This window comes from Cardiocondyla obscurior, linkage group LG21 (genome assembly GCF_019399895.1).
Source record: "Cardiocondyla obscurior isolate alpha-2009 linkage group LG21, Cobs3.1, whole genome shotgun sequence".
NCBI classification, from domain to species: domain Eukaryota; kingdom Metazoa; phylum Arthropoda; class Insecta; order Hymenoptera; family Formicidae; genus Cardiocondyla; species Cardiocondyla obscurior.
Window position 1 is genome coordinate 1,727,929 of NC_091884.1, and position 1,153,433 is coordinate 2,881,361.

Sequence of the window (1,153,433 nt, forward strand, 5' to 3'; positions counted from 1 at the left end):
TGGTTAATATCGAGATACGCATTTGCGCGGCCGACCGTTTTAAGCTCGCCGGTTAGAGAATCCGACGTAATAACGGCGGCGCGTGCCGTCCCAGCACGTTTCTTTAATCCATTCATCCGTGATACGGATCACGCGGCATGATAACGCGGAACTCGTGCGCGGGAATAGCCCGCGAGTGCCTAACGTTCGGTAAAGATGCGAACGTGCGCCGGAAGGCACGAAAAGCCTTCCGAGATGAAGCTCTCGTTTCGCGAGGTCGTTGCCGCGGTCGTCGTCGCGGCGCTATTCGAGCGATATAAGCTTATTTGACTTTGCGGAGGTATAATCCATTTCCCACACGGTGTTTCCTCGCGCGTTGAACTGGATACGAAATACCCTGCCACTCTCGTTCTCGACCTTCTTCCCTCCCGACTCCCTCTCTCCCTCTTTCTCTTCCCCCCCCTCCCTCCCTTCCTCCCTCTTGCCGTATGCAATTTTTCCCAGTTTCGTTTGCACTTGAAATATTCGCGGAGTACCTTTCCGTGTAATCTCGCTCGCATACTTCTATAACCATAAGGTCCATGAATAACCTGACGGACGGCGGATCTCGACGCGCGCGATTTCATAAAGTGCCGGACAACCTCCGCGACCCTTCCGCGGACCAATTAATTCAACGTGCAAATATTTTCCGCCGCAGAACATGATCTGCAACATCATAATCATACTCGATATTAATTTGCGTAATGTATCGGCATCGTTGTTTGCGTTACACGGTGATTTTTGAAACGCGGTTAAACCGCGATCCATATTGTCGATTAGAATTGATTATTTGCGTCGCCGTTGCGGATATTAACTCAATCGGGGACCCGTGCGGTGTAATGAAATTTCATCGACCGGAAATTCTTTCGCCAATTAAAAAGTAATAATAATAATAATAACGCGCATCTAATATTTCCGCCGATATATAATTTATCTCGATCACATTTTTACGTATTATATTTTACGTCCGTATAAATAAGTAATTTTATTCCCTGACCACTTTCGCAACTACGTTTTCGACGTGACAAAGGTTGCATCCGAATGCGATTGTTCCCTGTATGTTTTTATCAGCGACCTCGCGGAATACTGACCAAGACCAACCTTACGGACAAATATCCTATGGTAATATTCAGTTATGCAGTCGGTTCTCTCGCCGCGCCTCTCGACGGAATCGATATTTTCCATTCTCGTTTGTCATACTGATAAGGATGAAAGTCGGCGATATTGATTACGCGATCGTCTTTTCCAGGCCAGGGGGACTAGGTCGATGTCAAATCGGGTTTTATCTTCGTGACACTGAAGTTGTAAGCGCACTGTCACGCCAATGTCACTGCATTATACCAATACGCCGATTTCTTTCGCGCGCAGCGCGCAAGAACGGCGAAGAATTTGCATAAAATAATTGACAATTAAAAAAAGCTCGACGGCGATAAAGCCTCCGATCGCGAAAATAAACTTTCGTTAAAATAAGAAAAATTTTCAACCGACGTTGCTGCTTTAATTTGTTAAAACGTTACTTTAACTCAATTATAACGTTAAATAATTAATTTAAGTTGTCGAAAAATATACAGCCCTTGTCTCTCGGACCATATTTGCCCGCCCAAAATTATTTCGGCGAAACGATATAATACCCGCGTGCGGCGGCGCGTTCTATACAAGTATCAAAACCGTCGTTGTTTCTGTAAGTTATTGCGCGAGCCCAATTGGCCCGATACAAAAACTGCACGGGAAGAATAATAAATTCTAAAAAACCGCCGTTATAATTCGTTTCGGATGCGCGCAATATGCATAGTTTAATCGAAACCACGTTCAAACAAAATCCACCGAGATATATGTAATGCGAGCGCACGCCGCGTTGCACTCGACATACATATACGCACGCGGCACATTTATAATCGCGTACAACACTCGTGACCCCATTACCTACCTACAAACTGTTCCCCTATTTGTTACCGAAATAAAAAAAAAAAAAAAAAAAGAGACAAAGGCGACCTTTTAAAGGGAAAATTAAATCAGCGGGATGCTCGACGTCGGCGGGGCGTTTACAAAAATTGCCGCTTATCTCCGTCAATTAATCCCGTTGAAACTTACAAAATTACAATACCGCGAAAGCGACGTATATTTCCACCCGAGTCTATTTTGTATTCGAGGCTACACAGATTTCTGCCCGACTTTCATAAAATGCAATATCCCGCCGGACTTTCATAAATTCCAATATCGTTGTTGCAAAAAGTTTCCTTGGTTGATCGAAAGCTGCATCCGCAGTTTGCGATCGAAGTCAATGGGAATATTCTCGCCGATATGCGCAACGGGTGCATTCGCGAGTACGCCGCGGCGGTGCACGCGCCCCGGATACACGAGCATTGCCATTTAATCAAAGCTTTTTGTGTGTACAAATGCGATTGAATACGCTCAATGAACCGCTCCCCGGGCGTCGCTTAAATTGTTAAACGAATTTCGTTCGTGCATTATATCGCCGACCAACGCTAACCCGCGACTTATTATTTCGTTGACGCCGCAGTATACCGGCGGTGAGCTCCATTAACGTTCCCTTAAATACTTTATTGAAGTTAATGGAGGCTCGTGATTATCTCTTAACGAGTTTTATTTATATGAGGCGCCGGGCCGCAGTCGCGACGGGAGCAGCCCCGGCGCTTCTGCCGAAACGATTAATCCCTTCGCCTACGTATCGACGCCGGAATTGCCTTAACATCGTTAAACTTTTGATACACGCATTAATTACCGGCAGCGGGTGCGTCCGCGCGCGAAGTATGTGTGCCGAGCGCGAAGCAAATTGACGCGCGTAGAGCTGCAATTCGTAAATAATCGTGAACCGGCTAAGCGATTTATTGCGAGCCGTAGATTGAAAAATTTGCAGATCAATATTGACGAATATTTTTTTACTTTATTTGTGTACAGAAGTAAAATTACAGATCACTATTTATAAGCCTCTATTTCCGGCGGGACGGGCCCGACCGCCGACGCAATCAATTCATACAAAAAGCAATATTAATTACAATTTTCATCAATCTATAGTTTACCCGGCTGAAATAATTTCGTACAATGCAAACAAATAACTACGGTCGACTTTTCGATTTACTTATATTCCGATTTTTAACGCATAATTTATAAATATCGTCGATATTAATATCCATAATTTTGCATTCCATAAAAATGGTGAAAAAGAAAAAATTTCGAAACTCGCGGAGTAATATCCTAAATATATCACGTATTCGAATTTGCAACAGCTGTTTGTTACATTTTAAAATATAATTTGTTCTAACAATATTCCCAGCTGTCGAGAAAAATATAAAGACACACCAATTTCGATTTATCGGTACCGATTTTATTTTGAGAAACTGCTTGATTTCGAATGCATCGGGTCAGTTCACGAAAAAAAAAAAAAAAATCGCCTCGGCCTATGTATATGTATATTGCGCACATAGCTGACATTACGATGTCATTCTGCAGCCCGCTTCAACGAAATTTAATTTTCCTTTTCATGAATTGGACTGTGATTGGCTCCTCTTCCTCAATAGCCGCGCGCCGGGCAAGTTTCGTTCGCCATTTTACTCGCTTCCGGTCATAACCCGATTCGCGGCGCCCTATGCATCTATCGATACCCCCTATTGGACTTCCATGCTCTCGACTTTTGCAATTTAATTTTCGCAAGGACCACCGCGTTATCTATCTCTATAGAGCCGGCGTCTCGTTTTCAACGTTTCGATATAATTGACGGAACTCTCGTCGCAAAGTTTCGAGACTCCATTTCAACTTCAAAAACTATATTAAAATTATTTGCAAAAAAAAAAATAATTTAATGCGTTATATTTTTTTTAATGCGGTCATAATAATTTACCGGCGTGCAATTAAGTGAGCGTGTGGATTACGTCAGATTATAGCGAAAGTGTTTCCATGGGAAACGAATACGTAACAATTGCTTTCGGAACTGTGGGTTCCGGCAAGGTCTGTCTATTTCAAGCGTATCGAACGAACTTTTGTTTGCTCGGCCTCGGTCAATGCCTCCTAATATCTCGCAACGCCTAAACGTCCACGACCTCATGCAGGTTCGCGTTCCCCGTCACCTCCGGTGCCTAAATAAATCGATAAATAATTTCGTTGACCCGACGTCGTAACAAGTACATTATCTCAGCGAGAAGTTTCTTCTTATCAAGACAGGAATCGTTAAGCCCCCTTCCCCCCCGGAAATAGCGTACGGCGATATCTACAACGAGACGGCAGCCGTGACGAAATTAAACTTCCGCGTCTACCGCGCGTTATCTCGCCGACGAGCCTCGGGACGAACTTGACCCGGTTACCCAGCTACAGAAATACTTAGCGTTATCTGCCGAGTGCAGGGTAATTTCGAACGTCATCCCGTAGGTGGACCACCGGCGAGGGGGGAGGTGGAAAGGAAAGAAGGTGAGACGACGACGAAGGTGCGCGTTACAGATGCGAGTGCCATCGTATCGCGGGGCAAATAGTGGGTCAAGTTCAACGATACGTGGAGTAATAGCAAACTTACTCTCGCTTTCATATTCCCGCAACGTATACCCGCGATCGCATATGCACCTGCACGAATGAACACTTGCGACGTGTGCACGCTCGACTCCCCCGCGGACACGGAGCACGTCTCTCGGCACGTGCCTTCCGTTCGGTTCACGCCAAGTTGGAAAAGCAATTTAGCCCGATCGCGCAGACGTAAGGACAGCGATAGCTACGTAGAACCAATTATCTCATTAATCTAACCTTCGTTATCGCGCCTCGTCGCGAAATATTTTAAAGTTTCTTACGGACCGCCACTTCGCGGAAAAATAACTGGAGATTAAACGGACTTTTATCCGCCGATGCACGATATTGACTCTCCGGAATTGTACTTTTTTCGCGCTAAACGTCCGCGTTGTAAGATCCTCAAACTCGCGCGTTATCTCGAGGGCGGCGAAACCGAAATTGGAATTTTCTCCGGGATCCCATTGTAATTACGCTATTCCACCAAAACGTTGTCGCGTGACCCGTTACGAATCTCTCGCGAACGACAGTTACCGTTTCCTGATTATCCTGCCCACCTGTCACAGCGATTACTCGTAGATACATAATCCGATTGCCGTTTGCCGATGACAGGCGACGTCGTACGGAACGTATGCACGTGCGAGCTATGATTACATACGATGACCGTGTTTATTCGGCGCACTAACCGGCGGCGGACCGTCCGAAGATCTGGAACCGCGATGTACGTGCAATTCACGTAATGGCAATATATGTATACAAGTTCATGATTGCAATCACGATCTCTGGCGCTGCTGCACATTGCGATGCAGCGCGTATTTCACGTCCAAAAGCGCTACCCAGCGCACCGTACAAAATTAATAAAAAGCGAAAAGCGTATGAACGGCTAACGCATTTCTTAAAAATAATTTTAAACGTGTCGTCTAAGAAGTTACTTTTTTTTATGACCACGATCGAAAGTTATTAAGAAATATTTCTCGGAGATAATTTTTTAATTATTCTTAATTGTACGATAAATAAATTTTGAGTTTTCGTGTGAGTGGCACGCCAAGAGTGTTATCGAAATAAGATTTATAATATCCGGCGACTAAACTCAATATATATAATTTAAATAAAGGCTAAATTAATTTCACTTTTATCACACGTAGACAATTAAATGCGCTATCAGTCCCTCGGTCTTTGACCAGCCTTCACGTGAAAAGTTTTCGCCCGCGTTCACCTCGAACGTTACGCCAGGGTCGCGCCGGGAGCTTTATCAGTGAATTTCCGCCGCGGACGAGCACACGGGTAATACCATGTGTATCGATGGCCGCGCGAGGAGTCGTCCGAAGTTCACGGCCTCGCGGCACGCCACGCATCACGGAAAGCGACGGCAAGGGCGACGAGCGGCGACAGAGAAGGTACCCGAGACGAGAAAGACACGACGAGATAGATCGTGGCTGCACGATGTATAAAGAAGCGCCGCCGACAACGAGAATGCGACACTTTTTGATCGCTCACCGACAAAGCCTCAACGAAGACCCGGCGCGAGATATCCGACTCTAACGCACCCGAAATACGACATGCTGGCGCTCGTTCTGCTCTTCGTGGTTTCGTTTGCGCGAGTTCAAGCCGAGTACACTAATTGTAAGTAGATATTTGTCGTATCAGCAGATAAAGTTATAATTATCTCGTCAAATAGATCTATTTTATAAAGGTGGAATAAGGAATATTAAAAAAAAAAAAAAAACAAAAGTCTATCTATGAAAAATTAACGTACGTGAAAATGAGAAAATGTATTCTAATATTTATTTAGCAAAATTGTTTGGGACAATCTTTAACGTTTAATGTTACCAAGAGCACTTCTAGCGCGATGGGGAAGTACTTTTATTTAATATTAAATTACATTTTGTACTCCCCGGGTTATATATTACATTTCTCATTCTCTAATTACGCAAATATTATTTCACGCTGCAGCGTGCAACGCGAAATATGATGCGGTGCCCGTCTTATTACGCGTCGTAATAGTAATAACGAAATGTTCATAAAGCATATGTACTATCACGCGCAGGAGGCGCTTCCGCGTACTTATTTTCGTAGCTATCCGTGAAGTGGAACCTAAAGCCTCTTCTGTGGTTCTCAAAGTTTAGGAGGCAAACTTACTTTATCAAACTACACAACATCTATGGCAAACTCTGTATTAGTCAGTTCACTCGAAAACTCGGGGAAGCTCGCCAACTATTCCCGTTGCAATTAATTTTTCGAAAACTTATTTACTGCGTGACGTATTATGCGGCATACCTTACTTGATTATTATTCCGAGAAGTTTGAATAATTGTGTTATTTTAACTTCGAACAGACCGCGTTCAACTTCTTTATCCGTCATAAAGACGTTAGTAAAAATTCTCGAGACAAACCTTTATCGCATTAATTTTAGATTATAATTTAAGAGAGTTTTTCTTTGCAAGAAAGAATTTGTTTTTTTTTCGTATACTTATATATTTTTCTTTCTAATTTTAACCATTTAAGTAGCGCCGCATTGTGCTGTTTGATTGAATACATTTCGTACGCGAATGATAATTTGGTTATCAAAAATAATACTACACTAATAGATAATGTAGTTCTCGAGTTAATGATATGATAATGGGAGAACGCGTAAAGGAAGCTCGTTGCAAAAATTGGCAAAGGAAGCATCGGAAATGTATTTTCCAATCGTCGGAATACCGCGTTGCATATTATTAAAGGCATTTTATTAAATGCATTTTGCTACGGTTCGTTACCCTATCTGACGACGAGAGATCGGTCCGCTCTCGAGCTTTTCTGCGGGTTAGCGTCCATTTAGTCAGAGTGGAGGCATTAGACGGCGAAACGGAAGTCAATGGAGAATTCGGAATAGAAGCTTGCGGATTACGCTGGAACACCGGAAGTTAATAAACCGAATTTAGTGTTCGCCATTAGCGTAGCGAATATTCGCTTCCCGCTGCCAGCCAATACTCGAGAATAACTTAACGTGAGACAGTAGCGAAAGAGAAATGAGATAGAAAAAAAAAGAACACCCCTTAAAAAGATTTTAATTCTTTTTTTTTTTTTTTTAACCGAAGCGTATATTTTTTAGCCGATTTCAGCGCAGTTTATAATGGCCTTTTAATATCAATACCGTTTTTCTTCAAACACGTAGATACAGGGATGGGTAAATATTTCATTCCGCGTGTCAAATTTCGACGACCAACCGACTGGACGATCGAGATAAAATGCATGCGCATGAAAAAAAATGATGGAATTAACGCTCCGCAAAAAATTGTCTCCCGTGTTGATTTACGTCCGAAAAAGCTCCCGTGCCAGAGACAGCGGCGTTGATAGATTATTTGAACAACACATCCCGGTGCATAATGCAGGGTTGTATAGTGTCATTATCTCGTTTACAATTCACTCTTTGGCGCGTAACATCAGATAGAGCTCTGCGCGCACGGGTAAATTTAATAAAGGTAATTATTTGTTTCGCCGGCAATAAAACGGTCGTTTCTATCAAATATTTAGATTCAATATTATATCGGAGTAAAGCAAAGTGGTTTATTCATTAGATCGATAACTACCGCTCGTTCGTAGAGCAATTGTACTGATTATTATTAAACGGCTAATTTTTATCGTAATAGAATAACGTAATCGTGAGCTTAAATAAAATATATAATTTTAATAAGAATCCCTCTTTTATCTACATCGTTGCCGAGACTAAAGTTTTAATAATTATCACCATCCGACGGATCGTAATCAGAATCCGGTATTCGTTGACCAAACTATACTGTTTGCAGTTTACGTCGAAAATTTGCGGTATGTGAAAAATTTTGTTTGAGCATTACAACTTAAAATTATTAACACATTTTTTTTTTTTTCCCTAAATTCGGTTGACTCGTTTTAAATCCACCGATTTGTGAATAAAAGGTAATCGGTATTTCATGGAAAAATATTCCTCGCATGAAATATTCGGCTGGGATACTACCGTTATTTCGGTCGATAAACAAATTACGTTTGCGCGCAAATTACGTTGCTGTTACATTGCAGTTTACGATGGCTCGAATATATAGTCGCGTCAAAAATCGAAAAAAATGTGGTTTACCACTAACAGAAAAAGTAATGACATATTTTATGAAAGTGCTCAAAATTGAGAAAATAAACTTGCTCGAGCGGGGAACGCCATAATTTCACGCCGTTTGAAGAGAGGGAGGAAAAAAAAAAAAAGAATCCTATTGCATTTGCGACGAGCAATCTTTTTTGCCGTTAAAAAGTGGAATACGTGTGCGAACCAGAAGAATTAGCGGATAGGCCTTATCGAAGGCCGGGAATTCACGACCTCGATGTAGCTGAGTAACTTTAGATTTTGTCAACGACCATTCAATGTCAAAATCATGACGGACGGTATCAGGAAGGTTCTTAACCCATTCGAGGCCGCAAGAAGTCTCTATAAACTTCTAATGCCGGCAAACTGACTCGGCTTATTGAGGAAGATACAGGAAAAAGACAACACGAAACCCCCATTACTCATGCGATTGATTAAAATATAAATTACAGCCATATTTCTATTCTATTAAAAAAAAAAAAAATATTTTCTAACGCATTTAATAAAAAAAATAAATAAAAATAGAGTGCCGGATTTTCTTTTTTTTTTTTTATATATTGTACGCGTTTAGCGGAGAGTAATTTGTATCCTTGTTCGTCGGGGGAGTGTACTTGTGAAATTTATTAACTGGGAAACGAATTATCGGAGGGATATAAGTACGTTACTCTTAATACGTATTGATAAAATTGAAGCGCCTCCCTTTAAAACGCCGTCGCGTTAAATGCATTTACGGTACAGATTTTGGATTTGTAACGTTTTAAATTGGCCGAGAGAGAACACTTAATATAATTACTCGGTGAGTAATCTGCAAAGCACTTTTTATCTCGTTGGTTTTTGCAGGTGAGATATTGAGCCCGAAATTGTCCCGACAGATGTCCATGGTTACCTCGAGATTTATCTTATCGCTGGCAAAGAATCAATATTGAACGAAACTTAATCTCCCGTACGTTTAACGTATTACGTTGTGTGTACACACGAACTGTATCGCGGAGGTGATTTTACGGTAATCGCGTCCCACAATTTGAATTTTATTACGGGCTCGTTCGGTTAAAGTAGCGCAATAAACACACGCGTACTTGTCACTCGGCGACATGACAGCATTGTTTCCTCGCGGCTTTACGTTCCCTTCCTCCCCCGTGGATTACGATCTACTTCGCCGCCGGCACAATGAACGCGCCGTCGTCACGATACCGATCGATTTATGGCAACGGCTGGACTTTTCCAAAAATACGCGACGGGGAGGGAGCTTTTTTTTCGACACTCCCCGAGCCACAATTGATCCCGGAAGGATAAACGGGACGCTTCCACGCTAAACCTGGTCACTAAAGGCATCGGCCGTATTATCATGATCGTATCCCCGGGCTGCTTTTGACATATCTATTACGCGTTTCGGAATAGAGGCGACTTCGAATTCTATGCTACCGCCCCTCCCTCTCTTCCCTCCCCCCCCCGCGTCGGCTTCGACGTGCTTTCCTCGGCCGCGGAAGAGCGACGGGGATGGGTGAAAATGTGGTGGTGTAGGCGCAGAGGTCCAATTAATCAGTCGGGGCGTGAAACGAGAGAGGGATCCGACTTGCGGGTGGTACGAAGGGGGACAGCGAGAGGTACAGGGAGGAGGGTTACCAGGGGTTTGCGCGCGGGGCAAGGACGACGAAGGGATTGTAGTGACAGATCCCGCCGTATCTGTCCCTATCTGCTCGGGGCATTAAATCCGTGCGCCGAGCGTTGTGCTCTCGCCGCGAGGAGGGGTTTCGCACGAATCGGTTAACATTTCGGTGAAGCGGCGATTTCAGGTTTCAATTAAATGCTACGCAAACAAACGCGCCGCGCCGATCACGCCGGGACAGATTTTAAGAACACGCGGAAAGGTCCGATTTTCCCCCGCGCTCTTCATACGCTTTGATGAAAATTTATAACGCAAGTGACGAAAAAATATATAATTATTGCGTGACTTCGACCGATGTGCAAAATGAATTTAAATAGAGGAAGTACATTTTTCTTTTTGTATTAAAAAAATTAATTTAAAAAATACCTTTCTCTCTTTTTTTTTCTTTCCACGATATTTAAAAAAATCACAAGTATTAGTTTATAATTTTATAATGTAAAATTCCCACGAATATTCCATTATCGAATTAGATTGTAGAATTTTCGATCAATTTTATGATTCGAATCTGTTACGTCTACCTATAAAATTGATCGTATTGTCACTCATCGGTCTTCCGACATTACTATTATACATGGAAGTCGCTCTACTCATTTACGCCACGTCACGAACATTAATCATCAAATACTAAGGACGATCGATAACCTGTCAATATGCTCTCGTCAACAAGAGTGCAGATGGTAATTCCCTACGGGCTGGAATAATCGAAACATGGACCGATGGCCGATACTAACAGCATTTGATAATAATTGTGATATTTCAGGTGAACCTCGGCTCTCTTAAAATTCCAAACGAGCCCGCGAACAGTTTATTCCGATGGATAAAGCGTACAGCAAACGCAATACATTCATAATATCAGTAAGAAGATAAAAAAAAAAAGAAGTTGTAAATTAAAATCTTCTATTCGTTATACAGCGCATCATTCTCTTAATACCGATTTAAAACGACGCGTTAATTAAACGTTTAATTAAAGTAAAAGCAAATCCTATGAGTTTATTTTTATTTCTTTTTTCACTTATTAAAATAGACAGAAAACGCCTAGATGACGGGAAATTTGCTAAGAGTATCGTTGAACGGATTAGACAGCGCGTTATCTTATTTTACGACCCTTTAAACATCTTCGTTTCGTTCGCGCGATAAATCAAAATCGGTGTCGGTATTAATCGATATCGATGACTGAGAGTACTCGGATAAATCGGGTATTTACACCAGGCCTCCGAGCGCTTGGGTTCGCAAAGGCAATTAATCGTTATCGAGCATTAATTGAGGAAATTCGTATTTAATAGTGGCAGATGTTCCATGCGGTACGAGCGAGAGGATAAGAGAAGCGAGGATTGTCGGAGGTCAGAACGCGGCGCCACGTGAATTTCCATGGCTCGTCAGTATAACAAGAAAGGGCGGACATTTTTGCGGAGGCTCCATTTTAAACGACAAATTCGTATTAACAGCCGGCCACTGTTTATGCGCGTGAGTAATTTATATTTTAATAATTTACGTATAAAGAAAAAGGAAGTACTTGACTCACCGATTCGATGCGCAGCAGCGGAGTTTTCCAGCCGATCTGTAACATAAAAATAAAATTCAAATTATAGAAGCGTTCGAAATTAATATTTATTGTTGAAAAAAAAGTTAAATAATTTTCTTGTGACTTTAATTAATTTATTTTATTTTTTGATATATTAAATTACTATCGAAATGAGATAACAATCGCAATAAAAGGGATAAAGGCAGTCAGCTTTATGGAAATAAAAAGCAATGCTTACCCCGAGGTTGCTCCGCTGAAGCAGGATGCCTCCAAGGCCTCCTCCTCCTCTCAGACATCGGGGGCCAGTCCCTCGTTCCACACACACACATACAATACTCGCGAAAAACCCGAATATTAAATTAATATCGCGCGAAACTATTGTGGCACTTGCGGAATAAGACCGACGAACCGGCTACGGTTCGTTCATTACGAAACGAGAACACGTACGACTTCTTCGCTGGCTCGTTATCTGAAACAGAACAAAATTCAGCTTGGTTAACATATCCATATATTATGCGAGAAACATCTATTCACCTAATACGTACTATCCGCGAGAAGAATATTCGGCACGTGTTAGAATCTATTACCTACAAGGACGGTCGCAATGCTCCGAGCGACGATAGTAAACACCGCGCGAGTGAGTCACCTACACCCGCAACGTAGTCGTAGGTCGCACGTGCCGCCCGGTGCGTAGCCAGCGAACGTGCGCCGTCGTTCACGTGAACACCACGCACGCGCTCGCGATCACACCACTACACTCACCCCCGCGTCAATGACCTCGACTACCGTTCGTATCACCGAATTTTTTATCGCCAACTAAAAAAATACGTCGCGGTGCTCGCCGATCGAGTCCAGCTTCGACCAAGCTCCGACTTAACGAAAGACACAAAGACGATCGTTCTCGAGTACGGAAAACCGACGCAGAAAGCTAAACTACGTATAACGAAAGCGTACGTGAAGGATAATTTACCTTTTCGGGACACGATCTGCTTCCAAGTGCTCTGCGGGGAAGGAGCACGAAGATACGTTGGTCGTGGAAGGTATCTCGCGCCGGGATAAGTCCTCGTTCCTCGATAAATGCGTACTTTCCGGTGGGGAGGCTCCTGCGTACGTCTCTCTCGCTCGGCCGCCAGCGAAGAAGTGAGAGAGGGGATACAGCGGCTCGCACCCGCGCTTCCCCCACTCTACCATCCTCTTCCTTACGTTCTCTCTCTCTCTCTCTCGCTCGCTCGTACGCAGGTTAACGTGCTGTAAAAGAATTTAAATGCCGAATATTATGTCCCATTCACTTACGATGTCTTACTAGGTTTTTTAACTATACGTTGCGGTAATTGCCGATTATATCGTTTGCGATTTACGCGATTATTCTATATATAAAATAATTAATATATAAACGTGTGTATGAATAAATTATATTTAGGGAGACACCAGTATTTAGTTTATTACTAAAAATTGTTGTACGCGAATTTTCTTTAGCGTAAAAAAATCAAGAGTAAACGGAGCGAGCTTTGTATAATGTCTATCATTTGAAAATTCAGATTAGACATCAATTAGAACAGCGCCAGCGATTATTCACATTCATATTTGTATTCATTGCGCGAGATAAACGCAAGTTTATTTCGTTTGCGAATAATCTATCTTTCTAAAAAACAAAATACAGCCATGAAATGCGCGAAAAATAAATCACGTTCCTCAAAGGAAAAAGAATTTGACGTGCGCGTACGCAAATGATGGCTGACGTAAAAATTACTATAAAATTTAAGCGAAATGTTTCTCATGCCCGTATAAATACAGCAAGTAGATACGTATCGTATATGATTTTTATCGCGTCAAGCGAAAAGTTTCGAATAAAAACGTGCTGGAATATCACAATAAACTGCGCCCGCGTAAAATCCCGTCGGAGCGCCGCTAAATAATCAGAAAACGAAGATAGTAAAAATATTTCCTAGTAAATTCGTAGTAAAATAACGCAAAATATTTCGCAGGCGCAGTGCCATTAAAATTTATAGTTCGCGTTACCTGCGTTTTATTAACTAAAAAATATTTTATCGCGTGGCCGTCGGAGTGGCCTGTCCGAATCTATCTCAACCGCGGCACGTGTCTTCCCGCGCCAGTGTTAAATCAAAATGACCGAATGGAATTTGAAAAGAATCATTGTTTTTATTATGCGCATTATAAACGAGCGCACTATCACCGCGCGGCAGACGAGTTTGCACGGGAGCAATATATGCGGGATAGCTTTCGCGTAGATATAATTAAACGGATGAGCAGACCCGTAGCTGTGTGGGCAACAAAACGTACAGATATTGCGTATCCCTTTTGGTCAGTGAACAGATTACGGTAGAACGGGTCGGGGGAGGGCAATAGAGGCCGTTCGAGGGCGACGAGCGACCGTAGAGAGAATTCAGCGCCGAGTTTTGGCGTTGTAAACCATGATTGCGTGTAGATTACAGACCACTCGGTAATTGCTAGCGGCCATGCAAAACGTATGGAAAACGCTGCAACAAGATGCGAGGCGGGAGGGCGTGAAAATGAAGGTAGCCGTGTCCACTACCGCCTCGCTTTACTCCATTCCCCTCCCTCCCTCGTTCCCGCTTTAGTTTTTCTCACCGCTTGGTATCATTTACTCTCAAAAATAGACAACTCGAAGCTCACCCAGTGATACCTAACACCTCGCTGCGTCAAATTTATGGCGACTAGAAACCCTGTTACCGTGCATCGAGGAAAAAAATTTGAGAGAGAAAAAAAAGAAAAAAAAAAAAAAAGAAAGAAATTTATTGCAGCTTTTTGTTGGCCTTTTTAGAGATTTCGCCTGATATAAACGTAATATAATGAAGTGAAGGTAATTAATTTTTTAAACAAATTCGAAATTATTATATAATTTTAGTTATTTGCTAAATGAAAGCGTGCATTTATGTGTCACGCAATTTTCTCTTTCGGCGTCAAAGAATTTATATTTCACGCGTAAATTGCAAAAATTTGTTATCTAAAATTGCACGTCTAAAATGGATGTTTTATCGAAAATGACACATTTGTTATCCAAAAAGAATTTCCATTTAAAATAGTGTTTATATTTATGTGACACGAGTTTCGTGAAAAAAAAAAAAAAAAAATATATCGGATAGTAAATGATTTTGAAAAATTATAACACGCTGCTCTATTAGATTGATAATCTGGAGGTCAATTACTTTTAATACGTTACGCGCGTTGGATAATACGATTGATTAATTGTCACGCAAGCAGGTGAATTATATCCTTGTACAATGATACAAGAATTGGGAGCCTAGCAACGCGGCATTGATACATTTCGTTCGGCGATATGGTAAATTGATGTTCAGTAGTACCTTATTACCAACGTCATTCTGCGTGCAACGTTGCGTAATTTACAGACACATCCGTGTATCGATATACAATAGTGTCAGGAATATTGCACAATTTAACGAGCCGAATCGAAATTAATTCCATTCGATTTACATTCAATTCGACATCCAATTAATTTTTAACGAAGGTGCCAATAGGAAAAAAAAAAAAATTGAACCTAGTCTCGAATAACAAATATTATTCGTATAATCAGACTAGATTGGAATTACAATAAACAATTTAATTAATATTGATTTTAACAGACGAAGTAAGCATTCTCCTATTTTGTTCTAGATTTATATCAGAGATTTAAAGAGCCTCTAATTTTTTTAATATTACTTTTAAATATTAAATTAGGTCCGATTTTATTTTATTCTAACAATTGCACGAAATAATTCTATTGTATATCGATATTAATATTTCATAATTAACCGGCTCATATCGAGCCTGCAAACGAGACTTGATTTCAATTTTCGTTATGCATTTCAAGTAAGCAGCTCGAGCCAAAAACTACCGATTTAATCGCGGCAAGTAGGCGACGAGATAAACGTCGGCTTATTATATTAAACGTTTGGCTAAACAAATCGCAGTTATCGCAATAGTCGTCGCGATGCATTTCGTTACAACGAGCAACGCTTGCGCTTGCAATTCGCCGGGGCGCTCGTGCATTTTAATTGAAAGGGCGCGACGCCGAGAGAGGAGCGAGGGACCGGAGATGCATTGAAAGTAAACCGTATAATCCGCGAGCCGCGGAACAATAGCAGGGACTCGACGACGATGGAAAGGTCCATTAAGACGGCTTTGTAAGGAGCGGCGGTGAAACACAGGGCCTGGAAACTTAGAAAACGCTCCGGCGATAAACTCCAGAAGAGGGAAGATGCGCAAGGGGGTTACTGACGAAAGTGGGACGGGGTTACGAAACAGAGTCACGAGATGCAGGACCGCGGGACGGAGGGGAGCGGGATCCAAGGACGAATAGTACCTCCTGGCGAAGGGGAGGGTGCCGTAATATTGTTAATTATTCAGAAGTACTATGGACCGATTAATTAACTGAAGCCGCCTCCGGCCGGGGCATTCAAGGGAGCTTTGCAGACACGTCGTTCGAGCGGGACAAAAATCCCGGTTAAATAATTACCGACGTCCGAGGAAAAGAAACTGCGAAAGAGCTTGGAATTCATCGGCACAGTTTAAAGGGGGTTTTGCGCGGGGGAAAAAAAAAGGAGACTGAGTAACGCACCGAGCGGCGAGGAGACTTTCCGCCTCGAATATTTCTATTCCCGGTACCCTAAAGTTGTACGACGGTTATTCGATCGTGTCCCGATGTCAGACTTGGCTTCTTCGCGAGGAAACTAAAAAGAGTGATGCCGTTGTGCTTTTCATTCGCGAGTTTTACGATTTTATTTTCCCGGGTTTGAAAAACACGGGGAAATAAATTGTTAAATAAATAACGAATTAAATCAATCGTGTAATTTATATTTTTCGTATTCTGTAATATGTAGTTATAAAAAAAGAAAAAAGAAAATAATAGAAAAAAAAAAACATTTTATCGGCGCAATTGCTAATTGATATAATGCTCGCGAATGAAACCGTTGTCTTTATTTCGATTCCAGCGGCACGAACAAGATTCCAATAGGACAATTACGCGTCACTTTAGGCGAGCACAATTTAAAGGCTCCGGAAGTGCCAGCCGCAAGACATGAAAGCGTCATAAACGCGGTGTTGCATCCTGGTCACAGGTGCGGCAAGTATGTGGATGATATTGCTCTGCTGGAACTCGCTAGACCGATCAGTTGGTCGGAAAGCGTGAAACCCGCATGTTTACCTGTGGCCACAGGGAAACCAGGGTATAGTGCCTTCGGCGGCATGGAAGCTGTAGTGACCGGATGGGGATGGCTCGGGGAAGACAGGAGCAAATGTGAGTAAATAATTGTCTCTATTTCTATACCGATTACGCGCCGTGCGACGTAACTCCCCCGGGGGGCTAGCTCTCCCTGCATTAACTATTTGCGTATTTTAAACTTACGGCGAACGTAACGTCGCTGGGCATTCTTAGAACATTGCGCCCGGAATTTTCAATCTGTTCAATTAAAATTGACGCTGGCGTATTCAAACGTTTACGAATTTTATTAAGTAAAATTATAACTGAAAAAAATACGGTGATCATTCTCGTCTTTTTATGCAAACGATTGTATAATTCACGGACAGCGGGCAAATCTTTTCTAAGAACGCGGCGAAGTACGCCAAGGTCTTATTTAATCGTAGACTAAGTTGCGAATATCAGGATCTTCATAAATACCTGAGATACATTGGGTGAGCCTGAAGTTTCGATAAATCTTATCACGATAACGATCGGAACGACGAAACACGCGGCAAAGTTTCCATAATCACCAAAGTTCCTGCGAGCGTTCAAGTCCCATAGCGTGGTAGTGTACCAGCTCCCTTGCTCACCATGTCTCTCTCCATCTGTTTCTGAAATCAATAAAACGAACAAGATTATTTTACATATGGGACGCGAGTCAGCAAGACGCGTTATTTCTACGGGAAAGAAAAAAAAAAAGAAAAAATAATTTTAATCCTGCAACGTTGATTGCAATAGTATCCGCAAAGATTTAGTACGTCATGCGCCAAATTAAGATTGAAAAGATTTCGATAAATAGTGAAAAAAACGAAACTATATTAAAATTTAATTACATCTAAAAATTATTGAATTTTTTTTTGCAATATTACGAGTCTTTTAATAATTCTCAGATTAATAAATTAATATGTCTCGTTATAGATTTTAATTACACTCTTATATTAAAATTTTACAGTATTTTAGATGTTATAATTAACGCAACAATTAGATTATAACGTAAACGACATGTAAAGCATACGCGCGTACACGCGCGCGATGCGTACACAGGCACACACAGCCTCGCAATTATCATTAATTAAATTTATCCGTTAAAATGTATCATGGCTTTCCATGAATAATGCTTGTTACGTTTTCATGAATAATGCTTCACGTGCGACAGTTCTTCATGATGTCAGCGACATCATTTTCATTTACATTTAAGGACGCATCTTTATCAATTTTAAACGCCGGGGATATACAATTTTAACGCTGCGATTATTTTTTAATTTTATCAAAAATTAAAGATCGGTCGCATGATCGAGAGCGGGGTGAAAGGGGGAGGGAAAAAAAAATATGTCGCAGCAATATCTCGCGTAGTCGTACCTCGGTACACGTTAACGATAATCGGTCCACGAAAGACGTGGCGTGCACGCAGCACACAATTACGCCCGTTATGTTCCAGACAAGAGAGCGGACGTGCTGCAGAAAGTAGAAGTTCGCGTGGAGACGAACAAGGTGTGCAGCGAATGGTACGCGAGCCAAGGGAAGACGGTCAGCGTTGGCACGAAGCAGATGTGCGCGGGTGTCGAAGAAGGAGGAAAGGACTCGTGTTGGGTGAGTGAAAGGTCGCGTTTCACCGCGAGTTCACCTTCCGGTCGCGCGAGACGTCCCGGCGTGGGCATTCGCATTTTTTTTTCTTTTTTTTTTTTACGTTCCCGCGTCGTTGCTCGCGCGGCGCCGCTTGTCAATCGCCCGATCATGGAATTCACGGTTCGTCGGGCGGGCACGACGCGAATTTCAATAAATACTCACGCTACCGTGGTAATGCGCATACAACGCTGTCCAGGCATGATAGCCGACCATGCTGGATGATACTGGTCCCCGGTAATTGGATCGTATATAATTGCATTGGCCTCGCTCTGCGGACCTCCGGCATGGGCCGGTATTTACGCGAAATTGCAACAAGGATTGGAAAAGGCGCGATAACGTATGTTAAAAGAACAAAGATTATTGCAGGGTAGACTACATTATCGCGTGGAGTATTATCGTAAAAGAAAAAAAAAAGAAAAAAAAATTAATTTAAATTTCCGGGCGTGTAATATTTATTTTAAAAAATAACGTTCGTTTTTTTGTTCTTTTTTATATTAGAAAAAATAGAAAATGTAGTATATGTAGTGAGTCGTGATAATCTTGCGAGTCAGTAACTTTTTTTTTTTTTTCTATTTTCTCGTCCCGTATCTTTCTTAACGAAGATGAGATATACACTTTCCCTGGCGCGCGGATACTATATTCACATTGTCAATTAGAGACTAACAGCGGAGGCGAGTCCCACGGGAACTTTGCCACGACGAGAATACCATTCCGCAATCTCGTCCCTGATAAGTATCCGCGTCTACGCCGCGGCCTTATCAGCAATTTATATTTCCTCCGGACCGAAGATATTCCGAGAAAACAATCGAAAACGAACGTATTGCTTCGAAATATATCAAGGAGGAAAAGGGGGGTCTCGAAAGTACAATCTCGCTGAAGGTCCCGATGGGAATTGAGATGTGCTAGATTTCCTGTTTACCTCGTTTGCGCGAGAACTACGACTGGCAACTATAAAAATTGATTTCCGGATATATTGGATATAACGCGAGTCGGAGTCGAAGAACGTTATATAATAAATATATTTAGCGTGTCGAAAAATGATTAATCTCCGTAATAATTTTAGATATCTTTTTAATAGCTACGCGAGAAAGATTCCGACACATATATTATCAAGTTTCTTTTTTGTCTTTTATTTAACTTTATTTTAAAAGTTTTATAATTTACGTCCTAGTGTTCGGTAATAGAATTATTTTAATAAACTAGATGGTCGTCAAGAGCTCTTATTTGCGTTCAATAAAAGTAAGAAAATTTTGATATATTAGAAGAAACTTTTAATTCGCGCACGTCGTTATATTCAGACATTAATTAATTATTATAGTTTATTTATGATAATTGCAATTGAATAATTTACGGTTAAAGACGTGTTGCTGGTTTACTTACATTTGTATTTTTCGGTTAGGTTTAGATTATTGTCCATCCTTCCATCCATCCTTCCTTCCTTCCTTCCTTCCGTCCTTCCTTCTCTGGCAGTTTCTGAGTTATTCTGACGTGTTGTAGCACTCCACACTATATTATACTCCTCGGTTTTTTTTTATAACAATCTCCAACACTATCACTCGACAGACGAACGACCGAAGGACTGACGGTGAATTATCGCGGCGATTAATTACGAATTAAATTAAGAAGCGCGACGCGCGATCATTCGTTGTATACATTTACAGTCTCGATATTCGTAGCCGTTGCTCACTTCCTCCAGGTCTTCGTCGAGTCGTCCTCAAGCTCGACACAGGAAACTAGTTGCAATGTCCAAGCGTCACTTTCTGCTAACGATTCTCATCGACGGATTAAACGATGCCGAGAATTTAAACCGAGCCGCGAATAACACTGACCGCGACGCGAAGTGTTCCCCGCGCACTTAATCTTCCTCAAGTTCCTCAAATTCAGTTACTCGAAACGGGACGAGGATCTCGACCGCGACGGAGAAGACGGGCGAGGTGTGAATTTGACACTCCGACAATGGCGGTTGGCTTGACTCGCTGAATGTCGCTGAAGGAGATGGCGAGTGAAGAGAGTTGGCAAGATCGAAGCGATCGAGCGCGCGACGATCTTCAGACCGGACGCTCCGCGCGCTCCGCTCGCTCCATAACCTTGTCGTTCCGAGGCACTTTTTCGGAGCCGAAAATAAAGCGCAAAACGATGAAAAATGACGGAAAGGTACAAAATATGATCGTTAGCTCCCGGCTCGACGTCGTCGACGCTTGTTCGGGTGCGAGACTGTCCTATCCGCGGTCAAAAATGCGCGTAGATGCGGAGCGGATTAGTAACACGTCCGCGCGCCCGAGTCCCCGCAACTACACTGAAGTGGCCGTTAGAAGATTTTGGCCATTAGAGGAAGAGAGACAACCGCGGTGAAAGAGTGAGACAGCTGACCGTTGTCCTCCTCGCTCCGAGCTCTCGAAAAGCCTTGTTACGACGAAAAGCCGAGCTCAACGCCGAGTTGATATCTTTTATGCTTTTTTAACGCCCTCGGCGAGCTCGCATTTAATTATGACGAATAAACTTCCCCATTTCATTTCCCGTTATGATTCTTTACCGAAGAAGGGGACGAACGCGATATGCACGTAAATTCTCTAGATTATTCACGCGGCTTTAACGCACCGCACGAAATACCGACGACGATGAACGTAGGTGTGCTGTTAAAAGCCCGTTTTCCATCTTGAGAATTCCTGGCGGCGAGATTTACGATCCGGATCCGCGCGGAGCGATACCGAAACCCATCGTGATGGATACTCCCGCAACCCGGCAATCCGTATTAGAGCAAGTGGAATTTGCACCGCATCGTTTACCATAACCACGGGAGCTTACGGGACAACTGCATGCATCCTGTATTTTCTAGGCTGACAGCGGCGGACCTCTGATGGTCGACCATCCCGCCGGACCGTTGATGGTCATCGGAGTGGTTTCGAATGGTATCGGTTGCGGCAGATCACGACTTCCCGGCATTTACGTGAGAGTCTCCGATTACGTATCCTGGATCACGCAAGAAACGCAATCTAACAAGTAAACCTTCGATATAAAAGAAGATCTCCCCGTCTGGGTCTTTCAATTTCGCTTAAGCGAAGTAGGATTCATCGCTAATTGACACGATCAATTTAAATAAAATTCTTCTTTTCACTTTTCTCATTCACTTATACATTTCGCGATTATTGAAATGTAGAAAAGAATAATTAGAATGATGTATTCGCAATACGAACAACGCAAGATAGTTTTTAATTTACATCAAATATGAATATTGAACTTAACGAGATTTTATTATGTTAATTTTTAATTAAATTATTAAGATTTGACGCAGTTGTCGTTAATATTTGATCATACTTTGCAAATACGGCAGCTAGATAATAAAATTAATGTGATGATAAATGTTAGTAATGTCTTAAAATGTATAAAATCTATTTATAATTTATATGTACATATTTTATGTATTTATTTATTAAATCTGTTATGTGTGAACTCTTTTAATGTGATAATATTAAAGAACTATTATAATTGTAACTCGTGATCATTATACACTAGAGAAAATATTATATTTAAACAATTTAAATAATTTTTTAAATTGTATTTAATCTAGTCATTCTTAAAGAATAGTATTATTATTAATCAAGCTACATTTTTCCTAATCTGTACCTCAATTATTCGAAAGAATAAAATAACACGTATCGTAGAATACTTTAACCGAATGTATTAGCACATAAATATCTCAATTATAATTAATAAATTGTAATTTAATAATCATAGCCTCTTCATTTTTCTTGGTCTTGGCGGATTCCAACTTACTCTCGTATCGTCTGTGATTGATACTATATTCAATCCCATCATTTGAAAACCTTTTATAGAAGACTGAAAAATGATAAAATTTACAATGTTAAAATGTATAATTTATATCAACTATTACAATAGACAAAGAGCAAACATTTGTGCAAGATAACCCACCATTCTACCAGGTCCAATGCCTTGTACTCGTATTCTCACTGTATTTACACCATAGTCAAGAATACGCTGAAAATAAAAAACATATATATATAAATATATTTCTTTCTTATTCAATCTTGTACGTAAGAAACTTTAACGCAAATCACCCATCAATATATACTTACATTGGCAAGAGTTGTAGCTGCTTGCTGAGCAGCAATATTCGTCCCTTTTTTAGCATTTTTAAATCCCTCTATACCAGCCGTATGCAACGATATCACGTCGCCAACAGAGTTAGTAAAAGTCATAATTGTATTATTAGGCGTGGCTTTTATATTAACAATGTGCAGCTCCTTATATCGAACGCCGTTAAAGAGTCGATTCGGCGTATCTGCGTCAGGAAATAATTCCTCCCTAAAATGTAACAAGCATACAGATTATTTCTCACATAATCAAGATCAAATTCAGACTATTTTTAGGTCTACTAAATTATCCATGAAACTGATACTTACTTCTCACCGAGGTTCATCGTTTCGGGTGTAGCTTCTCCTTCGGCGAGTCCGTATTTCGTGATCCGGCCGACTTTAACTTTTTCATTCCGAGATCTGATCTCTTTGCCACACAGCTGAGTAGTGTAAATATTTCTGGAGGTTATGCCGCACAAACGTGTTAACGCCGCAGTCGATCGGGCTTCAGCCAAAGCGCTATCTCGTAGTCCAGAAAACCTCGCCAATCCTAGAACGGATTTAATCATCTCGATTAATTATTGTGTAACGTTGCGTTCAAGAAATAGGCATCAAATTGATGCGAACGAACGGGACAGATTCCGGCAAATAAACAATCACGCAGGGAACAATATTCGCTAAGCTATTGCCATCTTTCAGTATCTCGCGGTATCACGAAGACGTCGGTAGCACGAGCGTTATCAGTGCAAAGCCGCGCGAAGCAGCTGATTTTCGATACCTGGCGACCTCTGGCTGAATCCTTAACAACTCTTAACACAATCGGTCGGTTCTAAGTTTCTAACCTAATCATTGATTAGCACGTCGAATGCTTCAAGCATTAAAAGATTATATCTATCTAAATATTAGTTAATTATTATTTGTAAATTATACATCGGGATTGTTCATCGCGATAAATTGATAAGCTCGGCGGGTTTAATTGATTGAATATGTTTTATGTCTAAAAAAGTAAAACACAATTTTATTTACTTCTTTCCGAACGTCGTATATGTATTTTAATAAGTTAATGCATTGATTTTGATAGGAAAACGTAGTATCCGATAATTTATATACGCGTAATAATAATTGTCGGAGAGTAAAGTTTTGCAAATGTAACCTAGTTTTCACGGAACACTGAAAGATTGATAAAGCAATGGAATAAAAGGATTTTATATTTTTAACTACTACGCGCTAGATAATATTTTTTAATCAAGAGCATGTATAACTTTTTTCGTAAGGGAATGTTCCTCTTGAGTATGCGAATCGTATGAAACTTTCTGTGCAGAGACAAGATTCCTCGAGATGAGAATTTCAGTGTTCCAGTTAAAGTAGTAGTAAAAAAAAAATTAAAAAAAAAGAAAAAAAAAAAAAACTATTAAATATATCGTTGCGAAATTACGTGACAAATTTTTAGAATTTTCTACAATTACGTATCGCTTCGTTAGCCTTCTGTAATAATTAATTTTCGACCACAATATTATTTTCCTTTTCATTAATGCATTTTAAAGAAATAATGGCCAGATAAAATTTTCTTAACACGCATAATGAACCACGCATTAATTACAATGCATTTTACAAGCATTTACTTCATAACGTTTATTTGTGCAAGTAAATAATTAATTAAGTTCTTTACATTTTATTAATTCTACATCTTGCACAAGTCGTCTTGAAAAGAAAAAAAAAAGAAGAAAAAATAAAGAGCCGCATATTTTATTGTGATACAACACGTCGTATTTAATGTACATTAATTACATTTGCATATTTTAATTACGAGTAATATGATATTAAACATCAAGTTAAATTCATGTAAACAACATTTATTTTAATCCATGGACGTATCCATATATGTATTCGAAAGATATTATATCGGCAGTATGATTGAATTTCGCACAAGTTGTCTCAAATTAAAAGCAATTGCTCTTTGTACAAACAGCACGTTAATGGCAACTTTCGTTAATTATTTGCATAATTATTCGCACGTCGATTAATGTGGAATCCGTTCTAAGATCTGTTCTAAAAACGAATCTTAATCTAAATAAAAAAAAAAAAACAATAAGAAAGTTTAAAAAAAATATTACCTCTTCGTTATACGAAATAGTATCCGCGATATTTAATACAAATGATTAATATTCGTAATTCATATATTTATAATATTTTCTTTTTATATTTTAACATGATGAACCACGTCATGAAGTTTTTAATGAATCGATTATCCACTTTGTTAACATATTCGTGCAAACGTTGATTCGAATTATGCATTTCTCTATTCGCTAGGAATTCGATGAGAAACGGCTGTTAATAGAACTATTTGTTCACGGCATTAAATCTGTTTCTACAGCTCTCGATTTCTTCCATTAGCGCTGCCCCCTCGAATGTCCGAAACAATGTGCGCGATTTCAATAGCGCGGAATTACGTATTAGTTATCATTAGGCAGATTGTGTTACCGCCATTTCCCTTACGAGCCATTTCTGGTCCGTGGCTTCCCCGTTTGTAATAACACACGAATAATGCTGCTGCGATAGTGTTGCGCGCCAGTATGCAACTCTTGTTACCACTACTCTTAGTTAAGAAAATTTGGACAACTAGTTCAATGCTCGTAAAACGCATGTCATCGTTTGCAAATTCAAACGCGCGATATAACATATATATAAAACACACACGCACGGGCAAAACGTACGTACAAAAAGTCCAATTACTTAAATAATCAAATTCTCATTAGCTCCCTACGTTAAATCGGTATTATTAAATAGAATTTAATAGTTCGCAAAACATTAATTATATACGTGTCGTGCATTTTAATATGCAATATTTGGGAACGTTTATTTGCATCTTGATACTTCGAATAATTAAAAAATACGGCGTTAGATCTGGCATTAAAATTAAAGTAAAAAAAAAAGAATTAAAAAAAAGAAAGAGCAGGTACTTATTGAAATAATTTTATGTATTTTAATACATAATTTCTATTTTTTAAACGTAAAGTTGAAGAAATATTTTTCAAGTGATAATCTAGATATCTTTTTTTTTTTTTTTTTTATGAAGTGACAACGTAACAAGTTGCAAGCACAGATCACGAAGCGTGCACGTCTGCTGCGAGTATTAATTGTATACGAAGGGAACGATTCTATCGTCAGACTTAATAAATTAACCGATTTCGCGGCTTTGTAAGAGAATTTTCAAGGGATTTACTCTACATATGACGAGATCGCACACGCCAGACGTACGTTCTCTCTCTTTCCGCTCGCGAACACCCTCGAATTAATTACGGGATCCCTCTCATTTACGCAGTTATTATGAACCTCACCCTAAGATTATTACTGAATTACGCCCGGAGAGCTTTGGAGACCTCGCTGTGCCCACGTGCCTAGCATATATCGCTGTATATCGCTAGTTTAAGCGCGTAAATGCTCGCCCATTTTACCGATATACTCGATATAAATATTTACGCGAACGAAACGCAAAAGGCAAAGAAATATCAGCGTCATTTTTGTAAGAGCGCCGCACAGACTCGCGCAAAAGCGATATTCGATACCACAAAATTGTAACGCACGAATGTACAAATGTTCTCTACCATTTTTCATTACGCTACTCTTTTTTCATTTAATATTTCATACGATTTACGAATAGATTATATGACCGATTGCGGTAATATATTTTTTCTTTTTTTATAAAGCTCGCAGATATTAAAAAAAAAAAAAAGAAAAAAATATCTTTAATCGATATCTTTTCGCGTTCGCGTTTCAATTAAAAACGTAGAAAGTAACGTCGAGCGCTCGGTATTTATTATTGAGAGAAAATAAAATAAATTTGCTATTAATCAGGCAACTCTTATCGCGTGAATAAAGAATACTCCTCCCGCGATTCGCGCAACACGTGAATGTTTTTGTTTCGCTTACTAAAAACCGATGTGCAAAAATGGGATTTTCACCAACGTTCGCATATTCTGCCTCTTTCGCACTCGATGTCGTCGCGCGACGTCGAGGCGAAAAGTTTTATATCGAATTTAACGTCATCTCGACGACGGTGGCGTCGACGGAGCGAAATTTGGTTTTCAATACAGAGGACGGGGGGCCTCTGTAGGAACAGTGGGCACGGTCGATCGAGAGAAAAACGTAAAGGGCAGTCGTGAGAAAGTCACCCGGCATTCACAGCACTCAAGCCTGGTTTATCCGGAGGAACGGTATCGAGTATCCCGCTGTACCGTTCTCCCCGTGTAACCATAGTCAGAGTATTCAATTCTTTGAGGACCCACAGAATTTCCTCGATATTTCTTAAAGCAGTCTACCACGACAGATCCCGCGCACCTGCTTTATCCCGGTACTTTCCCCGAGTTTTCCCTTCACATATATCATAAAGCTCTCGATAATCCGAAAGAAACAACGCGACTTTTCAGCACAGTTTTTGAAGTTAAGTCCGCGTTTCGCATTTTATTATCCTTTGCTCTCCATATCATATAAGTATCGTACGATAAAATAAAATGGTATAAAGTATCGCGCAACATCTTCGTTTAATTCACAATGAATTCGCAGACCGTTGCGTGTAACGTCCGTACGTAATATCAAGAGAAAAAAATTTTATTCAAATAATAATAATAATAATAAAAAGAAGGTAATAAATTTTACAACCTCGAGCAGTATCCGAGAACGTTATTTTTATCTTTAAAGTCCGAGATCTCATTTAAAAATCTTACCTCTGCGATAACGCAAAAGGGTGATATTTTAAACGTTCGAAATTCTCATTTGCTTCGCGTTTTCTTTATTTTCTGTATGTAGGTACTTTTGTGAAATCGACAGAATAAATATAATCAAGTGACAACTACGTTCAGAGTATCGTTAAAAATAACTGTCTATAGAACAGCTGGCATTGTTATATACATCTACGTCATTCTTCCGTTTGAATGAGACAAAACGATTCGACTGTAAGTAGGTATCTATTTTTTACTTTATATATATACATATATATATATATACAAAGTTATATACATATGTAATATACATATATATACATACGTATATATATCTTTCTACTTTTATTATTGCATATTTCATCGCCTTTCCTGGATAGGATACAATAGAATAAGAGAGCGACTTTGTTGTGAGAAATGTTAAAATTATTATTCCGTTCCTTGAAAGAAACAACACGATTCGAAAGCTCCCGAAGTCGTCGCTCGCTGGGATTTTATTTACTCGTTTGTATCTGCAGATTCCAGGTCTCTTTCTCTATCGCCTCTTTCTAAATCAATATAACGAGCATGATTCGAGAGCAGTTGCGTGTATAAAGGATATCAATCTGTAGTTCGCGAAGCAAACTTAGTTGAAGCAAAACAGTTTTATCCCCCCGTTTTTTTTTCCCCCCCCCCTTCTTTTTTTTTCTCGTCTGCAGTATAAATTGTATAAACGCGAAACTCCTAATACTTTTCGTGCATATTTATATATACTTGCGTATTGCGTGTTGTTAATTAAATACTAATTTGTAAATTATAATTTAAATATTTATACGTCGATTAGTGTTGAAGTTACATTAAACTTATAAAGTGTACTATTAATGTAAATAATATAATTAAATTGGGGTCTGTTTAAAATAATTTAACGCTTTATTTCATAACGCAATATATTATATCGTAATGCAGCAGCGATATTATGATAAATTTGGTTAAGTGTATTAAGCGTAATAATGTCTCTCGTTTCAACATTTTTACCTATCCACCAAAAGTCTCAAGTCCATAAATTTTTAAAGAAGTAAATCGTCTTTTTTTCCTCCCCTCTCTCCTCCCCCCCCAGCCCTTCCTTCCGCCCTTACGCTCCTTAGATGTGTGGCTCTCGTTACAGGACTACCAAAAGAATCCGGGATGAAAGGGAGTTATGAACCAATCGGGATTCCCTACCTTCGTCGTTATTTATTCAACGACGTTATATATACGCACGCAGGCTAAGTCTGAATATTTTATGGTAACTGTGTTACGTGCGTCTGCGTCCCAGGTATCGCAATTCGCGTTTGACGATCGTTCTGATCGTAAAAATTGTTGAAAATGTATCGAAATCGCTTGCAGGAGGTCCTGTCGCCGAGACTTCGTCTGCAGTTAAAATTGTATGACGTAACGGAGAAATTGGGTGCGAGGGGAAAAAGCTTCAACTTAATTTTCTGTTGTCCGATACCGTAACGTTTTTCGAGAATAACACGTGCCCGGCCGACCTGAACTTAATATATACCGTATTTTTGGGTGTTAATTCCTCTGCACTTTTAATTCTGACAAAATTGTAGAACATGTACGATTCTGGAAGGCGTGTGTATTTTTGCGCAAAGTAAAAATTGAATGACTCGGATTCCTTAAAACGAAGAGTTGATATTCTGAGTTGTTGAAAAATATATGTGTACGTTGATAGACAGTTACTTCTTTATTTTTAAGTAAGATAAATTTTTAGGTGTCTATCTTACTTTATTGTAAATATCGATTTTAAACCTTTTACTTTTTACGTTATTCATTACTTTTATCTAAAAGAGAGAGAGAGAATTATGATATATCGCACAAATTCTTTTGACTATCAAAGGATTTTTAACGACGAGTCCGGAAATAAACGTTCGAGTCATTAAATGTATTTTGATGACTTGACTCGCGCGCAGTCTAATTAACGGACGATTTTTACAATGAGATGGAACAAAAGAATTTTCAGACACGAGAGAAATTATAAAATCAATAGAATCTCGGTGCCAGGTCGTTCGCGCTGCTTTAACTCTCTTTTCTTACTGTACAACTCACTCTTTTCTTATTCCATCTTTCCCCCTGTTCTTTTATTAACGAGTAATCGCGGCCAGCCGAGACGAGATACCCTTTTTATTTAGCCGGGAAATATATGTGCGAATATACATGTAACACATACGTGTATTACGTACGTTAAGCGCGCGCGCGTTATATATTTCTATAAACTATTATATAATATCCTGTTTCAAAAGTTTATTTTAAAACAAATATCAGTGGAAAAAACATTTTATGTGCTTTGAATTTGTCTTTATAATAACGTTCTAACAAACGTCTGAAATGGGTTGCTTGCATGTTATATTCATTTTTATGTATATTTAAAAAAAAAAAGAAAATAAAAAAAAAGCAGTAACAATATGATATTTTAACTTCCCCTATTTATTTCATCAGATATTCTAAAATAAAAAAAAAATAAAAAAATGCGGAAAACTATTTATTTGCATTTCTATTTTTAATTTAATCTTAACGAGGGAAAATAATAATTATCTAATCGGCGAGATCTAATTATCTCTTTATGGAAATTCGTTGCGCGTTTAATTGCGCAAAACTTCCTGTGATTTATAAACATCGGTCCAGGCGTGTATTTACCACCTCTTTTTTTTTTCCCCCCCTCAATCGATCGACCGGTGCCGGTCGAATAATCTACGATCGCCGATCAATGACACCTCGCTTTACTGCCAAATCCTGGCCTCGTCCACACCTGGAGGTATGGACATTGGCCACGAGTAGAACGGTCGACGTTCTCTCTGGCACCCATTCTGTCGCTCGCTCTTTTTCTCGCGCAAAGGGTGGACGCGCACTCGAGCCTCGTCGTCGTCCCCACGAATTCCAGGGATCAATGCGTCGGTGCACCAAAACGCCTGCGCCACCCCTTCCTCGCATCCCTCCATCCCTACCTAGCGTTCCCTCCACGCCCGTACCACCCAGCAGCAGCAACAGCAGCAGCCAGCAACGGAGGCGGTGGCGGTAACAATAACGGTAGCGGCAATATTATCGCGGGCACGATATTACGGTCATCGCCAGCTGCGAGACACCTTACTTTCCGTACAAGCGGCACGGCACTGCCGCGTTACCCAGGGGGTAGTAAGTCCCGGTATGCCGGTGTAACCGGTTACGAGTCGGGAGTTTATCCTCTTCGAGTGGAGGCAGAGCTCGGCTACCTTACGCTCGGCGATCTACTCACACCCGCCACTCTGTCCGCCTTTTCCTCCACCAGCGCTGTCCCCCGGTACTCCCACCCTGGCGTTAACGCTCCCTCTCGCGATCGCTCCCTCCCGCGTGCGCGTCGCCCGACCCTCGGAAATTCTGAAAGCGGTTCGCGCCTGTGCAACGCGGGGGTGGCGAGGGACCGAAAATCGAGGTGAAAGGAAACTCCGCGGATCCGGCCTAAGGGTCTCTCCTAGGGCTGATGTGTGTCGACCGTGCCCCCTCGCGTGTGCGTCCTGCGAGCGCGAAAAATTCATACACACGCGCGCGCGTACGCACATCTACACGTATACATTAACGCGTATACACACGCGCGTGTGACTCGCGCCTGTACCGTGAATACGCGTGGACGCGTGTGCCGTGGATTCGTGACGTATTTATCAGTATTTTCACTGCCCCGGGTTGATCAACCCCTCGTTGCGACCTGTTTTTCCGCCGCTCCGCGAAGGTGGTCCGCGCGAATCAGGACCGCGTTCCTTCACCGGGATACGCGACACCGTAGCGACGTTCGATCGTGCAGCGAGTTCTCCAAGTGACACACTTTCTATCCCCCGAGAAAATAGAGAGACTCGCCTCGGCGGGCAGGCGGTCATCGCGACGAAGCGACTATTTGGGATAGTGTGATTATTATCGTGTGCACGCGACAACCTGCGAACGGCAGGCAGGAGTTCCGGCGAAGTGTGACATGCCAGTGCGTCGTCGTCGAGCTCAGTGACCGTCTCTAGTTTTTCCACGGTAATTCGCCGCCGATAACACGTTTTATTCTCGTATGTCGCGCTAGCCAAAGGGTCGCCGAGTGCGGAATAACTGGCTCGCAAGTGGTTTCCCGTCAGCGCTGTGGTGCACGATCGGGATTTCGAAGGATCGAGCCGCTCCCGCTGCATAGCGGATCATGTGTCCCCGATTGCAGCCCTCCGTCGAGGGTTAAGTCGCCGATTCGGTGTACGGCACCGATCGGCCGACACGGGTTTCGCGAGTGTTGTGTTGCACGACAAGCCCGCCGGCGATCATCTGCCTGAGAACATCCCGGCCGAGACGCGAGGTGATCTCGCAGAGGACCAACCGTGTACCACATTCTCGCGCAGCAAGTGAGTCTCACATCATCGCAATTCTCATGATTTTCGACGTCGGTCGTAGAGCGTTTGCTCTCTATCTCCGTGTTTGGATTACGCGATTACGGATTAATAGCACCGGTGATCGACGTCACGCCGAGGAGAATTAATATTGATGGAAATCCATCCCCGAGAACTGTCAGATAAACGGATTTCAATTCGTCGATGTCTTTATTAAGTAACTTTAAATAACTTTGCACCGGTGCATAGATATTCTATTGAATTTATCTTAATTCTTTACTACTTTTGGCAATCAGCTATAGTATAAGTTCAAATTTTACGAAATGTTAAAATTACTGTCGATAGAATTGTGCATAATTTCTTTTTCTTTTTTATTTCTTTTAGCAATTTCTTTTCTCAATTCAAATTCCTTTTCTCTTTTTTTTTTCTTTTCTTTTATTTAATAATAATATCAAAGTACCTATTGCTTTAAAATTGTTCGTGATTAAAATTAAAGCAACTGCAATATAAGCTCGCACATATATATATATATTTTTTTTTTCCTTTACAAAAAGGATTACTTTAACTTAATTTACAAAGGACTTACTTTTACAAAGGATTTCTGTGCGCGTATGTAATAAAAATAATTTTAAAACGTTCCGCGACGTTTTTTTACACTTTAGGTATTTGAATATTTTCAAAAATGGGCAACATTTTATCTACGTATTAGTTCAATTGGAACGCAGTTTTAATTATTAAAATACGTTAATCATTACGATGCAAAAATAATGATCTTACTCAAAAATGATGAATTAGAGCGCGCGTTAACTAATTTAATTAAACGTTAATTTACAATCGATATAAAGCCAAATCCATCAATTTCAGTTCTACTTTAACCGTGAAGCGATCGTCGGAAATTCATAACGTCGTTATCTCCCATGGCACCCGTAAGAAATTTCATCGTTAGCGATTTCATCATAAAACTATTAGGCCCGGGGAGTATCTAGTGCCGTCGGCGTTCCATGTCGAGCCCGTAATCGCGTAAACTGTTTCAGAAATTGTGGTTATCGGACGATTAACGTAGATTTTTACCACTCGTCTACCACCCGCTAAAAGGTCCTCGATACCCTTATCCGCTTTGCAGAGCGATTTGTCACGATTAAAATCTTGAAAAGAATTTTCATCATGTTCAATTCGAGTTACTACAAACCCGATCAGACTCTAGATTCTCCGCGGATCTCGGGTATCGGCGAATTGCAAAGCTTTCTGTCGATGCGCGTTGCGCATCGTGTTATCTAGGCTCCTCTCTTCAAGCTGTTTGATTTTTTTAATACATTTCCTTTTTTCTTTATACAGTAAAATCCACCGTGAATCATGAACCGTTGAGCTTTCCGATTATTAATTACGGATTATCGCGATTAAAGATTTAGTTAGATAGACGACGCGTCGTCGTTGCAATAATTTTTTTATGGTTTTTCGAAATATTTATTCGTTTGATTTAAATACTTTTAAATGTGTATTTAATATATTTCTAATACGTGGTAATTTCTAATTGACACACACGCGCGGCATATATGTTTTATAAAGCGCAAATAGGGAAAGAGAGTAATTTATAATCTCCAAACTCACAAGGCCACTTAAATCGCTATAAATCTCGACTATGCGAGTGGATAAGCCTCTAACACGGCGCGTGACGTGCCATTGATCATCACGCAGCATCGTTCGCATGGTTCAGGTCTTAATGTTTGCCCCGGTATCGTGTCGATTTTACTGTTATTAAATGCGATACGCGCGGTACATAACGCGACGAGATAGGAAGCACGATTATTAGTTTCGAACCGATTATCGCTCGTTCTTTCTCTCACGATAAAACATTTTACTTGAAATTATTCACAAATGAGCGTCAGATACATTTTAAATATTTTCCACATCGCTGTGGGAATTCAGATTTTAATTTATGCTTCAGTTGTTATTCAAATAATTTGAAAGCTCTCAATAATTAAATGTCAATTAGTGAAGTAACTTTTACGTATCGGATTATAATGATTTTTGTTTAATTCAAAATTTGAACCTAGATATTCATATTATATCACGGCACTCGGGCTACGTGAAAATTAAAAGTCGTCAAAGAATTTACGTCTCGAGCACTCGTCTAACAATAAGTTGTCTAACGAAATCGATTACACGACGCAAGACTAATGCACTGCGAGAGCAGCTCGCTTCAGCTGCAACTTTGCCGCGTCCTCCTTTGAGGATGGCTGTTCTTAATTTAATTTATTATACTATCGTCACGATTGTGAAGTTTACGGATTTAGCACGACTCGCGGATTGGGTCGCCATAAATTTCGGGTCTTTCGCGAGTGGTGAAGTGCGCTTTCGCGCCGCTGTGTGATGTGCCATTGATCATACCGCGGATACATAGCTCTCACGTAGCCAAGGGCTCAAGGTTTCGATATAGTTACGTTAATTTTACGAGCCACCCTAGTTTTCACCCCACCCTCTACCTCCCGTCCAGCGTTTTGCTCTTCTAGGCATGGTAACGCTGTCAGGAAATTACGTGCGGTGGTATGTCGACAAGTGATCTCCTCTTCTTCTACGTCCCTTCTCTCTCCCTACCTCTCTCTATCTCTCTCTCTCCTCTCTACCTTTGTTCTCCAACCGGATGTTTCCTTCTCTTGACTTGACCCCATTGTTACTCAATATAACATACCGCAAAGTGTTCACTTGGGAAGAATATTCTCTTTTTTAATCTAAAACTCTTCGCTTCCTTATGTTTAATCTTTAAGGCGCATCATATTTTTTTTTACCGTTTTGTATTTTAACAGTTTTTCATTTTTTTATTCGGTACTTTATAATCGACGCAACCTTTTCAGAAATTAATCTATTCATTGTACGTAATTATATACCGCGCATATTTATGTAACTTTTATGCCCGTGCGCGTGTAAGATAGGATAAATTACGTAATTTGCATAACATATAATTATCGTTCTCCATTATACGACACCGTTTCGGAAGTTATAGGAAATATTTACTGTTTAAATGATTCGTTTATTATTCGTGCATCACGTTTCCGCTATTATATTTCAATATGTATATTTGATAGCAATATTACGGAGACGAGCGCTCCGCGCCGATAACAATCTAATATATGAAAATATACGCATGCCGTGCACGCGCGGTGGATGGGTACATATAATTTCGGCCGGCATGTTGACGAAAATTGTTTGCACAGTCGCTATCACCGCGCGCGAAATCAAACTGTCTATTCCTCTCCTATTCCCTCCCTCCCCCCCCATTCCCTCCCGTTACGTAATCTCCGCGCGGCGCACTTACGAATTTCCAATTTCCGTTACCGGTACTTACATGCTGTTTCTACCTTGCCTTTACATAATACGTATACTTGACGTAGTTGCGCAAGCTACTCTCCGGAGCGTAGACAAGAAGCCCCCTGTCTATACCGCACCCCCTGTCGCCGGCGTGTCTTACGTTTTTGTTCGCGATATCGACCTGTCATTCCTGCCAAACTTAACTCCCGCGACAGGACAATGAACATCATGCCTCGTCTTTTCCCGCTTCCCTTCACCTCCCGGGGCTGCCCTCCTCGAGGGTCCCTTTGTCTTCGGCCGCGCGACCCTCGCCGCCATTGGACCGCAAGTCGAACGAGAGCAAATTAGATATCCATTAACGTCGACTGGCGAGTTCGAAGTCTTAATTGCAGTCAACCCGACGGTTGTTTGCTCACGAGCGCGACTAACACGCGTTACATCCGCGTTACAAGGGCCCCTGGTTCGTGCGGTGCGCCGGAGTGCTTCTCACTCGAGAATCGGGATTATTAAAAAGAGGGGAAGTCGGCATTATTTTCGCGCGGTCTCGAATAATCCCGTGGCAAGAGTGTCTCGTACCGAGGAAGGGATTCGCGACGCGCATGAGAATCACGTCATGAGAAGTTACGGGTTAAGAAGGTGGAAAGACGAGCCTCGAGATCGAAATTAATGACGTTGTCGTGTTATTACAACGAGAAGAAACGATAAGAAAAAGAAAACAAGAAAATATGTATATCCACGTTAAGCACGTTTTTGCAAATGAAGAAACAACGTGAGATTTTGTTAATCGGAGCACAATAGAATTATATGTTATGAAATTTTGGAGTATAATAAAAAAGAAAAAAATTTCTAAACCGTTGTATACATAAAAGTACGTGTTGTATAATTTTTTTTTATTACAATTATAGTCGCGAAAAAGTAACAAGAGTGGCTTTATTAACTCGGCAAAATTGAGACATGCACGGCGCAGTTTAATATTATTTTTAATATTATTGGTAGCCACAAAACCCATATAAATAATGAATCTTTCTAATCATTAAAATTTAAATACTGGTTTAAATAAAATCGTACATATTTAATATCCAGTTTTAACGTTGCAAAAGCAAATATCCAATAATTAATTATTCAAAGATTAATAAGAATGTTATATGAGTGCCGCCTGCATTATTATTATTAGCGCGATCATTGACAGTGAATATTTAATAGTAATTGATAGTTCCATGTTTGTTTCATCATTCATAAGAAGCGTAGCGAGCAGAACATTTTGCAATATACCACTGCTTAATATAACTTTCATTAGATTGACTAATGGTACCGCGGTGATGGAGAGAGAACGCACCGTATAGGATCAAATGAACCGTTTTGTGTGTAAAAATGGAACGCTGCTGTCGCAGCTAAATAGAGATAAATTGGTCACGTTGACTCCGCGCGAATGTTGACGACCGATGCACCGACGAATCGCTTAATGACATTGTCGAGCTATTATAGTCATTGTACGAATTCAACGCCAAATACACAACGTTCTCTCGTTCCCGGCATTCGTTTAACATTCGTTCCTACCGTGAATAATCGCATTATACCGACCTATTTTAGATTCGCGGCTAATTCGCCGATCCGGAGAAAAATTGGGAAAACCCATCGTTTTCCGGGCGTCTCTCTCGCCCGCCGCGAGAACAATGGGCGCTTAATCGCATTTCGAAAATCGCCGAGTAACGCGGCGTACTAAGCCTTTCCCGCCTGAAATCGCGGATATTAATTAACTGCTCGTGCCGGCCGCACCTCATCATCGCGGAAAGCACGCGGATGTTAATACGGCACGACGTTATTATTATAGCGGGCGCGCAAAACGCCGGATAACTTCCTGAGCTTAATTAAAAGCAAAAGTTACACGGATAAACGCGGCGCCCAAGCTGCTGCACGTCGCTCCTTCCAAGATTTAATCTTTGGCATTTCTCGCAGTCATAGTCCCGACCTTAACGAGAAAATATCTCTATTACGGTACTTCCTCGTCGATGTTTGCGGCGACTTTTAACGCCGCGCGCCTTCGATCGTTCGTTAAAGCGTATCGCACGGCGACTCTCGCGTATGGGACCCGCAACGGCGATTCAAACTTTACTTTAGTTTCGTACCAATTGCTACTCTACCCTCGCTTAAAACGTGAGTTATATCCGGTTTGAATAATTAAGGATAGATGGGAGTTGGCGTAAGATGGCGGAGACAGCGATTTGCCCGACTCGTCAGCGTGAAACGTCGACGAGAATGACGTTCTAATTAAATCCCAGCGCTCGCTTTTCTTGATCGATGACCTTTCGCTCGTCACCGTCTTGCGCCGAGTACGTTCCATTTTCATTCTTTTTTAAGAAAACCTCACTCAATTAACATAATATTTTTACGTTCACCGCGGCCGAGTATCAGAATATGACTTTACGATAACGTTATATTCAATAGCGAAAACATGAAATGGCTTCGAAAGTTTGGCGACACGCAGCGAGAAACGTATTAACGATTCGAGAGTTCCTCCTCGCGAAATGACGTTCTGTCTCATTTCCCCTTTAATTTCTCGTTCAGTGTCAAATTAATAAGTGACTCGCTGAGCGGGCGGCTTAAATCGATCGATCGTGAAAGTTATGGAAGCTCGAAAGGGTGCGATCGGCGCCTCCGTTCGCGAGAAGGAGCGAAGAAGCGGATAACAATTGAAAGACGGTGACAAGATTTCACAATGCGGAATAATTTCCGGCGCTGAGACCGGGCTATAAATCCTTCATACGTCCATTAATGTGAGTGCTCTAACATATCCCTTATATCTAATTCGCGTAACGACGCCGGCGAGGGTCGTTTCGAGTAATAACATCCGGCGATTCGTGCGCGAAGAAATTAGCCGGGCGCACTAAATGGAAGAGTCGTGCGTAATAATCGCGCGTTGTATAAACGTAATCAAATACGTCAAAGAGCGTTATCGCGCGTGCTCGCCGATGTCGCATGTCGGCGGGCGACGTCGGCGTCCAAGACCGGACGACGCGCGGCGCGGCGGGAGGCTCGAGGTGGGACCATTTACCGAGAATTTCATACTACGCTTCATTGCGCTAATCCAATTTAATTAGAACGGCTGGATAATAAGCCTATAACGACGCACTTAGCTCATTAATAATGATCAGGGCCTAGCGCGGCGGGACAACCCCCGAGAAGCCATCCGCCGTTTTATCGTTCGTCGTTTGTCTTCCTTATCGCGCGTATCTTTTCCGTCTGACACACTCTTCCCAGGTGGGGTATATAATACGTATGAATTCCCTCGTCTCCTCTCTATCTATTCTTTCACACTTCTCTGACTTTAAATCCAGTTCCATCCCGGATCTAAACAAGGGTCGCTCAACAGCCCACCGAGGACGGCCCTATCTACTCTCGCGCACCACGGGTATCGGTAACTACCTGCCGCGAACAAGCAATTCTCGCCGGCGGTAAAAATTCCGCGATCGTATTTTTTTTAGGGGGAGGGAGGTTTCTTTTTTTTTCTTTCTTTGTTTTTTTTGCTTTTCTTTCAAATTAATGGCCCTGACGAAATTGCCGTTTAAAGTTGCACCGTCAAAAGATGAAACGCCTTACCTCGCATTAATTATAGTGTAATTTACATAATCTCAGGGGAGTATTACTTATATGTATATTTAAATACGCGAACTTCGCGAAAGTTCGCCGCGAGATATTTTAGATCAGACAAGAAAACGATATCAAGAACTTCGATTACAACTTTCTCATCCGCGTCTTCAATATTTCTAAGAGAACTGACGCTTTTAGCTCCAACGGAAATCGTAATTACGAACGAATTTTCCCCCCCGTGCTCTTATCCCTTTTCGGTCTTTCGAGCTTTCCGGTTCTTCAGCTTCTTATCTTCTTTTCCTTTCCCCACGAATCTTTAAGTCCGTCCGGTCCCGAGGTTCCGGGGGAACATTGGACCGCGGGATATATAAGTAGGGATAATGCGTTCACGTCCTTTTACGACGTAAGCCCGTGGACAGTGATTGATAAGGAAATAGCATAAGGGAAAAAAATGTGCCGATAAGCAATCGGAATTCACCCGGGCAGATCCACGAGCGTCCCTCTCACGCGTCCGTCCCGCTCGAAAACGTATCGTTAGGCGTGCATAAATCACGAGGATTTATTTGGCATGGCTCTCGCTCAGCCTCTCGACGCCTTATGCAAATTACCGGGGGTTGCGACCCCGCACGGTCGCAGGTCATCTTGTTTTTATTGCATGCCGCAAAAGGGTAGCGACCGAGGAACATCGCGAGCTGCGCGCGGTTTGGGTGAATTATATACGAGTGACCCTTTGGTTTTGATATACGAGCACGGTGCCAGCCCAGAAACAGTCACGGTCATAATGAGTCGCATTTTAACTGCGCCGCGCGAACGTACGCGTGCACGCGCGTGTGTCCACGCGCGTGTGTCCACGCGCGTTTCCACGCGGAAAAGGAAGTAACCGATTTCTCGCACGGCGCCATAAATGCAGAATATTAATTCGACGCGCAGTAATTAATGTCGCGTGCCGCGTCCGCTCTGCCATGAGATATTCATTAGGCAGCGCCTATGAAATATACTGTCTGGATTAGCCACGAAGATAATAAACAACGCGAGGCTTGCAGCGCGACGACAAAAACCCTCTACAATTTTTCTAGTACTTAAATTAAAAAAAAGAAAAAAAATGTTTTTAAAAAGTTGATCTATTTCTAAATGACATGCGTATCAATTATATTATTTATATGTAATATTAGTACTCAGAAATATAATTTAATAAATTCGTTATTGCGAAATAAGCGTTGAAAATTATTATCCTATGCTTCGGTGTTCGCCGATAACGAAGTGACGTTAAAAAAATTTATCAAAGTATTATTTTAGAAACTGTTCAGCGTAACTATTCAACTTTTCTATAACATTTGGAGAAACGTGTTTGCCTAATTCTCACATTCAGACCTTGATTCGCTCTCGTTGCCGCAGATTCCTCGTGTCGAGGAATCAACGCGACGAATCTCCTTGGTGAATCGCATTTTCCCCCGACCCTGTGACTTTTCATCCGAGTTCTATTTTGCATCAAGGAGGGTCGAATCGGGGCAGCGGAGACAGGAGTTGAACTACCCGCCTCTAAGACAGAGCATTGGTTGAGATCCTTTCCACCTCGGTGAACACGACGGAGATGAAGCTATAAAGGAATAACGCCAATGAGCCCGGAAATCTCCCTTGGATTGATCGAGATTGACCCTTCGAGTCGTAATCTTCCCCAATTATGAAGATATCGAAAATTTATTGAACCTTTGCAGCCGAGTGTTTAGTGAAGTAGCTTTTACAATCTCAATATTCAAGAAATTCACCGTCGAAAGCGCGCAAACTTAGAAGCATGAAACCCCATTAGTTTTATTCATGCTTAAAATAAACCACGTCCAATTTCGAAACTTCAATTTCAAACTTAGTATAATAAAATCAAAATAGAAACTCGAAAAAGAGCTTCAAAATTTATTTAGGACTCTACTCGAAGCCACTGGCGATTAAATTACGAGAATAAATTATAATAATACAACGTTATTAATTTATCTTTTATTTTCGAAAGATTACGTTATCCGCGGAGATAAAATCTGATAATCGCTTTCGACAGCGGCATATTTTTTAATTAAAAAAAATTTCTTTCTTCTATTTTACGCAATTAAATAGAAAAAAAAAAAATACTTTACATTCAAAATAGAATTGTGCATTTCTGGGATCAACGATGCGATATAAATTTTTTTTCCTCGCCGCTATTAGAATATATATTTTTTATAATGCGCCACCGCAAGTATCTCGCATTTTCATGCGATTTGCCGCACGGAGATAAAAGAATTTCCATGTTTTTCTCCTGATTCTAACCGAAGTTAAGTCCCATCGAATTTACGCTCGCACGAACGTCTCTTATAATTGTGGTGTAAGAGAAAGCCAACGAGGCTGACGCTCCTCGCGCGATTTGTCGGAGGTCAAGCGAAGGATGACCGACCGACGACGACGAAGGTGGAGTCGCCGAGGCGCCTCTTCGCTACCATTCCGGAACTTTATTTCCCCGAGGATCGCTCCGCTGGAGTTTATCGCTCGAGGTAACACAGTCCTCGTTTCATAGAGCGCCTTTCTTTTTCCTATTTATCTCCAACCTAGTCTGACCACCCTTCCATTCCCCCCCGCCACGCTCCTTCGATTCCCATCCGCGATGAACAATCGCGCCCGGCCGAAACGTAAAAGATAATTTGCCAATGGGAAAAAAAAAAGGAAAAAAAAAATCCTATTTTCGCAAATAGGATTTCCAATATGACGGTCCGACAGCGCACGTGTACGCATTGATATGCGTCTCATGGGTACCATGACGCATTCGGAGGGGTGGAACGCATCTCCCCTTTGAACTTTTCGAGAGAGGAAAAATGTCCGAATATAAAATATAAATCAAAAATTACTTTTTCATAAGTTTGATGGACTCATTTTCAGTTTAACGGAATAGTGTTTAAATCTTTTTTTCATGTGTCGCAATAAATGTTAAACTTCACTCTGAGCGAAAATTAATAATTTATACATTTTTATACCGCGCGTACGTACGTACAAGTGTCGTCACTACAATCGAAAAAAAAATAGAGAAAAAAAAAAAAGCAGAAAAGGAAGTACTGTCCATTTAATTTCATACATAAAAAAACTTTAAGATAAGGTCAGCTGGCTTCAATTGTCGTCAATTGTCGTCACGCGTTACGGCCCACGCGTCTCGCCTACGGTTAATGTCAAGCGTGAGCTTTATAATAAGACCCGCCAAAGGAAGTCATTCCGAGTGCCGACAAATCCTCAAGGAAACTTCTGCTAAGATGCGCCCGCATTTACCCGGGAAAATATTTCGCGGGCGACGCCCGGTAAATCTTTGTGAACTCGCGGTCGGTCTTCCTCGTCGGAAAGTATCGCGGGATTTGGAAGAAACGTTCATAAATAGCTCGTCCGCCGGCGACGACGGGCCGGCTAGCAAAAGGGGCTCCCACGAAGCAATATCTGCGTTCATTAAAAGGACTACGTAATTCCGACGTGATTATGACGAGACAGAACTCGAGCATTCGAGCGTATACATAGAGGGTAATGTTTGCGCGTGAGTACATTTAGCGGCCCCAACGCGCCGCATTTTCGACCGGTTTCACGCGAGCGTTCGTGCGAGTCGTCTGATGGGTTTAATGATGGAGGGGTCCGCCGAGGCTCTGAGGTGGCAACGACTACGGGATATAATTTCCTGTAATCCCGTTGTGTATATTTTCGCGCCGAAATTCGCGCGTAATTTTGCGACAAATTAATTAAAACCTTCACCGCCGTAAAAAAAAAAAAAAAAAAATTGTTATATTTAATTTGCAACAGCGGACCTTATTTATTTTCCTATAATAACAATAATGCGCATATTGTAGATATGAATAATGGAATACGTAAAATAGCTTGATGCACTACATTTGTAAAACGATTTGAGAATTGATAAATTACAAAGTGCTCCCTAAAGTGCGCGCGTATTGTAACACAACCACGATGTAATTAATCGCTTATATTATAATTAATTTCACTCGTTACAGAATTTAATTTCAGTATATTTAATATTAACGCGCGTTCTTCGAATGACATTTAAATATTGTACTCCGGAAAAATACCACGACCCAATTCCACGGAATCGATTTTACTTGCTTATTGAAACGTGGCGTAATAATTTCAAAGTAGACACGCCGTATTTGGATACGCCCTACTTCCGGAATAATTATTACGAAATATTAGACAGCGTCGCAAATTCATTCAGCCACCGCGAGAATCCCGCGTTCTCCAAGCGGTGGCTAATGGCCCGGCATGAGGCAGTAAAGCGAAACCCGACAGAGTAAGCAGGTTCCATAAACGGGGAAACAAACGGTCCGCTCAGGAACAATCCATAGCGTGGAAGAGCGCGGTAAAGTTCGCGTAGATCGTGGGGCAGAAATGCGGCCGCGAGAAATCCTGGAGTACCGCCAACGAAAAGCCAGCAATCTCTTTTTATCTCGCGATTTTGTGCTCGTATTGTGCGTAAATGCGCGATTCTCTCTTACTCGATGAAACTGATTAGAGCCTTCCGAAATATTGAGATCATAAGGTCAAATCCGAAGAAGGCAGTTTTAATTAAAAAAAAAAAAAAAAAAAAGAGAAAAGAAAAAAAGAATACAGCGTATAATCGTCTCAAAGTTCAGGAAAATCGAACAATTATTCCTGAGATTTTCGCTTATAAGATATAAACGATTTTCCTCGAACGAAATAATATTTGTAGTCGAGCAACTCGATAATTTCTGACAGCAGCCGACGTAAAGTTTCTCGCAAATAATCACTCCTACAATTAACGATGCGCGTTCGTACGCGGCGACGTTACAATGTATGTTTCATTTCTGGTCGAATGTGACTTTGGTGCATGGCTTTTCGCGAATGTTACTCAATTACTGTTGCATGAAGTTCCCTTTATTTCGCAAATACCCGGCCGCGGGAAGCGCGGGGTGCTTTACGATCGCGAGTTTCTGACGAGCGGCGGTAGTACGAATTCACCGGGTGGATGTAACTTTGAAGACCGCCACTGGAAAGATGGAAACGAGACAGAAACGGGAGGAAACGTGCAAACGCAAGCGGACGAGACGAAGGATTTAAGGCCGAGGCTTTGTAAGCGCGAGATGTGAGATTCGGAGTTTTAGATGGCACTTTCCGGTGAGGGTGTACGCCCGCCGGCGTCCTCTATCTCGGGATGCCTCTTCCGCGATAGGACTACTTCAGGGCTCAGTGCTATCCGCCGCACCGCTATCTCGTTTCTCTGTATCTCTGAACGTCTTTCTACTCGCCGCCCTTCTACAAGCGGCGCGCTGAAGAACCCTAGATAGGCAAGTGGCGTTAACACATTTCTAACTTCAACTCTCACTTTCTGTTCTAAATATCGTCCCTCCCTCCCTCCCTCCTTCTCTCTTACCGAATTCTTACGTGATTTCAAGCGATAATTCGCGTGATCGCTTTAGCAGCGAGACAGTTACTTATTTTCACCTCGGATCGTTATCTCGCGTTTACGACGTTTCGCGAGTATTTAAAACAGTCGCGCGATAAGAAAAAAGAGAATAAAAAAAGTACGTCGATGAGAATTTACGTTGATTCATTTGGCTTCGCACGTTCGACGTCGTTCCGACTCGAACATCTTTCATCTTTGTATTACAACGTGCTTGTTACGTTTCCATTTTGCAAGAACGATCATTTACCGAGTTAAGAATATAAAATATTCAAGATAGCGCAATTACATTTGCAATTTAAATAGAAGTTAATCCACCTTGTGCATGTTATGTCGAGATATCAACACGTTATATATCTCGACTATCTATTGACTTTTTTTTTTTTTCTTTCCAGCCCCCTTTTTCATTGGCGTGTGTGCTATCCCTGTTCGCGTTATCGCTCGCGTGCCAAATGTAATCTAACGTAAAATTTTCTCTATAATGTAAATTTTAATAAAATACCATATATACTTGTAATATCTTCACCGCCGCGATCCAGGCGACGTAAATTCGTAATAAAGCAGACTCGAGCCGCGAGAGACGTCGCCGGCTCGTGCTCGATAATAAAATTAATTAATAACTTTTATTAGCGGCAGGAAATTCCTAAATGTTATCCCGCCGGCGAGATATCAATTAAATACGTTTTGGTTTTAATATCAAGAAGCTATCTCCGGGCGCCGTCTGAAATTATTCGTCCGATTCGAGCGGATGTCGGAAATTGAAATCTAGATGGGATTTATAGTCCGCGCGCAGTTTCTTTATTCTTTACTACAGTTAAATCTCCATTTGCCTATGAACATTTTATCGAACGTTCGGGGAGAGTGGCGATGCTCCCCCGCCCGTTAGTGAGAATACCTCTCGAACGGCGTCGAAGAAGAGAGGAAAAAATTCACTGCGGCACAGAGAAACGGAAGTGTTTTGAATGCTGCGCCTGATGCGTCCGATCGTACTTTTTATTGCTCAGGTGGCTTCTATCTAACACCAATACATTCGATGTACCGCATTGTTGCGCGGGCTAAGCGGGAAGAGTTACAAAGCACGCTTCTATTTTCAGAGCTTCCAATTCGACTTGAATTACTCAAGGCAGATTGGAAGTGAAAAAGCCAACGGCTAGACCGACGTTTAATATTACTCCACCTCTGACGCATATTTCTCTGATATTCGACGTTCCGACTTATAATTTCGACACAAATTCCATTAAATTATCTCTAATTGCCATTTATTCATAATTAAATATACTATTAATAGAAATAATTTTTTTAATCAAACACGCGAAAAATAATTATATTATTTGCAACACGTGTATCGTTAGCGATACGGATGCTTCAAAGCGGTCAAAAATTTTTAATATTGATAAAAAAGACCATAAAAATACACAGATTTTAAAGTCGTTAAACGAGAATATTTTTTTTCCAACGAAATTTAAAGTACCTTTATCACATTTCGTAAACGGAAACAATATCACCCGAGGAAAAAGGATGATGATAAATTAGAAAGTATCACGAGATCGTTGGACGTTACGCGTTACAGAGAAAATGGGGTCGAGCGAGGTCGTGAAGCGCGAGAACGAGTCGTATAAAGCAATGTTTGCGAATAGACACTTCAGATGATACCGCTAGGAAGTTGAACGAATGATAGAATGGAACTGACGAGCTCTGAACACCTCGTGGAATTCCGGCAGACAGTATTCGGGATGCGAGAACGGGTAAAGGGCGCAATATACGGCTGCTCCGCGGGGAGAGGATCGTTGATGCTGCACATCGGAACGCGTTTACTACCGCGCGGCTGTAACGACCTGGCAACCGATCGATCGCGAGATGCCATCTTCGCGGACGAAAGCCGAGACGATGAACTTCCCGCGATTTGCATACACGGGCGTTTCACGTCGCTCACCTACGCTTTCTGGCATCGCGAAACGCGAAACTTCTGGCGGTCGCTCTATTAGCCCGCGTTAATTCTCGCGAAAGTGCACGCGAATGCTACAACATTAGGAGGCCTGTAATTCACTTCGCCGCGCGGATGTTACGCGAGCGGAGGTGCCCGCTTGTCACGCTGGATATACGCGGCTTCGCTGAACGCTCGAGCGGGGTGGTATTCGCGAGCGGACAGGGTTCGATTTAAATCCCAGTTGCCAGCTGGCCGGCGAGAGTATTTGTCCCCGGTACGCTTTAATTTACGAGCACGCTAGCTGGAAAAGTTGGCGCATTATACAAAGCGCGAGTGGGCATGAATGATATACGTCGTCATCAAATTAACGAAACCAGAAACGATTCTCAAATTGCTACATGCGAATCGCGAAATAAAGTAAATAGCGCATTGTATCGAAATTATGGTAGATGTATTACGCAGCACTTTTAATTTTAAGGTTAATGAGTTGAACGTGAAACCGCGCGCGGTACCGTGCGTATCGATTTACACATTCTGGCAATTAAATTTCTATTTATCTGCCGAGCTATGTAAATTAACACATTTAAATAAAAAAAAAAAAAAGAAAATCCCTGTAAAATGGCCGGCTCTGTATTGCAATTAGACGGGAAGTACGGTTATTTATAACGCGGATCACGGTGATATTTAGCTGTCGTTGTTGCACCATGGATAACGCAATTTGCATGCGAACAGAATATTTTTATATTAAACGGAAGAAATTTCCGGTTAAAGATGATCATTGACGAAAGAGACACGATTACTTCGCGTTTATGGAAATAATTCCATATAGATTTTCGTTCACACGCTTCGTGAAAAAAAAAGAGAAAAATAAATAATCGATAATTAATTTACTGCAACGTTAATGAGAATACGTATTCGCGCGGGAGTGTGTGTACATTATTTTACGCATGATACGTATGACACACATTATGTGTATGCATATTACAATAATCTACGATTGATAGAAAGCGATGAATGGAATCGTCCAATACGACCTTCGATCAACAGGACTGGAGTATGTTAGCGAAATGAGATATATCGATGTAGCAATATTGACCCTAGAAACTCCCCATGAAACTCAATTACGCTTAAGCCCCGATAACGCATTGATCGCGCACGAAAAGCAGCGGGGAAACACGAAAGACGTCGCATCGGTGAATTTATAACGTAAACTAATTAGCGTTAAGTAATTATCCGGAAGGTAGAAAGTACAGATAAACGCGCCGTGGACAAACAGCGGGGAGAGGAGGACGAGCGTAAACCAGAACAATTTTCCTTTTTCATTGAATTATTGCGACGGGCGAGACGCTAACGCACCGTAATTACGGTCACGCGGATGTACGTACGAATTATCGGGAATCGTCGAGCGCGAGGGGGGGGGGAGGGCTTGCGAGGGGGGAGCCGCGTAAGTCAATTGACGAAAATTTTGCCAACATTTGTTATCGGCGCTTCGAATCAACCAGCGTAATCGAGCACGCAAATACACTCCCGGGGTTCGTGCATTAAATGCGAGTTTCACGTACGCGCGTACGTAGGGCGACCTACGTACGTACGGCAATCAGCGGCGGTCTATGTGCACACGGGGAGAGAAAGACAGGCGGTTAACCGTTCGCAGATAGCTTTCGGCGCACGCTCGTGCAGCATAAATCGCCGGCAGATAGTTCGGCGGGCACCGCGAGCTTCTGCCGGCGTACGCTGCGTTCGCATGGAATTGAGCGGATTTTGCAAAACGTCACACATGGCGATACCGCGAGCCCCGCCTACGAGCCCATCGTCGACGTTTATATCCCCCGTTCACGGTAGCTCGCTCCAGGTTTGCCCCAGTTCGTGCCGCGGCTCAGGGCGCACGTTTAGTCCGCCAACTTTACCGTACCGGCCCGTCACGCCTGCTGCAAATGCAATTGAAAACGCCGCGGGATCGTTCATACCGCGACCGATATCGTCGCGCGCGGATTGTATAATGTCGCGATGATACTCCGACCATGATACATGCACGACCTACACGGCGACAGTTGTTCGCGACGATCGCCGCACGTGATTAAACGGACAATGGACGTTATATTCGAGCAAACCGATGATACCTCAACTTTACGCCCTTTTTTTTTTTTTTTTCTCCACGCCTTACGCGAGGTTGTAACTGGAGCAGTATCAATGGACAAAATGGAGAGACACAGTTTCGCTCCGGGAAACTCTACATAAAGTTTCAAAGTCGTACTATTTTTTTTTTCCATTTATACCACGTGAATAACGAATGTGTGGTACTCGTAATTATCAACATTGTTGCAAACGCGAATTTCTAATTGAATATTATATATTTCTTTTAAATTAATTAAATTGTATAAAAAAAAAAACCTGTATGTATCGTCGGTTTAATAAATAAGTTTCGGATATTACAAAAAATGCGATTCATTATTTAATTTAATCGCGTCGACTTTGTAAGTCAATTTATAAAATTAATTTTGTAAAAAATTATATTTTATTGTATGTACTGAGGGAAAAAAAAAAAAAACTTCTCAAGAGTGTCGCGCGTACACAATCTTGGAAGAAACTCTCGGAAGCCAATGGGACACTTAAGCATCGAACGCGGGAATAACACTTTAGCTTCATGTTATAGCTGTGCACTAATATAGCGCGGTCGGCCGTAAAATTGACATTTTGCGCTGATCACTTTGTGCTGCTTCGTATTTCGCGTGCTACGGCACATCTCATGAAAATTCTCAAAGCGATAAAACCTATCGGGAATATCGAAGACTTAAAAGGATGTAAGGCGCGGAAAATAAAATATGTACATCGAACTTCGCGAGCTTCGAAAACTCTCAATGTGCACCTGCGACAAAAATTGAATATTCTGTGATCATCTTCCGTCTCGCTGTCAATATTTATGTTAAACGCACATTTTTCGCGTCGTGGAAATAAAATTTTAATAATATATTTTTTTTTATAAATCTGAAACCATGCAACTTTTTTTTAAGAAAAACGTTTTAAATGTTCATTAATTGTCATAATGGAAAAAAAAACATTTTCCGTTAAAGTTGGCGCGTTTTAAATAAATAATGAGTTTGATTTATATTTCAATATGTCTCTTGCTATTTTTAAAAAAGGAAATACAAAATTAAAGGTATTAAATTGCATTACTTATTATCACCCTCCCGAAACGAAAGATCGTCAATTATAAATCCTGGATATTACTAAAACACGAAACATTCCAACGAAATTATTGCAATTGTACTTTACGAACCGATGAAACGTTCTTAAAGTACTTTCGGCGCGATTATAAAACTAGCACAAATCGTGAATCTTGCTTGTTCGAGGCGCTTTATTGGAAGGTAACGAAATGGAATCGAGACACGCGAAAGACAACCCAGTTTACCGAAGCCAACTTCGACTTATTGCACCCTCCTACTTCAAGAAAATTCGCCCGCTTAAAAAGATCTGTTGCTTCCGCCGGCTAAAAACAGGAAGAGAGCGGTTTACCAGCGAATATCGACGCGAGCCGAGGCAAGGAAAAAAAAAAAAAAAAAAAAAGAAAAGGGAAACATTGTTAGGGATACCCGTCACGTTCACAGGTGGTGTATAAAGTAACATGGACGAGACGAGAGGAAACGGTCGGAAAAAGCGGTGCCTCGTTAGCAGCTCCTTTATTTCGATCTAGGTCGATCATTCGCTGTTGTACGAAAGAAATCGACGGGATCGTTACACGACGCGTCGTTACCCACTTGCGTGTAGCCAGCGAAATCCATTAGTTCGTGTAAACGGGCCACTCGTTGAGCGCCATACAACCCAAGTCACGAGTTGGGGAGATCGGTGCCCATAAGCCGGAGCACTCGCACGGAGCCCGGGAATTTCTGCTGCCTCGGGTTAATCAGGGTTAGCTCCATACCGCTACGCGTCGTGAAATTTTTCCGATTTTCACCCTTTGCGGATAGCCCGCCATCGTCGTCCGTGCCGCGCTGTAATTGTATCGCCGATCCGACGCGAAAGAAACCGCGGTGATAATTACGGGAATGTTTATGCCCGGCATTAAAGCGAATAACGACCGTAGGCTATTAATTCACGCGATGTAATATCCAAAATGTTACCAATTAGATTGTATGTACACCATTTAACGTGATTAACGTGATCGAATTAGGAAAGTTTTAATACCGAAAGTGTTTCAGCAGGAATGATCAATTATCTATCTACCAATAAAGTTTCCGCCGATTTCGACTTCGCGAGTTTTAATTGCGTTATTGAAACCTCAAGTGTCATCGCGATACAGTGTTTCAGAAAAATTTTCTGGTTTGATGTTGAAATAAATGAACATCTACGAACATTTTTACAATTTATAATTCTAGTCGTTGCAATGCTAAGAATTTTATTACTGCGTTTGTTTCAGCTCAATTCATTTTCTATCCATGTACAAGATACAACGTATATCGAATAAACAATTTATCCACAAATTATTAAAAAAAAAAAAGAAAAAAAAAACAAAATTAGCAGAAATTGTTCCGTATTATTACCAGCGATAAGCGAATTTCTTCTGTACACTTGGGGAATGTTTTCGTATACGAAGAAAACTACCGCAGTCGTTACGAGTCATTTACTACTTGCGGAACGAATGACCAGATCTATTAATCCGATACAAACGACCGCGCATTTATCACGAGGAAAACCTACTTGAAAATTAGAAAAATATCTTAACTTGTACATTACGGAGTCTAAAATATTCATCGAGATACATTTTGGAACTTGGAAAGAACTGCTCGGCAGATTTACTGATCCCCGCTTGCGAATAAAAATTTTAGGGTACATTTAATCCATCGCTTATTAATAAAGAAATTTTTTAAGTTGAAAAAACCACTTTGTTATAAATTAAATATGATCAAAAAAAAAAATTAAAATATTAAAATATTAAAAAATGCATAATTATTTAGAATGGGTATATAATTATAATACATTATGCAGAATATTTTGCATAGAGCCAGTCTGCAACGTACTGCGATACGAATCGTGTTCTGCAATGACATGTTTCAACTCGCATTATCGTGTATTTAAGTGCATTCTATTATTCCAACTGACGCACCGGCGGTATTTAACGGCAGTTGTAATTGTATAATAATTAGTTTCGCTAGCTGCAACAGTTTAAACTTACAATGTTAATTTTATTTAATTATTTTCGAATCTAGATAATTTTTTAAGCCCGCGCTAGACTCGCAACAATTCTTGACTAGCTAACATCGTACACGCAATTCAAATATTGATAGGAAGCAGTCCTATATATTAATCTAAGAACTATATTCGTGTAGTAAGATAAACTAGGCAGTTAATTACTTGCAAGATACACTTCCAAATCTATTAGTACCGAGAAAACAGTACTTCGTTGTCTTACGTACATCCCGCTTATGAACAGGCGAATATCTGCCACATGCTTATGAGACGTCGGTATGCAGTCCAGTTCCTCATCTCGGGACGAGTTAATTAAGACGAGTTCATAATTAACTGAAATTCCATCCTGACGCATTACGTTTGAACACACTTACATACGCGAACGTGTAAATTAACTGTAGAAAATTATGCGAAAATAACGCTCGTTGATAATCAAACTTGAAATTAAAATATATCTTTAAAAAAAAAAAATTAAAAAGAAAAAAAAAAGAGAATTCTACATTGATGAGTTACACGAAATACAAGGGCTCTCATTTGAATAGTAGCGGCGTGCTTTGCAATTAGAGAGCAAACGAATACGTTTATACGAACAGAAACGATCCTCTCGTTAATAGGAAATGGATTTGGAGAAAGACAGGAGCTACCAATTACGATATGTCGCGTCATCCCGCAGAGAGTTAGATGGTATTACAGCCGTCGCATACGAATGAGTGCAATCGTCACGAGATAAGTCGTTAGCGACTTGCTCTAGGAACGCTTGTAACCCCCCTTCATTAGTATGGTGTAAACGAGCTCGCGTTGTCGCATATAACGTATGTAACCCAGCCACAAACGAGGGAATGCATCCACGTGTCTATGGGCCAACAGTACCTCGGTCCATTCTACCGCTCTGTCATGGCGTAATCAGGTTTATCTCGTGGTTGCACACAGAGAGACAAGTACAGTTCGTGACAAACCTCGCGCGTTATATCCTTCAGGAATGTGGAGCACGTGCCGGCTCCTGTGGGGATGATCATAATCGTCTTGTAGACGCACCGAAATTAAATGTAGTTACCGGGGCGCGAAATTTCCGCGCGGATAATCGGGAACGCGCAAAGGCGGGCCCCGCAAACTAGCTACGATTACGAGTTGGCATAATAGGATGCAGCGACGAGAGAGGTCACGTCGATATTCACGGCATTTGGATTGTGTAATGCCGCTAGCACGGATAAGAAGCGCTTAACAAGCTCGTCCCCCCCCCTCCTTCCCGCCTCACCCACTCTTCTCTTCATCGCGATTCTCGCTACGCGGCAAACAAAGTTGGAAACTTTTCGCATGCGGAATATTTAGAACGTAATTATGGTCGGGTAGTCGCCATGTTGACGGGTGTGTCGTGACAACTCGAGATAATGAAGTTTCTACCGTGGGAACGAAGGAACAGATCCAGGTCTGTAATGCCCTCCCTATAATCCCTCTCTTCGAGAATGTGAAGTTCATGCCAAATACGCCGACAGATACGGGCGTATGCTTTGAGGCAAATGCCACTGCTCCGGGACATTCTGCGGATTTGCATCGAAACTCGTTTCTTAAATGGGTGCTTGTTCAACAGGCTAATATAACCGTTGGCAGTTTATTTTCTCAGTAGAAAACGAGTTTACCCCGCAAACTCGGCGCATCTACATTGAATTTTCTATCTTTCGCGACTCGCATTTATTTGTATAAATTTTAAATATTATTATATTTTACTTTGATAGAACGTGTGGATATTTTCATGCTAAAAATGTATTTTCATATCGCGTTACGCCTTTTTTTTTTTTTTTTTTTTTTTTTCAAATATATTTAATATATATATTTCTGCCTCGTAATTTAAAAGATAATTAAAGTTTTTGTTTTATGTAACATCATGACCTAAAAATATGTTCAAAACTTAATATTCCCAAATATTTTATATCAAAGCTTTCTCTTTTTCTTCTCTATGTGTATTTCGAAATATTTCAACCATATTTCACGTACGTACAAAAAAAAAGAGGCCATAAATTTCAAATTGCAGTTACGTATCGCATTACTCATTTTTACAATCATGGTTTTTGAGATTATCAAGACGAAATTTACAATCGTCGATACATAAGCGCAATGAGATTGCACATCCGTAGCTACCTCATTGAAACATTAATTCGAGTGGAAATTGAGCCTAAACGCTATCTAATGACTATCCAGCCAATCCGTGGTTTATCTCGTGGCTGTCTAACAAAACTGTTCAGCATCGAGCCAAAAATGTAACGCACGAAACGTCTACATACTAAATCTACACGACCCGCGTTAGATAATAATAAATAGACGGATACCAGATTTCTTTTTTATTTTTTTTTCTAACGACACAAGATTACTTTTTGAATCCCATACCAAGCTTTTAAAAAAATGTGCAACAGGCTAGTCGGTGAAAGTTTTTCTATTTCCCAATAGTCTCGTCGCTTTTCGCGGACATTACTCAAACGCGTTACTCGACAGCGTATACGTACTAAATCTCGGCGGTGATGTAATCGCATTTTTATTTCAAAGCGCAAAGACGTAATAAAAAATAAAAAAAGTATAGTTTCTGGCTGCCGGCGATCGCTGGCGCGTTTCAACGTCCACGTAGCGCGTCAGATCGGTGCCAAATACTGATGTACGTTCTGCAGGGTGTGAGAGGCGCACAATGCTTTGAAGGCGCGCGATTGCTGGTCGATGGCCGAAGTGGCTGACGGGGGCGTATGTATACTTTAAGTCGCGAACAACGCGCAAAGGTGGATACGGATACAAGATAGAGACAACGTTGGAGCAATATCCTATATATTTCAGCAGCATGACCCAGCAACGCCCCTGAATACAGACACCTGCTTAAACAGCTATCGTCGGCTAACTGATAAACATTCACGGATTAGTTACGGTCTCCTCAACTTTCCTGTATAATGCAACACCTGTGGGTACGCATTATTGACTCCGGGAGTGAAACAACGAATTATTATTAAAGATTTAAATGCCCGCCGTACGAACAAACCTACGCGGGAGTTGAAATTCTCCAATTTATAATTTTCCGAATGTGCAGAAAAATTATCAAGTGATAACACTCAGTAATTTATTATTAACGCATTTTTTTATGTAACAACGTAGGTAAGTCAAATATTACTTTAGTTTTAATCATATTAAAATAACATTTTATCGTAATTATTTTAGAAATAATATTTTACTCTCATTAAAGAATCAATTAATTATCTTCATACTACGCAGCTTCGAATAATAAACTGTTTTTTTTACGTTGCGCTTTTAATTTTTTTTTTTTTTGAAAATATATATTTTGCTACTCGTAAAATCAAACGTTTAACAGATTGTTCCTTTTTGTTTTTACTTTTTGATATCTTTAACTTTTTTATGCGACAGCGCATTTCGGCGTGAAATGTAAAAGTGTCGTTTTGAGACGACTCTAGCGAGATCATCTTAAATAGATTTGCGACACGTTTTGCACATCAGAGCAGAGTAATTTCTACAGAATTTACTTGCCAGTACCTACAATTCGCGTTTTTCATTAAACTCTTTTATTACAAAAAAAATTAGGCATATAAAATAAAATTAGTATTTATTAATAATAAGTAGCTCGCGTTTGTCTCTGCTTGAAATATTTACGCTCAGAGCGAATAATAGAAAAATAAGTGAAATTTGTTTTTCCCTCTTCCAATTATCCTGCCCAATTATAAATGTATTTTTCCTAAATGAAACAGAGCCTGCACTTTAAAAAAAAAACGGGGGAGGAAGAAAACACGATTAACGAAGCTTCTCTCCGGCAGACTCTCGATATCTCTTCTTACCCCGGCATAATAATATATACGTATATCATTCGCGATATTAAAGAATGAGAAAGATAGCGACGCCGACGTCGTTTTCGTCGTCTTCGTCATGGTCGTCGTTATCCTCAACCGGATCCTTCACCGGTAAATCTCCATTACGCGACCCACGTACTCCAGAAGCAGTAAGTCAATATTCCTTTCATATCGTTAATGCGGCGGCGACGAGATTACGTACGTTTGCGCGTTTATTCGCGAGGGGATTTGATTCTCCCGTCCCCCCCCCCCTACCCCGAATTTGCCGTCCTAGTCTGCAACACCAGCACCTTCTTTTCGTTGGACGGTTATTATTTACGCGAGACGAAAGCGCCGTCATTTGTTAGGTCGCCCACCTCCTTCCCCCCTTTCGTTTTCAACCCCCCTCGTCAGAGTATCCTCGATAACATCCTATCCAGCTCGTTTTCTCAACTCTACCCTGGCTTCCGCTTACCGCCTATCTTTACACATCTCCTTCGGCACCGGAGATCGAACGCCGCGCATAAGTTTGCTGCCAAGTTGGCAAAGTTGTCGGTGGAACTTGCACGTATTTGCGCAGGTGAAATGCTCTTATAACGCCGAGGAGGAGGAAGCTAGTTCCCGGTGATTGCATTCAATTCGTCGACGGCTAGAAAGAAAGTCTGATCGGATTAGAACTCGCTTTCCATCTGGCAGAGGTACGGTTATACGCGAGGACGAGGCTGCCGAAGGTTTAAACGCGACGCTCCGCCATAGATGATCTCATTTAAAATTTTATTGCCAGCCCCGTCCTCGCGTGTAAGCTACGCCGGATAAATTTCTCGCCAGATCTGCCTTCTTAAGCGACCTGATTATGTGCATTACGAAAGTAATCGGGACGTGAAACGAGTTTCTGATTGACAAAACGCCGTTGATTCTGATTGACACGCATTAAATGTTACTTCTTCGTTGATTTATTTAAATTCCAACGAAATAACCTAGCGTAAAAGCTCGTAAGCTCTTGTAGCATTCGCTGACATTTTACTTACGGTAGACATGTAATACAGAAATCAATAAACCGATAAAAATTCGAAAAAAAAAAAGGGAAAAAAAATTCTTTTCAATTTAGTTACATTTTAACTATCAAAGTCACTCAGATTTTCTATGGAACAGGCATATGCAGCGGTCATTCAAAATATTTTATTCACAATGTTTGCGCGTGACGAAATGTTATGTGCTTAGCATTTTATCTAAAAATGCATTTTCGACGGCATTTATTTAGACCGTACGACGTTTATCCCTTTTCCGATATTTTTAATAACAATTATGTTACCACGCTGCCCAGACGAGTTTTTAACGTGATCCCGAACTCAGCTCAATATATCCGCGAGATGGGATATACCTTTCTTGGCCGTACGGAGGTAAACTCCAATCAAGAAACTCGTTTCACGTAAGAACGACTTATGGAATCAGATAAACGTCCGCAAACAATGCTCGTCGTAAATCACGTCTCTCCGATATACCCGGTGCACTCGATTTCGTTGCCCGACGAAGAATAATGGAAATAGATCGACGACCTCTCGAAATAACGCGCGTTTCCTCCTCCTCCCCCGCAAACCCCACCGCATCCGATTAACACCGCGCGTCCGCAACCCTCTCTCTCTCTAGCCCGCGGCCGCTTTTGAAGTCTTGTCACTCTTTTAGCTCGAGCACACATCGGATTTTCACGATCCGCGTTAATTACTCCTATTATTGTTGGGGAACAACACGCGGCATCACTTTGTCGACGAGGCGGCGCGCTAAAGCCGGTCGTAGGACGAGTAAAAGTGCCCGGGGTAAAAGGGAGGATGAGGCGTCTCGTCCCCATATAGAAGACAATTAATATCCATCAATCCGCGCGTGCCTAGCCCACCCCCTCCCTCCCCACCGGAATTTATCCGCGGAACAATCGCGACGCCCGACACAATTCTCCGATTGTCGCGTAAATAATCCACAGTTTTGCGAATCGCAATCTGTCACTCGCGCGGTAACCCTCGAATGAACCTTCGCGATTTCGGCGAGTATTGCAAGCACGTTGTAACATCGCGACATTTACACGGAAAGGCGTGCATTTCCATATAGAACAAGCAATTTACATATAGAGCAACTAGTTTGCTACGCAAACGAGTGGATTACCGCTTTTGCTTCTTTTGCTGAAACGACACAATTTCACGTACCTCTTTATTCAATTATCGATCACGTCTTCGAAGTGTAGGTAAGACGGTAAATATAAGATTTCGATTTATGGATGATTGGCGCGAGTAAAAAAAGAGAAAAAAAAAAAGAAAGAGAGAAAAAATAATGCCATACTGTTTTGAAGATACATGTTGTTTCGGTAGTAAGCAAGGATCAAACTGTTGCATATTGCAGTAGCTTTTCAGTACTGCAAAAGCCTGCATTTATTCGCTTGCGTTTGTTTTAGGTAATCTCATTTACACGACATACACGCGTCGAATTAAGGACAAAATCAATAAAACCGATTGAAAATATACAACTGGCGCGTTTATATTTTTGATCACCTGGCACTTTTGTCTACCAGCAGTTATTTTCAGTACTTGACAATTCTACTCCGCAACTTCATGTGAAATACGTTCGCTGGTGACGTAAAACAAAAAGGAAATCTATAAACCAAATTATTTGCTTATAAAAGAATTAACTCATAAACATGTATGATTACTAGTTTCTCAATTTTTTCTGTTGTCACTGATTATTATTTTATTTTATTTTTTTAATTTTTTTATAAAGTTAAAATTAAAATTCTGTCAAAAATGCAGTTTATTATTCTTCAAATAATTATTGCAAACAGTTAATCGTAGCTTCGTTCAAGTGTCAGCTCGTCGTTTGTCTATGAAAACATTTTTGCTCTCAAAACTAGGTTGTCGGTTAATGGATCATTTAACAATCGAATTTCCTACGGAATTACGCCACGATAGCTGATCGATCGATTAAACTACAATACGATTTCTCTTTGACGCGTTGAATTTCGGAACTTTCATTAAACATCCTCCGTTATATAAGATATATTTAATTTTAAAGACAGTTTCAAGCCGTAGTACTTAAATGTTAAATTATTTCGCTGAAGATTACGTTAGAAAAGGCTTTTTCCCCTTTTAATAATTTTACAAAGCTTCCAACATATTTTTGAAAAAAATTAAAAAAAAAAAAAATTCTTTTTGTAATTAAAATGCGTTGCATTTTGTCCGCTTCGTAATTTAATTTCGCCCGCCTGTCTCATATAATTGTTGTTTATAAGTGATTTACTAATTTTAATACTAAAATTTTCAATTTAAATTTTGAAACTTCTATTCCTACCGAATTGTTCTCATGTAATAGTGAAATCGCTCGTATTCATTTTATTGATTGGCAACTATATTGAATTTCGGTTTTGTTCGTATTCACCCGCAACGATATGCAAATCGCATTTATCTCGCCTCACAATTCGGGCAACAATATCGATTGTCCACTAATTATTTTTGAAAAATCGACACTCAATGTAATTCATTAAATTTAATTACGTTACAATTTCAAGTTATCAATACTTCGCATACATCAACGGCGATGTCTTTTTTTTATCATCACGACGTGGAGTGCGTTTTGGTTTCATTTCGACGAAGAAAACGTGCGCGTGCATAATGTGTGATCTGAAGAAAGATTTTATTATAAATATGCATCGAAATTGCAAAGAGCGGCCCAAGGATGTGATACTACTGTGTAACAAGGCGAATGCCGTGACTGGCAGGGCAAACAGAATGCAACGGATTATTCCGAAGGGAAAATTGCGAAGTTATTGCACTTAAAGCTATACCCCCGAGGACGTATAATTGAGTTTCTAATTCTCTATCATTATTCGAGACTCTTGAGCTATTTACCGGAAGCCACCCAACCAAGATCTTGCCTGGCATGTATAAATTGTTGGCAATCACGAGTCGCTACAATTTCGTCGACCACTTATCAGCACCCCCAAAGAGAGATGGCAAATGCAGCGTCTTAGCTCGCTGCATACAGAGCTATGGTAATATTGTATACATCTCGTGTTTACCATACTAACTGCTACAATTTTAATCGCTTTAACCACAGCCGAGGAGGATACGGAAGTAAATTATGAATAATCGAAAACGTGCAATTTAAGATTTGCTTATCAAATTATAAAATAAATAGTAATATATTTTGTAGTTCTTTTTTTTTTTCTTTTTTGATGGAATAGGACTTGGTGCAATATTATTATTACGCCGCGATATAGTTAGAGATTATAATTATCCAAATTACGAGGAAGTAAAAAAAAAAAGAAATAGAATCCTATTTTTGCGCGTGCTCTTTCTCTTTGGGCTTTTGCGTCCAGAAATTAACGAGTGACGAACTTTTCCGAGCACACAGGCATCCGATGCCCGCGTCGACAGTTTTTATAATCGTATTTTATATTCATCGCGTTTCTCTTTCTCTCTGTTCTACTTGAAAATGGTTCACAAACGGCGGAGCAACAAGTTTAGCGACAGTAAATTCACGTCGTTACTCGGTAATTTCTTCGCTTTCACGAGAGACGGGGAGAGCGATTGTTGCGGCGCGCGGGTGCGTTACCGACAATAAGTATCTCGTTGACATCGCCGCCGCTGTCGACTGCAGGGCTAGACGCTCGTTGGCATTATCCGTTTGCCCGTAATTAACGTAATGGTCGACGTCGAGTGCGCCGAGTCGAGCTCGACTGAATTGAGCAGGACCGAAGCCGTTTTGAGCGAGATCCGCGAGCCGCTATCGCAACCACCAAGCGCGTTTATAAACATGCGTGCAACTAGACCGCTCGAAATCGACAAACTTGCGATTAATATTCAACGACGGCCTTTACTGACGTTCCCGATCACAAAATTCCACCGCGAACAATGCACTTTCAGCGGCGACAGAGAAATTACGCGATATACACGCTCCACCGTCGAGTTTTACTTCGAATTATTCACGTACGCAATTTTAACAAATTATTTTACTTCGATTATTTACGTACGCAATTTTTAATAATTATTTTACTTCGATATTTTAAGAAACATTCGAGTCCATACACAGCAAACAATATTTCTATCATGCAAGAAGAAAAATTCCCGAAGAGAATCGTGATGAAAGAAAAATGTGTTTTATCTTTGAGTTTATCGTTTTAAGTAAATAATATCTTTAGGGGATATCCGTTTTCCCTTTATTCATGAGAGTGATTGTTACTGCGTGTTGTTTTATATCTTGAGAAATGCTCCGGGGCAATCGATCTTCTCGGGGAAAAAAAAAAGAAACAAAAAAAAAGAAAAAGAAAAAAAAAAGAAAAAGTTTATTTGTTCCTTCGGAACAACTGCACGATGTTTGGCTTTCGCGGCACGCGGATATATGGTTTCGTGCGCGTTACGCCTTCCCTTTACTTCCGTTTCGGTTTTTCCGGCGTGCGCCAGAGTGATCGATTCCCCCCCCTGCAATCCGAATGATAAATTCTCGCGGACTATAACGCATCTCGCGGCAAAGCGGCGGAGAACCGCGACGTACTGTTTCACGTCCGGGAGATAAATGCCAGTACGCGGTACCAAATGATCCGAAGAGCCACGCGTCTCACATCGCGTCTCGGCAAATTATAACCTTGATATCCCGATAGGCGGAATTGATTATAAGCGATGTTCGAGTTTTCCACCAGGCAGTCATGGATCTGGCAGTTGCAACGAGAAACGTCGATTCCACGGCACAAACGAAACAGTCGGTGCATATCGCTTAAACGATGCCGCATAGCCTGTAGCTTACGCTGCAGCGATTTCAGTTAGTGCAACGATAGAGAAGAAAGAGAGACGGCGATAGAGGCGATAGAGAGAGAAACGGAACAAAGATAGAAGCGAAACGAGAGCGAGAAAACAAGTGTCATAAAAAGAAGGAAAAAGAAAAAAAAAATGAAATCGTAAAATATATGATCATTGTCGGGCGCTTTTTCCACCGGAGTCTTTCTATCAAAGAGCGCCGTATTTAAATTTTTCCTCGTTCAACACACGATCGCCGTGGAGAATATTACTGGGTAATTTACTCGCGGCGCAAGCAAATTGTAATATTGATTTCTTGATAACCGGAAATTGGTTAAATGAGCATGAGTTTGAAGAGCCGGCCGTATTGCAGTCGTGCGTGCGACTGTAATGCAAATATCGTCCCATTATTAATGTGCGGACTGTGTCCATATATCCGGTCTATCAACGTCATCCCCGAAGGAATATTCGTTGTGCTAACTGCTTATGTACGAGCTAACGGTATCGATTTATCGTCGAAAAATTATCCTCAGCTACGATTTCATTAAACTTCATCGCGCATTTGCTCACGCACTTTTAATCACTTTATCGCATATTTATTTACCTCGAAATTAAAATAAATAATATCGCGTTACTTTTAAGTGGAGATTTATATATAAATTAGTTTTTTTTTTTTTAATGCGCGAAAACCTTAATGTGTTAATTGATAAAAATTAATTTATTTCGCGCGGACATCTCATTTATAAATTGCAAACGAAAGTAAATATAAAATAAAACTCGAAAATAATTTTTTTTCTTTTTTCGGACAATCGTATAATTATTCATACGAAATTGTAATTTCTCTATAATTTAAAGGGATTAAAAAAATGTTATATCATGCATTAATTAAACTGTAAACTTGCATCGGTGGATTTTGTAAAATGACGTACCTGTGTATTCTCTATCAAACGCATAACGCACCTTTGTGTTCGAAATTTAACGATCTATTCAACGTTAACGACAATCGCGTTCGCGCCTTAATATATTTTGTGATGTTAAACCTTTTCTATAAAATGAGTTTATGGAGAATCATTATACGTACATAATCCGATAAGCGATCACAAATGCGCGCAACTTGTTCTGGATTAAACATCATAAGAATAACAATGTAATTCGAGAAATTATTATGATATTTTATTGTCCGCGCCATCGTTTGGTATGTTACGTTGAATTTGTACAAACGTGAATACATGTTTTAACGTGGAAGTAATTCAGAATCAATTCTGGTCTGATTGCGACCGTTTCTATACCTCGAAAATACCTACGAACGATCGGATTAAAATTAGCGGTGAATTAGATTGCCTCTTTATTTGCGTTATAACGACGCTTAAATTAAACCATATTGTTGGTAAATGTTTAAATGCGGAGAAATATATGCAATAATTTTAACGGATGCAAACGACAATTAAAGATTTCTAATCAAACCGTCGTCGAAATTTCTATAAATTTTTAGCTCGCATTATACCGAAACTTGCTTCATTTGCAATGCAAAGTCTCCTAAAAGTTAACTCACCCATAAAAGTTCCGGCTATACCACCCCTCCCCCTCGTTCCCTTACTTTCTGCTATACATTATTTATAATCCTGGTAACAACGTAACACTCGAGTGAAAAATCTGGGCCGTATGTTTTGTGCATCACTGTTACGTAATACATCTACGTATTTTTAACATTCAAGATTTTAAAAGCAATTTAAAAATAGCGAGAGGCGTGGCGCGATTCGATCCTGTATTCTCCACCGGCGAGTTCTATCTTTATTACTTACTTTAATTAAATTCGTCGAACGTCCCTTTCCTCGCGTCAGTCGGATTCGACCGAGACCCCGAAAGCAAACCGCAAAAAAAAAAAAAACACGTCACCGAAATGTCATGCCCAGAAAGCGAAATCCGCGCCGCACGAAATCGCGTGTCTCATTGCGTGAGATCAATACCGCGGTCGCACGCAAAGAATTTCTCTTTTATGTATTATTTTCTCTTATTTTTAATTTTTTTTTTTTTTTACCATTTGCTAAACGGTTTTAAGTAACAACGTTGAAAGCACCCCCGTTTTCAATGAAGATCTGCGCTCGCAACAGATTTCTATTAGAGATACGAATACGTCAAGCAAAGGTGTACTTTCGAGCAAGCCAAAATAACTGCTGGCGTACCGCGGTAAGCTTTAAAGATTAAAAAAAAATTTTAATCCTATTTATTAAATTCATCTGTTAAATAAACAATCATATTTCGTGGTTGGTTATAAAATTGAGAAAGGAAAAGAGAGAAAGCACGCTTTAATCCAATACAGTCAAGCACGGAAGTAAATTAAAAAATTTGTTTCCCCTTTTTTTTTCAGTGATTTTTAATTATATTAATTGTCGGGGAATGAATATTCCTTTAAATATCATTCTTTGTTAGCAGTTTTTATAATATCCTATTCAAAGTCCCTTTTAAATATCCTAGTGTTAAGTACAGCTAGCGACAAACGTTGTATGAAATAATTAATGAATATTAAATGCAAAATAAATTTTTTTTTCTCACGTGTTAAATTATCCGACTACTAAGCACAGTTAAATTTTGTTTGTCATTAGAAAAGCATCGACATTCCGTAATTTTAAATCAATTAAAATGTGCAATTCCATTCATTTCCGATATAATAAAACGTCGACAAATCCATTTAAATTCAAATGCATACTGTATGCGTAACACGATATGTGCTAACTTTTGCAAACGTGGACACAGATATCGAGAGCTACATCGAAAGTACTACGTAATATAGATAGATATACGTTTTTCCCTTTTATTTCCCCCATTCCTTTTTACATTACGTTATTAATATCAAGGAATAAAGAAAAAGGTTTCCAATTAAAGATAGACTCGAATTATACAGAACTCCTTTCTTCCGCTAGGATTTAATAAAACTGAATAATGCATTGCTTACTTTTTAACTTATCGCAGCATTCATTTCCGTTCCTTCAGAAACGGCGGTTCTCTGAGGGAGCATTTCTTATTGTTAGGATCCTGAATAGAGAGATTACGATCGAGAAACGAAATGTAAGCGCATGAATCGTTAATTTAAACCAAATGCTCAACCGCTCTGTGCAATTTCTACTTTCGTAGACAAGAAAGATCTCTGTGCGCGTAAAAAAAATATATATATATTATATATAAAAAAAACTATCGAATTTTTCGTGCAAATCGACGAAATATCATCGCGATTTTTTTTTTAAAACACATTTGATCTATCTCCTTCCAAAATCTTCGTAAAATGTTATGACGTGACGACACATCCATCAAACCCAATATTTTCAAATAATTGCCTAGAGTGCATTTTTGAAAAACAAATACTATACGCGATATATGAGGGTATATATGTGAAAAGAGAAATATAACGACACGCACACACGGCGTCGATGAAATATGATGGCGGAACAAATGATAAATCACTACGAAAGGGATGAATTTGCAGAACTTCTTTCGCTTGACTATAGGGAAATCATCATTTTTTTTCCACTTTCACGGAGCATTACATGCCTGTTATCGTGTCACGTTTGACGCGGTATTGATAGCCGAAACGTAGCACATAACCGGAAACTGGTATCGAACTAATGCAACAACGCGATACCGTGATTTCGTTAAAAATTCACTTGCTACGCAAGTAATTTTATTTTGCTCAGCTATTTTATAATATGCACTTTTCGATCGCGTTGCACATTCGAGGGTGCTTTTGCGACGATCTAAATAATTTCTTAAAGAAAAACGCCGACGAGGATAAAAACGTAAATGTTCTCGACTTTTTTATACTATTTAAAGATGTGAAAAAAAATAATGATACCGCGTTTAAATTTATAATACCGAGAGTCAATTACAGAATTATATTTTTCAAAATCGTTTCCTCCCATTAGCGACAAATTTTTCATAATTATGTCTTAATTAAATTAAATAAGAACGTAACATCTGACTTATTTAATTGCCTAACTGCGTTTTCATAATTATACGTTTCTAAAAAAGTATAAAAAAAAAAAAAACGATGGATATGAATTATCATTTTCAACAATCACCTGTCCGCTGTAAGATCATTATAGTGGCGACCTGCTTATTAAATGAACTGAGAGAAAATAGCAAAACGCTGTACCACGTGAACCGTGAAATAACTCGCAAAACCACGTAAACGATAATATGCGTGGTAAATATTTTCACGAAGCTCTCTCGCCCTCCTTTAAATGCGTCTCTTTCATTTTTGCTTAGAATTCCGCGGAGAGCGCTAACCTCACGACCACCGTAGTGCAACCGCCGTCGCCGCCGGTCTTTAATACGCGCAAAATTCCACGCATACTTTCCCTCCCCCCCGGTCGGAAATATTTCCGCGAAACGCGGATGTAAAAACAACGTTCGATACAGCTTGGCGAAGTAACGATCATCGCCGAAGGGGATAAAAGCGATCAGTCAGCCCCGCGCGACGCCCGAGTTCGTAAGCGAGAGGGAAAGGCGCGAGATTCTCCATGGGAGAATAATTCCCGCACGCAATCACCCTGGCACGTGCGCCCCATTTAAAGGGAGTCCCGTATAAATCTTACGAAATGTTGGCGGAATAACGATACTTTTTTTTTTTACCGACGTAAAACGGGCCACGTAATTCAAGCGCAATTACTTGCCGAAGAGCTGACGAGCGGAATACACTTTTGACAAACCGACGGCGCGACCCCTCGTCTTCCACCCCATGAGGAAAGGCCCTCAAGGGTTCGATGGGGAACGTCGATCAAACCCCCCGACACACGCCACTCGTTCTAGCTCTCTATCTCCATCTCTCTCTCTTTCTCTCCCTCGACAAATTCTCCCCGATAGCGGAGCGTTCGACGGTATATGCCTTTTTAACGAGGCACTCCTTTTAACCCGGAATCACGATGATCGATGGCGCGGGAGAGTGGGGAACGTCGATCATGATTTCGCAAACGACATCCCGACCGGGGGAATCTTCCGTGCGAAGGGATCGCGTGGAGATCGCGATTCCTCGGGTAAACGGCGCGCGAGGCGATATCGCGGGGGATAATTCGACGTGACATAACGCCGCGTGTCAATGTTTACCCTGACGTTGACGGAGAGTTGTCAGAAAGCATCAGCAACAGACGCGCGTGTGGGATAAGCGAGAAACCAGTCGAAATAATTAACGTATAATTGACGGAGGCGTTTGATCACTTCGCGCACCGTTCGCCTCGGTCACAAAAGCTTTACCCTTTGTATTTCCTGCTTTCCGCGAAACTTGCTACGTAAAAAAAAAATTTCCTTTTTTTTTTATTAATTTTTTTCCCCACAGATGCGCGCGTTTCTGTCAGATTTTGTGGCGAAAAAAAAAAAAATGCTTTTACGTCGGATGAAAATAAAGTGCGTCATGATTTTGCACTGTTAAAAATTGACGCAGCTTCGCGGGAGCTTTGTGATATTTGCGCACGCAAAATATTTTCATGGATACTTCCACGGTAAATAAACGAATGAATAATTGCAGTAATTCCTACTTTCCACGAAATCGTCCATATATTATAAGTAGCGAGTAACCGTTCGTTTTCCCTTCCAGAGTACCGTGCGCGTCGTGAACAATTAATATATACATAATGAATAATTTGAAAATTTGCGTTTTAAGCGCGGGATAAAGACAAGAGTGCACGGTCATATCGAATTCAGTTATGAAATTAGCACGAAACGCTGGTGCATTTTATAGCGAGCCCGATGAAAAAGGGACGCGCAGGCAAATCTGACATCGCGCAACGCAATACCAATTTTGTATTAGACGAAATTAGAGATCTCTATCGAGTCGCTCCCTCACACTCGCCGGAACGTCTTCAACGGGAGGCTCGTGCGCGGTCACGAGCGCGTTTCCACGGAACTCGTTCGGTCTAACAAGCGGCCTAATCAATCATTACATTCATACGTAGGAAGGTGACAAATTCGAAACGCGACGTCGCTCGGAAGGACGATAAAACGCATCGGGTCGCGGCGCCGAGGCCGTAACGCAATTTCAGCCTTATCTCGTAGTGTGTATCGCATTTCGACTCTGCCGCCGTTGCGAGCCCGCGGCCCCTACATCGCGTGCACACCGTCCGTGGGACTTATTGTGGTTCGTGCCGCCTTTATCTACCTAATCCAATATTTCGTTTCGTACCTCGTTGGTGGCCGGAGCCGGCTTTCTCCGCGATTTCACGTGGAACGGGGAAAACAAGCTCGACGGTGCATCGCAAAGCCGCCACCGACGAGCGAGCGAGCGACGACGACGACGGCTCTACACCCTCACACGTACGCGCTGTGCACGCGCGCGAGATAACTGATTGGATTTAACAAACGCTGCAAACGAGTTTTGCCCAGGCGCGAATATGCAGGGCGCGCGCAAGATGCACAGACGCAAAATCGTCCTTCCAAAAGTGATTGGAAATTTGATCAGGAAACCAAAACATTAACTCGCAAATTGCACCCGGGGACTATGATTTTAGCGAAGCTTTATGCGAACGTATAACAGCTCGCGCACAACTATGTTTTCCATGTACGGAAAAAAGGAATGAAGCGGAATTTTCTCTCCCCGATTTCTTGCGAATATTCGTTTCTATAAAATGCGACAGTATTCCAGACGCGAAATTAAGTTGTACGTTAATGTAAAAGTAATATTGATAATAATGATAACGCGAAGTCTGTCTGTGTATAAGAAAATTTCATTTTTCTTTCGAGATATCTTTTCGATATTTATGTATTTGTAAATTTTGTATTAAAAAAAAAAAAGAATTATAATATGTAAAAAATAAACTTTTTTTAAAACCAAAGTAAATGTTTTTTTTTTTTTTTCCTTTAACACGGAGGATTGATGGAAAGTTAAAGCGCGCAAAATTTACTAAAAGAGATTTAGCAAATATTCCTTGTATAAAACCGACTTCACCCCGAATTCAATATTCGCGATTTTCTATACGTGAGTTAAAGAATGATTGATGGTCTTGGGGGACGTTATTACAATAAAGCTTGCACATTAAAGGCGATTTCGATCAAGCTTAATCGATTAGCTTGCCAAGTAATACAATTCTGTCAACATAAAATTATATTTTGGACGCTTAAAACGTAAGAAACGTAAGAAAAAAAAAAAAGAAAGAAAAAAAAAGAAAAAATAGAACAAGATTAAGTGACAAAAATCATTTAAAAATAGTATTTGTCGGCGTTTTCGATTCGCTCTAACAGCGCCACGTAATTTCCAATTTACGAAATATCTAGAATTCTATTCACGCTGAATAAAACAGTCGGAGGCTCGAAACATCGACGCACGGGTCGTTTATACCGTATTGCGAGCGGAATTACATTCGGAAATCTGACGCGAATTACAGATCATCTAAAGTGAGCTTTCGGCGGTATCGCGTGATCGTTAAAAAAAAAAACCCCCCGGCACAGTCGGCGGAATCAGACGTAGTCGGATTACGTGTTCATTTCTCATCAAAGGGCCGAGAATTCTCGGCGAACAATCAGCGGGGACGCGTCGTTACGGCACGAAAAAAATTCGATTTCCGATCTTCCTGCGAGGCGTTCGGACAAGTGAAACGAGGTACGGGGTAAGGGGGGACGCCGGATCACAAAATGGCGGACTTTCGCGAACGTAACCGCGGTCGCGAAAGGGTTAGAAGCGAAAGCAGCTGACGGCTAACCGTCGAATGTCATAATAAGTGGATAATTACTCGCCGGTCGACGACGCCGCCTCCTCATCGATTCGCTCCGCTCCGGGACGCTCGCTCTCCGTCGATCGATCCCGGCTTCCCTTCTAGACGCTCGCTCTCCGTCGATCGATCCCGGCTTCCCTTCTAGACGCTCGCTCTCCGTCGATCGATCCCGGCTTCCCTTCTAGACGCTCGCTCTCCGTCGATCCATCCCGGCTTCCCTTCGGACACTCTCCGTCGATCGATCCGCTTCCCTTCGAGCACTCACTCGCGCGGGTATCGCCTCGGTCGGCGCTTGACCGCGAGCCTTCGCGCCAATTAGCGCCAACGCGATAATCGCCCGACACGTAATTGCGTACGCGTCTCTCTCGTCGTCCGCACTAAGCGTCCCGTAGCGCGAAACGCGTTCGCTCTATCGACCCGTAGCGCCAAACGTCTCCTCGCGGCACTTCCGCGCTCGCGAAGACCGGAAGGTCCGTGTCGCGGCGACGGCAACTTCACGCCGGTGATAACCTCAGCATCGCGACGCCGACGGGGAAAGTTGGTTAATTTCACGACGCCCACTGTTTCTCGCCGCCCGACGACTCGACGACGACGACGACGTGGACTCGACTCCGATGTTCGTTCGACGCGAGTTCCTTTGGATTGTCGACGTTCAACTCGAGACTCACTCCCGACGCGTAAGAACTATGATCTAAGAGCGATATCTAGTCGTACTGACGACGACACTTCGGGTACTTGAAAATCCGCCCACTCACGCCAGCGGGACCTCAGCGGACGTTGCGTAAAACAAAAAAAAACTATGTAATGTAATGTAAAAAATAATTAATACGAATCGAAGCTCAATTGGCGTGGAGCTCACGCAGCGCGAAAGAACGACTTGTAGAAACAAACGTAACAAACCTGACGAAACGAAACTGAATTTCCGATCGGACGCTAGATGGGCCTTAAGTCCGTAATTTTTACGATCCTAAAGCCCAGCCTGCACTACCTCCACCTATTCCAGCCAATCAGACGTCCTAGCGTTAGTGGCAACAGTGGCGTCTCTTTCTATCGCGTAACGTTATTCAAAAGTTGGTAACTTTTACAAGGAGCTCAGTCGCTCGGCAGACATCGTTCGGTGCAAGTCTTTTTTACGATCGCGGCTATTTCGCGGCTTTTTTTCCTCGCGTTTCGCGCGTATTCGCCTGCCGAGTCTGCGTCCGTGGATAAATTCACGAGAGCCGGGATCGAGCACGTAATCTCGCAAGGCGATGTCGTCGCGGTTCGCCGCGATTCGCGTCGCAATTATTTCTCGCAGCGATCGCTGTTCTTCGCCCACGGCGGCGGTGAGAGACGTCGTGCATCGCGTCGATACGAAAATACGGTGCAGTTCTCGCCGGATCGCCCTATTAATTCAGACATGGGCCATCGAGAGGCGGCCTGCCGAGTTTGCGTCCGCGGATGAATTCACGAGTGCCGGGATCGAGCGCCTAATCTCGCAAGGAGATGTCGTCGCGGCCGGTCGCGGTCCGCCATGATTCGCGTCGCGAGGTAATTATTTCTCACGGCGATGTCGTCGCGGCTCGTCGCGATCCGCCATGATTCGCGTCGCGAGGTAATTATTTCTCACGACGATCGCTGTTCTTCGCCCACAACGGCGGCGAGAGACGTCGTGCATCGCGTCGATACGAAAATACGGTGCAGTTCTCGCCGGATCGCGGTATTAATTGAGACATTGACCATCGAGAGCCGGCGAATGATTCGCGCGGGAGCCGGTTTCGCGGTTAATCCGGCGACGAGGTGTTCGCGAGCCGCTCGCAATTAATGCGGACGCGGCTTGACCGGAAGCCATTTTGTGATCACCAACAGAGTTTTTTCTACGATTGATCGAGAAGGAAGAGACAGTTAATTTCGAGAGTGTTACCCGGAAATTGCCACGCAGAATGCAGCCGTATCCGTGATCCATTCCTGTTTCCTAACCTAGCGGCCCGGTCATGGAGGAGATATAAAGCGATCGGCGGAAAAAGCAGCGAGTCGGCGAACATTCGGGAATAATTAACCGGTAAATGAGGAGACTGTGATTCAACGTGCAAAGTAAGTCCCCGTCATATTCTGATCGTGATCGATTGTTTCGTCAACGACTCTATACTTGTTCCCTTGGCGTGATTTCACGCATCTTCACCGCGAGCGGTGTATTTATCGACGTAAAAAATTCTACTCTTTCTATTTAACAAAATAAACCTTTTATTCTTCCCGTTGAAGCTTGAAATTATTTTTGTACGCACATGGTAAAATAGAGATATCACATTTCAAGCGTAACAGTAATTTATATAATTTATTTGTATTTTTAATTAAAATTGTCTTTTTTTTTTCTTTTTTTAAATTTAAAAATTAACTTTACGCGACGCGGAGAATAAAATATAAAGTCTGTTTAGCTGCGATTAATTAATTAAATGAAATCGTATACGCGTATCATTTTGGCAAACGCGCGGCGCAAATAACTGAGATTTTTATACTCAATTAACGTAAATTTGATCTTCGGGCGATTTCATTTTCATCCGTGACAAAACGAAGGGTTTCGGGCTCGATACACGGTGCACATACATATGTAGCGAGTAAACGTAATTGATTGGCGACTCGAAGGTTGCTAAACGAAAACGGCTTTACGTATCGGCAAGTCTCTCTTAATTGGCTTATTAGTCGGCGAAAGTCATAGCCGAGCTAAACGACGAGGACTGCCCCCAGCAAGCGTCCCCGGTCTAGATTGAAAGTTTGATCGACGGTTCCGGGGGGGGTGTCGGGACCATCGGCGACGAATATATCTCGTCGATTCGCCGAACGGTTGTTGGAAAAACGCGGTCACTTGTTCGATTCCGGTCTCGTTTTATTCTTCGACGCTCGGTGTAACACGCGAAGCGGCATTAAACGCAGATTTGATTTCAATCGCGCACGGTGGCGGAAAAATTTCTGGCCACCGCGCCTCGTCGCGAAACAGCCTGACATTTTCGACGACTTTTCGCCGCGCACCGAGTATATTTGGATCGTACCTAAGTTTGGACACGCGATCGATAATTATTAATATCGAAAATTGCCTGAAATTCTTAGCCGCGGTAAACTTACGATCGAGAGAGCCCCGGCGCAGTTCGGAAAAAAAAAAAAAAAGGTTGCAGCGCAAATTTTTATTCCGCGATCGAATCCGTATTGAATCTAGCGGTCAATATTATTTTTTCGAATTTATTACGATTAAAGTGTGATATTAATTTTACCAAAATTTGGTACGTACATCGAAGGACATACGGCGCTTTCTGCGGCGTCAGCGGCTAGCGTACGTTATCCTAGGCGACAGAGACAGGAGATGAGAAAACGGGGAGAAATCAGTCATCGGCAATCCGGCCGGCGCGGTACATACACGCGGAATATGTGAAACTTGACGCACCCGACGCTAAAGTCACGTTCGCTAGCTGTCGTCGCTATATGTCTTTCAACGTCCAAGCGTCTCAATGTTTAACTGAAAATATTACGTTACTAAAAATATCTAAGAGCAATACCCCTTTTTTTTTTTTTATAAACATATATTTAATTTTTCTCTTTGATTTTATTTTTTTAACGATAATTTGGGAGGGAATTTTTACGTTATTTTTTTAAATTATTATATATATTATTCTAAGATTTTCTGCTATATTATTTTCGTAATAATTAATTGCTTCCCGCGTGGAGATTAATTATTTGGAAATTTTTTTTTCTATGGGAGAATGTGACAGAATCAAAATTCAAAGCAGGTTAATTAGCAATTCCAAGTTTCGCCACTTTCTATAGTATCTGGTACTCTGTTTCGGCGTAACGAGCCGTTGTGTACGAATTAACACGCGCTAACTCTGAGTCCCGTACAAACTTGCCCCGTTTCAGTATAGAGCTCTGAATAATTATGAAAGAGACTATCCGATATCATTCGCAATCAATGACAGAGAATTTAAATGGCACGGGCACAGAAAAGTTCTTTATAAAAATATTAAAGCCTTTTATTTCTCGTATATTTCACGCGACTGCTTCAATTTTTACCATCTGACTTGTTCTAAATAAATTCGGTCAAACCAAATTGAACATTAATTCGCGTCTACCCACGCGGAGTGCGATAAATCGAAATCATACAACGAGACACGATCAACAATTAAGAGTCCCAGTAATTTTCGGTCGCGTCGGCTATCAACGGATCGATGTGCGCGAGTTAACGCGGGACAGTCGCGAATTCGGGCGGGGAAACTCATTTTCCCGGGGAGTTCCGTGCAGAGCGACGTGCGAATGCGAATCAGTCAAACGACCGGTACAGTTCGGGAGTCGGTCGGGCGCTGTTACCATGCAAGTCATTACGAACGGCGAACGGTATATTATATTACAGCTGACGTTTCGGTTGAATCTGTTACGTTAAGACTTGTCGGCGTAAACGAGGACGTCGGCGTCATCGGTTCGCGTGATGTCTCGGCACGGCGATATAATTTGCAACCAAGCAGTGCTCCTCCGGTATTAACATATTCAAATCTCCGCATTTCGACGGCACGGTCGGTCCCCATAGCTTGACATAAATGATTCATTGTTCACGAATCAACGCGCATCACTTGTAACGCCAGTTAATCACCGAGAGAGCTCCGTCCCCGCTTTCCGAAGTTCGCCCGCGTGAATATAAATTAATTGAAACAAATTTGATATCGAATACCGACGGTATGGATTGCAATTGGTTGTGAACGATTACTTATAATTATTCATGCACCACGTCGAAATGAATCCCTGATAACGTTCGCTCGGGTTACGGCCTCGACGTGTTCGTTAATTTACGCTGGCCCCCTCGTCCGAGGTTCACGTTCGCGGGCGACGTTTGAGAAATTGCAAATTTTTTATTAACGCATAAAGAATCGTACGGCGGTGAATTATAAACAGCGCTCGAATTATTAAAATGGGTTTACTTCGAGATAATGTAATTGGCTGCGGGATCTAACTTTTTCGCACGCTCTTGTTGCAGATTTTTTGAGAGCTTTATCTAGAGATGAACGTTAATAATCTAAAACAATGACGTTTAATATTCCGCGGACCATTTCTTTTGCGTTGTTTGCATATTAATACATTTACTGAAATAAGCACTCATCAAAACGATAATTAGCGATGCTTTTTAATATCTAAATTGTAACCTGCATGCGTTTTTTCTAACGTACGTAGCACGTGGTGCGCGTTTAATGAAGAATTAAAATCTTTATTCGCGCTCTCCGAAGCGATGTATAGTTCAGATTAGGTAACACGGTGAGATTAACAATTTTAAGTTACTCTTCCGGGATTCGTGCGTGCGCGAAAGCCGAATGGCCATGGGGTGTGTACGAATTAATGCGCGTTTATTGAATTATTCAACCTAGTTCTCGCATTGATACTGGACCGGTGTAGGAAGAGATCTCCCCCCTCGACTTTTTAATCACGACGGGCCGCTCGGAGTGCTCCGGCGGAAAGCGAGCGTTCTTTATGCCAGGTGTTCAATGTAAATTGCAAGTGATACAAGCGCCGGGAACTCTCCGACCGGTGATATTAACGTTTCTTGCCCTCTCGCATCCGCCGGACCATATTTTCCATCCCGTCGCATACTTTTTGCCCGGCCGCGCTAAAGAAACATCGCGTTTCTTTATCTCCCCGTTATACTCCTCATCTGCAAGTTGGTATTCTTTTTCCCCCTCGGCGTTTCTTGCTCAAAGTATATATATAGATTCGACGGAGACTAAATGAAAGGCCATCGGAATAGACGGCTATCGGAAACGCTGATCGTCATGCACGCTGACGAAACGGTCGCGTACCGCCGCGGATCTTTTTGTGAAAGTTAATAGAAAAGGAAGAAGAAAAAAAAAAAAGAAGTTTGACCCAGTCTCTTTAAAAGAAATAAATCCGGAGATATTGAAAATTTATAATACCTACTTTCGCACACGCGCATAGGTACTACTTCGCGCGCACGTTTATGTGCGTCATCGCGCCGATCGGAAATTGTTTTTCATTAAACTGCCTTTGTAGCGAGGTTTAAAAAAAAAAAAAAAACTCCCCGTGTGTGCCCCTCGTCTTTACCGATAACTATCCTTTGTTTATCCAGAAATTACGCGGTCGACGGGAAAAACGTGGCAGGTTCGGCGAGAAAAATTCACGCGCTGGCCCGCGAACAGCGGCGCGTTCTCCACGGAGAACAATGACGAGCCGCCGAGTTCGCGTAGGGGGTGGGAAAAAAAAAAAAATTTGTCTTGCCCCGTCGAGAGTGGGTGACAGCGGCTCGCGTCGGGAACGAAGGCAACCGGAGCGGCGGGCGCCAGCGTGTGCGGAAATGACGGTTCGAGTTGATGAGAATCGGAGGGAAAAGCCCACGCGCGAATAGGATTCGCGTTCCCTTTCTTCGCGAACGAACGCGAGGAACGCCGCGATGTAATTTCCTGCCGGCGCAATCTCGTACGGCACGGGCGGGGGCGCATATAGCGCGTATTAAATGCGATTTACTGGAAATGGGCGGGAATGCATCGCGTCGCATCGGTTCGGGATAACGAAACGTACGGTTGATTGGTTGTAACAAGTGATTGATGCCATTACCGGTTTCCCGTGCGCGATCATACGCGGCCGTGTGCGGCGGCGGCGCGCGCGCGCGCAGCGTGCTCGTGAGCGCTCACGCGTGTAAATTATCTATGCACAGGGTACACATTGCTTGGACATTAGCGGATTACCGTCCACCACGCGACGTATCTCTTTCGGCGAGTAAAGAGGGCAGTGGGAAGGGTTGCACGGTATGTTCTCTTAACTTATCATTCTATTAGCATATCAGCTAGCCTCGTTACGAATGACTGCGGTGATAAATCGCCTGTTCCTGCGGCTCCTTTACGTGTTCTTAACAGATGACGGTTAACGGCCATTCGAGTCACGACGCGTACAAAGTATTGCACGTAGGTATGTAGGGTTTATACGTGGGAGAGCTGTGTTTTAGCATAATTATTTTACATCCCGAGCTTCTTTAATTAGAATTTGCAATAGAATTTTTTTTCTTTGCGGTATTTATTCATTGTTTTATTATAAAATGGCAATGTGTATGTATACTTGTACAACCAAAATTCGTCTTATATGTATATTATTGTCGTCGTAGAAACAGCGCGGGGATAATATAATTTTAGCCGTAATCCCAATAATATATTCAATTCAATAATATGAATAAGTTATGTAGGATTTGCATCGCTCTATAAATTATAATGCCCATTATTATTGCAAAATTTGTTTGACGCTTAAATGCCATCGGAGCCCCATACAGCGGTCTAAGCGCCGACTATTATTTGATATTCAATTTTTGTCGCCAATATAACCCGTTACAGTTTAAACTCTAGTTTCAACGAGGCGATCGATCGCGGATAAGTTCCGCTTCGGTGTACACCATTGCGCAAGACCAGCTCAGACACTCCCGGCACAAAAGTGTAATACGTTTCCCGATATTCTCCGCATCTATGGTTTGGTACACGCGTTTACACCTGTGAATCTTTTCACGGCATCGCGCGCGAGAAGTAGCCCGATAAATTTCCTCGGCCGTCCGAAAAATTTTCCGCGAACGCCGGGATTCGTAACAACGGGCCGCCGAAACGGCCCCGGCCGTGTTTGCGGTGCGTTGGCGATGGCCGATCGTTGCTCGCGCTCCGATGTGTGTGCGTGCGCGCGTGTGTTTTACAATTCATTCTGTAACCGATAAATACGACGTACACGTACCGCGCGGCAGAAATCGTAAAATATCACGGCGCGATCTGATAATGATAACGAATATTCCCAGAGAACGCTTCCTATTGCGGCCAGGCCGCGAGCAGCGATCCAAATTTATGCGAATTTGATATAGCAAATAATCGATTAAGAGCCACCGTTCATCAAACTAACCAGAAGACAGGATATTGAATATCCGATACTAAATGAGATGAATAATTCCTCCTCGATCCCCTCTTTTCTCCCGCGCGAGTGTTTCTAAGATATATTAATCCTCGATCGACAGCTTTAAGTTTATCACTTACGGATTTGGATAAAACGCGACCGTCTCCTTCCGGCTATTAGTAACATTACAGAGGTATTCCTGAAATTCGTTGATTGAACATATCGACAAGAGAAACCTACGTCAATTCATCTCATTAGAGAATAAAAAAAAAAAATGTTTAAAAAAATGTTTTCTGACGTACAGTCGACGTGTTTGCCACCTATGGCATTCGATAATTCGGTTTTTATTCATCTAAAGATAAGTAACGTTCCGTTTAAGTATTTTAATGCGACGTTATGCGCAAAATATAATTTACGTGGCGCATTCGCCGATCGCGGTGCACGGCCAGGGATATTTCCGTTCGTCTCGGGTTCGAGGTGCCGCGGCCAAACAAATCATAGCAGGCATGATAGCAGGAAAGTAGCAATAACCGTCGCCATTTACAGCGGGTAGCGATGGTTCGGGCTGCTTTATATTCCGGCCGGCCGGGCGTTCAGACAGCTCGTTGCGCTTCGCGCTACGTGTTCGCGATAGATCGCAGTGACGCGTTCGAACGGGCAAGCCGTTCCCGACGAAATTTAAACGACGATTCGCGATCGCGTGACAATCTTACGCCATCGGCCAGCTCGATCGAGCCAACGGTGTTAACGGGTAATAATCTCAGGCGAAAAGATAACCGAAAATATTCGGCAGGATTGGGCCGAAGCAATAAATTTCAGACGCCGGAAGTGAAGTCCACGTGCCTCGCCGGCGGTAAAAAATGTGTTATGTTTTCGTAAACAGGGTTATCCTTCCGCTATCTTTTTCTCTCTCTTTCATCTTTTTTCCCTTTCCCCCCTTCGGTCCCTGACTCTCTATCTTTCCAAACGGCATCATACGCCGCGAATTCGTGAGTGTTGCTGTTATCTCGCCGCGCCATAAATTTCGATGTTCCGTCCTTATCTGCCTGCTATCGACGCGCTGAAAGTTTCCTTCGCCTCTCCATCTCCAAAAGGCGCGGCTCTTGCGCGTCCTTTTATTCTAGAACTTCGCCATGCATTATCCTATTTTTCTCGCTCGTGTCGCACGAGAGCATCACGTTCCGATCCCTCTAAAGTCTTAGGAACCTGAAGCTCTTCGAGCGCTTTTTTTTTTTTTTTCTCCTTTCTTATTTTACAAATTTCTGTGCGCCAAGGGCTTCTTTTTATAAAATAGCATCATATTACATCTTATACTACTGTATTACTTATCAAGTAAATTTCAGCGAGTACTTGGAATTAATTTATAACGGGGAAATCGTTTTTGCAAAGTCACGTGACGAAAGGTCAACCGCCAAGTTTTTTTCTTTCTTTTTTATTTTTAGCGAAATAAAATATTTTATTAACAGCGAGATACGTCGAAGCTTAATTCGGGGTAATTGTTGAAGTAATTTACAATCGATTGATTAAAGTTTTTTTTATTTTAACGAATAATTAAGTCAAATCCAAACCACACCAACTGGCAATTAGATGCAATTAAGATTAGGGGTATAAGCGGATCGAATAATCATACCTTGATAAGACACCTAATGAGCTTGAATCTCTCACAAAGCCGATTTAGAAGAATCATGTTCGTAATCCTTTAATGTCCCCGTGCTAAAACGTTCGGTAATAGACGTATCTTATTAGATTTATACACGATTTCGTTCTGAAGAAAGATTTATTTATTTTATTGTTTTAGTAACACTTAAATATGCAGCGACAAACATATATTATATTTACGAAGTGTGCCATTTATTGAATTGTTTTATCTCTTTAAGAAAAATTATTTCTTTAATATAATTTCATGTAAATTGTTGATTTATTAAAAAAGTTAATATAATTAGATAACACGCATTTAGCGCTTTATTTTAGACATAATTTTGGAGAGTTGCTTTTTAAACTTTTAAATTACTGGATTAATATCTTTTCCAAATTTTGTTTAACAAACTCGATTTATTTGAGAAAAAAAAAGAAAAGGAAAAATAACAAATTACGTACCGCGCAAGCCACTTTTATGAAATATTAAAAACTGTGTCGTAAACACACGAATTCAAGTTGTATACATGATTCAACGTTCTTTTATATATATTTTTCTCATAAACGCACTTGTACTTTTCTTTGCCGTATATAAAATAATAAATGTTCGCGATGCTGCGCGGAAATAAATCTTCGGTGCATCATCTTTTCACGAGAATAAATGATCTTTCGTCGCTTTCGTACGTGTGATATGTGGAAGTGTATAACCGCGGCCGGTGATGCTCGCACCGGGCATTGTACGGGCATACGTGGCGCCGGGCGTTGCATCTCAAGGCGCATTAAACGGAAACAGGCGAGTTGCATGTAGCTTCTACCGACAGTTAACGTGCTAAACTAGCCCGCAACAACTCTGGACGAGTGCGCGGTAATCGTGGCCATATAAGCGGGCGCTTCAACCCCTGCCCTACTTCCTACTGGGGCGCGAGTGAACAACTCTCGGCTCTTTAAGCCCCGAAACGAAAACGTTTGCGGGAAACCCCCGTAATCCGCGCCGTCATCGCGTTGACGAGGTCGATCGTGTCCCGTCGTCGAATTCGCGGTAGCCGCGGGATACGCGAAAACGAAAGTCCTTCCCTGTCGCACCTGCATTTGGCACCGGGACAATAGTTTTCGGTTCGCATGCATTGCGGATATGGCAGCTATTGTTGTTGTGCCAAGCGCAGCTATGTAATATACTTTTTTTTTCCATTTTTTTCTTTTTTTTTGGGGGGGGGAATATCAACGAACTGAAGAAAATATAGCCATTTTATGGAGCCAAATATAACGGTTGTTTGCACTGGCATCTACGTGATATTTATATGATCGCAGCTAAAAAATTTAGTCCTACTTAATATTGTTGCAAGATAAATAATGCTATCGATAAAATTATTTTAACGTGATATACGCGTAATAACGAGCGGATATTATTTTCCAATTAATACGTTAAATAAATTAATTTGAAAAGGTTATTTACGTGAAATTAGCGTTAAATGAAATAAATCTTGTTTTAATCTAATGCTAGAAAATTGTCGCTCTAAAAGTATTCAGCTGGAGAGAAAAAGAAAAAAAGGTCAAATTGATAAAATAGATTAAACTGTAAGAGCTATATAATATACATTAAAAAAATCTGTATATTTCACAAGTTGTCGCACTAGAGTAAACCCACAACTAAAATCAATAAACACTTCTGATCAACTATTAATTATCTCAACTCTAAGTACGAACTCAGCTGCACGCAGTAAATCCATGGCATAATTTAACATAATTTAATCGCATAGCGCTACTTCTCTTGCAGCGGGCTTATTTTATAGCCTAGATCTCCATCAGGCTATGGCCTTAAGTCTAAAATTTATGCGAACTCGAATTCTAAAGAACCGATGGTTTATTATCTTAAAAGATATTATTTTCAAGCTTTATGCAAAATAATTTTTCAGCACAGAAAGAAAGAAGGAAAAAAAAAAAGTAGAGTGATCCCGGTGCGTTTGCGAGGAAAATTATACTTATCGCGTGCGCGAAAGAAAGCGATAACGAGTTAATGGTAATCCAACGCTAACGAAGGTACATGACTGACACAATGGCGCAAATGCGTTATCGATAATGATGTTACAAATTCTCCCGCATAAACGTCTTTCTCTCGTCAATATGCCGTCAATCGGTGATCTGTGTGGCGCAGATTTACGTCGTTGACTAGCGGCGCAAACACGTCTGCACATATATATATATATATATATGTTCGCGCAAAGGGACCGGGGGCCCTTTGTTTAATTCGGTCGTTGCGTAATCAATCGATGACCCGCCAATTACCGGTTTCCATCTTAATTGGCAAACATGAGCGAAACGAACGAGCGTCCCCGCGCGGCGCCCCGCTCGCGAATTCACATCACGTTTTCCGCCGCGAAAGCCACACCGCCGGATGAAGCCCGGGGAAGCCGTGTCTTTCGGGCGGGAATTTGTCAAAAAAGCTCACGCGATAAAAGGCCGCCGATCTCGGGATTGCCGTCTCGAGATTTTCGTGCGGCAATAAACCTCGATCTAGACGGCGCCCTTAGGAGCGATATCGCCGGCGCCTTTGTTTTTGCGATACGTATTAAATGAAACCGTGTTAGCATTCTGACGACCGCGCCGGCAATCACGTGTTTTGTACGCTCGGAAATATCAGACCCCATCAAATCGAACGTCCTAATAAATCTTGTAACGCGGGAGCCCGTTGTATTATCATATAAAGTAAGTAAGTTTAAACATACTTACGGTTGAAAGTGCTTTTGCTTTCAGCGATTAATTAATGAAAATTTTTATTACGTAAAATACTTTTAATCGAGCATTTTTTTTTCTTTTTTCTTTTTTTTTTTTACCGTTACTGAATTATAATTATATTTAACACCTTGGATAATCTTGTTTAATTTTTTTTTTTTTTTACTCGCTGGAAAACGCTGTTACTTCGAGTACTGTTTTTAGACATTGGCATTCAGAAAATTTTCAGCGTGATTCTAATGAATGAATTCTTAAATTAGAGGATTAAATGCTGGCGGATTAAGTTTCATATCGAATTCACGCTACCCGGGCGGTAATTAAAAGCCATTCATGGAATAACTGTGAAAATCGTGTAAAATACTCGTCGCTACACTTCGCAGCGATAAGAAAGCGCATTTCGTTGACTATCGATCCCGGAGAGGACGCGAGCTTCGCCACGCTCAGTTCATACCCGTGCAATTTTCAATTCGAGTTTGATCCCGCGGAAATATACGTGTGTCTTGCGCATCCGGCGAGACTATGCGCCGTTTTCTCTTTCCTTCCTTCCTTTTGTCACTACATTCTTCCCGTAGATGATAAAACGCCGTAGACGCAGCCGAAAGGTAGACGGTAATTTCGAAGGTTTACGAGGAACCCTTTCAAACTTACGAACTGCTTTCGCGCGCGACAAATAAGATCGTAATCCTCCCGGTGCATTTTCTGCATTATGATTTCGCAGCGAGATTTACGACGAGAAGACGGTCCTCGTGAATAGGTGCAGATATACGCGCGTCTTCGTTTATGTATTCCTCGTGTGCTCGCGTATACTTATATACGTGTGTACGCAACGCACATAAGATGATACGTTTCGCGCGGGGTGGCTGCACGGATACACCGCGCCTCGTTTCTCAGTCGAGCGCGAACGGATAAAAAAATCTGCGGGAAAAACTCGTGAGAAAACTTCGCGTAATAATTCGCGAGCACGCGCCCACTTTATCGAGTTCTAATCGTTCGTCTGGACGCGAACAAATTTTTTTTAAATAGTTTTTTTTGCCCCCTCTCCCCCCTTTTTCTTTTTGCCCGAACTACCCCCGTCACGTTTGCCCGTTTGCGGAATTTAATTAAGCGCGAGGGGCTACAGTCACGTAATGAATTTCTCACGTAATAAATTGAAAAATATGTGTATTAAGTTCGCCAGACATCTCGGCGCTCGTTGATTATTATTAAGTTGTAAAACGGTATTAGCGGGAGGAAATGAAGACCGCCGAAAGAACGGAAGCCATTTGACGCTGCGTTATTAATCAGGAAAGTGATAACGAAATAATTATATTGATTAATATTCGGCATTAATTACTGTGGTAATAATTTTTCGAATATAATTATTTCCGTTAAATGGGATATAAAACCGGTGCATTTACACATCGTTACGCGTCGTATCGGTTTACTCGAAGTCCGGTGTAAGAACATAATCGATATTCGAGCGTAATCTTTCTCGTTAAGCGCGAGGGAAACAAAGGTGCCGCCGGCAAATAATTTTATTTCCTCAATTTTACAAAAAAAAAAGAAAAAAAAAACAATATCCGATGCGTCTTTGTAAAGTTAATATCACCAGAATGCGCGAGGCATAAATAACAATCCCGCTCGTTTTCCTAATCGTTTTCGGTGAATAATAACGGATCGCGCCGTACAAATTTATCGCGTCATGTTTTCTTGTTAACGCGGGGTACGTGTCCAAACGTCGAGATAAAATTCTGCTCCCGCAAGATAGAATTTTATCTCGTTATAAACGGGACGGGTTGGCGAAGGGTGGGGGGGGGAGAAGGGGGGCAAGTCAACGGTGGCGACTTCATGCGTTAAATTACGTGTCGCGCCGGCTCCCAGTGGCAATTTTTCAAAACTACAACATTGTTAGGCGGTTGTCAGTTAGCAACATAATGTATGCGTCAAGGCGCGTTATATTGGCGCGCCGAGGCAGACATCGATGCCTGCCGCAAATTGACCTAAATTGGAAAATAAACGCAATACCGCCGGGATAAACGTCGAAGATGCTCGAGAAGGAAACACTCCGGTCCACGAGGAGCTATTTGCAGCTCACATAACGCTCCGTCTCAATAGACCGAGCCACTTTTCCACCGTCGACCTTAGAAATATCCCTCCCCAGTATACGTATCCGTATGCACCCGGCATTGTCTCGAACAAAAGATTTTTCTATCGAGCACTCCTCGGGGCACTCGTCTACCATTCCGTAAGTTGACGTTTTCAAAAAGAGAAACTCGACTCGTCGAAAAAAAAAAACTCCCCTAATGGGCCGAGATCCTCGCGATCTTCGGGATATTGGTTTAAGTAGAAAGTTCCGTGGGCAACCATCTCCTGTTGTCCGCGCGCTCTTTGATCACCGCGGATAAAAGACGGGAGATTGCGACCGAACGGAGAAATAGTTAATCCTATCTGTGCGTGCGTCCCTGTAAAAATGCTACAAAGCTCGCAAAGTTCGCAAACATCCCGGAATTATGCGACCCGTGCCTAATGAAAAATTAATCAGTCATACTTAATACGATATGTATAACTGGTTTTTAACGCAAATATATTATCAATTAACATTACCGCACATTCTTCGTGCTATCGGTCTTTAAATAATCGGGTTACGGCTTTTTCAATTTAACGTAGCATAAAATAATTTAATGAACGATTAATTGCTTTAATTATCACAACGCCTATATACCTACGTATAAAAAGAAAAAAGTTCTAAAAAAGAAAATAAAAAAATAAAAATAAAAATGTCGATGCGACGTATTGCAAATTTAATATTATTTCGAATTATGTAGGTCGCGGATATCGTTGGCTCGATAAAAATTTAACATGAGCTTTATATCACGCGAAATCATCGCTCCGTCAAGCCCGCCGTGCAGGATTGACGCGTAATTGCACGATGGTCGCCCGAGTTAAGGAGAGTAATATGCCTGAAAGCTCGGCCGCGCGAGTAACGTGCGCGAGGGAAAGCCATTCTAATGGCCCCCTATTTGTTCCTCACTTCCCATAACGAGAAACGTAGCGCGCGCTGGCCAGCGCGCGACGATCGATACTGACAGAACGAGACACTTATCTTCTAATGACTATAACAGCCCTCGATGTGTCGACAGCATGTGCAATGCAGCCACCTGGTTCGGAATGGGCCGCGTCTCACTAGTGATGACACCTATGAGAAGTGCGCAAACGTTCCCCGTCGTTATCACCTCGGCGCTTTATCGAGGTCGGCGTCTCGCGCATTCTATTTAGATAATTGCGACTCGCGGCATTTCTTCTTCGCGTCGACGATCTTATCCCACGGTCCCGTGTAAGAATTATTAATGCATCATTCTCTTTTAACGCTCCTCGAAAGGGACGTAGAAACGCGATTTAAAATACTAAGGTTTACATTTTCCGAGAAAATCGTCAAAGAACTTTTTAACGTTTTATTATTATATTTTACGTAGATCGTTGTGCACCGTGGCGCGCGGATTTGTCAGTGTCACGCGACGTGTTATATATATTAGTAAATGTTAAATTTATTGTATGTACACTGTTTTATAGACTGCACGATATATTTACGTCATTATTGAAGTAATTAGTAATATGTGCATATTGATTAACGATAACTGCTACATTTTCCATGATTGCTTGCAATAAAGCTGATTATTTATGGTTATTACATGCAAATAATCATTATCGGATCTAATACTTAATACTAATAATACGGAGTATTATTCGTTGCGGAATAATTGCTATCATAGATAATTACTGAGAAATCTGTTTATCGTTGTCTTACCAAAAGGGAAAAAGATATAGATCGTAAATAAAATGATATGTAATTTCGGTTTTTAATGCAAATACGTAGCGACACACGGTCCCGGGGTAAATTGATTAAAATGCGTATGTGCTCAATAATTCTAATGACAGCCCCGCCTTATCTACATAATTTATCGGTCTTATCGCTGTTCAAGTGTTTCATAAACACGTATGGAAGCCGCTCTTCGATAACATTTCTGACAAAGCATTAATGATTTAGGCGACGCGATAACGATGATCGATGCGGATAAAATATTAATCAAACGTTTAATTTATTAGAAATAAATTTTTCACACGCCGTTACGGCGGTAGATTATCTAAAATTAAATTATATACAAGCGAACGGCACTATCGTGGACAAAATAGAAAATTGTGGGAAATAATTTCATGATTTCTATCCGAAATTCTCTTCATTTCTCTTAAATCGTTAGCAATATAGCTTTACAACGACGGAGACGGGACTTTGGGCAACAGTTCGATCGTAAAAACGAATGGATTTCGAGTATCTCGGTGACCCGCGTTCTTCTATCTTTCTTTCAAGTATCTATCCTTACCTTAGCTGGCATTGGTCCGACACCATCACGCCCTGCTCCACTTTTAGCCCAGCGACGTATTACAGCGACGCCACTTCCGTAAATTGAAGAAGCCCCAAACCCGTTGCGCAAGCGGGATGCCAAGCTACCATGACATATCGATACCAATTTCTAACAAGACAGCTAAAAATCCAGTACATACCAGCGCTCAAGTCCCGCTCCCTCGTAAAAGAACAGATTTCACGGAGGGCTCACAGATTTAAAAACAAAGCTGTGTACTCGAGCGACAAAGATCAACTTCCTCCCTAATAAGTAGACTTAATATTTTTAAAATAAACTGTATCGATTTGTTCTTCTTTACTTTTTTTTTTATCATTGACTTGAAAAAAAAGAAGAAAGAAAAAAGTTTTTATTCACTTTGCGCTAGTCGAAGTCCCGTTTACACTCGACGATATCGATAGTTTCGGCAAGTTCGCGAGGGGGAGGGAGAAAGAAATCCGGAATGAGGCCTTGCACGTGATATTCCGATCGCGACTTTCAAATTGATACATTTCCCGAAGATTTCGCGAAGTCGACGGAATCCAATTTTAGACGAGTTTTCAGGACTCGTTCCCGGTGGGAGTCAATGAGGAATTTTCGCTATCACCGCTCGGCACGGATCCACTCAACGGATCAATCGTACTCGACGGAAGCTCCCCTGGTCGTATGTATGCATGCAGGAAGCTCTCGAGACGAGAAACGAGCGCATCGCATTTACGCAGCTTTCAACGTGTACGTTAGCGAGCGTGGGAGCCCGACATGACAGGCATTGTCTTCTTCTAAAACAACCCGCCGACGATTATTACCATTATCGAAAATCGAGCTTTCACGGTTACGAATCTCTGACGTGTGTTTTAGCGCCGCGAGCTGTTCAGTGATATCATACCCAAAGGTTTTATTTATACGCGTGCTGAATCGACCTGTTCTACATTTATAGTTAATTATTTATGTTAATGGGGCGACATTACAACGAAAGTTTTATTGTCATAAAATCGTAACACGTATTGACAGCCCGTAAATATCGAGCAACAATTTGTTTAAAATGTATATCGTTAGTAATTTTATACGTAATGCTATAATATCGAATGAAACCACGCGTATGTCAGAATTGATTTCTCTTTCTCTTTCTTTCTCTCTCTTTCAATATTTTATTTATTTTTATTTTATTTTATTTTAATATTTATTATTTAATTTATATCTCTATTTTTAAACGTTCGATTTTCATTAATCGTTTATTGTTGAAATATGTAATTGTGATATTACATATTTAATGCCCGAGTAATTAACGACGAGAACATTATACCGAAAGGATATTACACGGTTCTTGCGCCAAAACATTCATTACATATGGTGACATCCCCTTCGCGCCGCAGTCTTATCTCCCACACATTATCTGTTCTCCAAATGCTATTCGGCCCTTGTAAATTCCCATACTGTCCGTTTTTGCCGCCTGCTATCGTCGTATTGCGAATCGTAACACGGAGCTTCCACTGTTCCGTTTTGAACAACGTCATATTTCTGTTGCACGACCACCGTGTCTGAACAATCTTGTACACGCATCCATACAGGTGATTGCTATTCTCTCTCTCTCTTTCTAACTCTCTCTCTAACTCTCTCTTCTCTCCCTTTCCACTCATTTATCTACCTATCTATTCATCTATCTTCCTCTCTCTGATTTCGTTCGGCGTGCTTGTGTATCAACGTCCGTTCGTTAGAGCATTAACAACAGAACGGCAGGCGCAAGCCTCTCGTAAAATGGGCGCGCGCGATTCTCTCTAACTGGTCGCGTAACATCTGGCCGCATAGGCTTCGAGCTTCAGGTGCGCGTACTCGAAATTTCGTACCATATACGGGATTAATAGCGATAGCACGGATACGCGAATGACGGATTAATGGGTCGAACTGATTTTCCGCGTGGTCCGTCCTGATTTAAATCACGTTCCGGTTAGAGATACTCTTTTGTCGCCGGTCGTAAGTAATTAGAGTGACAAGAAATTGACGAGGAAAATGGCATTGCAATTGAATCTGATTAAATTTAATTTAGCACATATGTACCCGAGTGGAAATTTATCTAGGTAATCTAATTTTGCAGCCGGTGGTTAGATCGCGCAGATTAAATATATTTCTCAACTAGCGACTATCTTCGAAAAGAAAAGTCGTCATTAAAAAAATAAAAAAAAAAGAAAGGAAACAAAATCTGTCTAGCATCGATCATCTGGTCGCTCAAGGTTCAGCGCGGACCGTGTACCTAAATAGATATCTGAACGTTTTTTGCCGCGTACTTATTTACTGTTGTGTGTTGACCTTACGCAACGTTCGCTCGACTGCCGAAATCGCCGGGCAAACCAGTTCTCGCCGCCCGCCGCCCGCGCGTCCTCCACCTTGCGAGCTTGGATCGCGAAAACTGCCGGCCGATGTAAACACACGCACGTACTCACACCAGCGGACTCGACAATCGGGCGTTGCGTAAGATCGATTCGCGCAGTAGACTCGTACGCGGCGAAAAGCGTTTAGATATTTAGCTTTTCTGGCTCGTTATTAGCCGGGAATAATTATCTAGTATTTAATACGTTTTGAGCGTTACATTTCTGGCTCGATTAATTTCCACTCGGGTATAGACGTACTCGCGACGTATATTCGCGTTAAAAATTTTTATTCCGTTGGAAAAGCTTCGTGTATTTGATTAAAATAATTGGTTTTATTCTTCTTATAAAAATAAAAAAATAAAAAAATATGAGCCTAAGTCACGATTCATTAATCTTCTAATTGTGCATTGAGAAAATTTATTTTTACATACTTTTTCGTGTTATTAAAACGTGTATTTCGTACTTTTATCTTTTTTATTTTAATTGTTTTTTTTTTTTTATTCTTTAATAAATTCTAAACGTTGCAAATGCATGATCGCGCATACAAATATCCTGCAAATATTAATATGCAATAGGAGAACGCTAAAGAGAGTCTTAACAATTACAAGGTAGTTTCCCTAATTATTAAACATGCTAAATATACTCGTAACAATACACAATTTTGTAATCGTACGATACAACACGGGAACGTGGTCTTTCCCGTTCGCTATTCAAACAAAATTGAAAACCGTGTATTCTGGTCACGTACTTTTCAAGGCGAAAGTAAGACAAATAAAATGAGCTGCATTTACTTGATGATTATTGTGACTATCCAAAACAATTTCCCTTGCGCAATTTTAACGCGGTATCTTTATCTTATCAAAAAAAAATATAAAAAAAAAACAAAGAAAAAAAAGAAAAAATTTCTTTTTCTACATAACGTCAGAAAATATATTAAAGTATAAACGACTTATATGTTAACTCTAGTCACAAACGCTACACCGAATAAATTTAATAAACGATCGACCACCTAACTGAATCATTCGGCTATTTGTAAGGCGCGCTAGGACTGATTTTCAGCGGAGCTACCTCGCTTTCTTATAGCTTAGAAGCGTGGAGGCCTTCTTTCTCTCTGGTCACGTATCGCGAAGGGAAAGAGGGGGGGGAGGGGCAAAAGTGAGAACGGGAAAACGGTGGAGGACGAAGGTAGGAAAGATCTATGCGAGGTCCGTATACCTCACGGGAGTAATGGAACATCGATAGATCGCGGCACTTTCCCACACACTCTTTCTCAAATCTTTCCGACGAATTGCAACCGGACCCAGTAATCACTTGTCCTAGACGCAGCTGATCCTGAAATTGGTTTTTTATGGCCGACGCCGTTCGTCATCTCGAGTGACTGAGAGAAGGGAATGGTACGTGTCTGGCGCGCCTACCCCGTTCGTTGAAGCAGGGCTTGGCTTTTGAGAAATGTTACTTTTCCGAGTTAAGGAATAGTCTGTTTTCGTTCCGTACATCATCGGGGGGGGAAGCTTTTGCCGAATCGAAATTATATTTTACGATATTGTCACCGGCAAAAGCGGAAGAAATTATAACGTGTTTTAATTAATAATAGTAATGCAACAAATTCTCGTCGTCTGCATTCGCGCGATTAAGTATTTATACGCAGAGAGGTCTTTGAAATGAAAAGATGATGCGCGAAATATCAAACGTATCATTTTTCAGTAATCGCACCCGGAATATTTGCCAGATTGAACCTGCTAAACGTTCGCGGCCTTTAAAACTTTTACACTTTTCTCTTGTCGGATACTAAGAAAATGACTTTCGTAAAAAGCACAAAGTGAAGGTCGAGGTACTGAGTGGCTGACTTTGTTTCCCCGCGGCATGAACTTGGAAGTTGACACTACACGCTGCCGCAGGCGACACACCGCCGTTATCGCGTGATTGTTTCCTCTCTTTCTCCCGAGCGCAAAAGACCCTGATACGAGGGCGTCCTCGTGTGTACGCGCGGAGCTCTATTTCAACCGACGATGGGAGATAATCAAAACTCATGTGAGAAAGCTAAATGGAAAGTGCACTCTGTCGCAGGAGTGCATTTACGATGGGCGAAATTGCGTGCCGCGCCGTTCCATCCCGACGAGCCGTCTTCTCGCGAGGGCTGCTTGTCCTACCGTCGGGTGACGAAGGGTAATGTATCGTGCACCCTGGGGCGCAAGACGACCGAGAACAGATTGCGTAGTCTACCGTGTCGGATGTCGACGCGTTATTCAAGACAGCCGCCTTTTCGCACGAGATCGAAAAAGTATTTGGCGTACGGAGATTGAAATTATTCGCTTGCCTAAACCGATCGAGACGTCGCGCGTCGCGTTTATTAGTTTTGCATCGAGGTTGAAATGACGTCTAATAATATGATCTGCATAAATTGTGTAAATTGCTAAAGAAGTTTAAAAATTTTTTCTTTTTTTTTAATTATTGAGCAACTCGTTATAATCTTTATAATCATGACTTAAGAAGAACTTAATAATAAAGTTAAAGACAACCTCGCTGCTTCAATTCTTCTTTAATTATTTTCAGTTTTATGATTCTAATTTTTGCGCAATTAGGACAAAGTTTTTGCAAGTTTGCTTTATTTTTATATTGCGAAAATTTATTTTTTTAAAGTAAATTTATTTATTTTTTTTTCTTTTTTTTTTTTTTTAAATCGAATTTAAGAAAAAGTAATACTCACTGTTTCAAAGATTGCACAAGTTTTTATTACGCAATTACGAACTTGTCATACGAATCTCTTATGATTAAGCTTACAAAAACTTCCCGTTGTACAAACTTTAGTTCTACAGACTGCATAAAGATCTCATTCATGGTTAAATCTTAATATGAGCATGAAAGTATAATTTATAAACTTTCATATTTTTTTAAAGTTCAGTTATAATCACTATTAAGTTCGCTGTTCCAACAAAACGTATATCTGGAGAAAGCCATGACTTATTCTCGTCATCCTAAAATAGCACTTACGTTTCATGAAAGTAAACATGTCTATCTTATTTTAGGAGAAGTTCGAGAAACGAAAATATCTTGAAACATTATGTTTTTACTCCGCTACGACAATTTTGTTTAAAAATTTTCTCGTCAAATGTTTTAATGACAATTAGAAATTTCTTAAGCATGTAAATCGACCTGCAAATACGAATTGGTCGACTTATTTTCTTTGTCTTAGATCACCGTCTTCGTTCGCACGTATGCCGCGAAAGTGTCAACTTAATGTCCAATGTTAATTATAATTCTGATTTACGAGCAGCCGTCGGTCGTTTAATATATCATATTTACATGGATAATTAACAAAGCTCAAATGTATAAACTTTTCCTCGGGCAATATTAATGATACACCCCGCTCTTAATCATGTTTGCGTCAAAAGTGACATATCTTCGTGTTCACGCCATCGCGTGATTAAGCGAATCTTCAAAGTTATATGCAATTTTCACGAATGCCAACAATAGACAATGAACAACATTTGGCCAGTAGATACGTGCGCATTTGATTTTAGTTGTGAAAAGTTAAATAGATTTCTTTTCTTTTTTTTTTTTTATATATATATAAAATGTTTAAATACTTTTTACGCGTTCTACGCCAACCACGTGATATTAAAGTTACGAAAATTATAATCGAAATAAATAATAAAAAATTCTCTTTGCTTTAGCTCGCTATTTTTATTTAACACGTAAACGTTGTACAAACGCGCGCGTATATGACAAGACACCGAAAACGAAATAATCGAATACTTCGATATTTTTATATAAATTTTATTTTATTTTAAAATTTAACGAGGAAAAGTAAATTTTATTTAAAGTTTACAGTAAAAACTTGCAACTTTTTTAAACATTATACTTGCTATATTTATATATAGTATATATATTTTTGTTTTAATTTTCGCAGCAGAAATTGAATCCTATACTAAATATTCTATTTCTGAAAAGGAATTATTTTTACCTTCGCCATTTATTATAACATAATTTTATTTTATTACTCCCTTTCATTTCGTCACCTTCCTGAGAGACGTAATAGCGGAGATAACAGACAATTAGGTCACTTTCCAATTACCAGCAGGTCGAATACGGAAAGAAAAAAGGATATCAGCCGAGTAGTTTCGGTGTCAGATCTTCTTTTTGGCACGGCGCCAACACTCGCCCCTCTCCCGAGTTTTGTGAATTGCTTCTGCGTGGCTACGCGCTTTTTTATAATCCGCGATAGCGACGCCTGTTTTGTACAGCTATGCGCGCGCGATGATAAATGTGCAGAATGCTACAATACCATAATCAGATTCGCATATGCACGCAGAGAGCGCAAGGTTACTACCGGAAATGTAATCGTACAAAGCAATTGTAAATGAACGAATGAAAAAATCCAAATAAAAAATTAAATATTCAGAATTTATTTTTTTTTTTTTTTTTTCAAATATTACGTACGTGTTATTTAATTTATTTAAAACAAATTAATTTTCTTTTATTATTTTTTATCAAACGAGAGCTGTATAGCTCGATCAAATCGGGCAGCTGATTTTATAAAAGAATCCTCTTTTTCTTTCCTTAAAACGGTCGTTTCTGGGGCTTTGGTTTTTCGACCCGCTTTTCCCCCAACAAAAAGTTATTCCGCGAACGGAGTTGCACTGCCATTTCGGTCCGCAGCCGGTACATACATTTTACAAGATGGAAGCTACTACAGGAGTAAGTGGCATTCCGTGTTTCAAATGACTCGCCGCTATGCCTGGCAAAGACATACAACCTCAGCGGTCCGCACCTTCATTCGTCTCCGTTCAAGAACCCGCCAATCCGCCACGGCCGGCGCGGTAGCGACGCAATCCTTTAATCCGACCCTAAGACCTTTTCTGTATTCCCGCGCGAAACTAACCTGCGGTATGTCGAAACTTCCACTTTGTCGCTCGGCGAATAATATCAAACCGCTCCCTGAGAAACCGTCTCTTAGCGTATTTCTTGAGCGCGCGAAGGCGCCACTAAGGGGATCCGGGCATTTTTATTCAAGTTTGCAAATCGCAAGGGATCCCCAAAGCCGACTTTCTCAAAGCGCATCACCTCGAGCACTCATTTTCTCGAAATTATTTGCAAATAAAACGAACATTCCGTTCAAAGGCGAAACGTATAATGCCTATTGTTACCGAATTTAATAATATATCTAACTTTATCGAATGAAATATATATTTTTACAACATTTTCATACTTTGTAAGTAATTCACGTTTCCTTTTTACATCTGCTTTCTTTCCCTTTCGACTTATCGAAGCGCAGTTACGGTATATTTCGCTACGCGAGCAAATATCAGAATAGAAAGCATTCGTTCGTGAAAGAATTAAGACGCGCTCGGGTTATTTTATTTTTTTTCTTTTTTTTTCTTTTATGTATACTCAATATCTTTTTCAACATCTAATTAATTTTTTTATTTTTCTTTTTTTAAACACGTATCGTAAATTGTACCGCGCCGTTAGCGAATAGACGCCAAAGTACAAACGTACACACACTTGGAATTAAGTCACGCTCGCGCCACTCCTCCTGATTGATTTCAATTTCGTGCACACCACCTACCCTACCCACGTGGCGCATTGTGCACCGCTGAAAATCATTTTGAACAATTCGAACGCCCGAGTTGCGATCGGTTTCGGCGAGTTCGCGCCGTACTTCGCGGTTCGTGGAGAAAGTTCGCTCCGGCTCGGCCCAGTGCGCACGTGTCTCCCGTATTGGCGGCAAACTTGCTTTAGCTATCTCTATATATGCGGATCAATGATAAATCGTGACAGAACGATACGTGCCGGCGTAGGATAGCACGGCCAACCGTGCCGGATAAAGTTATCAAAAGCAACGAGCGGAGTGCGGGCCGCCTGACCGAACGAGAAAAAAAAAAAAAAAAACGAGCCACCAGTTATTGCGAAGGGTCTCCGTCGAGCAATTCCATCTCGGAGAGCAATCCGCTTCGCATCGAGAGACGCTCCTTCCACAATATCTTTTTTCCTGTCTGTTCTTTTCCTCGTTTTTTTTTTCCTTTTTTTTTTCTTGCTCTTAGACCGCAACGTCACCGAGCGTAGGTCACTGTATACGTATATGTATAATACACGGTCGTGTGTCGTTCCCGCGGGATCGTGTCATTAATTCAGGATTCGGTCATCGCTCGTATTGATCAAAAGTATTTTCTATGCCGAGAAGAATAGAGAAATCTCGTGTTTACGCATCCAGAAAGATAATCAGGGAAACCCGGAAAGGAGAATAATCTAAAAACTTGATTTCTATGTGCGCGACGATTTGTTCCGACAGATTGAATTATTTCATAATTCGAGATTACGTATTTATTTTAAATATAAATATTATATTCTGTAAATTATACGATAAAATCGTGAAGTATCTAAATATTACAGAAAATGCCGACGCGGAATACGCGGATATAATATTTTTAGGTATATTAGATTTCTTGAATTAATTCAAGCTGAAATAAAGCCTTACATTTTTTTTTTTTTTTAATAAAAAAATAAGCAACATATTTTTTCGAAGGATAAAAAAAAATGAACTTTGGGCACGGCAATAGTAAGCTGCACGCCTTAGTTATGCGTTATTAATAGAGTTAATTTGATTTACGATACCACGCCGGCGATAATGCTAATAAATATTCTGCTTAAGCAACGTATGGAAATATGCAAGGTTATTAAATGCGCCATTTTCATTATACTTGCTCATTATTGCGGTCACGAGAGTGGTCGCGCTAGAAAGTGCAAAATATTCTCTGCCCCGTTAAGAATAATCCTTCTTCTTTGCATGGTAGAGGGGGGAGGGACGGAAAAAGGAAAGGTCAGAATAGTAGGATAGAAAGACCGCGGGAGAGCTTGTCCTGATAAAGTATTATCATTCCGCAAGTTTCCATGCAGGCTCCGTAATGAAATATTCAGCTCTTCGTAATCCCTATTCTACTTCCTGCTATGGTATTCTCTCCGACCTGTTCTGGGGTGGATATACTTACCGCATCCCGTTGCATCGAGAGTCCACCGCGAAGAAACTCGATGATCCGCTCACGAATATCCGCGAAATTATCAATATCCTACCCTAAATAATTTATACGCCTAACTTGGAAAATTGTTGATCTATTTAATTTAGCGGACGGTCTACATTTTATTTTTATACCGCTGTTTTTTCGCTGCACTGCTGGTATTTACGTATAATATTATTTTTTAATAAGCGCTATTTCGGAAATACTAAACAGGGGTGTCTTACTACATATAATTAAGTTCTTAGGGGTAGGAAGGTCTTTAACAGATAAAAGACCTGTCTACTCTTAAGAGCTTAATTATATGTGGCGGGACACTCTGTGTGTATAACAATGTCATTTTGAACGGAATGATATCCATTAAGTTTCTTTACTTTCTTATAATTGTATATCTTTTATATATTAATTGATAGTGGAATTTTTAATATAAACTTTTACCTAAATTTTTTTTATTGAATAATTTAACTTCGAACAGGTTTTTTTTAATTAAAAAATTTAAATTAAAATTTTTTAAAATAAACATTTCATTATTTTAAATACAGCATATTTTGTTACCTAATGAAATATTCATTTTTGTAAAAAAAAAAAAAATAATTTAAATTTTAGTCGAATACAAGTTAGATTATTATGAATTTTCTTGCTTAAATTTTATGAAAATTATTATATAAAACTTTTATGTAATTATTAATTTCTATAATAACGGTAATTTAATCAAATCATTTATTCAGCATTTCTAAACTTAATTAATTAATATATTTAAATATTCGTGCAATCGCTAGTCAATTTTGATCAATTCTTGCAAAATTTAATATCTCAAATTAATTAAAGTATTTATAAATAAATAAATACGAGGGGAAAATTAAGTATACGTTGCTCGCAGTCGTTCGAAAACTATTTTTGTTTTGCGTTCCGGATTTTCATAAATGAATTTACGACGCAATTTTGGCCGCTCTAGACGGTACACTGAAAAATGTTTAAACATTCATTGCAGCCCCAAGTTCTAATCCACCACTGGCGATTTCTTTACTTTACTCAGCGTTGGCCGATCGCCAGGCTTCCGATGTGTATGCCCCGTTCTTTTTCGCAACCTTAATAAATTTTAGAAGTTCGTAGAAAGAAAATTTACAACTGCCTATTAAAGGGTTAAAGTAATTTTGATCTCCAAAAGTCCGCGCCGTGTGCGGCGTTCCCTTAAATTTAAATAATCGTCCCTTTAAAAAGTACTATTTTCAAAAACATTTCCGCGCCATTAACTCCACGTTTTTACGAACTATTATCGAGAGCAATTTCAATTAGCGGGACTAATTACCGCCGGATAAAAAAATAAATTTTGATGAGAAATAATTGAAGCTAATGGAATAATTAAATAATACACAGTCGGGGTAGTGAAACATTTATACGGGTTATTAAACTTAATATGATCACGCCGGATTATCATTAAAATCTAAAACATTATTAGAGTTAATTGGAATATGAGTTGACAGAGATTCACGAAAATTTTGTAGCAAAGTATTAAAAGCTCTCGTGATATTTAGCGCCGATCGCCGTCGCGCCCTCCCGCTAATGGTTAATCGTTTCTCTTATCTCGCGGCTTCGATACGTAATTTCACTTCCTTCTATATAAATAAACACGAAAAGCAACCGAAATCGTGCGAAAGTAACATCGATGAGAAAACCCGGAGAAAACCTCCTCGAGTTTTCCTCGATCTATACTACTGATTCGTCTGCAGCAACGAGTACCGACTGGCTGCGATGCAATGTACCGAAGGCAACCAAGAGAAAATAACATTGAATTCCTGCAAAAGGCTCCGAGAAAGTCGGACTATTTATTATTTTCAAGGGGATTGAGTTACGATCGAACCTAGAACGAGGTACGGCTCGAGATAGTCCGGGGGATTATTAGCGAAGAAATCTAAATAAGATACACCGGCGTTGCTTGATTAAGGGAATCGAAGGTATAGAAACTGAATCGATTGAAAATATATTTTCTTTCCGCCGATACGAACGATCGTGCACATTTTTTTTTTTTCGGATAAATAACGTAAAGCGATATCAAATATCGCAAAATAATCGCGACCACCGCGGCGTACATCCGTAACATTATTAACTTTATTTCTTTATTACCTTCGTAATGTCGCGGCAAATAAATTTTGACAATTATTAATTACGCAAAACAATAACAGTTATCGCGGCAAAGAAAAGCGCGGTGACGTTACGGTATAAAAAGTGTCTCGAATTAGATTCATTAATCGGATTGAATTTACTGATAATATAATTAATTTTCGGAACTATTTATCACGCGTCCAGCTATTATCTTGGGGACGAGAACAATATCAGCGAGATCGAAACGAGAGGCGAACTTGAACGATTAATTATTCGAAGTATTAATATCAATCAGAGGCGGTAATAAAGAGAACACGGGGGGGTAAGGGGAGGGTAGATGGACGCGAGTGCCATTAGATCAGATCGTGATGCGGAATAAAGAGCGGAATGAGAGAACTGTAAACCGGAAATAAAAGAAACGTGCCAAGTGTGTGTGCGCGCATACTGGCGCGCTACTTACTATCAAAATAAAACCTAACAGCGGCGCATTTAGATGCGGGCGCCGAGTAAGGCCACGTAACTAATTGTCGGGTGGGTGTGTTATTATAAAATAAACGAGGTAGTGAGAACCGTGCCGTGGGAAAGAGGAAATAACGTGCAAGGCGGCGTGCTAAAGGCGCTCTGCGCTCGAGAGAAACTGAAGGAAAGACTGGGAGCCGAGGGAGGAAAAAAAAAAAAAAAAAAAAAAAAAAAGGGCAAATACGAATCGAGGAGCCTCGGACAAGACCGAGATTGTGAAATTTTTAAAGCCTCCCAATTTGTTTTCGGCAGCAGGCAACGCTTTCCACGTTCCCGTCGCTCTCGCGCGAGCACCCCTCTTTACTCCGGTCTCTCTCGCTGCCGGCATATATATCGGTGGCGTATATCCTCCAGAGAAATAAGCCGAGCTATTTCTGCCACTGATTTCTATGCCGCCATTACCCCGAGATTCTCATTCCTTTTCTCCTGCCCCTTCGCGTCTTTCGTATATACGCCCGTTCCCATATCTATCTCTCCTCTAGCGGAAGAGGAAGGTGAGCTACCCCCGTAACGGCAAATCCGTTACGAGCCTCGTACCGCTGCCGTATGTACAGGGTGATTCTGAGACTAATCCGTGAACGTCAACGAACACTGAAAGCCAGTCAGAATAGGGGATATTCTGGGGACCTCTTCCCTATTCCGTCCGAAAGACGTAAAAGAAAAATTTAAGAGGAAACTTTTTTTTTCACGCATTTTATACTTATTGCCTTATTATTGCCGTTATATTACCATTACTGTTGATACGACGAGTATACGTTACGCGAAGTATCCATTTATCGCGACGGAATATATATCGTAAGTTTTTATAAGCTCGGGCGTCGGGAAAAAAATCGCTTGTGACTCAAACATTCCGATTTGGCAACTTTTATTTCAACCGGTTTGCAGATCTCGCTCGGCGTTTATGCTTCCGGGAGCTTTATGCTCCCGGCTTATTCAAGGCGCATATTAGATTCCGCGAACATTGTGTCGAGTAACATCAGGCGGGTGGCGGTCAGCGCGAATTGCACCGGCGAGACGCATGCCGGAGACAGGTGCATTCGCAAGCTCGCCATAAAACTGGGACTGCCAAGAATAAATGGCATTAACAAAGCGAGGATTGAACGCGAGTGCTCGAATAGAGGCGCGTCGTTCCAGATGTCATTTCGGGGTATCTGGAACGACGCGCGACAGATGAAGTCCCAGAATTGACGTTCACCATCGTTAATAGGATTCTATGAGCGGATTAAAATAGATGAGGAAGATCAGCCGGATATCACCCGCGACGTCTAACTGTCGTTCGCTGTAAGCGCAGACGTCGCATCGAAGACTAACACTTCGCATTAACGACAATAAATATTTCGCGGCTAATTAATTTGATCGAAAGTAAGCTCGTTTTCTCGCGTCACGCGATATCATTTCGGCCCACGTTAATTAATAATGTAACGTTATTAATTTGCTTAATTATTTGCTGTTACCACACGGTGGAATATATTTTAGATACATACATTTGGTTCGTTTTCTTTAGCTCTCCGAGTTCTTTAGTCGGCAAGCTTGTTTGAATGGAGTTATTTTTCATTTTTTTTTTTAGACCGCTTCTCGGTTTTTTTTTCTTTTTTTTTTTCTTTCTCCGCTTGTATGTTTTCGAAAACGAGAAACATATTAATAAACAGACGAAAACGCAAAGTGAATAATGTACCTGTTTATTTTGATGAAAAGACGTTTGGTATATAATATATTTTAACGCGCCCGTAACGTTTCTATATGAGCAAGAAGATTTTAATGGCAAAATTGAGGTCAGTTGTTCAAAAGATCAATACTTGAGGTGATTACGTCAATACATAATATCATCCGCAGATGATAACGTTGCATTTAGCAGCCCATTAACAGTCGTAAACAACGTTCCATTATTTTACTACGGCGCATTACGCATACACCGCCCCCTTCCTCCTCTTCCCCTCCCCCCCTCGCCCCTACCTCCGTTGATCGATAAGGTTATAAGCCACGGATGTTATATCGATGCAATTATAGGCTGGTGAATCGGCGCAGCCATTATCAGATCTCAGTTTCTGGCGATTGTGTCGCGCGCGTCTGCTAAACGCAGCGGGGCAACGAAATTTTGATTACCGCAATTTCGGGATCGCTCGTCGCGAATTAAATTCGAAGCGCATACCATTTGGTACGGTAATGTCTCGGTAATAGCGAATCGTGTGCACGCACACGCGCGGACGCGCCGTGGCGCGCTCGGAGTCGCGGTGAATTTGTTACAACGCCACGGTGAAATCCGTGTTCATAAAGCACAACACACTCGGCAAACATTTGCGTTCGCCGAGGCTGTTGGCGTAAGAGCCGAAGCGCCTAGCTAGGAGGTAGACGTGCATTATAGCGCCGGCAACCAGTTTCGGGCAATGAAGTACCTACGGACCACATCGTATGTAGGATAAATGTTTACCGGGTCTCATAACGTCGTTCTTCATTGTCTCCGGCAACCTGAAATCCTGAAATCCCGAGTTTCTCTCTCCCCCCCCCCTTCCCCCTGTTCATTCGATGCGCCGATGACGTACGCCCGCCCATGTATTTCACGTCAGGGCATCGTCGAAGAAACCGCAGGCGTTGTCCGACACGTAATCGACGTTGTCGTCAACGCAGCCAGTTCGTTTAACTTCGGCAAACGACTATACGTTTACAGTTTAATAAGCGCTGTTTACGGTACTGATAAGTGTGACGCAAAAATAATGCAAATTAATATTCGATGTATAGGCGCTTTGAAAATATTTCTTCAAGCGTTGCTTAACTTCGGCGCAGAAATAATACGAGAAGAATCGTCGCTGGCCGCTGGGCGAGAAACTAGCCGTTCGTTGTTTTTTTTTTTTTAAATAAATTCAACCTGATGTCGAGAAAATTATTTAACGCTTATCAATAAAATTATTTAATTGCGAAATGTTTGTATCACGCAGGGTGCTATTGACGTTAAAGTATCAGGTATAACGCCGCGTTACGCCGCGCGAGAAAATGCAACGTTAAATAAATCGAAGATTTAATTGGATACGAAGCGAATTGAGCGTATAAAAATAGCAAACCATAGACTAATAATCTTAAGTGCAGCGAAGCTGAAAGCTTAGTTATTTATAGTTTCAATTTCTTTCCTCTCCTCGCTAAGTTAGATTAAACGTTTGCAATGATTGCGATAGTAAAATATCCCGGTGGACAATATTAATTTACAAGTTTAAATATTATATTTATTATTATAAATTAAAGTTAAAAAGCCAAATCAAAATGCAGCGCAAATATAATCGACGCGGGATAATTGCGCGGGAAAGTAATATATTTGTATTATTCCCGGAAAAAGGATTTTTATTTTAGATTCCCGGTCTAAATAGATTAAGTTAAAGACTTCTTTTTCAAAGCGTGCGTTTTCATGGAATACTTAAATATTTACTGGGTCTCCCAAGCAGAAAGTCTTTAGGTATTACACGAGATAAATGTTAGCAAGATCTTGTCGCTTCAAACATGCTGAAACTCCTTATCGATTCCTTAATACGGCTACGTCTCCTTCGCTGTCTATCTGTCTCAATAGCAAAGCACCGTGAGAAGAAGCACACACGACGATGATAATCTATGAGAGATCGTGTCGATGAACTCGATAAATTAGGTTAACGGAGTAAATAAATTTATCGACTAATTATTCCAAGATTTAACTTGAAGAAAGAAAAATCTTAATTTGACGTAGCACGACTTTTTTTAAAAATTCTGCGCTTGTTAAAAACGTGAAAATTCCAGTAATATTTTAGACGGATCATTACGTATAATTTTCACATACAAAATATTTGTCGCGTTAGAGATTATTTTATTAAATAAAATTGTACGCGTAAAGTTTCGGGATGAAATCGAGGTCAGTTATTATATTAAATGTGTTTATTTATATAACCCCCCTTTTTTTTTGTTCTTCTTTTTATTGAAAGAGAAACTTTTCGATCGATAACCTTTTCGAGCAACATGGGTTTGTTGACATTATTAAATATGCAACATGATTGAAAAGTGGTGAAAGCCTTTGACAGTAGTCCAGCGAAAGGGGAGCCAATCTCTCGAATTCGTGTCCGCACTGTTGCGCGGAACAAAGACACATAGCGGCACGATGCAATCATGTAGCGATAATTTTCGCGTATTCAGCAAAAATAAATTATGGATATTTTGTCCGGCTTAGCTGCGGTTATCGCAATTGCTCTCCGACATCGATGATCCGCGGGAGAGTATGTGCATAGAATCCGCGAGCGCGTGATTGCACCGGCGCATAATTACACATCGTTGCGCCGGCGGGTCTCTTGATTGAACTAATTTAACCTCCTAATCTATCTAGTCCCACCTCTCCCTATCTCAGCCAAAACCGCAGGGGGCGATACGCGCGTCATTGGGAACACTGCGTGAAATCGCATCGATAAAATTTATTGGACAATTTAGCGATAAATACAGGGCATGCGCGGGCTGAAAGACTCCCAAGGGGTGGCTTACTTATCATACCAAAGGACGAAGTCGCAATTCCAAACTGAAATTATATAGAACGTTCCGTTCCATCGACGAGAGTTCTTTACGCAATTTTCAAATTGATCCCACCGTCAATAAAGCTTTACATTTCGCGAGACTGCCAATCGAATTGTTGATAAAAATATAAAAAAATATTAAAAGAAACGCACGCAAATTTATTTGATCTAAATTAAAATATTTAAAAAAATTTAATTTGTCCCAGTTATTTTTGTAGATTTGTGAAAGACGTTCGATCGTAATGTAGGATTAAAAAGCAATCCGGTGCGTAAAGTGCACCGTGTGATTCCTGTTTTTTTATTTGGCAGTCTCACTGACTGTACGTGTTGCCTCGCTGTTTGAGTAATCTGCCCGTTCGGTTATCTCGTATGAAACATCGTGTGAAATGATGCCCGGGTGCAGTAACCTTGCGCGAAATCGCGTCGATAAACCCCGGGTTAGCGATAAACGTAGCTCGAATGCTGCAGGATACGTGGTGCGACCGGCGGGCAGCGAGTTTCGCGGGTGCGCGCGGCCGGACTTTTTGTCATTAACAATCTGATCGCGAGTCCGCCGTGCTTTATGGCGGCCTGATGCGTTCCACACTTGACGATCATCCGCATACATTTCGCACATTTCGCCAGCGCCGTTGAAGTTATGCCCACGCGTTCTCATCGTGCGTTTCTTTATGCAATGATTGGGTTTTTTTTTTTTCTTTTTACGTTTGTTTTCCAACTGGAATCGCCCATTTTTTGTCGAACTGGCTGCGGGGATATTTCGATTGCTCAATCGCGTTCGTGGATACGGATAAACCGAAATAACAAGTACATTATTGATTTTAAGCAACATATCCCGTTGATCTTGAAAGCATCAACGCGCCCAAATCTCACTTTACATCACAAAAGCTAGTACGCGATAACGTTTTTATTTAATCATAAAATTGATTTTCTTTTTTTTTTTTTTTTAATATTTTATGACGTTTGGGTATCGATATATTTATGTTTTATAGCACGCCATTAAAATACCGCGTCAGTCTCGTTCACGAATCGCTTTACTGCGGTGTCCCATCGTTTCGAAAAAGCAAATCCTATTTATTTTTCCGTGACATAACAGTTATTCACTGTTCGCGGCTTAACTGCTAAATAACTCCAACGGTGACAATATTAAACGCGCGTGTCATTGCGCTTTTTTATAATTCGGTTTGCAGCGTAAACGGCCATGATCTGAATAAAGTCAATCGACGGCGCGATCTCTTAATTCCTCTTTTTTTTCGTTTTTTGATTAAATTTTCTTTTTTTTTTTTTATTATTAATATATTATTTTTTTTTATTTCTGTTAAACCCACCCGAGCAACATCGAAACGCATACGTTAACGTTTTAACGAATCGCAGATGCGGGTGTGATTTGGCCGAGCCCGGTAACGGTATTTCGCCCAGGCTTTAGGTCGAGGCTTTAACGTTTTTAAGGGACAAACTTTTCCCGGTCACTCGTCACCACCGTGACACTTTTAACGGTGCGTAATTGATACCGCAGGGTGTCCCGACCCTGCCCGAGCGCTGTCCGCGAAATTTCATTTCGCGTCGCGGATATTTTCAACAACGGGTAATTGATGCCGGAGTTTTCATCCGCCGTCGGGCTTGCAAATTTCGCTCGTGTCGCGACCTGCTTAAGAACAACTTCCGCCAAACTCGCCCGCTGCCATCCTAGCGCCGGCTACCGCCGTGGCGTCGTGTCTCGTTAAAAAAGTTTGACGGCGGATGAGAAGAGGAGAGAAAGAGAGATAGAGAGAGAGAGAGAGAGAGATAGCCCAACGTTACTACACTCCGGCTTCGGCGCGGAGTCGAATATATCACCGGCGCCATGGAAATTCACGGGGTAACTAAATGTTAAATATCCATTAATCTTGCAGGGCAAGATTAATCCGACGCAGTCTGACCGAGCAAGCCGCGGCGCGGCCGTAACTGCTAAAGAATGCCGGCAAATGTTTACCATATCAATCATTGCGATGCGCTTCTGGCAATGCGCGCTCGTCGTCAATATGCGGAGTCCACAATCTCGACGTAATTATATCGTTTATGAATTTTGTACGGGATAATTATAAGCGCACTTATACACGCGGCGCACTATTGCTCTATAAAAGCAGTTCATTAACTCGTAAATATTTCCGGGTTTACATTCGCAAATCGTGCGGTAAGAAACACTTGGATTTATCGATCTCTAACTTTTATAGTAAATATTTTTACGATAATCATCGGGATAAGTTTTTAACACGCGATATAAAATAAATTAATACTTTTTACGTTCTCGTGAATTAATAATCTTCTTTCAATTTTTTTTTCTTTTTTTTTTTTCTTTTAACTTTATGACAATTTTATGAAAACATCATTCGTTATTGATACCTTTAGTTTATTGAAAGCAACGAATATATTCTTAATATTGATTTTCGCTACGTTGCGTATTAGTACTGAATCGAAACGCAGCATAAAACGATTTAAATAACTGATAACGTGCGGATTTATACTTTTTACTTGAACGCAAAGCACAACTAAAAAGGTTACGATGTTTTCGTACATATTTATCCCGATATGAAGCACATTAATTAAATATATTAAATCGCTCTCGCGGTATAAATACATAAAACATGAGGTCTGGCTCGGGGATATAAATCGTCATTCGCGATAGAGAGAACAACGAACGGAGGAATAAAATAGATTTTCGACAACTCGCCCGCGATAAAGCGTAACTTTCTCTATTGCCGGGAAAACCATCGTGCCTTCCCGATGAAATCAGAGCACCCAGTCACAGATGGGCAGCAATTCACACAGCGGGCTTTCGATGTTTAATGTTACGAGTACTCGTTAAATTGTTCCAAAGCAAATTTTACAAGTTTAATTGTATTCTTTACGACGGCGGGGGAGGGGGAAGGGGAGCGTCGATGCCGGGGCGGGTGAGGCAATGTGTATCGGGGTCAGCGGCGAAGTCAAGATAACATGAAGTTTCCTCTCGGAAAATGGCCGTGTACACAGAGCTCGCAACGAGGGAGGGAAAAGTTTTGTACGTGGCATTTGTTAAGGCGGCTTTACGACAGAAGCGCCTTGTTTTCACTGAGGTACCTAACTTTTCCATCGCGGTGCTTCCCGGCCTCGCCCGGCAGCCAGCCGAGATCGTTAAGTAGTTATTTTGCTCATACGCTGAGAAACAACCCTGTATAAGACATCATATACGGCCCGCCGTCGGCCCGGCGTTAATTAGTCCTGCTTTGTTGACTATTTGCTTAATTTACATACATCCCGGTACCTTTCGTTTGCGCGCGCCGGGAAAAGAATAATGGCTCGTAAAAGACCGGCCACGACAATGGTTTTATCACAGCTTTAATTACTATCGCCCGGCTACGTAACTCGCGGAAATTGCATCTTGATTGCAATTCGAATGCGATTCATGATAATTTCATAATTGGAATATTTTATTAACCGTCGTAAGATCCAATTAATTTTTTCTTTCGAATCTATTTCGTTAATAATAACCCCGGCGTTATCTGGCTGTATAAATTTTCCTCGCGACGCTGAGTTTACGGGGGAAGGGGGGACTTTCTGAACCGTTGCGCATCGTAAAAGGATTGAAATTAACAACAATTACTATTCTATAAACTGCGACACATAGTTGTAATTAAATTTTGACGTTACAATTGGCCGCGGCGAAGCAAACTCATCTCGCGCATGGTCTTTATTTAATTATTTGATATAACAATTTGTTGAACCGTATCAAACCGTCCCATATTATTGCAGAAGCTCTATGTTGGAATATGTCGTGAAATTGCGGCGGATTATCCACGTTGGTTACACTTGAGAGCATGGCGCGCGTCTGCGCAGATAACTTGATAAAAAAAAAAGAAAAAAAAAAAGCATAATCAATGACGTACGGTCTGTTGATAATACGTACTCACTATTTTTATATTATCGGCTGCTGACAGCGCAGCCCTTATTCATTAACTAGAGGCGAATCTTTGCGGAACGCTCGAAGCACGAGATTGTATCTCAACTTCGCGAACTACATACGAGATGATTAGACGTTTCGCTGTGCGGTTATTATTTGGACTCGGAATTATACCGTTCGATAACTTTAATTTCTTGCTTATCGAATTTAAATTATACGTTTTTCTCCTCTTTCGAATAAATTAGCTACGTTTAATAATTAAAAATTGTATCCCCAAGTGTAACTAAATTTTTAATTTAAATAAAAAAAACGTGAATTTTTTTTTCGCGTCGAATAAATCATTAACTTGATGAAGAAAGATTTTTTTTTTTCTTTCTTTTAGTAGGTACGTATCGCAAACGTTAACTACCTGCCGCGCACGGTGCTGTAAAATTCGGAACGACGTCATTAGATATTTCACGATCGATAGACATTTTCTTCTTTAGAGTTAAATCGCCTGCTTATTTTCTGCGAATCGTCAAACCGATGCACCGATGTGCATCAAAAATCGAGCGAGAAGTGCTCGTGCGGACGGGCCCGTGTATGTAGGTTGAATGCGATAGCCATTTCGCTCGCACGTGCAGCGCAAGCAAGGACGAGCGAAGGAAGTTCAAACCAATGTCAGGAAACGAATTCCAACGGAGGGATAAGGGTATCTACCGTCCGTGGAACATACGTTCTCAGTAGAGGGCACATACAATCGTTCGCGGTGTCGTCGTAAAATTTCAATTTTCCCATATCGCGATATCTACAGCCGGCGGGAACGACGTAAGCTTTCAGATACGGCCGCTCCCGCGTGCACACCCGGTATATGACAATGCGGTCCGAAGCGAAGGTGGTGGATCGATACCGAGGAAAAGTCGTTCAATCTTCCGTCTCGGAGAGGGAACTTAAAACGCACATTACGGCGGGAGAGGGAGGGGAAAAAATCGCGCAAAGCAAAGAGACGACGGGTGCTTATCATAAAGTAGGAAAAATAAAAACCCGTGTTCCTTCAATCTGACTATGTCATAAACGGTCAAAGCTTATTAATAATGCATTGATAGTGACGTTAAAAAAGAGAAAAAAAAAAAGCACCGATGCGGATTACAATGTTATTTCACTGTGCGTATTCCTGACTGCGGTTGTTTTTTGGATTCAAGAGGGTCGAAGACTCGTATCATTCTAATTTCAGGCTGAACGTTCGCCGCGAATATCATTGGAAATAAATCCGCAGAGGCAATTAAGCGACAATCGGATTAGTATCCGCGTGTAAATTAATAACGATGCAGAATTATTACGATACGAATTATTAGGATAATTAAATAATCGTAAAATAAATTTCCTAACAAAATGTACAAATTGAGATATTCCCGGGGCATCATTTTGCGGACATTAACATTAATTGTATTAACAAGCTAATCATTTCGAAGTGCTAATTCTGTTATCATTTCCAAGCGCTTAATACCGTACACGACCGTGTTAGATTATGCGCAAAGTGGATACAATCAATATAATCCGATCCCAATCCCGATTCTTAAAACCGGGGCGAGATAGAGCGAGGAAAATCGTTCCGTGATAACTTATCTGAAGGACTCTTTAATGTCCCGAGTCATCAGTCGAACGATCTGCAGCCGAGCTTGTGAGCTCACTTTGGAAAAGGAAGCCGCGGTATTTTTTTTATCAACCGACAAGATAGCTACCCGCAGGGATTACAAAGAAAGCTCTATAAAGCTTCACCCGCGTCTCGTAATACACGTTACGCAAATTAAAGAACAGAATGATCTTTTTTAAAGGGACGTTTTCAAAAGAATTCCAATCTATGTATCCTTAGCGGAACATTCTGAAAGTAACGCGTCATCAACGTTGTAAGAACTTGGCGAAGCGATGCCTGTATTAGAGCGAAGCAATTTTTTTAAGTGATTATTTAGTTGTGCAGATGTATAAAATTATATTAAATATGATTAAAGTGCGAAATAAATAAATCTACAGCTGTGATAATATCGATGATCCATATGACGTTAAAATAGAAATAAATTCTCCGCAATGTAGAGTCTACATTAAAAGTCTTGAAGACAAAGTTCACAAAGTTTTTTTTTTCCTTTCTTTTTTTTTTTTCTTTTAATACTAGGAAGCGTTGGAAACAATGTTGCCGTCGATAGCGCGAGAATATCTTCAAGGCACGGAATAATTTTCTTAAAAGCATCGCTTTGTTTTTCGTTTTTCTTTTTTTTTTTTTTTTATCTTTGAGTAGCTCACTTCTAAGGCTTACTTGAGAATCGAGAGGAAAAGAATAAAGTATCATCAACGACTTAATATGAAAATTCTTAAAGAGAATTGCTCGGTCAATATTTATTACTTTTTAAATACGGCCGGGTTTTAAATGTATATAGCCTTAATTACAGTGCGATTGCAGTTGATATTTACACGTATAGAGCATAATGTAGAAACAATGACCTATTCCAAATACGCATGTACCGAATAACGTAGATATGCCGGCGTTCTATCTATCTTCAGAGGCGGAGCTTATTTAATAAAGCACGAGGATATTATCATACGCCGTAATGAGCATGTTTCAATGTGGTAATTATGAGCTAAACACACTTGCAGATGATGATCGCTGTCATTAAGCGATCGATCAGTCAACATCTGCAGAAATTATAATTTGTTAAAAAGTCAACAGCGTAACTCGATACGTAATTTTATCCTACATGTAGATACGTAGGAATATTTAAATTATTATTAATTGATGTTTATCGTTTGAAGATACCTTTTATTGAGATATCAAATTATCATACTCTCTCTTTATCTCTCTTTCTCTTTATCTCGCCAAGCAAGTTGCTTGACGCCTAATTAAATTAATTTGTAACAGAGTTAACATGTTAAAACTTGTAATTAGTTTTATATAAAATATATATATATATATATATATATATATATATATATATATATAAACATTTGGAAATTTAAATTTAATGAGTGATAAGTAGTTATATATGTAGATTTAAAACATCATACATTTGCTAAACACTGTTAAATTTCCATTAAGCACGACAAATTCAGTTGTAACTTAAGCCTAGCCTATCGAAGATACGCGGTGTGTTGTTGCCGGTAATTTAAATTGTATCCGGGGTTGTATTCTGTTTGTATTGTTAAAATTTAAATAACTCGCCATAATCCGTAATTCAATTGATACTAATAAATTATTCGAATATCGTAGTAATTACTATGTAATATTAGTAATTAATATGTCTTTGATTCGTGCTGGAATTCAAATAACATTTCTCGCGCATTAATAATTTCATAAAGCAGTCATTGAGCCTTAATCGAATTTATAATCGAAGTCGTAATTGGAAAAGTGTCGGCTCTTCGCCGTCTTACATACCGCAACGTGGCGGCGAAAGTCTAAATTTACCGAGCAGGCCGATTTAATTTCACAAATTAGAGATTAATAGATAATACCTTCTTCGACGCGAAACGTTGTTACGGTGAATATACTCCCGCGAATAAATTGGATAACTATCTGTTATTGCAAATCGAAATGAGAGAATAACGCTGTCTATTAAAGAATAATAGGAAGCACCCAAGATTAGCCCGCTGTGCGCGGATCGCGCGGCATTAAGGTATGATCAGTGGGTATTGGTTAATAATGACGTTATTGTTTGAAACCTCAGTATCGAGGGATAATTTTCAGTATCGATATGACGCGAAACGTTGAATGGGAGCCCGTTCTCTCCGCCCCGCGTATAGAAAGCATTTCGAAAATATGCTCGAGCAGGATTATACGACTCGTTCCGGACGTGTATATCGGCCGCCGCGTTTCCCGCGTCCGCGTTACTCCTGTTTTTGGCGAGGAGAACGAATTGTCCTGCCAATGCATACGCGGCAACGTTAATAACTGTTTGAACATATTGGCAGAGATAGTTAGTTTTCATTGAAATATCGGATAGCCGTGCGCCGGATGTAACTTGTATGACTGTGATTGGACGTATTATAGTGTGATTACTATCAGCAGCGTTTAATCGTAAAATGCACACACGTTTTAATAACGGCGTATGAGAGATTCCATATTTCATTACACCCTACCATTTAATACTGTCTCCAATATACAACGTTCTCTCGCGAGCTTTTGTATTTATTAATCAATGGTCATTTTACTTCTGCATGCCATCGTTAAGAACCAAAGGCAGAGATAATGCCATACTTTGCAATCAATCTAGATGTACTATACGTATATCGCTGCAGTACCTCAGCGCGGGCGTAACAATATCTTTGTTACAATTAATGCCTTTTGTCTACTTAATTTTTTTTAATAACTGTTACTTTTTGTGAGGGGGAAAAAAAATATGTCGTTTATTATATGAAATATAAAGAGAGAGAATAGATTTTAAATGTAATTAAAAAATATATATTATATTTAGATACAAAGGAACATATATTTTTACGCGGTTGAACCAAGACGAGCGATGTGTTATATTCATAATTCGTCTACCGCGTTACAATTTTTGAATAATTACGAATTCTAATTACTGACTAATACACCCAAAACTTTACGGAAATTACGCCCAAGTAAATATTTTATTAATAAGAATTTTTCGGCGGCACGTATCTTGAGAGAGATAAATAACCGAACTAATAATTCGTTTATAATTTCGCAATTAAAATCGCATAAGCGCTTGAAACACTACGCGCCCCGGCAGCAGTCAGGAAATTATCATGGCAGATAATTATGGCGAAAAGCGAATGTCGACGAATACGGACGTTCGTTAATAACTGCTATTCTCGCTTCATTATACGAACCGCAATTTGCTTATTGGACGTTTAACAGCGGTCGCGCCGCGGTGTGCCCTGTATAGCCCTAGAAGAGAATATTGAGAGATGCGCATGAGGTACTTACCATCCTGTCGATCCTCCACTAACAAAAATATTAGGTTTCCTATTAAACGGCTTTGTAATTAATGGTTTCGGTTCTTAACAAATGTGCATAGGCCGAAAATCAATTTACTGTTAAAATAATGATTAAGCGTTAGGAGCGATTGGATTAATTAATGCAATATTTTATTTTTCTTTTTTACTTCAGATTATAACGTAATGTACGTATTTATATCTTTCGCAAGAATATCGGAGGAATTAAGAACGTTTGGTAAATGACCGTTGATTAATTTTACAGAAATTTTAGAAAAATGGTTAGATATTTAGCTTTTCTAGCTCGTTATTATGGTCGGTACGGAAGCTGGTTACTTAATAAGAAATATATCTAATCTGCGCGATCTAATCGCGTACTCGCAAAATCTGAATAGCTATTAGAGATGAAATTCCACTCGGGGAAAAATGTAGATAAAATAACTTTTATAAATATGCATATATAAAATATGCTAGATGATGTTACATAATTCTGAAATGTAATCAATTACATTCTAAAAACTCGAATGGCGAATGTCGCGTCGAATAAATAACAAACTTTTGCTAATTTATGATAGTATTATACAAGCCGATTCGCGAATAAATCTCTTTTACGTTTCAGCGGCTAATAAAATTATGGTCGCGATATAGCTCGGGTTGTAAAATATTGACGGAATTATTTTGTCGATTTTGTTTATGCGTTAATACGAAAATATCGCGGGGAGGGGAGATGGTTTCCATTTAAATTATCTTACAGCCGAGTTGCCGGGCATAAACGATAGTGCGCGTTCCTATCAATCACAGCATTACGAAATACAAACATAATGCTGATGCTTGGTAATACCGATCGGTTCGCTACATTTAGCCATATGGAATATGGTAATGCAATTAGTTGCACCATCATGTTCAATCAACCGTTCTATGTCAATGAAAAGCGCAGCATGCAGTAATTAACGATTAACCTAATTTCCGAACACGAACAATTAATTTATAACAATCCAGATGTGACGGGGGGACCTTCATAAAAACAATGCCGGCGGAACTTCTTGCCTATAACTTTCAAACGCAGTTACATTGCCGTGTAAGTTTTATCTTCCCTCTCCCGGCCGCAGTTATCCAACTTTAACAGTTATCCACCATAATTACGAACTTTGATCGCTATTCTTGTTTAGACGTCTTTATCCGCCGTTTAATAATGCGCGGCAAATACCCGGCGATTGTATGCGCGCGAGGGAATAAGAACTCCCGACGATTTGAACGGTGCACGCGCGCCTCCGTCTTTGTATTTAAAATTAGTAATTAACATCGCGTTCATGCCAGATGACGTCATTAATTGGCCCGGCGACTAAATCTATGCTGCCGGCACAATCAATTTCGACCACTATGAATACGCGATGGTATCGCAAAAGTTGACGATGACCGATATCGCGCGAACAAACAACGTTTGTTCCTTGTGACAAGCCGATACACGACGTTTCGCTGTATAATATGCCATCGATAATATCGCGTTCGTATATTGCATTCCAATTCACTACATATCGTGTCTCTCATTAAGCGAGCTTCTAATTAGCGATTGGTCTCTATCCTGTTACATTATGCAATCTATCTGATGATTTCGATCGTCAGCACTGGCTTTATAACGCGAGTGCCGAGTAATTACATTCGTTGTTTTAACGAGAACATTTTAATCATCTCGTACGGGAGCGGCGCGTACGATAAAACGGAAGAAGGACCGAATTATGTGCCACGCGCACCTTTTTCGTTTTCCTCTATCCCGCGTGTCGATCAGAAGTTAAAGAAATTCGTTGCGTGATTGATACCTTTCGGGCATCAAACCCAATAAGCGTCGGGGGGCGTAAGTTGCCGAATTAATTACGATCGCGCGATTATGGAGCGGAGTTTCAACGGGCAATTCGGCAGTGGTATTGCGGCGAAAACGCACGATTATGTAAATGTCTTAAACGCGGGGATTAGAAATAATCCCCGCGCACTCGCCGCGCAAACGTGACTAATAATAATTTAAGCGGCGCCCTTCGCCGTACGAGTAACTAACCGTAAAAAGGACGCGGCGCGCAATTAAAAGTTTATGGAAAAAAAAGAAAGCGGCGGTTTTGAAAATCGCGGCTTCCACGGGCTTGCTCCTTAAATCATCGTTCTTAAGCCGCGCGAATCTTAATTCGTTCACCCTTCTTTAAATCGGACGTTATCGCGTCCGGCGACATGCATATCACAAATTAACGTTCGTGACACACGCGCCAGCCGCGTAGTTACGAACGACTTTTGAGTTAACTTTAGAATTTTCTTTCACATACGAAGGGGGAACAGAGGGGAAGGGGAGAGGGGGTGGGACTGAAAGTCGGGCTCCGACGGAGCACAAAAATAATTTTCCGCGATAAGACCGAGCACGCAGGCGGAGAACTTTTTAGTAAACACCTTTGACTGCTCCGCCAGAGAAGCTCTGATTCTCATGGCTGTTCGAACGAACTTTCGTCTCCCACCCGTAACCGTTCAAGGGACTTTGATTTATCGTCGCATCTTTAGTATCTTTAACGTAGCGGCAATGAAAATATTAGACGGCATATAAAATATTAATAAAGATACGCAAAGAATAGTAGAAATTTAATTAAAAATGTATAATAGAGGGACGTAAGTATGTGTAAATAATGTTTTTTTTTTTTTTTTAAGTAAGCTTTTATTACGAGCACAAATAGAAGAATGCCGCGTAAGAAATGTTCGTTCTCCACGGGCGGTACTAACAATGTCCCAACAGAAAGCCCGGCGCTCGCGGTTAAATATTGGTACTGCTACGTGTCGGGGAGATTAAAGCTTTTACCGAGGTGCGCGAGTCTAATTGTCTCCAAGAGCCAAGTGCCGGGGCGCGATATTAAATCTTCTTGTTAGCGAAACGCGGGCGTACACCGGATGTCTCCATCGGCGCCATCGAAGCGCCGTGTCATCCGGGAGATATTTCTTGCGCGTTCTACCGTCAACCGTCGACGGTAATGCTCTCCTGCTGCGGCAAACGTCACCTGTCGTTCCTGCGGGCTGCGTTTGTTGCACGGAACGAAACTCGAGCGATGGGTCAACGAGTGCGCGGCGCGGTTTGTCAACTTCGGATTCCGCCGTGTAACTTCGAAACGCGCCGCGGGAGAGGTGCGGCGGAGGGCTGGGGAGGGTGAGGGGAGGGCTTGTAAGTTAACTTCCGAATCAGGGAATTGTCGTCTCCAGCCATCGACTTCGGAATTCGATGTCGTCGGTCGGTACGAACGTTTAAACGCGGCGGCAGCGATGCCCTCGAAACTTCATTAATGCCAAGTAGATCGATCTGGTCGTTTGACTAACGAGGGGCGATCGACCCCGCGAACTTACACGAGAGGAGACGTCACCTCGTTTTTGCAGAAAACTGTCTCGCATCTCGACTTTACGGCCGCTTTGGCGAAGAGCTTAACGAAACCTCAAGCGCATTAGAGCAAACTGTAAATCTCGAAAGGCGTAAAAAAAAAGAAAGAAAGAAAAAAAGAAGAAGAAGAAGAAGAAACGCTAGGAGAGCGAAAGCTTTTCAAAGATATAAACGCTGTCGGGGCTATAAACGTAGTTAATTCGTAAGACTCATCAGTAGGTGGAGAGAAAATGTTTAAATAATATTTTACGTCTTATTAAATCCATCAGCGTAGAAAGATTATTTCATAATAATTAATAATAAAGATACTTCATATTAGCTCTCGCGAGAATTATATTATTATACATTCGTAAATTATGTTTATAAAATTTTTATTTTATATCCAACTTGAACAAAAATTATTTACACATTAAACACGTTAGATTAATCAATATAGAAAATTAATATACCGATCGTTATCATATTGTTCATTTTTATTAAGTTTTGATATGCACAGGCGTTAATTTATTACCATGCACTGAAATACATGTATAATTATGACATAATAATAATAAATGATGACACGCGTCCAATGTGATTAATCAAGAGATGCAAATTGAAATATCGTAAAATTGATAAACAAAATTGTTAAACGACAAATGTGTGACGGGCCAAATATTTGCCGTGCGCAATAGTTTTCTTCCGGCACAATTTTCCACGGGGGAAGGGAACGCGAAGGGAAATTAAAAAGCATGTTTTATTTGATTATTCGTAGCACGTCGGAAACTGAGCGCGCTTTAACATGATCAAACTTTGATTATGCCACTCTCGAAAAGGAAGTTCTGCAGGACTTACACAACTAATCTCAGTTCGACGAGGACCGTCGGACGAAGTTCTTACCGTAAAAGCGCTTTTTTTCCCTTTCCCGTGACACATACGCGCGAGAAGTCCCCGAGAACTGTTGTAACTCGAGATTTCTGTTACGTCAAGAGACAACAAACAATGATAATACGTAGCGAGAAAAACGGTAAATTCTAATAAGGCGTACGCAGCAAAATCTAAAAGTTTTTTTTTCGGCTGATAAAGTAAACGGAAAAAAATATTTTTAAATTTTTATAGTGAAATTTTTTTACTTTACTAGATGCAATTTTTTTTACCTTTTTTTATTTGTTATTCGAAAAAAATGTAGAGCAGTAAGTAAAATAATTGAAAAATATGTCGACAAAAATTCACGTGTCGCTAAAAAAAAAAAAGAAAAAAAAAGGGAAACGAATTTATGTTACTCTCGTGAAATAATGCATCCAGTAATTTGATTCTTTTAATGCCCAATTTTTTATCGCGCGTAGAATGATATTTTTACATTTGGTATTTATCGTATACTGCTATATCTAATACATCACACATAAGTGTGAAAACATAGATGACACAATTTCCATAGCGTATAAAAATGATGCATGGAGAATGATTATGATGCATCGCGCTGCAGTACGAGACTTATTGTTAGTATTTCTTCTTCTTAAAATATGTTGTAAATTGCGGTACAACGTAGCGCAATCAAATTGATCTTCGTTATAATAAATGTCAAGCTAGAACCGTCGCGTAAGTGTGAAAAGGAGTTTTATTTAGAAACGCGCAGCCGACCGCACACGCCGAACTTGTTGCCGTCGGCTTTATATGTTGGCTACGCGCTTGTTAATAGCCCTCTTGAACTCGCCGAAGTGGCTTCGTTTAAATCTTACTGTCGGGGCTCTGCTTTCGCCGCCGCGGACGACGACGGAAGGAAATAAAGGCGAGCATCGCCGAACGCGATATCGGCGGAACAGCGGTTGTATCGCGCGTGACTCCGCATGTTTAAGTGGCATTACCGTCGTATATATACGTTCGTACGTGTTCCAACAGATTGCGAGTGTCGACTTGCGGATAGGAGAGCGTGTTTGCGAGCACGGTAACGGACGCGTGAAAAGAAGATGGAAGACTTGCGCGCACGTTATATTCCCTCGCCAACTTGCCACATTCGACGTGAAAACAATCTTCTTTCTCGCGCACGCCTCTCGGCAAAGTCATAGTTTATTCTATCTAGAACGGATAGAAAAGAAATTCAAGGCTCCAAAGTCGGTCGCAAAGACAATTTTAACATGTCAACCTAGCGCGACGGTATTGTAATTCGGTGAAAACAACAATTTAATACATTTACGTACTTTTCATACCTTTGACATTAACTAATACGAAATATAACGTACCTATATTGTTTTAAATTACTTTAGTTTGTTTATATCTTATCGAGCGATCTTAAAACGCCGAGCGGCGTACGGTGGTTTCGCTAAATAATTTTCAAGAAAGAAAAGGAATATAAGCACCGCGAATATTGCTTCCGTCATGCCTCGAGTTCACCCTCTGGTATTAATGATATACAATTAGACCTATAAAGTTTGCCTGGGGAGAGAAAAAAAAAAAAAAAGGTAAGGGTGGTAAAAAGCCAAGGTAGCTCTGGCACACTTTTCTTATCGGATACGCGAGATCGTCCGCGAGATGAGGTAACCCTGGAAGTAGCGCGCGTAGGGTGCACCCGACCTCGTGCCACGAGGCCCTCGCCAACGTTTACCACTTTCGGGCTTAATGCATTCTGCGTTACACGTAATCTCGAGGTACACGTTAAAAAGGGCTGCGATATACGCGCGCTTTGCATATACGCGATCGGTACGATTTCGGGTCCGCGAGCGCGGCGTTTCGCAATTCGGGTTGATACGCGGGTACGCTCAATGTATGGAGTCTATTAAACGTCGCCACCAGCCCGCGAACCTTAGAGGAAGCCCCGATAGCTGCAAGCGACGCTGAAATATCCCTGTCGGATTATCCCGCCGTTCTACTGCGGCACCCAAATCGGATTAGCAACATCAGAGGGATGTCATTAACTTGACCCGCTACTAACTAATTTCGCGCATCTGATGATCCGCAACGATCTGCCGATTACTGTGCGGCTCGCGCCCCGATTCTATCTCAATCATATGTTAGGCGGCGTTAAGATAAGGCCTGGATAAACCCGTGCCTGCGCCCTAAACTATGTCACGTGGCTGATATTAAATAATCCCGGGCCGTTTTTTTCTTCCCCGCGTTTTATTGCCCGTTAATTACCGGCACCGGCAATACCTCGCGTCGGATATTCGCGCTTTCGCGAAGATATATTTTTACGTTGCGACCGTACTTGCCGGGGCGACGTGGACCGCTTTTACGGGGACCGCGATAAAAGTTTCGCCGCACAAATTCGCGGCTAATGTCGAATGTCGCGTGAAAATCGTTTAAAATATAAGTTAAAAGTTACGCCAGCACGGCGAGCCTCGCCGCATCGCGTAATGGAGTTCGCGCAAATACCGCCGCCGCATAGCGAGAAATCCTGAAAAGCAGCTTAGCCTGTCGATATTTTCCGGGATCACGTAACTACAACTCAACCTTTAATCTCCCATGGGTGACAAAGGTTATGCCTGCGGCGACCTCGCGGGCTTTTGCACCGATCCAATGCATACGTAAGAAGCTTCGTCAGATGAATGCAACCTTGGTTACTTTCCCAAGCATCTCTTCATTCGAATGTCTGACAGCTTCTCCTTTAAATAAATTTTCTCGCTCGGTTGAACAGGCGCCAGCTATGTTACAAATTACTCTTCGCGTTACATATTTATGAAGAATACGCCGTCGCATTTATCATAACATCTACAACCACCCGGGTCTAACTTGCGCGCGTACACATTCACGCGTCACATGCTAACTGTGCCACTTATGCTTTCTCTCCCTCCCTCCCTCCCTCTCTCTTTCTCTCTCTCTCAAGGTTTTTTTTTTTTTTTTTTTTTTTGCTCACGACCGCAACGCCAAGTACTTTCAAAGTGCTTTTAATATTGCAACTGTTGCATTTTATTTATCTTAAATAATTACGTCTCTGCGATATCATTTTCTCGACTTTACGTTTCTTGAAGCAATAGCCGCCGGCAATGGCGTTTTGGTATTAGAGTCGTATCAGGTTCGCGTAGCGAGATAGGAGTATATCGATTCGCGGTTAGCGTTAATTTTATGCAAGAACGAAGATGACATCGTAGTTACGCTCCCGGGAGCTTCGTCGATCCAATGCATACGTAAGAAGCGTCACCAAACGGGCGCAAGCACGGGTGTACCCTCGGCAAACGCTCCCCGCAGGCCCATTTATCGATTCCATGCCAACGGAAAGCTTTCCATTAGCGGCGTACCAAGGCGTTCCTGTACGTGCTGTACACGTAACGACGATGCGCATTTACTACGTACGTATCGGAGACTCTGCCTATTGTAGCCGGCCAATCGCTATCGCGAAATCGCGTACAAACGTGTATCCAGGCACTTACTTACCTCGCCGCCCTGCACACAACTACGCGCGCATCCATTATGCGTAATACGCCGAACAATAAATCGATAGCGCCGCGGCATACGCATACGTGCGTACGTTAACATCGAGCGTTTTCCATTTTATCGGATCCTCGCTCGCCCGGCCCGATCGTTGGGGAAGTAGTACGCTTTGCCGCACGCACTTTGTCGACCGGCTTAGTTTATGTCAATCACGTTATTGTGCGCCCATCATCGTGAATTTATTCCAATCGAGTAGACATATCGTATCGCGAAACGAAATAAAGTCGCGGAATAAAAATTAAATGATAACGGACGGGCGGCAGTGAGCGTGAATCTGTTGTGCCAAAATTTATTTTTTTTTTTTCTCTTCCTTTTTTTTTAATAAATTGTGTTATTTCGCAATCGAGCTGTTTTTTTCTCCGTCGAATATCGAAAATTAATGAAAAACATCGCTGCGACCGTACGTGCGTCACATTTCGGAATCACGCAATTTTGTTAACTGCCGTATCCGCCCCGCGAAGAACAGGAGCCCGCCGGTCCAGCTGAATATGTTTATTTTAGGAAAATAAAATGGATTAATATACATCATCCCGGTAGACTAACAGCGTATGTAAAGTTAAACGGATGAGCTAAAGCCCCGGGGAAGCAAGAACTATTATAATGTTACTGCGCTATTATACTTTGTCTTCCGAACAACTTTAAATGCTCGGATTTCATGGAGCGGAAATGTACGTTCCATTAACAGTTTACGATTTTAGTAAATAATGTACCCATACGTATTTGTTTCGGCGAAATGTTCGATCCGGCGTGAGCTTTCCCAATCGCGGCCCCGGCCGTGTTGCGATTCACATAAATCTATTAACCCGGGGAGGAAAGATAGCGCGGAGAAAATGTCGCAGCTCCAAATCGCGGGGGCCCCGAAGTAAAAAGGATCACGAGAACCTGATGTGAGAAACGCGTTTTCACTTCTCCCGCTCGGAAATAATAGCGGCGCAATGGACTTTATTGCCCTAGGCGCTACACCGTGCAATAAAATGGGGGATACGCACTTTTCTCCTCTTGCCTCCCACGTTACAGCGTATAATATGTCGCGCATATAAAATGGTTGACACGAAGGGCGTGAAATGCGTTGAAAATTTTCGGAAATTCTGCCAAAAGCCGTGTACACTTTTTGCACTCGCTCTTTCCGGCGTAACTCTCAATTACGCTCTTCATTATTTTCATTTGTTACGTGAAATTTAAAATAAGTACGGCGTGCGAACGCATATATCTCAGGGGAGAAAAAAAAAATTTTTTATACCTAGAAAGATTTATATAAAAAGATATACGTGTGTTTTCATTCTACCTGATTTGAAACAAAAACGTTTATCATGGTATAATTTTTATACAAGTCCTCGGCAGACTCTTACCTTTTTTTTTTTCCCGTAGAAAACGTATTTATGTGCGTTTACGCGTTTTAGAAAGACAAATAAATCCTTCACCGGATTATTTTTACGGCGAGAAAAAACAGTAAACCGTCTTTTTTATGATGTATGAGTCTACAAATAAAAAGTACTTTATGTCCCAGCGTTTATCGATAAAAATTCGAATATGCTTCAATTATTTTTCATTAACGATTGTAACATCAATATTTTAATTTCTCAAATTTATGAATGGTCTTTTTTTCATGAAAGAGAGAAAAAAAGTTTTCTAAGGCGCAGGAGTCGGTTTTTTATTACTCGTCTTTAAGACGGGACTTTGCTGTATTTTAACGTTCATGAAGATATAATGTGACGTTACATCGTAGACTGCAAAAGGAAAGTAATTTATTCTTGGAAGGAATCTATGTTTAAAAATCGGATTTAATACATAAATGTGAATTTAATACTACGTCATTCCACGGCATTAAAATACCTCTGAAGAAAAAAAAAATTCGTCGCGTTGACTTTTCGTTGTAGACTTATTCGCGGATTTTGTTCAGACGCATGTGGAAACGTACAAATATTTCATACGCGATTATTAGCGAGCTTACTTGCTCTTTGAGTGATACACTTGCTAGTTTTCGTGCAATAGATTAAATAAACGGACTGTATACGGCGGAGGCCAGCACCGAGACACGCGCGCTCGTGTGTGCTTCTGTCTGAAAGGGCGAGGGGGTGGCTCGCGTACAAAGAAGACGCGCGAGCGAAAAGAAACCAGAGGCAGGAAAACGTAGAGAAAAATAGAGAAGCGAGGAAGATAAGAAGAATCTCTGCGAAGGCGCGAGAATTATAAGGAGGCGAGCGTGCGAAAGGGACGAGGAAGGAAGTCAGCGTGAAAAGTGTGCCGACTTTTATTACTCGTCGTTCGTATCCCTGTACGTACACTAACGGCGTACGTGTGGGTCCTCGCGTATTCTTCGCCAACGCCGGACCTGCGTTCGTGTGCGAGCGTCTGAGCCGCTTGCACCCATCCCACCCACCCACCTTTTATATCGCCGAAAATAAGGCGCACGGTCTATCAAGCGGCTGTCGCGAGCATTGCCAGCAAGGCAAACACGCGCCCCGCCTTTTTTCCGTCTTCCTTCGCGAATAAATAATTCGCCCCGTGTATACGCGTCGCGTCAAATTAAGTGTTTATTATCCCCCTTTACGGTGGCGGTGATAAATTTCTGAGAGCGGCAGTTAGCGCTCCTCGAGGAAGGTTTCGCGGCGTTACTCTCACAACGAGAGCCGCGCGTGCATGTTTTACGGAGGACCAGCGTATCACATTCGCGTCTCTCGCGAATTTTCTTCAATAAATTTCGCAAGGCTCGTATTTTTAACTTTTAACAAAAGCGCCGTATCTTTCTGTAACTCTCTTTTATTTTTCACTTGCAACCCTTTTTTTCCTGTATTGTTTTCATTTATATACTATATATATATTTTTTTTTTCTTTTTTTTTATTACATTTTTTTATACTCTTGTACTTTTACATTTTTGCTTTTTTATTTATTACCTTTGCTGTTATTAAATTGCGTTTATATTTTTTGTTATATATATTTTATGTATTTATTATTTAAACCATTTTACGTGTGATACGTGCATGAATATAAAAAATGACGACCGTGAAAAATATATTATTTTACAAAAATACATTTTTATAATTATTTTTCTAACTTCAGGGGGGAGATCAACTAAACTCTCACGCGCCGGTGAAACGACATTTTACACGCGGGGGGCGGAAGGGGAGAGAGGGAGATAACAAGCAGAAATAAATATAACGTATACCTGCGTGCATTTAGCCGTTCGCTTAGTTTTTATCTTCGAACGGTGCCGAATAATCAGAATAATATCACAAGAGAGACACGTATAGCTTCGTATTTTGCGGATTGTTTTCAAGAGACGGCGATATACCTTATGCAGATGGAACTCGCGCGGCACCCTCTTTTCTGTCATACGCTACGTACAAAATCTCCGCGCGATTTTTGCAGCCTTCCTCCACTCCACTTCCTCCCCGGTAGCGAATCGTCAATTCTATCCGATGCAGTCGCACATTGCGCTTTAAAATTCACGCGTCAACGGTCGATATCGCGATGACACAGATATCTCGCCCAATAAGAGGGAGGCTGCATACAGGAGATTCTACTACCCATCCGCGCGGACATCGATCCATTTCCGTGACACGTCTATGGTATATGATTTCAGCCTTACAACTGGATATCCGTTTCTTTATTACTCCTACCGAAGCCATGCTTCGTCAGACGAATTTGATTATATTTATTATTGCCCTAATGAAATAATCCTATTACCCGTAATTGCAGCCATTGCGACGAAAATTTCGCGTTTGAGCTTGCGAGCGGTGAAAAATGTATACGCGATACATTTCCATATAATATTTATTATCATCTCGAAAATTGGGCCAATTACCTGACATTAATATATAAAAAGAAAAGAAATAAGGGCGTGCATAAAATATTTATTAACTCACAATATGATATTGGTCGTTTGCAATTTCATTACATCGGGCGTATCTTTAATATTGTTTTAATCAGCGGCCGGCTGATTTAATTTGAATAAATCTTGCGTAAATAAAATATAGTTTCGAAACGAGGGTTCGATTGCGTCTGTGTGTTATATCTGTAGGTACTTTTTTTTTCTTTTTTTTTTCTTTTTTTTTTTCCTTCGTAAATCAAAATGAGCAGTTTTCAGTTCGGTGTACTCGTATCATGTTAACAGTACCTACCTACTTTCAAATGCTGCTACATCGAGGACACTTATAACACGGTATGACATCGTGTAGGAATTCTCCTTTGCATTACGTTGCGATACGTTCGACCTAATTTTGTTCTATTAATTAGTACTCCAGGACCGCGATTCTCACTCGAAAGCCAGGAAGCCGCGGCGGCGTTTCCGAGAGCGCTTTCGTGGTGCATAATTAACGGAGGGAGCCTTTCCAGCTCGCTCTCGGAAAGAGAAAACGCGCGGCATTTCAAGTTCCTCGTACCGTTCGCGTCTCTGTAATTTTTCGGATTGGTTTTTTAAAGGTTTTTCCCGCTGATTTGTTAATACGCGTACGCAATTTTAATTCAATCGCGTAAAACCGGTCGTCGTCGGCGCGCGCGCACCGCGAGGAACAGCTGGCGGTAGTGAAATGACAGATTTTTCCGGCCGCGACATACGCGCGCTGTGTTTCACTGAAGCCTGCTGAAGGCTTTGCAGGATTGCTTTGATAGGCGCGGCCCTTCCATTTTCATCAATCCGATTGTTCCGCTTAACGTTCGCCGTACATTCTCTCTCTGCCGGTGTGCGTGTGTTTGCGCACACTCTGATAAATAGGTGGATGTGAAAAGTGCTCAGGCACAGATTTGTAAACCAGAATTGATTTATATAATAGAATAAATATTATGCGTGCTCACGTACGTGTGCGCGCCTCTGTAGAAATAACATTCTGATTCAAATTAAATAGCTAAATTTATTTCTTAAAATATGGGACAAAGTTTTTTAATTTTTAAATCCAGTTTACTTCTTTTTCTTTTTTATTTTATGACTTACTTTTTTTTTTTTCTTCGTAATATTGTTTCATTTAATGAACGATAATTATACAGTTATATAATAATATTATACGATATGGCTACAATGTAATTTTAAGACGTAACGGAGGCTCGTATGCATGATAAGAATTTTATTTTTCAAATTGTCCGGAGCGTTCGCGTGAACCTCGTGTTCTTCATAAATTTTTTACATACCGTTCCCGCTGATTTCATATGCGCTTAATTACCTTATTATGCAATCTGGCCTATCATTTAAATGATTGCGATAGATGGGATCTCGCCCTGTAATGTAGAACGCAGACAATTTGCATGTCGAGAAGTCAGGTAGCTTTATAAACCCGCCCGCATTGTAATTCTCGGCGTAATGCCTTGAACCTGCAGATGCACTCGATGTAAGTGGAATGCAACAGTGCGTATCACGCGCGGAGTACTCATTCCACGAATCATCATTCCATTCACCGGCGTTCGACTTGCGGAAGTTACGTTTGGAATTTCTCCATCGGAGCAGAATGCACTTGAGTAAAGTTCGTTAAGGGGGGTGTACGTATGACTTGTATTCGTCGAAAATACAGTAGCTACTTGCGCGTAGTAATATTTTCACGCATGTACAAGGGAGAATAACGACGGTAATATAAATCAGCGAATAAGTGAAAGGCGCGATGAATAAATGAAATAATAAGTACAACACGCGACGATTCTGAGCTTATTTGCACGTTTTATTTGCCCGCGATATAATAATGAAGTGTATCTTATATTTATCTTACTATAAAAATTAATATATCATTAATATACGTTCTATGACCAGCGACGTAATTTTCGTATTATGATAATATGTGATGTATAAAAAGATTTTTAATTAAAATTTTTTTTTTAATCCGAGATAAATCTAAATTTTAAATTGTTTGTTCAAAATAACACAATCAAAGATCTCTCCTTTTATAATTTATAAATTATATTATGGATAATATTCGCAGCAAAAATATATTAAAAAAAAAAAAAAATTAATTTAAATCTGCAAAGCCGGAAGAATAAAAGAAAAAAAGAAGTAAAAAGAAAAAAAATTAACAGACGTGAAATAAAATTTAAGGTGAGTTGATAAGGAGTTTCAAGAAATTTTTACTAACATTGTGACGAAAGATCGAATTACTCAGGCCTGAAATTACGTTTTTGTGCGTATTATCGACTGCATTATTACATAGCAGGCATACCGTATGCACTGGCATGGCACTCGTCTCTTTGGAGCACTGGTATGGCGATTATGCCCATGTATATACGTATAACATACCGAAAGATTCGGTATTTAGGTCATTTATGGAAATTTGATAGAAAATGATTGCAAGTATCTTATCAGCTATTCATATTGCTTTCGTGTTGCAAAATTACGGGGAGCCCGTGTCGCAAGAAATTCCAAACTGTCGACCCCAATTTTCCAAGATAAACATTGTAAATCAGAGCCGGCGTTAAACACCTGTAATACCATTCGCACCTAAACACGCGCGCGTGCAAGTATCGCGATAATGATAACGGTAATTATTAAAATATGTATTAGACGAGGAAAGCAATTAAACGCGCTAAATTGATAATACAAATTACGCGCGCGTTGCGTCATAAAGAGACGTAAAAGTTAATATTTGAATGAAATACAAACGTACGTGTACGCGGACTTAAAAGGAAAGGCGTCGGTTCGATTGATCGAATGCATTTTGCTCGGAATTTATCACTCGGCAATTATGCGGCTCCTCGTGTATCCTGCTAATACTAAATTTTCCAACAGAACGAGCGACGAGGCCGAACTTGTGCGTCGACGAAACTCGCACGAAACTCGCCGTGATAATTGGTCGCCGGCCCCTTCATCGATCTCGCAATGCCGTAGACCTCGCTATATTGTTTTACGGATGTGTCAACGCGCGACGACCCGGCGCATGAACGGAATGAAGCTGTTTTAATGAAATTGCCAAATTTGATCAGCTACGCTCCCGTATTTATCTGCATACCGGTTACGCGACTGCTGAAGCGCCGCATTACCGAGGTGCAGCATTCGGTTAAAGCGTCACGTCCCTCCGCAGGCCGCAGTCGCGCGCGCGTTTCCGGGTGCGGATTATATTGAATGCCGCGCGCGAACGCTCGTCGCCCTCCCCGTGTGAAAAACCATCCCCTTTGTTGGGAAATCACTCGCTTCCCGGGCGAGCACGTGTAACATTTATCAGAGACCGTCAGACGACTCCTCGTGCTTCGCGGAAACGGCGGAGGAGCGCCGTAACGCCGCCGCACAACGGGCTCGAGATTAGTTTAGCCCTTTGATCGTCGCGTTAATTCTATCGAGACAACGTCGCGCTTCTATCGCGCAAATGTAGGCACAGGTGTGCACCGTCTGAGAGGATACCGAACGCGTGACGTATTATCCTCACGGAAGTTGTCGCAGAATCTGCCGCACCGGCGTGTTCAAAAAGAGACGCGACGGGCGAATATTAATGTTATTTATTACTCGATTAAATATCGCGTGGCTTTTTTTTTTTAATAATTATGTTAAATGATTTCTACTATGACGCTATATTCTAAGGAGAGATACAAATAGCCCTGCTTCGTTCTCGGTAAACCGATAATTTCTTCCAAGCGAAAGTAGAACAAGCCTTGTGTCTTCGGATGACAGCATGTCGTGTCACCTTATTTTTTATTAATCTCCTTTCAATTAAAAATTTTTTTTTTCCCTGCCTTTCTAATTTTAGTTAAAAATTTTAATAACCGTCTAGGAATTATGCGGTATATCAATTAAAAATTTTATTATTTTAAATATACCGTGTATGTAATAATATTCCCGCTTGTTAATTAAATTTAGCCGATTTACGAAGTGCTTTCATTAAATAACAAATTTAATTAAAGCATTTTCGAGCGTAGGAATCAAATGTTGTTCAGACGATACTTTAACTAGGCATTCTCGATGAATCCTCAATGAATTTCGTTCTACGTGTGGGTTAACAAGTAAGAGTAACCAGGGCACCGAAGCTCATCTCGCTCATGAATTCTGCCCTCGTATCTGCGAGATAGATGTCACGGTTTATTTTTTTTCTTTTTTTTTTTCCCTTCTTTTTTTCTCCCGATCCCGTCGAAGGACGAACGGGAGGACATCGCATGGAATTAATTAAATAAATGGTGGGCGTCGACGTTCATCGGAATAGAACGTAATGGCGGAAGGGCGCAATCGACGCCAGGAAGGAAGGAAGTCATAGAGTAAGAAACGTGGGAAGGTTACCCTTCGTGAGTGGATCTTCTTCGTTCTTACGCTACCATTTTGTCGCTCCGATTCCCCATTCGCAACTCACCGCGTCTATTATCTTCTAATGATATTATTAACCGGTATATTTTTGCGCGGCAGCATAAATATTGCACGTAGAAAGATGAAGATGCTAAAATTAAACATCGATTACTTACGAGATCGATGTATAATTGGATCGTAATAATATTTCGTACGATTAATAATTTTGATATAAATTTTGATCAACTCGCGCTACTTTTCTAATACCTTTAAAGCGATATTTCTCTGACGTTTAACGTGTTTGAAACTTTCCACTGCAGTAATTAGGAATTATGACAAGGATGAACAGGAGGTAAAAAATTCATGGAAATGAATACGAAAAGGTTTCACCTAACTTTTAATGCGCTCCGTAGTATCGGCATACCATCCATATTTCTCGGAAAGAAATTAAATTCTGTGGCGTAAATTTAACAAAAGTGCTGAATTCTCAGATAGTTGGCAGGACCGGGAATATGTTAAATATATCGCGTTGCTCGTGAATTTTTTTATTCCGCAACGTCACTGATTTCTCAATAATGACATTAAATTTTTCCTTCAAACGGTGTCTTTTTTTCTTTTCTTTTTTTTTTAATTACATCGTACTGCGGTGTGGAATTCTAAAAAGGAAATTTGACGTTATCCCGAGGGAATCGTCGATCATTTGTAATCGCCTCGATAGGCGAGATGTTAAGGCGCCGCGCGCTATTGATCTTTAATTTCGCGATTATCCGTTCGACTGCGATCTGAATCAGAGACGTTGTCTTTAGTTTCCAACTTTCTTTCAGCTCCTTCTTCTCTCTACCTCCTTCATTTTCCCTCTCTTGTGTTTCTCCCGCTCACCACTCATTATCGTAATAGAGAATAATTTCTTAGAGCGGCAGCTCTGTGCGACGGTTACAAGACCGATCCACCCGCGAGATTGAGGTCGTCTCGAATCGAATACAAAGGATAGAAAGAAAGCGAAGAACGGCAGCAAAGGAAGAAAGATATTCCGCGGAAATTGAGGAGTAACGATCCCCGGGGATGGAAGGGACAGGAAAAATATTTCGTTACCTTCTCGGATTTCGCAGTATTTTTTTGTATTTTTCAATCGCCTTCTCTATTAGTCGCGTTTTGCTTCTTCGCACGGCAGTAACGTGATCTTAATTAATTATTTCGTATACTTTTATGTATCTCCGAATGCATTTCTTAAAGAAAAAAAAATGCAGCTTGACGAAAGAAAAAAAAAAAAGAAAATGTAAGTACGCGCTTGTTTAATTAATCGAATTAAAATTAAACAATTTTATTGAAATAGCTTGGAAATAAATTTTTTTTTTTAATGATCTTTGTACTCTTTGATTAGTGATTTGACACTGATAATAATTAGTTCCACATGTCGTCACCGCAGTCGAAGAAGCAGCCCCTGGCTCGCGCGTTCGGAAAACTTTTCACGTCGTTATTCAATCCCCCGATGAGCACGATTAAGAGACTTTTCCGAGCTTAACTTCGAGCCGCAAGCTCTAGTCAAAGAGGCGTTTCGATCAGCCTCCAGCGAGTCTGCCTTTTACTTTTTATCTTTTTCGTTTTCTCTTTTATAACTCGCTCGCTCTCACATTCCCCCCTCCCCCTTCCCGGTTCTATCTAACGGTGCCCTTTCTAAAATTAGTATAATTAGCTACAATTCTGAGTGGAATTAAAGTTGGGGATAAGATTACTTCTGTTCTTTCTATCTCATCCCTCGAGCATCGCGCAATGTTTCATCTTTTTTTTCTCCTTAGAGCCACGTCGTAATATAATGTAAGATAAAATGTAACAAGATTTGTAAAAAATACTATTTAAAAAATATGAGGCATAATATATACCAGTGTAAACATTATTTAAAAAAAAAATAGAACAATAAAATTGTCGCGATTTTGTTTATTACAAATAATCGCAGCGATTCGATTCGATTAAAAGTCCAGAAAGCCGTTTTATTAATTAAAAAAAATTTTTTTTAATATATTAATACCTAATTTATTGTCCCATGCGTAAATTATCTTTTTACTCTTTCTTATCTCACTCTGATATTTCATTACGTCTCGACCGTTGCGGCACAAATATACGCGGCAAAGGAAACAAGTCAAGTTGCAAGTTACTTGCATACTTTTCTTGTTACGTTTCGTTGGAAATACATAACTTGTTATTTGACTTGTTTCACCCCCCTCGACGGATTCGCGTAAACTCGCCGTTCCATCGCGAATGCCGCGAAGCCAGCCGGCGGAAAGGGCGAGTCAAGTAGCGGGCTACTTGTTCAGCTTCTTTGTCGCTCTTTGTTAAACTTGGTTTCGAAGCCGGCGCGAGTCGCGATAGACTTGCCATCTTCTACGGGTTTCCCCCCGGTGGTTTTGTGTTACCGAAAGACGCGGAATCCGCAACGCGAATTAATGCACGCTGTCGCTGGTAGACGTTTGACTCGGTCCGCGCGACGTAGGGTAGGTGGGTAAATATGTGCCGTGGGATTTGGGCGTGCACGCGAGATTATCTCGGAGATCTTTTCATTTCCACCGCGGGCGCGGAGAGAAGACGGCAACGAAATAATGACGCCGTCCCGACAATCTCGGCCGGAGCTCGTTTTTCTCTTAACGAGAAACACACCTTCGTTACCCGCGGGATGAAACGCCAACAAACGGACATTGCCTTCCATTTCGGTAATCTTTTAGCTCATCTGCACAAAGAATCCTTAACGGCTGAGGATTCTTCCGCGAAATAATATAATTTGAATTGTTGAAATAAAGTTTTCTTACTCGAAATTGTATGTACGTATATTAGAAAGACGTCTTGAGGAATCGCGTGAAAGTTCAACGTACCTAATTTATATTTGCGCCTAATTAAGATATTTTTTTCCGTAAAATTTTTTATTTAATATTATATTTTTAATTAAAAGTACGTTAATTTAAAAAATTAATAAACGTAATTTTTTTTTTTTTATTTTTCTAAGCAATTATTAAATATAAAAATAGATAGTTTTTACAAAGTTAAATCTTCAATTTAATTGCTTAAAATTTTCTAAAACGTTTAAAGCGCAATTTGGAGAAAATCAAGAATTTCGGATTAAAAGTAAATGAAAGCATAAAAGTATTAACGATCAATGCTCGTTGGATTAGAAGCAGAAAGGGGAAAGCAAGTTGTAGATTGTTTTCTTGTTTTTGCCGGAAAAGCTTACCAAAGCAGACGCCCTCAGGAACTGATTAAAAGCCCTTTGAAAAGTTCCTTGATTAAAAAGTCCTCAAATACGGGACACGAGTTATTGAACACGAAAGTTTCCTTGCGAAAATGAAAATTTTCAACTTCTTGAAATATAGATTTGTATTATTAATGTCTGTCGTTTATATGATTTATCACCTAATGCACTTTTTCGAACTTTGATTTCTACTTGCTAACTAAATAACCCAGCAACGGCAGAACGTGCTTAATTGGAATAGTGTAAATTCTACTCGTATCAAACTTGATTTATTTTATTCTTATTAAAAGCACGAGGGAACTAGCGCAAACTGTTTAAGAGATCTATTTAAAATAAAGAGACTCGACCGCTATTCATTAAAAATTGCGACAACAACCAGCTTGTGTTTTTTTTTAATTTCGAAATTGCTAAAGCTATTTCTATTTGGCAAAACAAATTCTGCTCTACTTTATTACGTGTGTATTGTTTAAATATAACTGTGAAAAGATAAGGTCTCGAGAGAGATGGAGGAATAAATATTCAAATAAAATACTCGAGCTTGCGTAGCTAGCAAAAGGGGTTTAAGGTACTTTGGTGGAACAAAAGCGTATAATTGATGCAAACTCCCAAGCGGAAAAGTTTGCTGCTAGGGTAAAAGCGAATGGCCGAATCTGTCTGATTTGCAGAATTGTTGAAAATGGAACAAGCGGCGCGTGCCAAGTTTCCCCTTTTATACGTCGAAATAAAATTAAAGAGCAACGTTTGTGAATCCCGAAACAACGTTAAGCCGATCGCCGACACGAATACGCCCGCGACACAAGCCGCGGGAACGTGATTTCGGAAAATCTGCCCGACGCCACTGCGGCGCATGGATATCGCGCGACTCTGCCGCTTGTCCGATTCTTGACGTAAGACGGGAGCGGGTCAAAAGGGGGTCTTGCCTAGCGAGAATTTGCCGCCTCCATTAGCGCAATGGCCAACCGAGAGGCTTTGGGGGAGTAAACATTTACCGGATAAAAAGGGAATACCATTAGCGTGTCGATGGGCGAGTGCTTTACGGCGCGGGAACACTTTGCGACACACGTAACGCCGGTAACAGGTCGCCGCCTTCGGATATTTACAGAACGATAATTCGCAAAGAATTTACTTTTGCAAAGGGGGAACGCGCCAATGACTCCCGTCGCTTCCCGGGAGAAGTTTGCGATCCGAAAACTTTAAACGAAAACGGTGGAGGAGGAGGTTCAACAGCGAACAAAAGTATATAAAGCACTAGCTCGATAAATAAGTAGCGCGACCAGAATTCTCTAACTCGGACAATAAATTCTATGCTGTTACGAATACCCCTGCCTCCCCCCCCTCTCCGGCCTTCGCGCTCGCCCGGAGTTCACTTTCGACTTATCTCTTAATTAATTAAAAGTTACAATGGGTATTTCGCGACTATCTACAATCCATGGCATAGCGCCTCGCAGTACACGCCAATGATCATCGGAGAAACAAACGGTTTCAGTATTTATTCAGACATTAAAAAATAAAATAAAAAAAATAAAATAAAAAAAAATAAAATAAAAGGAAATAAAAATTATAAACTATTGCCGTATTGAAAATTATTCTGTTTTAAAATATAGATCGTATTTTTAACTACTGTAATATATTTTTTTTTGTTTTTTCTATGGAATATTTTCGAAGGGAAAAAGATCTGTATCGACAGTACGAATTTTTTTTCTTTAATTCATGTTTGCGTTAACTTTAGCTTACTTTAGCGCCCAAGTATAATCCCGCAGATTTGTAGCGACACTTCGAATATTGCCTTTGGATTAAGGAAATACCGGAGGTATTCCGCGGAGCGATACGCATCTGTCAATCGGCTCATAATTGTTCGGCAAACACCCGGCAAGATTAAACGCACCGGTCGGCGCCCACTCGCCGCAAGAATCAGACGCAAATCGCGCGAATTATCATTGAGGCTCGTATCCACGCGTCAACAAACGAGCGTTAGTTATGTTCGCAAATATTGACACAGCGTTAATACTCCAAACCGTGATCTATTATTCCATTAAACAAGATTTCACTCAGGAGACCGTTTATAGGTGCGCTCACAATAATTTCTGGCCGGTTCAATCGCGAGTGGCACTCGCACCGCGCAAAAGCCCGCGAACTTTTTCACGGTGCGCGACCTCCAGTGAATACTCCTCCCAGACTATCCCAGTTAGCTCTCGCGAAAACTTTTTCCCGAACCACGAGTTTAAATTGAAAGCGCCGCTCTAAACGCAAGTAAAATTGCCGGTCGCGCCGTGCGAATTTCCCAGGCGTAAAGATAATTCCAAGAGTGAGCGTGTCAACGATCTGAGCGGACGTTAAGTAGGATTTCTGTGGGGAAAATCACGAACTGGGGAACGTTAAGACCATCTGGAATTCGAAAATGTCGAAACTTTTGTCGAAAAGCGTAGATCTCTAAAACGGTAAAATTCGGACCCTGCACGTGTTCTCCGGAACGCTTAATTGCGTGGAATAACAATTTATTCGTTTATCGCACGCTCGTACGAATTCGTGATTTTTTTTTTTTTATATTTACGCGATGTGGATTTAATATTTATGTAATAATGATTTAATATTAAATTTAATGTATTCAAAATAAAATGCAATGTGATGTACAATTGAATGTGATGTACATACTCATATTTTTATTATTAGAAGAAGCGATGCGCGCGCTGTTTTTTAAGGGACCCGAATTACACGAACTACGGAAAAATACGAACTACGGAAAAAAAAATCATGCGACTCACCAATCTGCATGAGCATCAGCGGAGTTGTAGAATTCAGGCGGTGGCTGTAACATAAAGAAAAATATTAATGTAGACATGAAATTCAGTTCATAAAATTAATAAAAAAAAAGGGCAAAAGTTTTTATTTAATATTTTATTTAAAAAAATGTATATTCACCTAATAGTTGCTCCGCCGATGCAGGATACCTCCCGGGCCTGCTCATCCTCTCAGATGGGACGTGTCGAGTCATCCTTCCGCGCACAAGTAACTCGCGAACGCGCCCGATAAATTACCGTCGCAAAAATTAATTTTTAATTGAACACCATCGCACGATAGTCCATGGCACTCCCGTTAAAAAATTTTTATGTGATAGAAAGACGCGCGAATACTTTGCGGAGTTCCCGAAGCGACCGACGAACCGGCCGCGGTTCGTATTCATTAAGTTTCGACGTGCGAGATTTTTCTCCTTCGGATTTTTATCTAAGCAAAATTCTCATTTCGCTCAGATAAAAATCCAAAGAAGTGCTGAGCTGTAATAATATCAATTTAAATTCCACACGAATGTATGGAATTTATATTGATATATGAAACTGAAATTAAGACAAAGTATATGAATAAATTAAAATTTGTTTTTTTATTTTCCTGTATCGTTTTAAAAGTTTTTATTATTTTGGGGATTACCGGCGCGGTATATTATTATTTTATTTTATTTAATATTTATTTTGTATTACATTCTAATATAATTCTGTCGCGGATAATATAAAAATGATTTCCCACCCGAAATGCTTACTTCTATATAAGTTTTATAAAATACATGCAGGCGACTCACAGATAGATATGCAGCGGCGGAGTGTTGGTAAGATGATCTGTAACAAATAAATGAAAAAAATTAAATTGTAGAGATTTCAATAATTATTTAGAAAAAAAAAAAAGATTATACGCGCCTCTGATTTTTCAATTTAATAAAACAAAATTAATTTTTAAATAATAAATTTATAAAAAATTATTTTTTTTAAATAAATTAAATATATTCTTTAAACAGCAAGAATATAAAAAATTAATCCTTACCAGTGGGTTGCTCCGCCGATGCAAGATGCCTTTCCTAGGCTCTCCTCCTCCTCTCAGAAATGGCCACTTCAATAAGAATGTCAGGGTGGTGCTTCTTCAACGAAAGTCTTCCTTTAATTTTCCTCTGAAACAAAAATGGTTTTATTTGATTAGTAAAGATTAGGAAAATTAAGCGTACTGCGTTACAATTAATTACAACTATTCCGTGCGACACAGATATCCTACACGCCCACGTTATCAATCCCGAAGGTCTGTTCGCATTAGTTAATATATTTAATACGGCAGCCGACCGGTCGGCACATACCTAAGTTTCACGTGATCACCGCGCGAGATGTATACGCCGCGTGCGTGACCGACCTCTGCTCTCGGTCACTACGCAGCCATAAAAATACTGTAACACAGATTTTCAGTCCACGCATTCTCACACTACGAATAAATATCTCCCGAATCTATCGCGAACTCGTCGATCTAAACCCTTTTCCCTCGAGCCCGACTGTCCTTGCCGACGCTTCGTTCACGGCAAAGAGACGCGAATGTAACATACGCACATACGAGGTTTTTACTTACTTTGTGTTAAAAAGATGTAGTCGCCCGTACGCATAGTTAATGCGAGAAGGTAGTTAACGCCTGATTACGTGCCCCTGGTCCGCCGATTATGCGTGGATATTTAATATGTACGGAGCACGTGCTGCGTACGTACGTATCGTTCGACCGCTTGAGAAGGACAGAGCGAGTGTGGGAGTGGTGGGGGAACGTACGTAACGCGAGGCACGTAGGCTCGCGCTCGCTGCTCGCTCCGTCCCCCTTCCCCCCCGGCTACCTACCCGTGTCTCTGTCTCTTTTTCTCGCTTCTACACAATTTAACGCGTTATAAAAAAATTTTATATGCTGGATATTAATTGCAAATTAAACCGATACCGAATTTCAAAACCTTGACAACTAACATTTATTCTCGTCTCTCTCTCTTTTTTTTTTTTTTTTAATTACTAGACTGCTTTTTTAAACAGGATATGTATATATTCACGTATTTGTAATAGTTAAGTTGTCAGTGCTATTATTATTATACAATAACGTTTCTGTTATAGATAGATAAACGAAGTAAATACAGAATTTTTTATTTTTTATTTTTTATTAACGCTGTCAGCAATATTTGCAGTTATTTAATCCAAATTGGATTTAATACAAATAATAATTGCTACCGAGATTGATTCTGATTGCTTGAAAATCGAAAATTTCGGCGAGTTTATTTAAAGTTTTTTATAAAACTGTCGCAAACAAAGTCTGATTTTCAAACAAGAAGCACAAAAATGTTGCACGAATAAATATTAGATAAATTCTGAATATATACATTTTAAAAATTGAAAATGGTATGAAAGAGATGCAAATGTTATTTAAAAGTTGTGTAATTTATGTTTCTACATTTGCATTTTTTTATTTGTACGAAGTTTAAATTGCTTTATTACATATCGTGTCGTATACAAATTGCGAGAGATGTAAATATTTTATTCGCCCGCCGCTATCACTCGTCGTGATAGCGACGTGGCAAATAGCCGCGTTTGATTGAGCATTAATTATAACTCGCTCAGTTTACGTCGAGCAAAAAAAAAAAAGAGGAAAAAAAAAAATGCATAAACGGTACACGTCGATGCGCGTGTATGTAATCACGGTCGTGAAGCTGTTTAATTTTTCGCTTTTCCTCATTTCTCGTACGCGGTTATCTTATTTTTCCGTATTGACGCCATAGCCCTCGTTACAGTCGAGTCTAATTAACCGAACGGCTGTAATTAGTCGTTGGGTTAACGGCAAAGGAAGAACGTATTTTTCTGGACTCCGTTAATTCCCTGTACATTTAATCGACACGTGATCTTGTGATTACGCGTTACGCAACTGTCGGACAAATAGGAGTATTACGCGAGAGCTACCTACCGCGAGTGTAATTCGTCCGTTCGTTATAGAATATAACGTATCAGGTTGTTAATTTTCTTTGAAAAGCACAGTGTTATATAATCTGAATTGATTAATGTATATAATATTCGTTAGTCCTGCTTTCTTGTTTGTTAAAAAATTTTTTTAATTCTTGTGTTAATGTTTAATTTTTTCTTATGCAAAATCTCAATCTGAAATTTTTCTTTTACAAAATAATAAAACTAACCAATTTTTAATTAATATATTTTTCTCATGTATTAAAATAACGAACTCCATGTGAGAGTAAGCAGCGGAGGAAAAAGTTTGGTAATATTTCTATACGACGCTTTAATTTCGCGAGTGAGGAGCACCGGCGCTTATTTCGACATCGGAACGAAAGGCGGTAGATCTTATTTAAAATTTCAATGTCCATGTTGAGGAAAATTTACGGGACGTCTATCGTTTGGGAGAAATTTTGAATTACTTCGTGGACGTCGGGTGCCAAGAAAATTTTCCACGAAAATCGAGGTGTCAACGACACATTTCCCCGTTACGAACTGCGCGGAATTAGCGGCGTCGCGTCAGCAATTTTCCGTTCCGTACTTTTCTCACGGCGGTACGTCCCTCATTTTCGCCACGTTCGGTGGCGTAAATTTATCGTTCGTGCAAGCACGACGCAACGCCGAGCTTCTCGCTGGCGGGCACCGACCGGGCACGACCCCGCGTTGCTCCGAAATTGTTTTTGCGCTTCGAAAAGCGTGCAGTATCACGCCCGTCGAGAGATCTAATGCGTCCTACCCGAACAACTGCAAACCGCTGCGTTGCACGTGCCAGAGCAAACACCGAGGGACGCGCGGATATTTTTCGCGCTGCGCAACTTTCAATGAGCTGAAAGCGAATAATACATCCCCGCGTGCGCTTCGCTGAAATCCCCGCGCGTATTCCCGACGTAAATATCACATCGGAGTTTTTAATTTAACGTTTTATATCCGCGCGTCATATCAATCGATTAAATTGCATTATTATCCGTCAGCTTTAATTTTATAAATCGCTTATACTGTCAAATATAATTTTTATATATATATTTTTTTTTTTTAATTTTTGTTTTCTATTATTGATTTTACAATATTAATCGCAGACTATATTGCATTATTCTATATTGCAAATACAATAATGATAGCAGCCGAGGGAAAGATAACGAGAAAAAGAGGAATTGATATCAGGTCATATGTCGCTGATTATTACGATTAGAGGGACGTTTTTAACAAGAAGCGCTATTATGAGAAATAAACAGCGCGGGAGAAAAATTTCGGTCAATTCGATAAGCATGTCAATGCCAGAGCGAAACTTGTTTCGCCGGATAAACTACGTTACACGGTATACGTTTCTACGCACATCAGTAGAGACATGAAAATCTTATTTTCTCCGTTGAGTTTCTCCGTGTTATTCACGGTGGCGGCCGACTTTTTGGTACATGATAAACGAAGTTCTCCTCGCGCGAACAAAGTTTTACGTTTCCCAGTACGCGCACCTGTACGGCAAAGGTGGGCAAGGAAGCGTCGTTAGTCGAAACGTGAAATATTAATCGGATGTTTTTTTATTCTTTCAGGAGGACTTGGAACCTCGCGAGGATGCGGGACCGGCTCTCGTGGTACATGGTCTTCTTGATTCTGCCGACAATCCTCTTGGCCAGGTCGCTCGATAAAGGTGAGTGGAATAAGAGCCTTTTCTTTCCTCTTTAAGACAACCGTGCACGCTACTTTTATAACGCGCTTCTCTTATTTTAAATGTATACAAAACGACTGAAAATTTATCGCGCAAAAATAAACGTTCGTTTATTGAATGGCTCTTGTTTGTAAAAAAAAAAAAAAAAAAAAGAGCAAGGTAACGTTGTCAACATTGTTTTTGTTTAATCATTCAAAATACGTACACTGATAACAATCATATAAAACGTTTTTCCACGTTGCTAAAACGGTGGCTCGAGCGCGAGATATATCGACAGTTGTACCGATCTAAATAAAGTTCGTTTTATTATTCGTAAAGAAATATTAATTCCTTCACGGCGCGAGAAAGACAAGCGAGAGGATGTCGGTAATAACGATCGGAGCTTCGTAGATCAGATTTGATATAGAAGGTATATTTTCGTCGGGTGAATGGCACAACGTAAGCAGATGCGGAGGTTGATAAATTCCTAGGCGCGTTGTATCGTTAAAAAGTGCGAGGATGGTGGCTCTTTCGGTATATTGAACGACGGGGGGGCATTACAATAGTTCGACCGCGGTTCATAAAGGCCTTTCAAATTTTCTGAAATTATGGAATGCCGCTTATATCGGACGGAGTGAATGAAGCTTTCACTTTTGATTGGCACGGAAGTCTGCGGGAATGCTCTTTCAGCCGTTCGTGATAAAGGCATCAATAATTCCAGATCACAATGCAATTACATATAATAATTTGTAATGGACTTTCGCGTTTTTTTTTTCTTCTTCTTTCTTTTTTTTTTTTTTTTTTTAGTACTTTTATATGTGCATTTACATGTCGTGGAAAATTGGAAAAAGTCAGTAAGAAGATATTTCCTCGCGCGAGTGCAGTGCTTTTAACGTAAAAGCTCCTTAACGTTAATCGCAGATGAAATTTGAATGAGGCGCTCGAAAAGTTAACGCTTGAATTTACATTCCGCGGTACAGGTCGCATTAGGGCGCATTAAGTTCATAAAGTATTAATCATCTGAGAGAAGCGATATCGTGAGCAATCTTCTGATAATTACTTCCTCACCAATTATTCTAAGATAGAGTGCAAATTATGCTTATTATTTCATACCGCCTTTTCATTTACCTTTTTTTCTTTTTCTTCTTTAGTTTTTAATACCAATCGTTTAACGCTCACGTGATTATTCTAATTTAAGGGTGTTCATTGATTCAACGAAAGCTACGAAATTCTTCTACGTAATCTCTGAAAAGTATTACATCGGTAAGGTTGCGAGAAATATTTTCTAAAGCCGCTTGGCGTGGTTGCTTTTAAAAATATGTATATTAGAATAATAATAAGACGCACTGAATAAATGTTGGTGCTAGGTAGATAATTCTTTTCGCGTGATGAATGCGACGACACGCGAAAAAGGAGCCGGCAGGAAATAAGGTATTCCAGGTAAAGATGTGCCGGCATGTATGTATAACGTCGGGCATAACGTCGCGGATAATCCCGGAAAACAGTTGCAGATAGAGGAGCGAAACAGAAAACCCGCAGCTAAAAATTTTATTCTCTCCCGTTTACTTCTCTAAGAAAAATACCTTGCCGCGCGGTCGTAGGCGGATATATATTCGTCTTGAGAGAAATCCTTTTTAGCGCGCGAAATCATCTTGCCAGTTTACCGGTTTGCGCATAAGCCCGTGTGCACATCAAACATCGAATTTCCAAGCGAAACGGAGAAGCAAAAGTACGAAAATGAAAATATCATGTATACAGAAAAAAAAAAAAAAAGAAGAAAAAAAAACGAAAGTAAGTCGCGAAGCAACACTCTCTTAAAATGTTAAATATTCATAGTTTGCCATATTTTTAACTTTTAAAAAAAAAAAACTAAAACTCAGAAAATTAAAACAGACTTGAAAAAAGAAACTACTTCGAGCGGCAAACTGTACTTGATTCGATTACGTTACCTTCTTCAGACTTCACATTGTTATCTCTTTAAAAACTAATCAGACGTCTATAAACGATATCGTCGCGTGACGCGCTCGCTTGAACGAGATCTGGTATTTCGTTAGCAGATAAGATTACTTTTCATCGATAAAGAAACGTGGGACGGAGGTGAGAAACGCGGATGTACATGTGCGTCGAGAGCTTTTAACGGACACCTGTTATACGCGAACGCGCCGAGTGTCTCTAATTAAAATTCTCGGCGTTACTCAGTGAGTCTTCAAGTGCAACGAGAATCGCTCGTTCATTCTGAACCCATGCGTGCGCGCTGTGTACACACGTACGAGCATCGTGCGAGTCATTAGCGGTTAGAGAAAAAGGAAAACCCCGAAGCGCGAAAGAAAGCCTGGACGGCGGAAATATGGAAACGTGCGGAAGATGCGGTACGTGCGCAAAAATAGCGTCAAGCATTTTCCAGTCTGCTGCTCGTTAAGGTGCGGGCGTGCGGCGTCTAAAGTGAGGATTTTCATCAATGCGCCGCATTTAAGCCGCGTCAGAAAAAGGAAAAGTGAATGCGGTCTCGCTTGGTCAGCGGCGAGAAAAGAAACGTTGTAGGGATGCGATACAAAAGAAAAAGAAAGTGGAGGGAAAAATAAAAAAAGAAAAAGAGCGCGACGGTAATGGCAAGGGAAGCAAATACGCTTGAACAACGTTATTAAAAAATGAGTTTTTTAGTTGGTCGACTAATAAAGGAACGAAGCGTAGGAGGCAGAGGATTCTTGAAAATGACGAACGGGATATTTTAGTAAGTGGGAAAACGTATGTATTGGACAACTCCACATGCATGTCACATCGCTACAAAAGCGACGGAGTGAAATAAATTTTTAAGGGATTTCTAGTTTTCCTGTTTCTTTGTTTAGACGGTTCGTGTGCGAAATATTTTATTAATGTATATTGTTATTACTTTTTCATAGCATTCGCGTAGAAAAAAAAGCGAGATTTAAATAAAAAAAAAATTTTTTTACTATTTTAAAATGCTGCGGTAGTACAGTTACTTTTTTTTTCTGCAAAAAAAAGAAAAAAAATGAAACAAGTAACTCTGTATTTGTAACGAATTATTAAACATCACGCTAATCATCACTTTCTCGTCTAAGCGTGACATAATTTTGAAAATGTTACATTAATTAAACAGCAGACGAATGCAAAAGCCATTACACCGCAAGACATAACAGCAAACTAATGAAGCTAATGAAAAATTTCGTGCCGCCCGAAGCGTAATATTTTTTGTTAAATAAGGTAAATTAAATAACATTGCATTCTCGTAAATTTTCGACACGATTTCCGTGGCGAACGAGGTGACCGAAAAATATTAATTGCGATTCGATCGTCATTATTATTATTAACGCAACAAACGTAACAATTCGTGTACAAAAAAAAAAAAAAGATATTCAAAGAAAAACGCATTCCGTAATGTGCGACAGTAATAATTATATGCGCGTCCTAATCGTGTTCGTAATCATGCACATGCGTGTCTGCATTCTTCACTGAAATCCATGAAATTGTTTCCATACCTTGAGCGTAGGCATGCGTAATCGTCAACGCGAAACGCGCGGTATGTAGATACAGCGGAAACTTGGAATTAGAAAAGGATGTACGTCTTCGCTGCTGTTTACCGGGCTTGGCATATAATTCCCTTTTTCCGGCTAACAATAAGATGGGAATCTTGAATTTTGAGCAAATTATTTACAACGCTTTTCTTTTTCATTGTATTCCCCGTCGTTTGTTCCGTTGAATAATTTACGCGAAGAAAATTTTTAATGAACGCAAAACTCCTGGACGTATTATTCTTTTTTTTTTTCCGCCAACAGAAACCAAAGGAATAAAAATATAATAACGGATGAACGTGAAAGTCTTGGATTTCCCTTCGCAGAGTGATTTATTTCCGTTCCGAGTGAATCTTTAATTCCGGTTAATGATATTCTTTTTTATTTTAATTAATTGGCGTTACGTGTTAATCAGCTGTTTATTCTTGTCGCTTTTTTGCGACGTCGAGATTATTTTTTTCGGGACTTGATCGAAGAAGAGTATTTTGACGGCGAAGATTTCGGAGCTCGAACGCGATGATTGAGCTCGGAATAGCGAATAAACACTCGAGCGTTGCAGGTTTTTTGCTTTAGAAAAGAGAAGCTTCGGACACTCTCTCTCTGCGAACGCATAAAAAAAATGTAAACAGACTAACTCGGCGCCGAGCTCGGCGATTCCGAGAAATCCGTGCGAAAAGGACAGCGAGCAAACGACGGTCGACGCTATCTACCGTCTCGCTCTTTTTACTCGGTTCTCTCTTTCTCTCCAAGGGCCGAAATCTCCAACGGCCATCTTAGTCTAGTCGCGGAGCACCGGTCGCGAGGACGTATTGATAATCGCTCCGCGATTTCGCGTATTCTTTTTCGCGGATAGGACATTGTCGCGTGCGAATTAGTGCCGACGACGTCGGCCCGGAAGCGGGCGATCATTTTATATACTCGGCTGCCATTCCACTCGCCGTTTTACCTCGTTTTGGACTCCCGAAAAATTGCCTCGGAACGACAAGGTTATGGAGCCAGCGGAGCGCGCGAAACGTCCGGCCTGAAGATCGTCGCGCGTCCAGCGGTACCAACTCGCTTCACCCGCCATCTCCTACAACGACGTTCAGCGGGTTCCGGCGACCGCCATTGTCGGAGCGCGGGATCCGCACCTCGCCCGTCTTCTTCGTCGCGGCCGTGGTTCTCAACCTGCTTCGCTTTATACCGCGGCCCGTCTCATTCGCCGCTTGTTCGCAACTTTTTGGCATCATTCGTTCCAGTTTCGTGTTTCGATCTTTGAGGACGACTCGACGAAGACCCGGAGGACGTGAGCAACGCAAGGAATATCGAGACTGCTAATTTAGACAATGATCGCTCGTCGCGCTTCTTAATTTAAATCGTAAATAATCGCCGCGATAAATTACCGTCGTTCTATCGGTCGTTCGTATCTCGAGTGATTGTGTCGGCGATAGTGTCAGTGATTGTGATTTAAATAAAAAAAGCAGAGCAGTGTAATATAGTGCGTGGTGATTTGACGTGCTACGACACGTAAGGATTACCCAGGACGCTGCCACGGAAGGACTAAAGGAACAACGGAAGGACGGAAAGAAGGAAGGAAGGAAGGATGGATGGAAGGACGAAAAATAAGATAACATAACCTGTAATCCACCCTAACCTGAAGACAACAAATGTAAGTGAACCGGCAAACACGCCGTCCACCGTGCATCACCCAATTATAATTATTATAAAGATATCATTATAATTAATTGATGTTTCAATGTAACGACACGCGCGAGTTGAAAAATCTTTAGAAAAACAACGCTCGCATAGTTTCTTTCAGCAAGAAATAAAAGCCACGTGAAATTGCAATCGGAATTGTGTTGGAGAAAAAGTTTTATATCGATCGGACTATGTTACGATCGTTTTTAATTAGAAACGCCCACTTTTGCGATGCAGTTTTTTCTTGCGCTACTCAACGACTCTATAAAGGTTGTCGCGGGTTTTCTTTTTTTTTATTTTTTCTTTTTTTCGAAACTGGGTATAACTAAGAAAAGACGAGAGAGAGAGAGAGAGAGAAGGTTAAGAGAAGGAATAAGTAATGGTCGCGCGATAATCAGTAGCGCGAGAAACGTGTACGCGCTCGTAGGCTTGTAGACATGCAACTCCTGCCGCAATAAAAAGGATTTTTCGTGCGTGCAGCCCGCCGTCCACTAGGCGAAAAGGAAGTATTATTCAGACCTACGTGATGGCAGTTTAAAAAAGACACGCGATAAGAGCGGGCTTGGCTCCTTTGTATACCGGTGATTACGATAGAAAAGTATTTTCCACCGTCTACGATGAAAGTCTCGTTTTCTGACGAGTATTGTATCACTCGGGTACTGTAATTTGAGAGAGCGCGTTTGTCACGCGAATAAGAACGTAATTATAATTTTAGAACGGCTGATTTTAGAACGGCGTTAAATTTAGACGTCTTTTAACGTTTTATTCTAAATTTGGAATTGGTGATTTTTTTTTTAATTTTATTTTATTCTTTTTTTTTAATTTTTTTTTTCTTTCTTCTAGTATGAAGAAAATGAAATTTAATGAATGGTAAAATAATTATTAATTTTCGAAATTATTTGATGTAACACCCGCAATTAAGAGTTTCAATTATCTCTTTAATGGAAGTAATAAGGGGGCAATTTCTTTTAATAGGGTGAAACCAATAAAAAGGGTAAAATATTTCCCACCCAAGAGTAATACAGGCAAGCATTGTCTCTTGATAGCTTAATCGCGTGGAATCGGCATACCGCTTTAAAGAGCTTTTCCCGCTTTGAAATTGAAATCGCGCCAAGCGCATTTAGGTGGCTTTCCTGGAATCGTTACGCCGGCATCCATATTTAGGTATCGGAAATTCTATAAAAGGCGATGCGAGAAGTTAATTCGGGTCTATCTCGCACTCGATATTTAACATAAAAACTGAAACTTACGCACTCTTAAAATATCAACTCATTATCGTCGTAAATTCACGATCTACGGTAGAATTAAAGTAAGGGACCCGCAAAATTCAACCCAAAATTTCTATTCCCAATTTAAATTCTAGATTGTTACCAACGTGGATAATTAAAGACAATAATTTATTACATTATGTGTTTAATTATTAATTTTGAAATTTAATTTCTACGAAAAATGATTAATTCGACGTAACATTCAATATGCTTTTACTGTCATATAATTATAGTCACATAAATTATATATGAAAAAGTAATATCGCTAACGTTGCAATATTAATTCGTCATTTTGCGCATATATTTCAATTACTTATCGCGTTCGATGCTTGAATTATTATAGTCGTTATAACTGTAGCAATGTTAGAGGATAAAAGATTCAGTATGCTTTTCTACATTGTTAAGATAAGTTAATCCAGCGTGTAACAAGAAAAAAAAATATGTACTCGGATCAGTGCTGCTTATGCAAGATCTATTTAGTTCATCGTGATATTTCACAAAGATTTCTGCAATAACGAGAATTCTTTCGATTATCCTCGATATTCTTACTTTACCTTTTTTTTTTTTCCTCTTTTCGCGCTTAAAGTCATAAATAATATTTTTTATTCTTGATAATGTATCTCCGAGAAAATAATGATTTCTTTTAAATCATAACGTCAAAATTAATTTACAAAGTGTGCGAAATTATTTAGTTCAATTTCTTTTTTTTTTTTTTTTCTACGTTACTTCGTAAATGCTGATATTTATTAAAGAAAAACTACAACAATTATCGTATAATTTTTTTTTTTTTACTGTAATATTAATAACTCGCGCTTTACTCAAATCATCTGTCTCCTCTTTTCACAAAAGCTAGAGTTTTTTTCGTTGTCAACGAGTTCTTTTCGTCCACTCGAGTTAACCGATTATTCCTACGAATGACAAATTACGTCACTTATCTATCTCATTATTCAAACGCGCTATTATCCCGAGTACAAACTTTTGGTGCCTAAGAGGTTCTTGTATCGCGGTCTGGTCGTCTGCCTGTGAAAAGCCACCGGCGGTGCATTGTCGACTCTTAAACGATCTCATCCGACGTGAACAACCGCCAGACAGTTTGGTGGTACAATTATCTCCGCAAAAATATAACGAAAGTTATCGCATCCGTCGCGCTCGCTAAAAGTATCCCCCCCCCCCTCCAAAGTGCGGCCATCGTTCTCCCGGCTTTCCTAAAAACTGCGATCTCGATTTATCTGGTTCCAGACTCCTTAAATTCTACGTTATTTTCGGTCCCCGGTTTTAGAATTCGCAGTGCCTCGAATGGTCGGGTTTTCTCGAATCTTGGCTGACTCGTAGAAAAGACCCTTCTGAATTATAAATTTACTAACTCTTTTCGGATGTTCTTAATTTCAATTTTTACCGAAACTTTAGGTGTTTTTAAATATTCATATCCCCCCCGATTCGTGCGCTTTCCGACGAGTATTTTCGACGCTCTTGTTATTTTAAAACCAGCAATTACGTATTTTGCCTGTCGTTGATTTCATGCCTTTACGCGCACGGATAGTTTTAGCGTTTACGTTGCGCGTGGCCCCGAAAAGGGGTTTACTTTTTCGGATTAAAAAATTTATTTTCGAGCGCGAGTTTATACGCGGGGTAGTCGAGTTTAAACATTACAGGATTAGACGAGTTACCGAATTATGAAAGAGCTTTATCGTTCGGAGCGAGAGATTAAAGCGAGCGGGATGAAGCATAGCTTAACAGTCGATCGTTGTTTGGAGATAAAATATTACTCTTGATAAATTTTTTTTTCTTTTTTTTTTTCACCGTATGCATTACATACTCTCACGCGAGACCATTTATTTTTACACCGGGAGCGTCTAATCTTTTTCTCACACGCGAAAAATTATTATCGCCCCAGAAGATTACCAAGTTATTAGCAAATAAACTAGCTCATTATACGTTAATATTTTTACAGCCGGCGATAAAATACATTGCAACACTCTTTAAAGTTCGCGTTAACTTCTTGCACGCGCGCGATATCCGGTAAACAGCTATCGATTATTTTAATCAGAGACGCGGTTCCGTAATCGTCCCGCGATATCGTCCGGCGCGAAAAATGATTTTCGGCGATCGAGCCTGCATCTCGTCCGCGGAGAGAATCGAGTTTTTTTTCCCCGAGTATGAGAGGCATTTTCCCGCGAGATCACGAAATCTTCCGCGTTGTCGAAGACGCCGGTTTTTATCGCGGCGAAAATGCGGACAAAACTGAATTCGAGGGCGCGATGCACTTCTTCCGTCTCGTAACTCTTCCCTCCGCGCGGGTACATCTGACCCATCCTGAATAAACTACCCGTCTTACCCATCTTCTTTCTCGGCGACACACGCGCATACAACGCGCGCGTAATTTATGCGGGGCTGTCAAATCCGGAAATGACGTCTTACACGCCCAGCTCCCTCCCCCGTTCGGTGTCGGAGCGAAGAAGAGCGGCGGAAGGTTACGCGAGAAAGGACGGGCGGGATGGCTAAAAAGCGTACGGCTTTCGCACTTCGATATTCGCGTCGGTGAATGAGAAAACGTGTCCTCCACTCTGTTTAGCTTAAACAACTCGCCGAACAAGTGCCTCGCTATAAAAGCGGTTGCTATCAGTGTTAAGCGATCTAAAAGCAAGATAAATTTAGCACTTGAGTCTCAACGGCGTTGACTAAAGTTGGAAAAATCGTATCTCCGCTCTCGTTTTTTCTTTCTTTTTTTTAGTATCATTTTATGTTTGAATTTTTTTTTTCTTTTTTTTTTAAACGCGTCTTTCGCATAAATGCGTTAAATAAATTTTGGTTTTTTGTTTTTTTATACGTGGGTTGAAGTATATATATTTTATATATATTTTTTAGAATTGTTTCGCGGCTTAAAAATATCTATTATGCCCTCGCAAATAATAATCACGAGTTATGAAAATTCTCAGGTCACGAATCTACCTTCGAAAGATCGTAACATATTGACATACCCTCCTTGCCTCGGTAATCTCGGGAAATCGCAATTTATGCTTTCCGAAAGCGCGCGACGAACATCGGTAGTAGTGTTAGTCTACAGTCCTACAGCGACATATTACAGTTTCTAATATCGCCACCGTTTTGGGTTTGGGCCGCGTCTCACATCCACGAACTAATTCCGCTTCGACAGTGGACTGTGAAAGTCAAGAATATTCCGACTATTAAAACACGGCGTGCGGATCGATGCAAAAAGGAAGCCTAGTGTTCACCGTTACGAGAAGTATCGCGTGTGTTCTCGGGAGGCTTTAAATTTTCTGCGAATACAAAACTTTTCCCTTTTTTTTTCCCCCTCTTTTTTTTTTTTTCAAGTAACATCAATTCGAATTCCACGGAAGCTTCCGCCGCGTGAAATTCATCGTGAAATTTATCACGAAGCAGTTTTCGTGCAGAAGCCCCTCGCGCAGAACAAATTTCTTCCCGTTGCTTACGTATCCGCGAACTACTTGGCAGGTTTACGAGACCGAGATCGACTTCGAATCGCCGAAAAACGGAAACGATGTATACGGCGGTACGTAAGACGAGACGCCTTTTGACATTGTATAAATCGTCGTTGTACCTCCGTCCCCGTCGTGTGTGCGGCAATCGTTCGGCGACGTGTGCGCGGACACGAACGCGGCGCGATTCCACGTAAAGAGAGATTCGCCGAGCGAGATGCGTCCCCACGGGCGAGAATATATTTTTCCGAGTACCTTCGTGAAGCGCGGGAATATCGGGGCTACCCCGCTACCCTTTCCCATCCTCCCCCCTCCCCCTGAGGGCAAACCGCCTTTCCCACGTATGTACCAGCGAGATAAGCTCTCTCACCTCGCTTTTCGCGCTCTCGGCCTTGCCGGCCGACTATCCGGCGACGATGACGACGCGACGTAGGTAATGCAATATTATTGGAGATCGCATGGCGATCCCTCTCATGTTTTCCGTCCGCGCACGCATACGTGGACGGCGCGGACGGACACGGACGCGCGCGCTAGATACACGACCGGATGGTTTGCACCTGCGATATGCAAACGAGGCAAATCCATTCCCACAGCCCTTCTTCTTTATTTCTTTTTTTTCGTTCGGTTTGGTTATCGGAAGGCGAGACGATACTGATAACGCCATAGACCGTAAATTAAATCCATCCGCGCTGATTCGAGACGGGCTCTCCTTTGCACGCGAGTGTTACGCGTATCGATAATAATTGCGGGTTATCAGTAATTGCATTTATTAATTTAATCAGAAATTAGCCGACGCGCGCGGGGAGACTAATTGATTGATTTACAAATTGCAATGAGAAAGTCTGCTGCAATCAGTTTAATTTTATAAATATAGACATTACGACACAATTTACGCATAAAATTACGTATCGAAGTCGCAGACGTGGCGCGGAATAAAATTAAAAATCTAACGCGCGCAAAATGAAATAATTTTTCCCGGCGCGCCGGTGAGATCAATTTTAAGATTCCAACTTTTATGTTAATTTAGGTTACTTTAATTATTTGAAATTGGACGATGTAGAAGTAAGGTACGTTTAAAAAAAATTCTCGCGGATTCTTTAGAACGATGCTTACGAAATAAAAAGACGGCGCGCTGTAACCGGGCATCTCTTTCTACGAGATGAAATTAATTGCGGAACAACTATGCATGTTTCTGGTAAATGCGCTAAGAAGAAATTAATTGTACCGCGTACGGATCGCCAGGTAGAATTATCTGAGACTGTCGTATATCTAGATTACACGCATAGCCGTCGGCGACATATTTTCCATTGCGGTGTGTCCGTAATTACTATACGGACGATGTATTTTACGTTAAGGGTGTATTACGAAATTTCCGTCTGATTAATTCACCGTATGCGCGAAACTTTCGCCGGGAAACCAACGCAAATTACATATTAAAAATCCCCCCAGACTTTTTCCGACCGGTCATTAGACATTTTGCTAACTTATCGATCACACAAAATTATATCTGATCGTGTTATAATTACGTTAAAGTAATTTTTTTCTTTTTCTTTTTTTATTTTACTCAAATTATTTTTCTATTTTTGTATTTGTGTGATTTTTTTTAACATCATTTTGCTTAATGTACATTTACATTTTACTAAAATAACATATTAATCAAGAAAATGTTAAAATAAATTTTATATTCATTATATAAATTTTTTTTATAACTCTAATATTTTTTTTTTTGTAATATTAATGTTAGCAAGGAAAAGACAGCACATACGTGAAAGTACGTCAGTTTGATTCGCAGGTAAACGCGCCATAAAAATAGCGAGGCATCGCATGATCGCGGCGATAATGCAGAAACGATTGCCGTAAGACTATAAGAATTATTGCAACGCGATAGAAAATATGCCGGGACGTTTGCCTTCCTCCGGTATTTACATTCGTCGACACGATGTCGTTGAACCACGCGAGCTGTCACGCATTTATGCGGCCGCCCTCACGCGTGGTACCGTACAAATACAATATATTCTCGCTGCTTGACACCTTTGTCGATCGGAAACGATACGAATATATGTCCTACGTGTTTGTTGGCCGCTTATCAGCGAGGGCGGTGAAACGCAACGCGAGGTGCAATCGTTTCCTATGCTAAAGCTTTGACCACACATACTTGATATAAACGCAATCTACTCCGCGCGTATATGTGCAGCCAGACAGCTATTGACCTTTCAATAAATAGATAAGTCGATAATGGGTCCATTCCGCTCTGAAAATTTCCGTAATGTCTCTTTAGAGATCGATATTATTTAACGACCAATAACCTCTCTTGCTAAACGTTTCGGATTTCCTTTAATTGCGACAAACTCGTGTTATTGTCGCCGCTATATCAGTCCGTTGAAATTTACAGATATATTATATATATATATATATCTAATTAACGATCCCGATTCTTTATCGAAAGTTTGATATTATTTTTGCATAGAAGACGGTAAATTTTATTAGCGTAACGAGGAATATCGCAATCATGTCGCTAAGTGAGATTCTCTTGCGGGGTTTTTTTTTTAAATTCTTTTTTTTTCTTTTTTTGTTAATGAATAATACATAGAAGAGAAAAGAAGGACTTTCATAAAACGTGTTATTTGTCAACGCGGTCAACGCATCCCTGAGAGTTTTCACTCCCTTCTTCGAAGACAAACTACAAGTACGAGCGTTAGATGCTAATGCGTTTTCGGTATCAGGTAACTGCAAGGTGTTCCATTATCGTTAGTGCTGCCCAAGATTAATGACGCGTAGATTTAAATGATGTTCGACATTAAACGAGGATATTAGATTACATTGTTTCCTCGGGCGGAGGAGAGAGGGGGAGTACGGAGAAGGTATTAAAAAAGGGGAATCAATTCGGATGTCGTTCGGCTCCGCATGCGAAATGTCTCGTAATGACGAGTGTCAGAATGGCGCGGTTATTCGAAAAGTAATCACGCCGGACATCGCGGTTCTAAATCGGGTTTTATGGACGCCCGCGGATGACGGCGGGCGCAGCTTTATTACCATAATCACGAGATATGGACGCCTATTCGCGGATATAATCCTTGCGGCTGTAACTAATTATGAGAAGCGTAACATCGATGTTCCCGTCGGTTTACGTTCGATCATAAGCGATTCGTAATGGAAGCAGTAACTCCTAAAGGTATAATGACGCAGACGTTAGCGCACGGTGGAAATGAGACTTTCTTACTAATTTAAATAATACGTACGTACATTTATGTTTTGTTTTATATTAAACATATATTTATATGTTTTGTCAATTTAAGCGACAATTTCACGAAGACGCCGCGGATGCGCGCAGAATTTTCTCGGCACAGAAATAAATCGGAGATTATTTGTATTACTATTATACGACATTTCCATTACATTTCGTTTACTCCGCGAAGATACCCCGCAATATCAAGCTACAATGTAACTGCCGCGACCGGAATTTATCGATTGCTTACATGTCTGTCGATCGACTTACAATGAACAGGCATGACTTTGTTGGTAAATAGGAGAGTAGGTTATCCCGTTATCCGGTTTCGCAACGTTATCAAGTGACAGAAGATACATGGCGCACTACGTCATTGCGTATGCGACGTGCCATGCGATTGTATAGTCAATTTCATTTGTTATTGTGAAACACACGTTCGGGCGGTTTTTATTCACCGCAACGATACTTTCATCAAAACGGCACATCAGTGATAAATTGACGCGTCGTATTTCACGGGGATACGTATCCGGCATCCACTCCCCCCCCGCTTTGCTGCTAATTCAATTTATGCTGTCGATATCAATTTTCGCGAGTACGCGGGCATTGTTGTAAAAAAGAGATCGTCCTCGCGAGGAACGATAATTTTTTTCCCCGAGAGAAACAGGTGTCATGATATACCGCGACGCGAAGATTTCTTCCCGGCGTTACGTACACGGCTTGCTCCGAGCCACGGCTATATTCTCTACGAATGTATATCCTCTCGCGGTAACTCGCCTGTCAGCAAATTTGACGGCATTTGCCAAAATAGGGACCTCCGCTCCGTGTACTAAAACGCTGACTAAGTTAACTCTTGATTTTATCAACACGTGTTTTCGAAGCTTCAATGCCCTTCTCGATCGAAACACCGACGCTTGCATCGACACCGATGATGCAGCAATTTCCACAAACTTTAGCTCCGCGGAATACCAACAAATTAATCTTCGCGAGCGCTACGTTGAATTGATTTCGACCGCGAGAAATTAAAAAAAAAATAAAAAAAATTTTAAAAAAAAATTAAAAAAAAATAAAGTTAATAAAATTTAAAGCACGATAGGTCTCTATTGACTCGAGCGTATGACGTATTCCTGAAATTATGCAGCAGTCGCTACGCGCCGGCCTGTTAAGTAACCGTGCTTTTTACGTGCACCTTTTTCACGCTCGTAATGCGAAACATAATTGTTGCTATTACGTACACAACGGTCGTATAATTTAGAGACGCGAATAACGTGCCCTCCCAAGTTGGAAGTGCCGTCGCGACGGTCCTCCGAGATCTTCCGTGGGAAAAACTGAAGGAAACCGCGAAAGAGACAGGGGTACCCGCGGTGATGCATTTTTTTGCAGAGACCACCCGTGTGGAAAAAAAAAAGGAAAAAAAAAAAAAATTGCGGACGCTGGTAAGCCACGATAAGCGTTAATGGGCCACCGTCGGGTTTCATAAAAGTTATTAAATTCCTGTCAAAAGCTGTACTTTTACGGAAGCGGCCGTTAGATGAGCGAGAACGGCAGCACACCTGGCACGATCGAGGCATCCCCTGTCCGCGGTCGACCGAGAGAGCGTATTCGTAAATAGCTTTCGTGCAGCTATCGACCAAACTTTAACTACCCGCGGACGTGGAAACGGCAAGTTCCGCAAAAGTTCGAGATGCAACGCGCTTTACGGAGGGACTTTATCCCGCGTCTTGTCGTACCGCGGCGACACGGTATCTAAATTCTGCATGTCATGGAGGGATGTTATCTTATCACATGAGCTTTTACAGAAACACGTTTCCTGAATCTAGATTCCAATTTTCGAAGTTCCGCGGATAAAGACGTAGAAATGTAGCATGAGGATTATTAAGTCGAGCTTAGTTTCGAAACGGACATTTGTCATAAAGAGCACGGTCATTAGATATTCATCAATTTTATCCTTTTATACGAATAGTGAAATCGAAGATTTCCCTGACATTTAATACGGTATTTAAGTACTGAAATACTTATTCTTATCTATGATTTAATATCTTCTTTAATATTTTACGAGCGCTATATCAGTGTGGAAAGGAAATAACGAATTCAATTATATTATATTCATAATTCAATTATATTAAAAAGAAATTTAGACTTCGCACTGTTCTGAAGTTACTTTGAAAAAGCTAGTTTTTCGTTATTTTTAAAGTTTGGAGAAATTTTTTTTGTTACGATATCAGCTTTAATTTTATTAATTAAGTTAGATACCTATCCTATCTAAAAAAAAAAGTCGCGTTAGATCGAATTGAATTTTTTCCCATTTTTCCGCGATTGCAAATCCTTTCGCTTGGTTTACTTCGTCCCGCGAGGATAAATCTTAGTTTAATTTTTTAACTTTTATTATTTTATTATTTCATTTTTTCTCGAAAACGCATTAAAGAAAAAAGTAAAAAAAAACATGCGACTTACCAATCTGATGAGCTGCAGCGGAGTTTGATGATGCCGTCGATGACTGAACTGAAATCGTTCTGAAACAGAAAAACATTTGACTTGATTAATATCGTGATTAACGTTCTTAAATAAATAAAAAATAAATAAATAAGAAAAAATTGAGCTCGATCAACCACCACGACGAGATTACGTCCACGGAGCGAAATAAAAAAAAATAAGACCGAGAAAAATATTAATAATTAATAATAATCGAAATGTTAGGAGGGACATGCAAGCGTGACGAGACACCGCGCGCACGAAACGCGTAGTACACGGTCATACGGCCCATTATTCGGTCGCTGGTGGAGGCACGAAAGAAGGGATAGTTCGAAAAGTAGGTTATCAGGGCGCCATCTGACCTACCTCAACCGCGCCTGGTCGGCGAGTCGGGCACATCGGTGCGAACGCCGTGCTTTGCGAGCCACGACGCGGCGTTAACGCGACAGACAAACGCATAGCTGGCCTAGCTGACTACAAAAATAGTCGTAGTTCGTTGTTAATAATTATTAAATATAAAATTATTTTCTATTAGAAAAAAAACGAGAGTAAATAACACGCGCTCAGTAAAGTCCAGTACGAGTAAAAAAATATAATATACGTACGTAAAAAAGAAAAAATTAATCCCGCGCCTACGCATCGAACACTCGTTTACGTGAAATATTCCGGGGCTGTTAAAAGAGTTAAATCATCCATTACGGCGCCCCTAATTGGGACGAGTCATCGGCGCTTCGAGCATTAGGTGGGCTCGATAATTTACAACAGATTTCGGAAGGGACTCTTACGCTACCTCGCGGCCGACATTATTCTTACTTATCTCTTGATAAATTAAAGTACCGTGAAAATTTTTGTGCTCCAAGTACCGAGGCTATTAAATCTTAATAAAAAAAATCAACCATCAAGCGCAGGCGCCAACGTCGGCATTTATACCGCCGTAAATTCTGTGTCGTTTAATATCGCGCATATATCCAAATGACTATGAAAAATGCATAGAACCCTTCGCGCGTCCGCCGTCCCCGCGCGTTACCTGATAAAATATACGTCGGTCGTAACGCCGAAAAAAAAAAGAAAGAAAGGAAAAAAAAAAAGAAAAATCCACGGCGATGCAGGTAAGCGAGCGCGGATGGATTTACGACGTCGGCTCCTCCGGACGAGACAACTCCTTCCGTCACGGCGTGACGGATTTAGCCCGCACTTATCCTATCTTAAGTGAGCTTATCTTAAATGGATTCTAAAGGACGCCAGACACCCTCGCGATCGGCGCTCGCCGTGTGCGGATGATCAAAATCCCGACGGCGCCCGGCATCGTATTTGTTCGAATATACATCCGGCGAGCGCAAACCGGCCCGGTTGCGTTTTCGCATGACGAATTTTCATTTACACCGAGCGCTGCCGCGTACGATTGCGAGAAAGACGCGCCATTTGTTTTGACCTGGCAAACATTTGCCGAGCGCGCATATGTTGCGTTTAGAGCCCCGTTCGATTGTGCGACGTGGACACGTCCAACGAGCAACGTTAATTAAGTTCCTCTGCTAAATTACATTTGTCGATAATTAGACGGCGATTAGGTAACAAATTTCAATCGTCGATGTTGATACGCGCGCGCCGACTCCTCGCAGCAAAATAGAATATCTCCCTCAACGGGGAAAAAAAAAAATATATATATATATATATTATAAATACATTCGCGTCAGTTCGTTATTCGAGATATATAGTGTGTTCCGTTATCTTCATAAAAGATTGCCATATACATATAAATAGCTTGTATCGTAAACTTCTTTCTCCGCGACCCCGCCGAGATTCGCGGCGGCGCTCAAACCAGATGCTGATCCGTTCTTCGAGACGGGTTTATTTGCTGTCTATAAAATCGACCGTATAAGACGCGGTAAAATAAATTTTCCATTCCGGGGATTATTTATCGTAATATCTTACGACGCGTGATTTCGAGTCGAGGGCGGCAATCGCAGCGGTAATCCCCCACGGGTAGCGGGAGTTTTATAGTCTCTCACCGGTTGCTCCATAATTGCGAGTGCAATTCGACGGATTTCACACGAACGTTCGTCGAACCGTGAAGAAGGGCGACGCGATTCGCAGCCCCTGCTTTGTCGCGGACTGCCTCTTCGCGGAAAAGATGAGCGATATGAAAGCTTTACTTCGATTACCTAAGTTTTACGTATAAAAATCCGAAAGAAAAATGCAAGCGGTTACGGAGGAATATAACATTTACCCGCGGATGTGTTTACAACTTCGTATTACGCCGCGCGAAAAAGCTCGTTATCTTTGCATGTACCAGATTAGTTTCGCTGGTAAACGAAGTTCGCGCAACTATCGTTAAAAATATGTTTTGTCTTGTTTTTTTTTTTAATTTTTTTACTTTTTTATTTTTTTTATTTTTTTAATATCTTTTACATTCCGAAAAACGCACGCGGGGTTCCCTCGAAGACAAAAAGGGCTCTATAGAGAAATTACGGGAAACACAATAACTTCCTTCGCAGCTCAATCATATTTTGCACGTACGTTTCATTAACTTTCATCGCCGCGCCCGTCCAATTAGCGACCCTGCAACATCCCGTAACGCCGCGCCGTGACGTCGCAATATCGTTCTATTTGCAGCGCGATATTTCGACATAGGGGAAAAAAAATAAAATTACGGCGTTCGGCGATTCCATTTACGCGGGCGCGCCACGCTTTTTAGCCACGTGCGCAATAATCTGGCCGTGACGTGTAGCTCAACGCGCTTGACCACTATCGTGAATTCTTTTTCCGTACCGTAGGCAACGGCCGCCGGGATATTGTATATGGTAAAGGCGAAATATGGCGTACCGTGTAACGGTTGCGTATATTGACCGGCTTAATAACGTCGCCGTTGGGTCCGGCAGTTACCCCGGCTACCTCGGCGGCGGAGAACCCCCCGAGCTTAGGATGGAGTCCTGATAGCCGATGGTTATAATCGTAAACTCGGTATGTAACACACGGCCGCAGAAATGACGACCTCGGGAGACCAATTTCTCGGCGAAAGCCTAGGGAATATCGGGCGCCGTTCTACGCAAACGTTTCTCTTTTTTTCTCGGTCGAATAAACGGTCGACGTGCGGGACGCGCGAGACACGCACGGCTACTTATCGTAAACGCGCGACTCGAATGTATCACTAGCGCCTTCGAAAACCGATTTCCGCGCGAAGGTTTATATATTTATTCTTACGCGGCGGATAAACGCTTTCGAAAACCGGTGCCTTGTAAAGCGATTACGGGCGAGGAAACGTTTTTCAGTATCGCGTGTCGTAAACGGCGTTACTTCGAGATTACGCCTGACGTGCCGCGGCGCTTTATTGTTATTATAATCGAGGAGGCGAGTTAAATCCCGAAAGTTTTGCATTTTTCAGGTTTTTTCCCCTTCGCTTGAAGTAAGTATATCGAAATAATATCTCGGATATATTCTCCTGCGTGGCCGGGGTTACCTGGCGCGCACCAACTTTTATCACAAGATAAACGAGCGAGTCCGAAGGTAATACCGAAATAAAGCCATCCGCGCGATATATTGAAACTGCGACGCCGCGGTATATTTACATCCGCGGAATATCTTTTACGCCGCATGTCACGGAAAACCGAGATGGCGAGAATGCAAGTAGGACACTCCGCCTTAAGCTCAGTCAACACGGCCCGACCGATATTGAAAAATGCTGGTATGATTTATTGCGGTGCTCCATCGTTTATCCTGTCCCCGGCTACAGTAACGTTCTTCAGGTGCGAGGCACGCTGGCGCTCCCCCCGAGATTTTGTTCTCGCAGGACTAATCACAATCGCGAACTTTCGAAAGCTCGCGCTGTATAAATATATTCGGTACGTGGGAGGGGAAAAAAAAATATATTACCGTGATATATTGCTCTGTGCGAAATATTTCGAATTGTATAGAGAACGAAACTTGTAAAATTATGTAAGAAGAAAATTGAAAACGGATAACTATTTAAGACAGTTTTATAATTTTTATTTTTATTTAGTTTTCTAATTTAATTTTTTTTATTTTTTTTTTTTTTTTTTTACGTATTGCGAAAGTTTAAGATTAAAATTTTCTTGGTTTCTCTTTAAGGACTTGTTCGCGAGCACAAATAACGTGTTACTTGTGCACGAAGACAACGAGAGTGTTTAATCTATTTGTATTACACGCCTCGTATTTCCGTCTACCGTGTTTAGATTTGTCGAAATACACCGAATATGTAGAATTTATATGGAAAAATCCTACCTACGAAACGAGCATACGCCTGGTATCGATTTGTGGATTACCCTCGATAACGACGCCTAGACGTGAAAAATCCTTTTTTGAATTTTTATTTTTTTTTATTATTCCCTCCTTCATCGTAGGCGCGCATGTATCTCGAAATAAAATACAAAATATAGCCGTCTATTGATAGGTAAAACTGGATTCGCGAATTGCACGCACAACTGTTAAGTAAATTCAACTTAAAATTCAAACTTTTATAGAGCGTAGTCGAACGACCAGATGAAATAAAAGTAAAATGTTTTTTTTTTTTTCTCTCTTTTGTTACAAAATTTAAAATTCTATAACATACATTTAATACGTGCTGCGTGAATTGCATGAAACTTTTGATGAAGTTTCGACTCCCTATTATCGTTTCAATTATTGCACCGACATGAAATTAAAGGATCATTTTTGTTGGTATTTATTACCTTAACTTGATTATTAATAACTCGCTCAGATTTTGTCATTATTTTCACAACGTCGGTTAAAAAAAGAATTAAAAAAAAAAAAAATGTAAAGGTAATAGTTTGTATTTACGTTCGCATTTTTTTTATTATTATTATTTTTTTTTTTCGCGAACCTAGTACGTTAGCGAACTTCGTTAAAATTATTAATTGGCACGTATGACCGCCGCCGTATGCATTCGCTGCTCATTGTGGAACGCAATTGCCATCCGAAACAAGAGAGGAAATGCTTTTTCGTGAACCGGAAGCGGCCGCAATTACGTGAACGTAATTATACAACCCCGGCAAGACTATGCCCATTTTCGTTGCCCGTGGCTCCTTCGAGCCGAGTCGCCCGCACCCGAGCACGCATATACACGTTATTAAAGAGGATTTACTACTTTGCCGTCTGAAAGAGGATTTGATGGTCGCTTGTGACGGAGAGTCGGTCGGCATCACTCGACTACGTAATCACGAGCATTTCACTGCTCGTATTTATCGCGCTTCCCGACAACGCAAAGCCCTGTCGACGTTTGATGCGAGTTGTTATCCCAATTAAAGCGGCGGTAAGCAGACGCTTTGCGTGACCCTACCCGACCCTCTGTTTCGTCTTCGTGCCTGTTATTTTAGCGATCTATCTCCACGTAACGATATCGAGAGGGTGACTAAAGAGACGTCAACGACCATTGACGCATGGAGTCTCGCCAGGCAAGGCTCTACGTCGAAGGATATCGTTCTCGCGAACGTTAAACTAATTTTTATGATCGGTTTTCTTAATACTCTTAATACAAGTAAATTAAAATACAATACGACACGATCTGGCGGAAGGTAATTATTTTATCGATCACTAACTTTATGCGGATTCTAGTTTGTGCATTTCGTCTAACGTAAAGTCTCAAATATTTTACTTACGATTATCCTCGCAGCTTTACAGTATCTTATTTATCGCGATCGGCGAAATCTTCCGGGAGTTAAAAAACAAATTTGAAAAAAAAAAAAAAAAAAATTATCGTGAAAGAGAAACAAGAGAAGGCGAAACTTTCGAAACAAAAGCACCGTCTCGGATAAAGGTAAAGATCCATACGAGCGAAATGATCAATTTTATTACGTCTTAAAAAATTTTTATCAGCAAAAAAAAAAATCCCACCGCAATTTCCACCTTAGATCGTTTTAATACGGTGTAGAGTTGCTCGAGGTAAAGAGGTGACTTTCGGGGAAAAGCTATCCGATCACGCGAGAAGTGTGGCTTGCGCATCCTGCTTCTGAAAAGTGGCCGCCGCGCATCGAGGATACTCGAGAGCTCGTGGAAAAAGAATACAAGTTCATCCGGCTAAACTAGGCGAGCCGGAGAGAGAAAGAAAGAGAGAAAGAGAGAGAGAGAAGAAAAAAAAAAGAGAGGAGCCCGCTCTGCGGCCCTCCCCGTCATTCCGACCTTGTGTAAGCTCCCGCATTGTCTCGCGGAAACAAAAGACAGGTAGCTTATGCCCTGCATTCAAAAGCATACAAAGTTCAGTCTCAAGTGCTCCTCGTCCTCTCTGTTCCCTCGACCGCCGCGTTCACGTTCGTCTTTCTTCTTCCGCTTACCTCGCAGCACCGGCCCGGTTCTTTCTGCTTTCCGCTTTCCGCTTTTTTTTCTCTCTCTCTTTTTCTCTCTCGTTCGCTGTCTCTTCGTCGTCTTCAAAGACAACGATTCCTTCTACTCTCCACACTCTTAGCTTTTTTTTTCTTTATCTATACCGCTCTTTTTATATCCTATATATTTCTATCTATACTTTAACTCGCTCTAACTTAATCTTTCTCGCCTTCAAATTCCTCTCGTTCCATTTTGGATCGCGTAACTCCCTACGTCTTTTGCTTTCTCTTACTCTTCTCGCGTACGCCGCGCCCCGATGTAGAAGTCGCGACGATGAAGTTTCGCGTCGCCGTGACCAAGTCTTCGCAGTGTCGTCGAAGAAGAAACACCGCAAGTTTCTTCCCGCGGTAATAAATACAGTTTCGCGTACTGATATTTTCCATGGTGCCGCAATACGTCGCTTTTCGACAGACGTTTTCGAAACATTTATGTGATAAGTAATCTATTTCTTCGCGAAGTCGGATACGAGCGCTCTTTTCATCGCCCGATTTTTTTTTCTTTTCTTTATCTTGTAATTCTGCTTTAATCGGAGATAAAAGGATACAATAGAGAGAATTTTTCAAATTATCACGACGCTTGCTACATAACGTTTTATTAATTAAATGTTAATCTGTTAAAGTTAAATTGTAATCTCGAGCCTTTATTTTTCTCCCCCCCGAATCATGACGGCGGAGTCAAGAAGATGCATGCAATGTGAAATCACACTGCTTTCGGCCGTCGTTGTCTACCTTCCTACAGCTTTAGTTGGATCTCATTACTATTCATTACTTTTAACGTCTAATGGATCACGCTACGTCGTCTACTCATGCTAAGTTGGACAGAGAAAGATCGTCAGCCCGTTGGAAAAATTCCTGATTAAATCTGGAGCGCAGTTGACGAATTTAATAACGTTTTTCACATTATCATTACGACGCGACGATAGCTCGGTGTCGCAGTTATTTTAAGTTAAAAAAAAAAGAGAAGAAAAAAGGAAAAAACAATGCCAATTTTATTAATCGCATTAATCGTGAACTTGACGAAGCGACCGCGAAATGTTGAACCGCGAATACCGATATCGAATAATTACCGAAATTAACTTGAAAATAAAACGACAAGTAATAATACACGATAAATCTATCGATTTGGAGCAGCGAGACCCGATCGATGTACAGATAACGGTGAAATTATGAAAACCATTATTAACCTATTTTAAGTGCGAAAAAAGGAAAAGAAAAAAAAAAACGCGGGTAAATCAATCTCGCACCGCCGCAGCCGAACGTTTAAACGCTCGACTATTATTACTTACATCTCTCCAATCACGGAATTACGTGTGCAAACGATGCAAATTTCCATTCGTTGATTTCGATACGCCGTAGAATAAACAGGGAGCCGATATTTACGCCGCTTGTCGCGCGAATAACGTGATACTTGAAAAAGAAAAAAAAAAAAAATCGGATAGCCAGGCGCGGATGATAATACACGCGAAAAATTTAATTTCCACATAACTGGCGAACGCTTATCCATCCGTTTCACTGGTTTTTCCCTCCCCCGAATCCACCCCGCGCTTTCGCCCTTCCTGCCGAGGACGCACAGTCCCTCACCGACGAAATATTAAAGGGACCGTTCGTCAAACGCGGGCATGCATCGCAAAACAATTCAGGCCGCGCGTAGACGAAACTTTATTACGTTATCGCGCTTCAATTACTGTCTCGTTATCGTTCGCGATCGCGCGGATAATTACACCCGTTCGCGAGCCGGCGTGGCCCGCTTAGTTAACGTCATTTGCGATAAATCATTCGCGTGTCGCGCGATACTTACAATGCCATTGGCGTAGGAGAGGGGGAGAAAAAAAAAAGAAAGAGAGAAGTAGGATTATCGCGATATTTATTATCGCAAGAGTGCAATTTAACTTTCGCACGAGCCGCAGTTAGGTACTGAAGACTAACGACCGATGTTTGTTTTATTCATTATTGCCGATTTTTTTAAATTGAGACTCGTCTCCTCGCGGTCTCATTTGCCCGGTGACCGTAACTGAAAAGTTAATAACTTCTTTTTTTTTTTGTTGTTTGAAAGCTATGAAAAGCCGCATCGTAAATATAATGATTGCGTACGTACTTCGTGAATGTTCTTTTAGATCAGCTTTGTAACTTTCACGTTAATATTTCAAGCAGGTCAAGTATTTACTATTTATTCTTTTTTTTTTCTTTTTTTTAATAGAAATTTTTGTGATAATTTTTAGTTTGAAATTTGTTGGCATACGTTGAGCGTAATGAGCGTTAACAGAAATGAACTCGTTGAAATAAAGAAAGCGCGCAAATTTAAGTTTTAAAGAAAATAGAAGAGGGGGGAGGAGGGAGGGGGTTTATCACGTATAAATGAAACGCGAAGCAGAAGCTTTCAAATTACGATGATTTTGTTTCGTTCAAATGAAAATACACATTCTACTTTGCATTAATTTCGCCTCTATAATCTTAGCCCAGGGAAAGCATTTGCGTTCGGCTTTATTAGCTTTGACTCTCCTACTTTCTGGCATAAGGGCTGATAGCTTATCCGCGGGATTATCTGATGTATAAAAGCCAGCTATACGTGCTGCAGAAACGATGATGGCACAACGTGCCGTATAACGAAAGGACCGAGTAATACGCCCGCCCGCGCATTGTTGCGGTTATCCACAGCGCGATTGCTTTGCAATCCATGCGCCACGGCATTAACGAACGCTCACTTACGTTGTTTGATAAGAAAGTAAAGCAGTATTGATAATTAAAGTGAAGCAGTATTAATAATTAAAGAGTAATATAATTGCGCGGTGACTGAAGTGATATCTTAAATCACAGGCTCGCAAAAAAAAAAAAAAAGTATCCTGCGTTGGCAATCTGGCGGGTTAAATAATAATTCCTAAGACTGTCCTAATTAGTTTGTTAGCGCAGAGTTTTTTTTTTGTAGGCTTGCGTAATAATAAGAATATTTTTTATATTATTTGAGATAAATGTTTTTTTGTACTCTATATATTTTATAAAGAATTTGAGAATCCTTCAATTTTTTTTATTTTTGTACTGGGTTTATTGAATTTACGAGCGAAGAAAGAACGTAGTCCAGTTTTATGATGAATTCTTTCTTTTTTTTTTTTTTTTCTTTCTCGTTTGTGTACATAGACAAGCAAAATAATTGTATGGACAATCGCGACATGTTTTAATCATCAGGTTTCTACGTCGATTGCGGCGACGGGGAGGGAAAAAAAAAAAAATCTTGCGCTCATTGAACGACGAAACAATTTGCTTCAATTGGTGATTTTTCTCGGGCGAAGTACAAGTTGAAGAAAATTCATTAGCATGCATTACCAATTCAATAGCCAAAGGTTTTTATTCGCATATATTACGGTACGTTTAGTTCATTAAGATGTTGCATGCACATTGTCGAAAACACTACTGTTTTATCAGTCAATAAATAAAAAGGTACTGCGACGATTGTCAATTGCAATGTACGTTGAACCTTAAATTCTCCGGCAGATTTTGTTTAATATTCTCGTTCGAAGATAATTACTTTTCTCTATCGCGAATAAAAAGAAAAAAAAACCGTTGTCACGAAGTACTTTTCAAGGTACGCGACTATAATTCTTTATTTAAAATTGTTTAAATATTAATCAACGCAGGTTAACTTTCCTCATAAGCATTTATATACATTACAAACTTTTGAATAACATCTCGCGTTCTCGTTAGGTATCGTACTCAAACGATGATGTGTAACGCAAAGTCTTAAAAGTCAACAGAACGGTAGGAAAAATTCCGAGCTGAAAGCTCGAATAACACGCAAAGCGGCAGCCAATTTCGAGGAAAGAAGGTAATGCGAGTCTTAAAATAACGGCTTTGATATTCTAAAATTACCCGGCGGAACCGTTATCGTCGGTCACAATTTCAAAAAAATGTCTAATTTATCGGTTCGCGACGGTGGTAAATCACTTCCACTTAGTCTGACCAGAACGGCCCGTATCTACTGTGTGTTTTATATGCCTCATTCATCCTCGAACGCAATCGCGTGGGCGAATGAAAAACACAGACACGTATACACCGCGTCTTTTACAGACGGGTCTTTTTCATACGCCGTATGCTTCAAGAAGAACATCGCATTTTTCTTCGCTATCTCGTTCGTCGCACCTTTGGACTGAAGAAGAGAAGAGCCGAGAAAATATTCTTCTAAAGTGCGTTGTCACGTCTACATATTTTACACGTCGCGAAATATATCGGATTACAACTAGAGCAAATATTCGTTCCTTCCAAGATTTCGATTATTTCGATGTTTTGGATTTAATTTGATATCACGTCGAATAAAATTCAACGGAGTAAGAGAAAGAGAAAAAGTAAACGGAATATCAATCGGTCTTTAAGCTTCCAAAGTATATAGTTAATTTTGCATTTTTTATCTCATTAAAAAAAAAGAAAACTTATTTTATACTGAACTGTAAAAAAATTTGCAATTTTTACAGCCGTGCAATATCATGTATAATTTTACGAACGTTTCTCACCAGCAGAGGAAAAAAAAAGAAAGAAAGGGAAATCCCGATTTTATCGCTAATTAAAAAAAAAAGTCAACCTGATCGCGCCGACGTTGACGAACTTATTGTCCCGATCAATTCCTCATTAAGTTGTCGGGCAAATGCTCGTTGTCATTTCGAGGTCAGAATCGACGCGTCCTAATTTCTGGCCATCCATCCAGAAGTTCAATCGCATCGGGGTATCGGCGCAAGCCGAATGAAAAATCGAAACACCTGAGTGACTTCGCGTGACGGGAATGGAACGCGGAACACGTCGCTTCGAAAATCACCCGTCGCGAACGACTGAAACGTAAAGGCCGGGGAAGGTCGACGAGGGGGAGGGAGTGCCCTGCGGAGAGCCTCGAAGAATATACACTATCTGTCGGATACTCGACGGTCACCTCATACCCGAGAGATGGGTCGGGAGAGCTGGTGAATAGTAATCTGCGCAGAGAGCGCGCGCTACCTTATAAAGCAAAGACCCACCCGCGTTGCGGGATGACGTGTGCCATTTCTATGCAAACTACATGTATGTATGCAGGTGGCGGCGCCGGGCTACACGTTTAAGGCGGCGGATAGGCAGACGTAATGCCCTGATGCAGGCTAGCATTTCGGTTACTGTTATACATACGGCTCCTCCTCGCTGTCCGAAGCCGCCGTCGCTTCCTCTTTCTCGGTTCCGTCCGGCATCCTTTTACTCACCCCCCTTTACGCTCCCGATTGACAAAACTCTCCCCGTTCGCTTCGTCTTTCTCCCTCGGCCTTTCCCCTCCCTCTCCCCCCCTTTGCGCCCCCATTTCCCGCTGCTCCCGTTTCCCCAGTTTCGCCGTTTTTACTTTTATTGCAGGTTCACGCTCAATCTCTTTCGCTTCCTTTTTGTTTTCAACTTCTTTGCCTCGCTTCGTCGTCTTACTTTGCTAACATCGATAGAACATAACTGATCGAACGACACGAAATAGAAAGGGGGAGGGAAGAAAAAGAGAGAGAAAAAAAAATATATGTACACTGTCAGACGCATGCAAGCATTTATTGATTTCCTAACAAGCGGGTGGGACTATCGCCGAAGTAAGCTACGACTTTTTGAATTTTTATCTTTGATGTAATAGCGATGATGGAAAGAAAAATTAAACCACAGATTGTTCCGAGATTGAGCCAATACGGCGTAAAAATTTGAGACCCCGGGCGATGTTATGCTCCATTTTTGATGGGACGACGCAAACAAAAGCGACCAAATACTAACAAACCGAGTTTGGCTTACGCACCTGAAGGGACAGAGAAAGCAGAGAGAGAGAAATGTGCGTGTACGGAGTCAGCAGGGCTAAATTACACGTTCAATAAAATAAGCGCGAGGGCATACAAAGCATACCCGTGAAGCGCTCAGTCGCACGCGCGCAGATCCTTTGTCCGCAGTCGAGCGAACGTGTTTTTCAGGAATTCGCGCATTTGGGCTACCCAATTGCTTCTGTCTGCGTATATGCATCCGCGTGCGCGGCCCACTTATCCCTTTACTATAGCGTAACGCATACCCCTTTGTTTTCTAGAGATCTCCATTATGCTTTCAAACACGGATAACCGACTGACAAGTCAAATCGCACGTAATATTGCGCAATGAGGACAAATAAAATGGAAATTCATACAATACTTTTTACTTTTTCTTTTTACTTTTTTTTTTTTTTTCTTTTTCTTTTTTTTTTTTTTGTTTCGTGATTTGATGCTTTTAAAATTCGACAAGACACGAAAATCGAAATGTACCGTAATTAATTAAATCTTAATATATTACTGCAAAATTTATGAAATAACATAATGAAGCAGCGGAGCAGGATATTCGAAGTAATAAAATAAGCCTCTCAACTTAATATCCTCAGTTGAGTAAATAAATTGGCCCATTAATTTAATTCTTGTATTGAGGTAAAATACCGAAATAGTTTAACAATCGGCGAACATGTCGAGAACCACCTAAATCGTTTTCTATTGTAAACGCAGATTCCCTTTTTTTTCTTGCTTTTATTTATTCCTTTTTTTTTTCGCGTATAGAATTCTATTGTTTTTAGAAACGATTTTATAGATTTGTTTTTTTAGAGATGTCCATTACGGAGTGCACAGCATTCAACTAACCGGCGAACAGTGAGCTGTGCAAAACCTTCGTACCGCTAGATTCGTGCCGGTTAATGGAAAGATTTCTATCCAGCTAGGATTGATAACGGCCGGCAGCGGTAGCCGGTTTTCATCGCCCCGGTATCTTTGAAGTGCTCAAAACGAAAAGTGAATTCCTCAATGGCCTCCGACGCCTTCCTACACGTGTACGCAACACCCGCCGCGCAGACCCGTATTCCATAATTTACCTGATAATTTACCGCGGGGATTATTACATGATGGATGCAGAACACGGAGTCTGCAACAATCGCGCACTCTGCATCAGCGTGGCGTTGTAATTAATTATTTTCATTCATTATGCCGCATACAATGATGTTTGCCGGCATTAAATTAGACAACGGAGCGTTGCGTCGGCGGAAACTCCCGGCAACCGAGTACCTGATGCTTCGATCTAAATAATTCGCGCCGCTTCTGGTTAAATAAAGTGTTGAAACTTCGTTATCGTGGAACAGGTGCAACGTTCAATGTACACGAAATTGAGTAACTGACGCGATATGCGGAGGGTACGGGGGGGAGTGTAAAGCCTGTAAATAAACATTCGTACGTTGCTTACGAGCGAGATTATCGTCAGATTGCCGCGAACTACGTGCCGCGGCGGGGTTCACAAAAGGAACAGAAGCGGGTTACAAAACTTCGAACTACCGGAGCGACGTGACCCACATAATTTTTCCGAAAATATATTTTTCCTCTCATTAAATGGCGCGCGCTTAACGAAGTTTCGGTTTAACTTCACCGTAAACTTCGCGCTTCGGAGATTAAATTTCCAGTTTATTTGCCGTTTTCTTTTTACGGGTCGGTTAAAGGACTTTCCGGAATTCGGCGTCCCTAGAAACCTCTCTTCCTCCCTCCCCCTTCCCCTCCTCCCCCCCCCAGGTATTTCAGTCGCGCTTGGATACTTTGATGAATGCGAGCGGCGGCCAAACATGCACTCGCTACTTTAAGGCTTCCAGAACTCGATTTGCCGCCACACCTGTATACAAGATAGAATCGGGATGTGAGGCGTTTAGAATGCCGAACTTTTCTATGGCCGAATCGAATCCCTCGGTGAAAAGGAGACTCACGTGAGGGAAGTAACGCGCGGCGGGGGGAATGCCTTCCTCTCGCGCGGATCACGCGAGTTGAGCTCTCCTCCGTGCAACGTATCTGTTTTCGTGAATTAAAGATGCCCGCGCGAATGTGTTACTCGCCGTTGGTGCACGTCCCGGCCCGACGTGCACTTCCCGCCCTACGTGCTTATAACAAAGCAGCAGATTTTGCGCGGCTAGCTCTATTTCGCGGTAATAAATTTTCGATTTTATATGGAACGGCTAACGGAACGATTTTGCGCGAGTGAGTGAAGCGGGGTAAAAGAATTAAAAAGCGAAACCCTACGTCTCCTTTATTTTCCTTCGCATTCGGCGAAACGGAGAGCATCGTAGATCAATATTTTCTCTTTTTCCCTCTCGCTTTCATCATTTATAATTTCTCTCGTTAAAAGGTACATCTATTATTTCTCGACTTTGCACGTCTTGCCAAATTTAATTGCGCATTTATATACGTGATTGTTGGATTTCTTTACTTAGAACTTATTAAAAATCTAAACCTACATATCGGATAAATAACGAAAAATTGAATCGCGGGGTCTTTTTTTTTTTTTCTTTTTTTTTTCCCACCGGACCACAAATGTTGACAGATTTGATCCATAGTAATTCCGAGGATAACATGAATAAAGTTTTGCGAATGCGACACGAGCGGCAGCGTTTTCGTGAGCGCATCGTGTATGCGCCCCGCCACGTGCATCTCGTGTTCGTTTTCTTTCTTTTTTCGTTCCCTCCCCCCGCTTTTTTTTTTATACGGACGCGTTCGCACGGCGTAAAAGGCATGTACGTCCGTTACGTATCCATGGATTATTCAAATGAGGTCAGGACGAGAAGCAGGCACATTCGAGCACGCCATACCAGCGGCGCAGTCTCCTTGAATCGTAATCTGCTGTCGAGGGCAAACATCCTAAATCACCTGCGCTGCCCGGAAATAGGTCGTATCCGTGAAAATTTTAACAAAGCGCATGCGCCCTCGCGTGCATGTATATACCCGCACACATACACACGGTAGGGAGAAAAAAATTCTTTCGCGTCTTCCGCTTTTTTGGCCGCATCACAAATATCGGAAATTTCATTTATCGAAGCAGCATGGCGAGGCATGCGCTAAAATTATTCAAACAATGCGGAAAATCACAGTCAAAATATTACTGGCGCTCGATATCGCGAGCACGCCGCCCACGTATCATGATTTAAGTAAATAAATCGTGCGATTTTTTTTTTATATTCTGGAATAAACAATTGACGTCAGTGAAAAAGTCAGCGGGCGCGGTGAAAACTGCGGCCGACGTGATAATCTAATTTTATGTTATTGCTAACCGCATATCATATCGCGAGTAATACAGATATCGCGCTTGATGGCGGATACATTTTTTTTTTATTTTTTTATTTTTTTTTTCGTTCGCCATAAACTTGGTCGGAGTATTGTACGTATGTATATTGTATACGGCAACGAGATACGTACTATTCAAATACTGCCGCGAACCGTCGTTACGGGGATGTGCAAACTGCCCCATAACTCGCGCTGCACATTTCCCCGGTGATTTACATTGAAAGAAATGAGCGGAGCGCGCGGGATGTCTTCCTAAAAAATTTAATAACAAGGTAATTCAGAAAGGGCCCGAGCGCGTGGAAAGTAGTTTCTAATTCACGAGGGCCGGAGGTAAAGCCAAGTTCAGGCTCGGCTGCGCGTTCGTTTCCTCCTGCCTTTTATAACTTCTATTTTTCTTTGCCCTGATAAAAAAGAGAGAGAGAGAGAGAGAAAAAAAAACGAAGTTTGCCGCCGGCGGCCAGATAGCCTCGCCCGGTAATTGCGGCGTCGTTTGTCGAGCTTTCTTCCCCTCCCTCCGCCAAGACAATCGACTTAATTAAATTACCGTGATTATACCCGCCGGTCATCTTTCTTCCCTCAGATCGACGCGTGCCCTACAACATCCCGTCGGATTGGAAGGCCCTTTGGTTCAGCAATCTCGACGAGCTGCAAAGAGTGAGCGAGGCCAACGACAACAACACCGTTTCTAACGTCACGGTGCAATTGGGCGGCACCGCCTTTCTGCACTGCAAAGTTCGCAATTTGGCGGAGAGGACCGTTTCCGATGCCGAGGTAAGAAAGCAACTTACGTAGCCCTTTGCGCCGTCGCGAGGAACTTCTAAGGGAAGCGACCGATTTTCAGCGAATACGGCGAATCGAGTCGCAATCGAAGCTTTCAAGTACGGGAAAACGATTTTTCTGGGGAATGATTATTATGCCTCTTATGGCCGACGTGAATTTTCTTTTCGACGTTCTCATTCCGCACCTTTGTGCGCGCCCCTCGGAGAGAAAAGCGGGACGGGAAAAAAATTTACGTAGCGCGTGTCGCAATTATTTATCGATCACGGAGTAAAATAATTTGATGACGCCAACTCAAACAGAATTTTCTTGAAATAATTACCCCTCGATGGGAATATTCAATTATACATATACGTATACATTTAATTACGTGATTAATTTATATCGATTTTATTAGCGAATATATTATTATTTAAATAACTCTTTTTTTTTTTCCTTTTTTTTCATATTCGGAACACGCTCTTATTTCGTTCTTTATCGTACACAATTTACGTAGGGATAATACCTGCGTATGAGGAATTATGCTAATACCTAACGCAATAGCAGGGCGAACTTAGTACACGGTTAATCTTATCCGTGTAATCATAGAACAACTCCATACAAATTTATTCACGTACATGAACGTAATGGCCTCCTTTCGCGCATCCACTTGGTCGCTTCGGGGTGGCAAAGGCGATCGATGATCGCGACGCATTGAACCCTGCCGAGAGCGCGGCAATCGGTACGCGATTCTATGGAAACGACGAGCTCGTATTGGATACAGATAGACGCGATAACAGCGTCCTGCCAGAGACGTCTTTATCGAGCCCCCTCGCGACTTTTCTCCGGGCGAGATCGATCTTATTCCTGATCGTTCCCATTTCGATCTGCCATCAATATTTCATAATAAGATCGAAGAATAAAGGCCGCCGCTAGAGCCGTCTCTTATGCGCGTCACTATTGCGTCATCTTGTATTCGATGGCTTGGCAACGGTACGCTAAATCGCCCGCGGAAGCGTGCAAGATTGATGCCGGCAAAAAGCCGATGACCGCGACAAATCCGCCCCAATTCGAAAGGACATCCTTACAACGACGGCGATTCAGTGCAAGAGCTTAAGAACTCTTCGTATAAGAGCCGAACCGACTAAGCCCGCCCGGTATCAGTCGTCATAGTCTTTTCATCATTACGGAATTTATAGAATCGGATGTCAATGATTGAGAGTCAAAAGTCCCGTTATTCAATATTGCCGATCAACAATGGTATTTCCGAACTTTCTATTTTAAACCTTCATCTCGACATCCGCCAGGATGACACATGATCGATACTTTCGCGGCGCAATCTATAGCTTATACAAAATTTAATCTTTCGTTCGAGGGAGGATTGCCTTTTTTTTTTATTTTTTTTTTTTTATTTTTTTTCCACACCGGTAACGACGTGTCTGCGTTTATGAGGTTTATTTGAACTGCCAGTTTCGAAAGTACTTATCGGGTCGCTTAATCAATCTGTTTGCTAATATTTTGTGCAATTTAATCGTTTTGTTTAATTACGATTCCGCGGAATTTGTAACAGAAGATATCGCGGTAACGTCGTAACATTTCATGTATTTCGCGGAACGACTCGCATTGCATTTGTGAAACGTCGAAATTTTCGGTTTTAATGAATTTTAACTGATAAACTGCAAGTTAATATAATTATATTATATTATTAACAAATGTTATTTGATCGTTAAGTAATTTGCAAACTCCGCTGATAATTTCGCATGAGGAAACAGTTCGTAAATTCATCTAATTCGATTTGGATAGCTTGTACAATAGAGGAAAATAATATTTTACAATTCTAAAATTCAACTGAAGCGAGATTCAAAACGCAAATGCTTTTTGCAAAATTGATAAAATATACAATACACAATCGTTACGTAATCAAGTTAATATTTTACAAAAGGCTTGTTGAACCAGAAAATTAATAAATTGTTTATAAAAATAGTTAAAATTTCGTTTAAAACGAAATAAAATAAACGTAAAAAAAAAAAAAAGAAAAAAACATTTTTTATAAAAAAAACTATCTTACGCTACTAAGAAAATAAATAAAAAATATATATATCTTTTCTTTAGCACAAATAATAATATCAGTCAGAAAGTCAGTGTGCCGATTTGCCAAATAAATGTTCTACGTTCTCAAGAAAGCTACGCGATCTCCGGAAACCTATCGAAATGACAAAAAGTCACTGTCCGCAAAGTCCTCAAATGCCGCGAACGAACCTGTCGCAAATCGGCTACGTGAAATCACTCAGAAATCCCGGTGGTCGGATGATCCGCAAATTCACTTACGACGTCGTTGCTTTTAATTCAATTATTTATGACGAATTCGACGGGCCGGCCGGTACGTAACGTTCGCCTGATCCCCGGCGCGCGGCCGTAACTGCATTATCGCGTTAGCAGTCAAACCAGGAAAGATTGATGGCGACGAAAAGTCGAACACCGCGAAGTAATTTTGATAGAGCGGCCTGAGCGAATGCGAGCGCTCTCCGCGAAACCGCACACCACGCCGCTGGTACCATCTGAGAGGATTCTTTTTTTTTCTCCCCTTTTTCTCCCTTTTTCTCCCTTTTTTTTCCCCCTTTTTTTTCCTTTACAGCGAGCGAGCGTAACAGTGGCATTGAGCGTGCATGAAAACCCGTTGCCAAGATAAAACACGAAAATTGATTATCATGCTGTTGATTTCTTATTGAAAGGGAAGCGCGCTATTTCTCTCTTCCACCCTCATTTATTCACTCTATTACTACGTCACTTTCTTACGGCGGCGATATCGATTCATGCAGCATCACCGGAGACCGATATTAATGAATTACCCCTCGAAATTCCGATAATTAACGCGGCGCACTTTATTGGATCGGGAAAGCCACTTCGTGCTTCGAGATAAAACTTGAATTCGAAGGAACTAAATAAATTTACGAAATGTACGCGAAGAAGTGTTTTAATATTGACCGAAGAATGGTTAATTCGATTAAAATAATTATTTAATTTATTTGCACGCGGTGACTTTCGTCGATCGGTTTTTAAATAAGCGATCAAATTTATATTTGAAGTAGCGCGTCCATCAATACAGATTTTTCTTAATTATATAATTCATAAGTACAGATAACGAGAGAGAGCGCTTATAAGAGGCGTATGAAACGCGCGGTTCTGTAAACTAGCATAATTAGTATGAAACGCGGTTTAACGTCGAACACAAATGCGGGGAGAAGGAAACCCCCAGTGGGATGTCTGACTTGGCGTCTTTGAGGGACAAGGGTCCTTTGTCTTGACGATCGTCGCGGTTGAATTGAAGCCATGGATTTGGTCGTCGTAATGGTCCACTTCCGCCTTCAGACATTAATTTCGACCTCCTTGCTTGTACGCGTTGGCCAATAAATCGATAACCACAATAAGAGAGGGATCTCGTGAAAGATTAATGTCTTAATGATATCTCTCAATTCTAACGGACGATCGACAATCTCGCGAAGGAGTTTCGCTCGATAATCACGGCGTACAACGCTATTTTTTTTTTTTGTTGTTGTTTTGTTTTTGTTTTATCGGTTATTTTTACGTTCAACAACGCCAACGCATGTGCGCTTTCTGTGGCGTAATAATATTTCACGATTAACTCCGACCATCAGCCGGGCTGCGTGCAGTCGATACATCACAGGATTAAAAATAGCATCCCGGATATATCGACGCTTTCATAAAGTCGACCGCTAGCCGTTCCTTAAATCACATGACGTGACTTAAAAGGATGCGCATCCGCGCGAGTCACTTATCTTTGCTAACCAGTAAAAGCGGACGAATGAAAATACGCGCGGGCACGGTGATTTATGACGGGGGGGAGGGGGAGGGAGGTGACCGAACGAGAAGATCCGTGGCGCAGCTGTTAAAACAGCCACCGCCCAAGTGTAATCTAATAATTATCACGAGTGGCATTTAAATACGCAAAGTGCATCCGCGGCTTCCGGCGAATCGTCCGCCGGGATTTAAAATTACGCAAATGCCGCGGAGCCGCGAGAGATTTTACACGATTCTGGCCGGTAGCCGGAGGAAGGAAGCGCCGCCCGCAAGGATATCAGAATATATATATATGTATATATATATTTATCTCTCTCTCTCCTTATCTGTACGAAATGTGAACTGGCGTCGATTCCGAGGTGCTGATTTGTAGTCCCTTTGGGGGAAACATTTCTCATTACAATTGTATGCGGAAAGCAGCGTAGACGCGATCATTTATTGCACCGAAACTGCACGTCTCGACCTCAGAATCCCCGCCAATGGACTCGTGCCGACCACTCATCATGGCAACGAGCAGCGGTAACTGCCGGAGTCGGCCGACAGATTTGGGTTATCCGACAGGTCGGTCCATTGTCCCCCCAGTTGTAATAGGCTAAGCAAACCCCGTCGGCTGCTGCACGCGAGCTAATCCGCCGTTCATTTTATTGAACTGTTTATGATGACTCGAAAGCAAAGACACACGGTACAATCGAGCGTTGTCTAAAGATATCCTCGTCGCAAAAATTTCAGTAACATTCAGAGCGTAAAATGCAATTTTTAAATATATAATTTTTAATTATTACGTGGCGTCGTCAAATTATTACTCGAACTGCGAAGCGCAGATAGAAATAAAATCAAGATTCCCAACAGCCTCATTTTTTATTATACCTACATAAATTTCGTGTATTAAAAATAAATTTAAATTTTTTAAGCGAATTAATTCAAACGGGAAAGTACAATATTACCCTTCTCTACCGTCCACCAAATTTTATCCGTGTTCCACGTAAGAAAATTGCACGCGCCGTGTTACGCCGAAATAAATTTAATCCTCTCCTCTCCTCCCACTTAGCTCCCTAAAGTGCATCGGAAGGTGTTGCACGGATCGATATTACGCGACAAGTCCATTGTCACAGTACGCGACAGCGTTATAGCTGCGATGTTCCACTCGCGGCGCGTTAATCGGCTTAGGCACGTTAATTTCGATGGGTTATTTATTGACTGGAAGGTAGAAAGAGAGGGCGGTGGCGGGTCGAGAACGGGAGGAACGTGAGATGTACCGAAAGCCGCCGCCGCGCGATGCGTTGAGGGACCGTGCGCGCGTTCGCATTTAGTAACTCCATTAACGCGTTAACAATCGGTGGCGAGACCGGCACGGGTTATCGTCGGATCGCGCGCGTATAACCGAGCGATCTCGCGTGTCCCGAGATAGCGCCAGCAATCACGCTTCGTTCCGTTCGAGCGGTGATACGAAACGAGCCGGCACGCAACGCGGAGACTCCCCCGTTATCGCCCCGGTTCTCCATAACGCGTGTACGTGCGCGCGTGTGTTGGAGTATTATATATATATATTTTTTTGTTTTTTCAATTTCTCACCCCAATTTTTTTTCCTTCCCATTGACGACTTCGCGCGATTGCCCCGACACGATAGCCGAAACGATTTCGTCGCACGACCGAACCTCCGATCGTTTCCGGTCTGTCTGATATCACGTTGCATGCTCGATCTCTTCGATAACGCGCGCGCCAAGATTCCACGCGATGCCATAATCCGAATAACGCAGCACTTGGCGCGCGTACAATCTCGGTAAGATTATTTCTTTCTTTTGCACTTCGTGAATGGAAGAAAGGGGAAAAAAAGAGATTATTTATTTTTTTATCGTTCAGAGATTTTTTCAACGACGCGCGAAAATATTCACAATATGGAATATGTATATTATTAAATTCATTTTTATTTTGGAGAAATTTTTTAATGAATTATAAACGCGATCCTTAGTTTTTTTTTTTTTTTTTCTGGGAACTTTCTATTTTATATATTTTATTTTATATCAAATATTCTTTGTGATAAACATTTTTGCGTAATAAATACGAGTAAATTTTTGAATTGATAACATTTAATCTTTGTTTAAAATGACTACGCGGACTCGCAACATCGAGTCCGCAATGCTTTTATGATTAATTGCTTTAATCCAGAAATGTGTCAGGTCGTATGAGTGATCGGGGGATTATAATTGCCATCTCGCGTTAGATTTATTGAAATATAATAAGGATATATCTAATTGTTTCGCCTGCTTTATCGATAACGGCCGAAAATGTATTTATGTTCCATTTATCGAGCGGCGTGCATGTAATACCTATCGCGCGAAACGTAAAACGCCAGTGGACGGGCACTTCATTATTATCTAACTGGAAATTAATTTTCCGCGCAAATATTTCGACCGAAATCAAAACGTATAGTATTATGATAAAGTAGCGCGGTGTTCGAAAATAACATTTGCGGCTGCACGCGGAACTTTAGACGGCAAATACCGCAACCATACCGTTTCATGATGTTCGAGTAGCGTGAAACAGAAACTGAAAAGCCAGACAGGATATACCTGACCTAACCCTTTAGCGAGATAACCAAGCACCGGCTGTGGTCAGTCACCCATAGAGGTTACATGAACCTAATGTTTCTCATTGTATTCATCACTAATCTGCCTCCGGAATATCCCTCGCTTCCCGTTCATTCATAAATTTATACGTGTAAATCAAAGGAGGAACCTCCATTAATTAAGAAGTTATTCAATTTGATTGACGTCGCTCTGCACCCTAACTTACAGATAACGCAATTAGCTAATTAATTAGCCTTATTAATCAAATTAATTTAATTGATAAATTGACGTTCAATATTTATATCTTCACGTTGTACAATAGATGTAGCAAAATTATCAACGCCTAAGTATTCGAAACGGTGATACTCGAAGGTGCAACTTCGTCGAATGTTATATTTTAGAATTGCAATAATATCGCGGATTAACATTCCGAATCTTTGTCGAATAGATGGATGACGGAAAACAATGAGGGGGACAAAGAAAAATACCTCTTCGAAAAGTTTTTGTACGTGTCGCCCGCGATATAGAGAAGCCAACATGTTTTCGCCGTTTGTCTGGTACTTTTTCGAACATGTCTTCAAGTATCACACGAATATACACCGACGTACCGCAGCGTAGCGACATACTTCTTTCAATTGATGCACCGATGGTCCACTGCGCGTAAAAGGATGAGAGAAAACGCTGACCTATATACATCATACAGACCCGTACTCTACAGAGCAATAGAATCGACCTCGCTGGTTGTTCTGTCGAAATTTCGACGACGTAAACTTTCCACGTCGGGTATGCCTCTCGTTCGGAACTCTCATCGAGTCTCAAGAGTCCTCGGAACAAATTCTCCTCTCTGAATTACTATCGGACGAGACTACGATCCTTTTTGGTTTTAACCAGGAAAAAAAAAAATAAAATAAAATAAATACCCCCAAAAAAAAAAGAAAAGAAAAGACTAGATTTCCTTTCGGTATATCCCTCAGCGTTTAATTTTGCAAACCTATCGTACTCGCGAAGCGATTAAAAAACAACTATTTAAATACAGCCCGGATAAATTCAGAAAACCGACCGTCAAAATACGAAACGGAAGTGCGCGCTCGAAAGCCTACGGTCCACCGAAACGATCCCTGCGCGCGATCGAAGATAAAATTCTATTTGTTTAAAGAGAAGAGAGAGAGAGAAAAAAAAAAATTACGTCGGAATCGCGCCAAGATCGCATCCCCGCGTTTCTTTTGATCATCACCGCGAGGGAACGAGCTCTGGAATGAGTTCAGCTTTCATACAGATCGCAAGAAGAAGAAAAGCAAATCCGTAATAATTGGTCTACCGAGAAATTTCACATCAATCTAAAGTTTGAAGCCGATCGGAGTACCTCGAGTGGTTTAATGCTTTCGGACGATGCGATCTCTTCCGAATGCCTGGAAACATTGGAGCACTCGATCGTAGCCCAGAGCCGGCAATCATAGTGCGCCGAAGTTTCGTCACTTGAAATTTCCGAGGCGTCTTGCCCGAAATGCCGAACGCTCGCGAAAAGTCTAAATTAATATTATTGCGCAAACATAAATGCCGCCCAAGAAATTATCACGTTTGCGTCACCGTGAACGCGACTCCGCAAATTTCCGCCGGCGTTTATTTTCTTTGAAATAGAAAGACCATACATATTTTATATTATATCCAAGACGCTATGCATTATGACTAAATGTTACAGCTGAAGCCAATAATTAGGTCAGTCGCATTTGCTTTCTATTTGCATACGCCGAGCGACACGTGTTGTAAAAAGTTAATATTATTCCTACGAAATATTTAATGTATCGTTCCAAATCTGATTTCACGCATTCGTTGAAACATATTTTACTCCGCTGCGTACTCGTTAAAATAATACTGGCGTTGAATCTAATTGAGAGAGCGTTTACTTGAACGCTGAATAAAAATTAAGCATCGAAAGGAATTTAATTAAAAGTTCACATTGATAAATACAAATAAATAAAAAAAGAGTTATTTTATTGCGCGATAAATTTAATGAGGAGAAAAAGAAAACGAGGTCGGGGGAGAAAATTGAGATTCGAAAGCTTTCGTCTGCATGTTTGTCGACTTCTGCTTGTCGTCGAAATACGTAATATTATTTTATTGAGTGTAATCTAATATCCCGCGGCATTTATATGCTCCGTACGTGGCAACTCGATAGAGACGCCGTGATTGGCCGCGAAGTTACACCTTATGTTTTATGCATTCTCTTTCTACAATGATCTTAAAGCATCAACGGAGGAAGGAAGCAACCAGCCCGTCTGAGGAGAATACGGGCTGGTCCGCCGCATTCCCCCGGAGGTCGGGATCGTATTTCCGGCTCTCACAATTTTACTATTTATGTAATATCGTGCTCGGGTCCCGCTGGTTCGCAAGATAGGTCGTTTGAGCAAAGGCGAAGTCACTAAGTACCGCCTAAAACTCCGCAGACTTCGCCTCGCATACCCACCTCGTTGGTAAACAATAACGATCGTAATTGCGCGAAACACGAAAATGGTTCGCGAGAAATATTAACGATTTTTTTTCCTTTTTTTTCTTTTTTTTTTCCCTGCTCTATTCTCTTTGCGCGCATTTTATATCCGTAAAATTGTACATTTTATGAAAATAATTATTGTTTTAATATTCATATCTTCAAGGGACAAAGCCGGTTTATTATTCCTTTCCACTCTTTGCTTTCGCGTGCAAAAAGTGGCGTAACAATTTTGCACGCTGAGAATTTAACAATAAAAGTTTTCTAATGAAATTTGTTTGCGGGCAGAATATCAGTGCGGTTGAAACAGAAGAAGCCGATTTTGAGCTCGGTTAAAAAAGACAAATCTCCATCCTTGATGGCGTCATATTAAAAACAAGAGCGTGTCATTAATTACAGCGAGTTGAAAATTAAATTTCATAAAATATTTACGTAACATATGATTGCATTTTTTTTTTTGTGATAGTCTAATACATTTAATTAAAACGAGTTGTCTGATCAAATTACCGTATTTCGCGTGAAATTGATATAAAAAATATTTGGCTTTAAAACTTTTTAACAATCGTTATATAAAACTAAACACGTTTTCATTCTACGTAGTATAATGTAAACGGTCGTTCATCTTTTTCGCTTTATTTGCACAAAACGCCAATGTATCAAACAGGGATTATTTTAACACGACACATTCATGATTGTACCAAATCTCTTTCCTGCTTCGCGTAATATATAGATTCGTATTATTTACATAAAAGCTACATTTTTGTAACGCCATCATTTTATTATGACTCTTTTTCTTTTTATATCTATAGAAAGAATCATTTCGCGTGTCCGTCAAAAGCCATTAAAAACGCCAGGCGCATTATTTTCAGATCTACAAATCGGATCGGTAATGTTAATTCAATTTACGTAAACAGAAATTTATGCGCGCGCGCTTGCTGGTGGCTTTACTTTTTTTTTTTTTTTTTAACAATATTTATTTCAATTAAAATTCAATATATGTCTCTCATGTCCCGCTATGAATATGTCCATCAAATTAAATAGATTATTCATTTGACGTTTTAATTTGCTAAATTAAAGTATGTTCCGTATTAAAACAAAATTAATTTACACGAGAGACACAAAGTTTCTCATATTTTTTCGCAGAGCTTGTTTACTTGTTTCTTTTTTTTTCTATTAATTTCTTGTGAAAACGAGTAAAAATATAGTCGTCCAAATATTTCTTATTACCGACTATTAATTAATTTTGATATTTCAGATATCGTGGATCCGGCGGCGTGACTTTCACGTTTTAACAAGCTCCATGTTCACGTACACGAACGACGAGCGATTTCAAGTGCTGCATCCCGAGGGCTCGGATGATTGGACCCTTCAAATAAAATACGTCCAAGAAAGAGACAATGGGACGTACGAGTGTCAGGTAATGTAACCTACTTGTACAATCTTATTACGAGTTACTTAATTCAATGAACGTGAATTTAACAAGCGTTTGGTTTTTCAATTCATTTTTTTTTTCTTCGTATATGTATACGCCGCGTCGTTTTTATTTGCTCTTCCTATCATTTTATTATTATTAATCCGTTTTCCCTGAGAAAGAAAGAACTGAAGACGCTAATCCATGCGTTATTCCGTAACTCTCCGATATCTACCCGAGTTCGAAATTGATTCCCACCCGTTACGTAATAATTATCTACCCAATTCGCGGTTCATCTCGTGGCTGTCCAGCAAAACAAACAGGAACCGGTTTGCCTCGACAGATTCGGCAGTCGACCGTCGCGGTAGTGTGAGTACGTGCGTGTGTTGACATCGGCCGGCAATCTTCGCGTTCCAAGTTCGCAAAGTGGAGGACGCGCGGGCGGCGGACGGCAAGAACCGGTTTGCCAGGCGAATTCGGCAGTCGAGCGAGCGTTGCGTAAGGTCGGAACATAAACAGCAAACAAGTGCGCGGCGGAAAACATTCAGAGATCTATTTAGATACGCGTTCCGCGCTGGACAGCGGCGAGACGACCGATAGCTAGACAGATTTTGTCAACATACCGTTGATTTCGTGTCCGAGACACGTTTCTTTAAATACAACAGGCGCGTTGCTATCTTTTTAAAATATATTTCTACAAATCGAACGTATCGCGACCGCACGCTACACGTGAAAGATACACGGGCGCGATGATGCGCGTATCATCGAGCGATATTTGCCGGGTACAGCGGAGGTAATCAATCCTTCGATTAATAATTTCAAACATTACTAATTATATACGCCGCAACGTATTCGCCATCAATTTGGCATCGAACGGTGTAAATGCATTCTATATATCCGTAATATTATAAATTATTATAAAACATTCATCGATGCGAAAACACGATCTTTCCCCACGCGACTCTTTTCTTTCAGCGATTGGCATTTAATATTAATGAGTTATTAAAAGATGGATGAGGGCGAGGGATATAACGTTTGCAAATTAGAAAAATTTCTTTAATGCACGAGATATAAAGTGCGCTTTATATCAGACTTTAAAGCGAAAATATGTCGGGACCGGGGAAGAGAGAGAAGCTTCACGAAGACGCCGTAAAAATCACCGTGGATAGAAAGCGATTTCGATGTTCCGTTAATAGCGCCGTAGTTACAGAACTAATCCGAGACGCTGGGGGGAAAACTTTTTTTTTTTTTCGCCGCGAGGTAATATAATTAAATACGACGTCGAGAACGCTAGAGCGTAAATCCAAGCGACACGGGGGACACGGCGCGGATAAACTGTTCTTCCTGCATATTCATACATTTTTCCCGTCTAATGGAACGGGGAAAACGAACTCACGGGGCGGCCGGTAGTGCGCGCGAACGCGAAAGAAATCGGACAGCGTGAATAACGAGACGCGATGCCTGCTTGCTTACGCACGCCCGTCGGGTAAACTCCGAAAAGCGAGCGGCGGAGTCTCTGACCTTTCCCTCGAAGTTTCGCAGAGCCCCGGCGACGGCTCTCCCAAGTTCGGGCTCGCGCGAAAAAAAAAAGGAGGCCCTCTTATGTTAATTTCGGCGCGCGAATACAGTTTAGCCGCGAAACTTTTTCCGATGAACTTAGGGAACTTCCGTTTTCCGCATTGCTCCGCTTATTCGGCTTCGAGAGACACCTTCGGTCTTTGTTGCCGTAACCCGACAAACCTTTTTTTTTTTACTTTAATCATCGACCATTAAAGGCGAAACAGACGACCTATGAACTCTGTTATCTTTCTTTCTTTTTTTTCTTCCCCTTCCTCCCCCGCGAAAAAAACGTGCGATATCAAAAATTACGGAATCGATAATTGAATTTCCAATTATACGTATAGAAATCGTAAAATCGGAATTCGTTTAAGCATGTAAAACAGAATAAAATACCCGTAATAGAATCAGATATTGTATTTAATACATCGGAAGAAATAAAATGGTACATAAAATGATTAACGACAAAATCCATTTATTACGAAATAACGAATACGTTATATATAATTAAACGATATACAATAATGGAAATTAATAAGTATTCAACGTGTACAACGTAATATTAAAAGCTGATTATACCATTCAAATTTAGATTGTATCCGTAGACAATAGTACGATTATTGCAATGAAGCCATAGCCGGTTGTTGTACAATTGATGCTAGTTGTGCCCGCAATAAAGTGCTCTTAACGAATTAATCAAAGTAATTTGGGTCGCTGTGCGGAACACTTACTTTTATTCAGAAATACATCGCGTATTATTACTTCGGAGCGTTACCATTTTACGTACCCCACCAAGACTCGCCCAAGAGGCGAAGCCAATTTTCAACTAAAATCTATTTTAAATTATGATTTATGGCTTAAATGATACGGCAATTCCAGCGATTAATCAGACACGCGAAGAACTAATCTCGAAAATAAATGAACGACCCGTGTTTCTATTGTTAGTGGCGCATCGCGGTGTTTCATCTATTAGATTTTGACCACGCGAAGAGAAGAAGTGGGCGGACGCGCGCGTTCTCGTGCAGCCGCAACGCAACTCTCAACACCTCATCAAGCGGGAGCTTGTCGAGAGCGAAGCGCTGTGTCGCAAAGTCGATAACACGGCGGGGTGTCTCCTCGACCGGCGAGTATATCGTAAAGCTCGAGATGAGCATCGGTCCGCGCAATACTCGAAACTACCGTTCCGTCATCCGCGGCGCCTAATTAAAAGTCACGGGGAGGCGGGAGGGATACGATTAAACGTTCGGAGCGATCGGCCGCTTCGCAATGACAAACCGCATCGATCGGATAACGGATCACCCGTTAATCTTAATGTGAAACACTATGCTGTACTCCGAGCCGCGTATCAGCTATGCCCCGTTCATTGAATTATAGAGCTCGTCATTTCTCAGTGTCGCGTAATCGGGACTTGCATTGTTGTGGCACGCGAAGAGCGATTAATTAGCAGCCGCGTAAAAATTTACGACAGATAACAACCCTGCGTTATAGATCGCTGTAAAAATTCAACCGTGCGAGTCGCGTCTCTCGCCGATGGTTCCGCGTTATTGAAATAACATCGCGCGTGCAAAATGTATATGCGCGACGGGGGAAAAAAATATTTAAAAAAATGCAAATTATAACGAGGTAATTTGATTTTTGAAGTTCACGCTTGGAATATGAAGTTTATCGCGACTACGGAACTTTGATAGTTTGGCTGGTGGCAATCATGTCCTTAGTAGAACGTGAACTTAGCGGAGTTCGGAAGAAGTCCCTTGATTCGCATTAAGGATACGATCAAATATTTCTTTTCTTTTTCCTTTGAAAAATTGCATAATATAAGTCACGATGACACAACGGCGAGAATCGCGATAAAAAGAAAAAGGAAAAAAGGGGGGAAAAAAAAGGAGCTTTCGCGAGCTCTTCTACGTTTGCCATTGCCACAGCAAACATTTTAGCGCGAAAAGACAGCAAGCGCAGCTATCGCAAACGACAGATATAGTGTGGTGACCGTTTTATTGCGAGCGTCGCGGCGATTAAGTGTAATTGAAGATGGAGCGATGGAAAGCTTTAAAAGTAATCGAAACCTCGCTACAGCAATGTCTGCAGGAAAAATAAGAGAGCGGATAACGTCTTGTACACACGTACTACACGTACACGCGTGAACGAAGTACCTTTCAGAAAAATCTTCTTAAAATAAAATTAAAAAAAAAAAAAAAAGAGTCCAATAATTATTTTTATTTTCGAATACATTTTTACGTTTTAATTTTCACATTTTAGGATATGAAGATTTTCCTTTTTCAATTTTACCCTCTGAAAGTTTTTTTATTTAATTGAAATCTTTCCATTGACAAGCCGAAATATTAATATCTCGAACTGTATATCACTCTTTATCTAATTTGGAAAACGAGATAGGTCGCGGAAATACAATTAAACTTTTATTACATATCACGTACATCCACAATAATTATACGCAAAAAAAAAAAGAAATGTAATATGTAAATATTTTAATTTTACTCATTTTTATCTGTAATTTATGCCGCTGTATTATTCCCGCGTAATGGATCTCATATAATATTTAAAATGTAATTAAAGCGTCTGAAAATTACTGCTCCCGTAAACTTGAATGCCTCTCTGTAGCTTTCATCGTTTTTATTTTTACCGCGAGATAAAAAAAAAAAATTACCCGGAGAACGCGCCGAGATATTTTAACTTCAAATCAAAAGCACTTTTACGTTTAACGATTGGGTGTAACGTGAAAAGCCGTTTTGCTTACCGCCGGATGAAGCTTTTGATAAATATAGAAAATTGCGTTCCGCGCTTCGAGCGTCTTTGTAACAATTACGTGAAAACCGGGGAGGAAGGGGAGGGGGAGAGAAAAGAGGCCGAAAGTAGCGACGCGGCATTAAGTCCTGGATTTAATTACATATCTAGTCCTACCGCGGCCGCAAAAAGAAAAAATATTAATTAAGGCAAGCCTTGAGTTGTTACGTCGGTACGTAAGTCAAGGCGCTTAACTTTTTACGCGTCTTCGAAGGAGTAATGGAAAGCTCGTTTCGCGCTTATCGCAAGCTCCGTAGCCGCAGCTGGCTACGGCTGGGATTGGTTGTACACTTACACGGAAAGTGGGTCGCTTGCGAGAGACACAGCACGAGAAGGTCCCTTCGGCACTGAAGATAAGTACTTTCTCGCCTTGGCTCGTGTCGAAGCAAACGCAGCCGCGATCGTGGGGCTCGTTAAGCTTTTGGACCAAGTTTCTGCTCGCGCTGCGAAACGCCCGGGCTAAACCGAGATTCTGATATTCCTTGATGGAGGTCAAATTTGGCAGTTAATCTCGGGCGAAGCCCGAGGATTTATGTCCGACGGTACTCACCACACGGGGTGGCCTTACTTTGATTACGGATTAAAACACGAACGCCCCGCGCGACGTTTCATTGACTCGCGAAATTACATCAATTACATTATAATTCAGACGTCCCGCAAGCTCTTTTCATCGTCGAAGCCCCTTTCAATTTTAATTATTGTTTATGCAAGCTATTACAGAACGTGTCGTTGCGATGTTAAAGAGTAGCGCGTTCTAACGGAAAGAATAGTTATTCAAAAATATTAATCTATATTAATAATAAAATTTATAAATTAAATCTCATAAAAATTAATTTTTTTATTTTTTATTTTTTTTATTTTTTTTATAAGAATTATATTGATTACTTGTAATTCGGTTAATGTACTATTTCGAAGTCAAATCAGGCAGTTCAATTTCCGGCTGTCCTTAATTTTACGTCATTTCAACGCGCGCTAATGCAAAACCATCGTGATCGCGACTCCTTATAATACTGAATAAATTTCTCAAGAGACGACGATCGCAAAAATAATTCTGCAAAATCGTTAAGCTTTAAAAGGTTCGTTATTAAGCTTTCAACGCAATTCACTCTAGCGTACTCGGTGTAACTTGTATATCTGATCTTCTATGGTTATATCTGTAAGAACTAATCTACTAGTTTCGCCTCTGGTTCGACGAGGGTGAATCTAGCCCGTGATACGAGTGCTTCTTGCGTTAAACGTAAATTAACGCTTCGACTAACGTGCCGAGTTTAATTGAGCTCGAACCACTGTTGCATATTTTCGCAGCCGGAACTTTCGGCGAATACGGACAACACACGTGTGGGCACGTGTGCGAACCGCTACGTGGTAGAAATTTACAATACGAAGAGTATAGCTGCAGGGGCTCTCTCGTGTTCAAGCGAGCGAGTGCACGCATAATAATTTGGCTAATAAAGTAGGAGCGCCGCGGAACATAAAGAAGCTCTACGTATTCAAAAAGAGTTGAACGAAAAAAAAAAAGGGTGACCGATATTTCGCAAAAATAAGAAGTGTTATTTTCTACTTAATTTTAATAATTTAATTTGTTCGTGAAATAATGATTGAACGTTTTCTTAGTTACCAATAATTATTTTTTAATTATATTTCAAAAATTGAGAACGCGAGTTTAGAGAATTTTTCTCTGTGATTTTCCTACAACGAAAAAAGAAACATAGAAACCTATCGATTATTCGAAGTTTCCCGGACTTACGCGAATTTTTTTGTTGAAATTTCTTCACATTCCATGTGATTTTCCCTCCCGAAATGTTTAAATATAAAAATAATTTTGGACTCACCGGTCGATGCGCAGCAGCGGAGTTATTATTCAGCTACGATGATTCTGTAACAGACAAGAATAAAATTTAATTGTAGAGATGCTTGCAATAATGTCCTCATATTAAAAAAAAAAAAAATATTTAACGCGTTTTTAATTGCTATCGAAACGACAAGGCAGTCTTAAAAAAATAACGAGAAATTTATATTTAAATAAAAATTGATTCTTACCCCGGGGTTGCTCCGCTGATGCAGGATGCCTATCCGAGGCCTCCTCCTCCTCTCAGACATCGGGTTGGATTCTCCTTCCACACACACCACTCGCGAAAAACGCGGATTTTAAATTAAGATCGCCCGAAACAATTTACGTCACTCCCGGAAAAAAAGCCGACGAATCGGTCCACAGTTCATTTAATAATTATCGGCGGCAACGGCACATTTCAGTTCTCTGCATCTTACAATCTGAAACAGAAAGAGTTTTGCTTCGTTAATAAAAAATTAAATATCAATGTACAATAAAAATGTATAGATAAAATAAACGGAATAAAAATTCTTACATGAGTAAAAGTACGGCTAGAATTATTTTTGGTGCACGCGCACCTAGTCACGTCTGCTACGCACAATATCGCCGCGCGAGGAAGTTACGTATGCCGGAAAGATTGTTCTAGTTCGGAAGATTAATAACTAATAACGTAGACCGTACACGGCGCTAACTGCGGAGCAAGCCATCGCGCCCCACGTGTTCACGTGAACACCGCGTGCGCTAAGCACGTGCGCCTACGCCGTTCACCTTTTGTCGCCCGTCCGCTACGCACATTATCGCCTCGCGAGGAAGTCACATATGCCGCAAAGATTGTTCTAGGTCGCGAGATTGACGTAGGTCGTACAACACGGCGTTGCTGCGTATCCAGCCATCGTGCGCCTACCCGTTCACGTGAACACCGCGTGCTCTAGTCACGTACGCCACTCCCTCCCTCCCTCGCGAAAATCTCCTCATCGCCTGTCTTCTATACACCGTAAACCGAACGCGGTTACCCTACAGCGAAAGTCCCGACGACTTACGTTTGTGCGTACGATCACTTTTAGGCAAGTACGCAGCTCCGTTATCTACGCAATGCTTATCGCCACGCGGTCGACTTCCGACTGTGGGCGCGAGGGTGGGGATGCGTACCGAGCGCGAGGGTAGGGGGGTACGTACCGAGCGCTATTGCCCTCAGCTAAGGCCGCGACGGATTTTAACACGCTACAATGGAATATTATATTCTACGTTAGAGTTTTAATATGTTAGGAATCTATCACTGATAGATACGTCGCGGTATTTGTATATTAAATCTGTCTCTTGTACTTTACGTAATCAGGGTAAGAAAATTAATATATTTCACTGTTCGAATGTACGTATAAATTATATTTAAAGACACGAATAGTATTTGAAATGTCACGTAAAATGTATAGTACGTACATCCGTAGTTAATTATTGAAAATGATTAAATGTTAACAGTTTTTTTTGAAGCGTGGAAAAAGCAGGAGCGAATAACGAGCGCGGTTTGTAATATGTTTAATGGTCATATAAATTACATAATATTCTTTGTTCAATTTTGATTAAATTAATTTTTAAGGATATTAAGTCGAGAGTCGAAAAATCTATAAAAACGAAAATAAATATTTCAAAATGTTACGAAAGATCCAAATAGAATTAAGCACATTAAAAACACAACCTTCTCAGTTGTTAGCGAAATTTAACAGGATTTGAATACTGATCTCTGTGTCAATAGAAGTATGCAATCAAACCGAGCACGCTTATAAATTCCGTTCGTATGCGAATATTGCAAAAGAATAATCGAAATGCATGCGTTTCAATGGATAGATAAAAAAAGCATAGTGATGGTAAAAAAATTTAAAAATTGAACATTCCCTCTTTCTCTCTCTTTTTTTCCTCCCTCTATCGATTTTTTTTTTTTTTTTTTTTTTCAAGAGAAATGGTTTGCCCGATTTTACAATTTATAGACAAAAAAGCATTGTCGGGTTCTGACCTGTAAAACAATTTATCGAGTTACATAACTCATTTTTATGAATAAATCATTAGTTGCGAAAATCCCAATTTGTTTATTTATGCGTAACATATCGATACGTCATTTATTTTCTGGCTTGTTAACGCGCGATAAACAAATACAACAATTCTTTATCTCTCGCTCGCGGGATATACATTTTTCTTGGCCACTTGAGCATTCAGGCGCTTTTAATAATAGGTGAACCTAATAATAGCTCACGTGAAATTTATCTTTCGCGAGAATTTATATCGCGCGGAGTACACTTGTCTCGAGCATTAATTAACATACCTACATATGTTTATTGAAACGAACATCGTATCGATTAGAGATACAATCTATATAAGGAGAAATTAAATTCTCTTTAAACAATGACTTCTTCCGCTGAAATTTCCTTCGCGTTCCGTACCACGTTTTATCAAACGCGAATACCATTTCCACAGCCGGCTTTACTTATTTACGACGAAGCGATACTAACCCGCGGCCAGGTTGTAAAACCAGAGCGTTCGAGTTTTGTAGATTTCATCGGCATTCGAGGTGTGTAACACGGCGACGGGCGAAATAAATCTATATCTCTCCGTATGGCGTGTAACGACCGATGGACCGTGTCGCCGTTCGAGAGACAAAAAGAAGGAAACTCGAACTCGATCGCGCACCCGATCCCGAGAGGGTTTTCGAGATTAACGTGAAAGCGCGAGACGCCAATTTTTACAGTTCGCCGAGATGGAGAATTGTCGTGCACCTCTTACGTGCCAGCTGCAGCACAAATAACATAACTACGTGCAGTATGTTACGCGGGTCGCGATTCCCGACCGGAATCGGAACGGCCGTCTCGAAAATTCGCGCACGACGGGGGAAGTTCAGCCGAGGAAATATCGTGCCGTCGGAAATAAATTAACGGATGGGATATAATCTGCTCGCGAACATAATTTGTTCATTCGTTACATACGTCGACGCGAAGATTAAGTCCCGAATTGATATCAAAATGCCGTGAAAGAATCCGCGAACATCGCTGTTCGATGTATATCCTCAAATAACGTTCGTAAAATGTGAAACGATCAACAAACAATTGCCCCTCTGAAATAATTTTAAAAAGAATAAGATAAAATAACTTTTACTTTTCTTGGGATTAAAGAAACTGAGACCAAATCGTGCGAAAAACATTTCAGCGGAGCGGGTCAAAAATTGTGTCGGAAGAACGGCAAAACAAGGATAATACAGAGACTAAACGAATTAACGTAAATAACGAATGAACATCTAACTTTCCTCGTCTTAGCTTCAATCTTCATTACATCTGCCAGTAAACAACTTAGCGAGCGAGTAACCTAAATAATACGGTAATACGAAAACGGATAAGCTCGCGCCGCTGCGAAGGCAGCTCTTCGAAAATAAGACGGTAATGGTTTGTAATGCGTAAGCAATACGACGCGCTACATTAACGTAGCATTCGAGTCGAAGACAAACGTAGATGCCGAACGGATAATCGCGCATCGATATCAATTTAGCAAATTCAACGTTACGTCCCTTTCGCGGATCGGAATTAAAATGAGAAATTGCCTGCGGCTCATATTTGCTACGCGCGAGCGCGTAATATCCGTGATGAAATTTTAATCTGCGGCGAAATAAAAACGTAGGCCCGGGCATTACAATTATTCCGCTAATTGATGAAATACAACATTGACGGGGGCGGGCGCAATATTTCACATTAAAGTCTCCTGACAGCGGCGTAAATACTGCATATCGTTATTAAAACTTTTGTAATTGCATTGCGCTTTGTAAAATGTTATTTATTCATCGCGCTGCCATTTATACGCCAGCGTAATTGTAACGAATTAGCATAAAGAACAAGAAGTTCTTTCAGCGTGACTCGCTTATTGTTTGTCGCATTAATCCGCGCAAGCAACCGCTAGAACAACTAAGTTAAGTTACGCAAACACGCCACGAAATGTGACAAGGGAACGAGAGTTTATGAGGGGGTGGCTTTCTCGGCTTTCCTCGAAAGCTCAGCCGGTAAGAGGGTCTACGGATCGGGGGGGTGGCGAGAGGGGGAGGGTTGAGTTTTCTCGATTGGAATTAAAGATTGAGCTTTGCGATAACGCATTTCCAGTTGCGCGCGCCAATTTCGGGCGAGACGAAAGGGTAACTTTCGCGATACGCGCTTTAACGGGGCGAAAGTAACGAATAATTGAGTTAAGCGAGGAGAGAAAGCAATTTCCTTCGAGTTTGCGGACCTTTTGTGAAAACCAGACACCCTCGGGCGTCGACGCACCATTGGTTTCGTACTTCGACACCCTCTCGTCGATGCGTTTCTGGTCTTCGTATTATTGGGGCGAGCTTAATAATTTTGATATAAAAAAGGGGGGAAAAAAAAAGGAAGAAAAATTTCCAACACGCGAACGTTATCGATATCGATAATGATACCGTTGTCACTGTCTGTTTAAAGAAGGATATATGATCGAGAATGGTGCAGTTTAAAATGTCATGTAACGTTTCAAAGTCGATAAATGACATAAAATTTTTATCTCGTTAACAAAGCGTGGAACGCTCGCGTTCTATTAAAATGGAAAATGTAATTGCATCCAAATTTAAAATTTAATTACTAATAACTATCATATTGAAAATTGAGAGATTCCTCTCTCAAAAAAAATAATAAAAAAAAAAAGAGACGAACTCTATGTAGAGATTTAATTGTTGCCATCTTTTTTTCCCCCCGCGATGCTGATTAGTTTTCTCGTTTGACTGATAATGGAATTAAAAACAACACGATTACATTTATATCGCTCCGTCGTACTAATTTAACGAAAATTAACAAAATTAGAGGACCGCTCACAAATTCATTGTACTTTAATGACGGAAAGCGAAAGCGTGGAAGGTTACTGATTAAATCCGCCTTTGATTCAATTGCGAGACGCGTGCGATAAAAGTGATAAAGGGAACACGAACGAGAGAGGGTGAACGAATTTGAAATTACAGGGTGGTTGCACGTCAATCTTTCATGCTCACCGCTAATTTAAACTTTTCAATTGGATCGCTCTGTTATGCACTACGACAATTTCGACATCTTTAACAAGGACGATTTGTCAAGGAATTAATATTTATCTCGATGACTATTAACATAAGCACATATGTACAGATAACTTGACAGAATACTTATCATACTAACAAATGTATTAACATTTCCTCTTTTTTTTTTTTTTTTTTTTTTTTTGTTTTATTGCGAGTTTTTAGTTGTCTTAAATTTCGATATTTTAATATCTAAATTATTTGGATTAATTATCAATTCCTAATCGCAAAATTATTTTACGCTACGAGTTGTCACGTGCAGAGTCAGCCCACGAGATCAACGACGTAATTCCGAATTCATACGGGGAGCTAACGAATCCGCTGGCACGTACGGAAAATTGCTCGTATTAATTGTATTATACTATAACTTATTACGCAAATGCGAAGTTTTTATCTTCTACGATTATATATGGATATTATTCGTAATGATAACTAACTGCCCGTCGCTTTGCGGCTGACAGTTATTATTTCTGTAAATTTTTACTCATCAAGTGCCACGTGATAATTTATAGAGCAAACGTTTATCGCAGGCACGTTTATTGCTTCAACAAATAACGCAAAATAATGAAAACTCATAGGTACCACAAAATGAAAACTCGCGGGCGCGTCGCCGCGCCGGCTTACGCCGCGCTCGGGCTCGAAACGAACGATCTATTTTCCGACGCAGCTTATCATCGCGAGGATGCTACGGTGCACACCGAGTTTCAACATTGTAACGAATAATGAATAATTAATTTCTACTTATTTCGAGCTCTTTGACGGTAATGGCCTGATCTTCTTCGGTTGTTTAATGCGATATTACCGCCGCATTAAAGGTCCGCGATATTGAGGTTGAGTTACGGTAGTTATTACATCATTTGAATTTTATAACATCCCTCCCTCGTCAGACTACGGGGGAAGTACGAGCAATCTCTCTCGTTCGGGCTGTAAGCAGTCCCAGACATTTCTCTGCCTCGTTACGGTATTAACAATTACGCGCACTCGAGCCTGCGCGTAATACCATTGTGGTACTGCGGAACCGGTAACAGCCAGGCACTAAAGTCGTTGATGCATGGCAGATGAGAAATTACGATTTTCCGAAATTAATTAACGCTATCGGTTTTGATCTTGTGTTTCGTAGTTCCTGGGCAAATTGAGTCGCGCTTTAGGCTACCGGAAAAATACACGGCGCACGATTGCTCAACAGCGCGTAAAGAGAGAGAGAAAAAAAAAAGAGACAGAGAGGGAAAGAAAAAGAGAGAGAAAAGAGAGTAGATACGAATGATTGGAGCAGGGATTGACTAATAATAGCGCGCGTGCATTATTCGAGTTTTCGAAACGCCGGACGGTAATGAAAGACCCCGTTGCCCAAGCCACGTCAATCACATGCGTCGATTGGTTTAATTTCCTATAAAACTTTCGCCTGTCATTTATTTGGATCAGCAGCCTGCGATTTCAATTAGCTAATTGTTGGTATTAACCGTTTTATTTCCGTAGATTTGATCGTTCGGAGTAAACTTGTTGGAAAAACTGTTCGTTCGCTTTTATCGGAGCGGCATAAGAAATCCGCTGAGGTATCCATGTAATTTCGTTCCGTTACTTTGTGAAAGTTTATTTTTAATTTCAACGAGGAACTCTCGTCGGAAATAGCAGACGCATTTTTATTCTCCGGAATCATTATAATTTCCACGGTAATACTCATTTTGGAGAATTCGGGTAAACTGTTATTATCTCTCAAAAACACTCGCCCGGTAAACCCCATGCAGCGTCTTCGAAAAGAGCAAAATAATCCTTCGGTTTTGGGGGAAAAAAAAAAAGAGAAAGAACCCCGTTAGATTAATAGCGATCGACGCGCGGCAATTAAAATACACGACGTAAGACACCGAGTAATTTCATTTCGTTGGAACGAACGTTTTCCGGCTTAATCCAATAACATCAACTGACAACGAAATTTTATCATGGAACTTACGCTTCATAAATCCTATTATAATAATAGGATTAGTTTGGCGCTAGTAATAGCATGTATGTGATCCCAGGAAGATTTCTTTAATTTCCGTGAGTACACGCTGGCGTGTCGGAAGCGACGCCGCGATGAAAGAGTAATGAGTCGACAGGGTATATCTCATCCGCGGGAAACAGAAGGCGGGGACTCGTTTAACATTTAAACCCGTTGACAAAATGAATTCATTGTCGTTCTTAGTAGCTTTCCTCCCGTTTTTTTCTTTTTTTTTTTTTTTTTTTTTTTTTTATCGCGAGTTTACGCCCGCTTTACGCCCCGCTTACGCCGCGCTTTAATTATCAGGCATAAAAAGAAACGTAAGGTGGCACATTAAAAGATATTTAATAAAGCGCGAGGAGAAAACTTGAGATATTAAAAGATATTGAATGATCCAATTTTGCAAAAGCACGCCATCACGAATTGCACGGCGAAATTAACCTTAACAAGTCTCCGACGAGAGATTTTGCTACGTCTCGGGAGAGGATCTTCCGAGCTAGCGAAATGTCCTTAATCGTTTCATGTTCTGTTCTACGCTCGCCTGGGACCGTCGTGAAGGGCCTGAACCAGTGGCGATGCAATATCCCGCGACATCGCTGCGTTCTGACCCGGGTCAATTTTTTTTTTTTTTAATAATAACTCAACGATTCATAAAGTCTAACTGATAAAACCTGATTATGCGTCTGACATAACGAATATTGTTATTCTCTCTCTTTTTTTTTATTTTTTATTATTTTTAAGTAGGAAAATGCAATTAACGTAAGACTCGTGCTCACTCGGTCTGCACGCAACAATTGAAAAATAAAAAAAAATCGCAATTCAATTACGTTATCAATTAAATTTATAGCTTCGTTCGCCTGTGGGAAACGATCTCGCAATCTTCGTTGAAGATTCGTATCGTTGACAGCCCGGTAATTATTAAAACCTCCCTGTTACTCGTATTACGGTGATACGGGAATAAATGTCTGATTTTGAATCGGTGGAAATCACGGTTGGATATCTACGCCATTGGTCGTCGTTCACCTCTGCCGCGCAAAATTGATAATATCGATCCTCGGAATGAAACGGGGTCGACGTCAAGCTTTTCAATAAATCGACCGTTACGAGGGCACTTTCGGCGTCGCTTGGAAACCGGGGAAAGCCCGCTCGAGGCAAAATTTCTTTGATTACCAGGACACAAAGTTGCGTCCTTCCTTCGTCGCTTCTTCTGACCTATCTGCAGCGCGACGTCGATGATAATACGTATAGCGAATGGATACGTGTGCATGCATACGTATGTATTTCACGACGCCTCCGGGGAAACTTCCGGGACTTCAAAGGGTCGAAGCGCTTCTGTATCTGACGCTCAAACGCAAGTTTCCTCTCTCTCTCTATCTCTCTTTCTCTCTCTCCTCTTCCCCCCCCCGACCGACTTCTCTCCACCCCATTCCGTCTTTCCGCCTGCCCGCAGCTTCCGTCTTCGTTTTGTTGGCAGCGAGCGTGTAACCTCGCCATGCCACCCTGATGATGGAAGTTTCGTCCGCTGGCGCGGCCTTTACACCTCGTTACGGAGCGGGCGCGTGAAGTATACACGAGAGTCCCCGTTACATTATTCCGCGACTTAAATTGCATAGATTGTATAACACGGTACAGCACCCCAGGAGAATAATACACCCCCGTCGACAAAGGAAGAAACCATTGTTAGCTAATGAAGTCGACGAACTGGCTGTTTGTCGAGCGAGCCGCTTTCCTCGAAGTGAAAGATCTTTGGGGGGAATCATTTTAGTCTTTTATCGTATCGTAAAACTCTCGGCGCACCTGACAATGGGAAATAAAGGCACGGCAGAGATTGCGACGACTGTCAAACGAAATACTTGACGACGTATGGTTTATGAGAAGCACACGGGCGTAAAGAAATGTTATTATTTAGAAATGTTAGATTGCAAGATAAGGTTATCAAACCTCCAAAAAATATTATAGAAATATGTAACACGTAAAACTAAAAATTTTCTCATAAAAAAAAATTAATTTTATATATACATATATATTTATTTATTAATTTTTTTACGTAAACTCGCTCGTTAACGATTAAAAAAAAAAATATATATATATATTTATACATCACGTTGTCGAATTTAGCATTGATTAATGCGGATCGATAAATAATAGGTGCACATTGTTCAACGGGCGCAAAAAAATGAATGTTTGAAAAATTTCACCGTGCAATACTAATTGGCAAAGTTTCTTGGTTCGTCAATAACAAAATTTTACCTCATTCGCTACCTGTTTCCGGTAAAACGTACCTAATTCGCGAGCCCAGGCTTGTGTCTCGCACACATCCGTCGCGCCGTGCGTTTACTATGATACCCAAAATCGCGCTAACACTTGATAAACGCGGCCAATCTCGTCCCGTTAAATTTCTTCGCGGAGACATTCGGAATGATAATGTCTCGTCATTAAACGTAGCAATCCGGCCATTTGAATGTAATATGGCTGAGTTAAGACGGAACTACGCCGGGAAATTCAGACAGTGTGAGATCCACAAGCTGCAGAGCAAGTTAGTCGACCGTAAATCCGGGTGCAACCGCGGACTTGCCATCAGCAATCTTTGAAGGAACTTCCTCAGAGTTTGGATGCACGTGGAATGGTGTATGGCACAATCTGCGCACGTTGATTACACGTTATGCGACAATGTCTTGTGGCGTAACGCTGTTTACAAGGCGCATTTATTTAATAAGCCAAATTTAACGAAACTCGAGCATCGTAAAAAAAAAAAAAAATTAACTCGAGGCTTGTCTTAATCTCATACGATAAGTAATTTCTCAATTAAACGACTAATTTTATTATAATAATATTATTAATTGTGATTAATCATACTTTTTTTTTTTTTAATTTTGCCAATAAGCTTATAATTTTCAAAAAATAAATTTACGTACGCCGTATCAACGTGCGCTATTTTTCCACGGCGAGTGAGGCGCAAAATATCTACGAGTTTGTTTGTCAGAGGGGAAATAACTTGGAGTAACACATCCATATACAAAGTGTGGCACAAAAGAGTTTCTGCTAAGACTTAAAAACGAAAGACAATTCCTTCTACAATAGGTACAATTCAGCAACATGTGCCCTTTTTTTTTTTTCTTTTACGTTTACCGTTTCTCTCGCGTACACTCATCAACCCTATGTAACAATCTACATATAATACACTTTCAAGTACGGACTACGCATCCTTTACAATCCACGTTATATCCCGGGCCAACGCTTCTCCCTTTTGTAACGTTTCCCGACGCGCTTCTTTTGCTTCTACCAGCGAATTCCTGAACGCGACTCTCTCATCTTAGTCGGGCGTAGCCTGCAGCCTTGCTGCGATATTGCAGTCGCGAAATAATTTGAAATGTCTCGCTTCTATCAAAGTGCTGAATCGGATTAAACGTTGAAGATGACATAGCTCTCGATGAGAGGGGGAGAAAAAGGCGAGTCGAGGGGCGGAGGAGGGGAAAAATAACGTTAAAAGCGGAGCGCAGCTCGGCGACTGCTAACGTACATAATTTATATACGATTCATATTTCATCGTTGCATATTAGAGGGAAGTGACCTGCCGCGTATTGCACGTATGCGAGGAAAAAGGCAGAGCAAACGTTACGTTAGCCGAGAATGTCAAAGTGGATGCCACTTGAAAGACACTTTATTTCCTGGCACGATTCAACAGCCATGATACGTGTCTTAAGGGTTACCTTCAGACTACATTCGTTCCATATATCCGTGTACGCTCGACGGGGGCGCGATACATCTCGGCACACAGTTGCGTGCAATCGGGGATTTTATCCCGGGACAACGCGGGAGGGGGAGAGCTCGCTCGCTCCGAGCTTCTCGAGCTTCGCCGTGCTTTAGTATCGACAAGTTCTCACAGATCTTTCTTTTATCCGTCCCGGGAGCTTCTCCTCCTCCCCCCTTGTCACGAGGTCAATTTTATATACCTCCCGCCGAGGTTTTAAGCGAACGGAAACTTTTCAAACGGTCGGATTCTTGATCTCGGTAGTAACATCGGAAAAGGAGGTACTCGTTACAGCGATCTTATTGCGCCACGTGGAACGATATTTCATGTTACGCCAGGCGCGACATATTCTTTATCGTAAATCACCGCGCGCCCGGTCGCCTTCGAAACGCTATGAGGAGCGATATGTTCTCGCCGATAATCTCGCAGCGTGCGCCGGGAATACACACGCGAGATTAGTTTAGCTAGTCGGAATAAGCAGGGATAAATATTTTACATTCGAGAGAGAAAGAGAGGGGGAGAAAGATCCTTTCGAAAAAGAACGTTTTCTATAAAAAAAAATCGAAACTATACTTTTATGAAAAAGTTATCCTCGTGTTTTTCTCTCGCAGGAACGGAATTTGTTTTGATTTTCGATTGCGGAACAGAAGCATTATGTTTCATTGCGTCGAGCGATTCCGCGCGCTTAAAAAACAACTAAGAGAGACAAAAACTAGTAGCGATAAGAACCCCTCCGAAAAAAAAAAAATATTTATCAATACCCGTTCGCGTAAATTGCGAAAGCTCGCCCGACTGCCGTGTCTGCGTTCTCCGATAATCACGATTCTAAAGCTGCCGCGAGTAAAACTCACTTCTATCGCGGAGAAGAGAAGAGCTGCCAGGGGCCCAGCGATTCATTCGGAAAGAATCGCCGATCGCGCCGCTGTTACGCGAGTAATATTATTTCGCCGCAGAGCCCGTTGTTCGCGACGCGGCATTCCGCAACGCGATCCCACGGAAAATCGCATCAGTCTTCTCGCCTTATAAGAATCACTCCCGACACGGAGCGATTCGTACAATCGCGTGCAATCTGGGTTTTATCCCGCGTCGATTCTTTATCCCTCGTCCCGACGCGCCGCTTCTTCCGCCGTTTTCTCGGCTACGAGGAACGACTTCAACAGTTGTTTCTGTTTTTCTGCGCGCGACGTCGCCGACGTCTCTCCGGGGCACTGATAAAATCGATTTCTCTCTCTCTCTCGCACGGTACGACGTTGACGTCGCCTACGACGACATCGACAACGACCGAGACGACGACGGCGGTGGCGGCGACAGCGACGTCGACGAAGAAGACGATAGGGTAAAGTACGGAACTCCGCCTCGACGCTTCCGCGCGCCTTTCCCTAAACCTTTTTGCCGCCTCTCCCATTTCTCTCTTTTTTTTTTTTTTTTTTTTTTTTTCCGCCGAGAAATAGGCGACGGCTTGCCTTAAAACCGCGGTCCGACACTTTGCGCGCCTCGCGCGGATATTTTCAGCCGCGAGAAAATGGAGACGTTACTCGGATATAGCTCCGCCAGCTCCTTCTTCACTTGAGCTCCTCCTGCCGAGAGCGCCTTTGTACAAGCGCGCGCGAGATTGAGATGCGAAAGTAACTCGGTTACTTATGCGCTGCCGAATAGTTACTTAACAAAATCACGAGGCCTGGCAGCTTGTTACACGTTTTTTTTTTTTTTTTTTTTGGGGGGAGTATCTTTGAGATCCACGAGAGAGAAAGTTCCTAATTTCGAAAAATCGATTTTTAAACCGTACCCTGTGCCTTCGATATTTTAAAGAGAGCTCTCTTTTTTCTTTCTTCTATTTTTTTTTCTTTTTTTTGGAATGTTAACAATCGGCGCGAAATTAAACGAAAATATATATCACGCTCGGCGAAATTTATTATTATTAATTTGCAATAAACTAAGCGCAGTTCTAAAACCCCGTTTCGAGAACTTCGGGCTCTCTTACCAACGTAATTATCTCGAGAATATTTAACTCGCATTATCTTGGAAATCACTTTGCCCTGCTTTTCTTCGTGCGAGCATTACAATTCGAGTTATTAAGCGCGCATTGTACGAGCTCAGGGCGCAATGCATCCGATTTAATGTGACAATAACCACGCATGTTGGAGAACTACAATGATACCATTTGCACTTCAAGTATATCGTTCGTATAGAAAGATGGGCGCGGGAAGAAACTCGGGGAACGGCCCGTGAAAATTGCGCATTACTCCCCCTCCCCGTTACCCGCCCGCGTCGATGTCAAAATGGCAAGAGATTTCGGCGGAATTAAGAGCGGAGTTTAACTCGTGATTCAAACTGAGAATTTCTACACAGATGAGCTCTCGCCCGGCTCTTTCTCTCGCGCCCGTGCATCGATTGCGCGCAGACCCTTTCCCGCACACGATTTTCCCTCGTTCCCTTCCCTTGTTCCCTCTTTCGTTCGCCGTGCGACCCAACGCCCCCGTGCAATGCGCCAACGAGCTTCGAAAATCGACGCAGCCTTGAGGGAGCAATCGGAGCTATCAGGCGGATTCCAAATAAAATGAGCAGCGTGGAGTCTCGCAGGACGTACCGTGCGCGAATGCCCGTGGACACCGGTGGAGACAGCTTTGTTTTTGCGAGAATGGGTCGCCGGCAGTACTGCAGATTATGTTCAAAACTGTCGGAGGTGAGGACACGTTTTATAGACAGCCGACCCGACCATCGGAGCATGCTTACTGAGCGCTACGTGGCGCGAGTGCCGAACGAGGTGCATCTGGCGCGACTTGGCTTGCAATTGTATCGCGCGATTAATCTGTTAAACGTACCCCTTCGCATCTAGTTATAGCAACGCCGATAATATCTTACGCCTTGTTCCGTATGCATCGAAAATTATCCCGTAAACGCTCGCCTGAACAAAACTCGCAAACGCGCGTTAAGGTTTTTTTTGTTCTTTTTTTTTTTAATTTTCTATTAATTCTTTGTAAATTTTATTAATAAATTTTGCCTTTAAATTATCTGTGCAATAATAGCAATTACTTGAATATTAGTTACTGCGAAACGTAGTTCGGACCATCACTGCCGGATCGTCGAGGATGTTTTAAAAATTACGGTGATTTGTGTAGCGGAAGTATTGCTAAAATGATAAAAGTAACGTGCGGATTAAACTCGCCGTTGAACCGTAGTCGTCGTCTAGCCGGCGCTCGTAAAAGACTTCATGAATTTTGATAATATACTCGTGTAGTGCATCTTGTCAACCACTCCCGCATGGCGCGCCGAAAATCATCCACTCGCGCGTAATAAGGACGGTCGGCGCGGCAGTCTGGCGCTGCACGCTATCTCATTAATATAGATACCCTTTGATGAGCAGAACCACCAGCCCTCCCGTGGAAGGTTCTCGAAACGATACCATCACGCGACGTCCTTTGCCGTTCCCGGCACGTCGCCCGTGTGTCTTTGTCCACGATGACAACCGATGCATTAGCGCCATTACAGCCGTTGCAAATCAATGTGATTGTTGCCGGCCGCAATTGCAGCACGCTTGGAAGATATTATTTCTAATTGAAATCCAGATGACGTGCATGACCGAATCAAATTAACGTCAAAACAATTTAATTGAAGACTGTCTCTATTAATGGCTCAATCCAAATACGTAATATAATATACAATAATATATCGTTGAAATTGAAATTGCAAAGGTTTAGAATTATTTTCCAAAATTTAATGCCGCGTAAAAAATAAAGAAAAAAAATATATATTACAACTATTTCGAAATTTAATCTTTTTCAATATCTTTCAGTCGTGTAATGCATCAATTATTATTAACAAGTAACGATTAAAAATACGAGGTTAAAGTATCCTTTTCTAGAAAAAAGATTTCTACGGGCATTACGTATACAACGGCATCGGACGCGCCAACACGCGACGGCGAATAAACAGAAGTGCGTCTCTCTTTTTCCAAAAAAAGCTAAAAGAAGCGCTTGAATGTTGCATAAGTTCCTCGACGGATACGCTTCCTTATTCCGTTGGCGGGAATAGTACGTCGCGCAGGCGTCCGCGAATATTACAGGCTCGGTTCGAGCGAACGGTCGTTAAACTGCGAGACTCGGGGACGCAAAACAGCCCTTGGCTCTGCCCGCCCCGTTCTTTTTCAGTTCTCGAGTCTCCTCGAAACGCGCGCGCTATCCCGCTTCGGTGCCCGGGCGCCCGTCGTCGCCGCATAGGAAAGAAACACAGGGGGCCGTTATCCTCGAACAGTATCCGAGAGTACTTGCGAGTTAATGCGTCTCCGCTCGGCTATATACGCGGACACGTCCGCCGTAGACAGAGAGAAAAGTCCCCGCGAGAGGCGAGACGGCGGAAAAACGCAATACGCGCGTGTACGCGAGAGAGTAGACAAAGCTTGTGGACGAAGTTGAAATTGAAAAAGGGAAAACGAGACCCCCCGGCCAACCTCCTTTTCCTCTTACACGAGAGAAGTGAACGGAGAGTGGAAAGAGGAGGCGCACGTTTATATTAGGCGCACCGGGACTGTATCCCCTTAAACGCTCGACACAGAATAAATGTAGAAAAGCATATACGAGCCCGTACAGATCGGGTAAAGTAGTCGTATTAAACGATAACTACGAACGGAAAAATCCGTCGTAGCGCAACGTGTGTACTTCGCGGAGGCAAAGAGGATTGTAGAAAGGATATTACCTCAATACACGTATACGCAACGGTACCTTATTTTCCGACCGGGGACATGTTCGCGGAATAAGTGAGAGCTGTATTTCATTAACTAAACATGAGAGATCGGCCGTAATAAACAGCTGTAGAAAATTTTATTTTATTTATCGCGATAAATCTGTCAACGACGCTGTACCTTTTTTTTTTTTTTTTCTACGACAATCAATCCCGTAGTTGTTATCGAGATATGCGAAAAATATATTTTTATACCTTTGGGAAGAAAAGAGATCAAAGAGATGAGGGGACGGATATTTCTTCCTTTCTTTTTCTTTTTTTTTTTTAACTATTTTATTATTATTATTATTACTTTTTATTTTTTTTTTTTTATTGAAAGACAAATATAAAACAGTATAAAAGAAAGAAATAACGAAAAATAGTTCTTGCAAAAAGAAACTAAGCGAAAAGGATACACCGAGGAAAAAGGAATCCGAATCGTTTGCAGAAAATAGCGAAGTCCGAGTACCTGGGATATTCTATCATTTACGTTAGCTACTATTGGAAATGGAATGACTAACTCTATTCGAACAAGTAACCAAGTATAAAATGACTATTTTACAGATAACGTTCTCTTTGAGTGCGAATATATATGTGCGCGAAACTAAACAAAGAAAACGGGAAAGTAAGTCGAAAGAAGTCGCGACATAGAGACGTAACGAAGAAGAAAGTTCGACGACATACAAAGAAAGATGGCACGGGGGGGGGAGAGATGGGGAGGGGAGGGGTTGGTTGGGCGGACAGGAGGGAAAGGGAAGAGCGGAACGACGAGAAGTGAAGAAAAGCAAGCGCGGAACTCGAAAGAAAAATAGACAGACGGAAACGGAGCGAAAAGACAGACAGAACGAGCAAAGGAGAAAACCCCTTTGATGACGCTCCGAGAAATCCTGGGGAAACTTGGAGTTCAGGAAAAGTGCATTGTATATTTTTAAGTCACGCGCGTCCGAGATTTATTCAAACAAGTAAAAGGTGGAATTAGAAAACGTACATTAATGGCGTGGGTTTATTAATGGCATTTGTACTGAAACTCCTTCCCCCCCCCCTCCCCCTTCGACGGGGTGTAAGCGCCCGGGCGCTTTTGTTAAGAAGTCGCCAATCCTTCGTCACCGAGAAATAAACTAATGGATAGCTGAAACGGCGGTAAACAACAACTTGGTGATAATAGCGGAGTAAAATAACAACGGGGAAGAGAGCGACGTGTAAACGGTTAAACGTAAAGGCACCCCGGTAGGAGAGAAAAAGAAAGAGGCGACGTCTATAAGGAAATTAAACGGCGTCGCTGCTGTTTGGAACGCGACCAAAAGGATTCTACTTAAGCTAACTAAAACAGACGACTAATCCGACGGCGATAAAAGGTAATGAAAACGGATGGGGTGGGAACGGCAAGTTGGAAAGTGCGTGTAAACGAGTGCGCGATGTAAAGGGCGGAACGGGAGCGAGAAACGAATACACACCGGGGGGAAATGAAGGGCTGATTCGCGCGGCAAATGGAAGAAAAGAAAGTAAATTCCGAGAGACTAAACTCGGGCAACGTGTGAAATAATAGGCGTCCAATTTACGGCGAGCTGTCCACCGAATTTCGCGAGAGAGAAAGAGAGAGCGAGAAGGTAATACGAGCGGCGCGGATGTACGCGAGACAGATGGTACTGGACGGAAAGGTGGAAAGAATCGCTCAGGAGCTTACGTCGAGATAGTCAAGTCAACGTGCAATTTCAGACATTCGTGCATCGCGCGCTGGCGGAAGGGCAATTGCACCAAACGGCGGAAAAGAGGAAATCAGTTTTCCGCGTTTCTCTGTCAGCTCTCGCGACCGGGCGCTCTTTTGTCCTCCCTTGGACGCCGGGTGCTTCGCGGTGCATGCATTAGTGCGTGCCCAACGCAGTTGCGAGCTACGGGCGCGAATGGAAATTGCGGTTTCCCAGTTCAAAGAGCCGCTGGAATCCGTCACGCTCTGCGGAATGATTACTGCGTTTGCAGCCGTTACGGCATGACGAAAGAGGATTTCGAAATGTAGCATTTTGTTTGTTAGGATTAGATGGGGGGAAAGGGGGAGGGTGTGCGAAGGGGGATTTTCGACGAATACGCAATGTACGTGTCTTCGTGCACGGAACTTTCAAACAGCCGCGGTAATTTCCGCGCGAATAAACTGATTTCGACAAACGGACGGGCGATACGCGTGAGAATAAAAATTAACCCATCGAAATAAACAGATAATAAAGCAATAACCATTTTTGCGAATTTATATGGATTCATACACCGATACACCCACCCGCGCCGAGTACGCGATTAAATTTAATGTAAAAGAAAGAAAAAAAAAAGGGGCGCCTTACATCTTCGTATTTTAGATGTTAATAGGATTGTTTGCCAATAACAAGCCCTACGGATATGTATCTTTCATCCGTCGGACGCAAATGCAAATTGAGATTTTTCGATCAACAAGTGCACAACTGAATGTGCTGCGGGAAAACTGCTATATTATTCACTCCCACGAGATACGTACACGATCCAGAGACCGAGAGGGGTATCGATAACATCGCCGACGAGAGTTTCGCCGAACGAAAAAAAAAAAAAAAAAGAAAGAAAAAAAGAAAATATGTCCTAAAATATTTTATAAGATCAAAACTACAGGGGAATCAATTTATTTTCATACGCGTAAGGATTCCCCTGCGAAAAAAAAAAAGGTACGGCCTGGCGGGGCTGATCAGCGTAAGGCTGGAATTGGATATTGCGTACCATGTGTACGGAATAAGGTCGGCGTGCGGATCCTGCGCACGCAGATGCGAGAGACTGGGAATACCGGGTACGCGAGTGGAAATTGCGGTTTCCCGTTCAAAGCACCAGCGGAATCGGCGGCGTCATAAAAAGATTATAGCATTTTCTATCGCGCAATATGAAAACCTGAATGGAATGTTATTTCGATTCCTTATATTTCTACAGATTTTTGGAGTATATATAACGCGATCAAATATTGGATACCATAAAAAGTGAGAAGGCATGTGATTTTATTTTAACCTAAACCTCTCCGTATTCTGAAGGTACGAACCTTGTTATTGGAAATCGCATGTTTAATGGAAATAAAATGCCGTCGCGGAGTTTCGGTAGTTAAAAAAAGAGGGAGGAGGAACGAAAGAAAAAAAAATGCACTCGATTTTCTGACTTTTTAAATTTAGAAATTTAAACGATTTTATTATAGCAAACGAATCTATTTGTTTTAAATATATTGAAATATTAATCTCCGCGAATCTTTCAGACGATTAATTTATTGCATTTAAACGTATAAAACTTTGACAAGGAGCTGCGTAATTTTTAATGAACAATATCACGCTCAAGTAATTATGAATAAACTAGAACGAACATTACGCCATACATTATTTCGAAAGGTATTTGTATGTATAATGCATTCAAAAGAAAGAGAAAACGTCAATAGAAAGGATATAATAATTTAAAGGTCTTATATAAAGCAGTACCCATTTTATCGTTATAAATATTAATACTAATCCCACCCTCCCCCCCTCATTTTCATATGCAAATAAGTAATGAAGTAGATAACAGAATCTATCAGAAGCAGAACCACTTAATATCATTTCTTAATGTCAGTTTAATTGATTTTAATGCTTCAAGTGCATTGATTAATATTTCACGTCGCACGTTGTGCGACTTCTCGAATAACGCGTTGACATTATTGTAATAAACACGTAACATACACAATTATACTCCGTTAATATATTATTCACGCGTATAATTTACTTACTGATAATTCCATTCTTTTAGTTTAGTTTTCTTTTTTTTTTTTTTTTTTCTAACCATTTAACAATGTCAGCGGCGATAACTACTCAGCTTTTTCGCTATTGAATACCTCGCGAGAACGGTCATCGGATAGAGGCAAAGATGGAATCTTCCAAGTCCGGTTAAGAAAAGGCACGAGAGTGATACATTATAGCGGCGAGACGTTCCAGTCATGGGAACGCAATTTTCAGGATAGGGATTTTCTCTCTCACCGTCCGCGCGGTTATAACTTGAAATCTTTAAAGTCTCCCAGGAGCTGAAGAAAAGGGGAAGCTCGACCGATACCGCGGGGACACGGGATAGAGGGAGGTGCCCACGTGCACCCTCGCACGGAAACCCCCCCACCTCCCAACTCTCGCGAGCTGCGGTCGCGTGTTGCCGGGAGATACCCGCGGTATTCTCCCCTCCATCCCCCCTCGTTCGCCCCTCGTCTTCACGTCGGTGAAATTTATTTCGAGCAAAAACGAACATTTCCGCCGATATGTGATACAGGCTGACGACGGCTGAAATCGAATTTTCGTCTTATCCGTCCACACTGGACCGGCCACCGCCACATATCGCCCGGCGCATTCTCGAAGGGACTTCACTTTTCACGGCGAAGTCTCTCGCCGCCGTTCCATAAGAGATGTATGTCACATAATATCCACGTCCCACCCGTATAGGAAAGAGCCCGCGACTCCGCCCGCGCTCGCAAATAGAAATTATTTTATATATACGTATATACGGAAAAGAAATCCCCTCCCGCCGCCCCCCCTCCCCCCCGCTCGGCGTGAGTCCTTTTTTCTCGCGGTAGATCACGCGCCGGGGTCGTCGGAGGTATTGGTATTTTCTGACCGTCGAACAAATAGCTTTCCTATCGCGAAGAGAAACCATTCACCGTCGCTCTCAATGGTTAAAGAAAATTGCGACTCTCGTAAGAGATAAAAGAACGTAAAAGCTGCTAATGGACTTTTATATAAATATGTTGAGCGTTCTCGAAAATACGTCGAACGCCGATGTGCGTGTCTCATATTCAAACGCGGGCCAACATCGTTTTCAGCCGGCGTCGCTTTAGCGTGTCACAATTTTGCGAAGTCAATATGCGAAATATATGCTGCATTTTTCGGAATGCACATTTTAATCTGGAGAGAATTGGGAAATAACCATTCCGCCTAATATATCCATTTGTTAAAACAGAACGCGACATGATGAATGGAATGTGTCATTTATATTTGATATGACTATAATTGTGCAACAGCGATGAACTTTTATATCTAGCTTTAACGAAAACAAGGTTTCCATCATACAGCGCAATTTCACTGCGATGTTACGTATTTAAATGGGACATTTATATTTAAAAATTTTCAAAGATTACACGCAAGAGAAATCGCAAGTCTTTTTCTGAAACAATAATTTCTTTTTTCTTTCGTAATTTGTAATTTTTCTTTTTTTCTTGTATTTATTAACTTCTTCGTGTTATTTAAATCTTAAATTATTATATATATAATTAATTATATTAAATATATTTTATTTTAGTCCAGATTTATTTATTAATAAAATTCATTATATTAAGTAATAAATAAATCTGAACTAAAATGAAAATAAATTGATTAGAGAAGATACCGTCTTTAGTTAAAATTAAATCTTAATCAATAACGCAATATTCTAATATATAAAAACGTTTTAATATTAAAATATTTCAAATCCGGGCCAAGCGAAAATAGCTTTATTTTGATTGATTATAAAAATTTAATCAAGATCTGTTGGACTTTCTTGCGTTCGCAATTAAGTTTCCTCCCGCGATTGGAAAAGGATTCTTTATTTATAACTAAAAGTACACGTGCATCGCCGTTCGCGTACTAAAATACATTGTTCTCGTACGGCAGTTGGAAAAAGTAGCTGTCACAATTACACGTCGCGATAAACAACTGCGCTTTAAATATCGCTGGGGCTGCATCTGCCGTGTCGATATATATACTGGCCGTTTAAAGCCGATGACTCCGTCTTGTACACGTTTTCTAAAAGCCTTTACTGAAAAGCCTGGGGTTGACGACCGTTCCGCGCACGGCGATATAGCCCGGTCTATTTCTCGTACGTACCGCAATTCCCCGTGTTTTCAACGATATGTCTTGCAGCTCCTTAGATCTCCTTATCGGTTTACTAATGAGCGGAAAGTCAACACGGACGATCTACCTGTTTAAGTTCTCGGCAGTCCAGGAATCGCCTTAATGTTCGCAATCTCAAACGTCATAGCCGATTACTCGCATTCCTTTTTGCTTCTAATGACGATTCGACCGCATCGTTAAATTTATTAGATAATGAAACTTAATTTCACGAATTCCTTTGCGGTTATGTATTAATTATTATAACGTTGTTTTAATTAGCTAGTGTTTATTTTCCCTAAAAAGTTCTTTCACGGATTACTAAAAAAAAAAAAAAAAATTTGTTTTACGTTCAATAAATGTTGGAATAAATTAATTTCTTCGTTGTTTCTACAACGTTTCCCTTTTCGCGAAGCTTTTAAACTCGAAATCGGGGCGAAAAAAAATGATTACCGAAGTAATAATCAAGTCGATTTTTGCGGGATTAATCCCCGCGCCCGATCGCGTTGAAGTGATCGCGATGACTTTCCCGCCGTGCCGTGTCCCCGCCAAGAAATTGCCACTGTCAGAACGGTCAGTCACGTAAAGCAAAGTCCAATGGCTTTCCGAGATTCCTGACCGTGGAACAAACCGAATTAACTCTACCTCGGATTTAACCGGGCTAACAAGAGAGTGGCGGAGTTCAGGACGCCGGTGCGTCGTCGTTCTGAACCCTGCGGGGAAATGAAAATGTTTCGCTGCTCGTTTCACCTTCGAATCACCTCGGCGAACTGCGGGAAGTCCAATCCTCTTTCCCGTTAACTCGTCATTGGTACGTCCTGTGAGTACAGGCGGACTTTGTAACGATCGACACGTGCCCTATATACCAGTGAGCCATGCAACGCCGGTGACTTTCGCGCAAATGACGAGAGGAAGAGCTAAAGACATTTTTTACCACGCGCTCTCCCCGCCCACCCCGTTCCCCCCCCTTTCCCATCGCGCGAAAAAAAAAAGCGGATGGCTGAGATAAATCACTGTACAGCTATTGCTAAAGTATTTTAATAACGTGTAACATGATGTTCTATCGATCATCGTCTGTGTCCTGTGCGAGTCAAACATTCAATAACCGATCAGATCCGTTGATGGGACGTATTACTCTTCAAAGCCGCTCGAACAATTTTATCGAGAACAACTAATTCGAATTTATCATACGAGGAAAGTAATAACGCGCGAATGTCGTTAAAACTCGTGGGGGGGCGATAGCAAGAATGCTAGACAAATGGATAGAAGGAGAAAAAGAAAAAAGAAAAGAAAGCACGAGGGATATAAAGAGACCTTTTTTTTTTATTACATCATTAAATGATTGCGCGATATTATATCAAGTTCAATGTTACTTTTATTAATAATCCAGAGACCGTATTTATCTTTCGATAATTAAAGCCGGAGCATTTATTTTCACGGAGGTAAAAAAAAAAAAAGGTAATAAAAATCGAGTGTAAACTTGTAAACGTTAATTAAAATCATAGATTTAATAATAATTATATTTTTGAAAATAATAAACTTTTTGTAATAACTGATAAAAGGATTATAATTTTTTAAGATTTATGAAGTGGGGAATATAGGCTAACATTTTTGATATTTCAAATCTTTAATTATTTGTTGAGTTTGCATTATTGATTGTTGGCTGATATTTGCCGATAATGAATGTAATAACCTTTGGGAAATGCCCAATTATACGCTTGTTAATTAATAATAAACTCCGGCTACAGCGTATTTGAGAAAGAAAAGCAGGTCAGATTTTAAAATTTGTAAGCTCTCCATATGGCGTAATGTTTATCAAAAAATATATATAACCTTAACTTAATACAACATTTAATAATTGAAAATTTCGGTTCAATTATTACCCGAAACTGGCATTGAATCGTAAAAAAGTTGAATTCAATCCTCGTTATTAATTTCTTTCATTATTCGGCTAAACGTGTATTATGAACGGTTATGCGATCTCAATGGATTAATTAATCCATTAATTATTTTATCTCTACCTCGATAATAGAAAGAAATGGAATAAATGCCCTCTTTATATCCCTCCCGATAGGATTAACGTTTAATTCTCAAGGTTTAAAGCGCACGTGGCCGTTTTTTTTGCGTGTGTTAAAAGACATCGTTGAATACGTTCCACTTTTCGTTTCGATCGAGCGTACATCGGCACATAGTTATCGAGCGGCGATACCTCTGACCGGCGAATCTAGAGCGCGTTAATCACAAGGGAGCGTCGTTGCGTTCTCCCACGTCGATTAAAAATAAATAGGGGGCCCGGATCTGCGGCGGCACGATTTAATCGAACGCCCTTGTCGGCACGCGGTGGGCGAGACGCGTCATCGACATTGGGTCGCGACAACGACAAACGATTCTCGGTCGTCATTGCGGCGTACAATGGAGGTGCCGCGATGGTCGTTGCCCCCTCCGACGAAAGTGACGAATAAGTTGAGCCTAGCAACCCTTTTCCTCAGCCTACCCTAGTATTCTTTTTCTCCCGTTGTTCTCTCTACCCACCGGCACTCCACCGTATGTTTCCGCGTCGACGCGGCTTATGCCGAGGCTTATGCGCGCGGAAATCGCATCTCTTTCTCTCTCTCTCTTTCTCTATTTTAGCGAGGCGAAAGCACGGAGACGGTGGCGGCGGAAAGAACTCATTATGACCGAGGCTTTTATACCGGGGCCCCTCATTCTCGAACGAGCTGCACCGTTCCAAACAGCCCCCGAACAGTCCCGGCTGTAGACGGTCCTCGCGAAAATTCGAGGGACGTTTACGCGAGCCAAAACGAGCCCGGTCCCTCCTTCTCCTCACCACGTCTCTTCGCAACTCCCGCGAAACTCGGAAATAACGACGGCAAAAAGCAGAATATTTGCGGCCGTCGCCGCCGCTACCCGAGCTGAATTCGTGTTAATAGAACGTTTGTAATTAATGGCCGGTCTTGAATGGCTAACGGAGATTTTTGTAATGAATTTTCTCGCAGTTTTCTGCAAAACGCCCGTTGTTACAACCGTGTTGCGCGGGGGATTTATTAACGCTACGACAGAATTGATTAACGTACCGCGAGGGCCGTTATATTTTCCAGCCCGATGCCGTCGGTTTCCCACGGCGCGGCTGACAATTTTCTCTCATTTCTCCGACGGTACGTATAAAAATTCGCCCACGTAAGAAGATATCACCCACCATATATCAGAACGTATATCGAAAAGACGGCTGAGAAGTAAACTTCTCGCGGCGTGTCTAGATTCTCTCCGCCGTGCAAAATGGAAACGCGAACGGGGGCGAGCACCGCCGCGCGTTGATTATACGGATGGAGTTTCGTGTAACTTCCGCGCTCCCGGGTACATTTAGCTCGCGAATGACGGTGTCATTGCGCCCGCCGACGTTATGATGGAAAACAAGAAAATATTACGTCTGTCCGCGCGTAGGTGGGGCAATTTTTTCTCATCCTCGCTCTCCCGGTGATGTGTACTCGCGGTACGTTTCGCGCTCTCGCACAACCCCGCGGTCCTCTTATCGACGTAAGTACCCCCGGGCCAATCTGTCGTCTGTCACGTACGCGTTTGGACGTACGGAGGTATCGCGTCCCCGTTACACGGAGAAGAAAGTACGACGTCAAGTAATACAGATGGTCGCGTTAGATGAAAACGCCCCAGCCGCGAGTGCGCGCCGCGGCCTTTTTCTCGGACCCGACGTGTCACACCTCGAAACAGGTACCCGGGTCAATTCCCAGAAGTACCTATGGATTATAAATAGCGCGGGAGAGCCACCGCCGGCTCGAGATAAAAAGATTAAACTGCTCCCTGTGTGCGCGGCATTCACGCGGATCTTTCGCGGCTGACCTATCTCGGGACAACTTGACCCTCCTGAGCTTGACATTTCCGTAATTAATAGCTTCGAATGTATCTTAGTTGAGCTCTTCACTTCGAAAGACCTCGCGATAGTATCAATTGACACCGACCTGTCGCTTTTTTCTTTTTTTTTTTTTTATAAATATTAGATCGAGTGAGCAGAATAAATTATCAGCGGCCAACGACACCGCGTTAACTTCGCGTTTATCACGATCGCGTTAGGTTCTCATTTATTTTTCTACACAAGTTTACGTGTATATCTGTGTTTACGTAATATATTATTTATGTCGGTAAATATTTCAGTTCCATAACAATTATTCCTGCACTCGTAAGGGGCGAAATATTTATGACATAAAATATAAAATATACATATAATTGTTGCTTTTTATTCGAATTTCATAAAAGATCACGGAAAATATTTAATATTATCTCTGAAAGTATTAAAATAAACGGAAAATTCTATTCCCGTTAATGTTATTTATTTATTTATTAAAATATTATTTGGAGATGAATTACTCTTTCGTTTGACGCGATACGCGCGCGCTATTTTTTTAGAGACGCCAATTACAAACTATAAAAAAAAAAAAAAAAATCACGCGACTTACCAATCTGCATGACTAAATAACGACTAAAGGACGCAAACGATAACGATGGCTAAGTATTACAACGATAACGCAAACGTTGATTATCCTTTCGCTGACGCAATAAATTTTTTTTTTTTGCTTTAGGACCTCTAGTTCCGTTTCATCCCGCCCAATCACCGCCGTCGCGCTGACGCGTATGCAAAGCTCGCAGGCGGAAAGCGAGAGAGCTAGTCGAAAAGGGTGACGATTTAACGCCCTGTGTATCGGAATTAGGAGCGATATCCATGCGAAAGTTTACCCCTGCGTATCACAGTCACCCGAAACCTCTCGCGTGAGCCTCATACAAATTACCATCGCCGTTGTATGCATGCATGTCGGCTGTCGCTATTCATGCCAGCTCGACTCACCGAAACGGCTTTACGTCCACGGAGCTATCGTCCACGCGCCGTTTGACACGTCGTCGAACGTCATTACGTATATCATCGGTCACGAACGTGCCACGGCACGCCGCCGCGCGAGTTATGGCCCCTCCTCGTACTCTGCGGAAAGCCCCAACGTAAGCACGATCGAGACAGGTGCTTAGCGGTACGGCGTAAAACATACATAAGAGGATGATCTGGCATTATGGTAAGAGAGACGCATACGCCGCAACTTATCGGTCACGATTTTCGCTACTCGGGAGCCGACATATATTTTTGCAAAATAAACGTCGCGTCATTAAAATATTTTCCCTTCCCCTTTGAAGCGCACTCCTCCTCCCCCGCTCGTTGGTATTTAATTAAGAATTATATGATTCCTTAGCAGTACGGTATTTAAATAATACTGACGGCTTTGACAAATCGCCGGAATTACGTTAGTGAGATAGATAGATATATCGCGTAAACGCGAATCGCTGTTTCGCCGGCGGAATTTCTGAGCCGAAGAGTTAAGATGCGTGGCAACCCCCTTTAAGCGGGATTGACGCGCGCTTGTTTACGATAAGCACGGGATAAAGCGGCTCGTGCAAATAGCATTTCAGTTTGAAACCGCGTATATATATATATATATATATATATATATCTCGCGTGCCGCGGCGAACAGGTGACACTTTTCGGCCCGTGTGTTTGACAAGTCGGTGAAGAAAAGAACTTGGATTACGACGAGAGACGGCGACGATGACGTCGCCGATTCGCAACCGAGACCCGCGCTTTTTCCCACGTCACTTTTCTTTTGCGGGAACCGGCCGTTTCAGGAAAGTCGACGTATGAGGACGTTGTATTTATGCACTGAATATTTTACGCTCGCGTTTCTAAGAGGGAAACGGACGTTTTTCATTGGCCCGCTTTTCTGCTAGAAACTGACATATGAACGCGATTGTAAAAAGTATCCTCGTATCGCGGCGAATAAAAAAACGTCGGACCGATGAGAAAATTGCATTCGTCCCGGCGCTCGTCGCCGTTATTTTGCGAGGAATTTGGAAATCGAGTTAACTAAGAAATAAATATAAATTGCAGGCGCCCGGCGGAAAGGAATATTGTAATCGGCAGTCAAAGGCGGGGGGATCATGAATTTCGATTACTTCTTTTCCTTTACCGGAAGGTGATTGTTAAATTGTGCTCTTCGCTCCTTTTACTCTTTTAATGTAACAGAAAGGCGTTCCCTGGCGCAGGAGGCACTTGCCCGTGACGTTAGCCGTGTTAAATGCACGAGCACGAGCGCGAAAAAGCGCCGCGTAAGATAGAACAAGTTTTATTGTGAAAATATACGCTGTACGCCACGTCCGGCGAAACCATAAAGGCAAAGGTTATGAGCAACGAGGATATGTTTCCACAAATTATTATTTCCGTAGTTTCAGCTACGAGAACAGAAACACCATGCATCGGTGGTTCATTTTGAAAATAATAGAAGTGCACGTGTTTTTTTGTTTTGTTTTTTTTTTCCCCTTTTTTTAAAATGAAAGGAACATATCTTCTTTTACAGAAAAATTGGCGCATGATACTCTCGATGCACGTAAAAATAAAAAATAAAAAGTAAAAAAAAAAAAAACCAATTGCAGTAATGCGGGAAAGCAGAGAAAGGTGCGTTAAACGTGATTTGCCGCCCGAGAAACATTCCAATTTTCAATACGTATTATAATCGTAACTATCATCGCATTTAATCGGATTAAAAGAAAACGGCGAGTTTTCGAAACACGCGTGGCACCGGATAAATGCGCGAGGTGATCGTTAATGAATACAGAATTATTTATCGATACATCCACCGCGCTCGGAATAACAAATAAATAGCTAATGTATTGTAAAGATAATAACTCGACTGGCTAAACTAAATTCCATTAAATCTAATTTGCGCGCTGCGTCCGCTGCGTATTAGCGCGATACGATAAGTTTCACAAAGGAGTATCAACGGAGAATATTTGCAAATAAAATACTTGCGGTTCTACTTTCAATTACGCAAACAAGTATACGAAGGTGGGATGGTTTCTACCGACGTGGGAGCTTTTAATCAAAACGCATGCGAGGGAGAACGATCGAAGATAAATGAAGAGTCGTATCTTCAGATTTTTCCGAATCCTGTAATTTTTAGCGACCGCGAAACTGTTGTGCAAGAAATATTCTTCGGTTATAGCAGGAATTTTTAATCGATACGCGACTATAATTAACGAAAACGGGAAAAGGGACAAAACAAAATGTGAAGTTTTTATTAATTTAATAATTATACTTAGAGTAAAGTAAAAAAAAAAAAAAAAATTATTACATCGAAGCGCGTTAAATAAATATTAAAAAAAAAATTATTTTTTATAAGTTTTTTTTTTTATCGCAAGATTCACGTAAACAAAATAAGAAGAAGCCTGGTAAAAAGGGAACGCATTATCCTGGAAAAGTTAAAGTGATAATCGCATCTGCCACGAGCACGTCGAGCCGCGTGCTTATAAGGAACTTCTCTAATATATTTGCGCCGAGGTCAAATGGCCGACGCAAAGAGCGTATTTCCGTGAAACGTTTCGCAAGGGGGAAACGAGGCCCCGGCTGATATATGCTCGAGCCTTACTCCTGAAAATCCAGGACTCCGCTCTCTTCTTCTCGGTACAATTGGGAGATTTTCGAACGGCCCGATCCGTGACAGACGTCATTTTTTATCCCCACCGCGCGTCAAATAAGAGGGTCCGCGTTTGCGAAGGCACCGATGGAAAGAAGAGGACGAAAGAAAGACGCACGAGCGATACACGAGGTCGATAATCCTCGCTCGGAAAGGTTATCCCGTGCTGCCACGCGACGCGGCTCGCGTATTAATCGCGAGAGAGGGGAAAGAAAAAAAGAGAAAAAAAAAGAAAGAAAGAAAAAAAAAAAATAGAGCTCGCGGTTCAATTCGAAACGCGACGAGCGACATTTACATAGGCAATTCGCAGCGCGGCGGTAATTGTAAACGCATATCCGCGCCAGATGGTCCGCGATTTTATCTTGAAAAGCTGGCAAAAAAAAAAAAGAACCTCCCCCGCCCGTCGTCCGCCGACGAAATTCATGGCGCAACATTTATAGCGGCGCTCAGCCCCGACCGTTCCCTCTGCCGCGGCAAGATAAAATTTCGTGAGAAAAGCACGCGCGCGGTAATATTTCCTTCGCAAATTTATCTGCCGTTATTCAAGCGCGATGAGAATAAACGTCACTCGCGGCGCGATCAATGCGGCGCACTCTCTCTTGGTGATCGGGATCGCGAAAGGGCGGAAAAAAAAAAAAAAAAACCCTCGCGTCGCGTGCCGGCCGATTAATCAGAACGCACATACTTTTAACCCGCGGGATTTTGCATATACGTCGGCCGCGCCGACCGTTTATTTGCGATGCCGAGAAGCCAGCGAGCAAGGCACCGGCCCGACTGCAACGTATTTATGGAGTTCGCCAACGAAGTGAGCGAGTATATCACTGCGAATGTACTATCGCATTGGTTAGCCGCAAATTCGCGCACCCCGCGTGCATACTTCACGTGCCGTGGGATCCCTCGATCATTCTGAAAACTGGCCTTCCCTTTTACGAAAAACGTCAATACGCCAATGGTCGCTCTGACAAAAGTACCCTTGCACTTTGGATGACTTTTAACGAACGAAGCGACAAGTTAGCGCCTCATCATCGAAAACAAAAGGGCGTCACGTGTATAATTGCTTCTACATGCGAAAACAATTTTAATTCTTGTTCGCGGGGTCAAAGAGAACTCTTCAAGTTGAACGTACGCGAATTATTTTTACATTCGAGATGTACTCGGTTAGAGAATAAAGAATAAAAGTTGCGATAATAAAAATATTAGCCGGCTTAAAAAAAAATACCGTCGCGTCTAGCCGCAGGTGGTTAACGTTACTCGTTATTATCGTACATTCGTAGCGACAGATACGCCGTTTTTCCGGATAACAGATTTTTTTTTTCAAGACAGTTAAACGTAGGTACGAGGATTTAATTAACTGGGCTCTCTTCTCCTATCTACGGTTCTTTTGTACAGCGAGAGTGACCCATCCACCGCTGCCGTGACAACAAGAGCATCAGCGCTTGTCAATTTCCTCCTTTGTCATGCAAAAGCACACAAGACTTTGCGCCGCTATTATAACGCGTCGCCCATAGAATATACCGTTTTATTAATGCGATTATACACCCGCGTGCGACAATGCCGGACGCGCGTGTACAACGAGTCGACTATTTCTCTCTCTCCCTTCCCCCTCTTCTCTCTCTCTCTCTCTCTGCATATTTCTCTAAAAACAAAAAAACGAAAAAAAAAAAAAAAAAAAATAGAGAAAGAAGAAGCGACCGAGAACGGCAAGAGCAGCCAGGCGTTTCATGACGTTTCATAACCGCAATGTATACGCAGCCAGAAGGTGCGCGCGTATAGCGTTTGAAAAAAAAAGGGAGGAAAAAAAAAGGAAAAAAAGGGAAAAAAAATACCATCAGCCGGCATCCAACTGTATATTTATTCGCGGTGACATTTTTACCGCGGCGCCCATGCAACGCGCACGATACGCAGAGATGTGTTTTGAGGATGCACAGAGCCCGGCGCGCCGGTCGCAGCGAAACGCGCAGAGGAAAAGAAGAAGAAGAAAGTTCCGCCGCGACGGAGGCGACCGGCGCTCGTCCAACTTGGCAGCGGAACGATACACTTCTCAAACTCGCATAATGCTTTTTTATGAGCGCGGCGTACCTACCTACGTGTATCTACCTATCTACGGAGACCATTGTCCTGCGGCGAACTTTCTCGGAGACTCGCGGAGCCGCTGCAGCTGCAGCGATGCAGCTGCACGCTGCAGCATCCCGGCGCACTAAAGCGACATACGTATATCCGGAGCGACATCCGACGGTGCTCGGGATAGAGGGATGGTTTTTCGAGCGAGCGCACTTGAAAAAAAAAGGGTCGCCTTGTTTCCCGAATATCGTTAAAAGATGAACCGGAAAGAAAAACGATGTCGCGGCGATATTCGCGTTGTTTTAGTAAAATTGAAAGAAAGGAAAGTAGAAAAGAGAAAGAGAGAGAAAAGAAAAAGTAAAGTTTGCGAAAGAAATTTTTTGCAGCGCGGCATTAATATTTTTTATTATAATTTCGTTCGCGTTTCATAAATCATGTCTTTTTGTCTCTCCCATGGAAGTTCCAAAAAATTCTTTTTTAATCGATACAATTTTTTTTTTTTTTTATTCTTTTATAATATTGAAATAATATGATGATATGTATGTAATATCCGAGGTTTATCTATTTTAAGATTTTTTGCTGAAAAAGATCGAAATTGCCAGGGAAGCACTCAGTTTTCACGTTGAAATATTTAAAGGACTGCACTGAAAAACACGGTATTTCGTTACAGCATATTTTTGGACAAAGTTGTCGATAAGCCGATTTCCATGTACTCGAAACCCGTTGAATTAATGCTCACTCAGCTTTCATATTGTACGTTTGCGTATTTCAAAACATGTATCTACGAAAACATGTGAAATATCTTAAAATTGAGACGAATTACCTAAAGCTCTCTGTTCAAAAACTAAAACCTACAAAAAGTTCTATTTTAACGAAGAAAAAAAAATTATTTAATTAACTCATAAATATAACTTAATAAAATTTTTCTGATTAACTGATCAGAATTAATTAATCTATCTCAACAATATACGAAGTCTCTTGTATTTGCTGTAGAAGTTTTCAGGCTAGCAATTATACCGAAACCAGTTCGATATTTTAGTAGTAACATTATTATTTTATTTCTCTGATTCATTTTGGCCCGGCTGCATACATACTACTATATACGTTTTCCGTTATCATCTTCTACGAAGTTAAAATGAATTAGAGGAATATTAAAAAGGTCATGCTCTTTCCGTTCTTTAATTTTATTTTCGGTTTCATATTTATTCTGTACGTCTGCCTTGTTGGCTTTCAAGTTTTATGAAATTCTGTTGTCTTTATTAAACGAAAAATAAAACTTGGCGAACTGATTTCGTCATTTTAATATCTCGTTTGCATTAAGTACGTTAACTTATATCCAGCTTGTTTTTTTTATTTTTGTTTTTCTTTTATGCAAAATAATTTACAACGCCGCATTTATTTGTGTTTCAGGTCTCGAGAAGTGCAGGGATACTGTCACATTTCGTCAATCTAAATATAGTGATACCAGAGGCGTTTATATTAGGGAGCGACGAGCATCACGTCGACGTAGGATCTATCATAAATCTCGTGTGCATAATAGAGAAGGTAAGACACGCTGCATGCCGTATTTTGTGAGACGTTTACTTTATACAGATACGAGGGAGTCTGTCAATAAATGTAAATGGCATCAGAAATTTCTCGCGATGAAACAGCCACCGCGTATGCACTTCTACTTTTACACCGACGTTTCTAATTAGCGCGGAAAAGCGACAACAATTAAATCTGCATATCTCTCTTTCGAAACAGAATATTTTCTTTTATATAAAATTTTTATGAAATCGCCAATGAAATCAGAATCAGACACTTGCTCATAAAAAAAAAAATAAAAATAGTTAAAATAAAATACGAATGTCGTATAAAAAAAAAAAAAAAAAATAAAAGATTTTATATCTCTAGCGAGGATTATCTTCAAATGTAAAGCTTTAATTTTGTAATTGTAGCAATAACGATGCATTATGTCTGTTTAATATTAAATCGGTCGCGTGGATTTTTAATTTCGGGAGAAAGAGCAGAGTGGCGATAGCGTCGAGCGAAGACTCGCGTAGCAACGCAAATTTTTTTTTTTTTTTTTGTTTCATAAACAAAATTGCGATACTCAAGGCACATCTCTTGGGACGCGCGCGCGGGATTAATTATCATCAGACGCGCTAATAGTAGCCAGCTTCACCACGTTTCACGTACGTTCGCATATGCGGCGATAGGACGTTAACAAGAATAATTCGCACGTAGGTCGTATAGCGGCGCGCAATCCCCGCGCCCGTCCTTTCATCGTCCTCGTAACTTTTGACCTATATATCTCTATAGATTATTAACGTTTCCAGAAATTCGTGCGCGAATTTATACGTTACTGCGCGCGCGCGCGCATTTTCACCCCCTTTCCCTCCCCTTACGAACATCGGAAGCATTTCCCGTCCAAGGCGGTAGCGGACCCGTTCGACGTTCGCCCTCGGCGTGAACTATATACGGTACACCCAGCGATATTTCAGTCACTTTATCGGATTCCGCCGCTTGTCTGCATGCGGATTCCGCAATATGCAAACGCGGCGCCGGTACTACCGACCCTTACTCAATACACATTTGCACCGCGATGGCAAACGCGAAAGAAGAAACTCGCGCGGCGCCTACCCTCCCCCGATGACATTGATTCGATTTTAATTGGCAGCTCTGCGTACGCCAGATGCCCATTAATTAAACTGATAAATTAAAATCGCCGCTCTTGCGCCCGCGTCGCTGCGGTGCGGCCGGAAATTGATTAAATTCGTGTTCCGCCCCGACCTTTCCCAGCCGCCGCGCAAACCTGGCCGTACTCCATTCCCAATTTAACGGAACGCCACCGAGACGCTTCATTCTTTCATACGGTTTCGTAATACACGCGGTGTACGCCAGCGGCGGAAAAGTTCACTAACTCCAGGAGGGGTGGCCGAGGTGACGTTATTTCTTCGTTTAATTTGTCTTTTCCTTATATTATAGTACGAACGACGAGATAAACATCATTAATTCCGCGATTGCAGTTTGTAAGGCATTGTTATTCTGAATTCATTACAAAAATTCGAGATGCAAACAAAACGGAACAGCGCGGCATGGAAATACAAGTCTTGTTTATGTTCTTTATCCCGTACATAATTTCACAATGCTTCGTACTACTTTTATGTGAATTTAAATATTCTTCCCATACTCCCTCTTTCTTTCTCTCTCTCTGTCTCTACCTCTGTTTCTTCATATATTTATTGCGCAGAAATTGTTTGTAGAGGAATTTTTGAAAAAGCATTTTTAAGATAAGTACCCGATAGTTAAATTAAAAACGGCGGTTTCAGGGTAATGAAATATTATACAGTAAATATAAAACTATTAGTGGAATTATTCAACTATTCCATTGATTCGCGCGAAAAATCCCACTTAATATTAGAGAATTCCAGTCGGAATCCATTTGCGACCGTCCATTCATTGTACAGAGCCATTTTCTCTCGCTAATTATCGGCTTTTTCATACATACATAAATTTAAATGTTATCGGGCTGCGATTTTCGAGGAGGCGGACGTTGCACGCAAAGAAAACGCACAGCACGACGCCGATTCTACAGTAATTGACGAGCGCGGTCATAAATACCGTTAATTAAACTGATAAATTAAAAGTGTCACGGTATACGGTGGCTGAAAATTGATCGCACCGACACGTGTGTCGCGCATATATTGTATATGCGCGCGTAAATATATATAATATGTACACATGTAAACGTATGGCTCGCATGCAACCGCTTCCTCCATCCCTTCACGCGAGAGTCTGTTGAAACGTGCCGATGCCGCTGCAGCCACCCCCGGGGAAGGGGGGGGGGAGAGGCAAAGGGGGTGGCCTGCCAGACGCGGGTCCGCAAAAATACACCACCGCTCAAGGTAAAAAGGTAGCGAGGTGCACCGGAACGCGGGGCGCGACCGCTAAATAAGGGCGAGCAAAACGAAACGCGGACGAGGTTTAAGCTACGGCGGAGTGCAACCGGGTCGGCTTAACTTCAAAACGCAACCGCGCCTCTAATCTTACCGCGTCACGCGACCGCGGCAGTTAGACTCTTTCTCTCCTTTCCGTCGAGTCCGGTTTATCGTACGGTAACACCCAAACGGTCGGTGAACTCCCAGCGGTTCGGTGAAGAAAACCGCGCGACGCTGCGCGCACTGAAAACACCCTTTCAAGCCTTTCGCTTTCTCGCAGCATCTTTGTTAAGCAAACCGCGATACGCGGAAGAGTCGAACGAGCCGATCGATCGGCGATATCGCGCGCTACTTCGTCTCGTAACCGCAAATATAAATTCACGCTTCATTGGCTAACGTAATTTATATATCGACGCGACGTACGTATTATTATAGCTGCCTATCGAGAATGATAAAAGTAATACCGGGGCCCGAAACTAATTGCGTCACGATCGGTAAACAATTTCATCGTTAAATCCGGGCGAATCTGCCGACGCGACGGAAACCACGCGAGAAAAAGGGAGGTGAAATAATACTCCTTCTATGTTTGTTCTCCCTACGAATTGGGATTTTTTAAACTCTCTTTTTTCTTCTTTTTACCTTTTTTATTTTTTACGGAATTTTCGAATCTCGCTGATCTCACGGATGTCGCTTACATTTTTGAGAATACAAATTACCGCGGTATCTCGGCGCGGAACATTTTATTGAAGCGAGATTTCTGCGAAAATACGCAATGAAACGTCGCGCGATTTAGGTGAGACAGAAAATTTGGAATACGAGGCCTCGCTGTTGAAACGTATATAAAAAGAAAGTTGAAATAGAGAGAGAGAGTGAGATGAGAGAAAAATTAAAGAGGAAGCGACAAGAATAGTATATTATTTCGGTATCGTGTTATCACGGAGACAAGCTGTCGCTAGGCTCATAAAAATTAGATATTCTCTCGCGAAACTACCTAACATTCGTCGCACGTCGCCGTTTAATTTCACGCGTGCACGTTATAACTTTGCGTCATTGGTTACGCTGTACACAATTGCCGCATTTAGAGAGAAAGAGAGAGAGAAGGGAAGGACGAGATGGTGACGAGAGGAGGAGAACAGAAGAGAGGAAGCAACAGAGAAAGAAGCACGAGAGAGACTATCGATCGATACGGGAGAACGCTTACATTCGCTCCATCCGAGCTTAAAGAGGAAATTTTGGAATTGCCACCGCAGATGAAGTTTTGAACTTTAAAGTAAGAGATAAAGCTCTCCCTCATCCCCGTATTAGGGGAAAGATTTCATTGGGCCACTCGAGTATAGCGCAGATAAAAGTTGCCGCCAGCCGAATGGAAGACAAGTGTCCCGCTTTAAACTCTCTTTAATGCGTAACTAGTATTCTTTCGTCCGCGCGAATAACATGTAAATCTTGAAAAAGTTAATCTTTCCCACCCTCCTTTCCTCCTCCTTTTTCTCCTTTCCCCCCTCGCGCATTTTCGTTCCCCGGTTTCTGGTTTTAATAAATTTATTCGTTGTTATTTCGGAGCTAAAATATTAACTGCCGTTTATTTCGTTTATTATTATGTGCTTCACGATGAAAAGATAAATGTCCCGTAAGCGGATATGAGATTTCCTTTATTCCAATTTCCAATCACTAAATGTTACTGTGATAGCGACGTATTAACACACTGTTGACCGAACATTTTGTGCATGCACCATCAGCTTTTCATTTGGAAAAATTTTACACGATTAAATTTCCATTTATGTTAAACAAAAGCTGGGGAAAAAAAAAGAGAGGAAAAAAAAAAGAAAGAAAAACAAACCGCAGTTACAATAACAAGCAAAAGATAAATTTTAACCGAAAACTGTATAATAAAAACTTGATCAATTTTAAGCTGACAGCTTTGCACAATTGTTTAGTTTAGTTTTTTATTTTTTTTTTTTCAAATCGTATGTCGCTTTGAATAAATGCATCATTGGTTAATAACGTTTCGGTAACAAAAGCATTGATACATTTTTAATTAGTAATATATTAATAATTGCATAAACATTTCACTCGGCGTTATTTAAATAATTCCGACTATATGTACAGAGCCGCCGATTGCGCGGCATAATTTTAAGCTTAAATTGATTTTGCAGACTTTTATGTTTTTTAATTAAATTTTTCTATATAAAATATATTTCGAACGAGGTAAACTTATAAATAATAATAACTTGGGTATATTGCGTGCGCCGCGGTACAGTGCCGTGCTGTAATAGCGCTACGAGGATCGAAATAATATTTTGCTACCTATATTTTACGCGGACTAGGAAATTATTCGAGTCACTTGGGTGCGATCAATAAGAATGCGTCGTATTTCCGTTTCTCGTAAATGGAAAGCCGTTAGAGTAACGTACACGCGGTATATGTGTGTAACAACGTAAACGGTAATCGGTCCATTCTCACAATTACTTTCCGATAGAGGTACCGAAGAACAATGCCTTCTCGCATACAGGGAAAGAGAGAGAGAGCATAATAAAGATACTAGTTTATCTTATTTTGGTCCACCGCCGTGCCCGCGTGTTTTTAGAAGCGCGCGAAAGCCGCTTACGGATAAGCACCTACACGATACTTCCATTTGCCGATTGCACGAAAATCAATATGCCCGCCATAAGCCAATAGATAGAATTTTTTAATCGTCACGAGTGCCAGACATTGCAGTGATGCAAGCCGATTGCATTCGACTCGTGCGCGATTCGCGGCGCATTATATTCCGGCAGCGTTCGTGTGAATGGATGTTTACACTTACTTAACTATATTAAAACCCCGAGTCACAAAAGCGGTGGGAATCACAAATACATAAGTCCTTTTTAAAATTATTGACAATCGCGGGGGAAATCGACGTGAAATAATAACGGGCTAAGAATAAAGCGGCCGGTGCTCGAATATCAAGTATTACAAATTTCCTCAAATTATTATTTTACATTAAACAAAAAGCGCGGGAGGAATAAAAAGAGATTGCAGAACATGTTAACAATACACGGAATGTTGTAAAAAAAAAAAAAAAAATTAAAAGAAGAAAAAAGAAGTATAATGAAGCGAAAATAGAACGAACGTAAATTTTATAGTCGACAGTTGTAACAGCGTGAGATAAATGTTTCCGGTGAAATTAAACTGGATAATTAGCAACAGTGCCGTCGTCACCTTATAGATAATGAATCAGAAAGGCGAGAGGGTAAATTCAGAAAGACTAATACAGGCATGAATCTTGCGGTAATGAAGCGCGACTTGATTAAACCGCGACTTGATAGCGCGCCGTACAAAATTATGATAGAGCCAATTAAACTTTCGGCAAAATTCTCATTAGCGGCCACGCGGAAGCGGCTGAAATCATTGCATTTCGCGGAAACCCGCCGCCGCCGTCGGTTTTCTCGTTAAAAATATCGATCTCCCCCCTTTTCGCGGCCTAGTTTCTTACCGAAGAAGGGGGGTATCGTCTGCGAAACGAATTTCTCTTTCGCGGGGGCCATAAAACAGTAATAGAAATCACGCGAAGCTATCGAAAAGCTCCACGTATTCGTGCGGTGACGTTTCGTAGATTCGCGTGCGATACGGCGCGTGGAGAAGGCGGATGCATACGTAAAAATGGGCTCAGGTAAAACGGTTAAATAAAGCGCTCACTTACAACGCCGACGAAAGATCGGGGATACGTACGATGACGTAGTGGTGCACCGCCGAATAACATGACAGCATACGGTTATGCATGATCCTCTGATAGCGTTATTCAATGTTTTGTACCGAATGCAAACGAACACGACCCACCTTCGCACAATCCCTATATATCCTGCCCTGTATAAAGAGCAGGAAATGACCGAGTGAATTTTTAGCGTTGCACTTCGTTATCGGGATACTTCGCGTAACTCGGATAGAACCTGCGAGCCGCATGAAAATGGATTGCATATTACCGTTATGCATTCCTGTGGGGATTTACATTGTTGTATCGCGAATGTCTATTAACGGCGAACTAGCGCTTAGCGGAAAGAAAAATTGATAATTTCGTCTCGCACGGGATTAACGTGTTCGCGTACTGTTGAAAGACGAGACGGGATAGCGAAATAATTTTTTTTATCTTCTTTGTTAACGCAGAAAATCGCCCGACAGATAAGTTAAATAAAATTTTTTTTTTAACTTTTTATTTATTTATTTATTTAGTTATTTTTTTTTTTTTTTCTAATTAACGACTCGGTTTTGGGACAAAGAGTAAACTTCTATCGTTAGCTGCATGCATGGTCTTTCATCACAGGTTATTAGGATTGCAGACGACGAAGAACAGCCGTTTGCGGCAATCGTAACGCGTACACGATACCGTGCTATTGTATATGTAATAATTGAGAGAACATGTGAAAGGGCGGTAAAACCGGGCATTAATTTTCGCAGTTTCTAGTGGGAACGCTTCAAAAGCCCAAGGAAAAAGGGAGGGTCTATCCCCCGTCTTTTATACGCGCTCCAGCTACTCCGTAATTATAATCCCCCGACCGTAAACATTATGTACATGCGTCCGCGTATAGTCGCAATTTACAGCATTAATTTACATGTACACCTTGGACAAATTCAGCAACGAAATATGACTACCGAACGCTCACAAAGCAGACTTACAATTTACATTTGTAAAATTTACGCTCTGTAAAATAATATTTCGGAATTTGTGTAAAACCGTAGTAAAATGTTTGTTACTGATAATTTCGCGTCGATGCGTTGACGACCGCATGCGCCATTTTTGTAATATAATATTTGAACAGCAGCTCCCCTGCTTCATCAATGCGGAATAGTGTAAAAAATATTTTTAATTCAAAGAGCCGCCGCAAGATAGATAATTTTTTTTTATACGTAAAAGTCTACGTAATAACGCGCGAGTATTTATAATTAACCGAATTATTAAATTAAGTTTTTTATTTTATTTTTTAAAATATTTTTTAAGATCTTTTAATTCTTTCAAACGAGTCAATGCTTTTCTTTAGACTAAATGCATAATTTTTTTTTTAATGGACATAATTGTATAATAATTTATAAATTTTTTACGGATAACGTGGAGCGATAAAAGCATCGATTTCCTATGCTACGTGCAACAATTATGCTAAATTATTATTGTAGCCAGTAACTTGTGAAAACATCGCTTAACGAATTTTCCTTAAAATTCCTTTGGTACAACCGCCATGGCAAGACGGGGAAGTAAGTTTCAAATTCAATTTTACGTTGCGTCAGTACTTTTAACGAGGAGGTAAAACGTTTTGTGCAATAAGCGCCCTTGTCGTCTCTCCAAGAGGATCAACGTCGGTCCTCTGTAATCTTGACGTGTAATTCTTCAGCAACAGTAAATTATGATTATATTTAATCATCCCAGATACAACCGCGACATTTAATCGTATCAAAAATTTTCAGCTTCGAAAATATCTTTCACGGCTTTTAGATAAATAACGCTTTCGTCATTTCGCGAAGCAGTTTTAGCACCGAACTAAACAATTTTTTCTTTTTTATTATTATTATTTTTTTCCAGCAATCGATATTTGTCGCGACGAGGTCTTATGCGTATACAGAGAGTTAAAATATTACGCCGAGTGGCAGCGATAATTCCGACGGAATCGCCGTCTACTTTTTATATAAACAGAGGACATACGAACGCACGCGTTAGTTTTTTAGAGGCTAATCCGTCTACGAGTATTAGCTTTAAATCTCGGGGATAGCAGTTGAACTTTCGGCTGAGTCAGGCCGGGCGAGAGAAAGCTTCTAATATAAGCTCTTTGTCGGACGTAAGCTTTACTCCGAACGCGATAGATGACCGAGCACATATAGACGGCAAAGAAGGGAGGCTATATTCTTCCATTCTTAATAATCCCGCGCAAGCACCGGGGAAAGTTCCGTAAGGAGAAAAACCGACCGCTAATCTGCACTCATCTCAAAAGATGCTGTCGTTTCTCGACTTCTACGATGCAAGAGAGATGACGAGAATAAAAGAACTATAGCACGCTAAGCCTTACGAAAAAAAAATGGTACTTTCGGCACGGCGACTAGAATGAACATTGACAAACTTGAAAAAAAAAAAAGAGAAAAAAAAGTCTTATGGACAATCTTGACGATCTTAAACAAAAATATTTCGCGTGCACGGCTATTTTATTTGATCGTAGACGTAGAGATCTTTTGGAATATTTCGTTAAAGGCGTTTTAACGACACGACGCATGGTCTCGGTAAGTTTACGTCAGGCGGCACCTAACATGCCTTGTAATTCGTCAGCGTTTTGCCATTAATTTGCTAACCGAGTTGCACGCCCCAATAAGCGCAGCGCCGAATTTCTACCGCGCGATTACGTGCTCCATTAATAAACCTCACGTTAATTAACTACATACTTAATTAATTAATCTCGAGGCCCGTTTGACGTCGATAACACGCGCGCCTAAACACTTAAGAAACTTGCCAGCATCAGTTTTGGCGCGGGGCGTCTAGTCAGTAGGCCTTTACATGACTGTTGTTACTTCCTAATATAAGTCAAATGTGCGAAGATAGAAAGCTATCGATTATTCGAAGTTTCTCGGATTTACGCGAATTTTTTTGTTGAAATTTCTTCACATTTTATGTGATTTTCCCTCCCGAAACGTTTAGATATAAAAATTAATTTGGACTCACCGGTCGATGCGCAGCAGCGGAGTTATTATTCAGCTTCGATGATTCTGTAACAGACAAGAATAAAATTTAATTGTAGAGATGCTTGCAATAATGTCCTCATATTAAAAAAAAAAAAAATATTTAACGCGTTTTTAATTTCTATCGAAACGACAAGGCAGTCTTAAAAAAATAACGAGAAATTTATATTTAAATAAAAAATGATTCTTACCCCGGGGTTGCTCCGCTGATGCAGGATGCCTATCCGAGGCCTCCTCCTCCTCTCAGACATCGGGTTGGATTCTCCTTCCACACACACCACTCGCGAAAAACGCGGATTTTAAATTAACATCGCCCGAAACAATTTACGTCACTCCCGGAAAAAAAGCCGACGAATCGGTCCACAGTTCATTTAATAATTATCGGCGACAAGGGCACATTTCAGTTCTCTGCATTTTACAATCTGAAACAGAAAGAGTTTTGCTTCGTTAATAAAAAATTAAATATCGATACACAATAAAAATATATAGATAAAATAGACGGAATAAAAATTCTTACGTGAGTAAAAGTACAGCTAGAATTAATTTTCGGTGCACGTGAGACCGGCTAGTGGCCTTGGCTGCGTGGTCAGTCGAAATTATATCCTAACACCACGCGTGGAAGTCGCGAATGCCGCAAAGATTGCTCCAGGTCGGGAGATTAATAATTAATAACGTAGGTCGTAAACGGCGCTAACTGCGGAGCCAGCCATCGCGAGCCTATGCGTTCATGTGAAGACCGCACGCGCTAAGCACGTGCGTCTACGCCGTTCACCTTATCGTCCGTTTCCTACGCACCGTATCACCACGCGAGAAAGTCACATATGCCGCAAAGATTGTTCTAGTTCGGAAGATTAATAACTAATAACGTAGACCGTACACGGCGCTAACTGCGGAGCCAGCCATCGCTCGTCTATGCGTTCACGTGAAGACCGCGCGCTAAGCACGTGCGCTTACGCCGTTCACCTTGTCGCCCGTTCGCTACGCACATTATCGCCGTGCGAGGAAGTCACATATGCCGCAAAGATTGTTCTAGGTCGCGAGATTGACGTAGGTCGTACAGCACGGCGTTACTGCGTATCCAGCCATCGTGCGCCTACTCGTTCACGTGAACACCGCGTGCTCTAGTCACGTACGCCACTCCCTCCCTCCCTCGCGAAAATCTCCTCATCGTCTGGCTTCTATACACCGTAAACCGAACGCGGTTACTCTACAGCGAAAGTCCCGACGACTTACGTTTGTGCGTAAGAATCATTTTTAGGCAAGTACGCAGCTCCGATATCTACGCACTGCTTATCGCCACGCGCTCGACTTCCGACTGTGGGCGCGAGGGTGGGGATGCATACCGAGCGCGAGGGTGGAAGGGGGGGTGCGTACCGAGCGCGCTCGCTCTCAGCCAAGGCCGCGACGGCGGTATGTTTTTTATTTTCACCGCTACGAATTTTAACACGCTACGATGGGATTTGTCATCGAATATTATATTCAACATGAGAGTTTTAATATGTTACGAATCTGTTACCGATAGATACGTCGCGGAAATTGTATATTAAATCTATCTCTCGTACTTTACGTAATCAGGGTAAGAAAATGAGTATATTTCACGTTCGAATTTACGTATAAATTACATTTAAAGGGACAAGGAGTATTTAAAGTACCATATAATATATATACATATGTAGTATGTACATCTCTAATTTAGTTATTAAAAATTATTAAATGTTAACGGCTTACTTTAGCGTAGAAAAAAAAGCAAGAGCGAATAACGCGCGCGTTCAGCAACGTCTAGTTAACGTCAAACGTGAAACAATTTTTTTTCCCCCCTCTTTCCTCCTCCGCATTGATACCTATCATTGCGAAATTATTCAACGTAAAGCAAGTGTGACGTGTATTATTTTATATGAAAATGGAAATAATATCAGATGTGTCAAGCAAGGTAATTCCTTCTCGTATAGAATTACATTTCCGTGCGACGTGACAGATTCAACGAAATCCGACAGGATCGATTAGACTAGAGAATATTATCTAGCCGGTGTCACCGGGGGGATTTCCAGTTCAACGGCATTCTGCCGTGCCTTGAGAACGACTTCTCGACGATAATAGAGCATGCAGAAGCGTCTCGCGATTTCCGGAGCTGCTCACGACGTACATTTCTGCACGTCGCGCGGCGCCAGGCGCGCCGGTTGCGCCTGACGTTCATCGTATGACACCGGAGCTAATTACGGTGCTTCCTGTTTAACGGTAAACAGGACGGCGCATACCGTCTTCGTTCTCGCGCCTTCCCCGTTTTCATCGTTCGAGCTTCGCGGCCTCCCCCGGGACGACCGACTCTCGCAACTCTTCGACCCGCAACTAAAAGTGGGTCGGCGACAAACAGCAATTATCACTTCGACGCTCAATCCGAAACAGAAACGGCAGGAGAAAATAGCCGTGATTCTGCGAAACCTAAATCTGTGGCATGAAAATTGTCCCCGGGGCTAAATTTCCGACAGAAAGCAAAGGCATTTTCTTTATTTAACACATTTTAGCACCAGACTACCCTCAATGTATTATTTTCCGTATTTTCTAAATTTATTTGTTTCGCTTTATTTTTAATGGCGACTGATATTATTTTCGGTGTACGTAGATCCGCGGGTGTTGAAATAATTAATGAAAAACGGAATTAGCGTCTCTTCGGCTTTTTTAAATATTTTAGTTCAACGAAATTTCAATGAAAATAATTTAATATTTTTTAAAGCAGCCATTGAAATCCGTCATTTTGACGATGTTTTTTTTTTCCGCGGGTTAAAGAAAATTCGGGGAAATACAAAATTAAAATAAATTATAAATTGTGACACTAAATTTGTTTGTCACATTAAATTCGCGAGTGTTCGTTCGCCCATATCTGTATAACTTCGTGCGTAACACATACGTCGCCTTGCTGAAGCTGTTCGCATTTCGAAAAGCATTCCGGATATCACTCGTAATTTCAGCCGAACGATTTTTCGGCGATTTCACCTCGTCGCTTCGAATAACATCGATAAGAACAAACTAGCTTCCTTCAGCTATTCGGCTTTAAAATCGTCGTAAAACCTACCCAATCAAATTTCAAAAGTACGCGCGTGATATCGTCGTTCTCCCAATATTTCATACATAGCAAATATATATGGCAAATGAACTCGGCGAGAAATACGCGCTCAATAAACGGTGTATCTCGTTTTATGTGAAATCTACGTATAATATAAATAGGATTTTAAAAAGAATTTGAAAAATTTCCATTTCGCACTCTGGTTAACCCGATTGGCGTATCAAAATTTGATATGTAAACGAGGGAGTAAGAAAAAAAAGAAAAAAAAAAAGAATAGATATATATAAATATGTATAAATACATATATAAAATTCAATACTCCACAAATACCACTAAAATTAATTTCTTTCGTTTTCGCTTATCTTAAATTACGTTATTCTTTACGTTTAATTTTTTTTATATTTTTTTTTTATTTTTTTTAATCTGTCAACGCAATATATTTTTCGTACTAAACCAACATATAGATGTGAGCGAGTATTGTTGTAAACATTTTAACAATGGATGTGTTAACGTCGGGACGACTACTCTCTACGTGGAAATCATAATTTATTAGACGATCGTTAGTACGATAGTATTTATGGAGACTGCGAGCGAAATTCGTTATCACCGCCGGCAGTTTTCGTTTACATTCCGATTACAAAATTCTGCGGGAATAGTATATTTACGAGATAAATCAAATGCAATGAAAAATACATAGCCTAGAGCGAATCCATCTTAGCTCTCTTTACTGCAATGTTTGTATGTTTGTAATCGTTCTAATGGAAGCCACACATTATAGATCGAATATTTCAATATTTTTCCTTGCAAAATATGATTAAGGATATTAAAGTGTACGTGAAACAATACGATAAAATGAAAGAAGCTAGCGGGATTTAGTTGTCAGCCGATCGACATGTTCGCGCAACGAATCGTTACGCAGCACGATAATTTTAACACGCACAATTTATTCCTTGTGGAAACGTAAAGCGAAAAGAAATAATAACGATTATAAGCCTTTCGTCCGATTTGTGGAACGCTCCGCGTTATTTAGGTAATTGAATAAGAAACCCGATTCGAGATAAGCACGCAACGGGAATTGTTAATGCATAAATCTGATGTTCGCGAAGGCGATTGTTCTTGTTTGCCTTACCGACTATGACATTTTCACCGCCCTATCACCGTCGTGATCTACGAAACGCTCGTGTCGAGAATCGACTTGAGATTATCGTACGTGTGCGTGGTTTTCAAATGACCGGGGCATCGATTAAATCGAATCTTCGCGTGCCGAACTAAGATTTTTATTTTTTTTTTTTTTAACGCGTCGCTTTGATATTATGATCAGTATCGGGAAAACTCGACGTGGAAATTCAATTCTACGGTAACTCAATTTATCAGAGCGCTTCCTCGAGTATACGTGGGCGGCCAACGTTGAAGAAGAAAGGTTGGCGACGACACGCGATTAAGGAATCGGTGGGACTTCCGCGTCGGGCGCCGTCAATCGATGCGATACGATCGATCACGTGCGATCGAGGAAATTTTGTAGTTTTTTGCCGATACTCTCGGAGAAGGCGTTTCACCCTGGCGAAGGGCGCGCCTTTAAATCTCCATTTGCTTCATTGATTCCGAATGCGTGGATTACCAGGATTGCCGCTAGCAGCCGAGCCACTTTGCTTTCTTACGTGACGATAATATCGGATGACTCTATGAAATTGCCATTCAAGGATCACGTTAAGTTTCTTACGCGTCAGCAAAGTGACGGAGCCCGCGAATAATGTAGCCGCTACCGGAAACCTCAACGTTTCGCATTAAGAAAGATGGGTAATAAAGCGATAAGATAAGCCTGCATGTGCACGCGCAGATTGCTCGCGAGATAAAAAGAAATTTAATTTGACGCGATTCATCTCGCGCTTTTAAATATCGCATACGTGGAAATGTACGCTTGTTTTACGTTTTTTCCTCGCGCGAACGGTGTAATCTTTTTATACGAACTACAGGCGCGCTTACATATCGATCTTAATTCCCCGATGCTTCTTTTGAATTTCTAATTAAGACGTCAAAGAAAAAGAAAAATTTTAATGCGAGGTAAGTAGGTTATTTCGCGCATACGTTAATTATTCGTTAAACATATTCAGCACCGGGGAGACTTAATATAGAATTCCTATATCTATATATAATCGGCGGGAGGGGGGAAGGGGGTATTGAGATTGTATTATATCTCGAATCCGTCGACACATAAATCTGTCACGTCAACGATACGTTCGATAAATAATACTACCGGGCAGACATACAAGGGATCCGATGGGTACATTGATCTCGGGTCACCCTCGATGATCGAGAGCACCCTATAGGCGCTCCTCCGCCGTAATCTCAGGGAAGTCTGCGCGAGTAATCGCGTGCGGCACCGAGGATGGGCTCTGTCCCGTTCCGGCAGACGACGACGACGACGACGACGATGGCGACGTCGACGTCGACGGCGACAACCCTCTCTTATCGGGGCGTCGAATTGCTAATCTTCGCTAAACTCAGCGAACGGAAATCCAGTTAAGTGGGTGTCGCGACCGGCGACGGGGGCGGCATACACGTGGAGATCGAATTTCCTTTCGGACGCGGCAAAACTTGGGGGACAGTTTGGCACCCGATACCTACCTTCCTACCTACGATAATCCCGCTGCCCTCTTTCCGTCCCCTTTACCTCCCCCCCCCTTTGCCCACCGGTCCCCTAGGGCCGCCGATATGTCTCGACGCGAGGAGTCCCTCCCCTCCCCGTCATTCTCCGCACCTTGCTCTACCTAGTACTAGTTTACCGAACGTCCAGGAAGCTTAACCCTTCTCCGCCCTTAACTCGCTCAAGAGGGTCGCTTAATCCGTGATGAGCAATCTAAATCTCGTTTCGTTTTTATTAATCGTGGAATTATCGCGGACTAATTCGGTAAAATTTATCGGCAGTACGCGTAAACGTAATCCTTTAAAGTTGTTTTATGTTATATGTATGAGTAAAACTGTGCCACTTTAAACCTCCCGGAGACAATATTTTTTTAATCGTGCTCAACGTTAGACCCCTTCTGTACACGTGTATATATGTATAAAGGATTTCACAAATATTATTATTCATATAACAGATGTTATATTAAAAATTATTATAAGTAAAAATAAACGTCCGATAATAGATAATAGATAAAAAAAAAAAAAATAGAAAAAGAGTTTGATATAAATGCGCGAGTCGAAAAATACATCTATCTATTTTAATATCAGTTACAAAATTCAAATTACATACGAGTATACAGACGCGTGCGCGCGTATTTGTAGCTATCTCTCGTGACGCGGAGTTTCGTTCAGCAATATTCGACAAGCCTGCCGTAGAAATGAATCCAACGGACACTGTGTCGACCGGTGTGCACGGCCGATTTCACCCGCTCCCTAACTAGGGCTTTTTCTATCCCGCGAATTGTTGGGCAGGCGTTGGGTGCAAGAGAAATGGAGAAGCGACGCAAAATGGGAGATGGAAGGGTGGAGAGCGAGCAAAAAAAAAAAAAAAAAAAAAAAAAAAAGAGTGAACGAGAGAGGAAGACGGAAAACCAGGCCGTTTTTCAAGCCGCTTAACAACCGCCCCCGGGGTGTACCGATGCCGTCACACTCATCCCCCTCGTCTGTTGCTACCGTTGCTGCTGTTGCATCAAGTTGCAACGGTGCAAGAGACGAGCCGAGCGCAGCGGCGTCCCTTGTTTCGAGCGTGTCCACCGTTCGCATGTCCGCGGGACAGCTAATAAACGCCAATCATCCGAAAGATTGCCTCTGTTCATACTGTTCGCGTCGCGCAGCAGCCAGCCAGCTAGCCAGCCCTTTTTTTTTTTTTTCTCAAATCTGCATCCCCATCTGCGATCTCCTATTAATTACCCCGAGCCTCGAAACGACAAGTTTCAATCGCGCCATGAAAAGTTATCGCGAAATCGACCTCGTGAATTTTATTCCGAAAAAGAAAAAAAAAACGCGTGGGCCTCTTCTTCCGAGATTTATTATTTATTAATAGTAAACGTTTGCATTTTTTTTTTAATAATTTATTATACGATGGAAAAAAAGAAAAGAACAACGTATCCTTTGTAACGACTATTTCCTCGCGTATAATTTCACACGCGGGAAGGAAGGAGAAGACCTTCGACACGTTATCAGTTTTATCTTGAAAAATCAACATACCATTAGGTGAAGAGGAAGAAGGAATTTTCTACGGGTGCCGTCGTAATATTATGTAATTTTCTAAAATAACAACGTCGTCTGAACGAGGGACATTTAATATCAAACGTGAAGATATTCGCGGCAGTTCATAGAATTGAGAATATTCTCAAGTTAAACAGCTGTGATATTGTCTGTAGAGAATATACCGTCTGTGCTTTATAAAAGATAAATAGCTGAAAATTGAAGGCATTTCAAATCGATTTCTCAGTCGCGAAAGGCTTTATATATCGCCATGTCAAATCCGAAATCATTAATCATCGACTTTTCAAACGGCATTTTCTTACGTTACCCGCTTATTGGCCACGACGGGAACACTCGGCGGAACGTATCGGTTTTCCAATTCACGGAATTAATATTCCCCTCGCAAATTAATTTATTTACCGGTAATAACAAATTGATCGTTTCGTTTACCCACCCGAAACAATCTTATCTGTGTAAAACTAACGCGAAATTTAACTTAAACGAAATCTGTGAAGTTCCACGTAGTATTATTAAGGAAAGTTTTCGGATATGATGGCCGAAGTTTACCTGTTGCTTAAAGAGAGAGAGAAAGCCGAAACTTGCGAGTTATTTAAATACAAATGGAAATCATTTAATAGAAAATACGTTATTGTCGCCTGAATATTAGATTGAATAAAATGCAGACATAAAAAGCACGGTGAGGGGATTCCTTACAGCGTAACAGAGAAATGACTTGGAACGTGCTATTATACGAAACTATTCCGCTGCATTTCTTCGTGTTGCATTACGTAAATACGTTTTTATCCCGCAATAGAAATTTGCAAAGGCATACCGTGCTTTATACGCTAAAGGATAATGGCGTTGTAAACTTCATTCGAATATGAAAAGCTCGCAGGCGTAGACTCAACCATTTACGTGAATGGTAAATAAACTTTTAAAAAGGCTTCTATAATTTTCATTGTTTTTTTTCTTTCTCTCTTTCCTACAATTAAATTGATTTTTATACTATCCGGAGATTAAATTGTAAAAGCCATGTACGCTTAATTTTTCTATTTTTTTTTCTTTTTTTTTTTTTTATGGAAAGCTTTAGTGCGAACGTCGCTCAAAAGGCATATTTGTTGCGAAGACAATGACGCGAAAAATACACCGGGTACGGTAGAAACATGCTCGTAAAATTGATTCCATGGTACAGCAAGTATTTAGCTAGGGAGAAAAAAAAAAAAGTAAAAAGTTGGAGCCACTTCACAATAGACCGAAAATGGGAAGTTTATCGAGAGTACAAAATATCCAAGCTCTCGAACTACGCTTTAGCAGTGCATTGCCCTAGTTTTCTACTGTTGCCAAAGGAGTATTTAATAAAGTGCGCAGAGGTGACTCCTCGGAATTTACAAATAGCGTCGCGTGCCAATCGCTTTGAGAAAGTGTTGGTCCGTAGCGACAATAAAAAAAAAAAAAAAAGAAAAATATATATATACGAATAGCTTTGTTCAAATCTTATTAAAAAATAAAATAGCATTTAACGATTACGGTAAATACCAAAACATAACTCCATTCATAACGATATTCGAAAAGTAAAATTAAAGCTTTTCCGCAAGCTTTTATTTGATAACGAGCAGACGAGTCGTCGGTAATTTATTACAATATTATAAATTCGTAGAGAAATATATATATACATTTTTCAACATTAATAAAAAGGATAAGGACTCCTCTCGGGCAATCACTACAAAGTAAAAGCTATTTAGTTGTTAGCGGTACTTCCCGAGAGTCACTCAGATAGATCTCACTTCGAATCTCGTCGATGTAAACTACACCACTTATTGTACCACTTTAATTCCCTTTCGAATGAGGATTCGATCGGACCTTTTAGCACAGTCTCTGGATGACATCCTCGCCGTGAAGATACACGAGAGGGTAACCTCTCGCGAGTTAAAAGAACGACCGATTCTCTTCGGGTTCGAAACGCGAGGAAAGCTTCGAGCGAGGCCACCTCCGCGCAAAGGGTTAAATAAGGCGAAAGGATCCGTATCCCTTTGAAGTGGCGGTAATTCCCCGAAGGGGGAGGTTTAGACAAACGCGGTCCCGCACGCCCTCTCCCATCGGTATCGATCCCGCGCCCTCGGAAAGCTGCGCTTTTTATTATCGCGCCGCGCCACCGGAGGCGATAGCGCGAAAGGGGGGCTTAACTTCGCGCCGTTCTCTCCTTACGCCGCCTCCACCCCTCCCCCCCCTCCCGCGATGCCACGGCGCCGTCGTAAATAACCGCGGAATAATTCCACCGGCGGGTTCCATTTGTAACGGTAAATTAGCAAACTACCGTCGCCGTGTAACGTCGCGGCGCGCGTTACAGTTCTGTCCCGCGAAAACCAAAGAGGCGAAAACACCACCCCTCGCGGCGAGCGAGCTACGGCGAACGCTGTTTCGGTAATTAGCGAGGACATTACCCCGCAATTGCGCGGCGATTTACCCTCGAACCGCTACACGAGCGACATTGCTGCCAGAGTTACAGCGAGGGGTGAAAAGCAAGGGTGAAAGAGAGAGAGAGAGGAGGAGGGAGAGAAAAAAAAAAGGGGGATCTGGCACGTTGCGTTATGGAGCTGGTATGGACGATTACTCCATTCCACCGCTTGCTCTCGGTTCATCGCGAGACTGCGCTTGGTACCTCGGTACATTTTGCAACGCGCCGAGTGATAGAGCGGCAAATTCTCTCTTCCCGCGAGCGTTCCCGTTCTCAGGCGCTTGTGCGTGTTGTCATATTTAATTTTTAATGCGCGAGTCATTCTCTCTCTTGTTCCTCATAATTTCCGCGCGAGAAGAAGATTTATATAAAGAGAAAGGGAGAGGGGGGAGGGTGATTCTTGGAGCATTCTCTCGTGGTAATGTCTCTCTTGACGTTTGAATACCACGCGGAAATATAAGTTGACGTTTAATCGTAAGTATCTTAACGACGTAGAATTAAATTAAGACTTTACCAAAGTAAAAATAGCTTCGAGTTAATTAAAGCGTAAAGAGACCTTCTGTTTCGCTTGATATTCTCGCGCTTGTCGCTGACGTGTTTGATATTTTTCTACATCGTCCGAGTGGATTTAAATATTAAATCGCAGGAGAAATTAGCATTAGTAATCCCTCTTTTCTTTTTACGTTCTTCGTGAAAAAATAACGCATAAATTATAGGCTTGCTGAAAACGCGTGTACTTCGGCGTGTGTTTCATCGAAATTGCATCGCGTCTGCGAGTGCACGTGAATGCAGCAGTTGAAATGTCAACTGCTCTTCCTTGTTCGCGAAAATAACAGGCGCCGGATGCAAAGCGCGAGCGTGTGCCAACAGCAGCATTGAATTATTCTCAGCCGCTGATAAAAACGAATCTCGATGAAATTAGCATACGGCCGAGATAATATGCAAATGTAATATAAGCACGTCAATTGTTATTATGAATTCGGAAACAATTAATGATAACTTTGTGATTCGTTTGCGGAGTGATACCCACGCAAATTCGAAACAGCTTAATCAAATTTTCAACTCGCGGAACGAAAATGAGTTTTTTTTTATTTTTTTTTTTTTTGCGCGCGAGGTTGTGATAAATCACCGCTTCATTTCGAATGATATATGTAGTCGATAAATTTAAAAGGAAACGTCGCTTAATAAATTCGAGAAAGAGGAGACCTAAAGCGGAGAAAACAGGCGTGCTGGCAGTCGGCGAGAAACGTATCGAGCATCAGGTGCAACCCGCGGGGGTGGCATCGCCGTGAGAAATCCGAGGATCCTCTCTTTCCTCTAAACAAATAATCGCATTACCGTCGGAAACGCGCGTCGCGCCGCGGACGGCGAAGAGTCGTCGTCGAAATTATCGAGTACGCTCGAGGAGATATCGGCGGGAGCTGAACCGTATATTAATTCCGCGCGTCGCTCGAGGTTGTTCTTCGTGGTGTCAGGAGTTAAAAGCTGCCTCTCTCCTACGTACACGGATTCAATCCGGAAGCCCCTCGAGCTTGCAAAACAACCACGTGCAGCTTGACAAACTTACGTCGATGTGCATGCGCGGCGGAGTACATAAGGGCCATTCGTAGTGACGTGCAATGTACGTACATAAACCCCGGCCATGGCGCCCCTATGTGCACGGAGCGAGAGACGCACATAGCGGATGCGGCGGTATCGCGAAAAGGATACCCCGGGCTCGCGCACATAGGCCAAGGTAAGTAACTTGGTTTATCTTTAGCCGGGGATCACCGTCCGCTGACGAGTTTTACGGCCGCGCCGAGAGACCGCGCGCCGCATTCTCGGGCAAACATCTCTTTTCACTTTCTCGGGAGGGGCTTACGGGAAACGAGAGGTAATGCAGAGTGTGCCAATTTGCGTCGCGCGGGAAAAAAAATTACGATCCGGACCCGGCCGCCGAGCTAAAGTAGAGTGCTCTCCGGATGCGTTTACGTTCGCAGCGAGTCGCTGGATAATGCAGAAAAGACTCCGCTGAAAATTTGCGAGAATTACGTTCGGGTAAATCGACGCGCGGCTGCTTTTCCTTTTTTTTTTCCCCCGCTATTCGCGATTACGTTATTCGTAAAGAAATTGTCTCTTACGCTAATTTGCAACAAATTGTAATTAATACGAGGGAGAAAAAAAAATTAAAAACAAAAAAAAACACGAAAAAAAAACGGAGAGAGACCACAGTAAAAACATGAAAAATTTACACTCCGACAGATTGACGTGCAGTTAAAATTTTGTTTGCAACTATTATATTATTGGCAGAAAACTGTTTTTTGCACTATTTGAAATAAGCTACGTTAAATATAAAAAAAAAAGAACTCGGTAAAAATGTGTAAGAATTGTGTCGGGCATATTGACACGTTAGTTATTTTCGTGGTATTTATATACATATAACTATAATACTATTGACGAGGTATTCCCTTTTGCCGTGCTTGTGTAAAATTGTAATAAATGTTATTGAAATAAATTTTATCAAATTAAAAGAGAATAATATGTGCAGTGTTTGTACAACGATAGGAAAATGCATAACGTTTCATAATGAAATCCTTTTGCATCGAAACGGCTATTTATGATGAAAACAACGTGCTGCCGCTGAAAGCATTGATTTTACGTCAATGTTATCAGTAACATAATTAAGGCGATAATTGAACAAACTATAAAAAAAAAATATATATATATATATTGAAAGTCTTTCATTTATCAATATGACATAATCGAATAACGTTCATTCTTTGATTAACACAAGCATGGCAATAGAATGCAGTATTTGGTTAAAATTTATTTCCCTAAACGTTCGTTGCCGAAATTGAATGAAACGAAGAAACGAATAAATAAGAAGGTTTACGACCGCCTTTCGATGTAAAGGTAAAGCCGAGTTACGTCCGTGTTACCGCGTCGAATATTACGCGACAAACGTATTTGCATTCCCGTCCTGAAAAGGGCGTCGCCGCATTATTTTCCTAATGAATGCCAAATGCCGCGTTACGTCGGCGGTGTTTCCCTTGCAAACGGCCACGACGGACGGGCTCGATTCAACCGTGAGACGAGATGCAGTAATGACAATTACACCACGAGCGAATACACTTGACACCCAAATGACGCCGGGCGTGAATTATCTCGAAATGAACGCATTATTTCGCTGTAACGGGTCATAAATAATAATACTGTCGGAGCGCTGAAGAGCACCTGCTAATGACGGTTTTTGTCTCCATCGCGAGCGGGCGCAAAAATCGATAATATATAACGGAAAGTAGAGGGAGCGAGATAAGATCTCGCATTTCTTCACGGCGGGGCCCCCTCTAATGTTAATGGACACATTGACATAATTACGTTGGCCGCGTCGACGTGTCTATTAAATTACGTTTTCATAATGTACTCTTGAAATCGACCGAGTTTGTTACATTCGTAAAAAAAAAAAAAAAAAAAAGGGTAACAGCGGTACGGAAATTAGAAGGGAAATCGTTAAAAGTCGAGGTACGCGTCGAGGCTCGGACGGTAGACCGCATTGCCAAAAATGCATATTGTTAATTGAGCGTCGAGATACGGAACAATTCCAACCGACAGAGACCGACTATTTCATTAATAAAGCCTGTGCGTGTGTCGTGTTGCTCTATTTATCTCGAAAACAGAGTCCGCTGCCGTCCGGTCGTAACAACGTGACACACCAGTGTCAATTGCATCGCCGACATGCGCGTCATGCAACCTAGCAATTAACCCGGCACCGACTCACGCGAACTGCTTAGAATCCATGTACTTGGAAATTTGAAACTGTGTACTTTAAGCGGCTATTAACGCGAGCGAAACGTTCGTCACTGATTCCCGTATTTATGAAAATGCATCGAGAGAAGAAAAAGAAAAAAAAAAAAATAGACGAGGAAGTTCTTAAAATAATTTGCTAAGTAGCCTCATCGATCGGCCTGGGTTAATAGCGATTTAACATTTGACCTGTGGAAAAGCGAGTTCTAAGTGCCGTTAAACCAAATTAATTTAATCCCATCGTTTGAGATATTCCTTTGATTAAAATTCTGCATTGGCCCGTCAACGAGTTTCCCTAGGTGGCTCGGAATCCTTAAGTATAATTGGATATTCGAAACTAGCGCATAGTGCATTTATTTCACGAAAGTTAAAGGAACAATTTGCATTTCTGCTGGTTTACTTGAGATTCGTATTTGTATCAAAATCGGTTTATAGAATTTTCCAAATGCAGTAGAGTCGATCGAGGAGATTGCAACGAAAGGAATAATAAAGCGCTCTCGAGCATTTTCCGGGCGCGACTTTCAAACGTTAACGCTTGTTTAATCAACGTTACGAATTTATCGGGAAGCAACAATTGCACGTTGTAACATTATGCCGTTACGCGGAAAGTATCGCGGCGCTCGCATTTATCTCAATATCAAAATTACCGTGATTGATTGCGTATGAATACCACCGCGTTTTCAACATCGAGAAAACAGCTCGCGGTATATCGCGAAAAACCGTAAGATACGTGCCATTAAAAATTTCTCTCTTGAATACTCCATCATGTCAAATAGCAGCTGCGTGTACTAACCCATTACTTCGACAAAAGAACGGAAAATGTTCTCCCAAAGACATTTATTTTACAGAATAATTTAGCAATTGCTTTAAAGAGTAATATGCTTATAATTAAAACTTGCAATTTTTATTATTCCTCTTCAAGCTACGCTAAGATCTGAAGCACGAATATCTACTTAAAAAAAATAAAGAAAAAAATTTCCTCAATAGTTAGAAAACGTTTTACTACCATTTCTAATATAAGAACGATGCTGAAATTGTGGAATCCGACAATCACGAAAGAATTCCTCTTAAAGTCAGCTCCACTATAGTAATTGATCCTTCGAGACACTAAATGAACGGTACGAAATGTTAAAGAAAGCTTCGACGTAGAACGAGGTTGTAAAAATTTATTTTTTTTTTTTTAGAAAGAATGACAAGTCGACCTTTTTACCGCAAGTGTGACGAACGAAACTAAAATGACACAGCGGACGATGAATTTTGCGAAGCTGTCCCGGATTTTTCGCAGCAACGCGCTGAGTTAAATCCGTTACAATGTATCGGAAATTAAAAAGAAAAGACTAACGGACTGCTTGCTTGCTCGGGAGATTCGCATCGGTTCGAACAATTATCGTTTGTTCGCACCGCGTCGAACGCTTCCGCATTTCGCAGAAGCTGTCATGGAAAGTGATAGAAACGTACGTTTTCTTGGCAGACGATAGAGAGGAACGAGCGCACTTGTCGCGCTTCATTCTACTTGCCTGTCGCGACCGTCCGTTTCTACTTCGCGCCCGGGCACTCGTCGTCGCGCTCGTTTAAGTTTTTTCTCCCGACATTGCGAGCGACGTGATTCACGCAACGTTGTCGGTTTAATTTGCCGAATGACGTAGACGCCGGCCGCAAAAAGAAAGAATAGAGAAATTTTTTTTACAACGTCGGCTCGATTCAAGTGTAATTACTGAATTTTTACGCGATCGCCGCGGCTTATTTATTTCTATTTTTATATCGCGCCTTGTCTTTATTAAATTTTTTTTTTTTTTAAAGCGCGGTATATTTTAAAGATTTTTTTGCAAGTCGTGGAAAGATCGAAATTGAAACGTGCAATAGATTCTCGTTCCCTAGCGAATTGTCAGATCCAAGCCGTACGATTATTACCCGCAGGGCGATATGACGTACAAGCTTAATCGACGTTCGAAAATAATAATCAACATCTATTTCCAGCGATAAAGATAAACTCGCGCATCGATTAAACTGAAATCGTTGAAATTTATGTACGATATCTCGTAAATCCCACAAAATTCGACTGTGAAATCTATTGATTTATCTACACGCATATATTAATCTCGACGATCACGCAGAGTTTCACGCAAACGCTTGTGCATAATCACTGCGGCATTAATTAATCATTATATACGTTTACGAATTATACTTATAATATCATTGCGGTGTAATGCAAATTTATGCAAAATCGCCCCCCCCCCCGCTCAATCTCAGATGTTTGCATTCGTTTTATTGACGTTATAATTCTCATTCATATGACAGGAGCTATCGCTTGTCTTACATTATGCATGGATTTTATGCATACCGCTACCCGGGACAAGTAGCGGCGTAATTAGCGTTGGTGTTAATAGTTTGTACTACTTGTTTGATACAATTCGCTTTCTTCTGCCGCGTAATTCGCATTGCCTCGTTGAAACTCCACTTTGTCGTCTCGCGAGAACAATGGTGTAATTTATATGAATCCCTAAAAGCACAAAGTGAATTGCATACAGCCAGCGTCTCTGGAGGGATTTATTTGCCTCCAGCGGCATAAAATCGACGATAATATTTCAAAAAGCTCGCAACATGCAGCATTACCGAGTTAATTACACAATAATTCGTTGAAAATTCCTTACGAGGAGAAAGAATAATTTGAAATCCGTTACGTTCCCATTAAAGTAAAAAAGAAAGAAAAAAAAAAATAATTGACAATGACGAAAGTATTAAAATAAATAAATGAGAGGAAACTTTTTCAAATAATTATTCCCGTCGTGAGTTACATTTTTACTTAAGTAGACTAAACAGCTTGACGATCGTACGTTCATCGTATACGGCGCACGGTACACAGTCCTACCTATCGCTTTGATAATTTGAGTGTATTCGAAAATATTATATATATATTCCCGACCCGCAGTACGTTCGCGGATGGTATTTCTCTGAAACAGCTTGTTAAAAACTATATATTTTCCACCTTTGTGCGCCAAGTTTGTCGGCGCTGCAGCAGCGTGGAGTAATGAGAGAGGCAGCCGTTCTCTGATCGTTTCTCTGATGGACACACCCTGGCGTACGAGCTTTGGGTGAACTGCGCGGCCGCGGGAAGCGTTCGCTTGCACGGCGTGCTCGGGGAAGGGAACATTAGACGGAACAAAAGAACGAGCATTTAACAGCGGAGGAATGCGTGGCCTCCGACTCCCCCGTGCTTGCAAGCACTTCGCTTTGCCGGACGAAACCCACGAAGCCGAAAATCCTCGGATATCCCCGAAGCCTCTCGCCCGCGCACGGTACCCGGCTACGGTTTCGCGCGTCTATTCTTCGCCCGCTTTGCGGTTCGACGCCGCCGCCACAATATGCGCGCATCCGACGTTACAATAAACGGATGACGAGGCAGCATCCCCCGCGTGTCTGATCCCGCGGCTACATTGGACGGAAATTTATACGCTGTAAGGCGTGCACGCCGAACCCGCGGGGGCGCGTCATGCATCCGATTCATAACGAGATGACAATGCAAGCTCACGCGGGCCGTAAATGCTAATCATTGCGTTATTTAGATTTATATATATGGCGCTTTGGAGTAACGTAAACGTTTGCGGCTGTTCATTCTAAACGTTCGACGCAAGTTCGTGCGTCTTCCGATGCGAATGTCTCGCGATCCGATGGTTTAATTAAGAGGTTATTTAATAAAAAAGATTATTCTGTTATAGTATAGATGGGAATTTTTTAAAGTTGCATGTAAAATATTTTTGAGATAATAATCTTCCCGCAGTGGACGAAATACTGACGAGCGAATGTAGTGGCGGCGAGCGTACCTGACTATTTTTTTTATTCCCCGCACCTTTCACACGATTTTGTCGTCGCTCGTACATTGCAAATTTCCTGACGATGTTGCGGCTAGAAGTTTGCGAGTATTTGACCTTAACTGCACACCGTTTCACGCACGCTATCCTTCCTGGATTCTATACACGACAGGGCCGCCGTAAACGTGTATCCGGTGTTATAATAAACGGCTGATGGGCCTCATCGCTCGTAGCTACAGCTGAATTCCGCGCGCTCATTCAACGAAAACCCCTACCTATTATGTAAACGCGCGCTTTTTGCAACGAAATTCCCTCGCGCGTTTTGTCAGACCGTGGCAAAAGCGAATATTAAACTCTCGCGAGTTGACGTTTAATTACTCCGAGATACGCCTGAGTGCTTATTGCATCTCAAAATCGCCATTACGTAAAATTGCTTTTCTTCTTTAGCGCGCGCTTTTCAATTGAGATTTAACAACTGCGTTAATCCAAGTATTAATTAAATTATCAAAGCATCGAAAGCTACGACGGAACGCAACGCGTATCGAGATAAAGTTCGGGGCTTTAATCGAACGGTAAAATAAGTAAGCGCGCCTTACTCGCGAAGCTATGAACCGCGAGGCAGAAATCCCGTCGGCGTTCATGACGCCCCGCACAAAGACGTATTATTTCGGCGAAAGAATTCTTCATAACGAATGTCACCGGGGCGGCTCGTCGTGCCGCCTTTGTGCCCGAGGTAAAATCCGCGCGTTAAATCTCATGCTTGTCAACCGGCCATTCTTCTTCTATCTGTTCTAGAGCCCGTCGCCGCCGCAATACGTGTTCTGGTATCACAATAACCGGATGATAAACTACGACAACACGCGCGGCAGCGTGACCGTACAAACCGATCCAGGACCAACTCAGAGCCGGCTGACGATTCGCCAGGCAATGGAGTCGGACACGGGCAATTACACGTGCAGCGCCTCCAACACCAAGCCGGCATCGATCTACGTCTTCGTCACCGAAGGCAAGTATAAGCAACGCTACGTACAAAGTTTCTTAATCAATATATAACCCGGCCGAGTCGTCCTGGTAGTTTCTTAACTACTTCCTCCGAACCGGATACTCGTTACGATTCCCCCCGGCCGAGGAAAACTGAAAAACTTTAATCCGCGAAGAGATATTTTACAGACAATCGATGTAGACCCGTAATTCGTAGCAGACTATTTTTTTTTTTTTTTTTTTCTTAGTTGTGTTACTTTGGACTTTTGAGGCTCTCCGTTGAGATACGCGGATTACATTGAGATATTTAATACTGAAATTTACCGACACCGTGAAGAAATATTAGGCGCATCAATCATGATTTCATCAAGAACGCATCGGCTGACATAAAATCAGAAAGCCTCGCTCGGGAGAAGATACGATTTTTAGCAGAGTTCTTTAAGTCACGCGAGGAAAAGAAAATCCATTCTTATATTAGAAATGTCGCCGTTCTGACTGAAAAGTATTTATCCTCCTGCTCGACATTTTTTTTTCTTTCTTTTTTAATCCTAATGACATAACGTCGCACGTAAACGTATATGTATATACAGAATAAGAGAGAATAATTCAAATAGAAAAAAAAAAAAAGACTCAGATTTTGGGTGATTTTAATCGAAGAACCGTGTATGAAAAATATTTATATCCACCCGAGTGGAAATTTAGCTAATTTAATTTTGCAGCCGGTGATTAGATCGCGCAGATTAAATACATTTCTTGACTGATAATTAGTTTCGTAACAGCCATAAATTATAAGAAAGTATTTAATGACTCTCCAACAAATAAAATTGTCATTAAAAAAAAAAAGAACAAAATCTATCTAGTATCGATCGTTCAGTCACTGACCAGCGTGGACTCGTGTATCAAAATAGACATCTAAACGTTTCTGCCCGCGTACTTGTTTACTGTTTATATTCCGACCTCACGCAACTCTCGCTCGACTGCCGAAATCGCCGGGCAAACTGGTTCTCGCCGTCCCCCGCCCGCGTGTCCTCCACCTTGCGAATTTCGAGCGCAAGGTGCCGGCCAGATGTCAACACCCGCACGTACTAACACTACCGCGACGGTCGACTGCCGAATTCGCAGGACAAACCGGTTCTTGCAGTAGCCCCTGCCCGCGAGTCCTCCACCTTGCGAATTTCGAGCGCAAGGTGCCGGCCAGATATCAACACACGCACGTACTCACACTACCGCGGCGGATTGAGATAAGTCAGCACACGACAGTAAAAAAGTACGCGGCGAGAAAAATTTAGAATCGAATTTTTCTAGCACGTTATCAGTCAAAAATAATTTTCTAAGTACCTAAACGTCTTGAGCGTGTTACATTTCTGACAATGCTGGACAGTTTTGCTACAGCCACGAGATGAACCACGAATCGGCTAGCTAATTATTAAGTATCGATGGGAATAAATTTCTATTCGGGGTATGATAGTAAAAATCACATTTGTCCGCACGTGGAAACATAGAAAGGGAGGATTTTTCCAAAATTGCCTACCATTCTCTTTCCAAATAAAAATGTATTTATTTGACGAGGATGTACGTAATTTCGTTTCGTAGGGACGCAATTTCCTCTTTTTTTTTTTTTTTTTTCCCTCCCCACCTCCTTTACGTCTCTGTTATTTCCACGTTTTATTCGTGAGTGGTACGTGGATCAGCGCGGGCAGCTTTGTGCCGCGTATATACGTCGACGGCGTGCGTGCGCGTGAAAAAGAACGAGTCTCCTCGGTCCTTCAATCGATCATTCGCCGGCCACCCTCATGTATATATATAGCGCGATTTAACCCCTTTCTAACGAGGGCCGCGACTGGAGAAGAAGCCCAAGGCTCTTGCGGCAAAAAAAAAAAAAAAAGCGATCCTCGTCCTCCGTGTTGTCGCCGGAAAATTTCGCGCGCACGACGATTTTAGTGGCGCCCGCAATTTTAGGTCCGCCGCGGTAATTGATGTGAAAGGATGAGGACAGAGTCGCGAAAATCTTAATTGGATTACGAGAAACTCGGTCGGCCGGAAGATTTATTATGCGGATATACAGAGAGAGAGAGAGAGAGAGAGAGAGAGAGAGAGAGAGAGAGAGAGAGAGAGAGAGAAAAGGGGGCGGAGAGGGCGTCTCAACTAAACGCATTTTCGCGGACTTTTGATATATGTCGCCAGTCGCGAAGAAATTGTAATCTCACGCGATCCCGAGCTGCGATTAAACAAGGAATATTACGTTCTAATTAGTTAGATATATAACGGACGATTGCTCGACCCCGCGAGACGCGCGTAAAATTAGCCGCGTCGCTTTCGCAGTCATATACGAATAAAAGACGTCGCCTGTTTGAAAACAATTTGCCTCGCGTTAGGAGAGAAAAGGAAGGCAACGAGGTAAAGCGCATCGCGATCGGCTTTAAACTGACGTACGACGCGCCGTTAGATGAATCGTACGTGACGTTTGCGCGACGAAACAGAGTGGTTTCCGTTACTAGACGATCGCGGCGAGAGATCGGTACCCGTTTTCCCGGTTAGAGCTCGTAGCGCGAGCGGACGCGTGGACCTGACGCGAGGAGAGCGAGGAAGTCCATCGCGCGCGTGACAAACCGCCCTACGGGCGGTCCCTTCTGTTCCGCGAAGTACTAAGCTTTCAGGTTAAATTTTGAAGATATGGACTCCATTACGCGACACCGACGCACACCGCGTTCCGCGACGAGTGTTCGCGTGTACGTAGCGGGGAGTTGCCCGTAATTCACGGCGGCCCGGGGAACATATGGAGCGACGCCTCGCGCCGTAAATTACGGTAAAAGTGTGCATGCACCGCGCGCGTTCGTAGGAGACACGTATCGCCGATGAATGTTGCAAATCTGGCGGTCCACGCGCAGCGGCGCGTACCATGAATTTTGATATTCGGAGGACAGGAAGAAGGATCCGCGCGCGAGCCGCTGCCGCTCATTTTTTTTTTTTTGGGGGAAGCCCGGGGGTGAGTTCGCCTCGTTTGGCAAATTTACGAGGGGATTATATCACGCCGGGCACTCTCAGGCACGATGATATATCGATAGGCCGGGTCAAGGCGGCCCCTGCGATATTATTAATGATGATCGGTGACGTAACGCCCCGACCCCGGAACAAATGCGCTCGTCGACGTTAGGCGCCGCGACGTCGTCGTGGTCGTCGAGTCTGCTCGCGAGTGCGATGCCCGTACTTAAACTTATAGTTGGCAAGCACATTTTTGTCCGGTCTATTCTCGCGCGAGATATTATAAAATGGTCTCTCCTAGTCGTAATTATAAAACAAAGCCTGACCGCCCAGAGCCATTTTTATTCCTTCTTGCGGTCCGAATTATTTCTCGCAAATGAATATTTTCTTTCTAATTTTATCTCGATCGCGAGCGTAAATATAAATTAAGGAATTTTTATTACTTGAAGGAATTTATGAAAATTGCAAAGAGCGCACGATGCAATCTTTCGGAATGCTTTGAGAACTGTGAGGGAAGCTGCTGTAAAGCATTGTGTCTGGCTCGATATAGGACTGCGAGGGATTAAATATATAAACGGCTTGAAAGTTAACATATTCCCCCCGTCGGGCTAATTTTTCCGTAATTTTCCCTTGCAAGCTGCGTAGGTCGAACGCATAGGTTCCACTTTGCCAAAACTAATAATTTTGCACGCGCGAGCTCATTATCATTAAGTAAAAATTTAACAACGTTATTATGATTTAACAATATGTCCCTATAACTATATTAAATATAATATTCAAACATTAATACGCGATTTTATGAAATATTTTATAATAGCGTTACATGTTGCATGCGATAGCGAAAATATTAAATAGCCCGAACAGAAAGTTCGACGTGCGGTGCGGATACAAAGGAACCCTTTAAAGAATTGCAACGAAATAAACTCGAAAAATGACAATAATTTTACTCTAGCTAGATTGTAACAAAAGTAAAATTATTTCCCTCGCTTAAGCGCCGGACAGACTTTGTATAATTCTCACGGCAGGAGTTCCAACGTGACGTACAATTTAAAATTCTTTTCGCGTTTGACACGAAAATTTCTGTCATTAGGTTATTTGTTCGCGTTCAATATAGATATATATATTTTGTTACAGTGAAACTTAATCGCGACATATATCCATTTCATTTTTACTCACGCCGTGACATATAAAATTAATTATCAAAAACGTGTAATAATAAAATCTTCTATACGCGTTGCTTTTTTTTTTTTATCGACATTTTTCACCCTCATTTTTATTTTGAAAAGAAACGCCGCTGGTCAGCAGAAGGTTCGAACGTGTCCCGTTGATAACAAATTAATAACAATAAAACACTCTTGTAAACTATAAATTCGGTTAACGGCCGGGCACTTAGATTACGTATCGTGTTTGTAAAACCGTTTCTAAATACTCGCGAGATTACGAGCGCTGCTTCAACGTTACGATGTGCGGCTAATGATAGATAACTACCAGCCAAGTTATCCCGGGGCTGGTTAACGCGCTGTTCCATCCGCTCGCGCGTTATTTTGACCCGCTCATACGGGGGAAACATCGTAAAATCCTTAATGAATATTGCAGAACTTGAGACAGCCGCTCTATCCAGGAAATTCCGCGAGCTTTCGCGCGCGACTCGGCTAACCGTGCGGGAAAGGGGAGGAGAAATGGGTGGAAGACTCAGTGTCGCGATAAATTATCTAAACGCCGCGCAGCGTCGAGGGTAAATTGGCTTAACGCGGCGATACTAGATCGCAATCTTGTTAAAGACGGGGCGGACACACCTTTCCCGCGTCGCGGAAGGCGCGCGTTAAACCCAACTTCCGAACTCGGCGTCGGCGAAGCCCCGCGGCGATCCTCCCCCTCGGCCTCTCCTCCCCCGATCAGTTGTCATCAACTCGTAAACTAGCATTTACATCTAACTCGCGTATATTGCGACCTTTGTCTTCGCCCGGCTAACCGCGGGGATTATTCTTATTTCCGCCCCACCGTCAATTAAACCGCGCGCAAGCGGCTAACTTCGTCGTCGAAATTCCACCGACGACTGGTCCGACAAATTGCCCCACCGAACGATAAAAGTAAACGCGGTTAATTTATAAACGAACAATGACCGTCTCGGATTTTAATCAAGTAACGTATTATAAATACTCGCGGCGCACGTGTGCGAAATACGCTTTTAATTTAATTGTTCTTTTAAATTGCTACATTATTCGCGGGCGCAATTTTTACCCGGACCCATATATTTATTATCTATGAAAATAAACTGGTAATTTATTAAAAAGCTCAATTAAAAACGTAAAAGACCGAATTGAAACGAGGTAGATTGATATATGGAAAAAAGAGGCGGCGTAATATTACTGGGCAAAGGTAGAATATATTGTAAAGGAATATTCGTGATATTAATAATAAAGAGAAACTGTGAAAAATAGATATCGGCAAAATAAATTTGTGGAAAGCCAGGCCTCTCCCCCGGCTCGGTCGGAAACGACTTCATTTCGTACGTAGCGGCGAACATAAAATTAACCTCGCGTCGTTGCCCTGAATTTTTAAAGCTATTTTTACAAACAGAAACGGTATTCTCCGCCCGATGCTCGAGTATGTTTCTTCTCGACCCGCGGAATATCTCCTCCGGCAGAAATAAAAGCCACGTAATTTTTGTACAAATATTCTTGATAAATGCGAGGGACCCCGAATATTTCCCGCGGTGGGCGGCGCGCGAAAGATAAATCCGGGTTTCTTGCAAGATGCAAAATAGAATGTATTTCCCGTCGGCGCAATTTATAAAGTAAAGAAAAGGGATAATAATCCGCATTAGGCGAATAATATTTATCCATCTTCATCCTTTTAGCTGATAGAGCCGTTTCGTTTCATCATGAAAAATGTATGAGCCGGTGAGAATTCTTATTAAACGGTTCTCGCCGCGAAAGGGGAACGGAGCATTAAATCCTCGGCGGGTTGTGCCAGCTGTTTGTCATTAGGTTTTGAGAGCGTCTTTACAACCGATGCACGTAGGCCGTAAATGCTGAAATGCACTCTCTGACCCAAATCACGATTTCCACGTAGATTCTGGATCATGCATCCGAAGCATCGTGTTATTTTTATGAACACGCTGCCGCGGCCCGGTGAATATTATTTCGATATGCGCCTCTGATCGTCGTTTTCCTTGCGGCTCGTTAATTTTTACCCGCCGGTCTTTCTCACGGAAATTAAAAATCACACGGCGGGAAGCCGTGTAAAAACATACGCGCGCATAGGTAATTCGTGTTAAGCAACGAATGGGCGCGGAGCTAATTATTATATCGGTACGCGCGTTGCTCGGCCGCGCAAATACTTTGTAACGTTACGTTGTAGGAGTTTTCCGCCCAGATGTTTCGAAACAAGCCGAGGCATTAAAAGCTTCTTATAAATATCTAAGCCGGGAGTCATTAAATTCCGCAATCAATGCACGTAATTCTGTAAATGTTTGAATGCACTTCGATTTAATTGACAAAGTTTGTGCAGAATCTTATTCACAGAGCCGAGAGCTATTCAGTTTCCGCAATCAATACTATTGGCTCCAGTGGATAAGTTAAGCTCTCCGTCATTGTTAGTCAAGAACGCAGTCAGCTCGCGAAGTTACGACTCACGCAAAAATGATCAATAAAAACATTTACATTATAAATAAAAAAAAAAAAGAAAGAAAGGAAAAAAAATAAAAACCCTCCGGTGAGTCCTTCAGAGGAATGTTCAGAAAATTCAGATTATCCTATACTAAAGTACTTTGCGCTAAAACAGTATCAAGCCTTTTTTTTTCGCGAAGGAACGACGCGCATAAACGAAATCGTAAAACCCTTTTCCCGTAAGACTGCATTCGGAGATTTAAAGTTTCTTTCCAGGGAAGATAGTTAAGCGCAAAATAATGCCTTGATGTCATGGCGTGTTAATATCGTGCGGCAATTTTTTTTTTTTTTTCCTCCTCGCTGTCGAAATAAACTTGTTAGGGACTCGGGTGCAGAGGCGAAAATATAAAAAGGGAAAAGGGCACCCGCAAGCGAGACACGGCGATGTTTACGGCGTTAGCCATCCTCGGTGAGTGGCTCGTATTTGCGGTTTGACGAGTATGGGGAATAACTCCGTTTAATGGTAGGTCACTATGCTTCTATTTGAGAGGAAACATCATCAAGGTCTTCCCAGGATTGGCACAAAACCGGAGCAAATATCGGCCTGTGGTTAATTAACCGCCGAAGTTTAATCAGCGAGAGTGACCCGATAACTCCGGACGCGAAATAAAAGATAGCGGTACGCAACCGATAGTGGGAAATAAATCTATTTCAAAGTTTAAAGACGCGACCGGAAGGCTATTCGCGGCGGAATATTATTTTTCGACTGTACCGACCCGAAATGCAGATTGTCGGGCGCCGCTTTCGAATTTATAATTGAACCGTGCCAAAAACATTTTAATTCTTAACCGATCAACGATGAATTTACGACTGTTAAAACTTAACTTACATCCTTTCATAAATATTCAATTAATCATGATAATTTTGATTTATATTACCTCGGTTATTATTTTCTTTTTATTTGAAGAATAAAAATTATATCTTAACGTATAAGCAATGATTTACGAGAAAATATATATATCTCTCTCTCTTTTGCAAGGTATCAAAAAAGATTTACTAATTAATCCTGTTCCATTTCATTAATCACGTCGAAAGAAATGCACGGTGGGGAAAAATGAGTCTCGCGTAACTGATACAAAACGGTTCTCTCGCACGTAAGAAAAGTAAAGGAAACTTCGTTAATCGATAAGCGTAAATTCAAACGACACGTAAGCCCAAAACCCCCTTCGGTAATAACAATACAGAGCACAAATGCATTTTCGAAAACAAAGAGCCCCGGGTCTCTTTTGTAAAGCCGGCGGATAAGTGAAAGCACACCGTTTTACAACGCTTTGATTTCGCGCGAGAGAAGGAGAAATCCCGATAGGTCTTTCAGTTCAGAGAGCCAAGTCCGACAAAACAAAACATTGACCGTTAATTAACCGCGAACGAGTTATAAAGCCGCGTTAAAAATCACGCACGCGAGTCGCAATGAGGGAATGCGTGCATCTGCAACGCCGCCGCAAAGACGGATCGATGACGCGAGAAAAGAAAAAAAAAATACGGTCAAAGAAATTTGTGTATAACGCGCGCGCGAGAAAACATCGGAGTTACAAGTATCATCGAATAAAACACGTCTAAGCTGTCCAAATGTTTCCGCAAATTAAATTTTTATATTCACCACGCGGTGACGCAATAATATAATTTGTCTCGCGTGAACCTCGTTCTTAATGGCACTTTTCATCTCAATAAAAATTCACGCTTCTTATAACTTTTGAAACACGACGTTGCGTTAAAACGCATTTTACCACCTGAATCTTTTGGCTTGAATTAAAATTCTGTGAAGCAGCTAGTTCTGGTTACTCTTTGGATGTGTGTCAACAAAAGTTTTTATTCTAGCGCGCTATAAAACACGCCGTGACATACTTTATATTGTGACTAACAATTAGTGTTTTACGTACCGTAACCCACTTTCGTGCACTCTGATGTACTACTCTGGCTAATAATGTGCAATATATTTTATTCTCATTAACGATAAATTGAGTTTAGATCGTAAGTATAAATATAACGTATCTTTGAAAGGAAAAAAAGAAAAAAAAAATGTTACGTAATACGTAGCTCTCTACACACGCGCTATTGCCATGCATATCATTATCCCATTAATTTAAAATAATAAATATCAGAAGGGAAGTCTGTATTGATATATCATAATTTTGTATGTGTGCGCGTGCAATTTATGCAACAATTCTCGCATTTTCCGTTTGTAATTATGTACATACTAATTTTAATTCACCCGGATAATAGCTTTTGATAAAGTAAATATTTTCTCGTCGAGAGATTTGCGAAAAACAATGTAGATTAAGTGTTAAATCACTTTTGCTTCAATTATGGATTCTTACATTTCGGGCGTTTCCTCATTTTTTATTTATTAAACGTACAGAACGTTTTACATTCAGATTATTTACTCGAAAAAAAAAAAACCTTTAAAAATAAATATAAAAAGAAAAAAAAGGAAAAAAAAAAAACAGAAAACGTAATTGAGTAAAGCTAAATTGACATTTTAATTGTTCCAATTTCTATTAGCAACTAATTTAAATCTTAAATAATACTTGTTTGATTTAGATTTAACTGACCCATTTAAAATTAATCGACAATTTTAAATATAATTAAGTTATGCAACGCCTTATTAGAAACTCTAGTTAGGGAACTTTTAACTTGGCTTAAATTATATTTTATAAGTTCCTACAAAAGTGCCGTCGTCAAATAATAATATAATACATATATTATATATATAATTAATATAATATATCGCTAATTAAAATTATTGTATCCCTCGCAAATATCTCGAACGAGCAGTTCATTGCATCGCACATTAAGAACGAGATTAACAAGCCGGCGTTACTGATTGAAAGTAGTTTTCCCCCCGTATCAATACTAATTACATACTTGTCACTCCTTGATTATCTTTAATCCCCGTAACGACGAATTAATATCGACACGCCGTGACGCACGCGATATTGTATAAAGCAATTTATAATACTCGGCATATATCTATTATCAACATTAATTATTCCGCGGGGTCGCTACGACGCACGGTGTGAGTAACTACGACAGTAATTAGCTCAGTAATCCACGGCGCATTCTGTGCAGTTCCACGGAACACAACGCTACGCGATGCGTCGGGGCGCGCTTGGGAAGTAATTTTGTATGCAACGGGAGACGCGCCGGCCGAGTCCGTGGGAGTCCACAATTTCAATTGGAAATTATAATGGAAATCTACGCGCGGAATTTATTTTAGATCCACCGCGGGTCGCTAATCCAAGTGAAAGAAATCTGCGTTACAACAACGATCCGCAGCGCGAACGATGTTTGCGTTCGAAGGGGAAAAAAAGAAAAAGTAAAAGGGGTCTCTTATCAAAAAGTCTACCTAGTTTCTTGAGATTCGAAACGGGCATTAAGAGGATATTTCATTTCCCACCCTAACCCACCCATGTTCTCGTTTCTTAATTCGTTGGTTTATTAATTTATTATTAATTAATTAGTGTGACTCACCGATTCGATGCGCAGCGGCGGAGTTATACAGCTACGTTGCTACGACGATACTGTAACATAAGAATTAAAAAATTATATTGTAGACGCAAAATAATATTCACAATTTAAAAAAAAAAAAAGAATTAATTTTACACGTCTCTGATTAATCTTTTAATTCAACTTTTAAAAGGAAAGTTATTATCTAAACGAGGTCTTTAATAAATTAAACTTTTTAAATGTAATATTCTTTTCTTTATTATTCAATTTTATTTTTTTGTTTAATTATTTTTAAACTACTAATTTTTTAACTATTTATTTTATGAAGTAAAAATAATGATACTCACCCAAAGGTTGCTCCGCCGAAGCATGTTGCCTCTCCTAGGCCTCCTCCTCCTCTCAGAATATCGGGCAGCATTTTCCTTCGGCAGCATCCTCCTTCGGCAGCATCCTCTTTCGGCAGCATCCTCCTTCCTCCTCCTACAAGACACCCACAAACAACACCGATAATTTATCGCGCGTGAGCTAACTATTTATTAAAATCCGCGCGATGTTGCACGACACTCCCGTTCATAAGAATCATGTATAACAAAACTTTTTATGCTGAGTTAACCTATATCGGCACTCCCGAAGTAAACCCGACGAACCCGGCTGCAGTTTGTATATTTAATAACATCAGCGGTGAGGGCACGGCAGCTTTCCTCCCGAAAAGTTAAACCTTTTACCTGAACAAGTACAAAGGCTTACGTTAAAGGCGTATGTACGTTTTACCGAACGAACTTAGCGAACGCAATTTTCGTCAGTCATGTATGTATCGTAGGCGTGTTTATATCGCGATTGATTCGTAAGCGTCCGCCGAACATAAATACACACCTTCGAACACGTCCTTCGAACACGTTCTTCGGACACGTGCTACAACACACTACTGCTACAATTCACCTACCGCGACGTGAATCGTACGTACGTAGAAAAGTTAATAGTCTCTCGCAAAGTATTTTAATCTCCGAAACTGCTTCTCGCGTGCGGATCGCCGATCGCGGAAATTAACTCGCGCCGCCGGATAGCTTTACGCGGAACATACGCACTTCTCGGCACGTGCTGAGAGCTCCGTTACCTGCGTGGGATCTTCTCGAACTTTCGGCAGGGATGTGCGTGGGCTGTAGATGCCCTTCGCATACAGTGCTTGGATAGGAGACTCGGGTGAAGGTGATTCCCGCTGGATTAGGTTCTTATTAACGGAGAATTGCGTGCTGTTTCCGATGCGGACGCTCTGATCTCTGCGCGCAGCACGTGCGTCTCGCTCACTCGTCTGCCGGCGGAAGTATGTGAGTGGGGGAAGGTAGTGCGAGTCGCCCGAGCCGGATTACCCCCCTTCCACCCCCTGTCGGGCCTCACGTGATCTCACCCGTACGCAGGTTAATAACGCTGTAAATTTGAGACGTACAATTAAAGGCAGGTATTGCATTTTCTGCGGCGAGCGGCGGCTGGCGTACGTGAGCTCGGCCGCCGAGAGATACGGGAGAGATAGCAGGGGTTCTCCCCCCTCAGTCCTCGGTGCTCCGCGACACATCTACGCGCGTGCTTGTGTGGGTTCCACGCACACCACGCCAAGATCACGTACGCTAGCCGCCGCCGCAGCGTCACGGACGCCATTTCCGAAGGTAAGCGTACTTAATATCGCGCCGAATATTATCTGGCGGCGTTAAACGATGTATATAATTTTTTGATTGCTAGATACATTACGTACGTTCGTCAATAATTTGTAATTAAAGTAAAAGAAGGAGAATACAATTAATGTGTGGATTTCTATTACGAGTATTTAAATTGGAACAAATAGAAAATGCGAAAATTAAATACCGAGCATACTTATGGTGATCTACGTTTACATTTATCGTATCTCGTGGAAGCTTCTGAAGAGCCAAGCCACTTTCGTGTAGTATGAAAAGACGAGACCCGATAAAAGGTTCAAACTCATTTATATCCCGATATCAAAATATAACGATGTACGTAATTAAATTGTAAATTAAGAAATTTATAAAAAGCGAGATCGATCAGATTTATTTCTGGGGGAAGGGAGGGGGAGTTCATGTAAGGCCAGACCCGACAATTTTTAGCCTCAGTCCCGTAGAATCTATTAAAACCCGTGTTATTAAACGCGCGTTAAGAATCGCGCTGCTATTTAAAAGCTCTCCCTCCTGGGTATTGAACTTGGGATTATTCACGCGGTAAAACTGCTTCGCGCGGACATGCCGCGTTGCGGATACGGAAACCGCGCCTTGATCGGGAAATGCGTCTTGACTTTTCGTCACGGCCGTGCGATGCAATGCATGCACACACGACCAAACATAAACCAACGGCGCGGCGTAGCGTGTTCGATATGAATAATGGATTCTCAAATCATACCGGCCGTTTAGCGCGAAAGCGTGCGGCCCGCGGATTCGCGTCTGTTTGCATATGCGGATTTAATCTGCGTAATTTGTATAAGTCGCCTTCCGATCGGCCGCTCGTGCGCGCGGGCGAAAAGCGGCCGCGTGACGGAAGACGCAATTATTGAATAACAGGCAAAATGGCAGCGAGGAAAGCGAGGGAGAGGAAAAAAAAAATAAAACGAGGGTGGAGAAGCGAGAAAGAAAGATAAAAGAGCGAGGGAGCTTTGCCGTCGGTTGTACCTCTCGGCTTTAACGCGTTGCAGCGGGCAACAACACGGTGCGCCACGGCGGAAATAACGCTCGACTTAACTTACAAGAGACACGCCACTGTTTCCAACCCAGGGGGGGGGCGTCCCGCCGTCGCGACCCTCCGATGTTGTACACGATTGCCCCGATAACGGGGGCACCTCGGCGAATAACGGCAATCGATTTCGGCGACCGATTTACTAACGGATCCACCTGTCTCTCTTGCCGTTTCAGGTGACAAGATGGCAGCGATACAGCGCCGCAAGACGTCGGGAGCGGAGAGGCATCTGGCGGGCGTGCTGGTACCAGCGTTACTCGTCGTAGCGGGCGTCGTTTTAGCGCGATAAACGTTTCACTTCGAAATGTCCATAACTATTACGTCATTACTTCCGTTTGTGATAGATAGGATATTCCCCCCCCACTGCCCCTCCCCTCGGGACCTTTACGCTCTCCTCTTTTTTTTTTTTTCTCTCACCTTGCCCTTAGGCTCGCATCTTCCCCTCCATCCCCTCGGGTCTTCTTTCCTCTTTCCCCCTTGGCCATCCGTTCCCGTCTTCCGTTCCATCTTCCGACTTCCCTCACCTCTCCGCTCTTCGTCCACCTCCCCCTCACCTTATTTACTTTAGTCGAGGTTGCCGCCGGCTGGACTACTTAGATATGCGAGATTTTCGTGGAAGATTGCGCGATTGCCTGCTCCAAGTCATTACGCGCGACGCGCATGCGACTCGAATTATGTAAATACTGCCCGGGTCAAATACGCCACGAACGAGGCGGATTACGTTAGACGAGGCCTGTCCAACTTCCGGTCACCGGTGATCGCGTCCGTTCTAGGTAGGCTCGAATTTCATGCCGGTCGGATGGAAAATTTCGCGCGGCAAATGCAAAAAATGAATCGATCGCGGTGCTAACGAGTCGAAGATTAATACTCATCAGGAATCTAAAGCGATCGACAAAACCGGTTGCAGAAGCGAATGCACGGGCGCGATAACGATGCAAGTCTACGATTCAGCTACCTACAAAGATCCCGAACGAATCTGAGCGCCGATACGACTTCTTTCTACTTAAATCTGCTTGAATAACGCGAAGGGAAAAATCTGGAAAATTTCTCTTGAGATATACACGCAAAGAGTAACGCGAAAAGATTCCATATGCACTTGGAAAATACCAGTCGAAATGCGAAAACTCACGTCGGCGGTTGAAACGCGAGGGTTTGCAGAGGCGCGCTTTCTCCGCTCCGCGCCACAATCTTACGTTTTTCGTTTCTATAAAAACTGTTATGAAAAATTGTGCTCGCTTTAGAAGCGAGAACGCGCGGAGTCTGTGCTCGGGGGGCTCTCTCTCGCAGGAAAAGTCGTCGGCTTTTGCGACGCAGCGAGCGCGAGCGCGGGAGGCTTTCGAGATGGAGATCGCACCGTCGCGTAGCACGAAAACGCGTTTATTGCACGACACTGCCGTCGCGAAAGTTTATTGCACGCGGAACAAACGCGGACAAAGCGCCCGGGTACGTACGCGGCTGCAATTCCCGAGTGGTGAATCGAGCGTCGCTCCCCGTCGTACCATCATTAAGGGCCATCATTAAGGCGCCTCGTGGTCGCGTTGTTACAGCTTTTGCTGAATGGATTTGTCTAGCCGCCGTACTCGAGGAAATGTCGAGAGTAGAGTCAAAAGTATTGTAAGTAATTACAGAATATTTTCTTTTTTTATTTCTCTCTTTTATTTTTTTTTTCTTCTTTTATTTTTTATTCTTTTTTTTTTTCTCTAATTAAAAGCGTTGCTTTATGAGTATTTTTTTTATTCATAAAGCTGCGGTAAAAAATTAATTTTATAATAACAGTTAAGATTGAAGATAAAAGTTTTGCATACGGACGGTTCCTTCGTAAAATTCTTCAAGCGAGTAAAATTATAAAATAGGCTGTGCATCGTTGAGCCCGCGCTCGTTATATTAATTACAATGTAATGTTATCGAGTTGTAAAAGTACGGTGCAGTTGGACAGGCCTAAAATACGTGGGCTCACCGAGCGGACGGGGGTGGAGAACGCGTTATGCGGGCTTCCCCGACCGGCGTTACTTTCGTGGAGCCCACCAAATCACCACGTAGCATCGTTTTCTCTCGCCCGAAACACTGTACACATCGGATACGCGTAGCGATTAAGGCGTTTCAACGGTTCTTTCTGTATATCTTAATTTAAGGTGAGACACGCGCGCGCGAAGATACCAAAAGAAAAGGAAAAGGGAGAAAAAAAAGAAAAGAAAAGACAGAAAAAAAAAAAGAGAACTTAGGTAAAGTAGGATAAACGGTATTTTGTCGGAAATCGAATCCTTGCTCCATCTTCGTTTGTATATTTATGCGTTATTCAGACGACATGTCTCGGGAAATATTTTTTGAAAAACGTCTCGCTTTCCTTCCGCGCGCGGAAGACGGATATGTCAAGGGGGTGCTCGCAGGTGGAAATTCAGGAACATATGCGCGACGTTCGTGCCATTTAATCCTCGAGGAATACAGTATACGTGAGATTCATGTAGCCGCGATGAAATCTTGGCGGCACGTCGGGAAACTAAACGAGTAAAAAGATACGAAGGGTGCGGGATGACGGGCGCGAATAGTGAGGAGCGGGTCCGAGGGTTTCTTTTTCTTTTTATTTTTTTTTATTTTTCTTGGAGATTCTTAGACGCGAAAAAAAAAATACGTCTAATAGAAATCTCAGAGATTTAACACTCGAGAGCCACTTCAACCCTTTGGAAGTCACGTATGTCACCGATATTATGTCCTCGAGCGTGGCCTGTATGCGACGCAATCTGTATCACAATATAGCGATTTATTGTAGTAAAATACACGATATGCGATGAAAAAAAAAAAAAAGAAAAAGAATCCTGCAGCTAGACCTCCATTCTCCGAAACACGACGCTGAAAATCTGCTGCCGCCAGCATCGATGGAAAATGCCCCATCGGATAAATCGCACGTATACCACCCGCTTTCGATCGCAAATGTAAAACGTCTTGAGATATCATCGACGTCGGCGCGAGTGCCTGACATTAATTCAAGACACAGCCAATTAGATAAGGTACGTATTTCATTTTTAAACTAACCGACGTAGCGATCTTTTTTTATAAAATCTTTACCGAAACGAGAGAAGACCGGCCGATTTGGGTGGAAATGGAGAACAAAAATAGCCTTCTCAATTATTTCATTATTCGCGAAACATTTGATAAGACCCTCTTACCGTTCTTGTTATTAGGTACTTTATTATAAATAAACTCATCACTTTCTTCGAAGCCACCTAAATCTCTTACCTCGAAAGGCGGTTAATAGTTTTACGAGGCAATTGATCATACTCTAATGGCTCGTGTACCTCCCGCGATAGAAACAATAGCGCAATATTTCACGAGCCTGCGTTCAACAATTCGTTCGAAATTTATCTGCATTTAATAATAAGCACGCAAATAAATATAACACCGCATATCGTATTAATTTCAGCGAGCCGGCACGGTGCAACGTGAAACGCGTTACACAGATCCGTACACACGGAAGTCCGTACAAACCGTGCGTAGAACTCGGAGAAAATTCCTATCCACATCTCCCGCAAATCTAAAATTTTAATGAAGTTACTCTAGATATGAAAAAAAAAAAAAGAGAAAAAAAAATAAAGCAAAAATCCTTTTCCGAATAATGTCTCTACGAACGTCGTGTAATTCAAGCTCATATCACGTCGCATGCACGGCAATACTTTATTCGTTATTAGATGTGTATACATCGTCGAAGAATTTTATCCTGATACGTTACGAAGACGGGCGCGCACCGTCAAATGTTTGTTCTCGTGACAGAAAATCCTCTCGGCGATATTTATAAAACTGTCAATTCTGAACGTCGAAATAACTCCCTATCGCTCTCTTTCTCCCTCCGATCGGATCCATTATACGTTATTAATAGAAATGTGCTGGGAACGCTGGACGTCAATTCCGCGGAGCGATATCGCGAGGGACCCCGTCGACTATTATCAAATCGCTCGCTTCCTTCGATAACTCCTAATCGCCTGGCTCGCGACGAATTTACGTTTACAACTTTATCGCCTCCCCCGTTCACGTTATTTGAAATTCAAGCAAAGCGGTTACCGAATCCAACAAATTTCGCGACCCCTTTCCGACGGTTTTCCCCCAATCATCCCGCACGATCACCTCGTTACCGTAAGTTAATAGCTCTTTCACGTGTACCCGAATCGTCCCTCAAGAACCAAGTAACCATTCGCGCTCGTAACAATGTAAGCCAAACGCGTACGCGATTGTTCGCGTCTATATTTAATATTCCCGGTTACTTTAACACGGGCCGCGATTTTATTAATAATAATTTGGTTTCGAGTATTAGTTTCTGTGAGTTCTAAAAAAAACCGATACGAACTGATAAAATCATGTACGGTTAATATTAAGTTTTTGGAAATATTTCTTATGCATTTTTAGATTATCCTTTGTGATTTTATTAATATTCATCTTTACGTAATTTATTTTGAAGTTATTATATTATGCTATTATTAATATTTATTATATTATACGGTACGTATCGTTTTTCGTGTATATAGTTGATCGTAATAATAGACTTTTCTATTACCAGTTATCACTAGCTCACTATTCCAGATATGGTAGATAAATACAATTCAATCGACATACATATTCAATATTAATTCTAGAATATCTGATCGCTAGCAAAATATATTCCCATCTCGCGGTATTCCTTGGATTATTTTCTACGTTACGCGTTCGCAATTATGTTGCCTGTTCTACGGATTCCTAAGAAAAAATATATCACGTTAAACTAATAATATTTAATTAATAGGCCAACTAAGAAATAAAATATTCTCGAATAATATAAAATATTCCAGGAAGCTTTAAAGCAGCGTAAAATTAGAAGTTTTAATGCAAAGGAAAATATGGTCAGTTTTTCGACGTTGCGAAGGAAAAATCAGACCTCTTAGCGATAAATTATTCATCACAGAGTTTTCGTTAATAAAACAGCAACTTTTTATCTCAACTTTTTTCGTCTCTGTCGAAACGCCAGAGAAAGAGAGAGAAAGAGAGACGGGAAATAACGTCCGCAGCCCTTTCGCAAGGGCTGGCATGCGTTTTCAGGAAAGATTCAAACCGGAGAGCCCAGGACTTAATGGCCGATAACGTGTGCACGCGCGTGTATTTATTTATATTCACGCGCGAATCGAAATTCCTGTCTACGGATATATTTCGATGTCGAATACCGGCTGATGAAGTTATCGGAATAACGTGGCGCGATACGCTGTAATGAGAACAATGCGGCGCTCCTCGAATATTTACCAACCTCACGGAATTCTGCAATAGCGCACAGCCGTCACGCCGAAAGCGACTACTACGCGAATTCCACGGATTAGCGCGCCGATTCCTCGATTAATTTAATTAAAAATGAATACCCGATGGGAAATAATCCTCCCTTCCCTTCCCCGCCCGCCCATCCGGGGTGCACTCGCGCGTCCGCGTCTGCGGCCGTAGCGCGCTCGTGAAATCTCGTTCGCTCTCATAAAAGTCGCGGCTCGTACGTGCTCGCAATTATATCGGGATTAAACCAATTATTATCGCGAGCGCGACGTTACATACCGTTATCGACGTTTTCGAATCGCGATATTCATGTTTGTTAATGTTAAAATAAGATCATAAAATTACTAGAGCAATCTCGCGGCATAATCGCGTTGCGCAGCTTCATCGATTTATCAATAATATTTTTCACCGGCAGAAACGTCGGCCTTATTCTCGAAGAGTTACGATGTTCGCTTAATAATTGATAAAAACAACGATATTAATTTCTATTTAAGCGGCGATGGAAATCTCGCCGCCGTTTATCGCCCGCCGAGATTGGAATTTTATTCGAAGAGTCGGGAAAGACCTTCTTCGAGGATATCAGTTCCTTTATTTATTTTTTTAATCGAACTAAAATTCTCGCGTTGATTTCTACAAGCAACATTTTTATTCCCCTGCAATTAGTATAACAATTAAAATTTGTGTAATCGTAATCTGAAAGGAAGCGGGGGAAAAAGCTCGTTAAATTCTCGTTCGCTTTCGAGTTTCGCGCGGCCGAACGTAAAACAAATGGTGATTTGGTTGTTAACTCTAATGCAGATATCCGATAGCGGAACGATCGATCTCGCCGTATATCGTCAACGGCAAGACGTTATCTTGTAAAGACTGTAAAACTCGCGAATTAAGCTACGTTAAACGACTTCATCAGCCCCCGGGCCAATCTCGTGCGAGATAGATCCGTCATAATTAGACGGAACGAGCCATATAAACGTCCGGATTCGAGCTGCGTACGTCGCAACGGTTGGCGTAAAACTACAAAGTGCAAACGCGAAGACACTCCCACCGGTAAAGCCTTCGACGGAAACGGTGAACCCCGCGGATCGACGGTGACCTCTCGTTATTTAAAATAAACGTTTTACCCCGCGCGGAAAATTTCACGCGGTGACCCGCGGCCGGCTTTGATTACGCGAACGGTCGGCGATATTTGCGACGAAGAACAGCAACGTACGATCGCGCAAAAGCGAAACGCAATAAAACGCAACAATTATCGATGATTCAACGTCCGGTTTCTCTCGCGCGGCGCTTTCACCTGCGGATTCTTCCGAAGAATCCAGTTTCGCGCCTCGCTTCGTACAATGAGCCTTTAATGAGTTTCCTTTGCAGCGAGCGGCAGGACGTACTGTTTGGGGTCGCTCTGAGGGGGAGGGGGGGGGGGCTAGCTCGGAAAGGAAAGAACGAGAGAAAAGGAAAAAAATTGTGCAAAGTAACGTTTGATCGGTAGAGCGTGAAGATGGTTTCCGCGGATTTCGTGGAATCGCGCGCAGTCACCCGTGTATTATGTATCCGTCGTTATCTGGCTCGATAAGGGAACGTAACCGGGAGAGGAAAAAGAAAAAAAAAAAAGGGGGAGAAAAAAAAGGAAAAAAAGCTGCCGTAAGAAAAGGTCATGGCACACGGGGGTTCATTTCGCCCCCGGCAAACGCGAGGCAGAATCTCCTCTCCTTAAAGATCTCTTCTACGCCTCCCTTTTCTCCCACCCACCCCCCTTCCTCCTTCCCCTTGCTGTCCCGTTCAATCTCGCAAATCGGCGGAATAGCGGTCTTGTAAAAACATCAATAGAAAACGGAAAAGCCCTACGGAATTAAATCGAGAAGAACGGTTCTCCAAGCTCCCGCAGCACTACGTGTCTTTTGTTTCTTATTTGCCCCGATACCGTCGTTTTATCGCGTCTGTAACTCCTTCTCGAAATACTTGTTCTCTTAATCGTTCTCGACGGCCACGTTTGACCGCGGGAACTACCTGGTAATCGGAAGCAGTAGGTAAACTCTATAGCCTATTACTACTCCCGCGATAATACTTCCTAATTAACTAAACGTAAAAAAGAAAGGAAAAAAAAAAAAGAAGACAAAAAGCTCATTTTGATTTGATTTGAATATCGGAATTAATTCGCGCGAAAACTGCACCGTATTTGACCGAAAAAGTAATTCGGGTTTGGGCATTATTATATTCGACGAGCTTGAACGGCGGTAGTTCCCTCAATCCCGAGCAACTGTTTCGCGCCACTTTGTGGATTCGCAGAATTATTAAAATTGCGCAAAAGGGACGTAAAGGCGAGAAGAGAGCAGGGAAGAAAAAGAGCGCTTATCGCGGGAAGAAATGTCACACTCGTCCCGAATAAAAACAATCCGTGCGTTAACCGCGCTGCAGCTATTTTTAATAACGTTACTTTTAGTGGAGCAAGGCGCCTAAATTATTTTGCCGGGGGGCGCGTCGCACCCCGAGATTTCCTCGTCACATTAACGCGCGGCGGAGGGAAAGGGGACGGCCCGATAGCCTTCCGAAGGTGTTTTACGATACGGTACGGGTCCGGGATGCAAATTACTCGGAGGGAAACTTCATTAGGAAGTTTGCAACGGCACCGCGCCGCGCTAAGGTTCGATCGCGTTGTATCCGAGAGAAATTCCGACGCACTTTACCCCGAACGGCGAACCGTTCGTCGCAATTGCCCGGCGTTTAATTCGTTCTCGAGCGGCCGCCTCTCGCGCGGCGCGAACGCCCGATAAATTATTGATACCGATCACGTATAACGAATTCGCGATCGATGCGGCACTCGCGCCGCGGACAATTATGTTCAAAATTCGACGACAAATGCACGCGCGATTGGTAGCGCGGCTGCAACGACGCAGCGGGCATGGGCAAACGTCGGGAAACAACAGCCCCGGCGACACGCTCGTATTATGCAATAACGTGTGATTATTAATTATCAGTCTATAGACGCCGCGGCGGGGAATCGTTTGCGATCGTTGCAAAGAAAGATATCGCGCTGGCCTATAATCGCCCTCGCGACGTGTCGCAAAAGCGACCACCGAGTGCTCCGTAAAACAATCGAACCAGAAATTCTTATCGCGGCGGTCGCCGATGGAATTCCGAGTAAAAAAAAAAAATTCCCGCGATCGAGGCCCGAGTCGATCTCGAGCTACCGAGCCCGAAAACGTCGCGTACGCGGGGGCTGGCTGGCCGGCCCGCCGGATATCAAGCCCGATTCGAGATGTGGACGAGAGTTGCAGGTGCGAACGAGAGACCAGGATTGCGGCCCGCCGGGCGGAAGACTGATTGGCCGACCCAGATGCATACCGTTATCATAAATCTGCTCGAAATCCCTCGCAACCGCGCGGATATACATCGCGTCCGCTTTCCCCGTTCGCCGCCTCTTCCCCACGTCTGGGAGCTCTCTGCGTTCTTCGGTACGGTATTTTCGCAGCAAACCGAAGAGAAATCGCGCCGGGATACGCGGAATTAATTAACGCGGGTGCTATCGTTTCGGAGCGGCACGCACGCGGCTCGCATTCGAACCCCGCGGGATTTAAGTAGAACGAACGTACGACTTGGTCGGACCTACGCATTTCAACGAGTACAAAAAGAATCGAGCGAGCTCGATATATTGCCGGGCGTGTAATAAATTCTCTGTGCGTTTGAGGCAGCTAAATTGGGGACCACGTCGCGTCGCTTAAAAAAAAAAAAATTAAAGAAAAAGAAAAAAAAATTAAGCCCTTGCAAGGATCGGATAAGAACGTCAAGGCTGACGTTGATAACGATAAAACTGAGCACCGCGTATCTAATAGCGCTTGAAAGGAAGCACAAAACTTGGTCGAAATATTAATGGGATATGCAGAGGAACTCCTAATACGGCGCGTTAGATAGTCGAATGTATAATGAACTCGCGTGATTAAATATACGCGAGTGTATCTCGCGTAACAGAATATTCGTCTTTGGAAAAGCAAATTTTGATGCGAAACCGTGCACGAATAAAAGCGAACGAAAACATGAATAACGACGTCGAAGGATTCCGAATCTGAGAATTTATTTCCCATTAATTTTTTTTCTTTTATTTCTTTTTGTTCTTTTTTTTTTTTTAATTCGCCCGCTTGCGTAAATATACCGGTGCAGATGCAAATAGACGATTTGTAAAATTCCATTTCGTTCTCGATTACTTGGATATTAAATGGAATCGCGTTCCCATGGCGTGACGGTTAATGAAACTTTGAAACGACTCGAGCCAGGCGTTTACTAACGGCGTCTTGGACTACCTGACAGGTATCCGAGTACTTGGAGGGTATTCGTGTCTCTTGACACGTGACGGACACCGTTTGTTGGAGCATCTTAAATCCCGAATTTAACAGCCGGATTTAAATTTCCATCGCAATTTGCCGGCTAATCTAAAGCAACGCGCCCTCGCAAAGTTTAATCAAATCACCATATCGAGAAAGATTGGTTTCCATACCGCGTTATTTATTTTAAATAATACTAAACGATAGTTATTCAATACACATAAATCAAAATATTCGTGCGCTTAGAGACAGTTTGTTCAACTTTTTTTTTCTTTTTTTTTTTTTTAACGATTCCCGCAATAGCACAAGAGTTCCTATAAATTTTTTATATCAGTTAGAACGATTTTTTTTTTATGATACACATGTAAAAAGAGATAATCGAATAAATACACACGGAATTGAGTTCGCGCTTATACCATTGATAAATGGAATAAAATCACGGAAATTCCGGATACATTCATCGACGTGCTTTTGTTCGCGATTTGCGAATTTAATCGTCACACATTTTTCACCACGTAAAACATGAGTAACGATTGTAAAATAAAAGAGCCATTCTCCCTTTCTGTCACGCACATTTTGGCCCATATTACCCGTAAAAAATTCATCGTGCACGACGAATAGACGTAATCGATCGGCAAACGTTTCGCGCATCAAAGTTGATCAGTGAGAATCGATAATCACTTGCCGCCTAATTAGTGACGATCGCAAATTCCAGATAATCAGTCGTGTTTGAGCGCTACATGAATACCACAGAATGTTCTCAAATAAACGCCTCTTCAGTGCATAATATGATCCTAATGTCCACGAACAAAATTAATTCAAATTAAAAAGAAAAAGAGAAATATTAATTAAATCGCATTAATCGTTTGCAAAATCAAAGGAACTATCGCCACGTTTAACAAATTCGTGGGAATATAAGCAGCACGTTCACGAGCGCTTGTATGTAAATTGTTCTTGAAACTTTATTGAAACTTTACTTCGAGACGTGTAATTCGTCAGAAGAAAAGCTCAAGACTGAAATAATTTCGTAAGCAAAGACGAAGTGCTTGCAGTGGCATGTCTTCGGAAAAGCGTACTTTCTGTCGTAAAAATACCGAATTTTAATTTCAAATTAAGTGCACGATAAAATAAATAAAAATCGAAGACGGTGATATCATTAAATAACAGACTGCGTGTATAATTAACGAATAATTTGTCATGTTCGGAAAGGAAAAAAAAAATTTTCCGAACTTAGTTTTACCTCCAGGTAAATAAAATAAAAATCTGTAACCTACATATATCATTGAAGATATCGTGACGAATGTATCTACATTATATGACTGACTATTAATTGTTTTCTGAATTTATACAACAATTTATCTAAACATGCGGATAAAACGAGCAATATTGTCGAACTAAAATTGCATGTTTTATATTTGTTGAAGGTATAAGTCTGATTTATTATATGTATATACGCAGTTCGATGCAGGCGGAAAAGCAGAAACGAGAAATGGAAAGAAAGAAAAAATATATATATATAAAAAAAGCGAGACGTTTTTCAACGTGACTTTTGTGTACCAAAGATATTTTTTATTGCGTCGTCTTTACTGTTCGTTATTGTTAAGATTATTAACTTTACGGTGTAACGATATATACCAAATTAAGACCGGCGTACGATAAACGGGATACGACGTTGTCCGCATCGCAGCGCGTTTATCTGCACACACTCATAGGATACTCATAGGATCTACTGACATTAAAGATAAGACGATAATGTACGGTACATTACGGTGGATTTCGAATTAATTCTTAAAGAATTAAACGATAAAACTCTTGCAACTTAATGAATTTCTCAGTATATGTCTGCAATCATGTATTATAGAAAAGAAAATAATTCGATTCAATAAAAACTTACAAAAATACTGGTATGCAAGTGCTTGACCTTTATCGAAAACATTAATTTCTTTAGAGCTTAAAAAAAGAAATAACAACATATAGATCGCCCTTTTTCTTTGATCCAGAAAAGGAATAATTGAAACTGCTTGACACAGTTTTAAAGTACGGTAAACTAAAACGGATTGCGAAGTGCATAAAAAAGAATATAAAAATATACAGGGTGTCTCACCCCATGTGTCGAATCCGTTAGGAATAGACAGAACTCGGTAGATAAGAAAGTCCACACCATTTTGCAAAATTCTCAATGGTTATTGAAAAAAATTAATTTGTCTAGAGCAAGAGCGATAAGGAAGCCACGCGTGAGTGAGCGCGACAGGCGACGGCGCCATTCCTAGCCATTCGCCTGTCACGCTCACTCGCCCGCAGCTTCCTTGTTGCTCTTGCGCTAGACAAATTAATTTTTTTCTCACTAACCATTGAGAATTTTGCAAAATGGTGTGGGACTTTCTTATTTGTCTACCCGAGTTCTGTCTATTCCTAACGGATTCGACACATGGGGTGAGACACCCTGTAGATGCTGCTTTACAACGCTATAATGAAAAGTATAATTGCACTTTATTATAAATTGTTTTAAGGTCCCCTTAATCATTGCTGCATTGTTTCGTTTCCTAATTCTAAAACGAACGCATTTATGAATAATTATTTGTCAGACTAGCGTATCGTTATAAAAATTTGGAAAGTTCATACATGAAAATCTAATTGTTTATATTAACTTAAATCATCCTGAGCTTTTATATTAGCAATTCCTCCTTCATAAAATTGCCCTAAACTTAAGCAATATAGTAATAACATGTTCATATGGATATATTCTTATTTATACATATATGTATATATATCTCTCTTCTATATATATATATATATTTGTTAATATAGAGACCTTACGTTATAAGTATAACAGGCTCTTAATTCGAAGCTGCAAAGGGACTCGGGACTAATTCATTTTTATGATACAAATGTGCGTTACAACCTCGTAACGCACGTATTACCTAAACTCTTATAAAATCGCAGTTTCTTAACATCTATTAAGCGAATCCAATAATATCGTTTACATAGCATTTTACAGCTAAATGATAGTAATTATCAGTTTTCTCGTAGTCGCTTTGCAGCTATTAATACAATACTTTATTTTCAAAGCATGATAAATCTAGTAAATTTAGATAACAAAAAATATATAGTATTTGACAATACCATTACATTACATTATTAATCTTAAATAAACTGTTATCTGCATACAAAATGCATGCACGTAGATTTGTCCATGGCAACGGTAAAACTTGATCACTCTTCCCGAAGAACCGATAAACATTTCTTGAGCAATTCTGCATGCGACTGTAAATATAACATAAGGTAAATATAGCTATTCCTGATATGTTACAAAATTTGAATACAACTTAAAATAAAGCAGAGCACCATACTCACTTTAGCATGTTTTATTTCGAGTTCCGTTAATTCAATGAGATTCTTCTTAAATGCAGCTACTCGCCTGGTTTTAAAATCTAATAATTCTAAAATCAATAATAAAAATATTATTAACAGTGTTTTAAATATTTTTTTAATAATAAATATTTTATGAATTGCATGACGATAACTTTATTAACTTTTCTTTTTCTTTTTGTGCTACAATACGGTATTTAATGCAATTTTTAAATAAATAAAATATAAATATGTATTTTTTACACACCTTCTTTTCCCTTATCTGACATCTGTTCAAATTTTTCACATGCTTCAGTCTGCGCTTGTTCCGCCTTGATTAATAAAAACGTTAATTTTATAAATATTGAAATATTAATTACACTTTTCTTCATTCAATTTTCTATGCAACAGTGTAACTAATATTTACATATTTATTAGTACAATTTATGTTAATCCTTTCTACTATAAAAATGTTAGTATACTACCATATAGTCTTAATTATCAAGACAATATTCAATACTTCATGCATTATTCATGCACAATACTTTTCATAACTTCTGTGCTGCAGCAACTAATTTGTGCCAATCTTCTTGTTTAAAAAATCTTCATGTATATGTTTCACGTATTAACTTCGTTAATGCATTTATGTATATTTATGTATACACATAAATAAAAAAAATAATCGTAATAATTTTTTTTTATAAAAATATATCACGAACTTAATAATAGTTCAAATATAAAATTCTAAAAAAAATCTTTTCCGTGTGATATATAAATAACTAAATCTGGATAAAAATAAAATTTTATCTTAACTAAATTATTTCGATGATTCGTTCATTTTTAATGAAAAAATTGGCATTCTAATATTTTTCAAGCACTACAACGGAAAATATATTTAGTACACAAACAATATGTGACACACCTCAGCAACTTCCAGTGCCTTGAAAAGCAAGAAAAATTAAAGTTCTGGTTAGATACTACTTTCATGACCATTAACCGTTTATAGTAGTGACTGTATTTTTAGTTTAACTACTGTCAAATTAGTTTTAAATACTTATATTTAATTTTTCCTCATCCTAAATTTCCATATGCTATTTTAGGCATACGCAGATATTGTAATAAATCAATCGGGAATATTATATAACATAAATATAAATTTACGAATTGTAAAAAATGTGTACTTACAGCATGAACGTCTTTGTTTTTGGCACGGGCTTTTTCAAGAACACGATTCGCAGACTCATATTCATGTAAAGCTTTCAATCTTCTGAAGAGGAGCCTTTTAGCAGCAGCTGTATCTCTCATATAATAACGAAGGGTATCTGACAATTTTAAATCTTCGTCCGACGCTACCCGTCCTTCAACTTTCTGCAAAAAAAATTCTTTTGTAATAAATTTATTAATTTAATTAAAGTAAAATTTGAGAAATTATATCATAATGTATTCTCACTCGTAATTTTTCGAAGGTTTCAGCAATTTTAGTTAAAAATCTCTCGAGTTTTCCAGTATCTGTTGTAGCTAATTGTAAAAGATTCGTTGAAATCTTAATATATGAATCTGCTACATCTTTATGTTTGGCCGTTTGACGATCAGCTAATCTCGTTGCTTCTTTTAAATTATGATGATAAGTTTGAAGGAATGTCATTTCTTGATCAAAGAAGTCATTTACATCTTTTACTGTAGCTGATAAATAATATTCATCAGTTGTTTTAGAAAACGACTTTACCAAGCCGCCAAACATTTCCATCTTGTTTTTTCCTACAAAAAAAAATATTCTGTATTCATATTAATTTTTCCTTATTGTTAGGTTGTATACCGTGAAAATATTTTAATTACCTCGCACACAAAGATCTTGATCATATTCTAAAAACACCCTCAAATTATGATCGTTCCGAAAAACTGGATGGTGTGCCAGTCTAGTTAAGAACATTTCATGCATAGCAACAGTTTTTTTAAATGTGGCTAAGTATTCTCTGCAAAGTCACAAAAACGACAAATCAAAATAAAATTTAATTAGATTTAATAAAAAATTAATTTGTATTTATTAAAAAAAAAAAAAAAAAAAAAAAAATACTCACGCTTCTAATTCTTGTTTCATCTTATTAAATTCTTCGCGCGTCATGTTTCCTTCACCTTCTCCAAGTTTTTGTAGCTTTTCACGAGATGCATCAAAGTCTGGCCTTGGTGGACACGGTGGAATCTATTGTATTAATATAATGACATTTACATTTCAAATAAAATACTAACAGTTAATTATTTAAGTGTCAAGAAACACAATCGATCTTTTACAATAATAAAATGGAGTTTCCATAATGTGTCTATCTCAGGACAAAAAATTAAGTACACTCTGCTTTGTATAATTATTTAACATTGTTACTAAACATTGTTTTAAAATACTTAAACTTAACAATAATTAACATAATATTAACAATTGTAACAGAAGCAAAGAGCATCAATAATAAATTTATTAGCATGTGTTTAGCACTACTCATACATATTTCTGCAATTATCACCAGCATTCAAGCAGTAAAACATTTATGACAGACATAAAATTACAATATAAAAAATGCCACACTTACAATATACCCTGCATATTCTTCATTTTCCTCAAATCGATCATGGAGCCACACAAACTCCTCATGCTGCCTCACAACCAGATTGTCCGGCTTTTGGAATTCAGGTAGGGTGGTTTTCGTATGTACAGTGAATTTTACTTTGTCCTTCTCACTGAGAGCATCCGAGATATCCACTTGCAAGGACTTATCCGAGAGGTCTATGTTATCAGCGTGGATTGTCTGAAAGAGCGGCCCCATTAACAGATAATTCCAAATAGCCCGGAGTTCTCGCCGAGCGTGCAATAACAAATGGGAGGGGGAAGCGTGCAGAATAATTGCGCTAATGCAGGTATTAACCGACGGGAGTGCGCAAAGGGAGATTTCGAAGAGCCCAGCGGGAAGAAAAGCGCTATAAATACCTTCTTGGGGGGCACGCTATTTAAAATGTCGGTGGTGTCACATATTCCGTCCTGCAACATTTTTTGCATATTAGAGAGCGTGAGATGCGGGCGACGGGGGAGCGAATCTTTGCGGGCGATTCTCCCCGATCGAACGCGTTAAACGAAGAGGCAACTACCGGTCGCCGATTGATAACAGGTTCCACCTACCATCATGGCGTCGACTGGCGTCGTCCCCTTGACACGCAGTGGTTAAACAGCAACTCGATTAACAAACTCGTCTCGTTAAATAACGTATGTACAACTGTCGTGCGGCGAGCAAGTGGAGCCGACGTTTCGAATGGCCTTCGACGCGCTCGCTCGAAGAGCGGCTTTCCGCGTTCTTGGCGGATCCGTCGAAATAAGCGCCTCTATTGGAACGGAAGCGATATTAATGAATATGGCGTCCACGTCCAATAGCAAGGTTCTTTTAAAAGAAAAAAAAAATGGTCGCTGCTCGCTGAAAGAAGCAGGTGGTCGGTTCCGCGGCGTTTGCGAACGCAGCTTACGTGGGTACTACAAGGAAATCGAAGCCGTTGCGGCCGTTGCGTCGTTTGCGAGAAAGAGCCGATTGACTCGGTATAAGGCAGTTCATTCAACGGCGAATTGATTTTATGCAGTATGGCGTTACAGAGGGATTAAGAAACTAACGCCGTAGAAAAAGGTACGTGCGATCTCTTTGTTTTTTACGTTACTTGCCGGAACTGTTCTACGCGTGTGTGTATGGTCTCTTCATGCGGTCGGACATGTTCCAAAATTTCTAAGGAGTAGAGATCACGCTTGCAATTTGTTCCCATAACAGCATATTTTGGAGTTGGAGAGCTTACTCCGAGATACCTCGCCGTGGCTCGCCAAGAGATACGAGTTTATTTGTCGAGTCAATTCACGTTTACCTGAAAAAAGAATTATTGATGGTTAATTTCGGCGGCAATATAGTACATTTTATTGCTGTATTACCATCGTATCGCTCACGTATTATTTTTCTTAATTATTTTCCGTACATTTGCGACGCGGTGAATAATCTGTCTGATCACTGAATTAGACAAAATTAAGCTATACTTTAGCACTAGAATATTTAAACGCGTAAAAAAAATTAATATTAAAAAAAAAAATTTTATACGCGAAATTGAATTAAATATTCTCTATAACGTTTGTCGCATGGTAAATTCCCACCAATGGTCGATCCCTCTGATAATTTTATATTTTCGCTAGAAAACACTTGCAGTCATGTCTCTCCCACCGTATTTGTTGAGCCCAAATCCATGGGCCACAATGATGGCCCAGCAACAAGCCCAACAAATAGCAGCTCAAGTACATGCTCAGGCTGCTGCACATGCACAGGCTGCCCATCATGCTCATATGCAGGCTATAGCTGGGCCACCACTGCCTCAGATACCTAAGCAGCCAGAAGTCCTGTCAGAAGATAAACTTCAGGAGAAAGGTAATATTCCTTACTAATAATTGTAATTACATTGTACTGTTTAAATCTTTTTTTTTTTTTTAATATATAACTTTAAATATAACAATATATCTGGTTATTTTAGCACAAAAATGGCAGCAACTGCAATCAAAACGATTTGCCGAAAAGAGAAAATTCGGCTTTGTGGACGCTCAGAAGGAAGATATGCCAGCTGAGCATATACGAAAAATTATTAGAGATCATGGGGATATGAGCAGTCGAAAATATCGGCATGACAAGCGTGTTTATTTGGGGTAAATTATATATTTTTAATTGTCATAATACAAAACTATATAGATAGTGTTTTTTATTAATAATTTTTATTAATAAATTTTATTAGTGCATTGAAATATATGCCACATGCTGTTATGAAACTGCTGGAAAATATGCCTATGCCCTGGGAACAAATAAGAGATGTAAAGGTTTTGTATCATATTACCGGAGCTATAACATTCGTCAATGAAATTCCTTGGGTTATAGAACCTGTGTACATAGCTCAATGGGGGTAAGATAAATATTTTTTTTTTATTTAATACGTAAAATAAATTAGAAATTTATACGAAAATTTTTAATATCTTTCAGCACCATGTGGATTATGATGAGGCGAGAGAAAAGAGACCGTAGGCATTTTAAAAGAATGAGATTTCCACCTTTCGACGACGAGGAACCTCCTCTAGATTACGCGGATAACGTTTTGGATGTTGAACCATTAGAAGCTATACAAATCGAACTTGATTCGGAGGAAGACGAATCAGTTGCGTCATGGTTTTACGAACATAAGCCTTTAGTTGGAACGAAGTAAGTCGTTTGAGTGTACTGAAAAAAAAAATTATTTTTATATTTAATACGTTGTATCGACATATTTATTTTTTAATGATGAAAAGCGTAGGGGTCCTGAAATCAACTGGACATGTGAGTTGACAACTGGATTGTTGCGCGTCATTAAATTGGATGCAAAAACTATTCAGTTGGAAAAATGCTGTGCTGACGACACTCTTAACGATAGAATTTATTTACTACATAAATAATGCAGAATTTTAACGATAAAACATATTACAGGCATGTTAATGGATCCACATATCGAAGATGGAACTTGACACTTCCGCAAATGGCCACTTTGTATCGCTTGGCTAATCAATTGTTAACCGACTTGGTGGATCAAAATTTCTTTTACCTGTTTGATCCTAAATCATTCTTTACTGCAAAGGCCCTGAATATGGCTATCCCTGGAGGACCTAAATTCGAACCATTGGTAAAAGATTCAAATGCTGCTGATGAAGATTGGAACGAATTTAACGATATAAATAAAATAATTATCAGACAGCCTATTAGAACGGAATATAGGATTGCATTTCCATATTTGTACAACAATATGCCTCACTTTGTCCATCTTTCGTGGTTAGTAATATATATATATTTTTTTTTTTATATATCATTATTGAATTTTTACACATTCCACACTAGTTTAAAGATCTTAAATTAGTATGTACAGATCTTACTAGCGGTGTGGTAGAAAAAATCTAGTGATTGTTATTCGTATCTTTTATTAAGAGCATAAAAAGAAACCGCTGACATCACTTACACGATTTACATACTGTTTTAAATAAATTTATTATATATGATTTTATACGTTCCGTATATTCTCAATTTAATATGTTAACAGGTATCACGCACCGAATGTCGTATATATAAAAACTGAAGATCCAGATTTGCCTGCATTCTATTTTGATCCATTAATTAATCCGATCTCTCATAGAAATTCATTAAAAGTAAGTTTTTAACTATAAGCTTATATCTGAATATATACATATTTTTGTATTATTAATTTATTAATTTTTTTTTATAGACGATAGAACCACAAATCGAAGATGATGAAGATTTTATTTTATCTGGTGAAGTGCAACCGTTTCTTCAAGAGATACCGCTTTACACCGATAACACAGCGAATGGAATAGCGCTTTTATGGGCACCAAGGCCATTTAACACACGTTCCGGTAGAACGAGAAGAGCCATCGATATCCCATTAGTCAAGTCGTGGTACAGAGAGCATTGTCCGCCTGGCCAACCTGTGAAAGTGCGAGTCAGTTACCAAAAATTGCTTAAGTACTTTGTACTTAACGCTTTGAAGCACAGACCACCGAAACCGCAGAAAAAACGTTATTTATTCCGTTCGTTTAAATCAACCAAGTTCTTCCAGACGACGACAATAGATTGGGTGGAAGCTGGTCTGCAAGTTTGTCGTCAAGGATATAACATGTTGAATTTATTGATACATCGGAAAAATCTGAACTATCTCCATTTAGATTATAATTTTAATTTGAAACCTGTCAAAACGCTTACAACGAAAGAAAGAAAGAAATCGCGTTTTGGTAACGCGTTTCATTTATGTCGTGAAATTCTTCGTTTGACTAAACTTATTATCGATTCTCATGTACAATATCGACTAAATAATGTTGATGCTTTTCAACTTGCAGATGGATTACAATATATTTTTGCACACGTTGGTCAATTGACCGGCATGTATCGATACAAATATAAATTAATGCGACAGATTAGGATGTGCAAGGATTTAAAACATCTGATTTATTACCGTTTTAATACCGGCCCGGTTGGCAAAGGGCCTGGGTGTGGATTCTGGGCACCTGGCTGGCGCGTCTGGCTATTTTTCATGAGAGGCATTACTCCACTGTTAGAGAGATGGCTTGGTAATTTATTGTCGAGACAATTCGAAGGTCGTCACTCGAAAGGTGTGGCAAAAACAGTAACGAAGCAACGAGTTGAATCGCATTTTGATCTTGAATTGCGAGCATCCGTCATGCACGACATAGTGGACATGATGCCCGAAGGAATAAAGCAAAATAAAGCGCGAACTATTCTTCAACATTTGAGCGAGGCTTGGCGTTGTTGGAAAGCAAATATTCCGTGGAAGGTGCCAGGTTTGCCAAGTCCGATCGAGAATATGATATTGCGTTACGTCAAGATGAAAGCTGACTGGTGGACGAACACTGCTCATTACAATCGAGAGAGAATTCGACGTGGTGCTACAGTAGATAAAACCGTATGCAAGAAAAATCTTGGCCGCTTGACGCGTCTCTATTTGAAAGCTGAGCAAGAACGACAGCATAATTATTTAAAAGACGGTCCGTATATATCGCCGGAAGAAGCCGTGGCTATATTTACTACCTCGGTGCATTGGCTGGAGTCCCGAAGGTTTGCACCAATACCTTTTCCGCCTCTGTCTTATAAGCACGATACAAAGTTGCTGATATTAGCTTTGGAACGTTTGAAGGAAGCTTATAGCGTTAAATCTAGATTAAATCAAAGTCAACGAGAAGAATTAGGTTTGATAGAACAAGCGTACGATAATCCACACGAGGCGCTATCCAGAATTAAGAGACATTTACTGACACAGCGAGCTTTCAAAGAGGTTGGCATTGAATTCATGGATCTTTACAGTCATTTAATTCCCGTATACGACGTAGAGCCTCTTGAGAAAATCACGGATGCTTATCTCGATCAATATCTGTGGTATGAGGCAGATAAAAGGCGATTATTTCCACCATGGGTTAAACCGGCAGACACAGAACCGCCGCCGCTTCTCGTTTACAAATGGTGTCAAGGTATTAATAATCTTCAAGATGTATGGGATGTCAGTGAAGGCGAATGCAATGTTTTACTCGAATCGAAATTTGAGAAATTATATGAGAAGATCGATCTTACGCTGCTTAACAGACTGTTGCGTCTGATAGTCGATCATAATATCGCCGATTATATGACTGCGAAAAATAACGTAGTTATTAATTATAAAGATATGAATCATACTAACAGCTATGGCATTATTAGAGGATTGCAATTCGCATCTTTTATCGCTCAATATTATGGATTGGTGTTAGATTTGCTCGTTTTAGGCCTTCAACGAGCTAGTGAAATGGCTGGCCCGCCGCAAATGCCGAACGATTTTTTGACGTTCCAGGATGTCGCCTCTGAAACGGCGCATCCCATTCGATTATATTGTCGCTATGTCGATCGAATACATCTGTTCTTACGTTTCTCTGCCGATGAAGCTAGAGATCTTATTCAGCGTTATCTCACTGAGCATCCCGATCCGAATAATGAGAACATTGTCGGATATAACAATAAAAAATGTTGGCCACGAGATGCTCGTATGAGATTAATGAAGCACGATGTGAATCTGGGCCGGGCAGTTTTTTGGGATATCAAGAATCGATTACCGCGTTCCACCACCACTATTCAATGGGAAAACAGTTTCGTCAGTGTTTATAGCAAAGATAATCCAAATTTATTATTTAACATGAGTGGCTTTGAATGCAGAATTTTGCCCAAGTGTAGAACGACACATGAGGAGTTCACGCATCGAGACGGCGTCTGGAATCTTCAGAACGAAATCACGAAAGAGAGAACGGCACAATGTTTTCTGCGCGTTGACGACGAGAGCTTACAGCGTTTCCATAATCGCGTCAGGCAAATCTTGATGGCTTCAGGTTCGACGACTTTCACGAAAATCGTGAACAAGTGGAATACTGCATTGATTGGTTTAATGACATATTTCAGAGAGGCAGTTGTAAATACGCAAGAGCTGTTAGATCTGTTAGTAAAGTGCGAGAATAAAATACAAACGCGTATCAAAATTGGATTAAATTCTAAAATGCCTTCGCGTTTTCCACCTGTTGTTTTTTACACGCCAAAGGAACTGGGCGGTCTGGGAATGTTATCGATGGGCCACGTATTAATACCGCAATCAGATTTGAGGTGGTCGAAACAAACCGATGTAGGCATCACTCACTTCCGTTCGGGTATGAGCCACGACGAAGATCAACTAATTCCAAACTTGTATCGTTACATACAGCCATGGGAATCGGAATTTATCGATTCTCAACGCGTCTGGGCGGAGTACGCTCTGAAGCGGCAAGAAGCAAATGCTCAGAATCGCAGGCTCACTTTAGAAGATCTTGAAGACAGCTGGGATCGTGGCATTCCGAGAATAAATACGCTATTTCAAAAAGATCGGCACACGTTAGCTTATGACAAAGGCTGGCGCATTCGTACGGAATTTAAACAATATCAAGTATTGAAGCAGAATCCGTTTTGGTGGACTCATCAGCGTCACGATGGCAAATTGTGGAATTTAAATAACTATCGTACCGATATGATTCAAGCGCTTGGCGGTGTCGAAGGCATTTTGGAACACACTCTCTTTAAAGGCACTTATTTTCCAACGTGGGAAGGTCTGTTTTGGGAGAAAGCTTCCGGTTTCGAAGAGTCGATGAAATATAAAAAGCTGACTAACGCTCAACGTTCCGGTCTCAATCAGATTCCCAATCGTCGATTTACTTTGTGGTGGTCACCTACGATTAACCGAGCCAACGTATACGTTGGTTTTCAGGTCCAGTTAGATCTGACAGGAATATTTATGCACGGAAAAATACCGACTCTGAAGATTTCATTGATTCAGATATTCCGCGCTCACTTGTGGCAAAAAGTACACGAATCTATCGTGATGGATCTCTGTCAAGTGTTCGATCAAGAATTAGACGCGCTAGAAATTGAAACTGTACAGAAGGAAACGATACATCCGCGAAAATCTTATAAAATGAATTCTTCATGCGCGGATATTCTATTATTTTCAGCTTACAAATGGAATGTATCCCGCCCGTCTCTTCTCGCCGATTCTAAAGATGTAATGGATAATACGACCACGCAAAAATATTGGATTGATGTTCAGCTAAGATGGGGCGACTACGATTCACATGACATCGAGCGGTACGCTCGTGCGAAATTCCTTGATTATACTACAGATAACATGTCCATTTATCCGTCACCCACAGGTCTTTTAATAGCAATTGATCTGGCATATAATTTACATAGCGCCTATGGAAATTGGTTCCCCGGCTGCAAGCCGCTTATACAGCAAGCTATGGCAAAGATTATGAAAGCGAATCCAGCTTTGTACGTGCTACGTGAACGTATTCGAAAAGCATTGCAATTATACTCGTCAGAACCGACAGAGCCTTATCTCTCCTCGCAAAATTACGGCGAGCTTTTCTCAAATCAAATTATATGGTTCGTTGACGACACAAATGTATATCGCGTAACAATTCATAAAACATTTGAAGGTAATTTAACAACGAAGCCGATAAACGGCGCAATTTTCATCTTTAATCCACGCACGGGGCAACTCTTCTTGAAGATTATTCACACTTCTGTCTGGGCGGGACAAAAGCGTTTAGGTCAATTGGCAAAATGGAAAACCGCTGAAGAAGTTGCTGCGTTGATTCGTTCTCTGCCAGTAGAAGAACAACCGAAACAAATTATCGTCACCAGAAAAGGGATGTTAGATCCATTGGAAGTGCATTTACTCGACTTTCCTAATATAGTTATCAAGGGATCTGAGTTGCAGTTACCGTTCCAAGCATGTCTTAAAGTAGAGAAATTTGGTGATCTCATTTTAAAGGCAACTGAACCACAGATGGTGCTTTTTAATCTTTATGACGACTGGTTAAAGACCATCTCGTCTTACACCGCATTCTCGCGATTAATTTTGATTTTACGCGCTCTGCACGTTAACACTGAAAGAACTAAAGTTGTTCTTAAACCTGATAAAACCACCATCACCGAACCGCATCACATATGGCCGTCGTTGACTGACGATGAATGGATTAAAGTGGAAGTGCAACTTAAAGATTTAATTCTCGCAGATTACGGCAAAAAGAACAACGTCAATGTCGCCTCGCTCACGCAATCTGAGATCCGTGATATTATTTTGGGTATGGAAATAAGCGCGCCGTCCGCGCAACGGCAACAGATCGCCGAAATTGAGAAACAAACTAAAGAGCAGAGCCAGTTGACTGCAACTACCACACGAACGGTGAACAAGCACGGCGACGAGATCATTACCGCAACCACGTCTAATTATGAGACGCAAACTTTCAGCTCGAAGACCGAATGGCGAGTACGTGCGATTTCAGCAACCAATCTTCATTTAAGAACGAATCATATTTACGTTTCATCCGACGATATTAAAGAGACCGGCTATACTTATATTTTACCTAAAAATGTGCTCAAAAAGTTTGTCACTATTTCCGATCTGCGAGCGCAAATAGCTGGATATTTATACGGCATCAGTCCACCTGATAATCCTCAGGTAATTGTTAAATTTTATTATTTCTATTTAAAATATTTAATACTTTATTTATAAGTATATATATATTAAAAATTTAATTTATTTTTGATTTAATTTTATTTTAAATTTATTTATATTTATTATATTAATTATTATATTATTATATTACTAATATTATATTAAATTAATTTATTTATAAATTTATTAAATTTAGTAGTTATTTATCGTAATTTATTTTAATTTTGCGTTTTCTTTGTGCATTAGGTAAAAGAAATAAGATGTATTGTCATGGCACCGCAGTGGGGAACTCACCAGACAGTTCATTTGCCTAATACGTTACCGAATCATCAGTATTTAAAGGAGATGGAACCATTAGGATGGATACACACGCAACCAAATGAATTACCACAACTATCACCACAGGATATATCCACTCACGCTCGAATTATGGCTGAAAATTCCATTTGGGACGGTGAAAAAACCATCGTTATCACTTGCAGTTTCACGCCCGGCTCTTGTTCACTCACAGCGTATAAATTAACTCCGAGTGGTTTTGAGTGGGGCAAACAAAACACTGATAAAGGCAACAATCCGAAGGGTTACTTACCTAGCCATTACGAGAAGGTGCAAATGCTTCTGTCCGATCGCTTCCTTGGTTTCTTTATGGTACCCAGTCAAGGCTCGTGGAACTATAATTTCATGGGCGTGAGGCACGATCCTAATATGAAGTATGAGTTACAACTGGCGAATCCAAAGGAATTTTATCATGAAGTGCACAGACCAGCTCACTTCCTCAATTTCTCAAGCTTGGAAGACGGTGACGGAGTCGGAGCCGACCGAGAGGACATGTATGCGTAAAGTGACTCTTTGTGATTTTTGAAAGTGAAAGGAATTAAGGACATGTAAGTGAATATACGTGTTGTGATGTTCTTTATTTTTCATTTTCTCGTCTAATTATCGTATACGTAGACGATTACAAACACATACATGTAATAGTAATTAATACAGATTAAGCCTTTATTACTTAACGATTTCAGACTTCAAGTGAACTCCGTACTTTTATTTTCCTTTGTCATGTTGTCCACTTGATTATCCACATTTTGATTTTATAGGTGCGACTATTAAATGCAGATGTGAATACTAAATATTATGCGAATGTTTGTGATGGCACTTGTACAGGAGTATTCTGTGATCCTATAGAAGCTAACGATAAGTGAAAATGTTCTACATTCTAATAATGTGACAAATGAAATGCAAGGTCCCCCAAAAAAACCTCAGTAATTACACTTTATATTAAATCAACAAAATCTTAAATTAAATAAGAAGACGTGGTCGATTCAAAATCTATTTCAGTGCAAGGATTTTTAAGGTACATAATACTATCACATGTATATGATATAAAATATACGGTTAATATGACACAGGTCAATATTTGCATCGCACATTTGTCGCTTGATAAAATATCTTAAATATTACCTATTCATATAAACATGCGCCTTAAAAAATGTATGTATATATATATATATATATTCATTTTAAATTTGTTTTATAATATTAAACATTTATGCACGCGATGGAAATGTAGACCAGATGTCAATATAATGAAAATAAATATTAAAAAAAAAAATGTAAGATAAATTTGTTTAACGCACGATGGCAATATGCTAGAATTGATGTTAAAACTATTAAAATTATCCGTAGCCTTTTTACTAAAATATTATCAATGATATATTGTAATTCTAAATATTAAAATAAAATTTATATAATATAATGGCATACGGCAGTCAATGTGCATAGTAGATATTCGTTAATTTAATGAGAGCGACAATAGATGCAGATTAATTCAATTAATTTCTTTAATTTTTTTGGATTGCAAAAATAGTATAAAATCCTGCAAGTACATCTTAAAAGAATAAATAGAAAATTATGAAAATTGCTAATTTCGAAGTTTCAAGCAAAGAGATCAATTCAAGCAATGTAAAATAAACGTAATTCTCTAATTATCTAACAGAGAATTAAATTGTAACATTGCATAATGGTTTATTAATTATTTTGATTCAGATAATGGAATTGTTCTTCCACATGGTAATATTAATCAGCCTCGTCAGACGAACTCTTCGCGCGGCAATTTGTTTGCACGTAAGGATTGACCTTTTCTTGCATAGATACCCCTGACGTAGTAGTGCAAGTGCGCGAGGCTGAACTGTGACACCCACTGCGTGTCGAATTTCTAGAAAACAGGCCACGATCCTGGCAACCGAATCGTTTTAAGAGTAACCGCTTGATCTTTTCTTTCCATACGAATATGATGAAGATGATGAGGCCTTGCAGAGTATTTGTCAGATCGGTGAGATACCAAACGTACGGCGGCGCACTCTTGAATAGCCATGATATTATTTCCATAGACCAGTTTATACCCATCACGATGAACAGCTTCAGATATAAATTGAACCTGTGCACAAACGCATTTGTTTTTGGATCATCTATGATTTAGATCTGTTAGAAGAATAAAAAGCAAACGGAAGAGCAAAGTTTCGAGGTAAAAATTTTGTTCAATTTTTCTTAAAACATTTTGAAGAAATGCCATTTACGTTTTTATGATATAGGGACAACCACTTAGATTTTATTCGCACGATCGTTTGTCATTCTTTCGAGAATCACAGGCGTTTTTGAGGAATCTTTTATGCGTGCGCGAGATCGAAGCGGCGGCGATATGTTTGTTGCTTCAAAAGATTTCGTAATTATGAAAGCAAACCACGGCATGGGAAAGTTGCCGTCTAAAAATAATCATCATGTTGGGAACGAGGACCGATCGACACTGCAAAACCGTTTGGTAACGGATACATATCTTTGTATAATCATATTAATATGATTATCAATTCTAAAATCCTTATATACGAACCATTGCTTATTGTCGTCATGACGTCTGCTTTCTGAGCTCCGCAAATGATGAGCCGTGTCCTGCTTGTGGCGCACAATTTTTAGTGCCGTAGAGATAAATAAGCAAATGTTGCAGATAACGGTGACACTCATAGGTCCATAAAAATATATCGCCCTCGCCTCATCCGCTGAAACAAAAAAAAAAAAGAAATTAATTTCACATTTCTATGCGTTGCATTTTGTATACTTCTAATTTTGATTCTCAAGTCTGGACGTATGGTTTAAATAAAATTGTCATTACGATTAATCATAGGTAAACATTCACTTACTATTGAACCAACACTTGGTGAGACCGATCTCCGGTCGGATCAATTCCTTTGGCACGCTGGGAACGAAATCCATGATAGCACAAATGGTCGTGAAAAGTGATGCGCAGCCCCATGCGTAAATCGAGTACATGACAAATTTCTTTCTCTCACGTTGCCCAATGCTTCCTTGCAACGAACGAAACCCTCTGCAAAATATGATTTACATATTACATTGAGCTAGCAACAAGTAGAACAGGTCGTCATGCAAATACACATTAAAATTTATCGCCTTCAGTCGCGGTTCTTGGAACTAGACGACTGTTAAATTTTATTTAATACGTTCTGTGTAAATGCCACAACCATTCCAAGTAAGTAGAATGTAATTATACTATAATTAAAAATTATTAGAATTACTATTCAATGATATTACATATATAATTTTCTATATTTTTTATAGACGCACACAGGTTTAAGAAATGTGTACACAAAGAATTCTTTAGAAATATTTAAAAGCTACATAAAGTATCAGATTGTTCTTTTAATTTTCAAAGAAGTCTTTCTTTCAATCTTATCAATCTTAGCGGTAGGATAGTTCTCAACGCAATTAAGTTAAATAAATAGTATAAAAGTTTTGTGTAAAAAATAGATAATTACTCTTGCAAGATTTTTATATATGCATAATAATTATTTCTTCTTAAATTAATATACTTTTCTTTTGCAGTAATCGATGTCTGATACGAGTATGAAAATGAGAAGTGGAATATGGTATAACTACACGATATAAATGAATACAGCCAACAAAAAATATATGAGAATTTGAATTAAAAGCTGATTATTAACGTGACGTAAACAAATGTAAAGTCCAGTTGAGCCGACGGATGATTCACTCATCCACGAGGACATTGTGTGTATATGTATGCACGTATGTGTGGGTGATAATAATGTGTGCACGGATGATGCGTGGACGCAATAAAGGAGGAAATTAATCCGATTCCAAGTACGATCCGCTGCACGCCCGCCCAACACTCTTGTAATTGATTACAAGACCGGACAATGTGCGTACACAGCAGTCGTCACACCCTTAGGGGTAGTAGGATAGTAGGGTGAAACGGGCTTGGCGACAGCGGGGTCAGTTCATCTCCGCTGCGAGAATGGTAAATAGCGGCACGACAATATCGCGTCATGAAATTTCATTGACACGCGAGAGATAATAAATTACTTTATAGCGTTTCACATGAACGCACATGATGAGAGAAAACGAAATAACAAAAGGATGAGCATCGCGTGTTGCGGACCGACTTTGTACGATTTGTACATACGTACGATTTATATTTATGACGGCATTAAACAGTTGTTAAAATGATCGCCGCAACCGTGAACGATTACATTTATGTACTTATGTTAAGGTCCTTCTTCTCAACTTTATGTAATTAAATTGAAACAATTTATTAATGTAAGCGTACTTGGTACGTATATGCATAAATAACTCGTTTAAACGAGCGTATTTATTTCGCATATACGTAAAGCGCGAACGGCGACGTTTGAGGATACGCTCTGACATTTTCCGTTCACCGAATATTGTTCGAATAACTCTTTGGACCGACGTCCGACCGCGAAGATCAAAATTAACTCGGCCGTGTTTGCACCACGTACGCGCGTCGGTCACGTACCGGATATTAATTCGCGTCCTGTCGCTATCAATTACTTCTAGTGTTTGTCAATTATCAAATTTCTTTACCACAAGCGTCGGATCGAGTGGCGCTTGTGAAAATATTTGGCGAATCAATTAACCCATTTTGACCTAGAATTCGATCTGAAAGCGTTTTATTTTATCTTTGGTAAATTATAATTAATGTTTCAATCATAATTACAATTATATGTTACAGATATATAAATAAGATGACTTTTTTTTTTCAAAAATTAGATTCATCTCTAAACGTTACTTTGACTTGAAGTAAAATGTAATATGGAATATTTTACTGGCTTACCCGAATGTCCACCAAATGTCGAAACACATCACGTTCAGCCAAAAGAAACTTGCCAAAAACGAGAAATGGATGATGAAGGCTGAAACAGTCGAATAAACAAGTATTAATCGCACATTAAAATGCTGGTAATAAGACATGTATTTTTTCGTGAAAGAACAGGTTTACTCGACCTCTCTGCATCAGGAATTGATAGTCAAAAACGGTAAACCTTGACGATAATATACACCGAATTAAAATATCTCGGTTTAAATACTTTGTCAAAATTAAAATTTCAACACAGAAAAAAATAAAAAAAAGAGAGAGAGAAGTTATTTATACAAATGAACGTCGAAGTTAATGTCCAAGTTAATTGTATATCAAAAATTTAAATTTTGTTCGCCATTCGCTTTGTTGTTTCTCTTTTAATTTTTACATTCAAATTAAGTAAAAAAAAAAAAAAAAGAATAATTAATACTCGACAAGTCTAAGAATTATACGTTGCGTTTATTGTTTTATTATATGCTGTACCAAATGTAATGCAGACGGTATGCGATATTGCAGTCGATCTGTCGAGCTGAATTACTGCGAGGAACGTGTACGCGACGAACAATGAGCCAACGTATCCACGTAGCGTGTAGCCGTGCATGTTCCGAAGTTCCGGCAGTACGGAATACACGACGAATGTCGCCAGTAAGCATGGCATAGATATTAATACACCGACTGGATAATACACGACGGCGTTCTCCTCCAGATTGATGGGTAAGTCTTCTTTAAAACAGACTGCTATGTCGTACTTATTTTTATTTTCTAAGATGACGAGGCAATATGATTTGACGAACATTTCACTTTCAGTTGCGTACGGTCTGTACAGAGAACCATTGTCGAGGAACATGTACTGATCAGACAGACTTAAATCAGGGTCAAGCAGATATCGATCAAATTTACACGGATTGTAAACGGCCAGCAAAAATACCTGGTCCAGCGTCTTACCAGTCCTCTCCGTCGTATCATTCATTGTGTATACCTCTGGTAAGGGAATGTGATTGTTCCCAGGTCTACATTTGTCGTTAATAAAGCGATCGCCGGGAGGACAGCATAGCAGAATGCAAGTACTATTTTTGCACGTTTCGTAAGGAACAACGATTTTCTTATCATCGTGATAAAACCGCTCACTGAGCTCGTACAACGTTAAGTTACTCCCGTCTTCGATTTGCATCAAGTTCTCGCCAAATTCGTGCGACGTGGAATTGTCATCGGTCTTTGTAAAATTCGCACGAAGCTCCATCAGCATTTTATCGCCTTCGTGATTTTCCGTAGATTGCACATGAATATCGTACTGCATTGTTCCATTATTTTTGCGCTCGTCACTTGTGGAATTATTATGAAGCTCGTATTGTACGTCGTCGTTCCCGGTAGAGTTTTCACGCTTATTATATCGCATCGTTTCTGCATCATTACTACGACTCGTAATAGTAACAGGTTGAATCTTATATTGTATTGTAGAATTACTCCGCTCATCGTCGCCTGCCGTGGAATTCCCCCGCAATTCGGAGAAGGAAGTAGCAAATAAAAGTATACAACACCAGAGTGCGAGGTTTCGCCGATACATCGCCGATAGTTCACACGACTTCACTGAACTGTTTAAATCTTTTCCTTTCTAGTCAGATATCTGACAACCACAACGATATCGCAAAACTACGGAAACGAGAATCCGCGCGATATCATTAGTTCCTGACGATTCAGCCGCGGCAGCAACGCTTTTACTCGAAGGACGAACCTGTTTCGCAACAAATGCCGTACAAAAAAAATGGTGAAGAAGAAGATACCTCGTTAATGCAGGTCCTCTTTCAGGCAAGAAATAGCATAACCAAGAAAATCCTTTCAAAGGTAAATCCTAAAAGTCGTTCTTCGGTGCGTGTAGTTTTGAAAACATGCGGCATGACGTGAACACTCGCGTTTTACATTTATTTGTGTTAAGGGTTTTTAGTACTTCCACAAGTCTAAAATATACGAGCTTCCGGCTTGCTTCGCAGCAACCATAATGAGTCATTACGATTTACGAAAACTTTGGTTTACACTTCACTTTTCAATGATGTGATTTAAAAAAAGAAATCCTAATAAATTTACGACCGATCTTTGAGTTTTGTGAAAACGAATATAATATATAATTTTATTAAGTCCTATATAAATTAAAATAATATCTATTTTCTATCAAAATAAAAAGATAAAAGAAGCAGCTGAGCTTGAGTGCAAAACTAGAATAAAAGCAAGCTAAAAAAAAAAAATAATAACTTTAATATGCAATTAATTAATTTCTTGTACGTTACAGAACATTGACTGTTTTATCAAACTGAGTAATGAACAATTTCAATATATTATAATAAATTACTCAAGCATATAGATACTTGCAGAAAAAGCAGAGATATTATGAAAGCATTTAGAAAGTTGTCACGTATTAGCGTAAGCAGATCTCTCAATTATTTCACAGGATTTCTAAAACCACTCCATCCGCTTTAACGTAGTCTCTAGAAGATATGCAATGCATCATGCACTTATGATATAACATTTAATGTGTGTGCAAACGAATCACACAAGAATTATCATGAATCAGAAATCAACAACAAAGATATCCGATGCACAATAAAAGATAAACTCCGCCGAATAATTTTATAAATTCATTTAAAGTTTGATATTAATTTTTAATTTTTTTTTTGCAGCAAAGTAAATAGAAGATGATAAAATTCGCATCGTTCTATGAATATACCGGATATGATGCAGATGCCGTATGGAATTTGTTCCTGTGGGGTCAGCTGCAACACCCCCAGCATGCTGTACGCCAGGGCCAGGCAACCGACGTAGCCGCGCAACGTCCAGCCGTGCAGATTCCTCAGGTCGGGCAGCAACCAGTAGACAACATATGTGGCAACCAAGAACGGGACAGACGCGAGCATCCCGAAAGAATATATGACTTCGCCGTCATTGTCCAAGACGGTTCCGGTCGGAGGTGCTTCTTCACAAAAAAACACCAGGTATTCCGGATACTGGTAATGATCCACCCGTGCTAGGCAGTACTGATGATAGTCGAGAATACGGTCTTCCGGCTTTTCAGACAACGGTTGTAATACAGAACCATTGGACAGCAGGTACCATTTTTCTTCTTCGTACATATACGGATTTAAAGAGTATCGCTTCGCGCCGGCACACGGATTCCATATTTTTAAATCGAAGTATTCATTGGTTGCAGTGACGTTCGCTGGTGCAAGATCCGTCTCGTAGATCGTCGGCAGCTGCACCGCTTCTGTCCCGTTCATGGCCATCTCCACACAGTTGTTTTCTTTGAGGAAAGTGCCGACGGGACAGCATAGCGATACGCGGGGCTTTCCGGAGCCATCACCATCGATGTTGGTTGTTTTCTAGGAGTAGAGAGCCAGAGGGAACGGAGACTAATATTGTTAACTTGCGATCGGAAATGAGCAGAAAGAAACCAAATGCCATGAGTCTTTACGTCTTACGCATAAAATATTAAATTTTCAAAGATCGTTTATTCGCTCTTAAAAAAATTACCTTTATTTGATCGCGGACACCTTGTATATAATACGTGTATAATCTTTTATACAAGGCATATGCATAGCAGAATCAACTATCGACGCTCTTTTTGCTTGTGGTATATTTTTTATCAGAAAGTTATTTTATTTTTAGGTCCATACTGCGCAATGGAATTTTACTGATGACTGTATCCAATATATTACTCAACATTTTAACATTGGTTCCTTTCCGCATATTACATCCAATTACAGTTAATACGAGAAATTGAGCCCAAGACATCATATGAATTAAGTCAATTACAAATGAACAAATTATTGCAAGTACTTTGCGGATTAACATTTACGTAATTTATGTTTCGTACATTTATATATTAATTGCTTTACCTAATTTTGTTACGTTTTGATTACAGTTACATTTAATCAAGCTTAATTTTGAAGATGCAAAATTCTCCCGGAGGTCTTTATTAATCATGTCACGCAAACGATTAGTAAATTAATTCTGACATTATACTCAAGAAACTCACTATATTCAATCATTATAGAAAACGCTATAGGCATTAAATATCATTAAGGTAAGCATATTATGAGACCTGTGACTAAAGCAACACGAATCGGTCTCATCGACAAATTCCAAATACGACATACGTAGTGTGTGCAATCGAACTTGAAATTATCTCTACCTCTAGATAAACACGAGGGGTGATAACGTGTTCCTTCCATGATTCCTCTGGCTCTTCCTCAACCTGGACGCTCTTGAGAGCGGCGGGCGCAATCAAGATCGCAAGAAACGCGACGAACTCGGCTGTTCTCAGATGCCGTTTCATTATGTACTAATTTAACAAGGCTGCTACTAAACGGAGCAATTATCGTCGCCGCCTCTCAACGTTATCGGCCTGCGGAAGCTTACTCAGTACCACAAGAAAGGGCAAATAGGAGAAAGGGAGAGAGACAAATTAACACGATGACTTTAAACAAATGTAGTAAGTCCCTCACTCTCTCTATCTTTTTCTCGCGCTTTTCCTCCTAAAATAATAGAACACAACCAATCTCTGATTACTCGTTAATCTTACTACGTCTCACTGCGTTTCGTGCGTGTGTACTGTTGTTGGACCAATCGAACGAAAGTGATAAAGAGTACAAACTGTAATCGGTATGTAAAAAAAAAAAAGAAATATATATCACGTAGCAGTTTATACAAGAATTTTGACTATATTCCGACTATATTCATTACCAAAAGCTGAAAATATACACGTTATACTGTTAAATTTCAATATTCGCAAACGATTACATTTCGAAAATAATCGTAAAGATTTTGCAAATTAAAAAAATTAATTACGCACATAAATATATGAAATATGTATAATCATGCATTCTATGTACATAAGATTTGATCCCTTTTTGTCATATTTTAGTTTTGAGAAACCAAATTAATTAATTGATAATTTAAGTACACAAATGTAGACAAGTTTTAATACAACTACCATGAAATGTGCACCCAATTAAACGTGTAAATGTGTGAATGATGATCTCAAAGCATCTGTACTCGTATTTGTACGATTAAACATTTAAACATACAATTCATTATTGGAGGTAATGAATGTACAGTGAGGACAATCAATTATATTGCGCGATTTTGTTAAATAAGCAATCTGATGTGAAAAATATTTTTTACCTGCTATATAACGTTTCCAAAAAAATATTCTATTATTACGTATTCCATAAATATTATTCTAATAATTCAACAAGCAATGATTACAGCGACCCGCTATTAAAAGAGGAACGTATATTCTAATACGTCAGAAAGATTTACGTCAATCGAATTTATCAACGTATGTGACGTAACGTAATTAGATGTTTATCCAACCAAAGAGAATGGAATATACGTGAGAAGAAGCCAAACTCCCACACGTTCTCTTCTGTCTTCGTAAGTAAATTCTTGAAACAAATGAAAAATCCATCCGGATGCAAATATAACACTGTTATCACTAACGACGATGGTGACTTTTTAGCTATCTCTCACTAAATTCGATAAACCTGACACTGCGTCTGGCACCGTCGCGATTTTTCCTGATTCCTAATGACAGACGAAGGAAGAGCATGCAAGAAACGCATATACTCGCACGAGCAACGAGACGAGACTACCAGACAACGAACCGGCAACGTTAGAGGAACAGGCTACCTGCTGGGAAGCCGCGTATACAGGGCGGTTCGAAAGAAGAAAAAAAAGATTCATTCAGTAATTCTACTACCTACAAATGGTAGCTGAGCCAATCCAGCGGCAATATAAATTTAGACACTCGGCTTACATGTTCTGCAGTGAAGAAGCATTACAATTTCGACTTGGAAAACTAAGAGCTGCTCTCTGCGAACGATCGATACAGATGAGAGAGCGGCCAAAATTTTAAGAGCACCAGGTGTTACTTTGTGTATGGCCAAAAGATTTATCTTTGAAGAGCTATTCATCGGTAATGCGTGAGAATAGAAAAAGTCTCTCGCCAGCCCTCGACGGCTTATCCTTTCTCGGTCATGTCGCAACGAGACTAGGAAAAGAAAAAAAATTATTTAAGAATCAACAGATTGCTGAAATTGGAATAATGTAATTGTATCACGTTTCGCTGTTACTCGCGCATACTTTTATCTCACCCTATAAACGCTCGATGACGCTTGACCAATGCGGACGTACAGAATAAAATGTTATACGTGAAAACCGGTTTACACTTGCCGTTCGTATCTTGCATTAACCCATTGGGGGGGAAATCATTACCATTTGTTTTACGGGAAATCGAAGATAAGGATAGCTCGAGAGGCGCCAGGAAAGGTTTTTTAGTTCAAACTTACATTTTCCTTGTTAAAATCCCTCGATTGTACTTTCCTCAAAATATACCGTTGAGACGTGAATATTAAAAATTAAGTTGTGTTAGGGAGCATGGGATATGTATAGCTCTTGTATCATTGCTAATCACGATGATATCGGAATTGCGTGTACGGAGAAAAAGGCACGTTCGTGTGTTGATTCATGTGATATATCTATTTCTGCTTCGTATTAATGGGTGGAATAGTGATAACGCATTTCGCACATGATAACACACACATTTGCGCTTATTTATAATGCAATTTAAAAAGTCAAATAATCCCTATATCATAAATATATTTATATATTATATATATTACACATAAAATTATTTATATGTATATACATATACTATATAATTTTAATGTAGTAAAAAAATTTAATATCAAAGATTCTTCTATAATTTGTATTTATCTAAATTATATAAGTTTTCATTTATCTAATATTTTTATGGCCCATGTTTAATTTTTTCCTCGCGGTTTTATCTTCATATATTACGAATGAATTAATCTAATTGATGACTAAGCCTACAACTTCGTAACCATGAATATAAATCATGATTTACATATATCTTTTTTAGACTTATTAGCCGATAATTTTATCTATGAGAATTAATTTTAAAAGCAAGAAGACGCAAGTATAAATGAAAATCTTTATATAAAAGGAAAAAAAAAAATGTATGAAGATAAAATATTCTTGATAATATCTCGTTTATCTAAATGCGTGAAATACTAATATGAAATAAATCACTGTTCCTTCTTTCTCGTAGAAATAATGCAACAATTTCAAAAAGAATTTATGAACTATTCATTCATTGCTAAAAATATCCAAATATCGCATGCAAAGTGTGAATAATCGTTACATTACAGTAATTATTTAATTAAAGTATCGTATTATCATTTGCATGTAGATGGTTTTTCACGATACTATTCCCAAGATTGTCATTCTGCGCAGAAAGTAAAATAGCGTAGAACACGTAGTCATCCACATTTGTTTCGAAAGTCGGCATACCGGCTCGACTACAGCTGTTGTTTTAATTAATTTTTTTACGCACAAAGCGCAATTATTAAATCTTTCCCATGTTATACAGTAAAATAAGAATGCTGCAAATTATTTTGAGCTATACGAAAGTTGTGCCGAAGTTTGCGATCGCGGCCGATTAACCGCGGCTGAAATTACTAAAGTGTCGATTATAATGAGTACGTAAAGAGGCTGCTTACCCGTGGTGAAGCATAACAAGGGTATCGGAACCATGTAAATGTAGTTTGCCAAAATCAGGAAGACGTAGCCAACGATTAAGCAGATGACGTAGCACATGAGAGTCTTGCCGTAGAGGTTCCTCAACTCGGGAATAATCGCGTACACCAGGAAAGTGGCGACCAGAAACGGGATAGACACTATGATGCCCACGCGATAATGTGCTGCGTACGTATCTTCGTTTGATCCCGCGATATCCGCCGTGTAGCATACTAAAATGCCAATTCGATCGACGGTCAATTTCCAATCGATGCAATAATTCCAGAATGGATAGAGCTTCCCATCAACGTCGACGAGACTACCGTTCGCCTGCAGGACAATCGTATCTTCGTCGTACTCGTCGGGATTGAGATCGAACACGGTGTCAGGGCAGATATTATCCTGCACCAAAAGGAAGTGCTGATTCAACTTATTAATGTGCTGAATCTCCTCGCTCATTTGGTGCCGCAACAAGCGCAAGTCCGGCGTTCTGGCTTCCGTGTCCTCCGACGACGTGCCGTTCTGGAGCATTTTCTGGCAAGTCGGATTCTCTTTTAAATCCCTGTTCCGGAGGACCTCGTCATTGCGGCAGCATTTCCTAAGGCAATTGCGCAATCTGCAGATGCAGCCGTAAGTGACGTTGCCGTCGGTCCAGCGTAATTCGGCCGGGTACTCGACGCCGTCGTGGAAGATGCTGCCGTTGTTCTTCGGGGACCGCGACGCCGTTTTGTCAGTGCCATTGTGAAGATCGAGGACCACACTGAGCGACGGCGAGCAGCGCGGATCGTTCCTCAAAGACGACGGGCTGTCGTTGGCTGTTAAAAGGCCGCATGTAGCGAGAAGGACCGCCAAATTAAAACTTGCGGAGCGGCCGCGCATCGCGACAAGGGCGTCGAAGAGCGTAAACTATTCGGAAACCCGCCGCGACGATCATCCACGGTGACTCCGCTTCGCGCCCGGCGTTCGGCGCCCGGCACATCTGCGTCGGTGGATGCGCGCCGCGACGCTCGTCGCGACGCTTCACGCTCGTACGCCCACGGCGAGATTTCACCAACGTTCGGAGAAGTACATTCTTAGATGGAAGGACCGTGTCCGCTTATCTCGGCTGTACGGTCGATAAGCCGGGAACGCCGCTTGAATCCGGATCGATGGCTGGGTAGTTTTGCCATTCTCGTTTCTGCAAACTTGCGCTCAGCCCGGTGCCCAGCCAGGCTTCTTTGACGAAAAGCAAACAAGCACATTCTTCATTTATAAATAGTACATTAAAGAAAGAATATTTATATTAAAGCAACTGTAGAAATATTTATACATGTAATATTCGTACATGTAACTTCCGCTTATGTATGTAACTCTAAAATTCTATTACGTAAATACCGCATTTACATATGTAATTATAAAATATGCTCATTTCTATTTTCTATTATACAATACCTGCGAGGCCAGCGGAAGCGCACCATTTTATCGATTATTTTTTAAAACTGGATCAAGGCTGAGACTCAAAGCGATGAAAATTAAGCATTTCGAATCGTCTTCCGAGCTCTCCAAAGTTTTTCCTTTCTACAATCTAACCCCCGAGAGAGTCATCGGGTGATATAACGTGCGCTCGTTAATTATCCGACAGGTTTCCTTGATGCACGCACACATTTCGCCTCCTCGTCTGTGAAGAAACAAGAAAACTATAATTATTATCTAATCCTAGTATACTACTGTTATTACCGTTTGCCTCTTGAAAGAAAAAAAAAGACGGTGGATTTGTTATTCAAATGTAAAATCAGCGTGGACTTCTTTTCCTCCGAGCGATTCGAACGTGCGCTGCCATCATTAATTTCATGCTACCGCCACCTCACCGCGAAACGCTCAAACGTGTCAAGCGTCAACTAAGCGTCGATAAAATATTACAACGTGAGTTCTTACGTTACCGACCACCGACGATCAATTTAATCAGTTGAACACCGATGCGATCGAAAATTATCGATGATAATGTTATAAAATTATATACTCTGGCCTTCGGTTGCTAGGTTACCGCGTATCCGCGACACGTTTTACGCCACGTGCGTTTTCCATTCTCAATTAATTTGCATCGGAGCCTAATTGGACCGCCGGCGTAAACTAAGGTGCATCTGTAATGACAAACACGAGTATACAATTAGCTGAGCAATGAATTAGCAAATACTCGCGTGCCACAAACGCGTCAAAGTCACGAGGAAGTAAAACGCAGCCGATTCTCGTGCCTCCGAAGTCGTTTTTTTCTCTGGTCTGCTCTTAGAATTATTGTTTTCTTATTATTGTACGCTCTCGACTGTAAAGAGCTCGGACGGATATTTATTTGTTATCTTTTACAGGAGATATTTCAAGAGGCATTGAGAGAAACAGTCTTCGACCCGAGTCTCCCGGTAAAAATAAGACTGTTTGCGCAGCGCGTTATCAGATAAGAAGGATTATCGGTGGATCAATTAGTCGACGGAGCCCCTTTGTAATCTTATCGTCGAAACGATGGCAAATCTGCTGGTCTGTCGCGGAGGCGAATGCGATATCGCGAGGGGAATGAAAAAAAAACAAGACTAACCGCGCTCGAACATGCTGGGGGGCCCCCAGCAGAGGCAATTACGTGTGATTACGAGAGCACGACTTACGAAACGTTTACGATTGCACGATAAAACCACCACGTACGGCTACTATTTTCTTCTCGCAAACAGTACAGTGTCACCCGGGCTGACCGCAGTCGGTTTGCAGTTCCTGCCAGTTTGTGATTGCCGATCTTGCAGCGCCGACGAGGTAAATTCTCACGCCACGGAATCGCATTCTTGCTGGTAGCTGGCTCTTTGAATATAAATCCTCGGCCCCGGATTCTTCTCGTCGGGTCCACCAGTCTTCGTACCGAAATCGGAGGAGGATCGCAACGCTAACCAGACGAATTGAAACGATCATTTTTTTTTTATTTTATTCAACGCGCCTCAAGTCCAGGGATATGTTGGTTTACATTGGGAATTCCCGAAATCGCCGAGGATGATTTTCTTCCTTTCCATTTATCCGCTTTTGTTGCTCTGTTTTGACGGGTTTCGTGCGCCTCGCGTTTCTCTGAAACGTGAAACGGAAGTCCACGCTCAAACGGTGAGGGAGACCATGTTTTGTACATGCCCGTTCGTTCATGCGTAAATGCGCATGATCTTTCACTTTTCGCCGGATGACGCAAGAATAATAATCGGTCGTTGCTATTTTGTCGCGCCCGCAGCCGTCGCACGTCGGCTGAGCGTGTCGCAACTCGCACATGTAGTCGTCGATAACGAGTTCGACGTCAGTATGACATATGTCGCATCACGTGAGAGTCTTCAGCTGACGTGCACACATGCCTATGAAATTGTTCCGGATGTGTAGTCACGCGGAATGAGACACATCCTGGCGGAAATTTTATATCGATCGTGATGAAGGGTACCATCCTGTCCTCTCGTCTCTTTCTCCCAAATTGCATGCAGACTGTATTAAAAGTATGAAGATAATAACGGAGCTTCCGTTCGTACATTTCCGTTCCTGATATTCAGAGTTTAAAGATTAATTTTGGTTTTATTTATTAATTTTCGCTATATATTTTCTAGATGAACAGCGTGGACGGAATAAAAGGCATATGGAGATCAGCGGACGCAGTAACATTCGACGTGGATTCCACCGTTATAACAGAAGAGGCAATTGATGAACTTGCCAATTTCTGTGGAAAAGGAAAAGAAATTACCGAATTGTAAGTTCATCTCGTTTAAATTATTTTTACTTGGAATTTAAATCGTTGAATTTTAAATATGCTTTTGTGAATCTAAAAAAAAAAATACTCTGACACTTTTCTAGAACAAGGCAAGCTATGCAGGGTGATATGACATTTCAGCAATCATTATCTATAAGGCTAGGGATCATAAATCCAAGTTTAGAGCAAGTTAAAGAGTTCCTAAATACGCATCAACCAAAGTTCACTACTGGTATCAAGTAAGATACTCAAGATATTTGTGAATTAATAAATAAATTTACTTTAATATATTTTAAAAAGGTAAACTGTGTTTTAGAGAGTTAGTGTCCACATTGCAAGCTCGTGGGAAACAAGTATTTCTTGTATCTGGAGGTTTTCGTTGTCTCATCACACCGATCGCTAAGCAGCTTAATATTCCACCTGAAAATATTTATGCCAACAGATTAAAGTTTTATTTCACAGGTAAATATATTTAAAAGATATTGTTATAGCTTTTTATATGGAATTACATGTTTGTAACTTCGTGAAAATATCGTAGGAGAGTATGCCGGATTCGACGAAACTCAACCAACCTCTAAGAGTGGTGGCAAAGGTGAAGTAATAAGACGTCTTAAAGAAAAGGGCTTTAAAACTGTGGTACATATTGGCGATGGTTCAACAGATTTAGAAGCCTCACCACCAGCAGATGCATTTATAGGTATATATATTGGAGACATAATTTCTAGTGTTATAACATTTCACATATTAAAATAATTAAATTGCAAATCAAACTGTTTATTACTTTTCTATTTTTTTATTTTTTTATTACAGGATTCGGTGGAAACGTAATTAGGGAAAATGTAAAATCACGCGCGCAGTGGTTCGTCACAAATTTCGATGATCTCATAAAATATTTATAGCTATATAATGTTGTTATAAAGACAAAGTTTTAATTTTTTAGTCGAAATATTTTATATATGAATATATGTTAGTCAAAATATATATAAAAAAAAAAAATATTAAATCTGTCTTAAGAAAGAGAATAGTTACAAGGTGCAGATTGATCTAAAAATTAAATTTCAGATATTAATATCAGCATTGTCTTGAAAATCGTGAGCAATTCATAAATAACTTTTTATTCTACACAGTACATGAAATATACTATTACCTTTTTGCAACAGTTCTTGAAATCATGTGTCATCTAGGTATATAACATTTTTTTAATCAATAATTATTACAATATAATAACTTTGTTACAATTCTATAATTATTTATAACCCTATACATAATTACATTGCAAAATATGTGTATAAAATTGCTTTTTTGCTGCCGTTATCGGTAAATCGAACAAACAATAAACCCGACGAAAACTATGATAAAACGTGACAAAATAAATAAAATATTTATACGTTCAAAATATCGATTGCCACAAACCTGAACTATTTTTAGCCACCATGATATAATTGACAACAAATTATGTATTAGTCCTTAATGCTTTCTCAAGTTTTCTCTGTGAAATCCACTCTTGTATCTTTTGTTGTAGTTCAATATTCGATTTTACCATATCCATAGTAAGTGGAGATCGATTAAAAGGATCAGTTTGATCGCTTAGCAAATGTCTAAAAAATATTTGTGAAATTTTTTAATACAATTCTTGTATTAAATGTAACTCGTATATTATAATATACCTTGCTATAGTTTGACGATCAATAGTTATTTTCGACGACGGCAAAATAACTGGATCCGTCATAATAGTTGACATAATTGGATCTAAAAACTCATCGGGAACGCCTGTCAAAATTTCTTCTTCCTCTCGTTTCAGAGTGGCAGCTTCTTCCACGCTTTTTGCAAATTGATCCAAATCACCCAAGATTCCCACGCCACCAATACGAACTGTGATACACAAAATGTTTATTTTCTTCCGACATAAACTATCATAAAAAACAATATTAACAAATTCCTTACCGAGCACATTGTCCGCAAGTTTAAATAAATCTGGACTATATGATCGTCCGTCTTGAGACACGGCAAGTGTAAAACTTTCATTTTTACTTAAATTAATGTAGATTTCGCATATATTTAACACCAAATTCGCAGGATTGAATGCATATTCTTTTTGATCGTTCACCTGAAATTATATAAAAATATAAATTTACAGAGTATTGTTTTTTCATTTATTTAACGTATGTATTATTTCTAGATTTTAAAATTACCTTAAAATTTTTTTTATTCGGTCCTACTAGTTGTAATAATAAATAATTGAGCATGGAAGCAATACGATCCACCATAGTTGGATGGCAGAAAATCGACTTTATTTCAGTAGTTAACATTTTTATCGTTTTTATAGTTTTTCTACCTAGAATATTATCAAAACGAGCAATCATACCAATATGCTGAAGATACGCAGCTTGTTGCTCGCGTTCATTTGGTGGCAATTTATTCCATTCTCCACTTTCCCTATAAAAAAAAAAAAAAAAAATTAATGCAAGTTTATTATAAAGTGTTACAGAAGTATTTTATTTAATATGACACACACACACACACAAATAGAAAGTAATAATTTTATACTCTAACGTATTTTTAAAAATACCTAGCTTGAAGCATTTGCCTTAATTGTGCCATATTTGATAAGGCTTCGTCTAAAAGAAATACAGCATCATTCATTAATAAATTAATGAAACGCAGAAACAAAGGTGGTTGAACCGCTTCCATGTTGCTCTCCGCTTCTTGAGCTAAAGTACTGCGAATTATATCAGATACTTTAATACTATCAAATTAAACATAGAATATATTACGCAAAAGTGATTACGTATATAATTATGCTTACATAAAGTTATTACGATGGTCGGTAAGTTTCCACAAATAATCCATAACAACGTACATTGGACGACGATAGTTGAATTTTTGCTCGAATTGTACACTTTGCCCAGTCATTTCGATACTTACAAACACTTGCAGCAAGTTAACAATTATCTGCTCGTAAATAAAACGGCATATCAGAAACGATTTATTATACGTCTTTTTGATAATAGACGTTAAGTAGAATTTTACTCACATGCTGTCTATGTGGGTGAGTGAGGAACAGTTGTTCTCTATGGAATGTTCCTAAATTTGGTGTTGGTGGAACAACGCTCTCGTCTACAGTCGGCAAAAGTGCTTCCAGACTCTCGGTTAAACGCGCGCGTAAGTGAGGATTGTAGAGACGATGCCGAGACTCCATCAAAACTATAATCTGAAGAAAATCGCATATAACTTAATGATCGCGATAAGAGTACAGTTTGTTCTATCTTGACTTACCTCCGTCAAAATCGGATTCAAAAAATCGATACCCTGTTCCTCGAATGTGTTTGGACTTAAACGACGTAAGAAGCACAAGAATCCAATGGTATTCTCCACTACGAACTCCGGAATGCATCTATATATTAATTTTTTAATTAATTTGATTTATATTTTATTTCTATTGCAGTTTTAAATATACTAGACGTTTACTCTCGTTTGGCACGAACTCACGAAGCGAGAGAATACGCGTTGCAGAAAAAAAGGTAACGATAAAAGCGATTTTATTCTTAATACAAATTATTTTAGATAAGATTTAACATACCTTAACGTAATTGGAACAGTTTCTGATAACGGGAATGTAACAGGTATATATTGTTTTGGAGCATAATCTTGTTTGTCTTCTTCTTCGGTTACATTATATAAATTTACTTGTATCAACCAAAATGCTGTCATCGCGTGAAATTTGGACAAGTGTTTTAACATTTCCGGCACCAACAAGCTCGCTTTAAGAGATAGATACCTAAAAAAAAAAAAAAAAAGTACTTTAGAATGAAATTAAAACGGCAATTATTTTTTTCAGTAGTAATTAATTTCCCGTAAATGTATGTGTGAGTGGAATAAGTAAAGTGTATTATATACTTCATCATTTCGGCTTCCATTCGTTGTGTAATGAGCTCTAGAACCTCTGAACTGCCACCAGTTTGAGCATCGTTGTAAGCTCTTTGTATCCTAGCCAAATCTTGATTCGTTCTGTTAAATTAAAAAATAATGACGCTCAAGTATTAAAATAAATTGTTCCAAAAATTATAGAATTAATTGTTATTAGCTTACTTTAAAAATTTATCTAAAACAACTCTATAACCAAGATCTAACGCACGATGTGTTAAAAAAAAGCATTCCGTTATAAATCCAAATGAATCCGACACTGGTCGACTTTCGCCTTCTGGGGTCGGTACTAAACATGTCTCTGAGCTTAATCCTTTCATATGCAAACCACGTCGTAGACTTTCAGGATCATCTTCTGCCTAAAAATATACACGCGTAAAAAAACAGTCAATTACTCATATAAAACTATCAATAAATATCGTATATCAGATTTTTTAATTCTTAAAAAATTCTACCTCCACTGTGCAGTATGTGGGATCAATTTTCGGTACTTTGGTATCGTTCAGTTTAGCGCAAAAAGGTTGACAAAAACGTAATAATACATTGCCAACGTTCAGCATAAAACCATCCGACACGCATAGTACACCTAATAATCCCATTTCCATATGAGAGTTCCAAAGTTTTCCTCTATTTGCATTTGTATGAAGACAGTTACCCAACCATTGTAAAGTCAAATGACGAACTTCTACTGAACATTTCAACAAGGAGTGAAAAACCTTGTATAAAGCTTCACTTAAGCTATCCAGGGCTATCCATATGGTGCTTTCCATGACTGTATTTGACTATAAAATTTTATATAATAATTTATAAAATCATGTGTGACTTAAAAAAAAATTTTGCTAATAAAAAAACGTTGACATACTTGCTGTAGAGGTTTATCAAAAAGATCATACGGATCTTTGGCTGTTTTTGGTAAACAGCTTATGCTAAAAAGTGCTCCCAACAAAGTATCTGAATATGCACAGCCTTGATTATTCTTTGGTGTGCTGTGGTGAACTATTAATTTTGCCAATGGTTCAATAGTGCAAAATATATTTAATAGAGCAAACCACTGTTGGCGAAAAGTGAATAGATTGCTTTGAGTCACTTCCTTGTGAACAATATCAAGAATTGGAGAGAATGACTTCTCAATTATATTTTCTACATTGCTTTCCTGATTTGCCTCTTCTACTATGCCACTAACAAATGATGATAATTCCGATTTTGATGTAGCATTATCCATAAATAAAGCAACAAACTGGCTGTAAACCTGTAAAATGCATAAAAATTAATTAATTATTTTGCTTTGTATTGTAAATAACATTTTTTTAATTTATTTTATCACAAAATCAGTGTATTAAAATCTGTTACCTCTTGATATTGAAATAAATCTGGCTCCTGTAAGGCTGTGTTGGCGTTTCGCAGTACAATCTGGCATGCGTTTCTCACAGTATCCTCCAAACCACCGTTTATCTGATACTGTTTCAAACGACAGTAGCACTCGTAAAGATAGGTTATTACTTGCGTCTCCACGATATGGCTGTTGATTGCGTCTTGCAACTTGGGCTTCGGCTCCTGCAGCAACAGACGCTCGAAAACGGCGTGTTCCATCGAATCAGCCTCGACGTACACCAAGGAGTCGTCGTCACGGTGCAACGTCAAACCGAACACGTGTGCCATGAGTTGATCAATCTTGCTGTCGAGGTCCGTCGACACCGTCGTGTTCTCGGGCACATCTTTAATCGCGCCCGGCGACTCGATTTCCGCGTAATTTGCGTTATCGGCGCTGTGCTGCGAGGAGAATGAGACAGCATCATTGTCCGTGGAGAACAGTCCGGCGAACGGGTTGCCCCTTATGTTGTTACACATGATTGCAGTCCTTTTTTATCACTGCGAGATCTCCGCCACGTACATGATTAAATTGCGAGCGTACCGACGTTCCGCGTCATCGTGTCATTCGGTTTCGAGGTACGAACAAGTCTTCTCACGATGACAGAAAACTCGGGAACGAGGAAGTACCGTTCCTTTCCTTTCCTCGAACACGAGAGATATTCGAAGAATGCGGAGCAAGAGCAACGACAGCGCACCATAAAATTATGTGGCAAATCGCTCAAACTTGTAGAAGTGCCGTAGAATTGTCGATAAAAAATAAAACTGTACTACCCACTATACTCTTGGTTCAGAAAAAATAGTAGGTTAAGATTCGGCAGGTCGGAGCAGGTCGGAATTAGTTTAAACCAAGTTGTTTTCTTCAAAAAAGAAATAGCAATTATGTTTTAGCTGTGAAATAATACGATTCTGTGCGGGGAAAATGTTGTTCCTGAAACGTGGATTCAATGCGAGCTTCGCGCAAGGTTTGCCGAAAGCGTCGAGACCCCTTGCAGCTTATTCCTCGGAGTCGCAGGAAACAACAAGTTTGTATAAATTTTTTATCTTTTAAAGCTTTTCTTTTTTTTTTTTAAAAGTAATAAATCAATTTTAATTGAATTTTATTTAACGCAACAAATGACGATATATTATTTTTATTATCAGAGTTTCGAGTGCTGGAACTTTATTCAAAGTATAAAAAGCCCATGCAAGAGAAACGAAAGATGCAAAAAATTAAAGTACCACCTGCGAGAGCAACACAGATGCCCATCGACCAAGACTGGCCTTCGGCCTGGCCTGGTGCCCGAACTTTTCATCCAGGTTCCGTACCTCTTCCTTTACGCCAAGGATATGTAACGAAAGGCGTACCACCGGGCAAGTACGCCAATGCCGAGCTCATGAAAATACCAAACTTTCTACATCTCACACCGCCGGCGATACAGCGGCATTGCGAAGCGCTGAAGCAATTCTGTACCGAGTGGCCAGTCGGTTTGGAAACCGAGGAGAAATGCGTGAAACACTTTCCCATTGAAATTATAACGTCCGATTACTGCTACTCGTCTCCTAGTATAAGAGATCCACTCTCTAGGATCGTGAGCTTGCGAGTTAAGCTGTCCTCTCTTCACTTAGATACTCACGCCAAGGATAAGCTGCTGCGATTACTGGGAGACAAATACAATCCAGAAACTGATTTAATAACGATTACTGCTGATAGGTGCCCTACTAGAAAGCAGAATTTAGAATATGTATGGTATCTTCTCACGGCAGTGTACCATGAATCCTGGGTGAGTAATAAATTAATGTTAATAAATAAATATGTACAGATTATTATGCATAATTTACGAGTTTGGCGAGTGACACGAGATCTTACTTACAGAGAGTAGAACCGTGGGAAGCTGAGAAATCGATAGCAGATATGGAATATTACGATTGGGACATCAATCAGAGCCGCATAAGTCTAGTAACGATGTACAAATGGCCAGAATCGCCGACTGATTACGATTACGAGACCATTCCGAACGCAACGGAATATAAAGTGGCGGTGTCAGACCTGATAAACAACGGTGAAGATCAATACGCTATCAATAAGTATAAAGAAGCTGTTAAAAATTTATTAAATCTTAAATGTAATAAAAGTTAAATCTTAAATATCGTATAAAACTTTGTTATATTAGAAGTCAAATTGGATCGTCTTAACCAACGTTATTTATTGACCTGCAAGCGATGTCCTATTTGGAAGCTTAATTTGCCGTGTAATAATTTTATGCTCGTTGGCTGTCACGACTGGCATGCCAATGTAGCCCCGGCATTACATTTCGCCGACAAAAGTATTCGAATTTGCCACAATTTGAATATAACGTTAACAACTGGAACGTACAAAAAAGTTAACCGGAAATGCTCGTTATAGTATTTTCTTCTCGGTATTTATATATTCGTCGAATACATTAAATTGCGCATTGTGACTTCGCGACGCGAAGTGAAAACTTCAACTAGAAGAGTCACGTTAAGTTCTTTTTTTTTTTTTATAACGTATTGGAACAATAACTTTTTAAAATGTGCTGAAAATTTTGTCCCGTGTATCAACGCGCACGATACAGTTTCTCGACAGCCACTCGGGATATAAAATGTTGAAGATTACTTTGCTCCTTGGTGCGTTCGACATCGTTCGATGCGAGATGCAGACAACGAGATTGGAAAGGACCGTGAGCGAGGCACCGTCTTGCAGCAATCCGCCCCTCTGTCATTTATCGGATACTCACAAGACGGAGCCAAGGAGCATATCATTTCTACCTTATCAAAATTCGCCGGACATACGCAAGCAACAATTAATTCAACGCAGTTATTACAGTGGATTCGGTTCGTCCACATCGCCAGCTTATTATCAGTAAGTGAATATGATTTACATTTAAACAATCGCAGCAAGTCGGCTCCAGTTACAGTTTTCGTTCACAAATTATATACATTTTAGCGCATTTGATCCTATTAGCGTGCTGGCGTCATTGGCATTCTTGGCATTTCTGTTACAATCATTCGCTACGCTTTTTGACCGTTCAAGATCGATCCTGCCAACGATAATTAGTGGTCGGCAATCAGCCGTGAAACTTCCGGAAATTTCGGAACACATGTCGCACGCCTTACAAGATTACGTGAGTATTCTAAAATTAAATATTAGCTGAGTGATGAACAATAAGAGTGTAATGAGCGTGATATTTTCAGGAAAATCTCAATGAAGACTTGAAGAAAAAATAATAATTCGACGTTTTTTTTTTTTTACATACACAGCGATTTTCGGTTTTTTTAATCTACGAGCGGTCTTTAAAAATTTCCGTAAATAATTTATTCTTTCTTTAATTACATAAATCTAATCGATATTCTCTACACAGCAGAAACTTTATTGTCAATACATATAAAAGCTAATTTAACTTTTGTATTAACTTTTACGCAACTAATTAAATATAAGTTTGATACACAAAACATTTTAATAATAAAAATGCACTCTCTTTTTCTTTCTCTTTGGCAATGGAAATTATATCAAATATAATTTGTATTATTATGCATAAATTATACAATTTCCAAAGTCGTTAATAAATGCAGTTTGAAACAGTTCGTTTACAATTTGTCTGTGTCGTCAGTCTTATAGAAATTCATTAAGAAATTATATCAAGCTCAAATTTATGATACATCTTACAATTATGAAATTTGTCATTTTTTTTTATTTTCTAAATATTTACAGAGAAAGAGAGAGATGTTGCTTGCACAATTACATGTATATATATCTTTTCTCGCACTAAGCCAAAAAGAAACATACATAGGTAACATTAAAAGTAGTTATTTTGTTATACTTGACTTTACCTTTTTAAACGCATATGGTCAATAATATCTAATATATTTAAAATCTCGTATCTGTTTAAAAAAAAGATCTTATTACTTAACGCAATGTTCGAGGGATCGTCATCTATCCAATCTTGCGTCCCGGTACCAAACTTCCATCTGCTATTACCACGGAACTCTAGTAGATGGTAAAGCGGGAGCAGGAGCAGGACCAGATCTGCAAAAAGAGAATAAAGTGATGTAACATATAATTTTTAACCTTCTTATAAAAGTTTTTAAAGAGTCATACTAAATATTGTTACTTACTTTTTTCCAGGGACTGATTTTTGGTATGGATGAGTTGTCATAATCCCGCGCCTCTCTTTATTGCGCATTGCTTTAAACGCTACGTCCGTTTTCTCAGTATTGGATCGAGATAAAGACGATAAATTAACTGTATCGCTCTTTAATTTATTTAAAATGGCGATACTCTTTGCACTCATCTGTGTAGGTTTCTGTTTGTTCTCTTTGTCTGTTCGAGTATTCTGTACGTTAGTTTTATTATTCGTTGCTACCTTTTTCGTCTGTTTGGAAGGTGTAGCGCCGTTATCGTTGTTCTTATCAGACAGTACACGCTTTCTAATTATATTCTTCGAAGTATTTTTTTGCGCAGATTCATCCTTCGGTACGGATTTATTTAAGAAAATGTCATCCAAATCAGAAGTGTTATCGTTATAATTATTTTCATCCGTATTAAAAGTGGAGTTCAAATTATTCATATTGCAAATATTTTGCTGCTCTTCGTTGCTTATTTCTGGTGCCGTGGTAATCACTGGCATTGAATTATTTGAAGGGTCCATTGCAGCCATACTCAAACACGTTAACATATTGAAATCGTCTATTTTAACGTTTACCTCTTCTGAATCAGACCATTTAATATTCCGAAAACCTTCGAGCAACTTTATTAATTCTTTGAATTCTAGTTGCATTTTATCGGTCATTGTACCAAGACCTTTCAGCATATTGTGATAATTCTGCAAAGTATTACTCATGCTTTTCGTTATAGTGTTAATCGACTGCCTCTCGCACTGCAGAAGGCTACTGAGTTTCTTCATGTGTTGTTGCATACTGGGTATCCAGCATCTCTCAATCTTGAAGATTTCCAAAGACAATTTATTTTCCAGATTCGCGTCGAGAGGTTTAGCTTTCATCTCTTGAATCTCGGCCTCGATCGAGCATAATTCCTCCCATGTCTCTTGCATTTGTACTTTAATAGATTCTCTTTGCCGTTCGAAATAATGAAGCGATTTGTTGATTCGCAACTTTCCGCTAGCATTTTGTTCCTCCTGTGATATAACGTCGCTGGCTGCTGTTAAATTCTGCAGCCTTTCATCTGCATCCTTCTTGTAAAGTATCCTACACGCTAAAATCTTATCAGAACTTTCTAAAGCCAACATCTTTTCTATCATATCCTTTTTCTTTTCGTACAATTTAATCAGCTTGTTGTACGTATCTAACATAACGACATTCGGTTTAATATCAACCGGCTGCTTCGTTCCATTTTCAAAGGCTGCCAGTTTTGATTTCAAAATATCGATTTCCTTCTTCTGTTCCTCTACGATCTTGATATAGCCGGCAACGTGCGTCTCGCAAGACACATTCTTCTTGGCGATTGATTTGATTTTCTTTGCTCGATTCGCGTACCTTAACGTATTATATGTATCTTCGTATGTAAGGCTAGAAGGAGCAATATTAGCTATCATGACAGTATAACAATTACCACCAAGTGAATCCTTTAACAATCTTGTAAGTTTAGAATCTCTATACGGAATATACTTTATACCATCTGCTAAATTATTTATACAATTCCCGAGGGCTAATAAGGATTTATTAATGTTGGCACCTTCCTTGAATCTTACACCTTTGCATCCGGTGGCTGAAGCTCTCTCAGATCCCGCTAAATCGATCATGGATAATTTGACTCGCTGTACTTGGCTGTCCAGCTTATTAATTATCTTGATGTACACTTGGAAAACTGCATGGCTTCTACTGCTCTCCTTGTTCGCGTCTGTTGGATGCTGAGTGCGATTTTTATTACCCTCTGCCAACAGCGACAGTAATTCTTCGGCATTCTGAATAGAAATTGGTTCTAAACCGGCAACAATAACTCCACATCTGCCATCTTCCCTAAGATGCAGCTGTCCAGACTTGTGCAGCAAATTTTGTACATTCTCATTATATATTTCCAAATAAGATACACCTAAATTAAATTCTCGATGGTGGCTCTGACGCTCGATCTCGGAAAATAGCTCTGCTACAGTGCGATACGTAATGCCGGGATCGTCCCGATTGCCGAGCATAGTGTGAGTTTTACCGGCGCCAGTGGCACCGTAGGCAAATACAGAGCAGTTATAGCCATCTAAAAGATTATTAATTATGCTTTTAGTACTTCCCTCGAAAACGTCGACGTTGCTGGATGCTGAATCGAAAACCCTGTCGAACATAAACTGCAGCTGCTTGTTCTGCTTCTTTAGCATATCCCTGCCTTTCTGGGCCACGTTGTGGAAAAAGAAGGGCGTCGCGTGCTCCTTCGGATCGAAGATCAGCATCTTATCGTCTACAACCTCGATTATTCTTCTGCTGTTGTCTTGTAGCTCGCGTTCATTAGGTGGTCGGACCCTGACGATCACCTTGATTGATATCTCGGAACTGTCTTCGGCTTTCATCGTGGTGGTTTTCGAGTTTAAGTTACCCGAATTGCCAGCCACTTGCTTCTTCATTCTAGCCTTCCTTGCCGTATTCGGCGAGATCGTTTTACCCATATCCTTTTTGTTGAAAACCATCGTCAGCAGGCTACGATCATACAAATTCTATCGTTCAGCGATCCTCTCAGAATATTATACTTCTAAAAAAACATTCAAAGAGCATAGAAAACACCGACGCTTACGTTTCTCTCACATCGTGGGCGGCATCGTCGTCACGCTTCAGGAAAACTTTGATTTTAACGTTTTATTTCTATTCCGCAGCGGTTACTTGATGTATGTGGCACTCACGTAGTAAGTCACCGATTTTCTCGAGTCGGGCGAGCGGATAACTGTCTTAAAATCCACGCAAGCCAACGAAAAGACGCTCGTCGCAGGACAATGCACGCGGATGCCGCGGAGCTGAGGACCGTTGACGTTACGTTAGCTTCGAATTTTAAACGGTGACGATCTACATTAACAATCTCGCCAACTGTTCGCCGCTGAAGTCGTTAGGGAATTCGTTAAAAAATATGGCCGACACGGTCCAGCTAATAGACAGTTGCGACGCTGTCCGGCCATTTTTTTACGGTGACTGTGAGTCGCCATTTTGAAGACAGCACGAGCGACCGCATAAATCTTGCGCGCATACGTTCTCGTACAGTTTTCATATTCAATGCCTTATAGCGCCCAGAGTCGCACGTGTTTATTATTATTTTATTATATCGTGATGTCGTAGAGCGATGGCTTGACGTCGTCCGCCAATCTTATAATTTATCTCGCGAGTCCACGCACATTAATTGACCTCGAAAAAGAGAGAATTGTCTATATTACGTAAATCGTAATATATTAAGAGTACGAAGTCTTTGCACAACGTCAAATTCGAGAATACGCTGCTACCGTACACTTGGTATATTTTTGAACTACGAGGGATCAAAGATGTGCTGTAAAAGCGGGGGAGAGGAGGAATATTAGCACGAGGAACGGTGCCGACATCCCGGGGGATAGGATGGTCTTGCAAAAGATCAGCTATGACTTCATCAAAAGTTTTCGACATGTACACGCCCGGGCGAGCGAGTCCGGTGGCAACAAGAGCTTCCAACGACTGTATATGGCGTTGCCGCGGCTCACGCCGCAAGAAGTACGTTCGACTTATATTTATTTAAATTCACTTTTCACTTATGAATCGTATCTATCGTTACCCGTTGTCATTTGGTTGCAGGTTACTAACGTTTTGCAAGCAAATGAATATACCAAAGAATTCATCAATTCGGGCTCCGTAAAATATTACGATACCAATCAGTTGGCATCTAATAATCCTATAGAAGATACGAGATCCGAAGCTCAATGTTTGCTAACTAAAGGTACAGTACAAGAATCGAATTAATATTTTTCTTTACTGACATTATTGGCTATTTCAATTTTATTAAAGGTAAGGCTTTATGATTTCAGTATTTGTCATTAATGCTTAGAATTTTTGTGCCTTTAATTTTTTTTTTTTAATTTATTTATTTAATTATTTATTTAATTATTTATTTGTAGGTATGTTAATGGGAGTTTTTGATGGCCATGGTGGTGGTGCCTGTGCACAAGTGGTGTCAAAAAGATTGTTTCATTATATATCAGCATGCCTGTTACCGCCAAAACCGCTGGAGCAATACTTAAATTCTATGGACACCGACAAAAAGTTAAATTTACTCGAAACTTTTAACGATAAAGTAGAATTTGTAGCTGAAATCCGAGATCTTTATCAAGCGAGTTTCTTGAGTTTTTTAAAAAGCCTGGTGCAATCAAACGCCAAAAAAGAGATTCAAATAGAAAAGGCCTTAGAAAATGCCTTCCTCAGATTAGATAATGATCTATCGAGTGAAGCTCTGTTGCAATTAAATAAGAAAGACGCTGCAAGAACTCTCGCTGTTGCGATGTCGGGTACGGTAGCTGCTGTCGCACATATAGACGGTCCCCATCTCCACGTCGCTGGTGTTGGCGATTGTAGAGTAGTTTTAGGAGTACTCTCAGGTTTATTGCCCTTTCATATTTTTATTTTATTTGATATTATTTAAAAAGAAAAATTGTATTAATAAAACTTATATTAATGTTTAGAAAGCGATGGATGGTCGGCAAAAATGATGACAGTGGAGCACAACGCGGATAATCGTGAGGAGGTAGAGAGAATTTTGTCGGAGCATCCACCGAACGAGAGATCGACTGTGATTAAAATGGAAAGACTTCTCGGGCAATTGGCACCACTTCGCTCATTAGGCGATTTTCGCTATAAATGGAGTAAAAATATTATGAAGAAAGTCGTAGTACCGTTCCTTGGCGAAAATGCAATTCCTCCGAATTATCATACGCCGCCTTATCTGACGGCTAGTCCGGAGATCAAATATCATAGACTGACGCCAAAGGACAAATTTCTGATATTAGCTAGCGACGGACTGTGGGACCTGATTTCGCCGTTGCAAGCTGTACGTTTAGTAGGGGAGCACATGAGCGGCAAAGTCACGCTCAATCCATTAAGATTACCCCGTAAAAATATGAAATTGTCTGATATAAACGAAATGTTACTGCAACGAAAAGAGGGCTTGAAGAAGAAGCCTCTCGACGGCAATGCGGCAACCCATTTGCTGAGAAATGCTCTAGGCGGCACGGAATACGGGATAGATCATGCCAAATTGTCGCAGTTGTTAACTCTGCCGAGCGAAGTGGTGCGGATATTTCGCGACGATATTACGATAACAGTCGTTTACATGGATTCAGAATTTCTACGACATTGTCCTCCTTAAATGTTGTCGCAATTTCTCACTATTTTTCAATACTGGTGGTATCAGTATACAGCTTGTTATTTATTTAGTTAACAATAAAAACAATTTACATGAAAACAGTACTCTGAATATCAGTAATATGTACGTAGTATATTACATAATCCTTGTTATTCCGTCGATCTCAATTAGCAAATTATTTTAAAATTGTCTAATTGCACAATTCGATTTCGATTCCGCGGAACGATCCCGCTTAATTTCATTCGAATCGAGATATTAGGATAACGGAATACACAAGTTGTGTTAAAAACTATCATTGAAGTTGATTAGGAAGTAACTATATAAAATCTATAATTTACAATTAATTTGTTAGGTACTTATTATAGTGGTTATATAATGATGCATTAAACACAGAGTTTGCCATATACCTCATAAATATAGCATCAATGCTTTTCCTACTTTACACTTTACGATTAAAAATAATCTATCCTTTGTCTGCTTGATAAAAATCTAAGAATTTTTTATCTCAAAATATAGTTTATTTCGTAAATTGTTTACCATTCTTTTTTTTTTACTAAGTAAATAAGCGATAAGTTTACGAATTTCATTCGCTGTTGTGCTTTAAAAAAAAAAAAAAGAGATCTAAATAAGGAGACGAGGAACAAAAACTCGTTTCTGAATATAACGTATTTATACAGACATTATCAAGCGTGTCGTAAGAGGAATAAGGCAAGCATGTATAACTAAAAATATTTGTTTAATTAAAAATCTGTTATTTAATTATGAGAGTTAAAAAATCTCTCAACCTTCTTGACCGAAATCTTCCTTAAATTTCTCTAACTTCGCCAAATCTTCTTCATTCACTGTAGGACGGGTCGTTGCTAATGATTTCAACATGTCTTTCTATAAAATAAAATATATCGTAGATATTACAATACTTTACTTGTATAAAACTATTTTAAAAAATAGAAGAAATATCTGTAAATCTTACCATGGTAACCGATGGTTCAAATAATTTGTCACCATCTACTTCCATCCAATTCATTTCTATGGCAGCCGGATCACCGGGAGAGCACGGTGTAAGTAAATCGTCGACGATAACGGAAGGATCTTTCGGCGACGGTCCTGTGACGCGCTTAAAATGCGTAGCTGTTTGCACTTGTCGAATCGGCTGCATTAAGGCATCTCGTACGATAATGCTTATATCTGCTCCCGAATAACCGCTAGTGGAAGCCGCCAATTTCTTAAAGTCTTCTTCCGTCAAACAATGTGATGTATTACCCAAATGAAGTTTAAACATCGCGGCGCGCGCTTGTTTTTCAGGTAACGGAATGTAAATTCTCTTTTCGAATCTTCGCCTAATCGCAGAATCTAATACCCAAGGTATGTTGGTGGCTCCCAACACAAGTATATTTTCATTATGGTTTCCTACACCTGTTGTACACATATAAATAAAAAATTAAGTCGTGCTTGCTTTAAAAAAAACGCTGCGCATGAAACAAATACTTAAATAATTTTTAAAGCATACCTTGCATCTGAACTAAAAATTCTGTTTTTATTCTTCTTGCGGATTCCGACTCGTTATCGGAACGCGACGAACAGAGTGAATCTATTTCATCAATAAATATAATGCTACGCTCTTTTTGTCGCGCTAATTCAAATAGATTTTTTACAAGCTTTTCCGATTCTCCTAACCACTTGCTTACTAGATCTGATGACGATGCAGAGAAAAAGGTAGCTTGATTCGCTTCCGTTGCCACTGCCTTTGCCAAATATGATTTGCCGGTTCCTGGTGGCTGAAAAGTAAGTTAAAAATATAAAAAATTTAAAAAAAATTTTGTAATTTAATAATAATTAATTATTATTTAATTATTATTATAATTCTTATTATAATATATATATAATTATTATTATAATTCTTATTATAATATATATATAATTATTATTATAATTAATTAAAAAATTAACTTTTTTAATTTAATAATACATTAAAACTTATTGCAAATTACTTACCCCAAATAACAAAATACCTTTCCAAGGTATGCGCCTTCCAGTAAAAAGATGAGGAAAGTGCATTGGGAGAATAACAGCTTCTTTTAAAGCCTCAATGGCTCCATCAAGACCAATTACATCACTCCATCTGACATTTGTGTTTTCATTAATAATAACACCTTCTAATTTACTTTGCAATTTCTTTTTTTCAGGGTCACTGTCAGTATCACTGTCACCACTGTCACTCTTTTTATCCTCACTCTTGGAATTATCTGCTCCAGCCTTCACTGGTTTCTTCTTGTTCTTCTTCAAGTATTCCTTTAATTTTTCTGCTCTTTCTAAATACTGCATACATTTTGCACGTATGCTTTCTTTTACCTTGTCTCCATGTGTTTCATCTAAAATTCCCAATTAAATTAATTAAGCAGTTTTACAACAAGCGTTTAGTATTAAATATTTTATATTTACTGAACTTACATTTGATTGAATGCAAGAAGTATTCGACGCCATGTTCGTATAACCTTAGAGCTTCCTCGTAATTTTTGTTACGATCTTCTTCTGTGGCCTTTGTCACAAGATCTATAGCTTTCTGAAAAATCATACGTCACTCGGTGATTTCGTTCGCGTCTTATTTTTGTTAATAAAATATAGCATAGTCTTAACGATCGTGAATAACTTACTTGCAGTATTGCTGAAGCCATGCTCGGCTTTTTCTCAAGACGTTACTTAGAAATCAAGTACACGGTATGTATACAGGCCGTTCGCGCCTGTCAAAGCTGCTGAAACAATTTCGCCTATTAATAACCTTTGAAACGTCAAATGTTCGCTTGTTGGCGATATCACTGGCCAGCCATCGCGGTGCAATCGCGATCATCGACGCGATTCTCGTAAAGATAACCGAAAATTACGACGGATTTCTCGCTTCAATCGATCGTGTCGGAGTTTATCAAACTGACAAACACGAAATGATGTGCTCGTCGTAGAATTGAAGTCTTTTGCTAGCCACAACCCTATAATTACACGGAGAAAAAAAAAACTGAGATCGCGTAATTATTCCGGAAATATATAACGGAACAACGGAATATGTACGGATAATGGAAAGCATTCACGGAGCATACGATACATACGAGTTTTCTTGGAATAATGTTGTCACTGTGAAATTCAGAGTGCTCTCAAACAAGTACGTAAACTCGCAGTCATTTTGGCTTCAGCCTATATTATGTTCTTTCGGATATGTTCCGCTCGAGTGTCGCTTTGGTAATCGATGCGTTTAGCTTCAGCTCGCCATTGGCCCGAATCGCCTGGGCGATTAGTCACGGACTTGCTAAAAATCCCTAGACAAAGGCCGTAAAAAAGTAGATTTCGGAACTTCCACTATTTCAACAGAGTTGAGCTGATGCGGCGATGGAGTCATGCTCGTTCAGTTAAAATAGTGCTGACGTCGTTCGATGTATCGAACGTTGCGTTACGAGCTTTTGCGTCAGGCCGCCGTCAAAAGGCAAGCTATTGGAAATTCAGCTCTGATAAGCGCCACATATTTAAAGCTATCGAGTGAGAACGTTCCGTAATTTTTTTTTCCCCGAGGACGAGCGTGGACTCCAGTTTCTCGATCGTCTCGCTGATAAATTAATCTTCGTAAGGCAGTTCTTCGATAGATATCGATAGGTCTCTGGCAGATCCGGGGGCAAAGATGTCCGTTGGTGCGGCGAAGTGGAGTATCGTCAGTCGCTCGACGGAACGTGTTTGTGAGTAAATATCAGCTGGATGCCCAGCGCGTCACCGCGACGACGTGTCCACGACGTGCGAGTGCGACGACGATAGTGGAACGGTTCTCACGGTTGGTCTGCGCGCGAGAGCCGCAGCAATGGGCCTTTTCCCGACTTCCTCGCCCTTCGACGCTGACGTCGGTGAGTAATGCACCTTGTTTTTCCACGGGCCGAGCCGCCTGACCCACGCGAAGCCGTTCATCTTGCCCGAGCGTATCTTATCGCGACGTTCCGCGACCGCTCCTTCCTCGCCATCGCGAGAAGCAAACCGCTTTTCTTCCACGTTGGATCATATTAAGCGGTTGTTGACACTTGACCTCCGACCGCATTATCCGATCTCTTTCGCATTGTTCCTCCGCCCCCGAATCCTGATTTTGTAGGTCGCGAGGCGGCGGCGGCGCCTTTCGCATCCGATGACAGGTTGTCGCTTTATATCTCGGTGTCACCGTACGATCGCGAAGAAAGAAAGAGAAAGAGAGCATTGGTTCCTTTGTTGCACTCTTATCTACAGTGCAACATGCATTGTTGCGTATAAGTTATTTAAATGTTTGCGTTTTTATTTCTGAAAAAAAAAAAAAATTATTAGGTATGGTGTTGAATACCTTGACATATCACTACGTGTAATTATTTGATTGTATTAGAAAAGGCAACTAACGAGAACAATGTGAAGGAAGAATGGGGAAAGATAATGGACATCTGCGATAAAGTAGGCACTTCAAGTCAGAATGCTAAGGATTGTTTGCGTTCTATCGTCAAGAGATTGTACTGTCAGGACCCTCATGTGGTTATGCAAGCTATAACAGTTAGTAGATTATTGTTAAATTATTTATTAATTATTTATTTAATTTAATTATTTTAATTTATTAAATTTTTTAATATAATGTAATATAATATTTTAATATACTTTTTTAATTTTTTTTATTTTACTTTTTAGTTGTTGGACGCTTGTACCAGTAACTGTGGCAAGGTTTTCCATTTGGAAATCGCATCTAGAGATTTTGAAAATGATTTAAGAAAGCTCATTAACCATCCGCAGCCGAAAATAGTGGATAAAATTAAAGCACTTTTGAAAAAATGGGTGGAGGGCGATTTTAAAACAGATCCACAACTGAATCTGATACCAAGCTTATATAATAAACTCAGAAGTGAAGGCCATGACTTTTCATCTGTCTCGGATACAGTAAGTCTTTACCACATCGCGTTAATATAGCACTTTGCTAGTTATAAAAAATTTTTTTTTAAACATCGAATTATATAATTACACACTTTTTAAATACATTAATTTATTAATTATGCAACATTATAAATTTGGTTGATTTTTTAACTTTTTCGTACATGTGTAAAATGCAATATGTTTCTCTTTTTTTTTAGCCGAAACGTTCTAGCACTCTGAGTAGAGATCCTAACGTAGTAACAAATTCGCAAGAAGAATCAGATATTGCGAGAGGTAATAACTAAATATTATTTCTTTCACATATTTTATAATATTTTAAACTTCTGGTATAGTTATTATTACATAAATAATATTGTACAGCCATACAACTTTCATTACAAGAAAATAAGGCGCATACTCAAAGCACTTCATCGCACAGTTCGCCAGCCTCTAAAAAATGTACTAGTTTATATCCGAGTGTGAATTCTGTGCTTGGAGCCTCAAGCACTTCTCAAGAAGGCAGAAAAGTACGTGCTCTGTACGATTTTGAAGCTGCGGAAGATAATGAATTGACATTCTTAGCAGGAGAAATAAGTATGCTTATAAAAAATTACGATGCAAAAACATGACATAATCGGAAATATTAGAAATAAATCGTAAATAATTTTTTAGTTAATATTTTGGACGATTCTCATCCAAATTGGTGGAAGGGTAGCAATCAAAGAGGCGAAGGCCTCTTTCCCTCTAATTTTGTTACCGCTGATTTATCTGTTGAACCAGAAGAGTTTACAAGTAAGATATATGCAGCTTAATTAATTGCCTATCGTATTTAAATGCTTTTAAATTGTCACACGCAACTACAATTAATATAATATATAAATATATTTATGTTTAGAATTGGAACATAGTAACAAAAAATTAGTGCAATTTGCGGAAGAAGTAGAAGTAAAAATGGTGAAACGCGAGCCTGAAGTGGTGGAAGTTGAAATAGATGAAAAGAAAATGGATAGATTATTACATTTGCTTCATGAAGCTGACCCACAATGTGATACCTCCGATCCTCAGGAAATGCTTGATTTAGAAGGTAAATTTTTGTAAAAATAACGAGTTAAAAAATAGTTACAGCTATATACGATTATTGTTATCGCGTATTATATTTTACAGAACAAGTTACGGCAATGGGACCCTTGATTGATGCAGCTTTAGAGAAAGTAGATAGGCGGCATGCGCAGCTTACCCAATTAAGTTCCGATTTGGTCGACGCTCTTAATTTGTACCATACTCTAATGAGAGAACCTCCAACGCCGTCTGGTTATACTTTGCCTAAAATGCAGCCACATATAAGTCCTTATCCATTCCATAATCCGGGACCACCACCAACGCACGTAAGTATGCCTCGACGAAATAATTATTCTTACAATAGTGGGAGATATTCCGATATTAATATATCTTTCAATAGATATTTAATGGTATGCCGCCTTCTCCGTTTCCAACTGGAACTGGCTCAGGTCCGGTGGGACCGTATAACACGAGTTTACCGAGCAACGAGTACATGGGTCCTACTAATATGCCAAACATTACTTTGCCCCAACATTTTCACGTTCAATCGGGATCTCAACATCCGTCTGGGCATTCGCAAGGATCAGCTTTGCCGCCGCCTGATCAAAATAACCTTTCTTACCAACCACAGGGGTATGTTTGATTTACTTATTGCAACGATAATTTGTTAAATTTATTAGGAAATATTTTAATATTTTATCATATTTTTTACACATACTATAGACATGTGCGCATATAATATATATTGCATATGTTCAATGTTATATTTTCCTTTATTAATGCAAAAAAAAAATTAAAATTTAATATATTACGTAGCAGATATCCACCTCAAAGTGGCCCAGCATCCGGGCCGTATGGTCCGTCTGGACCTACAGGACCATCTGTAAATCAACAATCGCAATATGCTCCACCGAATGGGCAACACATGATGTAAAGCAAAGCTATACATTATGGACTCATCTTGTACTCTAATTCAAGTTGTACAATATTACTATATTATAATTATTTAAATAAACATACCCAAAGTAGCCAAAGATAATGGGTTTTTAATAAAAATTTTATGTTTAAATCTAGGAACTACTATTTGAAGTGTACACATGCAATTAGGAAAAGTAAAACAGAAAATGACTTATGTGTCTACATCACATTTCTTATTAGTTCTGTAACTCTTAAATATTTATTAATTCAGACTATTCAGTTTTAATTTATACATTCCTTCGATTAGTTTCATTTTTGTTATTTAATTATTGTTTGATTTACATTATTACTGAAAGGAAAGTATTCATTAAATATCTAAAAATTCCACATTTCTAATTATTTTAAATAATATTTCTCTCTTATAGGTTTACATGTATAAATATATAAAAGAAGATTAATCGTTCGTGCTTTGTTTTATATCTAAGTTGTAAGCATTGTTGCATATGTGTCATAAATTGTAAATTTCGCATTAAAAATATATATATTTTTTGAATAATATGTCTCAGCAATGTGTCGCAAAAAAAAGAAAAGAAAAAGAAAAAACATGAAGATAAAACTTTTAAATTTGTGTATGAATAGAAGAGCTCAAGAAATGTTTTATAGTTTTCTACTCTGCCATCGATCAAGTAGTTACAAAACGGAGATTGCAGCGTGATTACTAGGAAACGAAGTGATATTATTGTTAAAGGAGTGTTACAATCATCGAAATGTTGTTAAGGCTCTTTTAATAATTAAACAATGGTTGAAACATTTTTTGGAAAAGAAAAAAAAAATATCTCAATATGGTCTAGTCTCTCCATTGTATACCATAAGACTAATTCCTATTAATCGCTTAAAAAAAATAGCGAGACTGCGAGAGATTTTTTATCGATTGTTAAATAATAAGTGATATTTGTACATACATGATGAAACGTCCTATCTTGAATATGTAACGAAAATGGTTAGTGGCCATTTACGATATATTGCAATTATTATGTTTACGTGTTTTGTTCTTTAATACGATAGATATCGGTATAATCAATTCAGAACGTGTGGCTTCGGAAAAATGTAAAAAAAAAACATGGAATAAAAGAATAAAAGTAAATAAAAAGTATACAACGGTGTAACGTAGGCGAAACTTACGCTTCAAATTTAAATCGAAACATAATGTAAGGCATAATTTATAGGAGCAGAAACAATACCTTTGTAGCGCCGGCATTTAACGAGATAAAATAACAGGTTTTACGGAGAGTAGGCGCTATTTATGCTGTGTATGTTATGTTACCATTAAAGTGGCTTTATTTATATAATCAATTAGCGCTTCAATTCCTCCTTTCTTAAATGCATATAAATTTGACGAAAGAAAAACGAATGTATACTATGCAAATAAGTACCGCAAAAAGAAAAAAGAAAAATACATTTTTAAAATGTTCACTTGCGTGCTTCTCCACTAATGTCATACTTTTCCCATGTCGCAGTCGTGTTAACAAAATCATGAAATGCTAAGAGTATGATAAAAAAAAAGTTCATTATCGCATAACGATTTAAATGATAAATATGAATTATTATCTAAAGTGTGAATATTATTTATGCATAATTTCAGTATCTCACATTACTATAAAAAAAAAAGAAAAACATTATTGTAATAATTATTATATATTCTGCACATAAATGTGCATACACTTAATTCTCGATATGCTTATCAATTTTAAATAAACAGATTGTACTGCATATCGTTGCTGGCCGGTTGTTACGGACTATAATTAATGAAAAATGAATCATTTCTTTATTATAGCATTGATTTCTAAATCCATCATACATTGTACGTGTGTTAAAAAGTGCTCATTAATTTTTTTTTTTCTTTTTACCACGCCTTCCCGTGCCGACCTTCTGATTACTTTTACAGTAACAATCGCTTCTTAATAGTCATTAATGATATTCGAGAATTATTTAAAATTTTTAATCGGCTGCGCACGGCACAACACCACTAGATATATATGTAGATATACAGGGAATAATATAATTCCCCGTAGTGGAAGATTTACGATCGATGAAACAATGAATTAATGATTGAAAAATCCCGCAAGCAAGTCCCGTTATTAATCGTTTGTTTTTCTTACGCAACATGTGCCAAGCATCCGCGTGCATAAATTTAATTAATTTTTATTCTTACGTAACGTAATTATTTTGCACTCTTGTTTTATTCTACATTTTACTTTGCATTAGATCACGCGTGTTATTATTGCCGGCGTAAAGTCTTGGATATTGTCTTATTAAAAAATTTAATAAACGGGTAATACATGATAACGTGTTAACAAATTGATGAACAATCAATACGAGTGAGAGCTTATTAAACAATTTTGCAAATATTTCATGCGTGAATAACATAAGAGTTACTTAATGCGTTTGATGAACGAATAATAGCGCGCGTATTAACATCTAATGAATTATTCTAAAACATGAGAAAATTTATATGCAACCGCTTATAATGTATGAGATGTATAAATATTTAATTATTCTAATACTAATTATTAACGTATTGCATTCTTGAAGATATCCTTTAATTAACGTCGTCTATTTTATTTTTCTTATAAATTTTCTATATAAATAACGTTCAAATTTATTTGCATTCTCCACGTTGGATATACTTTTTAATTAATTTAATTAATTATCATTTATGTTGCTCGTTTACGGCGTTCTCAGTATGCCGTTTTTTCTCGCTATTTTTACTCTCTGCCTGCATCGCTTCTTCTAATCGGTCGTCTGCATTATTTCGTACATCGGATAGCGTATCGATAACGGATTAACTTCCTTATAACTGTTTAGCCGATAAAATCGTTAGAATAATGAGCGGATCTCCTTGGCAATGGCATTTCTTAGATCGACAATGGACCAAGCAACCTTGGCATTAACATTCTAGATCTCTTGGTTTCGTTTCCAAGCCGCAGACAAGACTTCGTGACTATCAATCATAATAGTCGAGCCATCGTAAAATATCTAGTCATGTAATAAAAAAAAAAAAAAAAAGAAAAAAAAAGTTTTATCTGACTCTTTTTGCTTCTTTATCAACATTAGTAATTACTCATTATTAACATTCATCAATAATGGCTATGTCTACACATGTATACGAGATTTCACGTCTGCTTCTGTCTCTTTAATTTTTTAATTGCCTAATTATTATCGTCTATTTCGATTTATATCTCGAATAATTTCCTATTCAAAGCTGATTTTTCGAATTTCTTCGCGGCAGTATAAAAGTTAATCCTCGAATTCTCATTCTCGTCATTCTCATTCTCATCTTCAAATTGGAATTTCTCTATCAAGGCAATGTTTTGTTCTATCATTTTTATTGCTCTCGTATGTAGCTCAAGGCCAGCGTAATTGTCTTTTCTAGGTCTAGGATCGGTTAGATTTGCCCTAAATCACAAACATAGAATCATATCGCAGTGATCGAAACAATGAGCATTTTTTTTTTTTTCGTGAACGTCCATATAACTTTGCTATAATATTTTTAATGAGAAATAAATTAATTTAAACAAAGTTAATAATATATCATTATTCCGCGTTATAAAAATATTTAAATAAATGGAAAAAAAACTGAGATTAATTCTACAATGATAAAATTAATTATTAATAATTTTGAATTTTATTAATTGTTCATAGGACACGAGAAAAGAGATCTCGCAGTACGTAAAAAAAAAAATTTTACCTTGTTAAATAATCACGTTGCGTAACGGATTATCTTATCTCACGCCTTAATAAAGTAATTGAGTACTTTAACGCCGTTAGCTAATAATTATTGCGGGTCCATGCGTTAGTTCTCAAATTTCGCGATCATAGATAAATACTTACTTCGAAAGGTCAGGTCTTTAACGGTCAATTAGATTGCTTAGATTAAACAGTAGTGAAACATCGCATGGAAAATGTTACGTATTTTATTAGTGGTATATTTGATATTTAACAAGGTTTGACCTTAGAAGCGATGCGAATATGAACTGCGAATTTAATGGATGGCAGCGTGATTATATGAAGCATTTTTGAAAGCTCGTTTAATCCGCGAAACGACGATCTTATCTACGTTAATTATTACCACGAATAATCACATTAAGAGAGCCATAAATGTAATTTTTTTATTATATATAATATCCAAGCGAAATAATGCATTTTTAATTTAATATCCGTTTAATTTAATTAAATTTTTATTATTATTTCAAAAATATATGTCTTTGTGATGCTTTAAATTACGATATAAAAATCAACTTTGATATTTCTATATTTTAAAGAATTTAAAGTATCAGCTGACTTGTAATTTTTTTTTCTTTTTTTTTTTTTTTTTTAGTTGCAGCGATTCTCACATATATGTATAAACAGATTGCCTATCTCTATATCCTTGACGAATCTTGTGCTAATTTACATTACTTCGCGAGAGAATATCAGCAACAGTTTCTTCATTGTGGTTTTCGTAATAATTATTTCTGTCGTCCTCGTTGCATATATGAACATTCTCAATCTCGATACTGAAAGGAAACGAGAATAATAATAATACATTACCATTACTAGAATATTATCGTTGGATACAATAATTTTATAGCTGTGTACTTGTTCTGTTGAGGCTGATTCTGCAGAAAGAGTGACGAGAAAAAATTGACCGAACTACGTTTAATAATCTATACATTTCAAAATTAGAAAATTATGATATATGTATAATGAATTATTGATTACGTGGTTTTTATTATTTAACTAAGTTCGCTAATACGATGGGCGACTAATTTTTCTTTTTTTTTTCCATTTACAATACACGTAAAAACTATAACATATATTCACTTTCAGTGATATATTGCAAGTCTATTGCAATTATACGCGCATTTTAAATTTCATAGATGGTAATACATTTGTGAGAATAAATTAATTTTTATTTTTACAAAATTGGAATGTATATGTAAATTTCAAGGCGAATAAGATAATAAAAATGTAAAATAAGCAGAGTAATGTTCAAAAACAAATATAAATCGATTGTGTTTAAAATAGTAGTAAAATCATGAAATTAAAAATTCTGTAAATCAGTGAGTGAACAAAAAAGTTAATACTTCATGCGTATATATCGACAGGCTAATGACTCGATTAATTATGAATTTAGGTTTTATATTTTATGATATAACATAGAATGTAAAAAATATATTTATCGTGATTCATATTTGCCATATTCCATTTTTATGCAACGAATTGCACGCTATGTTAACGAGGAACAACAGAATGGTAATTCGCGCAGAATTTTGTAAGAATGAAACGGTGAATCTCAACATAAGCTTTCGTAATAATGCACCGGCAGAATTGTGTTATCGAGATGTACATGATAATTCACACCATTGTCTCGGGACAATGTTTATTGTCTAGTTTCACGATTTTAGGAACCACGTGCGTGATACATTAACGGTCCAATTAATGATATTATTAACTTTAGTACCGAAAAGAAAAAAATCTTATTAAAACAATTATGCTTTTATTATTAACGATAATCAACGGCGTTAATCAGCTGTGAAAAAACTCATTAGTCGCATAATAATTTATTATTTCAATAAACTAGTTGCCTTTCTCGTCAAAGATTTTGTAACAACTGAACGAGGTTTCACGCTTCTCTTTTTTTTGTCTTCAATTTATCGAGAATAGAATCTTATTGTTTATCCATCTAAAATCGGCATCGGCGTAAATTAAATGCTTTATGGACAGTACCGCGATGTCTGCAGTATGCGAAAAAAACCTTGCCGAGCTTTGAAATCTCTAATGACGCAGAGGAAGAAGTGATACGGAGGCATGCATGTGTGTTATATTATTTTAATGGCGCCATTTATTTTCTACGATATTCGCACATTTAATTACGATCGGATCTAAACGCGACGCTTACACCAGTGAATCTTTATATGGAAATCTATTCACGTGCAGGTTATACGCGATTAATCTGGCGATTTATCGACAGAACCCTCACCTGAATCTATCGTGGATTCATGCGTTACGAAATCGACTCTTCGAAAAAGCAGAATAAAAGAAAGAGAATTGTAACTGACTAAACTAATTTATTTTTTTTTTTTTTTTATTATAACTTTATTAAGTTATAAATTACGGTATATTTTAATCAAGTTATATTTTATTTTAGTGTATCTTTGAACGATAATATATTTTCTTCAACTATTTTTTTTACAGTGTCTATGCTTCGCTTGGATTACTACTGCGGCACTTTTTTTTTTAAGTATTTATCTTAATCTGATATCTCCAGAATGCAATTTACACTTGCAAGTTATTTTTACATATTTAAAAATGCAAAAGTTTCAGCGGGTTCTCTTCCTTCTCCTTTTTTTTCTCTCTCTCTATCTTTCTCTCTCAAGAAACATTGGTATTTAAATTTAATTTGCTATTTAATCGTTGGATGTTTATATCGGACAGAATTCGTTAACAAGTGGGATGAATTTTATGCAAATTATCATCTTGGCTGGATGCGAGCTGCTATTTTCACTTTAACGGAGGAGTCAAGGTTAAATGGATGAAATTCCCATTAAAAGCGCGATAAATCTCAAACGGAACTTAGCTCCGGTTTCCGCAAGCCTTTTTTTTTTCCTTTTTTTCGTTTGCACATGTTACGGGTCCACGCATTCGCACGATCTTTCGCAACGATCGGGCGATGCATTGTTCGGTCGGTCGCAAAGCCTTGCGCAAAGTTGTCATACGCTTGTTTCAGTCCGGGGAAAAGCGACCTGGTATCAGCAAAGGCACCTTAATTGCAGCCCGGCAATTTTTATTTCGCCAATGGCATAAACGTGGCTCGAACGACGTATACGCGAATTAATTATTACGAGTGACTGCGAGCGTTAATTTCAGCGTGAGTCATGTGCGCGGATAACCGTATTAAATTGATTACGCACGTAAGCTTGGTCATTAACGTTAATACTTAATTATACGCGCGGGTTTGCATATTAAAAGGCATAAAGTTTAGCGAGACATCGGCGTTGTCGTCGAAAGCCTGGCGCGGGCTAATTTGTACTTAATCGAAATAAAGTACCGGCGGTATTTAATAATGCGAAGGACGGGAAAAAAAAGAAAGAAAAAAAAAATCTGCTTCTTTAATTGCGCGCGTGTGCGAAGCCGCGGCCTTTTCATTCCCGTCGCATTTCCCGCTTGAAATAAAATAATCGGAGACGCACGTCGGCTTGTATTTCAATTTAAACCCTCTCGCTTGTCGTTTTTACGAATGACATAAAAATAAATAAATCTTTTTACTTTCTATACGGAGATACATGGTCCGTTCGGAACTCATTTAAGATTCCTCTCAGTTAATAATCCTAAACTCTTTTATTAATTATTAAAATTATTACTATTAAATTAATCGATCATTAATTGTCGTAGGAGTTTATATTACAAAGCGATTTCGAGTATTCAAGAGTCATGCATCGTCGATCGCTGTTACGAGTGCGCTTAACAGGTGTTTGAGAAGTTATCGGAGCTGCTGGCAAGTGTTACATCAGCGCGAAGACGATACGCGATTGTCGTACGTATTAATATTTATGTCGCTCACTACCGTCGCTTAGATTTCGTTCGTTTCTTTCCCTTCCCTTCCCTCGGCAAAGACACTCGCATTTCGTTAGTCTGACACAACCGGAACCTCCTCTACTTTTCCGAGCGCGGATCGCGTTGGAAACGCCGAGAATAAAACTCGGGCCTTAACCACGAGCTGCAGCAGAGATGACATTGACTAGCCTGTTACCCGTCTACGGTGGTCTATGTTACCACTCGGTGAAAGTTGACGAAGCGCATCTTCAAGGTCATCGCCTCCGGGGAATCGTCACCGCTCGCGAGTGACGTTTTCTGAAATTTGGTCCCGCGAGCAGAAGTTATCCGAGTCCGCGAAAGGAAAAGCGGCGGCCTTTCCTCAAAACGGTTGTAAAAGCGCTAAACCGCACCGATTGTATCAAGCGACGTGCGAAAGGAAAAAAAAGAAGAGAAAAAAGAAAAAAAAAAAAGAAAAAAAGACACTGAGTTGTGTTTTAATTGCCGGGAACGTTAATTGTTCCATTGTGTATTTCAATTACTCGATACGAACGGGTAACAGGTTTCGAGCTCGCGCGCGAAATAACGTCGATAATAATTTAATAAGGTATTTAGCGTGTGGTCGATGGCTACCGTACAAACGGCAGCGTGAACGTAGTCCGATGATTTTTAAAGGATTTAACTTGCGCTCGAGTCATTAACAATAAACGAACTTAACGATCGGTGCTCCGCCGCTTTTATCAATGAAAGAGATTTTCGTGATCAAAAGATCCTATATTAGCATGTGAAACGAACGAAACGTGCGGCCGCACTTGAATTAAAAGAACCTCAAAGAAATAGAAAGTCTTTTTTCATCCGTTATTGCGACTATTAGCACGTAGTGTGTGCTTGAATTCATAATGACGATAAATACGTCGGCGAATGTCCGAACAAAATACAATTTTCTAGGTCAGACATTAATTAACGCGAGACCTCTAATAAATAAATCCAATACGTTAAGACGAACTGCCGAGGATTCAGTTCAATCGCACGAGATGTCTTAACTAAAGAACGAATATTTCGGAAATAGTTCTTTAGCTTAATTACAGAGATTTAAATTTGTAGAAAATTTAAAAAAAAAGGTATTCTTGAAATTATTATTCTTTTGTTTTTTTAACAAGAATACAAAATAAAATATTTTGTTTAATAGAAAGAATTTTTATGTTTAAAACTTATTTTATTTAAAAGCTCAAACTTGTACCGAAACATTAGTCAAACAAGCTCGTGACACGCGAATAAAAATTAGTTATAAATTACTGATCGCGTAACCGAGCGCATCGTGCCGGTATGATTGTGGGAACAAAGAGTTTACTCCAACTGTTATTAGCTGTTAACTTCAACCTATCCTATCATTAAACGCATGGAAAAAGAATATAGGTGAACATTGATCGATCGCTCGGCCGCTTTAAGTTCGATTAGATCAACGTACCGTCGAACAATCTTGTCTTTCTCTTTCGACAGAACTGCATTTATAAAATTTTTAAGTGGCTCTTGAACTCTTCTTAATTTTTTTCTTTTTCTATTTTTTTGTCTCTATTCAAAATTTATTGTATTTAAAATAAAAATTCTACCTATCGTTGTATAAAAAAAAAAAAATACTTTTGTCATATTCAGATGCATTTTATCTTAACATTATTTACACAAAAATTATCACGATGAAGAATTATTTTTGCTCCTAAAAGATTACTTAATAATCATTGTTTTAGAAACTATATCGCGTACGTCACAAAAATGTAATCGTGACTTTATTAAAATTAACGAAGCATCCTGAATTAATACCTCTTATACAATCTTACAGAATGATGGCGTAAGTTATTCTCGTTACTTGCTATGTCAATCAATTATCGCCTGTCGTCTTTTTCCATTAAATCCATCCTTTTGATTCCCGCATAACGGGCCGGATTTGGTTCGCGTTAAAGAAAATGAAAGAAAGTGCGAAATTGCCCTCCCACGTTTATTGCTTTCTTCTCGTGAATCAATGCGCGGGATCTCGGGGCTCTTAATTATTCGAACTAATTATGACTGAGGTCTCGATCGGAAACATCTTTCTGGGTCCTTGTAGCGAAGGGTGGGATGAGTCCGCAGCCTGGTGGGGACCTTTTCTATATAATCGACGGTAAAGGTGCCTGTCTCTTCATATCCTAACAGTGACCACGTTTCTTTAACCACCGTCTTTCAAGTCTTATCCATTGTTTTTTCCAAGAGACAAGTGATACAAAGGTGAGTGCCATAAATCCGGGCAACATCCGGACGGATTAAAAATCTATGATACCTCGGGAAGTTCGAGTTTTCACGTTGGAAAATAAGATACTCGACCGATTTAATGTGACGACGAAAAATGCATAACGTGCATATTATAAAAATACAGATAAGACAAATTTATATTTTCTTCTTCGCCGAAAGCGTCGAAAATGGAGCTAGGTAACATTTAATTCAAAACTTTTAAATCTAATTCGTAATTAAAACTCATTGAGTACTTTTCATATTTGCTAATTGAGATTAAAAAATACTTTTTGTAACTAGTACGTAGAGGATAGATTTTCAACGTTAAAAATTTTTATTTTTCCACTTCCCTAAATATGATAGAATGTAATAAATTAATTGTAAGTAATGTAAAAAGATTGATAGAATTTCGGTGAAAGTGATATCATTCAGAGAAAGGAGGAGAGAGTGTATTGTATTATATATAGCATAATTAACATTAATTGAAAAAAATAAAAAAATAAAAAATACTGTTAAACTTGTAACAATTCGCGCGTATGAGATAACAAATTTTACAAATTGTAAAGATAATGTCTGTAGAAAAAAAAAATTCTTTATTATCTTTCAAAGTCATTACTTGATCATTGTTTTCCTACACTCACCGGAGAAACTTCCAATCGATATCAATATTAATGACGGATCACGTAACGAATGGATAATTAACGGTATTGACATCCACGCATAAAAAAAAAAAAAAAAAACTGTTTTGTGACTTTGTTAGACGAGACACTCCCTAAGAGAAACTTCTGCCTGATGGAAAAGAACAGCGTGTGTCGGTGAAATGAAATCGCGTACCTGTATGTCAACGGCGTAATATACAAAACTCTCACCGACTGTCGCAGAGCGATCGTAATAAGCCGATGAATTCGTGATATCTCGCTATCTAAATCAATATTTAAATAACTATCCCGCCGATTAACATACGAAAATTGTTCAACGATTTATCTATTAAATTTAATAATAATCTTTCTACTAGCTACACGCGGACCTGCTGAATCGGCTAAACGAATAATAAAAAAAAAAATTGTAAATTAGAAAATTATAAGCTACGCTCGTCTTCGCTTTATTATCCGTAATAATAATCTTTCTACTATCGTGTGATAGATGATGCTGGTGCCGCTGGCCATAGTGCTTCTCGCGGCGTTCGTTAACGCTGAGCCGGCGATCAATGAAGCTCGACCGCACAGTAACCGACCTGGAAGATTCTTGTCTCTTCCGATACCGCAGAAGTGCTCGAATCGTAAGTACTTTCTAAAATCCGGAAAAATACCTGAATCATGATCCGCCGCGTACCACGGGAAAAAATAACGACGGATCGCGCGGACGACGTGTTTAGTCTTAATTTCACGCGATTTTCATTCGACTTTCGTTGAATTTAATTCCGTACCGTTAACGAGCGCGATATGAGAAGACTGAGAAAATTTATCTCCGATACCATTAGATTGCGTGAGCCAGAAGCATTAAATCAAAGTAATTCGTCCATTAATAATTTCTTATTACGATTTATGAAAGCATGGAAATAATCTTAATTTATTCGAGGGCTTAATAAATTTAATTAGCCGCTCTCGCTTTCGTAATCGAGATGACAACTTCGTGATATCTCGTATACAATGGTCTCGCGCTATTACGCAAATACGGAGCAAGTAGTTAAACGGTTTAATTACGCGTGTCAACCGGTTTTCAACCCGGTGGAAGGGAAAAGCACCACGGAATTGGTAGCAACGGCGATGCGCCTGGCTCACGAAAGCCGTCCGGGGGCCTACCTTGATTAGATCACCCGCGCGTAAAACTCCCGTAAAACAAGAAAACGCAAGGCGGACTTTCATCGCCGCACAGCTCGCAGAAGGGGCAATCGTGCGTCTCGGGATGCGCGGCACCGTCGCGCCGTCTCTCAAAGGAATCGAGGTTACAATGCTGATACACGCCGAGAAGACGGAGGGGGGCGAGGGAAGGCCCCCGGTCGCGCAATTTCACGAGCTACGAGTTTACTTTTAAAAGCAGACGCAGCCTCTCTCGGCTCTTGTGCAAGCCACGCGCCCCGGGTATTCACTTTTGATCACCGTGAGTAGGTGGTACCGGCTTGCGTCCACTTGTTACCACCAACAGGTTCCCGATAATACTGCATCGCGAACTTTCCTGGCGATTCTTTATCTTGTCCGACGTACACTTTCTCGACGCCACTCGATCAAAGCCCCCGGCCGTGCCTCGTCCGAGGCACGGCCGCTTTTTTTTAAAAAAGAATTGACTTAATTTCGCGGAAAAAAAAATACTTCTCTCAAAATACGGACACGTTTCGCCGACGTATGAAATATATTTTTGCGATTTAAAAAGAATTGATATCTTACTGCAACGGAATAATAATTATGAAGTAACGCGGTTGTACTGGATTTTTTTTTCTTTCTTTAAAGAAACAAAGAACACGGACGATGTAATGTATGTATGTGTTTCCGCGAATAATATTTTATATCGCCTTAACGTATCTCCGATGCAACAAATATCTACTACTATTTTGCTACCGAATGATTGCGACAATCTGCTTTCTACTCGTTTAAGTAGCAATCTCCTCGACTAATGGTATTCCAATTCACTCTTGCGGCGTATAGTTCACAAAATGATCGCTTGTAACGCAATACTAATGTTAAGCACCACTGAATTACCATTGCCTTCGGTCAGACGATTTCCGTAAGGATGTCCCAACATTGTTGTACGCGTCGGATTAATTCAGTAAGATCTTCATTAATGACGTCACGAGGCAAGGACACCGACGGTTATTCGAATGGTAATGCGCTCGCCTATCTCTCGCAAATTATTAACGCCGCTGGTCTACACCCGCAAAAAAAAAAAACAAACAAAATAAAAACGATTCATTGAAATAATGACCAATTAAAAATGACCGATTAACGTCGAAGCAAGTAAAAAAAAGAAGACGGCGCTAAAAAGAATCACGCTGGACGACCTTGATTGATCATTACCGATCGGTAATTCGCCGTGCCTTCCTGCGTTACGTAATCGCGCTTGTATAACGCGGATAAAGAGAAAGAAAGTTTTATTTAATTCATTAGCGCGAGCGAGGATTGTACCGAATGAAAACGGGACGCTCGCGCCGCGCCGTCCGCGCGAAAGGTTTCCCTCCGAAGGAAGCGAAACCGAGCGGAGTGTGCAGGAATGTGGAGCAACGCGCGCGCGAAGTCAAAGTGCAACGCGGAGACAGGGAGGAATACGGAATTTCCAAATGGTCGCATTTCTACGGTATTTAATAACGTGAGAGGCACGGATAGACCGTGGGAGTGAATCGGCTTTGCCGCAATGGTGCAACGTAATGATGTTCGGATACGACCACAATCACCTAACAACCTAATGATTGCATGCTCGCTCCCCTGGAATGTCCGATCGCAGGCAGGATGGCAGGATAGAGCTCGCCGACCGAGTCAATAGTAATCAGATGTAGCGTGATCTTCGCGCTCGCGTCAAGAAAAAGTAACGTAATAAGCGTGTCAATGCAGGTGCACGCGCGCCAAAGAATGCGCGGGAACGTGATAAAGAAACCCCATAGTTGCCTGCGCGACGTGCAGGGAAAAAAAAGAAAAGAAAAAGGAACGCGGGAACGCTTGAGATAGGACGCGCGAGTCATTGTCACGTATGTACAATGAATTTTGTGATAACGTTCTAAGAACTCTGCCGTAGGTGAACTTTACGTTGTACGCGGCAGACTTACGCGCGCAGAAAAAAAAGAAAAAAAAAAGTTAATGTATATTTAACATCGGCAAAAAGATATAAACACACGAGTAAGAATTTTATCTGCATTTGTATCATCGGATAAGACTCGCGCCGTTACATCGTCGGAGGCCCGCTCGTATATCCGCGGATAACGAATGTAGATCGCGCCGTCGGATCCTTTCGCCTCTCCGTCCGTTTAGATAAAGAATTAACCGAGTATTGTAATAAATTTTTATAAACCCACGGGAATATCGCGGAGAGCCCGTCGGTGCGATACGCCGGAACGCGCGGGGTGTGCGCGGCACGTCTTGTACTGTTAAAGCGAGCGGTAATGACACGCTCGTTGAGTAACACGTGAACAAGTATCGGCCGTGGATATTATATAATACTCATCGGCCTATTAAACCGGTGTCCGACGGTGCTATTACGATGAAGATACGCGATTAAGCGTCCGCATGCTTTGCCACATTACTCTCGCGCATATTGTAATTACAGTCGAGGATGTTAGACGCGGTAATTTTATACAATTTTCGAATTTTCCTGTCGAGCCGTAGCGCGAAGTGAAAATCTGCCTCGCTGCGCGTCAAATCGCCGATACGTGTGGTCTGTAAAGCATTGTAATATATTGCCGCGCGTAGAGAAAAATAGTAAAGATAGGCTTTGCGAGCTATACTTATTCCATGATCTCTTGTTAACGAGAACACGTAATAACGCGCCGATGATATTTGACGGATAGCAGTCTCGTACTTGAAGGATAGCCTTTTTATTTCACGCGCCGGAACGCGTGACTTGAATTTATTATGCAGCGATGAAATATCTTTGATAATGAAATTGATAATAACTGTAATATACAATTAATTAAATAATATTCTGCGCAGCTTTCGCAAGCTGCCACTTGTTCCTTTCGTGGTAACGATTTTTTATTCCGCTGTAAGTGACTTCATGACGGACTCAAAAGCGTGATAAGGACAATTTCGCAAGTATCGAATTGAAAAAAATAAAATAAAATAATAAAATTAAAAAAAATCGAGGCAGACAATCGCGTAAGGTTAATAGACGTATTATACCGCCGTTAATCACAATTACGTAACACGGCTGACGCCGAATAAAAGACCGTCGCTAACAAATCGCCGTTAAATCGCCTTATGACAGTGCGGTTGACCGATCAGCTGTTGCAATCTTACTTGTGAGGTTGACTGACTGACAACTCTACAAAAGGCCGGCGCTACATCGCCACGAAAATGTCAGGAACTGCTTGCGAAATCGGACAACAACACTCTGCGGAGGATTATCCCTCCGCGTGTTGTTTGCGAGTGTAAAGTCAACCAGATATAATTCGCAAAAAAAAAAAAAAATAAAATAAAGAAAGATAAAATGTATTTTTTTAATACAGCTACGCGCTTCCACGGACGTTACAATAATTTTTCTGCGACAACGAAATTTTTATAGAAGAAAAATATCAGACTCGAACAGCGCGCCGCTGTAATATTCTTGAATGGTAATCGTCAATTTGTTTGCGAATATCAAACGCTCGTTTCGCGAAACCGAAAGGGAAGAATCTGGGGAAAACCGTTATCCCCGGTGCGAGACAAGCCGTGTCGGGACCCATTGACCCGCCGTGCAAAGAGAAAAAGTTTCACCTTCGCCTGGCAGCTCGTGCGGAGAGCCACGAGTTTCCTTTTCCTTCGCCTCCGTGCTCGGAACGTGTTGTTTATTCACGACTCGTCGTCGCCGACCCACTGATCTCGTTCGCGATCGAGAAACTGCCTCCCGTCGAATTCCCTCGTAAAACAGCACGTTCGATTAAAACGAAAGAAAGACTCTGCCGTTATTATAATTACTTTACTATTTTTGTACTTCGGCGAAACGAAAGTGTAATTCTGCGACAAATAATCGATCACGCTACATAAGAAATTTCCCTACGTCGTATCGATTTTATTTTTAATTTAATAATTTGTTATCATTATGTGTTGAATATTATTCATATTTTATTTTTTTATTTTTTTAAAAATAATAAGAATAAATGCAAGTGTCTGTCTTTCTTTTTAATTATCATTATTATTCTTTTTGTGCTTCAAAGAAATGGCACTTTCGAACATTTACCTATTTTTATCGCGACGCGACGCGCTTCGTCAAAGAAGATGACGCGTTATTTCCAAGAGTTTGCGAGTCTCGCGATTTCAAGCGCGGCAAAAAATACATACGATTAGTATCCGCTTGCGTGACAATTAGCAGAGATCGGCTGCGATTGTAGCAACATCCGCATTTTACCCGAGGAGCGCGCTCATTAATGTACATACTCGCTTTATTATGTCACTCATTAAGCGACGCACTCGTCTAGAGCGTTTCTATTACGAGGCGCAGCGTCAATTAAGCGCCTGATATTTTATCCTCCGAAAAGTCGATTTGTTCATCAAGATTAGATGTATCTGGCGATAATGCCGGAAGTGAATCGCGTTGTCGAAATACATAGACGCTCTGTCACATTGCTAAATCAGCTTTCTCCATCCGTCCAAATGGATGGAGTGTGTAGCCGAGAAAAATATATTTTCTGTCGCAGAAAATAATGCAATTTACTTCCAGCCGCTGGAAATGACTTTGATCGATAAGCGAGCGAGATCGATCGATATTTTTTTTTTTCTTTTCTAGCCTTAGTATCTCAAAGTAGCGTGTATTATATACCGAATTCAAACGTAGAATTTTAATTATCATCTATCACAAATTAATCTTTATCTGCCACACAAAAATAGAAAGTCGCGGCATTACATAAGGCGAAAGTTCTAATAAAGCATTTTACATTTGACCTTTTCGTACGATTTTTCTAGTAATTTGAAAATTTGTTGCGGTCTTAAAAAATTTTGTAGCACGAGCTTTTAATTAAAATGAGTTTAGCGAGAACAATTTTAATGCTTCCGTAACGGGAAATTGGAAAAAGGATTTTCGATAAAATTTCAATAATCTTTAGCCCTTACGGATTTTCGTTGATCCGTTATTAGACCGATGCTTACATGTTGCTTCAGCATTAGCGTCGCGTTAGAGAATCTGCGCTATAATCCTTGGCGGACAAAAGCTCGCACGATTAAAGCGATTACTGTCGCGAGTTCCTTGACACAAACGTGTGAGACGCGCCAGGGGCATAAATGTTTAATCGATGCTGATATAACGATCGTAAATTGCGATTGTCCGACAGGAGGTGAACGTTTTTTTCGTTCGATGCACGCGGATGCGCCGTTGTCGTTGCGTGCGAGCGAAGGAAAAGAAATTCCCCACATTTAATGATGATATAATCACGCATACTCATTTTCCATGTACCGTTCTTTTAATAATACGCATTTAATATCACATAATGCTGGCATGACAATGAAGCGCATGACATTTTTATAAATCTGAATCTAAAATCTCTGTCATTAATGTAAGAAAAAAAAAAAATAAAAATAAAATATGATATACAAACTTATTCTTATAAATTCTTGTAAATGTAAAAATTTGTTATTTTATTAATTTAACTAAATAGAATATTTATGTAATTGTATCGATTTGTGTTTCATCCCGTTGATGACACGCGAAGCCAGCGGTCGTATTGATGCAATATATCACAAGATTAAACATAGATTATCGATTTGGCCGAGAACAGCCAGGTGGCGATACGACAGTGTAAACGCACGTGCGGGATGTTTTATAATATTTACGTGTCGATTTCCGCTTAATGCAATCGCGATGCATAACTCGCGTCAGCTCCACACGCGGTGGCACGTTTTTCTATTTAACACGCTGAACTGACCTCACGCGACTTCGATCAATGGAAGCGTAAGTTACTTTTTAAATACGATCGCGACTTTCGCGGTGAGCTCCCGCCTGTGCAGCGTTTTTCATTTTCTACGCAAATTTTTTCACGCTTCTGTCATAAGTTCTTTTTCTTTCTTTTTCTTTTTAAAGATATTATTGACTTCGACAACTCTACGTATTTCGACATCCGCATATTTCCAGTTCCTTCACTTCTTTTCAAACTCGAGAAGTCATCAAGCAACTATTGGACATTTCGAAGCAATATTTACGCGCGATATGAATTTATTGTAACCGTGAATCGTTAATCAGAGCGTTCGCGTTACGAAACGTTTGATTCGATTCAGGTCCCGTATATCAAACGCAGGCAGAGCGACGCGGCTGGGATATAAAATCCTTATCTACCATAGACGCGAAGTTCTGCGTTAAATTTATACTGACAACGGGAATCACGACTTTGTCCTATGTCGTAAATCTTGACAGGCAGTCTCTTCTTCCTCGATACGCGCAATACAATTGCCTCCGCGGCAGCGGCGGTCTTCGAATTGAGCAGCGGGGATGCCTGACACGGCTTATCCGCGGAGAAAACTTTGTTCAAAGACATTCCAATTAAAACTTAACCTATTGCTTTTTCCGGCAAAAGGCGCCGGGTAACGTCGCCTTTTGTGATTTATTAGTTTATCAGAAATGGCAACAGTCCGCCGGGCTTCGAGGATAATTATTAGAAATCGATATTCGTTCGCGGGAAAAATTGTCGCCTTGCTGCCTGCGCGGAAAACTGTAATGTCACGGAGATAATGTAAGCCCGGCATGTGAAAAATCGCAATCGCCGCTGTCAACCTTTGACATTAGCACGTTTAATCTCACGTGAAATAGTAGGCAAAATCATCAATCGGCTGAAAACATACGTGGGCAAGGACACACGAGTAGTAAAATATAAAGGGCGCCTGACGATCGGTGATAAAGCCGACTCGTTCCTCGTTTTATTCAAATTTGATGGGTATCTCTTACATCACGGCGCGCATAACGCGCGTGTAATAAATTTCAATTAACATACAAGCGCCCTGGCCGCCGCCGACGAGTTACCGAAAATAAAGACGACCGCGGGCTTCGCAAATCCATTCGTTTAATTTAATTAGCATTAAAAATTAATTATATACTTTGTACGTATACGTTGCTCGTCTAAATCGTAAAAAAAAAAAAAGAAGGTCGCGTCGCATTGTAATGCGTGGCCACAAATATTACGAAATATTTACCGAAACGTTAAATGCTGACCATTCGTTTAATTTATCCGGTTCCGACAAGTTAAAAGTGTCCTGTCGTTCGTTCGAATATTCTTTCGGCCTGATAAATTGTAGATTAAAATATTTAGAGCTTTCCGAAATTTTTCACGACTCCTACTCGAACCTTTTGTTGCCCGAGACATGTTTGAGAAAAAAAGAAAAAGAGAGAGACCAAGAGAGCGGGGAGGGGAAGGAAAAATGGAAGAAGCGAGAAAGAAGATGCTTCTCGTAACGCAGCCCAATGATACGTATGCACATATACGTTTCGTAATGCGGCGTTAGGCGCTCATAATGAGACACACGTCGTAAATTGTCGACGGGGAGAGGCATACCTGCATAAATACCGGGAAAAAGTGTAAGACTGTTGACATTTAAAGCGGATGATAATGACGCGCTGCCGCTAACATCGCTGCCGATTACAGATTCCCTGCCCGTGGAATAAAATAACGTGTGCTTGCTTTAGCGGTCCCGGCCGCGACGCTGAACGAAACCGTGCGTCCCGTGCATTGGTAGCGTTTAGTAGAAAACACGAAGAGCTCTCTGAGAACGTAGTTGCGAAACGTACGAGAGAAATAGCACAGCCGCGTTAGATAGCGGCATAGACAAATGCTACACATGAAATCGTGGAGTCTTTTAATTGAGTTAGTAAGCCTTTTTTATTTTTTTCTTTTTTCTTTTTCTTTTTTTTCTTTTTTTTTTTCTTCTATAACACAAGTTATGAAAGAAGACATTATAGTAGTAACTTAACTGCCAGTTTTCTAAATTTATGGAAAATACATTCTCTCATAAATTGTATTTCTTACTATGCGCGTCGCGTGTTCTGAAGCTAATACTGATCGAGAAATATATTCTTGCTTGTTGTTTTCATTGGCATCCTTTCTTAACATATATTTATCTATGCGCGCAGTTCCTCTGTTCGAAAAGTTGAAACAAAACGAGTTTCTTTTTTTTTTTTTTTTTAAATTAATTAATTACACGAAGTACAATTTACGCTGCAAACGCGTGGCGTTAATAAAGCTGTGCATTAAAACGCGGTGTATAAAAAAAAAAAAAATTGATATATCGTTACGTATAATTAGTAAAATAATTTAAGTATAACAGAACGTTAATAGCTAATGAGAAATTGAAAAGAACATTTTTTTTCGTGGGCGATCTTTCGACCTTTCAAGCGAATAGAATCGTTTTTTTTTTTTTTTTTTATTGTCAAGTGGAACCGGCCGACTTTAGTCGCCATCAGACAAGTTCTTAGTCGCGGGAAGCTTAGTTAGATCCACGGATTACCCTATCGCAACAACTGTTTGACCCCTGAACTATTAACCGCCGGTTAAATCGTGAATCTGTTAACAGGAAAGAAAGGCGCGATTGCGAGGCTTGATATAATCATCGATTTACCATTCTTTCTGCGAAACCGCGAGTGACACTTCCATGAATAATGCGACGATAATAGGGAAGCTAATACTCTTTACATTTATAGACACGATACAATGCTACTTCAGTTTCTTATCCAACTCTCGAATCTCTCGCCTTCTGTCGAGGAATAGAAATAACGTGCGCGATGTATTGCAAACTGGCAGTAATTAAAGAAAAAGAAAAAAAAAGAAAAAAAAAAGGAAAAAAAATGTAGTTAGAGGATTAGAGTATTAAGATCTGAATTTTATGTAATAAAACGCTTTGCAGGACCGAAGCAGTTTAACTTCCGAGGGCATAACTACTTCTACAGCGGGCACGTGCCGGCTCATGCCAATCAGAAAGTGGACTGGCTAGACGCTAGAAACATTTGCAGGGAATACTGCATGGATCTCATTTCGATGGAAACCCAAGAGGAGAACAATATGGTCTTCAGGCTCATCCAGCAGAGTAAGTACTTAATTTATTCTCGCGACGAATGGACATGAAACGCGCCGACGTGTACCCTTGCGTCATCCCTTTATGAATCATTCCTACTGCTCGACATTGTTAATTAGAGATCAATGCAGTGATCGAAGGATAGAGCGGTTTATTTTTATGGTAAAAAAAAAAAAGGGAACGCGGAGTGAGATCATTCTTAAGCACAATTTCGTAGAAAAAAAAAAAAAAAAAAATTACCGGCGTTATAAAAAAGTTTTTCTTTAATTTATATATATTGCTTTATTAAATCTAATCGAATTAAATTCCCTCGCCGTTTATTCGTTTTTAGACACGATTGTAATTATCGTATTTCATTTATTTAGTAAAATATACTATTGAGATATTTTCTTTTACGTTTCCCGATCGATGACGAGCGGCGAGGCGTCGTTTGCAAAATGTTGTAGCTCTCTTATTTATATCCGTAATTTATTAGAGTACGTAGCGTGCCCGATACTAATAAGGAAGTACGAATTCGAGTGGAGAATGGTAAATTTATTCGTCCCTTCGGTGGAACGGGCCTTAGAAAGTTTTCACACGGAATACAACCGCGGTGACGATGGTAGCGAGTCGTAAATATCGACACCGGCACAAATTTTTACCGCGGCAACTTTCATCCACGCGATAGTCATTCGGCAGTATTTCGAAACAAGTGCCTCGACGTGGAACATCACCGTGTCTTCGATTCGGATGATTAACGACGATGCCTTCCCTTTATTCTCTCATTCTCTTTATTACGACCTTTCGGCTACAGCGCGGTGCGTTTAAAGGCATTTGTAAGCCGAAAGTGCAATTAACAAAAGAAAAAAAAAAAAAGATCTTAGCTGTAACTAGCTGCTTTTACTTTTATTACTTTTTTACGTTATTAGATATTTAATTAAACTTGACCGATTGTACCAAATAATTTTAAATAGTTGTTAACATACATATTCTAAAGTATGTATGTTCTAAAGTTGTGAAAAATATTTCTGTTCCGTTTTATAATTTTTTAATTAGGTCAGAAAAAAAAAAAAAATTAAAAAATTTATTTAGCTCGAAGAAATTGTGCGCGCGTTGTTTTTTTTTTAAAGATTTTAATTCGCACACGTTATTAGGTTCGGATAGTAGTTAATTATAATAATTTCTTTGTGATGAATTATTATTAAGTGACGGCCGGTTCACTTACCTTTGTATCTTCCGGTTAGGTTAGGTTTTTGTCCGTCCGTCCGTCCATCCTTCCTTCCTTCCTTCCTTCCTTCTGGCGTAGTTTCCGGATTATCCAGACGTCATGTAGCACTTTAAATCCCTTGGCACTATTTTACACTACTCTGCTCTTTTTTTTTTAAATTACTGTCACTGTCACTAACACTTTCACTCGCGAGACGAACGACCGAAAGAACGACGGTGGGTTATCGCGGCGATTTACGATTAAAACAAAGAAGCGCGACGAGCGATCATCTGTTCCGTCGTACAAAGTCCCGATATTCGTAGCGATGCTCACTTCTTCCTGGTCTTCGTCGAGTCGTCCTCGAGTTCGAAACAAGTTACCGGCCACGATGTAAAGCGTCGCCTTTTGATTCTTCGCTCGATTCTCGTCCGGCGACAACGAACGAGATCCAGAACTCGCGCCGAGCAACGAACGAGACGAGCCGCGATTATTAAACCTTCCCCGCGCACTTGATCGTCCTTAAGTTCCTCAAAAAGTCACTTGCTCGAAGCTGGAACGAGAATCCCGGCCGCGAACGACAAAGACGGACGACGTGCGGATCTCTCACTCTGAAGATGGTGTGATCGCCGGAATCTGCCGAAGAAAATTGTAATGGGAGCTCCAGTCCGAAAATATCCGATGCAATTGCCGCGCAATTCACGCCGGACGCTCCGTACGGTGCTGCACCCGCCACATAACTTTGTCGTTCCGAAGCACTTTTTTCGACGCACGAAACCGAGCCAGAACGATGAGTTGAATGACGGAAAAGTACAGAATATGATCGCTCGCTCCCGGCTCGACGTCGTCGACGCTTGTTCGCTCGCGAGACTGTCCTATCCGCGGTCAAAAATACGCGTAATTGCGGAGCGATTAGCGACACGTCCGCACGCCCGAAGTTCCGCAACTAGACTGAAGTGACCATTAGATTTCGGCCCTTAGATAGAAAGAGAGGACCGCGTAAAAAGAGTGAGACAGATAGAGTCGATCGTCAACTGATCGTTGTCCTGCTCGCGCGATATTCTCGAAACCCGCCTACCTCAACGCCGAGTCGGCTAAAAAAACAAAACGTAAACAGATGTTCTCGGAGCTCGAAGCGTCTTCTCCTAAAAAATAATCGACGCTCGAGCATGTTTATTCACGCTTCCGAGATTACGTTCAAGCTTAGATCGCCGTTACAAATCGCCTCTTCGAGCAAGCTCCAAAAATGATCTAATAATCTAATAATCGAATAAATTTCCTTTTCGTAAAAATGTATTTCTTAATAAAAAAAAATCGCACGCGGTAAAATGAACATCTGACGTCACTCTCACTTTGCACGAGGCGGGAATAATTAAAACAGCTAACTCACGCGTAACGCCAATATTTTTTTTTCTTTTAGACAGGAAACTCACGTAAATTATTTAATTTATTATTTAAATTGAAAAATAAATTAATTAGAAATTTAATTCATCGAGGAGCCAGGAAAATTAAACCGCAATGTCAATCGTAATCGCACGAATTGTAAATCGAATAGGCACCGCTTACGAATAGATACAAATTACCGGGACGTTCGTCAGATTTCACTGTCGCCTTTAGCCGCAATTATCTTAATCGCGATGATACCTGCTCATCACGAGCGATATTCATCACGACGAGGAATCGTGGGAGATGAGTCGGTGAGTGTAACGACAGTTTTCAAGGTAATGCGGGGGTCTTGAAGTGGGTTGAGGCTATAGAGACTCGTCTTTTTATATAACATCGTGCTGTGCATAAATCTCTTTGCAAGTCTGGCGAAAGTAAGATAACACCGAATTGATTTCGCTCGAAAACGCCGCGTGATCGGTCTTCCCGTTTAATCACGCGGCCGTAAAGTTATTCCACCCGGCGCGTACACCTCGAATCGCTGTTTAGGTTTAGGTTTCTCTATAATCATCACTTTCCGATAAGAAATTATAAGTCCGCGACACTCATCAGTCCGGGTTTTTAAATAGCAATGAACATTACGAAAGGATGTACTTAATTTCGAATCTCATATTTAATAATCGCGCGCGCCCATCTGTTAAATTATTTAGAGTTTATTTCAACGACGCAGATCTTCTGATAGGGAAAGCCTAAGCTTTCGGAAATAAAATTGTCAACTTAACGACTGCTAGATTTTGTCGAAAATATTCTTTAGACACTCTCGCTTCGCAAATCGATTCTCATACGAAATTTCTTTTTCCTTTTCTCAGACGACGTTCCTTACATTTGGACGTCCGGACGCCTCTGCGACTTCAAGGGCTGCGAGAACCGGCGTGACCTCGAGCCCAAGGCCCTGCACGGCTGGTTCTGGTCGGCGAATCGCGAGAAGATGGCACCCACCAACCAGGCACCGATTGGTTGGAGCTTCAATCCGTGGTCGCAAACCGGCCACAAGAAGGTCAGGCAGCCGGACAATGCGGAGTATGACATCAACGGCACCAACGAATCCTGCCTGTCGGTCTTGAACAACGTTTACAGCGACGGCATTGCCTGGCACGACGTTGCGTGCTACCATGAGAAACCGTTCGTCTGCGAGGACTCCGAGGAGTTGCTCAACTACGTGGCCAGCACCAACCGCGGTATTCGCCTCTAAAGCGATCGCGGTCAACCCGACACCTACGTGGTGATCATGCGATCGTTCATCAGCGTCATATCAGCACTCACCTTTCCTTCTATACTTCCCGTCGCAGTGCCGACGAGACACGTGCCAAACAGAGACGCGAGATTTCCACGTGGCGATTTTTTTTAATCCTCGAATGATCACAGAAAAAAAACCTTCGCGAATGTGACGTAACGGAAAAGAAGTTTTGTGATTTTTTTTTTCATTTCTTTCTTTCTTTCTTTCTTTTTTTTTTAACTAAAATAAATTTGTAATTTAGAATGCGAAAGATTTTTATAATTATATGTTACATATGATGCAACACTGCGATATTTTAATCTTTTTCTTTTTGTCTTTTTTTCTTTTTTTTTTTTTAATAAGTGTTATTTGAAATCATAAGAGATCGTTTCATAATTTGTACATCTTTCTGGCGCTTTTATTAATTCATACTGTCATACCGGTGTGAATTTCCATGACGTGATCAGCGAAAAATGATTTACGATACTCTGTAAAAAAATAAAAATGAGCAATTGGTGGAATATCATGCGCTTATATAAAATGTTTGTTAAATAAAAGCAAAAATATAGAACGAACAAATTTGTGCGAATAATTCATACCAAGTTTTTTATTGTATAGCGACTTTCAATTGAAATTTATTCGATACTGTGAATTTACTGTACTATATTTGAATAGAAGTAATAATATAAATTTTCTACAAATGTATTTATGAAAGTTCAATATAAAAAGAAAATGCATTGTTTGATCATTGAGCAAACGTGTCTCGTCGCTGCGTTTTTTTTTTTTTTTTTTGCACTCATCGTATCGAAGAAACTCAATAATAATTATATATATATATTTTTTTTTTAATTTGTAATCACAGTATCCGCTAAAGAGAGTAATTAATTGTGTACATGTATTTATTGAGATATATATTTTGGCTGGCAGTCTCTGTACATTTATGAATAAACGTTAATCTTACGTGAATCATGTATTATTTAATATAAAATTTTTCAGCAATTTTCAAACCTAAAGAATACAAATTTCAATAGCGATTATTTATCTATTAGTTAATCTATTAAATATTAAATACATAGGTCGAGCCTGAGATTGTAATTCTGTATTCGCAGATGCGAATCTTCGAAGACTGTACCATCGCGGCAAATCGTAAGATCTTACCTGATAAAATTTACCTGAGGTTGTAAGTAGTCTCCGTATCGTCGGTAAAAAATCTTCGTATGATCAACCAAGTAGTTCTAAATAAAGTTCTTGCACCATAACGACAAATACATATTTATAAAATATAAAAAAAATATAATATCCAATAATTATAAATCTCGTAAAATTATAAATATAATATTATCAATTCGCTATTAAATTTTAGAAGTAATGGAAACGTTTATTAAATAAATCTCGGTGTTAAATTTTTTTTTTTGATACAGTTTTAGTTTTCAGGATATAAAATGTAATAATTTTGTTTTTTTAAATAAAATTTTTAGTGAATTAAAAATATTCAGTCGTCGATAAACGAACTTCGCTCACTTACGGTATTCAATGCACCTTGTTGAATTGGCTGGCGATAACGTAGTACGCATACACAAGGTAGATCTCTACTTTTCGCTGTCTTCCTTTCAAAAGATGCGCAAGATTCTCGAGGTAGTAAGAGTAACGCGATCGTTCATGTCGATAAAATTAAGATAACAATCAGATATAATGATATAATAATAAATCAAGCTTACTCGGTTGTAAAAAAATATTTATGCAATATTCACATAGTAATAAAGATGCATAAATAAATAAAATAGAAAATAAATTAACTTTTCGTTACTATTAAAATTAATAAATTAATATTTTTTCTTATCCTTTATTTTATTTTTAAATTTCTATTAAAAGAGATTTAAAAAATAATAATTGAGCGAAGAAAGGGAAAGAATGGTTTGTAGGAGAGAGTCGTATGATATTTAAAGATCTTTATTTCAACAGTAACAAATAGACACATATTCTTTTACAACCGTTACTGTTGAGATGCAGATGTTTAAAGTCGACGAGTTTTTATTTCTTTTTTTTTTTTTTTTTTCTTTTCTTTTCTCGTATCGCTAAAAGTATTATTTTTATAATTTGCATTTCTCTTTCTTTAAGACTTACGAGATTAAATTCTCTTTTCGTTTGGTCATAGGTATAAAAAGATAATGTCAATTAAATCTTTTAAATACCATTGTATTTTTCTTCTGCCGCGGCGAATGTGTGTACAGAAAATTACTATGCGAATTATCTAAGCGAGGATTCATAGTTATCACGCGTTTTTGTACAGTACAATGTATAATTATTGTCATCATATACATATTATTTTATGTATGACAATAATTATAAGAATAATAATTAATTCATTGATAATGGTGATAATGATAAATGGTGAAGAATGACAATGGCGACGTTTTAATGAACAATGACGAATGACGTTTCGATGAGGACAATTAATATTAAACGCTGAAACTTGAAAGTTTCTCATCATCTCTCGCACGCGCACACGCACGCTTCTTACTTTTTCTTTTCTCTTTTTTATTTGTCTCTCCTTTACTAGTTTCACCTCTTTGGCTTGTGTACAGTTTTGACTGTTCGTATATAAATTATTAATTATTATTTTATTATTATATCAATTGTATATTCATGCAGTCCATCTTGCGCGTCTTTGGACATTATCGTTATCGCGATTATGCATCTCGGAGTGCTCGTAGAACAGAAGTCGCGCCCGTCACTTATTTGCCCGAGCATATTTACACGGAAAGTATTCGCGGATTTTGTATTCAATCGTCTCCGCGGACACACGCCTTTCGACGATTCCTTTTGATTAATTAGTAAACCGATTAATTTGTTAATTCAAATTCATATACTCGCGTACTCGACTCGGGTAACTTTTGCGATCAATTATAGCGATCGCGGCTTTTTTTTTCTTTTTTTTTTACTTTTTTTTTTTTAATTTATTTATTACGTAACGTCGCATACAGAAAGTTAATAAAACCAATGGTAACTCGTTCGTAAACGTAAGGTGTCTGTCTTTGCGATAGCTATATTTCCCGCCCGTAATAGCCTTACGTTGCGTTAGATTAATTAGAACGATATGACGTTTATCTAATGTTTCGCACGCGCTCGCAAAACTAATGTAAGTTTAGTGCTAATAATAATACGGCCGTCGCGGGCTAATAATGAAATTTCAGAAAATATCTCAAGCGAACGTCAGTCTCGCCGAAATTGTCGACCGTCGCAGGTGTTGCCCGGGGTCGCAGGTGCGTCTGCGATGCGGTGGCGCGCCTTCGCCGTATTAAGCGAGCTAATTAAAAATAAAACAAAACGACCAACAGACAGACCAGGAGGTTCCTCCGCGAGCGGAGGACACGCGGCGAAGGACAAGGCCCTCCACTTTCATCAATAAATAATAATGACAATGTAACACGTACGATATAAAATTTAATCGCGGCTCGCACTTTTCAGTCGATCGCTTAATCACTCAATCACTCAATCGAAGATCGCGTAGTCAGGAAACTTAAAAAAAAAAAAAAAAATCGTTACGATAAAATTACGCACCACTTTCCGCTGGACCCGTTATGTATCGCTTCAATTATTTAACATCCACTTAAAAGGAAAAAAAATATATATAAATATATATAATATTAAAATTGAACATAATATTTCACACGTCGTTTCTTCGCACATTTTCGGCCTACTTTGTACACAACTCACACATTCTTTTGGTAATTAAATAATAATAACATATTCTATATAATACAATAAATTAGTTGTTAAATTAATATGCAATCGTTTCGATTCACGTACGCCGATACATAACAGATTCGTGAGCACTCTCGCTTCGGATGAAGCGAAAAAAGAAAACTCAACGCACTTGATTTATTGGCTTATTTTGTCAACAAAACTACCGTAAAAAAAAAGAAGAAAAAAAAAAATTAGCGGTCGGCGAAGAGAGAAGAGTTTGCCTACGGAACGACTCCGTGTCAAATAAATTTAGAGAAAGTTCTCTCTTTAGCTTTGAGACAGATATACATACATATTATAATCGACAGCGACATACCGTAATTCTTCCGGCAATATATTTAATTAAATACGCATCACAGAAACTAAAGTAGGAACGATTACGATACGTACGATATGGAATTAAGCTAATGAGTTTAATCATTGCGCTTCATCGCAGACTTTTACGATCTTCGATCGCTCGATCGCTACGAACGAACATATAATAATCGCGCACGCCACTTTGATTTAAATATTAACACACGTATGGACGCATACACATACGGGGGAAAAAAAAAAAGAACTTATACGCGCTTGGGCGGAATGCGCTCTCCGCCCTTTTAAAAATAAAACAAAAACAAAACAGAAGATAGCGGACCTGAACTCGAGCTTTCGGGCGCGGATCGAGTGCCAGAGCGTAAATTAAAGTCCAGATAGCTTCGAGCGAGATGCTGTTTCCCGGTGTTGTTTTTCTCGTTTCTTTCAGGCTCACTGGACATCCGGATCGAAATCCGATGACGCTTTTGGAAAGGTGACAGATGTGTGACGATAAGAAAATTTGATTCCAAAAAGGACTTTGAGGCTTGTTCGTTAAAACCGGCGCATGACGAGAGCAAAAGAAGCCTTGATATCGTTTGAATGCCGAAAATTAAGTTTCGAGTTCCCTTTTTTTTTTTTTTTGGTATTAATACGATGTCGTAATGCCGATGTAATAGCAATCTCTCTGCTCATTCGAGTTTGTCTTCCCGCAGTTTTAATCACGCCGTTTTTAAGTGTCATGGTTGAAAACATTATTGAACGTCATAATTCGAGGTAATTAGAGGATATTTAATAATCCTTAAGCTATAAGAAATTAATTACACAGTGTCGAGTGCGAGCAGAATAATCTATAGTGATTGATCAATTTCTCATGGATTAAAACTTACTGCACTTATTTAAGACCCAACTTTATACTTTCAATAATCCTTATTTTAGAAGAAAATAATTGGATAAGTCTCTCGTTCGTATACTATAATGACATAACTTAATCTTTCAACACAAAAAAAAAAAGAAAAAAGAAAAAAAAAGGGAAACCTGTTCAATTCTTTTTTCCAAATTCTACGAGACAAAAAATTAATCAGAATTTTATTTTTAAAATGTTGGAAAATTGAGTTTAGGTATAGGCATTACGCGGATCATTTACGCGAGGGATTTTGAACGGCGTATAATTTATTCCCACGTTCGGGTTACGAGCATGTGTAAATAATTATACGGCGCAGCACGTGCTCTTTGGCATCGTCATTTAACCCGGCGATGGATTAATAAAATGGAAATTCATACGTTATAAATGCTGTATGAAGTCTCTAAATTATATATTTCCCCGTTGGATGTTAATGGCCAACGAATCGACACCTGTTCGATTTTCCTGGGAAAAGCAACTCTTTTTGGCTGGGGCTGTATTTCACGATGCATAAATTATCGTTAACAACGATGGTAATTAATGGAAGCTCGAATCGATCGAGCATTATGAAAGGCTCGGACCACTTCAAAAGAACTCGAATCGTTGCTGCATTCACGAAGCAAATCGAATTAAATATTTAACGAGTCTGTATACATAACGAAAATCACGTTTGATTTATTGGCACAAACTTAATAACTTTACTTTGCATATAATAATTTATATTTACGTAACAATAGAAACAAAAGGTTTATTGACTTACTGACAAATATGTGCACAAAAGATAAAAATCTTAATTTGCACGTAATTTGTTCGACAAGATAATGAGAAAGTTATTTCTCCGAGTATTAATAAATGACGAAAATTAATTACTTGTTTCCCAGCCTTTTTCATTATTTTGTTATGTCCGAAAATCGTACGTATTTAAATCAAATGAATAAAAATTTATAAAAAAAGGGGAAAAAAAATCATCTTTTCTTTCGCGCTGTAATAAAGAGTATATACCTTTTCTTTCTGGCGATTGGGAACACTTGCGGTCTTTTATGCGAGATACTTTCAACCATAATTGTCACATCTAGAATCGTGCACGTGCACGATATGGTCGGCCGTTGGTCGGAACGTCACTTTTGCTCCCCTTTTGCATTCTTCCTCCAAGTACACACTTGTCGTCTGACATAGCCAGCCAGCCAACCAACCATCGAAGCTCTCCTTCGTCTCCTTGACTCTTTGAGCAACCACCTTTCGGGCTCTCTTCAGCATCCTCTTCTGGCTCTCAGTGTTCTTGAATCCTTAAACCTTCATAGACCTCCTCAACCTCACTCCCTCCCTCTTTCTCCCTCTCTCTCTCTTTTCTTTGCGTCACTTTTCTTCAGCGTCATCGGTATCTCGACCTTCTTTTACCGTCTTAAAGCGAGTTACATAGCCGTCGTACTTTAAGCTAAGATCTGGCGTTAGCTGCCTTCGCGGGTACTAATTGACTAGCATCGTTAATTACTCTCGTTTGATCTCTCGCTCGCGCTCGATTCCGCGTCCTCTCGGCGCTCTTTCCGCTTCTCTCCGAGGACTACTTTCTCGCCTTACGTCGGCCCGGACGTGCCGCGCACCGGCACCGAAAGCTACTATCTTTTTCTTGTCGCCACGAAAGAAACGATAGCAATTACCAAGAATATATACTAATAAAAATAATATAATAATATATTACTGTTTCCGCACTAAATCTTATGTATTATTTGGTATCGTATAATAGGGTCATCACACTACGACCAGTGCAACATAAATAAAAATTACATTAGTATTTGATCCTCGTCGAAACAAGAAGGAACCTACCGGGCAGAATTTCCATTTCTTTTCCCCTGAGTTAAACGCGCTACCCTAGATCGCGTAAGTATGGGAAAATAATTTTCGCTCGTCGACTAATTGACGATTTTACATATTTCATCCCGTGGCACTCGCGCAGGGTTCCCTAAAGCCAAGGAAAAAAAAAAAAAAAGAAAAAAAAAGAACCTCTCCCCCCCCAAAAAAAATTACTATTAAAAAGAATCGGGCTTTGTATACGTGGAACAACGCAGCTGGTTCCCTTTTTACGAAAAATAAATATAGGAATCGCGGGATGAAAAGTCGGCGCGGCCCGTACCTACAGATATGATAATACGATCGCTAATTAATTGTCACTCGAGAACACATATGCGAAATCAAATGCAATTTTTCCCCTCCTTCTATTTTCGCGGGAAGTGCAGAAGAAACCTTGGCAATTACGATTAACGAAATTTAACGTACGAGTCGTGCTGAACGGGCGGACTTGGGAAGGGACAAGAAAGGCGCGCATGGCGCTAAGTCGTATTACAAAATAGGCAGTGGCGTCGGGGCCATCTCGACAAACGAACAACCTATACAACTAAATATCAGAGAGACACATACCGCGACGCTATCCAAACTGCTGTGCAGACTTTGGCTGGCGGTGTTCGAACTTTGTTCAGCGTCGCGTTAGCTTCGCGATTTTGGACGTTATCAGTCACTGCGCATTCAACGCAAAATGAACCGTCAGACAAAGTTAGACTTTCCATATTCTGAGGGGAACAAAGACAAGCCTCTTCCGTAACCTCGGGTTACTTTGATACATCACCTTCGCTCTATAATTTTGATAAATAAATATCTGGCTGTATAATGAAACTACTTAAAAAAATCGTTTGCCTTTCGTTATGAATTTACATGTGTACGTATTATTATTCCGTATGAAAAGACTGTTTAATAGGGCTCGAATACGCGGAACGAATCCGTAATTGATTAATTTTGTTGTAAATGGTCAACGTAACGATATTAACGAGTTAGATATATAAATATTCTCTCCCGGTGGAAATCAAACAATCATATTGGCTAAACCTGCGGTGAAAATACCCGTTTAGGCGGCCCATCGAACAGCCGCAAACGAGCGCTGAACACATCAAGGGCCGATGCCGGCCATCGTCGGCACAGTTATCGTTTAGGTCGCATGTCACGCGGGCGGCGCTCGCACGATCTGATTCTGAAGACACGATGACACGATGATACGATGATAAATTAAAGGTGAGGAACATATGTCTCGCGTGTGACTATGTACACTAAGCGTGTGCTCTCCCGACAATGTGCGGCTTTTTATATTCCCTCATTTTTTTTTTTTTTAATATTTTTTTTCCCCCCTTCTCGTCGATTATAGATACAATATGTATATTTGTATATACTTACGACAACGACGCGAAACGACTAGACTGTGACCCGACTCGAACTCTCCTCCTCCTCCTCCTCCTCCTATCTTCTTCTCACTTTTTTTTTTTTTCTCTTTTTCTCTGCTTTGTCCCGCGCCTCTTTTTTTTACTTGCATGAAACAGCTTCCATACACACGCAAAACACACACAGAGTCTCTATGGTATGTACAAGGTATTTACAATGGTGTACAATTAATGCGCGTTAATGATCGCGCGCGCAGGCAGATGCGCCGTCAGGGGGATTTTGCGAGGACGTTAACGAGCGGTCGCTATCGAAAGCGCGGACTAGCGACTGAAAACCGACCGACAAATCGGCCGGGTGTTGTTTTGCCCGTAGGCTTGATCGCCGTTGCATTGCGCATTATTACATCCATCACTTGGAAAGCTCGCAAGAGCTTTCGCGAAAATCACAATTCGCGCGAACAGCGCCGCGCGTCGAAGCGTAAATGCTGCTTGATTTATGTACACAATTGATAGTCCAGTGCTTATCCCGAAATATTATCTTTCTGCAATATTAAATATTATTTCTTTACAATGACACAGTACAACGCTTCGACGGGTGTTACGCTGCGGGAGCGTTTTTTGATTTTCGCAAGCGCCGAGTTTCTTTACCAATATTTTTTTCTTTGCGCAAGATAAATGTGATATAATGACGTGGAAAATATGCAACAGCTATTCCGATGAATTTCTTTTTTTTTACGACTCGACGAATTTGCATTCCTATACTGGCCGATCTATCTGTACGCGATACTAATACATGTCCGAATATCAGCAAATTTTTGTTGCAACTTTTGTGTTGACCGATGGAATTCACGAATCATAAAGAATAATACATAAACTCGATAATAATTGTGCATATTTGTGAAGTATCTGAAAAACGATAGTAATGTCAAATAGTATCAAAAAAAAAAAAAAAAAAAAAAAAGGAAGAAACAAAGAGGTACGAAATAAATGATAATTAATTAAAGATTTCGGAATAACTCGAAATCGTCCGTTATAAAGTCTACTAGATATAATAATGTAAAAAAAAAAGGGGGAGGAAAAAATTATTATGCTTTCTACAAATAATACTTACGTCGTTTTCCATAAATACTTCACAATTATTTGCGCGATTAGCACTATCGAATTGGCGATCAATTAGCTTTTCTTTAGCAAAATTTCTTCGCGGCTAATCATTTGTCTCCATCGAAAGGTCTCTCAGCGGCACGAGCTCTTCATCATCAAGCTCAACACATTCTTCTACGTTTCCGTCCACGTTAACGAATTCGTCTCGCGAGTCGAATGTTTCGAGAGGGGTTTCGAGAGGAACGTCGATGGTTACCAATTTTCTCGACCGCGGTTTTTGTTTCATCATCTTCGTACCTCTCCGTCGCGGTCATTTGTACAATGTTTCATCGACCGCGAAGTATCCATTAAGTCCTCTCGTTTCGTCTTTTACCTCTTCTGTTGCTTTACTCCGCTGTTATCCAATTCTCTCTTTTCTCTCTCTATCGTCATCATCCTTTTTTTTTTTATTATTTCCTTTTCTTTTTCTTCTTCTCGTCACCGAGCAAAGAAATTTCTTCAGCAACGCGACAAAGGACAGCGAGCGTAGTCCATACAGTCGAGTATGATTCTTTGGTTTTTCCGAGGACGACTGCGGCCAGCATTACGCGGAAATAAACGAATGCCATAAAAGAGAATTACTCTTGTTGTATCTTGTTCAGGTTCGGACGGGAAGTGCCCTCTTCCTGAAGGATTTTGCGTTTTTCGGGTGGGTCGATCGACCTCGCTGTAATCGGCTCCGAGTCTTTGGTTTTTTTTTTTTTTCTTCAGAAAATGCGGAAGAATGCGCGACGACGGGATTGAACGACTAGCCTCGCGGATCACGCGATTTCCCTTTTCCCGTAGACAAAGAAGAATACTATATCCGAAACCTTCTCATGCGCTTCCTCGTCGTTCCCCGGAACGACACGCGAAGACATTTTGCTGCGGCCCAGGATGCTCATCATGCAACAATGACGTTTTGTCCCGTTGATGGGAGGAGAACGCGAGTCCGACAGCTTCTTTTTTTCATTTTTTTTTTCTTTTTCTTTTTTTTTCCGAGATTATACCGTTCACAAAATCTCCCGCATTCCGCTGTGATAAAGTAGCCTCGACATTGCGAATTTAAGAAGCTTTTGCGGAATCGCGAAGCGAACGCCAACTACAGTATCGAACAGAAAAGGTGAAACGTATAATGAGAACATTCGCTCACCTTTTTCCTCCTCCAATGCTGACTTCTTTTTTTTTTTCGGAAGCACGTCGCGTTTACCGATCACTACGTTTCCGTTTGAAAAAAAAAAAAAAAAAAAATATTCTTTTTCTTATCTCCGTTAGAATTGTTAATCAATAATATGTTACAATTCCTCGCTCGTTTCTCGCTTCTTCTCGACAAGCGCTCTGTCGCCTCTCTCGACTGTCGCGCGCGAACAGGCCGGCTTGGAAGAAAATATATATACTACGAAACTATTACGCGTTCCTTCTCGCACGGAAGGGAGCCGGAGTCACGTTCTTCGAGTGGAACGACTCCGTAGCTCCCGTACCTTACGGATTCTCTGTTTTCGGTGCTTCGGGAACGATTTAGCTTTAACATGTTATCGAGAGTCCGCGGTACTTGAAAACCTCCCTCGGCGACGCCCGACAATGACAGTCCGTCCCATACTTTTCTTCGCTTCTTCCTCTTCTTCCAGGAGCGATCAGCTTCGCGTTACGTGTGCCTCGGCTGGCCGTACGCGAAGCTGACCTCGCGTCATGGATAGTCCGGGTGCATCAGATTGTACATGATCGCGAAGATCGTGCAGGCGGCATAGACGCCCAAGGCAACCCACCAGAGTAGCTGCTCGTGAAGCCGCTGCTCGAAGTTCTTCAGTACCAAGAGGCCGATCGTTAGGCCCGCCAGGGCGCCCGTCAGATGGGCGACGTACGACACCGGCGGGCCCATCTGCTCCGCGGCGTACCTGTCGTAGATCGCGAAGCCCACATCGGCGCTAGCTGTAATCAGATATTAAAATTTTCATAAGAATATTAAAATTTTCATACGATACATATGATTTTATTACGCTTATTAAAAATTGTTATGCACCATTTTCGAGAAGGTGCTATAAATGCTTCGTTTAATAGTAGCATTTATTAAATTTTGTAAAATAAATTTCGACTTCTACTACTTTTTATTTTTTTTCTTTATTAATTAGAATTTATAACTAACGGATCAGTAGATTAATTTCGACTAAGCAGAATAAAAAAAGAAAAAAGATAATGTTGAAAAGATGATGTTCTTATTGTGTCGTGCTTTCTCTTAAGATTCTTTTCTGGCTGCCTGCCGCCTCGGAAGTATCGATGAAAATGGTGCATAGTAAAGCGATAAGGAGGGCATAAGAGGAACAAGAAAAGAAACAAGAAAGTGAAAGAGACTAGAAGCGAAAAAAGTAAGGATGCCACGAAGAGCCGAGCCGACGGCGAGCTTTGAGAAGCTCTCGAAGTGTCGTCGAGAGAAGAGCTTTCCTGCAGCTTCCTCAGCGACTTTTTTCTACGTCTGCGACTTTCGTCGGTGATTATGTAAGTTCGTTGTGCTCCCGTAAGAAATTTGCCTCTTCGTTAGTTAATGCAGAAATGAGCTTTGTACAGAATTGGATCATCTTTCGCCTTTAGCTTCGAAACCCACTAAATATTTTAGCATCTCTTAGAAATGTTTTTTTAATTTTTTTTTAAATAAGTACCTGAGTGGAAATTTATCTAGCTAATCTGATTTTGCAGTCGGTGGTTAGATCGCGCAGATTGTATCATTTATTTATAGAAACATTAATTTTCTTTAATTGCTAATTTAATCGCAAACATTGAGTAATTTTGTAATTAAGCTTAAAGTTTTCGTTAACGTCAAAAGATATCAACTTAAAACTTATCGAGACAGTTGTAGTTTTGAGCAAGTGTACGAATTCCGATGGTACATCCTTTATATTGTTTTCTTTCTGTTCTAGCTCAAACGCGATCTCTTTACGTCGCTGTTGCCGTTTAACTTGGATAGCAAGGCTGAGTTATACAACTCTTGAAGTAACAAAAGCTGCGGACCCTTTCTGAGCTTTTCCGTCTATCTGCTCTCCTAACTTTATTTTCCCCGGCTGCAATCAGTATATCCACGAGTATATCCATTATATAATATTCCATTGTCGTATCTTTTTCATCATAAGTGATCCTTCATTTCAGTACCGATTATGCTATCTATCTTCCATTTCAGTTTATATAATCCAGTTTTGATGAAACGCTGGATAAAAGCTAGTTAATATTAGCCAGTTAATAATGGATTACGCATTATTATATTTGAAGCACCCTTTAGTAATTTGCAGGCTCGATCTATTTCATTATTAAAATTAATCGTTATCAAAATCCACGATTAGACTTCGGCTGTTAATTAATTAAATGTCGTCTCCGTCTAAATTACAATTAATTGCATAATTCAAAATTGCTGTAATGTAATCTTTAAAATATCGCGATTCTTTTTTCTTTTTTATTTTTTTAATTTTTAATCAAGCACACTCAGGGCACTGTCCTGATGACTTAATAAACACGAGTGCCGACACCGTGGCTCGCTTGAAAATTTGACGGAACAGCCACCTGTTCTTCTCGTGGCAAACAATCCCAACGTCGGCGAAAATTCTCCGCGGCGATCACAGCGCGGAGCACACCTATCTTTTAATTAAAACTTCAGAATAGCGACGGCTTTCGTGGCTCCTCCCTTGCACTTTCCAGCTCTTATCGCGGAGAGAGGGAAGCGAGAAAATTGAAATTTTAGGAGAGGGTATCGAAACGAAGTGCGAGTAAAGGAAATCGAACAATTATGACGACAACGAACGAAAGTAAAGGCAATCGTGAAAAAGATATTTAACTGCATTAACTATTTAGTAAAGAATAAAAATATCGTAATCGGCAAATTTAACCATTGTTAATAATTCCACTAAATTTAATAAGTAACCTACAATTAATTTCGTCGCCGAGCTCCATTAATAAAAGAAAAAAAATCATCAACGCTACGAAATATTTATCAAATATAAAAATTCAAATCTCCCCGGAACTCTCACACCCGGAGATCTGATTCGAGTTGATAGCGGCGCATTTTCTTCGCGTCTTAAGACGTTATGGGAGGCGAGAGACATCTCGCCACGTCGCAGACTCCTGCGAGAACGTCATTTGCATTCGCGGCTGAACGGATGACCCGCTTCCATGTCGTGAGAGAGCGCGTTTATCGATCAAGCTCTACTTCGCTCGTCAAGCTCTCGGCGCCGGGATTACGATGTAATCCAAGTCGAAGCGCGTAGATCGGAACCCCTCCCCCCCCTCGGCCCGGGCTGTTACCACCCGCGGACAGAAACTATGCGAATATATTGGGAACGGTACGAGTGGGAGAATAGGGAGACGGAGAGGGAGAAAGCGACGGCGGATATCCGAATCCGTGCTGACGGTAATCAACCCCTTAAACAAGGTTATTGAAGACTCGAGAGGCACCGTCGAGGTGAATTTGAGGCGACTCTAGGGCCACTAGAACCAGATAATGCACACGTACAGTAGCGGTCAGATTACGTGCTATACGGGGTCCTCGATACTAGAGTTCTACGTCTTTGCCAATATCGCGCTATTATTAAGCTACGTCGCCATAGGCGTCGCGTTCTGAGATAGTACTTTGTTCGAAAGGTCCGGCGTATTTCAATTTAATCCTTGAGAAACGTCTCCGCGAACCGGCGACCTTATTACGTAAAAAGACTAGCGAGAAAGGTGAGATACCGTTTTCAGAAACTGCTTCCTTGCTTTTTTCGATATTTTTTTCTCGATTTATTTATATTGAAGATTTAATCCTTGTCTGACTACGTTAGTGAATATGTTATAACACTTTTAAACTTCCGCGGTGAGAAAGAGTTTCTCCGTTATCTACATCGTTAAATTCGTAATAATCGTTAAAAAAATCTGTCGCATCGCGCGATTATTATTTTAAACGATATCGATCGATCGATGTATGTCTTTCGGTGGTAATTAATTTAATTTTTCGACGATTTGCCTGCTATGTTTGGATCTTAGTGAGGGACAAAGCGTGATTAATGCATTTTCGGCGCCAATGGTCAATCGTGACCGCTCTCGAAAGCAGTTCGACCGGAGATATCGAGCTGGCAGGTTGAAGGTAGATAGGATTGGCCGCGGTGGTTGCGGGCTGACGATCGAGGAAGTAGGGTCCACTTACCGATGACGAAGATGCCGATGAGCCGAACTATCCCGAACTCCATATTGTTGTAGTTGAGGAGAACGTTGGCTAGATGCGCTGCCAGAAGGGCGTAAACGCCCCCGCTCGCCCCGACGAGGTAGACGTCCGTGTCGAATACCGACGTGCCCAGTGAACCTGAAACCACAACAAATATAACTTTTTAATAGTTTCTTAATTACCGCTGCAATTCTTATCCCTCATTCTTCTTCTTCTTTTTTCCCCTTTTTTTTTTTTTTTTTTTTTTTTTTGGACCAACGACCTAAGCGTACTTTCCCATTTTTCTCTCAACAATAACAATAATTAATTATAAAATCTGACAGCCAGCACGTTGCTACATTAATTTAAAACATCGTTAAAATACTTCATTTTAAACAACCGAATATAAAAGTTCCGTGTCTGTAATTAGATTATTTTTCAATTATAGTTGAGTAAAGTATATTTTAATATTAAATTTGAAGAGCGGTGAAGTAATAAAAAAAATGCATTTTTACACATTATATTTTGCTATTATTCCACTTCTCTCAATTCATGAATATATGGAATTACGTAATCAACGAAATTTTTCGAGAGGAGAAAATCGAGTGGTTCTCATGAAACTGCGAATTTTTCCATCGAGTTTTGGTCATTGTCTGTCGAACTGCTCGTTCTAGAATAACCGCGAAGTGCAGAAAAAATTTTTTTTTTTTTTCGCTTTTGCCGCCCAGCGAATAAAATAAGAATAATATTCGTTCTCGACAACTCAAAAGTTCGCATGGCTCCGCGCTTCAGTTTAACGACGCCAAAAACTCTCTCTTTCTCTCCCTGCCCTCTTGTCCTTGCCCATCATTCTTCCTCCAGTTCGTTCGGAAACATCTGTTGCTCCACGTATAATGCGGAAAAAGCTCGTCAGAAAACGAGTAGTACGCGCCGTAGGAATTGGAATACGGGTGTACGAGAAGCTCATACAATTCAGTTTCCGCGTAACTTCTCTGTTTTTCATTTTTTAATATAATAATAAAAATTTCTTTTTTTTTCAACCGTAACTGTAAAATTTCGTAATATATTTTCAAGGGCCAAAAAACGTATATTAATAACGTTACAAAGGTAGAAACTCGAGTTAATTCCTACAGATCCCTATTCTCCTCTTTAATTAATATAATTTTCATATTCTCGCAAATATTTGCATCCATAGTGGACAAGCGCGTGTTGTTCCCGCAATACGCTCGCCATTTGGTCGATTCGCAACGTTGACAATACAAAGCGCTTCCGGGCGCTTATAATTAGCTCCGGTTATTAGAAACGGAATTAGGACCTGTCTCCAAGTACCTGTTGTAATTTGACAGACTGCCCATGGCGCACGGCTACGCTAGAGGATAGCCGACCAAGCTGCTGCAGTGCGCCCAAGATGCGCGATAACGAGATAATAGCCAATATAACGTCACAAATATGAGATTAATCTAATCGATACTTAGCGTACATTTCTCAACGTACAAATTGTAACTCCGTAAAAACATACGCCTTCGTCAATGCCTAAGATATTCGAATTATAAAAATCGTCGAGCAACGAAATTCGAGAGCCCGCGGCTCGCGAGTATCTAAAAAATATCTAAATATATCAAATAGCAATCCAATTATACGGGACAACAATGGAAGACAATTCGGCGCACGATAGTATCGCAATAACAGCGGCGCGTTCGACAAACTCTCTGCAATTCGCATGTACCGTACTCGCGTAACGTTGAAACGCCGTTCGTGGAACGGAGCGTGTAGCGCAGCGCGGAACAATTTCAACCCCGGGAGCAACGGTAATGTATCAGACACACGATCGCGCTAGTTAAACATTAATATCGCGTCGGGCAGGCGGATGGTACTTGGAGAATCGATGCGGCGCCCGCCTATATATCGTGGGAAATGAGCGAGGACATTAGTCGCTTCCTACGTGGAAATGGTAGCGACTGGGCCGGGTGCTGGTGATTCGGCGCGTCTGGAAGCGGCCGGGTACCACCTGACACCTGGGGAAACCTGCTGACCGCTCTCGCCCTACCGCGAACCTTAACCGCCCGGTCCACCTTTGATCCGTTCTAAATTACGAGTACCCCGCTCGAACGATACGTCGCATCCACTCTGACGAGGCTGCGCGCCCGATTTATTAAGGCCGTCGCTCCTAATCCGTCGCTTGTTGATTTACGAGATGCGAGGGATTGCTTCCCTTCTTCCCTTCCCGTATTCCCTTTTAAGCTATGGAGATTCTTTCCGCGTAAACCGCAGTGCATTCTTTTTCATTTAATAAAAGATGTCGATTAATCGATGGGTCTTGAATTTAAAAATAAAAAAAAAAAAATAAAAATACTTGTATAGAAATAAAAGATTCAATTATTTTTCAGAGAAATAAAAAAGAAGAAGAAGTAAGTAATATATTTATCAGAAGATAGACTGCGCTCTTTCCACGAATGTATTTTTAAGTTTCTTTTTAATTACGGATTCACGGATAACACCGTCGAAATACGCCGCGCGGCATTGTGTTAAACTTTGCGCGCGTGACAGCCTCGGTTTCTTGCGAAACCGACTATTCAATTGAATTCGTCGCTACGCACTGGTCATTAACACGCGACCTACATCGAGCCAGCAGCGGCGGCAAGCCTTCACGGAAGAGCCACGCGAAGCGCCCCTGTTTCGTAAACTACCTACACGGAGTTTCCGCAAAGCGCAAATCGCGTCTAAGCCGGTGTGCACCGGAGCGACGTGGAAATGCATTAAGGATGCAAACATCAATTCGTGCGAGTTCGCGAATGTTCCGAATTACCCGCAATGAATTATTAGCGTCCGCTTAATAAATGATCGAGTCGCATCCAATCGGAACAAGGGAGCAATTATTCGAGACGCGTGGAATTAGATGGTTCAGAATGTAATTACGATCGCGCACCGGCGAGTATCAATGTTAAACAATACCGCAAGAATTACAGCTGCGCCAATCGAGAATGTATAAATAATCAGCTCCGATAAAACTTAACGCGACGTAATGAAGAGACTCGATCGAAGACGCGATTGCAGATACATTAATGAAACGGCAGATCAATGTTTATTCTAACAGCCAACGATTATAAATCATACGTACAATTAATAATAATTACATTACGCCACGTGCATCGTCTACAAATATGATGTACCTAATATAATAATCTCGCGCAGCTGCAATAGCGGTAATGCGATAATAAAAGAGAGAATTTAGGGTCTCAACTGTCATCGCCAGTCTGTTTGTCGTCGTGCCATAGTTAATTGAAAGTTGAAGCACGCCGAGAGACCACTTTACCCCCGGTGCACGACGGAACCATGCTTCTCTGTTGTAGTAATTGACTCGAGTTAACGGATACTAGCTCAAGAGGCTGCTGATTCCCTTCATCCGCTCTCCTCGGTCCAACTTAGACGATGCTGCGAGTATTTACGGTTTACCGTCATTTACCTAACCGAGACTATAGGAAACGAACCATACCAAGTGAATAGCTTATTCGAGTAACTATGCCAGATTAACAGATCAATACTACGCTGATTGGCTCATTTTAACATTCATTCATCGTTAGCAAGAATTACGTTCTCTCGAGATAAAAATATTTATTTAGTATTATTTATTTGAAGTTTTTTTTATTTTTTATATATATATTTTTTTTATATATATTTTTTTTTCGTGGCTCTCTGCGTTAAATCTCATTACGCTTTTAATAAATTTCGTACTATTCTGAATTTGATTTTTATTTAAAACGCTTTTCCAGACCAATTTAACTTGTTATTTTATTTTATTTATAATTTCTATTTTTTGAACCAACATGGAACGCTGTATTAAAAATCGCGCAACTATTTTCGCGAATGTTACATGTTCCTGAAATAAACGGTATCGCTATGTTCGCGATTAAATTGGTCTTGTAATTGTAAAGAACGTTCGTGGAATTAATTACGTACTTTCAATCGCCAAGTTACTTGTGTAAAAAAAAAAGAAGAAGAAGCGAGTATGTAAAAGGATCAAACGAGGATTTTGTACGCTTTCTAGAAACTATATAAGAGCGTATGTACGCGTATATACCGCATGCAGATAAGAAGAGAAAGAGAGAGAGAGAAAAAAAGTAGAAGCAAGATAGCAAGGTGCGTCATGAAAATTAGCGACCTAGCGTGAGGACGTGCGCGATGACTAAAGGAAAGCGGAAAAAAGGGAGAGAAAAAAAAAAAAAAAAAAAGAAGGATCCGCGAAGCGTAATGGAGTCCTTGCGGACTTCTCGTGGGTTATGAAATTCATCCGAGCCTTCGTTAGTGCCTTCGGCTTTGCCTTAAGGAAGAAAGCATGAAAGGAAGAGAAGTGGGTCGACGCGGTCTGCCAACGCGATGCACCAAGCGCGAGTTAATGTCTTCGCGACCTACTCCTATGATTACAACGCGTTGCAGCTTTATCCGTGCCTCCATCGTTCCGTAACTCGCCGCAATCAGTTCGTCCGACAATGAATATCGCCGTGATCACGCTAAGGAATATTACTGTTGACACTCGCGTGTTCAAATAAAAAGAAATTTCACGTCGTTCCGGTTAAAAAGCCCCGCAAATCTCTTTTTCGGTTTCCGCGAAAGGTTTCTCAACGTCGCCGAGATTTAACTTCTTAATAACTTACTTTAAAAGTATAATAATTGGCTCGTTCATCGACCGTTCCGTAATTCCAAGCTGAGACTTGACGCGAGGCAAAATTGTACATATATCTTTCAGCGTACGGAATATCATCGATTAACGACTCGTTGACACCAATAACAGACTCTGTTGGAACCAAACGGCGCGACGTGCAACAGGTGCAGCGAAACCAGCACGGAGGCAGCGTCCGATAGCAAAAAAAAAAAAAAAAAAAAAAAAAAGACACGAAAAGTGTTGGAGATGCCAAGCGCTCGTATGATTCCTGTCGTTTTCCAATTCTAAGGAATTTTGCACACCTCCCTCCCAAAGAATATAATATATACGACAATAGATCTGATTGCTAAATGCGAAACGAGTCAAAAGACTTGTAACTTAAAAGACTTAATATCCCAGACATCTTTCTCTAAGAACATCTAGCTTTTTATTTCGTTCCCGTATAATAGACTTTCTTAATCCTTTTGTTAATTCCGCGTTAAAAGAAAAGTTGAAATTTTACGTTTTAACGTACATTCATGTTCAGTTGCCGGCATTAAAATCTTATACAACGTACAATAATACAGCAACATTGTAAAAAAAAAAGCATTAATCGACGACGTTGCGTTTTATTAACGTAATTTCTGCGCTCCGAGCGGGGAAACGGGGGGGAGGATCGCGAGAAACGCGGGTACCTCGACGCAAAATAAAATGCTTTCCACCGTATCGCGCGGGGTGGAGGAGAGGCAGGTGGGAAAATAGAGCGCACATTTTAGAATGCGTACGTGCCAGGCACGTCGATGCATTCGTAAAGAGCCCCTCTCTGGAGGCGAAAAACGGATGGGACGGCCGGAATGAAATGGCTGGAAAACAACGAGCGTCGGAGGTTTTCTTTCGCTGCTCGGCGAGAGAACCAGCTCGATACGATCTCACGGCGTTAAAAAATTAGTAGTTAACCACTTAAGCGAGACGCCGACGTGAGTCACGGATACGGGCGTGCACCTTGTACCGGCACATTTTTCCACGTTTCTTTCTTTCCTTTTTTTTTTTATTTTTCTTTTTTATATTTATTTTTTATTTTATATGAAAGCGCACTTGTTCCTAAACGTTTCGGAACGTTACGTTTCCTACAAGCGAATTCCCACGATTCTGCATGCAAATTATTAATCGTCGTCTAAATATTACTGAATTAGAAACTCCGTTATTTTCTCATTAGCATAGCGCCGGAGAAAATATTTTTGCCCGTTAGAAACGTTCTCTCCGCGAACAAAAGTAAAATAATATAGCGCATTACCTCCTATTAATTACACAAACCTTAGCATTATCCGCGGCGGAAAATTAAATTGTATTAAACGAGTCACATGTACAATCACTGTCCCTCACGCTTGTCAGATTCCCTGTTAAAGTCGTGCATTCGTTATTCGTATAAAAGCCTGCGCCGACAATCTATTTTGCAATCGTTGCCCCCGCTCGTCATTCGCGAGCGTAACAATAACGGATTCTCGCAATAAACCGCAATATAGAAACGGCGCCGGCAACATTAATCAGGCGCCAATTAGATATCCACCAATTTAATCCGCGATTGTTAACAAAGAAAGGACATTCGCGAGCAAGCCCCTTAGGAACAAAGGCGATTATCGTGCGAGAGGAACGCGGCGCGGATGTGCGGGAGGAGATGGAAAATCGAGCGTACACTGTTATACCTACGGGAGTGCGGGCGCGCCGTTGCATTCGTAAAGAGCTCTCGAGCGAGAAAAGCTACGGGAATGGAAAGCGACGGCGAGAGGACAGGGACAAAATGCGAGGCCTCCTCCCTTTTCCTATTCCCGTTACGCGCTCGCCGCCCGGTCCTGCCGTGCCACCGCGCGAAATTCTAAGCCACGTCGCTTTCGCGCAAACGAGGTACGACGGCCGTCCGAACAGCCGAACGGCTCCGGGGATCGATAGCTTCGAATCGATAAACGTTCGGGGTGAGTAATATCGAATGTAAAAGCTTACTCAAATTCGCGAATATCGTTCGTACTACAAAATACAAGAAGCGCAACGGAATGGCATACTGTTAGGTACGCGAACCGATCTCGTTGCAGCTTTATTTAAGTTCCTCATTAAAAATAAAATGAAAAAAAGAACCCTTTTAATTTGCATCGATCCCATCGCTATATCTTCGTCGATGCAGTTATGCCGGCTGTTTTTGCATCTAGCCTCCGCGAGTAATGCGCCATGAATATACTCACTTTTAAACAAGGTATACCGACCTGAGAGCATATGTACGACGCGCAACGTACGTACGAACGTCGCCGTTTTTACGTAACCCGATGCATAAAATATAATGTGTGAAGTACGTCCGGAGGTCGAGGAGAAAAAAAAAAAAAAAAAAAAAAGGACGAAAAGTCGTTGGAATTTTATGGTTACAGCGGCGATATTTATGATAGCGGGATTCTGACGTACATATGTAGCAACGGAATATGAGAGATATGAATCGACATTGACGCTCTTTTTCTCTTTTATAGCGATCCTGTTCGCGACGGCGAGACTTCTCACTCTTGAGTGATTATGGAACATTCAAATCGCATCATTTAATGGAAAAAAAAAAAAAAATTGTAATACTTATTAATTACGCGCCTGCGGCTATTAATATGTGCAATTGTATCGCAAGTATGTCACGAGAATAAACGTTTTTTTTTATAACGTAATTGCGGAAAAAAAAAAATATAATATGTATAACGCCCTTAACATTTATCATTTCGTTGAGTATTTTATTTATCGAACATATGTGTAAATTATTTGGTAATAGAATATCAGGAAGGTTCAATATTTATCGCAGAGACCGCGGAAAATATGTGTAACATAAATGTAATGACGTTTTAATATTAAACAAAAAAAAAATTTACTACGGTTATTATTACTTCATGGCGCTGTTGAATTTAATACATTTTCAACGACAAAATAAATTGGAAACGTGGCTTTTGTTAACGTTCACGCCGTGCCAAAGATCCTTCTGCCTTTCGCTATTCCCGTACTAGATCGTTCCCACGTAATTACAATACTCACATTAATATAGTGAGCGCAATGCTGCTCGAAAATTATTCGTTCAAACCTAACGCGGTTAACGTTCCTATGTAGTTATATCCACCGCACAACAGTCGGATTGGTTCTCAAAAATAAAAAATTCACGGCTGCGAGCATTCAATCTCGTGGAGAGCGGTGATTCAAAAATGCTGAAATTTTCAGCGCGCTCGTTATTTGCACCCAATTCTCTCTCTACCCTTTTTCTCTTTCGCGCACACGCATTTTTGCGAAACTTTCGGCATCCTGAGCGCGATCATCGACACGCAAAATTCCGGATCGAAAGCGAGGAGCTCGCCCCAGTATCAACATTTTGTACATCCCGCATTTCGTCCCGTTGTTTTAATATCCCTTTGACGCGATGGCGGCAAGCTAGGTCCGCCGGCGTTTTTGAGCTGAAAATATTAAAACGGATAGAGGGATAGAGAAAAGCGCGCAACACATAAGCGCGTACGCGCAATACGCGTGCGTACACACGTGCGGATATATTTGCATGGGCACACAAAAGTGGCGAGCAAGAAAAGCAAAATCATCAGCACATCGATACATAGAGTGCATTCGTATTTTTCGCGATTAAAATGTAGTGTAAACGCCTTTCACTATCGCTATCCCTTTGTGTTCTCCACTCTTTTTTTTTTTTTTTTTTTTTTAATTTCCGATGAAATTGGCTATTGCACTCTTCCGCGAGTTAGCGCGACACGATCAGACTTCGGAAAACCACGTATCGCGTCCTCGAAATGGAGTAAATTGCATTTCACCAATATCAGCAAGATTGGCTGTTAAAGTTATGTCCATTAAAAAAATAAAAAATATATTTTTTTTTCAAAAATGGAGAAAGAAACGATAAAAGTGTACACGTGTGATGCGTACTTAACAATGATACGAGAGGAAGTAAAAAATGCGCAGTGCAAGAGAAATGCAAATAAAATTGTTATCGATAACAACGACAACTCGACGAGATTTTTCCCGCAGACTTGACGTTCGTCGCCTAATTTAAAGTTTTTCTCGATCATCAAGCCCTCGCTGTCGCCGTACCGGGATGATCGAAAGAAATAAGTGGCTGGAGAGTCTCTAACGAGCCGGGACAACGCGATCTCGTGCTGAAAGAAAAGTTACAAGCGCGCAAAAAGAAAAAGAGGAAAAAAAAAAAAAAGAACTTAAAATATCGACTGGGTGCGCTATTGTAGTTGTCGTAGGCTATCTTCGAGTCGAGTTAATGCACCGGGGACTGGCCACACGCAGTCGTGAATACGAACAACGAGGCGCGTCGTACGACATGCAAATACCGTCGTATAATTGCTAGTGTCACGCAAACGACTCCGCAGCGTCGCGACGACGGGAACGGCGACGATGACGAGAACAACGACGATGACGATAATGACGGCGCTTCGACACGAAGCCGTTATCAATTCCATGCGAGCACGTCGCAGAAAAATTCAACGAGACAAAATTAATTTCAGAATAAACGAACCGATAGTTTGATAATATTTGACAAGTTCGACGATTAAATATAATTTAAAAAAAAAAAAAAAAGAACATTTAATTTTACACTTAATAATTTCGAGATACGTTATCAACGTTCAGCTTTAATAATCAGATCATCTACTCTTATTCTCAGCAACAGAAAATGTTTTATAAAACAAACGTATATGTTTATAACATACAATTTATTTATGCGCGTGTTAGCGCGAAATGGTTTATTTTGCGAATTTTATACGATGATAAATTTCTATCTCCTAGTGCACTTCGTTTCAACGTTCCAAATTTCCAAGTGAAAACGGTCGAGCAATAGAGAGGACAGGGAGCGCAGCTAGCAATAAGCGCGACGATGTCATAAACGACATTAATCCGCGCCACCTCGGAGAAGTGCATTTATAAGCTACTCCTGTTTCACGCCGCACTGAGAATAATTTACTCTCATGTGGCGCACCAACCATATAATTTAAAACGTTGATTTTACATGCTTTATTAGTTCGATGATTATGTTTCCGCACGTTTTTTTTCCTTCCCTCCCGTCCTTTTTATTCAATATTGCAATGTATTAATTAATGCACGCAATATAACCAGCGTATTTTTGCTATTTTATAACAATAAAATGTATTTAAAACGTACACGCATGATTGAAACAGTACATGACGAATATGATCGACTATATTAACTCTTGAATAAAAAAAAAAAAAAAAGAAAAATAATAAAAATATTTCCAATCCCAGTAATATGTACGAATATTATTTTTCATTTAAAAGTGTGCGACAATAATACATGTTACATCATTTTAATAAGACGTAATAAACATTGTCGAATTAATTAATATATTATTGGCATTTCAGTAATTAATTTGAACAAGTGACGACATGTAAAATTGTTGACGACATCGCGTATTATTATTAATTAATTTTTTTTTTTAAACATTTACGGAAAAAAACTTAATGTTTCCCGTTCGAGATTGATCGAATTTGTCGTCACAATTCGATTCCTACTAAAAGAATCGGCCGGTCAGAAGAAGAACGAGGGAGCGCGAGGTGCGCGAAGGCGCTGGCTCGATAAAAGGGAGAAGGGACCAAGAATGTTGATGCCATTGCACTTGCGTCGTTGCAATCGCATTACATCGTCCCGACCGCGATGCATACAAAGTAATCTCGTCGCGGTGGGCCCAGACAAGCTGTCGCCGCGACGCATTCTTGCGGGTGATTTTAGGGGAACGGAGACGGAGATGCACCGTCGATTCGTTCGCGAGTGCACGGTTAGACAAAGACAATCGGAAATGTGCAATCGGGAAATTTCACGAGATATGAAAACGACGAAGAAACAGAGATGGCAGTCGACGGGATTCAGACGAGCTCGGACGGCCCTTTCGTTCGTGAATCGCAGCAGCGTGAAAAGCGCGAGGAAATACCCTCTTCTACTTTCGCAGCTTCCGTACTTCCTTTTTTTTTTTGTAGTACATAAACGATTTATCACATCTACCCTTAGCGTATCGTTTAACTTTTTTTTTCTTTACTCTTATATTTACGATTGCAATATATATGCTTTTTACTACGCGATATTTTTCCCGAGTTTCATTTTCGAGACAATCTTTATAGCGTTTACATTGCTTTGCACTCGCAACGTATACATATATTTTTGGACTTTTTCTACTGCATTATAATAACGTGAATGTATTAAAAAAAAAATAAAAAAGAAGAGAATATTCAACTAGTAGTAACATCGTCGCGCTACTTTGAAATTCCTATATCTTGGTTCTTCTATCTAATTCCTGAATCCTCTTTGTCCCCCGTCCGGCTAAAGTTAATTATTCATGCGGTCCATTTTGCCACGTTTTACTTTCATGACCGCTAATAACTCGGGATCTGCGTCTAATCGAATTTATGCAAATGACGATCAGATGTATACAAATACCTTTGCCCGCACACGTATCCCAGTGTACACGTTTTCGTATACACATGCACGTACACACGAGATAGAACAATTTACCGGAATTATTCGGTTGCCTTTGTTGTCTCGACAAATATGCAAAAATGTTTTGCACAGAAATTGGTTAGAAAAGGAACAAACGCTATAATGTGAAAGTAGCAGTATTGCAGCTTAAAATTCTTAAATGATATAACAATGTAACAAAGGCAATGTACGAAGATAGAGATTAATATTTTTATTCAGCACGATAAATTATTAAAAACGAAAAAAAAAAGAAAAAAGAAAAAAAAAACGGTTCGCAGACAGAAACATTGGCAATATCGGGTTATTATAATTATTTGGAAAATGCACAAAATTACAAACTGAAAGCGTCCTGTTTCATTATTTAGCTGTCAGCGTACTTATATTAACATTAACGAATTTTAATTAAAACGGCTCGTTATAGCGGGCAGCATATGTTCAGATAATTAGCACCCTGTATATCTTGAACGTTTTGGACCTCAGTTATGGTATTCGCGTTTCGTGATATATCCGGCGTGCATATAGTATATGTGTACCGGATTTACAATCCCGGTGTTTCTCGAATTGTGCAAGAACACACATTCGGTAGAAGAAAATTTAGTACTGCGCGAGGAAAATAGAAAAAAAAAAAAGAGAACAGATAACTGCGTTATCAACTTAACTTGCTGTAGTGCATAAAATGGTATTTACTACATGATAAGAAATTAAATAATTACGAAATAACGAGCGTAAAGAAATATTTTAAGTTTTCTTTATCGTAAAAGAATAAAGCGTTATTATAGAAAATTTATGCAACTTACTCGAAGTAGATTGCTCTCGCAAATAGATAATTATTTTAAGTCAAAATTCGACCTGATCCGACGCGTAGCGAAACGCAATGGTTAAACGAACATTAAGGTAGATGCATAAATCGTAGATGCACCATAACATAATTCACATTGCAGACGACATTACTCACCGGCAAGAACCCCAGCCATGTAAACCGCGGCGATCCTCAGGCTTCCGTGAACCATTTCCAAGGGAAGTCCCACGACCACCTGTACCCCCAGGTTAAACAGCAGGTGAAGCCACCTGAAAAAAACAAAAAATACAAAATAAAATAAAATAAAAATATGTGATTGCGTGGTAAATTACCAAGGCACGTCAATTGTTCCGCCGGAGCAAGAGGTGCGCCAGAAATTTAATTTAATTACAGCGTAAATCTTCACGCAAGGGTCTAAAGAATTGGCACACGCTTATGACGTAATAATTATCATAGAGCCCTTAACAATGAAAGCTACGCATTACGTAATAATTGTCGTAAAATAGCTCAAGAGAGAAATTATATGAGCGCGAGACATGCCGCGGTCGGTCGACGGCACGATATTCTGTATTATAAAATAATTAGGTGCAGGAAACTGATCTCTCCTTTCGTTGTCGCGAAGTTTAACCGCGAAAGCCGGAGTTAACACGTCGGGTACAACTCGAAGCTGCCAAAGACCTCAGAAGTTTGCAATGTAGATCTGGTATAAACGAAGAGAGGGAGGGAGTTGTCGTTAATCGCGAATTATAACGCCGTCGGACAGTCGGCTGTAGTTTTAATTAGGAACATCTCGTTAGCGATATTTCCTTTGCCTTTGGCAGATAAGACTCGACGTCGGGAGCGGCCGCGAACGCCGGAGGCGAGGAAAAGTCGAAAATGCAATGAGTGTGAATTCCGCGTAGACAGACGATCCTCGGTTATCGGCACGGCCGAGGGAATTACGGTAATTATATCTCACTCCACCTCGAACGAAAATAGGAGCGGATCGCGGGCCAAACAATATTCTTATTCGCTCGCGGCGTCGTTTCGACAAGAGTGCCGCCGAGAAGGTTACGGAAAGCGGAGTGAAATAATTGCGAGATACCAGCCGCGGTCGGAGGAAAGTTTTATCAGCGACTTCTGGGCCGCAGAAGCACGAAAATCCGATACCCGGCCTCTCTCTCCCCCACCCCCTCGCCGTTATCGCGAAACTTTGGCCGACTAATTATTACATCTCGCGAGCGCGAGCGCGGACGCGACGTCAGTAGGAGGCAACAATAAATCTCGCAAGAAACGGCGGTAGTTTCGCAGTTTCATAAAATACCGTGTAACGCGAATAAAACGAAGGGAAAATAAACGTTTACGTTCGCGAGGTGTTCTCGTCGCCATTGGGTCGGAATTCGAGCCGCAAGCCGGAGGGAAAATTTGGCAGCAAAAACCGCCGGAAATTCGAAGTAACGCCGGCGATAAGAAGAGGGATACGATCGGGACGCGTTGATCTTCGGATAATTCGGCCGACCAGCCGTGACTATCGGCGCGAAAGAAAGTCCCGGGAGGAAAGAAACTGTAGAGCAATTATGAATATTATCTCGTAGCGAGAGAGGCGAAAACTTTCTAAGCTCGGAGAATGATCGTTCTCCTTATCTATCGCGTCGCACGCTCGAGAGCGTGGAAAATCTCGGAGAGACGATTTCAGTTGACACGGTAGCGAGATCTGGGTTGTCGTGAGAGCGCGCGACAAATGCTGCGCTATTATCTTTTATTATAGTACAAATAATTCTACTGTAATACAGCAAAACTTGATTACATCATAATGAAAGACTCGATTCCAGTTCTAAGGTACAGCACGTGACTTTTTCTCAAGAAACATTTCAGTCTTTCGCAATCCTAAATAAAGAGAATAAATTAATTTCTTAGAAAATTACGTTATAAAATACCGTCAAGAGCTACTTTAGCCTTTTAAATTTTTAACTCACAAAAGATTTTCGTTCCATCGTTCCTCGTTACGTTACGATTTAATTTATCAGTACAACGCGGTATAAAAAAAAATAAAATAAAATGAGAAAAAGACAGTTAATGAAAAAATTGAACACCGATAAAAGCTGCGACGGATCCCGATATATACTTTCTTAATTTAAGCTATCCATTAAATCGGTGACGTGAGTCTCCTGCGCTCGTCGGATTTTTCCTCGTGAAACGAGACTCGATTTAAAAAGAGAGAAGCGGACAGATTCCGTGGAAATCTCTTTGCACCAGGACACTGTCGGCCGCAATTAGCCTGCGTATCCCGTAGTCGTGTAACCGCGACGTGCGCCTAGGAAGCGACCAATTTGCATCGAGTACGGGGTCTAATAGTCGTCGTGCGCTCTGTCGCAATGCGGTCAAACGGGAAAGAATGCGATCGTTGAAACGCTCGAACGTCGTTCGCCGGTCACCATCGGACCTCATCGACAGAAATGGACGCCACGATCTTGGAGGCGCTCGCTATTACCGAGAGAACGAAGTCGTTCCAGGGAAAGAGTAAAGGGGGAGAGGCCAGGGGAGGCAAGAGAGGGGACAAGCGAGGCAATCGTGATTAGGTCAGAATTAAATCGATGCTCGGAATTCCAACGGGTTTCTTGCCGCCTCGTTGCCGCGCGAATGCAAATTGCGCGACGCCCCGCGACCGCGGGGGCGGAAAGCCGGAGGTCGTCGCCGCGGCGGGACGAACGTGATATATAGGCCGGCGATACGTTTTCAGAATGTAATCATCGGTAATGGAATGCGCGTAAGGAGGCGTCCCGCGCGTCCGAATCGTCGAAGGGGACGCTTCATAAATTTTCGGCTTTGCCCATCGACGCGATCCGCCGATAAAACTTCCAATCGGATATTTGGGCGACGGTCTTACTTTATCAATTTTTTTTTTGAAGTCTCGGGAGTCTCTTATAATTATTTGGTTACGTGAAACGCTCGACGTTGTATGCGTATACCTTTACGTTATTCTCTTTATTTTAATGAAGCGCATTGTCGAGTTTTTCATCATTACATATGAATAATCAGACGGGTACGTGCCGCATAAATTAATCTTCAACGAAATCAATATGCATAGCGATGTGTTCGATAAATATAACGACGTCTATCGTTGAACAATGCCCTGCGCCTCTCGCAATTAGCAAAATCTCCTCTCAAGACATTCGAGTCACGATAAGGTTCTCAGATCGACCGCGCCAATTTCGGTTAATTGGATACCAATTAGATGAATCTCTCGCATTGCGACAGCGGACGAATTACGGTGGATTTCACGATTTTCGCGCGCGTATGATTTCCCTATTCGCACAGCTTTTTCCTCGGCCATCTGTTTTGGTCCGCGACAGGCGGAGGCAGTGTCGTTCAAGGACCGAATTTCCATCCGACGAATACGAATGACGGTAACCGGCCTCCTGCGACGGGTATCTATTCGTTTTATCGTTTTCGCCGTGTCGTCCGGGTAAGGAGAAGGACCAAGGGGTTTCCAATTTCGACGATTGCGTACTTACGATGAATCACAATGTGATCGATATTTAGATTGCCTTCAGAACTAGTGAACAGTATTCTCAACGGAATAAACTGTAATAAGTTTAGATATGTAAAGCTCTTTTCGCTAGTTATTTAATTTCAAATGTACTTTCCTTGAATTATAAAAACTTGCAGCAAAATACATTTCAAACCGAGAAAAAAAAAAGAAAAAAAAAAAATGCTTATAGGATTTAAATGTTAAAAATTTTATAATTCTTTGAAACTTTTATTAGAGGAAGAATAGACTTCATGTTTGTAGAAAGAAAGAATTCGGTCGTTAAAAAATAATAATAAATAAAAAAAAAAAGAAAAGAATAAATTAACGGAGCGTTTTAATTTTCTTTTAAAAAGTGACAAGGTTAATAGGATCTCGGCATATCTAGCAGACTGCGTTTAATTCGACAATTCGCGATAATTTGCGGGGAGCCGGAGTCATGTAAGCGGATCAAAAGTATTATCGAACACAGTCGGTGCCGGTAACTTCGTATGAAGCGAGAACGAGGGGATAAAGTTCCCGAGCAAGTTGACTCTAATGTTCCATGGGCGCAAGTGGTTTCGTCAGCGCCTCTAACTACTTGCTAGTAGTTAATTACGCGCCGAAAACTTCTTACTTACGAAAGACGAAGGCGTGGACGAGCCCGTCGACAGTGATGCCTCAGCAGCCGGCGGAGTTTGTCTCGGGGAAATCTCCACCTTAATTCTATCGACAGATTCTTTGACTAATTCAGCGTCAATCTCTCTTCAGTTTGTGGCGCTGACAGTTTCTCGAGTTATAAGCGATCGAACATAAAGGAAATTCAGCGCGATTCAATCGTCAACGTTTAATCAAATATCACCGCGAGTCTTCCAAACTCATAAACCTTACTTTATTCCGAGTACTAAAATATCCTCGTCAAGGTATTTTCGCTCTGCGTATACGCGTGGATATATCGTCGATTGATTTTCGTAATATTTGACACGCGACTAATTGCAATCCCGTAATAATCGCTTTCGAAATGGAGACGGAATGCGATCGCGTGGGGACGCGTAATTTGTTTGGCAGCCTGCCACGAAAATTTTCATTCTCACGGAAGGACGGGGCTGGCGAAAGTTTCGGTCCACGTGGCGCGCGTGCACGAGGAGCGAGGGATATCGCTTCCCGGCGATATTAAGGAGGAGCTACAGCCTCCCGGCGCATTTATGCGACATTAAAAGGACTCGCGGTATAATGGTGTGTCGCCGTGCTCGTCGCGCATGCATAATGCCGCATCGGCAGCGCGCTAGTGACGAAGGCTTATAAAAGCGATGGGATGGTGGACATCGTTATTTAAATTGAGTTACGAGTCGAGAGAGATTCGGGCGTATTCCTTTTTTTTTTTCTTTTTTTTTTCCTCCTTCTTCAGTAAGGAACTTCGGCATGATTTACGAAGCTCGAAGAATGCCACGTTCGCGAGCGTTCTCTCGAAGACACGGTGCATTACCTTACGTCTGCGTGTTGCGTCGCTAGTATGTAAATTTTATTGTAAAGAATCGAGCACGCTTGTAATAAAATACATAATACAAAATGCTTAATGAAAATCCTAGTCGACTTTTTCTTTGTAGATGCCAAGAAAATAATTAAAAAAAAAACGCGAAAGAAAAATTTTATAAAAAATATGTACAATATAATATAACAAAATTAGTTGCAATTTTTTCCTTTAAGACGATGATTTTTTTTTTTATAGTACAGTTGTTTGAATTTTCGACGCCGGCCAGAGAGAAAATCACTGTCTAGCGCGGGGCCATGTGGTAAGACAATTATTCCTGGCTAATAACGAGCTAAAACAGCTAGATATCTAAACGTTTTCCGTCGCGTACTAGCCTATTGCGCGTCCTGACCTATGTAACGCGCGCTCGATTGCCGAGTCCGCCGGGCCAGCTGTCCACCGCGGAAGTATGAGCACGTGCGTGTGTTTACATCGGCCGGCAGCCGCCACGCTGCAAGTCCACGTGGCGGGCCCGGAGGTCAGCGACCGCGGCAATTTAGCGCAAGTTAGATTAAGTTAAAAATTAATCATCGAACAACGGTTAGAAGACTTAATTTCCACTCGAAATATACATATATTATCACGATTATAATATTAATATGTCACATATTTATATCCATTCGTTAAAAATTTAACGGCAATTAATTAAAAAATAAAATAAAAAATCAAGAGCGACCCCGCGTGTCTTGGACATGGATGTGTGCATGCCCGACGGCAATTCGGACGCAACAAAAGATCCCCGTGAATTCAAGCCTGATTCTCGCGAATCGATGTATCGCGAGCGACGAAATACGGAAGCGTGTTCCGTCTCGAGCGATGCCAATCCTTTCGGCGTGGCTCGCATTTTGCGGAGCTCGGCGATACCATTGTGCCCGCGGCAGCTCCAGCGGCAATTCTACCACGCGCGTTGACTTCCCGCAATTACGGCGATTGTCTCGATTTTTCCGCGTTTCCGGCTTTCTCACGGGCACCGCGCGCGAACGCAGAGGAAGCGGGGAAGAAGGAGACGGAGAAATAGAACGGAGACGCTACTTGGAGGCACGGCGGCAAAGACAGTTTTCACATTAATAACGGGGGGAGAAGCTCGATAACGTCTGGCGGAGGTAACGGGCGTTACGCGGAGACGGAAAAAGGCGCTCGATAGCGCCGGGCCATCTTGTTTTTATAATTAATCGCCTGTCGCTTGGCTGAAACGTCAGGCTTTTTACCCGTCGATTATGGATCGCGCTTTTGGTCTCTTCTGGCAGCTCGTGTGTCACCGCTGATGCATTATATCGCCTTATCATAACCCCGATTTATACCAATTAGCGTGAACAGGCACGCGAGGCCCGCGCGTACGTGGCAAGCCTAAACCGACGCGATAGCACAAGCGCGAGTTAAAGTAAAAATAAAATAAATAAAATAAAATAAAAAAATAAAATAAAAATTAAAAAAAAAAACTGCGATTGCTCTGCCGTCATTATTTTTCGCTGTATTATACAATTTGCCTGAAACGCAATTTTAAAACTTATTGTCTACTCGCACGCCTGTAAAGTATATTCCCCGCGGATCCGTTTCCCGAATGAATTCATCAGCTTTTACGAAATTTATCTTGAACTTACCGCGCGCGTTACCACGTATCTCACCGTTCTCGAGCTTTTTCGAGATCACGTAATGCTCGGAGAAATGACTTTTGATGGACGCACGCGGGGCGTTGCTCGCATTAATAATCCAGCCGCGAGTGGCGCGAATCGACGAAGGAACTTAACCCGGCAGAAAGAAAGACGGAGATCGAGAAATCGCGGAAAGAAGTTTTAAAAGGAAGAGAGTGGAAACACGAAGGATATTACATAGCGAGTCCCGTTTGAACAATACCGTAACGGTAAAAATGACGTAACGGTGCACTAAGCAAGTATTAAGTGGCAGCAGCATCAAAGGACTGCGAACGCGAACAAATTACACGCGAGTAACGAAAGGATGCATGTAATATTATAAGTAGCGAGGTTAATATCGCGAAATGAGAGAGGAGGAAAAAAAAAAGAAAGGAAGGTTAATAAAAGAAATGTTAATGATACGTGTTCACGAATGTAAGCTGTAACGGTAGCGCGAGGGAAGCTGAAACGGAGACAGCTCTAACTGCGACGTGTAAAGAGAAATAAAAAAAAAATCAAAGGAACGACGGAAATAAAGAGTGCCTAATATCAGAAATAGAATGAGGAAGAGCAAAGGGAATAATAGAGAAGGAGGTAGCGAGTGAGAAAGAAAGTGGACGGGGGTGTAGATTGGACGAATGCACGCTTTCTATAGAAAAGAAAACAGCGCGGTGAGGTCACTCTTATCGCCGTTTCCATACGCACGTACGGAAAACGGTCGTCTTATCTGGCGTTTCCATGAATAATTTAGAGAGCTTCGCGCGCTGAAAAGTTCCACCCCCGTCGGCGATAGGAGAGAGACGAAGCGACGAACCCGCCGTACGATCTCATCTCTCGATCTCTTTTCTTTTTATGGTAGGGAGGAGTGCGGGTACGGAAATGTTGATGCGTCCAAGAGAATGTCAGCCAAGAGAAAAGGAGCCGAGAGAAAAGCGAAAGATAGGGGAAAAAAAAAAAAAAAAAAGAAAAGAAAAGAAAAAAATAATAATAATTCGAGAGAGAAAAAGAGAGAGAGAAGGCAAAGACCACTGGAAAGATAAAGCAAGAGACAAGGAAATGAGACCAAAAGGCAATGCGGAAAAATAGCTGTGAGCGAAGAAAGCCGTCACCTTCTCACCGATCTCCATTTATTCGCGGCGCGGGAGAGTAACGCGTGCCGGAAAAGCTTACACCAATTTTGCGCCCTTACGCGATACGCGAATCGAATCGATATCGAACAATGCGGCGCGACGTGACGCGTGGTCACGAGGAACAAAATTGACTACGTTTATTAATGATGCATCGAGTAGTTTAATATTTAATGCCCGCGATGGACACAGGTGGTTGATCGCAGGTGCTCGGAGTAGCATCTGTTTAGTTCCAACAAGTCTTTACGCGTGAGCGTCTTCCACAATATACCTACTACCCCCCCGCAATTAAGAAAAAATTTTCTGCGAAGGAAAAAGGGATTTAAGTAACGCGGGCTAGATCCATTAATTAAACTTGCGTACTAAATTTCCTTCTCCCCATATTTACGTCAAAAGGCTTTATCGTGTCTCCAGCGAGCACGATAACAAATCAATATCTTAAATATAAAGGAAAAATCTCTCGCCCGTAGCAAAATACGCTGCAAGCTTTCTCTCGAATCCCTCTGATAATGCATATTTGATTTCCTTCATCTGTATTATTTTACTACATGTTTATAATATTTTCTTCCTTTTGCTTCTTTTCCTTTATATTATTCTTACATTCTTTTCTCTCCGGATATATCCCGGTAAGCTCGATATGATCGCAAGCCTGCAGACTGTATTGTTGACAAAAACGTAAAAAGCGTATTGCATATCGTTTCGAGCAGTAAAATTGTGTCGAGCTAAATTCGCAGCGCACGCACGAAACATGTACGGTAGGTTGATTTTGCAAGTCCGGCGAAAGAGGAGGTGAAAAAAGAAGCGAAAAAAAAGGGGGAAAAAAAAGAAGAAAAAAAAACACGGCAGGAACGTGGTTTATCTCGATCCTTTTTCGAGCTGCTGTATTTGTAATAATTCACATCGCGTTGCAGCACTAACGTCGACTCTGGAGTTTCCCATCCTCTTTCTTTCTCTTCAATATTATCGCGTTACAAATCGGATATCGTAATATCGCGGGGCAATCACAAAAAAACAAATAACGATTAAATGATAATTCGCTACGTTATTTAATGCCGATGTATCAGCAGTAAAGCGCTAAAAAAAAAAAATAATGGAGCTTACACTTGCTGATTTGTTAATCGAGACAATCGTGAGCCGAGGGTTGACCGTTCGACGAGTGCAATTTTCGGGGTGATACGCGGTGGGTCGCTTCAAAGTTTCACGAAGGTTTTTTCGCGCTTTCGCTCGTATTTTTCTAGCAGCGGATTCGCCCGCGACGTCCTCGATAACTTGAAAATGCGCGCTGGTGCGGATTTGCTTTTGTATCCATTAGCGCGAAAAACGCTGGTTCGGAATGTTACATGAAGTCGCCATGTATATGTACATATATATGTATATAAATATACATATATATATTCATATAATATATATACATATAAAAGCAACCGTGTGCTCGAATTACATATCTCTCTGTGATGGCAGAGAAAATTAACGATGCACTTGCATATCACGAAGCAAAGAGAGAATCGAATTGCCGGCGCGTTCTGTCGGACAGCGGGGGCACAAGGATAACGCGGCACTGAGCGATCCGATGGAGAGATTCGATATTATACCAGAACTGAAGCCACAAATATCCGCTAAATACGTATCGCATATTCGGGAGAGATGCGCAATTACGGAAGCGAATAAATCGCAAGAGATAGAAAAAAAAAAGAAGAAGGAAAAACGGAAACTTACACGCGAAACGTGTTTACGCCGGAAATATTGACCGGATGTTATATTGATAAAGAAAGTTGACGAGACTTACCCAGCGTGCAAGAACATGTAGAAAGCGAACCTCCAGAGCTCGAGCCGCTTGTCCGGTCTGTAAATGAAGACACTGTCGATCGGCACCGGTCCGGAGGGATTCACTCCACCCATCGCCGCTGTGTAATATGCGAAGAAACCAAGCTGTAACAAAAAAAAAAAATAAATAGTTAGCGAGATATTAATAATAAAAATTAAAACATGCGATAAATGAAATATCTTTGTAGTAAATTAAATAAAGAAATTATTACTAAAAACAGCAACGTATATTTATATTTTACTATTATACTTTTATTATAAATAATTATTAAAAATTAAATCCTTATAACATTTTTTTTTTCAAGCGCACAATTAGCTGCGATTTATTTCTTATTTATACTGGCTGATAATTTATTTGATATTTTTTTAAATAACACTCCGCTAACAAATTATTCCGCTGTTGATTTGACGTCGTGAAATATTTTCTCGCGCAGTTCCTTCCAGTGGCCTTTTCTTTTTTTTTTTTTTTTCTCCACGCACAAAAGAATCGTAAATGAGCGGCCAGCGAAAATACGGAAAAAAATATCAAAGAGGAAAAGAAAGGGTGAACTGTAGTATGTTAAAACAAGTAAGATTACTCAGGATTATTACGCAAAGTGTTAGGGTACGTGTGATGAATTAGTCACGCAATACGTAAAAGTGAGCAGTGCGTGCTTCGTATGGAAAATTCTCGTTTTCAACCTTGCGCGGTGATAATAAAAGTAAATTATTTCTCCATCGCAATACCCAGATACTATATTCGTCTGCACATCTTGATAATATTTAACCGTTCCTTGTTATCTTTATCAATAAAAAAAAAAAATAATAATAAAAAAAAAGAATCAATTTACTTTACATAATTCAATAACCAATATCAATCCAATAATAAACGTAAACTATATGTAGCTTGTGTATGCGTGAGCGTGTTAACGTCTACCGCGTGCCTATTCAAAATCACGCAACAAAAGTTACGTGATGGAACCAAACGCAACTAGAACTCATTTACCTTAATCACGCTAAGCATAGCCTGCTACATTCGTCTCCTTGCTGCCTAACCTCGGGGAGAATAAGGGATGACTAAGAAAACGGCGAAATCGGGCGCGCGAGTGAAATGTATGCACATAAATTGCGCAACTCTCCGCGCAATGCCATCGGCGTTGAAAGGGTTAATCAGCGAGGCGGTGGTAACCAAAAGGTACATTGAACTCGTATAACGGCGGCGATAAAGATGTCGACTTGCGGGTGGTTGTAAAAAAAAAAAAGAGAGAAAAAAAACATTCGACGAAAAGACACGACGAAATAAGTAAATGGCGAAAAAGAAAAAAAAAAAAAACGCGGGAGCGCACGCACGTAGCACGCACGAATGCATCGCGTTGCGTGCAGCGTGTTATATCTTCGTCTTGATAGGAGGCGCGTTTATAGTTTATGCGACGTAACATTTCCCTTGCGAATAAAAAATACGCCGTATAAATAAGAGTGCCCTATAAATGACGCGTAGGAATTCGTTTTCATCCACTTCAAAAGTCTCCCGTGACAATTCAATCGGCTAGCATTAAATATTATGAACACGGTTTAATTTCAGTAAACTAACATATTGTATCGTAATAAAATTAATTAAATCCATAAAAAAATTAAGAATTGGCGACAAATATATTTCTGTCGATGGAATATTAATATTAGATAGACTAAAAAAAAAAAATTTGTAAAACCGAATTTTATAAAAAAAAATCAACGAACGTCTCCCTACTGAACAGTACGCGTTGATTGAATTCGTTTCGATATTCTTTTCTCTTCGCTCGGAGCATCGACGCAACCAACATTCAAGAAGTCTCACGTGTTACGCAGACATTACGGACACGTGTCGCGCCGCGCAAGACGGAGGGCGGCCCTCTCCGAGCGTCGCGACGCCAGGAACTTTCGGAATTAAATCGACGGCTTTCGCGGTGCCGAGTAGGCGAACCGTAAATAAAAGCGAAAGACGCGTCCCGCGCGCTACGGATTCGTGACTCGCGTTTATAACTGGCGACGCGGGACATACACGACGGCCGTTTACACGCCGGATTTAATTTCGCGTTTAGTTTTCATGCAAAACTACGCGGGGCCGGCGTAGAAATGAGATCGCTCGTGTTGCACGTTGTCGCTGACGAATCTATCTGAGATTTTATTTCAGGAATGCAGGCCGACGTGTTTCAAAAATGAATCTCGAGAGGGAGGAGAAAAATTACAATGCGTTATCACGCAACTCGCGCACGCTGGTTGCAATGGTTGTTTCAGTCGAATATCACTTCACGTTAAATGCAAATTCGCGGGTAGTATATTCTTTTTTTTTTTGTCCGTTTCAAAGTCTCATTCTTAAAAAAATTTTCCTTCGCTGCATTACTTCATTATTTTATATGTAAATCGTGTATAGCATTCAATATCGCAATTCTAACGAGAATCACGATGCGTTTTTTAGGCTGTAAAATAATAATTAGCTGTTGCTCGTTTGATATTAATTACATTAAATTGTATTTCATTGTTATTTGATAACGCAGCTAATTGTCGAAACGTAACCTACGCATCTGACATTCGATGAATTTCATTGACATTGCAATATTAATCCTGCTGAAACGCAATATTATCTATGCGAAGGATCATATTTAGAGCAGCCACACAATTCATCGAATCTCGATTAATAATTAATTAATTTCTCACATTAATATTAATTATGCGTAGAACATTAATGTGATCACGCGTGGGAGTCGTCAACAGCCAAGTCCGCCGCCGATGTCTCTCCGCGCAGAGAAACTTTTCTTCGCCGTCCGTAAAAAAAAAGAAAGAAAAAAAAAAAAAATATCCGTAAAAGGATATTGCGCAAATATATAAACGCGTCTCGCCGTTGCATTATACAAACTATCCGACGTTTTGTAAATGACGCCCGCGATATTGCGCGGAAATATTAAAGCTACCGAGGGCTCTTTACTCTAGCTGATACTCTAGCGAATGCTTGTTTTGTTTAACAGGGAGAACGCAAGGCGGATCGAATGATCTATCCACCGTAGGAACTTGACGCTCTGATGCGGCGCGTATAACGTAGCTGCCGGATTTATCGCGATTCCGTCCCGGTCCCGGCGAAATCCACCGTAATGCAGATTCGAGAATCGTTCTTAGCGCGGCGCGCAATCACGGAGATATCCCGCGTAAAACGTTATCGTAATGAAAATGATAATGAATTTAATAAACGAAGGAACCTGGATCCCGGAGGTATTTCAGGTCCTGACCCAATAGTTCGAGCGCTTTCACGCGCGCGCGATCTACATGCCGACAATTTCCTTTCACGCGGAAGAGAGAGACCGCCTCCCGTCGCACGCGGAATTCTTTCGGCGTTCGTCCCGGTCGTTTATTACGTCATAATAATCCCGATCGCCTAGTGAGTGAATGTAATGTGCCGGAGCCCGGGCTCGCAGAGAGCGAGCGATATAAATCAGCCGGCGTAATATCGCGTCGGGACGCGGCGCGACGGCCGCTTATACGCTGCATTGTTTCGGCAAAACCGGGGGAAACATAATGGCGGAACCCTAAGCATAATACAGGCCCGCGTCGCGTCGTTCCGACGGGGAAACAGGGAGCCTGAGAGCGGGCAACAAATTGGTTTTAAGACCGAGGAGCCGTGGGCGCTTTCCGCCATTGTGGCCGAGGTATTAATTAGCCGGCACGTGAATTTGTTCGCGCGTCTTTTCGTCCCATTTTACGTCCCTTGCCCTCGTATCACGGCCATTGTTTCATTAATTCATTTTTCTTTTTTTTTTCCCTTTCTTTTTTATTTTTTTTTTAACAGAAATCTTTGCGACAAGATGAGTTCGCGGGAAGAACGTTTTTGTTGCACGTACATTATGTTCTCGATAAATATATAAATTCGAAATATAATGATGTTCGGCGTAAAGAGAGGAGATAATAAATAATATATTTCATTGCCTTCAACTCCACGAGGATTATCGTGTCCGAAATTAGTTTGGGGATTCGGTACACGCGAAATGTAAATGGGATGAAATGCATCCCATCGATGCCGAAGTCTAATTCGTTCGGTAATTGATAAAAGCGCGCAACTAATAACATTTATCTGCGATTATACCGCCGACGTCGGTGCAGGTTGGGAATAAATAGCACGTCGAAAATTATCGAAATACGCTCGCATGGCAGGAAGTAATTATTTGCTACAATTTCGTTTTAATTAGAGCACTTTGCGGATTTTTATCTGGTAGATAATGCAGGTAAATAATTACTCTTTCAATTGCACGAATTTGCGGTATGTTTTAATTATAGTTTATTAATTGCTGTTATTGTGCATGACGGTTGTAAGAATTAACCCAAAACGACAGAATGATTATTACCGTAAAACAAACAAAACTACTGTATTATTAATAATTATTGTATATACGTATATTCGTGAAAATAGCAAACAAAGTATAAACGTAATTTTCCTAATAAAAAAAAATAAAAATAAAAAAATTAAAGTAAAATATAATATCTATTAAACAAAAAAATATATTTCCTTTTCTCGCGTTAATTTTGCTGTTTTTTTTATTTATGCACATGTTATTTATATAATTTTTTTTTTATTAATATCTCCGTATTAATAATAATTTTTTAAATCAAATACTCTGAGTTGTCATAAGAATTTTTATCTTTATGACGTAATCTACCATTACATAAAGCTGTTACGAATAAACCCAGTTCTCGAAGCTATCACTTTTTGAAATAAAAACAATGAGAAGCACTCCGCATCGTGCCACATCAATAACAACAACGGCGCCTTTTCTGTCCACGCTGCTTAATTTTGCTGCAAGTGATGTATTTCCGTCGCGCTAATGGAACCGAGAGATAGTCAGGAAAATAGTCTCAACAACGGAAATCCGTAAATAACTTCGTAAAAATTTATCTTTATGTGCATATTATCTACACGACGACGTTATCTCGTTTCCAGTTGGATTACAAGCTTGTCAATTCAAGCGTCATTAAAAAAAAAATAAGACATGCAAATTGTAATAAGCTACAAATAATTAAATAAAATACAATAAAAATAATACGCACATTTTCTGTGACTGTAACAATTAATTCTATTTGCTAATCGTTACTTTTGTTCAATTCCTTTCTCGAGCCACGCATCCACCCTTTGTCTATTTTCCACATTAGAAATAAAATAGCTAAGTTAATGATATCCCGCGTATTCTTGTTAACTACATTTCCGCGAAAGTCTCGAAGAACGTGAGATAGATTGCGAACGTCTTCAGACGACGTTGGAAGCACAGGAAGGAAAGTAAAAAAAAAAAAAGAAAAAAAAAAAAGGAGCAGAGAAGAGAAGATTAAAGAAAGAAGAAATCGATGGAAGAAGGGATAAGGGGTGAAGAGGAACGCCGAAGGTCCTCCTTGCTCTGCGGAAGGAAGGAAAGCGGCAGGGTGAAAGTAAAGAGGAAGAACAGGCACAGAGGAATGCAAATGGCCGCGTCTGGCTCGATATGCAAAGGAAGAAATATTTGCGCCGCGCGAACCGTGGATAGTATTGCGTGAAAGCCGTGGCCAGGGTCTTCTACCTTCTTATCTCGTGAAAGGGGGCGAGGGATCGAGAGGGAGAGAGAGAGATAGAAGTTGGAAAAAGCGAAAAATGAGGTTCATCGCCGACAGTCGGAGTTTTCCGCAACGGAACGGCCGCGCATCGGTACATCGTGGATGCCGCGACGTCGACGCAACAGCGACGACAGTGGCGCCTTTGCATTCCGCCACAGCGAGAATTTTACCTCAAAGCCGCACCGCCACCGAGATGTTGACCGCGATAGCAAAACCTGCGCGATAATTTTATATCGACCTGTTTTTCCCCTCGTTTTCCGCGAGGCTGATCGATTCTATCGATGAAGCGCGCGAAGAATAGATTGCTGTGCACGAGGAATATCAATACGGATTGAATAGAAATTGATGGAAAAATATATGAAGCACTACAATTTCCGGTAAAGAGAGAAAGTGGAAAGAGAAAAAGAAAAAAAAAAATTATATTACTCTACTTATGTATATTACAGCGTAATAAAATATAATAAAATAAATTGGAATAGTTTTTATTATAATATATACGAAATAAAAATTGAAATCACCGCGCGAGAAGAAAGGATATACAAGTTTTTATAAACGTAACAAAATAACGCGTAAACGTTAATTTTATTTTAATTCGAATTCATTATATTTTTCATAAAAAATTTAATTGCTTTATTTTTAATTAAGTGCACGGCGGTGCGGCTAAATAAATATACCTACAAGCGCGTGCACTTTCACAGACGCGGTAACGCTTTATTTTCTGAAAAGCCACCTGTATCCGTAACTCTTCGAAGTGCCAACACGGATCGGCGCGTGGATGCACTTTCCTCGGATGCACATTCATGGGCGGCAACCAATAGGAAAGCCGAGAAACGTTGTCGGCTTTTCCGCGGCTTACAGGGAGTTTCACGGTTGAATATCCCGACCCGTGCTGATAGCGTCTATCGTTTGTATTTTCCTCGCGAAGAACGGAAAGCTTGGAGCGCAAGAAAAATTCTCTCCGCGAGTAACACACTCGCTGTCGTTCAAATAAAATAACACCTATTGTTTTGTATTATTTCTACAAGTAACACGGCTGCGTTCTATATTCGCGCGCGATAATACTTTAGCAGCTGTTTATTTCGACCGTTTTCATTTTCTCCTAATTGATTTAGACGAGAGAATACTTATCAGTCGATTGAAATAATGATATCGATCCATCATAAGAATATATTTCTTATTAAAAAAAAAAAGAAAAAAAAAAGAGAGAGAGAAAGATTTCTTCGATTATCAAAAAGATAAAAAGTTTTATCAACGTAAATACGTCTTCTGACATCTGAAAATGTCGGACCTTTCACCTTTCCAACATATCCACGTGTCATTGGACAGATATTACAGATTAATCTTCGGAAGAAAATAGAGGCGTTTAACTCTCGGTATAAAGTTTTCCAATTTCGGTGGACGATATCTAATCCCCGGTGAGCAACGTTTACCTCTCCGTCACACCGTCGTGACGCCATGACCGTAGCCGTTCAACGTCGCGCCGGCCTTCTCCTCTCTTCTCCGTGAATTCCGGCGAATTCCACCGCGAGTTATGCAGACAGTACGGTAATTGTTCCATTACCGCGAGTCGCCTCCCTCCCCCTCCCCCATTTCCTTGCTCCCGCTGCGTAACGTATGGCCGTTTAACGGCAACTTTTACGGATATCCCGTGTCGCAATTAACGTCGTATCTAATCCTGGAACGGCGATTAAGCGGAAACGCGAACGTCGACTTTTTCGACGCCCGGGAGAACGGGCGCGTGAAATTTCGACTCGTTATCACCTAACTTTCGCGACTATGTCACTAATGAAAATAACATCGCACTTATACGAGTAGATGGACAAGTAGGTGCGACCAAATCATATCGTTTTATTTTAAGAATTTTTTTTTTCAACCCGCATTCTAATATAAAATTTAAAATTCACCGATTATTTAAAAGAATTTATCCACTCTAGATAATTATGAACTCAGCGTAAGAGAGATTATAAATGTTGGAGTAGATATTTTTTTTTTTTTTTTTCACGAAAAAAGCTGCCTCTCTAAATAGTTTCGCGTCGGGAAAAGTGAAGGGAGGAGATATATCTTTAAGATTTTCGAGCTAAATAACGAGATTCGTATCCCCTCTAAACATTCTCATGAATTATATCTTAATTTTTCACGTGTATCGGTAAAACGAGGACTTTAAACGCTCCTCCGACTATTATCTTCTATTAATTCATCCCATCGCTCTTTTTATTCGAAAAAATTCAGAATTACCTCTCGGGGCACCGTCGACTACAACGGGGGCGTAACAATCTCACGTAAACTTTACAACGTTCTCTCATTTGCGATGAAAAGAAATTACGAAAAAATTTCATTTCGTAAAGCGTATTCGGAATTATAGCGCGATTTAATCCGCAATATCGCTATCGCTACACTTATACGCGGATCATTATTTACCCAAGCTTATGAGATGCAAATGAGATGTTACTTTATCGCGCGCGATAAGCGCTTATTAAATGAAAACAAAGTTGACATATGTCTAGGGGCAGCCGGGCACATATGAATACAGTTAATTATCTCCCAAAACACATTATTATGCGTATAAGCTATTTGTAATGGTTCAATAGGCCGGAGTAGATAGTGTTAATAACCGAGAACTAATATCACCCCAACAGGAAGTTAATATCGACACTGCCAGTGATTTACGCGTTAGCTACCCCGAGAGAGGGAACGAAATCCGCGCTATTTTATAACAATTTCAAAAGGGGGAAACTCGAGAGACATCGCGCTAGATCATTCTCGGCGCTTCGTGCGTTTCTACTAATCGAGAATAATTTGCAATTGCATAATGCACTCCAGACTGCATTACGTAGCGGAAGCTTGCCCTACGTCGTAACGGAACGCGCCGGCAGGAAGGATGCGAAATCGAGGTGCTACAAGCGCGGCAGCGACGACGCCGGGTGGCGGCTGGTTGCTTCGAGGGTAAAGAGGAAAAATGAAGCAATTAACCCGAGTGTCGGCTAATGAAGCTTAATAAGGGTACCCTCTCGGGTTCTAGCAAGCCGCCGTAATGCGCGACTACTCGCGCGCGCGTATCCGCGTTTTAATTAATACCCTCTTAGTCCAACGACACATCTTTCCTCGCCGGGGCGCTCCGCGACGCCATTGTCTCTATTGTTTTCTCATCATAACGTTATGCGCTCGGAAGCTCGCGTCATTAGGCGCTCTCTCCCGCGAAGCGGGGAGCCTTGTCTCGCTCGATCTTTTCCTCCTCGCTGCTTGCGAGGATTTGTTTCTCCGGCCGGAGCAATATATTTCTAATTTAATTTCGCCCCGTAGTACGTTCCTTGATATCGCCGATCTCTCTCGTCTGCTATTTACGCGCGACGTTCATCAATTGAAAGCGCCGACGGAACTTCAAAAGGCGCCGGAATAAATGGTATTTTTCCCCCGGGCCCGCGACAGAAGAGAGAAGCAAGCGGTTAATAACGCATCTCCGGCGAGTACGATTTTTCGCCGTGGATTTTAGCATTATTAACACCGCTGCGCGCTAAATTCCTCGGACACGGATACGCTGCTTGTTATTTCGATCGACGTGGCATGTCACATATATCACGGCGAGGGAGAAAGCGTGTATAAGCGCGAATGGAACATGTCGCATTTTCGACGTGGATTTATCTGACGCTAGATTAAGCGGGCGATTTTCTTCACTCAACCAAATCGACGTCCCCTTTCCCTCTGGACACAACCGTTATATATATTCTTTTTTCTTTTTTCTTTTTTTTTTTTCAATCGCTTCTCGTGACAAATGTTTTGTCACGGTTTTTTTCTTACCATTGCTTGTTCCGTAAACTGATAAATGGAATTATTCGCGTGGAATATTCAAAATTTATGATTTTTCTGCAAAGAGCACAAATTGCCGTATCGGTCTAATATTTTTATTCCCCATTGGCATACTTTTATCGATATTAAAGACGTTATCAAATATCAAATGTATAAAATATAATACATCGCTCGCGATATTAAAATGCATATACATTCATTTGTTTAATTAAAAGAAGAACTTCGTGAAATCGTTACATTTACGTGCCTCACTTTACCGTTACATAAAGAAATGTTTAAAGCACTTGCGTGCGAATCGCTCGAAGTCAGCGATCGGTTACTTAGGTATTAAAAAAAAAAAAAAGTACAAGGGTCCTGTCGCATAAATTTATCCATGGTTTTAACGAGGCTCGCGTGTCCGTAGCTAGGAATTAAGCGCACTCTCGCCACTTTTATCCGCTCTCTAAAGTGTCGGTTAAATATTCCTTCTGAAAAGAATTTTACAGCAAACGAACGTTACGCGAGTGTTGTAATAGAGAAAGAGCGCGAGCAACGGGAGGAGAGAAAGAAAAGGGGGAGAAAAGGGGGAGAGAGCGTGGACCAAAGAGAAGGGAGGAAAGAGAGGAAAATAGTGGAGATGATAAAGGTAAAGGCGGAATTAATTTATTACAGACCCTCGGGGGCCAGTTGAAACAAAACGACATAACGACGGCCTGTAGTAAAGACAGTATCAACGAACGGAAAAAAAAGAATAAAAAAAAAATCCGGCGTAATAATGCCGAGTGGGTGGGATTAAAGGCAGGATTAATTAATTACGTTCGTAACCCGGCTCCGCCGAATTAGTCCCTCGGAAGAGCGAGCGAGGCGTGGAACTTACGTCATAGAACGAATCGAAGGGAAATTTCCGGGACGAAACGCGCATTTATTCCCCTGCCCTGACGATTATCTCTGTCAAATTCGGATTTACAACGAAAGAGTCTTTAAACGACAATTATCACGAGTCTTTCGTAAAATAAGCTTGCAAAACCGATTGCCCGACGCAAAGAAATTTAAATTTAATATATTATTGTATTAATAAAATAATATGGCGTTGTGATTTTTAGTATGCGATAATCTTTCTATTAGTACGAGATCCGAAAAATGTAAGACGAGCTAGAGCGTTTTTCTCTTTTAGTAAAAACCGCATTTGGTGTTAGTTAACATATGTATACATAGAGAAGTATTATAGTTACTTATAATATTTTTTCCATTACCGCCACATCAAATTTTAATGATAGATATTTTGATGAGTAAAGTTTATTTCTGCCTTGAGTTATGAATTTACCTCACCGGAGATGAAAAAGAAAGAAAAGCAAAATCGAGATAATAGTGCGAAGGATAGCGGAATTAAAGAGAGAATTAATTAATTGCAGTTGGAAAATGTTCAGCTCCGCAAGTTTCGACACGAAATAAGATTAGATGTGCATTCGGAAGTAAAGTAAAAACAGTTTAGAGCGATGTAAGCTTTATAAAGGAGTAGTAAGTAAAAGTGTGGTAAGTCGAAGAAAAAAAAAAAAAAAAAAGGAACATATAACTTTTAACATATTATAAGATAGAGTAATCAGAAAAAGAAACGTTCTAACATCTTTTTGCATTTATCTTTATAGGTACTTCAATCCAACAAGTAATGCGTATGTATAAAGAAAGTTTTCAAGCCCTCCAATAATTAAGACAAGAAAATCTAAACGAGAGACACTATACTCTAGACAGACAATTAAAACAATAAAACTCCTTTCTTTATACGAGCCTAAGTACTTCAGCAATTTAACGGTGCATATTTTCTTTTCTTTGTAAAACAAGGGGGAGCTGGCCGATGCGTTACCGGTGTGTCATATCACATAATTACATCATTTTGCCCCATAAGCGTTTCATGTTGTCCGACGGTATAGCGTCGTCGTTTAATTAACAAGCGAGAATATTCATATCCGACGTACTGGGACGCAACGGAACGGGATGTGCGCGGGCTCCGTGCCGGACCGCAAGCAGATTAAACGGCGCGAAAAAAAGAAGGAAAAACGAGGGGCAGGAAAGGGGGAGAGAGGGGAAGACAAAAAAAGAAAAAAAAAAAAGAGAGAGAGAACGCCGACGCGGTAACAGAGGCGCGACGCGGCAAAAGCGACGACCTGACGGCGCGCGCGACACGACCCGGGATTTCCGTCGAGTTTTCCCGCGTATTGCTTTCCGCTCCGAATCCTCCTGCGAGTCCCTTCTTCTCCACTTGCGTCAGCGTCCCGGAGGATTTATGCATTTATACGGGTCTGACGGCGACCGCATCCGAGAATGACGCCGGAGGGCACGGAGGTGAAGCACCAGGGGAGGAAGCACCGGCGAAGGGGTTGCGGGAAAGAGGGGGGGGGGAGGAGGGGAGGGAGGAGGAAGAGCATCTCCTCCCTCGATAATCGTCGCCGGTGTGTAATCGCGTTTGCACTCGAACCCGCGATTTATGACCGGTCACGTCAGCGTGCCGGGGCCGCCGTACGCGCGGACGGTTTCCGGCTTGATTAATGCAGGAAGGAGTGATGGAAATAATATACAGCGTCCATTCCTCCCGCCGTTGGGCGTCGGGGTGCTCGTGCCGCTAATGGAGGAGCTTCTTCCTCTTTCGTTGATCGATGAATGCGACGCCGCCATCCGCTCGGCGGAGTAATAAAAGCGCGATAGAGACGAAGGAACGAGCGAGCTTTGCATTGTATCGCCGATAAAATTCGTCGAATAACGCGAATAGAAAAGTGAAAAAGAAAAAAGGAGAAGAAGAAAGAAAAAAGAAGCTAAATGATACGTAACCTCCACTATTGCTTATTATCTGTTATAAACATTTCTTTGAAATATAAATTGCTCGTTGCCGCAGCACGTGAATTATAATATCACAATCGAAATAACCCGAACGCGGTTGTGAAAAATTGTAGTAACGCATAAATTACGTTTAATTAATAAAGTAGCGTAGTAAATGTAACGATAGACTTTTGATACAGGGAGAAAAGAGCGCCGGGGTTTTTTGCTTGAAAACAAAAGATCTCTGGTTTCACGGTGTATGCGCGAATCGATGCTTAATCCATCGTTTCGCTCTCGGCGGTTCGCGCCGTTCAACAAAAAGCCTCTTTCACGGCTATACGAGCACTTGCCATCTTTCCCCAGTTTAGGCGCTTTTTGCCACCGACGTGAAAACGGATGGACTCCGATAATACCGAGGTACCCTTCCGCCGAGTGTGGATAAACCGGCGGAAGAGAAAAGTGCGCGTAAAGCGAGGGGGAAACGATCATGCTTTAAAGGTTACGCCGTCGTCAAAACGTTGACCAGAATCGATCGGATCTACGCGCTCCATGAATACTTGATGCAATATTTGTGCAAGAAACAAAGGATAATTCTTACGCGATAAAATCGTGCTCGCGCGTGCGCGTTTCATGCAATATTAATTTTGTAAAAAAAGAAAAAAAAAAAAAAGAAATTTGTTATCAGCAGACAAGATCGTAAGCGAAATCCGACGGCCGTTGGTAGCGGAGAGCGGGAGTAAGATCCCATGAATATTTCATGCAATACTTGTCTGGAAAAATAGGGGAACATTCGTAGGGCGAGTGCAAGGGGGTGGACGGGTGTACCCCAGATCTAGCCCGCGCGAAAGCGAGCTCAAAGAAATATTATTATTGTTCGATGTGGGCACGCCTCGAAGTGCACGTCGATGCGATTGGATATCCCCCGGCAAGGTAACTTGGAAGCCGAGGGAAAAAGGGAAGAGGGTTTCTTATGCGAACCGGTTTTAATGCCCCCCCCCGTCCCCCTCCACCCTCCCTGTATTGCACGGCAACGATAACAATCATCGTAAAGCACGAATACGAGGCCGGAACGATTTCAGCTTCTAATAAAGAGCTATGCTCGAATTTTAAATCGTAGAGGAAATGTTTCATCGCGATAATAAAGTCGGCCGGCGTAGAACTTAAGCATGTATAAAGATTTTTTTACGCGGGGGTCGCCTTTGTGTGAGAATTTAAAAGGAGACGTAAAGGGAATATCATCGCGACTCTTTCCTCCAACCTTTCCATCATCCACGTGTGAACATTCATCGCTGCCACTCCATCTTCGTTCCTCATACTTTCCTGGCAACTCGCGTCGCCGTTTCGTACCCTTCGCGGAATGTAGAAGGAAGTGGGAAGAGCTATCTTCGAGCGCGCGGTATAATATTGTTAGGTATGCAAATTAAACCATTCAAAAGCTCTGATGAACTTCCGGAACTTCCAGCGTGCTCAAAAAAGGGGAGGGAACGGGCGCGACAAAGGGCGAAAAAGAGCGAAGTTTCGTCACGTTGAAAACGGAGAAGAAATCAACACGAGTTTGAATAATTAATCTTGGGTAAATGTAAAATTTGATGCTTTCGCGTTCTATGTCCATTTAAGTACGATAATATAGTTAATGAAAAGTGACAGTAAAAGATTCGCCTTCACCTCCCTTGTTTTTGAAATATTAAAGATATTGGGTAAGATTAATCGTCATAAGCTACAATTATTATCTACGTTATTAATTAAACTTATGTATTAAATAAAAAAAAATTATTTTTTAAATATTTTAATTAATATTAATGTTAATCAAACTATAATTTACGAATATAATCCCAATATCTTTTTATATAAATTAATTTAAGAACAAAAAAAAAATATATATATATTCAATAAAAATGGCAAGTACTAACAGTCAATATGTATTCAGTGGTATTATTCTAAATCGTAAGTCGTAACTCAGTAATATTCTCGACCAGTCTTCAGACACCCTTACTTTGAGATACCATTAGCATAAAATAATCACCGTGGCAACGTGGAACGTGATTTCATATAAATTCTAAAGTTCGGGTAACGCAGCTTCGGAATTCTCGCAGAAAAAGGAGGGAGGAAAAAAAAACGGAAAATATAAAGAAAAAAAAAAAGTTTGGTTTCAATTTCCACCTTCTGTATCTCTTGCGATTGTCTGCTTACGTTGCTTAAGCAAGAAATGAAAATGATTTGCATCCCTCAAGGAGTATTTCGAGAAGTTTGCGCCCGTAACTATTCCCGCAATGTTGTGTAATGCAACAGATCGTACATAATACATCCAGTGAAATATAATTTCACTGTAAATTATATATTTTGATTAACAACACGCGTACTTTATCTTTATAATACGTTTAGATTGCGAGTTTTTAACGCGAAGCGATTAATTGAAGAATCGAATAATTCGGAAATTCGGTTCCTAAACGTTCGTACGCGTGTCTGCGGATTTGAAATCGCTGGAGGTAGCTCACGCGAAGTAATTGCCAATTACAATTGTAATCGCGAATGTAAGAAGCGCACAGACGTTAAGTATCTGTGATATAATGCCATTATCGAGCGTAATCCGACTGCAACGTTTATCGAAGCCATTAACATGCAAATTTTCGTGTAATGGCGTTATCCCACGGTGAAAACAATTCCCGTCGCTATTAGAAAGCGCGTCTTTAAATCCAAATTCGTGAATCTAATTGACAGAAATTTAATTAAAAGGAAAGGAGAGGGGAAAGAGGAGAATTCCGCGCTGCAGCACGTTTAAGCAACCGATATTATTCTACGTCGCAATTAAAGCGACGTGTAGATCAATTTAATAGATTTTTCGAAACAATTCGATCCGTTAAGGAAATCCGATTTCAACTCTCGTTGATCGTGCATACAGCCGTTCGCGGGATTTACATTGCAGGGAACGTTCGCCCCGTCTGAAATTGTCGGAAAACCACCTCGCTCGAGCTTCTACTTTACCTCTCGTACCCTTCCTTTCAGCGCCGCCCAACGGGCGCGACCGCCACGCTCCTAAAATACTTCCCCAAGTACGACAATTTACTGTAACTGCGGCTTTTTGGCCTGCGGTTATAAAAGATATTACGCATGATATATCCCCGTCAGAGGCCGTCCGACGGATATACGTCGTATACTCGCGTGTGCTATTAACGTCTTTTTCTCCCCCCCGGCCGTCGTGGATTGATTATCGTCCCTCCGTGCAGTAATTTTTGTCGGGTCGTCCTCGCGTAGAATTACGATTCCGGCATACGGTTGTTTATCGAAAATCGATAGGGTCGCGTTTGTATCTTTACGTTGCCCGGCCGAAGCGCTCTCGCCGAGCGGAACGCTCGAAAGTCCCTTTCGTACGCTGCATTGTATTTTAACGACAACGACGAACGTTAAAGAGGCCAATTCGCGCGACATTATTATTATTCGGCGTATCATTCGAGAGGCTTAAGAGTTGAAGAGATAACGCAACAGTTATCGGAGGGAGAAATAGTGTCCTAAATGGGTTCATCGGTTAATGTGACTCGAATTATTTTTGAAATTAAAAGTGGGGAATTTATTGTCCGGGAACCACCACCACGCGCGCGTCCAGCAATATGTTTCATTACAATCAAGTAATATTCGAAAATCTATTACTGAATTTTTCAATTAACCTAGTGGAAATCAATAATGCCCACCCCTATGCAATTTCATTGTGTTACGGAGTTACGCGTTTATTTTATTTTTCAATAAACGCGTAATGAAAAGCTGAAACGAACGATAGGCAAATCCGTTTTGCAGCTAAAATTCACTGAATGTGATTATGCAAACTCTTTATAAAAATCAGACGGGAATGGCAATGACAAAAATAAATTAATAAATGCGAACGAAATCAATCAGTACCTCAGACGACGATATTATAAATGTAAAAAAAAAAAAGAGTAAAATACTTTACCGAGATAAGAAAAATTCAAAAGTTACTTGGTCAAATAAAATAAAATAAATATCGCGCTTCAAAAACTGCGTCGTGACAAGAAACGCACGTGATTGTATAAGAATTACATTAGCGTTAAAAAAAAAAATTACGTTCAACGATAGCGCGCTTCTTTTTTTTTATATCAAGTTTCACATTTGTACGTTTTATTAATTTATCGATTATTTTAATTATTACTGCATATTTCGGCTTTATCCAAAATATTTCCTATCGAAAACTGATTTTCTAAATTTTCTCGCGGCAGTATAAAAAAATTATGCTAACTAAAAACCGATATTTATTGGCGGAACTTTGCGATCGCGGTGATCGGACCGCGCTGCTTGGAACCGGCTGATCAGTAGTCGGTATACTACTAGCGATCAGCTGTGCCGCTGCGCGCAGCTCAGTAGTCAGTATCAACGCATGGACGTGCTCGCGCGGAGTAGCGCTCGCAGTAGTTGGTATCGACAACGGTCGGACCGTAACAACCTCGAGATACAGATTGTACATTTGATGCGATCTCCAATGATCCGATTGTATCAAATAGCCGCGAGCAGTGCTACATTATGTTAGTATCACTCTCGCGATCAATTTTCTGCCCTGATTAATTTCATTTCAGTCGATTATCTTTAATTTAATTTCAACTAAATTTTCTCCGAGAGAAAAAAAAGGAGGGAGGGAAAGAGAAAAAAAAATTGTATTGGCGTAAAAATTATTCGTCTCGGCGATTGTAAGTAAAATTTCGGTACGATAAATTATACATATTCAACGAAACCACGATAATAAAAGCTAAGTTAATTAAAGCGGGGAAAAAAATTACGGTGGATTGTCGCGCGATCCCCTTAAGCGGTATTGAAAATACCGTTTTTATATGGTATTCCGATTTAATGTATGCAACGCGAACTCTGGTATTCATTGTGTACGGTGAACTCTGGGTGTTCATTTATAAGGCGGTACTAGTAGAAGTCGGCGCAATAATCAGGGAAGCACGGCCGTTCAAATGAGTTTCAGTACGGCAGATAACGGAATTCATTACCAGGCGCACAGTCGACGTTATTTTCATCTGCCTTCTAATTTATAATTATTTCGCGTGTCCTTGTTTAATACTTGGAATATATTAAACATATCTATATCGCATAAGCGCACTATTATTTTTAATTTCAAACGTCGGACTCCGATTTCAATACAATTGCAGATCACGCATTTCGCTAATGTACGATGAAAGTTAATATCATATTCACGGGGCTCTTATTTCAATTCGTTATATACGAAATTATTACATTACCTTATAAGCGTCGAATTTAAGACTCGGTTAATAATGAACAGTCGATATTATTATCTCTCCAATTTTATATACGCGTCACCGCTTCCTTGACTTTTTCATTAATAATATAATACACGTCGCGGCGACTAATCAAATTATCCTCGGTCTGCTTGTTAAGCAAATTATTAAAAGGGCGAAATCATTATCCCGCTATCATTTGCAAATTAACTACAGCTAGCCATCAACTGCGTAATTGAATCGCGCATAATTCGCCATATTCTGACGCTCGTGCACGGATCCCCTTGTGAATCTACCGGAAATCCATCCTCCTTGTAGCAAACGGGACCGGCATAAGCCCTTACCTATCCTCGACTACCCTTACCGGCGCGAACGCAAGGAACTATTCCCGTGCCATTAATTAAATTTCCGTTCCCCGCCCTTTCTCCGCTCCCGGCCGGGTCGCGAGCCAGACGCACGAAACGATTTCTCGATTTCATGATTTCTCGACCGCCGATCTATGCGTCGGAGCCCTTCCTCCCCCTCCCCCTCGCGTGGTAGTTCGCAGGCGACCGCAAAACTCCGTCACGTAGCCGAGAAGATAGTAGACGGCCTAGGGGTGAGGGAAGAGTGGCTCACCGGCTCTTCCTCCACTGCTCGTTTCCTTTCCTCCCCCTTTCCTTGATGCTATACCCCACCCTCTTGTATCGCCCACGTCCTGCAGCTTGCAACGGTTTAACGCGATCCCGTGCAAATTTGTATGCGGCCAAGTTTATATGGTACCCGGGTTGAGCGTTAGTTCCATCTACCCTCGATCCTCCACCTCGCTCTCGCGCCATTCGCCTGCCGCTCACCGTCCCGCTTCAATCCACCTTCCCACCCCCCCTCCCCCTGTCCGCCCTTCGCCACCCCGGGTCAACATAGCCAAGAGCGTATCAACACATAAGCGGCTGTATCTCTGCACGTGTGTCTTTATCACGGTATGCACACATAAGCGTGTATACGCGGTGTCCAAAAAGCCGCGTACTTGCTGCCGCTCATGAATTACCTGAATGTTGTTACCTAATTTCCCGGCATTAAGCTCCTTGCTGAATAGATTATCTTTGACCGGCGAATAAAGTCTATTATCCGTTTGCATTCGCGATACATGCGCCCTGACTTCGTCGAAATTCCTTAATTTCTAATTAATAAATTCCACGTACGTATTATCAAATGACATTTAGAGACAAAAATGATCTTGGGCCCTTACTTCAGCCGCATTACAAATAGATTCGCGAGCCGACGCGTGAATTCCATGAATCACCGTGCGTATAATACGTTACGCACACGTCCGGGTCCGCGCATACCGATTCCCATGTGTACGAGAGCGCGTTACGCGTGTTAGTGCAATCTGCGCGTATACGGGGGCCTTTGCGTTTGCAACACACACGTGCGCATTTACAAATGCACGTCGACGCACGTGTGTATATTATCGCATTGTATTACGGATGCGTGCACATGCGAGCGCAGGATACCCTGCCGTGCGGCAGGCGAGTTGTGCTTGCATATTTCTCGAAAAATTTTATTCGGTTACTTTACGTTTGAACTTATATATAACCACCGTAAACATTGTACTGCGGAGCGAGTGTGCGAATTACAAAGAATTGTTGAATCTTCCGACGAAAAAAGGAACTTTATATTCCGCTTAATATGTTAATTTGCTTTAATAAAAATAAAATATACTTAATAGTCTAAAAAAAAAATGTAAGAAATATTTAGAAAAACGTTAATTAAAAAAAAAAAAAAAAAATTAATTAAACAGATCATGAAGAGAATTATCTGTTAGTCTTTAACAATCGCATCGCTTTGCAAGTTTTATTCACCGGAAAGAAGGCGAGTTTTAGTTTGTCGGTGGTTAAAGGCGCAAAAGCACTCACAGGAATCGCTTCGGTAAAGGCCATTTGCAATTAATCTTTTGTCATCGACTAAATTACTAGTCATCAGTCGACTAAATTACACCTCTCTAATAATCAGTCACGAATATTTGGATCGATATCCATTTATCACGCGAATATTCAACATCGGAGATACCCGTGGCACCGATACATTTGTTTAATCGGACGGTATGTGATACAGTACATATCAATTATAAGTGTACATCCAAGTGTTCATATACGAACGTGAAATCTTCAATAAATTCTGCGCGACCGCGGCGCAATAACACGGATATCGAATCATTGGAATATCACCCGACATAGCATTCGATTTCCTTCTATAAAACTCACGCGATGCTTTCGCCTACTTTTAAGCACCAATATCCTCTCCCGTTTATATTATCGTATGTAAACTAGCGCGCCAAGTAACGCAAAGTCGCCTCGGGGGAGGGAAAAGGGGGGGGCTTCGAACGCTACGAGCTATGACAGCGCAATAAAATTTACAAAAATCTTACCGCGCTCTGAAGTATCGCGCAAAAAACTGCTCTGTACGCCGGCACTCTTTTTCTCTCTCTCCTTTACTCTCGCCGCAAATATATGGCCTCGTGCACATGCATGCTCTTCCGCAGCTGCGGTAGGAAGACTCGCCTCGGATATCACCGGCGGCCAGCTAGGGCGGACACAGCCAAAACTTTAAATTTCGTAGGGAAAGCCCCGACGGCGTTGGTCCATGCTAATTTTACGATGCTACGTCGCCGTGCGTCACCGACGTTGTCCCGACCACCCCCCTCTCCCCCTTTTCGCCCCCGCGCTAGCCTTGACTGCTCTCTTGCCCGAAATTCGCCCGCGTTTCAAACTACGGTGGCTTTTACACGCGAGCGCCGAGGGCGCCATGATTCTCTTGTGTGATTTTGGGACGAGGAGGAAAAGCCATTTAGATGTTCGACCGGACGACGTACGATGCACCTGAGGTTCCCACCCCCCCTTGTCCCGCCAATCCCTCGATCCCTTTTGCATTCTGCCCCGCGGCACGTTGCGCCGCTTTTGACGCATCTTCGTCGAATTAACAACGGAAAGCACCGTAGGTGTGGCGAAGCTTAATTTTGTTCGCTAACAATACGGGACCAGGGCGCATTATCTTCTGCCATTATCGCGAACGAAAATAGATCATCTCTCGCGCGTTTGTCATTAAAATCTGAATTTATCGACACCGTTTCGAATTAATTGTCCGACAATTATCGCACCGCGTGCGCACCGAATTGGTTGAAATATACAGCTATCTTATTTTTTTTTTTTTCCGATTAATTAATAGACTGTTTGACGATGACAATCATGAAAATTGAAGAGTTTGATAACATGGAAAATTAAAGGATCCGATATAAATAATTTGCGTCGAAAATTTATCCAAACGCGAAACAACGAACCTTAATTTTCCTTCCACTTTCCAAAAGATTTAATTTTAATCGAAACACGTCACATGTAATTTACAAATTAATCCTCGACAAAATTTCCTAATAAATGATTTGTGCGACGAGAGAGAAAAAAAAAAAAAAAGAAATGACTTATATTTCATTCATATAAAAGTGCACTAATTTAAAAAAATTTTCTTTTTTTTTTTTCGAAATAGAATAATATCATTTGATACCTTTTATTCCGTTATTTCCATTTGGTGCGCGCGGCCCGGATGTTTAACATTATTATCATCGTAAAACTGCTTGCAGCATATTATATTTCTCTGAATACATGTGCACGGCGGCTACAAATTACTGTTTAAAATTATACTGAATAAACGGCGTGGGAAAAAGTTATCGCGATACCCTCCATCATGCGTTATCGATATTCACTTCGCCGAACACTCGCGAGAACACAATGGGCCGAGGGGGCGATATTATATATCGAAGCGAGCAATATGGGATCCGCCGTGCACCGACACGAGTTCCGGCGGCGGGCTATTATTATTAATGCATATATAACGGCGCAACAAAGCGATCGTTTAATCGGCGCGGCCGATGATGATTTCGATCTGATTCGCGTGCGACGGGCTGGGCATTACGCATTACGCCACAATGGCGCGCAGGACGCGTGTGCATCTGCGGAGAATAATAAACGTTATTGCGCCGAATGCGATGTAATTTGATAATTCGCGCCCCGATCGACAATAGCGTTAATGGATTACATCGCCGGCGACGCTAATTTTCAACCAATACGAACTACTCGCGGGCGTATCCACGGACGTAACCGCTAACTTGTTTCGTGCGAGAAGAAAGGTAAAGAGATTTATTTTCCTTCCGCTATTAGAGGTCTAGTTCAGGGCAACCGTTACTGTTCGCGCTTTATTCCGCGGAGATGGCAATTAACTCCATTTGCCAAACAAATTATTAAAGAGAAAAATCAGGGAAAGATGTTCAATATGATTTACGATTCGCCCATTATCATGACAATATTTTCGCAAATGTTTACGTACGCCCAGAAGTGGGAAGTTCAAGGGAGACGCGATGATGGGAGACCGCAAAGCCCCGTCGTTTGCATAAACAGAAGAACGAAGGAGGGAAAGTGCAGAGGCCGGAAGCGAGAAGGGTAGCTAAAATAAACAAAGGGAAAAGCTTGAGGAAAAAAACACGGAGTTTGAGTTCAAAATCTGCATTTATTAACTTGACTGAACGTGAAAAAGAAATGAGAAATAGGAGGGAAGGAAGAGAGGTCAGACAGGTAAAAACAAGAGAAAGAAAAAGAGGAGGGCATTAATATTGTCTTACGGTAATCTCTCTAAAAATTGGGAAAGAGCGTACGCCGAGGAAAAAAAGATACATAACGTGTAAATGTAATAAACCAAACTAGGCAATTTTATTAAATTTTTTAGTTCTCCAAAAAAAGAGAAAAAAAAAGTAAAAGAGAAACGGAGCAGCAAGAGATAATTAAAAAAAAAAAATTTCTATCTATTTTAGTCAGAAAAGAGATAATAAATTCTTTTAATACCGAGGATTATTACATATTTCTATAAAAAACTATAGAAAAAAAAAAAATCTAAATTTTAATTCTAAATTTCATTCCCTTCTCCTCAAAGAAAATAATCACTTGAATTTTTTTCTCGTCCTCTTGCGTACAGAATACACAAAAAAAAAAGAAAAAAAAAAGTTTGTAAAGAATACTTCGAAGGAAAAAAAATATGTCGATGAAATGCGATGTAAATTCTATACTTTCGAAACTTTCTCTTTTACCAATGGACGTAGCGTCGCGTATAGGTTTTATCGCGGTCATTTTCTAGTCGTTCAATGGGAATTTCCCTTCGAGGAGGCAACGATAAACTCGCGTAGTGTGATAAAGATAGGAGGAGCACCAATTCACAGCGGTGAAAGCTGGGGGGATAGCGGAGTAGTTGCATCGCGCGGTGGGAAGATAGGAAAAGATGACGGTAAACCCGGAGGATTTAAGCCGGCGTTCGTATACATCTCAACGGGATGAGAAGGGTAAGAACTTGAAAGAAGATGATAGAGAAACCGTGCATTGCGTTAGGATTTCGCCAGATAAAAAAAGCTACGTGTCGCGGCCTCGTCTCGTCTCCGAGGAAAGAACGCGCCGTCAAAGCCGTGAAAAAGCCCTCTCTTCCCCAACTCGCGTAAAAAAAAAAAAAAAGTCTTGAAGAAAAAGCGCGAATAAGTCGTTATTATTTCATTCGTCTTGCGGTGGTTCACCTACTTGACGGAATATCTCTCTCAGAATCGGTGCGCGTCACGCGTACACGTGCCAAACGGAAAGAAATCGCGCTCTCGACGGGAATAATACGAAAAAAAAAAAATGTATGTTACGGTTAACAAAAGCTCTCTGACGTGTGCGAATAAAAAAAAATGAAATTGAGATCGGAAAGTCCGCCACCGTTAAAAATTACGTACGGCGGAAAACACAAGACCGCGGCTGAAACGACGAGGTCGGATTTTGTTCTCTACTTTCTGCCCCGCCGATGGAATAAAACAAAGGTAATGCACGACCTGACGTTCAACGCATTCAATTAAAAGTCACGCTGGATGATAGAGACGGTAAAGGATGTTGCGAAGTTATCAATTGCGGCCGCAAATGTTATTTAAAAAATATAATAAAAAAAATATATTTTAAAAATATATTTATAAAATTTATTTATAAAATATATCCTACTGATTTTGAAACATTTTACGGAATATTATATTGTCTCCATGCGAACGCAAATAAAATATGTATTTATTATGCTCAAACAAATATATCTCGTTAATATAGCGATAATACGAATTGTGTTAAAAATTTTTCTTAATTCCTATTAAATGTGATATATACAATGAAATAAAATTTATTCAAATTGGAAATTAATACTTTATAAATGCATAAAGATACGACTAACGATATTTTATACTAACTAAAATTATTGAATTTTTAAAGTTCATCGTTACAAATCAAATTTAACTAAAATCACCGCTTAATAAACTGAGAGAAATGCGAATGACGTGTCATCGCAGGTGATATTCAAAAATAAATACCGTTTTAGCAAGGAACAGTAATGGAAAATTCATGTTTAAAGAGCAAAGCGCTTGATTTGCTATGTCGGATCACAGAGAATTAGATGCATTCAAAATATTCTATCATTGAATAAAATTGTATTTGTAGTATACCGTTTTACATGCTAAAAATATCCGATCGCGCCGAAAAATATCCAGAGGAGGAAAATGCAAAATAAAATGTACCGATTAATGCGAATAATACAGCAGTTAAAATTACGTGAAAAATATCGGGTGAAAAATAAGCAGCCGCGGTGAAACGCGAATGCACACGCGGTATTATCAAGCCGAGCGCTAAGAATAAATTTGTCGCGTCGGATTAAACGCTATTGAAGTCGGCGAGGGTAAGGAATAACGTCTGCCGGCGTCGGAAATACGCGCCGAAGATTACGTACGTCTGTAAAAGGGAGATGGCGGCGGTGATAACCGGCGAAAAACCGTCCCTAACACGCGGCGCGCAGCTTTCGCTCCCCATCGAAAGACGAGCCAAGGCTCGATAGAGCGTCGAAGTCATAAAAGAAAGGGTGGCGGGTTGCAACGCTAGGAAGGTGGAATGACGTGCATCGGGGCAGGATTATTTGTTCCGACGCGATTCGCGAAAGGGTGCGACGCGACCTTCTTTCCTGATACGACGACACGGCGAAATGTCGCGTCTGTAAACGAGCCCGCGCGCGCGTCGAGGTTGTAGGGATTTTTCCCTCCTCTTTACAGCCCGACTGACGGCGTAACGGCCGAGTCCCCGCGGTGTACTTTTCCATTATCGCGCGCGTCCTCTTTTCATACCGCGCGCGGAGAGATCGCGAGACACGGTGGCGGAAAATTTCGCGATGATGACTTGCAGCGCGTGAAAAATGAATGCCGCGCGGCTGTCGCCGGCGCTAAGAAGCTTCGTGCATAGTTATACGAAGAGAAGCTGCATATACACGCGGGTGATTTTGGAATACTTGCGAATGACCGCTTGATAAATACGTCGCGCTCTCGAAATATGTCGCATTCGTACGAAGGCAACGTGTATCACGAATCTCGAAACATCTGTTTATCTAGAGCAGATCTTCCACCGAGCCAAAATCGATTTCGATAACCGAGCGAGTTCCAACGGCGAACGCTATTTTTATATTTTATTTGCGTACTTAATTCCACGGTGTATTTACCCGAAAAACATTTCTCTGGAACATATCGCGCCGCAACGATCGTCGAACATTATGCCGGGGCGCTTCGACGCGAAGCAAAGTTTCGCATGTCAATTCGCAATCTCGACGTTACTCCCGCCGATTCTTTTTCGCTGCCTCTGTATGTAATGGCGGCGTTTAATCGTGACCACTCAGTCGAAAGAAAATTTCTCTTTCTCTTTCTCCTTCTCTCATTCACATTCGCTCGAGCGTGCTTCGACCGCGCGCCGCCGCTATTCTCAACGATAACCGCGGCAGTTCCCGCGGAAAAATGATTTTTCGTCGTGAGTACTGTGCATTACGGCTCAAGAAAATATCCCCGAGACCTTATCTCGTCTTGTGTTATATATAAACGTGTCATATTAAAGGCATTCGAAAGGAGGAGAGGAACGATCGCGAGAATTATCCCGATGCCGCGAATTGCAAATGCGTAAAACTCGCGCCGATAAAAGATTACGAGGAATATTTCAGATAAATTTTCAAGATAATATTTTCGTTATTACTATCTTACGCAAACGGTAGAAGAAACTTTAATGATAAAATAACGATTTGGAAAACGGTAAAAAAAAATATATATATATGTAAAGTAAATATTAATAAAGCGAAACTTGATATGCATTAAAAAAATTTTATTAATTCAATATTCTCTTTAAGTTATCAATTCGTCAAACGAAATCGCGGAGTACTTTTTCGAAATACCGTCTAATTAAGTCTATGAAAGCTCTACGATAAATAAATATTACCGTTGATAAATGCATCAAGGGCCCAGTAACATTTTTGCCATTTCAGGCGTTCGTTAAAAAAGTTATGGAATGTTTGCGCTTCTCAGTGAAAACTTCGAGGCAGCAGAATTGCAGACGTAAATGCGTTTTCTACGGAGCCTATTCGAGTTTCTGTACCATTGTCGAAAACAATACTCACATCATTGCGTCTAATTCGCTGCGCTTATTGTTCGCTAACTGTGCTAAACTTTAAACACGCGCACATCTACATCATTAAAGGAGCCAAGCCGTTCTTTCTCTTTTTTTTTTTTTTTCCTCTCATTCCCGGCGTTCTATTCCTACCTTCGACTTGCTCCCCGATGCGAGAAATAAAAACGTCGGGCGGAGACATAAAAAAAGAGCCCTCTAATCCTACGGCTACGAGAGGTCGTCTATTTGACCCGCGTCCTCCGTAGAGGGACGGTAAAAGGAGACCCCGAGGTCTACATCAGAATGGTTCGGATATCGGGATCTTGATACCAATGGGAGCCGCGTGGAAAAAGGCGGGCAATCGGATGTACGATTCGTAAGTTGGAGGCTGGAATTAGCCGAGGTGCACACCGAGAGAAAGATCACGCCGGGAGCGGCATTCGTTTTCTGGTGGTACCTCAAAGTACCTCCTGAGAACGCGAGAGAGAGAGAGAGAGAGAATGGCGAAGAATGGACACAAAAGAAAAGAAAAAAAAAAAAAAAGAAAAGATTGAGAAAAAGAAGCGGGCAAAGGTCATAAAAAATTGTGTAACGTCAAACGTTAAAAAGGTAATAAAAATAAAAAATAAAAAGGACGTTATTAAATTTAACGTTGCGCTATTTAGAATTAATTTTAAGTATTACACGGAGAGAAAAGGAGCGGAGGAATTAATGGTAACGTGTAAGAGCTAAACAGATGAATTTATTCCGTCTTTCTTGAATAATTGCTTTTACGAAATCGAATTCTCGCGAAACACACTGCGCGAGAGGGGTCCGTCCGAGGAAAGATCACCTTAAATTTCCTTTGCGCTCAGCCGCGTCCTAAATTTTGGTCGAGCTTTGGGGCGTATTTACGACGGAAACTCGGCGGTGCCGGCCAGCTCGGTTTTAACTTCCGGAACGACGGCGACGCCGAACGGAAAGCGAGCTGTTTATTTCGCGGCGGTGTTTTACAAGAGGATAAAGTAACGAGTAGAAAAGCGCGGGGGCAAACTCCTGTAATTACCGAGGAAAAAAAGGGGAGGAAGAATAAAAAGAAGAGGAACCGCGATAGTAGCTCGCGGCTGTTGTTCCCTTTAAGAAGATTAGTGTTTGCGCGTAATCCGGAACTTGATAACTAATGATACTCGACGTTGCAAATTCAAATTAACGCAAACGTAAAATGCGTAAGAAAAGATATTTAATTTCTCATCTTGCGTCACAAGGTTTTACAATTATCGAAAGCGCATTAATAATTTATATTCTCTCTTTTTTCAGAGAGGAATTAAATCAATATTTAGTTACAACGTATCGCGTAAAAAAAAAAGTTTCTATTAAGAATGATTGCAAACGGGTTAAAAGAGTTTATTGCATAAAAGATGATGTTAGGGAAACGGTAAAGAGTTATGGGACACGGCACGGAAAAGGGTGGAACTCGCGAGATAAGGAGAGCACAGGAGAAATCCGTATTAATACTTACGAAGATGAAGGGAAGAGAACGAGGGGAGAAAACGGAGAGAAGTCCAAGGGAATGATAGCGAGAGAAATAAGACCATCGATAGGAGGCGACTATCAAAGGAATAAAGGAACCGCGGGAGGAAAGGTCCACGCTATCTCGGCAAAGAAGTCCCTCGTAAAGGGGGTTGCTAGGTTGAAGGGTAGGTACGGAGGAGAAAGATACCGGTGTGAAGGGGAAAAAAAAAAAAAAGAACGAAGGCAGAGAGGATCCAAAGGAGCGAACGAGAATCGTTCTTGCATTATCTAAAAACGCGGCGAGTAAAAGGGAGGCTGTATCTCCTTTTTTTTCTTTTTATTTTCTCTTTTTTTTCCCAACGTGTCAATAGCATTAGCGAGTCTAATATGTGCGAGTTCGGGAAATTGTCGAATGAAGCCGCTCGCGGAAGAAAACGCGTTTCTCGTTGTTTTAAAAAAAAGTAGTCGTCATTAAAAAAAAAAAAAAAATAAAAGAAATAAAATCTGTCTAGTATCGATCGTCAATTCACTGTCCAGCGCGGACCACGTATCTAAATAGAGATCTAAATGTTTTTTGCCGCGTACTTGTTTACTGTTTTGGTCTGACCTTACGCAACGCTCGCTCGACTGCCGAAATCGCCGGGCGAACCGGTTCTTGCCGTCCGCCACCCGCGCGTCCTCCGCCTTCGCGAGTTTCGAGCGTAAGGTGCCGGCCGATGTAAACACACACACGTACTCATACTACCGCGACGGTCCGTGGGTCCGGCGAATTCGACAGTTGAGCGACGCGTAACATCACGCAACAGTAGACTAATACGCTGCGAAAAACGTTTAGCTATCTAGCTTTTCTAACTCGTTATTAATCAGGAATAATTATCTGATACCTAGTACGTTTTAAAGAAACGGTTAATCTACTGATAACACACGCGTACCGGGCGACAATTAATTTTTCTGATTGCTGAACGGTAAATGAGAGTATTATTTCCGTTACAAACGCAAATATAAAATACGTGTAAAAAGAAGCGAAGTCTCTGTTGTTGCTTTCATATATCGCACAGCCCCCGCGCTTGTGTAATTGATAATTCATTTGTAACGTAATCGCGTTGCATCATATGCATATCACTTTATAATAATTAAACAAGGGGAATTAATCGTTCACCCAATAACATAAATTCCAGTCGGGCCAATGGCCATGTTTTTACTATGAGTAATAACGGCCGTAATTAAATTAATAGAATACAATCAAAATTAATTAATATTAGGTATTCATTTAGAAGATAGCCGAAATAGCGGTGCAAAGAGAGAGACGGAGAGCGCAAATAAAATTAACTTCCTATGAACGCGGGATTGGCAATATCCGCGCGATCAAGCGATAATCTCGCCGCAATCTCGCGATAGAGGCTTTTAACATTCTCGCAACGTAGTTACCATTTCTCCTTTGGTCTTCTCGTTTCCAGCTGTTTGCACCGCTGTGCGCATATACATATAGAACGAGATAAGAGCGGAAACTCATATCTATACTAACTCCGCGCGAAAAGTTCCGCGGGAAACGAGGTAGAAGCGCAAAATAAGAATAATGAGACGCGACGTGCCGCACATCGAAGAACACAGGAGGGAGAGGAGTAAAAAGGCGGGAAAGGGAGGGGGGGGAGGGCGAAGAGAAAAAGGAAAACCGCAAAAGAAAAAGTTTCCGGCTGAAAGTCTGTCGTAAAGCAAAAGAAAGACAGCGACACACATCGCGAGACAGTGGAAAAGCAGCGTGCTGCGCGCAAGTGGATTGTATTTGTATCATCCGCAAGAAGCACAGAAAGAAAGAGAGAGAAAAAAAGAAAGATTGCAAAAGAGCACAAAAACGGGGGAGGAAGAGGGGATTGTATTTTCGCGGCAGCCCACAACTCTTTTAATGTAAAATGGGAACGTGTTATGCAACGCGACGTAACTTTTGCTCGTGTTCACCGAGAAACCAAAGAGAAGCAGCTCGAAAATTTCAACGAGCGGAGAAAAGTCGGATTTTCTTTCGGGGTGCGTGCCCGAAATCCGACAAAACGTCAGTTGTTTCTAGATCGTCGGAGGAAAAAAAAAAAGAGAGAAAAAAAAAAGATCGCGTTTGTCTCGTCCCGCGTGGAGCGCGGAATAAATTCGCGGAATATATCGCGGCACATACACCCCTTCGCGGCGGTTTTGTATGAATACGACGAAAAAATATCGTTATAATATAAAATCGCTTAAGCGTTTCTATTTTCTTCTGGCTGCCCTTCTCGCGGATGTAAAGTAAAAAGCAATGAGAAACAGAAGTCTCTCTCTCTCTCTCTACGCGAGCGGCTCAAGTAAAATAACGAGAATGAGAATAACCGTTAGGAGGTGAAAGGTATTAGAGAAAAGAGATGAAGTGTCTCTTTTCTTCGGTGGAAAGCACCTCTTCCGTTTTCGCCGAAAAGAGAGACGGCAGACCAGGGGGAGAGAGAAAACAACGCGGAGAGAACGAAGAGGGAAAGAAAGCGGCGGCGGAAAAACCGGGAGATCGTATCCGCATTATCTGCAAATGACGTGGGCAAAAAAGGGGGGAGGGGGAACGGGAGGGAACGGACGGACGGGAAACGTCGGAGGCGGGAAACGTGTAATCCGCAAGAACCGTTTTAATACGAAATTATTGTCGTCCTCGCCGGTGCCGCGCACTTCGCGAACGAGGCTCTCATTCCTCTCGCGTTCCTCTCTTGTCCTTAAGCCCAAACGGTACCGACACGCCGCGATATAATCGCGTTTTAGTACTCACCCTCGCCCCCCCCCCTCCGAAGTACAGCCGAGTCCACCCCTCACCTCGTTCTATCTACCCCGCTCCCGCCCGTGCTTTTTATTCCGGGACGTGGCAGCGACGCAGCCGGCGGCGGCCGGGTGCTCGGGACTTTACGATTTGGACTTCGTTTAAGAAGATTAGGTTTACACGGATCTTAGTTTTACTTGAATTTACGAAATCGCATCCCGCGGGAGATAGGTACCCACTCACGCTCGGTCCTCCGGGCTTTTACCCGAGTTTAAAACGGCAAGTCCAAGCGAGACCTCTTAGTTACGGAAGGGTGGCGACGAGAAAGAAGGAAAGAAAGAATGTGATGAGAAGGATGGGAAAAAGAATACGGCTAGCGAAAACGAAAAGAAAAAAAAAAAAAAAAAAAAAAAGCAACGCATCGCGACTGATAGTTATTTCGAAACATTTGTTTTCACAGAAAGCGATAAAGAAGAACAGGAAAATCGAATTGGAGGATAATGACGCGCTTGTTATTATCCATGCAGGGAATAAATACTGCAATTATCGTGAATACTGATGAACTTCAGAGAGATTAGGTTCACCAGAACGTTAATTCTCCTATACAAACGAATTATCTCGTAGAGTTATTAAATCGCGTTATTAAATCTGTTTAACGCTTCTTTGAGCCAATAAAATAGCACGACGAAAATACAAAATTAAAAATTAAAATGCATTACTTCTAACGTGTTATTTAGATAGATTTTTTATCAAACATAACTGTCACTAAATGCCGAGTAAAATTGTGCAAAATAAAATAAATACTACCTAAGAATCCGTATTCATCGTGAGAAAATTATGAATAATATCTTTCCTCATAAAATTGAATCGAAATCTATTCGCGACAAAAGAAATATATTTACTTTTTTCAAAAAAAAAAGGAAAAAAATAGAGATTTCCACTGTAATATCAATTTTATATGCAAAAGGCGATTTTTTTTATTCAATCAACAAACCGCGAAACTCAAACAGAAATGTGAGAGCCGGTCTGATACTTGAGATTCAGCTTTGTGCTAACAACATCGAATTTCCCTTTGTAATATACGGAAATAACATTTGGAGATAAGACTCGTTTCTCGGTTCGAGAGATATGCGCAGAAAATAGGATTCCATTTATGCGATTTCAACGGTCCTCAAGAACACATCTGTCACGCGTAACGAGAACGCAGTATGCTTTGCTAAGCTCATGCCTCATTCTTTATGCGCTTATTCTTGCGCATTTCTTTCTCAACTCGTTTTCTTTCGGGGAATGACGCAAGATCGCAATGCGAACGCGAAAGATAAACTTGGGAAAAAAAATCCCTAGAAAATATAATCTCCGTGTAATAAAAAAAAAAGAAAAGAAAATGTTTTTTTTGCTATGCGTTAAGGAGTTAATCAATGTACGCTGCAACGTTTTTTTTTTTTTGCATTAGGCTACATTTCTATAACTATAATGTAAACGCAAAGTAAGATTCCGTACGAAAAAAAATATGAACGTAAAAGTGACGACAGTTATTTACGTAATTATAAAATTTTTTTAATTAACACGGAGATGTTGTTTCTAAAGATTACAAATACGTTGCAATTTTTTCTTTTGCCCTTATTTTTGGAGCGAAATCTCTCTCGCAGTTAAGTAAAATATTCGTCGCGCGAGAGATCGCGGAGGAAGTGCTATTTATAATACTTAAAGAGAAAAAGGACGGAGGTCGTATTATGGTGCAATCTTAATAACCAGGGGTTTCAGTTTCGTGCGAATTACGAAATCGCGCCTCGAGGATCCGCGACAAGTTTTATGCGAGTTTAATACGCGGGCCGACTTTTAGAAGCAGCCAAATAATTTCATCTATTTTTAAATAGTCGCTTTTGCCAATTTCTTTTTTTTTTTTTTAAGACAAAAATTTATTACGCAATTTTCGAACACTAATTGACATATAACCCATAAATAAAATTAAACTAATGATATTAATAATAATTACTGTGCCTTAATATAATTAATTATTAATATTAAGTAACGTATAAGCTAATTGAATTATACTATATGTGTTACTTCGCGACGTAAAATAATTAAGTCATAATTGCCAGCTATTACAACGTCATGATCGGATTTCATGGCCAGCTCAAAAAGACGCGGACACGCGTACGGATCCTTTCGATTCAACGAGAAGTTGAAACGTCGCAGTTCCGAATATTCGTTCCGCTGACACGGGTCTGACTCGTTGATTTTGCATAATTCAGGTGGCATCCACCGCGCGCAGTTACCGCTCGTCTCCTTTTATTACCGACCTTATCCCTCATCCGCCCTTCCGTTCATCTCGTGGATATCGGCATCGTGACGATTCACGGATATAAAATCTGACCCGCAAGAACACGCCAGCACTTTTGTCAGGCGCCGACAAGCCAGAAAGGAAAAGAGGAACGAATCAACCGCGGCGCGGAAAGGAGAGTTATTATGTCGTGAAATCGACCGTGCATAATAGTCGAGTTATTAATAAGCGAAGTTAAATCTACACGAAAATAAACGAAATATTTTAAAAATTAATTAAAAAAAAAAGAAGAAAAAAAAGAGACCACGAGCTTCGTCTCTTTTTCTTTATAGAAATTGTGCGTGAATTAAACGTTGATGTAAAGATATTCTGTCGAACTTTTACCGCATATCACAGCTATCGCAAGGTTTCGACATCGCGTAATGATAATTCACCGAGAAAAATCTGATCGACGTCGATATTCCGTCAAAAGCAGCCGCGCGTCGAGAAGAGTCGTCTACAATCGAATGTCATCCACACTGTAACGCTATCATCCGACTCGAAATCTCCGGTGCCGTGATTGCGCCTGTCCATTCCGTCGTAGTTGCGTTAGCGCATTACGTGACGAAGTTCGTTGATTCCGTACAGAGAGGCGTTTCCAATTGCTCAAAAGAAAGCGGAGGGTTCGAAATGGAATCGCAAGGAACGGCGGAAAACCGTAAAAAGCGCTATGTCGTTTTAATTCCTCGAGAAAATTAAGTCAAGTCAGGAACGCGCCTTATTCGCGGATCGAAGTAATTTTCAGATCGATCGGAGATTTCGGGACGATTGACACTCTCGGAGTTGTTTCGCGCCCGTCTCGTCTCTCGATAGACGGCGAGTTACTTTAATAATAAAAAAAAAAAAAAAAAAAAAGAGAGAACGGAAAAAAAAGAGAGAATTAAACTACAGAGTTTTCACGCGGAAACTTTCGCTGCTTTCCACTCTTTTCCTTTCTTTCGTCCCGCTCCTTCTTTCGGCGTGGTTCTTTTTCTAAGTTTCACCCGCGGGATCCGCTCTATCTATTCTATCCATCGGATAGTCGACCGACATTGAGCCACGTTGTCGGTTTGCCCCCTCGCTTCTTCCCCCCTCCCCCCTCTTTCCCTTTACTTCTCCTTTTGTTTTCCGCGCGATCTTGTTTTTCTCATTTCACGAACGTTTGCAAAGCACTGTTCGCCGCAAGTTATCCATCTTTCTTACCCTTGCGAACTTCTAACCAGGCGCCTTCGCTCCCGCCCCCAATTAAAGGGGCATACCGAGAAATTTTCCGCGAAAGGTTTTCCTATCTTTCCGTACCTTCTTACTTTTCTCTATACCTCGTGGGTTTTGCTATTTCCCTTTGAAAGCGGGCATTCTTTAGGAATTAACGACCATCCTCGAGGAATCTCTGCGACGGTTTCTTTGATCCTACAACGGTCTGGCAAAACCAAAGCGCGCTCAATATTCATCAAACGGGCCAATACATTGTTCCCAATAGAATATAAAATACATTTTCGGTATAAAGAAATTGAAAGTTTAATATAATGTTTCTGATCTCTCGGGTTTAATCTTTATTATTATCTGATAATAAATCACGCGGAAAAACCATGGAATGTATTTTTTAATCAATAAGATTGAGTATCTTTTTTTTTTTTCTTATATTCTCGAAGTTGCAAATATGTCTGTTTTAAGTACACGCGTGTTTTCTTTAATACCTAATGGCGAAATTCACCGAGCAGTTGATATCATTTTTCCAAGCGTTAGGCCGCAATTTTCCTTTCATTCGCATCACTCTCACGGACAGGAGGGAAAGAATAAGTGCGAGAAAAAAGAACCGAGCTCAAAAAATTCGTGGGGTCACGCTTTTCAGTCAGCCTAGTTTTGCCGCGACTCTTATCCATTTTTATTTTTACGCTCGCCTTTTACTGGACCGCCGATAATCTACTTCTCCTAATTAAAGAGCGGTACGTCCCCGCAGGACCTTCCGAAAAGTCCTTGCTGCGGTAACGTTCTCGGCGAGGTCGTCATTCTCTCCTCCCCAATTAAGCGCGAGCTGTTCCGAAAACGTCGTCGGAACAAACGAGAAAAATAAAAAAAGAACGAACGAGCGAGCGAGCGAGCGAGACGAAGAGAAAGAGAGAGAAAGAAAGAGTAAGAGAGAGAGAGAGAAAGGTGTGTGTGTGCGTGTGTGTGTGAAAAAAAAAAGTCAGCCGGATGCCTGCGTTTTTCTTTTTTATCGCGACGTTCCGCCACGTTTCGCCCGAGAGGGTGGCGGCGGCGGTACAATCTAAACGCGAGATCAGATTTATATTTATTCCCGCCTCGTTCTCGCCGCGGCCACTCGACAAATGGCCACGCGAGTAATATATCAAAGCTAAATCTCACCGCGGAAAATGCGGAAAAGCGGCCGGAGTGCCCGGCGTCGCCGCCGCCATCGCGCCAGCTGCCTGGCCCGCCGTTCGTGTCGTCGCACGTATTCCATCAAAACTTTGACCAAGAATTATGTCCGAGCCGTGCGATAATTGCCTAGCGCGTTAATTAATACTTCAAGAATATTGCATTCGCAATGGCGCATTCCTTCCGCCGTCTATTAAACGCTTCCGAGAGTTGTCTTTAAAATTAGGAAAACTTTTCTGCCAAGCGCAGCGCGAGAATGTCCCGAAATTCGACGACCGCGTGACGTAATGATTTAGTATTAATTACAAATTATACGGAATTTTCGATAATAATAGAAAAAAAAAAAAGAAGGGTAATTGTTGTTTCGAACGTGAATTAATGTACTAATTAAATATCCCACGCGTCTCTATTAATTTGTATCTAGATTGAAGTAAAATCCGGGGCTTGACACCGGAGAGCCATCACGGAGAATAACATAATGTTCTGAACACGTAACGTTTATGTGGTATTTAGGAATATTAACAAATGGAAATGCACGCTTGCGTGCACCATCTGCATATGACAGACGGCAATCTCTCGCGATCTATTAGCATTAAAGTATTAATGACACTATATTATTAAAGCAGCTGTCACATACATAATCTCGCACGTGCGCGACATTATAAATCGTAACGCTCGCTCATGAATTTGTCGGACGCGAAAGGGAAGTACCCGGGTCCCGTAAGCGGCAGCGATGACAAATGAAGAAAAAATACACTGACGAGGCACGCTAGCGTACCGTTGCGACGCCGGGACCTTAACACGAGCCACTTCCGATGAGTAAGGGCGCGAGTTACGCAAGAATTCTACATTTTGAAACGTATCTTCGCGTGCCGCGCAAAGAAACAAATTTTGAACTTTCGCAATCTTTCTCCGCTTCCGATGTTCGAGCGAAGTAACTTCGGGTCTACGGTTTTGTTTTCCCGAAAAATAATATCCCGAAACTATGTTATTCGAGAGGCTTTGAGCAAACCTCAGGGAATATATGTATATACGCCGAGAATAAAATGTAATATTACGAGTTTATGTAACATAAAATATTAGCTAAATCAATAAAAAAAAAAAAAAAAAAAAAAAATATATATATTAATTTTTTTATGCATACTTTGCATATACCTACTTGTGTAAATATGTGTATAGCTTTGTTCGCGTTATTAATCAGAGTAAAAACACCGCGGGTGTCTACCCAGGAAAATATGTACGTGAGTATTCGTGCCGCGTTACGCCGGGCTTCAGAAGAAGTGCCTCTAAATCGGGGAAGCATAGAGAGAGATTCCGCGTAACACGGCGGAAAATAGGTAGCGACGTGGAATCCCCGCGTGAGGGAAACCGAGGAGACTGCCCGGAATCGTCGTAAATCTTAACGCGGTTTTTCCCCTCCACGATTTTTGGTCACGCGTGCCGAGTTTATGCTCCGAATTAGACGCCGGATGGCTACGAAAAAAAAAAAAGGAGGAGGAAGACGGGGAGGAAGGCAACGTGCTAGCGGTGGAAAAAGAGTGGAGAACATGCCGAGGTTTCCTTCTCTACGATCGAGGGGGGAAAAGCACGGTGAATTTTTTTTCGAAATCGCCACGTGCCCGCGCGCCTGCCCGGTTTTCCACAACATTGGGAAACACCATATGGCCGAGGGTGAATTCGTGCTATTCTCCCCTCGGCCGTCGCGACAACGATTTCCGTGTCTCGTGTCTAGACGACGCACGCGACACACGACCTCGCGCGACGCGGCGGCTGCTGCCTTCGTTCGTGCAAGCGTACAAAGTGTTTCGCCTCGCATGACAGAGAATAACAAACGTAATTAAAAAAATAGATAAGATCCTGCACTTCGACGAGATAACCTGCTGATATCGAACGTATTGATGCTTTAATTTAATTAATTCAAGGCATTATGTTTGTTTTAAAAGTCTTTCGTCAATCGATAGAAAAAAAAAAAAGAAAAAAATTAAAATAAAAGCCCCTGGATTTATAATAAATATTAACAGAGATTAAAATCGCATTTTAATCTCGCTTAATGTGTATACTTTGGTTTTCGAACGCGAATTTAATCTCATTGAATTAATACTAAAGTATAAAGCGCGCAATAATGTTACGAAATATTAAGTGTTGCAGTAAATAATGTACGGCGTTTAATATTTTTACTGACATACAATATATAAAAATATTTTATATATACATAAAATGGTCTGCGATCGTCTTGCAAATGAACAAAATTGGAATAAAGTAAATTTCCTTATTCGCTTTACCGTTTCTTTTAACTTATACACATGCAGCATTACATTCATCTAACATGTAAAGTAAAAAGTATATATAGAGTAGTGGTTAACACGTTCTAAAACATTCATATGATCGATATCACGCAGACAGTTTTTTTTTTCCCTCCCTACAATATATCTTTTTTGCGCCATTTCATCTTTCTTAACTTCTTTTCAAGGAGATCTCCTTCGTTCCCTATTTCATTCATTCTTGGCACGTGTTCTTTGAAACAAAAAACATAAAAAAAAAAAAAAACCTCCGAAACGAGAGACCAACACATTTTGACAAATTAAGCGGCTCGTGCGGCACGTCGTCGAGAAAATAAGTAACACACCACGTTAAACATGGCTTCATTATATGAACGCAAACAACAAAAAATACCGCTTTCAATGTACAAATTAAGGAAAAAAATAAAAAAAAAAAAAAAAAAATTCTACATATTTTACTCCATAAAGCTACGAGACTTCCTGTAACTTTCGAAATGTCCCCGCGCTTTTTACCTAGCAGAGATTCCGGATTTCGCCGTCCTTTTAATATTCGCCCCCGACACGTTAAGCCGGGTCGGGCGGCCCCACGCGTCTATAAAAGTATTTTAATAAATAACCGAACGTACAAGCCTCGATGCGCAGATTTTCGAATCCGCGCGGAACGGAGATGGGCCGTTTACATCCGCGTACGTTACGCGTGTATATCATCTCGCGGCGGGTTACGGAACGGAGAAGAATATGTGACTACGCCCGTGTTAATAATCTCCCCGTATTATCCGGCGATTTTTATCCCACTCGGCGCCGCGGAGAGCGCTCATGGAAACGCGTATTTCATTCGAAACGGTTGACAATAAAATTCCCAGAAAATAAAACTGTAATTCCCGCAGAAAAATGCGACTTTACTCTAAAAATGCAGAGAGCGCGCGCGCGCGCGCCGGCAAACAGAATTTAATTCTAGCACTGCCGCGCGCCAGTTTGTTATTAATAATCGTACGCTTTCCCCAGCGCCCATCGCCCGTTCATTTCGTCCGATGTATACGTACATCCATATGCGCGGGCGAAGGAAAAAAAAAAAAATCGTAATGAAAATCAACTTCGCGGCGCGTGGTTCATTACCGTTACAATCAAATATAGAGTGAATAAATCCGACCAGAGGCTCCGGAAAAGTACACTCGCCCCGCTTTGATCCGGTTGACCCGGTCTCGTTTAAGAAAACACGATTATTACATCGCTATACGCACCAATTCGAAATAATGAAACCGAGCTCGTTCGCGTGTCTGCAGATTTCGGTAAAAAAACCAACGTCGCGTACGCGCGCGATTTTATTTCACGCACACCGTTGCGTTAAAATAAATGAATGTATTTAAATCAGCGCTACTGCTTATCGAGTATTTTTTAAGTACTTGTTCGCAAAAATAAAAATTCAATAATCAGTTTAAAAAATCGTTCGTCATAAAAAAAATTACGTGTCCAACGTGGCAATCGTCACGTTTAAATATAAAGAAGTAAAGAGGGACATACAAATTTGTACAGCGTTTAGTACTCCTATAGTCTTACGCGAGCAAAAAGTTTTATCGGATTTCCCCGCGATGTCCCGTATATCATCGTTCCAAGTTACTCGCATAATGCCGCCGCTCGATGTTTTGTTTATATTGGGACGAATTAGAGAAACCGCGGGGCCGAACGCGAAACCACCATATTTCTTCATGGACTCGTAGTTAAATCGAGGGGAGCGAGGACGATCCTCGCACGGCCATCGATTATACGCGGATAGCGGCAGGACATGCACAGGGAGGGAAAAGAGGAAAAGAAATTTGTAGCGACGGTACAATGAAAATTTACGCCGGTCCGGGCACCCCCTCCCTCCCTCCCTCCCCCCCGTTCTCCTCGTTAGAGCGCAAAAACGTCAATGGACGCATGCAGTAAATCCAACGATTGTCTGGCGTTTAAAGGGTTAATCGATAACGCGGTTATGAGTACGGCCAGGGTTCCGGTAGCGACGGCTCGGCCGCGGAGCGAACGGTCGCTTCATCGTGTTGCGACACAACGACGTGCACTTACCGCCCCGTACTCTGTTAGCGACGTTATTCGATGCTCTATTAAAGAGAAAGATGATATAGCGCCACAAAAATAGACAGCGTCGCGCTAACGACCCCGACTTTTTGCTCGAGTACCGTAGTCACCGCGTAGTCGGCCTTCCAAGTAATACAAAAGATAGAAAATAAAGAACGGAAAATATGATTAGCGACTCGAACAATTGACTCTGCAAATTGGATAGATATTTTTGGGAAAGCCCGAAAACACAAATGTTCTCTTAAAATCACAGCGACGCAACCCATGACTCTGATGGACTCGAATAATATTTTGCAACAATTTACAAAAATGCAAAATTAAAAATCTGTATTTTATTTTATTTTAGTTTATTTTATTTTTATTTTTATTATTTATTTATTTTTTTTTTTCTTTCTATCTTTTATATTATTTTTGTTGCGAAATATGTGCGAGAGATTAAATAAGTGAAAAAAAGCGGAACGGTTCATCATCGCAATTAAATTGCAAGCCAATTAAGTTAACAACGTTTCAATTACTTTTATTATTTATCCATCGTACGTGTCTGATTGATAGTTTTCAACTTTGACATTTAATATCATTTAGCGAATGTGCCGGGAAGTAAAGAGATAGATATTAATTCGTCCCTCCCATCTAGTACGCGAAGGCGGTTAATAAAGAAGAGTAGTAACGTTAACGTATCCGCGCGTTTGCGTTTCTATTTCCATTTCGTAATTCGAAGTGGAACGAGAGAGCGGAAAGGCGAGTAAATAGATACCTATCGTTCTATCGCGTGTACGTGTGTTCACGCGCGTTCGGACGTGTTGAGCTACCATGCACCGAGCGAATAGAAAAATATTTTACGATCAATAACACTGTATTAATTTCGCCGCGGTGTCAATTCGAGGTGAAAAAAGAAAAAAAAAAAAAAAAAAAAGAGCTCTCCGACTCCACGCTTTGCATTTCTAACCGTGTCTATCGCGTCGGTATTCACGTCACCGGCTGACTTTCATCACGTACAAAAAGAATTCCTTTTTTTTACATATATAAAAATTTATATTCGTTTAACGATCGTATTAAAGGTGCGCCGCGAATATGTGCTAAGTATCGATACTTTGGTAAGCATCTCCCAAACGGAATGCAGTCTCGAGACTAACTCTACTATCGCGGTTCCATCTACACGCAGTTGATACTGTAACTCTCATGTCCCTTGGCTGCACCTCAAGGTTTCTCTCTCTCTCTCTCTCTCTCTCTCTCTCTCTCTCTCTCTCTCTCTCTCTCTCTCTCTCTCTCTCTCGTATCCCATAGCGCAAACCACATGGGTCCAATAAGCTTCCGGAAAGACGGTAGCTAGGCTCTGCGGCGCGGCGCGGCGTAGCAACTCTCGTTTGATCCCGCGATACTAGCAGTTTCGAGATCACGGACTAACCGCAGAGAGAATATCGGATAACACCGCGGGCAGGTTTTGCCACCCACACTTAAGGTGGTGGCTCTCGCTATTACCGGATGGCGGTTTCGGTTACTTGCGGCGCCGTCGCCGGATAGGACAGGGAGGGCGGGTGGGAGGGGAGGGAAGGAGGACCTTCGAAAGTTTTGCCAATTAAGCAGAGCCATTAAGTCGACCGTTCGGTTCATTAATGAAACATTAAGACGCTTATCGATAGTTGGAGCCGGGCGGGCCCTCTCCCCTCGCGGTTTTTCGCGGGGCGTTGATGACAATGCTGAATTCAACGATGCTGATTAAACGGTGCGGATCGCCGCCCGAAGGTCTCGGACTAATGAGGTATTAATGTCGCTTTGTCCCAGTTCGTGTGTTCTTGCAATACTAAGTTACAATCAACGTGATGTAGAGTATCGGCGCGTATATCCGAGATAAGATGTATGAGATAAGATACGGACTTCATTAATTCCCTTTCTTACGTGATAATCCTGATTTTTTTTTTTCCTTTCTGTCTTTCTTTCTTTCTTTTTTTTTTTTTTTTCCGCCGTATAACGCTCGTTTCCGATAAAATAAAGAGCGCACTTGAGCTCATAAAGACCAGCTTATACATATATCCGCTATAGTTAGTCGTTTACTTATCCTATGAAACTTATTCTATATACACGTTGTAGAAATCCCGCTGGCGGCGCGCCGCATCGCCAGTAACTCCCCGTAGGAATGATAAAAGTAACGGAAAGCAGAGTGTGACGAAGAAAAAGATCGGATTAAAGGATAAGGCGATTCTGGTAAAGTCGTAAGAAAATCAGGAAGACGGAAAACTCCGTGGCGTCTCTCCCCCGCGCGAGATAAAAGAACGGTAAGAGAACGAGAAAGTATCCTTTCAAATCGGTCGAGCTGTTAGGTAGTTTCCGCGTATCGTTTTGGACTCTTATCAGAAAGGGATCGAAATGCGCGGGAAATCAACCGGAGGCAAACGAAACGGTTGGTGGATTTAGTTCCGGTTAACGCAGTATAAAAAGTGTAATAATCGTATTTTTTTTTAAGAATGTAAAAAGTTTATATCTCGTGCAGATAAATCTTGAGAAATTTTGAGAAATTTAAATGAGCAAGATAATATCTTTAATAAATCCTAATAAGCTTTCGGATAAAATATAAAAGTCGCTTATACAAAAGTGAGAAAAATGCGTCTAAATTCAAAAAGAAAAAAAAAAATATCCTTGCGAATGTAAAAAAATAAATCTGTAGGTAATTAGGATCCCGAAGGAAGGATATCTCGCGCTGCGGAATCATTTATACTGAAAGTTAGTTTGTTTAATAGTTACCCCTCGTTCGTCTTTCGTAGAAGGTTAGCTTCGTAGAAGCTCTAAGAGAGTTCCCTAAGAAACTCGAAAAAAAAAAAAAAAAAAAAAAAAAACTACGCGGTCCTTCTTGTTCCGATAAAAAGAATCTAGAAAGAACAAGAAGAAAAGCTCGAATCCAATGAGCTCTTACACATGCTAGCCGCACACATGTGCATCGGACGAGAGTTATCTCCTCCCACTTTCTCCTATCGGACAGGGATAATCGTCAGGGTCTCTATATGTATCCTAAAGTCCAGCTTAGAGATCTTGGAATGTCCTCGGTGCGTCCTAAGCTTAGACAGGGTCCCCTCCCCCTCCCCCCAGCTTTCCTATTCTCGCTGTATTTCCTGGTTTGGCGAAAGCGCGCCGCAGTAAATTCACGAAACTGTCGTGGGGGATGAAGGAGACGAGATAAGGGCGGGAAGGGTAGAAACCGGCGATAGAGAGAGGTCAAACGAAGACGACCCCATGTACCGACACCGAAATGGAAGCTCGCACTGAATCCTCGTTAACACACACGCGGCGTTACTTCTACGTTTGGTTAGATTCGAGAAATCCCTCGCCCTTCAAAAGAGAAATTCGATCGACCCTTTCGTTAGGGTTAGACCGACCGTCTGTGCACCCACCCGACATTTCAAGATCGCCCATTCGGTCCCTACAGGAAAATTCTATGGACGAGATTGCGTCTCGTCCGAGGATTTCGGAGCTCCTGATCTAATATCAGCGACCGGATATATCGATATTCGGTAAAAATTTTTGGAAAGCTATTCGAAGCTCATCTAAACGTCCGATAATCGAATGACAAAGAATGCTTAAATTTTCTTTCTTTTAGCCGCCGAGAGGCCGTTAAATTAATTATTTCTGCATTAAAAAAATGGATTTTCTTTTTTAAATTTAATTTTAGTTCTATAATTCGGAATACTAAAGAAATATTTTAAGTACGATTCTTAAAAAATTAAATTCTCTCAAATAAAATGTTGTAAAAATTATATATATTATTGTACGAAAGCAATAGTATTTTTTTTTCATTTTTTTTTCTTTTACTAAGATAGACTAGTGGATTTTAAAAATGCACGTCTACATTTTCGACGTGGTTTATTTTACGTTACGAAAAGATTGCACACTTCTTCTTCAAGGAAGAGAACTAGGAACAGATCACGTTCCGTTAGAGATATTTCGAAATACGATTCGATCCGAAACTGATTAGATGAGTTTCTCGAATAACATGTGCATCAAATAAAATACCTACGTTGAAATCGCAATTTAAGAAAATTATATTCTAATTTAATTTTTAGTCAAATTAAGATATTACAAAGCGCACGTTATTACATTCGGGCATTAGATAATTATAATAATTCTTTTAGGTAATTACGAAAATTTTATTAAGTAATTCACAGCCATGGGCGTGTTGTAGATTTACTTACATTGGGTGTCTTCCGGTTGTGATTTTCGAGTCATCCTTCCATCCTTCCTTCCTTCCTTCCTTCTGTAGTAGTATTCCGGAACCTCTGGATTATCCTGGCGTGTTGTAGCACTTTAAATCACTTGGCACTATATTACACTGCTCTGCTTTTATTTTTATAATCAGTCACTATCACTTTCACTCACAGAAACGAGCGACCGAAAGAACGACCGAAAAGACGACCGAAAGAACGACCGAAAAGACGACCGAAAGAACGACCGAAAGACCGACGACGAACTATCGCGACGATTAAATACGAAAAATTAAAAAACGCGACAAACTATTATCTGCTGTATTAATTTGCAGTCTTAATGATCGTAGCTTCCTCCGGGCCTTCGTCGAGACGTCCTCGAGCTCGAAATAAGAAGCTGGCCACGATGTTAAGCGAGGTCCAAAAATCGCAGTTTAATCCTTCCTTCGATTTTCGTCGGCGGAACGAACGACGTAGAGTACTTGCACGAAACGAACGAGACGAGCCGCGCACTTTGTCCTTTTAAAGTTCCTCAAAAATCAGAGTATCGAAACCGATCGCGCACTTTGTCCTTCTCAAGTCCATTAAAAAATCAGCGTGTCGAAACTGGCCACGCACATTGTCCTTCTCAAGTTCATCAAAGATCACTGTATCGAAACAGGCCACGCACATTGTCCTCCACAAGTTCCTCAAAAATCACTGTAGAGACAAGATGAGAGTCCTCGATGCTTACGTATCGTCGCCCGACTAAGAGTACGCAAGGTTCATACGACGGAGTACAGAAGGAGACGGCGATTCACCTTCCCTCGCCCGGTCAAACGTAGAAGAATGGGCAGCGGCGATGTCCTGTGCACGTCCATGCAGTCCACGAGGCTCCCAGGACGAGATGAGGCACAAATTCACAACGATAAAGCGCAGGAGAACACCCCAGAAGCCTCCGATATACGTCTCGAGAATCAATGCGTGGCACGTGGTCGGGCGGAAGTCCTCAAGTGCGCAGCAAGCCCCGTGGAACATTATCGATCACGCAATCGATAGCGCGCTCTGATTGGTCGGCGCGCCTAGGGTCACCCATCTCTTCTGTACAGGAGATTTTTCGTGCTTAGCCACTTCGGCTCGAGCGCGATCACGTGATCGCGGGGTGAGGCGCGGCGAGGGGAGTGAATATCCGACGGATCTTGACGCGGCTGCGTTGTATAACAAGATACGTTCGATCCTCCGATCTAATTGGCGTCGGTGACGAGTGGTGAATGAGACCGGCCGCCACACAAAACACTTTGTCTATCTCACGCTCCACAAAAGTCACTCGTCCGGAACCGAATGAGAATCACTGCCGCGACGAAGAAGCGCGGGCGAGGTGCGGATCCCGCGCACCGACAGTGACTGCCGCCGGAATCTGCCGAAAAAAATTTTAATGGCAGCCGCGGCGGTCGGAAGTGTCCGAATAATACGCGGATTAATGCGGGAGCGCGCCGCGCGCGAGCGCTCCGTTCGCGCTGCTTCCGTAACCTCGTCGTTCCGAAGCAATTTTTCGAACGACGAAAGGGAGCGCAAAACGACGAGTGGAATGGCGGATATGTATAGAATACGATCGCCCGTTCCCGAGTCGACGTCGTCGACACTAATTCGTACCCGACAATGTCCTATCCGCGGTAAAAAATGCGCGAAACTGCGGAGCTATTAGCAACACGTCCGCGCGACCGAAGCTCCGCGACTAGACTAAGATGGCGGTTACAGATTTCGGCCCTTGGAGAGAAAGAGAGAACCGAGGGAGGAAGCGAGACGGACGATGGCGCCGGTTGTCCTACTGACCGCTGTCCTTCTCGCACCGAGTTCTCAGAAATGACGAGCTCGACGCCGAGACGATTAAAAAAAAATGTAAACAGAGACTCGGAGCTCGAAGCCACTATCTCCACAACAAAATAATCGTCTTGCTCGACGCTCAAGCATGTTTTTTAACGATTCCTACTTTAAAGCTTAGATTATCGTTGTTATAAAACGCCTTTTCAATCTCCAAAAATGACAATTTACACGTAATACTATTTTTATCAAATAGAATATTTCTGATTTTATAAATATGTAACTCTTCTACCAAATTTACTCTAGACTATTTACTCTAGAAAAAAAATTGGAAGCTTACGATGCCTTAAACTGAGAACTGTAGACTATTTATCAAATAAAGAAATTAATTAGATCATTAAAAATAGCTCACACACTCAAGCTGTCAATTTTATATTACATTATAAATGTAACAAGACATAAAATTGACAGAAGTCATACATAAATTAAATTCAAATTGTAAAGAGCACAATAAACAAGCTTTCTATTTTCGTTTTCACAATTAAAGAGTTAAAATAAAACCTGTATTTGATTGATTAAAAACTGGAGTAGATAAATAATAAAGACAAATGTAAAACTTGTTATCCAAAAGGTATACATATAAAATAATAGATGTTTGTAGTGCTCATTTTTTTTTAAAGAGCCCAAAATACTAAAACGTGATATAATAATTCCATAACTGAAAAAAGTGAACCATTATACCAACGTGAAATAATTCTGTTCCATAAAAGTAAGATATAAGAGTAAAACGGAAGCGAGCCAGTTGTAGTAATTGCAAAATTAATAGCATCGCGTTATCTCTCGTTAAAAAAAAAAAAAAGAATTGCCATATTTCTTACTTTATTCTCTAGTACTCATATTTAAAAGGGCATCTGGTATTCCTAAGGTATCCTGTATAACACGCGAAACTCTCGTGCAAAGAAAATTTCCGTCCTCCTCCGTAACTCTCTTCTCGATAGCACAAAGGAATTTTTCGTCAAGGAAACTTCGTGCGATGCACAAATGCATGTCGCCAGCATTCTCTGGTGAATTCTTCCTCTCGGGCATCTCGTGCCCGATCGACGAAGCGCAGCTTAGATCTCGGTATCAGAGATAGCCAAAAGAATACAAGGAATGTACATGACGATGCGGCGGTATAAGCTAATTTAGAGTAATCGTATGTAACTCATCGATATGATTATAAAAGGTAAATAACGAGTAAGCGTAACAACGCGACTGTAAATGTAATACACGAGCACGTGTTTCGCAACGAAAACAAGACCTACTTTCTTGCCCGAAAAATTTTCAGTTCGTGCTGTTTAACTTTGTTCGCGTGAAAGAAATTAATTTGTCCCGTTTACCATTATTAATTAGACTCGTTAATACAGAGACTCGAGTCTCTGTATTAATTTAATTATTTTAAAATTATATATTGCTAAAAAAAAAAAAATGTACTACGTAATATTAAATACATTCGCCAACAGGATTGGAAACACCTTATTTAAGTGATTGCTCCACTGCCTGCTCCCTCGAATGTACCTTACACTCCCTCCGCGTATGTCCCTAAAGTAACAATTTCCTAATTTGCTGGCTGACCGTAGGGGAAATGTGTCCCTGGTTACAATAAATTCGGAGTATCTCATTTTCTCTCCCTTCGCGTGCGTGGCTAATAAAAGATGCACGAAATGGGATAGATAACAATATTACCGGGCGTGTGAACGTATGTTCCACCCCCACGTTTTACGTGTGCCGTTCCCTACTTCGCGTACGCGTTAATCTCAGGATCAAAGCCCACGTACGGTCGATATAAACACGCGCGACTGCGTTAATAACTCTGCCGGGCTACGGCAATGATCATCGTCATCATACGTCACCATACATCGGGAAATTGACAAAGCTACGAGGCAGCGTGCGTTTGATTGTCGTAAAACTGGCGCAACCTGGCAATTGGCATTCTAATCAAACGTCCTCGATCTGTAATTAGTTAACCGAGCGGCGTGCAATTCCGACAATCGAACCCGTTCTAGCCGTTATTTATTGCACAGCAATATAACGATTCTCATTATCGCGACTGGCGAGATATCCCTTATCTATCGGAAGTAATTTTTTTTAATTTACAACAATAGTATTAACGAAGAAACGAAATCATATTGGGAAGTCTGGAACGTAAAAAAAGAAAGCAAAGAAAAAAAAATAAAAAAAAGAGCACATGAGGAGCTAATTTCATCGAGTGCTCCGATAAGCCGTGTTCCTAACGATACCAAAGTTTTTTTTTTTTTCTCTTTTTTTTTCCCTCTGTCAGAGGCCATTCTCGTCTTTTATCTCTCAATCCTGTCACATCTCCGCATGTACTGTTGTCAGTACATAGCGATGAGAAAGCGTACGAGTGGATAAGAGTAATCCACAGTGCAGGATAAAAATAGAGAAAAGGAGCTAACGTCAAACTGCGAGTGTAATTAGATGAACAGAGAAAAGCAAAGGGAGAAAAAAAAGGGGGAGGAGAGGGAGAGAAAGAATGAAAAAAAAAAAAGATGGAAGTAAAAGAGAAAAAGAGTTAAGAAAACTAGCACTCGTGTCATGCGAAGTAGCCGGTCGATAAAAGGTGGCATCGATTCCACCCTCTTGTAAGCGACGAGACCCTCCCTCTCCTCCCTCGCCCTTTCGCATATCGGGCGCCTCACGCACGACAGTGCTGTTTTCTACGAAAAGAAGAAAGAGAAGGGAAGGAAAGTACACACGACGGGGAGGCGCCGTCGTAGGTCTCGCGTTGCCGCCTCGCATGTTCCAGGATGTTGAATCTTTTATGCCGACGACGCGCTGGCTCACTTATCTATACTTTATACCGGCTTCGCGCGGCAGACGATCTCGAAATTCTATACCCGAGGACGTCGCGAATGTTGCAGGAAAAGAAAAAAATTAAATTAAATTAAATCATATAAAATTAATCGATTAAAATTACGTAAAGGTGAAATATTTAAATTCGGAGAAAAATGAAGTAGATAACAGCTTTTTGTCTTTTTTTTTTCTCTCTTTTGGCGAGCGCTGATTTTCATTCGGCGCGATTTGATCGGCATCTGTCGATAATTGATTGATACAAGGCTGGGCACAATTCCCGCGACAATGTCAAATAATTACACAGAATTATGCACAGCTTTCTGGCTGCAAAATGATTAATTGCGCCGCCTCGATATTAGCGCACGCAGTCTGGGGCCATTCAATTTTAGCGATCGGCTACGCCGCCGTTTTCGAAATTGATTAATCGCCGAATAAATGGCGAAAGAGTGGGAAAGAGGGATGCAAACGGTCGAGACACTCTCGTACTTCGTTCGCTCGAACAAGCCGAATACATTCATAACGCGGGAACACGGGAACTGGGAACATAGTCGTGAGCAGCTGGAACGGACAGTAGCCTAACGTGCACGCGAGCTGGTGTGGATCGACGGGAGAAACATTTCGGCCGAACGCGACCTTATTAGAGAATCTGGCAATTGTTCCAAAAGAAATCTTTTCGCCCCGTCGATTTCTTGTTCTCGAAAATTAAAACGAACGCTTCCGACTTAATCCACTATCGGTTTAAAAACGGCGCTTTAAAGGTATTACATAACTCGCAGACGAGAAAATCTCATAAGCTTCACGTTTCACATGTAAAGTTCATAATTAGATAAAGAAAAAAAAAAAAAGAAAAAAAAAATCTGAGCGTTTTAGAATATTCAAGGGAAGCCATTATTCTAAATAACCGAATTATGATAACAACCTTACGTATTTCTTTTCGGAATCCTTTTTCTTCGCAATAAATACCCCATCAAGTCTCTCAGAGTAAAACCAAAATCTGTTTGCTTACCTGCAAAAGAAAAGAAAAAAAACAGATTAGAATTAGCAAAAAATCGGCGCAAGTAGATTAACTATTACGATGGCATTTAAATTGCAATTAAAAATTCGTTTGTCGGGCTCTGCTTGCTTTTTGTAAAGGGAAAAAAGAGCAGGTGCGATCGATTAATTTTTCGATTGTTAACTCGACAATTCTCGGGGACCATAATTTTATCGTTGATCCACAACGCACATCGTACTTTCACAAAAGTTAAACGCAAGTGTGCGCGTGGATAATCGATTGCTTTCCGATGCTCCTAATAAATGTGCGGGTTTGCTTTGTGCCGAACAAATACACGAACGCGGCACGAGTTACGACACAAACGATCGTTGCGAGTACAATACGTGATCACCGGTATCAGGCGAACGCACGCTTCGATCGGGTGCCGACTTTTGTAATAACAGGAAATTCAATTTGCTCATATGGAAAAGACATACTTTCCTCCCTCACTCGACAAATTCCGCTCTATTCACGGTAATGTTTTTGAATCCTTTTTTTCGAGAATATAAACGACCGAGCGATAATTATAAAGAAAAGAAAAAAAGGATTACAATAGCATTCAGAAAACTATGCATCTCCTTTAAACCCTAATCACCATCTTTAGACCCTAAAAAAAATTTTTTTTCTGAAGAAATTCGCTGAAAAAATATGCACGTACAAGTTTAAAATAATAGTTCTTATTTTAACCAGATGAAAAACTAAACGTAGTATTAAACGCGTGAAAAGACTTCCACGTGACCCTCATTAATTAGGGAAACTAAAGATGACCATCTGCTGTCCCTCAAGCAGCGTTACTAAAAGTAGACACAAGAGGGAACAAATTCGGCGTAAAACGACACTAAAAACCGGAAACTTTAATGAAATCTACTTTAGAATCCCTTTCACGCCCGGCTCGTATATCCGAAACATTAAAATTACTCATACAACAGCAGTAGTTATATTTAAACCCAATTTTTTTTTTGTTTCTTTACTTCTTCTTCTTTTATACTCATAGATAATTAATAATAAAAGATATACATTATCTAATTAAATTATACTTAACTTGTAATTATTGTAATAATAATTAAAAATATTTGTACACTTAAATTAATTAATAACGTCCCAGTTTTATGAAAGTTCGATATGTCGCTAATATTTGATTCCACAGGATGTAATCATCGTCTTGTCACACAAACTTCATTTCCCGTGAGAGGAAACGGTAGAGTCGATAAACGCGGTCAATCTTGAAAATTCTTAATATAGTATATATGTGTTACATATACTATATCACGTGTAACATATATGTTATGTAATTAAGTCCGTAAATACGTCGTCAGAAAGAAGTGTAATATTTTTTTATCGAATTTCTGCGTTACCTTTGTGCCAGAAATTTAATAACTTTTACCGCTGCTGGTCACGTGCTAAAGAAAAACCTAATTTTTAACCAAATGATTAAACAAGCTTGCAAGCTCCAGCCTTCTAATTTTAATTACAATTAAATTTCGAGTGGGGAGGAGCGAAAAAAGCTTTTCATCGACAGAGAAGAAAATTGTTTGACGTTGTGTTATTCGCGTATTTTATATTCCTATATACGGCACATAAATCTCTATACAAAATTATATACAATAAATCCATCATGTCGATTTAATTATTTCCTAATTTAAATTCAATAACTAGCCATTTAATTTATTATTCACGTTAAACTTATAAATTTGTATTTAAGCTGAATAATTTTTATATCGCGCGAGGTTGTTGAAAAGTTATTTAATCTCGAAGTGAAGACCTTTAAATATATTAATGTCGCCGAATTTTGCGAATTGATATTTGTGATGAAAAATTAAAAATTAATAAGTTAATTCATATCCGCTCCCTCGAGAAATGAGCGCAATTAATTTCCAGCGTGCGCGATTTGTTTCGCGGTTAATTTTGCTTTGTCGATCTTTATTCCCTCGTTGATTAAGACAGGCGCTCGTAATTGAGACTTGATTATATCCGCGACGAGTGCGGCTTCCGTTCGCGGCGCGAGGAAATTACAGTAATTTTCGCCTCGCCGTTTCTTCGACGTGGCGGACGTTTAAACGCTAGTGCCCGATAACTGACAGGACAATCCGACATCGGTGTTGATCGGACAGGATCAGGTGGTGTCGTGTTTGCAACTTGGAAAGTGCCGGGATCGAATGTACGAAAGCCTCGATAGGTTAAATTGCCTTTTATGACGATGGTGAAAAATTGTCGAAAGTTTAAAAACGTAGTTCGGGAATTTTTCGAATTTCTTTTTTTCTCTTTTTTTTTTTTTCCGTCGCCGTTAACGAAGACGGGCGGCACTTTTAATCCGCGTTTGATTACACCGCCGGCGAGTTTGCCGACCAGAAATAATTACGTGCCATTCTGATCCGTTTAACGTACGAGACGTAGCGCTTTAACTGCGTGCCAGCGACAAGTTTAATCCGCGTACTTTTCTATACAAATTACTTGTAGAAATTATATTTCATAATTTGCATTTATTAATAGAATTGCGATTTAACGTTCGCGATGCATTTGCGCCATTGCGTAATTTAGCGAGGAAATTTTTACCACGTCGCGATTCCTTGATCCGGCTCAAAGGCGGTGTCTTTAATGCCCGCGCAAATGTGTCGACGTGGATACAAGCACATTAGAAGTATAACGTTGTCTCGCCGGAGGAAAACCAGATACAGTCGCGCGGGTTGGAAAGCTGGGTGATAAATGTCTAAAAAGGACGAAAGGCGCCAGGGCGCGGCGTTAAGGGCTTTATCTGTAGCGCCATGTGTACTTAAAAATACAATTAGAGACGCGTAATTTTTTTTTGAAGACAGCGGATATTTTCAGCATCTCTACAATTGATATTTTTTTAAAATTTTCTATTAGAGTCACCTGCTGTATCGTCAAACCTGCTGCTGCGCGTGAATCGCATGGTTTTTCTTACATTGCCAGGCGCTTGTACGAGGAAAACATGTAAAAATTAATTTTGTTAAGAACATTCTCTTTGCGAAACTTGTATCTATAATTTGCATTGGCAAAGAAATAAAAAGTAATAATAAATTTCAAGAAGATTCGCGAAGAACAATGAGGTTTCGGCGGGCTGTCAATAAGTAAACGTAATTTAAGTGATGCTCGTGAAATGCACGAGCGGAGTAAAAGAAACCTTCGCGTCGTCGTACTAAGTTCGCGACGCGGGAAGACCGTAAATATGATTCCGTACTTCGGTACTTTGCTTTTACGAATGAACGGCGAGCGGCTGTAAAACGACCAACAAAATATCGAATACGAAATTCTCGTGAATTTTTCAGCAGCCAGCGTTCCAGAGAAAAATCTCGAATGCGTTTCCCGGCAGTCGTTTCGTTTAGTCGGATGCGAAATCCTTGTCTTCGCATTTCGTAGGTACCTCGAGTACCTCATAATTATTTATGTGGTGCATTTAAGGTAAAACGTCTTGCGCCGATAAATCTTTCTCTGAAATTATCGCGGATTATCGAAGGAGCGATCGTCGTAACAAAATCTGCCTAGCGTCGGTCGTCTAAACAGCAAACAAATACGCGACGAAAAACATTTAGAATCAAACTATTTTAGCACGTTATTAGTCAGGAATAATTTTTTTAGTATCTAGACGTTTCGAGCGTTACATTTCTGGCTCAGTGCTGGACAGTTTTACTAGACAGCCACGAGATGAACCACAAATTGGCCTAGTTAATTATTAAATAACGGTGGAAATCAATTTCCACTCGGGTAGTTATTACTATACAGTAGTTATTACTGTACATATATTTATTGTATATTCATAACTTGTGGCAAGTAGGTTCATCTTCGTACACCACCGTTAATAGGTATTATTTCAATTAATTCCAAAGTATACTAAAGAAACGAAAAAGTTTAAACGACTTATATAAAATAAATGAATATATATTTTCATTAGATCTTCTCTTCCCTCGCTTCTATTATTAACGATATTTATTTTACACAAACGACGCACCAGGAAAGATAATTTTCGCAGTTAAAGATGTTTATTTTCCATCTTCGCGCCCCCGATTTTATAAGGAAGACTAAAATTCCATTTCGAATCGATCGAACGAATTACATTATCTTCAACTTTCATTCAATTACTTTCATTAAATTAATTGCTGTAGAAAAAAAAAAAGAAAAAAAATTAACGCCGACGCTCGTAAAATTATTAAAATTATGTTAAATCGTCTCAGTTGATAAATAAAAATTTTAGAATATTATCTCACCGAATAAACTGCGAATTTTCAGAGCTATCTTCGTACGCGTTAAACTAATATAATATTAAACGCACAACACGCTCGAGCTTATTTACATTTGCGTAGTCGCATAACAACTGTAACTTAACGCGTTACAATGGGTCTTTGTTACATAATACAAACGCGTGCTTCATAAGGCTGTTTTCTATAACGTAATAAAATTCATTGTTAATCCACGTCCCTGTGTCATCCCTGTGTCACCGGTGTCAAAAAGTTACTTTACGTTATTTAATACTACTCATGAACAATCAACGCGTTTCTCTTTTTTTTCTTTTTTTCTTTTTTTTTCTGGCTTGCATTCCGATCACAATTACTGTTAAACTAAACGTAAATATCTCTCCGTTTATTGCGCGGTTGCAGTCTCCCAATTATTTACCCCTCATTTAAAAGAATAATTAAAACGTCGATATTAAACAATTAAGAACAGTTCGTTGTTCTCGAAATAATGTACTTTTTCGATGCTCTTTTTTTTTTTTTTCTTTATGTGCGATTCCGGAACTGAATCTGATTGCGAATATAAATACCCTCTTAAGTAAATTACTGCTTCACAATTAGAGTAAAAACTATTCGTACGCGCTTTGCGTTTTAAGTGATTCAATCACGCCGCTTTCAAATTTGTTTTGTCGCGGACTTGTAGAATTTTTCTCGCGACGATTAACGCTCTAAAATCCCACGCTCGTCCCCCACCGGTACCCGGTTTGTATCTATCGCACCCTTGGCTTTTGTAGAAGAGTGATATAACGTGCATCATCCACCGCCTCTTGCGCCGGTGTTTTAGTCGTCGCCTAAAAAAGATTTTCATTTTCCGCCGAGTAGCTCGACGCTGCTTGTCGCTCGTTAGCGGGCTTACGCCCTCGTGAAAACCTCCGTTTTATACCTTTCACCCTCCGTGCGTCGCGCCGAAATCGTGTTACTTCTCGCCCAAGAGCTCGCTGCGAAGAGAAGAGACTCTAAAGTAAACCCTGAAGAACGCCCCTCGCCGTTCTACTCGTTTCGTCTTTAGAAAATCGTACTCGAAGAATAAAACGGACAAACGAGATATTGTGTATGTTTCTCACGCCTTCAATTCATCCCGCTGTGCAACAGGGGTGTTTATTGGCTTCTCCCGCGTACAATTTTTATGATTAAACAGCGCTTAATCTCAAGGCATTTGTCGCGATAATCTACGTAACGAACAACGCCAACGTTCCGCATAATGTAAAATTTTATTCGATTTTATCTCAATAAAAAAAAAAAAAAAAGAAAAAATTAAAAAGATATTTTTTGATTTTTCACCTATAATAAATTTTATCCTGTTTGTTTGTTAGTTCGTTTGTTTGTACTTTCATTAAACTTTAGCCTCATAATTAATTTTCTGTTTGCCTTTACTTTTCTCAAATGTATCCGAACAACAAATTTATTTATTCCACCCGCTAAAAGAGATCTCCTAATTCCGATCTACATATACTTCCAGCGGATAAAATAATAGAGGAAACACAGCGCGGTTTCCTGGGATTTAACAGACGTTAAATAACGAGGCCAATAATAGAGTATAATAATGATTGCGCGATCAGATTATCGAAATTGGAAAGACGCCAAAAGGGCAACCGCGGTGCCCTCATCCATTTGCCGGGGTGCATACTGCAGCCCGTGATGTATGATCTCAATGGGGGCGCACGGCGCAAATGCCGCGTTACATTTACAAACAGCTGGATTTATCCTTCGCGTTTTAATGTTTATTTACGCTTTTACCGGATCGGCACGTTTTGCGGTGGATGTTCGTTTGATCCTCGCCTGGCTCTGACGCTTCCTCCTATCTCTAGCTCGTCAATGCAGCCGTGAAACATAGGTGAATCCCGCGATTAACTGCTCGCGTTTCATTTAAATCCCTTCCCCCCCAGTTCTCGCAGAGTATTCCAAAATTAATATCTCGTCGAACCGTCTGATTTTTCAAAAGCCCGAAAATAAATAAATCAGCCGGCGTTTCACACGGCGCGATATGCAGTTAAATAATTTTCTACAAATTAACATAATATTTTTTACTGCCTTATTTTTCGTTACGTAAATAGGGAAAATATAAATACGTTCGTATGTGCGAAAAAGAGTTTTAAATCGCGTGGCGTTAGTTTTCTTTTATTCCGCGTAATCTCGTTAATTGCTATCGATTATTTTCCATCGAGGCTAGCCTACATTTTTTCAAACGCGCTGAAGCACGAGTCGCGTAGTAATAAATAATCGCGAATCGATAACGCGTCGAAAGGCGAAGGTTAACGGTGTCGCCGCTCTCATTTTATCAGATAGCACACACAATAAATTCGCACAATAGATGCGTATCGCGCACGTCGAAAGGTTAATAACGCCGACCCGGTCATTCGGTGTCCGGCGATGCGCCTTTACTCGGACGGACCGAAGCTGGTTCCCTACTCCCCCTAAGGACGTATAAAGTTTGCAGACAATACGCCTATTTCCCCAAAGACCCATTTCATGTTGCCGCGCGCGAAATTGACGTCTGGGTGTATTATAAGGGGGTCGCCTGGGGGCGACGACGCGGCTGACATGGGTGCCGCTATACGCCTATACGTATCTATCTTGCTTGTACGTCATAATTCAGCTAAACGGGCAACAGCGTGTTGCACATGTGGCGAGGGGATAGACGGGGACTATGTTTGCGACAGAAGCCTCTCCTCTACCCTCCGTTTCGGCTGTCCTTCTCGGTAAAGACGTACGCGCGCACACGCTGCGCCGGGGATCGTGGCAAGATCCGCCAGTAATGCCCGCTCGGTCCAACTCCCCGTTAAGCCTGTCGCCTATGTTGCGCCCACTTGAATAAACATCAATTTGATATCGCTGGATATTGTGTCATCCCGCATACGCGTATCCGGTCATGGCGGAGTCGCATGCATAAATATCGCACGCGCCTACACCTGTGCGCGGAACCGACGGTCGCAATTGCAATTTCTCCCGCGAACTGCGTAAATATTCCGTTTACCACGGACGCGGATCCGAGAGCTCTCTTTCTCCGAGGCGGCGTTTTATTCCACCAGACGTTTTACCGTTCTGTTTTTTATCGCTCGTACATGAGCTCCATTAGCGGAGTGCATCCGTTGCCGTTGTCGCGCGACAAATGTACGCGAGATTCACGCGGTTTTGCATTCGGTACGAATCAAGCTTTTCGCGTATGTGTAACTGTTATTTTTTTTTATTTTTTTTTTTCCTTGCAATTTTTCGCTATCACCGGCTTACCGTCAAGCTGATCAATTCGTTGGTTTCAATAGGTTTCAACCGAAGCTCGCAAAAAGGGAAACTGATCAACAGGCAAATCGTTCGCGGGCATATATCTTACCGAGAGAGCGTTACGACTTTTCTGCAATCGCGGGTCATCGATCCGTTCAATTTTTCGTTAAAAAACTTTTTGCAACGATGACGGGCAAGATTGATATATTGTAAAATACGTAATATACTTCGGCTCGATAATATTCAGCATACTACATGCGCCGAAAATATTACACACTGCAGATTCCGAGAAAGAGCGACGCGACGGAGTAGAACAATGGCTTCTGTATGATATTAATGAGCTGTGCACTTACAGTATATTACGAGTACGTCGTAACGTTCTGCTACTGCTGTATATTGATATCACGAATCAACTACGGCGACTATTGCAATTGCAATTTAGCCTCCGCGAGGTCATTCAGTCGATAAGCGTTACGTATAGAAACAGCTTATTTGATTGAGCGATTATTGCTATTAATTAAAATTTTATTAAAATTATACTAAACGAGAGAACGAATAAAAGTGGAAAGATGTTAAAATTAATATTAAGAAAAAAAAAATGTCGAGAACTGGCTTCCCATCCAGGTTAAGCATCCCGCAATCCAAAGAGAATGAAATTCGCACGGATACATAAAATCATATCCTTATATGCCATTTTGCGATAAAACAAATGAAGCGGAAGAAAAATGTGAGCACTTAGCTTGCAAATTTTCGCGCGGCGAAATACGTGAAAATTTCGCGGGGACAAAAACACGCTGAAATAGAAATCTGAATCCTCAAAAAATTCCGCGCTCGGCGACATGATACGGTGAAAATCGTCAGTGGCGCGATGAAAATTTAACTCAACTTCATTTTCAGCCGAGAGACATTCTGTCGTACTGTCTAGTAGAATTTCGTGAAATTCGCGCAGCTACGAATTCCGCTTAGCGAGCGAAATTATTAGAGCGCGCGGTAATCAGCGGAAATTTATATAGACGACCCGTACGTCGCCGTTAAATATAATATTATGAAGTCGCGACCGCGGTCCCGGGACTCTTGAGCGAGAGTATCTTTCTGAAAAATCACGATCGCGTGATTATGCAACTGAGCCCGCGACTACTCTAATAATATTATACAGAAAAGAAAAAAAATTCGTATCCGCATTTAAAAATTACACCGCAACTTTTCTTTCTTCCTTTCTTTCTTTTTTAAGGAAAAGTCTTATCAATCTTATTTCGTAGCGCCGCTAAATATGTGAAAAAAAAATTTTTTTTACTCGAACCGTTCATTAATCACATTTAAAGAGTATAATTTACATATTTTTATGCAGTTTATTTTTATATTGTTAATTTATAACGCGAGGTGCTTACGTTGCGTTGCGCTGCAACGCGTATGGATTTGCGAACACAAATCTTGCGACACTCGAAATAAATCTTCAACGTACGCGTATAAGCTTGTGCGCGTCGATATTGCTAATATGCTTTTGATGCGGCTAGAGAGATGAGGAAGCTGCGCGTCGCATGGCTTTATTCCTTCGCGCTCGGAATGCGGAGAGAATCGCAAATTCCGCTGAGCGGTCGCGAGGAATAATTGGACCAGGCAATAATAATGCGCGGTGGAATAATTGATACGCGTACCGTATTCGAAGGAAATACCACGTTATGAAAGTACGCTTTTTCGCCGGATAAATTGCCGTTCTCACGTATACAGACCTCTCGCGGCGTTGAGAGTTGCGCGCTAATCGCTCGAACGGCTCGGGCGTAAACCATCGATGGTTTTCTCCAATTATAGCGATTCGGGGAGGAAAAATAAAGAAACAAAATAACTGACTGCTGTGTACGCTAGACATTGAACCACACGCACGCCGGAGAAGGTATATCGCGACGGCCTGGCGAATAACAATTTAAAAAATTGGAAAAAAAAAATGGGAAAAAAGAAACACCCGCATTAATCGCGCAAACGGTAGACACGAGCGTTTGGTTCTCGATTAGCGAATGAGCGGTTAAATCACTCGCGATACATTCGCGAGTGCGCGAAAGAAACAGCGGGTGTTACGTACGTGAAAACGCAATCTGTAAAAGTAGCACGAACTTTTAATAAAATGTATACGTGCGCGGCGGTGATAAATATTACGCAAAATATGCGGTATAAATAACGGGCAACATCTAACAGCCGTTTAATCCGTTTCGGAGTTAAATATTTTTCACCCCGGGCGGCAAGCGGAGTGAATGGGATGCGCGAGATATGGAAGAGATGATTTAGTTACATCTCAATATTGCGCTCGGGAGAAACGGAGGGATCTCGTTCGCGGGCGGTCAACCACCAAATAATAATCCGCGATCGGCTGCCGCGTTCGCGCGCGAACGTTTGTGCGCTAGATATTTGGCCTGACCTCTCTCCGGCAGCGCGATCGAAGCGGATGGAAATTTAATTCCCCGGGGAGGACGGTCGAGTATCGCGGGACCGAGCCGGAGTACGCGAAGTCGCGGAATTGAATTTTGAAGGGTCCTATATACATCCATATAGATATATTTATACGCGGGAGTTGCAGCAAGCCCGTGTCCCGCTCGTGTGCACGTAGGTTGACTACTTCTCGTGACGCGCGTACAGCGCGTATTTCGCGCTCCGAGATGCATGGGCAAACCTCTTGCGAGGGAATCGAGTTCCGCGAAACGAATAAGCGGAATAGATCGAGCTCGTCATGCAAATCTATGGGACAGAAGATGCTCAACCTTGCCGGAGTCAATTCAAGGATTGACCTTTTCGTGTTTCTCGAATCGATTCTTACGCACGCCGGTATTTTTCTGGACACGTTTAACGATTAGATATACATTAGCCCTGACGTCAGAATGAAAAAGTTATCTTCAACCATACGTTCTCTCGTATTTTTTTTTTTTTTCCCTTCTTTTTTTCCCCCACCGAAAATTTATATTCCCAACAGATTATGAAATATATTTCTCTCTGTTTTATACAAATTTGCGCTGCTATCAGCTGGAGATATAATACATTTGAGGATTAAGTGCGTATCTTGAAATCTGCACACGTAGACAGAGTTGCACTCAAATCAGTTTATACTGCAGAGCGTTATTATAAATTAATATAATTCAGTGGATTACGATCGTAGATATTAAATACGCTCGAAAGCAAAATCGCCGGCACGTGTAAAGCAAACTGCAAGTATATTATCCGCGAAGGGATTCTACTAAATTAAATGGTGCCGTGATCGTGAGTGACAGATGGGGAAATTGAATTCACGGACGAAGGAGTATATTAACCTATAAGAACTGTGCAACCGGTGGTTATTACGACAAGTCTCGTCGGCTACACCGTCGTAGATAGATTTTCGAGAAAGAATAATTCCGTTTCGCCCGGCGCGCTTTATATAATATCGCAAAATTTATAATTTCGCGGCGCGATTTTCGTTAAAACGTTCGGCATATAAACCAATTAAAAAGGATAGAAACGTATTAATAAATTTCCATTCACATCGCGTTAGCGATGGTTAAGCATATAAGCGAGCTCAGCTGGGAACCAATCGAATCGTGAAGGGAACGATGGAATATACGTGTTCGCGAGGGATTGTGCAGGATTTCCGAGGACGTCCAGGAGATTCACAGCTACATTGCAGACAGTCTCGAATTTCGTCTCTTCTCGCTTCTCATATCCGCCATGTATCGTCTGGCTGTTTCAAATAATGCCTGAATACCTCGAGCTTAGATTTTCTTCATCTCTCGAGTAACACGTGCCGAGAATTGTCAAAATCGAAATCAAAAGACGAATCGAGCGCCGCTGCAAAGGCGCCGAGATTGAAAAATAATACGATTATTATTATAATTATTACTATAAATCGACGATGTAGGTTACCTAAATTTCAAACGTTGAAACGTGCTTCTCGCAAACATCCCGTCGACGAGCGGCGGATTTTTGCGAACGTTATCGACGCCAATCGGTTTCCCCTCCCGATATTTTAAATAAATCGCGTAATATTTGTATGTCTGCAATTTGCGGGTGCAACGCGGGAGCATCGCTGTTTCCTCTCATAATATCGTTCCAGCATAACGACGTTAGTTTAGCCAGGGAATAGTTAGGCACGGAAAAGGGCGGGCGGAAGGGCGAAATGGTAGTGGGTGTTTGCCGTTAAGGCAGAGATAGGCAACGGGCGGCAAAGTGCAATGGCGAGAGGTTTGTTGCAGGTTCCCTATCATTGAACACAAAGAGAGAAGAGGGCGGAACCTTCCACTTTGATGTCTTCGTAATATCCGGCAGCCTTATCTCAAGGTCGCCCAGCTTCCGGTTAATGCGCTCTGTGTCTGTCGGTTTTTCCAGGTCACGCGGTATGCCTATCAATATGTAATAACCTATCGATGCCACGAGTTTTAGTTTCGCGCCGATTAACCGAGGTGAGACACGAACGTTAAACAATCGCGATGAAGCTTTCAGCTTGCAAGGCACTTGAATATTAAGCTTACGAGTTATTTACTATATCATTATATTAATTAGCGTTCGATTAATTTCCTATAATATTAATTTTTATTTAAAATAATTTTCTTAAACTACAAGAAAAAAAGAAAAAAAAAAAGGAGAGAACTATTTTAAACAAAGATTAATATTACAGTTAATGCTGTGAAGGAAACGATGAAGTGGGTAAGGTCTCGGATATAGATTATACGAGAGAGAGAAAACAAATTTTTATATCAAGAGGATAAAATCCATTATCACGACGAATTTGTGTTAAGCGAGCGTTATACGCGCTAGCTTCTACGATATTATAAAACTTTGCCTTCGTCGGCGAATACGACCTTCGAACTTCAATCACGCTTCTAACTAAATGCTGTACGCTCGATGTCTCTCCCGTTTGACGTCGTACATTCGAGATTCGGTGGGCGACCTGTCGCGAAATCGACAAGCTAATGCGCGTAATGCTCATAAAAATCGATACGGCTTAACGCGCGGTGTGGCTTTTATCAGCGCAGGCCACGGGAACTCGACGGCGTCACACGTGCGAGTGTGAAGAGGCGCATTTCACGGCGGTGTAAAGTACAACTCGTCGTTGCGAGATAAAGAGGTAGAGAAAGAGAGCATAAAAAAAAAAGAAAGAAAGAGAAAGAGAGAGGGAGAGAAAGATCGGAAGAATGGGAAAAAAGAGAAAAATGTATCGGTCGATAAAGCCTCATGGTTATTTAGATAACCGTGCATCCGCGCGACATTCACGGGAGCGAGGAAGAGAAGAAAAGGTATTGCCACGGTATATAGAACGAACGGAGGATCGAGATTATCGATTCTCGAAGCGAAAAGAGGCGCGGAGGCCTCGTCGACGCCCCTTTACTCGAACGCGTCGCGGGGCGAAAATATGCGACAGCTAGAAATAAAGGCCGGTTCCGCACGAAAGATTACCGGTTCCCCTGCTGTTCCGAGCTGCTCCGAAAGAGGAGAGGTAGTAGAGTCCTTCCGTTTAGTTTTTCTTTTCGTTTTGTCTCTCTCTCTTTTTCCCTCTTTCTTTCTCCACTCGGATAGGTATGCACGTCCATAATTCCTCGCGCTCGCGAAAGAACGTGCGCGCGCTAAATCGGTCCTATGAGAGTTACGCGAAAGAAGATTTAACACGAGAGTTCGATAAATATAAATAGTCGAAGCCTGCATCCGTTATACGACATACGCGTATAAAATATAGCGGCAACATTAATAGCGCATAGTGACTAATTAATTTGCCGGCTCGTATAAATAATTCATTATTAGATATAAAATACTAAAATCTGTTAATAATTCCATCAGCGGTATAAATAACAGAACTATAAAAATAATATAAATATAGTCGCGAGCCGGGCTGACGCGGGGATAAAGAGAAAATGAAACGGATGCATAATTCCTGCGCGTGCAATTCGAAATAACGAAACTAATAATTCCTACGAGACTTATCTAACGAGATATGCAACGGATGCCTCGAGTGGTTTAAGTGTATCAACGTGCAAAAGACGATGGTCAATGAATCCGAAGAATGTTTGGAATTTGTGAACGCGTTGGCCAATCTACGATTGGGCGTGTCCAGCAGTATATTCAAGAGCAAGGTAGTCATTTAGAATGCTCCTCTTAAAGACGAGGGTATAATTGGATCAACAACTGTCTTTATATCAAATCTTTCGGTATAAAAAAAAAAGATAAAAAAATATTTAAAAAAAATACAGAAAAAAAACCACTTCAATCCAAATAAAATAAAGAAATTGAGCGCATCTTCGTATGAGCCCTTTTGCTCGTAACAAAGTTTCGAAGTATATATCTCGTACAAGAAACATCCCGTACATATATGTAACAGTCGTGCAATCGAGAAAATAAACGCGTCGGCCGCGCGAAAAAGAAAAGCGGGCAGGAAATTCACGCGGAGCCCGAGGAGCAACTTTCCTTTACTACGGAGGTACTGCGCGACAAAACAAATACACATTTATTCACGGAAACTCGAATGCGAGTGGATAAAGGCCAAGCCAAACGACGGGGTGTCCACCCCCTCGCCGCGAGGGGGTCGGCAGAAGCAGATAAGACAAACGGAAGTTCTTTTCCTTTACAAGACCTTTCTCTCGCAATGTATACGCTCATCCTAAATACATAAACGTCTCGTACATGCGCCATCGATTTCATACTCGCCATTCACGCGAATGTGCATTCGCGAGGCACAATCACCAAGACGCGCAGGGTTATCGCAGAGGATATGCGAGATAAGGGGCTGAAAGGAAGAATGTCCGCCAGTTCAAATTCCTTATGCAAATACGGGAGCGACGTTACATTTCAGAAAATTAAAAAAAAAAAAAAAAAAGGTGAATAATTTAGTAATATAAATTTAGTAACATATAATTAGAAAAAAAAGAAAAAAAAAAAGAAAAACTGTAAAAAAAATACTGCGTAACGATAAAGCATGTAAACGAGACACTGTACGTAAATTTTACGCGTCCGCTGGAAGCTGCATATCGGCGAGAAAAGCGGTGTGAAGACCCTGAAAGGCGTCTGAGGAAGTTTCAGAGAGGAACTCTCGTAAAGAAAGAGAGACATCAACCGAAGCTATAGACCGCCTTAGATCTACACGAGACGACGCGAGTGTCGCGACGCCGAGACCATACATCACCGACGGGCGAGATAAAAGTTCGCGTCGCGCTCATTGCCGCGAAATATGGTGGTAAGCGAACAGAGTGGAAACGAACAACGGCAGTTATCGCGTAAACAATATATTTTCTATACGCGCGTTGTTGTAAATTACAGCGCATCCACAAAGATCTAATCAGACGGGATCTAATTCTAATTTGCAACGCGGCGAATTAAAATTGTATTATTTCGCGCGTTTCGCTCAAAGATATATGGCATATTTTTTTGACTTAACGTTGAATAGGGGAAACAAAAGTGTCCTATCGGCAAAAATAACTCCAAACCCAACGTGTACGCTTTTCCATTAAATAATTGAAAAACACACCTCCGATTTTTGTTAGTCTGTTAGCCATGGCTTTCTTTTTGTGAACAGACTGCATTCTCGCATCACAGTTTTTCAAGGCGCGTGTAAACAAATAAAAGCATTGTTGATTACAATAGGCGGCGTAATGAAAACGTGAACAAGTCATTAATTGGTTTTACAAAGGGCTGCAAAAGCGAGCAAACGAAAAACTGATGAAAGAAAAATGTTTCGCCACGAGATACAAAAGTGATACATAATAATAGAGAGAATATGATCAGCATTAATTAGCGAAACAGCTGACCAGTAATGACTTGATTTTAAGCTTTCAAGAAAGCAGGATTTTAATTATTAAAAAACGTCTCGTAAAAAAAAAAAAAAAAAAGAAAAAAAAAAGAAAAAAAGAAGCGTAAAGTGTTAACGTGTGCACCGATACGGTGTCGAGTAAAATAAAAGTGACATACAATCTCGGATTAGATTTCGCGAGTCAACGCACATTTACGTGGCCGGGCAAGTGCACGGCGTACGTGCGCGCCATCGCGAGTGATGCGGAGCTTTTACGGGTACGCGAGGCGGAAGTCAGGTGGGAAGATCGCATACGGGCGATAAATTATAATTAGAATCGAGCCGAATGTGACAATCTCGGGGCGCGCGTGAATCATGTATTAACCCGGTCGCTAATGGGTATTAACTGCGAGCCGTTTAAAATTACAGCAGCCTCGTTCCCCCTTTTACACTCATCACGGCAGACGAGATAGCGAGCCGGGGCGCTTTATCCGGCACCGCCGCCGGTATACAACGCAATCGTCCGGCGGCAGTGCCGCGGTTCAATGCTTCCGGGATCGCTTTCCACGCTGCACTTACAACACTCGCAGGTTTAATTAGCGCGGGATTCCTTCGCAATAAACAGCGGCCGACATACGCGCTGCATACATTATAGAAATCGAATCGCCCCGTGCACCCGCCATGTTATTTGTATTTTTAATTCAGATTCCTACTTTGAAATAATAATCCCGTGCAAATGTAAAGGAATTTCGAATAAAACTGGACGCGTTCCCGTAGCCACGCGTATTATACGTTTAAAGGACACATCTCGTTATTACGTTACGATCCAATTAATTAATATGTATTTGCCCGCTGACGAAAGTTTAACGTTGTTTTGCGTCATGAATTCACGGTGATATTATTGAATTTCGGTATTACTTTACGTGCGTACGATTGCAGGATATTATCTTAAATTGCCTAAAATTAATTCTCCCTGATTGCAATTTCCAAAGACAAAGCGTGCGTCTCGCGCGGTAATCTGCGTATATCACCCAGCGTCAACGCTTACGACGCAAAATACTTAGCAATTTAATTAACGAAAAATGCTTTGACTAGCGCATCGCAAAATACATAGAGAAATGAACAAACAGAAAGAATGACCTCCCCGATTTCATGCAGCATGACAGAGATCGCAAGCGGAAGCGAAATTTCAAAGAAATTAATAAATAGGGCGGTCAAAAGAAAAATATAAAAAATCAAAAAAAAAAAAAAAAAGATAACAATATTTAAAAATTATATATAAATATCTCTATATCTAAACAAACTCAATTTACTCATCGGCAATGTCGCGACGTCTTCTTTTTCTCTTTGTTCATTCATTTGCATTTCGCTTACTGCGAGTTAAAATCCAATTTTAGCCTCCATCCGGATGAAATTACGGATGCGCAACCTTTTAACAGAGCTAAAAAGAAGCGCGATACTTGCGATTTAATTAAATCATAAAATATGACGACTGAGCGGTGGCAATTAAGTACCCTTTTAGAGGACTTACTGATACCAATTTACTCTTTCGCGTCGTACGTCGCGGGCACTTATCCCACACCCTAGGACGCATCTTATCCCGGTGGTCGCACATGTCGCTTCCGGGATTGCAGTTTACACGGGTGGAGGTACTTCGAGATTTAATTAACGAGCGCACTTCGATCGCGAGTGTTCGCGCGCCGAGCATCAAACTAGATACGCCTGCGCTTCGATCACGAGCGATCAAATGCATCAAGAAACGATGAGCGGTTAAAAAAAAAAAAGAAAAAAAAAGGAAAAAAAAGGGTACAGGATTGCGCGCCGGTTAAAAGCCGACTTAATTAGATTGTAACTTTAACTCACGAGCAAGTGAATTCGACCGCGCTCATAATTCGTTATAATTTTTGCGTGATTTTCAATATTGAATATCTTTGTAGTCGACGCTTTTCGCGAATTATCTGTTATTTTGCTCTTTTGCATTTGCATTACAAAGACACCCGACTTCTCTTTATTTTAATTAAAGGATAATGGTTTTTAATTTTGAGGTCTTTTTCTTTCAAATATAACATGACAAAATAAAAGGGATTAGCTCGGACAGCCGTCATAAAATCTATCCGTCAACATTATACACACAGTTCGCCTTGCGTAATTTTATTCTAAATTACGCCCTGCATAAATTGTACAAGGCAATACGACAAAAAATTTTCCATTGTAATATTTTTATTCCTCTTGCGTTTTACTCGTCCCCGCTTGACATTAGTTACGCTCGAGTTAATTTTATTATTATAACGGCGAATATATATTGCTGACGACGAACACACGCGAGTAAGAGCGCGTAATTCCGGCCGGAGATATTAATAATGGTATTGTGAGCTTCAGATTTGAATTTCGAGAACGTTGTTCGCGGCCAACGTCGCGCGTTGTCGTCCACGCGTAAATTATTCACAAGCTGTGATCATTAAAAATTTATTAAACATGGTTACCGCGCTTTCGATCCTCAAAGGGACATTATCATGCGTAACTTTGCAACTCGGGCACAAGTCGCTCATTATAAAAGACAAATACATTGTCTTCGTGTTTATCGGGCGTTGAAACAGGTGAACGGGATAACAAAAAGCTGAAGAAACGGTCGTATCGCACGGTGTATTAAAAAAAAAAAAAAAAAGAGCTATTGTGCTGTATTCGCGATTTGCATAATTTTTCACAAACTTTATCGTTGTGCATCGACGTTTAAAAAATCAGGGGAAAGTCGAGAAGTGACGAATCGGCAACATCCAAACATACGAAAGCTCGCGCGTGTCATAATAAATAAAATCGCGCCACGGTTTGTACCGCTGTATCGAGCTCATTTAAAAATATAATCACTTCATTTTCCACGCTACCGAAACGCTCAATATATAAACGTTCCTATAATGCAGTTTTCATTAAAATTTTACCGTGCGCGGGACCATAATATGAGGGCAAAGTAATTATGTGTATTCATTATATTCCTGATGACCTGCAGAATCTAACAAAAATAATTTAGAGGAAAGATCCGCGCGTGAGTGCGCTTTTATTATAATGACCCGAAATGCGTGGTGCGCGCCCGTCGGTTCTTTGACGTCGCGGCTCTGTCTCTATTAAATCAATATTTATAACAGTACCATCGAACACTCAAGCCGTGACATAATAACTTGACGCAATTTTAATTAGCATTATTGCGCAAGATGTCCGTATCGGAGCGCGCTTTTAACGAGGGGTGGCTTACGAGTATCGAATTACTTTACGGAAGATTAAAATCACCTAACGAGGTCGCCCGGCAGAATAAATCTGTTCCAAAGATCTTTACGCCGCGCGTGTCACAGGGAGGAGGAAAAGTAAAAAAGAAAAGGGAGGGGTATGAAAGGACGGTCATTAGTACGCGCGAGGACGTAAAAAGAAAAGAAAAAGAAAATTAATAATAAAAAAATAATCTCAAAACGGGTATTAGTCAAAGGATCAAAGAGAAAAGATAACGTAAGCACGCATAATATCTAAGCGCGTGTGCTACAAACGAAAAACAATTACTTCGCTTATTCGTCGTAGGAAAAATGTAGAAAATAATCGAGAACGACAACGCAGCGAGCGTGCGTGCGTGACTTCTTTTGCAAGCGCAGTTAACTCTTTTGACCGCACAAAGAATATTAGACCCGCTGCCTCCGGGCAAACTGTGATCTTTGATCACGTAATGCGATATCATACGCATATAAGAAATGAGAATCCGGAGCGTTGGGGAAATGAAGATTCTTGCAATTAATGCACACTAAGCAATTAAAAGCGATAATATGTACGTAAGGAAAGAATATTCGTAAAATTGCAAAAGGTATACCTGGCATAAAGATTTGAATGTTATAAGTGTCTTCGCATTTTTTCTTAATTAAAAACGCTCCCTCCCTCCCCACTCGCAAAATAAACGTAGGTATAATATATAAGAAATTTACAAGCCAAACGGAGAATATTCCTAGACTCGTTATGAATTATAAGCTTCATATTCTCGACCATTATAATAGATTTGGCAGCGAATAAATTACATCAAAGCCAACGAATGGCCGTGGGTAAAATATTTAAGAAAACGGCGCAGATTAATAAGTACGCCATAGCTGCCATTTACACGGGCGCGTATAAATAATTTCGTTAAAAATCGTATTAATCACGACGAGAGCGGGAGGATCAAAGAGCAGAAAACAGGTAGAGCATGGGAATTACCTAACGCGCCATGTTCGTTACGAGGTAAAATAACTCAATCTACTTACCTCGACGAGGGTGATGAGAATGATGAAGAGAGGTGGTGGGCAGCATGTATAGTGATCGGCGTAATATTTTCGGTCCCGCTCCTCCGTGAGGAATTCATCGCCGATCATGCGGACCATCCTAAAACACAGAAATAACATAATAATGAAATACAATGTGCAAAAACATCTGCATACATTATGTGAATTGTAAAACATAAAAAAAAGAAGAGTAAATAATATTTATCGAAGAACGTATTTTTCGCAAAACTCATAATAACGCGTTACGTATGCTATTCCCGTGGCGGTCTGCTGATACAAATGCGATCGAATATATCCAATTAAACTTCGCCACAGTATTTTGGGAAATGTTTAACACGGAAAAAAAAAATATAAATAACCCGCACCGCGTGCAATCGAATCTTTTGAGCCGAACTTTGCGAAACGACTTCGTTTGCATGCGCTGTACATTAAAAAAAATAAAAATAAATGAATAAATAAAAATAACAAATCCACGTATTCAATGCAAACGCGATCATTCCCACAAAGAGATTTATATATTTACCAGTTTATCTAAATTGCTCGACCGACATTTATCTAAATAATTTTTACTCTTCCAAAAAAGCTTTCAAATTGAACGACTGCGGTAGTCATCGCGTATTTTATTACACTGCACGAAATACAAGTAAGCCGAAAAAAGGACCCTGATTAATCTATTGTCCAGCGTTGACGACCATTAAAGCGATTTACTCGGCAAATAAATGTAAGATAACGATAAAATAAAATTAAAAAGGAAAGAAAAAAAAAAGTAATTGTTCATGTTCAGAAATACATCAGTTCGGATTATTCTATTGTTCCATCAATTGATAATAACGTGCAAAGCAAACGAGAGAACAACAAAGTTACGTTAACGTTTTGGAAAGCGTCTTTTCATTGATAACAACGTCAGTTGGTTCGCGGCCGCTATTGTTGCCGCAATTTCGTGTTGCATCTGACAACAGGTGAATATCCGGAGTTAGACGCGCACGTAATCGGTAAACGTCCCGTCGCAGTAACGAGCTGCATTCGTGCAATTAAACAAAAACCTGTCAGCTTTCGAAATTCGGCGTTCGCGGATGACCAACATCGGTCACTAATTAATTAAGAATTACTAATCTGTTCGTTAAAGAAAATACAATAACAAAATTCGACCATGCGATTCGTGTAATTATTTCAAAACCGACAATTAAAATAAAAGTCACAGAGATCTGCGACTTAGGAAAATCCAGAGAGGTTCTGAAGAGCATTTTTGAACCTAATCGTCTGAGTTCAGTAATAATTTTAGTTCCTACAGAGCGCCTCGTTAATCGTCGCCAGGGGTAGCGAAATAATGAGAAATTAACTTCGGCGAACCTCCTTCGCCGATCGATCCCCGAAGAAAAGAAAAACATTTTTGCTAACAATTACGAACAAACTCCTTGCTATCCATAGCCTTCATTATCTTGAAGTATTCTTTTCTCCTCATTTACGACTTTCGTTACGAATGAACGCCTGGCGGAAGCACCGCCGGAAAATTCTTTCGATAAGTGGCGATGAAAGACTCTTTGCATACGAATGTCAGTTGTTATTCCCCGGCAATCGATCCCGTTTTCTAAATTTTTTTATAAGACCATCAAATCATCATTGATTTGATTTTCTTGCAGACTAACAATAAGCTTTATATACGTGAATAAAAAAAAAGAAATGCGCAAACGTATCATAAAAAAATCGAACTGCTACCCAGTGTGATAATTGCAGGCGCTCATATACAAAAATAAACAAATTACGTAGCAACGAACTTGCGCGTTAATTTCTTTTATCTCGCTTTCTCTTCGGCGGTCAACGACGGCGGGATAGATAAAACAATGTGCGCGCGAGACGAGGCCGTCGGTTAAGGATACAAACGACATCGATAAATCGACTACGTTGATCGCGAGCGTCGTAGGAAGAAAGAAAAAAAAATGAAGAAAAAAAAATCCGATATCACGTACGAGGATGGTAATAAAAAACAGGATCTAAATTCGGACACGGCGCGAAGGGAGGGCGGCTCAACGACCCGAGAGGAAGCCGGTGCGGTGGTGCGGTGTAAGCGCCCTTATACCTGGCTCCTCTCCGCGATGCTATCTCTCCCGTTACGTAGGAGCGTAGAATAATTACGAAGAAATATTGGCCCGTAACTCAGTCCACTATCCATAATATCTGCAACGTTTATGGCGCCGGGGAGATAAACCATCCCCCGTCTCCCACTATCTGCTGGCGCGTGCGCCTCCGTCGCGACCGCACCGCCAACGTTTCGGTTCGCTTCCCGGTTGATTTCGAGATACACGTGCGGATGGTGAATACTCGTGCACGCCGAGTACTCGCGGTGCAGGTACTTAGATGACGGACGGCGCCCACGAGCACCGCGACCGGATTGATCGGCGATTTAGTTTAAGGTATAATAGCACTCGTGACATTTTACACGACGTGTTAACGTAAAAAAAAAAAAAAAGAAAGAAAGTATCTAACAGAAATTTAAACTCGTTAATGTAGAAATATAATTATCGATCCTTAACACGGTTAAATTTGTTTCTATTAGGAATAGTTTATAATTGATTTTTAATACGTTAAGATAAACAGTGTGGTTAAATTAAGTTTGTCTAAAAATATGAAATATTTATTTGCCATATTACTTCTTAAATTTATATTTGACGTAACGAGAAATTAAAACTATACGTATAACTCCTATCATAATATTTTAATATCAAGTAGACACAAATCATTTTTGAAAAAAAAACTTATCTGTTAAAATCGTAATTTAAGCGAGGAAAAACATTGCTTCGTTTATATCGGCTTTATTTTACAAATTTCCGTTTATTGATTCTACTGCGACATTGATAAAATGTTAATATATCCCACGGCAGTTGTAAAATATCACGAGCATAAATTACCAACGTTGCGAAAAAAGTAAGCATAAAATACATAAAACATCGAACGTATATGTTTACATCGTCATATTATTCAAGCTCTAATAAACGTTCATTACAAACGGTTCCAGCTAATGGAAATCTGTGCTTATAATGAGAATTTTATTTTCGTATAATCGCGACGACATCCGCGCCAATTAAAAGGCATCAGCGCGGAAACCTATTGCATGACACGCATATCACAAAGTTTATGTGTTGCATCCTCTTGTGAAGAAAAATATACATATACATATATGTATATTATATATAAATATATTGTATGATTTACCTTTATACTTTAATGCTCACGCATTAACTCTTTTTAATTGGCCTATCTCGAACTAATGGAAGTTCGTTATCGAACCATAAGCACACAATTTATTGCCGAAAATTGTGTTTAAAGAAGATCCGTCGTGTTCGAACAAATCTCTCTTTATAATAATTCCATGCAAATCCAATGACGACATTCGTGATGATAAAGCGTTAAACTTGCGCTAACTTCTTTTACTCTTCACGCAAATTAAATCTTTTTAAACTAAAAGTTAACTTCAAAGTACGACAAAAGAAGATGTAAAAAGAGAAGATTTTCTTATTGTGAATAAATAAAATAATAAGTAATAAATAATAAAATTACGACAACAATGTAATCATATTTCTAGAGATATAATTATATTATTCTAAAGTTTAAAAAAAGAAAAAACCAATTAAATTAAACTGCAAATTTCATAAGATACGTATATTATATATATTTAAGAGTACTCGCGCTACGTTGCAACCAAATAACGAATGCCATCTTCTATTAACAAAAAAAAAAAAAATAATAATAATAATAGTAATAAAAAGTAAGAGAAAAAGAAAAAGAGAGAGACCGGAAACTTTTCTTCTAATGCAAAAGTTTGACATGGTTGACGGTTCGCGGTAAACGCACATTTAATTGCTAGTATACCTCGCGAGACATTGTAGATCGCAGAAGCGATTTCCAATTAGCGATATGACTGATATACCAGGGTTCAAGGAAACAGGTCGAGAAAGGGGTCGTCTGCGTATGAAACATCGACTCGAAGTACAGGTGGTTAAGCGCACGCTCGACGCCTGCTGCTCGTAGGTCGAACGAGGAAAAACAGAAAGAGAGACGTAAAAATAGAAAAACGAAAAGGACGAGTGAGGGACCGAAATATGTTCGAGAGAAAGAGAAAGAAAGCCGTTTCAAGGATGCTGATTAATTGCACTAGCGGGGTGTATCGAGGCCCGTCTGTTAGCCTACAGAATTGCAAACGAGCCGCGCCGAATTGATTGAATGCACCGAAGTGTGTCGAGGTGAACCGAGAGTATTTCGGAAAAAAACACGGCGACCGCGTATAACGAGAACCTATTACGTGTTTATATCGGACCGGTATTCAATTTTGGCGTCTTAATTATGAATGAACGCGACAAAAAAAAAATAAAAAAAAAAATAAAAAAACGAAAAAAGAAAAACAAAAATAAAATAAAATAAAAACGGAGAAATAATCTAGAGTCCATGATCGAGTGAATAATTTACTCGTACTCGGAGAAAGAGACCCGTCTACTTTATCCGGAGTAATTAGCGCGCGCGGTTAAGAATAAGTCGGCGCGTTCGAGCCCGCTAAAAATTGCCAGTTATGGAAATTGCAGCGAGGAAGCGGCGCTATCTTTATCAAGAAGTTCCGCCGAGTTGTTCCCGCCCAAGTTCCAGTATGAATTTTATACGCTCCTTGAATTTTCAGGGTCTAATAAATGTGATTAAGGCATCCTAAAGATCTCGACGAGCTACTACCCGGCCCGATCCAATAATTACTGTGTAAGAACAAGTAGAAACAAAATTAATTATGAAATTATTATGGAGTTATAAAGCAAAGAGGAGACATGGTGTACTTTAATTTTCTAAACTCGAAATTACACAACCTACAAACGCTTCATAAGCTCCTGCATCTTTCTTCGAGTAACTTGCGTCATAAGAATTAAAAGAGAACCCCTTCCTCTCTCCCCCCCCCTCCCCCCTTGCTCCATCTTAGTATCGCGCAAAAATTATTTCTAATTTTTATTAAAGTGGTACATCGTAAGCAGCCTTCAAAAATTATGCCTCCGTTAAAACACTATATTTAAATCTACAATAAAATCGCTAAACTTTCATAAAATGCATGTAACAATAATGTAAATGTTAAAGATAAATCTTTTTAAATCTATGTGAGATATATTAAATTTGCTATTGTTACATCCTATTACTGTTACGTGTACGTCACATCAATCCGTAACGAAATCGTATCGCGTTCGATTGTGCTTTCAACGAGCGAAATAGATAAGCGATTTGCAGCCCGATTGGCACACGCGGGTTTCGCGAATCGAATTCAACAAAATATCTCTAACATAGTTCCACATCTCATCGTTGACGCGATGTACTTTTGAAGAATGAAACATTGTTCCGCCATCCGCGTTATCCGCGCACTGACATGATGAATATTCATAGATCGCAACGCATCCATTTGTCACTTCTTTTAAAGAGTTTTCCCGGCATACCACTTTCGTAATGTAATGTTTCTCGAATACATTTACTCTGATGGCCGACGGGGGACGGCGCCGCTAAAAAATTCAATTGCGTCTCTTTAGTCATTGTCAACTCGAATGTATAAAATGTTTCTGTAAATACCAGATTATCCGCAAAAATTATTTTTAAACACGTTACTCTGGCCGGAAAAAAATACAATTTCGTTATTCTCGACTACGTATAATATATCACGATAACGTGGACAACGCGTATGTCTGTGCTTTTTTTTTCCTTCCTCCCTTTCTGAACTCGGATACATTTATGTTAAGAATTACAGATTTATCTCGGAAACAATATCCCCCCCCTATTTGGATCGCACGTGTCGTGGCGGTTGAGCGGCCCTAGAGGAACGTAGAAAAGTGACTTTTCCTATTTCTCAGCGTCAGCGTGGCGTCTCTGTCCGTCGCGAGCCTCGAAGACGGAAGACGGAAAAACGGTTACGACGGGCGGCGAGGTTGTCCCAGGAGCTTCGCCGGCGCGTCTCGCTACTCCACGTCCACACGCATATGTGCCCGCGCACGTGTGCGCGCGTATACGTGTAATTTTATTGTTTCTACAGTTATAGCGCCATGGGGGAGCAACGGCGAAGCGCGAGAGAGCAACGATATTATCAAATTGGTTCTGCAAGTTTTCCACGAGGCGTCTTCTCTCCGCAAAGTCGCCCGGACGGGAGAAGTAAGAAACTGACCCACATCGGAAACGGCTAAAGTAAGAGGGTAACGATCTTAACTATCTTGCCGAACTATCATCCCTAATTACTAAGCGGACAAGGAGCGATGTGTTCCTCCGGCTCTTTTGAGTAATCGCGAAACTTCCTTATTGCGCCACGCGAGTGCTGTAAACACCCGCTAAAAGATTATTTTCACTCGGCCTCAAAAGAAATATATTACCCGGCCCGCGTTGCAATTAACCGTAATTGTTAAAAAGTTGAAGCCGAAACATTTATAATTCCCTTCCGCGCGTGCTAGACAAAATTTTCAGTTAACGCAACGCCGTCGCGGACGTTTACGTGCGTGAGCCAAAGAACGTCCCTCCGAGACACGTACGCTCCACTTTGAGTAACACCAATTAAAAGCATCGCGCGAGGTCGTTGCGCGCGAGCTTCGCGAGTACGTCTTGTCAAAATAGTATAAAGCTCGGCGGGAAGTTAAGGGCGCAGCGAAAGGGCGATCTATCGCTGGCACTGGACATCGCGTGTTCCTCGCTGCGTTGCTGTCGTGTTAATATCGCTTTAATCTTACTGCGGGAGTAATATCACGCGAAGTCACGAAGCCGAATCAAATGAATTCTTTAGAAGTTCATTTCATAAGTTATTACAGCTCGGGAAGTTAAGGGTCCCGCGATGAGTCGACGCAAACTTTTGAAAACTTCGCGTGCGCTCACCGAAAATTTTTTTTTCCCCTCTCGTGACTGCGCGCGCGCTTTTCTGTTAATCCGAAAGCATGTCGTTGCAGTAGCAAAATCGAGATGCCAATATTACGCCGTACGTGACGAATAAACGTTTTAAAAATATTAGTCATTTACTTAATTAAAAAAAAAAAAAACAGCAGTCAAAGCTCACGTTATCTCTGTGCTAAATTTCGCTGTGAAAAATGATCGTCTAAAAAGTCGCGATGGTAAATCGTAACAAAAGCCATTAAATAATTTTCGAGCTAATATAAAAAGTAGCAAATTGCCCGACACGAGATTTCGAAATGTTTTTGTCCCTGTCGGAGATAATGTTATAAAGGGATTATTAATATCGTACGCGCTGCATGTGAAAGAAGCTGCGCGCTGCGAAAGCAGCTCTGGGAAACGCGTAAAACGCACGAGTAAATAATTTCAGCGTGATAACAACCGGCTATGTCGCGCATATTGTTGCGGCAAGATTAAAATGCTATTTATCGCGCGCGCAGCAGCAATACAAACAAAATTATGAATGTGAGTAAAGTGCGAATAAATAATTTTCTACGCGACTTCCTCTTTTTAGCGCGTATCGTGTTTTCCCGGCGCGGCGCCGTGCAATATATCGCGCGGATGTATTCCGCGTTATTATCCGACGTAAAATGAGAAAGTATTTCTTGGAACAACTTGATATCCGGAAAGATTGGATCGAGTGGCTCCGGTTAAGCTTGTTCCTTTGTAAAAATCGCTCAAGCGTATTCCTCCCCCCGCCCCCTCTTTCGGGATACGTATATACGAGCTTCATATTCTCCGCTTACCTACTCTATCCTATTTCTAATGCGAGAGAAAAATTCTTAGAGATGGGAATCTATGAACACCGCAAAGAGTTCACAGAGATAATCGGATAATTTTCCGATAAACAAAGAAGAAATTGAATTGAATTAATATCTTTCATTAATATCGCGTAAAAAGAAATCGGTCGCAAAGAAAAAAAAAGCGATTCAAATTTTTTATTTTACGAGTAGTATAAGACATCAGCTTTTATGCACGCGAACAAATAAAAGCTAAATTTTTCACATTTATTGCAATTAAAAAACACCGTGTAACATGAAGAAAGTTATCGATTGATTGTAGCTTTTTTTTTTTTTAGTCCTCTCAAAATAAGTAAAAGTCTCGACGACGATTATGCGCTCTCCTGGAGAAAAATTCCCGCTGATGTAAACGATCAAAAGCGAGAAACGAAATCGAGTTCTCGGTCGATCGTGCACGCTCGCGTGCAGCTGCAGATTGGGTATCTCGTACTGACAGAATAGAATAGAATATGGAAGGCGTCTAACGCGCGGCGGGCCGTGCACGCGGATACCTATCGCGCCGTGCATGTAAAGCGCATAAAAGCCGATCAGAGTGAAGCGGTAGGAGGCTCGTATCCACCGCGTTATACATGTTCGTTTAATGCTCCGCGACGCGCGTCGAATCGGGAAAGAGTCCGCGTGATTGCGGGCGAAAATGTGACTCAATAGACTTCGCTCTTGACTTACTCAATTCAGAGATTCGGAACAAGGAATTAATTTTTTAATTCCAAGCGCGTTTATCGTTACTAATTTATTTATAGAAAAAAAAGAAAAGATATTATTGGCGCAATCTGTACGTATATTTAATTCTCAATTTTAACGCAGGGAGAAGCCTCGATGAATTTAAATTAACGGAACAGGCTTATCAAATTATAAAACGAAATCAGACGACGGATGACACTCGTCACCTAAATATATATTATTCGGCAAAACTTGAATTAAATTTTCAATGAATCGTGTGTTTTCCATACGAACGGATACGCGAGTTGCGTCGCCGCCGGGAGAATTTAATCCGTTATTGGATTTCCAGTCACCGGCGGTCACTATGATCATCCGGGTAACCGGTCCGTCAGTTGCAAACGTGGAAGACGCGGGGATTTAGACGGCGCGAGGGAGGAACGGCGGAAGAGCGGAGGGTAAATACGACACTCTCAGATCACACACACACGGATACGGTGGGAGTACCGGCGGCACACGTGACCGAGGAGGCATGAAATTGCGCTCAGGTCGCGGCATATTAGATTATTAGGAATCCACACGAGAGCATCCGCCGACGTCGTCCCGAGCCGACATCCCTCGCGGGAGTGCGGGGCAAATTTCGCGATAAATCAAACGGCAGCGACGGTAGAGCCACGACGGTTTCGTGCCCGTTGGGGAAACGGGGGAATTCTCGTCCAAGCAACTGTAAAGTCGCGGAACGCGATAGCGCTCTAATTGGGAGATAAATTCGAGGAAATAAGGTCTAATTTCAAATATTAGTAATAGAATACTGGAGGGATTGCATTACTTCTGAGAGAGAAAAATAAGAGGAAATAAATGAAGAAGAAAATAAAAAAATAAAAAAAAAAAAAGAACAAGCTGAATCCAAAGGCAAAGCGTTTGCATTAAAATAAAAACAACGAATTGCTTCACCGCTAAGAAATATAACTTTCTCTTTAAATATAAAAGCGCAAGCTGCAGAAATTTTTACGATTTACATAAATACGTACACCAATGCGATATAAATATCTTTTAACCAAATTTGCAACAAATTTTTTTTAAAGCTTTAAATATTCCGAATTTATAACAGCGTAATGGAAAGTTTAGTATATCGCGCGTCGAGTTGTTTTCACGCGTACGCTTTCCACGTGGCTGTTACCGTACACGCGTCCGGAAATCCGCGTCAATTGCCGTCGCGGAAAGCCGCCTAAAGCTCCCCAATTTTCGCCTAAAAACGGAACCCGCGGCCCCGTCGCTGCCGAATTTTATTAAGCCGACAAACGATGAAAGCTCACGACGAGGAAAAAGTTGCGAAGTCACCGGGAAACATTGCGAAGGGGAAGGAAGAAAGTACCGGCGGTGGTTCTTCGAGGACAGGAGGACAACGAAGACGAAGGCAGGCTCGTCCCAGGGGACGAGGAATCGCCGGAGACGGGACCTTCCTCGCAGGAGGAAATTGACTTCTGGCAGGTAAGGATGCGTGCTTGGACTACGGACATTGTCGCCTGTGCTCTCGTCGCCAACAGTCGCCGACGCTCGGCGCACGTCGAGCCATAAGCTCGTAAACGTACTTCGCTTCTCAGCGCTGCTCGTAAAAAAGCTCACTACATACGGCACCCGCTCCCTTCCCTCGCGTTCACCGCTTCTTGCCGTCACGTTTTTCGCATCCTGCCCCTCTTCATCCTCGCGCTTCGCGAGCACTCTCTCCCGGGTAAATCCTATTGGTGTCTCTCCCTGCCTAATCTCGCCGAATCTATTCTAACGCCGTCGCGAGCGGAAATCGTTTCCTCGCTCAAGAGCGGGGGGCTAAGCGGAAAAAAAGAACGCGCGGTTGGATGGTTAGATAACTAGAGAGAATGAGATATTCGAGGTGGATGATTAAGTGAACGAATATACGGGCGAGTATGTAAAAAAAATATTTTGTTAAAATTTAATAAGCACGAAAATCCGGAAAAGTTGGGAGTAAACGTAGCGCCCTGGCGCATCTCGTTGGGAAATAATTGGCGTATATTTGTGTGAAAAATCAATGCGCGCGACAAACGAAGAGAGCTGCGAGGCGAATAAGCGTAGAAATAAAACTTGTTATACTTTATACATCGATTGATGAGACAGAAAAAGATAAATATCGAGAAAGTTATTAGTGTTTGACGAGCTTGGACGCGATCGGGTTTTCCGTCAATGTTTTCATATAAACGCACTGAATTAGAAAATCGAACGGAACTCGCAGAAAAGCTTTCAAACCCCCTGAATAGCAAAAAGTAAATAATCAAGAACGAGCAGTTTATCGTTGCTCGACTGTGTTTTATCTGTTTGCTTCATGTGAACTTCATCGCAAATCAAATTATCGCAAATTGAAAATGACGGATTGAATTTGCGATGGAAATAATGAAGCGATATCCACCAGAGTATCGAGATGCATTGTTAGACGCAGATAATATTTTATCGATCGACAGCAGACGAATAAAAAAAAAAAAAAAAAAAAAAAAGTTATCAGAGTTGAGCTCCGACCTCGTTTCTTCTTCGTTGACGTTGTCATGTTCGTGTCTTATGTAAACGCGGCTTGCTTTATTCCGAAGAATATCCCTTCGTAGTCGATTGAATCTTCGATACGTGATCCGCAGATAAAATGAAGAGGACGAGGGATATTCGCTGCTAGACAGCAATGATAAAAAAAAAAAAGAAAAAAGAAAAAAAAAAAAGGCGAGTAAATAATCTCGGTATCATTCGTAGAAAGCAGACATATCCAATTTTTACGCGGTTAAGACGCTGGGTTTTTCCACCGGGATATTTACTGCAAGCTCGGCGGAGGAAAGTAAATTGAAGGTAAATAAATAGATACCCGACATTTGTTGGCCAGCCAGTGAGCAAGTATTTCGCGTCGAAAACCGGGGAGCGGGTACCGAGCGTTAAACGAGAATTAATTAGCGCTCGCTCGACCCGATACTTCACTCGTAACGCTAAACTCGTAGAGCCAAACAACTGCCTGGCAACTTTTCGAAACTATCTTGCCGCTACGAAGATCAAAGGACCAAGCGCGCGTCCGAGGAATTTAAGGATTCAGCAGTACGCGCGTGTATCGGTGGAGGAGACTGGCTCGATGCATTGCGTCCATAATAAACGAGCACGCAGCGGTTGCATTCGTTAACTAATATTGCCGTTTCGGTAAAAGTTGGAATTTAGTCATCGATCACTCGATACGATATTTTTGATAATGCGCGCTCGCAACGATTGATACGAATTTGATAACGTCGGGCATGCATTATTGATGAATTTGAAAATTTGTATTAATGGGACGCAATAAAAAATTAATTGCAGAGAAGATTAAAGTTCACTTTGATCTGAAATAAAGCTCAAAATATCAATTATTGAAACGCATTCATGTTACTTATGAATTCGAAATATCGTACGTTACATTAATTGATAACTTTTTACATTTCTCCCTCTCGCTGTATTTTAATTTTATATCTTTCAATTTACTTTTTATCGGGCTAATCAAATTTTTAGTTCGAAATTTAATCTTTTATCATTTCTTCGCTACACGATATCCTTTGAATTCGATGAGTATTTCGAAACGAACGGCTGCGAAAGACGTGAATGCAGCGATACATCGCGAGGAGCTCATCCACTCTTGTAGAAAATAAGCCAAAACAGAGGGCGAGCGTGGAGAGGAGAGATCGTTGAAATTCTTCCATGTTTTTCACCGTTTTCGAATGATTCGGCTTTTCCTCGTAAATAGCGGAGAAAGAGAACGGATCAAAGAGCGCACACGCTGTCCGATCTCCTCTGTTCCGTCGGTTCTTTGCCGATCTTACGATTATCTTGTTCGATCTTCCGCGTCCTCTTATTATCCTTATCCCACTCTCCCTACCCCGTCCAAATATCGCGATATTCAAATACTGTCTGGACATGGAACGCAGTCGAGTGTAGGAGGAAGGTCGCTTCTTGTAAGAAGAACGAAATCCCAAAGGATGCCTTTGAGCAATAGTTTTATTCATCCAATCACTTTTCGCTATTACGTATAAAAATTTACCGTGCATCAAAGAGAGAAAGGGAGACAGAGAGGGAGAAGAAAGAAGGTAAAAGACGTCAGCTGGAGATTGCAGATGAACGAATTGTGCTGGAAAAATTCCGTAGATCCGCGCTCGATTATGCGCCCGTTCTATAAACGCGAATGAATTTCCCATGAGAGTATTTCAATCTTACGAAGATTATATTTTTCGGATTCTAACTTTTGTTATAAAAATAACAATAAGTCGATAAACGCGATGACATTAAACCTAGCATTAAGCGACGGAATTTCTTTTTACTGTTGCGATGGCCAGCGTCGAATAACGTAATTCGACAGCCGTCGTAAAAAGAAACTGAAATCGATTAAATTTTAATTCCCAAATATATTGCGTTCTTTTTGTAATGTCGATCGAACGGCAGAGCTTTTCGTTTCTTAATAACAACGAATAAGTGAAAACGATGTACATTTGTCGCGATGACGTCTGAAAATAATGTCGAAGGGAATCGTTTTGTTCTTGTCGCGCGTATGGTTACACCCTGGCGTTATGGTTGACCGTAAAAAAAAAAAAAAATAAAATAAAAAAAGAAAATTCAATGAAATTCGCAGCGCTTGGATCATCTAGATTCGAGGAAACCGGCATGACCGAGGCGGTTAAGCAGACGTAAACCCAACCGATGATGTACGGGTCTATGGTAAACCACCCGTGCATTAAGTATACCTGCATCCCATCCCTCACCCACTATCCAAAACCTCACACCTTCAACCACCGTGACGTCGGCGCGCACGACCTAATTATTCCTGCATGTTTATATGCACGTTACGGATATTAATCTCCAATGTTTATTCTTGTCGAATTTTTTTTTTCTAGTTTGTAATTAAAAAATATAGAATTTAGCGTAAAAAAAACAGTTTAAAGTTATTGGATTCGCGCACGAATTGCTGCGAGATACAAATCTAAAAAGCAGCTAAACTGCAGTAATTTAAAACGGCGAACATTTAATTTATTTATAAAACTTAAATATGCAAATATGATTTAGATAGTAAAATCTAATAACGCAATGATTTTAGCATGAAGCCATTAAAAAATTAGTTTACAAGAGTGTATTAAATATATGCACGGGGCTAATAACCGACAATTTCCTATCTAAGAATCGCTTCCCCTCGTATTCTCTCTCTCGTTTCTCCTCGGGATGAGAATCTTAATAATCCGCGGAGAGAGGTTTAACCCCGTAAAATTTAATAACATTTGATGCTCGGCGCTCGTAAATTTTACAACGTCGTATAAAATATACTTCGCTAAACCATGAAAAAATATGTCATAGAGTCCAAAAGCGGTGTCTCGTTACGCAAGAAGCAGTACCCGTAATATTTAGACGTTACCGAAGACAAAGTTACTCGCGATCGTAAGTTAAAATCGTTCGCAAATGTCATTCATCGTGTTGTACGAATTCGAAGAAGTTTATAATAATTCTAATCATAACTGTACTTAATTGCGAGCCTGTGCACGCGCACCGTAATTAATCCAACGTGTCGAAATTTCCAAAATTACCGACATGACACGTCGCGAGATACATGGCGCGGGTAGGCAGGGCGCAGACCGAGAGAGTACTTCATCGTTGAGGAACAATAGCTCGTTTGGGGTCGCATAGCTATGCAACGTATGACGTATCGCCCAATATCCTTGGTACACGGCAGCGTAGAGCAGCCGCACCGGCTCCCTGCTTGCCTTCGAAACCCGCAACTCTCGGTCGGCAGCCGCCGTCCCTCTCCCGCGGAATTCTGAGGGGAGTGCGCGTAAGTAGCTAGCAAGCGCGAAATTACACGCGAGATGGTTAATTTAATCCGGTAAATCCAGTTTTGTCTGAGTGACGCTAATCTTATCGCGCGCCTTAACGTAAACGTCTTCAATGATCTCACATCGCGGCAATCTCGATTATAAAAAAGTTTTTTTTTTTCCTTTCATTTTTAACGCGAGATAATATAACTTTAATTTAATGCAAATAAATTCTTTCTTGCGTGAAACGTACATATTTGCGCGCGTCACTTGTGTCAGCTAATAATTATTGTAATTAAAAAAAAAAAGGAAAATTACGACGCAGAAATTATATTTCGCGCGAACGGAGCATTAAACGCTTAGCGCCCAAAAAGCCGAAGCGTAATCGCAGATGACAGATACCGTACTTTATAGTTAATTGCATCTATATACGCGACAATTACAAACGGGTAATGCCAGTCATGTCAGTAGTGATTGCTAGTGTTGCGCTAGTCAGACTTGATCGCGTGGTGTAACTCCACTTTGTGGCGAACGGCAACACTGATTCAATGGCGAGAATGTTATGTACCGAATATCGCTAACAATAAATGACGCTGCGAATATCTAGACGTTCTAAACCAATGTCCGTCTTTGGACTTTATCCGAAATTACTTTTGCCACTCGAGTGTAGCGCATCGAAATAATATAAGATTAATTTTAAGTAAATAAGATAATAATTATTTTTTTAATTTTTTTTTTTTAATAAAAAACTGTTCATTAAGAAAATACTTCCTACGTGCGTTCGCAGATCAGACTTACTCGCGGTACGTAGCAATTTGCATGATTCGCGATAACGAGGTGCTGAGAGCTTGTTTGAGAGAGCGTTAGAAGGAAATTTTAGAAAGCCGTAATCACCACTGGCTTCGCCACTATAGCCCGGAATCGAATCATGGATTACTCGCTTGCGCTAAGTTATAATCCACTTGCATTATTACCTTACTAAATATTCCATTCGACCAAATGGTTCACTCATATAGATATATATCTGTACAGATAAATATGATGTAAGATTTATCACGTACTAACAAGAGCAAGAGTAAGAGTTGCAAGAGCGCCCTTTAATTAATATTACACCAATCCAAAAACTTTGAACTTTTCAAACGATTATGTTAAATTGCAGAAACGATTTACGTTAATATTTATATAATATTTAATTCAGCAGTTCTAAATATTTTTTTTTTTCCTAATTTCGTATTGCAAGAATAGGTATATAATTAAATATTTAAATTATAAGTGATATAAAACAATGTAACGTAAAACAAATAGCGACAGTAGCACGATTTCATATACAATGTTGGGTTAGTCAATAGTTATTAGCGTAAATTGTAGACTTCCCTTATGAAAGACTAAAGACTGAATTCATTTGCAAGATTAATGGAGGAGAGTACCGTCCTTGCCTGCGGTATTGTATTATTTCATCTACGCGTGCTATAGAAACGATAAATGCACGCGAATAACTCAGTCGATACCCGTGACTCACAGCTGACAGTGTACGTCAGTAGTAAAAACCTGTATATAGCCAGCCGCCGTTTGGCGTTTTCAAGTTTTACGCGATAATAATGAAGGAAAAAGTCGATTAACATCGGCACTAACGCGAGCAAATTTCTTCTCAAAGACAGTTTTAGATCGGACAAAGAAAATAGCGCGAAGAAATGAGAGGATAATAAATATTAATTGAAAATTATTGGTGTTCTTTAAATTGTTTGCGGGTCGCGATTTACCGCCTAACGCGAAATTCTTTCTCCTTCGATTACAATCGTAAAGACTTGTTTTACCGGAGACCTTTATCACTCCGCAAATTGCGCCGGGTAAGACTACGGGAAGGAACAACACGAGTTTGAGAAGCGACACACGGAGCGGCGAGCGTGTCAGATTTCGCCGTGCATCAGCGAAACCGGAACGCCGCCCGGCGCCGAAAGAGGGACAAAGGGAAGAATCGGAGAGAAAGGGTAGAGAATCCGATCGGGAGTACGTCCGAGCACTCGATGTTCGTTCGGATCTTTGACGATGACCTGACAGCATACGGCAGTGAATGCTTCTCAATGGACGAACGTTTGAGAAAGGCCGCTGGACGAGGGTGAGGGTGAACGTGAGAGAAAGAGAGAGAGAGAGAGAGAGAAAGAGAGAAACATGCAGAGAGGGACGGAGGTAAAGGGCGTTCGGGACTTCGAGAAGCGGACCTACAGAGCCCGCTATGAGGCTGGTTATACACTACGGGCGTCCCGTTGCTCGTTAGCGCCGGTAATTGTCACTTGTTAGGTGCCACGTCCTTCCCCTCTACATCTCTCTTCTGTACGCTCCATCCCCTCTCCCCTTTTCTCTCTCACTCTCTCTCTCTCTCTCATTCTTGGTTTGTACGATTCACCGTTTCCTCTCCTCCACACGGACTCAGCGACCCTCGAAAAGCACGGGTGAGAGCTTTTTCGAAAGCACTTCACCGTCGAAAGCTCGAGACCGGTTCGAGACCGACGAGTTCTTCTATTTACCTGTACCACTGTCGTCGTTACAACCTGCCGCCTCCTTTTTCGTCCCCCACGTATGCAACCTCCCGCTTGTTGCTGCAACAGCCGCGCGAAAAATTGCGCGGCCAAGGAAAGTGGGCGCCCGCTCGCGAGTGACTTTTGTTCGTTCGAGAGTGTCGATCGATTAGCGTCAAGTACTGTCATCGCCGAAGTGTTTGATTTACCGAAAGAACGTTAACTCATTCGACAACCAAGTGAGAGACGAAGAGCGAGAAGCGAGAGAGGCGCCGAGTGAGAGTTAACCGCGATCGAACTTACTCAACAAGATCGACAATAATGCTTGGCTGGCACTCGCGCTACACCCGCGAGATGATAGGATATACAGCGAATTAATCTCAACGGCGGGTTCGAGGGATGCACTGCTTTAATATCGGGATGATAATACGTAATACCTGCAGCAACGAGTTTCGTGCTTAATCACCGAAAGCTAGAATATCACGCGTTACTTAATAAAAGATTTGATTAAACTAATTATAACAGGTTGAAAGTACATTAATTAAGAGCCAGCTGCGAAATCGACCATATATGATTTTTAGACTAGAAGTAATATTTGAAATGAAATCGTTGATTTAAATTTAGAAAAGAAAAGTTTTGCTCTCCTGAAAGGAGGGGGGGGGGGTCTACGGGAGGTTCCATAATTTTTTATCGCAAAGATTCTTTCGAAATGAATTTCCGACTTAATGTGGAACGCGATTTCCTGAAGCTCATACCGCTCCGCGATGTAACGATCTGTATGACAAGCGAACAGCATTTTTCAAAAGAATTCGCGTCCACTCGACAAAGTGGCATTACGTAATCTCTACGAAGTCGAATTAGGTGGATTCCGGGCTTTTTATTATTTCCTATGATACGCATATGCGACGCTGATGATATATCAAACACCAGAAAAAAAATCCAAGGAAAAAAAAGAGGCGAAAATATATAATTTTCTACTATACTTTTGTAGCAAATTGTTTTGCGAGTGATAAAACAAATTACGGACGTGAATAAAGATCTTAGAGATAATTGCACACATGTTGTAATGTATAAAAATGAGCACAAAAATACGAAGTAAGAAAAAAAAGAATTAAAAAAATAAAAAACTGCAAGTGAGAGGTACACAAATGTTTAATCCATGTTCTATATTTGAGCTGCGTTACTGCGTGATATCGGTGCTCGTCAAAATAAAACGTGGAAAATAATCAAAATCGACAAACTTTATAACACAAACATTGCCAAATCTCGTAAGTTCTTTTTTTTTTTTAGATTTACGTGAGATGAATTAAATATACCGTCGCATCGCGTCGGAATTTTCAAAACGCAAGCTCTGCCGCGATTATCAAGCATACATAAGTTTATGCACAGCAAACATATACGTTTTCGAATAGCGTCGATTTGTTCGGAGCATATGATCAACGTGAAAAATTAGTGATAAATATTCACGGGTTGATGCGTACCTTCGGCAAACATAGATTGCAATTCTACATCGTATCGATATATTCAACGTGCTTTTCTGTTTATACTGCTTTAATGGAAAAAGCATGCCAAATAAAAAAATAATTCGTCGCGTATCGTCCACTCGATACATCGTCATATGCGCAATCGTGCAATCGTGCGAACGATAACTACCGTCGCGCGGCTGTACGCTATTAAAATCCGCGGGACAAAATAAATAGAATGTTTGCAAAGACAAATTTTTTTACGCAAAGAACACACGCGTCCCGCATTTTCAACGTGAAGCTGTGATAAGCATATTATAAGCGAACAGTTAAAAACGCAATTATCGAGGCATATAAAAATTTAGATATAAGATAGAAAAACTTGCGAGAGTTTATAATTTTACTTCGGTAATTTTCAACAAAGAACATTATCGTAATTAACTTTTAAAGTGCTCTTTACAATCTCCTTTTCTTTATCTCTTTTTCTTTTGTCTTTTTTCTTTTATCCTCTTTATATACATAAAACATTTCGATCAAATGCAACAATTTATAATATAAAAATTGTTACATTTAATACCGCGTAATGGCATCGATGAATTTATTTAATAAATATTTAATAAAATCGTCCGTCTCGACGTAGAAATGCCGTAAGAAAATTCGCGAGATATTTATCTTTCGTGAAACAAGAAAAGAGGAATAACGAAAAAAAAAGCGGAAAACCAGGAAGAAAATCTTATCGAGAGGAGCATGACGAAAAGCTGTGAATTATAAATTGGCGAAAGGGGTTATTAGAAGTCGAGATTAACTTTTTTATACGCCATCGCTACAGTCTGCGCGATTCTCGCACGGAAAAGGGTTACTAGCGAACGAACAACCGAGCAAGCTGTACTTCGTTAGTTGTCATTTCTCTCCCCTGCGTCGAGCCACCCCGCGAAACCCACCCGAGCCAGCGTGTTTAAACGCGAAATCGCGCCATTGTCGCTCGAGGTACTTATGCGAACACGCGCTCATAAAACATTCCGGTATTTGGCCAGTTCGCGCCCGATTTCGTCGACACGTTCCGCCGTGCCCCGTGTATCGCCAACACGCGCGCACACGCGGAAAATCATTCGGCGCTGGGAAAATTCGCGCGGAGCAACGCGAAAGGTAGGACAAACAAAAGGGGGTGGAAAAGCAAAAGGTGTGATCGAACAATCGTCGTAATCACGGTAATACATGCGAGCTCTCTACAAACGGCTGACGTTAAAACAAAAAGAAACATTAAACCGTGCACGGGAAAAATTAATTACGCCCGGCTATCAAAATAATTATTTAAAATGCTCGAACATAATAATAATAATAATAATAATAATAATAATAACGCTGCAGAAAATGCATTTCATATTCTAGCTTGAGCGTTTATTATAATAATTCGAAATGCGACCTAATTACTTTCATATCTGCATTTAATTTTTATGCTTCGATAAAGAGATTCTTTCTGCGCGTTAATTGACACAGAATTAATGCGGCAAGTGCAAAAGAATAAGCGAGTAACTTCATCAGATGTATGTATTAATGGCTTGCGTGAAATCGAGATAAACTTTACAACAAACAAAACCGGAACTGCTACGTAACGGAAGAGAAAGGGGGAGGGGCAAAAGTATTTAATAAATTACGTGATAAAAACAGTGATAACGTATCGTCATAAATTTCTTGTAAATTAGTTACCTCTCGATACACGTATATACGTATAAATTTTGCCAAAAAATTAAAATATATTTATTTATCTGGTGTCGTAACAAGATCTCGCGTTTCTGCATATACGCTAGGGCGCAGCTTCGTGTGTAGCGCGTGTAAAAAGCTTGATCGGCATGAAAATTGACGAAATGTACTCCGCGTACGTCCCGCCGGACGTTTCGGTACAGTATTACGTGTTTCACCGTCGACACGTAACACGTCGCGTTGAGATGAATAATTAAATACCCGGAAGCTTAACAGAAATGAAACGTTTCAGGGGTGATGCGATGCGCTCGTAACGAGGCGAATTATTGGTGCGATTAGCGCGAAGCAGTGAACGATGATTGAAAGCGCGATCGCAAACAAAGTGCGACGACGCCCGAATATCCAAGCGATTTATCTCACTGCCGTTGCGTAGCCAAGCTAGAAAAGCTACGTGACGTACCGTCGATGTTGGTAAATTTGTCAATCTTGCACCCGTCACGCCGTTAATTACGCTCTTATGCCGTTGCGTGGATGTCTCTAAGTGAACTCTTCCGACGCAAAGAATTGCCGAGAGAAATAATACGCGTAATAAATCGCATTTGTAAATTTAACAAGTTTCCTGTAAATTTTCCCTAAAATATCACGTTAATATTCGGCTAGACCGATCGAATAAATTTACCTAATTTTTTTTTTTTTTTTTTTTTTGCGACGATCGAACAAGGAACGACTACACGGAGAGAGGACATGTTTTCTATTCTCTTTCTCTTCCTCTCTCGACCCGTAATTCGGGATTATTCGTGCGTGGTCCCGCGGTAACCGTACGCATAATAATTATCGCCATGTTGCGACGGAACACGTTTTTGTAATTCGATATTTAGGGTCGCGCGTCGCGCTCCCGTCGACCGTCGATGGGAGTATGTATATCTGGGGCGTAATTCCGCATTCAATATGGCTCGCCATCGGCGCTATAAATTACCGTCGGATAGATTCATATGGTGGACTGAGAGCCGACTCGAGAGGAGAGTCGCAATAATGAAGCCGCGGGGATGATTTTCGATTGTTTTCCGCGTCCGTCAGTTGAAAAGATTCCGATCACGACAACCACCTCGCTTTAACGTGGAAAAAGTTGAGTAGCTTTCCATGTTGGATTAAAAGCGATGAGGAAAAAGTATAAACCTCGGTGAAATAAGTAACCCGTAAACCACGAGATGTCTAGAACCGTAAAAACTGCCGCAAGAAATTTCGAACAGAGTCATCGAAAACGACTGCGGAAACATTTACAGGGCTTTAAATTTATCATCGGCGGACTTTGGTGAAATACGACGTACTTAATGTCTTCAGAAATATTTGTAACTTCCGCGTATCGGGACCATATAAAATCGATTTCAGCTATATTTTTCTTCGCGGGATAGGAAACTACTTCAGATGAATATATCCGTACCTATACCCACCAATCCAGGTTCTCACGTCTAACAAGAAATATCCGACAAACGGTTGATTACGCGAAAGATATGCGGAATCATTTTATTATACATATAATATTAATTCGTACGATTTCATACCCCTATTTTCTTTTTCTTTTTTTTTTTGTGTTTGCAAAAGTAGACTAACAATTAATCGAGCTTTAAATTGAAGCAGATATTGAAAGCAACGTCGTCAGTCATGGCACAAAATTAACGAAATATATAACGCGACAGAAATTAAAATAAAACTCGCCGACTATTGATCAATTTTTTTTACGGTAAGCACCTCATTTCATAATTGATCGATATACCTAATTAAAAGAAAATATGACCGCTTTCTCATTACTATTTTTGTCGAAATGTTCAAGAAATACTAAAGAGTTGTAAGTTGAAAATACGCAAACTCCTGCCATCCTTAAACTTTTTTTTATTTAAATGTATTCCGGACTTGTATCTCATGATATGCACATTATTTTCCACGCATTGTGTACATATGTGCTCCGATATATTGGGACTCCTGCGCGACTGTATGTGCACGCCGTTCGTGAATTTTCTATGAAAGGGCGAGGTAGTCCACCGTGAAAAGAAATCCTTAGATAAATGCAAATTTGACCTATGTACATGCACGCGGGCGCACAATTGCACCACGACAGACACGCGTTTTATGCGTTTTCAAGGGACAGCCTCAATCCCGGCGCGCAACAACTTGAGATAAAAGTTTCGCGTTTTCCGCCGTGCAGCTTTCCTCCTGCCCTCTCCTACGGATGGCACATAACCCGCCCATAACGGTGTCTCGTCCAAGTAAAATACTCGACAGACAGTAAGTAAACACGCGAATGGACTAGATTGAATTTGTGAATCCGCAAGCGGAAGCACTTGGAATTTTTGCGCGCCGAGATGGAGATAACCACCGGTTAAAGGATTCGCAAAGATAGCCGGTAAATTCAATAGATAACGCGTACAAATTTATTCGTATAAATCGAAGGAACAAGAGGAAAAAAAAAAAAGAAAAAATTATTGCATCATTGTTGCCGCCGCGTAAAATAAAAAAAAATGTATATATATAAATTACGACTGAAATTTATAAAGCTGCTTCGACGATTCGTATGCGAGAACCATTTACGCGTTTGGCCGTGTGAACAAAAAGATTCCACGTTCGCGCGCGCGCCTCTGGTTGCATTACATTATCGGCACGAGTGGATAATTAATTGTTGACGATAAACTGTAACGTGCGCGCTCAATTGCAAGCTGACCAAAACATCGACAGTTTGTCAGCCGGATGTGGGTCGCCGCAATAATTTCTGACGTGTTTCGCGCGTCGCGCGCCCCGGCAATAACGTATCGTCCCGGCGTAAAACGGGACCTGCGCGGCGTTACGTCGACAAATCGAGGTGTGTAAAGCGTAATTGATCATTAGTGACAAATGACTGTCAGCGACTCTATCGTGACCACCGGCCGGCCGCCTACGAAACATTGCTGTTAAATACGGCAATTTGTCAATTTTCCGCTCGTTTCGCAGCGTGAAACGCATACCTCGCGTGATCGACGATCCCTGCGTGTCCCTTTTTTTTTTTTTTATTTATTTCTTTTTTTTTCGAACTAATTTCAGCCATCGATCACTGCCAGCTAATTAAATTATTGACAATTTAAAAAATCACCGTCCGTCAGCTGACTAAATTCTTGTTTATGCGACTTTGTTCTTACAGAAACGTCATTTAGATTGTGTCAAATAATAAAACGTCAGAGAGAAGCAACGCGTAAAAAATATACGACCCTCGAAATACATTCCCTTCAACTATTTCTACGCCTGAGACGTGTAATGAAATTAACTTTGCAGATTGCTCGTGTTAAATCGACGAAAGATAGAAGTGTTGGATGCACATGTAAGACGTAAATATTACCGCCTCGTACGGTTTCCACGAGGCGAACGCGGACGAGACGTTCTAAAAATATGATGACAGCTAAGATTGCGTGACTTTTTCAGATTGTGCGACAACTCTGATTATAGAGAGATAAAAAAGAAAAGAAAAAAAAAAAAGACCGGCTCGGAATTTCGTGGCGCAAAATTGATTTCGCGTCTTGCGCATAATTCTCTTATCGCACAAAATAATTTCGGCGCTCTATATTCAAGATCAAGGCGTCTCAATCTTCCGACGAGACAGACACGCATAACTTCTAAGCAAACAATTTTTTTTCTTACGTTTCACTCGCCAGCTTCCGCTACGGATGACGTTCAACCGATCGTCTTTCTCGCGCATGCCGAAATAAAACACTATCGAGACGATCTCGTGGGGAGATTCCTATGAGAGCTGTGCCAGGCAAATTCGCAGCCGAAGAGAAAGAGAACGAGAGAGAGAGAAGTATCGGATGGCACGCGCCCGGAACGATTCCGGCCGTCGAGAAGAGATTTACGAATCGACGGTGAATCGGTCGAGTAATAAGCTTACGCGCGAGACGTGAATTATTGAAGGGCGACACACAGAGAACGAACGTGCGTGTTTCGCAATGTATATCGCGAATCGATAGCAAGCACGCCGCGATGGCAAATTCGAGCGGGAAAATAACGGAGCGCGATATAAATATTAATGCGCGGCAATTAAAAGCTCAATATTTGATTCGAGAAAAGAAAAAAGAAGAAAAAAACGCTAGACGGACAAGGTCGGTCTCCCGGGATCCTTCTTCGATTCCTCGCCGCGAGGAAAGTAAAGACGCACTCCCGGCATTATTTATAAATCGTCCCGTCGCAGCGGATCGAGAATCGCTGCATAATTCACGCGTCACTCTCCGCAATTCGATCGGCCGGACGAAGGTATCGTCGCTCGCGCGGCTCCTGCTGACATTTCAATCGGGCGGTATTTGTCTTGTTATCGGCCCCGTCGTATTGTGGTGCAAAGTGTGTACATCTACCGTCTTTTGAACTCGCTACGTATCACGGTGACCGATCTAATTGCACTGCGGCGCGAGGGAGAAGAAAAAGAAAGAAAAAAATATGTATTTGTCATTGGCGAGCTGTCTCGACAAGGACAACTTTCCGAGGCCCTCCCGCTCGTCGGAATTGCTCGCGTAAATGCGCCAGGAAAATCGAATAACGTATCGTGGCTTCGAATCGAGGAGCTGCGTGTGGTCGCGCGGTTTAGGTTTAGGTTAGAATGGCGCTCGCGACACTTTTCACCGCCGTCGCGGCCTTGACACTCAAAAGGATTCTTGAACGCGAACGATCGATCTCGCGCGAGGGGAGTTCGTCGTCCTTACCGCGTGTCTGACGGAGGGAGGAGGGGGCGGAACGATCGGGAGACGCGGACTGAGAGAGAGAAAAAAATAAAAGAAGACGAAACCGTGATATATTTACATGATCGACGTGTGCTGCGGTCTGGTCGGCTCGCCGGCATTGCGGTGATGGTGGCCGTTGCTATTGCGGTTATTGCCGCCGCCGCCGCTTAATCCTTGCACCTGTGCACTAGTCGCGATAGTAGTCCTCGCCGGCTGCCGGCTCGCGCTATCCTTCAGTATCTTCGTCGCACTTAGCGGCATGGCTGTCACGCACATCGTTCCGCCGAGCGCGGCCGCGGGTATCACCTCGCCGCTGGCGCACACACCGCGAGTCGTTGGGCTCGCTGCCCCGCGCGACAGGGAATACGCGGTCTCTCAGCTGGGCCAGGACATCCGGACTGACGACGCCGACGACGACGGTAACGCCGCCGGCGGTGGCGAGGACGACGCGATCTTCACGCGACGTCCCACGCGACGCGACGGTGCACGAGACGGTGTTCGCCCGCTCGGACTCGCAGAACCGCCCGTACCGATAGCGAGCATCAACGCGGATGCGCTCGACCTCCCGGGGAAGGAGAGTACCGCGATTAGAAAGATTAACGTGGACCCGTGGCAACTCGGGGCCGCGACGCTACAGCGAGCCGTTCCGCGTTCTCGTACGATTAATCCCCGCACGCGCGCGAGCGTGTAAATAACGTTCCTCTTCCGTACCACCGTTCGTGTCGTACAACGCTAGCAGATCCCACCTCGTGGCGCGCCGCGGGCCTACTGAGTGACTGATTGACTGAGTGACTGCCGCGAGCCTCGAGCCACGAGCTGCCCTGCGTGGGTGCACACGCGGTCTACGTCGAGCGACGGGGCTGCCGGAGCCCTGGTTGGCCTGATCCAGGGGCAAACGCGCGAGGTGGAGGCAACGCCGGCCAATAGCGCGCCGCGTCCGCCGCAGCGACCCTTCGAGAGTCACGGTCGCCACTTGGTCGCGAGCCGTCGCGCCGTACGTATCGTGCCGTCCGTGTCGTCTCACTCCGTAGCGAAGGTTCTACCTCCGTGCTACCTTCAACTCCCAAGACCGTATCCCGCGGACCGTCTCTCTTTACTTCATAAAACGAGTTCGCGGCGCGGAATATCTTTCAGTGTCGAGCCAAATATCTCGAGTGTTCTCGTCGATCGAGCCATTCCCCGTTTCCGAATTTTCCTTTGACACTCGCGCGTGTGATGCGGATCGATAATCGAGAGGAGCTCCAGGAAGCTCGAGTCTCGTACCTACACGCCGAGCGAAGAGGGCCCCCGATCTAGGAATATTGTCGCGCGATGAATTTCTATCCGAGTTGTATTCCCAACCTACCAACACGCTCCACAATTTCGCACGTGTGACTTGAAGAGTCGCGATGGTGTCAGTGTCGCTTTAGGTGTGATCAATCGACTCTCGTCAGTCACGCGACGAACTCGTTCGGCGTGGTGTCTCTTTAAGTGAATCCGTACGGATAATTCAATCTTTCCCACCCACGTGCTCTAGTCTTGTACTTTTCGACGATGCGTTGTCGCCACAAAATTTTGTTTTTGTTGTATAAATTAAAAAAAAAAAAAAAATTTTTTGATCGAAATAAATTCTTTTTTCTTTTTTTTTTTTTTTTTTCTCGAAATGTAACATTTTCCACACTTGCTTATTCATACTTTATTCGTGCTCGCATCGATAGTGCTTGTGATTCGTAAAAAATATAAAAAAAATAAAAAAAGTTGAAACCACTCGAGGATTCATCAAAATGTTATTTTCTATGAATTTTTATGAACGCCATATCGATATTTATTGCAATTGGAGAAACCTCGCCGTTCTCTCAGCACGTGGAAATGATTGATGTCGCGTTGATTGACAAATATACGTGTCGTCCGCGTCAAAAGTGCTCTTCGCGTCCAAATTTTACTTGTTTTTGATGCGAATGTTACTTGCAACGACTACGGCGGCACGTTTCGTAATCGTGATCACTATTTCACGAGTCTCGTAAAACTTTTTATTGCCCCGTCAATTGTTGAATATACGTTCTCGTTTTTTTCTTTTTAGATACTTTTTTATAGATATATTTTTTGAATAGATATAAATAAGCGTTCATATTATTAAAAAGTCGGATGGTTCTCACTAAGTTTAGAAATTCGCGATACTACCGACTTTCGGAAATTTAACGAGAAAACAAGAATAATAAAAATAAATTTGCAAATATGACTATTTAAATTGACGTTCTCTAAAATGATAACATTGATTTATACAAATAAAAATATTATTTTGTGCAATCAGTCAATTCAGCGATCGATTGTGAATGGCAAGATAAAGTTCCCTCGCACGATTGTAAAAATTTAGATTTTTTTTTCTTCGTGGAAAATATTTGTCGTAACAAATAACGTTTTTTTTTTTTTTTAACGGAACGTGACGATTGCGCGAAATCACGCACAATTGGCGCAGCAATTTGAATCTTCCGATAAATTTTTGACGTTCCATTCTTCAGATTTTCGTGATACAAAAAAAAAATGTAAAAAAAAAAATTAGCAGACGGCAGCAATATTCGCGCGAGGCCAACTGCCTCATGGTCGTTTTGATCTATAGGTTGAGGTGCATTTTCATGCATGCAATTTATATTCGCGATTCTCATACGCGAAAATATCTCCGGAGATATTAATTCCGCGATTTCTATGCGCCTCCGCGACGCATGATCGGACGCGTCGCTTTGTGAGCGCCGATTGAAATGTAAATGTGAAAAGGATATCGATAACAGAGACGTGTTCGCATACCACGTGAAAGTTTTTCCCTACGATTATTCGTGCGTATACCTATTGAAAAATGAGATGGTAGCGTGACCGAGACTTGGAAAGAGCCACGACACCAGGAAAAAAAATTCTATCTAAAATAAGACGACTTTATGCAAATTATATTTAATTTTATGCACTGCTAATTACACAATAAAAAAAAATTATTTAAGAGACTCCTATGTTCTTATAATTTTTTTACAACGGCTATTTTTCCCTGTAGAAAAATCCCTTTAACTCTTTATTCCTTTAAATAATAAAAAAAATAAAACAATTTTTGTTCTTATTTTCTAGTCTAAATATCGCACACAATAAGACAAATAAAAAAAAAAAATACAAAAAGCAGAGTTCTACTTGAAAACTTTAAATTACGTAATAATACTGACATCAGGGAATTACATGAATACAATGAGCAACGAATTACGCGGGTGTCCGTAATTTTCCGAGGCTCGAGTACAATAAAGATATCTGCTTAACTCGGAATGCCGGTGCTCGTCCTACGGAGCCAATTCGCGATCGCTCATCCGAGCAGAGTACAAGCCTCTGAAAGAATAATTTGGAATCCGTTGTACTCAACGGCGCGGCGGCACGAAGCGAAATAAATTACAGGACAAGCCCGACGTCCGTAATCAATGCTTGTGAAATGTCAAATGCGCGTTCTTACAGGTTTCGTTCGGGCCCAAGTGGACGCATCTGGACGACGACATTGCATCGGCGGGATCTGTGTGTACCTGCCAGAACGCGGCCTCTCTTTTACCTACTTTCTCTCTCTCTTTCTTTCTCCTTTCCGCGTGCTGCACGGCCTATTTTTTTTTTTTCCTCTCCAGAAACACGCGCGTACCTCGGAGCTGACCAGGTGCGGATTTCCAGACCTCCGGATGCCTCGCGACCTCCGTCGTCCCCTCCCCAGCGCCTTTCACGATCCAGTAGATCGCCCTTTACCGCACACGACCCCTCTTTATATCGCCTATTAACTTTGGCGTTCCACAATATGTGTCTGCTCCGCGTCTCGCCAGATCTTATCGCATAGGCCTATCGCCGCCGGCGAAATTGGATTTGACGGGATTGCCCGACGGACGAGTGATCACGTGTAAAAGCTACACGGTGATTAAACAGAGGATCGAGAAGCGATATAAAGAACGTCCCGAAATCGGCAATTTTGATTTCAGACGGCGATCTCTTCGCGCGAATAATACAAAAATTATGTTACATGCAAAATTGAAGTAAATAAAAAGCGATGACGCTGTAACATTATTCTGAGATTTGCGAATAAAAGATTTAATTTGCAAGAACTAAGAAATAAAAATATTTAAAATATGAATACCTCGCGTTTAACAATTTAATAATATTAACAAATAATTCTTAAAACGATTATCAAAGATATTTGCAAATAAAATTTACGAAAAAGATATTTAAATGTTACACTAATTGGGACCACTGATCCTCTGTATCCTTAATCTTTTTTTTGTGAAATAAGCTTGGTAATATATCGCTTCTGATCCTCAAATCCTTTACATCAATATCACGGTGCCAACTAGAACAACGAATATCGAAAAAATGACCACGTAGCTCTCTCTCTCTCTCTTTCTCGCGCAGGAGGCCAACGGCAGCACGTCGTTAGCCCAGCCTCCAATTTGTCGGCTTCTCTTTTCCGTTCCGGGCGATTTTCGACGCGGGGCGCGGCCCTTTGATGGCCAACAATGAACGACGGGCTTTTACAATGCGGTCGCGCGGCGACAAAGTCGACTTCGTCAACGGCGACAACGACTACGTGCATCCGTCGCTGAGCATCTTTTAGTAGCGCGGTAGGTAGGTAGGTAAGCAGGAAAAAATTGGAGCTCCTCTCGCAAGGCAGGCTTTAGTTGAATGGCGTTTCGGCATATTTCAAAAACGACAAATATTTTCCTCAAAAGGTGTTATTGGCATCGCCACTAAAAACATACCGCCTTAAGGTGTCCCGGAGACGAAGAGCTAGGCTAAATGCGTGAAATTATCGCGGAAATCGGCTTACCGAAATTTCTTCACGGAGCACCGTTTTGGGATAATTGAGTCGTTAAACGGGAATAATCGGCACCGAAAAGAGCAAACAATTATTTTCACACTTTACCAAATAAAGATATTACCGTGGAAAAATATTTCCACTCACAGGTTTCAGCTGAAAATTTTTTTATTTGATTATTTCATAAAAAAAAAATTAAAAAAAAATGTTAAGTAAATACAATTAAATTTATCATTTTATATGACGAAAAAACTCTACGTAATAGTTTTCAAAATAATATTTTATTTTATTTATTATACTTGGATTAAATTCTCCTATGATTTAAAGCCAAAAACCATTTGTAGTTTTAACTATTCGACAGGCTTATCATAAGAGTTTTATAAAATATGACCGAGTTTCGCGTCGTCGTCTAAGTTCCATGGCTTTGACGAGAACGCCGTTGAAAACGTGTTAAAAGCGTGAAATAATTGTACTCTGCTGATGGCTCGTTATAATGATCACGTATATATACGCGATATACGGGATGGAAGGGAAAGCGAAGTGGTTTTCCGCGAGAGCAGAAGCTCATTGTCGCGTCGACGAGAAGCGCGGGCGAGCGTATAGCGGCTGGATGACGTCCGCGCGAAAACGAAAAATGAAAGCATGCACGGCGAACGAGCGAGGGCCAACAAAGGGCTGAGATCGAGTGAGAGACGCGCGTACAACGAATTTCCGCATACGTGTTACCGGGGCTCCTTTTTTTTTATTTAACCGTCCCGATTCGCCTTGCAAAATGTCCGCTTCGAGTTTGTTAAGCGAGCGGAAATACCGACGTAGAAGCGGAAGCATGCACGAAACGACATTTCGTCCCTTCTTTTCGCGACAATAGCGAACGGAAATATCGTCCGAGCGAAAATCGGCGGATCGCCAGCTGAGTCATGAGAGTTACACAACCTATTATGAACTAGAAACATCGCACAGAGAATTTTTCGCTTTCTGAAAAATAAAAAGAGAGAAAGGAAAAAAGAAAAAAAAAAATCAGAAGCGTTTATTAATACGATTCTTACGGCGGACAGTTCAACAGTTCGCGGTTTAAAGATTAAACGTTAATATCAGGCCGAATTGCTATTGCGATTCGTGTCGGAGAGTCTCAAAGACCTCAATATCCCTCTTGTACGACCATTACCATTACCTCGCGACCAATGCCACTCTTCACCAAGACGTACCGACCGCCATAAACCGCCGTCGCCGCGTACGCGTTCAGGTTTTTCAGGTGTGTCGGTTACGCGACCTCCCGAGGGTACGAGCGAAGAAGCCCCATCTTTTCGCGAGTCAGCGGTAAAATTTACATACTCCTCGTCGCGTTAATGTAACAGAGTGCGGACGAGAGAGAGATATATATGTACGTACCTATATATGTATAATAAGCGAGATAGAGAGACGCGCGATACGCGATCGCGGAAGCGGGGGATGACAAAAAGAGCGAGACAGAGTGACGTCGGAAGGGATGACGCAGGGGGGAGAGAAGGGTGGCGGCGCACGGACTTAAGGGTCGCGCTCACACCGAATTCCAAGCATGCGCTCGGTACCTGCTCGGAATATCGTCTCGTCATATTTCCGTCGTAACGCGTCGGATCCTCGCCCGCCCTCGAACAACCCTCCCTCCCTCGCCGTCTAACACACCCACCCCCGGCTAGGCGCGACCGCTTGACACGAGGCGATATTTTATTTGCAAAGAGCCGCGGCTGCAGGTTGCCGCTTCTTCTTATCTTGTGTGCACAGGAATTCCTCTCCTCTCGGTACGGGCACGTCGCGCCGCGGCGCCGAGATTTCACAACGCCCGTCATACTCCTTTCTTCCGCTCTATCTTCTTTCGCGTAGACCCCTACTTTTCATTTGTCTTTCTATAACTCTTTAAACTTTCCTGTTTCTCTCAGGATTCACTCGGAAGTGAACAGCGACGTTGGTCAAAGTTAATAATTTTCGAATGTAGAAAGAAAAAAAAAAAAAGAAACAAAGAGAGAGAGAAAAAAAAACGTGAGAAAATGTGTCGGGAGTCGCGTAGGTATGTTGTTCGCCCGGCGTTACGAAGTTTTAAAAGTTCGACAAATATTTATAAAACCAAAATTATTGTTGTTGCGTATATATTAATCTGGAGTCCCTTGACAGCTGAGGACTCGGGACTCGGTTCTATTAGTTTTCATATAGAGTCATCCCCGTGTGTCTATCTCGAAAGTCTACCTCGCACGGCCTATCTTTGGTCGCTGTCTTCTTCGTCTCGTTTTCTCGGCCCTTCCCTCTTTCTCGCGCCGACGAGCACCGTCTCTTCTTTCGTGCGAGCGATACGATGAATTATTTATGAATAGCACCCAGGAACAAGTCGAATCGACCACGCTCGAGAGACCCGGCGCGGGCGGCGCCTCTTCGAAAGAAAAGACGCCCGATACATATCCAAACCTATTCATCTTATCGAGCTGGCCCGCGAGAAAAAAGGAATTAATGCTCTCGGACGCGCGCTAGCGAAACGAGCCCGCCTTTGAAATCGCGGGGCGACATCGACAGGCGATCGGCAATATCGTTATAAATGACGCGTTAGATACCGGGAATGCCTTCATTTAAATTGCACGCCAAATACTTCGTCACGTACGTTTACAAATTACACGCGAAACTGCACCGCATCGGGGACGTCGATAAATTACGTTATTAAGCTTGTCGCGTACTAGCGATTATTCTGTAAGTTATATCGACGAACTCGTTGGACCCGTTAAATGTATGATTAACGACGAGCTATATTTACTACATCGATTACACCCGGCAATCCGTGTCCAGTGATATAGCTGTTACGATAACGATCCGCGCTCGAGCCGATATCCCTTTCCTTCCTTCTTTCTCCTACGCCGAAAGTCAGAAATTTTTTTTTTTTCACGGTCACCGTCCCCTTCGAGGGATAAATTTTTTAACCCCCTATAAGAAACTGTTCAAGAGAGCGGAAGCGTATCGGTAAATAACGACATCGTTGCATTTATAATTTCACGGAGCGTGAAAGATGCAAAGTGAGAAAGGCACGGAGAAGGAAGTAAGATCGTAGGAGCGGGTCGTAGGAAGCAGAAAGATGTTGATGTTTCGCAGGTCGTACAATGTACGAGGTATGTCGGTACCTTCTCGGGGTTCTCTCGCATGGGTAACGATGCGCAGCATAAAATGCACGGCAGAAATACTGTAAGAACGGCCCCCGTCCTCGTCCGCGTTACTGTCTCCGTCGTCGTCGCCGTGCACGTCGGATATTCCGCCGGAATAATAAAATACTGGGACTTCCCTTCGTCTCGTGTTTTCGTTTTATCCGCATTCCGCGCGTCCTCGCGCGTCTTTCTTACCTTCCGACGTGTCGTAAGGTGGGAGAATCGGTTTGCTTCCCTTTCCGGAAAGGACCTATCGCCCTATCTCAACGCGAGCGTGTACGTATTACCGAAACCAGGTGTTTAAGCGACGGAACGCTTTTTCGTAAGCGGCCTAATTTTTTTTTAATTTTATTTTTTACTACATTTGTCTATATACGTTTGATTTTTTTTATTAATTTGCAGCGATTAATTATAATCTAAATCAGTGCCGTTTTGATAGTTTGGATTTCCAACTAGTCGAGATTAAAAGAAAGTTTCTTTGAAAGGACGCTTTGTCTAAATTTTATGAAGCGAAAAATACGTGCTTCAAGATGCCACTGTCGCATTTCAGTGGACCGTGAAAACTTAACATTGAGCGTAACTAATCTTACCTGCGAAATAGAGGTGGCTCATGCACGAGCAGGTGAAAATCGTTCTCGGAACAGACCTCACGGTCCCGGTGGTGCACGGCACATTTGAAACTTCTAGTCCGTTTCCCGCTCATCTGCAATCAAAGATACACATTCGGTTAATATAAATATAATTATATAAATTACAAATAAATTAATCAGACCACAAAAGCACGATTTAAAAATTCATCCATCTATTAAATTTACACAAATTTGCAAAAAATCTAATCGGGATTCAAACTGAAATAGAAACATTTTTAATAAAAATACAATATACATATTGCAATAATTCCAAGTCTATGTTACAATTAAAAACAAGCATGATTTACACGTTTGTAGTATATTAATTATCCAACACCCGCGTAGCTTCGTTTTTACATACGTTACTTATAATCTAAGAAAAAAATAAATAAAAAAAAAAACGTCCCATTAAATAATCATAAAGTTTTGGAACATTTACGTTCCATTTGCGCGGTAAATTGCGAAACTGGAGATTTGTCTTACGGGAATACGTAGGGACAAAGGCTCGTTGCCGGTTTTGGCACCGACCCGGTGCGGCGGGGCCATATAGAGAGTTCCCCGAGGCTGATATTTGGATCGAGATCCGTTAACGTGGTTAGGCAAATGCAAGCAAGAACGCCAGCAAACTCCTCGAGATAAGTTGTGTATATGTACGTAGACGAATGCTGTACTAGAGGCCACCGCATGCCCGTTGTATTCGCTCCACACGCTTACGTACACTTGAACGTACGTAGATATATCTACCTTGAGATCGTCTTACATTGTAGTTTGCAGCCCGTTTGCGCAAGGATAAGTGTACACGCAATGACATAGCCAAAGGACTAATGCGGCGGTTAAAATTAATCAAGTATTAGCCTAGTCAAATTCTCAACGTTGCTACGGCGAAGAAACTCAGCGTGTATATGTGTGCATATACTTGTGCTCGTATCATATTATATTAACAAAGAGATATTATAAAAATAGGAAAATTACAACCCGAAGAAAATTCAGATTTATAAATTATTAACAAGTCAAAAAACGTCAACGGTTATTTATAACTTAATGAATTTTCGATGGTACAGATCATGAATTATTTAAGTACGTCTAGCTTTATTTAGAATTCTTTAATAAGGGTTCAAGAAATATTGCTTGTATATTTTATATTTAACGTGATAATTAAATATTAATAATATACGTAAATGTTCTGTAGTTATAAAACTCGCGCGTGCAAAAAAAAAAAAATAATAATTAACAAGATTAATGAACCTATAATATTTAATACGGTTAATGTCCCTATAATTTATTTTCTTGTACAACGTGCCGCTCCGAATGCATCTCTTTTCGTAAGAAATATGCACGATGTATAATGTGAGTTTTTCCGCAATTTTTCTTTATTCGCAAAGAATACTTTCATACAAACTGGATAAGCCGCCGGGCTTTCTCATATCTTTGTCCCGATAGCGTCTTAAAGATTTTACATCCACTTTTTTATCACTCCTGCTCTCGCTCCTGTGATTTACGTTAGACATCATTTACGAATAGTTACGTCGATTTCTCTCGCCACGTCGCGAAACATTATCCGCTCAATTTTTATTTCTATCTGGTTTAACACGTTTCGCATATTAAAATTAAAAAAAAAAAATTCCGTTTTAGAAACGGTGTCTGTATAATTTTGAACATTAAAGTAGAAAGGTCCGGACGTGTGTACGAGCTAGACGGTGACGGATGTTTGAAAAATATTTTGCAAATTTTGCCTCTTATTGTGCCTTCTAACTTGTATACCTGTTTTTCCCATTGCTTCCACCTACTACGTGTTATTTCAGGTGCGACTACGCTTTATCCTTATTTTTCAACTTCGCCGATTTATTACCCTGAATGCCTTCCTTCATTTTCTTGACAATTCCATTCTGGCGAAGGTTGAAGTTGAAAATATATCGAAGTGAATTCTCTCACGTACGGAAACGAATACTTGATGCCCACCCACAGTGACTTTCGCCATTCAATACCCTTTGACACTTGCCGAGATATCGAATGTCTCCAAAATCTTTTAGATTTATTCACAACATTTTTTTCATTAAAACAAATCTATACGTTATACGTTATTGCATTATGTATATATTAAAAAAATATATATAAAATAAAACGTGGCAGAAAGTATAAAAGAAGAAACGAAAGAGAAAGAAAAAAAAAAAAAAAGAAAAAAGGAAAAGATATAAATATATTTTTCCATCGAAATAGTGTTTGTAACAAAGCGTTACTGGCAGATGAAATTCATATTTCCCGTGTATGCGATTTTCAATTAGAACAGTTTTCCAATTTGCGGCTGACGATTCTCTCGTGAAAGAGGAAAATGGGAGCGCAAGAACCAGAAATTTGGGTTGTCTCGCGGTCGCGTCTTCAGAAATACGACGACAGCGGTACAGCTTGGCCTCCGCTTGTCTGATTGCCAAAAAGGAAGCCGCCGAGAGACGGACGAGCTGGAAGAACGGCGGGAGTGGAGAAGATACGTCGAGAACGAAGGACACGGTGGGGAAATTTCGGCCGGTCGACAAAGAAAATTTAATTTGCTCCGCAACGTATTCCGTCGGTTGCTGGAACACGGCGACTCTATCGACGTTCGCTTTGAGGTCTTCTTCCTCGCGACGCTCATTTTCATTTACGGTGTGACGATCGCGTATCCGCATTGGAAAAGTGCTTTTTAGAAAAAAGAAAAAAAGAAAAAAAAAAGTGACTCGAGCGCGGACAATGCCGTTACATGCCGAAGTGCTCGCCTCGTCGTTACGACGGGACTTTGACGCGGTGAATCGTAAAGAAAAACGAAAGCTGAAAGTTAGCATCTTTTATTAGAAAGTCTGTCTATTCCCGATATTTTAAACCGCGAAAAGTTTTAATTGCGCAACAAGTTCTCTCCCCGCAAAGAAATTAAAAATAAAACTCCCGCCGTCGTGCGCGCGGAAAAATAGATTTCCCTCTATCTTCATTATCATATATACAACTTCGTTTTTTAAATAAATTATTTTCAGGGTAAAAAATTTTATTTTAAAAGATAATGAACGCTGGATGTATTATTAGCGGAAAAGGGGGTATCGTTGAACCTATCTTTGAGTCGTCTTTGCGAATTTTAAACGTTACACGTATGTATGTACGTATGTATATTACAAAGCGACAACAGCTGTTTGGTATTTAGCCTTGGGCCTCACTTTCTTCGGTATACTATGCTGCTAGTATACGATACGCTTATAACATTGTGTACATAAAATCGTAACGTATATAATATTCATCGTGTCACAAATTTAATAACGTTCCGCGTACTTATTACCGCACATTAAGCGCCTTACGGAAATAAATCGACAGACGTTCGGCTCTAGCATTAAAAGAAAAAAAAGAAAAAAAAAAAGAAAGCTTGAAACCACACGTGCTGAAGTCGATATCAATTTAAAAAAAAAAAATTATAACCTAAAGGCTCATAACTGGATAAACATAGAAGGCAAGTTTGTGTGCTAACTTGTTTGTGGGTCTATAAAGAAAGGCAGATTCGGTCGTCGTGTTCGTGGCGGCGTCGGCGACGGGCGACTCCGTTAAGTAAGTAAATCTTCGACGTGGATTTACGATCCCGCAGGGAGTCGCCCGTGTATCTCGTTCGCCATGCCGTGGCGCGGATCGATAGTATCACAGACGGGGCCCCGAGCCTCGTTCTATTAATCTCGATCGTTTGTCCGAAGTTTATCGTCCTCCGCAAAGTACCGGGCACATTTAAGGAGGAAGGTCACCGCTCTATACACGCGCGGTGCCATCCACCCCCTCGATCGTTCGCTCGGACTTTAATTTTAGATAAGTTTCTCCTCCCCCTTCCCCCTTCCTATCGCATAAATACAGTAGAGCGATTTTATTTCTGATAGGCGGAATGAATTTTTGACGAGGTCAGATTTTTTTCTTTTTATCTTGGCGAAATTAAAGTTACAAAAAATAACTTCTGGAAAGAATGCTGCGAAATTTTTAGCCGCGCGTTTTGATTCCCAGGTCCCGTTACACTGGCCATATACTGTTAGGAATTTACGAAATATCGTTAATAAATTGCCCGAACGTTTACGTTCAAATATCACATTAATATGATAATGATACACGTTATCGTATACAATTGGTCACGCTAAAATGTTTACGTCAGCGTTACGTGGCTAGTTTAACGGCCGCACGAATTCTCGAAGACGGGCTTGTAAGATTAGACTAAATGGAAGATATATAGAAAACAAACCGCGGAAAATTAGCGCTTGGCAATTTAACGCACGACATAGAATCGCCGGGGGATCATTGCGGTAGCTGTCGTTCGCGATATCATCGAGCGCGATTGCGATAATTATCCGATGACGGATGGTCGCAGTCGTCGCGAAATGGATACCGGCCGTCCGTACTCGTCGGAAATCGCAAACCAGCGGCCGGTCGGAAGACTACTTAGCGATATTTATTAACATTATCCCGGCGTAGCGACGAGATAATAGGTGGCAGCCGTAATATTCCTGGCTGCGATGCTCGCGGCGCATCGCAAATTCGCTGGAACAACAGTTTTGCAATCCAAATCGGTTGACCGTCGACTACGTCGCGCGTATAAAGGCCCTACCCCGTCCTTCTGCTCGCCCTATCCTTCCATCCCGGGCCACCCTTCTCGAGTTTGCATTCGCACAAACCCGGGCATAATGAAATCCGTGCCATTAGGCCGGACAGTAGGGTAAATTCGTGTTCGCGCAAACGTCGGTTTCCGGCTCGTTCGGCGTGCACGTACTCGAATCGAATCGAATAGAATCGAGGGGGGGAGATCCTCGACAATGCCCCGCAAAATTCTCTCTTGCGCGCGTATATCTACACGGTGTTTGCGATGCAACGAGCGACGTTAATAGCTACCTTCTTAATATTGAAATTTCATTGAAATTTCGAATATATCATCTCTCTCTCTCTCTCTTTTTCTTTCTCTCTCTCTTTCAAGAAAATCTCTGTTTCGCTTCGTCAAAAGTTACGTCTTTTCCTGCATTAATTATTCGTGTAATATAATTAACCGTGCGATTAGAAATATATTGATATGCCCGCCGTGATCAACTGCAATATCTAGTTAAGCCGGAACGTGTACAAACGACTTCTAGAAACTCGGCGTCGTAAATATTTCCGTGAATATTTAAAATAAAACGCAGATTAAACCTCGCCGTGCCTTCGGAGAAATTCACTCGGTCGAGCACGCGAGCGCGGCGAATTCTCAAAAATACTTAATGCAATTTTAAGGCGGTGCTTTCCGTGCACCGCGTATACGCTCCGGCTTTTGCAAGATTCGCATGGATAAAATCAGACAGGTAGATAGACAGTGGTGGAAGCGAGGCGGGATATTCCGCGTGCGATTCTCTCTTCGCGAGCGTGTGTGCCCGCCGCTTTCGGTACACAGCTGTAAGGGCCCGGGAGAGGATACGAGGCGAACGGCTGAGGGTTGCACACGCGAGAGTCCGGGAAACGGGGGTAAAGAGAGGTAAAGAGGGAAGAGGCCGCGCGAGCGCGTCAGGGGAATTCGATGCCGGACGATCGAGCAATCCGATGATCGCGTCCTAATCGAATTAAACTCGCCGGTTGTGCCTGTGTTTACGATGGGCTGACTCGTCGGTTTGGATTTGCTACGTTCGCGCGATAATGGCCGCGCGTGCACCCGGCCGCCGGTGCCTCGCACCCATTCTCTGACCGTGGCGGTACGTGCGAGCTTCGCGTTCCTCATCGATCCCGGTTTGTTATCGTCGAATAGAAAACCGTGGGGCCACTCAAGAACGGTGGGCGCCTACGTGCGGTAATTGCGTCGCGAGGGGCCACCCGGGGTTCATTTATCTCGGATTAAACGCCTCGCGCTTAACGCGATAGCAAAAATTAATTTCTTTTCGGAATATTTAATGAAATATATATATATATAAGATGTATTTAGCGCAATCTGCCGGATAAATGCGAGAATATCTGGTTAATGTACGAAACGCATTCGGAGATATTTAATTAAATTTAATACATACGTTTAATACGTTTCGTGTATTGTATTATATGTACACGTTGAGGGAAAATTAGTATTTTGTATTTTGCACGTGGCGTTATTATAGATGATTCGCTTTGATCCGCATTAACGCACCGGTTTTCATTCGTGCTTCGTGCTTTCAAAATATCATTCGCTATGTTGAATTATCGACGTTATTTCGCGTATAATAAATAAATCCATTCAAGATTTGTGTTTATGAAAGCCACGCGTGATAGTAATGTACCTATCAATTTATTAAAAACTTATCGAGTCAGAGCTAATAATACGATTATAAAATAGATCGATGTGATATACCGATTTCATTGTTTTATCGCGCAATTCATTACGTGAAATTGCTTGTAAAATATCACGATACTTAATTTTATTGGAAGAACGTTGGATTTAATTAAAAAAAAAAAAAATTTGTAATCGGTTGCTCGAATTACGTTGCGCAACGAGAATGCGAAACAGTGCAACGTAAGTTCTTTCGCGGTGGAAATTTCGACAAGACGACTGTGAGAGCCGAGAAATGCCTCCGGTAACAGTTAGACGTGGGATAGACGAAACCAGAGAGCTACTGCAGGGTAGCTCCTGTCGACTCGGTCAAAGTACGAGAGTTTGTATAACGCCCGCAGGCAAAGCGGATCCGTTTACAGGCGCTAATTGTAATTTTAAAGCGATCGAATCCGCCGACGATGTACGATGCGGTCGCGCCGGAGAGAGAATTGCGGCTGCGAGCTTATCCACGAGTGGTCGCCCGCCATTTAATTAACAATTACGGATTGATATCAGTCGATCCGCATTGACAGGAATTGTTTTCCAACGTGACGTAATATTCTCGAAAAGAAATCGCGCCGAAGGATTTATTTAATTAAACGTCTAAATCTCGCGTAATTCCAGAAAGTCCTCGTACGTCTCTATTCTCCGTGACGATCGAAGTCAACGGCGCGTGATAAATTTTTATCGAAACTTTAAATAGATCGGGGTAGAAATTATGAAAATCAAACACGAGCTTTATAAGATACAAAAACAATCGGTCTCGATGATTATGCGAACGGGAAATATTTCGCTATTTTCTCCCGTTATTTAATTGTACGCAAAACTTTTATGAACCTCTCATATTTTTATCACCGGCTTTGACACGCATTTTCCCGACGCCGGCAATCCGCGTTTTCCCGATTCAAGTTGGAAAGTTTTCACGACGCGATGCTCGCGATTACCGCAAGTTGCGCGATAAATTTCTCAAACGTAAATGCGAAAGAGGTGTTTATGGACTCTTAAGTTTCGGGGCCGAGATGCGTCTATACTTTTGAGGTCGGTACTTTTGGGGGATTTTCGCCGACGTAACATAGCGGAGAAGCTATAACGCGAGACGGTCGTCATTTGGCAAAACGGGAGTTCTCTAGCTTGGCTCTAGTTTGTAGTCATATCGTTCGCAACAGGACGCCGCGGGATGGGATGTCAACGGTAGTCAACGTGGGCAACGACATGATGTACGTACGTACTTCGCGAACGTACGCGGCATTCATGCAAATAGCGAGACAAACAACAGTCACCGCAAGTTTCGTCGAGAAACCGCCGCAAGATATCCCCCACCGTCGAAACTTGACAGCCATCAGATAATTCCAAGTTACATTTCTCCGTCTAAACGCGATATCCGTAATTTACGTAAGTAATTATAATCCAATTCGAAATTACAAGAGAACGGCGAGAAGAAATAATAAATAAAAAAAAAGTGTATCGTGCGAATAAATTAAGCTGGTGCTCGCGATTAAATTCACCCGGATCGCGATTTACGCGAGGCGTCTTGTGTACGGAAAGATAATCCGTCGCCTTTAAGTATTAAATTTAACGGTAGTGTATTAAATAGCAGCGGCTAAAATAACAGCCTGTGTCCGTATTTCGTATTTCTGTGAAAGCGGCCAATAACAATTTGGCCGAATTAACTATTATTCGCTCGCGGGAAGTAATAGTGACGTGCGGAATACGATTTCGTTACCGTTCGACCGAAATCAGAGATACACGCCTCGCCCGTTTACTATTCCGCCCAAGATGGTTATAGTCATATTGCCCATTGTCGTGCTTAGCTCTCGCAAAGGGCGGTAACCGCTAGTCAACGTACACCCGGACTTTGTAGTATCGTGTTATATGTATGCGAATCCGCAGGAATAGTGGAAATCAGATAACTCGCAACTCCGTGAGTCTGCTTCGTGAATCTGTGTTCCAAGACTGCTCTACAAAGCATCGGTATTTCCTCTGCGATCTTCTATTTTCTTTTGAAAAACTTTCGACTAGGAATTACCGCTTAGATTCACTCACGTAGTTTCGAGATCAACCGACGTTGTTACAAATCGCTGACCATTTCATTTAACAATTGATTTAATTCGCAATGAACGGTTACATAAATAATTCAATATGGAATCAGGTATTTCATTAAAAGCACGGTACGTTCGTAATTTTACACAAGTTTCGTAGAGCTGAGCAAATCGGATAGTATTATCGAATGTATCAATTGAATTAATAAAGGCTGATTGCAAAATGTATATTTCCAAGTTTATCGGCAAATTGTTAACGATCAATTTAAACGAAGCAACATTAACTTATTAAATCGTGTTAAAAAATTATTCAATACTATGATTAGAGTTTATTAGGCTCAAAAAAAATTTTTTAAATAAAAAAAAAATTTTTTTAATTAAAATAAAAAATATAAAAAAAAAATTAAAATAAAATAAAATACCTGCTGCGACATATATTCATACGTCAGAATATTTTTAACGCTATTTCGGTACCGTAACGCTCGCTCGCGAAGCAAATACACAAGTGCATGCCGCGCGGATCCGGAATAACGTTGCGGATTCCACCGGATCTCTGCTTCCGGAGAATCGTTTACTCCCACCCTCCCTCCCCATCTCTTGGCAATTCTTGTGGTTCTTACTGTTCATCCGCGTATTGCACGCGCCGCAACTTCCGTTTCGTAGAGAAAGAGGAGAATGCGCCGGCGGCACGTTGCCGCAGATATATCTACGAGCAATTTCGCCACGAGTGCAGGGACGCTTCGCAGCCTTCCTCGTCGGCTGGTCACGCTCGCCGCGCTATTCGCATTTCGCCGTCGCGTAATATCACCGCGCGATATTCTAATGCCGGCGCTTGTGAAACAGCGCGACGCGCTGTCACCGGGTTGTATTATTGCAGCAGCGAAGGAGCGAATATTCTTTCCTCAACGACTTCAGAATCTCGGGCTTTCCGAGAGAATGAGAGAATAGCGTAGTAGCGAGACCTTTGAGACAAATCTCGATGCTTCGCGTCTGACGAATTGATTATTTCGACGAAAATTTAATAACGTGAAGAAAAATATTTTATGGAAAAAAAGTTTATCAAATTTAAATAACCAATGCTATTAGTTTATAATTAGCAGCTACGATAAGGACTTTTATTCACTTAATTTTCTTTCTGTATAATAAATAATTTCTTGATCAAGTATATATTTTAATAATTTCTTAATTTTCTAAATTACCTCGAACATAATTAGACAATTTTGCAATTCAAATTTAATAATTTTTAAGTTATGCCGTTGAATGAAAATCGTTTGTAAGATAAATGAAAAGCCGCGAAAGAGGAATGCGAAGGAGTCTACGAGAGAATCTTTTCCGCGAGGGGACTATAATGGCGGAAAACGCGCCGCTATGTTAAATGCAATTTCGTCTGACAGCTTGTTGAGGGTGACTCGTTTTTCCGACATCGAGAGGAAATTGTTCGTGGATAACGAAGAAAATGTCAGTGCCGCCGCTGTCGGCCGGAAGTTGCGGAATTTCGCCGTCCTCGCTTTAAAAATGACAGAATGGCCTGCATGTCGGTCACATGTTACTCGAGAGAAGGGCCCTCCTTCATGAATTCTTCATCGATTCTTTTCACTCCACCGTTTGTAAACGCACTTCTTTTAAAACACCGTCACGACGACGGTAGATAGAGAGACAGATAGCGATGCGGATTCGAAAATAATTCATCGCGGCGAAATCAAAATTAACAAGTAACGTGAGAATGCTAATTATTCGATTAATACGAAAATATAAAATAAAATAGAAAAATAAATAATAATATACAATGAATTTTTAGGACGATAAAATGTGCGATTGAATAAGTCATAGCTGCGAACAAAACTTGTCAAATGCATGACACGTGGAAAAAAAAATAAAAAAAAAAAAAAAAAAAAAAAATTTACATGTTGCGCCAACGTCATGCAGAATGCAAATCCTATTCCCGATATGGTCCCAGGATAACAAACAAATGATCAGCAACGTAGCTTGTAAAAATAGAGGCTACCTTATACGTCGAATTTAATCTTCGAAGCATGGAACTACTTTCCTATTTTTCAAACAAGTATTTCGTTATTTCGATCCGTTCTCTATAAAAGAGAAACTATTTATCTCCGGCGTGCGGTTGACTTGACAACGATATTGCGAGCAACAAAATAAGTCGGGAAGAAAAATAGATACCGGCGAGCGTGCCCGCTCGAGGATAATACAAGTTTGTACAAACAATAAGTATATCATTTGTGAATGTTTCTCTTGCGCGGGAGACAAAAATTTATAAGTTCGCCTGGCCGTAAAAGGACCAAAATGGATGTCTTGTCAAACTAAGTGGGGAAGAAAGTCAGTCCGAGAGATAGGAAGAAGCGCGATTCAGATCGCGAAACGACGACGATGAGAAACGCCGCCGGAATTTACACTCATACATCGCAGGAAGTGGTTTCTGCATGCGCCACCATATGTAACGCGCTCCGATTTGCATAACGGAGCTTACCGGAGGTTACTATACTTTAACAACGGCTCTTGTGCGGAATAGCGTTTCGAGATTCGGTTCAGAGTGTGCCGAGGATATGCAGATTGTTCTGCCGCGCGCCTTTGTTACCTTCTTCGCAATATCCCCCGCTAATGAAGTTTGCGTTAGATTATAATGATAATATCGGAATGACAATTTATTACCGTTTAGCCGTCACAATTTTCTCTCAGGAAAAAAAAAAAGAAAACTTTTCGCGCGAAATGAAAATTAGTAGCGCAAAATTTAGCTTCTCGTTAACGTACGAAAATATAAAGAATTGACAATATAGTTTAAGAAACGTATAACGTATAATAAAGTTCTAATTTTATTAATTACCAGGAACGCGTGTAGTTAGGTAAATGAGTTCGGTAGCAAAACTAAAAAAAAAAAAAAAGAAGAAAAAAAACAAAAGCTAAAGAAAATGTACGATTCAATTTTCGCGTTATCGACATGTGGCACTCGTGCAAAATTTCGCGGGCCGTGCTCATTTAATTTCAGCCACGGGGAACACGCGAGGTAATTAGGCGGCAGTACGAGTCGGCATCGCGAGCGGAAGAAAAGAGGGGGAACTGAGGGGGAGGAAGGGGAGAGGAAAGAAGGACCTACGTGAAGGTTCGTTTGCGCCTCACGAGCGGTAGCGACTACGAGATCCCATCTTCTAACGACGCTCCCTCGCCCCCGCGATGCGTGACCGGGGTCAGGATGGCACCGTTAGAAACCGTTTCCACGGGTGCTCACCCACTCGTGGAGAACACGTACCGCCGCGAAAATAAGCTTCCGAGTTATAAGTGCCATGGGACGTCGCGCCCATGGAGCTTCGTGCTTCTCTGCTTCTCCGATATAGCATGCGCGATAAAAGCGAACGGCTGTTGAAACTTTTTATTTGCCGATACTGTTAGTTTTCATCCGGCGACGGCGCTTTCTTTTTTACTTTTTTCTTTTTTTTTTTTTTTAAATATCGCTTCCTAATCGAGTGGAATAATTATTCCGTTCTTTAACGCGTTTGTTAAAATAATTTTGTACAAAAGGGATATTTAAAAATATTGCGAATTAATAACGAGAAATAAATTGTCAGGCAAAAAAGTAACACGTATATCGGGCGCATTAAAAATCGAAGCGTGTAGCAAATATTTGAGCGGCAACGATTTGGAACTGTACTAATACCTCGTTAGTGCGGATTATGGCATTGCTGCGTTCGAACGCCTGTTTAAACCGCTTCGGTCCGTCGACATGACACACAGCTATACAAACTATTCAGGATAAATACGTCTAATTGGCGGGATATTTTACCGTGATATATTAAACATTGGTATTAAAGATATTGACGGATGAAACATCATAACGTTAGTTAACTCCTTACGAAAAAAAAAAAAAAAAAAAAATTAATATCTTATTTCTAACATCAAAATTAATCATAATTAAATTAATAAATATTTCTTATTTCCTCGAAACTTGAACTTTATCATAACATAATAGAGCTCAATATTGCAATCATAGTAATTAATAATTTGATTTTAGTAAATGCATTTATTTCGCACGATTAGAATTATGTTGACAATATGCAAATGTTGAAGTACTGAATTCAACAAAATATCACGCGTGTTTAAAATCGAATGAAAAGGATTTTTTCGGTCTCCGTGATAAATCTCGGAATTGGTATTCGCATGTGAGACGCGAAGGCGTAGTGATATATTACAAGGAAACGTGCCGGCAGGCAGACGGACGTTGCAAATTATTTATGACATTCGCGAAAACGCGCTGTCAATTTATATCGAAATGTCACAACTCGAATTGACATTATCGCGACGCAGTTTAAAAAAATATCGGTTTAACGTGCGAGCCACAGGAGAATCAAAAATAGACCGACCACGAACGAGAATTTAAAAAAGTTATCGCGATACGCATTATCGCGTGTCACGATTAATTAATTTCCCTCATCCTGATATTTCCTGTTTTTGACTTTACATTTTATTTTATTTCATTATTATCTCGATTATATCTTCACTCTATATTTTTACGCTTTTAACTCTCACGTGCTAATAACTTTCCGGAAAATAAAAAATTTTCAAGCCGACAAAAGTTCTTTGAAAAGTTTTCTAACTCGTTAAATAACAAATGTCGCGAATACCGCTCGATTTTTTTTTAATTTTATTTTATTTGCGCGTATTTGAACGTCTTTAATTTTCCTGTATTTCCGCTATTTCTATTTCGGAAGCTATCTCGCGCGTTAAAATGACGACTCGACGGTTATTCTTTAGTGCCGATAGATCGGCGCGTGGTTGCTCGGTTTCTCCGCGCCGACAAAGGGAAACATTCGCGAGATGATAGCGCAATGTCCGTCCGTTCGTCCGCTCGTTACTCGAGCCGCCGAGCCAGAGAGCGAGCTGATAATAATAAGGTGCTTTCATAATTGCCGATGTAATTAGAGAGAAAAAAAGGCGGAGGTGGAGCGCGCAATGCACTTCCTTCGCAGTCGGTGACGGCTTCGTTCTGGTCGCGCCTAAGTGCGCACGCGTTTAAAAGAATGCGCTTTTCTCACCGAGAAGAAGCACACGTTCAGAAATACGATTACAACCTCGGCGACGTGTATAATTTTTTTTTCGCGTGCAACGAAACAATTAAACTTTCTATAACAATATCCTTTCGCTTATATTTTTATTTCAACGTTGTCGTTCGGATAAAAAAAATCCTCCCGCGAAAAGGCATTTTCCTGAGCACGAAGAGAATGAACGATAGATATATTAACTGACTAAATCTCCTCACGACCTGCTTTTGCCGCGAACGGGCAAATCTACGAAACCGGGGAAACAAATAAATTATACTCTATGATAGTCGAGTAAAGAGAGAAAGAGAAAGAGAGAGAGAGAGAGACATGGAGGTGGACGAGAAGAACTGAAACGCTGTCGGTGGGCGCTGCAATTATTTACAGTACTTCATCAATGCGCAGAATTCGTCCGCTTAATTTAATCTCATTTAATTTCTAAAGACGTGCGACTCTTCGTTGCATTACATCAACGTTCCCTCCGCACGGAGTGCGCGATGCGATTTAGAGTCATTAGGTACTCTCGCTGAACTTTGTGCCGGGTACAACGTTTCTACGAGTCTCCGCTTTGTGGTTCCGTCCGCACGTAATGTATCTACTATTCTTTCGCGAGGCATAATCCGCAGGTAACCGCGATATTTATTAATATGAATCTTGTCAATTAGCGGGGAAAGAATTCAGAACGTAAGGTCGATTCGTGAGAATCGCGATAAGGAGCGCAAAACCGTGCAGAAAACTGAGAAATCGAGCGAAGGTGAATACTTACAATTAGGAGAAATGATAGGCTCACTCAACGCGCAATTTGGAATACAATAAATTACAATAAGACGCGCGTGTAAGGTCTTCATTATTGCAGCACGCGTTGCACTTTAACCATCTCGGTATGTACGAGGAGCCATTACCGACAACGGACGTTAATCGTTTTCTCTTTCCCGTCGTAACTCGAATTATCGCGGATGATATATCTCGCGAATAATTCAGCCATAATTTCAGAAATATAGATCGCGCGATAGATAGCGATGGAATTCAGAACGCGACGTTAGTTCGTGAGAATGTTGACGGTGATGCACGGAGGGAGAACCCGCTCCCAAGAAAGGAGAGGAATTAGGAGAAACATTATAGTTTTCACTCGTGATAATGAGCCTCGATGCGCAACATTCGAACGTAATGGGTTATTCCACCGCGGAATTTGGGAAAATTAAGATCTCTATTATTGTAATATTAAACGCAGAATAAATATCCTTAAAACAATAACTCTCGAATTGATTTTTTTAAAAATAAAAATCGAAACTTGCCGCAGAACGATTTCTCAAAGATGTTTATATTTAAAATCGTGCGTTACTTTATTAAAAATTATTTTGAAATTATCAGTTGCATAATTCAACCACAATAAAAAAAAATAAATAAATACATAAAAAAAAAAAATAAAAAATCGAGATCGAGCGCGATCAATGAGCTGAGAAATTCCGAGCGAGAGGCGGTTATCGGAGAAATACGGAAAAGAGGAAAGTAGTATTTGCCGCTGCTTCCGGCAGAGGAGAGGTGCAAAAGATGGGGAAATAGGTAAGTAAAAGAGGATCGAGCGGGACGGGGAGGGAAACTCGATGCGCGGATGGAAGCAGGCGGGTGCAAGCAGGATCGAAAAAGGGAAGAGGCCAAAGCGGTCGGATGAAAATTTAATTTCGCCGATCCCGGAGAAGGCCGGTGGGGCACTACGGCGGCATTACGGCACTCTTCTTTCCCCCCCCCCACCGTGTTTCCTCCCTTCTCTCTTTCCCTCTTTTGCCACGCCGGTAACACACTGACGGCCACGATTTACGAGATTACGGTAACGAGAACACGGTAATATTACGGGGCGATGACGAAATTACCGGTCGTTCGCCCGTTTATCGTCTGAAAACTCGCGCCGGCGGAAAGGACGAAAATAAAATTTGCGAGCGTCCACGTGATTGACTCTATCTCTACCCCGCGAACTCCCCGAGACCGGCCGAACGAATGGAATCGCGTAATGAAATTTGCAAGAAATTTAACAATTATAGCCTTCGTTATTGTCGTCACTCGTAAGTCATGATGAGTTACGAGCGGGCATGATTATCACACCGCGCTGCCGCTCCCGGCATCACCGCGGACACTCTCGTTATTAATTGCGGCCGGATTTAACGGCTTAAGCTCTGCGACTCATAGTTGTCGGAAGATTGGATTGTGGCGAGAAGGTCCTCGGTACAGACTGATTCAAATCGCGACGTAATCGAATTACGCGCCAGCTCGAAGTCAAAACGTAAAACAAGAATACCTTTTTACATGCATTCGAAGGAAAATTTCAAGAAATTAAAAGTAAATAGTTCCCCCGCGAAACATTTTTCATTAAAAAATAGATAGAAAAAAATAAAAAAAAATTTCTTTCATATTTTTTTAAGCGATTTGACTTTCTAAACCGATTAAAAGAATAATGTAATTTTAAAATACACGGAGTGGGTTACGTTCTGATTTCGATATCGGTTGGTTCCCTTTTTCTCTTTTTTTTATTCTAATACGGATTTAAGAAATTATCATAACATTTACTTAGAGTAAATAAGGTAGTTTGAGAGGGAAATATTGGTTTCTCGATAGAAGTTCCGTATTTACTTAGGACTGTGTAAAAAGTTACGTCCAATGATAGGATTTCCCGAGCAAGAGCTCCTCGAACAGTAATCGAAATGCATTTTGCACGCGCGTTTTCAAACCGATATGCAGGTGACTCACATTTAAATTATAAGAGAAGAAAAATTTGATAAGCCATGAAATCATTATTATCCGAATGCCTATCCAGCTGCGTCGTAAATTATAATAAACTAAAACTATCCGAAGATATTAAATTACGTCGATGAACAAAAAGTTTTCCCACAATACCAATTTATAAAAATAAAATATTCAGGGGATTCGTGAATCAGCAGAGTGCGACGGTGAATGTACTATAGTTACAAAGGTTGCGGCACACGAAATCTCGTTCGAGGGATACTTAGCGAAGGGTCAACGTGGCGATAAAAATACTGATTAAAAGATAAAAAGAATTGATGGTATTCCTCGCGGTCGGGTTAATGAAAATCGCGTTTGCCGCCGCGTAGCGACGGCTAATAGCGTCAAGGTTCAACGATGCGAGACAAGTATATAGGTCGCTACAAGACTAAAAGAAGCCCGGAACATCTGCTCCCCTACCGCCGCCGGTTAAAGTTGCAGCTCTCGTTTTCCGCTGCGGTCGGCCGCAACAATAATTATCGCTAATAATGCCGGGATGCTTAAACAGAGTTATGAGCTACTCCTGGAACATGCCGTGCTATTTCAAGCCAGGTAGATCCGCGAAAACTTAACAATGCTCGCGCGAATGCACGCTCGCAATCTTTCATGCTTTAGCGGCAACTTTATTTTCGCTTTGCGCTTGAAATTATTATTTTAAAAATAATAAAATTATTCCCTAATTCTGATAAATAAATAGAATATCTTACGACGCGTTAGACAGAAAGAAAAGGAACAAAATGGAAAGAGAAAAAATATATTACTAGAGCGCAGACGGTCGCGAGGATCAATCGCACGTAAAGTATTTTTTTTTTAATATTTCCACCTGCGCGCAAACTTTCCCTTCTTCCGTCTTTACTTTTTTTTTTTTCTTTTTTTTTCCCTGCGCTGCGCGACACATACATACATGCAGGCACACATCTTTGCCGAGTAAAGTTCTGGTGGTCTACCCTCGCGCCAAAGCCTGTTCTCGGGGAAAGAGAGGTATTACACAAGAACAGGAGCCAAGCTCTCTCGCTACGTACTTCATTACGACTTAATTCACCTTCGCAAGAAACTCCTCGCGGACAACGGGGATCCTTCTTCCCCGTCGCCCGTCCCTAAAGAAGAAAACGGCCAGAGATGGCCGAGCCGAGGGTGCAAATAATTTCCATAATTTATGGATCACCGAAAAAAAAAAATGTGTAAATAAATAATACATCGTTCGCATTAATTCGTGCATTTTTCCCCCAAATAGATTAGATTAAATTTTTCGTACTGCTTAATGACCCGCGGTAGTTGAATTATATTATACTTGTACGATTCGCGGGACAATGAGCGAAGAATGCTCTGAAACGAAGGAACGCAGACGAAGTAGGCCACCGCGCATTTCGAGAGTGGATTGCTTCTTACGTGCGCGGCCGCTCTTAGTAGAATTCTCCTCTCCGACACGAATGTTGCACATACCCAATTCCAATCTGAATAAAAAGAGGGTTGGGCCATGGCAAATTGATTGGTCGACCGGGGTAATCCCTATCTTGTACGTAGCCGGATATTAGTAATTTTCGATAAGAAGGATCGGACGCGCGGCGAAGCTTTGTCCAAGAGATCAAATTGGCGGCAGCCCTAATTGGCAGAGCGGAGACGAAAATAATGGATGATAGGCGGTACATATACGTACGGCGATAATAAAATTACGTTACATTAAACTGACCTATTATAATGCGAGGTAAATGCCGGCGAAGGCGTTGAAGTCTAATTGGGTCGGTGCTAAAAAAAAAAAGGGGGCTAAAAAGAAGCGCAAAGAAATCAAGGAGAGAAAAACGAAAATGCGTAAATGACGAAAATTATGATTTTTATCGTAATCATCGTATCGGACGTATTCAGTAATTTTCAGTGCGCCCGCAATGCAAAACTACGACAAACAAAGCGCGCGGATCTTTAAAAATCTTAAATGCGATTTTATCGACGATAAAATAAAATTAATCTCGCAAAATGTTTTTTTCAACGGTGTGAATGTCTCTCGTGAGGGAAGATTCCGCACAATGCAGGGTTAACGGTGGCAAATACGCGGGGCGTTATCTCGATACATTGCAGCCGGTAGCGAGACAGCCGGCGTGCAATCCCGCTGAATCGTCAAGTTTACGTGCGTTCAGTCGCGTCGCGGGGTATCTTTCCGAGAGGGGGTGATAGGGTCGGTGCCAAATGCGCGCCAAGCCACGGTCAAAGTATAGACGAACTTCGGTGAACGGGGAACGGCGGACCCCCCTCTTCCCTCCCTAACCCCCTTCGCGCTCTGTAGAAGTTTAGGACTACGAGGTGACTGCTCGACGGAAGTTGGACAAGTTTGAACGTGGCTGATATCAAGGCGGCGGGCACACAGAGACGCGTAAATTTCAGATGCAGATGCGCTCTCCGCGACGGTGCTCGTGTGCACAACACTACGGACGCGATCCGCGGCTCGCCCCGCGCGCAAGCGAATTTATTCGCGCTGCATGCGCATAATCCCGCGCATTCAGCAACCGGCGACCACCGCCGGTGAAACAACAAACTGGACATTCGCGAGCGGGCGTGGAATACAATTATCCTCCGCACTAATTTCGTCCCGAGGGAACGGCGCCCGCTCGTTCGTTCGTTCATTCGGTCGTAATGAGCGAGGGGGGGGGGGGAAGGGGGAATAAAACACAAGCTGTTTTCGCAAGAGAAATTAAGGAAATGCCTTGTAAAGAAGAAACGGCTAATTTTTTAAGCGGAAGTACCATCGCCGGGGTTTACTCCGTGAGCAACGTGAGCGATTGCGGTGTCGTGGTATACTTTTAAAAAATACCTATCTCGCGCTGGCCGGCGTATCTTAAAGCTGGTAACTGATTTTGTTCGACATACACGTTTGGGATTTAATTGTTTGCGTGCAATTATGGAGGAACGAATGCGGCAGTTTAATATGAAGCCCCGTGCTCCGCGAAGCGCGTTTTAATTCGCTGGTCAAACGAGAACGGAATTAACTTTTACATCAAGTAATAATGCACTGCAAACCAGCGAATTTGCAATCATTTTTTGCGCCGCAATTTGCGGAGTCGAGACGCGACGATGTAAATGTACCATAAAATTATCTATGCGGAAAGTTTACATTTCTGAACAAAATGTGTGAAATGCAGCGCGGAGCATGCACGCCGAGAGCGAGCGGGCATTGTCTTCGCGGTTTGCTCGCGCGAAGAATTTTGCGCTCCACGAGATGTTACGCGCGGAATCACGCGGAACTGAAGCGTTTTGGGAAACCACCGAAACGCACCACTTCCTTTCCTATATATGCAACGCGAAAACGAGCAGAGAAACTTCGCGCTCTCGCGAAGGGAAGTCGAGGAAACGAAAGAAACGGCGACAAAAAAAAAAAAGCGACGGAATCAGTCGCGGAGCGCGCGTACGATGAACACGCGTATTGAGAAATCGCGAATTTTAAATAAGCGACGGAAATATAATGTAGCGCGTATTAACGTGCTATTTAATATCGGGATTATTTACTCGCGGATTTATTAAGCAGCTCGTCGATTAAGATTTTAATGTACCGGATGGCGAACGCGCACGCGGTTCCCTCGACGATAATTCCTGGCTGCGTTTGGCAATACTTTATCACGAGCGGCGGAATTTCCGCGAGATTTTCACCGGTACAGCGCCGCGACGTTATTTCAACGATTTCTCGCGGTTTCCCAGCCCCGGGATTTCAATGGGAGCGGTCCGGCCTCCGTAAATTTTTCTTCGCTTCTCTGTCAGCGCCCGGACGATCCGCGCCCACCCTTCTTCCTCCTAAAGAATTCCTGGTTTCTAGCTCCGAAGTTTCTACATTCGTTCTCGGTTCACGGCGCCGCGAAAAGAAGTGGTGCGTTTCAGTACCTTCGAAGCATACTTTGTCAGCCCTCGCGCTCGCTCTTTTCTCTTTTTCTTTTTTTTTTTCTTTCTTTCTTTCTTTCTACGTGTCACCCACGGTTCTCGAAACTCGACATTAATGGCGATTTATAATATGAAAGGTTGTACAATATAGCCGACAAAGGGGTAATAACTATAGAACTTTACGATAGCGACAATAACTTCAGGATATTATGTCAGAGCTCGCGGTTCTCAGATTTCTTTGCTTATGCGGCAGACAGATCAATTTTTATTTCGAAGATTTCTCCCCGCTGAGAGAATCCGTCTTTATTATATTTAAAATTTATTATCTTCTTCGTAATATTTCGCGGAATATACTGCCATTTTCTTTTGTATAGGTCACTTTAAAAAAGGGGAATACATTTTTCCCGTCTCTGAGAAACGTCGTGACTGCATAATATTCTTTATATTTCACTGCATGACCTTTTCTTTCCCCCGATTACCGAGACAATCCGTAAAAAACTCGCTGGATGATCTGCACTCAAATTCTCTTTTTTTTTCTTTTTATTATTTTTTTTTTCTACTTCGCGTTTTATGTCAGTTCTCCGCCAAATTCGTAAGATCTTAAAGTCGTATTCGACCTTTATTCTCTTTCGTCGCATTAATTTCTATTCTAGTTAAGAGTTTGAATTACAAAGGACCCTCGCCGGAAAATATTCCCTCTCCTGTCGGGAAATTAAAGCAATTAAGTCAACCGGTGCATCGCTGCAAATTACCTTTGCAAGCGCGTATAATGACATCCATTATTGCTGTTTTACACAACTTTTTCCATTTTTAATGCTCTCTACGTATACGACTTTTTATTATTGTGGGTTATTAAACGTAATAGAACTATAATTGCACACACACACAGAGAAAAAAGAAGAGAAAGAGAAAGAAAATGAGAAGAAAATTTCAATAAAAGACGAGTCTGAGAAATCAAGGCACCTTACTTTAGTGTAAACTATCTCTGCATACGTTAAGAAAAATATTCGCGATCGGGATGAACTTTTGGTCTATTCGATGACGAGGAAATGGAGAGAGGTCGAGGAGCTTCACGGGCACCTTGTCTGCGCCGTACTTTATTCCCTTAGAAGGGATTCGACCGTACGAGATGGGCCGAATATGGCCAATATATCATCGCTAGGGATCAATGCTGTATCCACTATCGACCGACTCGCGCTATCTCTCCGTCCGTTAACTCGCAAATCTCGGAAAATGCCTTAAAGAAAGATGGATGTAGTACATCAGGGAACGAAAGCTCGCGCAGATCAAGTTCCCGATGAAAGCTCGCTTATTCGGTTGACATCAAATAAATTAACGCCTCATAAAAATCATCGTCCGCTTCGACTCAAAGTTAAAGGTAGAAAATAAAATGCCGCTTTTTACTGGAGATTTTTGTTAAAAAAAAAAAAAAAAATAAAAATAACGATAATAATTTGGAAATAAGTGAAAAGATATCGCGAGATATGTCAAATAAAAGTCCTGACGATAGAGGAACGTAAATGTCCGTGCAATTTATATTTTCAGCGCTCTCGAGCACTTACAGAGATTCAATTAGCGATAAAATGTTCAACCTCATGCTTAGCTCATTCAACATGTCATTATCATCTGTCGTCTTTGTGTTCTTTTTATTACCTCCAACATCTCCGCTCACTTGCGTTAGCATGCCGCGCATGCTTTATCTCAGTTTTCCTTTTCCCTATTGATATGCATGCATTCAAAATATTCGAGACATTATCTTTCCTTCAGAACCTAGCTCGGGTAAAAGCGCGCCTTAAAGTCTACGGAATATGTTCAAGAAAATCTTAATCTTATTCATTTTATTTATTTTCTTATTTATTTCGAAGCCGCGACTAAACATTTGCTTTTGCATCTTTTACGGTTGAATAATCGACATAATAAATAAAAGCTAAAAGATCTCTATCTTTTTTTTTTTTTTTTGTTATTTTGCAAAATAAATTCTCGCATAGGCAGACCGTTATCAATGGTCAATTCAACTACCGAGTCTGCTCGCGTATGATAAAACGAGCAGTATTTTATGCTCGAGTAGGGTCGCCCGCATATATAGAAGAAAACATGCGAACACAGACACACGCCCACCCGTACACGCGAATGAGCTTCTATTTCTTGGTGTTTCTCCCCCGTTTAAGTTCTTGCCTCGTACGAATTCCGTTCCCGAATCAGCCTAGCGTTTTCGCGCGCGCGCGCCACCTGAGCCAAACGACTGCCTGGCTACCTACCAAATTAACTTTTACTACCATCTTCCCAATTAATTTACAGGCCCCCGCCGCCACTTAATTGCGCGCATAAATTATCCGGCACCCTCGAGATTGTCCGCTCCGAACTACTCGAGATGTCCGCCGCGCCGCTTTTGCCGCCGCCTCTCGCACCTTCTCCCGTCACAGCCGCCGTTTTCAACACCCATTGTCACGTCGCCCACTTTCGCGGCGATTGTTTATTTTCCTTACCGAAACCCCGGCCGCCGATCGATCGTCGCGGGCGAAAAAAAATACGACAAGTCGCGGGATCACGATTATCTCGGATTTACCGCAATCAATTGATTGTACTAATTAACGGCAACGAGTATGAATACCGATATGAAAATGCCAATATTGAGAAAAAAAAAAAAAAAAAGCAAATGCAGAATTTATAAAAGGAATTAATAATTCTCATAAAAGAGATTGAAGCCGGCCGCATAATTGCATTTCCGTCGATCTGCATTTACAAAATAAATTAAAACTAATACGAATACGCGCGTGATATCGGGCAACACAAATATCGGAGAAATGACGACGTGCAATATTAATTAACTTGAAAATTGAGGGATTCTAAAATAATACAAATGTAATATATCTTCATTAATTTAACTTGCAGTTTCAACTATTAACGCAATCCTTTTATATTAATTTCCACTCTTTTAATCTCGGTAATTATTTTATTAACTTGCTTAATTTAATTAAAAGCGAATAATCACGGTATCTCCCCCTCCTTTTAACTGCAGCTTACGATAATTGATTAAGCGGATCATCGTTCCCGTTTCACGTGTAATTAATTTAATCTCGATTCTTACTGTCTGGCGACAAGTTTCTTTGGTAAAGAGATTACTATCCACAAACATATTAAGCTGTTCCAGGTAAAATCATCTGGTATACTAGACGTGCAAATTTCGTTCCCGGTGGGGACGAACGGAATTAACGTCAACCGCTGCGGGCAATCGGGAAAGTTTGACTTTGAATCTCGTTGCGATTCAGGAAAATTAACCAACGGCAACGGCGCCTCGCTCTTTCGTTTACTATTACATTTGGAACGGCGGGGGTGCGTGCGTACGAGAATTAATACTCCCGGCGTAACATTCACGACGATTCGTTAACTAAATTATATCAAGATCACAATACTCGTTAGACGAAACGCGCGTTATTTACCTCCTACGCTTAAAAAAAAAAAAAAATATTTCGAATACAAATGTTTGCGCGTGCGAATAAAAAAAAATTTGTTGAAATTAGCGAGGCGTGGCTAATGAAATGCGACTCGTTGTAAATGAAATTCTTTCGCTTTCGTTACGTTCTTCGCCGCGATTGTCTCCTTTCCGTCGAGCGAGCAGCTGGAATTTTATTGCATCCGTAGTCGTTTACGTTTACATATTCATAGAACGCGGCCAAAAGTGATATACGCAAGTGGAGGCGCGCGAGTGGATTCTAGGCGAACGAGTCCTGCGACGATTTCGCGCTCGTTGCATCGAGCGTACCGATAATTCATTCGCGGGATGCGCACTCGCGTGCTATGTAACGGGCGACCTCATCCGGGTATACGCCGAGCGGATGTGTATTAATGACCGACCACCAGGATTTAAAATACTCTCGGAAACGAAGCGATTCGATGCTCGCGACGCTCCGCGCGTGCGACACGCTTTTCCTTCCAGTGACGCATCGTTGGAGCAATAGACCCGTACAAAAATGAAGCGGCGAGAGTTTCGGGAGGACGTTACGTTAGTCAAAGCGGCGATAAGCCGTTCCACGTTGTTGAAACGAGAAAGAAAGAGAAAGACGCCGAGCCAGAAGCTGCTTTATTTATGTTTCCTATTGTTCGCGAATTTGCATTACCCGCGAATAATTTACTCGGCTCTATCTCGAGCTCAGAAATTGCGGACACTTGTGCGAAAAAGCGGGAACGAGAGAACGAAAGAATAATACTCCCATTTCGTTAAAGTTCTTTCAAGCGTCCCCGAGGGGGCCGCGACACTTGTCAATCACGCGTACGTACGAGCTTCCTGTTACGCGGGGGCTTCTCAATTTTCCCTCTCGCACCGACGGCACCGTTTCGCTCGTCTCTTTCTGATTCTCCTTTGTCGCCTCCGCTTTTCGGGGCGCACGATAAATCCGCGGTTTATAAATCAGCGACCATTTTTGGCCCGGAACTTTTTGACAAGGCAATTGGGAATTGTTTGGTAAACGACGATGTGGCGGGAACCGAAAAATCATGAGGTACGCGCTTTCTGCCACGCCGCGCTCTCATTCAATCCATATCCCAAACGAGCAGCGGCCACCGCCCCCGGGTTTTATTTATCGCGAATCCGCGGAATTTCGGACTCTCCTCCCCCCTCCCCCCCTCGGCCCCGGAATTCGGTCGCTCGATCATCGCGCCGAAATTTTCGCCCCGAAATTTTCTCGCGTCCCATAAATTGTACAAACGGTAAATAGGTCGGCGACAGATTTAATTACCGGCCCCGACCTCCGCCCCTACGAATTTACCCGCTTAGATTTGCAAGCGCGGAACATACGACTGAAGTCCGATTGCGAGCGCTTAGTTTCGCGCCGGGCGAGCACAAAACCGTGGAATTTATTATTTTTTCGAATCGCGCTTGGGGGTGGTTGGGAGGGAAAACAATCACCGTGGAAAAGTTACACGAGATGAACTATTCAACTTTATGACGTGAAATAATTTTTCTCCGGCTTTCGTTAAAAGCAGAGAACTATCGCGCATTTTGTTGTTAGACTTCGGGAAACGTTTGAATTAATATACTAGATATTCCAGAGCGCGCGCGTCATTTACTTTTGTTCCTTCCACGTAAAAGAAAAGAACTGTTTTACATTTGATAATTTTCAACAATGAAACTTTAAACGCTTCTCGCTTTCTCCGAATATACATATTTAATACACACGTACGAACGTTAATTATATTTATTTTCTCCGATCTTTAAATCGTTCACGAGCGTCGTATAGGGTCGCGCGATTTTAATTCAATACCCGGATTTTTCGCAAGTGTCAGTCTCGCTCGTCGGAAGCTGGTTTCATCGAATGATCGACTCGCGGTGACGAGAAATAGACCCGACTGACTTAACGCATCTCCAGCGGGCGGTCTATAATTCGTTTCGACAAAGATACACCGGGGAGGGAGGATCAAGTGGTAGAATGCGGATCGTAAAGAGAAACGGCAAGGAAGAGAGACGAACGGAAAGAGAAACGGTGGAGAAGCAGGGTACGATTTGGGTTAGCGCCAGCAACGGCACCGAGCAACGTCGGGGGTCCGTCACTTGGCGCCGCAATTGCTACGGTATGGCCGTGCCATAAAAGCCGATTCACGTCCTCGAAAACGAGAGATCGCACGGTTATCTTCGAGATTATTGCCGCGCGTATGCACGCGTATAATGCATACAAAATAAGCGTTTAACGCGTACGTGAGAAAATCGTGGAATCATAACGTTGCTCTCTGTGAAAGATTTTAATTTTAACGACGGACGCGTTGATAAACGTGATTCTAATTTTTTTTTCCCATCGAGAGAAAATTCTTTTTGACAAATTAATTTTTTAGATTTTTAATTATCGCCTTCGCGATCGAGTTAATATTATATTGAGGCGTTTTTATAAAAATAAATAAGCAGAAATAGGACTTAAAGCTGTAGGAAGAAAGAAAGAGAATAGGTATTCCTCTCGTTCTTTTATTTCTCTTTCTCGTTGTATTTGCAGATATGCCGCGGACTCACTAAAGTCCCCTTTACTATAAATAGAACCCGACCGTCTGACTATACGTCTGCTATGTCGCGAAATGTACGCGTGGCGCGCGAGTTTCTCGTCTGCAGAGGCGTCTCGACGCTCGTCACGATCGAGATAATCCGGAGAAACGTGCTGCACAATGACTGTTATACTTAGCAAAGCACGTCTGCGGTGTAATGAGAGGTCAAGGATTGATTGGCCACGACGCGTTTAACGCGGATGCTGAATCACCGATTAAAAATTCAAATACGTTATATTGACGAATAAATTTATGAGTAATACGCAGCTATGAGTTACAACAGTTTTAAATTTTTGGTAATAAATGAAAGCTTTACTTAATTAAAAAAAAAGAAAAAAAAAAATGTCAAAGGAACGTAATACATATAAATAATATTCGAAATTAATTTCAAATTAATACGTAACAAAATAAAATAGATACAAAAATAAGATACGGTTGTATTAAATTTTTCGCCACGATAATTAATTAATTAATAATCGCGTCAATTTTCTATAATTGTCTGCGAGGTTTGAAGGAACGAAAATAAATAATATCGAAGTCTCCGAACCTTTCTTCGCGGTTCCAGCAGGAGCGTTCTACTTTCAACTTTTTTCGTCAACACGAATAGCTTATCCAAAGCTTCGATAACGGTAGCTCTTGACGGCCCATGAAAAATTGATAAGCGCTATGCAACAAATGCGCCAGCGAAATCTTGAACGGCCCTTCGAGAATACAGACGTGCTTTCGACGTGCACGCAACCGAGCGTCAACTAGAGATAGCATTGATATTCTCTTGTAAAGTTATTGAACGCGACGACGGATCGTGGCACCGTGTATTAATCTTTCACAAGTTTCTCTCTTAGAGCACGCAACTGTACAGCACCCGCCGTTTTTACTCGTCTTGTCAAAAGTCCTTTCTATAGACATATTCCCCGCTTTTTATAACGCGAGTTAAAAAAAGTTTCAAAGATATATAAAATTTTTATAAATTATATTGTGCATACGCGAGTGGAAATTTTGATTAACTCGATACAAGCCATAAATTACACGAAAGTATTTTTTATTCAGACTGTCTTCGTAAAGCAAAATCTGTCTAGCATCGATCGTTTCGTCACTGTCCAGCGCGGATCGTGTTTGTAAACAGATCTCTAAATGTTTCTCGCCGCGTACTAGTCCACCGTTGTGTTGTGAGCTGACCTTACGTAAAACTCGACTGCCGAATTCGCAGAGCAAACCGGTTCCTGCCGCCCGCCGCCCGCGCGACTTCACCCATGCGAGCTTGGATCGCGAAAACTGCCGGCCGATGTAAACACACGCACGTACTCACACAAGCGGACTCGGCAATCGAACTTTGCGTAAGATCAGAACGCGCAGTAGACTACAACTCACGGCGATAAACGTTTCGATATTTAGCTTTATCTAGCTCGTTATTAGTCAGAAATAATTATCCGAAACGAATTGGTAAACTAATTATTATCTAACGATGAGAATAAATTTCCACTCAAGTATACGCACATATCGCGACGTGTCTTCTATTTCTTTTATTTATCGTATAAATAAAACGTTATTAATTTCGATAATTATTGAGATTAATCGGCGCGAATGATAGTATCAAAAATCCGTTTCGATCGTCTTCGCCTCATCTACCCGCGCGGCGAGAAGACTTACCGTCGTCGCGCGGTGCACCGTTCGCGCGGGCCGAATATTTATTCGCGAACGAGATAGGTAGGACAGGTTAGTTGGATAGGTCAGAGGTGAACGGGAACGCAGCACGTGCGCACGCGATATCTACTGGCTCACGGGAGCGCAGTTGGGATACGAGCGAGCGGGATCTACGCTCTCGTATGTGTGACAAATGCACTCCTTACATAACTCCAAGCTTCTCGCCGTTCCCATGGGACCCGTGACCAAGAGATACATCGCGAACGCCTACTCCCTCGATAAGACTCGTCACGGACAGCCGCGCTTACGATTCCCTTTTCACTGATATAAAATAAGAAACGTTCCTGCGTTCTTTCCCTACGCTTACAAATTTTTTTTTTCTTTTCCTTTAAACGCGACATTAAATAATTATGTCTCCAACGACCGTAAAAGAAATATAAAGAAAATAACTTCCGACGCTTTTTCTCTATTGAACGCGTCGAGATCCTCGTCTTTCGTATTGCGAACGCCGCGCGAAAAACTGAATTGCCGTGATAAAAGAATGGAGCGTGACAACGTCGAATTATGGATATGAAAATGACGCTTTCTGGGCGACGCAATGCCAGGGAAGGGTCCTTTGGAACAGGTCGGGTATCGATTGCGAATGCTTTCAACTGTAGAGCCACTTTGGGAATTCATGACGCGGTAGTATCATCGCGGCTAGGATTCCTCGCCTCGCGGGCAATATAAAGCGTATAGATCGATGCCTGTACGGAGCGCTCGTGACACAGTTTCGTAGATGGTGTAAAACAAGTCGAAAAAAGTGCAATGCATCTGGGTGAAGGGGGAGGGTATCTCCTGATTTATGCCCGGGGTGTGTTAAATGTGAATCATTTAGTTTTCCGCTTTACGTCGGTTAAATCTTAACTATCTCCTTTTAAAAAATGTACCGCGCCTCGTTAAAATTTACCCCGACGCAAATTTCCTGTACTTTAAATTCACCGCGTTCCATAATCTAACATACGTCACTTTCGAAATAAATGGCTTACACGCGAGATATTTTTTAAAAATATCTCTTCAAATATGGATTACTGCCCGGCGGGATACACCGTGGAAAATTTATGTCGTTACATTTTTCCAACTGCCACGTACCGTTTAGTTGAATTGTCAAAAACAAAAACAAAAAAAAAAAAAAAAAAAAGAAAAAGAAAAAATAGAAAAAAAAGGAGACTGCATGTATTATGCTGCATTCATTTTTAAAATCCAATCGTCGCCGGATGCGCAACAACGTTAATAAATGGGCGGGTCAAAAATTCGAGATCGTTGATGCTCAAAAAGATATCTCTTTCTCTCGTCGAGAGGCGACGTTACCTAATTACTTTTAACCTAGTCCTTCGCGAGAGCAATTATTCCCAGTAACGTCTCGAAATAGCTTTGCTCTAACTGATTATCTCACGGCCAACGTCAGAAGCCTGTAATCCCGAGCTCCGCGTTCATCGCCGCGCGAGACGGACACGATAATATAGCGCGTACGACGTACCAGCTCTGTTATTCGCATCGGCGGAAAATCGAGACGGCTCCTCGAACGAGCGGAGGAGGCAAATATTTCTCGGCCGGAACGGCTGGCAGTGATCGAACGACGACGGGCAAGTAGGACAACGGCAGGGAGTATGACTTTGAGCGCGGTGTCAAATCGAGGGGGAAAACCCGATGCAGAGCACTCGGAGGGGAAGGGTTGGGTGAAAAGGTCGGGTGAATGCTTGCCTGCCCGGGGTCGTTCGACCCCCCCGGGCCCGCCACCGTCGCCCGATAAAAGATGCGCGCCGGCAACCCTCTTTTCTTGCTCGTGACAGTTCGTCTTATATACCGGCGAGGTACCTCTTCGCTCTCTCATTTTCCGCGTCTCGTCAAGCGACGACGTTGACAACTCGACTCGGTACGACGTCGAAGTCGTACGCTTTTAGGGTTATTAGCGACGTAAGATTGATCGCGGCAATAACAATTTATTGAACGGTGACGCGCGCCCGACCGATTGAGGTTTCGGACTTAATTTAATTAAATTATCTCTGACGGAAATTTATCTTCGTGCCGTTTGCCGATTTCTTTCTGAGAAGGCTTCCTCTTCACGAGTTTCTTATTAATTAAAAATCGTAAGATATTTTTGTGTAAATATGCCGAGGTAAGGATATTAATAAAACTGATAACTACTAATTGCGTGCGATGTTAATTTGATTTGCGAGTGCTCGCCGCGCCGTTCTGTTTGTCCGAAGATTTTAATTATCCTGTTTAATCTCTAAATTAATTTCATGTAAATCGCATTTGGTACAATTTCGTACTGGCGTTTCGCAAGTAACGTGAAAGTTGTTCATGCGTTAATCGACACTACCTCTGTTGATCTCGATTATACATCGTAAGTATTACGAGACTTTCCTTATGAAGCATTAACCTCTTGGAGTTATTACGCGCCGAGATTTAAGTGTTGCGTACCCATTAACACGCTAGGTGGCCCCGTTTCTTTTTTCTTTTATCACGATAACGAGAGGAAAAAAAACAGACTTAAGAAAAAAAAAAGAAAAAAAAAAATTCCCCCGCGACGCGGCAATAGCGCAGAGTCGCAAAAGCTATTTAAACATAATAATTCTGTAATTAGGTTAAATCACCTACCGCGTCAATGTAATTACTCTCGGCGATGCAATATTGTGGTCGCGTGGTATTTCGTTCAATTCCATTAACGCTAACAAGTACAACCGTCGCACGCTCTTCCGAAGTCTGTCGTCGGCTCTAGCCGGGTGACATTAATGCATCTCGTCGACAACCGCCGGCAGCGATAGAGGAATTAATTAACAGCCGAGCTCAAACGAACCTTCAGTAAACACTCGGAAGTCACTGCATGACTTCCTGTTCGTTGCTCGAGCGGCTCTCTCGCCCTCCCCCGCGTCCCTCTTTCTCCCTCGCGTGTGCGAAACGTGCGTACGTGTTTGCACGCTTATATCCACGAACGTGCGCGCCCGCGCCTTGCCGGGCTCAATTACGAGCCTTAATAAAGATTGTGAAATCAGTTAGCGCGATCCGCCCGTGATTAAAAGCAAACCTAGCCGACGTGATGTGCGCCCCGTTTAGCGGCGATCTCCGCCCCCGACCTCCGCCTCGTTTCGCTTTTATCGCCCACTTTCTTCCCCCATCATCCGGAGACTGCAGCACCCGCGGTCACCGTCGGACCATTAATCTCTGTGAGATTATCGGCAAATGCAATTCACCCTTTAGAACATGGACGATTAATTTAATGAATTTTGCGTAATCTGTTGGCACGAAACGTTCGCTCTAACGGGCATCGTTCTTCTTCTACTTGCGGTAAACGCGAGTCTACGTACGCAAATTTTTAATAAAATTAAAGGCTCATCGAATTTTGGAAAGATGTTATTCGGACAAATTTAACTTTGTCAGTTCTTTCAAGAAAAATTTAATTAATCTACGAGTATTTTTTTTCTACAATTTATTAATGTTTAATATTCCAAAAAAATTTAATAATTCAATTATTTAATTGCAAGCATAAAAAAATAATATTTTTAATTCAACTATGTGAGACCAAATAAAATTTATACTTCAGATAATGAAGATTAATATTCACACCGTGTCTCGTCTGTCATAATTTCATGATTGATTTGCAAACAGTTTTAATATGTCAATTATTAATTAGATTTTAATGTTTATATTAATTATTGGCATAGAATGAATAATAGTCGCTTGGTAGAGTTTAAAAAAAAAAAAAAAAAAAATATCATTAATTTCCATCTTATTTAAATTATAAATATAACTTGCAATTTGTCAGTATTTCTCCATTAGCTTAACAACTTTCCCTCCATTCGCATGTTCTACTTCATTGTTTATCTGTTATTATACTATTTAATTAAGATGTATGTTAAACTCGTCAATGAGAGTGCAGACGTTAATATCCGCAATAATTCGAAAGGAATAATATTCGTACGTCAGTCAAATACCGCCGCGACGTCAATTAATGAAAATTAATGAGCGATGTTGACATTTTTCTTTAACCACGTGTCACTTAACGTAATGCACGGTGAAATCAGTGAAAGTAAATCGATAACCGCCAGGCGTACCGTACCCTAATCGATGGATCTAAGTTGGAATCTCTGTAGCATAAGGCCTCGCGATGTCGCGCTTAGATAAGCAAACGTTAATGAGAACGCTCCTTAAGTGGTCTTGTAGTCATCGGATTCTTGAAAGGCTCCTACTCCGAAAGAGCGGGCCTGAGATGGGCAAATCTTCCGGGTCGATGCGCACGATAATTACATTGACGATAAGCCGGATAGATCGCGCTTTTAATTAACACGGTTGATAAGATTCGAAAAATAAAAATGACGTCGCGTAAAAGCGAGTGTAAACATTAACACCCCCAGTACCGTTTTTTTTTTTTTATTTACGTACGTATATTTTACCTTCTTCGACGTAACATCGGGTAATCTCTCGCGCAAGGGATAAAGTAGAGAACCGAAAGAAATACGCGCCGCGAAAAGAGCGCATAAAACGCAAACAAGCGTTCTCGCGCCATATCGCTGATCCGATTAAATATTTGCCGATGGGTTTTGCGAGAATTGATAAGATCGCGCGGAAGCTACCAATGCGAACCGAAGGTAGCGAGAATTATCCCCCGGAGCCACTCCGGGGCGAGTCATTCCCCGTGAAATTTGAGACGCGCCCTTACCTTTTGAAGGACCCGGAGCTCCTCCGACGTAATCTCATCTTTCGACGGATACTCCAACGTGATTTATTCGGATTAAACGATTCCCCACCCCCTAGCGCTTATCCATCCACCCACGTCCTTCATCGTCGTTATTAAAGATCGGCGTGAAATTTTTCTCTTCTCGCCGAGGCCTCGCGACCCTCACGGCCGCCCCGTGAGCTCACATATCGAAAACTCGCGTTCTCCCGACGTGGCGGAAGGAATTCGAGCGCGGAGACGAGAAGAATGATTACAGAAATTAAATTACGTGCTTGTGAAAAAATTCCGTTTTCGGTAAGAAGCGTGAGGAAAGACGAAGGAAGTGCATTTGTCAAACGTGCGACGGTAATTTTGGGCGAATTTTTTTTATTATTATTATGTTTTTTTTTTGTTTTTTTTTTTTGAAATTGCTTTAATATTACGTATTTCACGGGTTCCGTTGAATGCCAGATTGTATTTCCGAGGACGCGAATATTCGTGATTTCGCGGGGTTATACGTATAAGTGGTGCTAGTTAGCTACGAAATATCTGGATACCATCTCTAACGAAAGACGAAACTAGTAGATTGATGAAAATTCATGAAGGTTTATTCGTGGGCCGCTATCGTAAAGTATACCGTGTTACAAATTACGTTGTTTCCACTTTATCTAACCAGCGAAACAGAAACGAACTCTGTAGAAATGTATACGGACACGACGCTTTACCCTTTGCAAGATCGCTCGCAGTAAGTCAAGTTCACCTTTGCGCTTAAAGTGGAATTTCAGACTATACAAACTTGACATTTCGATAAGTCTTAAAACAAGAGAGCATTCCATAACACTGTTAACTCTCGCAATTTCGTTTTATAAACTTTAATTAATATAAATCATAAATATATATTCTAGAATTATATTAAATTTTAATTAAACGAATAAATTTTTAATTGCATTCAACGCACAATTAAAATATAAAATAAAAATCGCGACCTTTAACGTAAAAATAATCACGATAAGCACGCAATAAAAAGTAATTATTTTCCTATTATTAACATAGAAATAAAAAAAAATTATCTAGATCACCCGTATTTACGTAACGCATAAAACTTTATGATAGACGAAGGAAAAAAAGAGAGAGAAGAAAGTAAAAAAAAATTATTTCAACGGTGTCAGTGTCGAATGCTAATGCGTTTCAATTAAACTCCGCAAACATACCGTTCCTATTGCCATTCGCTTAATTATTTAGCCAATGAGCTTGATACCGCACGTATAATGACGCTCTCGCAAACACTAAAGAATATACACGCGCAAACGGTGCATAATTGTAGGTAACGCGTTACGCTGCAACGTTCTAGCGTAACAATAGCGGAAAAGCGGTTGAGGGTCTTTGACCGAATTAGGGTCGAGAAAATATGTCATCGTGGGAATACAATAATGACAGACGTTAACTCCCGAGGTTAAGAGCCCTATCGAGAGCAACGTACCCCTCGTATAAATAAATTAGCTTTGTCTTGATGTTCCGCGCAACATGCCCGATAGGCGAAGTCGTTAAAGAGAGCTCGAAATAGCACGCGCAAAGAGCGATTTCCCCGCGTTATCGGTATATCCTTTCGCTTCCGTCGCACTTTAATACCTCGCCACGCCCTCTATTTTCCCTGTTATTTCGTTGATGAATCTTTTATCAAATTACATTTTAATAGAAGCTGCTATAATTGAATTTTGCCTCGCCAGTAGACACGTATTTTATTTTATTATTTTTATTTTTTTTTTTTTAACGCCGTAATATTTTAGGAAGGAATTTGAATAAGAAATTTTACGTTCCCAGGATGGTTTAAAGTAAAATTGTAAGGGATTATTTAATTTTTAGTAGTGATATGAAAATAATAGACTGCGGCGCCTCGAGCGCGTTTTATTAGGTTCGGATGTTGGATAATTATAATACATTTTTTTGGTAATTACGAATATTATAATTAAGTGATTTATAAGTGAACGTGTTATAGATTTACTTACATTGATGTCTTCCGGTTGTGATTTTCGAGTCATCCTTCCTTCCTTCCTTCCTTCCCTCCTTCTGTAGTAGTATTCCGGAATCGCTGGATTGTCCTGATGTGTTGTTGCAGCACTTTAAATCACTTGGCACTATATTACACTGCTCTGCTTTTTTTTTTGTAATCACTCACTATCACTTTCACTGACAGAAACGAGCGACCGAAAGAACGACCGAAAAGACGACCGAAAGAACGACCGAAAGACCGACGACGAACTATCGCGACGATTAAATACGATTAAAATTAAAAAACGCGACGGACTATTATCTGCTGTATTAATTTGCAGTCTCAATATTCGTAGCTTCCTCCGGGCCTTCGTCGAGACGTCCTCGAGCTCGAAACAAGAAGCTGGACTTACACGAAGCGACGAACGAGACGAGCCGTGCACTTTGTCTTTTTAAAGCTCCTCAAAAATCGCGTATCGAAACCGGCCGCGCACTCTGTCCTTCTCAAGTTCATAAAAAAATCAGCGTGTCGAAACCGGCCGTGCACATTGTCCTTCTCAAGTTCATCAAAGATCACTGTATCGAAACCGGCCACGCACTTTGTCCTTCTCAAGTCCATAAAAAAATCAGCGTGTCGAAACTGGCCACGCACATTGTCCTTCTCAAGTTCATCAAAGATCACTGTATCGAAACAGGCCACGCACATTGTTCTTTACAAGTTCCTCAAAAATCACTGTCGAGACGAGTTGAGAGTCCTCGAATGCTTACGTATCGTCGCCCGACTAAGAGTACGCAAGGTCCATACGACGGAGTACAGAAGGAGACGACGAGTCACCTTCCCTCGCCCGGTCAGACGTCGGTGAATGGGGCAGCGACGACGTCCCGTGCACGTCCATGCGGTTCGCAAAGCTCCCAGGACGAGATGAGGCACAAATTCACAACGATAAAGCGCAGGAGAACACCCCAGAAGCCTCCGGATATCCGTAGCGAGAATCAATGCGTGGCACGTGGTCGGGCGGAAGTCCTCGAGTGCGCAGCGAGCCCCGTGGAACATTATCGATCAGGCGATCGATAGCTCGCACTGATTGGTCGGCGCGCCTAGGGTCACCCATCTCTTCTGTACAGGAGATTTTTCGTGCTTAGCCACTTCGGCTCGGGCGCGACCACGTGATCGCGGGGTGAGGCGCGGCGAGGGGAGTGAGTATCCGGCGGATCTTGACGCGGCTGCGTTGTATAGCGAGATACGTTCGATCCTTCGATTAATTGTCGTCGACAACGAGTGGTGAATGAGACCGGCCGCCACACGAAACGTTTCCCACGCACTTTGTCTATCTCACGTTCCACAAAAGTCACTCGTCCGGAACGGAATGAGAACCACTGCCGCGACGAAGAAGTGCAGGCGAGGTGCGGATCCCGCGCACCGACAGTGACTGCCGCCGGAATTTGCCGGAAAAAATTTTAATGGCAGCCGCGGCGGTCGGAAGTGTCCGAATAATACGCGGATTAATGCGGGAGCGCGCCGCGCGCGAGCGCTCAGTTCGCGCTGCTTCCGTAACCTCGTCGTTCCGAAGCAATTTTTCGTACGACGAAAGGGAGCGCAAAACGACGAGTGGAATGACGGATATGTATAGAATACGATCGCCCGTTCCCGAGTCGACGTCGTCGACACTAATTCGTACCCGACAATGTCCTATCCGCGGTAAAAAAATGCGCGAAACTGCGGAGCTATTAGCAACACGTCCGCGCGACCGAAGCTCCGCGACTAGACTAAGATGGCGGTTAGAGATTTCGGCCCTTGGAGAGAAAGAGAGAACCGAGGGAGGAAGCGAGACGGACGATGGCGCCGGTTGTCCTACTGACCGCTGTCCTTCTCGCACCGAGTTCTCAGAAATGACGAGCTCGATGCCGAGACGACTAAAAAAAAACGTAAACAGATGAGCTCGGAGCTCGAAGCGTCTTTCTGCACAACAAAATAAACTCCACTTCGAGCGAGCTCTAAAAATCAATCCAATAATCGTAATATTTTTCCGCTTCATAAAAACTCGCTTTAAAAAAAAAAAAAAAAATTGCACAGTCATGAATTTGACTCGCCTCAGTCTATTATCGCTTCGAAGCGACGATTCAGTGTTAAAATAATCCTACCGAAATATAACGCGCGAACGAATCTCTCGCGAAACGAAGATAGTCGCGCGAATAGTTCGGCGCCTCCATATCCGCTTTATTATGACGGGCACACGGCTCGTCAGTGCTACAGAGGTTTCTATGTAACGCCGCGATCCTCTTCCTGGTACATGCATTAGCCGCACAATGGGCATTACAAGGTTAGCTCGGTATTCGCGGCGAACTACCGTGGCCACTATCCTGCCCTTTTCATACCTTTTCAACCGGCTAAAACGATGACTCGTCATTTCGTACCTACAGCGGAAAGGGCGCGAATCACGAATTACTCCTTTCGAACATCCCCCTTCGGCCGACGTCTGAAACCCGGAAGCGAGGAGGGCGGCCCGAAGAAAAATCTGTCCTCCCTTTACCGTCCGATACGAAGCGGAAGAACCGCCGATCCCGGCGATGCGTGAGAAGGCGGAAGCGCGCACGTACATACGTACACGAACCGGCGTCGTAAATCAAGTCGTCGTCGGCAAGAGGGCATCAATCTATCTCGATCCGGAACGCGTTCGCAGTTCGCGAGCAAGGTAAGCCCGGGGTAATTACGTACAAATATTCTCTCGGCGGGAGAAATCCGACTTGAGACGATTCGGAAGATTATTTAAAGGAAACGAGTTCAAGCAGCTTCTCGGATTTGTTGCTTAAAAAATTTCCTGCCCCTTCGGGGCATATTGTAGAATTTCCGCTGCACGTGTTAGTAACGCGTTCTTGCTGTCCCTTCGTCGCTTTCGTCCGCGTATGGTAATTCGGGATTTTCAGAGCGATTGTCGAGCGACAAAGTGTCAGCCGCGATTGTGCCAGGCGAAATGGTTTAGGTATGTATATCTCGCCGTTACGAGACGGTCAAACGTAGTGCGCTCAAGTGTTCACCTGCACCGTGCGCAAACCCCCACAGGCTCTCGGCTTGGGGCACATTGTATATACGAAAGCATACGTACGCGTAGCTGATAAACGCGAGCGAGCGCGCGCAATCCGCTTGGTTTCTCGACCGACGGTTGTAACCGAGCACCGGCGCGGATGAATTTGCAGATAAGTACTCGCCGATGGCCAAGCTATCCTATCGCCATAAATTACGCCGCGAATTTACGACCGTAAAGCTGATTACGGCACCAGCCGCGTGATAAACACGCAGCCGCGGACGCAAAGAAATTGTCTTCGCCGGTTTAAAAGCGATCGTTCCGACGGTAATTAACGTTAATATTTATATCAATGTGTTCTGAATTAATCTAGGGCGTGTTCGATATTTCTTTCACGCAACTTTCGTGACAATTACGCTGATACCGTCTTTTACGTAGATTTTATTCGAGACCGGCGTAAAAAAAAAAGGGGAGGGAAAAAAAAATTCGAAATAGTGGACGAGCTGGCGCAATACTCGCGAAAGGTATGCCGTCGCAAAGCGTTGTTGCGCTCGTTGTCGCTGCGAGCTTTTCCGGCGCTTTGAAAGCGCTACGAAGCCATTATTCTCGTCTCTCGCGTTGCGTTTGGGCGTAACACGTCGATGCGTCTCGATGACAACAAGCGTGTCTCTCGATCGCATTTCGTGCCCGGAGGGGTTTCTCTCTGATGGAGAGAGACAAAGGGGGAGAGGGAGAGGAGAGAGATAGATAGACTGATAGAGAGAGAGAAAGAGAGAGAGAGGACGCACATCGAGATCGATCGATTGGTTTGCTAGCAAACGGAGCGACAGCCAATTCGACGAGAGGATTTGACGTGTAATCGTCCGAATCGCCGTAGGCTATTCGGACGCAATTCGGCCGCTCGCCGGTTAACTCTTCCTCTATCGGTCTTCTATTTTTCTCGGTGTCCGATAGCCGCGATGACAATCGCGTAAAGAATGCGTGAGTGTGCCTCAACAGCCTGCGAAATGGCGATTCGCAGTTAGGGTTAATACATTGTCGTGACGCAACGAGATACATCGTGCATTCGCATTTAGATTTGCTTAAATGTATATTAATTTTTACGTCAATGGAGAATTATTCTCGATCATCGTCGCGCATGCATTCGAGTAAAAAGCTCGACGAAAATACGAAAGAAAAATTTCTAGACGCCTACAGCCGGAGCGTTAAAGCGGTAACATTAGCTCGAACGGAAACGAAACAAACCGGGAGACCAGAAAATATATCGAGAGCGAAATCGGGAGGGAAACATCCCGGGCGCGGTAATATTTCACTTATAATTCACTCCGTCGAAACGTCTATATCTCGCGTCACGCGACGTCGAAAATTGAGAGCACGTTTGTATCTGTATCGTGCATGCTAACGAATGCCAGCTGAGTAGGACAAATAATTTGCAGTCCGGATTGAAGCGCGGAAAAAAAAAAAAAAAAAAAAAAGAGCATGAAAATATTATAAAATAAATAGATAAAGTCTCTGTCGCGAAATTGCAACGTACAGTTTATGCAGTTTAATAAAGAGATATCACTAAGTCTCGATGCATAACGAAAGCGTCAAGTCGTACAGTATTCTATTAATTAAAAACTAAACTCCGAAAAATAAATGAAAACCTTTGCTCTTTAACGCAGACAATCGGAGGAAAGGGCTATTTTTTGACTCGAAACTAGGTTAGCTTCTCAACTGAGCGGTGCCTTTGTATTATGCGCATCTTTTAGATTTACGTGGAATTTTTCCACCGATATTTGCCGAGATACGTGTGTCTTCGTGACAGGTTTTTAAAACTCGAAAGTTCGGACGCCACGGTTAACAATAAAAAGTTTCCTATTTCGTTTCCAAGGCGAATGTTACTTTCCATTTCAAATAATTTAATTTCAAAGATATAACAGTCTCTTATTTTTTTTTTTTTTTATACAAAATTTCTAATTAATGAATAAATATAATTTGACAAAGAAGACATAATTTAATCAGAGAAAATATTTTAACGTAAAAATAAATTTATTTCTCCGCGCACTTCAAGTACAAAAATAATTAAACGTTGGTTTTAAATCGCAAGCTATTAAAAACAAATCACTTTAGAATATCTTTTCTCCCCGCGTGTTTCTTACGCGAAAGAAATGTGTTCTTCGCTGCAGAGAACAGCAATCGTTTTCTGATATCAGTGTAAACATCGGAAAATCTCGTACTGCTACGCGTATCCGTATGAAAGCATCGGTAGCCTCTTTCGGTCGAAGAAAGAATCTCCCCGTTAAAAATAAACGCGAGAGGCAGAAGATTAAGCTCCATCTAAACTCCACGTCCGACGTGAAACGCCGCGGGACGTCGAAACTTGATGAATAAAGTAACAAAAGTGTAAGCACAGAAACCATCGCGCCGGGCTGAAACTAGAAGTCGATCTTGTCGGAACAATAATTCATCATTTTTCCGATATTATCCCCGATTGCGAAATACAGAAACGAACCATTATAGGCGGACCCACCAAGTCGACAAAGAGCAAAGCCGCGTAAAGAATATTTTATTAAAATTTTGTACACCTTCAGTAATTAATTCTACTTGCGTATTAATATTAAATTAGAATATTAATTATATTTAATAGATATTAATTTTGAATAATTACATGACAGCATTGCATCACTGTCGTAATTAAAAATTTTTATTTTACGAAAGAAAAAACGTATAGATAATATTTTTATGAATCAGAATTTAGGCACAGTCGAGTTTTAAATAAGTAAAAAATTTTATTTTCCTCTCTTTTTTTTTTTTCTTTTTTAGTTATTTTTTGTCAGACAAATTGTATGAGTTACTCTCGCGTCTTATCGGTGGAATTCGCAGAATCCGTCGACGTAACTCTCATTGAAGTGGGTGCCATCGATCAAACTTGGCCAAGTGGCTGCCAATCGAGTCGAACCTTCTCGAGTGCGTAACTCCATTGGTGGCTGAACGACATTTATCTTCTTCCACGACGGAAAACATTTTCGACATTATCGCTCATCGCCGCGTATACGTTTTGCCGCTTTGGTTTTCAACTGGCTTTCTAATAAATTTTGAAAATCAGTCCGGAACACATAACCCTCAAAATTAAAAAGTAGACTAACAAAAAAAAAAAAAAAATGAGCAACAGCTTTCATAATTTTTACATACAAAGAATCTTCAAGTTCAGAGCGTCGATTATAATTACAAAAGAGAAGCAGAAAATACTCTTAATATGAGTTTGCTTTTAAATCGATTTTCGTATCTCTGTTAACTTTCTTTTTCTTAACAAACTTTTTATAGTACACGAAGAAAAGTTTCGGGTGCATTACCTAATTTTACTTGAGCTTAATTTAAATATATATGAGTAATTTTTAAGAACATGAGTTGAAAGGATGAGTTCTAAAAAAAAAAAGAAAGAAAGAAAAAAAAAGAAAAAAAAAATAGATTGCCAGTGAAAACATTAATTAATTTTAATCAACGCTTCTTCAACTTTATTTAATTCTTTAGTATCTATATATTTTAAGAAAAGGATCATTGTCTGCAAATTAATAGGCAGGAATAGCATCTGAGAAAGAAAGAGGGACAGGGAGAGAGAAAGAGAGAGAGAGAGAAAGAGAGGTGGAAAATGTTACACGAAAAAAGTTTCAAGAAGTCTCGGTCGCCGCGGCGAAAGAGTTTATCTCAACGCAACGCGCATAACGAGAGCGCGCAAAGTGAGAGTCCATGGGGGTCCACGACTGAGTCCGCCAGGAATAGAATCCCGCGCTTATATAGTCGACGACTTAGTTGTGGACTCTGAGTCAGACACGAGGATTCTGTCTGGGAACTCGCACTCTTGCCAGCCCATCGGTTGTTCAAATCTCTTTCTTTCTTTCTTTCTTTCTTCCGTTTCATCCTCTCATGTGCCTTAGGCTACGTTCAAAAAGCTCGAGAGCTTAGAATATTAAAACTCCGAATCAGGCAACGCTTAATAAATATTAAAAAATTCAAAATTTTGACATGATGATTAAGAAATTATTTTTTTTCTTTTTTATTTTTCGATTTCAACGTAGCTGCATCGTGGAATGCGAAATAACAGTCGCGAGGTGAATAAGAAAAGTTAGATTTTTAAGATATAAAAAGTGTCGTTTCGTAAACGACTGCGTGACGACCGGCGTTCGATAGCAGCGGTTCTCGTTATTTCGATGCGGATTGCTAATTCACCAAGCACAAAAGAAAGGCCTGTAACAAGCCCGTCAGTAATATTAATAATTTTACATATTATTATCATATTTGGCGATGCCATTGTAACATAATTTCCTCAAATAAACATCATCGTATGGTTACGATTCGTTGCGTTGCGTTTATAACGCGCGGGTCAAAATTACCAGTTAACACAAGCGCGATTATTACGGCACGAATACCGCGAATAAAACATCCTCGCTCTGTTTGCTGCAATTTAATACAAGCGACTATAAGCGGTATAATTTTCATAAATCTCAATTCCCGAGGCTAGAGACGAATGGAAATGATCCCCGTGTTTATTGGCAGTCTCTTGGAAAATTATTAACTGATATTAAACGACAGATAGTTTATTAATGCCGTAGATGCAACAATGAACTTTAAAATTTAATTATCAAATAAGTATATTATTCTCTCGTTCGGTTTTAATGCTTGTATTAATGTGTCAGCTCGATACGGCGATTTTAAAGCTCGATTTAATTTTAATCTTTAATTAGTACACCCAGGCAAAGACGGCACTATTCACAGGGTCGTTCTGGATCACGACGTGAGAAACAGGCCACGATTTAAAGCGAGGTCCTTTCGATTCTTCGGTCGATCCGGAAATATTACAAGTAAAACTAGAGTAACGAACAGGTAGCCGGGGGGAAAGGGGGACGGAGTGAGCAGCGAGCGCGAGCCTACGTGCCGCGCGCTACGTGTGTTTCCCCCACTACTCCCACTCTCGCTTTGTCCTTCTCCAGCGGTCGCGCTAGGCACACACACGTATTGCTCGCTGTACAGGAACCGCGTGCTCGTGCCGAACGTAACGCGTATTTCCGCTTGACGAAAACGTGCCGACGCGAGGACTATCTTCTCCCACGTCCACCTTACGAGGGGAGCACGTGTGTCTACCGTCCTTTTCGTATAGTAAGCTACGTCCTTACGTACTCGTGTCTCCGAGGTGAGCTTTCGGTTTAACATTCTTTTTTGTTACTGGCAACTCTATCTACCGTCGTCAAGGACAGTATCGTCACCGCCGTATATTAACAATTATACGAACCGCAGCCGGTTCGTCGGTCGTTCCGGGAGTTCCGCATAGTATTCGGGCGTGATTTTTCGTAACACGATTCTTAATTCTTTTTCTTTTCCATTCGCGAGTGTCGGGCAAGGTCGCGCGAACGTGACGAGGAGATGATTCTCGCGGTTGTAAAATCACGGTCGGGGTCCTCGCGAGTGTCCAGTGCGCGGAAGGATGACTCGACACGGAAACTGAGAGGAGGAGCAGGCCCAGGAAGGGTATCCTGCCGCAGCGGAGCAACCCCGGGGTAAGTATCAATTTTTCTACGAAATTAAACGGTTCCTTATTTTTTCATTATTTTATTTAATCAGATGTGACGTCTACTAAATTATTTTTTAACTTTTCTGTTACAGATCAAGAGGATCTCCGCTGCCGTGCGCCGATATTTAATTACACGAACCGCAGAGGTTCGTCGGTCGTTTTCGGGAGTGCCGCTAAGTTCTCGGACGTTTCTTTTTTCGATAATCTTTTTACGGAAGTGCGTTCGCGAGTTTCCAGTGCGCGGAAGGATGGCTCGTCACGTCCCAGCTGAGAGGATGAGCAGGCCCACCAGGAGGCATCATGCATCGGCGGAGCAACTTATAGGTAAATATAAATTTTTTCTCGTTTAGAAAATCTTGAAAAAAAAAAAAAAAAAAAATTAAAGCTTTACCTTTACGTTAATTTAAACAGCAACATGTCTACATTAATATGTTCCTTTTTATGTTACAGCCACCGGCAGAAATCTACAACTCCGCTGTATGCAGATTGGGTAAGCCAGTAACTTGTTTTCAGGATTTTCTCTTTACAGCAGTGCCGAAAAATATCGCGCGCAAGTAATCAATAATTATCGCGAATATAAAATCACGGTCGCGTTCGCGAGTGACTTGTGCGCGGAAGGAGGACTCGTCACGACGTCGCAACTGAGAGGAGGAGCAGGCTCAGGATGGGCATCCTGCATCGGCGGACCAACTTATAGGTAAATATAAATTTTTTCTCGTTTAGAAAATCTTGAAAAAAAAATTAAACTTTACCTTTATATTAATTTAAACAGCAACATGTCTACATTAATGTTTTATTTTATGTTACAGTCACCGGCAGAACTCAACAAACTCCGATGAAGCTCATTCAGACTGGTGAGTCGAATGACTTTTTTTTCTGTCGTAGTTCGTAATTAAATCTCTTGAACTGGCAACACGTCGTCGACCATAAATTACTGAATTGTATGCGAAACGTGCACATGGTTTCTTCCAGTAAAATAAAAGAATTTGACGCTAGAATATAAATTGATAAAATAATCGATAAAAATGATTTATACCGAACATTGAACTAAAATAAAACCACGTTCTAAAATCGAAAAATAGAAATCACATTGCTAACACATAGTAGCGAGCAGGAACCGCGCAAAAATAAAGAATAAAATAAAAATAATTCCTTCCTCGACAATCGAGATTATAATGAATTCTAGGTGTTTGATTTTACACTTCGAAGTGTAGATTGATGCGATTCAGAATCACGATAACGCGAACACGAAATTCGTCGCCGAAGGGAGGAAAGAAGGGAAAGGCGGAAGCGGCTTTGCAAAGGGGGCGAGGGGGGGGGAAGGTAGAGGGGTAAGGGGAGAACAGCGGCGATTTCCGTAAGCGTCTTCACAAACGGGCGCATTTAAACTTTTCCAATTCCCCGGCATTTCATTTCCCAGATGGTCGAAGCTTCGCCCCGGACGACGCGCGTTTGCTTCGCGCGCTCGTTTCTTTTGCCGGTTCCTCTCTCGTCTGACGATGGCCGTCGCATTTCGAAAACGTTCGAGAAAAGTTCTTCACGGGGCGTCGGGGCCCTCTCCAACCACCTCACTTTTCCGCTCTCCTTACCCTCCAGACATCTCGTTCGTCAGCGCGAACTGTCACGGTGTGAATCGGGCTTAAAACTTTCTCTGTACATCCGTTTCGTCTCTCCTTCGGTTTTCGAGCGGGATTGTCAACCGTGCTAGGGATTTGGCATTGGCCCTCGTCGTCTAGTCTCCCTTCTCTGTTCCCCGTCCGATTCGTCGTTACCGCGAAGAAAGTGCACTCCGAAACTTGTAGCCTCCGCTCCGCTCCCTTTCTCTCACTTCTGTTCTACGAAAAGGCCATTTTTGTATATTGTTCTCAGCTGTCAATTTATTTATTTCTTCGCGGCAGCGGAGAGGAATATTTCAGAAATCGCGAGAGATATTTCCGATACACGTGTCTGGAATTTATATTTATTCGAAATAAATTTGCACGATTTCAATTTTCATTCAATAACTAATCTCGTTATCTGTACTTTAAATAGAAAGCGACTTTAAAATATGTACAAATTAAATTTAAAAAAAATTAAATTAAATTAAAAAAAAAAAAAAAAAAAAAAAAGAATGGTTTATTAAAATAAAATTAAAAAAATGCATAATTATTAATATCGTTTCGATTTCGATCAAGCTAGCGCAATAAATCTGTTTCAGTTCTCACTATTCCCATTATTTTGGAACAGATGCCAGAGATACACTTTTACTTCTGTACATAACGCGGTCATACATTTGTATTCTCGTATAATCTCCAGATTTTAGTTACGCTCGTTTTGATGCGGCTGTAATAAATAAAATCTTTACTCGCCGTCCTTCTATTTTCTCCGCCTGAGCGCTAGAACAATTTTTATAAACTTCGTACTCGAATGTACCAATTTCTTACAAATTGCGCTGAAATATTCCTCTCTTATTCACCGTCTCTCGAGTTTGTCAACCGTCTCGATGCGGATCTCAATATATTTGGCATTGGCCCTCGTCGTCTGGCACGATCGATGCGTTTCGTCTGAACGCGTTGCACTCGCGGACTTCTTTTACGTGCGAGCCGCACATTTTTGTCGATTTGCATAGTTAGAGCCGAGAGAGAAAGAGAGCGAGAGAATGAGAGACAGAGGAGGAAAGAAAGATAAAGACCGCTTTCGTCTCGGCTATTTCCTGTCGCATTTTCCACGGGAATAGAACACCAACGCGCGATCGTCGACCGCATTTCTCTCCGGTGAGTCCGTCCGTCTCTTCCAAATGCGTGGAAACCACCCCAAAAACAATGCACCGAGTCTATTAATCGCGACAATAATGATCCACCTGACGAAAAAAAAGGGAAAGAAAAAAACGCGACTGTTCGCTGATTTTTTTTCTTCTTTTTATTGCGACTTTGTAGTACGTTTTATGCGATTTTTGACTAAATTATTCTATTAGGTATGGCGAATTAATTAATCTTAATTTTAGTAAAGTTTTTAAACAATCTAAAAATCTGAAATTTGGAGGGAGAAAACGTTTCCTTAGAAATACATATTTATATCTAAAAAATTCGTTGAGAAATTTAATAAGGCAATCGATAATATATAATTTACAATGTTAAATACATTGAAAAAAAAATCACTGTGTTCCAATATTGTTGCGGGATGAAAACTTATTGGAATTTCGCGGAATAACGTAATATAAGCCTTGGGGAGGGTTTATGTGGCGAATGTTACTGCGTACTCGCTGGCGCGCAATTTCGGATTTATGATATCACGGTGAACTCCGGCGTCGCGTTGTAGAGATTACAGCGATATTATTTATCGGAACGATCGAGAAAGGGGCGCAATTGTCGTTTACCGGCGAAGTTTAAGCAGATTTTCATTCCCTAAGTTCCGAGTTCCGATCGAGCCGCAAATAGTTTTCATCCGCCACGAGTTGCACTCCGCCGGCGATCTCGGAGGATCATCGGGAGCCGGCTTTCAGACTCGATTGGTTTTTACGAGAAAAGCGGAGAAAGAGACGCCGATAATAAAAAGGCAACCAAGAATGCCCAGAGGTGGAAAAAGGTGGAGAGGGAGGGGGCGGGGAGGGCGTCTCGAGGTACAAATTGGCTCCCCGCGCACCGACTTCCTTTCCCCGTGAAGGAATCGCGGAGTGTTCTTCGGCGAGAAGTTTAAAGCGGTTTTTCGAGAAAATGTGGTCACCAATCGTCCGATGGATACGAGCAATCTAATATATTTTAGCCCATCGCGCTCGAAACTTCAATGAAACGAGACGGCCTTCGTGTTTGCGCGATATAGCTACGGATAATGATATCGTTTCTGCAAACATTCCACGTACCATCGTCGCAAATAAATCCCATAGTTAAAATTATTTAGTAGCAAATTGTTGGTTAGATAGAGAATTTTCGCTCGATTTTTATTATAATACAATGCACGCGAGCGCGTCAGGGAATATTATTTCTATTCCTCGCATAGATAATAACAAAGACAAAGTATTTTAATATTGAATCAGTTTTCTTCGAGCGACAATTGAAGGCAAAAAGTGTGCAACAAATGCTACATTGCGCAATTCATTCACCATTCATTCGCTCATCGTTTATAATCGGGGAAAAAAGGGGTGCCGTATCACGGGCGCCTTTCAATCTACGTCTTCGTAAGAACGATCTACGTGATCGCCAGAGCGCTGTACGCGGTTGTCAGCAATTTTCAGCTCGATCGGCGAGAAGAGAAGAAACCAAGGCGGTTCTCGTATAACCGGAACGGCGGATCGGCGTCGACAGTGTTCCGCGTAGCACCCCTATCGGCGTGGGGTTCGATTAACGATTTCTAAGGGGTTGCTGCCCCTTAGGTGGCCCTAATAACCCCGCGAAATTACGTTCGCCGCTTATTGAATCCGTTACGGCGGCGCGCGCCCGATAAGAAGCGGCGCCGAAAGTGATTAATGACGAGGCGCCTCTCTCTCGCCTCGCCTCGTTCTCTTTCCCGTTGGTGTTACGTTTTCACTCCCCCTCCCCCTCCCTTTCCCCCCCCGGAAAGATTAACGGACTTTCGACGATCGCTCATTTTTTGATTTCGGCGAGTCTCCCTCTCTGGCAGTTCGTTGGCGCGCCGTCATTCCCAGATTACATCCGCGGATGAAGCTCTATAGTTTGGCTGCGCGAATTTATTTTTAATCCTCAAAATCACTTATTATCGAAATTAAAAAAAAAAAAAAAAAGGGGAGGGAAAAAATTGAATTGTTAAGTAAATACGACACTGTTCTTCTTCGTTCTTTTTTATCTTAACTCCGACGTTCGTATTAATATCCGCAATATGAAAGTAAAAAATAAGAGAGAAAAAAATGATATATTTCTCTCTAAATTACAGAGAAATTTTTATTTCACACATTCGTATTATAGAAATTTTGATTCGATCGCGTATTCGCATTGACGACTGAATTATTAATATAAACGTTTGCCGACATATCGATTGGGCACTCGCGAGGGACGTAATCGAACGCGCGGCCGGCTCTATCGGTTATTGGAAAAACGCGAATTCAATTCGCCGTTATTGCGGAAAAGAATTGATTAAGTCTAACGAATTCGTGCGAAGCCGCGGCATCTGTCGCCCGCGCAGCATCGCTCTGATTTCGATTTCGTTGGTATAAGTACAGGTATTTCATCCTACGTCATACGTCAGCCAGTAATACGCGGACCTTTATGAAACTTCCCTAATAAATGACCGTGCAATAAATCATGGACTTTCGGAGACACTCTCCCGTCGGAATGACTCCATATCTCCATCTCCGCTGAAATTTCTGCTCTTTTCCGTCAGCTATTGTCGGCCATTAAATCTCCGCATATCCGACACCTATCAAAATAGTATAAACACGGACACGCGCGGCATTCTTTTTATCGCTATATCAGCGATTCCTCTGCGTTGCGAATACGTTTGCGTTTGCCCCCCCAAAAAAGACAAAAAAAAATTATAAAACATACAACCACGAGCTCAACACTAGAGAATCGAAATAATTACATTCACAAAAGTTAATCCTCGTTACTTTGTTTCTGCGCATCATAAAATTTTGAGCAAGAAGACTCATTCATTAACAAAAAATTTATTTTTTAATTAACTGCAAAAGTAATAATATGAAATATTTTCGCGTTAATAAATAAAATACGAGTTGAAAAAAAAGAAATTTAATTTTTCACGATCCACGAGTGCAAAATTCATACTATCCTCGCATGGCAACGGTCACGTTTTCGCGCTGCGAAAAAGAATTAACATTTAATCATTCGCTAGGCAATTAATATCATCCTGTCTTAATCATCTTTCGCCGGTAGTATATTTTGCGACCGTCGGCGCCGTGTCCGAAACCATTTGTCTTTGTTATTACAAGCGAATACGACAAGTAGGACGGTTATTACACCGCGACAACGACGGGAACGACAAGGTCGACGATGGTCATCGATAGAAAGAGATATAGAGAGAGAGAGAGACCCGACGAGTACAAAGGACTCTCGAGGCTCCAGGGACAATGTGGCGCTCGAACGGCTCCCGAGAGCTGAGTGAATCGAAATTGGGATCACTGGGCTTTCAACGATTGATATACTCCCGGTATAGCCATGCGGCATATGCAATCCTCCTTCGTACGACTTGATATCGCTCAAAAGATCGCAATTTCGCTGGCGGCCTCTCGAAACCGGGGTCTATTGATTCGTGGATTGACTATATGTAGACTTAGCGAGCGGATCGCCGCTATGTATATTTCGGCTGTTTGGGTCCACTCGTTATTGTGCCGCATACTATTATCCGGCAGCAATATTTTAAGCGCAGCGATAACCGCATACAACGTTCCGGCAATAGGACCTCCATAATGAATTGTCCCTTCGAACAACTCCGTCGGTGACTTTGCTCGTCTATTTTAATCCCTTAATCGGTTCACGTTATTTGTAGAACAATCGGGTAGGTCATTGGTATTTTAAATATCTTTAAAGGTTTTTTTTTTTTCTTCCACTTGCTTGAAATTATCGTCTTTTTATTAATTTCTATAATCTATCCGATATCCCAGAAGTAATTATCAATAAAAGTCTCGTATTTATAAAATACTTTCCAATATCTACCATTTTTTTTTTTTTTTTTTAATTCAATTTAAATGCGTTTTACTTTACTATCCTAGAATAATAATTTACGCGGCATGTAGGTACCTATATCGCACGATGCAACTTGCGCAATAAAAGAATACGATGCGAACTTGTATGTAAACGTATGTGTAGGAAAAACAAAGCACGAAATCGCAAAGACCTCATAGAGTTGTCAGGATATTTCTTTTTGCGATATCGATTCGGGCATATGCTAAAGACGTCGCTTTTGCAATTTTCCACGAAATTGGTCCCCTGCATCTTTGTTGTTACGGCGGAAAAAAATTACATGTCACGTTAGACGGATGAGCCATTATATGTCCGGAACTTTTTAACTTCGGAGAAGGGAAACATGGTGCGCCACTCCGCACTACTCGATTTTGCGATTTGCATAGTCACGAAAGGGCGTCCCGCGTTCACGATATTTTCCCGTGCTAATGTTGAAACAATGCTGTCGTAACCGCACGCATATTTCAAATTACGTAACACGTCACAGTTTTATATGATAAAGAATTAAGATCATTTCTCTGTTTCATTTCTGAGTTTCCATACGTACGGTGTACGTAAAAAAATAAAAAAACAGTAGTTAAAAAATATAAAAAGGAAGCAAAAAAGAGAGAGAGTAAGGAAACTAATAGAAAAAAATTTTTTCTCTAATCCTTAACACGTTCGGACCAAGCAATGCGTTAAATCAATTTTCATATTCTTTGCCTTAAAAAAAAAAAATCAGAGATAAAAAATACTCGCGGTATCGCAATATTTACGGATCGATAAAGTTTTTGGCCGAATACAATGACCTCGGAAACATTAAACTTTCTTTATGTACGTGTATAATTTATACATATATAGATATTTAACGTGTAGGTATTATCCTCGATAATCCCTATTGGGGGAATGATGAAATACTGCATGTCGAAATTATCGGAAAATTGGCGCCGTGATAATCTCACGAGAATAAAGTTTACGAAATAAGCAACAGTATTCGTCGGAAAGTCCATTTTATTCCGCTGACAAATTCCATTAGCCAATATTTAGAGTAAAAATCATGCTAACGGCTATCATTCTTTTGAAAGTGCTATGAACCCGCGACACTTTAATTTCATGAAGTACATGTGTTTTAATTTAAAAAGTGCACTTTTCTAGTAAAATATGTCTCTGATACGAAAAATGTTCTTTCCAAAAACGTTCTTTTAATAAAATCAAATTTAATTATAAATAAATCGCGTTTGTGATAATAAAAACAGAAAGATTAATTTTCTTTTGTTAAATATAGTTTCCAATAAAAAAAATTTTTTTTTTTATTATAATATTTCCTTACAAAAAAAAAACTTCTTTTTTTTCTCTGTTTCAAAAGATAGTCATACACACATATGTATTTCTACTTCACTTAAAATATTATTTTACATACATATTTTTGAATATCTTTTTTCACAAATCTTTTAACAAGTCAAGTCTCGTTCCCTTTCTTGATAAGATAAACATGACGCGTTCCACCGTTTTCATGATACTGTAGACTTGGACGTATTATTCCACGTTGACACGGTAGAAAGAGAGAGAGAGCAGGTCGTCCCGTCAAATGATTTATGACTCGTCAGCTGTATTACGTATATGTGTCCTTACGACTTTCCCTTATCGACACGATTCGGGTGCACTCTGTGAAATTACCTACTATTCCTCGAGTCGTTTCGACTCCAAGTTTCAACAGTTTTTATCCGCGAGTAGAGCGCCGCGACGACCGATATCTTTCTCCAAGTCCCTTCAGAGGTAGTTCCCGTCTCAATCTACTTGATGCAATTCCGAGCAACCTAGCGAGCCGCGCCTAATCCTGGGTGCCCGACGATTTATGTTCCTCTATTGAGGTCGGGCCTTTCGTGTACTTCGCCATTGTGCTATTTTTCAAATATTGCTTGATTACTTGATTCTAGGCTGATGGCATTTCTCTCGCAAGGCTCGTTCAAAAAAACAAAAGTTACTTTTTGTTATTAAAATTTAATTACTTTTTATATTCATGTTAAATTATAAGCCTTTAAAAAAATAAAATTCTAAAATTGTTAGAAAAACGTAAGAGTCAGATTTAAAAAAAAAAAAAAAAAAAAAAAAAAGACAATTAATAATTTAAGTAAAGATATTTGTTCGCGAGCAATTTTTTTATTCTTTTTTATTTTAATGCAATCAAGTAATATTTCGAATGCAATAAAAAGAGATCACTTTATACCAACCGCCGTATAGTTTAAACAGAATTCTTTTATATTTTTTTATAATATTTATTTTAAAAAACCTTACTCTTTATTTGCACACGAAGGCAGTCTTTTTGCGGAAGCAGTGCGAAAAAATGGCAAAGATCCCTCGCTCGTCGGATATTTTATTTTCGCGACGAAAATTTTATTAACTCGTCCAATTCCATAAATGGATGCTATGTTGAATCTGCTTCGGTGTCATACTTTCTCTTTTAGAAGGGTCGTTTTTTTCCTCGTTTATCGAGTTTACCCCCTCGTAAGACCCGCGATTATCGGGATGGCAGTAATTAGAGACTTTAGCGCCGTAGAAACTGCCTTTTCCCCGTCTGTTTCGAGCTTGACGATATAGCGAGGAGATTACGAGCACGGTACAATGATAATCACGATGACGACAACGGGGACGTAATGTAGGGGCTATAAGGACAGCGATGACGACAATGGCTACGACAGCAACGACAACAGCGACGATAGTAGAGGTGACAGGACGACAAGAAGAGGATAACGACGCTGATAGCCCCATCGTCCAGGAGTAGTACGAGGCTATCACCCTTCTCAAACGATACATATATACTGCACTAAACCTTATATGCAGCAAGCGAGTTCATCGAATTTCCCATTACTTTATAGCTGATTTCACACAATTCTGACACCTCGGTTATTTTATAAATCGTAAAAGCGACGTCTTTAACCTGCGTAGCTCATTAAGACTCTGAATATAAACATGACAATTAATTCCTCAAAATTAGAAACAATTAACTCTATCCTCTTCTATGATTATATAATTTAAAAAATGAAAACATAATTAATGCTCGCTTAAGTTAAAAGAATATTACTCTCTCTCCTCTCAATTTGCTTTTATTATAAATATAAGACGGGGTAAATAATTCGCCACAAGCGCACAATTTTTAATAAACGTCGGAGATAAAATTTATTCTACGTTGTCACGAATTAAACAAAAGCTCTGAATCGAATAAAGTTTAAACGCGTCTAACACATGTAATCTGCAATTTTTATAAGACCATCGCGTAATAGATCGAACGTAGGCGAAAAGAGCGAAATCGACGACGGTATTTCGAGGTCGAAAAAAAAAAAAAAAATGACAAGAAAGGATCGTGCAATAAAAGGTTAAAGAGTAATATGTCAGGGCGAAGGGAAAGGGGTCGGGGGGTTCGGTCGGGCGGGGAAAAACTAATTTCCCGCCGACTGTAGATGCACGACGCCCGTATTAAAAATCCTATGGGGCTCTTGCGCGGCCGGGCAAGTCAGCAAAACCTTTTCGGCGATTCGTTTTGAGCCGGGGCCGAGGCTTCCAGTGTTCCCTATAATTTATATTCTTTCATATTCGAGGCGCCCGCAGGAATTACGGTCGCGCGAATCGACCTGCCGCATATCGCGAACCCCGGGCTGCGGAGGCGCGCCCCGGAATGCTTTTATGCGCGTGAGATAACGTTACGTTTTCAGACAGCGCTCTCGCGGATGGCAATCCGGACGAGTCGCAATTATTACACCGGAATCGCGATGTAGCAATGCTTGGAATTAGCGAGCGGCGAAACAATCCCGCGGAAAAAGAGTGGGCTCCGCGAGCGACCCCGAACCTCGGACGCGTTGATTAAATCCTCGGTGTGTTTTTGTGTACAAATTGCATAATCGTATATGAATTCATATTGCGTGCACGCCGTCCGCGAGAAGAAGCTTCGCGCTCGTATCTCGGGTGCTCGTAATTTCTTTGAGCGAAATTCAAATTAACTACCTGGTGGAAATAACAAAAATTTTTGTTATTTTACAACTGTTTTTTTACGTACGCGCGAACGAGGGAAGACGCCGGCGGACTTGCTATGGTTTTACGAGTATTTTCAAAATACTTACGTGGACGCGGAGAAGCGCGGTTTCATTGCGACAGGTAGGCGAGTCGCGAAATTGCGGTAATTTCGTTAGCTGCGCAAACGACCTAATGAAATAAAAGAGTCGGTCGAGATATACTATAATATAATACACGTATATGAATGAAGGTACACCGTACCTATACACGAATCCCGGTAATAGTACGGTTTTAATAGCTACCAGCCGGAAAGGAGCGGCTTTTTATCTCGCTCTATAAAAATTCCCCCCCCCCTCCGCGTCGCCTCTTCAACGTTCGCAGACATTTTCCATACCGAACCAATTCAGCTTCTCTTTTTCATCGCATTTTATTTCGTTCCCCGATATATACTTCTCTCCGCGTTTTGTTCGCGGCCCGATGTCTCGTGGCTTTTGCGACCGGCTGTTAACGCAGGCACCATTTTTCTTCCAAACTTATTTTAATCAATGTACGGGAATCTCTCGCCGCGGTAAACACAGAAATCTTTTATGTATGTGCGCCGACGATTTATTATCGCGCGTAAGTTGCGTCTGAATTTTTTCTCCGGTATTAACTTGACGCCGACTGTCTTAATTAGCGCAGCTGTTTGACACGGAAAGTTCGCAGAAATTAACTTCAAGAAATATTAATTAAACGACAAAAAGTTGTAATTTTTTTTCTCTTTTTTCTTGATTTTTTTTTTTTTTTTTTTGATAGATTGAGTTTTTCTAAAATTCAGCGAGATTCAATTATCGAGATAACAACGAAAAATTAGGAAGCCGTACGAGAAAATTGGGGATTAAAAATTTCCACCTAAAGCCAACGATCGTCGAGTTTCCTTCGGTACAGATATTTTTATGAAGCGGGAGATAGAATAATTCTGAAAGGATAATATAATGTCAAAACATCGGTAACTAAAATATTGAATTCCGTGCAATCTACCATCTTCACTAAGAATAATAACTATAAAAATACGTAAAACCGGAGAGAAATGGAGTGAGGAAAAACGTTGACGTGAAACTGTAGTATTTTCTCATTGCGCAGCTTAATATGTCTGTGCCGCGGATTAAGTACGAAGGAAATTTCGCGAGCCAGTCTGGCGAGAGCTGCCAGGACCGCTTGAATGATGCGAGCCTTAAGTTTCGAAATGAAAAGCAGTCCGTGGTGGTAACGGAGACGGCGGCGGTGTTGCACAAGGGTGGAAACGAAGCCGGCGAAGAGGGTAGAAGGGGGGAGGGGGAGGGGTGTATAAGGTGCGCTGAGTGATAAATAAGCCTGCAGATATTGTGTTTCGCTTCTGACCTTAAGGGGGTGCGCCTCGTATCTCCACCTCGGGCCGCGTAATCCTACTCGGAGTTTCAATAACGCTTGCGGCATAAACTAAGTTTAGCATAAAGTATTTTGGCTGTTCACCGTTAGGAACACCAGCAGCCTCAAGCGCGGGGTCGTTTCTAGAGACACCGGGGTAAGAACACGGCCAATACAGCGCGGTGCACGACCGAGAATCGCGGACAAGTTTAACACGCTAAACGCGCGCGAATTGCATCGTAAAATATAGCATCGTTAATATTAATTATTTCATTAACAAAAGGTTTATTTTTATTTATATCCTCGGTATCTTTAATATAAATATAAGGGAGAAAATTGCTAAATGAATAAGGTTACTCTACGCCGAGTACTTCATTATTTATTAGCTGCCTGAATCAATACTTACTTTTTAATGAAATTCTAATTAAAACGTCTGTAAATTAGAACGTGAAAACCTTCGTATACTTTATTCATTTGATACAAAATATATTAAAATTCAGAATTAAAATCGTAATTTGGTCATATTCCCAAATTATCTTAAAGTTTAAGCTTAGAGAGTCTTAATTCAGCTGATAAAATAATCGCGTAACGTTTGGAAATCGTATTTGAGATATTTGTCAGATCGGACTATAAATATAATTCTTACGTGATAATTTATGGAAGGTACGGTTATAAATACAAATCCAAATGTCTCATCGGACTTTTATCGTTGATAAATGTTCGGTATTTAGCTCTTTAACAGACTAAACCGAAGTAGCGTACGCGCGCGCGCCCAAGTAAATCAAGTTAAGCGAATGACTTAGGGCGTTTCAGCTGTCTTCGACCAAGTTGCGCCGTCTCCTTTATCTTATCCTTTCATCTTCGCGCAAATGCATGGAGGCGCGTTAGTAAATAGACGCTGTCACCAAACACGCGCCAACTGTGCACCTGTGCACGAGAGTACGCGCGAAAGTATGTGTCATCTACAGCCACATGATCCTCCGTCGCGGCGTCCATCCGGCGCGGTTTCGTGTTATTTTGACAAAAGCGGCAGTGAAATTTATCTGCTGTATTTCGCTTTCTTGTAAAAATATCAGTTGTACAGATGCAACGCGCGTCAGACATCATCGGCAGTAAATATAAACGAGAAAAGAAAGAATTTTAAACCGACCGTATATTAACTCGTCGGCAAAATCGACGTAAAGTGCGCATTTAAATTATTACAATATCGCGGCAATTAAATAACATTTTTTTTTATTTATTATATTTAGGAAAATTATCGTTGCAGAAAATGCGTATTAAAAAGAAAAAAAAAACTACGAACGCTTTGCATAAAAAAGATATCGCGAGCGATTAAAATGGACTTCTTGCGTGACTGTAAGCTATGCTAATGCATTCGCGTGTATTAATCGGCACGCGGTGTCTGTAAGGGGAACGCGCTGTGGATTTCTCAGGAATCCACATTTACAATTGGCGTCCGTAAATCCGTATGCTGGTTAATGCTTAATTCAACACGTACATATCGCGAGAATTATTCCGTAAATTCATTCGCGCGAGGGTTTATGCACTTGGCACGGGGGTTGCTACACATAGGAAAACGCCGGATCAGCTCCCAAACACGAACGGCTGTACTAAGGGGATTTAATTGCTCGATTCAATTGTTACCCGTTGATGACACCGTGGTCAAAGCACCGGTGTACGAAATTATGCGGCGACATGCACCCGAATGGCCTTTACCGGAGGCGACGTTCGTAATGCGCTTACGTTTCCGCCGATGTTGAGCCTGCAGCGCGGTAAAGTTTACGTTCGACTCCAGATATTACACCGGTTTACGTCTTGACTCGCTCGCTCCTACGACGTTCCTGGATTCGTACAACCGCGATTTAGGTTCACGCGGTTATACGCCGAGTGCTTGCCGCGGAAAGCCACAGAAATTCCGATGCTCTTTCGTCATGCACGCCGCACGTTTCACGATTTAACTCTCGCATATGCGCCCTTACGTATTTCTCATGCTTACAGAAATACGATATCTCTTTTTTAACCCGTCAGTATGTATCGAGTATCGTAGAAATAAAACCGATCGCTTAAGGGATAATAGCCGAATTACCGCTGCACTTTGAAAAATTATTCATATAATATTTATTTTACTATAAGAATTTTTTAAATATAAATTACTTTTAAAAATAGAATTTACGTGCATTATCAAAATCTTAACAAAGCACTAGACTTATATTTCGAGATTATTTTTCGCCGTGTACTGCACGTACTGATTTATGTTAACGCACGCTCGACTGCCGAATCGGCCGGCCGCGTGGTCAGCTGAAAGCACGTGCTTCTGTTTACATCGGCCGGTAGCCATCATGCCGCAAGTCCACGTGGCGCGGGACGCGCGGGTAGCGGCGAGCGACCCGACAGGTTAACGTTTCGAACGTTACATTTCTGACTCAATGCTAGACAGTTTTACTAGACAACCACGACATAAATTACGAAATTAGCAAATTACTTAATTACGCTTACTTAAATTTTCTCATATAATATCTCATATAATATTTTTTTTTCTCATATAATATCTCTCATATAATATTTCTCATATAATTTCTCATATAATATCTTTCTTTATTTTTACATTTTTTTTCTCTTTCTAAAACTCAAACTATAATATCGATAACATTGACAAAATATTCGTTATAAACGGCGAATTTATACATTCCGCGCGAAGCCGAAACGCAGGTGCGGGAAAAACGCAGATGGATACGTAATACGCCGAAGGCGTAGAAGAGATTTCGCGCGGGACAGGCGAAAGAGACCGACTGAAAAATACGAAACTATCGACATGAGAGAAAACGAATGTTCAACCATGTGTAATGTGCAGCGAGAGGAGACGCGTCGTCGAGCACGAGACACCGTCTCTCTATGCTTTTCGCGCGCAGACACCGCGTACGCGCGAGAACACCGCCACCCTCTCTAGCGTACGATCACACGCTCGTCCAAAATAATTCTATCTCGCGAAAGAATTTTTATATCGAAAAAATTTTCCAACGCTCCAAGATATAGTGACGTAAAAAATTGAAACTCACCGTATCGCGACCAAATATTGAACGTTTCCGATATCGGAGCTAAGATTTTCAAAGCCGACCTTTGAAGATTGCTTATAAAAAAATTTTTTAAGGGGAAAAAAAATATAATATAACTTCTGTGATTATTGTAAATGAGACTCGTTACGGTCCGTTTGCGCGCAAGATGCTTTTCTTCCTCGTGAATAAATTACGCGACGAAGAGCCATCGTCATCTCGAAACGATTTTGCAAGACGGTGTCGTATAAGGTGACACGCGACGTTTTAGGCCACTCTAGGCAGGATGTAGGATGTCAGGAAATGAAGGCACGTTTGCGGAAGGTAGCTGAGTAACGAAGCGTGAGTAACTAACGGCCGTAAAAGCACGAAACAACGTACGGCTCTTGGCTCGTAAACCGTCGGCACGTGTTGGGTTCTCTTAGCGCAGCGTCTTTCGGAACGAGTCTAACAGACAAGATGACGAGGTACAGACGAGACCGACGGGGACATTACGAGAAACGACGTGCTAAAATAAGGTGATGTAATTCTGAAGAAGCACAGCCTCATCGTCGGAGAGCGCCCCGAATATTTTTTAACGCGCCGTTCATTGAATTCTTCTTTCATCTTGTTCTGTTTCGCAAATCTCTAATTCCGTACATTCGACACTAATTTAAAATTAACTTACACTTTTATAACAGAATTAAATAATTGACAATCGATAGATTAATTTAAAAGAAATAGAAAATTATTTATTTCCTTCAATTATTACAATTCGTAATTAAAAAAAAAAATAATAAAATAAAATAAAACATTTTTATGACACCTTCAGGAAAATTCGTGTATTCGAATTTTTTTTTTTCTCGAAGAACCGATATCTGAAAGTAGCACAGATTACGCACGTTGCGTGCGGACGGCGTCGCACCGATTTTCGTAGCGAGTCGAAAAATATCGAGCGTACCGAGCGGGATAGTTCGTAACGCTTGTAGGTAATCCACGTAGCACGAGTTTAACATCATCTCGAGAGTCGTTCTTCTTTCTGTCCTGCCTTTCGCCGCGTCCCATTCCGCGCTCACCTATTTTCCAGGAGCCTCGATCTATTCAATCTCGATGCAAAGGCGATCTTACGTGCAGTAATAGCTTGTCAGCCGCACCGTGCTTGCCTCTGATAAACGGCAGCTTCCCGCGGCAATCCTTTCTTAGCTGCATAGTATGAATGTCTTCCTCCTACCTCACTCATCCCCCGTGAGTCCATCCCTCTTCTCGGCAGTTGGCACGTAATACATTTACCACTGTATAAAATCCTACTGACACGGCCACTCGCGCCTCGAACCGATGAAAGGGGATGTTCTTGATCTCGCGTTATAACCGCATTGTAATTGCAACAGTTAAAGTCGTCGAGGGCGATTCGTTGTAACGTCGACGTAAAAGTTACACGAGACGGATTCTACTTTGAACTACAATATTCGCGAGATAATAAATATTTCTGAGGAGCTAATCCGGTGTCGTTTCTATCGCTGCGTTGATCAATTTTCACGACGAAGAAGAATACGTAAAATTTAAACGATGAAATCGAATAATATAATTGAAAAATTCTTGACGTGCGAAAAGTGGCCACGCTGTGATTTTACCGCGTGCGCCGCTCTGGGAGAGAGAATAATTCGCGCGAACGTTTATGGCTTGCTCCATCGTCCATTATTTGTATGTGGTTATTACACCATGCTCGTGATAACATATTGATATTCGTCGCGAGATAAAAATAAATGTTATCGGATGGAAGTGCAGCTTTCCGATAATAGCTCGGCTTTTTACGAACGCCCGTAATTAATGCGAAACAACGTAACGCGATGCAAGAAAAATATCGCGATTTGTTTATACGCAATTTAAAACGCAAATCACATGCATATTGACGTTAATATTGCTTCATTGTGTCAGAAAATTATTGGCTACCACGGCAAAAACGGATATAAAATGCCTCGCGGCGTAATAAATTTAAAAAAAAAACAATATAATCCGCTGTATATATCCCCGCCAAGTGATTATCCCATAAATAACGAATGCAATAATACGTGGGCGAATATTTATGTCGTTTTATTAGTACAAGCGATATCCACGGGCGACATATGCGCCGACACGGCCCCCACAATTTTCGCGAGTTTGTACAGGTGCACTCGCCTGCATCGCCCTTACAACGGAATTTATTTATATCTTTCTTCGTCCGCGGATTACGTCATTCTAACGAAAGCACGTGGTGACTCGTAGCTAACGAAGGCAGGTGGGTGGGAAAAGAAAAACGGATCACGTCAAGCACGTGGCGGCAAAGTAATATTTTTTCTTCTTTTTTTTTTTTTTTTATTTTTTCCTTCACCTTTTCAAATCTGTCGTTCGCACTCCACTCGCGTGTGTCCCACTGATACCTTGACACCGAGTTAAAAATATCCCCCCCGAAGCATTTAATAGCCGAAGCTAACGCCCGTGACGTTCGTGCTCGAATTCGCGATTGCTTTACGTGCCGCCGATACGATTATCAATCCTCGTAGTAACATTGACGACGAGATTAATCTAAAAGTGCGCGAATATCAATAAATATTTAAATAACTGCTCGTTACCTACGTCCACGCGCCGCGCTCTAGCGAACGCACATATTAAATTTACGATCGCGACGCGGCCACACTTAAAGGAACTCGCGATCTTGATATAAGCGCGTCGCCCACGAGCCCGCGATTAATCTCCGCAACGTTGGCCGGCACGGCGTTCTCGGTAGGCGAACGTGCAATTTTCCTGTTACAGAATGACAATAGTTACACCGATAACAATGCGGCGCTAAGTAATTGCACGCCCGGTAATTAATTGCGCAATTATCCAATTATATTTTACTCAAATCCAACAGGTCGCGCGCGCGTAATAACAATGCCGAGATAACGTCTCCCGGAGCCCCATTTCAAAGGAACGCCCTTCCTCCGTTTCTGCATAACGTTACCGCTAATTTCCGCCGATGCTATCGCCCGCGGTGTCTTCGTTGTCAATGCGTCACGCGAAAACGCATTACCGTCGCGCACATTATCGTATACGCTTCCCGGCGAAGAGCGGCGTTCGCGAGGACAGGAGGAGTGTCAATCCGTCCGTAGGCGGGACATGATAATAAAGGGTGTTTCGTGGATAAAACGTTGCTTCCTTTGCTCCATTTTCCGCGCGGAGAACGGCCGTGCATGTCGGGCGTAAAAATGGGATTAAAAAATAATTAATGGACACGCCGGGAGGGGGATATGGAAATGCTTTATAACGTAACGCGGTTAATAAAAGATGCACGTCCCGCGTCACGCGGCCGTGATATACGGCTGTGGAAAAAAAAAAGGTACAGAGGGGGAAAAAAAAAAGAAAAAAAAAATGAGATGGAAAAGCACACCGTGTAATGCGCGATACTGACTTTATCAGCGGCGCAACTCGTGTCGTATTTAACAATATAAGCGCGTCGTTAGAACAAATGAATGGCTGGGGGATGTCTTCGTGCGAGATGCGAACGAAGATACGAGAGCACAGTGTCGTGTTTCCTTAAAATCGCCGATTATTCATGTAAATGTATCCTTATAATAATACACCCCGCGTGAAAGAGCATCAGAAATCTGATTATAACACGTTAAAAAAGAGACTGCCTGAAATTCAAACGGTCACGCGTTCTTTAAGCGGCGAAATTACAGATTTATTTCGCTAAAACGACGGCTTCGACTGCTCTCTTTTTTTTTCTTTTTCTCTTTCCTGAAAAATGTCATTCTTTTGACGGACGTTAATTTGACGATTGCAAAATGACATTAGTAAAAACGTTTGTTTTGTATTCGCTTGGGCGAGTTGGATTGATTAAACCGTACTGGCAAATTTTCGTCATCAATCTTCGTCATTCCAACAATGCATTAATTCTGACCATCGTCCAATCAAAAGTGATGGCACTCGTAAATGAATTAGGGTAATGGCTAACCAACCGGTTGTATAATTCATCTGATGAAGTCCCACAAGATGACGCATAAACTCGACGCGTAAGCTCGCACCTCGGTGTCAGCCTATCACTTCGCCCTTCGGTTCGTCTTCGTAATTTTGCACGTCCGCGCTATGTATCTTAGAGCATGAGCAAACGTTTGCCTTGAGGCGGAGAGCACTTTTACACGCGCATTCGAGCTGCCACGATTACAATGGCACGGAAATATTAATTAAATCGACCACGCCAGTTCGTTAAAATCAAATAATTCTTAATAGACAATCAACAACGGATTAGTAACGATAATTAACTAAAATTGCGAAATTTATCATCACAAAGGGAATAGAAATTATTAGAACTGAAATAATGGGAACCGAATAAACTGATGAAAATGATAGAATAACGTTATAATTATTCGCTTAATAGTTTCATTAGATATAAATACACGATACGCCCGATAATATCTCGTATTTTTCGCGCAATCAGGAAGATTAAAAGCGGAACGCGCCGGAACAGGATAATAGCCGGCCCGATGGTCGTAGGAAAATATTTCCCGGCGTTTACGAGAATCGCGATTTAGTTCAATTCGCGTGCGCGACACGTTGCAGTATTGTTGCAATGCGACAAAAGCGGTGCGCGACGGCACTCGCTGGCAATTAATATGCTTCAACGTTTCATCGTGATAATTATCTTGAATTAATTTTCTGTAACTATTAACGTGCGCGCCGCCGCGGCGGCCGCGAACCGGCAGAATCGCGATCGATACCGTCGGACGGCGGCCGTTTTGCAAATTGCGCACGATACATTTCGCGCGGACACGTGCCACAAATATCAACGACCAGCCCATGCGGACTATAAAACGATAGTACGCGAATGCAAAAGCGGACACGATTTTTACCGCGCAAGGTTTTCGGCGGAACGCAAAGTCACATCGCATATCGTCGATACCGATGTCACGCATACGAATAGAGAGGTGTGTTTGTTTTATTTTTCTTTCCTCTTCTTTTTTTTTTCCCCCTTTTTTTTTTCAAACACAAATATTTTTAATTGACTTTGAAATCGTTGCACGATGAGGGAAAGAGGGAGAGATCCGGCCGTACATTTCGTGTTTCACGTTACGATGTTTATTGCCGAAATAACAAATAAAATGGATAAATTGTCCTATGTGTATTTGATATATGGGACGAAAAACGATAAAAAAAATCCTTATGCGTTTCCTAATAAAAAATCAGGGCTGTTAAAAATTTATGCGCGCGCATGACTAATTGTCCAATTTTACGTCCCGTGTTTCGATAATAAATATTAAATACTTCTAATTTAATAGTTCGAAATGTTTTTGTCAATATAACAAAGCGCCGTTGTAAATTAATATTTGTTTGGCTTGTAAACGCTGCGAGACAAATGTAAACGCGCGCGTGAAACAATACGCGGTATGAGCGCAACGTGTGCTGTCAATATCGAGATACTTATTTACAGAAAACCACGCCGGTTCTTTCGTTAACGCGCTAAACGCATTGCGCTGCAGCGAAGAGAAGAAGCGATCGGTGATTATGTGTATTCATCGGCGTATAAACTGGCGTGCGATATTCGCGACTGATACACATATTTCTTGCGCAAAGCGAAAGACGTCGGACGTTTTATTTATTTATTGCGTCTGGACTTGGTAACGAAAGCAGCGCGGCAAAAGTGCACTCTGTTCCTCGGCTTCGTTTTCGTCCACTTAATTTTTCGCCGACCATATCCTATTTTCAAATTTCACTTACATTTTGCCCGACAGATTCTGTCCGATTTTTCTAACACGAAAATTCGTCGTTTATTAAATATTTTATTTTCTAATCATTTTTAAAGGAAAAGTAACGTTAAGCATTTAGAAACATAGGCGGGCATTAAAACTCGAGCGGGGCGTAAATTTTTAATTTTCCCTTGTTTCGAGATATCGCAGCATCGGGCTTTCTTGAAGGAGCCGCTTAATTTCCAGCTTCGCTTTTCGTTTCCCGCTCGTCTCTGCCACGGGCTGCTCGCTCGTTTGCCAAGTATGGTATTTAAATATTGAATACTCGCAACATTCCGTATTGCGTGTTTGCGCATGAATAGTTTAAAGACGCGGCCCTCTTGACGTGAGTGGTGGATTAAAAATGGAGAATCCATCGAAAGATCGCACGCGTGCATTCTTAACAGAGGCTGCTTTGCTTCCCGCAGTTTCATCCTTATTTCAGAGGGAGCGCGGTTTTTATCGGGTGGATAATTCGTTAAACTTTCAACGGCCTGGCAGCCGGGCGGGCGTTAACGAAAAGAAAGAAGGAAAAATTTCTTTCGCGTTTACGTCGCGGTTGTGAAACCCAGTAAGAAATATCTCGCGACGAATTTCCCCGCGATTATTTATCGAAGAACGAGCAACGGACGAACGAAATGCTCCAATTTCGGTGGTAGCCGGCGGACGTATCGGCGAAGCTGTTACTTCTTTATTCCAGCCGCGGGTCGGCTATTATTCCGTCGGAAATAAATGCAGAAGGATCCATTCGATTATTCAAACCTGAGGGCTCTTTCCGGTAGACTGCCGTATTATGAGTCAATAGTGGTAGAAGTCGTTCGTACGAACGAACTTACTTCCTTCGTTCGTTCGTTTCTTCCTTCCTTCCTTCCTTCCTTCCTTCCTCCTTGCGAGAAGCGCTTTAAGATGCCCGCGATGAATGCCGATGATCCCACGCGGTGTCCAAATATTTGGATCCCACGGCACGTACGGCCGGAGAGGGAAGAGCATCCTGGCGAAGGGCCCGAGCACACGCCAGAGAGGCTTCCACGGTTACTTCCACGTTCAACGAAATCAGTCGAGCGAGTGTGTAGGAATGTACGCGGCGCCGACGTGGCCAACGAAGAAATATGTCAAAGTTGAAGAAAATAAGAGCCGCGAGATGAGAAGAAGGCGGACGCCTTAAAACGCCCCGAGCGGAAGATAAGGAATTATTCGTGCGCGGATAATGTTTCGGAAACAAGGGAAATAGGTATTCTCTTACCTTCTAGTCTCGTTGGAAAATTTATTCGGGATTTAAGCGCCGATAAATTCGTAGACTGTCCGTAGATACGAGCAAAAATAATATTCGTATTTAATTCGTTCGCTGAATGAAACTGGTCATTTAATCGCTTTCCGATAAAGGTGCGGGGGCACACTTTGGCGAAAGAGAGTCGTACGAAGCCGCCGCGAACACTCGTCGGTGTGTTATATTTTTTTAGCGATTGATTTGTTTGTGGATGTTCGCGTTCGCCGTTCGTTCGCCAAGTGTATACGTATCTTGAGCCGAACGCGAGGATGCCGTTGCTCGATGTTTCGCGATAAAGTGAAAAACAATTTCGCATTCGTATCTCCTTCCACTCGAACATATCCGAAGAAAAGTCCCGGCCCGTTCCTAATTGCGCTTTATGAAAGCGGGAGTGGGTTCATAAATTCAAACGACCGCCGCGTTACATTAATACCGAAACCGCGGCGGCTGCAGCGGCGGCGAAACTGCGCGCGTTTCACTAACTCCATTATAAATATCTGCTTTAACTCCGCAGCTCGGAAAGCCACCGAATAAAGTTTCATCAATCATTTGCCGTGCCGCCGCTCGCTCGCGCCGTAGAAAACAGCGGCCGGATAAATTACAATGCCCATAGAAAAAGATGGAGGAGAGAAAGGGAGAAAAAGAGAGAGAGAAAGAAAGAGAGAGAGAATGTAGTTCATATTAAATCTCATCAGCATTACTATCCATTACCTCCTTCATTAACGCGAATGCTCGTTCCTCTCGCTTCCCAAAGATATGCGTTTCTTAAGAGCATCCATGTCTGTCCTCGGTTGTTCGCGAAATAATTACTATTCCGAGCGATGCTCGTCGCGGGAGAAATGAAATGGGAATGGGGTCTCTGTTGCGCGTCGCACGTCGGCAAAACGACGCCGGGGCTCGACGTCACGTTTGCAAAAATAGAACGTTACTTTTCTAGATGCGGTAATACGGAGTGCGTCAATGTATACAAGAGTACGAATAACGGGGAAACGCATCGGACTGAAAACGTGTGCTGCGCGACGTAGAGAAGCGCGACGAAAACGGCGCTGACGCGGATGGAAACGGGAAGAATTGAAAACCGATAACCGATATACCGTACTACCATCGTGCGTGGCACGGCGGAAATCGAAACGCGGTAATTCAATTATGAGAAAAAGCGAGGCGATACGGCTGGCACGCGGGGTGGTACTTTCGTGTATTTCCCGATCGAGCCCGCGCGGAGGCCAAGTTCCGACGAATGGATCATTGAATGCGAGTCCGTGAATGGCGCAGACTTGAGAAAAAAAAGAAAGAAAAAAAAAGCGATCCTCAAAATTCTTACAAATAATAATTTGTCGGAAACAAACATTTGCTCGTTATTATTTTAAAATTATGTAATTCCGACGCAAAACGAAATTATACACGCGAGTGAATTAGTTCTTTGAAGTTCTCGCTTGTTTTATCCTCTACGTATTTTCGGGTAGAAGTCAAATCTTTCTCATCTAATTAACGCGCAAAGTAACGCTGAAATTTCGGAACTTGGTTGACGCAAGATGGTGCATAACGAAACCCCAGCAGTTAGTAACGGACATTATCCGTTATGAAGGTGCATATATATTTGTAATAAGCCAATTTAACGAGAATAGACGGTGTACATTGTGCCTCAAGCTTCCCTCCGATCATATGTATAATCGACCTCGTCGATCGCAAACTTGCTCTAACTTTGAAGTTCTAATCGAAGTCGGATTAATACAGTTCGAGGTTGGAAACCGATAATTAAGAACTATGTGACACTTTTGCAAACGACCCATTAACCGATTACGTAATAAATATTACGACATAGATCCTAAAATCATCCGCTCTTATATTCAAAATTTTTTTATTCATCATAGTTTTTGCGATAGATACATACGAGAGTTATATTTTACATCCCCTTGCAACGGTATAAAAAAAATTACGTCCGACGTTAACTCGCGTTTAAATAAAAAATTTTATTTATTTTTTCTTTTTTTATAAGAAATTTACATTCACGTTTTTTTTTATCATAAAAATTTCTTCCAACATAAAGATATTAAGGCAAGTTATATATGTACATTTTAAAAAAATAATTATGATAAAAATAGGTCAATTAGACGAGAATATAAAATAAAATATTCCAGTAAAAGTGGTTCTTGAGGAAAACTTAAAAGTAATATTCTTTTTTTTTTTTTTTTTTTTTTAAAGTAAAAGGAAAAGCTTTTAAAGTTAAAAAGGAAGAAGTGAAATAATAATATAAGTGCAAAATTGATTCTTTGAGGTATAAGTCTTAAATAACTAAATTACGTTTGCATAGAATTTCATAGTTTTCTTTTACGTACTTTTCGAGATCCGAATTTTAGCTGCAAAAGAAATTTGCGCCGCCGTCGCATAAATCAACGGATTCGAAATAGTATCGTGTAGGCGTGAGGAACAATCGCGTGTCCTTTCGTACGTATAATGCCACGTTGTATGCGAGAGATTATCTCGGGGATAAGTCCTGGCCATTAACGTGAAACGTCGTTGCTCTTTCATTAGCTTACCCTCTGACAGGTAACCGCGGAAGGTTCTACCTGACTGCGCGAGAACGAACTCGTTCGAGACCTCACTCGAGCCGCATTGCGACGTATTGTACTTTTCTCCGAAGGGTAAATTGAGTTTGAATTGAAAAAGTCAAAGAAACGAAAGAGAATATATATTTTAAAAATATGATAATGAAAAAGGTAAAAAAGCGAACGTCTCTATAAATTATTCAATAATTATCAAACGTTACCTTTTTTACATAATTAAACTAAAATATATAACTCTTTCGAATTTATTTATAAAAAATAGTTTTGACAAATATATCTCTTCACTGTATCACCCGGATAAATGCTTTCAATTTATATGCTGCGATGGCAATTTCGTAATTTTATTAATTTTGCCTTTACGCGGGGAATTAAATGGGGCGCATGCGAAAGTGATGAATGTCGAATCATTATTTTCGAGATATTTTAGTTCATATCTTTCGTCAAAAACGTTTTATTTCTGAGCTCTGCAACGGGCAGAGGTATCTCGGGCAAGAAAGGAAGTAATAAGATGGCGTCTTATTATTAGACGTTTTTTGAGTCTGCGTCATTAAGAGAACCGACGGAAGAACTTGGGTCCCCGGACTTTTTGCGTACGACTTACTCAAATCTGCATCGTTAGACCTCCGTAAGAAAGTCTGCGTTGTTGACAGAAATATAGGAGAAAAAGAGAGAAAGAGAGAGAACGAAAAAACGAGAGAGAGAGAGAGAAAGAGAGAGAGAATAAGAGAGAGAGAGGAAGGGGAGAAGATCTTGCGGAATTCCTCTTGTTAGCGAAAGTTAGACGAAATTCGTTCAGCGTTCGCTTAACTTCCGGTTCGCCGGCTTGACATCCGCAAATAAACAAACGGGAAATTTGTCGCCACGACGTGCGCAACCAGCGGCGTATTTGTTCAGCAAGTTCGCTAAGTATGACACTTAACTCTTTCGCTATTGAGGATGACAGTTTCGCGTTGGCGCCGCTTTTCGCCGACTTGACGCGTTTCTAAAGTATAACGAACGGCTTACTCCAGACCTTATCGGAAATGCTTTCCTCGATATACGTACACGGACGGTTTTCTTTCATCACAAACTGAAGTAATAAATAACAGAAAATATAAATTAATGATCACGTGCCATTATAATTTTTAAAACAATTTTCTTTACTATTAATTTTTATCGCGAGTTATTTCTCAGTTCAATTTATTTATCGCATTTAAATTTCTAACATTGGACAATTTATTAAATTACTAAATTAAACAAATGAGACCTAGATGCTCCGTAGACGCCGACGGGATACCGTGCGAAACCGAAATTACAGGGGACGAGACCGTATTCGCTTCTGCCTGCGTATAATAGCCGCGACGTACACGCCGAAATTGTCACGCGACGCCATAGGACGGACAGTGGGTACGCCATACGCGCCATACGTGTGCGTAGACACGCAAAACGCGACAGAGCGTGAGTACGCGACGCGAGTCGGACACAATGGTAACGGCACCTGACTTGACAATGAGCGTGAGTGGATGCGCTCTCCCATTCGAGGCACCTTGACATGCAGATACGCATACGCCGCGGCGGGCATTGAGTTAATGCACCATTGTCTTTCGTTACGCATCTGCGGAAGATTAAACGTGCACTCGACCACCCAATTTCCCCCCCTCACGAGCAAGTGGTTACGCAACACGTGCATATGCAGCGTTCACAGAATCTACTTGCACCCTGCTAAGCGCTTGCTATTACTACTCCGTTTCTTCTTCTTTCTCTTAATAATTTTACTGATATAAAAATGGTAATTTTAGCATTTAATATTATATAATTTTACATTACATGTAAGAGAAAAAAAAAAAGGGGGGGGGCGAGCAGTACATAAAATACCTCGTGAAATCCAATCTTATCCGTCCGACGAAAATCAAAACTCATTACGGCGGGCACAATCCCTTTTATTTATTAAAATAAATAAATAAATAAAATAATTAAAAATAATTACGACCAAGGGGCGAGATAATCTAAACAGTTGTATAAGTTCATTTAATTGAAAATAATAAACTTCAACAAAGAAGAAGAGAAGGAAAAAATCTGAAAAAAAAAAAAAGAAACAAGTGCAAGAGGGGACATTAAGCACGTTGTTGAGATTCATATGCTTCTTTAAATGTAATCTTGTGTGTAAAGCTAGTAGAAATTTCTCATAAACTGCGCAATGAATATTCTTTCGTCGGGGGCACTCGTGATAACGGCACCACGTATTTCTCTCATGATATAAGCCCCATGCATGCGACTGGCGCTCCCGATAACATTCCCGTACTTGATAGCATTCAAGGCGGTCGGGGCCAAGCGATTACATCTGCAACACGCGAGAGAACACGTGCAAATCCTTTCGCGGCACTCGTCGTCGCTTCCGCGCAGACACTTTGGATTCCGGAGTTTACCTAACCCGGAGCCCAGTTTCCGAGGAGAACGAGAAGATCCTTTCCGCCCCTTGCCCACCCCTCCGTTCCCCGCCGTTACTCTAAGCAAAGACGCGTCGAACTACGAGCTTGGGGTGGTTAACTAACTGCGGGCCCCGGCCCATTAGCATTTATAGTGCAAAGTTGTCTGGGCGTTAAATCCACTTCGCGTTTTATGCGTTCCTGCGCGGCACGCGCCCTACTCTAATCTGCAATTACCGTTCCCGAAGAGATTCCCGATCTTCGCGAATAATTGCCCGTCTTGCCGCGCATCGATTTAATTGCGATAACGCGATAAGTTATCGAAAGTTAATCGAGGGGGGGGGCGAGCATGCGGTTTTTATCGATACGCAAAGTAGGTACATTTTCGTACGTATTAAATCATATCGGCTGTTTTATTATTATTTAACGTAACAGCGCTAATGATTTGAATTAATTAAAGAATTAAAATTTATGGCTCTTGCTCGTTTAAAATGTAAATGTGTGTGAAATAATTTTGCTCAGTTGGATATAATTTTTCCAACGTCCTTCTCAGGCTAGGTGGTACAAGTATTAATAGCGAATAATTGGTAACGCGCGAAGTTACATAAAAATCACGTGGATTCTCGCTAGATTTAGCCGCCCGTGTGACAAATTTAACACCACGCTCATTTATATGCATACAAGTTCGCGATCGGTCCCAAAACGAACCGCCGAACAGCTCGCGCATCCCGTCGCGAAAGTTAGAGCCAGCAGCGCGCGTTACGCCCGATATTTATTCGGTGCAACCGGCGTTTCACGCAGACAACGAGAGGCTTTCTCCCGAGGTCGTGTGTCTCCCCTATGGACGTACGTACTGTTTCTCGTGTGAGAACGCGCGAAACAGAAAGTTACTGAGAGTGACGAGTCTCTGGGGAAATTTCCAAGTTTCCTTTTAATGGAATTATAAAGAGGAGCGGAGGAGAGGGACACCCGCGGAGGACCCTGTGACCACGTGACATTCGGTAAACTCGCGGAGAATCCCTCGAGGGGCCGAGAAGGCAAGCTATCGCGGTGGCAGCGAGAGATGACGGCGGATTTTCAGCGTATCGTCACTAATCGGAGCGTCGCGCCGCGGATAATCCAATCGTCGGTTTTTAAAATCTAATTACCGCAAAGTATCTCCCGCGTTATCTAAATTCAGCCGCATGCGATGAAACATATTTATTAAGTTACGCGCGCGGCGAACCGTCCCCGTTAATCAACGCGTATCGAAGCGATAGCGGCCGCAACGAAGAGAATAAAGAAGCTCAAACGATTTAATCTAAATTTAATCCAACTAGAAGCCGAATTTACTAACCGTAATACGCGCTCGGGACGAGCGACGGTATTGACTGCCGATCGATAATAAGGTACTTACTGGATAGGTAAAGTGAATTCGAAAACGGAGAGGAACGAAAAGAGAAAGAGAGAGAGAGGATGGGAAGAAGAGAGAGGAATTTAGTGAAAGATGATTAAGCGTCGCGACATCTTCAGCCCATGTAAAGATTCTCGTTCGACGCGCTATCGATTTTGACTGCCAGCGAGAGATAAGGTTTAGGATTTATAAAAAGTAATATTAATAGCTGTAAAGAAGAAGCGACGTAAAAGGGTTAATCCACGCGGCCCTCGCTTAATGCGAAAGTTGGCAGACACTTTCTGCGTAAAATATAGCAGGGGATTTCATAAATGAACAGAAAGAAACGTCTAAGAATAAATTATGAAATAGTTCGTATGCGAGAAAAAAAAAGAAAGAAAGAAAGAAAGAAAAAAAAAAAATCTTTGCGTTAAATAATTTTTTTTCCTCACTTTTTATACGCACAGACATAGTTTGTGTGATTTTATCGTCGTTGTTTAATAAGCTACGAGTCTACGCATTAAAATATAAAGTCCACGAGGGTACAATCCCTTACACAGCTCAACATATTTATCGCTACGAAATCCGCCCTTCGTCTCAAAACAAAAAGGGTCGTCCACTCCTGCGAAAGCACGGAACTTGTAAGATTCATGAAGAGTAATATTAATGGCGTGATATAAAAGGGGTAATCCACCACGCGCTCTTCCCTCCCTTTGCCCTCCGCGAGCGCTATTTGTAACGATCAATATACCGGATCATCGTCCGAAGGCTCGTTTTTCAAGCAACAGCCCGCGCCGTCGACGCATTTTTCGTCTACCTAATAATCCGTCGGTGAAAAACCGGTAGGCGCGGCAGGCGTGATACGGTTCTCTTTTGATTCACTCACCGGCGAAAGGACATTCACGGCATAGCGGAGGAAAACACCGGCCATTTCTCACGACGCCTCGAACGGATTTTCTGATTCCACGGAAATGTGCCGGAAGACCCTATCGGGGTTTCCTTTTTTATGCGTGGACCTGATGAATATATTTCGCAAGAGTAAATGTGTCCCGTTGCGAGGAGATGTTTCGTTCGAAAATAAAATACGCCAATGCCGCGGAAAAGAATAAAAGGTTCGACAAATGAGAATCCACAAGTATAAAATTTTCGAAACGCACGGACAAATAAATAAAATATTTCAAAATTATTTCAATATACTTTAATAGCGTATTTTTTTTTTTTTTTTTCAAGAAGAGGATAATTATTAAATCTTTTGTAATATTATTTTAAAATATTTGGTTTGTCTCTTTCTTTTTTTTTTCTCGCAATAATGACAGGACAAAGTTTCTTGCGACGTCTATCAATCGTCGCCACGTTTCACTTATTTCTTTTTCTTTTATTCCCTGTTTCGTCGCTCGATATTTAATATTTTTTAACGGCGTGACGAAGGAAAAAAAGTACACTGCGATATCGTTAAAATATAACTGGTCGTGCAATAACAGGATACGAGAAACTCGTAAACAAAAAAAAGTCGTAAACAAAAACGCCGCGTAAACGACGCGAACGTCAAGCAACATATTGCGATGTAGGTAATTTATCTCAAAACGTCTTGAAGAATACATCACTTTTCTATGTCTTTTTCACGATTTTAATCTGTACCATGTGTACTTTACCGTATTCCCCGAGTATTTCGCACATATAATAGATCTCTCATATTTCACGACGGCTTATTTACATCAGCATGCGATTCGAAAATTATTTGCTTTTCCAAAAATGAACAGTATCTTTGAGCAATATTAATTAATTTTCACGGCTCATATTTTAAATACATTTTACAAAAAGTTCGAACAAATCACCGACATTTTTTTTTTTCCCCTCTCATATTTTCACGTATTCCCGTCGGCGTTTCAAACGGACTGTATTACATTTACATTTGATGTACATTTCTCATTTTGTTTATTTTCGGAAATGGATATTTTATAAATCACTCATTAAAACTGCATATTCCCTCGCATATTGTTGTATGTATACGTTTCACATTAATTCTATTTCCGTTTTAATACGCAAGACACGAGCATATATTTAGACAAACATATACAGTGATATAAATATAATTTTACAATGACTTAAAATATTGAACAATCGCAGTAATGTTAAAATATACTTTGTTTCAATTTTGAATTTCAATGGAAATAAAATTTATCACTCGGTATGATAGAACGGAATAAAACATTCGCTGTAATCGTAATCGCGTACGCGTAGCGACGTCCGTCGATTTTTATTTTCGCAAATTGATTTTTCAAAAGATATTTTTAATAAATCAAAGACCGCGAGCCTCTCGAACCAAATCCAATTCTAAAAGAGGTCGAAGATCCGCGATAGGAATTACTCGAGTAGGGCACACAAAATCAGTCCCGTTTCACGAGTGGAACTTCTCGATTGACTCGTCCAAACTCAATATTCCGTTGCGGCTCGCCTCTCGAGAATGTACTATAGGCATATTGTTTTCCGGAGATGGTATTTGTAGATAGAATATTGTGTCTAGAAAATACAGTCTCGAGTATTGCAATCGGGGTGCAATTTTTCGGACGAATGCAGCCTTCGAAAAGCAATCATGATGTTCGACCTTATGATAAACTTCCGTGCGAATTGATTCAGAGTGCAGCAAAGTACAACGCGGTCATTAAATATTTTCTGATCTTACGCAACGCTTGACTGCCGAATTTACCGAACACACAAACCGTCTTTTTTTTTTTCGCTGCTTTGCAATATGAAAAAGAACCTTTGCCGACAACAAAATGTTCCGATAATTGAAAGAAGCGAATATATTAAAAATGTTTGTTAAATATGTTCTTTGGTACCAAATTCAATTATACCGCAATGACGTAATTAATATTTTTTTTTTTTTTTTTTGTGTTAACTACTCCGAAAGTGACGAGGAAAAAGTTCCGGCGGAAAGTCGAACGAGTTAATCAAACCTTCCGCAGTTTATTTTCAGACGGCCGTAACTTCACTCGAGTAGCATGGTAAAAAAAAAAAAAAAAAAGACCGTCATATACATGCTACTATCGTGCCATTGAGTATCGCGTCGGCCGCCACGGTTGCAAAGACGCGTACCCTTCTCGCAGATGTATTTTTACTTTGCTGCACTTCACAAGCGACAAACCGACATACGACGTTTATTTATAGATCATGTCGCACGGATTTCGCGTGTGTCCAGACCAGTAAAACATATTTTCATTTATTATCGTCCGAAATTATCACTTCAAACCGCTAATAAGACACCGCCAATTAGCGAAACCACACATTCTACTACTTTAAGCGAATAAGAATGTCTTTGAACGACGACGACATGCGTATATATTTTTTTAAGGATAAATGAACACCGAGAAAGATAAAAATTTTTATAACAAAAAAAAAAAAAAAATGGGGAAACGCCGCAACTCGTTTCATTAAAAAAAAAAGACGTTATATTTAAAGCGGATCGTGCAAATTCTGCATTTAGTTCATCTCGGCACCAAAGGAGAATTAAAAAAAGCAACGCAGACGGTACATTCGCCTCCGTTTTCACTTTATCTTTATTCCGTCACGAATGCAGCTCTTGCACGACTCTTATCTTCCCCGTATTACGAGTTACATCTTTGCTACGGAAATACGTTTCTCACGAACGAAGAGAAATTAAATGCCTAGAGGAATTTTTACTAGATGGTAAAGAGAAGCGAATGAGAAAATGATAGAGACAAGATTCTTTTTCACGCAGAGCGCGCGATTCAAAGCGATAGAAACGCTAAAATTAACTCGGCGTATTATACAGCTAGTTATACTTGCATTCCCGGCTAATTCCGAAGAATTTCTGTCTCAGCATTTCGAATCGTAACCCGAGCCGCGCCACGCGTCCCAGCTATCTCGTTTATGTACCGCATCGCTTCGGGGTGTGCGGTCTTCTCTCGCTATGCTGAAAATGGGGTAAACGTCCGAATGTTCGGAGCATGCCAGACGAACACGAGCCAATAGGCTTTTATTCTGCTCACGAAATACCTTAAGAATACGCGAAAATCGATGCTACCGTTCGTATTTACCATCGACTCGCTACGGTCCGTTTAATAAGAACGTACAGAGCATACGTAGAGCATCGTGAAACGCGAATCGATAGCGGGACAAAAGCTTTTTACAAAATATAAATTTTACTTTTCATAGAAAAAAAAAAAAAAGAAAAAGGAAAAGAAAAAAAAATAAGATCGCGCATATTTAGGACATTATTTTCTTTTTCTGGTAACTGAAACATTTCGTCTTTCTTCGCGCAAGGCAGGAAGCGGCAAGCAACAGAAATGACCGAGTTCCGTATCCGTTCGCGATCTTTGTGATATTCTCCACGCGTAGCACGTGCGGGTTGCGATTTTCATTGTGAAAACATCCGAAGATCGTTCGCGCCTAAATATCGCCGCGATGAAACGCGCGTGATTTATTTTTGCGCGTCTTTCGCCGGGTTCCGAAACGGAACTAGATCGCGACGGTGTTTCTTCGGCGCGTCTTTGAGCGAGAGAAAGAAATTCGGCGCGCCAAAGAGGCTCCTTCCCTTCTTCGCGAGCGTAGCCGGTCCGAGATAGGACGTAGCGAAGGCAAGCGCGTTGAAGAGAGAAAAGACAGTTCCCGGTGCAACCTCTTTGTTCTCTCTCCTGCTATTTCTGACCGGCTTCGAGACTTTTCCCCCCTGGGTTCTTCGTCGTTTCTTCCTTTTCGCAGTCGGTCGCCTCGCCGCGCGTGCATACGCTGTAATTGCGCGCGTGGCCGCGCTATGAATGAACGTCACGGTGTGGCGCGTCGTGACTCGTTACGGCAAGCTGTCCGTGCACAAGATGTCCATGCGTCAATGCGAGGCTCGTGCATGATGAATGGAGGAGCCAGGAAATGAGATAGGTGGGCGGCCGGAGTCGGAGAAACAGGAAAGGGATGCGTGAAACGCAAGCGCGAAGCGGAATTGTGCGCGGAAGCCGCGAGGTTCATGTAAAACGCAACGCACAGCCGTACGCTGTAATATTAAACGTAATGCGCCGTGTGTATACTATTCGCGTTCTATGAGCCGCGTATCGGGCAACTGTAACATCGTTTAACAATACCGCGCTCTTTATTAGGATAATTAAACGCAACTTTGAAACGTAAATGTCAATGTTCTTTTGACGAGATATGAAATTAATATGAAATTAATATAAAATTAATGTTAAACCGGTATGAGGCGATTGAAAAAAAGGGAGAAATATTTGTTTAAACGATATTATAAAATTGTTGACCTCCGGTAACAGTTTTACTGATTTATTACTGGACGTTTATTAATAATATACTAGTCTTTATTCATTTAATTCCTTAACTAATACTAAAATCCCGGCACGAGTAGAAAAAGGTGTAACAAAAAGCTCGAAATGGAGAATATATATATTTACGGATGAATGTATCCAATTAACGAGAAGCTTAGGAAAACCCCATTGACAATATGCGTCTTGTGACCATTGTCGTCTCGATTAAAGAGGGCTTCGTCTGGCTTATCCGTGCTTTAATCAAGTCTTGTCTCGTTTTTACCGCGTCCTGAATAATTTGCAGCGAATGAGCTCGAGTGTCGTCGTCGGGCAAGGCAAAACGGTCCGAGGAATCGCGTTAATGCACCGACTATATTACGAGCTCCGGTCGTGTCAAAAAAAAAAAAAAAAAAAAAAAGAAAGAAAGAAAGAAAAAACAAAGAGAAAAAAAACGGCGCGTTGGTCGGCAATGTACGACGTCGAAGCGACATTACTTAGGCAATATGCACCCGGTATTTCCGGACGCGGAAATGTTGGGCACGTGACTGCAGCCAATTTCCTCGCGGTATCGAGTGACGGGCGAGAGAACGACGGCATAAAGGGAGGATCGTGCGACGAGGAAGAAGTTACGGCCACGTGTTCGTCAGGTAATACGTAAACCCCCCCTCCATCCCCCCTCGTTCTCCCTCTGCCCTTCCCCCTCGCCAGGTTGGGTCGTTTGCAGGTAGCACGTGCTGTGCCTGTGTCACCGCTCACGTATTAACAATGCACGCACGGAAGGACTCCGACGAGAGTTCTGTCGGAACGCTCGAAATTCGCCAATTCGCGAAGCACGTCCGAGATATCCCGCGACAAGGGAACGAGGGAGGGGAGGGAAAAGGGAAAAGGGGAGCCGCCGGTCCTTCCCCGTTGTATCCCCCACGCGCGCGACACGTAAAGCAAGCTAGTTGCAAATTAGGTTGTTAATGCGGATACGGATTAGGGACCGCGCGTAGGTGTGTGCTGTAATCAAGCGCAAGTTATAAGTTATCTTGCCTCGTGTCCGCTCTCGTTTCGTATTCATAGACAGCGATGTGTAATTAAAACAATATTGCTGCGGGCGCGTACCTACTCCCGTAACGCGTTAGAGTGAATAATTCCTTGGACCCGCGAGTTCTTCGTTATTTATTAAAATATACTTTCAGACGGTTGCCGAATTCCTCAAAATCGGCATGCTCGGGAATTTATGCCGGGAACGTTGCCCGCTGCGAATTTAATTCTCTGCCCGGTCGCTTTATCGCATCGACCCCTTATTCATTTTTTATTTGTTATAAATAATCTTGTTGTAAGATATGTCTATTATATCGTGCGGTACAAGACCGAGAACCTCTTAGCAAAGCAATCGGCAATTATCATCTCGATCGAAGGCCACTACTCGGATAACTCGGTACGATAAATAATAATTGATCTTGTTAGATTGTCTTTAGTCGACGCGAGGCGGTTTGATGCCGCCAATCCCAGAGACGCAATGACTTCGCCGTTCTTAGAAACTCGTCGCACCTACGCACTTCCGACCGTCGTTGAAGTTAAAATGATTACCCAGTGGATATAATTGAATGACTCGGTCTGAATTTACGTTCTCGAACGAGTTTGCTGCTCTTATTAACAATTTCCTGGTGTTATATCCACTAAAATCGTTCCACCAAAGGGTACTAATCCTGCGCGTGAACAAAAAAAATCGCGACGATTAATTATTCGATTAATTACTAATCCGCGGTGACGCGGTGAACCCGCCGCCCGATCGTCAAACAAAAATATAAATTATTATGCATTCGTAATCACGTTCGTCCGTGGACGAACTTACTTGATTCGTTTAAGATACGCGTACAATGATGATTTCCGTCAAACTTGTTCCGTAAATTAGAACGAATCTGCCCTATCTATTAATTTATCTAGCAGCGTCGCTGTCGTGGATGATTATGCAACATATCGGCGGTAATGTATTTGCCGCGTTGTTTAAATTTACGACTTAATAACAAACCATGATTCACGGATAAAGCTCAAATGGAGAGTAACCGGTAGTAGATTTTACTTTTATCTACGAAACGTGACGAAAGTATCCTAAAAACCGTGCAAGGTATGAAAGGAAAGAAAGGAGCAGAGGAGAAAGAGAGAGAGTGGAAAAGGGATTGACCTCTGCGCTCCGGTAATTGCTTGTTTTATCTTAATAAGCGTACATACCGTGGCGGTTCACAGCGGTTACATCGTCTAACGTATCCCGTTTAATTAAAGCACGTTGCACGAGCTAAGGCATATTCCCTTCTCGTTCTCTCCCTTTCCCTTTACCATTGTCTCTCTCGTCGTCCACTATTACGTTTCTCTTTCGCCCCCACGGCCCGTCTTCCTGTTTCTCCGTCCTATTATTAAGCCGTAAAGCGGAAGGATAATTTAGAATAATATTCCGGAGTAATGCCTGGAGCAACAGTGACAATATTGTACGCCGTGACAAGCTTATTATGTCATAAATATGCATTTAAATAAATCGAAAAATTACCGCGGATTACACCGCGAGATTAGGCGTCGTACGTTTCCCATTAAGACCATTCAACTGATAATGCCTGATTAACCGCGGCCGGTTAAATTGTTTACGTATTAAAGCGATTTATCTTAATCGCTATGTGACATATTGCGAGAGAAATCTTCGACATATTTTATTCAACGGACGCACAGCTTCCTCCTCGTTTTATTTCAAAGTTCGCGTATTGTCGAAACCATTTTTACGGCACCGCCTTAATTGCGGAGCCGATACGAGAGTAAGAAATCACGGCGGTACGTCACTAATTAATTATCGCGGAACGATTCGCAGAGGGGAAGGAGGAACGGAGGAGATAATTGCATGTTTTCTTTTCGCTCACCGAACCGGCCGATGTGCTGCAAACGGGCAAACGTGACGATCGGTTCGCGAATGGCGTTTGCTTTGTTTCCCGTTCGCAACAAGCGCGGTGTAATCGTGTTGCTCGGAAGATGGAAGACAAACAACTCCGATCCTTACCGGAGGCCCCTTTACCAATCTGCCGGCAAACGAAGATACATCGGGGCTCGCTTTCGTACTGTGGAAAGACCAATTTTGCAGGTCTTCGGTTGTCTAGCGCCACGCTAATCGTTATTTATTACCGGCTGCACGGCGCACATATACACCGTAGCACTTCGCGCTATTTGCTTATCGATCTCTTCGCACCTGGGAAACGGATCGAGAATCACTATCCTACGCACTCGCGAATGTAATTTTCGCATTTCGCGTTCTTAAAAAAAAGTAAAAAAAAACAAAAAGGTAAAAAAATAAAAAAAATAAGAAAGGGAAAAGTTGCGCAAAAAGCACCGATTCCGACTCCGCGACATCGCAACGAAATTTATTAAGGCGGAATTAATGCATACACGTCACGCGTAACTCGATAAATTGTTCCAAACTTGTTAATTTACTTGTTAAGTTTCGCAGTCGTGTAATTCCGACGTAAAGCTGAATATAATTCACCAGACAGCAATGGTAATAATAATTTTACAACAATTTATTAATCATGCCATTTTCAAGAACAGTATTAGCGTATCATTAACTAAATTTAAAAGCACGAGTAGGTATAAATATTGAAATATATATCATAGCTAGAACATAAGATAAACTTTAATCAGACGTACGTTTAGATTGTTTCGAAAAGCTAACTAGACGACAAAAAAGAAAAAAAAAAAAGGTGCTAGGTCCTTACGTTACGTATCAAAAGTTCGAGACTTCACGTGTCGTTTTGCGTCGGCGTACCGTTGGAGAACTGTCGGAACGACTAAATGTTCTACGACCGTTGCGTGTCGTCGACACATACGTGGCCTCGTGCATCCCGGCACTTTCGACTCCTCGATCTCAGGCTTCATAAATCGTGGGTGCACCCAAGCATGAAGTCATAACTCGTGGTAGCGGTCGGCGAAGGAAAGGAGAGAGACGGGCGAGGGAGCGGCGGGCGTCGGTGTCGAGACGTTCGTTTCTTATTTCGTTTCGCGTATCCCACGTACCCACGCGACTTCCCGCGGAAGGCGAGGTCCCCCGGCCACCTCCGGAAACGAAGGAATACTTACGCGCGCGGTCGTCGAATCCGCGGAGTCTCGTCTCACGCAACGGCGGCGACAAAGCGGAGGACAACGTCGTCGAAGAGATACGCGACGATCGTCCTGTTTTATGTCGGCCGCGAGCGGCCACTTTATGACGCCGCTTTCTGAGGAGAACCCCTCCTAATTTAACGTGTGCCCCGTATCGCTTTTCGTACGTGACGCGCTCGCGTCTCTCGATAACGTGCAACGTCCGCCGGCAATCGTGCTGGAACGCTTTATCGTTTTTATCATTGTCACGCCAACGCGAACGATAGCTACTTTTTCTTTTTTTCAGCTTTATACATTTCGTGCATAAAAATCTTAAACATATTTGTAACGCGACAAAGCGCGACAAAGCGGTTTTATTTAACAGCGCCCGATATAAAACAGTTATTGCGGCGGGCACGGGAAACCAATCTAGCTATTTATCAATTGTATCAAAGACACGAGTTGCACTTTGTAATCGAATACGTGGGCTACAGAAAACCGCATTGCACAATGGCATTATCGATTTGCAGTCACGGTAGATTTTTGTCGATGGCGAGGCGACAGGCCGGTCGAACGGCAAGACCGTGCGAGGGTTTAGATTGCAAACACGTGGGTGGAGTTACGTACTCGTACCAACGACGCCGGAGTCTCCGGGAAACTACTAATATAAGAGCTCGAAAAAAAAAAAGGAAAAAAGAAAAAAAAAATCCAAACGTTTGCGAATCTGCATTTCAATTTCCCGATTACCCATTCGCTTTACTTGCACCTCGTTGAAATGCGGAATCGGAAGCGCGACGGATAAAATTAAACGTCCGGATGTAGAAAAATAAGGGGAAACGTTCGAGGCGGGTCGAGCAATTTCGATGTCATCCCCGCGCCGTCGGAAAACAATTCTCGGTTCTTCTCGCGAACACCGCCGTCGCTTCGCGAAGTGCCCCGGGGGTACGGGCCCTGAGGCCCGGCCGTGCGACATTATGCGCGTTTCTCGGCGATGACTCACCTCCGCCGCGTCTCGACCCCGGCGGGCAGGTAAGATCGCATACGTGCGCACGCCCGCGCGTACGCTTTGCCTACCTATCGTGAGAATCGCGCGTGTACCGGTTGCATGGTCTTATCCCACTCGCGAACGGACGCGCGCGCCGGCCTACGTCCGGCGCGCGCCAAGTCGTCGCGCCCGGGGTCCCTTTCTCTCCCATCGGGTCCCTCGTTTCGCGCCCGCAAAAGTAATGTCCGCCGTCCATTGAGCGCCCATTGACAAGGGCCGCCGTTCATCGACCTTTCTTTCGCCGCGGTTTCGCCGCCGCCGGTGTCTGCGAGAGGCACCGCAATTTACATAGCCGCGGCGACTCCGCAGGTGACGGAATCACGTCTTTCTCTCCGCCGCCGTGCGGCACGTCTTCAACTTCCATCGCCCGCTCTTTTACCTCTCCCATCTGAACTTGCCTCGAGTGCGGCCCTTCTCCCCTTTTAGCGCGGAGCAGCACGTAACGTTTGAACCCGAGGGTCGCGCATCTTAAAATCAAAAGGTAGGAGCCACGGAAATTTTCCAATCTCTCCGACTTTAAGTAAAACCTTGCAACCCTTTGAAATTTTTCCCCCGGCTATATATAACTGTTCTACCCCGGCGACATTTTAAAGAGGCCACTTCGCTCGTTTATTCATCAAGATCAAAATTAATAATTACGTCGGAAAGTCAGGGAGTTTAACATGCGATATTGGCACGTCTATTTTCTCTTTCCTTCCTCTTTAAAATATATAAATCAGAGTCGAAAAGGAGGCGCCTTATGATTACGGTACGGAGGGTAAAGAGAAGGACGGGGAAAGAGAGATAGAACCTCTTTTGAAGCGAATTGTATAAAGGAAGCGGAGGTAGCGTGGGTCGTAGTCGTGAAAATCTGAATTTTAAGAGGGTGCGACGCCTGTGAAATACGACCGCCGCGGTATGTGTATAGAGAGAGAAAGAGACGAAAAGGCTGCCGCGGCGGCGGTTGCTGCGGTGCCCGCAGGAAGGTGAATCTGTTCCGTGCAGAGGCAGGCAGGTAGCCGGGTTGAGCGAGTAGTGGTGAGAGCGTACTCAGGGCGACGGTACTCGGATGCCCACTTACACCGAAGGAGCCACTCTCGCGTGCCCGTATTACTATCGCGAGTTACTCCCCGCGAGTTGGCCCACGACCTCAAACGCCGTCCGCCGCCGACCACCGACTACCATTCACCGCCAACTACAGTTCTCTTTCTCGCTTTCGTATCTAGTTTTATGGCAAGCGGACGTGTGCTGTTGCAAGCGGAAATGCTGCACTCCCTTAACCAGTCTCCGCGACGAATAAAAGCGTAATTTTCACCTTTTAATTGTCTCTCAGCGACTACTTTGTAATTTCGTCAATCCGATTCCTGTCTGCATAGTTGGAAATGCACAAAGTATGTGAAGGCACCGAGTAATCTAGTAAAATTAAATTAATTAAAGCGCGTTGAAGAAGACGTTTTTTTTTTTATTTAAAAAAAGTAGGTAAGAAGGTATTGAAATACGGTATTAGGTTAATTTGTAATTAATATACGGCATATAAATTTTTTTATAACACGTTGAATTGCGTAGAAGTGAGAAAGAGAGAAAGAGAGACGGATAGGTAGCCGCGGGGGGGTGGGGCGGAAGGGGTAGGAGAGCGAGCGCGAGCCTACATGCCTCGCGTTACGTACGTTCCCCCACCACTCCCACTCTCGCTCTGTCCTTCTCAAGCGGTCGAACGATACGTACGTACGCAACACGTGCTCCGTATTAAATATCTACGCATAATCGGCGGGCCAGAAGCACGTAATGAGGCGTAAATTATCCTTCTGGGTTAATTGTGCGTACCGGCGAATACGTCCTCTCGATGCAAAGTAAGTAGAAACCTCGAATATACGTATATTAAATTCGCGTCTCTTTGCCGTGAACGAAACGTCGACAAGGAGAGTCGGGCTCGAGGTACAAGGGTTTAGATCCACGAGTTCGCGATAGATTCGGGAGATATTTATTCGTAGTGTGAGAATGCGTGGACTAAAAATCTGTGTTACAGTATTTTTATGGCTGCGTGGTGACTGAGAGCAGAGGTCGGTCACGCACGCGGCGTATACATCTCGCGCGGTGATCACGTGAAACTTAGGTATGTGCCGACCGGTCGGCTGCCGTATTAAATGTATTAGCTAATGCGAGCTGACCTTCGTGATTAATAACGTGTACGTGTAAGATATCTGTGTCGCACGGAATAGTTGTAATTGTAACACAATACGTTCTATTTTCATAATTTTTACTAATCAAATAAAACCTTTTTTGTTTCAGAGGAAAATTAAAGGAAGACCTTCGTTGAAGGAGCACCACCCTGACATTCTCGTTGAAGTGGCCAGTTCTGAGAGGAGGAGGAGAGCCTAGGAAAGGCATCTTACATCGGCGGAGCAACCCACTGGTAAGGATCAATTTTTTTATATTTTTGCCGTTTTGAAAATTTATTTAATTTATTTTTTAAAGATAATTAAAAAAAAATTTATTATTTAAAAATAGTTTTTCTGTTATTTCATTGAAAAATCAGAGGCGCGTATAATCTTTTTTTTTTCTAACTAATTATTGAGATCTCTACAATTTAATTTTTTTCATTTATTTGTTACAGGTCATCTTAGCAACACTCCGCCGTTGCATATATATCTGTGAGTCACAAGCTTTTATTTTGTAAAACTTATATAGAAGTAAGCATTTCGGGTGGGAAATTATTTTTATATTATCCGCGACAGAATTATATTAGAATGTAGTACAAAATAAATATTAAGTAAAATAAAATAATAATATACCGCGCCGGTAATCCCCAAAATAATAAAAACTTTTAAAACGATATAAGAAAATTAAAAAAATTTTAATTGATTCATATACTTTGTCTAAATTTCAGTTTCATATATCAATATAAATTCCATACATTCGTATGAAATTTACATTGATATTATTACAGCTCAGCACTTCTTTGGATTTTTATCTGAGCGAAGCAAGAATTCTGCTTAGATAAAAATCCGAAGGAGAAAAGTCTCGTACGCCGAAACTTAATGAATACGAACCGCGGCCGGTTCGTCGATCGCTTCGGGAACTCCGCAAAGTATTCGCGCGTCGTTCTATCATATAAAAATTTTTTAACGGGAGTGCCATGGACTATCGTGCGATAGTGTTCAATTAAAAATAAAATTTTGCGACGGTAATTTATCGGGCGCGTTCGCGAGTTACTTGTGCGCGGAAGGATGACTCGACACGTCCCATCTGAGAGGATGAGTAGGCCCGGGAGGCATCCTGCATCGGCGGAGCAACTATTAGGTAAATATTAAATTTTTTAAATAAAATTTTTATTAAAAAAAAACCTTTATTTTTTTTTTATTAATCTTATTAACAAATATACTGGCATATCTACATTAATCTTTTCTTTTTTATGTTACAGTCACCGGCAGAATTTTACAACTCCGCTGAAGCTCATGCAGTTTGGTGAGTCGCATGGTTTTCTTTTTCGTAGTTTGTAATCGGGGTCCCATAAAAAACAGCGCGCGCATTGTTTCTTCTAATAATATAAATACGAGTATGTACATCACATTGCGCTTCATTTTTAATACATTAAATTAAATAGTGAATCATCATTACATAAATATTAAATCCCACTCGCGTAAATATTAAAAAAAAAAAGAAAATCACGAATTCGTACGAGCGTTCGATAAACGAATAAATTATTGATGATAAATGAGGGCAGAAATCTGATTTCCTTTGTTAAAAATATCAAATGACAAAATATAGGTTCACAAATTACAACGTGAAAGCAAAGAAATATTAATAGAAACATGTCAAGCTTAAAAATGCAAAATAAAAAATTAGAAATTAAAAATTAAAAAAATTCGATAAGGTTACTTAAAAGTAAAATGCGAGTAGTAGGTATAGCTCACGTAAAATGTAAATTGAAAATCCGATAGCGTGAGGAGTAACATTCGCTTCGACAAATCAATTTTCGCACAGTTTCACAACGTTGATAGCACGCGCATATTAATTAAGAGGCCACCCAATTCAATGAGAACGTTTCGCCGACCCTGTGATTTTGCCGGTTACTTGGGGAACATGGTTATTAAATGAATGCTGTTTTCGTTTCAACTTTGTCACCACTTCGTCGATTTCATCGAATTCTAAAGTATTATCGGAATACAAAGAGAGGAATAATTTTTTTTTCTTTTTTTTCGAAACGTGTCACACGAATAATTGAATAATTTTCCTTAATAGTAGAACATATAAACTTTCCATGGAAAAATAAACATACATGGAACCATTATATCTCGAAATCCTGTCGTCTTTATAAGCGCGCCGTAATGCAAAACTTCTATCTCTAACGTTTCCGCGTCAGCATTTACACGTTTAATCGTTTCTAACAATAGAACTGTAAAGCGGTACAATTCAGAACAATTACATGCAATTTCCACGAAACTCGTGTAGAATTGTAAATGGATGTAATATATTAAGAACGAGTCGCTGCCATTTTCTCTATATATATCTTTCGGGATTTAATTTAAAATCTAATCCGCGGACCTTCGGCGCTTCCAGGCACGACGTACAAATACGTATACGTATAGATTTTCTTTTTTTTACGCGAAGCACATGCCCGACCCTATTGTTGATCTTGATCAACTTAATCCGAGATGCTACAAAGTACCGCGATATTCAATATGAAGCCGTAGGTCTTTAGAGTTCGAGATAATTTATCGCCATTATATCCAGCTAAACGCTTTATTGTATACGTAAAGTTTACGGCGATCGTTAAGGATCAGCGAGACACGCCGTTACTTCGAATATCAGTAAAACAGTATTTAGTCCCGCTCGGCGCGCGAAGCGAGTTCATCGCGCGAGGGAAACTGCGAGGTTCGCGATACGCGCGCGACGCTTTTAATGCATTTCGATGGTGTATAATTTCTAACGGCTTCGCAGCAGCATAACCAATGAATTCTGCGGTCGCGCAATTGTCACGCTCGCATTGCAAAGTCCTGCCCGGAGACCGATATGCAAATGCGATCAGCCCGCCCGTAAATATTTACGAGCCGCAATTAACGATTGCCGGCTGGATTTCGAAGAACATTTAGATTTAATTCGATATCGATTCGCGACGATGTTCCCTCTGGTATGAAGAGGAAAAAAAATTTAATATTCTCCGATATCTCGCTAGGTGAACATATATTATTGAAGACGTACATGTACGAGTAATTAATCTCGCGAATGATAAGTACGTCTGATAATTATTTAAAAATACTTTGCGCGGCACACGTAATGCTTATATTAGAATTTTAATAAGGAGGGTATATTTATTAAAAAAAAAAAAATTATATACTTAAACTTTTTTATAGATTTATAACGTTAAGAGACCGATAATTATTTTCACACAGTTACCTCGCAATTAAAACGCGAATTTTTTTTTTTTCAACGGGCGTCAAAGTGAAATATATAAATTTTACTAAATTTTACGATACTCTTTGTCGACTTTGATAGATCAAACTCTCGCGTGGAACTTGATTCCCAAGCAAGTCTATCGCCGCGCGGCCTCCGCAAAGGCAATCATATGCATTCGTGCTTACTCACCTACTTACGCTCAGAAGTCGCGGCAAAAGCCACATGCAAATGCGATCGAACGCCCGACGCGTAAATATTTACGAGAACGAATTGAGGCTCTCGAACGAGGTGGTTGTGGGAAGAGCGAGGGCGGCGTGGGTGGGCGGGTTGTGCGTGTCAAGGAGTTGGCATTGGTATAGTAATGCATATTAAGCGCAGACAACGTGTAGTGCAGCACGTGTTCAGGTAGATATTGCCTTCCTAACGGCGTGTCGCATTGATTCTTTACTCGAGTTACACTCGACAAAGTGCATGCTCGAGAGAAAGAAAAAAAGTAAAGAAAGAGAGGAAGGAAGGGAGGGAAGAAAAAGAGTAGAAAAAACGGTCGGAGCCTCTTAATCAATAAAAAAAAAAATTAATAAAAGACATTTAAAAACGGCGAACAATTATTCGCGTAAGCGCGCGGCTTAAATTAACAATCCGCTTAAACGTTGACGTTCCATGTCGCGTTGCTTATAGAAACACGATCGTACACCACGAATTTCAAAATGCTCGTACGCGACGAACGAGACAGAATAAATAAATTCATCGTCGGGATTCAAAGCGCGGCGCCGCGCCACGTGGAAATTCGATCGATCGACTTCCTGTCGTTGCGTCGATGTCGAGCAGAATTTCGAATCTCTCTACGGCGGCTTTACGCGTCTTTCCCTGGATTTTCCCCTGTGATTTTCATTGTTATGAAAATCCCGTTCTCACCGCGGTACGTTCTGAATCGTGATTCTATTTTGTTCCAAAATCGTGTCCGATTGTCAATTTTGAGGTTTCTGCGGGCGGGAGTTAAATATCGCTCGGCTCGTTAACGCAGCTGATTATAATGAGCGATATGCTTAGCAAATTTTCATTACAAACTTACCGCGAAAGCGACAAAGATCGAACATCAGAACTGTAATGCACTCACCTGAAACAAAGAGAGAAACAAGAAATTATTAAAATCGTATTAATTAACAACAGGGTGGTAAATAATTTTTTTTTTTAATTAAAAGACCAAACAAAGCAATAAATATTTGATACATTCGTATATAAATTTCAACACTTTCGTAAGAAAGCACAAACTTTCACGTATTCTAATGTTTCTCAACGTTAATTAGACAATGTGTAAATAAAGAAAAAGTCTGTTAACTACTGCCTGATCGTTCTAGGTCGCTTTCTTTCCTCCGTTTTCTTTCTTTTTGTAAAAAAAAAAAAAAAGGAAAAAGTCGGTCTCCGTCAAAGGTCAAACAATTACGCAGGCAGGGTCGGTCGGTCGGTCTCCATAGAAACGACGTAAAAGACGCAAAAACGAGTCAAAGTAGTGGCTTATTGCTAAGCTCCCTTTCGATGCACAATCCACGCAAGCTCGAGCTCCGCGTGCGATTCCGCGCGTACTCGAGCTCGATGAAAGCTCACAAAGACACCGAGCTTTTTCTCCGCTGCCGTTCTCGCTTCTCGGACTAGCGCCGGACAGCGCGAAGACGAATTCTTTTCACAAACTCCTCTCTTTCTCGAGTCTTTTCATCGTGCCTGCATATCGTATTCGGATCTACCTACAGCGAGCACCGTCACTTTCCGTGCTTTCCGCTCGCCGTCTTTGTTCTGCCGCGCGTCGGGTCGTTTCGCGCCGAGACCCTCATTTCCTCAACGCAGCGATAATAGTCAATCAGAGAAGCGAGCGAATGTTCAAAACGAGATCTATGAATGCCAGGCGTGTAACGTGTCGCAACGAAGGACTCGTATTAAAAATAACGTAGCGGATACGTGGAGCAGATTCCACGCAAAGGCCGATCATCGCGATCGAGAGCGCGCGTAAAGCGAGAAACGGTCATTGGTAATTCTATCCTCCTGACATCGATCCGTAATAAATTTCTATCGTTTCATTAACGCGAGCGCGGTTAATCATTGATTTAACCACAGGACTGTTTACACGGTCCAACTGATCGCGTAATCAGCTTCATGGCTCGGGCGCAAGTTACGTCGGATCGCGCAATTGTAACGTTCCAACCAGATTGCGAGGGTATTTACTGGGAGTGGAGAGATGATGAGATCGGAGGAGCGCATTCCCGGGACCGTCATGCAATTAAAACTTTCCCCAAATTCTCCTCGTCCGATGACCGTTGCTCGGTTTCGATTCCGACATTCCAATTTCGTCGACTTTCGCCGGGATCGATAATGATTTTCGCGAACGAGCGGCGGAAGGACGTCCCGCGTTCGCGTTCGCGCGTACGTATATCCTGCGAATGCGGGGAGCGCACCGCGCGCGGCCGGCGCACGTATGTGTGCACGTGTGCGATGTGTACACGGCGCGGAAGGCAAAAGACACGCGACGGAACACGAGAAGCACCGGGCCAGACGCGGAGCCGCGGAAGCACGAGAGGGCAACCGAGCACGTCAAACAGTAATCAGCGGAGGCAAACACGATGCGTAAATATGACGTGCCTTCTGCGAGAGAGACTTGGGAGGTCTCGGCGCGACGTACGTAGCGGTAAGGACTGCAAAAGAAGCTTTCACGACGAGACGAGGCTCTTCTCCCGACCCGCCTTCTTGTAACTCGCGACAGCATCTCTTTTTACCTGATTCTTCCGTTTTATCGTCTCGGGGAAAACAAGATATCTCTCGACGCGGTGCGCGACGAACTGGCAAAATTGCGATTATTGATTAACGTCTTAATGTACCGTTTACAAATCTCGAAGCATCAAAAGCAGATCCCTTTGATCCAATTTTATTTTAACCTATTTTTAACATCGAGTTACGAGACAGCTGTTGATATTTCCTATTTTTCTCTTTTTTTTTTTCTTTTTTATACGAACGTATACATATACGTCACGCACGCATTTATAAATTTTCACGTTTTATGGGAGAATTAATTTTACGCGATTTGTACGTGATTTCACATTTCGCTTTCCGCGTACGCGCGATCACGATGGATCTTCTACGAGACATTAAGGTGGTCCACGGTTTATCTTCTTCAGCGAAAACTTCGTTATTACGTACTACGCTGCGACACGGCCACGTATTAATTCTCGTCACGAGAGGAACGCGTAAGATGTGCAAAAGGGACCGTAACTTGATTCGAGGAACAACGAGGAAAATTAATGAACGCCGATATAAACGGCCAACGTGTTGCTACGGATAATATCCCATCGCGAACAGCATTACGCTCTATCTGTTAATAATCGCGAAGAGCTCGAAACGTCCCGCCGTGATGCATTTTATTCGATTGTCTGATGACAAAACGTGGTAACTGGCGCTTAGCGCGAGGGCCCTGAGCGTCACCGCGGATTTTATCACCTCGAATTAATCCGCGTTATTAACACCTCCCCCTCCTTCCCCCCTTCGACTACGCCGAGGACAGAAATTTGTGAATATTCAAAGCGACGCGAGGTTTATCTCTTAGCCGATAAACTTCGGTATTATTATTATTGTAGCACGAACGGCGTTACCGTATATTAATTTCCACGACGGGACACTGCGAGGCGTGTAAGGCGGCTATAACTGGTTCAAGGTGCGACAAGGAGATTTATGATCACCCGTGTATAAATTGTTAACATGCTGCAACCAGCATAAGCTGCTTGCGGATAATATCCCCGATGTATTCCCGCACGGATCCGACGGGAAGAACCGGGATAAAATTCGATACTTCGCCGCGGCGCTTGTTACGAAAATTCCTCGCGCTGGAAAATATACGTGACTTGATAACACGCGGGGGGAGGCTCGCATCGCGCGCCGTCACGTTTTTACGCGGGCGAATCGGCACCGTGAAAAATGATAACAAAGTCACCCCGCGGAACTAAATATCGTGCGCTCTCGATAAATTTTATATTATATTAAAATACACGTTTAATCTCGTCTGAAAAAGCGGATTATTATGGCGGATTACCATAATCACTGATGCACTCCGCAAGAAATCTTAATTTGCATAATGAAGTTATATCCGTAGGAAAGCGCGTTTAATTACGCAACGCGTAGAAATAAAATAAAATTGTATTAAATGTGAATAAATTATAAACGCTTGTAAACATTAAATTATTAAATTAGAATTAACATTAAAGTTTTCAGATGCGTTAAAAAAAAAAAGTAATTAAAAGATAAAAAATTAAAAAAAGAAGAAGCATTCCGTGTGCGTAAAAAAAATACGGCGCACGTAAGAAACTTATGGATTATTATACCGTGCTGGCTGCAACGTTCCGCAATGTTTCTAATATCTGATTCAGTTTCTGTTATTTTGCGGGCTAACATCGAACGCCATTCGTACAATTAATCAATCGCAATGTACATTATAGAGACGTGCAAGCTGCAGCTTCTTTGTTTCTCCGTGTACATATTGTGCGTTTACGCACAGCCTTTATGCGTTCGCGGAACTGTTTGCATGGAAACCAGGTCGTGCATGCGGGTATACGTAATGCTCGTTTATCCGTGCACAGCACCTGTGCAGCTATCGCCTTTAATGATGGCACGCAAAACGCGAGGAAGGTAAACGATGCCGTTGACATGAAATTGAAAAGTCGAAGTCGCCTTTTTTCAATGCAGCAGTATATTTGCATGAAAGTATGAGATTAGAGAAACGTTAAAGAGAACACGTACAATTAAAAAAAAAATTAAAATAATAAGACAAACCCGGCGTAGAATAAGCAAAAAGTTATTTCGCGAAGGGCAAAATAAATTGCTGATCCACAATAACTGTAGCGATTGTCGTAGCAGAGAAAGAGAGACATATGTTGACAACGCGAAAAAAAAACTGCATTGCAGTGAAAGTATATACATCTCTGCCGGAAAGTATAACATGAAATATTTCCCTTTTACCACAATTTTGTCTTTTTTTTTTTTTGTATTGTAAAATGACAGCGGAATTTCATTTCGCGTGATATTACAATTTTTCCGAAGCTACAGGAAACGGTTATGCGTTTATCAAAAGTAGCATATGCTTAAATCTACAGAAACGTAACTTTTTAAATCACAAATTTTTGTAGCAAACGAAATGTATTTACGGCGTGAAAAAGAAATTGCAGTTGCGTAAAAAAAAAAACACACATAAAAAAAAAAGAATATTGTCACAAAATTGTTACGTATCTAATTTAAATTTTAATAATAATTCGATGAAATTTTAAGGCAGAATCGTAGTCTTGTTACGTGAGGTAGGAAAAAAAAAATTTGGGGAAGATTTCCACAGAGATATTGCACGAAACAGAATTGCGAACAACTTGAACAATGTTCGAGTATACGGTAGAAAGAAAGACCCTTGCTCGATCGAGTATGGAAAATCGAATCCAATCGGCTTAAGCGCGAAAATGACCGTCGGGTATTCGTCTCCGAGGAGACATGAAGAAATGGATGAAAGACTCCGTGATAATATTCTTCGGGTCAGTCGTGCGTATTCCCTGCGCGGATATTCGTATCCGCTTACTATGCACAGAAACGATCGAATACGGCGAATATCGTATGACTCGAGCTTCATCGAATATCCCGCGAGACCGCGATGGCGATAAAACCTCCGGTATTCCAAAAGTTCGATATGTATAAATAACTGATGTAGCGCGGAACGTTAAACTGGTTAAAAGCCACGAGAAATAAAAAAAAGAAAAAAAAAAAAAGAAAAAAGGATTCGCTGCGTGAAATAGAATTGCCACTTTGGATATTTAAATTTATTTCGCTTCATTTCCGAGTTAAAAAATTTCAGTAACGAAATACAAATGTGTAAAATCTTACGTGACACTTTTCATAAACTCTTTTCATTCCTTTAAATATAATTTGTATGCATATGCTGCATTCATATAAAAATTATATTAATTTCTCTCGATGTATCGCTAGTTGCGGATACGTAAATGCATCGAAGTTAATATTTAACACATTATTCGGTGTACACAATTTTTTATAAGGCGTTAAACTACGTAATTCAATTCCATTTAATACCAGATTTTTTTTTAATTAAAAAAATAATTCAGCGATATTTGTTTTGAGTAATTCGGCGTTTGCAATTTCTTACAACGTGACCAAATAAATGCCTTCGCTTCCTTGACAAGATAAGATGCTTATTCGCATCTTAGCAATATATTACACGGAATCAAGTGAAACGTGACGTTTAAGAGCGGTACTAGAATATTCGCGGGGATGCAGGAGTAGCTCTTTAGTCGAGGCATCTGTGTAATAGAGCTTACGATTAATGAGGTATCTAACTAGTTGTCCCTTTTCGCTGCGAGAATTCCGTAACGACGAAGAACCATTGAAATTACAGCACGACGTCGTTTTGTTAAATGGAAATCGCTCCTCGGTGATTGAGCACTGGCACAAACATGCCCGATCGTGTATTTCTACACGTATTATACGTAAATTTAATGTATTCGTTAAACCGCGCACGAATAAGCTGTAAATTTTTCCATCAAAAGCGCGTAACTGCGACAAAACTGACAGAAGAGAAAAATTGTTATTTAAAACTGTCATAAAAAAAAAACTTATCCAGGCAGCGGTGTAATTTTAATTGTTCACACGCGCGTGTTGTGCGTAAATATATTTTAAAGACGCGCTCGTGCAGATATTGACTAGAATACTTTATAAACAGAATCTAAATTTATATAGAAAGTTTTTTTTTTTTTTATTAGCTAAGAGATTTTTTTTTATTTTTCGATCAAAGACTGATAAAAAAGTAATATTTTTATAAGACGATGTAGTTAATAACGTGTGCCGATAATCCTATTTTTTTTTTTGGCACTTCTCTTCTCTTTTCTTTCATTTTTATTATTAATAGTAGTAAAAAATTTTAGAAAAACTTAACGTAATCTGTTGGAAGATCGAAATGGCTGAAAAAATTACTATCTCCTTGCACCAAAATAAATTACGATAGTACAGAGACGTATTCAGTACTCGCGCCGCTAATTTTTATTCTTGTGCGACTCACGATTTCTCGTTGCGTTTCATAAGAATGTCAACCGTGCAATCACGTATAATAACCCGCTTGAAGGGAGTGCAAGTGGCGGCGATCGCGCTCACATCTGTCATAAAAAAAAGGAAAACATTTTTTACCGGAAACCTAAACAGCTGTTGGATAAGCTATCGGTCTGCAATCTCTATTTATACCGCGCTCCGTTTATTCCATGCGCGTTTGTAAAGATGGCTTATTATTTCGAAGTGCAATTCGACCCGCCAGCGATTTTATTTACCGCGTTTCATGGTTCTTCGTAAAAGCACAATGAATAATTAATTTCTTATGAACTATTTGAGATTTTTTTTATTCGGTTTCTATTAACGTATTCGTGACGTTCTCTTAGAAGGACGTGGACAGAATTTTTCTTTTTTTTTTTTTTTTATTGTTTAGCGGTACAATATAAATTATTTTCAAAAGTAAAACTAATCAACGGCATGCACTCCTTTTGTCTATATTTTACGCCTTTCTACGAAACTCGGGGAAGTGGCCTCTTCTCAAGGCGGTTGAAAGAAAGAACTATGTTTAGAATGCTTACGGTCGTCTTTCGATCAAGAGATGGTTGGAGCAAAAGCGCTAAAGACTTCTAGTCTCGACCTTTCCCCACGGTGAACTTTCGTAAGAAACAGAAATAAGTGTGCTTCCGGTCGCCCGACTGAGCTTATTCCTCTTTGTCGCTTTATTTCTTTTCTCCTCTAAACTTATATTATTTTATCGTACGTTTAATTTCATGTCTATTAATTTATCGAATATTAGTATAAAATTACTCTCATAATTTTGCTTCGACATACAATATTTTATACATATATTGCAAATGTTTTTTTCTGATATGAACATTTGACATAAATTAAAATTTATTCTTGCACAGGAAAGAATTTATTGTGCACGATATATTTAGGTATTTTATTTCGCTTAATTAAAGATAAAATAATTTATTATCGTATTTGTCATTATCGTCTCGAGAACGCTATCAGCGTCGAAGCACCGGCACGAATGCGATTTGTTGAAACGTTAATAATCGTTAATCGTAATTACGATCTGCTGGTCGCGGGCTTTTTTTAACGATTTCCGCTGGAAATAAACGGGTGGGCCGAAAACGCATTTACCAACGTTTATCTAGGACGTATATTTTCACGACGTAGCGAAAGAGGCACGAGGTAGAGTGGCGGCAATGGGGATTTGCGAGCGAAGCGGTATTAGGAGTTCCAGAACGATTATGGTCGGACCGGGTTTCGAGGATCCGCGGGAAAAGCTTATGAAAACGAGCGGCCACGATAGCCGAGCCCGCTAAGACGCAGCCGTAGATTTTCTCATCGTTGATAAAAGCCACTGAATAGCCTGGCACCAAACACTTTCATCAACCTGACCGACTCTCGGATATTACGGCCAACGAAAACACAAGCGATTCATAAATTAATGCCGTGACGGGCGGTATTTAATATTTTAAAAGCCAAATTACGAAATCGTTATTCAAAAGAAATACGAGGAGAGCGTTTCCAAAGCTATCCTTTCTCTAACGTACTTATTCCCTTATCTATTAAGATAGCGATTACTTGGAAAAAAAAAAAAAAATAATTAGACGTCGTCGTGAACGAAACTACGTAATTTCGTAACTTAAAAAAAAAAAGAAAAAAAAGAAAAAAAAAAAATTGCACCGTCGATTTTATTTTCCCGATCGATCGCGCTCGTCTAATTTTAATTACGAGTATCGAGGCACCGCGGATACAACGAAAATGATTAGCAGAGGTACGCGTTGCGTCATCTCCGGGAAACCGTCCGGCGTCATCGGTGCATCGCGTGCGTTGCACTCTCCGACTCGGTTGAAATGACCGGCTCTATACCTGAGCGGTGGCGAGAAGCAGATATGCGCTTCCTCATTAGCGGCTACGCGGAGTACGCACAGTAGTGGCTGTTCCGGTTATCGAAACAAGGCCGATGGTTTAATGAGCCCGTAGATATCTTCTACCTCTCTCTCTTTCTCTCTCTAACTCGTTTTCTTTATCTCTCATCCCTTTCTGCTTTGACTTTGACGATCTGTTAATTAGTCGTTCCGTGATATTTGATATCTACCACGATGTCCGAGGTACAGGAACTCGGTCAGACCTTTCTCTGTCTATCGCTCTATCTCTTTCTCCCAATCCATTTTCCTTCACTCTAGACTCACACGAATTCTCTTCATGCGGCTCCGCGATCACGGTACTTGTACGTAATCTAATTAGGCTATAATCTTGATCTCACTGCGGCGCGTCGAAATTAAATCGTTCGTGTGGAATTATACGCGATGCAACGCTCGGCTGCTCCTTCGCCGCTAATTGATTCACGTCAAACTCAAGTTAGTGCGACTTGATCGTCCAGCGGGAGCTCCTTTCTACCGAGATAAGTTTCAAGACATTGAATGAAGAACATTGAGAGCGAGCGTAATATGAATACAGGTCGCTAAATAATATCGAAATTTTGATACGTTAAATTTTCAGATTCCTCATATTTAATGTATTATAAACGCTGAAAGAAATTAAAACAAACAAAATGATCACTTTGTAGGATTTTGTAGTCATATTAAATAGCTTAGTAATTAAAAGTTTTAAATTTAAAATCAGCTAATCCCGTACGCGTATAACGTGCAATTAAAATTACAAAAATTCTTATTCCTTCTTTCTTTTTCCTTGTTTACGTGAACTTAAATTACTAAAATTATTAATTTTCGAATAAAACACCACTGCCGCCAATAAAAATCGATTTCGGGGCACGCGTATTCGGCTTGTAGCTACGCGAGCGAACGAAAAGCGGAAGAGTAGGTGCCGGTTCTGGTCGGCTTCATCTTTTGAAACCCGACGTACACGTATAGGTGCCCGCCGTAAATATTCGCCACTAGGTTCTTGCATATTCATTTCTGGCGGACGTACGCAGGAGGGAGTACTCGGGCCGAAATAATGGCCGAGGATTTCGCCAGGACACGTAGCCCGATCTCTCTCGCGTCGTCCACCTTTGTCGCTCTCTTTTGTTACACTCCTCTTATTCTTCCTTCGGTGTTTTTTCCCTCTTTCCCGCCTGACCGTAGGGATGTACTCTCGGTGGGTGGATATTCCCCTGTATTTCACGCTGCCCCTTTTTCACGTCGCCTGTTATCCCGCAGCAGTTCTTTGCGTTCAACTACTCTACATTTTTGCCGAGCTCTCGCGGAATTATGTACGGTCGGGGAACAACGCCGAAGATTACACCCTAAGGTTTTCGTCACCTAATCTGTACGAGAAAATCGTGCAGTTCTGTCCCGTAATTTTTCGAAACACTTAACTCTTGCGTTCCTTTATACGTTTGTCACGGTCGTTATTAAAGAAAAAATTTTTTTTTTTCAACACCTTGGTAAGAAAAGGAAAAAAAAAAAGTAAACGTTAATACTTTAATACGCGCAGCAAAAAAATCGCATAACTTGAGATTAAAACTCGTGAGGTAGATTACCGTGCATTTTACAAAATTTTCTCGACCTCTTGATAGATTCACAAAGAGAATCCCTAGAGTTTTTCTAGAGCCACAGTAGTGAACCGCATTCATCTTTCTTCGTGGACATGTTATGCATGCATTTACCTTTGCACGCAGAACAACGAAGCATAGCGGCATAACACGAGTGCAGGCACGTGATGTAAAAAGTTGCGACACGCTTTGCCGGCATGGGCGAGAGTACAATGTTACAGTCGTTGATAGAACTTTTTTTTCTTTAAAAAAAAAAAAAGATTAAATAAAAAAAAAGCAAAAAAAAACAAGAATTTTTTTTTTTTGAGGGGGCAACAATTAAAAAGCTGATTAGTGCGTAACGCACCAACTTTTAAAAATAGGAATAGTTAAGTGCCGAAACATTCCGCGTAACGTTCATCTAAGACACCGGAAGGATGAAGGGGGCAATAAATTTGCTTAACGGAGGGGCGAGAGAAAATTAGATTTCCGAATGCGAGGGTGTTTAAAATGTCAGACGATGTTGATGACAGGGCACATCGAAAGATTTTGCAAATTTCAATTTGCACGTCGTTAATTAACGAAGGATTTCCGAGGGGGAAGAAGTTATAGAGAATGGGAGGACGAAAGGGGAAGCTCGGACTTCAAGACACGCGCACGAGTTAATGTTAATTAAATCGAGACCAAGGCTCGTGATGTAATTAAGAGAGGCAGCTGCGACAGGCTAATGTATCTACTCATTGGAATGACCTTCTACTTGTGAGCATATAATTATTCAATATTTAAGAATCATATCGGCAAGATCAAAAAGCGTTGAATACGCTCTTGTAAAAAAAAAAGTCAAAAAAAAAAAAAAACTGACCTAATTTCGGTTGTTACAATAATTCTACCGATACACTTTTCATAAATATTACAATAAAAATAAGGTTTCACAAAATTACAATGCATTAAAACAACTCGTATTTCTTTCTCGCATCATTTCGCCGCGCGATTTCATTATGATTAAAGCCGGCTTTTATTTCAATGAAAATTGCTGGCCGCGTCCCGTTTTTTTCCCCGTTGCGCCGTGTTGTTTTAGCGTCGCATAACTGTAGATTAAGGTCCCCGCTATAATATAATAATATTTCTTCGTGTATTACAACCTTCCTTTTTTTTTTTTCCATCTAATTTTCACGCATCGGACATTCACTAAACGCGGAGGGAGTTCTGAGAGCGACCTAATGTGACGTCGCACGCTAGAGTGGTCGCAATTTCTATAGGGGCGCATGCGAGAACTAGAACGCGTAACATTTTAATAAACGCAATTACCCGACCTACCGTCATTTAGGTGCGCGCGTACGTTACGGTGGAATCTGCTCTAAAAGAGGAAGGAGCGACAACAGGCGGCGGAAGTGCGGCCGGAGGTGGAAGAGAGCCGCCTCACGGCGGCGGCGACTGTATACAGAGGCGTCTTAAGAATAATCCGCGAGACTTCCATTAAGCGGTACATTCAATGCCGCGCCGGCCGCCTCTTGCCGGTACCTACCTACTTAAGTTCGATTACGGCTACTAAGCAATCCGTTACTACTTCGGGCACACCGCGCCGCGAGTACATAGGCATTACTCGGCGGCGAGCTCGGCGAAAGAGTTTAGATATTAATGGTTCAATAAGCACCGAACACGCCCCTCGCGCTAAAATATCGCCGTACCTTCCGATATTTCGCTTAAATAATTTTTCTTCCTACCGTTTACACCCGGGAATCGTTTCGATAATGCGTGTCGTTTAATTAACCCGGCTCGCTCGCGAATAGTCGTAACGCTAAAATTAAACGGAATACCTGAGCCGACGGTGAAAAAGTTACAGCGCTTGGATATCCAAGTATTGGATAAATAATTCATAATTATTAGCTGCAGCCAGACCGTCAGTTGTGATATCGCGTGAAAGTTCTTTCGGTTTTCTTACCACCGATTTATTTGTCGTTGTTCTTTTTCCTCCAAGTTAAAACGGAATAAAATACCAATTGAAAGATATCAGTATAGATAATTCTTACGGGATATCAGAGCTTACAAAACTAAGGAATCTCTGTGGCCGTTGATTTATCGCGGCGCGTTATTTGTAACAGCCAAATTTATCATCCGGTATGTGATACAACTAAACAGACTTTTGTAGCTACAAGTAGTTCTGTGTTTAAACGTACACGTGCTAGTTTCTGCTCCTCTAACGTAGTCACGCGTAGTTAGGCTCACGCCGCTTATAAATAACGTAATTAGCCTTCCCTGCCTTCCGTTCTATTCTACAGCTTTCGTGTTAAGCTATATCCCTCTCCCTCTCCCCCTGTTCCTCTTCCTTCTATTTTTTTTTTTCTCTTTATCTACCTTATCCCCCATCCTTTCCTTCTTATCTTTCATTTTTTTTCAATTAATCCTGAAAGCAGACCGAAACGGAGCGGCGCCGATCACGCTTCCGGATTAGACGGGCTTCCGCAAGAGAATCGAGAAGTACATCTTTTTTAAATTAGTTATTAACATATCTGCGTGGATTTTTAAAGCAATCGGATTTGACCAATTACGTTTATCTCGACAAATGGTTGGCGAGGGAAGTTTATTAAATCTTGTGAGGAATAAGAAGATAAATTCTCTTTAATTTCGTGAATTTGAAAATTTCATCGTTACATTATTTTCGAGAGAAAGAGAAAAAGAGGGAGAGAAGGAAAGAGAAAGAGAGAGAGAAACGGTTTGAATATCATTTATATAAAAATAATATATGCAATCATATTTCGGTAGAAACTATTTATTTTGTCACTTTATTTTACGCTCTATTTTACAAAAGAAAAATTATATAATTTCGTAGGACGCCTAAACATTATCACGTTACTTCGTAACATTTTTACCTCTCGTATGAGTTTCATTCAAAATTAATTCTATAACTCGATATGTAATTTATTTATGTAATTCATGTTATGATTGCTTTTCAAGCTCGCCACGACGTCGCGTGACTTTCGCGATTCCAATTTTCTCATGCAAGCCGACTTTATCGCGAAAACCGGAGATCAACGAACTCTCCCCGCGAATCTCGTTAAATTTCCAACACACGGCGAGCAGGATGCGTCGAAGATGATATTAGTAATTCGATATTGCGATTAGGAATTCGGTCTCGGTATTAACGAGCGGTCGCCGCCTTGCGTTAACGTTCCACCGCCGTGTCAGTTTCGATATTCGATGTTCGATGAAATTGAATTCGGGTCCGAGCGGGAGGAACGGGCGCGTCGAAGGAGGAGGAAAATGAGGATTACGAGTCCCGTCTCTCACCGCGCTAAGAAAAGGGAAATACGCGGTGGTATCGATGCACGGCATCGAGTCTCCGTTTATTCTTTTTTTTTTTTTTTTTTTTCTGCCTCCCCCGCGCCCTTCCCGCCTCTTCTTCGTTCGGAGGACGGCGTGCCATTCGAGACGAGCTTTTACGCGGCCGTAACTGTAAGGCTGTTACGACGGCGTTACACGTATCACGCGAAACGACACGGATACGGTCGTACGGTCCCCGGATGCTGTGAACTATCAAACGTCGTCCTATCACAGCACTCCGGTGGACAACTAGAGAGAACCCTTCATTCCCCGGCCGGTGCCAACGTCTATTCCGTTAAGGAAGGAGGCGGCGCCGTCCTTCCGGCAACTTTACCTCGTATTTCGTAGTCGTAATGCCCGTAGAACGATATACACCGAGTATTGACTCGTATCCGAGGGGGTTTGTTACTCGCAGACTGGTAAGACTCGTAAATGTTATAACGTCAGGGATACAGTTATACTAGTCCGGTATCCAGTTATCGACCGGCGTCATATCGCAGATAGAGCTACACCTTCGTAATTGTCGGCTAACGAAGCTACCTTACGTTCATGAAATTATCGCGCGAAACACGCCGACGTAACGTAAACATTTAGTTATTAATTAAATATGAAAATCGGCGTTTTATACGCTGCTCTATCGTAACTGAGCGAAGGTGCGTTCCTAGGCACTCAACCCTTAAGTGCATCGTCCTACATGTGCTCTTACTTCCTCATTCTCATAATACAAGGCAGAACGGTTTAGCGATAGTAAAGAGAAAAAAAAAAAAAAAAAAGAGGACGCTACAGTTAATGAATCTTATCAACGTTCTTGCGAAAAAACTACGTAAGAAAATTATTCTTTCGCGAACTAAAATTCTTCGCGTAAAAATAATATTCGATATAAATAAATGATGTGTTAAAAGAATTTTTTATTATTTTTCGGCTTCTTCTTTCTTTTTTTTTTTATTTCGTTCAGCAATTTTTATTTGTAACCCTTAAGGCGCTCCGCTAAATTTTTCATTCATCGAACGCCGATGAAATACGACGCTGAATCTCACATACATCCGCGTGGTAACTCACTTTCTTCATTGCTTTAAATAATATCGCGGAAAAAATTGACGGGGCCGTTAAAACTTCCCGAAGTTCGCTAAGTCCCTCCCGTTCGGTGCCGAGCAGATTCGCTGCTTCTCGCGCGATTAAATCCGTGCGGTAGGTGCCATCGTCTTCGTCGTCCTCTCTCGCGTCGTACGTCACGATTCGACCGAATCTCGTCCATCTTTCCTTGCCCCGGGCACCTGTTTCTTTCAGCTCGTTCCTTGGGAACTCGTTGAAATTAGCCGGATTACCGCGGACGTGGGACGGCCTCGAACTCTCTTTGGAGGCAGACGGAGACGATGGCTTACGAAAAAGAAAAAGAGAGGCGGAAAAAAAAAAAAATTAAAAAAAATAAAATAAAATAAAATAAAATGCGAGAGAGAAGTGAACTGCGAGAAGCGAGAACAGCGAAAGGGAAAAGAGCACGGTAGGAATTATAGGCGGGGGAGATACAGAAGAGAAGCGAGAAGTGCAAGAAGCGTGACTCGCGTAGCAGCGAGAAACGATGAGGTACCTTCGAAACAGGTGTGGAAGTCCGTTCGGCAGGGGAAATTCTCGCGAGCCTGCACACCGGGGTTAATGATTTATGACGAAAAGACGACGGCGGTGCTCGCTCTCTCGGTTCAGTGGAACTATATCGGAAGGCGGTGCGCGATTTTCCTTTATTAGCAACGGCGCCGTTCGAAATTAATTTTAAATATTGTACCGAAATGTCGTCAGATGGTTTCCCCCTCCGAGCGCGCGATAGAAATTAAGATTAAGATAATAATTGAGCCAGGGCAATTATCGCAATGCCCGTCCATTATTCCCGCGATATTAACGCGACTCGATCTAATTTCAATTAATTACAATACGGTCATTATACGCCGTGTATTTTTGTTCGGGAAGAGAAATAGCCGGGAGCTAATTAACTTTAAGATATAAATTATTAAAAAATAAACTCAATATACGTATAATATAATAAAACGTAGTAATAAAAGTTACAGTTTAAAACGTGAAGATTAAGTTTTCGGGCAAATAAGAATGCCGGTTCATAGGTGACAAGAGAAGGGCCGGCGAGGCGAAGGTGAACGAGTGTACCGTGTCGATTCCGAGTTTGGGCATCGATCGCGGACGGTGCTCCACGCCGCGACAGCCGTTCCGCTGGATGAAGTCGTTCGGCAAGACCGGCCGGGCGTTAAAATTACCTATCGCGGTAACCTGAGCGAGACGGGGTCGATCTCGCGGCGCGGCGACCGAGAGGAAGACGAGGCGATTGGGAATAAAAACGCGACGAGAGCGGGAAGAGGGATACTCGGTTCGGTCGTGCGCGATAGAAGGAGACGGAAAGAGAGAGGGGCCCAGAAGGGAGGATGGGATAATGCGTTGCTGATTTCGCGATGACGCCGAGGGAAAAAGGGAGCGCGAGAGGCGGTAGAAGCGGCCGAGAGCGATCTCGAGAGTGCTGGACGACGATGGGTAACGACGCCGATGAGGGAAAAGAAAATAGAGAGAATCGACCGCGCGGACGCGCGGAGCGGATCTTTCAAAGAGGCAATTTCGTAATTACGAGAGAGAAACGGGGCTCCGTGGGGCGACCCGCCGGCCGGAACGAGATCGTATCGCGTTTTTCTTCTTTGACTGTGCTGCGCGGAGTCGACCGCGCGCGGGGGCATAACCCTACCACGATAAGGATCTCGAGAGGTGAGGTCGCGTTGTATATATTTCGTACATGCACTCTTCCCCCTTTTCGGGCTACTTTAAACGCCGGTCATTTAAGCGTTGAAAGCATCGTCGGGGTACGGTACGGCTCTCTTCGGGACGCGGCCCGTGTATCGGCACCGCGAGACCAAAAATTCAGCGTGCGAATATTTTTTTTTTCCTTTTTTTTTTCTTTCAGCGTCGGTCTCGTTATTAAGTCTTTACTAAAAATTAAAACGCTTTAAAATATTAATTAAATCGACATTAAGCGTCGCCCGTATTGAATTCCATCGAAACGATCGCGCTACATCGTATTCTTCGCAGCAGCGATCGACCCCGAGTTGAGGTAGCGCTCGTGAAAAGACACTAGTGACAAGAATTCAACGAAGTAATTAGTCCACTGCGGCGAGATTAAATCGCGATAAAAGAAATAGAGGCCTTGGAATCCCGCGATCCGCAGGAAGTATAAAGTATGAGATTCAAATATCAAAAAGTGTTCGTACACCGGAACAGCCATAAAAAAAAAAAAAGAAAAAAAATACGGACTACCGCGTGTTTAACGACCTACCGTGATGCCGGCCGCGATACCGCATTACATAAAGTAAACTTCGAAAAACAGAGGCAGTTGCGCGCCCGCGTTATGTAGCGGTTTTTCATCTTCGCATTTAAAACTAACCGGGCCAACCCGCTGCTGTCGCGTTTCGCATAACGTTACATCCGTGACTCGTTGTGTTAAAAATTAACGAGAGAAGAATCTGCGCTTCTATATTATTTTATTAAAAATATATTTCCTTCGATAACGCATGAATAATGCGTTACACGTATTTTTCTTTTTCTTTTTTTTTAATATTGTGTTAATTTAGATATAGTTAATGAATTGTCGAAGAGTTAAAGTAAATAAACTTCGAGTTTAACTCCGTCCGTTCTTTAATCTGATCTTCAATCAGAGTACGACCGAACGTCTCGCCGTCAATACGAACGAAGTGAGAAATCTTTTACTCCTCCTTCTCTTTCACCTCCGACGTGGACCTATTAAAAACTGAATGGCCCTCTCTATTCTTCGAGATAACGACCTTAATTAAAAAGTTTGCCGTTTGCATTCTTGAAATTTGCAGAATGAGGTGCCGCCGTACGGGCACCATCTTGCCGAGAATTGTATGTCAATAATAAAAATATCGATTTCCACGTGATAAAAGAGAATTACAGGCTCCGCAGAGAAAAGTTTAAACTGAATATAATTAATCTCGTCAATAATGAATAAAATCACTTAACAAACAAAAGTAACTGATTTCAACAGAAACGTTGAAGGTGCAAAACTCGACGGGACAAACAGTAAATTTGCATAGTAAGAAATCAAACATCGCATCTATTTTCCATGCCGACAAAATGAAGGGAGGGGGGGAGGGAGGGGGTTGCATCGCGCACGATCTCCGAGTGAGAAACTAAGTCAACGTGACGTTCGAGAGTAAACTCGTTTGCGGCTTGGAGCATCTTGAGCGTCGCGCAGTCCATTCAAGTGCCTTATGCAGTGGCGGGGTCCGAAGAGGGAACGAGAAGGGCTGATGAACGGAACGAAGATAAGAGCACAGAGTACAGAGAGATAGAGTAAGAGAGAGAGAGAGAAAGGTGCCAGCTACTCTTGCCGCGGCGTTCTCAGGCGAACCATTAAACCGTGTCGTCTTCGCGGAGGAGTCATGGGATCACCCAAAGTAAACCTCACGGCTTACGATCTTCTCTATCTGCCTCCACCTTCCGCTCTCGCGACTTCTCCTTGTTCTCCACGCTTCAACGCCCTTCTGCTCGGCCCCGCTCTCTCTTCCTCGAGGATCTTTACCTCGGTTACTATCTCCTCCGTTCTATCGCGGCGCGGACCGCCGACTGCTGGTAGCTGTCGATACGACTAAACCTTCATTAATCTGCAATCGACTATCACGGTGATATTGTACGTCTCGCGCGATTAACTCTTCCACAAGCGAATTAGACCAGGTATCGATCGTCGCCGAGGGACCGCTTCTCGATATAATGAACATTTCGCGCGTCGATTTCACCGGGCCGCAAGTTCGGTTTACGGTAACTTAAGGTAGAATATTCCGTTTGAGCGAAGCCACCAAACTCGAGCAAAATTAAGAAACTTTTTATTTTCCACGTTAAGTAGACAGTTTGATAATGATAAAAATGAAAATTGAAGAAACTTGCTTCTTCTATTTTTTTTTATTTTTTTTTTTTATTATGATTAACGCAAATAAACTTCAAGCGACATTTTCTGCTTAGACCTATAAACGTAAAATTATCGTATTTTTAGTGACAAGTAAAGAAATAAGAAAATTCTTGTATACTTCTAAAAGATTGCCATATCAAACGAAACGAAGACAAAAAACCATGCTGGAAATACCCCGAGAGGATAATATATTCCAATGCATGCACATATGAATTACAATGTTTATATGAATAATTTTTGTAGGATCATAAAACGTCAACTATATCAATCTTTTTTCGTTTAGAGTTTAAGACGGAGTAAAAAAGAAAAAAAAAAAAAACAAATTAGACTCGTCCGCCACGATAATAAACTTACGCAATATTTTACGTTGGTAAAATAATTTTTCATATATTTCAACATCAATTAACAATTGCAAATACATTAATACTTTAATTTTCTCGACATACGCAACGCTTAATATAATTCGAAAGCATCTTAAGAACCGTTATGCATATGTTGTTTGTTTCCCGCGTTATTCTCGTCGATGGGGCACCGGCTACGAACGCCTTAAGTTTTTACTAACATTTCGGTGGGTCCGGGCGGGTCAGGGATTTTCTCCTATCCTTCTTGGCGCTATCTGGCCCAAGAACGCCGCGCGGCTGACCGGTGTGATTTTTCATTCCGACACGATGGGCGAGAGAGAAGGGCGCTCCGCGACGAAACGAGAAACGAGACGGGATCGAAGCCCGTTGGGGGAGAAAAAGAGGGAGCGAGACCTCCTGGCTACTCATGAAGAACCCGATTTCGCCTTTGGTGAGCACACCGACGACGACCTAGTCGAAAGAGAAAGAGAGAAAGAGAGAGAGAGAGCCGTGATAGGTCGGTGAGTCCAGAGGAGAAGCTTGCCACCCGCGCGTTGATCGCGGGACAAAAAAGACCAACTATTAAGTCGGCCCCCGGGAGAACGCTCCCGGGACGGGAATCCTGGCGAAGGTTGTTCCCCCGGTGGGAGGTCCCTGCTATCCGTTTCTGCCGCCCGAACCCACGAACCCGTCTTGAACCTCTTCAGCGATATGAAAATCTATCTGCGGTTAACGCGTTCGCGTCATTGACGAGCGTACGAATCTACCTTATCAATTGATAATTTCGGTGAGATTACGTCGACAGTAAAAAAAAAAAAAATAAACTAGTAGTTGCTATCAAAAATTATCATTCTTAGTTGTGTGTTATTAAATTATTATCTCATTACACGCGTATTTCAATAAACTAAAAAATTTTTAATTTTTACTTAATTAAATCCATATCGGAGATTAATACGTATTAAGTATTTAAAAATTTGGAATAAAAATTCTGCCGCAATCAGAATCTTCGAGCAGTAACCGAACCGGGTAAGAGAAAAATAAGATTGGCGTGTATCCTCCTTATTTGTTCGTGGGAGGATCGGATCCGATGCTTCACATTGTGTCACGAAAAGAACGGAAAAAGAGACGCCGATACGAATAGTCCACGGCGAAATACGACCTATCGCGGAGGTAGGTCGAGATAATCGGTACGTATCGGCGCTCTTTTATGCGGCTTGTTATTTTATCTTGAGCGTCGCGGTCGTTAATTTGCGGTCGCAGCCGCAAACCAGCCCAGCCCGACGAGGAGAGGCAGGTTTTACCACAATTTTATTCGGTGACCCTCGTCGCTGGTGTTTGCTCTCTGTCCGTTCGCTCTCTTTTCCTCTCTCTCTCTTCCTTACCTTCTCTGTCTGCCCGCCGTAACATTCTCTCCCTTCCGATGAAGAAAATTAACTCACCCTCGGATGAGGGTCCGGATTAAAAGGCCCGACCATAGCGGTCACGCCTCAGTTACATAATGTTTTGTCCGGCGATATCGCGGGATGTCTAACACGCGAAAACACCCTGTAACGCACGTAACATAAAACTAAGTTACCGATATTTTTATATCGCGCGAGCGATTCCGCGAAGCAAAGTGCGCGCGAAAAAGCGCGAACGATCGAACAGCGACGAAAAGAGTAAAATAGCACTTTAAAATTAATCTTAAATATTGTAAGCGCATTTTACATTACGTTATTCGAATCATTTAATCCTCGAGTGATCTCGATATAAAACTCGAGTCCCGGGTTTTAATAACAAAAATTTTGAAACTCGAAGAATATAATTTTTGATTTTCTGCTGTAGCGTTAAATTTTGTGAAATGAGAGACAGCTTGGAGCGATGTTAGTTAATTAGATTTAGGCGGCTGTGCCGCCGGCCGTGCTTCAACCCTGCTTTCACTTTTCGTAGCTATATAATACCGGAAGGAAATAGCCACGTGGTCGGCTCGCGTAACACGAATACGATACCTGATCGATCGGATAGCGAAGGCTAAGAATTGTGAAGTACGCGTCCGTATGATACTGGACAGAGCCGGTGTGACAAGGCTTCTAGTATCAAATATCTAAAGAGGGTTGGTATTAGTTTTCTCAGCATAGGTCTCTGGCCTGGTCAAACTTTACGTTGCGATTTATCCCTCGAGAAATTTTCTCCCTTTGCGCGCTTGAAACTCGATATAAATATAAATGATGCCGCGAACGTTACGTTACTTCTTTTTTTCTGTTTCAATCGCTCTTCATTTGGATTAATGTGACGTTTGATTTTAGTACATTTTTGTGAAATTCTGCGTTATTAATTAAGAGAAAGAGAAGGAGAGAAAGAGAAAAAGATAAATTTCAATTTTATAGTCCGCGACACAATATTTATCGTCACGTAGGGAACTGACAATATAACGCTTTAAAAATGATGTCGCGTAAAGTTGTCGTGGCTATATTTTCCGCAGATATACGCGCAAAATATGAAATGTAGCTACTTAAAAAGTACGACGCACTTCGGCGCAAAGGAAATACTGAACCTCGAAAAATACGTAAGAGCCTCGGAGAAATATATTCCCGTAAATTGATTTTCGAAAGATACCGCGCACTTGACTTTGTAATAATAATAAAATTAAACTCGATGAAAACTACTCTTGCATAATTAAATCTGATATAAGTTCAGCCGACCAATAAAAAATGCATAAGAGCTAATATTTAATTTGCATGAAGAGCTTTCGCCGTACTCTTCTTATTACTCGCGAGCGTAGCTTGTTTTTCACTTCTTCAAAAAGTTCCCTGGCTCTCGGCAGTTTTTAAAATTTATATAATCAGAAGTGAAAAAATAAATAGACAAATAAAATACATTACTAATTTCGTTCACATCTATATAAAATATTATTTCCTGAATGCCGCGTTTATTTTTTTCCGGGGCTTAAAAAAATTAATATAAATAATTTAATTTAACGAAAGGTAACGTGAATAATTTTTTTCCGCGGGAGGCACAATTAAATCTACACGTACCACGTATCTGCACATATACCGAGAGTTGCGAACTGTCGCTGCAGCGACGACTGCGCGTCCTCCATCAAACTACGCATCACCGGAGGAGTTAATTTAATCCGACCTAATGATCCCGTGAGCGTTTTTCGTGGGTTGCTCGAGGCCGGCCGCGCTCGCGATGCAAATAACCGGCGTCGCCGCGCCGGTGTGGTGTCTCGAGGCGTTTCCGCAGCTTCCAGGTGATTAATCGGTCCCGCGTGCAAGTGGACTACCTACACCGCCGAGGCCTCGGCCGAGGCCGAGGTGGTTTGTATACCGGCGCGAAGGGAACAGGACCGTCCGGGACGGACGGGTGATTATTTCGCGAGGATCGCTCCGTCATCGCAGAAGGCGGCACTTCTGATCTGCCCCCGGTATGGGGACCGGGGGCCTCTCATAATCACCTCACGATCTTCTCCTCGCGGCAGGAGCGATCTCATCGGCAGCGACGAATCACTAGGGAGAAGCCTGAGAGATGAGAGAAATCGGCGACTGGAAGCTGCGCGGCCTAGTCCGCGGCGCGGCAAGGTCGCAAATTCTTTTGTTCCTCTTCGTCCCTTCTGCTTTTCTCGCTCCCTTTCTCTTTCTCGCCAACGTCTTCCGCTTCTCTCGTTCGCGTTTCTCTGCCTCTCCTTCGTAACACGTCCTAGGCACCGCTTTGAAAATCATATGATTCTCTCGCTGATTCGAAAGCTATTTCAGTCGGCAATTATGCAGCGCCCGTAGATTATTTATTTCACGCTCGAGGATTAAAATTATCTTCTACGTGTGGAGGACGGAAATAAATATGTACAATATTAATACTTTAAAATTGTTTAACGTTTTAAAATTAGAAAAGGGTACGAAATGTATATCATTTAGTAATAACCCGATAATTATTATTTCTTCGAATATTTAATAGTCTTAATTAACAAATAATGATGTGGGTGCACCCCGCGATACGCAGACGGGCACGTTATGCGGGTCTCGTAGATAATTTGAATATTCTTTCGACCGCTTCTTAATGAAACAAAGTGTATGAAAATTTATGAAGGAATTGAACCCGCCGTTCGTCACATCGAGGCGATGGTTACTTCTGGTTTTTAGTATTATCACGGCCTTGTCTCTTTCCCTTTTCCTTTTATGCCACCGACTTCATATTATTCCTCCTCCACACCTCGTCCGCGGCCGTCGGCGGCCGCTCTTTTTCATCTTCGATATTCGTCCCCTCTCGTCCCCTTTAGCTGAAAACCGATGCTATTACCTTCCCGAATAGGAACGGAGGCGAGGAGATTGTTCGGGCGCGAAGGGAGCACTTTTTTCTTCACGTTTCTTTTATACACGGACAGTACGGTTTGGCCATTAAGGGCAAATCGTTGGCACGCAGAAGTAGAAATGTTACCGACTTAACCTCTCGTTAAATGTCTTTTTGCCCTTTTTAATCGCCTCGTCGTTTTTGGACCGCTCTAAGAGCAAACAAAGTGTTGAGGAGCGCCGGCAATCACGTGTCCCGTCGATTTTACAATCGTAACAAGACCGTTAACACGACGTTCGCTAATAGCGGATAAATATATATTTTAAGTGTCGTTTATATTTTAACGATATTTTACGAATACGTATTATAAAATAAAAAAATTTAATAACACGGAAACAGTTAACGAAAACAATAGACGATTAACGGTTTACGAACAAATATCACGTTTCTTCGTTAATATAATAAAAATAAAATAAAATAAAATAAAATAAAATAAAATAAAATAAAATAAAATAAAATAAAATAAAAATAAAAAAATAAAAAAAGAGAAAGAGAGACTTTGAAAGATCGCCAGAGAAACGGGTTTCTAACAATACGTTTGCGATCAAAATTAGCTACATCTTACACGATGCGTATACACGTATTTATGGCAGTGCGACGAAAGATCGATGAATTCGATTACACGTGTTGTAATTTCATGCCACGCATGTGCGATACCGCGCCCTTACGTCGACAGCCCTATTGTCTAAGCATAAAGGGAGCTGCGATTTTCCGCTCGGCGAGCCTCGTTCTTCGGGAGGGAGGAGGGAGAGAGAAAAAAAAAAAATAGACGTAGAAGACGGATGCCCGCGAGGTAGACGAGGGAAATAGAATTGCCCGCGAAGAAAAGTGTTAAAGGGAAAGGAAAAAAAAAAAAAAAACACAAAGTGACGGTAGAAAGAAGTTAACCCAGACAGCGTAGAGTAAGAAAGGGCGCGAGGAACCGATTAACGAAGAAGTCTCATAGAAAGAAAGCGGGAATGCATTTTCGGCACCGTGCGAATTCTTCGGCCGCCCCCGCGCGGCAATATCAACTTTGATTGCCAATCATTTCTCACGGGGGCCGAGACGGTTATTACCCATCCACTTTGGTGGCGGCGATGCTCCGTCATCCGACTTAGTTCTAGCGGCGCCTTCGTTTATATCCGCGTGTCGAGGAAAATATGGAGGCTGCTCGCCGAGAAGTTGGCGAAAATATTAGTTTGGCACACCTACTTATCCCTACCTGCCCCTATTCAACGCCTATTTCAACACCTGCTCTTCGTGGCGAGGATACTCCAGGACCTCCGCCCTCATAAACCGTCAAATCGTTTATTCTCCTCGCACGCCATCGCGGACGAAATCGATCGCGGATCCATTTTCTCCGCAGCCGAGATATGCGGCGGATCAGAACTCGTGATAAAGCGCGAACGTTCATTTTATCGCAATGGAATCACGATTATCTTAGGTGAATGATTATCTCGTTCTTTTTAAGAGAGAGAAAGGAGAGCAATTTGTCTCTCTCCATAAAAGAGAGAGAGAGAAAGAGAGAAAGAGGGAAAGAAAAAAAATCTTTAAATATCAGAATATCGTAAATAAGTAAATTTTATTGAAAACAAAATTTAATAATTAATTACAGATATTAATCCATTCTAATTTAAAACCTTTAACGAAATATTCTTAAATGCATTATGTAAATAAAGAAAGGAGGCTCGCACGTTCAAAAATAGTCCACATAAAGTCCAGATAAAGATCAGATAAAAAAACTCGTCGGAGGTGAAATCGTAATAGTTTCATAAATCAACCGCTGGGGCAACCGTTTAAGAATCTCAACGCTTTCTACGTGACTCCCGGAACAATCAAACTTACATATGATAATCGCTAAAACTCCCTTACGGGCCACTCAAGTATTTTCCGGTAAACGGGCATACGAGCGAATTCGAAGTTGGGTCGCGAGGGGGGGAGGGGGGGTGGAGGGAAAGGCAACCCCCGTGGGAACTAATCACGAGCGCTAGGCTGCAGACTCGAGTAACGTCTCTTGGACGCCGTCTATGGCGCCAAATAGTCAGAGATATTCACGTGCGATAGTTACCGGAAGTTTCCACGTCGAACGGTAATCGTAACGATCGAGTGTATGGAACGAAAGGGGCCGATTCTCGGCGAGGAGGAACGGGAGTATCTACCGCGGACGGATCGAGATATCTCTAGCCAAGCCGCAAAGTCGTTTGCCAACCAAGTTTTGGCTGCACATATACCGCAACGTGCGCGTAGCTACTTCCCCGGACCACGTGGCGACCGCGTAGCATCCATGCCGCTACATTGCACAGCCACGGTAAAAGAAAACGTACATGCGGCGTGCATTTAGTTTATTAGCGAACGAGACGATGTATCTTCGAAGGAAAATTAATCAATCCCAAGATCGAACGAAATTACATCATGTATATAATCGTTAAACTTATCTAATTTATTTCTCTTTCCCCGGGTTGGTTTTTTTTCTTTTTTTTTTTTAATAAAAATTCTTTATAGATTAACATATTTTATTTAATATATCTTTAAGTTTCGATACAAATTTCTATAGTACTGTCACGGTTAAATAAATTAAATACTTAGTCTGAGATCGAGTTCACGGATCTTCGGGACAATTCCGTTGAAAATTAGCGAGGTTGAGGGCTGTCGGGAAATTGATTTTCCTTGGAAAATATCGAGTCATTGCGAATTACACGGTCAAGGATGAGCAGCCGTGGATGAAGTTATTACAGGTAGTTCTCAGCTGGGGTACCGGCTGATCAGCCAGCCCGAAACGAGGCAAAGATCGACGCAAGAAACACAAGGGGCAACGACGGCTCGCTTCTCGGGCCGCTCGTAAATTTCTCGAACCGAGAAATTTCATCGTCCACGCGGCGGCATAAAGCACACAAATACACGCGCGCGTACGCACACATACGAGCTACAAGAAACGGTACGAACTCTCATAATAAGGGCAATCGTGTAGAGGGCAGGGAACCGAAACGGCGACGAGAGGGACAGAAGAAATTAGGAAAGAAGAAAGGAGCAAGGCGGGATTCCGACCACCCGGTCGCGGTTCTTCCCGAACGAACTGCAGACACGAAACCGCCAATGTCTAACCGCGCATTATAAAGCCGTAAACCACCGTTGATCATTACACTTAAAAAGATAACAAGAGAAAAATCAGTGTATAAATTCGGGAGGGAAAAAAAAAAAAAAATTATATATATATAAAACTCAAGCAGTACGATTTTTGTCGATAAAAAATATTCGTGGAAATTTGAAAAGTCGAGCGATTAGTGGATAAAATTGATGAAAAATATAATACAATATAAAATTATAAGTTTTCTACTTTAGGTGCATTTTATCATTGATATAGCTTTCGACGACTCCTTCAAAATATATTATTTGACACGCTAATATTTAAAAAGATTATTACTTTAAAAACGTCTATTCACATTTGGAACTATATGCGAAAATTGCGACACAGAGATTGAGCTGAAAAGAGTAGGGGTTTTTTTTTTCCACGTTCAAACACAAAAGAAAATTAAATTATTAGCTGTTACGACGTGTGTACGTGCGGAATTTTATTGTCTCGATTCTGTGACGTGTATGACATCGTTAAACGCGAAACCGCAAAGCACCGCGGCGCGAGTCCACAAGACGGGAAAATTACATTTTATCGAATATGAATGTGGCTTTTGCGCTCGAATCCCGTGGAAAAAGTATAAATGCAGATAAAATTTGATTTCAGCTGGGATGCGAGCGAAACGACTGCATTTAAATATTGATTCGGTTCAACAAATGCCGACTCGAACGTGATTTTGTCGCGTCAGGCGTAAAATCCATCCTCTTTTTTTTTTTTTTTTTTACATGCCAAAGAAAATTATCATAACAGCTATATCCGTTAACAGATCTTTTTTTTTTAATATTTGCATTTTTATGTATACGATAAAAAAAAAATCTAATGGATCTTCCTATTCCATTCGATTACATGCCCTGTATTTCAAATTGAATCAACATTGATCGTTACAAACGTCAACTTGAAGGAAATAGATCGTCTGCATAAAAATTACATTTAGCATTACATTTAATATCGCGGTCCATAAAGTCTTTTATTCGTATAAAAGGGCGAAGGAGAAGCTGAAATAAAATTTAAATTTCATTCATTCTTTATTATATTTTCCGTGCGCAAGAGAGAAATAAGAATAGCTTTCGCAATCTTTCGCATGCGTTTGGAAAAGAGCGGCTGTCAAGTTCCTTCGCTTGTACCCGGCCCGTCATTTAACGTCGACGATGAAAAGGATTTTCGAACACAACAGAGCCGGCGGCCGTCAGAAAAATACAAGCGCGCCGCGTTCTCTCTCTCTTTCTCTCTTCTCTCGCAATCCACGACGACGACGAGAGCGCGAAGACTTGCGGGGCCCCGGCGAGATCATGAACCCGAAAGGGAAGGAAAGATGACGAGGAAGAGAACGTAGAAAAAAAAAAAAAAAAAAAAAAAAAAGAGTTGCGGCGACTCGCGCGTCCCAAATCACTCTTCGTATCCTCGCGATCGGCGCCGAGGAGGAAACTCGAGAGACGCGCGTTTGAGAACCGTCGCCGTCGTCCTAAACAATGGTGAGAACGACGCTGATTGCGGGACACCGAGGCAACACGGGGCGGGATAAGGGGAACCGAGGGGGAAGGCGGGGGGGACTGCGGAGCGTTTCGAGAATGGAAACGGTCTTGGAGCGAGACCATCGGGGAATCATCCCGGGCACCACCTGTACGAACTACTTTGCGAAACAATTTCTCGCGATAGTTGCCGGCCACGTCGGTACTAGAGTCGTTCGACCGTTACGATACTGGTTCGATCGGGTCGTTGCAGCGTCGCGGGACAATGCCTTTCCATTTAGACCTCAGTGTCGGATGTCGCGACACGTTAGGTGGACGTTCGTATCCCGTGGCCACATCAGGGGCTCGCTCATCCAGCTGTTCCGTCTTAGACGAGGCTCTGCAGCCGACCGGCCCTGCCCCGGCGTAACTTCTTTCCCCGGCGAACGTGCGAACGGCGACGTTTTGCGAAATACGTACCGGGAGATACGTACCTATCAGTCCTATTATGCAATAACGTATGATCGAGTATGTAAATGTCAAGATGTGATTTGCCCCGCGGGCAGCTTGGAAATGGATACAAGCGCGAGGAACTTGACGGGCTTTCTCACGCGTGACAAGAATTTTAGTTAGCCGCGATGTCTATAAGTCAAGATTGTTACTGATCCAAACGAAAGTTGCGAAAACTGATTTTATTATCCTCGAACGTACGAATTTAATTCCCGGATTATAAAATAAAATATCTCTCAAACATTTCCAATAATAACGATAGAAAATACATATGAATCAAGTACAAATATAATATTTAAAAAACTAAAATTGATAAGTAACTTAGAACACTTTTATAAAATTAAAGAAAAAGTCTTAACATTTTTTTTTTAATTTGACGTATCGTATTAATTTAATTTTCTAAAGTCCGCGAAGAAATGTGCCACTTGAAAATCGTACGACAGAATTTATTATGCGGCATTGTGTCGTAAGAGTAGCGTGCGCAGTTGCACAGCAAAAATTGTGATTGTTACTAGGCGCCCGTGGCTGTCGGCGGGTCTAAATTAACGACAAAGGTGGAAATAAAGTGGGAAAGGTAAACGACGTGGAAAGTAATTAGTCGTAAGCACCGAAGTTATTATCAGGCGGGGCACACCGCGCATAGAGAAAGAGAGACAGGATCACTTTAGCGTTTCTGCGAATACTGTAATCTCGTGAAGGAATAACAAAAAGTAATTCCCTGCAAGAATAATTGTCGCCAGTCGATGCTACGTCGCGCGATTTTGAGAAATAAAACAGAAATCGACTTATAAACTCGCAACAATACGAAACAATAAAATCATATAATAAAAAAAAAAAAGAAAAAAAAAAATTTCCCTCCGTAAAATGTAGATTAATTAATCGCGTTTTTTTTTTTAATTATAACGTAAATTTTTCAGCCTCTCTCATTGACTCATTACTGCGATATTATTCTCGGGGAAATTAAAATAACATCTTCGATTAATTTATGAAGAAAGAAAGATTTGATTACGGAATTAAGAACACGCCTGCTCCGCCGGTCGTAATTAGCGCGGCGAAAATAAAAAGGGGGAGAAAGGTGTCTTTTAGGCGCGACAAACGAGATGTAATTAACGAAGGCAGCACCGCGGGACGGCAGTTCGTTGTCGGATCGACCGATCGCGGATGCGCGATTAGGGGATAAGAGTGGCACACCTTGGCCGTTTGTAATTACGCCTGTCACGAGCTTGACGTTACGCCGCCGCCGCCGCCGAGAGAAAGATTCGCGAGTCGTACTGTCGCGGCTGTTTCATTAGGAGAGATATAGAATGTAATGAGGTTTGTCGTAACATCTGCCATCGTCCCCGGTCCTTGAGTATTGCGCCTGCCGCGCGATAGTGTCGGGCACGAGGTGATTTCATTAGAATACGATTATATACGTAAGTGCGGGTAATAAACGCTTATCGCAGGAAGGACGTCTGGTCAGAGACGATTAATTCTAGCGCACACATTTTTCACCGCGCATTGCATAGGGAAAAAATTAAGACATTGATATGCTTTAACCGAAGAAGGAAAGAACGTAAATAAAATAATTTTTTTAATAAAAAGTAAAAGAAAAAAAAAAAAGAAAATAGCTGCCTATCAGAAGGAACGATATTTATGGATCAAATTAAAACGGCCACACAACTCTAGCCTCTTCGACGCACTTTCCGCCGTGTCAGCTTCGTAATACGAGGATGAAAGATAACGCGTCGAGAAAAAGGAGGAGGTAGGAAGGACAGGCTAGGACGATAGGAGACGAAAGCGCGGAGAGAAAGAGAGAGAGAGAGAGAGAGTAAGAGCGGTAAAGGGAGAGAAGAAGAATAAAAAAAAAAGAAGAAGGCGCGCGCAAGTTTCGCAGGCTGTAATTACTGATATCGGCAGCGCGATCGTTGGTGCAACGAAGGCGCATTGGTCCCGAAGCGAGCTAGGATGAACGACGGAAGGGAACGACTGCAAGGACAAGAGGAGAGGTGGCGAGCGCGAGGAAGTGAGAGAGACATCGAGCGGGGTCAAAGGTGATCGCGAATACGGCGATACACAGACGGAGAGCCACGCGAGATCTCTGCCCACCTCGACGCGCCTCTCTCTCTCTCTCCTTCTCCTTATAATCTTCCTTCTCTCTGTCGTCGAACTGTACGAACGTAGGCCGCTATAGTCGACCCGTACCACCACTATACGCGAAGGTAGATATGACCGTAAACCATAAGGATCTACGGAGAGGCCCCGCGAATCGTCCATTGACCACCCACGCGGCTCAAAGCTCCTCACGTTTCTGCCTCCGTCTCCTATCCCGGTCAGGCTTCGGATTCAGAAAATCATTGCGGGAAAGCGGAGATACCGCCGGTGCCTCCGCGCGAACGTCGGGCGAATTTAAATTGCGCGAGTGACTTATCGCCGGCAAACTGATTGACGATTGTGCGCGTCTTAGACGCCGCCGAAGGTATCGACGGGAGGAAGGTATAACGCGGAGAGGCCGAGATACGGACAGCGAATTACTCGGATATTTTAGACCGCCGTACAATTTCAGATCGTTGGTATTGAATGGCGAGCGTTTCGGATTTCATTTGCAGAGTCGTAACTTCTTTGGAATTCCATAAGGATCCTTGCCCCCTTCCTTTACAGACATGTTATTGAACGACCTGGTCAGCCGTAGCTTTCCCAGTAAAAGTCAGTAAAATCACATTTTCGTATCGTCTATTTCTATCTTTAAACTTGACGATTTTGGCCGTTATAGAAATAAGTAAAATAATTAGAGAAAAAAAGGATACATTTAATTTTTAAGTAACCTAATCTAAATCGTGCCTTTTATTCTCATGGTTCTATTGACAGTTCGAGCAAATCTATCAACGGTGCTCAAGAGAGACCAACGATAAAGGGAGTCAAATAAAAGTAGAAAGGTTAAGAGAGGAAAAAAAAATACAAAATGATATCGTTTGATCCCTCTCCGACTTCTCTCTTTCTCTTCGTATTTCTTTTTCTCTTATAACGACGAACAAATGAAACTGTCGGACTTGTCATTCTTCGCGGCAGCGTAATAATCAAATCCCAATCACATGCGCAAAAAAAAAGAAAGAAAAAAAAATAAAAATAAAAGAAAAAAATTATTTTATCATGCGCTTTTTTTATGACAGTGACGAAATAAATTTTACCATGTCGAAAGAAATTCATTGACGTACCGATTTTGCCCGAGATTTGATTAAGTAAAATAATTCGATGTTATTTTAGTAGCGTAATTGCGTATCTTACTCGAGACGAAGAATTCGGCGGGAAGGAACTTAACGCGCGCGCGGTATTTAATAAAGTAGCTCACGTGAATCTAAGAACGAATCGGCTAAACGGGCTTTTGAAGGACGGCTCATTCGATTCGGTATCGACGACCATTAACCTCTTGTACAGGGCGCAGCCAGCACGTCGGGATAAAGTAATTAGCCTTTGACCTCAGCACCCGGCCTTCCTCGGCCTGCTGCTGGCGGAATTCTTTCGATGCTTTCTCTGGTAATTTGGCAATTAGCCGCGCCGTCGTATCGACCGTATCGACACCCTCTCTTAGAAGCTCTCTCGGAAGCTCCGGAAGCAAAGAGATCGCAGCTTGAAGTAGTAAGCGCGATTATGATCGGATATTTAGACTATTATAACGGACCTCCTTGGTAAAAGCATATTTCTCGGTTGTCGTATAATTAATTAGAAAAAAAAAATTATGCTGGAGAAATTTATTTCTTCAAACCGGTCTTTCTTTTTTATTTTTTTTTATTTTTTAATTTTTGTTTTCTAAAATTTAATTTTCTCGAATACGGCAATTTGGTAAAAAAATTGATTCAAATTTTACAGTACGTAAAGCTTTCTCGAAACCGCGCTCAGATGAAAATTGTCCGTCTCGCAGGAGAGACTTAGGTTCTTCTCGAGTTCTCGGCCTCCTCCCTCTCGGGATCCGAGAGGCTCAAGGCGACCCGTGGGAGCCACGCGCCTGCCGTGCGCCATCTCTCCCTCCACCTATTTCTTCGCCCTCCTCTCGCCCTGATCGCTCTTTCTCTTTTCTCCTCGGCATCTGCACGCCTTTCGTTACACTCGCAGGCGAGCTTGGACCCCGACCATCAGGTTAACCGTCGAGATGCGTACTCGAGGCGAGGCGCGGATCGATCTTCGGGATGATTTTTCTGACCTCGCGGCGTTATGATTTATTACGCGCGTAGTCAGCGCGATGAAGAATGCATTACGTCGTGCGAAGTTGAATTAGAGTTTATTCTGCGAATCCCATTGACATTTTTCAACGCGCGAACTAAGGGAAATCGTAGCCTTAATCTCTCTGCTGGATTATACAAAATAATACGAATCGCGAAGAGCTGCATAAAAATTTTTGAGAATCGTAACGAGGCCAAAGTGCAGGCCGAAAAATTGAAAATGGAAATCGCGAGTTCGGCGCGAAAGTTCGCGGAGTTACAACCACTTCCCCGTTTTCTCGCGTCGTTTTTTTTTTGCCTCGTACGGCGCCGTCGTATCGGTTCGAAAAATATTTTCCCGTAAAACTTTTCCGCTACATTCTCGCGAAGTGGAGAGGAGAGACATCCGGGGCGCGTATGTAACTGACCTCTTCGCGAAGAGCCGAGAGGGGGGCACCGAAGCGCTTTCGACGTCGCAAAATCCATTTCGCGGATTCCACGGGACGAGAGAAAAACGAAAGGCCATTGTAGTAGTGAAAGTATTTCACTTTTGCGGCGTGTGGGAACCCCCGACGATCCCCGGCTCGTCAGCCATCCGTACATATAGCGACACATATGTCCATGTTCCATTGACCGGGCAGAAATAATGGGCAGCGCGGATCGCGGGAGAAAAGAGAGAGAGAGAGAGAAATTCTGAAATCGGACAGACGTAGCGGAGAAAGAGAGAAAGGCGACGGACGACGCGGCTTCCCTTGAAAAATGATGGGATCCAATATCGCGCTCGGGTTCGAAGGCGAGGTACCGCAGTTAGCCAGACGTATAAGGAGACTACCTTCGCCCTCTATTTTCTTTATTATCGTTCGCGGTGGGTTCCCTGTGTACGTACGTACGTGCGGTCGCGTGTGGGTGGACGTAGAAAATGTATCCTGGAAAAAGGAAACGTATCTGGCCGCGGAAGGCTCGTCCCCGCGGACCGTTTCATCGGGCGCGATTTCAAGGCTGACTGCTCGTATAAAGTGAAAAACTTTTCGGAGTCCGAGGAGCTTGTCTATAGGTACATACTTCCACACAAGTGTATACGCTCTGTGACGCATGGCGCTGTGTACAGCGCACACGTCGCCGGTATATGTGTACTCATATCCATTACGTGAAGAGCCGTCACAAAGTGTCCACCTTTTATCCTCCGCGACAGAGCTAGTCTTTCCTTTCTCATAATTTTTGTCAAAGGTTACGTTTCACTGACAATCGAGCTGAGAAAATATTGCTCGGCGACGTAATGATACACGGTAATTAATGCTAATAATATTTCATAACTTAAACTTTATTCGCAACTTAAAAAAAAAAATTTATTTTAATTAAAATAAAAAAACTAAAATAGCTTTATATTTTTAAAAACTGACAGGCTAACTTTTTTTTGTCTCAATTAAATTTTCAAGTAATTAACGCAGGTATAACACCTGTGAATTTGATCACAGATCCGTTTTACGCCCGCCGTATAATTTTTACGAACATAAGGTAATTTCCAGACAGAGATATTGTTTCGCTGCACATCTGTTTTAAAACACATGGATACTTAACACGTTTCTCGTCAGATCTCATTTTTTTTATCCCACGGATCGCCGTTAAATCAACCAGCAACGCCTGCCGTCGGGTCGCGTTGAACAAAAGCGCTCGGGGGGGAAGAATCTAAATTAGAATATATTTTATTCGGGTTAACGAAAGCGGCGGTATCGATTTACGGTCGTCGTTAAACGATGACGATATAACGCGCCGAGCGCGGAACATCCACCGATGAATACGATTCAATTATAGACGGAATTGTGTCGCGTCGTAATTTCTAATTTGAGAAACGCGGCTCTACTTACCGCGGCGTCGCTGACCAGCGCGATCGGCGTCACGACTTTAATGAAATGAAAACGGAGATACGGAGGCAGGCAGGTGTCACGAAACGGACCGATTGAGCAGACAGCGGATGCGCGACGTAAAGTAATAGAAGTGTCATGGACAAGTGCATTTGTTCTGTCGTCCGCAACGAGAAATCGATTCCAGCAAGCGTCTGACAAACCGTCTCGCGTCTGACAGACCGTGCGAGACTTACGAGAAAAGACAGTTATCTCGAGGAAAGTCCGAAAAACCTTCTCGAACGTCGACCGAATAGACGCGTTAGAGAAACCATCATTTTCCATGAATTTTCAAAATTTACTTAAGCCAGTTAATTTATAAAAAAATGTTTTAATATTTAATTTCACAATTATTATTTTTATCTATTTAAAAAAAAAAATAATTTATGTGCGAATAAACTTTTAAATTAAATTTAATCGCTTCGATAGGGAGGAGAAAAAGCAATGTCGAGGAAGGGAGCGAAAGCTTCGATTCCTGCGAAACGTATAACGACGAGATTACGCCGCGGAGAAAGTTTCTGAAAACGTTGGCGAAGTTTTATTCGCCGATTGCTCTTGACTTCGCGGGTCATGCGAACGATCCCGCTATCGCTCGTATATCTGTCGATTATCACGAAGAACGGCATTCTGACGCGACGACGCGTGAAATTTTTGGTTTCGCGTCGAAATCCGGGCATCGCATTCGGGAAAACAGTAGGTAGCTACCCGTCTGTATCGCGTACGTCATATGCGACGGTGAATCGCAATGCGTGATATGCGTTTTATGGTAAATTAATAATTCGCGAATTTGCGCGAAGAGAGGCGATATCCGCTCGAGCTTATAATTAATAATTATTATTTTACAACATCTGACTATAATTAATAATAATAATAATAATAGTATAATAATTCGATAATAGCCGGATATTAAACAGCATTTGCAGTAATAATACAAAACAATACAATATCAAATTAACAGTAATATTCTCTGAATTTTGAAAATTTGCCCTGAAAGAGTATAAGCCTTTTTTTTTTTCTTTCTACCAAAAAAAATTTTAATAAAATAAAGATAAATTATTCTCATTATATTATACATTTGTATCGAAATAAAATTTAATTAGTTGAATTAAAAATTACTTTAAATAATTTTTTTTTTAAAAAAAAAGGTCATTAGCTGTCGAAATCTTTTTTTTTAAACTCCGTTCATTTTTATAGCTAGACAAAATGTGCAGAGTTGCACGTTCGTGTCGTCCTTTGGTGCAGTCTACGAGAGAAAGCTTTCGTGCAAAGTTTTAACGTAAAACTCTAATCAACTGTCTTTATTAAAAGTTCAGAACGTTATAGAATTTTTTTTTTTTTTTTTTTTTTTTTTGCAGTTCATTCGTGCTTAATAAAGCATAGTCCTCCAGAAACGGGAACATATCGCTCAATCGACCGACGAAACTTTCAATATCCGGGTAGGCAAAGTCATAAAATGGAGAAAGCTGATTTCTGCAGAACTTTTTTCACCATTGAAAGACGTAGCGAATAGATTTGCGTGCCGTTTTTTAAATTCAATTACTACATATAACACGATCACGGACTTCCAAAAACACAGACATTTATTAAATCGCTTCAATATAAATTATTTTAAACGAAAAACATACTAACAGAAAACATAATTTCCTAATCAAATATATAAACCGCAATATTTTCGAGTTATTCGATTTCGATCTCCTTCGCTTAAAAAAAAAATAAAATAAAATAAATAAAAAAAAAGAAAAAGAAAGAAAAAAAACTTGTTTGCGTAAGTTCGACACGAAAATTTTTATTCCGTCACGTCTCGCACTTCCAAGAAGGCCGAGTAGTCATACGAAATCCGCATCGACGAAGTTGATATCACGTTCTCGAATCGATGATCGTACGCATGCAGGACCAAGAGAGACCTGGGTGGGCGTTTTTCCCAGGCTCGCGCGATCGTTCCCCCCTACCGATCTGGCGCCTCGATCCCGCCATTGCCAGGTAAAATATTCGGACTGGTCGTCGGACTCGGCCAGGGCAGATGAAGGTGTTACGTGCCCGGCGCGCACGAAACACGTCTTCTGCCGGCGATGCTTTCCGATGGCGTGTTCCTCTCCCGGTTAAAGATAAAATGAGCAACAAGGAGACGAGGCACAGACAGAAAAGGACGAAAAGGGTGCAGGCAAAAGAGGAGAGAACAAAGGAAAAGCGGATAAATATAATACTCGTCGCCTCGTTAGGACTTGGATAATGTCATAGACATGTTTCACACGCGAAGCCGAGTGTGGCGTTTACCGGATTCGTCTTAAATTTATTTTAACTTCGCCGCGGACTTTCCTCGAACGCTTGGATAATTAATGGATCAACGAAATGAGTAAAAAAAAAAAAAAAAAATATCGTATAACGGTTATAACACTGACTTGCGAATAAAAAAAAATGTCGATCACGAGGATAAGTTGGCGCGATTAAGACCGAGGAATTCGAACGTAATGACGACGCGTTAAAGATACACGCGACGGAATATTATCGGCCGTACGAAATATTTAAAGTAACACTTGGAGAACAGTGAAATGCATCGTAAACGAAACTGAGAAATAATGGAAGAGGAGGCGCGAGGACGATGAACGGGAGAGGAAAGGGGAAAGGGGGATCGGCCGTGGTACGGAGAAGAAGCGGAATGCAGGGAGGATGAAGAGGGACGTGAGGGAAAGGGAGCGAGAGGGGAAGCGAGTTAAAGGGCCCTCGGTATGCGAGCGTGGGCGTGGGTCCAGACTGGACGCGTGTCTCTACGTTCCTACGGCGGTTCGGTGCGGGAGATGCAGAAACGCGAGGGAAAGAGATACGGAGAGAAATCAGACAGAGCGCCGGGCGAGCGAGGAGAGAGGCACGGGATAAGAGAGACATTGGAGGGAAAGGAAGAGTCTAGCCCGAGAGAGGCGCGATCGCGTCCCGGGTGGGCAGGATCGGTTCGAACTCTCAAAAATTTATGGCCGGCGCTTCGACCTACGAGCAAGAGGTGTTACTCCCGGGTCCTTGGGGCAGGGACCCGTAAGATTTACGCAACGCCGGCAGAAGAGAAAGAAAGAGCACGCGCGGGGGGAAGGGGGAGAACCGAGGGGGGGAAAGAGGGTGGCGGCGGAACGGGGTAAAAGGAGATCCACGAACGCGAGCGTGTACGCTAACGAAAAGAGCGATCGAGCTCGTTAACGTCCGTCCGGATAATCGATAGTACGGCCGCGCGCTGTCTGATTATCGAGCGAGGGAAAATAGCTCCCTGCAACGGGAATAAATATTTGGACGCGGCGAGTCCGTCCGACGGCGACGCGATAATGCGACGTCGCGACGCCGAATCAAAATGCCGTCTGCGCTGTAAAAATTGTTGGAAAAAAAATTCGCTTTTTCGTGACTACGGTTTCTCTGCGCGGTAACCACGTCAGAGCCGCGTTAATTATGAGAGAGAAAATCGCATGTTATATGTATCACGATGTTATAACTGGCCCAGGTTGCTTATTATAATTTAAAACTGTGTAGGTAAGCGTATTTAAAATTGATAATAATTCACGGCATAAGACTCAACTTGAAATCTAAACTAATCTGTGAGAAATAATTTTTTCGCAACGTAATACGTTTTTGTATCGTGAAAGATTTGGGCACTGGCGGACAGGGAGTTGCCGAGGGAAACTTTTTTTTTGAAATTCATACGACAGATTTTCCGATCATTTGCGAGGGAAATAGTTGAACGCCAAAACGATGTCGGCCGCACCTGCGAAAAGATATTTTACCTCGCAACGACGGCCCGGCGTGTTCGCGCCCGGAAAAATCGTATTTTCTTTGCATCTGCCAATCAGACTAACACTTTCAAAGCGCCACCCCCTTTAAGCTAAATCACATAAAACTGGCTCTGGCCAAATAAAAATATCGCAGTGTCGCTCCTCGATTTCCGTCACACACACTTATGCAGCGCGAGCTCAAACTTGATACATATTTAAAAAAAAAAAAAAACCTTACTTTGTAGAAACTTTATATCCCAGCAATATCAGAAATCGTACGTTACGGCGCCCATCGTATACGCGCGAGAATACTTTCATTACGTTATTACTTTTCTATGAAATAAAAATGTTCAGATGCTCGTTCCGTGAGAGATGCAGTGGATCGCTCAATTTTCATTTAACTTATTAGCGGATATATTTGCTATTTATCAAAAAAAGCACTGGCACACAGCCGATCGCTATTCAGCCGTATTTATTTGCGCTAAAATTGTACGCTAGACAAATATGTACAAACGATTGTCAATAGAGCAATGCAGCGCAGTGACAGGAAAAAATTACGAAACTATTTGTACGACAAACTATATGATTGTGTAGCACTGATGGTAGAAAACGATGGTTAAACGGAGAGTCGATAAAAAAAGAAATAACAAGAACATTTAGCCTAAATATATATTTGTAGAAAAGTAAATGTTAAATGTAGCAGCACGTTTAATTTTCGTCATTTTTACTAATCAAATATAATTTTTGTTTCAGATAAAAATCCAGAAAAAGACCTTCATCGAAAAAGCAACGGCCTGACATCCTCGTTAAAGTGGCCAATGCTTAGAAAAAAAAAAACTTAGGAAAGGCATCAAACATCGTGGAGCAACCCACAAGTAAGAATAAATTTTCTTTATCTTTGCCGCTTTTAAAATATAATTTTTTGTTATTAAAAGTTAAAAATTAAAAAATCAGAGACGCGAATAATCTTTTTCTTTTCCAAATAATTATTGAGATCTCTAGAATTTAATTTCTTTTCATTTATTTGTTACAATAAGTAAACGTAAGTCGTCAAAGTTTCGAAATTCGGTCTCGGTTCCATTTACAATTAATATTCAGCGTATTAAATTTTTTTATAACGCGTTGAATTGTGTAAAAGCGAGAAAAAGAGACAGAGACACGGGTAGGTAGCTGGGGGGAAGGGGGACGGAGCGAGCAGCGAGCGCGAGCCTACGTGCCTCGCGTTACGTACGTTCCCCCACCACTCCCACTCTCGCTCTGTCCTTCTCAAGCGGTCGAACGTTCCGTACGTACGCAGCACGTGCTCCGTACATATTAAATATCTACGCGTAATCGGCGGACCAGAAGCACGTAATCAGGCGTCAACTACCTTCTCGCGTTAACTGTGCTTACGGGCGGCTACATCTTTTTAACACAAAGTAAGTAAAAACCTCATACATGCGTATGTTACATTCGCGAGCTTTGCCGTGAACGAAGCATCGTCAAGAACAGTCGAGATCGAGGGACAAGGGTTTAGATCGACGAGTTCGCGATAGATTCGGGAGATATTTATTCGTAGTGTGAGAATGCGTGGACTGAAAATCTGTGTTACAGTATTTTTATGGCTGCGTAGTGACCGAGAGCAGAGGTCGGTCACGCACGCGGCGTATACATCTCGCGCGGTGATCACGTGAAACTTAGGTATGTGCCGACCGGTCGGCTGCCGTATTAAATATATTAACTAATGCGAACAGACCTTCGGGATTGATAACGTGGGCGTGTAGGATATCTGTGTCGCACGGAATAGTTGTAATTAATTGTAACGCAGTACGTTCGATTTCCCTAATCTTTACTAATCAAATAAAACCTTTTTTGTTTCAGAGGAAAATTAAAGGAAGACTTTCGTCGAAGGAGGACCACCCTGACATTCTCGTTGAAGTGACCAGTTCTGAGAGGAGGAGGAGGCCCAGGAAGGGTATCCTGCCGCAGCGGAGCAACCCCGGGGTAAGTATCAATTTTTCTACGAAATTAAACGGTTCCTTATTTTTTCATTATTTTATTTAATCAGATGTGACGTCTACTAAATTATTTTTTAACTTTTCTGTTACAGATCAAGAGGATCTCCGCTGCCGTGCGCCGATATTTAATTACACGTACCGCAGAGGTTCGTCGGTCGTTTTCGGGAGTGCCGCTAAGTTCTCGGACGTTTCTTTTTTCGATAATCTTTTTACGGAAGTGCGTTCGCGAGTTTCCAGTGCGCGGAAGGATGGCTCGTCACGTCCCAGCTGAGAGGATGAGCAGGCCCACCAGGAGGCATCATGCATCGGCGGAGCAACTTATAGGTAAATATAAATTTTTTCTCGTTTAGAAAATCTTGAAAAAAAAAAAAAAAAAAAATTAAAACTTTACCTTTACGTTAATTTAAACAGCAACATGTCTACATTAATATGTTCCTTTTTATGTTACAGCCACCGGCAGAAATCTACAACTCCGCTGTATGCAGATTGGGTAAGCCAGTAACTTGTTTTCAGGATTTTCTCTTTACAGCAGTGCCGAAAAATATCGCGCGCAAGTAGATCAATAATTATCGCGAATATAAAATCACGGTCGCGTTCGCGAGTGACTTGTGCGCGGAAGGAGGACTCGTCACGACGTCGCAACTGAGAGGAGGAGCAGGCTCAGGATGGGCATCCTGCATCGGCGGACCAACTTATAGGTAAATATAAATTTTTTCTCGTTTAGAAAATCTTGAAAAAAAAATTAAACTTTACCTTTATATTAATTTAAACAGCAACATGTCTACATTAATGTTTTATTTTATGTTACAGTCACCGGCAGAACTCAACAAACTCCGATGAAGCTCATTCAGACTGGTGAGTTACATTTTTTTTCATAGTTTCTAATTAGAGACTCTTAAAAAAAAAAACAAAAAAACAACTTGCGCGTAGCGAGCGCATGGTTTCTTCTAGTCGAATACATAAAAGTCACGGGGACCCACGCGATATTTCACCGTGCCCGCCGAACCAGTCATAAAAGCACTCCCGTTTTTTCTTATCCATTATCCCGAGCGGGTAGGTAGGTACGTACGCCGTCGATGAGAGAATGGGCATTAGATAAATACCGGCGCGAACATCCGCGCGAGAAGGCGACTATAGGGGCGAGAGCATGCGTCAGCCGGCTCTCTAAAAGGGAATAAAAATGTTTATCGAGCAAACTCCCCGGGGCAGACCGCCTCCGCCGCCGGTAAGAGAAGAAAGAGAACGACGAAAAACGACTGCGGCGTCGAGGGGGGTTAGCGGCGGGGCGGAACGGACAACCGAATGAATTTTGAGTGGAGTATTACTTCGCGTATTAGGACCCGCGCGCTCTCCCCGCAGACTCTGGCGGGGAGGAAGGGAGTAGGGTGCAAGAGCCTCCGGCCGTATTATTGGAAAACGGTAAATATTTCTCGGCATATACGAGCCAACGGATATAAAAGGGCGATAAGAGAGAAAGGCAAAAAGAAAAGAAAAAAAAAAGAAGAAGAAAAAAAAATAAAAGGGAAAGGGGCGGTGGCTAGGGATGAAGTTAGCGGAACCTTGTTCTACGTTACGATTACCCGGCCGCGTTGCATTTCCGAGGAGGACGTCAGACGCGATTAGGAAGGGCGCGGGGTAAGGAAGACAGAGACGAGAAATGAAGAAGTAAAGAAACGCGAACGGAGCGGAGAGAAAGATCTCTCCTCGGAGGCCTCGATTCCTTATATTGCCGGAATTAAAATCGAACGACCGTTCGTCGTGCGCGCGGAAATACCGCGTTATTATTCTTTCTTTCGCTTTGCGCTCGGCATGCGCTTCCTATTCTTTTTCTTCCCATACGCACCCTTTGTTCTCGGCGCCGCGCGAGACGGTAATATCGGCGCAATAAGCGTCAACGATTTTCATACATTGCTCCTCGCCGAACGGCGAACGATTAACGTTCAATCGACGTTTTCCGGTCGCGGGTAAGATAAACGGAACATGCGGCGCGGCATAGCGAATCGACTTATCGTTTTCCGTAGGATGCACGACGAGCCGAAGCAGGCAATCGTGTAAGGTCGCTCAACTCCCAATGTCCATTGCACAATACGCGTGATTCCCCGCAGTCGTCGACTGCCCCGCTGCTACTGTAATCGCGTAACATTCCAGAAGTGATCGTAACGTCTCGCGAGAGTAATGATACTCGACGATCCGCCGACCAACTACCGAAGAGCGGTCTTATTGTTAGTGAATTTTTATCGGACCTCCCCGTCGTAGAGAACGATCGTCGCCGTTGCTATTTAACATCGCCGCGATATTTAAATATATTATCGCGAATTATTTAAAGGGATCCATTTCTATTAGAGAACGACGAAAAAAATCGATCCGTTTTATTCTAGCACATTTTTTTTCTTTTTCTCTTTACTTTCGTCTCATAGTTGCGTCTATAATACGTATTGTCGGCAAGCACGTTATACGCGGAACCGCGTGTGTCGCTTGATGTGGCGGGGCAAAGCTAAACACACATCCACCGTAGAAGTTTATCGAACTGAGAGCAGTCGAACAAACTAGCCCGCGGGAACAGTCGCGCGGATTCAAGCGGCAAAAGCGTCAAGTCGAAGAGAGACGCGGAATTACGAGAGCGAGAGCAATCGACGAGTGCTGTTTGCGCATTCAAAGAGGACACGAAACGGCGAACACGCGACAGCGAGAAGCGAGGATAAACACGACGGTAAACTCGGAAGCTCTTTGTCCGGCATGGCGCGACGCGGCGCGACGCCGAGCTCGCGGCTCGGTGCCGTTTTCACGGTGGCTTGAATTGCACTCGTCGTGTAAACCGCTTACTTGCCAACGCGAACGAAAACGAGATCCCGTTTGGCGCGCATCGCGGAGCTCGCAGAAGGAAGTCGGGGCCGCGGGAGATAGTTCCACGCCGCGACACACACGCACCGGTGTACATATATCCGTATCCGCGAGGCGGTTCACAGCCAGCGGAGGCGCGCACGTTGCCGCGGATGAGGGTGACGAGAAGAGAGAAAGAGAGACGCAATAACGGATGAACAAATATTTGAGCGGCCGTGAGAAACGCGAGTACCATGTAACGCGCGCCGTCGAGTGACGAAATGTCACACACAAGTACAATAGAAATAGAACGGAGATAACGGGGAATTAAAAAGTCATCCGTAATACCGCGGGAGAGTCGAGTAATCGGGAGGGAAAAGAAAAAAAAATTTATTAATTACGAGCGGAAACGAAATGAGCTAATTTTCGTCAAAATAATTTAAAAAAAAAAAATAAAAACTGAACCCGAAAAAAAAGTAAAACAATTCTAGTGGTGGTAAAATAGACGCGGGTAATGATCGCACTTGTAATAAAACAAATTAGGCTTAATTATCACTCGCCGTCGCCGAGTACTTGATTTTCCGTCGACGCGCACGCGGAACCACCGCGAGCGTATCGCGATTCTCGTAATCGACGGTCTCGATAAGCGTGGCAAACGATCGTCATTTTTCGCCCGCGGTTGATTGTTCTTTTGCAGTCGATCGAGCGTATAATTCGCAAGTACGGGGAATATCGGATGAGAAAATGAAGGGAAAAAGAATAAGGACCAGTAGTAACTTTTTGAAGTTCGATTATTCTTAACAGTAGACCGATCGGACAAAAGAGATAGTAAAAGAAACGCTGGTTATTACTCGATACAATACGTAATAGGCGAAAAATTATTTTACAACACCGTGATGTTTAATAAAAATTGATTAATTATTCACCGATGTAATAATTCGGAAAATCATTATCCGAGCTCAACGTTAGAGAATTTAGGAGAGTCTGTCGTTTAGATACATCATTTACCGCGTTATCTTGACAGACAATATTAAGGAATTGACAGATAATTCCGAGCAGTATTACTCCGTAACAATATGAGTCTTTGACAGTTGAGGACCTATAGCTTAAGTTTCATTAGTTTCCATACGGATCTACCCTTGTTCGGGAAAGCACTACTGACAGGAGATGTCCGGGGATCGAAGACCGTGGGTATGAAAGGGACGAAAGAGGGAGGGAGGGGGGAAGAATTTACTCGATAAGGATACGATAGTCCACATGGGAATCGCGCGGCTGTCTCGCTCCGCGCTTTCGACCCACCTTGATAACGAGAGAACTACCCGAACTGGCGAAAACGCCCGTTGGGCGTCATATTGTCTTTAGCCGCGGAATTTACCAAAATACGATGCGAAACAAGAGACCTCGTCCAAGAGATTGAACCGGCTTCGCGTACCTTCTTTTCTCGATCGACAATTCGGATAAATAAATTTTTTAACGCACTTTTTTTTTCGGAAATCTTTATAAGATTCAAGCTCGCACGTAAAAAATAATATATTCGTAAAAACGTATTATGTGACAATTAGCAGGTATATGCGTATACGTATAGTTTACTAAATCATATAACGTCTTTTTGTAGATTCGCACTCACGCGAATCGTTTTGCTCGCGATTCATCGGCGTTGTCCTCGATTCCATCGAGTTACGAGCACTCGACCGGAACGTAAAGTACTTACGTATCGACTACCCTCCGAGACTAAACCCAGTTCGTTCCACCTAGAAGTGCGTCAGCTTCTCGGTATACCCTCGGGGTGTACTTTCCTCGATACGCGTCGATTTCCCGAAGGAGTCGCGCCGTCGGACATATTCCCGGATACTTTCGCGGTCGTGGACTTTTTCGTGCGCGCACGGCCACGTATTCAATTTGCATGCGAAACTGGTTTAGGATCTTTACGGTAATAGCGCCGATTCTAAGATAATGCACGTCTCTATCAATCCACATCGATCGACCCCGCGCGAGCGAAGTAAAGCTATTTGTTTTACTAATTAAACGTCGCGCGCGCAAACATTTGCCGCAACAGAATGCTAAACGTATTTTTTAAACAATTTTCCTTCGTGTACATACATATTTAATTTTATATACACAAGCGTCTGGAAAGTGTTAGACGTTAAAAATCGCGGTTAGGAGACACCTGTTGAATTCACGGATTAATTTTTTTTTTTTAATTGCAAAATATATACGCGCGGAAATGAGAAACGTTGCGGGCTTGAAAATGTTATCCACGTAGATCATTTTTTCTCCGATTGTCTCAAAAATATTCGATCACGAACGGCGCGCGTTATCGCAAAGATAAGGAGAGTAAATAAAAAAATTAAAAAAAAAAAGAAAAGGGGAAAAAAAAAAGATTTTGCTTTTGAATCCGAAAAATGTAAAAGAACTCTGATCGCGGGTGATGCCACGGGCACAATTCCACACGTGCACAAACTCGCCGGGGAACACGTCGTTGGCCGCGATCTCGGAGTTTGCCTCTGCTATCTTGTCCATCGAGGCGCCGCCTTTGCTTACCGAGGCAGATTCTCTTTGCTTTTTTTATCTTCCCGTTGGTTTCGTAAAAGGAAGAGAAATAAGAGAGGCGAGGCCTAACCGAGAGAAGTCGTGGTAGGCGCTGATCGACGCGCGGCAAGTTTATCTTCGAAATTCCTGCATCGAAAATACCTCTAACAAAAATAGTGCCACGAATGCACCGCAAAAGCGTAATCGTCGTATTAAAGAAAAAAATAAAAATAAAAATAAAAATAAATAGAAAGAAATATATAATACCGCATAATAAGATAACGAGCCGAGATAAAATGAATAAATAAAATGATAAATGCATATTGACGAACAGGACACATTTTCCGAAGTCTATTCCGTTGAAATGGATCGCGTTAATTTGTCACTCCATCTCACCTGAAGTTACCAGTTTTTGAAATCTGACGCGAGCTATTTTCGAGACAAATGGCACGTATGTAGTACGAATACTTCTCGGGGAGGGAAATTTATCGATTACGAAAGCGTGTGCAACATTGACGATATTCAGCGGGGAAGGATATTAATTTCCTTTAGAACGCGCGCGAATAGGAAAGCGCGATCGCTCGTTTCTCAAATACCCTCGCTTGCGTAACAAATGATAGAATCAAGTGATCTGTCTTCCGTATATCGCGGCTGCTAAAACGTCTGTATCTCTCAGGATTTTACATGAAATGCTCTTGAAAGTTCTCATCTCCCTCGGAAATTGGAATCAGAATTTTTCGCTCTCTAATGCGTCCGCGCGACGTCACCTGTAAGCGTAGCGATTCAGCGCCGGAATTTTTCTGGATATTAAATCGCGTTGTAAAGTTGACCATCTCTTCGGTTCTCTCCTATACCGTTCCTTCTCTTAATACCATCTCCTTCCATTTGCGATTGTCTACGGTACGATCGCCGCGTCGAAATCGTCGGAAGGTAACGCACACAGCGCTTTCCCGTAAACCGTTAAACTCCTTTCGCCGCACGTAGACGGGCACGCGACGAATCAATCGGCAAGATTTTTGCGTGAGCGCTATTATCGATTCTCTCCCGAGCGATCCTCCCGCTTCGGGCACGGCGATCTCGAAGTACGATGAATGCGCGCGCGAAAAAGCAACGGCAATCGATGGAGATACGACGTGCGACGTCATAGCGCGATGAATTCCCACGGGTCGCCGTGAGCCGACGTGAAGGAGCCTGGAGCTGACACGTAATTACCGGTAATGAGACGATACAAAGGCTACGAGTTGCGCCAAGATATCAGACGAAGTTGGGACGCAAATTGCGTAAAATAGGAGTGCGGGAATTCCGCAGAAATTAAAACCGTCAACCATTATCCCGATCGCGAGACGCATCGTAATTAAAAGGATTCTCCCGCTCTCGGATTCGTCTCGGATTAAATCACGGCGGTTCCCTATGTTCGCCGGCGCGAATGTTCGATACGATCGAGGGAAGACGCGGCTTCGTGAAATATCAATTTTCATGCTTTCTCATCTCGCGCCTATAAGATCTCTCAATTTCCTGCGGGGTTTGGAATCCGTGATAATCAATTAGGCAGAAAATCGAGATAGAAATGGCCATTCAAATTAAAATCGCGGAAGCGAGCGGCGCTTTAAGAAGTGGGGAGAAAACCACGTAATCGCGGAACTTCGCAGACGTAGAAATTAATAAATCTCTTTTACACGTATACAATGCAGTAAAAAATAAAAGCAAAAAAATGTTCAAAAAAAAACCTTCGTTCACCATGCAGAAAATTACTTTTAAACATGTAGCGGTACACGACACGTTCGATAGAAAATATATAATTAATCAGGCATATCGTTGCGTTTCGTAAAAATTCATTAGTCGACGTGGATACACACATAAAAATGTGAATATGAGAGAAAAACGGAAGAGGAAGAGAGAGAGGGGGGGAGGGCGAGGGAGAACGGAACAGATTAGAGCTCGCCGAGATAGGCTACGAAATGCGGCTGGAATGCCGCCACTCACTCATCATTCGGTAATGGCTACACGTGTATACCATAACGACCACACGCCGCACAACCCCGACCGCCACCTTCGTTCGTGCCACTCATCCTGCTGTAATATGCGCGAGCTATGCGCCTCGTGTCTAAACGTTTTGCGATTTCGATAGATCCATCCGATTTCGGTACAGTTTCCAGGCAGAAGTCCAGAATTCTATCCGGCCGAAGTGGCATTCTGGCAATAGGAGCGCGTTAAGTGGATAGGGATGTGGTTGTTGGACAGTTCAACACGCCACATCGTGCATTAAGGCAATTGGGATTTGTCGATAAATAACCATGCGCTTAGACGGAAATCAATCGAAGCGTGAGAATTGTATTTTTAATCCGCGTAAAAAAAAAAAGAAAAAGAAAAAAAGATTTTTTATTACAACGAGGTTTTTAATGCAGTCTCGAGAGATTCTTTTATCGAACCCGCGCGATTGTACGCGAAACAGTCCGAACGAATTTTAAATTCAACAAACGCGTGTTTTTAATTCAGGAATATATAATAGCAAAGCCGAGAGCGAAGCAGAAAAATGTGCTCTCTCGCTCGTGGTTGAAAAGTTCATTTTGCCTGCGTAGCGTGAAATCTCTAAATGTTGTTACGCGTCTGGCAGCTACGAGGGCGGGCCGTTGACCGCGCGTCCTTGGACAGAGGGTAATCTCGGCGGAGGTAGTCTCGCTTTTCAGGTTTGCGAGAGGTTCGGGGGCCGGCGTGCGTACTCGCTTTCGAGAATGTTAACTAATTTATGGAGCCGCGAGTGGCGTATCCCGCGCGACGTTAGAAAATTATTACCGCCTTTAGCCGCGGTTGAGTTACTTCTCTGTCGACACGGTACGCCGTATCGCTATCGCACGAGGATCGATCTTCGTTTCGTTGTGTAATAATTAGACAACTACGCGATGGCTCGCGTTACTGAATTATCGAGATGTTTTGAAAGACCAGACCGGAACTCATACCGCAATTATGGGCGAGAAAAAATAAAATAAAATTATTCGAGTAATGTTCGAAATTGTACGATCTTTATTCGCAGTTTATTTGATCGGAATTAGCTCGTGTAAATTTAAGTATCGCAACGTTAGGATCAAATGGTAAATCACGAAAATGGATTGAATATCTGATCGACTGCTGCGAGTAAGAATGTGCTATGCTTTAAATGTTCGATTCAAACAGCACGGTTAAAGAGGGTCACGTGAATTATTCGAGAGGCGATTAGATCGACCTCGCAAGCTCGCCTCGCGGTATTATCAGTAGAGAATACGAAATACGGACATAAAACCGACGTTAGGGATACAACGGATAGTCCTTTAGCATGCAAAGTAGATAGCCATAGAGTACACGAGATCTTTATAGGAAATTATGAAAAAGAATGATGTATTTTGTCATTTTCTGATAATCGTTGCAAGCTTTCTAAAAAAAAAAATTAAAAAAAATACGTTGAAAGATTCTCATGTATATATAATATATTTCAATAATAAATACGCGTTGGAAAATAATGTGCCAATCGAATAAAAAAAAAACCCCACACGTTTAAGTCGGTAAAATATTACGCGATCGATCACCTTTCGATCTCATTTAAATTTTGAGATTTTCGTTAGAAAAATCCTTCCTCCCTCTTCATAAAATGTCGGTACGGGATTACCCCGTTGCATTGTCGTGCCGGCACAAAAGAAGGATGCGGCGAGTACGGGCGACGTGAAATATTCACGCGACGATTAGATCGCGAGAGGCTCGCGCGGCGCGGTCGACGCGCTTTGTCTCGCATTAATGGCCACACGCTACGGGATTTCTTTCCGTTTCACGATGCGAGAAGGCGGGCATAGGACGCCCATAGACACGGGGCGCACGTAAACTCGGGCTGAGCGCGTCGCCGATGCCGCCAGGGTCCGTCGCGATGTATCTCCACCAAGCCCCGCAAGTAAGGCCGGGCGGAAGTAATCGTTTTAACGCGCAATGGCAGCGATCGTTAAGTACGCGCGGGTCCGGCGTTACGTCAGTCGGCGATCGCGCACACGCGATCGAGCGGAGACTACCTACGTATTCCGCGCGGCTACGCCTCGGACACATTGCGCCCGACCCACGCGCCCATTGTCTTCTCTTTCGGAGACAGACGGCGCGTGACGTAAGGGCGAGGGACCGTAGTAGACGGAGAGGAAGAGAGGAAACTCGAGAATGTGCGTACCGGCGGATACATTTCATCGGTAGAAAGAATCCGGTTGGAAATTATAGGCAGATACGCGCGGATATACGTAGGACGGCGATCGCAAAGGGGTATATCAAGATCTAACGTCGCGACGCGAGGGCTTCCATCGACGGCGCGGTATACGGGGGGAGAGGGCAAGCGATATCGAGGAAGGACGTGAGAATATAAAGTGCGCATCGATGATGAATCGAGGCACAGGCGGCCGCGCGGATCGGCGGAACAATGTCCGTGGACGCGGCGGAACGTTTGTGGTAGCGCGATCGACCTTACGTAGTAACCTTGATCGTGGATCATGAATCTCCGGGAGGCACGGGGAAATGCCAGAGATCACTCCGTAGAAAGTACCGTATAATAAGGACTGCTTAACGCGATATCGCTTTGATACTCGTGACGTCGTCCGTTTTCAGTCTATATTTCTCGGGGAACGTACAAATATAATAAGAGACGCGCCCGCGGCTTTGTCATTAATAAACCAGAAAAAAAAAAAAAAAAGAAAGAAATTACGCGACGATGACGAGTCTCGCTGTTCTTTGATGAGACGACGCGAAAATCCTCTAAGAATTTCGGAGCGCGATGTCAATGCCGCGATACGTCGCACCCACACGGCCTCGATTTACGTACGCGGATCGTAAGCGCCGGAATCGCGAGACAAGAGGCGAGAGACGAGACGAGACGAGACGAGACGCGGCGAATCGTATTCCGCGAGTCTCACGGCTCAGGCTCGACGTGAATCATGCCAGTTCCGGTCCGACCCACGCGTACGTGTCCCTGAAACAGCCGGTCTCGCACTCGTCTCGACGCACATCCCTCCAGTCTGAACGCTCATCTCGATTACGGCCGCACAGTTTGGGAGGAATTCCGTCGAGCGAATTCTCACGCTTTTTTTTAATTTTTTTTTTTTCTCTCTCTCCTCCGCGAAAGCGACGACGACCCGTTTTATCAGCGCGCCGAAGCGAAATCTTCCGTTCGCTCCGTCGTCCTTACCGATCCGTTGACACACGTTTCTAATTTTAGACATCCACGTCTAGCGAGCTCGACGTTACGCGTGTAACGGTTTCCCATCGCTTGCGCGAATTAATAATCCGCAAATTAACGCGCGAGCGTGTATTAAAAACGAATCGACGGTGATTATAATTCTATTCCGTAACAATTTTCAATGCTTAGTCGACGCTATTCGGAAGGGACCGTTATTCCGTCGAGGAAATTTTTCCCCTTTAATACACCGACCTTGTTCCTTTTTATTAGACGGCTCTTACAGTTCCGTGGAGAAATTGCTGGATCATCTGTCCATAAGATAGGACAGCGAAGTAACGAACGGCTTAATTCTCACGCTGACGGTCTTTCGTGTAAAACGGAGACGGTACGTACCATCCAATTACGCTTCGGTCTCGTGCGCGTAAGCGTCATTTAATCGCAACCTACGTGACTAGTGGGAATCAAGACGTTAATTTCGATATAAGACACGAAATAGACACTTCACCGAGAAGCAAAACGAGTACACGCACATATCCCGTTCTTCTGTATCATCCCGTAGATTACGACTCGCGCGATTTTATCACTGCTCGTTAACCCTGAGAAAGCACACGATTAATCCGACAAATGCATCGAATTTCTTTTTCACGGAACAAGAATATTTTGAAAGGGAGAGAGCGAGAGAGAGAAAATAAAATAAGAGACGTCAATTAAGCAAATTGCTTCATTAGCGCCATTCCGGGAATACTTCAAACAAACGTGCGAACGAATCGGAGTCGTTTTCAAGCTACAGACACGCGCGCATAATTTTAATTTAAAACACAGTCATTTTTTTCGACACCCGACTCGAATATATTGTTGAAGGAAGCGAATTGTTCAGACCCTACGAAATGGTAACTATAACTTCACGATCGATTCTCGATACGGATCTATTAGAATCGTAAATTTAAAGCTCGATGAAAAGGAAAAAAAAAAGAAAGAAAAAAGAAAGCTCTTTTTTTCTCTGGCATGAACGACGTTAAATTTATATTCGTCCCCGTGCAGATTCTTTGGGGAATCATCGTGATATTCAAAACCTTCTCTTTTCGTAACTCTTTCTCGATTGCGAGACGAAATAAATTCCAATATACGCGCGGTTTTATGAAACACGAACCCGTAGTACTTCTCTCGAGTCCGCAATAAACTTTTCGGCCGGTGTTTGCGATACATTTCATACCGCGGGCGATGCCCGAAATCCTTTATCTTCATTTTACGACGCGGTCGGAAACGTAGATTGATTCTATAACAAATACGAATAAAACAAAACGCTATATGATTGACAGTCATCGATATCATTTCTTGTTACGTCCAAAACCACCCGTGCAGCCGTTGTTGTTGGCACGAATCGAAATGTTTTAAATACCATTTCCAGTCTTCGGATCTTTCGACATAGAATTATTGTAACGAGTATTGTTTAAAAAAAAAAAAAAAAAAAAATATAACCGCATCAACGTTAAATTATATTTTTCCTCGCGTAAATGTTTTCGTTCGTTAATTTCTTTCTAAATAATATATTTGTTTCGATAAAGCGCAAAGTATTTTCGGAAAGTATCTTAATAATTTGAAACTCTCAAAGTACGAGCAGCGTAATAACCAAGTAATAATATAATTTCCTGAATAATTGTGCGTAATCGTCACTTTTGATCTACAAGTAGTCACGTGTGGGAAATTTACCCTGAACGGAATTTCGTTCCGCGACCACGACAGTATCTTATGTCCTTAATACGTCTGTCGCTTTAAACATTTCTCTAGCTAGCAGCAAGAGTAACCTTTATCACAAAACTGTCAGTTTATTCTTGTCCTATATAGATAAGAATAAAATAGGAACGCTTTCCATGTAAATCATTTCAAACGGCACCGTGATATCTAATCGTTACTTATCAACTCTTTAACGTTACTGCGTCGCAAATATATTAAAAAATAATCTCGTTGCGTAAGCTTTAATTTATATTCGTTACTTGCACGTTACGCTAAATCAATCTTCAATAAAAATTAAAAAAAGAAAAAAAATTCCCCTCCGAAGAATCGCGTTAAATGAATGAGTTTTAATACCGATATCCCCGCGAGAATTCGGCGAGGCCATATGTCCTAAGAAGTTAAATTCTACGTTCGTGAATGGGTCTTGAGCGATCGCTCCGCTTTCGTCGAAGCTGGAGCAGTCACGGGTGGGACACAATGCAACGGGCGCTCCGACAGGACACGCGTACCCTGTTATAAGAACCCCCACACGCCCTCTCGAACCCCACACGGCTCGTAATACGAGAACGGGACTTTGTGCCACGTAATGCTGGCGCAGCGCGGAAGTCGCAGGCGTGTTCCCGTTGGAACGTGAACTACCCGAGCCCTCTCTCTTCCCTTTTCGAAGCGGACCTGTGCGGACAGGATCCCAAAACGACCGGAAGGGAATCCGGAACGGGCAGAATAGCGGCGGCGGTGACGCGAGCGAGGGATATTTTTATTGAATAATTTGACAACGATTGTTCACGGGAACGCGCGAGTTGCGCGCGGCGGGGATATCTTTTGTGGTTTTTGCATTCCTCATTGTTACGAACGGCCGAAAAAAGTCGTGGAAGCACGAAAACAACGAACGAATCAATGGCGGGAAGAAAATTACTGCACAATAGCGTCGTTAAAGCGGACAATATCACGTAATCTCTAAAATTACGTTGCATTTCGTGTCTTATTATTATTATATTAACGCACTCGTTATTATTCTTACTTTACTTTGATAAAGCACGAGGATGTTTGAGATAAAATTAGATTGTAATAATATTCTTTTTAATAACAGTATTAAAAAAAAAAAAGAAAAAGAAAAAAGAAAAAAAAATTGCATCGTCAAATAATAAAATGGTACAAATAGAAAAGCACCAATGTGTGTTAAAATATTACTTTTCCATATCGAATTAAATTGCTCGATTATAACAATTGTGTATCTCTGGCTGCAGTAGGTATCCCCGATATTGAATGAAACGATGAACGGTGCGTTTTCTTAATTGAGTTTTGTCGCGATAGCCGGTAATTGATAAAAAGGGATAACAAAGGAACCGATGAATAATCGACACACTTTGTTTGTACGGATGCCGGTGGTGATTACGCACGTATCACCGGCCCGTAATACCAGGCGAGAACTACGTTATTACAGGATATCGGGCGTCGCGGACAGCGAGAGATCCGATATTTTTCCACGCTTGAAGCCCTCGGTTCTATTAATTACGCGGCTGTCGTCCGCCGGCGGGTGGCGGTATAACGGAATCGCTTGCCGACGCGCGGCCGTCGTTAATTTTCCGGGACCGATTTTACCGCGGACTCGACTCGAAAACGCCGAACGTTCGGAATCGCCTCGCCGCATCCGCGCGCCGGTTCGCCGAGCGCGGCCCGTTTTTCACTCTCGGCTGCCGCTGTTCAGCGTGCTCGGACTGGCACGCATGTGTGCGCGTGACACGGTCCACGATGGGGCGGTATCTCGCCCGTGGTCTTTTTTTTTTTTCTTTATTTTTTTCGGGAAAAATCGCTGACGAAGACGAAGAACCGCGAACGGTCCGATAGAGCGTGAAGACGCGATAACGCGCCGCTGCCGGCTTTCGGTTTCGCGCGTTGGTCGCGCACGCACAAACGCGAAAACGCGCGATTAAAATGAGAGGGCTCGCGGGTGGAAAACTTGAGGATTTTCGCTGACGTACAGGTTCGATCGCAAAAAATATTTTGTGGAAATACACTTCCTGCGCTTTAAGATAAAATTCCGCGAGGACTTGGAATATGAGATGCTCGCCCGACTTATTGCTCGAGCTAATTAATTTTTTTTTTTTTAATTTTAATTTTTCCCTTGACAATTAAGCAGCTACTTGCTCGCTTCTCGGAGAAACTCGACAATTCGCATTCAGAGGGTAAGGGGGAGAGAGCGGGACCGAAGGACATATATGGGATGGCATCGGAATAGTCCGGTAAATTTATGTCCAATTTAGTGGTGGATTCGGAAGCGACGAGCGAGCGAAATTTTCGCACGGAGATTTCAGGCTGCGGGGCAATAAACCTTCGACCAACCGAGCGAGTACGCGCGGCCAAAAAGCCATATATGTGTGAATATACGTGCGTGACGAGACAAAAAGAGAGAGAGAGAAAGAGAAAGAGAGAGAAGGGGGTGTATATAAAGAAAAAAAAAAAAAAAAAAAAAAGAGGGACTAACAGGGAAAGAGGATTGAGAGCACTGGAGTGACGAGAGAGCGCATGGGAGTAGGTTGGAAAGCCGACAAACGCAATCGGAATTGAATATCGAAGAGCGCGGCGAGCGGGAATTTTCGCGAGTGCATGTGCAGACATATTTAGGGTGGATCCGATTCCGGGTTGGGAAACGTATTTTCACGGTTTACGTTGCGGAATTGAATGGCGACTAAAATGCATTTGACTCTCGTTACAGTACTCGATCGGGAAGCGGCGGAACTTTTCAAATATTTAATGTAAAACACACGCATAATATCCGAACGTTCGTGCGTCATTAATCAAATATGAAAATTTCTATATATTAATATAATATTCACGGTAAAGAGGAATATACGGGTTAAAATATTATATTCGCACCTCGACGCGACTTCGAGATTTAACCTTTTTTTTTATTTTTTATTGCCACGCGCGATAATAGCACAGCGGACACTATTTTTTTTTTTTTCTTCTCTCCAGCTGACGACGTGGTAGGTATCTTGTAATTCAAGCGGATACGGAGAAACAGTTAAGACATCGAAAGGAAAAAAAAAAAAAAAAAAGGGCAGAAAAGAAGAGAGTGTAATTTTCTCGTTTCTGAGCTATAGTCTACCGTCCGAGAAAAGGACGTTCAGCAACATTTTTCCCCTTTTACTTCACCACATTCGTATACTCTGGCGTGACGGTTGCAACCAGAAAGTGCCAGACTGCCTCGTCAGATCCCGTCGCCGCTGTTTTGTCCTCGTTAGGTGACTGCCTCTCTTCGCTAATGAATCCTTTTCGTAATTAAACGGCAGCGAAGCGCAATCTCCGGAGGGTAAGGGGAGAGGGGGGAGGGAAGAGGGGGGAGGGGAGGGAAAAGGGCTTCTTTAATTAACGACAATTAACGGCGGCAACGATTACGAGGCGCGGAAGATGACGTGAACGATGGCGGTGTGGCTGAGCGATGCGATATGCATGCATCTTGATTTCTCTCGCGCTCTCTTTCTCTACCTCGCCCGTTGTTGATCCCCGCTCATTTAAATTGTCAACGACGACTTCGCGCGTGCTTCGACTGCGAGATAGGGTCGCCCATCTCTTCGCGCAAAAGTCGACCGTCACTACGCAGATATTTAATGATGCAAATGCACCGTCACGTTGCAACTACTGACGCTGCAACTGTTCTAATCCGATATCCCTAATTCTTTTTACTTCAGCGGATACGTGACGCTCTAGAATCAAAGGGGAGAACAGAATTTTTTTATAAATTAAACTTGACGCTCGGAGCATCAAATATACGACGTCTATAAATTATAAAAAAAAAACTTTTCAAACTTGCTTAATTTATCCATTATAAAATCGCACGCGTGATAAGCAAGATAATATTTCTTGCTAAGATTAAAAATTATTCTATCGTACAAATTTATATACATCGCAGCGGAGTTTTTGTTCTTAATATTTAATTAACGCGAACTAATCCTTGACTTATGAATTTGCTGCGCCTTCCGAGCCCGTTAACCTGAAAACGCGCGTATGTTTGAAATGGGATTACGAAAAAAATCGCGGATATTTTAGTGAAATATATCGATGGGGAAGTTAGTCAACGTGACAAATAATGTTTTGTATTTTCTCACGCTTCGCCGTTTCTTGGGGATTTAAAGGAGTAGCGTTAGCGTAACGAGCAAATATATCCGGTGTGTATAAGCGAAACTACCGTTGAATATTTCCCTGCTCGTATACCAGGAGGAAATATACACCGTTCGCGAATATATCCGGTGGACGATACGGGAAAGCGATCGATCGCCTCGTGATCGCCTCTCTCGAGCGTATTCGGGGACGCAAAGAGATCTCCGCGATGCCTCCGCGCTGGGGAGGAAGGGAAACGGCACTTTGCCCGTCCTCCGAATCGGTGCACGTCCGTAGAAATAGCGATCCCGCGGGAATAGCGTCGGGAATATCCAAAACGGACTGCGTTGGCGGCCGCGCATCGGATTTATGGTGTAATGCAAATTTATCGGAATTTTATTCACCACCGATGTTTCCTTCTCGCTCGCCCGCGACATGAAGGAAACGACGAACGAAGGGGAGAAGGGCGGGCGGGTCAGGACAGAGGGTAGGACAGGCAGAGACGGCGGCGGATCCAGGTTCTCAAAAAAGAGAAAGAAAAAAAAAAAAAAAAAAAAAAAAAAAAAAATCGCGATTTCTCGTAAATTATGAGTGTCATCAATTTCTATCTTGGTCTCATTGCGTCCGCCATAGCGGTACGTTACCCGCCGTTGTGTCTCCTTCTATCTCTCCGTAGGTCGAAAAGAGCGTTGCACAGTGGCGCACGGGGAAAGAAAGCAAGAAAGGGCGGGAGACACGAGAAAGGGAGGGCCACCGGGCGCGGCGGCCGTCGCTTTATTATACCCCTGTTCCACCCTCCTTACCTTCGTTCCTTTCGGTGTCCCGCAAGAACCGTAAAAGCGCCGCGCCGAAGAAATATTACGAGCGCGATTTCATGGCGACCGGCACCGCACTGACTTATATACACGGTAGTAAGGATGATCTCTCTCGAAAGACGGGTATTGAACGTATATCACCGAGATGCGGATACTGATCACGGGGCTTACGGATACACACGCGAAACACCCACGGCCACGTAATGCACCGGGCTGAGATGTATCGGCCTGTAAAATATCTTGTACACTACCGCGCAAAGATGGAACTACCGCGCGACAAATTACTAGGATTGAAATGGCAATAAGAAAACGAGAGAGACTTCTCTCCCTCTCTCTGTCTCTTTTTTAATTCTTTCGTTTATCACTTTAACTTCATTACGATCACGTATTTGTTAGCGATAATGGAAATATTAATATTAGATATTTAAGACTTTACCGATACCGGTTGAAAAGACGAAACTTTAAGCAAAAAACAGCAGAGCTACAAACAGCGAAATAATAATTGCACGCGCACGATTTTACTGGTATTTAAGACTGAAGTTAAGTAGAGAGCGCGAGAATTCGTCAATGCGAATGCTAACGGCGTTCTAAAGACACGGAACAATAAGTAATTAAAGTACTTATTAACTATTGCGATCTTCCCCGAGTGGTCATTACCGCGTCTGGGGCTTAAATTACTTCCAACATCCAAATTTCTATTATCACGAATGCCTATTTAACGGCGAATTCCAAGCTCCCTTACTTCGCTTCATCCTTAGTCAGGCTAAGACGATCAGTCGTCTAAGAAGTTAAGACGATCAGTTCAAGTTTCTCTATCTAAAGGCCTAAATGTTGGAAACAACTTAGCTTACGATCCTCACGATACTTTATCGTTCTCGCATGGTTGGAGACGCCTCGATACCAGAAAACATCTTCGTAGCCGGGAAAATCAAATATCTCTTTAGAAGGCTTCGCGTTGTGAGAAGCACTCCATCCGGCATTATCATCCCGTTTGCATCATCCTGTTTGCGGGAAAAAGTTCTCCGCGATACGCCCTTTCTTACTTCAGAGAGCTAGAGATATAACGAAAATAACTCCCACGAAACCTATAAAGTCTATCAACTCCTCCGAACAATAAACAAGTAAAACTATTCGATAAATATAACTAAACGCTATTAGAAGTCCTAATTTCTCGCAATCGTCTTAAAAATTCATAAAATTTTCAGCAAAGTTAAAATTAAATAAAAAAAAAAAAATAATTAAAAAAAAATTAATTTAATATTTCTCGCGTTAAAAAAATATGTTTTATAATATTAATTTCAGAAAATACTTTAAATACATTTACATAAAATTTGAAATTTATTCGCCGTAATATTCCGCTTTAACGTGTTCATATGCGATATTAATTTTTTAGTTTCATATAACAATCTCATTAATATCATGTACATGTATTAAATATTATATTTAAACTCATCAAAGCAGAATTTTAATTAACATCAGAAGCGACATTTCGCAAATTATGCGTAGACGTGCCTATTTAATGCGTTAGAATTTTCGTAGTTTTGATATCGTTAATCTACGGTTTTCCATATCTATAATTTCCGTTTTTAAACTCCGGGAACATACTGCAAAACAGACTGCGGCAGAGTCACGAAACGGCCGCTCCGGCTAAAACGGGCAAATCCTCGAAGAGACTACGGTGATTTTCCAGATGGACGAAGTTTTAAAGCACATCACGGGATGGTACGCGTCTCGGTACAAGTGTTTTCCGAAAGCCAACAAGGAAAAGTCTACGTAATCCCCAACGGCTCTCCTACCAAAGTTAACTAAAATTTTCTGCCTCTCTGAGCGTACGGTGATATCAAACGTACCGTGTTAAAATGGCGAAAAAAATTGCGAAATTATAAATCATGAAATAGTGACGTAAATAATTCGCATTCTCTCTCTCGGTGAATTCATAAAAATCTTTAAAACGATCGTTTGTCTGTTGACTCAACATTTCTTTTTTTTTTCTTTTCTCGTCATCGTAATAAAAAATAATTCCGCGGTCGGAAGCTCGTGTCTGTAATATCTGACAATTTTCTTATTAATTGCACGAGTAATTGTAAGTCCAATTAACGGGAATAGACGCGCGCAAAAAAAACGTTTGTGCGTAGACAATTTTTTACCGTCCCTTTTACCGCGAATCGATATAAAGCAGAGTTTCCGCACACCACATTGCCCCACGCGAGCTTCCCCACACTTATACCGCTATTTTTCATACTTTAAAAGGTTAATCTCACGAATTTATGTATTCCGCGCTTCCTCTTTCTTTCTCTTTCTCACTTTTCCGTCTCGCTCTTTTCATTTTTCATTTTTTTTTTTCTTTCTCAGCACGGTCTATCAAGATCGTTAGTTTTCTAAAGAATATGATTATTAAAAACAACAAATCAAGATAATCCTTCAGTCGAAGGCTAATAATTCCCGCGATCTATCATTCGTGTAGGAAAAAATTATGTACGAGATAAGATAGAGAAAGAAGGAAGAAAGAACGCGAGTGATATAAATATACTTAGAACAATCGCAAACGGGATTCATTATAGATAATGAATCTCGTTGCGATTGTTCAAGGTGCGATTTGAATTAAAAATATCACGTGGATAATGCCGACGATACGTGCCTAATATCGCGTGGACGGGTTACGCCTCGAGCCCGGCGTAAAATATAATAAAAGACAGCATCGATCGGCTTGCGCGACTGTTACGGGGAGGAGAGAAAGGCGGTGTAGCCGTCACTTTTTCATCCGGGATTATCACGACTGCCGCGTAGCGCGAGCCTTTGAAAAATTAGCCGGTAGCCTCCCCCCTCGTTCTAGGATCAGCGCCAGCTTTTTTCCCGCGCGATGTAGCGGCCACAAAAGGGCGGTCGGAGACAATAAATGGGATCGAGAACTCGCGGAATACTCCATTTACCTTCGCTCCTCTTATCGCGTCCCTTCTCACGACACGCTCTCTCTCTTTCCGTCGCCTTTGTATTTTTCGCAAATGCGGGAAAACCTAGACGAGCTCGCGGGGAAAAAAAAAAAACAGCAGAATGGCGCAAGATTAGCCGGATTGTATATCGGATTACTTTGTCATCTATTTGATAAATATTTGTTTTATTTTAAAATACGGACGATTTGTTAATTTCGACGATCCGGGATCGAGATGTAAAAAAGTCGGTGATTTCGAAAAGAAGCGTCAAATGAAGTTTCATAGTTGAATGATCAGACTGGCCGGCAGCCAAGCTGCAGTTGATTTCGATGCGAGCCGCACCGGAATACCGGAGTACGACCGAATGGGAATTGGTCAATGTCCGGGACCGCCGGATATTATGCTCGGTTATGGTCAAAAGATTCGAGGAAAAAATACTGCAAAGTATTAGGATCGCGTAATATAATTATGCTAATTATTTAAATCCAAACATACATTTTCATATATAACTTATTCGTAACTTAAATATTTTCAAAGTTTGTATCGATAAAAATTATATGTCCGGATAAATCGACAAGACCCGCGCGATCATCAACGAAATCTCTGCCGAAATTGGAGCTGCTTTATGCGTGCACATTGCGGGAAAAATAAATAGGCACGTACTGCGTGTCTCGTTTATTAATTGAACGAGTGCTACTGTCGGCACAGAGAAAGAGAGAAAGAGAGATGTTAAATACTAATTGAATTTACGATTAAAATAGGAGCATTCTATCCTCAAGTAATACGCAACTAGATAAATGTTATTATTAGCCGCTTGTGTAGGGAGGTATAAATGAGTTTCGATAGCGAATACATAGGCAATTCCGCGAGGCAAACATTATTGTTCAGTCAGCGACCTATTCCGAATCGAGAGTTCTGACCTAAACCGAGAGTTCTGCAACAAGCGAATAGATTTTCTGCTAATTTTAACGAAGCGATGTGGTTAGATAATGCTTCATGGAATTCGATAGAAACGTAGCTAATGTACGTTACGGGATGAACAAAACTTTGTTATTGAAAGCCAAAATCCGCGGCCTGTAACGTTCAACAAAAGTCGATAATAAAGTCTCAGGACGCCTAGAATTATTGTAATAATAATAAAAGTAGGGCGGCGTATTTTATTTTATTTTTTTTTTCTATATATTTAATTTTTAATACGATGCACCAAATATTGTTCTTAAAAATTGTTAAAATTATTGAGCTTTCTTTGCTATCTCGAATTTTGTTTTTTTGTTTCAACTATTTCGAACGATGAGTGATTTCGTTATTAACTGAATATATCCGCGTTGCATTTCAACGAGCAAAACTAGTCGCGAAAAATTTACACCGACGCCTCGTCAAAAAAAAAAAAAAAAAAAAAATTGAGCACCTTAATTCAGCTATTAATATATTAGACAGCTTTGCGTCATACCAGCTCGTGCGATTATATTTTACGCGAGGAGACATAAAGAACGACGGCCGATGCGATTATCGCAGACAGGGAGTAACTTTTTATCGGGATATTATAAACGCTCCGTTTACGGGCCACATCGTAAAGTAAATGTGCTTTATTCATTTCCCGGTAAATATCCGGGGAGAAGAACTGAATACGGCTATATTTCAATCTTTCGTCTTTTTAGCGCCGTATTCTAGCGTTACGACTAAATAAATAATTTAATTCGGACGATTTTGCCGCGAAAATACACCCCACGAAAAAACCGAACAAATAAAATAAAATAAAAAAAATAAAGAATTAAAATTCACACATCAGTATTCAATACATCAGAATGTAAAAAAAAAAAAAAAAAAAACTTTAATCTTTTCTTTCGATTATAATCTCACATCGCGGTTAAATAAATCCAAAAGTTAAATTACGATTGGCGATTATTCGCGTCTCACTCGTCGCAATTATTTTACCAGCGGTGAAACGTCTTTAAAATAGACAACGAAATCTCATAGATACGCAATGCGGTTAATGTGTACTTTTCCGTCAGAGCATCTATAGACTTGAAGCTACTCTCCGCGCGAGAACCGTCGAATTTTCGCTCTCTCATCCTCTCACGTTCTCGATTTTCCTCTCCTATTTTTCTTATTTTTTTTTTTTTTTTTTTTCTATCTCCTTCGCTGCTCTTTCTCTCATTCTCGGTTCGCGCCAGTTTCGAAGTTATCGACGCAACTTCGCCGCGCGAGACGCGAAAGAAGCTCCGATCGCTCTTGGGAAATCTTCCGAAAGAAGACAATAATTAGAACGTTCGCCGTAGTACTTTCCGTCAGCGGCATTTAACCGTCCATCCCCGGAGGCGACCGTATATCCTGATTACTGCGAGAGATCGTTCCTTAACGTTTTAAAGCCTGGGGAATTGCCGATCGTTTCCGGGATCTTTCTCTTATAACTTTCGGATATAATTGCAAAATTGTCGTGATAATAATCACCTTGCTAAATGTAAATTCGGAAAAAAAGAAGAAAAAAAAAAGAATTGGAGAGGACAAAGCGCGCGCGTTATTATATTCGGACAATAGTTGATTATATTAATTACCTTAGGATAATTACGGAAATTACGATTGAGCGATGTACGGCCGACGGCGTCCGACAACCTTTCATCCTTCCTTCCTTCCTTCCTTCCTTCTTTCCGTCCTTCCGTCTATCCGTGGAAGTAATCCGGAACTTCTGGGTAATCCTGACGTGTTGAAGTACTTTAAATCACTCTATACACTATATTACACTGCTCTGCTTTTTTTTTAAATAACCACTATCACTATCACTAACACTCGAGAGACGAACGACCGAAAAAGAACGACGGTGGATTATCGCGGCGATTAATTACGATTTAAATTAGAAAGCGCGACGAGCGATCATCTGTTGTCTAAATTAGAAGTCTCGATATTCCTTGCGTTGCTCACGTCCTCCGGGTCTTCGTCGAGTCGTCCTCAAAGATCGAAACAAGAAACTGGAACGAATGATGCCAAAAAGTTTGCGCCCGAGCGGCGAATGAGACGGGCCGCGGTATAAAGCGAAGCAGGTTGAGAACCACGGCCGCGACGAAGAAGATGGTCGAGGTGCGGATCCCGCGCTCCAACAATGGCGGTCGCCGGAACCCGCTGAACGTCGTTGTAGGAGATGGCGGGTGAAGCGAGTTGGTACCGCTGGACGCGCGACGATCTTCAGGCCGGACGCTTCGCGCGCTCCGCTGGCTCCATAACCTTGTCGTTCCGAGGTACTTTTTCGGAGGTCCAAAACGAGGTAAAACGGCGAGTGGAATGACAGCCGAGTATATAAAATGATCGCCCGCTTCCGGGCCGACGTCGTCGGCACTAATTCGCACGCGACAATGTCCTATCCGCGAAAAAGAATACGCGAAATCGCGGAGCGATTATCAATACGTCCTCGCGACCGGTGCTCCGCGACTAGACTAAGATGGCCGTTAGAGATTTCGGCCCTTGGAGAGAAAGAGAGGACCGAGTAAAGAGAGCGAGATGGTAGATACCGTCAACCGTCGTTTGCTCGCTATCCTTCTCGCGAAAATAGAAGACGCGAGTCCGAGCGGAGTTCTCGGAAGAGCACCGAGCTCGACGCCGAGTTTGTTTACGTTTTTTTTACGAGCTGGCCGAGCTCGAAGCGTCCTCCCCCACAAAAAACCGTCGTGCTCGATGCTCGAGAATATTTATTCGCGATTGCTAGACCACTTTCGAGCTCCTAGATCGTCGTAGTTAAAAAAACTTCTGTTGGAGCAAGCCTTAAAAATAATCAAATATTTTTCTGTTTTCTTAAGTATCACGGGAAATATAATTACGCGGTGAATCGATCGTTAACAGCAACTCACGCGTAACACTAATTTTTTTTTTTTTCTGGATAGAATTAACACAATATTGCACTGTACACGTAATTTATTACAAAACAAACTTGCGGTCTTAGTAAAAGTTTTTAAACTCGTGAAGAAAATTATATGTAACCAATGTTACGTAGCTGATTAATTTTATTTTCCTTCTAATTTCTCGTTCATTTTACAATCTTAATATCCTTCGCGTGTAAACGTATTTTAAAGTCTAGAAATCGTCGCTAAATATACATACACCCCCATCCCACAATTTTTTTTTTCCTTTTTTTTTATTTCGGCAGAGTTACAATGGCATGATGTCGCTTGCATGCCGACATTATTGATTATAATATTCGTTTGCGGCGAGTAGTTGAGTTCGCATAAATGCGCTTGATAATTATGTTAGGAATATAGAATATAAAACAAGTTTACGAGGCTCGTTATAACGTGACTCGCGCACATGCTTAACGATAATTAGCTCTGTAGAAAATTCTACGGCACACGCACGTGCAATAACCAAGTGGTAGGAAACTTCTTGGACTCCGAGAACGATTATGCCCCACGATTACGATGACAAATTGCGACAATGTTCAAGCGAACCATAAGAATAAAAAAAAATAAAAAGTGGCCACAAAAAATTTTACGAGCTTTAAATGCGCGCGTGTATACGCGGGCAATTCAATCGGGCTACTTTGTCAGTAAAACAAGCGCACGAATTATAAAAGCGCGCCGCGTGATAATTATCGTCATCTAAATGACACAAAATAATATCTAAAGATACATAAAAGTAATTATTAATTTTCTTCTTCCTTCTTTCATTTTAATTTCGTCATCGTGATTACCATCGAAAAACGTCGCGGATAACGCTGCACGGTAAAATACTCGCAAGTGTTTTTATTTTCTGACTTCCATCGTTCCTCTTTTTCACCGGGTCAATTATCGACATTCCACCGTGCCACCGGAAACGAATAGGTCACCGGTAACCCTTTTTTTTTTTTTTCCTCCCCCCTCTCCCTACGTGACTCGCAGTATCAAACAATGATATTTTGCAACAATGTCGTCGGCTGAGCGGATCGCCTGCATTCGTTCGTTCCGTCGAATTGGTGCGGAAACGCGACAGCGGATCATCCGGTTCACTGTAAACGAGAGACGCCCGGAAGTTTCATCCGTTATTAAACAATTTCGCCGTATCTATCAGGCCGCGGTATTCGCCGTTTCGCCAAAAACCGTACACCTCGCGCCCTATGCCAAAACGCACGTAAGTGAGTTACAACTTTGGGCCCGGTAACTATCCTGCCTAACTATCGCCTTCTCTATTAATTAAATCTTTAATTAGGTATCGTGATTTTCAGTGAAAGCGCTGGCGACAAAGTGGTAGCCTCGAGAATGTCCTCCGAGACTGAATTCTATTCGTTCGTTGACGATCACGCTTATTAAAAAAAAATTATTATATATATTAATTTTTTTTTTTTAATTTATACAAAAACGAAAAACGATGAGAAAAAGAGAGAAACTATTTCCTTTTCCGATACGTGATTTACCGCGATATTAAAGATATATCAAAGACATTAAAGAAAGTAATAGACGATAGTACACAAAATATTGATACCCGGCCCACGTACAATCATTTTTATCGTCGATCGTGCTCCAGCTATCGTCTTTATAGTTCTATTACATTAGACGTGATCGTATCAATTTATATAAATGGAATCCTTCAAGCGAACACAGGGATACGGGCTGCTGTCTATGTCGGCCTGTATTGCGTATTACTATTCCGCCAACCACGCCGGACGTCCGGTGTCGGCACAGGAAAACGCGTCTCGTCGATCGGGAAAGGTAGCCCAGCGTGATCATGCACGCAGGTATAAGCGAACATATACAGGGTGTTTAATAACTGACCATAAAAAATAAATAGGGAAAAAAAAAAGGTCGATTTATGGCGGTATCAACGAAGATCTACTTGCGCGCGTTAATTTTTTTTTTTTCATCTTTCGCGCAAGCTTCCCGTTCCTCAATTATCCGCGAAACTACTCGTTAAACATCTGTTCACCATTATATTTCATTTGTTTAACTAGCCGAACAGACGTCTACATAAATTACACGCGAAACACCCTATACGCGAAGGCATGCCGCCGCACGAGTCCGCTTCGCTTCCGCTTCACGTTCATTCATTCTTTCGCCTTCACCTACGCGCCTCTCACCGCCGAGCGTTTCCTCCGTTCGTGGAATGAATCATTGAAATCCCGCGTCTCGATTAGACGCGCGCGCGGTTCTTTGATAATCGCGCGAAATTTTTGGCTCGCCACCGGAAGCCGCACGCGTGCGAGAAAAGTATATCGCGGGTTAATTGCGAACTGAACACGTGGGATTTTCAGAAAAACCAATTCCTTTTTTTTTTTATTTATTAATTTATTTCCTTTTTGTTTCAATATTTCTAAACCATTATTTACGATACAATATAATGACTGGGGGAAACAATTAATCGAAAAATGTTAGCAAACTCGTTTCCGTATGTTCCGCGAACTGAATTCATTGATTTGATACAAAAGACCGCCGTAAAATCCGTTTCAGTGTTCGACCGGCCCGGAATTACCAGCCGTACGACTGATTTCCGGTTGCAAATCTCTGGATCCGCGATTAAATCGCGGCGCCGATTGGCGTGCCGGTCGCGGAGAGAGACCGCCGTCCCTCTTTCGCTCACGTATCGCGTTAACAAGCCGTCGTACAATAGCTATTATTGTTCGGCCGGTAGGTAGGTACGTAGGTACTAGGTAGGCGGAGGTAATAGAACGTGAAAACACATGCGTATGTGTGAGGGATACCTAGCCCCGAGCTCGTGGCCTACGTGGCCTGCCTGAGCGCACCTCCTGGGCGCGAGAGCACACGTACCCGATCGCGAACTTTCTCACGAGGACCTGCCGACCGCGATAATGGCTGGCGTTACGCATAATAATGCCGACGTGATTGCCCCTCGTACCCGATTTCATCGGACGCCGCGCATAAGCCGGCGTTGACCCGTGCTTTAACGGCTTTGTGCGCCCCTTGCGTCCACAAGCAAATATTTGCGAGCGCAATTTCGCGAGTTCTAACAATTACGAGCGACTTTTTTTTTTTTATCGTCTTCCGCGCGATTGAGCAAAGCCGCACATTGTCGCACTTCGAGATAGCGGGACTTTTAATAAGTTATCCTGTGAATTTTAATTATTAGAGAAATTAGAAATTTTCTTTCTTAGACCGCGTGATAAATACCGACGTCTCGGAAGACACGCTGAGTAGGCGTGGAATAAAAATTTTAATTGCCCGCGATGAAATTAATATCTCATTAAAGTGAAATCTAGGGGATAGACTAATGTTTTTGGTAATATTTCCTGCCCGTGCGTACACATATGGTTAAACGTACAAGTTAACCGAAATGGGCAGTTTCTGGGTCGCTTTATCGTCGTCAACTTCTTATCGGTATCCACCGAACGCGAAAAAATTCCGGTCACGAATCTCCTTAAGGTCGGGAGTTATTTTCACCGCGAAAGATCGCGCCTTCGGTCGACCGTTCTCAAAATGAAATTGCACGATTACCTTTCATTTCACGCTTTCTACACCCTTATGCGACGCATACTCTACATACCACGTGCTTATCAGAAGGGAAAAAAAAAAAAATCCCCGACTACTTTAAAAACAACGACTGCGTACTCTGGCGACGCGTCGTAAACCGCTTGAGGGTCTGTCTTTCGCTGTAGATAATACAACTACAAATTTCATATTAAAAAAAAAAAAAAAGACTGCAAGAAAAAGAATACGCGTGTTATCGCGACACGAAAGCACATAAATAAAATAAAATAAGATTTAAAATTTGTTATTAAAATTAATAAAGACGTAAAAAAAAATTCGGGCGAGTCTAGCGAGTTTACTGTTTGCGATCACTCGGCTGATATCATATCGAGCCACCTTCTTCCCGCTTGCTCGCTAAAATTTTATTATACTACCGAGGGCACAGGTGGTGACACGGCAAAGTCTAGTCGGGCGTGTTGTGGCCGTGCCTACAAATTGGCAATTAACGCTAGCCAAACGCAAACGCCTAGAGGCCGTTTGTATTCCCCCCCGATATATCTTGAGGGTGTGTGGCAGGTTTTACAATCGCCCGGTTCCTCCACACGAGCCGCCCTCGAAAAAGATGATTTTACGACTAGCTACCGTGGCAACGCCGTTAAGGGTGGCGCGGAAACATCGCCGGTTTCGACAGGAAAATGGTTCGGGAATGACGATGCGGAATTCTCCCAAAGTGAAACAACGAACGTCTACGGCACACCGCTCCTAACTCAGAAACCCCCGTAGAAATTAACGAAACGTTCTCGGGAATATATCTTCTTTACCTATTTCTTTCGCCACGGATTTGTCAAAGGCAAATTAATATTTAAAAAATATAATTTTTAATTATTTTATATAATTTTATATTATTATTTAATCATTATTTTACGAAAAAGAAAAGGGTACGCCCTTCTGGAAGAGATTTTGTAGGCCCCGATAGAATGAAATGTAACATTTCTAAAATTACGGAGATCGGCAATAATTAAAAAAGCCGATAATTGTATTTACGAAGGAAGATCACCTCATTTCGCGATGTTTCAGCGAGCAAATTTCATTTTTTTGCGCGAAACGTTATCCCACCGGTAACGCGGCCGCGATCGACGGCTTGAAATTAATTCCACGCTATTCACGGCAGCGAGAGCGGTATTGAAAATCGAGGGCGTGAGATTACCGGAAGAGGGAAGAGACAAAAATCAGCGGCAGTTTTTGGAGCGACGCGACGACGTCACGTTCGCACGTTCGCCACGGCCATATAACCGCGAACGTGCTGTCTGCCAACCGCGCTCGTATAAACCCGAAACTGTCTGCCGATTTTTCGAGAGGGGACCCTAATTTTTGTGGCAGAACGATTCTCGGCCAATTTACTGCTGCGCGCGGCGAACAAAAACGTGGTACCTGCTGGCGGAAGAATAAGCGAATAGACGCGACGAGGTGTCTGCGGTTTCACAGAATTAAGAAATTATGGCCGTCTGTCGGCCGGCGAAAATTGAAAAAATAATTTATTGTCAATAAATAAATGTGTTACCGCGATGCGTGCGCGGTCCGGACCCAGTCGTTCCTTTTCGCCGACATATCACCATTTTGCGAAACGGTTTTAAAAATTGCCCGCCCAATCCTCTTGCCGCAGTGAAAATTGGCCACGGAGAATATTACAAAAATAATATTCCTACGAAAATTAAATATCAATTTAGCATTAAATTTTTGTTCCTTTTAAAAATTTTTACCCCGGCGAAATAAAATTCATTTAACCGACGTTACAGAAATAGAAGTAGGTACAAATATAATATCATTATTACGGGTCATCTGAAACGATTTTCCGCGTGATCACATAAAGAAATGGGAAGCAAACTTCGCCGCGGCAAGAAAAAGAAAAAAAAAAAAAAAAGAAAACAAACAAAGAATAATTTTAACGGTCGGGAATGAACGAATCGATGATTGTGTCGTTTGTGCTTCTCGCCGGATCACTTACCGCGACGCGATAGCGGAAATCGATTGAGTGAGACGCAACGAGAGAGGATTAAGAGAGACATTCGAGACACGGGCGGCGAGTAAGAGCCGAGAAGTGGATTCCTTTTACGACGATGATTGCGTCCATGTAAAAGATACCTCCGGATGAGCCGTATGAATTATCTCTACACCCCGGCGTTCACTCCGGTAGCTCCGTTCGCGACGCTTTTTGTTGTGCAATCCATCCGATAGACGGTAATATAAGAAATGAGAGGAAAGGGGGAAAAAGAGCGGAAAAGAGAGAGTGGTAAATACCTCATCGTAAACCTCGATCTACCTCATCGTCGTTAAACGACATTGGGAAAGTGCCGCAGTAACTCCCACGAGCCTCGCTTTACGAATCGTTCGCTTTAGAAGTGACGTCAATAAGCCCACTTACGTAAATCTCGCTAAAAACCACGCCGTCGACTGTCAAATTAAACGCTTTAATTTTATTATTATTATTATTACGCGGATTGTGGAATAATTAACTTTAACCCAGGCCTATATTTTTTTTTTATTTTTCTCTGACTTTTAAAAATAAATGCCTTGCGCCATCAATCGTGCGAATAAAATCGCGTTAATCGCCGGCGCCACAGTTGCGATTCTCGTGGCATCACGACGGAAATATCGTCGTAGATAAAGACGATAAGAAACAAACCCGTTAGAGGAGCAAATTAAGGCTCGTCAACTTTCCTCGTTCGCGATCTCGAAACTCGACGCCGTGCGAGACGGCGCCGTGTAAGTTCTTCCACCGATAAGTTTTGACGTCTGGCGGGTGGGTATCTCGCGTAACCGCGGATTCATTTTTGCGGAGGAAGTCGCGAGGTCAGAAGTGCTCATTAACCTGCGCGCAGCGTCGGATTACACGTCGACGTTTGCTCTTTTCCATCGAAAGTTTTTACCGACACGACCAGAATGCGCGATGCACTCTCCTCCACTTCTCGTCGCTACGTTTCTTTAAAAATTCGAATATATTTTATTTAATCGATTACAGTACAATCTATTCTCGCGGTAAAACGCATTCTTCCTGTTTATATTATCGGAATAATACGGCAGAAAAATTAAAAGCAAGCATGTCGACTTGAAATAAAAATATATAAATTAAATATTCAACTATATCGTAGGTAAAAATTAAATTTAATGTATTTTTCGTTAGAGTACATTTTTTTGCGAGTTGTTATATGATAAAGTCAGCATCAACGAGATATTCATGGTTCTTAATTTCTAAAAGATATTTAGTATGTCAAACGTCTCAAACGGAAAAGGAGAAACGGAAAAAGGAAACGCGACCGTAGCTCATGAAAAGTTAGCAAGTGCGATGAAAACGCGGAGAAACTTTTATTGCAAAAATAAAAAAAATAAAAAAAATAAACTAGTCGCTTTTCTCACAAGAAAGTAAAATTACGAAGTACGTATCGTAATTCGTACTAAATGTTAATCCCTTGTCGAAATCAAGATAAAATTTGTCACCGGCAAACACGAGTGACGTTAGCAGCGAAGTATTATTTGGCCCCGATGTTACATAGCGATACTAATGAGCGGTTACAAATAAACAGGCACCGCTTGATGACGCCTCTGAAAAACATATTTTATCGCAAATCGACGTAATTCCGCGGACACTGCTTCCCCCATTAATCAATAACGCGAAACACTCATTAAGCAGAAGTTCTTGCGCAAGTGCATCAAAAAAGTATCTAGAACGCCCTACAAAACCATTGTCCAGATTAATCCTACGATAAGTTCTACATTTCCGTGCAGCTCGGTGGCTTCGTGTTACCGTTCTAAAAGCCAATATATGTATAACAGAAGTATATAAAAAACGTACAGGAAGATTACGAAAGGAAGTGGTGACAATACCGAGGAGTCAAAGGTGCTCTTCGTGCCCCTTGAGGGACGGAAATCGGAAAAATCGTCGACTATGTCGGGGGGTAAGATAAAGGTATATCTGATACGTGGGATAAGGGCTTCTTTCGCGCGTAAAAATACGAGAATCCCGGGATGTGCACTTGCGACAGCGTGGGAGGTAGAACGTAAGACGCGCCACCAGCGTTCCCGCTATTCCCTCCCCCTCGGTTTTCTCTCGCCACCCTTCCTTCCCCTAGCGAGGGATCTCGGGAGCCATGAAAGGAGAATAACAACGTCGAATTCCTGCGATTCACTCGAGCGGAAGAAGCTTGCATTACCCCGCGAGCTCGTGTCTGCCAAGAGGAGCGTTTCGAGGGATGATATATATCTCCGGCGACCCGATATGGAATCGCTCGGAACCCCCGTTTCTCCGGTATGCATAATCGCACCCTATTCATTATCCGCGACAGTAGTCGGGTCGAAATGCTAATCGGTCCGTTTCTTCTGGGGCTATCGCGAATCCGAAGGGACAAAAGGCGCGCGATTTCGATTAATGCAAAAAGAGGTCCAAGTGCGCTTTTTTGGCAGCGAAAAATACTCGAGTTTTTTAAGGAAGATGCATACGTGTATGTATATAAATTTTCTTTTTTTTTTTCTTGCACGGAATATCTCGTATACTGTTCGTTCATTACTAATCTTTTTCGTTAAATTCTCACGGTGCTTTACGCACTTTACCGCGTGAATATTTAAAATAGGACACGAGTGAAAAAACGTAAAGATAGCAGTTACACTTTGAGAAAGCGTTACAACGATCGCGATAAAGCAGGATCGACAAACATAATTACATTTAGAGCAGTCAATAATTGTAAAGAAGCGGGTCTCGTTAAATAAAACTATTTCAACAAGAAACCGTTTGCTCAATGAAAGACAAAGCAATTCCATTTGGGGTACAATTCGAAAGATCACGCTCTCGTGGCGTCTCCATTTTCTTTCTCTCTCGCGTTTGGTCCACGGCAGCAGATGTTTTTAACGAGAGCTCCGTCTTATACTCTCCTTTATCCACCGGCCCTTGAACCTCTACAGGCGGCTGCTGTTTAACCACACTGGCGGCACAACTTTTATACCACCTGCCGAGACATCGACTTGAATTTCCGATCTCATTGAACTATTTAAAAAATCTCATCGGGAACAAAGAGTTCACGAATAAAAAGAAAAAAATAAAAGTAAAAAGAAAAAGAAAAATAGCGCACAGAAATAACAAGAACAAAGCAATAAACTTTAGCCGTGGCCCTAATATTAAAATACTAACATCGAAACACTAATTCCGTCTACTTTAACATACCTAAATAATCATAATTATATTTTAAAAGATTATTCGTCCAGCTCTAATAAAAATAAAAACCGGCTCCCGATTATTTCATAAAAAACTTAATATACATTTTCATTTTTAACAATTAAACAATTATCACGCTAATAAATTAAGAAAATGCAATAAGGAAGTAAATTCAATGCCACGTTTTTACGTCGTTAATCGATCGGAAATCACCAATAGTTTTTGTGATACGTTCTGTAGGCAATAATCGACAGTTTTTCGATATTCTTTTTTTTTCTTCTTTTTTTTATAAATAAATCATTATAAGAATTTATTGCTCGTATTCGCATGAACGCGACGTGATGCGGCGTTATATCGCGAGAAAGGAAATTACGCGGCATGCGATACCGTGAATTGCGGGAGAGCAGATCGAATGTAATGAGCATTATAATACGACGTATCCCGACTACCAGCCTTTCGCGTGCCTATTCGTTTACGTGCAAACGAGGATAATATCAGGCCGAACAAAAACCAATTTTACCTCTGAAGTATTAAACTGGAAGCCCCGATATAAAACGCACCCGTATAAATACCTAATAATTATATAGATAATTACGTAAGTTATTTATTTTCTTGTATATAACCATCAATTTCATTGTTCATCGACGATACGTTCCGCACGTTGTAATGTTATCGGTACGAAAAATAACAATGCGTATTGCGAATATAAAGAGGTAATTAATTAATACGCAATAATTAATGTCGAATTTCTTTACCCGCTTCGTTAACCAAAATCTATAACGATACACTTATTTTTCACGTATCACGGAATATTATACGACGCCGTGTGACGTTCGGTGCTCCTCTGCAGTTCGCGATGACGTGGCAATTAATCCCTTCAATTTCTCGAAACCGGGAGTCGCGCCGATCCCAACAGTTATCCCGCCCGCAAGAACGGATGCGCGTGTTGATCAAACGATCCGAGGATAAATTAGATCTGCCTCGAAAAATCGAAAGAGCGATCCTTCTGCGGGAGAATTTTGACCGTTCGCCACCTGTCGATCCCGGAGCACGTGCCACCACCTGGATGCCCGCCACGTAGCTGCAGAAGTGCAGTCGATGCACCGGCTGCGTCATTTAGCTGCCTCTGCAGCAACGTGTGTGACGCAATTGCGTGTGGTCAACATCGTTTACACCTTATCGTTTCACGTGATCGAATATAATGGGACTTCATTTGCGAATGACGATTTAAAACGAAATTTTTCACCATCTGTATAAACGAAACGGGGAGAGAAATCTCTGACAATCACGTCGGTTCAACTCGCGTTGAATTTACAATCGCGTAACCTTTCAACTTTTATTCCGGCCTAATTAATAATATTAATATTAAAATGATAACTTTGTAATAAAATCTAATGAGAATTTATTGCACACAGAGAAAATCTAATTATAGGATTTGATACATCTGATAAAGTAAGAAATTAAATTTATAAGTAGACGTACTCGTAATACGTAGTTACACGCATCAGTTAAAAGAATAAAGATATAAAGTCTCAGCCTCCTAATAACTGGCTGTTTTATTTCAACGCGGTTATATTTGTTCCAAGTCGCTCGGCCGTAACAATATCGTTGAGAACTCTGATTATCATAATTCTATTTTCTTTGAACGGATGAGTCAGCTAAGAAGTAGGACGAGAAATAGTGGACGGAGGGAGGGTTATCGCCGTAATCGAAACGATCTGTAGAAAATTGGCTAAGATCATCATGCCTGCATCCAACGACCCTGGCAAGAAGACGGAGCTTAACGCGTGGATAGTCAGGCAGTTTCGTCAACCGTGAAGTTGAGACTTCGACTTGTATATCTACGTAACTATCGAACTTGAAGTACTCGGGTATAATCACGCGACGGTATTTATTACGCTTTCGATCGAATCCAACGTATCAGTTGCACAAAAACCTGATTTGAAGATTTAATAAAATATATCCGCGATTCATTTATAATAAAAAATAAAATAAAATAAAACCGGCATAGAATTTTATTCGCAATAGAAAAAAAAGAAGAAAGAAATCGTGCCCGTTGTGAATCGAAACGTGACGCGCGTACATTCATGTCGGCAAACATGAAGTTTCATCGCGGTTACGCAACAATGCGAGTCTTTAATCAGACGACGTGTGTGAGTCGTAAGGTTCAACGTAGAAGCGACGAGGCGTATAAGCGGGTCAGAGAGACTGGCGCCACGACGGCATTATCCAATGAAGCGGACAAATTATTCTATATAAGATAATCGCTTCTGCTGCACCGACTCTTCCTCCTCTTCTCATCCGGTCCACACGTTTCGCCAATGAACCGTGATCTCTTCTAGGAAAACGCCTCTCGCCATTTGCGTTACTTGTTGCGCGTCGATACTTCAATCGACTGTAAAACTGCCGCCCATACATTTCACGCGCCTAACACGTAACGCGATCGTACGCGCATTAAAACTCATAAAGTATATTAAATGACGGACGATACGTAGCGTCTTAATACGAATGCGACGATGCTTCGTTGTTGGCGTTTCAAAATAATTAAATTCTAAATTTAATTTTTTTATTTTTCACACGTTTCGCATGTATATACCGCGCCGGCCGGTTTGCCGATGACTGATTTCTCCCCGTTCTCTCATCCCTTGATTTTATCGTCTTTAAGATTATGTACGCTAGCCTCGCTGTCGCCGCAAAAAAATATCTGCCCTTCGGTGTACACAGCATAGAATTGATATCAAAGTCGAACGCAAGCGCTTTTTAAACGTATGGCTTTAAAATACGAAATGATAACAGAACATGAGGGAAACATAGGGGCTCTATCGGCTGCTCTTCATACGCGAATTACGAGACAAGAACTTACGGTCGATGTCGTAAACCTACATGGACAGGCGTTCCGTGTGATCTCTGACGGGACTTTCAGAAATGTTCTCGTTATCTTTAGTATTGTTATCTTCCGCACACTGAATTCCAGCGTCGACGAATTCCGTACAATCTCTGTTATCCGTGATAGTATCTTTAAAAACGTTAATACATTTGCACCGCCGATGGTACTCGGGAAGCATATGGGGCACCGAGACAAGACCCCAGGTGGATTATCTTAATTAAACGCATTTACCACTCTAATCTCTTACCGCACGCTCAAGAGAACTATTTAGATTATTCTCCGAGAATCTCGAATTTGAATTTGACGACATCGCGAATCTGAAGCCGGCGCGGCTAAATATGTTGGAACCAATTTGTCGATTTCGCTTCTGTGCCACGCGCAACGTAGACTCGTCTCCCGTGATATATTCGACCAGCGGAATTCAGTAATATCACCGGCGGCGGTAATTAATGAGCGTGCCGCGCTCTACGCACATATTTTCCGCAAGGCTGGAAATCGTAGCGCTAATGCGCGACCGCGTTGGATTGAACGGCATGTGTTTCCGGAGTGGGCCACGTTTGTTGCACACTGGGTGTTTATTTCAACGTGTCACATCACGGGGAATATTTTTGCATAAAACATAGCCAGATTTTTTTTACAAGCAAACATCGGTATATAATATAATATTAATAATTTATTAATTAAAAATCAATTTTACACGAAAGTTCGACGCTGATGGTATAGAAAAATATATTTGCGAGAATTAAAATTTAACGGTATAAGCGCTAATTGCGATTATCACTTAAGATTCATAATTTTAATATTTAATATCGAGATTTCAAAAACTATTAAAAAAAAACAGCTGTTTTCTTGGTTAAAAAATATTTTTATTAAAAAAAAAGAAAATCAGCGCAATCTTGAAAAAAATACAAAAATTTCCCAAGGTTTTACTCCTCTCAGTATACACGCGACGTTTATGTACGTGGCTAATGCATCGGGTGATTTTATCGGCGTAATCGCCCGTAATGCGTGCGGATCTCCGCAATGCGTGATGTTCTCCTGTTCCCTCCCCTTCCCCGCGGTGGCGGCGATAATGAAACGGCGATTAATAACCGCGGCGGAGACAGTCTATGATTATGTAGAAAATAGGTCGCATGGCACGCGTTTACTTTGATCGCGATGAAACATTTTACGGACGTTACTCATGCGCTGGATAAGCTTGCAGCGTAATAAAAATTGCTAAACTTCAAAAGGCATATCAGTTGGAATTTACAATTACATTTCGATCTTATCAATATTCAATTATCCAATCCATGCGTTCAGAACTGACATATTTAATATGCAAGGTATGGCGCAAGCAGATAACATAATCGTAAAAGGAGATCTATCTTTAATTTTCTTTCGGATAAAAATAGAAAAAAAAAAGAAGTTTTAGCCTTTAAAATTTTTTAATCACGACTCTCAAAAAAGAGAGTAAAAATTCATCAAGTTTTCATAAAATGAATTCCCATCAAAGTTAAAAAAAATTTATCATATTTCGGGAGGGTCAATATATTCAGCAGTCCCCGAGTTCCATCATCCGGTTCCGCAATTTTAAACAGTCTATCGAATACTTGACCCCAATGTGCCCAATATTTGTACATCCAAGGGCTAAGTGGCGAAAGTCAAATGCGTCATCCTAAGGCGTAGGTACATCGAAGTTGGAGGGAAAACGTCGTCGCTCATACCGCCTTCGCAGGGGCTTTCTAAATTCGGATACGATCTCGGGGATCTTGGCGATTCAGAGTCGGTCGGGGACACCCGCCCTATCCGAGGAGGGATCGAAGATCGAGGAAGGATCGAAGGAAGCGATTTACGTAATTTCCATGGAGAATAGCGAAGGATCCCTGGAGGAGTTATGGTGTCTCTTTGCATACGAGCACGAGGGATCCATCTTAATCGAAAGGCTAGCGGTATAGCTCGTTCGTGCGCGCGCATTCAGAACTGCGCTCGACGATAACGTTTTTCGTGCCGCGAATTGCATTTTTTACGCCCCTTATCCCGTCCCGCGTAATGGCCAACAGAATTAATGTCGCGACATCGTAGTTAATTTCGTCATACGTTTCATGCATTTCTCAACGGTGGGAGATAATAGCGTTGCGCGGCAAATAACGCAAAATTTTTAATTGCTCGCGAATGCGCCGCGCGATTAAATGCGAACGGTGCGAAAGGCGCGGAAAAACAAATAATTCTTAAATATCATAAAATATTGTGGTACAAATTAAAAATATATAAACGTCTCTGATGACGAATCGCACGCCGCGTTTACGTTAAAGACTCTAATTTGACAAATTGATTATAAATATTTCTTAGTATTTTATAATTTTTTTTATCTTTAATAATCCACGGCAGTCAAATTAGTATAACATATCGGGACGAGAATAGTGGCTTATTAATATTATTCTGCGAGCCGTACGACTCAATGCGGCAAAAAAAAAAAAAAAGTAAATGGAAAGCGAATAGAAGGAGGAAGAGTATCGCGAAATCGTCGACGTAAAAAAGGGGAGCACGTGGGGCGAAAAAGAAAAGGACGCTGGGAGGAAGGATGCCGGCGACGAAATAATGTGTAAAAAGGACAACGCGGCGACTTGGGGAGAGAAAGCATTAAAGCGCGAGGATGAAAGAAGTCCCTTTGTGTTTCCCAGGTGAGCGTTATAAATGAGCTCCCGCGGGGAGGCGGCTGACAGAGGGGGTTGCTCAAGACGAAAAGAACAGAGGGGCGAGATGCCACACCTATGTTACCAGAAGCCAAAAACGAGACCACCAGGAGTATCCGAATCTACTTAATAAATAAAATGTCTCTCAGCGGACACTAATATATGCATGCATAAATAGATAATTATTTATCGAGAAACCTGACTCTAAAGGCTAACACTTCTAACGATTCTAGATTCATGTAGTTTTTATTTCGGCTATTTATAATCGATAGGTTAAATGAGAGTCTAAATACGATTCGAACGACGGAGTTCTAAATTATTCGAGCGTGAAATTAAAAAAGTTGCGTTATTATTAATGGTGGCTGGTCATACGTCGGTTGTCTCGTTTCGGAACGACCACAAATAAAGTTCTACTGGTAGCCGTGTATAGCGTATATGCCTGACGCTTCTGTCAGTGGATACAGGTGGCTCTTTTACAGAGATAATCGTCAACCTGGTGGTCCATCTACTGCAGCCATACCTCTTCGCCAAATTGCTACCGCGGCTCATTATATTCGCGTCAGCGCCGCAGTCCGGCATCTCGTGCAGCCGTGCGTGAACGGCGCAGCTAGAGGTGGCTAGTCCTCTTGATCTCTCCTCTCGGTTTCTTATTTCGCCGGTCCCGGCCTCGTTTCGTGTCTACTTCGCTCATTGTGAGCGGGTCGACCGGTTTCTATCTCATCGCGAGCCTCCGCAAAATAATTCAATAGCGTCGCTAATGCTGCGACTCGGCCGACTCGCCGTCTGCCGACACCTTTTCCAATTTAGATATCACACGATAGACGCTCGCGTTTTCTCATTGATCGCCCCGCCTCGGAATCCTGACGGCAAATATAAATGTTGGATTATCGCGTCTACCCGCGCAACGTTACGAAGTAAAGAAGAAACGTTTCGTAATCGGAGACGAGAGTTCGTAGAAAGAAAGATATCATCGTTGAAAAATATATATCCATATATTACTTAAGCGCGCGGCGATATTATCGTATTTAGACGGAAATTGCAATATTTCTGAGTCTGAAAGTGAAAGTAGACTGTGCGCTACATCGTGAAAAATAAGTATATGTAGCTCGCAATATAATTAATAAATTTTTATAAAGCTACGCGTTACAAAACACGCGTCTTCGCGCGCGTCGTTTAATCTCGCTTTTATTTTTACGTTAAAGATTAACGATTTTGCAATTAATATTGCAAATTAAAAAAAAAAAAAAAGGCGGCAACAGTCAGTCAACAATAAAATCTCTACATCTCCTTTTTAAACGAGAATTTAAAGTACAATGTCAGATATAATTCCCTGAGTAACATTCCCCCAGTACGATTCAATCGGGCGACGCAGTGATAGCCAAATTCGTATAGATTCCGTCAGTCCTCTATATAGCGGGTAATCACGATCCTTGGAGATGCCCCCGGGTCTCCTTCGCGCAAGGATAATGAAAGCGAGGGACAGGTCCGGTGGTCACGAGCGTGTTCTAATCCAGGCATATCGGAGATAAAGCGTATCGTATACAGGCGGGAGGGAGCCACTCGGGGTTCGACAATGAACGAAATAAAGATGCGTTCACGCCCACACGGAATTCCGCCTAATGCCGGCCGTAACGATTTTCGAAACGACACGTGGAGACGATATCCTGACGCGCGCGTACGGTGGTTGATCCTGGCGCGCCGCGGGGCGCGCCGCCGGTTGATCCAGAACGAGCGAACCCACACAGATGATTATCTTTCTCACGTGGACACCCGGGGAATATCGCGGTTCTCTCCTCCGTCGAGATTGACGCATTTCGAGCACTTAGATGACTGTCGCGTGACTCACGTCTAAATCAGTCGCTCCGGAGCGCCGATTTTTACTTCCGATATCACTTCCTAGATTCGAAAACGACTCTCCGGGTCGATTTATTATGTTATGCAATTGGTTGCTTGTGATAGAGATTTTTATAAAAATAAAACTTTATCTTTACTTTAATTTAAATACTAACATGTCTACATTAATTGGTTTTATTTTATGTTACAGTTAACGACATAATTCTATAACTCCGCTGAAGATCATGCAGATTGGTAAGTCGATTTATTTTTTTTTTTCATAGTTTATAATTAGGGTTTGTTAAAAAATAGCGCGCGCATGGTTTCTTCTAGTGTTGTAAAAATTATTAAAACAGATATGAGGTACTTAAAAATTTTTTTTGCGTGAGAAACGTGCAAATAATTTGCTATCAACAATAGTACTTAATTCGAGAAATTTATAAAGTTTCGCGCGATATTAAATTCCGTTGTAACGGAAGATAGTCGACGTGAGAAGGCCACCGAAACGTACAAAAGTATTCAAGACATATGTTTGGTACCGAATAATGTCTCGGAAACCTGACATTAGGGAGGATCCGCGACGTTCTCCAAGCTATGCGAAAGCAGTTGATAATATATATTTTTCGCATGAATTACGAACAACAAAAAATTGCAGAAACCATATTTCGGAACGGTACATTTCTCTACAGCTGTTTTAGTTTCCAAATGTATACGTTTATAGCCCTCCTACCCAAAATAATTAAAAAAAAAAAAAAAAAAAAAAAAAAAAAGATTTTGTTGCATATTAAATTTTATCTAAAGACATACTTAAATATCTATAAAAAAAAAATTTAATTTCAAAGAATTAAAAAAAAAAAAAATAGCATTAAATTCTTGGTAAACAAAAATTAAATTAATAATTAAGTCATTATTATCTTAATTTTCTCTACGATAAAAATGTCCGTAGCCGATTGATTTCCTGATAGATGGAAACGATCGTTACACCTCGATGACGAGTACGTAGCTCGTCAAGTCGCGCGCGGCCTTCGAGCGATTCGGGCAAGTCGCCGGTGTGTAACCTGTTTGCGAGTCCTGCCCAGGGGGCGAAGCGGCATTAATGTCAGTAATTGGAGAATCGAGGGCTCTCGCGTGCGGCTCGCGTTGCACATGTGTTGCAACGAGCTGCCGATTCCGGATGACCGGCCATGCAGGCCATTCTTCGTGCCCGGGTCTCTTTCGGCCGCGGTTCTCGTCCCCGCATGCCGCTCTTCTTTTTCGCGAAGAGGCGCGGCCGCGCTATCGTCTCCTCCTTGAAATCGAGCCGAACTAGAGAAGAGGGCCCGGGCCCTCAGACATCAGCTGTGCGCACATGCAAATTACAGTTCCACGATGCAACCGTGCTTCCATATGGTGGTCCACTATTATCCGCACGATATTTCTCCGCCGCCTCGTAAACAGACGCGCATTGCGCGTGTTTTCGCGTTCACTCAACCTGCCTATCGCGCGCGCGGTCGTTTTCCCAAAAAACGATTGATCATTCCGGTGATCGTCGAGATAAACCTTTTACCGTGCCGCTTCAAACTCGCGCCGTGCTTTACTTTAACGACAGATTTCTTGGTGGATTTAAATTTAAAGTTTCTATAAGAACAATATCAAAAGCGATTACTATTAATATTCCAATTATCGAAATTCTAAATTAGAACCAAAAATTATTATATATTTCTTTTCCGTCATTTTTAATTTTAAAGCAATAAATGCTTCAACAATTTTAAAAGTAGTTTCCTTACATGCAGCAAGGTGATTAATAAATTCTCGATTTCACGTGAGACGCGATACGTTATTTAAAAAAATAAAAAAAAAAATAAAAATACCGGAAAGTACCGAGAACCGAACAACGGAGGCGACATCGAAACACTCACATCCCCGTCAATTTCGGATCAGAAATCGTTGAAGGGAGCTAACGTCTTACCTACCCTAACACATCTACGTATGCAAAGGACGACATAGAAACTTCGGTAGGTTTAAGCGGTTCCGAATTCGCCGGAGATTTCGCGTCTTCGCCGTGTCGCTGCCGCGAGTTTCCACGAACGGGCGAATACCTTGTCTCGTAACAACGTCATCCCGTGTCGAGATCGTCGCCCCCGCAGAGAGCACGGTTAAGAATGCTCCCCGAGATGTCTTCCGAAGCGCAAGGCAAAGGGTAAGCGAAACAACGAACCCAACCCTTACCGCGAGTGGTGGAATGTCATCACGACTCGAGGGAGCTCGCCTGAGAAACAGGCAAATACCGTGGAGGTACTTCTTCCGGAATTCCTAGCGGTTTCGTGAATCTTGCCGCGACACTTGCGTATCCCCTCACGCCCTCCGCCCAGCTTTCGCCGATGCTTTTCTTTCTCTTTGAAATACATCCCGGACCGACGTTCGCCAGAGTGCAATATTAATGCAACGTTAGCCGCGCTTTTTCCGCGCTCGCGCGATTTTTATTAAAATTTTTATTACAGCATACGGTTATATCGTTCTTTAAAAATAATTATTTGAAATAATTAGGATATGTGTGTGATAAGAAAAATTTTATTTAAATGTTAGGCAATGAGTGTCACGCGTCTCGTAAGCATTTATAAAATACGAGTCGTTATCCGTCGCGCGCGCGAATCTATCTCCTCTCGAGATAGATAACGAATAGTAGATATATACGTCGGATCCAAATTGTATAAATTCGGGATAATCTCGTAGTAGGAGGAAAATAGAATCGGGTCCAGGATGGGTCTCGGAGCCAAATAAATGGATCTCGTAGGACAGCGCGTCGTGTCGCGTCGTGGGGGGATGCACGGAAAAGCGGAATCTGGGAAGATCGAATTAAACGATTCGTATGGTCCCCTGGGAGTTCGAGCGGGAGAAAGAAACGAAGGGAGGAAAACACGAAAAGTGGAGACAGAGAAATCGACCGATGGCCAAGCGAGGCGGAGGGACGGAATAAGAAAGGAAAAGCCCGTTCTTATCGCCGTGAGAGCATCTCTTCTACCTCGAGGATACGCCATGAATACACGCGGAGACGGAAAAGCGTTTCGCGATTCGTAACCGACGAGAGAGAGAGAGAGAGAGTGAGGGAAGAAGGGCGGATCCGCGTGATGTAGTTCCGTAGCGGCATGTAAATGCACGTAAGATATTATTCATGAAAGATGCCAGGTTGCGGGTGCAACGAGACGAAACGGGATTCCCGGGGCGGGTCGGAATTCTCGTAGATGACGACAACGATGACGAGGGCGCAGGCAGCGTCGCTCTCATCATTCGCCACCATCACCGAGATCGGTAATCGAGATACGGATCGGCGCTAATGCCTTGTTTTATGGGTAACGCCACGCAACCTGGCCCGACGTGGATTCGGCCGGCGCGGTCACGCAGCCTCGCCGCCGAGGTTCGCGTGGAATTTCAAATAAAAGGGAGAAAAAAAAAAAAAAGAAAGAAAAAGGACCGTCGGTCACGTGCTACCTCGCACCTTATACACACACACCCGGCGCAGAAGCCCGTCGGCAACGTTCTTCCCAAACGAGTAATATTCATAAGCTGCTTCCAGGAAGTGCACTCGCCACGGCGCATACGGAGGCAGACGTCTCTGTTGCCGCGGTTCTATTCCCGAGAGATCTCTCGGGCTTATCTCGAGTTTCGAATCGATCGTTACGCAACGGTATACGACTTGCTTAGACGAATTATGATCGCATTCTGGAAACGTCTTGCCGCTCGCGTTCTATTTCGCACCCGGAATTTTTTACGCTCCGTCGACGCGTTAAAGCATTCAGATGAGTTGAAATAGAAGGGATACAAGCGCTTTATTGTTAACGTCATATCGAACATATTTAATGTAATTAAAATTCGACTGCCACCGAATAATTAAATACGACACTCGAGTGAGAGAAAAAAAAAAATAATAATAATAATAGGGAGAAGCACGTATTATAATTAATTGTCAAATTTTTCGATAGGAATACAATCGTTTCGTTATTTTCTAGAGTTGATATTTTAAGGGTGATTCATGTTGCTAGTGCCACGACACTAACGATCGAAAAGGTAGGATAGAACGAGTGGAAATAAAAAGAAACGAATACGATAGGACGGAGAAAGAGGCGAGGGAGAAGGCGGAGGTGAAGGTGGACAAGAAAAGGCTCGCACCGCGGAGAAGAGGATAAGACGGTTTACATCTTTGTACGCGACACACCTTCTCTACATCGATTCTCTCTCAGGCCGCTTTTTCTCGCGCGTTTCTTCTTTAAACATCGTTCACACAACACGTATACACGACGCGAACACAAATGTGCACGCGTGACGCAAACGCGGGCGGGCGAGCGGCCGCTTCGTCTGAATTACCGGCTATACGTATTCAAATGATCGGCCGTTTGCATTTTTATAAAGGCGAGAGAGAAGCGAAGTTTGCACCATTCTCCTCGCCCCTTTCGAACGCTCGTCTCGCCGAGAACCTCCCTTCCCTCCCCCCCTTCATCCCCGTACCGCCGGCCATCGCGTTTTCTTCCGTCACCCCTGATTCTTATCACATCTCGTGCCCATTGTATCTACTCGTGTTTACGTGGATCCTCCTCTTGTTTTCGTAAATTACAAATCGAGAAAGGGACTGAAAAGGGAGGAGAGGCGGGTAAAAGCTCGGTCATGTCGAACTGAAAACCGCTGAGTTTGCGCGGGAGGCACGTAACCAAGCCCCGGATCCGACTTTGCGGTATCGTAGAACCAAGCAGACTACAAATGAGCGGGGTAGGGGACGACGAGGATCTTGATCCCTAAGGATCAGCGGTTTTAAACGGGCCCCCGAAGTCGTACCGCGGCCCTCATTTGCCTCGCTACGAAGCCTGCCCGAGAAAATTGCGGCGTTAACAGTTTCAGACCCGCCGTGTGCCTCGTTCCTAAGTATTCGCACGTGGTTTAACGCCTATCCCCGAAACCGCCGAGTGTTACGAGAGATTGCGCCCCGTCTTGCGTGCAAGTAATAATTTTTATCGCGTCGCAGTAAAATTGTTTCAAATTTTTAAACTTTGCAAGTAATAATAAGTCATCTTTAATCGCTTTGAGATTTTTACCTACGAAAAATACCGCAACGGAAGTAACAATAAAAAGAAAAAAAAAATCTACGTTTTAATACAACAATATAAATTCTTAAACAATGTAAAAAAAAAAAAAAAAAAAAAATTAATCATCTCTGACGCAAAATAATAATTTATAACAAAGAGTAAGATCCTCGCTATTACAATATGAGGATATCGATGTTCGGGGGAATGAGAAACCGATTCAAGGATTAGATAAGAACGGCGCGCCTTAATATCGTTCGCAGACACCGAAAGGCTTTCATCTAAAACGCGCATCCATTCAAGCGGAGCTTTAGTGGCGCCATGAAGATCTCAAATTTATATCCGTGAATCCGATTTGGAACGCGATATGCGCTACCGAACGACCTTACGTTTTCTGATATCGCCACATTAAAAGTCCCCTTCGCAGCAACACCCTATCGCTATCTATATTCTCCGGTGTACGCCGGCATACCGCGCGTATACGTATCTCTAAACTGACCCGCAACTTCCCGCATCGAACGGAAGCGCTGAAAATCAGCTTTCCACGAGCGAACTGAACCCGCATATTACAGCTAGTCGGGAGAGTAGATCGTATCTCCCGAACAAGTACTCGATCCCCATGGCCCTTTCACCGAAACCTCTCCACCGGTTTTGGCTTCTTCGTCTTCTTCTGCGTTCGTGCCCTCTTTCCCCCTAAGCCCCCCCCTTTCGCATCCTCGCCGTTTCGAATTTATATCGGCGTGTAGAACGCCTCCGGCCACAGGTCAGATTATACATTACGGAGCACGTGCCTGCACGCGACATGTTGCACGCGGTGAGGCTTCGACTTCGAGAGACAGGCAAACGGTGCCGAGGAGAGAACTGGTGGCTCGCAGACGCTCCGCACCGCCGACGAAACCCATAAAGAGAGAAAGAGAAAGAAAATGTACACGAAGGAGTGCGTGCGTGCGTGCGCGCGTGTGTGTTATGTATGCACATATCTGCGGCGCTCTTCCCTAAAAAATGCGCATCTCTTGAGAAGACCGCTCTCCGAGAAAGAGCGACGGTCGAACTCGGAAATTCGACGAGACGTATGAATAAAATGGTTCACGAGGGAACAATGCTAAATTAAATTATCGAGAACTGCACAGTCGCAATGAGGATAAGTACTCCGCTAGATTTGCACGCTTTCTCTATCGATCGAGGCATAAAACTTCGCAAAATACAAATTTGTTGGAAAATCCGAAGAGCTCGTGGAGGGCGAGGCTCGCGGCCACGCACGTTCGGAGAAAAATAGCTTTGAAAATAGGAAATTTAGGACGAAAGGGTGGAGCGGGGGCATTTCTTGATCGAGTTGCGGTCAAAAGCAATTCCGATTCTGATCGACCAGCTCCCAATGGTGCAGGCTGACGTTGAACGTGAAACGAAACGCCCTTGAAAAAAAAAAAAAAAAAAAATGGGGAGGGAAAAAAATCGAGAGAGAAAAAAAAAAAAGAGAGAAGGCGGTCGAAAGAGAGTACACTCCCGGAGCTGCCGAAAAATCCGAAGCGAGAACGAACGCACGAGCCTCCCGGCCGCAATTTCACGCGATCAAATCGACCCGGACCAAATTAAAAACTAATCGTTTTCCCGCGCCCTGCTGGCACGCGCTTCACCTCTTCGCGGCCTGGCCCACGTGAGAGGGTGAGTAGAAAAAGCTGGCCGCGAACCGCATATATACGCGCACAAAAACAGGCGCGACCCGACACGTAAAAGCGCACACGGTGTGATCGGTTTACACAAACGAAAGCGCAGGAATCAAGCGACTATCGGATGATCCTAAGAGGGTAGTTTACTAGCACGTGGCGAGTAAATTGTTTTCCTCTCTCCCCCCTCCCCCCGTCCCTCCTCCACCTCTGTTGGGTTTGCGTTCTCATCTGATCGAAATCCGATAAAAATGGGAAGAACGATGGTAGGCTATAGGCGCGAGCGAGTTACTGATAATATCGCGCACGAAAAATTCCACACCGAATTATCCGCGAGAAAATTAATTCCACGGGAAACCGCGGTGTCTATCGATGTATCGGTCTCCGCGATAAGCACGTGAGATATTTAACGATGGTATTTCAACGTCGAGTAAATAAGGCGCCTCGTTAAAGTCAATGAAACTGCGATCTACATCGCGGTGTTAGAATTATTTCGTGTTCAAGTAAAGATATATCGCGCGTCGGCAGCGCGTAAAAGTCAAAAGCGACGCGACAACGTTAATATCGTCCCACTTGCATTGAGAAACGCGGAACGCGGTTTCACCGCATCGACTCGCCGATGAATGCACGCAACGGGCGAGCGAGGCGTGCACGCACGCGTGCACGCGTTCGCGCGATGTCATGCCGTATGCCTGTTGCGGCTGGTTAATTACAGCAATCGATATCGTTTGTACTTGCGCCTGTGTGCGACATGTCGCGAGAACACACAGGTGAGAGGAAGATCGAAAGCAGAAGGACGGCGGATGTGCGCGCGGGATGCACTCGCGATGTGCACACGCAGTCACGGCCGCGCGCGCGGCTCTACGCCCGTCGGAAAATCCAATCGGATCGCCAACAAAATCAATTAAACCGCATTCATTTAATTAATTTCATTCGAGCGAGCAAAAACATGATACTATTTAAACGACGCTCGCGTGCGATTAGCGGTATACAAATAAAATAATTACTTCAATTTCTTGTCCAGCGCGCAACGACACGATTTCACCCGTGCGGTTGAAAATGTTTCTCGCGTTAATTACCATCGCATTAACCTCTTTTTTTTGTTCCCATTTTTTTTTTTTCCTGAGCTATCCTATTACTTATTCCGTTAAATGCCTGAAAATTCGTTAGTTTAATTGATTTACTGTAAAAATTAATATTTAAAAAAATTAATATTAATTCGAACTGTCCCTAAATTTAATTAACAATAAAATAAACCTTTATGGAAATTAAATAACGTCTCTACAATAAGAATCGGCTGCTCCTTCCGTCACGTGTGTCATTTACCCTTTTCTCCGAGCTATGCAAATTCGAAATATCGTGACGGAACGATGAAAGGCGATCTCCCTCGAATACAATAGCTCGGTGGAAACGCGGGGCCGCGGACGAACGGGATCACGGGGGACAGTCAGACGGCGAGGTACGATAATGCGTGGGTCGGCGGAACGGGAAGAGGAGGCCGAGTAAGAGAGAAGTGTGGTAGACAGGAAGCAGCTGGACTTCGGAGTCGCGTGCCGCGCAGGAAACGCAAACCGCTCTTGCGAGTCAAGGAGAGAGAAGGCGGTGGACAAGAGACGGAGGAAGGAAGGGAGAGAAAAGAACGAGGAGAGAGCTCCCTTGCTCGCGGCTCGCAGGCTGCGCGCCCGTTGCCTCGCCGTACGTGGAGAGGAAGGATCGAACGGTCCCGGGTGCAGAGGAAGAGAGAAGACGCGGTCTAAGAGGGCCTTTATTGCCGGGAGGACGTTCTGACACGTGCTCGGGGCATATCGTCATTAAACGTTTGCCAACGGGACCCTTAATGGCACGCGACGACATCCTCCAGGTGGGACCGCCGAGTCGTGGGTGTGCATAGGCTCACGATCCTATGTACGCAGGATGCTGCGCGCAAACACGGATGCATCGGCGACGCGACGCAACACACGCCGCGGCACAATGCGAGCTTTGTCGCTTAGCTCGCGACAAGTAAAAACGTTGCGCAGGAAAAAAATTTGTCGCGCGCCGTTGACGACGACACCGAAATTAAATATTCCGCGCTGACGCGAAATTTATATTCGATATTAGAACAATCGCCAGTTTTCAAATCGTAGCCGTGAATTCGTATACGACAGTGGGTAACCGTCTACTTTGCGTTTTTAAATATTCACGTTACAAATCAAATCCATTGCAAATTTAATTCGCGACAACGTCTACATTGCGGAACAAAATAAAATTACTCCCCGCATGGAGTTTCGCCCTCCCATCGAATTCTTTACGCTCGCGAGAAAAGTAACAAGGATATCAATCATCGAAATCGGACGCTGCAATTGACGCGTTACAGAGGTTAGCGATATTAAATTTGGCGGGTGTCTAATCAGCCGTGCGGAGATCTTTCGGCGAGAACGCCACGCATCGACCCACGCTTACAGTTGATTTGCGATCGAATTATTGAATTCAATGAGGTAGTAACAGCGAGAAGTGGCGAGCTCTCGCTACCGCCGATCCTTCACTCCGCGTTCTCCCCCTTCGCCGAAAAATAAAAGGAAAAAGGAGCCGAAGGAAGAGGAGGAAACGAGGCACGTGTTCGGATGGCTATCCGGTGAAATAAGAGACCGGAAGCATCTGGAGGGGAGGGAGCTGCATTATTTGTTCGGCCGCTTTATTCGACGGAGCCGGGCTCCGGAGTTTCTCGCTCGTCTACGGGGTGACTCGGGCAAAACGAGACCGCGCAATCTACCATCTCGATGAGACGAGACGCGATAACCCTGATCCACGCCTTTCGTCGCTATCGACAGACCCGGGCGCACGGTAAGCTCGTCTTTCTCGCACTATCGCTCGATTGCCTCGCCGTGAAACTTTCAATAAAATCTTAGCGCGCGTCTTAAATCATTTTTGGAATAGCCAAGATCTCCAAAAACAGAAGCGTCATTAACAATTTACGTAGATGTGATATATCCTTTGACGTATTTCAATTTAAAAATAATGAAAATAATTTTATTTTCGGTATCGATACGCGCGCATAAATGTGCAGAATATTACGCACTCGTGTAATCCATAAACGTATACCTAACGTATTAAATGTTACATATATGTAACATTTAATACGTTAGGTATACGTTTAATCTTGCGTTCGTAAACCCTTGCGTCAGAGGAAAGAAATTTGCATGAAAGAACGTGACGAAATTATCGTGTCAAACGAATTTTCGCCAATAGCGAAGAACGCGAAACTACGTTGTCGAACTATCGATGCAGATGAGGTGAAAGTTCCGAAAGGAAATTAATCTTCGTGTGTTGTCTCACGATGAGAACTAGCTTCTACATAGATAGCTTTATCGAGTGGCGCCCATTCCGCTGTCATCCAGTGTCACCTCGACACAGCGGAGACAAACAGCAAATAAATCGATCATCTGATACGTCTACGGTCTGCATATACTAGACAGAGCGAAACTGCATGGAAATGCGTTTCCTTTCTACGTAACTTTCTATTTCACTTAACGATATCTTCTTATATTTTTATACGCTTAGTTACTGCACCTTTCGATCATTGTAATATTATTACAACGACACGAATAACGAACAAATTTATTAATTCTTTATTTGTACTCGCTGGGGATGCTATTTAATTATACATTCGCTTGACGTTAGCAAAAGGGCTTGTCGTTAAATCTTGCGCTTTTCTTTTTTTTTACATTTTTTATTTTTTTTTCGTGAGCGAAAGTAAAAGAACGGTAAAAGAAATATCCGATACAGGGTATGATTTTCAACGACATCGAGCCGGCACGGACGCACGTGGCGAAACCACGAGAAAAAGGAGTAAATTCGCGTCGATATTCCGATACGCCCCGACTATCGTCCGTCAGTTGAGAATTTACGACGGTAATGTCGTGACTGGCCGTCGCATGAAAACGAGTAAAATTCGCGGCGTGTGGAGAGGAGACGCTGCCAGCCGTCGACGGCGTGTCCGATACACACCGTGGAGTTGTACGGCCGTTCACGTGGCGTGCAGCGAAGATAAAAAAGGCCGAAAAAGCACGCCGGCGGATCCGCGGCAATATGCCAATACGGCAATAAAGCGGGATGTTCTCTTTTCCCTCCCTGCTCCCTTACCTCGTCTCTGTCTCTCCTTTCCGCCCTTAACCGTCCGCCTCTTTCTCTCTATCGGTTTCGGTGTCGATATAAACAGGCGCACAATGTCGGCGCAAAAATGCCGACAGATGGGATTCTCGTCCCCTCGCTACGTCGCCCGCATGCTCTCGCCCAACCTGAATCCCTCATGAAACCACCCACAATGCTCGCTTTCATAGGCTTTCATCGTTTTTCGTCGGTTTCCCGATCCGCGTGATACGTACGCGCGACATCGCGTTTAGGCATATGAAAAGCCCCGCCGATATAAAGCCGCCAGCAATAAACGACGCTCGCATGAAAAAGGTCCGCGCTACCGTAGCCGATATAATCATTACCTATTTAATATACGGATAACCCTTAGCTTTAAAGCTTCTGCGTTTGACATTTATTTTAAAATCCCGTAACGGAATCACTATTCGAGATGTGCAATTAAAAAAAATAATAAAAAAGAAAGAAAGAAAGAAATTATATGTAGGTATAAAAGAATTTTAAATTGGCCAGATTTGTTTGCGATTACGAGAGGAAAGCTCTTCAATCGTACGATAAGCGCGGGGGCTTGACAATGCGACTATCGTGAAACGGGTAGACGAAAACATTTTGTGCAAATAGGGCGGTGGCGAAGAAAGAGTACGGAAAGCCGCCATGGAGTTTATCTCGGCTACGTTTTCGAGGACCGACCCGTCTGATCAAAGGACAAGCGCTCGAATGCAGGCCAGCACCAAAATCCTATCTAGACGCTTAGCCGTTATTGAAATGGCATTCGCAGCTGTTTACTCCGTCGTGCATGCAGCGCGTCGACGACAAAAGGGTTTCGACCTAGCTGCCAATTTCCTCGGAGAGAATGAGAGCGGGAGGTAAGGCGAAAAGGTAGGAGGGCGAGCGCGAGGGGAGGGACCGCTTGTAACCCGCCACTCGTACTATTTTCCGGCCACTTGGTGTGCACACGCGACTTTATCCGCGGGAACACAAATGGCTTTGTGGCTGCTAAAGGCGCGACAAACAGGAAGACACCACATTTGCACGGTGAACATGAACGCGCCGATCTTCGACAGCTTTTAGTGCATAGAAAATACGTGAAATCCGTCGCGCTTTATTGTAATTTTATTTTACAAGTAAGAAGAGAAATCTATGAGGGGAGAAAAAAAAAAATAATAATAATAATAAATCGTTTTAATGATTATAATTATTTCAACATTAATTTAAATTCACTCGTTAATTTATGCCACGTGAACGTATAATTAAATTTGCAAAACTCAGCGATTTTACAAATTATTCGATTGTCAAAGTAAAGAAAAAAAAAAATAAAAAAGAAAAGAAAGAAACCTAAAAACATGTTTTTAGGTTTCTTTCTTTTCTTTTTTATTTTTTTTTTTCTTTACTTTGTAATATTACTCCGATAAGATGTGTATATCGAATGGGAGGAGGCGTCGTATTTTTTAGATCTTTTCTGATCAGCTATTGTAGCTGCTGGGAGTGACGCTGGTTTTTATGTAAGTTTTTGCTCACAGTTGTATGAAGCGATGGCTGCTGCTCGTAACCCTTACGAGTCCAGGTGGGCTCGCGCTTGTTGGTAACAAGATATGGGGGTGGTTGGTAGTCTGCAGAGGAAAACGGCGATGGGTAGGCACGGGGAGGGGTGGGGCAGGCGGGAGAAAAATGCAATGGTTGGAGGGAAAGAGTAGATATCCGTAGCCCGGCTATACGCAACCTGCTTTCTGTTTGGCACTGATGCCCAGCTGTTCCTCTCGTTTTAGTTTCAAGCGAAAGGATAGTGAAGTCTGCACTTAGCATTTACGAGTGGAAAAAAAAGTCTTCCGCAAGGACGTTCGATCCGAAGGACGAGAAAAAAAAAAAGAAATTAATATCGCTTTTTTTTACGATTTAACCATAATTCACGCTATTTTATCGAGTAAGCGCGGGCTTGTTCTGCAGGGCATATTATTAATTAGCGATACGATGAATTATTAAATTTGTTAAATTATTAAAAATATAGTCGAGATTTCCAGAGCGCTCTTGATCAAACAGTAAACGATTATCTATTAATCGATAGGCTACGATATATGCGTAACATATAATATCTCATATTATAGGTATACCTGGGCATGAAATTTAAGGTTTTTTTTAACAGTGTACTTTAATTCGGTTAATTCTATTCATCTTATTAACAATAAACATTTTATTTCCGTTATTTAGAAAACTTTTTTCTTTCTCTTTTTTTTTTTGTGCGAATTAGAGAAAAGCTTAAACATTTCGACATAACAGCGGCCTAATTTTCTTCGCTTTTCAATTTTAAGGTGCAAACTTTATAAACGCATTCGATCGTGAAACGATTGCACGTTAAATAAGCAAGATTTAGAGCCTCTGACAAAGGGATAGTAAAAGCAATAGGCACCACCCGCCGTGTATCCTTCAGACGCCGACGGTCATTGTCGCGCTGTTCAAATAGCCGTGTAACGCGCTACCTTATAGCTACAGAATCAGTTTAACTTATTCCGAATCACGAATCTGCCATTGTGGCTCTCTTAGGCGAGACCGACTAACCGACGCGATCGCATTTTTTTTCCTTTTTTTTTGCGGGGGTTTATATTGTAAATTTATGTTTTTAACGGCGTACCGAACGGCCATCGGCGTACGGTGGAATCGCAGGTATTCGAGGGGATTGTATACACGATGACGCCTCTTCGCTCGATCTCGTCTCGAGACCGCTTGCGGATCCCTGGGAGTCTGCGGATAAAGCGGCGAGGTTGAGCGTATACAAGGCGAGGGAATCGCGGTGCACCTGAGCAATGGCTCGGGAAAGGGGGACGTGCGGAACGACCGCGTAAACCGTAAACGGCGACCTGGGGAGGGAGACGGGTGGGTGGACTCGGGGTCGGTCGGGCAGAGGCGACAAGGAAGTCGTGAGTACCAGAATGCCATGCGTGCCCGTCGCACACTCCTGAGGATTACTCGGGGATACAAGCGCCGCGGGGAATCCGCAATCCATATAACCTCCGCTCGTCGCCCCGTATCGGTGGTGGTGCAGCCAGAAGCGCGACCGTGTACCTGCTGATGCTCATCAGGACTTTGCGTGCCCTTCGCTCGTTTATATTTCACTCAGAGACACCACGCCGCTCTCCGGCCAGATTCTTTACGACCTGCGCCGCAACGCTTTCTCTCGCGACGCGACTAATTTAGTGCTCCGGCCGGCAGCATCTTATCAATTATCGATCGTGACCGTACAAGACCAGGACGTTTGTCTATTTTTTTTTTATTTATTTTGTTCCCGGCGTCATTTATATAAATTAAATTTAACGATTGGCTAAGCGATATTTCATTAAATACACGTTTACGATAATTAATTACTATTAATTATCGCGATAATTATTCCACTCACTGACAATGAGAAAAAAAGAAAAGAAAAAGAAAAAAAAAAAAGATCAAACTCTGATATGCTATCATCTGTTTCTTTCGCGACTTAAATGTTTTTCGTTCGCTACTGAAGGTACTTACAGATATATGTAGAAGGAAGTCGATCTCGAGCAATCACCGTGGCTACCGCGCTCCAATTATCCGCAACTGCAGTTTCGTGCGGACGCGTATAGCTCAGCTTTGCACACACGCGCGCGTACTCACACACGGGCCGTTTTTACTTGCGCGAGCGTTACGATTGCAACGACCGAGGCAGATTTTCGCATTTAAAGCGAATTCATCGCGGGCTGTTTCGCGGTACGAATCGATCAGCGACCAATTATCGTTTGGACGAGTGGGCACTTACTGCCGCCTCGTTAACCTGTAATCATCGGCGAGGCGGTAAAAGTTTTCATTGCCATTAAAATCATCTTTCCTTCTCCGACTTCCGTTAATTCAATTGTCCTTTTTTCTCTACACTGTTAGAAAAAACCTTAAATTTCATGCCCTATTAAGATATAGAAGTAAATTAAATTTAAAACATTTGTAATAAAACTGAACCTTAATGTACATTTTAATATATAGTTTTAATATATAGTTTTAATATATATATTAAAACTAAAAAGAAATAATCGAGCAGATATTGCACATACGATAAAATAAATAATATTTACTTATAATAAAATACTTATATCGGTAAATGCAATACGCCTGACTCATTAATGACTTCAGCGAGAAAGGAAAAAGAGAGCTTTGTGTGAAATCGTGACAGCAAGAATAAAACTCGGGTCGTATACGTATAAAAAAAACTACGTGAGCGGGCATGATGATGATGTAAGTTTATAGAAACATATGAAAAGGGTCGCGATACGTTTTGCTTTTAACAATCCTTAGATTTTCTAATTTTTCCCTGTCACATGCACACGTAATATCCCGTGCGTACGCAATAATTAATCGATCAGTCGTTATTTTACGCTTAAAATAAAATATCGAAACAAAAATATAAAATTAAACCTTTTTTTTTTTTTTTAATTTATTATTTAAGATTTAAAAGGGGGAGGTTTTGGAGGTTGACCGGAGCTTGAAAGAATATAGTTATATAGTTATAAGTATACTTTATTCTCGCTAACGAAACTACTCGGACATTGTTTCGGATAGTCTAGCCCCCGTTGTCCGGCGTGCACAAAAGGCCAGCCGACGCGGTAGAAGCTGCGGCTTGTGCAACATAAATAGAGATACCAAGCGAGAAGGGTGCATCGAAGGTGCGACTACGGTAGGTGATAGTAGTGGTGGTAGATCGTGGTAGCTACTCGTCGTAGAGCTTAACGATGGTGGGCGTGGTGGAAACGGGCCGCCTTTGTCCTCCACGGCGGCCTCCAAATTATGTCGAGCGGCACCGAAATCAGCCTGGTTCGGTAATTGGCAAGCTGTTTGTTTTGTCGCAGACCGTGCCGACAACAGATGGCTACGTTCAGTTCTAGCCGATGGACCATATTACGACCTGCTATTATCGACCGGCCGAACAAAATAATTGATCACCCTAGGCCGAGGCCTACGGACGGAGCACCTTCGGGCCGCGGACGTAAACGCATGCAAGGGATGACGAAATGTCTGACCAACGCGTCCTTAAGTCATTGCTAGAAACCCACCACCCGATCTATCGACGGTTCATTAATCGCGAAACGTCAGCAGTTTGTCATTTTAAAAGATTACATTTGCCTTACTCTCGAAAAAGTAAATTAATGATTTTAATATTCTTATACACTCTTACCGTGGCGACCAATTATTTCAATAAAAAAAAAACCATTCCCGATAAAGTGCAACAGGTGCGACATGTATAAAAATTTATGCAATTAATTTTTTTTCTAAAAACGTAATCATTAAATTGTTTAAAAAAAAAAAAAAAATGTAATCGTACGCATATAATTATGTAACGTAGCAGTTCGCGATCTTTGATTGTTAAGGAGTGTAAATTTTTTTTTTTTAATTCGAAAACAAGTATTTCTATCTAGATCCTTGCTATCGAAGTGTCTCGTAAAGGAAATAAAAAGATTTCGAAGCAGCGAGTACCCTCGATTTATCTTGGTTGGCAGCGCACAAGGCGAGTGGCCGATACATACGATAATAATTAAGCAAGCGACTTGTCTACCTTGCAAATTATTTCTCGAGAAGCATCGTGTTGCGGGATCAAGAGACAGATAATATGCCAGCGGCGCACGTCTGGCTTGTCAGTCGTAAAATACTCTTCCGAGAAGCGCTAATTAATCCACGCACAATGCGTTCTGTACACGCAGAAATATCGACGAACCCCAGGTACGCGAATAATAATTCCCCAACGAGTGAACTTGGCTTCGATCCATCAAGCGCGAAGCGCGTAATTAAGGCTAAGGAATTCCTCCTCCCGAGTGCGATAAATACGCCCGGCGATGTATAAATTGAGACGAAAGGATGCGTGGAGAGGTACGGGAACCGAGCAATATTTTCACCGAATGAAGAACGCGACGCCGGGATATCGGACAACGATGTGGCACAACAAAATCGATAACGGGGGGGGAAGGGGGGAGGGTCCAGACCGCAAAAGAAGAAGCGAAAAACCGTAGCTCGCCCGTCGTACTCGAAGGTGGTATGCGACTCGTCGGACCCGTGTAACTTATCTCAAGTGTTGCCGAGATTGGGCATGTTTTGTTTCGACTGTCCCCCTAATTAGAAGCCGTTTAGACTTTTAGGGATGAAGCGTGGTCGAGCGAGATCAGACGACTCGATAGCGCCACCGACGAAAAGACGTAATGACGCCGGAGGATACGTCTCCTTTTAATTCCACGATCCTTGACGATGTTACGTTGTGGCTACGTACCGAAACGAATGTTCCGAGGACAGAACACAGTCGCTTGGAAGCCTGTAATGACACCACGTCGATCGCCCTCATACGCCGGAGCGGGAAAGGTATGTGAGCGGAGTCGCTGACCATGCACCTTCGATCCGCACAGATAAGCTCGCATATTTAAGAATGCTTTTAACGGGACGGTGTGAGCCAATTGTCTCTAATAGGGGAACCTTGTCGTTACCGCTCCGATGCACCAATACACGGTCGCCGAGTAACTATGAATCTCTACCGCACAATTAGCCTCGAGTGACAAATCTACGTCTGCAGTCGTAACAATGATGAGATACCGTCCTAGTCGCCATGCGTGACGCAACGAAATTAAATAAAAAAAACTTATCGTTAAATTAAATACCGAATTCATATAAGTATAGAGAAAAGTAAAAACTTACGCAAAAATGTTTAATTAAAAAAAAAAAAAAAATGCAAAACGCCTAATTACACTTTTTAATTAAATACGTACTTTATTCAAAAGTTTGATAACGCGACACCCTTGCGTATACATTTGGAAACACACACCGATGCAAAAATAACGAAAGATAGTCCGTCGCTTAAATTACCTTCGGATAGAACATATTTACATGCGTCCAGGACGAAGGATCCCAGGGTCGTTGTCGGAGGGCATAGAGGGGCTCAAAGGGATCGAGGCGCGCCTGAGAATGGAGATTTAAGGGGCCGACGTGGGTGTGGGTGGCTGCGGGGTTCCTGATGGCGTCGTCGTCGTCTTCGTTGGCGTCGTCCGCAACGTTGTTGCATTCGCCGCCAACGTGACGCCCCTTGCGCTTATTCCAACAGGACACTCATGTATATAAGGCCCTTCTACGTGGCGTTTACATTATTCGGTCTCGGCTCAAATCTAATATTATGAATCACGCGTCTGGGGCCCGTGTATAATCGGGTCGTAGGTCGGTCCGCCTCGCGCGGAAATACTTGGTTCCTTTTGCACGATAGAAACGGAACAAAGAGAGAAAGAAAAAAAAAAAAGACAGTCCAACCTTTCGCTAATAAATACTATTGAAAAATATCGCGAGTACGTCCTCGCGCTACGGTAAGACTGACGCGACGTTAATAAATATGTTTATTTTAATTAGTTTTAAGCAAAGTTCTGGTCATTAATTTTTTTTAACAAAGGGCATATAGCCGGATAAGCATGCTCCCACCGAGCTTTCAATCGGCACTGTAAGAAATGAATTTAGTATCAAAGTTGTAAATAACGAAATATTAATTTGAAACATATAAATTTTAATTAAAATTATCTAAAACTCTTTGAAAAAATAATTATTTTCAATGAGTTTTAGTACTTTAAAAGGGAAAGTGCCGTGCTAGATTCGCGAAGTTAGCACGGCTCCCGTAAAATTGTGATATAAAATAGTAATATAAATAGTGATATACTATAAGAATTAAAAAAAAAAAATTTGGAACCATTTATTTAAGCATCAGTTTTAAAAAATAAAAAAATAATCCAGAGAAAAATAAAATCGAAAGTCGTCGAAGACGTTGAAAGATACCGACCTGTTACCGATTTATCGCTAGAACAAGGAAACAACGAGGGAGAAAAGAGACGAAAGAGTGTAACGAGATCGAGCCGCGGAGACGAGAGAGGAGAGGATTTTCTTAAATTGCACTTTGTAGCTCCTGAGAGACCTTACACAGGGATTTCGACGCCCACGGCGAGGGATAACGAGGCGAGCATCGGGGCCCCCTTCATGGAGGTGAGAGACACACACCGGTGGGTCCACCGTCGCAACGTGCGGCCCACGGGGACATAATTGATATCCGGGAAGAGCAAAAGGGCGGCGAGCCGGTGGCGGTGGCGCGCGGGGAGCGAGGAAAAAATTGCCTCGCAGAGTAGGGGGTTGGTGGAGAAGACATGAGAAGAAAAAAGGAATAAAGGGAAAAGAAAGAGACGAAGGACCACCGCGATCGTACGGGAATCAACGACTTGCCGAAACTCTGGCAAAGGCCACCTAAGCGCCGACGGAGCGTCATCCGCTTCTATCGCCCTAGCCTCAGTCCATTTCTTCGCTAACCGTGCCTGTCTCTCTATCTCTCTCGCTAATTAACGGTTTCGCGCTGTGCAAACATAGAGTGACCACCTCCGTTCGGACTAATTGCTAATCGCAGCTTCGGCACGAATCCTCCCCACCACCCACCGGCCCGGTGCTTCTCTTTCGCTCCACGGGAATTCCGCCTTTCATGTATGCACACCTAAAGTACGAGCTAAAGTTCAAATGGCCGTGCACTTAACGGGTAAAACGCGGCAGTGGCCGCACCGCAGAATAATTCGATCTTATCGGGTGTTGAACAAGCCGCCCGCTGAGAAACTGACCGTGCGGGGATTGTTAAAAATCGAAAGATTACGACAGCTATGCTAATACGCTACGAGTTCAAAAAGAAAAAAAAAAAACACCGAAAAATAAAATAGTAAAAAGTTTCAATTGTTAAAATTAATTAAAGATAATTATAATAACAGAAATTTATGATTTTATCGATCTCGCGATACCTTCGAAATTAATAATTATTTATCCCGACATAAATGAAATATAACAACTTAAAAATTAATTAATTTAAACCACGTGCAGTATATTTATGCATAGTAATATGTAAAGATTTTATATGTGAAATATAACCCTGATTTTTAAACTCTTCTCACAAGAAGAAAATTGTAAACCCTTTTATTTGTGCGTTCTCACGCCCATCATTACTATTTATATATACCACGGAATCGAGAGAGGCCTTTTACATCGTAGGCTAATCCGATTTATCTGGTTTCTGTGGTGTACCATTTATATTGAAAAAATTCATTTCGGGATTATCGACTGATCCTTGCTTTGAAAATACCTCGAACCAAAAAGGAAACCACTAGAACTTTTTTTTTCGCTATGATTTAATCCGAAAGAATTTTATAAGTAATATTAGAATTCACTTTTTAGTCATAATATCTATGAAATAATTTTTTAATTTTTTTTGTTACAGATTAAAAGGACCTCTGCTGCTGCGCACCGTTTAGCGAGACATTAAAGTGCCGCACGCCGATATAAATGATTATACGAACCGCAGCCGGTTCGTCGGTCGTTTCGGGAGTGCCGCTAGTTATCGGACGTTTTTTCTTACGATTATCTTTTTTTCGGGAGTGCGCTCGCGAGTTTCTAGTGCGCGGAAGGATGGCTCGTCACGTCCCATCTGAGAGGATGAGCAGGTCCAGGAGGCATCCTGCATCGGCGGAGCAACTTTTAGGTAAGCAATAATTTCTCTAATAAAATCTTTATTAAAAGAAAACCCTTACTTTTTTTTTTTAATTAATTTTTTGAACTAATATACATGTCTACATTAATATATTTCTTTTTATGTTACAGCCACCGGCAGAATTTTACAACTCCGCTGTATGCAGATTGGGTAAGTCAGTAACTTGTTTTCTTTTTCAGGATTTTCATTTTTCAGGAGTGCCGAAAATCAACGCGCGATAGTGTTAACTAATTTTCGCGAGTAAAATCACGGTCGGGGTATTCGCGAGTGACTTGTGCGCGGAAGGATGACTCGACACGCAAACTGAGAGGAGGAGTAGGCCCGGGGGGCATCGTGCATCGGCGGAGCAACTAATAGGTAAATATAAATTTTTTTTTTATAAAATCTTTAAAAAAAATTATAAAGCTTTACCTTTACTTTAATTTAAATATTTTGATTTAAATATTTTAATTTAAATACTTTAATTTAAATACTTCAATTTAAATAACATGCCTACATTAATTTGTTTTATTTTATGTTACAGTCACCAGCAGAATTCTTCAACTCCGCTGATGCTCATGCAGATCGGTAAGTCAAATAATTTTTTTTTTCACACTTTATAATTGGGGTCTCTTAAAAAATAACGCGCGCATAACACGCTTATGGTTTTCTCTAGTGCTTAAAAAAATTCCCGAGTTGTCAGTCGCTGATATCTTTGCTTTATTTTGCCGCGGGATGTAATATACCGTAATAGGATTATATCTGCAGGTGGCTGAAGGTAGTAGCAATTATTCAGAAGCTAGGAATCGCAAGTATTCTCGGTACGCTGCTATAATTTATGGTTGGCGTTACCAAATGGCGGCAACTAGGATTTCCTTGCATACACCGCATATTGCATTGTATAGCTGGCATATGGTTATTTTGCACAATCGCATAATAATTTCATTTATCATTAGACCAAATATGAAAATTGAAATATCTTAAAGTAGTATTTTCTCTTTGTGCCAAACGTTAAAATTGTGGCAAACAGATTAGTCGACGCGTGACACGCTTATCACGTACATGTGTTTCTATCCAGTTTTTCTCTTTCACTTTGTACGACCTATACCGCGCGCGCTTCGCTTAAGAATCGAGATAGGAAATTTGCGACACAATATAATCTGCTTAAGAGGCCGTGTCGGAATTTACTTTGGAGTACGCTCGATTTTCATCGGTTTCTGCAAAAGCCGGATTCAACCGTAGTCGACGGAGGTTTACGGTAGTTAAATAGTGTTATTCTAACCGTGTCGGAATGTCTCATTGTCCGTCTATTTGTCAACCTGAAAAATGTGGGCTTCGGCCCGGATTTCACTGATCCTACCAAACGACAATGACCGCGGGGCAAGGAAACGCAGCTAGAAACTGACAGATAAATATCGGTACAATGATAATCTCAACGTTTAGAGGAACGGCACACCGACGGGCGCTTTGTTCGCGCTTAAATTCGCTGACAAGTTTTTGGTGGTTTTCTACACGAGCTCCCTTTCGCTCGTGATTCCGAAAAGATAAACGGGTCTGACGTTAAGAGGTGGAAAACTGTTCCGTGCACATATCGAAGCGATTCAAAGCGTGAGTTAAACGACGCGTGAGGAGAGGCCCCCGACGAAATTCGGCAAATCATCCGTGAGATTTTTTTTGTCATTAACTACGCAACGAGAATAATGTCACTGCCCTTTTGTAAATTCTATCTGATCCCCGTGTAATTTTGATAAGATTGCTAAATGCGAGGGCACAAGAGCTTTCGGCCCATCTTGCCGCCTTAACGAACAAATGTGGCGTAAGCCATTTTTCGGAAATTGGCTCGGGACCACTCTTCCGTAAGAATTTGTAAGGAAGCAGTATTCTATAGAACTTTGTATAAGATAGTCGCAGAGATTTCGTTTAGAATTTTTCTTAAAGCACGACAACCGGATAACTCTGCACCAGAGAGTAAATTAAACCCCGATCATATCAACAGTTTTATAAACCAAAAGTTGAAAATGAAATAAGAATTAAAATATAATAATAATCGCATTAGTTAAATTTTTCTCTCAATATTAGAATGAGATTGTGATATGCGATATAAATATCTAACACAAGAAATAGAAATAAGTGGAAATTCTTAAGAAAGAGATGTTCCAAAAGAATAACATAAAAAAAAATTTTTATGTTTAAACCAACAATTTCAAATTATCCTTTTCTATCGAGCGAGCAATTTCACCGTCGAGAAAACAGTATGCTGTAGAACAGTCTATTTTTACGAAGCACGAAAACCGGATAACTCTGCACCAGAGAGTAAATTAAACCCCGACCATATCGACAGTTTTATAAACCAAAAGTTGAAAATGAAATAAGAATTAAAATATAATAATAATCGCATTAGTTAACTTTTTCTCTCAATATTAGAATGAGACTGTGATATGCGATATAAATATCTAACACAAGAAATAGAAATAAGTGGAAATTCTTAAGAAAGAGATGTTCCAAAAGAATAACATAAAAAAAGATTTTCATGTTTAAACCAACAATTTCAAATTATCTTTTCCTATCGAGCGAGCAATTTCACCGTCGAGAAAACAGTATGCTGCAGAACGGTCTATTTTTACGAAGAACGACAACCGGATAACTTTGCACCAGAGAGTAAATTAAACCCCGACCATATCGACAGTTTTATAAACCAAAAAGTGAAAATAAAATAAGAATTAAAATATAATAATAATCGCATTAATTAAATATTTGTCTCAATATTAAAATGAGACTGTGATATATGATATAAATATCTAACACAAGAAACAGAAATAAGTGGAAATTGTACAAATTCTAAGCCCCTAAACGAAGTATACTATAATAATAATTTATACAGTAAAATCACGGTCGGGGTGTTCGCGAGTGACTTGTGCGCGGAAGGATGACTCGACACGCAAACTGAGAGGAGGAGCAGGCCCGGGGGGCATCGTGCATCGGCGGAGCAACTAATAGGTAAATATAAATTTTTTTTTTTATAAAATCTTTAAAAAAAATTATAAAGCTTTACCTTTACTTTAATTTAAATATTTTAATTTAAATACTTTAACTTAAATACTTTAATTTAAATACTTTAATTTAAATAACATGTCTACATTAATTTGTTTTATTTTATGTTACAGTCACTGGCAGAATTCTTCAACTCCGCTGATGCTCATGCAGATCGGTATGTACATATACGATATGTTATATTGACATTATGTCACATTGCATCTCGGAAATAAAAGCCATGCAATAATAAAGTTCTAAACTCACCACATTGACGAAGTCCTGGAACGTCACTGCCTCAACGCGCGACTCTTTTGCTCTCGTTAGAAGTATGTCACGTTTGTTCGTCGGTATCTCTGCTTTCCACTCAGGGCTTTTCAAGGCTGCCAGAAAATCCTCCAACGGTATCTCTCCAAAACCCTCCGGATCGAACTAGAACAAGGAAATGAAATAAAGTCTAGATCTAATTTATCAAAAATAGGTAAATTAATTTTGAAGTAATATAATCATACATACCTTGTCAAAGAGCATTCGCCATTTCTGTAAAGTAATAAAAAGAAATTTATATTAGTCAGATTCATCAAAATTACTATTTAAAAGATTATGTATATGTATAAAATATCGCGATAAACTTTGTAGGCTCATTAAAAAAATGACTATTAATTTAATTAAAAAAATTAGTTAGTTTTGGTGGTCGATGTAGCGATTTTGATAACTCACGTCGTTAAGTAATTCCCGCCTGTACTCGGATTCGTCGATATCGACCTCCGAGGCCAGATCGGTGTGATCAGTAACATATCCATCATATTGCACGCTGTTGGCCTCGCTGCGTGCGTATTCCTCCTCCTCTTCGACAGCACCAGCGATGGTCGGTATGGAGGCACCGTTTGCCAGTAGCATTACCGCAGGCGGCACGAGGTCACCGGGTGAATCTCCTCATTCCTCCCTTTTCCGCGTGCTTTCTGAAATACAAGGGGGGTGTGTTAAACCGTGCCACTTTTAAAGCAATCGATTTCGCCGGTGTTGACGCCATATAGATATCATCCCCGCACTCTGCTATGTCGTTTGAACTAACACTTTTAAAGCACGATTGGTTCCTTGCCGCACACGCGATTCTACTTCATGCACGATCACGAAAAATCAACGAGCATTTTCATACGATTCTTTTTTTTCTTTTTTTAATCACATTGCATTCCGCCAATATCGAACTCTTATTTCAAGTATCTTTAAATTAAATTATTTCATCAAATCATTATCAATTTTATGTCTACGTCTAGCAATTACATTATTTGAAAACGACACATATTATATAGATTTACGTAATCGTTCACAATACGCGATTGTACCGGTATGAGAATATTAGGCCGATGAAATGCTACGGAAATAAGGATGCAAGGGGATATTGATCGTCCTTGCACTCCTTAAGGCGCGATAGAGCGATGCCCTTGAAACTAGCCTTCTAAAACGACGCAACGTGACGATGTGGCACGGCGTGCTCGCGGAGCGGCGGTGCTGTTTCCATGGCAATGCGTCGACGGGTCTGGGAACGTGCCAACCATCTATCGCGCGCATGCACTGAGCACATGAGTCGCATACCGCAGTACTACATTAATGCACACGTAATCGCGGTTTAAAGTACCTTAAATCAAAAAGTGACGTGACCCAAAAACAACTCATGCATAACTTACATTAAACAATTCACGTCTTAGTTTAACAATTTTAATATAATAATCCTGACTCTATTTTTTATCTTGATTACTCCATATTGTTAGATATCAAATATTATAGAGATTACAAAAGCATAGATTTGCCTTGTAGTTAATTGTTAATTTTAAGAAAAACATATAACCGAATTACAAGTTGCATAATACAATGTGATTAAATTTAAATTGAGTTAAAGTAAATTGTAGTATAATTAACGAGTAACAGAAGAATCGCTTAACTGTATTACAAAATATTTTTCTTCGCAATATTTCTTATTCAAAAATAATTCGCGAATGCTCTGTACAATCTACTGATCTTTGAAGCATCGTGATCGTCGCAAAACCATAACGTAGTGCATCCCGTGCAGCTCAAACATACGATATTTCTCTCTTTTTCTACCTTTCTTTTTTTCTCTTACTCTTTCTACTTCACCCCATCATGGGCTCTCCTTTCGATACTCGCGCGAGTCACCCTTCGTTTTGGGCGAACATCAACGCGAGTTACCCCACGGCGCGTGGTCTCACCCCCGCAAACTATTCCCAACACACACTCATTTCTCCCCTTATCTGGCCCTTTCCGTGTATCGTAGACGATGTCTCGTAGACGCGTCGTACAAAACTCGAGGACTGTTAGTTCGAGACAAGCGGTAGGTCATCAACCTTAACTTCACAAAGTAGCTCCCCCCAAAAAAAAGAAAAAAATTCCCAAAAAAAGAACTTTACGTTATGACATAAATTATGACAAAAGTTCCATAAGAAAAATATCTCGATATTGATTTTGATCTGTTATTTTTCGCAAAATAAACGAAAGTGTGAAATCACTTAGCTATGCTAAGAAGAAAATTCGAAACGTGGATAATACAATATTTTCAACATAAAGCTTGATTTCTTTTTCATAATTTAAATTTGATTTTATAGTACCATGTTAATTAGAACTGCATATTATATGTATAAAGGAAATTACTTTAGGATCAATAATTTTCTGATTTTTATTCCGTCCGAAAATGTTCCGTCTAGATTATTATTCTACTCGTAGTGCAGGGATATTTCAACTCCTCACGATGCAGACGTATCTTTTTACGACCCATCTTATCGTAGAGTTGCATTACTGTCCGACTGATCCGTGAGATCCGCTTGTAAGATTTGTACGACGTGTCAACCCATCCTGGGATATAAAACGCGACACGGCAAGTAGTCATGCCACGTTACTGTGCGTACTGTCCAGCGTATAAGTCAATATATGGTGGAGACCGTATAAGTGCACGTATGCATTCTGCGCTCTTCGCTGTACTTCGACACAACGATATAAGCACTGAAAAGTAAAACAATAATTTTATCAAAATTTATTTAGTAGGTAAAATTATATGAGTACATTTTTATCCACAACTAAAATCTCGCTTTAAATATATTAAATCTATTTTTTTCGCTTGAAGTTGCTTTAATAATTATTGAATTTATTTACAGTATAATGTACATATAAAACAATACATTTGAGTCTTTATTCACATTAAAAAAATATCGAAACTTAAAATTAATAATAAAGCTTACCAGTTTTAATGTTAAATTAAACGTCCATTCAGCTTCGATAATAAAATACTTTTGTTTTAATTCTGTTTAATTTTTCTTGGCCTTACCTGTAATAAATAAATAATTAATTAAATGCAATCAAAAAAAAGGTACATGTACGACAAAGCAAATTTTATTTCGATTTATTCCAATCGTTATTTTGGTAAAAACTTTTCTGCGGAGGGTGTCCCATTCACACGCATTGCATTCCCACTGTGAGAGATGGATGTATGAAAACGTTTTTCGTCTGTCGAAGTTTCGAGCAACTGCACGTCGAGATATTTTAGAAATTCAGCACGTTGAAAAATTTGCGCGATTGAAACTTCACGTCTGATACTTTACTACCGAGGTTAGGTATTTTAAGGGTCACAATTCTTACCTTTTGCGAAGTCGACGGAGGACGTTCTCCACCGATGGCGAAATGAACCAAGAGCCGGCGAAATCTATGCGGAACATCTTCGGGTGTCTAGCGCCTTGATCTTGTGCTTCGCCGGCGTAACATTTCGAGGACGGATATCTCGGCCGAGGATCGCAATCGCGTTCGCGGACAAAACGCATTCGACGGCGCACTGAATGCGGAATCTCCGGAGATTCTAACGATCCGGCACAGTGCGGGGGGGAGTGCGATACGCGCGCGGAAAATCGCACTGAAAAACTTCCCGGATCGACTACGAAGCGACTAGTCAAGCGCGTAACGGTCGTTGCCAACTAACTCGCGACGTCGCAACCGATGCTGATCACGTGACGTCAAGAATCGGAAGAAACAAAAACGGATCACTTCACTTGGCTCGCCACACCGCCAATTTTTTCACGATAACCTTAAAGCATGCCGGCGGTATCTCGACATCACTTCGCGTGCATGCACATTCGTAACTTCATATCACTGTTTCGGAATTTCATATTCAACGCAAAAGTACAGACATTCGTAAAGGAAGCGAGTCTCGGTTGACGCGATTACCGGCCGGTAACGAGCCGCAACTCTCGGCTGTAAGAGACACTTACGAACCTATGTATGCACGCTCTCGTACGGACGGAAGAAATCACGTGGCGTCGTTTTGCAAGGGGGTCGTCGTTCAAATCGCACAATCGCACGTGAAACCCGCGACGACGCAGTCGAACCGTCTCGAAGCACGCACGGCGTGCAGCGCGGGTATCTCAACCAGCGGGCACACTCTCGTTCCGGCGAACATTCGACCGCGCTTGGCTCGACCGGCTGACGCCTCCACCTCGCCTCGGAACTTTCGGTCCAGACTATTTACCTCTTCTTAGTCACGAAATTGGTGGCCGCTTCCGCTACGCACGCAATCCGCACGTACTCGCGCTCGCGATTATCACAAATGAGGTACGCGCGCGCCTCCACGCGTGATCGATAATACAGGTTGCCGCACGGCGCGACGCTGCACCGCCTGCAACGCCGTTCGCGTCCGGTTATGGCCGAGCAAACACGAAAAGATTATAGTACGGTCGCCACCTGACTTCGCGACGCGGCGCGAAAAACCGCGGCGTTCGGTGGAAAGCAATCCTTTCGCGCGAGAGCGCAACAATTACCGCGACCGACGCCGTGTTGACGAGGAACGCGTTGCGCGACTGACTGTAGATCCACCCTCGCCGATTCATCCCCAGCTGGGCTCCCTCGCTCGCCACCGACGTCCCCCTTGATTCATCTCGCTGGCGGAGTCGTCGGTGCGACCCCAACGGTCGCGCTCGCCGCGCAACGCTAATTAATGGACCCCCCCCGGCGACACACTCTTGCCGTAATTGAGAAGATCCGGTACGTAAAAAGATCGATCCGCAATACTTATTAATATACGGAACTTAAAAATGTTTAATTTATTATTTGCATTTCTAATGCTAATTAATAAAATTAAAACATATTGTATTTTTTTATCATTTAAAAAATAATTCATACGTCACTTACCATAACGTCGTGTGCGTAAAGTGTCATATGTTCCGCATGTATGTACTGCGCCGGCCGGATTGCCGATGATTTCTTCTCGTTCTCTCATCCTCTGCTTATACCATCTATTAAGATTACGTAAGCTAGCCGCTGTCGCCGCAGAAAACGTCTTATCTGCCTTTCGTACAATGTTCCCTCGCACTCAAACTTTTTTTCAGAAATTAATTCAGCCCCTGTAACTAAATTAAATCCTTATACTATTTAATTTTTGCTTTGGAATAAAGTCACGTGGCCAAGTTAAGTTAGGTTGGTCCATCGGGCAGTGTAGTGTAGGCAATGATGCTGTCGTCTCCAGTCGTCTCGTGAGACATGGTTCATTTTTAGGTTAAATTGACGTTGTCAGGAGTGTCAGGATTATCGGCGAGCCAGCAGTGTCGATACATGTCGTGATTTCGGTGCAACGCGCGACGCGGATGAAGAACAGCAGGGAGACCATGTCATATCTACGCGATTGGCGTCAAGCGTTGCGTGCCCCGCACGTCTATCGCGTGGCGAACAGCACGTTTCGCATCCAGGGCCAGTTCGTGGTGCTCACTCTGCTGGTTCTAAGCGTGCCGATCTTTTTCCTTGCGTATCCACTCCTGTACAACGTCGTATGCTCGCCGCCGAGCCAGACCCTGACCCAGTGTCATTATTATAAGTATAATCGAACGTATCCGACCACGACTCCTATCAAAACGTCTAAGGGCATTACCTATCGAATAGCAATAGTGAGCGATCTTGATCATGACTCTAAACTCGTGGATAAAAAAGATACGTGGCACAGCCTCATGAAAACTGGCAGTCTTTACTGGAATCCCAGCAGTAATTTTCTGTCCATTATCTGGGATGACAGAACCGTTATACTATCTTCATCGTTGTCTATGAAAGGTCGTGGAATGGAACTGTCAGAATTAGTAACTTTTGACGGTCGTTTGTTGTCCTTTGATGATCGTACAGGAATGATATATTTTATTGAAGGTGATCAAATCTATCCATGGGTTATATTAATGGATGGCAATGGTAAAAATCACAAAGGTAGATATCTATGAGCAGCAGTATTATTTTTTTTTAATGCTTGTAAGATATTTTTTCATTAAAATTTTATTTATACATAGGATTTAAATCTGAATGGGCAACTATTAAAGATGAACAATTGTACATTGGTAGTATGGGAAAGGAATGGACTACACCATCTGGTGAATTTGAACATAATAATCCACTATGGGTTAAAGTTGTATCACCACGTGGTGAGACACATTCTCTTAATTGGATTTCTTATTACAAGCGATTAAGGCAAGCAATTAACATCGAATATCCAGGTATGCTGATACTTATAGATTGTCCATGCATGATTTAATTTATTATACATATATTTTGTGTAGGTTACATGATACATGAATCTGCAGCTTGGAGTGATGTACACAAAAGCTGGTTTTTCTTACCTAGAAGGTGTTCTCATGAGCGTTACAATGAAACGCGCGATGAAACCATGAGCTGCAATGTTATGCTGACTGCAGATGAAAATTTCGTTGATATTAAAGTACATTGATGTTTCTGACATTCATTCAAATATTAATAACGTCATATTTTTATATATTATAATAACGAAATTTATTATAGGTTACTTATATTGGAGAATTAATTCCAATTAGAGGATTCTCCAGTTTCAAATTCCTTCCTGGTTCGCAAGATTCTATTATAATAGCGTTAAAGACTGAAGAACATCAAGGGCGGACCGCTACATACATTATGGCCTTTACGATAGAAGGAACGATAATAATGCCTGAAGGTAAAATAATGGATAAAAAATTTGAAGGGTTAGAATTTATATGACATTTAGAATTATTAATAATTATTAAATAAAAAGTTGTAAATAAATGTACAAATCGTATAGTTTTAAATTTTTACAACGAGATAGAATATTGAAAAGTTAAACCGTGTAATTAAAATCGTTTCTTTGAATGATCAGTATTAACTACATTCAAAGTCAGAGTACAAATTTTATTCTCTTTAATATTTAACATCAAAGCGTTTAATGCTTAATGTATGCTAGAAAACAATTGTGAACGTGAATATATGTTTCCACGCGAATTTTAAATAACACAAGTTTTTAATAATTTATATGTAAATTATTAGTCACGTTAAAAATACGTAAATATACGAGATATGTTATATCTCTGTGTCTTTAATAGAATTATATTAAAATAATGCTTTAATAATTTTCATAATGATAATTGTGCGGAATTCAAAGCAATATTATGGCACAGCAAATGGAAAGATTTTTCTTAGGTCTTTAATATATTTCGTTATTATGTTTCACAAGCATTTTACGTTGTTACAGCCAATTTTTTACTTTTTCTTGTCTTTTCGTCATTGCGCATACCGCGCGCGCTCAGGGTTACAACATGTATTATACCAAAATCAATAAAACATGTATATAACCAACACAGAGGTAGTGGCAGCAGCACTGTGTGCCTTTCTTCAACAGGGTTTAGTCAACCCGATGCATAGAAAGGATACGGTTCGCAGCTTGAGCATGTACCGCGATTCGCGTACATTTGTTATACAATGCTCATTCGCAGTTTTTCGACAAGTAACGTTAATCCGGTAGTATGTTAGTGCCTGACAATTATCGACCTTTTGTAAGAAACGAAAGCGGCATCAAGATTTTGCATCACTAGATGGTCTTCCTTGCAAATCGCATTTATATTCTGCGTCTAGATAAACGCACAAGAGAATTTGTTTTTACTATATAAAAATCTTGCAGACGGAGCGGAGCAATGAATCCTAACTGTTCATCCCTCCATATATAAATAAAATCTAGAGAAAAAAAAAAAAATAATTGATAAAAGGAGTAACAGCATTATAGAGGATTGAAGTTGTCATATATGATGACAGAAACTTATGTAACTACCGCACAAGCTGGAATTGCTTAATCAGATCACGAACATCTAGATATGTTGTACCATGTGTGAAAAATAGGTCCGTCCTAGCCGCTCAATTTGTTGCATTACGCTGGAAAAAAAAAAAAAAAAATCAAAACTCCGGGAGAGATAAAATTATACTTCAAATATACTGCAGCTCTTTCTGCTTTGTGGCTTTTGTGCAAAGAAGGAAATGCGGCGTTTGTAAGGATGCATCACACTTCCGTCAACGACGACTACGGTGACCGCAACGCGGTTGGCATTCTCACGTAACTAGATACTCTATCTATATTTTTTTCCGAGCGTCGAACATGTCTTTTGGGACAGCAATAAATCAACAATTAATAGAATATTCGCGCGAGTAAGTGACCTTGTATGTAAACTCGACTGACAATCTCGCACGGTGGAAAAATGTTTTTTATTTCCACCACGAATACGTAGCCGGCAGCCTTCGGGGGGTAAAAGAAAAATACTTTTGTTATCTAAATATCTTTTTAAAATCCTTTTTACGGAGATAATGGCGATAGCGGAAGACGCGATGAAGGACTGGAAAATCGCCAGGACCGGCATTTCCTTACTGCTGAACAACAAGACCGAGGAGGCTGAAGCTCTGTTTACCGAACATCCTCATAGCTTCCACGTTAAAGCCGGTCGCTGTTTTGTCCTCTTCATGGTACGTAATCGCGTGATGAGACTCGTATCGATTCCATTGCATTCTAACAAAGTACATTTAATATTTCAAGGCCGCGAAAGAATGTTGTTGCCTAATCGGTTTTAATAATGTACTGCGAGCACATGTGTGCATCGAAAAATAAATCAATATCGATTAATATCACCGCGATATAACAAAATCATGAGACAATAAGTGCGCTCTAATTAAGGCATTTAATGAGATGTAAGACATATTCTGAATTTTATAACGTCTGACGGCAGTAATTTTTAATATTTCTTAATGAATCTTACAGAATGCCCTGATGACTTTTGAAGAAGACAAGTTCCAACAAGCCACATTATTACTTAAAGATATGGAACGAGAATGTGCGGGTGATATAGGATGGTTGAAGTCCGTAAAAAGTAAAGTATTTAGAGGAGAAGAGACCGATGTAAGTTTTTTTTTTTTTTTTTTTTTTTTTTTAATAAAACGATTAATATAATACATTAACATAACTTTATTAAAAGCATATTTTTTATATTTATGGAATTTAAAACTTGTTCTGCTTTACATTTTGATTATTGACATAATATAAGAGAGCAATGAAATGTTTTACGTTTTAAAATGCTTATAATTATTCTAGTAAATTTATGAAACGATAAAAAAAATCATGATTTTAATTTCAGAAAGACTACGTGAATAAATTAGAGCGTCAAATCGTTCTAGCAGATACACAGGTATTCTCAGCCGTATCACTGTTTCTCCAACAAGAGCTAACCGGGTACGTTCGCGGTTGTTGGATGCTGCGCAAAGCTTGGCGTGTTTATCAGCACGCTTATACTCAGATCTCACAACTGTATCGACGCACTTTCGGAACGAACCCGACCGGTGCGTTATCACACTGACACTAATAACTTAATTAAATCTTAATAAATTCTTGCAGCTGTTGCTTTTATCAACGCTGCATGTTATAATTAATATTACTTTTTATAGCGGAACATATATTATAAATTAATTTTTTTTTTCTAACAGGATTCAATCCATGCTGTATTAATCCAACGAGTAATGGATCTTCCATGCAGAGTCCGCAGAGTCCAGAACCGTCAGAATGGTCGATACCATCCTGCAACGGTTACGCGAACAATGTGACACCCGTGTCGTCACCATCAGGTCTGCGAAGCTCTCTATCAATGCTCTTCTCGCTCACTGGCATCACGTCCGAGCAACAGACACCGTAATTGTTTCTTCTTACTTAAAATTTCTCGTCCCCTTGTCTTTCATTCACCATCGTTTTCTTTTGCGAAAGATAGCCGTACGTATTAACGTATTATATTATTAATATCGACATGTCATTATTATATTATATCACATTAATATGTTGACGATCTAATTTTTCCGCCGGTGAATTCTCACACTTCTTCGTTTCGTAAAAGTTTGTAGCTAGTTTCAATCACTTTGCTTCTCTTTCTCCCTCGCTCGCACGTTCTAAGCTTGCGCTTGAAAACTCAATTAAAGCAGAATGTATTTCACAGCTTTGTGGAACCTACGGAGGTGACACGTTTAATGTCGGCTGCAAGTTTCGGTTATGGTATATATCAACTGTGCGTGAGCCTTTTACCACCGTCTGTGCTGAAAGTAATCCATTTCTTTGGCTTCGAGGGCAATAGGCAGTCTGGTCTTACCGCCCTTATGTATGCACGACTTGGCGAAGATATGCGTGCACCACTCGCTACGTGAGTGTACTATATATGGATGCTTCTTTCTAAGAGTTCTAATTTTTTTATAAAGCAATAGAAGATTTGCATTACTAAATTAAAAAGTTACATATAATATTTATATCTTAAAGTACAGCATCTTATTTATTACTCTCATTTATAGCCTTTTTTTTTATATTAAACTTAATTTTTTTATTTCGATTTGGTATATTATGTGGTACGATAAATATTAATGTTTATTTTTGTTACATTTCGAGATACTTTTCACGCAAAACGACTGGTCAATATGCTATTTTATCGTAGATTAGCCTTACTTTGGTATCATACGATTGTACGTCCATTTTTCGCGCTTGATGGGTCCAATGTAAAAGCGGGAGTTGTGGCAGCAAAGCAGTTGATAGCTGAATGTCATGCTGAATTTCAGAACTCTGCCCTTTTTCTCTTCTTTATTGGCAGAATGGAACGCTTAGAGGTATTAATAGCTAAGCCACTGGGTATTAATAAACATCTACAATTTCTAATTAATTTATCCTGTATAAAATTATCCTTACTTTTCAATTTTATATTTATAATATTAAGATTTTTATTCGTAAAAAAAATCTGCTTTACCAGAAAAATGTTTATTACGTTCCCAGTGTACAATCCGATTTGCGGAATTTTCAATTCTATGTATTTTGATTTTATTAAAATATTATTAATCACCGGTGCACAAATGTTTCGTAGACAAATGTCGATGGAGCGTTAGAAGCGTTTGGCAAAGCAGTGGATGTTGCAACTCAAAGAGAAGTCAAACTGCTATGTTTTCACGAGGTGGCTTGGTGCCACGTTATATGCCTGAACTACGACGAGGCGTATCGATCTTTACTACAGCTGCAGCAGCAGTCGAGATGGTCCAAGGGCTTCTACGCATACTTAGCCATGGGTAACTTTAACATCTCCTTGATGTCGGATAAGCAAACTCACATTTTTTTTCTAATTATGCTATTATATTTGCAGTTTGTTGCGGAGCGAACGGCAAGTTTGACACTCTTTTGTCGCTGTACAGCAAGATCCTTCCTTGGTTCCACGAGACAAAAAACGAGTCGCAACTCGATGTTTTTATCATGCGTAGACTGCCGAAAATTGTCGACAAGGAAATTGGTCATCCTTACACAATTCTGTATTATAAGTTGCTCGTATATGAATCATTGTATTTGTGGAACGCCCTTCCGTCCTGTCCCATCGAGTTGCTACGGGGAATATTATATGGTGAGAATAGATCGATTTTTTACTTCTACTTATTTTATATCCCGTAATCTGTACCAAATAATATTTCAATTTATTAATATAGAATTATTAGAATGTAAAGAAAATCATTCTGAAGAGCCGATGGTGGGTTTGACTGATCTTATCAAAGGCGCTGCGTGTCTTTATCTGGAGGAGCCCGAAGCGGCTGTTAAACATTTTCGAAACTGTCTAAAATGTAGATATCCATCCAACGACGAATACGATCAGCATATCAGCGCATTTGCGTTGTACGAATTAGGAAGCACCCTTAGTAACAATAACGTAAGTATATTGTATATTTCGTATATATTTTTATTATTTCTCATGCAATTTTATTGTCTTATATTTTAGAATCCTAATGAAGGAAAGAACTTCTTGTTGAAAGCGCAAAATCAGTACAAAGATTATGATTTTGAAACTCGACTCAATTTACGTATACATGCCGCCCTGAAAAATATATAGTAATATTAACTTGAAAGCGTCCGATATTACATTATAATGTGAAATAGTTGTAGCATGGAAAGAAAATATTTGGATACAACAGTAACATTTTACGTATGTTACTATTGTCTAAACTCTAAAATATTATTACTTTATTTAGCAGTGAAAATCAACGAAAATCAGATTAACGTAATCTATAAGCTCGTTTTTTTTTGCACCATATAGTAATGTATTTCGATTATTTCAAATCGCGATTCGTTTTTCTGCAATATATCGATTACGTGTAGCTATTGCTAGTTGTCGATGATTACTCCAATTTTGACATACTTATGTTCCTTGTGGAAAAAAACATACAATTACCGCTTATAAAAAGCGTAGCCAATATTTGATATAGATTATTCCATCGATTGTTAATTTCGGAAAGTATTTAGTATGATTGTGTGATGAAACGACGCTAATGAGTGCGCGGAACAACCTGGGTTGCGTTAACGCAAGAAATTGTCTAGGTACCCTGGTCAATTCTAATCGACGATCCCCTTGGTATATCAAATTCATTAAGCCCTTTGTCTTTTGCGTCATTACATCAATGCTTGGTACGTAACGTCAGTCTAATTTTTAAAAAGTTATTTATAACATTTCGATTTGTTCTCTTAATATTTTAATACAATTAATTTGTGAATCGCAAATTTAATTTGCAACTCAATTTAATCGAAGATTCTCAATATTTTTTTTAGCAATGTCCGTATCTCATCTATGCGATAAATACTCTGCAACTGGGTCATTTAAAATGATCAAAACAGATTTGGGAAATCTTAGATCTCATTTACATACTCTTTCGGTAATTATTTGCACTCGCATTTTTCAAGAGAAAACCTTAATTTTTTTATTTATGCATTCTTTGTCATTTCTGCAAAAAATTGCATTAGTTAGAGGTGAAAAATGTGATAGAGGTACGCGACGAGCTTAAAAGTAAATTGAAAGAAATGAGCAGCGTAATTCCAAAAATATCAGAAGCCATTCTCAACTTGAGGAACGAAGTTTCCGAGGGTAAGAAAGGTGCGGCTTATAAATGTAGACCGGATGCTGACGTCTGATGCAGTGGCATTTCTCTGACGTCAAATATATATCGACTAAATAAATGGAGCGACGTTTACATAGGGCAAAATGAAAGCCTTTTTCCTTTTGTATCATTCATGCGCGTCTAATTATTTGTTATACATTTATTTTTATCTCTTTATTCGACAAACAGTTTCGTCGTTTATCAGTTCTTTTTTTTTTTTCTTTTTTAATATTTATCACTAATATGCATTTGCAACAGAGATGAGTCTGCATACCAAGAACTTGTTGGAAGCCTTATCACCAGAAACTGTCAGAAATATGGTGAAAAATGAATTACAGAAGTACGATGCCGACAAAACTGGAAGAACGGATTATGCTCTTGAAAGTTCAGGTTTTATCCAATAGTCTATTTTTACGTAGCCTTTTTTTTACACAAGATTTATTAATTAAAGGGCGCTTTGCTACGACCTGCTAATAATCTCATGCGTAAGTAGGATATGTAGTGGCCTTTTTACTTTTACTTTTTCTTTTTTTTTTTTTTTTTTTTTTTTTTATTAGTTTGCTTGAAAATAACTTGCAGTAATTTTTTCGTAATAATACTTTTCAGAAACTCGTGCGATTCAAGGTAATAACGTGTCTTCAAAGTGTTGTAACACACCTTCTTTTTTTTTTCAGGCGGTGCGATTCTTTCAACACGCGATACCGAAACGTACGTGACCGGTGCACCTGCGCTCAGTCTGTTTGGCATACCGCTTTGTCATCAGCAAAACACACCTAGAGTTATGATACAGGTTACCTGATTATATTTATTTTTACTGATGTTCTGATCCCAAAGTATTTACCAGACTGGCGTTTTGCCGGGCGAATGCTGGGCCTTCAAGGGTAGCAGCGGTAGCGTGGCGATTCGATTACTTGGCCATGTACACGTGTCTGGAGTTAGTCTCGAGCACATATCTTCATTGATATCTCCGACTGGCGATACCGCCACGGCGCCAAAAGATTTTTCCATCTGGGTGAGCTAATTATTATATTATGCAATTGTGAACGTGTAATATTATATTGTAATATTATATTGTAATATTATAATGTAATGTATATTGTAATAGTATAATGTAATGTAATATTATAATGAATAACTTAGTAATTCTGTATTATAATTATTGGCACAATATAATAATATAATAACATAATAATTTAATTTTAAAAATTAGGGCTTGACGGATCTCGATGACGAGAAGCCTTTCCTATTTGGCAATTTTGTATATGACAACACTGGTTCCCCGTTGCAGTATTTTGAGGTCCAGGTAAAATATCCCATATGATAATTACGATTATTAATTTTACCACTAATATGAAAATTTAATTATAGAATCGTGTGAAAGAAGCATACAAGATAATCGAGCTGAAAGTCCATTCCAACAGTGGTGATCCAGAATACACGTGTATCTATAGAATACGAGTACACGGTTCACTTAGTAAGATGTGAATGTGTGCAGTAAATGTGCAAAAGTTTTATTTAAAAAATTAATTAAATAAAGCCCAACAAATAATATTTTACACGTTCCTTTAATTTTTTCGATTATCTTGATTATTATCATTGCCTGTTTTTGTTTGGTCTCAACTAACTTTGATCAAAAATTGTAATTATATTTGTTCGTTTCAATTCAAATTTAATCGAGCGAAATATCGCACAAAGAATACATTTATAGAATATTCTTGAATCCACAATTGGAATTTTTCTTTTTGTTATATCGACGCTATGTGTGTCATCCACTTCAAGATTTCTTTAAGAACAAAGAGAAATGATAAAAGTAAAGGAACGTGAAAAGAAACACTATAGTCCTGTAACTGATAGAACAGTAAAGATAAGAAGTATTTCTATACGTAGTTTGCCTTGCCTTTCTTCCGTAGCATTTAACACTAAAGTATATTTTGTCGAGCGCGTCGCACAAGATCTTCTCTCCGCGTAAAGAAATATTCGTAAAAGTTTGAAATTCTGGAATTAATCGAACGCACACGCACGTAAAACAATTGCTTGATTGGCACTCTCAAGTTTAGATAAGATAGCTTAGTTTAGACAAATTTTAATAGATACGACGAAATTTGTATAATTGGCAATTTTAAGTTTCATTTAGTTTGATTACAAAAATCCACGGAAAATGTGTAGTGACTTTTATATGTAACTCGGAAGTTTTTCATTCCAGATTAAAAGATAAATCTCCTTGCGTGAATAAATATAGACTATTTCGTATAACGATGTAAATGTCGTGTGACATAACGAAGTTGTTTTTTAATTGTTTCTTTACCGCATTTATAATTATGTTCATTAACATACGTATTAAATCGTTATACGCACGACGCAATACTTCTCGAATTTACACGTTTAATTGCACATGTCATACAGTATAATTAATTAACATGTCTTCGCACTAATAAGAAATCTAAAAAGGATCTTATTCAAAAACAAATTATTTCTGTTCTAATTATTAAAAAAATTAGTTTCTTGTTAATTTTACTTCATTTTACTACGCATTTCAATATTTTTTTTAAAATCCGCAATTCTATCTTATCGTCGACATGATGTTTTATATTTGTTTTAAACGGTAAGCGTGATAAATTATCATCTTATACATATCATAAAAAGGTATTTTTTTTATCACAATGAGATGAATGTTTTAGACTTTTTAACGAATCTTTCTGTATGACAACACCTTAGTCGTGATATACTTAAAATATTTTTCATAAATTAATATTTATCTGTTTAAATTTACGTTCGTTCTTAACTATATTAATAAGTTGAGGAATAAAAAATGAAATATATCGAGTTATTTATAATATCTTTTTTATTCTGAAAAAAAATTAAGTTCAATTAACAATGTTACATTACAGAGTTGGTGAAATGATAATAATTACAAAAGAGTCTTACAATTTTCTATTTCAATTAGATAGGTGTTCAATTAATTTCGGACTTTTTGTTGCTAATTTTATTTTTACCTTTAAAAAAAAAAAATTAACTTAAAAAGATCAATAAATCTGAAATAAAATAAATGATCTTTTTAATTATTTTTTTTTTTATGACGTTTACAGTGCACGAAGCTTGCTCTCCTTGGGCGCAATATTACTTCGTAATACCAAATGTGCCAATGTACCGTGAAATTTTATTAATTAACGAAGTGAATAAATTTGCAACGATACGTAAATCGTCTGTGTATTTAAAATTCTGTCAAGCTTGATTTATACGGAGAGTCAATATACACGTGTATCACTTGGCCGTCGACGTCAGTTAGGTACGGAGTGCCGACGAGTTTACCTGGTTTACTAACGAGTTTACTGGTCACGCTTGTCGGCACATGTATCTTATCGTGTATGTATAATAATAACGATAGTAATAGTTATCCAGTGAAGATTGAGCAGTCGTGACGATCGTATCACGCAGATCCATCGATCGCAGAATCTCGCGAACAAGTTTTCGTTTCTTCGCGCGAGGCAAAACTTTCCACCAAGATGAATCTCAACGGCGATAAACAGTTTTCCACAACAATGACCCGGATGATCTCGTTCGCTTTAGCGATCTTGATTTGTGGCCAGGTGATCTTCGCGCACCCTCTCGAAATTGCTCGATTTAAAAGGAGGAAATCCACACCGAATCAAAAGGCGTACTGGAAATTTCGAGAGCAAATAATGACCGATGAGAAGGAAATATCACTGGGCGGTCATTTGCAGCTCAGTTCCATCGAGGCCAAGGCCAACGAAGTTCTAATGAAGGCCAAAAATCAAGAGCTCAATGATGGTTTGGTTTTTACATTTATAAATTTCCAATCGCTTGTAGAAGTGATCGATTCGCAGCCAACTGTTGCAGTTTTCTTGAAATTCTTTACTCTGAAAAATAAAAAAAAAAAAATTAATATTTTATTTTATTTTAGTTAATATAACTGTTGAATTTTCGTTGCGTTTATTCTTTTATAGAACGACTATTGCGACTACCTGAAGTTCGTCTCGCTCATTTTTCAAGAACATATGTTACGCCATATCCGGGAACTTTAATTACTCAATTTATTTAGTACTCAGATTATTAGAAAGTCAGACGTTACGTAATTTTAACATTCAACAACGGCTTGCCACAGGTTTCGTCGACAGCGATGATTTTTTACCATCACGCAACTTTATGGAGGTGATACCACAAATCGAGAAATCAGAGGTATTCAAGATCCTACGTGACATGCCCAAAGGCGCTGTTCTCCACGCTCATGATACTGCGATAGCCTCGTTTGACTATCGTTTCAACTTGACTTATCGTGAAAATTTGTACGTTTGCGATGAAAGCGGCGGCCTTACGCTCAAGTTCTTTAAAACGCCGGACGACAATTGTAATTGGCAATTACTGAGCGATTTGCGAAAAGACCCAGCCCAAGCGGACGATATTAACGAGAAGATCAAGCAAGCCATAACTATGGTCACAAAAAATCCAAACAGCGTTTATTCCACCGTTGACAAAGCGTGGGAAAAGTTTAGCGACGTCTTCAAGACGATGAAGCATGTCTTGTCGTATCGGCCCGTTTACGAAGAACTCCATTATCGCAATCTCCAGGAGCTTTACGAGGACAACGTGATGTACGCCGAGATACGAACGACACTCTCGTCGATGTACGATCTTGACGGTAAGACATATGGGCCGTTGGAAATGGTACAGTTTCACAAGGAAGCTTCTGAAAAGTAAGATAAATTTCTTTTTTAATTTTATTTTTATAACTTAAGATCACCAGAATAATAATATAAAAAAAAATAAGTAAAATGTAACAATTTCTCTACTTCACAATTAACAGTTTCAAAACTTTGTTATTTTGTTTTATTAATTATTTTAATGTATAATGATTAAATTAAAAATTGTTGTGAGCAAGATAATTAAATAGATGAACGCAATACAGGTTTGTGCAAGAACATCCCGGCTTCGTTGGCACTAAAATAATATATGCGCCACAACGTAACGTTGACAATGAGAGGGTGGATTATTACCTGCAGACAATGGTGCAATTGAAGAAAGTCTACCCGAACTTCGTGGCTGGTTTCGACTTGGTCGGCCAGGAGGATAAAGGTAAACCTCTCGTCGAATTTGCCTCCAAATTGAATGCCGTTGATCCATCAATTCCGTACTTCTTCCATGCTGGTGAGACGAAGTGGAACGGAATGTCGACCGACGTGAATCTCGTCGACGCTTTTTTGCTCAACACTAAACGCATCGGTCACGGGTAAGTAAAGCAAGTATCTAAAAAAAACATAAATCGCAAATGTAAATTAAAATGTTAATAAAAAATAATTAAGTTAGAATTACTTTTGGAATTATGTGTGGTAAGTATAATAAATAGAATACTTAAAATAACTTTAATATAACTCACAGCGAGCAGACTGGTTTTGAATATGAAAAACTCAATGTCTTTAGGTATGCGTTGATGAAGCATCCGCTCTTGTGGCAGTTAATAAAAAGGTTAAATATCGCAGTGGAAGTCTGCCCTATCTCAAACCAGGTTCTTGGTCTCGTGGAAGACATGCGAAACCATCCCGCGGCCAGTTTATTTGCGTCAGGTTCACCGGTGGTGGTATCTAACGATGATCCCGGACTGTGGGGTGCCCGAGGACTGAGTTACGACTTTTACGAGGCTTTTATGGGTATCATGAGCGCCAGCTCAGATCTCAGGAGTCTCAAACAACTTGCGCTCAATTCATTGACTTACAGTAGTATGAATAAAAAAGAGAAGCACAATGCGACATGCCAATGGCAAAATAAGTGGAACACCTTTGTGAACAAGCTAGCAAAATTAGCTTAATAGTGATGGATCGCATTTTTATGTCTTATAAAACAAGATATAAGAACTGCACAATAAAGATTATTTGTCTTTTTTTTTTTTAATATATATATATTACGATCGTCAATTATTTTGATACTTGCTGCATCTGAAAAACAGCATTGAATTACTGAAAAATATTAAAAAAATACATGTCTTTTTACCTATCAATCCTATATAATATACTTCAATGATACAGTGATATACTACAATAAAAAAATTGCAACGTATTTAGTTATTTATTAAATGGATAATAATCTAATCCATTATTGTATTTAAATTCATGTTTATTACGATTCTGCTTCTTTGCTATTTCCATTAATTTCTGGACACTGGGTCTATAGAAACAAGAAAGAAAATGTTGATTATGAATCATTATAAGTAATTCTACAAATTATGTAAAATAGAATTACAATTCATACCTGTAAGGTGGAGGTAACATCTCTTCATGAAAGGTACATTCTTTATTACTTGGTTCATTTTGTTTGTAAATCTTTATACCAACAACATCCATGTCTCTATTGCACTTATCTAAAATTTGATTAAGTTCTTGTGGTGGTGCATCAAAATATATAAAAAAATGGCTAAAAATGTAAAAAAAAATCGTGTAAAATTAATTTGTCAAACTTAATTTGTTCTAGATTAAAATAAAATTAGCTTAATTATTAGATTGTTCATATATACAAATTTAATCGTACTTTGCTTGGCGATGAACATGTCCATGTGCACTTAGCTTAAATGGGAGTGATTTTACTCCACAATTTTCCATTTTTCTGATAAAACCACCAGTACTAAATATCGCTTCGGCCGTTCTTTTTAAAGTTTGTATCAATTCCGGCTATAATATTACAAATATAATTATTGTAATAATCTTTATCGGGCTCTGTTTAAAGAAACAAAAAATATATAACCTATAAAAATAATCTACCTTCTTCATAATGCGCAGCAACAGTGGCATTTCGTATGTAGGCATATTTGTCTCCGTAATTAAATAACTTTCAATAAATTTTAATAACAATAATATCAATAATTCAACAAAAATCACATCGGCACAGAAAACGGACGTTCGGCCCGGTACTTGATTACCATTTGATAATTACTCGTATTGGTATCAGTGGTCGCAGATTTTAGACGGGCAACATACACACACTAGGCACAATGCCGTGTCCGCGTGTGTCCGTAACGCCTGCTAATGCCTCGGACGCAGAGAACCTAACTCGGAATCGCGGCTTCCACGCGTCAAGATACAGAGGCTCGTCCGTGTGAAGCCAGCGTTTCGGCTGCCGTCGGATAGAAGAACAGGCCAGAGCTATACATAGTCTGTCCTACTCTTTTGCGGCGTCGCCGGCAGATATCACAGATTTGCTTCACACTAACATCACCGAGTTATAAGATGAGAGTAGAAATATAAACTTAACAGTAAAATAAAAAGATTTTGTAATAATTTTATAATTTACTAGAAGAGACCATGCGCGCGCTATTTTTTAAAAGACCTCAATTACAATCTACGAAAAGAAAATCATGTAACTTACCAATCTGCATGAGCTTCAGCAAAGTTCTAGAGTTCTGCCGGTGACTGTAACATAAAATGAAATATATTAATGTACACATGTTAGCATTTAAATTAATGTAAAGATATGTAAAGATTAAAGTAAAGATAAATTAATGTAAAGATATAATGTAAAGGTAAAGCTTTATTTTTATAAAGATTGTATAAAAAAGAATTAATTCTCACCAAAAAGTTGCTCCGCCGATGCATGATACTCTTCCTGGTCCTTCTCCTCTTCTCAGGATGTCTGCGGAATGTCGGGTCGGTCCTTCCTTCAATGCTGGAGTATTATCTGAAACAGAAAAATTACAATTAATATTCTGTTCTGTTAGATGTCTTATTGAGCTATCTTATTTCTTGAATCAAAATCAAAAATTTAACGAGAAAGGCGGTAACGTGTTCTGAAGCGCGGTAGAAATAAAACGCGGGACAGTGAATATCCGCGGGATAGTGAAATTATGATTAATATTCTGTTTTATTCGATAATTATTGAGCTATCAATTTCTCGAGTCGAAATTCAAAATTTAACGAAAAAGGTGGTTGCGCGTTTTGAATAACGGTAAAAATAAAAGGCGGGATAGTGAATACCCCCCGGTGGGGGTAACACAAGGGGGGTAAAGAATATCCCGCGCGATAGTAGGGAAAACATTGAAGGGGTTGGGGGAAGTTTTCGCGGTCATTCTACCGACGACTTTTGACCGCGCAACAAGGTGACGTGGACCTCGCTTGAAGTGACAGTTAGATTCTTGTGTCGGGATTCAAGGTTAATAGGAAGTGTCGTGGACTATCCCGCGAGTGTCTACCGCAGTAGGAATATTTTATATCGCGGCGCGTTTTATACCGGTGCTTCGTGCAAGTTTTGTGTCGTTCGTTACACCGACCGAAGGATTAAAGTGACAGTTAGACCGCGCTTACGTCTCAGGGTCGTGTTTAAAGATTTAACGGAAGTGTCGTGAATATCTCGCGAGTGATCTAGTGCGCGGAGAACGTTAATTTATTATAAAACAAGGATGCTTTTTCGTGATCGGAATATTGTTTCGCGCTTTCGGGATATAATAATTCGCGTTTCAATTTATTTTTTAATTAATCGTCGTACAGCCAGAGTACGCGTTATCTCTTGCGGAGTGTCGATTTTCTGTCTGGTAAGACGTGCTAATAGTGTATAGTGACCGGCAATGATGACCTGACTCACTGTGGTGACAGCGGCTAACGCGCATGAGCTAGGGTGGAGTGCGTTAGGCCTTACCGCGGATCGTGTACGTGAACCTTGGAGTATCGGGAGAAGCGAGAGAACGAGGGAAAAGTTGGAGGAAGGCATCTTCATGTTCTGTTCTGTTCGCGACCGTGCGTGTGAGAGAGAACGCATGAGTGATCGCTAAGAAATCATTATAGGCGCCTCTAATGATTTCTTAGCGATCGCTCGTGCGTTCTCTCTCACATGCACGGTCTCGAACAGAACAGAGCATGAAGATGCTTTCCTTCAACTTTTCCCTCGTTTTCTCGTTTCTTTCGGTACTTCAGGACTCACGTATGCGATCCGCGGTAAGGCCTGACGCATTTTACCCTAGCTTACGCGCGTTAGTCGCCGTTGCCGCAATGAGTCATGCCGTTATTAAAGGTCACTACTATTACATGCAATTCGGGAAACGGTATCTTCTGCTTGAGAGATTCGCGTTACGCCGGATTGTGCGATGCGTATTTTAGTATTTTTTAATTTCTATTTGAACAATTTTTCCTTGTTTTATGATAAGTTACGCTCTAAGTGACAATGTAATAAAGTGCGCGGTGAATATGAGTCATAGTGTTATGAAGTGCGCGGTGAATATGTGTCATAGTGTTATGAAGTGCGCGGTGAATATGTGTCATAGTGTTATGAAGTGCGCGGTGAATATTATGTAAGTGAGTGTGAGTGTGAGTGTACAGTGTCGCGTTTTCGTTTATAATACGGGGTGCCGTGTTTAAGTTATTATAAAACAAGGTCGCTTTTCTCGTGATCGGAATATTGTTTCGCGCTTTCGGGATATAGTAATTCGCGTTTTTAATTTATTTTTTAAGGGATCGTCGTACAGCCCGGAGTATTCGTCGGTCCCTCGCGGAGTGTCGTTTTCTGTTTCGTTAGCCGTGACTGATAGTGCGTGCGCTACTGCACGCAATTCGGGAAATTGGCATCTGCTGCTTGAGAGATTCGCGTTACGCCGGATTGTGCGATGCGTATTTTAGTAGTTTTAAATTCTTATTCGAACAATTTTTCCTTGTTTTATAATAATTTAAACTAGGTATGAGTGATAGTGTAATAAAGTGCGCGGTGAATATGTGTCATAGTGTTATGAAGTGCGCGGTAAATATGTGTCATAGTGTTATGAAGTGCGCGGTGAATATGTGTCATAGTGTTATGAAGTGCGCGGTGAATATTATGTAAGTGAGTGTGAGTGTACAGTGTCGCGTTTTCGTTTATAATACGGGGTGCCGTGTTTAAGTTATTACAAAACAAGATCGCTTTTCTCGTAATCGGAATATTGTTTCGCGCTTTCGGGATATAGTAATTCGCGTTTTTAATTTATTTTTTAATGGATCGTCGTACAGCCCGGAGTATTCGTCGGTCCCTCGCGGAGTGTCGTTTTCTGTTTCGTTAGCCGTGACTGATAGTGCGTGCGCTACTGCACGCAATTCGGGAAATTGGCATCTGCTGCTTGAGAGATTCGCGTTACGCCGGATTGTGCGATGCGTATTTTAGTAGTTTTAAATTCTTATTCGAACAATTTTTTCTTGTTTTATAATAATTTAAACTAGGTATGAGTGATAATGTAATAAAGTGCGCGGTGAATATGAGTCATAGTGTTATGAAGTGCGCGTTGAATATTATGTGAGTGAGTGTGAGTGTGAGTGTACAGTTTCGCGTTTTCGTTTATAATACGGGGTGCCGTGTTTTAATAATAATTTAAACTGTGAGTGATAATGTAAACTAATGAGTGATAATTTAAATTATGAGTGATAGCGTTAGGGGTTAATGACAGTATTTCGCGAGAGTTTCCAGTGCGCGAAAAGATGACTCGACGACGACGACCTTTTATCTGAGAGGAGGAGCAGGCCCGGGGGGCATCCTGCATCGGCGGAGCAACTTTAAGGTAAGCATTAATTTTTAAATCAAAATCTTTATTAAAAAAAAACTTTTACTTTTTTTATATGAATCTTATTAACTAACTGTCTGAATTAATATTTTCCTATTTATGTTACAGTCACCGGCAACAACTCCGCTGAAGCTCATGCAGATTCGTGAGTCGCATGCTTTTTTTTTTTTTTTTTACAAATTCCTTATTTGTCTTTATTTCTTTTTATTTTAAATGTTATATTACATATGTTTTATATATACTTATATATTTTTATATGCATATGCTTTAATATATTTTACTTTCAGAGAAATAATGCTTTTTTTTTTTATAAATTCCTTATTTAATTATCTTTATTTCTTTTTATTTTAATTTTTATATGCATATGCTTTAATATATATTACTTTCAGAGAAATAATGCTTTTTTTTTACAAATTCCTTATTTAACTGTCTATATTTCTTTTTATTTTAATTGTTATATTACATATGTTTTATATATACTTATATATTTTTATATGCATATACTTTAATATATATTACTTTCAGAGAAATAATGCTTTTTTTTACAAATTTTTTATTTAATGAATTAAATAAGACAGCTGTCTTATTTCCTTGAATTAAAATACAGGCGCGCGCCTGTATACATATATTAAATATATTTATTTGCACTAATATTGTATTGCTTTAAGAAAAATGATGTGTAGAATGCATCAAAAATTTTTAACCACACCGGTTGTACTTAGAGAAAATATTAAAAATATATACAACCGACAGTCCGCAGTCTGTTTAAGTGGGACGGAAAATTTTTGTTGCATTGTGCATTAAAAACTTATATTACATTATATCTTGAAAATGTCGTACAATACACAATTCGGTGACTCGGATTTCGTACTATTTAAAATTATTTAAGACTCCGCGATGGTACCGAGAAGCGGATCTGCGATATCTGCCGACGACGCCACGAAAGAACAGGACAGACAGTGTATAGGTCTGGCCTGTTCTTCTATCCGACGGCAGCTGAAACGCTGGCTTCACACGGACGAGCCTCTGTATCTTGACGCGTGGAAGCCGCGATTCCGAGTTGGGTTCTCTGCGTCCGAGGCATTAGCAGGCGCTACGGGCACATACGGACACTGCATTGCGCCTAGTGTGCATATGTTGCCCGTCTAAAATCTGCGACCACTGATTGGTACAGTTGGTCCTTTTGTACTCTTGACAGTCTGGTCAGTCTGATCTAATCTGGTCCTAGCCGACCTAGCCTGACTGGTCAGTCTGCTGCTTTGCATGATGGCGTCGGCGCAACGCTCACTCGTTCCCGCGCTTGCTGCCGTGCTCGCTCCCGCTCCCGCTCTCGCTCCCGCTCTCACCACTTCCACTTCACTCTGCTCGGCTTGATTCAACACGATACCGCGCCACACCGTTTTCTAGAGCTTCCGGACTGTTCCGGACTCGAAGTCCTCGAGGACGCGAAAACTGCGCTCCTGTAATACACGGTATACCCTTCCAGTTTTCTTGCGCATTTTTACCATATTACTTACGAACATCTATAGTACGTATATTGTTTAAAATTAACTTTTGATGGTTTTTGTATGTCGTAATGTACTTTGTACGTACGATGGAAAGCATATATGTCGTTTGCTGCACCGACAGCAGCTAGTGTACGTAATTTTAGCGTCGTGTACGTAGTTTCATATGTTCCGCATGTATGTACCGCGCCGGCCGGATTGCCGATGACCGATTTCTTCCCGTTCTCTCGTTTTCTGCCTCCACCGCCTATGATTACATACGCTTGCTATTTTAGCCGCAGAAAAGGCCATATCTCGCCCTTCGGTGTACGATCAAAATTATCTTTTCTTTAGTTTTTTTTCATCGACTATTTCGTGATATTCACTTTTATTCTCATACACGACGCTAATTTCACATTACACGCGCGATGTGAGATCCACAATAAAATAGGCCCGAGAATTGCGCACCGTACATACATGATAAAAATTGATAGTGAATCGATCATGAAATAATACAAAGCTTACCGCTGCAGGTCAGTTACGAAATATCGAAGATGATCATTGCCATAAATCCCGCGCGAGAAAGCATGAAATATTTATCTTGCCCTCCAATAATTCTCTGAAAATTGTCGACGACACGACGATAGATTCAGGCCGTCTTCTTCAGACTTAATTGACAATGACAGCGCTCAAGAAAATCATCGCCGGACGATTATTTTCTTCGAATAAGATGGTTTAAATACTAGAGTGCCATGTAATATAATAATTTCAATACTTTAGGTACTTATACTACTTTATACAATAATTATACATGCATACATACTTTTAGAATTGCATGAAATATGATCGGCGAAACCTCAATTTCTTTAAACGAGAACGTACAACGAGTAACTGATGTCAACGATGTTGAACCTATGCCAGGTATAAATAGAGAAGAAATTAATATGAATTTAAAATCGATAGTTATTATTCTGGATATTTTTTTAAGGTGTTCAGAATCTAAGCTACTGGTATTTTAATTCGCGAGAAGAAGCGTTAAATCCATCTTCGAGTGAATCGTCTTGGCTGCGTGTCAATCGATCATCTTTTCACGAGAGACGATGTGGAAGACGACGGGGATCTCGACGACGATGGAAACTCAGTAATTGCTTTCGGTGTACATCGGCTGTGAGAGACGAGGCACATAAAAGAAGAACGCTGTTAATCAAGTTGAAATTATATCTGCTCCATAACACATTAATTATTATTATAATATTTTTAATATTATTGTAGGATATTCCCTGTTCGAGAGGCGCACCACCCACGTACTCCTCGACATTCATTAATTCGCATGAATTCACCTTCCGGACAAATAATCTATCATTCGTGGCACAAGTTCCACCACCCACCTATTCCCAAGCGCAGGGAATTGATGTGGAGTCATTCGTCTCTCTACCCGGTAAAGCAATTTAAAAATACCTTAATAGTCAGCTTCAAAAAATTTGTTTTAGTAATATTTATTTATGGTACGATCAAAGTTTCGTCAGATTTCTTAAAGTACTTTGTTTCTATTTGATAATTAACTCACTCACAGCTAATTAAAAACATCTAATATCTTGAAACAGATATAATCTACAAATATGTTATAATTTTTTCAGCGAACACGACAAGAGACTGGCCACGAGTGCCCACAGCTGCGATTTGTCCCCGATGCTCGACGCTCATTATCACCGTCGTGATGGTACGTCGACCTGCGATTACTCATCTTACCGCATTGATGCTCTTTCTACTAAGGTAAGTTTAACGCGAAAGTGATAAGTGAAATTTCATTTTATAATAAGTCACGCTTTTATAAGATTTTTATAAGACTTTTATAAAAGAATTGCACTTATTAATATTGTAATTAATACAATATACATACATTTAGTTTTATATCTAATGCATATATTGTTGAAACATAATATAATTATAATAAATCTTGACAAAATAATCTATCAAGTTTATTAAAATTTTATTGAGATTTAATAAAAGAATCAAAAGACATTCTGCTATAATTATTGTACTCTTTTATTGCAGATGCTGGCCGTGCTGCATGATACCATGTTGTATAGATTCCTGCAACAATACGGACCACTATTGTCCTATCTGTCGCGGGTATCTCGGAACTTATACACCATGGTAAGAAAACGTCACACGCAAGCAATTTAGAGAGCGGTAACGTGGCTTTCTCAATTTACGTTTCTTCTCTTTTTTTCATTACTGCGATGAAAAATATACGGTGACGAAACAATGTATTTCTCGAGCAAACTTTTCTAACTGCCTCTTGTTTAAGGTAGTTACTCTTATCTAACGGCAACAATTATAATCGATTTAAGAGAGAAAGTGAAGTACTTATCGCGACTCAGGGGACAAATACAATACGTTATTTGGCGAGCGTCAATTAAATTTCTCGACTTTCTCTAAAATTCGTATGTGTGGGTGGACAAGTTAGATATTTCAGTTTGCTGCATGATATATAGACCGAATAAATAGTATTTCTGGGTATATTTAACTTGACACCTTGGATTCATGTAAGTTAGTTGACGTTTCTGTCAAGTGAAATGCGCGGTCCGCCACGAGAATTGTGGTGTATCAAATTTATACGATAAAAGTTTAATAAAAAAGAGGTGCTTTATTTGCGGCAATAACGAAATTTCTGAGCACCACATTTTTTTATCTACAGAAACAAACGCATTGGGGATCGCAGAATGATTAAAGATCGATCACTGATCACGCTTCTGATATGCAGCATTGTGTTTCACTCTTGCATCGACGCCTGGAACAATGGTGGCAGACACAGAATCGCGGACAGAAGACGATTGTGGCAGATGAATGACAACGGATCAATCCTTTCAGCCGCAAGAGTGACGAAACGTAAATGGGAATCTAAATTTCCAAATAATCACACTCAAATGGCGAGGGATAAAAGACGTGAGTAAAAATGCATCGTGGAAATATCAGCTTGAGAAAAAGAAAATTCATAGGATTTTTAATTTAATAAATTTTTATTAATTTTTTAAATTTATATTATAAGAAAAATATAAAATATACTATTATTACGCACATGTATACATAGTTCTGCCGTTATTTACGCTGGTCAAGTTCGAGAATAATATCTGCGGCGGATTGAACGGGGAGAACGGCACATGTGTTGCCGCGGCGGAATGCGTGCAACGCGGAGGTATCTCTAGCGGGGTTTGCGCAAATGGTTACGGAGTCTGTTGCATAGGTTTGATTGAACACATTCAGATTTCATTGGTTATTTTTATAATAAAAATGTTAATTTTATTTTTTTATTATTTCATAGTTACGGTATCATGCGGCGGGATGACTGCTGATAACAACACGCACTTTGTCAACCCGAATTATCCATCAAGTTTCGACGGCATGGACTCGTGTCAAGTAACACTAGTGAAATCGGATCCAGATGTATGCCAGTATCGGTAAGTACATTGTTAAATACATAAATATATTGTTAAGCATATTAAATTATAGTTACTAATTTTTAAAAGTATTAAAAAAATTTTTTATTGTAGATTGGACTTTGTACAGTTCAATATTAGGGGCCCGGAAACAATGAATAACGTTTGCACTTATGATCAATTTATCGTTTCCGGTGGCAATCCGGTGCCGACGATATGCGGTAATAATGACGGAAATCACAGTAAGTATTGAAAAAAGAAATTGAAAATAAAAACTTTATTCGCCTATGTTATTTTTATCGATACTATTTTAAATCGCTATTCAATTCTTAATGCGAGTTAAATACTTACAGTGTACATAGATACAGGTGTCGGTCAAACCAACCCAGTTACTTTGACTTTCGTTACAAGCGGTAACTCTTTTTCGCGATCGTGGAAGGTCCGTATTTCACAAATACGATGTAGCACAATATACCGAGCTGAAGAGGGATGTCTTCAGTATTTTACCGGAGTCTCCGGACAGTTAAAGTCCTTCAATTACGATCCCACTACCGGATTACAATTATCGAATCAAGATTATAGTATATGTATCAGGATGGAGAGAAACTTTTGCGGAATCCAATACATGGCATGTTCTGACGACGGTATTAAAACTAATTTTTTTTCTACCGAATTTCTTTTACCGTGTCTCTTTAATGCTGACGATATCTTACGCGATTTTTTTTTACAGCTCAGGATGTAATGATGACCACTGGATTTGGTATATCAGGTCAAGTAATGCGTAGCAACGCATTCACGTTGACAGGAAATACACAGGGTACGCAGATTGTGTCTATGACAGGTACAAATTGTATGACCGATTGGTTGTCGATACCGTGCGCTATGAATCTGGGTCGGCTATCATCGACACCGATAACTTGTGTCGATCGATTGTGCGGTGGGACTTTTAATTCGGAAGCCCAAAACTTGAACGGGTCGTCTGTTATCAGTGAGTAATTTTATCGTAATGGATCCTGATCAAACATCCAGCATATTTTATGACCAATTAGACTTTTTTAAAAATATTCTTAGTATAACTACATGAAAATTTATATTAATTATTTATTATCAATATTTTTTTCAGGCACTGTAAAACCGTTTAGATTGATTTTTCACACAGACAGCACCGAGGCACCCGGTGACGTTGGAAATAGAGGCTTTTGTCTTAATTACGTGCAACAACCGTGCACGACGAAATTAAAATAGAAGCTATCCCGTTGAGCATAGACAAAGGACTGAAACGTAAGAATTATTTTTCATTTTTATTTCTTTTAAAGTTTTAATACATATATTTTTTTTTTAATAATTATATCGACGTACAAAGAGTACGTTTAAAAAGCAACTGGTAACTTAGCTTCATACATAAAATGTGCCGCATATAAATTAAAAAGTATGCGTGTCTCTTCCAACGTGCGTGAACATTTTCTCTTTTATATTCGTGTCATTTTCTAATATTTCCATACATTAAAAAACAAGAAGAGAAACGCATCTTCTTATTTTTTTTTTATTACGTATTGTGTATTTATACGGAATTAATGATGATTAAAATATAATAGTAATTGATAAAATAATAAACCTATGAAAATAGGATAATGATCATCGTGGTAAAAATAATCGTGCTATCGTAATTAAATAATAAATTATACAAAATAATAGTAGCAATAAAATATTACAGCATTTATAATATTCACAAACTTTGCATCATTAGCATCTGCAAATCAGTAGACTAATTAAAGACAAGAGAGAAAATTAATATAACTTAAATTAATTAATAGATGTTGTGCATGCATTTATACATTTGATAAAACTGGAGATATCTTTCTCAGTTTTATTTTTAAAAAGCACAAAACTTAATTAATGCTGTAAATGAACGCACACATACACGTATGCATATGCGTACGATGTGTGAATGTATGTATATATTATGTATACATATAATATACGGTATATACAAGCCACCCCATCAAATTCAAAAGAATTTGGTGAGAAGCAATAAGAGGTGTTAGTTGAGATGAGAGTAATTATGTCCCAACTTAATATATTAGAGATACAACAACTTATAAATGATTTAAACATTTAAAATTGATTAATTGTTAACTCCAATTTTTATATAGTTACGTTTACAATTATTCCTCCGATAACTTGTTAATGTTATCTCTTTAATTGTTTAGTATTCAAAAATTCTCATATTCTCAACATTCACTCAAATAATTAAGTAGTGACTCTCATCTTTCTAGTTTTTTTTTTTTTTTTTTTTTTTTTTATTATATATGTATTAAATTTTTTAATGTAATGGGAATTATATATTGTATGATAAGAGTTATATACTCTTCAGGACACGATACTATTTTATTTATAATTATCCATAAAAGTGATTAAATATTTTAAAAAGTTTATGAACTTTATATATAATAACATATGTATATATATATAAAGAGCAAAGGGAGAAGTAGTGATGGGCATCTGAAGATACTTCTCTTTTTATAAATTTTCAAATTTGCTTTAATAATAATTTTTTGTTTTATTTAGATATATATATATATATTTTAAAATCTTCAAAACTTTCAAGACTCTCCATTTTAAGAATATTTAAAAGAAAAAAAGTCTTGGTTTTAGGTTGATTTAATATAATAATTAGAATTATAGTGTTAAAAATTTTCGTCATATGTTCAAAATGGTTCGATGTATATTGGTCCCATCACGAAAAAAAGAGAAGAGTATATAAAAGCAAGCTTTTTCAGCTTGTTTGGAAAAAGGTACAAATATGTTCCTCTAAAATAAATTATTTTTAAATATTTTCAAATTTCTTTAAAATTCTCGATTATTTTCGGGAAACATTGCATAGTTATAGACACCGAAACAATGTTAAATCCAATTAGTGTTAAACGATTCAGCCGCTTAACTGTATTAGAGTCGTTTCTCATTATCGCTTTCCGCGTTGCAAATTGAAACGTCTTCCGTTCTAATGCAAGTCAAATGCCGTGCCTTACCTTTAAAACACGTATGAGGAAGTGAAACGGCAATCGGTTAGCTTTAAGATCATGTCACGCGAACCGACCTTATTCTAAAATCTAACAGCCATCACAGTTACAATAGATTTTCTTGACAAGTCTTTTAAAATCAATATCGTAATTATTCTATCAGAGTGTAATTCAATATAAGCGATTCACATTTGCCTTTGAATCGCTAATAATATAACATAAAAATTTAATTCCCCTTACACACAAATATAATATTACAGATCATCGAACATATTTACATACAGAAAATAGAGAAATCATGGATCGGGGACTTAAAAAAAAGAAAAAAAAAATTTACTAAACGAGAATATTATTAGATGCGCATGTATTCTTTGATGATTTAATTATTTAATTATTCTATATGTTCTTAGCATATAACTACTTTATCAATTCAATTTTGCATTTTTATTAATAATACTGAATGTTTTCCGAGATCATCTCTATATATGTTCGATAATCTTTTTTTTTCTTTTCTCTTTACGAGAATATCAAAGTATGGTAATTGAGTAAACAATATATAAATATCCCTACCAAGAGTTGCCGATGTTCGACCAAGCTTTTATTTCACAGGCCGCTAAAGTACAAATATTTCTAGTGACTGTAAAATTAATTATTCTTAACACTTAAGCGCTCTTGACAATATTACCAGTATTAGCGGTAAGCGTTTAATAGCACCACACGATCAAAGTATAAAATTATCGAGGAAATATATATATATATATATATATTTATATTTATATACCGTGAAACAAATATTTTATTCAACAAAACGTAATTTAGTACCGTACGCTAAATAGGCAAGACTAAAATTGCTTTCACGATTGATTATTGAGTGGTGTGATTTCATTCAGTTGAATTGTATCACAAAATTGAGCTAGGAAAATCTCTTTTCAATATTTATCACGAATAATTATTGTACTAATTAAATTTATCATTTTTTATGTCTCAATCAAATAATTAATATTTTAAAATCGATATCGCATTTTGTACAAGTCTGATATTAGTGGCAGTGCGAGATCTATAATGAACGGATTAATTCATTTGCAAGATTATATTTTTTTTTTTTCACTGTTTGAATTTGTTAATTGCAAAAATCTATACTTTACTCGAATGAAATTATTGCTATGTCAAAAATGGACGACCCAACATACGCAAATATTAATGTTGTTCGATTACATCCCTATGCACATGCTATAAATTTTCCTACTTCTTATAGCATGTAAACGTATAAAATAACTGTAAGATTTTCCAAAAATATGTGTCTCAGTCTATGCCATATAGAATTCTTTATGTTGATCCTGTGCGACGAAAATCACATGCGCAATGTTACAGATAATCACTCAGTTAATCAGCCTGTTAAATTGAAATTACTAAAAATTAGTCGAATATTGGCAACTCTCCAAAATATATCCAAGCATGTCAAATAGAACGGATATTAGATCGTCAAATAAAACATTTCTTAACGGGGGATTGTTATTTTTTTCTCTCGATTGTTATACTTTGTGAAACTCGCGATCTTTCTTATTTCCTTCTTTCTCTTTCACGTGATGATTATTCCTTCGGCAAAGATTTCATAAAATATGTCAGCATATCGATTGGTAGCGGAAAGACGATGGTAGAGTTTTTCTCTGCTGATATCGTATTCAGTGTCTAAAATTAAAACAAGAATGTGAAAAGAATATTAGTGTGCGAATGTATAATTTAATCATTGATAACAGTTTGATCAATAGTAATATATTAATAGAAATAATCAATTGTATATTTAGGCGAAGCTTGAACGTCGTATAAATTTAATTTAATAGACAGAAGTGCTATTTTTGAATGAGATCTTAATTATATAACCTAAACAATGTTAGGTTGCATGGTCAAAAATGGCACTCCTTTTTATTTAATAGATGTATATGTTACCTGCAAATAACGAAGTTGCAAGGCAGCCGGTGAATCACCGATGACTTCCGACGCTTCTCGCAGAGCTCTGCTGGCCTTTTGTTCACCTTCTGCAGCGATCACCTATCGAAATAATTACGCGTTTGCAGATATTCAACGAATATAATTAAAATATAAATAATAGTTTTATTTTTTTTTTATATTATACATTTAATTATCATACCTTAGCGCGTGCTTCACGTGCAGCTTCGGCTTCTGCCGCCATAGCACGCTGTAGTTGAACGGGTAATCGTACATCTTTACTGTAGAATCATGATAAAAATTACAGTTTATTATTATCGTTATGAAAATTTTGATTAAATTTATAATAATACAAGTAATATTAAATCATTATTTAATTAATATAGAAAGAAAGTACTTAACAAAAATAATTATAGATTCAAAATTATACATCTTTGAATATGTCAATGCTATTACAGAACAAACAATTTATATACTCACATTTCGACCCGTTCTACCTTTATCCCCCACGTATCAGTGGCTTCGTCAAGGGAAACCTATATATAAATACGATCATCAGAATGTCATTAATACATATTAATTCATTTTTTTTAAAGGGCGTAGTGTAATGGGCTAAATATCTTATATTTTATATGTACATACCTGCATGTTTCCAGAGATTGTCTCTCGCTCGCTTAATATTTCATGAAGCGGTCGTGTCCCCATGGTATTTCTCAATGTTGTTTGTGCCAGTAGTCTTGTACTATGATGCGCATTTTCTACGTTCGCAATCGAAATGGTCGCGTTATTAACACGGTAGTAAACCACTGCATCAACGGATACCGTAACGCTGTCTTTTGTTAGGACCTAATGTAGATAATTAAATTAATATCTTTCGTACTATGTATGGGTGACAATAGAGTACAATTACCTCTTGCGGCGGTACATCATAGGTCCGTGTTCGTAAATCAACCCGCGCATAGTTGTCCACACACGGCAGGATGAAAAAGATTCCTATAAGCATGAATGAACAATTAGCTTCTATGATCGATAAGAAACCGCGTATAAAATGTCAAAGTGTTATATAATATAAAAATTGCGCCATAAATGTCAACCGAATTATCTAGCCCGGTATATCACCAATTTTAGTCGCGTAAAGTATAGTACTTCTTATAATTTGTCTTATAATAAAATAATTGCTAATGCTACAACGAAAAAAAAATAATAATAATGCAAATATTGTATTAATAATTTTATATGCGTGACAACGAATATGCCGAACTTTGAACCTATGACGAAAATTTAAAATTGCCTTGAATGTTATAACTTAGTTGTTAATGCAATATACATTTAAGTCACATGCACTGGATAGTACTCGTATAAATATAGATAAACAGGCAAATTTTTTTACTTTTTTTTTTACAAGAAATTAATGTGGATAATATTAATTTTTTACCGGGTCCCTTAGCACCGCCCGATAGAAGACGTCCCAGTCGAAATATGACGGCTCTTTCATATTCCTGCACAACCTGCAAATGAATTGTACATTTCGTTACATAATTTATTAGTAATTAACGTCGGTCTATATCTGCTCTATAATTTATTAAGAACTGTTTGACTTTAGCACAGGTAGAACGTTTTAAAATTCAATAAACAACACGATTCATATCTAAGAGCGTAGCATACCGAGCCACATATGACATGATCCGGAATGACGTACCCTACTCCAATTAACTACTTTACGAACATTAAGTTACACATCATATCGCGCCGCGATAACTGAGGCTAAGAACTCAGCTCCAAAGTATATCTAGATTCAACGCGGTAAAGCCGAAAAGAAGCGTGCTACTTCGTAAACGTTTCGAGTGTCAATCAGTATAATTAGATAATAATTGGCCGCACTGATAATTACGCTTGATAACAATTGGAAATTTAAAGTAGTCTATCGACTGGTATCGTGGTATCATAATCTAATTAAATTTTTCTTCTTTCTTTTTTATCGTTCATAATAATATAAAAGGAGTTATTAATAAGATAAGTGAATTAATTAAAGCCTGTGAGTTGCACATTGATGCGTATCTTGTTTAATGGTCGCGGTATATAATAAGATCGTTGTAAAAACGGGCGTATGCAACGTGAATAAAGATAGTATTATATATAAACTCCATGTAACTATATTTACATCGATGATGGAATGATATTGCATATTAAAATACTCATCAGTGCAATTGCTATCAGCGAAAAAAAAAAAAAGAAAAAAAATAATTAACAATAGCGTTATCAAAGGGTTTACTCTGTCTTTTCGTTTTAGTTCTTTTTCTTTTTATTAAGAGACTTCTTTCTCCAAGAAAATACCTTACCTTAAAGCAAACGAAAAGCGAGAACGGCATTGTCAGTACTACAAGAATCCATGATAATATCACCAAGATGTTCCCGCATGTTGTCGCATCTCCCTGCGTACTGTCATCCGCTGTAAAAAAAAATTCTGAGTTAGTAATGAAATTATTTTAATTTCATAATTTGATATTAAACCTTCGAGAGTATCTTGAACAAATGTATTAACGAGGGAAATAGGTTTATAAGTGAGTTTGAAATCCATGTCCTTTAGATAAAACGCCCTTTATCAGCTTAATTCTGAATTACGGCGCCCATCAATAGTTAGGCGAAAGTTAGATGTGTCCTGAAAAGTTATTACTATCGGACAGTGACATAGTCAACACAATTACGTCGTTGTCGCCTGCCGTAATTGTCCGTGACGGCTATTATCTAGTTTTTGGGGTGTACGCGGTCTGATAACGTCCAGCGAATATTTCCGACCTAACTTCCATTCTCGTCAAACAGTTCAGACAATGACTTACAGTTTGCCGCGGTGTCTTTCGCTATCTCAGGTTCGCAATTGACAACACAGACGACCAGAGCTCGTCAATTGCATTTCATGGCGACGCAAGTCGATGACAAACTTTATTCCAATTAATTATTTTTTTTTTTTAGTCAAGCTCTGAATTAAAATTAAGATTTTTTAACACCTAGCCGACGCTTTGAAATAGTATTATAATAACACTCGCCATTGCACAAGAGTGTGAAATTACTTTGTGGAGGAAAGTATGATCTATATGCTTTATTTCCGTATTGTCACTGTCGTCATGGAAATAAAAAAATATATTCGTTTATCCACCTGGTCAATATTGATTAATCTCATAAACAATGTTCTATCAGACACTAATCTCGCGGAATATAATAAAATTCTCGACGATACGATCACGGTACAATTATTGACCAGCCTCATTAGATATTCCGGACATAAAGCTCAACGATGTACTACAACAGACTATACGTTCGTAAACATACAAGAAAATAATAAAATAATAGAAAAAAAAAGAAAAAAAAAAGTAATAAAATAAAGTAATAAAATATTATTTTTTATCGCGTTAAAAAAAGATTATTAGAAGTTGTGTGGATTAGGGATTTCTCTTTATAAGATAGCAAAATAAATCTAAAACGGTGAAAATAGGCGCGCATGTGTGCTCGCAATTCTCGAGTGGCATTCGCACAATGGCATGATAACTGTTGCGCACACACATGCACCCTGATCGATTATTTCCGATCGTAGGAGCTACGCGCGATTGGACGCTTCGTTTCGTCCTTTGAAGGGCTGATAGCTTAATAATTCTGCAATTATGCCCGCTTTTATCGAACCCGCGAGCGACGATAGATTTAGCTGTAAAAATATTTTTCATAAAATTTTCATACGTGCACACACGCGCTCGTATAAGTAGATTCAATTGCCATTGATTCTACCGATGCCTTCGGTTGCTCTACAAGCCGATCAATATGCATACGTCATAGAACACATGTGCACACAACCTACATTCGAAAAACGACTAATTCCGCAATACTACGTTTCAGGGAAACGCCCAGCGAAATTCGGAGGGATCGATTTTTATTTAGCGCCCGGTGCTTGAAGCCCAGAGCGAAATATTCGGAGATGAAACCGATGCGAACGAAGACTCCCTTTCGAACCAGACCCTGGACAATTTGCAGGCGCACAAAGGCGGTCCTGTTTCCTCGAGAAATGCGGTACGTTTTCGACCAGAACAGCTTACAATAATAATTTCATGTTCGTCGAGTCTGCGCAATGCATGACTCATCTTTCGAAGCTGAGCTTTTTATACTATCTTCTTCGTTTTTTTTTTTTTCTGCAACGTTTAATTATATTTCTATTTTATTTTAGGTACAAGGAAGTGTAACGTAACTACAAAAACTTATTATGGTGCTGAATATAAAACATAATATATGTTTAAGTAAGTCGTTTATCTTTAAAGATTACGAGCGTTCACGATATTCGCTGAAGAATAAAATCCTTGTCTGCAAAACGTTTTCAGTAAATCGCTATGATACGTAAAAATAACGTACATACGTAAAAGTATAACAGCGGTATTTTAAGAAAATATTACAAGAGCAATATAAAATAGAAATTAAAAAATCAAACGTGAATTTAAAAGAAAAAAAAGATAAAAAAATGCGCGCGTATTTATATTATATATCATCTCATTTTCAGTCGCTCACCGTTCGTCATCTCGACGCAATCGGCGGCGTCCCGGCTCCAATCTCCGCACTATCACTTCGGGCGAGCGAGACCGTTGATGGCAGCCCGGCTCGAGGATATTTCGTGGTGGAACGAACCGAAATCGAAGTTGGAGGAAACACGGACTGGATTAGAAGCGCGTTATTCACCTCTCACACGGTTTACCGCGACTAGATGTTGCTGCCAGGGCAAATCTCTCTCTTTCCCTTCCTCTCTCGTGTTTTCCTCTCTTTCTCTCTCTCTCTTTTTCGCAACCCCGGGTTCGTCCTCCCTCGCTCTTCCCTTTCGGCCCAGTAACCACCCTTTCGTTCGTTCCCGTCTCTCGTCTTCGTCGAGGTAGCATGCGCGAGATGCGCGCTTGCGGCTACCCTACCTTTGCCCGCTGCCACCCTTCCTTCCACTCTCCGCCGCTTTTTCATCCCTCGCTCTCTGTCTTTGTATCTGTCTCCGTCCCTTCCGTGCGGAAACTCTTCGTTCCTTCGGTTAATCATTATTCTTTCTCTTTCTCTCTCTTGCACTTTTATCGTTAAGTCTCCTCTCTGCTCAACCACCCACGTGCCCGTGTTGTCTGCGAGGGTGAAACAACGCTCGGGTAATAACCGTCGGTTACGCTCGTCAGGAAGAATTGGTTTATTTTCAATTTGCCTTTTACGCGAGTATAAGATGCGCGCCGAAACTTCAGCGAGACGTCAATCAGTCTTTTTTCAAAAAAAAAATTTGAGAAACTTGTAAAAAGATCGTCGTTAATTTTTTTGACCTTTCTGAGAATGTAGTTTGCAGGGAAACGCGCTAATTTCACCCCGTAGGCTTTATGCATTATCGTAAAAAGCGGCCGTGCGTGCTAGATCGTCGTCGAAATGATCACAAGTGCTCGACTCTTATCGCCGCCCGATCAAATTGCGAAAGTCGGAGCCAACAAAGCGGAAGCTTATCGAGAATCTATCGGAGACTGCTCGATATTATACGAGAAAACAAGGCATCGTTCGCTAGGTCTCTAGAGTAATTTCTGTCTCCGCTCTGGATATTTCACTTCGACTTATTTTCGCGTTTAGAATCAGCCACTTGCGACTGGCCGGAGTTTATAGCGAGTCTATAGAAAGTACAAGGTGAATGCTAATGCGTTCCAAGTTCACGTATTCTTATAGAATGCACCAGATATTCAGTATACTTCTTTCGATTAATAAACCCTGAGTTTCCTGCAACGACGATTCCACTGAAATCTTTTCTAGTCGTGTATATAATAATGTTGCTAATATTATCGAAATTGCGTCTGTAATTCAGCAAATTAGTGATTACCGAACCAAATTTAAATAAAGCGGAAGGAAAATACAAATAATAAGTTAACGCGTCGCCAATTTTAGCGAGTATCTTTATAAAATGATAATACCGACGCTCTATTTTCAATAGCCTGAATTTCACTAAAGTGTACTAGCTATTTTTATCGGTAGGCTATAATTACAGCCTGATGATGGACATAAAAACGAGCTGGTTTCGCATTTATTCCGCGAATCAAGCCTGTGATAAAGGAAAAGCTCTACTTTCCTTTATTCCAGCGTTTATCGATATTTTATTAAAAATTTACTAAGCGATATCTCTAAAATAGAAAAAAAAAACTTAGAGATATATTTTTGAGACTTGTAGAATAAAATATATAAATCTTTGCGGCTGTTTAGGCAATGTGTACGCATACATGTGTTTTTTAAAATTTACAATTATATATTTCTCAAAATTAGCTTTGCTAGTTTTATTTTAATAAGCTTAAATGATAAAATTATTGAAAAATTGTTGCGCAAATGTCCGTCTCACAATGTAGTTCGATCACATAAAGAATGACCTTCTTTACACTCGAGAAATAATTTATTTCTAGAACTTAAGGTTGAACAACGATGTTATAACCGTTAAGAGCCTTCATCTGACTTCCGCCACGTATACGCTCAAGAATCACTGATATTAATGTTTGCATTCGTGAAAATAATGTTCTTGGAATAACGCCAGTCTTCCAATCAATTTTAACAACGCGCGTCATTCTTAAGTACTGATAATATCTTGCAAAAAAAATTAAAATAAAACTAAAGCAAGACGAAAAGAAGTATAAAAATTGTATCATGCGTTCTTCCATTTTTTGACTCTGCGATTAGAATTACAATGAATTCCATTGTGCAATTTTTTCGGCGCGTTTTAATGTCCTGTTCGTTGCGGAAAAAAAAACAAAAAGAAAAAAAAACTTACATCCAATAATCCGTTTGCGGATATCGTCGGGCCGAGTGTTAATCTGCATCGTCGATCCATTGCTGTTGCTCATAGTCGCCATAGGTATATCAGTGGGGTTGACGCGTGATTCGAATCTCGCCACCTGAATAAACAAAGTCCCATGAGGAATGTAATCAATTAAATCATATTTCGACAGGCTTTGAATTATCATTAATATGCGTATACATATTGATAGTTCAATACATAATATGTAGGTCCAGTCCACTTGAATAATTTAATTTTATATCCTTATCTCTTTTATATATACATTATGTACTTAAAAAATTATTATTAGCTATTCGCTCGTCTTCGAAATTGTTTGGTATTTTTTTTTTATATAAAAAAAGAGCTGCAATGGCGTTAGAATAAATTAATTGCATTGTAAGATTGCACGATACTTTGCACGTGTCGCTACAACGTGGAGATAAAACCGTGTTTTTCAAAAGGATTGCAATGTAACATAACGATAACATTTTAGTTTGTCTTATATAAGTAAAAACGTAATATATTGTTACAAATAAGTAATGACATTATATAAGAGATTTGTTATCTTAAAAAAAAAAAAAAAAAAGACAATGTATGCAAGTGCAACATACATTTATGTTTTAGTTAACGATAATTACAGGATAATAACATTTATATAATGATAGATAAAATATCTTTTTAAAAATCAGGACGTCTCACAGAATTTTAGTAAAATTTCAGATATCTTTTTGAAACTATTCCCTTTGAAGATTTCTATAAATTTCCTCTCAAGAAATAATTATTTCTTATAATTAGAAAATTTATTTAAGAATTTATGTAGAAGCTAAAACGTTTTGCTAAAGTCACAAAGCATCTTGGACGTATTATCTACACTCCAGGAATTTATTGCTATCTTATTTCTATTATTACATCTCTATCATACAATATGAATGTGATAAAGGAAGTAAGATAACAATTCGCGGATTTATGACGTGTTTGCGAGGCTCGGTCCTTTCCCGCACTCCGAAATATTATATTACGTTTAATTATCATCGATTCCACGGTACGTAGCGCGTTAAATCTGCTATTTATCTTTCAAATTAAATACATTACATTAATCTCTGTGTCGCAGGCTAGCTATCTTTCGGTAAGAAAACGCTCGAACGCCGCTGCATCCGTGCGACAACATGCAAGCGTATTATTCGCAATCTCGCGAAACGTCACGTTAATTTTAGAACCGCCACACCCGCGCGTATTTTCGTCCCGTAGCCAGGTTCGCCGCGCCTTATCGCCGCGACCTGGTGGTTTGCAAAACTTTACCGATTCCGTAAATCAATCCAGGGCAGCCGTACTCGCCGATCAGCCGATATTGCGCACCGCCGCGTTCGACGCAGGCGAGATAAACGTACGTGCGTCCGAGAGATCGAGTGCAAAGTGATGCGTTCAACTGTTTTCACCGCGCCTCTCTCTCCACCGACGGTGGAGTACCATATGACGCCGGTGATAAGGTCGTGGATCACGACTCGTTATTTCAAACAGACACGCGAACAGTCGGGCTTGACGGCAGCCTTCGTCCACGTTCCGTCATCCTTCCCGGATTTCGCTCCGCCGGGCGACGCGATTATTCACAAAAATTTCACGAACAGGCACGTTCGCCCTGCCGGGCTTTCTTTGGTAAATCTCTCGTCTACGAAAGGACCGAACTGTTCCCTGTCGCTCGTTGACCGGCTCGGTTTAATAGGGACGACGTCCAGCGAGCTTCGCGTTCGCGAGCACGGTTAACTTAATTTTCTGCTTTTTTTTTCTTTCTGTTTTTTTTTCTCGTCACCTTGCCTCACGGTGCCGACGGCTCGTAACGTGTTGACAGGGTAGAGTAGGCAGGACGCGGGAGCGAAGTCGTCGTCACGGCGTCGCGACGCTTTATAGACCGGGTTCGGGCGCCGCCCCGACCAGTGGGTACGTGCACGATGACTTTGGTGCGCCCTGCGAGCCGCGAGTACAGTCGAAGCCGCAGTATAGTCACGTACACCCGCGTTAAACGTTTTTTTTACAGCGTGCGTAGAATTCGTCCACAAGCTCTATTTGCATCATCGTTTCCGCGAAATTCGAATCGGGATTATTTCACTCAACTGCACACCTGCACCAGCTTATTTAAGATTACCTTTGAGAAAGAAATACATACGTATATTATTTAATTGTATTCAATACATATTAATTTCTTTGTAAAATTAAAAAAAAAAAAAAACGTATACACATATGTCGATATAAATTGCATTTTTTCTCTTAATGATTAATTAATTATATGTCACACTCAACGTAATTTATATGAGTAATATGTAATCTCGAAAAAGTAGACTGTAAGGTAAAATACATATATATTTTGCGCACGATTCATCATATCCTAAATAATGCATGTGAGAAAAAAACCATTTGCAGACGAACTTACCTCTTTGCACATATATCTAATAGAATGAGACAAGTCAAGGATATAGGTGCAAAGGGAAGGGTCAATAAACCAATGCAAATTAAATCGACAAAATAATGTTAGTCATTTTCTTATTTTTATACTGGCAAGGTGCAATCGACACATACTATATATTTTTTTATAATAGCATTTGTTAATGAGTATAAGTATATATCTTAGAGCATATATTATATGCTCTGAGGTACATATAATGTATCAAACGTAACCATTAACGACACAATCGTGTATTAGAAAGACAATTTACTTTCAGAATTGAGTATCTTTATTAATAGAATATCGTATATATATATAACAATCATGTTGTATATAACATACATCTGATCAGAAATATCGTTTGCCGCTCTTTTTATTCTATAAGAGCCAATTTTGTCGTAAGGTAAGATCATAACTATTTTTTTCTTATGTGAGTGCAATATCGTTAGAACAGAGCAATATCGTTAAAATACTCGAGAAAAATATGGCATATATAGATATGGCATATTCGAGAAAAATAGCGATTGTAAATTCGCTATTCGCTAAGCAGCGAATTATCTCAACGGCAGTTTTTGTATAACGATACTTTCGTATCTTATACATAAAAAGTGAGATATAAAAATGCATTCGGTCCTGGCCTTTTTCTATCTCAGAGAAAAAGTGTTCGATGTTGACCTTGCTTCGGAATTTATTTCGTACTATCATTTAACGATGTCATAATATCCAATCTACGCGACTATACATATATATAACTAGGCAAATCCATGCCACGATTTATAACGCGACAAGTGACAACTCTGCACTTTCATCACAAGTTTCAAATACTTTATCCCTTACGACTTGGTATAACTGTTCGTGAATATCTTTTGGATATTAAATCCAGGTCACTTATTGCGACTTATACTGTAGTAAAAACTGGCTTTGTCTTTATCGTTGGTTACGATACTCATTGCGTACGATCTAATGACTAAAATATTTAAAAAGCGAGACCAGCTTCCGAATAAGTAGTAAAGATCTTCTCGATCGAATTGGCATACGCGGCCGTCCTTAAGTCAAGTCCAAGATTGAATCTCATAGCAGTCTTCATAATAGCCTACAAAAAAAAAATTAGAAAACATTAATTTATATCGAATTACTCACTCATTTATATTAGTTATATTAATTAAATACCCTAGCGGATCTCTCCATTGTATAATCCAAACCAGAGTGGACAATGTCTTTTTCGGAAGCGCCAGATATACGTTTTTGGAAGGCTTCGGACGGAGTGACGGGAATACGGCCGCCAACTCGACCAAACCTACGCTCTAAAGACTCTTGCACCGATTCTATAAAAATTAATTTATTAATTTTCTTTTCTGTTTGCAAAGATCACACTTTAAATTTAAATAAGTTTATCATTTAACGTACCTAAAAGATGATAATTAGACTCCCTTTCGTATTTAAAAGTAAGACGGCCATATGACACATGATTCAAGTTCTTTAACCACTCAAAGAACGAAACTGTAACACCACCGGCGTTAATGTACAAATCTGGGATTACAAGGATATTTCTATCAATTAGAATTTTATCTGCGGCAGGGGTGGTCGGTCCATTAGCAGCTTCTGCGATAATCTTTGCCTTTAAAAGTATAATTAAATTTTTTTTAATATAAATAAAATTAATTTAAAGTATAATAAAATTTGCAAATAATAAAATAATTAATCTTTACCTGGATTCGGCCAGCATTCTCTTTGGTAATTACTTTCTCTACAGCAGCAGGTATAAATATATCACATGGTTCATACATGAGATTTTCGCCTTCATATGGCTTGGCTCCCGGGAAGCCAACGATAGTACCATTTTCTATGCGATATTCTTCCAATTCCTAATATACATATTAATATAAAGAAATAAAAAGAAAAGATTTTTATTTGATTCCGTTTCGTATAACGTTCGTGAAAAATAATTAAAACAAGTTTGCAAAGACAATTGCTATTTACCTTTGGATTAATGCCCTCCGAATTATAAATAGACCCATCATGTTCGATCACTCCTATGCACGCAGCACCAGCGCGATGTAAATAACGCATAGAGTGCAGGCCGACATTACCAAAGCCTTGAAGAATAAATGTTTTACCTCCCCAGCCAGGTGTAGTACCTACAAATTATTTATAATAATTAATATAATGTTTGTTACATTGTAATTTTTAAACAATTAATTTAATCCCGCATAATACGTCTCGACTATTTAACTAACAAATAAATTCACAAGTCGTACCGATCATGCTCATGTAATTAGCTTCGTTAATAAAATTTTCTAATCCGTGAAACACTCCACGTCCCGTCGCGGAAATGCGACCATGAATGCCACCTTGATTAATAGGTTTGCCAGTAACACAGGCATGAGCATTGATGTCAAGATGACCGATAGTTTTAGCATAAGTATCGGCTATCCAGGACATTTCTCGTTCACCAGTACCCATATCTGGGGCAGGAACATCCACTCCAGGACCTGAAAAGAGTAAATCCTTTGTAAAAAAAAAAAAAATATAGAAATAAAATAATTAGCAAGCCCTTCTCACGCATGTATTAAATGCGAATTACAACGCATGTATTAAACGCTTCTGATATAAAGAATTATATCAAATTGCCCGCAATCTCAATTGTTAAAAATCTTTATTACACATAGAGAACTGCTCGCAAGCATTATTATCTATAACAGCTTGAGGTATAAATATATAAATTAAAATATACATGTAATATATTTGCGCACAAGTACATTACTTAATATTCACTCGTGCGCAATGTAGTTTTTTTTTAAATATTTAATACAGTATTTTATACAAACAAAAGTACTAACAAATAGCATGCGTTTAACAATCTACTCGTCATCATATTCGCTTGCACAATTCGCGAATAAATCTTTATGATAATTGAGCCAACCAGTTGTGCCTTAACAACAGTTTGGTTTGTGACGTAATCAACCTCGTGAATTCTACAGTGATAGGCATTACGAGAGCAGTGGTATAGCCTAAGACGTTTCACGTCTTCCCAACGATGTCTAAAATTATCACGCCTGTGTTCGCATCGTTTATGACGATGTTACATCAGAGATTGTCTTCGTTAAATTCACGGTCGAATAAAAGTTAGCTCCACCTTTTCTTCTCCTTTTTTCTTCTTTTTAATTAAACGCGAACTCTTACCGATGAATCCCTTCTTCGCTAATTCCAACGTGAATCTTCTGGTAATTTTTTCCAGCTCGTGTTCCGAATAGTTCTTTGGATTGATTTTAATTCCGGCTTTTGCACCACCGAACGGCACATCAACGCAGGCACATTTGAATGTCATCAAAGCCGACAGGGCTTTAACTTCGTCCCGTGAAACATCCATCGAAAAACGGATACCTATAATAAAAATCATTTATTAATTATTTCAAATAAAAATTTAGCATTTTTAAAAGCTCCTTGCAAAGAGCAGCTATTAATTTTTTTTTAAGAAACTATGTTGTTAAATTTATATGCCAAATAAGACATATATTTTAACAACAAATATTAACGTTCGCAATATAAGTTCTAATTTCAATAGCAAAGTCATTATGTAAAAAATTAGGAAGTGCGAGCACATGACACATTTTTATACCATATTTACTATCTCAAGTATCGCTCGTAACCGTGAAGGTATAAAAAGAATCTAAAAATATAATATTAATGACGTTTTACGTGGTTTTTTTTTCTCACGCATATAATCGCATTTTATTTGCACGCTAATTTGCGTACCGCTTCTAAAATTTCACATGATACGTAATGTTAATGTATTCCTGATAATGAACTTCTTCAACAACAGCTGAAACGCCACTTAATATATCTCTTCTAGTATCTTATGAAAAAACAGTTTGCCCTGTCATATTATCTAATACCAATTTCAATTTTGTATATCGTCATTATTATCTGTATCAATTAAAAATTGAAATAACACGCGATTACAGTATCTCTAAACACTATAAAGTCCATTTACCAAATTTATCTTAATTTTAAAGTTAATTTGCTTTACCTAATTTACATTTACTGTTGCAAATACATTACGATTACCTACGTTGGAGGTACTTCTAATTTATTACGCAATGATCAAACGATATTATCTCAGTTTCAATAACAAACACGATACACCGGCAATTATGTTATTATCTAAAAATATCGATTGTAAACTTGCCACACACAGCCTCGAGTTTTCAATGAAAAATATTGCAAGCGTTTCTCTTTCTACGAGTTAATTCCCAGCGAACGAACGAAATGAGAGATGGTCAACGAATACGAGAAGCGTTTTTAATTCGTCAGCGACCAGTAACGTGAAACGAGATCTCTCTCTCTTTTTTTTTTTTTTTTTTCTTTCGTACAAGCAAATTATTATAACGAGTTATTAACGTTTAAAATTAAATAAATAGTTTTATAAAATAAACCGTGCTATCTGAAACCTCCGTTAGATCTTCAACAACTTGTAAATGGTCAAGCCATAAAATTTTCTTAAGTATTCTGCATTTACGTAAGTTTAAGTAGCCTATAAATAATCAACTAACGATCAAATGTAAGAATTGTACATGTGGATGCTGTGATGGCTATCTTCGGGCAATTACACGATACTTTCCGATAAATTAATCAGTATTTAAAAATCATAGTTCGAAAATACTATCATGATTATGATATCGTTGAAGGTATGTGTGCATATTATCAGACACGTGTGGTAATGATAATCTTCTATCGCTTGCTCCATCAATATTACATAGAAAAATGAAAATAATCGAACAAGCGATCGTATCATAGATTTACGCAAAAATAACGTTAAGAATATTAACAATGCTATTTAAATTCGTTGCACAAATCCAAAATTGACAATTGGCAAAAATCGTAAATGATAGTCAATTTAATAACAACAGTAATTAACAGAAAGGCATTTTTATATGAAAGTTATAAGACTTTTACCTCCTTTGCACGGAGTTCGGTGAGTGGAGTGCTGCGCTCGGTAGCCGGTGATCATTTCGTAGTCGCCGGAGTCGCGCCTGAGTGGGAACGTGGTCTCTAATATATGATCGCAAGGCTCCATCAGCATTAGGATACCCTTAACTTTCTTCTTGCGCTCCTCGATGGCGACTCGTGACCGTTTGTTAATGTCCTCGACCAGCTTGTCCTCGATGATCTGGCAGGCGCGGTGGAAGAAGTACTCCACCATGTCGAAGAAGCGTGGATTCGGCGCTTCAGGCACGTCCTTTAGACGGTCCGGGATCTGGTGGTCGGCGTATCCGCGGCAGGCCGTCGTCGCCGCGTTCCAGGCGGCCGGCGTAGCCCGCGCCAGAATGCCCTGAACGTCGCCGGAGTTCGGCGCTTGCTTCAGGGCGATCGTCGACGGTCGTGCGAGGCTTCGTAGATGAAACATTTTCGAGCGATGACGGATACTTACGATGATCCGCTGGGTTTACCTGACGTTAACTAATGTCACGGCAGCTTCACACAGATCTTACGAGCCTTGCACCAGGCACAATCAGTTCGCCGACTACCCGCGACTCCCCCACGTTCCAAACGGCTCCCACACCTACACACACTGTCCCTTACTTCACCTAGCAGCCTAGCACCAGCCACTCGGCAGTCTCGACACCAACCAGAGAGCTGAACTTTCGATCGCGGCCGGCCACGCGTACAGATGCAGAGGCTCGTCCGTGTGAAGCCAGCGCTTCGGCTGCCGTCGGATAGAGGAAAAGGTCAGAGCTATACACTATCTGTCCTACTCTTTCGCGACGTCGTTGGTAACTCGGTAGTCTCGGTATCGCGCAAGCATGATGGAAACCGCTCGAATTCGAACGGCTATTCTTATTTGCCATGTACTATGAAACTTACCATGTTACCATTATTACCATGTAAAATAAAAATTGAAAATAAATAAATTATTATTCATAAAGAATCCTTCTTTTTACAAACTAAATCACTTTTATCTCATAAGTTAGCAGTACGAAATAAGCAGAGTTAATTTTTATAAATTTGTAGCTAATTTGTTGTTAAAAAGTAATTGGCAAAGAAAAAGTTCGTTACTCTCTGCTTTTATTATTATACATTTTTTAATAATGTTCAAGTAAAAGAAGATGAAGTTGGTCGCAAAGAAATTTAATCGAGATAACGCTTTGTTGCTTATTTATCGCTAAATATTTGCCAAAGGAAAATATTAAATTGCTATTTTCTTTTCTTAGTTAACAAATTGATATCTTCTACGTAAACGCTCGTTATTAGGTAACGGTTGTTGCTATTGATTCGGGGTTTCAGATATTTTGTTTAAAAATTGAAAAGAAGTCATTTCAATTGTTTAAACAATTTTTTTACAAAAATAGTCACTCATCGGATTCGGTCGCCGGACGATGTTGCGAGTGACATAGTATAGTCTTTTCTTCAATATTAACATTTTTGCTAGTTAACAAATGGATATCTCCGAGATCGAGTGTCCGACTTTTATAATTTTTTTTTTTACAACGTTACAGCATCGTCCGACAACCGAATCCGATGAGTGACTTTTTTGCAAAAAATTATTTAAACAGTTTAAACTTTTTCGCAATGTAAAATTGCAATACTTAAATTTACAAAATTGTTAGAACGATTGGAACATGAAAGTATATTGCATTAATTTCTTGCGCACCTTATTTTTGAAAAATTTTAAATAATTTCCGAGAAAAAAATTAAATTTATGTACGCGTAAGAGCAGCAAAGAAGCGAGGGCTGAGTGAGCGCGCGATAGACAGCGGCGAGTATATCTTAAAGGCGATGGGCAGAATCTGTGCGTAGCGAGCGAGACAAAAAGACAACGCGCGAGCTAGACGATATGACGACACACGAGCGAAATTAAGTGACAACGCGCGTTGTCGCCTCGTCTCGCTCGCCGCGCGCTGATTCCGTCCATCACCTTTAAGATATACACGCCTCTGTCTATCGCGCGCTCACTCAGCCCACGCTTCTTTGCTGCTCTTACGCGTACATAAATTTAATTTTTTTCTCGGAAATTATTTAAAATTTTTCAAAAATAAGGTGCGCAAGAAATTAATGCAATATACTTTCATGTTCCAATCGTTCTAACAATTTTGTAAATTTAAGTATTGCAATTTTACATTGCGAAAAAGTTTAAACTGTTTAAATAATTTTTTGCAAAAAAGTCACTCATCGGATTCGGTTGTCGGACGATGCTGTAACGTTGTAAAAAAAAAAATTATAAAAGTCGGACACTCGATCTCGGAGATATCCATTTGTTAACTAGCAAAAATGTTAATATTGAAGAAAAGACTATACTATGTCACTCGCAACATCGTCCGGCGACCGAATCCGATGAGTGACTATTTTTGTAAAAAAATTGTTTAAACAATTGAAATGACTTCTTTTCAATTTTTAAACAAAATATCTGAAACCCCGAATCAATAGCAACAACCGTTACCTAATAACGAGCGTTTACGTAGAAGATATCAATTTGTTAACTAAGAAAAGAAAATAGCAATTTAATATTTTCCTTTGGCAAATATTTAGCGATAAATAAGCAACAAAGCGTTATCTCGATTAAATTTCTTTGCGACCAACTTCATCTTCTTTTACTTGATTATTAAAAAATGTATAATAATAAAAGCAGAGAGTAACGAACTTTTCTTTGCCAATTACTTTTAACAACAAATTAGCTACAAATTTATAAAAATTAACTCTGCTTATTTCGTACTGCTAACTTATGAGATAAAAGTGATTTAGTTTGTAAAAAGAAGGATTCTTTATGAATAATAATTTATTTATTTTCAATTTTTATTTTACATGGTAATAATGGTAACATGGTAAGTTTCATAGTACATGGCAAATAAGAGTAGCCGTTCGAATTCGAGCGGTTTCCATCATGCTTGCGCGATACCGAGACTACCGAGTTACCAACGACGTCGCGAAAGAGTAGGACAGATAGTGTATAGCTTCCTCTATCCGACGGCAGCCGAAGCGCTGGCTTCACACGGACGAGCCTCTGCATCTGTACGCGTGGCCGGCCGCGATCGAAAGTTCAGCTCTCTGACACCAACAGATCGTCTACTGCCATGAACATGAAGTATAAGCCAGAAGGCGCAGAAGCGACGCGCGCGATCTCGATCTAATTCCAGAGACCTCTATCGAATAGAATAACGAAGCTCCGAATTAGAAATCCCTAGTAATAAGGTATCCTGTCTTTGATTTATTCTTTTTATGCTCCTGAAGAATACGTTTATTCTGACTTTTTTTTTCTTATTTGCAGTCTATCAATTTCAAAGCTTCGATCTTTCGAAATTGTTCAAAATTAACTGCCCTGGTATTATATTAAAAGACGTAAATCGAGGCTAAAAAATTACCGGGAACGACGTTGATAATTATTAATGTAAGTAAAATAATTAATTTAAAAAATTCGAAATTATACTTATAATTTTTCGAACATTTCCTCGAGGTATGTAATTAAAATGACAATTAATATTTCAAGGAAATACTATTGTTCAGAACACGGAAAGACATATGCGTCGGCAAGGTAATGACTGAAATTAGCTGAATATAAAAAACCTGAATGCAAGAAAAAGCGAAAAAATGCGACACGAGTTTTCTTTCAAATGCGATTTCTTTTCAGGAATAAAACACTTGTGGGCTCGATTGGATCTTTCTTGTACAAGCCGCTTTTTGTTTATTGCCAGGTCTCGTAAGGAACAGGACGGACATAAAGCCGTGACCAGCGCTCGTTCCATTTCTACTTCCACCTTCATGAATATCCATATGACCGCTGGGAACACCCAACTGTAGCTTGGACGAAGATGGTACTATTGCACGTGGACGTCAGCTGATAAGTGTCGTGCGCCTGCGGCACGTCAACGTCATTTCGCACAGCCTCCCTTCGTCCGCTGCCGCTGGAACAGTCTCACTTACGTTATATCAGTCGGAGTCCAGCTCTCGACTGGATCGGAGCGTTTCTCTTGTGAGTATACCTTGCGTCACTTTCGCTTACAGAGCTTAGAAAAAAAAAACGATCGAATGATAAACACTTTATCTTACCGTTAGCCTTAGTCCATAGCTTCGACTTCCAGCCCAGCTAATTTACCCACGCGCGAAGGGACGAGAGGCTCGAATAAGTTTCGTTAAATTCGGCTTAGGACGAGGCTGAAAAGATAAACGGAAGAGAACCAGATTTCGCGACGAGGGAGAAACCACCGTGCGACGGGTGCGATATCCCGCACGTCGAAGGAAATATTCGAGACCTTCGATAATAGAAATCCGGACGCCGGTAGAAATTACCTCGCATAGCCGTCCGCTTGGTCGTTTGGACGAAGTCGGTTCCAGGAAACAATTTATTGACTGGGCGCTTACCGCTCGCCAGGAGATTTACGGACCTAGTGTCGCGACAGATTGGCGGCGACCGCGGTCGTATCGTGCTCGCGTTTTGTCAGCAAAATCTACCAGCGTAATCTCTACTTCAGGCAGATACCGTGCGATATCTAACGTTTCGTAACGTTTGAGAATTTGCATGCGAAATAAATTCGAACGTAGTTGCAAAACGGCAGGCCTCGGAGTCAATCTATTCACATTTAGTTAGCAAATTACGTTATTTTCGCTGGCATTCCGCCAGCAAATATTGTAGCAGATACTTTGCAAAGGCTCTTGGAAAATTTGATTAATATTTATTTCTTTTAATGTTAAATTAATTTTAATGGTGGGTTTTTTTTTTGTTTAATTTTTATGTCTTTTTTTTTAAATGTTTAAAGTAATTTTAATTTTAATTTAACTTATAAAAAAAATAGAACTTTTAACTGGTTCTCAATTTATTTTCAGTAATCGCTGATTGCGAAGTTAATTAATTTTTTTACTTCATTAAATTATGCCAATTTTTACTATTTGCACACTTCAAATTCTATCGCTATATAACGCTTGAATTTACGTTGATTACGATCGTTAAATACTGATAATAAATAACTTGGAATTTTTATTTTACACGTATGCTTGTATTATATAAAGATTTAATTACGAGTTTATTCGCCCAAACGTGAGAACAGACTATACAATTTTCTTGTTCGATCGTTCTAAAAACGCGTGCCAATCATGCGCCTAGAATCAGTCGTTATTGCAAGATCATAGTTTTATTTGGCTTTAATTTTAGCACGATTTGAGTAACTCATTTAGCAAGAATTTCTAGTCTGCGCAAAACATTGCAGAGTTTCGTTACATCTCAAATAAATTTTTGTACATTTACATAAAAAAAAACTTCCACTGTACTATGTATTCGTTTGTAGGAAATAATTTTTTTTTACTTTATTAATTTTATTATAATTTTTCAGCCTCCTGTTCTTCCTATATAAATTATTTTTAACATCGAAATGGGAGCCATCGTATCCACATGATGACTGAATAATTAACATTCCATTCTATTAGCAAACATTGACTTATCAGGTAAAATCAATTAATTACTTTTTTTTTTATTATTACATTAATGTAAATTTTAATTAATTTTCTTTATAGTGCCATCATCAACGTTAACAGATATGTTCCTAATTGTCGCTTAACGTAAGGTAGAAAAATAACACAATGACTGACAGAAGTAAGAAATTATCACGCTGGTACTTCGGTGGTGTATCTTCTGCAGCTGCTGCTTGCGTGACTCATCCTTTGGATTTATTAAAGGTTTTTATATCCTTTTTTTATTTTTAACTTGTTACGTAATATAATAAAAAATTTCGTTATACATAATATAATTTCTTTTCACGTGTAAATACGTTGCGGCGAGATTTAAAAGACTGACTGATTGGATTTTTCTTTTAGGTTCACTTGCAAACTCAACAAGAAGGCAAGCTATCGGTAGTAAACTCTACTGTCGGAATAATCAGGAAACAAGGAGTATTAGCTTTATACAATGGACTCAGTGCTTCCCTGCTTCGCCAGCTTACATACTCTACAATAAGATTTGGTGCATACGAGGTTGATAAATTAAAATCTTTTACATGCTATGCATATAGACGATTTTTATTTTTCAATTTATTATACACAGATCATATTTTATATCGCAGGCTGGCAAACAATCGTTCGAGTCGTCTGGACACCCACTATATTTCTATCAAAAACTGCTGTTGGCTGCAGTTTCCGGTGCCACGGGTGGTGTTTTTGGGACACCTGGCGATGTGATTAATGTACGCATGCAGAATGACGTCAAAATAGCGCCAGAGTTAAGAAGAAAGTAGGAATTGACGTTCTTACATTTTTTTACTATAATTCGATTGCATTTATTAACATATTCTTCTATTACAGTTATAAACACGCTCTGGACGGACTGTTCCGTGTAATACAACAAGAAGGAGTTCGCCAATTATTCAGTGGATGTTCAACCGCGACCATGAGAGCAGCGTTGATGACTATAGGACAATTGAGCTTTTACGATCAGATTAAAACAACGCTATTGCAAACTGGGTATTTTCGAGATAATCCTACAACGCACGTTTTATCCAGTGTATCGGCAGTGAGTAAATAATTAAACGTTGATCAAGGCAAGTATTCGAAAAGTGATAACATTTTGTGCTTCTTTTTACTGATAGGGTGCCATTGCGACAACGCTTACGCAACCTTTAGATGTTCTGAAAACGCGAGCAATGAACGCTAAGCCTGGAGAATTTAAAGTAAGTACATATGTTCAAAATATAATAAATTTAAGAAGCATATAATTTGCGACTACTATTTTCTGTGCAGAATATAATGGAAATCTTCCTATATACTGCCAAACTTGGGCCACTGGCTTTCTTTAAAGTAAGTATCGTTGTAGAAAAATTCTTATTAACAATATTAACAAATTTTTTTTTATTTTAGGGCTACGTACCTGCATTTATTCGGTTAGCGCCGCAAACCATCCTTACATTTGTGTTTCTTGAACAACTTAGATATAATTTTGGATTCTACCCAGAAACCGCAACGCCATCGCTATAAATGGAATGTAGTTTTGATAAAGAGAATTTTTGAGAATTGAAACGAATTAGTTTCATGGTACATTGAAGAGAAAACAAACGAATGGTATGAAGTTTTACTATAAATCGTTGTGCAATACGTAAAAATCGTATACGATGCCAGTCAAAAATATCTACAATGATATTTAATTATTTAATTAATTTCGCACAGTTACGCACAATTTAGTTTAATTATTATTTTTTAATTACAAATGAATCATTGCGTTTCTGTCGAGAGAAACTTTAGTCAAAATTTTTTTTTTACAATCTATACATTCCTTAAATTAATTGTGATGTGTGTTTGTATTAACACAGACTTAAGTTGCATACATATACGAATAACATTAAAAAATACAGACTTATAGTTATCTTTTTGCGTTTTTACATGTATAAGAAGTGAGCTTTTAAGTACAAAGAGAGAGATATATATATATATATTTACTTAAAACAACTGACTTTTATAAATATATTTTTTTAAGGCCTCACATACTTCAAGTTATTCCATTTATGCTGTATATTATATCAATTACCAATGAAATGTATAGTACAATTTGTGAAAGAGCTTTAGATGATCATATACGTGTAAAAAAATATTTTTGTTAATTATTGAGATATAATACAGATGCTTATTTTAACAGTATGTATAGTTTGCTATTGAAAATGTAAATTACTTTTATGATAAAAGTATCGTAATAAATTAATTAAATTTCTGCATATCTGTGTAAGTTGAAAACAAAAATATACAAAATATATTCAGAATTTAATGTGCAAAATTTTAATGCTATATGCATGCGCCAGCAGATTAATTGTAGAGTTAATTAGATTAAGATTTTGATTAGATGTTAATTTAACAAACGACTAATAATGTAAACCCAACAAAATTAATTATTTTGTAATCTACGATATAAGATGTTTTACAGGCTGTTATCATAAGATTATTTTTACCATTTAAGTTCCACAAAAATCCGCTACAGACCGTCATGTCACTACTAACTATGTGGGGATCGCCAAGGGTAATCTCTCCGTAACTTGGATTTTGTCGGAGAAAAATGGCGGTGTGGAGTAGCATCTTGCGTGCTACGAGACAGAAATTGCTGCAAAGTAGTAATTGTGGAAGAACAATATTGACGAACGGTGATTATTCACGCTGCACAGTCGGTCCACGATTGTCGGACGATGTTATTTATTCCTTTACTCGATACTTCTCTATGAAGCAAACCGACGGTGTTTTGTTACGCAACGACTGCACAGTGCATTTAGAATACGAACATTTCGAACGTAAAACAGATCGAAGTACATTCGGATGTAAATTATAGAACGTTAGAGATCCTGGGGTTGTTTGCTACTAATTAAATTTAGTAACTGTTCTCTCTCTCATGTGTCGTGTGATATAAAATCCATAATAAGTTTATGTTATTGATTTATGATGGTTAACTAGTCGTTTATTAACAGTTTGTTTCATTGTCGAATTCAATTAGAATTTATAAAACGACGTAAAAGAAAATGTGAGAGCGCAGGTTTTCTCGTGTCGGCAGATTTGGATTCTATGAATTTAGCATTACGAATTTAGCATTTCAATCTCTCCACATATTACACCCATGTCCCTTAGAAATATATCGATCTTATTAATTTTTTTTTATATTTGCAGGACAAGTAAGATGTATGTCAGAAGATCGCACGTTCGTCATACGACCATCTCGCTTTCAATGGCATAAAACAAAAGATTGGTTTCATTTTTACTTCCTACTTGGTGCTATTCCTGTTGGCATTGGAATTACTTTAACTAATGTATTTATTGGTCCTGCCACGCTTCAGGAGATCCCTGAGGGTTATGTTCCCAAAGAATGGGAGTATCTTCAGGTAAAATAAAAATAAAAAAAAAAAAAAAAAAAGAAACACTTATTTTTCATTGAAATGTTTTGAATATTCTTTTTGAGAGACGATAGAAAAATGCACAAATTGTTTCTCATTTGTTTTAGCATCCGATTAAGAGATTCTTCCAGCGCTATCTCTTTCCATCACCCCAGCAAGAATATGAGAAACAACTGCATATCATATATCATGAGAGTCAGTTGAGAAAGGTGAGGTGTCTTGAACATCAAGTAAATCAAGCGATGGCTCTTAACCGGGACTACAGAAGCAATTATTTCAAAGAGTTCTATGGCGCCAAATATCTGCACTTATACAAAAGACGTAACGATGAAAGGAGCGAATTGGACGAGTAAAATTGTCTTTGCTCATTGTAACAATTATTTTTAATTGAGGATCACCGTGGAAGCTGGAGGAAATTACTTGATTACGTGTAGATACCGTAGATTTTATGTTCTACGATTTTTAATTTATGCCGCAAAGTAATCTTTGCACGCTAAATGCCTGCCGATGAATCACGTCGCATTGTACAGTTACTATATAGCTAATAAAATCTTGATTAAAATTTTTTTTTGCAGGAAGATATCAAAATAATCCCTTTAAAAAAATTTTTTTTTGTTACTGTAATTTACAGTTAACCACAACTGCAAGTTTATAATTTTTTCGGACCCGGAACTTTCAGATTTTTGTAGGTGCTGACAATGAGATAGAACGAGAAAGAGAGCGTAGTTACTGTCACGCGAGCTGTCTCGCGAATATATCGGACGTTTCCGCTTCCTCTTCCGCTTCCTTTTTCGTAAAACTTTTTTTTACGTTATTCATGTTGCATTTAAACCTTCAATTTTTACTTAAAAGACTCAATTATTTGGTGGAAAATTATTGCAAACAAGAACAGTTCGATGTTTAATCTTTAAAGTTAATTAAAAATAAATATTGGGGCAATACATTTCCACCTGATAATTGAAAGAGTGAAAATTTGTTAAAGGATTATTAATAAAAAATAATGTTTGCTTAAACTTTGTAATAATTATAGGTAGCGATACTTCTAACTATCTCGCGACTGCATCGTCAACAGCTTGACAAAAAGCAAAGAAATAATTATTAAAAAAAAAAAAAAGATATTTCTTGTTTTCCAGAAAACGTCGCATTTCTGCAAAAGTTCGCCTCGGGCAGTTATTCGATAACACGATCGTCTTCACGCGTTAACGACGATTGATTATCAATGTAACCAACGCTGAGCGTTCAGCGGCAGTGGTCATTGTCAAGGTTAAAAACCTTGCATATCTTACATAATGATACTCGTGTACAGAAGAGCTACAGTCAGCGAGCACGCAAAACCAACGACCGGCTCGGCACAAATTCAGTGGCATTTGTCACTCAATCTGCGCTTTATTCGCATTTAAATATATCACGAAATCTACATAATTTCTTGCATAATAACGTCCGACAATTATACGGGCATCTACTCTATCATCTATTTATCACTTTTTAGCGTGACGTGATGTTATCCACAAACGTTTTCCGCCCTTATTTTATGGATGGCCGCTCAACCTTTTTTTTTTTTTTTTTTTTAATAATACAGTTAATTAGTTTCAAATTTTATAATCGTTTCTATCGTATTACAATAGGCTGAATCATTGATAATTACATCTTGTGTGCATATACGTTCTTGCGAATTTGTAATCGAGTACGATAAACCTGTTACGGCGTACATACAAATTATACTACGGTATAATCGCGGTCGTTAAGTGCAATGGTCATAAGTGCTGTGCGAGAAATTTCTAAAATCCTTCGTGATAAACGCGCGATATTGAATCTATGACATAATGGCATCGTTTTCCACCGTCGCTTGTTTTCGCAATTAAAGCTCGTTTTAAGTAAATTGCTCGATTCGCAAGCGTAAAAAAAAAAAAAATAATCTGTATCTTATGTATATTCAAAGGCCAATCACGCAATGCGCCTTACGTATCTCTAGCTTGCCCTTCTCTCCGCTCAGTTATTATATCATAATTACGTAGAGATACATAATAACGAAAAGCTTGAATCACATTATTCTTCGACACATGCAGACTGATTCCAGCCATCCTTCGCGAATTTTCTTTGATGGAATCACTAGTACAGCAAATAATGTGCATGCTTTCTGTCATTAATTATACCGCAAATTACCGCTGCACATGATCGCGATTACTTAAACAAATACGTTACGTTACAAATTAATAATGACGCGAATTGACGTAATTACGTCAACGATTAAGTTGTTATCGCACGGTATATCTTATCATGCAACGAACAATCACAATTAAAAAAAATTTTGTGTTTTTTTATGTTACGAGGAAAAAAAAATCCACGTAAATGAGCTTTAAGGAAGGGCAAGGCCAAGGTTGGACGCTCGAAGATGCATTTGATAGCCGGTGGATCGCTAATGCCGCAACACGTGACGTATCCTCGGATAATGAGCTCGAGTCGTGCCGTCGTAACGTAGCGCATACGTAGAATTTACATCCGCGTAACGATACAGCAGGGATGCCTCTTATGCAATTTTGCGTGTACGACATATCAGCATCAGGAAGTTAAGATTGCACGTCATGCCGATCGTCGCCGTTGTAATGCGCGAGAATTACGTGGCATCGCAAGGAATTATTGCATTTCGATTGCACGTCTCGTGTCGAAGATTTTTCCATTCGCGCCGACCACACCCCCTTTTACAGATTACAGATTAACGCGGGTGTCTCCGACGCGTTGGGAATATACGCCGCGCGTATTTCTGCAGCGCACAATAAACGCGCTAACGATTCGTTGATCTTCAGTTGATCCTCATTGTTCAGAGAAATTTCCGTCTTCCGCGGATGCTGTCATCGTGCAGATAACAACCAGAGCTACCAGCGCAATAAGCATTGTCCTGGCTCTCGATCAAGAGGAGCAGAAAGAAACCATGCTTGTTAATTCGTTCCTTTCTCTTCCTGAAAAAAAAAAAAAAGAAATCTTGCTTAATTTCCTATTAATTTCGTTGGGATGCAATTTTTATTAGAGATACAGAGAGGTTCATACTTTCTTTTATATGCGGTGCAAGTATAACGTACTAAATCAATGTACCATAAAACCACAAAACATCGATTTGTATCGCCGCATGATAACGTGACCGGGTTTTGTAACGGTGATCCGCAGTAAAGTGATATCTGCAAATTAAATCATTAATCATGTTACAGGAGAATAGACAGGAATCAATCTACCAGATCGATTTACGTAATCCGAGCTTAAAAAATTATTCCGTAATCAATTCATAAATTGTGGCGCTATCGGATGCATATCGAAACAGTCTACTTATACATTTTTTTTTCACATGTAATATAATTCAATTAAGGGGACAATACCTCTTCATTTTTAAAATTACTATACTTAATTGAATTAAATATCTAGCGTCATTTCAGAAGATTATACTGAATGGTAAAATAAAATCACAACGATTAAACTGAGTTTCCTGAGCCACGATTTATAAAAGGGATTTTGAAGTTAATTAAGAAAGAGAGACTGAGAGAAGGAAAGAGATCTCTCCTTGGATCGGAAATTGATCTCGAAGGTCGTGACGATTGTATAATTCTCGCCGACAATTGAAAGGGACCTAAACCATAAAGGTGCATGAAGGAAACGCACATAAAAAGACCACAGACACCAATTAAGCAAGAAAATTTCTCACAAATGCAATGTATTAGAAATGAAACTGAGACATTGTCAAATCAACACAAGTCAATCAAGTTACCCATGACTTTCAGATAACAATTAAAATGTTGCTTTCTCCCAAGCGTTAAGTTTCCAAATTAGGCACATTTAACAGTAAAGTAATTACTCTTTTTATTTCATGAAAGTTTGATATGCTTCATATGGAGTTTTTATGGGAGAAGGCTAGAGTAGAGAGAGACCGGTTTGAAAGAGAAGAGAAGAGAGGGTAAAAAAAATGCAAGGATAAAATGCGTTTTCGCAGGCTATTCACGGGTCACGGTCGTATACAAGAGTGCGGTGCTAATTGTGACTGCTCCTATTGTCATTAACGTACACTTTTTTTTTATCGCGACCGTAAGACTTTGCAATCGCTAAGGAGGCCGTGCTTTCGCTGGACATTTACGTTACCGTGTTTACAACTTACCATTAAGAGTTGCTCGTAATCGGTTACCAATCCTGCGAGTACGGAAATGTAATAGGCTGTTTAAAGAAAAAGCCTTAAAGTAATTATTGATCGTTAGCAGGATCCGTTGTTCTTTAACGCGGCTCTCCTTTCCGTTAGATTTTTCGCTAGGGTTGCTATCGTCCCACATCGTCGCAATGATCACTGCAATCTGGAATCAATAGAGTGGTAACTTGCTTTTCTTAAAAACTGAAAACGAACTGAGCTTTATGTCGAATTTAATTAAAATAAATTACCTTATTATTCCTTAGTAACAGGATCTAAACGGTGACAATGCAAAAAAGACATTTTCTATCATTGGGAAACCCTATAACGACAACGCGGATTTAGTTTTGCAGATCGCAATCTGGAAACCACAAACCACCCGAAGATGAAGCTGCATCTTTCGCTTAATCCTCCAGTTACATTGAGTCATTCAATTTCCGTATCCGATATCGATTTTGTCTTCGTAATTTTTTTCCTTGCAGTGAGAAAATTCTTATTTGTTAAATTTAATTTACAACTTGCGCTTAATATTATTTTAATTACGAATTAGAACTTACTTTTAATAATTTAATAATTTGATTTAGGAATATCCCTGTCGAGCATCCTTGCTTGATCATTGCAAGAACATCCAGAGAAGGGAGAGACCTCGGGGATTATCCCAATGGCATTTCGCGAACCACTTCGGCCGTTTCGAGAGCCGGCTACCGCCTTCTTTGCCGCGCCGACTATAAATGCGGAGGCGCGGACGAAAATCGTTTCAGTATCCAGCGTGAAAAAAGCCGTGGCGACCAACTCCGGACGTTCAGACGACCGTCGCCTTCCGTTTCAAGACTTCAACTTCCGGCAGTTCCGTTTCTTTCACATTTCTTCGCTCGTTTTTATATCATCCCCGCAAGCGATCACGAGCTGGTCTGACCTGCAATTGTTGATTTTTTTCATCCGATCGCTCGTCTTTAATCTGGGATCCTCGTCCAACTTGCGATCCACAGCTTTCGTGGTTATCGCGCATAAGTAAACCATTTTACAGACTCTGGAAATGACTTGAGAGCAAAAAAAGTAATTAAAAAATTTTATTTGTCACCGTCGATATTCGACTGATATGGAAAAAGTACTTCACGAGAATTGTGCAAGACATTAGAGAGGAATATCCTTGCATCGCCGATCTCGCCGTAGCTGATAATTACAAGGTAGGTGCGTCCTACGATTTATCTTCCGATCGCTTGAAGTCTTTGCTTTTCATCAAATTATCTGCAATCATAATTAAATTAAACTGAATTAATCGAGCGTATTTTATTGGAACGTGCGTGTGTAAAAAACATTACATTTTTTTATGACATTCGCAAACAGATTCGTTGCATTGTCAGCCGTCGATCTTATCAAGTTAATCGTCGAAGCCACTAGTGTGATGAATAGATGTGCGGTGAAAATGCGATAAGTTATGAACTCTAATCCTAGTATCACTTTAATGAGTTAAATTGCGTTAAATGTGTAAAATCGATTTAGGATCTGGCGGTGATCGAGCTTCTGAATCACAAGACTTGTGGCTACCAGTTAATTAAGGATTTCAAGTGGCAAACTACCATAAAGAACCTCCTTAATTGCGCGGTCATTATTCAATTTACGTATGAAACAGCGTGTGGTGTGATAACCGTGTTAAACATATTTAATTTTAAATGCTCACATTTTCCGTGGAATTCTAAAGATTTTTCAAACAAATAATGCTTAAAGAGTAAAAAAAAAAATTTTAATATTAAAAAAAAAATTCTTTCTCTACAACAATTGTTATAATAATCATAGAATAGTAAAAGTATTTGTAAAAATTTTAAAGGCTTTTCTTTTTCTATTTAAAAAATTATTTTATATATTTTTTCTATTTAAATTTTATTTAAAAAATTATACGGAGCGTTAAAAAATTGTTTTGCATATATGTAAAGCTGTATGACTAAAAGATAAGAAGTTAAAGTCCATTAAAAATTTCTTCAATTATACGATTTATTCCGATTAATTTTTATCGATGCAAAAGCTTTGCAAGAAATTATATATTGCATTCGAAAAGTATTTATCTCGCGTCGATGTTATCTCTTCGCGAACGTAAATGAAACGTTGATGGAGGGCGAATGAATAATGTAGAAGCCAATTGTGCAAATGATGAGGCTGACAGTGGAATCGATTGGCGTGGAATCGGTTAATCCTACAAATAACTATTGTGGAAATGTATATACAATGTAATCGGTGTTGAAGTGAGTTAACACTTCACATCACAGACCGGACTTACGTGAGTTCGTGTAGATCGAGATTTCCAGAATCGAATGCCGAGCAACTTTTTGTGTAAATGCAATCGCGTGTGTTATCACCGTAGAATCATTGTTCGCAGCGAATTTCTTGACGGAAGCATTTTACCGAATGGTTAATCGAACTTCTGAAATAAAAAAAAAAGTTTAGGTAATACACAGAGTAAATTAAATAAAATATTGCAAATATATAACAGTAATAAATATTTAAAGAGTGCTAACGCATGATTAACATTTTAAGCTGTAATCATTTGGATCATACTCTGCAAAATTATTTGTTTTATAATAAGAACGTTAACACAGTTCATTAATTTTTTTTTTTTAACAGTTATCTGGAAACGCTACGTGTTGCAACGATGATCGCGAAAGCAAAGTTTTGGTGGAAGGTTCTCCAGTCCGACGACAAGAATGGTGTAAGTCATTTAATCTCGCGTGCAATTATGCATTGCGATTAGCGCTACACCGTAATTAAACACGTTCGCGAATAGCTCTGCATTCTCTGGTGGTTCAGTTATGATGTAAGCGCGACGCATAATTCTGATACTGCTATTTCGCGAAATAAAGCTAACATTAATGTAACAGCGTACGGAACGAAGGCGGCGGAACCTTTGTCAAGATTCTTTCTCGCGAAGAATGTCGACGTAACGCAAAAGGCACGAATAAATAATTAAACTGAATTATGGGATGCAGAAATGTGGTTACAAGAATAGAAAATAAAAATATGATAATAAATAAGTAAAAATATAAAGGTATTTGACATAATAAATCAACTAGTTTTGCTGCCTCTGCTAATTCTCGGCTCAAAGCATTGCAAATGCTGTGAGAATAACTATTGCGAGCGTCGTAAAGTGCGAAGAGATTCCAAAGAGATTCTCGTTAAACGAGGCCATCGAATAGGAGGAGATTGTTTTTAAATAAATAAATGGATAAGGCAATGATGGATCGGCCTTCTCGATCCTCGTCCTTCTACAAACGCGGAATTTTCGAAGCTAGTGCATACAACGCGCAGATTGCAATTATACTGCGCATCCTTTCCCGCGATTTTCCATTCAACGGCGTCAAGGTAGACGCGCCTTGCCTCCGTTATTACGATCGGCAGTTACAATTATCAAATCGTTAATTAATTCTTAGCGTTGTATTATCGACGTTAACGAATGTATCTAAAAATATAAATACTTTACAGAGCATCTTTTCCGCGACGTTTTCAGATTTTGGCCGGTCTGGCTGCGCACTCCGGACAAATTTCTGTAGGGCTGTCTCAGGGATACAGCGCGATCCTTATTCCGAAGCTCCTCGAAACCAAGTTCGCGGATCAATCGCAGGCATCGTGGATTGCATCTCTCGGCGTGATCTCGAATCCCCTTGGTGCCATTGTCGCCGGAATCTGTGCGGAATGCCTCGGCCGTAGGTCCGCAATCGCGCTGGCCACACTGCCACACGCCATCGGCTGGCTGCTAATCGCATTATCGAGGAACGTGTCAATGCTGTGCATTGGTAGATTCGTCAGCGGCCTCGGCACCGGCATGGCTAACGGAATCTATCTCTACGTCAGCGAGGTATGTAAAAATGCATATGTAACATACCAATTAAAGTACACGAATAATAATATTTGAACGAATGTGCACGATAATTATCTCTTTATTTGGCACTGTTATTTTTGGCATCCTCGAATTACACAGGTGCATCAATTCCATTCTATACGTCAACGGGTAAAAGTACATTAAATAATCTAAAAAAAAAAGAAATTAATAAATCTTTCTCACTTCTTCTATAAACAAAGACAAAAATAATACATTAAAAAATAATTTGTGCGATTATATTACTGCAAATATGAGAAGTAAAAAATTTAACATACATTGTTCGCGTGGATTTAATTCTAAAATTTTCTTTTTTTATTTTAGGTGGCGGCGCCAAATCAAAGAGCCTGGCTCGCGAGTTGTGGACCAGTTCTCGTTTCCTTAGGTGTCTTGATAGTGTACACTCTAGGTGCTATCACGTCGTGGCAAAGAACAGCCGCTGCCAGCATTGGGCCGGCGATTTTGTCGTTCGCGTTGATACGGTATTCACCTTTTCAATCATACCCATTTTTTTTTACAACTGTGAAACGAGAAATAATAAGAATTTGCACGTATAAAATAAAAGAATTTCAAGTATCACCAAAGAAAATCGTCAATAGTAATTTTTCAATCTCATTAAATGAAATGGTTTATTTTTGCAGAGTGATACCGGAAACTCCTGCTTGGCTAGCCTCGAAGGGTCGAATAGATGAGGCAAGGGATGCTCTCATGTGGCTGAGAGGCCCCGGACTAGACGTCAACGAGGAGTACCAAGAACTCTGCGAAATGAATGTGCAACGAAAAGAAAAAAAAGAGCACTTACTGCAGGCGTTGCATAAACCCAACGTGTGGAAGCCATTTTTTATTCTTTTCGCCTTCTTTGCTCTTCAGCAATTGTCCGGCATCTACGTGATCCTGTTTTATGCAGTGAACGTCCTTAAGGACATCGGCATAGACGTGAATGAATACGTGGCCAGCGTCGGCATGAGTGTCGTTAGGTTATTCGCGTCGGTTCTTGGCGCTGGACTGGCCAACAACTTCGGCAGAAAGACTCTGGCCTTCGTCAGCGGTTTCGGGATGGCCACCGCCGCTATGGGAATCGCTCTTTCCTTGAGGTACGTCCACTTCATTCTCTCAGCTACCTAAAAATTTTCGTATAATTAATATAGAAGCAATAAAAAAATTTTTTCGCTGCATTTTTATATTTTTAATTCGGACTCTGCTCTGAAAGATTTTAAGGATTTTTGGCAATAATGACGAGACTTTCTTTGCATCTAGGTCCGAACTGCCTTCGTGGGTGCCACTACTTTGCGTCGGGGTCCACGTAGGCTCATCTATGATCGGTTTCCTTACCTTACCGTGGGTCATGACTTCGGAATTGTACCCGCTGAGGTTCAGGGGCAACTTGGGCGGTCTCACAACTAGTCTCGCGCAGATATTAACATTCGCCGCGATCAAAACGTACCCGGATATGAACTCCGTCGTCGGTCTAGAATTCACCATGTGGATATTTAGTGCGGCCGGCGTGTTGGGCGCGATCTTTGCTCTCACGATATTGCCGGAGACCAGAGGACGTAGCCTCGATGACATCGAGAAGAAGTTTTCTAGCAGCTCGAGCGATAGCTTGCCGTACGCTGGCAAGATCTTCCCCAACGTGTGGCCAAACAATATCGTTCTCCAGCGGTTCACGTCGATCTCGGAAGAGAAACAATCCAACATCGCGGCGAACGCGTACGTTTACGATAACTTCTGTCTGGAACTGTCAGCAGAGAAATTAGAAAAAGATATCAAAGTTCCTCAAAAAGCACATACTGTACTCGAACGTATGTGCATTTAAGTGTGCAATATCCAAAACGAACTTTTACCAAAATGACAATTATTACGTACGTGAAATTATACAGCATCAGATTATATTTTTACGATAGTTATTTATTTGTTTTATACAATTAATTTTATGTAATTTATTTTATATAAAAATAAACTAAGTGAAGCTGTGTTTGTACTTAGCCGTCTTGTCACATCTTTACAAGGCCGTGTCAGATTGAAGAGTAATAAATCCGTTGATTGTGAGTTCTGGAGTTTCGCAGTGCAGTGCTTTAAAAACGCGCGCAAAATTAAGTTGGTAACATCGTCGATCTCTCTGCAGTCCAGCTGTCACGATGGTAGCCATGTGGCAACCATTATAAAAAAGGCGTACCCATAAAATTGGCGGGAACGGCGCGCTGACCGTGCCACCACTTACCTACTTACTCCTCCTATACTCCTAATGATTTTCGAGAGTTTTCAGATGCTCGGAGCCGCAAAACGCCAATGTTGCAAGATTTGTCATCTGGTTTATTTTTAGATCAATACCTCGATCACTTACGTGGGTACATGATTAAATTAGTTTTTTTTTTTTATTGTAATTAAAGATTATTAAATATTATTTATTTGATTGTTAATGTACTTTTTAATAATAAGAGATTAATAATAGAAAAATATTAATGTTGAAGAAGACTGTTTTCTTACAGCTCAGCTGATTTTCTTGTTTTATTCACTTAGCATTTTGTAATGTCTAGTCTGATATAAAAATTAAATTATTAAAAGCAATACGAATGTGATTTTGATAAAGAAATAACAAATTAATTTCTGAAAAATTTTTATTTCCATTTTTTCTTTTTTTTTCTTTGACAAACGTACTGTCAAAATGTTGAGTAATAATTGTATAATATACAGTTAAATCTTTATATGATGCAGCTTGCGATTTAATTCTTCGAATTTTAATATTTTACGAATAAAGAAATCTCCATAACGATGCGCTACTTTCGTGTCAGCGATGTGAATCATATCATGATCGATATAGAAATCCAACTGGAAAAAAAAAAAGAAACAATTAATAAACAATTAATTATTATTAAAGAAAATGTGACTTGTGTGAAGAAAATTTTTTTCTTAGAAAAAATATCTGAATTAATTGCACAAGTAACATTTTTTGAGACATAGAGCAATGTAATATTATAATTAATATAAATAATAATTACCTCAGAACCAGATTGGAATTTTCCGTCTAATCCCGATGTACCTTTCGTCCAAACGATATTTTTCATTTTATGTTTGAAGCATAATAAATGAATCGTCAATGAATTAACCTCCTTATCGAGATCCCAGCCTTCGATATCGGATCTAGTATTGTTTCCCATAAACGTCGCTAATTTACTTAATGGCAATGTCGTGTAAAGTTTCAGGTACGAGCGAATAGTTGGTAACATCTTTTGCTGCACCACTTCGTCCATGAATACTTGAGTTTGATGTTTGATTGCTTCGCGAACGTAGTCCTCGTTTGGATTTTCCGGATTTGGCGATGTCAGAGACAAGAATTTTGGGCACGCAAATACGAAGCAATTCTCGAATTCGGTAAGATCGCCGTACTGCATTTTATACATTTTCTCGTGATAGTTTTTGTCCCGCAGAGCCTGCTGCAATCCTTCGTCTATACACTGCGGATGTAGAACCAGGCAAATGGCAAGCAGATGATACATCTGCTCGGTCTGCTTGTTAATTTGATCGTTCTGATAACTGCGTGTAGCGAACAGCTGCTTTGTGCGTTGAATGTATAAAAGGATACCAGAAAACGTTCTAATTGCGTCTGCATAACGACGCATCATCATGTATGCAAAGCCCACGTAATACGCCGTTGAAATTTGGCAGCCAGGCACATGGGAATACGCGCTCTTCTTGTAGAGTTCCACGTTTTCTAAGACCTTGATAGCTTGATAATAATCGCCTAGCAGAGAGTGCAGTCTCAGTAAACCGACGAGCGAAAAATAGCCAAGCATTTTATACAAAGAATGCCGGCCGAAAGCGCCAGCTACTGAATCTGGATCACCGCCGCTTGCATATACTTCCAATTGGCTCTTTATCTTCGACTTGTCGACCAGATAATGCAGGACGTTCAATACGCACAGAACGTCCCAGATTTTGTTGTGCGCGGTCAAATTCTCAATCTCATCTGGCGTCTTGTTAGACAGATTGGCGCGGTACTGGGCAAACGATTGAAATTGGTAGACAAACTCGTCGATGAGCTCCCAGAGCCATTGGTCGGGCAGCTCCAGCTGCACGGGAGTGTCGGGATGCAAGATGTAGTTAAAAAGATCGCAGTAGTTGTAAAAAGAATTAAGACGCTGCTCTAACGTCGGGCCTTGCATGCGCGCGTATATGTGACGGAAGTAGAGCTCCTTGTAGAGAGTAAGGAACACGGCGTCGTTGTCGACGATGTGGGCGATCGTCGCCGCGTCCGGCCACGGCGATTTGTCAAACAGCTGCTCCGAGATCTTGGGGAAGGAGTTCTCGTACAGATTCTGGATCTCGAAGATCATGCCCTCGTTGATGCAGTTGCGCAGGAATACCAGAAAGTTGCGCACCACTTCGGGCACCTGCCGATAGCTTGGCCGTTCATACTGATCATGAACATCCGGCGCTCCGTAATCGTCGTAGGCGTCGTACTACCGACAAACGCACGTAAGATTAAAAAGAATAGAGCGCGAACGGAGGGCCGAGATTAAAAGCATGTAAAACTTGATTTAATGTTGCAAAATTAGGATAAAAAAAATAGATAAGTACCTCGTTGTAGTCCTCGTACATCTCGCTGGAAATTGGGCGACTCGGAGATAACTTTAACCTCTCTTACGCGGAGGTGAGGAACAGCCACGAGCACGAGTCGGCTTTCTACTTGGAAGTGAAGTCGGTGGCGGGTTCTAGCGGACTTTGGTGAAACTCGGTGGAACTTCAATCCAAGCTGCTCCGAGAATACGGCATGATCGGCGCTGCTGTCACCACACTATAGAGCATAAGAGGACCACATTATAGAGCACCACACCAAATTGTCATCCCAGCAGCACGCGCTTGAATAAACTGTCTGTTGATCCTCCGATAGATGTAATAAATATATTGTTCACGAGTCAAGATTCAACATCACGATGGGAATATTAGAGAAGATCTCGGAAATCGAGAAGGAAATCGCGCGCACGCAGAAGAACAAAGGTGAGTGCCGGACCTCGACGTCGTTGGGTTCATGTATCCTTCTTAACCTATTTGTTCATATTCTTAACAATATTGCGGTTATAACGATTAAAAAAAAAAAAAAAAAAAAAAAAAAGACGAGGAAGCGAGGCGAGATTTAAATGCGACCATGCGATTGTAATCGTGAAATTTGATTGCAGCGACCGAGTATCATCTGGGCTTGTTAAAAGCAAAGCTTGCAAAGTACAGGTCCCAGCTTTTAGAGCCGTCGAAAAAATCCGAGAAAGGCGAAGGTTTTGACGTCCTGAAATCCGGCGACGCCAGAGTCGCGTTAATTGGTTTTCCGTCGGTGGGTAAATCGACATTACTCAGTACTCTAACTGCAACTGAGTCAGAGGCTGCATCTTATGAATTCACCACTCTGACATGCATCCCTGGTGTTATTGATTACAAAGGTGCTAATATACAATTGTTGGACTTGCCTGGTATAATTGAAGGAGCAGCACAGGTAAACAGACAGACTGAAAAGCTTCTGTAAAATTTTTTTTTATTTTATTTAATTATATTTTTATTAATTATAGGGAAAAGGACGAGGTAGACAAGTTATATCTGTTGCCAGAACAGCAGATTTGGTACTTATGATGTTGGATGCAACTAAACAGGACGTCCAGCGGCAGCTCTTGGAGAAAGAGTTGGAATCTGTTGGAATAAGACTCAACAAGAAGAAGCCAAATATATATTTTAAAGTAAAGAAAGGTGGTGGTTTAGCCTTCAATTCAACGTGTCCTTTAACAAAAGTAGATGAAAAATTAGTTCAAATGATACTGCACGAGTATAAAATCTTCAATGCCGAGGTGCTCTTTCGCGAAGATTATAGCGCAGATGAATTAATTGACGTTATCAATGCAAACAGAGTATATTTGCCCTGCCTTTATGTATATAATAAGATAGATCAAATATCAATAGAAGAAGTCGATCGAATCGCTAGACAACCGAATAGTGTTGTAGTTAGGTGAGATATAAAATCGTTATAAAATATCCGTATTTTTCGCACAAATATTTCGTTGGTCTCCCGTTAATCATTTTTATTTTTTACAGTTGTAATATGAAGTTAAATCTTGACTTTTTGCTGGAAATATTATGGGAATATTTATCCTTGATAAGGGTGTACACAAAAAAGCCTGGACAGCCGCCTGATTTTGACGACGGCTTAATATTGAGGAAAGGAGTAACGGTGGAGCATGTGTGCCACGCAATTCACCGTACGCTCGCACAGCAATTTAAATACGCTCTTGTATGGGTAAGTTATTAGATGGCCATAACCATGCGTCTATGTATATCTCGATAAACTATATTCATATTGATTTTTAAAATTAAAAATATACGCGTCATGTAAATTGTTTTTTTATTTTTTTTAAGGGCACGAGTACGAAATATTCGCCTCAAAGAGTAGGATTGCAGCATGTGATGCACGATGAAGATGTCATACAAATAATGAAAAAATAAAATTTAACAAATTTATAAATCCATAAAATAATGTGAATAGCAATATAGGTCTTACTTAGCCTTTTATGTACAACAAAAGTGCGAGCAAACTGCTATGTCGGGAAAAAAAAATTGACCATTTTAGGAGGAATGTATTTTAAATTACTTACTTATTTTAAAAGTCTTATGGTTTGCAGATCTTGTTCCAATAAAATTTGTTAAAAACAAATGCAATATTAATTATTCGACTACGAAGGAAATATATGTATTTATTATACATAAATCGTAATTAAAAATTTATACGCTAAGATTAAAGCAGTTTGTCTCGTCTCTTCCATTCTGGAAATAGATAGAATGTTTCAGGAAGAGCTTTTACTTTAAAACGATCAAATTTTTAACAAAAAAAAAAAATATATATATACAAATAAATGTACAGCAATTAGTGCACGATAAATTATATAATAATCGACGTTATATTACACAATCGGGCTAAATACCGAAATCGGTATGCCGAATTGATATTTCCGAGTAGGAAATTCGAGGACAGCGGCTTCGAACGTGCGAATTCTTCCTGTTTGCAGTCCTCGTGCGTGAATCAATGAATAATGAATGGCGTTCCCGCGGCACAACGCACTGCGAAGAATGCATGTGCGAATCGTACCACCGTGCCATTCTTTATTTTACTATCTTTTCCTTCGCCTTCTTTCCCTCTTTCTCTCTTCTCGCTCCTGCACCTGTTTCACTCCCTCGTTCTCCCGCCCCCTCCCGGCGGGGCGGGCGTATACGAAAATGCGTTCACCACTCTGAGCGAGACACACATCCTGATTACTAATTCACGTAGCCGCGGACTACTTCCCTGCCTCGTTGTGACACCAAATCCCATATTCCAGCCAGAATGGAGAGTCGGCGAGCCCGAGAGCTCGATGATCCACGCGAGCGAGCGATTCACACCGGATCTTAACGCCGCTGTATACGCGCCCACTATCATATAGGAAATATCTCTTCGGCGATAAATTCCGTGCCAGATGAATTCAGATGCGCTTTCGTCTTGACAAAAATTTACAACGCGCCGAAGAATTTTATCAGTTTCAAATACGTCTAGATAACGCAATGAAAAATTAGATCTCATTCTTTCTCTTATTTTTTCTTTCTTCCTTTTTTTTTCTGAGCCATTGCGCTTATTTTTCAATCGAGTATTGAATTACCGCTGGATTTTTGAAAATTAAAATACTCTATTGAATTTCGTTCTCATTGTCGGCTTTGATGACTTGTTATTTTCGTTTCTCCGGTTCAAGCGTCAGAAGTAGATAACTTGGGAAAGTACGAACAATTACGAGCAATTGCGATACAATAGTTACAATAAACGGAATCTTGAAATTGATCTGTGATGCAATCGATGTGCATTATCACGATTAATCTGATCGGGAGTTGATCGGACGCGGTCATTATCGCTCATTTCGCAGATCTATGTCACTCGAATACAATCGCGCTCTATTACGACTTTTATAGATTCTCATCGCTTATAACGACATAGAGAAACGAGATGTTATCCGGCATTAAAGGCCGTCGAAGAACCGGTGAGGACCAGAGAAGAAAATCTTTTCCTACATATTCTAAGAGAGCTCGACTTCGTCCAGCTCGTCGGATTTTTTTTTTAATCAAAATCGGTAGACGAAATGTAACACAATGAGCACTTCGAGAAAGATTATACGTGTGGGTTCCGCGATGATCATTGGGTGTAGTTTCGAAGCGTGAAATCGTCCGGCGTTCCACAAACAGGAATGTGTCGCGTAAAAATCCAACGTCGTCGCTTCGGGCATTAGATAGAGCGGATGCTGGCCGTATGATCGATCCATCAGCAGCTACCACTATGCCATCCGCAGGAAGAAGTTGCTCGGTATTTACAGTTAGACGATCGACCGGCCCGATGACGATCGAACGCGTTGCTTTCGCTCCTCGTTCTCCAGGCGAACGTTTTCATTTCTGCGATTCTCGTTTTAGTATTTAGCACCCGGTCGGAACCGAGTTCTCGGCGATGACCGAGCGTGACGATTATTTATTTAACAAAGGCACAACGGTAGAGCGATATCACTTTCGTATATGCTCCCAGTTCCCGGATTTAATAGAAATGTTAATAAAAATGATACGGAAATATTTCTTTTACGACACATTCGGAATAATTAAAAAATGTAGGCGAGAAACATTTTCTAATTCTTACTCTTTGAGGAAGAATTGATACATGGTATTATTTAGGTCAAATGTAAAATATGCTCTTTCAAGCCTTCGGCTACAAAACTGATCAGAGAAGAGAAGAGCGAGCCACACTCTCGCTCTCTGTTCCATATCACCGGATAGATTCAATTAGTTTACGTTAAGTTTATCTTATTAATTACAAAATATTATTTATCTAAAAAAAAAAAAAAAAAAAAAAATTAAAAATTAAGTACAAATAAATTATATAACAAATCAAAGAAATTCTTTCAAAGAAACTAAATTAAAACGTCTTCGATAAAACTCCTTGAAGTTACTTGTTCTTATTATTTTTGTCACTTGTCATCGCGATAATCATCTCGTGCCGGCAGATTGCTGGCTCGATGTCGAATATAATAAGAAAGTACTTCTCGATAAATAATATTGTAAAGTACGATTGTACAATTAATCAGCGTAATCGTTTTATATCTGCGATCGTTCGCATTAGGCCAGGCACCAATCATCCACATGCGGGACAACTGCTGTTAATTAGCCGCCTAGAGACCGGCCGAAACGTCCCGGCGATGTTCGCCTAGGTGATGCATTATTTATCACGAAAGTAGCACATCAAATAAGCAACGTCATCAAACGAAGTATTAAAATCTCCTCGCCAGAAGGAGCGAGAGTGACAATGATCTTTTAATGCGCGCCTGATTTATTTCAGATCTCCTTCGCGATAGATCATTTCAAATGTTTGCCACGCAGTGACGTTTTCGTGGAAGTTATAGAATTTCACTTTAAAGCGTGCCGATCAACCATCAAAATCAGAAAGCCTTACATTACAGTTTTTGCATCTCGAGAATTCCGAACGGGGATATGAAAATCTTTACGCGTGCAGTTTGCTTTCTCGTTTTGCTGAAATAACGCGGACGCTGCTTGGAGAGTTAGCTTTACCGTGTCTGACGTAATAAAAGCTTTTTCTTTTAATGCAAAAGAACAATTAAAAATACGGTGAGACTCTACTCGCGACGAGAAAAAGATTGCAGTCATAAAATGTAGGATCTTACATCAGGCTAGATATTAAATATAAGAATAGTTATTATAGAAAGTGGGAGTTTATGAGAAGCGTATACTTTGGAGAAAATTTAAACAAGTACTTGCTACATTTGCTTCCTTCTCCCCTTATCCCCACCCTCTATTCTTTTTTTTTTAACGTTGCTCTTTCTCTTTTTTAATCATCTACGGATTGGATACCCGGAAATCCTTTAAAAGCTCTATAATCTTGACGGATGTAAAATATGTACAATGCGCTCACGCACGCCTCGGAAAGGGAGAAAACACTCGGTCCGAGCCACGTGGAGAACAAGATAGATAGGCGGGTAGGTAGGTAGGTACGGTGCGAATAAACGCAGGAAGAGCACGACGACGACGAGAAGGAGGACGACGAAGGAGCATGAAAGGAGGTGGAGGTGCGGGTCGGTATAAAAGGGTCGCGTCGCGACCGCATCGTCTGTTTTAACACTCTCACCGGGGCCGCTCGGTGGATCGATCAGTGGAAGAACCGGGACGTATACGCGTGTCATCGTCGATCGTCGATCGTCCACTCCTCGAGAAGACGTAGAAAAGGAGAGTAGAGAGAAAGAGAGAGGACGAAAGACCAGAAGAGAGGTGAGTCCCCGAGGGATACCGGATACCCAGGAAAGTGGAGAACAAAGTGCCCGCGACGTCCTTCGTCAGAAGTCGCCGAACTGAGCCGGAAACGATTTCCGGTGAGGCCGGATCTGCACGTACGACCTTGACCAAGTCACTCGTTCGCTTATTCCCTTCCGTTCGCTGACCGATTGATTTAGCCGAAGGGCCGATTCTTTTTTTTCTTTTCTCTTCCTGAAGGCCCAAGTGATACTGTGTGCGACGCTAATACAGTGGGGTAATTTTCGGCGATTATTTCGTGTGCACGTACCTCGCGTTTGGAGGATCCTCTGTGAACTTGGCCTCTTCGGTTGAGTCTTCTCTTCTTGAATTTCGACCTCGTCGCGGGGTTACTTCCGGGTATCAGCGCAGTCGCGGAGTTCGAAGCTATAACGTGAGGCAGCTTTATTAGTAACGCTGTTTTTACATGTCTTTTTTCTTTTTTTTAATTAATTAAGCAAAAGGTAACAGAACACTTATTCGATTGCTATTTTAAAGGCTTGTTTATGTGTGCTGGAAATTTTTCACACCGATTAATCGCGTATTCGCGATTTTAATTTTCTGATAAATCTTTTATTCCTTTATTTCTAATTAGTGAAACTTTTCGTCACTTCTGGTTCTTTTTTAATTTTAATTATACTTTTACTAGCAATTATCTTTCAGTTTTCACAAAAAAAGTTTGTTTCCGTCAAATAAAAAATAAAAAAAGAAAAAAAACTTAATGTTAATTGTTTTCTATATCAACTTTTTGTACGATAAATTAATTGCATAAAAGATATACGCCCCAGCATCATTTGTAAATGTAGATTTTTTTTGTCGAAACGGCATTCTGGTTTTCTTCATTTACACGTTCATCTTTATTTCAATCTTTCTCTTACTTGTAGATTCGACCGTGAAACGACTGGAAGATGTACGGAAGACGTCATCGACTACCGTTGTTATTCTATCCGTAACGCTGTTCCCCTCAAATCTAGACATCCGGTTTATTGCGATGCGGCTCGTAAATCTCGTCCCGCAAGACGTTTCGCGTGCTCGTGCTCCGAAAGTTGAAAGCCATACGCTTGAGAATGCCGGGAGATGCTAGGTAACCCGTCTGGTTCATTATTGCGCGATCGATCGCTGGTCACGACACGGAAAATGTCTCCTCCGCGGGCGGAAAAAGATGCAATTCCTTACGGTTAACTTGTACCAGGCCTGGGTTAGTCGCGTATCGCGTCTCTAACAGTCGCACGTGCCGCTCATAACGGGCAACGTGCCGACGTCTTCCTGCCGATGTCACCTCATCGTCGGCCTCTCGTTCGCGAACTCCTGTACAGTAAAGCATTTCAAATCGATCAGTATCTCTCGCATTTATTTAAACCTCCGGTTTCACCAGCGCGAATTAGTAATCTAATGAACCGGTTAACTTTCAGAATCACTCACTGCCGAACATAAACCCGTTGCCAGAATTATATGTTAACAAACTTTAATTCTTTACGTACTGGCAGTTGCGACTCTGAAAAGTCAGCCCGAAATTAAACTAATTCGCGCTGGTGGAACCAGGTCCTAAATTAATAATTAAATAAAAAACTGTCGGCAAGAGAATTTGCCGGGTCGACGTACATTTCTATCTCGGTCCATTTTCCGAGTAGCGTTCACCGTTTCGGTCTCGGTCGTCAAAGTTGAGAAGACAATCGTTTCCACTCTTGTTTTTCCATTTTGTTTCTAATGCGTTCGATTAATTTTCGCAGAGCCATGAGATTAGCGGCAGTGCTGACGTTGCTGTGCTGTCTGGCGATAGGGGCACTCGCCTCACCGGTGCCCAAGATCGCCGACAGCAAGGTGTCGACTCAAAATGTCCTTGCAACTGGAAGGCAATCGCCCGAGGCGCCAGTCGCTGCTGACGATGACGACGACGACGACGACGATGACGACGACGTCGATTTAGATATCACCGACGACGACGACGACGATGACGACGACGATGACGATGACGACGATGACGACGATAGTGATTACCTGGAGCGCTTCATCGAGGATATACTCGGAGGTAAGAGATCACCTGCATTTTTTTATTCCATTTACTGTAGTGCACCCTGAAAAAAAAAAGAAACAGCGTGCTTAATAAAATAGAGAACGATGAATAAATGCTTAATTGAAAGATAAGAGAATACAGAATGAACATTTAGAGCGGAAAATCACCGATCTGTAAAAATGATTATCTTCCATTCGGCAGAATATTTTTTTTTTTTTTTTTACTTGATTAATATGTATTTTAACAAGATCCCGTTGTATCTAAACCTAATATTCAAACAGCAATTCTTATCGAATAAACTATTAAGTCTCCTATACGAAAACCGGGAAATAACCGAAGCTCGAATCCTCAACACATATTTGGCAAATTTCTTTGGAATGCAAAAAGAAATCAACTACTTGCTAATGAGTGAATTTATAAACGGTTTAATTTGCGTTTTCTTCCATGGAATCGTTTGCAAACTATGACTTGTGTGTTTTCTTTTTTTCTTTCTCGAGAGCTTGAGCAGCGAATCGATTTTTTTTCTTCCTCCGATTCGCGCGTTGGATCAGTTTCTTTTCCGTCGAATATCCGTGGACAATAGAAACTCTCGCAAACTGACACACACCGTTATGTAAACGCGACGCTTCGTATTGCCTGAGAATCTCTTTCTCACTTATATGTGCTCGTGCGTTATAACGGTACAGGGTACTTTGACTCGTCCAAATTAACATAAATCGACAGCGATCTCGGTTCGGAAAAAAAATTTCTACGCGCTACTTCTTCGCATTGACCTGAATACCAAAAGATAATCCGAGTTCTCTCGATTCCCGTCTCTTATGCAGAATGCGTTAAAATCACGAATGCGTAAACCTTGCGAAAGAGAATAAACTCATTACTCCGTGCACTCGGTAAGTACGATTTAGCAACGATTTGAATTGTAGCGAAGTTCTCTTCGCCCCCCGGTCGTATTCCTCAGCGATTCTCGGCGCGGCTAAAAGTTGCGATAAAAGAATAGACGTTAATCAGTTCCGCCGGGCTGTAATTTTCTAATTGACGTTTAAGCGGAGTTCCCTCTTACTTACGTAACTCTTCAGCTGTTCGCTTTGCTCGGTTTAATAATAATAACGCTTGCAAGTAAAATATATTAACTTTCTCCCGATGTGAATTTCGCAGGGGAAGATGACGACGACGACGACGAGGATGAAGCCGCCGCGGCGCCGGTACCAGTCGCGCCCGCGGCGGTACCAGCCGCCCCCGTTAATTCGCCCCAGGTACCGCTCGCCGTGGCGGCCGATCTGAATCAAGCGGCCGCCGAGGAGGCCGCGGAAGACGCCGCGTCGGCCGAGGCGTCCGACGACGACGCCGGGAGCTACGAGGACGAGGAGGGCGACGCCGCCGAGACCCAGGCCGCGTCGAACATCCACGAGACGACGTTCGAAGGTGCCGAGTCCGTCTCGAATCCGGTATCAGTCCAGGCCGTCGGAGCAGCGGCTTCGCCGGTCGGCGCCGTCGCGGCTGCTCCGTCCAGCGACGAGGACGACGACGATGACGACGACGACGACGACGACGTAGACCTGGACATCACAGACGACGACGACGACGACGACGACGACGAGGACGACGACGACGATGACGACGACGACGACGACGATGACGAAGTGGAAGACATCGCCGACATCGCCGACGCTAGGCACGCACGTGAGTTCAAGGGCAAGAAGGCCAAGAAACATAACGTCAAGCATACTCGCAAGTCGCGCAAATCGATCGCACGGTCGGCCTCTTCTTCTTCTTCACCCTCTACTACTATAACTTCCTCCTCTTCTTCTACTTCTTCCGCCTTGGCGTCGAAGAGCGTTTAGACCGAGTTGTCGAGAATGCCGGTAACAAATGCATCGTGATCCTTCGACTTCGCGCGCTCTCTTTGCCGCTGAAGTCGTTTGACTTTTGGCACGAAAGTTTCTTGGAAGTTTCATGGAAGTCATTGCACACCGTTCAGGCTGCCTGCCCGAATCGGTTCCATCGAACGTTTTCACGGTCGGTTCTCACGAGATTATTTATTAGAGCGGCTACGCCCGATCGCGATCAGCGTATCTTTAATATGAATATTTATAGCATTCTTTTTTAAGTAGTTATCGACGAAAAGAAGAACGGGAAGGTGAATTGTTTGCGCTATGTCCGCTTGATAGTTTCTCGATCGGGCGATCGAATTAGAAAGATCTTTTTCATAAATTATTCGACGAAAGTCCGCGCCAACAGAATTCTAATTTTCTGCAATATCGCGCATCGAACAATCACTTCGCTCTAAATTATTTCAAGCATTAGTTATTTATTATATTTATTAACGGCAATATCTCTATTTAAAGTCGCACCGCACAGACTGACACGTCCGGTCTCTTTGTAATCCTTCGGTTTCTCTCAGATGTTTCAAACGGTTCTATTCTTTTTTTTTTTTTTATATCACATGCTAATTTTGTAGGCTTTCAGATTTTTTTAGAAACTGTAGACACATCTTCTAGATTTTTTTATATATTTTTTTTTAGCTCCTTGTGTTGCATGGAGTAGTAGCATTGAAATTCCTTGGCTTGGTGACTTCACGTCACGTATTTTCCTCTTTTTTCCAACATTCGTGATCCATTTTACATTTAGCTGAATGAGAAATAAAAAAAAAAATATAAAAAGATATATAAAAAAAAAAAAATTAGAGAAAGAGAAAAATAGAAAGGAAGAGAACGGAAGGGGCGCGTACATGAGAGAGAAAGAGACCGAGATCTAGAGATATCACGTAGTCTCGTTTACAGGATCAAGAGACATCGAAATCGCCCACGTTAGAAAACAGAACGAGAAACTGATCTCGTCCTGTTTCTGTTCTGTCGAATTAGCAATAAGGTGCTTAATCCGGCAGGCGACTCGAACGCCTACGATCGATATTATTTTCAAGTGTAAATACATATCCAGCCACAAGGAAAATTTATCTCATCTCACATAGATTTTATACTTTGCGTCGCGTATTTATTAAAGTTGTTTCATCACCTGGCGGATTAAGCACGGTCGGTGGCGGTGTCGATTGCTCCGCGCGAATCGAGAGATATGTCTTTTCTTTTTTTTTTTTTTTCTTCCGCAATGTTTCTCTACTCTAGACCAAGACTTGTACAGAGACATTGTCCGTTCTGGATTGCAAAATACAAATAATTTATTATTTTTACAAAGTTGTGTGTACCGCTTATTTATTTCATACACCATTTTGTCCAGTCGCATTGAATCAGTCGATACGTCTTTGTGTCCAGATGCAATTACACGTGATCCAGGAGGATGAAATCTCTCTCTGCTTTCTTTCCGTCGAACGGATCTCGAGTCGCGGTTCTCTTTCGCTCGGGGTTGGAGATTGAGCTAATTTTCGGCGCGCGGAAATTTTTCGACTCTCGATGTAATCGCGGAACACGAAAGGGGGAAAACTTGAAGCCGATCGCGTGGGTAAATTCCGATTTTCTCGAATGAAATTCTCAATCTCGATCTCCGGCCAAGGGAAGGGCGTGTTCTCCGTCTCTTCGTGACGTGACGTGAACCCGCCTGGCTGTTTGAGCGCATTCGATAGACAGCGGCACATTTCTCTTTTCCTGACATCTCGTATCAGTTCGATATCACCTGCTTTTCTTGTCGCTCGTTTCTCACGAGATCGTAGCCGCCCATACTCGCTTCAGCTGTACTTTTTTTTTTTTTTTTCTTTCTTTTATCTGCCAGTAGACAATCGCGTGTTTGGTGGACGGTTTTGGACAATCGACTGCGACAACGTGTACCTGGACAGTAGCACGACATTCTCCCATTCCTCTCTCGTCCGCGCTCCTCAATCACCCTCACCCTGATATCTCCAAGTAGATTAGTAAACTTAGTAGTTAGTAACTAACAAGTAGATTGATAAGAAAAGTAGCTGAGATAACCCAGTCGAAAGAGAAACATTTTGGTTCGGCGGCACACTTTGCAACCCCTCTACTTTTGTTTAAAGCACTGTCGTAGTTATTTTACGTTCTTGTTACACGTGTAGTTTTGGTAGATTGCGTAGATCGATAGTTTGCTTTCACGTAATTTGTTCTTTATACATATTGTCCGCGCTTTTAGCAGCTCTACCTCGATCATCTTTTCTCAGTGCGACGCGGAGCGCTTACCTACATACCACGGATATTTTACTCGGCGCGTTTCGGTCTTGACGATAACGATTCGGTCCGGGTGATGCTTAATAAGAAGGGAACGAAGCCGCCGCGGGGGTTTCGACCGCGGTGCCGATCGAACGTATCGCTGCCATCAGTTTATGAAGTTTATGAACGGGGATTCTTAATTATCCGTCACGCGCCACATTCAATTAACTTTCTACATGAGTGCCGGGTTAAATCCAACAAAGGTGTGACCGCGTTGAAATTTTTTCCCGGCTTTCACCGGGAGTAGCCGGTCGAAAAAGAAACGAGGCCACCGACCCGGAGAACGTAAGCGACGTTACCGGAAGGAGTCTCCTCCAACTGCGACCCTGACCCACAGCCGAAGTTACGAAGCTGATGTCCTTCGGTATCCCTCACGTGGCACGCCTAAGCTAGTCGTTTAATATACGATCGCTCTTTAATCTTTTTTTATTCTGAATCTGGTTTGTTTCTCGTGGATGAGACCGAGACGAAGATTCCTTCTCGTCTCGCGTACTCTTTTTTTTTTTTTTTTTTTTTTTTTTTTTTTTTTTAATATTTTAAAAGCGAGGTTCACACCCGAGATCTCGCGAGCACTCGACGTATTCGTTTCTGCCAGAAGTAGACGACCTTGATATTGTCCGTGGCATAAGATTTTCATCCGTGGCACGGCGTCGTGACGTCCGAAAGAAAGTCGTGCTTACGTGCCGCGGGAGGTGCAACGACCGGGGGAGAGTTTTTAGGTAGGCACCAGTCGGATGGACCTGCGTGGCTAGATGGGTCTGTAGGTGAGTTATGTGGCGAAGAAGGAGGTCGTGGCCTAGATCGGGGACCAGTTTGGCCGCGCCGAAGGATTCCGATATACCGTTAACATTGTCGTCGCTTTAAGTAGGCTCCTCCTCGATCGGCGACCGCCGTTTCTTCCTTCCAAGGTAACTCGGCGGGAAGGGGAATGCGTTTCCCTTCATTAAAATCCAGAGACGGTCCGACGAGTCGCGGAAGGCAGCACCGGCCACGGTCCCACCCTGGTCAACGACCCGGACGAGACGAAATGACCTCACGAAAAGTGGTCTCAAGGACGCAATCAGGGCGCATTCCCGAAGCCGCTTTCTCCCCCCCTCTCTCCCCCTTCGATGCTTATCTCGAGTCGGAAATTGTTAGAGAGATCCATTATCTCTGGGTTAATAATCGGTGAGATTTTGATGGCTTTGGAAACTTACGACTTGTAAACTGATGGCTTTCGGAGAAACGATCGTCGTACGATGATGCTTGGTAGCGCTGACAGTAACATACATTTTTTTTTTTTTCTCTGTTTTTTTAGATAATAAAATACGCGATGTTTATAAAAATCGACGAACAATCGCTCGCCGTCGCGAATATAAATCAATCGGAAAGACCCGCGGGTCTAAAATAATAATTAATTAGTTTTAAATTACAGGGTGCTTTGTCGCGATCTCAAAGTAACATTTAAACTACTTTAAAATGCGAATATTATTTCGATGTTGAAGAAAATATTTCCACGTGGAGCTTTCGCGTGAGGAACATCCGGGAAAGTAGAGACTGCAAAATTGACGCAATTTCTATCAATGATTTAGGTGGCATGGACTCCGAATCGAGTGGCCACGTGCCAGCGATTTACGTGGCGAAATATAATCGTTTTGTCGACAATATTCTCGGCAAGATCAACAACATTCTGCGCGCTAATTACGAGCCGGTGACTGTGAAACTGACGAATCCAACATCGAGCTACAAAACGGGCAAGAACAAGAATAAGACCAAGAAGAAGGGCATAAAGAACGGTACTAAAAAGAGCGCCTCGAGACCGATCGAAGATTCCACCATAGCTGAAAAAAATGACAATGAAAATGACGTCGAGGTACGATACGCCCTGCAATTATTTTCTTTTTTTCCAATATTCAAATAATTTATACTATTAAGTAAATTTATTACTATTAATTTCCAAATTAATTTAAAAAGCGAAATAAACTTGTTAAACTCCAAAAAGTCAACTCGAATGAAACACGCCTGCTTTATGATTACAGAAAGTCACCCAGGCCACTGAATCAGTCGCAACGCCGATCCACGCGACGGAAAAGCAACCAGTTTTATTAGAGTCTTCCACAGAAAGCAGCGTGAGATCCAACACCAGACGTACGTCCAGCAAGAATAAGAACACCAATAAGAATCGCAAACGAACGAAGAACAAGACGAAAAATCAAAGCACCAACAAAAACAAAGTAATCAATCAATTATTAGTGAGACCACAATTTTTTCTATTATACGAATTTAAATCTAAGTTCTTGGATGTTTGAAGCTGGCACACAGGCAGCCTTTTAAGTGACGAACAAAAATTAAAAAATACTCAATTAATTTTTCACGCAATTTTTCAGACCAAGGCTAAGAGCAGACCGAAAGCGAGAGCCACCTTGTACGGATTGGCGTCTCTGCATAGGACGGGTAATGTATCGGTGAACATGATGAGCGATCACACGACAATTAAGACCAAGTTCAGCTTGGGACCACTGGTGCTGAAGGTCGAGAAAGAGTTCGGCAGGGCTGCGAAGAAGGAGCTGAGGAGCGCGACCGCCACCACGGCCGAGATGTCTGGCAAGTTGAGCTTGCGAGTATTGCACGGTGGCGCAGCGACATTGCATTCTATTCGAGTCTTGCAACCAAAGCAGGTACGTTAACATAGAGACTGAAACGAGTAATGAATACGTATGCGGCAGCAACGATTTAGCATATATTTCAATACATGTTTGCGCTCGCATATTAAATCAAATGTTTCTATCTTTTTTTTTTTTTTCTTTTTTTTCTTTTTTAAATCAGGTTCGAGTGGAAAGCCAGGACGATCACGACAGAACGCGAGAGTTTGTGTGGAAGAGATCGTCGCATATAGCGCATTTGGTGTCGCAGAAACTTTCCTCGGCCACCAGGTCAATGCTTCGACCACCGCCTGTTTCACCCGCAGCTTAAACTACATAATCCTGCCGCATCTTGGTCCAACCGAAACCTCTAGTAATTGCCGATCGTAACGGGAGCCGAGCCGTGAGAATTCGAGATTGAGGGTCAACGCGAGGGGTATTGTTTAACGAGGTTTGTCGCGCCCAAGTCGCAAAAGTCGCGCGGCCACTTCGATGGACTAGATTAATCGTAATTGGATTTATATTAATAAACCAATTTTTTTTTCCCCATTCGCGCGATAAGCTAGGCAGAGAAAGTAACAGGAAAATGTATACGCGATGTCCCACTTGCAACCGCGTTATCTTTTTAGACGACAGATCGGTCTATCAATTCGAAGTCGATTTTCCTCGAGAGAAATGTCGAGGCACCGATAGTTTCTCGGCTAATAATTCAAAATAAGAAGCTCCTAACGAACTAAGTTGCAGCGAAAGAGTATAACAAGAAATAAGAAATACATATTCAATTAATATACTCTAAGATCACAGAAAGAAAAAAAAAGAAAAAAAAAAGATTGACTTCAAAGATATAAGAAAAAAAAAAAAATTTTATGTAGATGAGAAACATTCTACATAATAAGAGTTTAACGTTGGACCAAACCTCGGCCGTATTTTATTTATTAATTATTTATTTATTTATTTGTCACGTAGTTCGTAATTCGTCTTCAGAAAGTCTGATATATGTATTTCCTTCTAGAAATGCGGTCGAATGTCGAAACACATAAATGCAAGCCATTATACGTTAAGTTGATCTGTTTAGATTAATGTATATAATCTGCCAGAATATTAGAATATAAAATATATACGCGACAAAGCGATGTGTTCAGTCTTATATTCCATTAATCTTTGCGCGTTCTACTTTGCAATTAAAAAATAAAATAAAATAAAATAAAATAAATTAAAAAAAAAAAAAAGAAAGAAAGATTTCGTCATTCTGTTGCATTTTATATTAATTCTATTTTAATGTACGTTAATTAAAGTAATGCGCATTTTAAAATAAAGAATACCTAGCTTAGTAAAATTCCAATTATATGTACACTTACACGAATAAAAAAAACAATTTATATGTTTGCATTTCATAATACGCATGTGTTATATGTTTCAGATAAGATATGCGCTTTGTGTACGAGCGAGACCGGGTTAAAAGTTAAATAATCTTCAAATTAAACGTGTTTATCGCGTCAATAATTTAAATCGACAAACGTAACGATACATAACATCGGCAGGATTTCTCAACTTTCGTCGCAGGAGAGAAATTTCATCGCGCGAGTCCTCTTCATAAGAAAGTCGCGCCGCTACGTTTTTTATATAAATATTATAATTCGCGCAAAATCTGCATGTCACTTCCGTTCGCGTCACGATGACACGACACTTTTCAACGTCATCTTTATTTAAGTGTTAAAAGTAGGCGCGTTTCTTTCTCAGCGCGGCCTCGAGTAATCAACCTATCCTAATCTTTCTTTCTTTCTCTTTTTTTTTTTCTTTCTTTTTTCTACTTTTGTGCGACGCTATCATACTGCGACGTGGAAAAGCAAAGAGAGTATCTACAACGATAAGATTCCCTTCTCTGGCCAGGATTTGACGCGACGGTGGCTTCGCTGCTGGAATTAAACACACATTTGCATACAAACGTTTCCCTCGGCGTGTTCGCTGCGATGCACGCCTTATGATCCGATTCCTAACTGATAACGAAGTTTGTTTACGGTTTCGCTGTAATCTAATGCGGCCTCGACACCGGCGGTTACGTAATTAATCTATCGCCGAGGAGATTTCCGTGGATTTTACTCTTCGGGAATGTCGAAGGGAGAAACTATGACGCCGCGACGTCGCAAGGTTAAGTCAGAATTCGGTGCAACGGTCGCTTGAGTAAGCAATGATGAAATCACTCGGCCTTCCCTGCCGATCTCCCGAGAGCTTCCGCGCGGCTCAAAGGCCGACGTTTTCTTTCGTACGATTAAATTAAATCTAGTGGCATAGATAAAGCGGCGGAGCTTTGATTTTCTTTTCGCTTCCGGTCTGTCTGTCGAAAGCGCGGTCCAGTTTATCAAATCGAAAGCAGGAAGAAGAGCGATATAAGCGTAAGACTTACCTTGTAAGAGGCATTTTCGTAGGGCAGCGCGCCGAGAACGCATGCGCGATTGATCCGCGTGTTGCTTTCATTGGCGCCGGCCGTCGTAGAGGCGAGGATAAGCAAACAGTCGTGGTCGCAGCTTCGACGCGGTCGTGCTCGGACGCGGGAGAGATTCGCGCGTCCCTCGTCCCCGCGCCGCGGCTCGGTCTTACGCACTTTTCTCCAATCCATCCCTACCACCGTCGCCGTCGTCGCCGTCGCCGCCGTTGCTGCAATACCGCTGTGACCAGGGCCTGTAAAGTCCAAGGAGTCGCGCGAGTACAGAGGCACTCCCGCGCGATCAGCTCGCAATTAATTTAAACGCTCGCGACCTGCGGAGAAAAAAGAAACTAAGAAAGATAGAAAGAGAGAGAAAGAGAGAGAGAGAAAAAAAAAGAGAAAAAGAGAGCACGCTTCCGCGAACGGACTGCGACGCAAGCCTCCTGCCGCATCTTAATCCCGAAATAGGATCAAGGATAACGTCGTCGTAAACTTTTTCGCATCTACCACAACGCCGTGGAAGGGCTGAGAAAACCGGTCGGCTGCATTCAAGTAAGTCCTCCCGAGAGATTATCATACCGCTTAAACGCTATGTTGAATCCCGCGAGACGCCGCGTACATTTAAATAGCCACCGCGGAGTGATAGAAAACGAGCTAATTCAATTCGATAAGATACACGTATTTAATCGAGAATAATATACTGACCTTGCTTTTCCAGATTTATCATTTTATAAAGAGATTCAGCTGCGAATAAACGGCCTTTTCACAAAATGGCTTCATTAGTGACGACCGTCAGAACAACCAGGTCCTTCCAGCATTTATGTGCTTGCGCCGTTAGGACGCTGACCACAAGCGCAATGCCAAGTCCCACGGACGAGGGAAAAGAGATAATCGTCAATTATTTGGACGGTAAGGACAACGGTATCGCCGTGCTAGGGCTGAACAGGCCCGCCGCCCGCAACTCCTTGGGGAAGATCCTGATCTCTCAGTTTAACGAGGCGTTGGACTCCATCAGGCAAAACAGCAAGCTCCGTGTGCTGATAGTACGCAGCCTGATTCCGAAAGTGTTCTGTGCCGGGGCAGACCTACGGGAAAGATACAAAATGGATAATTCCGAAGTGAATCGATTCGTATCCACTCTGAGAGATCTCATGTCCAAGGTGGAAGCGCTGCCGACGCCGGTAATATCGGCGATCGATGGCTTCGCGCTGGGCGGAGGATTGGAGCTCGCGCTGGCTACCGATATCAGGGTCGCTTCAGCCGAAGCCAAAATGGGCCTTATAGAAACGAGTCTGGCGATAATACCGGGCGCCGGCGGGACACAGAGACTTCCAAGGGTAATCGGCTTAGCCAAGGCTAAACAGTTGATTTATACCGCACGAATTCTAAACGGCGAGCAGGCGATGGAAATCGGTCTCGTGAACGAAGTGGTTTCTCAGAACACGGTCGGCGATGCGGCTTACCAAATGGCTCTTTCAATCGCGAGAGAAATTCTACCCAACGGTCCGATCGGTGTCAGGTGAGTTACCGATGTTAAAGCGCTAAAAACATAATTATTTAATATTAATTTTTGTAAATAAATGCATAATATTAAATAGAAAGATAAAAGACATAAAGTAAAATCTAAGAAATAAGAATTTAAAGAATTAACAATTATCAACGTTGTCGAAAAAAAAAAAAAAAAAAGTATAATTATGAAACCGAAATCAAAATTTGTATAACACGTTAAATCGCTGTAATTATTATCTGTATAAGCACGGATATTTAAACGTCACAATAATGCTTACTCACAATCGTTAATACAATCACTTGCAGATTACATAATACACATCACACCACGTATGTTTATCTACTCATGCTTATCGAGCGTGAGTAAGATGTGCCTTTTCGAGTGTTATATTTTACTAACAACTTTTGTTAGCTGACGCAGCGCAATACTAAATTACAAAATTAATTTTTTAATTTTGTCATTTTAGAATGGCGAAAGTAGCTATATCTACAGGTATGGAAGTATCTCAGGAAGACGGTATGCAGATCGAGAAACAGTGCTATAGTAAGATTGTGGAAACGAAGGACAGAATTGAAGGACTCGCTGCATTCGCAGCCAAGCGTGTACCTGTCTACCAAGGAGTATAAAATTCAGGTGCCATAATACTTTACTTTAAATATCGCGAACAGAATATATTTTATATTGAGAAATATACATATTAACGTTTACTATAGTATATATTAATTTTAATATATATTTGTAATATTTTATTAAAATAAAAAATTCAGTTAAGTTGTAAAATGAAAGTTACTTAAAATGGTAAAGGCTTAGCATTGCGTTTTAAGCAAGTTGCAGCGACAGCTGTTACAAATTTGACCTTGCAGGTTTGCTATTTACATATGCTAATGCGCGCCTTTATATCTTGTTAACAAGAAAAAAAAATTCTACATCACATTGCACCGTCTTCCAATAAATACTATAACTTTTTTTTTTTTTTTAATGTTATCACCGTTATTATTGGACATTGTTTTAATATATGTGTACATATGGATATGCAAGTGCAATGATATGTATGTGACTCTGTATGCACATGTAAGACTTGCGAGTGGAAATCATTTGCGAAAAAAAATTGATAAAATACTATTTACCATGCCAATAATCTCTTTTATTTAATATTTATAATTTCTATGTATTATGTGATGATAAGATAATTGAAAAAAATTAGCATATGTACAAATATATTTATAAGTGCGTGTAAAAACAATTATGCCTAGATTTTTTAAGTGCTAAATAATTCTATTTAAAAGATAAGAATTATATGCTATATATCGTCAAGAATGTCTATATATCTGACTAAAAAATTATTTTTGATAAAAATTAATCTATTGCACGGTACCATATAATATTAATTAAAAATGCACATTTACCTCGATCTAGAAAAATACTTTTCAGGGTTTAGCTATAAAACGCATTGCATGGAAACGTTGCTCTGCTCTTTCTCTCTGTTCTCTTTTACAAGCGTTAGAAGGACATTTAATTGATTTACGGTATCTTTCGGGCCAGTGACACGATGTCCTATCGTTAAATCACTTTCGTAAATCTCGTAATCGTTACCGCCTTCGATTGTTTTATCACCGAAGAAGTGTATTTCATCATATCCCTGAATATGACGTAAGCAATATGTTTTATCCCAACCAATGGGAAAAACATCGAAAGAGATTTGTCCCCCTTGGAAATAAAATTTTTTTTAACTTGCTTGTCATAATTTATACGTAAAAAATTTTAGCGTTAATTTGCAAATTCACTATAATTTCTATAAGCCATGTTACTTACCAATACTGTAAATCAAACCCAAGTCAGGAAATTCTTTTTTAAGAGCTTGTATGAATTTTTCACGAATATGATGCTCGTTATCGTATTCGTTGAATTGTTCACGTTCTTTCTTAGTGCAATTCCGTCCTACTGGTGAAACGTTTATGATACCTTTTCGGAATTCAATGAATGTTCCCCGCTTAAATGGCAGTTTCAACTCGGATATATATCGCAATGAAAAATTTATAAAGTCCTGCAGGGAATCTTCTCCAAGCATATTCTGAATTGACTAAAATTTAATGCGCGTTATAAAAGCGAGTATATTATCTTTGTTGTTCTCGGTGACTATTTTACCTACTTACTTGCGATGGTAGAGCATTACCATGCTTAAAAGCGACAAGGCCATTCTCTGCAAAGACATACTTGTACTTTTCAAAAATGTGCTCACCACCAAGCTGTTCTTGAATTTTCCATAACATAGACCCACCAACTACAGCTATGTCAAATTCCTTTTTTACAGTTTCATAAAGAAACTTTTCAACACTAGGAGTGATTGGCTATAAAACATAACAATAAATCTGTTACAACAGATAGATAAAAAGGTAATTTGAGAAGATGTATAATCTCGTTTAGGTACGATTTTGTAGCATGCAAAATATAATACCTGCTGTGGTTCGGTGATCGTGCCGTCTACGTCGAACAGGCAAATAATTTTCTTCGACATGATGTAATTTTATACCGTTGAAGCACTCGAGCTCTCTAAAACATATCACATTTTGTACACACGGAAATATTCACAAATGATTGAAAAACATTATACGCGACATAAAACAATAATGGGGAACGTCCTTAAAATTATGTTAAACGATAGCATTATCTTATTTACGAGTAATTAATTTCCAGATGCGGGTGATTATCGAAGAGTAGGATTTAAAATCACGTGCCGAGCTGCCGAGTTCAAGAGACAGGTTAACGATTGCCTCATCTTCCCCCTCTACTTTTTTTAGTCGAGATAAATAGAAAATTAGTCGAGACCGTTCGCGAGCGATGAATAACATACTTTTTGGCGTTTATTTCACATTTATAATTAATTACAATAATGCACATTTATATTACAGCAAAGCGTACGAAGCTCGCGTCAAGCAATTAAATTAAAAACGTACAAAATAAAGCGTTGAAAGAAAAAGCAAGCATACATGTATTCCAGCGTATTTGGAGGAACTCGGAATCACCGGAGAACACGTCCCAGAAACGTTGACATACATGACGCAATTGTCGGCATCACTTACATGGTCATTGGCGGCAAAAGGTTACGTTCAGCAAAATACGAGGAAAAAAATTTGGCAATCGCGAAGAGGACGGCCTTGTCCTCCGATATCCGTTCCTATTATTTTACAAATTATTAATTTTATAAAATTGGTACTTGCGAGGTTAGAAACGTTTAGCAAATCTATCATTTCACTTTCTGTTACGCCAATGGAGGTTGCGCAAAAACTGTTGGCGCATATCCTCTCTCCCGCGCAACCTCCAGTGACGCAGAAACAATTGAAATCTTCGAGGATGAAGCGAAGCGACCGTTACGGGCTGTCTAGACAGACACAAATTTGCATAAATGCATAAGAAAATGTGAGAAAATGAATTTCATTGTCTTGAGTATTTGAATACCTCGCAGAGAGAATCAAGGTAAGAGTTTGGACGCTGAAATATATACGTACTTTGATTGAAATTACGCCAAAGCTTTATCTTTGTACAGGAATCAATATCGATGTCGACGAGGTTCTCTTTCGCCCTTACAAGCTGAATCGTACGCCGAGATCGTAAATTCAACGATACATCGTAGTCTTGAAAAGGTAATTATTAGACATCTTGACCGTTGCCGGTGCCGTGAACGAGTGAAACTTGCAGATGCACTTTCGTTGAACAATTGCACCGTTTTAATATGGCGGCCGATGGTGCTGCCTTTGTCGTAGAATTTCCGCGTCGGTCGCCATAAAATGGTGGGAATGCATCCGCCATTTCTGGTAAAGGCCTCTTCTTGACGAATCGGTCTTTCGTGGTCTTGCCGTTCTAGGTCTGAGACAGTCGCCAGGTAATGGAGATTTTATAACGAAAAATACTTCTAATCCGCGACAATCAACCGCTCGATTGTATCCTGCTAATGCGACTATGCAGATTTTAGCATAAGTATTTCTCGTTCTTGCGCTATGAAATATTATTTTTGTTATTAAGCGCTTGAAGCCGATGCATACGGGTTCGTAGTTTTCGCTTTGAGAGAATTACATGCAATTCTTATCTTGATAAATAACCGGAATTGCAGAGAAAAAATTAATACATAAATGTCTAAATATTTATTGCACCCGATACCTATAAATATGTAATTTCTAGCACTGTTGATTCTAATTTATAGGTTAACACGTTTGCTGTATTGAGATTTGTCAAATTTTTTATTAGAAATGTACGAGATAATTATTTCGTTTTTACTAATTTATTTGTATGTTACAGAATGAAGCAGATCGTCACTAATCAAATGGTCAAAATCCCAGAGGGATTGACAGTTACCGTCAAATCCCGACTGGTGACGGTAAAAGGACCAAGGGGTGTCTTGAAGCGATCTTTCAAACACTTAGCGCTTGATATTCGTGTAAGTAGCATTTTTATTACAAACATATACCGTTTTTCAAGGATTTTTTAGTAGTTTTATCATTTTAAATAATTAAATAAACTATTGAAATTGTATTTGTTGCAATGAGAATACAGATTTACCTTTATTTTTTATAATTTTGCATTTAAAATATTTTTAATTTATGTCGGCATATATAACATATTTATGAGAATAAATATTTTTTTTTACATTAGATGATCAGCCCAAGATTGTTGAGAGTTGAGAAATGGTTTGGTACAAAGAAGGAATTAGCAGCTGTTCGTACTGTTTGCTCACATATTGAAAATATGCTTAAAGGAGTAACAAAGGGCTATCAGTACAAGATGCGAGCAGTATATGCCCATTTCCCTATTAATTGTGTTACTACTGAGAATAACTCAGTTATTGAAATCCGTAACTTTTTGGGGGAAAAATACATTCGTCGTGTAAAAATGGCACCAGGTGTTACTGTTGCAAATTCTGGTAAGCAGAAAGACGAATTAGTTATAGAGGGTAACTCTCTAGAAGACGTATCACGTTCAGGTAAATATCAGCTATTTATACAAATTTCGATAGTTTTTAAATAAATAAATTTAACAGCGTTAATAAATATATTTTATATTTTAGCTGCTCTTATCCAACAATCAACAACTGTGAAAGACAAGGATATTAGGAAGTTTTTGGACGGACTCTATGTATCCGAAAAAACAACAGTTGTACAAGACGATGAATAAAGATTTTTAGCGTATAAGTAATTAATTTAATTTAATAATACTAAAATATTTTTATTGATCCAATATAAAAATAGTTTTTAAATTTTTTTATTAACTTTACTTCGATATCTTTAGATTACGCAAAAGTATCCTTTATTAAAAGTATCCTTAACTTTTATTATTTTTTTTTTTACTGCTTTAAAGAAATACGCGCGATATAAATAGAAATATTCGTTCGAGAACATAATTTATCCTTTATTAATTTCTCATAAAATTCTGCGTTTTTACGCAGGTAGATATATGATCTTTCTTAATTGAACTGTGCTAAGAATGCTTGTAACGTTATCGAAGACATGCGAATATAGTTGATACAGTTGCGAGGTCGGGTCAATGGTCGTGCATCTTATTGTGATAGTAATAATCAAAGCGAACATTTATTTTAACAATATCAATGTATTATTTCACTCCACACGCGGAAACGGAACATTATTAACGTTGACAAGAAGCACGACCAAAGAAAATACAAGATAATTTTTTCTCTGCAACATAATTTTTTGAAATTAATTTATCTTTGTGATTATGTTGCGCAGAAGCTTTAAAGAAATGGTTATTTTATGTTTTATGTAGTTGTAAATTGTATATAACGTGCTAACTGTACATTCCAGGATCACTAAAACACTGGAGTGAATAAATAAAACATCGAAGAGGAAAAGTTAAGATCAAAAATAGAAGAGTAGAAGACAAAGTTTCATAAGAAAAAGAAGTGAGGTAGCGTTATTACAGCACTCGGCGGTGATTTCTTCGAGGAATAGACTGCGAAGTATGTCAAAGCGCCAAAGGCATCGGCAGAAACGAGTCGTGCGGATAATAACAAGAAATAGCAGGCTAACTGTAAGATATAACATACTATAGGTGAAATAAAATCACAACAAATTACTGCTAGGAAAGAGCGAAGCAGAACATGCCGAAGAGTTGCAATATGATCGATATTTTCCTATCGTTCCACTTAATTTGTATATTCGTTTTATCTCGAATCAAGTGGAAAAAAAAGAAACTGCGAATTAACATACCACGAAAAGAAAAAAAATGTTTAACGACGTTTACTTGAGGTATAAACACCAATATTTTATCTAGAACGCGCGAAAAGGTAATAAGAATAAATTATGCATAGATTTGCTAACGAATGAACACATTAACATATATATTTTCGTTATTAAATTGGAATATATACGTTTGTCTCTGAAATCGGACAGTGCACTTTAAACGGCATGTGCTGACGCGAGATTAAAAAAAAATTGTGGTATTAAAGTTTCAGCTTATTCAATTATCACAAATAATGCGTCGTTCTGGTGAAATATCAAGTTACACAAGAGTAATTAATTGTTATCGCACATTGCACATTGATTTAATCTTTACCTTTGGACTATTATATGTAGATAAGATTACCTTCAGTTAGTATTCTTGCAAGTACTCATCTCAACTTCGATCTTTTAATTTTGTTTTCTTGTTTTTCATTTTTTTTTTTTTTTCTCCAAGCATATAAAAAATAACAAGACGGAAGAGAAAACGTATTAATATTATTAGCGTTTAGGGATCCGAAGTAATCCAATAAGCTGACTCTTGTTACACTTTTTTTTTATCTCCTTCGTCTTTATCAATAATGATATTAATATCTTATTATTTTTTTTTTATCAATATGGATTAATTAATTTTAAGTTTATTCGTATGAAACGTGTATATAAGCGCGTGATATTTTATTTTTGAGGTCAAAAGTGATAAAACAGTTATTTTATTTTTGCGAAAGGATGAAATTTGCAGCTCTCCGGTGCAGAAAATTTAATTAAGCAGGAAATTGGAGTTTATCCCAATGTTCATTTACGGATATTTATGAATTCCGTGATAATCGCACGTGGACAATTTTCTTTTTATTACATGTATATATACACGCGTATAAATAACTTGACTTGATGTGAATCGCTTCAACGCGCATACGTTTTTCTTTTTTAAGAAAGCGTTATTGATAACGGAATACATTCTCGTGAACCGATCATCATTTTCTCTATGCGGAATTTGCGTGTGTTGTTATTTGACGTAAATTACTATTGATGTTTCTCGTGCAATATTGCCACGTAAAATAAAATTACAGCGAGCGAGATAATTTTATACATTGTTTATAAAAGTCGTTGTAAACTGTTTATTTCATACTTTTTATATCGCCGGCAACTTCGCTGTAGAATATGGAGAAAGGAAAAGGTTGGCGGAGGAAGAGCAGCGTGAGACAAGCTGCCTTTTTTTTTTTTTTTTTACCGGGTTAATTTTTTACCGATTCAGCGTGCGAGCGAACTTTGTACCCAGCTGCAAAAAAATACATTTGTAGTAGCAATTGTGTGCACGTACAAAACAGGATTTATCATTTATTTAGCTGCTGGTTAGCAGGTATATTAACGTCGCGTGCTCTTTGAGCCTTGTTATACGTACGCACGCACGAATTACGTGAGTTTAACGAAATCTGTGAGATTCACTGGAATATCTAGCTGAATCGAGCTGAAACGATACTGCGCTCGTTATTAATTTTAAACGCGTTTCGTTCCCGAGCTGTGCGTATTTGGCGAATTATAAAAATATCGTTAAATGTAATTTGAAAATTAGTTTTCATCGTTTTGTAACATATAATTTACGACTTTTTAATTTTTTTAATTTTCCTTACAGCTCGCGAAAGAAAATTTGAAGAAAGGCGGGAAGCTCCGAAACAATTTCGCGCCATTAGCGACCCGCAAGTGCAAGTGCTCGGAGTGTTCCGGAAGAGCTGCGGATCACAAGAGGAAAGGAGGGTTGAAACGCGTAGTGTGCCGGGCGGCGTGGGGGCTCGGATGAGATAGAGTGAGGAAGAAAAGCGGCAATGTCTTGGGTCTCTTCGAGTTAGTGCTCTATCCTCGGTTGCGAACGGTCCGCGTCCTGCACGAACAAACCAGTCTTCGAAGCGCTCGAGCATTGTCCGGTTTCATGTCCCGTAAGTACATCACGACCTAACCATCGAGCGTATATTACTCGCGACTAGACTACGCGGAAGAAAAGAAAAAAAAAAAAGGAAAAAAAAAAAAAAGAGAAGAATGAGATTTCATACTTTCACATTCCGCGTTTGGCGCAATCCGCGTAGCTCACTTCTATGTACTACGTCACGCGATCGTGTAACGCTTCCTTGTTTTATCTCTGGCATTGGCCGGATAGAAACTGCGATTGCCAGATGTCAAAAGTTACGAGTCGTCTTATCGGGACTCCCTTTCGAGATCCGCGATCGACGTGTCTCGGATTCGATCCGCGCGCCCAGGGTGAGAAAGGGACGCGGGCGGGTGTGTATCCGGCAGGACAATTTTTTTTTTTAGAATTTTTTTTAATCGTCCAGATGGCGAGAAACTGCGGCTCCTCGGTCACAACCTTTCGTCGTTTTGAAACGTCGCAAAAGAGAGTCGCGAAAGGTCACGGATAGCTTTACTTTAATTAATTTCGATCGAATGGATTAATTAACTGATAGCGATTAAAAAGTTTCGTCACGATTATCGCCGCGCGTGTTTGAAATATCGCGCGATGATGCAAACCTAGGAAAAGCTGCGGAGATAAAATAATGGAAAGGCGGAATTGTTACATCCCGCGTGTGAATTAATTATGCATTCGATTCAGGTGCATTCGCTCAGCGAAGTTGCGGCCGTTGATGTGAGAAAAAAAAAAAAAAAATAGAAAAATTAACTCTAGCTTTACAAAATTAATTCCCTCTCTTGCGCCTCGGCGTGAGATTTGCCTCGGCGATATTTCTATTCAACTTAATCCGTATTCGGAGTAATTTTCACGCTCGTTTCACGTAGAACGTTACTCTTCGCGGCGCGTTAAAAAGAGATTTATGCCGTGCGTCTCGGGTAAATGTGTGTACGCTCGTAAATCCTCGACTGTCTTTCGCGAGAAGATGCGAGTTTTCGTGCGCGATCGTTGAAAAGTGCGTAAGATCATCAGCCCCGGACGTTAGCGTTTACTACCATCCTCCTATACTTTTATCGCATCGAAGCTCCTGCCGGTTGTTCGAGCGACGAGCGAGCTTTTTAAAACGATTCCCCGATCGGTCGAAAGGTCGTTGTCCCGCAACGGCGGGACGGTTTCCGTACGCGGGAAATTAAATCGGGGCTTTAAATCGTTTGATCGGGCGCCTTTTGTCGAAGCGCGCGACAAGCCCGCGCTAAAAATATACTCTAAGAACGAGCGTGGAGGCGCGTTTAAGGTTTCCTTGCGTTTAACATACGGAGGGAAAAAATGACACCCGCTTTAATTTGTCGCGGCAGCAAAAAGATGTGCTTGCGACAGCAAGTCGAGTGACCGGGTATTTCTTTTTCCGTACACGCGATTAAATTACGAGCTTGCCGATATCGTATCGAACGTTCTTTGATCAGTCGCAGATCGTCCGTAAACCACGCCGGCAAGGATCCCATTGTTTAACGTTAAATCGAAGCTGAAAGACGCACAATGGCCGTCGCTTACGATTCGCTCACAGTTTACTTAAAGCAACGTAAGTCGATACTTCCTGACATTCGACGTTCCCTGTATTATTTTTATTTTCTTTTCTTTTCTTTTTTTTTTTTTATCAATCGAGTTATTTTAAATAACAGCGCATGTGCGAATCACGTGATCGCGGTCTTTATATCGCGATCGTGTCATGCACGTGCACGCGACACGCGGAACTGTTGTAACTTCGCTAATCTAAAATTAAATATAAATCATCTTTTCACGCACTTCCTGTTTTGATCTCTCAGCTCGAGAGCGATTTCCTACCGGATATATTTCTTTTATTTAAATATACCGCACTTAGATACAATTACGGGGCGCGGTCATGAAGATTTAACCGAAACAATCGTATCAGATATTTTTCTCTCTCTTTTTTTTCTTTTATCTGCTTGATAAAAACGTAATCTGTCAATAGCTTTCAATTTTTGAGCGCGGGAGGTAAATGGTTCGTTAATTCGATCGAGCTGAATATAATATTGTTATCTGGAGATATTCCTTTTTCTAATTTTATCTTTTTCCAACTGCCTTTTTTTTTCTTTCTTGAACGCGTATTGTATTATTAGTGACAATTGCATTATGATAATTCCTTCTTGGAAACGTAATGGACGGCTGTCTTTGCCGGTAATAATAAATAATTTTAAGGAATTAGATAAAATCAAGAATTTTTCCTTATCGTCTGAATTTGTGCTATAATTATACTGACGGTCGTAATTTATCAATATCCTTTAGATCTTTAAAAAATTGAACAGCTATTGCTATTGCCATCTATTTTTTTTGTATTTCTACATATGTTAATAACTCTTGATTGATCGTATTATCAATAATACAGTCATCGTATTATCGCATTCGATATTTTGCATAACAAATATGTTTTTGTGCTGAAAAGAACTAAACGGAATTTGCATAAACGTCGACAAAGAGCTCATTTCAAGATTCTTCTGCATTTTACATACATTCTTTTTTAAAAAAATTTAATCTAGGAAATTAAAATTGTAACGCTATTTAAATTACAATTTTCATACTCGTATAAGTAATCTTTAATATGTCCAGTGACTGCATCGCGAGATAATGAAGTCCACGTGCGGTGTAGCATGATATAAATACTTGAAAACTTTGTTTTTTTATTGCATTTTGCCTAAGGATATATGAACTTGTAAGAAAAGAAAAGGAAAAAGAAAAGAATATTTAAATACTCTAAAATAAAAATAAAATTATATTAAAAAATAGCGCGCACGCATAGTTTGTTTCTAGTCTGATTAAATAAAGCTTGCGGTCGGACACAAATTTTTTTTTTTTTTTACAGAAATAGAATACAGTAATACTATCGAATTATTCTTTTTAAAACAAATAATTTCTTTTCAGTGTAAAGACGTTCTACGCTTCATTCATTTATTCGCGCTGACGTCAGAAGATTGCGATTACGGGGAAAAAAAAGGAAGAGAGAGAAAGAGAGAAGAAACTCGGGACAGTGCACACCATCCAAGTTACCAAATTCACTAGAAGAAGACACAAGTCACGTCGAATGGAAAAGTAGGCGCGATGAATTAAATTCTTCATTGTTAGTACAAAAGTCCAGCGTGAAACGTTCGCCCGTGCCGGCTGGATCTCACTTGAACTTTGTGCGCGGTAGTCATTCTCTGTATACGATTCATCATCCGCTTATCTGTCAAAGCAGTTCGTTTAAAAAGGACGCAATCTAAATCGCTCTCCCCCTCGAGGAAAGATATGTCATCGCGTAACGTAAGGAAACCCCTTCCAACTTCGCCAATCTGTTATCGAGGGTGCGAAGTGTGATTAAAATTTAGGCGTTTTCTGTAATCAGTTGATTTTGTGTCATCCATCGGCTGTGCCGTTCTTTGTTCTGTAATCTACGCGGACGAGCGTATCCGAGTGCATATCGCATCGTGTCGTATTGTTACTTGAACGATATCTATCATTGTGCACGAATTGTTCCGTCTTCGCGATTACTTCGCGGGATTTGCATTCGCGCGAGAGGTAACAAAAATTAAACGGTAAAGCTACGTTTGTCGGGTATATCGGCAATATATGTATATGCGTGAACACAAGAGACTGATAGGTGTAAAAGAAATCGTATTATTTTGTTGGGTAGCGCGCAAAATATCTTACTTGGTTATTCTACTTTCACCTCTCGCTTACATCATTCGCATCCGCGAAAACATTGTTGCAAAAAAAGTAGCCTTCGGTACGTAATGTATTACGTATTATTTCCTGAACACATTCTGAAATAATCTTTATCGTGTCTTTAATTTACTGGTGGAATAATAAATAAAATAATAAGCGAGTTAAATAACAAGTCTGTTATCCGCGAATTAACGAATCTTTACCGATGCTGACAACAGAAATTTTTTTTCTATACGTGAGTTTAACGCTTTCCAATATGAAGTAACTCCGCAAATGGTATTTACCCTAAACGAAACTCTCAGGAAATCTGAATGCACTCGGAAAAAGTGAGAATGTATGTACAACGAGCGAGCAGGAATGATTTAAAAACGTGTTTACAAATATTTGATGACAAAAACAAGCGTGAGCGTAAAATTACACGATCGTTAAGTGGTCCGGATTCGGAGTATCGAGAGCGATTTATTAACACTCGGGCGTGGCGATTACAATCCCAATGGAGATTTAAATGAAATCATTTTGCATGTATTGCGCGATGATGGCAAGTGTCCGCCGAACTCATGTAGTGTACGCTAAATATTTTTGCTCTACATTTCGCGCTTATCGCGGCTTATCGTCCGTGGCAACCTAGGAGAGAATCCATATCGTTGCGTAACGCAGCATCATTATTTCCCGTCGGTGACAGTTTCTTTTCCTTTCTTTCGGACTCGTGCGCACGTTACGAAGTTCACGATAACATCTTTGACGCAATTACTCGATTATCTTTTCTTTTTCTCCATCGGCGCGATTATTTCGCTGAATCTCGATAGTCGCCGTTCGGTTTAGCTTCAAAAACACCGCGGCGACCGTCCGCGGTTAAAAATCCAACAATGTTAGCTCCACGCGCATACTAACGATTAGATAAGATTGACGATTCCGCTGTCAATGAAATCATCAAAGGTTACTGGACTTGGTACTCTAGGAATGTGACCAAGGTGATACGATCTTATTGACGTACACTCGCCGCAGATTCACGTTCTGTATTATCGGAAAATCCATCACCTCGAGGCTTTGTTCGTATTCCCGGAAACTTACGTTAGACCTTTAATCGTTCTTTTAATTGCGCTCATTTGCATGCTAAACAAATTGGTGAGAACATATTCGCGCGAATGCGTCAGACGAAAGGACCAAGTACTGCTTCGCTTCGTCTCGCGTTCACTTTGAATAAGCATCAGATGCGTCGAAGGTTTAATTAATTGACAATGATCGTATAAAGATCAATTCTGTTATAAATTTAGGCGGGGACGCTTTAAGTCGCCGACAAGGCCGGGACGTAGCTTCGAGCCGAAGGATGTAGAATGTACACGACTGTTTTACAAGGCTTGGAGTAGTTTGCGAAATTCCAAGTGGTTTCTTGTGCATTGTCTCGAATTTGGGCTCTTGTAAAATATAATTGCGCGTCAAGGACTACCTCTGCATACACACACATCGCGATGCCTGTACATTATTTAGGTGCACGAGAAGTAGGATCGTCAAAACGAGTTTCTTCACTGTTAGTGAATCACCGCACGTTGAACAGAAAATGATCGTCGCAAATATAAAGCTACCTTTGTACTTCGGTCACAAAGTGACGTTCGCTTATACGCCGACGACGTAGCGAATAAAGGCAGGAACTTCTCTCGACTAATTGGCGCATCATTTATTTCTTTGTTCTATCTTGTACTTTTTTCTTTACGTGAAGCACAGAAAAATGCAGAAGGAAAAAATCAACGATTAATGTTACTTGATAATAGTAGAGGTTATTGATAGCGACTTAGATAAAGAGCTTATTTTTTTTTTCCGTCGAAAAACATATGTTAACATATATTAACACTTGATGCTAATTTTATTCGTAAATAGTAGCCGCAGACTAGATTTTTACAATAATAGTCTGCTGTTGGTATAATTACATATTAATGAAAAAAGCTGGCTGGTTAATTTATATTGCTATGAGATTAAAAAATTTTGTCTGCCGCCGCTTTTTCCGTATTTTCCTAAAAAGAAATGTCATCGAGGAAAAAGTACTTATAATATTGAAACGAAATTCTCTTCGTGGCTACAAGAGTCGCGAGTTTAATTATGTCATTACGAAATGTTTTAACGTCGTTAAAAAATGTTTAATGTCCTGTATTCCAAATGGCGCAATTAAAGTAAATAGATTTATTTGCAATACGCATCGTCCGTGATTCCGAACGAATTAAGAATGCGAAGCTGCGATCACGTGGAAATGCGTCGAGTCGCGGAAATAATACGAAACGCTGCTCGCGGACTTAATCGTATAAGTCACAATTGTGCTTACTTCGGATTTAATTAGCATAAAGCCAGCTTATATCTTAGAAAAGGAAGTGGATCGTATTACAGTGCAAAAAATAAGATATTTTTTTTACTTATGTTTATCACTTAATAGCGATGTTATCTCGTTTTTGCATTTATTCTAACGAAAACTCGTAATTCCAGGTTGTCCGAGTTGGAGCGACAGATGAGCGTTCAAGCATAATAGACTTCATCACTCGAACGGTTCGCGCACAGCACAAAGATGGAAGTATTGATGCACGAGGCGAGCAATCGACGGGAAAACGGCGCGGATACGGTAGGATGTGCAACTGAATCCACGTTCAAGCGAGAAGAAATCAGCATGTCGTCCGGAGCCCTACGCGACAAGGGCATGGAATCAATCGACATCATTTTCGAAAACATCACCTACACTGTCAACCTTGGCTTTAGAAAAGGTGAACGATTCTTGAAATAACATTTTAAAAGATCTTAAAACCTTGACATTTAGTCGAGCGTAATTATTTATAATAAATTATATAAATGGAAATTTTTAACAAGTTGAACGAGGAATAATTAAAGTTAAATGGCAATGTTTTTACAGCATTAGATATTTAATGTGTCGTAAAATTTTTAGGAGATAAAGAAATCTTGCACGGGATTAACGGAAGGCTCCCCAGCAATCAGTTGATCGCTTTGATGGGACCATCCGGCGCGGGGAAGTCTACGTTACTCGACATCCTATCTGGTTTCCGTACAACTGGAGTGGACGGCGTGATATACATCAATGGTCGTGTTCGGCATCTTAATAGTTTTCGAAAGTGAGTATACTCTCCGGTACTTTAATAAGTAATTAAATTAAATTAAGCAATTAAGAAATTTCGACGTTTCTTTCGGATATAAATATCTCAAGTATATTAATAACGTTTAATCCACACTTTAGATGCAGCGCTTATATCACGCAAGAGGATCGATTGGAGCCTCTGCTCACCGTGATCGAGAACATGAGAGTCGCTGCCGATTTAAAACTGCCGTCGAGCACGCCGCAGCACAAAAAAGAGATGATTGTACGCAAACATTTATTACGAATTATCTGAATAATTGAACGAGAAAAAAAATTATTACGATATATTATTAAAATTAATTACGTAATGTTTTAGATCGAAGATATTCTCACGACACTTGGCTTGTACGAGCACATGTATACGAGATCTGGTCAATTGAGCGGCGGCCAAAAGAAGCGCCTCTCCATTGCATTGGAATTGGTCAACAATCCCACAGTGATGTTCCTCGATGAACCGACCACGTAAGTGCATTTAAACTTTAGACATTCGATGCTATTTTTCTACATACGGCTTAATAAAATTTAATGTCTTATTTAAATACTGATGTCGAAGTCTATTAATTATATCTTAGTCATCCACCTTTTATTCCTGATAAGTGTATTTGCATAATTGTTAAATGTAATCATTGTAATTCAAACTTCTTTTTGCAGCTAAGTGTTTTTTCTTGTATAAATAAGTAACTTGTTTCAAGCGATAAATTTATTTAGTTATTGTTTCCCTATTTAAATGTAATTTTTAACATTAATAATAAATTTTTACTAGATAATACGAAGAAAGTTTTTAATCATTTACTTGTTACAGAGGTCTGGATAGTTCGTCTTGTATGCACGTTGTCAACTTATTAAAAATCTTGGCACGACAGGGTAGAACAATTGTTTGCACGATTCATCAGCCAAGCGCGTCCTTGTTTCAACTGTTCGATCAAGTAAGTAACCGTTTAAAAATTATAGAAATCGTAAAAATCAAAGAAATAAAATCAATAAAAGTCTGCTTTTAAAATATTTTTAGAGTTTTAGAAAGATATTGACCTACATTATTTTAAACTGTATTTTAAAAATTGTATTTGAGAAAATCAAATTTTTAGGTATATGTACTGACGAAAGGAGACTGCTTATATCAAGGAGCAACGAACAAGCTCGTGCCATATTTGGAAAATTTAAAATTACCGTGTCCTATGTATCATAATCCAGCAGATTATATGATCGAACTTGCCTGCGGAGAGTACGGTGATGATAAAATCGATACATTGATTATGGGCTCGCAAAACGGACGAAATCTTCAGTGGTTTGATAATCCAGAAACTTTGAAGGACGCAAAAACCTTGAGGAGTACGAAAAAAATTTTTTTTTATACAGTCAATATCTTATTATAAAATCGTATAATTTATTATTTTATTTTTCTCTTAATCAATATTAATCTAGATTAATGAGTTTTTAATCTTTGCCTGTTTCTTCCAGCGGCGCACCCTCTAAAGAATATGATGGACGATAACAGTAGCTTACACGCGACAAACCTCGCTCATCAAATCAAGATATTGCTAAGAAGAGGATATATCATGTGTAAACGAGATACGGTAAGATTTGTTTGTTCCCATTTGCGTTTTAACGAAATTGTCAATTGTTATCGATAATGCGCACTCGTTTAAAAAGCTCAAAAAATTGTGCAAGATTTTCTTTTAAGATGTAGAATACTGCAATTTTTTTGTTGACAAATTTAATGAAACGACAATGATCGCACAAAATTTAACTGAGTAACTTTTCGTTACATGTCACAGACTTTGACACATTTGCGCATCGTTGTTAACATAGTCGTTGGATTAATGTTGGGATCCGTTTTTCTGCGATCCGGCGCCGATGGTTCACGTGTTTTGGACAACTATAATCTTCTCTTTTCTATTCTGATACATCACATGATGACGACAATGATGCTTACGATAGTGACGTGTAAGTATCCGCGCGTCTTCTGCAGATGATTAACGGTAGTTTATACCGTAAGTACAAATTCACACAAGGTAAAACATTTCTTTTGTGATTTACAGTCCCGCTACAAATGTCCATCCTTCTGAAGGAGCACTTTAACAGATGGTACAGTCTGAAGGCGTTTTACATGGCGATAACGTTGATCGATGTGCCAATTTCGATAGTCTGCTGTATTTTTTTTTCAATAATCGTTTACTTTATGTCGGCACAACCACTGGAAATCGTTCGATTTTGTATGTTTTTAAGCATCAGCATATTGATCATGTTTATTGGACAAGGAACTGGTCTTATGATAGGCGCTGTATTTAATGTCGTGGTAAGTATAAGTAATTAATTAAAATTATTGTCGGCTTTTAATAAAATTTAATGAAGATGCTTTTTAACTTATAGAATGGTACATTTATGGGCCCGACAATTGCATGCCCTTTGATGATGTTTGCCGGGTTCGGAGTGTCGTTACGAGATTTACCGAGCTATCTCAAATGGGGAACATATGTCAGCTACTTACGATATGGTCTAGAAGGGTAAGAATTACTTTTTAAAATTCATATTAATTAGCCACCAGCGATATATATCATCTCTTTATATATTTTTAATAGCAAATTTATACTTATGCAATTTATATTTATGTAATTATAAATATTACATAAATTAAAATTATTTAATAAAATTATTTTAACGCGTGTTTGCACAGATTTGTCGGGGCCATTTACGGACTAGACAGACCTATTTTGGAGTGCAAGGAAAAGGGCGAGTTGTACTGTCACTATAAATATCCTTCGAAATTTCTTTCGGACATCGCCATGCAAGGAGATCAATTTTGGAACGATGTTATTGCATTGGCTACGATATTACTCATTACACGATGTGGCGCCTATATTCTTTTACGATGGAAACTCGTATCGTACCGATAATACCGATTTGTCTTTGGAATTCAATTTTTTTATATACTCCGACTACGAATTTACATGGCTGAGAGACTTAAGTACATACTCTCAACCTTACAAATCATAATATTTAAGTTTTGTCTGAAGAGCAAAATATTCAAAGCATCGATATTAATAATTAATAAGCAATATTGGAGAATTTTAAGGTAATGAGATAAACATTAATTTATATTAGTCACTTGTTAGTGCTCAATTAATTTTTGTTTCTATTTTAAATTCAGGGCAATTCAAGATTATACAGTCAGCGAATTGCTCTATTCGAACACGAGAAAAAAAATTGCGGCAAATGCTACCCGCTGGATATATATATATTTTTCTGTACATAATCTTTATACATTATCCAATCATAATAATCTCATGATAATCGCGTGAATGAGTGGAACTGTTCGTATGCCTACATGACAAATGTTGTATGTACTTCTGAGTTCATATCGAGATATCGAAAATATACAGAAGTAAGTTTACGTAGTAACGTAGGTTATTATCGATAATTGTATTTAATATTTTTATATTTAATAGTGATAGATGCGAGATGCTAAGAAATTATACGTGATACTATATGATCGTATACACGCTACACGTCAACAGAATTAATTATTACTTCCATTGAAAGACAGACCATTTGAACTCATATCGGCGTTTAATACATATGACAGCTTTCAATTAATGAAAGTTCTCGATAAGCAAATACTTTCAGGATTAAAAAAAAAGCTGTGATTACGTCAGTTCTTCGGCATAAGAGGAAAATGTAAACAGTAAACACTCAATGAAAGAGGTAATTTTAAAATCCAAAGACTCCGCTTGCTAAAAGACAATTATTCTAATGTAATATGTATTTTTTTTATTATCGAAAAAAATATCAAACTGCTAATTGAAATAGTGAATATTATGAAATACTTATACTTCGAGAATTCATGATAGACAAGATTTTCTAAATTCATTACCTGTGTTCTTTACGTATCATTATTATCATCATAATTTTTACGGTAATGTAAAGTAACGTTGTTTTTTTTATTTAATTTTTAATTTTATATACATATTAATTTTTATTATTTTATTGTGTTATTTACGTAAGACAAAGCAATAATTCTGAGTTAATTACATGTTCTTCAGCTTTGCTAAGTCGATGCGAACCTTATATCACATAAGTATAAAAAACCTTATACATATTCAATTATGTAAAACCTTATACATTTTTTTTACATGTTATAATCATATTTATCTGTTATTTCTCTTGGTAGTCTGCTCAGAGAAAATGTGTTAAAGCAAATTTCTTATGTAAGTGACTTGGGGAATATTTTTTTAACATATTAATATATCATTTCTTTGCATAATAAATTCGCCAACAAAGTACTGCATAAGTGAATATATGCAAACAGATTATCCAAGAGGCAAGTATTATAAGAATTGCGTGAAAAGGTACTGTTGGCACGTCCATTATCGAGAGAATTTTGCTTGGCGACTGAAAGAAACAGTAGATTTCTGTGCACGATAAATTCGGTCGGTTAAGATAAATCGCTTGCAACATTCCCTCATATGTATACCTGCAATAAGATTTTCAAGCTTATTAAACAAATAAGGGTAAATTAAAAATACAATTAGTTTTAATTAAAAAATTAAAAATAAAATTGTTTCTACCTGAAAAAGCTGACAGTGCTTAAAGGCTGTAGATAAATTAACATTTCTCTTAATTTCAAGAAATATCCGGCAAAAAGTAACAATGGCGTGGTAACTGCCGGTATTAAAAAAAAGCCTGTCTGAAAAAGAAATTACATTTAAGTGAGTATATTAATTGCTTATGTTAAATAATAATCGGATTAAAATAATAAAATACCTGAGTGCCAAAAGCTGCACCTGTAAGTATCCCAACTGTTTGTCCAAGAATTGTAATTAATAGGCAAACACTCCACATCTGTAACATTCTATAATACTCCATTGGTTGTCCTGTCATATAATATGCTATAAATAAGAAAGAAGAGGCGCAAAGTATCTAAAAATCAGACAAATAATTTTAAAGCAATACATTTATTTAATATTAAAATTTCATGTTAGAAAGAAAGTAGTTAAAACATAATGCCCCATTAAACGTACCTGCATTGGGAGATCTGTTAATATCTTTACACTATAATAAGATCTTAAAGAATACCAGTTGTTTAAATGTTCCTGTAGGAATACTGTTGTTTCTGTGGGAACTAAAATGGATTGACACATTTTGTAGAGTTTATAAAACGCATTTATTATAATACATAACTGTGTGTACAGCGATATGAAATTATATTTGTATTACTCACACATTTGTACTGCCGGCATAGCGTTTGCGAAGAATAAGAATAACATAAAGAAGAATAAACAGGCCATGTTACTAAGTACTTTCTCCGCGTCATTTCCGAAATTGTAGAAAACTGTTCCTAATAACAGTCCATTAACGACGTGCGCTGCGAATCTTAATTTTGTCAAAGTCTGAAAGATAAAACAAATTGAGTCAATCAAGGTAGAGATGAGAGATATTAATTAACGTACTTGTCACTTTGTTCACGTACGGTTCAGTTAACGTACAAAATAATCATATTAAAAGAAATCCAGAGACGCTCTGCGTTAGCGATTTTAATGTTCAGTTTAATTTTAATATGTCCAAAGACGGTCTTTGCAATTTTCCCACGATTTAATCCGCAATTATTAGTGATAACGCTCAAGCCACTTCGTGGTTACGCACGAAAAATCTGCTGTACACAAGAGATGGGTGACCCTAGGCGCGCCGACCAATCACAGCGCGCTATCGATCGCCTGATCGATAATGTTCCACGGGGCTCGCTGCGCACTTGAGGATCATCCGCCCGACCATGTGCCACGCATTGATTCTCGCTACGGATATCCGGAGGCTTCTGGGGTGTTCTCCTGCGCTTTATCATTGAGATTTTGTGCCTCGTCTCGTTCTGGGGGCCTCGTGAACCGCATGCTCGTGCACAGGTAGTGCACATCGCCACTGTCCATTCACCAACATTTGACCGGGCGAGTGAAGGTGAACCTCGGTCTTCATTCCGCCACGATAACTACGTGCTTGTGGTCGGGCGACGTTACGTGAGCATCGGCAACTCGCAATATTTTCCTATCTAAGGACCGAGTCTCTGAAGGTCACTCTTATTGCGGAGCTTCGAGCGCGAGCACGTGTTGCTACTCGCTCCGCAATGTCGCGTATTTTTTACCGCGGATAGAACATTCTCGCGTACGTTTTAGTGTCGATGACCTTGACTCGAGAACGGGTGATCGTATTCGGTACTCCTTTGTCATTCCACTCGTCGTTTTGTGTTCTGTTTCGTCGTTCGAAAAAGTGCTGCGGAACGACAAGGTTAAGTGGCGAATGCAGCGCTCGCGGAACGTCCAGCGTGAATTGCGTCGCGTATTACTCGGACATTTTCGACCGCCGTGGCTTCCATTAAAATTTTGTTCGACAGATTCCGGTGATCGTAGTTGTCGAAGCGAGAGATCCGCAGTTCGCCCGTGTTCCTCGTCGCGGTCGGATCTCGTCCCGCTTCGAGCAAGTGACTTTGAGGAACTTAAGGACGACAAAGTGAGCGGAGAACATTCCGATTTGCGGCCTGTCTCGTTTGCTGCTTGGTTTAAAATCTCGGCATCGTTCCGCCGACGAGAATCGTTTCGTGTGGAAATCGTGGACTATCCCGGGAGTGTCAGGAACTATCTCGGGAGTGTCGAGAACTATCCCGGGAGTGACATGAACTATTCCGAACTGTCCAGTGCACGGGGAACATTCCGATTTGCGGCCCGTCTCTGTTTGCCACTTGGTTTAAAATCTCGGCATCGTTCGTTCCGCCGACGAGAATCGTTTCGTGTGGAAATCGTGGACTATCCCGGGAGTGTCAGGAACTATCTCGGAAGTGTCGAGAACTATCCCGGGAGTGACATGAACTATTCCGAACTGTCCAGTGCGCGGAAGGACCGACCCGGACATCCCGCGGACATCCTGAGAGGAGGAGGAGGCCCAGGAAGGGTATCCTGCGCCAGCGGAGCAACCCCAGGGTAAATATTAATTATCCTTCCGAATTAAATCCTTCTGATTTTTGATAACTTTTTTTTTTTCATTATTTTATTGAATTAAATTTAATATCCGCAACATAATCTTTTTATTTATCTGTTACAGGCAAGAGGACCTCCGCTGTTGTGCATCGCGTTCAGTGATTAAAGTGCCGCACGCCGACATAATTAATTATACGAACCGCACCCGGTTCGTCGGTCGCTCGGGAGTGCCGCCAGTTTTCGGACGCTTTTTTTTACGATTGTATTTTTGCGGGAGTGCCGAAAAAATCACGCGCGAAAGTGTTAATTAATTTTCGCGATTGTAACTTCACCCGGGCGCGTCCGCGAGTTTCCAGTGCGCGGAAGGATGGCTCGACACGCAAACTGAGAGGAGGAGCAGGCCCGGGGGGCATCCTGCATCGGCGGAGCAACTTATAGGTAAGAATAAATTGTTTTAATAATAATAATTAATTAATTAATTAATAAAAAAAAAAAAAAAAAACTTTACCTTATTTTTCATTAATTTTATAAATTGATTAACGTGTCTACATTAATATTTTCTTTTGTATGTTACAGTCACCGGCAGAATTCCACAACTCCGCTGACGCTCATGCAGATCGGTGAGTCGCATGCTTTAATTTTTTCGTAGTTAGTGATCGGGTCTCTTGAACCGATAACACGCCGTCGAACATAAATTGTTCAATTAAAATGACACGCACAGAATGAAGAGCTTCCGAAAAATAGCGTGCGTGAAACATGCGCATGGTTTGTGTTAAATTAAATTAACACTTATTCCCGTGGCACAAAGTGAGCCAGACGGGAGAAATAATTTATATTGCAGAAAAGCAACGGTAATAAATTTGTTTCATCGTCGATCTAGCATAGGTTTTTAAAGACAGGAATTGATAACAATAATTAATATTGCTTGTAACAATTTTGACTGTTTCTACTCACGTTATCTCGCTTAATGCAGATTAGAGATCTGAACAATAAAATCTTTTGTTGCTGCCACGTCGACTTCTTTGGTATTATACTTTTTGTAAGCGTGTCTATGTCGTCTGCTTCAAATTTCTGTTTGAAATTAGCTTTTTCTATAAAAAAAAAAAAAAAATAGAACCCGTAATTAATCAATAATCACAATAATAAAAATAATTAAAATTAAAAGGTGCAGAATTATAGTTACCATTTTTATTTCGTTGTCTGAGCTTTTCGTATTCAACACGACAGACCTTATGCAGATTCTCTAAATCTCCATTTCTTTGTTCAGTTATGACCTCAAGTACTGAAAGAAAAAAAATGTACAAAATAAGAAAAGTCATTATTAAGTTCCTTTTAAAAAATATTTGTTTTAAATTTTGATGAGACCAATGGCCGCGAAAACCTGAAACTAAACTCAATATTATTTTATAATAAAATATTTGTGTAACGTCAGAAAATAAAATAAACCACGGATTACTTTTATAAACTTTGTTACATTAAATTGAACAGCAAATATAAGTGCACACATTTGTATATTTCCACATGGTATTTAGATTGACGTTTAGATTATTTTGCTATCTTTAAGTCTTTGATATAAAAAGTTTAACGTAAAAAAAAATTATGATTTTGTTATTTCTATTTCTTTAATCGTTTCATAATTGTGGTAGAATAAATGTTGGTTATATAAGAAGGCTTCTGTTAAAGCTAGATCTTTATGCTATCAATAATAATTATTTTTCTTTAATAAAGCCAGTTCTTTGATGATTATTTAATCTAAGATTTTAAGTGGACCTCATTGCTTGATGAAATTCGAATAAGCTATTTGTGAAGTCAGATCGGTAGACATAGGTCAACATTACCAAACTCGGCTATATTGTAGAAGCTAGGATAATTGTACCCGGCGATCTCGTATGTCTTTAAGATCTCGCTCTTTGGACCACAGTACATGCATTTGCCTCGATTAAGTACCATAATATTGTCGAAGAGCGAAATCATCGGACTGCTGGGTTGATGTATCGCGCATATCACAGTACAGTTCTCTCTCGCCAAATTGTGCAGCATGTTAACGAGCTATTCAACACAAATCGCATAATTCCCATACAGCGTGGAAAGCGCGGAAAGTATTTTTAACAATTGCAAAAATACAATATTCCAGCTACGTCGCAGGAACGCTGCGAACGTTACTGAAACTTTTTTTTTTTTTTGCGTTTGTACGGAATTTATATTTAGCAGGCAATAGAAAAAAATATTAATATCGGATAAAATCTTTGCAAAACTGTTTGCAAAGCTTTAAACTAGCTGCATTAGTCATCTATGTTATACCTGATTAGATGCGACACTATCAAGCCCACTTGTCGGCTCGTCCAGCAAAAGAACGGACGGGTTGGTGATGATTTCCACGCCAATAGATAGTCTCTTTCGTTCGCCACCGCTCAGTTTGCTTGCCAATGTATTCAGGCAATTTGATAAGCTTAGGTTCTCCGCGATATCATCCACCTTAAAATTAATATCTAATATTAGTCTACATAGTTTCACTCGCCATAAAAAATCCGGAGAATAAATACTTATATATAAAATATATTTTGTACTGCATTACATTTTAACATAGCGTTTGGAAGGCACTTTTTCTTTTATTTTATATATTACTTACAACTGAAGAAATCGCATCCTCGTTTTGATTCACGCTGAGTTTCAGTCGAGTCGCTATGTAGAGAGTTTCTTTCGTCGTGAGAAATGGCAGTAAATCAAATTGTTGTGGCACGTAGCACATTTGTTTGCGAAACGTACGTATATCCCATTCGACGCCGTTTATAGTGAAAGTACCCGTTACATCGGCCAAACGTTTCCCAGCTATAATTTTTAGCAAGGTGGTCTTTCCTGCGCCGGAAGGACCAATTATCGCCGTTATCTTTCCCGGTTCAAAGTGCCCCAGCACGTTGTCGAGAATCATTTTCTTCGATCCTGTAAAATAAATTCACCTTATTAATATTTAAGCAACATGAGGAAACTAGAATAATGTCTCGCGTACCGCATTAAAATTCAATGAAACGCCAGAGAGATCTCGTAAAAAAATACAGCATCATATTCGATTTAATATCGGACTCCACGTCGTTTTATCTCAGCTTGTGGAATATTTAAAAATAAAAATAAAAAAAAAAGAAAAAGACTTCGTACACATTAGATCTTGCTACGCGTACACTTGATACGAGATATCACTTTGTCTCTTGATAAAATGTATCATGACGTAATAACTCGCGCTCGTTATATTGTTACTATATTCGAGTGATTAGGCCAGTCGTTATCTTACGCACGACTATCCAAAGTTAAACGATAATTGTCGAGAGATAGTGCAACTAGAACGAGCAAAATAGAATTTATCGGGAGCGCAGAGGAATTAAATGTAGGAAAATGTACTTGCCTTTGTGGTGAACTGAATAACAGAGATCGCTGAATTCGATGCACAAACTCCGTGACTTTTCGGGTCCCATTAATTTATCCATCTCTTGCAAACGGATCCTACAAGAGTCGCCGTCCAGCACCTCGTAACACTCAGAACAATTACTCATACCGCAATCAATTAATTCAAGTAGCTGGGTTTGGCTTTTATAACTGCGTACACGTCGCGACAGTATCTCACAACGATGTTGAATTCTTTATTAGTTGCATATATTATATAGCGGATATTACATCGCGTCTAGACTCCTGACGTGGTTTAATCATTCTGATATGTCTGATGAGTCTGATCTCATACTGCTAGTTGTCGAGCTCGAGAGGAAAGTAGTCCCTCTTTTCTCGCAGACGATGATAAACGAGGGGGGGACCCCTTTCTACAAGCTTCAGTATCGCTCAAGTGTTCACATTACATTGCTACTTTCAAGCGCGTCGCATATTTGTAATGTTATGCACGTGTAACATTGCATGTGATAAAAAGTTATAAATATATATATTTTTTTTCTTTTTATTTTAATTTCTAATTTAAATCCTTGATTCAAATTGTTTTGTCGATGTCGCGATAACAATGTACTGTGTTAGGATATATTTGAAATGAAATTTAGCATGCTAGCTAGTATCAAAATTCTGATAAAAATTTCTACTTCACGAGTACTTTCTTTCAATTTCGCGTACTTAAATGAACCGGTTTTTAGAAACCAGTTTGACTTGAATATTAACGTGGCTTATTGACTATAGTATAGTTATAGAATAAACTGTAAATTTGCAGTGCTGACGTTGAATATTAGAAACGCGATAATATTCCAATTTGTATATATAATTTTTTTTTAATTAAATAATATTTCCGCGGAAAAAAATCTCTTAACTTTATTCAATAAAACAACAGTTCTTGCTTTTAATTATTTTACTTAATAACTTCGTGTACAAGTGCATTTATAACATTGTGTTTAACAGAAAAATAACATGAAGGAATTAAAGTCTGTTATAAGATAAAAACCCGCATATAGCTTGAACGAAAATGTCATGGCAAGTTTGAAGTATATCAATGATAATAAATATTAAACATAGCTAAAATATGTTAAAATAGATTTATCAAATTAAAATCAACCTATACTTTAATTTGTGCAACTGCAATGAATTATTATCTATTAATCTAATATTATAATTGCTTTAGGCATATAATACAAATATTATAAATGTGGCATCATCACATGAATAACAAGAAATAAATTAATCTTGAGATGTGTAACCGTAGAGATTTTATTTACCCGTTTGCTGCATGTAATTGTAAAAAAAGAAAAAAGAAAAAACTATTAATACGAAATTTATTAGCTCAAGTATATGCGTTTTTTTATTCTTATGTTTAACGAAATATATGCTACAATATCCAAAATGATACACATTGATATCAAAATTATTACATTTAACCAGTAATTTACGTCCTCTATGCCCAATTCTATAAGAAATCTTCTAGGAACAGCGAAGTGGCAATAATCCGCCGAGCACTTCAATTTCGCGCGATCGTAGCTACGATTATAATAATAAATATTCTTCTTAGATTTTACGACAAAGAAAAAATAAAATAATATGAAAAATTAAGCAAAAAGTGTTACCAAGTGCTTGAGCTTTATTTTATACTCAAAATAAATTAAAAAATAATTTTTTCAACTAGAAAAAAAGTTGACACTTGGCACTACATTACAGTTATTAATTAGTGTATTTCCAAAAATAAATCTTACCCATAAGTCACTATCAACACTCCCTCAAAAGCATATTTGAAGAACGACGTGTCAAACAGCCAATGAAAATATTGATGAACGTCTTTAACATGTATAAAGAAACCACTAAGTATAACGAATGGCATAATTGCAAACGGTCCAAAAACGACACCATCCTAAAAGAAAAAAAATAATGATCAATTTATAAATAAAAAATATATGCAATAGTAGCCGATTAATTTAATAAAGTTTTAAATCTTTATTTCCAGTTAAAAAAAAAATAAAAAGCAAAATATAACAATTAATATTAATTTAAAACAACTTAAAGTAATGCCTTAAATAAATTAATTCAAACCTGGACTTTTAATATGCATCCTATGAGAAGTCCAGCTGCTTGTCCAACCAGACTGGCAATGAAGCACATGAACATAAATAATACAAATCTTCTGCTTTCGGGAAGTTGATTACTCATGTAATATACTATAATTGTATAGATAAACGTGGCAATAAGTTGGATTAGAATATCAGTCAATTTGTTCGCTAAATAGTACGATCGTAATTTGTACCACCGGTTGAAATGTTCGCGTTTGAGCACTTGTAATTCCAAAGGAACTGCAAAAATTAGTAAAAATATAACGATGTAGAATTTAAAAAATAAATTTGTTACGTTAAAAATAAATGTGTAAGAAAATTAAAGTGTGATAAATGCAATAAACATACTTGCAATCATTGTAGCGCTAAAGGCAGTAAACACGAGAAACATAATATTAAAATATAATAGATTAAAATTATCTAAAACATAAGCAGCGTCTTGACCAATTCTAAAATATAATATTCCCACCATCAAACCAACCACAAAGTGCATCACAATCCGTAAAAGCGTAAAAACCTACGGAAATAAAAATCCATAAAATAATAATATTAAAGAAAATTAATGTGCAGGACGAAATTAAATTTGTTACCTTATCTCGAAATAATTTAATTGCATTTCTCTTAATAAGAACACGAAACTGCTTCCAGAAATTAGCAATGTAGTCCGGAGTATGTATCAGTTCCGTTTCGAAGGAGTACAGCCTCTCAGTAATTTGTTGCGATGTAAGAGTTTCTTTATTTTTATTTAAGTATAATGACTGCGTCGATCTCCATTCTTCATTTCTGCCATTCCCAATCGACTCCACTAGCTTCGATACATGAGAACCATAATCGCCGTTGCATATTTCCATTACTACGGAACAAGAGCGTTAGATTCGTACCGCGTGAAAATTATTGTACATTATATAAACGACGTCTATTATAAAACATATCTAGCTTACGGAAATCAGCAGGATGATAATGTATTGGACAATTAAATCCTACACTATCTAGATATGGTATTAAATTCTGTGTACTGCCCGTATAAACACAATTGCCGTCGGCAATCACGTAAAGATGATCCAGCATATTGAAAAGAATCGCGTTCGGTTGATGAATCGTGCAGATTATGGTTCGTCCTTCTTGCACTAATTGCTTCAAAAGTGATATGCATTGCTTTGAAGAAGTGCTATCCAAACCGCTAAAAAATTTCATTGAGACAGTTGTATAAAAGATACGTGACAAGTAAATGGTAAGAAAATAATAACTATGTAGGGTTTCGTGAAGAAAATCATATATTTACCTCGTAGGTTCGTCAAGAAACATAATTGGCGGATTGTTAATCAGCTCGAGTGCAATGGCAAGTCTTTTTCTTTGTCCTCCACTAAGTTCCTTCGTAAGTGTATGACGAGACTCGTCGAGGCCCATTGCTATTAATAGTTCGTCAATCTGTTACATCAATTAACTTTTACCCTTTAAACTCGCACTTTAGTAATACATGTTTAATAGCCATTAAGTTAGCCGACGTTATCAGTATTATTTACCTTTTGCGAGTTTTCACGGCGGTTAAGTCCAAGTTTGAGATCAGCAGCAATAAGCATAGCTTCTTGTACTGTCAACAGTGGTTGCAGGTTGTCGTCCTGCATTATGTAGGCAGATAATTTGCGAAATTCTGATATATTTCGTTCTTGTCCGTTTATCATTATCTTGCCAGTGATCGAGTTTGTTCTGAAATGATAATTTTTATATTATTGATATGTGTGCAATTAATTTTTATTATACATATTGTAAACAATTAATTGATGCGTAGCTTATGCTAAAACCACTGCTAAAATTATTATTACGTGCGAACAGAAATCGTAACGAGATCGTAAGCGATTAGCTCTCTGTAACGAATACGTATATGATATAAATGTAACTATGATTGATGAACGTTTTAATAATTGGTATGTACTTTAGAAAAATTTGCCAATAGATTGTAAGTTACGCAATTGGACAGTACCAAAAGAGAGAAAGATAAGAACATGTGAGAAGATAAAAATTCAAAAAAGATAAGATTAAAAAAATCATTTATTGAATGATATCACGATGCATCGCAGCAAATGCATCTAAAGCACAAACGGATACTTGACTTGTGATAAAATATATTCGTGCACATGTGACTTTACCGCTGAACATGTACATGCAATTTTATCTAAAAATGAGCGAGTTAAAGTACGGGCGTAGATAAAACCCAGGAAAAGATCCTACCGTGTGAAGAGATTTCGCTTTTTAATCAAGGTTGACAATGATAATGAAGATTACCCATATGATATCTAAATTCAAGGTTGTTTTTCGAATGGTTATCGCTCAAATAAATCAAGATACCCTCGTTTCGGATGAACAGAAATTCGAACGAAATGTTTAATTGACATTTAAGAAACTGTTAGTAAAATTTTCAATTTATAAAACACCTGGAAAATTATACAGTTGTTTTTTAACACGCAGAGGAAAAATACGAGCGAATTCCGAAAAAACAAATCCACTATAATTCGATCTTCAGCATCATATATTTATCATAATATAATCTTTACTACTAAACCAAGGTATTTTTTGATAGTTAGCTAGCTAGTTTAAATAATTGTACATTTATTATATGTATATAATTATATTTACATAATCATAGTCATATAATATAATTACATAATATATGCACTGAGAAAAAAAAATTATTAAACAGATTAAACTTTTCAACTAAATCCAATTTTAGTTAATACAACAAAATTATTATTTAATCGAATTAATTGTGGTCTTTATAGACTACAATTTACTTCGGTTTATTAAAAATTTTGTTGTATTAACTAAATCTGAGTTTAATTGAAAGAATTTTTTTTTCAGTGTATCACTTTAATTACTTTGTACGGAAAAATTTTGTATTAAGTTCTAACTTATTTTCAAGATAACATTGATTACAGTATAGTATTAATTATATACTGACGTAAAACCTGCTAAGATATCCATCAACGTAGATTTTCCAGCGCCTGAAAGACCCATTATAGCTGTGAGCTCACCAGGTCGAAAATCGCCGCTGAGATCCTTTAATAATTTTTTTTTCTCTGTAAAATAGATTGCATAATTAATTTGTGCAAAAAAAAATTTTAATAAATAGTTGTCTAGCAAACAAATTATATAACACACGTGTAACAGTACATAATAGTATAACAGTACATATAACATGCTGAGTATATTAAATATGACAAAACTTGCATCAGCAGAATGCAATCACCATTTCAATTACAATCTAAACAAATTATTGTTGCTACTAAAGTGAAAGTTCCAAGTGAGAACGCATGTTGGCACTGCCAGATACATATATATATATATATATATATATATATATATATATATATATATATATATATATATATATATATATATTAAAGAATAAATTAATGCCACAAGGTAACATCTACATCATAAAAGATATGATAAAATGTTTCATCACTAGTATATATATTTAGAAATATATTTTAGTTTTAAATTAAGTTTAAAAGAATTAAATAAAAAAAAAAAATTTTTTTTTTACTGCAAGTGAATACAACATTTGCTACCTTTAAACTATCATAGTCAACAAACGTAACCGATGATTATAATATAATTTTGCAACGCGCATTTTCTTTTCCGATAATTGTGAAATATTATTATCGCGATAATGATTAGTCTTGCAAAACGTAAAAAAAGAAAAGAATGTAGTGAGTAATAATTTCAGATGTCATTGTCTGTCTATCTAGTTAAATAGTGTTACAAACAACACTTTTAATATCTATGGTCTTCAGTCCAGTCTCCACCGAGCGCATCAATTTGGTTTTAATTCGAAATAAAAGAAATACAACGATGGGTCCCCATCGGACTTGATTTAAGAATGCATCGAAGAACATATTGAAATAAAATAAGCGAGTGTCAACCGAATTGAATTTTATTTCACTCTGAATTGAAACCGAACTAAGTGCTCGGTGAAAACTAGATCTATGAAATGAACATACGAAATTTTGATAAGCCGGTTTTTTTTATTAATTTAAAAATTAACTTTCAATCCTTTCCAGTCAATAATTACAGCAGCCTCGGCATTTCGAGACTAAAATCTGTCTACACAATTTTAGGAATATAATATCGACATGACAATGCGATAAATCTGAAACGTATATAAACGTATCTTTCTTTGAAAAATATATAAATTTATATTTATATTACATCGATTATCTAAAAGCTCTTTTTATCTTTTGAAAGTAAATGTATCTAGATAAATGATATTCCAGCACCTTTTCATGAATATAAGAGTAATATATGTTCATTATCTTTCTACACTTTGAAACGAAGCCAAACACCAACTCGCCTATATCTTATCAAGTCACTACGAAGTCCTCTTAACTACCATTGGTATGTCTTTGTTCTGGGAAGAAATCACTCATTTTTCGAGCGACCAGGTTCTTATCTTAGTTTATTATATTCTTCAAAACTAGTAAAGCTTCACTTCCCTTTCTTCCTCGCTCAAAAATAATATATGTCACAGTGAGTATCGTTTAAAACTTTCATTCTCTTTCATCTAAATTTTCAATAATACTCACTTAATCTTTAACTGCAATTTATAACAGTTTTCCTTAATTATTATTTACTCCACATACAATGCCATCGTATTAAAACGGCGTTTTAAATTAAGAAATATATATCTCCTTTTCGCCTCTGGACAAAATATGTCGCATCATCAAAATTAGAATTAATCTAGAACCAATGTAAAAAAACATCAACTTCAACGTGATTATAATTTTTTTATACAGTTATAACGTAGTTGTTTATCGTTACTTGTACGATTATAATACAGCGGTATAACATATAGTGTACAATCTCTTTTTTTTTTTTCTTGCGGCACGTTTAAAACCATGAGGCTGAATTTAATAAAAGGAGAGACGTTTAACACTCCCCTAGGCGAGGATAAATTAATATTTATCCAAATTACTCTGATGTAGAATTACGTACGCGAATAATATCTATGAAGACACTTCATATACAGGTTATTTCTCAAAATAGCAGCGTAGCTGTGATTTAATGATTAATATCGCTTTACCGTTCGTCAAAATCCCTTTCCGCACGCTGTACGACACATCCTCGAAGAGGAGATAAAGCGATCTATCGGGCAGCGCGTTGTCCGCGAGCAACTGTTGCGGGTCGCACGTTCCTTTCGAAGATCTCATCATCACTACGCCCAGCGGTCAGTATACGTTCGATTAGCGCCGCGCCTTTCCCGTCGATAGCCACCAACGTCGGGTTTCCACCGCGCGTTTCTTCCGCGCGCTTTCCTTTTCCCCGAACGATTGGCACACCAGCCTCGCCACCTTCGATTCTGTACACACGCCTTTATTATTCCGCACGCGTCCTCTTGCCCGATCTCGACTAGTGTGCGACTTGGTGTTTCGTGACGTTCGATTCTACGCGCGCCCTCGTCCGCGCGCGCGTACGCGTCCGACTTCACGGCGTCGGCGCATCAAGCCTCCTTCATTCAACGCGTACGTTCGTTTCCTCGGCGGGCTAAGCGCGACTACTGGAACTCAGAATTTTATCTTCTCTTAGCGCAGGTAAAAAGATATCCACCGAACTAGGGCAGGAACTGCGCTAACCGCTGAACAAGCGAAGTGAGACTTATGGGTGTATTCGGGGAAGGCGACGGTCAGCGAGCCTCGGTGTCCGATTAGCGTATATTTTTAGATCTAAAAGAACGGGCCAATCAGAGCCTAGAGATAGTTGCGTTACTAGACGGACTCGTTGATGCCAGATTCGGGCCGCCGTATCCTTTAGTAGTAGCGTTCGTCAGCATCTGGTAATGACTGGTAGCGTGTGATAAAAATAGAGCGGGCTATTAAGCTTCTGTACGGATCCCCAGTTCGTTTTTGCTACGTATCATCAAATGCTACCATGCTACGAATCTGGCACCATCTAGTCAACGCATTGTGACAAAGTGCCAGATTACGTCACAGTAATTTTTAAAATGCATCCAGCAAGTGCGTATCATATTCAAATGAGATACATTTTCATTGGCAACACCACTAACTAGGAATGCGAATTCTCCAGTAACAGACACGCGAACGAATTATCTCATCGTTAATTATTTCGCACACAGCGATGAGTTAGAAACACACGTTTGTAGCACATGTTGTAGCACTCCTTGCTGGAAAACTCCCAATGTCGGATCTGCGTTTAATGTGCACGCTAAAAAATGGACGAAAAAAATAATTACAATTGTCCTCATTCATAATTAATGAAACGCTGTTTTGCGCGATACATTGTATGTAAAGAGAAAGAGAGAAAAAACCCGCGAGTTTTTTTTTATTTTAACTTATGAATTCCGGTCCATCTTGGCGTCGCTATAATTTTATCATTAAGTTTTTTTTTTTTTTACATTAAACGATTATTTTCAATGACTTTTTAGACCTTACGTTACGTATACTATATAAATTTCTATACTTTGCAGGAAATTTTAACTCGTAGGCAACGTTAATGCGGTACTTATCGGTATTATTTACCCAGCACGTCTATACATAAAATATCAATGATTGATTCGCTCAACCGCCTTCGGAGAGTCGCGTTCGCAGGCGATTAAAGTATTTATTATACTGTTTTATATGTTACTGCTGCGAGCTATCGCTTAGAGCCATTTCTACCTACATAGATCAATATTAATCTCGGTCCAATTTGTCTCTTAGTTTTTTTTACTAATTCTGGGAATTATAACAAGATAAAAAGCGAATTAAACTAAAATTAAAATCAATTCGCACTGGCAGAAACGCTTCTTAATCAAGAATAAGATACAAAGTATATAGGTCAGAGTACACATTTTCGTATCATGCATAACGCGTGTATATAAAGAATATTCATATTAATATGATTGGTTCAATTTTTTATGTATTTAATTATTGCATAACAAAGTTGAAATAATCATATTTTTTTATGCACACGTGTTATGTGTTTTACAAAAATGTGTACTCCCGGTTTATACAACTTATAAATTATTAATAATTTATAAATGCATTTTTTTATACAAGTTTTAATTATTTTTTTTTTTTTTAATTATACAGGCTGCCCCACCCTATATAATTAAGCTTCTTAGGGATCTTCTTGTGTAGTATTTTTATTAGCAGAATGGCAATCAATTTACATGTTTTTAAATAACAAACGAAATATTTTATTGCGAAAAAAACCCCCCAAAAAAAAATTTAAAAAGAAATTATCTTTAAAATTATTTCACCGACGCGCGAATAGCTTTTCTCCTCCCGTACCATTGCCGGCTTCCGCCGATCGACTGGCGTACGTGACAAAACGCCGCAAATTTAAATGATCCTCACGACGGACAGGCGGCGCCATCGTCGCGGCGACCTGATCCGAGGACTTCGAGGAGCGGAGCGCCGGAACGCCACCTCGCCGTATTCGTGCGGACGACGCTCGTGGACGGCAACGGATGACGGTACGCGGCGTATGCGTGTGTATATGTGTATCGCCGAGAAAACTGTGGTGCGGTGTACTTTACGAGTGGATTCCCGCAAACGATGGTACTGATACAGGAGAGGTGATTTCCAGGCGTGTCTGTCGTGTAAGTATCGCGACGCTTCCTCCGAGTCCGGTCGTCCTCGCGGCGGAACACCCCACGGTGTTATCTCCCCGTCCCGAGGCGCTGCTTCGCGAAGCTTTCTCTCTCGCTCCGTCTCTTTCTCTATCTCTGCCGTGAGCGTGCCTCCTTCGTTCTCCACTCACGCACGGCCGCGAATCGCCGAAAAAAAACGGGAAAGCCGCCCTGTCGCGTGGGTAGATTCTTTCGTCGCGAAAAAGCCCTCCACCCGAGGTAATCCTGGCGACAATAGATAACTACCATTTTGTTTATAGTCTTCCACCACCATCGCCAGCAACCCTTCCCCCCCTCTCCCCTTCCCTCTCTTCTCTTTGTCGAATGATTTGGAAAAGCGTCGGATCCTATTTTATTATTTTTTTTTTTTTCTCTCTTTTCGTGCACCTTCTTTTGCGCTTTTCTTCTGCCTTATTTCGTATCGCCTTACGCTTCCGCGACGGGCCGTCGCTCGTCCTCGCATCTCGCTGCACAGATTTGTCCCGTTTGTTTACACGTAAGTCGCACATGGGTGTTCCGAGTCTCGAGCGCGTGGATCACGTGCGGGGAAAGTATTCGCGGCTAAGATTGAGATGGGACGAAGAGTGTTTGCACGTTTCACGTTGCGACGCTTATTGTTCAACACCCCGGATACATTTGTCAAAGCCGACAGGGTGTCATCGGCGTGCGATTTAATCGCATCTCGGCACCGATGTTTACTCTCGCGACCGCTTAAAAACCATGTTTATTTTACTGATGAAATTAATCCGAGGACTTCGAAGCGTGTTCTTGGAACGTATTGAAAAGGGGTTGCGTCAAAATCTAAAATGCAACCGTGAAAGTCTTGTAATGCGTGCACGTGGCAGGAAAACTACGAAATTGTTTTTTTTTTTTATTTTTTGCAAAATATTTTTAATATTATTAAAAATTTGGAGACAGATTTACGAGATTAGAGTTTAAGTCCTTAGGAAATTACAGCATGTTGCATCATATATTTTTTAATTGATTTAAATAATGAAAAGTGCATGATATTTTATTTACGGTATACACAATTCTGTTTAAATGTTTTTTTTTTTATAGTTACATGTCTAGTATTCCCAAAATTTTGGTTTACAGTTGTAATAAATTCAAGATGGCTAGTAATTCAAGAGGGATACCTCGTATACAGGTCTTTAGACCAACGTACGAGGAGTTTAAAGATTTCACAAAATATGTGGAGTATATGGAGAGTCAGGGAGCTCACAAAGCCGGCTTGGCTAAGGTGATACCACCGCCCGAATGGGTCCCGCGAAAGAGAGGCTATAATCTGGATGAATTAGACCTCACTATTCCAGCACCAATTTGTCAGGTTGTCACTGGGAAACAGGGACTTTACCAACAAATTAATATTCAAAAGAAATCGTTGACCGTGCAAGAGTACAGTAAATTAGCCAACTCCGATCGTTACGCTACGCCTCGTCATTTCGATTACGAGGATTTGGAGAGGAAATACTGGAAGAACATAACGTACGTGGCGCCGATATATGGCGCAGATGTGTCTGGCTCTTTAACAGATCCAGACGTTAAAGAGTGGAATATTAATCACCTAGGAACAATTTTGGATTACGTTAACAAAGATTATGGCATATCCATCGATGGGGTTAATACAGCTTACTTGTATTTTGGAATGTGGAAAACTACGTTCGCGTGGCATACGGAAGATATGGATCTTTATTCGATAAATTATTTGCATTTTGGTGCGCCAAAAACATGGTACGCCATACCTCCAGAGCACGGACGTAGACTGGAAAGACTAGCCAGCGGCTTCTTTCCGACTAGTTATCAAAATTGTCAAGCATTTCTGCGTCACAAAATGTCTCTGATATCTCCTCAAATACTAAGACAATACTCTATTCCGTGTAACAAAGTAAGTTTGTTTTCTAATTATTCTAATTATTGATTTAATATCTTTCAGATTTTTTAAATATTTTTATCGTTATAGATAACGCAAGAAGCTGGAGAAATAATGATCACATTTCCGTACGGCTATCACGCTGGGTTTAATCATGGATTTAATTGCGCAGAATCCACAAATTTTGCGGCACCCAGATGGGTAGAATATGGAAAAAGAGCTATGCAATGCACCTGTAGTAAGGACATGGTCAAAATATCTATGGACACTTTTGTAAAACGTTTCCAACCTGACAGGTATTATGGATAAAATAATTTTTATTTAATAATAATTAAAACATTATTTTTTATATTTCGATATTACAATTAATTTTTTAAAATGTAGGTATGAATTGTGGTTGCGCGGAGAGGATATTGGTCCTCACCCTGAAGATCCTAGACAAACTGCTGCTCCAATGCCATCCCAAATGGATTTATTATGTAGCAGCAGTAGCAATGGCGAATTACCGGAAAGTTATTTAACTGCGACACCAAAAAATAAGCGACATATGATTCATAAGAAAAAGAACGTAGTATGCACAAATCCTGGCGTTAACATGGAAGATTTTGTGAATCATTCTGATATTCCTCTGGACGTTAAGAAAGCCTTACAAGATCTCGAGTTTGAGGAAATAGACGAGCCCCCAGATGAGCAACAGTTAGAGGTTTTAGAAGATATTTGGCTTAAAGCAGGAGAAATGGGTAAAATATCAATACAATTTTATTTTTACTGTTGCAATTTTTAGTGCTTATGTATTTTACACAGTTTATCTGTAGCTTTACTGATCATATATATTTTTATTTTAGATATTGGAGAAGTAACTGTATATGACGACGGTTACAATCGCAAGAAAAATAAGAAAAGAAAGAAGAAACAGAACGGAGATAAAGAGAAAAAACCGAAACTTGAAAGAGGCGAAACAAAACCTAAGAAAGAGGCCAACAAATTTATACAGAACGTACTTAAAGTTCATATAAAACACGAGAATATTGAAGTGAGGCCTGAAGATATGTCTAGAGCTTTTGAATGTATATCACACGAAAGTATCGATGACATTCCTGTGCCTCAAGGAAATTATAATGACAAAATTATTATAGAAAATAATGTTATGGATTCTTTAAAAGTAGAAAATAATCTTTTACATGGTTTTAATCCTCCGAGAATTATTCCAAATTATGCCAAAAAGAAAAAGAAATCTTCAAAACATAACGAACAGAAAAAATTGAAACCAAAAGTGTCGAAAAGTAAACGTAAACGTGATAATTTACCACCGAGTCACATGTCAGCCACAAATGTTTCAGATGCTACTGCACAAACTATATCGCTACCTGGTTTAGACATGTACGACATAAGTAAAATTCCGGAAAGTAATATAAATTTAGTAGCAGGAAATCTGCTTCCTGTAGTTTCACTTAACAAACTTGACAATGAGGAAATCACAAATAAAGTAAAATCTAATCAAATAATAAATCCTATATCTAACAATGACAGAACAATTACTGCGAAATCGATCAGTATCGTGGAAAACAGAAAATCTATTTATTCATCGACAAGTAACAGTGGCAATTTTTCAAAAAGGGCATTTACAAATATGAATTTTGGAGAGAAATCTTGTGCTATTACGCAGAGTATGAATTCTGAGTATCAAAGTGAAAGATACGTTCCGACGTCCAATCAAATTAAACAGTTTACAAGTATAAATCGTAAAAATGTGGGTTTGCCCCCAGACAACAGAATGAAAACTAACGTTCAAAAAGTTTTAATAAAAGAGCCTCGTTTAAAATTGCCGACTAATAAAGTTTCTAAGCCGCACCCTGATAATCAGCAGGCTAGGCCTTCTGTAAAGATTGAGAAAGGTGTATATATCGTACCTCGTTATTTGTTACCACCATCCGTACCTTTACAACCACCAGTTTTAAGAAATGAAATGGAAGCGCAGTATAACAGTGGAAATAATAGCGCGGTCAGAAGTCCGCCAGTCTTAGGAATCCCAATGGTTCCAGCCGGTACTACTATTACTTCTATGTCTAATACAAGTTGTAGTAATAAAATGTTTGCAAATTTATTTAGCAACTGTATTACAAATATGACGAATGATATAAATATGGATAATATTTGTATGAGTGATAGTTCTGAAGATTTGAGGTTGATCTCGAAGCAAAATATGTATTCAAACACTTTCAAGTCACTTCAAAAGATTCCAAAAGAACGGGATTTACAAATGTGTACAATTTCAAATGCACCCAAAGTGAATAGAATGTCAATGTTATCGCAATATCCGGATATTCCCGCTCAGATTATACCTATCAACAGTCATGTACAAAATAATTTGCCGGGAGCTACGAATATTTTATCTTCTTCTACATGCAGTTCAAAACAAGTTATGCCAAAAGTCACGAAGAATGTATCGCGCCAAAGACCGCAAAAGGGAACGACACGTAAGAAGCATTCGGCCAAATGTAATAAATCGAACAATAACGCACCTTCGAGTGCTTGTATTAATACTCAAACTTTGATCGATCCTATCGATTCAACGCAGACGAATCTGTTTGATCCAAATATTCAGTCACGAATTGCAAATGCGAACCCATTGCGTGAAAATGAACACGTAAATATATCTGATAATAACATACAGCTGCAAGGTTCACAAAAACAAAAACGCGATATTTATTCACGTGCACGTGCATTTAAACCGAAGGCATCTGTCTCCAAAAAGAAATCGAAAGAGAAAAAATCTACAACGAGAAGAAAAACGATAAGGTCTTCTGGAGCTGTCGATCCCGCGACAATTGCTCTTATGACCGTAGCTTCTACAACTGTGGATCCTACGATTACTGCTTCCACGACTGTGGCTTCCACGACTGTGGCTCCTATTAACGTAGCTCCTGCAACAATAGCTTCTGCAACTGTAGTTTCTGCGGCTGTTGCTTCTGCGGTCGTTAGTCCCGTGTCTGTTGCTCCTGCGACTGCTACCGCTACAACTATTGCTTCTGTAGATGTTCCTGTAACTATTACAACTGCTACGTTAACTGTTCCCGAAGTTATTGATGCTCCTATTATTGAAGGTATACAAGCTGAATTAAGTATAAAAGCTGAACCTATTATAAGAGACGAGCCCACTACGAAAGATGAATGCATTGTAGCAGATGAAGTTACTATAAAAGACGAACCGATTGCAAGAGACGATCTCGGCAGATCAACGCCTTTCCAGTCTGGCGATATGTTACAGCTTTACAATCAGTCAACGTCGATAATACCGGGACACATTTCTGACATGATTTATCCGAGAATACCAAACGGAGAATTGTTAAAAGCGTTTAATAATTATTGGAGCGCTCAAGTATCTCATTGTGCAATATGTGCTACTTTTGCCTCAAGTAAAAGCGGAAGCAGAAAAATGATGCCGCCTGATTGGAAATATTGCGGATCAACTATACTACCTGAAAGTACACCTATATGGGTAAGAAAATAATGCTTAGTAATTTATATTATAATAATAATTTAATTTTGCAGTAATAATCTCGCTTTGAACGTACGCAACTAAAGTTAAAAAAATATTTGTTAAACATTTATTAAAATAATTATTTATGCGCAGGTATCGGCCAGTATTTTTGCAGCAAACTCTAAGGAACAAGCTGTAGAGCCAGAAAATAACAAACTTTTACGATGTAGGGAATGTCACGTAACCGTACATGCATCTTGTTATGGTATAACTATATTACCTGCGGATATCCGAGGCTGGGCATGCGACAGGTGTAAAGCTGGAAAATACGACGCGGTATGTACAACAATTTACTATTTTATAATTATTATTTTTTTTTTTTTTATTAATAGAATAAAAGATGTATTTTATTTAATTCTACCTTCGTTATTGCAAAATTAGATGTGTTGTCTGTGCCCGATGTTTGGCGGCCCTCTGAAGCGTACGAGTGATAGTAGATGGGCACATATCTTATGCACGCTTATGGTACCAGGAGCTATATTCAAAGATGTCATAAACAAAGATCCTATCAATGTATTGACGATTATGGCGGAAATGCTTCATAAAACATGTTGTTTTTGCGGACAAAATAGTGGCGTGTGCTTGAAATGCAATCAATGCAATAACATGTTTCATCCGTTTTGCGGTCTTGTGGCAGGCGCTACATTTACTATACCTGTGTACAATTCACAGGAGCTTCAGGTGCATATATTCTTTAATTGTAAAATATAATTATTAGTGGGCTTGTAAAATAAATATTAATATTAATTTTGTGGCGTCTAGGTAACATGTAACGGACACGATGAAGACAAAGGAAAGATCCCACAGATACGCCAAGGGGAGATAGTCTGGGCAAAGCATCGCAACACGCGATATTATCAAGCCAAAGTAGAGGCTATTCAAGATATTCTCTTTTATATGGTTACTTTTAATGACAATAGCTTCAGCGACGATATGTATCCGTCAGATATTATTGTAAGTTTCAACAGTCTCTTTTTATCATTTCATTAATTTATTCTGTACATATAATTGCTTTATTAATTCCCGTCAGTGTTTTTAATAATCGTAAAATCTTGTAAATTATACGACTTTGAAATATGCTTTACATATATTTTGTGTACTTAGAACTATAACTCTGGAAACACACCTCCGCTCGGAGCCGCGGTAAAAGTTAAGTGGACAGACGGTGAGATATATGACGGCATTTTCGAAGGTACAAATCATCGAATAATGTTTACTGTAAGTAAATTTCAATATATCTTTTAGTATCAAAAATTAATTATTAAATATTAAATTATTAAGTGCAATACATTTTTTTTTTCTAATTTAGGTTTGTTTCGAGGATGGCTCTCAACTTGTTTTAAAGCGTAATGAAATCTATTGTTTGCAAGAAGCTATGCCAAAAAGAGTACGTTCTCGTCTGGTGAGTTTGGTAAAAAATTAATATTATAATGCAACATTTATAAATGTCGCTTAGTCTCTTTATTTGATTATCTTTCTTCTCTTTATTACTTATGTTATTCTTACGTTTACTTTTCTGTTTCTCTGTTGGTTTATTAAAGTCTGTTGCAACTGAAATGAAGCACCGGTCTCATCTTTATGGCATAGAAGATGAAACAGAAGCGCAAAGAAAAGTGAAATCGAAAAATCACGATAGATAAATTATCGATTTAATGTAAATAATTATTAAGAGAAGAGAGCTAGAGGTCTTGTAAATAGATATGGAAATTATATTTTATAATCGCAGTTATCTTTTTCAACTCAATTTTGGACTGATCAAACCATGTAGAAACTTTTCTTGTCCCTTATGTTAAAAAATTTTTGTTTTAGTTAACCGATGTTTTCAATGAAGAGGATTATAATTATGTGTAAAAAAAATTGTGTTAAATTATTAATTTACAGTATTGTACTGTGTAATTAATGTATTCTGTAACGTACATAATATTTTATTAGTTTTATCAGATTAGTACAGATATGGTACAGATATGTGTGTGTTTATATGTGTATATACACATGTACATATAAGTACTTATATGCCTAGTATTTTAACGGCAACAATGGAAAGTATTGTAGATATCACTGTTGCGAACAGAGATGTTTCAAGATCTTTTATTTCAAGTTCAATTATTCGTATAAAAAATTATTTTAAAAGATGTACAAATCATTCAATAATCAACACATTAAATTAAATGTAATCCAACACTTTCATAATTATATTCCTTTGTCTCTTCTCTTTTTCTATCTCTCTTTTTATTTTTTTTTTTTTTTTTTTTTTTTTAATGACTAAATCATAAAAAGAACAAGAAAAAATAAAACTTTAAAAAAAATATGGAATAAATTAAATGTAAATCTAAGCTTTTAAATTCGCATTCTCCCTTATTCTCATTATGTTTTTTTTTTTTTTTATTTGAGAAAAAAACTATACTATCATTATTTAAACTTCATTATATTTTATGTATAAATTATAAGTAACTCGTATAAATTTGTTACGATACTTTTCGTTGATACCATTTCTTATTGTAATTAAATTATGTGTTGATGTGATATGTTTCTAAGTATTTTGTTATCATACATTCAAGTATTATCGATTATTTATATTTTCTGTAAATGAAAACGTTGTATATTTTATATGAAAAGTTCCTTGTTTTAGATTAGTCACTTTAGAAATCCGAAGAACTATCTGCAAAGATAAATCAACATAAGAAACATCACATCGACACGGACATTTTTCGAGTGTATTTATGTGTGAATTAATTTTTTTTTTCGTAATAATAATGTAATTAAAAATAATTTCTATTATTTAATAATTTGTTTTAAGAATATATGTCAACATTTGTAGCGTTGTAACTATATTATAATTATGTGTTCATCTAAAATCACCATCGTATCGAAAGAATGTATCGATTGATTACTCATGAATACGCTAAAAACTGTTTTTCTTTCTATAATTTATTTATTTTTACTAACTGCGACCTAATTTATGTTACAGAATCCATTCAATGAAGTAAAATTTTTCTTATTTTGACAAAAAAGAAATTTTATTGCATTAAATATGTAAAACTAGCCACCAAAAAAAAAAAAAAAAAAAAAACAAAACGAGAGATATCTTACATTATCCAAGATATTTATTCAGATCACTTTATGATTTACAAGAATCTAATAATAATGTATATAAAAGATTTACATTATACATAAAACATAGAGGTACTAAACATGCAATTTCATATTACATACATATATATATATATATGCAATATTCTATCAAATAAATTTGATGTATATTACTTTATATTCATATAATTAGTGGATGGAAGATTGTACATTGTTGAGTCTTTCAGTAATTTTATTTCTAGTCGCTATTTTTATTTTGTTTTACTTAAAGTTACAAGAGAGAAAGGAGAAATTAACAAAAAGTACAGTATTACCTTCCTTGTAGAGATCGCTGTGATGGCAATGTCACTTTTTCGTGTGGTACCTACATTTATACACTTGTATAAAAAAAAAAAAAAAAAAAAGTATAACAATCAACAGAAAATATCCTCCAGAGAATTATTATGCAAAACAAGACTGCAGTTATTATTAACATTATTATCGCGAATAGGAATAATTCTCTTTCTGTAGACGATGCTTACATTTAAGTACGCTCTTTTAAGTGTAATTAAAATAGATGTAATCATATATATCATCGTACATTAATCCATTTAGAGTAAATTTTAAATATAAAATATATTATAATTATATTTATGAATTTAAGGGAGTGAATTTTGTCAGTTTGTTATTAACTGTCTAAATGCTCTTCTTATGGAAAACAAATTCTATTGTAAACTTTAAGAAAAGCTATCGTATATAATGTCGCAAATAAAAAAGTTTAAAAATAATTTACATAAGCTGATTCTCATCGACAAACTTCCATTCTTACTCGAAGCAAAATACATATATCGTTAGGAGAAACTGCGGAAAATGTAAATCTTGTTTCAGTTCCCGAGAAATCTTAAAATACAACGCTATCATCGCCGACAGAAATTCGAGGTAATCGACGGCAATCAAGGATAATTCGTCTGGACGACAGAATCATTTATGATTCAATATATTATACAGAATCATATACGATTCAGTATAATAAAGCAATAAGTTTAAGAATAATTTCATTCTTAAAGAAATTTTAAATAATCTTTTTATTTCCATTTTTTACAAAATACTTTAATTTTCTTCATAAAGAAAATTAGGTTATCTACGGTAAGATATTTGTGCAATTAGAGAGTGCAAAAAATATATTTACTTAACAAAACCTTCACATATGTCTATGTCCATAGACAATACTAACGCAATTTAAATAAACATATTTAAGAATATTATATTGTAAGTATATCTTTAAAGTTTTAAATACAATTATAAACTATAATAGTTAAAATGCGCGCTGTCATGTATACTTGTCCTTTATCACAGAGAGCCTAACTCGGTATCGCGGCTTCCACGCGTACAGATACAGAGGCTGTTTTTTATTTTTTCTTGCGAGCTACACCCTATCGAAAGCGTATCCCTTTCCCGTCAATTCTTCAAGACTTTTCTCGCTCCGAATATTTTATTATTTAATAATGTCTAACTTTGTTGTTGAGTCGTACTACTTATACCTTGAAAATGTCTGACCATACACAGTTTAGTAACTCTGACTTCGTACTACTTAAAAAATTTTTAGTCAGACATTATTAAATAATAAAAAATTTGGAGCGAAAGAAGTCTTCGCGGCGAGAAGTCTCGGAGAATTGACGGGAACAGGATACGCTTTTATAGGGTGTAGCCCGCAAGGGAAATAAAAAACACCTTTATATATATAATATATTGTAGTTTATTCATAATATAAATTATAATCATTACAAAATTTGTTTATTTTATCGTTAAGTTTATATGTCTGCTCTCATCTTATAACTCGGCGATGTTACCGAGAAGCGGATCTGCGATAACTACCGGCGACGCCGCGAAAGAATAGGACAGACAGTGTATAACTCTGGCCTATTCTTTTATCCGACGGCAGCCGAAGCGCTGGCTTCACACGGACGAGCCTTTGTAACTATACGCGTGGAAGCCGCGATTCCGAGTTGAGCTCTCTGCTTTATCACTTTAGACTTATATACATATAGATATAATCAATTTTACATCATTCTTGAATATCATCACTTTTTACGAACAAAGTTGTTGACTGTTATAGTTTGACTAATACATAATTTTCCCAAAATTAATACTTTATTTAGTTAAACAAAGTACTTTAAATTAATCTTCGAATATATATGAAAAACTGCTGAAATGACGCGAAACTACATATTTGACTATAGTAAAAACTGGACAAATAACGACGACTTCTTTAATTAATTAATTAATTAATTCTTAAACAATTTTTTAATTTTTATAGAGCTTCTAGTCGAGTCTCTACCATCTCTTTGTGTTTTCACATTTGTCATGGGAGAAGCATATCAGAATTCTTATATCATTCCACGAGAGGAACGACAGTGTGCGATTTTACAAATACTGTATTCAACAAGATTGTGTTTCATCTTCTGTTAAGCTTACACCAAAGCGCACTGGCAGTCAAAAGATGCATCAGTACTCCGATACCGAGAATAAGCACTAAATTGTTGACCACGTTTACATCATTGATTTCCATCTCGTTGAGGAACTTGCTAGGTTTTTTGTAGTGGCAGTAAAATTCGTCGCACAACAAATCCATTCTGTCGAATCCGTACACAGTGTACAACAAACTGTGGAAACCCGCGCGGAAATACGATATGTGGAACATCCAGCGGAATAGATGCGGCGTGTCAAAGTAACGTATGCAGAAACCGAAGATGGAGAACAGCACTGCGATTATGGGGCCAATAAAGACTGCGATCTGTAAGTAATTATAAAATTTGGTTGAGTGGTAAAACTTGATATTACAAATAAGTGGAACACGTAAATACGTACCTATGTACGAACGTAAAATTATTTACTTTCAAGAACACTTGGAATTTGTACTATTGTATAACTTTAGATTTAGAATTGTGCGTAACGTTTACGGAAGACATTCCGAAGGAAATTACCTTAATTGGCGTGGTGACGCCGATGAAGAAACCCCACGCTTGAGCCGTCAGACTCGCGGCTATGCTGACTACCATGAAGAATATTATGCGATTTGTCTCTATAGGCTGCCCGGTTAACCAGTAGCTCACCACCAGGTAAGATGCTGCACATGCCGCTTGAAAAGGTATCTCGATCAGCAGTATGCTGATATAATACGGCGCCAGACGGTACCAACGATTAAAATGCTCCCTCATGAGAATTCTCATTTCCAATGGAACTAAAACATATAAGCGTAATAAACTTAAACTAAATATTAAATAATTAAATTAAATTTTATAATAGTCACATTAGTTTTGGCTGAGAAAACTCGAAAAATTTCATATTTTCTACTGATAAAATTGCGTAAGGTTCATCAACGTGTTTGTGAAACAATTAAAATTGTTATATTTATATTGAGACGTTCGTTCATCGATTATCGAGATAATAATTTATCAAACACTATCTACAAAGTTACGCAGACGCGATGATATAAGATTATAATTTTGAACAAACTAAATCGAGAATTATCAACGCGTGCTCCGGACTCGAGTCTGCTTTTTTTATTTCGAAAATATTTGGTTGCATCACGACGAGATTCGCCGAGATCGCTGTGTGAAATTTAATCCCAACATCTGTGACAGAGATATTCACGTTTCCTTGACCTAAATCTTGGAGTAATGACAGCGCGGCGCCGAGCGCGTTTGCGAATATTACTACACGATGCAACAGCAAAGATAATTATCATCGGTCATCTCGTGGCATTTCGAAAGATAAGCGAGATTAGCGACAACAGTCCCCGACAACAGTGGCGATTGATGCTTTCGACACTATTGTGACAATTCAGGAGCACGTGCACGCGAACCTTTGTACACACGCGACGTACATACGTGAATTTTCGCAGATTAAATATATAATAAAATAAGGGCACGGAGTGAAATCCGTTTCTATCACGACACCTGAAATCACAAAGTGAAGCAACGATAGAAACGGGTGAAATCTGGCCTCCAATATCGTTCGATCTAGCATGCATGGAGTTACGAATAACGCAAAAAACTGTCTAGCTCTCGCTTAATAAAGTCAAGCTGTTGCACGCTAATTTAGAAAATAGAAACCGCAGTGGTTGCAGCGTCGAGCTTATTAGATTCCACCGAGAAAGTTGGCGAACGTAACGCAATACCGATGTATCTGGTGCATTCGATTAAAGTAAACGGATATCTGGTCCGGTGAAATCTGTCTTGATGAAATTAATAAATAATTTGCATAAATTTCGCAAACTTGGGAATTAATGTACTCGAAACGTTATGTAATTGATATAATAAATAAGGCGAACCCGTGCCAAATTAAAAGGTCAGATCAAATTGAAAACGTTAAACGAGAAAAAAAACTGACGTAATTATTATTAACTGTAGCTCGTGCCGCAGGTGTTTAATTTAGACCCACAACTTATATGTACGACAGATAATTTGTTACAATTAAGATTTAATGTTACGTAATGTTATAAAAAAAAAAAAAAAAAAAAAAAAAGATATTTAAATGCCCCGATATGTGTTCATTCGGTTTCATTAATAATACGTTTAATGTGTATAATACCAACATGACTAATAGGGATCTGTCACTCGGTTGATTAATGTGATTACCAGATCAGCCTTTTCGTTTGATATATCGCAGGCTATTACCTTTTCTTTTACCACATATTAATCCGTTCGTCGAAGCCGAAAAATCTCGGCGTTTAAAACGGCGAACGCGAAATCGTGATATACCCATAAATAATTAATTTGCATTTACGACGTCTTTCTGGTGTACATTAATGCATTATTATTTTTTTTCGCAGATAAACATTTTTTTTTTATGTATTAATTAGCTTGTTTCCTTCAGCATAATTTATATTCGAATAGCAGTAACTTACAGGCAAGAGTAACAGCCATTTTTCCAGTGTAGACGAGAAGCAGCAACGATCCATATAGGTAAACGTAATTCGCTAAGACATTAGCTCGATAGCCACTTCCCATGTATAGATAACCAAATATCACGCCAATGAGCAAGTGACAGAGCAGTCGCGCCATAATTAACGAGTAGTCTCTCTTTAAGCTTAACAGCTGTCTCTTGTACAGAAGATAGCACTGCGTCAGAAAACCAGCTGGTGGTGGCGGTTCCTTGATAACGTCTCCTAAAATAATACACATAATGCATTATTGCTGTCACGATAGAACTTAGTAACAATTGTCTTTGAAACTGCATTTATGATTATTATTTTTAATATTTCAGCAAGGTCGTGTTTTGCGGGACAGTTCTTAAATAAATTTCCTCCGTGTAATTTTTTTTTTTTCGAAAATCCTAATCCTCGTTAATTCGCACAAGATTGTTAAGAATATGAAAGTTGAAAAGCCATATAAACATTATCGTCTTATGCCAATTAACGTGACGAAAGCAAAGAGAGAATGAATTTATAGACCAGCTCGAACTATTTTAAGCCGCTAAGTAAATTGCGCAGCATTGTAAAAAATAATCGACGTCTATAAATAGTTATAAAGATATACTAAAATATTTCCGACACGGTTGACATTTTGAACCGAAACGATTGCATTAATAAAATTCTGACGCAACAAGTCCTGTACTCTCTTAAGCATAAAAGCAGTTTCTTCTTTTTTTTTATATATACATATATATATTTCCGGTATTCTTTTCTTGGATATTTTATTTTAAAAGAACCCTGAAAAATTTTTATGCTTGCTTTATTCATAGAAAATATATTCATATTTATTATTTCAAAGATATTTGCGTAGATCTTCCGTGTATAATTAGCCCGAGAGAGGCGTGTTTTAACTACTCGAAATTTAGAGTCAGGCTTGCGAAATTAAATAAAAGTGAAGGAGAGCCGTACCTTCGTCGGGCAGACTCGTGAGAATTTCCGTGGTCTTTTGCCTGTCGCATGGTATCGTTTCCGCCGCCGCCACCAATTTATCGAGCGAAATCCCATATTCGCCGATCGCCACCTCGAGAACTGAAATCAATTTAATAATTAGACTTTTATCATTATTCCCGAGACTATAATTAATGGCCGTTTCCACAAAGTGCAGTCTCGGGTTTAACCCGTTTTCTGTCTCGTTCCGACGCTTAGAGCCCAAAAGAGATAAGCAGCTAGGTAAGCCGAGATTAAAGTTAATCCGCAAAAATAGCAGCGAGCGTTCAAAACGCTTACGAAGTGAATGCCGGCCGTCGTTTCGACATCCTTCTGCGTACGTATATCGCCGTACTTGCAGCAAACTTATTCAAGCACATCGTTGCGAGACGTTGACACGCGATTGTTCTCACATCGTTATCATAATCCATCGCGTGAGGAGCTTACAACAGTTCACTTCCATAAACGGGTCGACGCAATCGGGAGAAATCAATTTCAAAACGAATCGCGCTCGATACGTTTCAGGACATCGCGTGATATATAAAAAAAAAAACTTTCTCAATTTGAAACTCAACTTATTCGCCTTGCTTAATTTATTCGAGACCGTATTACTACACTCTTGTGCAGCGAGTGAGTTAAATCGTCCGTTTTTTTGCGCAACGTCGCGTAACTTATAACATCTCTTAAATTTCGCGATCTCGAAGGGGATCATGCAGGAATGCGGCCTTGGACCGTTTCATTAATTACGCGGTTGCTGATCAGAAACGGCCGAGAAACCGCCTTTAATCGTTAAATCTGCGCCGTGGCTACGTACCGAAATCCGCCGGATTGTGATAAGGCGGACAATGGGCGCCGACGGAGGCCAGGTGTGGTAGCAACGAGCTGACCGGGCCTCTGTATATGCAGTAACCGCCAGCCACCACGTACAGGGAGTCGAACATCTCCAGGAGCAAGGCACTCGGCTGATGAATCGTGCAGATCACCGTACGCCTTTCTAATTCCGCCAATCGTTTCATAAGAGCGACGCACTGACTGCATGAAGAGGAATCTAGGCCTAGGAAAAGGTCAATAATTCCTACGGCGTTCCATAAAGTGGCCAATACACATTTTCCGTGGAGGGAAAAGAGAGGCGAAAAAAAAAAAAAGAAAAAAAAAGAGACATTTCTCAATCGCTCCGCACGCAACGCGTAAAACGCAAGATAAAATTCAAAGTTTCTTTCTTTTTCTTTTTTATTTTTCTTAATCAGCACGTTACATTTTCGTGCTATCTCGCAGATAACACCTCGGGTTCGACGATGTACAGCGATATTTTTCCGATAACGATAATGCAATTTTAATGATAAATTAACAGCGTTATTGGGTAAGCGGGACTGGAAATAGAATGTAGTAATCGGAACTACATATCGCGAATCGCGAGACAGGTTGTTGCGAGATACTCTGCCGGCTCGACTTGGCCGGTTCACCGCGATTATAACGTCACGAGTTTTTTTTTTTTCCACGGTGCAATCCGACACGAGTGTAATAACGTTTATTGTGAAATATTAGATTGTCATCGCAGACAATTAACTTCATTATTTACGACGCGATAATCATTTGCACCTTCGGCCTATCGATCAATTGGCTCGATTAACAAAAACTTTCCAGTAACGACGCGGCCGCGACGTTCATTTATTTGCAGCGGCAGAGAATTTTACGATCATCGGGCACCACTTTTAATTTACGCAAGACGTTTTAGAGCTGTTTAGCTGTTTAGAATAAAGCAATTCAATATTAATCCGTCCGCGATTTTTTGCCTCGTAATTAGCCGAATCAATCAACTTGTACGACACCGCGGCTACTTATCTGCTTTTCATTTGTCAATTAGCGAGTAAACACGTAGTTTTAAAACGTACATTATTATCTCGTATTCTACGACATTCTCATCGTTAGCTGGCCATTACGTGCTTTCAGGACTGAACAATCTCGGCGCCGTTTAGCAGAAACGTCAATTTATCGCGGTCACGATACGTGTGTTATCCTCGAGCCGTTTAATTATTTTTTTTTTTTTTTAATTGATACCATCGTGTGACGACAATTTGTGTGTAATCGCATCGCTCACCAGTCGTTGGCTCGTCGAGGAATAATACTGAAGGATTGGTCAAAAGCTCCAAAGCGATGTCGAGCCGTTTCTTTTGTCCTCCCGATAATTTTCCGCATAGGGTGTCGTAGCAGTGGCTCAGCCCTAGCATCTCCAACAACTCCAGCACCTGCAGACACCCGCGTAAATCAAGAGTAATTAAAAACTTCGACGAACGGCGTAGGAGAGACAAGACAAAATAAAATTGTTAATCATGTCTCGAGAAAAATGTAAAAAAAAAAAATGTTTTAATGTATAAGAAGACTCTTGCGTCTCTTTTGAAAGGTAATATGCGGTCGTTTGCATCGTTTCAGAAAAAAAAAAGAAAAAAAAAAGGAGAGATTTACAACGCGACAAATTGTCATACCTGCGAGTGCTTGTAAGCGGAGCTGATTGTGTAACCGAGCTTCAAGTGGGCGGCTAAAGTCATGGCTTCTCCTACGGTAATGTATGTTCTGAGAATGGAATCTTGCTGTATGTAGCACGACGTTCTTTTCCATCGTTCGCTCTGCGGTGCTCGAATCTTGCCGTTGACCCGCACTTCGCCACTCACACCTGATACCCTACGCATAGTAATTAAATTTGTAATTAAAAAGTATTATCCTATTTAAAAAAAAAAAAAAAAAAAAAATTAATGTGCTATCAAATCGGAGATTTTAATGTTCGGTTTAATTTTAATTTTAATGTAAAATAATTTTAATATCTCTGCCCGGATATTTAATATAATATTTTATCCGGATATTAATATAATATAATATTTATTATAATATTCGGGCAAAGACGGCCTTCGCAATTTTCCCACGATTTAATCCGCAATTATTAGTGATAACGTTCAAGCCACTTCGTGGTTAAGCTCGAAAAATCTGCTGTACACAAGAGATGGGTGACCCTAGGCGCGCCGACCAATCACAGCGCGCTATCGATTGCACGGGCCTACGAGACTCACTCTACTCACGACTGCGGACGGAAGAACACACGCCGGCCACGTGGAGAGATACGGTTTCCGACACGGAAATCTGCGTGTGCTCATCGTCGTGTACCTCGTCCTGATACCCTATGAACCGCATTGTCTCGCACAGGACACCGCCGTTATTCTTTCAGTGACTTTCAATCGAGTAAGTGAAGGTGAATCTCGGTCTTCATTCTACCATGATAATTGCGTACTTGTGGTCAGGCGACGATACGTGAGCATCGAAGCTGCAACGTTCGCGATCGAGATCTTGCGAGTTAAAACTCCAGATCAAATTCGCGTAATGAACCGTGGCGACTTAAGCGTTAATTAATAATGTGTTCTCCGTTTCGTAGTTACATAGAAGCACCTCGGGAAGCACCTCGCTCGTCTTTTTCGTCGCGGCCGAGATTTTCTATTTCGTTTCAGTAAAGTAACGGCGGAGCAACTTTAAGGGGCAGGGGGAAAGGGGATGGGTGCTCGCTAGCGGCAGGTAGGCCGGCTCATTTTCGTACGTATTGCGTAGGGTTCGGGATTCAACGGCGGTAGGCGCGGGGAGCGCGGGGAGAAGGGGTGGAACGGTAGGCGCTAGCGTGCATGTGTTGGAATGTGCGTCCGGTCGACCGCAACCAAAACACGTGCACGGTACGATAAACAATACGCGCTCAATAAGACATTGAACAGAACATCGAGCAGAACAGAATATTAACTATGATCTTTCTGTTTCAGATAATACTCCACCATGAAAAAAGGAACAACCCGACATCCCGCGGACATCCTGAGAGGAGGAAGAGGCTCAGGAAGGGTATCCTGCGCCAGCGGAGCAACCCCAGAGTAAGTATCAATTTTACCTCGCAATAAAATGCTTTACATTTTTAATAACGTTCTTTTAATATTTTATTTGATTAGATTTAACATTTATAAAATCATTTTTTAATTTTTCTGTTACAGATCTCTGCTGCCGCGCAGTGTTCAGTAAAAAAAAGTACCGCACGCCGATATTTAATTATACGAATCGTAGCCGGTTCGTCGGTCGTTGCGGGAGTGCCGCCAGTTTTCGGACGTTTTCTTTTAAGATTGTATTTTTACGGGAGTGCCGAAAAAATCCCGCGCAAAAGTGTTAAGTAATTTTTCGCGAAAATAATTAATCCGGGCGCGTTCGCGAGTTTCTAGTGCGCGGAAGGATGGCTCGACACGCAAACTGAGAGGAGGAGCAGGCCCGGGGGGCATCCTGCATCGGCGGAGCAACTATTAGGTAAGAATCAATTTTTTAAAATAAAATATTAAAAAAAAAAAATACTTTTACCTTTTTTTTCATTAATTTTATAAATTAATTTAAGTGTCTACATTAATATTTTCTTTTGTATGTTACAGTCACCGGCAGAAATCCTCAACTCCGCTGACGCTCATGCAGACTGGTAAGTCGCATAATTTTTCTTTCGTACTTTGCAATAGTCTATTAAACCGATAACACGTCGTCGAATATAAATTACCCATTTAAAATGACGCGCACGAATTAGGAGCTTTCGAAAAATAGCGCACGCGAAACGAAAAAAAAAATGCTGAACACCGTTTTTCTCAGAAATAAATTCCGAACGACGTGGCGTGAAATAAAAATTATACAGAGAAAACGTACGTTTCTATAAATTATTAATTCGATTCGGCCGCGATTTAAAAGGCTATTTGAAAATACAATGTGGCATTGAAGCCTCGTACCACTAAGACTATTTACGTAATTTCACAAGTTATCCTACATTAAATCGTAATTGACATTTATTATCGCGTAATAATTTCAAACGGAAGTAGAAAAAGAATATTAAGCAATCGTAATACAAGTAATATATAAATGCGATATGTCGATTATTGAAATAAATGTAAAATCATACATGTAGTTCGTTATTAAAGCTGCCCAAGTGCGCGGCAAAGTTAATTTTTATTAATATGTATATTGAGATATGCAATCAGGCAACGATACGCAATTATCATTAGAAAAACAATTATTTCCATATGCAACTGAAGATACTCGACAAAGTAGGACGATCATGTACGTAATGCTCATTCGTATACAATTGAATTAATGTTGAAACAAACGTCAATTAATATTAAACACGAAAGTAGCAAATAAATATTTTATAACTAAGTACTTGGAAATAATAATTAATTACTTGTAAAATAATAATAATTACTTAGAATGCAAGCTTAAAAAAAAAAAAAAAAATTAATAAATTCAGACACAACAACTTGTTATTTATAAAAATTGCTTTGAGAAAAGTATATCTTCATATTAAATAAACTCGATTTTCGATTTTTACGGAATATAACGTGTTTACGATTAATAAATTAAACAGCCGCATTTAATTATTTCTAATAATACGCGTCTTTTAAATTAATTTTAAGCAAAACTAATGCTTTAAAAAGCAACAGCAGAAGTTATAGGAATAGCGATTCTCGGGACCTACGACAACATATCTCGTGCACATATTTTTCAAGACATAATAAGTAAAAAAATAAAATATAAATTATCGTTAATGGCACAAATAAACCTAATTAATAAATGTTGCGATCTAATACGCACCGTCTATTTCCTGTATCTGATTCATAAATACGAGAAACAAGATTTAATTTAAAAATCAATGTTAAAGTCACTTTTTCTGAGACAAGTGATATTCTTAAGAATAATTAAAGAATACTCAACAATGTGTAAATTATGTACAACTTGTCATTTTTTATTTATCACGATAACTTTACAGTAAATAATAAATTTATTAAAATATATTACAGTACCCAAAGTATTTATGTTCCGATACGAATCCACATTTGCGGATCAATTAAAGTGCAAAGAAAATCTCCATTAAACGGAGAGAAAAACATTCCGAGAAAATAAGATTTAAATATAAGCAAATTATTATTTCACAGTACATAAAAGACTTCTGGAAAAAAAAATTGGCGGCGCGTGTTCTTTAAATAATCATAAGTGTATTAAGAAATTATTTCTAAGACGCAAATAATTGACTTTGTCACTCACGCGCGCGATGTGTGATACTTTCCGCGAGATTCGATCTAATTCATGCGTCGAGGAAGACTGTTTTCTCGCGCACGCAAAAGTTTTCGCGTGCGATAATTCGAAAACATTGATCGTTATCAAGCAAATTGTTAGGAACAAAAATTGCCAGTCGACGCACGCGAGTACGTGAGCAGTGGCTTATTAAACAGTTCTACACGGACACTTGGTATTCCACAGTAATAAGCGCTATTTCTCGTATTATTCTCGTAATTATTTACAATCGCGGAGTTACGTAGAAAAAAAAAAAAAAAAATGTTAGAAAGAACTATTCCACGTGGAGTCTATCCAAGTATCGCTTCTCGCTCGCGGTGAACCGAATTCAAACTCCCTGTATTATTTAATATTAAAAAATTTTACATTATCTTTGTCTTTTTAATTTAACGTCCGAGTTCTTTTATTGCTCGCGAATAATTCACGGCGAATTAAATTTCCAGTTTGCGCATTATTAAAGCGTCTTTCAAAGGTCGCCGCTTCGCATTCCCCGTCGTTTTGACGATTCGTAAAAAAATAAAAAAGGCTCGCTAATCGGATATTAGATACAGTATTATCGTACACTTTGTTTTCGTAATGGAATTCGCCTATCGAGTCCCATTACAAATGCGGTTCAATACATTATCTCGCCAAAGGTCAGACTTTCTTTTTCCCGCGTGTCCGCACGCTATAAACGTTAACCCTTGAACCCGTTCGTAAAACCCGTATGAGTAAAAATGGAAAGCATGAAATAATAAGACTGAATCATTCAGAAGGTATATATATAAAAAATACGCGGCGGGAAATCTGTGCGCAGTTCGCAAAAAAAAAAATAATTAATTAATAAATCGGACGACAATTTTTATTTTAATCCGCGAATATTTCGAGGTCGCGTGAATTTTAAAATACGCTCCAAGTATCTGTGAATTATTAATACTTACGTAAAACCGGCGAGAGCATTCAGCAGCGTCGATTTCCCGGCACCAGACGGCCCCATTATAGCAACGAGCTCGCCGGACTTGAATTCGCCGCTGATACCGTGCAGAATTTCATTCTCGCCTAGAACAAGACGCACGTAATCATTATTACACGGTTACGTCACTTAATGCACGATGATTCAGTGTTAACTTGACGCGTTCCCGGGATAATTTTCTTTAACTTTATGACCGCGTGGGAGACGGAAAAAAAAGAAAAAAAAATTCAGCGCGTTATTGTGGAACACTGTAACATTTGCCACGTACTTTCGGTCCGTCAGCTGTAAGATTTATGTAACGAATAAGGGTCGTCAAGTAGCTAGCTCAAGGCTACCTTTGAGGTCATTGACTTTAAGATTGCACGATTGTCTTATTTGCACGCGACGACACGTGCGAAAAAAATGTAGAGAAGAAAAAAGGGGAATATAATCTGAGAAGGCAATAATCCGTGAAAGATAAAAAAATTAATTTTTCAATTATTATACCATTTATCAGCCTTACAAGGTTACGATTTTATAAAAGTACAAAAATTGAAATAATAAATTTATATATGCGACCTTTGGATAAATTTAGCTCTATTAATTTCCTCATGGATCGCATTGAAATACTGTAATTTACATAAGCGATAGAGAACGCGGTTTGTCCGTGGTGTAATAATTATGCAAGAATAATTTAATTTTTATTAATACAAATATTAATTCGAGATAATTATCTGCGACACATTGAGCGCCGGTGCGTTACAAATTAAAACAAATGTTAATATTCCTATTCAACATCTTTCTAAAGTTTGTACATAGCAGCACAAAGCACATCTGTTTCAGTGCATCAGGCAAGTGAGCTGCTGCTTTAAAAAAAAAAAAAAAATAAAAAATTTCTCCTTCTCGATTCTAATCTCCTTTCAAACGAATGTGTTTCGTAAAGAATTTCCATCGCAATCACTTTTTCCGCTCTTAAAAATGTTAAAGCTTGCGTAGACGAATAGCGTTTCTAGAATAATTCTGCCAACCTTGCATGCACGCGTCACGTCCAAACAAACCTTGAACTGCTTTCGCGATAAATTGATAACAGAATACGCTCATTCGAAACTAATCGCGTGGCGGCCGACGATCAAACCGCTATGTGACACACTAGGGGTGCGCGACTGCAGCCTAGTGCCCCTTTTTCTCGTGTCACCATTGGAAAGAGAAAGATAAAGTCAATGAGAAAGAGAAAGAGAAAGATACCGACTTATATTTCTCCTTAATCAGACTTTACGTAACGCGTCGCGCACAATGCTCGATTGCTGGCGTTCTATAAATAAGAGATAACCAATACTGCGTGGAAACTAAAGCGCGAAAACTGCAAACACGTGCTGCAGTCGAAGACACGAGCGTCCGGCCAGGGAAAGAATAGAGTTAATACGACGGTAAATTGTTCTATATATCTTTGAGAAAGATTAATCGAGATGTTATCGTGCTATCCTCGCGAGGCAACGAGTCTCTTCGTTTGCCTTAACATTTTACGAGCGAGAACGCAGAAGCGACGACGCTCTCCGCGCGCTTAAAAGGAAATGGAAAATTACATCGCGCTCAACCTTCATTCCGGATATCTCCGGCCGCATTGAAGCCCACGCTCGCGCGAAATGTCTTAAATGAACGCGCAAAGACGATATTTATGTCTCGAGTGACTAATCCTCTCGCTTTCATCCCGCGTCTCGATATCTCAAGTTATTCATTCGCAAATTATGAATGTCATGGCACGCATTAATAACTATCAGCTGGAGGCTCCGCTTTCTTTGTGCTCCGTGCACGGTCTTCGGAGGCTAAATCTCTATCCACGCACGCTCGAGTTTCGAGCGTTTCTCATTCGCGAGGTATCAGATTCGTTCAAGTGCACGAAAGACGCGAGACATTATATAATTCTTTCGCTTTCCACGAAATTGGAGGTCTCTGATTTGGAAGTAGGATGCCGTGATTTTATTTGATCGAAGGGTGGTTTTTAGCGACTTCGGTTTCGAGTAACGTCGTTTATTAATTGCCTTTATTTTTCGAGGCTCCCCTAACTGCGTATCGCGTGGCACGATTGTTAGTTCAATTAGCCGAAGAATGTGATGACGTCAAAATCACGCGAGGCACGTACATCGTCCGGTCGACCATTGTGTCTCGGCGCAAGTTAACGCGTTGTAAAATAATTTGTACATTGAACATTCTAACGAATATTACGTCTAATTTTTTGTTTCAATGTATCGCGAGTTTTCGCTAATGAACTACGCACACCGAAGTTCATTAGTAAAAAATATTAAGAAAAGAATCGAGCCTGCGTCACTAGCAAAATAGAAATTTCAATGTGCATAAAGTTTTTTCTGCGAGTACGACTTTAAGCTCGATGTTTGTCGAGGGCGATTTTGTTAACCATATATTTTTTTTTTTTTTTTAATTCTTTTTTTACGTAGTAGAATAATGAGTAACGCAACGTTTCGTAGAATTATTCGCCAAATCAGCTTTGAATTTCAAACGGAGGCACGTATTGTTCTACGTGACACCGTCTGTGACGCACAACTTCCTTTCGTAGAACATGAATAATACAAAACATTTTCACAGCGGATGCCCCATCGGTACTCTTGTGTTTTATACTTGATATAATAATACGTGCAATCGGCACGCACGCACGAACATCGTTTATTAAAATCGAGCCATGGCCTCGTTTCGGTCAATCGCTTAACGTACATATTTCGAAACAATAATACGTTTGTTAAAGATGTAAAAAAAAAAATAATACGTATTACAAAAAATGAGCAATTACTGACCACGTATGTAAAAAAAAAAAAAAAAAAAAAAAAAAAAAAAAAAAAAAACAAAAGAAAAAGAAAATAATACGTTTTTATTCCAATTTATTTCAAAACGCGCCTTCCCGTTCAGCAAATATTTGCTAAATCAATGAACCCACCGTTCGCTTAATTTCGCAATCCGAAACAATTGATTGCGACTGCAAATTTCACCACGGCAGTATATTTGCATAAACTTAATAAACGGCCGTCAATAATAATAAGATATACATCCTGCAAAAGCGCCGTCACGCCTTGCGTCCAATTATATAAAGAATTACACAGCGGCACTTCCTTCCACCGAGATAAATGCTGTCATCGCGGCATATTATAGCGAGACAGGTGATACTTCATTACAAACATTGATGAACAATAATTAATCGACACGCGTCAATTCCTACGAGAACAAAATTCAGATACGCATAGTTTAAAAAAAATTTTACGCGTTACTAAATTATTGTTTTTATTATTGTCAGAAAAAAACTCGCCGCCTAAAATTAAACGATAGGCTTTGACACATTGAGGTGTAAAAATGAGATATGCACGCTGCCCCGTCCTGTCTCTACAGCGGTAATTCATTTAAATTAATTTATTGCCGGCGTGACATAATGAAGAAATAATAAGCGCATTATAATTTTTATATTCACAATTGGAATTTTTTTTTTTCTTTCCACGGCGCAATTAATATCTGAATATTGATTTAATTTCAAATGCACGACGAGTCTTGATGTCCTCTTTTCCTTTCTCTTTCTCTCTTTATCTTTCTCTCGCTCTGTCTTTTCTCCATTCTCCACTCTTATGTTCATTGCGTTTAATTTGATAAAAAATTAATCAAAGGTTAATGTCTGCAAAACCTGTTGCGCTTTCTAAGAACGGCCGTTGTTTCATTAAACTGTTTTGCATGCCTTGCAACCGCTTTGAATATATTTTTGTCGACATTTTCGCGTTACGATATTATTATCGAAATTGCCAAGGTAATTGTTATTAATTACGAGCCCGCGTCTCGTGGAATTTTTGTACGTCGCATTTTCAGAAGGTGTCACGATACTTTCTCCATTTAAAACTTTCTTTCGCTTATCATATGGCTACGATATAAATACTTTCACTTCGTGTACGTCACTAATCCCATACGGTCATAAAGGCAATTAAGGCAATTATCAAGTTACTGTAAACGATTAATCTGTCACCGTGCGGGCGAAATATCAACGTGTACGCGATAATATTTTAAACTTATTGAAACGTTTCAATATAATTGTATTTTCACTTGACCGTAATTTTTAAGACCTTTTTTTTTCAAGGCTAAGCGAGGCCTTTCTGTTACCGTTGAATAATTCACAAGCAACAATCTGCTTTCACTTACAAGTCCAAAGAAAATGATTATAACAATTTATACCGTTTACGAAACTTCAAGTGAATTTTGTGAAATACATATATTCCATTACATATTTAAAAAGAAAAAAAAAACCGTGTCAGTATTATAATTAATTTTTGGCTAAGTAAATTTCTGATAAGCCTATATTAAGAAAAAAAAAAAAAATAGTCAACGATTCTGCTAAAAACCCAAGCATAAAATAATTAAACATCCCGCGCTGACTTATAATCAACGACTAAAACTATATACAAAGATAAACTAAGTACAAGTGCAATCTATAACTTTACGACGCGATAACCTAAGGATCAAACGATAATACAAAAAAAAAAAAATGTGTCACAGAAAAGAATGTTAAGGCTTTAAAAAAAAAAAACGTTACATTAAAATTAATACAAAAGGCAGAAAATTACGGACTCGGAATCGGTATTGTATTAATTCCTAATAAACAAGAAAAATCCGATAAAATAAAAAAAAAAGAAAAATGAGATTCAATTATAGGCTTATCAAAAATTATACTTATTTGACAAATAGAGATTTTATTGCCTCAATCGATTACGCGGCTCGTAAATTATTCTTCGCGTTTCCCCTTCCTCCCGTTTTAACAAGCTCATTTTGATTTTCCACTCGAAGAGAGAGAGACTGATTCATCGTCAGACTCGTCTATCGCGTCATTAGAGCCGCGAATGCGATTATGAACCCCGGCGTCGGTTATTATTAATATTTTTACTTCTTTCCGCCTTCTGACATACTTACGGATCGACATGTTGCGTAAACTCCATTCCTTGACGCGGTAGCGAATGTCGCGGAAGGACAGGTCGACCTGGGGCCTCTTCGGAAAGTAATGCTTCTCCCGTTGCAAGAAGTAATTGTTGTTGCCAATAATCGTCGGGCCATGCATGTCGTCCTGGCTGTTGCGGTCGAACTGACAGCAGCTCAGAGACGATCGCGAAGGCGAGCAGGGCGTTGGAGTGGTCATGGCGAACGGTGATAACGGCAGATAATGTACCGGTACGCGAGCACGTTCAACACGCAATAAAAGAAAAAGTAATAACAATAACTGGAGAAACTTATCACAGAAGTCTCGAGTATTATTTAGTTCGTCCACCGAATTAATTTTTCTTTTTTTTTTTTTTTTCTTAAACTCTCGGTCGTTGGCGTAAACCTTATCGTGCTCGTTATCGCCAGTCACAACGACTCTCGCATACCTTCTTCGCTTCGATCTGAAACAAGAAATCAGAAAGAGCTGTCAAAACAAATCGCAATTAAGATTAAACTTTGCCGAATCTTATTATGAGTACACAATTAAAAAAATTAATGACATTCGTTGACAATTAAATAATTTCGCGATATTCGTTATTAATTGAATAGATAATCTCGTAAAAACCGAGGTCAAAAAGCAGAAATTATTAACGGTATTTTTTTTGTAAACGTGACGACAATGTTATAAATAAATTCTCTTTCGATATATCGGGGTTTAAAATAAATTAATTAATTTACGAAGCTATCGGAGAAACAGGTTTTTGCCGTGCGGCATAATATTATTATACTACGTAATATCGACCACTAAACGATTTCGTTATCTTGTTAACTACTGACCCGGTCATACTAGAAGTTTTTTTTTTCAAATATATTTTATCCGTGTAAAAAAAAAAAAAAAAAAGAAACATGCTCGTAAGTAAAATATCGTCGATTTTATTATCTTCATATTAAAAATTAATTTCACCTCTGAATCGTAAAGTGCACGCGCAATCGTGGCGCCCATGACGCCGATCTATTCACAAAGATTTTACACTGCAAATAACAGATTATTAATTATCGTTATGACTTCGACGACGAGTATAATCAGTAATCAGAAGAGCTGATAAATGCAAAGTCGAAGGATAATCGCGGCAAAAAAAAAGAAAAGAGAAGAAAAATCCCGGTCTCTTTCGATCACAGGCTGTCGATTCGATCAAACTGCGTTGCGGAAGAAATGCACGCAAAGGGAAAATCCGTCCTCGGCATAAAAAACAAGATACCGAATTGTTTGCGCGTTGCGCCGCGTTTAATTTCGTTTTACGGCCGCATATTTATCTGTGGAACAGCCGGGACGGAAATTTTTGATTTAATTCTTTATGTTTTTTTTTTAATGCGATTCCGTTACATTGTAACGCTCGGACGAATGGGTTATTGGGCCTTTGATATCAGCGACTACGAAAATAGAATCGGCTCAGTGTCGAGGAAAACGCGGTCCCCTTGCTCCGCTTCGTAAATTGCGACCGAGAATTAATCTAATCTGTTTGTGCCACTAAAGAACAGATCGTAAATAAAATTGAACTGCCTATACATAGCGGTACTTAACAACTTTTCGAAGCTATAAAACGATTTCAGGTTTTTTTTTTTTTTTTTTTTCCTCCCCCTCGTAAAATTTATGTGACACTTGAATTTTTGTCTGAAAACATTTTCGCCAATACCACGATCAAACACGTTTAAAATGTATAATATCTTTTATCCGTTAATTAATTTCGATAGCATCAAATTGTTGCGATGATAAATGACTTGGACGTTTCTTGTTGCAATTAACGTTTTCCTTTTTTTTTTTCTTTTCATTTTTTTATACTTTTTTTCATTACTTAATATTTGTAATCCTTCTCGGCAATTATAACTAATAGGCTTCTTATATTCATTGTTCTTAGTTTTTCAGGCGGATATTTAACCTTTGCAACTCGTTATAAGGGAGTTACCATGAAATATGCGAGAAAAATATGAGAACCGACGTGATTGTAACCGTATAATGTGAAATTAATTAAATCCGTTAATGACCGATGATGAAAGAAGTGAATAGATTAAAAAGCAAAAGGCGAGACATATAATAACTATGTTTGGTTTGACATTTGCATTTCAGACGGCCTCGTTAAATAATTCACCTTGTTTTACACGTTGCAATAAAACACGCGGGCACAAAATGAAAATTCTATTTAAAACGATAGTCAAGTCATTTTTTCGTCATTTTTGCTAATAAAATATAACTTTTTTTGTTTCAGATAAAATCCAGAAAAAGTCCTTCGTCGAAGGAACATAGGGAGTGACCAGTGCTGAGAGGAGGAGGAGACCCAGGAAGGGTATCCTGCACCGGCAGAGCAATCCACTGGTAAGAATTAATTTTCTTTTATCTTTGCCGTGTTTAAAAAATTTATTTTTGTATTATTTAATTAAAAAATCAAAGACGCGTATAATTTTTTTTTCTAAATAATTATTGAGATCTCTACAATTTAATTTTTTTTCATTTGTCTGTTACAGATCATCTTGCCAACACTCTGCCGCTGGTGAGTGGCATGCTTTCATTTAGTAGTACTTATTAGCATTTCGGGTGGGAAAACATTTTTATATTACCCGCGGCACAATTATATTAATGTACAATATAAAATAAAATCTTAATACATCGCGCCGGTGACCGAAAATAATAAAACCTTTTAAAACTATATAAATAAATTAAAAAAAAAAAAAAAATTTGATATATTTTGTCTTAATTTCAGTTTCACATATCAATGTAAATTGCATACATTTGTATGGAATTTACGTCGATATTATTACAGCTCAGCACTTCTCTGGATTTTTATTTGAGCGAAATAAGATTTCTGCTTAGATAAAAATCCGAAGAAGAAAAGTGTCGTCACCGCCGATATTATTTAATTATACGAACCGTAGCCGGTTCGTCGGTCGTTTCGGGAGTTCCGCAAAGTATTCGGACGTCATTCTTTTATATAAAAATTTTGTAACGGGAGTGTCATGGACTATCGTGCGAAAGTGATCAATAAAAAATTAATTTTTGTGGCAGTAATTAATCGGGCGCGTTCGCGAGTTTCTAGTGCGCGGAAGGATGACTCGACACGCAAACTGAGAGGAGGAGCAGGCTCGGGACGAGCATCCTGCATCGGCGGAGCAACTTTTAGGTAAATATTAAATTTTTTTAATCAAATTAAAAAAAAAAAAAAATACTTCTACCTTTTTTTTCATTAATTTTATAAATTGATTAACGTGTCTACATTAATATTTTTCTTTGTATGTTACAGTCACCGGCAGAATTCCACAACTCCGCTGACGCTCATGCAGATCGGTGAGTCGCATGCTTTTTTTTCGTAGTTTGTTATTGGGGTCTCTCAAAAAATAGCGCGTTCATAGTTTCCTCCAGCAATTGCAAATTTCCGCGAGTAAAAATCGTTAAAATTATTTAAATAACCTTACTAAATTAAAAAAAAAAAAATGTATCGCGTATAAATTATACCATAACGAGTGCGTTTTTTTAAATTACGCTTATTTATAATCAAGTATCTACATTATTGCATGACCTGTGCAAAATGTAATGAACCCGGACAAAAGAGCAGCGCAAACAATCAATTTCTTTAAACATTTCGATAAACAATGCGTAATGCGAGCGTCACAGAAAAATGCGAGCGTGGCAATTTGTCAAACCGATAGAGCAGATCAAGTTTCATACATTGATTATGCGTATCAATACGTAGAAAAAAAAAAGAAAAGAAAAAATTAAATTTATCACAAACTGGCCTTCCGCGAATTAATTATTTTTTCGGCTTAGGAAAAACATGTTGTTCTCATGTTAATATTAAGTGCGCGAAATTCACCCGCGAGTTTATAATAAAAATTAATGCAATACAAGTATCGACCAAATGTACAAAAACGAATAGAAAAAAAAACATTTAATTATCATGATCATAAATCACGCGAAAATCGTTGCGGCACAAAGATTTCATTATTGCGCGCGCGTGTATATCTTTACCTGCAACTTTTTTTGGTCTTTATAAATTATCAGGTGTACGAATCAAACGAGGGCGTACGAAATCGGTAAATCTATTATGTCAGCGGTAGAATAAATCTAATTGCGCGATAATATATATCCGTCCGAGAGCATTTAGCGCAACATCCACGCGACCAACGACTGACAGAGACAAAGGTCGACAACAGGCTAAACTCTCATACATTCGTGCGTGCATAATCGCGCACGAGTGTGCTCTAAATTCTGCCGCGGGAAGCTATCTTTCGAAGACGCGAAAGTTCGTCTGTTGCTCTCAAGGTTATAACGATAAGCCCGTCGCGTTACTCAGCGCGCGAAATTGCGACATACTGTAGTAAATATACCTCGATAACGAGAATCAATCTTTGAAAAAAACCAGATGCACCTCTCGGTATATATTTTTTTTTTTTTTAATTCGTAGATATTAGATTTCTCGTGAGCGTGTGCTAATGTCAAAGGTCTGCCGCGTGCCGGAGGTTCGCCAACGAAATTCCATCAGACACCCTGAATTTTTTGCCGGAAATTCCAAGTTCGATTAATTAAAAATTTAACGTCCGCGTTTTCGAGAACTTTATTGCCCGTGCTTGTTCTTAAAATTAAAAAATGCTCACTCTTTCTTCGGCGCATCCGATGTTTACACGTAAATACGTAATCTTTGACACAAGTCGCGATTTCCACGTCAACGTGAGAAGTTACGTACTTCCTTCCATTCAAACGACGTGATTCGCGGATTCTCACGATTGTCGCGAGATAATGAGGGTATTTTGTTAATCAATTATACGCACGTGGAATATTTTTTCGTCAATCGTTATTTACACTCGCGTAAATTTTAATAACATATCGTGAGTCTTCGATCGGTGTCGTTACGAAAATTAATCACAGTAAAATAACGCGTCCACAACGGTAATGATCGATCGCACGTCGGCGATTTTTGTAACAAACGTGGTCTCATTCGAGACAAGAATTTCGTCATCGAAGGGTCATTTTATCCGGGAAAAAGACGAAAGTGCGAATTAACAACGTACGCGGAGAGAGATCGACGCGAGGCGAAACACCGAACGTTTGCTCGAGGCGGACGAGAATGTTTCGGCTCGCATTGGCCTTACATTACGTTCACATTGATTTTGAGTTCAACGAGCCGCGAATTTTACTACGACTTTTACTTTTACTTCGACCGTGAGTGCAAGCCGTTCATAAACGCGTTTATGCATCCGGCACGCGACTGGCGACCGGGACATTCGCGCGATCGACGACGTAAAAACTATCTTGTAAAAAAAAAAAGATAGGAAAAGAAAATTAGACGTAAATTACCCACTGTAACATACGTAGAATTACGCCGTGAAAAAAGAAAAAAAAAAATTCCGTACGTTCAGAGAAATTAAGAGTTGCACGAGAATTATTAATAATATACAAAAATATAATTTCTATCGGACGTGTAAAATTGCAGAATTTTTGTATATTCGCAAAATAATCAACGACTCTCTCGCGGCTATTATTTATGAACGTTTAGGGAATTTCTTAACAGTGCAATTTTGTTTATTAGAGCGGATAACCTACATGTGATTTTTATTACATTGCATCTCCGGTCGCAAAAGACACGAAAAACTAGACACCTCGTCGCCGAAGCGCTTGCGAAAGAAATTTTTTACGCGCCTCTTTTCCCTCTTTCTCTTTTCTGCGAATTATTTATTTAATTATTATCGCTCACGTGGATCAAATAATCATTGACGTACTTAATATATTATATCATCTCGATTCATTGTAAATGCGAGACGCGCGAAAGCTCCAACGATTATCGTTGTGCGCAAAAGATTGAATCACTGTCGTTATTATTTACGATAATAATGACGAGGATGACGCGCTTCTTTGTGTACGCCGACAACGAGATCGCGTATGTGTGGTCGAATGCGATAACGAGTGGATTTTTTTTTTATTTCAAATCGCCAATTTTCCTGCAACTCGATTGAGAAACCGCACGCGTTTAGATAATAAAAATGCAATTTGCAAATAAAATAATAATTAAATAAATAATAAATAAGTTAAAGAAAGTATTTGCTTTCTTTTACGTAGACAAGATATGTTGTTGAACGTTTAAAACAATGACAGAGTTAAACTTATTTTTTCTAAAAGATAAATAAAAAAAAAAAATTTTTTGTTTCAATTTCATTAAAATTAATGTAAGAAATTTAATGCAAGAAATTTTTTTATTGCAATTACCGTTATTGCTAAAAGCGAAAACATCCCCCTCGAGCGTAATCAATTAATCAATTTGCGCATTAATAACTCGACTGATTTACGGAACGAAACGAATATTAATTGCTGCTTGCGAAAAGCCGACTATTTAACAGAGAAAAAAGAAAATGGAACGTCAAACTTTATAAAACTCTTATCGTTCCGCGATAACTGTGAAGGCTACCGTATGCCGTTAAACGCACGAGTTGATACGAAACGCTTCTCGCTTATACGCGTCAGCCACAATTGTTAATTGTGTAAAAATAAAAAAAAAACTCACGTGCAAGTAGAGTGCAGCCTGTAAAAAAACCGAGTCGACTTCGTCACGAAACGGACGTGTTAATGAAGGAAAAAAAAAAAAAAAAAGAAAAAGCATCTGGAGAGGATCGCCTTTTAGCTTCCACGTTTTTCACGCGAAAGAAATATCACCGCTCCCTAATAGTAATACAAATAGAAATAGAATTAATAATAGAAATAATAGCCCGAAGAGGAGGGTTTGCGTTGCGTCGTAAAAAGCACCTTTGTGCCGCTTCAAAGCGAGTCGAAATAAGTGAAAGAGGAAGTGAGTCACGTCGAGACGTGGAAGTAGGCACAGAGGAACAGTCGAGCGAGGAACTGTCCCACTTTCACAAAATAATACATAGGTACATCGCCGCTCTTCAAATGTTTTACCGAGAGCCGTCGCGAGTGCGCTTGTTCATCTGTCTTTGCAGGCGGTCGCGATTCTCGTCGAAACGCGATTCCCTCGGCCCATCCAGCTCGCGTTTTTTACACGTTCCCTCGCCGCTATTTACCTCCTCGTATATTAAGTTTACTCTTCTTCGTCACTGTTCCACGAGCAGTCTCGGCGACATCTTATTAAACCGAGGAAATAAAAGCCGGACAGCTCGAAACCCGTTCGTTTTGCAAATCAAACGTGCGCTCGCGATTCGAAAGGCGGAAGCAAGTTTCTTTTTCCCTACCTTCTTTTTTTTTTCTTCTTCCCTTTTCTCTCTCTCTCTGTCTCCCTCAGTTTCTTGGAAACCAGTTCGCGAACGTGAAACGCGCATCGTGAAATTACTTTATCGGCTGCGGTTTCATTGCCGCCATTCGACCTTGTTGATTTTACGACGGGGATAATTGTGAGAGTCGAACGCCCGCGAAACTGTTTGCCGCGGGAATAAACGGCTCGCTGTCGACGGTACAGCTGCGGTAAAATGCATCGCGAGGCTTTCTAACGGTACGAGGCGTCGTCGAGCACTTCCTAATCTCGCCGTTACTCGCCACAGGCTTTGATCGTCGCGCGACTTCACTCGGATGCCCGCGCATCCTCCGCGGTGTCAAGGTTCGCGGGCGGGGGATGAAACCTTCGAGGTTATACGAGCACCCCGCTTTGCCGTCCCCGTTGGTCATCGGTTTCGGGCCCGGCGTGGAAACGGCCGCGCTCTGCTCGACGACTTAATCGCGAGCGCAATTATAATTCCGCCAATCATTTCCGACGCGCGGACTGAACGTAGCGGGCAACGATACGGATCTAAGGCTTTATAAAGCGCATGACGCAACGCAGGCGTGCCAAAACGGTGGGGCAGTATTTTTAGAACTCGATCTGTCAAATCGTCCGAATTTGTCTATGCGCGTTAAATAATCCCGTATAATTACGTACACGATTTATCGACATACGCAACACAATGCGCGGCACCCGCTCGGAATATTTCAGCTGAATGCGTTTCGGATCGAAATACAGGATTAACCTACATACCTTTTTTATTTCCTTCCTTTCCTTCTCCTTTCCTCCACCGTAGTCGTCAGAGGGCACACACTTCCAAGGGGGGACACACGCGAAAACTATTGTTACGAGAGCGTAGCGGCCGGCTTTGCGGATTCGATCTGTCGGGAAGCCGATCGATGCGAGGGGGGTGCGAAACCGTGCGGCCGTTGAAGATAAACGGAGAGTCACTTTTACGTTCCCGTGCAAGCGCGGCCGTTGAGGCAGGCGGTTTTTGAGGCCGGGGCAACACGCCGGCCGAGTGGAGGTTCCGTTTGTCCTATCGGCTGCTGCTGGGGGAGCGACGTGACCGTCATAGCTCGCCGTAAGTTCGCCGACGACTGTCCCGTGTACGGCTGACTCGGGAGTGCCAGCGGACTGAACTTAGCGACGTTGGCGTTCCGCTTTCGCGCAGCCACAGACCGCGAACGAACGGATGTTGGCGCGTATCGTGGCTCGCTCTGGACATCGGAGTCCAATCCCGCCGACGCCGATTAAACTTCCGACGTAGATTAAGGGGCGACTTTGACCGCCACACCGCGACGACGAACTTAATCTTCTTTTCGCGGTGGTGTAGACGCCGCGGTAAAATTCCAAGCCGCGCACAAGCTCGACTTGCTGCCGAGCCGCGTTGCCAACTGATCCATAGCTGTGTAACATAAGAAGATTGCGTTAGTTTTTTGTTCTAACTTTTTTTTTTTTAATACATTTTACGCGCCAAGAATTAAAATGGAAAACCCGTCGATAAGAATAGATATAAAATGTAGGAAAGAAATGTGTAGGTAGTCGTTTATTCTAATAATAAAACAGTTAATTATTTCTCGTTAAAATAGGATATTATTTAATAAATTATATTAATCGAATCTCGGAGGGGATTATCTCGAACTAGTCTAGCAGTTTCCTGAGAAAATCGACCGTCGTAGATTCCCGGTAACGTGTTCTTTCTGTTATATACGCTCGCAGCAAACCTCGCATTACGGTAAATTGCCCTCGTGTCTGCACGGTAGATTTTTTTTTCTTTTTTTTTTAAATACGTGATTGAGGTAATTCAGCATAATTGTTTAATACCGTTGCAACAATCGGCTATCTCGAGCCTTTGCGCTTGAATTATCTCCATCCGATGGATTTGCCCCGATAATTTTGTCAATCTTTTTTTTTTAATATTAGTATCTTATCTTCGCTTCTCGTCAACATTAAACTTGCATGAAGATTCAGCAGAATATTAAAATACGGGCGATCTCGCAGTAACGTTAAATATGGAAGTTGCATAATTACATGAGAATTTACGACACGAAATGCCAGAGCATTCTCCGATGTTTTTTCTTTATTAATCTCAACCGTTCCGTTTGATTAGCATTGAAATTTTTTTCCCTTTTTTTTCCCCCCGTACTAAACTCGATGTATCCTTATGATAGAGTCCTACGGCGTGTACTGATTATGCGAGAATTTGCATGGAGAAATGAAGAGAAGGGCTTCAAGGCGTGCGCGCCGATTATCCGCCAATTTAATACGATTTTGCTTTCGTTGCATTACCTTTCGGAACGGCGAATAATTTCGTACAATTTGCCCGCGAGCAACGTCACAGGCATGCCGATTACACACATGGCTCATTCTAAATATCAAACAGTCGTAGACGAAAAATTCCAATCGGCGAATGGTTTTTTTTTAATTAGACAGATTTGTATAATTAGTCTATTATCTATTAATGTATTCACATACGCGTTATTCGCCATCCTCTTCCTTATCTTCTTTTTTCGAATAATCCAGAATCCGAACACGACCGTGATCTCTTGAAATACGAGTGGCTTTATCTTGACGTGCCTCTCCTGAAAAGCGACACAAAGGCAAGAGATGTGGTTTTAAGACAGAAAGAAAGAAAGAAAGGGAAGACTTGGAATTCTGGCTGTTCTTTTAAGACAATCGTTCACTGTTTTGAACGCCTTCGATCAAGCGAAAGATGTTTATATTGGCCGGCGCGATAAATGTAAATTTTTCATATTTTTTTATTAATCCGGAATGGAAGGTCGGGAAATGACCGATCGTCTCCAATCGGTTCCTTCGTTAATTGACAAGTGGACGTTTAATTTTATCACGTACCCGACATTGTTCTGAAAAAAACCGGCTCTTCCTACGTCGACGAACGCACACAAGGACGTGTTTTCCCCCTCATTTTTTTTCTCCGTCTTTGTCCAGCTTCTTTTATGGATTATTTTATCTCGGGATCGCGTTTCTCTCTTTCTAGTCTTCTTCACCCTGAAAGCATATAAAAAAACTTGTATTATCGTTACGTATTAAAATTTTATATTGACTGAATGCATTGAACCGTTGCGTATCAAAATTTTAATACAATAATAATGACGCACTTGTAAAGATAATCTGTATCTATTCATTGTAAGCGAAGTAATAATTAAGTATATGACAACCAAAAATAATGGCTGTGAAATACTTCTGAACTCTACAATTACTTAAAAAGATAAAAGCTTACCTTTCAGATATTATTCTTAAATTTAGACCACACATCTTTCAAAATGTTTAACAAAAAAAGAGATGACGTTTCGAAGCACCTGCAGCATCAAATAGATTATAGCTTCTGTCGCATTTTTTTATTCACAAAATATCACACAAAGTCTTTTGCATCTTATGCAAAGCTGCAAAAATAAAAAATGTTAAATCTTTCATTCAAGTAACTGCTCCGCTTTCAGATTCAAGCTGTATAGAGACACTCATTATGTCACAAAATTCCGTTTTTGATATCGTGTGTAAACTTTGGTCTTTATCTTGTTCTTATCATTACGTAGTGACAAGAAATTAACATTGATCCAAAGTATAAAGTTTATTTCCGTATTTTCCATTAATTTCTGATCTGCTCGTCACCTAAGAATTAATCGAAGAGATGAATACAATTAACATGATATTCTGTTCGAAAATCAGCGTCACTCAAAACCTTAATCTATTTCCAATAATTCTTAGTCCATGAAATAAAAATAATGATAATTATTCAGCTAATCAACAATCGCCAACGAGTTTGATGTCGACTTGTGTAATCATTTTGTATAACAGATAATTCGTTAGACATAACATAAAGACATATATAAAAAGGAATATATAATAGTATAAGCTGCTTTAATAAAATAGGAACAAATATATTTCTCATAGATACTCATAAAACATATTTTCTGGTTTATCGCATTGTATAAAAAACATTGAACCATAAAATTAAAACAGCGATTATTTATTATGTATGATAACGTTTTATAGCTGTATAATAAATTGAGAAATTGGCAGTATAATTAATTCTTTATACTTAAGTTTCCTTCTTTTTTTACGATATTAAAAAAAAAAAACAAAAAAAAACAACCGATTGTAAGAGTTTTACTTTTACTTTATCTTACAATAAATGTTAATGTCCAAATCCTCAATTTAAGACTTATGTAAATACCTTTCTGTGCTTTGTACTTTTCTTCTTATAATAATATATATGAACGCATACTATAGAACAAGACTAGCAATGAACAATAGGTTAGTAAACTATAAATGAGAAGAATTTTTTTAAATGACAAATTTCTATCCAAATATGAAATGCATTAAATAACATTTGAAATAAGAACAAATATAAAGACAAAAAATACATACTGCTTTCAATATAAAATTAAATTAATAGTAACATAAACTTGTCATTGAAACTGCCTTGCAATCCTATTGTGTTCCTGAAAAAGTTTTAAATATTTATATATGATTAAAGATTCATAAAAGATAGCTTAAAATATGAATATTATATGTATACATATAGTGATTTATAAAATATATAATATTGTATATTATATTAAAAATTATATTATGTGTATATTATATTAAAAATTATATTTTTTAGACACATAATATTCATACTTAAACTAGTATATACATCTATTTAAATATCTAGACTGATATACCATTGCATGGTTTATGATATCATCATGAGGCCCCTTACTTTTAGGCGGTAACTTTGGGAGAAGTGCTTTGACATTTATGTCAATGTTAGGATCTTTTTCTTTGATGTGCTTTATAGTTTCCTCACAAACTTTGATTACACCTTCGGCGTTCAAGCGACGATCGTCACTCCATAATGGACAGCTATATTTAAAAATAAAAACATAAGGTAAAATAATGTTAATTCAATCAAACAATATCGCATTGTACATTATTAAAACTTACAGATTTGATTTTTCTGCTCCTTGGCCTTGAAAATGTTTATAATCAGTTACTGGTTTATCGCAAATGTAACACATTTGAGCACCACATATACAAGTCATTTTATTACAGCCTTCTTCCTTGAAAAACATTCGGCTACATTTATAACATTTTCGTACCAAAGCTTCAGTCATTTTCTCTTCCAAATACAAACGCGCAAATTCGGATTTCTTCTCGTTGCACTTCAACGGTATATGATTAAGTTCCTTACATAATCTAATATCAAAACAATTTATTAGCAAATATGTCGTATTAATTTTTAAATATTTTTATCAAGTGCCGAGTTAATATTTTAAAATGTAATATATACGCATCAGTTTTATACTTACCGGCAAGATTCTTTCATGCATTCTGGATTGAAGCATTTGAAAATTTTATCTTCGGCTGGTGGTATAGATGCAAAATGACAAAATGGGCACGACACTAAACCTTCGACTCCAGCGGCTATTACTTCCGCTTCTTGCCGCTTGCAAAGTAGAATACTAAATTTAGTTGGTGGTAATACTCGCTGAAGCACGGATAAAGGAAATTCCGAACCGCATTTTATTAAGCAATCCACCCGCGTATTTCCATCTCCTAATACTATATCAATACTCCGTACTATACACAAATTACAAAATATATGGCCATCTTCACATGTGGAGCACTTTAATGGCATACATTCGTTATCGTAGCAACATTGACATTCGAGCAGTTCATTATTTGCCTAAAAAAAAAAAAAATTTTGTTAATAATTTATTTTAAAAACTACTTTCTACATCTATTTTAGAACATTTCGTACTTTAAGCTTATTAAATTCTTCTCTTTCTTTTATTTTTTTATCATCCAGATATTTTGCAAGTTCTACTTTATGCTGAACAAAAGCACATTCTTGAAGAAACGGTATATCCTCTGTTGGTGCCATTTTGTTAGAACGTTTAGTTTTCATATCCGAGTTTAAGCTTTCTAAAGTCTTGGCAGTTAAACTGAGATTATTCAAACAGTTACTATATGCCTTTACTAACGTGTTCACCTGAAAAAATATATTTAATTGCAGTAAAGTATTTAATGGATTAAAAACGTATTACTTATAAATAAATTAAAATATATATTATATGCATATCGTAAAAAAAAAAAATTAAAAAAATAATTACCTTTAATTTAGAGAAATAATATTTAAGGAAATCAATTGCATGAGGATTGAATTGGCAAATCCTCTTTTCGTTTTCAAAATGTTCAAATGGGTCTGGAAATATTTCTAAGAATTTTTCCACATGAAAATCTGTAGTGTACTGTTTCTGTTGTTCTGTAATTTTCTTTTTAGTCAAATACTGCTCTCTCGTTGGATAGTCCGGGTTCTCTAATTTTGACTGAACAAATTCATTATACTTTGCGTGATCACCTTGCATCTCCTCGACAGCTTGTCTCAAATATACAGGATCTGCTTCAGGGAATAACATTAATAAATCGGCATATTGCTCATTTATATCATAAGGCAGATTGAGCTCTTCCACCACTTGCACTGGCTGGACTTCTTTGAAATTCTCTTGCTTACAGTTTAGCAATATATCGATTAAACGCTCCCACAATGCTTCACTATTCATTAATTCAGGACGTTTAGAAACTTCATAACACAATCGTTTAATATAAGCAGTTTTTATAGACGGAAACATAGGTATTAATTGAATGTATAGTTTTGTGGCTTTTTCATTCAATATTATTTCCTTATTTTCCACTGTTTTTACGTTGCTTTCAGTGTTCACATTTATTTGTGCCGTTTTAGAATTAGAATTATCTGACTTTTTTGATGTTACTGGACATGGCTTTGACGTTACTTCAACTGGCTGAAAAAAAATTAATTTTTTTATATTAATAACGAAACTGAAATTATACTCCTTACATATATATGTGTGTGTGGCTGTATATAAAATACAAATTAAAATTAAAAGTATTATTATCAGCAAAAAAAATTTTATAAAACGATCATAGAAATTACAAAAGCAAGAATAAATAAAAAATAAATAAACCTTTGGCTTAATAATTCTTTTGGATCTTAAAATCATTATATCTAATTTGTACAGCACAAATTCCGTTGTAATAAAAAACTAGATTAACACTAAACGTTAAACGAAATGACACGAATACGTCTGTAATGTGCGAAGCGAAGGAACAAAGTCGTTTAATAGGAATATAAATATTATCTTTGTAAGAAATTTCGGTTAATAAGAGTTCGAAATTTATATGTAACGTCAACAGCACATTCGAGAATTATAAGGTTTGTTCTTTCCAGCAGCTCTGCTGAACTGGTGCGGTAAGTTAGGATAAAAAAAAGTATTTTTTTTTTTATTACTCTTAACTTGTTGCATTACTGTGCTCTAGTTCAGCATGGAAAAAACAAACCTATGTATAAAAAAAAGTTTCTTTTCCTTCGTCTATTATTATATTTTCTATCCCGTAATTATCAACAAAACTAAAAGTATTATAAGTTTTTACCTGCTTTCCATCTTCTCTATTGCTAACTTGAGATGTACTTGTGCTGGGTTTTTGAACAGAATTGCTGATAACATTTAGATTATTTTGATACGAAGAACCTTGAGCGAGCGTCGCTGAATTTGACGCTGCATTGTAAAATGGTTCGGTCACTTTTCTAGTATGAATATTGACTTGATTAGCGTTTTGAGTTTCCATTTTCCTCGACGAAGTTGGCACAGAGAAAGAATGTGACCGAAACATGCGACCATTCGCATCACAAGATGCTGTTTTGTTATTTGACGATACGATGCGACTGTTCATGTCTCGAGATGCTATTTTGTATTTCGATGACGCGTTTGGTAACCTCGATAAAGAGAAATTTTGTATACTATCATTAAAATTTGTATTAGATACCTTTTTTTTATCTTTTATTCGCCATGTAGCTCCGGTAAATGAAGTTCTAATATAATGTAGTTTTGACGGCGATAAAATAGGATTTGACGATTTATATATTTTATCGTTTTGGCAAGGTCGTACGACGTCTTCAAATACAAACTTGGGTGGTCGTAACAATTTCGTAGCAGACGATTCTGCATTATCGACAACGAAAAAATTACTTTTAGTCTTTACTTTCGGATATGGTTGCTCCCACTCCTTCAAATAAGATTCAGCTTTTAGTGATTTAAAAGTCTTTAAATTCCTTAGCACAAAAGATTCATTAACATTGTCGTCGTATTCAATATTCATAGGTTCGTCCTGTATAACTTCATCCAATTTTGACATTTTTACTGGAATTAAACTTTGTTGATTCATATTATTGTTTGTATCATTCAGAACAGCAGCATTATTTGAAACGGCTGTTTCCGGTAAATTTTGATTTATTACATTAACTTTACTTCTTGTTGATAACTCATGTGGTTTATTTTCTAATATTCTCATTTTAATATTGCCAACTTTTTCACATGTCCCATGCTGTTCTTCCCCTTCCATATTAATTTTTGCATCAAGATTAATTTCACATTCCTCCAAAGATTCCTTATCTGAAGATTTTCGTTTTCCTACAACCAGAGGCACTGGTCTTTGCGTGGGTAACAAATCCCATAACGTTAGTTCAACGCGATTTTTTGCCAATTGATTTGCAGAAAGTGTTTTGTAAATCAAATAATTACTAAATCTAGGTAAAAGAGCCTGTATTTGCTTTGCTTCTTTTAGCAGATTGCCTGAAGTGGAGGAAGTACTTGCACAATTTAAGGATTTATCATCAGAATCTTTACTGCATCCTGGTAGGGGATTCTGGAATATTTCTTCAGTGTATGAAAGAGTGTTATAAGGCTTGTAAAGATTAGAATTTTCTTCAACTTTTATTTCAGGTTTATTTTGAATTTTGCTACTACCAGCTGTAGCTGAAACTTGATTTGTTAAATTTATTAATGACTCAGAAGAAGTCTCATTAGTTTGTAGAGATGAATTAAATATTATACCATCAAAATTTGCTGGTACAGTATTGTCAGATGAAGTGTTACTTAAATCACAAGCAGCATCATCAGAAATATAACTAAGATTTCTTACACTCTCAAAATCTGATGAAAGATCAATTATTTCGCTATTTGACGAATCTGCAGAAATATTCAGATAATTAGGTCCAAGTACAAACGGCATAGAATCCTTCCCTGATAAATCTTCATGCATTGTGGTTTCAGGAACATTTTCCTTTTTTTCATTTATGATAGGACTTGAACTCTTTAATGTTATTTTCTTATGCATTGTCATATCAATAGGCATCTGTTTTTCTTCAGACATGGTTTCATTTGTAGAATTCAAATTTTCAAACGTTAGGTTATTATGTATCGTCATGTCGACAGCATTTTCTTCATATTCCATATTAGTATGCAACCTCTGCAATATTGACTTTTCATGCATTGTGGTTTTCATAGCATTATACCCTTTTATATGTGAAATAGGAATCAAATTTGGCAATGTTACATTTTTATGTGCTTTTACCTCAATATTCTCAGTAGCATTTTGCTCTGTAACTTTCATGTTAGGATACAAACTCTGCAGTGTCGAGTTTTCCATTGTGGTTTCAATATCATTTTGCATTTCTTTATCCATAATAGGGTTCAAATGTGGCAATGCTGAGTTCTTATCCATTGTAGTTTCAATAGTATTGTGCTTTGGTCAATTTAGCTCCTTACGTAAACAGACATAATGTTGCACTATAAGTCCTATATATTTAAAACTTTAAATTAGAAAACCAATATAAATTATAAAAGCAAAAGCACATAAATATTTTTTAATTTATAAAATATTTTATATAAATTATATGGATGTAAAAAATAAAGAAAGTCGGAACGAGAATTAAACTTGGCGAACACGTGTGCCCCAAAAAGATAATTAACGAGCGAATTTACGGAAAGAAGCGAGAAAAAAAAAATATTATCTTCCTGATAGTTACCTGAAACATGTCGTTCTGATAACATGTCATTTATAATTGCAGCAAGCTTATCTCATTTTAATCACGTATAAGAAAAATTCATTTCAAGACGTAAAAATTATCTTTCTTTTACAAGGAAACAACTAAACTAGATTCTTGTTCTAACGTGACTCACGTATACATACGCTAGGTTGTTTCGGTTCTGTATGATCCTGTAGTATGAAAGAAAAAGATGATAACGCAAGAGCTCTTTAGCGACTATTGGTTCTTACACTTAGATCTAACGAATTGCATTTAACTAATAGTTCATGACTCCCCGCGATTGGATCTTTCTCCTTTGATTTGACCAATCGCGCGTAGTTGTCGCTCAGCTGTATATCGGCCAGCATTCACGCGTTCGTGTAAACGAGTCATAAAGCGAATACGAAACGCGTCGAGAGAAGAAGGAGAAGTGACGCGCGCGCGGATTGGTCAGTCGGGCAGCTGGTGGCGCTGACCGTAGGTTGTTTGCGATTAATTTCGCGTGAGCGAGGGTACCTATAAAAGCGCAAGCGGAGTGCTCGAAGTAGTGTTTGAGGAGTGTAAAGTGACAAGGGGGATAACGCGAGGCTGACTTCTGGCCGTGCGGGGGTGATAGTTGTCGAAGCGTTGAGACCAGGTTGGATTTGGAAAAGCGAGAGGACGACGAGGAGGCCAGAAGGTAGCGCACGAAGACTCGCGGCGAGGTAGAACGGAAGGTGAGTCGGGAGAGCACGCGGAGGGTGAGCATACGGCGCATGTAACAACACGCTCGTCGTAGACGGACCTCGCCCGCGGCTGGACAATCGGCCCCCCCTCGGGAATTTTTCGAAAAGGCGTGCGAAAAACGCGACCGCAAGGCGGTCCGACGTCACCGCGGGGACGCTCGATCCGCGCGAGATCGTCGAGCTAACGCCACGGCCCGTGGTTCGCCATCTTGGCGAGAGAGGAGTCGTTGTGCCGGGGGGAGCGGACGGTACGCGCAGTCTTTCCGCATCGGCGAGCGTCGGCGGCGGCAAGTAAGGCGGAAGGCAGGATATCGCGCTAAGGTGGCTAACGGTCACCGGATGTGGTCGAATTTGCGGGGTACGCGCACTGGGAGGACCGCGAGAGAAGAGGAACTCGAGGCGAGGTAGCATCACGCGAAAAAGTGCTCGAGGTACCCCACCGCCGCTTACTCCACCGCGTCGTCCCCACCACCATCTTGCTCTGCCCTGGATACCGTGATTATTGCGCAGTTGGAAAAATTGCTCAGCCAGAGACGCGGGACGTCGTCCCCCGAGAAGCGACCAGCGACCGTTTACCGGTAAGCGACTTTCTTTTTTTTTTTTCTTTTCTTTCTCTTCTTCCACTTTTCGTCTAACGATCGCGAGACAATGAGCATTTATCGTTTACTTGTGTGTAAAAATTTAAGTCTTAAGGATATGGAGATCTCTATTGACAAAGGAACAAAGGACTCGAACGTTGAATTAATACTTTGTTCGTTAATAGGATACGGATCGCTGGTTTTTTGTAAAAATAAAATACACCATTGTGTTAATAAGATTTTATTTGTAATAAACTTTCTGCTTTTTTTGTGTATAATGTATTTTAACAATTTTTTTTTACATATTAATGAATTGACCAATTAAAATTTAATTTTTATTCGTAGACAGTATAAAGCATTTAAATATGTATTATATTCCGCATTAAATGTGTAACTTAATTTGATTTTTCTTTATTTATAAAATTTATTATAAACAGATATAATATTTTTGTTATTTGTTAAAGTAATTAAAGCATTACTTTGTAATAAATATTTAATTAAACTTGGCAATTAATAATATCGTTCTCTTTGAACGAAACATGTATTTTCCATTCCGGCGAGCAAAAGCATTACTTTGTGTTGTAGGCCAACGAAGTTGGCTGAGTGGCGAAGAGGTACAGCAAAGCAAAACTAAGTTGGAGGTGAACAAACATCCGAGCCATGACGAACTCCGCGCCCAAGTTAGACAGCGCCAAGGTGGATCGGCAGGCTTCGCCGAAGGTCGGGTATCAGCCTCAGTACAATCATCATAATCGTTCCAACAGTAAATCATCGCCGTTCTTGTACAAGAACGGCCGACACGCGGCCAGAAACGCTAAAGACGGCCGGCAAAGCTGCAGCCCGTACAACAGTCCATCATCCAAGTGTGCGAGAAGCTCGCCGCAACAGCAAGTGCAGCAGCCCCAGCCACAATCGCAGCCGCAACCACAGCCGCAGCTGCAGCTGCAGCAGCAGCAACAACAACAGCAGCAGCAGCAGTCGCCGCAACAGCGTTGCGAGCAACGCAGTCCGAGTAGTAGCCCGACCAACAATAGCTTTTACGCGGGCGCCAAGTTCTCGGAGACGCCGTCGCCTGCGAGCGTACCGAAGCCGCCAAGTCGTTGGACGAGCAGATTGATGGATGGGTGTCGCCAGTTAGACAGAGCAAGCGAATATACGAGGCAATTGCGCATAGTGCTAAACGTCCAGGCCTGATGCCCGAAGACCATCAACGCGCGAGGGGAGAGGCAAACGTCAGTAGCTCCTAGAGAATCAGGTACGATAGCGAATCGTCGTTGGTTAAATTAATCGATAAAGAGGACTAAACGACGTTAAGAGAAAAGACGATGATAACGACGATGAAGATAAATGTGAGGATTACGATAATGATGACGGTGACTTCGTGTGCGGTTCACATACACACGGGTTTTTGATTTTATCACGCGAGTGGATATCCGGGAATCCGTTCTTTACGCTAAGGTAGCATTCAGCATACAAACTTGAAATCTTATACAGACTATGCACCGCAAAGGTATGACGACGCGATGCATCGGTGCGTCCCGATGCCGCGATCGATGTGTGCACGCGAGAGATACGTTATATATGTATATATATGCGTTCTGGAACTCCCATCACGCGCCATTGTGACAAAATGTAAGTAATACTGTATTTTAGATTATCGTATACCGCTAAACTTACAAAAGAACACGAGGAGAGCCCCCCCCACGTACATACATATATACATTATCCGTAACATCTGGATAATACACGCAGAAAGTAAGATACGAGGTACGTTCTCGGCCCGACGAGACGACAGACGCGAACGCGCGAAGATGCTCGTTGCGATTTTTACGAACGATGGACTTCAATATCGACGCGTTGGGCAAGGGATACAGGGATGATTTATCGCGGCTACATTTTCCAGAGCGACTTTCCGAGGCACGCATTTACGCGTGGCTCTCTCGAGGCATCCGGTATTTCGATTTCTGCGTTTTTATTATTCTCACGTGCTTCGGCCATCGACTTCGGATACCAAACAGCGTATATGCAATCTGCTGATCCGTAGCACGGATATGCTGGATAAACAATTTAATAGCCGCCCGACTAATGATCGTTGTCAGTATATTTCTTTATTAAGGGTTTCCTCCGCGGACTATTTATCATACTTTTGGTATTACAGATTATTATAAATCGTAAGGATACACGGCTTCGTACAGAAGTTCTATTTCAGGCAATTTTTCTTTTTTAATTTGTTTAATTTTTTTTTTTTTTCTTTCTTATTTTGTTGGAAATATTTTTATTTTATTTTTTTTTTTCTTTTTCTTCTTTTGCTACTTTACTATTCTCTTCTATATGTTAATCCTTATGTCAAATAGATGTAAGTTCTTTGAGTTTCTCAATGCGTGTTACGCGAGTGGGTTAATTAAACATGATTGACATAAAAGAGAAAGGAAGGGAGGGTCAAGATAAAGCTGAACGAAAGGTGAGATTTGTATGGACACTATTCGCGTAAACGTTTTGCAGATACGTTTCGACGATCCGCAAAAGGTTCACGTTTTGACCACACTTCTCGCGCTTTCGGTTTCGGTGATATTTCAAACAAAATTATCAGCGAATTGCATGTAGTATAAATTTAAGATTTCTTTTTACGATGAAAAGGCAAAAATAAGAAGAGCTAGAAACAGGGAGAGAAAGATTTGGCAGGTCGTTTGTTGTAAACGGCAATCGCAAGCGTCTCTCTCTTGATTTCATACATTTCATATATTAAAAAAAATTTAAGTATCGATAGATTCTAATGCTTCACTTAGACACAGGACGAAAGGCTTTTACGAATATAAGAAAAGGGGAAGGGCATCGCAATTATTTTGATTAATTAACATCGGCTTGTTCGTTCTTTCTTAGACGCAATCGTAACTGTGACAAAGAGACAGGATTCGATGACAAAGACGATACGCGATTGCGTCCCCAGAGGGACGATCGGTCTATCATGTAGATTAAAAGTAACAGATTACGGACATCAACTCGATCCGTCTTCGACGAGTTGCCCTTTCGCGTAAGTTTTTTTTCTTTTTTTTTTTTTTTTTGTCTAAAGGTTTTTCCTTTGTACTGATCAGAGGAAGGGCGGTCTAAACATTTTCGTTATTTTACGGACGCAATTGTCATATCAAACTCGCACCACTTCTATCTATATACCGGACACAGTAAATGGACTTAATGTATAATATGATAACGATAACAATAACGTTTAAGGGTAAATAACTAACAATAGTAGTAATAAGCTAAGGCCTTAATGATATAATAGCGTGGAGAATGCAATCGATTTGACATTGCACAATCAAATCGATAGTGTGGTTTAGACTTTTGAACTTTAAACAAATTCTTGTGTGTTATATCTTTTCATGTTTATTATCATATATTTTTTTTTTTATTTTATTTTTTTTTTTTTTTTGAAGCAGAATTATTTCAAGTCACAGACTGAGCAAAATTGTTTGACATAGTGTTTTAATTAACGTTTATTATTATTAATTTTTTTTTAAGTTTCTTGATAACTTGCAATAATCGTTCTGCAACGTTTACGTCCACTTTTCTCCTCGTACGTCAATTGCTTTTTTTTCGATTAGGCGATTAAGTCTTAGGTAAGGACGAGTTTGCGAGATCGGTGTGATTGTGGGACGCGCGAGTGAAGTTGGAAGAGGTATATAATTTGTAATACGAAACAGAGATTGATATCAAAACGCGCGATTTGAATTTTTTCAATTGCTCGCACCGCGTATCTGTAGTTTTCTACGGTGAAAATGTTCGGTATCTAGCAGCAACGAATAATTGAGAGGTAACGCTGATTCGATCTGAATAATGTTGAAAATTATCGCGGGTAAATTGCGTTTTTACACAATACAAAGGCAACGCCGATTGGATATGTGACCGACTTTGAATACATAGTCATTTATACGTCTCGATTTCGATTCGCGACAGACAAATCGGTTCCTTGTGCATAGAACCGTCTGCGCCGTATTATTTTAAACTGTATATAGATTCGTACTTCTTCTTTCTTTCTTTCTTTTTATTTTTTTTTTTTTTATTAATTTTTTTTTTACGTTGCTTATCATAGATTTTGTTTTTGCTTTCCGTACATGGTTCTCGGGAAAGAATAGCGAGAAAGAATTGTAGGAGTCGGAGAGTTGGCTTAGCGCGGTCAGTTGTGCGAACGAAAACTTTGAAAAGGCGAAATGTCTTGAGCCACTTCGTTATATCGTTCAATCGTGAGTCTTTGAGCCAGTCATCGTGTAGCCGAATACGACCTGCGATTAAAAGCGGGGGGAGACTTTCATCTCGCCGGTACGCGGGCCGAGTAAATCGTCACGGTTAGAGTTTCAATGTAGATTTTTCGAGCGAGAGGGAAACGAATTAAAACACTGCCGTCCGATCAGAGAAAAGGCGATCAGAAGGGGGGTGGGACGTGCAGCAGGTGCGTGAGAAACGCGCCTATCTGGTGTCACGAAGATGCGAATCGGCGAGTGTTCTCTACTTAGTGACGCAAGTTACATCGGCATCAGTCTGTTAATTTGAAACATCCATCGATGTTCGCTGTATAGCGAACAACCTAGAAAGACACCCGGCTGTCGTCGACTTGCGCCGCTAAATGGAAAAGCACTCAACGGTGCTAAAGTCCGTCGCGTGAAGCGAAAATCGTTTCGAGAAACGGAAAAGTTTTCACGTGAGGCACGTTCGCGGATCCACGGGTACAATTCTCATCCTTCTTCGGTTTTAGAAGCGCGTCGACCGGAAGAGTTAGACTAGGAAGTTTGTATCGGAAGGCCAGAACGCAGCCGAGAATTTCCGTAGAGCGGATGGTATTTTTTCCTAGCCGATTTCTTGCGCGAACGTACAGCCAGCAGAAAGAAAGAAATGTCCACGGAACATATAGAAAATGTTATACTAAGAATCGCTGCTGGGGTTGCGGTAGCTGTAGACGATCGAGGGATTGTAATATTAAATACTCTGGCTAGCAGTTGTCTGCCACTTAAGATTGTAATTCCAAAGTAGTCTTCAACTATCGTCGTACCACAGTTGTTGGTATAAAATTTTCTACGTAAAAAAGGAAATTTTTGAGAAGGGAAGAGGCCATGAATACCAGAAAATGAATCGTTTAACGAAAAGTCGACGAGAATAGCTGTGATGATGACTCGTATAGCTATTATTAACTTTTAATTGATAACATTAATCGACATAAAATACATATATATGTATACCCACACGCGTACGCGCGCATATATTATATATATATACATTACATAAGATTCAAAAGAAAAAGAAAATCATAGAGTGAAAAAGCGCAAAGTAGGGCGAAGATAAGTAGCGACATTATTGGAGAAAAGAGAAACATTGCGACAGATAAAGCGAGGGAACGGGAAAGGGTACGGGCGGGAGAGACGCATTTTTTTTTTTTGCACTTTCTCTCGCGAGAAAGAAAGGAGGATGTCCGGATTCTTTACGCTTTAATATTAATAAACGTACGTTTTTGAACGGTTCGATACAAACCGGTACGGGAACGCGCCTCGGAGACTCGAACGACCGAACAAGACCAGAGGCAAAACGCAAAAGAAACTAAAAAAAGGGAGGGAATCATTAACAATCCAAAGCGTTTTCATTTCACGGCTTTAAAACGTGATTCATCGTGTCGCGAATGTAATACATATGCACACATATAAATGTAGCTGGGAACGGCCTGTGATTGTAGCGACGCGCGGCTGGGTCGTCTCTCGGAAAAAGGGTTAAAGGGAGAAACTCGTTACTTCGAGTGGAAGGATTATTTTCGAGCGATGGAAAGAGTCGGGCAGGAAGGACCTCGGGAGAGAGACGACCCGTTTATCGATCAACATTCAATTGTGATACTGCAACGTACAAAATCGCGATAGGCTCTCGGGGTTAATTAAGGGTGGGCGGGGTGAAATTTGTCGCGACACGAAATCGATCGTGTGGCTCGAACGTTTCAGTGATCCGCGATTCTGTGCGGTTGTCCTGTAACTGTACCGCTGAATATTGCAAAAAAAAGAAACCGAGTCGGAGGGATTATTCGCGTCCGATAATCGCTTCTTAATTAACTTTCTGGCGAACGATACTTGGCAGTGACGTGCGCCGATAAATATTTGTAAATGAAATTTGAGAAATATCATTTTATGATGATCGGATTCCGTCTTACAGTTCGGTACATCTTACTTTATGCTAGTCACTTTGTATAATACTCTATTTCTTTTTCTTTTTTTTTTACGTGGAATTTTTATCGTCGATAACGGGTTTGATTTTATATCCAGGAGAACGTTAACAAAGATTGCTGTACGCGTGTGCATATATTACGCTATATCCTTGCCGCTTTTACACTTCGAGAAAGTCGTATCCTGGGCGGAGGATAAGTCGCGTACGAGTGGAAATTTCAGAGACAACCGCATAATACCAATCTTAGAAAGCCCGGGACAAAACGTATCGAGGAAACGTTCGCGATTTTGAACTTGAGATATTTGAGGGAATGACTGTGGACGAAAAATTATCACGTTATGTATTCGAGCCTTCGAACGTTGAAGCGAATCGGACACCCTGCAATAAAGAAAGTTGAGGAATCTTCCCCGACGGATAATGAAACGCAGGAGGGTCAGTTGCCAAGAGAAAAGTCGGATGTTTCTTTAAAAGTAATCCGTTCGGTCGAGTTTAATTGTACAGTTATACTTTACCTCTGTCGGGACGCTCTTGAAGAAATAAGTAACGCTTGGGTTTATGCTTTCTTACAATGCGAAGCAGCAATGGTTGGAAAAAAAAAAAATAGGCTGTTGAAACTTTACGGTGCTTCTTAAGACTCTCCGAAACTTCGTACGAATACTTGCAAAAGCTTTGCGCGGCCTTGAGAGAAACGGAGTCGCTATGGAACTTTTATAAGAAAATCATCGGTTGTTTTGACTTCAAATTAATTATGCCTCGTTGACTTTCTCCGGAGGCTCCGGTTTTCTTTTTTTTTTCTTTTAGAAAATGTCGAGATATTCGGAATTAGCAGGCCGGCTCTCGATGATTCTTCGCGAATGGATTTAAGGGTCACATATCTTTTTAGCAAATAACATATTTTTATAGAGAAAAATCTTTTTTGTTTTTGGTTTTTTCTATTATTATTTTTTTTTTTTTTTTTTTTAACGCGTCTTTTATCTACATTTAACCAAGTGTGCATTTCTTAAAGCAGCAACTAGTATCGCGTTAAAAATACTTTTTAAATCACAAATTTAGTGATCAGCAAGATTATTTTTTTTTTTTTTATCAACGCAATGATACCACGCCTTTCGCGTTTATCATCGAGAGTCAGTACGAGGAAATTGAGATAAATGAAAGATATTGAAGCTCATCGTGAATCGAGTCAACGTGTTTCGAATTAAGAGTAGCCGCGGTGTCCCGCGAGATCGCACCCTCCGTCTCTCGTCTAAAACGAGAGAAGGGTGGGACCCCCGCGGTTCACGGGAGATCTCGGACACCAACTCTTCCGTCGTTGCATAAGACTTGCGTCACGTCTTATCGTACCGAGCACAGGGACACAAACACACAGCCACACGAAAACACTATGTCGATTAATTAAATAAGCCTTAAATTTAGGTTTAAGTTGAGAGGTTTGACAAAGCGAAACGAAGGAGAAAAGGAAAGAGAGAAAGAGAAGCAGAGCGAGAAGAGCCTTGATTTATACATACCGAAGCAACTCGATGCATCGAGCGAGCCGTAATTTCTTCAGAAAGATAAAAGAAGTGTAAAACTTGCAAAAATTTTGCCGAAAATTTTTCTCCACGATTGTTACTCGATCGATTGTTAATTCACTTCTTGGCGAACGGTGGGAGCGCGTCACATTCCTTTTTTCATTTTTTTATTTTATTTTTTTTTTTAATTCTTATCATCCACCCCGCAGATTCTTGCCGGTCTCTCGCGTTCAGACGCTCAAGTGACATCCGTGCCTGGCTTTTTGCGTCGCTCACCGTCTTGCTCGACGTTAAAAAAAAAAAAAGAAAAGATCTCCTTTCCTTCTTTCTTTTAATTAGTTTTTAAGCTTCGTTGCCGTACGCAGGAAATGAAGCATAATTCGAGGCACAAACTTCGATCTCAGTCTGTAACCGCGGGCTGTCCATCCCGCGGGCACGATTATTTTCCCGCGCAGGGGAGCCGCTCGCGCGCCCTGCGTGTGTTAAAGCCGGTGAATTATAAATCGTTCGATTAATTAAAAATAAAAAAAAGACATCTCGAGGGGCTAGGTAGAAGAGAGAGTTCGTTTGCAGACGGCCGCAGGGACGCGCGTTCGCTCGTGACGGGAGGGAAGGACTTGTTCACCGCTCCCTTGGAGCTTCTCGCGCATCCCCCGCACGCGCGGGGGATCGGCGGGCATGATCGTCCGTCAACGTGACAATATATAACATATATTCTTTTTATCCTTCTCCCCCGCCGCCCGCACGCGAACGCGGAAAAGCGCGGCGCGGCGCGACGACGCGAGGGACACCCTCTAGACGGGGGAGGACTTCATTAATGCGCCTTGCGATAAGAAGAAAAAAGAAAGAGAAGAAAATTGCGATCTCGAAACGAGGCTAGCAGGACATCCTCCGTCTCTCGCGTCGTCGCGGACGTCGCTGCCGAAAGCGAAGAGTTATCGTTCGCCAGCGCGGCGAGAGAACGCATCGACTATTTGAGCGAATCGAGACCATGTACCTTGATATATATTATATACATACACGTACATATAGTTTAGGATATCTCCGGACAATGAATGCGCGTGTGGGTGACCGAGAGTGCGATAGAATGCGTGTGTGCCAAAGTAAGCTGGGTCGAGAACGAGTAACTTGGCGGGGAGAACGAGTGAAAAAAATTACAAGATGATATATAGAAATATATATACATGCGCACGAAGAGAAAGAATGCGTGAATGTGTGTGCAAAAGAGCTTCCTTCTGCCCAGGGCCGTGGTTTTTTCTGCCGACCCGTCGATCTTTTCATTGGATTATTGATATTAACTGCGTAAGAAAAAAAAAAAAAAGACAAAACGATGGACACGTGCGCGCGTATGTAAAATATAATTTTTTTTTTCTTCGCGCGTTTACTATCTGCGTTTGACTTTTTATTATCGGTAATATCCTCGGTGTTCTCGTTCGTCTCTTGATGGACGAGAAGGCCGAGGTTCCCCGCTTTACTGAAACTCGTGACTGATAACGCGGATAGTGATTAGCGCAGCGATTGATTGAAGCGATACGCGAAGCACGCTCGGAGGACCGCCAGAAAACACGTGTCTCGCCCTGGACCAGAATTGTGTTTTCACACGCGCACAAATCCGCAAGTCCGTGATGTAGAACGTCGGTCGCAAGTAGCGCGAGCGAAACGGTGGTGGCGCGTGTGAAAGCAACTTTCCCTATTTGGTAAATAAGCGCGTAAGAGATTCCCCTTTTCCTCTTGTAATTTCTCGGCGCGCGGGGGAAAAAAACATCTGCATGTGGAATTCGATTTAAGAGAAAAAGATCTCATCGCGCGATTGATCGTTAATCAAATGGGTTTTTTTTTTTTTTAATCTTGCTTACAAAAGATAATCGTTGCAATCGATAAATGGAGAACGTTGATGAAAAATGAACAGGATAGATATAAGTTTTAATTCGTATAACTTTGAGAGCTTTAAAGATTCCAGTTGATATTTATCTACGAGTTTCTTAATTTTTCACGGAACAGATAACATTACTGTGAAATGTACAAAGAAAAATAATGTATACTAAAAAGGCACAATTTTATAAAAAGTTTATATTTATTTAGATTAATGGATGGAGGGTCAAATTTATTTATAGGCATTTATATTTACAACATCCATGAAGTAACGTTAACGAAACGTTCGGATTTATCATACATAAAATCTCTAAAGTGTATGATAAATTATTTTAAAAGTATATTTAAAAGAAAAAGAAAAAAAAAACCGAACGTGTTTTTCTCTTTTTAATTGATTAACGTCGGATTGTTAATTTTAATCTTGAAAAAAAAGACAAGATTTTTAGGACTTTGTATTCGGCACCAGAAGCGAGACGCATTAAAGATGCGGTTTCTCGAAATTAAAATGTCGACAGTATCGCGACGAGAGGTGGAAGAGATCCGATTTTTCTGCGTATTCCTCTTCATGCATTTTTCCCCCCCAAAAAAAATTCTTCGCGTCCGACTTTTTCTGTATGTTCGTCCGTAAATTTACACTTTGTACCGAGCATTGTTTCTCGAAACTCTGGTCTGCTTTAATGGGACAATGATGTAAATACGTTATCGCGAGCAAGAGGAGACGAGATGCTGCGTGTGATATCAGCGCAAGTCGTTATTCTCGAGTGCGCGAGTGCGATAAGCCTAAAAATAAAAAAAGAAATTTAATAAATAAGCAGAAGCAAGACGCGGGAACAAATTGAAACATGACATATGCTTTTAATTTCTAAGAAAAACTGATTGCGCACTCGGGACAAACGACTCGTGTACATTACGACTTGCGTTCATTTTGTATTTGCGAAAAATCTGAAAGGCCGAGATCAGCGTTGATCCCACGATCTCGAGAGAAACGGCATCGTTGGCGACCACAATCGTCTGTACGATCGCACGAAGCAAAAATTGTACCGCGCGAGAAACTTGCGCGAGGCGAGTAATTATTTTATCTTGTTTTCGTCGATACAATATGCACGCTGCAGATCGTGAGGGCCACGACAACAGTATTGGTTCTGTTGTCGAGAATGCGAGTGTGCGAGAAAGAGAATACATGTGCGTGAAAGAGAGAGTGAGAGAGAGAGGTAATTAAAGAACCTACGAGTTTAGTAGGGGAAGTTAATAATAGTTGTAAAATATCGAGTCGCGATCTCTGTGATGATGACAACAACGTTGGGGATGACAATGACGACGATTTTTCCTCCCTCCGTGTCCCGTCCGGCAGTGATTGTCGCGGGCACGACGAGATGCAATTGACCGTCAAGGTTTCTAGAGTACATAAGACATAGATGATAACGATCGTAATCTATTATGTAGTAACAAAAAAAAAACAAAAAGCTAATACTTAAGGTTCTGACTGGAGCGTTAATAGGCATTATATATTATATATATATCACGATTAAGAATTTAACTGTTTACAAGGAGGAGAGGGAGAGTCGGTCGACGATAATGAAGATAGTAATATAGACGACGAGATACATTTAAATAATTGTAAATAAGCAAATACAAAAAAAAAAAACAAAAAACGACGCGTAGAGAAAGGAGAAAACGAGGGCGCACGAAAATAAGGGCCGAGAGGGAGAATTATTTTGCTACGCGAGAAGATGGGAAAGACTTCCGAGAGCTCGGCGTGCGGTTCACATTGGCGATCCGTTAGAGCGATTCGTTGAACCCGAGTGTCGATAAGTGATTCCGCTGGCGAACGCAAGATTAAGTCGCGCGAATGGAAGAGGAAGAAAGAAAACGACGGCGGAAACCGAAGATGGTGAAGGGGGAAAAGAAGGCTCGTCGTCACGCGCAGAAACGAGATCGTCGATCGTCTATGTTCCACCCGATAGATGATCCGATGTCAGCCTCGCATACCCGATAGCTTTTACGTCATTTCGGGGAAGCGGCAACGACACCGAGAGCTGGAAGAGAATTATTTGCCTTCGACGAAGAGCAGAAGATTATCTTCAGGAGAAGTGTCTCGGGGAAATTATTTGCTAGATGAGCAACTCGGCTGAGAAAGAAAGCCGATCTATCTGTTGCTGAAACAGGAGGAGAGAACGCGAGTACGTTGATGTCGCGGTGATGATAGCGCGAGAGCGGACGAGAAAGAAGGAAGGTAATACGCGGTTGACCAGCGACCAGGCCACTTTTTGACGCGCATCCCGTTGTTTTCGCCGCGAAACAATCATCTCGTGCTTGCGCGTCCGACGAGAAGATTCAAGAGCAGAAGAGCAGTCGACGATGAGAAGAGAAGCGGAGTGAGAAGATCGAAGAGCGGCGCGTAGGATCGTCACAGCACTTTTTCTTCGTCTTCACATTCGTAGAAGAAAAAAAAGAGGCTCGGTCGAGAGAAAGTCGAGAGATCAAGGCGCAGACGATGGGAAACGATGAAAGATCCAAAGTCCACGACGCTCGGGAGAAACAATGTAATGAACGAGATGAGGTTTGGAGACTTTCCGGAAGCTATTTGCTTAAACCTCGACACTTGTCGAGAGAAAGAAAGAGAAAAAAAAGAGAGAGAGTGTGTAAGTCATACCTAAGGACGTTAGGGCGTAACTGTTTGTATCGTACTTTGCTTTGCACATTTATAACGCTGATGAGTTTCTCGAAGAACGCGCTGTGAAGCAAATCGAAATGGATTCAACGAAGAGGAGGTGCAGACCGGTACGGAAAAGAGGGAATGAGAGAAGAAAGAAGATTAAGGAAACGCCTAGTTTCTTGGGTGCGAGTGGCCATCAAGATACGGGAGCGAAAAGCGGAGCAGCAAGTATATATGAAAAAAAGCTCTCCGCTCGTTAGCAGGAGTATTTTGAGTCTGAGTGACTGTAGCTTGGGTCTCAGGATTTCCAAGGAGAAAAAGAAACGGACCAGAAAATGTCTTTTTGAGTATAAAAGGCGCCAAAAAAAAAAACAAAAAAAAATTTACAAGTGTGCAGATGGGACTTAGTGAGAAAGGGAGAGAGCGAGAGAAAGAGTGTGCGTGAACGTGTGAAAGGAGAGAATGCCGAGAAGAAAAGATAATACAAGAGAAGAAGAAAGGCGGAAGAGGAAGAAGACCGAGGGAGTCGAAAGATTTGGCGTGCAATAATGTGCCCGGTAAATCGATTCCGGTAAAGTTGGGAAACCAAGAGAGCAGGAAGCAGAAAGCAGGCGGGGTTTCAGTTCCTTCGATCAGAAGGTCGCGGGAGAAACCCCAGGTGAAGTCATTGCGCAAGAAGAGGAGAGTCAGTGGGGAGCTTTACCGGAACTTTCCGTCCCCGTAACTTCCAGAGTATATTTCAGCACAATGCAATTATACAACTACTTACGCGGGGATGGAGTTCGTGTAATTTGCGATGTCTCTGTGAATCGCTCTTCGCGAGAGAAGCACATATTCGTATTATTGTTGAACAAACGAGAAAAAAAAGAAGCAGGAAAAGGAGTGAAGAAGACAAAATACAGAGAGATAATCGGAGGAAAAAAAGATTTCCGATGGCAGAGAAGCAGAAGGAGATAAGTTGCGGGCTTGCTTGACGAGTTTCGCGTAAACAGGTGCTTCAAGAGGAGGACATCGAAGAATCCTTGAAATCTATACGTGTTCGAGAGGAGGGACGGGGTCAACATCTTACTGTTCACGTAAAAAGCGAAAGAGGCAATCATCAGGATGGAGTTGAAGAAATTTTCAAATTACCCCGTTCCATATTTTTATTCCTTTCCTTAAAAGAGTTTAAATTGATTTACGAATCCTAACATGTGGCCTTTTGACCACTCCCGACATTTCCAATCCACAATATTTACGAGAGAATCGCAATTTTTAATTTTTGTTTCCCTTATCTTATATATCCCGTTGAATCCTGTTTAAATTACATTCTCCCGCATAATCCTTTCTATTATTTTTCCTCAGGGTCCCTTCAGGGACCCGCAAATCTATCAAAATGCTTGTTCGTCTACTCGGTTGTTTGCAAGAAACAAGAAAGCAAGTAGTGCAAATATCCTCATCAAGAGGAAAATTAAAAACTGCCCTTTTAAGGGCAAGGAACATCGCAATAAACGCTAAAAAGCGCAAACTGTCCTTTTCAGGGCAAAACTTCAACGTACCTGAAATACATTTAATATATTTTCCTTGTTAAATTGTTTTCATTTTAGAGATGCTGTGAATATATTGTGCGTTGATTGCAGACACAAAGGTAATATGAATATTTTTGTAATAATGTATTATAAAAGTTAACAAAAAAAAAAGGGGGAGGGGTAATGCAGAAAAAGAAAAGAAAAGTTTAATGTTTCAAAGAATTTATTCAGTTAAAAAACATGTATGTGCTGTACTTAAAATACGTATGTAAAGATGTGTCAGTCCATTCAGCAAGTGTCGCAAGCAATTGCGTCAATCGGAGTTACGTTCAAAACAACTGCCGTGGAAATTTCCATATTTCAACATTCGCACGAATATCTCCAATCGCCAGTACATCTCTGTAATGAGTAAAACAAACATATTTTATTATGAATCATATTTATATTTATTTTTGTTTAACTAATTTTAATCTGAGTTTAACTTGCTTAAAAAATATCATACTAATATTTAAATATTTGTTGCAGGTAAAAAAACAAAAAAACAGGAACAAGTATGGCTCGAAAAATTATTGTATCATGCTTAAAATTAGCAAGAAAGAGAAAGGTATTTTGGAGTGATGAGTCAACTGCAGGTAATAATTATCTTGACATACCTTTTGGAATTTACACGTAAGCTGCTAATATCTTCTTTCCCAGTCACCTCGACTTTTGCATGTGTTACAGGTTTGCCGTTTGCGACATTGTAAAACTTTACACATGTGCCCGCTCCATAAGCTGCGAGCACGTCTTGATTACCAATCATCCACGTTAATCCCACAACCGTATCGTCCACAGAAATGGTTTGTTGGCTGACATGCTGTGTGATATTTATAATTGCATATCAAAAAGAATCGTAAAACAAAATTAATAAATTTATAAAACAAATTACCTTAAGAATTAAAATTTTTAACGTTTATAGAGATGTTAAAAAAATATTTCTTTTTAATTTTATCATTTTTTAAATCAACTATTATTTGCCAAAGAGCGAAAAATAAATTATGAAATGTATTTTAAGTAAAATTTTGCATAATTTTCCAATTTTTTATTTTTATTCTCGTAAGATTAAAATCGTGATTAGAAAACCTGAAATATGACATGTAATTTTACCTCGTCAAGATTATATATACGGATTTCTTTGTCCGTGCCACTGCTGACAAATAAATTGCGTAATGGTGAACATTTAATACTGGTAACGCTACCTCCGTGTCTTTCGTATTCGTCGATCACAGGATCTATAAGTGTGGCGTCTTCTAAAATTGATAAACATTTTTTTCCGTTTATAATAAAAATTTATATTAGCTGTAATAATAAATGCAAACCTTCGATAGGCGTTACACTGTCCAAGCTGCATTTATAGATTCCACCGCATAATGTGCCAACGATAAATATACTGGGATGCTTCAATGAAAAATCAAAACTCGTGATACATAGCCCTGCTTCCGCGGCACGCTCGCGCGTACCTCCAGAACTGCGTGGCCTAGCATTTTCTATTGGATTACGTTCCTTGGCTATCTTAAACCTGTAACGCAGCAAAAAAAAAAAAAAAAAAAAAAAAAACAGGATCGTAAAATAATTGAAATAGATGGTTAAATTAAATTAGATGGAGGTGCTTACCGTTTATGCAATTGAACAGTTGTAAAATTAGCCATCACCTTATGAATCAGTATGTATCCATCTATGCTAGAGCTTAGTAACAGAGTTACATCGCTTACAGATCTTGGCCGCCAACACACTTGAGATACACTGTCGCCGTGCGAGCACACGTGCATGGGCACAACGGAATCGTCATTCCTGAGATTCCAAATAAACACGTCCCCTTGAAAAATCATACAGATGCATTTGTCAGACACGACGATAAGAATTTTGTCAATATTGCGATTAATTAATAAAGTTTACAATTAAACAATCCAGCTGCGAGGATAGAAGGCTCCGTTGGATGATAGCAAAGAGTTGTAACGCATCCATTTGTCTCTAATGTTTTAGCGGGCACATCCGTGACATCGTCCTCCGTTGTAAGATTGTACAACTGGATTGTCGAAAGATGATCGCACCATGTCGCGTGACAAATATGACTGAGACCTACCGCTAACGTTCCTCCGACGGTGCTCCACGACAAGTCGCTTACTTTTATCTATAAAACATTCAGTTTGTAATATCTGTTCATAACCTCGCTGTTATCGCGAAAAAAAATTAGTTTTAATGAAAAGGACATACCGAGTGCACGGAATTCTGAAAGGACGACGTTTCTATCTCTCTAAGTGTATTGATTTTTTTCAACAGTTCGACAGTAGTTGACGACGTCTCGCTTACATTTGGATTGTAATCATCGAAAGCGCTACTGGCTTCATCCAGAGCTTCGAGAATTCCTGGGGTGACTTTTTTTAAAAACTCTGCCAGTCTATCATAATCTACCTGTGCATCTGCTTTCTGCTCATTCGTTGTTTGAATCTGAATTTAAAATCAGAGTTTTATTATAATTAAATGCAACATATATGAAAAAATTATTGCAGCGTTTCTCGATATTTTACAATGAACAGAATAATTAAAAAATTCTTCACAAGGTAAGTAAAACTTCAATAATTAACATACTCCGACGCTTCTCGTTTCTGTAGTCTGTGTGTCATTAGCAGCATAAATTATCTCTGTTGTTTGAACATTTGCTGACGTTTCGAGTCTAGAATTTATTTTAAAATATATATCTCAAAGCGATTATAAACAGAATACATTTTACAACAATAATGAATTAACTCACCTTGCAGCAGATAATTCTGAATTAAAACTCACAACGTCAAAAGACTTGGTGTTAAACATTTTATTTTATTTTTTTTCTTCAATAAAATAAAGAATAATTAATTACTTAATAGCCTAATCTTCAATATCGATAAAATTATATTTATTTAACATATTTTTTTTTTATGGAACGAGAGAGTTCGGCTGAAATAAGCGTCGTTCTGTTTCGCGAAACGAAATACTCGTCGCCGGAATAACAGAAGTAAACGACTTTAAGGTTAGAAAGCCTTGTCATATTGACGCATCATAGCTACACGAAATACATTGACGAGCAATAATGCTCCATAGAATGTATCTATTTTTTTTTCTTTATTAATTTGATTTTATGTAAAATTAAAACTCGTCCAGTTAATCATTGAGACGTACCACTGAATAATATCTAACAGAGTTATCGTTGACTCGCACTACAGGAGTTTGTAGCAAAAACTATATAATGACGGCTTGCAGCGAATTTTATTAGCATATACTATAGCAAATAAGAAAGTCAAATACAGCTGACCAGCAGATTTAAACGGACATAAGAATAAATAATTTGTGTTTCTTTCAGGTGCTAATAAAGATGCTTTATTACATTTAATGCTGTTTTTTCCATAAATTGGCCACCGTATTTCTGAATGTTCTGTGGCATGCGTATGTGTATGTATGTGTGTGTGTGCGTGCGCCGTGCGCATTCACACATGTATTTGATGTATATGCTTATAGTTTTTACTATATATCTTAAATATTTGTTTCTTTATTAGTTTGATTTTTTCAGATGTACATCTAGAAATTTTTTTTATTTTTTTTTTCCCTTCAGCTGTGTTCTATTTTTTTAGTAAAAAGTTTATGCACGTTTATAACCATGATCAATCTGTTTTTCATTATTTTTAACACTTTATTGACGAGATAATATTATTATGAATAACGAATCTCTTATCAAGAACATATTTATAAAATAGGAAAATATATTAATCTCTTTTTTAATTATTGTATTTGCAACGATTAAAATATTTTTGCAGGAGGTAAAGCACTATCAATGATTACACACATAAGACTGTACTGAATAAAAAATAGATTATGAAAAAATAATTTTGCAAAGTGCGACAACAGACGTAAGTTTAGGTTAAGACGATAATTAGTATATTCCCGTCGATAAAGTGTTAAAAATTCATACACACTGCAAAATACTTTGAATTTCGGAACTTCACAAAATACGAAACACAAAACATTAAGTCGCATTCAAAAATATGACGAAAAGAACAATATTCTTTTAGAAATAGATGAAACTCTTTTTCGTTTGAAACAATCTTTAGGCAAGTAAGAGATAGTTTTATTCTATTTTCTTGTATATAGTGGCCACTTTATATATCTTCCTTCTTCACGTTATATGGTCAACGTTTAATACAAAAATTAATCTATTATAATCTAGTGACATTCTGAATGCGTTCGAATGTAAACGTTGATTAATGAACTCTACTGTTAAAATTACTTAGAGGCTACGTATTCTTTTAAATGTACATAAATAACCCTCTTATCGATTAACTATGCTTTTGCTGTGTGTCTTAAGTTAATAAATTGTCCATTTATTATTATTTTTTTATTTTTTTCTTTTAGTCTTAAATGTCGAAAGTTTAAATTAAATTGTTCAATTTTTACATATTCGTACAAACCAGCATAAAGTTTGTAGAGAAATCTAAATGTTTTAATATTCTTCCTGTACCGTTTAAGTTGACAGAAAGTAATCTTTCATGTGTCTCACAATGTTTTGTATGTGATGTGGCTCCAGTAAGTGAGAAAGTCGTGTGCCGAAGTTTGCTACGATTGGCAAATTTTGACTGAGCATTCTCAACTTCTTGTGATTTTTTTAACACCTCTAAAGTATATAAAGGTTAGAAACCTTCCTGATACTGTTTCGAGTCTAATTTTGCCTGAGTGAGCTCGAGCTGTCTCTTTGCCTCGCATTGGGGGAAATTTTGTAGATCGTAATATTGCGGTGCTATCATGAGCAACCAATCGGCTGTAAAAATATATACAAGGTCTGAATTAAAAAAAAATTAAATAAACTACAGTTATTAATTACAATAATCAATAAAGTAATAATACTAATAATACAGTGTATGCTGAAAGACAGATATGGCGACGGCAGCTAGCGAACGTGACTTTATTAAAACGTGTGCGTCGAGTTTTACATGTACCGCATGTATATACCGCGCCGGCCGGTTTGCCGATGACTAATTTCTCCCCGTTCTCTTATCCCCTGTCTCTGTAGCCTAGGATTACGCACGCTAGCCGCTGTCGCCGCAGAAAACGTCTTATCTGCCTTTCGGTGTACATACGTACTAATTATAATAAAATGAGAAATCTTACGTTTGATGTCAGTGACTGTCCTGATATAATTTTTAGTAGTAAGCACAAATTCATTATAAATAACCCATTCCGGTTTGTGATCAAGACAGCTGCTCGGGTGAAGTTGTACTACTTGATTATCTTTGATAGTAAGATAATGTCCTGTTCTCTCTAAATGCGCTACCTGTCGAAATATAAACGTAGATGTATAAAATAAAAATAAGCATATTCTGCATTTATTCTTAATAAAAAGTCCAACGTTTTGTTAACGCGAGTTGCTCTTTTCTCGCAACGCGCGGGAGAACTTTAGCGAGTAAGGGCGAGTGAAAAAGTGCACGCGAAACAATATAAAAAAAAACTATCATGTAAATTAATATTTACATTACCTGCATGAAAAAACCATTAACTAAAGCTTTCCTGATGTTAATATAATAATCCTTTGAATTAAAGTCTGTCGAAGTACGCTTCAGTACAAATCTGTCCATTATTCTGCTCAACTGCTGTCTCACGTTATCTCCGCTTTTCAGCGACCGATAATTAACGTAATTATCGTAACACCATTGCACATCATCCATATCTGTAATTTAAGAATTATTTATATTATCAAATTTTATTTTATAGTAAAAATACTGCGAGAAACAAATACTTACGTTGTTTGAAAGAATGATATACATTAAGCAATGTCAAATGATCACCATCGATATGTGCAAATTTCATTTTTGCATCATCCGCAGCTTTTTTCGATTCATTTGGTCTCACAAAACACTGTGGGACTAATACCATATCAATCATCAATATACTGTTATATTAATCTTACCGCAATTTTATTATTTTATTTTTATAATTATTTCTCATTGATATTTTATGCATTATTTTCGTAATATATTAATATCATATAACAAACCCCAATACGTTACCTGAGAGCATAGCAGTAATGCTAAGTATTTCATTACTGCAATTATGATTGCAAGAAGCTATTAGCATTTTCGCTAACTGAGGATCCAATGGAAATTCTGCCATTACCGCGCCAAGATCCGTCAAATTCCCATCGTCATCGAGAGCTGCCAAATAATTTAGAAGTTCTAAAGCTCTCATAAGAGTTTCGGGGGCGGGTGGATCCATGAAATCGAAATGTACCTGTTGTATTTAACATGTAATTAAGTTATTACTTTTACCATTAATAAGCAAATTTATTCTTATTTAATATTATAATATACGCACTAGATCATCAATGCCAAGCTTTTTCAGTTGCAGAACAACGCTTCCAAGATTAGATCGCAAAATTTCAGGATATGTGTTATCCTGCATCTCGTTTTTGTACGCCTTTTCCGTGTACAATCTAAAACACTTCCCTGGCCTTGTTCTGCCGGCACGACCAGCTCTCTGTTGCGCGGAAGCTTTGCTAATAGGTGATACTAAAAGAGATTCGACACGAATTCTTGGATTGTATACCTGTTATTAAAAAAAAAAAAAAAAAAAAATAGAAATAATCAATTTATAATTAAAAAAGTTTTTTAAATTTAAATTTAATTTAAAACAGTGCTCGGAATAAAATGTACATTTATTCCGAGCACTGATTTAAAACGTTGCAATTACTTTTTGCTTGGCAAAACCAGGATCTATGACAAAAACGACTCCATCAATAGTCAACGATGTTTCTGCGATATTAGTCGAAACGACAACTTTACGACCGATAGCTCCATTCGATTTAGCAGGTGGAGCAGGTTCAAATATTCTTTGCTGAAGATTCGGCGGCAGTGTCGAATACAATGGTATACATTTTAATTCACCAACTTCAGGTCCTAAATTGTCCATTTCCCTTTTAATTCTCTTGCAAGCTTCTTCAATTTCCTCTTGACCCGTTAAAAACAATAAAAGATCCCCGGGACTTTCTTCACACATCTGTATCTGAATTACAGTTCTAATTGCCGCTTCCAGATAGTCCCTTTCCGGTTCCGGAGTATAATATATCTCGACTGGATGCGTTCTTCCAGGTACATTCATAAGCGGGGCATTGTCAAAATATTGCTGAAACTTTCCAGCATCCAAGGTAGCACTCATAATCACAAGTTTCAAATCTGGTCTCTGCTTAATCACCTCTTTTAAAACACCCATCAGCAAATCAGTAGCTAACGTTCTTTCATGAGCTTCGTCAAGCAGAATGACTTGATAAGCATCCAACATAGGATCAGACATACCCTCCCGAAGTAACATACCATCGGTCATGTATTTTAGTACAGTTCTTGGTGAACTGCAATCTTCAAAACGGATACTATATCCTACTTCTTGACCTGTAATCAAACGTTAATTTATGTTTTATTTAATTAATGTTTAATTATTTAATTAATGTTTAATTATTTAATTAATGTTAATTTACTTTTAAAAAAATAGCGGTTTTACTATGAAACACCTAATATATATACCTAAAGCAACATCCATCTCTTCTGAAACTCTTTGAGCAACACTCATAGCTGCCACTCTTCTAGGTTGCGTACAGGCAACTCCTTTGTTTCCAATACTTCTTGAATATTCCACACACCATTGAGGTATCTGTGTAGTTTTGCCAGATCCTGTTTCTCCAACAAGAACAATGCACTGATGCTGAGACAGCAACCTCATAAAATCAGTACGATATTCAAATACAGGTAAAGTTATTCTTTTTTTATAAAGTTCATAGTATTTTGGGGTATATGGCAGCATGTTATATGGATTAAACTGCACTTGGCTCTTTGCAGTTGCAGATCCTTGAGTTGTTGCATTGTTGGAAACCGAGCTGTCTCTGCAAAATAATTATTATGTAGCATTTCTTTTTATCTTACCAATCTATATATGCAACAAGCGGTATAATAGTTAATACAGTGAAAAATAGAAATCTATGTAAATCACGAAGTAGACTCGAGATATTAAAGCACACACCTGACGCGTGCAAACATAATAAATTTACGGCGGTGCGTGCGAAGAAGCATATTTGGGAAATAACATGCGGGAAAGAGGATAAATAAGCAGAAATATAGATTTATATTTTTATTATAATATAGAACGGGTCGAGCAAGAGAACCGTTACAAAGCGTAGCGACAAAAATTTCCCTTGCAACCGGAAGTGAAGACAGTCGAAATAACGAAGCGTGACACGTCCGAGGCTTGCCATCCGTAGGCGATGTCCAAGGATCGCAGACACGTGCCAAGAAGTTAAAACGCGCGTGTATACGTTCGCGATCGCACGTGATAAAAATCTGCACGGTCTGATATGGTCCCGCGACATTGCACATGGCAGAGGAGGACGATCACCGCGGACTCGCGGTCAAGCATCGATTGCAGGCGGTAACACGTTCGTGCACTCACGTGGATTTCCGTTTGACATAAGGATCCATGACTTCGATCCTGCGCTTCGACATAGCGTCTCCGTCGCTCCAAGCGCGGTCAAGCAGAAGCCAAAATTGTTTACGAAATTTCGGACGAGGCGTCAATCAAGATGGCAAGGCAGGCAAGCAGGCGCCAGCAGCGGCTTGGCTTGGAGCTTCCTGCCTTCGCGATGTTGGCAAGCGACAGCAGATGGAGTTGGCAATCGCTATAACGTAGAGGAAGCAAGAATAAATGACAATGACGCGCGGCGCCGAGTATCCGAAAACGCTCGAGAAATATGAGGAATACAGAAGTAAGGTAGTGGTGTGGAGTGAGCCACGTTTGCCGCCAATCCCGTAGGAACGCCTCTTTCGTAATGGCCGCTACGATACGAAGTTGACGAGAACGGCGCTCGTCTACTAGAGTGTGTTCATAAAGCGACTCTACTCGAACACCCTCCGGATGAACCAATCAAATGGAATTTTATTTTAATTCCGAAAAAATTTATTACGAGCGGCCAGTTGGATTAGACTGGCGCTCTTCAAAAAACATCGTATAGCGTTAGAGTTGAACGAATCCTAAAAGTTAAAATGACATCGAGGGAAACCAACGATCCAGCTGACGTGTTTTCTGACTTGAGGGTCTCTACATACGCCCCTCGTAGGGCGCTATCTTCCGTTTCCCTGACTCGCCGTGACATCGATCGCAAAGGAGAATGGCGGAGGCACCGCGCGTGAAAGAGTTGATCGACTTTGACGCTGTCGCCACCTTCCGGGCTCAGGAGTTTTCGGCGACGCTCGGTCATCTCCGGCCGACGATTGCCGAGTGCACATTACTATTTTCAGACACGCAGAGGCACTTCTTGACGGATTTTCAATAAAATAAGGAGGGCGGCGGTGCGCGGCGCGATTGCGAGCTCGAGATCTGCTTCCCTGGGGTTTAATCTCCTTTCGACGCGTAGCGGTTCGCCTCGCGGTGCCGCGGAAACGCGGTGCGGAATACGTGCGAAGGAAGGCCCTCCCCTCGGGACTCGGGAGTTTAGGAGCGGCACGGTTTTCGTCGCGGCGGTGGTGGTGGTGGTAGGAGCGTTGCGGACTCGGAAGATTTGGAGGCCAGGGCGGCGGAGTGGTGTATATATTAGGCGACACGCAAGACGAGGTCGAGAGCGGCGCCGAGGCGGAGTATTGGGACCGCGGCGAGAGAGGAGAGCAGCAGAGAACGAACGGGGCACGCGAGAGGGCGATGTCGGGTCACGTTCCGGCGGCACTCGACGGCTGACGTTGCAGCACCGCGTTCGCCCCGCCGGAAAATGAGAGATAGACCTCCACGTCGCAGCGAGCAGCTGATGGCGGCCGTGCCCGGTGCTACCGAGTGCTGTTCCTAACATACACGTCTACCCCCCGAGAACGTCGCCGTAGTCGGTCGGCGGACGGGCGTACGAGGTGAGGCGGGGGTGAAGCGGGCGAGAGGAGGAAGCGGGAGTTGGTGGCGTTCCTTCGGCGGTCGAAGCCAGCGGCAGCAGCGTCGACGGCGAACGCGAGCCGCCGCCGTCTCTCTTTCCGTCGACTCGATCGCGCGGCCTGGCCTGGCCTGGCCCGGCCCAGTCGATTTATCGTGTGTACGGTGCGTGTGCGCGCGGCCACATTACTCTCGCGCGGCCATACTTTTCGTGACGGGAACGTGCGCGCCGCTGAATCGGCCAGCTATACGCGCAAGTCGTTCTATTTCGTAACGGTGCCTCTTCTCTTTCCCTCTTCGGCCACCGGCGGCTCGGAGACCGCGCGCGGCAGCACGGTGCCTGCCTGCTTGCCTGCCTGCCTGCGTGCGTGCGCGCGCGTGCCAACGGGCGAGCGAGCGAGCGAGCGAGCGAACGAGCGAACGAGGGAGTGAACGGGCGACACGCTACGTCGTCCGAGAAGAACCGAAACGGGATCGGCGACTGCGGACAGCGGCGCCGGCGGTAGTCGTCCTCGTCGATCGAAGCCACCCTACGGAGGGAACTTCCGCCGCGAAGAAGTCGAGGCGGGACCGAATCGGGAAAGGCAGCTGGCCGGAAGAGTGTCGCCGGTCGGTCGACGTTTCCCTACGTCGTACCGTGTGCGGTTTTACGGTGTAGGTGGGAGCACCTACGTTCGCGGAAGGAAGGAAGACGGACGGACAGACGGACACGGCACACGGGCGTGCGTCTGCATGTGACAACGCCTAGCCGTCTGGAGATCATCGCGCCCCTTCTTCCCGGTGGCCGGGGACGGCGACGAGCACAGAGGAGCCAGCTGAGGTACGAAATCCGGAGGAGAGGTCTCTCGGCGAGGAGCGGCGTGATTCGCGTCGAGCCGGAGGAGGACGAGGGGTGCCCGGGGCGGGTGCTATGCGCTACGAACGTCCACGGCGAAGCGCCCCACGTCGTCATCGACGTCTTCCATCGCCGCCAGCTCCCCTTGCCGCTCCCGGCGCGCGGCGTCAACGGTAAAGTGTGGAATCGCGGGGGGGACGAGTGGACGGAGCAAGGGAGAGTTGACGCGATCGGGAGGAAAACCGCGTCACGTGCATCCGCGTAGCAGTGTGTGCCTTTCTTTCTTTCTTTCCCTCGTGAGAGAGGAGGTGGTGGGTTGCTGCACGTCGCGACTAGTTTCGGCGGCCACGGAATGCGGCCACCTCGGGGCGGCAGGGATCACGGTTTCTAGTCGCGAGACTATCTCTCCGCTGTCCGCGTGAAAAGTGATCCCCGAGGAAAAAAGCCCGGGCGCGTAGCGCTTTTCCAGCGGTTTTAGCATCACCAGGACAGTCCAACAGTGCCTCCGTTAATGCCAAAATGTCGTCAGGGGCCTTCGTGGACAGGATAGACCCCTTCGCCAAGCGATCCCTCAAGAAGAAGTCCAAGAAGTCGCAGGGCTCCTCCCGCTACCGGAACTCACAGGATGTCGAGCTTCAGCAATTGCCGTTGCTTAAAGGTTAGTTTTTAAAATTTATACCTCTTTTTCTGACGGTCTCTTTATTATTTATTCATTTTTTTATCGCGTATTTTAAACGCGATACATTAATTAATTTATTTGGCATCTCAACTCCCCGCTTTTTTATCTTTAGCTGTGTTATGTAAATCGTACATGTAAGATCCCCCAATCTGGTTGTCGTAAAGACGAGCGTTGCTGAGGAAGGCAACGTCGAGAACGTTTGGCGAAGTTATCGTCCAATTCCATGCGAATCTATCGGCACTTTCTCGCGGAGTGGAGTGGCACGGCTTGAGCATAATATCCTTGGAGTTATTGAATAATTGGCAGCAAGTCTCCATCGTTCCTGACTTAGGCAATTGCATCACGTGTATGGCACTGTGCTCATCGGTAAACATATCGTTTGTTTCTTTCAATATCGTTACTGATTGATAGACCGCGTCGGGATGTCGTAAAGAACCGGTGTTGCATCTCGACGAAAGTTTCAGGGGCGAGTTTAACGTTGAAGGACGTCCGTAGCTTATTCATTATATCTACATATTTCCTGACGACGTTATTAACATATTACGTACGTTATATATGGTCAGCGAGATGTCGATCGCAAAAAAAAAGTTGTTTATCAAGACGTCACATTGCGCTCGTTAGCGTAGTGTCACGCGCGTTAATTTATCGGGAGATAAATGCGCGGGGAATCTTACGATTCGCGACGCCGGGAGGGTAACAGCTGGATTGAAATGCAAATCGATACTTTTTGAGGCTCGATCGTACGCACGTGCGCGAATTTTTTTTCGGATCCAAGCGCAAATGTCAACGTGATTTCAACCTGCCCCGTTGTCCACGAGACGGTTGTGAGCTTTGCCTTTACTCTGCAACTTTTAAAAAGATTTAAGATGGAATTTACTTTGCGTATGGTTTGTTAGAAAACGTCGCGTCTGACTTTAGAATGAACATTGGCGGCCGCAGTTTTATCGAGAGCACGTTCCTCGTAGGAAATTCATCAGTCAGTCGGTTTTCGTCTAGCGCATAAAGCGTGTTCGTCTGGAGATGAGACAAAGGGGAAGGATGGGACATCCGGAAGAAACTTGGAGTCACATGGTGAGGAGTAACACGAATACAGGTGTGTCGCCACATGACCGTGGCCTGTTCAACCAGATACGATGGCTTGCGGCGACCGTCTGCCGAATAGCGACACTTGTTACGCATGACTGTAAAAGTTTGTTTACGGAACGTAGCCGGCGGGCTCCGACATCGCTGTTAGGCTTTTCCTGGTCTCTCGAAACGGTGAAATACTCCAACTTCGACGTGGAGAACTCCCTCGCTACCCGGGGTTAATCGTTGCGAAAAGTATCGCATTTAAATTGCGGCTTGTGTGCGTATCGATGCGTGATAACGCGCGATATCAGTTTTCCACTCAGCTGAATCGACCGAAAAAGATACCGTGGAATTTTCACGTGCCGACTCTATTGAATATTTATTTGGACACGGTGTAGCGCAACCGCCACGTTGTAACCCGGAAAGAAACGGTTGAGGGTTATCGACGTGCGACTGTAATAATTCTTACGATCGAATTCGCGAGCGTCCACGAGCGAGCGTGCGCAAGCAAAACGTAACGATTGGGGACGCAATACGACGGACAAGTATGATAACAGCAGAGTCAAAGAAACGTAATTTTGACTAGGTGATCGTACGAAAGAAAAATGTAGAAACATTTATCGCTATTGTTCTTTTCCGCCAAAGCGTTCTTGTAAGACAATAAACGTAATAACCAAAAGATAACTGGGATCAACAGATACGGATCATGATTGATACAACTGGAATTATGAGTCTGGCATCAAAACAAGTTCTTCATCTCCGCCGTCGTTATCAAAGGTGTACAGAACGCGACTCCAGAACGAGCAGAAAACGCAGATTTCTCCGCGCCGAATTTAATTGCATCTTTAGAAACAATTGTGTAAATTGTTAAAAAATGAAAAATGAAATTATTCGGGGATCACTCGTACATGCGCAGCATTTTGATAACGTTTACTTTGCAATCCTTTTATCATTATCTGTTCTGACGTGCCGCTCGTTTTCAGATTCTTGCCCGGCGCCACTTTAGTCCAGTTGATTTCCTCTTGGACTTATCTGTAACAACGTCACGGATAAGGATAGCAATTGAATGGGGCGCGTAAACACAAAGAAAAAAAAAAAGGTGCGTTATCGCCTTTTACTCTTCGATTACATAATCGACAAGGGACTTGGTCAATCGCGCTACTGCTCGTCGTTGCTTTCTGGGAGAATTTATGGCCAAGGTGTCTCCGTAGGCGCGACCGCGTGACTCAAAGTGCGCATACCTGCTTTTGTTGGATCGACCGCGATTCAAAGTACACGCTTCTGTCTTCTATTTTTGGAGGGATACAAAGACACCACAACGGCAACGTAATACTCACGAGGCTTACGTCGATCGGGAAGGGGAACCCATAATCGTCACGCGATATGAATCTCAAAGATTCTGACCGTCGACTTGCAGCCACGATCGAACGTTGTGACGCTCCCAGGATAGCGTGAAATAGTATTGGTACTCCGCCACGTGTAGTATGGCCAGAAACTCCTCTCTTTCTCTCTCTCGTGGCATTCACCGCCACCGCCATCTGAACGGAATCGCATCGAAGGGAACTAGGGATCAACATGGCGACCTAAAGGGCTAAAAAAAAGGGAGGAAAAAAAATCACGCTAATCGCGATAAAGATCTTAGAGTCGTGAGCTCGGCAATGCGGATGACGTTCACCATGGGAGCGAAAGAACGCTATCTTCTGCGTCTGTTTTACACACTCTTTTACGTGGATACTTTCTTTTTCTTCTAAATAACTTGAAACGTTCTAATAATATAATAGTTAATGTTTGAAAATCTCTATTAATATTTCACTTAACGCTGCTTCTCGTTAATAATGGCAAGAAGTAAAAAAAAAAAAAAAAAAGATACATTTACGCGAATGTATAATAGCCATGCCAACAAACCGAAATAGTCTATTTTAAGTTTTGACGGCAGTTTTATATTCTTTTTCGAAAGTAACAGTCGAGTATTTGCGAGAAGACTTGCTGAAAACTTTCTAGGACGGTTAAATTTTTTGAACATGTGCCAGCGGCAATGGTCGAACAAAACCTCTCTCCCTTCCACTTTACTAGTTGACCCACAAATTTACGGCACGAATGGTCGTACAGAATAGACCACCTTACAGGCGATGTCGTTCACCTTTGTTGGTAAAACGGCAATAATCCGCCTCGCTTTTTCTCTTTGGCCACGTTACACCATTTATACGCAATCGCGCGTGCAATCGTAAAAATCTTTGTAATTGTATTATTTTACCATCTCCAGGAATGAACAATCCGTAGACGATCATAAAAGTTTTACGATTTTGGCGCGGCATATCCCCTTTAAAACGAACCCCTTTCGGCACCCGATATATCGGATGACATTTCGACCCGTGTTGTTACTTTATCGTAACCGATATATCGTCTCTTGGTGAACGACAGAGGGAGATGGGTACTCAATGACGCGCTTGAATACGGTGCAAATTGAGTGAAAAAGCAAAAGTGCGATGCTCGAGTAGCGAATTCCTATGGTCGAGCGATGTGTCGGATGGTCCATGAAATTTCGGAAATTTAAGGTAGACCTGATAGGCCTCGAAAGTATTCTCCGTGTCATATTGTATCGACAGTTTGAATCTCTGCCAAGTTAACACTTGATTTATAGAGTTCTGATAACGTTGATAGATCTTGTTTTCCGAAGAGAGAGTTCTACAGTCGCTAATTATTATATTAAGTTTCTGAAAATGCGATGCTAACTTTGCAGAAGTAAGAGACTGTATAAATGACGGGAGCTATCGACAAAGAGAGTTAGAATGTCCTGCCTCTTAGTAAAAGTGTTACCAGGCACCTTGTAACTTTTTAGTTTACAACGTCAAGTCTTTGGTATTATTTCTAGAAATTAAACTTTAAATTAAATTTTTAGCAAAATAAACTTGCCGTAGAATGAAAGTTTTATTAAGATAAACTTGAGTCTCTCGTTTATATCAGCATCTTATATTAGACCAATATATTTATTTCTATTTTTATGGAAATTGAATATTTTTCATGTAAATTAATAATCGTCGATTTTTTAGCGATGATAAAATAAGGTGACGCACCCAGGACACCTCGTGCGCACAAATAAAGAAAAAAGAAGCAGGCACGTTATCCAGGAAACAAACGAAAAGAAAGAAAAAATAGGCTTAGAGTTTTCCAAAGTAAGAGATGCAGTCGCGCGTTGCGATGTACCATTACGTCAGACGTAAACACAGTTTAATTATGCGTCATGCACAAGTGGGAGCATTAATAGTTTTCTTTGTTCAGACATCTTCCGCGCGTACCCGTCAGAGTTCCATTCCAGCCCATATTAAGAAGGAGGAAAATGCGAGAATGGGAGTGCGAATGATTAACGAAATAATTCCGAGGATCGTTTCTCACTTAGCTAGGTAATAGCGTTGATGCACAGCGTGTAAAATGCGAGTAAATTTCCATGAAATGTCAAATATTTTTCTTGGACAATCTAATGTTCATTTTTGCATAATTAAAATTATGTTTGAGCTCGTAAATGAATCGAGAGCTTCAGAACCTTTTCGCGAAATAAGCGTCGAGAACAAACAGCGATGTCTTTCGCATTTACGTTCGCCTGCGCTTTTGCCTTAATGGCATTTAAATTTATAATCTTGATAAATCAGAATCATGCTGAATTGTATTCTTTAATTATTAATGTACTCTAACAATTTCAGTGAAAATTGACGTGGTTTCGAACGTGTTTGTCGTGATATTCTGGTAACAAGTCGCGCGCACCCTAGTACGCTTTCTGGCTAATTGACGCTGATGGTCATGGTCACTGTCAAGATCGGGACCAGGAGCACAAGGATGCGACGGTATGCTTTTCCGCGGGAGCGAGAGAGTGGGCGAGACGAATGTCGCCACGTCGTTCATTAAGTCACGTTCGTCCCGCATAATCGGCTGCATAATGCACCGCTGAAAAAATTGATTGTCACGCGTAAAAAAATTTGTAATTATTACACACACGGCGTAGCGCATTCTTCTCCAACAATTCGTTTTTTCAGTTTTATTTTTTTAATACTTTGGCCGATGAAATTAAAATAATAATTACATCTCTTTAATATTATTCGAGCATAGAAATAAAACGTATCGATGTTCAATACACTTACATATATAAGATTAAATACAATAGAATTAAAATTAAACGGGAACACATATTCGACATACATCTCGGTATTCAAATAATATGAAAGCTAAGAGGGAGGACGGAGAATGAGTGGAGGGAACAAGGAAAATGAGTGAAAGCGCGGAGAGAAATATGTCGTGGAGAAAAGGGTTGCAAAAAGAAGGAGGAAAGAACGTAGAACGGGAAGATCAAAGAGAAAGAGAGAAAAAGGCGAAGCGCAGACGATGACAACGGGAGTGGACAAGGCGCGGTAGAACGAGGGAAGGAGAGGAAAGAGAAAGATAGCGTCGTCAGAGTATAGGAGAGGGATAAGGGTTGGAAAGGGGGCGAGAGAAGAGGCTACCTGACGGTACCCCCCAGAGAAGCGGTGGAAGTATTGATCCGGAATGCCGGCGACCACCTGCACGGAACGCTCTTCTACTCCTTCGCCACCCAGTCCCCTTCCTCCCTCTTTTCGCGTTTCTACCGCCTCTCGCTCTCTTCCCTGCTTTACCTCTTTTTCCTCATGTCTCGCTCTTTCTCTATTTGGTTTCCCTTATTTCCTCCCTTCGCCTATTTCGTTCTCTTTTTACTTCTCTAATCACCTATTATTTTTCTCGTTATTCAGATTCATTATATTTTGTTTTTGTATCATTTAATTTTTTTTTTTTTTTTTTTTTTTTTTACCGTTTATTGATTTTTGCTTTTTTACTTTTTGATCTCTCTGCCTTTGTTTTATTTTACTTTCGCTTTTCTTTATTCATTCTCTTTTATAACTATTTCGTTTCCCTCTCTCATTGATCCGTCTCAAAACCTGGTATTTTGCAGCAAACGCATAATTTACCCTCGAATCGCGAAATAAATGTTGAGATATGGACGATGACGGCGGAACGTCTCAGGTAGATTAAAATTTGATTTTTCTATCAGAGATGAGTCGGCGGGATCTGGCGCTGTGCAATGCCACGCCGGCAATTGCGGGCATGTACGCGAGGGTACGTGTCGCGTTATGAATGAAATTATAAATATGTGTATGCGAGATGGATCACGCGCACGTAACGTCGAGGGAGAACGTAACGAATAAACGGATGGACAGTCGGGGGCGAGACGCCGGTGCGCGGAACGCTATTTTCAGAGTCTTTCGCGATACAACGGCCGATTGTCGTTGCATTCTTTTTCTCTCTCTCCCTCGTTCACCTGAGTATCTTTCCTGCGGATTTAATGGAATCGTGTTAAGGCGTTCGTTCAACTGTTGGTGCAACTCGTCTGTTTCCCCCTCGCCGGAAAGAGGCTGCGAAACTATCGATAGAGAAATGTACGTCTGGCATCGATTAAACCCTCCGAACCTAGGATGAAAAATTAATTACACCTTCGCCTTGTTATAACCCGTATGACGCAGACTCGCCCCACCGTTTATTGTCACATAAATAGCGACGCTTAATTCTAACTCCTCTATTTATAGCTAATTGTAACATCGCGTATTACAGAATTTATCATGGGAGATCTCATAGATTTCTGGTATCATCTTCTCCTTTTTTCGCTTACTGCGCTTCTTGTCTTTATTTATCGCTTTTGACTCGTCAATTGAAAGAGGATAAGCGAATAATGCATATCTCGTGCGTGATAGGAACAGCAGGATCTACTACAGTTGCAATCCGATCACGGTAAAATTGTCTAAATATGTCTTGGACAAGTTGCCAAGCATGTGTTGTCACAGGCAACTATTTTGTCCTGCGATTTCGAATGCCATGCAAGAGTGACGACAGAGCAGGTATTTGCAAACGAAAATGTAGCGATCCATTCTTCCTTCTTAGCGTAGCCTTCCTTTCCTATTTTATATCGCGCCGCACCTTGACCTCCCGGAAAAAAAGTCTCGACGGATAAATATAACGCTGAGATTGCTGCCAATTTTTCCCCAGGATGGCCACTTTGCGCCTCGATTTACTCGCACGGCAAAGTATTTCACATAGGACGGCCGCCTGTTACGAAAGGGAAGAGATAGATAGATAGATAAATAGAGAGAGAGCTAGTGAGTTTGGCATAATTCGATAAAGTCATTGAGGCCACGCTATATGCCATTATGAAGAGCGAAGTTGCCACGGGACGTTGCAACCACGCCATCATCCCCAGAGCAGAGTGAAGGGCATGGAGAAAAACTAATTAGCGGATGTGTGTTCCCTTTGACTGCATCCTGGGTGTCCTGAATCTGCATCGAGCTCTTAGTCCGTCAATATATTTATAGTAACGCCCTGTCTTACTTTACTTTGCTTCGATAACCTTAAAAAGTGCATCTCTGTCGAATAAAAGTGAACGACTTAATGTCCAACGTCGATTTTATACCACGATTATTAATCGATCGAAAAAAATGAGTAAGTAATCTTAAATGCAATCGGTGGACGTTGACTCGTGATTATAAGCGAGATAACGAAAGATGGTGTTAGGTGGCTGCACACGCTAGCGGCCGTGCACATATTCTAACTTCACGTAATAAACGTAACCTCTTTCTCAGCTTTCATTTCATTAGATCTCCAAGTGTAATTTAAAAAATGCGAAAGTAAATTAAACTATGACACTCCTTTACGTAAATTTTTTTCAATTATTTTACGCGCAGGACGGATTAAATACTAGAAAAGACAATCGGCGTTGCAGACAATTATCTTCGAGATGACAACAATAATAAAATACAACAATTACTTGGATGCACGTATGTATATACATATACGATTAACGTGTGATCACACGTGTTTGTAAATCAAAAGAATTTTTCTTTTATTTTTGAGTTAACGTTTAAGAATGATCTTGATGAAATTACAATTAGTTTAATTAACAATTAACTTGCAGGGATACTCGAAGCAAAATTCTAATTGTATAACGTTTTGATAAAATATATGTTAAGTGATTCGTTAATAACAATTTCGTTCGCTTCAACAAAATAGCGCGAGCTTAATAGATTTATTTCCAATTTAAATCAAATCTGTTTTTTTTTTTTTTTTTTTTTTTTTTATTTACTTTGTTTCAGCCTATTCGTTTTTTATCTGCAAATTTTTGGCAAACGTAAACGATATCTTGTCTGTAAAAGTTATAGGTTCCCTTTTATCTTACGGCAAACTTCGGTGATTGTAACGAAATACCGTTCGTTTAATTTCAAGCGAATAACAAAAGGACGAAGATCTGAGATTCGAAGGGAACAGAAGAAGAATGGGAAGCTCGGTTAGAAAGAATGCATAATCCGTTTGCGTTATTCGTTCCACAGCATTTGATCATCCCGATCACTCGTGACACTCCGTGCGACTTGCGCGATTCCGGTTTCTATCGGCTCAATTAAATTGTTTGCTTACACATTTAGGAGCAAAGGAAATGATAACATTTTATTGGGCCTCTCGTTCGTGCAGCGGAGAGTTAAAAATAGTAGCCGAGCACTTTGCCCGCAGATTCTTGCTTTGCATATATAATGAATGAATTATTTATGACGAAACGTAAGGATATTCTCCTCTTCCACAACTTCCAAAGTTGTTCCCCACAATACAGCTAAGAATTGTAGCGCGAGACTTCATGTTTGATACATGAATTGGAAAATTAACATTGTTTATCTTTTGCAGATGTTAACGCTGCAGAGCAGGAGGAATTGTTTATCAAAAAGCTGCGCCAATGCTGCGTGGCATTCGACTTCATGGACCCAATGGCTGATCTCAAAGGCAAAGAAATTAAACGGAGTACGCTCAATGAATTGGTGGAATATATCACAGCAGGGCGAGGTGTCCTTACCGAACCTATTTATCCGGAAACCATTAAGATGGTACGTTAATTAGATGACAAAATTGTATTAGAATATCAAGCTAATGTTAAAACTCAAATTAAAATTCTATCCTGCTCAGTATATTATTTTTTTTGAATGTTATTCTGTTTTAAATATTATTGAAAAATGTTTTTACTTAATTTAAGAATTTATTAAATTAATTTTAATAAATTAAATATATGTATTTAATCATTGATGTAATAACGTTAAAAAAAAAAAAAATAGATGAATATAAAGTAATATGTCGCAACAGTTTGTAACTGGAAGTCATGATAAACATTATGTGATATTTGTTAAAGGTGTCTGCAAATCTATTCCGTACATTGCCACCTAGTGAAAACCCAGATTTTGATCCAGAAGAAGATGATCCGACCCTGGAAGCAAGTTGGCCCCATCTTCAGTTGGTCTATGAAGTCTTCCTCCGTTTTCTCGAGTCTTCAGATTTTCAGCCTGCTATTGGCAAAAAAGTTATTGACCAAAAATTTGTGTTACAGGTAAAAGCTTTATTATTTTGATGCTTTTTATTTATTTCTAATATGTCTTACACCTTCTAATTAAACTGACGAATACAAATGTAATTCATTACAATTGCTACAGTTATTGGACCTGTTTGACTCAGAAGATCCCAGAGAAAGAGATTTCCTGAAAACTGTTTTGCATCGTATTTATGGCAAGTTCCTGGGTCTTAGAGCATTCATACGAAAACAAATTAACAACATTTTTCTGAGGTATATATTTAAACATATAAATGTCATCTTGCATTTAAATTTACTTTTATATAATATTTTATTTTAGTTTTCTATCTTAATAATATAATTTTCTTTTTGTATTTCAGGTTTGTCTATGAGACGGAACATTTTAATGGGGTTGGTGAACTTCTCGAAATTTTGGGTAGTATTATTAACGGATTCGCTCTTCCTTTAAAAGTTGAGCACAAGCAATTTTTGGTTAAGGTATGATCATATTTTATTTAAAATAAGCACACGTAAAATTAATTTAAACTTCTGTTGATTCAAAATTTATTTTGTTCGATTTTACACCCTGAAATCTTTCTATTTAATTTTTAAAACTCAAATTTGTAGTTTATTTCAATTGTATTTAATCTTTTGAAGACGTTTAAAAAAAAAAAAAAATTTAAAATGTATTACTATTTTTATAGGTGCTGTTACCACTGCATAAAGTGAAATGTTTATCGCTCTATCACGCGCAGTTAGCTTATTGTGTGGTGCAATTTTTGGAAAAAGATGCGACTTTAACAGAACCAGTTGTACGAGGCCTCCTTAAATTCTGGCCTAAAACGTGTAGCCAGAAGGAGGTAATGTTCCTTGGTGAAATCGAGGAAATACTGGACGTTATAGAACCTAATCAATTTGTTAAAATACAAGAACCTTTATTCAGGCAAGTCGCACGTTGCGTGTCCTCACCACACTTTCAGGTAATTTATATAACATTTTATGATTTCAACAAATTTATGAAGTCGCAATGTAATTTACTTTTTTTTTTTTTTTTTTCCTCCTGTTTTAGGTCGCGGAGAGAGCATTGTACTTTTGGAATAACGAATATATAATGTCCCTAATTGAAGAAAACAACCAAGTAATAATGAAGATCATGTTCCCAGCGTTGTATAAAATTAGCAAGGAGCATTGGAATCAGACGATTATAGCACTTGTTTATAATGTTCTAAAAACGTTTATGGAGATGAACAGTAAACTCTTCGATGAGCTTACTGCCAATTATAAATTGGACAGGCAAAAGTAAGGCCACAATTTTGAAACTATTAATAGTTACACAAATTATACAAAATTATTTAGATTTATTTTAACTTTTATATAATTAAATACATTTAATAATTTATTGCTATATTAACAGTTTTTTATGTAATGTATCTAAATCTGTATAAATTTTTTTTATATTTTGTTTTTAAATGTAAACATTTATGTTCTAGAGAGAAAAGGAAGGAAAAAGAAAGGGATGAAATGTGGAAGAAACTGGCCGAGTTAGAACGACGCAACACTCTCGAACGTAATGCTATTACAGCTTCCTCCAATAATCCAGTTCCTGCCACTAATACATCTATGACGCGAACTCGTCCCTGAGCTGGTAAAAATATTATATTAAGTAATACTCATTTATTTTCAGAAGCTCACAATATGTATTTATATTTAATTATACATATACATAATAAAAAAAATTGAGAACTGTAACTGCATTTATAGAACTGAATACAATCTGAAGTTGATTTTTTCCAAATTTTAATTAAACATTAATTTTTTGGTTTTGTTTTAGGTGGAAGTACGGTATCACGCTGCCCGATTGTTAGCTCTTAGTTTAAGTCGATTGTCCATATATTACACGCAAAAAATTCTTGTTGTTAGTGAAACGAAGTGTCACGAAAACTTTCTTGACGTAATGTAATTCATTTTATTAGTTGTGACCAGAATGGCAAAATGATGAAAGCAGGAAAATGAAATGAAAAAGAGACGATACAGTTTTAATCATGCAATTTTCTTTTTCTTTAACAACATTAACAACAACGTGACGATTAGTGAATTCCAAATAATTTTTATATGTGTATATCGGGTATAATCACACTTTAACTTTTTTTTTTTTTTACTTGGAAACTGCAAAGAGTTTCCACTGCATAATGTACTCAGTGTCAGCACACAACAATGCGTTAGTCCCTTCTTGACTAAGATTTCATTATCGCTCTCGGTAGGAAGGGACAATCATGGTGTAACATTTCGAAATGGACGAAGTTGTACACGTCGTTGTGATCCTTATGTTCATTTCTGGAGGACGCGACACTTTGCGCACTCTCTCAGACGACCAGTGTGTCGCCTCCTGACTGACCCTTACGCTGATTCTTGCTGCTCCTGATAGAGCCAGCGAGAGTATTTGAATATATGTATCATATATTCGTATTAACGATAATGATAACTGTAACAGGTACGTAATAAAAATTAGGGAAAAAAATGAGAACAAATATAAATATATATGTATATATATGTGTATGTATGTATGTATATATACATATATATATGTACATATATATGTATATGCATATGTATATGTATATATATGATACAATATATTATATACAAAAAAGATTATAGTTAATACGAGATACGAGACAAGTCACAGACACGTATACACACACAGACATACATATACACAGAGCGTACACCAAACTGCGATAAATGAGAATACATGTGTAAAACGTATATAGGCCGATGTGCTACTAACATAGAGACTGCTGTGACTGAGTGCCCGCGGCAAGTTGATATAGTGAAACAAACCTTTTTTCATGAGCGTGTGGCCGCGGCGAGAGACGGCGTACACGAATACAATAGTTAACGAGTGATAAGTGATTCAATTCGCGCGGACGACCGAGGAAGAAAAATATGTGAGAGAGAGAGAGAGAGAGAGAAAGAAAGAAAGAAAGAAAGAAAGAAAAAAATATATATATGTTGTTTTCTAATAGAAAAAGAGAGAGAAAGAGAGCGAGAGAAGTAAGAAGGAGGAAAAATAATGGAAGCGAGAAGACAAGAGGAGTATACAATAAAAAAAAAAAAAAAAAAAAAAGGAAAAAAAGAAAAAGGAAAGAGATTTGATTGTACCAAAAAACATCCGTTGCTTATAAATATAACTACGTGATAGTGATACAAAGCGGGCAAGTATAAGCATCCACTTTCGGAGCTGTGCTCCTATGCTGGCAACTGTAGGGGGTCGTTTTTAAAATTTCTTACCATCGCATAATAGTAATTTAATGATACGATAATGGTAAAAATAAAAAGTAATTAAACAAGAAAGAAAAGCTAATAATAAATGACAATGATAAACAAATAATACTAGCTAACAAGTAAAATACGATAGTTAACAGAGATGGGTGACCGCTTGCTCATACATATTTTCATGGAGAAATAATCGGGAAGAGAACGCACGAGAATTATCATTGTTCACAATTTTTTCTCTCTTCTTTTTTTCTTTCAGATTGCTTTTCGATGATTTTTCTCGTCAAATGTTTCTCACAATTTGTACAACTTGTGCTCGCTTTTGTGTTACGCTCCATTCACCTTCGCTACGTAAAACCTCATAAGGAGACAGAGAGTGACATATACATATATAAATATATGCATACATACACATACATATATATATATATATATATATATATATATATATATATATATATATATATATAAAATGTATGTGTGTATGTAAATATATATAATGTATATGTATATATATAATTATTGTAAAATAATGTAATGTGACTTTGAAGACGTAGGCGAGAGTCCAAGAGAAGATTCTTTACGCGTAAATAGATACACATTTATTAAAGAATTGTCTAAATTATTTCTATTTTTAGCTGATCTTCATAATGCACCCCGCATTTTGTGCCAAATTAATATACAGAAAGTATAAAGACAACATTTACGACCCCGATAAATATCCTAATGAATGATTTTGGTAAATATGTCAAAGATAATTTTTTAACTTTATTTAAAAAGATTTTCGTAAGAGGAAAAATCCGACTCTGGAAAGATTATTGCATTATCTATTGCTAAAAGTAAATTTTTGCGAGATATTTTATACTTTCTATAATAATCGTTTTATGCATTACAATATAAACGGACAATAATCTTTGTATGTGTGTGCGTGTGTGTGTATATATAAAGATCAATTCCGAAATGGTGATCCTTTACATTATTAAAAGTAATGTCGTTACTTTTAATGATCATAGCAGTTAATTATTAACAATTGCGACATTATCAATTTTATTTTCATCGTTTTAGATTTTCTCTCTACATTAGAATCTAGAATGAAATGTGCTTATAACAATAATAAGACGTGAAAATTTTATTAGGATTAATTTCGAGTAAACATTCAAAATAATATTTCAACGTTATAGTCGAGTAATTCTTAAAAATCTGGCTAAAGAAAGACTGACTTTTAAACTTGTTAAAAAATTTAATTATTTTATTATTTGAATTGGAGGTCGTACAATAATCTGTATTAAAATTTGAATGTTTTAAGTTATTAATTAATTAATTAATTGTGCTTTTACACAATTGAACGATTCTCGAGTGGATTTTTCCTTAAAAATTTCCTTTGAACAATCTTTCTTGTACCATCTTCTATCCTCTTTTGATATTTAAGATTAAGTTATAATTAAAGTTTTTTTTTTTTTTTTTAGTGAGTGGTTTACTCGGCGTTTTCTTTTTTTTATTGGCGTGCTTGCGAGTACACCCGGTAGCAATCAATATTCGATTCGACAGTAGGTAAAGTGTCGGCGTGAGAACAAAGGAAAAAAAACATGAGAGAAGAGAAGAACAGCGTGTTGAGATTGTCGTGACTATCAGATGAAAAAGAGAACTGTAAGCTTCATTACAAACTTCCAAACCATAAATAATTGAATTATACATTGAATTTTGATGAAACTGTTATTTTCAAGCAGTAGTATGAAGACGTTCTTTGAGTGTGAACACGAATATTAACGTATATCTCGTCTTCATCTCTCCGAGCATCGCTATCGACAATTCACATTTAAAGTCTTATAGTGACTTTATTCACATTCCTTCTGTAATTTGTTTACTGATAGTTTTAACACGAAAAGTAACATAAAACGAATAACAAAAACCACACGACTGATTCTTGCGTCTCTTATAGGTTATGTGACATCGTGCCTCGCACGCAACTCTACAAAAAAATGATAAGAAAATTATTTGAACAATGGTTACGGCCGAAGACCAAGCAGGAAATTATGAACATTAAAAAGAGGTTAGCGGTATTATATGCTTTTGTAGGATGGAACTGTTTCGCTGTTTGTTTCTATACGTTAATGAAAAAAGAAGTACCAGAGGATCCCGAAACACGAAGTTAGTCCTTAATTTTATTCTCGATTTCGAATTTTGTCAAAAGAATCTATGAAACGTTTAATTTTTTTACAGGAAAGAGTTATTCCCTATTGACTGGTTCAGGCAGTAAAGTAAATGTATATAAGATGACGGGTACATCACTCACTTCCAGTTATACAATGGAATACGATAAAGAAGCCATCAAGCTGGAGAAAAAGAATAAGTGGAACAAAATTGAGACAAAAGAGCATTAGGTAACAGTTATTAATTATTATTTTTCGCGTAGCGTTGTATAGTTATTATGTGTTATCAAGAAGAAATAAATCTCAATTTTTTAATATTATCTACACGTATATAAAATACATATCTATCAATCATTTACTGTAATGTTTCCGAGGAACCTTGTCTTTAGTCACTTATAAAAGTAAAACTTATGTAACGATTTATTGGTTCGGCAGATCTTTTTCAGGGAAGAGATCTTCGTAAGGCAACGGCGCCAACATTAGACCCATCAGATTCCGATTTTAATTCTCTTCTTCTCTGGTCCATCTCGCATATTAGTGCCGATCTGTAGAAAGGGAATGTACGAAAATGCAAAATATTAACACGAGAACGTATAATTGTATTTTAAATGATAATTGTCGACATTTTAAATCTCATTTCTCACCTATACTCTTCGTAGCGCATTACAACTTCTTCCAGCTCTTGCTTATACAGTCTAGTGAGCATGGCGTTGAAGCAATCCAACTCGGGCAAGCGAAACAATTCCCAACGTAGCTTACGATCGAGAGCTATCGAGGCCCTACTATACACGTACAGCCAGTGTGGTATTTCTTCGTTGAGATATGGATTGGCTGGAACAAGGACACTGTGAGAGTGAAAATGTGTGTGTCGCGGAGGTGATACGACCCGCGCCGCTTGCATCTCGTGCGGATAACACGGATGTTCATACTGTGCCTGGCGCGTGATGTGGCTGGAAAAAAAAAGTGGAAACGTGAAATATATTCATATAACACGTACTAAAAATCTTTTTTCCAAATTTCACTCACTTAACGTAATAAACACCATATTCAGGTGACTCGATTCTCTCCCATCCCGTAGGTAGGCCCTCCTTTTCAAGTGGGTGCGACCAATGTGTCGTCTTGGTATTATGATCGATGTAGTACTTTCGACCGCGGAGCGTAAAGTCGACCGACCATCCAGGCGGCAAAGGCAATTCGTCCTGCTGCTGTTCGTTCCGCGAACTCGATCTTTCTGAATAGCATCTACTGTATCTTTAATATAAAAATATGTGAATTATAATTATAATTTTCTTGTAACAAGGTATGCAAAACGTTTTTATAATATGCAACTTAATACTTTAATAATTAAAAGTGCAGCAAAATTTTAATTTAAAAAAGTAGCAATGTCTGTAATGTGTAACAGTAAAAATAGTTTTTTTGTTTTTTTTACCCAGCATTGTGACGATAAACAGAGTGATTATAGTCTTCGTAACCAGCATCAACGTCGAAAGGCATGTAAGGCATTTGCGGTGTTTGGACCCTGTCTAAATGGTATTCCGATCCAGCATATTGATTCATATAAGTGTGTGACACTGCCGGCGATAACTCGTGATGGTACATGGGCGTTGCAGTTCTCGAAAACATGCTATTGTTCACTCCGGTATTAAGGGAAAGATTGGCAAATCTATAATAAAACCAAAAGGATATAATCGAAGAAAATATTGCATTTAAGTAAGGTATATTCGTTTCGTTTATTCTTATTGCAATATTTTTTTTTATTACATTTTCTAAAATTAAATTAAAATTTATTAACCTTTGAGCTAAGTCGGGAATGGAGCTATTTGGGGTATATTTTCCTTCGTGGCTGCCCAGACCGACTGCACTGGTCGTGGTTTTCAGATTTCCAAACTTTTGCACCATGCTAGGTTGCGGAGAAATGGACTGTGACACGAAAGAAGCATCGATAAAAATCAACATCTTCAGATATCCTCTATGTTTCAATAATTTTTTACCAGGGCGTACTTTTTTCTTTTAATTTGAGTGGAAAAAAAAATGACATTACGCACTTCCGGGGGGTCGTATCCCCCAGAGAGTATAGGGCTCGCCGATCTCCGGATCGGAATACCCACTAAAATAACCACCCTTGCCCTTCAGTGGAGTGTGGCAGGGACCCCCCCAGTAACCCACCCTTTCGAAAGACCTTGAGGAGATCAGGCGTACTTGTACCTGCTGCTTGGGAACTACAAGACACTGTATAACATTTTTTTTTCATCGAAAGTTGACAGACGTGATGCACGTACTTCTCAAATTAGAATTTAGACAATATTACTGGCAGCATACCGATTATTTATTTATTTTTTATTGGATTTGCTGGGGAATATTGCACAACATGTGACATGTAATAAATTTATACTTAATGTAGTTTTTACCGTAGGAGTTGGCATCATCGGATGATTATTACGTCGCCTCTGCCTTTTGTTCGGCTCTGTCGTCCATACATTGATAACTAAATACAAATCACGCAAGTTATACAATATATACTTGGATTATGAAGATTATAAAATATAGTGCTACAAATAACGAGTGATAAATAGAAGAGTAAGTTTTATTTTATAAGGTACAAATATATACATATTATTTAAATATACTGTATTAAAAATTCGATATAAGTTTTGCTAATTTGCTGACATAAAAAATAAATATATAAAAATTCAAAAATTTCTAATTATAACTATGCTTTCATTTCAGGGACCAAATGAGCGATAAATGTACAGCACATTAGTAACATTTCGTCTGATTTAATGCGAAAGAAAGTTCTATTCGAACACAAAGGAAGAAATGGATGGGGAGAAAAAAAAAAAAAAAAAAGAGAGAGAGAGGAAAGGAATAGATTTCTAAGATATATACTTGACATTTCCGGTGGCGTTTCCTTCTTCACGTATTTACCGACCACCCCTTCTTTGATCGTCCTTAGATCCTTGTTCTTTCTGGACAGCATGTTGCGCGTCAATCTCGTCGGTAACAAAATAGAAATGTCAAATCGCAACTGTCACACAACGCCACACAACTAACCTATCAGGCACGCTGTAACTCGCGACATTTGACGCGAGTTTTTCTCTTCTGGGAAAGAAAAAAAGCGAGCACTTTATCACGATATGCAACAACACGAAGCAGTAAAAAATTGATTATATTGCCAATTCGTTCGATTTGTCTTGCATACTTGGAAGTGTCGCATTTTGTGACCCCCCCCTGAAGTTAATCATCGACAGTCATGGCTCACTCATTGCTCATGACGAGAAATCGAGGGATAAATTTCTCTCCGGCGCGATTTTTCGCGTGCAATTCGAGACACCCTATATTTAATATCCTCCCCCGTCGGGTATGCACGTAGTCGTGAACACATTTATTACTGTGTCGCACACAGTCGCGAGCATGAATTGTCAATATAAAATGCGTAGGTCCCGGTGCGCGCTCGCAATTGGTGCAACCTCACGTGCAAGGGCATTCGCGAACGGCGTGAAAACTCGTAGTACTACGGGAGCGCAGGGCTGCAGGCGTGCAGTTCGAGGTTGGCAGCGCCGATTGGCTAGGCGTGACGCTAGGCTCGGAACGCGGCGAACCGGACCGAGCTGAACATGGTGCGAGGCGAAACGTGAGGCTGCTACTCTGCGTTGTCCTACAGATATCGATTGAGTCCCCGGCGTGTGGTCACCGCGCGCGATCATGCGGCGATCATGAACGGTGTAGCCCCGCGCGACAACCCGGATCGACGTGTGCGTCGCGGTCGATCCAGCGCGGAAGGGTAAGCGCCGCGGCGTCGTCGTCGTCCATTCGCCTCTCCCGCGTCGACCTCCCCGTGCGCCAACATTCCTCGATGTCCTCTTGCGATCTGCGACACGCACCGTACAACCTGTCCGTCCTTTTCACTGACCGCCGCTCCGAAATGCTACCTGGACAATCCGTCCAGGTGCGAGGTAGACCGAGAGAATAGTCTGTTTTTCTTCTTGACTTCTTCCTTGACATTGGTAAGATTCGCAAAAGATAGCCGTATCTGACGAGTTAAACGCGCAATAAAAATTGACTTTTGATGGATTTAATTAGCAATGAGAATTTTTCATATTTTATGAGACATTTTTATTGGAGGCTCTAATATTCTTTCTGTTTTTTTTCCCTTTTTTATGCAAGATCAGTTTACGCGCATATTTTAGTAATTTTCAGATGCTGTTTTTGATTGTGGGTCAAAACCAATGGATGAATTAATCTTTGTGACTCATATCTGTTATGACATTTCAGAGATATTATGACTCATCTTTTCTTCCTGTATATGTCATGGTACTTGGAATTTACAGATTACATTATCACCCTGTTGTTTCAGGATTGTCAACTGCATCACTTTGGAACTTATGGTTGCAGTTTCTCTCATTTATAATGGACCATGCGCAAAGTACAAGCAAATGTACGAATATGGAGTTTGTAAGGCAGTCATACATTGACTATAATTCTTTTTCTCAGGTTAAATATCATTAATCTATTTATTTTAAAACTAGAAAAAAACATACTTTATATCTAACAATTATATCGTTAAATTTTAGGGGGTGTCATGGAAATATCAAAAGTTCTGGCTGCTGTAGACTTTCCAGTGCACAGCTGAAGCAAACGGAATTTGAAATGGACTCCCCTCCATCATGTTCGCTGAGCGCTGGGCCTCTTAGTGATCTTGGGAGCAGTGGCCTGGGGGGTTCGATATCCAGTGATTCCGTTAGGGCACATCTTGCAATGGAGGTAAAACAATAGTTCTTTGAATTATAATTATATCTTTTATTCAATTATATATTAATATTGAAAATAAAACTTTTTTCCAGATGCAAGAAAGCGACATAGAGAGTAAGTCTCTGTCGCAAGATTCTTTCGATTATTCTGACGGAATGTGTGGTGAGAACTTCAACACTCTAAAGAAGGGACCGGGATGGGGCGACGCAGACGGCAAGCTGGAGGTTGAGGTGGTTGACGTGGCAATTAAGCCACCACCGGAATTTCAGGATAGCCCATCGCCGCCGGATTCTGAATCTTTGTCGGTGCCGATTCTAAACTACGCGCGGTTAATGAGACGCCGAACACCGCGCTGGATTGACGACTATGCCGAAAATCTGATACAGTCGATGATGGAGGAAGCTTTAGTGATCTCTTGCCGCATTTCCTGGCCGGAAGGGAGGATCGTGCCTGTTATGAATCCAGTTTCAGTGGTGACTCGATCTCAACTGACCAATTCTAAGCGCATGTGGGATTTAATGACGCCACCGGTATGCCAGGGTGCTGCTACCATCACTATTACTCCATATAATACATTGAATCGGCCAAACTCGCGCTGCTCCCTGGCTTCCTCGCGATTATCCAGCTCACATAATTCTATTAACACTACCGGGCTCGGCCACAAGGTTGATGACAGCAGTTTTATCACATCCGCAATGTCACATGATGTGTTGACCACAAGTGAGATTAGCGACATGTACAATGTACCTTTTGACTCAGACATTTACACAGTGCCAATCGACGTAGTGCGACCGCTGCACGATTTACGAACGCCGCAACGACCTAAACGACATCGGCATCATCGCAAAAGGCGACGGAACGTTTCTGCGAGTTCGCAAAGCGAGTTGGAGGCACACATCCAGCAGGCGCGTCATTATTGCGGTAAATCCCGTGCCATCACGCACGTCATCAAGTCGCAGCGTTTGTTGGCTGATGTATGCTGTAACGATGGTAATCCCAATGTCGGTGTCGGCAGCGGTGGCGGCGGTATCAGTAGCAATGGCAGTGGTCCCGGTGGCGGTAGTGGTAGTGGCAGTGGTGGTGGGAAACGACACAGCGTCCCGGGTACTTCTGGTCGTCACGGTGTCAGAGCGTCGAATGGACACGCACATAACATCGGCGAACCGATCCATATGACTTTACACGAGGTGCGACAGTATCTACAAACGTTGTATTCGAGCTCTAGCGATTCTAGCGAGAATAAGATCAAACGAGACAAGGCTCCTTTGCTGGGTCACACGCCAGTACATCTTGCCGCGACGCCTAAGGCCCTCAGTGTAAATAATAATAATAGGTAAGTAATAAAATTTTTGTTAAAATAAATAATTTGTTTTTCTTACTTTATCTTAAAAATAACGAGGGTTTATTCTGAAGTTTTCTTTCATTTACCTTTGATACCTTAAATATAAAAATTCTTGGCTACTTAAATTGGCTGTAATAGTATTCCAATTCTAATAATATCTGATATTGTTTAATAATAGGTATAACAATGCGCACACGGACTCGTCCACGGACACGCCAGTGTCTAACAAGAGTACTAGTAACGGCCTGATGATCCATCACCATAATAACAATAATAACAATCATAACAATAATTCTAATAATGTAAAAAAGCACAAGAGGAACGCATTTGTTGGCATTAGGCACAAGAAAGCACGCGACGAATCACATAAAGAGAAAAGCGAGTCTGAGCGAGAGAAGATGAAGAAAAGTCAGCGTAATTTCTCGCTGAATCTCAAGCAGACGTTATGCAACATCTTTCGATTTCGACGATTAGGTTCTCCGGACCACTTCGTAGAGAAACGGAACAGCATCGTGCAGGGAGAGATTGTCGAAGAGGAAGAGGGTGTCGATTCAGATCAGCATGCGAACAACAATAACACCGCTCCGTCTGAGGTAGAGCCGTCCGCGCAGAAGCTGCCATTCTTCAAGCGCGCTCTGCCACCTCTGCCTAAGAGTAATAGTCAAGTTGGTGTAGAGCAGGCGGAAGAGGCCCTTACAGCAATGGCACCCAAATGCGAGTCACCGAGCTCGGTACAGCCGCAAGTTCCGCCGCCCATCGTGCGAGCAGAAGAAGATCCTGCAGAGGATACCAGTATGGATTTTGCAGCTAGTATCGAGAAAGTGAAAGATGTATGTAAATTTTATTCTTTCCATTGACGTTTGATGCGAAAATAAGTAACGGGGAGTATTATGTTATATATATATATATAATATATATATAAATAAATATATATATATATATATATATTTTTTTTTTTTAACAGTACGGTTGGTATTGGGGACCTATATCTGGTGAAGCGGCAGAGAAGATACTGTCCAACGAACCGGACGGTTCGTTCATTGTGCGAGATAGCAGCGATGATCATTACATTTTTTCTTTGTCATTCAGACTCAACAGTTGTGTGCGACACGTAAGGATAGAACATGATCAGGGTGAGTTTTCTATTGCACTGTATACAAGTATCTCAGACAAAAACGTTTTATTCTACATATTTTCGCTTGACAGGTAATTTCAGCTTCGGTAGCTGCACGAAGTTCAAGTCGCATACTATTGTTGACTTTATTGAAAACGCGGTCGAACACTCGCGCAGCGGTCGTTATCTTTTCTTTCTCCATCGGCGGCCAGTTTTGGGCCCGATGCGAGTACAGCTGCTCCATCCGGTGTCGCGCTTTAAACAGGTACAAAGCCTGCAACACACGTGCCGGTTCGTCATCCTGAAGATGGTGCGCAGGGACTTGATTCCGACTTTACCATTACCCCGGCGGCTCATCGACTATCTCAGCACGCCGCATTATTACAGCGAACAGCTGGCAGCAGAACAAGACGACCGGGCAGAATCACCGGTTAGCTCGTCGACTGGTGAACTGGAGAAGATCTGCTTTACGCCGCAGGGTCTCTCGTGAGGTATAGCCGTATGACTGTTCCCTCCTCTTCCGCTCCGTTTTCCGTGCAAAGAAACACTTGCGCCGAGCATCGCCCGTGGGGTTAACGTAAATTTAATTCGCAGTTTAATTAACTATTCACAACATGTAAAAATTTACATCGCCGTTTGATTCAGACTCTCTATCAACGTGCAAAAATTTAGAATTTCGTTGAATTGAATTTCGGCTGTAATATAAAATTTTATCTATAACTGTATTAAAATATGGTCTTGACATACAAAAATTAATTTCGTAGGTTAATTAATTTTTTTTGTTTATAAAAATGTATTTTGCTATTTGATTGAGTTTATGTCAGCGTACAAAAGCTCAATTTCTTTACTTAATTAAATAAATATTTGCTGCTGAATTAAATTCTATGTAACACAAAGGAATCATTTGTTAATGCGCGGAAATTTAACTAACGATTAAATTAAAATTTTTATTTACATGCCGGAATTTAATTCGTTACTTAATTGAATTTTTTATTATCGTTGACAACGTGGCGTATGGTTAATGATTTTGCGCTTGTGATTGACTTCAACGATTTACAGCGTATCGATTCGTAAAGTGAGTATTGTGATTAAACTTGAAAGTAGAGGAATATATAGAGAAATTTCCGTGTGCACCATATATCTAGAGCTGCAAGTTATGGTCGTCTCAAGTTACCTAATTTGATTATCAAAGATAAGGAATTGATTTTATTCTGTTTCAATACAAGTTGCGACATTGCATATCACATTATTCGTTTACTGTGTATATACTACACTGATATAAAATTTTTTTCTCCAGATTGAACGCGATTATGTATAGCTTGCATCGCAGTTAAATATAAAACTGTGTTTGCGAATACAGTTTATTAACTATAGTAGCTAATTGACGAGATATTTGCAACAAAATTATTTTTTGATCTCTTATTCAACATTATTTGACTTGATCATATTTTTATTATTAATTTATGCAGTACACTTTTCAAAACAAAAAAAAAAGAAAAAGTAATACGCGACCAAACTGAGCGTAAACAAATTCTATATAGTCCCTTTCTAGTTCAGTTCCTTTTCATCGACTATAACGAATGGCAAGATTACATGTGACATAAATCACGCACAAAATATTCGTTTATACGTACACGTATAAGTACATATATAAAAATACACACACGCGTATATATTGAGGGGAGGGAAAGAATGAAAGAGAGAGAGAGAGACAGACAAACAGACAGACACCCGCAGTGGTCAAGTAAACATTTTTTGCGTGCCATACTTGCTACTTTTTATTGAGTTTTATGCAAATTGACATTGATATTTCGTTGAAAATGATATTTAACGTTCTCTTTGAGTAAAAAAAAATTATCTTTTAAGTCGATTTAATTGATTTACATTAATAAAATGTTAGAAAAGCAAATCGACAAGATAAAAGCATAATGCAAATCACATTTTGTGAGAACTGTTGCATTTTTCTTTTACGAATCGATTACGCGAAACCATTAAAAGTCATTCGATTATTTTTGCTATATAGTATAACCAAAGGGAATTCTGGCAATATATAAAGGATAGCTAAAGTCGCAATGCGTAATTCGAATGTTACATAATTTCTCGTTCGTTTAAGTAATTAATTTAAGCTTAATTAACATTTAATTAATAGAAAGGCAAGTAGCGAAACATAGTGACTGGTGCTATGCAAAATTATAGTCCTTATTTTCGTGCGCGATTAGAAAAATATCGAATTTATTTTTGTGCTCCAAACAAGTTTGAAAAAGTAGCGATGTGCAATAACGTTCATTGATTTTAATCGAAAAATTGTAAATTATATCGCAGTTTTATTTATATTTTTACGTCTGTTTTTATTATATTATTTTATATTAAATTTTATAATTAATATTAATTTTTAAAAAATTTAAAAAATGTGACACAAACTTTCTCTGCAAGCTTTCTCGAAGCAAATACTCATTCCGACCAATTTTCATATTTCAATGTTCCCTAGAGCTTAACAGCGTGGCATTAGTATCGCTATAGATTTTCAGAAGAAAAATTTCCTGTTGCAATTAGTAGTTGCAAAAATTCATAAAATGATTCATTGATACGTAAATTCCTCTTTTTTTTTTTAAACATTTATCAATATTGAAGAGTGGTTCATTAACTAATTTGTTACCTTGAGATATAAGAACGTGATTACGTTTTTTTAAAAAGTGGTGTCGCTTAGAAATTCGTTTTTTGAGCTTTGATAAATTTGCAGACATAATATGCATACATACACAGATATACGAACACAGATACACGAGCGCATGCACCACAACATACATACATACATACATACATACATACATTGGACAAATTTTGTACCCAGTATTCCCCAGATAGATTTTGCAATACGATTACTATTAATATTAACGAGATCGTCCAGGAGGACTGTGCGAGTCCTGCGTGGGGTTTGTAAGGCATGTGCGTATAGTTAATAATGGTACCACAATACCTCACAGTCACAGAGGGAGGTATACGTATGTAGAGCAGAATTAGTAAGGTTTTATAACGAGCGTATTTAAATCGGCATAAGTTGCACATACTACATACACAATATCCAATACCCCACACATACACACACACACATGATGGGGTGACATACACAAACGTGTGATTTCAACTACAAGGAAATTCTAGTTGTAAGGGAGCGTGAGCGTCTTATTTAATAAGATCATTGTTTTAAGGGTCAGTTGCATTAACAGGCTTAATTAATTGACATAATAGCAGATGATAATCCTAAGTAACGAATTAAGATAAATTATTGATTAACAGCGTTAATATATGCGTTTAACTTATGTTAATTTTAAGTTTAGTTAACTGTCTTGTTAATTTAGTTGACTTGAATCGATTTAAGTTAAATTCGATTTAATTAAATTTTAATTAATCTTGTTTTAATCTAAGTCAACTTGATTAATCGAGTTAATTTAATTTAAATCGATTTAAATTAATTCCATGTTAAAAATTTCCGATTAGCGCTAACGTTAGTGCAATCATCTCTGAGATTTAGTTGTACCTTGATTAGTTAAAATTCTATAGATTATCCTAGCTAATAATATGTAGATAAAAGACAGAGAATGAAAGTTTATTTAATTGCAGATTTAATCGACGTTTTCGTTAACTGCAGTTGATGCAACCGGCTCTAAGAGTTAATTATAAGAGAAACGTAGCGTTCTGCGCCAAGCGGGAAGCCACCAAGGCTGCGACGTGCCGAAGCTAAATATAACAATTGGATACAAAATTTATTATTAGTTATATATTAATTAAAGGATATTTTTTTAAATAATTGATTGCAATTCTATGAACAAATAATAAAATTCGAGTTCGATATTAAACACGGCACGCTCACAGCTTAAGGTAGGCTTGATAAAAGTAGCTAAAGTCTCCGTCTGTCCGATTGTCGATTGCGTGATTAGGCGACGGGAAGTGTATGTGTCAAACGTTTTTGTATATTTGTAACATTTTCGTCGTCGTCGCGCGTGCACGTGCGACGCCGTAAGGAGCGATTGCTTTTGAATGTACACTTCTTCTAGCAAAATGTGATATTACTGATAAACGGACGGCCACACGTTAGGACCTGTCTTCGCGTTAAGCGAAACGCTGCAAACTGTAATCAATCGAGCCTTCATATATAGATCTGTCCCGACTGTTTGCGTACTTTGCTTTCGATATTCCGACTAGCTCGACGATAAATCTCTTTAAACCGCCCGATATCGGCGTGGTAATATCTTGCAAAATAATTAAAGCTTCCGATCCTGGTTGTGAATAATGTGGTGGATTTTCGTTCAGAGGTCCGATCGAATCCCGACAGAGATTCGACATCGATCAGTGTTACTATCGCTTGGCACAGAATGTGAAATACAATCCTCTCTCGTATGCCAAAGTATACAGCTGTACCCAGAGTGCAACATCTATGTATTGTCGTTCGGTGTTAAATACGTAAAAAGACACAATGGTTTGTGAACTTATGTTTTTAAGCAAGTATATACATTCGTGAAAATCGACAGTGAAATTATTTAGAGATTATATATATACATATATAAAAGGGGATCAAAGAAAATTAAAATTAATCCTAGTGTTAAAAACAAAGAAACGTACAAGGTGTTGTACTTGGGCTGTACGAAACAGGTATGTTGAAACTTTATTATTTACATATAATTGACGAATGCTAGTCACAAATACCGCATTTTTTTAGTTGGACCAGTATTGTTTAATAAAATACCAATTCACGTGCGAAATCTTGTATTTATTCTTACTGATGTTTTAATTCAAGCAAAAAAAAAAAAATAAAGGAGAGAGTGAGAAGAAAATTTGCAAAGGTTTGAATGTAAGAAACAAACAGGTTTACTTAAAAAAAAATAAATTAATTAATTAATTAAACTAATGAAAAAAGATATTTTAATTTTTGTTAGGTACTTGGTCAAATTGGCCAAATACTTTGTCAATGTATATTTATAACATCTAGATATAGACAAGTGCCAATGCTGCTCGATAAAATAAAAACAATTTCGAAACAGACCTGTCTGATTCTTGAAATCATACCTAGCAATTGAATCGCAAAGATTATTCATTGTATACGCGACGAGGTATATTAATTTATTTTTTCTAGTCTAATTACAGGGTGTTTTGCGTAAAGCAACTCGAGCCATGAGCTGTGAGAGGATACGATGAGAGAAGAGTCGTGCAAATATCTTTCTGGGTAAAGATCTCGATTCAAAAGGATTTTAATAAAATAGTCTGCATAATTAATCGTTTCATTACTCGGATTGAAACGCTTTAGGTGGGACACCCTGCACGTCTTTGTCACCAAGTTCGATTGTTATCAGAGCGGAATATGCACGATAATCAATCTGCTGCGGACGTTTTAATTTTGTAAATACGATGCGGCAATACATGTTCCAGGAATGTTATCAGGACTGTGCTGACGATCTCTTGATCCAGCACTCACGTAATTTCATAAAGAAAAAAGAAAAAAAAAACGTAAAAGTAAGATAAACCTGACCATGCGAGAGCGATTCGGTTTTGTTTTGACAAGGTTTTTATTCTTTCTTTTTTTTTTTTTTTTAATGATCTCAGTGAAAGAACCACTACTCTGCTCTGTTTCTCATTACACACACCGTTGTAAAATATTAGAAATATATTTATTTCATTTGTATTCCTCCTTGAATATATATTAAAACACATTTATTCAGACACATTAGTTGATAATGTGTTTTTCGCCGATATACATTTACATGCGAATAATGTAACACCATATGCGAATGTGATAATTACTTTAACATCGCTGTAGGGTAATTTGTGGGATCAGTTGATAATTTTAAATACTACTATATATACCTAACGCCAATCACGCACCCGAACACAAGAAAACGAATCCTTCGTTATCGGTTTGTCACAGTGAAGTGGTACATGTAAGCGTATGAGATAATCGCGTATGTATTTGATTACCCATGTTTGTACTGCAATGTTGAAAATAAGCATTTTTTGAAATTAATATTTTAAACTTCTAATTCTCCATTAAAAAAACCTTGTCCCTTTTTTTGAGGGTAAAATTTACAATAAAGATAATATTTACAAATGCGAATAAATTAGGGGAACGTCCTAAGAATTATTCGCATTTAGGTATTAGCGTAAAGGATTCGATTTATTACAGAGATATAAAATTATTTATCGTTTTCGTACAGGAATGCCACCGACAAAACTACCTATCGTCCTCACGATTTTTTTCCTTTTCACGTTAGCAGAAATATTTTAGTTTAAGGAGGAATACCCAGAGTCTTCCTTACCAACTTTTGTGCTATCCTTTCGAACTCCCTGCGATCTTCTCTCCACATCTTGGCGGCATCCACGTTTGCCCCGCTTTCATCGTTTGGTTCAGCCAACATACTCACTACGCTCAACAGTATCTTTTCTACGCTTTGCACTGGGCTCCATCTCTCTGCACTACTTTCATAACCCATAGGATCATCCCCAGGTGCATGCAGGATGCTTATGCAGACTCTTCCATCTGCATAGACTAGTAAAAAAAAAGAAAGGTAATTTTATATTCAATTAATAGATTAGCAGAAATCTTAATATCGCTATACGATTAATTTTAGCCAAAATATACTTAATTTCAAGCTTAATAACATCTTACTATTGGGATGAAACATCTCGCAGGTAAATTGCATCTTTGGAGGGCTCAATGGATAATCTGGAGGGAAAATTAATTTTGCTGGAAACACTCCGCCTTCAAAGCACGTGCCCTCTGGTCCGCTGAAAGTTTCAAGATTAACACTCAACCCATATTGAAAACAATGACGAAGAAACATTTTTTTTTTTTTTTAAATTTATTTTTTTTTTTTTTTTATAGAGAAAGAATGTAGAAGACTCACGTAATAAGAGCTTCCCACTCGAAAAAGTTCTCCTCGTTAATTGGGCCAGCGATAATGCCTTCCGGAGGGTTCAAGGTTAGCTCTGTAAGATGGTCATAGTACGGATATTACAGCGTATCGAAAAACGTCATCAACTTACGGTAAGAGATTAAGTAGGCCAATTCTCACGTTTGTACTCAGCCATCAGTCGTCTAAGCGCCGAGCCAGCCATCGTCTTGAGCATACGGATGGACCTGTCAGGTGCAAAACGGAGTTCCTCTCGCGTAAAGTTAGCCTCCCGAGGCCCACAAGCCCCGAAAAGCGGCTGTGGCCGTCACGATTTTAATTCTATGCCAATCCAGTTTAATGCCTTTTCAATTAGAATAAATCTGGATCAGCTGTTTTTTTTCCTAACCTAAAAACCCACAACTACTCTGAAGCTGTTTCCTCCACGGAGTGGTATAAGGTAAGTCATAAGGAGACTAAACGCCGTAATACGTATAATACGAAGACGAAGATGGAACAATTTTTGACCGCACTATAGCAAAAAGGAACAATAGCGCTCCTCGGGGGAAAATAGAGTACCGTAGTGTCTGTGTGAGTCGTGCGGGTGTAATTGTTGCGCACAACCGCTAAAAAGTCAGACGTGTCAACTTCTCAGTTATACATATATTTCAACTCGTTTAGCCAGACAATCTTTTTCACTTTCCGCGGAACGTGCTACGGACCTTTTCCCGCTCCAATAAGAAACGGTGTCGGAGACAATATTTTCCAATGTTAAAATATTAATTCCCATTATTCTACAAATACTTAACTTTCGCTCGCGCGCAGGCTGAGCAACGCGCTGCGCTGGGCGGGCTCGGCCGGGTTAAAGTGGCAGCACTATCAGCCGCCGCGAGGCTGTAATGGCGACGTTTAGCGCGTTGTCCGGTCCGCTGTGAGCAAATGATGCACCACAGGACGGTGCCCCGGGTTCGCGCACGGTACGGCGAACGGCAAGCGAGCGGACGGTGCGTGCACGTGGCGCTTTAACAACGGCAACTGGTTGACGAAACCGCCGACAGACGAGCGTCTCACACCGAAATGGACCAGGCACCCGCAGGTAAGCACGTTGATCCGGCGACCCGCACAGGCGCGCTCTCTCGCACGCGCTTCTTTGCATCTCCCTCGCTTTCTTCCTCCCCCTCCCGAGCCTTCTTCCTCGTGCTATATTTTAATTAATTAACCCGCGTTCCGCGTCTTCTCGTCACGGCGAGGGCACACGCACCTTGCTCGCTCCGTGTGACTTCCACGCCGGGCCGCTTTTCGCGTGAACGAAGCAGCAGCAGCACCTTTAATCCGCCGCTGTCTGGAGTATCTTGTTAGGTTACGTGGAGAAACTGGTACGAGATATCCTACGTGTTTCAAATTGTAGGGATATAATGGCCTTATTATAAGGCGCTTCTTTTGCTTCTATCAATGTCCGTACGGTTCTGATTCCAATCATTTTGCGATAATTTCTTAAGATAATGAAGCAATGGTCAAATTAGAACAGTCATTATATTTGTAATTATAGTCTATTTGCTGGATATTTATTGCGTATCTGACTTTTGTTCTTGCTTGTAATATTCAGATACAGAATTACGGAACATCATAGACAAACTAGCACAGTTTGTTGCTCGCAATGGGCCAGAGTTCGAGCAGATGACCAAAAACAAGCAGAAGGACAACCCAAAGTTTGGTTTCCTGTTTGGTGGGGAGCATTTCAACTACTATCAGTACAAAGTGACTACAGAGCAAGCTAGTAAGTGGGATATAAGCCGTTAGCAGATACTGTGTGATTAAGAGACATAAAAAAAAAAAAAAAACCATGCTTTACTCAACCAGCAAAGGAATGACTTTGAAAAGTAATACAGAGTCTGATTCTCCATCATTGCAAACATACAAAACATATTTGTTAAATAGAAACAGTCTTTCTCTCAAGATTTTAGGATTGCTACTTGTTAAGCAGAAAACAGTTTTGTACTAAAGACAATCTTGCACTCTTTGACAACGACGAATTTTCAGAAGACATAGTTTTAAGATTCTCGTTGGAGTTTATTTAACGTGAGATTTATAATATATTGCTTTAGCGTATGTGGAAAACTTAACCTGTTTGCGCAAAGTAGTGTGCTCTATAATGTATTTTTTAGTACTATAAAAATGCCGATAAAAAAAAAAGAAAAGATATATGTGTATAGTTCCCACGATATATAGATTTAGCTCACAAATAATTTACCAAGTTTTTTAAAATTATACTCGTCTCGTGTAAATATCCAAGAATTTTCTTATATGCATTGATAAAAGATAAGACTTGGCAGAAAATAAAAAGCAAATCGAACTATTTGTATACAAAATTTTTCAAATATCGATTGACAAAGACTCAACATCTCACAATAATCCACCGTCATTCGTTTACAGTTTTAAAGCAAAAAGGAATAAATCCAATGCAAAATGCAGACCCACGTTTAAACGTTTCGCAGCAGCAGCAAACAGCCGCAAACACCGTCTCGCAGCCACTGAATAACGTCAGTCTTACGTCTGGTCTGAGTACACAAAACAATGGAATAAATCCGGTAGTCGGGATTGGGCCCCAGGTCGGAAGCCAAGGCGGTCCCGTTTTGCCTGGACAGATTGGAGGGCCGGGAAATGCAGGACCGCCGATTGGACCGGTTTCCGGCGCCATAGGAGGCGTGAATCCACCGATCGCCGGGGTTGCGCAGGCGGTTAACATCGCGGGGCCACCCGCGTGGCTGCAGAATGAGTTGGCGAATCTACAGTCGCAGCAGACGACATTGCAGGAACAAGTGAGACAATCAGAACAGAATCTAGCTGCGCAGCATGCTGCGTTAATGGCACAACAGCAGGGAAGAGTTGAGGATGCTGTGAGGCAGGCACAAGAACAGGCATTGCAAAGCAGTGCACAAAACACAAACACAGACTTGGCTGCGTTTGACACGGTGTTACAACCGATCATCGATAGCTGCACGAAGGATAGTATAAGCGCAGGAAAGGCCTGGATACTTCAAAATTCACTTACATCCCAGAGTAATCAAGTTGTAGCAGATCATTTATTGAAAAGGTTTGTTTCAATGTGTACATACGTTTATATACGAAAAATATATCGATTTTTTTTCTTATTGAATAAATAATTTTTTTAGAGTAATTCAAGGGACAACCTTTAGCCACAAATTGCATATTATTTATCTGGTGAATGACGTTTTACATCACTGGTGAGTATATATGACGCAAATTAAATGTAACTTAATCACTCTCTTTTATTTTATCTAACCAAATTTTTTTTTTCTTTAATATATGTATTATTTAATGTATCCATTCTCGTTTGCGTATTATGTTGTGTTATAAGCTAAAATGTGATATAATGATATCGTATGCACAAGATATATATGTAATTGGATACTTCCTCAGTGCAAGAAAAAAATCTATGGATCTTCGCAAAGCAATGGAAAGTGTTGTTGTTCCCATGTTCTGTAACACTTCACTAGCGGCATCCGAAGAACAGCTTAATAAGCTGAATAAGCTGTTGAGTTTATGGGAGTCGAAGAATAATTACTTTGACGAAGGCATCATAGATAAATTAAAACAACCAAGTGCATCGTGGTCAGAGTATCAAGCTAATTTGGTAGCACAATACGCTACCGCGATTACCCCTATTACAGCGTCTACGAAACAGACATTTGATAATTATCAAGCACAGCATCAAGCTTTTGTCACGCATGCATTGAGACAAATTCAAAATATCGAACAACAAAAAATAGCGATAGATCAACAGTTAAAAGCTCCTCCGCCACCGCCACCACCTCCTCAAATGGTAGGGTCATTTTATTTCTTTAAAACTTAAATATTAAGTAAATATTATTTTATTAAATAGATATTATTTTTTGAATTCGTTTTAATGATAAATTTTATTTCTTCAGAGTCAGCAAAATATTCCAATACCACCTAGTCATTCCGGCCCGCCGAACGCAATGACTACAGACGTGAATTTTAGTCAACCGCCACCAGGATGGGGCGTCCCTCCTTCAAACGATCCGCCACCGTTTAGCAATGTTCCTTTGCCAGACTTTTCAAAACCGCCACCAGGCTTTGGCCCGCCTCCTGTTATCCATGAACCTTCTGTCGAAGACTTGATGCCTAGTATGCCTTATTTCGAGCTTCCAGCTGGTTTGATGGTACCTCTAATAAAGCTAGAAGATGGTGAGTACAAGCCATTGGATCCAGACGCCATAAGACTTCCACCACCAGCACCTCCGAGTGACCGCTTAGTTGCAGCTGTAGAAGCGTTTTATGCCCCACCGAATCATGATTCTCCCCGAGATAGGTAAGTAAAAACATTATTTAAAAAAAAATATTTTTTATGTATTCGTTCTGACTATGTTCTTTTATATTTGCAGTGATGGATGGGAAAAATTAGGATTGTACGAGTACTACAAAGCGAAAAATGCTGCTCGGAAGCGTAAAGAAGAGGATATAATTGCTGGTATTAGGCAAAAATCTAAATCTCCATCGCCGATTTTACGGCCGAGATCCAAAAGTCCTAGTCCGCCAAAGAAACGCTACCGGAGCAAATCGCGTAGCAGATCACGCTCGCGATCGCGAGGCAGAAGTAGATCGAGATCCCCCGCGACTAATCACAGACGCAACAGTCGAAACAGCAATCACATTAACAGAAGTCGAAGAAGAAGAAATAGTAATAAGGATCGCAGTCCCGATAGGAGAATGGATAGGCAGGATAGAAGTCCAACTCCTCCTAGTTTTCTGTAAATATTTCTACTATAACAAATATAGAAAAAAATATAATAAAATATATAAATTTCACAAATAATTAACTATTGACCTTATAACTTTTAGTGGCTCCACGTATAGTAAAGCACCGCAGGAGATCAGTCTGGACGAGAGTAACAAAGGGCATCAATTACTAAAAAAAATGGGCTGGAGTGGCGCTGGGCTCGGTGCAAACGAACAAGGTATTGAGGCTCCTATATCCGGAGGCGAGATTCGTGATAAGAACGATCAATACAAAGGAGTTGGGATCAATCTGAATGATCCGTATGAGACCTTCCGTAAGAACAAAGGTCAAGCGTTTATTACGAGAATGAAAGCTAGGGCGGAAGAACGAGCGGAAGAGAGAGGAGAACGCGACTGAACGCCATTGACAAAACGAGAATTCCGAATGCCCTCGATACTTTGTATATGAAACAAGTATCTGATTCGAAGTGTTAAAAAATGTTCTCGTTTTGCATTGGACATCTACTCGCAATTCCAAAAGAAATTATGCTATTGCCTATGAGGGCTTTCAAAGATCGACGTAAATTTTTTTTTTTTTTTTTTTTTTTACTCTGACGCAGTTGTCTTTCATGAGCTCTGAATCCCCACCGCACGTGTCATCGATTTTAAATTACATCATAGAAGACGCTGATTGTTTTACATTGAATCCGCACTGATTACTTTTTTAATCAGTTGTTGCCTACAGTTTAAGCAGCAACTAGCGAACATCGTGTGGGGTTAAATTGTACATTTTTAACATAAAGATAAAATTATAAATGTGATTAGGATTTGTTTCAAAATTTAAGAAATTGATGAAACAAATGCCGAATCTTGTTACAAGAAATTTTGATTAAGGGGACTAATCAGATTTCTAACTGCATAATATTATATTCGAGATTATTTCAAGTAATTCGAGTTGCGCGCAATCAACGTCCGTCGGGAAGAAACCTTCGCTTTTATTTAATATATTAATTAATTTTATACATAATTAAAATATTTTCCATTTTCATCTACAATTAAGACTATAGGATGGTACACCGAAAGGCAGATAAGGCATTTCCTGCGACGGCGGCTGGCGTACGTAACTTCTCTCTCTTTCTCTCTCTCTCTCTCTCTCTCTCTCGGTTGCCGAGGGCGGGGAGGTGTAGGAGGCCGCGTTCTCCCTCAGTCCTCTGTGACTGGTGTTCCGCAACACATATCTACGCGCGCGCTTCGTGTGAGATTCGACGCACCCCACGCCAAGATCACGTACGCTAGCCGCCGTCGCAGCCCCACGAACGCCATTCCTGACGATAAGTGTACATCACTCGCAGCATGTAGAGAAGTACAATACGTTTTGTGCCCTGAAATTGCATTGGACGTAAAAAAAAAAAAAAAAAAGAAAAAAAAGAAGAAGCCGCGTAAGTAATAAGACCTGTATTTATAAGTTAACAAATGATTATATTGGATACATTGAATGATAGCTCAAGAATAAAAGCTGTACATTTATTACGAAGGCGAGTGCGCACCGTCGCTGTCGGACCTTTGTTCCTACCGTTTCCACCTCCCGAGATGCATTTATCAAGTTGAGGAAGATCGAAAGAGAGCGCTCGAAACTCGTGGCCTTAGAATCAAAATTTCGTTGCAACTCATCCCTCATTATTCCACACTTTGGACAATAAGGTAAATATGTATTATACTGAATAATTTTACATTCTCTTTTTCTTTTCTTTCTTTTGTTTTCACATTGCTGCAATCTGATCTACCGTAATTTGCGAGAGCAGCCTCTCGCGTTTCAGTTTCTCATGCCTATAAAATCTTAAATGTCGCGATAACGAGGAGGCTCCGTGAGTTTTCTGCGGCGGAGAGTAACGTAGAGATAATGCGACGCGAGACAAAACTGTTCTAATTGAAAGAGGAATATCGCGCGGCGTAATAGAGCGTTCTTCGACCGAGCGGCTTCTTATCGCGTGTCACGTGCAAGCACGAGTCAGAAGAGCGGATATTAAAATATAAAAAAAAAAGTAAATGAAAAAGTAAAGCGAGGCCCCGTTTTAACTGGCTGCGAACGACTCGGCGAGTTGACCGGGTACAAGTTAATCGCGAGTCGCCTTCTTGAACTCCCCCAGCGGCAGCTGATACCGAAACCGATTCTATCCAACGGCGAACTGGTTTTCGCGCGGTGATAGCGGCGGCCGTCACGTTGACGACGGCAAGACGTAAACAAAGCCGAACAGATCGGCCGACCGTTTCGCTGTTGCGGCACTCGTAATTTTTTTTTTCCTCCATCGCGCGCGAGATACGCGTGAAAAGTTGTGCAGAATCTCCGTGGCCCCAGGCTTATCAACGCGGCTAAAATAGTCGTCTAGCGAACAAGTGGCACCCCACACTTTAGCGCGTGGAAAAATTGTGACGCTGAAAAAGATACCGAGCTTATCAGCGAGATATAGCGTGGAGTCAAATTCTACGGGCTAATCGCGGCGTTTTTATTAATTAGCGTCTTTGCTGTGCTCGCCATCGTATCGTATTAATACAAAATATACAATATATCACGGGATCTGAAGTAAATTGTAAATACAGTTGACAGTTTCCGTCACCGTGACGGCCGAGTTGGTTATATTTATTCACCGCCTAGTATCAGAAAATTATGGCCGGGGCCAAAGGCAACCTGTACGTTTCTCTCGGCGTGTACGCTGAAAGGCAGATACGGTAACGGCAGCTAGCGAACGTGACTTTATTATAACGTCGAGTGCGTCGAGTTTCACATGTACCGCATGTATATGTATATCGCGCCGGCCGGTTTACCGAAGACTGATTTCTCTCCGTTCTCTCATTCAACCCTGTCTCTGCCGCTTAGGGTTACGTCCGCTAGCTGCTGTCGCCGCAGAAAACGTCATATCTGCTCTTCGGGGTACGTGCCGGCTGGGAGTCAACGTGATCGATACAATCGGCCGATCGCGCGAAGGAGGAAGCGGTCACGTTCGCGCGTCGCGCGTGATCCAGCGAGATACTCCCAGCATCTCGAACGCCCGAGTATGAGATCTCTATGGACGAACGGGAGAGATTCTTATCGCGAACACTCTCACGTTTCCGATCCGATATCGCGAAAGAAGAAAAATGCGCGATATCGTGGCCTTTGCCGAATGTTTATTCTACTCGAGTTTATTTCTTCACGTTTGGATATTTTGCTATGGTTGCAGAATCATTTCTTTTTTTTTTGTAAATGTACGTTGACGGCGTTATCGCTCGCGAGAACAACGCCGGGGCGGGCATGTGCACATGCATGCGTGCAGTCGTTGGCACGTTCGGAGCGCGAACAGGACGCCGGCCGCGAAAAGAAATACCCGACGACGTGGCGATAAAAAGTCGATTACGTCGACGATTCGGTGGACGGATGCGTGCCGATGGTCGCCTCGGAGATTAATTCCCGGAACGTCGCGGCTTTGCGAGCTAGAGCATTCGCGGAAGTGCGGGGATAAAAATCGCATCGTCAAAGGAAAAAAAAAACGAGGCGCCGTACCGAGAAGCGATATTCCAAGGGCAAAAGGGAAAACGGAAGTGGCAATAATTTCGAGGAGATATCCTCGAGAGTGCGGCCGTCTTGTCGAGCCCCGTCGGCTCGTCGGAGAACGTCACCGCGTATTTTTACGCGAAAATTTTTGCGCCATTGCGTCGGAGTTATTAAAAGAGGACGACGAACGACGGCGGGGCGGCGTAAATTGACATTTCTGAACGGGGGTTTAAACTGCTCCCTCTGACCTTTCGGCGCGCATCATTGATGAGGCGGAGATCTAATTTTACGGCGCGCGTTGCGATACGGCGGCGACGGCGCACGTTTTATCGCCGGCTATTTATGACCGCGTGGAATACGGTTTCTCACGGGGAGCTGATCTGTGCGCGATAGAGTCCAGGAGGCTGCACAACAAACGCTTCGTAAACGGCAGCTCTACGCGCAGCCGGCGCGCATTACCTCTTTTAAATAATTAAACGTGGAATTTTATTATTTTTCAAACTATTATTTTATTTTTATATCGATAATTAACCGCAAAGCGTAATTCCAATTAGCTGGAGCTGCAACCCCTGTCGTCGACGATTTTAAAATCATCTCGCATTGCTAAAATATTTAGATACGTTCTCCAAAAATAAGGCATGCTGTTTCGGTTCGACGTTTATCGCGGGAATTAAGAGAGGTAGTCTGTTCTTTTCTTTTTTTCTTTTTTTTTGGCACGACATTGAGTGGCAGCTGCCGTCGACTTGTCAGATAAGGGAATGGGAGATATCACCTACTCGCGCGGCGAGTCGCAGCACCTACTTTCAAAAACTAAATCGCACTCTATCGCGGTGCGGCCTCGCGTTTAGTCACGTAAGAACCGGATCTCGTACTCCAGACGCGTATTTAGGGCGGAAGTGCAAGTCCGCTGACAGTTTTAACCGGTGGTCACGGCTCCGGCACTCGATTCCTTTTACGGGGCCCAGCCCGGCTCTCAGGGAGCGCGCGATAATCTATCAATGGAACGAACGTTCCACTTTGCTCATTTTTCATCGCGCTTGTCGCGCAAAATTAAACAGCGGCTTCAAGGAAGCGTGAGCTTTGCTCCATTTCGCAAAAGTAACGCTTCGCTGAACTTTGCGCGAGCTACAGCTGCAAATTGAGTAAAATAGGGCGAGAAGATAAAACTCGGAGGGTTCTATAAATTTAGCGTGTGATAACGTTTAGAAATTTAACTATCCGTTTAAAAAGCAGGAGGCATTGTCTTCGAGTTAGTTATTCCTACACATATCGCGTTTGCTAAGTGACGTCGCTGTTTTGTACCGCGTATCTCGCGCTTAATTGCAGCTACGCCAGCCGGGAGCTATTATCACCGTTAATTGCGATAATCGTCGCTAATTGCGCGACCTGGACATCTTTTACGATGTGCCGCTCGTTTGCAAGACGCCTCTAATTTTTCTCTGCAGAAAACAGGGTCCACGAAATACTACCGTACCTTCTTATTAAAAAAAAAAAAAAAAAAAAAAAAATAAATATATTTTATTCAACGTAGAAAAAAAAAAATCGCTTAAAACCGCGCGCAGGGCAATCGCGAATGCGTTTCGTGCCAGCCGGACGAGAGGCAGGTGAGAGGTTCGAGATGCAGGAGGGAAAGAGCTCTGGGACCGCGTTACATTCCACGTGATCGAGAGAAGGGCACGCCTCGGCTGCGCGGAGTCACGCGCGCGACCACGCGTTTACCCTTTCCGACACGTGCACGCAATGTGCACGGAGAACCGGCGGGACCACGGACGGTGCCCCGATGACATCGTCGTCGGTGTGCGATTTATTGCGCAAACCGCGTCGCGAACCGCCCGCCGCTTGCATAATGTTGGAAAGTGGACGGAAAATGGTCCAGGCATCCGCGCGCGGCTGCTGCTGGGTCCTTGGCTTGGACACACGCGGGCAATCTACGTTTGCGAGTCATTCGTTTCTTAACAAACTTTGCTAGAATTTTTTGTTTTTTTCTTCTTAATCAATTAATTAATTAATTAATTAATTAATTAATTTAATAGATAGCGATACCGCGAGGTAGCGACTCTCCGCGTGGTTCGCTGAGGCAACCACCTGTGAAAAAAACTGTTCTAGATCGCGGTAATATTTTTTCCACGTTCTCTGGTCGACCCCTTTTCCCCTCCGTGTCGCGTTTCGCACTTTTCCCTCCCCTTGTCCGCTTTCCGTCTCTGCGTCGGAATGCGATGCAGGTATTTAACGAGGACACGATACGCAACGGCCGTGCTCCGTGCCTGTCGCGCGCGTCGGGCGAGCGAGCGCTCGGAATTGCAAAGCGCACCTTGCTCCACCGAGGAGATCGACACGAATTCCGCCGCTGGCTGCGGGAACAAGAGAGCAATATCCTCGTTCGCGTTAGCATTTAGTAGTTGCGTTGCGAGCGGCACGCTTTTGACCTCGGGCAGACTCTCGTTCGGCCCTTTTTTTCCTAGGAACCGTAACAAAACGCATCTTTTTGCGCGACTCTCGACAAGTACCGTCATCGATAACGACGCTCCGTTATTTTATTACTATAATTACGTAAATATTAATTTGTTTAATTCGCAGGAGCCTCATTTTAATTCCTCGTTAAGCGTTTCCAAGTTGCTGCTCTCGCAAAAGATTTTCTTTAGAAAGTATTCCGGGGCCGCACGTCGAGCAAGTGAGACTCTCGTAACGTGCGACGCCGGGAATATCGATCAGAAATTTCGTGGGCGCGTGTCAAGTTCCGGGTGACTAAACGGGTCGCCTGCGCCGGTGAGATTAAAGCTCGACGGCAATTAAAAGTGGACCGCAAAATAAAAAAAAAAAAAAAAGTATGGCGCGCCCGCGGCACGTGCAGCTTTTTCGAAAGAGTCACCTGCTCTCTCGTTCGCGCCGGACTAGAAAGCGCATTTCGCCGGGATTGCGTAAACCGTAAACTCGCCGCGGGATGATTGCCTAAAGGTGACGCGATGAATCGCGTGCGGAAAAGTCGGTCGTTGTTGCGTCACGCGGCAGCCTCGCTTTATCATCCCTGCGAAGACAACTTTGAACCGGAGATTTTTAACAACGACTCGTTCGAATTTTTATCTCTCCACGCCGTCGTCAATTTGAAAAAGTGAAAAGCGAAAAATAAAACGAGGAAGCTTCGCTGACGGTCTTATTTTTTTATTACTCGAGAAAGGAAGAATCTCTTTGGTTACATATGCGATCCCTCTCGGTCCTCCTTCTTCATCTAGTCTCTCATCGAGTCAGCGAGAACCGAAGGACGGATTTAGCGCGGGAATTTGATATAAGTGGAAGGAGGGGTCCATCTCGTTCTCTCTCGGCTCTCGGCTCTCGGCGGTCGCGACAAAGTAGGCGAGTACGAACTTGACGTTATAACTTGAGCGTAATACGAACGTAAGGCGCGCGCGACCAGCGCAGAAAATAGATGGACTTATCCCGCGCGTGAAAATAAACGCGATCTGTGGCAACCGCAGATTATTCTCGATCCGACCTCGTCTATTCCGCACGCGTCCTTCTTTAACTCGATCCGCTGACGAGCGGGAGATTCTTCCGGTCCGCATATAAAACGGGTCATCTCGAGGGAAAGAAAAATAATATCCGCGCGAGAAATATAAGCGCCTCGAGGACGAAACACGTTCGTGGCTATTTTCCCGTCGCGCGAGGAAACCGTCGAGTATTTTTGTCGGCGTGAAACTATGCGGGAGCAAGGATTTATGTTAATTAAGTATCAACGATCTGCGTTGTATATTATTTAATAGTAGACGGATGGAAAATTATAACGCGTTAAAAAGAAATACATGTGGTGTAACGTGACCTCAAGTTGCACCCCGTTAAAAATAATTTTTTTTTCTCGCACGTGGCGCAGTTGACGCTATTATAATTTTCGCATTTAAGGGAAACGATTCTCGCGAGCTCCTCGACGCGAGCAGCCGTTGAGCCTACAACAAGTTCCGGATCCTGTCCTGGGGAGACGAGCCAATTGAAATTCCTCCATCGCCGGCGATCGGAATGAAATTACGCGGCCGTTTCAGCGCCGTCGTCCCGGTCTACGTGACTTTTCAGCTGCGAAAGCGGACAGGAATGCGCGGTAATAAATATCGACGTGCCTCTAAATCGGGACGCTGGCATTCTCCCGCGACGATTCTCTCGAACGTCGCCGTGCTATTAACGAAACTCTGAGCGCGAAGATCCGACCGTGTCTGAAATTCGGTCGGTCAACTAGCGAGCCCTTTTCTAAGGGAAAAGGAAAAATAATCCGAGTGTTAACCGAACGTGGAAAACCCTTCTCGAAAACGTATCGAGGGGTCTTACGAGATTCGCGGCGGCAATCAGCGGTCTTGCCATTTTCAAAATGCGCGCACCTCCAGCTTCACCTCCCGTCTGACCCCCGCGCGATCACCCTTGAACCTGAAAATTCTTACGAGCTGCGAGAAATGTCCCCTGGACGTAGGCGCCTCTCGACCCTTTATCTACTCCAACGGCATTTCCCGCGCCAGAAATAGTGGGGTCTCGCGTGGGCGGCAGGTGCACGTGCTACGCGCACAAAGTTAGATCCCGTCATATTTATACCCCGAGCGGATCAATCGTTCTTTCACAAGTCGGCGTTTACGTTATAAGATGCTCGCGAAGCGCGACGTCACGTCCTCGCGAACGACATTAAGAAAAAGGTCCGCCCTTCTTCTTCTGCTTTTTTTTTTTTTTTTTTTTTTCCTGCTAAATGTCAGCGTTGATCTACGTATATTTCTCTGGAAATAAAAAATTGCGTCGTCTGGCGAAATTTTAACAAGGCTGGAAATGCAACTTGCTCATTTGACTGACAACGAACGGAAAGTTGAAAGGTCACGGGAAGATGTCTCAAGTATATTTAAAAAGATGAAGTGGTACAGAAGAATGCGTGTCGCGGACGAGGGACTTGTAACTACGGAAACTGAGATTTACATACAGACAAAACAAACCTGGACGCGGAATATATCACAAAGTTATAAATTATTTATTTTTAGCGGTCAAACGGTGTAAGTTTTTTTTTTTTTTTTCTTTTATCGACGAGACGAGCGCGGAGTAGAAGAAGCTCCGGTGTCAGATCCCCAGCACGTGCGACGTCGAAAGGTACTCGAAAAGTGTATCGTATCTGGGAACGACCGCGTCGCTCGGTGCGGGAGAACGCGAGGGAAAGAGATTCCTCGAGAAGAGAGAGAGAGAGATTCGTGCACGCATACACGCGGTCGAAAGGAGCAACCGCGGCGAGAAAGGCGAAACGAACGCGAACGGCCGGCCGGAGCGGCCGTGGAGGGAAGGACGTGGACGAAGAGTGACGCGGGGGAAGGGGAGGGAAGCGGCGAGCGCGTGACGGAACACGTGATCGGGAGCACCCGGTGCTCGCGTGACCGGCCCCGTGACGTCACGCGCACGTGTCGCCCAGCGTGGTAACCGCGAGCTTCCCACTCCGGATCCAGCTCACCTTCCTCGCGTCCTCTCCTCCGCCCTGCATCCTTCTCCCTCGCTTCCCCCGGTCTCGCTCCTCTGATGTGAGTCGCAAGACGGCGAGAATTGTGGCCCGAGGTCTTGGTTAGGAGCGTCCCCGCTTTACCTTCGCCACCGGCGACGGAGACTTTCACCTGGAAAGCCGATATTTTTCTTTCTCGTTTTCTACATCTCGGTCAATTTTTATTAATTAATTTTTTTTCTTCTTTTTTTTTAGCTCTCGCGCGGGTTGCACCTTACGAGCGGCCTGGCGCATTTGCGTCATCGGATCGACATGTACATGTACATGTACGAGACGCGACGATGCTTTGCCCCGGAGACTCGACAATTCGTTTGAAAGCCACTCGCAACGTTACACGGCCAGGTAGGCCGCGCGGGATGTAACGTACGTATTCGCTATTTATATTCGTCGAACGTCCATGAAAATTTCTCGCCTTTCTTTCCGATACCACGTCGAGACGAAGTCGCGAGACGCGTTCGTGCCGTTTGCCGATTCGGCCGGACAGCCGGCACTTTTTTTACGTTTTTTTGTTCCTCTCGTTGAAAGATCGATCGTCGGGTGTACTTGGCCAAGTTACGAGGCTTTCAGTTAATAAAACACTTTGCAAATTTTTATTTTATTTTTTTTTTTTATGAAGAGGCACGTTCTGAAATTGCGACGTTTACCCCGCATTCGTTCTGATATTGGATTTGTTTTGAATGTTTATTCGTTCATGGATACTCATTGCGATGACGGAATCCGATATCAGGGATCGATTTTCAATATCATTGATATTACGAAATACGGCGATCTCGGAGCGACACAGGATCGCGATAAAACAAAAGAAAAAAATAAAATTGAGGTTCAAATCTCGTCAGCTACATACGTCACGATCTTCCCTATCATTTCTCGTTGAGCACAATAATTTGTTATTAAAAAAGTGAATTCAACTCTCTCCTCTCTCCACGTTCATCCTCTCGCGAATTGCCTCAGCAAAATTACAGGATCATATTTTACGAGTGACACCAGGCAATTAAACGATAAATTAATCAAGTTCCCACAAAGTTTTGCCGCACCGATTGTACGTCCCGGAATTCAAATTTAATATTCGCGGCCGGGCTATGTGGAGACCGGGGATGTTTTTGCTTTAGTTTTTGACGGCGAGATTCTCCTCGCAAGTGGCAGCAGCAAAGTATTTTGCGTAACCATTAATCCTCGCAATAAAGTATCCGCGGCGTTCCGCGCAGATGTACTTGAGAGATAAATCCGATGCGAATTTCGCGCCTCACGCGTGTGCTTAATAGCGAACGGATGAGTAATGATACCGTGATGCGCCGGCAATTAGCGATCGGCAATTAGCGATCGGCAATGAGAAGGCAGTTCTGGGAAAACAACGCGACGCTACCCGGCAAATCTTTAAGAGAGAGCAGACTCTCTCGTTTAAAGTCCGGTCGGCAGACCTCGCTATCAATCGCTATTATGTCACCTCGCGTTATTACCGTTTGTATTTCTGATCCGAATCACTCTGAATCACTCGCCCCTAGATTAACCGTGCAGATAAGACTTGTAGCGATATCGACTTGATTCATTCGCGGAATCGGAATGTCATTAGCAGCGAGATCTATGCGTTTTTTTTATTTATGCCGTCAATTCTTTTGATATTATCTAGCGCGAGGAGATGAATATATCTCTCATCGAAGATTTTCCCACTGGAGAAATTTTTATCTTTACACTTTAAGTTATAAAAAAGAAGAAAAAAAAAAAAAAAAAAAGATAAAATTATGACCCGGTGGTTAGCTATATTTTTAAAAAAATTTCCTTAGGTTTTCTTCGGTTATTAATCGGCGGTCTCGACTCTTCGAAGACGTGCTCGCAAGATCGTCGGGGATAATCACGGCGTTCGCGCGATGATTCCCGTGGCGATCGCTATCGCGAGGTGCTAGCAGCGCGTTACCGCGAGTTGTTTCTCGGTATTTATTTTTGTTTAGGCGCGCGAGCGCACGTATCGTCGAAATACTATTTTCAGATACGATACCGCGCGATTATCGCAACACGTGATGTGTCAAGAACGCCCCGACCTTATCGCGGTCTCACGAACGCGCCGTCATCGTGTTATATCCATGCGCTGATGAGTAATGCCGCTTGTACGCTGAAAAGCAGATATGGCAACGGCAGTTAGCGAACGTGACTTTATCATAGCCTCGAGTGCGTAGAGTTTCACATGTGCCGCATGTATTATAATACCGCGCCGGCCGGATTGCCGATGACTGATTTCTTCCCGTTCTCTCATCTTCTGTCTCTGTCGCCTAAGTTACGTACGCTAGCCGCTGTCGCCGCAGAAAATATCATATCTGCTCTTCGGAGTACACCCGACAATTTCCACGATATCGTTTCACGTGTAACGTTACATGATTTTTTTTCTTCCTTCCCTCGCAGCTCGCAGCTCGCAGCTCGCAGCTGAGGCAACACGCGAGCGACGGCGGCGGCGTCGTCGTGAGAAGGGAGCGCCGAAATTCGCTTCCTCGCCAGTAGTCTCGAATTAACGAGGAAATTAAATACTATTTCTACTCCGCTCGTCTCAGCAGATAGCGATTGAAAAGAATTATTTCGAGATTTTACTAGAGCTTTTTCTCGATTACCTGAGTTTCCATCTTGCGGCTCCGGATTCCCTCCCACCCCCCAAGTGGCCGGGCGATGTCATCGGGAGCGATTAAACGTAACGCGTCGGCCGAGGACGGCGTGCCGTAAACGTTGCAACGAGCCGCCATGGGAGACGAGAGGATCGATCCTTCGATCGATTGCCTGGCGAGAGTTTCATATTGAAGTCGTCGCGCTTGTCGCGAAATATTTCTCCTAGTCGATCGAGGAGGGGGCGCCTTCCGCAGTCGTCCGGACGAAACCGTGCGCGCATTCGGACGGATCGCGGTCTTGGGCAATTTCGCGTGGAATTTCGCGGCCGCGAGTCAACGGCCTGATCGGCGCGCGAGCGCGAGCGCGAGCTCTCGTGGACGCGTCGCGAAGAAAGTGTTCCTCGCCGCGGCCGCCGAGAATCGCGAGGAACAGACGGGAACGTGGAGGCAGCTCGCTGGCGTTGTGAGAAACCGGAACTTGCGCACTTTTGGAGGTCGAGGAGGCTGGACAGGGATCAAGGTGTAGTTGGAGCTCGAGATCGCCGCGGGATCCGGCCGGCGGAGGTTCCCAAAGACGGGAGATCCGAGAACAAGTTGGTCAAGAAGAAGAAGAAGAAGACGCGAAGCGCAGCCGGGGCGCTTGGCGCGGCGGGAGGAGAACGAGGGGAAGGCGCGCGGGAGCGCGCGAGATTGGGTAAGTGGGGGCAGGAGAAAGAGGGCGCCAGTACGTAGCGCGCGTGCGGCCGAGAGAACTGGACTTGACGCGGCGGAGTGTTCGTGGGCTAATATTCCCGGCCGCCGCTCTCGGAACGAGACGTTGTGCGCGCGAGTTCTCTGTGTCAGTGAGCCCGTGGACGTTAAACTAACCTAATCTCGGCCCCGTGCCTGTTCGCTCGCGTTTGCGTTCGCGTTCGCGTTCGCGGTGTCGTGTCGTGCCGTGCCGTGCCGTGTCGTGCCGTGCCGTGCCGTGCCGTGCCGTGTTGTGACGTGTGCGCGCCCTTCCGGTCGTGGAAAAGCTCGCCGGGTGACCCGGGCACGTCGATCTTCGCCTGCGGTCGGAGTCGCGGAAGGTTTCTCCGTCTTATTCTCGCGCGCGTTACGTCAAGATAACCGCCCGGTTACGAGGCCCAACGAGAGAAGAAGAACCGACGACGGAAATTCGCCACGAGATTTTTCGCCAGGGTTTTTCGGAAGGACCGCCGCCGTTCTATGCGCCAAGATGATGGAGACGCAGAATTACTGGGAGGACACCGGCGCGCACGCGATGCAGGTGAAATACGAGAGGTAAGTGGCCCCCGACACGTGCGCGACCGAAGCTCGGTCGTCGCCCAGCGCGAATATTTCAGCGGTCGAGACTCGCTCGAAAGATGAAAAAAAAATGGGGGGCGGGGCAAACGTTGCCATGAGTCACGTCAGAGCGAAGTTGGCTTCTAAAAAATCGCGAGCTCGGAAAATTCCAATTCGGTGACCGTTGTTCTCTTTTTTGTCGTAGACTTATTTTGTAAAAAAATAAAAACGTGGAAGAAAAAAAAGGGAAAACAGAGAGAGAGAGAGAGAGAGAGGAGGCTTTCTAGCTTTAAGATTAGTGCCGAAACGATACGTCGTATTACGTCATCGAGTCGAGACGGGACGCGGACTCCAGCTTCCGGTTAAATATCGCGATTAATTAACGCCAGTCCCGATCGCCACGCACAGCCGATGGAAATCGCTCCAACGACCGCCGATAGTTTACCGTGCACGTGCGCCCGCACGTTTCTTTCCGCTGAATGAGCTAAAAATATTTTCCGAAGCGGCGAGGCCGCTCGCTCTCGCGGTGGCGCCTCGCGGAATAAATAATGGCGTAAACCCGCGAGTAAACAGCGCGGCGGATAAATATTAATAACCTCCGGCGAACCTGAGCTTAATTGCGTCCAGCGCGCGGTTTTAAGGTCGACTTGCGATCGCGCGCGCGCGCGCTCTCACACGTTTTTTACAGCGGCGAAAATTTATAATATGTCGGAAAAATCCTCGCGATAAACGGCAAAGTTATTCGACCCCGCGTTTACGTTGGGATCGATCCAGCTAATGCCCCGAATCGAGAATGAAGATCCTGGACCCGCCGGGCGTCCCGTCGTCGCGGGTTTCATACATCCGCGAGCTAAATTCGGGAGAAAAATAAAAAGAGACACGTGGAAGCTGTACAACGCGCGATGGGAAACCGAGATGTTTTATTATTTATGCACGGGGGTTTTTCGCATTTAAATTCTCCGTTATCCCGGTATTTGTTTGTAGTCGAGGAATCCAATTATAATATTTAATCGGGATCTCGTCGAAGCGAGGCTGAATTAAAAGCGCAACCCTCTTCCTTTTTTTTTTTTCCCCTGCGCGTCTGCTCGCGACGCGTTCAAGCGGATTATTACATAAAAAGAAAATATTTGCATGTATCTTGCGACTGCGACGTGCTCACGCACGCTCGTTGCATAACGCACTCGCGGATATCGGAATAACGTGACGCCTGTAGGTGTTACGCTTTTTATTTATTTTTCGCAGTTCGCTTAAATAATTCACGAGCAGCTTTCCGAAGTTTCACTTACGTTTTTTCACAATTAAAAAGGAAAATCTGTTATATTAATTAACGCGGGGTAGATCATCGGACTAAGATAACGCTTTCCTCCGCGATAATTTTCAGTTTGGCGATAAACTTAGGAAAAACAGCTTCCAGAAGCTATTTGTCCCCAGCGCGATCACGAAACTCAGGACTCGGTTCGAATAAACGAAGGCGAGACGGATTTCATTCATGCCTCTCGACGTCTCAACGTTATCGCGGGATCTCGCAAATCGCGCGGAAAACCGCGATAGCGTCGTTATCGCGAGTACACAGGTGCCTCTCGGCTTAATTCGCGGCTCCCTCTCGCCCTTCCTTCCCTTTCAGCCGGCCGGTCTCCTCTTCGCTAATGAATAGGCCGCTCGTATAGGTAATTAGACCCGTGTAGACGCCGCTGTATTTTTTGCGTCCCGTTGAGAACGCGAAAGATTCACGGCCGGAGATAAGATAGACGGGCCCAGAGGCTCGGTCGACTGGGCGTTAATTGAACGCGCGAGTCACGCGTTCGATCGGCGTGCGTGTTCGTTCTCTCGAAGAGAAGAGAGGCGCGGGAGGAGATGATTGACGTTGTCGAGGATCGCATTCGAGCTCTCGTATAAGTGACGATTCGTTCTCTCGGAACCGACGTCGATAAGCGCCTCTTGATTCTACTCGTCGTTATCTCGTTATCGAGGACGCGATAGGGAACAACCGATGGCTTTCCCGCGCGTAAAATTTCAAGGGCTGCGTTTCCTCGAGGCGAGGTTCTCTTCCTTGTACGATTCCGCACGCATCTCGCGAGTTCGGTCGTTGACCCCGATGATCGATCTGCACGGATTTCCTCGCGCATTAATCTGCGTGCCGCGGCGTTTGTGCGAGCGATTCGCACCCGTGCGATTGCCGCGATTGTAGCGGACAACCCAGCGGCGGGTGTACAGGTGTCGGTGTAATGGTGCCGACTCCGAGAGAAGTACTCGCAGAAGATGGTAGCAGCCGCCGCCGCCTGGCTGCGTAAACGCGGGCGAGGAATTAGGAACAACGGCGTCTCGTCTAATAAATTTTGTTTATTTAGCGACAATCAAAAACCGCGAATCGACGACTACTTGACGCCGCGCGCTCTAGATTTCACTCTCGTAGAATTTTATCTCTCGCTGTTGTTGTTTTTTCTTTTCCGCGTCGCCGAGGTGTTGAAGACTCGACGAGCTCGAGCTCCCAATCTCGACGAAAATATGTCTCGTCGCCGTGTGTCGCAATCTCGCTTCATCTTTCGAGCCGAAGAGACCGACGTTAAGGAGCCGTGGCGAGGGAGTAGAGCGGACGGCAGATAAGGGCGATTTTCGGGCTGGTTTCTTACCTGATCGCGACATCGATATCGGCCGGCAACACCTACGCGCGACGTACGTCGCGACGAGGAGTGGGGTATGACGCAAGCGGGACGAGGTGCCTGCGTCATGGAAACCAACCGCGACCTGAACGGGATCGTGAGGCGATTAAAGATCAGCCGGACGCTTAGGTATTTCGGCGACGTTAATAGGAATATGTGATGCCGCTCGATCAGCGGATCGACGTCACAGCGGCGATCGAGCCTCCTCCCTCCCGTGGATTTCCCTCGGGGAGGGGAGGGGAGGAGGGCATGTCCGAGCGACCGGGTCTCGATCCATCGGATTAAGGATTAGGATACAGGGAGACCGCCTAGTCGCGTTCCTATTTATTAGACGCTCCAAGATCGATCGTCGCGAGCTGACGAACCGACAAACAAACTACTTGCCGGGAGAATTAATCCGCGCAAATTAATGACACTTGTGTGAGAGCGCGAGGGGACGTCACGCGCAAACGTGCCGGCGTCGCCAAGCGTTTTCAATTATGCATATTCAAGGAGCGCGCATAATTAGAGGTGCGCGCTCGCGTCAAGCTTCCACGTGCTGTGCAACGACGTAAAATCTCTCTGTCGGTAGCCGGCCGGCCGGCCGGCCGGCCGGCGGGGGTATTCCCGACTCGTTTTCCGTCCGAGCGTGGCAAATTGCGATAATTGCGGCGACTGTTATTCTTTGCCGCGCGCGCCCGAGCACTTTTTGCTTAGAATGTAAATTCCGTTTCTTGCAGCGGTATTGTGTTTCGCGTTTGACGCAGTTGTATCCTGGCCGGGCGCGCGTAACGCTGCCTTGTGAAATTAAAACGGGGTCCTCGGCGGCCGTCGCGGCTCCAAGGGTCAATCGGCGCGACCGCGACGAGCGAGAACCACCTCGAAAACGGGGAAAGCGAGGAAAATAAAGATACGTAAATGGCGCGACGATCAAATCTCCGGTTAATCATCAAGTTGCCGAGACGTTCGACGACGGACGTGAGATCGCCGGGCGATTATTAATCGCTGGACAAGTATCGCGATTATCGGTGCCTGCCTTTCTCTCCTCGCGCACGCCCTAGAAATATTTTTCCCGACCCACGACCACGACCACGACCATCACCTCGCGCGCGCCTCCGATCGTAGGATGGGAACGAGACGAGATCTCCCCTTCCTCCCCGGGATACATAAATCACGAGTGTCCTAATCGCTTTTAAATTGCGCGATACAAATTGAAATCGCGCAGGGCCTCTTTTGAATCTCTGACCTCCTTCGGCAGCCACTTTTCCTCTCGTTCTTCGTGAAACGTATGTATGTATATGTGCACCATGTATGAGCGCATCCGACTCAACGTGTTTGCGAGCTGCATTTTCGGTCTTTGTTTTTTTTTTTTTTTTCTCTTTCCGCGTTTGCGCGTATCAAAATTAAAGACGACGAGGAAATAAAAAATCTGGGAGACTCGCGAGGGGAGAGAGGGAAGGGAAGAAAAATAGAAATGCTGCACCGTCATTGTGGGCTCTTATCAGCGTAACACAACGGAATTTTGATGACACGTAAATACGAGCGCAAATCAACAACGCAGGGATTTTTGCCCCAAGTATATTGGCCTTAGACTTACACCCGCGCAATATACCCGGACAATATGCATATCGCGGGTTTTCCTGCGTGCATGCGACCGCGAGCCAACGCGCGACCTTTCGAAATACAAGTCCGGCGGTGACATCAATGGAATTCGATATGAGGACCAATAACTCCGGTGGTGGTCGCGATATTTATACATATTCCGCCGGGTGTCTGTCATCGACCATTTATTATCATACCATGGCTGCACTTGTCTCTCTCTCTCTCTCTCTCTCTCTCTCTCTCTCCCTTTTTCTGTGATGCGCGGCTGTTTGCATATAAACTAATTTTCGACGCGGTCAGTTTAATCGATCGTGCTCTCTCCTTTCATATTTACGTCGCAGGTAAATGCAAATTGAAGATTCACGCACCCCCGCGCACATTTTTCGTCATGGCAACGCAAAATCCGTGTTCGTCGCGACGTGGTTTTCGAGAAGGACCTTCCAGATTGCTTCGCACGCGCGGTGGAAAATTTCGACGATAAAACCGTGGCGCGATAAGGCGAGACAAAGTACTGGCGCAACGAATCGCGCCTCATCGTTTTGTATCGTATCGCGTTGATTGTTGCGTTTGGCATTTCTGACACAGGCCGGAGTGAAACAAAAGCGTTGGAATTAAATGTAATAGCAGAATGAAGAAATAAGACTGACTTGAAATGTCTCGAGTTTCAAGTGTTTTTTCTTCTTCCCCGTTTATTTGCGCAATTTAAAGAATTAAAGACAAAAATTCTTTGTCGAGAGAAAAAGTAATAAATTTGCCTACATCAGGAAACGTACGAATTAGGAATATTTTCGCTGAGAAGTTTAACAATTGTCATTATTTAATCTTGCCGTAAAAGTCGGCGTTTATCATTCCCCGACGTGTGTGGTTTTACAATCTGAAGCGTCGAAGAAATTAATTGCGTGTTTTTTCTTTTTTTTTTTTTTTCTGTAAAATTTACTATGGTCTTTGGCTCCGCTCCTCTAAAAAAGAAAAAAAATAAAAATTATTAATTCGCGGCCTCTCTGCTTGATATTGGAGGTCGATAATCCTATCGCTGCAGAAAGATTCAGTGTCGCTGGAGAAAAAGTGACAGTCACCTTGGCGCTTCGATGTCCTCGTTACAAAGCGTGTGTGATTACGCTTGAATCTGTTAACGTATGTATGTATGTATGTATGTACGGGTGCGCGATACGAGCGATGAACGCACGCGCCAAGTGGTCGTGGAAAATAGTACGGCGATCTTATTACTGCAGGCAGATGATTCATTGCGAAAAACTTTAAATCGCCGCCTTTCATTCTCGAGATTATACTTGGTTCATTGCGATCGTTTATCCCGTCATCCAACGTCGTCTCGCAATCGGCGTCGTCGATGCCAATCTCTTAGGAAGGTGGAAAAAAAAAAAATCGAATCGTGTTCTCGAACGAATTTCTAAAATTATTCTTGGAGCAAGTGGCAGAGAGTTTGTAGCGCGGCTGTTAGATTACAATAGATTCTGGTTTTAATTAAGCGCAACCTTGCTAGTCTCTTCGTTCGGCTCTTTCGAAATTTCCTCTTTATCTTTTTTTTTTTTCGACGACCAAGTCAAGGCTCGCTTCGACGAAATCGCGAAATCGAGGACGGCGGATTCAGCTGTGTGCCACTCCGCGGGTCCGTGCTATTTCTAGCATTATGAAATATGCGAGACCGTCTCCCGCGAGATTACAGAAACCAATTGGTTCTGGGTCCGCGTCAGGATACTCGGATTGGGTGCCGAGAAACATTCGGGGAGATCATCATTTTTTATAATCGAATATTTTTTTCTCTCATTAGAAACGACATAAATTACATCCGTAGATTCAACGGGCAGGTAAACAATTACACAAGCGGTTCTTTTTTTTTTATTCATGGGTTGAACAAAAGTTAGTTGTGAATAAAAGAAAAAAAAATAAAAATAAAAAGAAATTGAAAAAGTTATATATTCTTTTTTTAATATTATATACTTATTCGTAACGTTTATGCCGCGAGTTTAGCACGTACAATCGAGTGTACTATCGCGGTGTTACGAGCCAAGAAGTCACGTTGCATGACACGCGCTCGGCCTGAATATGGGTTGGTATTTTTACGCGACAACTTGATATATGTAGTGATACACGGCGCGAGAGCGCGGCCGAATGGAACGATGTCAAACGCGAGATGAGAATGGCTGTGATTGATCCGTCTACCCGATAGCTCCATATTCGTCCCGTATACGGATGTATCACGTGCCCCGCGACGTTTCTGGTACTTCGCCTTGATGAAGATGGATATCCGTTCAGAGCGAACGAAGGAGACGCAAGACTTGTCGCATATTTTTGTAATTGCACAATTTTGCGTTTAGCAGTTATGTAAAAGGCAATTTCTTGAATTAATTTCTTAATGTAAACATTTTAAACCGCGCTGTGGATAGTTAGGCGTCACTCTGTTGCTCGCGATATAATCAATCAATTTCTCTGCCACGTAGAAAAAAAAAAAAAAAAAGAAAAATGCCACGACTTATATAAAACTTACATAAAAGCAGTTACTCTCGGTCTATAAAACCTCTATGACGATGACGACTTGAGTCTTGGTATATCTCGAGATGAATCTTTGGCCCTTTATCTCGCGCCCCCGTCGAAGATCCAAATCGTAATCTCCGTGGGTGAAGTATAGCTCAGCCTCGTTATATTTTTTACCGCGATCGTTTGCGTCGTAAGGTAGGGAAGCTCTAATCGAAGATCCGCGAGGTCGCGCCGATGACGGAAGATTTTTTTTTTTTTTTTTTTTTTTTTTTTATTTATAGTAATTCGTAAAGGACGAACGTGCAGGCGACGTTGCGTCACCGTGTCATCCTTGACCTTTTGCAACGCCGTGCGTGGTCGGGCGGGATTTCGCGAGGAGTCTTTCGGCATGCGTGAGATTGCGTAACGCAGGCGGCGATCCACGGCCGGTGACTGTCTTTTCTCGAGTCTCGAAATACCGGCTCAACTCGTGGCGACGGACGTAATGAGGTTTTGCAACGGGAGCACGTCCGAAAGATCGTTCCTGAGCCGTTAGAAAGTTCGAAGAAAGGATGAAACTTTTCTTTAATGACGCTGCGATGGTTCCCGCAACGAGAGATGAAAGCCCCGTGTCCTCGCGACGCTCCGCAGATGTGAGCGGATAGTTTCACTTTTTCACTCCCGGGACGAATATCCATCTCGGAATCTCGTCTCGCTTTAAACTTTGCCGAACCTTTAGCGCCTTCGATCTAGAGCCCTTTGACGATTCAATTAGATGGAATAATTAGCTAATTTGGTACGGTCGTTGCGATTCGTAAGACTTACTTTCCTCATCTCTTCCAATTCGCCGTTCTCTGTTAACCCCGCTCGATTTAACAATCACAACGGCGTTCGAGACGAAAGATTCGGTTACGGATTAGCAACAGGTTGCAAATTATCGCGCCGTCCGATCTCTCAGGTGAATTCGATTGCTCAATTCGCGGAACGTTGAGAAAGAGCGGCGCGACGGGGCTCCGAAAAGGGGAAAAAAAAAAAAAAGTAATCCTTTGTTTCGCGGAAGTCATTTGCGTGCATTCCAAGGGACGCGCGTCGTTGACGGCTTCGGGATTATTCTCGGCTCGGCGAGATATGACGGCGGGACGCGCTGATTTCGCGGATTTCGACGAGGTGACCGTTCAAGGAGCCGACCTTCGCCGGGCCGAGAATAATCTTAGGCCGCTCTATTTTATTCGGAAGAGAACTCAGACGCGCGAGGTGACGGGAAACGAAGGTCGCCGGATGCTTCGGCGCATCTGTTCCGCAGCTGTCAACCGTGCGGCGGCGGGTCAATTGGGCGTTGAGGACTCGCGTTTGCCGATTGCAAAACACAACGGATCGTCGAGATACGGACCCCCGGCTGGTCATCCCGATGCGCGAGGTGTCCGCGACGCTTGCGTCATGTGCCCATCAATCGCCGTATTGTACCCGTTAGAGTTTAGTCTGCTCGTTAAGTACACAAGATGTGCCTGGAGAGATAAACCCTCGCGAAAACGTCGGATAAACAACGCCGGGTAACTTGCTAGGCGGTTTAAAACAAAGTGATTTTCCCATCAAACGCGTTTATCGTCCGACGGAGGTTTCGATATTGATTCAAATGCAACACGGGTGGTTTATACGAGAGCCGGGTATAAATGTACAGGTAAACCAGTCGCCAGAGATTGACGATTATCCGCGTCGGCGAGAGTACGTTATTAACGTGATAAACGCGTAACAGAGGAGGCGATTAATCGCTGGGCGACGTGGCGAATGCATTCCTGCGCTTTATCGTCGGAGTTGGTCTACGCGGAGGTATGCGAGAGCCGCGAGCGGGATAGAGAGAAGAAGTGCGTATCTATCTGCGGGCCTACGCCCTCGGGGGCACGCGTCTCGCGACGACATGAAAGTGAATGGCAAAACGCATCGACGCGCCGTGCAAGTACGGCGTGCAAAAAGGTTGCCGAAGGACACGCGAGATCTCGAGGCTTTATTCAGCTCCCGGGGATAGGTATCTGGTTCGCTTCTTCTCTCGTCGAGAGAGACCCAAATCCCGCGGATTCTGCACGCCTCTTTCGTCTCAATGAAAACGAGATGCCGCGGATCGTTTGCGAATTCATAATCCGCGTGGAGGAAGTTTCTCGCTTCCTGACGTCAAAAGTCGATGACGTCAGGCACGTGATGCAACCCACCCGAAACTCCGTTCGTGATCCTCGCCTATTGTAGAAACACCGCGCCTCCAAGAAAATATAAATCGCTGCGTTTTATAAATATTTAAGTTTGCTATAAATATTTGAAATATTATATTTAAAGAAAGAAAAAAAAAGAAATAAAATTGGCCGTTATCTCGCAAAACTTGGGCGCAGATTTTGCCGCTCCGACTCGCGAGATGAGATCGGCGGCCGAGCGAATCCGCCTTACGCACGTGCGCTCGCGCAACCGAACGTGAAAGTGAATGCACGCGCGAACGGGTAACGTGGTGGGCAGGAAGGTCGATGAAGGACGCCTTACCGTGGATCTCGAGCACGGCAGCTGTGCGATGCGGTAGCTATCGCGGTAAGAAATTACGCGCGGAGGATAAAAATATGTGAAAAGTATACAAAAATCGCGTACGAAAAATAAAAACCGCCGTGCGTTTTATCAAGCGAATGCTCGCGCTTGCGAGCACGTAATTTTTTTTCTTTTTTTTCCCCTCTTATTCACTCTTAAAGCGCGTCGGCAAATATTCTTGGGAGAGAATAAAAAAAAAAAAAACACTTGTTATCCAAGTTTCTCGACAATGTTTTGAAACTGGAATCTTTCAGAAACGGGAAGATTCCTCGATCTTTACGACGGCTGATTTTATTTCAGAAATGAAATTTTAAGACCAACGTTATAAATTTACGGCCGGACGATTTGCTCGACTGAGATTTGTGAGATAATAAACAATGGGTCGTAGTTAAATATAACGTCTGCCCGTGATGTCACTGTCATTTATATTTGATGCACGCTCTTTTACGCGCGTCGCACGAAACCCTTGCCCCATTGTCGATTCAAGAGCATCTTAAATTCAATTTCGAAATCGGACGAGAGTAATGATAAACGACATTCGGCGGTGGTCCCGAAGGACCGACGGAACGCGAAAGAAATATGTGCGGTCTCGCAGAGTGACGTTGAGAGCCCAACAACACTTTGTGGCTTATCGGTTGTCTTGGCTCGAAATGGATTAAAAATCAACAACCTGCGGTTTTTCGCGTGTCAGGGAAATAAAAAAAAGAAAAAAGCAAGGATTCTCGCGTTATGTGCATCGGGTATTACGTGCAATGTACATTGACGGGGTGCAAGGGCTCTCCGAGAAGGGCGGTTGGTTCGCGATTCAAGTGCATCACGTAGTAGTTGCGTCAGTGACGCGCGCGGTCCAGAAATTTCAGGCTGCTCTTCGACGGTCGATGGGAGGGATGGCCTTGCGTAATTGTCGCCGCTATTAATGGAGTAACGCGGAATCGCATTACGAAATCGCGGCGTTTTATTCCTCCTCCACGTGGGAAGCCCGGGGCGGATGTAACGTGGACGCGTGGGCGCGCGATAAGAAAGGACGTCCCGTACTCTCTCGTTTCGAAATTTGGATTTTTAACGGTGGGTATCCGTTTGCAAAGTTATCGATATCCGTCGATGCCGATACGCTCTCAATAGGACGTCGCAGATACGGCGTGTTTATCTCGCCTCTTGAAAGTTTCAAACCCTACCCGATACCCCGCAGGAGACGATAATCGTCTCGAACAATTTTCCGCGTCATTCGGATTATCGGTATCGAACCGCCCGCGGCTTCGTTTTGTTTTTCTTTCCGCGGCTATTTTAACTGATAGGAGCTTTTTATTTCCAGTTACAAGCTTTTAAATATTTATTGATTACTTGAGATTTAATTTTGGATCTTTTATCGATAAGATAAAATTTAATTAAAACTGTTGAGAATTTTTCCGCGATGCCACGCCGCGTCGACGTTTGCCTGCGTCAAGTCGCGCGATTGATCTTACCGTTTGCACGATACAGTCCTATTTGCGAGAAAAGCGCGTACGCGTTACGGTGACGTCTCGTAAGGGGATGCCGCAGCCGCAGCCGCACGCACAGGTGGTGCCCGAAGTCGGCGGACGCGGGGGAAAGAGAGCGGGGCGATCGCGAGGTGGGTTAGGTTGCTGGAGGGAACGGGCGGCTCTAGTCACATGCCGGAAAATGTCAACCACGTGCGGATACACGAGGCACTTGCTCGCTCATAATCCGCCCGGCGCGATCTAAGTAAAAGCGCGCCGCCGTCATAAGAGGAGGAGAGAGAGCGCGTGATAAGAGAACGCTTTCCCAGCTGCGCTGCGGACCACCACGTTCACGTGGCGCGTACCGTACGGACCACGTTTCGAGATATATATATATATCTTTTAATTTTATTTTCTTGACGCGTCCGCTAAAGGTTGGTCCTTTCCAGATTTCGCATTCACGCCGATCTCACGCGACTTTGTCTCTCGAACCTGATTTCACGCCTCTCAGTTGCCGTAAATTTCCTCTTTTGTTTTTCTGACGACTTTTCGGCCTCCGATGAGCCGATGAGATATAAGAATTTCGAAAGAACCTCGACTCTGCGACGAAAGGCCATTCGTTCTCGTGGGATATCGACGACTTCGGCCTTGAACTCTCGTACGAGTGAATGCGCTCGGTAAACATAATGCCAATACCCGTCATCGCTGTAAAATCGTACGGGAAGCTCTTGCGAAACGCCGATCGCGCTTTCGATGAAACAGCCTGAAAGTAAAGTTGTTGGGGCGTGTGAATTCAAGCTGGGCCGTACCGACTTTTTTGTCAATCTTTTTTTTCGATGTTTGTCTCTCGATATAAGACGTAACGCGTCTAAAAATACGTTTCTCGAGAATGTAAAATTAGGATTTGCTTTCTAGAAACATTTCGGAGTCGCTGGAGAATGATTTAATCATTTCTGAATAAATTAATTTTTTTTTTTCCCCCCCCTTTCTTTTACTCAATCGCATTAAGCATTCCCCGGCACGCCGATTAATACATTACCTCCGACGTTAAGTCAATGGATGTAAGAATGAGAAATGACGCCAGTTTTCACGCCGCTTCCCAAAATAGTCGGCTAGGGGAATCGCTGACGTAAGCGTTTATTGATGCGTTAAAAATGCATTTTATCTATTATTTTCTCGCCGGAACGAGATTCCCATCTCGGGGGGAGGGAGGGGGGAATCCGGAGAGGGTGCGACCGATTTTCTTCTCCGTAAGGGATGTGCGTTCTCGCGGGGTGCATTAATTATTACGCAGTCGAGTCTAGACCCGATTTCTGATGGTTCCGATTAGTGGATTCCTGGTGTCCTTCTGACTGCGAAATTACGGTTATCTGTGCCGCGTGCATGCGCGAGACCCTTATGACTCGTTAAAAATTCACGTCGCGCAAGCAAAGGGGAGGAGGGAGGGAGGGAGGGCTTGAATGCCGACGGCGGCACCCTCCCGGCGGCGGCGAGCCGTAGTGGCGCACGACGGACTGGAGAAACGGTGTCGCCTGCAAGTTTCATAAGCAACGACATTGCCGGGCTTATCAATAATGCGCCGGTGCCTCGTGCTTTTCCCGTTCACTCTATTTACAGCGGAAAATCTATAACGGGGCAAGGGACGTGCACAGGGTTATTGACTGAAACATTCGTGTCGAGAGGTTGCGTAAGCCTCCCGCCAAGTGGATGCATTTGGCTTCTTCGTGGCGTCGTCGTTATATACGCGCATCAGCGGTGCTTTATTTTTCACATTTTTTTTATATAATAATAAATAACAAATAAAAAAAGTACGATACGTAACTTTTCTTTTCGCGGATGTGATTACGCGAGATTAAACTCTCGGATCAATCGATTCTTTAATCGTATACGGAGATTGAATTATCAAGGAAGCGCTTGCAATTATACGTCACTTCTGAAATACAGTTTTCAAGGATTGAATTACGAGCTGGCTCGCGTTTTTGGGTCAATATTGCAGATGACTAATCGCTGTTCTTTCGTTTCAGTCTGGATGGTAGATCCTGCAAGGACGAAATCTACAGGATGGGGATTGGAGCTGGATACTGCGAGGGCAACCTCAACTTCGCGACGGCCTCGGAGGATGACGAAGTTTACACCAAGAAGAAGGTCTCCAGGGTGAGTCACAAACACATTCGTACACGATTGGGCTTCGTAACGAGGCACTTTCGTGCCAGTGAAATGTTAAGCAAGCGCTTGCCGCGTTTCGTTTCTTTTGTGTCTGTCACACGTCAGACGTCCGTCAACTATTTTTACGATATTTCATAATATTTGCCTGAATGAAAGCGTGCAAATACTCGAGCGTTGAAAAAAAATTATACGCGTACATTGGTCACGGGCAAATATCATGCGCGAGGAAAGAGATAATTAAAAAGTGAATTTATGATCCTTTTACCCGCGCCCGGGTAATATTAATCCGCCGGAGAGGCAAAAAAAATTATCATCTTTTTATCTAAAACACCCGTATTTTATTTTCATTTTTTTTTTCTCTCTCTTTATTTTTTCTAATTTATTTTTTTCTGGAATTACCCCAGTTACAACGCAATACATTTTAAGAAATATTTATTTTAAGTAAGAATGAGACGAAGAAGCCGCGAGCCGAGCTTAAATCGAGAGTCGCTTTTAATTCGCGTTTGCGCGTCAATGTTCTCGCTTTTTTTCCCCGTTTAATCACGACGGCGAACGGAAGACGGCTCCGATATCCAAGTGCACGAGAAATCGCCGAGTATTCAGGCCATCGCGATGCGGAGAAAGGTTTTCCGTGTTGCCGAATCAGCGGTGACGCAACGTTTCGCGGCGACGTGCGTTAGTCACGTCACGTTACCGAAAACGACGGTTGTGACACAGCGCGATCGCGCGGAATCGGACATTGCGGCAATCTTTATCGGAAAACTGACTCGCGAGAGCACTCTGATCGGGAAGGAGACACAACGCGACTCTGGAGCTTTCCCGAATATATACCGCGGACTCGGTATTAGTTCGCAACGTACCTATCTCTGAACGGAGTGAATCTTTCGAAACTGATCGCTGCGCAACTCGAGGACGGAGTTTCAGAAGGCGCAACGTGGAGGAAAGACGCGTGACTTGACTTATCTCACTTGCCACGTGCAGTTGACGGGCAGTCCGGAGCGACGAGGATAGAAAAATCCGTGGCGGAACGGCTCATCCGAGACTCGCGATTACCCGAGTCTTTTTTTTTTTTTTTTTTTTTTTTTTAACAACGAAAGGCGAATCGTCAAACTGCATTAAACTAAAAGCTTTCGAGTGTAGAGTTTGGATTAAAAAAATCGATCTTGAAAGATCATTGTTCTCCGCTCCAAGGTGATGAAATTTCTTTCGATCGTCGGACGCGGGTCCTCGATTCGCGGTACATGACCAAGAGAAACGGGTATTTCCCGCGGATGAATCGTTCTCGCGCGACAGCAAAGGAATTCGTGCGTGCCGTTGCGCGTAGCCTCTTTTGTCACGTACAAAAATTGAGAGGAGGAGAGAAAAAAAAAAAAAGGGAATTTATGAGCGCAGATAAACGCGAGGACGCGTTCGGCGTTCTCTCGAAGCGTGCGCTATATTGCCCAAGACCGACGCGGTTTTGTCCGGACGAGCGCCGCTTTACATAATTCGCCGACGTGAAACGGGTTAAGCACGCTTAACTAGCGATTCGTCTTCCACAATCCCGATGCGTGATCAATGAGAGGGAGTTACGCAATTCGGGAATCCACCGCGTTACGCAACCGCGGATAAAAGCGCAAAGATTTCCTTTGGCACTTCGGGCGAATATCCCTACGTGGAGCTATATCGCGAAAACGCGCACAAGCTCCACAAGATCAATATTCCGCGAGATAAAATAAATGATTCGCCGGGCGTGAATTATTTTTGCAATAAATGTAGGCCTTCAAAAGGACCTAGCTTATAAATTGGATAGCGCAGGGACGATTTTATTCCTGTTGCTTTCTCCTAACTGAAATCGTCAATTATACATCGCCGTAATATTGCGTCACATCTCTTTAATGCAAATTATAAAAATATAGAATTACGACGAGTTGACGTAGTTGACGTCACCGAACGTCGCGCGGCTAATTGTCGACCGATGCCGGAGCCTTGGCACGAAAAAGGCATTTAACGGAAAGTGGCCTATATAAGTATATTGGAAACACGCGTGTTTGTTACAACGCGGTAGAAACGCGTCAAGTAGTTCTAGTCTCGTAGCTTGATTTTAATTCGCGGTCGATACCCAAGAGAACAATTAGAAAGTTGTCTCCGAGCACATACTTTACGTAAAGCTCGCTATACTATACTATACTATACTATATATATATATTTCTTCTCGGTCTCACGTAACGCGGAATATTTCAAGTTTTGTAAAGAAAAGAAAAGCCACGCTTTCGCGCGTAAATCCCTGCGAGACGAATTTCCGCTTCCGTTGATGGCTCAAGGCGCTTTTGCGCTCCGTCCTTGACTATTTTCATAAAATATCCAAGTCGGCGTCACGTGGCGGTGATGCTCTTCGTAGGCGAGTGACGTGACTAGAAAACTTGGCGCTGGGGAAAAGTGATCGGGGACGATCGCACGCGACCCAAATAATGCTCGTAGCCACGTCACGTGCGAGGAATAGCCGGGGATTGCATCTTCCGTTTAATTTGAACGCGCCTCAGTTTCCAAGATCCTATTTTAGAAATCGCGTAAGATGTCGGCGCGAAATACAAATTAATAAAAAAAAAAAAAAAAAAAAATCAATAACATTTCAACTGAAAGCTCGCGCGGTCAAACTCGGCGAACGCGCGATACACTTTCTATAAAAAATTAATCTCAATGGCTCGACATCGGACTTTGAATACATATTATTTGCGCAAGCAAATCGGATTAATTTCCAATCGCGAATATCTTTTCTCGCGGCGAACGTTGGGAGCGAGAAGTCATTGATCCAAATGGCCGAACGCGCCGAAATTAGAGTCCGCGCGTACTCGCTCGTCGGTCAGGTCCTTCCAAGTTTAAATTTGTCGCGGGACCAGATTTAATCCGGAGCTATATCGAGAGAAGATCGTCCGCGCTGGCAGATGCAGGGCGCTCGCCTCCTTCCGCCGCGGCCGATATACATATATCGCAATATATTTACCCCCGCCGGGCCAACAATTAACGGAGAAATAATTTTTCTCCTCGTTCACGACTGACTTTGGAGCCGAAAATAAACGCGCGTCTCTTTAGCTCGCCGATAATTTTCCCTGCTCTATTCAACTTTTAATCTCGCGTAATTATACGCGCGATAAGTAATCGTAGCGACGCGCTAGATAACATCCATACGTCACGTGAGGCCAAGTATCTCGTCGCGCGAGAGAGAACGCGCGTTGATACGCGGCGTTTGGCGGCGGGCGAGTTTATCTCCGATACGACGAGCGGAAAAATACTTTGCGAGGCGATAAGCAAACAGGTGTGACGTCGCGGCGATCGGCTCGCGACGCTTTTGAGGCGGGAAAATCTGACCCCTTGCCAGTCGGCTTTGTGTCCCACGGCCGCAGCCTCCGGTTTCGTCTAATTGCCCACTTAATGAGCTCTGGAGCGTGCACAGGCCGAGCTTCACGTGCCATCGAGCACCGAGCGAACGGAATTACCGCGTGACTCAACGCGTGTCGCGATACGCATTTATCGCTCTGCGTTTTTTGTTTTTTTTTCTCTCTTTCCTCCACGTCTCTGTCGTCTTTTAATATGTTTCTCTTTCTCCGCACTTGTGCCACGTGCTACGTGCCGCTTGACTTTCGCCCGCGGGGACTCACGTCTGACCATTCAGCTGTTTTTGCTCAACGGAATTAACGCAACTATCAACGTTTCTGTCAACGCTAAAAGCCTAGCTGTAATATTAAACGAAACTTTAGATCTTTCTACACGTAAAGCCTTATCGCCGCGTGCGTTGCATTTGTAACGAGATCTTGACACAAGATTAATTAAATATTATAAAAAATTATTAAATAAATAAAAAGCTTTGACGATCGAAGATCGTTTTTCAAGGATAACGGAATAAAATTGATAGGACGTTATGTCTCGAATTAATCGGGTTCCTCTTGGTCTTATCTACTCGAGCTTTGCCAGTGACTCCATCTGGCTATACATCTCCTCAACTCTGCGCGTTAATTAAATCCGTTAATTTTACAGTCTGATTTCGCTCATTTATGTAATCGAGCCGAACGTGACGAGAGACGAATCTCTCTATAAACTCTCCCTATAAACAAACGTGTCATTCGTTATTTCGATGCAGCCTCGGAATGTTCGCAAACAAAATTATCCCCCACGTATATTAAAATAACGTTTTATTAAAATAAAAAAAGAAATAAAAAATAAATATAATATAATTACAGAAAAGAAATTAGATAAAACAGAAATGTTTTTTTTTTTTTTTTTTCTAAAACGTGTGCGTTTTTTTAAACTTTTTTTTATAAGAATAAAAATCTATTATCGACTCTTTAAGTGTTCCCATTCGGTTTTCTCTTTATCCGTGGCTTTCTTCGCGATTGCGGGGCGGGGGTGGCGTTTCGACGATGATTCGGCGAGATGAAAGACGACGAGGGTCGCACGGCGGAGCGTGCGTCACGTGCCACGTGCAACTCGCTGGACCACGCGAGGCGAGGCGAGGCGAGGCGAGGCGAGGCTGGGGCGGCGATATCGCTTGGGGCCTTTGACGTCGCAGCGCTGTCGCGATTATTTCGAGATTTCCGCGAATCGGATAAACCCGACGTCGCTAAATATCGCGCAGTGGACTTCGCGCGATGGCCATTAATGGCGTCGATAACGGAGGCTCTCCCAACCGACGAGCCGATCGGCGGGGGTTTACAGCCGTACTATGAACCGCCGAGATAGATAGCAGCGTTAAATATACATATAGGATGTATACGCGTAAACAAGTGCCAAAGTGTTGGACACGCGCTCGTGTACGTGCGGCATATGCGCGAGCAAGTTTCGACGTCGTTTTAGATAATCTTTTTACTAACCTGCCGCACGTTTTTTAGCAGACTTTATTAATATCTTTGTTTTTTTTTTTTTTCTTTCTTTTTGTTTCTCCTTAAATGATCGATATGTCTATCTAGCTTAGTTATTTCGCAAAAGGATACATCACCCTCGGATCGGAAGATCCAACAATGAGTTTCCCCTCATTCGAGGGAGGGGATCGCGATCGAATTGGTCTTGTAGTATTATTAATCGCTCGAGGTATTAAATCTATACTATGCATCGCATTGAAATAGATTCAGCTGTGCTCCCGTAATTAGCCGCGTTTGAGCAGCTCGGTCGGCTAATTACCCCGTTTATAGCTCGTAAGCGACTCGGCCTGATTATTGTTGATTGGATTAATTAATTGCGATTAGCAGGATGTATTGCCAGCTCGAGCTCTTGCCAACGGAAATGTTTTCTCGCAACGATGGAATGCGGCCATTCTGTTTCTCACGTTGTTTAAAACTTGGTGCTGAAAACATCACGTAAACAGTCTCTCAATAATAGCCGGACTCGCGTATCCAAATAACGTCTTGTCAAATGTCACGTAGAGTGATTTGCACACCGAGAACGCGGCGCGTTTAAGTGATACAAACAACTATTTTCATTGCAAATTACTCGGCACGTGGCTTATCGATTTACTTATTTATTTATTTATTTTTTTTTTTTTTTACTATTATTTTATTATTTCAAATATATAAAATTCCATAAAGAATTATGGGGTATACGAAGAAAATACGATTTCTTCCCGATCCAAAGTGTAGAAAGACAACAGGCGTGTCCATTCCAGATAATTTTTTTAAAATTGAAATCGTTGTTATTGCGTAAGCTCTACTTGATTATTTAGTTTTTTAATTTTCCACGTTGCTATATCATCGTTTATTTCTTTTTTAATTAGTAGAAAAAAAGATTGCCAGTTTATTTTTTAACAAAAACGTTTCCGACACGTTTGAGTACTCTCTGGGAGTCGGAAGCACTCTTTTGAAAAGGAGGAACTCTCTCCGGTCCTTTAAGGGCACTTTGACCGCGCGCGTTAATCGCGACAAAAATTCTCGACCGCTTATATTCGTCCCCGGAGGTGTGCGATTCGGTTAAAACGTCGTGCGACGGCAGCTGTGTAAAAATAGCGCGTTTCCGAATGCGTCAACGCGTTTGGTGAAAACAGGACGTGTTTACTCGTCCGGGTGCCGCTTCGTTCGCGTTCGCGTTCGCGTTCGCGATTAGCGCGGCCGCACGTTCTCCATCTCGTTAACGTTTCCCGCACGATCTCACGTGAACGTCGTTACTCAGCCGAGCAGCGACGTGTTGAAACTTAAAGCCGTCAATTTAAGTCGAGCCGCGACTAGGAGGACTCGGCCGTGCCATCCGCGCGACGTCAACGTTCGTTATCACCGATTAAATCGATTGCAGAAAGTCGGAACACGCCAGGGCTAGAAATAACTATTTACAGTTATCGTCGGTAGCACAAGTGTGCGCTTTTTCAGCAAGCACCGCTTGTCGCCTGGGTAAAATGGAAAATGTTAATTGGATCGCGTTCGTAATTATAACGCTAAATTGCTTTTATTTAAATGACTTTTGGAAGTCGTTAAAGGTCGACCGACTCGAGAAGGTACCGCCTTGGTTATCCCCGAGGTACACGTGCGCTTTACATAAATTCCAACAAAGAAATTGTCACGTTACGTGAGCGCTGGCGCAAATCAAGTACGTATATTGCGTGCGTCGGCCGTTCGAGAAGGCCGTCAAGGTTTCGCGATTGGGCTTTCGACGTTGCTTTATCGCCTGGCGATTGGGATCTTCATTTACGGAGACGCCGTTTAAACGCCGGACATTAAGCGAGCCTCAAGGCTGCGTTCGTAATAGACGGGCAAAAATATCCCGCCGCATAAACGGGAAACGCTATCTAGGGCGCGACACGAATTATACAGGAGCATCGTGGATCCTCTTGTAGTAGGTAATTTCGACGCAAAAAAAAAAAAAAAAAAAAAAAAAACGCGCAAAGCTCACGCGGAGCGAACTCGCGGCCCCGGAAGTGACACGGTGGAAATTAGGCAAAGGCTCGCCCGCGGAATTTATCACTTTTTCTGCGACTTGACCGCCGATTTGTCCCGAGAAATTTATTTCGACGTCTAAATATAGGCTCTGCGCCACGCGGCTTTGATTTGCATAAGCAGCTTGGACTTTCTTCGTATGACACGCGTATCAGTCACACGTGCGCGTGTGCTGATTACGCGCGCTATTATTATACACACACACACGTTATGATGTATGCTGTTTAATAATGCATAAGCCGCTCGTCCAATTTTTCCTAGCTCGCTTTGCGAAGGAAAATAATATAAAAAAAGAGAAGAAACGTTTCTTCCGAGCACGTCCAAGACTACTGTGCTGCTCGTGCATTTAACGCGCGTATCGTTAATTTCCAAAAGACTTGGTTACATATTAATTAGACGTTTCTAAAATGCGAAAAGAATCCGCTGCAATTTTTATCCCGCCTCAAGTTTACTTCAGACAAAATATAGCTTATCCTGATTCAGGCTGGCGTTCAACATCCCGTTCGGCTCGTCGTAATCTGGTGACGGTTCAAAGTTGATCCGACGTCACGCCGATTATCCTCGAGGCAAAGTAGATTTGCGCACGAAGCAAGCGATAAGGGGCCCCGGTTGTTGTCGTCGCGAGATGCTGGGATCCGGTAACGTCCGGTTATCGTTTGAAAAACACCGGCCGGACCACCGCGGTCAGCGCGAGGACTGATAAACCCTCGGTCATAACGCGGGCTTTCATGCCGAGAGCCTGCCCGAGAGATCACCGGGGGTACCGGTTATATCCGGCTCGTCGATAACACGACCCCGTTAAAGCGGTTCTCGCGCCGCTCTTTTTCTTTTTCTTTTTCTTTTTTCCTCCTCCGTCGTCGTCGTCGTCGTCGTCCAGATTTCTTCTGTCGTTTCGACCCGATGTGCAAATGAAACATCTCCCGACACGTCTCGGTATCCCACATCGTGCCTTATCTCAGCCCCGCGTCTGCCCTCGCCGGGGTTATAATTTGACGAGAGAACACGATAATTAAGCATTGTTAAATTACAGCTTATTCAATCGCGTCTTAATTAAATCGCGCGGTTCACGAGAGACCTGTACATAATTCCCACGTACGAAAGGAATACATTCACATATAGTTGATTAATAAAATTAAAAAAATATCTTATTGAATAAATTTTTTTTTTTTTACAATAAAGTTATTTGTAAACGTCAGCGCGATCTACATACGTAGAGAAGATCCCCGAGGAAGTCTCCTCCTGGGTAAGAAAATCGCCAAGGTCGCGGTTAGATGCAGGTTAGGGCAGAGATTTTTCACGGCGGGCTTTTGCAGCCCGGGGTCGGTGCCAGAAACGGTGAGGCCTCCCGGCGTGACGCAGTGGAGAACGCGTGTTGCCTCACGTGTTGGGCGTGATGCGTCGCGTTCCCGACACGTGATGCCTCCTCGGCGCGACATGACGTCTCCCTCCCGACGGCCGAGGAAACGGCGAGTGCCGTCGTTCGTAGCCTCGTAGTCGTCAGCGCGCCTGCGATTCGCGAGCACGCCCTGCACCGTTGCTCGATAACGATAACGAGAGCGAGAAGTGGTTGAGAGTGACCGACTGGTCTTTTAAGCTTTCGACAACAGTGCTTCTGTTTCGGGGAAAAATATTCTCGCGTTCAAATTTACACGTATTATCACGAAGAAACGAAACCAAAGCGGGATATTCGTTCGGGTCGCTCGAGTGTTGAACCGTATGATTGAAAAATGATTATGTCCCGAAATGACAATTTTTTATTCCGAGATTAAATCATATAACATTGGGAGACGACAAGCTAGAAGGAGGAGGAGGAGGAGGAGGAGGACACGAGTATTAAATTAAAGTCGAACGTTACTCGCCGTGATATTATCGACTGGACGTAAAGCAGCTGTTCCAAAGTTGAAGAGATACATCTTGGATCGATCGCGAGAGAATAAACTCTAGGCAACTTGATAGATCTTGTGTTCCGCGCATATCGAAAGTATTTTAATATTTAAACGCAAATTTAAACTCGGGGCGAGAAGACACGTTTCCTCTCTCGCGTTTTTGCCACTCGAAGCAGGATGGTCACGCACAGTATGGACAACATCTTGAACATGCAATTCTATCCGACCAACAGTCACGTTGACGCGGTGCATTCACCGCCGCCGAGGAAGAGACGTTGTCTGAATAAAGAGGTGAACACGTCGCTCCGACCGAGCAAAAACGATATCCCGTTCCTTCGCGTCTGAGAAAATCCGAGGAAGCGACTTGAACAACCACCGGCGTACATTTTTTTTTTTTTTTTTTTTTTTTTTCTTTTTATCGTCGATATTTAATTAATTACGTAATTTTTTGGGCAAGACCACCCAGCCCGATGGAATTCCGTTTTTGGAAGAAAGCTCTCCTCAAGTTGGCCAAGGTTACTCTGCGTTCTTAGAAGAGCCGTTATTCCATCCTGCTTCCCTTTCATCTCGATTCACGGTCTTTCCGGGCAGTTTGCTTTTCCTCGTGTATATCCCGTTCCCAGCGATCACCCGCGTGATTCCACGTGAATGGGTTTCCACGGAGGAGAACCCTGGCCGCGTGCCAGGAACGAGCAGCGTTACGTCGTCGTTGGGAATTGAGCGCAAAATCTCATCGTCGCCGCTTGTTATGTTGCGCTCGATATGTTGCACGTAATTGCGGCGCGAATCGCGCGTAAAAATTTGTTTTGAACCCGAGCTCCTCCGCAACAAGAAGAGAGCGTTCCAAGTGCGGCCCGATTATCGTCAAGAGGGCAAACTGTGATTATCTAGAGGCATGTTGTTTGTCGCCGTGTACAGATTCGAGCGGGTATTCAGTTACGTAAGGTCCGGCCGACTCGGCGCGACGTAGATTAATAATTTAAAAAGAATAAAATAAAATGAAAACTTTGAGAGAGAGATTCCATGATAGAACGTCGTCGGTCTCAAAATAGAAAACCCGGGCGCGCGAGATCGAGACGTCAAGTAAATTGCACATTATTGCAAAATGCTCGGCCGCGCTCTTGAAAGGTTTTTTCAGCATGCCGCTTATTCGCTCGTAACATTTAGCATTTTGATTCGTTTGACCAGCTCGGGAATTAATCAAGTTTATTAGGGGGACAGTTTCGTCGCGCCAAGATTTGCCCGTTGCATCATGCCGCCGCGTAACCACCGATCGACGGTTATCTTTCCGCATATTAGCGCGATAGACCAACATTTCGGCGAATCGAGTGGTTACCTAACTAAACCATGATACGTGCCTCAAGATCGTGACACGCGGCACGTACAGATAATTACGCTCTTCCAGCGGCGACGTGACTTTTAAAGACGATAACTTGTTTTAATTCGCACGTGATACTGCAATTACGATCTCTCTCTCCCGTTTATTTCGGCAAACGCCGTTATTTTAAGATAATTTTTATTATCCCCGAATAATCACGAGGAGGAGCTCGCCAAAGACGGCCAAATGCATTTCCTTTAAACGTTGCTTTAACTATTCGTGAAAATCGCCACTTAAAAGTGGCTTTCATTTTAATTAAGCAAAATAATGAATAATAAGCGATTGGGAATAAAACGCGTCCGGTGAACCGAATTGATCGTATAAGCACAAAATAATAATGCGTCAATTAATGAATTACAAAAAAATATTCCAAGTATTCGTAAGTTTCATTAAAAGGTTTTTTTTTTTTTTTTTTTTTTTTTCTTGTAGCAAGATCCGATGTCACACAGGATCATCGAGAAGCGTAGGAGAGATCGTATGAACAACTGCCTGGCCGATCTCAGCAGATTGATACCGGCGGAATACTTGAAGAAGGGCCGCGGCAGAGTCGAGAAAACGGAAATCATCGAGATGGCGATTCGACACATGAAGCATCTTCAAGGCCTTCGGCAAGGTGGGCTCGACCGTTTAATCGAACCTCTCGCGATTCTTCCAAATATTTTCTCAAATAATATTCTCCCAAGTAAAATAATTTCGGGACCGGGAATATATTTGTATCGTGGGCATCGCGCCGCATTTCCGCCGCATTTCCGCGAGTTGGCAGCGGTCAACGTTTCCCTTCGTTTACGGATAGGAAATAAATATCGAGTTTGCCACGGCGATGCTTCTCGAAAGTGAATTGCAGGCTATCTTCTGGCAGTATCGATTATTAAAACTAACGTTTTTTTTTTATTTCAGATACCAAGCATTCGCCCGTGACTCCGGTGCACACGCACCCCGAAGATAGCGTGGATAGCGTGTCTCATTCGACGGTAACCACCACCGCGGCGGAGCACTATAAGCTCGGGTTTCAGGAGTGTCTGAGCGAGACGATGCATTTTCTCATCGAAGTCGAGGGTTTTTTCGCGAGGGACACCCTCTGCGTACAGCTCATCAATCACCTGCAGCAGCACTGCGACAAAATCGTTGCCACCAGTACGTAATTCTCTAAAGATTAAAATGATGTAATCAACATTTTACGATAAGAGTAACTCGACTTTGTTTTAGGTGATCGATTAGGCTTCCCACATCCAGAGCTGCCCGTGATGAACGGCACGATGAACGGTGGAGGCTATTCGCACACGAGTATCCCGACGATATGCCAGCCGAACGGTGGGCACTCGGATCACGGCTCTAGCTCGGGTGTAAGTTCGTTCGGTGACCCGGAACGCCCGCTGCTGCGACCGGCGATCGTGCCTCCGCCGACGATCGTAAGTGACGACAGCAATCACAGCACTCACTCGCACAGCACCCCGCCTGGATCCGGTGCTGCTGTCTCCTGCCGGGACCGGCCGACCAATTACAAGTTTAAAAGCTCGATCAAGCAAAGGTTCTCGGCGGAAAGGGTAAAGTCGTGTTCGCCGCCTGTGTCAAACGGCGCTGGGCTGGACAAGCCGCCGTCCTCGTCGCCTCACGGGGTGCCCATCTTCGCTCTCCACGACGCCGGATCCTTCTACGTTCCGTTGACGGTCGAAGCATCTCTGATTAGACCTCATCTCAGCTTTATTCCGGACACTGGACCCGACACCGTTTTACACCCGGTCACGATATCCGTCAACTTTAATCACTCGTCGCCGCCAGCGTGGTCGCAGCAACATAGTCCCACTTCCCAGCAACAGACGACGTAAGGAATAAAACGGCAGCAACAGTCGAAAGGAAAAGTTTACCATCTGATAACGATCAGATCGAATGATCAAGGAAAGGTATACTCTGATTCATTTATCTCATATTGTCGTCGGGGGTCTTTAAAATCAATGCCCTAATTGTTGTTAAAAAAAATCCTGCGCATTTAAAAAACAAAATCCGTCAGTTGTCGCGACGGAGTCGAAATCGCGAGGTCGTGACTCGCAAACCTCGAAAACAGCTTGTGGTCTTTTCACTTTATTACCTGCAATATGCAGTAGACGAGCTAAAGTAGTCTATATACGATACAATTTATTAGCATAAATAGTCGTTAATTTTGTAACATAAATTCTAATCACGTTATAAAGCTTGTTCGTTATTATTCATACGTTTAAGTATATTTGTGGTAATAATTAAACGTTGCATCGCGTATAGGCTACTTTTCCGGGTGTACATTGCGTGGAGATGCCGAAGTCGAAGATGTTTGTACATTTACTGAGGCTGTGGGTCGCTCTAGCATTTACCAAGTTTGAGAGAGAGAGAGAGTGTTAAGAGTTGTACATAGATAGAGTAATTAAGAATAGGAAACTGCTCTGGCTTCGGTGTGTCTTTCTTCGTTGTTAATCTGTATAATTCGGACACCTCGTTTTCTTCCTTTTCCCTACTGGATCTACATCTCATCTCGTTCTCGTTTCTATTCCGTCTGTCTTTTCCTCTCTCGACGCTTATTTTCCACTTACTCAATGAACCTTTTTCCGCGCCACTATGTTCCCTGAGCCAAAAATCAGTATAAATATCTATGGAGATTACGGATGTCGGATATCGTTAATGTAAAAATGTATTTGACCATATCGAGCGGAGCATTCAGCGGAAGAGCACGTTGTGTCTCAAGACAAATCAGGTATCTAGAAACAACTTCATTTCTCGCTTATTTTATGACAAGATCATTGGACGTAATATGAAAAGGATTGAGGGGTCGTAGACATACGTCGACGGTAATGAGGTGTATTCTACGGGCTAGAAAAAATTCACTTCTGTTAGGTTAACGCAGCAAACGCATGACAATAGATAAACGTTCTCAACCTAACAGAATGGATCTTTTTACTCAAGAGCGATGACTTTGCTTCGGGATTCTGACGGACTGGTCCGTGCGAACCGATAGTTTTCCGTATTCGCGACGTTAGTTTTAGTTGGAATAAAAGTGCCTGCATGTATACGCACACATGCGTATGTGTGGGGTGTGTGTGTGTGTGTGTGTGAACGTATGTATGTATGTATATCGATTTATGAATTCCACTTATGTGATTTCCTCATTATGTGCGAAGGTGTGTTTCGCATTTTCGTTTAGCCTTTTTCCTTTTCTTTTTTTCCCCTGCAAATACAAATTTGTGTCGCGTTCGATTACGAGAGGATTGAGTCTGCTCGTCGCCCCGGCAAAAGTGGGCCTCAGCAATTAAAGACTGACCAAGACCTGCATTACATTTAAAAAAAAAAAAAAAAAAAAAAAACTTGTAAGATCACTGCAAATTAAATATATTTGTACATACCACAGCTGTGACGTTTAGCTGTAACGTTAACAGTGAGCGAAGAAGAATTTATTGCGGAATAAATTATATTTACCTTAGAGACCTGCCCGGATTCTTTTGCGCCAAGGGTCTGTTTTACGTCACGCGCCTGCCTCCGCGATCCTTTTGCTTGCAGTCACATTTAAATCAAGATATCGGTAAGGAAATATAACAGTGCCTCTCGCGATTCTTTAGCCGTGCAATCGCAAATAGACCGGCGGGAATCGTTTTTTCGTCGTAGACGCGCAATAATCAGGGAGAGAGTAAAGAGATTGCTGGGAATGCAATTAAAGATTTTGTTTTTATTACATCAACGTAATACTGGCTAAGGGTTAAAACAATGTCATAGAACGCGTCTATGGTCAGCGGGAGGGACAGCGCCGAGATCATCCCGAGCGACTCGCGACGGATGTCTCGTCCTCTTTAAGGAGACAATTGTTCTCCATTCTCGAGAGGGGAGGCAGCCGGCGGCTTTTGCCGACGATAAGAGAGGGAGCATAGTCTAATGATCCCTATATATTTATATATATATATATATATATATATATATATATATATATATATAAATATAACTAGGTAGATAAATATCTTATAAGTATAATAAAACTAATCGCACAGAGAGCGAGGCAACCAAGTCTCGGAACAAATCAGCCTTAATGAAACCTTAATGAAAAAGAATCGAGAAGAGTCTTGCTGGGGTGCGCGAGTCGGCGGCTTTCGCCTCGACGTCGCCGACGGGAGATAAAGACGAGGTGCCGGCTGCCTCGCGTCCTCCTCTCGCGCAAGCGGGGAACAACAGCATTACGAGCGCGCGCGGCTGTCTCCGCGACTGTTGCCGTTGCTCGGTGTTACATATCAATTGAAAAACCTAACTACACAGTCCAAGGGAACTGAGTACCTGGTAAATACCGGACACATATCGTCAATATCGAGTAATTAATTGATAAACGCGGTAAGACGCGGAGTAACGCTCCCCCTAGCATATGTGAGGCGTGCGCGGGGCGTGGGTGAACTGAATGTGCAGGTTCGGATAGATGCGCGGGTTTAACACTACCGGATAATGTAACGGGGGTAAGCACAACATCTTATGATTTTTGGTATTAGTCGACGAGGACGAGTCGAATGGGGCGACCACTGCAGCGGCACTCTGCATCCTGACGGCGGGACCCCGCTGCGCCGCGGGGACGTCTGCATTCGCAGGGCGCTTGTCGACGGATCGCGAGCTTCCGAGGAAGCTTGATGGTTACTTTTTCTTCTGGGCTTTCTCCGCGGCCTTTGTTACCTTGCCCTGGGTGTCTTTGAAAGTGACGCTCTGCGAAAAATCATTTTTACATTAAATATTCATTTCACAATTTTTTTTTATTTTTTTTATTTTTTTATTTTTTTTTAAATAATAATAATAAAAGTCAAATTTCATTCATCGGATCGGCAGAAAAGTATCTCAATACCTTGATTACACCCACGGCGACGGTCTGCCGCATGTCGCGGACCGCGAAGCGGCCCAGAGGCGGGAACTCTTGAAAGGCCTCGACGCACATCGGCTTAGTCGGCTGCAGCATCACGATCGCGGCGTCGCCGCTTTTTATGCTCTTAGGATTTTCCTCGGTGGTTTTTCCGGTACGGCGATCGCACTTCTCCTTGATCTCAGCGAACTTGCAGGCGATGTGGGCGGTGTGACAGTCGAGCACCGGCGTGTAGCCATTGCTGATCTGTCCCGGGTGATTCAGGACGATCACTTGAGCGGTGAAATCGGCGGCTCCACGTGGTGGCTGATTCTTCGAGTCCCCGGCTACGTAGCCGCGTCTCAGTTCCTTTACCGAGATGTTTTTCACGTTGAAGCCGACGTTATCGCCTGGCAAAGCCTCCGTCAACGCTTCGTGGTGCATCTCCACGGACTTTACCTCGGTGGTGAGAGCCGCCGGCGCAAAGGTCACCAGCATACCTTAAAAAAAAAAAAAAAAAAAAATTAGTATCATTTATCAGAGTCTACTCGAACCCGTTTGTACCGTTGTTTAGAGCAAGTGGAAGTAGTATCAACGTATGATTTGTCGGACGTAACTGTATTCGAGAGTGATCGAGTTAAAGTTGATATAATTTTATTGGAAAAATTTTGTTATTTTGTTAGATAGTCTCACCTGGTTTGAGAATGCCAGTCTCGACGCGGCCAACAGGCACCGTTCCAATGCCGCCGATCTTGTAGACATCCTGCAGCGGTAGTCGTAGGGCTTTGTCGGTGGGCCTGGAGGGCGGCAGGATAGCGTCAAGGGCCTCGATGAGCGTCTTGCCGTCGGCGTTCCCGTCCTTGCGCTCCACTTTCCAGCCCTTGTACCAGGGTGTCTTTGGGGACGGCTCGAGCATGTTGTCGCCGTGCCAGCCAGAGATCGGCACGAAGGCGACCGAGGCGGTGTTGTAGCCGATCTTCTTGATGTAGGACGACACTTCCTTCTTAATCTCCTCGAAACGCGTCTCCGAGTACGGCGGGTCGGTCATGTCCATCTTGTTGACGCCGACGATCAATTGCTTCACGCCCAACGTGAAGGCGAGCAAAGCGTGCTCGCGGGTCTGCCCGTTCTTCGAGATGCCGGCCTCGAACTCGCCGATCCCGGCGGCAACGATCAGCACCGCGCAGTCAGCCTGACTCGTGCCGGTAATCATGTTCTTGATAAAGTCACGGTGACCGGGGGCGTCGATGATGGTGACGTAGTATTTGGCCGTCTCGAACTTCCACAGGGCGATGTCGATGGTGATGCCGCGCTCGCGCTCCGCCTTGAGCTTGTCGAGGACCCAGGCGTACTTGAAGGAGCCCTTGCCCATTTCCTGCGCTTCCTTCTCAAACTTTTCGATCGTCCGCTTGTCGATCCCCCCGCATTTGTAGATCAGGTGGCCAGTCGTCGTGGACTTGCCGGAGTCTACGTGGCCGATCACGACGATGTTTATATGGATCTTCTCCTTACCCATGATGCCGAGGCTTTAAACACCTGCCGGCACACGTTATTGGGAATTTATGAGCGAGCGTGCCGTATATTAAGTTATACCTGGCCGAATGTATTAAATATGATTTAATGCATGCGTTCTCCTGCACGAGACGATATTTGCCTATATACTTGATCTACTAAATCGGTCGTACATTATATCGGTGTTAAATCTCCACGCACGATTCAACTATAGAATGTTCTAAAGCTGTCTTAAGAATCTCGTTTTAAAATAGCGTTTTGCTAATGCAATTAGGTTACATTGAAATAAATCTAACTTAAAAAAAAAAAAAAAAAAAAAAAAAATTGAAGAAACGGTACGCAGTTTATTAATTTTCTAGAGCGAAAATAACAATCGAGACCGGCTGCAATTAACGGTATAAATTTTTATGTGCCGTTTTAAAATAAAACGTGAGAGCTGCTGCTTCCCGCGTGGGACGTTGATCGGATATTAAAGAGACGATAAATATTAACGTGCGACGACGGAGGAGGACCTCTCGCGAGCTACAAAGGGTATTGATTCGTTTCAAGGAGAGACCTACGCAGGGCTCGTGAACTCACTCTTTCTCTCCCTTCACCCTGTCCTCCTCTCGCGCTTGATGTACGTGTATAAATATGAGTGGTATCGGATCGAGCATGCGCGGTTACTCTCGGATCTTTTCCCTCTTTCGCCACCCTCTCGTCGAGAAGCGATCGTAATCCGCCGCGGAAAAACAATTTCGGTTCGATTACACGAATCCAAGGAGGGGGGCGATCCTGATTAAAGTGGCCGACCGCATTCCAATGAACTCGAAATCGGATCGCACGGCGCGACTCGAGTAATTCCCGTACCGCGATTCCGCCTTTTAGATCAATAGAGGGTACACCCCCGCTGTCCTGACAATCTCGATTCTACGTGGGGTGCGGTGCACGGGATGTATTACAAATTTGCGTGCTTCTTTCGCCTGAACGAGGAACGTTAAAAGCTAAATTAAGCGGACGAATATCAAACCGATATTCGGAAATTAATGCGAGAAATTAATTTCCCTCGAAGAAGAGACGTTAAAAAAATCAATTCCATTTTTATTTCTCCAACAAATTTCTGAAATTTAATATAAATAAAATATATTTTGGGAAACTTTTTAATCTAATAGAATAAGGTACTTAAAAAAATTAATTTAATTTCTATTTCTGATTAAAGCATACCTCCCCCCCAAAGAAAAAAAGGCAGATTGATATTGAAATAAATCAGCGTCCGCTAGATCGCGGAATATTAAGGCGATTAGATGTACGAATCCTCAATTTGCTCGTGTGTAACTCACGTCTCAGCGTCCCGGCCTGCTTTTTCTAATAATAGTCACAGCCCCACGAAGGCGGCCATTTCTCAGTGGAAATTACTCGCTTCGAAACGTTATCTCTGCGATGTCACCATCCGGAATCCTCGTCCGAAATGACCGCGACGCTACCCTTCGCCGCCCTTTGTCGCTCGTAGTAACCGCGGCTCGGCGCGTTTTAAGGAAAAAAACGCGCGATCCTGATCCAACGCGAGATAAGCGAAGAGCGATTACGACACATCGCGCAATCAAGAGGAGGTTAAAAGCCGCGGAAGGTCGAATCGAGCTTTGGTACCACTTACCGATCGATAATTGCCGGCCCGATCAATCGATCGCAACGACGCCCCCCCTCCCGCGTTCTGCACCAAGAGGAAAAAACAACCCCCCGCCGGGAGAACTCCCGGGGAATGCACCCCAGAGAACGTTTGGTCGGCAAGCGGCTTTTCCGGAACTGTCGAGCTTCCGGCTAACACGGGAGAAAGCCCTAGTTCCGCGCGACGACGACGACGACGACGATCACCCCCGGCATGGAGAACGGCGACTCGCGGACGACGAGTCGAGGGTGGCTTCGCCCCGATAGAGAGAAGCACGGCGCGCCGGCTCGAATCGATACTCCTCCTGGCTGGCTGGCTGGCTGGCTGGCTGGCTGGCTGGCTGACTGGCTGACTGGCTGGTGAGCAAAGCCGGCACACGCCGCGAGCTTGCACGCGCACGAAAGACCAAACGAAATCTCGCTCTCGCCACGGGTCGGAATACGTTCTCGCACCGTTTCCGGCGACAATCTCGGTTCGCGCGACGCAGGCCGATTTTACTTACCCGGAGTATTTGACGCCGACGGATTCTTCGCTCCGAAAATCACCGCGGAGCGCCCTGCCGCCCGTCTCGCCACGCGCGCAAGCTCGAGAAAGCGCGGTGCGAGAAAAAGAGGGTGAACCGGGAGAGGGAAGCCGAGACGCGGAGGACAAGGACGGGAGAGCTTCGTTCCGACCTGGTGGAAAGGAGAAGGAACTTGAGGAGTGCGAAGGGGTTGAACAAACGACCGCTGTGCCATCTGAAGCAGCCGCGCTTGCGCCCGTACAAACTTGCGACCCTCCTCGTTTGGATCGGAGCGTCTATTTTCCTCTTCGTCGAGGACAAAAGAACGAGACGTCGTCGCGGTGAGCGAGCGCCGGCCGCTTCGACACGCGGGCGTTCGCGCCGCGACAGCAGCGTCACTCTTCGCCGGGCAAAGCCCACGGCTTATTTCCACCTTTATTCTACGAAGAAGAAGAAGAAGAAGAAACCTCGCTGCCTGACGGCTGCAATTGAGTGAGAGCTGATTCCGATAAGGGCCATATCGGCAACACATTTCCCGCCCGTCCCTGACGGCTTTATTGATCTTCCGCTCGCGTATTTTTCTGTCGTCTGATGCGGCGTGTGCGAAGGGTCGCGTGGACGGTACAAGAGTCTAAGAATCGTTCTCACAGGGTTCCACATATTTTTTTAATAACTCGCAGCTCACCCTTTTTAATAGGTATGTTACCGATAGAAAGCGTCGATTCTGCCTGTTGCGCATAAAAATCGTTTTGCACTTATCACTTCTTCGCTTCCTCGCGCGGATACAGTTTAACGTTCTTCAAGCACGTTAAAATAATTAGGCAATTAATTAGGCAAGTTGTCGCAATGCGTGTTAAACGGCCGTGGAGACCTAAAACTAATTTTGCTTTTTATTTATTAAGCTTGCGAGTACAGTTTACGGTCGTTCGAGTAGAGAACTTGTAGTTTGAATTCTCGGGGAAGATGTCGGGCGCGCCCCACGTGCTCGACGTGATCGTAAATAGAACCGAACCAAGTCATTTCGAAAGCTCCGTCCTCGTTGACCGGAGGTCTCAGTGCTGCCTCCAAAGACTCGCGAGGAAAATTACATTCGCGTGCGTAGTAATGTGATTTCACAGGATTTGCAGTTAACCGGATTATGCAACCGTAATTTCGACTAATATTGGCATTCTGCATATCGAAGATGGAGGAGTGCTGTAGCGATTCGGAGGAGGTCAGTGGCAAAGTCGTCTCAATAGGTTTTACGTCAGACTTGACCGAAGCTTCAACTTTTTATTACAATTACTTTTTTGTCTAATCATTTAAAAATACAACTTTTGTCAGATCATTCGTCATTTAATTTCTTACTCGTATTTTTTTTTAATTAAAAAAAATTCGCTCTTACACGTTGCTCTTATTTGCTATAATGATCGCAGCAATGGATCCGTCTTAATTTTCCCTTGTTTAACTTCAAGTTTTCTATTATCGACAAGCGCCCCAATCATATTATAATAATTATAACAAACTGTTGAAAGTATAAAGCATTTCTATTTCTTTCTATTTCGTTGCTTGGATTTATTTAGGAAAATGAAAAATACGGCTCAATTGTTCCGTTTCTTTTTAATTGCGAGTAATTTTGTAACCGAGCGATGTCCGTGAAATAGATTTTTAAAAGCGGCGTGACGAACGCGGCTGAAAATAACTATCGTCGGTCAGAAATAACTTGGAAAAAAAAAAAGAAATTAATGCCGCGATTTCCGCGTATTATATCGCGACGTGATCAAGTTCCTCCAAATAATGTTATTCCACCAAATAGTTTGTTTGTTGATGCGCGGTCGCTACTTGGCGGGGAGAGCGCGAAATTCCGAAACGGAACGGTATAAAAACGTAGGTACTTGACAATTAATGCGGTAACCAGTCGCAAATACTCTTTCTTATTCGTCCTCTATTCGAGCGTGCGGCACGTTCTATTTTACCCAGATCGATCATCTCGTTAAGCTAACCCACTTTCTTTAATCCTTTGTGTACCGTACCGACTTGCGAGTCTTATATACATAATAAAGTTATTTTTGCGCTTATCATTAAATTATCATGATGAGGTCTTGGTGCATACACCTACCTACACGCGACGAAGACTCTCTCCGAGACTTGCAAACGTTGAGAGATATAACGAGAGGAGAGGCTTCTCAGAACTTGAGCTTTTGGTAGACTAATAATTCCGAAGGGAGATTGTTCGGAATTATTTTAAAATCTAGAATAAAGGTGGGAGTGTACGATTGCAAAAATGTAAGTCGCCCGTATGAATGCTACTACGGGTATGACTAATACGAGAACCTACTCGAGTGCCAAGTACCTACCTCAAGATCACGGCGGAGAAAAGATTTCAATACCGACGTTTTATTTAACGCCCACTTGTCGTTGACATCGGTCAATGGCGCGTGCATTCACGTTGGTCCACGTGCGAAAGGCTTTGCGCTAAACGCGCGAGATCAACTTTACCTTTACCGGGACACGATCGTCTTGTAAAATTAAATTAATTTCTAATTAAGTTTAAACCCCGGGCTTTTCAAGTCTTGGATATTTGAGTGAATTTAATTGAATCGCCGTTCCTAGGATTGCAGGGTGCATTTGCGAGAAGCTCATTTCTTGCGTGTGCGTATCCGCATTCTTCAACTTGTATTATTGCAACTTCAATGGCATGCACACCGTGACGTACGCGCTCGTCGTCAACGAGCAGAGCAGAGAAAAACAGATCTAATTCCAGAGCGTGTTTCAGAAGTGCTCAAGATGCGACGTCACAAGCGTCAGCTTCTTGCAGCTCCTTTTACAGATACTCATCGCTGCGATGTTTGCACGGCATTTCTCGAGAAATGAATATTTACGCGAGATGGATCTGAATTCTTGTCTTTCAAGTTTTCGTGAAAATTTCGAGTAATATTGCATAAATGGTTTTTTTTTTTTAAGCGGAACCGAGGGTGACATTCCTAGGAGTGTTAATGTATACCGAACTTTTTTTTCCCCGAATATATATGATCCGATTTAATAAATGTCCGGTAAACAAACGGGATAAGATCTGTTCCGTTTGCGGAGGCAGACTTTCGAGAAGGTGAAACGGTACCGTGAATGAATCCGCATTCGTCGTGATTGATAAATTATCATTTCCGGAGCAGAAGGCCGTCTGGCAACCAATCAAGAGTCTGGGAATCGGCTTGGAAACATGGCAAATATTTCGGACAGCGCCGAAATATCGCGGTAGGGTGGGAGCCCTCGGGATACCGTCGGTTTCTTATAAAAAGAGACGCGCGGCGTCGCGACGCCGTCATATTTGCGTCGGCAGGGTCGAGCGAGCTTGGTACCGGAAGTGAGAGTTTAAGCGACCGAGATCATTTCTGTTACTTGGATTAAATACCACCTCCATTTATCACGCATCAAGTATTCTTTTATTCTTCTTTTGTGACCGTCGAAGCGATCGCATTATGTCTTCGGCAATGTATGTAAGTATTGCACGCTGAAAAGATCAGTTGAAATTACGCAATTGGCAAACAAATTAACCACGATCTTCTAAAAATAATTTTAAACTAAATTTTCTTCTTAAAGGAAAACTTCAATTTAAATACACTTAATTATAAAAATATTCTTTTCTTTTTTTTATTACAAAAATTCTTCCTTTTATCAACATTTAAGACACCAATTTTTATTTTAAAACTTTTCTATTTGACAAAGTCAGACAGATTAATTAATTTTTTTTTTTTTTTACTTAATTTCTTAAATAGAAATTTAGTTTTAACTTCTTGAAACGTGAATCTGTGTAAGTACACGAGTAAATGTGACTGCACATATTACTGTGAAAATTTGTCAAGATGCCATTGAGACGTCGTTTATGGTCAGGGTCAATCCTTAGGTTCACTTTGGCAAATGTTCAAAAATTCCTGTCTTATTAGGTACCGAGTAACTCGCTCCGTGCAATTTTCGTTCAAGTTTAAAATCTAAAACTTTCCAAAATATTAAAATACTTTACCTTTTCTTTTTCTTTCTTTATTGATTTTTTAAATATTAAATTTGAAAATAAATTTTGCAAGCAAAAGTTGCATTACGCCAAGTGAAATATTTTGATCCCTCTATCATGCTATATAATTCATGAATAACGAATTAATTTGCTCTTGTTTTTTTAAAGGAATCCTTGGGGGCCAAGGTTGCTATGTTCAATCAATACGCCGACAACCATAAAGATAAGCAGAGCAAAAATCCATTCACATCTGGTTTAAACGCCAAAAAGCCGACATTTTCCAAAGAGGAGTACGGCAGGTATAAATAAAAATTTTTCAGTTGTCAGGATGTAAATTTTATATAAAAAGTCTTGAAATCTTGACATTTTTAACAAACTTATAATTGTTTTACGTACGTATATGTATAATTTAGCAATCAATTTGTTATCACTAACTTGTTTTTTTTTCCTTCTTCTTTTTCTTTCAGGCCAGAAGCAGGCTCCTTGTCAGAATTGCGCGGTCGCAAAGCGAACGCTCACGTCTTGAAGGAGATCTTGGAGCTTTGCGAAATAATTGCTATAGAAGGCACACCTTGTCGAGATCAACCTGACGTAATCGGCATCACGTTCGGCGATATTTTCAACATTTATACCAATATTAGCGACAAATGTGTAGGCCTGCTGTTGAGAGCGAGAAAACAAAAGTATTTAGAATTCGAAGGCGAATGTCTTTTCCAAGTAATTCCATATAAATACAATTTTTAACGTCAGCAAAGAATACCGTTATTTCATGTAATATTTTATTTTTATTTATTTCTTTTTTTTCCTCAGAGAAGAGACGATGACGTGCCGATATTTTTGGTCAAGCCCATTGAAGAAATTCGTAAGGAGTATAATCAACGACTCGTAAAGATCCAACACGAACACGACGCAGTGAACAGTTAATGCGAATTATTACTGCTGCTGTTAATGTAAATTGTAAATAATTAATCAACGACATTCATGATTATCACAATTGAGGTCTCCAGTTACCTGGCTTGTATTGTATTTATTCGTTTATACATCGCGAAACTGATTATAATGTATAATTTGTATTCTACTAGATACTACAAAGCGCTCGCTATTTATTATTTATTTTTTCTAAAAGAAAACTGTTTTAATAATTTTCGGTAACGAATTATGGATGTACATATATCTTACGTGGTAATTCAGTACCTCTCGGCTTTCAATACTTTTGTAAAAATAATTTAAATACACACTTGGGCAAAAATTATAATATTAATGATTTTAAGTTCTTTCTCTCACAGCACAAAATCATTCATTATTCAAATATTTCTCTTGATATTAATAAATATATTAACAATTAAATGATTAATATTCAATTATAAATTACAATCAAAGGAAATCAATAAGTTAATCAATGAATTTATTTAAATGACAGAAATTAAAAGTATCGAATCACAAATCCGTCAATTTCAGGATTTTGCGGCGACGATGATAATTTATTAAATTTTAGAAAGATCGATGTATTTGCGACGGTAACGCCGAAAGCATTTGGTAGGCGGAATTTTTCGGAACTACAAAAATCGATGCTGATATATATATATGTCATCATCGATTTTGGTAGTTCCGATAAATTCCGCTTACCAAACAATCCCGGCGCTTCCGTCGCAAATTCATCGATCTTTCTAACCTCTCTCGATGTATTTTAAAATTAAAATAATTATTAAAATAAAACGTGGGCACTCTACTAGCTTTAATAAAATCGAATTAGAGACTAAAAATTAACTTAGAACATTCACAATCATTAACTTTAAAAGATTTTTATTTTAATTTATATAACATACATGTCACTTCTTACAAGTTAAATTAATAATATTTTCCGTTGACTTACAAGTTTGAGACTTTGTAGAGCATAAGTAGAAGAGAACAATTATAATGAAAAGCCAACAGGTCCCTCGAGAAAACAGCAGAACTCCCCTTCACCAGGTATAGAATAATAGTAAAAATTCGGCGGCCCTCCAAATACTCCAATCTCAAAATAACTGAAATATATAATTCAGAGTTAAAAAACTTATTAAAATGTAAAGTGGACACTCTCCTACACTTAATAAAGCCGAATTAAAATCAAAAATTTAAACTTAAAACTCTCAAAATTATTTATTTTAAGTAACTGTACCTATAACCTGTAACACATACCTGTCACTTTTTATAAGTCTTATAAAAAATAGTTTCTGATAATGTACACGCTTGGCACTGTTTGTGGAGCTAGAAGAAGCTTCAAATTATATAAAAAATCCAACGGGACCGTCGTCAATGCTGCAGAACATTTTTCACAAAGTTCTGAAGCACAGGAAAACTTTTCTGACCCTCACAACTCTCCAGTCACCAGAAAACTGAAATATAAATTCATTTACACTTAGGAGAAATATTAAATTGTAATTAAAACACTCTACTACATTGAATAAAACAGAATAAAAGTTAAAAATTGAACTTGAATGCCTGAAAATAATTTATTCAAGAGTCACTCTACTCTTAACCTATAACACGTACCTGTCACTTTTAAAACACTTATAAAAAATAGTTCCCGTCCATGTAGAGCCTTGGAACTTTTTGGGCAGCAAGAGGGAGGTTCAAATTTGATAAAAAATCCAAAGAAACACTCGAGGAATACGCAGAACTATTTTCACAAGCTGTAGAAGTGCAGTGAAACTTCTGCGACCCTCGCTGCACTCAAATCACCAGACAACTAAAATATAAATTTATTTACAGTTAGAAATAATATTAAATTGTTATTAAAACACTCTACTACAATCAACAAAACTAAAATTAACTTAAAAATTCAACTTGAAAGCCTGAAAATAATTTAATTAACAATATTTCCATTTTTAACCTCAAACACATACCTGTCACTTTTTAAAAGTCTTATAAAAAATAGTTCCCGTCCATGTAGAGCCTTGGAACTTTTTGGGCAGCAAAAGGGAGGTTCAAATTTGATAAAAAATCCAACGGGGCACTCGAGGAATACGCAGAACTATTTTAACAAGCTGTAGAAGTGCAGTGAAACATCTGTGACCCTCGCAGAACACCAATCACCAAAAAACTAAAATATAAATTTATTTACAGTTAGGAGAAATATTAAATTGTAATAAGAACACTGTAATACATTAAATAAAAACGATTTTAAGTTAGAAATTTAACTTATAAGCCTGAAAATAATTTATTCAAGAGTAACTCTACTTTTAACCTCAAACACATACCTGTCACTTTTAAAACACTTATAAAAAATAGTTCCCATTGATGTAGAGCCTTGGAACTTTTTGGGCAGAAAAAGGGAGGTTCAAATTTGATAAAAAATCCAACGGGGCACTCGAGGAATATGCAGAACTATTTTCACAAGCTGTAGAAGTGCAGTGAAACATCTGTGACCCTCGCAGAACACCAATCACCAAAATCTAAAATATAAATTTATTTACAGTTAGGAGAAATATTAAATTGTAATAAGAACACTGTAATACATTAAATAAAAACGACGAAAGTCAAAGAAATCAGGGAAAAAGATAATCGCGCAAAAACATAGAAGATCATATGGAACAGAAAATCGGAATAAATTGGGTAAGAAAAGGAAAGTATCTAGTTCGAGCGAATATTCCAGCTCATCTGAAAGCTCACTGAAGAAAAATTACGAAAAACGATTTAAAAAAACAAAATATAGGGTACAAGCTAAAGGCGTAGGACGAATAAAACTGGTTAAAAAAGAAGAAAGTTATTCTGACGATGATTCGTCCTGTAGTGACAGTAGTACAGAGATCGATAGTAAGACAAAAACTAAGAATCGTTGCAGAGAATATAAATCGAAAAAGAATTGTCTCTCTAGCGCAAACATTCGTGCAGCAAAAAGCGGAAAAACAACGAGAAGTAAAGAGAAAACATTGAATTTGGAGAAGTTAAATTCTAAGAACAAAGATGCAAAGTGCAGCGAAAATAGACAATCTAGATCGAGAAGTAACAGTGTATCTTCTGATGCTTCCGAACGAGATAAAAGGTCGAACTGTAAGCAACGGGAATCTCGAAACACGAATGAATTTGAAAGTCGAGATGACAGTGCCTCACTAAATAAAGATATGTCGAGAAATGAATATAAATCTAAATTAAAAAAAAGAATATATTACTCTTCGGATTCGGAAGAAGATCGTTTGAGGTCTAGCAGTCAATGTAGTAATTATTCTAATAAATCTTATTCGCATTGGAAAAAATCAAAGCGCAAAGAAAAACACAAGGATAAAGAGCGTCACAGATCCAGCAGTAGAATATTTAATTTGTCGCAATCCAATGCGGGTACAATTCTAACGATGTCTAGATCATCAAAGAATGACATGTATCTGATAAAACATTCCGATCGTAACGGTTCTGACTGTAAAGAGAAACATAAATCACGTAAAAAATCTAAGTATAGAAAATCTGAAAGCGAAAAAAAGTCCAGACCAAAAGAAAAAAGGCGACGCCTTCAATCTTCTTCGACTTCGGGATAATATCGAATGCGATTTATATTAGTTAACATCACAGAAACAAATTTGCTTTAAGAAAATAAGACATTAAATTTTTCACAAGAGGTACAGCATCGAGTAAATTTCCATTTGTAAATTGTATGATTTTATTTGTAAACATATCGCTCTTCATCACGATACTAAGATAGTTTTAAGATTCATAAATTTATTATATAATTTTAGCAATATTTTAAATATACTGGGAGAAAAAGAAGAAAAAAAAAAACGCAATATAACCTTGGCTTCAACGTATGTCAAGTTCAAGCCAAGTTCAACAAGGTTAGATCCTCTTTTTGGTATACTTACTATATTTTGTTTAAAAATGATAAGTTTAATTAAGATTATTCTTTCTAATTAAAGATTTTCTCTCTTTTTCTATTTCTCCATCCCACTTTCTTCTTTCTTTTTTTAATATAAAATTAAGTAACATCTTATTCTCATAACAAGATATGTATATATTAAAATAAGTTTATATTTGCATATTATAATATTTCATAAATAACATTGTCTTGTTACAACTGCAAAAATTGTTACTATGTATTTGCAATATCAAAGATTGTTTTATATTTTCATGCTACCTTTTGATAGAAATGTAATGCGCACGGCAATGTGCATTAATTATTAACACAATTAATATTATGTTGTACATGCATATGAAACACGCGCACGTGTATGTATATGCAAAGTATAATATTATTAATTATGTTGATAATTAAAAAACATTTTATGTATATTTTATTGCAATATCGTAATGGCCCATAAAAACATCCAAAGATTATAAATATGTATATGTTTCAAATTGATTTATTAAAAATTTGTACACTTACGCGATTGCGCGCACACATACATACATACATACATATAAATTGATGGATATATTTACCCATTATTAAATCAAATATGTTTATAATTTTTTTTTGATGTGACAATGATTTTTTATATGTATAATATTAGAATAATTTTATTTTTATAAAAACATTTTTTAATTATAATTCCTAAATTTTCTTTTTAAAAGAATATCTTACATATACGTTACTTACATAATGATGAAAAGTTTTATTAACGAAGTATTTTCTTTATAAATGAATTAAGGTGTAATTTTAATGTATTTAAAGAAATAACTTAAAAGATGTGAGACTACAATAAAATAAAATGATCGATGTGCGTAAAGATTATTGCAAATTTGTATTATACATATAAATATTAATAAGTGTACAAGATGGTTATAATGTACGAATTATAAATAACAAATGCATCAATATAAAAAAATAGGTATTAAAAATAATAGAAATATATATAGTAAAAATATTACGATCGTAAAATCATAAGAATACAAAATAATTAAATCATTCGTACATATTATCTATCGTATATAAATTAGCTTTTATTTATAAATCAATATTTTACGGGATAGAAAAATGAAAACAAATCGTTACAAACGTACATCCTTTGGATTTTGTGTTTCACATTGCAAATCGATATATATTTGCTAATACATATAATTTTAAGTCATACTGTAATAAAAATTTTATAAAGTTACTTTTAGAACTTTTTTTGAAATATTACTCAGTGAATAAAACTTTAATGACGTAACAATTGTCTTTTATCACACACACATACACACACACATATATTTATAATAAGAATAATTACAATTTTAAAGCAAATAATTAAAAAGTATATCAATTTATTTTTTTTACAAAAAATATTTATTTACATATTATTAAAAAAAATCTTAGTTTATAAATATAAATAATGTATATTCTTTTTAATATACAAATTTACGTAAAATGCACACCCTCTGCATTAAATGCATGTAAAAGGCTGAAAAATAATGCATTTTTATTAATTTTCATGCTTTATGGCTTATAAAGTAACTATGATTATGAAATATAATTAAATATATATAAATATAATATAAATAAATATATAAATAAAATACAAATAGTTATATTTAAATTTTAGATAATAAAATTACTGAAATTATATACAATAAACATAAACTTGTATATAAATTTATTTCTACCTAATAAAATCATCAATGTCCATAGTTCTAGCTCGTTTATTTTTAGCATCTGCTTTTTCTAGTACAAGGTTTATCAATTGCTTTATATCAAAATTATCTGGTACAATCTGTAAATGTGTGATAATTAATATATAATCAATGCATGCTATTTTAATACAAACAAGTAGGTACTTTTATATTTAATTTCATAAGTTTCGCAGCTGTCTTTTCTATAACATATTAAACTTACCTTATTGTTCAAACTACAGTGAATTCCATAATTTTTCTCTAACATGGCAACAATTGTGGTTTGCTTGAAAGCTGCTGATAATGTTTTATTTTTTCTTACAAAAGCAATTCGTGTCAGACTATCCCATTCTTGGTAGTTGATTGGTGGTGGTGGATTTCTTGGCTCAATTCTTACTACATTCGACTCTACTTTTGGTGGTGGTCTAAAATTATTCTTTCCAACTTTCATCAACATATCTACTCGTGCCAATAACTGAGTATTAATGCTTAAGCGACAGTATAATTTATCACCTGGTTTAGCCACTAAGCGTTCTGCAAATTCTCTTTGAAACATAAGCACAGCACATCTATAAAAAAAAAATTAATAAATTAATAAATGTACTTTTATTTCTTTCATTTAAATTTTTCAAGTTGTCATAATTTACTTCCCAATAATACATAATTTGTTACATATTACTTTTAAAATAAAATCATCACTTTAAAAGTAAATTTTTACTATAACTTTATAATGGAAAAAGTAAACTGGGCTTTAAAGTTTATTTTTTATCGATGCAACATCTTTGAAAATTTTTGTCAGAATACATTTGCCAATAAACAATTACCTGAAAAGTGGCCTATGTGAAAGTAACTTAAATACCAGTGGTGAAGATATCTGGTATGGAATGTTTGCAATACATAAGTCAAAAAAAGGTAAATCTGATTTTAATACATCTCCAAAGACTATTTGTAATTTCGATTGATATGCAGTTCCTTGAACTCGTTTTTGTAATTCTGCTATCATTCTCGGGTCAATTTCACATGCTATTACTTTTTTTGCCTTCTCGAGCATTTTTACAGTCATGTTGCCTGTACCAGGCCCAATCTCTAGAATGACATCGGTTGGTCGGAGTGCAGCTTTTTCAAGCATACTTTGAATAATTAAAGGATTTTTCAGTATATGCTGACCTTTATCTTTATTAAATAAAATTCCTAAAACAAAAGAAAACATATTTTTTGTAATAACCTACCCCATGATACAAAATACTTGCTACATTTTGTGTTAATTTAGAAACACATAGAATATTATTAATGCACCTTGCTTTGCTATTTCCGTGTAGACACGAGAACTTTTAACTTGTGTACGTATTTTCGGCATTGTGTTTGTTAATAATTACACAAAATATGTAAAATATTATAACTCTAATAATTTCTGTAAAAACGTGGTTTTCTACTTGTTACTACTACTTCTTCTCGCGACTGTTATCCACCAATAGAAACACAGTATAAATTCCGACATTCATGAAACAACTCGAGGAATAGAATTTTATAAAAATACTTATTATATTGCATTAAACGGTTATAAATTAACGGGCAAAATAAAATGATGTATAAAAACTAACAAATAACGCAAAAAACAAGCATGAAATATTTCGCGATTGTTATCCACCAATAGGAACACAGTATTAAATCCAATATTCATAAAACGACTCAAGGAAAATAATTTTACTTATTTTACTCTACTTTCTTTTAAAATCATTAAATAAAATTAGGTTCTACATAAAGCCAGAGCTTCCCTTTTATTTTTGCTTTGTCATCCAGTCAATATTTCATTCAATTTAGTTGATCTTCATGAATTCGAGTAATGACAGTTGATCGAGTTACATGTGCTCGCGTTTTGGTGTCTATTACTTTCGTTATTTAAAGCTTTTTTCTGTGTTTAATTTACTCTCCTTTTGCTTATTAACTGTTTTGTTAACACTTTATCTAAGCTTGCTGATTTTAAACTAATTTCTCGGCCTTTGGCCGAATTTATAATGAATAACCTCACTAATCCAGAAGACGAGGGGGGAGGGAGGGCAGATTCGAACAAGTCCAGTCCTGTTCACATTTCCTCTCCCAACATATCCTACAATGCAGATACTAATCAAGACTTTCCTCTTGACAGTTTTAACAAGTTCTGTGATAACATTAATATTAATAACATTCCCGGTGAAAGTTTGTTCATTAAAAATGACTTAGAAGTTTCTTAAGAAAACTCATCATCTTTTATCACAGAAATTACAAATAACGCATTCACACAAAAAGATGCTCATATGCATACAGATAACAGTGACGCATATTTATTAAGGTATGGCAAACAAATCCTTTCTACTTCTAACAAAAAGCGATCTCGTGACTCTTCGACAGCCTTGAAACAGCAGAAACTTCGTAATTTGCCTGCTGCCAATACAAATAAAAGGCATGCTCAAGACTTGAATGATAATAATAGCCCCACAATTTCATCCTCTGTGTTGAATCCTAAACTTATATTCAAATATATGGCTCAAGACAAAGGTCCTTTTATTCTTATGATAATCTCAAGTAATAGTAATAATAATATTATACACTCCTTATTGGTCACTCAGTCTTTCTCAATCTTTAATTAAATCTTTTAGTACCGATATCAAAATATGTAAAAAAGTAGGTAAAGGCAGAATTTTAAATGAATTGTATGATTATATTTCTGCAAACAAAATTGTAGATAATATCAAACTCAGTGATATGAGCTTTAAGGGGAAGTTAAACCTTCCTGTTTTACCACACAATCGTAGTTTCCACTATTGTTCGAATTGGTTAAACAGAATAAAAAATCCTTCTTCAGGATTATAGTACGCACTCTAACGAATTGCGCTTTGGTCAGTTTGATATCAAAAATGCAAAAAAACTTGTTTTTATGTGTTCACCTACGAAACATTTACTTACTACATAAGTTATATCGCTTAGACGCGCAAACTAAGACCAGAGCGCACTTCTCTGAACATCAAGGAAGAGAATGACGTGTTTGAAATTATGATTGGTAGCCTCATAAAAAAGAATAGAGGAAACTACGATTTAGTACAATGTGAAAGGGTCAGCACATGCCATATTGATTTTCGTGGTAAAGATGTCAAGAATTATGTGCAAAAATTAGTTGCGACGTCTTTGAGTAGATGGCATTGTCAATTAGAAAAAGACAAATATCTCGCGAATAACAAAGCTAGAATACGTTTTTAGCAACCCTATAACACTCAAAAACTATCGTGTCTAAAAAGTGAAGCCTATTCGCTACGCGGCGCTAGGCTGCAGTTACCACGGTTACAATAGTATATGCTGCCTAAAATGCTATATTATATGCATTATATGCTACTCATGCTGCTTTCAATTTACAAGAAAACTCAGATAATTCTCACTTATAACATAATTCTGTGTTTGTTATTTAATTAAGAGACATTGAAAAAAGACAGAATTATGTTGTAAGTGAGAATTATTCAAGTTTTGATGCAAATAAAAAGCAATTTTATATATTATAAATAACATATACTATTTTATAAACTAGGTAGACAAGTATTAAATAATAAAATTATTTTTGCAATATTTTGTTTTATTTAATTTTTATGTTTAGCTATTTTTTAAATGTTTTAACTTTGTTTTTTTTTTATCACTGTTAATTTTATAACAATACTAGCGCATGCGAGTAGAAATATAAAAATCAATCATTTTACAAAAAATAATTTCTGTATGTTCCTTACATGGAAATGTTAAACTTTTAACGTCAATATTTTCAAGAACTTTATCATATACGTATGCCCGTTCGCAATATTGTGAAAATAAATATTCTAAATATTTAAGAAAATTGAACATTTGTAAATTAGGATGCTTTAGACGATTTTTTTCTGAACTTTGCGTGTTTAATAACATCGCTGCAGGAAATGAACTATGTACTCTATTACTAATAAACACATTTTTGCATATTTTACATTTTACGTTTTTTTTAATATAATTGCATAAATATCCCGTTGTATAATATACAATGCAATCTGTTATTTCTGGTAAACTGTAATCATGTTCAGACATAAAATCGTCAAAAGCCCATTTATCATTATTTATTACAGCATCATTTAACTTAGCTTTTAATTTTGTTAATGATGTTTCGGTACTTGAATTGTTGTATAACTGTTTGATTTCTGAGATTGAAATTAGCGGTTTTGAATCTTCAATTAATGAACAATTTCCGTACCGTGGTGGTTTAAGAATACTAGTTGTACTTAATATTTTATATAATTGGAGAAAAGTGGGAACTCCAGGATGGTCATTAGATCCTGCTGCTTGACATATTGATCCAAAAAATCTCTAGACTAATGTAAAACAAATAATATAATAAAATATAAAGAAATAATTTTGTGCCAATAACATAATACAGAAGATAAAAAAAGATATTAAAATGTAACATGATGGTTTTTATAATAAATGCAGAAACATCAAACCTCAAGTGAATCTTGATTTAGGCGACCTGTTAATACAGATGGAAAATTTTGATGTGTGGTTAGATATTTTACTAAATCCAATGCTGATTTTATTGTCACTCTGAGACCTTCAGCAGTTTGTCTTGTTAAAAATTGCTTCTCAGAGATAGTACCATCAATTTTATGTTATTCCCAATTATTCAACTTTACTACAGATTCTTCTAAAATCTAGTAAAAAATTAAATATGTTTAGCATTAAAAAATATACTAGCTATTATATGTACATAAATGTATACCTTATAATCTGTATTTTCGACAGTCACACCTTCAGAAAATTTATTACGATTTAACGCATCAAATAAGTTATTTATCCATTCCCAGAAGTTGGCAGTATCATCACATTCTTGTAACTCAGGTAAAAAGTTTTTATAAAACCTCAAACCATTAGCCATTGATTTACTGAAAACCTGTAAAAGTAATGAATGTATGAAATATATGGTTAAAAGATTAAGATGGTAATTACTATATTGTGTTATAGTAAATAATTTGTTTCACTTGAGCAGCTAGACGAACTCTCATTTTAGCTGCATGAGTAAGCGTTAAATGATTATATGTAATTTTAGGGCATATTCGCATCCGAGCTGGTATTGTTTCATCTTTATTTTGTAATATGCGAAAATATTCCTATTTAATTAATTTTTCATTAGAATTAAACTGACAATAAAAATAAAGAAATTAAATTTAATTTTTACACTTTTGAACGGTGTAGATAAATATTTCATTTAATTCATTTATAAGCTAACACAATGTTTATTACAATTTTGTATTCCATATTATTACCTGTAATGATGTTGTGTATAATCGGTTTCTGATAGTTTTCAAAATATGTGGTGTATCTGAGAACACATACACTACATGCTCATTACTAATTGAATGATTAAAATAATTAACTACTTGATTTATTTTGCCGCATACACCCATAATGTCCCAAAATTTTCTGTTTGTTGCTGCACCGTCTGTTATTACCCCATGAATTTTAACATTAATACTTTCCAGTAACGCAATAGCCTATAATATAAAATTAATATACATAATATCACAATATTTTGCAGAACTTTGAGAAAAACATGTCATACATATATGTATATATATTATATTTTGTATTATGCATACCTTAAGTACAAGTTGTGCAAGTACTTCTCCATGTACAGGTCCTTTGGAGGCAAACATAGCTAATGGTTGAGAATAAGAGTCAGCAAGTGGTTGAAACATAATTACTAATCCATGATCTGCTTGTTCATCTAAATAAGTTGATGGAATTCCTTTATTTCCAAAATCAATTAATCCTGTATAAGTGAGATTTTTTGAATTAACATTAACTGATTCTCTAAGATGTATTTCATCTAATAAAATTATTCCTTGTTTTTCTATATCTGTTTTCTTCTGCAATGCAAGTTCAAACATTAAAAAAAAATTTTTATCGAAGTCACATGGACTATCAATAAGCGAAAGATATCTGAAACAAAAAAAAACACATTTATTACATATATTATTATTTTTTGAATTAGATATTGTCAAACAATAATAATGTAGTACCTTCGAATAGCAGGTAGTATTTGACTTTCTCTTAAAAAATTATAAGCCTTAGGGGACTTCATGTGCAATAATAGGCATAATAGAATCCATTCTTCATTATATCTATGTCCTGTAGGATTTTTTTGTTTTGCAAATTTTATTATCTCCTGTAGTGTAATCAGCTCATTGTGAGAAATGTTTGTCTCTTTTAATTTATTTTCTATATCTTTTATAGAAAGTATTTTTACTTCTGTTTCATTATCTATAAGTTCTTTTTTCAACTTATCTATCACATATCTTGTTCAAATTTTTGCTTTTTGTGCTCTATAATATTTTTTTCGTAACAGTACAATTTTATTTTCTTTGTGTGTAGTTGTATTTCTTGTATTGCTTGTATTTTTTCATTGTTTGTTATTAATATCTTTTTTTTTCTCGACGTCTTTTTTGATGTATTGATTTTTGTACAATAGCACAAAATTGACATTTGTCTTCTGTGATAGTTGAAATTATTTAACACTTTTTATGTCTCCATCACTAATGCCTTTAAATGCTTCGTTATATCCAATTTTTTCAATATAAACTTGGCTCTCATTTGCACCACAACATATATAAAAATTATCAACAGCAAATAATATTTTTTCTAATTGGTCTATACCGTTAATAGGACAATAAAATATAAATGATGGCAAATTTAGAATGGGTTGCTTTAAAACATTTACTTGTATTCTCATATCATCCTTTAATATTACTTCTTTTATTGAATAAAATGAATATAAGCTGTTGTTTGATTTTATTTTTTTACATGTTGGTAAAAAGAAAATTAATAACCGTGTATTATCATCATTAATTTGCGTATGTGCCCATTGCTTTGGTAAATTTATTTCCTTTTTGTCAATACTATTTAAAACATCATAAAATAAAAAATTTGTTGAATCATCTTCTAATTCATGCTTCATATGCATTTTATTTTGTATAATTTCATTATTAGTTTCTTTGGTTTTATCACTCTCTCTCTCTATATCTAGAATTTTCTCAGACCATGTGTGCGCGATTAAGCGAAAAAGCACACCCTTTTTTTTGCTTGTGAAGACAGCTCAGCAACTGAGCTCGACGCGGTCCTTCGCGTTACGTCGACAACCACAACGAGAATGAAAGTCTTAATAATTGTTTCAAGTCACACAGAAGGTTTAACAGGAAATATATTTACAAAAAAAAATAAAAAAAGAAAAGTAATACAGAAATTACAATTTCAATATCTGTAATCGCGAGAGCAAGGTTGGAGACGAGCGGAAATCTTCATGAGCCCGGCTTTCCCGTCGGAGATCTTCGTGAGCGGAAGGTTTCCCGCCCGATCGTCGGAAATCTTGTACGCGGGCGTCGGAGATCTTGCACACGAGCCGGAGAATTACGCGATCGCGAACCTTGCTCTGCGACTTCTCGTTTAACAACTCGAAGAAAAAGAGAAAAGAACCACTTGAAAAAAATAATCGCGGAGGATCTAATGATCGCGGAGGATCTAATGATCGCAGCCGAGCGAGACTGATGTACGACGGTGATAACGTGAGAACAGCGGACTTACAAGTGAAGCGTTTCGCGCGAAAACAGGTCACGTTTCGGCCGAAACAAGCCCTTGATCGTCGGAACAGTGAGGATGAAAAACAAAACAGGTGGCGAGATAACCGGTGAAAACCGGATTAATCCAACGTTAACGTAGTTCACCTGTCGAGGTAAACAATGAGCGGTATGCGGCGACCGACTAAATAAGACATGAAACGAAAAACACGGACGTATCGTGAACGACGATGGAATTCTAGTCGACTTAATAAGAAACTTTTAGACGATTAAACACCATGGAAATTTGGATGGTATAGCGCCTTTGCGTAATTTAGGTATTTTATACGGTGCATACTGAATAAATATTATAATAATTAATATTTATATTTTATAATATAATAATTCAAATAACTTACCACGCCAACAACATTTCCTTCTTCATCATAAAGTTCTCGTTTTCACAGAATATCACATTCTTCAAAGTGATGGTGGCAAATAGCTCGGGTTGGTTTAATTACAATGTTTTGTTTTTTTAAAGCTGTTTGCCACTTTTTTTGCAAATCTTTGTTCCTTGAAACGAAAAAAAAAATGCACTTTTTCCGGGTTGGATGTGTACCCCGATGTACAACCAACTACAATGCACCGCGTCATATTTAAATTTTTTTAATTAGATTTTTGTTCAAAAAAGATCGACGAAACAAAGAGCGCGGACGAAAACGAATAACTCGATATAAACACGCAAAATAAATATAGACAGCGACGCGTCTTAAGGACAAGCTAATAATTACGGAGCAATGAACTCAGAAGTTCGTCGAAATATAGCGAAAATTAAAGGAAGGAGATCGAATATAAATAGCGCGGCAGGAAACACCGGGCAGAGTCTCTCGAAAAAAGTGACAGCGTTTTTATGTAAAAAACACGTCCGACTTACGTACGCGCGCATTTTCTGTATTCGCTACTCGTTACCACGGTTCCGCATTTGTGGAACGCAGAATAAAAACGGTTACGGTTCTATTATTATAACATCGAGTTCGAGTCATTGCATCTTTCCTCCACCTGCATCCCGGAGACGACCACTCGTAAACCTAACCGACGCGAGAATCACGGTGCCGAATCTAGTTGGCACACTTTCTCGAAACATTGGTCCTTCGAGCCGGATCTACAGTTCGGCAAGGGCGAGCAGCGACAAGGTGACCATTCGATCGGAGTGCGGCTGCGACGTTAAGATCGGAGCGCGGGACTGGACAGAGCCACAAGGGCCAGCCCGGGAGAATCGAAACTGTCATTGAGAGGCCTGACGACGATAGCGGTAAGCTGTGTAGGAGCTGCACCGATATTGTATTGCATTGAATTTTGTGCCTATTTGTACGGATCTGTGCTTAAAGTCAGGAGAATCGATTGCGCTATTGTTAACGAGTAACGTAACCGACCATTGTATTAGTAATCGCGAATTGACATTATGTCCCAACCCGTTGCATCGTCCGCTGCGGCGGGAGCGGCGGCGACGGCGGCAACGACGGCCGCATCGACGGCGGCAGCGACGGCCGCTAAACAATTGGCGTCGTTAAAAAAGAAGCGTACGGCGATTAAGTCCGCGGTCACACGTATAGAGACATTTACAAGCAACGCAATGTTAGACGAAATAGACGATGAAATTCGTTTTGAGTTAGCCGAGCGGCGCGAGCGGTTGGGCGAGTACAATCAAGAATACGCGGACGTGCAAGCGCGAATTGAGGATCTAGACGAGCGCGAGGCTAGAGATCGCGACTCGTTTGAAAAAACTTATTTTTCGTTGAGAGCGAAATTGACGCGATTGACTCGTCCGGCGGGCGGAACGGCGTCGGCCCGTCCGTCGCCTGTTCCGGGTAGTAGCGGCAGTGAAGGCAGCGGCGGCCGAGAGCCCCTGACCTTTGTGCGTTTGCCGAAGATTAATCTACCGACCTTCTCGGGCAAATATGAGGAATGGGTCACGTTCCACGATACCTTCAATAGCCTGATCCACGAAAACGAGCCGTTAACAGACGTGCAAAAATTTCACTATTTGAGAGCTTCTTTGTTAGACGAAGCAAAAAATGTGATCGCGGCTTTGGAGGTGTCGGGGGCTAATTACGAAGGGGCCTGGGAGTTATTGAAGGATCGATACGACGATCGGCGAGCGATAGTGTATACGCATATTCGGGCGATCCTCGAGCTACCGCGAATGCATCGAGAGAATGCGGCGGATTTAAGGAGAATCTGCGATGGGGTATCGCGACACATAGGCGCGCTCAAGGCGTTGAAAAGAAGCGCGGACGCTTGGGACGATCTGCTAGTGTATATGTTAAGCGAAAAATTAGACAACGTGACCGCGGAAAAATGGCAAGCATCGTTAAGGGATACGGAATTGCCGAGTTTAAAACAATTTAAAAAATTCTTGACGCATCGAAGCGTCATTTTAGAGACGTTAGCAAGAAAAGAGCCAAGCACGGCTCCAAGGCGAAGTGACACACGGGCACAAACGCGGTCTGACGGCAGACGACAGGCGCTGCACGCAACCGCGTCAAGGATGAGCTGCACATATTGCGGGGGGGAGCACTCCGTTTATGCGTGTGGGGCGTTCGGTGCGTTATCGGCAAATCAGCGGATAGCAGAGATTCGAAAGAAAAATCTTTGTTTAAATTGCCTGCGCTCCTCCACCCATCGGGCGGCGCAGTGTCCGTTGGCTGGTTGCCGGTCGTGCAGCCTTAAGCACAATACATTGTTGCATCTGCCGACCAGGGGGACCGACGGGGCGATCGGCGGGACATCGGTTGCGCCGGCGGGATCGGCGGGCCCGTCGGCGAGTTCGGGCGAGATGACGGCCTTGCTCGCGCGCGAGACGGTTGGGGGGAGCCGAGCTCATGTGTTCCTATCCACCGCAATAATACACGTGATCGACAATAATAACACGCGAAAGCCGGCGCGTGTATTGTTAGACTCAGGGTCACAAGCAAATTTCGTGACGAAAAAGTTTATTAGCACGTTAAATGTGAATATTCAGCCGGCGAATATTTCGATATCGGGTATGGGAAGGATGACGACGCGGTCATCACGCGTTACAAAATTAAAAATACGCTCCAGACTAAACGCGTTCCAACAAGAAATGGAATGCATCGTAACCGATGTAATTACCGAAAGAATTCCGGCGGTTACCGTTAGACGCGAAACAATAAAACTGCCGCCGAACATCGAGCTGGCAGATCCGCAATTTAACAAGGCCAGCGAAATCGACATGCTGATAGGCGCGGAGCTGTTTTGGCAGCTGATATGCATCGGCCAAATCGGAGCCACGCGAGAACATCCGACGTTACAAAAAACGCGGCTAGGATGGGTTTTGGCGGGACGATTGCAGAGCGCGTCAGGGGAAATCGCGCGGGCGCATGCATTGCATGCGACGGTTACGAACGCGGATTTATATAAAAAAATCGAATATTTTTGGCGCATCGAGGAACGATCCGGAGCAGCGAGCAGCACTCTCGAGGAGCGGGAGTGCGAAGCGCATTTCGAGGAAAACGTAGAAATTGACGCGACCGGCAGATATATAGTAAAATTACCAATAAAGGAAAACGCATTTCGAACTATTGGAAACTCGCGAGATATTGCGCTTAAACGGTTGTACAATTTGGAGCGGCGACTAAATCAAGACGCGGAATTTAAGTCGGCCTATGCTAAATTTATGAGAGAATATTTAACGTTAGGACACATGAGACCGGTAGCGAGCAACGAGATCGAAAGGCCCGGCGCGATTTATTTACCGCACCACGGGGTATTCAAGCAAGGCGATAAGACGAAGAAGCTTCGGGTGGTGTTTGACGCGTCATGCAAAACGAGCACGGGAGCGTCATTGAACGATGCGTTAAGAAAGGGGCCGACAGTGCAGCAGGATCTCGCGGCTATTCTTATTCGCTTTCGAGCTTTTGCATATGTTACGTCCGAAGTTGTTTTCGCTCGCGGTCTAGGAATGTGTGATGAGAAGGGAAAAAAAAAAAGAAAAGATAGTGTGTGTATAGAAATTAATTTCGCTATTTTATTTTAGATTTTCATCAGCCAATCCCATTTTTTGTTAATTTGTTGGCTACTCCGCTGTACAATCGTTCCTACAGGTGTCCCCGTTTTAGGCGCTTGTGGTATAGGTAGAACGGGCGCGGGGTTGACGATTTTAACGCGCGGTTTAAAATCTTCTACTTTAATGATTCGTGGCAATGATGATGAGGAGGGTCGCGGCGGAAGCGTTTTGGGCGGTTGCGCGGTGGAGGGTCGCGGAGGAGGGACCGCTGGCGGCGTGAAAATTGTGTCCCGCGGTGGTGTCTTATATCCCACGGGAGCCGGTGTGGATCCTATCGGGAAGACAGCCGGATTGAATGTTCCCGGCGTTTTAAAATTGCGGATCAATTGCCGCGCCTTTTCTCTTCGCCCAGCGCGGCAAGACCTCCGGCCTCTGTGTCTCCTTTTATTTGTCTAAAATAAAGTGAAGCTTTTACTTTTTTAGTTAATTGTTTAATACGTCATTAATCTGCCTTCTAATTTTTATACGTGTCTCGAGAGGTAGCTCGTAAACCCATTCCCAAGAATTTCCCCTCGTTTTATGGCTTACAATTTGTTTAAAGAGAGGCAGAGCGGGGGTTGTAAGCCTGTAAGGAGTCCACCGGGCGTAGTGGTTTGCGACAAATTCGTAATTCATCTACAAAAAAATTGGAAATTGGTTAAATTCAATTGCTACGCTATTCTTAAGAGGCTCAGCGCGCAACCAGGGATCAATGGGTTCGATTAGGAGCGATAGCAGTTGTTCGGAACAGCGTGTTAAATTTCGGAGTTGAGGAAGCGAGGCGGCGATCGCTACCTGGGGCAGCGCGCCGTGGCTCGGGGTGAAGGAAGTGAGGGGGCGATCGCTACTCGGGGCAGCGCGCCGTGGCTCAGGGTGAGGGAGGTGAGGCGGCGATCGCTACTCGAGGCAGCGCGCCGTGGCTCAGGGTGAAGGAAGCGAGGCGGCGATCGCTACTCGGGGCAGCGCGCCGTGGCTCAGGGTGAGGGAGGCGAGGCGGCGATCGCTACTCGAGGCAGCGCGCCGTGGCTCAGGGTGAGGGAGGTGAGGCGGCGATCGCTACTCGAGTCAGCGCGCCGTGGCTCAGGGTGAAGGAAGCGAGGCGGCGATCGCTACTCGGGGCAGCGCGCCGTGGCTCAGGGTGAAGGAGGCGAGGCGGCGATCGCTACTCGAGGCAGCGCGCCGTGGCTCGGAGTGAAGGGATAGTGAGGCGCGATCGCTTTGGAGAAGCGCGCTTTCAGCCCTTAAGGTTTAAATCCAAGCGACGTGAGAGTTTTGTACTTCTGACTGCTTTTAATTCCTTTGCTCGTACAATTCTGCGCTTCCTGGTGGTCTTCGCCGTCGGAGATCGTTGAGACGATAATGCGATACCAGGTCCGAAAATTCGCGGCTTTTATATGGATAGATGTTAGGCTCCGAGGGCGAGGGAGCAAGGATTCTCCTTTGCCCCGCGAAATTCCTTTGCGAGGGATTTCGATTTTTCGATAATTTAAACATTTGATTTTGCAACTTCGATAATGTCTTTATCCCTTTTATATGGTCGTGATTTCGCTGGCGTGGGTCGCTCGCGCCTAACTATTTTGTTTAACCATTAAATGAGAGTCTTGTTTTTTCATACCTAGTTTTACTTCCGCATTGCACGCATATCTAATTTTAATTTTCTCATTTAATCGTTAAATCTTCGTTGTTTTTGGGTTTTGAGTTTTCGTAATTGCTTCTTTAGAGTGTCTGGGTATAATGCCTTTTTGGTTTATTAGTGTTTGTTTATTAAAAAGGCGTACAGCCTATTTTTCCTTTCTCTCGTTCGTTTTATTGTTAAATTGAATCATTTAGTAGATGTTTTAAGTTTCTCTTTAAATCCTTTTGCGTTTGGCTTTGCTGTATGGCGCCCAATTTATCGCTGCTCTTTTAATTGCAAAATTATAACTAGGTAGTGTCTTAAGTACGTGATGTTCACGTGTACGCGGGCGTGATCGAGAGCATGAGCACGGGCGTGAGCACCTGGTGATGCGTCGGGCGGCCGATCGGTATAATAATCGGTACATCACGATGTATCGACCGCGCGACAATCACCGGTGCTAGGTAACGATAATGGTACGCCGATACATTAAAGTGATTAATTTAGACGAAAGAAAAGAAAAATATTGAAATGAAAAGAAGCCAATAAAAAAAAGAAATATGCATATTGTGGAGGCCTCCGGACGTAACACATATGTCTTCGCGACAGACATAGTAAAAATGTACCGCCAGGTTCGGGTACATAAGTCGCAGACTCACTTACAGCGGATATTATGGCGCGAAAATACGGGCACACCGGTGAGAACGTACGAACTTCTCACCGTGACATACGGAACGACGTCCGCACCATTTCTGGCGACTAAATGCTTATATCATTTGGCGCAGAAATGCGCGAAAGAGTATCCGGTCGGCTCCCGACGTATTCGTGAGGATTTTTATGTCGATGACCTGCTCACGGGGGCAGATACGTTATCTGAAACTAAGCGCGTACGCGAGGAAATTGTGGAAATCTTGCGACGCGGAAACTTTGAATTGAGCAAGTGGCTCTCAAACCGCGACGAGCTGATACCCGACCGGGCACGCGGAGTTCGGGACGAGGTCGCGTTCGGAGAAGAATTCGAGCCCAAGGTGCTGGGAATACGTTGGAACCCGGCAAACGATGAATTCGGTTTCGAGGCGAATTCCGGGCGCGGTGCGGAACGCGTGACTAAACGGACTATCCTCGCGGAGATAGCCAGCATCTTCGATCCGCTGGGGTTGTTAGGTCCGGTAATCGTCGTGGCAAAAATTATCATGCAAGATACGTGGCAAACGCAAATGGGATGGGAGGAATCCGTTCCGCAGGAAATCCACCAACGGTGGGTGGATTTTAGACACGAGTTAATTTACTTAAAAGAAATCCGGGTGCCGCGCTGGGTGGGAAGCAGAGACATGCACAATTTACAGCTGCACGGTTTTTGCGACGCCAGCGAAAAGGCATACGGCGCCTGCGTGTATGTGCGAACAAGGGAGGGACCCGCGAAATATAAGATCGTCTTGCTGACCTCGAAATCGCGGGTTGCTCCGATAAAGGCAATTTCCTTACCAAGATTAGAGTTATGCGCGGCGGTATTGCTAGCTGAATTGACGGAAAAAATCTGTGCGTCACTCAACGAACGGAAGCGGAGTTTATTTTTGTGGACGGATTCCACGATAACGTTGAACTGGATTGCTTCGTCGTCGCGGCGGTGGAACTCATTTGTTGCAAATCGCGTCGGGGAAATACAGCGCGCGACGGATATCGCTGACTGGCGGCACGTGCCGTCAGCCGAAAACCCGGCGGATTTGTTGTCGCGGGGAACCACCATACAAATGTTAAAGACTTCACCACTCTGGTGGAACGGTCCATCATTTTTACAATTTGAGTCAGATTCGTGGCCGAAAAGGGAGCGAGCCGTTATCTCGGACGAGGATTTGCCAGAGCGAAAGAAAACGATAATCGCGTCCGCGGGCGTAATCGAGGAAGATATCGTGCAGGCATTGTTGCACAGGCGTTCCAATTTAAATAAAGTTCAAAGAGTGATCGCGTATTGCGTAAGGTGGCGATTCAAGAAGGAGGAGCGCCCGCGAACGGTGCAAATCTCGCCGACCGAAATGCGGCGAGCATTGATAATAATAGTAAAAAGCGTGCAGCGCCGGTCGTTCTGCGAAGAATACGAATTGCTCAAAAATAAAATAGAATTAAGAAATACAAGTGCCATACGGTCACTGACACCTTTTTATGATGATGACGGGATCATACGCGTGGGAGGCAGGATAAAGCGATCCGCGATTCCGTACGATGCGCGCCATCCAATGCTCCTACCGAGGGGGCACGTGCTGACCACGCGCGTGGTACAAAGAGAGCACGAAAAAACGTTACATGCGGGTATACAAGCGACATTGGCCGCTGTTCGGCAGCGGTTTTGGCCGATCGCGGCCTCATTGGTGGTGCGGGGGGTTGTGCGGAGATGCGTGAAATGCTTCCGATACCGACCGACGACGTCACAGGCGATCATGTCGGATCTGCCTGACAAGCGCGTGACGGTCTCGCGACCGTTCACGCATACCGGCGTGGATTACGCGGGACCGATATTTGTAAAGGAAAGCAAGCGTAGAAATGCGAGACTGACGAAGGCATATATTGCCGTATTTATATGCTTTACAGTGAAAGCGGTTCACTTGGAAATTGTGAGCGATCTCACATCGGATGCGTTTTTAGCGGCGTTTAAAAGATTTATCGCGCGAAGAGGTAGGCCAGAATGTGTATATTCCGACAACGGTACGACTTTCGTTGGAGCAAACAAGCCCCTCAAGGAGCTATACGAATTTGTCAACTCCGAACGGGAACAGAAACAGATCGCCGAGTTTCTTAGTGAACGCGAAATTAATTGGCGTTTCATACCGCCTCACGCACCACATTTCGGTGGTTTGTGGGAGGCGGCCGTAAAATCGACCAAAACACATATGTATCGCGTTGTCGGAAATGCACATCTGACCTACGAAGAAATGCAGACTATGCTCTGCGAGATTGAGGCTATACTTAATTCGCGACCGCTTACGTCTTTAAGCACAGATCCAAATGACTTAGAATGTATCACGCCCGGGCATTTCTTAATCGGTGCAGCCTTACACAGTTTTCCCGCAGAAGAATTAACACAGGTGCCCGAGGGACGGCTGTCGAGATGGCAACGTATCGAGCAGCTGCGGCAGCATTTTTGGAGGCGATGGAGTTCGGAGTACCTCCACACGTTAATGCAGCGGTCAAAATGGCATGTAGCAAAACAGGGGCCATCTCAGTCGGCCAGTTAGTTCTTATACAGCAGCCAGGTCTCGGACCGTTGCAGTGGCTGCTGGGCCGCATAAGTGAGGTTCACCCAGGAGCGGATGGAATCGTGAGAGCAGCTACGATGAAAACCAAGGGAGGCTACCTGACCAGACCGATTGTAAAATTGGCGATCCTTCCGATTGACGAAGAAGACGACAAATAACGTATTAATATTGTACCATTTGACTATGGCCAGCGGGCTCAAGAAAATTATTGTTTTCGAACGTTTAATTAATTTCGACACGACGCCTCCGAGCTGAAAAAGGCAATATATTGAAGGAATTCCCTTCAAGGCGGGCGGGGTGTTCAAAAAAGATCGACGAAACAAAGAGCGCGGACGAAAACGAATAACTCGATATAAACACGCAAAATAAATATAGACAGCGACGCGTCTTAAGGACAAGCTAATAATTACGGAGCAATGAACTCAGAAGTTCGTCGAAATATAGCGAAAATTAAAGGAAGGAGATCGAATATAAATAGCGCGGCAGGAAACACCGGGCAGAGTCTCTCGAAAAAAGTGACAGCGTTTTTATGTAAAAAACACGTCCGACTTACGTACGCGCGCATTTTCTGTATTCGCTACTCGTTACCACGGTTCCGCATTTGTGGAACGCAGAATAAAAACGGTTACGGTTCTATTATTATAACATCGAGTTCGAGTCATTGCATCTTTCCTCCACCTGCATCCCGGAGACGACCACTCGTAAACCTAACCGACGCGAGAATCACGGTGCCGAATCTAGTTGGCACACTTTCTCGAAACAATTTTATATTAATAATCGAAACAATTGAAAAAAACGTCTTCACTCTTTTAACACTGATCTCTTACTGACAGTTATATTTACTTTGTTCGCGACATGATTAATCATGCAACAAAGGATAAAAGAGCTAGTAGTCAATTCTTTATTTAAAAAGCTTACGCATATAAAATTTAAACCGATAAGATTCTTCATAAGGAGTTTGTTGAATGCACGCGAATATAATAATTATAATACATTAATGTCATTTTGACTCTTTTTATAACATAAATAAATATATAAATATATATATAAATATTAATTTACTCTGTTACGCAAATAAAAAAGCGGTGGATATAACAGGAGGGACAGGAGTGTTAAATTATAATGACTCATGTGATGAATATTAATTTATAGAAATAATTTATACATATTTTTGACTATAAATGTAATATATAAATAAATAAATAATATAATAGAAAAAAATATATATAACAATTTAACTCGATAAGGTCACCGCGATCATGTATTTATAATTGTAAATGTAAATACATATAATATACAGGGTGTCCCAGACATAACAAAGGATACTAGGAGGATAGATAGAATTGATTGAGACAAGTAGAAAAGTCCTGTATTATTTTGCAAAATTCTTAACCGTTATTGAGAAAAAAATTAAAATGTATAAATTGTATAGGCGTAAGAGCGACAAAGAAGCTACGCGTGAGTGAGCGCGACAGACGAATGGCTAGGAATGGCGCCGTCGCTTGTCACGCTCACTTACGCGTAGCTTTCTTGTCGCTCTTACGCCTATACAATTTATACATTTGTAGGTGGTATTTATTTAAATCTAGTGTAGAGTCGTTGATTCTTAATATGGTTTTATTTAGACAAGCAGTTACAGGTTCGACGGACGTTAGACGACTGACTGCTCACGGGGCTCCGCTGAGCTCTTTCTTTTCGCATCCTTTGTTTCGAAGGTTCTTTCCCGAAGGTGTTCCTGCTAATCTTTGAACGTGTTTAATCGCATTTTGCTAACCCTATGATAGTTATACGCTTACACATTTTAATTTTTTTCTAAATAACGATTGAGAATTTTACAAAATGGTAAAGGACTTTTCTACTTGTTTCAATTAGTTCTATTTATCCTCCCAGTATCCTTCGTTATGTCTGAGATACTCTGTATAAAGTTGCTTTCTATTTGCATCAGAACTTGAATAATTCTCACTTACAACATAATTCTGTCTTTTTTCAATGTCTCTTAATTAAATAACAAACACAGAATTATGTTATAAGTGAGAATTATCTGAGTTTTCTTGTAAATTGAAAGCAGCATGAGTAGCATATAATGCATATAATATAGCATTTTAGGCAGGCAATTATACTATTGTAACCGTGGTAACTGCAGCCTAGCGCCGCGTAGCGGATAGGCTTCACTTTTTAGACACGCTCTGTAACGGGAAGGCATAGGCATTGTCATAGGGCTGGTTTTTAGCATATCTCCGAACACACTATTCTAATTTTTGTCACTGTCACACCGACGCTGTGCAAGTTTGGCGAAGGCTTTAGCTTCCCCTTAAAGCCTTTATCTCTTCATATAAAATCTATAGGACTAGAGTTATTAGAGATGTTCCTCAAGAAATTTTTCTTGAAGACATTCTCAAGTACATTGATTCGGATGTTAAAATTCTCGAGATTCACAGATTAAACAAAAGAATTAATTCAGAAGAGAGTGTTGTAATCGGGTGACAGGAATATTCAGAATGTCAAATGTGCCTTTTGTTAACGAACAATATCTCACGTTTATTGAATAATTCAATCGCAACTCTCAATTACATCAGATCACTTAACGGTTCGGACTTAACGACTGCTCCGCCTTTCCAGAGCTCGCCTTAAATATTCGGGTTACACCCTCTTTCCTCGCCGCCGCGGATCAGGTGCTCTCGAACATTTTTCTTGTTTTTGTCTCCACGGCATTACGCCGGGATCACGCCGCCGAGACATCGATCGTCGGACAATATGCATGATCAGCCGCGCGGCCGCTGTTTAACTTAACTCTAGGTTACAATAACGCTTTCGCGCCTTTCAGTGTTAAATATGTTCCGTCACGAAACATCTGTATTAAGTTTAGTGGTCAAGTTTTACCTCACAGAATTATCTTATACAAAATTTGCTTTTCCTGCTTTAGACTAGGCCGTATTGGTAAAGCTTGCAAAAGTAAAGCAAGATGTCTTTACTGTGGTGATTCTAAACACATAGATGGTAATCCTTGTTTCGCTAGTAGTCAACCTTCCAGTTGCTTTAACTGTAAAGGTGCACTTTTGGCCACTTCAAAAGATTGCGTTACATTCATTTAGCATAAAAAAATTGAAGCTCTAGCTGCAACTGAAAAATTACCTCTATTCTTAGCCAAAGAAAAAAAAATTTCTCTCACACACTTTTCAAAGGATTGTCTAATCCTTGATTTGATTAAAAAAATTTTCCTTTCCGCAAAGGATAATTATGCACTTTAGGGGAGCAAACCCCGATTACCTTGACCTTGATATATGTTGTCAAGGACACCCTCCTGAGTAACCTTGAAGAAGTTTTAGCCGTCGCTCGTTTTTTATTAAAAAGTTATAAACAATCAAAGTTTGGAAAATATTAGTGTTATTTGCAGTACAGTGACGGGTATACATGACGGGTATAAATGAATGAATGTCTTTTAAAAAAGCAAATTGTTGAGATATTAGAGTTAGTTTTTATTATTTCGTTATTTAAAGATCTGATTACATTTTTGGCGGAAAAAAAGTTATTCGTGGTCAAATAATACGTCCTTGATGTAACAAAACTGTTTATTTAACCACGGAACAACGTTCATTAATAATTCATTGTACAAATAGTTATTATAAACAAATACGTGACAGAAAACGAGTGAGACAAGTGTGCAATTTTAAAACCAGTGCATTAAAAAATACATGGTTTGAAAGAGCTGCACTGGACATTGAAACAATTTGTCGTTTAATTTCTTATTTTCTTTTACTTCAATCGCCACGCAAATTGTTATTAGTTGATACAGTAGAAAAATATACCAGTTATTTTTAGTTTATTGCAGGCTCAATAGATAAAGTACTTTCAGATAGGGGATATAACGTTGCCATTATTTCAAAGAATTTGCATATTCGTTGGCGATACACATATTTACGTTTGAATATAAATTCTGCCAAATAATGTATATAATAATATTCGCGAGTTCCATATCTCGGTACTCCATGCCGAATATCACGCCATAAACGTTCTATGTTTTGAGTGTGAGCGCCTGTATTAGGATCTACAAAATTTTCACTATGATTTACAACAGAATGTTCATAATTATAATCCTTTAAGTTGCTGTATGCTCTCCAGCAGTCACTATGAATAATACTACCCGGTGCAATAAAACGACGTATGACCGGAATCAACACTTCAGATGAACGCTTTTCTACGGAAACAACAAAAAACTTTCCACTACTTTGTTCAATTCCTCCAAACAGCCATTGACCAGAAATAAGACGTCCACGGTGATACTTGCGTCTTCCAAATTTAGCTTCGTCAATTTCTACAATAACGTTTGGACCATCAATTTGCTCTTCTGTACGTGATAGCTATTGTGCCAAAAGCTATATAAAAGTACAAATTTATTTAGTATTTTAAATGTCCATTATGAAGATAGAATCAATGTAGAAATAATAAAAAACGTACTTCTCGACAAAAATTTATCCAATCAACTGCTGTGTGAGATAAAATTGATAATTTTTCTTGCAAAAATAATTGTCGTGGCGATTGAAGTAAAAGAAAATAAGAAATTAAACGACAAATTGTTTCAATGTCCAGTGCAGCTCTTTCAAACCATGTATTTTTTAATGCACTGGTTTTAAAATTGCACACTTGTCTCACTCGTTTTCTGCCACGTATTTGTTTATAATAACTATTTGTACAATGAATTATTAATAAACGTTGTTCCGTGTTTAAATAAACAGTTTTGTTACATTAAGGACATATTATTTGACCACGAATAACTTTTTTTTCCGCCAAAAATGTAATCAGATCTTTATAGTTATGCGTTAAATGAATAAATTCGTGAAACAACATCGCGAACAAATTTTGGAATCACCGTATAGTTTGAATAACCATTGGCAACTGAAGCAGACCTATCGAGATATAAACACGAAGAATCATAAATACTACTCTCACTTCTGTGTTTATACTTTCCCAGTTAGAATTATTCAGTTATCGATATAATTTCACGCTGTCAACGTCGATTGTGTTAAGAGAAAATTAATATGTATACTATAGAACAAATGAATAATAATCCTTGGTTTGCAGTCCAAGACGTTGTTGGTGAAGCAAAAACCTGGCCAAAATTTATTCGAGCGATGTTTTGGAATAAAAATTTTAATCACCATTGTACGCGATCTTGCGCGATCGCGTTAGTTTAGAAATAAACTTGCTCAGCAATGAGCTCGACGCGTGAATCAATTGAGCGGGGATGAGATGGAGAGCCGATCGCAGGAATTGAAAAAAAAACAGAATAATTAAAATGACAGAAAATAGAACTCACTGTATGTACAAAAAAAAACACAAAGAAAATACAGTCGCGCCGGTGAAGGCAAGGATATCAATAACCGAGCGGAAATCTTCTTGATCCGGCTGATCCGTCGGAAATCTTGAGAGTAGATGAATGATCTACCCGACCGTCGGAGATCTTGCCACGGACGACGGAGATCTTGAGAGCGCGAGCCGGTGATTGCCGCGAGCGCGAATCCCTGCACTCCAGCGGTAGCGATAACTTGTAAATGGATTGGCGCCGAAATAATGAATTCACGGAAAGTGAATTCACGGAGTTGCGATTAAGAGCGCGAGAGAAAGAAAATTATAAGAAAACTTATCGAAAGTCGTCGCGCGAGAGCAAGCCGACACACAAAGGCGAGACGCACAGGTGCGGAGTTCGAGCGAAACTGGTCGTCTTTTCGCGGTACGGAGCCTAGGATAGTCGGAACCCGGCGACGAAAACAAAGCGAAGTCAGCGAAATATTCGGTTTGAACTAGATAAGACTGACTTCTGCCGAAAACAAAACGCGTTGAACCATCGGCGATTCAAGGATATCGACAAGATCAATAAATACGCGACGGTAGATTCGAAATATCGCGACGCTGGAGCACATACTAGGCGCGAGAATTATAATATAATTTAACCGCGCTGCAATTCATAGTCGAATGAACAACCATAATCGCATGATAATTGTACATTTTGCATATCTAAATGCAATATCCGAAGATTTTTTACATGACATATTAACTTTTACATTAAAAGAAGGATATACCGCTGATAGAAGGCTCAATGTAAAATTAAGGTTCCGTTATTTAAACCACGAAGTAAGTTTTTATTTTTTATAATTATTACATATTGTTGCGAAAGGAAATTAAGTCTGAACACGCGCGATTTACGAAACACAAATAAAATTATATTTACAAAATTTATACAATATGTATAATGTACCGCAAATAGCCCGCACAGCTAACGCGAATTACTCCGTCGATTTGCTATCGCGACTTTCGCTTCTATCGCCGAGGCACTCGGATCGGTTTTTATAGCGTTCGCACGACGCACTCTGTATCGCGACTGCTCGGCGGATTCTCTGGCTCCTCGAAAACGCTCTCCGACTCCAGGAATCCACCGACCTTTTCTACGAAATACAAACAGCTCGAACGACTCGTGTTGCCAAGCAGAGCTGGCCCCGAGCCGCGAATAGATGCCAGTACAAAGAATGATCAACAATCAAAAAAGCGAAAACACGTCGCGAGGTCGGCCGGCCGATCGCGGTCGGCCCAGCCACGCGGAGCAGCGATGATCGATCGCGAACACATATTAAATGTGTATGTTTATTAAATGTTTTTCATAAATTTGTAGGATTTTTGGACGAAGTCGACGTAGTCGTTCCTACAGTTACAGCGTTTATTTTAAACAAATGTTAAATTTAAATTTTGAATCACGTTAATATTAGTACTGTATGAAAGCGACAATTATAATAACAAAATAACTTCAATATCCCAACAATTTGCTTCTTTAAAAGACATTTATTCATTTATACCCGTCATGTATACTCGTCACTGTACTGCAAATAACACTAATATTTTCCAAACTTTGATTGTTTATAACTTTTTAATAAAAAACGAGCGACGGCTAAAACTTCTTCAAGGTCACTCAGGAGGGTGTTCTTGACAACATATGTCAAGGTCAAGGTAGTCGGGGCTTGCTCCCCTAAAGTGCATAATTACTCTTTGTCATCTTATCAGTGTTGTTCTTTTTCATCTTTTCGTAAATATTTAACTTGTCTTTAAATTCACGTACAGTCTTAGCTCCGTACAGAATTTGTTTATTGCTTGTTTCGTCGTTTATTCCGTTTATTACATAATCGAATAAAGCATCCGGTTCAATAGCGTCTCTTGCTGCTAACTCCCTCATAGCAAAAAGATATTCCTGTGTTGTTTCCTCTCTCTTCATCTTGCGCTTTTCCAGCATTTTATGAAGCTGTGCACTGTTGATTTTTGTTGAAAATTCCTCTGTCAGAGCGTCCTTTAATTTCTTCTACGTTTTGATAACGCTTTCGCTTTGAATGAACAGCTTGGCTACATCTTTCAAAGATTTTTTTGCAAACACGACCTTCTGCAGGTCGTTCCATCCGAACATAATGGCCGCTTCTTCGAAGTCGCTTATCCATCGTTCAATCAGATACGAGTCAGTACCGCTGAATGCCCGAACCGAATCTTCGATGTCCCTGTAGCTCAGCACAAAATGTCTGTTTCGTGAATCGTGACTTCCTCTTCTTCTCGCATTTTGTCTTTGCATCTCACTCGCACCGTCTTCTCCTTTTTCGTCGTCGCCATCTGGTTCCGCTACGTCATCATCGACATCTTCTTCTTCCCCGTCACTGCCATCTTGTTTGGCTGCGCCATCCTTGTCATTCTCATCGTCGCCGGACCGATCTTCTTCGTCATCTGCCGGATAGAGAGCATCTATGTTTAGCAAGGCCCTTAATATCCTTTCCCTCAACTGCTCGGCGTTTTCTGCATACTCAATTCCCAAAACGTTGCAAATTGATATTAAGTCTCCTATGGTAAAACGCACTGCGTACTGCATCTTAGCTGCGAATTCCGGGGAATCGCCTCTGAATTGAAATCCTTCGAATTCTCTTAATCGTCGTCGATTGTTTCTGTCTCCGTCTTCCTCAAAAATTAATCTGTGCATGGCAATTACCACCGTCTTCGACGCCGTGCCGATCTTTCGTTTTATGGCGGGTACTTGGCCTAGCTTCCCCATTGCGTATTGTGTCTCTACCTCGTGTTACGTTCTTACTTTTCGACACACACTTTCGTCGTTGCGTCTTTTCTCTTTGTTGCACTTCACTTCGTCGTCTTCGTCCTTTCTTCTCTTTCGTCTTTGCTCGTCGTTACGTCGTTGCGTCTTCCTTCTTTGTTGCACCTTACTTCGTCGTCTTCGTCCTTCCTTGTCTTTCGTCTTTGCCCGTCGTTACGTCGCTTGCACCTTTCTTCATGGTTATTTCGTTTATCGTCGTTGAATCCTGTTTTGTAGTCTCTCGTCGTTTATAATCTCTCTTTTCGTTACACGTGTTCCCGTCAATCTCTTATATATATTCCGGCTCGAGCCCCCACTTTGTAGGAATTAAACAAATAAAAAGGGCGAGATTGCACTTTTAATGTAAATCCTATTTATTGGAGAGATCTGGGATCGTGCTAACAAAAAAAGAACTCGTGACCGCTGATTGCTTCTGATGACTTTTATGTCTCGTGTGTAACTAACTTTTCTTTGTTCGCTTCGCTATTTACTTATTTTTCTGCGCACGCGCTATTCTAATGCCTCCCTCTGCCTATACTCGCTTGACCCATATATCACGCCATCGTTCCGCGCGGGGAATACAAAATAAAAATAAATCGTGTTACAAATATAAGAATAATAGAAAACGAATATTAATAAAACAATAAATAAAATAAACTCTTATTCTATATCTTACAATAATGTATATTGTTAAAGAACTGTACACTGTGTGCTCGGCAGTATAAAAAAACAAGGGGAGAATGTAGGAATTAAAGAATTAGTTTCCTCATACTACCGATATATATAAGATAATGTAATTCTAAGAAGATGCGCTGCAAGGGGAGATAAGAATATTCTTCTTATGCGCTTTGTGCAGTCTTTTGCTCGGTAGGACCGTCAGTCTGCCTCGAGCCTTGATATGATTAACATACTTTTAAATATATATACTTTATTAATCACACTGCGTGAATCTTTATTTTAAAATTTTACCCACAAATACGATAATAAACGCGTGATCGTTAATACGCATATTCGAACAATTATGGAACTGCCGCATATTCAAAAGGAAAACGCGGCGGAGTTGTGACGGGTGTACGACGGGTATTTGAGACACATACGAGCGCTTACGGCGCTTGGGCGTGGTGCGGAGTCGTGGGATGACCTACTAATATACATAATAAGCTCCAAATTAGATAGCGCCACGCTTCGGGGGTGGCACGCGTTACTGAAGGGCGACAAGTTGCTCACTCTGAAGGAGTTCAACGAATTTCTCAATCACCGGATTCGCGTCCGAGAGTCGATGGGAGGCCGAGGGACCGGCTCGGCTGCACGAAGTGAAGTACGGCCGCACGCGCGAATTGACGGCCGGCGGCATGTTTTGCACGTGGCCGCGGATTGTGACGGGTGTGGTTTTATGCCGCGGGAATAATTTAATTCATCTGTGTGAAACTTTCGCGGCGTTACCTGTAAACCAACGCATCGCGGAGATCTGGAGGAGGAAATTATGCCTCAATTGCATGCGGTTTCGGCCCATCGCGCGGCTCAATGTCCGGGGGGAGCGTGCCAAATTTACAAGCTAAAACACAACATTTTGTTGCATTATGGTCGCGGACCGCTCGAAGGTAGGAACGCGGTCGCGGGTGCTTCGTCGTCGGCGTCGGTCGGCGCAACGGAGTCATCGGGCGAGGTTACCGCCTTGGTAGCGCGTGAAGAGAACGAGGGGCGCGGGGCTTGCGTCTTTCTGTCAATAGCGGTCGCATACGTTATTGACGATCGCCGCGTCAAAAAATCGGCGCGTGTGTTGTTAGATTTGGGCTCGCAAGCTAATTTTATAACAACTAAATTCATCGGTTCGTTGAACCTCACGCTTCACCCAGTAAACATATCAATAACGGGTGTCGGAGAAATGACTGCCAGAGCGAAACACGCGACAAAACTGAAAATCAGCTCGCGCACGGATTCCTTTGACGAGGAAATTGACTGCATCGTCGCGGACGGAATAACTCAGAGAATTCTCGCGAGAACTATAAATTGCGATGCAATAAAATTACCGAGCAATATTATTTTGGCCGACCCGCAATTCTATAAAGCCTCCAAAGTACACTTATTGATAGGCGCGGAGCTGTTCTGGAATTTAATTTGTGTCGGGCAAATTCGAGCCACACAGCATCACCCCACACTACAAAAGACAAGGTTGGGATGGATTTTGACCGACCGTGTGATGAGTAAATCGGGCTCCGGCCAAGGGGTGTGCGCCATGCACGCGACGATCACGGGCTCCGAGCTGCACAACAGAGTCGAGCGGTTTTGGGAAATAAACAAATTGGCAGAATCATCTTGTGAATCGAAAGAAGAAAGGGCATGCGAACGCCACTTTGTGAGAAATGTAGAGATTGACACAAGCGGGAGGTATGTGGTAAAGCTTCCGATCGACGAGGGGACGTTAGTCTCGATAGGACAATCACGAGACATCGCACATAATCGATTCTTGAGCTTAGAAAGAAAGTTCGGCAGAAATAACTCGTTTAAGGACGCGTATATAAAATTCATAAGTGAATATCATGAACTGGGACATATAAAACTCGTGACGGATCGCGAAATAAATAAGTCCGGCGCCGTGTACTTACCGCATTACGGAGTATTTAAAAAAGGAGATTTGTCCGGAAAATTGCGCGTGGTCTTCGACGCGTCATGTAAGACAAGTACGGGAATTTTGCTAAACGACGCATTACTAAAGGGACCGATGATCCAACAGGATCTCGTGTCAATTCTCATGCGGTTTTGCACGTTGGCATATGTCTTCTCGGCAGACATTGTCAAAATGTACCAACAGATTCAGCTGCATGAGTCCCAGACTTATTTGGAGCGAATCTTGTGGCGGGATTCGCGGGACGCGGCGATGTTGGCTTTCCAGTTAACCACGGTTACCTATGGAACAACATCCGCGCCCTTCCTGGTGGTCAGGTGTTTACAACACCTGGCACAGGTAAACGCGAATAAACATCCGATCGGTGCTAGGCGAATTCTCAGGGACTTTTACGTAGACGACTTATTAACCGGGGCAGATACGTTGGCCGAGGGAAGACGCGCGCAGGACGAAATAATACAGATATTGAATCAGGATAAATTCGTGCTGAGTAAATAAGTCGCTAATCATAGCGAATTAATGCCGAGCGGGATCGCGAAAGATTGTGAAAATGTGCCGATCGGAAATAACGAAGAATGCAAGTTGTTGAGCATTCATTAGAATCCAACAACCGACGATTTTGGTTTCGGGAATAATTATGAGTCGTATGGAAAACGAATAACTAAACGATCAATTCTCGCCGAGGTAGCAAGCATTTCGACCCGCTGGGACTTATGAGGCCGACAATCGTAATCGCGAAATTAATTTTACAGGATACATGGCAACTAAAAATAGGCTGGAACGAATCGCTACCTCAAAACATTTATCATAGATGGTTCGAATTCCGAGAACAATTGAAAGATTTAACCAGAGTACGAGTTCCGCGATGGGTGGGCGTACGGAGATCGACGGCCTTTCAAATGCATGGATTTTGCGACGCGAGCAAAAAAGCCTACGCGGCCTGCATATACATATGAATCAACGAGGGTTCCGACGGATATAGGGCCTGGCTGCTGGTCGCGAAATCGCGGGTGGCTCCGGTTAAGGCGATATTGTTGCCGAGATTGGAGCTGAGCGCGGCGGTGTTGCTGGCCCAGCTATACGAGAAGGTTCGCGCGGCGCTCGACGGTCGACAGTTCGAGTGTTTTTTCTGGTCCGATTCAACTATAACGTTGCACTGGATATCGTCGCAATCCAGAAGATGGAACGCCTTCGTCGCGAATCGCGTCGGTGAGGTGCAGCGGGCGACTCGAGTGGAGGACTGGTGCCACGTGCCTTCCGCGCAAAATCCTGCCGATATTCTCTCGCGAGGATTAAAATTGTGTGAATTGCGAGAAGCATCAATGTGGTGGGATGGTCTGGAATTTTTAAAACATGACATGGGGCATTGGCCGGGCATCGTTGATATCAATTTACCCGATTCCGAGTTGCCGGAACTCAGACGGGTGGTGACAACTGCGATGGTGACAAACGAAAGCGTGGCGTGATCGTTATTAACTCGGTTTTCTAATCTAAAAAAGATAGCGCGCATTATTGCCTATTGCGTGAGATTCGGACGTGCGAAAAGGAGCATTGTAGTGTAGAAATCGGAACGGCAGAGGTGAGAGCGGCTACGCTCATACTAGTCAGATGCGTGCAAATGGAAGTATTTATGGAAGAATACAACAAATTAAAAAATAACCAGCCATTGTCTAGTACAAGTAGCCTTTTATCATTAACGCCGTTTTTAGATAGCGACGGACTGATAAGAGTTGAAGGCAGGCTAAAGAATTCCGCGATTTTGTACGACGCCCGACACCCGATTTTGCTACCGAATAAACACGAATTGACGAAGCGTATTATCGGAGCACGAAGGCACGCTACACTCAGGCGTACAGGCCACATTGGCCGCGGTGCGGCAAAGATTCTGGCCGGTGACGGCACCATCGGTGGTGCGCGGAGTCATCAGGGGGTGCGTGAAGTGCTTTAAATCCAGGCCGAGCGTATGATAATGGCAGATTTGTCCAGTAGTCGAGTATCTGTCGCGCGGCCTTTCACGCACACCGATGTCGATTACGCCGGCCCGATTCTTATAAAAGAGCACAAACGGCGCAACGCGAAACTGTGTAAAGCATATATAGCCGTTTTCGTGTGCTTCACCGTTAGGGCCGTGCACCTCGAAATTGTCAGCAATCTGACAACAAAAGCGTTTATCGGAGCGCTTAAAAGATTTATTTCACGAAGGGACAGACCCAAGAGTATTTATTCAGACAACGGCACCAATTTTGTCGGCGCCAAGAAATATATAAAAGAAATGTACGCGTTAATTAACAATGAAAATTCAAGGAAAATAATCGGCGAATTTGTAAGCGAACTCGAAATAAAATGGAAATTTATCCCACTGAACGCGCCTCATTTCGGCGGTTTCTGGGAGGCTGCCGTTAAGTTGACCAAAACTCATATAAATCGAGTGTTAGAAAACGCGCATCTTACGTTCAAGGAGATGCAGACAACTCTGTGTGAGATAGAGGCGATTCTAAATTCTCGACCGTTGGCTCCTTTTAAGCTCGAATCCGAATGATCTCGGATGTATAACTCCGGGTCATTTTTTAATTGGTGCGGCTCTATATATGTAAGTTTAAAGCGCTAGCGCCAAAACTTTATCAATACGATACTGTCGATCATACGACGACCATATGATTCACTTCGCATTGTCAGCAAGACAGGCAGTAGAATATACGGCTCCGAGCTCGAAGCACCGCGATCCGATTACTAATAATATTAGAAGTATTGACAATTGTATTGATTTAGGTAGGTAATTAAGTACTCGTTTATTGTTATGTTATGTTCAACACGATGCTGTTAATAATTATTAAATTAGTTTTCAGTAACTACATCACTCATTGTTAATATCATTCTCAATACTTCCACGGATTAAGTTTCTGATATCGAAACTTACATATAGTTTCCTAGTTTCAGAGTTATCGGAGGTTGCAGAAGGAAGACTGTCGCGTTGGCAAAGAGTGGAGCAGTTGCGTCAACATTTTTGGGAGAGATGGAGCCGAGAGTATCTCCACACACTAATACAACGAACAAAGTGGCACGAAAGTAAGGGACCTAGGATAGAGATCGGACAATTTTGGTCGCGCAGGTAGAGCTCGATAAGTTTCGCGACGTTCAAGTTTCATTTAAATTGACCGGCACCGACCTCCGTACTCAGGAATCGACAAGACGCGCTTTTCTGTAAGGTTCGCACCACAGCTCTGCCACTTGCAGAGCATATAAGAAAAAATATAGCCTTGTTAATTGTACCAGCAATCCTAAAATTATTTAAACCTACTCGGGAAAGGCTAAAGCGATTGTCGCACAAAATTAAACAGGTGCAACAAATTGATGGCAACGGTGGGATCCGTCCCCTCCCCCGGAAGCGCGGTAGCTCCATCGTCGCTAATCACGCCGAACGGTGTTGTTGATAACATACGACTGAAATAAAAGAAACAAAATGCATTAAAAGGTGAGGACACAGTCAACGATCAAGACAGTCAAGCAGCTCACGTTGCAAACCTACCAAAGCAATAACAAAGCATAAGCAGAAAGCAAACCCCGGCAGAAAGCAACGACCCAGTATGCGTTACATACTGTTTATGTAAGTTAAATTATTTTGTTCTAAACGGAAAACTTTTTCATGTACGAAAAATTCGGCCAGAGCACCACTGACTTCCTGCTTACGAGCAGACGCTACCACGAACAAAACGCAACCGCGCACAACGCGGTATATAAAATTTTTTTTTCTTTCTAAAGAAAATAATTAATTTAAAATGTTACGAAAATATGATCCTACGAAACCCACTGCCACATGGCATGTGGACAACCTCCATGAATCTAGTGACGAATACAATGACGATCCGACAGAAGCTACTTACGAAAATATCTGTAGGCCCGACAGACAAACGCGCACTTCCGCACACACTAATATTCGCACGGCTAACGGGAAGAATTTCATGTTAATTATAACCGATCAAGGATTCGATCCGGATAACCCTGAAGCTTCGGGTAGTGCCTTCCCTCTTTGGGAAAATATAGAAGAAGAAGAGCAAAATGTTTATAAAAGGCTTCGAACCTTCCAAAATATTATTAACAAATTCAAAAAAGTTAGAAAATCTTTTTTTCTTATCGGCAGCTCACATTTGTTGCCTGAATTTTTATAGCTTCCAACCGTGTATCGTATTCTTGTAATTGCAGGACTCTCGCGTCCTTGTTTTTTCTAATGGTTCGGATCCACGGAGCAATTTCGATCTTAAAAGTTATTTTTCTTTTAGAAATCTCTTTTTGCCTACCGCCAGACATTTGATATTAATTTGAAACATTGCTGGACCTTCTAAGTTTAATAATTTTTTTATATTTTGACAAGTTTCTATGATTTAGTTTTCGTTGGCACCTGTTGTACAATTGTTATAAGTTTTCCTTTTTTTTTATTTGTGCATCTGGCGATACAGGATGTTTCGGATAGTAAAATTATTTTTCTGGAAGCTTCGAAGTTCTCTCTTTTGGTACCAAATAGATACGGTATACTTTTTTTTATCTATTTTATCAAACATGTGTCAAAAAAAAGGAGATGTGAAGTTTAAAGACGTAACACAACATTGTGAAACTTTGTGTGCAATAATTCATTTTTAATATAAAACTTTTTTGTTTGTGCTTCAAATCGAGTGACTGATTATGAAATTGAAAGTAAATGTGAACTTTACGTGATTTATTGAATGACAAGAAATAACAACAAAAATAAAACGGAGTCAGGTTGTGTCAATAACCTTATCAAATTTTCCGATTAACTTGATGCGGATGTTTCTAATACTTGATTCTTAAAATATTAATAAAAAAATTTGTATAAAAATGTAACAATGTTTGAATTATAATTTCTATAAATTTGCATTGTTTTTCATTTATTTAAACAGATTATTTGTTCGTACTTGAAACGTTTACATTCACTGTTTGTACATGCGTTTCATAATTATACATTGTAAGAAATGTTTAAGTGTAAAACGGTAGATAGGCTAAAAATGGCGGATTATAATTAGTACAATAATGGTATTCTTCATAAAAATGTTTAAAACAGAAATATTCACCACACCATGCACAGTGTATAAAAGTATCCATTCCACAAATTTTACATTTAGGTATATGTTTTTTATTTTTAAAGTAATAGAAATCCAGTGGATTTTGAAATTCTCCAGGATGCGTTTTTACATATCCGCTTTTAAACCAAGCATATTTGAAAAGATTTTTTAACCTAGGTGAAGAAAACTGATTGTGCGTTAGTGATTGCAACTTTATTATTTTATTACGGGAATGCAAATTGACATTTCTCTCTTAAAAAATTACATTATCTGAAAATGTGCGTACAAAATTTTTCCAAATCCGGAATCCAAACACATCTAAAGGTTAAATCATACCCGTCGTCTTTTTTGAAATGGTTGCAAATTGTACTTCTTTTTCTTTTGGAATCAATTGCTGTAACTGGCTTGAGCAGTGTCCCGTCCACGAGTCAAGTAGTAACATGCTTTTACGACCAGTATTCGGTAGGTACACGTCGTTAAACCAAGTTTTAAAATGTTCAGATGTAAGTTTCTCTGATTTCGAAGCTTGAATATAGATGTTAACTGTGTAACACCCCCCTGCTCTCCTCCGTGTGGCCGGACACGGTCAAGCAACCCGCCGCGGCGATCGGCGAGTCGGCGCGTATACGAGGCCCGGTCGGGGTGTCTGCGGGAAAGAGTGAAATTGAATGCGGCCTATTATTCGGTTATTTACATTTATTCTAAATATAGTTCTATATACAAGGTTTATTTACCATGGTTAATGTGACGCGGCGCTTGTCACACGAGCGGTGACGGTAGGTGTTCGCACGTTTGTCCGCACGATATGAGTCGCGTGAATTCAGCGCGCGGTATTCAATGCGAGGCCCCTAATTAGGAACGCGTCGTTCGGGAGCGGGAGCGCGGGGGCAACCGCCGAGAACGCTCGGCTGAGACAAAGACACTTCACCTCGGGATTGCACCGCGCTCTTAGGACCCGGCTAGGCGGTTGGAGACGGGGCCAGGGCGTACGCCACGGGATATACCGAGAATGCTCGGTGGAGACGAAGCATGCTTCACCCCGCTTTTATAGTTGCGACGGTCGGTCCCGGAACCCGTGAGGAAGGAAGCGATGTCGCGGCCAAGAATCCTTGGCAGAAGCCGAGAACACTCGACCCCTGTACTATAGCGACGTCTTAGGTTGTCCAGCGCATTACTACTGAGCGGAGAACCGGTACGGTGCTCGGTAGTTCGGTAGGCTGGTCCGGATCGCTTTGGATCCTGCCTTTTTATATTATATTTTGCGTGGTCCGGGGCATTCGGGTTCCCGGGGGTTGACGTCGCAGCGCTCGTCGCGGACGCGATTGTTATTAATTTTCGCGCGGCGCGTACGGTACGCTTGTTTATAACGGCGCGAGTTTTCGCCGTGCGCTAACGTTTGGAGCGTATAAAAGGATCGGGGCGCACCGCGCCCCTGTTCTCGCCAAACGATGGTCGGTCCGGCGGGCCGATCGTTGTTCGCCGGAACGTGGTAGACGATTACTTCGTTGCAACTGGACAGAAAAGAAATTCTTCCACTCTTAAACAAAATGTTCCAGTAGATTCCTTTAAAACCAAGTATAATGGTGAAAGGAGACTTCCACTTGCTGAAATAATCGGCATTATGGTGTATCTGTGTCGTAGCAGATACCGATTAAACCATTGCTTCAATTGTTTTCATTCCTATTTTCGCCAATGTTTGCCCAGAATGTATTTCAAGGTTAAAGCCACTCTCATCTGCATTATAAATTTCTTAAACTCCAATAACTGGAATGCTAGATTTTACGTTTAAAACAAACGATTCTGCGATATATCGTAGATTTTCTATACTTTCAAGCGTAACTCGCGACCTGAAAGTTGTTATCTTACGGGAAACAATTCTATGTACATTCTTAAATTTCCAAATTTACCATTTATTTGCCTTAAATTCAGGTAAATCCACTTGATCTTTTGCTTCTAAGGCTCATAATCTTAAATTCAAATCATGTATAATAGTTTTCTATCACAAGCTTCGTCAAACTTTTGCAGTACATATTCCGTTAAAAATGCATATTTATCTGCATTTGTTCCACCTTTTTCTATACTCATTTTCCATCTATGTAGCTGTTGTAACGATATAACTTTGCGAAAACGGTTTCGTACACTACTTAAAATTTGACGTGTTTTTTTTCTGCTTTTCTAAAATTCAACAGCTTTTCTTTTGTAATAAAAACCGATCGTTTTACTTTCATCATTGTTAGGATGCGATAGCTTAGATTATGCGGTAGCTTAGATTACACAATAAATACAATTAAGATTAGATTAGAAATATCACAAGTAGAGACGTGCATCATTCGGCATCATCAGTTCCGGTTTAGCCCGTAAGAAGAACAATGAATTTGCATACGAGTTTTGCACACGAGCCCAAGATCGTTCGGCCGTACGTTGCAAACGTAATCCTGCTTTCACTCTCCGTTTGATCGTTGTAGTAATCGTTATCATTGAAAGTAAATAGTGGGAAATCATCAAGGTTTATTTCTGTGCGTACCCTGTCATACTTACAATCTTAACAATCATCAATAATGCATTCTTCAGATTCAAATGTGTCTTTTTCTCTTTCTGCTGGTGTAATATACTCTACAACTTGTACATCGTGCGGTTCTGATGGATCAGCAAAATCAAACATTTAATCATGTTCAAATGATGATATTAAACGTGTATCTTGACATTTTTGTATAATGTCGCGAATTTCATTATGTACTGTAACGTGGATAATCGCGATGCGGTATTACCGACGTGTAAAGGCGGAAATTACCGGTTAGGGCGCAGCGGTACGATCGCGTTACCGACGAGGTCCCGCGACGGCGCAGTAGGGAATCTCGATCGCGACTCGAGAGGAAGCACGCCGGTGTGCTCTCTCGTGTTTGTGCGGCCGACGAGAACGTGTTGTGTGACGACGAGCCCCGACGACAAGCGAGACGACGAGCCACGACGACGAGCGAGGCGACGAGCCACGACGACGAGCAAGGCGACGAGCCACGACGACAAGGAAAAAAGACGTCGAGAAGATAAAGTATCGTACCGGTAGGTCGGCCGAACCCCTGGGTCCTCGTGTAGTTGAGGCCCCGGGTTAATATAATCATTAACAGTTCAGGTGCGGGACCCGGATTGAGGCTTCCATACTTGGCTTTGGCCGGCGTGCCGTGTTCCCGGCTTCATAGCAGAGTCTACAGACGTGCCGTGTTTCAGAGTGAATTAATATTTTGCCATTGTACGAGGTTCGAGTACCAGGATTCCGGCGCGACGGGGGAAGTCATCCTGGTGTAACCCCTTTCAACGTAGGGGAGCGTCGCCGCCGTGGGACCCCGGAAAGATCACGTGAGCGTCACGTGACCTAGGACTTGCGTCTGCCGGTTAACGTATGCGTGAGTGCGAGCGCGAGCGTGTGAATCACGTGTCTGATTGGTATGCGACGGCCGTTGCCGGGAAAGTTTTGGTTTTGCGTGCGTCTCGGGCATTTGTATACAGGGTGTCTCAGACCAACGTCACTTTTTTTTAATGGTAGGTAGAACTCGTCGAAATAAGACGAAAAGTCTTATATCATTTTTCAAAATTTGCAACCGTTAACGAGATATCAATTAAAATGTAAACGTGTGCAAGCGACAAGGAACCGCAGACTGAGCGAGCACGCGATAGACAGCGGCGAGTATCGCTTAAAGAAAATGGGCGGAACTAGCGCGTAGCGAGCGAGACAAGGAGATAACGCGCGAGCGAGACAATGTGACGACACGCAAGCAAAATAAAGCGACAACGCGCGTTGTCTCTTTGTCTCGCTCGCTACGCGCTAGTTCCGCTTATTTTCTTTAAGCGATACTCGCCGCCGTCTATCGCGCGCTCGCTTAGTCTGCGGTTCCTTGTTGCTCGCACACGTTTACATTTTAATTGATATCTCGTTAACGGTTGCAAATTTTGAAAAATGATATAAGACTTTTCGTCTTATTTCGATGAGTTCTACCTACCATTAAAAAAAGTGACGTTGGTCTGGGACACCCTGTATATGTTTAGCGTTGGCCCAAGGCGAATTATTAAAGAAATATGAGTGTGTGTCGCGCGGAATGTATGTGGCGTCGGCTCATATAGCTATCGTGGTGGCGTGCGTTTATTGCGAACGGAATTTTCCGGTGTACATATGTTTATGTTCTAGAGTTTCTCTCTTCGTCGCGTTTACTTTGCGAGGTTCTTTTGTAAAACAAGCTGAGGCTGAATACTGTTCGTTAGCCCGTATAGATTATCTTTTGCGTTTATCGGCCTCCGGCACATTTCTAAAAATATTTTATTTCTTTTCCGAATAATTGTTTCGTTGCCACCGAGCAGAAGCATAGTCTCGTGGGTTACATCCCCGAATATTGTATTTTTTTTTCTATAATCGTTTTATTGCCACCGGGCAGAGGCATAGTCTCGTGGGTTACATCCCCGAATAATGTATTTTCCTTTTATTTGAGTTTTAAAATAATAAGTTTTTGTTATTTAGAGATTATTGATTTGTGATTAACTGGACAGTACTTCAATTTCAGATGGAGTTAATGGTGTTTGTGTGATACTTGCAATTTGAAATGTCGTTGCTTCCATATTTTTTGATTGAACGAACTCCTGTAGTGAAGTTCGATTCTAATTATACTCCCGGTCTCATCCGGATGTATAAACTATGTAGTCATGCATTCTGCATTACGTAGCTAACAGATTTTAAATAAAAAATTTTAATTTTGGCGCGTTTCCGCGCGCGAGGCGCGGCGATCAACCGCGTAACGCGTGTATTGGTCATGCGTTTCCCGCTCGCGCTGCATGTGGCTATTTAGTTTAAAGTATCACGGCAAATTGAGTTCCACAAGTGATGACGGGTGGGATAAAGATTTAGTTGACCAAAGGTTCTTAGGGCAGAGAGATACATCCGGACGAGATCGGAAGCATAATTAGGATCGAACTTCACTACAGGAGTTTGTTCAATCATTAAATTATGCTCTCCGGTCTCGTCCGGATGTATAAACTATGTAGTTGTTTAAAGAACAATTTGCCAAAACATTGACATGTATATTTCCAAATAATAATCTGAAAGGTATAAAGTTAATATGTTCCTAATAAGATAGGATAAAACAAAAATTATAATCAAGCTTGCAGTAGCTTACAAAGAAAAGAAAATAAGTGGATATATTACCAAAAACAAAACTAAAAACATAAGAACAATACAATATTTAGCGATATTGTTATGTAAAAAATCTTGAAAAAGACTTAGGAACTAAGAACGGAGCTGGCAAATTGAACTGTATCAATAATCGGACAATTATAAAAACGAGCGAACATGCGAGAGTTGCCAATTTGTTTGAACACCACAGTCCTTAAGCCCAGCTCGGATCCAGCGAGAAATCGATTGTACACCTACTGATTTAAAAGGTTTAACATAAGAAATAAAAAGTTTATCAGAATCTGACGCACGCAAGTCTCTGGTGATCTGTAAGTAGTGTGACAGTGAAGTAGGGATACATAAAGCTGGGCGTTGATGAAAACAAGCGAAAGACAAAGTAGGCTGATCGCGATTTGGAGCTGTCGTTTTAAGTCAATCCGGAATGCGGATTATAATCTTATCGTTTAGAAATACTAACTGAGATAATCTAATGGACGCAATGGTTTGGGCGCGTTGGTCTGATCCTAAGGCTAATAATAAAACTAGTTTTGTGGTGACAGAGCGCAGAGACATATTGTTATACGGAAACAAAGAAGTTAATTTATCTATGACCGGCGCAGGGTCTCATACGAAATCATAACGAGAGGTTTGTGGCTTGGCGACACTAACCCCTTTACAGAACCGCCATACAAGAGCATGGTTTCCGATGCTAAAAGTAGTGACTAGAGATATGGCAGAACGAGCTGTGTTGAACATAGAGTAAGAGTTTACTCGCTGGAATAGAATCGCAAAGAACTCTAAAAAAGAATCCAGCCTCGGGGAAAACGGAGATATTCTGTGTTTGACGCAGAAGGTCCACCAGTCGCGCAACGGCCGATCGTACTGCTTGATAGTAGACGGAACTAGAGATGCGATGACGGTGTCTAACGCTGCTGCAGGTACTACTTGCCGACGGAACGTTTCTTTGATAATTTCGCTGCCATTAGAGAAAGTGTCTGCCAATTCAAATGTTGATCCCTGAAAAGTGAAGATAATAAGTATGGAGACGATGGTAGAAGTATCAGGGTAGACATGAGCATACGGGAGAACATAGGGTACCAAGGTTGAGAAGGCCAACGGGGAACAATTAGAGTTCCGGTGGCCTCATCATCTATTATTTTACGTAAAGTACGGAAAATAAGACAAAATGGAGGAAATGCATAAAAATTTAAAGAATGCCACGATAGGGTAAAGGCGTCGATCGCCCATGAACCCGGGTCCGGAAACCAAGAAACATAAAAATCAAGTTTAGAAATAATATTAAATGCAAATAAGTCAATGCTAAAAGGGCCAAAGTGATTCTCTACAATTTGAAAAGCCTGATCAGATAATGACCATTCGGTGTTTACATCAGTAATACGACATTCAGCATCTGCAATAAAATTATCAACCGAGGCGATATATGAAGCAAAAATAATAATATTACGTGCTTCACACCACTTCCAAATCTCTCTAGATATATCAGATAAAATTGGGAATTGAATTGATCCAAATTTATTGATGTAAGAGATTGCTGTGGTGTTATCGATTCTAAGAGGGATATGGCAATCTTTGAGGTGGGATGCAAAACACTGTAGAGCATAGAAAGCTGCTTTTAATTCAAGAGCATTTATGTGAAAAGATTTATCTTCAGCTGACCACCAACCATGAGTTTTCTGATTCTCACATGAGGCACCCCAGCCTGTTAATCAGAATCAGAATAAATTTCAGAAGCATAAGATTTAGAGTAGATTATGCTGGACTGCTGAAAATCTAAAAAAACTTTAATCCACCAGTCAAAATCATTTGATAGATGGCTCGGTAGATACATGCTGGCATTGAAGTTATTACCATGTCGATTGAGGGCCAAAAACTTTTCCCGCTCGAATTTCTTTGTGTACAACAGTCCGTAAGTAACCGCCGGACAAACTGACATTAAAGAACCAATCATACTAAATCTCTGATCTGGCAGGTTGAGCGTTGAGACATATCCCGCACTAGCTTGAGAAGTTTTTGTCTGCGGTCGGAAGGGATAGATACCGACTGTTGTACTGAGTTGAAAATAAAACCTAGAAAGCGACATTCAGAAGAAGGAAAAAGCTTTGATTTTTGACAGTTTATAGAAAAACCAAGCAAAGAAAGTAGATAGAAGGCCGAATCCACGTTATGCTAGCAATCCTCGGTTGATTCCCCAAAAAGAAAAAAATCATATAAGTAGACAACTGATAGGCAACCATCCTGTTTTAGTATCTTGACAACAGGGCGGATAATTTTGGTGAAGATATACGGAGCAGTAGATAGGCCAAAGGGAAGAGCTATAAATTTATAACAGACTCCTTGCCACTGAAAACATAGATATTTTCTATAAGACGGATGAATTAGTACAGATAAGTAAGCATCCTCTAAGTCGAAAAAAGCCATTTACAGCCTGGAGTCATAACACGTATCACGGTTCGCCAATCCTCCATTTTAAAATAAAGAAGAGAAATGTAAAATTTTAAATCTTTCAAATTTAAAATAAAACGCATTCCTTGAGTGGATTTTTTAATAAGAAAAAATGATGATAAGAATTAATTCTCCGAGGGAGCCAGATAACACTTCCTTCTGTCGTAATATTTCAATTTCGTAGTTGCAGGGTGTGGCTTCCTGTACCGACATGGACGGTTCTTTTAAAAAAGAGCGAGGCGGCGGTAAAGCTGTAAAAGAAATTTTATAACCGCTGACAGCGGAAATTACCTGCGAATCTGTGGTAATCGCTTGCCAGCAATCGACACACTGCAGTAGGCTGCCCGCTGTAACTAGTGGCTGGTCCTGGGCCTCGATCGGGACAAGGACCTCCTGCTGCGGTTCACTTGTTGAGAACCCCTCCTCTGTTGATGAATCGCAGACGACTTAAGCAGAGAAGGTCTGGCGTTTTCCTGACGGGAACTAACATAGTAGGAGGAAGTCGCTCGTGGCTTTGATTGTTGTGTGTTCGGACGGCGAGTTTGAGGGGAGAGGCAGGAGGTGGCTTCTTAGCCATTTTGCGGGCTACTTTTTCTACCGACTGAGCGGTACTCACGTCTTCCGCAAACTTGCTACCGAATAGGCAGTTATCAATAAGCGCCGATTCGGAAACTGTTTTCCCCAGAAAGTTCAAAGAGGGTACTATAAATGCACGCCTTGCCCGAAACAATCTAAAATGATAATCAACTATGAAGCGGATGCCGTCCGCGATCTTGGAAACAGCCGACTTAATTTCCGGCGTATGCTCAAGATTACAAATTTCTGACGTCTGTGAAGCTGGTCCCCCATTTTTAAATTTTTGAAAAAAAAGGGAGTTCTGAACTTGATTCAAAGAGTTCTAAAGTTTCTGATAGTTTTTAGAAGGAATTCTGCTCTTTAAACTAATTAAAACATCAATTGAATAACGGGGACGCCAACTTCACGCCCCACCCCATTTCTCGATTTTTGTTAAAAAAAAAAGGAATTCTGAACTCTTCAAAGAGTTCTAGAAATCCTGATAGTTTTTAGAAAAAGTTCTGCTCTTAAAATTAATTAAGGGGGGTTTCTAGTTTAGCGGGTCAAAAAAATCGATTTTTTTGCATATTTAGCAAGTATATAGTTTAGAGAATATATACGCAAAAGAATTTATCGATCCGAAGCTCGGGGGCCCTTCTATGCACGCCGGAACATTCCCTCGTCTGGCCTTGCGGCGCGGCGCAAAACGAAGCGCCCGGAGTACATATCTCCGTGACCTTTGTAATGCGTGACGCAGCCGCCTATTGTTGTATTATATTTCGGTTGACGTCAGGTCACGTTATACTTAGGTAAGCAACTGGTAGAACAAGGTTCTTTATGTGTGTACTATCGATCAAAACATTGATTCAACGCCGTTAATTGACAAGGCATTTGAAATAAACCCCCGAATTGTTTTAATTTTTCGACTTTTGGGTGTCAATTTTGAATTTTGGGTGTATGCCAATTTAAAAAATATTTAATGTGATGGGCGTAAAAGTCGGACACCACGTTGAAATTTACGCAACGCTCAGAAACCGACATCGCATAACTCGCACGGAACGATTGGCGGAATTTGAAAGAAAAATTCATTGCAGAGAAGAAAAATGAACTTTAAACAGCTTTTACGAGCAGGAGGAAGGTTATTTGTACGGCCCGGGAATAGCTGATTGATAGTAGTAACATTTTTCTCTATGAATTTAGTCCGTAAAACTTTAAACGCGTTTTTCTCGAAACCATGTTTTCCGAACTGGTTGCCATGATTTCTCGAAAACCGCTTGATCGATCGATCTAAAATTTTACATACATATTCAACACATTTGTGGCTATCGTCCCTACCACGATCAAGTTAAAATCTATTAAAATAATATTTTTTACAACTCTTTAAATTGAAAAAAAAATCGTGAAAATTAAAACTTAATTTTCAAAATGCTGTCAATTTTTTTTGTATGAATATTTTTTAGTAATTCTAGTACGGATCATAACCACAGGCATACTAATTAATAATCTTTTTTATTTTTTTGTTTCAGATTAACAGAAAGGCCGGAATCGTGGCAACCATAAAGCGCCGTTTTTTTTTTACAATTATAAATTAATTAATTAAGAAAATGTTTATTAAGATTTGTGAATATAAAAATTCTGAAGTATAGTTAAGTTTCAGATTAATATACATTTAAAATTTCATACCGATATCTTTAATACTTTCGAAGAAAAAAAATCTTAAAAATTGGGTCAAAATTTGTGTTCTAAACTAGAAACTTTCCTTAAAACCAAAATTAAAAAAAAAGTTCTATTATTTTTTTTTAGCGATTTTCGCAGTTTTGAAGTGAGTTCTGTACCCACCTTAAAGAGTACTATCGAAAAGTATTGATCGTGTGGCGCTCCGACCCACCCCTTAAAAGTTACAGCTCCCCAAAAGTCACCCCAAAATTTTTTTCGCGAATTTCAAAGTTCTGAACAGAGTTCTGTTCCCACCTCGCAGAGTTGTATCGAAAAGTATTAGATCGTTTCACCCTAAAGTTGAAATCGGTGGAGTTTCGTGTTTACAAAGCGTCGTAATTTTAACGTGCGTATTAATATTAAAGGATAATAAGTTTGATAGGGATTAGATTATTTTATTGGAAATTAATAACATCTTTTATTGTTTTATTTTGGGTTTTGTTAATATTTGTTTTTTTTGCGAGAGTGGCATTTACGCACGTCCGGAAGCCGTATTTTCTGTGGAGTGTGGGATTCGCCGGCTGTAGAGCCGTAATACCACACTGAAACGACCACTCTTTTACTATTCGCCATGGGTTCCTTATTTATTTCCCTTTGTTTGCTAAGTAAAAAATTAAATTTCCAGAACTACTATCCTTATTACTATGCTTATGTATGTGATTTAAAGAAGTTAATATAAAGAAAATGTTACGAAAATTTGTTTTGTAATCATACAAAAGACATAAAGTATTGTAGTTATTAGGTCGAGTTATAAGTAACTTCCGTTTAATTTTATCACACATTTATTTTGCTTCTCATAAAATTACATAATCATATTAATTTATTATGTATTTACCATTATCACGTGTAACGTTCTTCCGTCTTTTTGATAGTTTATCAATTTCTTTCTTTTAAAATGAGTTTATAATGATTTATATTATTTTTTAATCAGACTTAATACAAAATGGGTGTCTGGAAACGCGCGTTAGGAAGCAATTCGAAAAGAAATATTCGTAAAGAAAACACCGCTATAATATAAAATTACAGTTTTTAAATACAGAATCACCGAAGTGAATACAATTCACTGTACGCGCAAAGCAACGCGAGCAAAACGAGAATTTATAAGCACGAAAATACGTATCTCGGAAAAAAATCGCAAAAGAAGCAGAGACGCGATGATGTGTTGACACGCTCGACGACTAAGTGCCCGGCTTTGGGGATCCGGGCCTTTTATACTGCGAAAATTCTCGAAGCTTCGAAGAATTCGACCGCTAATTCTGCGACATTGAAAAACTGAGAAGCAGAAATAGCTCAACGCTGGAAAATTAGTCTACATTTCGTCTAGTAACAGAGCCGTGAGAACGCGACGACAACAACAAATGCGGAGTGACGAAACAGAAAAAAGATGTGCGAGCATTGAATCTTCACGTGCACGCTGTTTAGCCAAACTATTTTAATAATTGAAATTAAATTATAACGATTGATTAGAGTGCATGAGCACGTCTCGAACATTCCGTCTGCCCCGCGAGCGGCCGAAACGTCTACCCACCACTCACGGTGCGGAAGTCGGCAGATCACGATTTACGAAATCCGGAATGTAATTTGAACATGATAATTGATCGACACGTGAAGTCGCACAGCCTAAGATATCGCGTTTTATTTACAATGCAATGCTCGCACCAACTAGTCGCTCTCGGAATGTAATGCGATGAAGTGAGATGGAGACAACACAATAAGTTCGCGTACACGGACAATACTAATGAAGCTATGATCCACAAAAAAAGAAATGAAAAATGCGACACACATTTAGATTGCGCGAAATTATTATGACGCGAAGTTATTGATCGTCGCCTTATTTTCCACTGGCATTAAGATGATCTTGACCAGCGGCCGAACCAATACAGACGTGGCGGTGCGCACCATCACCACCCGCACGTTACTACCCCTTCCTGGATGCAACTCGGCAATGCGCGCTAGCGGCCAGCGTCCTGGAGGAGTATTTTCGTTGCGCACCAGGCATAGCTGTCCCACACGAGGAGGGGGGATGACGGCGGTTCACTTCGGCCGCAAAGATAGCCCCAGAAGAAATTCTTAAGACCACCTCCGCCAAAAATGGTCTCTCATCTGTTGCACCTGTCGCCACCGAGTCAGCCGACCAGAAGGGACCTCAAGCAAGAATGACTCCGGGACGGACAATAGCGCCGAGTTCACCAGAAAATGGCCAGGCGTGAGAGCAGATATATCCTCAGGATCGTCATTCAAAGGGCCTAAAAGACCTTGAATTTAGTCACGCTTCAATCTCCGCCAGCAGCGTGCTCATCTCCTCGTACGTCAGTGTGGTGGTCCCGAACACCCGACGAAGATGGTGCTTGACGGACTTTACGGCGGCCTCCCACAGATCGCCGAAGTGAGGGGCGGCCGGAGGGTTGAATCGCCACTTTATTCCTTTCCCAGCCAAAGCGTGGTGGATTTTTGCTGACTCCCGGCTGCAGACCCGGAACAATTCTTGCAACTCTGCATCAGCGCCCGTGAAATTTGTGCCGCAGTCACTGTACATGATCTGCGGCAGACCCCGTCGAGCCGCAAACCGTCGGAAGGCTGCCAAAAACGTTTCGAAGGAATAGTCCGATGCTACGTCAAGGTGCACCGTTCGAGTGCTAAGACAAATAAAAACCGAGATGAAGGCCTTGGTTGATTTGTGGCCCCGCCCCTTGCTCGTGCGTATAAAAATAGGGCCCGCGTAATCCACGCCTGTGCGCTGAAATACACGAGAAGGCGTGACTCAAGCCGAAGGAAGATCGGCCATGATTTGGTGCGGCGCCTGCGCCCACCATCGCACGCACTGAAGACACCCATAAATGTGTCGTTTGACAGACGTCTGTCCAGGAAGCCAGAATTGACTCCGAAGCAATCCCAACGTTTGCTGCACCTCCCCGTGCAGCACCTTAGAGTGGCAGGAAGCAATGATCAGCCCCGTCATATGCGAATTTTTCGGTAATATCATGGGATGCTTCTCATCAAAGGACAGCAATAAATGCCGGATTCTGCCTCCGACTCGCAAAATCTCCTGGGCATCTAGAAATGGAGAAAAGTTAGAAAAAGGATGACCCTTTCGAAAGGGGGCCCCCGAGGAAACCACCCGGTTTTCCAAATTCAAGTGAATGGCCTGGATGATGCGCATCCACACAAGCATGCTCCGGTGCAGCTCTTCGGCGGACAATTCTAGAGCGTCCCGTCGATCCGTCGGCCGTTTCCGCTCAATCCACCGACGACACCATGAAGTAACTCTCATGAGACGAGCCAAACTAGAAAACCGAAGCAGTAGCTCCGGCTCTTGGACAGGATCGCAAACAACGCCCAGATGAATCCGCGCTCGGCCCTCCGCCAAATCGTCCGTGTCTTCCAGCAACGTCCGCTCTTCAGGGAATGCGTCATCGTCCTTCAGCCACGATGGACTCTGCCACCAGAGAGAGTGGGCGACCAAATCCGACAGAGCCAATCCCCGAGAAGCGCAATCGGCAGGATTATCCTTCCCTCGCACGTGATGCCACCGGGCATTTGGAAGCGTAATCTGCACCTCGGACACCCGGTTTGCCACGAACGTAAACCACCGCGAAGGGTGCCGTCGAAGTCATCCGAGGGCCACCGTCGAGTCGGACCATAGATGCACTGGTCGACTCTAAACATCGAGCAAACGACATATGCGACTGGTCAGCCGCGCCAGCAAAACGGCGCAACAAAGCTCCAGCCTGGGCAGAGACACTTGTTTCAGCGGGGCTACCCTGGTCTTCGAGGCCAACAAGGACGTTGTCCACCCTTCGCCATTCAATCCTCTTGAGCGAAAATACACCACAGCAGCATAGGCGGCCTCGGAGGCATCGGCGAAGCCATGAATTCCGACGTTATGTCGACCAGCCAATCCGGTCCACCTCGGAACTCTCACCGCCTTCAGAGTCGAAAAATCTGCAATAAAACTTTGCCACAAGACCTGATCCTCGAGAGACAATGAATCGTCTCATTCCAAATTCTGTAACCACAGCTTTTGTATAAAGATTTTTGCTCGCACGACCTCTGGAGATAGCCATCCGGCGGGATCGAACAATTGTGCAGCCTGTGAGACGACAGACCGCTTTGTCGCCTTTCTCTCCAGATGAGCTCGCACGTGGAACGAGAACGCGTCAGAATCGGAATGCCACTGGAGGCCTGAGGTGTCCACAAAATAATAAAGAACAGAAACTTTAATACTTAGATTTATTACATACAAACAGTTTGACGGCTGAACGATCTCTGAGGCTTAGGCCGTAAAATCGCAAGCACAAAGCCTGGTCTTCCAGCGAGGGTTAGCAAAATATAATGTTACAGATTCACTGGTAGCGCCAAGTGATTAAGATAGATAATTGCAGGGATATAGTTGCATAGATACAGTGACTGAACTATTTGATCAAATGTTTGATTATTGATCAAAATCGCATCAAATTTTTTAAAATAAACAGTGAAGAAAGAAAACTGTTAATTTTTTATTAAAATTAGTTAGTTTTATACAAAATTAAACGGATAAAATTAAAAAATAATGGTTCCATTTGTACTGCATCCTAAAAGAATGAAAAATGGCATTTGATCAAATAGTTCACTTTAAATAGTTTCCTTAAACTAAAGCCATTTTTTTCTTACATTTTAATATTTGGTGTAGCTTCCTTTTGCATTAATAACTGCTTTAATTCTACGAGGCATTGATTGTATCAAATTGATACAAGTGGACGCTGGAATTGAATTCCACGCAGCTTTTGTGCGATTCCATAGTTCGTCCAACGTCGTACAACGAGGCTCCAAAGTCAAAGATTTCTTGAGCTCACCCCAGAGATGTTCAATCGGGTTCAGATCTGGAGACTGTGGAGGCCAACCCAACACTAGGAATCGTTGACTTTGGAGCCATTGGGTGGTGATCCGAGCAGTGTGTTTCGGATCGTTATCGTGTTGAAAGATAACGTCGTTGTGTAGTTGCTGCGTGGAATTCAATTCCAGCGTCCACTTGTATTAATTTGATACAATCAATGCCTCGTAGAATTAAAGCAGTTATTAATGCAAAAGGAAGCTACACCAAATATTAAAATGTAAGAAAAAAATGGCTTTAGTTTAAGGAAACTATTTAAAGTGAACTATTTGATCAAATGCCATTTTTCATTCTTTTAGGATGCAGTACAAATGGAACCATTATTTTTTAATTTCATCCGTTTAATTTTGTATAAAACTAACTAATTTTAATAAAAAATTAACAGTTTTCTTTCTTCACTGTTTATTTTAAAAAATTTGATGCGATTTTGATCAATAATCAAACATTTGATCAAATAGTTCAGTCACTGTATATAAGTGCATAATAAGTAGATACATTACAAATCTTCCTCCCTTAAAGGTTATGAAGACGCGGTGAGCGACGCAGATGTAATGAAGATGAATCATATTTAATTATTTGATCCACATATCGCTTCTGTGTAGTGTTGTCTGTCTGGACGATGTACGTGGAAGGTGACGCTCGCTCAATGATTTGACCCGGAGATCTTTTATCTGATCTGACACCTGATCTGACAAATTGATAGCTTCTATCAATTAAAATCTTATCTCCTATTTCTAAATTAACGTTACGCTTTTCAGAATGATTAATAATTTGGGCACGCTGACTATAATCTATATTCTTAATAATATTATCGCTTGGTTTTAGTAAATCAAAACGTGTACGTAGTTCGCGGCCCAGAAGCATAAACGCCGAGCTTCTGCCAGTAGAACAATGACTTGTGCTACGGTAATCGAATAAGAATTTATCAATAGCAGAGTCCAACTTTTCTCCCCCTCGTACAATTTTGGTAATTTTATCCTTAAAGGTATGTACAAAGTTTTCGGCAGCACCATTAGTTGCTGGATGATAAGGGGGGGAAAATGTGTGTTTGATCCCGTTATTTTGTAGGAATTCATGAAAGTCTTTACTACGAAATTGGGGCCCTCCATCTGTTACACAATGCAAAGGTAAACCGTGGCGTGCGAATAAAGTTTTAAATTCCTGTATCAGATGATAAGCTTTAGTATTTTGTTTAAAATTAATGATGTCAGGTCATTTTGAATGGGCATCAATAATAATAAGATACATGTTGCCAAAGAAAGGGCCAGCAAAATCGCAATAAATGCGACTCCATTTATTTAACGGCCAGGGCCATGTAGTTAGAGGCGTGTGCGGTGGCTTTTTTTGAAGTGTTGCACAGATTTTACAATTTTTAATAAGAACTTCAATATCTGAATCAATTTTAGGCCACTAGACGTAAGAACGTGCAAACATTTTAACTTTGACAATGCCTAAGTGTGAGGCATGTAATTCTTTTAAGATTAAATCTTGTAAGGAATCAGGAATGACTGCTCTTAAGCCCCAAAATAAACAATCTTTTTCAACTGAAAATTCTAATCGTTTGAAATAAAAATATTTTTTAATTTTAGATAAATTATTAACGCACAACCATTCGATTGATACATATTTAATAATTTTATTAATTTAATATTGTACGCGATCTAGCGCGATCGCGTTAGTTTAAAGATAGATTTGCTCAGCAATGAGCTCGACGCGTGATCGATTGAGCAGGGATGAGATGGAGAGTCGATCGCAGGTATTGAAAAAAAGAGCCCGAAGAATTAAACGACAGAAAGGAACTCACTGTATTTACAAAAAAACACAAAAAAATACAATCGCGCCGCTGAAGTCAGAGAAATTAGTAACCGAGCGGAAATCTTCTCGACCCGGCTGATCCGTCGGAAATCTTGAAGGTAGATGAGTGATCTACCCGGCCGTCGGAGATCTTGCCGCGGACGACGGAGATCTTGAGGGCGCGAGCCGGGAATTGCCGCGAGCGCGAATCCCTGTACTCCAGCGGTAACGATTACGTGTAGATAGATTGGCGCCGAGGTAATAAATTCACGGAAAGCGAATTTATTGAATTGCGATTAAGAGCGCGAGATAAAGAAATTTATAAGAGGCTAGACGTAAGTCGTCGCGTGAGCGCGAGCCGATACAAAGGCGAGACGCACACGTGCGGAGTTCGAGCGAAACTGGTCGTCTTTTCGCGGTACTGAGCCCAGGATAGTCGGAACCTGGCGACGAAAACACAGAGAAGTCAGCGAAATTCGGTTTGAACTGGATTAGGCTGACTTCTGCCGAAAACAAAACGCTTGGAACCATCGGCGATCCAAGGATATCGACAAAATCAACAAATACGCGACGATTGGGCTCGAAATATCGCGACGCGGGAGCACATACTAGGCGCGAGAATTACAATATAATTTAACCGCGCTGCAATTCGCAGTCGAATGAACATACCGCCCGCGTTGAAATAATGCATTTCGAAAAATTACAACGGCGGATTACGTCTCAACAAAATTGTCGCGGTTCACCAGACCTTACAGAATTGTCGCCGGTATCAATAAGCTAAATCTATACAAGGCAAAGAATACAGCGATGATATGACACGTCGTTAAGGTCGATGGCGCAGCGCAGACAATAATATGTGAAGTCAACTAAAGTATCTACGAAGAAAAGAGCATACAAGAAAATTAAGCAAAAAAAAAATGTAACGTGAAGAGACAATGACTAACAATGATAAGATGTACAATGATCGACGGATCGCATTCTACGTAGCTGTTGTCTCGACATCGATCGGCAAGACACACAATTTCGAGAGAGGCCGTTTATACTCAGAATGCGCGGTTCTGATTGACGCAACGCGAGTTAGCCCGTCAGGGCCGGGAAAGCATTCAACCACTCGTCCGAGCTCCCATTTACAAGGAGGCAGCGCGGAATTCTTTAAGATTACGAGCTGCCCAACGCGGAGAGCAGGTAGCACCTTACGCCATTTAGCGCGCTGCTGAAGCGTGTTAACATAATCATCATACCATAGAGACCACAATCGTTCAGTCATATGGTGAATCATTTGCCAACGGCTCAAACGATTTTCGGCCAAGTCTAGCGTGGATTCCTCGGGGGGAGCGGTTAATGCTGACCCGATTAAAAAGTGACCCGGAGTGAGCACGTCAAACGAATCGCACGAATCGCTCAGAGGGGCGATAGGCCGTGAATTTAGGCAAGCTTCCACGCGGCAAATTAACGTAGAGAACTCTTCGAATGTGAGAGTGTGCGCACCGAGGACGCGACGCAGATGATATTTTACGCTTTTAACTCCTGCCTCCCACAAACCACCGAAATGTGGAGCGGAAGGAGGAATAAAATGCCATGAAATTTGATCACTGGCATTGCGACTCTGAAAATTCGGATCTCGGACGGAGTTTCGATAGGCGGCGGTCAGCTCACGATCAGCTCCAACGAAGGTCGTGCCGTTATCGGAGTACACGTTTTTCGGACAGCCGCGGCGGGCACAGAAGCGCGAAAATGCATTTAAGAACGCCGGCGTGGAATAATCTGATACGAGCTCCAAGTGCACGGCGCGAGTAGCTAAACACACGAACAATGAGATATAACACTTGGTTGATTTGATACCGCGACCTCCGGAGGCGCGAACAAAAAACGGACCCGCATAATCCAGTCCGCAATGCAAAAAACATCGTGCAGGCGCGGAAACGCGATAACGCGGAAGATCGCCCATCAATTGCGAGGGGGATACGGCGCGTTCTCGCACGCAGGTTACGCATTTGTGTACCACGAAGCGAACCAAACTTCGCGCGCGAAGAATCCAGTATTCGCGTCGCAACGTATTCAGGGTAAGCTGCAGCCCGGCGTGCATCGAACGGAGATGTGCGTGCGACGCAATGAGTCTCACCAACCCGTGAGGTGCCAAGACAATCGGATGTCGAATTGAAAATGCGAGTGGCGCATGGCGAAGGCGTCCACCGACACGAATAAGTCCGTCACGGTCAAGAAAGACATTAAGCGCACTAAGCGAACTTTTAACGGACAGCGGCTTATTTTGTGACAGCGCATGCAACTCGTGTGAAAATACAGCTGTCTGAATGTATTTTAGCCAAAACAGTTTGGCAATGGCACATTCGTCCGCCGTAATAACCGACGAACATCGCTCAGCTTGTCGGAGGTTATTTCTGCGACGACACAGCGCGAAAAATCGAAACAGATACGCGGTGACGCGAATTAACTTTGGCCACGAAGAGAATCGCTCGGCCAAATCAAAATGCTCGGAAGCGACGGACGCTGTTAACGCGGTGAGCTTACGTTCCAACGGCGCGGTAGGAGGGACGGTCGCGATCGAATTTGGCCACTGTTCTGACGAGAGCTTAAGCCACGGGGGCCCGTGCCACCAAAGTGGGTGATTCAGCAGGTCGCTTCCTAGTAGTCCGCGTGACGCACAATCCGCGGGGTTATCCTTCGTGACTACATGACGCCAAGAAACATTCGCGAGACGGTTTTGAATGTCCGCGACTCGATTTGCCACGAACATTTTCCAATGAGACGGGGGTTGCTTTAGCCACGCTAGGACGATTGACGAATCCGTCCAACAAGTGCATGAGATGGCCTTGGGGAGGATTTCGCGAACGAATTCGATTAATTTAGCCAGCAGCACGGCTGCGGAGAGCTCCAAACGCGGAATGCTTAACAGCTTAAGCGGAGCAACTTTCGACTTCCCGACTAACAATGACGTTGTGACCGTTCCGGAGGAGGATATAACTCGAGCATAGACAACGGCCGCGTACGCATCACTGGAGGCATCCGCAAATCCGTGGAGTTCGATAGAAGCTGAGTCAGATTCCACTCCGATCCACCGAGGAACATGCAATGAATTTAATTGACTGAGGCTCGAATAAATTTTTTGCCATCGCGTTAAAATTGACGGAGGAACAAGCTCATCCCATGCGGCCTTGAGTTTCCAGAGACGCTGGATCAAGATCTTTGCGCAGATGATCGTCGGAGTACCCCACCCCATTGGATCATAAAATTTGGCAATCGTCGACAAAATTTCGCGCTTCGTCGTGGGGGCGGACCCGTCAAGCGACACGCGGAACCGGAATTCATCGGAGTGAGGCAGCCAGTGAATGCCAAGAATCTTTAATTGTTCGTCTAACAACGGAATCGGATTGCATGCTAGACCATGGTCAGCGGGATTGATGTCCGCCAGCAATTTTGACGAATTACTGGCCCACTTCCGCAAGGTGAACCGACCACGATTTAGCAGTTCAATAAGTTGATCGCGTTTTTCCACGAGTAGAGAGACGCTATGAGCGCCGAAAAGGACGTCGTCTACATAGATGTGATCACGCAAGATGTCCCGAGCGAGGGGAAAATTGTGGCCGTCATCCAGCGAGAGCTGCTGAAGAACGCGCAATGCGAGAAATGGGGCGCACGCCGTACCGTACGTGACGGTCAATAATTGATATTCGCGTATTGCGTCGGTTGAACCGGGCGACCACAGGATCCGCTGATAATCGATATCACTTTCGGCGACAAGGATCTGGCGGTACATTTTCGCGATGTCCGCCGTACATACATATCGAAATAGTCGCCATCTAAGTATAACAGTTGGCAGATCGCTTTGCAATTTCGGCCCGGAGTACATATGCTCGTTGAGACTCGAACCGTTCGACGTAAGACTCGACGCATTAAACACGACGCGAATTCGAGACGTAGCGCTATCGAGACGATATACAGGATGATGTGGAATGAATACTTCCTGTGAACCTGACGATGTGGCGATTCGCATGTGACCGAGAGATTCGTATTCGGTCATGAACGCACGATACTCTGCAGCTTGTGCAGGATTGCTCTGAAAGCGACGCAATAACGATTTAAGGCAACTGAGCGCTTTAGTTTTAGACGAGCCGATGTCAATCGGCGGCGGCGTCTTAAACGGAATGCGTACGACGTATCGGCCGTCGGTCTGGCGAGCGTGAGTATTTACAAAATGAGCCTCGCATTCGTTGTCCTCGCGTGATGAGTCGCGATGCGCGGGGGGTTCTTCCGTTTGCCAGAACCTTTCGAGTGCGTTAGCGAGGTCGAGCGATTCACTGTTGTGAGTGACGGTGAGATGCACTGTCACGTTCGCGAGGGGTTCTTTCTGATCGGCAGCGTCACCGATACGCGAGTCGATTGGGCCCGACACTATCCACCCGAAAATAGTATTTTGCGCTATCGGCTGAGTTGGAGCGCCCTTCTTTAATCCGTCAAGAATAATCTCGTTATAAATGTCAGCACCGAGGATGACATCAATCGGTTTAGAACTGGCGGGATTGAGATCGGCGAGTTGAATATTTAGTAGATGCGGAAGCGAAAGAATACCGGCGTTACCGCGAGGCGCATACGAGGTGAGAGTAGGCATAATTACCGCGAGGCGGTCGATCGACGGCACTTGCCTATCAACGGGTGAAATAGAAATGTTACCGACGAAATTATATGTACCGACATTCGAACCGCCGACGGCCGCAACCGAGATCGGAAATCGGATTCGCTTTAATTTAAGCAATCTCGCCACGGACTCCGACACGAAGGTCATTTCGGAGCCTTGATCAATCAGGGCTCGCACACGCAATTGGCGGCCTGAAGAGCTGGATACCGAGATCCAAGCAGTGGCGAGCAGTACAGTGGTCGGTCTCTGAGGCGAAGCGCGGGACGCAACGAGCGCGGTGATCTCGGCATTTTGAGACGGCGGTGCCGCTGCATCGCTATTTGATGGTTCTGGTGGAGAGGCGGAACTCGAGCCGGCGGAATTTTCACCGTGCAGCATGGTGTGATGTCTCTGATGACATTTCCGACACGTGAATCTGCTATTGCAATCGCGAACTCCGTGATTGCCGCTTAGACAATTAAAACAGCGTTTGTGCACTTGAACTAGGTTACGCCGCTGGCTCGAATTTCCCTTTACAAACGAGGGGCACGAACTAAAGAAATGACGAGACTGACAAATCGGACAGATAGACACGGACCCGACATTTGACGGCGCGGAACGTCCGCGAAGCGGAGTCGCAGCAACCGCGGTATCAGGAGCAGGAGCGGACACGGAGCGCGTAGATGCCGTCGCAACATTGACTTTGTGCGGAACATTCTTTACTCCCGACGGACGCGACGAGGTAACGACGACGTCATCGAGAGCGCGCTGACGAGATTGCAAGAAATCCAGCAGCTCTGTCGTGGTCGGAAGCGTGTCGGAGTCGCTTATTCGCATGCTCCAGGCTTTTCGAGTAGAATTATCTAATCGTTGGCTGATGATGTACACAAGCATATCATGCCACAAGTCGCGCGACCGACGATTCAGATTTTTTAAGGCGGTGAGCGACGCACTCACCTTATCGATCAGGCCCTGAAGATCGTTCGCGGATTCTTTAGTGATAGACGGGAGATTCAAAAGCGTCGATAAATGACCACGAATTAAGCGCCGTTTATTTTCAAATCGCGTACTCAACGCTTTCCACGCAACATCGAAATTCTCCGCCGTAACGGGTAATTCACGCACACATTCGAGGGCACTACCGGTAAGGCAGGAGAGCAAGTAGTGCATACGCGCGAAATCCTTCAACTCTCGATTTTGAATGATTAAAGCTGTAAACCGATCCCGAAAATGTTCCCATTGCTCCAGACTCCCGTTGAACGGAGGGAGTGAGATGGGAGGCAAATGAGAAAGCGCGAGATTCGGTCGCGAAAGAAGCGAGGCATTGTCACTGCCTGAATGATTAAGACTCACGACCGGGGGTTCAAGAGACTCGAGCGACTCGTTCATGTAGTCCAATGCAGCTTGGTAGGCGTCCTCAACCTCATCGAAGACGTTGTTTTTGAAATAGGGAGTGGTAGCTTGAGTAGTCTCGTCCACTAGCCTTAACAGCTCAGAATGATCCAGGAAGAATCGCGCCCAGTTGTCCTTGATCGTCGAGATGCGAGAGCGCAATGTCGCGGGTGTGACATTAGCGCGGCCGAGTTTTTTCAAATTATCCACCGCTCGAATAATACTGCGTTGGAGTTGCCCTTGAGCGAGCAAGAGTTGCTTAGCGGCGTCGTTCATAATAGCGGAGGAGCGCACCTCTTTGAGATCCTTGCACACGCGTCGAATCCGGCTCGAAGGACCAACAATTTATGTACGCGATCTAGCGCGATCGCGTTAGTTTAAAGATAGATTTGCTCAGCAATGAGCTCGACGCGTGATCGATTGAGCAGGGATGAGATGGAGAGTCGATCGCAGGTATTGAAAAAAAGAGCCCGAAGAATTAAACGACAGAAAGGAACTCACTGTATTTACAAAAAAACACAAAAAAATACAATCGCGCCGCTGAAGTCAGAGAAATTAGTAACCGAGCGGAAATCTTCTCGACCCGGCTGATCCGTCGGAAATCTTGAAGGTAGATGAGTGATCTACCCGGCCGTCGGAGATCTTGCCGCGGACGACGGAGATCTTGAGGGCGCGAGCCGGGAATTGCCGCGAGCGCGAATCCCTGTACTCCAGCGGTAACGATTACGTGTAGATAGATTGGCGCCGAGGTAATAAATTCACGGAAAGCGAATTTATTGAATTGCGATTAAGAGCGCGAGATAAAGAAATTTATAAGAGGCTAGACGTAAGTCGTCGCGTGAGCGCGAGCCGATACAAAGGCGAGACGCACACGTGCGGAGTTCGAGCGAAACTGGTCGTCTTTTCGCGGTACTGAGCCCAGGATAGTCGGAACCTGGCGACGAAAACACAGAGAAGTCAGCGAAATTCGGTTTGAACTGGATTAGGCTGACTTCTGCCGAAAACAAAACGCTTGGAACCATCGGCGATCCAAGGATATCGACAAAATCAACAAATACGCGACGATTGGGCTCGAAATATCGCGACGCGGGAGCACATACTAGGCGCGAGAATTACAATATAATTTAACCGCGCTGCAATTCGCAGTCGAATGAACAAATATTAATTTTATTAATAACGGGATCTTTTCTGCTTTCTAAAGCTAATAATTTGGCGTCGAGTACTTGTACTCTTTCTTCAAGAAAATTAATGTGCGAAAAATTTGTTTCTAAATCTAAAAATAATAAACGGTTATCTTTGTTATCAATAGGAAGTTGTGAAAGCGCATCGCAGTTTGCGTTAGCCTGTGAATTGATATGCTCAATAACATATCGGAAACCCGAAAGAAAATACGCCCCTCTTTGTAGTCATTATTATGCTGTCACTATTATCAGCTGTTAGAGGAATTCCCTTACGCGGTCCCAGAAGGAGATGCAATGCTTTATTATCTGTTCGGAGAATAATTTCCTTGCCAAAGATAAACTGATAAAATCTTTTGAAACCAAATACAATTGCCATTGCTTCTTTGTCTAGAATAGTACGATTTAATCCTTTTTTGGCAATTTTTTGAGACGCGTAAGCAATGGGTTTTTCAGTTCCATCCTTAAATTTATGCGAAAGAATGGCTGAAATACCTTTATCCGAAACATCACAGGCTAAAACAATCTGTTCATTTGGATTATAGTGAGCTAGAACTTGTAGTGATATTAACTCGTTTTTAAGCCATTTAAGGGCCTCAGTGCAATTTTGAGTCCAATGAAATTCTTTCTGGCTTAATAAATCATAAAGCGGTGCTAATTTAGTAGCTCGGTTATCGATAAATCGCGAATAGAAAGTAACAAGGCCTAAAAAGGGTGCTAACTCTTTATGATTTGAAGGCTGTAGAGCATTGATCATAGCTAAAATTTTAGATTTAGCTTTATAAAGCTCATTTTTATCTATTACATAACCCAAAATTTCAATTTGCTTTTGCATTAATTTACATTTATTTTTATTTAAACGTAATCCACAATCTTGGAATCTTTTGCAGACTTTATCTAAGTTTTCTAGATGCTCCTCCTCTGTACAATCCGTGACGTAAATATTATCTAAATAAGCGATTGTGCTATTAATATCTCTAAAACACTCGTCTATTTTTCGTTGAACGTCCGGAGGAGCGCGCGAGATTCCTTCTGGAATGTTTTGATATCTAAAAAAGCCTTTATGCGTTACAATTGTAAGCAAATTTAAACATTCATCAGCAACGGGAAACTGCATATAAGCATGCTTAAGATCTAATTCCGAGAATACTACGCCGCCTTGTAAATTTGCAAAAATTTCATCAATTGTGTGAAGCGGATATTTATCAATTACAATATGAGGGTATAAAGTAACTTTAAAGTCACCACAAATTCTGATATCGCCATTAGCTTTAAAAACCGGAACAATGGGGGTTGACCATTCACTTATCTCTACCGGCTTCAGATGTTTTAATTTAACTAAACGGTCTAATTCTTTTTCTATTAATGGTCTTAACGCAAGTGGTGTGTGGCGGCATTTCATAGCAACTGGGTGTGCAGAATTTTTCAAATGAATTACAGTTTTACTTTTATTGTAACTTCCAGGGGTTTTGCTAAATAAATCATGATATTTTTTTGACAAATAATTAAATAAATTTGAAATATCAATTTTGTTTATATGATTTTCTTTTGACTTATTTAGATTTATTGGCCACAAACCAAAAGCGTTAAGCCACTCTCTTCCAATTAATGCAGGCCCTGTACCCGGCAGAACAAAGCAATCTAATACTCTTTTTTCAGAATTTAATTCGACCGTTACATTGGCAAGCTTTCCGAGTGGATACAAAGTATTTCCGTTATAAACTTTGAAATTTCGCTTTGTTTTAATTAGATTTATATTTTTAAAATGTTCATTAAATAATTTTTCAGGTAAAATCGTCGCGAATGTACCTGTATCAATTTCCATTTTTAATTTAATGCCGTTTACAAATATTTCTAGAGCCATTAGTTCCGCACTATCTTGATCAATTATACGAAAAATGCTTTTAAAATTACATTTATTATTATTATCAATTTCAAGATTGTAAAAATTATTACAATGCGATGGAAACTCCTGTTGCGTTGTTGCGATGCCGTCATCCGGTTGCACACGTTCTTCTTGAATCCGCTTGACTTGCTGTTGCGAAGAACCCGTAGGACCTTTTTTCCTGCAGACCGTCTTGAGGTGTCCTTTTCGACCATACTCATGGCACGAATAATTCCGGAAACGACATTCCTTGTTAGTATAATTAAGTTTGCCGCAACAGAAACATACGAGATGTCAGTTTTGAGAATTTTTGTTCGGATGACGTTGATTTCCGGGTAAGAAGCACTTTGAATTTTCCTGCTTTTTTAATGAAGAGTTGCCAGGCCTATTCCATTTATTTTTCTAACAAGCCGGTTGAATCGCGAACATTTCGTTTTTTGTAACACGTTTTTCAAGCACTTGTCGTGATTTCGATGCGTCTTTATCCGCGGCTTCACGTGCGACGGATTCTTTAAAATCCGTGTCAAAGTCCAACTTTTCCATGCGGAATAAGGCTGCTTTAATATCAAGATTATGAAGGCCACTAACAAACTGGTCACGTAAAGATATTTTAATTTTTTTGAAATCACAATGTGTGGCCAATTTCTTTAAGCAAGCTGCAAAGTCCGCTACCAATTCATTTGCCTCCTGTTTAGCAGCGTTAAATTTGCACCTTTCCATAATTTCTGAGAGCTTAGGCATTAAGTGAGTTGACATAAGTTTAATGAGCTCGGAGTAAGATTTAGAAATTAATTTGTCTGGTAAGGTTAATTGTTTAATTAGGCTAAAAGCCTCCTCGTCAAGACGAGTTAAAAATTGAGCTGCCTTTTTTTCATCTCTTATATCTTTTGCAACGAAGTACAATTCTAACCGCTCCAAAAAATTTTCCCAGTTGTCCGCCTGTAAGCTAAATTGAAGCTTGATGCCGTCGTTAGACATTGTGTCTTCTTCGTCTAATACACTTTCTTCTAGCACGGAGACACTGGTTTCTTCTAATGGGTTTGAATTGTTAAGCGATTTTTTTGATATTTCCTTTTTCACAATTGTTCTCAATAGCTCACGTAGGCTATCGTAAGAACTAGAACTTTCACAAACAATGTTTCTTTTTTTAAGTTCCGCAAGGACTTGGTTCTTATTTAGTTGTTGTATCCAAGCCGTTCCTTGTTGGGACATGGAAATACCGTTAACCGATCGTACTAAACGACGAACGATACTGCACCTTACTGCAGTTTAAAAAAAAAAAAAACTGAGAGATCGAAACTGTTTGTAGAAATGGCGTAACACGCACGAAAAGTGTTTTATCCTTGTCGCCAAGTTGAGGTGTCCGCAAAATAATAAAGAACAGAAACTTTAATACTTAGATTTATTACATACAAACAGTTCAACGGCTGAACGATTTCTAAGGCTTAGGCCGTAAAATCGCAAGCACAAAGCCTGGCCTTTCAGCGAGGATTAGCAAAATATAATGTTACAGATTCACTGGCAGCGCCAAGTGATTAAGATAGATAATTGCAGGGATATAGTTGCATAGATATATAAGTGCATAATAAGTAGATACATTACAATTCCCAATGCGGCATAAAATTCCTGAGGTCCCCACGAACGCACGACCGGCCGCAACAGGTTCGTAGGCGGAATGTCCCGCAACAATTCCGACGAACTAGCGGCCCACTTTTTTAATGGGAATCCACCCGCCGTGCACAGCCGCCGCAGTTCGGTCAGGGACGAGCGCGCCTCCTCCAAGGACTTCCCGCCAGACAGGACGTCATCCACATAAGTTTCGTTCTTCCGGCTCCCCGAGGAAAGCGCGCCGCCTCGTCCGCGGCAAGTTGGCGGAGCGCTTGCGCGGCTAAGTACGGAGCACAGGCCAGCTTGTATGTGACCGTGTTGAGACGGTACTCGGCCATAAAAGCCTTAGCGGTTTCCCTCCAGAGGATGCACTGCAGATCGCGGTCAGCGTCGTCGACCATGATCTGCCGATACATCTTCTCGATGTCGGCAGTGTAGGCAAATTGGTACCGGCGCCATCCGAGAAGCACGTCGGCGAGAGCAGGCATCAAATTTGGTCCCACGTATAAATAACGGTTGAGCGTGTCGCTTCCCGGCAACGGCGCGGATCCGTTGAAGACGATCCTGAGCTTCGCAGAAGGTCCGTCGCCCTTCAAAACTCCGTGATGGGGCAGGTAGCATCGTCGTCCGCGCGCGTCAGTCTCGTCAATTCGAGTCATATGTCCCAGGCTTTTGTACTCCCGCATGAACGTGACATATTTTTGCCTGAGCTCGGCGTCTCTTTCGAACCGACGCTCCATGCTTGCGAGAGCGCGTTGTGCGAGCGCCCGTGTGCGCCCGAGATCGGACAGAGGCTCCTTCGTTGGAATTTGCACCGTGTACCAGCCTGATCCGTCGCGCCCGTGGTTCCGCGAAAAGTACGCTTCACACTCCCGATCCGCAGGAGACTCCGCAGGGCCGCGCACTGCGACTTCCTCCTGCTCTCAGAAACTACGAACCAACGACGATAACGTTTCGTCCACAGAACACTGCAGCAAGACCGGAACACTGAGGCCGTCGCTCAGCCCAATTAATCCGGAAACGATCCAACCGAATATTGTTTCCTGGGCGATCGGATTGTAGGGAGCACCGATTCGCACCCCCGGCTCCAGAATTGACGCAAAAACGTCCGCACCGAGTAACAAATCCACCCGATCCGACTCCAAGTATTCCGGATCGGCTAGCGATAAGTCCCGGATGTGCCGCCACTCCTGAACCGACGAGGATCCGAGCCCCGCGTATGCCGTGAGTTTTAGGAGAATTACCGCGCACATTTATCTCCGCGCCTCCAGTTACTGACGCCACCTTGAGGGCTACCCTGCCCCGAGTAAAAACCGCTCGGTTTCCTCCGACGCCGAAGACCGCGACGCTGGTTCCGAAACGTGGCAATCTTAACCGCTGTACAAGTTTCTCGGTCACGATGGACGTCTCCGAACCTTGGTCCACCAAGGCGCGCATCCGATGTTCACCGTCAAATCGGTCGCGAACTAATACCCGCGCTGTAGCGAGGAGAACCGCGCTCCGTCCACCCCCCGAACGACAAGCTACATGCGAAGTTTTTTCCTTTTCGGCGGCAGGAATTATCTCCTTCACCGGCACGCGAAACGTTTCATGGAGTGCGAAATGATGCCGCTCGTTACACACGGTGCAGGATCTTTTTGAGAGATAGTCGCTCACCTTATGACACCCCAAGCAGTTGCGGCACAGTCCATTTGCCTCGACGAACGTCCACCGATCCTCCGCTGGCTTTCGCCTAAACGCCTCGCAGATCATGATGAAATGATCTTTGTGGCATAAGGAGCACCGATCTCGTTTCGTCTTGGTCGCCATCTTCTGCACATGGTGCGACCGCAGCGATTTTCCCGCACGATCAGTCACGTTGATCAACGAACTTTTTTCCGGTTGAATCGTTTCCAAGGTGTGAAGTCTCTTCTCCAGGAATTTCCTCAGGGTCGAGTACGAGGGAGGCTCCGCTGAGTCTCCAATTTCGGTTTCCCACTCCCGCCGGGAGCGGGGATCCAGCCTCTCCACTGTAATAAACACGAAGAGATCCTCGCTGGACGAAATCGGCCGGTCAATGCCTTCAAGCGAACCGACGACGCCTGTCATGGCGTGGAACAATCTTTTCAATTCTGAAGCTGATTCTGTCTTTATTTTTGGCAGCGAAACATACGACGTCAGGAGAGACCGCACAAGCAAATGGGTATTGTTGTAGAATCTCGTAAGCGTTTCTCACGCCCTGACGAAATTTTCTTCGGTGGTAGAAAATTGTCTCACCAAGGCATCAGCTTCCCCCCGCAAGCTGGTTTTCAAGTAATGCAGCCGGGTGACGTCAGACAAAGTTATGTCGTCCACAATTAGCGTCTGGAACAAATCGCGGAACGTCGGCCACTCTAAAAGTCTTGGCGATTTTCTTTTGTTTAGGTGTCGGCTCGTCGCGGATCAATCAGATAAGCCGCCACAGCGTTCGCTGCCGATTTCTATGTTCCCCTTACGCGCTTTTCTTCTTTTCGCCCATGGTAACAGTAAAAACGTTCGCAGTCTCAGTACTGTTTTTGACAGTGGTCCGTAAAGATCAGCAGCCAACGTGAGGAAATAGGTTCGTGACGTTCGCATTCGTTCGTCGTTACTTCTGTTCCGTATTTATAACAATAATATCTTTACCCGCGAATAACGTTTTTGTGTACATTCTTAGTGCACGTTGAGCGTAAAATTGTTTGTCAAAAATTATGAGATGACGGGTATTCGCGATAAAAATTAAAAAATTAATTAAAGAATGAATTATCTTTCAAGGTGTATTGTTATTCATAGTTATATGTATATTAATAAGAATTACGCATTTTTAGAAATATGAGTGCGAAGAACGGAGAGAATGGAAAGGAGAAAAGTCGGGAGAAAGAAGGAAGTAAGGAAAGAGAGAGGGAGGAGAGAGCAGAAGAAGAGAGAATAAGAAGGCGGCAAAGGGAGAGAAAAGAAAGAGAGAAAAAGGAGGAGCGAAGGCTGAGAGAAAAGAGAAGCAGAAGTGCTTCAAAGTATGTATTTCTTATATTTTTAATATGATTAGATAAAAATTAATAAGAAAATTACACTAAGTGTACCAGCTGCACATACATAATATTAATGTCATAATTTGTTTCAGATGCAAAGAATGTAATTGCCATAAAAAAACCAGGAGGAGAAAGAGGAAGCTATGGAAATCGATTCATCTGATGATGTAAGCGAGAAGGAAAATAAAAATAGAGGGATAAGGGTCGGGTAAAATAAAAAAAATCGAATTAAAAAGTAAGTACATTTTCTTTTGTAATAGTAATAATAAAGTGTGGAAAATGAGAAAAAGTTATTTCTATAATAAAATTAAAAGTACGTTTTTTCATTAAATATTAACAATTATATTATTCTTTTCGTTACAGATATTGGGAGATAGTAAGGGGACGTGGGCACGGAAGAGGAAGAGGAAGAGAAAGAGGTAGAGGAAGACAATACTTAAGAAATTCGTGGGAGACGTGGGAACATTATGAGAACTATAAATGGGGCCGAGGGGAAAAGAGAGGAAGAGGAGGAGGAGAAGGAGGAGAGCGAAGATATGGTCACATTATTCATATACAGGGTGTCCGAAATATTATTAGCAATATTAAAACTGTGGATAGGAAATCAGATTTGGAGACGAAAAGTCCTTTACGAATTAGTAAAATTCGTAACCATTATTGAAAAAAAATTAATTTGTCTAGCACAAGAGCGACAAGAAAGCTGCGCGTGAGTGAGCGCGACAGGCGAATGGTTAGAAATGGCGCCGTCGCCTGTCGCGCTCACTCACGCGCAGCTTTCTTGTCGCTCTTGTGCTAGACAAATTAATTTTTTTTCAATAATGGTTACGAATTTTACTAATTCGTAAAGGACTTTTCGTCTCCAAATCTGATTTCCTATCCACAGTTTTAATATTGCTACAGAAATGTAAACAAACAGTATTGCTCCAGGTTTTCCGCGCGTACTGTTTGTTTACATTTCTGTTTTCCACCAACGCCAAAGAAATCTTTCACAGTCGCTAGTTAGCTTGTGCTGAACAAAGTGCTCACGCTAAACAAAGTGATAAAAAAGTGAATAAAAATTGTGAAGATGTACGAACCCAGCGAGTATACAGAAATGATAGTGGCGTACGGGCTTGCGGGTGAAAATGCTAATCGCGCAGCTCAAATTTACGCGGAACGTATGCCAGGACGTGTGCGTTATCCGTGTGGTAAAACAATTTTAAATGCCGTTAAAAAGCTACGGGAAACAGGCTGTCTCGTGCACCATCAACGAGAAAGTACACGGCGGCGAATACGTAATGAAGAACAAATTTTAAATTTATTTGAAGATCGCCCAGAAATGAGCATACGTCGCTCAGCGCGCGAATTGAATTTAACAACATGTGAAGTACATCGAACATTGCGGTATAATTCGATATATCCATATCGTTATCAGCGTGTACAGCAACTGTTACCACGAGACTATGAACCACGGATGCACTTCTGTCAAGGTATTTTTATTAACTTTCCATATTAACAGTTTTTTAAAGCATAATAATTATTATCATAATTTATGAAGGTTTTCTCGCACAATGTCGTCAAAATACAACGTTTCCGGACAATATTTTATGGTCGGATGAGGCATTGTTTACACAAAACGGCATTTTTAATTCGCGGAATACCTTATATTGGGTGGATCACAATCCAAAATTAATTAGAGAAGGGAGTTTCCAGTATCGTTATTCCATAAACGTATGGGCAGGAATACTTGAGAATCAAATAGTAAGTATAAATAAAAAAAAAAAGATTATTTTGTTAACGTAATTAAAATATTTTTAGATTGGTCCGTATTTTTTGCCGGCAAGATTGACAGGGCTAGAGTATCGAAATTTTATTCGGACAAGTTTACCAGTTCTTCTCGAAAATGTGCCGCTCAAAACAAGAAGAAACATAATATTTCAGCACGATGGAGCACCAGCACATTCCTGTCGAGCAGTGCGAGAGGAATTAAACTTGAGATTCCCAGAGAAGTGGATAGGACGCGGAAGACCAATAGCGTGGCCAGCACGAAGCCCAGATTTAACGGTTTGCGACTTTTTTTCATGGGGGTACATCAAAAGTTTAGTTGACACTCAGCGAAATGGTACCGCAAATGAGGTACGTGAATCTATTATTGCGGCCTTTGGAACCGTTTCGCCAGATATAGTGCTATGTGCATCACGCGATGTTGTTCGAAGAGCCGAATTCTGCATACGACAGAGAGGAGGTCACTTTGAACAACTTTTGCATTAAGTACAACAAGTGGATTAGGCCTACCGGGGATACCACTAAAAAAAAACGCACTATGCTATCTACCGCAAGGTGGTGAGGAAATGATAGCGCATCATTTTCCTAACATTGGAAAAGTGTTAAAAAAACGTTCGCGATAATCAGATAATTTTATATTAATTGTTGAAAAAAATAATAAGCAGAAACGACCATACTAAATGTTAGGTGAAACGCATTCTCAGACGCAAGCCCTCGAAAGGTTGTTTGTTTATAAACAATAAATTACCGCTGAATAATATATTAGTATTTTTCATAACGCGCGCAGTAATTTTTCTTATCACACCACGCGTTGACTCCTCCCACCCCCACCCTACACATGTCGCGCGGCGTTAATCCCTGGTTCTCTCACTAAGGCCCACCCGCTCTTACCTGCCGCGTCCGACTCATTACATGCTCCGCGCTAATTCGTCAAAATTAAATAATTTTTTACTCGGTAACGCTTACGAATTTCACAAAATGGTATTTAACTTTTTGATTTGTATTTTCCATATCTATTTACAGTTTCCGGGAAGGAAACCTTATTTCAAACACCCTGCATATATATACAGGGTGTATCATTCCATATTGACAAACTGTCAGAGTTAGATAGGTCTCGTGGATACATGTTAATAAGTCTTGTGCCGTTTTGCAAAATTCTCAATAGTTATTGAGAAAAAAATTAATTTGTCTAGCGCAAGAGCGACAAGGAAGCTACGCGTGAGTGAGCGCGACAGGCGACGGCACCATTTTTAGCTACTCGCCTGTCGCGCTCACTCATGCGTAGCTTCCTTGTCGCTCTTGCGCTAGACAAATTAATTTTTTTCTCAATAACTATTGAGAATTTTGCAAAATGGTACGGGACTTTTCTACTTGTCTAAATCAATTCTATCTATCCTCCCAGTATCCTTCGTTATGTCTGGGACACCCTGTATATCTATGTATCTATCTAATCTAATGATAAAATATTAATTATATATATATTGTCACGATAATTTTTATTCTCTCCTCCCGGAGGAGAGAGTCGTGAACAAAAAGGGACGGCGGAATCTCGCACGAACACGATTTTTGGGCGCCAGGCACGGGCTTCGCCGTGCCGATTTTTATCTCGGACTAGTTATCCGGTCCTCGACAATTCCTACCAAATTCGAATCGCCGTCACGCGCGGGGGCTAGCCCATTCGAACGGAGAGGGGCGGGGTATAGCACGCGGAATTCTCGGACAAACGGGAACGACGACACAAAATAAGGCGTACGCGAACACGACCATAAACAGAGGATCCGTTTATTATGTTCAACGGAACAAACAAAAATATAAAAAAAAATAACAAAAATTAAAGTAAGCGTACGAGAGCTAGATCTTCTCGCGTCGGCCCTGGATGTTGTGGTGCCGGCCACGCGTCTCCCCTGCACGCGACGTGCCTCCACGGGACACCGCGACACGAAAGACTCTACGCGAAAACTCGCCTGTCGCAAACGAAACCGCGTGATTACTTTTCCGACCTCGGCCGCTGCCGAGGGCTCTCCGTGCGGACGCGACGGACGACAGCTTCACATACGATCGAATCAACCAACGCAGACGAACCGTCCCGGTAGGTCTCGCGGGGCCCAGTCACCGGCCCTTGGACGCCCATCGGCTGCCACTCGCTAACGTTACGTCCTTGTCTCGCGACAAGGATCCACCAAAATAATCTAACGAGCCCGCGTGCCCGTTTTATGTGGCCGGGTATCGTCCAAGTCCGCGTCGGCCTCCCCGGGAGACGAAGGGCGGTACAATACAATAATTCCGCAATGCGGGTGGAAAATCTCACCGAAGAAACGCTCCCTGACTTCTCGAGACGTCCTCGCTCTCCCTCGCACTCTCGCTCTCTCTCTCACTCTCGCTCTCGCTCTCGTCGTCCTCGCTCACTCTCGCTATCGCTCGCTGGTTCCTGCCGATCGCCCGTCAATCACGCCGGTCTACACGGAAGAGAGCGAGGACCGCGCGAATTTTCGGCACGAGGCCCGGCGTATCCCCACTCCCGCGTCTCGCGGATTTTTCCGCGCGCCACGCCGCCGATTTCCCGCGAGAGCCGCCGCCCTCACAGGGCCCTATTGATACTAATAAATTGGCGCGAGCTTCGGATAAGCCGTTATCGCCACAATTCCCCCCCGCAGGTAGTTCTCGGCGCTTTTGTGACGGCCACGGGGAGCTGCAACGAAGCAGCGAGAGCCGCCACGTCACAATATATATATATATATATACAGGGTGTCCCAGACATAACGAAGGATACTGGGAGAATAGATAGAATTGATTGAGACAAGTAGAAAAGTCCGTACATTTGCAAAATTCTCAACCGTTATTGAGAAAAAATTAAAATGTATAAATTGTATAGGCGTAAGAGCGACAAGGATGCTGCGCATGAGTGAGCGCGACAGGCGAATCGCTAGAAATGGCGCCGTCGCCTGTCGCGCTCACTCACGCGCAGCATCCTTGTCGCTCTTACGCCTATACAATTTATACATTTTAATTTTTTTCACAATAACGGTTGAGAATTTTGCAAAATGGTACGGACTTTTCTAAATCAATTCTATCTATTCTCCCAGTATCCTTTGTTATGTCTGGGACACCCTGTATATATATATATATATATACAGGGTGTCCGAAATATTATTAGCAATATTAAAACTGTGGGTAAAGAATCAGATTTGGAGACAAAAAGTCCTTTACGAATTTGTAAAATTCGTAACCATTATTGAAAAAAAAATTAATTTGTCTAGCGCAAGAGCGACAAGGAAGCCACGTGTGAGTGAGCGCGACAGGCGACGGCGCCATTCCTAACCATTCGCCTGTCGCGCTCACTCACGCGCAGCTTCCTTGTCGCTCTTGTGCTAGACAAATTAATTTTTTTTTCAATAATGGTTACGAATTTTACAAATTCGTAAAGGACTTTTCGTCTCCAAATCTAACTTTCTACCCACAGTTTTAATATTGCTAATAATATTTCGGACACCCTGTATATATATATATATATATATATATATATATATATATATATATATATATATATATATACAGGTATCTCAGCCCATGTGTAAATCCTATACAGATAGGTAGGTCTTAGGAGATAAATAAAAAAGTTATTTAACATTTTGTAAAATTCTCAATTGTTATTGAGAAAAAAATTAATTTGTCTAGCGCAAGAGTGACAAGGAAGCTGCGGGCAAGTGAGCGCGACAGGCGACATGGCGCCGTCGCCTATCGCGCTCACTCACCTATAGCTTCCTTGTCCTCTTGCGCTAGACAAATTAATTTTTTTTTCAATAAGTATTGAAAATTTTTCAAAACGTTAAAGAACTTTTTTATTTATCTCCCTAAGACCTACCTATCTGTATAGGATTTTACACATGGGCTGAGACACCCTGTATATATATATACAGGGTGTCTCACCCCATGTGTCGAATCCGTTAGGAATAGATAGAACTCGGGTAGACAAATAAGAAAGTCCCACACCATTTTGTAAAATTCTCAATGGTTATTGAGAAAAAAATTAATTTGTCTAGCGCAAGAGCAACAAGGAAGCTGCGGGCGAGTGAGCGTGACAGGCGAATGGCTAGGAATGGCGCCGTCGCCTGTCGCGCTCACTCACGCGTGGCTTCCTTATCGCTTTTGCGCTAGACAAATTAATTTTTTTCTCAATAACCATTGAGAATTTTGCAAAATGGTGTGGGACTTTCTAATTTGTCTACCCGAGTTCTATCTATTCCTAACGGATTCGACACATGGGGTGAGACACCCTGTATATATATAATTAATATTTTATCATTAGAAATTCAAGATATGTTTAAAAAATAAAGTTTATTCATTTACATTTAAAAAAAAAGAAAAACGAATTAATATTTGCTCATATTGTATTTCTTCATCTAATAAAACACCTTTATTATTTCCTTACTAGTATGATAAATGGACAAATGCGTAATTCTAAAATGTATATAAAAAGAACGATATTGCTTTTTTATTTTATTTTATTTTTTTAATAAGTATAGTAACTTTATTCATAAACGTAAAATGTTAAAATGTTTTATTTTTTTATTTCTACATTATCTACATTATCTTGTATCTTTTTATTGCTTAATCAAAATTCCCACTTCTTTCATTTCCCATTTTGTATTAAGAACGATTAAGAAATAATATAAATCATAAACTTATTTTAAAAGAAAGAAATTGATAAACTACCAAAAAGACGAAAGAACGTTACACGTGATAATGGTAAATACATAATAAATTAATATGATTTTGTTATTTCTTGAGAAGCAAAATAAATGTCTGATAAAATTAAACGGAAATACTTATAACTCGATCTGATAACTACAATACCTTATGTCTTTTTTATGATAATAAAACAAATTTTAGTAACATTTTCTTCATATTAACTTCTTTAAATCGTATACATAAGCGTAGTAATAAAGATAGTAGTACTAAAAATTTAATTTTTTACTTAAAATAGCAAACAAAAAGAAATAAATAAGGAATCCATAACAAATAGTAAAAGAGTGGTCGTTTTAGTGCGGTATTACGGCTCTAGAGCCGGCGAGTTCCACACTCCCCGGAAGAACCGTCTCCCGGGCGTGCGTAAATGCATTTTTTTAACTCTCGCTGTTTGAGTTTCCAAAAACACTTCACAAATTTTTTTAGGAAAGAAAATGTGGTTTATTGATTGAATAAAGAATATACAAAAAAATAATAAAAAAATAAGAATAATGGAGATGTAGAAAGTTAGTTCAATATTAATGGTTTGCCGGTTCTGCGACGCACAAGCAAACCTTTTCAATTGCAGTTTACGTATGAAACGAACAGTTATATTATTTGCTAAGCAGCACGAACTATCCGTATTGAGAATCGGAAGGCAACTAACTACTGGAGAGAAGGCTTGCGATATCTGCTTGCCCTGCCTTTGTTCATAAGGACGACCGTATAGTGTTACGGGAAGGCCCAGTTTCTCTGAAGATTAAACTTATCAGTTGGTCTACGTGACCGGATATTCAGTTATAAATTTCTTATACTAATAAGTAACAAAAGAAAAAAGCAAAGTTTCCAAACGCACGAAACCTTTCAACGCACAAGCATCGCATTACATTTCTTGATATTTTCTTATTTCTTAACATTCCGCCCGCCTCGTTCTCGCTGTGAACAAACATTTGCTTACGCTAGCATGTTTATGTTTCGGTTGCATTAGAACCATGATTTATTTCATTCTCAGCAAACAATGGGACGATTTTAACTACGGGTCGCGTATAAGTGGTTGTTGCAGTTTTAACGGTTACCACGCGAACTTGACCGTCGGCTCCAGGGTGAATAGCAATAATACGCCCAAGGGGCCATTTCGAAGGTGCAGTGCCTTCCCCACGAATTAAACATAGAGTATTAATTTTTAAGTTTTTCATCGCAACAGGCCATTTATTTCTTACATTAAGCGTCGGAATATATTCATTGGACCATCGTTGCCAAAAGTGGTCACGCATTTTTTGAATGAGTTGCCATCGCTTTAGCCGATTCTCAGGTATCTCTTGTAATGAAGGTTCGGGTACAGCATTTAGAGGTTGCCCTATTAAGAAATGACCCGGCGTAAGTGCTTCAAAATCTTCGGGGTCATCGGAGATCGGAAGCAAGGGTCTCGAGTTTAAACATGCTTCTACCTGCGTCAAGAAAGTTGCTAATTCTTCATACGTCAGTGTTGCTTTACCGATTACCCGATGAATATGGAATTTTGCAGATTTTACCGCGGCTTCCCAGAGGCCCCCAAAGTGGGGTGCACTGGGGGGATTGAAATGCCAAAGAACCCCTTTATTGGTTAGATTATTTTTAATCAATGAATCATGTGTTATTTGTTTTATAAAATTTCTAAGTTGCGCATCTGCCCCTATAAAATTTGTGCCGCGATCACTATAAAGATGGGCACATAATCCGCGTCTAGAAGTGAATCGCCTAAAGGCCGCTAGAAATGCTTCAGTTGTATAATCTGAAACGGCTTCTATGTGAACGGCTCTGGTAGAAAAACAAACGAAAATGGCAATAAAGCCTTTATAGGCTCTTTGGCCTCTGCCCTTTGAGGTTCGCATCATAATTGGTCCAGCATAATCTAGACCTGTATTAAAAAACGGTGGTAACGGAGAAGTTCTCGCATGAGGCAAACTTCCCATAAGCGGGAAACATGCTGTTCCTTTCCAACGTATACATTTGGCGCATTTGTGTATGAATGATTTAACAATTTGGCGTCCGCCTAAGATCCAATATCTTTGTCTTATTGTAGCTAAGGTTAACTGCACCCCGCCGTGCAGTGTCATACGATGGCACTTATCAATTACTAATTTCGCAAAATATGAATCCTTGCTGAGAATGATCGGATGCTTTTGATTATAATTAATAGGCGAGTGTTGCAATCGGCCACCTACTCGAAGTATTTCATTTTTGTCAAGAAATGGATTTAATTTATATAATGCACTTTGTCGTAATAATGTCTGTTTATTTTTAATAGCCTTAATTTCTTTAGAAAAAAATGTATCTTGTGAATGCTTAATCCAAAGATTTTTTGCACTCTCAAGTTCGCTTAGTTCGAGATCTTGATCTCGATTTCTATGTTCTCGTAATCTTGTGGGCCAGCGACGGCACCAAGCAGTAATATGCAATAATCGTGTTAGCGAAGAAAATTGCAATAGCATTTCATTTTCCTGGTTTTTGTTTTCAACTATATGTACCCTAGCAGGTCGTTCCTCCTCATGCGTTCGAGGAATTTCTTGATGAAATAATCTCGCATTTAATTCATCGTATGGTGATAACCAAGCTGGCCCGGTCCACCACAGCGGGTGGCCTGCTAATTCCGATGGAGAAATTCCTCGCGACGCACAATCGGCCGGGTTTTCGTTACCGGACACGTGTTTCCACTGAGCATCAGGTAATGTCTCTTGTATCTCAGTCACTCTATTAGCTACATATGTTGACCAGCGCGAAGAATGACCCCGAATCCAAGCCAAAGTAACCGTAGAGTCGGACCATAAATAAACTCTATTAATTTTAAATTTTGCAGCAAGTTTTATTTTGTTTACTAAACGCACTAATAGAGCGGCGGCATTTAATTCTAATCGCGGTAAAAAAATAGTTTTTAAAGGAGCAACTTTAGTTTTTGATTGCAAAAGCGAAATTTTGGAAAAGTGAAAGTCATCATATTCGTCCGGACTAGTCCACGTTACTCGTAAATAAACAACCGCAGCAATGGCTCTCTCGGAAGCATCTGAAAACCCGTGGATTTCTATACTACAATTTGAGGCAAGACTATTTATCCAGCGGGGCAAGGCAATTTTCTGCAGTTCAGGGAGTTCTGCTTGAAATTTTAACCAAAATTCTTGCTCCTCTTTCGGCAGGGGCTCATCCCAATCTAAATTTTTTAGCCATAATGATTGAATAAAAATTTTCGCGCGAATGATAACCGGTGCTAGCCACCCAAGCGGATCAAACAGTTGTGCAATTTCTGATAGAATTTTTCTTTTTGAGTATATTTTTTCTGCAATTATGTGGATATGAAAGGCAAACGTATCCGTTCTAGGATTCCATTGCATTCCTAAAATCGGATGTCCCTCGACGGATTGCCAAACGACAGGCTGGTTTTGATGTTCTGTTTTGGGAATTATGTCCTCTATTAATTTCGAGCTAGCAGCCCATTTTTTTAACGGAAAACCGCCCGCCATGCAAATTGCAACTAGATCTTTTATTAAAGCGCGTATTCCGTTTACGGAACTTGCTCCGGTAAGGATATCGTCCATATAAGTTTCCGATTGCAACACGGAAGCGCCTATAGGATATTTTTCTTTTTCATCCTCCGCGAGTTGTTGCAATACTCGCAGGGCTACAAATGGTGCACAAGCAAGCCCATAAGTTAAAGTGTTTAACTGATAGTCGTTTACATTCTCAGCAGGGTCATAACGCCAGACAATACGCTGCATTTTTTTGTCCGCGTCGTCAACCAAGATTTGTCTGTACATTTTTTCTATATCCGCTACTATCGCAAACCGATGTCGGCGCCAATTGGTTATTATAGCAGGCAATTCTGGCAGCAAATTTTTACCCGTCAGCAAAACTTGATTTAAACTTATATTTTGTGCCATCCGGGCTGATCCGTTAAAAACTACGCGTATCTTAGTTTTTTCCTCGGCTGATTTGATTACGCAATGATGTGGCAAATAGCAGCACACTTCGTCCGTCGGCGCGGGTGAAGTTACTTTAGTCATATGCTCAAGCTGATGATATTCTGTCATAAATTCATTATATAATTTACGAATCTGCGGTTGTTTGCTTAATCGTTTTTCCAGAGCTTGAAGCATTTTAACAGCTATTGAGCGAGAATTTTTAAAATTTGGAACCGCGTCCTTGCTTAAAAACGGCAATCGAATTATATAACGTCCTGTCTCATTGCGGCGATGAGTTTCTACAAAATGTTTTTCGCACTCAATTTCTTCTGCAGTTAAGGCCGGAAGAGACAATTTTATTTCCTCCTGCTGCCAAAATTGCTTAACTAAATCGGACAAATCTATTCCCGTGGTGCATTTATGCACGGTTACGCCCTTGCCTGTTGACTCACCGCCCGCCGTTCCGGAAAGTACCCATCCCAACGCGGTTTTTATTGCAATCGGAGCGTTTATATCTCCTTTACGAATTTCTTCTTCAAGGATAATAGCATATACTTCCGCACCTAAGATCAATTCAATATTAAAGGAAGCTCGAAAATCTGGATCTGCTAGCTCTAATCCGCTTAAATGCTGCGATTCGCTGAACATATTTTCTAGACTAACCCCTGAGGCGGTGAGTCGAGACAAAATTAATGCTGTAATTTGTAATGAAAACGGAGTTTTTGTTCCGGATTCTATCTTAAATATTACTTTACCACGAGCATGCATATTTATTATTCCACCAATTCCAAAAATAGGCGTTGAATCCGAAACTCGCGGGAGTTTTAATTTTTGCATTAAAGATTCAGAAGCAAGCGAGACTTCCGAACCCGGATCAATTAGCGCACGCACGGTGTGTTTTTTACCAAATTTGTCCGTAACGAAAACCCTGGCAGTCGCAAGCAAAACTCGTTTTCGCTCTACGAGATTACGCAAGTGGAGAGCCACTGCTCCTTCAGCGCTGGTTCCGGCTGGTTTTTCGGCTGTTTCCGAGTATTTCGACGGCGCCGTCCCGGTGTTGATGTTCCTGCTGCTGGATGCGTTGAACTCCTCTGAGGCTCGATGCTCGATGGCTCTGGGTCCGGTGGTACGACGCTCTGCGGCGGAGGCATTGACTCCAGTTCGCATACTTCCGGTTGAACAGGCCTCATGGATTGTTGAATGATGTCTGTCTTTACAATAGTAGCAGCTTCTGGTAGAAGGACACAGATTGATTCGATGATTTCCGAAGCAGTTGAAACACAAGCGATGCTCAATCGCGAATTCTTTACGCGCATTAGGCCCTTTTTTTTGAAATTCCGGGCAGCCCAGAATATAATGTTGTCCGTGGCACAAAAAACACGTGTTCGGCTTACCTCCGCTCTGTAACGGAGCTGGGTTAGAAACAAGTGCTCGCGTAGCCCGAAATCCAGTTGTAGTTTTAGACGATAAATCACGTCCCGTCGGCTGGATCGCTTCCAAAGTTCGGAGACGGTTTTCCATAAACAGTCTCAATTCCTCATAGCATGGAGGATCTGTGGTATTTCCAATAACCGATTCCCACTCCTTACGTGTATAAGAATCGAAAAGCTCAATTATTCGATGCACAAATAAATCGTTTTCTGCTACAGGCCTCTGGATTCCTTCTAATGCAGCAACGGTCTGCAGCATTCCATTAAAAATCTTTCGCAATTCAAATGCACTCTCTCCTTTCATTTTCGGCAAATTTGAAAAGGAGGTAAGCACGGAGCGCACAAGCAAACGCTTATTTTCGTAATGTTCCTGAAGCATGGTCCACACTCGTTCGTAATTTCCTGCAGTCGTCGGAATGTTTTGTGTTAATTGTTCCGCTTCCCCCTTAAGACTGCTTCTTAAGTAATGAAACTTCTGTATTTCTTGCAATGAACTGTCAGCTCCCACCATTGACTGGAAAAGATCTTTAAAATTCGGCCAATCCTCAAAGCGTCCCGAGAAGGTAGGCAATTGCAATCTTGGTAGTTGGCTTCGAAGGGGCTCCGAACTGCGCGGAGATTCCGGTGTCTTTGAAGATCCTGCTGAGGGCGACAATGTTAGCATCATTTCTTCCAAAGTAGCCCGCTGATTGTAATAAACCTCTTCCACGATTGCATAATAATCTTTAGTAATATAGGCATGAGTTTTCACTTGTTCCCAATATTCTTCTCTTAATTGATCATGAGCCTTTTCGAATTTCGCCCAATTGGTATCCAGTTGGTTGATTCTAATTTCTATCGCACTGGTTGTTATCTTTGCTGATCCCAGCTTACGCAAGTTGTCTACGGCTCTTGCAATACAGCCGTGCAACTCCTGTTGGTTGTTAATTAACGTATCGTGATTCTGACTCATCGTAACGAACTTGTCGCAAACTTGAACAGTATAAATTTCACACTGATTTACACTATCCGGCTCGAAGGACCAAAAAATGTTTGAGTTTTCAAAAACACTTTACAAATTTTTTTAGGAAAGAAAATGTGGTTTATTGATTGAATAAAGAATATACAAAAAAATTGTAACGATGCCCCCGGAATGAGCATCGTTCCCGGTGAAGAACGGACGAGACGACCATCCTCTCGGCCAGGCAAGGGAGCGCGGGGGGCTCCCGAAGAAACCGATCATCGAAATACGTAATTATAACGAGTACCGCGGAACGCGCCAAGTCCCGCGGAACAAGCGTATCCGAGCGGCCCCGAACTCATCCGAGCGAGCGCGACGCGCACGGTACCGCGGAATACCGCGGCCGGCGCCGCGAACAAGGATACCCCCGGATGTCGCCTTGTGCGAGATAAAAAGCCGAACTCGGGGAAGTCGCGCACCGTTCTCGTGCCGTTCGCTTCGCAGCGAACATCCGAACCGAACCGACTCCTGGAGCAAGCAAACCAACGGGGTGGAGCGAACTCCGTCTCGGTCAGGAACTCCTGACGCTTGCACCGCAGAGGAATCTTCCTGCCGAAAGCGACTTAGACTTGTACGACCGGCTCGTGGGGTGAAGCGCACTTCGCCTCCTTCGAGCGATCTCGATCCCGGATCGACAGTCAGCTTGCCTAGGCGAAAAATATCCATTCGCACCGTTGCACAAAACCGGGGTGGAGAGATCTCCGCCTCGGCCGAGTACTCTCGGCTACTGCAACACCGAACAGGTGCTCCATCCTCCCCGCTGTCCGAATACCGCGTTCGCGCCGCGATCTAAGCGTTAGGTCGATCACCGCGTCTCGCGCCGCGTGCATAGATCAGGCCCCGCCCAGGCCCGCGACTCGGGGAAATATTCGCGCCGCTCACCCCACGCTCCGATTAGGGCGTTATCTAGGCGGCTGCCGAAAACCTGTAACGGCCCGCCCGTCATAGATCCGCGTATCGATTACCACCGTACCGATCAAGCGCATACTCGCGCCAATTAACGCGTCATCGTGAATCTATTGTTAAATTCGTGTTCGTCCGGCGACGTCTCAATCACGCGTTCGTCATAATTGGCTTAAATGTATTTCTGTTTTATTAATTGAATAAAGCATCAATTAATTGTTACATAAACCACGTCTCGTGCATTCTCGGACCTCTCAATTCAACTCGCGAATCCTGTCCGCCCGGCGAGCACGTCCGGGCACTCTCGCTTGCAAGATATTCGCGGCCAGGAATTACGGTCGTTTCAAAATAATAAAAAAATAAGAATAATGGAGATGTAGAAAGTTAGTTCAATATTAATGGTTTGCCGGTTCTGCGACGCACAAGCAAACCTTTTCAATTGCAGTTTACGTATGAAACGAACAGTTATATTATTTGCTAAGCAGCACGAACTATCCGTATTGAGAATCGGAAGGCAACTAACTACTGGAGAGAAGGCTTGCGATATCTGCTTGCCCTGCCTTTGTTCATAAGGACGACCGTATAGTGTTACGGGAAGGCCCAGTTTCTCTGAAGATTAAACTTATCAGTTGGTCTACGTGACCGGATATTCAGTTATAAATTTCTTATACTAATAAGTAACAAAAGAAAAAAGCAAAGTTTCCAAACGCACGAAACCTTTCAACGCACAAGCATCGCATTACATTTCTTGATATTTTCTTATTTCTTAACACTCGCAAAAAAAAAAAAAATTACTAAAAAAACCCAAAATAAAACAATTAAAGGTGTTATTAATTTCCAACAAAATAATCTAATTCCTATCAAACTTATTAGTTTTTAACATTAATACAAACATTAAAATTACGACGCTTCGTAAACACGAAACTCCGCCGATTTCAACTTTATGGTGAAACAATCTAAAACTTTTCAATAGAACTCTTTAGGGTGGGAACAGAACTTCTCTCAAAATTTTGAAAATCGTGAAAAAAAATTTGGGGTAAATTTTGGGGGCTGTAACTTTTAAGGGGTGGGTCGGAGCGCGAAATGCTATAGGGCTCATTTGTAGAACTCTTTGGGGGAGGGGGGGGGCAGAACTCTTTTTAGAACTTCAAAATTTGCAAAAAAATTTGCAAAAAAAATATTCTGGTAACTTTTAGGGGGCTGTAACTTTTAAGGGGTGAGTAGAAGCGCGAAATGCTATAGGACTTATTTGTAGAACTCTTGGAGGGGGAACAGAACTCTTTTTAGAACTTCAAAATTTGCAAAAAAAAATTCGCGAAAAAAATATTCTGGTAACTTTTGAGGGGTTGTAACTTTTAAGGGGTGGGTCGGAGCGCCACACGACCTAATGCTTTTCGATAGTACTCTTTAGGGTGGGAACAGAACTCACTTCAAAACTGCGAAAATCGCTAAAAAAATAATAATGGAACTTTTCTTTTTAATTTTGGTTTTAATTAATTTTAAGAGCAGAACTTTTTCTAAAAACTATCAGGATTTCTAACTCTTCGAAAAGAGTTCAGAATTCCTCTTTTTTTAACAAAAATCGAGAAATGGGGTGGGGCGTGAAGTTGGCTTCCCCGTTATAGAAATGGTGTTTTATTTAGTTTAAAGGGCAGAACTCCTTTTAAAAATTATCAGGAACTCTAGAACTCTTTGAAACAAGTTCAGAATTCCCTTTTTTTTTCAAAAATTTAAATGTGGGGGCCAACTTCACCGACGTAATTATATATCCATTGAAAAACAATGTGCAGATTTTCTTATAAAACTACTAGCTAAGAATAAATTAAAAACTCTGTTATTCGATATAGGTTTAATATAAATGTAAATTAATAAAAAAAAAATAAAACACTTGAATAGTGGAAGTGTTAAGAATATAAAAAAAAGATTTGCGTGTCTTTTTAATATACATTTTTTATTATTGTCTTGCGGCCCAGAAATATCTTAGGATTTCAATGTTAGAGATAAGACATGTACGTGCAGATCATATGTATTTGCAACTAGGGCCACTGCCTCACTCGCATTCGGACAGTGAATAAAGAAGCATCTTATGTACAATTAACTGTGGTTTATTAACTCTTCATTATTATTATTACAATTACTATCCACGGGCAAATTTCAACAATTTTGAAATTATTTCGAGATTTTTTTGGTCGATTAGCTTTCTCGTCTACCAGATTTAAATGTTGATAATGTTTGGGCATACATAATTCAACAATAGAAACCAAGAATGGAGAAGACAACAGTTTGATATGTTTCAATTAATTATTAGATAACATTTATAAACTTTGTAAAATAGTATATGACTCTGTTCTAAATTTCCAATACCTATCCACAGTGTTTATATTTGATATTTTGTTTCAGACACCCCGTATGATAAATTTTAGTGTAATAAAATATTTCATTTATGTTGTACTCACAATAAAATGTAAACATATTTTTTATTATTTAATATCACATTGTATTGCTTTTTTTTAATTTGTTGTATCTTTAAATTAAATTATATAACATTAGAAAATGTTTTTTTATCACAAGAATGTGACGCATTTAAAAATTGAACCAAGATTAATACATATGTTGTAATATTTCCTGTTATCTAAAAGTAAAGCAAAAGAAATAAACCATATATATTTTATTACAAAAATTTAATTAAATTAATTACTTACTATTGTAATAAGCGTCGCGTCCACTGTAATATTATTTACTAAAAATGAATTTTTGCAATGCAATATTTGTAAAGAAAAGAGCTGCAACTGCAATGAAGTAATTATAAGAAAAAAAACAAAATTGAAGAATATAATTATATTTTAGTGAATTTAATTTTATGTAAATTATATTATGAAAGTAATATATAAAGTATTTCAAGGGCTCAATTGCCTGCATAATAAAAATAGATGAAATAAACAAGAAAACTATATCGTTTTGTGTTAATTATTCACACATAAATATTAAAAAATTTATATAACAGAATCAGAGCACGCTGATAGAAGCAATCGACTTTCTAGATTCTAGAATCTAGAAAAATAGCCTGTTCCACTAATAAATTTTTGGCCAACGATGGCGAGTCTGAAGAGCTCATAAAAAATGTTTCGCTTCTTCTTATCGTGCGCTATACTGTCGTATTGTCTGCTTACTGTCACAAAATGGTTGGTTGAGTGGGTCATTCTATTATTTTAGCGTATTGATCACTTTTTTTGTGACGCTCCCATTCGTTCTGTTATAAAAAATTTTTTAAACTTACTTATATTTAGACTATTAATACAAATAATGCAAAACAATATAGAAGTTTATTTTATTAATCTTTATCATCACACGAGCGAGAACCGTAGACACACTTTATAATTAAATTTACATTTTACCTCATTTTTAATTTGTTTATTATTAACACTATTAAGTATATCATGAATAATTGTGTTAATTTTTTGGGCTTTATTTTTGCCGCTTTCACAAGCCCACACAAGTAGTATTATATTTATACCATAATATCCTATTGTTGTTAAAAGCAAGATGAAAAAATTAAAATCAAAATTAATCAGTATTCCATCCTGCCAATGCACTATAGACATATACATTTGAAAAGCGATGTTACAAAAAGACATGACTATAATAGCAAGGATTTGTAAACCAAAAACTGTGTTTAATGTTTTCACAGCATTAGTTATCATCAAATGCCATTTTTTCAGGATTTTTAATTCAGATAAGAAAAATTGATTTCTATGTATGTGGCAAATCACTCTAAGCTTACATGATTTTCTGTTACTTGTTATGGAAATTTGCATGTGCTCTAAAGTTTCATTGATGTTCTCGAAGCACGCTTTTAATACACAAACACAATTTATATAAAACATATTTATCTCAAATACCACCACATAAAAATACATTCCTAGTATTTTACGTGAGATTGTCAAATAATTAAGTTCAAACTCATGTATATCTCCATGAAGTTCATAAATAATTGTTTGCATTATTAATACGGTAATACCAATTATATCTTTGAAATGAATTAATTTAGACATCCTTTGATATGATTCTAATGACAATTTTGAAGAAATTATTAACATAGTTTGTAACAAATACATTCGTGATGTACTCAAAATATGCGTGGTAATTAACATAAAATTGCTAAACATATTATAAGAAATATACTCAAGATTTTTAGTTAAACTTCCCAAAGTAATTTTAGAAATGATAAAGTGATAAATAACGGCCACATTAAATGCACAGCAAATGCAAACAATTACGGTTGACAGTATATATTGTGGTTTCGAAATTTCAAAGATTGAAGAATTTATCTCGTATGGAAATATTCCAAGAATACGACAAAACGCAAAGCAAGGGTACATTAAGGATATAAAATCCGTAGCGTTAAATAATTTCCATCTATTCCACATTTTGTTTTCTATATATTGTTACACTTTTAAATTTCATAAACCTAACAAAAAAATTTTTTTAATATTAAATATTATAATTTGCAATTTATACATAATTCACAGTTAGAATATTTAATACAATACTTTATAATTGACAAAAAAAATTGCTAGAATTATTTTCCAAATACAAATCTGTCTTTTCACAACAAATGTATAAATTAACAAGAACTTTACTTGTTATTAACAATAAAATTCACACTAAATACATTTAAATTTAAGACCATGAAAATGCTGCGTCAAGTAGAAGGACAAAGTACCTTTGTTAGTCGCGAAGTAACCATGGCATCCTTTGATCGATATTTGTCGCTAAAACTAAATTACATTAAATGATGTACTTTATGTAATAGATTATGTAACATATACAAATTATATATAAATAAAATTACTGCTACATATGACACACAAACTATAAATTTTGCATTATTTTATAAATTTGTGATTTAAAAACGTGTATTAATAACATTTAAATAATATTTAAATAAAAAACCAGAATGCTCGGTATAAGTGTAATAAAACAATACAGTAGTGTCCTGTGCTAAGTGTACGTGCAACATGATTGACCTATACTTTTAAGTGAGCCGTTCAGGTAATACAAATTGAGAGATTTGGATTTCAATAATTACAAATTCTATATTTGTAATATGATTTTGAGTTGGAATGTATTGGTGGGTTCTGAACAACTTTGATCTTGGCCCCTGGGCAATATTCCAAAAATCGGTCTTTGATTGCGATTCTACAAATAAAACAATAAACCGATAATTCGTGGAAAATGTAAAATACGATATTTTAATCTTTGTCGGTCGCTGCGGCGGCTTGAAGGAAGGGAGGAATTTAATATGATTGTTAAAAGCCGCGCGGGCGGCAATTCGCAGAAAATTGGCATACGCTCTGTCGGGAAAGTCAGCTAATTGTACAATGCCGCACGAATGCGCGATTGGTTAAAGCGCACAGGCACTGTGCGGCTATTGGTAGTTGGCCGTAGCGCGATCGGCAATTGGGCCCCGGAGTTCGTCGGCGCGCCGCGATTGGCTAAGTGCTGTCGTTCGCGCGTTTGTTGCAGGCAGTCGCGCGGTTGGTAATGCGACGAGCACTGTTCGATCTAACAGAGGAAAGTCGCGCTCAACGGAACACCAATTTTATTCAAACTCGCAGAGATTGAAGATTGGTGTTCCTATGTTAATGTGGTAAAGCTATTCGATGCGCTTCTCTAAAATATCAAAGAAAATCGAATTTAAACATTTGCGATGTGTTGAAGTACCGAGAAGTTAGACTTATTTTCGAAGCAGCGTAGTAGCCCAGCGCGGATGGCTCTGGTCCAGTAAGCGCAGGATCACTGATTTGAGTCACGCCTATGTAATTTTTTTTTAAATTTATTTTTACATGTCTGTAAAAAAATTAACAATTATATACTTTATTTAATTATTATTCTATTTTATAAAAAGAAAAAATAAAAATATTAGGTTAACATATTTTTTTAATAAAAGTATTTATTTAATTAGTTTACAAACAATACATGCATATGTGTGTATATATATACAGGGTGTCCCATTTTAAGTATGCACCCCAAATAACTTCCTTATTTTTGGTTTCAGAGAAAAATGTTTTAGACAAAAGTTATTTGGTTTGAAAGGGGACAACCGATGGTAATCTCGTCTTTGACTTTGAGGTCGAATTTGTAGGTCATTTAAAGGTCAACTTTAAAATTTTAAATAGAAACCTTAATTTTTTATTGCAGATTTTTTTCTTCATCAAAAAGTAAGTAACTTCTGTCTGAAACATTTTTCCGAAAAATGTCATGTTATTTCCTCAAAATACTTTTTAGTTAGGTATGCCTGCAATCCAAACTGTGACTATCTCTGTAACAAATTGGATCAATCTCGGAGTGCAACTTGTCTTGTAAGTGTTTACTGATTGTTAGTGTCAATTTTTAGCACAGATTAATGTTAAGCATACGAACAAATAACTAAAACTTCTAACACTTGTCAGTCATTACAGGCATACCTAACCGATTAGTACAAACAACAGACGGATATTGCATCCATTGACTTTTTCTTGGTAAGACAAGAACTTTCAATATTTTGTCAAGTCTTCTTCTTCTTTAAATTATGGCTGGTTATCTACCAAATGAAATTGTGGATATGATCCGCATTTTGGGTGAGGCCAGAAATAATTACTCACAAGGGGATTATCAGGCCGTGCCCCCGGGATTTAGTTGAACAAAATATATGTTGTTTGGCGTCCCTTCCCGAAACACGCGGTACAAGAACTCTTGCCAATGCCCATTAGTTTACGAGAAAAAAAATTATTGCAATATTGATGGTGTAATCTACTGAAACAATAAGCCTAACTTCCAACAGTTAGCGTGGTCGTGCGTTGAAGGCGCACGGCTAGTACGCTGGAGGTCTCGAGTTCGAGACCAGCTTCTTGAATTTTGTGGTAAGGGCATATGCCTCGCCACTAAAAGGGCGAACACCCGCTCTAGACGACCGACGCCGTCTCCGAGGGAATCCGGGCGGACACCAGCCCGGACAACACCGAACGCGCCACGCGAAGTTTGTCGGACGACCACCGGTCCGACGATGGCGCGCGCCGCCGAGGTAAGAGTGGGAGTTCCCCCACTCTCATCTCGGCGGCTATATAAGCCGAACTCGCGGCAGAGAAAATACCTTGTCTGGATCCGATCTTCGACCCGAACACATCCTCCAGCTCCTAAGGCTTCGGGCGTTCCCGAAGCCTCTTGCATACTCTCCGACTCGGCTGCTCCCGAGTCGTCCCCGGGCGCTCCCGGTGAGAGTCTTTCGCTGTCTTGGGCGCTTCCAAGGCAGAGTATAAACTCAGGTTCCTGGAAACCTTAAGCGCTCCCGAGGCTCCACCATCGAGGCGACCGGATCCTCTAGACGAGCGCTCCCGCCTAGGCTCCGGATCTACCGTACGGCATTCAGCCGACGACACTGCCGCAGTCGGGCGCTCTCGACTGCCGCCGACTCCAGGGCAGTGATGGGAATTTTAACTCCGAGCAACATCGATGTTGCTGGAGTGGGGGATCACGCACACACGCCGGCGTCCTGTCGGTGAGCGCGCTTTGCTCGGTTTTCAGAAGAGAACAGATATATATATGTTCCGTCTTCGTCGCACCGAGGCAGCTACGATTCGTAGGCGACGAGTCGTAGCCTTCGAGTTACGGTGACTAAGACGAGTGCTCGCATCGTGCGAGCCGCGTGAATCGCGAGCACCAAGATGCATGTTTTTTTACAGGCTGTATGTTAGAATATGATGTGGTCTTCCGCACTACCCAGGAGGTGCCACTTACAGTGCGTTAGGTTTTTTAACGTGGACCTTCGCCAGTAGCCATATCATACCACATTTCTGAATTGTCCAACACGCAAAGTGTCCGACAAACTTAATATTAAATTGTTAATAAATAAACTGTCCAACACGCAAAGTGTCCGACAAACTTAATATTAAATTGATAAAAAAAAAAAACTGTCCAACATACAAAGTGTCCGACAAAACTGTCCAATACGCAAAGTATCCGACAAATTTAATTTTAAATTGATAATAAATAAACTGTCCAACACGCAAAGTGTCCGACAAATTTAATTTTAAATTAATAATAAGTAAACTGTCTAACACGCAAAGTGTCCGACAAACTTAATATTGAATTGATAATTATTAAACTTCTTTTTTTCATAAATAAATTATTTATAGCATTGTAGACGAGGAAGGACCAGCCATGTCACAATCATCTGCAGTATATAATGTTATATGACTTTCTTGTTTTTTATGACATGTAGAATATAATTTGTCTGTTGACATTAAAGATAAATGCTCTTCATTGATGTTAATATTTAGAGCGGTTTCCTTTCTCGCTTTTAATGCTGACTTAAACACGTATAAAGCATTTACGTTTGCAGGTGCAAGTTTGTTTCGTTTTTTAGTTTTTATATCTGGTAAAAAGGAAAAGATTCTTTCGGAATCGGCATTTGAATTTGGCAATGATCTAACAGCATTCAAGACAGACTTCAAATTAGGATATCGATGACTTTTTAAAATTTTTTTCCACAATTCATCAAACTCTAATATTGCTAACAAATCTTTATCTGATTCTGAAAAATCTTCGTACAATGCAAACCACTCTTTCTTCAAATTTTTTTCATCAAAGCCTCCAAAGGTGCTCACGATATAAGAGACATCACGAAATGAACTTTCTCTATTACTATCGCGTAAAGCCGTATTAAATTCAAAAACTTTTAATTTTGATAAAAAGGCATCACGTATTGGTAGCCTTTTGCAAATGTCTTGTGCAGCTGTTACGTAAAATTGCAAACAATCTCGTCGAATGTTTGCAACAACGTCTGCATGTCCTTCCGTAATTAAATTATTTAGATATATTCGACATTCTTCTTCTAAATATATTTCATTTATTGAAATTTGATTTTCTGTTTTATCAAACTCTGGCATATCAATTTCTTTTAAACTGCTTAATAGCTCAGGTTTTAAGAAATTTCTACAAATGCCACATAAAAATTCTAAAGATTTTCTGTTTAATACTTGGATTCTTGTTTCTAGGCTTTGGAAAAAGAGATTAAAATGATACAAAATATGTTTTAAAAATAATAGGTAAGCTTTTGTATCAGGTTTTTGCATTATAGAAAGTATATATTCTCCAGATTTTGTTTTTTTATTTACTACTATTTCAGTTAAAAACAGAAATAGAGTATTCCAGTACTCAAGAAGTCGTTCAATACTTGAATACCGAGAAAGCCATCGTGTATCTGACAACTTAAAAATTTTGTGGTTTGTTTCCTGAAAACTTATAGCAAATTCTTCAAAAATAGCCGAACGTTTCGGACTACTGTTGATAAAAGTTGCTACTTTTTTAACAAATTCTTCGCAATGTTCTGGAATTTTACTACATGCATTATGTGCAATTAAAGCTGCGGAATGGCACGAGCATGAAAATGTTAATAATTTATGACAAAACTTTTGAAGTTTTGTTTTAAAAGATGAATATTTGCCCACCATAACATGTGCATTGTCGCATGACATAGCAATTATATTTTGAAATGGAATTTGCAATTTCCACATTTCATTTAAAAATGCATCAAATAATTTTTCTGCGCTGCTATTTTTTGCGTCAATATTTATTAGTTTTACTAATTGCGAACGACTATCTAACATTTCAGGATCAACATACCGCACAAGAAACGTCATCCATTTCTGATTCGAAATGTCTGATGTTTCATCTACAAAAATTGAAAATTTATTATTTTGTAATATGTCAACTACACGATTTGTTTCTATCGGACATAAAACGTTGGAAATAATTCCTTTACATTTTTTTCGATTCATTGTCATGCCTTTTATTATTTTAGAATCTTTTCCTATTTCTTTAAACAATGTTAGAATATCTTGTGCCGTTTCGAATAAAATATTTTTTTCAGTAATAAATGCAGCATATCGAATTTCTGCTGCCTTCTTTTCATCATCAAACGGCACAAGTGATTCCACGTTCATATTTTTGTCACACATATCATTTATATCTTTTTTTTTTCTATTTTCATTGTTAATAATATTGTTACGCCCGGTATACGGAGCAGCGTGAAGCTGCCGGCTCGCTCCGAAGTCTCGGTTCCCCGTTGCCAGGGGAACGAAGATTATTATTATTTGTTAAATGACAGTTCTGCCCATGTCTTGAATGGGTGCAGACGTGTTACTGCTTGCATGCTCTTTATTAAATCGTTCCTGTTTATTTTTACAAATCGTGTCTCTTTCTTTCGCGGAGCTCAGGCGCCGCGAGTGTGTGTGTGTGTGAGAGTGTGAGAGACGCGAACGCGGAGACGTTCGCCGACCCGTTCCCGGCGTAACAATATGTACTTCGGATTCTGCATGACGATAAATATTCGATAATTTAGCCGCCATATATATTTCACAAAATGCACAAAAACATAATTTTTTATTATGTAATACTTCGCGCAACCATGGTTTAAATATTTCAATATCTAACCATTGTTGTCGGAATGTTTGCCGTGCCCCGAAACTAATATTTTTCTCGTTTGCGTCATTATTTGTTTCAAAATCGGTTTCATTAATTTTCTCATTATGACACGCAGAATCCGCATGTCGTGATACACATGTATTGCACGAAAAATCTTTTTTACAAATAATACAATGATATAAACTATCATCTGAGGGAACTTTTCGTATCCAAGATTTATAGCGATCATCAGAAAGCCAAGCTTCAACAAAGCTTCGCTTAGCTTTCTTTTTCAATAAATCGCACATTTCAATGTTTTATATATTATAAATATTAGATACGAAAAAATAAAAAATAAATTGAAAAGACTTACAATCTGTTGCAGCTTTCTATAATAATTATTTCTCACAAAAACTATTACAACTGAGCAAATAAACTGTCAATATATACTAATTTAACTGTAGAAGTACTTTCAGTATATATAATAATTTTTTATTTATCGTTTCTGCTCGCGGTCACGAAGCGCTCGTAGCTTAGGGCAAAACAAATGTATTGTATATAATCGCTCACAAAGTTATAAACGAGCAGTAGACGTCTAAAAGCGAGTAAAGATGAGCGAAAATCCTCGTAAGTAATATACATGTTTTTTTTTTTTGTAATTCAGTATCTATTTTCAAGTTTTCAAAAATATTGTAAAATTAATACTTTTTTCATTTTTTAGAAAATAGTGCATTAGAGCGGCTCGTAGCCGTAGAGCACCAAATAACTGCTCTATTAGAGCATCACAAGCAGTTGCAGTATCAACTGCAACTGCAACAACAGTCGCTGCCGCATCCGCAGCCGCAGCAGCCGCAGCAGCCGCAGCAGCCGCAGCAGCCGCAGCAGCCGCAGCAGCCGCAGCAGCCGCAGCAGCCGCAGCAGCCGCAGCAGCCGCAGCAGCAGCAGCAGCAGCAGCAGCAGCAGGAGCAGCAGCCGCAGTCGCAGCAGAAGCAGCAAAGTAATAACAATATTTAAATTTATATTTATTATTTATATTTAGTATATACTTATTTTTTTATTTATACATTTTAGAAAAACGAAAAAAAGGTTACGCGGCCAGACGTTCGCGAGGAACCTTTTGGAGAGGCGGTGTAAGAGGCCGAGGCGGTGGACGAGGCCGGGGCGGTAGACGAGGCCGGGGCGGCATGCGAGGCCGAGGCGGCATGCGAGACCGGGGCGGCATGCGAGACCGGGGCGGCATGCGAGACCGGGACGGCATGCGAGGCCGAGGCGGCCCAAAAATATATCAATTTTTTTTTAATTAAATAATTTAAAATTAAAATAAAAATTTAAATAATTAATATTGCCGCTCTTCTTTTTCATTTACTCCCGTAAAAAATGATTCTTCCTACATATAGTATACGCATTCTGTCGGACACTTTGCGTGTTAGACAGTTTATTAATAATTAATATTAAGTTTGTCGGACACTTTGCGTATTGGACAATTCAGAAATGTGGTATGATATGGCTACTGGCGCAGGTCCACGTTAAAAAACCTAACGCACTGTAAGTGGCACCTCCTGGGTAGTGCGGAAGACCACATCATATTCTAATATACAGCCTGTAAAAAAACATGCATCTTGGTGCCCGCGATTCACGCGGCTCGCACGATGCGAGCACTCGTCTTAGTCACCGTAACTCGAAGGCTACGACTCGTAGCCTACGAGTTGTAGCTGCCTGGGTGCGACGAAGACGGAACATATATATATCTGTTCTCATCTGAAAGCCGAGCGAAGCCGAGCGAGGCCGAACGAAGCGCGCTCACCGACAGGACGCTGGCGTGTGTGCGTGGTTCTCCACTTCAGCAACATCGATGTTGCTCGGAGCTAAAATTCCCATCACTGCTCCAGGGCACTTCGTGCCGAATACGATCCTTCGGACGGGCGCTCCCGTCCGGCACCGGATTCGCTGCGCGACAGCTAGTCGCCGACATCGCCGCGGTCGGGCGCTTCCGACCGCTGCTCTCCGAGTTATCCCAGCCAACCTTCGGTTCTCTTGGACGGGCGCTCCTGTCCATGCCTAGAACCCACTGCGCGGCACTTAGCCGCCGACACCGCCGCAGTTGGGCCCTTCCGACTGCCGCGCACATCCCGGGCACTTCGTGCTCACGCGATTCCCCGGACGGGCGCTCCCGTCCGGCACCGAATCCGCCGCGCAACAGTCAGTCGCCGGCATCGCCGCGGTCGGGCGCTCCCGACCGCTGCTCCTCAGGTCCGCCCGAACAACCTCGTCTTTTCCGACGGGCGCTCCCGTCGGCCCAGGCCGCAACTAGAACTTGACCCATCGCGCTCCACCGAGTCCGCGCGAACCCTGGCTCCGGCGAGCCTTAATCTGGCAAAGACTACGCGACACCGAAAAGTCGCGATCGTTACAATTTTTTTTTTCTTTATACAGAGTGTATCACTTCATGTGTTGAATATTTCGCGAGTAGGTAGGTCTTGGGAAGAGAAATCGATAAGTCTTATACGATTTTGCTTAATTTTTATTTGTAAGCGTGTATAAAAACTGAGCTTTATAAAAATTGAGAATTATACGAAAACGCCGCGGAGATGGTACGCGGTCGTGGCCGGTTTGAAATTATGCGAACAGGCGGGTGGTAGTCCTTCGTATTCGAACCACGCGGCGGCACGCGGTGAGCACGTGTTCGCCTTGTGAGATCCGCACTGAATTTAGGATGAGTTTCACTGATTTCGATCTTGAGTCGAGAGTTTAATGATTGTTTTAGAGTTCGCACTGAGTCGAAACTGCAAGCACAATTGTATGAATTATGAAGCCAATACGCTGCGAAGTCTTGTGAGTCACTGAGCACGAGGTTCAACACGCCTCGTGCTGCAGGATGATATCTTCTAGTCGGTTCTTCGTGTTTTGCACACGGCGAAGATGCGCTGGTTGAGTTGCACTGTAGACAAAAACTTGAGTTCTCTGATGAGTCAATCGATGAGTAATCTTCCTAGAGTTGAACAATGGACTTCGTTGCACACGAGACGATGCTAGGCACAGTTGAGTGAAAACTGAGAGACTCGAGCCGGCAACGCCTTCGAGAATCGGAGGCAAAATATCGAACGACAGATCGATATCGATCCGTCGCCGGCGATCGGCCACGAGGTGCTGCCCCCGCGGCGGTGACAAAACTAATTTCCTTATTCAAATCTTTTAACAAAGTGAAATAAAAATTTATGAAAATTTTCGCGAGTGGGAGCGTACCTTTAAGAAGGAGTTAACGTTGCAAGTATAAGCCTGACCCACGCTATTTGAAAGACGATGAGAAACGCACGAGCGAGACAAGGCGGCGGCAAGAACGACGTGCGAGCGAGACGAGGCGACAATGCGTGTGTGAAGCAAGCTGACGATGTGCGACGAAGCGAGGCGAACGACGACGCACGAGCGAGACGAGACACCAATGTTAACGATACGGGTAAAGTTACCAATTTAAAATTAAACAATTACACGGCGTAAATATGACTATCTTTTCCTCACCATTTATTGAGGTAGATAGTATGGCGCGTTTTTTTAGAGTGGTTTCCCCAGTAGGTCTAATCCACTGCAACAACTCAATGCAACAATTGTTCGAAGTGCTTCTCTTGTGCTTGTAGGCAAAGTTCGGCTCTCCGAACAATTTGTTGCGTTGCACGTTGTGCCATATCGGGCGTCACTGTATCGAAGGCCGCTATAATTGCAGCTCGAACCTCCTTCACAGTACCTTCAGGCACGTGTTCGACTTGAGCTTTTATATGGCCCCAAACAAATTACGTTCAGATCCGGCGAACGTGCTGGCCAGGTAATGGGACCACCGCGACCCATCCAACGCTCCGCGAAACGATTATTCAATAAATGTTGTGCGTTGCGCAAAAAATGCGGCGGAGCACCGTTCTGCTGGTAAATTAATTTTAGCCTTGTGCAAAGCGGCAGGTGCTCTAAAAGCGGCGGAAAGGTTATTTTCCAAAAAATAAGCATAACGCTCCCCATTTAAACGCGGAGATAAAAAGTACGGCCCGATCTAAAAGTAACAAAAGTAGGGAATAAACACGGGTTCTAATCCATGGGGCAATAAGCGGGACGCGGGGACGGGGGAAGGATCTACAGCAAGAGGAGCGCAGGGAGGGGAAATCTCACAGGCGTAGAGACAAACGAGTCCCCCCTCTTTTTCTCTGATGTCTCTACGCCAGTGAGATTCCACCTCCGTGCGCTCCTCTTGCTGTAGATTCTTTCCCCCGTCCCCGCGCTTCGCTCATTGCCCCAAGAATTAAAACTCACGTGTTAGCGAAAATCTTACGCACCGCCCATTTTCGCACACCGACCATTTTTTATTACGCACCGGCTATTTTTACGCATCCGAGAATCCGCGCATTGTCCCCGAAAATTGAATAAAAAATTTAAAAATATAAAATTTTGCTCACCAATTAGTTGGGCCGCTTTCGTTTGACGGACGGTAGGTCGTCGTCGATAAACGCAAAGCGCCTCGTATGACCGCACAAATGTAGACGCTTATCTACAATGTACGCCCCGTTGTCGCCAACGCTTGGTGTCCTGTCGACGACAACCTCGTCGACTTTTTTTGTTCGGACGTAGTCGTGCAACCGGTCGCCTTGATAAACGTCCAGCAACGCGACGTTATTCTTCTTATGCGTGTTACACCACAAACCGCCCGAACTGAAAGCGTTTTTCGCTCCTATTTCGCGATTAAAGACGTGATGAATAACGGAATTACACTTGTCCATCACGCGACTCGTTTTGTTCACGACTGGCAGCTATGAGCTCGTCGCATAATCGTGATGTACAAAAATACTTATGCGAAAAAAACAAATGCATTTTTCTTTAATGCCCCATTCAATGGTTAGACTACACTCAGGTGACGAGACCATAATACCGAGAAATTAAAATGCAAACGTAGCAAGATCAGGAAACGGCGAAAATCTTATTTCATTAAGAACAGCGGCGCATACATTCGGCAAAGATAATAAAATAAAAAATTTTTTTAATATTACTTTATTACATATTTTATATATTTACATTTAAACACTATTTACAGAAAAGATAAAATATAATTTTTTACTACATTTTTTTAACGCTGTATTTATTAAGAAAAAATACATAAGAATTAAATTTTTAATAAACATTAATATATTTTTTACGCTAAAGACAAGTGCTAACAGTTCACAATCAATAAATTGGTTTTTATCAAATAAACTGCTAGCACGTATTGCACCTACAACATTAGATTGGTTCTTTACAGCTGAAGCGATGTTTGCGAATTGTACATACTTGGCATCAATTTGATTGAGAACTGCAGTCATTCTATCAAAAGTTATTGTGATGCAGTCATCGAGAGTAAGCATCTTGTGATACGTTGATTCAGTCATTAATATATGCACGTTTTGGATTCCAATCGCAGAAGATCTAAATTATTCATGGTATAGAGTCGAGCTGATACTAAACCGAGGTGTACAAAATCTTACGGATTTCTGAATTTATTATGAAGAAGATTCAGAATGTTTTCCTGGTATTCACAAAGAGACTTCCAAGCTTCGAGAGATAATACAATTTCATGTCCTCGATTGTCCCCGATAGCGATCTCAACATAACTTTGCGGGCCAACGTTCACACCAATTTCCAGATATTTATAACTGGTGGCTGTAAGCGCATAACGTCTGCTTAACTAGCGTGTAGCGCGCTGTTTGGTTGAGGTGCTGTAAAAAGTTTTTTATATAAAAATTAAAAAAATTTTGTGCAAAATTAATACTCACACATTATTTGAATATGATGCTGATAATGATGATGTGCTAGCTACAGCTGAAACGTAGAAGTCCATTTTTGTATGCAGTGTCTTCAGCGTGAACGAATATGACTAATGCTGTAGTTTAATTTTGACTTCGAATTTATACACAAGCCCCCCACTATAATTGCAATCATTATTAATATAAAATGCATTAATCAGCAAGATTGATTTTTATCGACAATGTTCTGTCTATGTATTATATGCAACTCATATGGGGCATATATAACATGGAAATATTGTATACGTTGGAAGTCTGCAATTGGTGCATGATCTTCCACATAATGCACCGAAAATATCTATTTCATGTTTGACAATAGATTGCATTGTTTCACCATCATTTAAATTAATCATGCATGATGTACATAGCACAGTATTTCCAATTAACGAGCAATAATAAAAAGTTATCATACAATGTCTGGTTTGCCCATTAAGTGCACGAATTCGCGGTGAATTTAATGTCACACATATGCAATCTTCGAGGTCCTCACTTTGATCACTCACATAGTCACTGTCATCAGACAATGTGGAATTATCATCATCGTCGTCAGATAAATCTAAGTCCATTAATACATTTTGGCCTTCGTCTTGTTCTTCTTCATCAGATAAGTCAATAATTACGTTTAAATCAACCATTTTTTATATAAAAAATATTTTTTAATTGTGGCTTACGTTTAGGTGAACAATTAATATACATATATGCGTGAAAAAAACTCGGCGGTTTTTATATTAGCTATACATCGCCGGTGGGTGGGATTATAATTTTGTGAGAACAGCGGCGGCGGCGAATAAGCGCTAAAAGTCGCATGCGTAAAAGCCAATAAGATTATTTTACTGTAGTGAGATCAATGGATATGTATAAAATATGCAAATTATGCATTTATAAGTTCAAAGCACTGTACAAGAAGAATGAAGGTAATGCATCAGGTGACAAATGTTTGCTAATTCATTGTAAGCGCTAAAACGTTGCATATGCAATTTGCAAAAGCTAATAAGTTCGATGCACTGTGAGAGAAGAATAAAAGTGATGGATTCGATGAATAAAATGGTAACTGAATCTATCATATAATACCACACATAGTGGTAATTTGATCCATCATTTCGTAGAAATTATACTTAACTCATTGCAAAGTTAATAAGTTCGATGCACTGAGAGAAGAATAAAAGTGATGCATCCAGTGAATAAAAATGATAATTTGATCGATTGCATGTAAATGGTAACTTGATCCATCATTTCGTAGAAATTATAAGTTTGATGAACTCCATGATCTCTGAAATCTGCATATTCTCATTTCGTAGAAATTATAAGTTTAATGAATTCCACGATCTTTGAAATCAGCACATTTGTTTGATGCACTGCAAGATTCTTAGAATATATAAGATGAATGTAAAATTATGCATTAGGTGAAAAAATGAGAAATTTTAATGCGTTATAAAAATGGCGACAAATGTTTAAAAAATATAAACTTAGCAGTTACGTGAAACAATTAAAATAAAAATATTGTTGTGAATGTATAGTAATATGTAATTGTCGCAATGAAATCATTGAACTTGCTAAAATGTAAACTCAGCATTTTTATTATGTGATGCAGTGAAACAACGTATATAAAAGTATGGGCGAGTGCATGAGTTTAATCATTAGTCATACATAAATCTTGGGAGTAATAATGGATCAGTTAGAGCAAGAGCTGGTGGCACAAGCAGATCAATTAAATTCAAGTAATGAATTTTGTGTATGGCAGCAACAATGTGAGGAATATATTGAGTCGCTGGAAGAACAAAATCGAAATAAACGCCCAAGATTATCCGTCGGCGCTCAAAATTTAATTGTTGCACGTATTGCCCGTATTAAAAGTTTAATAGATTCAACGCAACGGCGTTTCGTTCACGAAGGTGCTGGATATAATTCATGTAAGGCGGGACTTCGATGGTGTAAGATTGACACTGCTTTTAAAAGTCGCATATTAACTGGTGCAGTAGTCAATTCAAAATATATTGAACCTCAACAGTTTCTTAAAGATGCTCGAGACATTGTGCTCGAACATGTGCAAAATGTTATGCATGAACATCGTAATGTGAAAATAAATACTGTGTTTAATGGTGAATTTGTGGCAGGTGCAAAAACCTCAAATAAATGTGTATGTACGAGAAATTGTGAACTTTTTCAAACAAGTAATTTACAAGAATGGTATAACTCACATGTCATTGAGCTCATTCTTGCATCTTTAGATGAGTTTCAAGAACGTGATAGCGGTGAGGCGTTATCGCGCATACAAAATTTAATCGTAAATGTAAATAAATACAATCCATTGCATGCTGGGTGTTATATTAAATTACCTCGAGAAATTGAAAAGAAACGAGCAATAATCAATGTGAAATCTACAGATAATGCTTGTTTTGCATGGGCAGTTGTAGCCGCTCTACATCCAGCTAACGCGCATACTGAACGATTAACATCGTATCCGCATTATACAACAGTATTAAATCTTCAAGGTATTGAATTTCCAGTAACTTTAATACAAATAAAGAAATTTGAGAACTTAAATAATATTTCAATTAATGTATATGGTATTGAAAATAAGCAAATTTTACCATTACAACTCGCTGATAAAAAGAGGGAAAGGCATATACATTTGTTATATACACAAGAATGCAATGCTATTGGACATTTTTTTCTGATAAAAAATTTATCTCGCCTCATCAGTTCACAGCTAAGACGAACAACAAAAAATACTTTTGCGACCGGTAAATATCAACATAATTTTATGTTATAACATTTTACATTATTTAATGGTATATTAATATACTTTTATTATTTTTAGATGTCTACACTATTTTGGTACCAATGAAAGATTGGAAACCCACAGTGCAGACTGAAAAAATTAATAATTGTGCAATTATACTACCAAGTGAAGATGACAAATGGCTAAGTTTTAGTAATTATAATAGGAAGAAACGGATGCCATTTGTTGTATACGCCGATCTCGAATGTACTCTGGAAAAGACGAATGTTAATCCTACAACATCTACATATGTGCAGAATCATCATAAGGTATTTAGTATAGGGTACTATGTATGCTGTTCATATGTCGACTCTTTATCAATGAATCGATTTCATCGTGATAATAACTGCGTCGCATGGTTTGCTAAAGAACTTAGAAATTTAGCCCACAATGTAAAGATGTTTTTATCTAATCCTAAACCAATGATAGGTTTTACACAGGACAAGCGAGAAGAATTTAAAAAAGCTAAACATTGTCACATATGTAAAAAGCCGTTTGCAATCGATGATACGCGAGTGCGTGATCACTGTCATTTAACCGGTCGATACAGAGGACCTGCACATCAAGATTGTAATATAAATTATATGGATTCAAATTGTATTCCCATAGTTTTCCACAATTCATCAGGTTATGATGCACATTTTATTATTAAAGAAATAGCTACAGCTTATGAGGAAAGTGTAGAGTTACTTCCTATCACAAAAGAAAAATATATATCGTTTACAAAAAATGTTGAAAGCACTAATGATGATAGAAATAATTGCATAAAATTACGATTTATTGACTCAATCAAGTTTTTAAATACCAGTTTAGAAAAATTAGCTTCTTTTCTAGGTAAAGATAAATTACGAGTGTCGCGGCGCAAATTTTCTAATTTAATTAATGAAAATTTTGATTTGTTTACACGTAAAGGTATCTTCCCCTATGAATACATTGATTCTGTTGAAAAGTTGGAAGATTCATATTTACCACCGCGAGAATCGTTTTATAGTTCATTGACAGATGAAATAGTATCTGAGAGTGATTATGCACACGCTGTTGATATCTGGCAGCGGTTCTCAATTAAAACGCTTGGCGAGTATAGTGATTTATATTTAAAAACCGATGTTTTGTTGTTTACTGATATATTTGTGAATTTTCGAGACAGCTGCATATTGAGTTATAAATTTGATCCAGCGTATTATTACACTCTACCAGGTTTTACGTGGGACGCGATGTTAAAACATACAGATATTAAATTCGAACTTCTTATTGATGTTGGCATGGTTATGTTCATTGAACGTGGTATACGTGGGGGCTTAAGCCAATGCTCTAGTAGATATGCTTGCGCCAATAATAAATATATGCAATCACATGATTCAACGAAGCCATCAACGTATTTGATGTATTATGATATTAATAATTTATATGGGTGGGCAATGTGTTAACCACTACCATATGCTGAATTTCAATGGATTGACAGCTTCCACTTTCAATGTGATGAGCGTTCCATTAGATTCGTCAGATGGTTACATTCTCGAGGTTGATTTAGAGTATCCGCAACATTTGCATGATGCGCACATTGGCTTACCGGTCTGCCCAACGCGTGATAAGCCGCCTGGCAAGCGTCAGGACAAGCTCCTAGCAACCTTGTGCGATAAGAAACGTTACATCATTCATTATCGCAACTTGCAGCAATGTGCTCGTCACGGTCTTCGCATTACAAAAATACATCGCGTATTACAATTCAAGCAATCTCCATGGCTTAAGGCGTATATAGAACTAAATACAAAATTTAGAACGATTGCTAAAAATGACTTTGAAAAAAATTTATACAAATTAATGAACAATGCAGTATTTGGCAAAACCATGGAAAATGTTCGTAATCATGTTGACGTTAGGCTTATAACACATTGGGAAGGTAGATTTGGTGCCGAGGCAATGATTTCAAAACCAAATTTTCACAGTCGCAGTGTCTTTGCTGAGAATCTGGTTGCGATTGAAATGCGCAAATTTGAGGTAAAATTTAACAAACCAATCTACGTTGGCATGTGTATTGTTACGTCCGGAGGCCTCCACGATATATATATATTTTTTTTTTTTTTCTTCTTTTCGATTACTTTTCTTTTCTTTCATTTGACTTAAAATTCACTTTACTGTACCGGTGTACGGTTGTCGCTGCCTAGTTACCCAGCACCGGTGATTGTCGCGCGGTCGATACATCGTAATATATCAATTAATGTATCGATCGACCGCCCGACACATCACCCGGCGTTCACGCTCACGTTCATACTCTCGATCACGCTCGCGTACACGTGAACATCACGTACACAAGGCATCGCCTAATTGTAATTTTACAATTAACGAGAGCGGCGACAATTTGGGCGCCATACAACAAAGCCAGACATAAAGAGATTTAAAGAAAACCTAAAGACATCTATTAAATATTTAAAATTAATAACAAACAAATGAAAGAAGGGAAAATAAGGCCGTACGCCTTTTTAAATGAACAAAATATTAATGAAATGGAAAGCCGTGCGTCCGGATATTCTAAAGAAACAATTGCGTGAACTAAAAACCCAAGCATAACGTAAATTTAACAATCAAATAAGAAAATTAAGTTTGAATATACCCGCAATGCGGAAGTAAACCCAGATATGAAAAAACAAGGTTTTTATTTGACGGTTAAATAAAATAATTAGCCACAAGCGACCTACACCAACGAAATCACGATCATATAAAAGGGACGAGAAAGATATCAAAGTTGCAAAATTGAATATTTAAACTATTAAAAATCAAAATCCTTGACAAAGGAATTTCGCGGGGCAAAGGGAGAATCCTTACTCCCCTCGCCCTCGGAGCCTAACATCTAATCGTATATAAGCCGCGAATTTTCGGATTTAGAATCGTATTATCGTCTCAGCGATCACCGACGACGAGGAGCTCTAGGAAGCACGAAACTAGGGTGTACAAGAAGAAATAAAGCCAGCAAAGTATAACTCTCTCGCATCATTTGAATTCAAACCTTAAAGGCTCAAGCGCGCTTCTTCATAGCGATCGCTCCTCAAAATCCCTTCCTTCACTCCGAGCCACGGCGCGCTGCCCCGAGTAGCGATCGCCGCCTCGCTTCCTTCACTCCGAGCCACGGCGCGCTGCTCCGAGTAGCGATCGCCACCTCGCTTCCTTCACTTCTAGCCACGGCTCGCTGCTCCGAGTAGCGATCGCCACCTCGCTTCCTTCACTCCGAGCCACGGCGCGCTGCCTCAAGTAGCGATTATCGCCTCTATTCCTTCCGAAAAATAAATCTATCGATCCTTGGTTGCGCGCTGGGCCACTTAAAAGTAGCGTAGCAACAAAGCTTAACACTCTTTAAAATTTTAGATGAATAACAAATCAGTATCAAGATATAACGCCCAATGGACTCCATATCAACTAGAGACCCCTGCTCCGTCTCTCTTTAAACCGACAGTAAGCACTAGGAAAAAGGGAAATCTCTGGGCATGGGTATATAAATTGCCTATCGAAACACAGGCGACAATAAGGAGACAAATCAACGACATGATAAACAATTGATTAAAATCACAACTTTTCTTCTTTCAATATTTAACATTTATAAAATTCGAAAAAGAAAGCATTCAATTCATTTCCGCATTTAATTATAGACAACCAAGAAGAGACATAGGGGCCGGAGATCTTGTCGCGCAGGGCGACGGGAAAAAGCGCGACAGCTCCTACAAAATTTCAAAACACCAGGGGTGTTCAATCCGGCCGTCTTCCCGATAGGGCTCACGCCGGCTCCTGCAGGATATAAATCTCCGCCACGAATTACAAATACCGCGCCGCCAGCGGTCCCTCCTCCGCGACCCTCCGCATCATCACTACCGCAAATAACTCGGATCGAAGAGTTTAAGCAACGCGTTCGCGTAATCAAACCAACGCCTGTTCTGCCTATTCCCCAGGCTCCCAAAACCGGAACGCCAGTAGGCACTGTTATACAAAGAAGTAGCCGACAGATAAATGATAAATGGAATTGGCTCATGAAGATTTAAATAAATAGTTAAAATTAAGACACATACATATATTTTTCTTTAAAACCTCCCTCTCATTATCTATTAATTCCTGAATAAAATAAAATACGAAAGAAAAACAATTTCGGACGTAACAGTATTCTCGACATATCTAAAACATGTGTTATATCCCGAGCCCTTAGCAACAGAGGCTCGGGAATAACGCCGGAATATCGCACGCGCGCGACCGTTTAGCTTGATCGGCAGAATACTGCCGATCAAGGTAACCCGGCATTTCCGGCCGGGACGCGAAGTCCGAGGACAGTCGCGGTTGCCACCCGCGATTCCGCTGATTGCTATGAATTTTGGCATAGCAACAGTAGGAGATATATAGGGGCAGCCGCGGCCCGGACAGTCAGTCGCTACCAAGATTTACGCGTGGAATTTATAATATAAAATAATTAGTGCGAAGTGACTATCTGTAAGAAGAAGGAAAATAAAAGGAAACTCAAGTTAGCACAAGACGACTTTATTACAACGTTCCTATTACAAATTCCTCCGGAGAACGAACCCCACGGCACCCTCGCGGTGTAACACATGTTTATATGAATTTCACCATGAGTATATGCGACCGTTATATTACGACCAATGTAAAATTATGTACACTGATACAGATAGTCTCATATATCACATTGAGTGTGAAGACGTTTACGAAAATATGAAACGCGACATTAATAAATTTGATACAAGTGATTATACATCTGACAATGTTTATGGTCTTCTACTTGTCAATAAAAAAGTACCAGGTTTAATGAAAGATAAAAACAACGGTGTTATTATGACGGAATTTGTTGGACTTAGAGCAAAAATGTATGCATTGCGAGTTAATGGTAAAAAAGATATAAAAAAGGTTAAAGGTGTTAAGAGTAATGTTGTCGCGAAGAAGATAACGTTTGACGATTACACGCGATGCTTACATGAGGAAATAGAAAGGACTCAATATCCGTGTAACTGCTTTCATTGGGAAATTTCATAAAAATTAATTCGTAAAGTCCTACCGTCCTAGGATACTTTTTACCATCTATGAATATATCATCGTTTTTATCCAATTCAATACGTTTGCTACCAATCATGGTTCCACTATCGTTGAAATATACTCCATAAACACTATCGATGTTAACAGATTTTTTGCCACTTAATACAGCACCTAGATATTTCTGTCCTAATGGTCCATAATGAGTCTGAAGAATTTTCCAACCATCAGCTGTTTTCAACTGTTGTCAAATAGATGTTACCAGCTGTTCAGTATCCACGGAATTAAAAATTTCATCAATGGAATTAGCGTGCGAAAATTCATGTGATAAATTTCGCTGACCCACAGTTTTAGATGTCTCGTTTAATGTATGTAGATCGGTGTTTGATCGTTTCAACATTGATTTAATTGGTGTTGATACCATTATTGAAGATGTTGCGTTTACACGTTTCTGTTTTAGTGCCGATCTGTTATATTCTTTTTCTTCAGATAATGATATCGGAGACGAGGAGATTGACCGCTTATGTTTTGGTGTCGACACTTCTTCTCCAGAGTAATACAGTTCATTCTTCGGTATAACTGATTCGGCTTTGTTGTTTACAACGGTGTTTTCCACAATTTGTTTCAAAGGTTCGACGATGGGTTTAAAATGCCGCTCCAGTGCGATATCCTCATCCATTTTTCCCATTTTCATAGCATGATATTTTTTGCGAATTGAATCACTCGTTTGAGCGATTTTCTTTACAATTGTTTCATGATTTTTAAGTTTATTAGTGGTATTCATATCGAGCGCAATAGTTGTCTAATCGGTGTATAAACAACGACTGATTACATTAAGACACAGCAAAGTCGTTAAATCCCTTTCTATATCGACCATTTGAAATGGCGCTGTCCTTGTCAATCACCCCAATTCTATACTTTTTTTCCCAACATAGCACAATTTATTAAAATCTTCAAGACATATCAGTGTTTACGTGATCATTATATACTGTCACGATATTTTCTCTCCTCCTCACGGAGGAGAGTCGCGAACAAAAAGAGACGGCCGTGCATGGACGGAAAATCCGTGCACCGTCGTGACACGAGGGGAAGGAAGGGAGGAAGGGTTGCGGTTCCTCAGCCGTATCCCGGCGCGGGACGGCGTAATCCGATAACGAAATAGTTTGGGCCCAACCGTGCCGATTCTATTCACGAATTCTTTATTCAATAATTCACTGTAAACTCACACTGCCGTCACGCGCGGGGGCTAGCTCATCCGAACGGAGAGGGGCGGGGTATCCCAGGCGGAATTTTCGGACAGACGGAAACGACAGCACAAAATGATATGTACGCGAACAAAGCGATTAACAATTTTTGGTCCGTTTATTTGTGCTCAACGGAACGAAACGAAGATGAAAAATAATAACAAAAGTAACAAAATAATCTTAATCGTGAACGGGCTCGATCTTCGCGCGATCACCTAGATCGTAGCTTTGGCTTTGAACAACTATTAGATTGCCACAAGTATCTCTCTTGGATCTCGTTCTCCCGCAATTCTCGTGTCGGCCCTGACTGTTTTGGTGCCGGCCACGCGCCTCCCGCGCACGCGGCGTGTTTTCGCGGGACACAGCGATACAAAATGCTCGTTTTGAATGAAACATCGCAAGTGAAACAGCCTAACTACATAGTTTCCAACAGAAAAAACTCAATTATAAAAAAAAACTCTCAGCGTTGAACATTGAATTCTTAAAATCGTTGGGTTTTCGTGTACGCAATATTTAAAAATGGCTGGAATATTAGCCGTAGAAAGTGAGCCGATCTTCGACGATAGTATTGTTAAAATCGAAACTCACACATACAATCCATATGCTAACACGACATTTGGATATAGTGATGAAATAAGAATACCGATACAACAACAAGATTTATATACATTGCCATGTGATAGTTTTCTGTACGTTGAAGGAAAATTGTCAGTAAAAAAAACCTAATGATAAGTCAACAATTGTGCTCGGAAATAATTGTGTTGCATTTATGTTCGATGAAATTCGTTATGAGCTTAATGGTGTTGCAATTGATCGCAACAGAAACGTTAGAATATCGAGTTCTCTCAAGAATTATATATCATTATTAATCATCTGATAATGCTTTAATACTGCAAAATGCTGGATGGAATGGGCCGACGTCCACTGCTGGAGGATACTTTAATTTTTGCATACCACTTCGTATATTATTGGGCTTCTGCGAAGATTATAAGCGTGTGGTTGTCAATGCTCGCCATGAATTAATTTTAATACGCGCCCGCAATGATAATAATTCTATTATGGGAGATTCTGCGACTGAGCCTAAGACTGAATTACATAAAGTACAGTGGCGAATGCCACATGTTATGTTAAACGAAGTCAATAAATTATCGCTGCTGCGAACTTTAGACAGCGGACGATATTTAAGCATGACTTTTCGTTCGTGGGATTTATATAAATATCCACTTTTGCAGAGTATGACAAAACATTTATGAGCCGTCAAGGCCGCAACACAGCTTGAGAAGCCTCGATATGTTATTTTTGCTTTACAAACTGGTCGTAAAAATATTATGTTTAAATCATCGGCTGTTTTCGATGCTTGTGAACTGACCAATGTAAAACTTTATCTCAATTCAGAATGTTATCCATATGATGATTTGAACTTAGATTTTAGCAAAAACAGATACGCCATTCTTTATGATATGTATGCGCGTTTTTGTAAATCTTATTATGGTTATCATTACGGCGAAGTTTTTTGCAACATAACCACATTTCTTTCAAATGGACCATTCGTCGTCATCGATTGCTCTCGACAGAACGAGTCAATTAAAAGCGCCAGTGTGGATGTGCGAATAGAATTTGATTGTAAGGAAAATGTGCCTCAGAATACTACGGCATACTGCCTCATTTTACATGACCGCATAGTCGAATACAGCCCATTGTCCAATGTTGTGCGGAAAGTTTTATAAAGTTGCAATGTCAACAAAATTTTCTTATAAAATAAACAATTTTATCGATGCAAATCATTATCATTTCGAACACTCATTCGTCATGATTGTGCCAACGTTTGTTGATCTTCAAGGTTTTAATATTGGGCGAAATTTTATTGTGAAAGAAGTTGCTGTGTTAAAAAGAGGCACCGTTCTGGCACATTACATTTTTTCATGTCCTATACCATGGAAGTTTGTAGCCAAATCAGATAAATCACACATTTCTTGGCTGGTAAAAAATCATGGATTGACTTGGGAGGGTGGACCCATTTCATATAACATGGCAAAACAATTAATTAGAACAGCAATAATTGATGATGATGATGAGATGTCATCTCACGTATATGTCAAAGGATATGAGAAACGTGAGTGGTTGGCTAATATTCTCAATGGTGCTGATGCCGGGAAAGACCACATTATTGAAACTTTAGACACTGATTATAAAGATGTTGAATATTTAAATACTTTAGACGCCACTGGTTTCGTGCGATGTGGCAAACACGACAAACATTGTGCATTACAAAATGTTTTTAAAATTTATAATTGGTGAATAAAACGCCAAAAGAAATTGTAAATTGTAAATTTTAAAAATTATGTTTTAATGCAATTTAATTGTATTTAAAATCACAAACAATAATGAAATAAAAAAATCTATTTATAATTATGATGTAAAAATTATTTTAAACTAGTCCTAACTTTCAGGCTCGAAGAATGGATCATGCTCCATATTAAATAAAATTCTTAAACCGAAGTCATTACATGTATATGTATTCATCCATATAATTATTATAATCCCGGTCGTTTTACAGTGCTCTCCGCTGCTCTCATATTTGTTGAATATTAATTAATACAATTAAAATTACAATTACATTTAATACTTATAATAAATTATTAATAAAGTGGAACCACGTTTTCTAAAAATTATAATAAAACAATGCAAATTATGTGATAATGTATAAAAGAATGTGAGATCTGATGTTATTCACATTGAAGCATACAAAAGAAAGGCCAATTATGCATTTGCTGAAAAAATATAATCGACGACTGTAATAATATCTTCAATGAAGTGGAAATAAATTTAAAAATGAAACATTCGCAATATCAGTAAGATTAAAAGTGTAAATTGAAACCATAGATGTTATTCACATTATACAATTGAAATAACTTAAGAGGTTCTTGACCGGAAACATGTTAGATCATCAATAAGGTGGAACCACGTTTTTCTAAGAATTAAAAATGAAACAATGCAAATTATGCAATAATGAATGTATAAAAGAGAGGATTTGAAATCTAAATATATTCAGTGAAGCAACGATTTTTTCCAAAGCAACGTTTGAATCAAGTTTATTTACTGCAAAATGTCATCCGTGTTAGGTGATGCATTTGTCATGCGACAAGAAAAAAGATTGCATAGAAAATCATATTTTTGTTGAATATCCGGCCATTGGGGTAAGCAATATTGCATTATATTAAAAAAATTATTTAAATTGTAAAAGTAACAATAGAAAAATATAATTTTTTAATTCTACAGCGTATATATGTAGATGGTGAGCTCATGCACAATGTTGAAATTAAAAATTTAGTGAGGTTGCTAATACCTCATACGCAACCTGTAAGTTATTTTTTATTCACGTAAATAATACCCAATGTATTTTAATAAAAGCCATGTATTTATGTATTTTATGTATTTTTCAGAATTGGATCGACCTCCATGATATAAAAACCAGGGTTTTTATTAATATTCAGCAAATACTGGAGCAGCGAAGAGCGCGACAAAACGATCGAGAATATAATAATTATGTATGGATGAATCAACACACTGGAGATGACTTCGGTTTACGAACATTATTTGATATGGATTACGATAAATTCTTCGAGCCCGAAAGCTGGGACTAGGTTAAGGTTAAAATAATTTTTAGATTATAATTATAATTATAAATATTTTTTTATTATAAAATATTACTTGTAATTGTAATTGTAAATAGTAAAAAAAATGATACTTTATCTTTACTATAAAATAGTGTTTAAATGTAAATATAAAATATGTGTATAAAAAATGAGTTCTAAATGTATAAAAATGAGTATTACAAAATGAGATTTTACAATTAACGCCGCGAAGATGCTACGCGGTCGTGGCCGGTTTATTTAACGCGAAAAGGCGGGTGTTAGTCCTTCGAATATGCGAGTTACGCGGAGACACGCGTTGAGCACGCGGCCGGTAGATGAGATCCGCACAGAATCTATAAATGAGTTTCACGCTTGAGTTAGTCTTTAAATTGATATCTGTCTGTTTAACTGTTCTTGAGAATTCGCACTAAGTTTAAACAATGAGTCACAATTATATTAATCGTGAGTTCACACGCTGCGAGATGTGATAAGCTACTGAGCACGAGGTTCAACACGCCTCGTGCTGCAGGGTGATGTCTTCCAGAAGATACTTGGCGTGTTGCACACGGTGAAGATGATCTGGATGAGTTGTACTGGAGACAAGGCAATGAGTTAAACGATGAGTTGAATGATGAGTAGCACGATGAATAAGAATTGTGAGAGAAGCACACTGCACGTTGTTGCACACGAGGTGATGCTTGGCACGGATGAGTGAACACAGATAAGCCTCGAGCCGGCAACGCCTTCGAGAATCGGAGGCGATTATCGAACGACAGATCGATATCGATCCGTCGCCGGTGATCAGCCACGAGGTGCTGCCCCCGCGGCGGTGAAATAATTAATTACTAACTTCAAATCTTGAACAATATGTAATAAAGTAATATTAAAAAATTTTTTATTTTATTATCTTTGCCAAATGTATGCGCCGCTGTTCTTAATGCAATAAGATGTCCGCCGTTTCCTGATCTTGCTACGTTTGCATTTTAATTTCTCGGTATTATGGTCTCGTCACCTGAGTGTAGTCTAACAATTGAATGGGGCATAAAAAAAAATGCATTCGTTTTTTTCGCATAAGTATTTTTGTACATCGCGATTATGCGACGAGCTCATAGCTGCCAGTCGTGAACAAAACGAGTCGCGTGATGGACAAGTGTAATTCCGTTATTCATCACGTCTTTAATCGCGAAATAGGAGCGAAAAACGCTTTCAGTACGGGTGGTTTGTGGTGCAACACGCATAAGAAGAATAACGTCGCGTTGCTGGACGTTTATCAAGGCGACCGGTTGCACGACTACGTCCGAACAAAAAAAGTCGACGAGGTTGTCGTCGACAGGACACCAAGCGTTGGCGACAACGGGGCGTACATTGTAGATAAGCGTCTACATTTGTGCGGTCATACGAGGCGCTTTGCGTTTATCGACGACGACCTACCGTCCGTCAAACGAAAGCGGCCCAACTAATTGGTGAGCAAAATTTTATATTTTTAAATTTTTTATTCAATTTTCGGGGACAATGTGCGGATTCTCGGATGCGTAAAAATGGCCGGTGCGTAATAAAAGATGGTCGGTTTGCGAAAATGGGCGGTGCGTAAAATTTTCGCCGACACGTGAGTTTTAATTCTTGGGGCAATGAGCGGGGCGCGGGGACGGGGGAAAGGATCTACAGCAAGAGGAGCGCACGGAGGTGGAATCTCACTGGCGTAGAGACATCAGAGAAAAAGAGGGGGTGACTCGTTCGTCTCTACGCCTGTGAGATTTCTCCTCCCTGCGCTCCTCTTGCTGTAGATCCTTCCCCCGTCCCCGCGCTCCGCTCATTGCCCCATGGATTAGAACCCGTGTTTATTCCCTACTAACAAATCACAATATTACAAGTTTTGTTTGAATTAGAATTAATTAATTTTTTTTTAACAAAAGAACTTACAATTGTATTTCCAATTATACCCGCCCACACGTGCAGCTGCCATCGATATTGAAATGCGGTGCACCTTATTGCCCGTAGATTTTCGTCACTTCAAATAACGAAATTTTTTTAATTAAAGATTCCATTGGGCGTAAACAAAGCCTCGTCTGTCCATAAGATCTTTTTTGGAAACTGTTAAATGATCTTTAGTATATTTGCACGCAGTAACGGTTTAGGTTTCGAATTAGAGAACACTTTCCACTGTATATAAGTTTATATATAAGTAATACAAGTTTATAGTTAGACGCACGCTACCTGAGTGAGAGCTCTCGCGCGCTTCTACATACATATTGTTACGCTCGGCGGCGAAACTCAGGTGGCGGCCTCTCACTCACTCGCACACACTTCGCTGCAGCGCTCTCGCTCTCACTCCGCGTTACTCCAGCTGTAAAGGAAAACTCAAGTCTTAAAAAGAAACGAATTTAATAATTTCGTAATGACAACGCCCGTCAACGTCACGGGTAAGACTAACTATTTTCCTTTTAAACAACAAGCTGTCCCCTAGCAACGGGTGACAGCTAACTTAAAACTCGTGAAATATCCATATCGAAGCTTTTCACGCCGAACGTCGCCGAGCTCGGACTTCGCGTCGCTCCAAGACAGCGGGCTTCGCGCCGTTCCGCCCATACCGGGCGTAACAATATTTTTGGCAGCCCGCGCATGGGCTAGAGAACGCGACCTCTTCCCGCACACACCACGCACGCTCCAGCACACACGCAACCACGCCAAACATGCATGACTCTGCTTGTTATTAACAGCATGAAGCTCCGAAACTATTTCTTAACAGAAACGACTCATTTCGCCTGCAATGTGCCAAGAATCCTACACGTATTTTTTAATTATTATTTTACAATCAAAGCGTGCTTTGAAAATATACGTAAGAGAAAGAATAAATACCTTCGCAGAATATAGTGCGCTGTACTTCATCCCGAGGAAGAAGCTGTTGCACCCGCTGGTAATGATCCATTTTTTGTGTAGCCACATCCAGTCCCATGGTCGAAATAGTCTTCAAGACCGCATGAATGGCCAGTTCCGCCATGCGGGTTGTTTCCAGCCATGTTTGTCCCGATGTAAGAATAGTAGTATCATCTGTGTAGCATACGACAGAGCTGTCAGTAGGTAGTGGAGTTCTTAGTATGGCATCAAATGCAATAATCCACAGAGTGGGACCCAACACTGAGCCCTGAGGAACACCCCGCTCTATTTGCTTACTAGTTGTCTCCATTACTATTGATGTATATCAACGTGCGTAGATTAAGATAATTCTGGATTATTGTAATCAGATATCGAGGCACCTGCAACTGGTACAGGGTTTTTATAATAACCGGCCATGGCAGGCTGTTGAATGCATTAGCTATGTCCAACGAAGCCGCCAAGGTTGTTTCGTCTTTGTATTGTGCTACTAAAGTGTATTCCCTCACTGCCTCTACTGCATTAATTGTTGAATGTCTCTGTCTAAATCCAAATTGATTTATATGCAGTTGATGCTCTTCCTTGGATATCCAATCCGTTATTCTGTTGTTACTGACTCGCTCAAAAAGCTTCCCAATTTCGTTTATTAGATATATCGGTTTATATGAATTAGGTAGTTCTGGTTCCTTGCTTGGTTTTGGAATCAAAACAAGGTTGGCTGTTTTCTATTTCTCCGGGAATTTATCTTCTCTTAAAAGTTTTTTAAATATTCTACATAGTCTTGGCAATAGGATATCTCCAACTAGAGAAATCACTTTACCAGGAATATTATCCGGTCCGGGAGCCTTGTTTGCCTTTATTTTGTGTATTGCAGATACTATTTCTTCTGGTGTAATTACAGGATCCTCTTCATTATCATCTAAGTCGATGTCCGCAAGCGGTGGTAGTATTACCGCCTGCGTGGTATCTCTTGGGAACAGTGTCATAACAATATTATTTACTGTAGACTGATCCAGTGTTGTCGTAGGTGCTGGGATTTTTTGTCTAAACTTTCCGCATATAATTTTATACGGTCTGCCCCAAGGGTCGCAGTCTAATGTTTTTATCAAATTTGCCCAAGAGGCAGTTTTAGCAGCTGTTATGGCAATACGAAGTATGCGGCGTGTCTCACGATAATCATGATACGCGAGATCAATTTCAGATTGCGTGGATTTGTTTACGTCGGCGACATCGAGTGAATGCTCTATGAGCAGCAACGCATTTTCTTCGGAGATCGGCAATATTATCATTCTACTAATATGCTACAGAGAGTTTATGATTTCTGCATTTGGGCATGGCCATTCCGCACGCTTTAGAAATAATGAACGTAAGGTGTTTAATGTTTTCTTCCGTTGATCCTTTTAGAGAGTCTTTGGGCCATGTGGCAGATTCCAAAGCCGCTAAAAAAATGTCTTTGTCCAGTCGGTTTATCGTCCAGCGTCGAGTTTCCACGACTTTTACGAGGATATTGACGCTTCGTGACGATCTTAATTTCATGGTAATTGTTGCACCGAGAAGGTGCTGTGAAGTCCGTTCTCCGGAAAATGTAGACGGGTTTTTTCTTTAATAAAGATCCTCTCGTTAAAATTGCTGTACCACTTTATTTTCCCTTGATTGTTTTACAGTTTTCGACGCCACGTGTTTAATCTAATTCGGACTTTTAATTGCGACTGCCCGTCCGGCCGCGGTTGCCCCTATATATGCCTGCTGTTGCTATGTCAAAAATCATAGCAATCAGTAGAATCGCGGGTCGCAACCGCGACTGTCCTCGAAATGTCGCATCCCGGCCGGAAATGCCGGGTTACCTTGATCGGCGGTATTCTACCGATCAAGCTAAATGGTTGTACGCGTGCGACATTCCAACGTTATTCCCCAGTTTCTGTTGCCAAGGGCTCGGGATATAACATAATGTACCTATGATCTGAGAGAGATTCCATATCTTCCCGCACATTCCAATCGAATATTAAGTTTCGTGCTGTATTGTTGATCCATGTAAGGTCTACTATGGATTCGCCTCTCCAAGCAACAAATGTGCTAGTGTTGTCATGGTTAAATAACAAAAGCCCCAGTACATTCGCCCATTCCGAAGTTGCATGTTTCCTTGCGTTCCAACTCTGACTTCCCCAATCAGGTGACTTTGCATTAAAATCTCCCCCTATAAGAATGGGGGATGTGCTATTTATTTTCAGGAATGTTTCCAGGTCCGCCAAACTGGATTCAAATTACTCCAATTCCAGTGATGGGGAAACCACTTGTTATATCCCGAGCCCTTGGCAACAGAAGCTCGGGAATAACGCTGAAATGTCGCACGCGCGCGACTATTTAGCTTGATCGGCAGAATACCGCCGATCAAGGTAACCCGGCATTTCCGGCCGGGACGCGACATTCCGAGGACAGTCGCGGTTGCCACCCGCGATTCTGCTGATTGCTATGATTTTTGACATAGCAACAGCAGGGCATATATAGGGGCAGCCGCGGCCCGGACAGGCAGTCGCAATTAAGAATTTGAATTAGAAGATACGCGTGGCATCGAAGACTGTAAATCGAACAAGGGAAAATAAAGAGTTACAACAACTTAACGGAACATATCTTTATTCAACTAAGCCCCGTCTACACTCTTCGGAGAACGGACCCCACGGCACCTTCACGGTGCAACACACTAAAAAAAACGCGCCGTACTATTAGCGGGACCGGAAAGTATTGTCGTTTTTTTTAAATTAAATTTAAACAAATTAATTTTTAACATGTATTTATTTTCAATTTATTATATAATTACCCTCATTTTCAATAACTTTTTGCCATCTACTTCTTAAATTTTCAATCCCGGATTGATAAAAACTAATCGGTTTTTGAGTAAAATAACTCGAGATGGCATTTTGCACATCTAAATTTTCAAATTTTTTTTCACTTAGAAATTGCTGTAATGATCGGAATAGATGAAAATCCGATGGCGCAAGATCGGGCGAGTATGGTGGGTGAGGCAGTATTTTCCAACCTAACTCATTAATTTTTTTTAAGGTTTGTTTTGCGCAGTGTGGTCTTGCATTATCTTGATGCAGAATAACGCCTTTTCTGTTAAAAAAAAAAAAAAAATTACCAGATTTGAACTTGGAGAACCACCTTTGACATTTACGAACGTTTAATACATTTGGATAAACATCGCAAATGTTTCTGGTAGCAACAGTTGCGTTACTACCTTTGCGAAATTCAAAAAGCATACAATGCCGGATATGTTCTTCTTCGGGTATTGGGCTCGCCATTTCACTATAAATTACAAAAAAAAGTTTTTGATTTAATTACTTTTAAATAAAGAGGTCACTCTAACCTTAAAATGTTTTAGGCACGACAGTGAAGTAGGCAATGACCTAATAAATAACAAATGACTATAGGTATGCGCAAAAACGACATTACTTTCCGGTCCCCTTAATATCTACCTCGATAGGTGGTGAGGAAAAGATAGTCATATTTACGCCGTGTAATTGTTTAATTTTAAATTGGTAACTTTACTCGTATCGTTAACATTGGTATCTCCTCTCGCTCGCGCTTCGTTGTTCGCCTCGCTTCGTCGCACATCGTTGGCTCGCCTCACGCGCGCATTGTCGCCTCGTCTCGCACGCGCGTTGTTACTCGGATTGCCTTGCGCGTCATCGCCTCGCCTAGCTCGCGTATTGTTGCTTCGTCTCGCTCGCACGTGGTCACTCGTTTCGCCTAACGTATTGTCGCATTGTGTCGCTCGAGCATTGTTGCCTCGTTTCGCACGCGCGTTGTTACTCGGATCGCCTTAAGCGTCATCGCCTCGCCTCGCTCGCGAATTGTTGCCTCATCTCGCTCGCGCGTGGTTACTCGCCTCGCCTAACGTATTGTCGCATTGTGTCGCTCGCGCTTTGTCACATCTTGTCGCTCGCTCGTTTTCCAATCCGTAATCGAGTGGGTTGGGTCTTTACTTCTCAGGCGTCACCCGGTTCTAGCGGCGCGGTCGTATTCGCTCGCGTACTTAAATTTCTATAATTTTTTTTCTCAGTTATTAGTGCTAATTTTGTGAAATGGCACTGGAATTTTTAATTTGTATTCGCGATATCTACTGATCCCTCGAAGGATTGACACATGGTGCGGGACACCCTGTATATTAGGTTGGGGAAAAAGTAATCCATTATTTTTTCACTAGATGGCTTTAGTGACATATATCGTGTAATGTATTAATCGCCTAGCTTTATGTTTATACTTTTTAGAAATGGCATTCCGTACTAAAGAAAAGTTCTTCAAGAGTTTTGTGATTAGTCGACTTTGTTGTGATTTATAGCGTGAGAAAGATTGACGCCAATAAAGAGAAAATTTGCTATATTTTACAATTGTTTTTTGATAAAGGCGAAAACGCGAGCCAGGCGGCTAAAAGTTTAAATGAAGTTTACGGTCCTGATACTGTAACAGCTAATTACGCGCAATTTTGGTTTCGTCGATTCCGTTGCGGTAATTTCGACGTTAAGGGGTAACATCTAGTAGAAAGGCCAAAATCATAGGCTGTTTTTGTGATTTTTTTCTGACTTTATTTATGAATGGATCAATGCAGGATTTTGCAGGTCTAATAAATATATCTCTAGATGTAAACATTTTTTTTATTTTTGACAAAAACAAAATGGCGGCCTGGCAGTCCCCAGAAGAAGGGTCGGTTTTTTTGGACGCCTCCTGCGGCTAGCAGTAGAACTCTGGAACAAATGCACCTACAACAAAATGAAATTGTTTTATAATCTAGAAGAGTGTATCTAGTAAAATACACATGAATATTAAGAAATAATAATTTTTGTAAATTTGGTAGAATTTTGAAGAATGATTAAATTTTTCGACTAAAAAGTCGGTCTTTATTTGTTTATAAAAATCATAGTTGTTTATCGATCTTAAAAATCATGTGTACTTCACTAGATAATGTATCGAAGAAGCTACAGTTAAAATTTGAAGTCAATCGGACAAAAAATTACTCGAGTTCTACTAGCCGCACTTAAAATTGTGATTTCGAGAAAAACGCATTTAAAGTTTGACAATGTGTTTTCGACATGAAATTTTTAAGATATAGACTTCCTGATTTTTTTACCTTTATTCCGCAATCCCAGGACCATATAACTGCCCTTCAATGTCGATTTCTTCCCTCTCAAAATTTTTCCTGGCCGATTTTGAGTCACGGAGCGCGGCTCTGGCGGCATCTGATGTTCAGCGCTCAGATAGCTAAATGCGTCGCGAGTCAGATTCCAGGCAAAAATCCGACTTGTAAACGTAGTTTTCCGTTTGGTTCCTTTATGGCCTGCATAAACTTTATCACACATGATCACAAAATTTGCTTTCACTACTGATCCAAACGACGGTTACTGTCCTTTTGAAGACAAGATGCGAGATGCGTGCGTCTCGAATACAAACAAAAAAGTGGGTACGCAGGTAAAAATTCGAAACCTGCTTAATTATTCCCCACATTAAATCTCAAGCAGTGACATCTGTACGTCTTCTTAAAAAAAATTTGCTATAACACACTACCGGTAACGAGTTCAAAGGTGAAACGTACTTCAAAATCAATTTTGTCGATTTAGCACGCTTGGAGCGGCGCGCGGCGCTAAAGAAAATCGATTTTTTAGAGGACTTAGAAAATTATTAGAGCAATAATTCTTTTTAGACATCATTCTTGATACTTCAATACATCATTTAAGGCAATAAAAAAAATGGCCAAAAAAAAATTTCCTAGTAAATGTTACCCCTTAAAGACGCACCTTGCATAGGAAGGCCCGTTTCATCGAAAACAGGGATAAAATTATAGAAATGATCGAAGTAGATCGTTATATTAGCAGTCGCAGCATCGCTGAAGAACTGAAGATCGATCATAAAACAGTATTAAATCATTTACATAAAGCTGGATTCCGGAAAAAGCTTGATGTTTGGGTGCCACACTCATTGACGGAAAAAAACCTGATGGATCGAATTTCCATCTGCGAATTCTTGACAAAACGGAACGAAATCGAGCCATTTCTAAAACGGATGGTGACTGGGGATGAGAAATCGATTACGTATAAAAATGTGCGAAAACGATCATGGTCAATGCGCGAAGAGGTGGCTCAAACGACGGCCAAACCAGGATTGACAGCTAAGAAGGTTTTGTTATGTGTTTGGTGAGACTGGAAGGGCATAATTTATTATGAGCTGCTTCCATATGGCCAAACATTAAATTCGAACATTATTGTCAACAATTGGACCGTTTGAAACTAGCAATTGACCAGAAGCGACCAGAATTGGCCAATAGAAAAGGAGTAGTTTTCCATCAGGACAACGCCAAACCACACACGTCTAGAGTGACTCGCCAGAAACTCCAGGTGTACAGGCTGGTATGATTAATAAATACAAATGCCAGATATTCAAAGAGAAGGAATATATTTGTGATGGGTGGAAAGAAATCAGTCGAAGCAACCCGATTAGATTCGTCTAGAAATAAGAGTTTTATTAATTTAATTACCTAACTACAATATGTACAAAGTAAACAAAGAGTAACCTAGAAATAAGAGAATCAACTATCAAAGTTATTGCTTCACGGATTTCAAAGATTCACAACTCTGGATTACTATTAAAGTGAACAAAGTTCTATACTGTTAGTTTTATTTTAACACCTTTTATCAATTATAAAAGTCAGAGCTGAACTGCTCTCCCGAGACAAAGCACGGATAATAATAAATCTCAAAGTACTACCTAATAATTACAATACACGGGACTGTCTTTCTTAAACTACTACCTAATTACAATACACAGGACTTGGAGGCCCGGGTCATGCGCACAAAGCTTACATCTCCGCCCCTCAGAGAATTAATTTTCCCAACAATTAATGGGGTAATCATTAGTCAACGAGAATGAGCTTTGTGATATGATATAAACTCATTGAATTGCTTTTGTCATTTGTTTTTATCTGAAAGATAAAGTCCGATATTTTTTTGTTAATTGTAAAGGGACCGACTCTAATCTCATCCATTTTCCTTCTGTTAAGCTTGTTTTTATTTTCCACGTATACTTTGTCACCTTCTTTGAATTTATGATCTATTCTATTTTTATCATACAAAGATTTGTTGTATTTGTGTGATTTACGAGTTTGAAGTAGCGCAAAGTGTCTGTCTTCTTTTAAATTTTTCTTGGTATCTTGTGTTAATTCTGCTGGAAGCGGATCTGTGGATGTGCCATCGAGCAGATATTCGGGTGAAAAGCCTGTAACGGAGTGGTCTGTTTCGTTATATCTTCTTCTGCATTCTTCTGCTATTGTGGTCCATGATTTTTTTTGTTTTTATTTAACGTATATCTAATTTTGTTTACCAATGTTTGATTTAATCTTTCGTTCAGCCCGTTTGAAAACGGCACGTCGACGGCTGTAAAAATCATTTGTATGTTTTTTGTTTTAAGATAGTTTTTAAGTTCTTTAGAATTTATTCCAGGGTATTGGTCTGAGAGTATTATTTCTATTTTCTCTTCCTCTAAAATTTTTTTAATTAATTTTATACAATCAGATGCGGATTGATTTTTTGAACATAAAATGTAAGCGTATCTAGTGAAGTGGTCCTCTAATAGATGTAAATATCTCTTCGTCGATCTTTGTCCACTAAATTCACCGATGGTATCTATGGACATTATTTGGAAAGGTCTCTCCGCTGGTCCGAAGTGCGACATAAGTCCGTATCTTCTGTTTAGTCTTGTTTTGTTCTTAACACAAGTTTCGCAATTTTCACATATATGTTGTATGTTTCTGAACAAATTAGGAGTAGTATAAAATGGTTTTATTTTAAGTGAAGTTTGGTTAATTCCAGTATAACAGTATTTTTCATGGACGCGTTTTATGAATGTTTTGCTGTATTCTTCACTTACAAGGAGAGGTTTCCAAGTGCCAACGCAGTTTTTTAATGAGCTTTGGCATGGTAGTAGAGAGGAAAAATATAAGATTACGCGTCGACGATTAGCTGTAGATACGCAATAGTTTTTGAGAAATCAAAGTTTAAAATTTTCCAAGCGCGTTATGTACAGATGTTACGACGAGTCTTTCAATAGTGTTCGGTTGGTCGAACGGTGAGCGCCTCAGACTCACAGTTCAAAGATTGTGCATTCACGTCCCGTAATTTTACTTTTTTGAAATTTTGTTTTTTATTTAAATAATTGTATTTTTTTTTAACTTTAAATGATTATTTTTTTATGTATTAAATAATTTAATATTTACATTGTTAATGAAAGAAAAATAAAAAAACATTTTTTAATTAATAAATTTTCTCTTAATTAATTTTTGTTTCTAAAAATTATTAAAAAAAATTTAACCCAAGGTTACATCTTGCTACGATTTTAAACTTAAAATGATAGCCGTTAATAATTGTAATATATCCTAACAGAGGTAAGTAATATGAGTAATAAAACATGATAATAAGCGTGTAAGAATAAATGTTAGAGGTAAGCGATATGTATGACAATGACATATAAAGACATAAGAACCAAGTAACGAACAGACGGGTTCTTTACGTGCTGCTGTACAGACGGTTTTTCTATTCGTTTAAGAATTTTTTCAATAAAAATTTTCTACGATAGAAGCTGATTGTGAGCCAAGTTGTTCTCAAGTGCCAGAAAGTTCTTTATTTATAGATGAAGAGTTTAATATGAGCCATTCATTGTCAGCTTGCAAGGAACAACAGCAAGAATTAGCTGATGCATTATTTTATTGCAAAAATCTTTTAATCGAAGCAAATTGTATAACCAACACAATGAGCGCCACGATTAGCAAGCGATCCACACTTATTGGGAAAGAATTACTTAATTGTTTTATGGATATGTGTAATACTATGTTTTTTTCTGAAGAAGAAGTGTTAGAAATCCCAGAGAAATATATACAAAAACAGAGAAAAAGAATGGAAAAATTATCTTCAGACAGCGACACTGATCAATTTGAAGAAAATAAGCAGAATAAAATTCCATTTGGATTAAAAATTAAAGCTGTACTTGCGGAACTACACCCAGAATGGTCGATTAAATCGCTATGGTCGAAATCAACTCGATTGTTGAAAGATAAGTCACAATTAGCCAGATGGAAAATTGATATTGAGAAAGGTGGTACACGATATGATAAGCTTTAAGCTATTAATAATAACGTGTATGATCGATTTATTGAAGCAAGAGATCAAAGAGGACTTGTGACAACACGGATGCTAAAACAATGGGCGATGGCTGTTGCATTTCAATTCTTAGATGGTAATTTCAAATTCAATGCATCTGATAGTTGTTTAAAACATTTTAAGAAAACCCATAATATATCGCAACGACGAGTGACAAAATATGTCAGTCAAAAAGATAGGAGAACGTTTGAAGAATTAATAGAAACAGCAGCAAAATATCAACAGCAAACAAGCAGTATAATTTTAAATTTTAATCCGGATTACGTAATAAATACCGATCAAACTGGATGCGAATATAAGATCACCAGTCATCGCACTTTATCGCATAAAAATGAAAAAATAACTGAAATTGCTGTTGGGCAACTAAACAAGCTCTCACATTCTTATACAGCACAATACGCTATCACATTATCAGGAAAATTATTATCAAAGATTTTCATCTGCCTACAAGAAGTTTCCGAAAAATTTGGTCCATAAATACAAGAACAAATTGATCAGTGGAAAATTAAATATCCAAACGTTTTTGTTACTTAGTGACACATATGAACTATTTTTGGATAACATTATTCAGCCATATGTTAAAAATAAACCATTTTTATATATAATTGATTCATGGAGTAGACAAACATCTTTCACCTTACATCAGAGCAAATTTACGGATAAAGATGGACTGCCAACGTGTACTTTATCCATAATACCGCCAAAATGTACACCGTTTTGTCAGCCGTGTGACGTCTATTTTTATCGACAAATTAAAAATTATATTAGACGCATACAGAATGCTCCGTATCTTTTACAGCATAACATGGCAATTAATTCTCGAGAGGATATGATTAAAATCCATTCAATTATTCACCATCAATTATAGTCTCCACTATACGAAAAAATGTTAAGGTAAATGTACAAGTTCTTTGACAATACATTTTTATCTGTAATAAAAATCTAAAAATATATTTTATTAAACTATAATTATATTTCTGCATTAGATATGCTTGGTATGCTGCCAAACTCCATGACACGAAAGTGTTTTTCATTAATGTCAACGCTGTTGCATTCCCTGAGGAATTCAAGAAGAAAAGATGTATTGATTGTGAAGATGATAAAGAAAACGAACTAGCATTTATTCAATGTTCTCATTGTCGTCAATTTTTATGTTTTAATTGTTTTTATAATGAATACCACACAAATAATTGTAACAATTAATCTAGCCTAAATAAATTTATAAGTTTTATTATGCGAATTAATATATCTATTTGTATGATTTATATGATACTCCACATTATTTGTTGTCTTCATATGTCATTGTCACACATATCGCTTACCTCTAACATTGTTTATTCTTACGCGCTTATCATCATGTTTTATTACTCATATTACTTACCTCTGTTAGGATATATTACAATTATTAACGACTATCATTTCAAGTTTAAAGTCGTAGCAAGATGTAACCTTCGGTTAAATTTTATTTAATAATTTTTAGAAACAAAAATTAATTAAGGGAAAATTTATTAATTAAAAAATTTTTTTTTATTTTTTTTTAATTAACAATGTAAATATTAAATTATTTAATACATAAAAAATTAATCATTTAAAGTTAAAAAAAAATACAATTATTTAAATAAAAAAAAAAATTTCAGAAAAGTAAAATTACGGGACGTAAACGCACAATCTTTGAACTGTGAGTCTGAGGCGCTCACCGTACGACCAACCGAACACTATTGAAAGACTCGTCGTAACATCTGTACATAACGCGCTTGGAAAACTTTAAACTTTGATTTCTCAAAAACTATTGCGTATCCACACCTAATTGTCGACACGTAATCTTATATTTTCCCTCTCTACTACCATGCTAAAGCTCATTAAAAAACTGCGTTGGCATTTGGGAACCTCTCCTTGTCAGTACAATTTTTTTCTGTTTTTTAATTTTTGGTAATAAAGTTTATTCTCTAGTGTAAGATTGCGTGTATTTTCTGTGATTTGTTTGTTTAATTTTTGGTCATCTATTATTTCTTGCATGGTTATATTATTTACCGTTTGTAAAACATCCTCTGAATTTTTATTTGGTTGTAAGACAGGATTTCGACTAAGGAAGTCTGCTTCTGCATTATTTTTTCCTGAATTATATTTAATAGTACAGTTATATTGAGATATATAGTGTATCATATCTCCTAATTCATCATCTGTTCTATTTTTCACATTTAGGTTCTCCAAAGGTTTATGATCGGAATATATTGTAAAAGAGTTCCCGATTAACCAATATTGCCAGAACTTTATACTCTCTTTAATGGCCAGGCGTTTTAAGAAAATTGCCTTTTTCCTCTTCTGTGTTTCAGTTAATTTCTTTGAAAAGTATGCGACCGTTTTTATTGTGCCATTCGCTTGGGGTTGTTTTAGCTCCGCCTCCATGCCCTTAGTGCTTGCGTCTGTGTATATAAAGATATGTGCTTTTGGATTGAATATGGCCAGAAGTGGTCCGGAACACAAAATTTCTTTTATATTTTGGAACGCAGTTATGCAGTCATTTGACCAATGGAATTTTACATTTTTTTTAGCAAGTTGTGTAGAGGTTCGAGAATTTGTGTGATTTTTGGTACATATTTTCTTTCAAAATTTATTTTTCCTAGAAACTGCCGTATCTGTTTTCTGTTTTTTGGTGTATTGAAATCTTTTATTGCTTTTAAATTATCTTTCAGTGGTGTGATTGTGTTATCTTTTATTTAGTGGCCTAAATATTTTACTTCATTTTTTGCAAATTTGCATTTTGTAAATTTTAGTTTTAATCCCTCTTTTTTAATTGCGTCTAGCAGTAATTTAATTTGGTTAAATGTTCCTCAAATGTATTTGAGAAGATCATTATATCATCTATGTAATTTACACAGAAGTTTGACAAATTATATTTTTTTATTATATTTACTAAGATTCTCTGGAAGATCGCTAGTAAGGTTTTTAAACCAAAGGGAAAACATGTCCATTGATAGTGGCCTTCTTGGGTTATAAAACCCGTTTTTCGTCGGTTTCCAACTCTCAAAGGGATAGACCAAAAAGCGGAGTTCACATTTAGTGTTATGAAGTTGTTACGTCAGGAAGATTAATTTTGTTTAATTAATTAATTGGAAGGAATTCCTCGGGATGGAGTTGCCGGTAGGGTAGGAAAGTGACGTACCACCGAATTTATGCGAGATTCGAAATTCGAATCTACACGTTTTTACGCGCAGATTATTATTCGGATTTCAATTAAGCGCGTAAGTGGTTCTTTTTAGAGAAAGGAAATGAATCCTTATTCTCTGGGATAGAACCGGGCGTGATTGATCGCTTAGACAGGATAGTTTAGGGTAATAATAAAATAATTAAATCACGATTTTAATAACACTAAATTAACAATTTAATTAAAAACAAAATGACTCTAATTACAAAAATCAAAAATAATACATAGATGACAAATAAACAATTCAGAAAACTCATACAGCTCGTTTAAAATATAAAAATAAAGTGAAAGTTTTTACTGAACAAATCAAATAATAAGAAAACGGTAGTAGGCGAATGAATAGATACAATTTTAACATGGCGGCGTTGAGTATTTTACAATATTTACATGAGTGTAAGGGTGTGCGTGTGTATATGTGTGTAATTATTAATCTAGAGTGACCTCCTCGATTTCCACCACCCTCGCCGTGGATCTCGGGAAAACCAGGTCAATTAATCGCATCGGAGCCAGGAAAGGAAATTCCACCCCGGGATAATAAATGAAAAAATGAGAATCAGGATCAGACCGAGCTGCCTGAATCCTGATCTCCTCTGGCTCGAAGTGGTCAGGGCCGATGGAGAAGGCCCTTTCCGGGACAGGATCTGTCCACGGAGTACAGGCCCTGCGGAGGAGCTCCAGGAGAGGATCTATAACCTCTCTCGGCTCTGGATGCTCCTCGAGGATCTCTATACTCGGGACCGGAGATGGAGGTTGATCGGGGAAGTCTACTCCCGGGAGAGAGATTGAGTCATCTTCACCCAGAGAGTCGGCTTCCTCAGGTTCGAAGGGAAAAGGAGGTGGTGAAAGAGGAGAGGAGCAGGCTCTTGGCTCATCTCCGGGAAACCGTGGCTCGGAGACGAGGGAAGAATTCGGAGTATAAGAAGGAGTCGTGGGGCGGAATAATTCCGATCCAGGCTCCGTGGACTGAGATGAAAGATTTCGGTCGTCGGAAGGATTTGTAACAGACTCCTCTTCTTCCGGGAAATAGCCGAATAACGGTTCCGGATCGCCGCGGATAGGAGATGGTGGCGGTGGGTCTGGACGAGGAGACCAAGGTCTCTCCTCGTGGCGCGTGGGAGACACGAAAACCTCTTCACTTGGTGCCGCCGCGAGAAGATATTGTATGAAGAAGCGGCGGACCAGCTCCCTCAGATTTTTGATCTGCTTATTCCGCCGCGCCCGACTCTTCTTCAACGTTTTCTTATTGAGAGATTCCACTAAAATTATTAATTGATTTTAATTAAATCTGAATTGAATTTTTGGAATGTTTAATAACAATGGAGGGAAGGAGATTCGTCACCGACGAATTCCGAAGGTCTCAATCCGCCCATGAAAGATTCCGCATAATCTATCTTTGGCGAGAACCGCTTGCCGATTCTTTAGCCGAGAACAGTCGCCAAAGTTCCAGCAATATTTCGCGGCGTTAACCACAGAAAATCGCTAGTTTTTCGACAGCATGTCTCAGCCGGTGTTCGGGAGCAGATATTCTCACACATTTAACAGATCACAGGAACAATCAGAACAAAATCAAAACCGCGGAGCCTCGACTCGGACATTTCTTTCTCTCAGACAACACTTGAAAACAGTTAATTAAGATAAATACATTTAGTGGAATCGTGTTTTTTCGCCCAGATACATATTAAATCGTTAGAACTTACTTTTAGGAGATCTTCAAACTGCTTCTTCGATAGATTCGACTTGGCTTGCACACTCAAGACACTCACGTGAGGTTTAAGTAAACTTATGCGGTTGTAGCTGAGATGCAAGAGAGCGTGCTCAGCCTGAGCACAAGATTTTATAAGCTCGGAAAAGGGGAGGACTCTTCCCGAATTTTCATTTTTCTGAGATTCTAATCTCTCATTTGCAGAGCTTATTCCTCCACTTTTCCTATCTCAAAATTATTGAGCATTCGCACTTCATCCCTTCTCTATTTTAAGTTTTCGCCCTTAGTTTCTAGATTTTGGTGAGGAGTTCCCGAAATCCATTGGTTTTAAGGAAGTAATGTGCCTACGAAGCACCCCCGCTTCAACGAGTTACCCCTTCCGAGCCTTCCAGAATTTTTCTATCATTTCCATCGAGAGATGGTTAGGTAACTCTTACTTTCCATATGACATATGGTTACCTGGCTTTATTGCCTTTGCCTGCGTCACATACTCCGGTAATTTCGGGTCTCTCGCGCCCTTGGTTTTTCTAAAGCTCGGGATCGGTACGCAATTACAATTTTAAGAAAAAGTTATTTTTCTTTTCCTATGACAGACAGGTTATCAAAGTTGAAATATTTATAAGCTCTTAAATTTTGATTTTTTTGTGTTATGTCTAGACAAATTCTTTGTCTGACATCCGTTGGCGCCCGTTCGCAATTTGTTGCATGTTTTTTTATGCTTTCACGCAACAAATTGTCCCGGAATATGTGGACGTCTATTGAATTTATTTTCTGAAAGACTCTGAAATTCCCTTTTTTTATATTACAATGGACTACGGTCTACCTTCCCCTTAACTAAAATTTTAATATACGTCGAAAAAAAGAGACGCGGAATCGGAGACGTAACAAAGTATTTGCCACTTATTGTTTTTACCATGAGGTCTTCTATCAATGGAAATGGCTGAGCCTGTGGAACAATTATCTTATTTAACTCTCTAAAGTCTACGCATAGCCTGCTCTTTTCATTTTCTTTTTTTTTGAAGGCCAGTGTGACTGGAGCCGCGAAAGGGCTATGTAAGTCTTCAATGAGACCATGTTTTAAAAGTTGTGATATTTGTTCTTCTATTTTTTTTCTGTCATTCATGGAACATCTATATGGTCTTTTAGAGCAATATTTATCAATCTGTAAGTCAATAAATGCTTCATAACTTTTTACTTTACCAACGTCATATTTATCTATGGCAAAAATATTTTTATAACTATTTATTAAAGTTTTCATTTTTTTTTTATCTTTACCTAAGTGATTTAAATCTATTTTGAATTCATTCGTTTTTATAATTTCATTAAAGTTTATTTCGTATCTGTTGTCAATTTTTAAATCTTCTTTAGTATCCCTATATGTACTTTTTATATCTAAGTTTTTATTTGCTTTTAAATTTATTGGTTTAATAATTTTTTCTGTATTTTGCGAATGGATGTTTAAATGTACATCATGAGTCAACCCAAATCGTTGTACACTATCTAAACCATGCTGAGGGTTTTATTTTCCCTGTCGGCGTTCGCGAAAGCTAATGTGTGGAGCTCTCAGCGCACACCTCAACAGGTTACAACACTTAGGCCAACTATCTACTTTTGAGTTATCGAAAGCCTAAGTGTTGTAACCTGCTGAGGTGTGCGCTGAGAGACAGAAGCACCCGAGGCAAAAATGATCTAACTCTCTCTCTCTAAATGAATCAGCGCCCTTATAAGAAAGTAAGACGAGGGAAGCGGATCAAGAGAGTTGTAATTTCTGCCTTCCTGCCGACATCACCGGAGAGTGATAAGGAGAATCTGCCAATTCAGCCGAAGATTCTAAGCATCGAAAACTTCTCTGGGAGAATAAAGATCCTACCGAGAAAGAAGCTCGACGAAGGGATACAGCTACTACCTTGGAGGCTCATCCCGATTGAAGAGTCGCCACCAAGAACACCTCTGAAGATAGAAGAAAAGAATAAAGACTTCGGAACTCAGGCAGAAATATCAACTGCAGAGACTGGGACTCAGGCAGAGATCTTCCATCAACATCGAGCAACGCAGACGGAAGAAGAAGGAAAATATCCACTGAAGTATTCAGACGACGAAAAGTGAGGACCAATCCTGGTCACCCTAACAGAACCACACATTAGCTTTCGCGAACGCCGACAAGAGCTCGGTCTCTTTTCTTGTTTCAGGGAAGTGTCAACCGCTTTCTCCTTTGGCGCCGCCGCAAACAGGAATTGAATAAAAAAACTGCGTACAAGTTTCCGCAGATTCCGGATCTTCTTATTCCGGCGCGCCCGGCTTTTCTTAATACTTCTTCTATTAAAAGACTCCACTAAAAAAAAATTAATTTAATTTGAATATAAATTTCTTAAAAGAGACTCGCTTAAAGGCAACTCATTGCACTCCTTTTTCCAGAACCTTCAATTCGTCCGTTTAAAATTCTCCTAGTTCAATTGAATGCATGGAGCTACACTCGAGTTTTAAGTTACTGATAGTCAACAGGTGTTGGCGGCTTATCGCAACAAATCACCAGAAAACTCAAAGTACTTCGATGAGATTCCGAAAATTCGATATGCGCATGGCACCCTTTCACTTTTCTCGAAATTTAATTTGAAACTAATTGTCATATTTTCTTTAGTGGAATCAAACAATAAGAATGAATGAATGAATGTTGAGACTTACTACTTGCTGATCTTGATTTTTTTCTCAGGCTTCCTTCTAGCTTCTGATAGCTTGCTTTTTCACATACACTTCGATATCTTGTTTTCGACCCAAAGGCAAAAGAACAACGAGAGCGAATCCCGCCGAAACACGCGATTTTATAACCTCGGAAAAGGGGGGACTACCGTCGAATTTTTATTTTAAAAAAATCAATATTCTCATTTGCTAAACATGTTCCTCCACTTTTCCCTTTTCACAATTATTGGTTACTCGCGCCTCATTCCTTTTTCGATTTTCTTAGATTTCTAAATGTCTGCCCTTAGTTTCTAAATTTTAATGAAAAGTTCCCGATATCTATTGGTCTGAGAGCAAATATTTATAAAAGGCTCCGTCCACATGGCTTCAGCCCTTCCGACCTTCCAAAATATTATTAACAAATTGGAAAAATGGTTAAAGGTGCGATTTCACGCAGCTAAGCAAAGCTGGCGTTGTACCCCCACTCCTATCAATTTTAACTGAAGTAGCATTCTAGCGAAGACCGCTCAAAATTCGACTGAGTCCAACTTTCAACTTTGTTCAGCCCATTCTTTGTTCAGTGCTGTGCAGTCGTGCAGTGTGGCAGCAATGTCAGTGGTGTTTGAATTCGGTAGCGATATTAACGAATTTAAATAATTATAATGGACTTAGACCAAGTTTGTATAAATATTATTTATTAAATTATTTTAATAAAATAAATAAAAATTTGCTAAATTTTGGTAAATGTGTAATATGTTGATGTATTTTAACTTTCCTGAAAAGGAAAATCGTCATTCGATCAATTCTCCTTTTTTTATTTTATCAACAAAATTTTTAATGAAAATAAAAAAAAGAATTAAACGAGGACAATTTTTCTTCGCAGGAAATAAGTTAAAAGATATAAAAAAATACTTACTGTATAAAAATGAGTGATTACAAAATTAAGAATTTATGAGTAACGCCGCGGGGATGTTAACGCGATTGTGGCCGGTGGAAATAGCACAAAAAGGCGGATGTTAAGTCCTTCGCTAAAGCGAGTCACGCGGAGACATGCGATGAGCACGTAACCGGTAAATGAGATCCGCACTGAATGTTCGATGAGTTTTAACGAGAGTTTACTATGAATTGAGATCTGTCCGTATGAATATTTCTTAGAGTCTGCACTGAGTTTAACTAAAATCACAATTCTATTAATTATGAGATCACACGCTGCGAAGTCTAATGAGCTACTGAGCATGAGGTTCAACACGCCTCGTGCTGCAGGATGATATTTTCCAGATGATTCTTGACGTGTTGCACACGGCGAGGATGATCTGGATGAGTTGCACTAAAGACAAAGCGATGAGTAATACGATGAGTGACACGATGAGTAAGATTTCTAAGAGAAGCACACTGCACGTTGATGCACACGAGGTGATGCTTGGCACAGCTGAAACGACAGTGATAAGCCTCGAGCCAACAACGCCTTCGAGAATCGTAGGTAATAATCGAATGACGGATCGATATCGATCCGTCGCCAGCGATCGGCCACGAGGTGCTGCCCCCGCGGCGGTAACAATGAATATTAAATAATTCAAATCTTTGAACACGTACATTTGTGGCGAATCCCTTCGACGTTACACGCCGGATGACGCCACCTCATACATTGCCGGCCGTCCGGAAGAGGAAACAAATTTTAATCCCGCAACCTTTCTTTTAATATTCGTCACTCCGTGGTCATCGCCCGACAACAACTTATATCTCGGGACTTCCCCGGTTGATTACGGTTAATCTCCCAGGACTTTCCCGAGTTAATTTCAATAGACAACGGCTCTGTGGGTTCGTTGCGTCAGTCGAGCCCTCAAAGTCCCTCCGAGTTTCATAGCGAGCACATCGCTGAGCTGTCGTCTTCCACGACACTTATTACTTTTTTTGTTAATCGCGTACCAGTTTGTGCGTCCAGTGCATCTGTGCTCACACTGCGTACCCAAGCCTGGCCAGGCCACTTGCGAACTGCGAATTGCGACCTTTGGTGTTTGCTGCCAAATAGCGTCTTTCCGCCCATGCAGAACTTAGATAAGTCCGACACGGTTTATAGCGACCAATTCTTATTTCCTCGTGCGAGAGGACTGCTTTTCATTTATAATTGCCTGTTATTTTCTTTGCTTTTTTATTAAATATATTTAATTTGTTATTGTGTACTGTCAAGTGTTTACCTTTTTGTTGTTCAATTGTGACCTCTCTTCTGCGCGACTTGTAGCGCCGGCTGGACACCGTCAACATCCACACATTTACCAATTATATATTTTCTGTGATAGTATATTTTAATTGTGTTATTATAATTTTTATATTTTATACGTTGTAGAAAAATCTATACACATGTGGTATATGCAGCATAAAAGTTACAGAAAATTTAATGCCGCATTATAAATGTCTAAGAAAATATACAAACTTCTATGTAAATGAAAATAATTATTTTTATCCTCACAGTCAGTATGTGGCGGATCCCTCCGACGCTACACGTCGGATGACGCCACCTCACACGTTACCGACCATACGAAGAAGAAAGCAAATTCTAGTACCGCGGCCTTTCTTCTAATAATTATTTACTCCATGAACGGACTTTGTCTCCTCCATGAACGGACTTTGTCTCGGGACTTTACCCGGCTAACTTCCGGGACTCTCCCGATTTACTTTCCTTATACAATAGCTCTGTAGGCTCGTTGCGTCAGCCGAGCCCTCAAAGTCCCTCCGAGTTTCATAGCGAACACATCGCTGAGCTGTCGTCTTCTACGACACTTTGTATTTTATATTCCATTTGTTCTACCGCGTTCCAGTTTGTGCATCGAGTGCATGTGTGCGAAACACTCTGCGTTCTCAAGCCTGGTCAGGCTCTGTTGCGAATCACAAATTGTGAACGGCGAACCACGAATTGCGAACCGCAAGCTGCGAACTGCGAGTTCCTTGCGCTTGCTGCCGACAGCATTCTTTCCGCCGCTGCTGAATACAGATAAGTTTAACGCGGTCTATACCGATCCGCTTTTATTTCCTCAAATGAGAGGATTGCTTCTTTTTATAATTTGTACTCTACTTTTTATTGTGTTTATTATCGCTTGTTATTTTCTTTATTTGTTTGTTAAATATATCTGATTTTGTTTGTGAATTTGTCAAGTGTCTGCCTTTATGTCTTAAATTGTGACCCCCTTATTCTGTAGGGATCTTGGATCGGAGGTTGATGACAATGTTTGCTTTTGATATAAAATATATATTTAACAAGTACAAATTAATTAAAAGATGTTAACTGTTCGACTTCTGACCAGACAATAGTTGTAAATTTTTGATTTGCAGGTCTGTTCCTTGGATCACGGAATATTTGATATATAGAGAGTAGTCCGCTGTGTTGTTGGGTTACGGATGGCGCCACATCTACTTGGTTGGGTTGTTCGTTGCGCTGTTGGACTAAGGATGACGCCACGCGCTGTTGGACTAAGGATGACGCCACATCTCACTCCCCCTCTAGTGGACCGCTTGGAGGGACACGAAATTATTTTTGGTGGATATTGATTTTGTGTTAAAGCTGTAACAGACTAATATTGTTAATACATGATGAAGTTGATGGTCTTGCTGTTGTTTCTTGAGCTTCCTGTTGCAGAAATGCTGGTTTAAGTCTGTCTATGTTGATTTGTGTTGGAGTCCCTTTGAAATTGATTTTATATAGATATGTGGAAAGTCGGTCGATAACAGGATACGGTCCTTCGTATGGTGGTTCAAGTGGTCTTCTTGGACGATCGATTCGAACGAAGACGTGGGTACAGGTGTCGAGGTCTTCGTGTGTAAAGACTTTGCGTTTTCCGTGATGGGCTGATGGTAGAGGACGAATGCTTCGCATTTTCTCTCGAAGTTGGTCGGCGAGGATGGTTGGATATCCTGTGGGGTCTTCTGATATAAAATATTCGCCAGGTAGCTTTAGAGTTGTTCCATAGACGAGTTCGGCTGCAGAGGCTTTGATGTCGTCTTTGTAGCAGGCTCGGAGTCCTAGAAGAATCATTGGAAGGACTTCCGTCCAGTTTTGTGTCTGGTGGCATTTTATTGCTGTCTTAAGTGCTCGATGCCAGCGTTCGATCATGCCGTTGCCTTCGGGGTGGTAAGCTGTTGTTCGTATGTGGTGGCTGCCTGTCATTTGGACGAGTGATTGAAAGAATACTGCTTCGAATTGAGATCCTCTGTCTGTTGTTATGATTGCCGGTGCTCCGAAACGTGAAATCCATGTGTTGAAGAATGCTGTTGCCACAGTGTTTGATGTTGTATCCATAATGGGAATTGCTTCAGGCCAGCGAGATGTTCGATCGATCATGGTGAGGCAGTAGCGGTAGCCGTTGCTTGAAGGTAGAGGTCCTATGATGTCGATGTGCACATGGTGGAATCGGTCGTCTGGAACTGGTATATGCTCTGGAGTGCGGGTGTTGTGTCTGCCGATTTTCGCTCTTTGACATGGTAGGCATGTTTTTACCCAGTAGCTTATTTCCTTCTGCATGTTGGGCCACACGAATTGTCGAGATATCATTTTCTTAGTGGCTCTTGCGCTGGGATGAGAGAGGTTATGTGTGGTATGTATTACCTTTTTCCTGAGTGTAGCTGGTATGTATACCCGGATTTGATTCGTCGTGTCGCAATAAATTGCTTTGTCGCCATTGTCCAGGCGAAGTTCTTTGAGGTTTAGAGTAGTTTCTCCTCGTAGGATTGCTTTGAGTTCTTCATCTTTTTGCTGTTCCTTGTAGATCTCATCGGTGGAGATAATGACTGGCATGTCGACACTTTCAATCCTTGATAGAGCGTCAGCGACTTCGTTGCTGTTTCCTGTAACGTATTCAATTTTAGTAGTTATCTGGCTAATGTAGTCTAATTGTTTTCTTTGTCTTTCAGATGCCTTATCGGATGATTGGAGGAACGCGTATTGCAGAGGCTTGTGGTCGGTAAGTATGGTTAAATCTTGTCCTTCGACTTGGTGTCGAAAGAATTTTAGGCTAGAGTAAATGGCGAGGAGTTCTCTATCGTAAGTCGAGTACTTTTGTTGTGACTCGTTTAGTTTTTTGGAAAAGAAACCTAGTGGCTTCCACTCTTTTTCCTGTAGTTGTTCTAAAACACCTCCAATTGCGTACTGAGAAGCGTCAGTTTTTAGTATTAGTTTGGCGTTGTCAATTGGGTGCGCCAAAAGTGCGGCTTCTGCGAGTTGCTGTTTACTTTGAGTAAAGGAGTTTTCTGCTTCAGCTGTCCAATGAATTGGCCTTTGGTCCTTTTTTGAGCTTCCTTTTAGGTATTCGTTCAGGGGTGCCAACAGTGTTGCTGCGTTTTTGATAAATCTGTGATAGAAATTTACAATGCCTAAGTATCTACGCAATTCACTTATAGTATAAGGTTTTTTAAAGTTAGTTAAAGCTTGCACTCTCTCCTCGGGGGGGCAGATTCCGTGTTCGCCCACTGTGTATCCCAAGTACTCTAGTTCGCGCTTTCCGAAGACGCTTTTGGTTGCGTTGATGGAGAGTCCATTTTGGCGAAAGCGCTTGAAGATTTCTTCCAAGTGTGCTCGGTGCTCATCTTCGTTTTTGGAGGCCACGAGCACGTCATCCACGTATGCGTGGCAGAACGGCAGTCCTCTGAGAATAGTATCAATAAATCTTTGGAATGACTGGGCTGCGTTGCTCAGCCCGAAGGGCATCCTAGTAAATTCGAATAATCCGAATGGAGTTATAACAGCCGTTTTACAGACATCTTCTTTGGCTACTGGAATTTGGTAAAAGGCTTTTACTAAGTCTATTTTGCTGAAAATTTTGCATCCCGCCAAGTGGTTTGTGAAGTCATGTATATGAGGCAGTGGGTACTTATCTGGCACGGTGGAGTTATTGAGTCTGCGGTAGTCTCCGCAGGCCCTCCAGCTGCCGTTCGGTTTCTTAACCATATGGAGAGGGCTGGCCCATTGGGATGACGATGGTCGGCAAATCCCTTGTTCCATCATTCCTTCAAATTCTCGTTTAGCTGCTGCGAGCCTATCTGGAGCTAGTCTGCGTGCCCTTTCGGCTACTGGTGGTCCATGAGTCTCAATATGATGAAATACTTCGTGGGTTGGCTGGTTGATGGCTGTGGGACGAGTAATATCAATGTATTTTCTCAGGAGACTTTCGTACTTACACCCTTTGTCTACAGTTGCGATTGTTGTTGCAGTTGTTGTTTTGATCGGAGTGTTGGTGCTGAGGAGCGTCTTTTCATCGATCAGTTTTCGCCGTTTCAGGTCCGGTAACAATCCGTGGTGTCCCAGGAGATCTGCGCCTATGATCGGATGTCGCACATCCGCTATGATGAAATTCCATCTGTATTGTCGTCTGAGTCCGAGGTTCAAAATGCGTATCTGGCTACCGTAGGTTTTGATAGCCGTATTGTTTGCTGCGAAGAGTTTGAAACTCGTTGGATGCAGGGTTCCGCGAACCAACCTCTTGGGAAGAACCGATACGTCAGCTCCGGTGTCGATAAGGTAAGTAATCCCATCGTTCTTATCTGTTATTGTCAGGCGTTGAGTTCTCGGTACACCATCTTCGATCGCCTGTAATCGAGACGGCGATCTTAGTTTTCCGGTGCGTTTTTCTTCCAGGAACAAGGTGCTGCGCATTTGATGGCCTTTTCTCCAAATTTGCTATGGTAGTAGCAGAAATCCCTTTTCTGCGTTCTTCTGGGCTTGTTCTGAAATCTTCCTTTGAAGCTAACCCGGTTTCGACTGGTACTTCGAGGGCGGCGACTGTGTCTCAATTCCCTGGTTAGGAAATTGATTTCCGTCTTCAAATCTGTCATGTTGTCGAGTCCGTTGCTCGTTTGCTGCTGCTGTGTTATAGCATTAATTGTTGTTGACCGAGGTTTGGCAATTTCAACGATTTTATCCGCTTGGGCCGCGAGTTTATCCAAGTCTTGCATTTCACTTATCGCGAGGATCGTTCGCACGTTTTCTGGCAATTGTTCCAAAAATATCGCGCGCAGTATTCCATCCGAGGCTTGCGCTCCTGCCAGGTTACGGAGTCGTTGGAGAAACACCGATGGTTTTTCGTCACCGATTTCATGACTTCCGAGCAACCGTCGAATTCTGGTCGCGGTCGATTCGCCGAGGGCAGAGATTAATCGCTCTTTTAGTTTATTATATTTCCCGGTTTCGGGGGGGTTGAGCAAGATATCGGCTACGATCGGAAGGATTGTCTGGTCTAGGTATACTATCACGAACCTGTATTTCGAATCGTCGCTCTGGATTCTGTTGATGGCAAATGCTGCTTCGAGTTGCAGAAACCATAGAATCGGGTTGTCCTTCCAGAACGGGGGAATCTTGGCGACGTGCACCGCTCCCACGGAGGTTGTGGTTCCGTCCTGGGGGTCCGGCTCCTGGATTATCATCACTGGGTTTTCTTGCTGGTTCGTTCGCGTCGTCGTAGTATCAGATCCGGCTGAGGGCGGCGTATGTTGAAGTGACATCTCCGTTTCTGTCGTTGACAGCTCCTTTGTTTGATCCTGTTTCTTCGTTCCCCGTAGATAATTGTAGAATGGCACTTTCATGCAGCTTTTCTAACCTCCGACAGGATCACGTCGGGGTCACCAATTTTGTAGGGATCTTGGATCGGAGGTTGATGACAATGTTTGCTTTTGATATAAAATATATATTTAACAAGTACAAATTAATTAAAAGATGTTAACTGTTCGACTTCTGACCAGACAATAGTTGTAAATTTTTGATTTGCAGGTCTGTTCCTTGGATCACGGAATATTTGATATATAGAGAGTAGTCCGCTGTGTTGTTGGGTTACGGATGGCGCCACATCTACTTGGTTGGGTTGTTCGTTGCGCTGTTGGACTAAGGATGACGCCACGCGCTGTTGGACTAAGGATGACGCCACAATTCTGCGCGACTTGTAGCGCCGGCTGGACACCGTCAACGTCCACAAGTATACCAGATTTGTAACTTCAAAATGCGGATTTTTTTCCAGTAGATGGCGCACTAAGCCTATAGATGCTGGTGTCATAACTAATATATCATTTTGTAGCTGTGACTGCAAGCTTCAAATCGCCATATTTGTTTAAATGTTTAAGAGTTACTAGCATATTTTTTTTCGGTAGTAAACATGTCGAATTTTGAGCCAAACAAAGAGCATTTGCGGCATGTGCTGATTTTCTTTTTCAATCAGAAAAAAAAGCAGCGGAGGCACATCGAATTCTTGTGGATGCATACGGTGTACATACTCTATTTGCCGTCACTTGAGAACGGTGGTTTAAACGATTCAGAAGTGGTGATTTTGATGTCAGTGACAAAGAACGTGAAAATCGACCGAAAAAGTTTGAAGACACCGAGCTGCAATCATTATTGGATGAGGACGCCACGCAAACTCAAGAAATGTTGGCAGAGTAATTAAATGTTTCTCGTGTAGCCATTTCCAAACGCTTGAAAGTCATGCAAAAGATCCAGAAGGTTGGAAAATGGGTGCCACATGAGTAAAATTACATGTGAAATGCTGCTTTGGAAACACGAAAGAAAGTCATTTCTTCATCGGATCGTAACGGGCGATGAAAAGTGAATTTATTTTGAGAATCCAAAGCGCAGAAAATCATGGCTATCACGTGGAAAAGCCTCCACATCGACTGCAAAACCAAATCGCTTCGGACGGAAGGCCATGGTGTGTGTGTGGTGGGATTAGAAGGGCATTGTGTACTTCGAGCTGCTGAAACCTGGCGAAACAGTTAATACGGATCGCTACCGACAACAAATAATTAATTTGAATTATGCGTTGATCGAAAAACGACCAGAATGGGCTCGAAAGCATGGGAAAGTGATTTTGCTGCATGACAACGCACTCAGTCACACAGCAAAACCGGTTAAAGCACACTTTGGCAGCACTTGGATGAGAAATATTACCCCACCCGCCGTACTCACCGGACCTTGCTTCTTCCGACTATCACCTGTTTTCATCCATGGGACACGCACTTGCCGAGCAGCACTTCCATTCTTATGAAGACGTCCAAAAATGGGTCGACGACTGGTTTGGCTCACGCGACGTTCAATTCTTTTGGAATGGCTTCCATAAATTACCTACTAGATGGCAAAAATATGTAGAAAGCGAGAGCCGATACTTTGAATAAAATATATCTTTCCATTTTTTCTAAATCGTTGCCTATTTTTATTAAAAAATCCGCATTTTAAAGTTACAGACCTGGTATATTAATGATATTTTACCATAATATGTATATTTAATTATATTACAATTAGTGAATATACTGCAATATACAAATAATTAAAATCAAACTTTTATTTTTAGTTGACAATGCAGAAAATGATACAGATGAAACTGATATTAATAATGCAGTGGAAGTCATGAATGTGGATAAAGAGATTGACGAATCAGATTATCAAAATAGCAAAATTTTACAGGAGAAACAGCTAATTGAAGAAATTCACAAACGTTTCGCGCTGTGAAACTTTAAATTGCCATTGTCTGAGCGAACACTTAAAATTAAAAAAAGATTGTAGAAAGAAATTTTAGTAGCAATGAATGGTACGTAACATATATTAACATGTAAAATATGATTGGATTATATCACACAATTAATTCGTATTTTTGTCATTTAATTGTAGGTATGGATGTAACATCATTAAAAATAATGGAAATTATTAAATAATTTCTTTAGAATTTTCAAAAATGAACGCAATCAACCTAGTGGCTCAGCGGGAACATCACGGAAAAGTAACTGGGTAATTTTTTTAAACAGAACCCAGGGGCGAACGTGTGTTATGCAGGACGAACGCTAGGTGTACCGTCCTGCATTGTACATCGCGTTCTCCGGGAAAAAAAGTTGCACCCATATCATTTCCATCGGGTGCAACAGCTTCTTCCTCGGAATGAAAAACAGCGAATACATTTCTGCGAAGGTACATCTTTTTTTGTTAAGTATATCTTCATTTAAAGTACGCTTCTTATATTAATGAATAATTAATAAAATACGTGTACGATTACAAGCGCAGTGCAGGCGAAATCCGTCATTTGCAGAAAAAATATTGTGGACCGACGAGGCGTTGTTCACACCGAACGGCATATTTAATTCCAAAAACTTCGTTATCTGGAGCGACGAAAATCCTTGTGCAATAAGGCAGTGCGCCTTTCAATACAGATGGAATCTAAATGTGTGGGCAGGGATAATTGGAAACAAAATTGTAAGTATTTCTATCACAGAAAAATATTATATTGAAAGTTAAAAAAAACTCATAATATTGTTATTATCACTTTCAGATTGGACCATTTTTTTTGCCTGCTCGTTTGAACGGGGAGAGATACGCTCATTTTTTAGAAAATGAGCTACCTATACTGCTCGAAGACCTGCCGTTCGAGATTCGACAAAGTGTGATCTATCAGCACGACGGTGCTTCGTCGCACTTTTCGCGTCTCGCGCGCCAGGTTCTTGATCGCAATTATGCCCATCGTTGGATGGGTTGCGGCGGCCCTATAATGTGGCCAGCTCGGTCACCAGACTCAAACGTGCTTGATTACTTTGTTTGGGGACACGTGAAGTCGTTAGTTGAGTCTATGCGGGATCTGACAGTAAACGAAGTTCGCGAGGCCATTGTAGCAGCGTGAACGCTACCTGAAGGTCTATCTCGCCTTGCATGGCAGAAAGAGCAACGCAACATATTGTTCGGAGGGCCGAACTGTGCGTACAATCTCAAAGTCGGCACTTCGAACATATGTTGCGTTAATTTTTTACAGTGGATTAGGTCTACTGGGGATACCACTATAAAAAAACGCACTGAGCTATCTACCTCAAAAGGTAGTGTGGAAACGATAATGTTTCCAAAAATATTAATTGGTTTCGCTTGCGTGGTATCGTTTCACTTCGCTTGCATATCGGTTGGCTCGCCTCATTCGCAGATTGTCGCATCGTCTCGCTCGCGCGGTATCGTTTCGCGTCGCTCGCATATCGGTCGGCTCGCCTCACTCGCGGATTGTCGCATCGTCTCGCTCGCGCGGTATCGTTTCACGTCGCTCGCATATCGGTCGGCTCGTCTCACTCGCGGATTGTCGCATTGTTTCGCTTGCGCGTCGCCGTTCGCTCCGTCTTCTGTATCGTCGCGTCGCTTCGCTATCGCGCGGCTTCTTTGTCGCTCTTGCGCTAGACACATTAATTATTTTCTCAATAACCATTGAGAATTTTGCAATGCGGTATTAGACTTTTTAATTTTTTTCATTAAGACCCACCTATTCCTTTTCGGTGTGACACATTAAATGATAAACCCTGTATATTATATGTATATATTGTTACGCCCGTTCCCGAGTTTTGGCGCGCGAGATTGTCGTGAAGGCGGACACGCCTGAAGACGGTGTCTGAAGACGGTCCGGATTATCGAGAGCTTGTCAGTCTATTTCCCGTTGCTAGGTAACAAACAGCTCTTTTCATGTTAATGTTTAGTTGTCAGTCTTCTTTGTGATTTAAACAAGAGCGGACGCGCTTTAACTTTATTATAATAAAACTTCCAAATTTGCTTTTTTAAACGTGTTCCGTTTTATTTCGTGTGAGTGTTCCGCGGGTGTGAGTGAGGGGGAGAAAGTGTGGCTGGAGCTCGCAAACGCTGTGGGAAGTCGGAGAAAACCGAAGAGCGGCGTAACAATATTATATAATGGATCACTTCATACTTCTATCCATATTATACAGGGTGTTTCAAATCAGTGAACTTTACCGTAAACGGTAGATAGAACTAATCAAAACAAGACAAAAAGTCCTTTACCATTTTGAAAAATTCTCAATAGTTTTTGAGAAAAAAATTAAAATACATAAAATATACAGGCGTAAGAGCGACAAGGAAGCTGCGCGTGAGTGAGCGCGACAGGCAAATAACTAGAAATGGCGCTGTCGTCTTGTTGATTTGCTATGGCATAGCCGGGAAAAACGTAAATCGAGCAGTACGCATTTACGCTGAAAGTTTTCTTAATCGAAGGCGTCCTACAGTGGTAACAATTTTAAGGTATCGAAATAGTAAATACCTGTCGATAAATAGTAAAATTATTACCAATGGTCAATTCTTAATAATTTTATTAAAAAAAATTTTTAGGTGCCTTTGCCGTGTGCGAGAAACTGATACCCTGGTCACAGTATATTGAGAGACAGTAGGGACAGTAAGCGAAAATTTCTCAGCCGCGCAGTTTCGCTCGCGCATCTCGAGCGGCCATGTTTTTGGGCGCACCAATAGCGTTGACTGGAAATTAATTTGAAATTGCTTTAATTTCAATACAGTTTAATTACGTATTTGTTATGTTTTAAAGGGTTTAATAACTCTGAACTTATAATAAAACAAAAGAAAAAGAATATATTTAATAAAGGCAGTTGACATGAGGTGTAACTGTGAGGCGGACCAAGATTCTAGTAATTAATGGTCCTTAAAGCTCGGTGTACATACACGATGCAAGAAATTGAACAAAGTTTTAACACCAAGCTCAACACTAGCTTAAAAAGTAATGTACATACACTAGCTTTATAAGCTAGTATTGGGTTTAGTGCTGTAACTTTGTTTTATTTCTTACAACGTGTACACCGGGCCTAAGAACAATGTAATTGCAAAGCGAAGATAATAAAGAGCTGATGAGCAACTTATACGCGTAACATAATACTATCTTATTTGCAAATGTTATACATCTTATACTATGTCCTGTTGAATCATTAATCATTAACAAAGAATACATTACAGTATTCAGTTGTGATTTGTGACTCGTGCAGTGATGTTCTCTTAATAGATTGTAAGAGTGAGTTTATTACAAAAATGAGTGACAAAAGAATTCATCGTAAGTGTGCTGCAAAAGCTTGTTGCAATAATGATTGCAACAAAAATATAACTTTTTTTCGTTTTCCACAAGATAAAGACAGGTAAATAATTATACTTTCAATTTTTATTTATACTTCTTTTCATTGTCTTACATTTTTTTGAACAGGGGTGCGCAACTAAATTTTTTGGCGGGCCAAATGTAAAATTTAAAGTTACGTTATTTATAACAAAAGCAAGAACGTCATTTAGACATGTAATTAATTTATTTATTCATTTTGTAGAGCGATACTTTGGGCTAAAGCAGTGGATCGATATGATTTAATAGTGAATGCTGAAAAACTATATAATTCTCATCGATTGTGCATTGATCATTTTGAAGAAAAATATTTCCTCAATGATTTGAGAAATAGATTAATGCCAAATGCAGTTCCAAGCATATCCCTAACTAAGTCGTCGACAGCACATATTGAAGAAATTGAAGAAAATGAAATTGGTATGTATTCAATTAAAATGTATTTCTGTATAAAATTGAAATTATCTATCAAATTGATATATATTGTATAATATGCATATAAATATATAATATGAGCAAGAGAGAGAGAAAAAGAGGGGAGGGGGAGTTATATAAGTTGTAATTTATATCTCCTTCATTTTTTTTAGATATTATAATGGATGAAGAAACTGAAACAAATACACAAGATTCTTTACTTCTAGATATAGATATGTTGGCGTGCAACAGCAGTTATCTGAATAAAGCGACTCAAACGGACGTTATAAATATGGAAGACGAATTTACTGAAATAGAAGAAGAAATATTTTATACTGACGAAGTAACAAATATTTGTACACGAGCAACGCAGACTATATTAAAATGGTCTGACATAAATACATCAAAAGGCATGAAATCTAAATTAAAGAGATCACAAAATCGTATACATTATTTAGAGCAACAAATAAAAAATCTTCAATTAGAGAAAAAAAGTGAAGAACTTTCCATGAAAGAATGGTTTGTTTATTGCGATAAATTTTTATCTCCAGAATGTTCAAAATTTGTACAAACTCAAGCACATTTGCATACGAAGAAAAAACAAGGTTTCAAATACAGCGATGAATTTAAAAAATTTGCTTTAGAATTGTATTTTAAAGGTCCACAATTGTATCATCATTTAAGTAAGATATTTTATTTGCCAACAAAACGTACTTTAAATAGATATACACATAATATGAATTTTAATGTTGGAATAAATGAAAATTTATTTAAAACTTTATCAATGAATACTACTCATTTAAATGATTTGGACAAATTTTGCGTTTTATGTATTGACGAAATTGCGTTAAAATCACATTTATTTTATGACATTGGAAAAGACAAAGTGATTGGTTTTGTTGATGTGGGCGATCAGCGATTATTTGAACCTTGTTCTTCTGCAACTGTGTTTCTTATTCGAGGAATTTATAACAATTGGAAACAACCGATTTGTTATTTATTACCGCGTACAACATGTCATGCTAATAATTTAAAGTCTGTACTTATACAATGCGTTAGAAAATTGAGAGAAATTGATCTTACCGTTTCATTGGTTATTTCTGATATGGGTTCAAATAATATTTCATTATGTGAATTATTACGGATAACACCTCAAAATCCATACTTTTTTGTTGATGATCAGAAAATATTTTATGCTTATGATACATGTCATTTATTGAAATCAACAAGAAACATTTTTTTAATGCATAAATATATATTTGAAGATTTTTTTACTTCATGGACATACGTAGTAAATTTATATGACAATGACAAAATTAAAGAAAACCGATTATGTCCAAGATTAACTGACTCTCATGTACACCCTAATAATTTTGAAAAAATGAAAGTCAAATACGCGTCACAAATATTTAGTAATTCACTTGCTTGTGCTATGTCGACATATATTTATTTTGAAAAATTACCAAAAGAAACTATAGGAACGGTTAAGTTTATAGAAAGATTTGATAAGCTCTTTGATATACTTAATGTGGCAGGACTAAAATCTAAAAAAGTATTTAATAAACCTTATCAAAATACACCAGAGCAGGAACAATTTTTACTTGATTGTCTAAATTTTTTAAATAATTTAACAGTTCAAAGTAACAAAACTGGAAAAAATATTACTAACCGTGTCAAATCTATTCAAGGCTGGAAAATAACAATAAATGCTATTATGCAACTTTGGAGTTCTTTACATGAAGTTGGATATCGCTTCCTTTTAACTCGAAGGTGCAATCAAGATGCTCTAGAAAATGCATTTGGTTATATACGACAGCAAAGTGGAAATTGTATAAATCCTACACCAATTCAATTTATTCGAGCATTTAAAAAATTATTTTGCAGTAGGTTTTTTCAAAATGGAAGTGAAAATTGTGCTGAAGACTTTAGCAACATACTTATGCAGTATAATAATTTTTCTCAAATTTCTCACGATGAACCAAATACAATTGAAACCATTTTATTTTCTGATGATGTTCCTATAAATAGTAAAGATTATCAAAATTGCAACATTTTTGAACAAAATTCCATTCAATACATATGCGGATATCTTATTAAAAAAGCTCTAGAGAAACATTCTTGTGACATTTGCATTACGTATGCTAACAGTCAACAAGATTATAATGATGAAACGTTATTCTGCCATTTTAAAGCATATACGAATAAAATTGATAATCCGTTTGGATCCTTACATGTGCCACCTACGACATTTGCATATTTTGTAACTCAGACGAATACAATTTTTTATGATCAATTTGAAGAATTTGTCATACAAGAAAATGTTATAAACAAATATGTTAACAAATTTAAAAAAATTGACTTTCTACATCCATGTAAGAATTTTCCATATGATTATTTAATTCGTTTAGTTGCGCGTATGAAATTATATTATAGTTTAAAATTTATTAATAGAAATTTTAAGAATAGAAGTAATTTAAATAAACTAATTATTTGGCGTAATGAATAATGTAAAAGTTATACAGAGTGTTTCTGAGCTTGTAAAAATCTGGTAATTTATTACCGATTTCGGGCGGAGTTTCGGGAAAGTCCATTGATCAGAAACACCCTGTATAAACTAATTATAAATGTATTTTTTAACACCGTTATCTATCTATACTATAAATGTATTTTTCGTATTTTAATTATATTTTACCGTTATCTATCTATACTATAAATGTATTTTTCGTATTTCAATTATATTTTATTTCTCTCATTATTTTATTATTTATTTTATCCTTTACAAGTTACAAGAATTACAAGAAAATATAATTGTAAACAAACCCACCTTTCCAATGTGCAATATGCAAAAGTAAAAAAAAAACATTGTTTAATTTCTCGGGGCCCACGTACTATTTATACGGCATTTGCTGCCTAAAGACTTCAATTTCTCAAGGCCCTCAAAATTATTCATACGGCATTTGCCGCCCAAAAACATGGCGCCGAGTCATGTGACCACAAATATTTGGCTGAAAAAGATCAAAGGTACCGACGCTTACTGTCCCTACTGTCTCTCAGTATACTGTGCCCTGGTTGTACAACGACGAAACCGTCTGCAATACGAGGGCGTCATACGTCGCAATGTACGTATCGACGAAAGTAGCAAATAAACACGGGTTCTACTCCGGGAGCGCCGAGGGGGGCGCGAGGTCGAAGGGGAACCCGTGTTGTCAGTGCACTTGTTATCAGTGCACCTGTTATCAGTGCACCTGATTTTATTGCACCTGTTATCGATGCACTTGTTATCAGTGCACCTGTTATAAGGGCACTTGTTATCATGAGTGGAGGGGAAGGGAGGAAGCACCTACGTTTGTGAGAGAAGGGGTAACATATGTGTCACCAGGAGAGGAGGAAAAGGGGTAACAATGTGTCAGATGCAATGCGTGATGCGTTCTCCATGTACGTGTCGAGTTACGCGAACGTTATCATTTTGAAGGTAAGAGATGTGGCGATGAACTGCATGGAATGCTGTGAGAAGAAGATAACACATCGCACGTCACTGCGAGTGTTATTCATCTCACGATTTTTTTTTTTTGTTTTTCGTGGGTGAAAAAAATGAAACTTACGCACACCCAGAGCCGGATTTCTCTGGGTAGTGTGAGACTCGCCGTAAAGCGGCTATACCGCACTAAAAACTTCACCGCAAATGAATATTGACGACACGAGAAACGAAATCGCGAATGCTACTCTTACGCGGTCTCAACGCGTACTGACAAAAAATCGCGGTCTCGAAACGTACTAACAAAAACGCGGTCTCGACACGTACTGACGAACACGTGTGAGGAGATAAGAAGTATCAGATCGCGGACCAGGCGTTGACACCTCATATCTCCTGACACGCGTTCTCACACACACACGCATGCACACATTTATTCAATTTTTAATATTACCTTTTATATACAGCCTCCTCCTCCTCCTCTCCTCCACCTTCTTTTCCTGCTCCTCCTCCTCCTTCCTCCTCCTCCTCTTCCCTCCTCCCTCCTCTTTCTCTTCACTGCATATTAGTAATCATTTGTGTATGAGAAGATGCGAAAGCGATGCATCTTATCATACACACGCACACACGCACTCACATTTAATGAAGTCTTCGTCTCTTAGCCGCCGGATAGCTTTCTCTATCCGACGGCTTTGGGAGGGTCACATTTGTCGTGCCTATAGACCCGGCGCACAGGTGAAGCGTAGTCATAATTATACGCTTCTCCCCGTACACCGGGTTATGCTGCGTAAAGACCCACGACGCGGAACCGACAATTTGTTGATGTGTGGGGCACCACGCCCGCGCCGTGTTCAGCGGGGTGGTGAACCCCATTTCGCGGTTTCTAAGGCAATTTAAAATGTTTTGTCGACAAACTGATCACGGACTGTTTTGTTGCGGACAGTTTTCACACTCTATCTCGACTTCACGCTCAACTTCAACTTCAACTTCAACTTCATTATCAATATCCATTGGTTTGCCCATTGTAACAGTTCAAAATGCCAGATGCTACTGACGGTTGTGGACTCAAAGACAAAGGGCTAGAAAAAATATGGGGGGTGATATAGAGTCATAGCACATCCGAGAACGTAATGTAAGAAATTTTTTATCTCATGCGCAGGTAATGTAACCGTTCGAAGAAGATCTATCACGCAGGTAATGTAACCGGTTGAAGAAGATCTGTTACATACAATTTTAGTCGATGACAAAGACATAGTACGCTTAAGTAAAGTGTTTTAGTATAAGTATATTTGCAATAAAAAAAGCAGTACTAGTAACATGCTAAAAAAAGAAATACAATATAAAAAAAAAAAGATGAAAGATATCTATCGCGCAGGTAATGCAACCATGCGATGAAGATCTGTTACGTACCTTCATACAACGAGCATCACGAGAACGCAACGTAAGATTTTTTTTATTAATCACGTACCAATAGCAACTATAGAAGCCCGTGGCTTCTCGGAAGTTAAGAGCGAGATAAAATAAATTAAAATAAAATAAAATAAAAGTATGTAACGTATACAATTTTAATGAAATTAATGACAAAATACAGTATTTGACGCTTCAAAAACAATACGATCGATAACAAACGTAATGAGTTCACAATCAATGAGCACATTTTTATCATAAATGTCATATAACAATTTAATCGAATCACTTTTATTGGTAATAGCATCGCGTCGTAAACTAGATACGAAATATTTAAATGTTTCATTAACAGCGTCTACAGTTTGTGAAAGAGAGAAATAAACATGCTCAACGCAATGATTAATGTCAAATAGAAATAATACAGTTTGCTGTTTCATATATAAATGTACATCTTCTAACGATAATTTGATTATAGTGTCACTAGTAGTAATATTTACAATTGTTAATGTTAGGATTCGTGGTTGAATAAATATTTTTTAGTAGAAATTATAGTTTTATTATTCTTCAATTACATATGAACTTGTTATTAATCAGTCAGACTACCATATACTAAACTCTATGGACCGAGACAGTCCTTACTACATGTGTGCGTAGTGGGAGTTCTTACTCTCTGCTTTGTGCGGTGTTTCGCTGATTCAAATTATCTTTCTTAATTCTAATCTTTATCGGTCTCTTTCTTTTATTCCGTTCTTCTTACCTTCACATAATAACCACACACACTTACACACATCATAAATTTACTTATAATCTAACACACTTCCTTAAATTTATGTGTTTTACAAAAAAAGAATATAATGCTTTATGAACTTATTTATTTAAAAAATATGTTTGTTTAATTTTTTATTTACCAATCTAAGTTTAACATACTTCTAAATTTTTCAAACTTATTTCTACCTAAAGGTTTAGTTAATATGTCTGCAAGATTTTCATCTGTATTTACTTTAATTATTTTTATAACTTGGTTTTCTACATTTTCATGTACAAAGTAATAATGTACTTCAATATGTTTTAAATTTCTAGTAAAATTTCCAAGTTTTGCTATAGTAACTGCTCCGGAATTATCCTCATATATTTCTACTGGTTCATGCAATTGTACATTTAAATCTTTTAATAATTCTATAATACTTTTAATTTCGCTTTCTGATTCAGATAATGCTACATATTCTTCTGCAGTAGACGATTTTGTAACGCTACCCTGTTTCTTTGTCTTCCAATAGACAACATTTCCAAATAACTTTATCACATATCCTGTTGTGGACCTTCTATCAATATCATCTCCAGCCCAGTCAGCATCTACGAAGCAATTCAATATATTTTTCTCATCACCGTATTTATATATTAGTTTCACTTCCTTTGTTACATATAAGTATTTTAATATTCTTAACGCGTATTTATAATGTGTTGAATCGTAACAATTTTGGAATCGACTTAGATAATTTACACTATAGCTAATGTCTGGTCTTGTTCCTGATGCAATATATAATAATGATCCAATTAAGTTCCTGTAATTAATACTCGCGTTTATTGACTGTGCTGGTTTAATTCTTAAATTTTGTTCTATTAGTGTAGCATATAATGTAGAGTTTAAAATATTATATTTGTTTGCTAATGATTCAATATATTTTTGTTGATCTAAAGTCATTCTTTTATTTACATCATCGTATTTTATATTAATTCCTAAATACGTATTAATTTTTCCTAGATCTTTTATTGAAAATCTTTCAGACAATTTAATTTTTATTCGATCTATTTTACTTTGATTATTTCCACAAATTAAAAGATCGTCTACGAAAATTATTAAATATATAATATTATTTTTGGCGCATTTTGTATATAAGCAATAATCATTTTTGCTTCTTTTAAATTTTAATTCTTGTAAATAATTATCAAAACATTTATACCAGGCTCGTGGACTTTCGCGTAAACCGTATAGATATAGAGATTTCTTTAATTTATATACTTTATCTGATCTGTCTTCAAAACCTATTAGTTGTTTGACGTAGACTTCAGATTTAATTAATCCGTTTAAAAAAGCTGTTTCCACATCCATTTGATTTATGTAAAAACCATTTTGACAACAATAAGAAAGTAGTATTTTTAAGGTTTGTGTTTTAGCGACTGGAGAGTAAATATCTTCTATCCCGTTTGTTTGTTGAAAACCTCTAACTACTATACGTGCTTTATATTTATCGATATCCTTTTTAGTAAATACCCATTTTAAATCTAATATCCTTTCACCATGCGGTTTTTCTATTAAGTCCCACGTATTATTTTTAATTAAACTATTTATTTCATTTTCCATAGCCTTTTTCCACATATTTGATTCATTACATTTTATCGTTTCATTATAATCTAAAGGAGTATCTGCGCTTACATAGTTAACATATATATAATTTGTATTTGCAATATTTTCACCGTATCTCTCCGGTTTTCTTTTGAGTCGCTCGAATTTTCGTACTTCACGATCTAAATCTTCTCGTGCGCTATCGCTTGATCCTAATTGATTATCATATAATGTAGTACGCAATCTTTCTTTGTTTGGACTTTCAATTAAACTCCCACGACTTGATTTTGGTGTACTATATTTTCTTGGACTACCGTTGCTTTCATCTGAATCATACTGAATTTTGATTTTTGGAGGCGTCTGTGAACTAGTAGATGGTACATTTTCATTATCTTTAAGCCCTATTATTTCAGTGTCTTCGTTCGCAAAATCTACATGACGAGCAATTACAATTTTCCGGTTATTTATTAAAATCCTATAACCAACGTTCTCGTATCCTATCAGTGTTCCTAATTCTGCTTTACTATCCCATTTTGATTGTCTTTTTAAATCTGGTATTCGGACAAATACTTTGGTACCGTACAATCTTAAATTATTTATATTTGGCTTATTTCCTGACAAAATTTCAAAAGGTGTCTTATTTTCTATAGTATTTGTTAAAGTTCTATTTTTAAGGTACGCCGCAGTTTTAATTATTTTGAGCCAAAATCTACGATGAACTTTCGCTTCATTAAACAAGCATCTTGCTATATCCATGATTGATCTATTGTATCTCTCTGCAGTTCCGTTTAACTGATGTATGTACGGTGGACATGGATCTATTACAATACCTTTTTCTCTTAGAATTTTGAAAATATCGCGATTCATATATTCTCGGCCGTTATCGCAACGTAATTTTTTAATTCTTTTCCCGGTCATATTTTCAATAGTATTAATATAATCAGTAAAACAATCACTTACTTCGGCTTTTGATTTTATATTATAAATTCGCGCAGCTTTGCTATAATCATCAATGAATGTCAAGAAATATTTTTCATCATTTATTCCGGTAGTTTTATGTGGTCCATTTAAATCAGTATGAACTATCTCTAAAATTTCTTTTGCCTTTTCGCGATTGTTTTCAAATGGTTTGTTATTCATTTTATTTTCTACGCAAATTTGACATTTAAAATTATTTTTCTCAAGTTCAGAAGGTAAGCCTTCTGCTACATGATATTTACACATTTTATTTAAGTAATCAAAATTTACGTGCCCTAGCATTCGGTGAAATTTTTCTTTAAGAGTCATATTATTTCTTGCGGCTACATTTGTTTCTCTTTTATTTATATAACTTTCCATTTTATAAAGTCCATATTCTTTAAATGCAATTGCTATTAGATCATTTCTTTTGTTATATATTTTTGCTACATTTGCTACTGAGATTACTTTATTGTTATGTGTTATTCTTGCCATACTTAATAAGTTCCTGTCCATTTCTTTAACATAGAATACATTTGTTATTTTAATATTATTCCTTTTATTCTTAACAACAAAATATGTGTTTATTATACCGATCTTAGTTGCTTTCACATGTCTGTCATCGCCTACTTTAACCTGAATTGGTACCTTTAGAGTTACAGAATTTTCAAAATAACTATCATCATTTACAATGTGATCCGTACATCCACTGTCTAATACCCAATCAATCTTATTTTCTTCGCAAATATTTATTTCTACATTTAGATTTTTGATATTAAGTTTACCTTTTAATTCTACGCCAAATACGCTCGCTTCATTTCCGTTGTTTTGTTCGTTGTAGTTTGATTCACGCTGACCGTACTGCTGTCCATAATTATGTTCATAATTTTGCCAACCTCTTCCATGATTGTAGGAAGGCGGTGGGGGAGGAGAGAGAGGAACGAAAAGATTCTCCTCAATGCCTTCTTCCGTAAACTTAAGAACCTTTATTAAATTCAGAATGTACGCGAGACCAGTAAGCTTTGCGAAGACTCGGAAGAGACTGACTCGTCGGGTCTTGTTCGGAACGGGCCCTTTTATCGCCCTTGTTTGGCTAAATCCAAAAACTGTCGTGCAAACTCGAAACGGGTTCGGGAAGCCGACAGAAAACTCAAAAGATCGCGCTATCGCTGCCGCAATCGGTATCGGCGGGTTCGGCTCCGTTTGGCGGGCCCAATCAAATGCTCGGCGGCTTATCATAGAAGGAAACGGCGCAAGAGGCTTGTGCCTTGATGCAAAAATTAAAAATACCGCTATATGATGAGAGATGAAACGGTTTCCTCTTCTCCTGGGCGGAAATGATTGTCTTCTGTTCTGCTGTTGATATCTTCTTCCTCTGGAAGGAGCACCTCCTTGCCAATTTCCTCTGGAGCTTCGACAGTTTATTTTATAATGTTCTGGTTTGCCACATTTATAACACACTTTATCTTGTTCCTTTTTTTCTGTTTTAAACACACTTGACTTTGTTTTGCTTGTTTCGCCCTTTTCTCGAATTTCTCACATTTTTATCTTGTTTTTAATAAATTCACAATTTTGATCTTCAATCCTTACGGCATCAATTAAATCGCCAATATAATTTAGAGTATCTGGTAGTGTACGCAGTAGATAGTTTACATTTTCCTTTTCGGATACTGTTACTCCCGAATTTTTTAATTCGTTTATTAATTTCTCAAAGTCGTTAAAAAAGGTGCTTTGTTCGCGCCTTTTTTCACATTATGAATTTATTCGGTTTATGTTATTAGGCTCGTTTCGATTCTTTCCCTAGCAACGATTAATTATTGATTTTCTCGGTTTTTATTTACAAGTTCGGTTTCGTTTGTTAGTTGAATAGCAGATGTTGATGGAGACACATGTTTGTGAAAACAGAATATTTGTTATTAAAGCAGAGAAATAAATTCTAAAGTTTTTAAGAGTGTTACTTTTTAAAGTTATCAATGTATTACGGGCTGTTCCCGGGAAATTATAAGTGACAATACGGGCTGCTCCCGGAAAATTATCTATCAGTTGTTAACAACGGAAACAGGCTGCTCCTGTAAATTGTTTGGGCTGCTCCCATTTGAGAAACAGGCTGCTCCTGTAATTTGCTCGGGCTGCTCCCGATAAGGATTTGGGCTGCTCCCATTTGAGGAAGCAGGCTGTTCCTGCCGACTCATAATTTCCATAAGGAAGGAACAAATTTATGATTTATTTGGATTGAAACAAAGAGGTTTTGGTATCGATTCTAAGATCCAAATTTAAGTTATTTTCTTCAGATCTGTGAGTAACTCAATTAACATCTTTCTTTGTATTTTCCGGTTATAAGCATGCATGCGTTTTGTTAAGAATTTATGTATCAAATGTAATTCTCAATTACGGCTTTTTCCCTCCTCCCATGCTGGAGGAGGGTTTTTTATGCCAATTAAATCCTCCTTTTTCTAACTTTCAAATTTGAGTTTATTATTTGTGTTAAGTTTATTTTTTCTAATCTAAATTTTCTTCTATAAGAATTTTCAGCCACCTGGATTAAGTCTTTTATAGTCAAATTCGATTATTTACATACATGCTTGAATCTTCGTCTCCTCTTAACTTGAGTTTTTCTAAGCGATTTCTTATACAAATCTGTAATGCTGTTGATTCTCTTTTATACAATGTGTCAAATTTCTTCAAAATATTATAAGCTGATTCTTCACTAGCCACATATTCCAGTTGCTCATTTGAGATCATACTGTATATATGTAAAGTCATTATATGCCTTTCAAGGTATCTTTTATTTAGCGCTCTTGCATTCTGTTTTACCATATGGTCTTACAATGAATCTAAATTTAGTTAGTTGATAACAGTGAGTCGATACGCGTTGATTAAAACGACACAAAGAAAATTATTATTCTAGTACGGATTTTAAATGTCGTTTCTGTTTTTACAGGTAAGAAATTACTACCTTAGAAATGTAAGACATTATAAAAACACATTTGTTAATACAAATAAAAAAACTGTGTTTACAGAAACTCAGTTAAGTCTGTATTCTAACCCCATCAAACCTCAACATTATATATATTGAAACGACCGTAATTCCTGGCCGCGAATATCTTGCAAGCGAGAGTGCCCGGACGTGCTCGCCGGGCGGACAGGATTCGCGAGTTGAATTGAGAGGTCCGAGAATGCACGAGACGTGGTTTATGTAACAATTAATTGATGCTTTATTCAATTAATAAAACAGAAATACATTTAAGCCAATTATGACGAACGCGTGATTGAGACGTCGCCGGACGAACACGAATTTAACAATAGATTCACGATGACGCGGTAATTGGCGCGAGTATGCGCTTGATCGGTACGGTGGTAATCGATACGCGGATCTACGACGGGCGGGCCGTTACAGGTTTTCGGCAGCCGCCCGGATAACGCCCTAATCGGAGCGCGGGGTTAGCGGCGCGAATATTTCCCCGAGTCGCGGGCCTGGGCGGGGCCTGATCTATGCACGCGGCGCGGGCGCGGTGATCGACCTAACGCTTAGATCGCGGCGCGAACGCGGTATTCGGACAGCGGGGAGGATGGAGCACCTGTTCGGTGTTGCAGTAGCCGAGAGTACTCGGCCGAGGCGGAGATCTCTCCACCCCGGTTTTGTGCAACGGTGCGAATGGATATTTTCGCCTAAGCAAGCTGACTGTCGATCCGGGATCGAGATCGCTCGAAGGAGGCGAAGTGCGCTTCACCCCACGAGCCGGTCGTACAAGCCTAAGTCGCTTTCGGCAGGAAGATTCCTCTGCGGTGCAAGCGTCAGGAGTTCCTGACCGAGACGGAGTTCGCTCCACCCCGTTGGTTTGCTTGCTCCAGGAGTCGGTTCGGTTCGGATGTTCGCTGCGAAGCGAACGGCACGAGAACGGTGCGCGACTTCCCCGAGTTCGGCTTTTTATCTCGCACAAGGCGACATCCGGGGTATCCTTGTTCGTGGCGCCGGCCGCGGTATTCCGCGGTACCGTGCGCGTCGCGCTCGCTCGGATGAGTTCGGGGCCGCTCGGATACGCTCGTTCCGCGGGATTTGGCGCGTTCCGCGGTACTCGTTATAATTACGTATTTCGATGATCGGTTTCTTCGGGAGCCCCCCGCGCTCCCTTGCCTGGCCGAGAGGATGGTCGTCTCGTCCGTTCTTCACCGGGAACGATGCTCATTCCGGGGGCATCGTTACAATATAATTCATTGCTCTTAAATTATTTTCATCCTACTGCGTTGGGTTATCCGTCGGTAGTCTTTCTCTGGTTGCCACTTCGTCGCACTTTTTCATTTTTAAATACATCAGCATTCTCTTCTTCCAGATATTGTAGTCTCTGCCGTTAAACAACTGAATTTTTATTTCTTCAATCATTGTTTCCTTTTGAATGTCCTCTTTGGTTTCAGTTTCTTCAGAGGATGTGTCGACTTCTTCAGAAGTTTTGATTTTTTCTGAGGATGGTGATTCGTCTGGTGGACTTTTCTTCCCCAAATTCCGAGTTAGGCTATCCTGACTCATTTACCCTTATTTTAGTTTCCAATCTGATTTTCTAAGATCCCTGTCTTTGTTCTCTCTTGGCCGTTGAATTGTTGCACTGTCTTCTTAGACGGCAATATATATTACTGTGCCTCCTTTTTTTCTTCAACCAGTTTTTTTTATAACCAGTCAACCACGCTCTGCTACCATGTTAAGATTCGTGGTTGAATAAATATTTTTTAGTAGAAATTATAGTTTTATTATTCTTCAATTACATATGAACTTGTTATTAATCAGTCAGACTACCATATACTAAACTCTATGGACCGAGACAGTCCTTACTACATGTGTGCGTAGTGGGAGTTCTTACTCTCTGCTTTGTGCGGTGTTTCGCTGATTCAAATTATCTTTCTTAATTCTAATCTTTATCGGTCTCTTTCTTTTATTCCGTTCTTCTTACCTTCACATAATAACCACACACACTTACACACATCATAAATTTACTTATAATCTAACAGTTAAAGTTAAATCGCGAATGAACAGTGGTGGTGCCGCAGACGGTTGTTGAACAAAGAGCTTAACGGCCTAACGTTTTTCCATCAACGCTGTCCATGTAGCATGCGGTAGCAGCATAGTATTTTCCTTGGTATTGCTAAGAAGTAATTCCACATGTGATACAAGTCCAGCGTTGATACCAATGTTTAAATACTTGTATGCAGTAGGCGTTAAAGCAAATCTCCTTCCCAGAATACGGTGCGTACACTGCGGTATGGCCAAACTAAATAGAAAATACAATAAATGAATAAAAGAAAAAAAAAGATTTTTGTTTATCACAATACAATATATAATACTTATTTCATGTTCTCGGCCAACATGCTAGGTACTGGAGTGTAAAAATTCATGGTTGCAGCAGCAGTATCTTCGAGACAGTAGAGTCCGTGCATAAAAGTTCGCAAACTGGTAACGACACGTCGAGAATATACGACTTTTATACTAAAATCCCCACCACAATTATATGCGTCACTAATTTAAAAAAAAATGTCATTAACTGAGGTCATCTCCTCCTCAGTATCGTTAAGGCTGTTCACACATATATTACATGCAACCTGATTATGGGTGCATGTGCGACGTAACAATTGGAGCGCGGTAACAGCATCACAGTTGTCAGGTAAATTTCGCGCAAAAGTCTAATGGTTTGGATTGCATAAAAAAATTTCACCACACAAACCATTACCAAGTGAAATGTTTATGGTGAAGCAAGGATCAAGCATTTGATATCGATCCAGAAATGTATCCACCTACATATAACAGTTCACTCGATGATAGTAACTTATATATGGAGGCAAGTCCATTTTGCGGCTGATACAACGTTGAATAGCAAGTTTTAGACCAAGTATTAAATTGTCAACGGAGCAAAGTCTATGTCGTAACGCGGCTCTTTGACCAATCGCTAAGTCATCAAATCTACCCGATTGTAGAAATCTTCGTAATTTCGATGACTCGAAGAAATCTGAAACATTATCACGTATGCCGCGAAGAGAACAAAGTTTGCGTTTCATTATATGCTGCGGCCACTCGCGATAACTGTGATGCATATCAATCGAAGATCGTCTCACAAACGGTTTACAGGTACCGCGGACACCTAGTTCACGATTTCGTTATAAACGAGTGATGAATCCTTGAGGTTTAAGCTGTGTAAAGTTTGTATTTATCACTTTGAAAAGTTCGTCAGCTTCATCATCCTCATCACTACGTCTATAAAACGAATTGTTCTCATATGGTAAAGAATCCATAGTTTTTTTGTATATCACAAGCACAGTTTTTATTGTGAAGCAGTGCAAACAGGACATATGTTGCACGGAAATATTAAATACATTGGTTTATTGCAATTGGAGCACGATCTGCTATATAACGCGTTGTGAGAATTGATCTCATGTCCATGAATAAGAGTCATAGGTCCTCCCAAATTAGAAAATGCGATTATACACTCGGTGCAAACGGCAATAGCTGCACTAGGTGTACAATAATACACATATATCATGCAATGCTTCGTGCTCGAAGTAAGTGCTCGAATATGCGCTGAATCCAATTCTTGGGAAATATGAATTGTCAGATTGTCACTTTGATCACTCGCGTAATTACTATTGTTAGGCAATGGGGAGGCGTCGGACTCTGACGATGCTTCAAGTACTACTTCAACAGATGAAGACAAAGATTCATCAGACCACTCCATGATAATCGCAATAAAAGTTTAATGGTTTAAAATCATCTAATAGAATTAATAAAAGAGACCTAATGTATTTATATTACTCCCACCACTGACCATAGTATAAATTTTGTAAGTAGCGGGGGCTTTTACAAAGCGCAATACCTTATATGGAAACATCTTTTCTCGGGGTGAGATTGCGACGTCATAGATGTGAACAGTTCGGCCGCGACGAAGCGATTCCTAGTCCGTCTCGGGGGTTTGACCCGGACAATCCGCAGTGCCGCGGTTCGGGGGTTTTCCCGGCCGCAATCTCGGGGAAACCCGGAGCACTGACCGCCGACTCGGGGAGACCCGGTCGACTTCCTACTGGCAATCCTGCCCGTCTCGGGGGAGCCCGGACAATCCGCAGTGTAGCGACTCGGGGGATTTCCCGGTCGCAATCTCGGGGGTAGCCCGGAACACTGGCCATCGACTCGGGGGAAGCCCGGTCGAGTCCCGCACAACCCCTTACCAGTCTCGGGGCATCCCGGACTGAACCGCACGTTACCTCGCCGGGAGGACGCTCCTGCAGCCGCGCCGAGTTCGCCAACGGACCCGCGACGTCTAGTACCGGCAACGGCGGGCCCGGGCGATTCCCGTCTACTGCGATACCGAAACGGCTAGCGATTACGACGGACGGCCCCGACCTGTCTATAACCGCGTTTGCGTTTAATGCTAACGACCGACGCTAACGGCATTTCCGTCCCTGCGTCCGCGGCACCGACTTGCTCGTAACCGCGCTTGCGATCAACGCCAACCGCGCCCCGACCCTGCACCTTTGTATGCCCTCGCGGCACCAACCTGCTTGTAACCCCGCTTGCGTTCAAGACTTGTGATCGACGCTCACAACGTTGCCATCCCTGCGTTTCTTTTCGTTAGTATAATCCGCGGCACCGACCTGCTTGTAACCGCGCTTGCGTATAATACGGGCGACCGACGTCAGCCGCGTTTCCGTCCCGGCGCCCGCTTTAGTATAATCCGCGGCACCGACCTGCTTGTAACCCCGCTTACGTTTAAGGTTTGTGCTCGACGCTCACAACGTTCCCATCCCTGCGCTTCCTTTCATTTAGTTTAATCCGCGGCACCGACCTGCTTGTAACCGCGCTTGCGTATAATACGGGCGACCGACGTCAGCCGCGTTTCCGTCTCGGCGCCCGCTTTAGTATAATCCGCGGCACCGACCTGCTTGTAACCCCGCTTACGTTTAAGGTTTGTGCTCGACGCTCACAACGTTCCCATCCCTGCGCTTCCTTTCATTTAGTTTAATCCGCGGCACCGACCTGCTTGTAACCGCGCTTGCGTATAATACCGGCGACCGACGCTAACAGCGTTGCCGTCCCTGCGCCCGCTTTATATAATCCCGCGGCACCGACCTGCTTGAAACCACGCCTGCGCTCGACGCTAACCGCGTCCCCGACCCTGCACTTTTGTATGACTCCGCGGCGCTGACCTGCTTGTAATCACACTTGCGGCTAAGACCCGTGACCCACGCACGCAGCGTTCTCGCCCCGACGTTCATTTCTTTTGACATTATCCGGCTGCGCCGGCTTACCTGTATACGCGATTGCGATTGCTGTTCACGCACCTCCACTATTGAGGTACCCCTCCTGGCATGTACATAGTGTAAATAAACTTTAGAGACATAAGCATAAAACAGTGCACGGCTTTGTTTTGTACCCTGAAGCTCCACTGAGCGACACCCAGACAGGGCAAAGCACGACTATTACAAATTTAAACAATCGTCATGGCTTCGCGCATATATTGAGCTTAACACAACATTTAGAACTGCAGCAACAAATAATTTTGAAAAGAATTAATATAAATTAATGAACAATGCGGTATTTGGCAAAACCATGGAAAATGTACGCAATCATGTCGATGTAAAGCTCATAACACAATGGGAAAGTAGATTCGGTGCTGAAGCGTTGATTGGGAAACCAAATTTTCACAGTCGTAGCGTTTTTGCTGAAAATCTTGTGGCGATTGAAATGCGTAAACTCGAGATTAAATTCAATAAGTCGATTTATGTTGGTATGTGCATTTTTGACATATCCAAGACATGCCTATATGAATTTCATCACGAGTATATGCAACCATTGTATCACGATAAATGTAAAGTAATGTACACTGACACAGATAGTCTCATACAGGGTGTCCCGGACCAACGTCACTTTTTTTTAACAGTAGGTAGAACTCGCCAAGACAAAACAAAATGTCCTTTACCGCTTTAAAAAATTCGTAATAGTTTTCGAAAAAATAAATATTTTATTTATGCGCGAGTGCGACAAGGAAACGCGGAGTGAGCAAACGCGCGATAGACGACGGAGAGTATCGCGTAAAGAGAATAGGCGGAGTCAGTATGTCGCGAGCGAGACGAGGAAACGCGCGAACAAGACGATGCGACGATACACGAGCAAGACAAGGAAACAACGCGCGAACAAGACGATGCGACGATACACGAGCGAGACAAGGAAACAACGCGCGAACGAGGCGATGCGACGATACGCGAGCGAGACGAGGAAACAACGCGCGAACGAGGCGATGCGACAATACGCAAGCGAAATGAAACGACGACGCGCGAGCAAGGCGAGGTGACCACACGTGAGCGAAGAAAACGATTACACGCGGACAAGATCAACTTGCGAGTTCACAGCTATCGTTTCCGCACTACCTTTTGAGGTAGATAGCTCAGTGCGTTTTTTTTAATGTGGTATTCCCAGTAGGCCTATTCCACTGTAAATAATTCAACGCAGCAATTGTTCAAAGTGCCGCCCCTGTGTTTGTAAGCACAGTTCAGCTCTTTGAACAATTTGCTGCGTTGCTCTTTGTGTCATTTGCGGGGTAATTGCACCGAAGGCCGCGATGATCGCGTCGCGAACTTCATTGACGTTACGTTCCCGCATGTGCTCCACCTGCGCTTTTACGTGGCCCCAGATGAAATAGTCTAACACATTCATGTCGGGCGAACGTGCTGGCCACGTAATTGGACCCCCTCGCCCCATCCATCTCTCCGCGAAAACGTTATCTAAAACGTTCCGCGCGCGACGAGAAAAATGAGGGGGGGCACCGTCTTGCTGCAAAATGAGATCGACGCGCATCTGCAGCGGCAAATCTTTTAACAGAACGGGGAGCTCGTTCTGTAAAAAATTTGCATAAATTTCCCCGTTTAATCAAGCGAAAAAGAAATACGGCCCAATCTGTAAATTAATAAAAATATTACAATTTTTTTTCAATATTTCTTAAACGAGATTACGTATAAAAAAATACTTACAACTCGATCTGCAATGACCCTTGCCCATACGTTTAACGCCCACCGGTACTGAGACGCACCTTGACGCACGGCCCGCGGATTATCATGAGCCCATAATATAAAATTTTTTGAATTAAATATGCCATTCGGCGTAAAAAGGGCCTCATCTGTCCACAAGATTCGAGCGGGGAAATTTGGATTCCGCCGGCATTGGGCAAGGAAGCCTACAAGTGTTTATTCCTAATTATTTTTTGCTGAAAGTAAATTAAATAAATTTTTTAAATCCAAATATGCATACCTTCGCAAAAAATAGCACGGTCTCTTTCGTCCCGCTCAAGAACATGCTGCACCCGCTGATAGTGGAACGGATGCAGTCCATCTTCCTTGATAACTCGGTGCACGAAGGATCGTGACACACCGAGGGTACGCGCTATACGCCGTATACTATTAGCGTTCTCCTCTAACGCCTCTAATATTTCCTCTTCAGCGTGTGCGTTTCGACGTACACCATAATCATAATGAAGAGGATTTCTTCGGTCTACGCCGAGATATCCTGATTCCCTTGCACGTCGAAGGCATCTAAAAATTTTTTTCGATAATAATAATTAGCAATTCACTACTCGCAATTACTTCTATTAATCGATATGAAATAACATATTGAATAAATAATTTACCTGGATACAGTTTTTACTGTCGGACGTGGTCGATTCAGAAATCTTTCTGCGTATACACGCACTGCTCTCGCTGTGCTTTCGCCAGCAATACCGTAACATATTAACATGTCGGTATATTCAGTGGCCGTATAATTCACCATTTTGCAATACGTATCTAACAATAAGCTAGCTATCACCGTGCGTCGACTAGTCGACTAGCCGAAAGCAAGCACATGGAACTCCAGAAAAAACAATTGCAAATCGAGAACTTCGTCTCTCTTGCTCGGCAACAAAGATGTTCTAGCTTCAGCTAGTCGACGCACGGTGATAGCTTTTTGTTACATACGCATTGCAAAATGAATTATACGTCGATCGAATATACCGACATGTTAATATGTTACGGTATTGCTGGAGAAAGCGCAGCTAGAGCAGTACGTGTATACGCAGAAAGATTCCCAAATTTAATTTGTTTTTTAATGTTATTCAATATGTTATTTAATTTCGATAAATAGAAGTAATTGCGAGTAGTCAATTACTAATAATTGTTACCGAAAAAAATTTTTAGGCGTCTTTGACGTGCGAGAGAATTGGAATATCTCGGCGTATACCGAAGAAATTCACTACATTACGATTATAATGTACATCGAAACGTACGAACTGAGGAAGAGATTTTAGAGGCGTTCAAAGAGAACGTCTCGATTAGTATAAACCGTATAGCACATACCCTCGATGTACCACGATCTTTCGTGCACCGCGTTATCGAGGAAGATGGGTTGCACCCGTTCCGTGAAACGAAAGAAACCGTGTAATTTTTTGCAAAGGTATACATATTTGGATTTTTTAAATTTATTTTTCAACAAATAATAATCACAAGTTGAACACTTGTAGGTTTCCTTGCGCAATGCCGGCGGAATTCACAATTTCCTAATAGAATCTTGTAGACAGACGAAACTGTTTAAAAAATTTTGTACTGTGGGCTCATATAAACCCACGAGGCGTGCGCCAAAGTGCTTTTCAATACCGGAGGGCGCTTAACGTATGGGCAGGAATCATTAAAGATTAAGTTGTAAGTATTTCTTTTTTATACGTGATAACTCATTTAAGAAATACTAAAAAAAAATTGTAATATTTTTATTGACAAATTTCAGATTGGGCTGTATTACTTTTCCGCTCGGTTAAATGGAGATCTACGCAAATTTTTTGTAAAACGAGCTATCTGCGCTATCTACTTCACAAAGTGTTGCGGAAACGATAGCTGTGAACTCGCAAGTTGATCTTGTTCGCGTGTAATCGTTTTCTTCGCTCGCGTGTGGTCACCTCGCCTTGCTCGCGCGTCGTCGTTTCATTTCGCTCGCGTATTGTCGCATCGCCTCGTTCGCGCGTTGTTTCCTCGTCTCGCTCGCGTATTGTTGCATCGCCTCGTTCGCGCGTTGTTTCCTCGTTTTGCTCGCGTATCGTCGCATCGCCTCGTTTGCACGTTGTTTCCTCGTCTCGCTCGCGTATCGTTGCATCGCCTCGTTCGCGCGTTGTTTCCTCGTCTCACTCGCGTATCGTCGCATCGCCTCGTTCGCGCGTTTCCTCGTCTCGCTCGCGACATACTGACTCCGCCTATTCTTTTTACGCGATACTCGCCGTCGTCTATCGCGCGTTCGCTCACTCCGCGTTTCCTTGTCGCACTCGCGCATAAACTAAATATTTATTTTCTCGAAAACTATTACGAATTTTTTAAAACGGTAAAGGACATTTCGTTTTGTCTTGGCGAGTTCCACCTACTGTTAAAAAAAAGTGACGTTGGTCCGGGACACCCTGTATATTATATCGAGTGTGATGACGTATATGAGACTATGAAACGTGACATTAACAGATTTGATACGAGCGACTATGCACCCGACAATGTATATAATATTCCACTCGTCAATAAAAAAGTGCCCGGTTTGATGAAAGATGAGAACAATGGTGCGATTATGACCGAATTCATAGGACTTAGATAAAAAATGTATGCTTTACGAGTCGATGGTAAAAGTGATACGAAAAAGATTAAAGGCGTAAAAAATAATATTGTAGCAAAGACGATAGTATTCGATGATTATGTGCGATATTTGCGGGAGGAAATCGAAATGACTCGGCAGCAGACATGTATAAGATCGAAGTTGCATAAGGTGTATACCATACGCGAAAAGAAAATTGCTCTAAGTCCATACGATGATAAGCGATATATCGTACCCCGTTCTACGAAAACTTTACCGTGGGGACATTATAAAATACAATTGTAACAAAAAAAATGTTAATATATTTTCTCAGTTTTATATACACTTATGTATTACATAATGTTAGGTTTATGTATTATTAAATAAAGAACAGAACGAATCAAGAGATAATTATTTATATTTATTTTAGTAGTCTGATTCTGAGTATCCTTTTACAGGGAGAGTACGGCTGAAAATGAACGTTCTGTCGGGGCGTCTGTAATGCGCGGATGCCCACTCCTGGGCTCGTGTGCAAAAGTCGTGCGCAAATCTTTTGTTCTTTCAAAGAACCTAATCGAAGCTGACAAAGCTTAATGACGCACGATTCTTCTTATGAACAGCTTATGTTACTTGGTGTAATTAATATTATTTATTTTATTCTAGCTATCGCATCCTAACACATATAAAAATGTATATGAATGTAAAATAAAAAAAATGTATCTATTATACAACATTATTTTTATGTATTCATGAATTGTGAGAATTGTTAAATCCTAACCATTTTACAAAAATATTATTTCCTTTTTTTTGCAACACTTTTTCAACGAGATATACATCGGGATTTTTCACACGAAGTAACTCCTGTTCGTAAAATCCTCTAGCTATAGGTTTTCCAAGAGAATCCACCAGGTGATATGTTGCTGGGTTAGTTTGCAACACTTTAGCGATTTTAAATACTTCTGTGGTCCAGTTAGGCGTGTAACCTTTCTCAAATATCGTTTTGAATTTACTCACACGTACGGAATCGCTCACTTTAAATCGCGTTGGAGCTGCGATTTTTACACGACTGTACACCGTTGTTAAGTGTTTGTTCGCGATTGCCGGAGTAACATCAACAGGTCGCATTCCGATAGTTCGATGCTTTCGTGCATTGTAATTTGAAACGAGTTGGTGCAGCGAATCGATCCATTTATAGTTTCCATTGAGTGTAAACATCTTCCACATGTTATTTTTAAGCGTTCTATTAAACTGTTCTACAACTGACGCTTTCATTACAGAATACGTAAAATAGTGGTTAATATGATGTTCTTTCATAAGCTTCTGCATATTTGCGTTGTAGAATTCTTTTCCTTTGTCAGTCTGTAAATTTTTTGGACATCTGTTGTAATCTGTAAATATCTTCGCAATCGCCTTAGCAACTTCGCTACCACTCTTCGTCTTTAACGGAATAGCCCATGCATGTTTGCTCAACACATCGATAACGGTGAGAATATAGTGGTAGCCTTTGTTGACACGTGTGTAAAGACGCATCTCGACGATATCAGCTTGCCACAGATCATCATATCCGCACATTATGACATGTCTTCGAGGAAAATTTTTTCTCGCTGGAGCATGCAATTCATTTACCAACTGCTTCATTTTGAGACTTGATGATGCAGACATTATTTATTATTCGATATTTGCTGTATAAATTTAGTTTTTTTCAGTGGAGCGTGTTTTTAGCATATTCTGTACATTACGTTGTAATATTTCTATTTTTGTATTCAATTCCTTCAGTTGATCTTGTAAAATGCGTACGTTTTGTTAAACATATCGTTTATTGACTGCATCATCATCGTCTGAAGGTTCTGCAACATGCTTAATTTTGTATGACCTTGCATCATAATCAGTAGCTGTTGCGCACAGAGCGTTATTGCGCACGTAATTTCTAAGTAACGCACTGCATTGATCATGTGAGTCCACATCGCTTCTTGTAAGCGATATTCCAAACTTGTTGATCGGCATTTCAGTACACACTGAATGAATCGTTGACATGTGTATTAATTTATGATAAGTCCTGCTTCGCAAAGTTCCTCGATAATAGATAGAATCTCGTTATCGTAAGCGTTATGACCAGCGCAACGCAAGGCTTCAAGCAATCGAAGCCGATCGACAAGCTCGTTTGGATCATCCCAATGAACGTAATCGATCCTGTTGTCGTTGACTGTCACAGTGTGTGGTATGCCTTGCCCAATTTTTTTATTTAGTAAAGGAGCGATTATACTCTTGTATTTGTAACCCTTGTTACTCTTCACCTGATTCTGCGCGTTGTAGTCACGTTTATGAGAGTTCGTTGCCAAGAGTATATTTTTATAGTTTTCTTTATCAATATTGTTGTAAGTGCTCTCATCGGGAACTTTCATGAAAATTAATTTAAATAGACCTGGCGTCCCAGAATACATTTTACCATCTATGAATATATTATCATTCTTATCCACATCGATACGCTTGTTACCAAACATCGCGCCATCGTCACTGACATAAACTCCATACACATTATCAATGTTGACAGATTTCGTACCACTTAAAACAGCGCCTAAATACTTTTGTCCCAACGGTTCATACTGCGTTTGAAGAGATGATACTTCTTCCGATGTATGCGTTGAACGTTGAACTGGTGTTATCAGCAATTCGTTTGTATGATTAAAAACATCGCCAATGATATGAGCATGCAAAACATCATGTGCTATATTTCGTTGATGTTTACTCGTTGATGCCTTATTCAATGACGACGATGAGGTATGCGATCGTTTTGTCATCAATTTAAGTGGAGTTGATGTAGCGTTTAACCGTTTCTGTTTTGGTGTTGATCCATATTCATCTTCAGATAATGATATCGGCTGAGTATGTAAACGTTTTACCGTAGATTTCATCGAAGCCGATGCTATTATCGGCGATAAGGCGTTTAATTGACGTTTCCGTTTCGGCGGTGATCCGTGTTCATCATCATTATCATCATCACTCGATGCTGTTATCAACGATGAGGCGTTTAATCGACGTTTGCGTTCTGACGATAATCCGTTTTCATAATCAGATAGTGATATCGGAGACGCTGTAATTAGCCGTTTCTGTTTTGGTGTTGATTCATTTTTCGGTATAACTGATTCGACTTCAGCATTTCCGCCAGTATTTTCAACAATTTGTTTTAGAGGCGTGATGATAGGTTTAAAGTGTCGCTCCAACGTGATATTCTCGTCCATTCTCCCCGTTTTGAGAGCTTGATACTTTTTGCGAATCGCATCACTCGTTTGGGCGATTTGCTTCACTATCTTCTCCCGATCTTTACGTTCAATTCTGTCCTTCATATCGAGATTGTTACAGCTTACTCGATGGACGTTTCAACGATGTCTGACTGTGTTAGGATAGTGCAAACTCATTAAATCCCTTTCTATATCGGCCATTTGAAATCGCACTATTTTTATCAATCACTACAAATCCATACTGTTGTTGCCAACAGATATTACACAAATTACTGAATTCTGTAAAAGACATGTCAGTGTTTACATGATCATGGTATACATGCTTTATATTTGTTCCATCCTGTTTAAATAAAATGATTAAATTCGTATTGTCGCGTATAAGATGCTTCGGTATCTTTGCATACGTCTGACATAGATAAAAACTGTCGACGTTTGCGTGTCGGCCCATCGCAAAATATTCTCTTATAACGTTTTGTTTATCACATGCCACATCATCAAAGATAAAGATTGAATTTGGAAGAGCATCGCTCGGTGAAATCATATCACTATTAGAAAATGTAGAATAGCCTATTTCTTTTATCGGTGTCAATAACTTTTCAAGGTATTGATATTTTGGTTGTTGTAGTGATTTCGAATACACATAAATATTTTCAAATCGTAAACCATGCGGACTTTCCAACAAGCTTATCAACACGTTTGTCTTACCACAGTTTGATGGACCGCAAATGATACTTCGAATGAAACTTGGTAGCATACTTCCATGCTTGCAAATTTTTTTCTCAGATGTTAATTTGTTATCTATATTAGCCATTTTAGGCGCTTGTCGCGCAAACCGCATCATGCAACTAAATCGCGTGTTGCATGAACCGTGGTCTACCTTCAATATGAAAAGAATGATGCATACGCTATCTAATTTATAGTGATGCTTACATTCAATACGGTCAGTATTCAAAATGTTCTTGCTCCTGCCGGACAACAGCAATATTTGCAGCTTAACCGCGGAACACCTACGATATATTTCAAAGATTCTTTTGTTACAACAGTTTTACCAGCATATAAACTATCTGTGAGATAAACTTCCAGAACATTTAAGAGCTGATGTGGAGATTCAACAATATCGCAGGTGTTTGAAACATTATGATTTACCGAATCAAGAAACGCATATTGACGGTCCTGCGCCATTAATAAAAAACTGTGTCGAATGTCAAAGAAAATTGGGCGAGGGTTGTTAAACAGAGCAATTAAAACACTTCCGTTTGAATTGCACATACCCGGGTACCAGTTTTGTGGCCCTGGAACTCGATTCAACGAGCGATTTGCCAAAGGAGATCGTGGAATTAATTTGATGGATGCGGCTTGTCGCAATCACGATATAGCCTACTTACGTAGCAACAATCTCGCAGAGCGCCACGTGGCTGACAATATTCTTGCCAATAAAGCGCTGTAACGTATTAACGCAGAAGATTCAAGTTTTGGTGAAAAGGCCGCAGCCACGGCCGTATGGGCAGCTATGAAAGTAAAAACGAAACTTGGTATGGGCTTATGTGTAGCGAGGAAGAATACGCTAAAAAAAACGGTGAAGAAAACGGTGAAGAAACGAACACTTCCGATAGCGAAACTTAGTGGCGTTATACCGCTTCTGCCCTTACTGGGTGCTATCGGTTCGCTCGCCGGTGAAGCCGCAGGAATCGCAAAAGCTGTAAATGATAAAAAAGCCTCACAACGCCAATTTGAAGAAATGAAACGTCAAAATTACGCCATGGAAGGTCACGGTGTTTATCTCGCTCCATACAAACGTGGTGGCGGATTTCGAAAAAATAATGGAAATAAGAAAGGAAAAAAAAAAAACGCCGATGAGACGTTAAAACTTCCCAAAGGTGCTACTACCGATATACAGTTGCGACAATTAGCGAAACACATGCGCATTCCATATTTTAGAGGCGTTTTTATGCGTGATACTTTACCAATTGGGGGAATACATCAAAACGAGAGCGGTATTGTGAATTTAGATAAAGTTGAAGGATTAGGTACCCACTGGGTGGCATATGCGAAAAAAGGAAATCGCGCTATGTATTTTGATAGTTTCTGTAATCTTCAACCACCACAAGAACTTGCTCGATATCTGGGGAATGACGCAAAACGAACTGAATATAATCGCTTACCATATCAACGATATAATCAAAACAACTGTGGGCAATTGTGTCTACAGTTTCTACAGATGATTGAAACACAAATTAAGAACAAACATTATGCGCTGTAAACTCAGTATCAAACGAGTCGCTGACGCTCACGTTATCAAGCAAAAGTAGTATCCTCGTGGTGAGCTACTTTCCTGCTATAGATTTAAGCGATGGAGAATATGAATTCGGGCTGGTTGATTTTGAAACGTATTTTACAATTCCTAATGTAAACTCATCAAATAATACATTCTATTTCGATAATGCTGATGATGATGATGGAGAAAGTATTACCATTCCCGACGACTCGTATGAACTGTGCGATATTGTCGAATATCTAAAACGTACGCTCGACGAGCTTCATATCAATGATGTTACAAAGAACATGATTTCATATGGTGATGATGAAAAAGATTATCTTTTAATGATTAGAGCTAATAACAATACGATGAAAAGCGAGATTAAGTGTATTTATCAAATAAATTTCACCAAACCATGCAACATTGGATCGTTGTTAGGATTTTCATCAGATCGCATACTCGAGCCGTTACGTTGGCATGAATCGGACGCACCGATACAAATTATCAATGTAAATATCATTCACATTGATTGCAGTGTAACGGGGGGGTGCATACAGTAATGGAAAACGTGTACATACAATACATGAATTTTCACCTAAGGTTCCACCTGGATATAAGATATCTGAAACTCCAACACAGACCATTTACCTTCCAGTCGTCGTACGAAGCGTTACTGATTTGATGATTCGCATCGTAGATCAGAACGGACGATTGCTTGATTTTCGTGGCGAAGAAATTACCGTGAGACTGCATGTGCGGAGACGATTTTAGTGTAAGATGCTCGTTTTGAATAAAACGTTGAACGTGAGACAAACTAAATACACAGCTTCCACCAAAGGAGTTCAATTATTGAAGAAAAAACGTACTACATTAAACGTAGAATTTTTAAAATTACTGGGTTTTATTGTGTGTAACATCTAAAAATGGCTGATATATTGATTATTGATGATAAGCCGATCTTTGATAATAGTATTGTTAAAATTGAAACTCATACGTACAACCCATATGCTAACACAACGTTTGGATATAGTAATGAAATACGGATACCAATACAACAACAGGATTTGTATACGTTACCATGTGACAGTTTTCTCTATATTGAGAGAAAAATAAAAATAAAAAAACCTGACGATAAGTTAACTGCTGCGATAGGAAATAATTGTGTAGCGTTTATGTTCGATGAAATCCGTTATGAACTTAATGGTGTAGAAATTGATCGCAACAGAAACGTTGGAATAACTAGCACTCTTAAAAATTTTATATCGCTAACATCTGATAATGCTGTGATGCTGCAAAATGCTGGATGGAGTGAAACATCAACTACGTCAGAAGGATTCTTTAATTTTTGTGTACCCCTCAGTATATTGTTGGGTTTCTGTGAAGATTATAAATGAGTGGTTGTCAACGCTCGCCATGAATTAATTTTAATACGCGCTCGCAATAATAATAACTCCATTATAGGAAATTCGGAATTAGAGCCAGAAATTGAATTGCATAAAATACAGTGGCGAATGTCTCATGTTATATTAAATGAGGTCAATAAATTATCCATGCTGCGAACTTTGGATAGCGGGCGATATTTAAGCATGACTTTTTGCTCGTGGGATTTGTATGAATATTCTTTTTTGCAAAGTACTACAAAACATTCTTGGGCCGTCAAGGCAGCAACGCAACTTGAAAAGCCTCGATACGTTATCTTTGCTCTGCAAACCGATCGCAAAAACGTTATGTCTAAAAAATCAACCATTTTTGATGATTGTAAATTAACGAATGTGAAACTTTATCTCAACTCTGAATATTATTCATATGATGATCTGAATTTAGATTTTGACAAAAAAAGATACGCCATTCTTTATGATATGTATATACGTTTTCGTAAAGCTTATTATGGCAACAGTTCTTATGAGGCTTTTTGCAATGTAGCAGCATTTCTATCATATGGACCATTTGTTGTTATCGATTGCTCTCGACAGAACGAGTCAATCAAAAGCGCTACTGTAGACGTGCAATTAGAATTTGATTGCAAGGAAAATGTTCCTGCAAATACAACCGCATATTGTCTATTTTACACGATCGCATAGTTGAATATAGTCCACTGTCTAACGTTGTGCGCAAGGTCTTATAAAATTGCTATATCAGCAGTTTTTATCATATATAGAGAAACAATTTTATCTACACACATCATTATTGTTTCGAACACGCGTTCATCATGATTGGGCCAACGTTTGTTGATCTTCAAGGTTTTAATATTGGACGGCGATTTATTGTAAAAGAAGTTGCAGTGCTAAGAAAGGGTACTGTTCTAACTCATTACATCTTTAAAAATCCAGTGCCATGGAATTTTTTAGCGCAATTTGAAAAGTCATGCATTTCTTGGACAATAAAATATCATCATACATTGTCGTGAGAAGAAGGAACCGTGCCATACAACATGGCAAAACAATTAATTACAACAGCTGTAACAGGTGTAGACGGTGATGAAGTGTCACGTCTTATATATGTCAAAGGATATGAGAAATGTGCATGGTTGACTGATATGCTCGACGACGATGTTAGAGAAGATTACATCATTGAAACCTTAGACGCTGATTATGAAGATATTGAATCTTTAAATATTTTAGATACTATTAATACTGTGCGATGTGGAAATCATCTTACGCATTGCGCTTTACAGAATGTATTTAAAATATTCAACTGGTGGTCGCAGTGTCAAAAGGAATTATAAAGATTAAAAAAAATTTATGTTAACGGGGTGGTGATGAAGTGTAGCATCTTATATATCAAAGGATGTGAGAAACGTACATGGCTGATATGCTCGACGGTGATGTTAGAGAAGACCACATCATTGAAACCTTAGACGCAGATAATGAAGATGCTGAATATTACAAAATTATTTTAGATCCTATTAATAATCATCTTACGCATTGCGCTTTACAAAAAAATGTATTTAAAAATATTTAAGTGGAGCATCAAAAGAGTTGTAAAATTAAAAAAAAATTTATGTTAGTGAATGGTAACAAAATGTGACATCTTAAAATATTCAATTAGTGGTCGTAGCGTCAGGAGAAGTTGTGAAGATTAAAAATAAAAAATTATTTTTATGTAAAAAATTATGTTTTTTATTTTTATAAAAATATGTAATATTTATAAAAAATTTAACAAAATATATAAACAAAGATATAAATATATAATTATTAAAAAACATATATAATATACTTTTAATCTTAATCTTTATCTTAATCATAATTTAAATCATGTTTTTGGGGCTAAAATATATAATTATAATTAAAAAAAAAATACAATTATAATACATATTAAGAATATATATTTATTTATTTTTACCTAATTCCAATTTTCCGGCGCAAAGACGATGTCGTCCTCCATATTATAAATGCGGCGCAGCCCGAAGACATCGCCACCTTCATGAGGGCCCATCCAAATATATTTATTATATTCTTTATTGCGATGGCGCTCATTTTTTATGGCATTTTTTTTCTAATATTAACAAATCCTTTTATAGAGATTTCTTCAGGATCAATCCAATCCTAAAATTAAAAAAATTAAATTATTTTATTTCTACATTCTTTATTTAAATATATTTTAAGTAAAAACAATATGACTTACGGGCTGTACGTGTGGAATTTTTAGTTTTAAAATGTGCTTAATCTACACTTCATGATATGGTTTGCTGTCTATGTATATGCGCTGTAAAAAAAATATTATAATTTTATGCTACATTTTTTTCATTAAAATAGTTAGTATTTTTTACATGATAGTACTTACCCCAATGGCTGGATATGTCACATCAATATGATTCTCCAAACAATCGGTATAAAATAAATCACCCATTTTTTTAAACAAAAAACAAAAAAACTTCACGACAAATGGTTCTCAAACTACAATGTTTCACGACTAAATAGATTTTACATCTCACAGCTTCTCTTTATATATACATTTTTGCATATTGATGCATTTTTTAACACGTGTCGATTTGACAACATTTTTTTTCTTAAATGATTCGCACGGGTATATGTCACACACCTTAGGATAGTAGATGATAAAAAATGCTTTCGTTTTCTTTCTGACAGTCTGTAATGCTCTTATTTTCAAAGAAAGATTCGCATGAGTATTGTTACGTCAGGAAGGTTAATTTTGTTTAATTAATTAGTTGGAAGGAATTCCTTGGAATGGACTTTGCCGGTAGGGTAGGAAAGTGACGTACCACCGAATTTATGTGTGATTCGAGATTTGAATCTTCACAATTTTACGCGCAGATTATTTTCGGATTTCAATTGAGCGCGTAAGTGGTTCTTTTTAGAGAAAGGAAATGAATCCTTATTCTCTGGGATAGAACCAGGCGTGATTGTTCGCTTAGACAGAATAATTTAGGGTAATAATAAAATAATTAAGTCATGATTTGAATAACGCAAAATTAACAATTTAATTCTAAATAAATGACTATAATTACAAATAAAAATGATCCATACAATGACAATAAAACAATTTAGAAAAATTCAATCGGTTCGTTTAAGATATAAAAATAATATGAAAGTTTTTACGGAAAAAATTAAATAATACGAAAAAGGTTGAAGGCGAACGAACAAATATAAATTAAACATAACGGAGGTTGAGTATTTACATTATATACATGAGTGTGTGTGTATGTGTGTATGATTAATTTAATGTGACTTCTTCGATCTCCACCACCCTGGCTGTGGATCTCGGGAAGACCAGATCTATTAGTCGCATCGGGGCCATGAAAGGAAATTCCACCCCGGGATAATAAATGAAAAAGTGAGAAACAGGATCAGACCGAGCTGCCTGACTCCTGATCTCCTCTGGTACAAAGTGGTCAGGGCCGATGGAGAAGGCCCTTTCCGGGACAGGATCTGTCCACGGAGTACAGGCCCTGCGGAGGAGCTCCAGGAGAGGATTTATAACCTCTCTTGGTTCTGGACGCTCCTCGAGGATCTCTATACTCGGGACGAGAGATGGAGGTTGATCGGGGAAGTCTACTCCTGGGAGAGAGATAGATTCGTCTTCGCCCAGAGAGTCGGCTTCCTCAGATTCGAAAGGAAAAGGAGGTGGTGAGAGAGGAGAGGAGCAGGCTCTTGACTCACCTCCGGGAAACCGTGGCTCGGAGATGAGGGAAGAATTCGGGGTATACGAAGGAGTCGTGGGGCGGAATTGTTCCGATCCCGGCTCCGTGGACTGACTCGAAAAATTGATCTCGATGGTAGGATTTTCAGTTGGATTGTTCAGGCTCTCCTCTTCTTCCGGGAAATATCCGTGTAACGGCTCCGGATCGCCGTGGATAGGTGATGGTGGCGGAGGGCCCGGACAAGGAGACCAAGGTCTCTCTTCGTGGCGCGCGGGAGAGACGAATACCTCTTCGCTTGGTGCCGCCGCGAGCAGGTATTGAATGAAGAAGCGGCGGAACAGCTCCCTCAAGTTTTTAATTTGTTTGTTCCGTCGCGCCCGACTTTTCTTCTGGGTTTTCTTATTTAGAAATTCCACTAAAATTATTAATTGATTTTAATTTAATTTGAACAGAATTTTGGAAAGTTTAACAACAATGGAGTGAAGGAGATTCGTCACCGACGATTTCCGAAGGCCTCGACCCGCCCATGAGTGATTCCACGTAATCTATCTTTGGCGAGAATCGCTTGCCGATTCTTTAGCCGTGGACAGTCGCCAAAGTTCCAGCAATATTTCGCAGCGTTAACCACAGAAAATCGCTAGTTATTCGACAGCATGTCCCGACCGGTGTTCGGAAGCAGGTATTCTCGCACATTTAACGGATCACGGGAACAATCAGAACAGAATCAAAACCGCGGAACCTCGACTCGGACATTTTTTTCTCTCTTAGATAACACTTTGGAAACAATTAATTGAAAAATATATTTAGTGGAATCGTGTTTTCGCAGGGATACATATTGAAACGTTGGAACTTACTTTGTAGGAGATCTTCAAACGGCTTCTTCGATAGCTTGTGGATCGACTTGCACACTCAAAACACTCACGTTAATTTTAAGGAAACTGAGTCGGTTTGTAGCTGAGATGCAAGAGAGCGTGCTCAGCCTGAGCACAAGATTTTATAAGCTCGGAAAAGGGGAGGACTCTTCCCGAATTTTCATTTTTCTGAAATTCTAATCTCTCATTTGCAGAGCTTATTCCTCCACTTTTCCTATCTCAAAATTATTGGGCATTCGCACCTCATCCCTTCTCTATTTCTTAAGCTTCTAAGTTTTCGCCCTTAGTTTCTAAATTTTGGTGAGGAGTTCCCGAAATCCATTGGTTTTAAGGAAGTAATATGCCTACGAAGCACCCCCGCTTCAACAAGTTACCCCTTCCGAGCCTTCCAGAATTTTTCTATCATTTCCATCGAGAGATGGTAGGGTAACTTTTACTTTCCATACGACATATGGTTACCTGGCTTTATTGCCTTTGCCTGCGCCACATACTCCGGTAATTTCGGGCCTCTCGCGCCCTTGGTTTTTCTAAAGCTCAGGATCTGTACGCAATTACAATTTTAAGAAAAAGTTATTTTTTCTTTTCCTGTGACAGACAGGTTATCAAAGTTGAAATATTTATGAGCCCCTAAGTTTTTGATTTTTTTGTGTTATGTCTAGACAAATTCTTTGTCTGACTTTCGTTGGTGCCCGTTTGCAATTTGTTGCATGTTTTTTATGCTTTCACGCAACAAATTGTCCCGGAATATGTTGACGTCTGTTGAATTATCTTCTGAAAGGCTCTGAAGTTCCTTTTTTTTTATGTTACAATGGACTACGGTCTACCTTCCCCTTAACTAAAATTTTAATATACGTCGAAAAAAAGAGACGCGGAGTCGGAGACGTAACACCCCCCGACTTAGACAAATGTTGGGGCTTTAATTCACAACATTTGCATAGAATAAAGATTTCTCTTTTTTTTGTAATTTCATACTTAGTTCCAAGAACTTACATTTTTTATTTTCCTTTTAGACTATCATTTTATATATATTTTTAATTCTTTTCCTCTTATTTTTAGTTTGTTCATTTCTCTGTGTATATATATATATATATATATATATATATATATATTCGCTTATATATTTTTTTAAAACGAAATTCTAATAATATTTTCTACGTCGACAATAAGTGATTGCAGGTCAAGGTTTATTTTTATTTTTTCTTCGTTTCTAGAACGAATAGGTTTTGACGCGACACGGGAGACTTCTTTTTAGGGATTAAATCTCCATTAGTCAAGTCTGATTTTAATAGCCCGGGATTGTTCTTGACCTTGTCAAATTTGAAATAGAACAATGTAGCGTTTTTTCGCTCACCATTATGTGTATGTTCCTTTCAACACTACACTCAAATTTGGGGTCTATTGAACATTTTGATGAATGGTCTCCTGACCGCTCATTCATGGTTTAGCTACACGCTTTTCCGACTGACGCGTGGCCTTCTCCCCTCCACTCTTCCTTGAGTGGAGCTACTGTTTCCTCCTTTTCCTTTTCTGCAATCTCTTATTATAGTCTTACGTTACTAGAAGTTTTTTTTATTTTTTTTTCTTATGCTACTTTTTTATATTTTATATTTGTATTTTATATTATGTATTTTTTTATAATAATTTTTTGTATTTTCTTCTTTTATATATATATACAGGGTGTATCATTCCATATTGACAAGTTAGTAGAAGTAGGTAGGTCTCAGGAATATAAGGCAAAATGTCCAATACCATTTTTCTATATCTTTACCAATAACCGAGAAAATAATTTTAGAAAAATTTATCGGATAGAGCGAATAAGCGCGCGCGGTTAGAAGCGGTCCCAGTACAAAAGATTAAGCCCTACCCATTCGACTCACGGGTTGGTCGACACGTGAGTGAGACGAGGCGACAGCTCGAGCGAGGCGATGCGACAAGGCGTGAGGAAGAGAGAACGGCGACGCGCGAGCGACACGAGGCGACACAATACGCGTGCGAGGCGATGCGACAACGCATCAGATTACGACGGCGCGTGAGGAAGAGAGAACGGCGATGCGCGCGCGACACGAGACGACACAATACGCGTGCGAGGCGATGCGACAACGCATCAGATTACGACGGCGCGTGAGGAAGAGAGAACGGCGATGCGCGCGCGACACGAGACGACACAATACGCGTGCGAGGCGATGCGACAACGCATCAGATTACGACGGCGCGTGAGGAAGAGAGAACGGCGATGCGCGCGCGACACGAGACGACACAATACGCGTGCGAGGCGATGCGACAACGCATCAGATTACGACGGCGCGTGAGGAAGAGAGAACGGCGATGCGCGAGTAAATTCTTATCTAATTTTTACGGCATCGAAACGCTATCGTTTCCACGCCACCTTATGAGGTAGATAGCCAGGTGCGTTTTTTTTAACGTGGTATCCCCAGTAGGCCTAATCCACCGGCATCAGTTCAATGCAACAATTGTTCGAAGTGCCGTCCTTGTTGTTGTAAACAAAGTTCGGCTCTTCGAACAATTTGTTGCGTTGCCCTGTGTGCCATGTCAGGCGTGATCGTATTGAAGGCCGCTAGAATTGCATCACGGACTTCGTGCACGGTACGATTACGCATATTTTCTATTTGGGCTTTAATGTAGCCCCAAACAAAATAATCCAGCACGTTCATATCCGGGGAACGTGCTGGCCATGCGATCGGCCCCCCTCGCCCTATCCATCTATCCCTATAACGCGTATTTAATATCTGCCGCGCCTGACGAGAGAAGTGAGGAGGAGCCCCGTCCTGCTGAAAAATTAATTCTTGCCTAACTTGAAGTGGCAGGTCTTCCAAAAGAATGGGAAGCTGATTTTCTAAAAATGCAGCATATTGCTCACCATTTAAATTTGCTGGCAGGAAATAAGGCCCGATCTAAAAATGATTAGAATAATCTTAACGTTTTTAATTTAACTCGTGTAACAGAACACTTACCACTTTATTATTAATAATTCCTGCCCATACGTGTAGTTTCCACCTGTGTTGAAAAAAGCATTGCCGGACAATACGGGGATTTTCGTGCCTCCATATAACAAAATTTTTAGAATTAAATACCCCATTAGGGGTAAATAACGCTTCGTCCGTCCATAATATTTTTTGAGGAAATGAAGCATTTCTTCTACACTGGGCGAGAAATCCTACAATGTGTGTTATTAATAAATTTTGTACAGTAAAAGCGACGTATGTGTACTTTAAAGATATACGGAAAGAAAGTTACCTTGACAAAAAACAGCACGTTGCTCTTGATCGCGCGGGAGAAGATGTTGCACCCGTTGATAATGATACGGGTGCAAACCATCTTGTCGAATAATTCGGTGTACCAAAGCACTCGATACACCGAGATTGCGCGCTACATGTCGGATGCTGTTTCTTGGTGTTTCTTCAAAACTTTCCAGTATCCGTTCTTCAACATTAATATTTCGGCGTAATGGGCGTTCGATATTGTGCCGCCGTACTTCCACGCATCCCGTCTCTCGAGCACGTCGCACACAATTTCGTATTGTAAATGCCGTAGGATGCCTTCGATTTGGAAATCTTTCAACGTATAAACGCTTTGCGGCTAACGAATTTTCTCCTGCCATCCCGAAACAAATTATCATGTCTGTATACTCACTAGCCGTATACATTTTTGCGAACGATACTGTACGAGACAAAACACGATAATGTGTCGACGTTCGACAGCACTTGGCAACATCGAGTTAAAACAATTGAAAATCTGAAATCTTAGCCGTGCTGCTTCAATACAAATCGGTCGATAATCAAACTACGTTAACTGCACATTTATCTGTCGATAAGTAGATAAATGTAATTAATATGATAATTTGTTTTGGAATGGCAAAGAAAATTTTTTAACCGCAATGCGTTTATACGTGCAAAAATTTCCGAATCAAAAGCATCCTACGGTGTTCACGATAAGAAATTGCGTGTATGCACTAGAGAAACGAGATGTATGGAAGTGCGGCGACAAAAATATTGAGCATTGATTGCGTCAAATCGAAATCATTATCATCGAAAAACGGATATTGCAAGTTTTCTTTCCGTATATCTTTAAAGTACACTGCTTTTACTGTAGAATATTTACCAATAAAACACATTGTAGGTTTCCTTCTTATATTTATAATCAAAGAAATGTTTCATTTCCTGTAAAAATATTATAGAGCGACGAAGTATTATGTACTCCAAATAAAATTTTTAATTAAAATAATTTCATAACATTGGGGCACAAAAATCCCCCTGCTGTCCGCCAGTGCTCATTTCAGTTGAGGTAAAAACTGCATTCTTAAAATAAAATAAAAAAAAAGTAAAAAAAAACAAACTTCCTATTCTCTTGAAAGACCTGCCGCTTCAAGTTCGACAAAAGTTAATTTTCCAGCAAGACAGAACTCCTTACAATTCTTGCGGCAAATATTAAATACATATTATAAAGAGCAAGAGGGGCCGATCGAATGGCCTGCACGTTTCCCGTATACATATGTATTAACGTGCTGCATTATTTTGAATTGGGCTACATTAAAGCCCAAAAACGCACCGAGCTATCTACCTTATAAGGTGGAAACGGAGGGCGTGGAAACGATAGCGTTTCGATGCCGTAAAAATTAGATAAAAATTTACTCGCGCATCGCCGTTCTCTCTTCCTCACGCGCCGTCGTAATCTGATGCGTTGTCGCATCGCCTCGCACGCGTATTGTGTCGTCTCGTGTCGCGCGCGCATCGCCGTTCTCTCTTCCTCACGCGCCGTCGTAATCTGATGCGTTGTCGCATCGCCTCGCACGCGTATTGTGTCGCCTCGTGTCGCTCGCGCGTCGCCGTTCTCTCTTCCTCACGCCTTGTCGCATCGCCTCGCTCGAGCTGTCGCCTCGTCTCACTCACGTGTCGACCAACCCGTGAGTCGAATGGGTAGGGCTTAATCTTTTGTACTGGGACCGCTTCTAACCGCGCGCGCTTATTCGCTCTATCCGATAAATTTTTCTAAAATTATTTTCTCGGTTATTGGTAAAGATATAGAAAAATGGTATTGGACATTTTGCCTTATATTCCTGAGACCTACCTACTTCTACTAACTTGTCAATATGGAATGATACACCCTGTATATATATATATATATATATATATATATATATGTGCAATTTTTGATTTAAGTTGTTGGTTTCATGGAAAAATGATAGCCTTGTTATCTTGCTTATTAACTAATTTATCCCTAGAAATTTTAATATTATTGGTACGCAAGTTTATGATTATAAAATATTTATTTTACTCTAATTATAATTGTCCTGGGGACCTTAATTTCCTAAACTCCTGCCGCTCCATTACATTATTCGGCCCTATTACATGGTTAATTATTATATCATAGCTTCTTAAAGCCGCTCCCGCTTGCTCCAAAGCGTGGGCCAAATCGTGGCTCCGGTAGTCGTCTGGCCGGTGGATCGAGAAATCTACTTCGGCAAATTCTCCCCCCGAGGCCCGTCGGATTTTTAGGTGCCCCCACTCCTTCTCGATCAGGGCCCGAGTGAGAATGATATCCCGCTCCGTCCAGCCGGTGGGGGATGTTGGTCGGATCCCATGCGCTCTGCACGGGATGGCTTGCCACGGCTGTTCCTTGAACCGATTTTCTAAACGGCAGCAATCGAACTTGGGGCGATGTATTTTTCGCCCCCAGTCCTTCAGGTGGATGGTGACGTCGGTATGAGACGTCACCTCCGTAATGATTCCCCGCTGCCATCGCCTCCCCTCCTTTACTGCAACTAGGGTCCCGACGTGGATGTGATCGGGCGCCAGCGCGAGTTTCGTCCCGATCCTCTTCATCCTCATAGTGAGGTACTCCAGGAGCTCATTTAGTTCCTCTTGCCCGTTTTTTAATTTTACCCAGAATAACGTGGGCGACTCCACTTCTAACACTCTGGCTTCCAGGGACGACCGGGTTAGGTGGTAAGTATTAATCGTAGGGATTGTAGCCTCCATTTTTAAAATTGATTCTTCTTTCTTCTTATTCTAAAAACAAGTAGGTTTTAGTAAATAGTAAAATAATAAAAGAAATAATTGATGCCAAATTTGTTGCAAGTAATAAAAAGAAAAAACGTTGCATGTACGGAAATACATGAGGAGAAAAAATATAACAGCTGAAATTTTAATGTTTTAACTCCAGAGAATAAGTTGCATTTTCTCGGGCAGGTAAAAGTGGATAGCGTCGTTCCGTGTCTGCTTCGTGATTTGTTTCAGATTCTTTAGCAGGATATAGATCGTTATGTATTTGTTTCAAATTCTCTTGTTTAGGCATTACTGGTGCACTAGGTTTCTCATATCTTGGTCTCTTTTCTCCCAGATGTAATAAGAGTTGAGTTAATGAATCCCAGATGGCTCCAATTAAATATAATGACCATCCGTATACTGTATGTAATGCATAGCCATGAACAAGAGTATCGAGTATTAGTTTAACTCCACGAATACATAGGAATATTCCCAGCATTCCGGCACTGACATTTCCAAAAATCCAAAATTTACTCCACATTTTATTCCATGCGGAGGTGGCTACTTTTTCTATGGATGCCTCGTCCATGAGGTTAGAAATTAATCCTCCATGGATCGACGTGGCTTCTCCCATTACTCCCCTTGCTACTGTATTAAGTAACGCGGGTCGTTCGGCAGGGAACATTATATGATCTCTCAGATGTTCGAGATCTTTTTCACTGTAAATTCCGCTGGCTGCTAAAGATCCTGGATTTGTATAATGCCATGTAGGTTTAGTCATTGGCTTGATTGTTATTGGAGGCAATGTTCGTTCCGGCGTAGGTATCATTCGATACCATCCGTCGTTCAAGAAATACATCGGAGGAATTACTCGGTTACATGAAATTTGAGTTCCAGTTTTCGTCAATATATGCGTTCGCGGTAACAAGAAATATGTGTCATTACTTTTTAGTACCGGTAGCTCGGAATAACACTCTCTTACATGCTGAATTTTGACATCTACTGGCGTGCATTTAATTATATGTACAACTTCGCCAGATATTACGGCCATATAGCCAAGTCCCTTCATAATTTGATATGCAAATTCGTCGGGTGAATTAACGGCAATACTTAATGCATTTTTTAATACTTGCTGTTCTAAATTACAGCGTTGTTTTAACACATCTCGATACAGAGAATTCATCTGAGATCGGATATGTTTTTCCACGTATACAAATTTTGAATTCACATAAGTAAATATGTCTAAATTTTCAACGGGTAATGGTCGTTTGCGCGCGAATGATTCTCCTTTTGTGGTTTCTAAAATAAGCAGTTTCGGGTGTTCTGTTTTTATTAATGTATATCCGCATAAAGGTTCTTCTCCTGTTTTAGTTAGAGCAAAAGTTACATCGTTAGTCGATAATAAATATACAATTTGTGGTTTTTCATAGAGTGTATCGAGCATTCGGTTCGCATATCCTTCGTATAAGATGTCGTAATTATTGAATTTACAATAATCAGTCGGTAATGTTTGCCAAAATGTATAACCTCCGTCGATATCTATGCAGTTGTTATCTGCATAAGTACACGTGGTTCCTGATCGTAATCGAATTTGATTTGTTTCTAAATTAACTGTTGCTTGGTGAGTGGTTAGAGTAATCGTAATGATGGCTTGTACTACGACATTGTGCCAGCTGCCATACGGATCAGAATAATAACTGCCTGAGCATTGTCCGTCCATACTTGTAGTTCCTGCGAGTGTAACTGGTCGCATTATTGTTTGATTCACTTTTAATCCATAAACATGTGTATAAGTTGAAAATGAAAATGATCCGGTTGCATGTATCTTTTTACATTGATCTGCTGTGGTTTCAAAAACGTATTCAGCTTGTCCATTAGTCACGATTGAAGTATGTGAATGCATTCCACAGTAATATACATGTCGGTTAATTGATACTTTGCATTGTATCACTTGTAATCCTTCGAATTTAGATATTTGGAGCAGCTGTATATAAGTTCGGTCTACTTGAGGTTGAGTTAACGGTATATTGCAGTTTTCAACATCTAATAGTGATAAAGTTGTAATATTCAAATTCGCAGATCCACAATCGTAGCCAATTATTCCGTTTATTTCAGTAACGTGCACGAAGACAATCACGCCGATAATCCATTTAAATCTCGAATCTATCTGAAAATATAATTTTATTTTCATTCATTCGGTTTAATGTATGATACACGTAGCCTATTCGGGTGTACAACTTTCGTATTTTTCTTAATTCTTATCCTTACGTTGTTTTTATTTAGAATTTCCAAAACTTCGTGAGGCCCAGTGTATTGATTACCGAATTTACCTGGCTTCGGTCCCTTCAATAAAAATACGTAGTCTCCGGGCTTAAAAGTTTTCGGGTTTATTTTTCTGTCATAAAGTTTCTTAGACTTTTCTTTCGCTTCTGTTACGTTTTTGAAAGCGTTTGTTTGCAAATTATGGAGCTGTGTGACGAGGCCTATTAAGTAATCGTCGTAGCTAGCTAACTTTTCCTCCGGGCCAAGAGGTTCGTCCGTCGGTACTCTAGCTATTTTTCCGAATACTAATTCATACGGTGTATGTTTCGTTGCTTCATGTACACAGGTGTTGTAATTAAACATAGCAAGTCCGACCCACTTATCCCATTCCTTCTGCTCATTTGCATATTGTTTTAAATATTCGCCAAGAGCATGATGAGATCTTTCCAAAGATCTGTTGGATTGTGGGTGAAATGCTGTTGTTCGAAATTTTAGTATCCTAAATATTTTCGCTACCTTTTTAATTAAATCACTTATAAAATATCTACCTTGGTCTGTTAATATTGCTTTCGGAGCTCCCAATACACCAACAAATCTGTCTACAAATACTTCAGCTATTGTTTCAGATGTCTGGTTTTGTAGAGGTATGCCCATGCAGAATTTTGTTAATTGATCTTGCATGGTCAGGATACATTCGTTTCCTCTGTCAGTTTTTGGCAGAGGCCCCACAATATCCATAGCAATTTTATCAAAAGAAGTTTCCGGTGTGTCGGTTATTAGCATGGGCTGCTTAGTTTTTACCCTAACTAATTTTTTTAACTGACACTGTAAACATTGTTGAATATACAGTTGAACTTCCTGCTTTAAATTCTCCCAGTAATATTTATGTTTAATTCTATTGTATGTTTTATTTACTCCGCGATGTCCCCCTGTTGGTGAACAATGCATTTCTCCGATTATCGACGACCGGAGATCTCTGGGAAGATATTTTATTGATCCGTTGCAAATTATTAATTTTGTAGGTGAATTTAAGAAAATTATGTGTAGCAGATTTTTGATTTCGCTCCAAGGTACGTTGTTTACTAAATCAGTTTTTGCAATACTAATTGTTTGTAAATTCAATTCTTCGGAGATAGTTCGCAGATTTTTAATAGCTGTGGATATGTGTTGCAGAGTTAAAGTTGGTCCTTCCCGGACTCCCTCGCTGATTGGTAAAATAATGTGATAGTATTTTTTATACCTAATAGGTTGTGCTTCGCCTAAGGTTAGCGTTCTTATTTTCGATAATTCGTTTCTTTCAAATAGTTTCTGCGAACCTGAATCTAAAGGATTTCCCTCGGTGTCTGTAAAATATGTGATATTATCCTTTCGCAAAAATAATAAATCGCGTGTTTCAATTATATTGTTAGGTATATCTTGTATATCGGTGATAACAGGTAAATTTTTATTTTCGTCTGTTTCACTTTCGCTTTCGCTTCCGTCGTCACTCTCTTTTTCTTCGTCGAGGTCCTCCTTTTGAATTTCAAGTTCTTCTATTTGTTCGTTTTCCTTTTCAATTGTATTTTCTTTTAATGATTCCATTCTTTCTTTCTTTGCTGTTTGACTTCGTGTCTGGATCCTACGTTCCGTCGGTGGATCATGAATTAATGCCTGTTCCACGATTTCTTGTGATGGCTCTCTTAATTCTTGATCTGTAAAAGGTACTGAGTCATTTTTGTTTGATACATTGTCTATTTCTTCTTCATCAGACAGATATAATTTATAGTCATCGTCTTCTTCACTATCATTATCTGATTCCTCCAGCATCTGTGCAATTAATTCGGCGTCCTTAGGATTGTTCGGATTTAATTTCTTTGCAGGATTAATTATACTACACGGTATTTCTTCTACTGGATTCCTAGACAATGCATCCGCATTTACATTAGTTTTCCCAGCTTTATATACTACGTCGTAGTCATACTCTGCTAATTTTAATCGCCACCGAAGTATGCGCATATTAGCATCTTGAGCATGCTTAAACCAGAGCAACGGTTTGTGATCCGTAACTAAGGTAAATTTCCGGCTGTATAAATATGGCCGAAAATGCTTAACGCAGTATACAATAGCTAGTGCTTCCTTTTCATATGTATCATACTTTACTTCATTGTCTGTTAGTGTGCGAGATGCATATGCCACCGGTTGATCTTTGTTAATTTTTCCTTGGGATAAAATTCCTCCTACTGCAAGTCCTGAGGCGTCCGTAGTTAGTATAAATGGTTGCGAGAAATCTGGATATTGTAGTACTGGTTCCTCACATAATTTTTGTTTTAATAATTCGAATGCTTCCTCCTGATTTGAAGTCCATTCGAATGCTGTATCATTTTTTAACAATACAGTCAGGGGTTTAGCTAATTTCGAGAAGCTTGGTATGAACCGTCGGTAGTATCCCGCCAAGCCTAAAAATTGTTTAATATTTTTAGGCGTCTTAGGTCGTGGAAATAATTTAACAGCTTCCAGCTTTTTCGGATCTGGAGTTACGCCGTCTTTGCTAATTACATGACCGAGATAAGTTACTTTTGATTTTAAAAATTCACACTTATCTGGTTGTAATTTTAGGTTCGCTTCTCGCAATCGCTGTATCAATAGATTGTATTTTCTCTCATGTTCTTCTAACGTTTTTGCATATATGACTATGTCGTCCATATATACAAATAATTCACGGCCCTGCAATCCTGTTAATACGAGATCCATTAATCTCTGGAAAGTTGCAGGCGCGTTTTTTAATCCGAAGGGCATTTTTTCGAATTCATAATGCCCAAACGGAGTTGTGAAAGCCGTTTTATGGCTATCCTTTGGATCCATTTTTATTTGATGAAATCCGGAAGCTAGATCGCAGACGGAGAAGTATCGTGCTCCGTCTAATTGATCCAGTATATCGACGATATTCGGCAATGGGTAGACGTCTCCGATAGTTTTTTCGTTGAGGCTCCTAAAGTCCAGTACCATTCTCCATCGCTTGTTTCCTTGTGAGTCGTCCTTCTTTGGCACGATCCATATTGGCGTATTGTATGGCGACTGTGAAGGTTTTATAATTTTTCCTTTCAACAGCTCGTCTACCTGCTTATTTATTTCCTCCTTATGCTTCTGCGGAAATCGATACTGCCTGGTGTTAATCGGTTGATCATCTGTTGTGGGTATCTGATGCTGCAGTACCTGAGTGAAAGTCAGCTTTTCTCCGAGTATGTGGAATCTATCCTGGCTGCTTTTGACGAGATTCGTTACATTCTCTTTTTCAGAAGCGCTCACGTGATCCAAACGAAGTAATTCCATTATTTCAGAAAGGCGCTTATTTTCCTGCTCGTTAATAATGGCTAAGCATTGCGCGCTTATTTTATCTTTTCTTTCTCTTTTATTTGGACGGATAATTGTGGATTCTTCTATTATTTGTTGAGATTGTTTTTCCATGGAGGCTGATATTCTTGAAGACGGTTTATTAATCATTAATTGATTTTTATTATTATTAATTTTACATTTATCGTATAAATGTAACTTCTTCGTTAATTCTTCGAAGGTAATATGAGAGGAAATATCTCTATTATTTCCGGGTTCTTTGACTCGCGGAAATTTTAATTCTTTTATTATCTTTAAAGGATCCTTTTTGGATTTGGAGGAAGTCATATCGCACAGTGAGGTTTGGAAATTTCCCTCCTTGCGATTGACAGGATTAGAATCTCTGGAAACTTTAGATTCTTTTAATGAGGCTTGGAGATTTACCTCTTTATTTATTTTACTTCCCGGCGATGTCTTGGCATCCTTCTCCTGGGTAATTAAATTTTTACATTTTTTATTTTTAGACGGGGTTTGGAAATTTCCCCCTTTTTTAGATTTATTGAGGTCCTCACCAGGCGATGTCTTTGCATCCTTCTCCTGCGTGGTTAATTTTCTACCAGGCAATGTCTTTGCATCCTTCTCCTGTGTAGGTTTTATTTTATTTTTTCCTTGGATATTGTCTTCAAGAATCTTTTCATCGAGGAAATCCTGATGACAGAGATCGTTGCTATCGTGATTTACTCCGTCATGGGTTTGTTTAACCTCGGAGTCTCGTGACATTTCAACGGTCTGCCATTCTTCATTGTTTCCCTCGATGTTTTCCGCCTGCATTTTACTTAATGGTTGTAACTGTATTGTAGGTACCTGAACTTCAATGGGTTCGTTCAGTGTACTTATTATATACAGATAGGCCTTTCTGTCTTTATTCCTGGCAACGGTATCTCCCAGATAAATACCGTGGATGACTTTCATTCGCGGTACATACCCGATTTCAATTTCCGGATTAGAAATGCGTACAAAGAATAGAGATTCGGTTTGCGGTGGGACGGTTATTGTTTCAGGGGTCGAAAATGAAATTCTTTCTCCCGATATTTCTAAATGTCCTTCGGCATAGTCAATTCGCGAATTTGTTTGTTTAAAGAAATCGTTTCCTAATATTCCGGCTTGAGAAATGAGAAAATCTTTTGATACTATATGAAAAATTGCTCGTTTTTTAAATAGCGGCATTATTACTCTACCGAGAGTATATACTGGATAATCATTTATACCGTTTAATCTTAAAATATTCCCGTAATCGATTTTTAATTTATCAGAGATCAAATTTTCTTTTATTATATTCGGACCCGATCCAGTATCTAACATAAAAGTCGCGTTTCGATTCTGATTGTTTAATTTTACTTGAATCGTGGGTACATGACTATGCCTATCTAAATTTACGGTAACCGGTCGAATTTCAGGCTCTATTCTTTGACTCATTTCCGGACCGATACTACAGGGTGTGAGATCCGTCCGGACCTCTGTTGCACACCCATCTTGGAGGGGCCACCGGCGTTTCCCGCATTCATTGCTTCACGCCTTTTATTGTTAGTAATTCTAAGTTCGCAGTTTTCTAACACGTGGCCATCCTTCTTACAATAGCGACAATACTCTGTTTCTTTAGAGCTATTCTGCCTCGCATTATTTCGGCATTCTTTTGCTGAATGTCCGAATCCATCGCAAATTTGACACACTGTTCGCGGTTTTTGCCCAGTGATTCTGGATTCTTGCTGTTTTTTCCAGCAATTATTCGCGGTATGTCCCGATTTTTCGCACCATTGGCAAATTAACACTGTCTTATTTTGGTTGCTATTATTAAATCGGCAATTCTTCGCGTTATGCCCCGGTTTATTGCATAGCTGGCAATTCGATTTATTTTCTTGAATAATGTTTATAAATCGGCGATTATTTGTTTCGCGTTGACGACATTTATCCGCACTGTGCCCGCGTTTTTTACAAATTTGGCAAACTAAAATTTCGTTAGGTAAACTAAAATAGTTACCCGTATGGGAAGCTAGTTTCTTACATGTTGAGGCAGCATGCCCTTCTTTGAGGCACAACTGGCAAATTTCTCTAGGACGATCAATATTCAAGGGTTTTGAAGTAGAGGAAATTTTACCGTGACGTAGATCATTAATTTCGCGCAATTCTCTTTCAATGTCTAGAGCGTCTGTAACAGTTTCATGGACACCTAGATCTCTTTTTACTCTTTATTCGATCTCCGATTTTAATCCACGAATAAAACATTTACAGACATCTTTTTCTAAAGAGTTCCTGATTTCCGTTAATTGTGCATAATCGTCTATCATTCTTTTATGCACGTCCATGATTCTATTCCCTAGAAGACGTACTCTGTTAGCGTACGTAATAACATCTTCTTCATTTTTCTGGTAAATTCTCCCTAATTCCCCTTGTAACTGATAAACATTTTTATCTTGACCGAAAATATTTTCTAAATATTTCGTTAATTGAGCTACGGTTTCAAATTCCATCCCTTGAATCGTCCGTCGAGCTTCACCGGTTATACGCGTTCTAATTACTTTAGTGAACTGCTCCTCGGCCTCTGTGGGCAGCATATTTTTCGCCTCTTCACATCCCTCAATAAAATAATTTATCGAGATGTTTTTGCCATCAAAGAAGGGGACCGCCTCAACGGCGTATTTTAACGTGGCGAACGGATTTGGATTCGCCATTTTCTTAACTTCTTTCGCGGGTTCGATTTTACTATAATATGCCTGCAATCGCTTTGGCGCCAGAGGTAATCGTGTCTCGTCTAATTTAATAGTAGATCCTTCCGTTACTTCGGATATATCGGGTAAAGGAGTAGATACACGTTCTGTGACGGTTTGTGAGGAAGTAGATTGCTTGGGTTGTGGGATTTTGGCCGCAGTGGGTGTCGAAGTGTGTATCTGTGATTGTGTAGGTTTTGATTTACCCGTTTGTTTAATCGCTGCTTTATAAGCTTTATCTACTTCTGCCTTGTCAGATGTTGCCCTAGTATCCATTTGCGAAAAATCACGCTCAAACAATCCCGGACGAGCCCCCAAAAATTAGTGGTATGTTACGTCAGGAAGGTTAATTTTGTTTAATTAATTAGTTGGAAGGAATTCCTTGGAATGGACTTTGCCGGTAGGGTAGGAAAGTGACGTACCACCGAATTTATGTGTGATTCGAGATTTGAATCTTCACAATTTTACGCGCAGATTATTTTCGGATTTCAATTGAGCGCGTAAGTGGTTCTTTTTAGAGAAAGGAAATGAATCCTTATTCTCTGGGATAGAACCAGGCGTGATTGTTCGCTTAGACAGAATAATTTAGGGTAATAATAAAATAATTAAGTCATGATTTGAATAACGCAAAATTAACAATTTAATTCTAAATAAATGACTATAATTACAAATAAAAATGATCCATACAATGACAATAAAACAATTTAGAAAAATTCAATCGGTTCGTTTAAGATATAAAAATAATATGAAAGTTTTTACGGAAAAAATTAAATAATACGAAAAAGGTTGAAGGCGAACGAACAAATATAAATTAAACATAACGGAGGTTGAGTATTTACATTATATACATGAGTGTGTGTGTATGTGTGTATGATTAATTTAATGTGACTTCTTCGATCTCCACCACCCTGGCTGTGGATCTCGGGAAGACCAGATCTATTAGTCGCATCGGGGCCATGAAAGGAAATTCCACCCCGGGATAATAAATGAAAAAGTGAGAAACAGGATCAGACCGAGCTGCCTGACTCCTGATCTCCTCTGGTACAAAGTGGTCAGGGCCGATGGAGAAGGCCCTTTCCGGGACAGGATCTGTCCACGGAGTACAGGCCCTGCGGAGGAGCTCCAGGAGAGGATTTATAACCTCTCTTGGTTCTGGACGCTCCTCGAGGATCTCTATACTCGGGACGAGAGATGGAGGTTGATCGGGGAAGTCTACTCCTGGGAGAGAGATAGATTCGTCTTCGCCCAGAGAGTCGGCTTCCTCAGATTCGAAAGGAAAAGGAGGTGGTGAGAGAGGAGAGGAGCAGGCTCTTGACTCACCTCCGGGAAACCGTGGCTCGGAGATGAGGGAAGAATTCGGGGTATACGAAGGAGTCGTGGGGCGGAATTGTTCCGATCCCGGCTCCGTGGACTGACTCGAAAAATTGATCTCGATGGTAGGATTTTCAGTTGGATTGTTCAGGCTCTCCTCTTCTTCCGGGAAATATCCGTGTAACGGCTCCGGATCGCCGTGGATAGGTGATGGTGGCGGAGGGCCCGGACAAGGAGACCAAGGTCTCTCTTCGTGGCGCGCGGGAGAGACGAATACCTCTTCGCTTGGTGCCGCCGCGAGCAGGTATTGAATGAAGAAGCGGCGGAACAGCTCCCTCAAGTTTTTAATTTGTTTGTTCCGTCGCGCCCGACTTTTCTTCTGGGTTTTCTTATTTAGAAATTCCACTAAAATTATTAATTGATTTTAATTTAATTTGAACAGAATTTTGGAAAGTTTAACAACAATGGAGTGAAGGAGATTCGTCACCGACGATTTCCGAAGGCCTCGACCCGCCCATGAGTGATTCCACGTAATCTATCTTTGGCGAGAATCGCTTGCCGATTCTTTAGCCGTGGACAGTCGCCAAAGTTCCAGCAATATTTCGCAGCGTTAACCACAGAAAATCGCTAGTTATTCGACAGCATGTCCCGACCGGTGTTCGGAAGCAGGTATTCTCGCACATTTAACGGATCACGGGAACAATCAGAACAGAATCAAAACCGCGGAACCTCGACTCGGACATTTTTTTCTCTCTTAGATAACACTTTGGAAACAATTAATTGAAAAATATATTTAGTGGAATCGTGTTTTCGCAGGGATACATATTGAAACGTTGGAACTTACTTTGTAGGAGATCTTCAAACGGCTTCTTCGATAGCTTGTGGATCGACTTGCACACTCAAAACACTCACGTTAATTTTAAGGAAACTGAGTCGGTTTGTAGCTGAGATGCAAGAGAGCGTGCTCAGCCTGAGCACAAGATTTTATAAGCTCGGAAAAGGGGAGGACTCTTCCCGAATTTTCATTTTTCTGAAATTCTAATCTCTCATTTGCAGAGCTTATTCCTCCACTTTTCCTATCTCAAAATTATTGGGCATTCGCACCTCATCCCTTCTCTATTTCTTAAGCTTCTAAGTTTTCGCCCTTAGTTTCTAAATTTTGGTGAGGAGTTCCCGAAATCCATTGGTTTTAAGGAAGTAATATGCCTACGAAGCACCCCCGCTTCAACAAGTTACCCCTTCCGAGCCTTCCAGAATTTTTCTATCATTTCCATCGAGAGATGGTAGGGTAACTTTTACTTTCCATACGACATATGGTTACCTGGCTTTATTGCCTTTGCCTGCGCCACATACTCCGGTAATTTCGGGCCTCTCGCGCCCTTGGTTTTTCTAAAGCTCAGGATCTGTACGCAATTACAATTTTAAGAAAAAGTTATTTTTTTTTTCCTGTGACAGACAGGTTATCAAAGTTGAAATATTTATGAGCCCCTAAGGTTTTGATTTTTTGTGTTATGTCTAGACAAATTCTTTGTCTGACTTTCGTTGGTGCCCGTTTGCAATTTGTTGCATGTTTTTTATGCTTTCACGCAACAAATTGTCCCGGAATATGTTGACGTCTGTTGAATTATCTTCTGAAAGGCTCTGAAGTTCCTTTTTTTTTATGTTACAATGGACTACGGTCTACCTTCCCCTTAACTAAAATTTTAATATATGTCGAAAAAAAGAGACGCGGAGTCGGAGACGTAACAGTATATGTTTTAAATGTTTATATTATATTTCAAAAAATGTTTATATTATGTAATTTTCTTCTATTAACGTGATGATACAAATAATAACTCAAAGAAATCATAAGTAATAAACAAAGAGACATATTTATTAATTTCGGAATACAGATATGACCGGGTCGGAGACGCTACCCATGAGCGACTGACTCCCCGAGAGGAATCAGGCCCCATGGCTCTCGGAGCATCTTCATCATTGTTGTGCCATTCAGCACAGACACTAAATACGATACATCGCGTCTTAATATGATACTTCACATATTTAATATATTGTTTATAAGAGAAAAATATTTGCAAATTTATATTTTTTAATATAAAATAATTTCACATTATGTGCAAGAATGCATCTTGAGTTTCAAACGTGTAGCTGTAAGAAAAATTTGCATAAGTATATGTCGCATTTTTGAGATACATCTTTTAAATAAAATAATTTCTTAATCACTCATTGCATGATAAAATGCATCTTAAGTTTCAAACGTGCTAAACGCTGTAAAAAGATTCGCATGAGTATATGTCACATCTTCGGGACTGCTGTTGATAAAAAAATGCTTTCGTTTTTACTTTCTGACTGTCTGCAGTGAGCTCACAGCTGTAGCCTGTCAGTCGTATGCTGATTTTTTCAAGTGTAACGTCTAATTTCTCTCAAATAGAAAAGTGTTCGTCGCTACTGCATATTTTTGCGCGTCGCGAGTGGGGGGATCGTACCCCATTCAGTGCAGGCGGTGTGTGGTGTGGTACACACCAAAAAAACAGTATAGCTCAATTTAGCTTATATTTGGACAATCGCTTACGTGGTGAAAGCGAACGTGGTGAAATATTAACGGTTGTTAGAACATCTCATTCTGTTCCCAAAAATCCCGTGGGTAACGAGTGTGAATACGTTATAGACAAACGAATGGACTTGTGCACCCACGGGAAACGATTCGTCTTCATAAACAGCGAATTGCCGCCGGTGAAAAAAATGCGGCAAAATTAAAAAACGTAAGTTTTTATTTTATTTGTAATATATATATATATATTAACGGTGGTTGCTAGCGCGGGGTGTTGTAAGGGGGAATAAACACGGGTTCTAACTCAGGAGCGTTGAGGGAGGCGAGGGGATGGAGGGGAGGGTATGAATGAATAATGATAAATAGCCCCTCCCCCCCAGGTCTCTTCCCACCTACAGCTACCTCTCCCCGCGCTCCTCTCATCACGGATTTTTTCTCCCGTCCCCTCGCCTCCCTCAACGCTCCTGGGTTAAAACCCGTGTTTATTCCCTACTCAGAGGCAATTAACAAATGACGGATTGATATCGATCCGTCGCCAGCGATCGGCCACGAGGCGCTGCCCCCGCGGCGGTAACATGGCTAATTAATTAAATTTAAATCTTTGAATAGAGAGAAAAGGCTGGATTTCAAAACCCATACATCCAACGAGAGGGGTACGCTCGGGAGATCCACTATCACCGATCATATTTAATGCTGTAACACACAGACTACTTCAACTACTACCAAAAGAAATAGGATCAGACCTAGGCAATTCAAAGATTAATGCAGCTGCCTTCGCGGATGATCTGATCCTGTTCGCAAGTACACGGACCACCAGAGATAGCGTTCGGCGGTACGCTAGTCTCTCCGATCTGAGGCGACAGCGGTATACGTGCGCTAGTGCGTCACGCTTCACACAATGAAGCATGCACGTGTGCCGCAAACTCCACGCGGAGCGCCGAGGAGATTGAAAGGACGGGGGAAAATGTAGTGGGGCGCGATTTGATGCTCCATCCTTTAGAGAAACGCGTGATGAAGAGAGAACGCTATAGGTTAGGCATGGGATCAAAGCGGTATACAATATCGCTCTCGCTCGCACGCGTTTGTTTAGATGCGAGCGTTAAGGACAGACATATATGCTGCTCGAACGCTGGCGTTTCGTCTGTTCTTTCCGCATACACCGTCGCCGCAGATCGGAGAGACTAGCATACCGCCGAACGCTATCTCTGGTGGTCCGTGTACGTCAATGGTCTGCAAGAATTGATTAATGTAACGACAGACTATCTGAGGAAATGTGGCATAAATGTAAACGCGAACAAGAGTATGACAATAGCTATTAAAGCAATACTACATTTAAAAAAGACAGCAGTTGATCCAAATACAACATTCACATGTGAAAACAGACCACTTCCAGCACTAACAAGAACGCAGGAGTGGAGATATCTGGGAGTAACTCACGGCAGAAGAAAGATCTAAATACCATCCAAATAAATTAATAAAGCCACATTTAAGCGCGTTAACTACGGCCCCTCTTAAACCACAACAACGGATGTACGCCTTACGAACAGTGGTAATTCCTAAGCTCTATCACCAACTAGCACTAAGACCAGTCAAAATAGGAGCACTAAACAAAGCTGATAAGCTAATTAAAACAGTTGTGCGCAGATAATTAAAACAGTTGGCTGGCATTACCACAGGACGTACCAACAGCGTACTTTCACACATCAGTGAAAGAAGGAGGTCTAGGCATCTCATCAATATGATGAACAACACCACTATCCAGGCGAGAACGACTACTAGCAGTCCTAAGAAGCACTGACCATCAAGGACTTAAGAAGCATATCGAAAAAGAACTACGGATATGCGAAAAGAGACTAACAGATCATGGAGTAATACACAATACTCCAAAAATGATCACAGATAGATGGGCAAAAAGGCTATACAACTCAGTAGATGGATCCGCAATAAAAGAGTATGCACACACGCCACACCAACACCAATGGATTGCTGATGGGTCAAAACTACTCATAGGAAATGACTATATAAACTGTGGACAAATAAGAATTGGAGCGCTTCCTACACGATCTCAAACATCAAGAGGTAGAAATCGCGATCGTGGATGTAGAGGCGGATGCCAGGCACAAAAGACACTTAACCACGTACTTCGGTACTGTCATCAAACACACAAGGCAAGGACAGATAGACACAACGCAGTTGTGAAATACTTGGCTCGGAAGATACCAAAAGGAGGATACATGGTATTCCAAGAACCGAGATATTCCATGGAAATAAGTCTACGGAAACCAGACCTATTGGCAGTGCTAGGAGAAACGGCGATGGTCGTAGATGCACAAATTGTAAGCGAGCAAACAATACTGGCAGACGCACACAAAAGGAAGAAACAGTACTATGAAAAACCAGCGGTGGTGGAAAAGATAAAACAGACACATAACGTAAAGACTGTGCTAACAACATCGGCAACGCTCTCGTGGAGAGGAATATGGAACTTGGATTCGGCCAAAGAACTACTAAACCTGGGATGTCACGCAACTAAACTTAAAAGTAATATCCACAAGAACACTGATCGGAGGAGTAGCGGCGTTTAGGATATTCAACGCAACAACATCAGTGGAGTTCCGCAGAGGAGTAGGTTAAGGACTTTCAAACCCGTAAACATAGGTGTTACCTTCCTTAATAGGTATAATAGGCCCTCCCTGTACGTAACAAGCTGAAAGATACTTTGTAATACATAGAAAATATGTAGAAAAGATGTACGTTAAACAATATGTAATAAAGGTCAAAGGCCAAATTTTTTTTAGAGTCATAGTTGGGATACGATACGTAATACATAGCCTCTCGTACTCAAGTAGAACGTCTGCCTCCTCGTAACACTCCTAGAAACATTGCGTAAGCAGTGGCGAAATGACGTTTCCACGGAAAGAGGTTTTTGGGGTTGCCGGCTCCACTGACTTTAATATGCTGGCCCAAATACAAAGACAAAGCCTCGGATGCAAACAAATGACCCCGGGTCCTCTGGCTCTAGAGGTCCAGCTACACGGAGCGGCTCAGCCTGTCCTTCTGCTCCAGAAGCGGCTCTAGCCGAATATGCGTGCGAGTTTCGAAACTGCAAAAAGGTCTTTAATACAAAAATGGGACGGAGTGTGCACTACCGCTATGCACATCCCAATTGGTACAATGAACAACAAAACACCAACTGTACCAAAGCACGTTGGAATGGTGAAGAGACAATCTTCCTAGCAAGAAAAGAGGCGAAACTAGTAAGACAAGGCGGTATTAAGTATATAAAACAGGCACTGCTTGAGGTATTTCCTGGACGATCGCTCGAAGCCATAAAGGGCAAAAGAAAACAACTTGCGTATAAGAAGCTAGTGCAGGATATGTTAGAAGAAGGAAACACGTCTGACTCTGAAAACGAACCAGAGAAAGGGACGAACAATGATATAAAAGAGGAAGAAGATTACGATAGAGCTATATATAAAGAAGTCAAAAACCTCCTGGCACCGACAAGCGATAACTTTCAGTCGGACAAGCTGATTCGAATATGCAAATCAGTTATCAAAAAAAGCAAAGATTAAATTTTTAAAAAATTAGCGATATATGTAAAAAAAATCTTTCCTCCTTGAAAAAGAAAAATGAAAAAGCTTAGAGATGTACCAGTAGCTCCTCTTACGAATAAACAAAAGAGACGAGCAGAATATGCCATAATTGAGGATCTATGGCACAAAAATCGCAGAAAATGCATATGTACACTGCTGAAAGACATTACAGGAGTACAGCCACCGAAAAAGGACGTAATGGCGCCATTTTGGCAAGAAGTCATGACTAAACAAAAGAACACAACACCTGGCTACGGACAAAAATGACCAATAATAAAAGAACTATGGGCCCCAATTACTATAGTTGAAGTCAAAAGTGCCAAACCCGCAATACAACCGCAGCAGGGCCTAAAGGCCGAACAGCCGGGCTGCTACAGGCAATGCCAAACGAGATTCTAACAAAGATTCTCAACTTAATTATGTGATGTAAAAAGCTCCTAATCACCTATTGGAGTTAATAACACCGCTAATACCAAAGAAATCAGGGGTGAATACGCCGGCCGACTTTAGGCCAATAACGGTCTCATTGGTAATCTTAAGAACCTTCCACAGAATACTAGCAATAAGAATGATGAGGCTTATAGAACTAGACCAAAGACAAAGGGCTTTCCGACCAACGGACGAATGTTCGGACAACATATTCTTACTAAATTTACTATTACGATATCATTTAAAAACACACAAGCTGCTATTCATTGCTTTAATTAATATAGCAAAAGCATTTGACTCGGTGTCTCACAAAACGATCAAGGACACATTAATAATGATGGGACTGCCTATACCCATGATCTCATATATTATAAACGTTTACGAAAGAAGCACTACAAAGCTGTCATGTGACGGATGGACAACAGAGAAAATAAAACCCACATATGGTGTTAAACAAGGTGATCCCATGTCGCCAGTTATATTTAACATGGTGATAAAAAGACTGTTAATAAAGTTGCCCAAAGAGATCGGAGCACGAATAAATACAGTGCAATAAACGCAGCAGCATTTGCGGATAATATGTAACTATTCGCGAATACACCTATATGATTGCAAAAACTATTAAACACTTCAATGCAGATACTAAATAAATGTGGACTAAAAGTGAATGCAGCAAAATGCTTTACAGTATAACTACGAAGTGTACCGCATGAAAAAAAGACAGTAGTGGACAAAAACACGGTATTTGAATGTCAGGGCAGAATACTCCCTGCACTAAAGCGATCCAGCGAATGGACATATCTGGGAATACCATTTACGCCTGAAGGAAGAATAAGAATAGATTGCGCTACTAAACTAAAAAACGCACTGGGGAAACTTACAAAAGCACCCTTGAAGCCACAACAGTGGCTATTTGCATTACGTACAAATGTAATCACAAGATTACACTACTTGTTGAAACTGGGGAACACAACTCTCAGTCGGCTACGTAAATGCAATCAAATCATCAGGCATGAGGTACGAAAATGGCTGAATCTACCTACGGATACGTCAAACGCATATATACATTCTACTATAAGAGATGGTAGCATAAAGCATTGGGCATAAAATCGCTAAGACGGTGTACGCCATTAAAAAGGTTAAAGAAGTTTAACAGACTGCCACTTGCACAACAGACAGCTGGAGACGCGCCAGGAACATTTGTTAAAAGTGAAATAAACAATGTGAAATGGCATTAAAAAACGGTCCCAAAAACACAGTGTTTAAAACGAGTATAAAAATAAATAACAGATGGTCAAAACAGCTATATACAAAGGTGGATGGAAACGGATTAAAAGAATCAAAAATTGTGCCACAACAACACACTTGAATCCAAGACGGAACACGTTTCTTAAGTGGAAGAAACTTTCTAATGGCTTGCAAATTACGCATAAACGCTTTGCCAACAAGAAGTAGTAGAACAGTACGAAGACGTATTAAAACCAGGCAACGTCAGGCAGGTTGCAATAAAACTGAAACACTCAACCACGTCCTACAGCAGTGCCATAAAACGCATGGACCAAGAATAAAGCGGCTCGACGCAATAGTAAAATACATAGAGCGATTACTTACCAAGCAAGAATATGAAGTGCAAGTACAGCCAAAAATTAATACCAACAATGGTTTTAAGAAACTAGATCTGATAGCCAAAAGAAATAGAACGGCACTAATAATAGATGCGCAAATAGTCAATGATTAGATAAACCTAGATGTAGCGCACAGAAAGAAAGCTGACTTGTACACTGACGTAGCAAACTTGGTAAAAGAAAGATGGAAAGTTGAAGAAACCAGATGCACATCTATAACGTTATCATGGAGAGGAATTTGGAGCAAAGAATCAGCAGAAAAACTAATAACTCTAAGTAATTGTAGAGTTGGATGAATAAAATAAAGAATATGGAAGATTTAACTGTTAGTAAAAGTATATAATTAATATAAAAGATACATTTGGTCTTTACTGTTTGGCTGCTCGAATGCATCTAAAACGCTCCGGTTTATTTCGTGGCCCGTTGGCCCTCTCATTCCTTTGTCTTACAATCTATGCATACTATTCCTATCAAGCACGTACTAATGAATCATTTGTACGTATATCTTTTATCCTCACAGTTCATTATACTCTTATTGACTCCAGAGCACGTTCTATTTATTTAATATCATATTTCTATTTAGCACACTCATTTAGTCTCATATTTTAATATAAAGTTATTTCTCAACACCCCTTCTTAACTTTATACTAAAATGTTACATACAAAGCCTTAATGAATTTCTATGTTTTATAAAAGTATTTTTACTAACACTTTTCGTTAGTAGATCCGCAATATTGTTTTCTGAATTTATTTTTACAATTTCAATAATTTCCTTTTCGATATTCTCGTGAATATAATGATATTGAACTTCTATATGTTTGGAGTTTTTAGTCATATTTCCATATTTTGCTATAGCTATCGTACTTATGTTGTCTTCATAAATTGTAATAGGCTTATTTATTTGGACATTTAAAGTTTCATTTAACATATTCTTTAAAAATAATAATTCGGTTACTACCTCAGATAAAGCCACATATTCTGCAAAAGTTGATGACTTGGTTACTGTTTTTTGTTTTCTTGCTTTCCAATATATTACATTGTTAAATAAGCGAATTACATAACCAGTTGTAGATTTTCTATCTGTGGAATCTCCTGCCCAGTCGGCGTCCACCATACAATCTAAAATTACTTTATTATTAGATTTTTTATATGTTAATTTTAAATCTTTTGTTTTATATAGATATTTTAAAATTCTTAACGCATACTTAAAATGTGTGGCATTATAACAACTCTGGAATCTGCTAAGGTAGTTTACACTGTATGCGATATCAGGCCGCGTGCCTATACTTATATACAGAAGTTCTCCTATTATATTTCGATATTTTATTTCACTTTGAATTTGAGTTGAAGGTTCCAAATTTAGGTTTGTTTCCATGGGGGTATCATAAAGTTTTGCATTCTGTAGATTATATTTTTCAGCCAGTGATTCTATATATTTTGTTTGTGATAATGTCATGAGTTGTTTCTTCTTATCAAACACTATATTTATACCCAGATAATTTTCTATTTTACCCATGTCTTTCATTCTGAATCTATTAGCTAGACTTCTTTTAATTTGATCTATTAGCATTTTATTTTTGCCACAAATTAATAGATCATCAACAAATATTAAAATATAAATTTGATCTTTTCCTTCATTATAATAATACATGCAATAATCGTAGTTGCTTCTTTTGAAATTCAAAGTCAATAAAAAATCGTTAAAACACTCATACCAAGCTCGGGGGCTTTCTCTCAAACCATATAAAGATTTATACAATTTATATACTCTATTCGTATTATCCGTATATCCTTCAGGTTGGTTTACATAAACTTCTGAAATTATCTTACCATTTAGAAAAGCTGTTTCAACATCCATTTGTTCTATATATAATTGTTTTTGGCAGCAGATGGAAAGTAACATTTTTAACGTCTGTGTTTTAGCTACAGGTGAATAAATATCTTCAAGTACCTCCCTTTGTTGAAATCCCCGAACTACTAATCGTGCTTTAAATTTATTATTTTCTTTTCGTGTATATATCCATTTTACATCTAAAACCTTTTGTTGTTTTGGTCTCTCAGTCAACTTCCAGGTTTCGTTTTTATTTAAACATTCTAATTCATGCTCCATTGCTTCTTTCCATTTGCTGCTGTCCTTATCATTTATCGCCTCTGAATAATTTGTCGGACTGTTCGCATTTATAAAATTAATATATACTAAATTATTATATGTTTCACTTACTCCGTATCTCTCGGGTTGTTTCTTAGTTCTATTTGATCGTCTTATTAAAGGAGATAAATCACACGAACTATCAATACTTTTAAATGATTCGTCTAGACTCTTATCACTTTTATTTGGACTTTCTAACTCTATATCCTCTATAGATTCGCTAAGATCTATTAAATTTTCCGAGTTATCTTCAGCTTTATTATTTTCTGTATCATTTACTTGTCCTTTTAAATCAATACATTTTACGCCCTCATCTATGATATCTATATGTCGTGTAACAATTACTTTATTATTTATTAATACTCGATATCCTACATCTGAGTATCCTACTAAAATTCCCGGATCTGCTTTTTTATCCCATTTAGAAGTACGTTTCTGTTCTGGAATTCTAACAAATACTTTACTTCCGAATGGTCTTAAGTATTTTGCGCTAGGTCTTTTTCCAAAAAATATCTCATAGGGTGTTTTACATTCTATTGTATTAGCTAATGTTCTATTCTTCAAATATGTTGCTGTGCATAATGCTTCCGTCCAATATTTCGTGTTTAATTCTGCTTCAGCTAATAAACAACGACTCATATCCATAATGGTTCTATTAAATCTTTCAGCTGTTCCATTTAACTCGTGTGTATAAGACGGACAAAGATTCATCATAATCCCTTTTGATCTGCATAATTTATAAATTTCTTGATTTAGGTATTCTTTTCCATTATCGCATCTAAGTGTTTTAATCCTTTTTCCGGTTTTATTTTCTACCATATTAATATATTCTTCAAAACAATGATTAACTTCAGATTTTGATTTTACAATATATGTTTTCGCTAGTTTACTATAGTCATCAATGAAGCTTACAAAATATTTTTCTCCATTATATCCTTGAATCCGATGGGGCCCATTTACATCTGAATGTATTATTTCTAAAATTTCTGTGGCTCTAGTGCGATTATTATCAAACGGAAGATTGTGCATTTTATTTTCTATACAAATTCTACATTTCATATATTCTGTTTCTAGATTTTCAGGGAAATCATTTAGTAATTTATTTTTACTTAAAATATTCAAATATTTAAAATTTATGTGGCCAAGAATTTTATGCCATTTTTCTTTTACTGTCATTTTACTTGAACTTGGGGTTAAATTTATTTGTGAAGTAGTGTTTGCTAAAGTACTGGGTAAATAATAAAGATTTTCTTGTTTATAGGCCACTGCAATTAATTCATTAGTGTATTTGTAAATTTTCAATGTATCCTGTTGAGCTATAATTGTATTTTTTTCTGTTATACGGGCAAAACTTATCAGATTTACATTTAAGTCTTTAACAAAGAGAACATCCGTTAATCTAATATGTACTATTCTGTCATATACTTTTACGTTTATGTCTACCAGTCCTATCTTTGAAGCATTTAATGATCTACCGTCGCCTAGCATGACATCCACGGGATTGCTGATTTCCTGGCTTTCACTAAAATAATTTTCATCGTTAATAATATGCCCGGTGCATCCTGAGTCTATTATCCAAACTATCTCAGTATTGTCCCTAACCTCGGGTATGTTGTCG

At 40.5% G+C, this 1,153,433-nt stretch overlaps 64 protein-coding genes, 8 long non-coding RNA genes, 1 other non-coding gene and 6 pseudogenes across 132 annotated transcripts; 41 read left to right on the forward strand and 38 right to left on the reverse strand.

Annotated features, from left to right (window-relative positions):
• Positions 1 to 5,978: 5,978 nt before the first annotated feature.
• LOC139110700 (venom peptide isomerase heavy chain) lies at positions 5,979 to 22,196 on the forward strand (the record flags this gene model as incomplete). Its single annotated transcript, XM_070670647.1, has 5 exons — positions 5,979 to 6,150; positions 11,567 to 11,747; positions 16,776 to 17,080; positions 18,462 to 18,613; positions 21,486 to 22,196. Coding segments are annotated over 5 exons (978 nt in total), but the record flags the coding sequence as incomplete, so codon positions are not given.
• A 21-nt stretch (positions 22,197 to 22,217) lies between these two features.
• On the reverse strand, positions 22,218 to 69,553 carry Mrps11 (mitochondrial ribosomal protein S11). Of its 2 annotated transcripts, XM_070670644.1 has the most exons (5): positions 68,539 to 69,553; positions 23,071 to 23,293; positions 22,744 to 22,972; positions 22,580 to 22,645; positions 22,218 to 22,486 (listed from the first exon to the last, which is right to left on the reverse strand). In XM_070670644.1, the coding sequence occupies exons 1-5, from the start codon at positions 68,564 to 68,566 to the stop codon at positions 22,379 to 22,381; spliced, it is 654 nt and encodes a 217-aa protein (XP_070526745.1). In that variant the 5' UTR covers positions 68,567 to 69,553; the 3' UTR covers positions 22,218 to 22,378. The 2 variants fall into 2 exon arrangements, with proteins under 2 accessions (XP_070526745.1, XP_070526747.1); XM_070670646.1 differs by lacking the exon at positions 68,539 to 69,553 and having other exon boundaries at positions 23,071 to 23,436.
• Dpr12 (defective proboscis extension response 12) lies at positions 31,703 to 260,888 on the forward strand. 3 transcript variants are annotated; one of them, XM_070670642.1, is made up of 7 exons: positions 31,703 to 31,828; positions 137,043 to 137,140; positions 168,749 to 168,939; positions 179,051 to 179,212; positions 217,783 to 217,917; positions 245,059 to 245,269; positions 258,254 to 260,888. In XM_070670642.1, the coding sequence occupies exons 2-7, from the start codon at positions 137,065 to 137,067 to the stop codon at positions 258,364 to 258,366; spliced, it is 888 nt and encodes a 295-aa protein (XP_070526743.1). In that variant the 5' UTR covers positions 31,703 to 31,828; positions 137,043 to 137,064; the 3' UTR covers positions 258,367 to 260,888. The 3 variants fall into 3 exon arrangements, with proteins under 3 accessions (XP_070526743.1, XP_070526744.1, XP_070526742.1); XM_070670643.1 differs by lacking the exon at positions 31,703 to 31,828 and adding an exon at positions 135,078 to 135,498; XM_070670641.1 differs by lacking the exon at positions 31,703 to 31,828 and adding an exon at positions 136,570 to 136,977.
• Positions 133,011 to 186,536, reverse strand: LOC139110701 (uncharacterized). Its single transcript, XR_011547035.1, has 4 exons — positions 185,395 to 186,536; positions 152,748 to 152,806; positions 133,529 to 133,652; positions 133,011 to 133,326 (listed from the first exon to the last, which is right to left on the reverse strand). It is a non-coding gene; the product is annotated as an uncharacterized lncRNA (long non-coding RNA).
• LOC139110702 (uncharacterized) lies at positions 226,674 to 255,910 on the reverse strand. Its single transcript, XR_011547036.1, has 3 exons — positions 255,692 to 255,910; positions 255,369 to 255,418; positions 226,674 to 227,407 (listed from the first exon to the last, which is right to left on the reverse strand). It is a non-coding gene; the product is annotated as an uncharacterized lncRNA (long non-coding RNA).
• Positions 260,889 to 270,134: 9,246 nt separating the features above from the next.
• On the reverse strand, positions 270,135 to 274,330 carry Snx6 (sorting nexin 6). 3 transcript variants are annotated; one of them, XM_070670573.1, is made up of 11 exons: positions 274,173 to 274,330; positions 273,984 to 274,034; positions 273,589 to 273,804; positions 273,088 to 273,209; positions 272,846 to 272,982; positions 272,460 to 272,767; positions 272,195 to 272,377; positions 271,932 to 271,949; positions 271,278 to 271,341; positions 271,016 to 271,101; positions 270,135 to 270,925 (listed from the first exon to the last, which is right to left on the reverse strand). In XM_070670573.1, the coding sequence occupies exons 1-11, from the start codon at positions 274,176 to 274,178 to the stop codon at positions 270,875 to 270,877; spliced, it is 1,242 nt and encodes a 413-aa protein (XP_070526674.1). In that variant the 5' UTR covers positions 274,179 to 274,330; the 3' UTR covers positions 270,135 to 270,874. The 3 variants fall into 3 exon arrangements, with proteins under 3 accessions (XP_070526674.1, XP_070526675.1, XP_070526672.1); XM_070670574.1 differs by lacking the exon at positions 271,932 to 271,949; XM_070670571.1 differs by lacking the exon at positions 274,173 to 274,330 and having other exon boundaries at positions 273,984 to 274,067.
• Positions 274,331 to 274,487: 157 nt separating this feature from the next.
• Positions 274,488 to 294,947, forward strand: Prp8 (pre-mRNA processing factor 8). 2 transcript variants are annotated; one of them, XR_011547025.1, is made up of 18 exons: positions 274,488 to 274,665; positions 275,214 to 275,442; positions 275,546 to 275,714; positions 275,801 to 275,965; positions 276,043 to 276,258; positions 276,520 to 276,858; positions 277,124 to 277,229; positions 277,307 to 282,622; positions 282,866 to 283,503; positions 283,714 to 285,434; positions 285,795 to 286,157; positions 286,511 to 287,627; positions 287,714 to 287,979; positions 288,318 to 288,515; positions 288,609 to 289,643; positions 290,474 to 290,899; positions 291,001 to 293,225; positions 293,311 to 294,947. XR_011547025.1 is itself a non-coding variant. In XM_070670550.1 (9 exons), the coding sequence occupies exons 2-9, from the start codon at positions 275,229 to 275,231 to the stop codon at positions 283,457 to 283,459; spliced, it is 7,119 nt and encodes a 2,372-aa protein (XP_070526651.1). In that variant the 5' UTR covers positions 274,488 to 274,665; positions 275,214 to 275,228; the 3' UTR covers positions 283,460 to 283,629. The 2 variants fall into 2 exon arrangements, 1 of the variants encoding a protein (XP_070526651.1); XM_070670550.1 differs by lacking the exons at positions 283,714 to 285,434; positions 285,795 to 286,157; positions 286,511 to 287,627; ... (4 more) ...; positions 291,001 to 293,225; positions 293,311 to 294,947 and having other exon boundaries at positions 282,866 to 283,629.
• On the reverse strand, positions 283,515 to 296,282 carry LOC139110646 (G-protein coupled receptor Mth2). Of its 3 annotated transcripts, XM_070670558.1 has the most exons (6): positions 291,982 to 292,125; positions 290,521 to 291,169; positions 287,778 to 287,856; positions 285,811 to 285,995; positions 285,504 to 285,669; positions 283,515 to 285,053 (listed from the first exon to the last, which is right to left on the reverse strand). In XM_070670558.1, exons 1-6 carry the CDS (start codon positions 292,123 to 292,125, stop codon positions 284,693 to 284,695), a joined length of 1,584 nt encoding a protein of 527 aa, XP_070526659.1. In that variant the 3' UTR covers positions 283,515 to 284,692. The 3 variants fall into 3 exon arrangements, with proteins under 3 accessions (XP_070526659.1, XP_070526658.1, XP_070526657.1); XM_070670557.1 differs by lacking the exons at positions 290,521 to 291,169; positions 291,982 to 292,125 and adding an exon at positions 295,373 to 296,282; XM_070670556.1 differs by lacking the exons at positions 290,521 to 291,169; positions 291,982 to 292,125 and adding an exon at positions 288,285 to 289,365.
• Positions 296,283 to 297,745: 1,463 nt separating this feature from the next.
• Positions 297,746 to 300,348, forward strand: Aay (phosphoserine phosphatase). 5 transcript variants are annotated; one of them, XM_070670584.1, is made up of 6 exons: positions 297,746 to 297,781; positions 298,982 to 299,121; positions 299,226 to 299,360; positions 299,438 to 299,583; positions 299,660 to 299,818; positions 299,932 to 300,348. In XM_070670584.1, exons 2-6 carry the CDS (start codon positions 298,982 to 298,984, stop codon positions 300,018 to 300,020), a joined length of 669 nt encoding a protein of 222 aa, XP_070526685.1. In that variant the 5' UTR covers positions 297,746 to 297,781; the 3' UTR covers positions 300,021 to 300,348. The 5 variants fall into 5 exon arrangements, with proteins under 5 accessions (XP_070526685.1, XP_070526680.1, XP_070526681.1 ...); XM_070670579.1 differs by lacking the exon at positions 297,746 to 297,781 and adding an exon at positions 297,844 to 298,163; XM_070670580.1 differs by lacking the exon at positions 297,746 to 297,781 and adding an exon at positions 298,207 to 298,499.
• Ube4a (Ubiquitination factor E4A) lies at positions 299,477 to 305,098 on the reverse strand. Of its 2 annotated transcripts, XM_070670552.1 has the most exons (15): positions 304,396 to 305,098; positions 303,908 to 304,294; positions 303,501 to 303,827; positions 303,211 to 303,404; positions 303,019 to 303,129; positions 302,702 to 302,899; positions 302,398 to 302,515; positions 302,156 to 302,332; positions 301,928 to 302,073; positions 301,691 to 301,840; positions 301,314 to 301,557; positions 301,066 to 301,228; positions 300,789 to 300,993; positions 300,535 to 300,719; positions 299,477 to 299,541 (listed from the first exon to the last, which is right to left on the reverse strand). In XM_070670552.1, the coding sequence occupies exons 1-14, from the start codon at positions 304,891 to 304,893 to the stop codon at positions 300,575 to 300,577; spliced, it is 3,063 nt and encodes a 1,020-aa protein (XP_070526653.1). In that variant the 5' UTR covers positions 304,894 to 305,098; the 3' UTR covers positions 299,477 to 299,541; positions 300,535 to 300,574. The 2 variants fall into 2 exon arrangements, with proteins under 2 accessions (XP_070526653.1, XP_070526652.1); XM_070670551.1 differs by lacking the exon at positions 299,477 to 299,541 and having other exon boundaries at positions 300,211 to 300,719.
• An 85-nt stretch (positions 305,099 to 305,183) lies between these two features.
• Positions 305,184 to 306,552, forward strand: Mrps35 (mitochondrial ribosomal protein S35). Its single transcript, XM_070670578.1, has 3 exons — positions 305,184 to 305,438; positions 305,557 to 306,176; positions 306,269 to 306,552. The coding sequence occupies exons 1-3, from the start codon at positions 305,336 to 305,338 to the stop codon at positions 306,530 to 306,532; spliced, it is 987 nt and encodes a 328-aa protein (XP_070526679.1). The 5' UTR covers positions 305,184 to 305,335; the 3' UTR covers positions 306,533 to 306,552.
• Positions 306,553 to 306,900: 348 nt separating this feature from the next.
• LOC139110645 (kinesin-like protein KIF18A) lies at positions 306,901 to 311,390 on the reverse strand. Of its 2 annotated transcripts, XM_070670554.1 has the most exons (3): positions 311,150 to 311,390; positions 308,530 to 311,055; positions 306,901 to 308,440 (listed from the first exon to the last, which is right to left on the reverse strand). In XM_070670554.1, the coding sequence occupies exons 2-3, from the start codon at positions 311,043 to 311,045 to the stop codon at positions 308,389 to 308,391; spliced, it is 2,568 nt and encodes an 855-aa protein (XP_070526655.1). In that variant the 5' UTR covers positions 311,046 to 311,055; positions 311,150 to 311,390; the 3' UTR covers positions 306,901 to 308,388. The 2 variants fall into 2 exon arrangements, with proteins under 2 accessions (XP_070526655.1, XP_070526656.1); XM_070670555.1 differs by lacking the exon at positions 311,150 to 311,390 and having other exon boundaries at positions 308,530 to 311,116.
• LOC139110657 (uncharacterized) lies at positions 307,017 to 307,663 on the forward strand. The gene is made up of 3 exons (XM_070670586.1): positions 307,017 to 307,276; positions 307,361 to 307,538; positions 307,609 to 307,663. The coding sequence occupies exons 1-3, from the start codon at positions 307,017 to 307,019 to the stop codon at positions 307,639 to 307,641; spliced, it is 471 nt and encodes a 156-aa protein (XP_070526687.1). The 3' UTR covers positions 307,642 to 307,663.
• Positions 311,391 to 311,599: 209 nt separating the features above from the next.
• Pdp (pyruvate dehydrogenase [acetyl-transferring]-phosphatase 1-like protein, mitochondrial) lies at positions 311,600 to 313,830 on the forward strand. Its single transcript, XM_070670565.1, has 4 exons — positions 311,600 to 312,084; positions 312,166 to 312,307; positions 312,486 to 312,962; positions 313,047 to 313,830. The coding sequence occupies exons 1-4, from the start codon at positions 311,953 to 311,955 to the stop codon at positions 313,727 to 313,729; spliced, it is 1,434 nt and encodes a 477-aa protein (XP_070526666.1). The 5' UTR covers positions 311,600 to 311,952; the 3' UTR covers positions 313,730 to 313,830.
• Vps4 (vacuolar protein sorting 4) lies at positions 313,769 to 316,996 on the reverse strand. 3 transcript variants are annotated; one of them, XM_070670568.1, is made up of 7 exons: positions 316,825 to 316,996; positions 316,378 to 316,476; positions 316,175 to 316,286; positions 315,719 to 316,095; positions 315,234 to 315,501; positions 314,697 to 315,139; positions 313,769 to 314,608 (listed from the first exon to the last, which is right to left on the reverse strand). In XM_070670568.1, exons 2-7 carry the CDS (start codon positions 316,396 to 316,398, stop codon positions 314,507 to 314,509), a joined length of 1,323 nt encoding a protein of 440 aa, XP_070526669.1. In that variant the 5' UTR covers positions 316,399 to 316,476; positions 316,825 to 316,996; the 3' UTR covers positions 313,769 to 314,506. The 3 variants fall into 3 exon arrangements, with proteins under 3 accessions (XP_070526669.1, XP_070526667.1, XP_070526668.1); XM_070670566.1 differs by having other exon boundaries at positions 316,378 to 316,707; XM_070670567.1 differs by having other exon boundaries at positions 316,378 to 316,473; positions 316,825 to 316,994.
• A 147-nt stretch (positions 316,997 to 317,143) lies between these two features.
• On the forward strand, positions 317,144 to 321,946 carry Stam (signal transducing adaptor molecule). Of its 3 annotated transcripts, none has more exons than XM_070670561.1 (10): positions 317,144 to 317,604; positions 318,105 to 318,265; positions 318,398 to 318,643; positions 318,835 to 318,910; positions 319,019 to 319,210; positions 319,289 to 319,408; positions 319,512 to 319,700; positions 319,781 to 320,001; positions 320,076 to 320,308; positions 320,492 to 321,946. In XM_070670561.1, exons 1-10 carry the CDS (start codon positions 317,562 to 317,564, stop codon positions 320,607 to 320,609), a joined length of 1,599 nt encoding a protein of 532 aa, XP_070526662.1. In that variant the 5' UTR covers positions 317,144 to 317,561; the 3' UTR covers positions 320,610 to 321,946. The 3 variants fall into 3 exon arrangements, with proteins under 3 accessions (XP_070526662.1, XP_070526660.1, XP_070526661.1); XM_070670559.1 differs by having other exon boundaries at positions 317,146 to 317,604; positions 318,998 to 319,210; XM_070670560.1 differs by having other exon boundaries at positions 317,147 to 317,604; positions 318,998 to 319,210; positions 320,495 to 321,946.
• A 7,936-nt stretch (positions 321,947 to 329,882) lies between these two features.
• Slf (C-type lectin domain-containing protein slf) lies at positions 329,883 to 345,905 on the forward strand. The gene is made up of 4 exons (XM_070670585.1): positions 329,883 to 330,427; positions 331,574 to 331,709; positions 340,930 to 341,109; positions 344,533 to 345,905. The coding sequence occupies exons 2-4, from the start codon at positions 331,574 to 331,576 to the stop codon at positions 344,913 to 344,915; spliced, it is 699 nt and encodes a 232-aa protein (XP_070526686.1). The 5' UTR covers positions 329,883 to 330,427; the 3' UTR covers positions 344,916 to 345,905.
• Positions 345,906 to 346,967: 1,062 nt separating this feature from the next.
• On the reverse strand, positions 346,968 to 677,442 carry Stet (stem cell tumor). 3 transcript variants are annotated; one of them, XM_070670576.1, is made up of 10 exons: positions 677,282 to 677,442; positions 674,354 to 674,595; positions 674,150 to 674,173; positions 673,901 to 674,065; positions 482,623 to 482,735; positions 449,449 to 449,566; positions 380,866 to 381,008; positions 371,460 to 371,572; positions 359,365 to 359,520; positions 346,968 to 356,132 (listed from the first exon to the last, which is right to left on the reverse strand). In XM_070670576.1, the coding sequence occupies exons 2-10, from the start codon at positions 674,531 to 674,533 to the stop codon at positions 355,891 to 355,893; spliced, it is 1,254 nt and encodes a 417-aa protein (XP_070526677.1). In that variant the 5' UTR covers positions 674,534 to 674,595; positions 677,282 to 677,442; the 3' UTR covers positions 346,968 to 355,890. The 3 variants fall into 3 exon arrangements, with proteins under 3 accessions (XP_070526677.1, XP_070526676.1, XP_070526678.1); XM_070670575.1 differs by lacking the exon at positions 677,282 to 677,442 and having other exon boundaries at positions 674,354 to 674,907; XM_070670577.1 differs by lacking the exons at positions 673,901 to 674,065; positions 674,150 to 674,173; positions 674,354 to 674,595; positions 677,282 to 677,442 and adding an exon at positions 517,038 to 518,549.
• On the forward strand, positions 524,053 to 526,905 carry LOC139110642 (uncharacterized). The gene is made up of 3 exons (XR_011547024.1): positions 524,053 to 525,915; positions 526,042 to 526,288; positions 526,401 to 526,905. It is a non-coding gene; the product is annotated as an uncharacterized lncRNA (long non-coding RNA).
• On the forward strand, positions 609,036 to 610,758 carry LOC139110612 (uncharacterized). The gene is made up of 2 exons (XR_011547020.1): positions 609,036 to 610,494; positions 610,621 to 610,758. It is a non-coding gene; the product is annotated as an uncharacterized lncRNA (long non-coding RNA).
• A 1,349-nt stretch (positions 677,443 to 678,791) lies between the features above and the next one.
• On the forward strand, positions 678,792 to 681,883 carry LOC139110651 (soluble calcium-activated nucleotidase 1). Of its 2 annotated transcripts, XM_070670569.1 has the most exons (5): positions 678,792 to 679,876; positions 679,957 to 680,160; positions 680,224 to 680,381; positions 680,462 to 680,630; positions 681,183 to 681,883. In XM_070670569.1, the coding sequence occupies exons 1-5, from the start codon at positions 679,273 to 679,275 to the stop codon at positions 681,350 to 681,352; spliced, it is 1,305 nt and encodes a 434-aa protein (XP_070526670.1). In that variant the 5' UTR covers positions 678,792 to 679,272; the 3' UTR covers positions 681,353 to 681,883. The 2 variants fall into 2 exon arrangements, with proteins under 2 accessions (XP_070526670.1, XP_070526671.1); XM_070670570.1 differs by having other exon boundaries at positions 678,798 to 679,876; positions 680,462 to 681,288.
• A 144-nt stretch (positions 681,884 to 682,027) lies between these two features.
• On the forward strand, positions 682,028 to 688,785 carry LOC139110659 (tetratricopeptide repeat protein 39C). Its single transcript, XM_070670588.1, has 16 exons — positions 682,028 to 682,438; positions 682,731 to 682,868; positions 683,104 to 683,305; positions 683,450 to 683,651; positions 683,950 to 684,150; positions 684,436 to 684,604; positions 684,856 to 685,054; positions 685,129 to 685,407; positions 686,283 to 686,432; positions 686,574 to 686,677; positions 686,766 to 686,886; positions 687,158 to 687,289; positions 687,574 to 687,689; positions 687,744 to 687,911; positions 688,110 to 688,202; positions 688,268 to 688,785. Exons 1-16 carry the CDS (start codon positions 682,283 to 682,285, stop codon positions 688,382 to 688,384), a joined length of 2,547 nt encoding a protein of 848 aa, XP_070526689.1. The 5' UTR covers positions 682,028 to 682,282; the 3' UTR covers positions 688,385 to 688,785.
• Positions 688,786 to 690,402: 1,617 nt separating this feature from the next.
• On the forward strand, positions 690,403 to 692,807 carry LOC139110648 (adenosine deaminase 2). Its single transcript, XM_070670564.1, has 4 exons — positions 690,403 to 690,688; positions 691,023 to 691,611; positions 691,824 to 692,144; positions 692,336 to 692,807. Exons 1-4 carry the CDS (start codon positions 690,403 to 690,405, stop codon positions 692,718 to 692,720), a joined length of 1,581 nt encoding a protein of 526 aa, XP_070526665.1. The 3' UTR covers positions 692,721 to 692,807.
• On the reverse strand, positions 692,780 to 694,035 carry Mrps6 (mitochondrial ribosomal protein S6). 2 transcript variants are annotated; one of them, XR_011547026.1, is made up of 5 exons: positions 693,667 to 694,035; positions 693,437 to 693,576; positions 693,161 to 693,322; positions 692,903 to 693,076; positions 692,780 to 692,847 (listed from the first exon to the last, which is right to left on the reverse strand). XR_011547026.1 is itself a non-coding variant. In XM_070670587.1 (4 exons), exons 1-4 carry the CDS (start codon positions 693,709 to 693,711, stop codon positions 692,974 to 692,976), a joined length of 450 nt encoding a protein of 149 aa, XP_070526688.1. In that variant the 5' UTR covers positions 693,712 to 694,035; the 3' UTR covers positions 692,780 to 692,973. The 2 variants fall into 2 exon arrangements, 1 of the variants encoding a protein (XP_070526688.1); XM_070670587.1 differs by having other exon boundaries at positions 692,780 to 693,076.
• A 1,851-nt stretch (positions 694,036 to 695,886) lies between these two features.
• LOC139110773 (uncharacterized) lies at positions 695,887 to 697,560 on the forward strand. The gene is made up of 2 exons (XR_011547046.1): positions 695,887 to 697,412; positions 697,524 to 697,560. It is a non-coding gene; the product is annotated as an uncharacterized lncRNA (long non-coding RNA).
• A 2,609-nt stretch (positions 697,561 to 700,169) lies between these two features.
• LOC139110771 (uncharacterized) lies at positions 700,170 to 714,037 on the forward strand. 2 transcript variants are annotated; one of them, XM_070670806.1, is made up of 13 exons: positions 700,170 to 700,337; positions 700,537 to 700,672; positions 700,955 to 701,055; positions 701,604 to 701,848; positions 701,994 to 702,146; positions 702,225 to 702,360; positions 702,454 to 702,581; positions 702,693 to 702,983; positions 703,070 to 703,327; positions 703,463 to 703,620; positions 711,192 to 711,362; positions 711,517 to 711,586; positions 711,844 to 714,037. In XM_070670806.1, the coding sequence occupies exons 2-10, from the start codon at positions 700,589 to 700,591 to the stop codon at positions 703,582 to 703,584; spliced, it is 1,518 nt and encodes a 505-aa protein (XP_070526907.1). In that variant the 5' UTR covers positions 700,170 to 700,337; positions 700,537 to 700,588; the 3' UTR covers positions 703,585 to 703,620; positions 711,192 to 711,362; positions 711,517 to 711,586; positions 711,844 to 714,037. The 2 variants fall into 2 exon arrangements, with proteins under 2 accessions (XP_070526907.1, XP_070526906.1); XM_070670805.1 differs by lacking the exons at positions 700,170 to 700,337; positions 700,537 to 700,672 and having other exon boundaries at positions 700,955 to 701,056; positions 701,601 to 701,848.
• On the reverse strand, positions 704,609 to 714,648 carry LOC139110772 (band 7 protein AGAP004871). The gene is made up of 9 exons (XM_070670808.1): positions 714,100 to 714,648; positions 709,646 to 709,755; positions 708,742 to 708,814; positions 708,217 to 708,299; positions 707,949 to 708,152; positions 707,787 to 707,842; positions 707,509 to 707,587; positions 707,307 to 707,408; positions 704,609 to 707,048 (listed from the first exon to the last, which is right to left on the reverse strand). Exons 1-9 carry the CDS (start codon positions 714,290 to 714,292, stop codon positions 706,950 to 706,952), a joined length of 999 nt encoding a protein of 332 aa, XP_070526909.1. The 5' UTR covers positions 714,293 to 714,648; the 3' UTR covers positions 704,609 to 706,949.
• A 1,975-nt stretch (positions 714,649 to 716,623) lies between these two features.
• Positions 716,624 to 722,177, reverse strand: Gdh (glutamate dehydrogenase, mitochondrial). The gene is made up of 8 exons (XM_070670804.1): positions 721,499 to 722,177; positions 719,726 to 719,926; positions 718,801 to 719,034; positions 718,523 to 718,680; positions 718,252 to 718,407; positions 717,950 to 718,160; positions 717,713 to 717,867; positions 716,624 to 717,635 (listed from the first exon to the last, which is right to left on the reverse strand). The coding sequence occupies exons 1-8, from the start codon at positions 721,947 to 721,949 to the stop codon at positions 717,519 to 717,521; spliced, it is 1,683 nt and encodes a 560-aa protein (XP_070526905.1). The 5' UTR covers positions 721,950 to 722,177; the 3' UTR covers positions 716,624 to 717,518.
• A 3,074-nt stretch (positions 722,178 to 725,251) lies between these two features.
• Positions 725,252 to 729,270, forward strand: Dic1 (Dicarboxylate carrier 1). 3 transcript variants are annotated; one of them, XM_070670777.1, is made up of 10 exons: positions 725,252 to 725,507; positions 725,591 to 725,750; positions 726,862 to 726,973; positions 727,043 to 727,204; positions 727,343 to 727,498; positions 727,588 to 727,754; positions 727,826 to 728,033; positions 728,110 to 728,190; positions 728,261 to 728,317; positions 728,378 to 729,270. In XM_070670777.1, the coding sequence occupies exons 4-10, from the start codon at positions 727,109 to 727,111 to the stop codon at positions 728,492 to 728,494; spliced, it is 882 nt and encodes a 293-aa protein (XP_070526878.1). In that variant the 5' UTR covers positions 725,252 to 725,507; positions 725,591 to 725,750; positions 726,862 to 726,973; positions 727,043 to 727,108; the 3' UTR covers positions 728,495 to 729,270. The 3 variants fall into 3 exon arrangements, with proteins under 3 accessions (XP_070526878.1, XP_070526876.1, XP_070526877.1); XM_070670775.1 differs by lacking the exon at positions 725,591 to 725,750; XM_070670776.1 differs by lacking the exons at positions 725,252 to 725,507; positions 725,591 to 725,750 and having other exon boundaries at positions 726,374 to 726,973.
• A 222-nt stretch (positions 729,271 to 729,492) lies between these two features.
• On the forward strand, positions 729,493 to 730,948 carry Nd-sgdh (NADH dehydrogenase (ubiquinone) SGDH subunit). Its single transcript, XM_070670787.1, has 3 exons — positions 729,493 to 729,645; positions 730,160 to 730,371; positions 730,491 to 730,948. Exons 1-3 carry the CDS (start codon positions 729,561 to 729,563, stop codon positions 730,734 to 730,736), a joined length of 543 nt encoding a protein of 180 aa, XP_070526888.1. The 5' UTR covers positions 729,493 to 729,560; the 3' UTR covers positions 730,737 to 730,948.
• A 538-nt stretch (positions 730,949 to 731,486) lies between these two features.
• LOC139110766 (uncharacterized) lies at positions 731,487 to 739,940 on the reverse strand. Its single transcript, XR_011547044.1, has 11 exons — positions 739,858 to 739,940; positions 739,216 to 739,534; positions 738,692 to 738,933; positions 738,018 to 738,565; positions 736,821 to 736,964; positions 735,658 to 735,793; positions 735,103 to 735,585; positions 734,797 to 735,020; positions 734,522 to 734,711; positions 733,429 to 733,556; positions 731,487 to 733,340 (listed from the first exon to the last, which is right to left on the reverse strand). It is a non-coding gene; the product is annotated as an uncharacterized lncRNA (long non-coding RNA).
• On the forward strand, positions 735,596 to 740,394 carry LOC139110749 (facilitated trehalose transporter Tret1). 2 transcript variants are annotated; one of them, XM_070670756.1, is made up of 6 exons: positions 735,596 to 735,732; positions 737,165 to 737,249; positions 738,045 to 738,392; positions 738,738 to 738,895; positions 739,055 to 739,507; positions 739,671 to 740,394. In XM_070670756.1, the coding sequence occupies exons 2-6, from the start codon at positions 737,193 to 737,195 to the stop codon at positions 740,227 to 740,229; spliced, it is 1,575 nt and encodes a 524-aa protein (XP_070526857.1). In that variant the 5' UTR covers positions 735,596 to 735,732; positions 737,165 to 737,192; the 3' UTR covers positions 740,230 to 740,394. The 2 variants fall into 2 exon arrangements, with proteins under 2 accessions (XP_070526857.1, XP_070526858.1); XM_070670757.1 differs by lacking the exon at positions 735,596 to 735,732 and having other exon boundaries at positions 736,964 to 737,249.
• A 619-nt stretch (positions 740,395 to 741,013) lies between these two features.
• On the reverse strand, positions 741,014 to 749,141 carry Eif3l (eukaryotic translation initiation factor 3 subunit L). The gene is made up of 4 exons (XM_070670755.1): positions 749,026 to 749,141; positions 742,992 to 743,208; positions 741,413 to 742,873; positions 741,014 to 741,242 (listed from the first exon to the last, which is right to left on the reverse strand). The coding sequence occupies exons 2-4, from the start codon at positions 743,010 to 743,012 to the stop codon at positions 741,108 to 741,110; spliced, it is 1,617 nt and encodes a 538-aa protein (XP_070526856.1). The 5' UTR covers positions 743,013 to 743,208; positions 749,026 to 749,141; the 3' UTR covers positions 741,014 to 741,107.
• On the forward strand, positions 743,208 to 745,104 carry LOC139110755 (developmentally-regulated GTP-binding protein 2). Its single transcript, XM_070670773.1, has 5 exons — positions 743,208 to 743,411; positions 743,591 to 743,898; positions 743,972 to 744,402; positions 744,489 to 744,690; positions 744,810 to 745,104. Exons 1-5 carry the CDS (start codon positions 743,348 to 743,350, stop codon positions 744,894 to 744,896), a joined length of 1,092 nt encoding a protein of 363 aa, XP_070526874.1. The 5' UTR covers positions 743,208 to 743,347; the 3' UTR covers positions 744,897 to 745,104.
• On the reverse strand, positions 745,112 to 765,154 carry Pmm2 (phosphomannomutase). Of its 6 annotated transcripts, none has more exons than XM_070670783.1 (10): positions 765,003 to 765,154; positions 764,577 to 764,671; positions 763,952 to 764,046; positions 763,650 to 763,844; positions 763,309 to 763,576; positions 760,692 to 763,203; positions 759,966 to 760,318; positions 750,357 to 750,829; positions 749,633 to 750,062; positions 745,112 to 749,141 (listed from the first exon to the last, which is right to left on the reverse strand). In XM_070670783.1, the coding sequence occupies exons 3-6, from the start codon at positions 764,009 to 764,011 to the stop codon at positions 762,935 to 762,937; spliced, it is 792 nt and encodes a 263-aa protein (XP_070526884.1). In that variant the 5' UTR covers positions 764,012 to 764,046; positions 764,577 to 764,671; positions 765,003 to 765,154; the 3' UTR covers positions 745,112 to 749,141; positions 749,633 to 750,062; positions 750,357 to 750,829; positions 759,966 to 760,318; positions 760,692 to 762,934. The 6 variants fall into 6 exon arrangements, with proteins under 6 accessions (XP_070526884.1, XP_070526880.1, XP_070526882.1 ...); XM_070670779.1 differs by having other exon boundaries at positions 764,174 to 764,671; XM_070670781.1 differs by having other exon boundaries at positions 764,577 to 764,875.
• On the forward strand, positions 750,462 to 758,939 carry LOC139110765 (uncharacterized). Its single transcript, XM_070670794.1, has 6 exons — positions 750,462 to 750,783; positions 751,924 to 752,448; positions 756,512 to 756,792; positions 756,959 to 757,153; positions 757,307 to 757,597; positions 757,746 to 758,939. The coding sequence occupies exons 1-6, from the start codon at positions 750,462 to 750,464 to the stop codon at positions 757,890 to 757,892; spliced, it is 1,761 nt and encodes a 586-aa protein (XP_070526895.1). The 3' UTR covers positions 757,893 to 758,939.
• On the forward strand, positions 760,757 to 762,870 carry LOC139110756 (methylglutaconyl-CoA hydratase, mitochondrial). Its single transcript, XM_070670774.1, has 2 exons — positions 760,757 to 761,505; positions 761,963 to 762,870. Exons 1-2 carry the CDS (start codon positions 760,757 to 760,759, stop codon positions 762,120 to 762,122), a joined length of 909 nt encoding a protein of 302 aa, XP_070526875.1. The 3' UTR covers positions 762,123 to 762,870.
• Positions 765,155 to 765,252: 98 nt separating the features above from the next.
• Rpl9 (ribosomal protein L9) lies at positions 765,253 to 766,679 on the forward strand. Of its 2 annotated transcripts, none has more exons than XM_070670785.1 (4): positions 765,253 to 765,376; positions 765,790 to 765,928; positions 766,144 to 766,471; positions 766,556 to 766,679. In XM_070670785.1, the coding sequence occupies exons 2-4, from the start codon at positions 765,791 to 765,793 to the stop codon at positions 766,660 to 766,662; spliced, it is 573 nt and encodes a 190-aa protein (XP_070526886.1). In that variant the 5' UTR covers positions 765,253 to 765,376; position 765,790; the 3' UTR covers positions 766,663 to 766,679. The 2 variants fall into 2 exon arrangements, with proteins under 2 accessions (XP_070526886.1, XP_070526887.1); XM_070670786.1 differs by lacking the exon at positions 765,253 to 765,376 and adding an exon at positions 765,515 to 765,538.
• Positions 766,680 to 767,306: 627 nt separating this feature from the next.
• On the forward strand, positions 767,307 to 781,757 carry LOC139110745 (ATP-binding cassette sub-family G member 4). Of its 8 annotated transcripts, none has more exons than XM_070670743.1 (14): positions 767,307 to 767,532; positions 769,351 to 769,651; positions 772,552 to 772,719; positions 775,804 to 776,075; positions 776,255 to 776,438; positions 776,561 to 776,684; positions 776,778 to 776,923; positions 777,264 to 777,387; positions 777,547 to 777,790; positions 777,920 to 778,035; positions 778,237 to 778,405; positions 778,501 to 778,757; positions 778,832 to 778,965; positions 779,136 to 781,757. In XM_070670743.1, the coding sequence occupies exons 4-14, from the start codon at positions 775,883 to 775,885 to the stop codon at positions 779,353 to 779,355; spliced, it is 1,911 nt and encodes a 636-aa protein (XP_070526844.1). In that variant the 5' UTR covers positions 767,307 to 767,532; positions 769,351 to 769,651; positions 772,552 to 772,719; positions 775,804 to 775,882; the 3' UTR covers positions 779,356 to 781,757. The 8 variants fall into 8 exon arrangements, with proteins under 8 accessions (XP_070526844.1, XP_070526845.1, XP_070526847.1 ...); XM_070670744.1 differs by lacking the exon at positions 767,307 to 767,532 and adding an exon at positions 769,034 to 769,274 and having other exon boundaries at positions 772,552 to 772,747; XM_070670742.1 differs by lacking the exon at positions 767,307 to 767,532 and adding an exon at positions 769,046 to 769,274.
• Positions 780,381 to 787,611, reverse strand: LOC139110747 (ATP-binding cassette sub-family G member 4). The gene is made up of 11 exons (XM_070670754.1): positions 786,818 to 787,611; positions 786,050 to 786,360; positions 785,722 to 785,895; positions 785,259 to 785,469; positions 784,604 to 784,702; positions 784,375 to 784,511; positions 781,680 to 781,848; positions 781,480 to 781,580; positions 781,223 to 781,378; positions 781,027 to 781,145; positions 780,381 to 780,932 (listed from the first exon to the last, which is right to left on the reverse strand). Exons 1-11 carry the CDS (start codon positions 786,963 to 786,965, stop codon positions 780,707 to 780,709), a joined length of 1,851 nt encoding a protein of 616 aa, XP_070526855.1. The 5' UTR covers positions 786,966 to 787,611; the 3' UTR covers positions 780,381 to 780,706.
• Positions 783,332 to 784,086, forward strand: LOC139110767 (uncharacterized). Its single transcript, XR_011547045.1, has 3 exons — positions 783,332 to 783,423; positions 783,545 to 783,858; positions 783,997 to 784,086. It is a non-coding gene; the product is annotated as an uncharacterized lncRNA (long non-coding RNA).
• A 124-nt stretch (positions 787,612 to 787,735) lies between the features above and the next one.
• LOC139110746 (ATP-binding cassette sub-family G member 4) lies at positions 787,736 to 794,743 on the reverse strand. Of its 3 annotated transcripts, XM_070670752.1 has the most exons (12): positions 794,020 to 794,148; positions 793,523 to 793,676; positions 793,291 to 793,436; positions 791,896 to 792,013; positions 790,463 to 790,646; positions 790,222 to 790,367; positions 789,881 to 790,119; positions 789,530 to 789,792; positions 789,288 to 789,456; positions 788,923 to 789,179; positions 788,589 to 788,743; positions 787,736 to 788,376 (listed from the first exon to the last, which is right to left on the reverse strand). In XM_070670752.1, exons 4-12 carry the CDS (start codon positions 791,949 to 791,951, stop codon positions 788,178 to 788,180), a joined length of 1,668 nt encoding a protein of 555 aa, XP_070526853.1. In that variant the 5' UTR covers positions 791,952 to 792,013; positions 793,291 to 793,436; positions 793,523 to 793,676; positions 794,020 to 794,148; the 3' UTR covers positions 787,736 to 788,177. The 3 variants fall into 3 exon arrangements, with proteins under 3 accessions (XP_070526853.1, XP_070526854.1, XP_070526852.1); XM_070670753.1 differs by lacking the exon at positions 793,291 to 793,436; XM_070670751.1 differs by lacking the exons at positions 793,291 to 793,436; positions 793,523 to 793,676 and having other exon boundaries at positions 794,020 to 794,743.
• LOC139110864 (U6atac minor spliceosomal RNA) lies at positions 793,843 to 793,902 on the forward strand. The gene has a single exon (XR_011547102.1). It is a non-coding gene; the product is annotated as a U6atac minor spliceosomal RNA (small nuclear RNA).
• A 1,437-nt stretch (positions 794,744 to 796,180) lies between the features above and the next one.
• On the forward strand, positions 796,181 to 805,061 carry LOC139110740 (lysine-specific demethylase 4A). Of its 4 annotated transcripts, none has more exons than XM_070670730.1 (11): positions 796,181 to 796,536; positions 797,662 to 798,451; positions 798,527 to 798,732; positions 798,821 to 799,176; positions 799,282 to 801,935; positions 802,071 to 802,253; positions 802,359 to 802,658; positions 802,740 to 802,931; positions 803,082 to 803,195; positions 803,287 to 803,379; positions 804,946 to 805,061. In XM_070670730.1, exons 2-11 carry the CDS (start codon positions 797,678 to 797,680, stop codon positions 804,979 to 804,981), a joined length of 4,908 nt encoding a protein of 1,635 aa, XP_070526831.1. In that variant the 5' UTR covers positions 796,181 to 796,536; positions 797,662 to 797,677; the 3' UTR covers positions 804,982 to 805,061. The 4 variants fall into 4 exon arrangements, with proteins under 4 accessions (XP_070526831.1, XP_070526830.1, XP_070526829.1 ...); XM_070670729.1 differs by lacking the exon at positions 804,946 to 805,061 and adding an exon at positions 804,607 to 804,939; XM_070670728.1 differs by lacking the exon at positions 804,946 to 805,061 and adding an exon at positions 803,787 to 804,182.
• A 1,717-nt stretch (positions 805,062 to 806,778) lies between these two features.
• Positions 806,779 to 813,635, reverse strand: LOC139110523 (ATP-binding cassette sub-family G member 4). Its single transcript, XM_070670357.1, has 7 exons — positions 813,432 to 813,635; positions 813,047 to 813,194; positions 811,763 to 812,002; positions 810,931 to 811,302; positions 809,956 to 810,216; positions 808,031 to 808,287; positions 806,779 to 807,840 (listed from the first exon to the last, which is right to left on the reverse strand). The coding sequence occupies exons 1-7, from the start codon at positions 813,633 to 813,635 to the stop codon at positions 807,502 to 807,504; spliced, it is 1,821 nt and encodes a 606-aa protein (XP_070526458.1). The 3' UTR covers positions 806,779 to 807,501.
• Positions 813,636 to 823,309: 9,674 nt separating this feature from the next.
• Positions 823,310 to 840,284, reverse strand: LOC139110741 (uncharacterized). Of its 6 annotated transcripts, none has more exons than XM_070670733.1 (11): positions 840,101 to 840,284; positions 837,667 to 839,870; positions 836,328 to 837,017; positions 835,976 to 836,206; positions 835,524 to 835,900; positions 835,159 to 835,410; positions 834,897 to 835,077; positions 833,450 to 834,671; positions 832,684 to 833,217; positions 830,959 to 831,613; positions 823,310 to 823,416 (listed from the first exon to the last, which is right to left on the reverse strand). In XM_070670733.1, the coding sequence occupies exons 2-8, from the start codon at positions 839,794 to 839,796 to the stop codon at positions 834,639 to 834,641; spliced, it is 3,894 nt and encodes a 1,297-aa protein (XP_070526834.1). In that variant the 5' UTR covers positions 839,797 to 839,870; positions 840,101 to 840,284; the 3' UTR covers positions 823,310 to 823,416; positions 830,959 to 831,613; positions 832,684 to 833,217; positions 833,450 to 834,638. The 6 variants fall into 6 exon arrangements, with proteins under 6 accessions (XP_070526834.1, XP_070526835.1, XP_070526836.1 ...); XM_070670734.1 differs by having other exon boundaries at positions 832,684 to 832,790; positions 833,062 to 834,671; XM_070670735.1 differs by adding an exon at positions 823,920 to 823,987 and having other exon boundaries at positions 832,684 to 834,671.
• A 303-nt stretch (positions 840,285 to 840,587) lies between these two features.
• Positions 840,588 to 853,297, forward strand: LOC139110762 (proline-rich nuclear receptor coactivator 2). Of its 2 annotated transcripts, none has more exons than XM_070670789.1 (2): positions 840,588 to 840,816; positions 841,989 to 853,297. In XM_070670789.1, exon 2 carries the CDS (start codon positions 842,064 to 842,066, stop codon positions 842,595 to 842,597), a length of 534 nt encoding a protein of 177 aa, XP_070526890.1. In that variant the 5' UTR covers positions 840,588 to 840,816; positions 841,989 to 842,063; the 3' UTR covers positions 842,598 to 853,297. The 2 variants fall into 2 exon arrangements, with proteins under 2 accessions (XP_070526890.1, XP_070526889.1); XM_070670788.1 differs by having other exon boundaries at positions 840,601 to 841,403.
• A 2,047-nt stretch (positions 853,298 to 855,344) lies between these two features.
• Positions 855,345 to 858,407, reverse strand: LOC139110751 (cytoplasmic dynein 2 intermediate chain 2). The gene is made up of 10 exons (XM_070670762.1): positions 858,335 to 858,407; positions 857,931 to 858,006; positions 857,768 to 857,852; positions 857,393 to 857,626; positions 857,075 to 857,309; positions 856,793 to 856,994; positions 856,498 to 856,697; positions 856,286 to 856,428; positions 855,793 to 855,995; positions 855,345 to 855,538 (listed from the first exon to the last, which is right to left on the reverse strand). Exons 2-10 carry the CDS (start codon positions 857,987 to 857,989, stop codon positions 855,469 to 855,471), a joined length of 1,431 nt encoding a protein of 476 aa, XP_070526863.1. The 5' UTR covers positions 857,990 to 858,006; positions 858,335 to 858,407; the 3' UTR covers positions 855,345 to 855,468.
• Positions 858,408 to 858,672: 265 nt separating this feature from the next.
• Positions 858,673 to 863,945, reverse strand: LOC139110744 (putative pre-mRNA-splicing factor ATP-dependent RNA helicase PRP1). The gene is made up of 9 exons (XM_070670741.1): positions 863,636 to 863,945; positions 862,717 to 863,072; positions 861,890 to 862,584; positions 861,515 to 861,745; positions 861,211 to 861,430; positions 860,944 to 861,066; positions 860,680 to 860,870; positions 860,315 to 860,477; positions 858,673 to 859,964 (listed from the first exon to the last, which is right to left on the reverse strand). Exons 1-9 carry the CDS (start codon positions 863,686 to 863,688, stop codon positions 859,837 to 859,839), a joined length of 2,160 nt encoding a protein of 719 aa, XP_070526842.1. The 5' UTR covers positions 863,689 to 863,945; the 3' UTR covers positions 858,673 to 859,836.
• A 635-nt stretch (positions 863,946 to 864,580) lies between these two features.
• Wdb (serine/threonine-protein phosphatase regulatory subunit widerborst) lies at positions 864,581 to 879,194 on the forward strand. 3 transcript variants are annotated; one of them, XM_070670760.1, is made up of 10 exons: positions 866,457 to 866,586; positions 874,413 to 874,505; positions 875,401 to 875,597; positions 875,897 to 876,091; positions 876,195 to 876,325; positions 876,433 to 876,550; positions 876,757 to 877,032; positions 877,122 to 877,351; positions 877,543 to 877,697; positions 877,884 to 879,194. In XM_070670760.1, exons 2-9 carry the CDS (start codon positions 874,466 to 874,468, stop codon positions 877,691 to 877,693), a joined length of 1,338 nt encoding a protein of 445 aa, XP_070526861.1. In that variant the 5' UTR covers positions 866,457 to 866,586; positions 874,413 to 874,465; the 3' UTR covers positions 877,694 to 877,697; positions 877,884 to 879,194. The 3 variants fall into 3 exon arrangements, with proteins under 3 accessions (XP_070526859.1, XP_070526861.1, XP_070526862.1); XM_070670758.1 differs by lacking the exon at positions 874,413 to 874,505 and having other exon boundaries at positions 864,581 to 866,586; XM_070670761.1 differs by lacking the exons at positions 866,457 to 866,586; positions 874,413 to 874,505 and adding an exon at positions 868,721 to 871,514.
• A 2,426-nt stretch (positions 879,195 to 881,620) lies between these two features.
• Positions 881,621 to 884,944, reverse strand: LOC139110754 (protein salvador homolog 1). Its single transcript, XM_070670772.1, has 7 exons — positions 884,365 to 884,944; positions 883,887 to 883,963; positions 883,271 to 883,398; positions 882,908 to 883,141; positions 882,505 to 882,729; positions 882,123 to 882,428; positions 881,621 to 882,023 (listed from the first exon to the last, which is right to left on the reverse strand). The coding sequence occupies exons 1-7, from the start codon at positions 884,453 to 884,455 to the stop codon at positions 881,921 to 881,923; spliced, it is 1,164 nt and encodes a 387-aa protein (XP_070526873.1). The 5' UTR covers positions 884,456 to 884,944; the 3' UTR covers positions 881,621 to 881,920.
• A 1,113-nt stretch (positions 884,945 to 886,057) lies between these two features.
• LOC139110742 (uncharacterized) lies at positions 886,058 to 891,514 on the forward strand. Its single transcript, XM_070670738.1, is given in 6 exon segments — positions 886,058 to 886,090; positions 886,093 to 886,239; positions 886,320 to 887,560; positions 887,748 to 888,399; positions 888,534 to 888,702; positions 888,776 to 891,514. Coding segments are annotated over 6 exon segments (2,640 nt in total). The 3' UTR covers positions 889,174 to 891,514.
• Positions 891,515 to 894,372: 2,858 nt separating this feature from the next.
• On the reverse strand, positions 894,373 to 896,198 carry Ubc7 (ubiquitin conjugating enzyme 7). The gene is made up of 4 exons (XM_070670793.1): positions 895,748 to 896,198; positions 895,580 to 895,661; positions 895,342 to 895,460; positions 894,373 to 895,221 (listed from the first exon to the last, which is right to left on the reverse strand). Exons 1-4 carry the CDS (start codon positions 895,800 to 895,802, stop codon positions 894,962 to 894,964), a joined length of 516 nt encoding a protein of 171 aa, XP_070526894.1. The 5' UTR covers positions 895,803 to 896,198; the 3' UTR covers positions 894,373 to 894,961.
• Positions 896,199 to 896,441: 243 nt separating this feature from the next.
• On the forward strand, positions 896,442 to 901,759 carry Scaf6 (SR-related CTD associated factor 6). The gene is made up of 8 exons (XM_070670739.1): positions 896,442 to 896,660; positions 897,171 to 897,341; positions 897,998 to 898,658; positions 898,738 to 898,809; positions 899,006 to 899,408; positions 899,515 to 899,918; positions 899,992 to 900,357; positions 900,449 to 901,759. The coding sequence occupies exons 1-8, from the start codon at positions 896,642 to 896,644 to the stop codon at positions 900,741 to 900,743; spliced, it is 2,391 nt and encodes a 796-aa protein (XP_070526840.1). The 5' UTR covers positions 896,442 to 896,641; the 3' UTR covers positions 900,744 to 901,759.
• A 136-nt stretch (positions 901,760 to 901,895) lies between these two features.
• Cwo (hairy/enhancer-of-split related with YRPW motif protein 1) lies at positions 901,896 to 939,737 on the forward strand. Of its 3 annotated transcripts, none has more exons than XM_070670769.1 (6): positions 901,896 to 902,026; positions 909,553 to 913,229; positions 925,992 to 926,121; positions 936,720 to 936,903; positions 937,188 to 937,424; positions 937,497 to 939,737. In XM_070670769.1, exons 2-6 carry the CDS (start codon positions 913,165 to 913,167, stop codon positions 938,114 to 938,116), a joined length of 1,236 nt encoding a protein of 411 aa, XP_070526870.1. In that variant the 5' UTR covers positions 901,896 to 902,026; positions 909,553 to 913,164; the 3' UTR covers positions 938,117 to 939,737. The 3 variants fall into 3 exon arrangements, with proteins under 3 accessions (XP_070526870.1, XP_070526871.1, XP_070526872.1); XM_070670770.1 differs by having other exon boundaries at positions 937,509 to 939,737; XM_070670771.1 differs by lacking the exons at positions 901,896 to 902,026; positions 909,553 to 913,229; positions 925,992 to 926,121 and adding an exon at positions 934,277 to 935,203.
• Positions 939,738 to 939,958: 221 nt separating this feature from the next.
• On the reverse strand, positions 939,959 to 945,136 carry Ef-1a-f1 (translation elongation factor eEF-1 alpha chain). Of its 5 annotated transcripts, none has more exons than XM_070670765.1 (4): positions 944,778 to 945,136; positions 941,812 to 942,654; positions 941,125 to 941,618; positions 939,959 to 940,988 (listed from the first exon to the last, which is right to left on the reverse strand). In XM_070670765.1, exons 2-4 carry the CDS (start codon positions 942,632 to 942,634, stop codon positions 940,920 to 940,922), a joined length of 1,386 nt encoding a protein of 461 aa, XP_070526866.1. In that variant the 5' UTR covers positions 942,635 to 942,654; positions 944,778 to 945,136; the 3' UTR covers positions 939,959 to 940,919. The 5 variants fall into 5 exon arrangements, with proteins under 5 accessions (XP_070526866.1, XP_070526867.1, XP_070526868.1 ...); XM_070670766.1 differs by lacking the exon at positions 944,778 to 945,136 and adding an exon at positions 944,264 to 944,754; XM_070670767.1 differs by lacking the exon at positions 944,778 to 945,136 and adding an exon at positions 943,950 to 944,257.
• Positions 945,137 to 945,493: 357 nt separating this feature from the next.
• On the forward strand, positions 945,494 to 950,023 carry LOC139110763 (actin-binding Rho-activating protein). 2 transcript variants are annotated; one of them, XM_070670790.1, is made up of 4 exons: positions 945,494 to 945,990; positions 948,931 to 949,061; positions 949,230 to 949,479; positions 949,573 to 950,023. In XM_070670790.1, the coding sequence occupies exons 1-4, from the start codon at positions 945,961 to 945,963 to the stop codon at positions 949,684 to 949,686; spliced, it is 525 nt and encodes a 174-aa protein (XP_070526891.1). In that variant the 5' UTR covers positions 945,494 to 945,960; the 3' UTR covers positions 949,687 to 950,023. The 2 variants fall into 2 exon arrangements, with proteins under 2 accessions (XP_070526891.1, XP_070526893.1); XM_070670792.1 differs by lacking the exon at positions 945,494 to 945,990 and adding an exon at positions 946,001 to 948,250.
• Positions 950,024 to 950,548: 525 nt separating this feature from the next.
• On the reverse strand, positions 950,549 to 951,926 carry LOC139110571 (uncharacterized). The gene is made up of 4 exons (XR_011547013.1): positions 951,648 to 951,926; positions 951,295 to 951,490; positions 950,941 to 951,137; positions 950,549 to 950,786 (listed from the first exon to the last, which is right to left on the reverse strand). It is a non-coding gene; the product is annotated as an uncharacterized lncRNA (long non-coding RNA).
• Positions 951,927 to 952,329: 403 nt separating this feature from the next.
• On the forward strand, positions 952,330 to 953,273 carry LOC139110524 (serine/arginine-rich splicing factor 4-like). The gene is made up of 2 exons (XM_070670358.1): positions 952,330 to 952,370; positions 952,457 to 953,273. Exons 1-2 carry the CDS (start codon positions 952,330 to 952,332, stop codon positions 953,271 to 953,273), a joined length of 858 nt encoding a protein of 285 aa, XP_070526459.1.
• Positions 953,274 to 954,328: 1,055 nt separating this feature from the next.
• LOC139110570 (probable dimethyladenosine transferase) lies at positions 954,329 to 956,847 on the reverse strand. The gene is made up of 5 exons (XM_070670404.1): positions 956,617 to 956,847; positions 956,145 to 956,511; positions 955,544 to 955,889; positions 955,315 to 955,421; positions 954,329 to 955,112 (listed from the first exon to the last, which is right to left on the reverse strand). Exons 1-5 carry the CDS (start codon positions 956,675 to 956,677, stop codon positions 955,070 to 955,072), a joined length of 924 nt encoding a protein of 307 aa, XP_070526505.1. The 5' UTR covers positions 956,678 to 956,847; the 3' UTR covers positions 954,329 to 955,069.
• Positions 956,848 to 964,371: 7,524 nt separating this feature from the next.
• Positions 964,372 to 971,999, forward strand: LOC139110526 (uncharacterized). Its single transcript, XM_070670359.1, has 3 exons — positions 964,372 to 966,867; positions 969,376 to 971,602; positions 971,671 to 971,999. Exons 1-3 carry the CDS (start codon positions 964,372 to 964,374, stop codon positions 971,997 to 971,999), a joined length of 5,052 nt encoding a protein of 1,683 aa, XP_070526460.1.
• A 3,395-nt stretch (positions 972,000 to 975,394) lies between these two features.
• Positions 975,395 to 979,099, reverse strand: LOC139110527 (uncharacterized; annotated as a pseudogene).
• Positions 978,837 to 980,875, reverse strand: LOC139110664 (protein DEK-like). Its single transcript, XM_070670593.1, has one exon. It carries the CDS (start codon positions 979,913 to 979,915, stop codon positions 979,184 to 979,186), a length of 732 nt encoding a protein of 243 aa, XP_070526694.1. The 5' UTR covers positions 979,916 to 980,875; the 3' UTR covers positions 978,837 to 979,183.
• A 961-nt stretch (positions 980,876 to 981,836) lies between these two features.
• LOC139110528 (uncharacterized) lies at positions 981,837 to 983,075 on the forward strand. Its single transcript, XM_070670360.1, has one exon. It carries the CDS (start codon positions 981,837 to 981,839, stop codon positions 983,073 to 983,075), a length of 1,239 nt encoding a protein of 412 aa, XP_070526461.1.
• Positions 983,076 to 984,546: 1,471 nt separating this feature from the next.
• LOC139110529 (uncharacterized) lies at positions 984,547 to 985,116 on the forward strand. The gene has a single exon (XM_070670362.1). It carries the CDS (start codon positions 984,547 to 984,549, stop codon positions 985,114 to 985,116), a length of 570 nt encoding a protein of 189 aa, XP_070526463.1.
• Positions 985,117 to 987,275: 2,159 nt separating this feature from the next.
• On the reverse strand, positions 987,276 to 988,223 carry LOC139110530 (uncharacterized; annotated as a pseudogene).
• LOC139110613 (uncharacterized) lies at positions 988,221 to 992,257 on the reverse strand (annotated as a pseudogene).
• An 8,045-nt stretch (positions 992,258 to 1,000,302) lies between these two features.
• Positions 1,000,303 to 1,010,624, reverse strand: LOC139110531 (uncharacterized). The gene is made up of 2 exons (XM_070670363.1): positions 1,006,735 to 1,010,624; positions 1,000,303 to 1,000,595 (listed from the first exon to the last, which is right to left on the reverse strand). The coding sequence occupies exons 1-2, from the start codon at positions 1,010,504 to 1,010,506 to the stop codon at positions 1,000,303 to 1,000,305; spliced, it is 4,065 nt and encodes a 1,354-aa protein (XP_070526464.1). The 5' UTR covers positions 1,010,507 to 1,010,624.
• Positions 1,010,625 to 1,013,695: 3,071 nt separating this feature from the next.
• On the reverse strand, positions 1,013,696 to 1,014,505 carry LOC139110532 (uncharacterized). The gene has a single exon (XM_070670364.1). The coding sequence runs from the start codon at positions 1,014,503 to 1,014,505 to the stop codon at positions 1,013,696 to 1,013,698; it is 810 nt and encodes a 269-aa protein (XP_070526465.1).
• A 545-nt stretch (positions 1,014,506 to 1,015,050) lies between these two features.
• Positions 1,015,051 to 1,015,641, reverse strand: LOC139110533 (uncharacterized). The gene has a single exon (XM_070670365.1). It carries the CDS (start codon positions 1,015,639 to 1,015,641, stop codon positions 1,015,051 to 1,015,053), a length of 591 nt encoding a protein of 196 aa, XP_070526466.1.
• A 3,267-nt stretch (positions 1,015,642 to 1,018,908) lies between these two features.
• Positions 1,018,909 to 1,020,562, forward strand: LOC139110660 (uncharacterized). Its single transcript, XM_070670589.1, has 3 exons — positions 1,018,909 to 1,019,396; positions 1,019,465 to 1,019,667; positions 1,019,725 to 1,020,562. Exons 1-3 carry the CDS (start codon positions 1,018,994 to 1,018,996, stop codon positions 1,020,175 to 1,020,177), a joined length of 1,059 nt encoding a protein of 352 aa, XP_070526690.1. The 5' UTR covers positions 1,018,909 to 1,018,993; the 3' UTR covers positions 1,020,178 to 1,020,562.
• A 4,822-nt stretch (positions 1,020,563 to 1,025,384) lies between these two features.
• On the reverse strand, positions 1,025,385 to 1,030,730 carry LOC139110534 (uncharacterized). The gene has a single exon (XM_070670367.1). It carries the CDS (start codon positions 1,030,728 to 1,030,730, stop codon positions 1,025,385 to 1,025,387), a length of 5,346 nt encoding a protein of 1,781 aa, XP_070526468.1.
• A 9,119-nt stretch (positions 1,030,731 to 1,039,849) lies between these two features.
• LOC139110535 (protein FAM200A-like) lies at positions 1,039,850 to 1,041,664 on the reverse strand. Its single transcript, XM_070670368.1, has one exon. The coding sequence runs from the start codon at positions 1,041,662 to 1,041,664 to the stop codon at positions 1,039,850 to 1,039,852; it is 1,815 nt and encodes a 604-aa protein (XP_070526469.1).
• A 1,071-nt stretch (positions 1,041,665 to 1,042,735) lies between these two features.
• Positions 1,042,736 to 1,043,138, forward strand: LOC139110536 (uncharacterized). The gene is made up of 2 exons (XM_070670369.1): positions 1,042,736 to 1,042,751; positions 1,042,846 to 1,043,138. The coding sequence occupies exons 1-2, from the start codon at positions 1,042,736 to 1,042,738 to the stop codon at positions 1,043,136 to 1,043,138; spliced, it is 309 nt and encodes a 102-aa protein (XP_070526470.1).
• Positions 1,043,139 to 1,046,563: 3,425 nt separating this feature from the next.
• LOC139110537 (uncharacterized) lies at positions 1,046,564 to 1,048,572 on the reverse strand (annotated as a pseudogene).
• Positions 1,048,573 to 1,069,674: 21,102 nt separating this feature from the next.
• On the reverse strand, positions 1,069,675 to 1,071,668 carry LOC139110678 (uncharacterized; annotated as a pseudogene).
• Positions 1,071,669 to 1,086,865: 15,197 nt separating this feature from the next.
• LOC139110629 (uncharacterized) lies at positions 1,086,866 to 1,088,170 on the reverse strand. Its single transcript, XM_070670509.1, has one exon. It carries the CDS (start codon positions 1,087,835 to 1,087,837, stop codon positions 1,086,866 to 1,086,868), a length of 972 nt encoding a protein of 323 aa, XP_070526610.1. The 5' UTR covers positions 1,087,838 to 1,088,170.
• A 21,474-nt stretch (positions 1,088,171 to 1,109,644) lies between these two features.
• On the forward strand, positions 1,109,645 to 1,114,653 carry LOC139110607 (uncharacterized; annotated as a pseudogene).
• Positions 1,114,654 to 1,120,766: 6,113 nt separating this feature from the next.
• On the forward strand, positions 1,120,767 to 1,121,237 carry LOC139110539 (uncharacterized). Its single transcript, XM_070670370.1, has one exon. It carries the CDS (start codon positions 1,120,767 to 1,120,769, stop codon positions 1,121,235 to 1,121,237), a length of 471 nt encoding a protein of 156 aa, XP_070526471.1.
• The last annotated feature ends 32,196 nt before the right edge of the window (positions 1,121,238 to 1,153,433 follow it).

Bases quoted from the DNA above. Each gene is read 5' to 3' on its own strand.
- Mrps11 (XM_070670644.1), bottom strand. From the start codon at position 68,566: ATGAGGAGGCGGCGTCGTCGACCGGCGA. The intron at 22,973-23,070 runs GTAAGTATCAGT...GTTACATTTTAG, and splicing joins ACGATGAACCTCGGTGAGAA to GGAGGAATTATTTCCTGACG. The intron at 22,646-22,743 runs GTAAGTATATAT...TTTTATTTTCAG, and splicing joins CAGCTACAACTCTTGCCAAT to CGTATTCTTGACTATGGTGT.
- Dpr12 (XM_070670641.1), top strand. From the start codon at position 136,841: ATGAAAATCTTATTTTCTCCGTTGAGTTTCTCCGTGTTATTCACGGTG. The intron at 136,978-137,042 runs GTGGGCAAGGAA...TTATTCTTTCAG, and splicing joins CGCGCACCTGTACGGCAAAG to GAGGACTTGGAACCTCGCGA. The intron at 137,141-168,748 runs GTGAGTGGAATA...TTCTTCCCTCAG, and splicing joins GGCCAGGTCGCTCGATAAAG to ATCGACGCGTGCCCTACAAC.
- Snx6 (XM_070670571.1), bottom strand. From the start codon at position 274,052: ATGCAAAAAATGTTGCAGGACGGAATATGTGACACCACCGACATTTTA. The intron at 272,768-272,845 runs GTAATTAAAATA...TTTTTTTTGTAG, and splicing joins TCAAGATCTTTGTGTGCGAG to GAAAAAACAAGATGGAAATG. The intron at 271,102-271,277 runs GTGTGTAAAAAA...TATTGATTTTAG, and splicing joins GTCAGATAAGGGAAAAGAAG to AATTATTAGATTTTAAAACC.
- Prp8 (XM_070670550.1), top strand. From the start codon at position 275,229: ATGTCTCTCCCACCGTATTTGTTGAGCCCAAATCCATGGGCCACAATG. The intron at 276,259-276,519 runs GTAAGTCGTTTG...AACATATTACAG, and splicing joins AAGCCTTTAGTTGGAACGAA to GCATGTTAATGGATCCACAT. The intron at 282,623-282,865 runs GTAATTGTTAAA...TTTGTGCATTAG, and splicing joins GTCCACCTGATAATCCTCAG to GTAAAAGAAATAAGATGTAT.
- LOC139110646 (XM_070670556.1), bottom strand. From the start codon at position 289,365: ATGTATCGGCGAAACCTCGCACTCTGGTGTTGTATACTTTTATTTGCT. The intron at 287,857-288,284 runs GTACAGCATATA...CGACTGTTTCAG, and splicing joins TACCGTCTGCATTACATTTG to CCTTCATCATCCATTTCTCG. The intron at 285,996-287,777 runs GTAAGCCAGTAA...CATATTTTGCAG, and splicing joins GACATTTGGTGGACATTCGG to AGGGTTTCGTTCGTTGCAAG.
- Aay (XM_070670579.1), top strand. From the start codon at position 297,966: ATGCTGGGGGGCCCCCAGCAGAGGCAATTACGTGTGATTACGAGAGCA. The intron at 298,164-298,981 runs GTAAATTCTCAC...TATATTTTCTAG, and splicing joins GATCTTGCAGCGCCGACGAG to ATGAACAGCGTGGACGGAAT. The intron at 299,819-299,931 runs GTATATATATTG...TTTTTATTACAG, and splicing joins ACCAGCAGATGCATTTATAG to GATTCGGTGGAAACGTAATT.
- Ube4a (XM_070670552.1), bottom strand. From the start codon at position 304,893: ATGTGTAACAACATAAGGGGCAACCCGTTCGCCGGACTGTTCTCCACG. The intron at 303,130-303,210 runs GTAAGCTAATAA...TTAATTTAACAG, and splicing joins GTTTTAGATAAATTTTTAAA to AACGAATCAAGATTTGGCTA. The intron at 302,074-302,155 runs GTGAGTAAAATT...ATTTACGAGCAG, and splicing joins CTCACCCACATAGACAGCAT to ATAATTGTTAACTTGCTGCA.
- Mrps35 (XM_070670578.1), top strand. From the start codon at position 305,336: ATGTTGTTCCTGAAACGTGGATTCAATGCGAGCTTCGCGCAAGGTTTG. The intron at 305,439-305,556 runs GTTTGTATAAAT...TTTTATTATCAG, and splicing joins GGAGTCGCAGGAAACAACAA to AGTTTCGAGTGCTGGAACTT. The intron at 306,177-306,268 runs GTGAGTAATAAA...TCTTACTTACAG, and splicing joins CAGTGTACCATGAATCCTGG to AGAGTAGAACCGTGGGAAGC.
- LOC139110657 (XM_070670586.1), top strand. From the start codon at position 307,017: ATGTTGAAGATTACTTTGCTCCTTGGTGCGTTCGACATCGTTCGATGC. The intron at 307,277-307,360 runs GTAAGTGAATAT...TATACATTTTAG, and splicing joins ACATCGCCAGCTTATTATCA to CGCATTTGATCCTATTAGCG. The intron at 307,539-307,608 runs GTGAGTATTCTA...TGATATTTTCAG, and splicing joins CGCACGCCTTACAAGATTAC to GAAAATCTCAATGAAGACTT.
- LOC139110645 (XM_070670554.1), bottom strand. From the start codon at position 311,045: ATGGTTTTCAACAAAAAGGATATGGGTAAAACGATCTCGCCGAATACG. The intron at 308,441-308,529 runs GTAAGTAACAAT...CTCTTTTTGCAG, and splicing joins AAATCAGTCCCTGGAAAAAA to ATCTGGTCCTGCTCCTGCTC.
- Pdp (XM_070670565.1), top strand. From the start codon at position 311,953: ATGGTCTTGCAAAAGATCAGCTATGACTTCATCAAAAGTTTTCGACAT. The intron at 312,085-312,165 runs GTACGTTCGACT...ATTTGGTTGCAG, and splicing joins CGCGGCTCACGCCGCAAGAA to GTTACTAACGTTTTGCAAGC. The intron at 312,308-312,485 runs GTACAGTACAAG...ATTTATTTGTAG, and splicing joins TCAATGTTTGCTAACTAAAG to GTATGTTAATGGGAGTTTTT.
- Vps4 (XM_070670568.1), bottom strand. From the start codon at position 316,398: ATGGCTTCAGCAATACTGCAA. The intron at 315,502-315,718 runs GTAAGTAATTTG...CTTACTTTTCAG, and splicing joins AAGGTATTTTGTTATTTGGG to CCACCAGGAACCGGCAAATC. The intron at 314,609-314,696 runs GTAAGATTTACA...TTTATTTTATAG, and splicing joins TTGAACCATCGGTTACCATG to AAAGACATGTTGAAATCATT.
- Stam (XM_070670559.1), top strand. From the start codon at position 317,562: ATGGGCCTTTTCCCGACTTCCTCGCCCTTCGACGCTGACGTCG. The intron at 319,211-319,288 runs GTATGCTTATAA...ATAATTTTTTAG, and splicing joins ATTCTTAGCAGGAGAAATAA to TTAATATTTTGGACGATTCT. The intron at 319,701-319,780 runs GTAAATTTTTGT...TATATTTTACAG, and splicing joins GGAAATGCTTGATTTAGAAG to AACAAGTTACGGCAATGGGA.
- Slf (XM_070670585.1), top strand. From the start codon at position 331,574: ATGATGCTGGTGCCGCTGGCCATAGTGCTTCTCGCGGCGTTCGTTAAC. The intron at 331,710-340,929 runs GTAAGTACTTTC...AACGCTTTGCAG, and splicing joins ACCGCAGAAGTGCTCGAATC to GACCGAAGCAGTTTAACTTC. The intron at 341,110-344,532 runs GTAAGTACTTAA...TCCTTTTCTCAG, and splicing joins CTTCAGGCTCATCCAGCAGA to ACGACGTTCCTTACATTTGG.
- Stet (XM_070670576.1), bottom strand. From the start codon at position 674,533: ATGCTACTGGCAAACGGTGCCTCCATACCGACCATCGCTGGTGCTGTC. The intron at 449,567-482,622 runs GTAAGATTAGTT...TCTGTGTTTTAG, and splicing joins GAGCCACCTCTATTTCGCAG to GATGGTCCGCATGATCGGCG. The intron at 381,009-449,448 runs GTAAGTAGATTG...TTTTTGTTACAG, and splicing joins TTCTCATCACCCTCGTCGAG to CTTGGTTTCTTCGCATATTA.
- LOC139110651 (XM_070670569.1), top strand. From the start codon at position 679,273: ATGAAGAACAGCAGGGAGACCATGTCATATCTACGCGATTGGCGTCAA. The intron at 680,382-680,461 runs GTACATTGATGT...AATTTATTATAG, and splicing joins AAAATTTCGTTGATATTAAA to GTTACTTATATTGGAGAATT. The intron at 680,631-681,182 runs GTAAAATAATGG...ACGTTGTTACAG, and splicing joins AACGATAATAATGCCTGAAG to CCAATTTTTTACTTTTTCTT.
- LOC139110659 (XM_070670588.1), top strand. From the start codon at position 682,283: ATGGCGATAGCGGAAGACGCGATGAAGGACTGGAAAATCGCCAGGACC. The intron at 682,869-683,103 runs GTAAGTTTTTTT...TTTTAATTTCAG, and splicing joins TTAGAGGAGAAGAGACCGAT to AAAGACTACGTGAATAAATT. The intron at 685,408-686,282 runs ACTTATTTTATA...TATGATTGTGTG, and splicing joins TAGATCGATTTTTTACTTCT to ATGAAACGACGCTAATGAGT.
- LOC139110648 (XM_070670564.1), top strand. From the start codon at position 690,403: ATGAATCTCAACGGCGATAAACAGTTTTCCACAACAATGACCCGGATG. The intron at 690,689-691,022 runs GTTTGGTTTTTA...GGCTTGCCACAG, and splicing joins AAATCAAGAGCTCAATGATG to GTTTCGTCGACAGCGATGAT. The intron at 691,612-691,823 runs GTAAGATAAATT...AACGCAATACAG, and splicing joins CACAAGGAAGCTTCTGAAAA to GTTTGTGCAAGAACATCCCG.
- Mrps6 (XM_070670587.1), bottom strand. From the start codon at position 693,711: ATGCCTACATACGAAATGCCACTGTTGCTGCGCATTATGAAGAAG. The intron at 693,323-693,436 runs GTACGATTAAAT...TTACATTTTTAG, and splicing joins CATGTTCATCGCCAAGCAAA to CCATTTTTTTATATATTTTG. The intron at 693,077-693,160 runs GTATGAATTGTA...TTGTTTCTATAG, and splicing joins ATGTTACCTCCACCTTACAG to ACCCAGTGTCCAGAAATTAA.
- LOC139110771 (XM_070670806.1), top strand. From the start codon at position 700,589: ATGCTCGACGCTCATTATCACCGTCGTGATGGTACGTCGACCTGCGAT. The intron at 701,056-701,603 runs GGTAAGAAAACG...TATCTACAGAAA, and splicing joins TCTCGGAACTTATACACCAT to CAAACGCATTGGGGATCGCA. The intron at 703,328-703,462 runs GTGAGTAATTTT...TATTTTTTTCAG, and splicing joins GAACGGGTCGTCTGTTATCA to GCACTGTAAAACCGTTTAGA.
- LOC139110772 (XM_070670808.1), bottom strand. From the start codon at position 714,292: ATGATAATTCAAAGCCTGTCGAAATATGATTTAATTGATTACATTCCT. The intron at 709,756-714,099 runs GTAAGTTTTTTT...TTTTTTTTACAG, and splicing joins CCGCAAACGGATTATTGGAT to CGGATGACAGTACGCAGGGA. The intron at 708,153-708,216 runs GTAATTGTACTC...TATCTACATTAG, and splicing joins ATGATGTACCGCCGCAAGAG to GTCCTAACAAAAGACAGCGT.
- Gdh (XM_070670804.1), bottom strand. From the start codon at position 721,949: ATGTTTCATCTACGAAGCCTCGCACGACCGTCGACGATCGCCCTGAAG. The intron at 719,035-719,725 runs GTAAGAGTTCGC...TACTCTTTTCAG, and splicing joins AGCGAAGAAGGGATTCATCG to GTCCTGGAGTGGATGTTCCT. The intron at 717,636-717,712 runs GTATTTAATTAA...TTTTTTTTGTAG, and splicing joins CAATGGAGAGATCCGCTAGG to GCTATTATGAAGACTGCTAT.
- Dic1 (XM_070670777.1), top strand. From the start codon at position 727,109: ATGACTGACAGAAGTAAGAAATTATCACGCTGGTACTTCGGTGGTGTA. The intron at 727,755-727,825 runs GTAGGAATTGAC...CTTCTATTACAG, and splicing joins GCGCCAGAGTTAAGAAGAAA to TTATAAACACGCTCTGGACG. The intron at 728,318-728,377 runs GTAAGTATCGTT...TTTTTATTTTAG, and splicing joins GGCCACTGGCTTTCTTTAAA to GGCTACGTACCTGCATTTAT.
- Nd-sgdh (XM_070670787.1), top strand. From the start codon at position 729,561: ATGGCGGTGTGGAGTAGCATCTTGCGTGCTACGAGACAGAAATTGCTG. The intron at 729,646-730,159 runs GTGATTATTCAC...TTATATTTGCAG, and splicing joins AAGAACAATATTGACGAACG to GACAAGTAAGATGTATGTCA. The intron at 730,372-730,490 runs GTAAAATAAAAA...CATTTGTTTTAG, and splicing joins AAGAATGGGAGTATCTTCAG to CATCCGATTAAGAGATTCTT.
- LOC139110749 (XM_070670756.1), top strand. From the start codon at position 737,193: ATGATCGCGAAAGCAAAGTTTTGGTGGAAGGTTCTCCAGTCCGACGAC. The intron at 738,896-739,054 runs GTATTCACCTTT...TTATTTTTGCAG, and splicing joins TTGTCGTTCGCGTTGATACG to AGTGATACCGGAAACTCCTG. The intron at 739,508-739,670 runs GTACGTCCACTT...CTTTGCATCTAG, and splicing joins GGAATCGCTCTTTCCTTGAG to GTCCGAACTGCCTTCGTGGG.
- Eif3l (XM_070670755.1), bottom strand. From the start codon at position 743,012: ATGTACGAGGACTACAACGAG. The intron at 742,874-742,991 runs GTACTTATCTAT...GTTTGTCGGTAG, and splicing joins TGTACGAGGACTACAACGAG to TACGACGCCTACGACGATTA. The intron at 741,243-741,412 runs GTAATTATTATT...TTTTTTTTCCAG, and splicing joins AATTCCAATCTGGTTCTGAG to TTGGATTTCTATATCGATCA.
- LOC139110755 (XM_070670773.1), top strand. From the start codon at position 743,348: ATGGGAATATTAGAGAAGATCTCGGAAATCGAGAAGGAAATCGCGCGC. The intron at 743,412-743,590 runs GTGAGTGCCGGA...ATTTGATTGCAG, and splicing joins GCGCACGCAGAAGAACAAAG to CGACCGAGTATCATCTGGGC. The intron at 744,403-744,488 runs GTGAGATATAAA...TATTTTTTACAG, and splicing joins CCGAATAGTGTTGTAGTTAG to TTGTAATATGAAGTTAAATC.
- LOC139110765 (XM_070670794.1), top strand. From the start codon at position 750,462: ATGCGTTCGATTAATTTTCGCAGAGCCATGAGATTAGCGGCAGTGCTG. The intron at 750,784-751,923 runs GTAAGAGATCAC...TGAATTTCGCAG, and splicing joins CATCGAGGATATACTCGGAG to GGGAAGATGACGACGACGAC. The intron at 757,598-757,745 runs GTACGTTAACAT...TTTTTAAATCAG, and splicing joins GAGTCTTGCAACCAAAGCAG to GTTCGAGTGGAAAGCCAGGA.
- LOC139110756 (XM_070670774.1), top strand. From the start codon at position 760,757: ATGGCTTCATTAGTGACGACCGTCAGAACAACCAGGTCCTTCCAGCAT. The intron at 761,506-761,962 runs GTGAGTTACCGA...TTGTCATTTTAG, and splicing joins AACGGTCCGATCGGTGTCAG to AATGGCGAAAGTAGCTATAT.
- Pmm2 (XM_070670784.1), bottom strand. From the start codon at position 764,011: ATGTCGAAGAAAATTATTTGCCTGTTCGACGTAGACGGCACGATCACC. The intron at 763,845-763,951 runs GTATTATATTTT...TATGTTTTATAG, and splicing joins CGATCACCGAACCACAGCAG to CCAATCACTCCTAGTGTTGA. The intron at 763,204-763,308 runs GTAAGTAACATG...TTTATTTCCAAG, and splicing joins GGGTTTGATTTACAGTATTG to GGGGACAAATCTCTTTCGAT.
- Rpl9 (XM_070670785.1), top strand. From the start codon at position 765,791: ATGAAGCAGATCGTCACTAATCAAATGGTCAAAATCCCAGAGGGATTG. The intron at 765,929-766,143 runs GTAAGTAGCATT...TTTTTACATTAG, and splicing joins ACTTAGCGCTTGATATTCGT to ATGATCAGCCCAAGATTGTT. The intron at 766,472-766,555 runs GTAAATATCAGC...TTTATATTTTAG, and splicing joins AGAAGACGTATCACGTTCAG to CTGCTCTTATCCAACAATCA.
- LOC139110745 (XM_070670743.1), top strand. From the start codon at position 775,883: ATGGAAGTATTGATGCACGAGGCGAGCAATCGACGGGAAAACGGCGCG. The intron at 776,439-776,560 runs GTGAGTATACTC...TCCACACTTTAG, and splicing joins CATCTTAATAGTTTTCGAAA to ATGCAGCGCTTATATCACGC. The intron at 776,685-776,777 runs GTACGCAAACAT...GTAATGTTTTAG, and splicing joins AGCACAAAAAAGAGATGATT to ATCGAAGATATTCTCACGAC.
- LOC139110747 (XM_070670754.1), bottom strand. From the start codon at position 786,965: ATGAGTAATTGTTCTGAGTGTTACGAGGTGCTGGACGGCGACTCTTGT. The intron at 784,512-784,603 runs GTAACTATAATT...TTTTTTTTATAG, and splicing joins CAGACAACGAAATAAAAATG to AAAAAGCTAATTTCAAACAG. The intron at 780,933-781,026 runs GTAGAAACAATT...ATCTTATTGCAG, and splicing joins AGCACTGTCAGCTTTTTCAG to GTATACATATGAGGGAATGT.
- LOC139110746 (XM_070670751.1), bottom strand. From the start codon at position 794,149: ATGATGAGATCTTCGAAAGGAACGTGCGACCCGCAACAGTTGCTCGCG. The intron at 790,368-790,462 runs GTAAATAATACT...TTGATGTAACAG, and splicing joins GCCGTGAAAACTCGCAAAAG to ATTGACGAACTATTAATAGC. The intron at 790,120-790,221 runs GTAAATATATGA...GAAATTTTTTAG, and splicing joins TTTCTTGACGAACCTACGAG to CGGTTTGGATAGCACTTCTT.
- LOC139110740 (XM_070670727.1), top strand. From the start codon at position 797,678: ATGGCTAGTAATTCAAGAGGGATACCTCGTATACAGGTCTTTAGACCA. The intron at 798,452-798,526 runs GTAAGTTTGTTT...TTATCGTTATAG, and splicing joins ACTCTATTCCGTGTAACAAA to ATAACGCAAGAAGCTGGAGA. The intron at 801,936-802,070 runs GTAAGAAAATAA...ATTTATGCGCAG, and splicing joins CTGAAAGTACACCTATATGG to GTATCGGCCAGTATTTTTGC.
- LOC139110523 (XM_070670357.1), bottom strand. From the start codon at position 813,635: ATGCGTAGGGTATCAGGTGTGAGTGGCGAAGTGCGGGTCAACGGCAAG. The intron at 811,303-811,762 runs GTACGTAGCCAC...GTTTGCTGCAAG, and splicing joins TCACAATCCGGCGGATTTCG to TACGGCGATATACGTACGCA. The intron at 807,841-808,030 runs GTAATTTCCTTC...AATTACTTACAG, and splicing joins GCGTCACCACGCCAATTAAG to ATCGCAGTCTTTATTGGCCC.
- LOC139110741 (XM_070670736.1), bottom strand. From the start codon at position 839,796: ATGGATAAGAACTCAGCATTGCCACATTTGAACCCTATTATGGATAAA. The intron at 837,018-837,666 runs GTAAAAACTTAT...ATTTTTTTTCAG, and splicing joins ATAGAGAAGATGGAAAGCAG to CCAGTTGAAGTAACGTCAAA. The intron at 835,078-835,158 runs GTAAGTTTTAAT...TTTTAAATATAG, and splicing joins GGAGCAGAAAAATCAAATCT to CTGTCCATTATGGAGTGACG.
- LOC139110762 (XM_070670789.1), top strand. From the start codon at position 842,064: ATGACGAACTCCGCGCCCAAGTTAGACAGCGCCAAGGTGGATCGGCAG.
- LOC139110751 (XM_070670762.1), bottom strand. From the start codon at position 857,989: ATGTTTAACACCAAGTCTTTTGACGTTGTGAGTTTTAATTCAGAATTA. The intron at 856,698-856,792 runs GTAAGCACCTCC...GCTGCGTTACAG, and splicing joins ACTGTTCAATTGCATAAACG to GTTTAAGATAGCCAAGGAAC. The intron at 855,539-855,792 runs GTATGTCAAGAT...TACTCATTACAG, and splicing joins TTACGTGTAAATTCCAAAAG to AGATGTACTGGCGATTGGAG.
- LOC139110744 (XM_070670741.1), bottom strand. From the start codon at position 863,688: ATGTCGAAGCGCAGGATCGAAGTCATGGATCCTTATGTCAAACGGAAA. The intron at 861,746-861,889 runs GTAATTGCAACG...TTTTAATAACAG, and splicing joins CTGGTTTTGCCAAGCAAAAA to GTATACAATCCAAGAATTCG. The intron at 860,478-860,679 runs GTAATGTAAATA...ATATTTCGACAG, and splicing joins TTAATGGTTTTTTCATGCAG to GTAGCGCATTTAGAGAGAAC.
- Wdb (XM_070670758.1), top strand. From the start codon at position 866,448: ATGTCGTCAGGGGCCTTCGTGGACAGGATAGACCCCTTCGCCAAGCGA. The intron at 866,587-875,400 runs GTTAGTTTTTAA...TATCTTTTGCAG, and splicing joins GCAATTGCCGTTGCTTAAAG to ATGTTAACGCTGCAGAGCAG. The intron at 877,033-877,121 runs GTAATTTATATA...CTCCTGTTTTAG, and splicing joins TGTCCTCACCACACTTTCAG to GTCGCGGAGAGAGCATTGTA.
- LOC139110754 (XM_070670772.1), bottom strand. From the start codon at position 884,455: ATGCTGTCCAGAAAGAACAAGGATCTAAGGACGATCAAAGAAGGGGTG. The intron at 883,964-884,364 runs GTATATATCTTA...ATTTGTATTTAG, and splicing joins AACGCCACCGGAAATGTCAA to TTATCAATGTATGGACGACA. The intron at 883,399-883,886 runs GTAAAAACTACA...TTCGTGTCACAG, and splicing joins CGATGATGCCAACTCCTACG to TCCATTTCTCCGCAACCTAG.
- Ubc7 (XM_070670793.1), bottom strand. From the start codon at position 895,802: ATGCTCAAGACGATGGCTGGCTCGGCGCTTAGACGACTGATGGCTGAG. The intron at 895,461-895,579 runs GTGAGTCTTCTA...TGAAACTTTCAG, and splicing joins GAGTGGGAAGCTCTTATTAC to CGGACCAGAGGGCACGTGCT. The intron at 895,222-895,341 runs GTAAGATGTTAT...TTTTTTTACTAG, and splicing joins CGAGATGTTTCATCCCAATA to TCTATGCAGATGGAAGAGTC.
- Scaf6 (XM_070670739.1), top strand. The intron at 898,659-898,737 runs GTTTGTTTCAAT...TAATTTTTTTAG, and splicing joins GCAGATCATTTATTGAAAAG to AGTAATTCAAGGGACAACCT. The intron at 899,919-899,991 runs GTAAGTAAAAAC...TTATATTTGCAG, and splicing joins CATGATTCTCCCCGAGATAG to TGATGGATGGGAAAAATTAG.
- Cwo (XM_070670769.1), top strand. From the start codon at position 913,165: ATGATGGAGACGCAGAATTACTGGGAGGACACCGGCGCGCACGCGATG. The intron at 913,230-925,991 runs GTAAGTGGCCCC...CTTTCGTTTCAG, and splicing joins ATGCAGGTGAAATACGAGAG to TCTGGATGGTAGATCCTGCA. The intron at 926,122-936,719 runs GTGAGTCACAAA...TTTTTCTTGTAG, and splicing joins CCAAGAAGAAGGTCTCCAGG to CAAGATCCGATGTCACACAG.
- Ef-1a-f1 (XM_070670765.1), bottom strand. From the start codon at position 942,634: ATGGGTAAGGAGAAGATCCATATAAACATCGTCGTGATCGGCCACGTA. The intron at 941,619-941,811 runs GTGAGACTATCT...TTTTTTTTTAAG, and splicing joins GACTGGCATTCTCAAACCAG to GTATGCTGGTGACCTTTGCG. The intron at 940,989-941,124 runs GTATTGAGATAC...GATTTTTCGCAG, and splicing joins TCGCCGTGGGTGTAATCAAG to AGCGTCACTTTCAAAGACAC.
- LOC139110763 (XM_070670790.1), top strand. From the start codon at position 945,961: ATGGAGGAGTGCTGTAGCGATTCGGAGGAG. The intron at 945,991-948,930 runs GTCAGTGGCAAA...GTTTTTTTAAAG, and splicing joins GCTGTAGCGATTCGGAGGAG to GAATCCTTGGGGGCCAAGGT. The intron at 949,062-949,229 runs GTATAAATAAAA...TTTTTCTTTCAG, and splicing joins TCCAAAGAGGAGTACGGCAG to GCCAGAAGCAGGCTCCTTGT.
- LOC139110524 (XM_070670358.1), top strand. From the start codon at position 952,330: ATGGAACAGAAAATCGGAATAAATTGGGTAAGAAAAGGAAA. The intron at 952,371-952,456 runs GTATCTAGTTCG...AACAAAATATAG, and splicing joins AATTGGGTAAGAAAAGGAAA to GGTACAAGCTAAAGGCGTAG.
- LOC139110570 (XM_070670404.1), bottom strand. From the start codon at position 956,677: ATGCCGAAAATACGTACACAAGTTAAAAGTTCTCGTGTCTACACGGAA. The intron at 955,890-956,144 runs GTAATTGTTTAT...TTTTTTTTATAG, and splicing joins TCACATAGGCCACTTTTCAG to ATGTGCTGTGCTTATGTTTC. The intron at 955,113-955,314 runs GTAGAAATAAAT...ATTATTTTTCAG, and splicing joins GACATTGATGATTTTATTAG to CCTTTTACATGCATTTAATG.
- LOC139110526 (XM_070670359.1), top strand. From the start codon at position 964,372: ATGTCCCAACCCGTTGCATCGTCCGCTGCGGCGGGAGCGGCGGCGACG. The intron at 966,868-969,375 runs GTTGTTTTCGCT...CATTTGGCGCAG, and splicing joins TTGCATATGTTACGTCCGAA to AAATGCGCGAAAGAGTATCC. The intron at 971,603-971,670 runs GTATCACGCCCG...GAATTAACACAG, and splicing joins AGATCCAAATGACTTAGAAT to GTGCCCGAGGGACGGCTGTC.
- LOC139110664 (XM_070670593.1), bottom strand. From the start codon at position 979,915: ATGGGGAAGCTAGGCCAAGTACCCGCCATAAAACGAAAGATCGGCACG.
- LOC139110528 (XM_070670360.1), top strand. From the start codon at position 981,837: ATGACTGCCAGAGCGAAACACGCGACAAAACTGAAAATCAGCTCGCGC.
- LOC139110529 (XM_070670362.1), top strand. From the start codon at position 984,547: ATGGCAGATTTGTCCAGTAGTCGAGTATCTGTCGCGCGGCCTTTCACG.
- LOC139110531 (XM_070670363.1), bottom strand. From the start codon at position 1,010,506: ATGAACGACGCCGCTAAGCAACTCTTGCTCGCTCAAGGGCAACTCCAA. The intron at 1,000,596-1,006,734 runs GTAAGCTCACCG...CTCCATTTCTAG, and splicing joins TCCTACCGCGCCGTTGGAAC to ATGCCCAGGAGATTTTGCGA.
- LOC139110532 (XM_070670364.1), bottom strand. From the start codon at position 1,014,505: ATGTCCCAACAAGGAACGGCTTGGATACAACAACTAAATAAGAACCAA.
- LOC139110533 (XM_070670365.1), bottom strand. From the start codon at position 1,015,641: ATGGAGCGTCGGTTCGAAAGAGACGCCGAGCTCAGGCAAAAATATGTC.
- LOC139110660 (XM_070670589.1), top strand. From the start codon at position 1,018,994: ATGTACGAACCCAGCGAGTATACAGAAATGATAGTGGCGTACGGGCTT. The intron at 1,019,397-1,019,464 runs GTATTTTTATTA...TAATTTATGAAG, and splicing joins ACGGATGCACTTCTGTCAAG to GTTTTCTCGCACAATGTCGT. The intron at 1,019,668-1,019,724 runs GTAAGTATAAAT...AAATATTTTTAG, and splicing joins GAATACTTGAGAATCAAATA to ATTGGTCCGTATTTTTTGCC.
- LOC139110534 (XM_070670367.1), bottom strand. From the start codon at position 1,030,730: ATGAGTCAGAATCACGATACGTTAATTAACAACCAACAGGAGTTGCAC.
- LOC139110535 (XM_070670368.1), bottom strand. From the start codon at position 1,041,664: ATGAACGTGGAATCACTTGTGCCGTTTGATGATGAAAAGAAGGCAGCA.
- LOC139110629 (XM_070670509.1), bottom strand. From the start codon at position 1,087,837: ATGAAAGTGCCATTCTACAATTATCTACGGGGAACGAAGAAACAGGAT.
- LOC139110539 (XM_070670370.1), top strand. From the start codon at position 1,120,767: ATGGCTGATATATTGATTATTGATGATAAGCCGATCTTTGATAATAGT.